Source organism: Balaenoptera acutorostrata, chromosome 7 (assembly GCF_949987535.1).
Source record: "Balaenoptera acutorostrata chromosome 7, mBalAcu1.1, whole genome shotgun sequence".
NCBI lineage: Eukaryota > Metazoa > Chordata > Mammalia > Artiodactyla > Balaenopteridae > Balaenoptera > Balaenoptera acutorostrata.
The window spans coordinates 91,962,772-93,116,204 of record NC_080070.1 but is presented as its reverse complement, the minus strand read 5'-3'; the positions used below and the strand labels follow the sequence as shown (position 1 = coordinate 93,116,204).

The 1,153,433-nt window shown below is 35.4% G+C and overlaps 3 protein-coding genes, 1 long non-coding RNA gene and 2 pseudogenes across 13 annotated transcripts; 2 read left to right on the top strand and 4 right to left on the bottom strand.

Annotated features, from left to right (window-relative positions):
• The first annotated feature begins 12,241 nt into the window (after nucleotides 1–12,241).
• On the top strand, nucleotides 12,242–14,104 carry LOC102998245 (ribosome production factor 2 homolog; annotated as a pseudogene).
• Nucleotides 14,105–306,495: 292,391 nt separating this feature from the next.
• On the bottom strand, nucleotides 306,496–389,419 carry HGF (hepatocyte growth factor). Of its 3 annotated transcripts, XM_007178948.2 has the most exons (19): nucleotides 389,349–389,419; nucleotides 388,954–389,080; nucleotides 381,048–381,213; nucleotides 368,797–368,909; nucleotides 367,176–367,290; nucleotides 361,640–361,782; nucleotides 355,523–355,643; nucleotides 354,008–354,126; nucleotides 339,555–339,729; nucleotides 335,954–336,081; nucleotides 327,101–327,203; nucleotides 323,595–323,728; nucleotides 318,430–318,468; nucleotides 317,121–317,217; nucleotides 314,511–314,585; nucleotides 313,478–313,624; nucleotides 312,877–312,983; nucleotides 312,610–312,755; nucleotides 306,496–310,188 (listed from the first exon to the last, which is right to left on the bottom strand). In XM_007178948.2, the coding sequence occupies exons 2-19, from the start codon at nucleotides 389,039–389,041 to the stop codon at nucleotides 310,012–310,014; spliced, it is 2,193 nt and encodes a 730-aa protein (XP_007179010.1). In that variant the 5' UTR covers nucleotides 389,042–389,080; nucleotides 389,349–389,419; the 3' UTR covers nucleotides 306,496–310,011. The 3 variants fall into 3 exon arrangements, with proteins under 3 accessions (XP_007179010.1, XP_007179011.1, XP_057406371.1); XM_007178949.2 differs by lacking the exon at nucleotides 389,349–389,419 and having other exon boundaries at nucleotides 361,640–361,767; nucleotides 388,954–389,233; XM_057550388.1 differs by lacking the exons at nucleotides 388,954–389,080; nucleotides 389,349–389,419 and having other exon boundaries at nucleotides 368,797–368,922; nucleotides 381,048–381,146.
• Nucleotides 389,420–494,350: 104,931 nt separating this feature from the next.
• On the bottom strand, nucleotides 494,351–501,079 carry LOC130708604 (uncharacterized). 2 transcript variants are annotated; one of them, XR_009008862.1, is made up of 5 exons: nucleotides 501,029–501,079; nucleotides 500,316–500,379; nucleotides 497,699–497,774; nucleotides 496,954–497,079; nucleotides 494,351–496,281 (listed from the first exon to the last, which is right to left on the bottom strand). It is a non-coding gene; the product is annotated as an uncharacterized LOC130708604 (long non-coding RNA). The 2 variants fall into 2 exon arrangements; XR_009008863.1 differs by having other exon boundaries at nucleotides 496,954–497,033.
• Nucleotides 501,080–535,010: 33,931 nt separating this feature from the next.
• Nucleotides 535,011–535,697, bottom strand: LOC102997316 (ribulose-phosphate 3-epimerase-like; annotated as a pseudogene).
• A 45,270-nt stretch (nucleotides 535,698–580,967) lies between these two features.
• CACNA2D1 (calcium voltage-gated channel auxiliary subunit alpha2delta 1) lies at nucleotides 580,968–1,082,489 on the bottom strand. 7 transcript variants are annotated; one of them, XM_057549676.1, is made up of 41 exons: nucleotides 1,082,290–1,082,489; nucleotides 1,081,911–1,082,060; nucleotides 994,636–994,717; nucleotides 969,030–969,146; nucleotides 807,793–807,852; nucleotides 778,362–778,403; nucleotides 762,507–762,636; nucleotides 723,352–723,483; nucleotides 703,295–703,364; nucleotides 700,685–700,735; nucleotides 698,407–698,506; nucleotides 672,434–672,592; nucleotides 667,515–667,619; nucleotides 654,626–654,704; nucleotides 653,676–653,725; nucleotides 652,431–652,520; nucleotides 648,268–648,345; nucleotides 646,274–646,348; nucleotides 645,922–645,996; nucleotides 642,636–642,692; nucleotides 639,062–639,133; nucleotides 637,400–637,471; nucleotides 634,782–634,843; nucleotides 628,375–628,451; nucleotides 627,069–627,089; nucleotides 626,330–626,390; nucleotides 618,678–618,775; nucleotides 615,732–615,819; nucleotides 614,567–614,629; nucleotides 613,775–613,878; nucleotides 612,779–612,865; nucleotides 609,860–609,927; nucleotides 609,428–609,466; nucleotides 607,583–607,654; nucleotides 606,254–606,406; nucleotides 606,115–606,167; nucleotides 604,430–604,485; nucleotides 603,895–604,024; nucleotides 601,771–601,880; nucleotides 600,555–600,637; nucleotides 580,968–585,110 (listed from the first exon to the last, which is right to left on the bottom strand). In XM_057549676.1, the coding sequence occupies exons 2-41, from the start codon at nucleotides 1,082,003–1,082,005 to the stop codon at nucleotides 584,994–584,996; spliced, it is 3,333 nt and encodes a 1,110-aa protein (XP_057405659.1). In that variant the 5' UTR covers nucleotides 1,082,006–1,082,060; nucleotides 1,082,290–1,082,489; the 3' UTR covers nucleotides 580,968–584,993. The 7 variants fall into 7 exon arrangements, with proteins under 7 accessions (XP_057405659.1, XP_007179004.2, XP_007179005.2 ...); XM_007178942.2 differs by having other exon boundaries at nucleotides 1,081,911–1,082,488; XM_007178943.2 differs by lacking the exon at nucleotides 627,069–627,089 and having other exon boundaries at nucleotides 1,081,911–1,082,488.
• LOC103019846 (cytochrome b-c1 complex subunit 10) lies at nucleotides 720,651–721,052 on the top strand. Its single transcript, XM_028165621.2, has one exon. The coding sequence runs from the start codon at nucleotides 720,698–720,700 to the stop codon at nucleotides 720,866–720,868; it is 171 nt and encodes a 56-aa protein (XP_028021422.1). The 5' UTR covers nucleotides 720,651–720,697; the 3' UTR covers nucleotides 720,869–721,052.
• Nucleotides 1,082,490–1,153,433: the final 70,944 nt, after the last annotated feature.

The window sequence follows — 1,153,433 nt, the reverse complement described above, 5'->3', positions numbered from 1 at the left end:
GTATGATTCTAAATATAGTTCTCTTGAGGAAAAAGTCAATTATAAAAATTATTTATTATGTTTACATTTATTTAAACTATTTGATTTTATATTTGTACTTAAAATAATGTTTAATAAAGATTTTGTTTTAATGCTTCTTACAAAGCCCTTTTATCTTTCCTTAAAATCCCCAAAGAATCTCATGCATTTATTCTACTTATATTTAGGAAAAAAATTAAATATAATGGTACACACTCAGAATCAATTTCTAAAAAATATAATGAATGCTGTGGTTGATGGATCATTTTGCTGGAAACAAGCAAAGAAGTTATTTTTGCCTTCAAATTGGTATTAGAATTGTTATAACTTTCATACCATTAAATCAGCTCCAATAATGCTATTCAGGATTACAATTGGAGACAGATGGTTCTGTGTCTCTGGCAATTGATCATATGATTTTGTAAACAGGTAAGATGATATGAACCTGGCAGAAATGATAGACACAACCTTTCATTAGCCTTTCAGAAACTTAGCCCCCAATCCAGTTTAGGTGGATCAAATTTAATGTGGGAAAGGACCCTTCCACCTTGCAAAAGAACACAGGCAAGAGGAAAGAGCTACTGCTAGAACAGATTTGCATGTGAGTGCTTATATGAATTGTATCTTGCCTGCTTTTTTCATGTCATGAAGTCCCTGTAAAACAGGGATATTTTTTATTTATTTATTTATTTATTTTTGGCTGTGTTGGGTCTTCCTTGCTGCATGCGGGCTTTCTCTAGTTGCAGCGAGCAGGGGCTACTCTTCATTGTGGTGCGCGGACTTATTGTGGTGGTTTCTCTTGTTGCGGAGCACGGGCTCTAGGTGCGTGGACTTCAGTAGTTGTGGCACGTGGGCTCAGTAGTTGTGGCTCCTGGGCTCTAGAGCACAGGCTCAGTCTTTGTGACCCACCGGCTTAGTTGCTCCGCAGCATGTGGGATCTTCCCAGATCAGGGATTGAACCCATGTCCCTGCATTGGCAGGAGGATTCTTAACTACTGCGCTACCAGGAAAGTCCAAAACAGGGATATTAATAGCGCCTGTTTCACAGGGTTGCTGTGAACAGTGCCTGTTTTATAGGTAAGTGCTATGTAAGTATTAATTAATGACCCTATTTCTCCATTTTTTTTCTCTGATAGTTCCTAGGAACTCCAAATTCTTCTCACTCTATTATGCTAAGCTGTTAAACTCCTCAGACTCTTACATCCAGGTTTTGTACATCTCTTAAATGCTCCTGAAATATTCTGAATATCTTCTGATATAATACTTACACTCTGATGAAATTGCCTAACTAATTACTAGACTGTAAGACCCACTAAGACATGAACTGTGACTGTCTTGCTTATAGTTGTATGTCAAGCAGCTAACACTGATCTACTACTTAGTAAATACTTAAGTACAGAAGAGAGAGAGGAAGGCAGCCCAGCAGACTACTCCAGCTATTAATTCATCTGTTAAGTGGAACTACCCAAACCCTCATTTACTTAATTCTGATCTTCTATAATCCATTTCACTATAGGTCCAAAAACCTTTAGACCCTGTCTCTTCACCCTTGGTGACAGATGTGTTTCAAAATTCAAATTCTAAAAATATTTTAGAGAGTTATATATGCTATATATTATGGAATACCCCTTTATGAGAGTGTAAGCAGAGCTATAATCAAAATATTAAAATAATGACTTATAAGAATATTTACACTAAGCTGTATAACAAGTAAAATATTGTAAATAGCCTCATATCAGTCCAAATCAGATCCACTTTCTTTTTATTGTCTTCCTTCCTTCTTCCTGTCCTTCCTTCCTTCGATCTTTTCCCTCCCTCTCTGTCTCTGTCTCTCTCCTCTCAACAAGTGAGAGTTTTCCTCAGTCTTTGCTACCAATGGCATACATTAAAAGTAGGTTTCAGAACTTTTTGGATTTGGGAATTGCAAGTAAAGGATTGTAAACTTGTCATATAAGAGTAGTTAAGAAATCACAAACTGAAAATTTCACTTGGATTGGAGGACAAATATCAGGATATAAGTTATCAGAGGAAAGTTTTGATAAAGATTAGATTTTTTAAAAGTTCTCCTTGAGTAAAAAAGCTCTTTATATGCTAATTATAAACATAGCTACTCAAGCATGTAAGCCTTATTCGCATGTGGAATGAAACACAGACTGAACACTTTGTTTAGTATAACCCAAAAAGTCAATTGTTAACTGAATAACCTCCATGCCTTCCCTGCTTGGGGATAACAATGATGTTACCTTAACAGTTATATGCAAAAGCCTCTGATTTAATAGCTTATTCCAGATCTCCTTATCTTCTCTTAGGGAGTACCTTAGCATTATTTCGTATCTTCTCTTATACCAGTCTGAATCACTACTGGAATTCCTCTCACTTTTCTTTAAGTTTTCAGCCTTATCTCCTAAATAGCCCCAATACAGCAAGCCACTCTTTCAGGGTTTCACATAAGCCAGGAGCTACTTTGTTACTCCTTACAGGACCACAGACCTGCCTTGTGACCACTGTCCCTCTACCCTCTCTCTTCATTTCTTTGTGGATATTTCACAAAAGAGTTGATTGGGCTTCTTATTCTTTAAAAGCATATTATTAACATTTTTGTTATATTATATATTTATATATATTTTCACATAAGTACCTTTACTTTCAAAGAGTGACAAGGGGTTATTCACACTGAACCTGAAAGTATTTTCTCCCCTAGATCTTGCAATGGACAGTCCATCAGACAGGATTTTTTCTTTTACCATGGAGATTTTCCAAAGGGATTTCATTATTGATCCATATCCCTTACCCCACCATGGCCCTATCTTAAATTTTGCTTTTCAGTGCCTCCTACCCCTAGATTGTAGACACACTTGTACCTGCCTGAAACCATCCATATAAATTATTGTATTTGGTTCAACTTCTCAGATATATCATAGCCCCAATTTTGATATGATAGAGACCCTCACTGTTAACACAATCATACTCAATAGAGGAAGGGAAGGGGAAGAGTGAAGAGGTGGAGAGTTTAGAATTAGTTGGAGAGTTGTTTTAATTTCATGCTTTGCTCAGGAGAGCTGGCTACAGTTCCACATAAGACAACTTGTCTCTCTTCTATCCTATGAAGAATCATTCTCTTGAAGAGTAATGGCTATTGATGGAAGTATGGTTTATCGGCGCTTTGAAAAGACTGAAAATCACTTAATCAGCTGTTGAGTGATAACTATAAACTATTTTACTTTGTCTAAAATTATGAACTCTTAGCTAGCTACTTAAATAATCCACTTTTTTTTACCAATTATATTATCTGTATTGTTCTACCAAAATATACTGAGCATTTGTAACCTTCATTTTGACATGAAGAAGCAATACTCACAGCTACAAAAAAGTATATTTTGAGAGTCTAGCTAGGGTCAAATTCTAGACATAAGTAAACTATTTGTTCTTGTGTCATAAAATATGTTTGTGATTTTGCCTATTATTAAAGGAAACATATCAAAATCACTGTTTCTTAAGCTAGTAAAACAAATGTGTGATGAAAAGTGTATTTGTTTACATTATGTTAATCCTATACTCATTAATTACTCCTGAAGTTTAATGTAGAATTTTTAAAAATTATATAACTGGTATAATTAATTGCATAGAAGTATATTTCTGTACAAAAAGCAGATAGTTATTTATATATGGCTAGTACAACATAATTCTTCAGATGAATAGGTTAATAATACCTATATTTATCTCCAGTTTACAAAGGGTATTGTATTTCAGAGATTAGTAGGATTATGGCTCTTGGGCAACACCTGCCCTTATTTACTTATAATTATTGAGTTTAAGATACTAAAACATTTGTATTTCTTAAAGACAAATATTTCATTTTAAATCTAAAGAAAAAATTATCTAGAATAATTGTGCATAATGCTTTGAGCCTCAACCAAATGACCCTTAAGAACAAATAAAACCAGATTCAGGTGTTTCTAAAATCATAGCAATACCTAAATACAAAATTTGAATTGACCTTTTCTCATACACAATGGGTATTAAGATATTTAAGATAGCAGATTAAATTCAGATTGCTTCATTTCAAGAAATCTGACTGTAAATACGTCATTTGGTGCTACACTTTTGGAAAAGCGAAGCCTGCTTTTTAAGACACAATCTAAACTTTAATGTTTTAAAAATCAAAGTGAATTTATTTGAAAGGTTAAAATTCAGAATGAGACTCAGCAAAGCAATGAGTAAAATTAACAAATAAAAAACAGTCAAGAGAACAGCTGGTACCCAATTGTATACTGAGAGAGACCCCCAGAGCTCAATAAAGAGTAACAGATAAAATCCAAGTAAATTGTTAAGATTCAGAAATTTTTAAATGCAATGACCAATCTTCTTTCATTAACATTTCCTGCTGTCATTAATGTCCAAGCTTCGCCACTGAGTACACTTTGATTCCCATATATTTTATTCCAGTTCTAGACGTTAAATAACATTATTTCTAGCCAAGGGTTTTAAGGAGTCACAAGCCCAATGGTGTGACAACATGTCAGGTTCCTCTGCTTCTCTAATAACTCAAAGCTAAGTTTGAGTACACACTTTCTCACTGTCTTTCTAGACCACACAAGACATTTTGAGACTTGCTTCAAGAAACTTGGCCTCAGTCTTAAACTTTCGATGAGTACTTCAGTTTTTACAGAATTGCAGCCCTGCTTTGTTTTCTTTAGAGATGGGAACATTGCATCTGAACCTGGTCCTTATGACTTCTGGTTACTGTTATCAGTTGCAAGGTAGAGTTGCCAGATAGCACACAGTACACCCAGTTAAATTTGGATTCGGATAAACAATGGGATTCATTTTTTTTAGTATAAGTATGTCCCAAATGTTGTTTATACTAAAAATTATTTGTTGTTTATCTGAAAGTCAAATCTAAAGGGGTATTTTTACTTGCTGAACCTACTATCGGGCCTTCCTGGCACTAACAACCAGTTTAATCCTAAGTTTATTAACAGAACTCAATCACTGGTCCAGGAGCCAGCTGATATCCTCTGAATATTGTGATCAGTGTTGTACTGTATCTCTAGAAGCTTCTCCTGGCACCTTCTCTGTTTACCTATCCTACCATAGTCCTGGCCTGACAGAACTTTATGTCAAAAGTACTTTAGATTGCTGAAGTAAATAACTGTGATGGTCCTTCCAACATGGGCAAGTGATAAAGCTCTCAAATTAATAATAAAATTGTTTGAAGAATTTATCTTAAAGATAGATTATGATCAAGGTAGGGTTATATGAGTCATTATAAGCTATTATATGGAGACATGACTTTGGTCTAATTTTGCCTCTGTGCCTTGGCCTTCCCAGCTTAAAGCTCAGGGGCAAGAGGCATTATATTACAGTTTAATAAAGTTGTATACTGTAACCAAAATAGGAATACTGCATTAATTTTTGGTTTCAGTAACTCAGAAAACATGATAAAAGTAACAGAAGTTTTAGAGAAAGGAAACCAAAACCTTACTTCCCTGTTTAGGACATCTGAGAACAGATTTAAATACATACACACAGATTTAAATACATACATACAGATTTAAATACACACACATGTGTATGTATGAAAACTAGGTCATATGTGGGAAGATAGTTATCACACATTTAATTTCAGCATATAATATCCATGCTGGCTAGTTTAAGCAGGAAGTTTATTAGAGATAATTAAATAATAAATTATAGAATCATTGGGAAGACTGAACAAGTATACTCTGTTTACCTTCCAGGAATGACTACCAAAGACACACCATTCAATTCTGCCACCAAGGTGGCCAGTGCCACTTCTACTATTAGGAAGCGACCACATACAGAATCACACCCTCACTTCCAGAATCAGGAACCTGACATAGTCAGGCATGTTCCATAATCAGTAAGCCCTAGCTGCTACTGCTGCCATTTAAATAACTACACCTCACTTATTATAAACCACACTTGTAAAATGGATGTCCCAAACCTTGCCTCTCAACACTCCCAAAACTCAAGACTGGATACTGAAACCACTGTTCATTTGCTTCAGAAAACTAAATACTTTCATCTCTGCACTTGCCCCCAGAAATAGTGGTTGCATCAAAAGGTTGGTCTCTGCTCACATCCATTTTCCAATATCATGCAAGGCCAATCTCATTGCCTGAATTTAAATCCCATTTGGAACCACAGTTCTAAAGAGGTCTGGGAAGTGCAGTCTATAGTTTTCCATCTAAATGCAAGAGGTACAAGAAGGAGAGTAGAATACTTACTGAATGCTAGTCTCCCATATCCATACAGGATGCCATAATATTCTTTTAAAAACCTGAAAACATATGTTTATATCATATCCAACAGCCACCAGACTACAAAACAATGACATTAAATAAAATAATTTTAATTAATAGTATATTTAATTTGTTAGTTGGTTGTGACAAATGATGAAAATAAATGCAGATTGGGAATCTAAAGCTTCAAGAACTGCTTAGGTGCATTCATGGTTAAGTGATAGGTTTATTACTAGAAACTGAGGATGTTTTAGGTTTCATGTTTATAATCTTTTGAGATTAATGTCCAGGACAGCATCTCTCAATTCTGGCTCCCAGTATAATCACTTAAAGAACTTTAAACAAAATGCCAGTGTCCAGACTACTTCTTTGATTTATGCAATCAGAATCTCTGGGTGCTTAAAGATTTGTGGGTGAATCTGATATGCATCCAGCTTGATCATCACTTGCTTAGCATGAATATCAGTCCTTCTGGAAACACATCTCTGTTAAAAACTTAAAGGCTGTTGAACCCATAGTCTCATCTAGAATTGTATTTATTATGATTATTAAAAATGGAGTGTATATAGAGACTTAGGTTTTATTTTTAGGTACATTATCACTAGATTATAAGTGGGAGACTATATATTTTATTATCACAAACTAGACTTGGTTTGGAATTAATTTCAGAGATGGAAATTCTTATTTTGCATGGACTAATGTATGCATTTCTTTAGACAAAATGCATTACATTTTGGGAAAAAAAACTTTCCTTAAAATAATTTCTGTGACTTAAGAAAAAGTTATCTTACATCATTAATAAAATATGATCTATAAAAACAGGCTGTGTATTTTTATTAAAGCTATATAGTCTCCCAGTTGTTTTTTGATTATTGCATATTAAATATAAATACATATTTTAGAATTAATTTTACAACACTTAAGGAAATTGTTAACATTTTATGAAAATTAAATATGAATTCTAAAATTCAACATCTAGCATGGTGTATGGCACACTATAAGCATCTAATAAATTATTTTTTTAGTAGATTCATATTGGAATTATGCAACAAGGGAAAAGAAAATCACTTCCAAGAGAGAAAAAGCACATTACTCATCTTCTTGAAATTCTCTTTACATAAACCAAAGCGTATTTCTACACAGTATTAAGCAGTTTCCTAGGGTGGAGTTGCATTCCTTGTATTTTTCTGCATTCCTTCATCATTTATCAAATCCCCCAACTTGGATTTTGTAGATATTGATCATACATTTTGCTTAATAAACCTTTCAAACTTTGAGTAAAAAAGGCAAAAAGGGAAAGATTATAAACTGTAAAATTAAGGGAATGGTACAGTGATGAAAGATAAAGGAAATATTAATTAATGGATCTTAATAATCTCTTCAATGATTTATAATTTTAAAGAAAACAATTAAAAATAATCCAAACTTTTCATGTTTTTCTTTAAGATTTAGCTTATTCTTGTTTTCAGCAATTTTTTTAATGTATTAACCTGAAATTTTTATCAGCCTAATTTAAAAAGTACTTCTACCTAGCTTCATCTAGTCAACAGGATTCCTCACTCCAAAAACAATTTTTAAACTTTAATATTCACAAGTAAGTCTATTTGAGCTTTGATGATTAATCAGTTTTTGTTGCTATGTTCTTATTCCCACTGAAAAATATTTACAATATTTAGGTATTTGGATCATTTTGATTACATTCTCCCCCCCGCCCCCGCCCCCCCCCCACCTTACACTACTCTGTGTAAGCAGAGTAGCTGACATGGACCTAAATTTCTCCAGAAGATAGTGTGGGTTGGATTGCTCAATATCCACTCAACTCCCTTCTAGCATGCCATTCTAAATATGGGCAATGTTTGAAAAACAAAAAAGTAAATTTAAGAGACTCCTTTGCAGCCACTGTTTTAAAATCTTCCAGGCAGAAACTCTAGTAGAGAATTAGGAGGAGAGAAGGAACAACTTGAGCTACAGGAGGAGCTAGGTACATTGTGTAAATACATAAGAGGAGGCATTTTGTTCTGTGGCAGCTCAAGCAGAGATTCTAGCATCTGGTTCCTGTTGTCATAGGTGCCAACTGGCATGAGACAGTGTCCATACAGTTTCCACCAGAACAGTCTTGCAGTTGAGTATTTACCTTGGCTGCCTTTGTTCTAGGCTGTGTCTAGCCACCCTCCCACCTCTAACTCCGTTAAGGATTCTATCAGCCACTCAATATGCTCTAATAATTCTCTTAAAATAGTTAGACTGGGTTTTGTTGTCTTCATCTCAAAATGCTAACCACAGAGTCCACTAAAGATGTTTGGGTAACCAGTCCTACTTAAATACTTTTGGAAATTGGGAAGATGCCTCAGCAAAAAAAGCCAGTAAGATTGCTCTGAAACATAGTCTAGAAGGAGTTGCATTGTGAGTGGAGATATCTCAACAGAAACTTCTCCCATCAACTCCAGAGTCTTACAGGATTTTCTGTCTTTGAGTGACCTCACCCACAAAAGCTTCCTTGGCTTTGTGTACAGCCTTAGCTAAATATAGGCATGTAGGTTTTTTCAGCAGTGTTTTACTTGACAACAGACAAGATTTGAAGTCACCCTCTCTCAAGTCTATTCAATCAGTGGGTGGAATCACCCACAGAATTATTCATTTATTAATTTTATTGCCAATAACAGACCAAGCTTCTGATTATAATTTGGTTTAACTCCATATGTCAGCCTAGGTGCCAAGAGAAATCCCATTGCTTTAGGATCTGGTTTCTCTAAGAAAGTGCGTTCTCATAATGATATTATTTTCTCTCTTGGCCACTGAGGCTCTTTTCTACAAAAGTTGAATCCCATATATCTTATGTTATAACCAGGATGAGATACAACATTTTTATAGAGCAAAAATTTTTAAATAGAAATAACTGTTACGTAAGTTGAAACTATGTGTTTAGCTGTTAATTGCCAATGTAGTCTAAAAAATTTGGCAAATTATTTGCATACAAGCATGATTTCCATGAATGCCCGGCAACTCTTGATGAGAGGCATGATCATACTCACTTAGCCCTATATAATCAGTGATGCTCTCTATTTCTCTCCCTAGGCTAGATTTCCACAAATAGAAACAATCCTGGTATTTAGTGGACAATTAATCTATCAGATCAACCTGATCCTATTATGGTTATGATCAGGTTATATTTGCTAATAACAGTTAATACAAAATAAGACAAGATAGTTTATCACTGTAAAATTACAGAGGGGAAGGGCTAAAACTATCCTAAAAATAATACAGTATACATCGATACGGAGTTTAAAAGATATAGAAACCAGTGGGACCCCACAATTTCCCTCTGCCAGCCTTGCCTCACCACCATCCCAGTACATATAATCTTCTCCACACCTTTAGCTAATATACATTAGTAAGGCAGTTCCCCTTTTCAAAGTTTTAGCTTTATTATTCTAGCTGTAGCAAACAAACTGAAGAGGACAGAACACTGAAATATTACATGGTGACTCTGTTGACTCCTTAGCATGTAGTATCCCAAATTTGATGTCTTATAACCCTGAAGATATATGTCTTCTAATAGTATTGGGGTTGGAAAACCACCTCTGGAATAATAAGGTTAAGTATGATCAGCACGATTGTGACATTCTGGCCCAGCTTCACTGAAGGTCTTATATGGCATAGACTCTACAACCTAAGTTAAAATTGAAAGCCATGGCTTAATGAATTTGTATCTTAATACTTAAAAGAATATGATCCACAGAGTAGTATTATCTTTACACTCACAAGGAAATCATTAAAGTTACTTTTTGATGTGAAGTTAAAAAAAATTAGGAATGTTATTATTTTGGAAGAATATACTCCGAATCTAATTACAAGACATGTTGCTAAAATCATGGCTGGGTGCCAGGTTATTTCCACATGTCATTATCTGTTCTGAAAACTGCTAGACAACAGAGTGAATCAAAAGAGGCCAGCAGATATTTTCACTTCACTTCCAAATCTTGTGAGAACACATCTAATTTTAATCTATGTCTCCAGAATCCTAACTTTAAGAGATTATAAGAGGTGAAATTTTCAGTTTGGCAGTATCTCTGGAACTGGCAGGCACTCTCAAGGAGGATAGTACTGAGATTGATCAAATTAATACACAGTTTTCACACAAGTAGTATTTAATATCTATTGACCAAGACTACCTCCTAAACTACAATCTGTATGATTAGTTATACATAATGGTCATTGTTATCATCAGTGGAGATTCAGAAGTTGGAAGCTAAACAGTTTGCATTCCAAAAGCACCCACCTAGTGCCAGGTCCACACCAAGGAACACCCAAACAATGATGATATAGCTCAGGAATTCACTACTTTTTGTAGAAGAAAAATATGGGATGTCTGAAATGTTGCATTAGAATTAAGTATACCTGTGAGACCAGGTGAATAGCAATAGTATTAAGCTAGAGGTCTGAAAATGTAATTTTCAATGTTCTAATTTAACATTTCCCTTCTTTTTATATCAATGAGTATTTTATGCAACAATGTTAGAAAAACTTAAGAGTTCATACTCTGTTGAGTCTATAATCAGAGCCTGTAATTCAAGACTCTCAAATTTAATTTATTTAACAGTTGAACAAAAGCCTCTTAGCATATGAATGTTGAAAAGTAATCAGACTTCAAACTCTTCAATATGCTTCTAAGTATTTATATTAATCAGAGAGCCTATTTATGTTTCAGAGTAAAATATATTTCAGTAGCTTACCAGAAGTAATTTACAGTGAAGTATACAGAATTCTTTCATATTCTTTAACAGGAATACACTCTCAGTATCAAGTACTTATTGGCTAGCAGCAATAAATTGGCAAGTAATAAGCAGGCCATCAACACGATTATATTTTATTGCTGTAAATTCACTCAGGGATGTTCTCACCATGAAAGAAAGAAAGAAAAAAAAAACAAAACAGTGGACTACTACAATAATCCATGAGCAACTGAATTCAAACAAGATATAGAACAAATAGAAATACTAACACTGAACCACAGTGCCCCCGGCACATAGACTGTAAATGGATTTTAACAATAAAAATCTAAAATATTCTTGATTTAAAGAAAAGAGTTACTTCAGTGATTGAAGGGATATTTCAGGGATAACTGGATAAAGGTACACCTCTCTGTTACTAGGACACTCGAATGTGTTAAGACTGGCTATTTTAAATGTGCCTATTTTGCCTGTTTGGGTATTAAGGTGAAATATCAAGGTAGTATATATAAAGGTTATCACATAAAAGTGCTAAATAAAAATAACATTCTAGTATTCTACGTCTGTCGTGCAGTGGGTCAAATAAATTCATTTTTTCTGTTAATATTTTATCATATACATACATGTTTTAAGATATTATTAAATTAGACATTAATCTGTATGTCATTAATCTGATGATATTTAATCACAAGATAAATGCTGTTCATCTCAGCATGGTTTGATAGTATTCAGATAGAAAAAAACCCCACATATTTTCATCTCTAAGACTCTTTTGAAGTAAAGTATAACATGAAACACTCAAAATGAGGAAGGCTTGACAGAAGAGATATGCTGATAAGCCAGATGACTTTGCTGAGGGGTCACAAAACTCATGGGATAGAGTAAACTCCAGTGAGTGGATTCTTCTGCAGGATACTTAAAGGAGACATAATTAGTAGTATGAAATGCCAGGATACAATTTACCAAGAACATGGCTGTGAGAAAATAGGACTTTTATAATGAGGCAGGAAGCTGCTAATAATTACTATGACTAATATGTATGCCATGAGTTATAAATATCTGCCCCTGTTGCAATTTTATCCTATAGGTGGCATCAACCTTACCAATTCATAAAGGATCCCTTTCAGCAAGAATGGAAAAAAACTTTGAGACCATATACCCTGGTCCTCAGTTGCTTCAGTTCACGTGGTGATTGTTTTAACAAATTAAATAATTGTCTTGCCCGCCTCGGTCTACGCGCTGCCGTATCTCCTGTAACCCTGCGGTACACGTGCGTGCGCCAGGTGGTCGCTGCGGTAGCATGGACGCTTTGGATCGAGTTGTAAAGCCCAAAACAAAAAGAGCCAAGAGATTCCTTGAGAAAAGAGAACCGAAACTCAGTGAAAATATTAAAAATGCTATGCTGATTAAAGGGGGCAATGCAAGTTCAACAGTGACACAAGTACTTAGAGATGTGTATGCACTGAAGAAACCATATGGAGTTCTGTATAAAAAGAAAAATATTACAAGACCATTTGAGGATCAGACATCATTGGAATTTTTTTCAAAGAAGTCAGATTGTTCTTTATTCATGTTTGGCTCCCATAATAAGAAGCGGCCAAATAATCTAGTAATAGGTCGTATGTATGACTACCATGTGCTGGATATGATTGAAAGGCCCCACAGTATCAAACGTCCGCCTGGCTGGTTTAGAGTATGTTCTGCACTTCACTGCACTGAATGGGAAGATTTACTTTCGAAGCTATAAGTTGCTGTTGAAGAAATCTGGCTGCAGAACACCTCGGATTGAATTGGAAGAGATGGGACCCTCAATGGATCTGGTTCTGAGGAGGACACACCTAGCATCAGATGACCTTTATAAGTTATCTATGAAAATGCCCAAAGCCCTCAAGCCAAAGAAGAAGAAAAATGTCTCTCATGATACTTTTGGTACAACTTATGGAAGAATTCATATGCAGAAGCAAGACCTAAGCAAACTACAAACCAGGAAAATGAAGGGGTTGAAGAAGCGACCTGCAGAAAGGAAAGCAGAAGACCAGGAGAAAAAAATCAAAGAGAATTAAAAAGGATTGATGGAATATAGCCAATAACTGCATTTTTATTGTAGTCTTTACTTAGAATTATCAGCATCAGTTATTTCAGAGTTTCTTGTAAGGTTTTATTGTATATTTTTATAACTTGATAATTTACCTAAATTATATATTATATACATTGTGAACAGTAACATACTAGTATTAGGTTGAAAGTTAGGCTCTTACTGGAGACATTACACCCTGGTATGCCGTTTTCTCTCTGTGATGTGACATTTCCCTCTGCCTACCCCCTACAAAGTCTCCTATCTCATTGGATGGGTGAGTGAGGAGGGATCTCCAGAACAATCATTGGCATTTTAGAGAATTTTGGGTTAAGCTTTAGATAAAGGGAGGAAGTTATGGAAAGTAGAAATGGTCCAAAGTAACTGTATACGTGCTCACTATGAGCTACCTGGAAAGTTGACCCCATCTCCCAGCACATACATACAACCTGACTTTTATTTTTTTACTTTCCTGTTGTTTTACCTGAAATTCTACCAGTTAGAGATTAATTTTGAGATTTTAAGCTCTGTGTCTTAAAACAGATCTCTGAGATGTCCACTACCTGATCATTGACATACTACCTTACTATTGATTATTTTAAGAGATTCTGCTACTAAATGGAGCCCTATTCCTCTTCTTTGGGAGAAAGGAAGTTTTGATAAGGGTTGAAGTGAGAAAGGAGAGATTAGATAAGTTAAGACACAGGACATTTTAGGGTATTGGGTAGCTGTAGGTAGCTAAAGGTCACATGAAGGCCCTGGGTGTTTGCATACAGAGTAGGAGTAAGCCAAAGCCAAACAACTTATTTTGAAATTTTCTTGAAGACTGGCCCTGTGCCTAGGAAAATGGGGGAAAGCTTTCTGCTTCCTACTCCTAGTACTGCAAACTTGTTTTCCCTAAATGTACAATTTAGTTTCCTTGACTGAATCCCTGGCAAAGAGGCTCCTTTATACAAGCACAAGCCAATTATGCTGTAAAAGTACAAACATACATAAACCATGATGTGTTATGTAAAGTAGAAATGCTTTTGTTTTCAATTCCATGTCAAGGAACTCCTCCATGTCTATGTGTGCATGCATTTATGTGAGTTTGCTAAAAGCTAGAACCTCAATTTTACTTTTTTTATCTTTTCCCTTCTCTTGTAAACCCATTCCTTAGCCTTCCTTCTCCCCAGCCCTTTCCTGGCTAATAGTCTCTTAAAAAGGAGGGAGCTGGTATCACTCATTTACACTTGTTACTTGATTATACATTTAACCAAAGACTACACGGTTTTAGATCGGAAGTAGGCATTTGCATTATATGTCTAAATGGGGAGAGAGGGCTAAATTAAAATGATTCATATCCTGCTATCTGCAAGTAGATGGACAATGGACAATAGTTGGGGAGAAGGGGCGTCATGAAAGGAGCATCAGAAATGATGGATGCAGGACTTCTCTGGTGGCACAATGGTTAAGAATCCACCTGCCAATGCAGGAGACAAGGGTTCGAGCCCTGGTCTGGGAAGATCCCACATGCCGCGGAGCAACTAAGCCCATGCGCCACAACTACTGAGCCTGCTCTCTAGAGCGCGTGAGCCACAAGTACTGAAGCCCATGCACCTTGAGCCTGTGCTCCGCAACAAGAGAAGCCACTGCAACGAGAAGCCCACACAGTGCAACGAAGAGTAGCCCCCACTCGCCACAGGTAGAGAAAGCCCATGCGCAGCAACAAAGATCCAATGCAGACAAAAAAAAAAAAAAGGCAATGATGGATGCACAGCCCTTACCCAATGTGTGTCCCCTGGCTGGTCCAGCTAACAATAATGAAGGCAGGCAGATTCAGGAGGCAGAGCCATGGGTCCTTTTCACCAGCCACTTACAGGAAGGACCCTGCCACACTGTATGGCTGTTAGCATAACTGATGCCATCTTGGGCCTGTTCAGTTCCTCCCGTCCTTCAGCTGACCCTACCTAGGGCTGTACTGTGTAGTAAATCTCTGTTGTCAGGGGCTTTGTAGTTAATAGATGTTGTTTAATGACCATTAGGTCCAGGTGGCCCCTGTGCTGTTAGTCTCCAAACAATAATGAAGAGCTTCGCTGACGTATTCCTGGCGCCCATGAGACTAGTTACCCGTTCATAAATCTGGACTTTGGAATTCACTTCCTGTTTCCAAGCACGTACCCCCATACCCTAGGTTAACTGTAAAATTCTCCCAGTGGCAGTTATGAATGCTTCTGGATGTCATCCGCCCTATCCCACCCTGTGAGTAAACTACCTTATAATAAGCTGATCCACTGATTACATGGAGTGGCCTGCCTCATTTTTCGGTTTCAAGATACTGTCTCAGTTTGGTGGGCATCTTTCGTTTCCTTTGTATTTTTCCTATTTTTTAAGATGCTAATACTAATACCAAGCTGTGTATGATTTCATGAAATCTGATTCCTTTTAATAACAAATGCTGCTAAAAAAAAAAAAAATTGTCTTGGATAATCTAACATCTCTTATTTACAGATCAGGGACACCTAGAAATATTATAAGACTCGCTTAAATACAGTTAGGGTTAAGTATTAAGGTTAGATACTAGTCTTTCTGCCTCCTAATTTAGAAATCTTTTCATTACACCATGCTTGAGAGCAGACCTGCAGAGCTTAGAAAACTTACATATATTAAAAAAAAAAAAAGTTTTCTGTCTACAGTCCATTTACAATATATGTTGATATACCTACCTGAAACAATTGACTATCAATTCACTAATGTAAATTCATTTGGGTTACGATGAATTTTATACCTTGCTTCTCATTTTTGTTTAGCTAACTATTGAATAGAATCAAATGAATCTTCATAAAATATGTGAAGAGTATAAATCATTATTACACAATAAAAAGCTGTAGGTTCATCATCTATTTTAAGAAAACCCTTCAAATAAAACGATTACCTGGGAATTTTTGTATTTCTGTTCTTTGGATTTTCTTTAATATTATGCTACAGAAATAAATATTACAAAATAAGATCTTATTGGTACTGCACCCTTGGGGCATAATTTAGCAATTTATTATAAATGTTCAAATTGCTTAATCTAAAATTGAAATTGTTCCAAAAGCTGGCAAAAGTATTGTTTAGAGAGGCATTTTAATATTTCTATATAACTGATTTATGAAATTAAGTTGGGTCCTAGGTGAAATGAAGGTTGGGAAGAACAGAAAAAACACAAAAACACAGATAGTGTAGTATTTCAACCACTGAGAGCAGGTAAGCCCATGAGTGAAGCCACATCATTCCCCTTGCCCTCCCCAGGAACTCACTTTCCGAGTACAACATCAGGAGAGGGTAGCCAGACAGTGCACAGTGGTCTTGCTGAGCTGGGGAGACAGATCACCGCTACTGAGCTGGCTAGAATTTGCTTGGCAAGGTAACAAAGAGAAGGGAGCTGTGCATAAATGGTGCTCCAAAATTTCACATAAAGGTCCCCTTGAGTATGTTGCTGAATAGTAGACTGTATATGTACAGGGAGAAACTTCACAGGTTTAGGCAAAGAACAACTACTAGGGAAAAATGTATCAACCCCCCCCCCAAAAACCCCACAAAAAACAGAAAACAACACTATATGGAACTGTAAGCTGAACAAACACCTGAGCTCACATAAAGCTTGGATATGTTTAATACTGAACTACCAGAGTGGAGAGACCTCACCAAAAACTCAGATCACTAAGTAGTGATTTCAGACAGTCCACGCCTAAGAGTAGGGCTAATCGTTTTTAAAGTAAAAGCTATTAAGACCCACAATACTCAAACTTAAAAACAAACATAAAAGGGTTCAAGCTGATTCACAAGTAAAGTAACTGCTTTCCAGAAAAAAACTCAGCATTCTATGAAGGAAGATAATAAAATCCAAATACGTAATGATGTAGCATACATAGCTATAACTAACCGTATATAATCAAAGTAGTAGTAGTAAAGAAGTAGTAAAATGTGACAGATAACCAGGAGGAAAATAAAAATTAATGATAATAGAACTAAAAATAACAGATATGATGGACTATCTAATGGAAAAATAGAGATTTCATAGATATAAATAAATGTTATGGGTAAATATAAATGTATAAGTATATAAGCTATTATAAATATATTCAAGAACTTGAAGCAAAGCAAGAACATAACAAGCAAACAAGTTAGGAAATATCAGGAGAGTAATGGAAACTGTATATTTACAAAAATTAAATTTCCAGAACTAAAATATATCACATCTTAATGAAGCATTCACTGTATGAGCTGAACAACAGATTAGACACTTCAATAGAAAAGATCAGTGATCTTGAAGAAAACAAATAGGAATCATATAAATTAAAGTATAGAGGAAAAACACCTGAAGAAAAAAAAAAAAAAAAAAAGAAGAGATTGGTAGGAAAACACTAAGAGAATGAGTACATGTATACTTGAAATGCCAGAAGAGATTAGGAAAGAAAAAAATTTTGGAGAACTATCAATTGAATGCTTTCTAAATATGATAAAAATATATAACCCAAAGACTAAAGAAGATCAGCAAATTAAAGGAAAAATAAACAAAAATAAAACCACAGCAATGCATATTATAATCAAATTGAGAAAGCCAAAATCCAAAGAGAAAGTAAAAATTTTAAAGCAGCTGGAGAAAAAAAAAAAAGATATATCAAAGATAAGCGTCCTCTCATTTCTCCAGAGACATAATACAAGACAGAAGAAAATGCAACCACATCATTAAAGCATTGGGAAGAAATGATATATATCTTTCAACTTATAAGATAAATAAAGAAATTTTTAGACAAATAAATATATTGTCCAAAGACCTACACTGTAAGAAATGATAAAGTTTTTGAGTGTAAAGGAAAATGATATCGGATACAAAACTCAGATCTACACAAGCAAATGAAGAGTATCAGAATAGTAAACATATGGATAAGTGTAAATACTTTATCTTTTCTCATATCTTAATTTAAAAAATTCTTGTTTTCTTATTTCTTAAATCTTTCAAATGAATTTTTTTTTTAAATTGATAATAATGTATTTTAGAGTTATATGTATAATTAAAACCTGTGACATGAAGGACAAGAATGAGAAATGGAAACAAAGTAAATAGTTAAAGATTATCCAGAGTACAGTCCAAGTTCCAAAATCAGAAAAAGTCATTAAAAGAAACCTATGAAAAACACTGTATTCCCCACTAAGACACAAAAATTCCTAAAATATTACAAAACCAATTCCAGCAATTAAAAAAAGGGTGGGGATGTGACATTACCAAATAGGGTTTATCTCAAGAATGAAAGTTTGGTTTAACATTCAAAACTTAATAAATGCAATTCAATACCTTAAAACAATAAAAGATAAATTATATGGTCATCTTAATAATTACAGATAAGGTGTTTAAAAAATTCACACCCACTCATGTTAAAAACTCCCCAAGCTGGGAATAGAAGGAAACTTTCTCAACACGATAAAGAACATCTAAAGCAAATCTACAGATAGCATCATATGTGAAAGTGAAAGACTAGTTTAAAAAAGAATTCCCCAAAAGGTTGAAACAAGAAAAATATCATACTTTTGTTCAGCAATTTACTGGAGGTTCCAGCTAGTGCAAAAATTCAAGAAATATAAGAGTACAAAATCCTAAGGAATCTGTCAAAAAACTACAACAACTAATAATTAAATTTAGAATGGTTACAGGACACAAGGTTAATATATAATATTTTATTTTTATATCCTAACAATGAACAACTGAAAAACGAATTAAAATATATATTATTTTTGATAGCAAGACCTCCATCCCCCCACCCCGGTCCGTAGAAAAATTGTCCTCCACGAAACTGCTCCCTGGTGCCAAAATGTTTGGGGACTGCTGACTTGAACACAAGCACTGTGATACCTACCTACACTGTCAATCTGATAAATGAGAAGGCTACTAAGTGACTAACAGGTAGGATAAGCTGGACAGAGGGATGATTCATTTCCCAGGCAGGACAGAGCTAGACAGCGTGGGATTTCATCACGTTCCTTAGAATCCTGCACAATTTAAAACTTATGAAGTGTTTATTTCTGGAATTTTCCATTTAGTATTTTCAAGCCACAGTTGACCATGGGTACCTGAAACTGCGAAAAGTGAAACCGTGGATAAGGGGGAGATGGCTGTACTTTCTTACTGCTGTGGTAACAAACTACTACAAACTTAGTGGCTTAAAAAATCTACCATGGACAGTCCAATATATTTCTTCAGCAAAAACAGACTGATAGTTAGTATGGTCATTGGCAGACTATCAAAGAGGTCCACACAGAGTTTTGGTTAAAAGCATCCACAACAATTCATAATTCTGAAATCTGTGCCTTATATGAAACAATTTTCTTAAAATATATGTTATTATTAGTGTATTCTCTCCCTCCGAAATGTTTTTCTGTGATGTTAGCCCCAGTGATGAATTTTACCAGGCCTTTTAATACATCACCTATACTTTATTTTCTTAAGAAATGAGCTTCATAACTTCCTAATAATAGTTTAAATGGCAAAATGTGATTTTGTATATTTTAAATTTAAAAAGTTAAAAAGCCAAAATATTTATAATAGTGATAGTCCATCTTTATGGGAACAGAATTGAGAGAATTGCATTTTAGAGGAACTAAATAGAAAGCAATTGGCACATGATTCTTTGTATTATTAATATCTTCTTTGTGAAAATCTATTAATTTGTTTTTGTATGTGAATACAGTAAAACTTGAAAAGGAATCACAGCATAGTTATGGATATATTATCTACTTTTAATTTAAAGTTAGTAAGACTTGAAAAGATATTAAGAATATTTATGGCATGTTATTACTATTAGTAATCAAATTTTTTAAAAGACATTGGACATGGTACAATATACACTAAAAACATGATAAACTAATCATTTAATGTTTTCAAAAACTCTATGTATTCAGATCATAGAATTTTCAAACTAATGAAAACAAGATTAAACAAGAAGATAATACTTTTGTATCTTGTTTGATTTGGAAAAAATAAGTTGATTTGAATGGTAAATTACCGGATTTCCATTTTTCACCTTTACTTTCACTATGGTAGTAACTTTGTCTATGACACTTAAAAGGAAGACTTTTGAGGTGGGTTATTAATTTAAACACTGAATTCTCTTTTTTGTCTCTTTCCTCTCCTCCTTTTTCTCCACTTTTTCCCCCTTTTTCTCCTTTTTCCTTCTTTCTTTTCTTCCTCATTTCTTTCCTTCCTTTCTTTCACTAATCTTTTATATATTTCTGTGTCATGTGCTTACTATGACTAAATCACTATGTTCTGACTTCAGTGTGCTCTACCTGAGAGAAAGTATGTGTAAACATAATAATCTATATCTATAACATAATTATCTGCTATAATCTGAGTGTGAACAAAGTATACTTGTGGCTATCCTAGGAAAGAGGTTGAGGGTGGTGATAGAAACTTCACAAAGAAGGAAATCCTGCTTCATATGGTTTAAAAGAAGAAATAACAATTCACTAAGCAAAGAACAAGAGGTAAATACCAGTAAATTTCTAGTAGATACCAATAAATACCACATGTGAGAAGTGCTTAGTTGCATAGGTAAGAATGAACTTTGCTAAGACAACATTTTGTAAGAGGGATTTTCACTTCCTTGTTCGTGACTCAGAGTACTAGAATAATGCATGGAAAAATATCTGGAGTAGACTTGGAGTTAATTCTTTAGCTAAGAATTTTTAAAGACCAGCAATAAAGAAAAACTAATGGAAAAACAATATCCCTAGTCTCAAGAATAAAAAATATAATTATAAGACAGTTTACTAACATAGTATACTATGTTAGTAATGTATACATATACATTCAACAACTTATAGTTGTTGTATAGTATAGAATGGTCTTCAAATTTTTTCTCTACTAGGAATAATGAAAATAGATTGCCAAGTCCAACTATAAGAATGTCCCTTTTCTCATCTTCTCATTTCTTATTCTGCATCATTTCCATGTTGCCAGTTTTTACTTTTAGCTGTATTACTCTGGTAGGGGAGTAATTAGTTTAAAAAAGGTGAAATTTGCAGAAATAGAGGTAAGTTAGAAACTCCTCTGAGTACCTGCTTGAGAATATATATGTGAGATTTCAGTGAGGCATTTTTGACACAGTATATTTAATGCTGGGGCTTTTGGATTCGGCCGATGATTGATTGAATAATGGATTGATTGATTGTTCTTTCTAGATATATATAGATATACAAACATATACATATATGGATGGCTAGATAGATAGAAAGTCTTAACTTACACTTCTCATTTCTTGTTCTATCTCATTGTTCAGGAATGGTTTTTATGACCACATCTGGCAACCCTCAAACTCACCCCCTTCATTTAATATCTATGTTTCTATATTACAATATAAGAAAACAAAACCTGTTTTTTACTACCAGATAACTTGCATGTTTTAGGTCTTAATTAAAATCACTATGAACAACTGAAACACATTTAAGTACATCTGGCTCAAACAAATGATTGAGATCATAAGATCACAGCCAAAGCCCTTTATTTCCATCTTATATTTAGGAGATTATGAAAGAACAATTATTTACATTGACAAAAAAATAAATAAACAAACCATGATTTAGTTATTCATTGATAAAAATCAAATTCTGAATTCTGACTATTGGGATACTTGAAAATTTAATGATTGGGCTCTATGAGTTTATTCTGGAAGATAAGGAAAATGTGAACCTATAAAAAAATGGACCAGCCACCTCAGAAGTTTTCAAATATGTGAGAAAAAAATCTTGGTTTAAAAGAGAATGATGGATTTTCACAGATATGGTTAGTGCTGATTTAGTTTTATACAATTTGCTTTTGCTTTAATGTGTGATTAGAGAAAGGCACCAAGGAAGGGGAGAGGGGAATAGGGAAAGCTTAGGCTTGTAGAAGAGGTAGGGTCAGGGAGATCTTTTGTACAGCCTATTTGGTGATTTTAAAACAACAACAAACCAATACCCTCATATTTTAATATCACTATGTTGACTGCTAAATGACTGCAGCAAATTAGTAGAAAAAATTGTGTTGCTTCAGATGAAGATTTAGAATCAAGGTAGTGAAAGTAAGGATAGAGAGGAACACAAAGATAGGGAGGCATTGTTCAGCTGAGAAAATAAAAGGTGATAGGTTTGATATGGAAAGTGAGGAAGGAGAAGTCTAGAAGTCCAAATAACTCTCAAGTTTCTGATTTTGGAATTAAAAGGATTGGTGCCTTTTATTTTACTGAGCATCTACTGTGTGCCAAGACTGTTCCAGATGTTGGTGATAGTGCAGTAGACAAGCCAAGTCTCTATCTTCTTAGAAATTTTTTTCTAGTGATGGAGACCAATTATAATCAAATTAGCAAAAAACTGGTTTTATAGACAAAGATAAAGTTTGACGAGACAGAAGTGAAAGAAAGGGATATAAGAAAGAGTTATTTTCAGAAGAGAAAGAAGATAGCTCACTGAAAACATGACATCTGAGCCAAGACTTGAGAGAAGTGAGGATATGAAGGAATGGTATTTCTATTACCTTTGGCCTAATTGTATTCATATCCTGGACTTTGGGACTGATTCCAATTTGCATGACAGTCTTAATGTTCCCTTTTTTCTTTTTTTTTTACAATGCAACTGGGGAGCTACTTTTCATCACTCGTTAAGCCAAGTTTTGAAAACGGTGCAGCTGGCAGGCTGTCTTATGCTTTCTGTTACAGTATTGCTGGTAACTTACTTTTCCAAACTTTGCATGCTGTTCTAGACACATTTTATCTAAATCATGATCCCCAGAGATGGGTAATCATTTTTTGTATTCCAAGAATGTTGAATCTCTAAAATAAGGAATCAGGGTATTAGTCATTTCTCATCTCTCCCAATCACCACCATACAGGTATGAGCTTAACTTAGTCTTACATTAAGACCACAAGCACACTGCTAGTTTCTTCCTCTAGAGGTTTGCTCAGATTTTCAAAAATACCTTGTCCAAGCTCTGAAATTTTCAAATGGATTTGGCTATGAATGAAGAAAAACCTTTGTTGTAGTATTTTTGTCCCTGCTCCACATTTGGTGATTTAAGGAGAATAAAGAACAATTACAGCTAAATTTAAGTTTGTGTTCATGTTGTTATTGATGGGGTTAGTAAACATGTATAGTAAACATATGTATGTATATATATACATGCATATGTATATATGCTATATTATCTATATATTTATATATATTTATAGATGGAATCAGATGGATAGATGAATTCAAATTTTTCATATTCACCAAGTAACTTTCATGAAAATTCCTTTATTTCCTGTTTGTTGAAGTTTATCAGTGAGTTACTTAAAGTGTTAGAAGTTATGCTTATTTGGATCTGAATTCCTACTAAAACTAAAGGCATAAAATTATCTAATATGACTGGCCTCTGATGGTGACAAAGCAAAATTAAAAATCATATTGATAGTACATGCATAATGTTACTTTTCTCCATTATTCTGTTATTTCTTCTGCCCCTTTCTCTTTTCTATGATCTGACACTCATCAGGTCTGAGATTAATATCAATAATACTCTCAAGACAAGTATTTAGCATATACTAGAAATATTTGCATTCCAGGGATGAAAGCCAGTTTACAAATAATTTAATTAATATGATGCACTGCTGTGCAAGGAACAAGTCTATTGCTGGGCTCTGTATAGCTCATTTATCTGTGTTTTATGAATTTTAAATAATGTTTATTTTGCTAAACAACTTTATTTCAGTTAGTGTGCAAAACAGAAGAAAAGCAAAACTTACCAAGGAGAGCTTTTAACCATTTTTTTATATTATTACACACCATGAACACCATATGTTCTACAAAGCCTAAAGTTTATACTATCTGGCCATTTACAGAAAAAGGTTTGCTGACTCCTGTCTTAAAATGATGATCATTTATAATTTCTCATGGTTTCTGTTAGTAAGGATTCAAAGCAGCCAATTCAGTGGTTTGGCCTTAGGGTTTCTCATGAGGCTTATAGTCAGATGTTGGGTGAGGATGCAGTTATCAAAAGGTTTGACTGGAGCTAGACTACATCCCCAGACAACCTCTGACCATGAGGCTAACTACCACAGTCCACCCTCTTTTCTTCAAATGTTCATGTGCCTTTCTAGAAAAAAATAGACCCACCCCCATCCAAAGGCCTCAAAGTCACCACCCTACAAATCATCAACTCAAATTCAAGGATCTTATCTTCTAAAAGAGTGACAGATGTCCCCTTGGTCCTTGGATCCATTTCCTCCCGATCTGAAAGCCTGTGAACAAAAACGGCCTAGTTATCTGGTCCCCATATACTCAACATAGAATGGTGGGACAGGCAGAGCAAAACAATAGCAGACATTCCTGATCAAAAAGAAGGCGGGAGGCATATCAGGAGTCAGTTGGTCAATAGCACTTCTGAAATCCAGCTGGCACAGTTGCTACAACCACGCAGGTCTCATTATATAGCCAACTAGGACCTGGGCAGCCAGTTCTTAGAGTAAGGGAGGGGGATACCTGTAGTCTCCAAGAGCGTCGAGTGTGCAAGCTCGTTTGAGAAATTCCAGGAAACTGAACTTCTTCAGGAGCCTGGAGGGATTTGAGGAGTCTGAGATTTTGCAAATTTGGCCAATGGAGGCTTAGAGATATTTTTTCTTGTTAGGGATAGTATGCCTTGTTGTGCTACTCAATTTGATTTAGCCTAGGAAATACAAATTCAGATGTTGCAAAAATCAGACTTTCCACTGAATAGAATGTTGCATTTTCTATCTTACGGAGAAAAAGATTAGTAGTAAATAATTGTTTGTTTTAACACCCTTCGTGTGTAGCCTAAACATTTCCAGGAGCTCTCTGACCTTCACAATCCTCTAGATTTCTCCAATATCTTTAGATTTTCTAGACTTAGGAATGATAAATTAATGGTGAACTTAACTGAATAAAGTTGAGAAAGGTTAAATTGAACAAAGGTAAGAAGACATCTAGGTCATTACTCACATTTAAAAAAAACTATTTCAGAACCATAAGAGAGAAATGAGATACCATACTTTCATAAACCACCTAGTAAACAGACCCACAAATAACCCAAAGATCTGGGTTTTTTTCAAAATGAAAATAGCTTTTTACCTTCAAGTAATGTATACTAATGTATTTTAAAATCAAAACATAAATACTAAAATGTTATTTTAAACCATTTGAAACAGTTATTTTTAAAAATAAACAATATAAAGGTATATAATATAAAAAGTGAAGCTCTTCCCTCATGCTTCCTAATGCAGAAGTAGCCACTTCTCACTCCCTTGTGTGATTCAGTGTGACTGGTTTTTGTGCCACGTAAGATCTCTTCCTTAAGTAGATGGTATTCCTAAATATATTGTTCTGCAACTTGCATTTCTCATTTTGAAAGCATCGAGATCCTATAGGTTACATGCATGCGTATACTTTTGCCCATATTCCTTAATGACTCAAATCTTTTAAAAGTTCAGTCTGCTTTATCCACACCACATCCCCCACACCAAATGATGTGAAGGGATTTTAACATTTCTCTGGTATCCTATACAGTACGGTCTAGATAATAATTATTTTAGAATTATTTTCATATTTATCCACCTTGTAACTTTATGACTTCTCATAATTTGTGGGACATATGGAAAGTACTCCATAAATATTTATTGTTTTATGCTGCATGCCATTTAAGCTGAGTTAGAGCCAATTCACTGTAAAATTTAGAGCACTGGCTTTGGTCACAAGCATCTAGGTTCAGACCCTGGTTCCGCCGTTTTCTAGCTGTATGATCTTGGGCAAGTTACTTAACTTATTATGGGTGCCACTGTGTCCTCATCCTCATAAAATGGTACCTATTCTGATTAGAACAGTTTTCCCCATCTCTATTTTGACTTGTCCCTTACTGTTTGAGAATCATCTCATCTCTTACCACTGCTGGCTGTCTCTTCTTCCCCTGGGTAACCACAGGAACACAGAACAGCCTCCCTTATTCCAGTTGTATTTGAATAGCTTACCCAACACTAAGAGTTATCCATGACAGAGCAATGGAAAAGGTTCCAGCTCCTCCCACCGCTTTCAGACTCAGATGAAGAGCTGCCTTGTGGTAGGAGCCTCATATTGAAGAGCTGGGGCTTAATACCCCATGGAGAGAAATTTGACCAGCGACAGATAAGACGCAGGAGGCATCCACAGATCAATCTCTTTCCATTACTCAGAGTTAATGTGAGAACTAGTACCTAGAAAAATGTCTGTACTTAAAAAAATTATTGCCTTATAAAAGAAGGCAAATTATATTTTTAATATAAATAAGTGGTAAACATATGGTATGGGATAGTAAATATACTTTATTTAGGTATAAGATTTCATTGGAAATCCATATATAATAATTTACAAATTATTCTTAGTCTGTTCATAAAGAGAATATATTCATATTCAATGTATTCATTTTTAGGTCCAATAATTCAACATCTTTTAATTGCTGTCATAATTGAATTCTTCCTATTTTAATGAATCTTTACTTTTATCCCTAAGTATTTTTTAATTTCCCCCCAAATTTCTATTATAATATATCAAGATGTAGACATAATACGAAAAGACCAGGATTTTACATTCCCCAATACTTACTGTTATAACCCCCAGGGAAACATCATTGTCTAGTTGAAAAAAATAACTAAACTAGAAGCCAAAATTCTGAACTCAACTCACCATCCCAGCACTCATTACCTGTTAGATGTGTGACTGCGGCCAGGAACGTTCCTCTTTGAGTCTTAGATCCATGACATGAACTATATGAGATGGCTTTAAAAAGGCCTTCCAGCCCTAACACATTATGAGGGTTTTTTTTTTTAAATGATTGCATACATACCTACACCCACACACACATTCCAACACATAGCCCAATATATTTATCTTGACCCCCACTTTAGCTCATTCAACTTGATGTTTATTCTATCACAGATTATTTTTGTTTTCACTAGGAAATTCATTTACTATTCATCAAATAAATATCAAGTAACTACAATTGTACCCTTCATTAAAAGCTGTTGAGAATACAGTGGCAAGTAGAACATGGTCCCTGCCTTCCCAGCTAGGGCTCCTTACATTGTTCCTTGGACCAGTAATCTTCAGTTTGCTTATGGCTTCGTGCTGGTAATACTCAGGTGTGTCCCTCACAGCAAATCTCTGGAACTGCTGACCTGTGAGCAACCCCTCTTCTTAGACTGGGATGCATCTAGTCTCTCCTCTTTACAGGTGCTAAAATAGAGACCTGATGTCCTTGGCTGGGATCCAGACAGTTGAGGCAGCTCAGAGAAATGTGGTTTGTAATCACTGTTGTTCCTTGCTGTCCAGAGTGTCTAACTCATCACCTCCAGGTAGTGCTTATTTTCCAAGTCTTGGTGTCTTGTTACAATATGACTGAGGTGATTTTTTAAACGTAACTCATTAAGCTTTATCATACAGCAAAAAATTTCCTTTATCCCCCAAATTATAGTTTCAGTAATCTACCTTTCAATATTCACAGGCAAAACCATTTTTCCCAAGGTGTGTCAGGGATAGACAGATGGCTGGATTCGGAGAATTTTCTCTAATTAGCACATGCTGACTCCTGACACAGTTTGTTCTTCTGACAAGTAGAGTGTGATAATTTCTATAATCAGAGATGCCCAGAGAATTGGTATCTAAATCAGACAGAAGGGCAAGAAAAAGCTTAGCACTTTAAGAAACCTGAAAATAATTCAATAGAGCTGAACATCTGGAATCAACTTGAACTGAACTTTACTATTCTAGCCTTTAAGCAAATGGCATGTAGGGCATTGTTCAGAAAATTCCTAAATGTAACTAAAATATTACTTTTTCTCATGGGAGTCATTTGGTTAAGTTTCCAATTTCAATTATTTTACAACACGGAAGCAGTGATATTCTAAGATGATAGTAATACTAATATATTATTTTACAAGTGTCAGCATATATTTATGTGTATATATGTATACAAAAGCACATTGTAGTATTTAGTGCTTTGTTGTAAACCTCTATTTCAGTGCTATCAACATACTTTGAAATTGTTGTTTACTTTTCTGTTTCCTCCGTTCCTCCATTCTAGACAAGAATATGCAGGGACTGTATTTGTTCAACATTTTATTTGGTAAAATTGTTTGACAGAAGCTACCAAAGCTAAATATACATATGCTCTGACTCAGAAATTTTATTCCCAAATATATACCCAGCAGAATTGCATACATATATGCATCAGTAGATTTGCACATGAATGTTCCCGACTAGAGAATGTTCAATAAATACTTGTTGTGTGACCTAATGAACTGATGTGTTTTATGTTTGGCAATGTACTAACAAAAATGTTAAAGTATAGAATTTGAATACTATTTCAAAATCTTATATCTCACCAAAACATTCTTGTCTGTTTCTAAAGATCATCATAGCTAAGTTTCTTTTTTCAGTACGTTTAATATAAAAAAAAAAAGATGAATTAGAAAGGTTTTTATTTAAAATGCTTAGTTTTAATCTGACAATTTTATATATGATTGATTATTTCAGAGAAGATATCCAGTCTGAATTCACTTTTCAAAACAAAAATATGGAAATTATTTGTCATTTATCCTTCACTTACTGAAAACGTGTTTGTTAGATTTTTTTTTTTTTTTTTTTTAATAAGGACTTAAAATCCTTCATGGGTTAGTTTTTTTTTTTTTTTTTTTTTTTTTTTTTTTAAAGCGCTCCTGACTTATTTATTTATTTTTTATTTTTTTGGCTGTGTTGGGTCTTCGTTTTTGTGCAAGGGCTTTCTCTAGTTGTGGCAAGTGGGGGCCATTCTTCATCGCGGTGCGCGGGCCTCTCACTGTCGCGGCCCCTCTTGTTGTGGAGCACAGGCTCCAGACGCGCAGGCTCAGTAGTTGTGGCTCACGGGCCTAGCCGCTCCGTGGCATGTGGGATTTTCCCAGACCAGGGCTCGAACCCGTGTCCCCTGCATTGGCAGGCAGATTCTCAACCACTGCGCCACCAGGGAAGCCCATGTTAGATTTTTAAAAGAAGACTAGAAAAGCACTGAATGCTTATTAAAGCATTCTTTGTGTCTTGGTTATCAATATGATATAAAACTTCTGACAACATTCAAAGAAAATAAAATGAGACCAAAAAAACCCCCAAACAAAAAACTCTTACCTTCAGTAAGAGCCAACTAATTTCTTTTTTTAAATTAATTTTTATTGGAGTATAGTTGATTTACAATGTTATGTTAGTTTCTGCTGTACAGCAACGTGAGTCAGTTATACATATACATATATCAACTCTTTTTTAGAGTCTTTCCCATGTAGGTCATTATGGAGTACTGAGTAGAGTTCCCTGTGCTATACAGTAGGTCACCATTAGTTATCTGTTTTATATGTAGTAGTGTGTATATGCCAATCCCAATCTCCCAATTTATCCCTTCCCCCGCCTCTCCCCCCTGGTAACCATAAGTTTGTTTTCTACATCTGTGACTCTATTTCTGTTTTGTAAATAAGTTCATTTGTATCATTTGTTTAGATTCCACGTATAAGCAATATCATATGATATTTGTCTTTCTTTGTGGACTTACTTCACTCAGTATGACAATCTCTAGGTTCATCCATGTCACTGCAGATAGCGTTATTTCATTCTTTTTATGGCTGAGTAATATTCCATTGTATATGTGTACCACATCTTTATCCATTCATCTGTCGATGGACATTTAGGTTGCTTCCATGTCCTGGCTATTGTAAATAGTGCTGCAGTGAAGTTTGGAGTGCATGTGTCTTTTCAAATTATGGTTTTCTCCAGAGATATGCCCAGGAGTGGGATTGCTGGATCATATGGTAGCTCTATTTTTAGTTTTTTAAGGAACCACCATACTGTTCTCCATAGTGACTGTATCAGTTTACATTCCCACCAACAGTGCAAGAGGGTTCCCTTTTCTCCACACCCTCTCCAGCATTTATTGTTTGTAGATTTTTTGATGATGGATACTCTGACTAGTGTGAGGTGATACCTCATTGTAGTTTTGATTTGCATATCTCTAATAATTAGTGATGTTGAGCATCTTTTCATGTGCTTTCTGGACATCTATATGTTTTCTTTGGAGAAATGTCTATTTAGATCTTCAGCACAATTTTTTTTTTAACATCTTTATTGGAGTATAATTGCTCCACAATGGTGTATTAGTTTCTGCTTTATAACAAAGTGAATCAGTTACACACATACACATGTTCCCATATCTCTTCCCTCTTGCGTCTCCCTCCCTCCCACCCTCCCTATCCCACCCCTCTAGGTGGTCACAAAGCATCGAGCTGATCTCCCTGTGCTAGGCGGCTGCTTCCCACTAGCTATCTATTTTATATTTGATAGTGTATATATGTCCATGCCACTCTCTCACTTTGTCACAGCTTACCCCCTTCCCCCTCCCCATATCCTCAAGTCCATTCTCTAGTAAGTCTGTGTCTTTATTCCCGTCTTGCCCCTAGGTTCTTCATGACCTTTTTTTTTTTTTTTCTTAGATTCCATATATATGTGTTAGCATACGGTATTTGTTTTTCCCTTTCTGACTTACTTCACTCTGTATGACAGACTCTAGGTCCATCCACCTCACTACAAATAACTCAATTTCGTTTCTTTTTATGGCTGAGTAATATTCCATTGTGTATATGTGCCACATCTTCTTTATCCATTCATCTGTTGATGGACACGTAGGTTGCTTCCATGTCCTGGCTATTGTAAATAGAGCTGCAATGAACATTTTGGTACATGACTCTTTTTGAGTTACGGTTTTCTCCGGGTATATGCCCAGTAGTGGGATTGCTGGGTTGTATGGTAGTTCTATTTTTAGTTTTTTAAGGAACCTCCATAATGTCCTCCATAGTGGTTCAGCACAATTTTTGATTGGGTTGTTTGGGCTTTTTTTGATATTGAGCTGCATGAGCTCTTTGTATATTTTGGAGATTAATCCTTTGTCAGTTGCTTCATTTGCAAATATTTTCTCCCATTCTGTGGGTTGTCTTTTCATGTTGCTTATGGTTTCCTTTACTGTGCAAAAGCTTTTAAGTTTAATTAGGTCCCATTTGTTTATTTTTGGTTTTGTTTTCATTAGGAGGTGGATCAAAAAGATTTTGCTGCGATTTATGTCAGAGAGTGTTCTGCCTATGTTTTCCTCTAAGAATTTTATAGTATCCAGTCTCACATTTAGGTCTTTAATCCATTTTGAGTTTATTTTTGTGTATGGTGTTAGAGAATGTTCTAACTTCATTCTTTTACATGGAGCTGTCCAGTTTTGCCAGCACCACTTATTGAAGAGACTGTCTTTTCTCCATTGTATAGTCTTGCCTCCTTTGTCATAGATTAGGTGTCCATAGGTGTGTGGGTTTATCTCTGGACTGTCTATCCTGTTCCATTAGTCTGTATGTCCATTCTTGTGCCAGTACCATACTGTTTTGATGACTGTAGCTTTGTAGTATAGTCTGAAGTCAGGGAGCCTGATTCCTCCAGCTCCATTTTTCTTTCTCAAGATTGCTTTGGTCTTTTAGGGCTTTTGTGTTTCCATACAAATTGTAAATTTTTTTTTGTTCTACTTCTGAAAAATGTTATTGGTAATTTGAAAGGGATTTCATTGAATCTGTAGATTATTTTTGGTAGTATAGTCATTTTGACAGTATTGATTCTTCCCATCCAAGATCATGGTATATCTCTCCATCTGTTTGTGTCATCTTTGATTTCTAAGAGCCAACTGATTTCTTAAAAACAAATTTCTTGATATTTCTAGTTTATTTTCCTAACTTTATTTGTATTCCTACGTGCACACCATAATAGAGTTAACCACTGAGTTTCTTGATCACATTGCATAGTGGGTTTCAAATCAATATTTTCAATGCAAGACACCTTGTGACAGCAAATACTAAGTAAAGCATTTCTCTGAGTTATGAACACCAGATCTAAACACTTTCTTTGTATAAGGATATTGTTGAGTACCATTTCTTACCCTTCCTATTTTTTCTTAGCTTTCATTTAGTATAGAATCTGGCACATAAGAAACATTTAGAAAAGTTGCTAGTTGCTATTATCATTGGTCTTGTTATTGTTGAATAAGATATTTTGTATTTATTATTTTAAATTAAACTTTTCATTGAATATAGTACACACATAAAAGTTAGCAGATCATAAGTGAAAAGTGATAAACTTTCAAAAGCAAAATAAATTAAAACCCTTGTAACTTCCATCCAAATAGAGAAATAGAACATAACGGTAGCCCAAGAATCTTAGTCATACTCCTATTTAGTAAACAACCCCACAGTTAATGATTATCCTGATTTTTAATCACTATAGACTAGATTTCTTGTTTTGAACTTGAGATAAGTGGACTTATGCAGTATACTCTCCATTGTGTCTGGTTTATAGTGTTCAACATTCTGAGATTCATTCATGTCGCCTTGTGTATCAGTGATTCATGTGTTTTAATTTCTTTATAACATTCAGACACTTCATCAAAGAAGATATATGTGTGGCAAATAAGCACATTAAAAGATGTGAAAATCCTTAGTCATTAGGCAAATGCAAGTTAAAAGCATAATAAGATACAACTACACATCTATTAGAAAGTTAAAACTATAAAGACTTACCATACCAAGTGTTGGCATAGATGGTGAAACAATTAGAATTCTCATATATTGCTGGAATTTAAAGTGGTACAAATACTTTGGAAAACATTTTGACATTTTCTTAAAAAATTAAACATTGACTTACTGTATGATTCAACCATTCAAATCTTAGAAATTTACCCAAGAACAATGAAAGCACATACCCTTAAGAAGGCATATCACAAGAGTAGTGATAGCAGATTTATTCTTGAGAGTCCCAAACTGGAAACAACTCAAATGTCCATCAACAAGTGAACAGATTTAAAAATTGTGGTATACCCCTACAATGGAATTTTGTATTCCATTCAAAATTCAAAAAGAATAAGTCTTGTTATGTAAACTAACAAAAAGAATTTCAACATAATTGTACTGAATGAAAGAAGTCAGATTAAAGAAGAGTACGTACTGTTTTATTTCATTTTTGTTATATTCTGAAAAATGCAAACTAATATATGGTGAGAGAAAATAAAGCAGTGGTTGCCTGGGAAACTGGAAGCAAGTAGTTAAAGGAGGGAGAGATTACATAAAGGCTTGAGGAAACTTGAGGGTGATAGATTTATTCAATATCTTGATGTAGTGATAGTTCTACAAATGCATATGTCAAAGCTTATCAAATGAATAGTTTGTGTGCATTTTGTTATATACTAATTATATACTTCAACAATGTTAAAATATTTGTTAAAATATTTTCCTCAATAGTTTAAAAGATAATTTGATGCTTATTAGTAATCATAATCATTGAAAGAATAAATGAACTGAAACATTCATCTCTAGTGTTCTAAAATTTTGGTTAGTTTCCAATATACTTGGAAATAAATAACATTTTATAAGCTGAGTGAGGAATCGGTATGTGTCTGAGAAGTCCAAATGATGATAAGTAAACATACATTTATCCATTTGTTCCACAGATACTTCTTTTTTATTTAATACCTGCTATGAGTTAGGAGTTCCACATGCAGAAATGAACAAGTAACTCCTCTCCTCAAGTTGAATTCTATTGAGGAACAACTAAGCCTGAATTTCTGCTCTGGTTTGTGTAAAGTTATGATGTAAATATTGTGTTACAAGTGTGCTTTTTGAGGGAGAGGTCCTGCCCAGAGGTGAGCAAACATTCAATTTCTTTAGGTAACTGAGAAGGAGAGAAATTCTTCTGGACCAAGAGAAAGTAGTGGGAGAAGTGGATTTGAGGAAGAACTCCAGTTAAAAATTATTATAGTGCTTGAAGAAGATACAGAGAGACCTTGAAGCTTATGAGATATCCAGTTTATGCTGGAAGTTGGGATCAGGAACTTTAGAATCTGTAGGTAGTAGAGAGAACCAAGTGTGTGGACAACGTGGTCTAGGAAGAGTGTGTAGAGGAAAAAAGCGAGGTAAGAAAGGTTAAGGCCAGCTCTTCATTATAGGCACAAGAAAGAGAGCAAACGAGGGCTTCCCTGGTGGCGCAGTGGTTGAGAATCGGCCTGTCAATGCAGGGGACACGGGTTCGAGCCCTGGTCTGGGAAGATCCCACATGCCACGGAGCAACTAGGCCCGTGAGCCACAACTCCTGAGCCTGCGTGTCTGGAGCCTGTGCTCCGCAACAAGAGAGGCCACGATAGTGAGAGGCCCGCGCACCGTGATGAAGAGTGGCCCCCGCTTGCCACAACTAGAGAAAGCCCTCGCACAGAAACGAAGACCCAACACAGCCATAAATAAATAAATAAATAAATAATAAATAAAAAAGAAAGAGAGCAAGCAAAGGGTCTAAGGAAGATCAGTCAAAGAAATGAGTAATCAATAGGCAGAAAGAAAATGGAGAGGAGAAATACACATCACAATAAGCACATAGTGAAATTCACTAAATCCCTACTATTTGAAGTTTGACTATGGAAAGCATATTCTAATGGTTCTGCCAAAGGGAAAATGGCATGCAAAGACCTTTTTTGTGATCAAAACTTGGGCCAATCAATATATTCCAATTTAAAAAAAAGTTTTTTCCATGGAGCCCAAAAATTAGCACTTAAAGCTAAATTGAATAGTAATGCAGTATAAAAACTTGATTTTTCTATGCATTCATCAGATTTTCTTTCTCATCATCTGACTCAAATATTAGCAACCCTTTGTTTATGAGCAAATGTCTAAAACCTGTAACATTAGAACCGTTTTCCTACTAATTTTATTTTTGTGCCTAAACATTTCCAAGTGCTAATGAGTGACTGAGGTAAATGTGACTGAAAAAGTTTCCAGGATTTTACTAGTTCCTTACCAGGTGGAAAAGCCAGCTGACACTTATAAAAGAATTAGAGGGAAATGGAAAAGTCAAATGCCAAAAAAGTTTGAGTGAATCTAAAAAGCATTTTCTAAGAAAGTTGCACAAAGGAAAGTGACAATATTAAAACAAGAGCTAATTGTTTTAGTAGTTTCAAAATCTTGAGCTTAGAAAAGGATAGAGAACTTAGACTTTAAATCAAAATAATTAAAGTTGAGGTAATTTATATCTTTATTGTTGAAGTACAGAATATTTATTATCCCCTTCCCCCCAAAAAATAACAAAGGAAACTTTGAAGTTTCAAATTCATTTATATCTTCTGAAAGGGATTTCTGAACTTCTTCTTCAAAATACTCAATATATTTTTATTTTATAAATACAGGGAAAAAATGGGAGAAAATTACAAAGTTTGTTTTTTACAGCAGAGAAAGAAGTAACTTTGGTATGTTTGCTATTGCTGAATAATATATACATTTTTTTACTACATTAATAGTTACTAGGTGATATTTATATGTTCTTGTTTACATATGCCATGACTTTCACAAGATATGTTGAATAGACTATCTAGGATAAGCATTTTAACTATATGTTTCAGAAATATTTGCTTGGTTTCAGAAAGCCAAATGTCAGGAATTCTTGCAAAAATTTGTTTAAAGAAATCATTTTGCCATTCACAAAAACAAATCAGTATTATGAAAATGAAATGTTTGACATTTTAGACTTAAAAATTTTGCTATGAAATGATATTTGGATTAGACTGGAATAAACAATTCTGTATGGCATGGATAAAACTCTCTTTGCCACAAATATGGCTTTAAAATCAAGGTTCAGTTATTAAAAAAACAATAAAAAGAGAATTTCAGGTTCTGCCAAGCAGATTTGCTGCTTAGCTTTTCCAGATCTCAGAGCCTTATAAATACCTGTCTGTGTCTCCAATTGGAAACAAGCCAGACAAGAGGTGAAATACTGTTGATGACTGTAGTTCCAATTGTTTCAGGAAGCACAAAACACTGGTCTCCTGATGAGGGAGTTTCACATTACTTGCAATAATTTGAAAACATTTGTATATGAAAATAACCATTCAAACTATTGTCCTTATGAAATCCATCTCTCTCTCTCTCATGCCTTCTGAGACTGCGAAAGATGCTATCTTTTCCATTTACCTCAGACATTTCAGTATTATGTTTGATGTTCAATGTGTGAGTCTTTGGGACTATAAATTCTATCCATCCATTCAACATCAAGGGCAGCCTCAAGTTAAAACCTGTTTTTACCTGACTTTTAATATTGTACTTTTTAATGTGAAGCCAACAAAATGAAAAGCAGCCAAAGCAGATCTATGTCTACTTCCAAGGAACAATAACACATATGTAAATATTTCAGAATGAACATTGGGAAGGCTTAGTTAATTCACTGTGATACTCACAATGTGGATTTATAGGCCTTTGGAAATGCTGCCTCTTGTAATCTTTCACTACCTTTTGAAATAAGTTCTTTCATGGCAGTTCCAATGCAGCACGAAGAAGGATGGGACATTGTTTTATAATACAATCCTGGCATCACACTTTTCAGTTTTCTTCCATGGGAAATATGGAGGGTGGTGCAAGGCAGAGAGTGAGGCATGGGGAAAGGGATAGGAGCAAGAGCTTCTCTAAAAGGAGTCATCTGTTTTCCTAGATAGTTTGAAAGGTCTCATTTTGTTGGTCTGAACAGTCAGTTATGTTTTCAGGACATTTTGGATCAGTGTGTGTTTGTATTACATGGTTTATATGTGTGTATATATATATGCATATACATGACATAGATATATGCATATATGCTATATATACTTCATAGTATATATAATGTACAAAGGAAAAGCTCTATACTACTTCTCCCAGGGGGACACATAAATGTTGAGTTTACGTTTTCTCTATTTGGTCAAGTTTAAACCTATTTTTAGCCTGTTTTATATTGTTATTCACAGTGGTCCATGCAATTACCCTCATATCTTTGTTCCTATAATGTGTATCTGTCTTTTCCATGAAGCTTACTCTGTTTCTAGCAAATACAGATATCTCTTTCACTGAACTCTGATGTCCCATGAAATCAATGCCACAATATTTGATATTAGGGTTTTTTTTTTTAATTTCTATTAGTTTTCTCTTTCTTTTCCTTGACCATAGTTCATGGGACCAATTAGAGTAATGGGGATATGTTGGGTACTTACTAAACATGTGTTTATTAACCAGTTGAAGCCTTTTAATGATAATAAAAGATGTAAGGGTTGGAAAAAAGTAACTTCATGGTTATTATTTTAGACAAAAAATACAAGCAAAGGAACACTTGCACTCTAAAGGCACAGAGTTATCACAATCTCAACCTGAAATATAAGAAACTAGAACTTTGATGTCAAAATATTAAGCATATGATGGAGCTTATATTGAGTAATAAGATTTTGGGCCTTTAAAATATACAGTATTTTATATTTTATCATATGAGAAAAATAAGATTTATTGGCCTTAGTAGAAACTGTATAACTTACTGGAAATGGAGGTATTTGCTCCTTTTGTTCAATTATTAAATTCCAATAATGTGGTTATTCATTTCTGCTCAGGATCCACTCCCTTTTCTTTCTTGTCTTTGCCCATATGTTGAACTGTTTTGTGCTTCATGCTTCCCATATCATGAGCATGTTTGGGCAACAGCTGTCTCTTACTATGATCCACTTGTTCTTACTGTGTCCAGGTTCTCTGAGTCTATGGAACATATCAGAAGTGATTGAGTCTGTGGAACATATCAGAAGTGATTTAGTCTATGAACTTAGTCATTTTAGGTTAATTGGAAAGGGCATAATAAGTCACACTTTATCCTTCCATGTTATGTCATGTTTATGTTAATTTGTTTTAGCTCTGTATCCAGTACTATTTGTGACATGGCCCATTATTAGGAAAATGAGATATCATTAATATTATACCTCATCTAATTTCTCCCTCAGTAGAAACCATGGAGGAGAGAAAAACTTAAAGTTAGGATTTCCAAAATTCCATTCACTTCGTTTAAAAATATATACAGAATTACTTTCATTTCCATGATTGTTCTGCACTCTTTTAGTATAGTCTAGATTTTTGTTCAAATTGTTCTCTCTTCCTACAATTTACTTTTCACTGCAAATATCACAGAGAGTTCAGGTCCCAGCTTAGTCAGCATTTCTTTCAGGATAATGTTCCTGTCCTTTTCCTTCCCCATTTATTATATTTTAGTTTATTTCCCTAGTATCATGAATTTCTGCTCTCATGGCCTTTTTCATATTATATTTTAAATGATTGCCCATCTTTTCCACTGGTCTCAAAGTTTAAAGTCTGGTGGGAAAGAGAGACAATATTTTTCTCCTCCATTGTGCCCAGTTTTTGGCTCGATATAGAGGATCAAAAACTATTTGTTGAATAGTGAATGTATGCAGTAATATATAAAAACTTATCAAAATGCATATTCTATACTTTGATTTCATAAATGAAGCACATATGTATAACTTAAACTATTGCTTTAATTCCAGACTTTTACCAGCAGGGCTTCATTTCAATATTTGGAATTTTATTTTATAAAAAAAACAGGAAAATATGTGTTCTTGTAAATTTATCAGTATGATACTGAATCATTTTAATGAATATTTTTGGTTTATAAAATGTAAAAATTCAATTTAATTATTAAACAAGGTATTGAAATTTAATACTTTTCATGTTCTAAAAAATAACTTTTAGAAAGGAAGAATTCATTTGGGTAAATTGTGAGAAAATATATCCCAAATAGATTTCAAAATTGTTTTTCCAAGTTTAAATTTTACATAATGCAATAAACATTTTGTTTTCAATGAATCTTCATTTGGTATAATTCAGCTTTATTGTTATATGGTAATAAATCTTATTTTCAAAAGACATGTGAGTATGCATTATTTATGTAGAAAACCTACTTTTGTGAATAATAAAATTTAGTTTTTATTAAAATATTTGGAAATAGATGATTGAAGGTCTAACACACATATTAGTTTACAAAATCCACAGAGAATTATGTTTATTTTTCCTCATATTATCACCAAATGATTAAAAATATTTTTTAGAAAAGTGGCTTTTGAAATTTTTAATAATTTAATAAGGAATTTCTTAAGATTTTAGTCTTTAAGTAATATCTAACATTTATTGCTGTATACTCCCACAAATTATTTAATCTCTATAAATTTCAGATTTTACATATTGAAAATAGAGATAATTTGTGATACCAGAATACCTCAGAGAGTTCTAAGTAATAAATAAATTATATAAATAAAGCCCTTAATGCAATGCCTGTATCATGATGTGATCAAAATATTATTATTATAAAATATTACTATAATTATTTTGATATTGAAAGTCAGTTTGCTGTCATTAAAAACAATTTAAATAGTTTTCAGAAAATATCTTGGTTTAACAATTATACTAAACATTCATCCCATTATTTTTAAATTTTAGCTAGAAACATTAATGAAGAATCACATTCAATTCATATGAGACCTACAAAAATATATAATCAAATCAGGACATGTTAATAATGATAGACTTCAGGGAACAGCATTAAGCAGTAGGTTATATTAGGCTAGTTGGCATAGTGTATGGCTTGTTCTCTAAGTGATAAAAAATTTTTCAAATTTCTTATATTTTAGCCTGAAAGGCATAATTCTAAAGCTAGCTACTTCAAATCATAAACTCCCAATTACTTATGAATATTTTCCATTATTAACCAAAATGTAAAGGACAAAATAGTGTGAATTGATTCATTGCCAAGTTATTTATGTTTTCAAGTTGCATAGCCTATTTATGATGTGTTAATAAGATAACCTTCAATGTAATGTTACTATGTAACTTAATATTTAGGAGATATTTTGTATTCTATTAGGGAGGTTTATTATCATTAGGTTAATACAAAGAAGATGAAAGTCCTACAAATTTCTTTTTTTAAATGAGGTTTGATTAGATGTATTATTTCTGATGATTAAAATAATATAAACCTTCATACAGTAGACACAAAATAAATTTTGCATTTCCCCCTGTGTTTTCTTTTGGGAGTTTAATAGTTTCAGCTCTTATGTTTAAGTCTTTAATTCATTTTAAGTTGATTTTTGTATATAGCGTTAGGAGATAATTTCCAACAAAATATTGGAAGCATTGGTTACGTCTAGGGGTTAGTATTTTGTTCTTTTAAATTTTCTTCATAATGTTCTCTATGCCTAAGATTTTCTGCATGTTTTCTGCATAAGATTTCCTACTATAATCAGAAAACTTAATAAAGGTATTGTAAAGTCAAAACAAGATATTCAGATTGCAAATATTAGTAACCTGTAATATCAGCAAGAATTTCTAAGTGTGCTGGTGTTGGTATAATCCTCTTCCATAGAAGAAACTCAAAACGCTTTTGGTTTTCTCCACTTTTTTTTTTTTTTTTTTGATAGTTGCAACACATTTAACTATTAAAGGGTACATATCCAAAATGATGTAAAATATTCCATGAAATAATTTGTAAGAAAAGGCAAAATCACTGAGATAAACAATGTGGCATTACTTAGTGAAGTATTTGTACACACTATGACCAGATTTCTTCTCTTAGTTAGATACTCTAGAGAAATGATTTAACATATATTCAGGAGACATTAAAATAATGCTAATAGCAATATTGTTCATCATTACAAATGAAAATGAAAAGAATAATAATTAATTATGTTACATTCATACAGTGGAATCAGGATCACCTCCTTGGTCAGCTCTGGGACACCACTTACCTTGTCACACGTTTATATAGAAAAGTCTTCACTTTCAAGATCATGGTTACCACATGTAATAGTTTACAAGCAAAACTGTATGCAGGTTATAATTCTTCTCATTCTTAAATTATAAGAAAGATATTCTCCATAATTTATAGTACTGAAGACTTTCATATAGTGTGTGTGTGCGCGTGCCTGCGTGCATGCATGTGCATATAAAATCTTTGTAAAGTTTTAATGGAGGAAATCCTGTCAAACAGATAGCCTTATTTCTTTCAAATATGAAAGACAGGAAGGGAACAATCAAGAATATGATAAAGTTTCCTATTATGAAAGGACATGATCATTATTTGCCTGAATATACCCTCTCAAAGACAGTTATAAAAAGTTTCAACAGTGAAAACTATTTGATTGTTTCCTTAATTATAGGTATTTATCTCATAAATTTTTTTTTAAATAAAGAATTTTACTTTTCTAATCTTAACTATGAAAATTCTACTTCCAATGACCAAAATATCCAAAAGAAAATCAAAGACCTTCAAAAAATTAAGGACAAAATAGTATTTAAAAAAATAGTTTGTCCAATATTTTAATCTGAATTAGTCATTCAAACAAGATACCATAGTGGATATATTTATATATATATTTTTAATTAAGACATTATAATCTCAGAAGTTTGAGTTTCTGGTAGAAAATATTAATGCTATTTGTTATTATATTTCCTAGCAAACAAATTTAAGTTGCTGACATTTTACAGTAACTTTTATGTTTAGACAGTTCTCTAAACATAGAATGAAAAGAGAATGCAGCTTCCAAACCAACCTTCAGGCAGATTGATAAATCCATGCTTACCAACCTCAGCTGGGTCTTTAACATGCCCAGCAATCCTATCATGCTTATATAATTAGCTCTCTTGTTCCCATTCTCCTCAACTACTATTTAAGAATTTTTCCATTCTCCTCAAGTCTAACAACCTTCCAATAATTTCATCTTTCTTAGCTATTGATATCACCTCCTCCCTTAGAGAGAAATGAGTGTTCAATGCACCACAAAATCTGAAAATCTACTGGTATCACTAGTGTTATAGTGATAACAAGGTTATAACCTGTTATAACGAGGTTTCTCCTAACAAGGGTCCCTATCTTCCTTTCTTCTCAGAAACCTCTTTCTACAAAGATGATCTTTCTCTCCTAGATCTTTACTTCTCCCTGGTACTGTCTTATTAACAGTATTTAATTCTGGGGTTTTTTTTCGTATTAAAATTTACTGAACTACTCCCCTCATCTCAGATCTTCTAGCCTACCATCCTATAAGTCCTCTCCACAGTAAGTCAGGCAAACTTCTTGACAGACAACTCTATTCATTTTCTCCATGTCCTTACCTACTTTTCATTTTTCAACCTAAGACTAACTACCTCCATGTCTACCATTCCGCTGAGAACTGTACTTGCCAAAATAACCTGTGGCTTCCTTGTACTTAAGTGCCAAGTTTCCTTTCAGTATTTACATAACCTGGCCACTCAGGAGCTTGGGGACTGATTATCCCTGCTTTTCTCTTGAATTGTTCTTTTACCCTTGCTTCTCTACCACCACAGTTCTTTGCTTTTCTTCCCAATTAGCGGGATGCTCTTTCTTAATCTCCTTTGCACACTCTGTTTCCTCTATATACTATATTTAATATTGAATTTCCTCAGTCTTCTATTTTAGGCCCTCTTCTTTCCTCACTTTAAATTTTCTCTCATACTTTAAAATGTCATTTATAGACCCAACTCTTTATATATCTCAAAATACCCTGGACAATTTCCTAAACAACCCCTTTGATCTCTAGACTAGGAATACAGATCATTTACAATACTCTTAGAAGGCAGCCTGCCTAGCACTGAACTCATCTTTCCAACCAAAATAATGTGCCTGCCAAATAAATAGAACCAACGTTTTAAGTATTTCTCCAGGTTGAATATCTTGGCATAAATCTTCTTTCTTTCATTTCCTTCACCACCAAACCAATTCAATAATTTGTTGGTTGTACAATAACAGCAACAACAACAAAAACAACAACAACAAAAGCCCTCCAAAAATCTCTCAGATTCGATCATCAATTTCTCTATATTAGTAATGCCTACCCTATTTCATGAAGCTTCTTAGTAACCTCTTTGCTTCAGTCTTTTTCGTTGCTGTTGTTTGGTGTTTAAACACTTCTAGTCTTGTTTTTCTCCAATCCATTTCCAAAAGTGCAAACAGGTTTAACTTTATGACATACAAATCTGAAGTGTATATGACCTCATGTAAAACTCTTCAAGGTTTCTCATTAGCCTAAGATGAAGAACAAAATTCGTATTAGGATTTATAAGTTAATAATTTCCTAAATCATACTGTAACTCTCTAAAGTTAGTTCTCAATTCTTCAGCCATGTTTTAATTTCTCAATTACACCAATCTCGTTTTAGTTCAGGTTATCACATGTTCCCATTAATTCCTTCTGCCTAGAATTATCTCAACCATCCCCAAGTTGCTCTTTATTTAATTAATTCCCACCTATTATTTAAGTTTTAGCTTCAAAATCATTTTCTCCAGGAAAACTACCCTAATTATCCATGCAAATTGCATTCATCAGCTTCGTGCTCTTTTTTCATACTGCAGTTGGACTTCAGAACAGTCCTCTGAACTCGTGTCATATCTTCTACTTCCTGTTTGATATGTCTACTTGGACAATGCATAGGCATCTAATAATTAACAACCCCAAACCTAAACTCTTCCCAGAACCTGCTTCTCACAGTTTCCCCCACAAAGTAATTGATAATTCTATGTGTTAAATATCTTAGGATCATTCTTGAATCCTCTTTCCCTTATACTGCGCATCTGTGGTGGTTGTGTCTTTATATTTCCAGATCTCAGCAGTGTCTCACTGCCTCCACCACTGCTCTCCTAGTCCAAGCCATTGTTGTTCTTACATAGATGATGATAGCTGCTAGACCTGTTGCCCTGCTTCTGCCCTTGCTCCTTTCAGTCTTTTTCCAACACAAGGAGAGGACATGGATAAGGTTTGAGGTTTAGAGGCAGAAACTTATAGAATTTTCTCTGTGAAGTAAGAGGAGGGGCCAAATGATTGGTTGGTATAAGATTTAAGGAAAATGGACAATAGTTGCAACAGTAATTGTAATCAATGTGTGATCAGTGTTAATGGCCAAGTTGTGAATGATATTGGGAAAATAATAATGAAAATGCTAATGCCAGGCCTCCAAGCAGGGCTAGAAGAATTATAAAAACAGGAAGAGTTATGTTTGAAATAAGGAGTTTAAGCATTAATAGGTGTCCTGCTAAAGTCAGAGAACACGCATTTAGTAATGACTGATAGAATAAGACGCGAAGTCTGAGAGGTGTATGAATTTGTCAGACGCGAAGTCTGAGAGGTGTATGATTTCACATGTGGAAAAATATCCGTTGATGCTGCCTGGCCATTAGGGAAGGCTATGAAGGGAAAATATTGATCTTTTTGGAGGCAAGCAGTATTTTAATAAATGGCCACTCAACAATATTTATTTAATCCCTACCATGCTAGGCACTGGGAAATAAATTTAAAAAAAGAAAAAAGATACGGCCTTCTCTATAAAATAATTTTGTATTTAATAAGTAATAGGGGTAAGTACACATAATAAAAATAGAATAAAACACAACCTATAAAAGAAGTAAAGAAGACATTGCTCAGGATATAACCAGTTCCGCAAAAGCTGGGAAAAGGATAGACAGTCTCAAAAACTTCTGATATAACAAGTTTTCTCAAAGCATATTAACCAATGGCAAAGAATTTTAATAGAATTAATAGGAAATTAACTTAAAATTTAAAAATTAGAGAGTATTCAGCACCTGATAAAGTTACTTAATTATAAACAATATGAGATATCTTATTTCTTTGCTATTCATAATGCAACACATAAATTCTGTGAAATAGATAGGAAGACCATATAGGTATTAGTTAAAATCCTCCTCTGAAAGCATTACTCCAAGGTATCTGGATTTTCAACTTAACAAATAGATTTTTGCATGTATATCTGAATAACTAAAATTAGCTAAACTTAATTTAAATATGAATATATTTGAAAACTAAAATCTGTCAGCATTAAGTTGTATGTTGCATGGCTGATAGTAATTTTTTTTTTTTATTTTAATTGATTTATTTTTTCCAGAAGTTTCAACAGCATGCCTAAAATTGTTTGGTAGTACTTCCTATAAGTATGTGTAGTTAGATGGGAGACTGGGTCAAATGGAAGGACCATTTATTCAAATGAGGATATATAAATATTTATAGAAACTTTGCTTTTTTATTTCAAAAATACAGACATTCAAAATACTGTAATAAAGACAGTTGCTAACAAGACGGCTCTAGTAACAACTTTTTCAAGACAAAAAAGCCTACAGTGGCAACTAGCAAAGTCTTTTTTTATTCTCTACAATGTACTCTGCCAGCTTTCTTCTGTACCAGCTGCTATACAACATTGTCAGCCACATGCTCTTAGAGTCTCAATATGTCTTTAGGCCACAGAGTAGTAGAGCTGATACAATATCTGCAAAACTTTAAATTTAGTATATCTGATTTCTTGGCCTGACAGGAAAAAAATAAACTTTAAACTCATCAGTGAAAACAAAATTACTGATCAAATTTTTTTATTTTATAATGTCTTACTGTGGTAAGACATTAAAAGGGAGGCATGAGGTGAGTCTTCTTTCATTTGTTTTGTCATGAGTTGTTACACATGTGAAATAAATGTACAATCTCCTCTCATCCGTGGTGGTGAAAAGGGCAATACAGATAGTGCTCAGATAAGTCAATTGGTTCAACATCATATAAGCTTTAAAAAACAAAACAAAGCAAAACAAAAACTGCTGTTAAGAAAAAGCAAGACTAAAGGGATTAAGCTTCAGATATATGGAATATTGCCTTTTATGAATCTAGGCCTTTTTAAAAAATACTTTTACCAGCATTTTTTTTAAAATTTATTTTATGTATTTATTTATGGCTGTGTTGGGTCTTCGTTTCTATGCGAGGGCTTTCTCTAGTTGTGGCAAGCGGGGGCCACTCTTCATCGCGGCGCGCGGGCTTCTCACTATCGCGGCCTCTCTTGTTGCTGAGCACAGGCTCCAGACGCGCAGGCTCAGTGACTGTGGCTCACGGGCCCAGCTGCTCTGTGGCATGTGGGATTTTCCCAGACCAGGGCTCGAACCCGTGTCTCCTGCATTGGCAGGCAGACTCTCATCCACTGCACCACCAGGGAAGCCCTTACCAGCATTTTTAATTCTCCATTCTGTGTTGGTCAAGCAGCTATGAGAGTATTCTGTATGATGAGATAAACTTTAAAGAGATTTAGAAAGACAAAAATGTTGAATTATATTCAAGTTAAATCTTTAAATAACTCAGTATCTAATGTTTATGTAGTTTGGTGTCAACTGAAATTTAAATGCAAAACCTAACATGGATCTCAGTGAATTTTCTTTGACATTATCAACTAGGAAACTACTCTAATGGAGAGTCCAGGTCACATTTATGGTTATTATTTTCATGTAAATAATGATAATCTTGGGCTAAAGTTTGACCCTGGGAAAAGGTATGTATACTTTTACAATGAAACCTGTCATGGAGGAGAAGGAAAGAAAGAGTAATGGCAGTGGGGCTGTTGTAAACTTCTATGCTTTTAATCTCTTTTCCTATACAAGGGAAAGAAATATTTTGTTTATGTGCCATATCAACAAGGCTCAAACCAACTGAATGAGACAACAAAGTAAACTCATTCAGATCTCATCCAGTAAAAATAAGACTGAGTACAGTATTTCGTGTTAAGTTTGGAAAATATTACCACCAAACTGGATAGGTTCCTGAAACCCCGGGCCATTTTCTCATCTGGCACTGTGCTCAGAAATCTGTTCCAAGTGTAGCACTCAATCCCACCAGCCCACCAACTTTTCAAAAACCACACTTTCTAAATGGTTCTCGTGAATGAGAGAAGAACCAGACATTATGTCAATACGTTTGCCATCAGGACAGCTTCATGTTCTTATTTGTATCTTCAACAACAATCTTCAGTGTTGTGTTAAACTTACTTCTCTCTGCCTGCATGTTCTCTCATTTGCTTTTTCTCTGCAAAATTATTTAAATATTTCATACACAGGAAGCTCAGTTCTAATCTGAATACATATTAACAATGCGTTTTTAAAAATGTGGCCAGACATTGCAATTTCGCTGACTTAGTATATATACACTTCTTTTTAAGAATCTCTTGGCTATTGCATTGGCATTTATTTATAACTATAGTGTTGCTATGTATACAACTATCCCTTTTATTTATTCTTTCAATAAAAGAGCACTTAGAATAGATTAATTGAATAAAATGTTTAAAAAAATGTCAGCACCTAAATTTTCACTAGTAGTAGGAAGTTAGTTAGCTATGGAATGGACCTTTATAGTGAAGTGTATTAACTTTGATTTACGCAATGTTTGAAATCAGAAACTTGTGAGCTGGACTGCTGAACTCCATTCTCCTTTGTTCTAAACAGTTAAACAGTCGAACATTTGGGGAAGGGATGAGAGCCAATGGTGAAAACATTTTAGAGCTGACAGTTGTGTGCCATATGCCAGGATTCTTTTACAAATGGAACAGTATTTAAATTCAAAATCGGTTTAAACACAATGTTGTTTTTTAAACATAGCCATTGAAATATTAACCTGTGAGTATTGGGGGGAAAAAGAAACTAGCAGAATATGTTTGTCTTCTGCAGAATTCAACCAAAACTACTTTTTCTACCACATTTTCTGTCTTATTGGAATATTAGCAATTAAAGACAAAATACCCAAAATCACTTAGACTCCTCCTTCTATTATACCTTACCCCAGTATCCAATAGTTCTCCATTTTATTTCTATTTCATCTCCTAACATCTCACAATGCATCCTTAGTATCAGTTTAGGGCCTCAGTGTCTCTCCTCATAAATGTTGCCTGCAGGATGCAGCAGTGCCACTGGAGTCTAATGGTTCCCCTAGAGCTGTACAGTGCACGACCTATGTGGGCATATGGGATGATCATAATTACAACAGTAATTACTGGCACCTCTACCCTATGCAACTGTCCTCTAATCCTCCATTAGAGTTTATTTATTTTTTAAGTGAAAATTGGATTCATAACCTCCCTAGTATCTATCTCTTAGTGACTTCTTATACAGGATAATTCTTGTCACCACCTATGGACTAACCAGTTTCATCCATGAATGCATTTTTTGCTGTGGTGTTACCAAACTACTTTGAGTCTTCTTAACATGTTTCTTGCCTCTATTAGGCCATGTAACTTTGTCTGAAATGCCAGTTGCACTCTTGTTCAACCAAAAAATACAATTCATTCTTCAAAACTTTACTCAGTTTCCATCCTCATTAAGGCTTTGCTTTCCTGATTCCACAATAAATATAATCAATCACTCTTTCCTCTATGCTTAGTCTGCTGCTTGAGAATACTTTCACTAATAATTCCACTACACTGCACTGAAATCTCTTAAAACTTACCAGGGAGTGAGTTTCTTGAAGGCAGGGTAAATGCATTTCATCTTTGAAACTAAAATGACTTTACCTATAGAACATACTCACCAATTTTGATAGAAACAAATCATACATATAATAAAATCTTAATATAGGAAGTTTCTTTTGAAGGAAAAGTTTCTTTGTAAAATTATACTGCTGAGCATTATGTTTCCTCATAACATCTGTTTCAAGATTAAGGAAAATTTATTTGAATGCAATGAACCTATGTTGCATATCATAAACATAAGTTCATTTATTGCTTTCTGAAATTGTTCCCCCATCTGCCTATTAAATCAGTGACATATAGATGTGTATCTGTTTTGTGAAAAGGTAAGAGATGAAGCCAACATAGTAAGTAATCTTTTTCAAAAGTTATGAAATTTGCCAAGCCAATTGATTAAGCAATTCTTAAAATTTCTAATTGTTTTCAATCTAAATTATTGTTTTAAATCTAAATTAAATGTTGATTTCATCATTGTGTTAGTTTGCTATGCTGTTGTAATAAAGTACCACAAACTGGGTGGCTTAAACAACAATTATTTATTATCTCTCAGTTCTGGAGGCTAGAAGTCCAAGATCAAAGTGTCAGCACAGTTGACTCCTTATGAGGACTATGAGAGAGAATCTGTTGCATGCCTCTCCTCTGGTTTCTGCTGGTTTGCTGGCTATCTTTGGCATTCCTTGGCTTGTAGAAGCACTACTTTTATTTCTGCCTTCATCTCCACAAGACATTCTCCCTGTGTGTGTGTGTCTCCAAATTTCCCCTTTTTATGAGGACATATTATATTGGATTAGAGCCCACCCCAATGACCTCATTTTAGCTGAATCACCTCTGTAAAAACCCTATATCCAACTAAGGCCACATTCTTAGATACTGGAGGTTAGCACTTCAACATACAAATTTTGAAGACACAGTTCAACTCATAACAGTCATCACATGGAAAAACTAGAATATGTGTGATAGAAGACTATATATCACACACACACAAAAAATTGGCTTAAGAAGGCAATTTATGAATGTCAGATAAAAGGCACAGTACCTGTTTGGCAGAGGCTAGGTGTATAAAGTACAGATGACCTAAGTTCAGCATGTCAAAATATGGTACAAAATTGCAAGTACGAATTTACTCCTGCGTGTTGTGAAAACATTAGAATTTTTTGTAAACAAATTAGGTAAGGTCTTACTGATTCAGTAATAGTTATAGCTACATATAAGTAAAACATGAGAAAAAGTAGTCTTTTCTGTCAGGACTTCCCTGGTGGCGCAGTGATTAAGAATCCACCTGTCAATGTAGGGCACACGGGTTCGAGCCCTGGTCTGGGAAGATCCCACATGCCGTGGAGCAACTAAGCCTGTGCACCACAACTGCTGAGCCTGCACTCCAAAGCCTGCAAGCCACAACTGCTGAGCCCGCGTGCCACAAATACTGGAGCCCATGTGCCTAGAGCCCATGCTCCGCTACAAGAGAAGCCACCGCAATGAGAAGCCCTCCCACCGCAATGAAGAGTAGCCCCCGCTCGCCACAACTAGAGAAAAAACCCCCGTGCAGCAATGAAGACCCAGTGCAGCCAAATAAATAAATAAATAAATATATATTTTTTTAAAAAAAGTAATGGGCAAAAGAAAATGAAAAGGATAGACAGATAAACTGACTGCCATGGTCCATATCTGTTGTTTTTAGAGTTTTCATTGTTCTCTTACATTGATTTGCATTTGATAAAAATTAAAACATATTTAACCTTTATTTTTATGCTAATCATATTTTTATTTTCTATTAAAAGGAAATTACCATTTGAAGTGTTTAAGTGAAACACTCCATAATTTTATTTTTCTGTTATCTCTATCTCCTTATCCTATATTTCACATTAAATTAATTTTCCAAAAAATAATCTACGTGGTTACATTGATAAATTGGAAATATAGAATCCTCTTCCTTGTTATCTCCAAAGAAGTACAGTACTTTCATATAATTTGACAGCCAACTCAAATTCTTTTGAAAAAAGGTGAAACATATACATTTCAATACATTCAAAACACATATCAAAAAAATAAGTTCTTGGGCTTCCCTGGTGGCGCAGTGGTTGAGAGTCTGCCTGCCGATGCAGGGGACACGGGTTCGAGCCCTGGTCTGGGAAGATCCCACATGCCGCGGAGCAGCTGGGCCCGTGAGCCACAGTTACTGAGCCTGCGCGTCTGGAGCCTGCGGTCCACAGCAAAGTGAGGCCGCGGTGGTGAGAGGCCCGCGCACCGCGATTAAGAGTGGCCCCCGCTTGCCATAACTGGAGAAAGCCCTCACGCAGAAACGAGGACACAGCGCAGCCATAAATAAATAAATTAAATAATTAAAATTTTAAAAAAAAGCTTGCCTTCAATTTAAATAAATAAACAAACAAATAAATAAATAAATAAATTCTTGTCCCTCAAAGTACATCTCTTTTGTTCTGTATTTATTTTGGTATGCTACTTGATGAAAAGAGAGCTTGAGAATTAATGCGGAAAGCCATGTATGTTATCAGCATTCATTTAATCCACCCAGTTTATTAATAAGGATTAATCAAGCAATCGTTACATGTATAACACTATGAGGCAACATGGGAAATACGAGAAGTAGAAGACATGATTCCTGACTTGAAGATCTTAGTGTACACTTGGAGAGACACAACTAATATGTTTAGAATATAAGTGAGGTAGATTCTAATCTACATCTGCAAAATGTGTTTAGTGCCAAAATAGAACAATATTAGAATGTTACATTGAAGTTAGACTCTTTTATCTTAAATTCTACATTTTTTCTAAGTTTCAAAGTATAACATAAAAAGCCAAGCCATACTAGAGACTGAGGAAAAGGAAAAAAAATCTGTAATACCCTGTTTTTATTTAATTTTTTAGATTTTATCATGGAATTTTGGCATTGTTATTTTAAAAATATCACATTAGATATTATTTATCTTGATTACTGAAGGTTTTGGCATTCTCTTAAATTTTGCACCCAACATGAGTACCTTACTACCTTCACCCTAGTCCCAGCCCTGTGTACTTATGTTAAATGCTCTTTTCCCTTGTATACCTTGCATATCATCAAGGATTTCCTACTTTTTAAAAAAAATTGCATATGTAAACATGGAGTTTGTATTTTTTAATAATGTTCCTTGCCTTTTATGAACTGCTAAACTCTACCAACCCACAGAGAAAATTAGACTTTTACTGACAAAGTGGACAGTTTAGATTAATGCTAACATCTCAGCTTTCGCTTGATTTTTGTGTTGTCTACTTATTCATGTGAAAGCCTTGAGCAAAGCAACTAAGGCATTTTAATATCTTTGTCAGGTTTTATTGTGAAATGTTTATAAAATGTGTTTTGAAAGCATGACTGGGGTATCTTGGGGGAAAAAGGTGGCTTATGAGAAGAAAGTGCATTTGCTTATTGTTACGTTTTTAGACTGTAAACCTACAACATACAGCCTTTCAATCAGGAAACTTTTTTATTTGATTCATGTATGAGAATACATGCAGTAGAAAAATATATTATTAATTTAGATTTCATATATTTTGGGTATGAGTCTGGATTGTTGACTTACCAGCATTCAGTAATATTCAGAGGAGATTTTTTGCTTTGGCTGGAAGTCATCTCGTGGGAAAAAATGCTCAAGTGATCATACACCCCTGTCTGAGAGGATATTCATCCTTACCAAATTGCTGCATGCTGTTTTCTCTCCTTGACATTCCTGCCAAAGACTGCACTGGCATTAAAAGCCAATTATTTCTCCTTCTTAGAATCCTATAAGATTTCCAGAGCCACATCACAAAGAGGCATACAAACCCCCTACCATCACTGTGCTTATGGGATTATTTCACAGTACAGATTGGACTAATATTATAGCCTGCAGGACTCCTAGCTTCTTGGCATGAGGAGAGTTTCTAGTATTTTGCAGAGCAATTAGTGCAAGTAAAAAAAAAAAAACTTTATCTCTACTCTTTAAGATCCTTTAAAAAAACTCCTCTAAGAATATTGTTGTCTTAAAAATGTTTTTTAAAATACTTGTTGCTGAAATTGTTTTTGTGGCGCTTTAAAGTGAAGTAACTGCATTGATAAAATATTTTACTGACCATTGCATGGTACAGGCTACAGTTTTGAATCATATAATCAGAACCTTATAAATGAAGAATTTCTTAGAAGTCATCCAGCTAAATGTCCTTATTTTTAGAAGAGGAAACTAAAGCATCAAAAAACTAAATGACTTATTCAGTGGCTTATATCTACTTAGTGACAGAACCTGTATTGGAACTGAGATCTTCTGTCTATAACTGCAAAGTGCAGTGATAGCATTTCCTGGAAAATTGAGTGGTAATTTCAATATAACTTCATCAATGATAAAAATGCTTAAGAAGAAGATGTCCTAGGTAACAAAGTTTCTATTTTTTCCTGACTGTAGTGTAGCCATTAAAAATAGTAGATGCTATGGTCTGAATGTTTGTGTCATCCCAAAATTCATATGCTAAACCCCAATGTGTTGGTATTTGGAGGTAGGGCCTTTGAGAGTTGATTAGGATTAGTTTAGGTCATGAGGGTAGAGCCCGCATGAAGGGATTAGTGCCCTTACAAGAAGATGAAGAGACCAGAACTTTTTCTGTCTGCCATTTTAGGATACAGGGAGAAGGTAGTTGCCTGTGAATCAGAAGGTGGGCCCTCACCAAGAACATGACCATGCTGACACCCTGATATCAGACTTCCAGGCTTCAAAACTGTGAGAAATAAATGTTTCTTATCGAAACCACTCAGTCTATCTAAACCAAGAGGAAATATTTATTGGTAAAATCACAAGGATGTGGGACCTCTTAAGCAAAGAACTTTAGCTCTACTCCACGTAGAATAAAGAGACATGAGGAGTTTCAGTCTAGAAAAGGGATATGGCTCTTTTGTTCAAGATCACACCAACTACATGGGGTGAAGATGTTTCTCCACCTCTTTCCTGCTGTCTTTACATCTCTGCTTCCTATTTCCTCTAGGTAACTCTTAACTACGCTACACACACTCATAGGCACTTACGTGTGCATTCACCCCAACCGCACATGCATACAAACACACATACACAGCCACCCACCCCTCACTTCTTCCATAAGTAATACTCTTCAGAGATAATACCATCAACATATATATTTAGAATAATATTTAGAATATTATTTATTTATTTCCATAAATAAAGGTTTATGGAAAATCCCATAAACCCAAAACAATAAATATTTCTTTCACTCTGCAAGGAAGCAGTTCTGCTAAACAAGCACCCCAATGTTTGACTGTAACCACTATTTCAGTAAGTTTTAAGTCATAGTCACTACTTAAGTATGAGATCAATCAAAAATTCACAGTTTTTTCTAAGAACGATAGATGAGAAATTGCTTTGTATTTATAAATATGAGAATAATTCTAGGGATTTTTCCAAAACAAATTGATTTCTTCCAAAGTTTAATTGCTGTATCCAAAAAATGCTAGAAATTTTTAAATTACACTTTGAAGCTTCAAAAAAGCTTCAAAAAAATTTAGATTCCAAGTTACCTGGATATGTAATATTCTTAAAGCAAGACTTGATGATTAATTGGTGTAGTGTGGTAGGGGTTAAACATTTTTGGCTTGGACAGCTAAATGAAATGTGATGCCTATAAGACAATCCAGAACTTGTTTCCATGGAATCACTGGGTATATGTGATTCTGGAACTTAGATGAAGGACATGGGCTAGAGAAAATACTATTGGATTCCTCAACATACAGATGGTAACTAAAGCCAAAGGAGTGGACAAGATAATGAGGGAAGAGTAGGCAGAGTTAGAAGAGATGGGTGCAAAGGACTATGCCCTGAACATCACAAACCTTTAAGGCACAGACGTAAAAAGAGACAAAGGGGCCAATAAATAGGATAGGATGCAGGGAATTGTGATTTCACAAGAGTGAAAAGAAAGCCCTTCACAAAAGAAAATCAGGTCAATAGTATCAACTCTTACTAAGATATCACATAAGATATGATCTAAAAATCTTCTACAGAATTGGGAGCAAGGCAATAATGTGACACTTTGTGGAGAGCAGTTTCAGTGGAGTTATGAGAGGGCAGTATAGATGGCACTGGGCTGTTGGTGAGTGAAATGTGTCCACCTTGGACAGTAAGTGTTTAGACTTTAAATAAAAGAATCCAACAGACCTGTAGCTGAAAGGGGAAGTTTCATGAGAGGGTGGTAGATCAAGATTAGGTATTTGGATTTGTTTTATGCTTCTCATCCTAACATGGAAAACGTTTGTTTCAGTTGAAATACAAATGGAAGGTAGCCCAAGGAAAGGGAGAGATTGAAAATCCCAGAAAGAAAAGAAAATCTCTTGAGTAAAGTCTCTGGGGAAAATAGAACCCAGCACCCAGGCCTTAGATAAGGTGGGAAGGCTTCTCCAGACAAAGAGAAAAGGAGAGTTACACTTGCATATCAGTTTGCAAGATTGGTTCCAAGCTGTTAAGAAGCTTCCTTTTGTTGATTTTTTAAGTCTGTAAATAAAGAGGTATGGTTATTTTCTAAGACTGAGGTGAGGGATTATTGAGATGAGAAGTTTGAGCTATATATATCTCCTCATATGTCTTTCCATCATGTAAAATTAAGTTTTTCAAAATTATCCTTTGCTTCAAATAGTCTCTCTTTTTTTTCTTTACTCTTTCTGTAATGTTCAATTCTCCAGATTTTCTAGCTTTTTTAGACTCCTTTCTCTCACTTTGAGTCTACTCCCTGTGTACTTTCAACTCATCTAGGAAGTCAGCAGTCTCACTGTTTCTTTCTTCCCAATGTCTTGCATTGCATTGTTCATTTCTCTTTAACCATATTGGTATTACATCTATAATCGATAAATTCCTGTGTCATTGTTATAGCTTTCCTGGTCTTAGCAGCTCCCCTTCTTTCCACATCATCTCGCGCATTGTTGGCAGATTACTAAACACTGCATCAACTTGTCATTCCCTTGCTAAAACTTTCACTGTTTCCCCTGTGCTGACAGGATAAAATCCAATCTTTTATCATGAAATACAAAGCTCTTTATTATGGGCCTAAACTACCTGTAACAATTTATGTTCAAGTAATGCCAACCAGATTGGCAACTTCGACAACAGCAAGAATATGTTCTTTTGATCCATATCTCATTTCAGAATTCATAACACTGCTTTTGTCATACTTTTCCTCAGTTTGGAATATGACCAGTTCTATAAAAAGCTGACCTTTCAAGTACTTTGTATTCTGAGAAATCTACCTAGACTCTCTTCCACCAATCTCCTTCCTCTAACTTAAATAACATTTATATTGAAGATGAACAGATGACCAAGAGACACATGAAAAGATGCTCAACATCGCTAATTATTAGAGAAATGTAAGTCAAAACTACAATAAGATATCACCTCACACCAATCAGAATATCCATCATCAGAAAGTCTACAAACAGTAAATGCTGAAGAGGGTGTGGAGAAAAGGGAACCCTCCTACGCTGTTGGTGGGAATGTAAATTGGTGCAGCCACTATGGAGAACAGTATGGAGGATCCTTAAGAAACTAAAAATAGAGCTACCATATGATCCAGCAATCCCACTCCTGGGCATATATTTGGAGAAAAACATGGTTTGAAAGGATACACGCACCCCAGTGTTCATAGCAGCACTGTTTACAATAGCCAAGACGTGGAAGCAACCTAAATGCCCATTGACAGATGAATGGATAAAGAAGATGTAGTACATATATACAATGGAATATTAGTCAGCCATTAAAAAGAATGAAATAATGTCATTTGCAACAACGTGGATGGACCCGGAAACGATTGTACTAAGTGGAGTAAGTCAGACAGAGAAAGACAAATATCATGTGATATCACTTATATGTGGAATCCAATAAACAATGATACAAACAAACTTACTTACAAAACAGAAATAGACTCACAGACTTAGAGAATGAATTTATGGTTACCAGCAGGGTAGAGTGAAGGGGAGGGAGAGATTGGGAGTTTGGGATTGACATCTCCACACTGCTATGTTTAAAATGGATAACCAACAAGGACCTACTCTATAGCACAGGGAACTCTGCTCAATCCTCTGTAATAACCTAAATGGGAAAATAATTTGAAAAAGAATAGATACATGTATATGTATAACTGAATCACTTTGCAGTACATATGAAACTAACACATTGTTAATCAACTCTACTCCAGTATAAAATAAAAATTTTTAAAAAGATTAAAAACATAAAAAAATTTAAAAATAAGTAACGTTTATGTTATTTACCATTGATTTGTCAAATATTCCAACTTTCCTTTTTATTATATGCACAGTGTTATATGTTAAAGTTTAAGAGCCAGGGCTCAGAAGTTAATTTCCTAAATTTAAAACTTTACTCAATTCTATTTCAAATTGGTGACTTTGGTAAATTTTTTAAACTTCTTTGTATTTCATTTTCTTCATCTGTAAAATGACTTCTTGTGAAAATCAAAGGAGAAAATTCATATAATTTTATATATTGCTTACCAAGTATCTTGAACATGATGAATGCTCAATATAGCTTAGAATTATTTATTATTGTTATCATTACCACTATTTTGTTGTTTAACTTTTCACTTTCTTCTCAAATGAAATTTGATGACTTTTTGTAGCCCTCAGAGTCAAATATAGTCCCTTGCTTAACCAAGTGTTCAGAAAATTCTCATAGCAACATCTAACATAAGTCATGATATTTCATTCATTCAGCAGTGTTTATTTAATAGTTTTTATATACAAAGTATAATGTTTAATTCAGAGAGAGCTCATGCTTTGACTATACACAAAGACACACATATATTCCCATACATACATGATGCATAGGTATAAGCACAGTATGTCTAAAAGTGAATTATGGTATCCCTTTGCCCACTAAACCTGCTTTTTCCTGATTTTGCCATCATCTCCCCAACGACTGCAAATGGGAAATAAGAATTTTAAAGATCCTTAACTTCTCTCTTTTTCATCCCCTTTCTCTGTACCGCTTCCTAACCACATGTTCATTCAAATAACCATCAAGGTCTGTCAGATTTAGCTCTGAGATATCGGGGGAATCTGATCCTCTTCTTTATTCCCATTTTTTCTCTCCTGTACACCTGGACTCTGTGATATCCTTTTACCTTCTCTTCCTGCATGTTGTAAATGCCACATACTCCATCTTTCACACCATCTCTAAATTTATTGTTTGGACTCAAAGCAGGCACTTAATACATACTTGTGGAAGGTGTTAAAGACCTGAATAAAGTTAACCTCTGATTATGTTACCTGAAATAACCTCTAGTCCATTTGGTGCCTTTGTGAAAATTAGATAAAGCTCTCCTTTCTTGAGTATAGGTAAACAAATGCAAACATACATATTTTTTAAGTAATTAAACTTAGAATTTTATTGCACAATGTAATATGCTGGTGCTGGGGAGCTTTTCAGAGCCCCTAGGTCCACGTGTGCCCAGACTTGCCCACTCACAATGCCTCTCCCCTGTGGGATCGCACATACTTTCAGCAGCAAGCACACTCCACATCCTACTCCCACCCCATGTAACATCATGTTTACAACAGGAAGAAATAAAAGTGACTTCGGGGATTTTTCAAAGCATGGTCCAGACAGGGAACAGCTGAGGTCACTTGACTGTGCCAATGAGTCTATGTGTCCATGCTTTCCTGAGTGTGTGCCTGGCCACATGTACAGCATACGGTTATATAGTGCAGGGTTCTCCCTCAGTGAGTCAGTTGTGAGGACTAGTACTATTCCTGCTTACTCTTAAGCTCTCACACAGGTAGAAAATGTTTAGGCTGTGAACATGTCTGATAAAATGACATCCATGGAGTTATGAGGCCCTTATGCAGGGCACAACCCAGACAGACACAGGAAGAGCTTTTATGTTATCCTTCCATTTCTCCCTATCCTACTTCAGGATAAAATCTAAACAATTTGTGGCATTTAAATTACTTGACGGTTTCATCCCTGCATCCACAGCCTCATCCTCTGCTCCTATACACAAAGAAAATTTGAATCCTAAAGAACTGTTTTCAGATCACCAAGAAGTGTTATAATATAGTATAGTGAGATGGTAGTATAATGATAAAATCCCCATTTCATCACATGCTAGTTGTGTGATCTTAAACATGTAACATGTTTCATCTTAGTTTAATTTCATAGAATTTCATTTTTATCTTATGTTTAAGTTTATAAGATTTCTTCTGGTTAAAATACATATTGCTTCCTTTTGCTTGTTGAAAATTCCTACATAAAATTAAAGTAGGCATTTTGATTGAACATTGATAATACAATCTGAAAAATAATAAGGAGCCATGAAACAATTTTACTTAAAATAGGGTGGTAGGTCAAAGGCATGAGGGTAATCAGAGAGGGCTTCAAGAAGGAGGTGTCACATAGGATGGGCCTGAAAGGAGGATAAACACTAAAGAGAAAGGTCACAAGAAAGGAGCTTTCTATTTAGACAAAAATATGCTGAAATACAAAATATTGGGATTTGTAAAAGGAAAGAGATAACTGCTTTTCACAGAATCATGAGATATGAGAAAAAGAGTAGAGGAAATAAAATAGAAAGATTGTTTAATCCAAAACTGTGGGTTCTAGTTTAATAAGGTTGACCTTTGTCCTATGGGTGATAAAGGGCCGTACATTTTTCTTGAGGAGAAGGTAGATATAACCAGAGTTGTACTTGAGGAAAATTGATCTGATAGTGGGAAGATGAGTAGAATTGCCCAAAAAGGGGGTATATAACTTTCTCTCTTGCTTGTGCTTGCTCTCACTCTCTCTTTTTTTTTTTTTTTTTTTTTTTTTTTTACTTTCAACATATTGCTACTCCAAAATTTCCTTCATGGGTATGCTGTTAATCAGTCAACACCACCACCTCCATCTTCTACTACATACACACACAAACACAGACCAAATTTGTTACCAATTCTTGACATTTCTTCTTACGAACAAACTGCCTCAGGTAGTACCTTGCTTATATTAAGTATGTTAGGGTTAAACACAACCACTGTGATCTGAGCCATAACCATCTTTCTCCAGGATTACTGTAGCATGCTCCTAATTGATCTCCCTGTTTCCATTACTGACCCTCCTGAGTCGGTCCCCAATGAGGGACCTTCTGCCCTGTGTCTTTCAAGACAATAGAACAAAACCCAGTTCGGTTCATAAGCAAAGGGAAGCTTTATTCTTTGATCAAAGAATGGAGAGGTGCGAACTCGTGCTCTAGAGTACATGCAGTCCAGAGAGGCTGGGGGCAGGGCTGCTTTAAAGGGATCTCATCAGCGGGGAGGGGCCGGAGTTCTCTCACGGCTGGGGCGGGCACAGCTCTGCTGTCTGTTCAGGCTCCAGATGGCAGTGCCGGGCACAGTGTCTCTGCACACGGCCTGCCGTCACCATCTTGAATTGCGTGTAGTGCGCAGCACTTCTTCACCCGGCCTGAAGAGCCGAAGTGTCGTTGGCACAGACATTTCGTACCAGGAACTCTTGTCTGAAGTGCCAGGTTCAAGGTCTCTACATGGGGCACTCTGTGAGCAAGTCAAACTAGACTAAGCACAAAGGAAAAAAGGTTAGACTTTATTACCCAGATTCTATTTTTGTTTCCCGGGAATTGTTAATGGGCTTTGCCGGTGACAAATCCCTCCTCTGCCTTTTGTCCTGCTCCTCAGTCTTGAGGGGTGCAGAGGGACACAGTTTTGTCTTCTGTAACTACTTCTTGCTGAGTGTGGACGTCATCATAACCCCAGGTAGAGGAGCAGAATTTTTTCCAGCCACCTTTAGATGTGTTTGATGGTTACCAGGCCTCAGCCCTACCTGTTTGTATCTCTGAGCGACCATCATTTGTCTAACCTTTTGGAGACAAAATGTCCAAATATTAGCAAAAATATTAGAATATTAGAATAATGGTCACATGTCAAATTTTTTCAGAAAATGAAGGTATCTAGGTTTTTTGCCTGTGCCCTGATGTTGAGGTCACTGCCATGGCCTGAATACCCCGGGTTACACTTTGGTTGTTTTTTGCATGAGAAGCTTCAAGTCAGAGAGAGGTTCACATGAGTAGTCAAGGGGGTCCATTGCCCCAGGTTGTCTCTCTGGAGGTTGGGGCTCAGGGCCCTCTTCATTCCAGTGTGAACTCCCCTGCAACTTCAGAGGAGAATCGGTGGTTAGGATCACTAAGTAGGATCTGTTCCACTTAGGAGTGAGCTGACTTTGTGGGCTGCCTGTTTTCCAGGTTTTTAGGTGCACCCCATCTCCTGGAAGGGGTGGAGGGCCAGATTGACGGGCGTGGGCAGCCCCCGGTCACCATATTCTGTGAGAACTTTCATGGTCTCTCCTACCTGGAGGGCACACTTGAGTTGTTCCATTTCAAGGGGGTTAAGGTGTCCCTTCTCTCAGACTTGGGGAATGGTTCTACTGTAACAGGAGTTTAAATGCACTTAACTTTAACTTATCCTTTGGGACTAACTGCATGCAGAGCAGGGCAATCAGAAACAACTTAATCCAGTTTTCTTGAGTTTCCTAACATAGCTTGGCTAAGGCCCGTTTCAGGTCTGATTGGATTGCTCTACTTTCCCCAATGATTGGTGTCTCCAGCCTGAATGCAAGGTCCATTTTCTGCCCAGGGCACTCGTTATCCCCTTCTTCACTTGAGAAACAAATGCTGGACCATTATCGCTTTGTAGGGATCCTTGGAGTCCAAACCTGGGGATTATTTCTTTTAGCAGTGCCTTAGCCACTTCAGCTACAGTTTCAGTTCTAGCAGGGAATGCTTCTATCCACCCAGAAAATGTGTCTACTAGCACCAAGAGATACCTGAAATTGCCCAGTACTCTTTTCATGACAGTGAAATCCATCTGCCAGTCTTTTCCAAAATATGTCCCTCTGGTCTGATAGATCTTATCTGGGGGCCTCTGGGGGCTCATGCTGGGGTTGTTCATTGTGTAGATGGGGCATGTGTCAACTATCTGATTGATTATACTTTTCATGACAGGAGTTATCATGACCTATAATTAACCAATTATATAGCACTTCCCTCCTGTAGTGAGTTCCTTGATGAGCTCCCTGATGGCTTATGCAGTTTGAGGAAAGAAATATTGCCCATGTTCATTAACTAGCCACCCATGGCCTCCTAGAACTCTATTGAAGCCCCATTTTGGGGCTTTATCTAATTCTCCCTTTGTGCAGATTGGAGAATAATTGGATGGATCTGGCCTTTGAGGTGTGAGGAGGGTTAGTTGCCAAGTTACTGGCTCTAGGGCTGCCCTTTAGCAATTGTGTCTGCCTTGTTGTTTCCCCTTGTCACCTCTGCATCTCCTTTTTGATGAGCCCTACAATGAATCACTGCCACCTTTTTTGGAAGTGGTACTGCTTCTAAGAGCTTCAATATGCTTTAAGCCATGTTTCACATGTTAATTCTCCACAGTAAGCATACCTCTTTCCTTCCAGATAAACCCATGTGCCTGTAGGATGTCATATGCATACCGGGAATCTGTGTAAGCATTTAAGATCTTCCCTGTCCCAAGCTCTAAGTCTCAGGTGATGGCTACCCACTCCACCTTTTGTGCAGAAGTCCCTGAGAATAGGGTTCTTGCTTCTATGACTTATGTCTTCTATGACTGTGTATCCCGCCAGGCTTTTTACCTCTCTCATAAAACTGCTCCCATCTGTGAACCATTCCTCTTCAGCGTTTGGGAAAGGCTCACTTCCTAGGTCAGGACATCTAAAATAGATCGTGTCTATGGTTTCTATACAATCATGCTTCAGGGCCCCTTTTTCTCTGGGTAGTAGGGTGGCAGGATTTAGTGTGTGACAGGTTTTTATGGTAGCCACTGGGTTGTCTAAAAGCATAGCCTGAACTTGAATAGACCTTCTGGGGGATAGCCATTCATTTAGAGCTTACTAAACCTGAACCTGTTGTGGAGTCCATATAGTGACTGGCTGACCAAACATTAACTTTTCATCTTCCTTTAGCAGGGTTGTTGTAGCTGCCACTGCCTATAGGCAAGGAGGCCATCCCTTAGCCCTTTGATCTAATTGTTTAGAGAAAGAAGGAACCACCGAGTAAGGGGTCCCAGTTTTTGAGCTCATAGTGCTGATTTCCTTTCTCTCATGAACGTAAAGGTCAAAGGGTTTAGCTAAATCTGGGAGGAGCAGGGCAGGGGCCTGAAGAAATTGCTTTTCTAGTGCTTGAAAGGCCCCTTTGCATTCTGAATTTCATTCAAAAGGATCATCATCCTTTCCTTTCAACTTTTTTATAGAGGCCTAGCTATTAGATCATACTTAGATATGCAGATGCGGCAAAAGCCAGTCATCCCCAGGAAACCCCTAAACTGTCTTCTAGTTTTAGGAAGGCAAGGCTGCAAGTGGCTTCTTTCCTTTCCTGGGGTAGGCTTCTCTGACTTTATGTGAGAATGAAGCCTAAACAGGTCACCCTAGCCTTTTTCTTAGACACCTTATATCCTTTATCAGCTAGGTGGTTAAGGGTGGTTACAGTATTTTACAGAGGCCTTCTTAGTAGGGCTTAGTAGGGTTATCAGAATGTTGTCTACATACTGGAGGAGGGTTAGGTCTTTAGCTAAAGTTTCTCCAAATATGGGAGGGGCGTGGAATTTTTAAACCCTTGGGACAGGACTGTCCAGCAGTATTGTTTTTGTTGCATGTTTCGGTATTCCCCACTGGATTTCTTTACAGGGAAAATGAGGTTATTATAGGCTGATTGATATGGTCTAATAAGGCCCTGGTCAGTTAGTCCTAATAGTTCTATGAATGCCTGTTCTTGGGCCTTCCCTGATACCCCCATGGTTTTTTTTTGTTTGTTTTTTTTGTTTGTTTGTTTTTTTAATTTAATTAATTTATTTATTTATGGCCGTGTCGGGTCCTCGTTTCTGTGCGAGGGCTCTCTCCAGCTGCGGCAAGTGGGGGCCACTCTTCATCACGGTGCGCGGGCCTCTCACTATCGCAGCCTCTCCCATTGTGGAGCACAGGCTCCAGACGCGCAGGCTCAGCAACTGTGGCTCACGGGCCCTGCCGTTCTGCGGCATGTGGGATCCTCCCAGACCAGGGCTCGAACTGGTGTCCCCTGCATTAGCAGGCAGACTCTCAACCACTGCGCCACCAGGGAAGCCCCACCCCCATAGTTTTACAACTCTTGTGACCAAGTTTGCCAGATCTGGTGTTCAGAACTGAGCAAGTGGCTTTGGTGTCTAACAGAGATTCAGCAGGCTTTCCCCCTATGTCCAGTGTCATCTGGGACTTCTCAAGGGTCAATTGGAGTGCCAGCTGAGGGTCAAACGGAGCTGACTAGTCCCATTGTTTTTTTGTCTGTTTGGACATCTGCCTTTGAGAGTAGTGACCAGGATCTACCATTTCCATCCCCCTTCGGGTGTGGCTAGGGCATTCTCTCTTCTAGTGTCCCTCTTGTTTACGTATGGTACACTGATTGGATCTAGTTTCCTTGGCTTGCTGTCCCTTGGTGGTGGCCGGGGGTCACTCACCACAGTCCAGAGCCTCTGTGGGTGGCCAGTCCAGATTCCCATGCTGACTGGTTGACATTGGAGGGCAATAGCCACATACCAACCTTGGGATGCTTTTGCACTCAGGCATCCCCGCTGCCTTTCCCTGAACTTGGATCAAGTGTCCTCATTCCATTTTGTCAGGCAATCCTTATTACCTGGGCCTTTTCCCAGTCTCGCCACTTGTCTTACGTGGCTGGCCACTTTGCTTTACCAAACCAAAAGTGACTATGGAGAATGCTATGTTGACCTCTGGATGTTGTTGAGGAGGGCAAAAAGCCCTGATGCAGCCACTAGTGCATTGTACAGGGGTCAAGAGGACAGCACTACTGGTGAGACAGCGGGCAAGACTGCCATGGCTCCCTCTTGTCCACAGATCCCCATGTCCCTGGGGCATCCAGTATCGCGGGAAGGCCAGCCAGAGGCAGTGAGCAGATGTGTGAGTTTCAGTCTCTGATCCCCAAGGATGCCACAGTATGATCCCTTCAAGGGGGCTCAGTTCAGGTTACTCTGGGGGCTACACTGTATGCATACCACACCTGGGTTCAAGTTGCTGGGCAGAGCTGCCAAAGCTGCCAAAGGCTGCTGCCTTTCTACCACGTCAGAGTATACTCAAAGATCAGTCATTCTCATATGAACCTCCCAAAGTCTCCGCTGTCCTCCCACTGGAGCTTGGGTGAGCACAGAGCCTAGTGGATAGGTGCAGAAGAAAAGGCCCGTCTGGGTCACCAAAATTTTGTTACCTACCCTCCTGATTTGGTCCCCAAGAGTCCTTCTGTTTGAGCCAATAGAACGAGACCGAGTTTGGTTCAGAAGCAAAAGAAAGCTTTATTCTTTGATCAAGAATGGAGAGGCACAAACTGGTACTCTAGAGTTTACACTCTCCCTGAGAGGTTGTGAGTGGGGCTGCTTTATAGGGTTCTTGTCAACAGGAAGGGGAACAGAGTTCTCACAGGTTGGTCGCAGCTGTGCTGCTCATGGTGCTCCAGGTCACAGTACCAGGTGCAGCATTTCTGCACATGGTACACTGTCGCCACCTTGAATTGAGGTGTCATGTGCACCCCTGCGCGTGGTCCATCAAGCTGAAGTGTCAGGTGCGGTTGTTTCTCAATAGGAACTCTGGTCTGCAGTGCCAGCCCGATGCAAGGCCTCTGCACTTGGGACCCTATGAGCAAGTGAAACTATACTTAGCGCAAAGGGCAAAAAAAGGTTGGACTTATTAACCCAGATTCTATTTTTATTTCCTGGGAATTGTTAGTGAGATTTGCCAGTGACATTTCAACCTTGATCGCCACAATATATTCTTAACACAACAGCCAGATCTTTTAAAATCATAAATAACATTGCTACTTTGCACAGTGCAAAGGCATCACATTTTACTCACAGTAAAATCTAGAGTTCTTACAATAGCCAACAACATCTTTTATTACCTAATCTCTCTCTCTGTCTCACACACACACACACACACACACACACACACACACCCCTTGCATCCTACTCATCTCTTCACCTCAGTGATACAGCTCTAGTCATACTAACCTTCTTGCTGTTCCTCCACAGGTCCAGGCCTTTTCCCTACTTTAAGACCTTTATGATGGCAATTCTGTCTGCCTGGAATAACTCCCACATTTCTCTACATATCTCTCTCACCTTTATAAGGCCTGCTTTGAATATCTTCTTTAAAATTTCAACCTGCCCTGACCCTGTAACTATTTATCACACTCATCTGGTTCTACATATCACCTTTCTTTTTTCTTTTTTTTTCTTTCTCTGACATTTATAAATTTATTATTTTTAATTTAATTATTTATCTCTTCCTTCTAAAATGTCAGGTCCATGAGAAGAAGAAAATTTTATTGCTGTTATCCTGTTCAATGATATATCCCAATCCCTAGAGCTTCCTAGGCATGTAATAGGTGTTAGATAAATATTTGTTGAATTAATAAATTAATTTAGTTTTACTCTGTGAAATAACTTTACAATAATATTGAAAAGACATTCATTAGAAGGCATTGGGTTCCCATAGTAGGAAATTCAACCTAAGCAGTTTGTTCAAATTAGATACTTAATTACTGGTGATGCTAACACTGAAAAGATAAATGTGCTCCAGGAAAATAAGTCCTTCCATTTGTAAAATGCCCAATCCTCTATGCCCAGTCAAAGAGAGTTGATGTTGTTAAGATACCATAAGCATTAATGGAATTAAATAATTATTAAAATGTTTATTCAATAACTTATGTGACATTCGGTCTTCTGGAATTGGGCTACAGAAAGGGAAAAAGACAAAAAGATCCCACTGACATAAAGGTTAAATCTAGGGAAAATACAAGCAAAAGACAATTAAATGAGCATGAAAATTTTAGGGAGATGTGTTGCTATTAAAACAGTAAAACAGAGTAAGATGATAGAGAGCAAATCAATGTTAATGAAGCTAATTAGTGAATGTAGTCAGGAAATGAAATTTGAGCTAAATCCTGAATGGTGAGAAGATGTCACCAGTGCAGATACCTGAGGAAAGAAAGTCACAGGAGAGAGGGACAGCAGTGCTCAAAGGTCCTGAGAGTAGCTGGCTTATTTGAAGTGCAGAGAGAATGCCTGTGGTTGAGAGTGGAGCATGGTGTAGGGCCAAGGGGTGAGCACAGCCGGGGTTCTGGAGATCACTGTAGACATCTTATTACTTTTGGGTAATCATTTTTTTGCATTTCTGAAAAAGAAAGGCTTAAAGCATTTTATTTGGACTACTATATATGTTTAATAATACACTTGGAGTCATTATGAAACAGGAATAATTAATGTTTTCTTGTTAGACTTTTATTTTTGACATGTTTTTCTTAACTTCTGAAGTTAAATAGACGCTCCACTTTATTTTTTCTTAAGCTAAATTACTTTTCTGTGGCTAAAATGTTCCCTTTATTTTATATTTTCTTCCCAAATGTAGTAAGAAAGCCAGTCCATTACTGTATATAACTATTTTTCTGAGATTTCAAAAGAAGACATTATGCTCTAATACCGTGAAGATTTATTTGTAAAACTTCTACAAGGAAAGAAGGGAAACCGCAGAAAATTTTGAAGCAGGAGATGAAAAGTAAACACAGTAGCTTGTTGAAATATGGTTAGCAAATGATGAGGTGAACTGTAGAATAAGAACTAAGAATTCTCTTCAGGCCTGGAAAGTTGTTAGAGTTAAGAACCCATGAACTGATAAGTCAGGGAGGGAATGTTTCAGTTAAAGTAAAATAAATAGATGCCAAGAGAAAAGGAAAATTGTGAATCTCTTCAATCATTGAATATCAAAAACATACAGTTCTTTTCACCTCTTATTCTTTTAAAACATTACTCAAAGTAAATGTTTTTAAACCTAACTTTAAAAATCTGCTTTAGTCCTCAATATTACTAAATTATAGAAGGTGATTACAGTATTTAAATATATATATATTTTGCCGATGGCCCTTGGTTTCCTAAAAACATTATCTTGGGTTATAAAATATGTTGTTATTTTAAAAGGTAGGAGGAATGAGACTATTTTTAAAAAATAATATGTTAGTGTCTAGCTATTTCAAACATGTAAATTAGTTACTTAAAAAATAAAGCTGACCCCAGTTAGTTTTTGTTAAGAAAAATCTATTTATGAAAGTTTTCTGATCTTATTTTCTCATTAAGAATTCTTTTAGAGCATACCTAGAAAAAATAGAATAGGCAAACTGCGTATGTCCAGACAATATATCTAGAAAACTCACAGATTTTCTAGGATATATCTGTATAAACTAGAATACAACTAGACAAAGTAGATATATCTACACAATATACCTGGACATCTTTTATATTGTTCTTTAATTGAGACAGTTTAAATACATTTATTTTCCACATTGAAAGAAATTCTTAAGATCTCAGTATCTTTTTCTCGTTTGTTCTTGAACTGCCCTGCCACTCTAAAAATATCTTTACTTATGTTTGGCTCATATGTAATGCAAATGATAAGAGTAGTTAACTTTAGCACTGTGGAACTGAGGACAAGGGACAGATGGAGGGTGGAAAGAATCTCATATTTTACCCTTTATACTTAAAGATTGATTGAATTTATTATTAACATATATTAATTTATCTTCTTAAGGATGAGTACAAATATTTCTGTTAAAACAAAACAAAACAAAAAAACAAAGAAAACAGAATCTACACACAGATGTTTATAGCAACTTTATTCATTAATTGCCAAAACTTGGAAGTAACCAACATATCCTAAAGTGGGTGAATGGATAAATAAACTGTGAATGGAATATTATTCAGTGCTAAATAAAAATGAGCTATCAAACCATGGAAAGACACGGAAGAAATTTAAATGCATATTAATAAGTGAAAGAAGCCAATCTGGAAAGGCTACATGCTGTAGGATTCCAACTATATGACATTCTGGAAAAGGCAAAACTATGGAGACAGTAAAAAGATTAGTAGTTGCCAGGTGTGGGGGTTGATAGGGGAAAGGGATGAATAGGCAGAGCACAGAGGATTTTTAGGTCAGTGAAACTATTCTGTATGATACTATAATGGTGGATACATGTTACTATACATTTGTTCAAACTCATAGAATGTTCATCATCAAAAGTTAAGGTAAGCTACGGACTTTGGGTGATTATAATGTATTCATGGAGGTTCATCAGTTGTAACAAATGTACCACTCTTGTGGGGCATACTGATAATGGGGGACTTATGCATGCATGAGGGAAAGGAGTGTATGGGAAATCGCTATATTTTTTTCTTAATTTTACTGTGAATCTAAAACAGCTCTTAAAAAATAAACAAAAATAACTTTAAAAAGAGATTTATGAGATATGAAGAACATATTTAATCTTTGCCTGAGTATAAAATAACTTTTTAAAGATGTTAATTTAAAGACTGAGAAAAGCAATCTAACTTGGGAGGGGGGTAATTATAATTTAGAGTCTCTTAGAATGACATGTACAAGGACATGCATTTTTCTCAACTACACAATGATTAAATCCCCAAAGAAAAGAAACCTCTTTACTGGGGCTAATTCTTGTTGGAATGTGTGGAAGTACATTATGAGGACTTCATGGTGATTTTGTGGCAATAATGATGGGAGAATCAAATGAAACTAAAGATTGTTCCAATAAAACAATAAGTCTAGCCTCTGTACAGAAAATAAATGTCTCTAACATCTACAACTAGAAAGCTTTTTTTTTAAACATAGAATTGGGCGCACAACCATGATTGATAAGATAAACTGTACACACAATGGTTTTTGCAAATGTGGAAAATAATTTTGTATCTCTGAAATCAGTATCTTAATTGGAATGCCTCATATATGTTTACATGTTGAATTAAAGGAGGTTCTATATTTTAAAATATTCTACGCTTATATTCTGCTATAATTCTATCCCTGAAAGACCTTATAAATGTCTTAGCAATTGAAAACTTTCTACTTTATACTAAATTTTACTTTTCTCCAGTACAGAATGAAAGACTGAAAATTATTTAAATTGTAATTAGTGTTATGTTCACACATAATATTTTACATTCTTTAAGTAAATGTGGCTTAGTACTTATGTTCCAAGCCTTGCCCTGTTCCATCCCTGCAATCATTAGCTTTACTATGTGCTGGTAACGTACCCTAATCCTATTTACTCATGCTTCACCATCCCATAAAACTCCAAAGGCAAGAGTTGTCTGAGTATGAATATTGGCCATTCCTCAGAGACCCCCCAATGTGGGATTTTCAATCCTTTCTATTTCTGCTCAGTTTCTGCTCTTTTCATCACTCTCTCTTTAGCCAGTATTAGATCTCCTCAACCTTCTCTGAATCACTGGAGGTATCCTAAGGGACTTCGCATTGATTAGAAAGCCTTAAGTCAATATGTATGCAAATGTTCAAACTCATGGTTTCTGTTTCCCTGAATGCAGGGTAGGCTTAATGTTAAAAATTTCCCCAGATAAGGGACATATTTCTTCTAAATTTGTGTGTGCCTCTTTGTGTGTGTGTTTGTGTGTATGTGTACATGGGGGCGGGGGAAGGTGTGTTAAACATTGTTCTAATGAAGAGAATAAAGGAAAAATAAAATAGTTGAATTATGTTGAAAAAGCATATTCTCTGTAAGTGCTACCTAGAACATGAACAACTAAAAATTTATAAATATTCTTTAAAGAGTAGTTTTCTTGGACCAAGTGGGGAGGGGGATAATTTACCAAGCTATTATGATGATATGAAGATATGAAAATATGGATGCATGTAAGCGTGATAGGAATAATAAGAGCATGTGGTCACTAGTTTTTAACCAATTAAAATTAACAGACAGATGTGGTTACTCACCCTGGACAGGGTCTATGTATTTTATATTTGTGAAGATTTAGTCATTCATTTAACAAAATTTGTCGAATATCCCTAGCACTGAGAATAAATAAACAAGACAGTAGTGGGCTTTATGCATAAAGAGTTTAGAGTTTAGGACTGCCATAAAGCTACTGTAGAGCTAGTTTAATAATATCATTTTGAGCAAGTAACTGCTTACATTTAGGTGATTCATTTCCACGACCCTGTGGTAACCTCTGTTCATTAGCAAAGGAACATTTCTTAGGGGAAAAAAAAAATCTTACTTTTAAAATAGGAGAAGCTGTCGTAAAATCCTGAGTGGAAGTCTTCTATCACCTTCCCTTGGGTTCACTTCCATGGTGGTACTCTGATACTGTCAAAAGGGCAGGAAACCTGACTTACTGAGCACCTTTCATAAGACACTTTCTTCAGTTATAAATGGAAAGAGGTAGAAGGAATCTGAGACACTGGCAAGTCTCTCACTCTGTGATTCGCTAATAATACGGTGGACCATTTTTATTTAAATTATATCTTATCAGATAAGTTAGGGTAGAACTTTTTTTTATTCTTTAGTGTTCCAAATTATATTAAATTTCTATTCAGGAGTTCACTCCTGAGTCACTGTCTGGTGAGTCACAGTATTTGCTCCAAATTCTTGGCTTGGTGGAGGAGATTCAAAAAATGAGCAACTTGTTGCTGATTTCCTGGAAACGTCTTTGGTTCTATTATTTCATGATTTTCTTTTCAAATTGCTAGTGAACAGAAATTTGGGACCTGTGAATGAATGGTCTCTTCATCTAGTTTTCCATTAGTCTCTCTGATTTGCATGTTCTACTTTCCACTCATAATCTTTTTCCTTAGACTGTATCTTTATAATATCAACTAAATAAGATTGGAAACAAGTAATCGAACTCAACAAGAACTCTAAATTAAATAGACAGGAGTCAACTTTCTCTTACCAATGATGTTTGCCCAACTCAAATTTGAAGCAGATAAGCAGGGTAAATGTCCAACAACTAACTTTTCAATAGTTATTTGTATTTCAGACCTTTAATCTGATCCTTTCATAAGCAGCTTTCACATTAGCATAGCTGACATTCTTATCTAAAATCCAGAAAGCCCCTGGGAGAGTGAAGGTTAAGGGAAGTAATTTTAAGGAAACCACATCTTTCTCTTGAAAGTAATCAAATCTCTAAAGGCTTTTATACAAGTAACTTAGGCAAAAGATCACCTATTTGAGGATTGTGTTTGTTTGTTTGTTTGTTTTAATCCCAAAACCCAAAGGCTAGATTAACTTCATTTGTTTATCTGTTTTTATTTACTAGTTTACCTTAGTATTCTAAGTGTCCCAAATGCCTTCAGCTTTCAAGGCTTTCTGCTTTCTGGACATACGGATGTACAGAGAAATAGAATATTAAATATATTTGCACCTAAAAGTAATCGGTTCTTGATTAGCACTTTGCAAATACGCAGCTGGCAACCTCCCCACCCCCGCCAAAAGGGAAAGATAAATGTGTAAACTGTATCGTGCTCTATATTTCAGTGTGTCTTCTAATTAGATGTAATTAGTCAAAAGGCAAAAAAAAAAAAAAAAAAAAATCAGACTTGTCTCTTAACTGAATGAATTTTTAGTACATTTATTAATGAATGCATTGAAGCAAAAGCGGATAGCTGGAACTTATTTTACAGCTTCCAGTTAGTTATATTTAAAGTGAACTTCAAAATGATAATAGAGTCATTGTTCAACACCTTACTTAGTAGATTCTTTAACTCTTTACTTTGAGTTTTTAAAAAAGGTTATAGACAATATAAGCCAAAGGAGATAGGATAAAAGAAGTTAACACCACATGTTTATGCTGAATAACATACCTGGCCCAGAGAAACAAGGAAAGATCTGTTTGAAGTCCTTTAAGCAGATCAACAGGTCCCATATTTTAGGAGGGTTATGTTTACACTTGTGGTCCTTTACCTTTCTTGAGATACAGAGCTTCCTGAGATTTACAAGGACTATTGTTTCCCCTACTTAAGAAAATAGGACATATGTATATACACATAAAATGCTGACAGACCTCATGAAACTCAGATTATCTGATTTTGAAAAAAGATGAAATCAAAATTAGATGCACATAATGCTTTCTGATGCACATGCATAGTTTCTACATCTAAAGAGGATGTGAATTCCAGTGGCTCTCTAAACCATGTTATTTTCTGAATGAGTTATTTACTGTTTTAGTATTGCTAAAGAAACTTTACATTTAAAAATAACTTTAAAGGTTATAAACTGGACTGACTCTTTTGGAAAGCAATTTGGAAGTAAAGATCACTGACTTTTTTTTTTTTTTTTTTTTAAGATCACTGACTTTTGAATGAGCAAATTTACTTCCAGAAATAATCTGAAATGCAGATTCGTGTAGTGTACAAAAATTATAACAATATTACATTATAATACAAGCTAGCATGTATTTAATACTTTCTAAAAAAAAAAAAAAAAACACCTCAGGCTTTTCTATGGGTTTTAAGTCACTTAGTCCTAACAGCAATTGCCATTAGATACTATTTATTATCCATCATTTTAAGAATGAAAAAGAAAAATACCTGAGGGTTAAAAGTATTAATAACTAACCCCACATTTCAAGTAGTAAATGGCATAGTTGAGACATGATCCAGGTCTGCCTGCACTTATGCTTTTACTAGTGCACTTTCCAGGTTATGGATTATATTAATGGAAAATCAGAGGCAGCCTAAGTGTCCAATAATAAAGGAAAGTTTAAGCACCACATAATTATAAGATGGAATATAAGAAAGACAAAAATTGAATTTAATCAAATATGGTAATGCAATGGAAATGCTTAGAAAAGGAAATTAAGTGTATGAAAGGAACATAAAAAATACTCATATTGGAAAAATATATGTGCAATATGAAAATAATTTTGTATGCCACTTAACAGAATTTGCCAAGTATTAGCAAAAATTGCTTTTGGATTTTGTCTCTTTATCATCTCTACTACATTGTTGTCTATAAAAAGCATGTATTCCTCCTACAGTAATACAAATGAACCTTTTAGCTATTTTTGTACTTGCTACTGATTTCAAAATTCATCACCTGTTACCAGGGCTGCTTAAAACTGAAAATGAGAGAATTTAGTACAATCTCTCTGATAAGAAAGCAAAACATGCCCCCTAATGGTCACCAGATTTCATAAATTCTTTGTTGCCTTTTTCCTGTGAGGGATTCTAGTTTAGTTTCACCTGCTATTTAATGGCGGTGGGAAGGAAGTGGGCATCAGAATACCAGGATGAATGTCAGTGGTGAATTAGGATTTGAGTTGTTTGGAACACTTTACCACATGCCAGGCTCTGTGCTAGATGCTGTGGATATAACAAGTTCATAGCCTAGCAGGGGGACATGAAGTAAGTTATTAATTACAATTAAATTGCTGTAGTTGATGATAATAATAGAGCTCTTAGGAAAATGAGCTAATTTTGCATAAGTCAAAGAAGGCTTAATGAGGATGAGATGAAATTATTCAAGAATTAATTGTTGGAGATAGGTTGGAATATAAACCGAGACTATGATAGTCATAATATATGGATTGACTTTGTCTTGAGTGATACCTACAATGTAACTATTAGGTTGTAGCTTAAAAAGGAACATTTAAAGGTGAAACAATCATTACCTGTATTTTCAATGCGTATCATTTAAAAAATGTACAGCATAGTACATTAACATCATAAAAGCATAACTGTTGAAATATAATTACTAACAATCTCTATTACTATATCATTATTTTTTTTTAATATTGGATAAATATAACCTATCCATTAATTTTAGAAATTCCAGAATCCAGTAATGAGTGCATAATATATTTATAAACATAGAAGTCTCAGGGAATAAGAAAAATAAGTGTGTCTACAATCCTCAATTACTTTAGGTTCAGCAATAAAAGTGAGAGAAGGAAGAGTAGTACTAGTACACTCTAGAGCTCCATCTGCTTCTTCATCTTATTATTGCATGTTGCTTTTTATAAATTCTATAAATTTAATAAGATTTCAGTCTTTGAAGGAAAACGTCAGAATCTTAGTAAACGCACCATCGTAAGTTTAATAGCATTGTAGTGTTGTGTAATTAAATGAATATTCTCAGTAACATATATAAGCTTAAATCTAGATATTTTTAAAAGAATTTTTTATCCAAAAAATTAAAAGTAAATCAAGAAAGTTGGCACTCTGTTTATCAGAGAATCCTCAAATATAAAATATATTTTAAAAGATATATCAAGATTACATATTTATTATATAAGTTTTACAGATACATGCACACTTTTCTTTCCTAAGTCATTATATATTTTGCTTGTTTTTCATTACGTTTTAAGTCATGCTTTCCAAATAAAAGAATAGCTCAAAGAAAGAGTGCAGAGGGATTCTAGTATTAAATGCTCTAAACCTTTTTAGAGAGCCAACAATAGCCTCAGAGGCAAAAATAGAAGAAAATATGCCATGAAAAAAAAGAATTGCTTAAGCAAAACATGGACAGATGTTTATACATAATATGATTTCAGCAAGAAATTCAGAACAGCTGAAGCATGGTGTTGGTGTTAGAAAGTAGGGAGAAAAAAAGTAGAAAAGAAGTGACAATGTATATCTGAAGAATCCTATGTATCTAACCAAGGAGTTAGTTCACTTTTATATGAAAAAAAGTACCATCAAAGTTTTCAAGGGGGGGAATTGATTATATGTATGTGTAGTATTATTGGGAATAGTATTTCTGGAGGCAGAAGAATTAATAGACTTTCACTCTCAGTGTGGTTGTGGGGAAAAATGAGATAATGCATCTTATATACAGTTTATTACATACATGGGAAGCATTAGGTCTTCGACGATGGCAGGTGACATGCTGTGGCTGAAGAAGCAAGTTCACTGGAGCTAAGCAGACCTGAATTTGAATCCTATGTATAACTTGGGTATGTTCCCTGACTTTTCTGAGTCTTGAGTAACTGTTTCTCCAATTTCCTCACATACCTAAACTCCCCATTGATCTTGTCCACAGAAGATTTAACTCTCCACCATCTCCTTACACCTCCTCCTCTGGTTTAGGGCTTCTAGACCTCCCTGTTGTCACCAACCCCTGTGTCAGGATGGGCTCTGCATTTCCAGTTGAAGGCTAACTCATTCCTCAGAAATGCCCTGCTATACATTCTCTCCCTTCACCTGTGCCACTCATTCCTTCTCTCTTTTGTACTCCTCTTTCTTATACTATCTCTTACATATTTTGTTTCTTACCTAAATATTTCCAAGCTTATGGCAAGGCCAGCACACCATGTTTCCAAAAATATGGATATCTGATTTTTATCATAGCTGACCCAATCATTATCTAATAAGAATTTCAACGGCCATGTAAAAATTTGAAGTATCAATATTTATTTTTCTCTTTTCCAGTGAGCCTGTTGACCTGAAAGCTGGACTCCCTGCAAACACTTTACTTTGAAAATTAACTTTTCTTATTGTACAGTTTTGATCCAGAGCTTTCCTTTAAATTCTGCGTATTGATGAGTCTTTTCCAAAGTGGTGTATAGACATGTTTAAGTCCATCCTATCTTAGTTTTTAGAAATAAATAAATAATCCAAAATCAAACCTAGAATAACTCTTATATGAACCCATTCATGCCTCAAATGCCGGTCATATATGTTTTTCTCCCATTTTGAACCCAGCTCTTTAAAGCAAGCTATCTGCTCTCAATTTTTTCACTTCTTTACTTTTTACTTACACTTCCACGTCTGCTTCTGTCATCAGACTCTACACAAACTTCTTTGGTATGTCACCAACCATTTCCTTATCCTAATCCAGTAGATGGTGTTCGGTCTTTACCACTCTGGATCTCTGCTTCTTTTGGAGTGGCTGATCCTTCACTCCTTTGAACTCTTTCGATTAGCCTTTCTCATTTCTGTTAATCAACTTACATTTCAAATCTAGATTTATATCTTGCTTCTTTACTCACTTTGCAGTTTTAGGCAAGTAAGCTATTTGATCTTTCTAAAACTCAGAGTTTTTTTTGTATGAAAAATGAAGATAATGATACCTATTTCTCATAGCTATTGAGAAAACTAAGTGGCAATGTACATGAAGTATCTAGTGGCATCTAAAAAAGACTCTTCTCATTATTTGTTTTTCTTCTGCTCACATCTGATTTAGAGAATAATTCAGTAAAGTATTCCAAACCAAATGTGAATTAGAAAAATAGACTAAGCTTAATTTGAATTTCTTACAAATTCCAACCTAGGATAAGAAATGCAACTGATTTTTTTATCTTAGAATATTTGTTTGGTTATTATTATTGCCTGAATAGCTTTGAAATGTTTTGAGAACATCTTTATTTAATCAATTATGACATTTTAAGAATTTTGGAATTGGAATAATGTACAAAAGAAACTAAATATGACTAAGATCTCAAGCATTCATTTTTCTTTTTTTTTAAATGAACTCCCTTTATTTATTTATTTATTTATTTAATTTATTTATGGCTGTGTTGGGTCTTCGTTTCTGTGCGAGGGCTTTCTCTAGTTGCGGCGAGCGGGGGCCACTCTTCATCGCGGTGCGCGGGCCTCTCACTATCGCGGCCTCTCTTGTTGCGGAGCACAAGCTCCAGACGCGTAGGCTCAGTAATTGTGGCTCACGGGCCCAGTTGCTCCGCGGCATGTGGGATCTTCCCAGACCAGGGCTCGAACCCGTGTCCCCTGCATTGGCAGGCAGAGTCTCAACCACTGCGCCACCAGGGAAGCCCAAGCATTCGTTTTTTAAGAAATGATCTTACTACATATGCTTTGTAAGAGAAATCTGCATGTTTCACTTCTATTGGACTCTTTCTGTTGGAGTCCCTTCTTTTGTCAAAATGAGGATGCCCAACTGTGTACACTAGTGAAGGTGTAAAATGTAAGCCATTTTTCATTAGCTTCATAGCTTTGAACGAACTTCCTTACATGATCTTACCTTAAACAATCTTCTGCTCTAAAACAGAAAGAAGGCTGTTAATACTGATGATATGACTTTTTAACACAGCGCAGCCACATCTGGCCATCGTATGTTCTTTCCTCTTTCTACCCTTACCTGTCGGGACCACATGCCTGTCTTGTCTCTATCTTTATATTTTTCTAGAAAAGACAATCTCTTTCTATGGCTGTAGCTGTCCTATTAGACACCTTCAATAAAACATTACATAAAGAAAAGGAAGAAAATTAAAATTTAAGTCTGATTAAAATGCTCTGGCATTTTCAAACTATCATTATATTACATTCTAATAAAATTATGCAGTAGTTTAATGAGATTGAAGGACTGTTCAACTGAACATATTATTTTGTATTGAATTAATCTCAGAAAGGGGTGTTCAACTCTGCCTTTTTCTTGCTGTCCTCTCTTTTCTGATTCTCTTCCCTCTGAATTCTAGCCACGTTGACCTTCCCGAATTCTCAACTCTGTCTCATCCCTTTAACTCAGGCAGATCACCAGGCTTTGTTTGAGTTCCCCCTCTTGGCACTGTGGACTGAAATTCCAGACAATGAACTGTGACAATCGATCGAAGAGCTGACCTTGTTTGTTTCCCTTCCCTCAGGCATCACTGTTCTGTGCTGCCTGTTGCCCAGGCAACAGTTGCATCATATATTTTGTCTCGTTCTTTTAGTCCTTTTTTTTTGAGTCAGGTGGGTAAAACCAGGCCTGGCTACTACATCTTGAACAGAAGTGAGTTGAGAATTGACATATTTTAACTATAGTAATTAGCCTAACACAACTGAGGGTTCCAAAACAGAACAAACTGTAAATATTATAAGCCCTGGTTATGTCAAAATGACATAAATAAGAAAAGAAGGAAGGGGAAATAGAAGTATTATAAGAAAGCTGTTTCCCTTATGTTTTATTGCAAGGGGTAAATACCAATTATATAATATGTCAAATAATAGAGGTTATAAAGGTAACCACCAAACAATCAACACAATTAACTAAAACGGGAAGGTACAGATGAGGGGAAAGAGAAGGGAAAGTAGAATGTATTAATTTCATCATTGCTTATAGTGGGGAGTTAATCAATAATGTATAAATAAATAGTAATTTAAGTACATTATACCTTATAGCTGTAAATATAACTACTAAAATAAATATACAAACCATTCAGTTATCAAAATATACACATAAGGATTATACAAAAAACGAGGGGGAGTAAAATGAAAGAGGATTATGTAAAATATGACCAACGCTAAATATGTTTTTACCATATCAGTCAATGTTGATTGGCTAAAATCATAAATTGAAGGAAAATATAGTCTCTCACTGAATTATAAAGTAAAAAGCTATGCAGTTGAAGGAAAGTTCAGAAAGGTCTTGGGGTAGCCATGAGCCAAGTTGCTGCTCCCTTTTCTATGAGGAATGGGTCTCTCAGGATCCCTGCTGCCTTCAGTCCTTGGCTGGGAGCACTCCTTGGGAAATGTGCCCTGGGCACACACATACTCACTCACAGATTCCAGAGTTACAGACACTGAGCCCTCGGTCAATTATGCTCCCACAGATGGAGGTCTGTGAGGCCCATTCTCGTGGGCACTATAAAGAAGCATTTTTTTAGAGATTGAAATACAAACAAAAGCAAAAACAAAATACCAAAATACTGTTCAAGATTATGCAACTGACTCAAATTAACTTCCTGAAACCATAGATCATTTCATGAGGATGTGATGGATCCTCCTCAGAAACTCAGTAGTGATTTGTAATTCCCTTGTGGCATGTTTCACACTTATTTTAATGCTTGTAATGTGTGTAAATTAATAAACTTACTTGATATTTGTCATTGGTTTATTAAATTATCACAGATAAATAGCCAAAGTAGTCAGATGTACAAAATGGCAGGCTTTGATTTTATTGGGGGGTGGGGGGAGTAAAAATTAATGATTATTCCCGCTTTTTTTGTCATATTCCTTGATCCTTCACCAATGTTACATGAAGAAAAATAGAAGTTAAACGAATTCAAAAAAAAAGAAAAGTTAAAAAAAATGGAAAAGTATTAGAAACCATTAGAAATTGAATACAACGAAAATAATGCTTGTAAAAAATTTTTAGAAAATTGTATGCATTATTGTCTTTCAAACCAGCAAAATGTACTACCACATACAATGGAACACTGAACCATTTTTTTTCCTGTAAGGGAGAGAAATGCAAATTACATTTCAAATATGTGGATAGATAAATGTTTCTGTAGCAGTATTTCTACTAAGATATTACAGAATGGGCTAGCAATACACTACAGATTCTGGGAATGAAATGCACTATGATTTTTTTTTTTTTTCTATAGCAGATACTTTAACCAAAATAAGTTTTTAAAAAAACACAGAAATTCAAAACAAAGGATAAAGTCAAATGAGACTTTTCATATATCCCAGCAACATTAGAAATTGAATTTCAACACCATCCACCTGGCTTCTAAAAAAGCTTAAGTTTAGCTCCCAAACTCTTGATTGCTTGACACAGTCTCCCATGAATGAATACTCAAGAGAGTTCTTCATGGGGCTGATAAATCATCACTGTCTTTGGAAGAAGTAAACCTCTTCTTACACATGCTCCCGGTGTGTGTAATGGCACCTCTGTCCTCACATTCAGTCTTTCATAGTGTTTGCTACCTTATCCCCCTGTGGTACTAACACTAAGAATTTCCCTATACTTGAACTCTGTAGTCATCAAATGATGCTTCAGATGACGGCAACAGTATCTAGTCTAAGAAGATCAGATCACTTGTCTCTGCTTTGAATTCAATGTAATTAACTATCCTTTTCATTTGTTTTTTTCGTCTTACTATACTGACCAATATCATCCTTAAATAATGAACCTTCACAGGCAGGTATCAAAGTACTAAACAAGTGGATATGGCTGTTCAGAAGCTTCAAGTCTTTAGCACTACCAAACTTAGAGATCCGCTGCAGGATTGCTTGCCAAGTTATGCCTTTAGTGTATTTAATACATCACTGTTGCATTGTAGCGTCCTGGATGAGCAACCTCCTGATTAATTTCTGTTTTCTCATCTTAGGGCTTAGTAGTGGGAGTTGTTTATGGTGCCACATCTGCAACTTAGATAAACCTGGTCACACCCAGACTTTGATTTTTAATTAAGCTGCTTCTCACTGTTCAGAAAGCTCTTGGGTGGGTAGAAACAATGATTTATGTACTATTTTTTAGAGATGGTTAATGATTCTCCAGAGGCTTTGTGTAAATCAGCTAGGTATACATAAATCAATAGAAAATTGGTCTTGCATTTACGTAGGTGACAGAGTAATTTGTAGATAAAATGATCTCATTTGTACCATTGTAATTATATACCACGTGCGTGCATAATTTTTTCAAAATTAAATAATCCATTTCAAAGTTTTATAAATGTTGAAACATACCTCAGAAGCATTTTTTTAAAAAGAACTTTTATTTTATATGGTTTTATATTTACAAAAAAGTTATAAAGATAGATCAGGAGTTCCAGATACACTCTACTCAATTTTCCCTGTTTTTGACATCTTATATTGTATGGTGTATTTGTCACAACTAATAAACTGACACTGATATATTATTATTAATGCAAGTCCATACTTCACTCAGATTTTCTTCGTTTCTACCTAATGTTCCCAAAGGCTAGAGTGAATTCTTCCATTCACTGATGTGGAGAGGCAACCCCTATCTCCTCTTGTATGTGATCTAGCAAAACAATATAGAATCCAGGAGGAAACGGGAAATCATGGGTTTAGTGATAATTTAGATGACAATGGTTACACAAGGAGAGGCAAATTCATAGCACAAGGGTGCCACCTGCCTGCAGCAAATAAGTTCCTGGTGGGGAGTTTTGTCTTGCTCAAGCTGAGTACCTAAAACTTGGCGGTTTTGAGTCTCCCGGCCTGACTGGCATCCCCATTTTAGGATAGTCAATATCAGACTCCATGATTAATAAAGAAAGGGCCTAGCAAGCCTTGCTAATCAAATGGAAATGGTAAAGCCAGCCTGGCCCTGGTGTCATCTTAGTTTTACAAGAAGTGGTAGCAGCTACTTTTTTAGGCCAAAGTAGTCTTGGATGACATCATATATGGCAATTAACACTGGAACTACTCAGTGATTCTGCCCGTGTGACTTAATCAGACCAATTTAATATGATCCAAGTAATGTTTAACAACAAATCCTGAACTGGAATAACTTGAGCCCCTTCAGGTAGTGTTTGTACATGGGGAATATTAGCAATGGCATGACAATTCCTTTTAGGCCCATCTATTGCCTGCTGTAATTATTAACAATAACAGTAAAGAATAATAAAGTCCTTCTGGTGAGTCTTTATTTGGTGAGACTTCCCTTATAGTATATTCTTTATCTCTTCTTCTAAGGCTTCACAGTATGAACCTTATTGTTTCTAGGTTTAACTCTTGATGTATAAACCCAAGTCTTAAGAGGTAAAATACTTTTATCTTTAAAAAAAAGTATTTAATTTAATCTTATGTTTTCAGAAATTGAATTCAAAAGTCATAGTTGAATAATTACTTCTTTGTTTTACCATGGTATTCACCCTCCTGGGAAAATTAAGTAAGCCTTTTGGGCAGTAAAGTAAATCACATTGATGGAAAACTGCAGAGTAATATGATTCATGGGGATTTTTTTAAAGGCATGGGTTTTCTCTCTTCAGGTAGTATTGTTGCTTAGGAACAGTGGCTCCAAGAGCATGTCCTGTGAAGGATATATTTGCTGTGAAAGAGATGGTTCCCTCAGAGTTTTTAATCAACCATATGTTGATAAGGGGAGAAAAGAGTAGGGAGCTGGGGGCTACAGGGACAGGATAACACTAAAAGCCTAAGTCCCCAGAATTCTTAGGATGCTGAGCTTTGAGCCAGCAGTGGAAATGTGAACTTAGTATACAATCTAAGCATAAAAAAATTAAATTCAGTACAAACAATGACTTTGAGAAAACTGGTTTACAATATGATGAAAAATAAAATTGTTTTCTTACCTCGTACCTTAAAATTAATTCCTAGATTGTTTAAAATCTAAATAAGAGAAATACACTATAACGTAAAATGAATAAAATAAAAGTGTTTCTTGAACATATCAGAAGCCACAAACCATAAAATGAAAAATTTAGTGGATTTGACTACATCAAAACAAAATTTTCTTTTAAAGATAAATTTTACAGATGTGCAAAGGACTGTGAAAAGATATATTTATATATACTTCATTGAAGAGGAAATAAAAATTACCAATAAGTATGGTCAACTTACATTCTTTAGAGATATCCAACTTCATTAGTAATAAGAGAAATAGAAGTAAAAGAATAATGAAAGATTACTTGATACCCATTTTAGAGGCAAAGAATACAATTCTGGGTAAGCCAATGTTTCTGAGGGTGTGAAATGGAGGTAGAAACTTGGAAAGCTATTCTAGAGTGTAATCTCGAACTATGAAGTGAAATTAAAGTTGTCTATATCTCAAGCTCCTTTAATATGTCTCCTGAAATATATCTCACCTAGAGACACTCTTGCACAGATGCATTAAAGGATAGGTATAAAGACATTTTTTTCAGTTCTTTATGTGGTAATTTCAAGGAATGTAGCTGTCTATCACTAAGCAAATAGGTAAATACAATTAGCGACTGCATAAGAAAGAATATTATATAGGTACAATATCAAAAGATCAGTGTGGATATATTTATACGTAAAGCAGTAGTCGTGTTTCTTAAGAGAATAATTGTGAGCTTAAAATAGCAACAGAATGAGATTCATAGCATAATTTCATTTAGGGAACTTAAAATATACATATAAAATATCATTGTGTATTTTTCAATTTAAATACCTATATTAAACACATTACTGTTGGCCACTATTACAGGAAGTTGAATGAGAGAAGGCATGGGTGATAGGGAGAAATTAAGTGATATAAAATAAGAAAAAGACCTGCTATAGACAAATGACTATAATTTTTCATGAAGCAAAGGGTGTGGTAAACTCACTTCTTCGCTCTAGCAAGACCCAAATATGGGTGGGGGTAGATGCCAATCAAAAACCTCCCCAAAACCCTAAATTTCCAAGGAGCATACTAATAGAGGCTTTCAATGTCTTAATTCAAATGATTGACTAATCTGTGGGCTTTGAATTAATAAAATAAGTTGAAGGAGGAAGTTTTTAATGTTCCCAAGCATATACCTCTCTTAAAGCTGACAAATGCAATGACCATGAAGTGGCAAGTTCTATTTACACTGAGCTCTAGGGTTTTTTGAAGATGCCTTAAAGACTAAGAAGATGAAACTTTGGTACCCTTTTTAAACAAGATAATTTCTTATATATTTGTCTTCTTAATATTTATTCTGACACAAGAACCCATCGTAAGAAAAATCATCACAGTTTTATTTCATTTAAAACAACCTTGAAACATAATTCAATATGTTCCTTCTTTGAATTATTTATAATGGTTTTGCTGTATATGAAAGCTGCCTTTATGAAACCTTCATGTTTTACTTGGTAAGGAAAATAATAGTAGATATAAGCAGTTAATTTTTGAGTGGTGCTGAAAACAGAATACAATTTAGTATCATTTATTCTTTCAAATAACCTAAATTTAAGTGAGGAAGAGTATATTCTAATGTCATAATAATAGTTTTGTTTATTTTTTCATTTCATATAAAAATATGAACCATCTAATCCAATTAGAAACACAGTTAAAATAATTAGATTCATGGGTCTTTTTTGAAATTTTTTTGTCTAGGTAAAACAGCAACTAAGCATATGAAAACATGTTCAACATCATTTGTCATTAGGGAATTGCAAATTAAAATAACAATGAGATACCGCTGCACACCTATTAGAATGGTGTGACAACCATTCTGACAACACCAAAACACTGACAACAGCAAATGCTGGCAAGGATGTGGAGCACTGGGAATTCTCTCATTCATTGCTGGTGTGAATGCAAGACAGTTCGGCGAAGTTTTACAAAACTAAGCATGTGAATGTTAGCATGTGAATCAGCAGTCACGCTCCTTGGTTTTCATCCAAAGAACCTGAAAACTTATATTCACACAAAAGCCTGCGCACAGATGTTTTCAGTAGCTTCATTCATGATTGTGAAAACTTGGAAGCAACCAATATGTCATGATTTTTAATGAAGATAAACTTTAAAAAAATAATCTTACGTTTACTGAAATCTTAGGACATTTATTTTTTAGCTATGATTTTTAAATATCCAAATCATAAAATAGGGTATTTTCTTCCATTTCTTATGTTCTACATTTTCAAATTATATTAGCTTTAATATAATACTAATTCATATCATACAAATCAAGATGTGTTTTTGTTGTTGTTGTTTTGTTATTGTTGTTGTTAACTCTTTTGCACAAGCTTGTTTGAGTTTAGGGTAAAATTCTGTTCTAGTTTTCCCAAAATGCTTTGTTCTCTGACAATGTCATTTACATCTGATTATAGTTAGCAATCATTGTTTGAATATCTGCTACTTCCAAATCACTTCTTCTGGTTGTAGTTCCATGTGACATATGCAGGGTAGGAAAAACAGCAGAATTCCAGTTCCAATTCCAATGTAAAGTGACTATCACAAAATAAGCATACCTATCTTTATCAAATAAAATGTAATTCACCATTTCTTTAGTACCAGTCTTCAGAAATGTCTGTGGAGATCTTAAAATTTATTTAGAAATAACTTTCCCTCCAGGTTTATTTTGGAGATATAACGCTGTCTTCTACCTTTATTATTTCTCTGCAGAGGTGATTTTCTTGTTATAGAGCTAGTCATTTTCTTAGGTCACCTGGTCACAAGGCAAGAACTAGAATCATCATGTTCCCTGGTATTATTAGGTCCTTGTTTCAGAGCACAGGACCAAGTTTCCTATTCTGTCACAAAATTTTCCTATGTCAAATGTGAGGCATGAAGAGTGGGGATGATCCATGCTTTAATTCAAAGGTTGATATATGTTAGACAAGACAGCTGGACAGGTTGTAAAGAAAGGCATGGCAAGAAATTCCATGGAAATTAAACTTGAAAGCTTTTAAATTTTGTATTTTTTTAAAAAAAGATCTATAAATAGTGTGGAAACTGAACTAGTCTAGATTTTTTTCTAACCTAACATTTCACAATTTATTACTGTATCACCCTAAAAGCATATTCTTATTAGTGTGTCATAAGAGGAAAAGGCTTCTGGTTTGATAATCTTGTAGTTCAATTTCTTGGGTGAAAATTCAGGCTTAAATAGATTACATATGATTTGATGACATGATAATCAACTTTCTTATAACGTTTTATCCATCAAACAATGCTTTGTAAGAGCTTTAGGGGAAAAATTCTGTTTGTTTTTCTTACAGAGTGACATATATAAAGATTCACAAAGATAAACTGAGAAGTATAGAACACTGAGAAATGGAGACTGTGTGATCAAGAATTTATAAGTGAAACTTATTTTAGTGCCACTAGATGGCATATGTTAGCTGTGAATCTCACTTGAATTGATCAAAGATTAGGAGATTCTTGTTCCCCCAGGATGTCCAATACACTTTCCCAACTGTCTTCTCTTTCATCCTTACTAATTTTGTGACGTTGTTTTAAATTAACAAACTTTTACATAATTTTTCAAAAATGCTAGAATCTGGTGCAATTATTTAATAATTAATATCACATGATTATTTCTAGATCAAGTTAAAATAAAGAGAGGTTTTATATAGATATTTTTAACATATGAATTATGTAGGGGAAAAAGGGTGTTTCCTCTTGATCCTTCCTTGGAAAAAATCCTAAAACATTTTCAATATGAAGCTTTAGACAAGTAGGCTAATTTGGATGCAGTCTTGAAAAATAAATCATAAATCTGAAACGAAGGGAAGGCTTTTCTTTTTCTTTTTTGAAATAATCATATTAAAAGATTGTCATTTGGGTAGTAATTAGCAAGAAGTCTTTCTGATGATTTTTTACTTCGAATGAAGTCATTGTCTGTATTTCGGGAATACCCATAAAAACACAAAATCCTAGAGGGGCTTTCCTTAATAATCAGTATTAACATATGCAAGCATCAATTGAGATAATTCTCACCTATCCTGAAAGGAGAAAAAAGAAGACAAAAAGAAGGAAATATTACACCCAGAGCTTGGTACTATGTTGAAGGATAGACGGGCACCGTTTGAGGCTTTCATTTGTCATCTTCAGCAACCAGAGGTCAGATAAAGTCAGGCTCACTCCCAGGGTATATATAGCAAGGTAGTGGAGCTCCAGTGAAAATTTAATTCTCAACCCATGCAGGTCTGGTCCACCAAGGTCAGGACCTTGATTGGGAAAAAAAGTAAAATTTGGACTCAAGACATCTGGGATGATACACTTGATGAACTTGAAACAAGGTCTCCTTTGAACCTCTGGGCCTATAGAAGTGGCCCGTTTCTCCCTGTCGAAGATGAGCATTCCCCATTGACTTGAAGACAAGACAACATCTTGCAATTTAACTTGCAGGTCATTTAGGATCAGTCTCCACTGCCTCACCTGGCTACCAGACCAATTATTAGGGTCAAGTCAAAATATACTCAACTGGGGAAATGCTGATTCTGCCAGGGAAGGAAAATGGCTATCTACTAGAGAAGCTGCAGAACTTAGTATCTTAGTACACACTGAATGCGATAACAAAATGCCATGTGAATTTTGAGGAGACACAAACATTCAGACTATAGCGCCTAGCTAGCATGTGCTAGCAGAAGCTGCAAGCGTGTATATGACACTAAATCCTAAGAGTGCAGAGGCTGATGGATCTAGAGCTCTAGAACATAAAATTATTAAGGGATAGTTTATTGATATGACAGTGGTGATTAATACCCCGGCAAGGACCACAGGAAACAGTGTTAACATGCTCCTGGAAGCTTAGAAAAATAAAGAGCCACACTAAGTGAAGTAAAAATTGCAGAATGTTCTTGCTTCAGGAAGGGACCAAGTGGCATTCTAGAGGAGGTGTACTGTTATTAAGGGCAGAAAATCCACCTCCCAGCTATAATCCACAGGAGACCCCATAGAGCACTGCATTTATTAAATCAATAAGGTGTCTGTTGGTGAGATGGCATCCCATTGAGAACCTCAATGGTGCCTGTTTTTTGTAGGCTGGGCTGGTAGTAGGAGTTTTTGTTACAGAATTGAGCACCTTTATTGCAATGGGGGTAGGGTAATAGTATACCAAAGTGAGAAAACCTGTGCGCTTAAGAGTCAGAAATAAGAAACATTGTAATGAGCAACATGGTCAGAGTAGCAGCTGGAAATACCTGGCCCACAGAGAGTTACAGAGATGGTTACTAGGACACGTTACTCCATGTGCAAGATAGATGGAAAGACAATTTGGGTATTTCGCAATTTGTACAACTGAAAGAATTCAAGGACCCATGATCTGGAGATTTAGGACAGCCATCTCAATAAAAAGTTATGAGTCCATGCCCAGTACTCAGAGCTGAGGTATTTTGAAGATCCAGAACCCATTAACTGAAGAAGCGGCTGCGTCCTCATGAGGAAGAAAAAAAAAACATTAATACTACAGAATGTATATGTGGCAATAATTCCCCTAGTAGCTCTTTCTCCAAAGAAAACGTAGGTCATTTTCTTCTGTACGTGATGAGTGTAAAAAGGGGAACCAGACATTTTGACAACTGCTGAATACAGAATTCAAGTTAAAATTAATTCTTAGGGTCTGAAGCATCACCATGGCCCCAGATTTAGGGCTTACAGATGCCAGGTAAAATAAAGGAAGTCCCCAGCCCAAGTTCCCCTCTCTTTTGGTCTACTCAGGTCACTCCCACTTTGTGAGCATTTCCATGGTGCCCAGATCTACTTTCACAGTGGATATATTTGGTGGCTGGGAAAACTATAACATTAGTTCCTTGACCTGCAAAGGCCAAATGTTAGTCTCTGAAACTGCCCTTTCCCTGGCAAAGATAGTAATTAAAAGACAATAGCATAATCTAGGAGAGATAGGACATGACAGGGATTAGCGCTGCCCTTAAAATATATGAAGGATGGTGGTGGTCCCCATACAAGCCCCACTTAATTCACAAGTCTTTCCTTTATAAAAATGACAGGCTTCTTGTGGATTAGAGGAAACTCTCTAACTCAGACAAGAAGTAGCCTCAGTTTTAGCTGCTGGGCTGGATCTACTTTACTAGAGCAGATCAACATAGTCTCAGTTCAATGATATAAGGACATTTATTTGGTGAATACATTATTTTTATCCATATGAGAAATGAGTTTACATTCATGGACTAGACAATAATATATATTTATTGTCTTGTTCAGGTTTAGGTTATTCTCTCACTTTCTGTCATAATATCCTCCAAAGCGTCCAAGATTGTCTGGACATAAGATCATACCATTCTCTTATATCTATGCCATCATATTAATTATACAGATGAGCAAAAAGTGGTAAGAAAGTTGGAGGCCTTGGTAAGATACATGCACATCAGAAGATGGGAAATGAATCTTACAAAGAATCAGGGGCAGGCTACCGTAGTAATTTTTTTTAGACTTCTCATGGTTTGGGGTAGCTGAGACATTCCCCTAAAGTAAAGGGAAATTGTTTCAGTTTGTACTTCCCACACCAATCTATTTACTAGGTGACAGTAAGAGCTAACAAATATGAGTGGGGCTCAGAGCAAGAAAGGGCTCTGCAGCAGGTCTTGGCTGTAGGGTCAACAGTCCTGCCTCCTGGGTTATGTGACCTAGCAGGAATCTATAATACCAAAGGAATCTGTGGTGAGAAAAGCATCATGTAGAATTTGTGGAAAACCCCAATAAAAGCATGACAATGTAAACCTATAGCATTTAATGGCAAGTCCATGCCATCTGTGGGAGAAAACCCCACACCATTCAGAAAAACTGCTCCTGGTGTGCTAGAAATAATCTCAACTATCTGGTCATGGAATACTAAGTGACCATGGGGCTACAGCTGCCCATCATGAGCTAAGTTCTATCAGACCAATCAAGTCAAAAGCTGAGTGGAACAAACAACAATTCAAGGTAAAACTTAAGAACATCTATGATCAGGCATGCACAGAGCCAGAGGGCACAAGTTAGCTGCATGATCTGGCGGCCCAGACCTCCATGTCTTTCACTACAGTTGCACTGACACTGCTCCCTCAACTTAGATCTAAAGCAGCATGGGTTGGAGGAGCAAAAAGACTGAGTTTGCTTCACTGGTGAGCTAGCTCAGTATATGGATGTAAGCAGAAAAGGGACTTCTGCTGCTGCAGTTAGTCTGAAAGCCGCAACTGTTATTTCGTAACCCCCTTCCTTACTACCTATTTTAGATTCCTTTCACTCTAGGCTGGAACCTCTGATGAGTGCTCTGTTGAAGTGTGTCACAGTTCTACTTCTTCTCTCACTGCCTTAGGTGTTGTTCCCCAAAGCACTCCTGCAGTAAACCTCCTGCAAACAAATTTCTACTTGAGAATTGTTTTTCAGGGAACCTGACCTAAGAACTCTCTGACTTAGGAAAAACCTAAGCAAGTGCAAACTTGTTCTTTTTTTCTTTTCTTTTTTTTTTCTTTCAGTGTTGCTACTCTCATAAAATAGCCCTAGTTTTATGGTAGAACTCTAAAGCTTTTGAAGCATGTTAGGATACTGGGACTAAGTAAGCACATGGGTTAGTCTCAAAACTTATCAGACAAGTTCATCATCAAAAATGTATGAAATTGCTTGCCACTTAGATATTTGATCTTGTCCTTTGAAAAAGAGAATTAAATCCACTTTCTGAGTAGTCTAATAAATAATTCAGTCTTATTTCATGATATATTCTTTAATTTATAAATTATTTCATATGAATGATTTCTATTTTTAAATGCCTTAATTTAATGTTCATTATTGAAATACAATCACAATCTGAACACAATTGGAATCCTCAGTTTATTTTTCTATTGGTGATTAGTCTATTATTATAAAGTTTTTAGCTAAAATAATCACATATCTATAGCATATAAACTTTAGAAAAATTGCAGCAGTAAATATCAGATCTATGAAAATATGACAGTTATGTTGAAAAATAGATAATGTTTTACTGTTAAAGCTGTATTTTCAGAAGACCTTTTCAGATATAGCAGGTGACATGACGATATGGTGACCTTTATGCTGGTGAAAGTCAAATGTCTTCCACTGGAATCACTTTCTTTTTTAATTGTTCAACATCTTGACTTCACCTGTCTGTTGAATAGATATTGCATTCCTGCCACTGAAAAGAAGGAAAAAATACTTTGTTAAAATATTTATAAAAACTTGAGTGACTGCTAAAAATTGGAAGTGTAAATTTGACCAATAAAAGGTAATAGACATGTAAATATTTTATAAAGCTAATATTTTGAGGATATAACTTTTGTAATTAATCATTGTTCCAGCAGCTGTGTATACTGGACATCTGGTTCACCAATAATTAACAATATCTCAAGCTCTTTATAACTTATGAATAAGGAGAAGAGGTAGGGGTTTGGATTAATATATATATTGAAAACTGCTTATCACTCCACTCGACTAATGAATTTCCCTGACTCTCTTCTAATAAACCTGACAGAGTCACTCTATATTCTTGAATGCTTAGCTTATCTTTTTGAGGAATTCTTCTCTCAACTGCCACTAACATCTGTTGACTCCGTCTCCTAAGACTCTGAAGAAATTTCTCATTGAAAGAAGTGAAACCTTTAAGATGGTGCAAACACATAGTAGGTGTACACATATGCACACCCAAACAATATTGTGAATCATCTAAAGTATTCTAATCCCCATTCACTCATTCATTGAATATCATCTTGGAGAGATTGGGACTGTAGGCTCTGGAACGGACCACTGGGATTTTAATCCTGTCTCCACCATTTACCATGTATATAACATTATACAAGTTACTTGACCTTATTCTGCCTCATTTCTTTATATGCAGAATGGGACTAGTAAATAAAGCACCTTCCTCCTAGGTTGGAAGTGAACATTAAATGAGTTTAGGAATATCCTGGTACATAAATCAGTAATCTAGAATTTTTTTCAATTGATGGTAGAAGGGAAGTTCTCTCCTCTTGTGTACGTATTGTCATATGTAGCTACTCACCTGCAAGACTTGAAAGGTTTAGCTCACATGTACCCTTAATGAAGAAATGAATTAAGCAGCAGAATGGGCAGGGAGGGAAATAAAGAAATAATGAGACTAAGATTGAGAAAGCGGTGAATTTAACATTTAATATGGGAGATGCTGTCCAAGAATTGTGGCATTCATTGAATGAACATTTTATGGGGTTGGGGTGGCTCAGTTTCTTTGTAGAATGTGCCCTGGCATTTAACATTGGGAATCACTCTTTTCCCTTTCTCTTGAAATGGTCATAAAATGATACATTTTAATAGCAAACTTGGTATACTTAATACTTAATATACTTAATACTCCTGCCTCCCTTTCACGTTCATTAATTGTTTTCCTACATAAAAGTCACAACTGTTCACAAAGACATGGAACAATGAAAGAGAGGCCATGGTGAACAAATCCAAAGATGAATGAATTGTTGTCTAACTAAAGAAAGCACTGTGTGGTGAATTGGGCCCCACTGGATGAGAGCAATCACTCTACCATACTGGCTAGGAAAAAACTATGCAGAAACTGTACTAAAACATTCACAGTACTAAACCATACACACACACACAGACACACACAGACACACACACTTACAAACATATGTGAAATAACCATTGGTCTTTAAAAAGACAGCATTATTCCAGGTCTAATTACAGTGAAGGAAAGTATCATGATGGAAACAAGAATATTGTGACAATTGTTCCAGATTACACAGGGGGATATTTGGAGAGCTCTGAAAAGGAAATCTTTGGGGGGAAAAAAGTTGTGTTGGGGTTGGATTCTATATAACAGGCACAGCTAGAAATAAAATTAATTTGAGCAATTAGTAAAGCATGTTATATTTTTGGTCAGTAAGAAAATAAAAGTCAAGTAGAATTCCTGGAAACCCCAAAAGCTATTTCATTAAGTCATGTTTCAAATATGAAGCATGCTAAAGCACGCCTTAATTACAGAAATGGATGGAAAGTAGGAAAAAGAATGATTTGACTTTGATGATAACAATGGCCTCCTTCATGTAACATAAGGTCTGTAGAGCAATGGCCTCCAAGACTGGGGACACACATGACAGGGCGGTGCACAAGACAATCCAATGACTGCAGAAAGTATATTAGGAGTTTCTTTTCTTATTTTAAAAATTATATTTTTCTATGCTTTTGTTGCACATAATAGTACAGTACTTCACACATAGACATCCATGTATAACATGTAAAAAACAAAAACATTTATTGAGGTTGTTGCTCAAAATTTATTTTCTTATAGGATTGCATAATGAAAAAGGTTTGGAGAATAATAATGTAACAAATAAAATGACACCGTTGTATATTATTTGGCTTTTCACTGAGGGTACTGATATAGTCACAATATAGCATGGCTTATAATGTATTCAGTTTTAGAATTGAGTTATTATAATCAAATTATGGTTACCACTGGAGACTGATTGGTGGAGGGGGTACCATGGGACTAGGTAGAAGACAGTTTCTTTTCATTATAAGTTCTTAGGTACTATATTAATTTTATCATGGTCATATACTACTTAGGAACTTCAAAGAAAACCGTGTTGTTTACTTTTTTTTTTTTAACATCTTTATTGGAGTATAATTGCTCCACAATGGTGTGTTAGTTTCTACTTTATAACAAAGTGAATCAGTTATACATATACATATGTTCCCATATCTCTTCCCTCTTGCATCTCACTCCCTCCCGCCCTCCCTATCCCACCCCTCTAGGTGGTCACAAAGCACAGAGCTATCACCCTGTGCTATGCGGTTGCTTCCCACTAGCTATCTATTTTACATTTGGTAGTGTATATATGTCCATGACACTCTGTCACCCTGTCACATCTCACCCCTCCCCCTCCCCATATCCTCAAGTCCATTCTCTAGTAGGTCTGTGTCTTTATTCCCGTCTTGCCACTAGGTTCTTCATGACCTTTTTTTTTTTTTTCCTTAGATTCCATATATATGTGTTAGCATATGGTATTTGTTTTTCTCTTTCTGACTTACTTCACTCTGTATGACAGACTCCAACTCCATCCACCTCACTACAAATACCTCCATTTCGTTTCTTTTTATGGCTGACTAATATTCCATTGTATATATGTGCCACATCTTCTTTATCCATTCATCCGATGATGGACACTTAGGTTGCTTCCGTGTCCTGGCTATTGTTAATAGAGCTGCAATGAACATTGTGGTACATGACTCTTTTTGAATTATGGTTTTCTCAGGGTATATGCCCAGTAGTGGGATTGCTGGGTCGTATGGTAGTTCTATTTTTAGTTTTTTAAGGAACCTCCATACTGTTCTCCATAGTGGCTGTATCAATTTACATTCCCACCAACAGTGCAAGAGGGTTCCCTTTTCTCCACACCCTCTCCAGCATTTATTGTTTCTAGATTTTTTGATGATGGACATTCTGACCGGTGTGAGATGATATCTCATTGTAGTTTTGATTTGCTACTTTCTTTTTTTTTTTTGATTTGCTACTTTCTTAAACTGAGTTTAAAGTTAGCTTTTGTGCTCTTATGGGGGCATCATGTGTTATGTTAGTTATTATATAATTAATGTGGTACATTCATCAAGAAATTAGGCAATAGTTCTGATTGGTATTTCCCAACTATTCCATTCATTACAATAATTCAAGATAATTGTTAGAAATATACATTTACAAGTCCCCTCTCCTGAAGATATTTATTTAGGTCAGTTGGAGCCCAGAATTCTACTAGTTGATAAGTATTGTAGATAATTCTTACGATTAGGAAAACTTGGAAAAATTGCTCCTGAATACACTTAATGGATTTTTAATGGAGACATGAAATTGTTATTTTGACAAATTTTCTGTGGCATACATGATGCCTATCTAGATTTGTTTGATAGCATATAAAATTTAAAATTAACATGATACTTTTAATTATGCATGTCATATTCAAAGTATGCCATGACTAATACATAAGTAGTAGATATGCTTCATTGTTTCATTTTTTGTTTTATTTATATTTTATTCCAAACTCAGCCAATGTAATACTTCTCTCCACCTACACATAAACTTTTTGATGTCTCTCTTCAAATATAGTTAGCATTCAAGGAACAAACAACTTATTCTTACTATTGATTCTCTAACTCTCATCCTTAGTATTAGATCCTGCTTCACTTCTTTTACTTTCTTTCACCTTTTAGAGTTCTGCTCACTTGTACCCTCTGATGGGGTCCACCTTCTCCAATCATAAGCCAATAATCAGCACTTGAGCAAGAAAGATATTAAGTGCCAATCCCTCTGCATAGAGCAGTGCTTCTTAATCCTGGCTGCACATTATAATCCCCTGAGGGGCATTTGGCTTTTAACACACTTCAGTCCTAGTCAAGGAGAACTTCTGTGAGTTGGACATGGACATCAGCATTTTTAAAGTAAGAATATTCTTCTTATTTACAAATGAGGAAGCTCAGGTTCAGATAGACCAAGTGGTTTCCCTAAGATTATATGGAAATTAAATGATGCTGTGACTCTAACTTACCTTTTATTCCCTAACCTATATCCTTCCTTCTGTCTTTAATACCTGAACCAAACATTATCTATTGTTTACTCCATCTGTGATTCTAGTAAAATTTTCCCTTTAACTTATCATTATAAACACACACAACACACACATATGAGATAGATAAAGATATGCACAACTCTACCCTATTCTAGAATAAAAATATTTTGTAACTATCACTTGAAGTTATTTATGTTGCTCTACTGTCCCATATCTTTCTTCACTTCTGTTAGAAAATCTCTGGAAGGAACAGTTTAAACCTGGTTATTCATTTCCATTAAGTCATTACATCATATTTACCTTCTGAAAGGTTACCAGCACTAAATTTCCTGTTTAGAAAACATGATTTGAGTGCCTAGTATTTGATTGGCACTGGAGATAAACACTGAATTAATATTTCCAGCTGTCTTCCAAGAAGTTTACAGTAAGAAAGACAGAGGGATCAGTGGTATTATATATGGTGATTGGTGTTTTAGGAGTAAATGGAGGCATGCCCATTCAAGGAAGGTTATCCAGGGAATGTGATGTCTGATTTATCTTGCTTTGCAACTAGGAGTTAGTTGTTGAAGAAGGGTGAAGGGGGTCAGAAAGGGCATAAAACAGAAAGGTAGTATAAACAGAACATGTGCAATCAAGTCCTATGCAAAAGAATAAGGGATGACAGACTTAGTGAGCTACAAGTGGCGTTCTAGTCCCAGAATTAATGGTATATATCTGGGATTGTACATATTTAGGGATAGTGAAGAACATGATTGTTTTCATTAGCTAAGAATTTGGAATTCTGGCAACATGAAATTGGCCCCAAGTCTGTGTTCCCTTATAGGTTAACCTTATAGGTTTCCTTATAGGTTAATATTGCACACCTGGCCTGGCACTTAGTACATGCTCACACAATGTTGTCCATAAACATTTTATGTCATTATATAGTAGCAATGGAGGCAGTATTTGAAGATTTGAAGGAAATGTAGGAGAGAAACAGTGAAGCCAGTTAGGAGACTACTGCCGTGGCAAGCAAAACGTGATTAATTAAAGCTATTCAGGTAGCAATGGAGATTAATGGAGGATAACAGAAGGCATTTAAATCTACTTTGTATGGGGTTTGTGAATTTTTAGAATGCAAGTTTCAAGAAAAAGTATCTCAAGAATTCATGAATCATTGTAATTGAGAAAAATTAATGAACATTTGAATAGTAGAACAATTTATTACTATAATGTACTTGGACTTTTAAGCAAAAATAAGCATTTATAATTCCCTTAATTTAAGCATAGTTTGCATAATTAAAACTTGACGGTACAATAGTTAATCACTCCATAATCCTTCTCCTCAGTATTGTGAAATCTTTTGCATGTTTTTAGAACACTTTTTAAACATAGGAACATTGATACTGTATTCTGCTTCTTACCAGGATCAATTGCACGTCCATCATAAACTATTGATGGCTGGAAGAAAATAATTCACAGTTATTATTCGGTGCTAAATTTGTATTCCTATATATAGATGTTGACATTACCAGTGACCTTATAATTCCTAATAAAATTACTACTTTGTAATTCACAAACCCACTATACTGGGGTCATTTATTCAACAAGAAAACTGACAACTGATTAAAATGATTGTCTTGTTTACTCCTGTTATTCATGTATTAAGTAAATACTTATCTGAATACTTCCTCATAGTTGCATAACAATTTGCTTGTTGATATTAAAGCTTTACTCAGGTGTATCCAAGACACTGGCCACTATTACACTGTCTCCAGGGCAGCTAGAAAGAGCCTAGCCTGTCGCCTTCTATTGACTCCTTAACATTAGACTTAGAGAAATCACAGGAGACATTGTAGGAGGTGTTTCAATTGAATGTTAGAGAACAACTCCCCTTTAGGGTGAGGGAGTGGATATTTAAAGGCAAGAAATTGTACATATCCAAACTAAATAACTCTTTTAATGGTATTATTATGAAGAATAACAGAAATGGAGTGGTTACTTAAGGGGGAAATGGGGTCAAGGGAAGCATTTTGAAAGTAGAATATTATAAGTCATGTTGGGCAATGTGAATGATCTAAGAGGAAGAGAGAGAGAGAGAGAAGGAGGGAGGGAGGGAGAGAGAGAGAGAGAATTTTATCTCATGAGAATACCAGAGCCATAGGTACTCAAAACATAACTGGAAGGGGTGGCCTTAGGAGCAGGGACACTTCTGAACTGGGAAGAAGTCAGGCCATGTAGTACTGATGCAGGCAGGTGGGTAGAGTTGGTTCTAGGAGTCTAGGAGAGTTTTTAAATCTAATTATGTCTTTTTCGTTTATGAAGTGCGATAAGATATCACAGTTCAGAGTGACAGGAGATGGAAGTATTGGAGATGTGAGAAAGCAAGAAAGCTCTGAAACTGTCATCACTGAAAGTGGTAAAGTGAATTTATTAGGGACATATAGACAGTTGTGGCTGTATTGAGCTACCATTTGAAACAATGGTCATAAATCTGAAGTGAGTCCAGAATGCATAGTTGTATTATTTTTAACATGAACATACTGCTGCTTAGGTACAGTTATAGAGCAGATAAAAATTGGATTTAATCAGGGTTGAAGTTTTTTTACCTAAGTGAGTTTGAAGGAGGCCAGCAAACATTAAATGTTTACAAATAGAGCAATAATACTGGCCAATGGATCCAAGCCAGATAAGAAGCAAAGTTACACCTGAGAATAGTAATAGATAAAGAGAAAGTAGTAGGGCCATCAGCATGAAGGCTTCTGGATAAATAGAGAAATACCTAAATATTTTGGATTAAGTTGGGTAAAGATCAGAGTGGGATATTTGTCAGCTAGATTTTCTAAAGTGTTACAGTTATTGATGATGACAAAGTCCTAAAGGTAACCATGAGAGTGGGTATCTGGAATGAGAAGGACAAAGAGTAGGGGCAGAGAAGTTAAAAGAACTGAATCAACCATGACATTGGTGGATCATTTTTGTGGAGTTTCAATATACCATGAAATATGCCAGGAAAAGTGCTGGAAATAAACCCAATAAAGTCATTGATGAATTTGAGGATAACAATAACAACAGTTAATGCCTGTTAAAATATGGTGATATATACCTCAAAGAGCAGAAATTTATGAAGGAGAAAAGAGACATACGGTGGAAAAAAAAGAAATGAGGGGGCAAGTCACTTCATCTCTGGGTTCTGAAATATTAGGGTGTGTTTGCAAAAATAACATCCACAGCAGTGTTCTTCAAGGTAAAAAAAAAAAAAAATCAGTTCATTCAAGAAGGTGAAAGGAATACCATGGTGGAAGAGACTAGCACACATATATTTTAATACAGTGTCATAAATGCTATGATGAAGTATAAGTAAGTTTCTACAGATGCGTCTTTTACTACATAGTGTGATGAAGAGGGTGGCAGTGAGGATATCTGAGTCTAGTTCCAAAGTATCAGAAAGGCAAAGAAGGGAAAGCTGGTTCAGTTGGAAAGAAAGCTTGTGAAAAGACTTGGAGTTTATAACACCATACTTAATGTCAAGACTGTGCAACCTCCACTGTTCTCCATCTATGAAATGATACCGGTATTAACCCATGTGAATCCCAGGGTTAATTCTTCTACAAAGTTTCCTCTGACTTGTCTAGCTCACAAAGACCTCACTATTCTCTGAATACCTATGAAGCTTATTGTATGCACTGTGCATTTTGGCAGGAATTAATAAACTGCCATACATTATTCCCTACAATATTTTACTTATATTTTTTCCCAGATGGAATAGGTTCTTGGTGAGTGAAGACCATGTTTTATACTTCTTTAAATTCTTCCAAGTAATCTGCAGGTGAACTCCACAGTTAAGCGTTGCATAAAGGCCTGTTGAATAAATCTCATTTATTAAACTAATTTAAGTGGAAATTGCTTTGGTATTAACGGGAAAATATCTTAATTATCCAAAGTCATTGAGCCAAATATAGTGTTACATAAAAATTAGTTCTGTAATTCGGGAAAACCTTGTTCTTTAATTTCAGTGTTTTACCTCCAATTTGGAATAAAATATATGCTAAATGAATACTGTAATGGAAGAACCACTATAAAACAGTTTGTCCTATGGTATATATTTGTTTGAATACCTGAGTGGTATAAGGTATCATTTGCCATACCTCCCCTAGATTATCTGTGTAACCTAATTTAACCTTTTGGCGGGGAAAGACATCAAAAAAGAAACAAAGAAAGGGCAATAGAAATTTGAATGCCGCCTCACCAATACACACAATCAATTTATACTTCCACAGATATATCAACCTTAGAATATTATTTTCCTTATCACTGATATTAAGAATGTCAATTACTTTAAATTGAATGTTAGCTCTTTTCTCCTTCAATTTCCATTTCCATAAATTCTTTCACTTCTCTTTATGAGTTACCATTCACTGTAATTTATTTGCAAGTACTTTTTGTTGTCTGGACGTTATGAAAAAACGAAAGGGTAACTATTGTAATACCTATGACATGGTGTTTCTCTTTGCCCTAACCTGATGATTTCCAGGCAGCAAGTTTGGCTTTGTGTTTAGTTTTGGATCATTATTCTGTAAGTTTCCATGCCTATAAAAAACATTAAAGAAATAATGGAAATATTTGTTTTTATCTTTAATACAAAAATACATATTTTAATGCTTATATGTGTAAGTGATCCATAGTTTACTTTTATAAATAAGTAGGTAATCAAACACTAAATAATGTTGTATTTAAATGACTTCAATTGACCCTTCATAGCCTCCCAGGTGTAATAAATCATAATCGTTTATGTTCTTAAGTGCAGATTAATAAAAGTTTTATTTTTAGTAATAGTTTCAGATAGCATCTCTTATTCTAGAGAGAGATAATCGATCTTGATGCTGTTCTAAGACAAAAATTTATATATTTCATCTTACATTCTTGAAAAAAGTGTATTTGTTCTTACTCCTGTGGCATTTATGCCTCCCCATCATTAAATAAACAAGTTCACTTGAAAATTGTTATAATGTTATACAATTGGCAATAGAATACCGGTAGTAGATCTTAGCGTTCATCTGTAAATCTGATTTTCCTTTCTGCTGTGTCCTCATGCTTACAACAGTATTAGGTAGTCAACAAATACCATTGAATGAATATACAGCTACTTTAAAAAATACTTGATAAAGAATGTATAGGTGAAATTAAACCTTTTTAAATGCCAATCAACAATTTATGGCCTAAACTTGAAATTTAATGGAGCATAAAGGACACAAATCTTAAAGCCTAAAATTTCTTTCTTTAAAGCATCAAGTTGGCTTTTACCTTGGTACCTGCCTGAGCTCGTTGGTAGTGAGACTTGGTTGGATCTGCTGATGTTTGTGACAGTGAGGAAAGAATCTTGAGCAGGCAGAAATACTATAGATAAAGGAACAAAAAACGAAGAGAGAAATTTTGAAAAGAAACTGAGTGCCTATTTTTTAATCAAAATTATCAGGTTATCAAAATCAATTATCTGCTTTGATATTAATCAAACAGCATTGAGCTTCTCAGTTAACACTGCACGCATGCACACACACACACACACAATGTAATCTAAACAAAATGACAGTATTTCTCTTGTATATGAAAGTGAAAATGATATACTTAAACCATTTTAATAAACTTTCCATAAGAAAATATAAGCTCCTTAGATGCTAAAGATATTTCAGATTGCTCTGCCATTTCTGCAGTGAGAAAAAAAAAAAACTATGAATATGGTAGATGGCATTGGAATACTTGGGAAGATGTTTCCATTTTAAAAAGATGCTATGTTGTAACAATGTAATTTGGTCATGCTCCTCTTGGTGGTAGCACATCTACACATCCCTTTATATGACACAGGAATTCAGATCAGAAATCTGTTATGTAGAGGGAAATAGAAGCAGAACACTTTTAAACCCACTTATTACCTTTCTTAGTTTACGGGTTTTAGCTTGAATCATTTGATTGATGGCTTAAGGAAAAGAGCATTATTTTTGGAACCAGAAGATCTTGGTTAATATGTTGTATCCAAATCTAAAACAGTGATGCTATTATATATCTCTCAGCTTTGTTGTGATTATCAGCAAGGATAACATATGTAATGCATAAAAGTAATAGGTGCTCAATATATTTTTCCCATTCTCTTCCCTCCATGACTTTCACCATGACCTCTTTAAGGCATTCTTGATAGACTTTATGAGCAATGAACAGATTCAAATAGAAGCAGTGATCCAAATCTTACTCTTTGAAGAGGCACCATGCAATAGCATAGAGACACGTCACAAAGAGAACTACTGTTAGAGTTGACATTGCAGGTATCCAGTTATCAGGGCTCCAGTAATATGAAATATTTATTGACAGAAGTAGTAATCTGAGAAATATAATAAATATTAAGTATTAATAGCAGTGTAGTACACAAAAATGAAGAACAATGTACACTGAATAGAGCATTTTGCACATTTTACTGTTTTTATATTATTAAAATATGCTGATACTTACTTGAAAAATGAAAAACACAAACACAGCAAATTGCAAGGCATAATAAACTAACACCTATTTCTACCACCAAAAAACCAAATGTCTTTCTTTAAAACACATGTCTTTGTTCATAATATTGCCACTGGCTAGAATCCTCTTTCCTGTCATGGAGAACTCCTGGTGAATCCTCCATCATTGCTTTTACAAGCCTGACTTCTGGGTAGTCATTACTCCGCCTTGTTCATTTATCTACTGTAGTATCTAGAATAATTTACTACATTTATTTCCTTTAATCATGACTCTTCTACTGGGAAGTAAATTCCTGTTACACGAGGACCATTACTTGCTATATCTATATCAATATGGATTTACAGAATTCCTGGCACAGAGAGGATATTAATGAATTTTGGCTAAATGACAGATTGAGTGAATCAGCAAGTTATTTACAGGGTAAAGTATTATGTACCTAACAACCTTAAAAAGTGGGTTGTTGCCTTTCCTTTTTCCCTATCATAAAAGCACAAAAAAGATTTTGTTCTCAGATAAATTCCCATGAAATGTTACCATTTAACAAGCTAGTAATATAAAGTTTGATATCAATTTAAATTTAATTTCCCTGACTAAGCTCATGATATTCCCAGCAGATGGCAGCATAGGATAGGATAAATTTTATGAACATAGGCATTAGGCGTGCCGTTTTGTAAGGCAACATAAGTCAGGGGGCTGATTTCACAGAAATGAAAAAGGGAGAAAACAAGGATCCATCAATAGAGATGGTAACAGAAATAGCACTACTTATATATGTCAGGGAGAGGAATCCTGTTTACTTTGTTGAATATTGGTAGTTGTTGAGATTAGGTATTATATGACTAAACATTCTGTCTTATACTACAACAATCTGGGCATGTCTGGACAAAGAAGTATCAAGAAACTACTTGGTTTTAGTAGTGTCAGTTGAAATACTGTGGCCAGTTTTCCCAATAAATAATATACTGTATTTCCAAGTGATAAACAGACCAAAAAGATAAGTTGGCTATGTCTTAATTACCTACCTCTATTTTCAGCTCATTAAGATAATATATTCCTACCAAACACATTTGGGAAGAATGCCACTAATATAAAAGAGATCTGAAGCGTAAACCTGTTAAGTTAGCTAGCTTGCTTTCTTATTCTTTCTTTCTCCATCCCTCCCACCCTCCCTTTCTCTTTCTCTCTCTCTTTCCCTTTCTTTCTTTCTTTCTTTTTCTTTCTTTCTTTCTTTCTTTCTTTCTTTCTTTCTTTCTTTCTTTCTTTCTTTTTCTTTCTTTCTTTCTTTCTTTTTCTCTCTTTCTTTCTCCCTTTCTCTCTTTCTTCCCTCCCTCCCTCCTTCCCTCCTTCCTTTCTTTCTTTCTCTCAAAAATATTTATTGAGCACTTACTATATCCCAATTAGTGTGCATCAGAATTGCCATACAAAGGAAATAGAAAACCTTAAACCTGAAAAGGGTAGGACTAGCATTTATTTAATAGCCACTCTATGCCATGATTGATGGCCTTTTAGCTATATTATTTCAGTTTCCCTTAATGCCAATCCTGAAAGAAAGGTGTTTGCTGTTTCCAATTTACAAAGGAAAATTGAGGCCCTTGAAGGTGTATGGTACCTAAAGTTCCACAGTAACTAAGTGGCAGAACTGGTGTTCTTGTCTAGATTTGTATGTCTCTAAAGATCATGTTCTTTCTAGTAGACAGTGCTACCTCCCAAGAAAATGAGAACATTGTTAGAGTTTTGAGAAAAAATTCAATTCCTGTATCATATAAAAGAAATTACAGTTTTTTTCTCCCCCAGGAAAATTCAGCAGTATAGATACAATTAAAGGTATTTGAAAATTCTTAGAGGTTAGATGAAAGAATCATCTTTACTTCTTGTACTTAGTTTGCCTGACTAACAAGGGTGTGTTTCCCAATTTCTTTATTCTGTCTTTTTTTCCCTCCCTCTCTCATGCATACACATCAAAGATGAAGCTTTTATAAAAAAATAAAGTGGCATTTAAAAAAATTTAAAGTATAAGACAAGCTGGTTTATTACTCCTTTTCAGGGATTATGTAAAAATGACAAAATCTTTTTATAGGGATTAAATATAATATTAATTGATTGTATTTATATAACATGTTTACTACAAGATCTTTCATGTCTCTTGTTTCTTTTGATCCTTGCCACATCCTTTGTACAGTACATGTAGCTATTCTAATCCCTTTAGTAATCCTTGTACACACAGTAAATATTTAAATATGTATTATGTGAAGACTTGGCTGTCTCAATTATATATTCTGTTAATTGGTGATTCAAAACAAACAAACAAACAAAACGAGTTTGGGGCTTAGAATTTGATACTGCTAGGCCTCCATAGCTTACTACATTATCACGTTCTGTTTTAATTTTTTTAAACTTTTTTGGAGTCTCCAGCACTAATAATCATGAGGACAAGAACATTCACTCCAGCTTTACTTTTGCGATAGCAACTTAACTGGTCTTGCTGTCCCTATCTTCTCCTCTTTCCCATTCTGTCCTTTATTCTACTGGTACAGTTTTAATCCTGAAACTGTTCATTTGCACTTCTTAGAAATCTAAATTGACTTTGTGTTGTCTATAAAACAAAGTCCAAAATCCATAGCATTGACTCTAGACCTGTATCAATCTACTTAACATCTACCTTTCTGAGCTTACTTCTGGCCAACCCTCCTCACATATTCTAGACATACTTGGTACTTCTCCTTTCAGGAGCAGGCTCTATACTCTCACAACCTATATTCCTCAATTTCTACCAATTCTAAATATCTTTGCTTCTCGTTCTGCCCATAACGGCCTATATAAATTTCAGATATTTCTCCTTGGAACTCTGCATATTCTCCAAGCCAGAATTTGTGGCATTGTCTGTACTACCATACATTTGTTTAGTCTTCCTTTTAAGCACTTGTCATAATGACTTGTCATTTGATTAACTGGAAATAAATCTAAATGCTTACTGTGACTTATAAGTCTTTCCATGATATGACCTCTGCCAATCTCTTCACTGCATTTCATGCTTTTCTCGAACTCATCACACTGGTCAGAAGATTGCTCAAATCTCAACCATTTCTCTGTTTTTCTGCCAGTCTTCCACTTACTAGGTCTTGGATTTTTGGGAAAGTTATTTAAACTCCAGAAATCTCAGTTTTCTCCTTTGTAATATGGACAAAAGTAGCTGAAACTTTGAATTTGATTAAATCATATAACGTTTTTTATTTAACCATGTGAAAATATTACATGTAGATAGACATACATTTCTATAAATTTATAAAAATAAATTTAATGACTAGGTAGGAAGTTTTCTTAATATATTAATGGTATTATTTTCTCAGAAGAAAAATTATTAAAATTTGATTTAATTGTGGTATCCTAAAATTTCTGGAAATAATTTTAGATCATGTCTATAGTATTGTACAAAGTATTTTCTTTTTATATTTACATTTTAAATATAGGTTGAAACTTTTTTTTATTGCTTATGGGCTTCCTTAAGCAGAAACTATGAAGATAGTCTTATAGTTGAACAGTTGAGCAGTTACTCCTCTCTGTCACAAACATGAGGAGTGAAGAAAAACATAATTAAGGATTGACAGGACACTGGACTATGTATGTCATCAGACATTTATCTCACCATTAGGTATATCACCAGTGAAAACAAAAGAATTTCCCATCTGTTATTTGGTCATGTACTAAGCTTCTTACAGCTGTGTGCAGTTAATTTGGTTTGATTCATAACCTTAATAACTTAACTTGTTATATATTACAGAAAAGACAATAACAATATTCTTCCCTGTCATGAAATCTTTCATCAGTGGGTATTAGAGTCACAGCAGATGTGCAAGGCTGTAACCTAGTAAAGTACAATTTATATATTTCTGCTGACTTTAAAATTATTTCACTTAACTCTCATCGAAGGAGAGTTTTTACAAGTTTGCCATTAAGAAATTCTGATTCAAGTTTATTAAATAGTCGCTTCTCATGTTGTGCCTCAGTACTTCAAGTCAGGGCTTCCCTGGTGGCACAGTGGTTGAGAATCTGCCTGCCAATGCAGGGGACACGGGTTTGAGCCCTGGTCTGGGAAGATCCCACATGCCGCGGAGCAACTGGGCCCGTGAGCCACAACTACTGAGCCTGAGCGTCTGGAGCCTCTGCTCCGCAACAAGAGAGGCCGCGATAGTGAGAGGCCCGCGCACCTCGATGAAGAGTGGCCCCCACTCGCCGCAACTGGAGAAAGCCCTCGCACAGAAACGAAGACCCAACACAGCCAAAAATAAAAATAATAAATAAATAATAAATTAAAAAATTAAAAAAAAATACTTCAAGTCAAATATAGACCAGAATTCAAAAGAAAATAAGTAATTTTTAGTGGCAAAACACTGATAATTTAAGGAGAAATGCTGGTTTTTTTCCCATTTACCAAAAATTTACTATAAAAATTAATAAATACTATCAAATAATTTTTTTGAAATATTAGTATTATAAAGAAAAACATGAAAATTTTTCTTTTTCCTTAGTGGGAACTGCAAATGAAAAGTACAGAGGAGGAAAACTGATTTTCCCTCTACCCTTCTAGGTTCTTAGCTGAGACACCCCTGTAATAAAAGATAGATTAACAGAAAAACAAACAGAAGTTTAATAACATGTATACCTCCTGTATACATGGGAGATACCCAGGAAAACTGAGTAACTCTCTGAAATGGCCTAAGCCACACCTTAAATACCATCTTCAGCTAAAGACAAAAGAAGATGTTGGGGGTGGGGAAGCCAGTTATGGGAAGCTCTCCAGAAAGGCACAGTAAACAAGGGTAAGGTTGTTATGCAGAGTTAGGTCCTTGCCTTCGCCATTGACAAGTTTCTAGATATTTGGTCATCCTCCTCTTCTCGGTAAAGAGAGGGAGACAAATGGAGATTTCTCTTATAGATGTGAATGTCTCTTACAAAAGCATTCTGTTCCGTTTTCAGAGCTTTCCCTGTGTCTGCTATTTCTTAAAAATAATCAGGCTAAAATAATTCTTATGCTAAAGAGGCTTATTTTGGTGTGACATATTCTAATCCCCTTCAAGAGGTTTGATAACCATATCTCCCATCACTTAGGACTAATGTTTTCAAACACCTTTTTCTGTGTTTTCAGTCAATTAATAAATATTTATAAAATAACATACAATGCTACTACTTATTAATCAATCAGTGACAATTATCAACCACTACTACTGTGTCATTATTCCTTCATACTGGAAAAAGACAAAGAACAACAAGAGAAATTTAGTTCAGGGATGGGAGACACTGGGTGATTATAAAAATACCACAATGAGCTCCACTTCCTAGACATATAAGGCAGAATGGCTGTTAAAATACAGCTCACAGCAATACCATATTTCCCTAATTTCTTCTGTAATTTTGATGTATATGAAAGGTAAAGACTAGACTCAGGTCATCAGAAAGTACCAGTGGCTTCCATGGATACTCTGACCTATTAAAAAATATAGCTATAATGCTATATTATTCTTTAAAATGAGAGGTGAGAAAATAAATGCTTTTTCATTTTTTGGTGGCTAAATTTTTGCTTATCATACATATGTATTTCCTAATCCTTCTAAAATCTTTTCCTACCCACTTTAAATTTCTTCTACCTTCCTAAATCTGCTAAGGAATAAGATGAACAGATTCAGTAGTGTACTGGTAAGCTAACTCTTATAAAGAAAATAGGAAGGAAAGAAGGGGAAGAAGGAAAGGGAGGGAGAGAGAGAGAGAAAGAGAGGAAGGAAGGAAGGAAGGAAGGAAGGAAGAAGGAAAGAAAGAAAGAAAGGAAGAAAAAAGAAAGAGGGAAAGAAAGAGAGGAAGAGAGAAACAGAAAGAGAGAAAGGAAGAAAAGATAAATCCTGGTATATAACATTTACCAATTTTTCAATGTTAATATTCCCACTATGACTGATTTCAAGCTGGCTTAAAACCAGAGTACAGAATTTCTAAATATTTAACAATAGGCTGTCATTAGCTTAAATGAGCCAGCTCCAGCACATCACTGTTTCAAATTATCTCTGAAAACAAAGTTTCAGACATATTTGCTAGTCAATTATCTTGTGAGGTATATGCTAGTTAAGGATTGGTCTTTGATCAGTCAAAATCAGCCTTGGGAAAGTAATATGCCTTTGCAGTGAGCACAACCGTGTAGAAACATGTAAGGTTATAAAGATGTAACAGCTCATCTCTAAGCATATGTCTCTAAGCAGCCATAAGATCCTTAGGTTTAATCTTTAAAATTCAGATTAAGTGAAAGAAACTGAATAATTTTAACTTTCTCACTCCATGCATCTAATGCCTTTTTTCAATTCTTCTTTGGTGGGTTAAAAATCTTTTCATTATACTGATACACATCATGAAACATGGATGGGTTACCAGCATGAATTGATTGATGGAAAGATTGGAGAAGCAAGAAGAACTACAATCCTGCAGCCTGTGGAACGAAAACCAGATTATCAGAGAGATAGACAAAATAAAAAGGCAGAGGACTATGTACCAGATAAAGGAACATGATAAAACCCCAGAAAAACAATGAAATGAAGTGAAGATAGGCAGTCCTCCAGAAAAAGAATTCAGAATAATGATAATGATGATCCAGGACCTCAGAAAAAGAATGGAGGCAAAGATCGGGAAGATGCAAGAAATGTTTAACAAAGACCTAGAAGAATTAAAGAACAAACAAACAGAGATGAATAATACAATAACTGAAATGAAAACTACTCTACAAGGAACCAATAGCAGAATAACTAAGGCAGAAGAACAGATAAGTGACCTGAAAGACAGAATGGTGGAATTCACTGCTGTGGAACAGAATAAAGTAAAAAGAATGAAAAGAAATGAAGACAGCATAAGAGACCTGTGAGACAACATTAAATGCACCAACATTCAAATTATAGGGGTCCCAGAAGGAGAAGAGAGACAGAAAGGACCCAAGAAAATATTTGAAAAGATTATAATTGAAAACTTCCCTAACATGGGAAACGAAATAGCTGCTCAAGTCCAGGAAGCACAGAGAGTCCTAGGCAGGATAAACCCAAAGAGAAACACACCGAGACAGATAGTAATCAAATTGACAAAAATTAAAGACAAAGAAAAATTATTGAAAGCAGAAAGGGAAAAACGACAAATAACATACAAGGCAACTCCCATAAGGTTAACAGCTGATTTCTGAGCAGAAACTCTACAAGCTAGAAGGGAGTGGCATGATATATTTAAAGTGATGAAAGGGAAGAACCTACAACCAAGATTAGTCTACCCGGCAAGGATCTCATTAAGATTCGACAGAGAAATCAAAAGATTTACAGGCAAGCAAAAGCTAAGAGAATTCAGCACCACCAAACCAGCTCTACAACAAATGCTAAAGAAACTTCTGTAAGCGGGAAACACAAGAGAAGAAAAAGACGTACAAAAACAAACCCAAAACAATTAAGAAAATGGTAATAGGAACATACATATCAATAATTACCTTAAATGTGAATGGATTAAATGCACCAACCAAGGACACAGGCTCCCTGAATGGATACAAAAACAAGACCCGTATATATGCTGTCTACAAGAGACCCACTTCAGACCTAGGGACACATACAGACTGAAAGTGAAAAAGATATTCCATGCAAATGGAAATCAAGAGAAAGCTGGAGTAGCAATATTCATATCAGACAAAATAGACTTTAAACTAAAGAATGTTACAAGAGACAAGGAATGACACTACGTAATGATCAAGGAATCAATCCAAGAAGAAGATATAACAATTATAAATGTATATGGACCCAATATAGGAGCACCTCAATATATAAGGAAAATGCTAACAGCTATAAAGAGGAAAATGACAGTAACACAATAATAGTGGGGGACTTTAACACATCACTTACACGAATGGACAGATAAACCAGCCAGAAAATTAATAAGGAAACACAAGCTTTAAATGACACAATAGACCAGATAGATTTAATTGATATTTATAGGACATTCCATCCGAAAACAGCAGATTACACTTTCTTCTCAAGTGCACTCGGAATATTCTCCAGGATAGATCACAGCTTGGGTCACAAATCAAGCCTCGGTACATTTAAGAAAATTGAAATCATATCAAGCATCTTTTCCGACCACAATGCTATGAGATTAGAAATCAATTACATGGGAAAAAATGTAAAAATCACAAACACATGGAGGCTAAACAATATGTTACTAAATAACCAAGAGATCACTGAAGAAATCAAAGAGGAAGTCAAAAAATACCTAGAGACAAACGACAATGAAAACACGATGATCCAAAACCTATGGGATGCAGCAAAAGCAGTTCTAAGAGGGAAGTTTATAGCTATACACGCCTAACTCAAGAAACAAGAAAAATCTCAAATAAACAATCTAACGTTACACCTAAAGGAACTAGAGAAAGAAGAACAAGCAAAACCCAAAGTTAGCAGAAGGAAAGAAATCATAAAGATCAGAGCAGAAATAAATGAAATAGAAACAAAGAAAACAATAGCAAAGATCAATAAAATTAAAAGCTGCTTCTTTGAGAAGATAAACAAAATTGATAAACCATTAGTCAGACTCATCAAGAAAAAGAGGGAGAGGACTCAAATCCATAAAATCAGAAATGAAGAAGGAGAAGTTACAACAGACACCACAGAAATACAAAGCATCCTAAGAGACTACTACAAGCAACTCTATGCCAATAGAATGGACAACCTGGAAGAAATGGACAAATTCTTAGAAAGGTATAACCTTCCAAGACTGAACCAGGAAGAAATAGAAAATATGAATAGACCAGTCACAAGTAATGAAATTGAACCTGTGCTTAAAATTCTTCCAACAAACAAATGTCCAGGACCAGATGGCTTCCCAGGTGAATTCTATCAAATATTTAGAGAAGAGCTAACACCCATCCTTCTCAGACTCTTCCAAAAAATTGCAGAGGAAGGAAGACTCCCAAACTTGTTCTATGAGGCCACCATCACTCTGATACCAAAACCAGACAAAGATACTACCAAAAAAGAAAACTACAGACCAATATCACTGATGAATATAAATGCACAAATCCTCAAAAAAATACTAGCAAACAGAATCAACAGCACATTAAAAGGATCATACACTATGATCAAGTGGGATTTATCCCAGGGATGCAAGGATTCTCCAATATATGCAAATCAATGTGATACACCATATTTACAAATTGAAAAATAAAAACCATATGATCATCTCAGTAGATGCAGGCAAAGCTTTTGACAAAATTCAACACCTATTTATGATAAAAATTCTACAGAAAGTGGACATAGAGGGAACGTACTTCAACATAATAAAGACCATATATGGCAAACTCACAGCAAACATCATTCTCAATGGTGAAAAACTGAAAGCATTTCCCCTAAGATCAGGAACAAGACAAGGATGTCCAGTCTTGCCACTATTATTCAACGTAATTTTGGAAGTCCTAGCCATGGCAAGCAGAGAGGAAAAAGAAATAAAAGGAATACAAATTGGAAAAGAAGAAGCAAAACTGTCGCTGTTTGCAGATGACATGATACTATACATGGAGAATCCTAAAGATGCCACCAGAAAACTACGAGAGCTAATCAATGAATTTGGTAAACTTGCAGGATACAAAATTAATGCACAGAAATCTCTTGCATTCCTATACACTAATGATGAAAAATCTGAAAGAGAAATTAAGGAAACACTTCCATTTACCTTTGCAACAAAAAGAATAAAATACCTAGGAATAAACCTACCTAGGGAGACAAAAGACCTGTATGCAGAAAACTATAAGACACTGATGAAAGAAATTAAAGATGATACCAACAGATGGAGAGATATACCATGTTTTTGGACTGGAAGAATCAATATTGTGAAAATGACTCTACTACCCAAAGCAATCTACAGATTCAGTGCAATCCCTATCAAATTACCAATGGCATTTTTTACAGAACTAGAACAAATCATATCAAAATTTGTATGGAGACACAAAAGACCCCGAATAGCCAAAGCAGTCTTGAGGGAAAAAAACGGAGCTGGAGGAATCAGACTACCTGACTTCAGACTGTACTACAAAGCTACAGTTATCAAGACAATATGGTACTGGCACAAAAACAGAAACATAGATCAATGGAACAAGACAGAAAGCCCAGAGATAAACCCATGTAGCTATGGTCACCTTATCTTTGATAAAGGAGGCAAGAATATACAATGGAGAAGAGACAGCCTCTTCAATAAGTGGTGCTGGGAAACTGGACAGCTACATGTAAAAGAATGAAATAGAACACTTCCTAACAACATACACAAAAATAAGCTCAAAATGGATTAGAGACCTAAATGTAAGACCAGACAGTATAAAACTCTTAGAGGAAAACATAAACAGAACACTCTATGACATCAATCACAGCAAGATCCTTTTTGACCCACCTCCTAGAGAAATGGAAATAAAAACAAAAATAAACAAATGGGACCTAATGAAACTTAAAAGCTTTTGCACAGCAAAGGAAAGCATAAACAAGATAAAAAGACAACCCTTAGAATGGGAGAAAATATTTGCAAACGAATCAATGGACAAAGGATTAAGCTCCAAAATATATAAACAGCTCATGCAGCTCAATATTAAAAAAGCAAGCAGCCCAATCAAAAAATGGGCAAAAGACCTAAATAGACATTTCTCCAAAGAAGACATACAGATGGCCAAGAGGTACATGAAAAGCTGCCCAACATCACTAATTATTGGAGAAATGCAAATGAAAACTACATTGAGGTATCACCTCACACCAGTTAGAATGGGCATCATCAGAAAATCTACAAACAACAAAGGCTGGAGATGGTGTGGAGAAAAGGGAACCTTCTTGCACTGTTGGTGGGAATGTAAATTGATACAGCCACTATGGAGAACAGTGTGGAGGTTCCTTAAAAAACTAAAAATAGAATTACCATATGACCCAGCAATCCCACTACTGGGCATATACCCAGAGAAAACCATAATTCAAAAGGACACATGCACCCCAATGTTCATTGCAGCACCATTTACAATAGTCAGGTCATGGAAGCAACCTAAATGTCCATCAACAGACGAATGGATAAAGAAGATGTGGTACATATATATAATGGAATATTATTCAGCCATAAAAAGGAATGAAATTGGGTCATTTGTAGAGATGTGGATGGACCTAGAGCCTGTCATACAGAGTCTGACATAGTAATGCCTGTATGTGGAATCTAGAAAAATGGTAGAGATGAACCAGTTTGCATGGCAGAGATAGGAATACAGATGTAGAGAATAAATGTATGGACACCAAAGGGGGACAGCGGGGGGGTGGGGGTGGTTGTGGTGGAGTTGAATTGGAAAATAAAAAACAAAAAATTTTTTAAAAAAAGACTGGATAGTTACTTATCGAGACTTCCTCCTTTCTACTCTTTTTTTTTTTTTTTTTTTTTGGGTCTACTCTTTTACCATGTACTGTTTATGTTGAAATCAGAGTTAAAAAGCACAGTTAGAAATTAGTATGATTTAAGGTTTTTACTATCTTGTGTATTTTGAAAATTGATATTAATTCCGTGCTTTTTATTATGGAGTCAATTTGCTGCATGCAGATAGTTTCAGGAATTTTGATTCATAATTCTTTGGGGATTATATTTGCAGGAAATGGTGTCTAGCCAGTTACATCATTGTCTCTTTAGCCAATCTAGACTTAAATTGGACAAGTTTAATTCATTTCATGAAGCATGACTTAGTTTCTTTCTTCTCCTCTATCTGCCCTAAGAGGGACCTCTGAACAGGCAGGTATGGGTTCAAAGACAAAGGTTAATGAAGGGACAGTTTATAGCAGTTCTGTTTATTTTACTTCGTTTAAGGTTAAGCTTTATTTATTATTAGCTTCTTTGACTTCTTTCTACATTTAAGATAAAAGGGTTTCTTCCTATTTTTCCTTCTAAGCTTCAAGGTATTATTTTACTTATTTTAATGTCTAAAAGAGTATGCCAAGTATTAACATACTTAAAGAATATCTTATGTAAAATTTTCTCTCTAGTTATTTTAGTGACTTGTGTTTTCTTTGTTTATAATAATGGAAATATATTTTACTCATGAAACTTTTTTTTTTCTTTTTTTTTTTTTTTTTACAAATTGAGAAGCAGTAATAAGCCCTTGTTTTCAGTCAGAATTTCTTAACTGGGTTCCATGGACGAGTTTTACAAGCCTCTAAAGCTGAATATAAAAGTGTATGTATGTATACATGTGTACATTGTTCTAGAGAGACCATAAGTTTCATCAGACTTGCAACAGGTCATGAGTCACCTCTCCCCCAATTAAGAACTTTCACGTACTTTTTGTATAATGTGTGGCATTGGTTCTTTTACTTACCAAGTACCATACTTGGCATCATAAAAGATGCAGAGGTCTTTATTGAATGCCTTCGCTAGATTACAGTTTGTGAGATGCCCTATATTTTTTTCAACAGCCTCGAAGAGTTGTTATTGTTGTTGTTGTTAAAAAATAGTCTGCGTTTACAGTGAATTTCATGCTGAAGATATTTCCTGCAATATTTATTGTATGGTTGAATTCATTTTTAATTACTTTGAGCTTTTTATTTTTAGACCTTAATTTTGTTATAACTCAGACACACATTGTTAGCAATTTGGCTTTAAGAATGTTCTATTTTTGTAATGAGATTTTGTTGTTTTATCTCAGAAGCAGATAAAATTCTGGCAGTATAGTCTAACTATTTAGAAATGTTTTTAAGTTTTCATATCTCATTCAACATTCTAAATTGAAAGATCTGCCTTATGATTAAAAAAAACCTACAATCTAATAATAGTGGCTAAATCCTAAGAGAAATTCGATTTCCCATGATATATTGTAACACAAAAATTTCAACTATAGTAATGGTGAATTCTATTGTTTGTGCATATTTCAGATATAGCACTTTATCTTCACACGTAGTACCACTGCCTTATTTTAGGGCTAAACTCTCTTATCTGGATGAAAGTAGGATCCTAATTGGCTTCATGGTCACTGCTTTCTCCATTCACCAATCTTACCTTTGTGTTTTCTCCAAACATATTCTAAAATCACTCACACTTATCAGACATATCGGATCCTATCACCCTTCTCTTGTAATTCCTCTTTAGATCCTCCTTGACTGGAAGATGAAGTTCATATTCCTTAGGATGGTACACATAGATCTTCACACTTTTGCCCTAATAGCCCACTGTTTTTCTGACCCTGAGTCTATATTATTTAAGCCACTTCAAGTTGGATATTCTATTATTTATATCTAGAAAGTTTTTCTCTGGTTTATTCAACTTTGTACTCCAACAACTAGCACAAGGCTTGGCCATGAAGTTGATAAATAGATATCTGGAGACATAGGTGATCTTTTCTGGGTAATTTTTTAACACACTCAAATATAAATAATAGCTAGTCAGTAATACATTAAATAAACTTTTAGAAATATTATAAGACCTATCTAAAAATATGCAGGTGTTTTTTTGTGTCTGTTTGCTCACTTTCAAGAAAATGGACGTTATAACCTGTGCGGGTATCATTCCTGCACAGTGAATGAATTGACCTATAGAATTTCTGAGGTTACTTCTGGTTTGGAAATACTTTTTTGCAAAGAGAGGCACGTATATCTCCCTGTAGACATGTGTGTATTATATAAGTACACATATAAACATAAAAGCTGATATGGCTTATGAATAATAGCAAAGACTATTTGCCACAGTCCTTGGGAGTGGATTCGTAAGTCACAAGCTGGTAATCATTTCCAGGCAGCATTAATTGGTTTGCCTCTTTTAGCAAGCCTAATATAGTTTACCAAGAGAATTATAAAGATTACAATACTACTCAACTACAAATCTAAAAAGTCACATCTTGCTGGAGAATATGTTTATTCTGTCTATTATATTTTATTATAAGCATTCTCCTTTGCTGGATTTTGCTTTATTTTTTTCTCTCAGTTTTATCGAGGTATAATTGACATACAGCACTGTATAAGGTGTATGACATAATGATTTGACTTACATACATCATGAATTAATTATCACGGTAAGTTTGGTGAATATTTATCATCTCATGTAGATACAAAATTAAAGAAATAGAAAAAATATTTTTCTTGTGACGAGAACTGAGAATTTTCTCTTAACTTTCATATATAACATACAGCAGTGTTAACTGTATTTATCATGTTGTACATTACATCCCTAGTACTTATTTTTCTTATAAATAAAAGTTTGCACCTTTTGACTACCTTCATCCAACTACCTCCCTCCCCCCACCTCTGTTAACCACAAATCTGATCTTTTTCTGAGTCTGTTTCTTTGTTTTTAAAGTATAATTGACCTATTATAACACTGTTTTAGTTCCTGGTAGACAATGTAATGATTCAATATTTCCATACCTTTCAAAATGATCACCATATTAAGTCTAGTTATGATCTGTCACCATACAAAGATATTACATAATTATTGACTATATTCCCCACACTGTACATTTCATACCTGTGACATTTATTTTGCAACTGGAAGTTTGTACCCCTTAGTCTACCTCATATATTTCTTTCCTTACCCTATCTCCCTCCCCTCTACCTATGACTTGTTTGTTCTCCATATCTATAACTCTGTTTCTGTTTTGTTTGTTCATTTGTTTTGTTTTTTAGGTTTCACATGCAAGTGAAATCATACAGTATTTGTCTTTCTCTGTCTGACATTTCACTTAGCATAATACCCTCTAGGTCCATGCATATTGTTGCAAATGGTAAGATGTCATTCTTTTTTATGGCTGAGTAATATTCCATTGTATGTATATGTCACGTCATCTTTATCCATTCATCTATTGATGGGTCACTTAGGTTGCTTTCATATCTTGGCCATTGTAAATAATGTTGCAGTGAACATAGGGGAGCATATATGTTTTCAAATTAGTGTTTTCATTTTCTTCGTATGAGTATATTTTCTTTATTAATCAAGAATTTGGATGGTAGAAATCCATGTGTTAATATGTTAGATTATTTTTTCACCATGGTACAAACTAAAATGATCTCTCTCAAAGGTGCAAGATTTAGCAGAGAAGACTGACTCAGAATAGGTAGGTGAGGTTCATGTTGAGCCAAATATGAAGAACAATACATTTTAACTGTTTCAAATGCTGATATAACACCTTAAAATTACTGATGTTATAGCTTAGTCTTAGGCAATATTTACCTGATTTATAAAATTATTTGAACATATATTTGTGGAATGTGAATGAAAGTTCTATGGTCACTTATCCTGGGGTGGGGGGAGGGGCTAAGAACTGATTTACTGAGTGACCAGGAGCATATTTGTGCTTAAAATCATAAACTATAGGGTTTGACTATAAAATACTTGATTAAAAGCTCCAAAGCAGACAGTTTTAATGAAGCTCCAAAATAAGTGAGAATATTTTATTTGTGAGGGTTATCTGTGGAAAAATTTACAGTATTAAATACTAATCACTTGACAAAGTAACATAGGCTTCTCAGATTACTTCCCTTTAAATTTTACAACTACTTTTTGTGATACCTAACGTATATACAAATGTATAAAATAGTAGTCCAATAACCCCCAGATACCTGTAACACAATCTCAATAATTATCAACTTATGCCAGTTTTGTTTCAACTTACTTACACTTAATCTTCTCCATTAAATTATTCTGAAGCAAAAATCACATAGTCAAATATCCTATCATTTCACCCATAATATGAAGTTCTTAAGTTAATGTATTCGATTCTCCAAAATTTTTTCTCATGGCTATTTTTTGTCTTATTTCAGGAATATTTCCCTACCCCCAAGATCGTCTCATATTTTTTTCTAAAATTTAGTTATTTTATTTATTTTGCCATTTAATTGGCATGCCAGTTGCCCTGTATAATTTATTGAAACTATCATCCTTTTACCACGCTCTGTATTGCCACTTTTGACATAAGTAATAGATCCATATGTTGTGGATATTAGCTGGACTCTTTATTCTGTTCTCTTGTCTATTTGTCTTTCATGCACCCATACTACACTGTTTTAATTATTGTGTTTTATATTAAGTCTTTATTTGGGGTAAAGCAAGTCCTCACACCTTGATTTTCCTTCATCAAATCTATTGGCAAGGTTGTTCCTAATACTCTCTTAGGATTCTTTATTTTTGAAGGGTTGCAGGACCTAGTGATGTTCCTTTTTCATTTGTGACATTGGTAAAATGTGCCTTAACTCTTATCTTTATCAGCTTACTCAGAGTAATATAGGTTTTATTATTATTTTCAAATAACTGACTTTGGGCCTTACTTTCATATGTTTTCTTTCCATTTCATTAATTTCAGTTTTTATCTTATTTCATTTTTTTTTAACTTTGGGTTTATTTATTTATTTATTTATTTATTTATTTATGGCTGTGTTGGGTCTTCGTTTCTGTGAGAGGGCTTTCTCTAGTTGCAGCAAGTGGGGGCCACTCTTTTCTTCATCGCGGTGCGCGGGCCTCTCACTATCCGGGCCTCTCTTGTTGGGTGGCACAGGCTCCAGACGTGCAGGCTCAGTAATTGTGGCTCACGGGCCTAGTCGCTCCACGGCATGTGGAATCTTCCCAGACCAGGGCTCGAACCTGTGTCCCCTGCATTGGCAGGCAGATTCCCAACCACTGTGCCACCAGGGAAGCCCCCTATCTTATTTCATTTTTAAAAATCTCTTTGAGTTTATTTTGCTGTTTGTTTTCTGTCTTCAGATGAAATGCAGTTTTAAATAACATGCAGGGAAAAGAAGAAGTTTTGAGGAAATAGGTAATATTTTTAAATGAATGGTGACAAAAAAGTACATATTAAATTTTGCGAGATGCAATTAAAATGGTACTTAGGGGAGAATATATAGCCTTCAATTTCATTTTAACTGCATCTCACAGTTTCATTGTTCAAAAATATCCTCTATTCCCTTAACTTCTAAAGATATAGGGAATGCTCCAGATAACTGGTTGTTTTGGTCTCTAGCATAATTATTGATATTTAAGATCACAGATAATACTCAGCATGATTTCAACCCACTGAAATCTGTTGAGGCTTGTTTTATAGCCCCTAATATGCGATCAAATTTTGTAAATCTTCATGTGTGCTGGAAAAAAAGGTATATTCATTAATCATTGAGTGTAGTGTTTACGTATTTTGTACATCAATACGGTCAAGTTTTAGTTTCAGTTATTGTATTTTTAATTTCTAGATATATTTCATATATTTTCAGATGTTCTCTGTTACTTTTATAGTATCCAGTACTCTAACCAAATTTCAAACTTGGTTTATATCTCTTGAACTTAATAGGCATAATTATTTTACAATTTATAATTCAAAATTTCTGTAGTTACTTTGTTTTTGTTTCCGCTTTTTGTGGTTTTGCTACTTCTTGGTTATGATATATTTTCTCATGTGCTTGGTTATATTTAATCACGTAGTGTTTACTGGATTGAAAAACTGCTAGAAATAATTGGAGGTCTAGGATACTATTACCTTCCCAGAGAGATAATTTTAATTTCCTTCTGCTAGGCACTTAGGAGCATTACCAGTACTACACCACTTTAATCCAATTTGGGTTATTTTTTTTGGATTAAGAATATTCAAATTGTCTTATGATGGTTTTATATAGGTAATGTAAAACTTCTTGACTGTGAAGTTAAGCAATGGGTGGAACTTTCCATAACTTTTTAACAAATGACTATTTTAATTCAAATATCTTTCATTGTGTTAGCTCAGTTATACAAAGAGCTATCTATAAAGCATCACAATGTTACTGAGGGCATGGATATCAATACCTACTTGGCTGTTTAAACTCCACTTGTTTGAAATCAAACAGCATAGTCCATACAAATCAATTCTGTCACATCATTGATTTTCTCTTTCTTTTTATATTAGCAAAGTTTATGAGGTATTGTAAGTCTATCTTTCCTGCTTGGAAAATGTTATAACTTCTGTCTTCAGTAATCATCCACATTTTTCATCTTCACATTCAAGATATGTCCTATGCTCAAATATGTTACATGTCTACCATGAGCTTCATTTTTCCCGACACTAAATCTAGCCCTCAGCTTCACTGCCTTCTCAACATTACCCAGAATATATTATATTCTTTCCAGGGTAATTTTATACCTTTTCCCTGAAAAGCTTTTCTTCTTCTGTTTACATTTTTTAAAAATCTGTTCTTAAACAACTACATTATTATTTTCCTCCTCTATTTATAGAGAATTTGCTGCCTATCTCAGCCCAAATAAATTTACCTTATTTTCAACCTCAAAGTTAAATAACAATTACACTATTGTTTGACACTGTCTAGTATTTATTTAAATTGTTCTAAGTGTATATCTTCTCTTCCAGTGAGACTGTATACTTGTAAGGAAACAAGTTTGTCAAATATTTTTTAAAACCTTATATGGTGCTATGTACATAAGAAAGCCTTCATGAATATTCAGTTAAATAGAGAAAGGTATACTATGATGAGAATCAACAGAATTACTAAGAATCCAAACTAAAAAATAGCAAAAGGGCCTAAAAAATTGTTAACATTGATATATTTACCTTGCTTCAAAATTAATGACTAACAGCTATAATAATTTCTCCTTATTTTGATGATGGAAATTCCAGTGTATTAAAGTAACTGTTTTATTGATGCCTTTCATTGGCAAAATATAAGGATAACTCCTGTGAGAGTTCCCAAATACTTCTATGTTTATGACTAATTCAGACTACCTTAGAATTATATTTCATCACTTAAGTACTTACTGTAGTAGTAGTTGTTTTTGTGGAAGAAGTTGGCTGCGTTGTGGTCCAAGGAAACACATGAATTATGACTGTTGTAGTGGCTGACAGCTGACTAGCTTTATTCCCACCTAATTCATCAGTAACTTCAGTAAGTAGCTGGAAAGTTATAGGGTCCTGAATCCCTTGAAAAACATCATACTGGAAATTCTGAGTGATGGCCAGATAAGGAGGATCAACACCTAGTCTCCAAAGTGTGAATTGATTATTTATGTTTCCTGAAAATGATGAGGTAATAAAACAGAAATAAGACTACATTACATATTATGTTATTTCTATTGTCTTGTTGAAGTTCTTATTTAAAAATATGTTCCATGATAATATGTTTTCAACAGTTATAAAATATCTCATATAGGGTATCTTTTAAAATAGCATAAAAGTGAATTATTTGAAATTATGTCTTACCTCCTACAATTGAATAGCTCAGCTGTTCCTGTGAAGAATCTTTGTCTGAACAGTTGAGCGGAATAAAAGGAATCTTAATAGTGGAATAAATCTGAGTTTCCAAATGTGGTGGATTACATACAGGAGGCTCATCATTCATATTCTATTACATAAGAATATTATCTATTTTAGATTATGTCTTAAAAATCTTGCCATATCTAATCAATTGCTTGTTGAATTTTTATTATTCATTATCTTTATCTTCACAATATTGCTCAAGTATACTTTTACAATCTATCTTAATTATTTTATATTTGAAGACAATATTTAAGTGTTTCATCATGGAAACTTTGTTGTTTGGAGTTACCTATCAATATAGTCCATGTTCTCTTTCTAATTTATGAACAAGGAATCACTTTTTAATAAATGTCTATAACCTACACAGTATTGCTAGGACAAATACTCATGACAGTCATGAGATTATTGAGTTTTACAATCATATTGAAAGCTAGCTTATCTACTCTAGTCCCTTCCCTTTACTCCAGAAGATATATGTCATTAAGTCTCCTATTGAACAATTCCTCAAAAGGGGTACTCACTATATAAAAGGAAGCATACTTCACCATTGAAAAGCTTTACTTGTTAGAAATATTCATTTTTATTGATCTCAAGGGTTTGTTTTTTTTTTTTTGTCTGCAAATTCAACCTATTATTTATAGTTTTTGTTCTGAAGAAACTCAAAATCTAGTAGAGCATGTGGCTTAAATTTCAAATATGTGGGAGATTCCAGCAATTAGATTGAAAGAGGAACTATATTATCTCTGGGAATGTTTGAATTCTAAGGTTCTTTGACTCAGTAATCTAGGATAGAAAGTATCTGATAAACTACTTGCCGTTATCACCCCCTCCTTCTTGCCGCTAACAGACATTGCCATTTTATCCAGTCTCCTGGAGAATATAAACATAGTCTCAAGAGATATTATCAAAGTAGCCCTCAATGAAGACACTACCAATTTATCAGAATAGAATGTGAAACGAAACCAATTTATGTCCTTGATTTAGGGAAATGAAGTGCCTAATTTCACTTAGGCTCTCCTTCCTTTCCTGAGTAATATTTCTTGAATATCCTTGGGCTCCTTTACTTCGAACAGTCCCTTAGAAGCCACCTGAGAGTGCAGAGCAAATCCCCTGTCTTTTTTTTTTTTTTTTTTTTTCCCTCTCCAGTGCAATGCAGTTTGGTTTGTTGGATTGCCCACTGGAGGCCATAAAGGGGTACTTGCTAATATTTAAACCCTATTTCACTAATTAAATACTGATTTCTTTACGATTAAAGCTGCTATAACCATATTTCCCTGAAAATGAATTATCCTTAGTCTCCCTCTCTCCCTCCAAATATAGTCCAAGAAAGGGAAAGATATTATCTGTTCTTTCACGATTTCTCCGTAGCTGCTTTTGTAATAATAATAACCACAACTAATATATATTGAATGCATAATACAAACTAGACTCTAATTCACCTACATTAGTATATATTCAACAACCCAGTGAAAAATGCAGTATTATTATTCTAAAACAGAAACTGAAAAGAGATAAAATACCTCAGACAGCTATAAAGTGTGTAGGTACCAGAATTCAAAAACAAGATTTTAACCTGTGTGCTATACTGTCTATTTAAGACTGCTTTCTGCTTAATCATAATCAGTTTACACTATTATGACACTAGCCTACTCTGTTATGTGTTCTTATAAAACATCTCTTCTACTATTTAAAAGATATTCGGAATGATCTTAATGCATTTAAATGGGACATTTCTTTATCTTTTAAATGATGGTTCAGTTTATATGCACTCTTAAAGCATTTCTAGTTCTAAGAAACAGTGGATTGTATGTTTTATAACTTCTTCATATATGAGCTGAAATTTTCATAAAATCCCAAATAGGTTTTCTTTGCTATTCAAATATTATTTTTAATTAGGCAAACACATTTAAACTGAAACGTTATTTATAAAACACATTTGAAATACAAATATAAGTGTCTACATATCTTTATGAAAAGAAAAATCATTGCCTAGTAGTCGACCTAACTTTTCTTTTTTTTTTTTTTTTTTTCTTATTCAGTGCCTTTTATTTATTTTTATTTTTTTTAACATCTTTATTGGAGTATAATTGCTTTACAATGGTGTGTTAGTTTCTGCTTTATAACAAAGTGAATCAGTTATACATATACATATGTTACCATATCTCTTCCCTCTTGCATCTCCCTCCCTCCCACCCTCCCTATCCCATCCCTCTAGGTGGTCACAAAGCACAGAGCTGATCTCCCTGTGCTATGTGGCTGCTTCCCACTAGCTATCTATTTAACGTTTGGTAGTGTATATATGTCCATGCCACTCTCTCACTTTGTCACAGCTTACCCTTCCCCCTCCCCATATCCTCAAGTCCATTCTCTAGTAGTTCTGTGTCTTTATTCCTGTCTTACCCCTAGGTTCTTCATGACCCTTTTTTTTTTTTTATTAGTTTATTTTTTCCATTTTTGTGGAAAGGAAAAATAATACGTATACAGATATATTTGGAAGAAATGCCTGTAAAAGACCAGATATAGAAAAGATATTGGGGGCACAAACAGAAAACACTGCAGAAATGGATAATCAATACATATAGTAAGATGTAGGTAGAAATTGTTACATCAAAATAAAATTTTTCCTTATCATTTTCTGTTTCATTGTATGTTCTTATATTCTGATTTTTCCCTGGAGTATAATAAATGATTTCAGAAAAACTGCTTTCCTTTTGGTAATAGAGATGTCATATTACTACTCAGGTACACTGAACTCCACTCAGTAGTATATTAGACTGTCTGTGTGCCTGTTATTCCAATTTCATATTATCCTTAAAATCCATACTAGGAAGATGATATTCCTTCCATGTAATGAGTGCTTACTAACCTAACTTCGGGTAAGTGAAGAGAGTCCTTCAGGGAACGATATTATCTGGACCAAGTGGTCTATGCAGCTCTTTTCCTTTTGATAGTGAGACTGCTCAGTTATTCTATAGATACTTTGATGCAAATTACAGAGATGCATACATATATATATACACACACACATATATAGCAATATATAGTGTATATATGTAGCAATATATAGCTAAACATACACACTCATGCATATCTATATCCTGTGGCTCAGATCCTATGATTGAAGAATAGCTAAGATGGTTTAACTGCTCAAAACTGGCCAAGTTCCTCACCTCTACAACTTTGTGCAATATGCTCTCTTCACAGATAATTCCTCTTAGTTTCCTATTAGACTCATTCATTCATTTACCTTTTTCTTCTGTTCTCACATTACTCATTTGTGAAAACTGTTTTATATTTGTGAAAACAGATATACTTGACTACGAATAATATTGACTTGAATATGCAGTAGCTCTTTCATAAAGATTATATAGGAAAATGTATTACTTAACTTTAAAGTGTCTTGCTCTAAAGCATAACACTTAGAACCCCCAATGGCTTTATTCTGAATGTTCTAGCATAGTACCATCACTGCAGGGATAGTGTGAAATTATGTAGAGACAACCAGAACTTAAAAAGAAAAAGCAATCTGTGGTTACGAGGACAAGATCAAATGAAAAGGGCACGAGTTAATTAAATGAGTTAAAATTATTCATTAATTTCACGGTAAAGTTTGTTACCTTTAAAAGTCAATCTATCTCATAACTTTAGTGAGAAATTAACAAACCTAAAGAGAGTAAAAGCATTATTGAGAAGGATAGAGGATAAGGACCCATAAACAGTCCTCAGATAGAAGCTGTTTAAAAGCTTTCAAAAAAATCTGTCGTTTGTGGCTTTGATTTATTGGTGGCTTCCAAGTTCATCACTTGACCTTATTTTCTAGACCTGTAATTTTCAGCAGTTTTGTTGATATCTCCATTGACGAACATGTTGGAAAGAAGAATTCTTTTTTCTCCAACATTATTATGACAAGCCTTTAAGCTAGTTCTTAACATTGAGCACAGGAGATTCTGCCAAGCTTGAATCATCAGCTCCTGTTTCTGGGGCGCTGTTTCTGTGGCCTGACGTTTAATCTGTAATGCCAGTGTTGCTTGTCAGAATAATTCTGGCCAAAGACCATTATTATCCTGACTAACTGAACCTCCAATTACTGGATAATGTAACACATTTACTGCTCTAAATGTTCTCAATTAAAATGTTAGAAATATCACTATCGGATTATGGAAATTTACTCAATACGTAGTCTACAAGAGAGAGGGAAACTAAGTTTTAGATGTTTGTACATTTCAAAAATTTAGAATTATTAAACTTCTGGAATGGTGATGGATGAACAAGAAATTCTTTTCACTAAGAAAAAAAAGGGTAAGTAATGCTTTACCTTTCTTGTCACTTGGAATACAAAAATGTAAATAATAAGGAAAGCTAACATAATTCATAACACTATTACTCATACTATAGAATTTTGTTATATAAATTTATTAACCAAATTTCAGTAACTAAAAACAAACATAGTCAATTTATCTGGGAAGTTCCTTCAAACCTGTTCCCAGTTAAAGACAAATAAATTAAGATTATCTTTAAGTAATAAGTAAAAGTCACTTTCAATTTCTCTCTTGTTAGTGAAGAAACCAAAGCTATCTATATTTCTTTATTTGTTAATTAAGAAACTATTATTGTCAATATAGAAATTATAATTCTTGATAATATTATTATTTTTATTTTACCTTCTGGAGATATAATATTCTTTTTAAGTATAGAAAATGTATCAATTGTTAAAATACAAATAAACTCATGGATCATTTGGACAGTTATGAACCCTTTTCTTAATATAAATTGAAGTTAAATAAAAAATGTCAAATAGAAACTTAAGCTAAGCAAATTTTCTAATAGTAACATGCTATGCTAACATGGGTACTATACACTGATTCTTATTATACAAAACAGAGTACTACATATAAAATAATAAAACTAATAACTCTGCAAGAGGAAATTATAATCTCCGGTATCTTTAGACAGGGCAGTCCCTCACAGAAATATTTAGAAAAGGTGTGAGGCTTTAATATCTAATTTAAAATTATAGGCAGCTATTTGCATGAATGTTCATGGGATTCATGGAGACAAATGAGGTTATATATTATATAAAGTGTTTTTAAAATCTTGCTTCTCACAGATTGACAAGATAAATAATGATAATATTCAATGGCAAAGTCCTTTTGGTAATTCCACAAATTATAATTCTACAAATATAACACATGCAAGTGTGCAACAAGTTCTTCAAGTTTTCATTTTGGTCTCTAAACATTTATACCCTCCCCGCCAAAAAAAAAAGAGTGGAATTCTGAATTTATCAAATGGGGCAAAGCTATTTGCAAGTTTTCCACTTCACAAAATGATCAATTCTAGTGATGAATCACACTGTGTTTCATGTTATCTTAATTACACTTTACATACAACCTGTCAAGAACAAATCCATCTTCAAAAGTGAAGGATAATTATACCTTATAAATATTACAAACATAATCATTCTTACATTTATGCATTACTTATTTGGGATGAATGATTCTTTAAATTTTTGGTTGACATAAACTAGTCTGTTTTCATTCTCATTAAATTATTCCTTAAACTAGTCAGCTTCTGTTATCTACAGTGATTTAATGTTTTAGTTTTAAATACAACTTTAATAATCAAATTAGTGCATGAAATAATGCCTAAACTCAAGGAGCTTGTTTCTATTTGATAAGATAAACCTGGGACACATGAAGAGAAAAACTATGCTAAACTATGTGTTATTGTTAAAGTTTAGAAGACATAGTGGTAATAGTTGGAAACACCTTATAGAAGAGGTAGGGAGACAATACAGTTCAGAAATATAAGCCACAAACTCATAGAAATATTTGTGGCTTGTTGGCATTTTGAATAATCAGGAAAGAAAGCCTCTGCAAAATTTGGATTTGATTATACATTATATTAAAATAAATGTATGTGCAGTTATTAGTTAATGCAAACCCAAATTATCTCATTGACTTTGAAAGTTAGAAGAAACTTAGAGATTATCTATGTCAGAAGTCATTAACTGGTCTACAAAGAAAAGTCTGAGCTGGACTCCTAGAATGTAGCTACTCAAATCCTTTCTAACCACTCATGTCTTCTGCCAGACTAAATTTGTACTTATAGTACAAAAGCGTTATTATTTCAAAAAATAATTCAAATTAATATGTTAAAAACCCAAAGGGATACATATATATGGCTAATAAATTCTAATTTTAAAAATACTTCCAAAACTCTAATTTTATATTTTAAAGACATGGGATAGCTGAGTAGAGGAGATGTTTCTGTGTAAAGGCAGGATAGGGATCTTCTCTTGTTTCTCAAAACAGTAAGAAGACAATGTTACACTTACTATACCTGTAGTGGGGGAAGCTATAATCTCTGGAAAAGAACATAAACCAAGATTTGGAAAGGAAGGAGACCCCAGAAGTCATCTGGGGTATAGTGGTGTGCAGTAGCTCAAACTACCTGATTCCCAAGCCCCTAAACTGGACAATAGCAGTGTGATTTTTTTGTTTAATGTACCATGCTCTCCATTAAATTAAAAATTTAAATTAACATATAATTGTTATATTGTTTGGACGTAATTATATATATAAAATCAATCATAAGATTATCAACTAAAAAATTCACATTTTTATACTTTTAAAATATAGTTCTAGTAATTGTGTGAAAACATAATAATATATGGCATTAGTGCCTAATCCCAGGAATCTAGCTATGAGATAAAATGTTTTTATATTAAACCTACAGGAAACAGTATGCTAAATTCTGAGGGACTGTTACAGACTTTCAGAAGACAGGGAGATAGTAGTTAGAAAAGAATTCTTACAGGAGGTAGGGGAGGAATATAGTTCAGAAATTTATAGTAGGCCAGGAAAAGATACAGGCATATTGTTTTATTGTGCTTCACTTTATTGCACTTCACAGATACCGTGTTTTTTACAAATTGAAGGGGTGTGGCAACCTTGCATCTAGCAAGTCTATTGGCACCATTTTTTCCAAAAACATTTGTTCACTTCTAGTCTCTGTGTCAGTGTTGGTAATTCCCACAATATGTCCAACTGTTGTATTATTATTATATTTGTTACAGAGATTTGTGATCAGTGATTTTGATGTTACTATTGCAAAAAGATTATGACTTGCTGAAAGCTCAGGGGTTGGTTAGCATTTTTTAGCAATAAAGTATTCTTTAATTAAGGATGTACATTGTTTGTTTTTAAACAGTGCTATTGCATGCTGAATAGACTACAGTATAGTGTAAATATAACTTATATGTTCACTGAGAAACTCAACAAATTCATGTGGCTCACTTTACTGCGATATTCCCTTTATTGCCATGGTCTGGAACTAAACCCACAATTTCTCCAGTGTATGCGTGTAGTTGTTTTTCTTTGTTTTTCCATTGTGAATGGTCTGATTAGTAATTCTCTCCATAATTGTAATTTGGAGATTTTATTAAAAATAAATATATATCCAATTGTTGATTAATGCAGGGTCCAAATTATAGAATTTGAATGGAAGAATTAAGTTAGAGACCATCTAGTTTAGAGTTCTTAAATCGTTTATTCTAGAATTACCTGAAAATCTTAAAAACTAAAGATACCAAGTTCCATCTTTAGAGATTCTGATTTTGTGTGTCTGTGGTGAGTTCCAAGAATCCCTATTTTGAACAAATTACTCATGAGATTGTGGTGTACACTGTGCATGAGACCACCGATTCAGTGAATTGTTAAATAAATTCTAGAAAATATGGTTGAGGATTTGATGAAAAATTCTGTCAGTAGGGTTCTAGATTCAAAACATAGTTACAGATTACTAAGATTTTTCACTTTCTCAATTAGATTTTAGGTTTAAGACTTTCTGTTTATTGTTTACGTGCACTTTGTATTTGTCTTTTGTAAAGTGACAAAATTTTCAGTATAAACTGTATTTTGTGAATGCCTTATGGCTTTATTTTTTCTAGTGCTATTATAATGGATGACACCTGTTGTATGGATGCAAGTCAAGACTGAATGTGGCACATTAAACTAAATCAAGAAGAGCTATATTAGCAGCACTATTATTAATATGAGACCTTTCATTTAGGGTAAATAAAGTTTCAGCAGACTGAATGATTTGTTGTTCCCACAACTTTATGCACTTGAATTTGGCTTCTAATTCTTAGTAAATTTAATTCAGAATAAAATATTTCTTTTATCTCCCTGGTAAAATATTTAGGTAGCTATTTAAAATAGTCATCTGGAACATGCATTGAAATATCTCTTCAAGCTGAATATCAATATTAAATGAGCTTTAAAAATCTCAAATGGAGGGACTTCCCTGGCAGTCCAGTGGTTAAGACTCCAAGCTCTCAATGCAGGGGGCATGGGTTTATCCCTGGTCTGGGAACTAAGATCCCGCATGCCACATGGCACGGCCATAAATAAATAAATAAATAAATAAATTTTATTTAAAAAATTTCTCAAATGGAAACTCAGGGGAAAAAAATGATGATCCTCATCCAGTTAAAATTAAGGACAGCTGTGGATAGCTCTTAAAATTTTTTAATCAAAATGCAAAAATTTTACCCTGAAATATTCTTCAGTGCCTTGACTGTGTACACCAATAATTCTCAGCCTGCAAGTGGTTGCAGAATCACCAGCATATATTTATTGAGTTTAAGTAAACAAAAAGTCTAGTTGAGAATTTGCTCTGTGTGGTAATCAGACCAGTTGCTCTGAAGGTCTGTGCTGCTACAAATAAATAGATACTAGGTAAAATATGATGATTAATGCATTCATGGCCTCTAAAGAATTAATATTTTATGATAAAGTGAGAGAGAGAAAGAGAAACTGGAATTCAACTTTGTAAGTAAATGCTAAATCTGACAGTGACCATTTTGGTACTGAGATCCTGAGACTCGAATTTGAAGCCAAGAGAGCTGAAACTAAGATATTTGTGTTAAGAAAAGCTGCATGAAGGAGATTATAGTAATTTTTAGTAGGTAGTGAGCCCTTTCTCAAAGCAGGAGCAAAAAGTATATTCACTTTGGAAGAAAGCATCCTCAGTTTCATTTCAGGGTTCCTTTGTGGTGAGATCATTCACATATGAGTCAAAACCAAACATCACATAGAGGAAAAAGCCCTAATGAATGAACATTTGCTGATTCAACCAATAAGAGGACATTTCCAAAGGTCACTTACTGTTGGCGGAGATCCTGATCCATTCTCAGTGCTGTTGGACTTCCCTGATATTGTCAGAGAGTCTTATTCCACCCTGGGGCAGAGTAAGCCTACCTGAGCTGCCTTCTGTTGTTAGGTTGAAGGTCAGGAAATGAGGGATCTGTGTCACCTTCTTCTGTTGGGTGGGCACTGTGTAGTTCCTAAAATCCTGGGGTTCCAAACAAGTTCATCTTCTTCTTACAACTTTTGAGAACTCTCCTTTGATTGTGCCTCATGTTATTTCCAGGGTTTATAGTTGTGCTTAGCAGGGGGGAGTAGGGAGAAAGGGGACTATACCACCTTGACTGGAAATTAACCTGCTATTTCTGAAAAAGTACCTAATAATTAGTCTATTCTTCAAAACTCCCAGGCCAGGGAGAAGTCAGGGAGAATATTATGAAAGTTAGAGTAGCTTAATTTGCAGTCAGTTCCAGGGCACTCTTTGTCCACTTAACAATCATAAATTTCCTGGACATTCACCTAACATTTGATTATTTTTTCCTCTCTCTGGAAAAAAAAAAGGTGGGAATAACAATTTTTCCTCTTTTTTGTCTTTTCTCTATAAAATCGTATTTTCTTCAGCTTTCTCAAAAAGTTTAATTTCACATTATTGCCACAGATGTTGTGCTTACCAAATTTCTATGAGACATCTTTGTTCAAAAATTGTCAGTTTACTTTTCTTTAGAACCCTGAAATGTTTGCCCAGCCCAGCGAATCTGCTTCAAATGAAATAATGGAGCTATGAATTGATATCATCATTGCCAATTCTTTCTGTCATAATGAGGCTGTAAAAAGGACCTGAATACCTCCCTATTTTGAAGTGGCCACTTTTGTTTGCAATCCCACAAATGGTAAACATTCTTGAACTGCTTGAGAATACAAATAAAAGAGAAATTTCACAGTCAGAGGGCGGAACACAGTGTGGTAATATCTGAATTTTATATAATATTATTTTGAGTTGAAAAAAAAATCTACATCTAACCATGCAGTGTTCCCTACTCCCACCATCCTATTCTTACTCCTGCTTCAAGATACCATCACCAAAGGCAATCTTCATCCTGAAATTAGTACTTGATAATATCTTGCTTTGTTTTGTTTTCATAACTTTTGAAAGTGAGCATAATGGTGTTGCAAACTTTTGGAACTTATTAACACTTAATAGCTTATTGTTTAGATACATGTATATGGCTGGGTGTTACTGTGAATCATTCATTTTTCATTGCTATGCTGTTGTTTGCCCACTGTTCTAACTTATCATCAAGATCCGGAGTATTATTTAGTGATAGTCTTGAATGTACTAATTATATTACTTTAAATGACAAGTAAAAGCAGGCCGTAGAAGAACAATGATAAGAGTTATGAACCAAGGATTACAAAAAAAAGTGTCCAAGTTTGTGTGCCTGATGTCAACTTTATAAAATAAATGAAACGGTCCTTTCAGATTTCCAGGAAAATGACAGGAACATCTTCTACTACAAATTGCCTAAAATGCTGAATTTGAGCTTACTGAATTGAATTTAGAAATAAAGGGAAGTCCATAAATGCCACTAATGGAAAGGAAACTGAAAGGCAGGGCAAATAAGGGTGCAAACTCATTTTGCCCAGACCCTGGAGGATCATCAGATTTACACAAGACATAAACAGTTAGAAGCTTGAAGTTAATTCCCTGGAATAAATAAAAACCACAACCCTGTGTTTGTTCTGGTATGGAGTTCAAATTTACCCTATTGCATACTGTGGGAAGTCTTTGATAAGATTAATATAAAACTTGATCCAGAACATGTGATATTCAGAGAGTGCAGAGCAGAATTAGAGGCAAATCTATTCTAGAGGGATAATTTTACAAGGCAGTCAGTGGACTTTTCATTTTAAAAAAATCCCTGCAAAAGACAAGTGCATGATGAAAAATAGCAAAACACAAATAGAACTAATCCTCCAGGATATGATAATTATCTGAAAGGGACCATAAAAGTATTTCTAAATTGACTGAAGTAAAATTTTAAACATTATAAACCACAAGCAAAGCATAAGGCCTTATGAAAAATATAAGATTTGATAAAATACCACTATTCTTGCATCATTTCCTGTTTCATTTGGAATTCATAGTAAAAATCATGTCAAAAATATTATTTTATATAAGGATGGAGTTTATGCTAATTATAGCTTATAATCTCACCACTGAACTCTACTCTGACTTAGTAATTATAAGCAAATAAAGTAAATAAATAAATTCCCAAATACAGAGACTATGACTTCTATTCTCCCCATGTATTGGGAGACTGCTTACAACTTAAGATAAATTTCTACCATTCTACAGCTTTCCTTGAAAGGAAACATAAACACTAACCCCAAATACCTTATAATGCAGGAAACCAATGAAAGTAATCATATCTCTCCCTCTCAAAAACTGGTTTATTTTTGCAAATAACAAGACCATGTATCAGTCTGTACCAGGTTTGCTAAGAGAAAAAGAAATGGTAACTGAATTAGTAGTCAAATATTCTCCTTTAACTCAATCATATGTATATTTTTTAATTAGGATAAGAGGGAAGACTATATCCCTTAACTGGCAGAGTGGGATTTAAAAGTCATTCCTTTATTTTGTTTTTCTTCTTAGTTTATGGGATCAATTTTCCATATGGTATTTGTAGTTCTTACAGGCAAGTTTGTATTTTGGCTTTCTCTCTTGTAAAACACATGTTCTTGAGTTCTTGGAATCTGATTGAACATCCTCTGTCTCAGAGAATGCCCGGAAGGCGATTTTTATGTTATCTCTGGGGTTTATACACACACAGCCTCCAGCCAGAGACTGGACTTTAATTACTTTAAAAACTTGGGAGAGTTTCCAGTTGTGGGTGGGCATAGACATAATTTTCCCTTTGCCTTTTTTTTTCCACACAGATTCTTTGAGCCAAAATAACAAAAAAACGTAATAGTAATGTTTCCCACTCATACTTTCATTATGCTGTTAAGATTTGCTGCATTGTAAAAAGAAAAGTAATTTGAACTAAACAACAATAGCATTGAAAATAGAATCAAACTCATATTCAGGTTCAAACAAATAACAAAAATAAACCCCCAAACCCCTCAGACTTTATTTCTGCATTTTCTTATTTCAGCCAAAGAAACAAAAGCAAACTCAGAAAGAAAAACTCTGTGTGGGTATATGTATCCAACGTTGTTGTCATCCTAATGTTCAAAATCTCATGAGAAATCTCGGTTTCCATAGTGAGTGCAATTGTATGTCTGACACACTAATAGAAGATGGTATGAATGTTGACAGACTAAATAGAAAGCAAAATGGCACTGAAGCCAACATAAGAGTATCTGCTAAATCATAATCTGGAATTTCCTTTGTTATGGTCTGGCAAATTTCCCATTATCAAACTAGAGAAAAATAGTAGAACTACTGGGGATTATCCAGTATTAACTTGTCCAAATCTTTTTTATGCCCCTTAAGCCTCCAATACTATGTCTCTCCCTTTTTAGTATATGACCCTGTCTACATTAATGAAGTAATCAGGGGCATTCAAGATTAGGCCGCTTAAGTTTTATCCTCTAAACATTCTCATGTCCTTTTTTTATTAAAGATATGCTACATATCTGTCATAATTTGCCTTTCATAAAGTACAATTTCTCAAGTAAACTTCAAAATAGCCCTAGAATTTAGATGGGAAAGAAAACATTGCTCCTGTTTGCTGAATAAGGAAACAGAGGACAGAGTAGTAAAAGACTTGGATAAGTTACCAAACAGGTCTCTAGTGATAGGTTTCTGCCTACCAGCCTACACAATCTGGAGTCACAATTTTGGGTTAAATCCTGTATCCATGGCAGGTTCCTGGGTAAGGAACCTTTCAGTTCCTTGTAAAATGGGAATAAAAACTGCCTATCTTTTAGATTTTTGTGAGAATTAAAAGATATATTACATACAAAGCATTTAGAAAAGCACCTGTATTATCCTTAACAAATGTTAACTATTATTATTTCCTGAAAATGATAATGAAATATTGAAATATTTAATATTGAATATTTCATAAATGAAATATTATTTCCTGATAATGATTTTTTAAAGATTCTTTTGCAGTACTAATACCCCTACTTGTATTCCTTTTCCCATTTCAGTCTATAAATAGCTTCCCCACTTAAGTAAGCAGTCTATCCCCTGTCTACCTTGGATCTTTTCCTTTGTGTCTACCAGCGTGGTTAGACCGCTTTCTTATACGTAAGGAAACAATCATTGTTACTCTCTCAAGTATCATCTTTTTTCTCTCTCTCCTTTAATTTTTTCAAAGAGCCACAAATCATTGAACTTTCCAGCTGGAAATGACCTTCTAGTTCATCACTCTTGTTTCACAGATTAGGCACATATAGCCCAGAGAAGCTGGCACTTTGTGCAAGGAACAAGGCACCTACCTGTAGGAGCAGACCAAAGTCTGAAGGGAACAGGTTCCCCAAAGCAAAAAGTGCTCTTTCCTGCCTCTATTTCTGCACCCCAATTTACTAATCCATTTCCTACCTTTCTGATTTTCGCCCCAGAACTCTTCTTTTTTTTTTTTTTTAATAAGTAAGTTGGGTCTTTTATTGCTGTGTGTGGGCTTTAGCTGCGGCGAGTAGATGCAACTCTTCCTTGCAGTGCATGGGCTTCTTATTGCGGTGGCTTCTCTTGTTGTGGAGCATGGGCTCTAGGCACGCAGACTTCAGTAGCACACGGGCTCAGTAGTTGTGGCTCGCCAGTTAGAGCACAGGCTCAGTAGTTGTGGCGCACGGGCTTAGTTGCTCCGCGGCATGTGGGATCTTCCTGGACCAGGGCTCGAACTGGTGTCCCATGCATTGGCAGGCAGATTTTCAACCACTGCACCACCAGGGAAGTCTCCAGAACTCTTCTTAAAATGAAGACTTTGGCTCACTCTCTTCAACATGTAAAACTTTTGATTTCCTTTTATATCTCTGCCTTCCAATACAATGAATATATTGTTTCCTATTTTGATTCTAATTTTAAAATGCATTCTTTTTTGTCTTACTATCTGAGAGAGATGCCTTACCAAATTCATTTCAACCTCATTTCTCACTAAACTTCCACCTTTGGTGACTAAATTCTCTCAGTTGGCTTCAATCATAACATCATTGCAAATCATTTTCAAAATAGCTTCATTGATTCAACCTATATTTTTTGAACCCCAATAATGAGGCAGGGCCTGTGCCACACACTGGGAATGGAATGACAAGGAAGAAGGTCTGGTCAATCTGAGGCCTCAGAGAACTTATTGGTGTCCTGCAATTTAACAACCAACTCTACTTTCCTCCCCAAACTGACAAAAACTGATTCATAGAATTTGCCAAATTCCATGGTGTGAATACTTTGAAAATACTCCCACCGTAACTGGTATTACTGCAAGACGTTACCGAAGGCAAAGTAGGGAAGAGCCACTAACAATGGGCTCTTGTGAGCAAGTATGATCTGTCTCTCTAGCATATCAGTGAGCTTATGAATGTTAAACAAAAAAACTCCAAATAAATAAATTCTTACAAACTACATAAATGCTGTGTCCAACTTTGACTTCTTTCATAAGGATTTACAAAGAGCCTAGGTTAATTTTTCCATTGTAGACCATGAATCCTCACAACAGTCATCATGTGTTTGTTTTTTTCCCCTTATTTCAGGAAAAAACCCAATAATTTTAAAAGATAAAACAATTGTTGCTACAATTATTATTTGGAAGTTAGTCACCTTTTGATCTGTGAGCACCTTTTTTGTTTTAAATTAATAAACTTTATGGTTTAGAGAAGTTTAGGTTTATGGCAAAATAGATCACAAACTACAGAGAGTTCCCATATAACCACTTTACCCGCACACGCAAAACTCCCTCACTATCGACATCGTGCATCACAGTTGTACATTTGTCACAGTCCAGGCACATATAAGGACACATCATTATCCCCTAAGTCCATAGTTTACATTCGGGTTCACTCTTAGTGCTGTACATCTTATGGGTATGGACAAAAGTATAATAAGTATTCCTCATTGTAATATCATACAGAATACTTTTCCTGCCCCCAAAATCCTCTGTACTCTGTCTATTCATCTCTCCTTCCCCCATAAACCTTAGCAACCACTGATAATTTTCCTGTATCTATAGTTTTGCCTTTTCCAGAATGTCATGTAGTTGGAATTATATGATATGTAGCCTTTTCAGATTGGTTTCTCTCACTCAGTAATATGCATTTAAGTTTTTCCCATGTCTTTTGGCTTGATCGCTCATTTCTTTTTAGAGCTGAATAATATTCCATCATTTGGATATACCACAATTTATTTATCCATTCACCTGTTGAGGCATATCTGGGTTGCTTCAGGTTTTGACAATTATGAATAAAGCTGCTATAAACATCCATTTGCAGGTTTTTGTGTGGAGATATGTTTTCAGCTCCTTTATGTAAACACCAAGGAGTATGATTGTTAAATTGTATTGTAAGAGTATGTTTAAGCTTTGTAAGAATCCACCAAACTGTGTTCCAAAGTGGTTGTACATTTTCCATTCCTACCAGCAATGAATGAGAGTTCCTATTACTCCATATGCTTGCCAGTATTTGCTGTGGTCAGAGTTTTGGATTTTGGCCATTCTAGTAGGTGTGTAGCAGTATCTCATTGTTTTAATTTGCAATCCCCTAATGACATATGATGTTGAACATGTTTTCATATGCTTACTTGCAATCTGTATATCTTCTTTGGTGAGGTGTTTGTTCCAGTCTTTGGCCCATTTTTTAATCAGGTTATTTTCTTATTGTTGAGTTTTAAGAGTTCTTTGGACATATTGATAACAGTTCTTTATCAGATATGTCTTTTGCAAAGATTCTCTCCCATTCTCTTACCTTCATCTTTTGCAGAGCAGAAATTTCTAATTTTAATTAAGTCCAGCTTATCTATATATCATGTCTCTTGTGATATATCTAAAAAGTCATTACCATACCCAAGGTCACCTAGCTTTTCTCCTTTATTATCTACTAGGAGTTTTAGAGTTTAAGGTTTTATATTTAGATCCATTTTAAGTTACTTTTCATGAAAGGTATAAGGTCTGAATCTAGATTCATTTCTTTGTGTGTAGATGTCCAGTTGCTCCAGTACCATTTGTTGAAAGACTATCTTTGCTCCATTTGTATTGCCTTCCATCCTTTATCAAAGATCAATTCATCTGTTTATGTAGGTCTATTCCTGAGCTCTCTGTTTTCTTCTGTGATCTATTTGTCTCTTCTTTCACCACTATCACCACTGTCTTGTTTACTATAACTTTATTAGAAGGCTTGAAGTCCGGTGGTGTCAGTCCTCAAACATTGTTCTTCTCCTTCAGTATTGTGTTGGCTATTCTAAGTCTTTTACCTCTGCATGTAAACTTCAGGATCACTTTGTTGATATTCATAAAATAACTTGCTGGGATTTTTATTGGGATTGCATTGAATCTATAGATAAAGTTGGGAAGAACTGACGTCTTGACAATATTGAATCTTCCAACCAAAGCATTTTGTTCGTAGGTTTTAGTGCAAATAATTTCAGCAGCAAAATTCCTAAAACTAATCTCTAATGCCATACTGAATACTGTAATAGATAAATTTTTTAAATGTATTAGCATTAAAAGTTAATGTCTAAGAGATTAGATTGTTAACTAATATCTGTATTACTTAAGCCACAATTATTGTACTTAAATTTCTTGCTTTTATTTTAATCTCAATTATCTATTATCTGTGTACATTATTTCCCAATGCATGTTCTAAGGAACATAGATATGCCATAAAAATTTGGTCTATGGAAAATGAGTTTGGGAACTACTATAAAATATTACTTCCAACCCCCTCAGAGATTCAAAATGCATATTAGCCTATTAACTACCCCAAGAATTTGTGCAAAGGATAGAAAATTTTTTGATGTTATTGATTCTATATTTTCTTATATGTACCTCGATCTATCTATCCATCTATCTATCTATTTTACATTTTGTTTAGTTCTAAATTGATCAATGTTATTGCATTCTGTCCAAATTTTCCAAATAGCCTTCACCAAAACATATGTTTATTATAGTAACTTGGTAAATGAACATTATATTACATAAGTTAGAGAGAATTTCAGTCCCTATATGGAACCATTCCATGAAAGTTGTTTAAAACTCAAGTAGTTGTAGTAATAGCAAAACAGAGATAGACACTGAAATTTACTTTGCATTTACTATGTCCCAGGTGCTCTTCTGGATATAATCATTCCCAAAACCTTTTAAGTGAGTACTATTATTAGCACATGTTCCTTGTGAAGAAAGTGAGGCCCACAGAGTCTCTTAAGGTATACAGTCTATAAAGGCAAAATGGTGATTACTACCAGGTGTATCTAATGCCATGTTCTATCTACTATTTTAAACTTCCTTTCCAAAATAGAATTGACCTAGGTGGTATATGCGATTGTTATGGATTGAGTTGTGCAGCCCCCAAAAGATAAGATCAAATCCTTTCCCCTGATATCTGTGAATCTGATGTATTTATGGAAATAGACTTTTTCAGATATAATCAAGTTAAGATGAAGTCATATTGGAATAGCGTGGGCACATAATACAGTGTGGTATCATTATAAGAAGGGGAGAAGAAACGCAGAGAAGACACACATAGTATACTAGGACGAAGGTATAGATTGTAGAAATGCACTTACAAGCTAAGAAAGGGCAAGGATTGTTAATGACAGCAGAAGCTAAGAGAAAGACATGGAACAGTTTTTCCCCTAGAGCATTCAGGAGAACATGGCTCTGGGGACACCATGATTTCAAACTGCTAGCCTCCAAACTGTGAGAGAATATACTTCTGTTGCTTTAAACCACCTAGTCTGTGGTACTTGGTTGTGGCAGTCCTAGAAAACTAATAGCAGTGAACAATTAAATTCAGTATTTAAATCTAATAGGATACACATATTGAATATTTCTTATATTTTCAGAAATGTTTACAGATTATTAGGAAATGGTTGATATAGAATATAAATCTCATCCCCAAGATTGTAATGTAATTTAAAATAATTAAAGCCATTTTCAAGTTAATGTATCTAAAATAATAATAATAATATAAAAATCCTAATGAAGGCAATAAATATACATGTTTTCATTTAAAAATGCGCCATATATGCTTACTTGTTATCAATTTTGCTAAAATTTAAATTAAATAAAAAACTGCATTTCTCATAAACAATATATTATAAGAAATAAGTCCCATTATTTATTTCTCCCCCACTTGCTCATGTAATACTTAGAGAAGAATTTTAAATTGGCAAGATGGGAAATGTCATTTTATGTTCATCTTTATGTCTTTTGTTTAAAGTAATTGTCAAATTCTCTCTCTCTCAAAAAATTGTGTTTTCCCAGATAGATATATATAAAATCTTGCATAACATTGAGTCATTACCCCTAGGACAATTGTATTCCAGTAAAAATATATAAAGGATGAGGAAAAATTAGAGACAATGTTTATCTCAAGAAGTTGATCACATAAATCACTTAATATTGGAATAAAAATACCAACATAGATAATAATTTCACAAATATTTCACCTCAATTTTTGTTATTTTCAAAGCATTTTTTTATTATTGTTGAAGCTGAAATAATTATTGCTGAAATAAATAATTATTAAATTTTATCTAGAAACTTCTGAGTTTCTTTCTATTTTATCATTCACTAACACTGGAAAAATTAGGAAACAATTAGTTAAGCATATAGTTTTACAGAAAATTAGCTGGTAAAATTTTATAATGATAATTTTTTCAAGAAAAAGTTCCTTATGTAAATGTTTATGTACTCTTATAACCTAAATAAAACCATAAGCACATGCAAGAAAGCTTGTCTTGATGTTATAAAAAGGTTGTTGGTTACTCTCAAAGTCATAGGGACATAGAGATGGAAAGAACTTTGTGAGAATTCCAACTATTTGGGAAAATCCAGCTGTCATCCAGAAAAATGCTGCACAAGGCACAATAGGCTAGACTATGTTGCAGTAACAGTTAAAACATGAAATCCGATTGACTTAACAATGAACAAGGTTAACTCTTGCCTATGTTACAATCGAACATGTTAGGTGGGTCTTCTTGGAGGCTCTTTTTCAAGCAGTGACTTCCATCTTGTAATGTTTTCATCTTAAAAGATGGCCTTTGAAAATCACCTAGCAAAGGGAAAGTGGACAACTGTGCTGGAGGTTTCACGGCCAGACTTGGGAAAGGGCTTCAGCCCACATTCTAGTTATATGGCTGTAGTCTCACTGAAAAGTAGCCAGAAAATGTAGTCTTCCTCTGTACCCAGAAAATAAAACAGGATCTGGTGAACACAAAGCAATGTGTCTGCCATTACCAACTTCAAATCTACACATTTAGGGAACCACTGATAATCACACTGCTTTTCAACTTCAATAAGGCAGGTCTCTTTTGTATAAAATGAGACAAGAAGAGATATCAGGGTTTTCTTAGGTTTTCTCCAGCCCCCAAATTCTCAAACTCAATGACAGTAAATACTAAGGCTCTCATTTTTTTTCCTATTCAGAATTCCAATTGAATTTATAGTCATATATATATTCAGTAAATAATTAAGGAAATCCTATGCTTAATGCATAGAAATAAAAGCTGCAGAAGAAAGAATTCAGAATCCAAGGACTTAACAACTTAATAGAATTAAAAATATGATCTTTATAATGTAAGCCAGAAAGATTTAATTGACTAAATATAGATATAAAAGACTTTGGAACACTGAGAAAAGAACAATTAATTTTCAATTCAGAGATCTACTAGAACTGTGTGTGTGAGATGGTTAATTTTAAGTGTCAACTTGACTAGGTCATGGGATGCCCAGATATTTGGTTAAACATTATTTCTGGGTGTGTCTGACAGCGTGTTCCTGGATGAGATTATCATTTAAATTGGGAGACTGAGTAAAGCAGATTGCCTTCCCCAATGTGGGTGGGCATCATCCAATGCATAGAGCTCCTGAGTAGAACAAAAAGGTAGAGGAAGGAGAAATTGCTGTATTTGCCTGACTGATGAGCTGGGACATTTTTCTTCTCCTTCCCTCACACTGGGACTACCATTGGTGCTCCAGGTTCTCAGACCTTCAGACTCAGACTGGAACTACACCACCAGCTTTCCTCAGTCTCCAGCTTGCAGACAACAGACCATGGGACTTGAAGCCTCCATAATCATGTGAGCCAATTCCTTATAATAAATCTCTTTATATAGGAAATGGGTGGATAGCTAGCTAGCTGGCTAGATAGGTAGACATAGAGATATATATTTCTCTGGAGAACTCTAATACAGTGCTTTTTTTCTTTTGTTTCCTTCAGCTTGCATTATTTAAAATTTTTTTCTCAAAGTGTGATCTCATCCATGTTATAAATAAAATCTGTATTAAGTTAGTTCTTTATGCTATATTTTAAAGTTCTTTAAACTATGCCATATTTAGTACATGAAAGAAATTGATTTACAGTTTCAGTTTCATAATAACATAAACAATGCAAGAAGCATTATGCTTTTTAAAAATATGCAAGCTTAGTGAATTTCATGCTGTAGCATTATTCTATAATCTGCAAAAAATAAAAACATTTGAAGTGCCTATCCATCATATTTAAATAGTTTCTGGCCTTTGTTTTAATGATTAAATGATGAAAATCCAATCTTAATCAAGTATGTAGACTCAATAGAACAACAATTTCCATCCATTTTTTCCCCCAGTTGTGGAAATGCTTCTAGTTTATTCATTTACCAAACACTCATATGGTGCTTACTATGAGCCAGTCAGTGCTTTACAGATACTCACTTTTTAAAATCTCATCTCTGCCTTCTGGGGTAGGCAATATTTATTGTCATTTTGATGAGGAAACGAGGTTTTAGTAACCTGTCCAAGAGATTCAATAACAGGCCCAAGGTCACAAACACAGCTTAAACACCATGCAACGGCATGAAAGATACTTGGCAATGCTGTCATCTCTAAATCCGTATGGATATAGTTGCTGGCTCTTGTGGTTAATAGGCATTTAGGTTAAAAAAATATATAAATCCAATATCTATTTCTTTGGCATCAAAAGCTCTCCAAGAGAAAAATAGCCATGGAGAGACAATCAACTCTTGGTAATGCCTTGTCATTTCAAATGGTTATTTCTGTGCTTTCTAACACCTTTCTGTTAGAAAGCAAAGTTAGTAAAATTTGCCTACCCAATAGGCAGTTTATTATAAAACCAGATAATTAAGTGTGGCCATTACCATGCTCTTGCATCATAGTTCCTTTATTTTATTTATTTTTTGGCTGTGCCGCATGGCTCGTGGGATCTTAATTCCCTGACCAGGGATGGAACCAGGACCCTGGCAGTGAAAGCGCCGAGTCCTAACCTCTGGACCTCCAGGGATTTCCCTCTAGTTCCTTTAGAACCGGAATGAGTTCTAAGAGTTTGGCTACTCTTACAACCATGTTCAAGGAAGAGCAAAGATTAATCTATAAATGATTGACTATTAATATTTTAGAGGTAAAGAAAATGGCTTATATGTTTACATGTTCTAGAAATGAAATAAGCATCTGGCCATGGGAGAGCCACCGTACTCTGGTTTGGAAATAAAGGGAATGTGTTTGGTAATAATTTCTTCAAAAGAATCACAAAGAAGAGACAGTGATGATTTAGAATCTATCCTCTGAGGAAATTTATCATGCTCTTTGCAGGAGACAAAACAGCCTTCAGTATTGTATGCAAATTCTTGTCAGTGAGTACATGATGGTGTAATAGACAATGTATGATCATGCTAGGAAATTGTTTTCACTACTTTTTTTATATCAGTAAAGAAATTCCTGGTTTGTTGCTCTTCAGATCCAAGCAGGAGTGTTATTTGTGAATACTGATTTACTTACCTTGAGTGTTACTGGTGCAAAAATTTTGATTCTGACTAGATAAAAGCACATTTCCTTTTAGTTATATTCCTTGTTACCGGGCAGGCTTCCTTCTATGCTCACTTTCTAATTGACATAAAGCACAGCACTAACAGCAGACTGAAGCCACTCAGGCAGGTCATATCCACCTAAAAGGACAAGTTTTTCTATCTTTTCAAAAACTTGTTTCAGATATGACGTTCTTGCTCATAAACTACCATTTGATAAGAAAACCTATTGAAACTTCTTTGGTGCATCTAGTCTCATCACCATTCTTCAGTGTTCTAATATTAGTCTACTAATATGTTTTTCTAGCTTTTTAGGTACTACATGAGGCTCCTTGTCACATAAAACTGCAACTTGGTTGGATGCTTGTAGTAACTTCTCAATCAGCACATTACTAAACGACCTCCAGCTTCTTTCTTTGTAATAAAATAGTGCCCTTCTAAACATCAGGACCACACCTAATTTTCGCTACTGTCTACTTTGTTAAAATGTTTAGAATGCCTTGGTGATTTGAGACCAGGTGCCATGTAAACATTATAGTTACTAAATTCTATTTTCATTGTATAAATGATCTATTAATAATATAGTGAAAGCAAAACAAAACAAAAAACCAATATAGTTATTTTCCACATATGTTCCTTCCAGAAAAGACATCCCCAAATATGCCAATATTACCTAGATTTGTTATGCAGATTTAGTATGAAGTAAACATTGTACAGTATGTTAATAATTAGTAGCTGACATAACAATTAGCAGCTAACTAATATAAAACAAAACCATAGCATTGTCATATCATCATCTGTACCTGAGTCAGAAATAGACTCCACAACACAAGGAAGCAAACCATTCCTGGTCCTGGAGTCACCTCACAAGGTGTACTAGCTGTACCTCTCACCCAGGCCCCAGTCGTTCCAGTTTACAGCTAGTGAACAGGGCATGAAATACTGTGCACTGGTGAAATTAGTACTCTGCATGTTGTGATCTTTTTTCTAAGAGTTTTAGATTTTAGATTCTGAGCTCGTATTCAGCCAGGTTTTAGCTCTAAGAATTCGTTGCAGTGCGGGTGGAGGTTAGGCCTCTCCTGAGAAGTTTTGATTCCATTTCTGCCAGGAACTCCTTGAAACAAAACATCCAGGACCACTTTTTTTCTAACGTTCTAGTCTTGGGTTTTTCAATATCTTGCAGTGTGTATAATTCAAACCCAATAAATTTGCTTTGAATTTCAGGAGACATGTTTTTCCCCTTAGTTCAGAGCCCAGGCCTAGATGGGCAAGCCTTCTTGTTCACTTCATGGGGCAGTATATTAAAGTGTCCTTTCATTTTTTATCATTATAAAGGCCCCATTGTTATAAGGGATTCCAATTCCCTGACTTTCTTGTCCCCAAATTTTATTTCCTGTCCAAGTAGCTATGAAAATGCAAGCCTTTTCTTTATAGAGAATAAAAGATGTTCCCAAGACAACTGGCAGCTTTGATTAGCCTCTTTAGTTTTTTGCCCCCAGAAATTTCTCTTAATTACTTTGGAGGTCAGTCTTCTACTTTAAAGACTTACTTGTTAAATTTTATCACACATTTCAAGGTGTTTTGTGCCAGGAGATTCTCTGGGGTATTCACTTTATCTTATAGGTGAAAATGGAAATAAATTGTAAATTGTGTTAATTGGAATCCTGCTGCTTTGGGAACTCCTGGACTGAGCAGCAGCGGGAAGCAGCATCAATTTGTTCTTTTATGGATTAATTTGTATTTTCTATAATTTACATTCTGAACAAATCTGTAGATCTCACAATCCTGGAAGGAACATCTTTCATGCTGGTACCTTAGTGAGCCGCATTCACCCTGTATAAGAATAACTGCTCCAGGCTGCAAGCTTTTAGAGAGCAGAGAAATTAGTTCAAATATGAGTATAGGCCCTGTCATATCATTTCACACAATACTTGCATTTTATTTAAAAAGTAAAGCTTCATATAGAAATAATATATTGGAATTTGAAGGACATGTAGAATAGTAATAGATGCAAAAGATAGTAATGGACACATTAAATTGAGAATAAAATACAGAAGCCTGGGAGCACATGTTATAGTGCGTGGACATCAGTAGATGAATAGATGCCATTAGGTAATGACTGAAGCCATTAGGTAATGACTGTAGCCAAGGGAGATTTTCTAATTTCCTTGGGAGGCATGGTGCTTAGGACTTATCTTTTTTAAACAGATTCTCCAAAGGGTGAAAATGAAATACGTTCTTCACTTCTTTTTAAAATGGTTTGAAAGTTTGGTGCCCGATTTTGTCAAAGTGAAAGCATGTCTCTTCGACTTTTGCTGCTGTGGAATATGGCATTTTCCAACAAACCAGTTTATCATCATAATGCAGTTTATTATCATAACTTAAGAGTTCTCTTAGAAACATATGACCCAAGAAGATGATTATTCCAGAAAAAAGAACTGCAGATCAACTAGTCAATTGACAATAACAAATTTGAATTTGGCAATAGCTGATAACATCTATAAAATTCATCTCACTAAAACATTTTGACATGTATTTTGAAACTAGTTTATCTTGGAGGATATAGCAGGAGATTGTATACAAGATTTTTGAGTGTTGCACTGGGAGTGTTTTTGATTGTCCTTTTGTTACTGCTTTAAAAACAAAGATAGGCTCTCTGTACTATAATTATTTCTATTGAAATTTTACAAATGACATAGATATGATAGCAAGAAGAATATTTAATGACATGGAAATATATCCATGGCATATTTTCAAATAAAAATACAGTTTAGAAAATGACATATTTGCTATGATTTGAGATAATTTTCCATAACAGGAATTGGGAATATAAATAGTCTTTGTATTGATGCTTTTGAAAAAAATACTAGAAGAGTTTCGTGATTAAAGAATTAAGGACTGGGCTTCCCTGGTGGCGCAGTGGTTGAGAATCTGCCTGCTAATGCAGGGGACACGGGTTCGAGCCCTGGTCTGGGAAGATCCCACATGCCACGGAGCAGCTGGGCCTGTGAGCCACAATTGCTGAGCCTGCGCGTCTGGAGCCTGTGCCCCGCGACGGGAGGGGCCGCGATAGAGAAAGGCCCGCGCACCGCGATGAAGAGCGGTCCCCGCACCGCGATGAAGAGTGGCCCCCGCTTGCCGCAACTGGAGAAAGCCCTCGCACGAACCGAAGACCCAACACAGCCAAAAATAAATAAATAAATAAATAAATAAATAAGAAAATCCTTTAAAAAAAAAAAAAAAAAAAAAAAAAAAAAAAGAATTAAGGACTGACTGTGCTTTTGATAACCGTGCTAGGCTGGTTAATTAACCTCTGTGAATATCAACCTCTTCACACATAAAATGTGAATTTATATGCATTGCCAAAAAACCCTTCAGAAAAATTGTGCCAGTTTAATTTAAATTCCCAGAGAAATGAGTTGTCCATTCCTTATACCATTTCCAACAGAAACTATCATCTACTTTTTCTTTTTTTTAGCTAATTTAATACACAAAAATAAATTAGGTTTTTTTTTTTTTTCATTTTCCTTCCTCTGTTTACTAGTAAGGTTGCTGATTTTTTCTCATATAAACTTGTAATTCCTATTGAGATAGTATTTTTCTTATAATGATCTTATTGACTAAAGATATTAATATTTGAAATTCTGTTATAAATGATGTGAATATATTTTTGTCAACTTTTTGTTTGCTTTATGCTATTTTTGAAATGCAGACAGTTTAAATGTCTTTGTAGCTAGATCTAGCAATCTTGTCCTATATGATGCCTCCTTGTTATGATGCTTAGTAGAAGTCCTTCTTCAAGTTCAAGATTTTATAAATATTTACTTATGTTTCTTCATATATATATTTAAAGTTTATTACTTTACATTTATTTCTTGAATCTTCCTAGTTAAAGTAGGAAACAACATTCATTTTTTGCTAAAATTGTTTATTAGTTATTCTAACAACATTCATTTAAGAATTTATCATTAACCTACTATCTTATATCTTGGATCCTAGATTTCCTAGAATGTTCCATTGATCTAGCTATTATTTCTAGGAATATCAAATATCTATTATTTACTAGGAATATATCTTTTAATATTATAGTTTATAACATCTTTATGTTTGTTGAAACAAATTATGTTTGCCTTAGTCTGCTTGGGCTGTCATAACAAAATACTATACTGGGTTGCTGGGTTGCTTATAAAGAGTAGAAATTTATTTTCTCAAAGTTCTAGAGGCTAGAAAGTCTAAGATCAAAGACAAGCAGGTTTTAGTTTCTGGTGAGAACTCTTCCTGGCTTGCAGATGGTCACCTCCTTACCATGTCCTTACATGGCAGGGGGAGAAAATCAGCTTTCTGGTATCTCTTCTAATAAGGAAACTAATCTCATCAGACCAGAGCCTCATCCTCATGACCTCATCTAATCTTATTTACCTCCAAAAGGCCTCATTTCCAAATACCGTCACACTGGGGATTAGGGTTATAACATATGAATTTTGGTAGAACACAAACGTTCAGTACATAATAATATTCATCCTTCATTTTATAAAAGATGCAAATTTTTCTTGTTTGCTTTTACAGATGAAATTTAGATTTATTCATCTAATTTTAACTTCAGTATTGTTATATTGTGTTTATTTTTTATATGAGCTTCAATCTTTCTTGGAACAAACTGTACTATAAAAAATAATTATACCGTACAGGGAATTTTGGCCTCAGTTTAGTTTTCTGAATAAAACATTTTTTATACCTTCCACCCAAAGTTTGGTTGGAAGTATCTTTAGAGGAAGGGTATTTGAATTCAGTGTCAACGTCTTAGGCAAAAGTTTACCACACCGTCTGATGGTGGGAAATGTATAGCCTTTTTCCTAGTCCCAAGAAATCAGGTATTCATTCCTAAATAAATCCTTCTAGCTCCATAAGAGAAAGAAATGTGAATGCTTTTAAAGCTGAAGAACAAAGATCTTTTGTTCTATACCTATCTGAATATAGGAGCTCACAAACAAAATGAAAATGGAAATAATCAGTTATAGAAGTGCAAATGCAAAAGACATCTACTGAAACTTATAATGTAACTTAAAGTGCACTTGTATTATTGAAAGCTTGCAGAAAGACAGCAGGGTCATTAGCTTATGACATCTCTGAGTCATGGCTGAAACCACTCAAGTCACTTCATTAAATTTTTCTCCACAAAGATTTTTGGCCTGGTTTATTGTGCTTTCCAGACATAATGATCCTATAATGGGGATTGTAACACTGAGTCATGGGCTCCACTAAGGATTTTAGCTCACCAAGAACACATATGAAAGTGTCCAGTGTGTAGGGATATGCATAGGCTCTGAACAGTGTTTGTGGTTTTAAATCATTTTATTAGAAGTCATTGCCTGCTTCATAGAGTCCGCTGCTGGAATTTTTACTGCTCTCAAGCATCAAGAAAGGGCACAAATAAATTCATAAGATAAAGAAAATTTGGCGGTATCTATAAAGGAGAATTTCTCCTTTTGTATAGTTCTGCCAATAAAAGTAGTGTACAGAATTGTATTGATGTAAGTCTTAAGCAAACCAAGTCAAATATGTTTTTGCTTTGAATATTTAAAAAGTATTTATTTATAAGTTAGAAGTTCTTGCCTCTGTGCTTCATGTTTGTGAACCTCTATGCCTGATCTCTCAGAATCTTCACTAGGGAAAATATTAAAATATTTCTTAACTGAAAACCAGAGAGGGATTAGAACAACTAGATGAGCAGAGAAGCAGTTTTTTTTTGAAGTATCAAACAGAGTGACCTCCTAAAACTCTAGAACAGATGTTTGTTTGTTTATGGAAGTATGTGTAACAACAGGATGATTCTTGCAACAACTTCTTACATACAACTTTAGGTATCAGGCGCTCTACATTGAAGTACAGATGTGTGAGACAAATTCAGAATTCATACAGATTAGTTTGTATACAATGACAATTTTCTCATCGTGTGTTACAGTTTTTGAACCCACGTGTTACTCTCTGAATTAGGTCCATGCTGAGGGGACTGAATATGTCTCCTAAGGGATAACAGTGTTACAAGCAATGATTTATTCTTACCAGAACATTGACAGTCACCTGAGTGGTACTACTTCTCTGTCTGAGGGGGTCAGGGACAGCATCATTATCCAAGTCTGTTATTCTCACAGCTATCTTGTACCGTGATTCAGATTCCTTGTCCAGTGAACCCAATAGCTTTATCATTCCTGACACAAAAATGAAAGGAGAACTCTTATCCCAGGATCACTAAATATCTTCAATTTATGCTAAATTATCAACGATATGAATGAACTAATCACTATAATAACAAATGGAAATGAACTAATACAAATCAATTTTGTTTATATGTTCATACTCCCAGCATGTAATCCATCAGCAAAATCATCGTAGACGTTAATTCACACACCATTTATATGGAAGAAATGCATGTGCATAGGCTTTCTGAAGATCTATATAGCAAAGATTAAAACTTCAGTGCTTTACCTGCAGTAACTAAGAATTTATGGATACAGCTAACAAACCAAGGTGAACATTGCATAGTTTAAGAGAAAGTTGTTTTTTAACATTTTCCAATATGCACTGTTTCTCAGTAAAATAAATTCTAAATGAGTATATATGAGCTCTTCATTTTTGTAACTAATTGATATCAGCATTTTTACAGTACATGTGTCTGGTTCAATGTAAAATTTGGGGGGTGATCCTAAATTGACTCCAACAATACTGTATTTTATATTATTAAATGGCCAGTCTCCATCTGTAAACGTACTTTTTCCAACTAGGGTATCAACTGGACTGTTTTCAAGTAAGCTGAAGGTAAATGCCAATGTAGTTCCACTTAGATTTAATTCATTTATGTGACTCACCCTTACCATGACTGTAATAGGTGCTACGGAGAAAAAAGTATATAAAAATGTAATTAAGGTGATCGTGTGTCTTCTATAATTCTCATTTTTCTCTTTACTTTTTAATTAACATCTAATATATTTATATTTTAAGTGTGTAAATTTTACAAATACATCTATATTGTTAAGTTTTGTTATTAAATTATTACCTTTTCAATTATAGAGCATTTGAAAATAAGTTTAGGATTAAAACACCCTATTAACTGATTTTGAATACTTGTCAAAACAATCATATTTTATAATGTGTTTATGCATAATGGTACTATTCTGAATTAAAAATCATAGTTTCCAAAAGCAGACATTGTTTTCTAGTTGAAATATGATTAAAATACTTCATCATGACAGTATAATAAAGAAATATGAAGGAAATGCAATTTACTATGAATGTGGACATTAGTATTTTCTCCAATGCAAAATTAATTCCCTGAGAAATTTTTTAAACAACAAATATTTCAGAAAAGTTCAACTTTGACATTGCCTTTAAATAGCTGCAACATGCTGTAATAGCATTTGGACATCATTCTCTCCAAATGTTCCAATTTTCATTTGGACTTTCTTTTTTTAAATAGCAGTACATATGCACTAAATAAGTTAAAATAAGTAATAATTTTATACTTTATTATAGCAGATCATCAGAATATTTACAAATATAATAAACTTCTAATAACTAATTTCTTAAATTACTTGTTATTTTATATAACTCAGAACATTTTAATATTTCAAATTAGTAAATTCTTACTTGAGAGTACAGGACTTCCTTCATCAGACACTCTCACAAGTAATGTATATTTGAAGTGCATACCTACAAACATAGCATTATCATAATCTAGATGTGTAGGTCCAATTTGCAGATAAAAAATATCACATTGATGGTTACTTTTAATAATTAAGCATTCACTTTATCAGTTACATGACTCTAAAGCTAAGACTTGTGAAACCTTTGGTTAAAAAAAAATAAGTGAAAATAATATCCTATAGCAACGCTATTGCTATTCAATAGGGATATATTCGGTAGGAATGTGAACAACATATGTAATTTTAAGTTTTCTAGAAGCCACGTTACCATCACATCAACAGGCTAAAAAGGAAAAACCACCTGATCAGACAAAATGCAACACCCATTCAAGATAAAAGCTCTCAGTATACCAGGATTAGAGGAGAACCTCCTCACCTTGATAAAGAATATATAAAAAGAACTACACCTAACATCATACCTAGTGGCCAGAAACTCAAAGCTTTCCCACTAAGATCAGGAACAAAGCAAGGATGTCCCGTCCCATCATTCCTTTTCGACATTGTTCTGAAAGTTCTAGTAGACGCATTTTTAAAAAGTTAGAAGAAACAGGTAAAATTATTTTTAACAAAGTATTTTATTTAATCAAATGTGTCCAAAATACTATCATTTCAACTTGTAATCAACACCAAAAAAATATTGATGGGATGTTTACATTCATTTGTTTGTGGTAATTCTCTGAAATCCGTTGCTTATTTCATTCTTGGAGCATATCTCAGTTCCGACAAGCCACATTTCAAGTGCTCAAAAGCACAAGTAGCTGATGGCTTCCATACTGGAGAGCAAAGTTTTATAATATAAAAACTATAAATTTATTGCAAAAACTAAGATAATATTACTGTATATTCTGGCACTTTGTAATTATTACCTCATATTGTAAAAGTATACTAATAGCAAAACTAGGGTTCCATGTTTGATATACATTTGTTCACACTGATTCATTTGCCATAGACTGTATTCTTCCTATTTCATAATTCTCTTCATAAATAACTGCTCTGATATATAATTAAGATTTGTAAAAAGTAGTTGTCATAAATTTATTTTCACTTTTAAAAAGTGAGTTAGGTATGAGTTAGTATTAGCAAGAATAATCTCTCAGAAGCAAGCTTTAAATCGCAAGCTTTGAAATCATGCAAAAACAGAATTTGAGATCCACTCTGTGTGTGAGAGGTCAAAGCGTCTCATGTTTTTGTTCTTTCCCTTTACTCTCCTGAGAGGGATGTGCATGGCAGGCATGATGCATTCAGGATCTTTCATGTTAAATAAAAAGGGTGATGGTAGGAGTCTCCCCTTTCTCAGCTCATGCATAATCACACAGTCCTCAGGGTGGCCATTGCTAGGGTAGGTCTGAGGCCAACCAAGAGGAGTGGAAGGAATGTGATCGTGTGCTGTGTCTTCTGTTCTTCTAAGGTTCTTTTTGTGCCTTAGCCACACTCACATTAACTATTTTCATCAACAAACAACCAGCACCTATTAGGGAGAAAAGTTATGTGTAGCAACTAGGTGATAATTTGGTGCAGAAAAGCATAGGTGAATAGCATTGTTTTCTTAGGATTCTACAATGTTCTAAGAATTATAGAAATCAAGGGCTGTAAATGAATTGTCAAATGGGAAAAAATGTTTCTGCATGAATAAACTATAATATTAGGTGGTCTCTAAACTACTTTTCAATGATAAAATTCTGTAGTCTATATTCTAAGTAGATAAAGGGAGGTGACATGAAGAACACTGATGGCACTGAACCAGATTATCAGTCAAGAAGTTAACAATCCACAGTGGTAGTGCTCCTGTTAATTTACTGTATGCTTTTTCTCATCCTAGTTGCATTAAAATAATATGGAAAAATAGAAATAAATTGAGCATTGAAAAGAAATACAACAAAAATAAGAAAATAACCAGATACACAAACATATACAAAAGATTCTATCTATGTCAGAGATGGCAGTGTAGTTCGCTGTAGAAATATCACTGCGAGTTGGTATTACAAGTGGTGAAAAAAATCAGTGGAATCCCTACTTCACTCCAAACCACAAATTAGTTCCCCTGTGTCTAGAAAACGTAAATATGAAAGACCACTTGTTAAAATATTTATGGGAAAATGAGATATTTTCCAGAATATATCATACGAATCAATAAGGAAAACAAAACAAGAATGGATAAATATATATTTTATGTGCTTCACACAAAGGAAACCCCGATATTTCATGTTTTTTTTCACACAGTTGATGAATATATGAAGAGAAGTGCAACCTCATTACTAATCAGGCAAAAGCATGTTAAACTATGTGAGTGTACCAGTTATTATGAGAAGGATATCGATCAAGAAAAATCCTTATACATTGCTGGTGAGAGTATAATGTGATGCAGCCACTTTGGAGAACAACTTGGCACCACCTTATGTAACTGACTATTTACATACACGATGGCAATGCAGTTCTGTGCTTAAGTAGATGCCCTTCCCAATGTGTTGCATGTAGGCACCATGCAAAACATACAGGAATGTTCATTACAACCTTAAGTGAAATCCAGAAGGAAATCCAAATCCCAGTGAGAGAATGGTTATAGTCACACAATGGAATGTTAAAGCATGTAATGGAACATTACAGCAACTAGGTAGGTAGGTAGATAAAAGCTAGCTAGCTAGATAGACACCATACATAGATGACTCTTAGAGACATAACATAAATGAAAAAATTAACTCACAGGAGACTGAATAGAATATGACACCACTTTTTTAAAGCTCAAGAGCTAAGCAAACCAACAATATTGTCCAGGAACATGTACATAGATGATAAAACTATAAAATCCCCCAAACAATAACAAATACAAAACCATGTTATTGGTTGCCTCTGAAGGCCAAGTAGAGGGATGAGAAAGGGTAGTAGCACAGCTGTTAGTAATGTTCTAGTTCTGAAGAGGGGTGATGGGTTCAGGGGTTCATTCTAATGCTATGTGTCATACCTTGCAGATACGTTATCTTGTAAATATCAAATATTACATCATAAAACAGTAATCAAAGATGAATTGACTAATAAAATATATTGGGGTGATTTTTCAGGTCAATACTCATTAAAGAAAAATGACCTAATCAAATATGTGATTAGCAATACTAATATAAACATTCATTTTTTATTTTATTAATAAATTAAGTATATTACATATGAAATAGTTCGGATTCATTATATAGCAATTCATTGTTCAACATTAAAATCACATAGCTACCAACAGTACCCCAGTGAATGTCACTCTTTAATGAATTAAGATAAATTTAGAGTTAATGGTATCTACTAGTCTATTAGAGCTTTATTCATTATTTTAACATAAAACTCTTGACACTTATTATAAATCCCAGTTTTGAGTGAATGCTAAGACTCTTTTTTTTCTCCCATTAGTATAATACACTGCAAATATATGGCCATCTTAGAACAAATCAATTTTATTTTTTAAAAGTTAGTATCTTAATTGCGCCCCTTTGTGAGTTTAAAATTCAGACATTGTTGGAAAGCCAAATTCGTGTTCTTTGTTCTCTTAATAAAGGTTTTACTCACTAAGCATTAAAATTATGTCAGTTTCTTTTCTTCTGCAAACTGACTTCTCTTGGCTTGGCTGCTCTAGCAAGATAAGAATGTTGCCATTTTAATAACCCTTTCTCAGCTTAATCACCTTTTGAAAAAAATCCTATTGTTCTCATCCCAATAATCTAATAATGTTTTAAAAAAGAAAAAGGAGGTATACTATATACCAGTGAGTATAACATTCAATAATTTACAGGAAAATGTCGGAAAAGCCATCATGGGTACTCTGATTCAATGATTTTGCTTCTAGGAAATTTATGTGGCAGGTTTTATGGGTTTTGTCAACATTAGAGCAGGTTCAATGCAACAATCTGTTGTTTATTCATATATTTGGTGAGCTTATTTTATTTATTATTTATTCAAGGAAATGTTATACCATGCTATGATCTTAATATTCCTAATTAAGAATATTTTTGATATTGCATTATTTTTCATCATTATCAGGTACAAATTAGTATATATAGTTTCTAAGAATCTGTTTTGACATTCTGGTCATATTAACAATAACTTCTAGTTGCAAAGAATTGTGAAAATGTGGTACTGATGTATTTGGGAGTAATTTATTACTAAATCCTATCAATGCCTTACAAACCTATTTCACAGTTTAATTTTATTCATTTATAACTCATTAATTCAGTCATTAATTAACATATATCTACAAAGTACTGAATATATGCCAGGCACTAGTTTCATAACAGATTTTTTTTCTTTCTCTGTTTATTTGGGGAGACAGAGATGTGATAAGGGCTTTTGTGGGAGAGATACAAAATGCTGTGTGAACCCAAAGAGAATCACGTGATCCAGACAAGAGGGAGAAGAAATATTAGGGATGGCTTCTTAAAAGAAATGTCTAAGCAAAGTTATGAAGGCTGTGCAAAAGTTTGTGGGTAATTGGGTAACAAAATGCCGGGGAACATTTTCTAGTGGTATGAACAGTGTGAACAGCAGGACCAAAAGACAGAGCTGACAGACAGTGCAGTGTTTTAAGGTCATGAAAGTGTTTCTGTGTACCTCTGTTATACAGTGTGAGGCAGCAAATGGTAAGGGCATTAGAGTTAGTATGAAGTGCAGCTTGGGGCTTGGGTTGGAGTCCAACTGCAAGGGCTTGTGTCAAAGCCAAGGCCAAAAAACTGCTTATTACTTATGTATGTCTTACTTATTCAGACTATGTCCGATGTCTTAGCCAATTGGTCAGATGAGCAATTGCTTATCATAATGATATCCACACATTACCCACAAATCCTGGTTGAACACAATGCCTAACCAAGCCTGTCAATTCTATTTAAAAACATGTGACTATAGCAACTTATAGACTGACTTTGGTTTCAAAAATGGTTAAAAATAAAGTTTAGATTTACTGAATTGGTAAAATATTTAAGCTATTGTATATTCCAAGATGTAGTAATAAAGTATGCATATTCTATTTTATAGAATAGTTATTTAATATACTTACTTAATGGCAATTATGGTTACTTTAACACAGTCCAAAGGAATAGCCAGTACTTTATCACAGAACCATTTGTTCTAGGAAATTTATAATCTTCTTAGTTCAGTTCCCAAGATCAAAATGGCATTCCAGCATTCATTCTAAACTAAATATTTTGTTGTCAGTTTAAGGTTCAGTTGAAAATACAGGAACAAATTCTGCCATCAGCTATTTGAACTACTGTAGTTCATTAAAGATTTTATAATAGTAAAAATAAAATGTTTTTCTAAGGTCAATCACAGGGCCACAGTCAGAGAGAATCTTTAAAATGCTTTCAGTTCATTGTTTGTGAGGGTAAAGTTTTCATTTGAAAAAGTATCCATGATCAAATGGTAAGTTATATTGTTATTGGGAACAGTTCTGTCTTTATCTGTATAAGTTAGAGAGACTAAAAGAGTTTCAACTGGGATGCTTTCAGGAAGTTCAATTCTATAATAAGAAAATTTGAGAAAAATGTGTTATAGCCTGTTAATTTAGATTTATGCAGATGATATTTAATTTAAAATATGTTTTAAAATATACTCATATTTTAAATAACTACTTCTGCCAATAATAAAATTATAATGTTGGTGAAAATTTGTGAAAGATAAGAAAACATTTGGCATTCTTGCTATAAGGCCTAGGAAAAATGAGCTGCTATTATGTTGGATTAATAAGCAGCAAATTCAGTAACACACATGCATATATTATCACTGGAAAAATGGCAGTAGTACCTCAACTTCACAATTTTTTATTTATAAATCCTAGAGCTGAAACTGATCTGAAATTACTTGCTCCATACTTTTGCCTTTAGGCACATAAGTTATCATTGTCCCCATTTTAAAAATGAGAAAACTGAGGACTAGAGAAGTTAAATGACAATTAAAAAGACACAGACTGGAGAAAAGAATAAACCTTTGACTTCTTGCCTTCTGTGCAGTGTAATTTTCTTTGTATTCTTGGTATTTAAAACTGTCTTGTTTTTAGGAGGTTCCTTAAATTATTGCATAATACTAGACTTGAACTAATGCTTTGATCTGCTGTATGCACAGCTCAAGCTGCCGTAGTCCTGTTACTGACTGTCTATTAAATTTGCTTAAAAGTTAGCAGGGACTGTTAATTTTTACCAATATTCTTATGTTGCTCTCTGTATCCCAGTTTTTGTACAACTTCTACAGTTGGCTGTGGGGCTCGGGAGGAGGGGAGGATGTGCTGGCAACTGAAATATAAGTGAAAAGGCTGTGTATCAGTCTAGGCAAGGTAATTAAATATGTGGGGTACCTTCCACATGCTCTCTCTCTCCACGTGGTTGGAAGTTAAAGGCAACAATATGACCAGGACAGAAGATCCAATAAGCCAGGACCCCTGAATCTCAGCATAGAGAGAGGAGTGCCACTCACTAGAGCCAACCAAGCTTCATTACTCTTTGCATAAGGGGCAAAGAAATGCTTATTGAGTTTAGTCATTGATTAAAAAAATTTTTGTTGGTGTTACAGCAGCTAGTGTTAAATATCCTGACCAATAAAAAGTTATATTTGTATTTTTTGTTTGTTTTAAAAGAATATTTCTAATTTCAATTACTTAAAATACATTAGGTTTGAGAAAAATAGTGGAATAAAAGGTGAGTTGTCAAATTTGTTAACAGAAAGAATGTTCTAGAAACCAAAAATTCTAATACTGTTCCGGTAAGAATCTGTAAACTACTAGCTAGAATAGGAAGTGAAAGCAAACTGGAGCAGTTGGAGTGTCTACAGAATTATTGTTTATTCTTTCCATCTCTTGGTTTTTTAGTAAAATATATTTCTGGCAAAAAGTTTACAAACTAAAAGTTGATTTTCGAAGTTCAGTAGTGCAATGGCACTATTTCCATATGTGGATTTTGGACTATGTTTTGTTCTACAAAGTTATCAAATATCTGCCAGCAATAGTATTTCTAAAATATTGTTTTAAGTGGTTTCAATACATTATTTAAGAGTGACCACTAAAGCACTTTTATAGCATTGTATAAAACATTGTTTCTACTATGTAAGTGACAATTCTGATTAAGCAGGAGCTTCTGTTGTTCATCTTGCAGGACTGTCAAAGTTCTACTCCATGTAGTTGATTTTAGTTCTATCTAGATTGTCTTGGGTTACTTGATGATATAAAGCCCACATATCTATGGTTTTCCTCAAGGGTGGATTATTGCATACACTGTTGGAATGAGATATGTAATGAGAATACCAAAAAAGAGTATGTTACCAGAATACTGCCAGACTAGGTTAAGAATTTTCTGAGCAGTCAGGTATTCTGAAGGGGAAAATGTACTAGGGATCAGGAAATCTGTGTTTCAGTGAATGAAATCTTATAGATTTGGTAGTCCTTTTATATAATGGAAATAACTTATCATGCCTTCATTTTAAAATCTCTATGTAATTAAAAAGCTGAAAGTTTGCATGTGGCTTTAGCGCCATCTTTAAATTAATGCCAATAACATTTTAAAAATGAATTATAATTTACTATCCATACATATATATAATTTTTAGTGTGATAGTTGTTTTACCTCCCTGGAAGCACGGCGCGAGACAAATGTCATCTTTTGGCGTTCTTTCTAGCTTTAATTTTTATAATTTTCTGAGACAAAATAAAGCAGGTCCAATTGTACCAGAGAAGCTGCAAATTGGTTAAAAATACAGTAAAGATGGAAGGAAGGGCTTCTTCTTCATTCCAGGAATAGTATGTTGTTTACCCGTTTATTTTTCTCTCTTTTCTCTCTATGCCAAAATCTGAAGACCAAATTTGCTATAATAACTTACATGTAAGTATCCTGAGTGCATTGAGGTGGATTGTCATTGACATCTTGTAGAATCACTGTGAGTGTTCCAGTTGTGGAATGCAGTCGTTCATTGTCATAAACGCTAAAATATAATACCCAAGAATGTGGGGTGGGTGCATCTTCATAATCCAAAGGATAGGCGATTGTGACCTCTCCTGAATCTAAAAGGCAGATAATGAAAATGTGTTCAACATTCACAAGGTGAAAACACTATAAATTAAAATAGTGATATGGAGAAAATTGTTCTGGGGATAAATTAAAGGACAAATCACAGTTGCTGACCTGATGAAGCTTATACACCACTCACCATTGAGGATCTGTGGGGAATGGTTAGTGACCTGGAAGGGAAATCCTCCTGAACTGCATAGGTCAGAAAATATTTCATAGGAGGGTCATGGTGGGTGGGGTGAGGGGTACACAGTGAAGCTTATGCTGAGTGTTGAGAAACGAGCACAAGAAATCCAGGTAAAGAAGACTGGGGTGGAGTGGAGGTTGCGAGGAGGGAGTTATGGCAAAGGGAAGCCAAAGGAGAAGAAGTAGGACGGACACTCCAGATAAATGGAATAGCACATGGAAGGGCAGAAATATGTGCAAGAACAGAGTATTTTGAGAAAAGTAAATTGTACTGCTGAGGATTGGGTGAGAGATGTTGAATTACAATAGTGATGGAAAGAAAGGATTTTAATTCACATTTAGCAGATAGAATTGGTAAACATATATTCTAGCTGATTAGGCATTTTTGTCTTAGAAGGAGCAACAGAAGTGGAGTGAAGACAGTAAGAGAAATTCTTAATATCTTTACTATAACCCATCCACTTTTCAAATTGTGTTGTTTTAAAGATATAGTTTATTGCAATTGAAAATATAACATATTTACTTTTATTATGATGGGGACATATATTTTCCTGAATAAAAAGTTTTTATTTAAAAACTCACATATATTAAATCCAAGAGAATTATACAATAAACTCTTATGTACACATCAGTAGCTTCAACAATTACAATATATGGCCAATTTTGTTTCATCTATAGCATTGCCTACTTTATCCCCTACTTGGATTATTTTGAAGAAAATCCCAAACAACATGTCATTTCATTTGTAAAAATTTTATTTATTCTTAAAGGCAAAGGACTCTTCTTTTAAAATATAACTGTGATATAATTAGCATACCTTAAAAATCACATTAATTCCTTAACATCATCATATATTCAGTAATGATAAAAATTTTTGGATTGTCTTATGAAGTTTTGTTGCTTTTCAAATCATCGTCTAAGTAAAGTCCACACTTTTTAATTGGTTGGTATGTCTCTTAACTCTCTTTAATCTATAAAATTCTCCAGGATTTAAAAAATTTGTTATATAATTTTGTGTTCTTTCCATGGTAAATTTAACAGAAACACATTATGCACATGTTTTTTCACCTCCCCCCCCCCCAATATAGTATCTCAGAGATCATTATGTAAATAATATAGAGAGGTTCCTTATTTCTTATTCTATGGACATATTATTCCATTGTCTAGGGGTATCACAGTTTATATAATCACTGCCCTATGGATATTTTCAATCTTGCTGTTAAATAATGATGCAATGACTGGTGTGTGTATACATCTTTTCATATTTTTGTCAGTGTATTTGAGGTATTTTCTAGAGGTGAGATTGCAGCATCAAAATGTAAATGCATATGCAGTTTTCCTAGATTCTACCATATTCTCTCAGTAAAGGTTGTAGTATTTTTCATCCTCACCAAGAGTTATATGAGGTCTGTTTCACGCAGCCTCACCAACAGAAGATATTTTCAAACATAAATTTTTGGTAATCCTATAGGTTACAAATAGTAATGTAGTATTATTTTAATTTTCAATTTTATTATGAATAAAATAGAGCGTATTTTCATATGCTTGAGAGTCATTTGCAACTCCTCTAAACTGTTGATTCTTGTCTTAGTCCATTTTCATATCTGATTGTTACTTTTATTCTTCTAATATGCAAATATTTTCCCAATTTCTCATTTGCATTTTTACTTTTCTTATGGTGATTTTATTTGCTTGCCATAAAAATGTGGTTGTTGTAGTTGTTGTGATGATGGTGATGATGATGATGGTGATCATATGGTGATTTATGTCACATTCATCAATTTATTCCCATGTGGTTTCTGGATTTTGAGTTACGGTTGTAAGTTTTTCCTACTCACAAGTTATAAAGAAATTCATTCATATTTTCTTCTATTATGTGTATGATTGCATTTTTGAGAAAATCTAATCAATTTGATAAAATCTGATATACAATACAAAAATGTTTTATTTTCCTCATGCTACGAGTTATTACATCATTTTAAAAAATGTCAACCTTTTCTGCACTTTTACATTTTCATGATCATTTGGGACTCTTATCAAAATTTTATATTCTGTTCCAGACATCTATCTGTATAATCACTTGTCACTATCACACTGTTTGCAATTCAGAGGCATTATAACATGTTTTAATATCTACTAGAGTAGTTTCCCCTCATTGTGCCTCTGTTCCAATCTTTTTCCCTACTATAAATGCTTTTAGTTCTTCTGGCCCAGGCGGAGTAGAGTTAGGGTAGGGAGCTGTGTGCAGCGAGAAAAACAAAAACAACAAAAATCAACAAAAATAAAAACATAATATTTTAATTAACAGTTGCTTTTTAATTAATTTATCTATATTTGCAGCTAATGTAGCCTTTATGTGTAGTACACGCTCTAAAAACATTATTTATTTTTAATTTTGTAAATAAATATGTATTTATCTCTCACCGTCATTTCTTATGCTGATAATTCTCCAGTTATTTTGGTTGTCTGGAGTTCATTCCCTAGTAAATTCCTCAGGAAGAACTCATAGGAACAATATTTCCTGATTGCTTCCATGGTCCTGAAATTTCATCTGCTTTCTTTATCTGTGAGGTCATTTTCCTTTGTATAAATTTTTAAAGTCACAATTTGTGTCCTCAGGTTTCCTAAATATGTTACTCTATTAACTGGAAATTCTTGTAAAAAAAGTCTTTTTACAATTTGATTATCACTCTCATAACTGACTTAACCTTTTTGCCTAGGGGCTCAAATATTTTTTCTTTTTTGTTAATATCTAATGGTTTACTAGAAAATGTCTCATATTCTGCCACTCCGTATTGGTATTCCAAAAACCTAGTTTGCCTTTTGTAACATGTAGCCTCAAATCATCTTTTATTTTAGAAACATTTTCTTGAGTGATAGATACTTTTCAGTATTCTGCTCTACTGCTTTTATGTGCTTCTTCAGGAATTTTTAGAATATGATTTAAAGTATTGCCTCTTTTCTGCCTATCTTCAATATCATCTTTTTTTCTTTCTTGATTTCTATTTTTTAGTCTTTATAATTATTAAATGTTTTAAATAATCATGAACATGTGGGAAAAATGTTTTTTCCTGAACCATTTGAGAATAAGTTGCTGATCTTGATGTCTCATCATCTCCATATACTTTAAGGTATATTTCCTAAGAGCATCCTCCAACATTACCACAATAAAAACAACAAAATCCAGAAGTTGACATCAATACACCTAATACTGAGACCTCCTTTCAAGTTTTACCAATTGTCTCAATATTTTTATAGCAAAAAATCCGGTTGTCATGTCCTTTTAGTCTCCATCGATCTGGAAAGTTCTTCAATCTTCTCTTAATTTTTAACACCATTTTGAAGATTAAAGGCTGGTAATTTTGGAGAATTTTCCTCAGATTGGATTTGCCTGATGTCTGCCCATGATAAGATTTGGGTTATGTAGTTTGGGATTAAATATCACAGAAGTTACAATATCTTCTTATGGCATGCTATCAGTTTGGCTCATTACTGATGATGTTCACTTTAATTACTTGACTAAGATGGTGTCTACCAGTTTTCTCCATTCCAAAGTTGCTATTTTATCCTTTGCAATTAATGAATATTTTATGGTGAGGTATTTTGAAAATATGTAAACATTCTCTTCCCCATGAAATTGTCAATTTATTTATGTATTTATATCTCTATGGACTCATGGAGTCCCATTTTTTATAATGGGTTATAATTTGCAACTATTATTTTCATTTAGGAACTATTATGTTCAAAGTGCCCTTAACTTGGCTAGAGGGAGCCAATTCAAGCTAATTTCTGTTTGTTTGTTTGTTTTTTAACATACCCTCACCATTCCTTGAGCATGTTCTTGCTTTCTGTCACAACGAGTTATTTCAAGCTCATCTTGCATTTTAACTCCTATCACTTTCAAAATGAGTCATTGCTCTAGGGAGCTCTTACAAGATAAAATGGTATATAGAAGTCAGTATCTGGGTACTAGATGTGCTCATTGCTATTGTTGTATCATCCTCCTAAATTCTTTCACTCTTTTAGTAGATGTAGCTACAGGTATGCATCTGTGTGTGTGTGTGTGTGTGTGTGTGTGTGTATGCGTACCCACATACAGTTATATCAATATCTATTTATGTAACTATACACACACACACACACACACACACACACACACACACATCTTCCTGTACCTAACCATGTAATGAAAAACATGTTTACTCTAACACTGTTAATTTTAATTTATCCTCATATTGTTCATTATAGTTTTCTCATTTTCTACTTTTGTAACTCATGTCTGACAGGAGAAACCAGCCTTCATTTATGTTTAACACAGTTATTGTATCAATCCTCCTTTATGTAATGAATCTCGTATTTCTGCTGCCACTCCCTTCTTATCACTTCTGACCTGAACATCCTTCTCGCTTTGCTTAAGTTCTGGCGTGCCACAGGTCTTCCCTTCCACAGGTCTCCTTACTCACCTCTCAGATTCTACTCCCTATGTGGGACTCTTCACTGATATGAAAGGCAGTGTGTGATTAATCCTGCTCTTTTGTGCGTGCCAAATGTACAATACTTCTTAAGAAATGGAAAAGCCTTTCTTTCTTCCCTCACCTTGCTTTATGCCTAAGTTGTTAGAGGCATGCATGAACTCCTAACTTGTAGTCATATAGAATGTACTTAGAGTTATAGGTCTCTTTTTCAAGCAGTCTGAATTCAAGTGCAGGTTATGACATGCAAATTAGCTGCATGAGCTTGAGTAAATGAAGATTTCTCTCCAGGCATCGTATGTTAGATGGGGATTAGGATAGTAAACAAAGAAGTTATTGTATATGCAAAGTGCTTATGAGAATGTATGATATAAAATAAATATTCAATTTATGTGACTAATATTATGGTTTTCATGGGAAAAGCTACTTCTCACAGAAAAATCACACAATAAAATCCCAGGGAACCATGCTGTGGGTCTGAATTGTTTGGGAGCCCCCTGGAGCATACAGATTGTGCAGACTATTTCCATACTTCTGAGAAGGAAAGAATGATCACTTTTTACCTCATATAAAATATGCTAAATATGCTGCTGAATATTTTAAATATTCTTTTATCCTTATAGAATGGTAATCAAGCTTATTTTTAACTAGTGAAAAATACATTTTATAATATACTTTATAAAATGATTAGCAACAAAAAATTATTATACCTTCATTTACTGAAAATTCTTTTTGTGTATCTATAAATTCATAATGTACCGAGTCCCCTATGTCTCTATCAGTTGCTGTCAGCTTCACTAGCTTTGTTCCAACAGCCAGATTTTCATAAATATTTATAGGTGCATCTGGTATATATCTGTGGGACAAAAGGGATTTTTCTATCACTTAGTGTAAACAAATGTCTCTTTTCATCTGTCACACAACAAATATTTTAAATTTTATATGATACATATTTTGTAAGAGTTTCAAGCCCCTGGCCTCAAAAAATCTTTTTCTTTATAAATTACTACATCTGTTAGAGAATCTTTAAGTATTATAAAGTGAAGTTAAAAGTTTTCTCCTACCTATACCCTTTCTCTAGTCCTTCTACTGAATGGTTAATTATACTTTATTCCAGATAACAAAATACTACAAACACTTTTGAAATCACTGTTTCATTTCATATTCAGGCATACCTCATTTTATTGCACTTCACTTTAATGCACTTTGCAGATATTGCATTTTTTACAAATTGAAGGTTTCTGGCAACCCTGCATTGAGCAAGTCTGCTGATGCCATTTTTCCAACAGCATTTTCTCACTTGGTGTTTCTATATCACATTTTGGTAATCCTCACAATATTTCAAAATTTTTCATTATTATTATATTTGTTATGATGATCTAGGATCAGTGAGCTTTGATATTACTACTGTAATTGTTTTGGAGCACCACAAACTATGCCAATATGAGACAATGAACTTAATGGATAAATGTTGTATGTGTTCTGACTGCTCCACCAACTGGCCATTCCTCTGTCTCTCTTCTCCTCGGCCGTCCTATTCCCTGAGACATAACAATATTGAAATCAAGCCCATTAATAACCCTACAGTGGCCTCTAAATGTGCATGTGAAAGAGATACATGTCTCTCAGTTTAAATCAAAAGCTAGAAATGATTAAGCTTGGTGAGGAAGACATGTAGAAAGCCAAGATAGGCTAAAAACTAGGCCTCTTGTGCCAAACGGTTATCCAAGTTCTGAATGCAAAGGAAAGGTTTTTGAAGGAAATTAAAAGTGCTACTCAAGTGAATCAAGAATGATAAGATAGTGAAATAGCCTTATTGCTGATATGGAGAAACTTTTAGTGGTCTGGATGGAATATCAAACCAGCCACAACATTCCTGTAAGCCAAAGCCTAATCCAGAGCAAAACCCTAATTCTCTTCAATACGAATGTATCAATGTGCATTTTCTACAATATTTTACTTATTAAGGAGTATTTACAATATATTACTTAATAGGAAAAGAGAAAGCTTTGAATTCTTATTCCATAAAAAAAAAATTGACTTCTGTGGTTTCAAACATAAAATATGATTGAGGTTGACTCACTGTGTGTAAAAAGAGCAATAGTATGGAGCTAATAGAGGTTTGCTTCTAGGTCACTTTGAATGTTTGTAAAAAAAAATTGACAATGGAAATAATAGCAAAACTCTGATATTTACCCCATTATAAAAAAAGATTCAGTGGTTAAATCTTAGCATTTAAATATTTACTCTTTGCTTACGTAAGAACAGGACTCTCATCATTAACATTCCTGCTGTTTAAAGTCATGGTGCCAATGCATGACTCCAGAGACAGGTTCTCTCTATTTCTCGCAGCAACCACTATCTGGAAATGATAAAATAAATAAGAGATGACAGAATATGTTTTTTGAGTGCTTAAAATATGCAATTTCCCTTTACAAAAATTTTTTTAAAAATAAAATTGAAAAGCACTTTAAAAATTGCAGCATAAGAATGGGATAGGTCTAATGGAATAGGTCTATTCCTAAAAAAAATCTTAAGGTCATTTGTCAAAGGAAGTCTCTTTTGTACCCTCATGTAGATTTCTGTGTTTAATGCTACCTACCAATTGTTATGGAACTTTGACAATGTTTTTAAACATTGGTATTGGTATGCTACATTTAAGGCAATAGAGTCAATTTGAATTTGTTGAAATAGCAAACTAAAAGGATAACTTAAGTTTCACTGTTTAGGAAAAAATACGTGAAGGTAAACAGCTATCTTATTTTTGGAAAATAATTGAAAAATCATGAATACTTTAGAAACATCATAAAAAGTTGTAAAATTTTCATATAAAAAGTTGATATTCCAATGTCATAATAATCAAAAATGTTGTCTAATAGAGTAATAACTAAAAGCTTGATGAAGTCAAAGAATTATTTTAATTTTTGTTTTATTAAATCTAATTATATAATTAATAAGTAGATTATGTACAAAAACAAAAAGCAAATCAAAGTGCTTTTAATTATATAATATAATATTGATACTTTATTGAGCCTACTATTTCAGAAATATTACAAATAAATGAGAAGAAACTGGAGATTACAAGGAATATTTGACAAAAATGTAGCTTGACCAAAAATATATTACCACTGAAGTAAATTATTATTCAAAAAAATGTATAAACTGCTTAAAAGACAAAGGGTGATTTAAAATGAAAAGTTTATTTTCAAATATGTCAATTTTCCTTTCTTTGACACTGGCTTAAAAAATGGGGTTCCCTACGACAGCACAGCTGTTCTGAATTAACTATTCACCCATTTGTTCATGCATCCTCAGTAGTACATCATTTAAGTACCAAACACTGATATTTAAAATAAGCAGCACACAGTTTCTGCATGTACAGAGATTACAGCAGAGCATGAAAGTATGAGGGAGGATAGTAACAGCTTTTTAGAAGAGATGACAAGCCAACAATGGCAAGGTAGCATAGTGGTGAAATACCCATACTAAAGTTAGGCTGCTTGAGGGAGGAACACTCCCAAACTCATTCTACGAGGCCACCATCACCCTGATACCAAAACCAGACAAAAAGGTCACAGAAAAAAAAAAAAAAACTACAGGCCAATATCACTGATGAACATAGATGCAAAAACCCTCAACAAAATACCAGCAAACAGAATCCAGCAGCACATTAAAAGGATCATACACCATGATCAAGTGGGGTTTATCCCAGGAAGGCAAGGACTTTTCAATATACACAAATCAATCAATGTGATAAACCATATTAACAAATTGAAGAAGAAAAACCGTATGATCATCTCAATAGATGCAGAAAAAGTTTTCGACAAAATTCAACACACATTTATGATAAAAACTCTCCAGAAAGTGGGCATAGAGGGAACTTACCTCAACATAATAAAGGCCATATATGACAAACCCACAGCAAACATCGTTCTCAGTGGTGAAAAACTGAAACCATTCCACTAAGATCAGGAACAAGACAAGGTTGCCCACTCTCACCACTATTATTCAACATAGTTTTGGAAGTTTTAGCCACAGCAATCAGAGAAGAAAAAGAAGTTAAAGGAATCCAAATCAGAAAAGAAGAAGTAAAACTATCACTGTTTGCAGATGACATGATACTATACATAGAGAATCCTAAAGATGCTACCAGAAAACTACTAGAGCTAATCAATGAACTTGGTAAAGTAGCAGAATAAAAAAATAATGCACAGAAATCTCTTGCCTTCCTATACACTAATGATGAAAAATCTGAAAGAGAAATTAAGGAAACACTTCCATTTACCATTGCAACAAAAAGAATAAAATACCTAGGAATAAACCTACCTAGGGAGACAAAAGACCTGTATGCAGAAAACTATAAGACACTGATGAAAGAAATTAAAGATGATACCAACAGATGGAGAGATATACCATGTTCTTGGATTGGAAGAATTAATATTGTGAAAATGACTCTACTACCCAAAGCAATCTACAGATTCAGTGCAATCTGTATCAGACTACCAATGCATTTTTCACAGAACTAGAACAAAAAATATCACAATTTTTATGGAAACAAAAAGACCCCAAATAGCCAAAGCAATCTTGAGAAAGAAAAACGGAGCTGGAAGAATCAGGCTCCCTGACTTCAGACTATACTACAAAGCTACAGTAATCAAGACAGCATGGTACTGGCACAAAAACAGAAATATAGATCAATGGAACAGGATAGAAAGCACAGAGATAAACCCCATGGACCTATGGTCACCTTATCTTTCATAAAGGAGGCAAAAGTATACAATGGAGAAAAGACAGCCTCTTCAATAAGTGGTGCTGGGAAAACTGGACAGCTACATGTAAAAGAATGAAATTAGAACACTTCCTAACACCATACAGAAAAATAAACTCAAAATGGATTAAAGAGCTAAATGTAAAGCCAGACACTATAAAACTCTTAGAGGAAAACATAGGCAGAACACTCTATGACATACATCACAGCAAGATCCTTTTTGACCCATCTCCTAGAGAAATGGAAATAAAAACAAAAATAAACAAATGGGACCTAATGAAACTTCAAAGCTTTTGCACAGCAAAGGAAACCATAAACAAGACGAAAAGACAACCTTTAGAATGGGAGAAAATATTTGCAAATGAAGCAACTGGCAAAGGATTAATCTCCAAAATATACAAGCAGCTTATGCAGCTCAATATCAAAAAATCAAATAACCCAATTCAAAAGTGGGCAGAACACCTAAATAGACATTTCTCCAAAGAAGATACACAGATTGCCAACAAACACATGAAAGGATGCTCAACATAACTAATCATTAGAGAAATGCAAATCAAAACCACAATGAGGTATCACCTCACACCAGTCAGAATGGCCATCATCAAAAGATCTTCAAACAATAAATGCTGGACAGGGTGTGGAGAAAAGAGGACCCTCTTGCACTCTTGATGGGAATGTAAATTGATACAGCCACTATGGAGAACAGTATGGAAGTTCCTTAAAAAACTAAAAATAGAACTACGATAGACCCAGCAATCCCACTACAGGGCATATACCCTGAGAAAAACATAATTCAAAAAGAGTCATGTACCACAATGTTCACTGCAGCTCTATTTACAGTAGCCAGGACATGGAAGCAACCTAACTGTCCATCGACAGATGAATGGATAAAGAAGATGTGGCACATATATACAATGGAATATTGCTCAGCCATAAAAAAGAAACAAAACTGAGTTATTTGCAGTGAGGTGGATGGACCTAGAGTCTGTCATACAGAGTGAAGTAAGTCAGACAAAAACAAATACCATATGCTAACACATATATATGCAATCTAAAAAAAAAAAATGGTTCTGAAGAACCTAGGGGCAGGACAGGAATAAAGATGCAGACATAGAGAATGGACTTGAGGACACTGGGAGGGGGAAGGGTAAGCTGGGACAAAGTGAGAGAGTGTCATGGACATATGTACACTACCAAATGGAAAATAGATAGCTACTGGGAAGCAGCCGCATAGCACAGGGAGATCAGCTCGGTGCTTTGTGTCCACCTAGAGATGTGGAATAGGGAGGGTGGGAGGGAGATGCAAGAGGGAAGAAATATGGAGATATATGTATATGTATAGCTGATTCAGTTTGTAATACAGCAGAAAGTAACACACCACTGTAAAGCAATTATACTCCAGTGAAGATGTTAAAAAAAATTTTTTTAAAGAATAATAAAGTTAGGCTGCTTCTGTTGGAATCATGATTCATCCATTTACCAGCTGGATGATCTTGGGTAGGCCACTTATTTATTTGGACTTAGTGTCTTCATCTATAAAATGGAGGTTAAAATGGTATCTACCTCACAGGGCTTTCATAAGGATTAAGTAAGTTATTATGTGTAAAACACCTTACTGGTGCCTAACACATACTCAACATAATGTAACTGGTTTGTTGCTTTAGGAAAAAAAGTAAATGTGTGGCTTCTTGAAACTCTGGGTAAGAGTGCCAACACAGTACTTGGCAATTCAAAAATGATTTCAAACTAATGAATCTATTGTTCCTCATTGTTTTAAGTCTTAACAAATACATGGACCCTTGAAATTAGTAGAGAGAATTCATGCTTTCATTCAAGAAATATTCTTGAGCACTGACTATACGATGCACTGTGCAGTACACCAGAGACAAGAAGTAAATTAGAAATAACCTTACCATGGAGGAAATCAATGGAGAAGATTAATATGTAAACCAAAAGAGGATGAAAGTTTATCAAATGAAGGTTTGTTTTTAGATCAGGGTGGTGGACAGAGTAAAATCATTTGCCATAATCCTTCCAGAATACCACTGCCATTAAATTATAGGAGAAAAAGAAAGAGGGAAAGAGAGAGAAACTCATAAAAGTTAGGTTGTACTACACATTTGGTCCAAGAATAGCTGGGCCATGAAATTAACATATAAACTCTCCTGAAACCAGTGATGCCCTAGGAATGCCAAGAGGTATACCCCTTTGGAGGGACAATTGCTCAACACTGTTTAAATGTGTAAACATGCAGAAGCTCTTCTAATGATGAGCTCACATGTGGGAAGAAAAAATGAGTGAACAAACCACCTTGAGCTTTAGTCAACAAAGACAAGGGAACATTTAGGATTATAATCCCCAAATTAAATTAAAATATTAGCAAATTGAATATAGTAATCTATATTGAAAACTACCTTATATGGGGTAGGTTATATGCCAGAAAGACAAAGATGTTATAATAACATAAAATGTATTAAAATAACTCATACATTTAATAAATTCACAAAAAGAAACCATATAATTTTCTAAGTAAATGGAGGAAAATATTATAAAATTCAACATCAAATATCCCTTAACAAATTAGGAATAAAAAAAAAAAAACTTTTCTGGGCTTCCCTGGTGGCGCAGTGGTTAAGAATCCACCTGCCAACATAGGGAACATGGGTTCGATCCCTGGTCCGGGAAGATCCCACATGCCGCAGAGCAGCTAAGCCCGTGTTCCACAATTACTGAGCCTCCGCTCTAGAGCCCACGTGCCACAGCTACTGAAGCCTGCACGCCTAGAGCCCGTGCTCTGCAACAAGAGAAGCCACTGCAATGAGAAGCCTGCGCACCACACCACTCACCACAACTAGAGAAAGCTCGCATGCAGCAACGAAGACCCAACACAGCCAAAAATAAAATAAATAAATTTATTAAAAAAAAACAAAACTTTTCTTACTTAAAAAAGATGTCTACCATAGCCCTATAAGAAATACCATTGTCATTTGAAACATTAAACAATAACTTTTAAAATCAGGACAAAACAAGGATGCATCCTATTACCACTTCTAGTAAACATTGTTTTGGAAGTCCTCATCAAAAAAATAAGGCATACAATGTGAATAAAAAGTTTTAAGAATTGAAGAGAAAAAAACAACTGTCACTCCTGACAGTTTTTTTAACTGTGAATGTTAACACAGTTAACATAGAAATGAAAGCTCATCTAGAAATTATTCAAATTAATATAAGGAGTTAGCAAAGTTGCTGTTTTAAATATCAAGGTATAAGAATCAAGTTTAACCTTGAACAATTAGAAGATGAATATACAGCAGCAAAAGTCAAGTTGTCTAGGAATATCATACATATAATGTGTAAAATTACAAACTTCTGTGGAGAAAAATATGAAATATATGGAAGGAATTAATGAAGTTCTGAATAAATTAATAAATCATCCTGCTTTATGGATGATAATGATGCTAATTCTCTTCAGTCTAATTTATAAATTCAGTGTAATTAAAATCAAAACGTGAATGGGGCTTCTTTCATAAAGTTAATTTTGAACATTATATGAAAGAGTAAAGAAGCAAATAGAACTGAAGCACTTTGTTTAGGAGTGAATGGAAAACAACAAAGTTGATAATATGAGAGATGATCGTACAATACCAAAGTGAAAATATTATAAACCATTAGCCAGTTGTCCTAGAGTACCAGTTGTTGCTTTTAATTTTTCCTCTAACTCTCACACAGTGAGAAAATCCTGGTCGAAATATTTGTAGCTTATAAAGGCTTGTTTTAGGTAAGGCGATGTTTTTAAAAAAACAATGTTTCCTGATAAGTCTGCTACTGGAAGCATTGAGAAATGTTTAAGGACACTGGGAAACATTTGAAATTTAAGTGGTCCCATTTCCCGGAATGACTTTGTAGGAGAAGAGATTTGTTATGTTTTCCATACCCTTATACCTCTCTGTTCTTTCCAAATATTTGCAAATCTGAAATTTGACCAGGACATTGGGGGAAAAAAAGATGTAGGCCAGATCTCTACAGTCAAGTAAAGCCAAGGATAGAGGCAACACTCCAGATAATTTGTGACTGTAATAAAGGGCAATTTTATTTAAGGACGTTGCCTCAGTTTTATGCTTTTGAATATGGAGGCAATCCCTTCTCCAACATTTTATGCTTTTGAGTATGGAGATAATCCCTTCTCTAACTTTTATATGCACTTAAAGAAGCAAACACAAAAATTGAAATAATATTTTTTAAATATTTTCTAATGGAAAGAGTAAAATGAATCAAATAAAATTCTAAATTTATTTTCTTAAAGTGAATTTTTGCTTGATCTATGTGAATATGAAAATGCAATTACATAAATTTGGTATTTTTATTTCAATTTAGGTAAGTTTTAAAAAATTATTCTTATTGAAAATATTGAAAATTATTCATATTGAAGGGTATTTAAAGGTATTTATTATTTAATGTCAAGTTTCATATTTATTCTTACCTTAGGATTTGTTTCATAATCCAAAAGAGGTCTCGTGGTTTTAGAAATCACGCCATTATGTGAATCCAAAGCAAAGTAGGCAGTGGCATTAACTGAAGAGTTTAATATTAAAAACTTTTAAGAAAGCACACAAAAAAATGGTTAATACATTATTGAAAAAGCATGGATTCTGAACTTACAGTTTTGATGCAGTTGTTTGACAAGACCTAAGTAAACCAAAATTAATTTTGTGAAGACAGTGCCCATGAAAATGAAAGCTAAACTTTCTTTTCCAGACTTCAAAAGTAATCTGAAAATTCATTTACATTTTTAGTTGTATTTTTTCCAAAGGTTTTTATATTTAAGTATTAGAGCATTTTTGGTAAATAACTATCATTGGTTTTATAATTAGTTTATTTTCTAGTGTTGCATTTACAGATTTTTCTAATATATAAAAAAGTCATTCCCTCTTGTATACTCAGGAGGCACATACAGTGAATTATTTGGAAAAAGCCATTAGATCTCATCTCGAAATTGATTTTCTGTATGGCACAATAAAATATTGCTTTAGACAAAGATATTTTTTAGGGACATCAGCATGTTCCTCTCCATTGTTATCACTGTGCTTCTAACTGGGCTCAGTTTCAAGATGAATATTAAAGATTTTTAAAGGGATTTAGTAAAGACATCATATTTTGAAAAAATTTACATCCAGTTTCTGGTCCAAAGAGAAACAATAAAACCTGGGAGACATATCCAATGCCATTTCCAAAAACGCTTCACAGCCATTTTGATGGGCATACTAACTGATTTTTATTTGTCTATGAGTGAACAACCAAAATTGGCTTATATTAGGCTAAAATCCATTAAATGTTCTTTTGGAAAAATCTCATTTTCTTTGTTTCTCCCCTTAGTATTATAGCTTTTTGTTTAAAAAAATTATCATTTTCCAAGTCTTTGTTTTGTTTTTATTTCCCAGTGACTTTTACAATATAATTCAGATATAATATTTAGTTATGAAATGTGTAATATTTAGTTATGTGTAAACACATAAAGTTGTACTCGGTATTTACATAGTCACCCCATCCTCCTCCCACATGCATGTATCCTGGCCTAAACCCACATATATATCTACACACCCTAAATGCACATAATCCCCATATCCTGACCCTGTCCTCCCACACACATTTACACACCCACATAAATGGAGCTTCTGAACCTAGTAAACAAGAAACTACACTTTTCCTGTGTCATCTTCTGTCCTCAGTCTAAAATTCACATGGGCAAAAAAATGAAATTGGGAGTACTGATGAATGCCTCACTATAATCAGGTCACCAGAAAAGTTATATACAGGCTAAATTTTCCAACAATGCCGCCCTAAGCTTTCATTTCAACCTTATTCTCCAAATGATGTTTATAAGCCAGCTATCAGGGTAAGTATGAACAAATGGAAAAAGTTTAGTTTGCTCTAAAGAGAATTAGAGCAGAATATTCCATTGCACTAATATGACTTATAATACATTCTATAATCAAAAACTCAATTTTTTCTTACGAGTACAATTAGAATATAGTTCATATGTACACCATAAAAATTCCTGAGAAAATCTCAAGTGATTATCTTGTATTTCTTCTTCTTTACTCCCTCTTAATCTGTAACTATTTTGTCATGTATTATTTATTAAATCACTATTAATTAATTATTGCTGAGACTAGAACTTATATGAAGATACAACATATCCTTTATTCAAATTATGTGTCTAATAAAGAAAATATGCCTGATCTGGGATGAATAAAAGGTAACAAACATTAAAGGATATTCTCTCAGCTGTATAAATGTCATCAGACAAATGGAAAAAAATGTAAGCTCTAGTTTTTCTAAATGCCTTTTAGAGCATTTTACAAGGTCTGTTGCTTTCACTTCTAAGTCATATAATTTTTAGTCCGTTACTATATTCAAAGGTTTAAAGTCCTTCTCTCACTTCAGTGACTACCATAAGATATAAAGACAACATTAATTCAAAGCCTGATGAAATAAATTTTTGCTCATTGAAAATTTGAGCACTTTTTAAAAAATAAAAGTTGGAAAAAATTAATAGATAATAATACAATACTTACATCAACTTCTTGTCCTGGATCTGGATCTCTTGCAAGAATCCTATATATAAAAGCAAATGCAGGAACATTTTCAGGAATAGACACTGAAACACCTATACAATTATATAAACCATGAGCAATAATTTAAATTCAAACATTCTTTCACTACTTTTTGCTTCATATTGGCTCCATAAGTTGTTATACTGTAAGAATTTCTCCCTATAGCAGTTTTCTTAATGATATTTATTTCAGAGAAATAAAGACCACAAGTAATTTTTCCCACTAACATTCATTTTAAGAAAGCCAATATAAAAATATCAGTTTCATATTTCTACATTTAAATTTTGGGTTAGTGTGTGGAATAGGATATAATTGCTCAGTGTCTGGCACAAAGTCAATGACCGTTAAGATATGCTTTCAACTTTGATTCCTTTGTTAGATAATTGAAGTCTTTTATCTCTTTTCACAATAATGTACAAAAATAGAGCAAAAGCTGTGGAGTCAGGAAGAAATGCAGTTGAATTTCTAGTCCATCAATATTCTCATCTGTACAATAGGATAAGATATATTCTCAACCTTAGAGTAGTTCTGAGGATTAAATAAAATACTATATGTAATGCATCTCACAAGTGCTCAATAAATGTTATTTACTTTCCTTTCTTCAACCACTGCTTCTTATCTTTCTTTCAGTGTTACCAATTGTGATTCTGTCTCACTTAAAAACCGAATAACACAAATGCACACACATTAAGCCATACGTATTTTCTTCACCTGTTGTACGATTCTACAAATGATACTCTTTTAAAATTATTCCTGCTTTCTGTGCACTTGAATATTGAATATCAAGTCTATAACCTAGACTAGGTAGTCCTGTAAAAGCCTCATACAGTTTGACTATTTCGAAGAATGTAATGGAACAATTGTTGTGTGAACAGGTCTTGCTTATTTTGAACCTTTGTTTCAAACTGAACATGTGTAAACAGATTGCCTAATTTAGTGGTCACTCTAGTTAATTAAGGTCATTGGATAATTTAACATAGTAAGTGAATTTAATATGTATGTATCACATCAGCCACCTGAAAGTTGTGTCAATACCCTGTCTTGAAAAACCTCACAGAGACCCACAGAGTTACCCTATTTTAGATAGAAGGCAGTATTTTCTTTTCTGCTACTTCTCTGTCACAAAGACCATAAACCCACATGATGGAAGAGAAGAGAATCTTGATCTTGATCCTGCCTAAGCAGCTTATGCTGGTTCAGCCAAGTCTGTAGTAGAAGTCAGGTCAGAATGACCTCCTTGTGGTCCACATGTATCTTTTTAAAGCTTTCTATGATTTGGGGGAGACCAAAAAAGTAAATTACAAAGAACATCAGTTCAATTGTCTCAAACTGATCCAAAAGATAAAGTTTTCATAAGCAACAGGCCTGTAAGATGATTCATTGTAAAGCCTAGTAGGAGGCTTTTCTTTCTTAAGTTTAGCATTTATGAACAAGTCCCTTTAACATAAATTCTTATTTCAGATAGATTTATCACATACTAGAATGTATGTTTTGGGTCAAAGTACAAAATCTCTTTGTGTGTATGCATGTGCACATGCATGTGTGTTTTGGAAATTTTCAGTTTCCAAAAGAGTGATATTTCTAAAAATTGGAGAAGTGATAATACTGGCTGTGTGAAATGAATAGAAAGCAACAATGGACAGGAATCCACAACAAAACAAAAAAAGCTATTTTAATAAAATTTGTGGTGTTCCATTGCCCTCAACTTTTTTATCCTCTCATTGTCTCCCAGTTAACTGGGTAGTTTCTCCTAATAGAAACAGCTAGAGAAAGAAAAGGAGTCAAAACAGAGAAGGTAGAAAGAGTAAAGAGGGTTTTACTGTGACAGATAAGTAAGCTAGTAAGGTTAGAGACAAATGGAGGAAAAGAATGGAGAGACTAACTAGCAGAACAGATATAATTGATGAGACTGAGTTGACCAAACCAAAATCAAACCAATCCTACTTGGATTTTCTGAGATACTACTATGTGCAAAGTCTCAAGTACATTTAAATGTTTAAAAGTTTTTATTTTCAGGAGGTCTTTATGAAAAACACAAACACACATAAGGGTGAAGTCAGGGAACAGTATATGAAGCTGTGATTTTTATGGCACTAATGAGAACATACTTCATTATCTTATGCATGAGGGTATGCTGATTCTAATTAATATATTATGAAAGTTTTTTAATGGGTGAAATTTTTAAAATGAAATGCAATTGACAAAATTTTAACTTATACCAAACTTTTCAGGAACATCTATTTTACTGAAGGATACCTCCATATATTACTTTAAATATCTATTCTATTGCAATTTATATAATTGAAAACCTGTTTTAAGCAAGTACTCTTTTGGAGCAAGAATATCAGATGAAATAGCTACAAACTATTAGGAGTAATGATGATGATTATTCAAGAAGTTAAAATTGTATAACTGTAGCTAGAGTTTTAATTTGAGAAACATTTTTAAAATTAACAGTAGAGAATGTTGCAAAATAAAGAATAATTTTTTGTAATTATACAAAAAATAAAGGTAACTATGGTCATATATATAAAATGGTATTTATAATTATGGGTTAATATCACATAACATGTACACAACAAAATTAGGGAAACTTTACAGTTTGTATCACCTCATGATTACTATTTTTTGAAAAGATAATTTTTAATTGCTAGGTACATTTCATCAAATGGATATACTATCTTTTAACCAATTTCCTATTATTAGGTATTTTTTTATTTCAAACATTATGTTACTATAAACTTTGCACATAAATCTTGATCATATCTCTAATAATTCTGTAAAAAAATCTCTAAGAAAGAAAAATACTGAAATGAAGACAATACTCATTTTAATACTCTTTATAAGCATTTACTAAAATAGTATTTTAGATTGTTATCCAAAATTTTGCTTTATGAAAGTGTTAATTTCTCTTTTATTGAAGTGTAGTTGATGTATAATATGTTACAGGTTTACAATAGAGTGATTCACAATTTGTGTGTGTGTGTGTGTGTATTATACTTTATAAATATATTTAAAATATTTGACCCCAGAGTAGAAATAAAATATGACTTATGAATAATAATTTATTTGTCTGGTGTCATCCTCCTGAAATTTCTGCTCCTCAAATTTCTAGAGCCAATTGTCAAACCCTAAGCACTCCCCGCTTCCCCATTCCTGATTTTTTTACAAATTTGATAAGGGTCCCAAAGTTCTTTCATTCATTAGACTTTGAAGACATTGATTATGGGGATGACCTCAGTGTTTAACACTGAGTACATTCCTGCCATTCTGGGAAGAGGATATTTCTGAAGAACAGAGGAACACTCCGAGGCTTGTCCATTAGAATGGAGAGACAGGTGACACCAACTTGCAGAAGGTGCTTTATCTTCATTTTGCAGACATACTACTTTATTCTTGTTTCCATTGTCAAAATTCAGTAGCATGTAGCTGTTCAGGATTTCAGGTGAGAAACCCAAACCTTTCCAGGTCACGCAATCTCCCAAATTTTGTCACCTTAAATCCTTGTTTACTTTTTCCCATATCAAAGCAATTAAATTATCTGAAAACTATGCCTCAGTTACATGATTTAATTTCCCCATCCTTCGAAAGCAGTTCATACAGCCATTTTGCTCTTGCAAGAGTGTCTAAATGGCTTCTCAACACTCAGTTTCTCTCCCTTTATGTGGCATCCAGACTGACTTTTTAGGTGGAACCGAAACTTATGATTTCTTTGCTTAAAACTTCTTAGTCATTTTCTATTCCTCCTGAGATAAAATTGGAACTCTCTGCCAAAGTTCTAAGACCCTTCATTATTCAGCCTCTTCCATCCCTTTCCAGCTCCCTCGCTGGTCCATGGACCAGCACCATCAGCACCATCTGGGAACTTCTAAATGCAAATGTTCAGGCCCCACACCACACCTGCTGAATCAGACCACTGTGGCTGGAACCCAGGTATCTGTATTTCAACAAGCCCACCAGGTGATTCCACTACACAATAAACTTGAGTATCCACTTGTCTAGAAGTATTGGCTTTCTTGGAGTTCTTCAAACCGACCATGTTCTTTCCAGCCTCTAGACCATTGCATTTATTTCTTTATGTCTAGAATTTTCTTCCTTTGTCCTACTCAACTTTTTACTTAAATATCAGCACTTAAAGATGCCTTCCCTGACCTCCCATCTAAATTCTCCTAATGTTCTCTCCATCAAGTTAGTCTCTGTTCCCCTTTTACTATTATTATTTTTTTTCTAGTTACTAATATCATAATGAAAGTTTATTGTATTTCTTATCATTTAAGTTCACCTTCATCATCAAAACTTTTCCTTGGGTTACGTGGGTGGATATTCTTCTGGGGAGTAGAAAGAGAGAAAGGTGCTCTCCCCCGCCAGGCACCCTCTCTCTCTTTTTTTTTTTTTTTTCACAACTCACACACACACACTGTATTTTATTTTTACAAGAGATAAATAAACTGACACCAAGCATTGTAAATGGGTGACCACAACAAAAGCAACAATGATTGCAATTACCAAACACGAAACATACTCATACTATGTCATAATATTGACATTCAGTCCAGTAATCCTCCACTGAAACAGCTCCGTTACTTTGCAGTGAAAATTGATTTGTATATTTTTTGCCTCTGAGTCCTTGTGGGATTTTTTTTTTTATTCAAACAGAAAGTCACAAAAATTATAATCATCCTCATCAGTTCACTCAGTCCCATGAAATTACTTTTTTTTCATCTTGATCTTTTGTTAGCACTTTTATGAATTCATCAGTTTTCCATTAGAGTTCTGAAAATGCTTATTCATTCAGTTCAGTAGTATAGTCAGTTACCAGAAACCTGTACTTGTTAGAGTCTTTTCCATGAATTCCTTGAAGATGAAACCCTTTTATAGGAACATTTTTGCGAAAGCATCAGAGTACACCCAGAACTGTCTGTAAATGACAAAAGACTTAAAAATAAAGATGGTTAAAGATTTGATGAAAGTTCATAATAATGCAATTGACAAGGAAATTTAGTTATTTCTGAGATATACATTTTAAAGTAATAACTAGAATTATGACTTATAACATTATACCAGAACATATAAGATTTTTAGAAATTTCATGTAATGTCAGAAACATTTATATTAATATATTTCCATACAAATAACACAAAGAAAGTTTAGTATTAGTTGTTTTTTTTTGTTTGTTTGTTTTTTTATACTTCAGGTTCTTATTAGTCATCAGTTTTATACACATCAGTGTATACATGTCAATCCCAATCACCCAATTCAGCACACCACCATCCCCACCCCACCACGGTTTTCCCCCCTTAATGTCCATACGTTTATTTTCTACATCTGTGTCTCAACTTCTGCCCTGCAAACCGGTTCATCTGTACCATTTTTCTAGGTTCCACATACATGTGTTAATATACAATATTTGTTTTTCTCTTTCTGACTTACTTCACTCTGTAGGACAGTCTCTAGATCCATCCACATCTCAACAAATGACTCAATTTCGTTCCTTTCTATGGCTGAGTGATATTCCATTGTATATATGTACCACATCTTCTTTATCCATTCGTCTGTCGATGGGCATTTAGGTTGCTTCCATGACCTGGCTATTGTAAATAGTGCTGCAATGAACATTAGGGTGCATGTGTCTTTTTGAATTATGGTTTTCTCTGGGTATATGCCCAGTAGTGGGATTGCTGGATCATATGGTAATTCTATTTTTAGTTTTTTAAGGAACCTCCATACTGTTCTCCATAGTGGCTGTATCAATTTACATTCCCACCAACAGTGCAAGAGGGTTTGTTTTCTCCACACCCTCTCCAGCATTTGTTGTTTGTAGATTTTCTGATGATGCCCATTCTAACTGGTGTGAGGTGATACCTCATTGTAGTTTTTTTTATTTTTATTTTTATTTATTTATTTATTTATTTATTTATTTATTTATTTATTTATTTTTGGCTGTGTTGGGTCTTTGTTGCTGTGCACAGGCTTTCTCTAGTTGTGGCGAGCGGGGGCCACTCTTCATCGTGGTGCGTGGGCCTCTCACTGTCGCGGGCTCTCTTGTTGTGGAGCACAAGCTCCAGACACGCAGGCTCAGTAGTTGTGGCTCATGGGCTTAGCTGCTCCGCGGCATGTGGGATCTTCCCAGACCAGGGGCCGAACCCGTGTCCCCTGCATTGGCAGGCGTATTCTTAACCACTGCGCCACCAGGGAAGCCCTCATTGTAGTTTTGATTTGAATTTCTTTAATAATTAGTGATGTTGAGCAGCTTTCATGTGCTTCTTGGCCATCTGTATGTCTTCTTTGGAGAAATGTCTATTTAGGTATTCTGCCCATTTTTGGATTGGGGTGTTTGTTTCTTTAATATTGAGCTGCATGAGCTGTTTATATATTTTGGAGATTAATCCTTTGTCCGTTGATTCGTTTGCAAATATTTTCTCCCATTCTGAGTGTTGTCTTTTTGTCTTGTTTATGGTTTCCTTTGCTGTGCAAAAGCTTTGAAGTTTCATTAGGTCCCATTTGTTTATTTTTGTTTTTACTTCCATTACTCTAGGAGTTGGATCAAAAAATATCTTGCTGTGATTTATGACAAAGAGCGTTCTTCCTATGTTTTCCTCTAAGAGTTTTATAGTGTCCAGTCTTACATTTAGATCTCGAATCCATTTTGAGTTTATTTTTGTGTATGATGTTAGGGAGTATTGTAATTTCATTCTTTTACATGTAGCTGTCCAGTTTTCCCAGCACCACTTATTGAAGAGACGGTCTTTTCTCCATTGTATGTCTTTGCCTCCTTTGTCATAGATTAGTTGACCATAGGTGCGTGGGTTTATCTCTGGGCTTTCTGTCTTGTTCCACTGATCTATGTTTCTGTTTTTGTGCCAGTACCATATTGTCTTGATAACTGTAGCTTTGTAGTACAGTCTGAAGTCAGGTAGTCTGATTCCTCCAGCTCCGTTTTTTTCCATCAAGAATGCTTTGGCTATTCGGGGTCTTTTGTGTCTCCATACAAATTTTGAGATGATTTGTTCTAGTTCTGTAAAAAATGCCATTGGTAATTTGATAGGGATTGCACTGAATCTGTAGATTGCTTTGGGTAGTATAATCATTTTCACAATATTGATTCTTCCAGTCCTAAAACATGGTATATCTCTCCATCTGTTGGTATCATCTTTAATTTCTTTCATCAGTGTCTTATAGTTTTCTGCATACAGGTCTTTTGTCTCCCTAGGTAGGTTTATTATTAGGTATTTTATTCTTTTTGTTGCAATGGTAAATGGGAGTGTTTCCTTAATTTCTCTTTCAGATTTTTCATCATTAGTGTGTAGGAATGCAAAAGATTTCTGTGCATTAATTTTGTATCCTGCAACTTTTCCAAATTCATTGATTAGCTCTAGTAGTTTTCTGGTGGCATTTTTAGGATTCTCTATGTATAGTATCATGTCATCTGCAAACAGTGACAGTTTTACTCCTTCTTTTCCAATTTGTATTCCTTTTATTTCTTTTTCTACTCTGATTGCCGTGGCTAGGACTTCCAAAACTATGTTGAATAACAGTGGTGAGAGTGGACATCCTTGTCTCGTTCCTGATCTTAGAGGAAATGCTTTCAGTTTTTCACCATTGAGAATGATGTTTGCTGTGGGTTTGTCATATATGGCCTTTATTATGTTGAGGTAAGTTCCCTCTATGCCCACTTTCTGGAGAGTTTTTATCATAAATGGGTGTTGAATTTTGTCAAAAGCTTTTTCTGCAGCTTTTGAGATGATCATATGGTTTTTATTCTTCGATTTGTTAATATGGTGTATCACATGGATTGATTTGCGTATATTGAAGAATCCTTGCATGCCTGGGATAAATCCCACTTGATCATGGTGTATGATCCTTTTAATGTGTCGTTGGATTCTGTTTGCTAGTATTTTGTTGAGGATTTTTGCATCTATATTCATCAGTGATATTGGTCTGTAATTTTCTTTTTTTGTAGTATCTTTGTCTGGTTTTGGTATCAGGGTGATGGTGGCCTCATAGACTGAGTTTGGGAGTGTTCCTTCCTCTACAATTTTTTGGAAGAGTTTGAGAAAGATGGGTGTTAGCTCTTCTCTAAATGTTTGATAGAATTCCCCTGTGAAGCCATCTGGTCCTGGACTTTTGTTTGTTGGAAGATTTTTAATCACAGTTTCAATTTCATTGCTTGTGATTGGTCTGTTCATATTTTCTGTTTCTTCCTGGTTCAGTCTCGGAAGGTTACACCTCTCTAAGAATTTGTCCATTTCTTCCAGGTTGTCCATTTTATTGGCATAGGGTTGCTTGTAGTAGTCTCTTAGGATGCTTTGTATTTCTGCGGTGTCTGTTGTAACTTCTCCTTTTTCAGTTCTAATTTTATGGATTTGAGTCCACTCCCTCTTTTTCTTGATGAGTCTGGCTAATGGTTTATCAATTTTGTTTATCTTCTCAAAGAAGCAGCTTTTAGTTTTATTGATCTTTGCTATTGTTTTCTTTGTTTCTATTTCATTTATTTCTGCTCTGATCTTTATGATTTCTTTCCTTCTGCTAACTTTGGGTTTTGTTTGTTCTTCTTTCTCTAGTTCCTTTAGGTGTAAGGTTAGATTGTTTACCTGAGATTTTTCTTGTTTCTTGTTTCTTGAGGTAGGCTTGTATAGCTATAAACTTCCCTCTTAGAACTGCTTTTGCTGCATCCCATAGGTTTTGGATCATCATGTTTTCATTGTCATTTGTCTCTAGGTATTTTTTGATTTCCTCTTTGATTTCTTCAGTGATCTCTTGGTTATTTAGTAACGTATTGTTTAGCCTCCATGTTTTTGTCTTTGTGTTTTTTATGGGTTTTTCCCTGTAATTCGTTTCTAATCTCATAGCGTTGTGCTCAGAAAAGATGCTTGATATGATTTCAATTTTCTTAAATTTACCGAGGCTTGATTTGCGACCCAAGATGTGATCTATCCTGGAGAATGTTCTGTGCTCACTTGAGAAGAAAGTGTAATCTGCTGTTTTTGGCTGGAATGTCCTATAAATATCAATTAAATCTATCTGGTCTATTTTGTCATTTAAAGCTTCTGTTTCCTTATTTATTTTCATTTTGGATGATCTGTCCATTGGTGTAAGTGAGGTGTTAAAGTCCCCCACTATTATTGTGTTACTGTCGATTTCCTCTTTTATAGCTGTTAGCAGTTGCCTTATGTATTGAGGTGCTCCTATGTTGGGTGCCTATATGTTTATAATTGTTATATGTTCTTCTTGGATTGATCCCCTGATCATTATGTAGTGTCCTTCCTTGTCTCTTGTAACATTCTTTATTTTAAAGTCTATTTTATCTGATATGAGTATTGCTACTCCAGCTTTCTTTTGATTTCCATTTGCATGGAATATCTTTTTCCACCCCCTCACTTTCAGTCTGTATGTGTCCCTAGGTCTGAAGTGGGTGTCTTGTACACAGCATATATATGGGTCTTGTTTTTGTATCCATTCAGCAAGCCTGTGTCTTTTGGTTGGAGCATTTTATACATTCACGTTTATGGTAATTATTGATATGTATGTTCCTATGACCATTTTCTTTATTGTTTTGGGTTTGTTTTTGTAGATCCTTTTCTTCTCTTGTGTTTCCCACTTAGAGAAGTTCCTTTAGCGTTTGTTGTAGAGCTGGTTTGGTGGTGCTGAATTCTCTTAGCCTTTGCTTGTCTGTAAAGCTTTTGATTTCTCCATCGAATCTGAATGAGATCCTTGCCGGGTAGAGTAATCTTGGTTGTAGATTCTTCCCTTTCATCACTTTAAGTATATCATGCCACTCCCTTCTGGGTTGTAGAGTTTCTGCTGAGAAATCAGCTGTTAACCTTATGGGAATTCCCTTGTATGTTATTTGTCGTTTTTCCCTTTCTGCTTTCAGTAATTTTTCTTTGTCTTTAATTTTTACCAATTTGATTACTATGTGTCTCGGCGTGTTTCTCCTTGGGTTTATCCTGTATGGGACTTGCTGTGTGTCCTGGACTTGGGTGGCTATTTCCTTTCCCATGTTAGGGAAGTTTTTGACTATAATCTCTTCAAATATTTTCTCTGGTCCTTTCTCTCTCTCCTCCTTCTTGGACCCCTATAATGCGAATGTTGTTGCATTTACTATTGTCCCAGAGGTCTCTTAGGCTGTCTTCATTTCTTTTCATTCTTTTTTCTTTAGTCTGTTCCACAGCAGTGAATTCCACCATTCTGTCTTCCAGGTCACCTATCTGTTCTTCTGCCTCAGTTATTCTGCTATTGATTCCTTCTAGTGTAGTTTTCATTTCAGTTATTGTATTGTTCATCTCTCTTTGTTTGTTCTTTAATTCTTCTAGGTCTTTGTTAAACATTTCTTGCATCTTCTCTATCTTTGCCTCCATTGTTTTTCCGAGGTCCTGGATCATCTTCACTATCATTATTCTGAATTCTTTTTCTGGAAGGTTGCCTATCTCCACTTCATTTAGTTGTTTTTCTGGGATTTTATCTTGCTCCTTCATCTGGTACATAGCCCTCTGTCTTTTTTTTTTTTTTTTTTTTTTTAGCCCTCTGTCTTTTCATCTTGTCTATCTTTCTGTGAATGTGGTTTTTTTCCACAGGCTGCACGATTGTAGTTCTTCTTGCTTCTGCTCTCTGCCCTCTGGTGGATGAGGCTATCTAAGAGGCTTGATGGGAGGGACTGGTGGTGGGTAGAGGTGACTGTTGCTCTGGTCGGCAGAGCTCATTAAAACTTTAATCCAATTGACTGCTGTTGGGTGGGGCTGGGTTCCCTCCCTGTTGGTTGTTTGGCCTGAGGCAACCCAACACTGGAGCCTCCCTGGGCTCTTTGGTGGGGCTAATGACAGACTCTGGGAGGACTCACGCCAAGGATTACTTCCCAGAACTTCTGCTGTCAGTGTCCTTGTCCCCACAGTGAGCCACAGCCACCCCCTGCCTCTGCAGGAGACCCTCCAACACTAGCAGGTAGGTCTGGTTCAGTCTCCCCTGGGGTCAGTGCTCCTTCCCCTGGGTCCCAATGTGCACACTACTTTGTGCGTGCCCTCCAAGAGTGGAGTCTCTGTTTCCCCCCAGTCATGCCAAAGTTCTGCAATCTATTCCCACTAGGCTTCAAAGTCTGATTCTCTAGGAATTCGTCCTCCTGTTGCCGGACCCCCAGGTTGGGAAGCCTGACGTGGGGCTCAGAACCTTCACTCCAGTGGGTGGACTTCTGTGGTATAAGTGTTCTCCAGTCTGTGAGTCACCCACCCAGCAGTTATTGGATTTGATTTTACTGTGATTGCGCCCCTCCTACCATCTCATTGTAGCTTCTCCTTTGTCTTTGGATGTGGGTATCTTTTTTAGTGAGTTCCAGTGTCTTCCTATCGATGATTGTCCAGCAGCTAGTTGTGATTCTGGTGTTCTTGCAAGAGGGAGTGAGAGCACGTCCTTCTACTCCGCCATCTTGGTTCCTCTCTGATTCACAATTTTTAAAGGTTATACTCCTTTTATAGTTATTATAAAATATTTGCTATATTCTCCATGTTGTATAATATATCCTTGTAGCTTCTTTTATACCTACTAGTTTGTGCTTCTAAATCCCTTACCCCTACATTGCCTCCCTCCCACCTTCCCTCTCCCCACTGGTAAGCACTAATTTGTTCTCTAGATCTGTGAGTCTGCTTCTTTTTTGTTATATTCACTAGTGTGTTGTATTTTTTCAGTTCCACATATAAGTGATATTATACAATATTTGTCTTTTTCTATCTGACTTATTTCACCTATCATAACTCCCTCCAAGTCCATCTATATTGCTGCAAATGGCAAAATTCCATTCTTTTTTATGGCTGAGTAGTATTCCATTGTAAGTGTTAATTTCTTTATACCTTAGCCAGCACTGACTTTTTTCCTGTTATTTTTACATCTTGGTCAACTTAGAAGATAAAAATTGTATTTTATTGCTTAGATTTTCACACATATGACAACTTGTTAAGCAACCTGTTAATTCATATGTTATGGATAAACAAAATAATTTTGTAACTATTCCTATACCCGATCTTCCACACAAAGAAATAATTATTTGAAAGTTACTTTAAATCATACCAATTCTATATTTTTTTCTTTGTAGGAGTATATATCTCACTTTATTGAGTTCTTTTACTTACTTCCCTTTTATTAAAAGTAAAAAAAAAACTTTAATTATTAAAAATTTTATTTTAAAATTTTCTTACTCTTTCATTTCATGAATGTTATCAATAAAATAGACTTGTAATTTACCTGCTCCTATTGAAAAACTCGAGTCACAGACAATAGGGTCGTCTACATCCTCCACAAAAACTGTAAACATATAGGTACTGGTATTATTCCCATTATCTATGGCCTCAATTTCCACAGAATAGGTTTTAGGATTATTTGGGTTGTCAGGATTCAAAGGCTGAAGAAGAGTGATTATGCCTGTAACTAATGAAAATAAATAAAGAAAAATTACCAAACTCAAATAATTAGGCATATACTAATTATTCATATTGATGGTAATTTAATTCATTTAATAGTATACACTTTTAGTGAATAAGGAAAGCGATGTTTAGCAGCTCTACAATCATTGAAAATATTTGTTTAAAAATGCCCACTTGCTTTATACTTGCCTTTAAAATATAATTTAATATTATAAATGGTTTCATCATATTTTCCTCCAAATCTCTAAATTGTGATTTATGGATTTACCAAGCATAGGTAGCATCTCGACTGTAAAAGTACCAGACCACAGTATTTTATTTTAATTACAACAATAGAGTTATTAGTGGTTTTGAGCCTGAAAAAACTAGCCAAACTATGTTAAAATCCTAATCATGTATTGTTTCTGCCATCCAACTTAACTAATTCTTCTTTTAAATAATTTTTATTGTAGTATAGTTGATTTACAATGTTGTATTAGTTTCAGGTGTACAGCAAAGTGAATCTGTTATACATATACATATATCCACTCTTTTTTAGATTATTTTCCCATATAGGCCATTATAGAGTATTGAGTAGTGTTCCCTGTCCTTATTAGTTATGTTTTATATATAGTAGTGTGTATATGTCAATCCCAGTCTCCCAATTTGTCCCTCCCACCCTTACCCCCTGGTAATAATAAGTTTGTTTCTACATTTGTAACTCCATTTCTGTTTTGTAGATAAGTTCATTTGTACCCTTTTTTTAGATTCCACATATAAGAGATATATTTTATAGAAAGATGAAAAATGAGCTCAAGGGTCAAACTTAAGAAAATTTGTGAAGACAGAAAATTTGTGAAGACAGAAACTGTTCATCCCTGGTGCCTCCAAGGGAGAATCTTGGTTGACTGGGAGAGTTGAAAGTTAGCAGCAGACATTTCATTTCTTACATTTGTTTTTGCTGGTCTGCTATCTCATCATTGGTGTGAAGTAGCAGCTGGCTCTGCAGCTGCTTTATCCACCTCTGGGTCCTCTTTCAGCTTCTCTGACTCCTAGAACAGGTGTGTGTGCTCAGCCTTATAATGAAAGGCCCCAGCTTCTGCAGGATACCCTCACTACCAAGGTCAGCGGCAACAAGAACGGACATGGGTTTTAGTGCATTCTCATAGAGTCCAGAGCCTGCTTGTGTGTCTGGTCTACCCTTAATCTCCCCCACTTTGTATTTGTCTTCCCTCCTGACCTCTGGGCTTGTGGACCTCAAGCTCTGGCATTAGACACAGAGACAGCAGCCTTACAGGGTCTGCTTAAGAAGCTCTCATAGTTGTGTTGCTGGTGGGTTTTTTTTTCCTCTGGTTGAATGCTGGACAGTTAAATCAAGTACTGTGACAAGCCATAGGAAAACAATATACCGGAGTAGTAATTCTGTACACATAGGTAGGAATATATCCATAATCAAGTATCCAAAATATAATTATTAAGGAAATGTTCCGATTTTCACAAATGAAGCTAAGGAGTTAGATATGACTTATCTGTCCTATAAGGACAAGGATTTCACAGAAGCATTGCACTGATTGCCTCTGAAAGCCAATAGCCAGTTATAAAAATAAGTTACTATGACAGTCGTTATTTTCACAAGAAGGTCATTTTTACAAGTAGGAAAATAGCAACTGTCAAATGCCACACATTTTTGGTGTTTCCTTCTCCATATTTAATCTAATTTTGAAAGGGTAGCTTTACTAGCCCGAAGTCTAAAGGAAATGCCGAGATTAGATAGTGAATGCTTAAATGGAGACAGCTAGAACTATGTATTTAAAACTTACAAGGGTCCAAAGCAAACTTTTCCTGCTGTGTTCTAAAGGTATAAGTGATGCCGCCATCTTCATCTCAGTCTGTTGGTTTTACTCTTGCTATAATTTCTCCAAAAGGTTTTTCTTCAGTTACATTAATAGAATTCAGAGGAAAAGGTCTAAAGAAAAAAAATATGTTGATGAAAAAATGTTGCAAATGCAGATTTGTATGCACATACCTGCTCAGTTCTGATAACTTGCAAAGAATCTTTTGGATTTGTGATAATATTACCTTCATCTTGTCAAGAATTTAAGAGTTCCCAAAGCATTCAAATGTTGAGAAAATCCATTTCTGGCACAAAGTTACGTAACTTTTTTGCATAAGCATTAATTTTTAATCATTTAGTCTCTGGCATCATGCCAGATATGAAAGATAGCATGACATCAAAGAGATGAAAACTGGAAAACAGATTGAAATAGCGCACCTCTATTATTCCAAATACCAAATGTATGGAATAGTTGGCAATTGAACATAAGGGATTAAATATATTCATTTTCATCTTGTTATCTGGTATGATGAAATGCTGTCCAAAGTCATAACTTTGGACAAGTTTGGATAAGCAAGTTATCAGGACATTTATTTTAAATTTATTGTTCATCTCTTTAAAGTATATTTCAAGTCCCTGATCAATTTCCAGAACATTTCTGAAACTTAAATTTCTTTCTTATTCAACCTTCCATTCAAGCATCAGACATTTATCAGTAACCTACAGTATGTTATTCCAGTTTATATGCCTAAGAATAAGCCGGCTTCTGTTCTTTAGATCTCACTGCTAGAGGTGAACACAGATATAAATAACTATAGTGCTGTGTGATAGAGACCATAACTTTGCTACACATTTTAAAGGGAAGGAAAGGCTAAATCTTGGTTTGGGAGAGAGGTTCAAGGAAGTTAAAGGAAAAGGGAGGTGAGTGGGTGAGGCCATTCCTCTGAGCAACCTTCTTGACCACCACAATCTAATGTGGTTTCTCCTTTACAGTGTGGTTTCTCCTTTATACCATAATATAATATAACTCACAGTATTTACATTCTGGACCACTTTGAATCATTTCCTTTTCTGTTTCATTAATTGTAATTTAACATACTATGTCCCTTAAGAAACAAAAACAATATTTTGGGGCCATACCAATATTTCAGTAATTTTGGTATTGCTTATATTATCTAGCATTGAATTCTACTAAATAAGTAAAGGCAATAAGTTTATGCTTATAGTAGGCATGCAGGTGACAAAAAATTACTTTAAGAAGTTGGCAGAACCTCTACCACAAATGTAGTAGGACAGGTAGAGTAACTATCCCCAGAAATAAGAGAAAAACTAAGCTCCATATTTGCTTCTCTTGTTCAGATAATATAAAAATGAATTTGGGGATTCAAACAATGTTACTTTCCTTAGTCATCTGTAGAGATATAACTTAGGGGTGGAAGGAAAATAATTTGAATACTACCATTTTTCTTTTTCTCTTCATCAATCTAAGTAGTATTTAATTTTTCTTAGATTGTAGTAATGTATTTGATTACTACATTTTGAAATATAGAAAAACATCTAACAGACATTCGTAATCTGAAAATGTTTTTGAATGCTACAATTATATCTCAGAGTATGGAAGTAAATTTTAAACTACATTTTAAGGTCTACTTTTCCCTTTGTTTAAAATTAATATATTTATTTAAAAGCAACACAACAACTTTACAAAACCTTTGGGGAAGAAAACAAAAAGACACACAAAAATCTTTTCACCATATCATATTACGATATTGATCACTTCTATATTTGTTTACCAATATTTTCTGACATATATTTTACTTTCTATCAGCATATGTATTACTTATGTATATAGTAATATATTTTAATATAACAATAAAATATTTTTATGTAGCTATATAATTATTATTATTATTTAGTTAGCCATTCTCTATGTTACACTTTAAAATAAATATGCTTACTCAGATTGAGGCTTCTCATCATTTATGTTTCTAATCATGATAATTAGTGTCCCTTGACAGAATAGACCTGTTGTATCTGTTGCTCTCAGTGTAAGCTGGAAAACCTGGGAAAGAGTTTTTTTTTTAAACTTTACAGTATACTATTTAGTAATACATGTGCATCTTTATAATATGTCTCCTGTTAGGTTTTTTTGTTGTTGTAGTGTTCTCCAATTAAATATAGTGTTTTATTTGTCTTCTAGGCAACTAAAAGAAGTATAAGTGCTTTCTTAGTTAACTAGATTAGTTGTACATTTCAAAATAGCTTCATGTCATTTGCCATTAAATCTCAAAGATCTGTGTAGCTTGGCTGCATGCCTAAATATAGACTAAATTGAAGAAAAAAAAATGAATGAATTACAGATTCAATTATTAACTAAAAGTACAATGCACTGAAACCATTCACAAAGCAGACTGTTTAATGCTAACCCCTGGAAACAGGACCATGAATTACTCTTTGCGATCAGAACAGGAGGTAATTTCTGAAAAGAGTTTAGAATGTCATCAGATCTCAAATATTTTCCCCATCATCCTGTCACACATCTTACCCTTTAAATATTATTTATTCAGACATATCAGTAAATGTCCTTCTGAAAAGAAAAAAAACACCCCGAGGCAGTAAGGTATCCACTAAAACGTTTTTAAGCAAACATTAAAAAAGCTCTTACGGGCTTCCCTGGTGGCGCAGTGGTTGAGAGTCTGCCTGCCAATGCAGGCGACACGGGTTCGAGCCCTGGTCTGGGAGAATCCCCTATGCCGCCTGCGCGTCTGGAGCCTGTGCTCCGCAGGAGGGGGGGCCGCGATGGTGGGAGGCCCGTGCACCGCGGTGAGGAGTGGCCCCCGCTTGCCGCAACTGGAGGAGGCCCTCGCACAGAAGCCAGGACCCTACACAGCCATAAATAAATAAAAATTAAAAAAAAAAAAAAAAAAAAAAAAGCCCTTACAGTGTACAAGAACCTGTGCTGAGTGAGGGGCTGACAATGAGCGTATTTAAATTTCTTTTATAAAATGTCATAAAACCTATAGGTTAGCTATGTAGTAGAAAGATGAAGTAAGTAGGTCTTAAAGAACTTACCAAGTTTGGTTGAATGTGTGAGTCAACCAAGGTAAGCAAGGGAAGTGAGGCAGGGAATGGGCACAAGTATGGAGCTGAACTGCTTGATACGTAGGTAGCTGATATGCACAATCTCCATTTTTCCCACCTAATTTTAATTTTAAGCTCATACTAACCTCATATTGTAGTCCTAACACTCAAATTGCTTAAAAGATATGTATCATTGGCTTCTTCCCCATTCTGTGACATTTAACATTTCCAGATTGAAATTGAAATAGAAGTCATTGGCTTTCTTCTACCCTTTATGTTCTTTTAGGCTAGAAAGTTGAGATCATCTTTAGTTATTAATACTCTTTCTCCTAAATATCTATTCAGCAGCACATTCTCTATTTTTTCTATAAATTCTTGCATTTGCTCTCTAATGACTATTTTCTCAACCACCTTATTGAAATAATACATGTGGAGAATTTCTGAAAATGGAAATGTTTTACCAATGCCAATAATAATAATAATAATAATAATAATAATAATAATTTATCCCTTTATTTCTCAAATTTCACACTCCATTTCTGTGTGCACAGGTTATCTCAATAGCCCTCTAGTTGTTTTCTTTCCAATCATTGTTCCTACTAATATGTCATTCTCTACTAAGAAAAATCTTCCCAACAATGCTTTCCTTCTTTTTTTCATGGAAATACCAGAAATTGTTCTTTTTCCCTACCTCATTAGTTTCAAATTCATCTGGAAGACTTATACCCCATCTTACCTTGGCTACCTATGTGTTTTGTCATTCTAAGTAGGGCAGGGTATAAATTGTTTCAGTACCACAACTTGACTGTTTTAAATTTCTTCCCATTTGTGATGTTCAGAAAATTTTTAAATTTAATGATTTACTGATTTAGTTTTTCCTAGTTAGAAAGCTACTTAAAGTCTTCTTTTTCTGAAACTTCTTTAGATAGATCTAAAAAGTTAAGACATGATCTCTGTGTTTTGATATCCACCAAGACTGGTTCTAGATATTTGGTTAACTGCTCTAATCCTCATTAATGAATCACAAAATATTACTCTTCCTTTAAAATAATAATCTGTTCAATATTTCAGGCAGAGTTCAGTTATGAAAGATTCTTGTCATTCTTTGTAGAATAATAAATAAATATATTAACTACATGATATCCAGCCTCAAAGTCCAAGGGATCATTGCCTCTCACACTAACAATGCCACTTACAGAATACACTCCAAAAGAATTTGCTCCTTTCTTTGGTCCAGATAACTGTGTCTCAGTGGAGTACTAGAAAAATAAAGCATACATTAATCGCACTAAAATAAATGAAAATGTATTTGGAAGATCATTCAGATACAATAATGGAGCAAATATATAGAAAGTTCTTTATTTTTACATTGATTAATTTCTCTCTTTCTTTATTATCTAAGCTTGTATTAAAACCATTGGAATATACTGATGCAGAATACAGGAAAAGTAAGAGTTGTTTAGCTTATTAACACAACCAAAAGATTTGCTATATTTTTACAGAGCTGCATAACACTATACATATTCCTTTAAGAGAATTTTTTTAAAAAATTAGATTTGATTCTGCAAATTAATACATCTCTGAAAGAATGTACAAAATAAACTCACTGTCACTGTTTGACTTTTTAGAAACAAAATAAGAATTATAATGATATAAACCAATTGCAAATATTAATACAGTTGAATGCAGTTTATAATTTATCTTACTTCTTGATTGCACTTTTTATTTATTTCCCACCATGTTTGAGAAGAGGTGAGAGTAGATAAATCATTCTCAAAAGTATCTGAAAAAAATGTAGTTTGAAATGAGGTAAAATTTGATTAAAGTTCAATTATAACTGCATATTTTTTAAATTTGATAAGGATCAAGCCTTTAGCAATGTAACTATTTCCCAAAACACTAAATTTTAAAACACACCTGCTGCACTGTTTTCCTGCAAATGACAGAACTGGTAATAACTATTTTCAGCTGGACCATAGGTTATTTTTTAATCTATTGGAAAGACATCATCTAATAGGAAAAGTCTCGTATTTCTTAACAATTTCATATAAATTGCATACTGGCTGGTCTACAACAAAGTATTTTTGAGCAGGGATTTTGAGTACCTTGACTGACAACAGCCCATATATCACTGGAGGTTAACTGGAAATCAAGGGCGAGAGGGATTAAGTGACTTCCCTAAGATTACACCGCTAGTTAGTGGTAAAGTCCTAACTTGACCCAAGTTACCTGAAGCGCCATTACTTCACCCCCATACAGTGCTCCTTACTTCATACTGTGAATTACCAAATTAGAAGTAAACTCTTTCAATACCTGTTTAAAAAGAACAGCTGCAGAGAAAGCATGCTGACTTTTGTAGTCCAATGTACTGCTAAATTCTCCATTTAGAGCTTTATGGGTTCTTTTTATTTTGCCAAATCTCTAAGAGGCTTTACAATCATGAATCAATTATGAGAAAAGCAAGTCTCTTATAGTTAGATATCTAGTAATTAGGATACTGAAACATCAAAAAATTATAATCACATTCACATGTGACATTGAAATAGCTAGACAAGTGGAACAGTTCTGAATAGAATCCAAAAGACAAAGCCCCAGTTTCAGCTCAGCGTTGATGTCTTTCTTGCAGCTGCCCACCTCCGTTAGAAGTTGTATAATTTTCTAATTTTTTTTTTTATAGCTACTTTATTTATTTATTTATTTATTTTTTTTGGCTGTGTTGGGTCTTCGGTTCGTGCGAGGGCTTTCTCTGGTTACGGCAAGTGGGGGCCACTCTTCATCGCGGTGCGGGGACCGCTCTTCATCGCGATGCGCGGGCCTTTCACTGTCGCGGCCCCTCCCGTTGCGGGGCACAGGCTCCAGACGCGCAGGCTCAGTAGTTGTGGCTCACGGGCCCAGCTGCTCCGTGGCATGTGGGATCTTCCCAGACCAGGGCTCGAACCCGTGTCCCCTGCATTAGCAGGCAGACTCTCAACCACTGCGCCACCAGGGAAGCCCTGTATAATTTTCTTATTAAGAAAATTTCTTATAAAAATGCTATTTCCAACATTAACACGAATATTGCATTAGAGTGGTTGTCAGCTTCATTATGCTTTCTTTAATTATCAAATTAAATATATTAACCACTCTTGAAAAATATCTCCAAAGCATAGCACTGTACTCAGAAAAATCTTCCCAACAGTGCTTTCCTTATTTTTCTCATGGAAATAACAGAAATTGTTCTTCTTTCCTACCGAATTAGTTTCAAATTCATCTGTAAGGCTTATGTCCCATCTTACCTTGGCTACCTATGTGTTTGCCATTCTAAGTGCATGCCAAAGTGATATATGTGTCTCACACAATGATCACCACCTACCATCAGTATATCACCATTTAAAGAGTCCTCATCTGTGGCTGTCACTCTATAAATTGACTGATATAATGGATAGTCCTCATCAATTTCTAAGGTAGCCGTGAAGTAAAAATCAACATGTATCAAAAATTAACATATATGATGCTTTCATTAGCTCTTTATGTAATAAAAACAGAACAAAACTAATTGTAGATTGGATGGTAGGGCTGGGATAATATTTTAAGATAACGATCTATTTTTGTATTTTTCTCTTTGGCTTCCTGCCATCTTTCCTGCTCCTACAGAGTGCTTTTCCTTACTTCCTAGCACTGTCTATGGCAACTATAGCCTAAACAAAAAGAGCATGACATATATGCTGACAGATTGCCCCAGGAGAAGCCAGCCAAGTAACCTCAAAATAGATTCCTGTACTCCAGTTTCTAGACCTGATGGGGCTATGCGTGGAGGAACTCTTTCTTACAGAAACACATTTGTGGACATCTGTGATTGACCTCCATCTTTCACACACCTTCTAAAATCTCCCCATAGCCTTGACCATGGGTAAAAAAACACAAACTACAACGCAACATGGATGGAGTGACCTAAGGAAAGACTCAGGTTAATTGTTTTATTTGTTCTCTGATGTTTTCTGTGCCTTGTATGTGTGTGTGTGTGTGTGTGTGTGTGTGTTTTATTACAATCCATAGGTATGAGTTTGAAATAGAGTAACACAAGCTGTGTAATCAGGCACTTTAAAATCTTCTATTTCTCACACACATACATTTATGGACCAAATTTATACATCTTAATAAATTTAAATTTTAACAGATTACCCAACAATTTAATTGATCTTTGTTTTTCTAATGTAATTACATTTAAAGTGAGTGACCAGGAAATGTCAGTGTAGGTGAAGATAGTGAGATAATAAAATAATGGTGGCTGCCTTAAAGCATATCTCCCAGTATTTTCTCCAAAAGCAATACAGAAAACAGGAAGAAATAAAATTACACAAAATCCTGCCCTCAGCAGAACTTGAAGATAGAGCATGACCAAACTTCATAATAACTTTAAGTAAATTTTTTAAAAACCAAAAAAAAACAAATGTAACAAATCCTGGCAAATAATATCTCAAGTTTTCATCCCACCATGAGGCTTCGTGTCTAGCAAAGGATGATGCGGAAAAGTTTTTGGTAAGAGTAAAAGATAAAGCAAACTACAGGCCTAAGATTGATGTAAAATTGCTGTCAGAAAGAGTAAGTACCATGCTTAGTACTGTAAGGAAATACATAAAGATAAAAAGCAAGTTCCAAATCCCCAAATTTTTTTTTCTTAAGGGCAAGTAAATTATAAAAACAAAACTGATTTTAAGATATAATAAATACTTTTAAACTGAACAATGAATGAAGTAAAATGTGTGCTAGAGATATACTGGCGTCTAAATACTTGTCTTTGACTCAAATACTGGCATCTATATACTTGTCTTTGACTCAATCCGAAAATTGAACTTAAAAGGTTTTTAAAATTCTTCAACATTTAGACAAAAGTCAGATTCTGTGATACTTCATATGTATAAACCTGAACTATTAATTGCAAAGAAAATTAATAGAGGAATCAGTGTATTTGTCCCTCAATGCTGTTAAGCAAGTCCTGTTCTATTTATTCTTCACCTTTCTACAAAAATTATTTCAAACTTTGGCTTTTTGCCCCAAACCTGTTACTCCTTCCCATCTGTCTTACTTCCCATAGAAGATCTCTCTTCTTACAACACAGAGTAAAGAGAAACCACTAGACTAGTGATAGCTCACTTTTTCTTTTAAGATCTATAGTCCCGCTTACATCTGCACTATTTTCCCTCCCTTTATAGTCAAAGGAACAAACTGCTTGTTATTAATGATAATCCATGTCCACTGGGAGGTGTTTCCCCTTCTACTTTCTCTGGAACTTAACTCTATCTCCCACTTTCAAATACTCCCTCACTACTGTCTACTTTGTATTACCATTTGAAAACTAGAGTTTTGGATATTTCTTCACCTCCCACTCAGTCTTTAGTCCACTCTACTAGAGGTTCTTCCCCCCTACAAACACTAAATTTTTTCCCAAAAAGTCATCAAAAGCCTCCATGCTGACAGACCCAATTAATACTCACTGTCCATCTTATTTGATTTCTCTTTGACGTTTACACAGTTGACGCTTGCTTTTTCTCTTGGGAGAAAAATATCATTGCAAATCAGTAGGCTCTGCTCTAAAATTTTCAGTACCTTTGGAAAAACTGCCTGGGAAACTCAAACTTGGCATGGTTCCTGAAGAGCCATTAAGTTCTCATATCAGACAAAATACTTGTTATAGCTTTTCAAATATTAACCAACAACTTCTAAATAACCTGCAGTCTCCTTTAGCTACCACCCTACTCTGTAATCCTTGAGTGCACACCTTTCACCACCTCATATCCTGGACAGAGCCAGCACTGGGAATGGGAAACAGAAAAGACTCAAGGGCCCTCAGTGTGACATAGAAGAGGGCTGAGAGCCCAGGAGAGCTTGGGAGGGATTATCTAGAGTCTTACCCATTGATCAAGAGAGAAAGGAAAAAAAAAAAAAAAACTATGAAGGGATTCAGGTTACTTATTCACATCCATAGCCAATATCATTATTGAACATGTGTATTTTTTATTAATTAATTTTTGTTGGAGTATAGTTGATTTATAATTTTGTGTTAGTTTCTGCTGTACAGCAAAGTGAATCAGTTATACATATACATATATCCACTCTTTTTTAGATTCTTTTCCCATATAGGTCATTACAGAGTATTGAGTAGAGTAGAGTGCTATACAGTAGGTTCTTATTAGTTATCTATTTTATATATAGTAGTGTGTATATGTCAATCCCAGTCTCCCAATTTATCCCTCCTCCACCCTTTCCCCCTTGGCAACCGTAAATTTGTTTTCTACATCTGTGACTCTCCGTTTTGTAAATAGGTTCATTTATACCATTTTTTTTTAATATTCCACATATAAGTGATATCATATGATTTTTGTCTTTCTCTGTCTGGCTTACTTCACTCAGTATGACAATCTCTAGGTCCCTCCATGTCACTGCAAATGGCATTATTTCATTCTTTTTTATGGCTGAGTAATATTCCATTGTATATGTGTACCAAAATTTCTTTATCCATTCCTCTGTTGATGGACACATCCTGGAGAATGTTCCATGTGCATGTGAAAAGAATGTGTATTCTGCTGCTTTTGGATAGAATGTTCTGTATGTATCTATTAAGTTTATCTTCACAAATGTGTCATTTAAGGCCAGTGTTTCCTTATTGATTTTCTGTCTGGTATATCTGTCCATTGATATAAGTGGGGTGTTAAATCAAGGGATGACAGTGTGTTTTCAAAATACTATATTTTAATTGGAATAATAAAGAAAATTTCTGTCAGGCACACAACCAAATAAACTGGGACCTTCAATTCACTACTTGTTTTTCAGAGATTAGAGCTGCTAGTCTGAAAGAAAAGTCAAAGCTTCAAGGCATTTTGAATTTGTTAAGTATGAAAATAAATTGAAAATGTAAATATAGACATCTAAATTTTTGAGATGAGCAGATTAGATTGATTAATTCCGCCTGGGCTTTGATCCCATCTCTCTTTTTCTCTTTCATGTATCTTCAATCACCAAGTTAATGAATTATTCCCACTTTTTTGTAAAATTACTCAGGTGTCTCCCTTTAAAACCAAATGCACCAGACAAAGCTTTCAATCCAAAATAGTTCTGCCACTGCCTTCTCTCCAGTTTCATATGCAGATTTCTGAAACATGGTTTTTGTTTTCATAATCTCACTCCTAATTCCGCTCTGTTCTGGTTTCCTCCCCTATAATACCAATAAAACAGTTCTCAGTAGGTTCGTTAGGTTTCATTATCCCCATATCACTAACTAAATGCAATGGACATTTTAACATCATCTTACTTGATTGTGGAATTCAAGTCTACTAACCACTAGCACTCTCTTTCAACACTCTCTCCCTTTGCCATTCAGGGTACAACTTTCTCTTTTTTCTACCACCACTTGAGCTGCTCCTTGCTGTCCTTGGCAGGCTGAGCTTCTTCCCTACATAATTAAGTGTAGGAGTTCCTCAAGGTTTGGCCCTATGCTCTCCTTTCTTCTAATTCTCTACTCTCTAGCTGAGTAATCTCATCCAAGTTCGCGTTTTCAATTACAAAACATGTATAGACCTAAGCAAGACCTATGAGCTCCACTACTTATTTAAATCTCTCCTTTGATATAACAAAAGCATATGAAGCATGAAATGTTCAAAAGTGAACTCATAATTTTTCTCTGCAAATTTGGTCTATTTCTAGATTTTCCTATCCTAACTGAGAATCTCCAAACCAGTTATGCAAATCATAAACCTCAGAGTTCTCCTCTCTTCCTTTATATTTAATTCAATACCAGATTCATTTACCATTTAAATATCTCAAGAATGTCTTTTTATTTTTATCCCCGTCACCTTCCTTGGCCAAACTCTACCATTTCTAGTCTGAAATAACTTGATAACTGGCCTTCCTCTCTCTACTCCATGGGTCTTCAAACTACTGCCCATGAGTCAAATCTGCACTGCTGCCTGTTTTTATATGGTCTTCCGATCAAAGAATGGTTTTTGCACATTTAAATGGTTTTAAAAAATCAAAAGAAAGAGTAATATTTTGTGACACATGAAATTCAAATTTCAGTGTTTATCAAGTATTAACAACACTTATACACCCACTTGTTTCTGCATCATCTATTGCTGCATTCTTGCTATGCTGGCAGATTTGATAACAGAGATAGAGACCATAAATGATGCTCTCATCACTTCACATAGTATAAATTGCAGTAATCCAGTCACAATAGCATTCCAAGCACCATGTTATTTTTTGTTACCATGCCTACGCATCATGGCCAAGTAAGAAAAGAAGAGAAATGTGAACTTTGAATGCCACACTTTTAAGGTATGATGGAGTGTGGATTCTTTTAAGGCACGACAGATGTTGCAAAGCATCATGCTTATTATACGGGAGCAGTATAGCTGATAAAGGAATATGATGTATAAAAGAAGACTAAGCACTTATCACTATATTCCGATTTGACAGGAAAACAATGGTCAGAAAAAATGGTAAATGTATAACAAAATATCCCATGATGACAGATTTTATTCACAAAAATAAATCAAAATGAAGCTGCAACCAAAATAAGATTCTGAGTGGCTCATTTGTTATCCAAGCAAGGAAAACCACTCACTGATGTTGAGTTATTTAACCCCTCCAACCACTAAAAGGAAATTTTAAAAAATTATAATGAATTTTTAGTATTATTATATTTAAAATTTTTATTTCTCAATAAAAATGTATAGAAATTTGCTTCCTCCATTGTTATATGAGTACTACATAAGTAATATTTTTGATCTTGCCTTTTGGACTTCAAAACCCAACATATTTATTCTGACCCTTCACAGCATCTGTTGACACCTCTTCTACCTTTGTCCCCTTCAAATATTTCTCTCCACTCAACCAGATGTATCTATTTAAAACACCTACTTGCTTATAATATTTCAAAGGATTCCCACTGCCCTTAGGGCAAAGATCAGCACCCTTAAAATACCTGTATTACCTTTCAGTATTCATTTTGTGTCATATTGCTTAGTGATCTCTCCATTTCAGTCACTAGATTTTCAATTCTTCATACCTTGTTCTATATTGTCTCAAGGCATTTGTACATACAATTCCTTTGACATGAAGATACTCTTCCCTCTCTTGTTTATTTACTTATATCAGAGTTTGGATCTAAAGTAAATTGTCAGTTCTTTAGAGAAAGCTTCCCGATGTCTAACTTGGTCAGCCCTTATACACAAATACACACACACTTTATTTGCTTTTGTAATATGAAAATACCCTTTGAACCTTAAGAGTTTTAAAAATAAATTATTCTTTGAGGCATTTTCACAAATAAGGGTTTAAATTTATGTATTATGTTGTCCAGGCCTTTTATTTATTTATTTTTTCTCTCCTGCCTCACTTTTCTTGTAGTAAGTCTTTTTAAGAACCTCTATTGCTGTTTTTAATGTATTTGCTTTCTAACCTCTTAATTGAGAAGTGAGAATTTCTACATGATAAACATTTTTTCCAGACCATTCCATAGAGAGGTTATATGTTTTCTTATATACATGTATATCTGCACATGTTTTTGTATATTTACATAATAAAAAAATCACTGAACATATCCGACTGGAGAAACATGCCTGGCATCTTTCATTATATATAGCTATTGAAAGTAAACCATAAGAAATGATCATACCTGTACCTGAAGAAAACTGGATCAGCAGTACAGCCCAGAGGTTCCGGAACATCAATGATATTAACGGTCAAAACATGTCTTGAGAGACCTTCAGTATCAATTATTAGTAGAAACCTTCTGGGATCAGTTTCATAATTAAAAATTTTGGTAGATATTATTACACCAGAATCTAGTTAAGAGATAATCCATAAATTATAATTACCATAAGCATATAGAAACATATCTTTTGAATTTTGAAAGATTTTAGAATTTCATATTTTAACTCTTCTATTTTATAAAGAACCTAAGTGGGAAATGATGTCATCTACCCAAAGTCACACAATTAACAAGCATGGCATGAATCTTTAATTGAAGGAAAAGAAAAAAGCAGGAGTGTAAGTGTCCCAATTTTTATTTCTTCACTACCTCACAAGGAAAAGATTTAAAACATGAAACGAAATAGCAAACACTAATAGTTGACTTATTTCCTTTTCAAAATGTTTCACAATTCAGACTTCTATTTTTATTGAACTGCATTTTGCTCTCAAACATTTTCATTGAAAATTATTCCCAAAGATTACAGGGACCATCAGTCCCGGAGATTGTATTGTGATTACAATACGTGTCTATTTTTTGTTAACAGAAAAAAAACTTTTTGGTTTGTTTATATCCAACCTCATTAGTTATTATGAGTTTACCAAAAATCATAAAATAGGTTTGGTATAATTTTGATCTGGCACCACGGTAAACTTTATCAAGAAGATGTCCTTGTTGTCAAAGAAGGCATATTGCCTCTGAAAAGGTATTTTTATATGCTACTAAGTTCAACAGCAACTAATTCCCTTCTGGGCTAGCCTAAGACCTGGCTGTAAAATGATTAGCTGTTTTAAGTGAAGACAAGAGAATAAAGTATGGATGAAGGGAAGAAAAACACAGACACTAATAAAAACAATATTTTTAAAAATTTTGTTATAGTGGGGAAGATTAGTTCCATTAAGTCTGGGCATTTTTAAGAAATTCTCATCATTTTTAACAAAGAATGTCTTTTAAAGTGAATGAAATATTGGGGATATTCTTAGAAAGCCCTGAGTCACTAAGGCTGTTGAATTAGAGGGAGAAATATTATTCTTAATTTGGTGAAAGTCACTATTATTGATAGGCAACTCTTTTTAAAAGTATGTACTAACAAATATTAGCTAATGGATTTAATATGGGCAAAAGAATCAGTCCATAACAAATTAATTTCCTTCAAGTTTTTGTATTTTTTTTTCAATTTTATGGAATAATGAGTCAAGCAAAATTAGATCATAAGAAGAAACAAGAATAACCCAATGCAGAACTTCTTTCAAATTGAAATAGAGGTTACATATCCCTTCCAAATAGGACAATAAGTCTCAAAGTGTGGTGGTGGATCAAACCTAGAGGGAATATTAATAGGTTTAACCATTGAGTGGTTGTTTATTATAATGTCTCCTAAGAAGTCTCTTACAGCCATACTAATGGAACTTAAACTTGATTGAATAATTCTGTGATTCTCTCCAATCCCCCTAGCCCAAGAAAGAGTTTTTTACCCCTTATTTTGGCATGAAGGATACAAAGGAGAAAGAGTTCCAGTATCAGTATTGACATGTCAAACAATTTGTGGTTCAATTTAATCAGTTGGATTCATCTAGAGACTGGTTGTTAGACTAGGTTTCAGAGGTTAACATGTTTTTTTATTTTGGAATAGACATGAACACACCTTTGGAATTCAGTCATATGAGTGAACCCAGGCAAAATAGCAGATGAATCATTCAGCCAACCCACAGAATTATGAGAAACAAAACTCAGTGTTTTAAGCAACTATAGTTTTGAGTGATTTATTATGCAGCACCAGAAAATTGAAATAAGAGGCATACAGGCTTAAAGAGTTGGGTGAATAATTAGAAATACAACCAAGAGTCTATTGGTGTAGGAACATTCATAGAGATAAAATCAAGAGGGAAAAAAACTGAATCAGGCATAAGCCTTGTGTCAAGAGATTCAACCAGGGAAATAAAATTGCTGAAGAGTGATGTAAAACTACATAAGAAAGGCATTTTACCAAACGTTGGGATCAGGATGGATACTGAAACTTCTTCTTGGAGGGAATTATTTCTTAACTAATGCCTGAAAGATGTGAAGGGGTTGGTCACACGAAGAGGAATAAAGAAGGAAAAAGACATGATATGTGCAAAGGCCCACAGGCAGAAGATAGTTTTGCCTTAGGAGATGTATATTTTGACTAAAATAAATAGCATGTAATGGAGGGTGGTTCCTTTTGAGTCTGGAGAAATAAACAGGAACCACATCTTAAAGAGATTTGTATGTCAGTTTAAAGAGTTTGGATTTTACTGTGAGGGAATTGGAAGCTGTCAGAGAGTTGTAAGTGGGATGCCATTGATAGATGATAAATGATAGATAGATATCAAATAATTATAGTGTTCTATTTGTACTTTAATAACATTACCAAGTCAGTGAAAGGAAAATTGTGGAAGAGTTCTGGAGACAAGAAGACAAATGAGGAGGTAAGTGCAAAAGTCTAGAGGAAAGGTAATGGGGAAGTAACCTGAGATAGCGATAATGGGAATGGGATGAATATAGCAGAGATTTAAAATCTGTAGGTTTTGGTGATTGGTCAGAGGTGGAAGTTGTGGCAAAATGAGTCAATAAGTCATGCCTATCACACAGTTTTTTGAAAGATAGATGGCAACAAATTTATCACATGTGAGGGTGTTTTTGATGTCCTGCAAAATAGTCGATGATAATTAGGGGGTTGAGGATTCTATACTGCAGTGCTTGGCTCCTTCTGCCCCCTAGGTTACTTTAACACAAAAGTTTAAGTAAAAGTAGATTTGGGGAAAAAATAACCAGTCCAGATTTGAATAACTAAATTTAATATTAATTGTGAATATTTCAATAAAGTAGATGTATTGGTCTGGTGTCTAGTCACAGTGTTTGAATTTGTGTATATATTTGGCGATCATCAGAACATGTTTTGTAATTGTAGCCAAGAGATAGATAAGATTGCTCGGGTAGAATATGAACAGTATGAAGAAAAGGAAACCTAAATAGCCCTGAAAAACACACACATGGACAGAATAAATAGAGGAAGAAGGTATGTCATAAAAAAAGAACATAGAGGAAGAGGAGGAGTTGGAGAGGCAGGACGATGACAAGGAGGATCACAGAGATGGGGAAAACCAGTAGACTATAGTGTCATAGGAATCAAAGGATGAGTGTTTAAAAAGTAGGGAATGTTACTAAATGTTCTAAATGCTAAAGGGAGATTATATGAGACGAGGGCCAAAATATGGTATTGTATTTAACAATAAATAAGATTGCTATGTATGGTGACATGTCTTGGTGTTGTGATTTGTCAGTACTTATACTGAACTTTGTTCAAGAATAAATGGAGGTGCAGGGGTGGAAAAAGTGGTGTAGAGAGTTCTTTAAAGATGTTTGGCCAGTTAGAGGAGAAGTGAGACATTATATAAAAGGTCAAAAGGAAGACAGTTAAAGGAAAGAGACATCAGTCAGGAGTGAAGTTTATTAACATAGGAAAGGCTTAAGAGACTACTGAAAACTTAATGGAAGCAGCAGAAAAGAAGAAAAAATATAAGAAAAAAGGTGTAAAAAGCATAGCAAGATGTCTGAAGAGGGTAAAAAATAGAATTCAGAATAAAGTTGAAAGGAATGGAAGTAGATGAAAGAAAGCATACATCTTCCTTTATGACAAGAGAGCAGAAAGAAGGAATAGGTTGCAAAGAACCAACTGTCTACATATAACGACAGAAGGAAATTCCCTCTTCATTGCTTATATTTTTCCTCAAATACATAAGTTGAATTCATCTGATAAGAGGAAAGATTTAGGAGATTTGAGATGATACTGGAGGAAATTTTAAATAGCCAAGTTGGCAATGAAAGAAAGATTTAACTAGAGAAATTTTGAAGGATTACCAGAAAGTATAATGAGACAAGTAAAATTTAGGGTTAATATGCCAGCTCATGTGATTTTCTCTAACAATACTCATTAGCCCAGGTGTAGCAGGAAATATCAACTATTGGATTTATCTCATGTTGAGTTTTCCTGGGTAAAAGTTATAGAAGAACAACAAGGCAAGTTATCTGAGGATATTATCACGGAGGGGTTGAAAGATGCATCATAATGCTAGATAGGGAAGTAAAGAGAAGAGGTGAATCATTGAGAGAAAAATCAACCAGTGGATGTGTAACCCTGGTGATGTTGACAAAACAGTATAGTAGTAGGGATAACTGAGTAAAAGAGGTGAAAAGAAGGTAGGAGCGAGATGTCTGAGATTAAGAGTGCAGAAGTGGAATTGTTCTAGATGCTAATGAAGTTCTGGCTGTGGCCACAGGAGTGTGTGGGTGGAAGTAAATTTTAAAGTCACAAGAATTTAGGTACCAGGATTTACACTAGATAATGTAGAGGGACTGAGCTTGTGGGGTGCTGGATGGGCCATAATGTGAATATTGAAGTAACCTAAGAGATGGTGGCAGGACTTGATATAGGGAGAAACACTGAGTGATATATTCAAGTCCCCAGGGCTTGAGGAAGAGTGATTAGTATATTTGGTAAGGAGCCAAATATCCTGAGCTCCAAATGAGCAAGGGAAGTTTCTAAAGAGAACTGGAGTAATGGTCAGGGATTGGCTTGGGGAGTGAGAAGAATGCTGACTTCCCACTTCCTGACCCAGAGATATGAGATGTGTGGGTGAATGAGTAACATCAGCTTGAGGCATGCTGTGGTTGTCCCACAGGACAGTACATTTCAGTTAAAGCAAGAGGTAGAGAAATGTCACAAAAGAAATTTTAAAAGAGATTTATTTATTTGTTTGTTTGTTTACCACATAATGGGGATTTCACAATCCATAATTGAAAGGTGTGAGAATGCAAGAAGAGTGTGAGGTTAGATTAAGGGAGAGGAAGCCTGGAGCAGTATGGAGATGAGAATAGAAAAAAGAAAAGAGGTTAAACACATATTTGCAGGAGCTTTCATCTTAGGCAATTACCAAGGATAACAGGGATATGAGAAATAGGGAATTTAAGTGGAATTTGTGCTTAACTATAGAAACCATAACCTGAGTAAAGAGCATCCTGGTAAGAAAATAAATGGACCCTATTTCAGAGGAATTCAGAAATATCATTTGCATCTGTGATTGACCCTGGTTCAGTTATGATTTTGAAAACAAAGTTTTTTTTTTTAATTTGGGTTTTAACTGAGAGACACTGCTCCACTTTTTCTTTGAACTTACTGAGGACCTACTGTGCAAGCCACCTGCTGAGGCACAGGGTGCTATGGGGAACACAGCACAGCACATATTCCCTGCCTTAAGTGAATAATTTATTAATTCTTTTTTTTCAGAAACTTTTCATTTAGCCAGAATTTTTTGAATTATTTTTCTTGAAATTAATACAAAAACATGTATTCTGGATCATCTTTCTTATTACTCAGAGAACACTTTTTTCTCTGAAAAGAATGGGGTGACTCTCATGCCAAATTAATAAACAAAAATTTTTATTTTTTCAGGAAACATTTGTGGCAACACTGGGATTGTGAGGCAGGGTAGTAATGAGAAGCTTCTCTAGAAATTAAGTGTTTATATAACTATCTGCAGAAGGTTTTAACCAAGAAATCTAATATAACACTTAGGTTTAATTACTTTTCTTTAAACTCTGAGTCTTAAAAGTAATGTCTAAAATAAATAAATAATATAAATGCTAAAATTCATTTACTTGCGTCGATGATAAAATCCTTTGTTTTACTCAGAAAGCAACAGACATCTGCTTTTCCAGCTACATCGATGTCATAAGCTCTACTCAGTTGTGTCCCAGGAAGCGTGTTTTCAGGCAAATTCACTGGGTTAATAAAGATCTGAATCTTTTGCTGCGATGTGTGAAAACACTGAAGAGAAAACAGACTTTTAACTAAAACTAAATTAAACTATTAAAACGAACAAATTTATCAATAATTATTTCATGTGTTTGCCCCTATAAATTACATTCACAAGTAAAATTGTAATTTTGAAAAAAAGTTTAAAACTAAGTCAATTTTTTTTCCTTTTAACTCACATTTCAGTATTGTTCTGTGTTGTGCTGTGCAGAACAAACTTAAAGAACAAGTTGAGATCCCAGCTTTACTACAACTTATTTCAGTCCTTTCATTAACAGCTATAATGTAGAATGGTTATTTCAGTTAAAAGCCAGTTTCATTAATTCTCTTCTTTAGCTTACTGATCATTTCCATCAAATCATTTTGCACATTTGAATAAGCTATATTTTTTCATGTAAAAGTTTGCTGTATTGTATTTTAAAATGCTAGTCGAAAAAAATCAGTGAAACATCCTTTCTGCATTAAATTATTTAATTATTTTCATTGCTTTTCATTTTATTAGAAAAAAAGAGGCTCTGTTTTTGGTTAAGTTGTGACTCATTGTAAATTGTGTTATGCTGCACCTCCAGAGCAAAAAGCAGAAATAGGCATATCCTGTAACTCACTCCCAGAGTATGTAGTGTGACTAAAAGTCCATATAAATAATATTTAAAATAGCCCAATATTAAAACAATAGCCTTAAATTAAGTATTTTATATAACATTTTGTTGTATAATAGAGTTTTTTATAAAACAAATTAATAAAAGAGGGCCCTAAAGGTAAAAAATAATACCAAAAGTAGAACCTTGTTTGAAATAATCCAACATTAAGTCCTGAGTTTTTCTTCTTTATTTAAATACACGCACAAAAGAAGAGACAGAGTGAGAATCAGAGAATAAGAAAAAATAATATTCAGTGATTTAAAAGGATCTCAGCAGGGATTCAGATTCCTTATAACACTTAACCTTAAATATCTTAAAAGCTAAGGAAACATCAAAAGTTAAACAAACCTGTGCATATTAATAAAATCTTGAAGATGTTCATATCTAGACCAGCTTCCCTAAAGCCCATAGCAATGCCTACTAATAAATGCATGGCTTTGAGTATTTATACAAATTCAGTCTTTACTGGAATTTAAGCCAACTGGTCAATAAATTGTTACTCAATGTTGAAACCAATCATTTTCTTCTGTTTAATTGAGTGATTATGCACATAGGTCATATTTCAGCTTCTGTGTCTGTTTCTTGTGTATATCTCGTGAGAAGATTATCAGCAAAGCCAGGATCATTGTGTAACATCAATTTAAATTATAAATATTTGGAGTTGAGGTGGGGTATCCTATGGAGACTTTTTGGCAAGCAATCCAGGTGATTTGCAATTTAATCCTTGTTTACCTAATAGAAAGTGCTCTATAATAGGATAAAGAGTTATTTTTAACATTACTCTGTATATATTTGTATACCCTAAGACGATTCAGTCAACATGTATTTCTGAGTGCCACCACCAATGCACTCAGTACTCACTTGATGTCTGAGGAGCTCCAGAGGTGAGCAAGAACCATTCTTAGGTTGTTTGTAACCTAGCAAAGATAATGGAGGGATAAAAATAACTACAACATAGCAGAGTGGGTGATAGGTTTCAGTAAAATAGTATCAAAGTTCAGGAGAGAGAAGAGACACTTCCAAAAAGGGGAAAAGAAAGAAAGCTTCAAGGAGGATGTGACTTCTATAAAATGAAGCTTTTAAGTACCAAAGTTTTTTGATCTTATCAGTAAAATGGTTTTAGTGGGTGTCTATCAATATATGTACATTTATATATTTATAAACTATTTATCAAATATGGCATAATATATGCTATAAAATATAAACAAAAATTAGAATAGATTTAAAAGAATGATACATGAAAAAGACTGTATCACATTGTTATGCATATTGTACTATATTTATCATAAATATTATTGAATGCAAAATGACATGAATATACTAAAATAAAATGTTTTTCTCTCTTTAAAGTATAAATAATATGGTACATAGTGCTTTCTATTATTTTATTAATACTATTTCATAATGAGATGAAGAATCTGCTAGAGATAAATCAAATAATGTTTCTTTAAAAACTTATTAATCATGCAAGAAGCATTTGACATATTAAACTCTTAATTATATTTTATATAATTAGAGATATAATTTTATATAATTTAGGTATATAATGTTGATTATATTATTTAATAATACCTATAGTGAGAGCAAATGAATATGCTTCATTATTATTGACAGTCCAATTTTTGCATTGTGTAATATAATATTTTCATAGCCAGGGTCAAAGGTCAGTTTGTATTTAACTTGGTGGTTGTTAAAGATGGAAAAGATGCCATAGATCCCTCACAAATATGTGTAGAACTAAATGGAAGAAGTACATCATTTTGTAGTTAATAAATCATCAACTCATCTTTTAGTTTTATCTGCCAGTGCTCAAAAGTATTGAATATTGACAGCCATAAAATGTTCTTAACCTTTGATGTAAATCTAATTTTATTTCAAACTAATAGGAAAGTATTGCATTTTACATTTTTAATCAGTTAGTTTAAAATCTGCTGAGTCTTTTCATGTGGAAGATTTTTAAACTGATTAGAAAATTCTATTTTCCAGTACAAGTGGGCTGACATAAGAGTTTTTGTAGGTGGCAAACGTTCAGTGATTTGAATCATAGAATGGTGGAAACATTTACAAATGCATCTCTCCATAGCATGAGTTTTTCTCCGAAAGCAGTTGCTTTCTTATTCATCATTAAATGCCACATTGATCTCTAGGGGACTGATAGAGTACTTTCTATTATTATTATCCTCCACAAAACACTTGAATATTACAGAAATGGTAAACATATTTGGAAGACTTTTCTTTTTGTAAGGAAAGTTATATAACTCATCCTTAAACTTGACAATTCTTTGAACACTGTGATATTTAATAACAAGTAAACAAGTATAGGAAGATGTGTTCTCATTATTTTCCTCACCTCTGTATAAAACATTATGATTTTTAAAGATCTGTTTCCTCACCTCAATCTCCAAAGTAGCCACTTTGATGATTACTTTTTTCCCTTTCTGTCTTAAACTTCTCCATCTCTGCTGCAATAACTTGCTATGAATAATGAAAGTGAATGTATTGATATGTCACATATGATGCTATTTCTATAAGCTAATTCTTGATTCCTTTGTTTATTTTTAATACAAAACAGCCATTTTATCAGAGATTATCATTAGGTTTCCCCCCCTTAATTTTATCTTCTTTAGAATGGTCATTTTTGTGTGTGTGTGAGAGCCCTTTTTCTTTAGTGAATTTTTCCTTTAGTGGTTCAAAAAAAGTAATTCTTCAAATTTTTTGTTACCAAAATATAATCTAATAAATACCATAAGCTAAGCATGTTTAAAGCCTGCACTTTTATCCAACTATAGTGCAACAACCTCATACTAAATGGTTAGTTCTAGCAATAGTTTATTTAAAACTTTAACATTTCTCTACATCTACCAAAAAGTTGATATCTACCAAAAAATTAATAACAAAGCAATGCATTTTGCCTTGTCTATTATTACGCATGAGCTCTTTTAGCCATATTTCTACTGTATAAATATCAATTATTACCTTAATCAAATGTAGACTTTTGACTTTTGCTATTATACATTTATTGCCAAATTGGTAAAATTTTGTCAGGCTCCAAATATACTCCTAATTTGCAACATTGCTAAAAATATCACACAATATTGACATTTTGCTAACTCTGATATCTTCAAGCCACCATGAGCTAATATCTCCAAGAAAAATATGCACTTCAGCTGAAATTCTTTATTAATAATAATACATGCAAATCCACATTGCAACAACTTTTTCTGAATAATATTGAAGGTTTTTGGCTGCCTTACTGGTAGGTCAATTTTTAGCTCCTAATACCAGCATCAAGCATGCATGTCTAATGTCATTTATTGCTCCCCCTATGTTTTTCTTCACTCTTGTTTCATTGAATTTAAATTTATTTTTTAATTAGCAAAGAGAGATTTAGTTTAAACAAGATGATATAATACATAAATTCACTTCAATCATATTTACATGATGTGCAAATGATGCAACATACCGGATGTAAGCAAATATCCCTTGTCTGTACAGTGGGATTCCTACTCTGACCTCCATGTGGCTTGTGAGTGTTTGACATGAGGACCCATAATAATGCCACTGCCTAAATGAATATTAAAACTTAGCTTCTCTTTTATATTTCAGATTTTTTAAGTATAAATAAAAATTCTAGTGTTTCCTTCCAACAGTACAGTAGATTATTTTCCACATTTCCTTGTGTGTTAGAATACACTTTAGAGAATGTTACCTTAATTTACTTCATTTATATGAAATATTTCACCATTAATATTTGCTAATTTATTCATTAATTTATGCATTCATGTAATAAAGGGAAGAAGAAAAGGGGAGAATGAGAAACTGGTGGTGAAGGCAGTATGAGCAAAATTAGGATGTTGGAAAAATATTTTTGTATAATGAAATACACAGCAGTTTCTCATTATTCACTTTTGAGTTAAGCTATGACATGACTACAGATGCATTTTAGAAAGATTCATATGAAGGGACACTAAGGGTTGACTAGCAAGGTGAGAAAGTGGAGGGTACAGTGGTAAAGAGACTTCTATAGCTTTCTATGTGAGAGGTAAGGAGTACCCAAAATAAGTTGTCAGGAATATAGAAAGATACTTATACTTTATACTTATAGAATAATCTCTGGTATGTGGAATATATATTTATATTATAAACAATCATATATGTACACACATATATGGATAGGTAATTTAAAAGTAATAAAAGGATATTTATTTGATTCACTGTAATTTAAATGAAAATCAAAATGTTTTATTTCTTTGTAATAAAAAAAACTTATGCAGATTAGTTTGAACAGTGCTTGCTTTCTTCTCATCATGTAATTTGAGATATAGAACAAGGATCATTTCTGCGCCATGGCAAATTGTCCTGTTTCTTTCTAGGCTGGATGAGCTTCCCATATTTTATCATTTGCACTTTCAACGTGGTTACATGTCTTTGAGATTTCCTTTAAAGAGAAGTTTTTGACAATGTCACTACCTCTGGGACAGCTTCATCCTTTTTATCACAACCATTTTCTTCATTTTCATTGATAAGTCACCTTCACTGTGTTCCTCTGGCTGCATATCTGGAATTTCTCAAGTGGTGGCAGCGTCAACATTCCCACAATCCTCTATTTCTTCTATTAACTCCATTTGTGTTTGATTGGAATCCTGCAAAGTTATTTGCACAATGTGGTAAATATTTCTGCCATACTGCATGCATATTATTTGCTATTCCTTCTTTCCTGATGCTCTCATGATTTTATGTGCATGCTTTATGTTATATTTCATCCAAAAATCAGCTAAGGAAATTGCGTGATCTTCAGTTTTTGTGTCAATAGCCCACCTGAAAAACAATCTAAGGTTATAGGTTTTACAAATTGAAATGATTTCTTGATCCATTGATTGGAAAAATTAAATTGTGTTTGGTGGTGAAAAGAAAATTTTCACATTTTCATTCATGACCCTAAGAGAATCAAGATGATGTGGAGCATTATCTAGATTAGAAGTGCTTTAAAATTTAAATTATTTTGCCAATAGTGTCTCTCTACCACTGAGAAAAACAAGGGTATATAGGATTCAACCAGTCACCAGTGCTAGAAAAATCCTTTGAAGCACATCATCCTTTAATGGTGGCATCAAAATCTACCAAGGATTGAGAGTTTTCTATATTGGATTAAAAATCAATTCCACACAGCCTTATTAATCATGAAATGAAATCAACAAGCTTCTATATAGCTGTGGCAGTGGAATTGAACTTGGCTTAGATGACCCAATTAAGTTCTAGGAAATGTTTGCATCTCAAGGGTGCCATGGGACTCTAGGTATGTAAGTTAGAAATGGTGGTTGGTTAGATTTCCTCACATATACTCTAGACACAGTTTCCTTTTGAGTGAGATGCTAGGAGACAATTCTCCATGGATTTCTTGCATTTCTATTGGTCTTGTGAACACAGAACCTGACCACCTTTGTTCTAGACTATCTTTAAGGATTTCTGTGTAGGGAACAGTCTTGAAAGATAGAAATAATGTATCTAGAATAAGAGATTAGTTTGTTTAGTGTCCAATATAATAAAGTCTCCCTCCAATGCAAAAATCAGGCAGACATAATAATGCTTATAAAAGATTTTAGTTCCCTAAACCCAAAGATCCTCTTTTATAACTCAACCCACTGCATATGCAGGCATCACATGGCCTCTTTGAATCACTCTTTGAAATTCAGGACTTAAGAACCAGTGTGAATGCTGACACTCTGGCTTCTGCAGTTCCCTTGAGTAATAATGTACTTTGTCTCTGACCCAAGAGACTCATATCTTCCACCATGAGCAACCATGGTTCTTATAGCAGCAACCATGAAGCTATGGGAAGCAAACCTTTCTGCTTACAAATAAAGCAAAATTTTATACCCTTCACAAGTTCTTGCCATGATAAACCTCAATATATCTTTCTAATCACTCAAACAGATCTCAAAGCATAACTAGAGCAAGTTCAAAACTGTAGAAAGAAAATACTTCCTAGGTGTGCTATGCCTTAATGGCAAACTACTAGAGATTCTTATATAGAGAGGCCAAATTTTCAGGGAAGTAGTATAGCAAAGTACTTGTAATCAAAGGTACCTGATTTCAGTAAAGTTGTTACTTCTATGGATGTTATTTAACCTTCCTACACATCATTTCCCTCATTTATAATAGGTGGAAAGTTATAGTAACTACCTCAGCTGTTATGAAGAGTATTTGAGGTAATGCATGAAAGGAACAAGCACAGTACAGGATATACGAGAAGCACTCAACAAATATTTTATATTGCTTTAGAGTTACTTACGATACCTCATTAAATAGTTCAAAATCTAGAACAGAATCTTGTGGATCCTCACATCGTACACCCCATGGGATTGTGATTTGAATATTTTTGGAAGTAATCTATCCTATTCTGACTTCTGTTCAACTCAACACTTGCAGTAAGATTCCTCTGTAATGTTATAAACCTTTCCCTAAAGAATTAAAGCATCTTTATACATGTATCTACAGGGATTTCTTATGAACAGATGGTAAATGTAGAAGGTTGCCTGGATGGTACAATTCATCCTCCAACCCACCATCAAATAGTTCTAATTTACAAACCTGATTATGTCAGTTTTCTGCTAAAACATTCTCCTTACAAAAGAGAGGCCAAACAACTTAGCATGCAGTATCTCACATTTTGCTCATTTCTCCTTTCCCCTTCTCATGTACCACACATCCAGTAAAATCAAGGCTTCTTCATAGTCTCTTTAATGCCTCCATTTTTACAGATATGATTCTGTGTCCAAAAAAGCCTCTCTCTGATTTATTCCTTGTAAAATCTTACTCATTCTTCAGGAATCAAATCAAACATCATTTCCTCAGTGAAGACATTCATGATTTCCCCAGGATGGTTAGTCACCCAGCTTACTATCATCTAAAAGAGTTCTGTACACACTCTATTACGGCACTTATAACATAGAATGTAAAGATTTGCTTACATGAGTGTTTCCTTATTGTCTAACTCATGTTTGTGTTTCTATTGCTCAGGACAATAAAAGATTTGTTATTTATCTTTTTGGTCTTTGAATGAATGAATGAATAAAAGACTCTGTGTCTACCATGATATTATGGCTTAAATTCTACTGTGAGAATTTAATTCCTTTGAATCTTAAGGATGTATATTCTTACAGAATCTTATATTAAAGTCCAAAACTGTCTGGCATGCACATCCTGCCAAACACAGTGCTGCCTCGGTCCCTTTGAAATGACCATTCTCTCTGCCTGGAACATTCTTCCCCTGGATGTTCACGTCTTGATCCGTCATCTCCTTCAAGTTTTTGCTCAATTATCACCTTCTTTTTGAAGTTGGTAAACTTCTGATTTAAATAGAAACTCTTCCTTCTTTCCCTGTCTTATTTTCATCTATAGTAATCATCCTTTAAAATACTATGCAGTTGTTTATAATATCTATTGTCACTTTCCGCTCACTGCAATGTAAACTATATGAGATCAGGGATTATTTTTTTCTTTTCTTCAAGGAGCCATCTCAATAACTGGAAGAACACTAGGCTTAAGGATTATTTGAAATAATTACTATAAGGGGCAAACTATGGACAAGAGTTTCTCATTGAGTTCTTTCTGAATTCAACATCTTATAAAACTGATTCAGAGAAAAGTTCAAGGATTTGATTTATGATATTGAAATGAACTTTAGAATGCCTCCAGTACAGATTTCATAGTTCCTCCCGGGACCTGGATAGACAGATAGATAGATAGATATAAATTTATATGCTTATATAAAGTTTTTTTCCTCTCAATGATTATGTTAGTCAACTCCTTCTAAAATATAGTTTAATGTGTGAAAAAACTATAGTTTTTTTTAAAGCATCTTTGAAAGTCAAGAACTAAAATAAACAACAGAAGGGCATGCTGAAAGCAATCAATTGATTTGTGTGTTTTGGCTAAGCAGGGAAGAACAGAGGGTAATGAGGGGAGAAAAGAAGAGGGCTGGTCTGTTTGTTACTCATCCTGTTGAGTCACTGGTTGCGTGTCTGAAAAATACAGATCTTTTGTGAGTAACTCAAGGTCTTTTGAACCAAAGGCTTAAGTAACCCTTGGAGGAAATGAGAGTTTATAATTGGTTTCTCATATATTATTTAATCTTATAACTGGAAAAATCCCATTAACACATGAATTCCCTCATATAGGATTTCAAACTAACAGATAAAGATTTTACACAGTAGTAGTATTTTTCTGGTTGATCTGTTTATTTAGTATTATACAATTTATTTCAGTAAGACTAAAAATCATTCAGGTATTTGTCTATTATTTGGTTGGTTGGTGGGTTTTTAATTACCTTCTTTTCTGAAATCTCCCCAAAAACTTCAAAGAGCCTAAATTTTTTTTAATAAATTGCTAATTTACCCCTGATAGAAAAGGTACACAGTTAAAAGGCACTCTGTATTTTTTGTTCGTTCAAATTTATTTATTTTATTTTTGGCTGCATTGGGTCTTCGTTGCTGCTCTTGGGCTTTCTCTAGTTGTGGTGAGGGGAATGCTACTCTTCCTTGCAGTGCACGGGCTTCAGTAGTTGTGTCTCGTGGGCTCAGTAATTGTGGCTCGTGGGTTCTAGAGCGCAGGCTCAGTAGCTGTGGTGCACGGGCTTAGTTCCTCCCTGGTATGTGGGATCTTCCTGGACCAGGGCTTGAACCCCTTTACCCCTTCATTGGCAGGCGATTCTTAACCACTGCAAAAGGCTCTCTGTTTTTGGCTTTGTTTTTCCTGAGTAGAATGTTTATGATGACAAATAGAGAATGAAGAGAAAAAAAATCAAGGACAAATAAATTTCTTTTTCTCTTTTGCTTCCATAAAATATTCCTTTGCAAGTTTCATTGTTTATGTAGTTTGGAGAAGTAGTCAGGCCTTGAAGTCTTAAAATTATCAACCAGTATATGGGTCATGCTTAGTCAGTCTGTCACAAAATGAAAGCTGGAAAATATTTTGCTGAGATTTAAATAGTCTTAAAGAGTCAAAGTTAATTACACTAATCCCTCTACTTCCTGAAGTTGTGATAATGAAAGAATTTATTCATACACTTAAATATATGAACTGAACATATGAAAGCAATCTAAATAGTGATGAATCTAATAGAATAACATGAGGCAATCTTTTCTGGAACTAGAGAGAACATAATATTCACTTCCAGTATTCCCTTTTGCACATAAGGGAACCAAGATCACGAATGGATATGTTGACATTTCACTCCATTCTTGGAGAACTCTATTTGTATACATGGTTTGATGGGGAAGAGAGCTGGAAGTCTGCTTACAGCTTAATAGCTCTCTTATTTATAATTTGTCCAAACCCCTCACTTTTCTTCTCTTTAAAATGAAGACAACGTTTTCCTCACAGGCTTTAAAAATTATTATTATATATATGACATATGTATGACATCTATGACATTTCTTGGCTCATAGAGGTATTCATCTCCATAACCTTTCTCTTTATCGTCCACTCATCATCCCAAATTTGTTCTCTGGAGCTAAACAAGCCTCATTGCAATTCTTATTGTTTCATGAATTTGAAAAGGAATATTGGTATTTTCCTCAATTATTCAATGGTCCTATTATCTACTTTAAACATCACTAGTCCTGTCATTGTTTTTTAGGTGATATAATCTCAAGTGTTCTCCAAAATGTAGTTATTTTTTCCAAAGGCATGTCTGTAAATTTATGAAATGCAGTGTTCTGAACTCTATCCAATACCCGCAAAGGAAGGTTGATTGGTTCCAAGGTGTATGTTATACTTACACAATAATGGTAAGAAGTGATATTTTATTCTCTACTCACTTTTGTTTGTATTCTTTTATATTTGAGAACAAAATGAGTGTTAATAATTATATCAAAGATACTTTGGTTGAAACTCTAACTGCATAGCCACAAAGCCTACAATATATTCCATAATATTTATTACATTATTTTGGGAAATGCTGAGTTCGTTTAAGTCTCCTGGGTCTTTTTCATAAAATAAGTATACTAATACCCAGGTTGTATTGATTATGGTGTCTGGCACATGGAACACACATTAATTAATAGTGATATTAGCAGGGAATTATTGTGTCATAATTTTAGTTTTTCATCAACATTATAGAGTCTTTTAATAAGCCACATGTCTTTTAGCTAATTTACCTTTTTCCTGCTTGAAAGGAACTAATCTTGAAATTATAGTTTGGAAATACTCCCTCTCTTCTTTAGCCACAAGAATTTTAAGCTGTAAAGTCTTTTCCTTGAAGTTGAGGAAGCCCATATGTCTAATGTATGGGAGATATCTTTGCTCACACTCAGTGTTTTCTGCCTTGGCCATCACACACACATTTAAATGACATGGTCACTTTTCCCCAGATAGCATTAATGTTACTTAATCCTTGTTCTTTCAGAATTAAATCTAAAATAGCAGCTCTACTAGTCAATCCCTTTACCTTCTTGAGAGAGGAAATAATCTCTAAGACAGGATAAAAATATAACAAGTGCTCATCTTTTAGTAAAATAAAATTTATATTTGCTATATGAATTATCAAATTCTCATATCACAAATAGTTCTTTTCTGTGAGTCAGTTTTGTAATCAAATAATATGCTAATGAATATAGTTGTGATAATAACGATCGATGTTCGTATTTAGCAATCTTATAAGTGCTGTATCAGGTATTATTTATTCTCACAAATCTATATTTTTTGGTTTCCACCACTCCCAATAGCATCTTCTGCTCAAGCCATATAGAACTTCTGCAGGTTTTCCCAACTGTACTCTGCTGTTTTAAACCACCTAGGCTTTCTATACTGTTTTTTCCATGCCTTTTCTCCCTGGAAAACTCCCAGTTATCATTAAATATCATCCTCAGATAGAGTTAATCACTCCTTCTATCATTAATGCACTTATAAAAAGGCATTTTAATTGCTTGTTAGTATGTCTCTAACAAGACATACTGGTTATGAGCACCTCGACGGCAGAGATAATTTATTTTCATCTTAGTATTGTGTGCATTGCACATAGTACAAAATTTGTTGAATAATGGAATACTGAATGAATGTACAAACTGAATGAGTGAATGAGTGCACCTCTAAATATGTAATGGTTATTAAATCTGGAATACAACCAACTGTGGAGAACGCAGTCTCTTTATTTCCCATCCATAAAAATAACTGAGGGTCCAAATGGACCTCATTCAGGCATTGCACATTAGAAACCCATTTTGTTTCAAAATAAAAGGGAGTAAAATGCCAGTAATTAAAAATCTGGAGATTGCACATAAAAAATCCAAATTCCTAACTTCCTTGGAAAATCATAAGATTTGGCAACACACTGTATGCATTCCTTTATGACAACTGTTGGCTCAAGTTAGATGGTAGCTGCCCCCTCTAGTCTGGCACATATAATCCCTCTCCCTATATTCTTACATACAGATTCTCTCATTCACCACTAGTGCATGAATTTGACCCAGGGATTCGGTGAGTTTTATTAGAGTTTTTAAAAACTGGGGATTGTTCTAAATTGAACACCACTGTTCTCAGTAAAAAGGGATAGACATTTTAGAGAGAGGCGAAAGAAATAAAGATGAAGCACATATAATAGATAAAACTCTCATGTGAAAGATTTCCTCCCTATACCAGGAGGAAAGAAAACTTATCACTAGAGATGGGAAGCCAAGAGAAAGCTGTACAAATAGACAATGTTAAAATTACTTTTATCTTCCCATATATTTTAGTTATTTTTCCACAATTGCTTTTCTTTTTTCCACCTAGTATATAATATATAAGCACTTGGGTCTATTGGCTTTTTGAGTATTTTCCTTTGGAAGCTTCCATATACGTGTAAAAATGTATATGCTTTTCTCCTGTTGATCTGTTTTATGTCCATTTAATTCCCAGGCCCAGGTGGAGACTCTAAGAAGGTAGAGTAAAATTTTGTCTCCCCTACATATGGGTACATCTCTAACAGCCTTTTCTTCATTTTGCAACAGAACACTGTATAAATTTGACATTGCAAAGGTCTGTACTGTCTTGTCTTTAAATGTGCAGAGTAGTTTAGATACAGCAGAATCTAGCAGATGATCCACCAGGAGATGGTGGCAGATGTAGCAATAAGTGGTACATGGTGAGTGAAAATAGTGGAACCCAGAAGCTGCTAAGCAGATAAAAGATGGTGTGGCAGTAGTGGGTATATTCATGAGTGCCTGTGACACATATTCAGAAGCACACTTGAGGGTTAATTTATAGGTAGTTGATATCCTTTGTGAAAACGAGAGACAAAGTGCAGTTATGCTTATTTTGAAATAGTTTATATGACTCTGTTCTGACACTTGCATGATATACAATGAAATATAAAATATTGTGTTTTAATATTTGAAGAACTTCCTAACTCCACTCCTGAGAGCAGCAGAGATAACTTTGCATTTACCAAAACCCATGATCTATATTTCCTGCTACACAGCTAGAGGACATTTTTGAGCCTTCCTTTCACTAGGTATGGCCAATAAGATGTGGAAAGAAGTGTAGTACACAATACCAGGCTTGGCATGTAAAAATATCCAGCATAATCCTTTAAACTCTCTCTTATGATTAGATAGGAAAAACCTTCAGTAGTCTTTGAGCCTTACGGATTGGGAGAGCCACATGACTAAAAGAACCTGGATCCCTGAAAGACAATATGGAAAGCTGCCCACCAACCAGAAACATCTGCATTAGGCTTGAGTGAAAAAGAAACTTCTACTGTGTTAAGCCATTGTTATCTGGGGGTTATCTATACTAATAAATAAACCTAGTCAACCAAATAGTCTGAAATTCTCTCTTCACATCTTTTCAGTTGATTACCTCTCTGAGTCAATGTAAAAAAGAAAAAAAACAACCCAAATTAGCTGAAACCAGAAACCACAAACAGTCTTTGTGCACAAATAAGTAGCTATTTGATCTGTTCCACAACCATCATTATTTCAGTCTTTGCATTGTCTACCTGAGAACTATCAAAAACACTGTCTGTCATATTCTCTTCCTTGTCTGGAAGAAACTAGACACGTTCAAACGTCCATGGCCATTCCAGTAGTATTGTTAAAAAAATCACTGCACACTCACAAATCTGTACTTTCCTTCCTAAAATAGGGTGTTGACCTCAAACGAAAACAGTTTTAAGCTACATCTACATGGGTGACCATGTGTGGCATAAAATAGATTTTCCAGCATGTGTTTATTTGGCAATGACTTAAAAGTACAACCAGATGTTTTTATGAAGAACAGCTCTTTTAGCCACAAATGTTTCCAATTTAAATACGTTTGTTTTGACTCTGTTTTGCTGCAGATGGAAAACATCCATTTTCTTTCTTTCTAGTGGGGATAGACAGAGAACGTTGGCAAATCTCATAGAGAATGATTACCAGCGTAGACAAAACTTCGGTGAAAGCTTTCGTTTTCCATAAGGAGAATTTTTAAAAGACAATTTTGCATTTTAAATAGGATGGCTCTTTTAAGACCATTTTCCCCCTCTAATTTGTACCATAAGTCTTAAACATCTGTATGTGTTTGATCCAAAGGGAACTACCTTACTTCTAAGTGATAAGTCAGATGGATCTATTCAGAATGACAGCATAGCTTCTGGGCGTGCCATCAGTAGCTACTGCATATAGATATTTCAGAATGTCTTATCAAAATGTGTGGTATGTAGAAACTTTTTATCAAATTTATTTGCAATTGGCAGGTTGAAAAGTAACAGGAATTTTAAATATCATATAAGAATAACAAAAGTTTTTCTTATTTTTGCAAGAACAGACTACTGTGTACGTGACAGAGTATAAAATGATCTTGGCAAGATTATAGTTTTCTGTTTTAAGAACCTCATTTTATTTTAAGTCATAAAATATAATATTTTCTTTAACCAAATTATTCTTAACATTTGCTCTTATAGTTTAACCTATGATATGTGAGGAGCTTGCTGAAAGACAAAAAAATGTTTTAAAATTGTATTCCTTGTCTTAGGTATTTAAATGAGTAAAAAAAGTCCAAAAATTGTTTTAAGTAGCAAAATTATAATTATTATCTATCCATTGAAAGAGTGCAATCTCTATCATCCAGAATATACTTCCATAGACTGAGCACTGTGATATACAAATGTTGTTTTTAAAAATAAAGCCTTTAAAAAGGAGATTAGAATACTAAAATGAATATTGACTTTTATGTTAGTCATTAGATTGATACAAAAACCATTGTTTCTTCCCCCACATCTTTCCACTTTCAAGTGTTTTCATTTAAGGTATCATTCTTTGTGGAAAGTATTCATATCTATGTTATACAGATTTTTCTTCCAGATAGCATTAATCTCTATTTGTTAGATATCTTTTGATTATTCTCTTCTGTCACTGACTCTCCAATGAAATTTCAGTTATTCAAATAAAGGTCATGTTCCTAAAAAAATACTCTTCATCCTATGTTAGTTACTTAAGTTTTTGCCACATGATCAATTGGCGTAATTGCAAGAAATTGGTCTCAAGAATGGCTACACGTTGGGGAAAATCTGGGGTTCTCCTAGAATTCAGTTAAGGAAAAGAACTCTGAGATCTTGGCCCTGTTCCAAAACCTCTCCAGTGGCCCTACCAGTTTGATATCACTGGGGAAAAAATTCATTTTTCCAGATCACAAGGCTAGGCAAGGCCCAGAGAGTGTGGAGTAGTCATAGATTGTTTAAATGACCCATTGGAATTGGCTGTTGGCTGGGAAAAGTATGAATAAAAGGCAATTTTTAGCAGCAGAGTAAAATGTATGTTCAAACATATTTTTGTGTTATCTGGAAAAGGAAAAGCAACACCTGTCCATTTATATTTTTCCTTAATAACAATATTCTGTTTTATTTGCAAATTAAGTGATAAATAGAAAATATGACCACTTTACTATTACCTCAATCTGACATAATATATATGATGGGAGTTTTAATGGGAGAATAAAAGAGAAGAATATCTCTTTGTTTCACTCAAACTAAATAGATGATTTTATACTACATTTAATTAAGACATCCTACCTCTGTATTTTTCTGGAAATTTTACTATTTTAATGTTATAAAAGCACTCTTGGTTAGGAACATTGTGTATTATTATTTCTTCTTTTTTTTTTTTTTTTAATACATTTATTTATTTATTTATTTTTGGCTGCGTTGAGTCTTTGTTGCTGCGCGCGGGCTTTCTCTAGTTGCCGTGAGCGGGAGCTACTCTTCGTTGCGGTGCGCGGGCTTCTCACTGCGGTGGCTTCTCCTGTTGTGGAGCACGGGCTCTAGGTGCACGGCCTTCAGTAGTTGTGGCTTGCGGGCTCTAGAGCGCAGGATGAGTAGTTGTGGCGCACGGGCTTAGTTGCTCCACAGCATGTGGGATCATCCCAGACCAGGGCTCGAACCCACGTCCCGTGCATTGGCAGGCAGATTCTTAACCACTGTACCACCAGGGAAGCCCTTATTCCTTCTTTTTAATCTGTTGATAACTGCTGGAATATCTATCTTGGGTTCAAGCATAGTTTGTGTTTGTTTTATGATAAGATGACTTAATACCTTTGTCTATTTTAAAATATTGTTCAGAATATTTTTTGTCTAAAATTTCATATACATTAGCATATAAATTTTTATAATATCCTTGGCTTATCTTTTTTCCAGTTTTATTGACATAACATTGTGTAAGGTATACAATGTGTTGATTTGATACACTGATATATTACAAGATGATTACCGCTATGGAGTTAGCTAAGACCTCCATCAGCTCACCTAATACTATTTCTTTCGTGTGGTGAGAAACTTAAGATTTACTGTCTTAGCAACTTTCAAGTATATAATAGAGTTTAGTTATCTATAGTCCACATGGTGTACATTAAATCTCCAGAACTTATTCATTTTATAACTGGAAGTCTGTACTCTTTGACCAACACCTCCCATTTCCCCCAACCTTCAGCCCCTGGTAACCACCATTCTACTTTCTGTTTCTACACGTTCAACTTGTACAAGTTATAAGTGAGGTCATATCTCTTCTTTCTCTGTCTGACTTATTTCATTTAGCATAATACCCTCCAGGTCCATATGTGTTGTCCCAAATTATACAATTTCCTTTTTTTTTTTTTTTGTGGCTGAATATTCCAGTATATATGTATGTATCTTCTTTATCCATTCATTCATTAATGGACACTTAGATTCTTTCCATATGTTGGCTATTGTGAATAATGTGCAATGAACATGGGAGTGCATATATCTTTTCGTGATCTTTATTTCCTTTATTTGGATATATATCCAGAAGCGGGATAGCTGAACTATATGGTAATTCTAATTTTGCTTTTTGAGAAACCTCCGTGGGGCTTTCTATAGAAGCTGCACCGATTTACATTCCCAGTAACAGTCCACAGTGTTCCCTTTTCTCCACATTCTTGCCAACACTTAGGCCTTTTCTTTTTGGTGATAGGCATTCTAATGGGTGTGAGGTGATATCTCATTGTGGTTTTAATTTGCATTTTCCTGATGATTATTGGTATTGACCATGTTTTCATCTACTTGTTAACTATTTGGTTGTCTTCTTTAGAAAAATATCTATTCAGTTCTTCTTCCCATTTTTAAATCACATTATTATTTTATTTTATTTTTTGAGATTGAGTTGTATGAATTCTTTCGATATTTTGATATAACCCCTTATCAAATACATGATTTGGAATATTTTTCTCATTCAGTAGGATGCCTTTTCATTTTATTTATTATTTCTTTTGCTGTCAGAGCTTTATAATTTGATGTAGTTCCACCTAATTGATTTTTGCTTGTTGCTTGTGCATCATATCCAAAAAATTATTGCCAAGACTAATGTTAAGAAGTTTTTCCCTGAGTCTTCTTCATGGAGTTTATGGTTTAAGTTTTTAGTTTTCAGTCTTTAATTCATTTGGAGTTAATTTTTGTGAGTAGTGTAAGATAGAGGTCTAATTTCATTGTCTTTAACGTGGTTATCCAATTTTAATTTATTGAAGAGACTGTCTTTTTACCATTGAGTATTCTTGGTTCCCTTGTCAAATATTAGTTGATCGTATATGCATGGATTTATTTCTGGGCTCTCAATTCTGTTCCACTGGTTTATGTGTCTGTTTTTAATGCCAGTATCCTGTTGTTTTGATTACTGTAACTTTGTAATATTGTTTAAAATAAGGAAGTGTGATTCCTCCAGCTTTATTCTTTTTCTCAGGATTGCTTTGGCTATTCAGAGCTTTTTGTGGCTACGACCAAATCTTAGGATTTTTTTTTTATATATTTCTGTGAAATACGCCATTAGAATTTGATAGGAATTGCATTGAACCTGTAGATGACTTTGGATAGCATGGACCTTTTAACAATATCAGTTCTTCTAATCCATGAACACAGGATATGTTACCATTTGTGTCTTCTTCAGTTTCTTTCATCAAAGTATTGTAGCTTTAGGTGTACAGATAACTCACCTACTTGGTTAAATCATCCTAAGTATTTTTTTATGCTATTGTGAATGAGATTATTTTCATTTTTTTCCAAATAGTTCATCATTAGTGTATAGAAATGCAGCTGGTTTCTGTATGTCAATTATTTATCCTGTAACTACTGAATTTATTGATTAGTTCTAACAGGTTTTTTTTTTGTGACATGTTTAGGATATTCTATATAAAAGATCAAAAGATTTTTCTAGTTCCTTTAGTTGCAAAGTTAGCTTGTTTTTTTGAGATCTTTACTTTGTATTAATGTATATATTTGTTGCTATAAACTTCTAGGGGAACTGCTTTTTCAGCATTCCACAGCTTTTGGAGTTTCCGTTTTCATTTGTTTAAAAATTTTTTAAATTTCCGTTTGAGTTCTTCTTTGACCCATTGGTTGATCAGGAGTGTGTTGTTTAATGTCTACATATTTGTGAATTTTTCAGCTTTCCTTCTGTTATTGATTTCTAGTTTCATACCACTGTGGTTGGATAAGATACTTGATATGATTTCAATCTTCTTAAATTTGCTAAGACTTGTTTTATGACTTCTCATATGATCTATCCTAGAGAATGTTCCATGTGGACTTGAGAAGAATGTGTATTCTGTTGCTGCTGGATGGACTGTTCTATTTATATCTGTTAGGTCCATTTGGTCTAAAGTATCGTTCAAGTCCAAAGTCTCTTTGTTGATTGATCATCTGTCTGGTTGATCTACCCATTGTTGAAAGTGGAGTATTGAAGTCCCCTACTATTATTGTGTTGTCAATATCTCCCTTCAGATCTGTTAGTATTTTCTCAATAAATTTAGGTGCTCTGATGTTGGGTGCATATATACTTATGATTATTATATCTTCTTGATAAATTGATCATTATATAATAACCGTTGTCTCTTGTTACTATTTTTGGTTTAGAGTCTATTTTGTCTAATGTAAGTATAGTTCCCCCTGCACTGTTTTTGTTTCCATTGCATGGAATATCTTTTTCTATTGCCTCACTTTGAGCCTATGTGTGTCTTTAGGCTGAAGTAAGTCTCCCGTAGGTAGAATATAGTTGGGTCTTTTTTTTTTTTTTATTCACCCAGGCACTCTATACCTTTGATTGGAGAATTCAATCCATTTACATTTAGAGTAATTATTTATGTTTAAAGACTTACTAATTCTATCTTATTATTTTCCGATTGTTTTATACTTTTTTCTTTCTTCCTCTCGTGTGCCTTCCTTTGTGAATTGATGGTTTTCTGTAATGATATGATTTGATTCCCTTCTCTTTATCTTTTGTGAATCTACTATAGATTTTAGTTTGGTGATTATCATGAGGCTTACAAAAAGAATTTTATAGATACAACGGTGTATTTTACATGAATAACAACTTAACTTCGGTCACACAAAAACTCTACCCCTTTACACCCATGCCCTTTTACGTTTTGATGTCACAATTTACCTCTTTTTATATTGTGTATTTATTAACAAATTATTTTAGCTATAATTATTTTAATAGTCTTGGGACTTATAAAGTTAGTCACCTGTGAATTAAATTTTTCTTAGAATGTTTGCTTTACTGTATTTCATGTGCACTTAAGAATAAATTGGGATAAATTATAGGGTTTCTGAATCTATTCATATAACTCTCACTTATTCTGAAAACTGTATTTGTGCCCTTCTAAATCAGAAATTCAAGAAGATCTAGTTGATACTTTATACTTACAAATGTAGTCAGAGTGTAGGTAAATGGTACTTTAATGATTATCTGCATTACAATAATCTCCAAAGAACACAGATGTTGAAAGTCAATCTTCCATGCTCCATGAAAATGAAAATAACTTCATTTTAGGAATTTCCAATAAGAGTAAATTCATTACATCATTTTCCTTTATACTAAATTTAGAAAGCTGTCTTGAAATATATGGTACTAAAAGACTCCAATGATGAATTTGTAAACAATAGTTTCCTTTCATAAATGACCTCATGGACCTATGGGAAACTGCTAGGTTCTACATCTGGTATATGGTGAGTAAGACTGAGCAAACAATTTAGAAGATCTTGATTCAATAAAATTGAGTAACCTTAAGGAAGTTAAAACTTCCTATAGCAACTCAATGTTAGTCCACAAATAGCATGGTCCTGTAAAGTCAAAGCACTTGTTTCTAAAATTCATTTAATAAATCTTTAACACAATACATTGAAATCTATGGAAAGTTAAAGTCCCCATTACTTTCAGCACAAAGAATTACTTAAAATTCAATGTATCAGGAGCCACGAACTAAAACATATAAAGTGGTTCCTAAAATAAATGAAGTCCAAACAAAAACTCAAAAGGATAATTGAGTAGATAAACAATAGACTCTTACTTTATGACTTATCTATACCTAAATCTGGGCAAATTAAACTTTGGACAAAATAAGGATAAATTAGTAAGACAATCAGCCATTTAGCAGTAATCTTGGCATATTCATCATATATTCTCTTGTATCCTCTACCTCTAAATGGAAACCACAGGAGCTTATATCCTTGAAATTCATATTTGGTCTAGGCTCTTTTTTGCCTTTATTTAACAATTCTCCTTTCTTATCTACCAACACTTTAGCCTCTTACCTACTTCCAGAAACAAGAATAATAACCATTTAAAAATATATTCTGAAGTTAATGTACATGACATCCTATTTTTGTTTTGTTTTTACATTGGTAAGAATTAGCCAGCCATAAACCTGTATCAACTGATAGGGAATATGATAATTACTAGAATTTTAAGGCAAATAGAGAGCTAGATGATAATATATAATTATATATTGATTTAATATGAAAATCATAAAATCTTGACATTAGGCCTGGAGGTTAATTAGAAGTTAATGCAGGTAGTATTCTCTCTATATGCAAATAATCCAGGTGACTCAGGACTCCAAGAGTGAGTTATCTAGGAAACAAAGTGCCTGATCTTTTATAACGGCCTCAAAAGTCAATAGTATTACTTCTGTCATACTCTATTGGCTAAAGCAGTCATCGCCCATTCAAGATTCAATTTCTTTATGGAAGAAATGTCAAAGAATTTGCTCTCATCTTTTAAACTTATGCCAGTATACCTCTTACCATAAATTATTTATATACCTCCCATAAGCAAATGCACTAATTTCCTTCCAAGACCTTCCAAAAATTTTATCCAATGGCCATATAAGATCAAGACCATGGTCATGAATGCCATCATTTAAATCAGATCCAAATACAGATGAAGTTCCTAAGTTGTAATTCTTTAGTTACAGTTCATCTTGATCAGCCCCTGCCTCCTATCATTACTACCACATCCAATATTCTTTGGTGAGACAGCATAGGTGTATTAGCCAGCGTTCTCCAGAGAAACAGAACCAATAGGAGATCTATGTATATCGGCTTTGTAATTGGCTCATACAGTTATGGAAGCTGAGGAGTCCCACAGTCTGCCACCTGTAAACTAGAGAACCAGAAAAGCCAGTGGTGGACAGGCATACCTCTTTTTATTGCACTCCGCTTTACTGTGCTTTGCAAGTATTACGTTTTTTATAAATTAAAGGTTGTGGCAACCCTCCATCAAGCAAGTCTATTGGCACCATTTTTCCAACAGCATTATTTTTAAATTAAGGTATATTTACGATTTTTTAGACATAATGCTCTTGCACACTTAATAGAATACAATATAGTGGAAAGTAACTTTTATATGTACTGGGAAACCAGAAAATCTGTGTGACTTGCTTTGTTGCCACATTCGCTTTATTGCAGTGGTCTGGAATCAAACCTGCAATATTTCTGAGGTATGCCTGTAATCCAGTACAAGTCTGAATGTCAGAGAATTGTGGGGCCAATAGTGGAAAGTTCTGGTCTGAGTCCAAAAGCCCAAGAACCAGGAGTATTGATGTCCAAAGGTAGGGGGAGATGGCTATCTCAGCTAAAATCCTTCCTCCATCTTTTTGTTCTATGCAGACCCTCAACAGATTAGATCATCCCCAAGGGCTTTGGTGAATGCACTTTCTTTACTCAGTCTACTAATTTGGATGCTAATGTCTTCCAGAGACATCCTCACAGACACACTCAAAAATAATGTTTTACTAGCTATGTGGGCGTCCCTAAGCTGACACATAAAATTAACCATCATAATAAAATCACCTCAACAGACATTATTTTCAAAACTAAATCTTAAAGTAGATCTTAAAGTTATCATCACAAGAAAAAAAAATGTAACTATGTGTGATGATGAATGTTAACTAGCCTTATTGTGTTGATCATTTTGTAATATATACATATCAAATCACTGTTTTACATTTGAAACTAATATAATGTTATACATAAATTATATCTCAAAAAATAGACGAAAAGAGAAGGTACACAACAGTTATTTGTCCAAAACAGTTTTATAAACCAGGCACACCCACAAGCCAATTACTTAATTAGGGCTTAGTCTTCTTTCCTGAAAATAATTCTCTGCAGCATGTGGCTCTACTTTGTTCATGTTCACATTTGAGTTTATTGCTCACAGTAGTGTAAGCATATAAAGAACACTTTTTCTTTTGTATCGTATTTATCCCCTTCAGTGCAGACTGGTATAATTCCTTTAAAAACATTACCTCTTTAATGCATAATTTGTAAATCAATTCCTTAGACAAAAGTCATCACTACAAATATCTTCCACTTAAGCCTTTCACTGCTTTAGGTTCCACAACTTTGAGACTGCTGTATGAAAAGTCCTGAAGAGTCTTAGAACTCTTACTATCTAACAGTATCTGCAAGGCCTAAGCATAAGATCCTTAGAAAGCCTTATGTCTTTCTGAAACATCTATGAGAAAGCAATTTAAATCCCTCTGAGACCTTAACAAAGAATTTTTCTCTCAAACTTTGCCTTCATTTACACCCTGAGGCCATGATTTTTTGGCAGCATTCCAGATTTGATCTTTTTCTTGAGGTCTTTCTTACTTTGAGATCCTTTTGCAGGCTAGAAAGACTGTCAAAGATAAAAATTCATTTTTCTAGACCTTCCAGTAACATTTTCCTCAGTTTCTTTCAATCTTTCATAGACAAGCTCTTCAAGGACTGGCAGGCTTTCATATATTTGGTCCCCAAACCAGAATGTCATAGATTTTTTTTATGAAACTCCCCAGATTTTTGGTTCCACTCCCAAATTATGTTCTGGTTTTCTACTTTTTAAAATAACAAGTCACCAAATCTTAATAGCAAAACACAATCATTTTATTTTGCTTATGGTATTATGGGTCAAGATTTAAAACAGAGCAGGGTGAGGATAGCTTGCCTCTGAATCACAATATTTCACATCTCAACTGGAAAGGCCAGAACAACTGGGAGTAACTCAAATGATGAGATTGGAATGATCTGGAGGCTTCTTCACTCATATGTCTGGCACCTGGGCTGAAAGGACTCAATGCATAGGCTGAGCTGAAATTATAGAACAAAACATCTACACAGCCTTCTTCATTTGGTTTGGCTTACTCATTTCATGGAATTTTTAGTGTAGTCAGACTTCTTATATGATGACATGTTTCTGAGAGTGAGTGTTCCAGCAAAAGGTGAAAACAATTTAGTCTTTTATTACCTAACTTGGAAAGTCACATAGAGTTAACTTCTGTTATATTCTTGTGGATGAAATAGTCACAAGCATAGACAGACACACAAGGAAAAGTTAGAATCCACCTCTCCATGGGGGAAATATCAAAAAATGTGGGACCATGTTCTAACACTACCATAATAATATATAAATAATAAGCAAATAATAATGACTTTCATGTTTGTGATATGGAATAAATATTTTAAAGGATCTATATATTTATTCTGTATTTATTTGCTTCATATATTTATTTTTTTAAAACTCCAATATAGATTTCTTGTATAAATATCCATTTTAAGATGGATATTTATTTAGTATATATTTGGTTTGAATGGGTTATGAAATACATTTTCTAGTACTAAATTGATCAAAATGTGAATATCTAGAGTAAAGGCAACTGAAATATAATTATATAGGTTATAAGTTGTATAGACTGGCAAATTTATCAGAAAGCAAATTAACTTAAAAATTCAAAAGACTGCAAAACATATTGCCTTTTATTTTTATTAATTTTTCTAATTAATTGAAATATATTTTCTTTCCCCACACTCTCTAACTTATTCAACCATTTCAGTTCTTTTACATTATATTGACAATTGAAAAAATCAGAAATTTAAAATATAAATTTTGGACGAAAGTACCTGAGTGTTTCGCACCTATCTTATAATTGAAATATCGTATTGAGTCATTGGAGAACTAGAATTTCAAGGCCAAATACCAAAGAATAGAAAGTAAGAATAAGTTAAGAATTTTTCCCCTCTCCTTAAGGCAAATTTTTATTCTGAAAGCTAAAAGTGAGAAGCTGAGTAGCTAAGCAGTTCTTGCAGTAGAATTAGGAACATCTAAAGAAGAGGATACTAATAAATCCAACAGGTTTTCAGATAGGACTCTTGAACTGCATCACAAGAGTCAGATTTCACAAGGACTAAAGCCCAGATTTGAACAATTTTGCTAAATAGAAGATGTCATCACAAACAGGAAACATAAAAAATGAACTCACTGCAAAATTAAAAATTGAAAAAATGAAATAACTGAATCTAAGAAATTAATAGATGAGATTATATAAAGTTGAAGAGAGACTTAGCAAACTGGAAGATAAAGTAGAAGAATATATCCATCCTACAGTTATAAACGGATTTGAGTATGGAAATTACATGCAAAAAAAAAAATATATGGAAGGGAGTTTTTTAAAAGAATAATATTATGTAATTGGTTTTACAAAGGAGGAGAAAGGATAGAATTGGGAAGAAACATCATTTGAAGAGATAAATGGCCAAGAATTTTCCAAAGAAGAGAAAAGATAACAAGCCATAGATTGAAACTGTACTACATCAACCCAAGTAAGATAAATAATAAAGAAAATCACATCTGCTTTCATTACATACAATTCATATGCATTAGCTTAAAATGAAATACATAAATTTGAGGCAATCAGAAAAAAATACATATTAGTGACAAAGAAGGAACAAAAAGTCTAATCAGTAACTTCTGAATAAGAATAATGGACACTACAGTAAAATGGAATTATTGTATTTTCAAAATACACTTCTAAACTGAAAATATATATCCATGAAGCTTCTAAAAGGAAACACAGGAGAATAACTTCATGAATTTTTATGCAGGCAATTTTTTTTTACAGGTTAAAAAAATTCAACAATGAAAAAATTTAAATGAACTTCATCAAAATTACAAATTTCTATTCATCAAAAGATACCATTAAGAAATGAATGGACAAGCTATAGGTCATTAGAAAATGTTCATTATACATACATCTTTCAAAGGACTTTTAATGATAATACATCAAAAATGCTTCTAATAGTCAGTAATAAAAAAAAAAAAAGACAAGCAACACAACTAGAAATGGATAGAAGTCTTGAACAGACGTTTGCAAAAGATTTTTGATTGGCCAAAAATTCATAATAGTATGCTAACAAAATTAGGCATCAGGTAAATGCAAATTAAAACCACAATGAGATTTCATTTAACACATTTGAAAGCCAAACAAAACAAAAACAAAACCTGGCATTACCAAATGTTGGAAGATGTAAAGCAGCTGGAGTATGCATACATTGTGTGGGAGTAAAATATGATACAACATCTTTGAAAACCTGATTTGTAGTGTCCTATAAAGTTAAACACACATTTATCAATGACCCAACAATCCTTTCCTAGGTATTTACCCAAAAAAATATGTCCACACAAAGACCTTCACAAAAATGTACATAATGGTCTTATTCATGATAGCCATAGACTGGACAGAATCCAAATGTCCATTAGCAGATAATGGATAAATTGTGATATACTCATATAGTGGAATAAGATTATATGATAAAAAGGAATAAACTACTCATATATGCAATAACATGGATGCATTTCAATAACATTACATTGAAAGAAAGAAGGCAAATGCAAAAGAATATAGTCTATATTATTCCACTTATATGAAGTCCAAGAACAGGTGAAGTTAATCTAAGGAGACAGAAATAAGAAATTTGTTGTATCCAGGGGTGGAAGTGGGAGAGTTATAAGGAGTTACTAGGAAAGGACACAAAGGAATATAAAGTTGGGTATATAATGTTATTAAAACTCAAGGAACTTAACACTGAAGATATAGACATTTTATTATGTATATATTTACCTTAATGAATAAACAAAAAAGATAATAAAGATGTTGAATAAGAAATTAATCCACCCCTCCACCTCCAACAAAATAATTCTAATTTACACACACTCACACAAAAATAAAAGTAACACTTAATAATTTGGTTTAAGACTACAGTGTCTTGATACCAAAACCAGACAAAGTAAGAAAGGCAAGTTCCAAGCCAATCTTTCTCACAAATATAGATTTTAAAATTCTAAATGAAACATTGGCAATTCAAATTCATGGTGTGTGAGTGCATGCATGTGTGCATGTATGTATGTAAAATCACAACCAAGTTGGATTTATCCTAGGAATGCAAATTTCTTTTAAAAGTTCATTAATACAATTTACTATATTACAATGATACAAAAATAAAACTGGTATTTTAGGTGCAGGAAAGGAATTTGATAATATTCGCATTCATTACATAATAATCTTTGTAAACCAGGAAAATAAAGGAACTTTCTTACAAAACTCTACAGCAAACATACATTTAATGATAAAATTAAGTTAATTAATCAAATCCTTGATAATTTATTAACAATGAAACCTTTCTCTTTGAGTTTGGGAATGAGGCAGTACTATATAATATCATTACTTCTATTTAACATTTTTCTTGAGGTTATTTCTAGCCAATGCAACACAACAAGTAAAAGAAATAATGGAAAAGAAGAAATATAATTGTCATTATTTCAGACAACATGAATTTGCATGAGATAAACAATCTATACTTAATTATTAAAATAAATAAGTAAATTTAACAAGTTCACATGATAGAAATATTAATTGTATTTCCATAAACCAGCACAATCAGAGGCTGAAAATTTTTTAAAGTCCTGTTAACTATAACGTCAAAGAACATAAGATACCTTGGAATGAATCTAACCAATGTTTTGTAAGAGTCCATAGAGAAAACAACAAATCACAGGGATATTTTAGATTCTAAACTTAATGTTGAATTGCAAAAAGCCAAAAATAAAGAAAAAAATATTGAAGGAAAAAATTGGAGGATTTAGTCTACACCATATCTAATATTATTATAAAGCCATAATAAGTAAGATTCTGTTATCTTGTTATGGTATTAGATAGCTAAGGCAACACAGTATTACATTGACTAGAACCCAGAAATAGATGCAAATAAAACAAAAGTAGACAAAAGAACAGTAGGGGAAAGGATAATCTTTTCAATAAACAACCTAAATATTTACTAATTAATAGAAAAGATTTTAAAATTATGTGTATTCACATAATGAAATATTATACATCATAGTTGTTCTCAAAGGGTGGTTGGGGAAACCCTACTCGTCCCTGAGGCCCTTGCAGGTGGTCTACAAAGGCAAAATTGTTTTCATAATAATGCTAAGATGTTATTTGCCATTTTCACTCCTGTTCTCTCACAAGCATTCAGAGTCTGATTCCACTTATATGAAGTCCCAAAACAGGTAAAATTAATATAAAGTGGCATAAATAAGATATTTGTTGTATCTAGGAGTGGAAGTGGGAGAGGTATGAGGGGCGATGGATTAGTACCGTTTCAATTCCACATTCTAACTTACCTTTAAGAAATTACCACTTGTAGAGATTTTCTGTACTGTCAAAGTTAAATATATGCACAATTACCTGAAAAAAGATATTTAAACAGCCTTTCTTTTCCAACTACATATTTGCATGAAATTACATGTCCTTCAAAATATTCAACTGAACAACATGTAGCAAAAAATGCAGAGACTGATATAAAAATCCAACTTTCTTCTATTAATACACGTATTAAAGAAATTTGAAAAATGTAAATAATGACACTTCTTACATTTTGTTAGGGAAAATATAGTTATTTTACATAAAATTCAATATTTATGTTACATTTAATGATTTTATTATTGCTATATTAAATTAATAAATATTTTATATATTTTATTTTTAACTTTAACACATTGATGGATATATATGTGTTTATTTTTTTATAATCTGCTCTGTACACTTATGATGTGTACACTTTTATGTATGTATATTGTATTTTAATAAAGATTATTAAAGTATAAAAATGTTTAATTGGCAGTGATGATTTTATGTGCTGGGGAGGATTTTCTAGGTCTTTTTCCAGTAAAATATCATCCATTTTAAAATTATATATTTTTTAATTCTTAATTACTATTCTCAGGAAATGAAGAGAATCTTTACTTTTAAGTTTAGAAACATCAACTTTATTTTCTCTTCATTACTCCTCTTTTCCATATTTAATCAGAGGTGGAGATTAAAAAAGTACTACTAAAGCTCTCATGATTTTTAGTGAGGTAATTATTTGGCTGTCCTTTAACTATTCTGTTATCTGAATTAATAAAATAAGGCAATCAAAAGGTTTTGTTTTGTTTTTTGAAATTCAGTTTCAGACTGGTTGGACAAAACTCACTCGAGGTGATTACCAGCAGTGAAGATATTATTTCAACACAAAGATTACCAAAGGAACAGAAAAATATCTTCCTTGTTTTCCAGGTCCTAGTCCAAAGATGTCAAGGAGAAGGAGCTGAGGTTTTGGAGAAAAAAGAAAGATGAAGCGTTACAGGGAATGGAGAACAAATATTTGTTATCTCCTACTATGTACAGGAACTGTTGATTTTTACATTAATGCTGTCAATAACACTGTGAAATAGGTGATATTTTTTCCTGTTGGAATTTAACATCAAAGAGGCTTTCATATAACAATCAATGATATAATCAGAGGGCAAATACAAGTCTGTCTATTGCCAAGGTTGGTGGCCTTCTAGTTAATCATAAATGCATCACAGTCACCAGAAGTGATTTAAAGATGGTAAATCTCTAATCATAGCAGAGTTGTTATTCTGTAGTCACTAGAATTACAGACTTAGAGAAGTAGAAACCAGCTTGACTCTGCTTGAAGAAAACAATATTCAATAAGTCAGCCCATTCTGGGGATCTTTGGTGTCCCTAAAATGATCCATAGACTAAAACATGTGAAAACTCGTATTCAAGAAGACATTTTCTTAGCCAAAATCCTGTCTAATTCCATATAATCACGTTTCAGCAAATTTATCCTTTGGATGAACTAATTCTCCCTGGATGTAAATGACTCTTCACTTGAATCTCCTGATTTGGACACACTTATAAAGGTCATATAACATATTTCATTTTTAATTTGTAGGAACTTCAACAGTCAGATTAAAGAACTAGAGGTAGAAAATAAAAATAAGAAAGCAAGCTTTTCTTTTTTCTTTCTTTTTTTTTCAAACTTTCAACTTTTTCTCTCAGGATCCAGTATTAACTTTCACTTAACAGCAATCTCAAAAGTATGCCTCTTAGTTCCCTAGAGAAAATGGTAAACCAGTAAAAACAGAGACAGTACAGTCATTTTTGGCATGAGAGCATAACTTATTTGAACATATCAGGAAGCGTCAATAAAATGTAGTGACACAATATACATGGAAATATGATATACTGTAGGGTTATAGATTAAAGAGTGTCTCTTCTCCTAATATACATGTCAATCTAGCAAGATGATGGTCTAGCTCTCTGGTGTCTATCAGGCCATGGGGTCATCGTGGGAAGATATAGTCCAGATTATGCAGAGATCCACAAATGGAACACTGCAAATAGATAGAGGGATTTATGTCTTTATGCATTTCAAGAGATAATGTTTCAACTGGATAATTATAGTGTTTAATTTTGTGGAATGTCACAGAGTCCAGATTTTAATAATACCTTAGTTGAAGCAGCCATTTATTAAAAATAGTTAATTCATTGATTTAGAAAAATATAAAAATGGAAATCAAAAAGAAAGAGAACACCAGATATTGTACTCCATTTCACAGAATGTCAAGTAAGAGGAGAATAACAAAGTCATCTGAGATAATATCTATGTGGTAGGTAAACCCTCAAACCAATTGATTTCTATCAAAATGATTATTAATAGTTTATATTATGTTAAATTTGCTCCCCATGTCAAATTTTTAAATGTGAAAACATTTATTAATTTTATCTTTGGAAAGTAGTATATTTAAATATATAGGTTGATAAATAATGTTTAGCAGACTCCAATTTCACTTTATTTTTAATATTACAGTATCACCACCTGTGAGACAAGTAATATACTATTATTAAAATATCCATAATAAAAGAAAGAAAAACTAATAAGTATAAAGATTATTCCATTTATCATACCATGTTTTTTAAATCTAAGCCTTAAAACACTTCAATTATGTATTTTTCCCAAGGCGATATATATAGTAGGCGATATATATAGGCGATATATAGTTCAATTCAAAATGCCCACCCCTGTTAAGGGCCCGCCACCTACCTCACTACTGAACCAAGAACTTAAGGAAAGTAAGATGAATATGAAACCATCCCTACCCAAAGGGAATTACAGTTTCCTGGGGAAATGAAGAGACAAAAATAATTTAAATCTACTATAGTAATTTAGGTGAGAAAGATGTATTTAATTAAGTCTAAAAAAAAATCAGAAAACTCCTCTCTGAGGAAGTAATACAAGAGCTGAGTCTAAATGTATTATATGTTCTAACCAAACTAGAAATGAAAGGAAGTCCCCTCCAGGGAGAGGAAACAGTATGAACAAAGGAACAGAAGTATGAAATGATATAGTACCTTCTCTCCTCTATCTCCTCCATCTGTGTGTGTGTGTGTGTGTGTGTGTGTGTGTGTGTGTGTGTTTATGTGTATAAAAAAGAGAAAATCAGTTCAAACAATGAGTGAAGTGTGAAGTTCATGACAGATGATGAGCCTTGAATAGCAGATCACGATGACCTTGTTAAGTGATGATTTTTTTAAAGGGATGATATAATCAGATTTGAGTTTTAGACTCATTGATTTGAGTGTGTTGCAAAGTTTGGGGGGGTAAAAATCCATGCATGAATCACATGGGACTCTGTTGCAGTTACTCAGGTGATAAGTAGTAAGGATCCAAGCTAAATCAATATAAATACAAATGGAACAAAAGGGGACCACTTTTTAAATCATATGTAAGTGATGAAAAGGTAGATATGGCTAGTAGGATTAAGATGTAGCCTGACTGGCTCCCCAAGTCCCTATCTTGGGTGTTATATCGATGGAGGTGTCATTAAGTAATATGGAAAATGCAGGAAGAATACTGGGACATTGACTGAGAGGAAGGAGAGAGTAGTGAATGATTATTTGAGTTTGGGTTACACATGAGACATCCAAGTGGTTATTCACTAGGTAATATATATATATATATATATTTTTTTTCCCCTAAAGGTTAGAATAGAGATCAGGTCAAGAAGCAAATATCTGGTAGAGAAAACAGCACAAGGCTGTTAGTATCTTGGGTATAAATAAGGTAGAACAAAGAAGAAAAGAACTTTTTAAAAAAGCCACTATTTAAGAAGAAGTCCTAGTAAGACCACGCCACAATGGAGAATGGGAAAACATGATTAAAAAATATATAAGACAAAATCAGTAGAAAGATTGTCAAAATGATGAATGGGAAGGATGACTGCTAGATTTTGCTCAAAAGAATTCCTCTAAAAAGGGAGAGGGGATGAGAGAAGGGAAGAGAGAGAGAGAGGGAGAGAATGAATGAACAAACAGTACTTAGAACTGACGAGTAGAGAGAAAGTTATTTAGAACAGGAGGAACTTGAACAATGGAGCTGATACAGAAGAGAGCAGATCAGCATTAGTGTGTGCTTCTTTACAAGAAAGGAAGTGGAACCAAGAGCTCAGAAGCAGGAATTGGCCTCCATGGGGAAGGCCCCTCAAGTACTGAGGATAGAGAGAAAATATTACAATAGGGTAATGTAGATAAATTGGCCTGTAGGATGGGAGTGAAATTGAGTTGCCTGTGATTGTGCATATCAGTTTCTTAAAGAAAAACAGGAGGGGAGCTTGTAGAGATTGAGGAGAATAGGTTTGAGTAGAAGGATTAAAGAAAGCAATGAAAAGTATGACAAGGAAGCTAGCAAAAAATATGAAAGGTAAAGAAACACAGAGGTCTATTATACATTGTTAGTTAGGACTTGACTGCAATGTCAAATTCAGCATATAAATTCAGCATATTCCATCTATCCAAAGGTTAACTGTATAAGACCAAAATACATCTATGAAATAGACTGTTATATAATGGTTTTAGAAAACATAAAAGGGAACCCTAAGCAATCTGGAAATCATGAGAAAATGCTTGAAGATGTAAAACAAATGGAATTGAATTACAGGAGAAATGGAAGAAAGAGTATTGCAGCTCAAAACCTAAACTAAGAGCAACAGGGCCCTTAAGAAGCTTCAAGTTGGGAGTCAATAAACTCAAAATTTTGAGTAGGCCTTAGGCTAATCATCAGAGTTTAGAAAGGGAACTTCATTCTGAAGAGCTGAATCAGATGAGCCCAGTGGGTTTTGCCCTCAGCCTGCAAACCAAGAATTTCTCTGGAAGCAAAATGAGCCATCTGCCAAGGGAGTTATACAAATATGGGGGTTGCAAAGCAACAAATCTGCAAAGTAGACCTTAAAGTAGCCCTGGAGTCTAGACTACCACACATAAGGCTGGATAAAAGCAAAGACAGACTTATCTGAGAGTGAAATACACTGAAGTCCCCATATGCCAAGTGCAGATTTCTTCCTGTTCTCTTAAGGGTGGAGACTCTGGCCTTTCTGCTCGCTGCAGACTCACACCCCGTTGAATCCTGATTGACAGTAAGTAAGGATGAGAGCCCTCAGCTGTGCTCCATTTAAAAACAAGTTCTTTGGAGAAATTTACCTAAATCAAGGTAGAAGAAAAGCACACCAGCTACTTAGATAATTAACCTAACCCTTCATTTTCAAACATGAACAAGCTACCACGGATCATCAGATAAAGAGAAGAAAAAACCTGAATGAAAGGGACCAAGGCAAAGAAATCAACCTGGAAAACAAAAATAATTCAAGGAAGAGAAAACACACTTGTTTCAAGTTTTTGATTAGTATAACCACAGACAGATAATTAAGATAACAGTTAATATTAATTGAGGGCTTACTATGTGCTGGCCACAGTGTTAAGTGATTTGTAAGTATGAATATATGTAACCCTCATAGATCATAAAGATCTAAAAATCATAGATCCAGGAACTGTTTTTATCCTTATTTTTCACAAGGTCCAACACATACATTTTAAAGTTTGGAGTTGAACACAGATTATTTGATAAATTGGGCTCTTAATATTCATGTGACATCCCTTAAACAAAAAAAGGCTACTGAAAAATAGTGCTTCAAATAAACAGAAATATTACTGGAAATTAAAAGTATGAATGAAATTAAAATAAGAAATAATAATGAATTATATAATAAAATGAATCAAGTTGTGACATACAAGATAAAATCAAGTAATCCTTGCAAACTTGAAGAGACAAAGACATGCAGTATATCTGAGAAAATTTAGAAGAAGGAAACAGAGGATAAATCAAGAAATTTCACAAGTCCAGAAACAATGTAGGGGAGGAAATATTGAAAGAAAGACACCTGAGTGAAATTGATTGAAAGGATCCACTCAGTTCTTAGTAAAATGAAGGAAAATAACCTATACTAGACAATTAGAAAAGTATCTCTCCCAACCCATACCTCTGACCCCTTACTATTATATAATTCCCCAGAATTATTTATTTTTGTGCTCCCTTCCAAATATACAGATGAAACTATCATTTTAAGTGCGAATAAACATTTTGTCAAAGATATTTAATTTAGCCATTAAAATTAATAAAAGCTAAAGTAAATTAAACATATAGGAAAAAAACAAGGAAGCACAGCAATTATTTCCTTACCCACAACTTACTCCCAAAATAACAAGTTTACTTTCAAAATCAGGGAACAACCAGTAATGAAAGAGCAGCATGAGTGACCATTTCATTATTCAATATTTTATTTGGAAAGACTAAATCTCAAAAGATAAAGATTGCATGATTCATAAGATATTCTCAATAAAAAAGCTTATTTTATACCGGAATCCTTTTGTAGATAAAAAATTGTAAATTTTCCTGTAAGTTCAAAGTGAATTTTTTGATTCAGATTGTATTTAAGTACAGTTAAGACTAAAATAATACCTGGTTTGAAAAGGATTAGATGTAGGTAGAGAAAGATAGTTTCTTCTAAAAGAAAATACGGACTTTCATCAGTTTTAAAAAGTCATAGAGATAGATCAATTTAAATATATCAGAAACACTTATTACAACAAAATTTTAGATGTGAGCAACATATAATGAGATTAGAAAAATTTAGTTTTACTGAATTATAGATTTGTTCTCCGCTTAAAATTTGAATGAAGTCAATGGATAGAAAAGAAAAAATTTCTCATCTTATAATGACCACTGCTTTTAAATAGCATTTTTAGATCTATGGTAGTTAATGAAGCTTACTTCAAGTGGTGGAATATAAAATGGGCAGTGATATTAAAATAGCACATCTTCTTAGATGTCTTTTTTGTGTGTAATGCATAGGTGGCAGCGCTACGTATTTGGCAATGCTGTGCATTTCCTGTTACATCTCATCAGGAAGCACATAATATCAGGTTGTTCCACTTTTAATGATGTTAAGATTGATCAGGGGAGTTGTGATACTATTTGAGACCCAGGTGCAAGCCATACCAATTAAATCTGAATATCCAGGGCTGAGAGTAAGGCCTCAGTAGTTTTTTTTTTTTTTTTTTAAACATCTTTATTGAAGTATAATTGCTTCACAATGGTGTGTTAGTTTCTGCTTTATAACAAAGTGAATCAGCTACACATATACACACGTTCCCATATCTCCTCCCTCCCGCATCTCCCTCCCTCCCACCCTCCCCATCCCACCCCCCCAGGCGGTCACAAAGCACCGAGCTGATCTCCTGTGCTGTGCGGCTGCTTCCCACTAGCTATCTATTTTACATTTGGTAGTGTATATATGTCCATGACACTCTGTCACCCTGTCACATCTCACCCCTCCCCCTCACCATATCCTCAAGTCCATTCTTTAGTAGGTCTCTGTCTTTATTCCCATCTTGCCACTAGGTTCTTCATGACTTTTTTTTTTTTTCTTAGATTCCATATATATGTGTTAGCATACTGTATTTGTTTTTCTCTTTCTGACTTAATTCACTCTGTATGACAGACTCTAACTCCATCCACCTCATTACAAATACCTCCATTTCATTTCTTTTTATGGCTGAGTAATATTCCATTGTATATATGTGCCACATCTTCTTTATCCATTCATCCAATGATGGACACTTAGGTTGCTTCCATGTCCTGGCTATTGTAAATAGAGCTGCAATGAACATTTTGGTACATGACTCTTTTTGAATTATGGTTTTCTCAGGGTATATGCCCAGTAGTGGGATTGCTGGGTCATATGGTAGTTCTATTTTTAGTTTTTTAAGGAACCTCCATACTGTTCTCCATAGTGGCTGTATCAATTTACATTCCCACCAACAGTGCAAGAGGGTTCCCTTTTCTCCACACCCTCTCCAGCATTTATTGTTTCTAGATTTTTTGATGATGGCCATTCTGACCGGTGTGAGGTGATACCTCATTGTAGTTTTGATTTGCATTTCTCTAATGATTAATGATGTTGAGCATTCTTTCATGTGTCTGTTGGCCATCTGTATATCTTCTTTGGAGAAATGTCTATTTAGGTCTTCTGCCCATTTTTGGATTGGGTTGTTTGTTTTTTTGTTATTGAGCTGCATGAGCTGCTTGTAAATCTTGGAGATTACTCCTTTGTCAGTTGCTTCATTTGCAAATATTTTCTCTCACTCTGAGGGTTGTCTTTTGGTCTTGTTTATGGTTTCCTTTGCTGTGCAAAAGCTTTTAAGTTTCATTAGGTCCCATTTGTTTATTTGTGTTTTTATTTCCATTTCTCTAGGAGCTGGGTCAAAAAGGATCTTGCTGTGATTTATGTCATAGAGTGTTCTGCCTATGTTTTCCTCTAAGAGTTTGATAGTGTCTGATTTTACACTTAGATCTTTAATCCATTCTGAGTTTATTTTTGTGTATGGTGTCAGGGAGTGTTCTAATTTCATACTTTTACATGTACCTGTCCAATTTTCCCCTCAGTAGTTTTTAAAATTCCCCAGGTGATGCTAATATGTGACAAACTCTGGGAACCAGTGGATTAAAGTGACGCTAACCTAATTCATCTATTTACTTAATTCCATTTTAGTGTAATGATCATTGCTTAGATCTATTATTTCATTACAGTATACTAACGATGGCTTTTAAAAATTCTATCATTATTTCTGATCTCATTAGTCTCATTAGCTGGACTTCTATAAAGAAATTTTCCTCATCAGTTATTTGATTACTGTAAAGTACAGTTTTTACAAGAAATCTGGACTAAATTTGTCATATTTACCTTGACTTATATTAGAAATAGTGTTGGCTAACTATAGCCTATGTACTGTATATGGCCCATGTCTCTTTTTGTGTGGCCCATAAGCTAAGATTGTCTTTTACATTTTTCACTGGGTATTAATAAAAATAAAGGAGAATATGCAACAGACACATTATGTAGACTTGTTGAAGAAGAAGGAGGAGGAAGAGAAGGAAGAGAAGGAGGAGAAGGAGTAGAAGGGGAAGAAGAAACGGAGACTGGATATGGACCCCATATTCTAAAATATTTATTATGTGGTCTTTTACAGGAAGTTTGCCAACCCCTGGTTTAGAATGAAGAGTTTGTGTCCTAGCAATCACCAAAGGTAAAGATAACAAATAAGGTTTTTTCTTTTTAAATATACTCATGGACTTTAAAATAACGTGTGGTTTCAATCATTGCAGTTACTATTTTCTTTGATACTATAGCTCTCCTACATGTTAAGCCAGTGGGAACACTTTCAGTGGTTCCCTAGTTTTGTTTAGTTAGTTTTGTTTGGAATTTTACTGGATTCCAGTGATACTGGATAGCTTCCTTTGTTTCTGGCACAAGATGCTCCTGGACCATCTTGTACTTTTCTTGCCCCAGACCTGTAAGCAACCATTTCTTCAAGAGTCCTGGTTCCTTTTAGTGGGACATCATACATAAAGACCCAAATCTGGGTGTTAGTGGTGCTAACTACTGCTGAATGTCATCATTTGTAGACTAGGTTGTTACTTTTCTATGCTTTTTCAATGAATGGCGCTTGAGAATAGTTATTTGTTTTAGAAATATAAAAATAAACTATTAAATCTTTCTGATATTCCAAAATCACTTATAAGACTATAGATATTTTTCATAACTCATGTGATTTTATACTATATCTCTTTTGTGCTGAAATCTTAATTTATAACATTAACATAACTTCTTGTTTCATCTCTAATATGTTTAAAAATAACAATACTATTAATGGATACAAGTTAAAATTATGTAGCCTTGTTTATGTGTATTTTTGTTTAAAGACACATTATTTAACATGTACTGTTGATTCATTAGCATTGAACTCAAAGCCAACAGAGCTATCACTTGATTTTTGAATGAAACTTGCTCTTGACTTCTGAATTACAGACACATTTTCTCTGTAAGGCACATAATAGCCTACTTGCACTTAGGAATACTAGATAGCACTATGCTTGGGGTCCATTTCAAACAGCAAATCACCACCAAAAAAAGCACAAAAATGCAGAAAACATAGCACTAAAGAGATGATGAAGAGAACACATTTTTACAGTAATAGAGCTGAAACAAGGCAGAGCATCACCTTTTTGACCTTCCCAAGGAACTTGTACATTGGGGAACTCAAATATACATGAATGACTGTGAAAGATCCGTGAGTATTGATTTTGGGGTTACAAATAAATTATAGCAAATAGATTCTCAAATATGGAATCTGTGAATATTGAAGATTAGCTGTATGTGAAAGATTCATAGGTAACATATAAACAGGGAAGAGATATGATATGGGAAGAGTGGGAAAGGGTTATATCAGGTTGACTCCAAACTTAGAAATTTTAACCTGGAAGAATTTGTGCATGAGACAAGAGCATTACAGATTTTAAGCTGAGGAGTGATAAGACTGTATTTTGGTTTTATAATGATCACTTTATTTATGTGGTGGGGGAGAAGGGTATGGTGAGAAAGAAGTTAAAGACTGATTAGAAGCTATAGTACTAATCCTGGTAAGAAATTGTAAAGCCTATCTATAGCAAGGAAGTGGCAGTGGCACAGTGTGAAAGGGCTGGACATGATGACTGATTCAGGGTGAAGGATAAATAAAAAAGGAGGATTCAAAGTTGACTTTATGGGTGATAGAGGTGCCATGTACCAAGACAAGAATTAAAGGATAAAGAGCCAGTTTCAAGAGGGAAAAATGGAGAATTAAGTTTAGTCAGTGTAGGGGAGGAAAGTCTTTCTTTACTCTCTTAGTGCTTAAGATTAAACTGACATAAGACAGATTAACAGGAGAAAACCATACAGTTTTTTTAAAATTAATTAATTTATTTTATTTTTGGCTGCCTTGGGTCTTCATTGCTGCATGTAGGCTTTCTCTAGTTGTGGCGAGTGGGGGCTGCTCTTCGTTGCGGTGTGTGGGCTTTTCATTGCAGTGGCTTCTCTTGTTGCGGAGCACAGGCTCTAGGCGTGCAGGCTTCAGTAGTTGTAGCATGCGGGCTTCAGTAGTTGTGGTTCACAGGCTCTAGAACACAGGCTCAGTAGTTGTGGCACACAGGCTTAGTCGCTCTGCGGCATGTGGGATCTTCCTGGACCAGGGCTTGAAACCATGTCCCCTGCGTTGGCAGGTGGATTCTTAACCACTGTGATACCAGGGAAGTCCCAAAACCATACAAGTTTTAATTTTTTTTTTTTTTTACATATACATGGGAACCTTCACCAGAAATACGAAGATCCAAAGAAGCAGAGTTGAATGCTTGCATGAGTTGGACAAAGAGTAGTAATTTGTGAAAACGTGGCAAAACAAAGGGACTTGGGCTGGGGTAGTTAATCAATGGAGAAGGGACTAGGAGGATAAAACTTATTTTAATAAGGTTTGTTTGTATAGATATTTCTTGGTCTTGACCTCTCATCCTTGGTGATGAAAATGTTTCTTTCCTTCTGGTATAGGGAAGACATCTTTTACCTGGGAATTTAATCTACTTGTAAGAAAAAGAAGGAAGTTCAGAGTGTCTTTCTTTTTTTTAATTTATTATTTATTTATTTATTTATTTATGGCTGTGTTGGGTCTTCGTTTCTGTGCGAGGGCTTTCTCTAGTTGCGGTAAGCAGGGGCCACTCTTCATCGCGGTGCGCGGGCCTCTCACTATCGCGGCCTCTGTTGTTGCGGAGCACAGGCTCCAGACGCACAGGCTCAGCAATTGTGGCTCACAGGCCTAGTCGCTCCGCAGCATGTCGGATCTTCCCAGGCCAGGGCTCTAACCCATGTCCCCTGCATTGGCAGGCAGACTCTCAACCACTGCACCACCAGGGAAGCCCCCAGAGTGTCTTTCTTACATCTGCTGCTTTTCAAGTACATTTAACGCAAGATAGTCAATATGCCAAATCAACATATTTTGAGGTAGTGCTTTCCAAACTCCTTCACCATGTTGAGTTTTAGTTGCCTGTAGGATATCCAAGCATAGGTTTCCAGAAAATACTTAGGCATATGAATTAGCTTTTCAATGAAATTTAAGTAATGATGATTGGGCTGAGGGCTGAATTAAAGAAAAACAGAACAAAGCAAAATCAAAATAAAGCTAAGATGTTAAGTGATATGGAAGAAACTGTGAAAGAAACAATTCTTTAAAAAGTGGCCAGTCATCTGTTGATGGACACTTAGGTTGCTTCTATGTCCTGGCTATTGTTAATAGAGCTGCAGTGAACATTGTGGTACATGACTCTTTTTGAATTATGGTTTTCTCAGGGTATATGCCCAGTAGTGGGATTGCTGGGTCGTATGGTAGTTCTATTTTTAGTTTTTTAAGGAACCTCCATACTGTTCTCCATAGTGGCTGTATCAATTTACATTCCCACCAACAGTGCAAGAGGGTTCCCTTTTCTCCACACCCTCTCCAGCATGTATTGTTTGTAGATTTTTTGATGATGGCCATTCTGACCGGTGTGAGATATCTCATTGTAGTTTTGATTTGCATTACTCTAATGATTAATGATGTTGAGCTTAACTGAGTTATTTGTAGTGAGGTGGATGGACCTAGAGTCTGTCATACAGAGTGAAGTAAGTCAGAAAGAGAAAAACAAATACCATATGCTAACACATATATATGGAATCTAAAAAAAAAAAAAAAAAAAAAAAAAATGGTCATGAAGAACCTAAGGGCAAGACGGGAATAGAGACGCAGACCTACTAGAGAATGGACTTGAGGATATGGGGAGGGGGATGGGTAAGCTGGGACAAAGTGAGAGAGTGGCATGGACATATATACACTACCAAATGTAATATAGAGCTAGTGGGAAGCAGCCGCACAGCACAGGGAAATCAGCTCGGTGCTTTGTGACCACCTAGAGGGGTAGGATGGGGAGGGTGGGAGGGAGAGAGATGCAAGAGGGAAGAGATATGGGAACGAACATATGTATATGTATAACTGATTCACTTTGTTATAAAGCAGAAACTAACACACCATTGTAAAGCAATTATACTCCAATAAAGATGTTAAAAAATAAATAAATAAATAAATAAAGCAAAAAGGAAAAAAAAAAAAAAAGTGGCCAGAATGGTAAGAAGGAAATGGAGAGTGTTTTCATGGAAGCTAAACAGGAGAGAGTTTCAACAAAGAAGAAGTAGATAATGATGTTAATTATGGCAAAGAAGTGAAACAAGTTAAACTCAGAAAGACATCCAAGAGATCTGTCAATTAGGAAGGACTTGGTGACCCTAGCAAAGAGAGTTTCACTGTAATGAAAGCCAGATTGGTTTAGATTGAGAGGGAAACAGATGGTTAAAAATTCTAGGCAGCCTATTTATGATAAAGCACAAGAATTCAGGCTTGTCAAGGTTCAAATCCCAATTCTGCCACTTGAAAACTGTGTAGATGTTGAAAACTGATTCAGAGTCTCATGCTGTTGTTTTGTCATCTGTATAATAGATTTGATAATAGTACTTAAATCATAGAGCATTATCTAAAAATAAATGAGTTAATGCACATGTGCTTAGAATACTGGCATAGAGTATGCACTTACTAAACTTATAATAAAAATGCATTCTGACCCTAAATTTTTATACTAGACACTGTTTAAAAACACTACAATCAAAAAGAGCATCTATATAACTTTAAATCTATTTATTGGGAAAAAAAAAGGAGACATATAACCTCTACAAATATCTTTAAAAATTTGAAAGTCCTTGTTTATTATTAAGCAAAAACAGACTGTAGAAAATTTAATTGCTATATACTTGAATTTCACATAACCAATGTTTATTTTTAACTTTGAAATCAGGTTCTCTTTAAAGAGTCTTTATAATATTTCTTGTACATACTTAACTTTAGCATTTATATTTAAAAATGCATTTTGTACCATACATTATAATGTTTTACATCTTAGTTTTACTTAGGCTTAAAAATGTTTTAAATTTCTGAAATAAAAAAATTAGTAAGAAGAAAAAAAATGTACCTTTATTTTATTTGATTTCCAGTTTAATCAAAATGTTATGTTTTATTTATCCTTTCACATCATGAAGTGTTGAAATTTTTTTTAATGTTGTGGTTTTCTTGGACGTTGCATTACCATGAAACTGCAATGTTTTAAGTGTGAAAGCATTAGAGTTTCAAGTTTGATTTGGCAGGAATACTTTTCTTTGGCAAACCTTCAGCTTCAAATACCTACATGCCTATTTGTGGTTTCTTATGGTTTTAGACCTCTTAGGGGAGAAAGAGATTGGCTTAATATGGTTAAAAATATCTTTGTGGGGTGCTGGCAGGTAAAAAGGGAAACAGACAAGAAAAGACTGACTACATAAAGGATTCTCAAAAGATTTTCCAAGAGGAAAAAAAAAAATTATTCTGTTAACTATGTTAAACAAAATACCCATATTAGGTACAGTTCATACTTGACAAAATTGTGCTTGATATTTATTTTAGCTAGATTTGCCTTGGTATTAATCCCAGCTATTCAGTTTTCTATTTCTGGAACTTACTGTTAAGAGTTGTCTTTACATTAAAAAATGTCGCTTCTCTCCTGATCAATTCACAGTTGTCTCACCAGATCCTCAGGCTCAATTTCCCCAAATACATAATTATCAACTCTCTCCTATCATTCCATTTCTTCCTATACAAATGGATTTTTATCATTTTGGAAGGTTCAGGATCCCTTTTATTGTTTTAGCATAATTCAACAGGAAGTTTTGGGTAGCTAATATGTGCTGTACACTATTTACATGTGCTAGTGACAGAGAAATGAGGAAAATATGTTCAAAGATCCCAGTATGAGACATTCAACTTAGAGAGCAGTCAAGTCTACAGTACTTATTTAAAATCATTATAATCAAATCTTTCTAATGAGGCACAATGAGAACAATTCATAAGAAGGCCTAACCTTGTTTCAAATCAGACAATAAAGCCAAACTCTGGAAGTGAAAGCAGAAAACAGCAGGTGTGAAGTCTTCAGGGAATAATGATCTCCAGGTATTCACAGAGCTGTAAAAAGACCAGTAAGGCTTGAGTTAAAGCTTAGTTGGTAGGCAAGGGTTTGCAATAGTATGTGAGCTGAATATGAAGATGAAGTCAGGGGTTATATCATGCAAAACTTAAAACCTGTTAAGATATTTATCACATGCTTTCTAGGTACTGTTTTAAATCTACTATTATTTAAATTCATTCAATTTTTACAATAATTCCATAGTGTAGATACATTTTATCCCCACTGTATAGTACTCAGTCACATTTTAACGATACATGCTGGTGGGGCCCAGAAAACAAGACACAAATGAGTACATTTTTGGTCCTATCCTTCCAGCTGTGATGGAGTTGCTTTCAAGAGACAAATTCTCCTGCTGAGAATAAGTATAAAAGCTATAACAAAATTTTTAAAATAGCTGTTAGGAGACATTAGAATAGTACCTAAGGCAGACAGGACTTGAGGGACTAGGTTGTTAAGACAGGAAAACACATTAAGATAAGTCCTAAATTCTTCACTGATTTTCCACCGAAGGTGTTAGCATATGTGTAACTTATGCAGACTGATCAGTAGCTTAGTGCTTTTGGAAGACAAGAGAGTAGGTAGACAAAAAATGGAGTTGAGGACTACAAATTAGTTCTACAAATTATAACTACAAGTTACAACTGAAGGGCTGAGGTCACAAAGAAAACAAAACTATAAGGAAATGAGCGTGGAATTGTGCACTGCTTTTTCTGGAGGTGTTTCCTAATCCCTCTGTTGCATATGGTAAGTGGCCAAGAAGCCAAGCCTAAAGCAGCAGAATCTAAAACGCTAAGCAAAGCTTTAGCAGTAACATAGTGCTAGAGAGACAAAAACTGGAGCTCAGGGCCTAATAAGAAGGAAGGTACCTGGAACATAACCCAGGCCTTCAGCTGAGATTTCTAAAGGGCTCACCATAAGAGGAGAGACAAACAGGATCACTCTTCACAAGTGCTGAAATATAACCCAAGTCTGCATATTAATCTGTACCTATTCTAATAAAATGCCAGACAAACTAAATATCCCCTGAAATAAGATAAACTAAGAGAATAAATAATTTTTATGTATAATAGTTATTCAAATCAGCAATTGTACATATATGAGGAGGATCAGTCAATCAAAAAACAAGAAAAAGACCTGAAAATAAGGTTATTGGATTGGTGATCCATATACTCTAATTTTTAGGCATGAATTTTAGAAAAATGGTGTTCAAGAAAACAGATTTTTCAAAAGCTAGAAATTTTCACCAGGGAACTTTAGACTATTAAAAACAATCAAGTGGAAATTCCAGAGTTGAAAAATATAACAACTTTAAATAAGAATTCAATAAATGGGGCCAAACAGACACAGCAGAAAGACAATTGATGAACTACAACATTGATCAGTTGGAATTGTTCAAACTGAAGAAAGGTGAAGAAAAAAAATTGAAAAAACAAAAGAGTTTAAGATGTATTTGGATCACAGTAAAAATTCTGACATATAGGTAACTGGGATCCTAGAAAAATAGGAAAGAAATAGAGGGACAAAGCCAGTATTTGAAAAGATACAGGCAAAAAAATATTTCAAAAGCTAAATTAGACCATCAAGCCACAGACAAAAAGCTCTACAAATATACAACAGGATAAATGCAAGAAAAACATACCTAGCCATTAAAATAAAAAAACTAAGAGAAAATTTCAAGAGTAACGATTATTTTTAGTAAGACTGACTGCTGACATTTCAGTAGAAACACTAGAAGACAAAAGAAAATTGACATTTTTAAGATGATAAAAGAATAACTGGCAACCTAGGATTTTATGTAGATTGGGTCCCACAGAATGTGAAAGAGAGCTGTGGATAGCTGGAGGCTCTTGGCACCAGCACTGAGGTTCTTCCCATGTGAAGCAAGTAGCAGCAGAAGTTGGACCTGGTAGGAAGAGGCTGCCTTAGCCCTCATAATCTGCATAGACCCTTACTCCTCCACCTACCCAAATGCACTGGCTATAGAGTTACTCTTAGCACTCCACATCCAGTAGCTTATCTCAGCTTCTTAAAGAATCAGATGGAAATTTCCATAATGCTTCTGTATGTGATATGGATATCATTAGCATGTTACTGGGAGGAAGTGTTCCAAACACAATATTTTCAATGAGACATTCTGTTTAGATATATGTCCTTAAATGCTGCAGATACTCTTGCAATCGATATGGAATGATCAGCACTAGTGAGTTGTTCTTAGTTTAGACATCAGTTAGCACTTAATAAAAAGTTCTCTTCAGAGACTGAAGCTCCATGTTTCTTAAGGAACATAACAGAGGGATAATAACACTTAGAGAATTTCAGAAACATGGTACTTTTGTGTTCCTGTGCTGTGTTACAGCCAAGCCAGTTGCCACCAGAAAGCAAGAGCTCCTTCAACACTTTCCCAGGAACCTCAAAGGAATAGAAGCTCTTACAAAGATTGGTTTCTTAGAAGCATTCAAGCAACTGAAGCTGAAGAGAATTCTTAAGGTAATGGTCAGCTTTGGACCTACAAAATGAAGCTACAGATGCCTCTATTATGAAGATGGAAATTCTGTGCCATCCACTATGGTTTGAATACAAGGCCCTACCTAAGATCTGATTTACAAAGAAAAATATACATTAAATCCATTGCTATTTCTATCAGTTACTAAAAAGAGTTTAAAGTCTTTTGTTTGCTTTCTCTAGAAACTACAGACTCAGGAACATTTTGAATGTTTGATTGCTGCTGTAATAAGTGATTTTGTATAAGATTCAGGAGAAAAGATTAGAGTGAGTTGTTTCTCTGTTCTAGTTTTGTTTTGAGGTAAGACCTGATATGTGTGAAATGCCATTTGATCAGGATTTTCCTTGGTAGAAGTCTTCAGTCTCACACACTTGTTAATAGAGTCTGTTAGAAAGAATTTAGGTCAGGAGTCAATTGTGTAACAGAGTCAGAAACCTTTACCTTCAAATCTGAGTTGGATGTTTTGTTTGTGAACACAGATTATAAAGGCTAAGCATACTTCAGAAGAAATGTGTCATACATGAAGCAAGCTGAAGTTTTCATTTGGGCCTTTTTGAGTAAGCCTCATAGTATTATGTAAAAACTAAAATTTTTTCAGAATCTTTGATCTTGTTCACAATGAAAATATGCAGTACTGTACCTAAGGAATATGACACAATGTCATGTTTTGTTGTTCATCCCTAAATATAAATTTTCTCTTTTGATTTCAGTGGAGGAATGGAATGATACTGGTTTCTTCCAAAGAGGGACTAGTAAATATTTTAGCAATAGGATTTATCTATTCTTTTCAGCACTTAAGTATTTAGGGTTACATGGAAATGTTCTAGGAAAGTATAGTGCTTTGCAAAACAGGTAGATCTACTTTAAAATAAGATACTGTAGTTTTTTTTTAATTTTTAAAATTTTTATACAGTTTTAAATGTTACTTTCCATTTACAGTTACTACAAAACATTGGCTATATTCTCCATGTTGTATAATAAATCCTTGAGCCTATCTTATACCCAATAGTTTGTACCTCCCACTCCCCCACCCCTATATTGTACCCCCCACACTGATAACCACTAGTTTGTTGTCTGTATCTGTGAGTCTGCTTCTTTTTTGTTATATTCACTCATTTGTGTGTGTGTGTTTTAGATTCCACACATAAGTGATGTCATACAGTATTTGTCCTTCCCTGTCTGAATTATTTCACTTAGCATAATGCCCTGCAAGTCCATCTATGATGCTGCAAATGGCAAAATTTTGTTCTTTTTTATGGCTGAGTGGTACTCCATTTTATATATAAACCACATCTTCTTCATCCATTTATGCATTGATGGACACTTAGGTTGCTTCCATATCTTGGTAATTATAAAAAATGCTGCTATGAACATTGGAGTGCATGTATCTTTTTGAATTAGAAGTAAATTAGAAGTAAAACTGTCACTGTTTGCAGATGACATGATTCTATACATAAAAAATCCTAAAGACACCACCAGTAAATTATTTGAGCTCATCAATGAATTTGGTAAAATTTCAGGATAAAAAATTAATATACAGAGCTCGGCTGCATTTCTATACACAAATAATAAAGTATCAGAAAGAGAAATTAAGGAAAGAATCCCATTTACCATTGCATCAAAAAGAATAAAATGCCTAGGAATAAACCTACCTAAGGAGGCAAAAGACCTATACTCCAAAAACTATAAGACACTGATGAAAGAAATTGAAGACAACACAAACAGATGGAAAGATATACCATGTTCTTGGACTAGAATAATTAATATTGTTAAAATACTACCCAAGGCAATCTACAGATTCAATGCAATCCCTATCAAAATACCACTGGCATTTTTCACTGAACTAGAACAAATAATTTTAAAATTTTTATGGAAACAGAATAGACCCCAAATAGCCAAAACAATCTTGAGAAAGAAAAACAGAGCTGGAGGAATCACTCTGCCTGACTTCAGACTATACTATAAAGCTGCTGTAATCAAAACAGCATGATACTGGCACAAAAACAGACACATAGATCAATGGAGCAGAATAGAGAGTCCAGAAATAAATTCACACACTTATGGTCAATTAATCTGTAACAAAGAGACAAGAGTATACAATTGAGAGAAGACAGTGTTTTCAATAAGTGGTGCTGGGAAAACTGGACAGCTACATGTAAAAGAATGAAATCAGAACAATCTCTAACACCATATACACAAATAAACTCAAAATGGATTAAAGACCCAAATGTAAGACTGGATATTGTAAAACTCCTAGAGGAAAACATAGGCAGAACACTCCTTGACATAAATCAAGCAGTATTTTTTGGATTCATCTCCTAAAGTAAAGGAAATAAAAGCAAAAATAAACAAATGGGACCTAATTAAACTTAGAAGCTTTTGCACAACAAAGGAAACCATCAACAAAATGAAAAGACAGGCTACTGAATGAGGGAAAATATGTGCAAATGGTGTCACTGATAAGGATTAATATCCAACATATATAAACAGCTCATACAACTCAACATCAAAAAAACAAACAATCCAATTAAAAAATAAGCAGAAGAACTGAATAGACATATTTTTTTCTAAAGAGGAAATACAGTTGGCCAATAGGCATATGAAAAGATGCTCAACATTGCTGATTATCAGGAAAATGCAAATCAAAACCACAGGGAGATATCACCTCACACCTGTCAGAATGGCTGTCATCAAAAAGAACACAAATAACAAATGTTGGTAAGGATGTGAAGAAAAGGGAAACCTTGTACACTGTTGGTGGGAATGTACATTAGGCAGCTGCTGTGGAAAACAGTATGGATTGTTCTCAAAAAACTAAAAATACAGCTATCATATGACCTAACAATTCTGTTCCTGGGTATATATCCGAAAAAAACAAAAAACACTAATTAAAGTAAGATTCTGTAACTTTAAAAAAATAACATGTAAAACTTTATTGCAGATTTTTTTTTTGTTTTAAATAGTTATCTGTCTCACACCCTGTTTTATTAAAAAAAAATTTACCCCTGTGATTAAAAAAAAAAAAAATTGAAAGCAAAATAAAGATGTTTTCAGGGGAAAAAAACCCAGACAATTTGGTTTAAGCAGATGTCTTCTAAAGGAGCTCTTCCAGCAGAGGGAAAATTACCTATAATGGAAGTATAAAAATTCACGAAGGAATAAGAAACACCAGACAGGGTAAATAAATAAGCAAATACAAATTAATGCTGATTGTATAAAACATTATTAATATGAGTCAATATATTAGAAAAAAACACAATAGACTAGAGAGAAGTAAAAGGAGATCTAACTGATCTAAGATCTCTGCATTGTCTTAGAAATGATGAAAATACTAATGTACCTCACACTGTAGAAAGTCAAGGATGTACATTGCTATACCCAAGGTAACCATAAAAAAAAACTTGAGAGAGTATCAGGATAATTAAAAGAAAATCGAAGAAAGGAAGGAGACAAAGGAGATACAGTAAAACGGTAGCTGTAAAACTAATTGCATCACAAGTAAATAGATTAAAAAGTCCTACCAAAAGCAAGATTGCCAGATTGCATTAACAAATCAACAACTGCATTCTGCTTACAAGAGATACTTGTTAAATCTAATGACAGAAACATTTTTAAAAATTTTTAAATATTTAAAAATTTGCTGTGTAAACACTACCCACAACTAATGAAATCTTGAATAGCCATACAATATCAGATAAAGATTCTGTGGCAAGAAACATTACTAGAGATGCAGTGGATATTTAACAGTGATAAAAGGGTCAATCCATTGAGAAGATATGAAATTCTAAATGTGTTTGCAGCTAATAACATAGTCACAAACTATATAAAGCAAAAATCAATGTAACTGTAGAAACAAATAGAAAACTCAAAAAGTATTATGGTAATTTTTAATAGACTTTTCAAACAACTGATACAAAATGTAGAAAAAACAAACCAGTGAAGATATAGATTTGAATAACAACATTAACAAACTAGCTTTAATTGACATGTATAGGGTACCGTGTCCAATAATTGTAGCAAAATCATTATTTTCAAGTGCAGATGGAATATTTACCAAAATGCTGAAAGGAAGTCTTAATACATTTCTAAGGATGTAAATAATATAGAGTATATTTGTAGACCAGTTGAATTAAACAAGAAAGCAATAGGAAAAAGATGATAAAAATATTACATAAATTTTTTCAAAGAATGTAAAAAAGAGGGAAAACCATTATGCTTTATGAGATGAGCATAAGCATGATATGAAAACCTGACAAGTACTTCACAAGAAAGGGGAATTATGAGTCAGTCTTTCTTATAAGCATTATCACAAAAATTCAAAACAAATATTTGCTAATTGAATCCAGATATATATAGATACATATATATATATATCCGGATATATATATATCCGGATATATATATATATGGAATTTCTGAATATTCAGAAACAAGCAATTAAAGAGTATATTTTTAATCTGAGATAAGGCATCTATATTACAAAAACCTTCTAAAAGCACACACCATGTGACCCAGTAATCCCACTCCTGGGCACATATCCAGAGAAAACCATAATTCGAAAGGATACATGCACTCTGATGCTCATTGCAGCACTATTTACAATAGCCAGGACATGGAAGCAACCTATATGTCCATTGACAGAGGAATGGCTAAAGAAGATGTGGTACATATATACAATGGACTACTACTCAGCCATAAAAAGGAACAAAATAATGCCATTTGCAGCAACATGGATGAACCTAGAGATTGTCATACAGAGTGAAGTAAGTCAGAAAGAGAAAGACAAATATCATATAATATTGATTATATGTGGAATCTAGAAAAATGTACAAATGAACTTATTTGCAAAGCAGAAATAGAGTCACAGGTGTAGAAAACAAACTTATGGTTACCAAGAGGGGAAGAGGGGATCGGATGAATTGGGAGATTGGTACTGGCATATTTACACTACTATATATAAAATAGTTAACTAATAAAAACCTACTGTATAGCACAGGGAACTCTACTCAATGCTCTGTGGTGACCTAAATGGGAAGGAAATCTGAAAACGAGTAGATACATGTATATGTATAACTGATTCACTTTGCTGTACAGCAGAAATTAACACAACATTGTAAAGCAACTATACTTCAATAAAAATTTAGAAAAAAACCCAGAAAACATACATACTTAAATTTGTTTTGAAAAACAGGCACATATATTTATGAAATATTGGAAAATATCCTTCACACCTCAAGTTTAGAAGTAAGACAAGAATACTCTTTATCATCATTCCTACTGATCATTGTTCTGAATATCTTAGCCAGTAAAAATAAGAAAGGAAAGCAAAAAACTCATTATTTATAGTCAACATGATTGTATGAATGAAAAATCTTTAAATAATGTATGGAGTGTACTATTATACTATTGTATGATTTCAATTCTATTAGAATTAGAACTATTAGAATTAATAAATTGGAAAGGTTGAAGATAAAGGTTAATATGAAAATCAAATATATTTTTAAGATGTTACATATTGAATACATATTTGTAAACAGAGCATAACCTTAAAAAGTGATACTACATAGAGCATGTCAATAGGATATTTACAATACCTCAACATTGAACACTTACAGTACTGTGGAAAATTAATTACCCAGAATGTACAGTGGTAATAGATATATGTAATAATTCCAGAATGTCCACATTTGTTTCCTGACCCATGAAATAAGGACACTTATTATAGAAAACAAAAAGTGTCACCCCCTGGCTGGAACCACTCCCACACATTCCACTTAACACTGAGTCAAAGAATAAAAACAATACCATGTGTCTGGGTTGTGCAGGCCAAGATTTTAGGCTATACCCAATTTCCATGCGTGCTATAGGGCACTGTGAGTGAAGTTCCAGTTTCATTTGTTACTGCCAGACTTGTCAGGCAATGCTAGACTAGCTGCTCCAAATTCCATTCTGCATTTTAAACTGAAAGTGCAGGAGCTAAACCCTTAGATTCATGTGACTGTCCACAGGAATTTAAGGTTCACTTTCCACCTTATGGGCTTAAGTTGGCCTTGAATTTGTTAATTACATAAATTCTGATAACATCCTTGAAATCAGAGACTTTTTAAAAAAATGTATTTTACTGAAGTATAGTTGACTTACAATGTTGTGATAATTTCTACTGCACAGCAAAGTGATTCAGTTATACATATACATGCATTCATTTTCATATTATTTTCCATTATGGTTTATCACTGGATATTGAATACAGTTCCCTGTGCTATATAGTAGGACCTTGTTGTTTTTCCATTCTATACATAATAGTTTGCATCTGCTAATCTGAAACTCCCAATCCATCTGTCCTCCACCTGCCCTCCCCCTTGGCAACCACAAGTCTATGTCTATGAGTCTGTTTCTGTTTTGTATATAAGTTCATTTGTGTCATATTTTAGATTCCACATATAAGTGATATCATATGGTATTTGTCTTTCTCTTTCTGACTTACTTCACTTAGTATGATAATCTCTAGGTCCATCCACGTTGCTGCAAATGGCATTATTTCACTCTTTTTATGGCTGAGTAGTATTCCATTGTATATATGTACCACATCTTCTTTATCCATTCATCTGTCAGTGGACATTTAGGTTGTTTCCATGTCTTAGCTATTGTAAATAGTGCTGCTATGGACATTGGTGTGCATGTATCTTTTCAAATTAGTCCTCAGGATATAAGCCCAGGAGTGGGATTGCAGGGTCATATGGTAACTCTATTTTTAGTGTTTTGGGGAACTTCCATACTGTTCTCCACAGTGGCTACACCAATTTACATTCCCACCAATGGTGTAGGAGGGTTCCCTTTTCTCCACATCCTCTCCAGCATTGGTTATTTGTAGACTTTTTAATGATGGCCATTCTGGCTGGTGAGAGACGGTACCTCATTATAGTTTTGGTTTGCATTTCTCTAATAATTAGCAAGGTTAAGCATCTTTTCATGTGCTGTTGGCCATCTGTATGTCTTCTTTGGAGAAATGTCTATTTAGGTCTTCTGCCCATTTTTTTATCGGGTTGTTTGTTTTTTTTGTTGTTGAGTTGTATGAGCTGTTTATATATTTTGGAAATTAAGCCCTTGTTGGTCACAAAATTTGCAAATATTTTCTCCCAGTCTATAGGTTGTCTTTTTGTTTTGTTTATGGTTTCCTTTGCTGTTCAAAAGCTTGTAAGTTTGATTAGGTTCTGTTTGTTTATTTTTTGCTTTTATTTCTGTTGCCCTGGGAGACTGACATATGAAAACACTGGTATGATTTATGTCAGATAATATTTTGCCTATGTTCTCTTCTAAGAGTTTTATGGTGTCATGTTTTATATTTAAGTCTTTAAGCCATTTTGAGTTTATTTTTGTGTATGGTGTGAGGGTGTGTTCTAACCTTATTGATTTACATGTGGCTGTCCAACTTTCCCAGCACCACTTCCTGAAGAGACTATCTTTTCTGCATTGTATATCCTTGCCTCCTTTATTGAAGATTAATTGATTGTAGGTGTGTGGGTTTATTTCTGGGCTCTCTATTCTGTTCCATTGATCCATATGTCTGTTTTGTGCCAATACCACACTGTTTTAATTACTGTAGCTTTGTAGTATTGTCTGAAGTCTGGGGAGGTTATGCCTCCTGCTTTGTTCTTTTTCCTCAGGATTGCTTTGGCAATACTGGGTCTTTCATGGTTCCATATAAATTTTAGGATTATTTGTTCTAGTTCTGTGAAAGTGTTATGGGTAATTTGATAGGGGTCACATTAAATCTATAGATTGCTTTGGGTAGTATGGCCATATTAACAATATTAATTCTTCCAATCCAAGAGCATGGGTTATATTTCCATTTCTTTGAATCAGAAATCAGAGACTTTTTGGTCTCAAATTCACCCAGAGAAACATTATAGTTTTCATCAATGAACAAATGAAAGGAGTATAGGTGTATATTATAAAGGGAATATACAATCTTCTTGGGTTAAAAGAGAACTGAGAGAAATTATCCAAACCCACGCATAGAAAGGTAATTAAACAGGGCTTTGATGAAACACTGTGCCTAGGAATCAGGTTTCCTCGAAGAGAAAATGTGGTGATTTGTAAAAGATGCTTAAATGAGAAAGGAACAGTTGATGAGTAAGAGAAAGAGAGAACAAGAAATAGTGAAGGAGAGAGAAGGAAGGAAGGAAAGGAGGATGGAAGGGAGGGAGAGAAAGGAAGACAAGATGATTCAACTGGAAGAAAAGAAAGATATCATTTGGGAAAAGATTGGTGTCCAACGTTTAGAGAAATAAATTGAAAAAAAAAAAATTGAATGGAAAAGTTAATGCTTTCAGATCTAATTACTCATAAAGAGATAAATAAAGGAGGAAAATGTGTCAGCTGTTACTAAATCATATTGAGTCCCAAGTGGAGCAAAGTCTGAAAGAATAGATTGGATCATTCTTCCAAAGCAAGCTAAGATCCAAAAAAGTAATTGAGAAGTGTTTCTTAAATTTCCATAGTAAGAGCAATTTGGAAGCTATCTCCTTAAAGTTTGAGACTTTTGGCCTCATGATTACAGAAAAAAATTCACTGACTTTAGAGGGGAAGACTAAGAATATTGGAATAAAATATTCGAAGCATTAGTAATTGATTTTCAAGATGATATTATAAGTGGAACTACAAATACTGCCTATGCCTAAAGGATGTGTGACATTAGGCCTCTGAGGGAAGGTCCACAAAAAGAGACACATTAAACATAGAGGAGAGAGATGGAAAGAGACAGATTGATTCCAGGCCTAGGTTATGTTTTTTTTTTTTTTTTTTTTTTTTTTTTTTTTTTGGTGATTAATGATACTTAGCGTCTCACTGCTTTCTTTTTTTTTTTTTTTTTTTTTTTTTTTTTTTTTTAATTTTATTTATTTATTTATTTATTTTTATTTTTGGCTGTGCTGGGTCTTCGGTTCGTGCGAGGGCTTTCTCTAGTTGCGGCAAGTGGGGGCCACTCTTCATCGCGGTGCGGGGACCGCTCTTCATCGCGGTGCGCGGGCCTTTCACTATTGCGGCCCCTCCCGTTGCGGGGCACAGGCTCCAGACGCGCAGGCTCAGCAGCTGTGGCTCACGGGCCCAGCTGCTCCGTGGCATGTGGGATCTTCCCAGACCAGGGCTCGAACCCGTGTCTCCTGCATTAGCAGGCAGATTCTCAACCACTGCGCCACCAGGGAAGCCCTAGGTTATGTTTTAATGGGAGAATATCTCCTGGGTGTCATTCTTTCAAATCAAGAACTTCAAGGTGAAAAGAGTTATCTGGACAGTGGGTGGTTTGGAGAGTCATTGAACTAATTTTCATTATTTACCCTATAGGAGATAACCCAAGACAACAAATAGAACATTATGAAAGTGGAAGGCAGGACAGATATTGGAGTAAGAAAGAAAAGGGGAAAGGAAATTGAAAGAAAGCATTCTGACCCAGTTTTAGTCCAAGTGCACTAAAGATGGAAAGGAAACAACTGGAACTTGTACCCACTCAGTTAAATCTTCCTAAAAAGGATAAAGAATATAAAGAAATTGAATATTAGAGGCATGATCCACTGCTGCTGGTCAAGGCCTTAAAGCTACACAAGCCTTTCAAAAGCTGAAGAAGGACAATGCCTGGCGGAGTACATGTAGTGCTCCTGGTTCTGACTTGAACTGTGGGGCCTGCATTTCAGAGGTATCAGCTGCACCTCAGTTCAGAAATCACCTAAGAACAAATAGATAACTGAAACAAATGAGGAGATGAGGGATAAACCTTTCCTAGCAGTCAGGTATCACCTGAAAGCCTGTGGAAGACAGGTCATCCCTAGAGGCCACACCCAACTCAGCATAGGAGGAACTTATCAAGTAGGAGAGTTTGAACATGCTGGACATGCATATTGAGTGTGGGCTGGCCAAAATGCCCTTCTCTGAGAGGAGAGAGAGTATGTATCAATGGCTTTTCCCCCCAACAGGAACATGCACAATGCCAAATTGGCCGCTTGAAAGGGGTCTCCTAATAAAGTCTAACATCTCAAGTTGTACACTCTGGACAACTAGCACAGAAAAACTGGCATCAGTTGAGGCAAAGACAAATTTTCTCCGTATACTCTCCTTATGTGAAACACCACTATATCTCCATTTTATATTTTGGAGTCATTCTGGAGTCCTGTATTTGCCTGAAATAATTGCTTTACTGGCTAGGGCTTGACATTTTTATTGTTGTTGTTGTTTTTTAAATTTGGTGGCTGAGGGTCCAATGCATGATCATTTTATTCATTCTACTAGTTCAGTACTTAAGTGCAAGAAGTTATTCTAGACACTGAGGATATACACTGAGGATATGGTCATGAAAACACAGAGCAAGCTCTGGAGACTACATTCTAGTGAGAAAGATGTATAGTAATCAGGCAAACATAACAATAAGTAAGATAATTTTTGATGGTTAATACATTTTAGCCTCAATTTTCTTTTTTTATGAATTAAGAAAAATGCTGCCTACTTCATGGTTATTGCTGAGATTAAATAAGATAATATGTGGAAAGCATTTAGTACAGTAAAAATTACAGCTCTACTACTACTGCTACTATAGGAGTACATGTTTAACTTTTGTTTGAATCTCTCTCTCTGTATATAGTTTTTTTTTTCCTGCCTATAAAGCAACACATGCATACTTTAACAAGATTTAAACAATATAACTGACTTCTTAAATATTACACAGTAAGAATTTCAGTTTAACTTTGAAAATCTAGGCCCTCAATATGCCCAGGGTTTGCAATACTCTATTGTCTGTTCAAAATCTTTGCCTTCATTAGTAGCTTTAAGGAATTTAAGATAAATATTTGCATAAGAAAGAGTTTTTATTGAAATGATCCCAAATCAACATATGCTTTGTCATTTGCAATATTCCCCCTAGGAAGTAGGATGAATAATAAATGGCCAGCCAGATGTAGAACTTTTTTAAGTACTTAACAAAAAGTTTATATTTGAGGCATTTAGCCGTAACCGTACTTCAGCTGTGTTTTTGTCTTGAGACACATATTTTTTCCTAACTCTATGCATGCAGAGAGCTTCAGACATCTACCATCTACTTTGACTCTTTCTCCCTTTTTCTTTTTCTTTTTTTTTTTGGCTCTAACAAAATGGGGCGGTAAGAATAGTTAAATGTGGTAAAGACAACAATTTTGCTTTTATCTGATAAGTCACGTTGTTCACAGGGAACCACCTATAGGTCAGTGGTTGATTATTTATGAATACGAAAACATTGTAAAATATTCCTAGAGCACTTTAGCCTGGTTAGAATCATATAAAATATTATAAGTTTATACACTATAAATAAGCAGATAATTTTACTGTTCACTTTTAAAAACAAATATACTGAAGGTTTTAATGTAACAGCCATTTAGTGGCACTTACTGTGTGCCAGACAATGTTTTAAGCAATTTACAGATATTAACTAATATTAATACCTGGTAAGAACTAATGAAGAAGTTTCTAATACAGCCTCTATTTTGCAGTTAAGAAAACTGGAGCAAGAGAAATAAGGTAAATTTCCCAAGGTTGCACAGCTAGTAAGTGACCAAGCCAGATTCAGCACCAGTAGCTGGGTTTCTGAATCAGGGTTCTTAACCATAGGCCTCTGCTGCCTTACTTAAAAAGCATCTAGAAAAGGTCACTTATGGGTAGTGAAAGAAAAGTCAAAGCTAGTTTTGTTTAATATTATAAATCCCTGAACTTTTCCTATCTCTTTTTAAAAATATTGTTTTTTCCAATATTAAGTAATAGTATTCTAAGATAATTCTTATATTTCTCAATAGTTATCACTTGCTCTACATAGTTACTGAACTTGGCATGATTCTGCAAAGGGGAATGGATTGTTATTTTCTAGGGAACAAAAGATATTGCCACACTAATAGAATGTTCAGATATGTTTTATCAGACTTTTTTACATTCTTGGTAAAAAGAAGGATGCGAGAGTTTTTAATATGTAACACCAAATACATAATGAATTTTGTGAGAGTTGGCAAATAATATTTTCTGAGAGAATCATATAGTGTGCAGACAACTGTAATTATAAGCTAGTTTATTTCACTAATACTATATCCAAAAGAAGATTTTATATACTTAGATATTGACCTTTCAAGTCTTTTTTTTTCTTTTTTTTAATTTGGGGCCTATACTAGTTTCCTAGCAGACTTTAGCTATGATATGTAACTATTAGCAATAGTATAATGAAACCAAATGCTTATACTATTAGACACCAGAGGGTTTTGTAGCCCTGGTCCACCCACCAATTAGTTGAAAACTCTGGAAAAGAAGAAAAGAAAAAAATGTCATAGAAAAGAAAGGGCATATTTCAGCTAATTAATAAAGGAAAAACCAAGGATTACTGAATAAATTACATTTCACACTAAATCTGGATAATTTTATCATTCTAAATAGGAATGAAATTTTTATTAGCTATTAATACCTTGAAATTTTTAGTATAGTAATATAGGTAAACCATTAATCATATGCAACTATTTTCCCACTTCGGGCTATCATGTTCTGCTGTATCATAATTACATAATGTGTGATTGGCTCTTAATCCAGGTCAACTGCTTACTAAAGCACAAAATCTCCAGACTAGACTGACGACAATAAACAGCTCTACAAAAATACTTGGAAGTTTAATCTTGAGTTTCTTTCACTTAATCTTTATCAAAGGTTCATCATTATTGAACAGTAGCTGATGAATTTGCATCCCAATCCCTTTTCTAAATCAGTCCCTGGATTAATCTAGAATCTGGATGACCAGAGAACAGTCTACCTGGATCTTATTGGGTGCATTTTCCTCTTAGAAAAGATTTCTCTGAAATGTTTTATTGGGAAGGAAAAAACTTTCCTCTACCCTTTTAGGTTCTTCTGGCTGGTCTAAGAATTAAATTGACATGAGACAGATTAACAGGAGAAAATCAAATTCAGTTTCAGATGAAAGAGAATTCCGCATACATGAGAGGTTCAGAGACAGAAAGTAAATGAGGTATATATGCCATCCTGAGCTAAGGAATGGGATAGGGACCTGGGGCTTCCAAAGACAGGAGGGTCATTCACAGAAATATAAGAAGAAGAGCAGATGTTTGGTAATTAGACGTTTGCCCTGCCATATAGATGGAACCATTTAGATAAAATTTATCTCCAGGAAAAACTCTTTGTATGGGAAAAGTCCCTTAGTCTGTTAGTCCTGAGAACAGGTCAGTTCAGTTAAATAGTTGTATCTCATTTCAGTAGGTGGTGATGCAGGTACGCTTCCAAAGCTAGGCCTATGGTGCAAGTAATCAGGTATTTAATAAGAGGTATTTCTATGAAAACAAAAGAGAAACAATGGTTAGTGATTAGAGTAGACTATAATCCCAGTTTCTGAGTTCTGAAAGTAACCAGTCAATAAGAATTCTAGATATCAGTCTCAAAGCAGCATTTGCAAATGTTTGAAGGCAAATAGAAAGGGATGTGGTGGACTTTGATTTTTGTTCTAATGTCTATCCTTCCATCTTACTAAAGGAATTCCAACACCTATCCATTACACCAGTATGAGAGCTCTCAAAAAAAATTTTTTTTTAATTTAGCCAATTCAAAGAATCCATTATGTGGCCATTGATGAGTAGGATCTATTAATCTTAATAGCAACTCAAACCAATAAGCCTTTTTATGGCTTAACCATGTAGGTAAGAGCTGTCCCATAAGAGAGTGTAAATGATTCAGCCCTCACAAGATCCAGGAAGTTCACTCTCAGAGTTAGCCTAAGAAAGTAAAGTCAGTAACTATGAGGGGGCTCTGTTTTTAAGCAGCTGTTCCAAAACACAGGGAATCACATTTTCCCCTCACTGAATAGAATAGGGCGACTCACCAACCCACAAGTCACCCATTTCTTTAGTTCCCTAAGCTTAGGTCCACAGCCTACTCAGCTGCTCACCAGGTGCATTTGTATCCTCTGGCCGGCAGAGATCAGAGAGAAAACAATGACCGTCTCTGGGAGGAATGGGATCAACAGAAAACCAGAGTATACTCATCCCAGATATTTTCTAGAGTCCCTTTTGCCCAAAGAACCAGCTCCACATATACTTTCTTTCGGTAATCTGAATTTAGAAAAGAGAGAAAGGGGGGAGAAAAAAAAGACCCTTACCACTCTCACTTCCAACGGACCCTACAGCAGGCAGAGATCTGGGAGACTGACATGGCAAGAAATCTAACCTTCTGCCTGCTGTTGTCAGATGTCCCAGAATCTCTTCATCTGCAGTAGTCTTTGGGAGAAAGCACTTTTTTCCAGCCAGTGAATGCCCTACATTGGGTACCAAAACTGTCAGGAAGGAAAAAAACTTTTCTCTACCCTTCTAGGTTCTTCTGGCTGGTCTAAGAATTAAATTGACATGAGTCAGATTAACAGGAGAGAATTAAACTTAATTTTGTACATATGGCAATCCCACACACATGAGAGGTTCAGAGACAGAAAGATAAAATGAAATATATATGCCATCCTTGTCTAAGGAATCGGATAGGAGCCCGGGGCTTCCAAGGACAAGAGGGTCATTCACAGGATGATAAGATGAGCAGATGTTTGATAATTAGATTTTTGCCCTGCCATATAGATGGGACCACTTAGATAAAATTTATTCCTGGTAATAACTCTTTTTCCGGGAAAAATCCCCCATTTAATTTCTTCTAGGTAGTTAAGGGATGGGCAGTAGTTTCTCTTGAACCTGCAGGGTCTAGATTGTCTTTAGCTCAAAATGATCCTCTTGCAAAAGCGACACATTTTGGGGAAGGCTTGTTCTGAACCCCTAGAGTTTCTTGTTCAATAGTATTTGTTTAGATTTTTAAATATTATGAAGAATGAAATTAATCACTGCAAGGATTTTGAGGACAATATTTATTACTTTAAACTATGTCTTTTTTGTTAGAACACTTAGAACAAATTCATTTCTGGTTTTGTCATTAGGAAAGCTCTGCCTCTTCTGAGTAAATTTTGTCACTGTATATGGCTACCTATATGTTCCTCTTAGATTTGTTGGTAAGGAAGCTTTAAGAACTAGTTGCCTCCATTTATCACTTATTATAATTTTGTGGCAGTTTTGTATATGTTTTAGCTGGGTCTCAGCTCTCAGCTAGTATTTCCTGGGGTACCACATGGGACTGTACTACTTGTGGCAAGTTGCGATAGACATTCTCCAGAGGGAGCCAATGTTGTGACTGGACCAACCCTTCTGATTCTTACTATGATTGCAGGATGTACCTCAGCAACAACTATCAGGGAATTTTGAAAAGCAAGTTTTATTATTCACAGGTCCTGGAGGGTACACAGGACACCTAGGTCCACTCAGCTAAGTCACAGAGAAAGGCAGAGACATAGCAACGACCTAGGGTTCTGCCTTTATTGGGGTTGAGGGTGGGGTGCCCAGGATTTTGTGAGTTCACTCTTTATCAGTGAATTTAAAACATAAGAATAGGAATTAAAGCATGGGAAGGGAAAAGAGGGATCACTCAAGGGGTCAGTTATCTAGGTCACCCAGGGCTTTCTAAAAGTAATTTTATGGGTGGGGTGGCCTGAATCTTTATTTAGTTGTATAGCTGACAATATGTTTATTTGAGATGAACGTCTTTGAAATGGATGCCTCAGCAATCAAAAGCTTAATGTCAGGCACTTACACTAAATTACACTACCCTCATCTTTACTCAGTGTTATATGGATCCGGTTCCTTCCTGTCAGACAGACCTGCAGTGTGTCTAGTTCCTATGAGGAGACTGTAGTACTTACATCCCCTGACACAGCCTTACTGCCCTGCGCTACCAGCTGAGGATGGTAGCTGCTTCCTGCTGCTGCTAATTTCTCTGTCCCCTATTTGGACTCTCCTCCAGTTTATCCCCTGTGTAAACAATTTCTTCTATTAAACTCACTTTATTAAAACATGATTAGAGCAGTTTCTGTTTACACCCTGACAGTTATCTTGCTGAATTTCATGTATTTCCATATAAGGTATCTTATCAATAAATCTTTTTGGAACAGCGGAGTCTGGATAAAGAGGGAGAAAGGGGAGAGAAAGACAGAGAGAGAGACAGAGACAAAGAGAGACAGACATAGATTCAGAAACAGAAACTGTATAAATATTCTAAGTTTGTAATGGTTGTAAACAGATTTCTAAGGTACAATTGCTTTCAAAGTTGCATTTCATTATGTAATTCATTCAGGTTTTTAAATTCATTTTTACTTTATACTCTTTATAAGATTGTCGTAAAAGGATGTTAAGGAATCTAATTTATGCAAAGAAACAATTAACTGTTTTTTACATGACTGAGAGTAGCTGCAATTTTTTAATACTTTCCATTTCTCATTTGGATTTATTTAAAGCATTCTTCAGTCTTGGCTAAAATAACACATCTTACTTACTCTTACACTTTGAGTCAACTCAAAATTAATGTGCAAAATCTGATTTTTTCAAAGAAAGACACATTTGTTTTCTTTTTAATGTCGTGAATAATAATCACTCCTAGAAATTCCTGATATTAATATATGGGGATTATAATGAAGATATTATAAATCTGTTTCACCTTAAAAAAGCAACCTAACTGCTGTCTTATTCCATATGTGCTCCAGATATTTTTCCAGAATCCATTAATGAGACCTAGTTGTATTATTATGTACCCATGATTTTAATGTGCTTCATAGGAGTTTACATTTTTTAAATTTTTCATCTTTTTAAGCATTCCTTTCTGACATGCCGTTTGTCAAGAAAAGACACGTGATGTGTGAGTCACAACTCTTCAGTAGCAGATGTATGTCCATGAGAGACTTCAAGTTTCTTTTTGATAAATATTTATGTGACTTTAACACCACAAACTAAACTCTCAACAGGCCACATTGATTTTTTTTCCTCCACAAAAATCTTTATATAATAAATACATTGACAAAGACAGCTACTCTCTATTTTGACAATTATTAATTATCAACAAAAAATCAACAATTATTACTAATTATAATTTTTAACTTTTGAGACAAAGACTCTCTTCTCTCTTAAAAGAGAAGCTAACATTTTTCATGTTGGTAATTATGATTTCCATTAATAATTATGGTATATATTACATTGCAGGATTTATTTCTTTTTTCACGGTGGGTTTGTTTTTTGTTTTTTGCCTGTTTAACTTATTCAATGCAAGCCTTTTTTTTAATTGAAGTATAGTTGATTTAAAATGTCCTGTTAGTTTCAGGTATACAGCACAGTGATTCAGTTTTATATATATGTGTATATATATATATATATTTTTTTCAGATTCTTTTCCCTTATAGGTTATTACAAAGGTTATAATAAAATACTGAGTGTAGTCCCCAGTGCTATACATTAGGTCCTTGTTGGTTGGGAGGTTAATCCCAATCTCCTAATTTATCTTTCCCCAACCCTTTCCCCTTTGGTAACCATAAGTTTGTTTTCTGTCTTTGAGTCTTTCTGTTTTGTAAATAAGTTCATTTGTATCTTTTTTTTCAGATTCCACATATAAGTGATATCAAATGATATTTGTCTTTCTCTGTCTGGCTTACTTCACTTAGTATGATAATCTCTAGGTACATCCATGTTACTGCAAATGGCAATATTTCCTTCTTTTTTAAGGCTGAGTAATATTCCAGTGTGTGTGTGTGTGTGTGTGTGTGTGTGTGTATGTGTGTATCACATCTTCTTTATCCATTCATCTGTCAGTGGACATTTAGGCTGCTTCCATGTCTTGGCTATTGTAAATAGTCCTGCTATGAACATTGGGGTGCATGTATCTTTTTTTTTTTTAATCAGTCATCAATTTTATACACATCAGTGTATACATGTCAATCCCAGTCGCCCAGTTCAGCACACCACCATCCCCACCCCACTGTGGTTTTCCCCCCTTGGTGTCCATACGTTTGTTCTCTACATCTGTGTCTCAACTTCTGCCCTGCAAACCAGTTCATCTTTACCATTTTTCTAGGTTCCACATACATGCATTAATATACGATATTTGTTTTTCTCTTTCTGACTTACTTCACTCTGTAGGACAGTCTCTAGATCCATCCATGTCTCAACAAATGACTCAATTTCATTCCTTTTTATGGCTGAGTAATATTCCATTGTATATATGTACCACAACTTCTTTATCTATTCGTCTGTCAATGGGCATTTAGGTTGCTTCCATGACCTGGCTATTGTAAATAGTGCTGCAATGAACATTATGGTGAATGTGTCTTTTTGAATTATGCTTTTCTCAGGGTATATGCCCAGTAGTGGGATTGCTGGGTCATATGGTAATTCTACTTTTAGTTTTTTAAGGAACCTCCATACTGTTCTCCATAGTGGCTGTATCAATTTACATTCCCACCAACAATGCAAGAGGGTTCCCTTTTCTCCACACCCTCTCCAGCATTTGTTGTTTGTAGATTTTCTGATGATGCCCATTCTAACTGGTGTGAGGTGATACCTTATTGTAGTTTTGATTTGCATTTCTCTAATAATTAGTGATGTTGAGCAGCTTTTCATGTGCTTCTTGGCCATCTGTATGTCTTCTTTGGAGAAATGTCTATTTAGGTCTTCTGCCCATTTTTGGATTGGGTTATTTGTTTCTTTAATATTGAGCTGCATGAGCTGTTTATATATTTTAGAGATTAATCCTTTGTCCATTGATTCGTTTGCAAATATTTTCTCCCATTCTGAGGGTTGTCTTTTCGTCTTGTTTATGGTTTCCTTTGCTGTGCAAAAGCTTTGAAGTTTCATTAGGTCCCATTTGTTTGTTTTTGTTTTTATTTCCATTACTCTAGGAGGTGGATCAAAAAAGATCTTGCTGTGATTTATGTCAAAGAGTGTTCTTCCTATGTTTTCCTCTAAGAGTTTTATAGTGTCCAGTCTTACATTTAGGTCTCGAATCCACTTTGAGTTTATTTTTGTGTATGGTGTTAGGGAGTATTCTAATTTCATTCTTTTACATGTAGCTGTCCAGTTTTCCCAGCACCACTTATTGAAGAGACTGTCTTTTCTCCATTGTATATCTTTGCCTCCTTTGTCATAGATTAGTTGACCATAGGTGCGTGGGTTTATCTCTGGGCTTTCTATCTTGTTCCATTGATCTATGTTTCTGTTTTTGTGCCAGTACCATATTGTCTTGATTACTGTAGCTTTGTAGTATAGTCTGAAGTATGCATCTTTTTGAATTATAGTTTTCTCTGGATATATCCCCAGGAGTGGGATTGCAGGGTCATATGGTAACTCTGTTTTCAGTTTTTTAAGGAACCTCCATATTGTTCTCCAGGAGGACTGTACCAATTTGCATTCCCACCAGCAGTGTAGGAGGGTTCCTTTTTTCCACATCCTCTCTAGCATTTAATATTTGTAGACTTTCTGATTATGGCCATTCTGACTGGAGTGAGGTAACACCTCATTGTAGTTTTGATTTGCATTTCTCTAATAATTAGTGATGTTGAACATCTTATTGTGGGCCTGTTGGCCATCTGTATGTCTTCTTTGGAGAAATGTCAATTTAGACCTTTTGCCCATTTTTTGATTGGGTTTTTTGGGTTTTTAAATTAATTTTTATTGGAATATAGTTGCTTTACAATGTTGTGTTAGTTTCTGCTGTACAGCAAAGTGAATCAGCTATATGTATACATATATCCCCTCTTTTTTGGATTTCCTTCCCAGTTATGTCACCACAGGGCACTGAGTAGAGTTCCCTGTGTTATACAGTGGGTTCTCATTAGTTATCTATTTTATACATAGTAGTGTATATATGTCAATCTCAATCTCCCAATTCATCCCACCCTTCCTTCCCCCCTTGGTATCCATATGTTTGTTCTCTACGTCTGTGTCTCCATTTCTGCTTTGCAAATAAGTTCATCTGTACCACTTTTTCTAGATTCCACATATAAGCGATATTATACGATATTTATTTTTCTCTTTCTGACTTACTTCTGTATGTCAATCTGTAGATGCATCCATGTCTCTGCAAATGGCATTATGTTTTCCTTTTCATGGCTGAGTAATATTCCATTGTATATATGTACCACATATTCTTTATCCATTCCTCTGTTGATGGACATTTAGGTTGCTTCCATATCCTGAATATTGTAAATAGTTCTCATAGATAACTAATGAGAACCTACTGTATAGCACAGGGAACTCTACTCAATGCTCTTTGGTGACCTAAATGAACATTGAGGTGCATGTATCTTTTTGAATCATGGTTTTCTCTGGGTATATGCCCAGGAGTAGGATTTCTGGGTCACATGGTAGCTCTATTTTTAGTTTTTTAAGTAACGTCCATACTGTTCTCCATAGTGGCTGCACCAATTTGCATTCCCACCAACAGTGTAGGGGGGTGCCCTTTCCTCCACACCCTCTCCATCATTTAATGTTTGTAGATTTTTTGATGCTGGCCATTCTGACTGGTGTGAGGTGATGCGTCATTGTAGTTTTGATTTGCATTCCTCTAATAATTAGTGATGTTGAGCATCTTTTCATTGGCCATCTCTATGTCTTCTTTGGAGAAATGTCTACTTAGGTCTTCAGCCCATTTTTGGGTTGGGTTGTTTGTTTTTTTGATATTGAGATTCATGAGCTGTTTGTATATTTTGGAGATTAATCCCTTGTCAGTTGCTTCGTTTGAAAATATTTTCTCCCATTCTGAGGGTTGTCTTTTTGTCTTTTTTATGGTTTCCTTTGCTGTGCAAAAGCTTTTAAGTTTCATTAGGACCCATGTGTTTATTTTTGTTTTTATTTTCATTACTCTAGGAGGTGAGTCACAAAAGGTCTTGCTGTGATTTATGTCAAAGAGGGTCTGCCTATGTTTTCCTCTAAAAGTATTATAGTGTCTGACCTTACATTTAGATCTTTAATGCATTTTGAGTTTATTTTTGTGTATGGTGTTAGGGAGTGTTCTAATTTTATTCTTTTACATGTAGCTGTCCAGTTTTGCCAGCACTACTTATTGAAGAGACTGTCTTTTCTCCATTGTATATCTTTGCCTCCTTTGTCATAGATTAGTTGACCATAGGTATGTGGGTTTATCTCTGGGCTTTCTATCCTGTTCCATTGATGTATAATTCTGTTTTTGTGGCAGTACCAGACTGTCCTGATTACTGTAACTTTGTAGTATCCTCTGAAGTCAGGGAGCCTGATTCCTCTGGCTCCATTTTCCTTTCTCAAGATTGCTTTGGCTTTATGGGGTCTTTTGTGTTTCCATACAAACTGTAAAAATTTTTTGTTCTAATTCTGTGAAAAATGCTATTGGTAATTTGTTAGGGATTGAACTGAATCTGTAGATTGCTTTGGGTAGTATTGTCATTTTCACAATATTGATTCTTCCAATCCAAGAACATGGTATATCTCTCCATCTGTTTGTGTTATCTTTGATTTCTTTTATCAGTATCTTATAGTTTTCTGCATACGCTTCTTTTGCCTCCTTGGGTAGGTTTATTCCTAGGTATTTTATTCTTTTTGTTGCAACGGTTAATGGGGTTGTTTCCTTAATTTGTTTTTCTGATCTTTCATTGTTAGTTTGTAGAAATACAAGCAATTCTTGTGTATTAATTTTGTATCCTGCAACTTTACCAAATTCATTGTTTAGCTCTATTAGTTTTCTTGTGGCATCTTTAGGATTTTCTATGTATAGTATCATGTCATCTGCAAACAGTGGCAGTTTTGCTTCTTCTTTTCCAATTTGGATTCCTTTTATTTCTTTTTATTGTTTAATTGTCGTGGCAAGGACTTCCAAAACTATGATGAATAAAAGTGGCAAGAGTGGACATCCTTGTCTTGTTCCTGATCTTAGAGGAAATGCTTTCAGTTTTTCACCATTTAGAATGATGTTTGCTGTGGGTTTGTAGTATATGGCCTTTTTTTGTGTTGGCATAGGTTCCCTCTATGCCCACTTTCTTGAGAGTTTTTATCATAAATGGGTGTTGAATTTTGTCAAAAGCTTTTTCTGCATCTACTGAGATGATCGTATGATTTTATTTTTCAGTTTGTTATATGGTGTATCACATTGATTGATTTGCATACCTTGAGGAATTCTTGCATCCCTGGGATAAATGCCCCTTGATCATGGTGTATGATCTTTTTAATGTTTTTTGGATTCTGTTCGCTAATATTCAATATTTTGTTGCGGATTTTTGCGTCTATGTTCATCAGTGATATTGGCCTGTAATTTTCTTTTTTTGTGATATCTTTGTCGGGTTTTGGTATCAGGGTGACTGTGGCCTCGTAGAATGAGTTGGGAGTGTTCCTCCCTCTGCAATTTTTTGGAAGAGTTTGAGAGGGATAGGTGTTAGCTCTTCTTTGAATGTTTGATAGAATTCGCCTGTGAAGCCATCTGGTACTGGGCTTTTGTTTGTTGGAAGATTTTAATCACAGTTTCAATTTCATTGCTTGTGATTCATCTGTTTGTGTTTTCTATTTCTTCCTGGTTCAGTCATAGAAGGTTGTACATTTCTAAGAATTTGTCCATTTCTTCCAGGTTGTCCAATTTATTGGCATAGAGTTGCTTTTAGTAGTCTCTTATGATCCTTTGTATTTCTGCAGTGTCAGCTGTAACTTCTTTTGCATTTCTAATTTTATTGATTTGAGTCCTGTCCCTTTCATCCTGGTGAGTCTGGCTAAAGGTTTGACAATTTTGCTTATCTTCTCAAAGAACCAGCTTTTAGTTTCATTGATCTTTGCTGTTATTTTCTTTGTCTCTCTTTCATTTTTTTCTGCTCTGATCTTTATGATTTCTTTCCTTCTACTAACTTTAGGTTCTGTTTGGTCTTCTTTCTCTAGTTGCTTTAGTTGTAAAGTTAGATTGTTTATTTGAGATTTTTCTTGTTTCTTGAGGTAGGATTGTATTGCTATAAACTTCCCTCTTAGAACTGCTTTTGCTGCATCCCATAGGTTTTGGGTCATCATGTTTTCATTGTCATTTGTTTCTAAGTATTTTTAAAATTTCCTCTTTGATATCTTCAGTGATCCATTGGTTATTTAGTAGCATATTGTTTAACCTCCATGTGTTTGTGGGTTTTTTTTACAGTTGTTGTTGTTGTTGTTGTTGTTTTTTTTGTAATTGATTTCTATTCTCATAACGTTGTGTTTGGAAAAGATGCTTGATACGATTTCAATTTTCTTAAATTTATTAAAGCTTGATTTGTGACCCAAGATGTGATCTATCTTGAATAATGTTCCATGTGCGCTTGAGAAGAAAGTGTATTCTGCTGCTTTAGGATGTAATGTCCTATAAATATTAATTAATCTATCTGGTCTAATGTGTCATTTAAGACTTGTGTTTCCTTATTAATTTTCTGTCTGGATGATCTGTTCATTGGTGTAAGTGGGGTGTTAAATTCCCCCACTATTATTCTGTTACTGTCAGTTTCCCCTTTTATGGCTGTCAGCATTTGCCTTATGTATCGAGGTGCTCCTATGTTGGGTGCATAAATATTTACAATCATTATATCTTCTTCTTGGATTGATCCCTTGATCATTATGTAGTGTCCTTCTTTGTCTCTTATAATAGTCTTTATTTTAAAGTCTATTTTGTCTGATATGAGAATTGCTACTCCAGCTTTCTTTTCCATTTGCATGGAATATCTTTTTCCATCCCCTCACTTTCAGTCTATATGTGTCCCTGGGTCTGAAGTGGGTCTCTTGTAGACAGCATATACACAGGTCTTGTTTTTGTACCCATTCAGCCAGTCTGTGTCTTTTGGTTGGAACATTTAATCCATTTACATTAAAGGTAGTTATCGATATGTATGTTCCTATTGCCATTTTCTTAGTTGTTTTGGGAGTTTTTTGTAGGTCTTTTTCTTCTCTTGTGTTTCTATTTGGGCTTTGTTTCTTTCTATATTCACAATGTATTTATTTCTCTCATCTCAGTTTACTCATGATGCGTACTCCACTCTCTTCCAATAAGATTTTGGGAAGAATAAAATTAATATACAGGAAAAAGGGAAAAACATTATAAAATTTAAAAATAAATTTAAGCCACAGATACAGGAATCATCAAGCCCTAGATTAAAAAATTACTAATATTGTGATAAATGATTATACATTTCTGAAAATCAAGGCCAGAAAAGGCAAACGGATATTGTGCCACTCACAAATTATACTAATTCACATGTAAATATACATCTTTTTCTCAGAAATCAACTGGGAATTTTACACCATGACATTTAACAATACAGTAGAAAATATCTTTAACTACTACAAAGGTGTCTTAATTAATTTTAATTATTCTAGTAATACCTGTTTTTATAAAATTTTCCAGAAGATGCAGAATCACTGTTTTAATGGTTAATACTTAAAGAATTCTTCTATGAAGTGCAGGATATTATATTAAGTCAATATAGAAGACTGAAACAGAAGGTCCAGATACTTTTATTATGTACTCTTACTTAATACTGGGATAGAACTTGGAAAATATTTTCTGATGGATATTAAAAATGTCTGCTAGGCTGTCCTCAAATGTCAGTGTCTTAAAAGAGTCTTTGGCAGGTATTGAATGGCAGTAGACATGAATGAATCCCCTGATAAGTATATTTCCTTCAAATATGTTGCTAAAGTGAAATTCAGTTGCTTTATATAGAAGAAGCAAGGGAGGGAAAGTCGTCATACTTTGAATTTTTAAGAATCGGATGTTTAATCTTAAAGACAATTCAGAATTGATGCAGGCATTATGCATCATCAGTTAGATGCAAATCTGTACTCAGAAAAGAGCTTTGGCTCTTAAGTGCTATGAGAATATGTTGGATGTATGAACTTTAAACCACAGGAGATATTACAAAGTGAAAACAAAAAATATGAAAGTGTTAGTAGCTCTGTATAACTCAGAATGTCTAAATTGTATAAGGGATAAGGCCATAATAAACCATGAAGCCAAAGGAAAGTTTTGATGCTATCATTTAAGTCTACTGGTTTAAATGTTGGAGAACACACATGGAACACAAACCATTTTCGAATAAGTGGAATTGATACTGAGATGCCTTTCCAGTCATGAATCAGTCATGAAGCCTAATCTCAACACAAACCCACTACCAAAATGCAAGAAGTGTGAGGGTGATGCTTTGGCCTTTTTGTATTTTCATAGAGGAAAGGCATTTATTGAATTCACTAGAAGATCTGGTAAGTGATTATAGATTAAATAGTAAAAATATATGAGGAAACAGCCATTTGACAATTTAAGATTGGGATTAATGTCTGGGTATAAGTGATATGGTAATGTAAACATAAAAGTAACTAGTAAATATTAAAAGAATAAATAAAAATTTGTACAGAAAAATTAGAATCAATGTTTAAAGAATCATCCTGATAAACTGTCCTCTGTTTATTAACTCTGGAGACTAGTTCAAGAGATCTCTGGGTATTATAAATAGGCAGAAGATAACAAATAGCTTGTAATGTTTCCAAGAGTAATTATGGTTTAAACACAGGCTTTACATGGTAACTGCCCCAAAGTACCTTGTTCTACAACTCTTAACTTCTAACTGGTTTGAAGGACTGAAAGAAGGTAGACCAATCCATTAGGTTGGATAAAACTCTTTCTGAAACTATATTTACTTATAACTCACTAGCAATTTTCCTCTTTGAAGATCTCTATTTTCTAATGAAGTAATTGGAATTGGTATATATTTAACACCTACTAAGAGTGTGATTATTCAAAGTATGGAAGCAGAGTGTTAAGAAAATTCAAGTCCTTTTGAAGGGAGGGGGAATGCCACAATTTAAAGAGGAAAATTACTTTAACAGCTCAGTTTTGATGACAGTAAGTCTTAAAGACTTCTCTTTAAGGAATTATTCTGGCTTTCTTTTTCCTGAATAAATGTAATTGTCTTACAGTCAGCTTTCAATTACCTCCACCCAATCTGAGTGGAACAGAAATGCCCTACCCCTTCATGGCTATCTGTTGTCACTAATAATCTGAGTTGGAAAATCATAACTATGAAATGCATGTTTGTGCCAAGAAAAAGATTTCATAATTTTAAAGTAGTAGTATTACTTGAATTCATCTATTATGTATTTCAATTCTATGAAAACTGGGACCACAACTAAAATATGATACCAGACACAAACTCTTATTCAAAGACTGTAGTTCTCCCGAAGGATAAAGATAAAGCAAATTAATCACTTTAATCTCAACATCAACTATAAGGAGATTGTTAGTAAAACAGCTGAATTTACCCAAGAAAACCCCTAAAGTAGAAGTTATTTGTTCATATGCACAGTGCAGAATCCTCACATTTCAAATTTCTAACAAAATTTAACACTAATTCTAAAGTGTACTTTAAAGTTAATTAAAGATAAAACGTCTGTCTTTAAGCCAAAGGTGAAAGAGTTAGAAAGTACTACAGTAACTTGGAAGTCAAACTTGGTGACTTCCATTCTGTGAAAGGACAGAAAAATGATTCCTTGGCACTTAGAGTCACACAAGTGTATATTATAGTTTAAGGCAATTTCGCTTAATTAACCACTTGATCTTAACGTGAGTTAGTTAAAATATAGATACATATATTTTATATTAATTTATTTATAGGTAGGAATAATTTTTGCTGAACTGTGGTAATGTTCTCTTTTGCTCTGACAAAGAAAAAGAAAAAGAAGGAAGAGAGGGAGGGAGGGTGGGAGGAAGGAAAGAAATTTGAAAGTTATGTTAATGAGCCAACTTGAAAATACACTATATTTTATTATATATCAGGCTAGTATTTGTGCAAGAGAAAACGTTGTTACCTAAATATCCCAAAGGATAAACATTAAAAAAGAAAAAAAAGAGCCAATTTGTGTGAGCAGTTCAGTCAGGGAAGTCAGAGCAGTGAGCTAATTGGAGCAAGGGAAGGTGACAGATTGGGATGGCAATTTTCAAGTTTAAAATGTATTCGTCTATCCCTCATAATGCAGAAATATTTGTTTATTTGCTGCCTTCTTCACTGTTAAGATTTATCTTTTTCTCTTCTTCCGTGAATTTCGTTTTCTTTCTGTAGTCCCTTCTGAAAGGGAACAGGAACGCTGCTCTTGAATTGCCTTCCTCCATTAAGAGCCAAAGTCTACTCTGAGAACCTTCTGGGGAACTCCCAGTTGCTGAGACATGAGTTAAAATCTAGCAAATGGATTTACTGATTGTTACAAAAATAAAATATAGATGTTTATAAGCTTAATAGCCTTACTACAACATTAACACTACTTCCTTGATCATATTAATGGCACAGACTGGACATTATTTCAATAACCACCTTCGTTCTAAAGCCAAAAGAACTTAATTTATAAAATGGCCTTTTATTTATAACAGATAAATGTGCAGTACAGTTGCATTTGCACTTGATTGAAAGCTACATTGAATTATATGCCATTCTTTGGAGAGAATTCTACTTTTAGATTTATTTTTTGGAAACAATCAAACAGCTGCTTTTAGTTTAAATAGTTTATTCTTGCTAAAAGCGATGGCAGTCCAGAAACATTTTTCTATCAAGGTTTATCTCCACTTGTTAAAGTTTAGATAAGAGACTGCCAGATTTTCTGCTTCAAAAGAGATAAGAACAACTGTAACCACAGACACTGCTCATTTATCACTAGCATGTATGGTTCTACAGAACAAAGTAAAAATGCATCTATCTCTGCTTAGAAAGAGAATACATTTGTATTAGACCAAGGAAGAAATATCAGATATTTAATTTCAAATGATAGTGACACAGTTTTGGTACAAGAGGAGAGAATAATTCATAACTAATAAAATAATGAAATTTTAAAGATAAAGTTGATAAATTAGTTTTGAACTTCACTAGATTCAGGTGTTTTTAAGGGTTTTTGGAGAAGAGTGAATGTTTAAAATTGTCGCTTATTTTTATTCTAATGATCAGGATCGAAACATAGTGGTTTGTCTATTCACGAAGATTTGCAAGTATTTTTAATGACTACATAGTATCCTTTTTCAATTCAGCCTCCAATATTTATGTGTATTTAAATAAATAAATTATTGAGGATTACTAATTATTACAAACAAAAGAATTATTAGCAATTACTGTGTAGGTAGTACAGTCTAGGCATGATGCTAACAGGGAATTAAAAGACAACAAATAAAGAATTGCAGAGGGAGAAGCTCTATAAAAAATACAAATAATCAGAATATAGTATGAGAGGGATTATGGGAGAACAATGAGTAATTAATTTATGGATAAAGCAAGATTCATGGAAAGGAGGATATTGGACCTGGGACTTGAAGAATAATCAGGATTATACCGAATAGAGAATAAGAAGGGGTAAGGCACACTATTTAAGGGGCGTAAGCAAAGGCACTGAATCATAAAATATCAGGAGTTTAGGGACAGAAATACAGTATGACTTGATCATACATTACCAGGTGCTGAAATGGTCTGGCAGGAAACACGTAGGAAATATAGATTTAATGAAGAAAATGTGATTGAAGCTCTGGCAAAATTGCATGGTACATTTTTGTCATGGCAAATAGGTCACTATGGCTAAAATATCTTTGGGTAACCAAGGAAAAAAGAAGCAGATAAAAGACTGGAGAGATATGTTTGTAGCAAATTGACAAGCACATCACATCATGTTAAGTTTGTATTTAACTTCAGGCAGTGGAGGATCACTGAATTTAAGCTGAGAAATAACGCAATGGGATGTTAATAGAGAAAACTACTAGTAATGCTGTGCAGTATAAGAATGTGAAGGAACTGAATTGCGTAAGACCAGGGTCATGTCAATTTTGCCTTCCCATCACTCTTCTTCCCTCTTTTAGTAAATGCACCTTTTCTTTTTTTCTGAATCTGGAAGGAAGGAGCATCCTACCTTACCTTGGCTGGGTTAATTATGGTATCATTTATCCATGGCTATAGCTAAAGGACCAGAGAAGAGTATGTATGCCAGCTGCCTGAAAATTACAGATTAGAGGTGAAGAGAAGAGAGAAAGAGACTAATTCCTGACAGAATTCTATCCCCATATCTGATCTCTGAGAACAGCTCCATCCCATTTCTAAATTTTGTTTATGTGAGTATAGTATATTGAGTGTGAAAATGGCACCAACTCTTCCTCTCTCTCTTTACCTGTGCCCTTTGCAATGTGAATTTTCATCTCCTTCCATCAAAAATAGCATCTATTTCCCTACACTTTAAATCTAGGATAGGCTGTGACTTGCTTTGACCAATAGAATGAGGCAGAAGTGACTGTGTTCCAGTTATGAGCCTTGGCCTCAGAAGGCCTACGTTCTCCTGAAACGCTGCCATTGCCATAAGAACAAACCCGGGGCAACCTGCTGAAGGTTGAGAAACCATATGGAAAAAAGTTGAGTCAGCCTAACCACTAGGCAGCCAACCTGCCAGTCTACCTCAGACACATAAACTAGCCCAGCCAAGGTTATTCATACCCAGTCCATGTCAACAGAATTGCTCACCCAACTCACAGACTTACAGAGCAAAATAAATTTTAGTGTTATAGTCCACCGAGGTTTTATGTTTTTTTCTGATGCAAAATTATTGTGGCAGTACATAGTTGATACAATAAGCCAACAAATTTCCCCTTTTTTGAGTAAGTTACCTGGATTTGAGGTTCTGACACAACAGGTTAAGAAGGCATTTCGATATCTAGGTGAGAGTTCAAGCCAGAAATACCGTGGAACGCACAAGTCATTAACATTAAAAACCAATCTAATGAGTAATGCACAAAACATTTATGCAATTGTATATGGTTTGGGACAAAGTGGGCATTATTATGAATGATGCTAAAATTTATATCTAGAAAAATTGGATGATTTATAATTAAAATGGAGAATAAAGAAGCAGACCAGATAAATGTGCCCTAGGAAAACAGTAAGTGTAATAAAGGTATTTTGCATCCGATGTCCTAAGGGAAGTGAGGAGAAGAGTGGAGTTAACATTTAATGTTTCAAATGTTTATGGAGTTCAGATGGAGTCTGAAATGAAGGCATTGTGTTTGATAATTAGCAACGCATGAAAGGTGGAACTTTTCGAGAGGAATTTCCGTGAAAAAAATACAGTTAAAATGTAACAAAGTACAGTCTGCGTAAATCAGTAACAGTGACTGTTATATTCTCTATATCTACAGATATATATTTTTGAAAGGTAGGAATACGTATGTATTTACTCATTAATTTATCCATTCAACATTTATTTATTGCCGGCTCTCTGCCATGTTTATTGCTAGGGGTGGAGATAGAGCCTCTGACCATAGTCTATTGGATGAGATAATTTGTGCATATACCCCTGAAAAACACTACAAATAAGACGATAGAGGAAAACATTAAATAATATAAAATGTCAGATTATCATAGAGGTAGAAATAACCAGCTCTACCTTTCATAAGGCTTCCTAAAAGATAACAAATTAATTAAGTTTTAAAGTGTGCATTTAAATTCTCCATTTGTTTTGTTTGTTCGTTTGTTTTGTTTTGAGGGATTGTTTTGTTTGTTTTTAAGCTTTTTTATTAAAGTATAATGCATACAGAAAATGCGTGTATCATAAGCATATAGCTCAATGAATTCTCACAACCTGAACTTAGTTCAAGAAACAGAACATAACCAGAACCCCAGAAGCACTCCCTGTGCTTGCTTCTAGGCCTTACCGTCCACCTCTCCTACCCCCCAGGTAAACACCACCTTGACGTCTAACAACATGGATTAGTTTTGCCTGCTTGGTATTTTATATAAATTGAGTCAAAGTTATATTTCATATTTTAGTAATATACTCTTTAGTGTCTGTCTTCTTTCATTCACATTATAAATGTGAGATTCATCCATATTGAATGTAGTTGTAGATAAATAATTCTCATTGTCATGTCATATTCCATTGTGTGAATATTCTACAATGTATTTATCCATTCGGAATAGTGCTGCTATAAATACTTTAGTACCTATCTACTGGTGAACATGTTTGTGAATTTCTGTTAGGTGTATATCTAGGAGTTGAACTGCCAGGTTATAGGGTATCAGGATGCTCAGCTTTATTTTATAAAACTAGTTTTCCAAAGTGGCCACACCAATATACACTGCCCCCAGCACAGATACAAGTTCTAGTTTCTCTATATCCTTTCCAGCACTTGATATTTACCATCTTTTTTACTGTATCCATTGTGGTGGGTATATGGTGATATCTCAGTACAGTTTTAATTTTTATTTCCTTGTCCTCCATTCCCACCATAGTGTCTTCCCAAGACAGTTGACTGATATCTGAGACCTGAGACCCAGGTACAGCCTTCATATGACTGCACCATTTTATATCCCACTAGCAATAGTAAGCAATTAGTAAATTTAAATCTTCCCACGCAAAAAAAGCCTGAAGTCGGATGGATTAATTGGTTAATTGCATTAAGCATTTACAGGAGATATAACATCAACACTCCACAAAATTTTTCAGAAAATAGAGGAAGAAGGAACACTTTTCCACTCTATGAGGCCAGTACTACCCTGATACTTAAGCCATAAAAATATACCACAAGGAAAGAAAGCTATAGACTAATATGCTTTGTAAATATAGATGTAAAAATTTTCAACAAAATATTAGCAAATAGAATCCAGCAACATATAAAAGGTTTATACATCATGACCAAATGGGGTTTATTCCAGTGATGCAAGACTACGTCAACATTCAAAAATCAGTCAATGTAATCTACCATATTAATAGACTAAAGAAGAAAAATCACATGATCTACAGATTCGGTACAACTTTATCAAATTTCCAGCAGGCTTTCTTTCCCAGAAATTGATGAACTAATCCTAAAATTTATATAGAAATAGAAAGGACCAAGAATAGCAAAAAGGAATTTGCCAAAAAGCAAAGTGGGAAAACAGTCACCTCCCAACTTCAAAATGATTATAAAACTACAGTAATCAAATTACTATAGTACTGGCGTGAAGTAAATTCTCCATTTGGATAAGCAAATAAATGACCACCCAAGCAAAACAAAACAAAGAACAACAAAAAAACCACAACAATTTGCCTGAATGCACAGTGTTGTAAAGGCATATGGGATATGATCTAGGAATTTCATCAACTTGATCTTACTGGAGCACAAATTATGCTATGGAAGTTGTAATCAGTGAGGTCAGGGACAAAAGCATGGTCCAGATGAAGATGTCGTTCATTACTAAGATTGGGATTTGTCCTATAAGGAAGCTTAGGAGTGGTTGACACTTAATTCAAAGGGCTACAGGATCAGATTTTTGTTTAGAAAGATAACTCAGGGGACAGTATGGAGATAGAAAGAAGTAAAGATGAGGCTGGGGTAAAAAGACAGTCCAAGTAACATGTTTTTCAACTATCAGTTATTCCCATAAAAGTCATCAAGATTTTTTACATATCAATGTATTACCTATATATGTCTTTACTTATTGCTTACTTTTGTATCAACTTGCTTTAAAATTCAAACCTATTCATTCAGAGAGAATACTTGTATTATCTTAAAATAAATAACTATTTTTTATTTATTCTTATATGCAATCTAAAATAATCTTCTGTACTACTAGTGGCATGTGTACAACTTAGAAAACAATACATTACCATTCATTGGTAACAAAAAGCAGAGGATAGAGTTGAGAGACAGCAAGAGAAAGATTCACCAAGGCCTCGTAACTGATTGAATGATGGTGGGAATATTAGCTAATTTTATATTAGACACTTAATATGTGCTGAACACAACTGTAAGCACTTCACTGTGAGAATACCATTATTATCTCCATTTTATGGAGGTATCCACATTTTATAGATGAAAAATCAGGCATGGAGTCTAGTAGGATACTTCTCAGATTTCTCATCCTGTTGATTTTCTCTAAAGATTCAGATGGGTAAAATAAAGAAAATATCAACATTATTGTGAATAAGCGAACATTTACTGGGCACTTGTTTATTATTATTATTAGATATTATAATCAGATTTTGATGGTGTATGTTGATATTACATCCAGACACAAAGAAATAACCATATTCCCCCCTGCTTATGAAAACTAACCACTTGTCTTCTACTACCATGTTAATTTCCCTGTAGAATTATTCTTTTTTTTTTGTCCTGTAGAATTATTCTTAAAGAATGGCAGCAAGTTAAGGATTAAAGTCCCCATTGAGACAGTAGTCTATAATGCCAAGGGAAAACTCTGGTGAACTTGAATTGAAATGTATAACTTGGGCATACAACCTTCTGCTGATCTATCTTTTTTAATCCCCCGTTCATGTGGTAAATGAATACCGGGTACCTGGTACACTGTGTCAAGTACTAGGATTATGAGATTAAACCTACACCTCTCTACCTTCCTGGAGTTTATGTTCCCTTGAGAGAAGAGAGACAATTAACAAGTAAATTACATTTTCAGTATATTGGATGATCATAACTGGCATGGGGGAATAAATAAAGCAGCGAAAAGCAATAGGGAGAGCCAGAGAGATAGGAATGAAGTTTGTAGTAAGGGTGGATGAGGAAAGGTCTCACTGAGAGCTGTGCTCTTTGACAAAGACCTGAAGAAAGTAAGTCATGATGTAACCAAAGTAAAAGTATTCTAGGCAGAGGTAGAGAGTGAGGGCTGGAAGGCTTAGCTAGGGTCTTATCCGTTCAGCCACCTACAAAGAGGAAGTGGAAGAGAAAGAACCGAACAATGGCAACCACCCTTTAAGTTATTGTTACCCCATTTGCTGGTTATTGCAGTTGATGACATCTTGTACTTGAGCTCTGATCAGAGACCAGCAACTAGCTCTTCCCTGAGGAAAAGCTAAGAATGGGTTTAACAGAGGCAAGCATGACATGAGAAAAGGGTAAATGTATTCTTCCCAATGCCAATCTCAGATTATTGATAGATGAATAGAGTGTCTTTGAATAACTTCAGTGTGTGCCAGATTGTGGTCAAAGGATTGCTTTTCCAAATTAACTTCCCTGTGTTATCATCATGTATGCATCTATTTGACTTAACTCATCGCTGAAATAAAGCCAATCCTGTGCTTAAATACAATAGCTGTTTTCTAGTATATTATGGAATAATTGAAGGTAAGAAGTTTAAACACTATAATAATGCAATTAATCACTATTTTGTTAGAGTTCTCTCACTTAAATGTAATCTTATTTTTAATAAAGTATTGACTTTCAGTTTATAAAAATCAATATACCTCATTGGAAAAGAATTTTATGATAGTATAAATATGCATTCAACCAGTAAAGTTGCTCATAAGAGGAAAACAACCTTCAAATATAGGATATTATTGAAATGAGTTTCTTATATCTGCACTGGAAAGTCCCTGTTTCTAAAATCTAAGAAGAGGGTGATTATAAATATGAATCAAAAGCCGCTGAAATGTCAGCAAAATTCAATGAAAGAGACACTAGCCTGGCTTTCCAATGTGGCTTTACCAGAACTAGAAAATTATAAATGAAGAAGGTATAGCTATCATGAAAAGGTTTGGTGCCTTTAAAAGGAGGCCAAGGGAGTCTTCCCTCAGGTGTTCTTCTTGTGGCCAGCAAAACAATACACATGTTTTGGACCTAATATCATAGTAAACTCTGGCAATATCTGTTGGCTTCTTTGAATTGTCCTATAGTGGAAAGAGATGTCTGTCCAGCATTCTGACCTTTTTCATATCAGCTCTGGAGTAGAATAAGCCACAAAAGTGATAAATTTTAGACCATGATCAGTATCATCCACAAGGTACAAAAATACACTCCCCAAAAAGATGCAGATTTACATTAAATCAATATTCTTTTTGTAGATTTAGTAATTTCTTATTCTGTTGTCAGAGTTGGTATATAACCTTAAAATAAGTATTTCATGGGATTTATTTAGCTCTCATTTCTTAAGCACTGACTATTCTAGCCAGTAGGCTAGACTGTTGGGAAGACAGAAGCCTCAAACACAAATCTTACTTTCCAAAAGTTTGTGTTTCGGTGGAAATAAAAACATAATTGTGCTATATTATGATATGTACTATGGTAAAGGCATGCAAAAATTGTTTTAGTAGCTCATAGTAGGAAGTGATTTTTTTCTCTGAAGAAGTCTAGGAAGACTTCCCAGAGGTGGTGACAATTCAGTGGTATATGAAATATGAATATATGTTCACCATTTGTAGAAGTGAAATGAGATAGCATGTGAGAAAGCATACACAAAGTTGTAAAACAATATGTCATGTTTGGTGAATGAAAATTAGTTCAGTATGATGATGGTATTGGGAAGCAGGGGACAAATGTTTGAATGGCTTTTAAACATTGTTGATAATTTAAGACTAGATCCTTTAGAGAATTTGAAGACATTGAAGGTTTTTAAGTAGGATTATTACATTTTATTTTAGAAAGATAAAATGTGGAGCAGTGTAAAACAAAATATTATTTATTACAAACACTTAAATAAGTGACATTAAATGGTTTAATGGAAAGATTAAAGGCTATGTATTTATACAGACATGTTCATATACTATCACAGCCCTTTATCACCTTTACTTTTTAACCTTTAGAGCCCGTTTTCCCTCCCTTTTGTAAAATGGTGATTATATATCAACTTGCATGATAGCTGGAAAAAATTCATACAGTATCAGGTACATGGCAGGTGTTCAGTAAATATTTTATCACCAATGGCTTTTATTCATAGGGTTGTTATGAAGATAATATATTGAAGACAATATATCTATGTATAAAACTAAAATATAGAATGATTTCAGATATAAGAGAGATAAATTATCCATAAATGTGATCATGGAAAGATGCACATGATATAGTGTTGAGCATACCAAACAAAAGTATATAGTATTATATGCATAAGATACAATTTGAAAGATATATGCCAAACTGTTAATATAATTTCTGTGATGATTGGTCACTTTCAATTTTACCTTATATTGTTATATTGTTCTGCATCTTTTGCATTTTTTATAGTTGTAAGCATGTTTTACATTTTTATTATAAATACGAAACTTGGTAATACAAACACACACAATTTATTTTACACTAAGATAAGACACAAAAGATGGCATTAAAAAACAAAACACCAATTCCTTTTACAAAGGGATCCAGCTCACAAAAATGCAAAGGGGAAGTAGTGGCTTTACCTCAATGATAAGGTTGACATTGAGAAAGTCCAGGGGAGGGTAACTGAAGAGACACACGGAGCCATGTTTCCACTCGTTTATGGTGGGTCACTGACTACCAACACTGCTGCCTTGTAAGGACCGCAGAGGCAATCTGTGTGGCTTACAATTAAGTAAGTAAAGATAAATCTCCTCCTTTATTCTACACGGAATGAGAAGCAAAAGTGGTCAGGGACTGAGGTGATAAATAGCATGAAATTAAACTTCAGCATATGGCACCTGCAGTGACACAAGAAATATCTTCAGAGACTCCAGCTAGAGTTCATAAAGTTTTCATCATTTTCAAATGATAAATTGATGGTGTAAGATTATGAAATGGATTAATATGGAGTTATAAAGAGTCTCATTATGAGTTGCACAAAAGAATGTTGGCAATGTTAAAGGGGAAATTGCTATTTTTCATGTAGATGAACACTATGATTGTCTCTTTTAAACACTTTATGAACATTTTGCATTTGTTATATTATGTTTTTCTGGTTAGAAAGCCCAAGGCTGAGAGGGAACATCTGGAAAAATACAAACTAAAATTACCTGCTAATCCAATACAGCATGTTTAATTTCTTTTCACCCTCAATTGAATCTTGTCTTTCTAAGATCAACCATAACACTCTACCTGCCAAATCCTATAGCCCCTATTTCTTCCTTTTTCAAATGTGGGTGCTTGCATACACTATAGAGTAATAAAAATTAGTACAAAGTAGCAAGAATAATTTAAAATCACTCCTTTGTTCATCATCTTATGACTATAGTTGTCACCGTTTTGGTTTCTTGCCATCCCACAGTTTTCTTTTTCACTTTTATTTTTACTGTGCTATATATATAGACTTCATAAGCACAAGCATTTTACATGTAACCTCAGCACGTGTATTTTAATAGCAGCAAAATATATCGATGAGTTTGTACTATATATTACATCATTCTAAAGCTGGCTATTTAGGGTTTTTTCAGTGTTGAAATATTATAAAATATTTAAATATGATAAATATATTTGCATGCTTTTTTTCTCTCTATATCTGTAATTGTTTCCTTAGGCTAGATGGGTTAGACTTCTCGGCCATGCTATCAAGAATCCATAATAATACTTAGAGTAAATAACTCCCTGACACCACTCACCCTGGCCCAAACCAGAGTTGCCTATGAGAGGTAGGTAAGCTCTAAGTCAACACCTCTTTATTTGGAGTATCTGCATAGCTGAAATTTAATTTTTACTTCATACATGAAACCACCATTTGTTTTCTCATTCCATAGAATCTTTTTTCTTTTTTCAGCTTTACGGAGGTATAATTGATAAAAATTGTCATAGAATCTTAATGCTTATTGTGTGCTGTTGCTGACTGACCTTTCAAGTAGGGGTCTTAGTGTATCTTTTAGTTGCAATCCTCTGACACGTAATTCTATCAGTCAAGATAGACTAGGTTATGTCATGGTAATAAACAAAATGAATATCCTAGTGGTTTTCAAAACAAAGCTTTGTTTCTTTTCACCCCACATATCCATTGCTAGTGGAAAGAGCATGGAAAGGGACATCTTCGGAGTGAGAGAGACTTGTGGTGGGGGGGGCATTGAAACTCTAGCTCCTCTTGGAAATCAAAGTTGGAAAAAGTGTTCCTATTGTGCTATACGAAGAAACCAAAACACATGAAGCCAGAAAACAAACTACTCATGATGCTCCAGTGACACTTAAGTTTTCATATGTTATTGATGGACGTTTAAATTCATCCAACCCAATGTGAAGGCAACTTGATTATATGTGTGAAGAGCTTCAAAAATATTTATCTCAATAATCCAATGATTCTTTTTCTAGAGCTTTAAATAGAAATTTTGACCTGTTTATCTGGCGGATATGTCTGTTACCGAAATAGCTGGAACTTTGGTGGGTTTTTTTGCAAAATTGAGAAAATTTATTTAAAATCGTGTGATTTAAATTCTGTTATATGCAGTATTTGAAATTTGTTTGGGTGGCGCAGAGGACCCTCAAAGTAACAGCTATTGTGGTACATTATGTTATTATTCATAAATGTTCCCTCCCACTCCCTGGGGAAGGATTACACTGTCTCTCACAGATGCAGGCTTAGCCACGTGACATGCTCTCATCAATGAACTGAACGGAGAAGTGAAATGTGTTACCTGTGGGCAGCAGCTTTAAGTCCTTTCTACAGTGATATCTGGCAGGGGTCCAGACTGAGGCTTTTCCATCAAGCTGACTAGGCAGAGCTCCCTATTATGTTTAGAATAAACCCATACTCCTAACCATGGCCTACAAAGCTATATATGATCTGGCTCCTGTCTACCTCCAAACCTCGTTTCACTACTCTCCAAACTCTCCTCCAGACACTCAGGCTTCCTTGCTGCTCTCATTCTCCAAGCATTTGACATTTCATGTCCTTTATTCTGCCTTCCCTCCCCGTGGAGCACATCTTTTTCCTCCCTATATTTTCTGTCTCTACTCAAATATGATCTTCATGAAGAGAGAGTTCTTCCCTGATTATGGATCTAATACTGCAGGCTTTTCTTCTTGTTTATCTTCCTACTCTTTTATTTCTCAGTTCTAAAACCATTGTTTTTATATTTTTAAAAATCTGTTTACTGGTTTACTACCTGGATAGTCCACTGCTGTGTTCCCAGTGCTTAGAAAAGTATCTGACACATAACATCTGTTCAATAAATATGTGCAGGTTAAATTAATTAACAAATGTAACTTAGAGCAGGACCAAGTTTCACATTCTTGAATAAATTGTTTGTTGTCTTGCTGCAAGAAATTTTCATGAATATCAACAAGCAGAAAATAAATTAACTCCTTGAAACATATACTTAAAAACCAGGAAGGCAGACCATATAAATACAGCAACAACACTACTATATCTGTCAAAATAGATGTTTTAGCTATTTCATCCTGATATTATAAAAGACTGAGAATAAAGCTCATGTCATGGTAGAGCAAGATGAAAAAATCTGTGGTAAAAAGCACAAATTGGTTGTGAACACTTAATAGCTATCAACCATGCCTACTTTCTAATGTTCCATTAACTTGCAGCTAAAATGAAGATATACAGATTATTTTAAAGATTAAATTAGAAAACTATATTCATTTCTTACTCTAGTGTCTGTCATATAGGAAGCACTCAATAAATATTAGCTGTTTTATAGTATCTTTAATAAATATGCTTTACATTTTGGGTATATAACACATCACTATTTTGAAGTAGATTGCCTAATCATAAATATTTTCCAAATCAAATGTCTATTTAATAATGAAAAAGTAGGCATTACACTAGATATACACTTTAACTTAGGATTTGGCCATTGTAGAATAAAACTTTCTTCCTCATAAGTACATAGACTCCATATGTACATAGACTCCTGACACAGAGTGTCAGGCCATTGTAGAATAAAACTTTCTTCCTCATAAGTACATAGACTCCTGACACAGAGTGTCAGGCTTTGGTGATTTTTTTAATCTACTACATGTTTTATCACAAGAATATAAATATGTTTGATTTAAATTGCAACAGTTGCTAGAACATGCATAAAAAATATTACTCCACTTTCTCTCCTGCATAAAATCCATAATTAGCATAAATATCCAACATACAATCGAATCACATGAGTGTCGCCTGAAGTACTCATGACAAGATGTTAAGTACAGCTTTGTCTTTCTAATTTAAACAAGATATTGTTTATCAGGCATAGAGGGAACATACCTCAACATAATAAAGGTCATATATGATAAACCCACAACTAACATCATATTCAATGGCGAAAAGCTGAAAGCATTTCCTCTAATATTAGGAACAAGATAAGGATGCCCACTCTCACCACTTTCATTCAACATAGTTTTGGGGGTGCTAGAGACAGCAATCAGAGAAGAAAAATAACTAAAAGGAATCCAAATTGGAAAGGAAGAAGTAAAACTGTCACTGTTTGCAGATGACATGATACTACACACAGAAAATCCTAAAGTCACCACCAGAAAACTACTACAGCTCATCAAAGAGTTTGATAATGTTGAAGGATACAAAATTAATATACAGAAATCTGTTGCATTTCAATATACTGGCAACGAAGTATCAGAAAGAGAAATTAAGGAAAGCTTCCCATTTACTATCACATCAAAGAGAATAAACTACGTAGGAATAAACCTACCTAAGGAGGCAAAAGACCTGTACTTTGAAAACTATAAGATGCTGAGGAAAGAAATTGAAGACAGCACAAACAGATAGAAAGGTATAATGTGTTCATGGATTGGAAGATCAATATTGTTAAAATGACCATACTACCCAAGACAATCTGCAGTTCAATGCAACCCCTATCAAAATACCAGTGACTGTACACTGACTGTACAATACATTTTTCCCCAGAACGTACACATAATAAGAAGTAAACTGTATTAAAAAGTGAAATTTCAAGAGTACGATCAGATGAAAACAGTAAAAAAATGAATATAAAAGGAGAATATGGGAGGCTATGAATTTTCTTTAGCATATATTCCCATTCTCAGTCTGAATAACATGGAATACTTATTTGAACTGCTTACGAATACCTGATTGTCCCTTTCAGAGCCTGATCCTGTCATTTAAAGAAAATGCTATTATTAGTGATTTAGATAATTATGTCAATATTCCTCTAAGTGTTAGAATAATACTAATTTGTTATCTTTCCACCCTCCCCCTCTAAGCCCTACTACACAAGGAAAAGAGAGCTATATGTTAAGCATTCTCCTCAAAAAATTTAAATCTTTTCTTTAAAAAAGTAAATCCTCCCTATCACAGAGTTTGCTAGCATTCCCCAAATCCATTCTCCATTTCTCCCTTAGTAATAGCGTCTGTGATATTCAGCTTGGCACATGGAGTCTGAGATACCACATTGTCCTAGTCACAGTTTCAGCTCAGGTTTGGCCATGTGACTACGTTATGGCCAGGGGACTCCTGGGAAGTGCTCTTAAATGCAGGGTGCCTTTCCATCCTTCCTTTCTCTTTTCTGCTGTCTGGAACACAGACTTGATGATAGAAATTCGAGCAGCTATTTTGGACCTGAAACAGAGCTGAGTACCGAGAATAATGCAGCAATAAAATAGAATCCCTAATGATTTCCTTAATTTACCATGCCAACACTGGACTCCTACCTCCAGATTGCTTTTATATGAAACAGAAATAAACTTATTATTTTGGATTTTTGTCAGTTGTAGCCAAACCTAATTTTAACTGAAAAACCCACACCCATGGGGTTTTCTTTTGTATTAATAAACAAAAATATTACTATCAGAATACTTGCAAACTATAACAACAAAAAACAACAGAAGTACAAGAGTATAGACAGTTAATTACTTAACTGGAGAATTAGGGTGATCCAAACTACTACTAATTAACTAAAAATCTAAAATTAAAATAAAACAAACCCAAGGTCATAATTATTTTAGAAAGCATTTATGTGTACAGTTTTCTAAATTCCATTTCATGGAAGGGAAAGCAAAAATATCAGAATCTATGGTTCATTGATAAACACCTGTTCCCCCTGCAGTTGTGAGCATATTAGGTGACATGATGTGGAAACAGAAGCTCCAAGGAAGAGGGATCAACTGTGAGAATAATGTCACAGGAGTTTTACATGTGACTGTTGTTCAAGCTCCAAGGGGCTAGGCCCAGCTAACAACTACAGAAATGAGATTCTGTTGCTTCAGGGAAAGTAGGTTCTTTAAGGATATCCATCTGAAAACAGATGGAACTGATCTAGAGCAGTGTTTTGCTCCCAGACAACAGGGCTGGCAGAAACTGAACAAGAAAGTTGGACCCAGCCAGTCAGCTGGTTGGGATAAAGGACAAGAGGAGGCTACACCTAGGGTCAACCTCAAAACTTAAGAAGTTAGCAAACCACAGAGATGGTAGGCAGAACTGTTTCAAGAAGACAGACCATGACAAAGTTATTGAGTAAAGAAACAAAGGAACAAATAAAAACAAAGAAACAAACAGTAAAACAAAACGAATCACTTCTTTAAAGCAGCTCCCATGATATCTGTTTGCCTGAAGCAGAGTTAACTAGGAGGGAAGAGGTATGGAGTGAGCTCTGAGGTCACTCAGGAGCTTGGGGTCTGCATCCTGGCAGATGGAGAGTCATATGTATGTTCTGCCTTTGTCATATGTGCCTTTTAAATGGATCACTCTATCAGTATGGAAGAGGATGGCTTAAGGAAGAACCAATTTGGATTTAGCCTTTTAGGATACTGAGGCAGTGGAGGGAAATAATGAGGGCTTCAACCAGGGAAGAAGATGTAAAAAGGAAGAGGAATGATCCTTTTCAAGGCATAATTAGGTGTTAAAATCAGCACACCTGGAGATCTGAGCAGTGGGGAAGGGGGAGAAGAATGGTATGAACCAGGGCTCTCACTATAAGAAGCCAGGGCTCTAGTTTGGTGGGTTTGCAGATGGTACTGCCACAACTGGAATAGAAAATAGAAGATATTGGAGGAAAATCAGGTTTAGGGGGAAAGAACCTGTTCTAGGTTTGGAAGATATTGTTTGAAGTACCTATTGGACATCCAGGTGGAAAGAGGCACAGGAGTTTTGTCTTTCTGAGTAAACCTCAAGAGAGCATTTTGGACTCTCGATACACTAAACTCAATGTAATGGCCAGTTACCCAGGTTTGGCTGGGGCCTGTGACAATGGCAAAATGATAAGACTACCCTTTTTTGGTCATAGCTATGGCAAGGGTCAGAGCAACGATACAGTGTGAGAGAACAACAGCTATATGCAGTCTATAATGCATTACAACAGGCCTATGTGAGTCATCGAGCAATGCAAAAACCCACTATTCAGGGTCTAGAAGAGCGGTGCACGACATACAGGGCCCCCATCGACATTGATAGTGACCAAGGAACCCACTTTACCCACCACAAATTTCAGGAATGGGCCTCTAAAAATGACATATGCTGGCATTTCCACCTGCCCTACAACCCCACTGCTGCTGGGCTAATTGAAAGGATGAAAGGACTACTTAAACAACAATTGAGACAGGAAATCTATAACCGAACATTCCAAGAGCAATCATCCCAGGGCCTACGCCACGTTAACCCAGAGACAACTAGTCAACACCATCCGAGTTCAACTGTTGACCACCAAAGGACCACTGCCAATTATAGGTCAGGACAATAACTCGCTTTTGCCCTACCACAGAATCTTCCCCCCGAGGAACATATTATAAAATGGCCCCGAGACTGGCAGTATTCGACATCAGCTGGGGGGACTGAGTGTGGACAGGTGGTGTGGTACTGCAGGCCAGGACGAAGACCACAGACCACTATGGATACTGAAATGATTTGAGATGGAAACACCTGCCAAGACAGTGTGTCTCAGAAACATAAAAAGAAACCTGATGACCAAGGAGCCTTCATAGCAGCTTTGAATGAAGACCTTCAGCCCTCTTTCACATAACAGAGAAACAAAATTTATAAGTCATTTTATCGATAGTTTCTTTTATTTGCAGGAAAAAAAATGTAATGCTATGCATTACAGTGCATAGCACTGTAAGAAAAATCCAAAAAAAATTCAGTTGACTAAAATGTGTGCCACATTATTGTGAGGTTAATAAAAACAACATTTTTCAGTTTGTCGTTACTATTACCAAAAAAACTCCACAAAACTCAGGCTTATCCAACTGGACATCATTGACCATATGCTGAAGTGATAAAACTTGAAATGATCCAGAGGCCACATTTGCCAACCCTACCTCTTCCCCCAACAGGACTATTACATGAAGCAGAGACTGTACGTTTCTGAGACAGGATCACTACACTAAAGTAGGCCTTTGTTATGTTTTTAGATGTGAATGTCCTGAGAATGCTCATGAGGTACATAGAGGCAGAGTTTGAAAATTCAAACTGATGAATTAAGGTAGCTGAGGAATATATAAATCATGTGTATAATATTGGGAATTATAAGTACTATTTTAATAAGCCTTTAATCCCGATGTATAACTTTGTATTTGGGAAGTTTAGAGCTAGAGTTTCAAACTCATCTCCTTAACAGGTTGCACAACCACAGAACAGCCCTGACCCTAGAGGAGGAATTGAAAGCAATTCTAATCTGCAAATAAAGCCAATCTTTTAAAAACTGCTTTAAAAAGTAAAATCTCTGGGTGAGGAACTCTTATCAATTTCTGAATTGGTTAGCCCAGTAGGTTTATTTCCCCAGGGGTTGGAAAGGACAGTCCTGTGCACATCATTTCATTTTATGCTACTGCTTGTTAGCATGTGTTTTTGCTTCTTCTGCATTTCAGTTCCATTTTTGCCAAAAAAATAATCCCCCAGCTTGTCCTTAGAAGGCTTCTTCCCAGTCAGAGATGGGATCAGATCACAAACTGAGCTAGGGAAGGAAGCCAGATGACATCCACCTTGGCTTACTCCTTGTGGTGGAGTTTTCTAGATGTCTACCTGGGATGGCCTTCTCTGCCAGGAATTAGGCCAGATCCCTTTAGTCTGTAAAGTAAATTGGATGTCACTTTTACTTGGGCAGTATTTTAAGTTTTTGTTAACCTTTCTTTTAAAATTCTTTTTAAGTACTGTAGTTCTTTTGAGGTTTTGACTAAATTTCAGTATTATGTATTTTATGATCTCAGTTCAAAATACGTAAATAATAAAACCAAGGTTTTGAATTTTAAAAAGGAGTAGATTTTGTTTCCGGGATAGGCTCTGCCTCTAGATGTATGACCCTAGATAAGTCATTACACTTTTCTCTTTTTTTCTCTCTGTAAATTGACAGCCTTTGCAGCTATCAAAGTCTATGGTTTCATGGAGTATAATGCAAAAAATAAATATTAAATCAAGTTTTTCCCAGGACTGCAGTGGCCCTTTGTAAAAGGTTATAATTTCCTTTGAAGGTTTTTCCCTCTTTCATATAACACCCTGTGGTATCTGCAATAAAGGACAAGCACCATTACTACTTTTCTCTGTTTCAAAATAAATTCTGAGTTCTTTTTCCCCATTGGGGCCCCTTTGAATTCTTACCACTACATGTTTCTCTATGGTTCCTACTATTTGTATCTCACAAGGCTGTTGTACTTTTTTTGTCAATAGCTATATCCACCTCCCCCATCAAAGATAAAGAAACCTCCCCTGCTGAACTAGCTCCTTACCCCACTGACCTTCAACTCCGTCATAATTAGCATTACAAGCAGCTCATATTTTAGCCATTCATATTTGAAGGTGAGGAAGCCATGCTCCTTTAGCTGATGCCTCACAGAGCTTTGGGCAAGGCCTGCTTGAAAAGCAATTTGACCCCTGAATAGCTTTTTGCTCATATAGTTCCCAGATGATGGCAACGTTTCCTTGTTTAAATAAGAGTTTCCCCCTTTGCCGTCCTTTGCTGGAAAATAATTAAATTAAATACACATTAGACAGGCTAGAGTGAAAGAGTCAAGCAGAATTAATATTGAAAATCTGCCCGTAAGTATGTTCTTATTACAAGTTACTTGAACACTTCCTTTTCTCCAAAATGAATATAGAACCTGCCTATATAACTTCGTAATGATGATTAAATGAGATAAAAGAGAGTCTGGCAAATAGAAAGCACAGAATAAACATTATCTATTTTTATTAGATCATTTTCAAATATAATTAAACACTTATCATGATAAAACATTTATCAGTATTGCACTAGCAAAAGAAACCTTTATAATTTCATCTCTAAAAATTGTTAGTGTTCTCTCCCTTTGAGAACTTACATTATTTCCTGGATAATAAATGCGTAAACCTCTCTGAGTCTACCAAAAGTGTCATAAGATTCTTGGGAATGTAAGGAAAAGGGGGCAGAATTTAAAAGATTAGGAACCTGGAAAACTGAATAAAAAGGGGAAAGATGAAAGAAAAGGAACTGTAAACTTAGTTAAATAATTAGTAATGCAATGATGGAAATGTTCATAAAATAGAAAAAGCTAATATTCAAATTGGCAGGATTTAAGGCTACAACAGTATAGAAAGATTGAGGGAAGATGAGCAAAAAGCTCAGTGAAATCTTACCATATGCTCCAGAAGTTATTCACACTTCTCAGTTAACACTTTCAGGTTCTTGTTTTATGCTTATCTCCCAGACGTGCCTGTATTTAGAATCAAGGTAGAGGCCAAGTTTTATTTATTCACTATTGTATTCCCAGCACCTAGCCCTATCGTAGTAGGTGATCAATAAATATGTGCTGACATGAAACAAGTGTATGACAGAGGCCAGTAGAAACTACCTCCCCGACACTACAACTGAAGCAATTTGGAGATGTTATTATTTTAATAGCAAACAAAATTTAGAAATTATAAAGAGATTGTATTTTGGAACTGAATGAAAAATAAAATATCCTGCAAGCAGATAATTACTGATACATTGACTTAAAAAATATTTGTCATGTAGTACTTAGCTGGTACTGAAGATAAACATGTGAAGAATTTAAATCTAGCCCATGTTCTCATGGAGCTTACAATCTAGTAGGAGAAACTATGCAAATAACAATTTAATTAACTGAGATAAGTGTTCTGAAATAGAAGTGCATCATACTTTAAGATGTGTAACTGGGTCAGGAGTTGGGGGGGTGGATAATTTGTGACATTTAAGCTGAAGGATGAAGTTGGCATTAGTCAGGCAAAAACTGGTGGGTGGGGGGTAATTCCAGGCAGAAAGAATAGCAGATGCATAGACTTTGAGGAAGTAAAGAGTTTAGCCTACTCCCGTAATGGAAAGAGTCTGATATAGCTGAAATACAGTGGACAAAAGGAAAAGAGGTAATGGATGAGTTAAACAGTCAAGGACAGTTCATATAGACATTCGTAGGCAATAGTAAAAAGTGTCTTTCTGGACTGTAGTTTGTGCAAACCAGATTGATGTGCCTTTTATTGAAAAGAAGATTGAGGGGAAAAGAGGGAGTAGTGTTTAGTTTTGGATCCATTCAGTTCAGATGGTGAGAGCACATCCAAGTAGTGATGTCAAGGGGACAGTTGAACTTTTGCCTTTGTGCCTCCATTTGATACCTCAGTTCTTTCCTGTTGGGCAGTCTTGCTGAAGTTCCAGCCAAGTTCACTTGTATGTTATGGCAGAGGAGAAGATGCTAAAGCCCTTGAAGGTGAGAAGGAGGTTGTAATATTTTACAGAGCAACATTAATATATTGAGAATTTTGTTTTTCCCTGTTGGGTCACAGGTAATATACAATTGAGGGAGGCAGCAAGTAAAAAAGGAATAGAGGACATGAGAGAATAAAAATGGGACATTGACTGTGAATGTAGACAATCTATACTCATACTCTGTGTTTGTTAAGTTTAGGATGACTCATTATATTTAGTCTTTACAAGTGGATTTAGGAAATACAAATGATTGTGACTAAGAAGGAAAGAGAATAATAAAGGATAATGCTTTAGATGAAAAACAAATACCGTATGCTAACACATATATGGAATCTGAAAAAAAAAAAAAAAAAGGTTCTGAAGAACCTAGGGGCAGGACAGGAATAAAGACGCAGACATAGAGAATGGACTTGAGGACACGGGGAGAGGGAAGGGTAAGCTGGGACAAAGTGAGAGAGTGGCATGGACATATATACACTACCAAATGTAAAACAGATAGCTAGTGGGAAACTGCCACAGAACACAGGGAGATCAGCTCAGTGCTTTGTGTCCCCCTAGAGGGGTGGGATAGGGAGGGTGGGAGGGCGACGCAAGAAGGAGGGGATATGGGGATATATGTATATGTATAGCTGACTCACTTTGTGATACAGCAGAAGGTAACACGCCATTGTAAAGCAATTATACTCCACTAAAGATGTTAAATAAAAAAAAAAGCATCCCAGCATCTCTAAAACTCATTCAAGCCCCAAACACTTTGTTCTCAGCACAGCTTTTAGTGTCCTGCAGAATGGTGGTCCATGACAGACCAGTTTGGGTAAAACTTACCTAAGTCAATGATGAAATATTCCCTATTTTAAGAAATGTCCATAGTTAAGAGGTTCTCAGTTTTCTTATTCATTTTTGTATTCTATAGTCTTCAGAACTAGGGAGTTCTACCTGATACCTAAACTGTCTGACAGAAATATCAATCTTATTTTTCCCAAATTCTTACTTTCTTAATCAGAAAAATCTAAGCATTTATTTCCTCTCAGAATGACTCTGAACAGCCAAAGAAAGATGTTAAATCATATGTGCACCTTCTCTTCTCTACTTTAAAGAGACCTAATTAACTTTTATCATTCCATGGTGTCAAATTTCCACTTATTAAATATTTTCTTATTATTCTTTTATAGAAAATAAAGTTTTAGGGTATAGTCTTATATTCCATACTGTCATTGCATTTAGATTTTAGCCACGTAAAAAATAAGATATCTGAAAAGTAGACAATATCTTGTAAAGTGCTAAAAATATATGGAAAAGAAACACGAAAATCCTTATCTGCCTTTTCTCCATTTCATTTTATTGTAACATATTACCTGAGTAGATTTCTCTCAATTAAGAAAACTCATCAAATGAAAATCCTTTGCTAATTAAGTAACAAAATTGTGAAACTTCTCAATGCACAGCAGATGTCATATTTGCACATAAGTATTGAGTGGACTATTGTTGACTCAGAATTTTTTTGCAGTAATTGACATAATCCTTTTCCCCTAAAAGTTATGACATCGAGGCTTCATAAAAGAAAATCAGACGGTAAAATATTCACCAACATAATCAACATTATATTAGGTTGTATGAAGTAAATACCTGTATCCATTGGCGAACTAAAATCTAGTTTTCCATTTTTATTTTAATAACTACATTTACAAATATAAATGTAAAAACTCTTAAAGTTAATAATTCCTCTCTTTTCCAGCTGTATGTTCTAGTGTGTGAAATACAATAAACTATTTTTAAATAGTCCCACTTACTAATTCAAATCTAAATAATGCAGTTAAATATAAAACCCCAATTACTTAACCTTCAGCGAGAGTTGCACAATTTTTACAAACACTACAAAATCTCTGGATAATACTGATAAGCCCTCAAAAAGAGGATGGATTATAGAATATCAATAATTATAAAATATATATTGGGTATTACATGTAAGCACTGTGCAAAATAACAAATATACAAATATTAATAACAAGATAGTGCTGATACCTAAGTGTCCATCGACAGATGAATGGATAAAGAAGATGTGGCACATATATACAATGGAATATTACTCAGCCATAAAAAGAAATGAAATTGAGTTATTTGTAGTGAGGTGGATGGACCTAGAGTCTGTCAGAGTGAAGTAAGTCAGAAAGAGAAAAACAAATACTGTATGCTAACGCATATATATGGAATCTAAAAAAAAAAAAAAAGAGGTTCTGAAGAACCTAGGGGCAGAACAGGAATAAAGACGCAGACGTAGAGAATGGACTTGAGGACTCAGTGAGAGGGAAGGGTAAGCTGGGACGAAGAGAGTGGCATGGACTTATATATACTACCAAATGTAAAATAGATTGCTAGTGGGAAGCAGCCACACAGCACAGGGAGATCAGCTCGGTGCTTTGTGACCACCTAGAGGGGTGGGATAGGGAGGGTGGGAGGGAGACGCAAGAGAGAGGAGATATGGGGATATATGTATATGTATAGCTGATTCACTTTGTTATAAAGCAGAAAGTAACACACCATTGCAAAGAAATTATACTCCAATATAGATGTTTAAAAAAAAAAAAAAAAAGACATTGCTGATGTCTCCAAGGAGCTTAAAGTGAGTGGAGGTAGACTGAACATTAAAAACAAAGCAGAATACGTCAGCTGACTTTATGCAGAAATTTTGCAAGCCAGAAGAGAGTGATAAAATATATTTAAAATGATGAAAGGAAAAACCTAAAACCAAGAATACTCTACCTGCAAAGCTATCATTCAGATTTGTAGGAAAAATAAAGAGGATTACAGACAATAAAATGCTAAAAGAATTCAGCAGCACTGACTTTACCACAACGTTAAAGGAATTTCCCTAAGGGAAAAAGAAAAGACCAACACTAGAAAGATGAAAATAATGAATATTGTTTAGCATCCACAAAAACATGTGGACACTATACAATATGCTACTACATAACCAATGGATCACTAAAGAAATCAAAGAAGAAATTTTAAAATACCTGGAGAAAATGAAAACAAAAATACAACAATCCAAAACCTGTGAGACACAGCAAAAGCAACTCTAAGGGGGAAGTTTATAGTGATACAAGCCTACCTCAGAAAACAAGAAAAATCTCAAATAAGCAACCTAACCTTACACCTAAAGCAACTAGAAAAAGAACAAACAAAACCCAAAGTTAGTCGAAGGAAAGAAATACTGAAGATTAGAGCAGAAATAAATGAAATAGAGACTTTAAAAACAATAGAAAAGATCAATGAAGCTAAGAGCTGGTTCTTTGAAAAGTTAAATAAAACTGATAAACCTTTAGCCACATTCATCAAGAAAAACAGAAAGAGGACACAAAACAATAAAATCAGAAATGAAAAAAGAAAAGTTACAATCAACATCACAGAAATACAAAAGATCATAAGAGATTACTCTAAACAATTATATGCCAATAAAATGGACAACCTCGAAAAGATGGATAAATTCCTAGAAACAGACAATCTCCTAAAAGTGAATCAGAAGAAATAGAAAATATGAACAGACCAATGACCAGTAATGACTTTGAATCAGTAATAAAAAACAAATCCCCAACAAAAAAAAGTCCAGGACCAGATGGCTTCACAGGTGAAGTCTACCAAACAGTTAAACAATTAATACTTATCCTCCTTAAACTATTTCCAAAAATTGAAGAGGAAGGAACACTTCTGAAATCATTCTATGACCAGCACCACTCTGATACCAAAACCAAAGACACCATGAAGAAAAAAAAAAATACAGGCCAATATCACTGATCAACATAGATGCAAAAATCCTCAACAAAATATTAGCAAATTGAATTCAAAATTATATTAAAAGGATTATATACCATGATCAAGTGAGATTTATCACAGAGATAGAAGGATGGTTCAATATCCACAAATTGGTCAATGTGACATACCATATTAACAAACTAAAGAATAAAAATCGTATGATCATCTCAATAGATGAAGAAAAAGCTTTGCCAAAATTCAACATTTATTTATGATAAAAACTCTTAACGAAATGGGTAGAGGGAAATACCTCAACATGATAAAGGCCATGTATGACTAACCTACAGCCAACATCACACTCAATGGTGAAAAGCTGAAAACATTTTTTCTAAGATTAGGAACAAAACAAGGGTGCCCACTCCTGCCACTTTTATTCAACATAGTATTGGAAGTCCTAGCCACAGCAATCAGAGAAGAAAAGAAGTAAAAGGAAACCAAACTGGACAGAAATAAGTAAAACTGTTGCTATTTGCCAATGACATGATACTAGATATCGAAAACCCTTAGACACCAGTATAAAGCTGTCTGAACTAATAAATGAATTCAGTACAGTTGCAGGATATAAAATTAACAAATAATTCTAAAATTGTGTGGAAATACAAAAGACCCCAAATAGCCAAAACAATCTTCAGAAAGTAAAACAAAGCTGGAGGTACAGTCCTGCATGATTTCAAACTATACTACAAAGTAATGGTGATCAAAAGAGTATGGTACTGGCACAAAAAAAGACACATAGACCAATGGTTTGGAACAGAGACCCCAGAAATGAACCCACGCTTATATGGACAATTAATCAATGACAAAGGAGGCAAGAACAGCCCCTTCAATAAATGGTGTTGGCTAAACTGGACAGCTATATGCCAAAGAATCAAACTGGACTACTTTCTCACATCATGTACAAAAATAAACTGAAAATGGATTAAATACTTAAACATAAGGCCTGAAACCATAAAACTTCTAGAAGAAAACATAGGCAGTGTGTCTTTCACATGGATCTTAGCAATATTTTTTGATATGTCCTCAAGGGAAACAGAAGCAAAAATAAACAAACGGTACTCCATCAAACTAAAAGGCTTTGGCACAGTGAAGTAAACTATCAACAAAATGAAAAGGCCAACTGAATAGGAGAAAATATTTGGAAATGATATATCTGATAAGGGGTTAAAATCCAAACTATATAAAGAACTCATTCAACTCAACATCAGAAAAACAAACAACCTGATTAAAAAATGGCAGAGGACCTGAATAGACATTTTCCCAAAGAAGACGTCCAACAGGCACATGAAAAGATGCTCAATATCACTAATCATCAGGAAAATGCAAATCAAAACTACACTGAGATATCACCTCGCACCTGTCAAAATGTCCGTTTTCAAAATGATTATATATAACAAGACTTGCCAAGAATGTGAAAAAAAGGGAACACCCATGCACCATTGGTAGGAATGTAAGTTTTTACAGCCATCATGGAAAACAGTGTGGAGGTTCCTCAAAATATTAAAAACAGAATTAACATATGATCCAGCAATTCCACTCCTGGGTATATATCCAAATAAAATGAAAACATTAATTCAAGAAAAATATGCACCCCTTTGTTCATTGTAGCATTATTCACAATAGACAAGGTATGGAAGCCACCTAAGTGCCCATGGATAGATGAATGGATAAAGAAGAAATCGTAAATATATACCATGGAATATCACTCAGCTGTAAAAAAAGGAATGAAATCTTGCCTTTTGCAACAACATGGATAGACCCTGAGGGTATTGTGCTAAGTGAAATAAGTCAGATAGAGGAAGACAAATGCTGTATGATTTCACTTACATGTTGCCTCTAAAAAAAAGATAAATGAATAATCATAGTAAAACAGAAAGTCATAAATACAGAGAAAAAATTAATGTTGTTGCTGGGTTGGGGGGGTGGGTAAGGGAGCATGGGGGAAATAGCACAGTATATGTTTAGGATAGAATGGAGTTTTAGAAAAGAGTGTAAAAAAATCAAAATTTAGAAAAATCGAACAGGATATACATTTGAAATATCCTTACTGACACCGAAAAAGATTGAGTACATATATTCTGCTTGGACCATTATCATCAAGAAGATTAAGTATTTTATAATGGGCTCTAGGATTAGATACATTAATCATCACTTGAGATAAGTATCTATGCCAGAAAAATTAGTAGAGCAACCTTTTGGAGGGAGAGGCAGTATAGTATAACTTGAAATAGGCAATGGTGTTACAGAACTCTTTTTGTTTAGATCAGTTTATAATTAGTTCTTCCAATTTTGCTTCCAATTTGAATGAAATGAGTGAATTTGATTCATATTTATTCTGAATTTAATGCATATTTTGAAGATATATTCCAAATTGATTAATTGAATTATAATTCCCTTTGTAATATATAGTGATATGGTAAAGAAATTCAGATGATCATTCATGACAACACTATATATATATATATTTATATATAAGCAAATTATATCATAGTACCACTCTAGCAAATATGAAGAATGAATAATTATATTTTGCAGTGGGAGAAATTGAAGTGCATAGAGATTAATAGTTTACTGAAGACCACTGATATTACCATAGATACAAGTTGGAATAGAATAATATTTTTTTGTCTTAGTTCTACAGACAGGTTACATGGCATTTCTTGCAACAAAGTATATGTAATTTCTGTCAATGAGATCATTGTTGTTGTTTTCTGCATTAGGCCCTAGAGCAGATTCAAATATATCCATGTATATAACTAAAATAAGAAAAAGAGAGCATTTTGATAAAATATTTTATTATTATTAATAATAATATAATCATGGTTATAAAAATAACAACTTTATTAACTACAGAAAATGTATATACACGTCATAACCACAGTGTTCCCCTTTTGGGTAAGCATCCAGCTATACCACTCAATAGGCAGATTATCTATTTCCTATTTACACACAAGACAAACAGTCATAACATCCACAGTATTCCATTTTCAGTTTCCTAAAGACAGAAACTTTCTGTGCAAATGGAAATGAACCTACTTAAAATTACACTGTCAAGATTTTCAGGGTCCAGAGAATTTTAACATTTTTTTTTTGTATTAGTAAATTCTTAGCTGAAAATTCAGTTGAATATTGAAAGATAAATTCTTATTGGATTTTATAGTGAAAAGTAATTTATTCACATAAAGACTATATCTCATTTAAAATAACTTTATTTCTCAAATGAGTTTGTCTATAAATATGGGATATAATTGATTGAAAGTAGTTCTTTTTTGGACCAAGTCAATTTAAAAGTTTTTTAGTATGAGAGTTTACTAAAATTCTTTACCTCATGATCCCTATATTGAAAAACCATTATTTCATTTTAAAAAATGTTTACAAACGGCAAGAAAATTCCTGACAGCAATTTCTTATTTCTTGACAGTGTTTTTTCCAAGAGAATGTTGTGGCTATAACATTCACTTTGTACAGTACCATTGGTACCAACAAGAAATATTCACAGGAATAAGTGAAATACAATTTTGCTATCACATGTCATTATTGTTATTTTTCTTGCCTTCCAGTGTCTCACATTTCCCATAGTTTGAAACACTTAGATAGCAAGCAAGAGCCTGTTAATACTAGAGATTGACTCAATATAAACCATTGTACTGAGGACCTGCCCACAGCAGATAGGTAAAAGTCATTACACATTTTACAATAAAATTAAAGAAGTATACAAAAGGATTATCATCCCTTCTGCACGGCAGAGGCATTATGACAAATATTTTAATTTTACATTACTATTCCTGGTAGACATAAGAAAATGTCCACAATTATAACAGCATATAACCATTATTCAAACAGCCAAAATAAAAATAACGTTGAAAACTTCTCATTTGAAAGATCTTTTTTCCGTGACTCGAAATGGATTTTTAGATAAATTGGATTTTTAAAATTTTTTTTGTAGTTTATTAAGAAAAGAATGCCCAGGAAATAGTATCTTTCACCAGAGAAAAATGACATGATTATTCCCTGTTGTACCACCTAAAATAACATGGGTCTTGTTCATCTTGCTTTTATTATCAATTCCATCAATCTCCTCCTATTAAAAGGAAACTCTCAAAGAAAGAACTGCATTTTACACATGTCTGATGGTTTGTTGGTGGTCTTGTTTTTACCCTTTAATAAAATGGAAAACACTGAGTTCAAAATGTCTATAAAGTTAGCTTCATTTTGTATCTAGGCCATCCCTATCTCTCTGTGGAAATTTAGAGGAAAAGACATAAAAGAAATATTTTAAAATGTGAGTATTTAAAAGACTTACAATTCAGTAAATGTTTTACAAATATCATTAATATGTGACAATAAAATTTTGCCATTTAGCAAGAAGAAACTGAAAAATACTTTAATATTTAGACAATATGCCTTTGAAATTTCTGTATATTGATTATAATGGTATATTACACAAGGGAGAGAGAAATACAATCAGATAAGCCGGTATGGACTAGCAACTTGTTGGATCTCTCTTTGCTTTCACTGTTTCTTGATACCAGCACAGATCTTATTACAGAAAATAAATAAATAAAATGGCATAATTTGGAAAAACATTTCTGGATTTGCTGCCCTATACTCTGTGGACTAAGCTCTTGAGTAAAGTGAAAACCGTTTTACTCAAGATGGAACATTATCTTATGGAGCTTTTAGAGCATCATTTGAATCCCTGGCCTTGATTGAGACCATCCAAAAGAAACAAATTAGAGAAATGGAAATACTAGATTCAAAATATTCAAATAATTATTTTTAGAGAACTTTTATACAGGAATATTTTGTGAAAATTCAGAACCTCTCCTATTGCTCTTCGTTATTTCATTTCTTGGCAAATACATGATCTTTAGCTAATCATGACTAATACAACAATAAGTATGATTTGGTTGTTATCATACAGAATACAAAATCTGAATATTTCCCATGCAATAGGAAAGATCTATGTAAAATAAAGATAAAATTAAGATTTTTTGATAAAATATCTCATTCAGCAGATTTAACTGTACTTTAAAAAATAACTGAATACAGAGTTTAGACAAGCTAGTTCCTTTCCTTTCCTTTTACATTTTTTTCCTTTACTTGACTAAAGTTTTATTAGGCTAAAAGACTTCCAGGTAGAGAAAAGTATTTTGACTTCTTTCTTCAATATATATTTTAATGCATAATTTGATAAAAAGCTATTTACAAATTTTGGAGACATGGAAATTTTCCTCTTAAATATTGTTTTTAATTTAAAGAAGGTGAGATAGAAGCCAATCACAGCAGCAAGTCTTAGAGTTAACATATTTAAATACATTTTAAAGACCAAAACCCTTTTAAACTTCAATTAGTCATCTCAGAATTTTTTAAATACTTTAGGAAAAAAGATCTAAAAACATCTTGCATAAATAATTGTCCCTAAATTTGAAGGAAAGAAATAATACTAATACACATATTAGCCTCTTCTCTTTAAGAATTAGAAACTACGTAAAATAACTTGGATGATAAATATATGTAAGAACCTATGTTAGGTGTTATTTAATTTCGTAGGTCATGACCACACCTCACATGCCAACCAGTAGAGGTCATCTGCAGATTATGGATGGAGGATGATCTAGTCACTTCTATCTTGCACCTTTCCTTAATATTTCTACTGGTCTTTAGAAATTTTTACATTTTTCTTAAGGAAAAACTATAAGTACACAATTTCAGAACATTTAGGGGTTATATTAGATACACTACAATTTGAACTGTAGTGCATGCACATGTGTACCCAGGCATTTGTGTATAGGTATATGCTTTTGTAAAGAGTATATGTACCAGTATTACAGGATACATGGTGAGGAGAAATGAATGAAATATAATGTATGGCATATTAAAGGTAATATAATTTAATATAGAGTTACAATTTAAGGACACAAGATATAAATTGTTTTTGTGAGGTTGAAATAATGTTTAACTTATGGCTTATTTATTATTGAGAAACTAACCTTGGAAAGCAGCCGAGAGAGATTAGTTGATCTTTTCCATTATATCTTTAGCATCCAGCAATTATACCTTTGCATTTTTTAATCCATTCAAGTATCTTCAGGAGATATGTTACTACACTTGCATGTACCTTAATTCACTTCAACATTTACAAAATAACACTGACAAACAAAACAACAGAAAACACCCATAAATATTAGTGAGTATCTTAACAAACATGACACTCAAGTAGTTGTCTTGGGATTTTTTAAGTTACATTTTAATTCCATGTTCTCTGAAATCTTCATGTAAAGGAGAGTTGTATTATTGGAAGCTTCAGACACAGTTACATCAGCTACGACTGTGGTACCTTATACGTTAATATAATTTTGTGTATCCATTTTGCATAATATGCCACTCGGACAAAAATACCAGGACGATTTGGAATGGCACATCCACGACCAGGAACGATGACACCAAGAACCATTCTCATTTTATGTTGTTCACAAACCAGTGGGCCACCATAATCTCCCTAGGAAGAAGACATGCAACAATAACAACAACAAAGTATTATTTTAGAAATAAAAATTGACAATTCATGAACATTTCCTGTATCGATTTATATCTCAAATATACATATGTGCAAAAAAAGAGAATGACTTCAATTGAAATATGAAGACATAAAATTGATGTACTAGACCACGGTTGTCTTTCTGTTGGACTGAGATAAGTACAAAAGTTCAAAGTGTTCTATCATGTGTAGTTATCGTTTAAGTATGACTTGTCTTTTCTAAAATAGTCACTCATGTTTTAAAGTGGTTTTTGCCTTTGTTGAATGCAGACTAATTGACACATGACCATTGATAGCTCTTTAAGAAGATAGATTTCATATTTATTTTGACTTTCTTCTGATGTTCAAAGTATGTTCAATATAGAAAATTTGGAAAATGTAGAAAAATACACGTATCCAAAAACTCACCTGTAATCATACAGTTTTAATGATTAACCCACATTAAGTTTTCTCTTATTTCTAATTTTTTTCCTTTCCCTCAATCCTGCCCCCAGAATGATTTTAACAGTTAAATAAAAACTTGTAGGTGGTAAAATAATTCTGTTTACTATGTGGAAATTGCTTTTCCAGGCAGAAAGAAGGAATGTTTCTCCACTTAGTGTTAGTAGTGAATATAGTTATACTTATATTTTTTTCCCCTTTGTGGAAGGTAGTCTGTGATATCATGGCATTTCTTGTATGGTAATCCTGTTGTATCATCATATATAGATAGGTGATAGATAGATGAAAGATGAATAGATTGATAAAGTGATTCGTGTGTATATTTTTATATACATATGTTTATACACATTGTTATATATGATCATTAAAAAATGCTGCATCACTTTTTTGTGCCATGTAGCCTTCCTAGGATTGCAGTGACTAATTTTTGGCATCTTTGTATTTAGAAGAGTGCTTCCGACTATCGTAATTTTCCCCCAGTAGTGATGTGATGAGATAAAACTAAACTACTGCAAAATTTAGTTCTGTAATACAGGTGGAAAGAAGAGAGCTATTAACATTCTACGACAGAGAAAATCAAGGTGGGGGTGAAATAGAAGATAAAACACTAAGGAAAATAGTTTATTCAAAGAGACTTCATATAAACTCTGCCACGGGTGTTAATCTGGTTTGTAAATTAATGCACCAGTGATTACTGATATGAACTCTTCAGATCAATTCATTTTGAGAATTGATTTTGAGGGACTTTCACTAAATGTGATGCTATTGCTATTATACAAATGTTTAGGAGATTTCATTTTTAGGTGTCTAGATTTCCCTGGTTTGGTGATTATAATACCCTGTTTCAAATATCAGTGATGTAAAAAAAAAAATTCTGGAGGATGAGTGCATTTTTGAGAAGTGGCTGAATCAATTTGATTGACTGTAAATATAGATAAAAATAACAAATATGTGATAAATTTTTCAGTGCTAAAGTTAGGAATCTAAGAATGTATAGATGACAAACCAGATTACAGGCTATTCCTGAAGAGCAGATGTCAAAGTAGTAATGGCAGTAGGGCTGGGATAAGTGCAAGCTTTGTAAATATCTCAAAGATCTGGTCTAGCTCAAAACTTTGTGTTTACAGAACTCAGTAATAAGTAAACAAATAGATAGATATATTTATAGATAAATAAATAATTCTTTCTCCTAGTAGATTTTCATTTGTGATGAAAATCTTAGTGATACTGATTTACTGGAAAAAACACCAAATTTGAAAGTGGTTATAAACACATAATCAGTTTTTAATTGTATTATTTTAATGCAATTTTTAAAATTCATTAACTTAAACACATCAAAAATAACAGTTTAACAGCTTGTCTATGTGAAATAGGGATAGGAACACTGCCAAGTGGAAAGAACAGTTGCTTAACAAATGAAAATGTCCAAGCTCTTAAAATCATAAACTTTGACCTTTTGGTTTTTTAAATAGAATTTGTTTAAACACACACACTCACATACACACACACACACTGGCTTAACCAAAAACATATTTAAAAGTTTAAAAGCAGGCATGTCTCTCTTACTAAAATTAATAGAGTTAAGTTAGAATTTGGGAAGATCAGATACATTTAGAAAAACATTAGAAAAATGCAAGCTATTGTATCAAACTGCATATTGGATACTTATAATTTGAACAGCTTTCTCTTAGAGTTTTGGCTGTATTATTTTCTTGTTTTTTGAGAGACAAATGTCATCTTCGTTTGCTGCTAATGAAACATGGATTGCTTCACTATTTAGCTAAAAAAATGTACAAGGATAATAAGGGTTATCTTTTTCAATTCCTCTCTCTTAGAACAGGTTGGTGTACAATGATTCTCATTTGAGAAAAATAGAAAATACAAACACAAGAAACTATGCTATCTATCACATACTCCTTATGTAAAAATCTCCGTTTTTACCTCGCATGGTCCTGATACAATATTTTCAGCCCCAGCACATATTTCAGACTCATTCAGAGTCACCTTCCCTTGATGATATTGGCTGCATTTCTCATTCCCCATAATATAGAGATGTGCTACTCGTAATAGACCGTCCGAGTTGATCACTAGAATGGCGCAAAATATGTACAGTTAATGAGCACAGGGTAAGGTAAGAAAAATAAACAAATATAAAATATTTTTACAAAATACATATGATATTGCCTTATCTTTCTAAAAATAGCTTACATCCAGTGTAGCCCCAGCCATAAACACTGCAAGTGGTTTTTTCAGGAATTGTGCACCCATAATTAGGTAAATCAATTGTACTAACAAAATCATCCAGAACAGCAGGCCTGAAAAGAGAAAATATAATGGTAAGTAACCTTGATTGGATTCAACACAAAATTAACATACTAAAATGTAGTGTGAATGCTTAATATGATTCATTTAGAGAGAATAAACAATTTTGCTTCGGAGTAGGTAGTAGAGAAATGAATATTTACTTACAAATATTTAAGAATAAATGGTTACTGCTATTTTTTTAATCATTATTTTACCTGTTAAAGTTATCATATAATTGCTCACTAACCTTTGGTTTTAGAGCAGGCTGATCATACTGTTGGTCCAATTTCATTTATTCACTTTTGAAAAATTTGAAAATGCCCCTCTCTCTGCCTCTGTACACACACACACACACACACGCACACACACACACACACACACACCATGTGACATATGCTTTTATAATACATCTACATGAGAGAGAAAGAATAAGAACATAGTTGAAGAAAAAGCTTCAACAATTCCATTCTATGTTAAAAATATGAAACTATCTAAAGGAACTCACCTAGCAAGCTTCAGTAATACCAGATCTGATCCTTCCGGCCCATATACCAGTTGGGTAACATTTAGAACCTGTTTGCGTTTCTCATCTCCTCTTCCATGGACATCATGAATTCCAAGCCAAGCTTCATAATCTTTCAAGTCTTTGTTTCTAAGTAAAAAATTAACATATAAAATATAACTTTAAAATATGTAATATTAATCACATATATTGTTATATTAGCTTATAAGGGCAGATAAATAACCTAAATTTAAACTTTAAAATATAATAAAGAGCAACACATTTGTTACGGGAGATTCTGAATACTACAAGAACATATAAGCAGGAAGAACCTTTAAATTGCTGAAATTCTAAATGGCTTTTTTTTTTTCGAAAACTTGCTTATTCTTGCTAGAGAATAGGTCATTTATGAGACATTTTCAGGTAAAGCACATTACATGAGTTATAATTTATTGCAAATTTTCCTTTTTATCTCAAATGTGTGTGTTTGGTTTGTTAATAGGGATTGAATATATATATATATTTTTTTTACAGGGATTGAATATTTATACTAACAAAATCAATGTGACCTTAATGGGAATCAAGGAGTAAGCTTACAAATGCTACCTCCTTATCTTTTCCTTAGGCTAATTTCCACTGAAAATTATTCTCAGTATTATTCTGAGGCTGGTTCTACATAAGAAAGAAGTGAGGATTGAGAGAAGTTTGTTGATAATTCAGAAAAAGAATATCTAGAAATATACAGTGCAAGAAGGAGGTTGGGGTAAAAATTATTAACATAATTCTAGCAAAATTTTTCCTCAAATGAGAGTAGTGCCAATCGTGGAAAGAGGTGAACAGAAGTAGTACCCATAAGTAAGTATCAATTAAGTCAAGGTAAATTTTATAAGCTAAATCTAAAAAAAGAAATTAATTTGTTCACCCTATGCTGGTGAATCTCTGTTAAATGAATACACATTCTAAGCCTAAAAGCTAAGTGGAAGCCATACATATTTTTAAATGCTCAAAACAAATATTGGTTTCAGAAATACTTTACCGAGAAGGGAAACACTGTCTTGCAGTAAGAATCCAACTTTCCTTTATCAATGATCCTCCACAGATATGTTTATTTCTAAGAGAAAGAGAAAAGAGAAACAAGTAACGTCTGTGCAGAAAGGGTGCCTGCCAATTAATGCAAAACCTATGGCTCCATTTGTTAAACACATTGAGAGAAAAATGTAGACATTAACCCAACTAGAATAAAACGAGTAATCCTTTTATCAGAAGGATGATATTTGATGATTATAGCATTAGAACTTTTTTTCATAATGTGATTACAATTTTATGAAAGCAACTTTATTTTTATATGAGGAACGCTGTCACTACACACGAAGATCCATTCCCAACACATATGTTCACGTGTGTGTGTGTGTCTATCCTTGTGAGAGAAAGTATGTGCTACAAATATAGGATAATTAGACCTATTTTAAATTCAGTGTTTGATTATGAAAACTGCAAATTTGAGTTTTTATTTAAAATCTGAAAACCATCTGGTGGTAACCATATATAATATTTATGCGCTATTCCCTTCTTTCGTTACCATTATGTAGTTCTGATATATTAACTTAGAGTATAACTGAGTTTGAGTAATTTGTTTGTTCAGCTTAAGACCAACAATATAACATTTATTTATAAAATCAAAACAATTTTGCAAGACAGATCTAGGAAATTATAAAATATTTGTAGAGAATAATAAATACTAGAATATTTACTTGATGTATCCAAAATCTGTAAATCCATTATTTTTTGGCAGACACATGGAAAAAAGTACAACTATTCACAATTTACATTTCCAAAGCGTACAGATGTTCAGTGCTTCAGAGGGTAATAGAATAAGATTCCCAGACTAAGACCACAGTTATTTATGGCCTGTACCACACAGGAGGTTAAGAATATATATCGAGTTTGAATCTCTATTCCTCTCTGTGAGTTTTGGAAGAATAGCTAAACAGCTGTTGTTACTAAGAACTTGGATTTAAAAGGAAAAGTACTTTTTAAAAAAAAGTTTATACTACTATGATCTGATGAAAAACAGTTTCACCTGCTTCTCCAAGGATGGAGACTTCCAAAGGAAGTCTCCTTTGAATAAGAATAAATTGAAAAGTATTTGCCTTTTTTTTTCCTCGAGTAATGAGATTTGCAAAGATCCTCTAATTAGTTCAAAGATGTAGATTCTTGGAACATTTTCTATAATAAAGAAAATAAAACACACCCCCCCCCAAGTTTTACAGCCTTCATTAAGTCTTCATATTGCACAATCAGCTTTAATATTCTGGTGAGTTTCATAAATCTATTTCGGTACTACACACCCAGGACAGCTACCCTACAATTATCAACATAAATATTTATAAAAATTGATGAGTTACTCCTTGAAAGAAAGATACACTAAAAGAGAACTTTAGGCCATCTTCTACCTGGTATCTAAAGTCATATATATATATCAAAGGATATAAACTTCATGCTTGTTAAGAATTGACTTAATTTAAAAAAACTTCAGTTTCAAGTTGTGTCTATTCTAATTTAATGCCACTGTGATTTGGTTATGGTTAAAAAAAATGGATTTTCTTCCTCTATTCTAGGAGGCTAGAGGTAAAGGAACAGGGAGGGTTTCCAAAAAGAGGAGATATTCCAGTTGGTATTTAAAGAATGAAAGGTTTTCCAGGCATAAAATACAGAGGAAGAAAGGTACAACATAACACTGGGAACCACAGCACAAAGGCTCGGAGAGAGAAACATGGGGTGTCTTGAAAACAAGGGAGAATGTGGCTAGAATTCAGGTGCACTTTGGCGTATGTTGCATGATGAGGTTCCAATACAGATAGATATAGACAAAGATATTTTAACATTCTGATTACCATACAGTATAATATGTGTAGTATATAGAAAGTTGTATGATCAGGTTTTAAGCTAACTCCTGTTTTCAATATTTAATTCTTACAACATAATTACTAATCTTAATTTTGTATAATAGTATATTTTGAAAAATTTTACATTTAACATGGCATTGATTCTTACAACACCGAGAAATAGACATGTCAAGAATTTTTTTATCCACACTGAATATTATAATTTCAAGACTGTTCAACTCTCAGTATAATTTGTTAATCTTTTCCTTAATGATGAAATGTTCTAGAATTTTAAATTATTGCTATTTTTCATTAGAATGACAATTAAAAAGTCAGAAATTAAAAACAAATATAAAATTTTTGATATGATTGTACATAGACAAGTTAAAAAATAATCTCATAATATACTAGATTGGGAAATTAATAATATAAGTATTATAACTATGCGGTGATATCAAGGTATAGGTAGGTGCTCTGTGTAGTTGTCTTTTGCTTTACGAGAACTGAAGTGCCACAGCAGGGACAATGCAAACACACATGGGACCTTTGTAAGCATTTAAAATGGCACCGTCTCTGGAGGCACAAATTGCAAAATCCATGGCTTTTGGCAAGCAGAATGTGATTAGTCCCCTCTTGTGCCCCCCCTCATACAGGTGCCTTGTGGAGTGCACAACCTGCACGACTACACATGGCCATACTGCTGAGAATATAACTTTTGCAAATAATCCAGATATGTATGATTTGTGTCTATTAATAATTACCTGTATTTCAAACTAACCATCCATCCTACATTTGTTCGTGTTGGAATTCCATTTACAACTCGCAATTGTTTTGTTTTGGCGCAAGATATTACCGGATCTAAAAAGAGGACCAAACATAACATTTTGATAACACATTTTGAAATAATCCATGCCTCTCAGCTTTCTTTAGTGCAACGGTAACTACACAGATGTAACTACTGTAATTGTGTCAGAAGAACATTTTGGACAAAAGAAGGTAAATAGCATAACTACAGTGCCAAGTCAGGCCCAAAATGTTTGCTATCCTCATCTAAGTAGATGGGTAACACAGAAAAACTAATCAACTCAAGGTCAACAGCATTACCATGATAGTGACAGTGGCTTTGCTCACTATGTACAAGTTCTTCAGGTCTAACATTAACTGTATTTCCCTTAACAACCTCAACATAAAATGGAACAATGTTATTTACAGTGCTTATTTCTAAATGTCAACGAAAAGCAATAGCCTAAGTGAAAATAAAAAAACTATATTTGGTTTATTACTCCTGAATTTGTATAGTAAGAATGTAGAACCATTTTGCAACATGTTACCAAAGTTATATTAATTGAAATTTTATCCAAATGACATAATTATGTCTAAATCATTATATCCAAATGATATAATTCAGAATTCTTTGAAGTAAACTTTTTCCTGACCCTCCTCTGTGTTCCTTGCCTTATCCTTTCCACTCTTGTCCATGGTCTAAAATAGATTTCCATTTGCTCTTCAGCCTGGGACACAGCAGGTGGTCTCTTAAAACATTTGAGTAACTTCCTTCAGCCCAAGAAATGTGTGAAAATCAGATACAAGCAGCTCCCAACAGATTTTCTTAAGCTGAGGATTAACTGAACCTCTCAGATTGTGTCATCTTTTGCCTCCTAGAGCATGCAAAGAGCTTTAAAGATAGAGCAGGATAAAGACACTGCATAACTTTCCAACCTTCGGGTTTCATTCTTTCTGACTGTAGCATCCTGATTTAATTTAAAGGATGGTGAAAGTCCAATGGATACCTTCTGCCCCCAATTAGGTAAAAGCAATATACATGCTTTTTTCAAAGTTAAATATAACATATTTTGTGACAGAGCATTGAATTTTGATATTCACTATGCAGTTGCCTTTGTAACACCTTTACACATGCACACAGAAAAAAAATGTTCAAATAAAATAAAATAGATTATTTTATTTTTATGATGGAACTTTAAATAATGATGTTATTTTTCTATGAAGAAAATAATGACATCATTTCTGATGCATAGAGACTCAGATATATTATTTTGAAAGATTACTTACGGTCTAAATTGACTATTGTAGGTGTGGTATCACCTTCACCTGTAAAAACAAATATATATGTATATACATAATTTTTACATACGTATTTCTGTTATATAGAACCAGAATTGTGTATTGAAATCCAAACATCCATGAATGGATAATTTACTACAATTCTTTACATTTTATTCAAAAATAAAATGCAATAATACTCTTTTGAGTAATTATGTATCGCTTTTAGACAAAGTTGAAAGCATGCACTTACTGGTAGTGGGTCATGTGAGGAAAGCCCTGTTTTATGACTGTGAAGGTTATCAGGTATGTGGTTTGATGGATGTTGGCAGTTTGAATTACACTGCTAGCAACAAGGAGCTGCCTCATTCTCCCAAGATGCCAAACATCGTACACAATGAACATTCCACCGAACAGCACTAATGCTTATTATTGTTTACTTGGGCCATTCATTTAGATAAACTATGTAGCTTTACTGTAATTTGACCCATTTATATTTTTTCTGAAAATTACTTTTCTTTTATATGGTTAAGGATAATTAAAACTTCCTATGTTTCAGAAAACTTTTTTAAGAATTCGAGAAGATAGAAATCAAGGTCACTCATGGAAAAAGAGGGATAGCCAAATATAATTATGTTTTGTTAGCATATTTCAAAGACTGGTTTTTCTAGGTAGTAAGGGGAAAAGTATTAAAAAAAAGAATACCAGAAACTGCAAATAAATTATAACTAAAACTTCATACTTACTTCTTTTTTACAACCTCCCTACTGAGTGGGGTTTAACTGCTGCCAAGAGAAAGGCTTGGAGGATGCTAGGATTTGAAAATACTTAAGTAGTAATGAATGAGGTACAAGACATTTCCTGGAATTTAGTGTGTGACTGTCCAGAATTGATGACATAGAGTTTAGTCAGGCATTGTTTAGACCCAGCTGGTTGTTAGTCTCTGGAAGTGCCCTGAGCTCAAATAAACTGGCAACAAAACAAAAATGGCATATGGATTCCTTTGTAATAGATGCAAATTTGATTTTTATTTATGGGAAATCTTGAGAAAAATTAATACATGCTAAAGCATTTTTATTTATGTCCATTTTCCAGATCTAGATATTTTAAGTGAATAAGTATAAAGGTGAACATACAAATTTCATCATTTCCCTTTCCCTTTAGTTTATCCTTGGGGATGGTTTTGTCTTAGAGTCAGCTGAGGTCATTGTTTTAGTTTACAGTACAAATTAGGATGGAGGCCGACTGTGGTCATTAAAACAACAAGGATATTGCGTTTTCCACTCAAGTTAATTACATAAAAATTCTAAAATAAAAAACTAGATATTTATTCTTTGTATCGTTTGTGGTGAGAAAGACTACACTATTCATTGTATTCTTAATTGCATATAAAGTTTCCTATTTCTAGGCATCAAGTTAATACATCAACAAAGTATTTCGTTCATTATTGTACCTTACTAAAATATTTAAATTTTTAAAAATGTGTAGATCTTATCATTTAGGGGCTTTAATAATTAAGAGTATATATATAGATTTTCCTCTAAGCCAATATTCTCACAATTTAGAACAAGCTGCATTACCACTTAAAATCAGATTTCTAGAGACTCTGGGTTGCTGGTTAGATTATGAATTTTTTGAAAGCATTCTAGTTTCTTCTGCTTTCTAGGCCTTTTCCATTTTACCTTAAAATACTATTTTCACTTCTCCTCTTTTACTTTTCCCTTACGTCTCCACCATAGTACTCAAATCTGAACAACTATATATGATACAAATCTTACTTTATATTGATTCACCTTAAACTTGAAGAAGGAAAACATGTCAATGATAAAAGTTTTTCCTATGGAAGTGTAGGGGTGTGTGTGAGTGTGTGTGTGTGTGTGTGTGTTTATATGGCCTCAGAACCAAACATGTGCTCTTACTGAAAACATAAAGAAAACTTGCTTTTAATAGATCCTTAAAGTTTCAACTCAAGTTCAAAACTTTATGAACAGCACATCTTTTTCCACGCTGACATTTGTATTCCCAATCTTATTATATATTTTAATATTAATATGTATGTATTTAAATGACTTTATTTGAGATTATGTATGTAAAATGTCTCCTCTGTACACTGAAAATGATTTGAGTGTAGGAAACATTGTTTATATTTTCTATACTTAGAATGATATATAGGGTTTTGCACACAATAGCAGCACGATTTAAAATTATTAACAAATGAATAAATAAATACAAACTGAGGTGGACATAATTTACCCAAGGCATTTAAAGTGATAGAACTAAAATCCTTCCCAGGAAATCAGAGTTGAAACTCTAAACCACTATGCTCTCTTAATACTTAAGAATTTTCTAAGATATACTGTGTATATGCATATAGACAAATATAGACATTTCTACAGTTTTATTTTTGCATCTTGAGAACCTTAAAAATATATGTTAAATATTATTTTGTAAGCATTTTTTAAAAAGGAATACAAACCTTTACAGGTTTTGTAATACAAATGTGCAGTGTGAAAATGATATATAGTCTCTGAAGTTAAATAAATAAGAACTCAAATCTTCTAAAGATAAATTTTATTAGCCTTTCACCAGCAAGAAAAATGTAAATAAATCCTGGCTATAAATATTAGTTAGAAAAATGACAGTGTAAAAATATTTGTTGAAATTAATTAATGTTCAGAATACACTGAAATAAATGAGTTATCTGCAATTGCATTTAATCAAATACTAGCAACACCCTGAAGTCTTTCAATAGCACATTACTAACTTTTAGTTTAAAAATGTTAGTTGAAAATATGCTTTAAAAACTTTAAAGTTATTAGAGTCTTGTCTCAAATTTATAAACCAAATCACAGTTCTCTATGGGAACATTTTACTCTTAACTATATCTACATACTAAAATTAGGCTACTGTGATTTTTAGAAATCTGGAATTCTATAGGGAAAGCAATAGAACTTGTTTTAGAAGCCAGATCATTGACTTCTTTCCTTCTTCCTAGGTCATTGAAGAGTCTATTAGCCTCCATTATTCTTTTTTTTTTTTTTTAATTTATTTATTTATTTATTTTTGGCTGTGTTGGGTCCTCGTTTCTGTGCGGTTGCGGCGAGCGGGGGCCACTCTTCATCGAGGTGTGCGGGCCTCTCACTATCGCGGCCTCTCTTGTTGCGGAGCACAGGCTCCAGACCCGCAGGCTCAGTAGTTGTGGCTCACGGGCCCAGTTGCTCCGCGGCATGTGGGATCTTCCCAGACCAGGGCTCGAACCCGTGTCCCCTGCATTGGCAGGCGGATTCTCAACCACTGCACCACCAAGGAAGCCCAGTCTCCATTATTCTTAATCGTAGAAACTTCACAAAGAGGTACCATGAAATAAAACTAATATTTAGAAAAAATAACCCTTTCACCATTAAAAAAAATTTTTTGTGCACCAGAGAGGTTGGAAAGGTTGGTCTGTTTGCTTGTTTATTTTAATGTTAAAACCAGAAAGACATCTTCTATAAAAGGACATTTTCAGGACCTATGCAAACCCTAATCTGGGATAAGTTAGGAACATTAGGAGAACACTAATTAATTTGAAAGGCTATGATTAAAGCTGATGAAATGATATATAACAATATGAAATACTATTTCTTTGTGAACATATATTTACTATTATAGAAAATTTCTTTATTAAAAATAGATTGGGAAGTTCCAAGTTTTAACTATAGATATAATTGATTAACATCATATTTTAAAAGTTTGCTTTTATGCTAAAAGTTCATGAAACGTGACTAGTGTTACAATTTATGGTGAGAAATTATCTCTTTAATTTGATGTATATTATGGAAAATATAGACTTGTGTTTGTGTTTTATGTTTTAAAGCAAACATCATTTCTTCAATCTAATCTCTTTTAAAGTGAGTATTTTTGCTGCTATTTTCAAGGCACTTGCTACTGCCTTGTCTCACATGAAAAATATTCTTAAAACAGGACTCTTACTGAACATATAAAACTATGTCTTTTTTAAACAAGAAGGCAGTTTAACATAGTGTTTAAAGATGTTTGCTATAAACAGAGCTGTGAGACATGTACTACAGTAAAATGGTCTCTTGCTACTAATAGAGCTTTATAAGTCTTTTTCACTCAATCAATAATATATTGAGGATATATTTTCATCTCAATATACATTAGTCTCCATTAGCAGTTCTCAGTGGAGGTGATGCTATTGACATCTAGTGGGTAGAGGCCAGGGACACTACCAAACATCTTATAATGCATGGGACAGCCTCCCATAACAAAGAATTATCCAGCACAAAATGTCAGTCGTGCAGAGGCTGAAAATCCTGATACCTTTCCGCAAACTGACTTCAATACAGGCTTCCCAGTACACAGAGCAGCACAGTATTGAGAGAGTCTGATTACCCAGGTTCTCACTAATATTAGGCATTAGCAATCATTTTCTTATTTGCCAACCTGATAGGTGGAAATGATTTCTTATGCTTTTATCTTTTCATTATAATTATTTTCTTACTATTGTTTTAATATCTTTTCATTTGTTTATTAAGTTTATTCTTGAAGATTCATCTTCAATTTTCTCGAATCATCTCATCTTTTTCTTATTGCTATATAGACGCTCTCTTACATGAAGTGTACCAGACATATACATTTTATGTATATCTTTTACTTTATGTGCTAATACTTTTTAAACAAAATCATCTTGGGCTCAGAGAAGTAGATGGAATGTTTTAGGCTTCTTAGTCTTGGCCTAAACAGCTGAGAAGAAAATGGAAGCACAACTACCTCTGATCTGTTTATGGGTCTGTTAGTGGGCTGGGGACTTTGCTAAGAGCTCTGCTACTTTCAGAGGCTGAACAGTTAGTATTTATTGGTGGTGGTGGTGGGGGTGGGGGGTGGAGAGGTCTTTCTAGCCCAGTCAGAACAATGGCCATGTATTACTTCTGAATTCCAAATAGGAATCTTCTGAGGGAGGAAAATCTCTTTTAAAAGGTCAGCAGATTGTCCCCTTGTCTAGAGGAGAGACGAAGTTGTGTGTATGTGTGTTGCTGTCTGGAATGCATCCTTATTTTGGGATCAACTCTAGCCCTCCTATATTATTTCCACCTCTGGTTAAGGTATCATTTTAGAGGGCATGCAGTATATTTAAAATGGTTCACCTGAAAAAGATCACAAAATGTACTTACAACGAGAAATAGGGCAGTAATCCCAAGGAATGAGAGGGTTCCCCGTGTAACACCAGGGACCATGGGCATCATCATCAGGATTCCGGCAGTAATTCTTATTCAGCTTACTAGCATCTGGTTCCCAGAAGATATGCCTGCATAAACAACAAACTCTGAACATCACAAAATGCACATCTTGTCCAAGAGAAACAAAATGTCACGAAGCTATAATCCTAGTGCATAATTTTCATTACAGATACAATGAAATTCACAAGCTACCTGCTGTGAATTTTGGGGTTTTTTTTTTTTTTTGAGACTTATTTTGTTGTTGTTCTTGCAGTTTGGAAGGATGTTCTTTAACTCAGGAATAAGGCTGAATAATCAGCATAGATAAAGTGATAAAAGATTTTATGACTTTGCTTCTATTGAATAACTATACTGGCAAGGTAACAATACCCCTGTGCCAAAAAAGGAGCAGATGACAAAGATCTAAGTTAGAAAATGCATAGAAAATGCAAGCTATTGCAAAAGTATTTTTTTCATGTTTCAGAAACATGTAAAGAAGCATCACTAGCAACATTACTATGACAATGTACTGGAAGATACACTGAAAACAATAATAATGTGCTAATAAAATTATTAAATTCTAAACTTTCACTGGTCATATAGTTACAAAATGTGATTTTTTGACAGATAATTGAGTAACACTTCAGCCTTTCTCATTTTACATCTTAACTAAATTTATTACAAAAGTAAAGCAAAAATACTGTATGTTATTTTATAAGACCATGCCCACTCATATAACATCAATATTTACATTTACCTCAGTAACATTAATGAAGTCAAATTCCACATGGCCATCCTGACCACGTCATGAAAACTATACATCCTAACTTAATTTGTTTTGGATTACTAATTACTACCATGCTTGAACATAATTAATATGTGATTTTTAAAAATTGGGAAGAGCTTCAACATAGAAACTTGGACTATCTTACTAAACTTGGATTTACTTTTTGGACCAATACAACAGTAAAGACATACAATACTTACTATGTGACAGGTTCTATTACAGATGACTTACATATATGCCCTTAGACCAACCTGATGAGACAGGCTTGAAGATTATGCAATTTTGTATTTGACGAAATTGAAATCCACAGAGGACAATTAATCTTTCTAGGATCACATGGTTTTTAAGCTTTAGAACATGTGTTTGAACACACGGCTCTTTCCAGAGTCAGTGTTCAAAACCACCACACAGTATTACCTCTTTACTCGTCATAGTTTGTTCTTAAACCAAAATGGTACCATGCAACTTAATCATTCATCAATATCCTACAAGTTGTTTCCAAATGACTCTTAACTATTTCCAAAGGCAAACCTAAACTCAATGAATTGAGTTATAACCATTGCATCCCTGAATAAATATGCAACGTGTTTCCAGTGGTATGCTGGTAAATGTTTAACAACTAGCACTCTGAAGTGTGTATGGGGGGAGGGGGTCTTTATTTGTTGTCCTTGCATATTTCTGTAGTGTAACTGTAACTACTTCCACCATAAAACTGTCAAGCTTCTAATATGGAATCACTGAAGGCAGAGTTGGTTACAATTGTCTTTCACAAGTCCGTGAAGAGCTAGATCCACCCCACCATATTTCTAAAAATGCTTTTAAAAATATCAGTGTTGAAATCAGCATTAATTTTAATCATGCCAATTCTTGCTTAAAATTCTTGAATGAATTCCTTTAATGCTTAGGATAAAACTCAAATTTCTTAACACAGCTTACAGGGTCCTGTATGGTTTTGCCACTGGAGAATTTCTTCTCTGTGGACATTAACCAAATTATACTGTTTCAACCTCATTAAAGTTATTTCTGATTTTTATACACCTCCATTTTGGGGCTTTTGGACAAGTTATTTCTTCTGCCTGATGTACTTTTCCTCCTACACTTACTTTCACCAACTCCTACTTATTACGTATGTCCCAACTAACATCCCTTCCTGTAGGAAAACTTCCTGACCATTTAAGTGTGGGTGTCACTGGTTTGCAGTCCCATAACATAAGATATGCTTTTTTCGTGGATTTTCTAATATGGCATTGGCATTTGCTGTTTTCTGCCATTCCATACTAGAGTGAGATCCATGATGGCAGAATTCTGCTTAACTTTGAAGTCCTAGAGCTACAGTGTCCAGTACAGTAGCTACTAGCCAGAGTAACTGCAGAAAAGCTAGTATGTGGCTCATCCAAATTGAAAGGTGCTATAATTATAAATATACAACAAATTTTGTAGGTTTAATATAAAAATGTAAAATAGCTCATTAATAATTTTTATGTTGAATACATATTGAAATGAAAAGCTTTAGAAATATTGGATTAATAAAAACATTATTTTAAAAATTTGCCTGTTTAGTTTTACTTCTGTAAGTATGGTTACTGGAAAACTTAAAAAGTACAAGTGCGATTACATATGTCAATTGCATATTTATGTTAGAGAACACTGCTTTAGAACTATCACTATTTGTTTGTGAAGTAAATTAGTCGAAAAATATCATCCACTAGTGAGTAAATTTTGAAAGACAATAAGAACTTTAAAGCTAAAGTGGAACCAGGAGCAAAATGACTCAACTTCTCTGGATCCTTAAATTCTTATTCACACATACAGAAATATCTTCCATATAGGATTATGATGGTCAAATGAGATAACAACTCACAGAAAGCAACCATGTTGTAGATACTTTATTAAATGACACTACCATTTTTCTTTTAATCCTGCTGTATATATTCCAGGATATTTAATACAAATCTGTCTATGTTGCAACTATGTCTCATACGTCTTTTGTAATTTCAAACACACTAGCACTACTGCTGGGGTCAAGTGGAAGATAACTGCTTTTGTTGTGAATATGTCCAATGTCAAAATCTCTAATTCTCTGAAATATATAGATTTTTTTCAATTACATATCCATTGCTTTAATTATAGAAAAAGCGTGTGTATCAGAATAAAGCTATACAAGGAAACATGTCTCAATAAGTTTTTAGTAGTTAAGTGGAATTTTAAGGTGTGTATATACATGAAGATGGTCACTTATCAATTTTATAAACTAATATTAATAATTAAATAATTATGAGAATATAATCCTATAATTACTATTTGAAACACTAGATTTGACATTTCATTATGCAATGTCTTATCCAGTTGTATAATTGTTTTCTCCGTATGACCATATCATGCTTAAAGGTGGAGCCCAAATGTATGTCCACTTTTTGTTAATGTTCCCGAGGCACCTGTTACAGAGCAGAACACATAGTAAATGCTCAATAAATATGTACTGGTTTGAATTGTTTATTTAAGTTTGCCACATAGAGAGAAAATGTTAACCTGAGTTGCACAGAATGATCAACCTAATGTGTTTATTAGCTTACTATAATATATAAATGAATAGAAAGAAATACCAATGTACCTCAATACACCTATCTGCTGTTATCACTACATACTATATATTGAAAGAAAGAAATTTACATACCGATGTAAATCTTCCATGTTCTTGTCCCACATCGAACATGTTAGTCCAGATCGTGTTTTGGATAAATTGCCCATATAATTTTTGCCATTCCCACGATAACAATCTGAACATAAAATATATGGAAAGAAGACTAATGAATACTAGGGAGTATAGGACAAAGACTTTTTTTACAAGCATATGAATTCATGAAAATCAACATAAAAATTAAAACAAAGTACTGAAATCTGTACAAAGCAGACACTTAACTATCTCTCATAAAATATCTTTATTTTTAGTCAAATTTCTTCTTCATTAAAATGAAAGTTTATGTATCAAATTACAAATTCAAAAAATATCAAAGAAAAAATTAAATGAGTGGCTCTTAGGGACACCAAAGAAATGAGAATTTTGTGAGTGACATATATATTTTCCAATATTTTATACTGAAAAATTTTACTCCACAGGAAGATCACAAGAATGATATAATGAGCACTCGTATACCAGTCACATTTGTTGTGTTTTGATTTTTGTCTTTCGTGAGATTGACATTCTGAGTCATCCAAGCCAGCTGTTTCACAAATGCTCTTTAATTTCATTTTGCCTGATTATTTTCTCATGGATGAAATCAAGTTAAATGCAGAAATATTGCCTAGGTGATATTTTGTCCTTTTTTCAGGATTATTTCATGTGACACATGATGTCAGTTTGTTAGATTATTGCTGATGAGTTTGATAACTTGGTTAAGTGGTATAAAGGAAAAACTTCTCTTCATATATAAGAAAAACAAACAAAAATATTTTGAGGCCTTTGAGGCTGACTACATCCTATTCCCAAACAAATTTTCACAAAATGGCTTAGGCATACTTTGATTAATTTTGCATGAATCAGTTATTAATCTGCTGGTTTTAAAATAATTTTTTTATTTCCTACTTTTCTTTCTCTCTTGTTATTCTTCTGTAAATGAAAGTTTTTCCTTCTCCTCTACTCCTTCCATTTAAGTATTACTACTAGTAGTAGTAGTAGTAGTAGTGGTAGTAGTAGTCTACTAGTAGAAGTAGTCATGTAAATATGGACTCATGGATTCTCTTTTACTCAGCATGATATATTATCTATTCCTGTTGTTCATTTTGATGCTCAAATTGTTCCATCTTTAGCCAATGGAAGCCATGTTAAAATGGCTCCTGTGTTTTTTATCATTTCCCATGTGGTTTTATTTTTCACTTTTTTTCAACTGAGCAGTTTGCGTTCTATTAAACATTTATAGAAGTGTCCGTATTTGTAATTTTAAAAAATAATAAAAAGAAGTTAAGTTCTTTCAAATATCTAAGTTGCAGTTCTACATTTGAAAAGAAGCACTATTCCATATTTTGAAATAATCCTGCATATTTTAATAGTAACTATTTAACAATTCTGATTTTTATATGAATAAAAACTGTAGTTTTAACTATAAAATATTATCTACAAACATACATTAACATTAAAATTATTCTCTGGTTTAAAGTTGGTAAGCCATAGTATATTATCATTGGTTTTAAATATGCTATGTGATTAGAATAAATAATAGGTACAAATTCTAATAAAATTTTTAAATGAATAATAATTTGTCCAGGAGTTAATTTAGTAAAAAAGAAATATAATAATATATTCAATAGCATGTTTTGATATCCATAAATTTGAACTTAGATATAAAAACTCAAATAGGATAGGATTTGATACAGATAATATAGCAGTCATTACCATATACAATAAAATTGTTTTCAGAAAGCATAAATTTGTAAAATCCAATTCTTGTACATAGGCAGAATATATCAGTTAAAATATTTTCCTCTGACAGTGCTATTTTTTTCTACATTAGGAAAGGTTAAACCTTTGGCTGTAAGGTAGTAAATTCTTCAGATTATTTCTTACTGAAGAAAGCAATTGTGCAATGCGGTATATTGGTACTGCTCTTTGATACATTTTTGATTTTACACCTGTGTTTTCTGTATTAGAGAAAGAGATCCTCCTTACCACTACCACCGTTTTATTTGAATATGAGCTAGGTTTTTTTTTCTTTGTAAACTTTTTATTTCAGAATAGTTTTTATTTTTTATTTTTTATTTTTTTTTAAAGGGAACTTTATTTTTATTTATTTATTTATTTATTTTTGGCTGCGTTGGGTCTTCGTTGCTGTCCACGGGCTTCTCATTGCAGTGCCTTCTCTTGTTGCGGAGCATGGGCTCTAGGTGCCCAGGCTTCAGTTGTTCTGGCACAAGGGCTCAGTAGTTGTGGCTCGTGGGCTCTAGAGCGCAGGCTCAGTAGTTGTGGTGCAGGGGCTTAGTTGCTCTGCGGCATGTGGGATCTTCCCGGACCAGGGCTCAAACCTGTGTCCCCTGCATTGGCAGACAGATTCTTAACCACTGCGCCACCAGGGAAGCCCAGAATAGTTTTTAATTTACAGAAAAGTTGTAAGCTGGTACAGAAAATTCTAATATACCACATAGTTTCCCTTACTTTTACTATCTTATATTAGTATGATAGATTTCTCACAACTATTTACCATACTGATGCATTATTACTAACTGAAAACTATATTTTGTTTAAATTCTTAGTTTTTACCTAGTGTACATTTTTGTGTCCTAGGATCCCACGTGATACCACATTACATTTAACTGTCGTGATATTTAAGGCTCTTCTAGATGTAACAGTTTTCTCAGACTTTCTTTTTTGATGATCCTGACAGTTTTAAGGAGAACTAGTATTTTGTAAAATGTCCATAAGTTGGGTTTGTCTGATGTTTTCCTCATGATTAGATCTGGGTTATGGGTTTTTGAGAGGAAGACATAAATTTTGAGCACTTATTAACTTGCTGGCATAAGATATTCCAGCTTCACTTTATGTTTTTTCTTGCCCCAGGCCCGGAATCTTCCATTTCACCAAGGAGCCATTGTTTATGTTAGTGATGAAAGGTAAGGAGAAGACGTGGGTGCCATGTGTGCTCATTGCTATTTGGTACCATTGTTTCTAGTCCCTTTCATTTGATAGAGCTGGGAAGTGTGTGCGTGTGTGCGTGTGTGTGTGTGTGTGTGTGTGTGTGTGTGTTCATGAGTAACTGATCCCTCTAACTCCAATCTAGCACCAGAGTTGTTCCTTGTCTCCTCTTCATTTGTGTATTTCTTCTCCCATAGTGAGAACCATGATTCTAGGTAACATCAGTGTCTTTGCTCATTTTCTGAATTCTCTAATGCACACAAAATAATGTTAAAGCTGCTACATCCTAATACAGCAAAATTACACTTTTAAGTTCAAAAGGTATTTAAAGTTATCTAACTTTAAATGTATTCCAGTGAGGATATATACAGTCAGAAAATTGTGTTTAAAAATTATTTGGAATTTTTTTCCAAATTCTGAAGTAATGGTATCTATTTGATATACAGATAGGCACATTTCTGTGTTTTTTTCCATCTTTCTTGAGATTACTTTTTGAACATTTAAAACATTATTAAACATTAATATTGGTTGATAGTCAAAACTATGTGAAAGTGTGTATTCAGAGTGTTCTCATTTTCCCTCTTGCTTCTTTGTCATATTTCTACCCACTACTACCCACCATTACAAGTAACCAATTTCATTAGTTTCTTGTTTATGGTTCTTGTGTTTCTTTTTTTTTTTTTTTTTTTTTACTTTTTTGGCAAAGATGTATATACACACACACATATATACATATGTAATATAAATATATAACTATACGTATATATAGTCTATATATGTATTATTATATCCCATTCTTTATTACTAGTAGTAAATCCCTTTATTTATTACTAATAGAATACCAAATATATATTTTAGTGCCTTGCTTTTTTTAAAATTAATAATATACCTGAAAATCACATCATATTAGTTCATGAAAAGTTTTATCATTCTTTCTGCAAATTTGCAGTATTCCATTGTGTGACTTCGCCAGAGTAGATTTGGGTTGTTTTGCTAGTACAGAAAACGCTGCAATAAAAAACTCGTGCATATGTTTTTGCATATTATTGGAGCTGTATATTCAGATAGTGCATTATTGGTCCAAAAGGTGAATGCATATGTAATTTAATTATTGTAATATTCTGTTCGATAAGGATTTTATCATTTTGCACTCCCAAGAGCAAAGCATGAGAGTTCATTTCCCCATACAGCTTTGCCAAAAGATAGCGTTGTCAAGCTTTTGAATTTTTGTGAATTTATATGTGAGAAATAAAAGTCTCATATTATGAAAAATCTCAATACCTATATTTTAGTTTTTTTCTTGTTACATGTGAATTTAAGCATAATTTTCATGTATTTAAGGGAATTTTTATATTTTTCTCTAAAGAAATCTTTCTGTTCATGTATTTTGTCCATTATTTAATTTTTTGGTCCTATACTTTTCACTTTCACAGTTTTTATATATTAAAAATATTTATCTTCATCTGTGATATACATTTTAAGACTTATTTCCAAATTTGTCTTTTGAATTTAAATATGATGGGTTTGTTTATGTTTTTTGCCATGGCAAGTTTTTGATGTAGCTTATTATTTTTTTCTTTTATTGCCTTTAGATTTTTAGTGTTAATTAAAAGCATATCGCCACATCTAAGTTATAAAGGCATTTTTCCAAGTTTACTTCTAGTATATAAATGGTATCCCTTTTTACACTACATCTCTTATCCATTTGGAGTTTATTTTCGGGTATGGTGCAAGGCATGGATTTAATTTTATTATTTTTCCAAACGGTACTTTATTGATCCATTATTATATTTTAAAAGTTTATTTTTACCCAGTGACATATAGTGCCACACTTTAAATATAATCTCAGTAAGGAGTCTATTTTGGATTCTGTGTTCTGTCAATTTATTCATGTGCTAGAACTACATTCTTTTAATTATAAACTCTTTAAAAAATATTTTAACATCTGATAGGGTTATTTACCTCTTCTTTTTCAAGGTTTTTTTAGTATAGTTACATGTTTATTCTCCTAGGAAAAATTTAGAATGAATTTGTTTGATATCAGAAAATATCACATTAAATTTACAAATTAGCTTAGGTGGAATTGATGCATTTATGATGTTGAGTTCTCATATCAAGAACAAGGGATGTTTTTCTACATGTTAAAGTACAATTTGGGGCTTTCAGTAGTAATTTAAAATTTAATTACATAGATTTGCACAACTTTCCTAAGTTTATTCCTAAGTTTTCCTCAGTTTTGTTTCCTATTATAGATGTAGTTTTCTCTTTAATTAGATTTTCAAAACCATATATGAATGCTATTAATATTTGTTTATTAATTGTGTATCCTGCTACCTTAGTGATTTTTTTATTTGAATTCAGATTTCCAAGTATATTACTATTATATCATTTTCACAAAGATCTTTTGCCTTTTTACCCAATCAATAAATATGCCTTCTTATCTAATTGTATAAAATAATATGACAATGCAATGTTACAGAGAAATATAATGTTAACTTATATTTACAATATTAAATAGTAAAGGAGATGCTAGACATTCTTGTTTTCTTTTTGACCTTAGTAAGAATACCTCTTATGTTTTCCCATCAAGTAAGTGGTGGTTTTATGACTGAGATTACATCTACATCTATATATCTATAGTATATATATATATATATATATATATATATATATATATATATATATATATATATGAGTGGATATATGGGTATGTGTGTAAGTATGTATGTATTCCACAAATTCTTGAGTACTTTTATGAAGAATGCATGAATTTTGTCACAGTAATTTCAAAGTCTGTTAAGATTTGTTATATGGTTGTTTTTCTTACATCTAAGATGAATTATATTAATGGGTTTCTAAAACTGAACCATTTTTGTTCTCAGACTAAACTCCACTCAATCATTATGTATTATTTACTTAATTTCTTTATTGAACTGTTCACTCAAATTTCATTTAAGATTTTTACATTAATATTTACAAATGAGATAAGTCTATAGTTTTCTTCTGTGATACCTTTATCATGTTTAGGTTTCAATATTATAATTCCATCATAAAAATAATTTGGAAATTTTACTGCATTGGTTAAGCTACAGGGCAATTTACATAGCATTGAGATCACCTGGTCTATGAATTCATCTAGGCATGATGTGTTTGTGGTGGAATACTTTATTAGTAAATTTCCATGTTTCTTCTATAGGAATGAGTCTAAGTTTTCTTTCTCTGTCACAGTCAATTCAAATAACTTGAATTTTCCTAGTATATTACCCATTTTACTTTCATTTTCAGTTTTTACATGAAGTTGTATAAAATAATCTCATGTTTTCCTGTTTCACTGGTTATTTCTGCCTTCATAATTATTATTTTATATATTTTTCCTCTCTTGAGTCAGTTATCTGGTGGTTGTCTATTTTGTTAATTTTTTCAAAGAATCATCATTTGGCTTTATTCATTAGTTCTACTGTTTTCTTTTCTTTACCTTATTAATGTCTGCTTTTATCTTAGTTGTTTTCTTTCATGTGTTGCTTTTGGTTTACTTTTTCCTCCACCTCTTTGAGTGGGAAATTTCATTCCCCTGTCTTCATTATGTGTATTATTGATATAAATATTTAAAGCTGCAAATTGTGTTTTGTTTCCTGCCTTAAATGTACCTTATATAGTATAATACTCTGTGTTTTATCATCATTTTTAAAGAAATTCTGCAATTTCATTTTTCTTTCTTTTAACAGAGTTATTTAATATCCAACTGGAAGAGCTTTTATATATATGCTAAATCAGATGTTGCAAGATTTGAGCAAAAGTTTTTAACTCATCAACCTATATGTGGAATTTATATTTCCTGCTATATAGAGAAGGATAAGAGCAACATCCTTTTGTGTGTGTGTGTGTGTGTGTGTGTGTGGTGTTTGTGTGTGTGTGCCTGCATGTGTACATATCAAATATGTAACAATCCATACTACTAGCTTGGCAGTATTATACAATGACATAACTCTCTTAAAATTTCACAGCTGTATGTTGAATTGGCTAACAGTGTCTCTTAAGTAGGACTTATTCATTTTCAAATTGCCCCACAGAGCCTAGCACATTGTTGCATATATCAGGTATAATATATTGTTAAAGAAAAGGAATATAATATATTGTTAAAAAAAGGAATATAATATATTGTTAAAGTGTTATTGAAAAGGAAAAAGCATTGAGTAATGGAAAGGTCATTTTAAGGAGAATTTGAGTGACTCACAGTTGTGCTAATTTGAGAGTTCAGGCAAGTTATTTAAATTCCATAAAGCTAATTTCTTCATCTATTAGTATGCAGCTCTATTATATAAACAACAACATCAGCTTAACTTTCAAAACCCACAATCCTCATATTCTGTTACCTGATCTTTGATAAGTGATATATATGTACATAAAAGCATCTTAATACACATCAGAAGCTTATAAAACAATTGTTCTCACTTGCCTCTATTACTCAGAATTTATCAGTAATTGTTTAAATGACTAAGGCAGGGCCAAAGAAGATCCAGCTGGTACCAAACCTCCCTTAATCATTGGTTTCAACTTTATTTCCAACTGACCTTTAAAGTCTGCCCAAGAAGAGTGAAATTGATTGAAAAGGGACTCATCTCTTCTTCCCTCTACAACTGTTTTCAGAGTTGTTCACAAAAAATGGCACTGAGGAAAGTCAGGGGATGGAAGAAGTATGTACAGGGCAATAAATCCATGAAATAGAGTTTTAAATTTGGCTTGGACTTTTTAGAATGATTTAGGACTGACCATGGCCATGACCATCATAATTAAATTGATGTGAAAGAATGTGATTATTTAAAAATCATAACTCCTAATTCATTATATACCAATAAACGCCCAGAGCCCATTATTATTAATTTTTGACAAATGATTTTTTAAACCTATTTCAATGTGACTTTTCTCAACCACTGCTCCCTGAAACAATTATTTTCAATGGTGTCTATGTTTCCAAGCACAATTGTGATTTATCCCAAATCCCACTGTTACGTATCATCTCTACTGCTAACACCCCAGTACATATCACTCTCGTCTCTGGCCTAAATTACTGAAGCAATCATTCAGTTGATTCCCCTGTTTTGGCCCTTTGTCAGGAGTTCTGGCTATTTTTCATAATGCGGCCAGAGTCATCCAGTTAAAATTTAAGTCAGACAGATCATTTAGCTCCCGTCTCAGAATCCTACAACAGAGCCTCTCCTCTTTCAGAATGGAAGTGTAAATCCTTCCAGTTTCTACTAGGCCTATGGAATTTTAGCCCAGTTGCTCTCTCACCTCATCTCCTGCTACCCTCTACCTTGCTCATTCTGTACCAGCCACAATGATGCGCGTTTCTTTCTCTTAACTTTCCAAGCACTCTCCCAACTCATGCCATTTTCATTTGCAGTTTCCTCTACCTAGAATGCTCTTTACAAGTATGTGCACGTGGCACATGCTGCTCCCTGACTTATTTCAGGTCCTCCTTAATGTTACCTTAATATGTAAGATCTTCTCAGACCATTAAAGTATAAAATAGCAACACCCTCCTCCCTCTAACTCTGGGACATTTATCTCTCTAGCACTTACACAAACTTACTTACTATCTCCACCTACATTTTAATTTCGCTTTTTTTTGTTTGCTGGATGTTAGTTCAATGGGGTCAGAGAATTTTGTTTTGTTTTAGTGGTATATCCACAGTGCGTAAAACTGTCCCTGGCACTAGTATACATTCAAATAAATAAAGGGATATTGAACAACTTAATATATAAAAGAAATCCAACTTCAGGCTTGGTGATTTTGTTTGCTAACAGTGCAACAAGAAATAAGTCTTCTGCTGTAATGTGTACTCCATTTAGGCATTTCCACTGAATTTAATCATGCCCACACTGCAAAATGTCAGCTATTACCTTGTCCACTTGACACATCACATTTTGGAATTTGGGAGCAGTAGCCAACTCGGATGTTTGGATCAGTGGTAAAACACCACGGTGACTCAGCCCCATCTGGATTTCGGCAATAATTTTCTCTTAGGTCCCTATTGAGAATAAACATGTTAATGTAAATTGCCAGGGTTTCTTACATTGGTGAAGTCAGTGTTATTACATTTCTAGAATCCTAGAATGTATGCATTCTATAAATAGAGCCCTACGTTTTAGATTTAGGATAGTTATAACAGTTTAGAATTCAGTATACACAACTGACACTGCCCACATTACTGAAATAAATGCTGTCAGATGTCAGAATTCTTCTTCTTCCACAGACCTGGAGTTTCACACAAACACTACTGCTTCGTGAAAGAGAAATAGTACCACTTCATTCTTCTCACTCATTTTCAAGACGTGGACTCTCAACTGTTACAATTTTTAAAAACTGGTCTGTTATTACTTTTTCATGGACTGTCTATAATGTAGAAACACATTCTCTTTACAGAAGAAAGGCTATTATAATTAATAGTCTTTAATTTCTCTTGTTTAAAAATGAAGTTCCACCTATTCAAACATTTGCCACAAAACACGATAGATATTTCTTCTTTAAATTCTGTATTTCTTTGATTTATTTAATTCACTACATAGATTTCTTTTAATTCCAATGTAGTTCTTTCTTGATTTAGAGATTACAACATGCAATTTTATATTTCTGTAAAATTAAATCCTAATTACAATATAGATAACCTAACTATAGAAAAAGTTGTCAATGTAATACATGTACTTCCTTTATTTTACCAATGATATAGTTAGACATTTAGAGTGCACAATAAGGAAAAAGTCTAAACTAATATTATCTGTATGTAAAAGGATTTTACCTTAATGCAAGGTTCATGTTAAATAAAATGTGGAATTTATGATTTGCTCTCCTGATAATGCTCTCTAATTTGAAGAAAGCATGTACTTTCTTTTCGTAAATCCCTGCTAATAATTTAACAAAATTAATATTCAGTCTATTGGAAGGTACATTATTTATTTCACTTAGGCCCAATTAAAAATACTACACTTTTATTACTATCCAAATTGACCATTAGAAACTGAAAAGTTTTTAAAGAAGAAGCTTGAGTTTGGTTATAAAATCAACAGGTAGTAGTTTATCTAGCCAAAATAGGTCCTGACACAACTGTTATTTAAGGTTGTAAGAACAGTGAATGCCAATAGCTAAGGCCATTCTTATTTATAACCTATATTCAAGCCTTTACCCTTCTTATAAAATTATTAACTGGAAAGATGAAGAAAATCTTTTCTTTCTTCTAACCAATTTATACTCATGTTTAAAAAAACTGTCAGTACAAAATACGTGCATTGAATTTTACATAAAGTATACACAAATTTGCAATTTTAGATGAATAATTGCTTAGTTAAATTATTTTGAGTTATTAATTTAAGGCAAGATAATTAAACAGAGATCTGAGGCTATCAAAAATCTTAGTTTAGGCCCTCTATAATCTATATCTAGAAGCACCTCATTAATCTAGATTAAGCAAGAATGAGAGTCAAGGTTTGCTCAAATATTTTTTCTAAGTTCTTTCCCTTCGCTTGAAGAAAGAAGTGTTTAAAATTATTAAAGCGAATTAATGATTATATGATTCATGTACATTCACCACAGGCAGTATTGTTCAGTTATAGTGTTTTTGTTTTGTTTTGTTTTGATTGGAGTAAAATTGCTTTACAATGTTGTGTTAGTTTCTGCTGTATAATAAAGTGAATCAGCTATATGTATACCTATATCCCTCCCCCTTGGACCTCCCTCCCTCCCTTCCCCCCCCCCCCACCATCTAGTTCATCACAGAGCACCGAGCTGAGCTCCCTGTGCTGTACAGCAGATTCCCACTAGCTATCTATTTTACACATGGTAGTGTATTTATGTCAAACCTAATCTCCCAATTTGTCCCACCCTCCCCTTCCCACCCCGTGTCCACATGTCCATTCTCTACCTCTACGTCTCTATTCCTGCCCTAAAAATAGTGTTTTAAAGATCGTCATTTGTAAGGAGTCCCAGTTTTGGGGCAAATTGTGTTTAGTACAACCAGAGATACCCGACCAGTATTCCATTCTCTGCTAGCCCACAAACAGTAAATGCATTAATACTCTGAGTAAAATGTTGAGTCAGATTTTATCAGTTTTATAATACAGCTCACTTTTTGTTTTTTTGACATTTATGTTTGGTTACCTTGACCGAATAACCAATTAAGAAAGAATGGCTTAAATTCCAATAACATGTAACAGCTAAACTTTTGATCATTTTTAATTGTGAAATGTGTGGATTCAATTTCTATAATTATTATCTTTTTTCTTACAGATGAGGTTCATTTGGGTATTTACACATATACAATCTCTAACTTGAGTATTACCAGTCATTAGAAGTTGACAAAAAGTGTGCATGGCGCTGACACTGTCTCCTTTGTCTCCCTTAACTATTCATTTCTCATTTTCTTTGCTCTCTCTAGTTTTATGTTTATTTCTGAGGTATGAAACACATGGGTCAAAAATAGAGAGTGAATTGCTGTGAAGAAAATGAAGGAAATAAACCCCAGAGTGGCAATTATAAATTTGTTACTATAAAATAATTTAAAAAACATAACAGATGAATATTTACTATCTAAGCAAAGAACTCTGAATTGGCTTTAAAGATCTAAAAATAAAATAAAAAAACATAGACTATATCCCCTCTCCAGTGGATGGGCCAACTAATGTTCATAGTTCTCCATCTTGAAATGTTAAGCCCTCTTATGAAAAGCCAGTTACATAAAGGCAATATGTGTTATTTATAGGTGCTATTTCAGCAAAGCCACTATGAATGACACATGTGTTATAAATTTTAAAAGCAATCATTTTATGTTCCTAATAACAAGGTGGGCAATTTAAAAACACATGGCATTGTGGCTGTCTGTCTAACAAAAGTTAAGTGGTGAAGAAAAGCAGCCATGGAGAAGAACATAACAACTATGTAATTGATATTCAAGGGCAGTTTCTTCGGCTTGGTTCATCTAAACAGCTGTTTTATTTCCCCACTTTTTAAAGAAAATTTAGAAACAACAAAAATCACTCATTCAAAATTTTAAAAATAATTTTTTTCAAGGCTGAAAACTCATCAGTTTACCATGTTGATTGAAATCAAGGTGTGCCTTGTAATCTCCCCTGAAGTTAATAAGAAAATTTAAGAAGGCACTAGTTTGAAACTTGCCTGGTTATCATTACCACTAATTGGTTTATTAAATAGACCTGCAAGAGCAAAGCTGTGATCAGAAACCTAGGGATGTGTTTCCCAAAGCATGGATGGTACATCAACCATCTGATTCAGAATCACCAAGAGTGCTTGTTAAAATGTATTATTTGAAGTCCAAATTTCAGACCTGAGCAATCAAAGTCTCTGGGTGGATGTATCTGCCTTTTCATTGCTGAATTTTCCCTAGGCACACTAAAGTTTAAGGATCACTAACACAGAAATTAGTAAAAAGCAACCACTCTGCCTCATTTTCCCCAGGGCCTACTGAAATTTATATTTCTCTAATTTACTCACTTGCACTTGAAATTTTCAGGAGTTATGTCATGCTGGTGAGGATACTGGGAATCCCAACGCTGACAGGGAATTCCATTCCAAATGGTATTGATGATGCCCCGGTAACCTTCTCCTTGACCTTGAATGCATTCAGTTGTTTCCATAGGGACATCCGTGTCATTCATAGTACTGTGAGCTATTGGTAAAAAGAAATATAAATTTAAATAAAATATTTCAATCTGTCATCCAGCTCTTAGAGTTTACTTGCATTTTATTAGCAGGGTTTTCTGTCACATAATTTTTATAATAATTGAATGGAATAAAAAATTCAATTTATCATTACTACTGTCTCACTCAAATGAAAGGAGGAATTAACATGGTGGACTCAACCATGGAATTTCTCTGCTTATAAAAAGAACATTCTAGCTTGACTTTATCTAGACCTGTTTTAAAAAGCATCATTTAATAATATTTAAATTTCCTGGATCTATCTACTCATTAGGAACAATAGGTATAATATCTCTCTATTTATTAATGTTTAAGTATTGCATATATGTTTTTTAAAAATCACTTTTCTTACTTTTGAAATTGGAAAACATCTACGAATAATATAGTGACCAAGTAGGGAAATTTTAGCACTGTGCTGTAAGTTTGGCCATTAAAAAAAGTAATAAAAAGAAAATTAATGCTAGTCTAGAGAACAGAGTTATTTTTTAAATATCAGTTTGTCACTATTACTATCTCCATTCTAATTCTTTTCATTCAAACACTAAATTAGTTTATTCTTGAAAAATTCTTTAAAGGCATTTTACTTCCATATGTCACTATAATTTATACATGCCAAATATACAGTATTTCTGAAATGACTATACAATTACTCCTAAAATTAGTTTATTTAAATAGTTACAAAGTTGGTAATGGTATTAACCATGGTTTTCCTCTAAAATAATAAATATATTCTAAGCTGATATGTTACATTTTTCTTCTTAATCAACTTGTTGGCTTTTAAGAAATATTACTTGCTTCTAGGCAGATTTATTTGTTGCCTTTTTCCTAGTCCAATTGCAGTGCTTTACCATACTTCATGAAGATCCTGAAAATCTCAGTAAGAAAATTTTAAAGTACAAAATTAAATTTACCACAACTTGAACTCCGTCTTTTGCCTTAAGGTTTACTCACTTGCATAAAATATAACTCAAAACATTCTGGAGCAACTAAAATTCATATACCTTCTCAAAACATTCATGAAAATGTTTGTTTCCATGTAAACTTCCCAGTTACCTTTATAACCTAAATGGTTATTCAAGGTGCCTCTGCATAAAACTCAAGTTGACACCCTCTAGGATAGTTTAAGAAGTGAATAAATGTCTTTGATTCATCCATTCTGGAATTCATCATTTCTCCAAAGGAGAGGTTAGAATTAGACATGCCTTCAGAGGCTAGGGATGTCTATAATAGTGTTCCATATTTAATGGTGTAAATTCTTTTAAAGTGGCTCTTTAACTTTATTTTAAATTTCTTTCTTTCTTACAAATAATTACTACCTTATGTGGCTGAATGCTTTATTTCATTGAGTTCCATGCAAACTAAGTAGAGCCTAAGTTTGGAGTTATTCTATGAAGTTTTGTGGGAAAAAAAAAGGAGGATTAATTAATGACCATCCCAATCACTAGAATGTTTTATATACAGATTTCCAAAAATTGCCCTTTTAATAACTCTTCTTTTTAAAAAAAATCTCTTCTTCAGCTCATCTTAAAATGTGTTTTTATTTCTTATGTATCTACTTTAGGGAATAGAAATGCAGCTCAGAAATATCCTAAATTGAAAGGAAATTCAAATGGACATGAGAAAATGTCCAGAGATTGACCTATAGAATGGTCATTGAGAGTTGATGGCTTAGAGAATTTATATGTATTGATATTTGTAATATATATTGATTTAGGAAGAACAAAAATTTTGGACTGAGAGAAATGACTTGTATAGAAGAAGTTGGTGCTGTTTAACCAAGTTCATTACGATTTTAATATTACCTGAAGTTCCTTGATGAAATAGAAAATAAGATGGATTTCATAGGTTCTGAGGGTTAGAACTATATTTCATTAAAACAAATGCTACTAAGCTATTTTTCTGATGATTTGAGTTGATTGTTACATGATTTGAGGAAACTGAGTACGTGTGGGAAGTCTTTAAAGGGTGACAACTCTAAAACAGGTAAAAGGTCAAGCTTGTACTGACATATATCATTCTAATTATAAAACTATGATGTGAAAGAAGACAAAACGAATGTCCCCAGGAATCTATCAATTCATTAGCTTAACATTTTACGAAGAAAAGTTTTGATTCCCCCACTTCTTGGGTACAAGCTCCTGGGCAGCAAACTTGTGACCTCAGTTAGGACTCAGAATACTGACAATGGGAGGAAGGTCAGAGTTAGGGCAGCCAGAGCAAAAGCACTTCCACTAATCTCACAGATTTCATTGCCTGACTTGGGTACTACAGCTCTCTTACTTTCTTAGTTATTTGTGTGTGTTTTGTTTTATTTGTGTATTACTGATCCATTCTTCTCAGTATTATTTTGGCACTGTGAACTTGTAACCAAAGGATCCAGTCTTGATGAGTCAACCAGGGCCACGTTTGGCTAGATATGGGCCTATCACGTCTCACTAAGTACCTAGTTCAAGGCTAAGCCCATCAGAGATTAACACACTGAGCTCCTTGGACTCTAGTATGATTTTCTAGACATCAACCTAAACAATGAAAAAAGAGGAATGATAAAATTTAAAAGCTAGTAGAAGATAAAAATTTTTCTAACTTGAGGGTAAAGTTTTCAAATTTTAGGATTCCCTGTGAAAAGAAATATCTATATTACAAAAACCCTAGGTCAGAGAAAAGAGTACCTATATAAGAATACTGAGGAAAATATTTCACTGCTGATTGATACATTAAAATTTCAGTGTCAAGTTCAGAGACCTGAATTGTTGTACTAGCTTTGCACCTCAACTGCAGAGGTTCCCAGCAAGATTTAATTAAAGAATCTTTCACTTTAAAAGTAGCTATCATAAAATCCTCATTTGAACAATTATGTCTAAACTTTCATTATTATATTTTAAAACTTACGATATAAACTTATTTTAAGGGGGTCACTAAATATTCACTAAAAGACAATGTAAGTTAAAATGGTTAGATTAAAAACCAAAATTTTGGATTTGGATTAAATAATTTGGATTATTTAACAGATTCTAATTTGGAGGTGGAAACTAGAACCTTTTGAAATTACAAAAATTACAGAATACAAAGAATTACTGCACATTAATAAAATACAATATTGTACAGAATAAATACAAATTTTCATTAGGCCTTGCTATAAACTGAATGTTTGTGTCTTCCTCAAATTCATATGTTGAAATCCTAATCCCTATGTTATGGTATTAGGAGTTGGACCCTTTGGTAAATGTTTAGGTTGTAAGGGCAAAGCCTTCATAAATGGGATTAGTACCCTTATAAAAGAGACCCTGCAGAGCTCCCTTGCTCCTTCTACCATATGAGGACACAGGGCAAAGTGTGAACCATCTGTGAACCAGGAATCAGGCTCTCTCCAGATACCAAACCTGCTGTCACCTTGATCTTGGACTTCCCAGCCTCCAGATCTATGTGAAATACATTTCTGTTGTTTAGAATCCACCCTGTCTATGGTATTCTGTTATAGCAGCCTGAGATGACTAAGTCAGGCCCTATCAAGATGTAAAGAATCTAAATAATATTATTATTTTTGTCTCATTTTAATAAGCATCTGTAACTTTGAAATATATAACTGAAACAACTTGACAATTTTACTTATTGTTGTGTTTTAATTCAGCGGAAATATTTATTTTGATTTTAACTACAAACTAGCAGTATTCACATAGTATTTTTTCTTTATTTAAAAAGTACCCTCTGAAGTTAGTGCATCTGTATTTATCCCATTTCACATTCAGCTGGTAAAAGTAACCCCATAAACAAAAGCTACATAATTCTGGTGGTAATGTATAGAATAAATAATATAGGCAAAAAAAGATATATTAGTACAACAAGGTAACTACACAGTTTTCATCAATTAGTAAGAGTTATTTTGCGACTTCATGCAGCTGTTTAATAAATATTATCTGATGGGGACCATGATGAATGATTTGTCCATAGACCATTTAACTGTGATGTAAATGTCTGATCTTTGTTGCCTGCATGAATACTTATGATTCGAACAAAAGGAATTATTCCTGAACCACAATAAAATAGACTCCTTCAGCTGTCCCACTATATAAACATCAAAATTTGGTGCAAAAACAAAACAAATGTTTCATGCCAATTGATTGGGAAAGGGCTATTAAATGTTGGGAAAGCTATTCCTTTGGACTTAATACTTAAACATGAGACCTGAATAAGGGAAGGCTCTGAAGAGTCTCCAGTGGCCTAGTGAAGAGTTAAAGAAACACAGAAACATCCCCAATATCAGCTGAACATTATCAAGTTTAGCCAAAGCAACATGTTTTTAAAATACTGCATCCCCACATCCACAAATGTTTTTGCAAGTATGTCTACCAAGCTCACACTGAAAATACCAGGAACTCTTCTGAGAGTTCCTCACAAATAAAACATTTTGCCAGGGGTGTCAGTGGTGGTCACCCTTTGGAAGCAGATGCAAAGATGTTTATATGATCCTCAGTGGCCTATGAGTGAAGGAATGTTTTTCTTTCATGACTGACACAAAGTTTTCTATTTGGAAATGCTTTAAGGAAAACAACATTTGCTATTGACATTTTCCACTGTCCTGTTTGTTAGAACATGATCAAATATAATGGTTGCCTCTTGGAACATTAATTTCACTTTGCTGGTGTGGACCTGCTATGATCTGATTGCTCTACTATTTGGTAGAGAACTTTAAGGTTTGAATAGATTTGTTGAGAGAATGAACATTAAGTGTTATGTAATTGTTGGGAAAACCCTCTCGCCCCCCAACAGAAAGAGATCAACACAACAAGACAACATATAATAAATTGAACCTTTTTCTCTGTGAAAGACTAGCCAAATCCTCGCGGAGAGGCCACAAGGCCCTGACAGAGGTCCGTGAATGGCAACTGGAGAATGTGAGTGCAAATGTATATTACAGAAAACCACAGCTAGGGATCCATAAGCTTTACATGGACAATAAGTAAATCCTTATGTTTACTGTCCCCTTAACCCTCCAAAACACCTGGATTTCTTAGTGGTGACAAGCTATTGCTATTCTTTTGCCTGTAGTTAAGAACAAGTTGCTTCTTAGGCCATTGGACAAATACCTGATTATTCTTGGAATAATTCAACACAACCCACTTCTTATTCCCAGCTACTGAAGAGCAATTGAAATATAGGATTTACTTTATGATGGTCCCTGGATATTTAGAACAGTGTGTAAAGCTACTCTCCCGTCAACAGACTTGTGCTCTTTGGGCCGCAAAGGGCAGGATCAGGCTCAATGTAAATTTAAAGAGCTTCTTGTTTTAAAATTGACGTGGGAAAATAGTATAAAGACCTCCAAAGCACAAACCTCAAATTGCTTGCACGTTTTCTTTCCATGTGGACCTGGGATTCCTGTCTGAAACTTTTCTCTGGACTTTATCCAAGACTTTTCTGGTATAAAATACTCAAAAGACAAGACTTTCATGAAAGGTCTTCAATCCTATACTCTTACTCCTTAGAAGATGACTTGGAAAAGACCTCCAATACAAGATCTTTCCCTTGAGAAAGGATATTGATAGCACTGTTTTTTCCTGACACAGAATACAAGAGGATTATATTTCTATGAATCTCTGTTCTGGCCTTGGATGAATTAATAAAATTTAGAGAAATAATCAGCTTTCTTTAAGAAAGAAAATAATTTGCTAAAATTATTTCCCCAACACACAAAGACACTGAAGTTTAAAAGGTTACATATTCCTTTAAAATGATGCCAGCATACATTAGTTACTAGGAGGAAGGATTCTTTTTATGTAGTACCAATGGCAACATATCTTCTTAAGCTACCGTAACAAAATAAGACTGGGTGACTTAAACAACAGTAATATATTTTCTCATAATTCTGGCAGCTGTAAAGTCCAAGATTAAGGTGGCAGCCAATGGTTCCTCGTGAGAGTTCTCTTCCTGGCTTGTAGATGTAGGTATAGACATACCTTTTTGCTATGTCCTCATATGGTAGGGAGAGAGAGAGATCACTCTCATCCTCTACTTATAAGACCACAAATCCCATTGGATTAGGATCCCACCATTATACTTCATTATCCTTTATTATCTCCTAAAAGCCCTATCTCCAAATGCATTCAGGGCTTAGAATTTAACATATGAATTGTGGGTGGTGGGGAGCACAATTCAGTCCACAATGATAATTTTGATAGAAATCTTAACTATCAAAGATCTGCCTCGGCCACACTTCTGCAGTGGAGAGTTGTTCAACAGGTAATAAAGTTTCAGTTATGCAAGATGAATACGTTTTAGAGATCTACTATGTATAGTAGATCTACTATACTATGCTGTACATAGTACCTATAGTTAGCAATACTGTGTTGTATACTAAACAGTTGTTAAGAGAGTTGTATTCTTACCACACACACACAAAGGCAAGAGGGTGCAGGAGGAAACATTTGCAGGTGATGAATATGGTTATTATCTTTGATTGTGGAGATGGGTTCATGGGTGTATGCATATGTTCAAACCTATCAAACTGTGTACATTAAATATGTGATGTTTTAAAATATCAATTATACCTCAGTAAAGCTCTTAAAAATATAAAATGGCTGTGGACACATATCTAGAAGTTTAAAAAATAAAAAGGAAAAGAAAGAGGAAGTGAAAAATAAGGTAAAATATGACAAGATTTGTTTATTTTGTTGAAGGAAAAGCCATCAAGACCTCAAGCAACGAAGGAACAAAACTAGCTCATGGAAGCATGAAAACTGACAATGAGTTGAGGTGATGGGAAGAAGGTATGAAACAAATCTTCCTGGTTGGCAATGTTTGGGAAAAGCCAAGTTTTCATATGAAAATCAAGAAGCATAGAAGAAATTCCAGGAGACACTAAAAGAAAATGAAAACTACCACTGAGCAGGAAGGTAACCCTCGTTCATTCAACAAAGGCTTGTTGAACTCCTGTCACGTGCAAGGCAATGTGGTAACTCTGTGGAATACAAAAACGACCTGGTCCTTACCCTGTTGGAACTTACAAATTTTGATAGAGACAGCTATTAACCAAATAACTTCAAAAATAAATGTAAAAACCAAATTCTGAGAAGTACATGGAAGGAGAGATTTATGTTGCTATAAATATACAATAAGGAATTTGACCCAGTCAGGGAAGTCAAATGAAGAAATTATAACTGACTTGAAATTTGAACAATGGGTAGCTGTCAACTAGGTGAGGAAGGAAGAGAAAATTTTTCAGGGGAGAGGAGATGGCAGGGGTGAAGGAACTATAATGAGAATATGGAAAATATGAGGTATAGGGAGAAAACTATTCTGGCTGGAACAGAGAGCATGGAGAGAAATGTATATGAGGCTAAAGATAGGGGTGGAGGAGTAAAGGATGGTTTTGTTTTGTCTGTGTCCTAAGATCAAAGGAAATGATTGAAGAGTTTTAAACTGTTGTGTATGTGTGTGGTATGCTAGGCATAGGGAATGATATATTCAGATTTTTTTAAAATGTCATCCTGTTTGCAGTGTGGAGAAGGGATTGGAGGGGAAAGCTGGTGAACGTGGATATAGCTCCACTCAGAAGGCCACCCAAATATTCAAGATGAAAAATAATGCCGTCTTGGATAAAGGAGACAGTGATGAAGTGAAATGGAAATTTGATAGATACATAGAAAATAAAATTGACAGGACTTAATGATGGATCAAATGTGAGGAGTGAAGGAAAGAGCATGTTTAGGATTATTCTAGGCTTTTGGATTTTAAACTGTGTAAATGGTGGTACCAATCATGCAAAAGAGAGCTTAAAAAAAGCAGATTAGACCATCCTATAGGATAAATGAAGAAAATCAGAGAAAAAGATAATACATGATAAAAGTCTCCAACCAGGCAAGTCGCTGGTGGTAACAGGTGGGGAACAATTGGAACAGCCAACAGGTGTATCCTAGTAGGTGTATTTTAATGGGACATCAGCCTTACACGTATGACATGTAGCAAGAAAGTTGTTCTCAGAGGGATACCTGGAGTTCCAGAGATCTTTTCAGGGATCTAGGAGGTCAAAACTGTTTTCATAACAATGCTAAGATGTCACTTGTCCTTTTTACAGTGGAATTTCCAGTTGCACTTGATGTATGATATCCCAAAAGACTGAATGCAGAAGCAAATATGAGACACTCAGCTATCGTCTTCTAATTAAGGTAACATTAAAGAAATTTACAAAGAATCTAAAACAATGTCATTGTCCTTCCTATTTTTCTTTTAAAATGTTATATTTATTAACATCCAATGAGCTTATTATTTTTAATGAATTAAATGTTTTTTAATTTATGTTTTAATTTCCAATACAGTAGATATTGATTCATGTAACCCACGCGGACAATTTGGGGTTCTCAATAATGTGTAAAGATACCTTCAGTCCAACTGATTTAAATACTCAGTGGGATAGCTAAGGGACATCAACCACAAGATAAGGGGCATTAACCACAAGTTAGCTTTTCAGTTGCCAAAGAGCTACTAAAGTTCACTTCAGAAAAGCACAACAAATATTATTTCTCTCTGAAAAGCAGTGAACTAATGTATAGAACAAACTCTTATTCAGGATACAAAGTTATTATTATAGGGGAAAACCATAAAAAAATCAGTACTTCATTTAAGCACTGCATGGGACTTCCCATCTTGCTATATGTTTGCAGTGTCTTAAAATTTCATATTCTTGGAAGTCTGTTAAAAGTTACACAGCCAGAATATGTGTGGGCTGCTGCCATTTAGGTAGATGTCACCTTCTGAAGAACATGGTGTGAAGGAGGACTAAGAAGGCCTGTCCCAGAATACCCTGCTACACATTTGTCAGGTGATGAGCAATGTTCATCCTTCACTTTCGGTGTTACACTAATTGTAAGACTGAAAGTTGGAAGCAAAGTGACACTACAATAAATTTGTAGTTCATTCAGCTTTTTAACAAATAAAAGGAATTGAGAGCAGTATTCAACACCCTGGATCTGGTGTAAATAGCCCAGTGTCAAGGCAATGTCAGCTTTTACTTTACTAGTTCATGCTAAAATTCTGAAATGTTAATTTTATCACAGATCTTGGTCTGTTTTGTTCACTTCTGGGAAAGTTCCCAACAACTAGGAAAGCATGTGACGTATAAGAGCTACTCAACAAATATTTATTTAATGAATTCTATAGAAAAGGGGCAAAAACTCCTCTTTATGCTCTCTCTATGCTTCCTGGGATTGCTACTATGTCCAAGGTTTCTTCTATCACTATTCACTTATGACTCTGCATGACCTTCAGGGAAGACTGAACTTAGATGTACTTTGAGCACAGATATGAAGCACCTGCATCTCAATATAAGCAGAACCAAACTTATTATCTTTCTCCTCAAATTTATACCTCGTTAAATATGTATCATCTACCCAATAACTTAGGAAGAATATTAGACTTTACCTTTTCCCTATCTCATTTCCCACATTATCCAATTCATCATTATATATGGGACGTTCTAACTCTTTAATATTGCTCATATCCTCCTTCACATTGTTATTGGCACTGCTTACTGCCTTAGTTCCCATTCTCTTTATTTCTTACTTGCCTGTTAAAATCAACTCTTATCAGATGCACCTGCCTCCTTGCTCAGCCCTCTCCATGCTAATTACCCCAGAATACATAGTAATTCTTCTGGATCAGTAGTCTTCAAATGTTGTTGGTTTTTTAAATTTGTTTTTGTTTTTGCTCCTGTTACTAAAATAATTTTGAAAAAAATTTATATTCCCTCTCTTGATTTTAAGTTGACATTTACATTTTTTATGCTAAGTTTAAATAGCTGCAAAAGATGTGATTTCTAGCATGTTTTAACTATCGATAGTTTTAAATTGAAAATTTTTATATCACTCTTCTATAATGGATTTAATGGACTCTAAATACCACAGTGATTTGATACCTATACCTTTTTCTGGATAAGATGTACATTATCAAGTTCTTTTTCTCCTTGAATCATTTTTCCATTCCACTTTACCCACAGAATGTTATTTTAGTGTAATGTATTTTATTTTATGTTGGAGAGTCTTTTATTCCTCACCTGTCATACTTTCCTGAAAGACTTTTATATACTTAATTTTTTTAAAATTTCTTGTGACCACAAAATTTTAAGAGATAAATGCACACTATACTAAACACACGCACAGCCACACACACACAAATACACATATATATGTACACATGTTATGGATAGAGTTATACAATTATTAGCAGAACATAAATGATAAACAACAATAATATATAGTATTTTCAAAGGTCTCTTTGTTTAGTGTCCCCAGGGTTTTTACACCCCAGGACAGTGCACCACATTAATATTCAGGAAGGATTAGCAGTTTGCCTTTTTTCAATAAAGTAGCAAAGGGCAGTTGTCAATGGGCAGGGAGGAAGTTGAACTTGACTGACTCCTTGGGAACACATGCATCTCAAGCAGAAGACTTTGGGAAAGAATTCATATAGAAAACTAGGAGCTGGAATTTGAGCCCTTTAACCTATCCATGCCCATAAACCCCTAGGACAGTCTTTGTGTTCCCCTGGGTTTCATAGACACCGATTTGGAAGCTACTGTTCTAGATGACAAATCAGATAAGACCACTCTCCCTGCTTAATTTTTCAGTGTTTCTCATGGCAACTGGATGGGCTACTCTTGGATCCTACTTCATCTGCCTCACATCAATCTTATTTTTCTTATCTTCTTCCATTTCTCTGTCTTTACCCCATCCCAACCCATATCAACCTAATTACCATGTCTTGAATATTGCCATGCTGCTTTACCCATCATGTCTTTGCACACCTTTCTCACTGGCCTACCTAATCACAGTCATTTTGTAAAATTGAAATGAGGATTATTGACAGTAGATGGAAAGCACCTTTCTGTAGATGTTAAATAAATGGTAGCAATTATAACCTTCTCATACAGTTATTATATAATAAAAAAAGAGTTTTAAAATTCCCCTTCAACTTTAGAGAAGACAAGTGACACAATCATAAACTCTATTCTTTTCTTCAACCATATTGAAAACTCAGAATTAATTCAAGCAATTGGGACTGAGAGAAAACCAGAAAGCTCACCGAGGAATCAAATGATACAAATAAAAAGTGACAATCAATATTCTGTTACAACTAGTGCAGGTAAATATGTGTGTGGTATACAGAATTCTAATACACCCCTAAGATTCCTATCCACTGATGTACACTCTGTAACCCCCTCGCCTTGAGTGCGGGTAGAACTTGTGAATATAATGGGAGAGCCACTCCTGTAATTAGCTTATGTTGTACAACAAAAGTGAAGAGATTTTGTAGATGTAGTTAAAGTTCCCAGTCAGTTGACTTGAAATTAATCAAAGGAAGACTTCCTTAGGTGGGCCTGACCTAATCAGGTGAGCTCTTTAAAAGCAGGTGCAGAGCCTTCTGCATCGAACCACAGTGTGGAGGCAAAAACTGACCAGTTATTTTTCAATCATTTTCCCAAATAAAGATATACTATTTTCCCAGGAAAACAAAACACTGTTATTTTTACCTTTCACAACTCTGTGTTAAGGGGAAAGAAATTATATGGAAGTTCTAAAGGATATGATTTCTGAATAAGTCCTTTTGACATTCATCCCCAGTGCAGAATCTTGGGTAAAGTTGGCTTATAAAATTTTAATACCTTTGAAAAAAATTCTTAATAAATAAATGGAAGAGGGTGCAGAGGTCAGAGGTTGAAAGTAACAGAAAGCTATCCTGTTGGCCTTGAAGAAGTAAACTGCCATATTGTGGAGAGGGTCATGTGGTAGGAAACATCAGGCAGTCTCCAGGAGTTGAGGATCTCAGCACTACAACCACAAGAAACTGAATTGGAATATTGGAATGGGACACCAAGTCTTAGATGAGACAATAGGTCTGGTGGGCACCAGGACTGTGGCCTTGTAAGATCCTAAGCAGAGGACACATCTGACTCATGCCTTGACTCCTGACCCACAGAAACCATGAGATAAGAAATATGTGTTATTTTAAGCTACCAAGTTTTTGAAAATTTGTTATGCAGCAATAGAAAATTAATACACAATTGAAACCATCACCAAATTCCTTCGTTTTGCATTGTAGCCTTTACTATATGTATAAGCCAAAATATCTGGAAGACATTCTCTCTTATGCTTTCCAAAATTCCTGAATGTCACTTTATTTCATTAATTTTAATAAAAATATAGCCTCTATATATAAGTTTACAAACTAAAATCTGTCCTGTAATAAAATATTTTAAAAATATTCCCAAAGCTGAAAATATTTTCATCTTAACTACAATTGACCCTTTAACAGCATGGGTTTGAACTGCATGGGTTCACTTATACACTGGTTTTTTTCTAGAGTAAATGCTATAGTACTACATGATCCCAAGGTTGGTTGAACTCACGGATACAGAGGAACCCAGGAGGGTCAGCACCCCCTAATCATCATGTTGTATATACTATATACTGTATATAGGTTGTATATATTAATACTATATAGGTTGTATATACTATATAGGTTGTATATACTATATACTGTATATAGGTTTGGGTCACAAATTCTACCACCATTTTCTTAGAATTAGCATCCTATAAACATCACCCTCTGTTTAAAAAAGCCATCAGAATTGTTGCACGTTAGTTGTATAAATAGCTAACTGTGGACAGAAAAGAAAAAGAAATTTATCTAATAGTTAGAAGTATCATATTCATTCTATTTTTTTCCTCTCCCAATGTCTTTTAAAAATAGCCAGTCTTATGCATGCCAGTTGAAAGGTGAATGTGCCAGTAAATATGCATGTGAGTGTGTGTGTGTGTCTGTTTATACTGGTCTTATTCCAGAGACGAATTATGAGTGCCTAAAACACACACAAAAAGAAAAATGGAAGGGAAACTATTGGTTTATTGTACCTAGCTGGTCTAGAATTACGGACAGATTAACAAGATTTTAAAACTCATTGAGCTGAACTAACCAATCTATACAGAGAAACACTGTCACAAGAGTCATCCCTTATTTTAAGGACCAAACAGATGGTTCAATTTCCTTGGAACACTGTGTTCACATTGAGAGCCTTCCAGATTCTGCAGTTATTTCACATATGCCAGACACATCTCCTTTCTGTGGGTTTTATTTGAGTCGTCCAAAACATTTCCTTTTATTAGCAGGTCTAAGTGGAGAGATATTTACCTTGGCAGTATCATAGTGTAGATAATACTGAATAAGTCTATTCAAAGAAATAGCCTCATCATGCCAATCTAGGGAAATATGCAAATCCCTCTCCATAGCCTCATAATTGTATATTTATCATTCTGGGTGCTGGTACCTGATTGTATGTCTTTACATTTTTCTCTCTAGACATACATATCTTTATATTAGCCAGCCAATTTTTAACATGATTCCACCTTACTAAATTTATGCAATTCTGATTTGAAAGCATTTTAGGATCCAGTTGAAAAAATAAGACTGTACACATAAAAATAAAAGCATGTTTACACCTAATTATTATCCAGGATTATTTCAGAGAAGAATAAAAATGTGTGAGTTAACTGTGGAGGAGAGGACCAAGTGTACAGATTCAAAGGGATATCACAAAGCAAGTAAGAAAAGAAGCTTTTATCATAAACTCAGGAAAGTTGGGTAAAGGCCAGTATATAGAAGGATAGTAGGACTGCTAAAAAACAGGTTGAAAGAGAATGCAGGCTGTGTATAAGGAGGCCAGAGAGGTGAGGATCAGCTACTAGAGATTAAAGATGTCTGTGAGAATCTTCTGTTAGACTTAGTTTTCTACATTGCAGCCTCTGTCATTCACCAGAAGATGTGCATAGTCAGTTGACAGCTCATGTTATGTCTGGGAGGATAGGTAGGGAAAGGATACAGGATTGGAAGGTAAGAATCTGAGGTCCTAGCTCTTATGGCCCTAATGACATTATGATACTGCACATAATTCCTGATCTTTTTCCTCCCTCTGTAGATTTTTTTCCCTTTTTCTTGGTAACATGAGAATGTTTAGGTCTTTGCCATAAGTATAAATGTTTTGTGTGTACGTGTGCACTTGTGTGTGTATCTCTTTCAAAATAATGGCTCTCTGAAATGCAAAAGATTGGGTAGGATTATGTAACACATTCTAAAAATGTTAAAACCTATACACGTTAAAGTATCAAGTAAAATAGTTGTTAACCTGTCTCACTAATAATCGCCTGCTTAGATCCAGTCTGTGAGAGGAAAAGGAAGCAATAAATTTGACCCTAACTTACCGCACATTTTAATTGCACAGTACTCCCAGGGGGTGTCAGGGTCAAGAGTATAGCACCATGGCCTCGGCTTGCCATCAGGATTGCGGCAATAATTATCATCAAAGCCCTTGTCAGGATATCTGCAAACCACACCAAGAAAAGTGTCATGTAAATCTGCCTGGAACACCACCCAGCTCTCAGCTCACAAAATAACTTTTGACTTAGCTCGGATACTGTTAGCTGAGGAAAGAAGAGATTTTCTATGTTTTGCCTTACAAGGACTGCTAATCATTGACTGCTGAATCTATTACTGTGCATATTCTACTAAGGCTAGAGTACCATCCCCTTTGCTAATAAGTTAGGTCCACTTGGTACCGGTCCACTGGTTGAGGTCCCAAACTGAATCCCCTTCTCACAAAGCCCAATTAAGGACAGATTACATAAACATGACCTCGTGTAGAATGCTCATTAAGAAAACAGGTCCTCTTCTAGGGCAGACTTAAAGTTCAAACTGAAAGTTAGGTTTCAATAGCTATGTTACTAATGATAGCTCAGTTTTAGAGCTAGAGTCTTTCTAGGTCATGCCCTCACCTCCAGCAGAGCTAGAGACAGACTCCATCACACCACTTTCTCTATACCCACCTCCCTTTAAATGAACAGGGTCCTGAATTGGCGAGTTGTTTTTAATTGCTACCATATTCCTTGTGCTCTCACTTAAAAGACAAGAGATGCACTTAAAAACAAAGCAGTTTTAATTTCATCTAGAAGAGCAAGACAAAAAGAGAAAGAAGAAAGAAAAAACACCTTTCAGCAATTTCAGAAGAAAGGTGGGGATAGACCTTCTTCTGTAGTTATTTGTATTTTTATTCTTTATAATAAAAAGAAGGAAAAATTTTTTTCAACTAAAATGTTTCCTGTGAAATGAATGGGCCAAAATACACATAATTTTTAAACCATTTAGACTCAAAACCTACTCCTGAGGAGAAAAGTAGACTTGGTTGCCTGACTTTTCCAGATGGGCAACTTCAAAATCCACCACAAGAAAGCAGCCAAAGAATTGTTTGCTCCGCCTTTCATTCCCTCTCTATGGGCATGAGCTGCGTCATGGTGTCACACGTTGACCCCACTTTACCTAAGTCACGGAAGGTGTGGCACTAGGAGGAGATTCACATTCACTTTTATTTAACAATAATGCCGCCCTCCCCAGCTTGGGCCTGTCCAAGTGGTTATTATTGAATGAGCTTTTCTCTTTTTGCTGCTGTGGAAGGGAAAGAGGAAGCTTCTATTAGTGTTTTCCTTCTCCAGCCACTGATGTTCCTGTGTTCCAGGACCATCCTGATTTCAGGGACTCTTAACCTAATCAGCCAAGACCAGTTGGAGGTGAAGCCAGCACTCTCATATACCTCATCATAAATCCCTGTGCCCCAAGACTATCAGGAAAACATTATATCAAGAGAATTTCCATGGTAATTTGCCATGGGGCAAATAACAGTTTGTAAATAGAATCATTGGACACATGATTTGGTGGTATTTTACCTTTCTGGCAAGAATTTATGCCGATGTGGAGTCTGATGATCCCAGCGCTGACAAATCTTGCCTGATTCTGTGTGATCCATGGGGCCTCGATAACTTTCCCCATTGCAGGTCATGCATTCAACTAATAAAATTAAAGCATGGCATGTTAATTGCTTCTGACAGCAAAATCAAGAACACCACTGTTCCATTTAAAGAACAGTAAATCACCTGTTTAGCAAGGATATTTTTAGAAAAACTTACATACCCTTTTAACTTTAAATTAGGGCTTAATGTCCATTAATAGTGGCATAATATACTCCCTACTGAACTTTTCATACAGTTTAAATGGGATTTTTGTAGTTAGTGTCATACAGATTTACCATAGGGCCAAGATACTGCCTTTCTAATTTTTTAATAACTGTCCAAAAGGTACCTAGAAACTGAAAATCGTTGGGGATTTTCCCTTTGTTGTTCTAAAATGCCAGGGGTCTCAATATCTATACTGTCAAACACGACAGTGCTCTTCTCTCAACCTACCCTGCAACACATACACAGAAAATACACAATTTAAAATGAGTACACATCATACTTCTACAGTTAATGCCAAGATCAGGACCAGATAGATCTGAGAGACCAGCTTCAAATAGTAATCTGGTACTATTTAAAGAATGTGAATATTTTACATGACGAAATCACGGTTCCTTTCTATCAGTGAGTATCCACATCGAATAACCGAGCAGACTTACATACTTATCTAGTTTAGCATAGAACATGACCTGCTATTGAACTTCTTGTACTCGCTGTTTTTAAAATGTATAAGCTGATCTAATTATGCTGGATATTGCTGATGACTCTGTGAAGTTAATTAATAGTTCTCTTCTGGCTGGCCTCTTATACCACACTGAAAACTCTGAATCACATCAACTAGCTGAAAATAAGGCTTCTCAAGTGGACAGGTTGATTTGTGGCACGGCAGGCATCCTGTGGAATAAATCATTGCTTGGCTTTCCTACAAATCCGGCAAACTTCCCCAAACACATCATTTGTATCTTGTGATTACTGATCGTCTAACATTAGCTGAAGTGGGAAAAGATATCAGTGTTTAGTTTTATCCACCGGGATCTAGCCTAATGAGTATTTGTAGAAATTCGGGATATATTATTAGAATCGTCACTTTTGAACCTTTGATTTTTATAATCTAATAGGACGTTAATAACTAAATCCCTAAAACATGAAACCATTTGGCCTGATCCATCTGCTTCTTTTCGTGTAGGTTGATCTATGAACTAAGACAAGGGACCAATTCAGCTTCCTCTCATTTGATACTGAGATCCCCCAGACAACAGTCAGTAAGCTCCTGAAGTATAAATGAGAGGGATCCAAGAGCATACCGATAAAGGTGCTCTGGTTGGCCAAGGTCAATTCCACATCGGTTATGTAGTATCACATTTCAGCTTTCCATCTGAATGGGGTTACAAACTTAGTTCCCATTTTAAAAAGAATGCAAGGTTTGATATGTTCACAGAAAATGAGGCAACATTGATCATTGTTGTTTGCTCCTTTGTATTGAATGAAAGAGTAGAATAGAATCCTATGATCACAAATAAGGGGATAAAATATCCACATGTACAATTTCTAATCTTGTATAGTACTCAGGAATCAGAATATACCTATTTTGTCTCAATCAGAAAATGCAGTTTATAAGAGTATATCCTTTTCTAATTAGAGTGAATAAAATTATTGTCTGGGAAACTGTGTTGGGGCATTATTAAAAAACACCTCTCCTGAAACTTTAGAATTTTTAATTTTCTTAAGGAAACATAGCTACACAAATGAAACAGGTGATTCTATAAGATGACTGCTTTCCAGCATGAGCGGTAGATCAGTGCTTCGCCAAACTTTAATGTGCATAAAAGTTACTTTGAGATCTTGTTAAATAAAGGGCAAGTTCTGATTCAGTGAATGAGGACTGAGGCATTAATAACAAGTTCCCAGAGGACGATGATGCTGCTGGTCCTTGGACCTCACATGGAGTATCAAGTTTGTAGATAATTTATTCAATTCTGAAAGTTCTTAGTGTTTGGCTTTTAGGAGAGAATGGATTTTACTTAGACCTTGAAGGATGGATAAGATGTGGATAAACTATAAAGGGGCAAAATAACATAAATGGTACAGAAACATGAATTAGTATGCTATGTTTATAGTAAAGTGAAGAGAGAGTTATGAATGCAGGTGCAGACCTAATGAGATTGAAAAATAATAAAAGTTAACACGAAGAATGTTAGATTTTGGAAGGCAATGAAAATTGCTGTTGGGGTGGGAATTAAGTGAATCCTGTGATAGGACTGAGATGCTAAGTATATTATAGTTACATATTCTTTGATTATTCAGTATTTTTAACATATAAGAAATCATTTGAGCCTTGCAGTGAGGAAAACAAGGCTCACAAAAGTTTTAAGGGACTTACCTAAAACAGAAAATGCCAGATCTGTGCCTGGAACACAGGTCCTCTGACCCACAGTCCAGCGCTCTTTCCATTCTCCCTAATTGCCTCTTTGTCCTACATATTTTAACTTGTTTCCTACACATTCTTACTGGTCATACTTTAAAATAGGTTGAAAGCAAAACTTTTAGAAAGTCAGTCTCCCTGCCTTTTCTCAGTATTGTCCTCATTACCCTCTTAGCTCCTGTTTACAGCAGTAAGTTGCCTGCCTGTTGGATTCTCACCTATTGGGGGCTAGGAGAATCGAGACTGGCCATCTTATCCAAGGATGAAAATTTGTGGTTTCTCCATTGCATCCAACCATCAGGTTAGTCATAAAAATTACTTCAAGAAAGGCAAATTTTGAACTCATATTTACTTCTCAAACTTCAAGAATTCTAAGACTCTTCTAAGTTTTCCCAGCTCAAAGTCAAGCCATATAGGTGGAAACCAAGTCCACCTACCTACCAAGGACTCAGGTGAAAGCATTATCTATATAAGAGTGCAAGAGGGTGAGGATTGCACCTCCTGCTGTATTTCCTTTTGACTCTCTCTATTGTTGCCAATGTATTATTTAACCGTTCCAGCAAGTTCTTCCCTTAAAAAAAAACAAACAAAAGCAAAATACTGTCCCAGTTCACAAAAGCTCAAACTAAATAAATGTTTATATTCATAAGTAAATGAATACCTTTTTCTAATTATAGTTCTGCCCTAATTGATAATAGAAAACTACAAAAACTACACCTGAATTGTAATATAACTAGGATTAATTTAACACCTTTCTCATATACTAACTAAACTCAAAAATTACTGTGTTCCATTTTTATCAATCATAAAACCACAAGTGATCTGAGTTTACAGACTAAAACAACTATTTTGAAAATATCTCTCAGACAAATCCACGCTAATGATTACTTCAGCAAAACTGAATGTTTAAAATATGGTCTCACAAATCCACATTTATAAATAATAGTTTTATTTAAATCTTTGTTTTTAAAACTCTTTTGCCACACAGAGTATGGAATTACACATTTAAAGTTATGGCAGTATTATTTGGTATTTTAAGTGTAAGGTATTTAAAAATAATGATTATGGCTTAATAAAATGCATTTACTTGAATATTTATCATTTAAAAAATCTGTTTCAATGACTAGTGATTGCTTTATTTTAAATCCCAAGCAAATGTTAAAGCAAGAAGTCAAATTTTATATACCTCCGTTTTCCATAATCTTTGAATTAAACATTAATGGTAATATTTTCTTTACATAATTATGTAAGGTTCTAAATGTGATAAACGAATATTCATTTTGGAATGCTTAATATATTTCAAAGGTTTAAATTAAAAGAAAATAATTTTAATCTTTAAATACCAGATATATTTTTATGAACCAAAATTGCAGACAAATTTCAGGTGATTATTTAGCAAATATTTTAATATAGTTAGAAAAATTTCAAAAAATATGTACTGTTCTACTTGTCCTTTTCCAAAGAACAGTCCAAAGTTGACCACATACATTTCTTATTTAATGTTAAAATATACAAAATGATGTGATCATTAATATTTCATCCATAATAATATAACCTTTGGAACTTGACATTTACAATATCCATAGATTAAAATGTCTCACCCATCATACTATTTAAACATTGTGGATTTTGAGGCTTTTTCCTCATATATGTATTTTAATAGAAATTTACATCATATCTACATTATTTTGTATATTTTGTATTACCCATTTTATAAATAGCTATTTTTCTCCATTAATGTATTGACAATGCTTCTTCTTATTTTAGATACCCTTCATTAAAATCCTGCTAAAACACTGTTTATGTTAGCATAAATTTAAATATCACAGCTCAATTCACCGTCCCTGAAATATGTTTAGCCTACAGGACAGGTGTTGGTTTACTTCTCTCACAGGAGGGTTATTCTACTCTTTCAGACTTCTAGTTGTTTCCAGAGAAAGCATATCTGCAACCTTTAATGCCACCGTGACCAATAGCATCATGTGCCACTCATACTAATGATCAATGCCCTTTTCTAAGGGAGGTGCAATGACCTCAAATCATTAAAAAATATTAGGGACGTATACTCTAATGAGATAAGGAATACCAGAAATTTTTCCAAGCATTTATTTTTTATCACATTTATTCTACATTGCCTGTCATTTTAGATATATGCCAATATAGTTTGATGAAGGTTCTTCTTTTAAACCAGGGGTTGAAAAATCACATTCCCACAGACTAGGCAGGCAAGATAAATGCTAAACTGTTTAAAGTTTGACCAATTTACCTTCCCTTGAAAACACTGTCCCAGGTCAAACAAAACCAATAAAGAAAACTCCTTGCCAATAACTTTCAACCTCAGAAAACTGTGATAGCAGAGAGTTCCCTAAAAGTAGGGTTTTCTTCCATGTGTAAATTTAAGACAAATATTACAGACTTATTCATACAAAACAGACATTCATAACGTTATCACAGATCAGTTTATTATTTTTAAAAGAAAAGAAAAACAAGAAGTTATAGTGAACAGAATATGATATGGAATGGAAAGTAAGAATTTACAAACAGATGGAACTGGCTCTAGCACATGAATTCAAGAATTTTAAATTAACTAACAACAGAAAACAAATTCACCTTCTCTGTGACAATTAGCTAACAATGGCCTTTTTATGTGATAAATATCAACCTAATACTTAATAAATATTATGGAAGAAATAGTTCAAAAAATATTTGGTTAATAACAAACAGGTAAAATATCTCACTATAAAAATTGGACAGCATTCCAGCCGTAATCCCCACCCCAAGTACTTCAAAATGCTACTAAATTTTTATCAGAATTCAATCCATGTTTCATTTTGATTTTTAGTATTTTAGTTTCTGACAGAACTAAAAAGCCAGCTATTCAGTAGCCAGATAACCAAGAAAAATGAAGCCACATACAATGCTGACATGGTTACTCTTCCTTCTTGCGGGTCATTCAGTTTCCACTGTAAAAGTAAGGGCAGTGCCCTTTCGTGCTGTGAGAGGAGGTGAAGACACAGACATGGGTTTAGAGTGCCTGCCTTCCAGACAGCCTGTGATCTACTGTTTTGATCTCTTCAGATACCATTCTGAATGGTATTCAGTTCCAGACTATGTATCAAATTTGGTTCACCAAAACACACACAGGGCACTCGAACTTTCAGTGACCCCCTTCCTTATTCTCTTCTGGGTCCGTATACCCTTGCCACACCACTTCAAAATAGCTTTGACAGAACTTCTGCAAAAGCGGGTTCTGGATGAGTAGAATTAGCGTTACTCATAAAGGGCTAAGTGTCATTCTGCTCCTTTCAGGTGAAGTATGGGAGCAGATTTTGAGCTATTATGAGCTCAAAACAGCAGATGAGGAAGCCCAAACTTTTACTCTCCCCGAAGAGATGCCTCAGGCTCTTTTGAAATTCAAACTGATAACTCGCTCCATTATTTTGCATTAATCTGATGATAATCAGTTTTTAAAACATCCTATAAAAATGCTCGAATTATGATCTATAGTTGCAATTGAATGAACATCATATTCATTGTGATTTGATTCAATTCTGTTAACCTTTAATGTGAGTTGCAGTTTTACACAAAGGGAGAGCAGAGTGCCCCACATGGCATTCAGGTTCATTTACCTTCTGAACACTGAGGAATGTCACAGACTTCGTAGCGTACCTCTGGATTGCTTGTGAAACACCAAGGTCCCCCTTCTTCCCCTCGAGGATTTCGACAGTAGTTTTCCTGTAGGTCTTTACCCCGATAGCTCGAAGGCAAAAAGCTAGTTTTAAAATGATAATCATTACAGTATAAGAGCATGCAACTTTTGGGGGGGGGCTATTAATTTTACTAACTAGTGGGTATGTTTTCCCAAAAGTGGAGAAATCCTTTATTCTATCTCAGACCTCCATAGATATTAACCTGAATTCTGTCATTTCCATCTATTCTTAAGATACTTAAATTTTATAGACGTTTACCTAACTGAATTCTCGTATTCAGCAGCCTTGAGAATGATTCACCTCTGGATTCACTAAGAGTCAATCATTCTAGAGCCTAATTGACATTGTTTGAACCACAATTTCAAAGTTCCACTCAAAGGCAGCAAATGATTGAGGAAAGCCACTTAGGAGAGAACTGCAGAAATACTGCACTAGACCTGGAAATCTCACCATTACGCTGCTTATCTGAGATAATTATTTGTTTATTGCTTTTCTTATGAATGATAGCCCCCTTTTTTTCTGCACAATTGAGAAATAGAGTGATAAAGTAACAGGAACAAAGGTTCTAGAAACAAATTGAACCTGGACTCAAATTTCAGCTCTGTCTTACTAACTGGAGACCCCAGCGGGCAATTTTAGCCTCTTTCAGCCTACTAGCTTACCTATACACTGAGTATAACCATAACTTATAACATCTTACACCTATGTGGTTGTTTTGAGAAGTTCAAAGAGATGAGAGAGTAATTGACACTTAATAAACTCCATCTGTTACTAAGCACACTCCACTTAGTAGTCTTTAGACTGTCATAGTAAAGAACAGAAATGCTTATTCTCTTTAAAAATGTTTAAAGTTTTCACTGTGACTGGGGCTTGGTGCTTTCAGGTTTAATTCATAATAGTTGGCCATTGAGTGCAGACTGCAATATATTACCTTCATTTAAAATGTGTAATGCCCTGGTTATAATTTTGTTACCAGCACACAGTACTTCAACATAAGAGCAGAAGAGTTCAAAGCCCTTTTTATTCTTTTGTACTGCTTGTGACCTTGGCCTCAATGATGCTGCAAGTGTCTGCTAGATTGCACACAAAAAAAGCATAAGTAAACAATATATATCTGTAGGTAACATTAGTGAGCACTTTTTTTTGAAAATCTGGTTACATTTTCAATATTCAGTTCAATTTTTGCTATGAAGCTTAATTTCTACTTTTACTGACCTCTGAGATCAAAATGGTACTTAAATTACAGTGAAGTCCAAAGATTTTAGTCTCTCAGCAAATACCATTCAAATATGTTTCCTACCCATTGAAACCTCTAGTTAAGAAATAATCATTTTTGTTATGCTGTGGCATAAAATAAATATGGACATGCCTTGGGTACCAAGGAACATTTTGCAATGAAATTATTTAATTTGGACAGGAAACACACCAGAGTTAAGTGCTCAGAAAATGTAAATTATTGGTCAAAAATAAAGAGTCCAAGAGACTTACTACTAACCAAACATTTTCAAGATATCTATTATTATAAACATTATGAAATGCCAAAATGTCTTTACATAAAGAGTTTATATCCCTACTTCACTGGCATTTTAAATATTGGGGAACAAAAATTAGACACTAGGTCTTATGACTGACAAAAATTATAATATAATGAAAACTTATCATGACTTTACAGTTCCTAACAGTAATTTTCAAAGGAAAAATAAGTCATCTTTTGTCTTAGTTTTAGCCCCATTATTCCAGAATAATTTAATATAATCTTTGTGCCATTGTGTGAAAATTATTTCCTTTCATTTTGCCAGTTCTCCAATTTTTCACAGTAAATTTATAATGAAATACTCATTTTTCTGATAGAATCAAAACTGACTTTTACTTTATATTTTTTCATAAAGTACTGCATTAATCAGATTTACCTAAGAAAATCCCCCTATAACTCTATTTTCTGAAAAAGCTTGATATAGTATAGTACTGAGAATAAGTTATTGTTAATCACAAAAATCTACATTGTTGCCCCACATGTATCACTCGACTAGTATATGACACTAGCCCTTAGATAATTTACTTACTCTTTGGGTTTTCAACTTCACTTACGAGATGAATGGAATGAATTAGATTATTATAAGCTCCTTCATTTTATATCATTTTATGTATTAAGTTTAAAAAACTAAATAATGATTTAACACATGTTAAATGCACACATATAAAATATCTACAGTTTTAGAGATTTTGTTCCACACACACACACACACACACATACATATACACACATATACCTTTCCAGTGGATTTGTAAAGCAGAGAAGAAGTAATGAATGGGACTTCCCTGGTGGCTCCGTGGTTAAGGATCCGCCTGCCAATGCAGGGTACATGGGTTCGAGCCCCAGTCCGGGAAGATCCCCACATGCTGCGGAGCAGCTAAACCCGGGCACCACAACTACTGAGCCTGCGCTCTAGAGCCCGTGAGCCACAACTACTGAGCCCGCACACCTAGAGCCCGTGCTCCGCAACAAGAGAAGCCACTACAAAGCCCGTGCACCGCAATGAAGAGTAGCCCCCGGGCGTCACAACTAGTGAAAACCCACACACAGCAACAAAGACCCAACACAGCCAAAAATTAATTAATTAATTAATTAATTAAAAAAAAAAAGTAGTGAATAAGTCAACAGTTTAGTAGGAAAAATGCAAGTAGGAAGGGAAAGAGATAAAGTAGAAATCAAAACTAGCTATGGTTAAAAGATGAATAAAGTTTTCCCACTGGAGTTAATAAAAATGAAAAATGAAGAGAAAAATGTGTGCTGCTTTCCACAATTCTATATCAATGCATATCACATGCCTCTTTAGGACATGCAGGGTAAAGAGCAGAATGGGTCATCTCTTCTCTTCAGTCTTTGGTGTATATGACTTTCTACCCCGATTAACTGGTTTTCTTTTGTGTTCTGAAGTTTTCCGTCTGCTTTTCTTTAGTATCCCATACTTGACCAAGCGATGAAGCCTAGCCCTGCTCTTCGCACTCTATGTGTTCATTCAACACACGTTTATGAGAACCTATTGCACACACACCCTGTAATAAACTGTAATAAACTTTTACTCACATATATACTATTTTTGGTTCTCTGTCCTTGTGAGCAAGGCTCTATTTTTAGAGAGATAAGTGAAGGAATATTTAAAATTGAGTTACATCCAAATATATTTTGAAACATAAATTAGATCTTCTGGGTGCTGGTCACCTTTTCTTTTCTTTTAATATGAACTGTGTTCATAGGAAACTTGATCCACTCCATCATCTGCTTCTTTAATGAATGCTGGGTGGCCAGTGAAGGATATAGATGTAGATATCAGGTCACCTGATTTTCTAGTTAAGCTTCTATACTAATTTCATCATCTATCATCATCTTCCCATTAAGCCACTTGTAAAATATTTCAATTTAGGGAGTTGACAATAAATCACTCCTCTAGACAGACATATATAGATATATATTTCTCTTTCAATTTTCCATAGAGTTAATCTTTAGTTAACACTTAGAAGTGTTAACCTAGCATGTAGATATTCCAATAAGCTGCTAATTGATGAAAATGTGTTGCTCCCATTGAATAAAATTTTAAAAAAATGATTAATGTACAAGGTCCTCTCAGCCCTAAAGCTTTATATCACAAGGAAATGTTTGTTGGTAAAATAGCTGATTGGACTGGGAAGCCAGTTCCCAGGGAGATCTATTTCACATGTACTCCTGTAGCAGAGAATCACAATCATAGAGAATTTGGGTTGAAATAAGACCTCTACTGGGTCATCCAGTGTACTCTCCTCAACTAGGGTAGGATTGATTTCAAACGCCATTCCTTTGTTCATGAAAAACTTAGATCCATCTATTTAAGCAAAATGTTTTCCACACTATGCAGGGAGTGACACCATGCAAATCCTTATGAGAGGACAAAACCAATTACATTGTTTGTTTTGTAATGTAAAGATAAAACTATGTTTTGGAGGTATTCATGTAATTCATAAGTAATGAATTTGGAAAAATTAGTTGTTTTCTGTTATTGAAACACTGTAAAGCTGATCTGCTTGGACACTTACTAGCTGTTGTTAAAAAGGCCAAAATCACAGGTTTGATCCCAGTGTAGAGCAACCAACTCTTTTTCTTTTTACGTGGGCCAATGAACTCGGTTTCTGTTTACTGAAGTAAAATCATCTTGCGTAGTTTTGCCCCCCACCAAATGAATGAAATGGAATAAAAAGTGGATTCATCAAGGCAAGTTACTACCTCTATTGCAAAAACAGGTCACAGCACGTATCCTACTGATTTGCTGGGTGTTTAAGACCCTGGGGTTGTTGAAATACAGCATACAGAGTGACACTGGCTGGCCTCAGATTCTGGCCATACCACTTGCTAGTTGTGCATGATCTTGAAAAGTTACTAAGGATCTTTGCTCTTCAGTTTCACCATATAAAAAATAGAACTAATAAAATCACCTACTTTGTGGTTCTTGAGAGGATTAAATGAGATAAACCAGGTATACTGCTCAACAAGGTACTTGGCACATGGTAAACTAAATCTTCCAATGCATCTAATAACCAGGGAGAGCTGTTTTAAACTACTTTAGTTCCTGTTAAAATTCTTTGTGAAATAAGTCTTGAAAAACTCTGGCTATATATGGCTCTCTAGTGAGTAGATATCTATGTTTCTCCTCCATGATGATTAAAATTCTCAGACTAATGAGCCTATGGATATTATGTTTACTCATCTTTAAATAGCATTCATCTGTTATAATGAACACAATTCTTCTCTTCACTATAGACATTTAATTTCCAAGGAATAAAGTTTTCTCTAGTCATTAGGCACTAGGTGAAATGGGAAAGTTGGTCAATCTGAGGCATGAATTTTTAGCAGAGGTTCTCAATTTTGACTGTGCTTTAGAATCACCTGGGGAACTTTTAAAAAAAATACTGGGTGCCAAGTGATTCTGATTTAATTGGTCTGTGTTGACGCCCAGGTGGTAGGATTTGTTAAGGGCTTGTAGCAGGTGATTTTAATGTGCAGTCAAGTTTGAGAACCACCATGGTTAAAGAACATTTGGCCCCTGGGTAAGATCAGAATCTGCTCCATCTCCAACTTATCACAGGCAACCTCTCCACTCCAGCTGCAGAGTGCTGTGCCTTTTCGCAGGCAAAGAGAGGGAAAAAATTTTTTTTAATTACTTTTTTATTATTTCTTCCCAAACACCAAGATCTATAAATTGAGGTTTCAAGGTGAAAAAATGTTAAGCTACATCTTAATAATAATTTTTTATTCTTTGGCTAAATATCAGTTACAAATTCAGATAAGCTGTGGCCTAATACACTTCTGCAAAGTTGGCTAAATTATTATAGAAGTGTAGGATTATTCTGAAGCACTAACCTGGGATTGGTAACACACCTATAAAAGAGAGGCTCTATCCTCTTTTCTTCATGCTATTCTTACCTGTGTTCGTGTGGTATCATGGAATTCCAGGGCTGGCATTTGATGCCACTTTTAGTGATAGATACCGTTCCCTTATAGCTACCTCCTTTACCGATGATGCAGTTTCTAATGTAGTCTATCAGAAGAAAGCAGAGAAAAATGTTATAACTATGTGTAACATATATGCTGTGTATATTAAAAATAAAAATGATAAAATTCCATTCAAATCTTTAAGTAATGCTTATAAACCATCACAAATCATATTGAAATTTCTTGCCTAAAAATTCTACTAATATTTTCAAAATAATACATTTCAGAGTAATCCAAAACAAACAAAAAACACCATTGAGAAGTTTTAATTTTGTGAGTATATACCTGGATAACTGTAGAGAGTAGTCTACCTACTTAACGTAGATTATTCTTTATGCTCAACTGGACAGGCAAACTTTATTTAGCATAATGATTTGCTCAAATTCACAGACCATTTTAAGAACATATTAAAAACAAAAATTTGTAAATCTATATTGAATTCAAAAAGTTACTTTAAGATAATGGAAATAACTGATTTGTCTTTATATCAGTAAAATTGTGTGGGTTTTTGTGTATGTGTGTGTATGTGATAATTACATTATACTGATTGTTATTTTCCATATTTTTGCTAACAGATCAGCTGCTAAATTATAGGACAATCAAACTGAAACAAGCTGTATAGTTCTATCCAATAATAGTATATACAGTTGTTAGCAACCTAGAAGATTAAAGATGGTTTTATACTAGATTATGAATTATGTTTAGGATTTACAGAATTATTGGGGTATATAGAGATCATCTTATTTTCTAACATGAATTAATTTTAATTTCATTTAAACATTTTCCCTATTAACAAAGAAATGTCTGTGTATATTACTAAATACCTAAGTTTAATAAAAAACACAGTATGATTTAAGAAAACATTAAAATTGAAATAAATAGTATTATCATAAACATAATCCATGATTATTATTTTGTGTAATGAGAGATTTATTCTGTAAAATACACATTTAGTAAACATTCTTCAATTATTTTATTATTATAAATCCACTTTTGAACAAAATAAATGCCTTGTGAATATAATATCAAACTACCAAAGTAGGCAAATTAACTAATAATATGGTCTCAATTCTTTCAAAGATTTTTTAAAAGTATGTAACTAGGAATAGATCCAACTAATTTTTCAAAACCTCCACGTTTTGTTGTTATCAGAAATCATCACTATAACTTAGATTAATTATCCTAAGTTATGAAAATTTATAATACTATAGTTAAGCTCAAAATTTGCTGTTATATAAAATGTCTTAAACTAATAACTTAAGGTGGCACTTTCTAAAATGACTGTGGAGAATATCAGTTCCAGGAGATGTTATTAGAAATAAACAAAGAGGGGAGGGATAATCTAACTATGGAAAATTTGGGAAAAGGTCTCTTTAAAGTACCATACTGAAAATAGTCAAGGCAGTAGTGTCATCTGTCTTAATAGATGAATTGACTGCATAATAGATCCATGATATAATGGAAAAATCAGTTAGAAAGAGCACTGTGGCAGGCAATTACATATATTTTATACTTTGTTTCATTACGAAATATTTAGGGAGAAGCCAGTTACCTTTGTTTTCATAGAGGTCAAATTCATGGCCAAACTCTTTTTTCACTCCACTTGACATGCTATTGAAAGGGAACCAGAGGCATCGCTTTCTTGCTTTGTCAAAAACAAAGGCCCTGAAAAAAATATCTGAATGAAAAGAAGGAATACTACTATTTATACAGTTTTTAAAGAATAGGCACCTGGTTTAAACAAGGAAGGCAATATAAAAACAGACGCATTATTACATATACAGAAACATGAGGGATATTTGAACCTACCATTTTGATAGCCAAATAAGACAGAACAAAATTAAATTTTTATAGGTGTAGATTTAAATATCAGATAGAATAAAATTTGAAATGTTCTCATGTTATTCTAAATGACACATAGAAGAATGAGGGCTTCAACAAGCAAAATCAATATATAGCACAACTACTTGGAATATTTCTGAAGACTTTATTTTTTTTTGTAAGTACACAGCAAGTTGGAAGATATTTTTGCAGTTATATACAAATTATTATATTTGAAATATCATGATTAACTTCTAAAGATTGTAATTGTATAAAGCACATTCTAAAGTGACATGTCCTAAAATGTGTTAGACAAATCACCACCCCAGGAGATTCTCCAGAAAAGAAGGATCTAAAATCAAATGTTTGGGAAATTTTGCATATAATATCCCTTCTTGGTGAGTTATAAAGCATTTAAGCTTATTAAAGGCGATGAAAATCCTGCTCTTAGGTAACTTTACATAAGTCAATGTTTCCTAAATGGATTTGCTTGCATAAGCATTTTTAGTTTAAATAAAAAACTATTTACAATAGCCAGGACATGGAAGCAACCTAAATGTCCATCGACAGATGAATGGATAAAGAAGATGTGGCACATATATACAATGGAATATTACTCAGCCATCAAAAGAAATGAAATGGAGGTATTTGTAATGAGGTGGATGGAGTTAGAGTCTGTCATACAGAGTGAAGTAAGTCAGAAAGAGAAAAACAAATACAGTATGCTAACACATATATACGGAATCTAAGGGGAAAAAAAAAAAAGGCCATGAAGAACCTAGTGGCAAGACGGGAATAAAGACACAGACCTACTAGAGAATGGACTTGAGGATATGGGGAGGGGGTGGGGTGAGATGTGACAGGGTAAGAGAGTGTCATGGACATATATACACTACCAAATGTAAAATAGATAACTAGTGGGAAGCAGCCGCATAGCACAGGGAGATCAGCTCGGTGCTTTGTGACCACCTAGAGGGGTGGGATGGGGAGGGTGGGAGGGAGGGAGATGCTAGAGGGAAGAGAAATGGGAACATATTGTATATGTATAACTGATTCACTTTGTTATAAAGCAGAAGCTAACACACTATTGTAAGGCAATTATACTTCAATAAAGATGTTAAAAAAAAAACTACTAATATCAGAGAGAATATGCTTTTGATATACCATCTTGACAAAAATTGCTGAAATGTGTTAACTCCTAAAATTATCATTCCTATAGCTAAGTATTATATTGGTATTTTCTTGCTCACTAAAAAAAGTATTTCTAAAGCAAAATGATAAATACAAAAATCTCTTAACTGAGAATAGTAAAGTACTTAAAATTTTCAACACATTAAGGGTTACCATTTCTTAAAATACAGAAAATAAAGTTCGAATTCTGAACTATTTTCTTTCGATTAAGAAATAGTATTAAAACTCCTTCTTAACCATGTTCATGCTAATTATAATGTCACCATGTATAAGCATCTAATTAAGAAAAACACATAGATTTTCTAAGAATAAAGATTTTTTGCTTCCAGATTTTATTTATATATATATATATATATATATATATATATATATATATATATATATATATATACATATTATATTTTAACATCTTTATCGGAGTATAATTGCTTTACAATGGTGTGTTAGTTTCTGCTATATAACAAAGTGAATCAGCTATATGTACACATATATCCCCATATCCCCTCCCTCTTGTGACTCCCTCCCATCCTCCCTATCCCACCCTGCCAGGTGGTCACAAAGCATCGAGCTGATCTCCCTGTGCTATGCGGCTGCTTCCCACTAGCTATCTATTTGACATTTGGTAGTGTGTATATGTGCATGCCACTCTCTCACTTCGTCCCAGCTTACCCGTCTCCCGTGTCCTCAAGTCCATTCTCTATGTCTGCGCCTTTATTCCTGTCCTACCTCTAGGTCCTTCATAAATTTTTTTTTTTAAGATTCCATATATATGTGTTAGCATACAGTATCTGTTTTTCTCTTTCTGACTTACTTCACTGTGTATGATAGACCCTAAGTACATCCACCTCACTACAAATAACTCAATTTCGTTTCTTTTTATGGCTGAGTAATATTCCATTGTATATATGTGCCACATCTTCTTTATCCATTCATCTGTTGATGGACACTTAGGTTGCTTCCATGTCCTGGCTATTGTAAATAGAGCTGCAATGAACATTGTGGAACATGACTCTTTTTGAATTATGGTTTTCTCAGGGTATATGCCCAGTAGCGGGAACGCTGGGTCGTATGGTAGTTCTATTTTTAGTTTCTTAAGGAACCTCCATACTGTTCTCCATAGTGGCTGTATCAGTTTACATTACCACCGACAGTGCAAGAAGTTTCCCTTTTCCCCACACCCTCTCCAGCATGTATTGTTTGTAGACTTTTTGATGATGGCCATTCTGACTGGTGTGAGGTGATACTTCATTGTAGTTTTGATTTGCATTTCTCTAATGATTAGTGATGTTGAGCATCCTCTCATGTGTTTGTTGGCAATCTGTATATCTTCTTTGGAGAAATGTCTATTTAGGTCTTCTGCCCATTTTTGGATTGGGTTGTTTGTCTTTTTGATATTGAGCTGCATGAGCTGCTTGTAAATTTTGGAGATCAATCCTTTATCAGTTGCTTCATTTGCAAATACTTTCTCCCATTCTGAGGGTTGTCTTTTTGTCTTGTTTATGGTTTCCTTTGCTGTGCAAAAGCTTTTAAGTTTCATTAGGTCTGATTTGTTTATTTTTGTTCTTATTTCCCTTTCTCTAGGAGGTGGGTCAAAAAGGATCTTGCTGTGATTTATGTCATAGAGTGTTCTGCCTATGTTTTCCTCTAAGCGTTTTATAGTGTTTAGCCTTACATTTAGGTCTTTAATCCATTTTGAGTTTATTTTTGTATATGGTGTTAGGGAGTATTCTAATTTCATTCTTTTACATATAGCTGTCCAGTTTTCCCAGCACCACTTATTGAAGAGGCTGTCTTTTCTCCACTGTATATTCTTGCCTTCTTTATCAAAGATTAGGTGACCATATGTGCATGGGTTTATCTCAGGCTTTCTATCCTGTTCCATTGATCCATATTTCTGTTATTCTGCCAGTACCATACTGTCTTGATTACTGGAACTTTGTAGTATAGTCTGAAGTCCAGGAGCCTTATTCTTCCAGCTCCGTTTTTCTTTCACAAGATTGCTTTGGCTATTCAGCATCTTTTGTGTTTCCATACAAATTGTGAATTTTTTTGTTCTAGTTCTATGAAAAATGCCATTGGTAGTTTGATAAGGATTGCACTGAATCTGTAGATTGCTTTGGGTAGTATAGTCATTTTCACAATGTTGATTCTTCCAATCCAAGAACATGGTATATCTCTCTATCTGTTTGTATCATCTTTAATTTCTTTCATCAGTGTCTTATAGTTTTCTGCATACAAGTCTTTTGTCACCGTAGGTAGGTTTATTCCTAGGTATTTTCTTCTTTTTGTTGCAATGGTAAGTGGGAGTGTTTCCTTAATTTCTCTTTCAGATTTTTCATCATTAGTTTAAAGGAATGCAAGAGATTTCTGCGCATTAATTTTGTGTCCTGCTACTTAACCAAATTCATTGATTAGCTCTAGTAGTTTTCTGGTAGCATCTTTAGGATTCTCTATGTATAGTATCATATCATCTGCAAACAGGGACAGATTTACTTCTTCTTTTCTGATTTGGATTCCTTTTATTTCCTTTTCTTCTCTGATTTCTGTTGCTAAAACTTCCAAAACTATGCTGAATAAGAGTGGAGAGATTGGGCAACCTTGTCTTTTTCCTGATCTTAGTGGAAATTGTTTCAGGTTTTCACCATTGAGAACAATGTTGGCTGTGGGTTTGTCATATATGGCCTTTATTATGTTGAGCTAAGTTCCCTCTATGCCTACTTTCTGGAGGGTTTTTATCATAAATGGGTGTTGAATTTTGTCGAAAGCTTTTTCTGCATCTATTGAGATGATCATATGGTTTTTCTCCTTCAATTTGTTAATATGGTTTATCACATTGGTTGATATGTGTATATTGAAGACTCCTTGCATTCCTGGGATAAACCCCATTTGATCATGGTGTAGGATACTTTTATTGTGCTGTTGGATTCTGTTTGCTATTTTGTTGAGGATTTTTGCATCTATGTTCATCAGTGATATTGGCCTGTAGTTTTCTTTTTTTGTGACATCTTTGTCTGGTTTTGATATCAGAGTGATGGTGGCCTCATAGAATGAGTTTGGGAGTGTTCTTCTGTCTGCTATATTTTGGAAGAGTTTGAGAAGGATAGGTGTTAGTTCTTCTCTAAATGTTTGATAGATTTCACTTGTGAAGCCATCTGGTCCTGGGCTATTGTTTGCTGGAAGATTTTTAATCACAGTTTCAATTTCAGTGCTTGTGACTGGTCTGTTTATATTTTCTATTTCTTCCTGGTTCAGTCTTGGAGCGTTGTGATTTTCTAAGAATTTTTCCATTTATTCCAGGTTGTCCATTGTATTGGCATACAGTTGCTTGTAGTAATCCCTCATGATCCTTGTATTTCTGCAGTGTCAGTTGTTACTTCTCCTTTTTCATTTCTAATTCTGTTGGTTTGAGTCATTTCCCTTTTCTTCTTGATGAGTCTGGCTAATGGTTTCTCAATCTTGTTTATCTTCTCAGAGAACCATCTTTTAGTTTTACTGATCTTTGCAATCGTTTCCTTCATTTATTTTTCATTTATTTCTGATGTGATCTTTATGATTTCTTTTCTTCTGCTAACTTTGGGGTTTTTTTTGTTCTTCTTTCTCTAATTGCTTTAGGTGTAAGGGCAGGTTATTTATTTGAGATTTTTCTTGTTCCTTGAGGTAGGATTGTATTGCTATAAACTTCCCTCTTAGAACTGCTTTTGCTTCATCCCATAGGTTTTGCGTCCTCTTGTTTTCATTGTGATTTGTTTCTAGGTGTTTTTTGATTTCCTCTTTGATTTCTTCAGTGATCTCTTGGTTATTTAGTAGTGTATGGTTTAGCCTACATGTGATTGTATTTTTTAGAGTTTTTTTCCTGTAATTGATATCTAGTCTCATAGCGGTATGGTCAGAAAACATACTGGATACAATTTCAATCTTCTTAAATTTACCAATGCTTGATTTCTGATCCGAGATGTGATCTCTCCTGGAGAATGTTCCATGAGCACTTGAGAAGAAAGTGTATTCTGTTGTTTTTGGATGGAATGTCCTATAAATATAAATTAAGTTCATCATGTTTAATGTGACATTTAAAGCTTGTGTTTTCTTATTTATTTTCATTATGGATGATCTGTCCATTGGTGAAAGTGGGGTGTTAAAGTCCCCTACTATGATAGTGTTACTGTCGATTTCCCCTTTTATGGCTGTTAGCATTTGCCTTATGTATTGACATGCTCCTATGTTGGGTGCATAAATGTTTACAATTGTTATATCTTCCTCTTGGAGTGATCCCTTGATCATCATGTAGTGTCCTTCTTTGTCTCTTGTAATAGTCTTTTATTTTAAAGTCTGTTTTGTCTGATATGAGAATTGCTACTCCAGCTTTCTTTTGATTTCCATTTGCATCTTTTTCCATCCCCTCACTTTCAGTCTGTATGTGTCCCTAGGTCTGAAGTGGGTCTCTTGTAGACAGCATATATACGGGTCTTGTTTTTGTATCCATTTGGCCAATCTGTCTTTTGGTTGGAGCATTTAATCCATTTATATTTAAGGTAATTATTGATATGTATGTTCCTATTACAATTTTCTTCATTGTTTTGGGTTTGTTATTGTAGGTCTTCTCCTTCTCTTGTGCTTCCTGCCTAGAGAAGTTACTTTAGCATGTGTTGTAAAGCTAGTTTGGTGGTGCTGAATTCTCTTAGCTTTTGCTTGTCTGTAAAGGTTTTAATTTCTCCATCATATATGAATGAGATCCTTGCTGGGTAGAGTAATCTTGGTTGTAGGTTTTTCCCTTTCATCACTTTAAATATGTCCTGCCACTCCCTTCTTGCTTGAAGAGTTTCTGCTGAAAGATCAGCTGTTAACCTTATGGGGATGCCCTTGTATGTATTTGTTGCTTTTCCCTTGCTGCTTTTAATATTTTTTCTTTGTATTTAATTTTTGATAGTTTGATTAATATGTGTCTTGGCATGTTTCTCCTTGGGTTTATCCTGTATGGGACTCTCTGCCTTTCCTGGACTTGATTGACTATTTCCTTTCCCATATTAGGGAAGTTTTCAACTATAATCTCTTTAAATATTTTCTCAGACCCTTTCTTTTTTCTCTTCTTTTTCTGGGACCCCTATAATTCGAATGTTGGTGTATTTAATGTTGTCCCAGAGGTCTCTGAGACTGTCCTCAATTCTTTTCATTCTTCTCTCTTTATTCTGCTCTGTGGTAGTTATTTCCACTATTTCATCTTTCAGGTCACTTATCTGTTCTGCCTCAGTTATTCTGCTGTTGATTCCTTCTAGAGAATTTTTAATTTCATTTATTGTGCTGTTCATCATTGTTTGTTTACTCTTTAGTTCTTCTAGGTCCTTGTTAAATGTTTTTTGTATCTTCTAAATTCTATTTCCAAGATTTTCGATCATCTTTACTATCATTACTCTGAATTCTTTTTCAGGTAGACTGCCTATTTCCTCTTCATTTGTTTGGTCTGGTGGGTTTTTACCTTGCTCCTTCATCTGCTGTGTTTTTCTCTGTCTTCTCATTTTGCTTAACTTACTGTGTTTGGGGTTTCCTTTTCACAGGCTTCAGTTTCGTAGTTCCCATTGTTTTTGGTATCTGCCCCCAGTGGGTAAGTTTGGTTCAGTGGGTTGTGTAGGCTTACTGGTGGACGGGACTGGTGCCTGTGTTCTGATGGATGAGGCTGGATCTTGTCTTTCTGGTGGGCAGGACCACGTCCGGTGGTGTGTTTTGGGGTGTTTTTGAATTTATTATGATTTTAGGCAGTCTCTCTGATAATGGTTGTGGTGGTGTTCCTGTCTTGCTAGTTGTTTGGCATGGGGTGTCCAGCACTGTAGCTTGCTGGTCGTTGAGTGGAGCTGGATCTTAACATTGAGACAGAGATGTCTGGGAGAGCTCTCACCGAATGATATTACGAGTAGCCGGGAGGTCTCTGATGGACCAATATCCTGAACTTGGCTCTCCCACCTCAAAGGCTCAGCCCTGACACCCGGCTGGAGCACCAAGACCCTGTCAGCCACATGGCTCAGAAGAAAAGGGAGGAAAAAAAAAGAAGAAAGAAAGAAAAAAATAAATAAAATAAATAAAGTTATTAAAATAAAAAATTAAAAATATTATTAAAATTAAAAAGTAATTAAAAAAAAAAAGAGAGCAACCAAACCAATAAATGAATCCACCAGTGATAACAAGCACTAAAAACTCTACTAAAACAAATGGACAGACAGAACCTTAGGACAAATGGTAAAAGCAAACCTATACAGACAAAATCACACAAAGAAGCATACACATACACACTCACAAAAAGAGAAAAAGGAAAAAAAAATATATATATATATATATAAAGGAAGAGAGCAAACAAATCAATAAAAAAATCTACCAATGATAATAAACTCTAAATACTAAGCTAAGATAAACATAAAACTAGAAACAAATTAGATGCAGAAAGCAAACCCCAAGTCTACAGTTGCTCCCAAAGTTCACCGCCTCAGTTTTGGGGTGATTCATTGTCTTTTCAGGTATTCCACAGATGCAGGGTACATCAGGTTGATTGTGGAGATTTAATCCTCTGCTCCTGAGGCTGCACAGAGAAATTTCCCTTTCTCTTCTTTGTTCGCACAGCTCCTGGGGTTCAGCTTTGGATTTGGCCCTGCCGCTGCATGGAGGACGCCCTCTGGCGTCTGTTCTTCACCCAGAGAGGAAGGGGTTAAGGGAGCAGCTGATTAGGGGCTTCTGGCTCACCCAGGCTAGGGGGAGGGAGGGGTATGGAATTAGGGGCAAGTCTGTGGTGGCAGAGGCCAGTGTGAAGTTGCAACAGCCTGAAGCGCACCATGTGTTCTCCCAGGGGGAGTTGTCCCTGGATCACAGGACCCTGGCAGTGGCGGGCTGCACAGGTTCCCAGGAGGGGAGGTGTGACTAGTGACCTGTGCTTGCACACAGGCTTCTTGGTGGCTGCAGCAGCAGCCTTAGCATTTCATGCCCATCTCTGGTGTCCACGCTGATAGCCACGGCTCGCGCCCATCTCTGGAGCTCATTTAGGCGGTGCTCTGAATCCCCTCTCCTCATGCACCCTGAAACAATGGTCTCTTGCCTCTTAGGCAGGTCCAGACCTTTCCCTGGACTCCCTCCCGGCTAGCTGTGGCACACTAGCCCCCTTCAGACTGTGTTCTTGCAGCCAACCCCAGTCCTCTCCCTGTGATCTGACCTCCGAAGCCCGAGCCTCAGCTCCCAGCCCCCACCCATCCTGGCGGGTTAACAGACAAGCCTCTTGGGCTGGTGAGTGCTGGTTGGCTCTGATCCTCTGCACGGGAATCTCTCTTCTTTGCCCTCTGCACCCCTGTTGCTGCGCTCTCCTCCGTGGCTCCGAAACTTCCCCCCCACCCCCCATCTCCGCCAGTGGAGGGGCTTCCTAATGTGTGGCAACTTTTCCTACTTCACAGCTCCCTCCCCGAGGTGCAGGTCCTGTCCCTATTCTTTTGTCTCTGGTTTTCCTTTTTTCTTTTGCCCTACCCAGGTACGTGGGGAGTTTCCTGCCTTTTGGGAAGTCTGAGGTCTTCTGCCAGCATTCAGTAAGTGTTCTGTAGGAGTTGTTCCACATGTAGATGTATTTTTGATGTATTTTTGGGGAGGAAGGTGATCTCCACGTCTTACTCCTCCGCCATCTTGAAGGTCCTCCTCCAGATCATATATTTTTGAAAGCACATAATTTTCTTATAATTTTATGTAGTTCAAATTAGTCATTTATTTCTTAACATTGTAACAACTTTTAAGTAATTTTAAATAAGGGGAAATAACTTTTATAAAACAAATATTAAAAAGATGTTATAAAATTAAAATATTTTAACTATTTTATATTTTTACATAGTGCATTTTATTCTATATCTAAATAACTTCAAAAATTATATGTATAAACTTTGTGCTTTGATTTACATGTAGACATTTTGAAATGTCCACCTACAAGAACATTTTACAGCTGAAATAGTATTAAAGAACAAACATAAAAGTCTGTTTTTGCAACTGTGGCAGAATAACTTGATAAGAGAAAAACTGGCTAATAATATATTTGAATTTTGATCTAGTAGATAGTAAAATTATACAATACATGTAAAATTTCCTATTTCCCTATTGTAGGGTGTTGGGGGGAGAGAGTTAAATAACCTTGAAAGCACGGTAATTAGATAAAGAATACATATGAAGATAACAACTAAACGAACACCTAAAAAGAAATTTTAAAATTACAGACTCAAATACCTGCCACTTAACATTAAAATAAAAGTGTACCACACATATATAAACTACTACTTTTTTTTCAGTAATATGGCTTTGACATGAGATTGCCTTGCAAGTGACTCATGAGCCCCATCAGGAACATGTGAGATTTGCTTCTGTGAATACAAAGGTGATTCCATCTGGAAAGTGGGTGACAGGGTTTCCAGTTTGCTGATTTCATTCACCCTTTTCTCTCATTCCATTACAATTCCATATACTCTCAGAAAACTGTATTTGCTTGTATCATTTTACACCTCCATATGGACTGGATCCAAGCTGACAAATTCCACGAGTTGCATATCTTCTTTTAAGTTTGACTTTAGGAGTCTTTCTCTTGGCCTTATTTTAACTATCATCTTCCTTTCAATAATTTATTTTGTTGAGTTGTTTATGGCAGAAGGGCAATTCCAGTACCAGTTACTCAGTCATGGTTAGAAATTTTCATCTCTTGAGTCAGTTCATGTGCAGTAATTTTTTGAAACGCTTAGAATCAGGCATTCTGGTCATCTTTCTCATCCAGCAAAACACAACTGCAGTCCCTATAAAGTCAATATTGTTGATACCTTCTCAAGAGGAAAGAAAAGTTGAGACCTCTACCTCATGCCCACTGAATCACAGATGCTTTCACACAGCATTGTTGGTATTTTCCAAACATCTTAGTGTGTTTGCCATTGTTTTTCAATGATTCTAGTTCATGTAACAAGTCCTCAAAAAGATCTTTAATTCATTAAGAACCTACTTTCAGAGTATCACAAGTATGTCCATTCGATTCTGAATAAGGAATGTATTTAGTGATTCCAAATAAGTATGTATATATATTTAGGATACACAAGTGTGAAGGATGACACCATTTCTGAGCAGAGAACTTTAGCTGTACATTGGTATCACTACATGTGGTTTTCTGCACAGGTTGCCATAAATTTGGAGACTAAATATAACTCAACCAGAATATGGTTGAAAAGCGTGAAACCTCATATACATGGGATATGTAAAGTTTTATTAATCTGGTCACATGTGTTCTCCAATGCAGCAAAATCATTTTAGTTTCTCCTAAGTAAAACAAAGGGAAAGCTGTTTTGTTTTGTTTTTTTTTCTAGGCATAAGGCTGACTAATGTGAAAATCGAGGCTTAGCAATACTTTCCTTACTTGTGGATCCAGGAGAGTGTATTTTCAGATTCAAAGTTAAAAATCAACAATGAGATGTGGTTCTCCCATTCCCTTTGCCCTGCCCTTCTAACCCTGAAAGGGGAAAATACAATAAATCCAACCTCCTCAATTGCCAGAAGAACATCTCCATAAATCTACACAGCTGAGATGTTGATTGAGAGTAGTTTTCTCTAATTTATTTTTTTAAATCTCAAGGCTTTTCTAGGAAAGTCAGGGAAAGAAGGAATTATCATAGGAATTACTTGCAAAGTTAATTCCCCACTCCCAGTGCCAGGAAATATCTCCCCGAAAGTGGCAGTTTGGCTGTAAAAATACTTCCAGAGGAGATCTAAATGAATAGAAAAGAGATAGTCTCTCCTCCTGCTAAATCTATTGAAGACCTCCTCTAACCATGTCCTTTCTCCTCAGGCCCATAACACTTACTTCTCTGAGAAAGGCAAGACGAATTTAGGACCTCTTGCCATGACATTACTAAAATCTGTGTTCACATTATGTGTTAACTACCCAAATGTAATAGAGTAGCATTCAAAAGTGACAGGATGCCATGTGCACTCCTGTTAAAGTGGGATGAAATAGGGAATAAAAAGGTGGAAAGTAAGTGTGGGGAGGGAATATTTATGAAGAACTAGGAAATGCATTTTCTTCTGGCAATTTGGAAAACTATTCAGATGAAATTGTCACCTTCATGGCCCCAAACTCCAAGTTTTATCCTCTGGCATACTGGCAAAGTTGTAAGGAATTTTTCCCTGGGAGGTCACAGAGAAACTTTCAAAAGATAAGAAAACTCTCCATTTGAGTTCCCTCCTGCCTCTTTGAATTGCCCCATCACTTTTCACCTAAAACTTCATCATCACTACCCGCTAACTTCTTTTAAACAGCCTCTGCTGCTGACACCAATCCCTCTAGTTTTTTTAATCTAATTATCTCAATGTTTTTTATTTACATCCCTAAAGACAATGATACAAGTTGCAGTAAGTTTTGGTTGTTGGGCAACTTCTAGTCTGAAAATTCCTCCACTCCTCTTGTAAGGAAAAAAAAAAAAAAGTTTACTCTGAATAGAATATTGTAAAATATTAGAGAGATAAAAAGTTAATCTAATTGAATTTTAGTTCCTAAAGTTCAATTGTTCATAAGATGAGAAAATATAAATTCCATAACTAAAGCCCCTGTGGATTCTAAAAGATCTCAGTTTGTGTGTTCTCCCTTACTCATACTTCCATCAAATGAGAGCTAAGTCTTCTGTTGCAATGAGTTAAAACTAAAATCAAGCTTACAATTTTAAGAGTACATTGCATTGAATACAAAAAAGATGATGATAATGAGTCCATGACATATTTGGAAAATTATTCTAAGAACGAAATGAAGCAACTTACTTGCAAGTGAATGGAAGTCCTTTATTCCTAATACATCTATTGGCACATTGGTCTGCAGTGTTCATTTTTTTTGTTTTTATCTTCAGTAATGGGTCTTCTTTAATTAGAGTAGTCTTTGCTGACTTTTTGAATTCATGAAGTGTGTTTCTTCTTTTCTTCTGTCCTTCTATTAATAATAATAATTTTTTAAAAACATACGGGAAAAGCTTTTAAGGCTCATATAGAAAAAAATAATCCCTAAGAATCATCTACGAGGTAATGATTTTATCTGACAACATACCAGACCTCCAGGGGTTGGGGGGTGGAGTGATGTGGGTAATGATACTCTCAGATACTTAAGAGCAAGAGAGGAATAGTTAATCAGTGAAGAAAAAATAGCTTCACATACAGAGTCATTCATCTACATTCTTTCAAATGAAGGATGCTTTTAAAAATTAGGACAGAGTTCACTCTTAAGAAATAAATAACATGGTATTCTCCAAACAGTATGAAAGGAAGTGCCAGGACATATCATATCATGCTCTATAATTAAATCTGTCATTTCCTTCTACAATTGGTCCTTATGTAAGTTATAGTACTAATTAGATAAGCCACTTCAATGACAGGTGAGAAACTTCTCACTAAAAATGGTGCACTGGGTAAATTCTTCTGACTTGGTCTTTAAAGTATTTCATAATATTCATATTTTAGCCCTTTCATTTCCTACATAAGTGTTTTCTGTGCTTTTGGGCACTATTTCTCAGTATCACTGAAGTGTTTGTTTTGAAATCAAGCCAAATGTTGTAAATCAAATGTATGTAAAACTTCATCCTTTAATGTAGCAATATCATTTTTCTTCATCAACGTATTCTACCAGCCCCTAGATAGCATGAAGCCTCCTATTAAAAAGCTGAAGAGCAAAGCTAAAACATGCCAAGAGACTTAATCTTATGGATAACTTTAGAATATGAAGAACTTGCTTCTTCATTCTTAATTTGCCCAGAGTTACCTGGTTTCTAATGATAATCACCTCTTCACAATGAGGATCAAATTGTCTAAGAGATTGCAGCTGTTGTAGAACAAGGATGGACATAATGGTGCCCCTCCCCTGCCTGTCAAGTTATTTGAATACCCTTATAACAAAGGCAGTAATAATACGTACATTTTTAAGATACGGAAACCAAGACACACGGGAAAATTGACGACTTAGAAGATCTGATTGAAAATCCAGCTGCCTGGCTTCAGAGCCCCCACTCTTAAACACGTATGATGCCATCTCTCTCTAAGACTTGCTAAGAAAGCATGTGGAAATAACGGCTTGTAAACAGTTTCTGAAGATTTGGTTAAAGCTATCGGTAGAGAAGTAACTTGGATGGCAGAACAGGAAATCATTTCTTGGCTTTAAACGTGGTGAAATGTGCCAAGAAAAGAGGGTGAAAATTTTTCTGCAGAAAATTTGGAAATATGGCTTAACAGAGTGAGGTACCAAGAATGGCATCATACTCTTAAGTCTGCCAGCAACCACTGGCTCCAGTTGTTTTATTAAACATGCAGATGCTACCCATTAATATCTATCCTAACCTGGAGTCCACAGTAAATAAGAGAAAACATGAATTCCTCTAAATTTCTGGTTCTCTATAAAACTCCAGAACACAATCCCCAAAAAACTGGTACTAATTTCTGTAATTGCTTTCATTTTCTTTTCTTTTCTTTTCTTCAACGTTTCTTTGCCCTATAAGATGGAATGGCTATGGTAGAACAGATATAATTTAAAAGACATTTTAACATAGAAATTCAGTCAACCAAATAATCCATCAACATGTTATTTATTGAGTGTGGACCAAATGCCTTGCATAACGTTGGCAGACTGATGATAATTCTGGCATTCTTATTGACTTGCCAAGTGACTTTGTTTAATTACCTTAAATGCTAATATCCCATTACTCAATTTACAAAATGAAAGTTATATTATATTTGAACTAAAAGGAGCTATTTAAACTATAATCATTTGGAAATCAATTTGGGTTAAAAATGTTATGAATATGCAAAGTTTTAGTTTTGTTTTTGAAATTTCATCCTTTAATTTCTGGCATAAGAGAAGAAACCGTTATTCTCCCAAGCAAATAAGTGGTATTATTCTTTTCAAATTTTGGTTTCTGCCACAGGACCATGTTAATGGGAGATAAGTTTCTCCACTAAGAGTTTCTGCTTCTTTTGACATTAGTGCACAATTTCTTAGGTGCTGTGAAATGTTTCACAGCATAAAAATCATCTGAATTCCTGTATAAATTGGAATGCTTCTCAGAAACAAATAGTGCTTAATGGACGCAGAAAATCTATTCAAAAAACTATCTGCCAAAGTGGAAAAATTGTGGTATATATATATATATTATATATATATATATATATATATATATATGTATGTATATATATATACATATATATATACACATATATATATAAAATAAATTCAATTAACTAAAAGTATAGAATTAAAATTGGCCTAATGTATTATGTATTTATTACCTATGTTTAAGTGTGAGAGAAGAACATAAAACTAAATTTTAAAAGTCTAAGACAAACATTGAGTTCAGACCTGTATTTTACTAATTACCAAATAAAATAGAATACCTGGTCAATGCTCTGGTTTCTTTTCTCAGAACCATACAACATGAAGGAAGGCACTGAGGATGACTAGAGAAAAGTGGTTTCTGTGGGATCGTTGATTATATTTAATTCTGCAGATCCTCAGCTGTCCTATTGAAATGTGTTAATGCCTGGCTGTACCTCATAAAAATAGTCTACTCTTGCTTGCTGATAAACTTTCGATCACTACCTTTCATCTAAAGATCAAAAAGTATCCTGAAAAGCAAATAAATCTATGATTTCCCTTTACTAGATAATAAATAGGAGAGAAAAGCTTGTCTGGGGCTACAAAGCTAATCAGGGGCAATCAGAACCAGATACTAAGATTCCCTTCTCACTCTTTATTTCTCATGACTTAGAAGCTTTCCCTTATAATTCAGTCATATCTACTAAGTCAGTAACTAATTATTCAAAAATGCGAAGTTCAAGCTAGTTGTACGTCATGTAATCCACACATCAATAAAATTAATTCCTTCTTCAATAAAAGAAAAATTCAAAACAGAAGTCATTCAAAAACAGCATCTGAAAATAAAATTCCTTTGCTGAAAATACTTTTAACTTTCTCTTCCATATGTATTAACAACTGATGCTTGTTTTAACAACAGTTAAAAGACAAGCTTAATTTGGGAAGAAACTCAAAAATATCTTTGGATCATATTTTTCCCTACTATTTTTTGTGCATGACTGCTAGTTGACGTTTATAAACAAAACATTGAAATGAAATCAAAGGGTAAGAGATCACTGCAACTTTGTCATGCTTTCTTATATTTTAAATTGCAACTCCTTTTCCCTCTTCCCTCAGTTTGGGAAAACATTCTGTAGCTATATTTCCTGAAGAAACCAAAGTCCCTATTTTAAAACTGAAATCATTAGGCTCTTAGTGAAAAGCTACAAACAGAAAGTAGGGTCAAATGTATCAAGGTGCTTGAAGAAAGACACATTTCTCCCTCTGGTCCCTGGGCCTCACACTCTTTTCTCTCAGTACCTCATATATTTTCTTCTCTGTATGGACTAACCATTGACTTCAAAGAAAAATCATGCAAAGGAAAGGATTTGCAGGGTGTGGAAAGAAGCAGGAATCTGGCTCCACATATTCTGAGAAATCTACCCACATGATTAGTGATTAACAGCTTGAAGTGGCAAGATGTTAAGATGAAAGTACACAAATAATTAATGGAAGGGAATGGTGGTGACGGGAGATTTACTTCCCAAAGGCAAAAATCATAAATACAAGTCCAAATCTTCATTTCTATTATCTAGGACTTGGGTTTCACAAGTGGACAATTTTCATCCCTTCTTTAGAGAAGGGAACAATATCATAAATAAAGATGTCAAGAAGGGATCAAGTCAGATTTAAATCAAATGTTGGTATTTGAGAAGCAGCATAAGTATCTCTTCCAAAAAGATTTACAAATGAACTGATGTTCAGTGTGAGAATAGGGACCTCCCTAGATATTTCCCTCCTACTTCCATGCCACTTCTTCATTCATCCTCCTCCTGGTCTCTTCCTTCACTGTCTGTTTCTGCCTGCAGCTCTCCTCCACACACCAACTAAAACAACACTAAACAACACTAAACAGCACACCAACTACAACACACTTCAGTCAGGTATCTTGTCAACTCAAAAACTTCCAGCTGTGACCCATAATGTTTAAAATAGTGTAATTTAGCATGATATTCAAGCATACATGTTAGTCTATCTTACTTTTCCAAACCCAGGCCATACTCCTTCTCCTCAGGTACTCAGTACACCAGCCCTACATGATTGCCTGTCCTTATACTCTCTCACTTCAGTACCTTCAGCCACTTTGTGTTCCCCTGACTTAAGTACTGACCATACTACTACCTGTATTTTCACACTCAACTTGAGTATTGCATACTCCCTAAACCTGGTTTGACCCTCTAAGCTAGAAATGAACTCTCAACCATAACATAATAATACTTCTAACACAGAATTGTTCCTATATTACTTAGCAAAATGGATTTTTTAAAGCGAGTTTCAGTTGATTTCACTGCTGCTGTATTCAATATAAATAAAAGGGAAAATGCACATTGCATATTTCATTCACATAGATTTGGGTAGGAATCTCAGCTCTATCCATTATGTAAGATAATAAGAAAAAGATAATTAAGTTCTTTAACTTCAGTTTCCTCATGTAAGATGAGTCAATTCAATAATGCCAATCTTATTAGAATTAACTAAGTTTTGTTTTAGAACTTGGTCCATAACAGTCGCTCAACAAATGTGGCTTTCATCATCAAAAAATCTACAAACAATAAATGCTGGAGAGGGTGTGGTGAAAAGGGAACCCTCTTGCACTGTTGGTGGGAATGTAAATTGATGCAGCTACTATGGAGAACAGTATGGAGGTTCCTCAAAAAACTAAAAATAGAGCTATCATATGACCCAGCAATCTCACTACTGGGCATATACCCTGAGAAAACCATAATTCAAAAAGAGTCATGTACCACAATGTTCATTGCAGCACTATTTACCATAGCCAGGACATGGAAGCAACCTAAGTGTCCATTGACAGATGAATGGATAAAGAAGACGTGGCACATATATACAATGGAATATTACTCCGCCATAAAAAGAAATGAAATTGAGTTATTTGTAGTGAGGTAGATGGACCTAGAGTCTGCCGGACAGAGTGAAGTAAGTCAGAAAGAGAAAAACAAATACCGTATGCTAACACATATATATGGAATCTAAAAAAAAACAATGGTCCTGAAGAACCTAGGGGCAGGACAGGAATAAAGACGCAGACGTAGAGAATGGACTTGAGGACACGGGAAGGGGGAAGGGTAAGCTGGGATAAAGTGAGAGAGTGGCATGGACATATATACACTACCAAATATAAAATAGGTAGCTAGTGGGAAGCAGCCGCATAGCACAGGGAGATCAGCTCGGTGCTTTGTGACCACCTAGAAGGGTGGGATAGGGAGGGTGGGAGGGAGACGCAAGAGGGAGGCGATATGGAGATATATGTATATGTATAGCTGATTCACTTTGTTATAAAGCAGAAACTAACACACCATTGTAAAGCAATTATATGCCAATAAAATGTTTAAAAAAAATGAAGGTATTGGGGTGGAGAGTCAGTAAAAAAAACAAAACAAAACAAAAAAAACAAATGTAGGTTTCTTTCTCACTTGTTCATCTGTACATCTCCCACAGGCTCCTTGATAGTAGGTGCTCATTTAATGTTGTGTTGTTGTTGTTAGAGGGGATTGGATATTTGTATCCAGTGTAGGTGGGAGTAGATAGAGGATAATCCTATGTAAACCAATTCCTATAAAGATGGCTTGGGTCTATTATATTGAACATTTCTTTAAGTTTTCTGAAACTTTTCTAAAAGTATCTCTATAATATATTCTGCTCATAACTGGTTGTCACCTCATTATAGTATCCACTTCTTTTTAAATATTGTCTTATTTCACAATAGGTAAAACAGCAGACTCATAAGCTAAATCAAAAAGTATAACCGAAGCAAGTAACAACAAAATTCTAAATGTTCAATGTTAGATGATATAAAAAAGAACAGATTTTCTTTATATGTTCTAAGAGGGCTATCCATGTTTTCCACTTTGAAGAATGTTATTTTTTTAAAAACTATCAAAATAAAGTTGCCACCCAGACAAAGGCAGACCCTCTTTTGTTAACAATTTTAGCATTATCCACTTTAGGAATTATTCTATTACTTGTAATTCCCAACTGGCCTCTCCTTGCCTGCAGCATACTCTTGGGCTGCATTCCCCCTATCCTCAGGAAACGCAGTCATTTCAACACTAGCCAAAATGAAATATAATTACAAATGTAAATCTCCTGCCAAAACTTCGCAATGCATGCCAAAAACAAATAGACATTGTCTATGGTTGATCTACTGTTTGGGTTTTCCACACTGTGTTCCCCATGCATAAGCACAGATGATTCCAGGTAACCATATTCTACTTCAGCCCATCAATAGTTTGATCTTTGAAAATGAAAGTCCTCAAAATATTAGCTGTCATTTCAATTTATAGTCAAAATCCCGCAAACCAGCAATGTCATATAAGAATCAATTTTAACATGACCCATCTCAAAGGTGATAACCTGCTAGATTGAACTTTTTTTTTTCACCTCTTCAGAAATCTAACATAAATGTTCTTGAACTGACACTTCCCACACAGTGTTGTTTTCCAAAAGGGACACATCACAAAATTGAAGAAAGCCAGGTGGGACTGATTTTTCTCGTCATTTTGCAAATTCTTGGTGCTTTCAACCTTTGTATTACATTGGAAACTAGATTGGAGGTCTGATAAATGTCATATTTAACTTATCTCAAAAGATATAACTGAGATATATCTCAGTTCTCTGTCTTATATTATTAAAAAAAACTATGTCTACTGTCTGGGCATTTATTCCATTCTTTTATTCCCCTGTGCCCACCTCTGATGCTCACTACCTTCTCCCGTTGGCATCCCAGCCACGACAATAATACAACCAAATACAGATGTTTCCTCTTGCCCTGATAACAACAGAAAACTTCCCAAAGCAGCAAATGAAACCTCTAAACTTCCAGGCAATATGAACTCCCAAGCAACTCCTTCCCAACCTGTAAATTCTGGGGAGAAAATGGGAGACTGAAAGGAGCAGTTCTACAGCTATAATCAGAGTCACACAATTTTTGCCTCCTTGGCCCTGCAGTTTCAAAAGGGCAGGCATCCATACCCAGAAAGAATGAGACCTTAGGAGAGAGGCTTTCTCTTTCATTTTTATAACATGCATATACTCAGAGTTTAATCTGCCTTCTCCAAATGAAAACCTGTATTAAGTCATAATTTGGCCCTGAATGTTGACTGAGTGATGTGGGGTAGTGGATTGTCATGGAAAATTGTCCTCTGGAAAAAAAAAAAAAAAACATGTCCCTGCTGTACTGACCATCACTTTCTCCCCTCCCTTCAGCTTTAAATTTATCCAAACCAGCAAAGTTCAGCCAATGTTAGCATCTCGTTCCCATCCCACCATCCCTGACTATCAGGCTAAGTGAGAGGGGGCTGGATCAATGGGGAGGGGGATGGAAACAACAGAGGGGATGCTAAGTATCTTTTTAAATGCTTTTCAAACAGAAAGAGAATGTCAAAAGAAAGCTAAATGAGAGATTTTAAAAACCCATACCACATACAGAGTTAAGGAAGGATGCTGGGCACAGGGTAAAGAGAGAGCGTTAGGAAAAGGAAATGTTAGCAAGAGAGAGTTAAAGAATAATAATAATAAGGAAGACAAGAGAAAACTAACCTGCATAGGGGATGGCAGTGGGAAGCAGGAGGAGGTGGAGGAGGACGTGCTGCAGCAGTACGGCTGGCAGAAGTTTGGTCACCCACATGGTGCTGCTGGAGGTGCTGGCGGATCCCACTGGCGATGCCTGGGTGAAAGAATCCTGTTCCGACTCAGTGCCTAGAAGAGCCCGGCGGCTCTGAGCTGCTTTTTATTGCGATGAGCTAAGTTTGTTGTGTGATTAACTGGAAAGATCTAGGTCTGAACTCCCTCTTACGGTAAGAAACTGTTTAACAACAGCCCTTTACTCTCTTCCACCCCCCTCCTTTCCTCACCACCCCCCACCCCCCAGCAGCACCAAACAGATCCCAGCTCCCCACGACCCCACCCCCACTCTGCTGAGGAAAGAAACTTACAAAGAGAAGGTCACCTGGCCTGAGGCCAGCTTCAATTTGGAAGTTGGAGCTCCAGCTCCCAGTGGCTCCTATCCGAGCAGGGAAGGGAGGAGCAAGGCTCAGCCCAATAGCTAAATCAAGGCACAGGCAGAGGACCAATTCGCTCAATTTAAGCAGGAAAATACACGTGTTTACATCTCTATTTGGGAAAAGAGGAAGGGGAAGCAGCATAAGAAGAAAGCACAGCACTGCCTTTCTGTCAAATGTGCGTCAGCTGCTAATCTGTCTAGTTCCACTACTAGAGCAATCCAGGGATTCCAAACACGGACACAGGCTCCCCAGGTGGTCAGAGCCCGGGAAGGAGGGGGTAGGCAGGCCGGCAGGCAGAGCGCAGACAGGTCCAGGCCAGGTAGCGAGAGGTCCGGTGAGAAAAGTGTATGTTATTGTGGGGTAAAAATAAGTAAACAAGCAAAACAAAAGCACCCACGGTGTCAGGCAGGAAAATTGCCCCTGCCCAATGGGCTCAAAGCAGGTAGGTTTTTTCAGAAGCTGAGCTAAGCTACCCCAGTCACCACAAAGGTACCAAAAGCACATAGAAGAAATTTGTCTGGTTTGGGGTCTGTGATAAAATCTGGTCATGTACTCTTCGTAAAATGTCTAAGACATTGGGATTACCCACTGCCTCTCCCTGACAGATAAATGTGGCACGGATTACATGTCCTTGTGCATACACACACACACACACACTCTCACTCACACATGTGGGTAACTTCTAAGACTAACTTTCACTGGAAATCTCTCAAGGGGGTTGAATTCATAAATAATTCATACCCCTCTCTTCTCTAGCTCCATCCCACCTGCATGCGCTCAGCAGCCTCCGAAAATCTAAGTGGAGAGAAGGCGAGCTTGCATCGGGGTGGCGGCGGAGATAAGGGACAGACACTTGTTATCTAGAGATTTGTCTTTGCACCTTGAGGTGATGCTTTGATTACTTTAGGTAAGAGCTTGCTTGATTTTTAATGGATTTGGGGGTATAGTTGCCCCTGTGTATCTCTGAAATGGGTACAAGTAGGAACAGTGTCTCTGTCCACAGAAGAAAAGAAAGTGGGCATAATGTGGAATGTCTCTGGAGCAGTGTGCAGCTGTACAGAGATGGTAGTGGGCAAAATTAAAACCATCCACAGAACAGCCTTCCCTGCACAGTTCTCATTCCTCATCCTCCAGTTCGGTCCACCCCCACCTCCAGAAAGAACCTAAGGTTGGGGGAGAGCTAGAGAAGCTAGTGATTAAGAACTAGTTTTGAGGAATCCACTTCATCTTACCTTTTCCTATTGTTAATGCTTCTCTTTGATCATTTTCTCCTTATAGAAACAAAACCAAGCAAACTTAAAAATCATTTGTCAGCCTATTTTACTTTCCTTTTCGCTTTCTATTACAATTCTCAATTTCAGTATATTGCATGACCATGATTCTGAATTGCCCCATGGTATCTCCTGTGCTTTACTAGGGATTCAGACGCCTTTTAAAGAAGCTAGATTTTTTCTGTAAGTAAATTCTTATAGGTAAAGAATGAAGACCAGTCTTTCTATTTGTTTTCTCTTTCTCAGAGAAAACAGAATCAGGGCCATAAGCATAATTGCAATTATCATTATAGCTTGGGGCAAAATCTATCCTGGATAAGAGATTCAGGGCACTGAAAAGAAATTGAATAAACTTATTTAACAGGTCACACATGTTCACAATTTTTTATTGGCACATTAAATATAATAAATGCTTAACCTTATTTAGAGTTATTTATTTATATTTCTATTTTGACAGGTTATTGGGTTTATCTATATTGAAATGACAGCTAATATGCATTGAGTTTTTAGTGTATGCTAAGCATTGTACCAAGTACTCTTAAAAAGATTCTTATTTAATCCTTACAATAAACCTACATTAAAAAGAATTATTATAATCCCCATTTTATAGTTGAGGAAACTTAAGTAAATTATTTTTATTCTTAAATAACTTGTTCAAGATCCCAAAGGAATAAAGATTCAGGTGGGAGAGTTGAACATTGTTGGTCACAACCCATAGGATGGGGTTAACTTCTGTAAACCTCATAAGAAGAACCACATGTCTTTTGTACAAGATTATAATCACTAAAGTTAGCCTAAGACCAAACATAGGAGATGCTTAATAATAATTTACAAAACAAACCAAAACATAAACAATTTAAAATTTCCCAAAACTATGATAAAATACACAAATAAAATAATAAATCGTGCTGTTATTTTACTTTGTCTTGATAATACATTCTCTTTTTCTTTCTAAATTATAATAATGATGTTTTCCCCATGCTCTGCTCTTAACCTTTATACTCCTTAGGTGTTAAACTGTGTAAATCCCCAAAACTGTTTCTGAAAATTCTTTGATGAAACAGAAAATATAAGGAGAATACTTTAAATGCTACAATTTGTGTAATTACTTAAATACAGGATGGACACTCATTGCCCGTATAATGTCATTTTAAATCTTTCATAAGTTTAAGGTCTCTAGTATTCCATGTAAACTGGATTGATTGAATGGAAAAATGTACGCCCCTGGAGTTTTTTTAAAGCCTGCACTTGGTTCCCCCCCAAAAAGAAAAAAAAAGGTCCTTGTCGTCAAAAACCTCCTGTTTCTCAAGCACCAGTGATGTTTGCATCTATTTACATCAGAGTGAAACTGATAGGACTTTGTGCTCTGCAGACCACTAATGAGTTCTGCACTCTTGGACTAGTCATTTCATTTATTAAGTTATTGGCACATACGTGGTACCATTCTGTTTGCTACTACTACTCCTGTAGACTCAGTTTAGTCGTACGCCTGGTTTCAAATCCCAGTTACTAATTGAGAAAGTTAATTAATCTCCCTAAAACTCAGTTTCCCTACCACTAAAGTGGGACACTGTGTACCAGGTATTGATACTTGGCTCAACAACATTTCAAATGTGTTATCTCACTTACCCACCCACCCCTGAACAGAAGCTATATAAGTATAAGAGGTAAGTATTATTATTGTCTCTGATTTACAGATTAAAAAAAACTGAGATTTATAGATGATAAGGAACTCGCTTTAGGTTAAACTGCCAATAGCATGCGATTCTAAGCCACAGCTATCCAGGTATCAAGTCACTGCTATCAAATACTATGCCACACTGACAGATCCAGATTGAAAGATTTCCAACCTTCTTCCTAGCTTTCAAATTTCATTATTCTTCTTATATGAATTCTTTAGTGGTCACTATACTTTTATGCAATTCTTGCCTTCAACATAAGAAAAACAGTACCTGTGTCATCTTTGAGATGGCTTATCTTTCCCATGCAACCATATCTTCTCATTCTTTCCCTACTTATTTGTTCCACCCTCTAAATGGTAATTTTTCATCTGTAGGCCTCACCACTAAACAATCGTGTTGATTACCTTTAATGTAGGAAATATTGCAAAATTCATTATGATTTGTACTGATTTCCTTTAGATAATACAGCTCATTTCAGAGCATGTATATAAAGTGTTGGTCGACACATTCATTAATTTGCCTTGACTTATATCCAAGGTGCTACCATCTGAATGTTTGTGTCCTACCCAAAATTCAAATATTGAAATCTTAACCCTCAAAGATGATAGTACTAGGAGGTAGAGTCTTTGGGAGGTGCTTTGGGAAAGGGATTAGTGCCTTTATAAAAGAGACTCCAGAGAGATTCCTTGCCTCTTCCACCATGTGAGGACACAGCAAGAAGGCACCATCTATGAACCAGAAAGTAGGCCTTCACTAGACACCAAATCTGCTGGTGCCCTGATCTTGAAATTCCAGCCTCCAGAACTGTGGGAAATAAATTTCTGCTCTTTATCACCCACCCACTCTGTGGTATTTTGTTGTAGCTGCTCAAAAAGACTAAGACACAGGTACCTTTAACAGTAGCTCCTAGTGAAGGAGTATCTGTTCTAGGGATAGAAAATGGTTATTGGGTAATTGCTTTTCAGAAAACAAAATTTAAAAGTGTCTAATGTCTAACACTGAGTACTAGTTCAACTAAAACTTTGGATCAGATAGAAAACATTTATAAATAAGTGAAGCAGAATCAGAAAACAATATGATAAAAGTAGGCATGATGGCATGCTTATTTGAAAATTTCTTCAAGACAGGGTACAATGGCCACGTAAAAACCTCACCCTGTGCTGTCAGCATGTTAACCACAAGCCATATGTGCCTATGTAAAAACTTAAGTAAAATTAAAACTAAACTTTCAAAGTTGTACTATCAATGTTTCAAATACTTAACCGTCAAATGTATGTCGCTTCCGTCATGAACAATGCAGATATGGAATATTTCCATCATTGCAGATAGTTCTATTAGATAATGTTTATCTAGTCTAAGATGTCATTTAAATGTCATTTTAATGTGATTGTAGGCTCAAGCAGAGGGGTCGAGCAAAACAATGACTGTTAAAGATGAAAGAAAAAGAATACTAAAAATTAATCTGTACGTTGGTGACATTTACTTTGAAATCCCCCAACTTTCTTTCTATTAGTATTTTACATAGTTTGAACAAGTATAACAGGACTCCAAATTACTTTGTCTTTTGAACAGAAGACAGACAGGTCATTGTTTGGAGGATATGTCAGGCACACAGGACAGACACAAGCACAGAAAAATTTGTCATGAGAAAAAGTTTTTAAAATAGGTATTTTTAACAAAACACCTGTCTACTAAGGAATGTGATACAACCCATACATTCAAGTATAGGGTCTCTGGGAATGTGGCAGGTCTTTGTCTATTACATTTTTTTTAAAAAATGACCTAATTGAAAACCCTTGGCAGGACTCTGGGATGCATTATAGATGTAACATAAGGTTTTTAAAGTTAATTCAACATTGATTTACCACTAAAAAGATTAATGTTTACTCAATCAAATCATAGGCTCAACCCTTAGCCCTGACTTTTGCCACGCTCCCAGGAAATCTGCTGCAGAATCTGTGGTAAGACCACAAGGCAACATCCAGGAAAGTGACAGTAAGATCATCAAAAGGTAGGAATGGTCAAGTGTGTAAAAAAGCAGGGTTATTTTTTCTGTAGAAATGTATCATACGTACTTAAGCAGAAGTCTTCATTTTTCTTCATGCAGTTCATTAATGTCTATAAAGCAATAGCACGGTATGTTAGAAAAAATTCTTCTAAAACCAAAAGGACAGTCATGATTAGAGCTGTTCCTTGCCTTTGGGGAGTAAAGAGAAGATAGGCGTTGAGAACACCAGGAAATCTGAGCTAAAACTAAACTCTATGATGCTGCATTTTCAGTTTTCTTTTTTGAGCCGTGAGGGGCCATTCTTTGAATCCAGGGGGCCTAGTTAACGAACACTCATCACCTTGCGTTTAGAGGCCAGCTTTTATGTATTTCCAAGTGTTGGCTGCTTTGTTAAATCTGGAGTGCCCCCAAACTTATAAAGCCTAAGCATTCCACACCTGGTACGTTGGACACTGGCATATTAGTAAAATGTATGAATTTAGGGAATCGTGTCTTTTTTCTGAGTTTAGAATCCAACAGTGATAAAATCATTAGTGTAAGAAAACAAGTATTCACAATAAGGAATTTTTCAAAGCAACTGTTTGATCCATTTATTTTTTACATCTAAAAAGCCACACAATAAAATTGAGGTTTCCTTTTTATTATATGTACATGTTACATGTTTATTGTGGTCTTGGGGATAGCTGAGGGCAACTCCGTTTACCAGATGGTACTCAATACCAGGAATTATATTTCAAACTTGAGAGAAAAAGGCTTCACCTGGTTGAGTACTGTTTTCACATGAATGTGGACATGTGTGTGCTGGGGGGTGCGGGGGGGAAGTGTTTTTTCCTTATAATATTCTATACTGTACATAGCTCATCTGGTCTATTGGCCCTACTTATGAGTTACTTAAAGAGCTATTTAACTAATGCTATGATAGCATGGTCCCATATAACATAATAACCTTGGTAATTTTTTTAAATGACTAAATTTCTATCTAGTTTGTTTGTAAGGCAATGGGGTTTAGGTTGTTAAGCAAGCTTACCCTTAAATTCCTGATCTATGAGCCTGGGACTCCTTACTCTAAATGGTAGGGTCCTTGGCTGACTTCTTACCCCTTTCAAGTTTGGGAGTATTTGTACTCACTGGACCCCTGGAGACTTTATAGAGCCAAGTCCATCAGAAACATCACTTTTTACTGGCAATGCAACGTTGAATATGAGGAGGCAAATTCATGGTTCCTGAAACTTTTTTTTTTTAATTGCTAAATTTGTATGCTTTTTCAATTCACAATATTAGGAGAAAATAACAAAATTATCTAAAATGCCAGCCTTAAAGGACAGATGCAGTATGTTGCTGGATGCTTTAATCTAATCCTGAATGAAGGGAGAAAAATAAATAACTCTAGAATGAACTGAATGTTCTCACCCTGAAACTCTAAAACAGAATTCCACCTCATTTATTGAATAGGTGATGACATTTAGCAGGACACCCACAATGGAGAACACTCGATTATAGCTATCTTAAACTTTTATTTTTTATTTTTATGAATAAGAGAGGTTATAACCTCCTTTTAAAAGTAAATCAAATAATTTCTTTAGCTATTCTATCCAACCCCAAAACAATATATTTATCGTAACATTTCTTGTGTTTAAAGGTATACTAATATTTTTTCCAGGTTTTAGGTTTTGTTTTGTTTTGTTTTCCCTGACTTTTTTGCTCAGAAACAACTTCCTAACTCTCCAAAGTGCTATTTCATGTTATGTTATTCATCATCTGACAAGTTAATTAATTATCAGGAAAAAAAGTGTCTTGCTTAATTTTTAATTCAGGATTTCTATACAATATATAACCTTAAGGCCCTACAATTTAACATTCCTTATTATGGATTTATTTAATTCTTTCTTAATGTATGCAAAGAGTGCAAAGTCAAGAGTAGCTAGTTCAAGTCCTAATTATTTCACTTACTGAGCAAACCTGGAAAAATTAATTCAATCTACTCATTGGCAAAATGATTATAATTAGGGTTGTAATAATTTTTTTAAGTGAAAGCAAGTTTATTCAGGGAGATACACACTGCATAGATAGTGGGTGGGCCATCTCAGAAGGCAAGAGTCCCCAGAATATGGGGTGGTTAGTTTTTACAGGCTGGGTAATTTCATAGGCTAATGAGAGGGAGGATTATTCCAACCGTTTTGGGGAAGGGGAGGAGATTTCCTGGAATTGGGTCATTGCTCAGTTTTATAAGACCCTGAGGTGCTTCATAGGCCTTTAACCCATCTTCCTCTCCACCTCCTTTCTTTTTTTTTGTTTTTAATTTTTTAAATATTTATTTATTTATTTAGGCTGCGCCAGGTCTCACTTGCAGCATGTGGGATCTTTAGTTGTGGCATGTGTGTGGGATCTAGTTCCCCGACCAGGGATGGAACCCAGGCCCTCTGCATTGGCAGCACAGAGTCTTACCCACTGGACCACCAGGGAAGTCCCCTCAATTTTTGGCCTTTTATGGTCGGCCTCAGAACTGTCCTGGTGCCTGTTGGTGTGTCATTTAGCATGCTAATATACTACAATGCGCATATAATGATGCTCAAGGTCTACTGGAAGTCAAATCTTCTGCCATCTTGGGCCTAGTTTGTTCTAACCAGTTTTTGTCTTATCCTCAATGGCTAATAGTTGTGCCCTGCCCCCTTCCCTCCTGTCTCATTCCCCACTCAGAGATTTTACTTCCATAATCTTATGGGAAGCAGAGGGGCAATGGTCCGTCTTCTGTAGCTGTTTCAGGGCTGAGTAGAAACATCGACTCTGCCTGTCAGAGGGTAAAAATCTCTTGATGCCTGATCTGGGGGTCCAGGGAGAGGACAGCTTCTTGTAACAATTATTTATAATTATATTTATTTTATAATTATTAATTATAGTAATTGTTGCTGAATTGGTTGACTGGCCCCCACGCCGGGGCCCTAGCCCCAGCCTAGACCTCCTTGTCTCAGCCAGGGAGGTTCTTTTTCCAATTGGATTTGCACAGCCAATAATGAAACTGATGCTGAGACTAAAACAGCACAAGCTTTATTCGATGGCCAAAGAATTGAAAAGCAAGAGCTTAGTCTGCAAATCAACTTCTCAACCCAATTTGTGCAGAGACACCAAATTTATAAGAGGGTTGAGGTAAAGGGGGGGGGGGGGAGGAAAAATTGGAAGGAATAGTCATGACTTATCACATGGGTGTGGTTTGGACCCGGAACTGCTGCAACCCTCCTTTTCAGTCCTTGCTTGGGCTTTTCTGGTTGTTGTCATAACAATTGTCAACTGTCATGGCACTGGTGGACGTGTCATTTAGCATGCTAATGTGTTACAATGAGTGTATGAGGCTCAAGGACTACTGGAAATCATGTCTTCCACCATCTTGGGCCTAGTTGGTTCTAATCAGTTCTTGTTGTTTTCTCTTTGCAGCTTCCTCTTGAAATTTAGGTAAGAGTAATTGGTTTCCATGCAAGCGAGAGGCAGGGGTATGATGCTGGGGCAATAGCCTTGGGAACATAGTGATTAGCAAATAGTCATACAAAGCACATGGGAAATATTTAGGAATGCAATACAATTTTAATTATTATTGTCCTTTTAGATGCTCTTGTCATTTAATATCTCAAACAGAAAATACCTAAATTAAAATTCAGAGTGAAGACATGTTCTTGGCATGATGACGTTAGGAAAACCCCTAGTATTTAACAGTTATTTAATCCGAAGTGTCTGTTAATATTTTGTGATAAATTTTAAGTGGCATTAAATATGAATTTAAGTTTTCCATATGTATCCATGTATTAACTAATCTAGGGAAGTAGAAGGAGCCACAGAATTCCATATTATAAAGTAATGCTAGTGAAAATTAAATATAAGTAAAATAATTTGATAATTTAAAATGTAAAAAGTTTTGGGCATGCTCAACTTTGCATAGGCATCTTGCTTGGATAAATGTCATTAAAATAAATTCCTTGAAGTTACTTAAAGGAAATAGGGCATCAAGAAACTAACAGTATTTGTGTTCTGTTCCATTAAATCAGTAAAAAAGGTATTAAATGCCAGCATGCTTTATCCAAAAGATTCTTATCAACTCCATTTCTCAATGCTAAAATGTTCACTGCTTTTTTCCTATTTCCAAGTAACTCAAGCTACCCACTCATTTTACATTCAAGTCTACAGAGGAAATGGTTGAATAGATATTGTCCACCTTGCCAGTTAGAGCCTACAGCAATGTCTGGAATATCTTAGTGACTACCAAAAACTATTTAGATTCTGAATAAGCTTTATGAATTTTCACCTAACATATCCAAAATTTTTGATGTTTGTCTTCAAACAGCATGACAAAATAGTAGTAAATTCACCATTTAATTTTATGCACACAGGCTTACAGATACACACATGAGTGCATAAATAAAATCTATTGGTCAAAGCTACCATAAACTCCTCTAAGGAAAGCCAGTTTACCATTTAGTAGACCGCTAGATTTTTAAGTGACCCAAAGTCTGCTCTTTACAAAAAAGAAATTTAAACTGAAAGCAAAGTTCTACTTCTGTAGAACACTCAAATATCCCCTATTCTCTGACCTACATCTTTAGACATTGATTTAAGACAAAACCCAAGATCTATGTCCGTTGATGCTCTATTGAGATTGATTTCAGCTCTAATAAGTACTATCTTAATAGTACATGATTTGTAATAGCAGAACTTAGGAACTATTTACATGCATCAACATTAGATTTATTTTTGATAATTTAACAACATCCAATGACATATCTATAAGCATGTACTTATAATAAATTCTAAATAGATATCTTTGAATCTTTTGACTTGAAATCTTTTCCTTCAAACGACTATATATTTCTGTAGTCATAGCCAGGTCTTGTAAATTTATGTACAAGTGATGTCTGTTTCCAAAACCCAAAACACACTTTCCTTGTATCTTTAATATATTGCTTTATAAATCTTTCCATTCATTGATTCAAAACATTTATGGAGCACTCTGCTAGGTGCTAAAGATGCCACAGTGATTATACGTGTTGTGGTAGGCAGAAGAATTGCTCCCAAAGATGTCTGTGTCCTAATCCCTCAACCCAATGAATATACATAGCAAAAGAAACTTTGCATATGTGATTAAGGTTAAGGATCTTTTGATGGGAGATTATGTTTGGTTATCAAAGTGGGTGCTATCTCATCACAAATGTCCTTTAAATCAGAAAAACTTTCCCAGCTATTTCAGAGAGAGAACCATGATGACTGATGAAGAGTCAGAGAAGTGCAAATTGCTGACTTTGAAGATGAAGGAAAGGGGACACAAGCTAAGGAATTGGGGTAGCCTCTTGAAGCTGAAAAAGGCAAGGAAACAGATTCTCCCCTAGAACCCCCAGAAAGAACACCGCCCTGTTGTTATCTTGATTTTATCCTAGCGAAACCCATGTCAGACTTCCGACTTACACTAACTGAGGTAATTAATTTTATTGTTTAGACCACCAGGTTTGTAGTAATTGGTTACAACAACAATAAAAACTAATATATATGTGTATGTCTAACCTCCCTGAGTAGTTTGTAAACTCTTTAAAGGTGGGAGTTAAGCCTTACATTTCCTTGTATCTTTCCAAATTAGCTTTGGAAAGGTAATTTGGAAAGATGCTTTCACTTCATATGTATTTTCACTTAGTAAATATTCAAGAAGTCTTAATTGAATGATATAATATAGAAGTTAAAAAAAAAAACAACAAACATCTGTACTAACCAGTCTGTGATGGCAATCTTAACCTCATAGTGGTTTCTGCCTTGCCCTGTGCAATAATGCACTAACTGCTCTCAGAGAGACATTTTGCAATGTGCTCTCTATTCAAGTAATCAGGAGAAAGCACAAAAAATCACACTTGACAGTGCAGGAAGATTAGCAAACAATACTGCTGTTTTGAAAGACAGAGATCTGTATGTTTGAAAGGGGAAGTTGCAAAACTATCTTTTCCTTTATCTATTCAGATTCCTAAGGAAGGAGGATTTTACAACTAGTATTATCCTTGTTGGAGACTCTTTTATATGTCTGGCACTCCTCCAGTCCAAGTTTATCTGATACCCTAAAACTTCCCAGAGCCTCCTCTGGGATGTAAATCCAAAGTTCTTGTGCAAAAGTAACTGAAAAATTGATGTAGCAGTGCAAAGAAAAAGCCAAATAATTTATTAAAAAAGAGCAGAAAAATAGTTATAGGAATTACACAAAGTCTGTCAAACACAGTTGGATTTTGCTAAAAAGCCTGGCCACATACTCTAGGATCTATGGGTGTAAAGTGGGTAATTGAAAGTATTTTTATCCCCTCCAACCCATTTACTGTTTCTTGGATGACTGTTGTATTTACACATCTTATTACAAACATAAAATCATATGTTAAAACCTACTCCAATTCTTGCACCTGCTGGGAAGTAACATTAATAATCTTTGACTGCCCAATGTACTAATAGATATGAGACCATACAAAGGAAAGGAGACATGATCCCCATCCAAAGGATGAATTATCTTCTACCAATGAGCCTAACAATGATAACCTGAGAGAGCCACTAGAGATATATTACATTATTTCATGTATTTTTACATTTCATTTTGTGTTTCCATTCTTTGTATTACATTTCCTGTGATTTTTAAACTGTTGAGTAAGCAAATAGAGCTGGGTTTATTCTCTTCCTTTCTTCCTCACTTATCATAGTTTTTGGTCATGATGATGGCTAGTCAGTACTATCCATCCATTTCCAGTTTCTGCAGCCTTAATATTTTCACTGTATTTTCTAATTTAAAAGTAACTAGACATGCCATTTTCATTAATTTAAGAAATGTGCATGGGAAATCACCAGGTTATCTCTCTTATTGATTTTGCTGTAAGTAAGTTAAATGCATTAACTCCAGATCATAAATAATAATAAACATTTATGGGAGCACTATTCAAAACACAGCTGATTCACTTTGTTGTACAGCAGAAACTAACACAACATTGTAAAGCAATTATACTCAAATAAAAATGTGAAAAAAATGATATGAGAAAAAATAATTTAAAAAATCATCACAACAGGGGCTTCCCTGGTGGCGCAGTGGTTAAGGATCTGCCTGCCAATCCAGGGGACACGGGTTCGAGCCCTGGTCTGGGACGATCCCACATGCCACGGAGCAACTAAGCTGGGGTGCCACAACTACTGAGCCTGCGCTCTAGAGCCTGCAAGCCACAACTACTGAAGCCCGCGTACTTAGAGCCCGTGCTCCGCAACAAGAGAAGCCACCGCAATGAGAAGCCTGCGCACTGCAATGAAGAGTAGCCCCCGCTCGCCAAACCTAGAGAAAGCCTGCCTGCAGCAACGAAGACCCAAGGCAGCCAAAGTAAATTAATTAATTTTTTTAAAAAAAGTATGAGGCACAGAGTTATGTGAAATAGTATGTTTGAAAAATATAGAAGATATTTTTTTAAAAAAATCACAACAGACATCTGGATAGGTACTATTATTATCTCCACTTTACAGATGAGGGTCTGAGTTTTACTACGTACAACTAGTATATGGCAAATATAGGATTGGTACCTAAGCATTCTGCTTCTGAAGCCTACATTACTAGCCTCTCTCAAAACAAAACAAAACAAAACAAAAAGAGTAATATACTGCACGGTAGTCTAAGGACAAAGGATAAAGGGTTTCCTCTAATTTGAACTTGAATTAAATGTGGAAAATGGGGAGAAACCTGTCCATTAATATAACTGATTTCTCCATCTGGTAGGTGGCAGTGGGATTAGTCACTTCTCTTAATCATTACTCAGGACTGCCCCATTCCTGTGTACGTCTATATAACTTTCCATTTTTTCTGAACCCTATTAGTGGTTACAGGTTTCTTCGATATTGAAATAAAATATAGATTCCAAAATCCCAGTTACCCATTGTTGCAAACGACACCTAGTAGTCATTCATCCCCTCTTACTTCTTCAAAGACAAGAAATCCACCATCATTTTAGGTAGCTCTTTCTGTTGTTGAGCATTTGTACCATTAGATAATTCTCTTTCACCTTGATCTGAAGTCTACCATTTATAACTTTCACGTATTTGGTCCTGATTCTGCCTCCCGGAGCCAAAAAAATAAAACTACTCCCATTCAAACACATAAAGATGTGTACTGCTTCTTTAAGCAGTGCACCTTATTCCAATCCTTTCAAACACTCACTTCAGCTTTTTCTTAAGTTCAACTGCCCTCTTAAATCACCAAGTCCAGAGGAGAAGGTAACACCATAAACATGAACCAATCCACACAGAGTGAAACTCAGATTAACTCTATTCATGAATTAAAAACTAAAGAGATGTCAATTGGATTCAATTCTTATAATGTAGGCTCTGCCATCTATTGACAAACTATTATGTGCCCAGAACTGGGAAAGAATTTTGTATAACACCATACCATTTAACCCTGCTAACAACCCCAGGAGATAGATACTGTGGGGATCAAAGCATACCAATTCTATCCAGATGCAAATTTTCCTTCTCCACATTTTGCTCACTGTGGTCTCTCAGTGCCCACTCAGTATCACTTCTCCAAGCAGCCTTGTGAATATTCACATACTTCATGGATATTTAGGAACAATAAAATATAAAATGTGCATAAATATATTTTATAGGAGTATTAAAACGACGTAGTAAAACTATTCCCACATAATAAATCCTCATAAATGCAGTAATTTTAAACGGTTATTTTCCCATGTAATCCATTCTCTAACTCATGCTTATAAGGTTATATCAGCTCGTATATTTACATATGATTTATGTAATATTTATAGATAAATATTTGGTGTTAGAATTTCTATCTTTTTTTCAAAATTGAAATCCACCATAATTAGGAAAAGTGCATATCATTAAGTAAATGCTGTTTGGAACACAAAAATTAAAACAACTATGCAAAAAGTATTCATAAATCACAAAGAAAAGCCTTTGAAATATTCACCCACATTTAAAACTAAAGATCCTGTTTTTTAACTGGAATAAAATTTAATTATGATACCATTAGGATCAGGAATAACTGTCCAATAATGTGTTTTAAATTAACAAAATGACACCTTACACTCTTTCACATCTACTCCAGGAACCCCTGATCTTCATAGTTCACAAAAATATAAACAGACTTGTCAGACCTCACTAAATTTATTAAGGTTTGGCAAAATGCCTGTGGGAGAAAAAATCATATTTCAGAATAAAGTTTAAAATGAGTAAGAAAAATAACCTCTTGAAAGTCAAGCAGCAGAGCAAAGCAGGTTGCAGCTAACTGGTGAAATAATGAGTTCCTTTAGTATTTATCTATCATATGCTTACCATTCTTTTTTTTTTTTTTTTTTTTTTGAAACAAAGTTCTAAAGCAGATTTACTGCAACCTGAGTTCTGTTTATTCTGGCAGATGTAATCAAATTCTTACTGAAGTAAACCTGTGTTATGAAAATGAGGAAGAAAGATGAAGGTAAACATCTTAACTAGATGATTCTGTCACATACACTGCTTCTTAAAATTTGTTTTCACCTAAAACTTGAATCTATATAGAACTTGGTGAATCACTCCTGTATTACTGGACTTTAGGCATGGAACATTAGACTGCAGCTGTTTCAAAATAAACAATAAAACAATGGATAAGAAGTCTTTCATAACATTTATAGAAGTAAAATGCATTTAAATCACCATTCTTTATTAATAAATTAAGAAAATATTAATGAAAAATGAATGCACATGTATAAATATTTACTCAAAATGTGTGCAGAGAAATTACTGTGTTGCTTTTATTTACCAAGATTTTGATAACTATTCATTAAAGATTTCTGGAAGTATAATATTTTAAAAAGATAAGTCCATTTTAAAATTTAATGACTCAATATATTTAAGAATGAAAAATAATTGTTTTCAATAGAATAAAAATTACCCAAGGCCTTACTAATGTGGTACATTAATTGTGTTCATGATTAACCTAATTTTCTGCTACTATGGTTTAAAATGTGCATAGGATCTACTCATGTAAAGAGAGGATATGAATTTTCTAGATGGATCTATAATTTAAAGTGATTGTTGTTAATGACAGAAAGGAAAATGACTTCTGAAAGAAACAGAATTGTTTTGTAAGTTCTTTATTTTAATTCTTGAAATAAAAACAGAGAAGTCAGTTTTTTACCTCCCATTGAATATATCATAACAACAAAGACATTCAAGATAAAATAGTCAAAACTCAAACAAATTTGGAGACTAAACTAACTATAAAGTACACAGTTACCCCACGAGTTACAAATTGAGTATAACTTTCACTAAAATAAAATTTTAGTGGTAGTAATTAAAATGTAATTTTAATTTTCTGCCAAGAGAAATATTGTTTTCATTCTTGCTAATCTTTTCCAGCTATTGAACTACCACTAATGTTACACTTATCTCCACATAGAGCCACTGATTTCAGAGGAAAATGATAATATGTAACAGGCCAAATAATGTGTTCTGATGTAGAGAAGGATAATTCCACTTAACTGTTCAGATGTAGCATAGATTATTATATTTTTTCTATTGTTATTATATATTTATTATACTATGTAAATATGATCCAAAAAGCACATGCAAATTTGTATTTCACACATTACCATTGAAACATTTCAGGAATGTTAGGGGCCAAAAGCAAAATTACTATAAATTTTTAATGTATTACTTATTTTTGAATAAGAAAGACTAAAGATAGAGTTAATAACTTAGCACCTAACTAGGCCGTACATATTTTTGTTATCTCTGAAATTAATCAGTGAATACAATTTGATTTTTTATCCTGTATCACAAATGTTCACCACAATGCAATTTTCTCACTTGGTTTTTATATTATTCTATCATACTATGTGCTTTTCTTTTTCTTTTTCATTGCATCAGTTTTGTCCCACACACCATGTCTTTGGCTGCTCCCCAGAGTTTAGTCTTTCATTTTGTTCTTATACCTAAATAACTTCTCACAGAAAACTGCTTTATAGTCATGCCTTAACTCCTTAATGCCAAGTAATAAGCTTCACTAATTTATGAATCCTCAGTATTTAACTCAGAGACGCACATACATTTTGGTTTAATTATTCACATTTATTCCTTCTTTCTTTCACTTATTTTTTCTATAAAAATTTATTGAGTGCCTTTCTTGCAATAATAGTTCTAGGCTCTGAAGATACACTGGTAAACAAGATAAGCAAAGGCCCCTGGTCACCTGGAGATTATATTTTAGTGGGAAAAGACAGCATACAAGTAAATAAATAATGATTAAGGTTATTTCAGAAATAATAAGTGCTAGGAGAACATAAAAACACGGTGATGGGTAGGTAGGAATGGAAAATTTAGATTGGACCAAGGAAGGCTAAGTGGGAGAGCTAACAAGAGAGTTAAGACCAGAATATCAAAAGGAAATAGCAGGTATAATTTCAAAGCTGTATTTCTAGAATAAGCCTGTCACATGACCTACCCTCTCAATTATCTTTAGTTACCTTCTGGTCATTTCAATAAAATATTTGCATATCAACTCAGAGTCAGTTTAACAAATCACCATATTAACTTCCTCTTTAAACTTGCTAATAACCCTTTTACCTTTAAAATGTTTTTGGTGACGTTACCATTTTTCATATCAGGTTCAGAATCTTGAATTAGCTGACACCCACATCCCTTCTTTTCAGGAAGCATCAGCCAATATTCTTTTGCCATGCTCTCCTATCTCTCCTCTTACTTCCCTGGAAATGTCAGCCTAGACTAGTTCCATGCCTTCCTTAAAACAATTTTTCATCTGTAAAACAGAAGTAATGATTGTATACACTTCTAGAGGAAATAACAAGGGTTTTGGAAAGAGGTAAACAAATTTAAAATGTAGCTCACCACTTATTAGCTATGGCCTCAGAAATGCGACAACTTGTTTTTTATCTTCTTTTTTTTTGTCTTTTTTTGTGACAACTTATTTTACTTCTTAAAAATTTTTTATTGAAATATAGTTTTTTTAAATAAATTTATTTATTTATTTATGGCTGAGTTGGGTCTTCGTTGCTGTGTGCAGGCTTTCTCTAATTGCGGTGAGCGGGGGCTACTCTTCGTTTTGGTGCGCGGGCTTCTCATTGCGGTGGCTTCTCTTGTTGCGAAGTATGGGCTCTAGGTGCGTGGGCTTCAGTAGTTGTGGCTCAGGGACTCTAGAGCGCAGGCTCAGTAGTTGTGGCACACGGGCTTAGTTGCTCTGGGGCATGTGGGATCTTCCTGGACCAGGGTTCGAACCTGTGTCCCCTGCATTGGCAGGCGGATTCTTAACCACTGTGCCACCAGGGAAGCCCCTATTGAAGTATAGTTGATTTACAATGTTATGTTAGTTTCTGGTGTACAGCAAAGTGATTGAGATATATATAGAATATACATATATTCTTTTTCATATTCTTTTCCATTATGGTTTATCATAAGATATTGAATATAGTTCCCTGTGCTATACAGTAGGACCTTGCTGTTTAACCATTCTATATATAATAGTTTGCATCTGCTAATCCCAAACTCCCAATCCATCCGTCTCCCTCCCCCCATCCCCCTTGTCAACTACAAGTCTGTTTTCCTTTTTTTTTTTTTTTTTTTTAATTGGGGTACAGTTGATTTACAATGTTGTGTTAGTTTCAGGTATACAGAAAAGTGAATCTGTTATACATATACATATATCCACTCTTTTTTAGATTCTTTTCACATATAGGCTATTACAGAGTACTGAGGAGATTTCCTTGTGCTATACAGTAGGTCCTTATTAGTTATCTCTTATATATATAGTAGTGTGTATGTGTCAATCACAATCTTTCAATTTATTCCCCACCATGTAACCATAAGTTTATTTTCTACATCTGTAACTCTATTTCTGTTTTGTAGATAAGTTCATTTGTAGCCTTTTTTAAAGTTCCACATATAAGCAATATCATATTTGTCTTTTTCCATCTGACTTACTTCACTTGGTAGGACAGTCTCTAGGTTCACCCATGTTGCTGCAAATGGCATTATTTCATCCTTTTTTATGGCTGAGTAATAGTCCATTGTATGTATGTACCACATCTTCTTTATCCATTCCTCTGTTGATGGACATTTAGGTTGCTTCCATGTCCTGGCTATTGTAAATAGTGCGGCAATGAACATTGGAGTGCATGTATTTTTTCTAATTATGGTTTTCTCTGAATATATGTCCAGGAGTGGGATTGCTGGGTCATATGGTAGCTCTATTTTTAATAGATTTTTTAAGGATCCTCCATACTGTTCTCCATAGTGGTAGTACCAATTTACATTCCCACCAACAGTGTAGGAGGGTTCCCTTTTCTCCACACCCTCTCTATGTGACAACTTATTTTAATCTCAGTGTCCTTATCTTATAAAAAGAGAATTCATAAAATAGAAATGGTGTACTTGCTTCACAAGAGTTTTATAAAGAATAAGGGGAAGATATTACACCAAAAATCCTGGCAAACAGTTAATGAGTGTTAAGCAAACTTCCTTGTCCTTTTGATTGTGGAACTGAAGGAATTAATATAGAAACTACTTTCCTGATGATGTAAAATATTTTGTCAGGTTTTTTCGTTTTGTTTTGTTTTGTTTTGCTCTTATCTTCCCAATGTCACCATCTGATTCAAATCCTCATCTCTTCTTACTGGAATTTTTCTCTAATTTTTAGCTGTTAAGTGAAAAATTCAGAATCCTTCTGCCTTTAGCTCTCTTACATCAAGCAAATGGAAATTGGGACACTGGAGCATACAGCCTGGAGATTTTGACTGGAATTGGTTACAGGAGACAGAAACTGTCATTGAGAAGAGTTGTGGCAGTTCAAGTATCATTTGATTTTACTCCACCAGAAATAGTCCCTTGGGAATGAAGGCCTAAGCCCAGTGCAAGTTAGAAGGAGGATTCCAATCTCCATTAGGAGAAACTTCTCCATTTAACTGTGATCTCCTGAAGGTCAAAGCCAGATCTCATTCACCTCAGTATCACCAGTGCCTAGCATAGTTCCTAGAACATGGTAGGTGCTTAATAAATGTATTTATTTTCAAGTGATGCTGATATAGTCTTGAGTAAGTTTTCAAATAAGAGGAGGATGTATTACTGAATCTGAAACTTCATCATACTTCCCATGATTGAGTTTCTAAGGGTGCAGAGGTTCACATGGGGAAGTCTGTGACCCCTGGCACCGTGTGGTTTGAGTGACTGGTTATTCTGAAAGGACTGCAGTTACTGAGCCAATTGGGAAGGGAGTCCTCGCCTAGTCCTGTAAACCCCACACCACCCCCTGTGATCAGGAGCCTGGCAGCTTCCTCTGCAGATTTTGCCAGCAGAGTGACTATAATATCATGGAGCAGGTCATAGCCCTCAAAGATCAAGAGAGAATCTCTTTTTGAAGCTATCATTCCTTGCACTGGGAGGTCAGCAAAGAGGGTCTTTTGCTCTGGTCGCTTTATTTGTTTTTGGTTTTGTTTTGTTTTGTTTTTGCTTTTTTTAAAAAAACCAAATTCAAGGCCAGAGAAGTGTATTGCCCATAAAGTTACCCCAGAACTTCATGCCAGAGGAATTTCTGACAAAATGAATGGTTTCAAATGCAACAGCTTGCTACCAAGTTCCCAGGTTGTGATCTCCCTGGAATCTGCAGTTTCAGATTAACCCTCAGCTAAAAGCCCCTCATTCTGATGCCTCTGCCATCCCAATAGTCTGCTCCAATCCTAGGGACCCTCCAGGCTGGGTAAGCTAATTTGGACAACTAGATGTGTGATCATACTGAAAAGCCATCTTGTTGTATTCCTTCCAAATATACTTTTTAAAGAATGTAAGGAAAAAGTAGCAAAGCCTCTTTAAATACCCAAATTCAAAAAACAGCAGAAGGAACACAAGAAGTTTTACTGAGTAACTGAAGTGATTACATGCAAAGCACTTTCCCATAATCAAGGAGTTTCAAAGGAGGGTAGAGGTGATTGACAGTGTTGGCCACCCTTGAAACTACATCCTGATTGTAGGAAATAATTACAAGCAGGGAGAAAGAGACCCAGTACTCTACATTTCTTTATTTTCAGATCTAATCTGGCAGAAGAGAGACAATTGTGGAAAATAAACTTTCCAAAGTTTAAGATCTTGTTCTTGGGGAACAAGAAAGTAGGAGTCCCTGATATATCAATGACAGATTTCCTTTTCCTTTTTTCTTTTTTAATTCATTTACTGAACACCTACTATGCTCCAGATTGTAAGAAAGATTAAAGGATATCATGTCATGAAACCCATTCATGTGAACTGTAAACCTAAAAAAAGACATAAGCTGTCATTGTGGATATTAACTTTTCAGGAAAAGTGATTAGGGCAAAGAAACAAGCCATGAGGCTGGATTAAGCTTGCTGTGTGTCTGCCAGAATGTACATCTGTATCCCCATATGTGCAGATAGATGCAGAGCAATTTCAGTTGAAGCAGGCATGGTGTCACTTGACTCCAAGAATTTTAGAGTTCAGGAGAGCACTTGGAAGCCACTGGGCTTGAGGAGTGTTCATGCATCTTTGTCTGCCGTTGGTGCTTTGGCCTTTCAGAAGGAGCCAGGCTGTCTTCTTGATGTCTTTGAAATGCTTCCTCCTTTTTACCCTCTAACTTGTTTTTACACTCCAATGCTCCTACCTTCAATTCTTGATTTTTTCTTTTCTTCTTCTTTATTTTTTTCTAAAAAAGCAAAAACCTGACCATCTTCCCTGACGATTCCCAGATTCACATTTATCTTTTGATTTCCCTCGGTTGTCTGTGGTAACTACTAAAAGTACAGTATTTAATTGCATACATTTTTATTACTTACTCAATGTATGAGTTTCTCATAAGTCCCAAGAAGCTCATGAGATAATTATCTACATCTTTTAAAAAACTTATCATGAGTTCCCAGTCTTTGGAGTCAGCTTGAGAAGACTAGAATCCTGGCTCTACCACTTTTTGCCATGGCCTATAAGTAAGCTACTTACCGTCCCTATGCTTCATTTTCTTCATCTATAAAATGGTGATAATACTAGCGTTTACTTTTTATGGCTGTTTTAAGTGTTAAATAAAATAATAAATGTACAGTGTTTAGCACAGTGCCTGGCATGTATTACATACTCAATACATTTCAGCTATTATTGTTATTGTCAGTACTATAATTATTTTCTCAGGGAAATCATACTAAATGAAACTCTGTTGAATAAAAATTAGAATAGGTCTATGTTCCACATTCTTTCCCAAAGAGAAAAATGGAAACTTTTCAGAATGTCACCCATTCACAAGAATGCATTGCCACAGCCAAATGGGAAGGAACTAGAAAATCCTGAATGGAACTGGCTAAGCAGAAAGTATATTAGACTAAACAACGAGCCTGGTGGTGTAGGGGAATAAGGCATTAATAAAAAGAGCATTGGCTTTGAAAACCCTGGTAACCCATGGTCAAGTTGGATGAGCAGAAAGTGATGCAGCCCAGCTGCCTTCCTCACCACGGCTTTGTCCATGTTGCAAGCATTTTCTTTTGATAGATATAATATCAACAGTATTTAATCCTGCCTCTAAGTATTCCATTCCATTTTATGATTAATCATTCTCTAAGGTCCTTAGTGGATTTTGTAAATTAATTATAGTTGGCAGAATTTAATTGGTCTAGAAACAAATGTGGAACTTGGATGTTTTTAGAGACACAGATAACCAACTACTCTTGGTGTAGGAGCTGGTCCACCAGTTCTATTTAATCTTGTACATTTTTCTAATTTGGTTGACATTCTCTCAGCAATCTTGTTAAGTAAATATCTTGGCTATTGGCCCAACACCATCTTATGTGTAAAAAGAAGCTACTTTATAAATAACTGAAATTTTAACTATTTCATCCCATATGTGACATACAAGATAAAAGCAAAATACTAAACCCCCTTTTTAAGAATATAAACTGTATAAATTGCATAATCCACTAAATACATTTGTGATCACAAAAGTAAGTAAATTTCCCCAGGCTCAATATATCATGGACATTATTGGGGGCAGAATAGAGGAGAGAATATTTTTAATTATTATTTTTAATAATTTCAGTTATTCTCCCTATTTTTAGAAGCCGAAGAATCATAGGACAGAATTCAGCCACTCATTTAACATATATTTGTTGAATTCTCTCTATGGCCCTAACAGTTATAATCCTCTGGTATGCAAAAAATTATTTATGTTTTATTATATGTATCTATATAGTAGATGTATGCATATATGATCTATAGGATATGATATTTATATATAATAAATGTATATGATATATAATAAATATATATATAAATATACATATCAGCCAGCAACTACAGAGATCTTTTTATGTGCTGGAAATTGCTCAAAGCACTTTACCTATTTAATATTTCCAACAACTGATGAAATATGTATTATCTCCCATTTTGTAGATGAGTAAACTGAGACAGAGATGTTAAACAAATGTCCTATACTCATACAGCTATTAGTGGTTATAAATCTAGGTCATCTCTATCCACAGAAGATGGATGAATACAAGAATATTAACCATGAACAGAACTTTTAACCAGGAAAAGAAGAATAGAATACTGCATTTGTTTTTGCAAAGTTCTTAGCTGTTGATGGCAACAATTTCCTTTCTTCTGAATTTGAACAATAGGAGTTAATGTTCAAGAGAAACATTTTAATCATTACTGATAAAGCTGATTTCTCTCCAGTCCCTAAATCATTCTTGTGTTGGTAGTACAGTAGAGAGAGGTCTTGATCATAACACTTGGCATTTATATGTAGTTTATTAAAGATTATTTAATGGTTGTAACATTCCAAAAAAGAAACTTTTGAAAAAGATTCTTCAGCTCCAGTTTGAAATTTTACTTGCCTTTTTTTTTTTTTAATTACACCAAATTACTTCCCAAGCAGCAAGGCAAATGTTATTTTGCCCATTTAAAAGATCAGAAAACTGTAGTATAAAGAGGTCAAGGAACTAACCACTTCCCACTACATTGGACTGAGATGAGTCTAAAGGCCAGATCTCTTCATTCCTACTCCAACTTTCCAGCCACTTCGTGCTTCCTTCCCACATCAAAGAGTGCCTAATATTCTAAAAGCAAAGTATAATTAACCACTGGGTTTAGATAGTGGTGGATGATGTTGTCCTCCCACCCAGCGTGTGCCCTTCCCATACACCCATCCACCGTGTGATTTCACTTTCAAAATCCAGCACCTGTGCCTCTTCCTCTGAGGGTGACTGCAAGGGCTTAGGAATTTTATCTCTAAATGGTGAGCAATCCTGAGGGTTCCCAAGCTCCCTTTTGCCTGGGGCAGTAACCCTGAGGCACATCCTAAACTTCTGAGTCCCTCTACAGCATCAGGCTGAAGCTACACTCTGGAGGATTTTGCCTGAGATGCTTCTTGGTTTGGCTTATTTCCCTACCTTGTCCTGCTTCTCCTCTCCTTTCCCACTTTATCTGAGGTTCTTCCTTAATAAATCACTCATACCTGTATCCTTGTCTCAGAGTTTGCCTCTCTGGAACTTAATCTAAGACAGATGGTATTTGTTTATTAATACTAATAATATTATTGTCCTCATAATAATTAACTTTTTGCTTTCTGTACAGTCCCACGACTACAATACTATTACATCACATCTCTACCTCTTCCTGAGATCTAGATTTGAGTTGCTAACTACTGAGCACCATCTATGTGGATATTTTGAAAGTCCTAAAGTCCAAAAGTGACTGTATCTTCTCCATACACCCTCACTGCCTTTCCTCCTTATCTCTGTTAGTGGGAATTTCTTAAGGAAGAAACAGCAGTCATTTTAACTTTTTCTTCTTTTTTTACCTTTTTATATTAAATCTGTCCCCAATATCTACCTGTTCATGCATTTCTTTTCAAATAACCTCTATTACTCTTCTTTACTACTTAGTTTACATTCTCATCACTTCTTTCTTGTACTACTCTAGTAATGTTCTACATTTGTCCATTGTCTCCATTATCTATCCTCAAATTTATTCTACACCAGAATGATCTCAAAATATGATCATGTTATTTCTTTGCCTGAGGAACTGATGTGAATGTTGATATTTTAGTTTTAGCAGGTAAAACTTGGTTTGGTTCAGACCCCAAGTTCTGATCAGCCTTCAGTGAGTAAGCCTTCAATGTCAGTTTCTTTTTTTCAAAGACTTTACCAGTGATATTTGTATCAACTGCATGTGTGTATCACCAGTGGCCAGTCTGCAATCTTGGTGGTGGTCTGTCTCTTAATTCAGTTCTCAAAGTCTAGTCGGCTGTTAGATCCACATGTACACAGCTTGGTGGTGAACCCAATCCAGTTCTAATCAAAATCTCCAGTTTCATCTCATGGCAAATTCCTCCACTCAAGGAAATGCTCATCAGAACTACTGGGAAACTATAAATGTCCCATGCACTTAACTCAGAAGTGTCCATGGAGTGTCCCCTCTACCTAGAACACACTTTTCCCAGTTTATGTACCTCCTGGCTCTTTCTTCATCATTCTATCTTATAATCCAACACCTTCACTGAATTATCTTCTCTGTCTTCACCAGACAAAAGTAGTTCCTCCCTCCTCATTTGTACAATGAACTGGTTACAATATTTGTCATGTGGCTGTCTCTCTCACTTTAGGCTCTTAGCTCCTTGAGGGCAAGGACTTTATTAATGTCATGTATTTTCAGTTTGAGGCACATACTAGAGGAACAAAACATGAATGTTGAAAAAACAAATGCTAAATATTTTGTGACTAAAGAAGAATATATTTTTTAAAATTTTCAACTAATTCTGAGGTGTAGATTGATAGAACTGCTAGGTTACTTTCTTGAATTCAGAAGTTTGTTCAACCCCCATCCCAATTCCAGGAAGCCCATTAACCAATGTCCCTAGTACGAATGGTTCATCCACAGTCTGCTTGGACACAATATTTTGGGTTTCATTTCCTTGTTTGCAAATGGGGATAATTATATCTATCTCACATATAATATGTAAAACAAACAAACAACAACAACAAAACTCAAGGCATTAATCAGCTTTTACAAATTCAGATGTTACTGTTGGCACTAAGAGTAACAACAAGAGACGCAATGACCAAGGACTTCCCTGGTGGCGCAGTGGTTAAGTATCCGCCTGCCAATGCAGGGGACACAGGTTTGATCCCTGGTCCGGAAAGATCCCACATGCTGCGGAGCAACAAAGCCCATGCGCCACAACTACTGAGCCTGCGCTCTAGACCCCAAGAGCCAAAACTACTGAAGCCCGCGCGCCTAGAGCCTGTGCTCTGCAACAGGAGAAGCCACCGCAATGAGAAGCCCGCACACTGCAACGAAGAGTAGCCCCCGCTCACCGCAACTAGAGAAAAGCCTGCACACAGCAGTGAAGACCCAACGCAGCCATAAATTAATTAATTAATTAATTAAATTTAAAAAATAAAAAAGGAAGAAGAAGCAATGACCATTGAGGGGCTTCCCTGGTGGTGCAGTGGTTGAGAATCTGCCTGCTAATGCAGGGGACACGGGTTTGAGCCCTGTTCTGGGAAGATCCCACATGCTGCGGACCCGTGCGCCACAACTATTGAGCCTGCGCGTCTGGAGCCTGCGCTTCGCAACAGGAGAGGCCGCGATAATGAGAGGCCCGTGCACCGTGATGAAGCGTGGCCCCCACTTGCCACAACTAGAGAAAGCCCTCGCACAGAAACAAAGACCCAACACAGCCAAAAACAAAATAAATAAATAAAAATAAATTAAAAACCAGTTGGTTAAAAAAAAAAAAAGAAGCAATGACCATTGAGAGAGTGCCCATTGGAAAGCCATTCCCAGGAGGAAAGATTTGTCAATTATCTTTGAACAAACCCATTCTTTTCTGGGAAAGCTTTAAGTCCACATTTCAGTACACAGTGCTGATCCACTTAAAATGCTACTGGAGATGCCATATGGTACTCTTTCAAAGGACAAAAAGGAATACTTACACCTCCAGAATCTTTAGGGGCTAATAATTACATCAGATTGATCATTCAAGAGATTCCTTTAGGTGACCAACAGGGTTACTATAGATTTGGCTGGTTCTAGATTTATTGTAAATAATTCTAGATTAAATACCTCATCTTCTAAAATAATATCTTTTCATTAAGAAACAGGTTAAACATTATAGATTATGTGTTCTGAAATGTCTAAGAGAATATCATTAGCTTCTAAATATTCTTTGGCTTCATATAATTCTTTGATCCCATATAAGATAGAGATAGATATACAAATTGTTCTATAAATATTGATTGCAAGTATATATATGCTTTACTAAATCAAAATGCATGAGAACATGTAAAATTTCTAGATTTAAATGCCAACATATTTAGTCACACCTGTAAGATTCTTTCTATAACCCCTACTTCTGATTTAAAAGATCTTTAAAATATACATATTGACAAATACATAGATACTTTAATAAAATTCCCTGATTGATCTTGATCTCTCTAAATAATACCTTAAGGAATTGTGTTTCTTTGTTACATAAAATGCAAATATTTTCAGGTGAACTGTATATGCACATTGCTCAGTGAAGTTCATGAGATGGTATAAATGATACGAACTTTTATTTAAATTACTCCTGATGTAAATGTAGATGTAGGGTAGAAAATAGTCAAGGCTCAATAGGAAATATGCTTACCTTAAAACATAGTGTGTATATTTCTCTATGTTTGGGAAAAGTAAGTGGTAGTGATTTTCTTCATTGTGTTATAACCCTATGTTGAAAATGTTACTAACAGACTATAACTAATTAGATAGTGGCTAAAAAGAATATTTGTATAGAATGTTAAATCCATTTAACCAGTGCTGGTTAGAAAATCTCCACCACCAGGACCAAAACATGAAATCAAAATGTAAATAAAGATCAAAGGCTTTGCACAGCTGGCAACGGTGGCCACTCAGTTCACACCAGGCTTCATTGAGCAGTTAACAAAGTCATGTTTAATAGCTATGCTGAGTGTCAGTGTCACCCTGAAAGCAGTGTATGGCTGGAGATCAAGGAAGGAAAATGGAGATGGGGTTATAAGAGAAGCTGAAAATATCGGGAAAATTCCCAGGAAAGCCTTGCCCTGCAGAGAAGAAAAATGATTTGGGCTTTAACACTTATTTCACCTTTAATAAGCAGCTTCATTTTGTAGACTTTTGTTTGAAACAGTTTCTTGAATTAGTAAACATTTTGATTTTCAAACAAAACCACATGACACTGGCAAGTAACCTTAAGATTTGACACACTGTACATCATCAATTCCTCTCTTTAAATCAGGCATGCAAATTCCAAGCCACTTGCTAGGGATCAGTAGTGAATTCTGTCTTGCTTATATGAGGTTGCTTTATGCACAGAGTCTTCATTCATGGAATCATTTCAAAGAACATGGTGACGAATATGAATTGAATTCTTCTGGAATGAGATTATTACACAGAGCAACAATGGGTGGATCCCACTGTTTGAGAAATAGACCATTCCCCCGACCGCCACCCGCTTTTGTTTATAATGCCCTTTAAAGTCTGTCTATAATACATCTGGTGTTTGTTCTCCTAGACTGAAAATAACTAGTAGACCACCAGTAATTTAAATTGTACCCTGTTCCAAGGATATTTGACATGTGGTCCCTTTGGAAGAACTAATGCAAAAAACTGGCTCTAACCCTGGAAATAAGGTTACCATAGACTCACAGAAGGTTGCAATTAACTAATATCAAGAAGGTTAACCTGCAAATTTCTCTCTCAAATACATACTAATCTCATTTGTAGACCATTTTATGCAGTTACAGAGAATGAAATAATAAGGGTTATAATGTTTAATTTTAAATTTGATTTCTTTTCTCTGAAAAGAAAAATAAGAAGGAAATGTCACATTAAGTTAATAGTTGACAGTCTACCAAAGAACACACACACAGTGAATTTATTCAATGCCTAAAATTTATAGATAGCTCTGAGAGAGAGAGATTTCTTCTGAAGACCATGACATCTGTTTTATTTGTGTTTAAACACGTTTAAAGGAAATAAATAAAACTTTATAAAGTCTCTCTCATCATTCTCCATCATTGTGATTTTCTACTGAGGTGGGGAGAAAGAATAGACTCATTAGAATATTGGAGCGTAAAGAGTTAGAAATTATGTAATTTAACCACTGCACTTCAGGGATTAGGAAACTAAAGCCCAGATCACTGAAGTGACTTGCTGCAGTGTGCACAGACAGTTACTTGCGAACACAAGCTAGAGATCTGTTTTCTTGATTCAAAGTCCAGAACACTTTTTTACAGTTCCATAGTGTCTCTCATAAAATATTCTGCATGTATCTCTGTAACTGACAAAATGTGGGCATACTTAACTAGAGGTTTAAATGGAAGCATATAAAACTAGGTGACAAATTTAAATAAATTCCTGTATAAAAAGTTTCCATTTTAAAGATTTTTTTTTAATAAAGTGGGTCAAGAGCATGAATTTTCTAATAAAAGGGAATAAATTATTTGATGCTTTTTAAATAAAAGAATCTGATCATGAAACATTTAAGACTTACCTGTAGTTTAAAGAATTATTTTAGTTTCATGCTGACTAATTGGAACAAAGTCCATAAGCTGAAATAGGGAGGAACATATTACTATGTTTCCTGTGAATTATGATGCTATCCATCCACACATAATAAGATCAGTAGAAATCCCTGTGTTATTTTCTTTTTTACTTCTGTTGCTTAAGAAAGCATGTTACAGAACCACACACCAAGCTAAAAAAAGCAAAATAAAATAAAAATTGAAATGGACACAGGATATTAATTTATATGACAAAATAGATTTGTCTATAAAACTATAGAAATTATTATATAGTCATCCTGAGAATAAGTAAGTTATTGATTATTTTAGTCATTTACATTTTCCCTGTAGCCCTGCAGCACCCTCTTCCCAGTGACCACCCTCTCATGCCCTCCAGCTCTCTTTTTCCTTGGCTGGTTTATCTATGGCAAAGTGGATCATTCATTTATTTCATCCATGTGAATATTAAATACTGAAACATAAGTCATAACACCATTAAATCCTAAAACTTTAAATACCATTGCACTAACATCGTTCTTGTTTTTTATAATATATTCAAAATATACAAAATTGAACAACAGAATTGACACTAAAAATGTCAACAATTTGGCTGAAGTGCAGATCTTCAACATGGGGAAGGAAATGAGCATTTGAAAGACTTGAAACAATGTCACTGATAATAAGGTTAGTAATACAAATAAACTCGGCAATACCTACAGTTGATATTTTTACAGAGTGAAATAAAAAGGAAAAATAAACTTTACTTTACAAAGTAAAAATGTTAGAAAATGTTACCTTCTGATCATGAAATTGTGACACACTCTTGACAAATTTTACTCCTGGAGATTTGATCTTGAAAAGTATCAGAAAGTCAGGAAAGATATCAAATATGAATAAAAACAATATTCAGCAACTCCTCTAAGTATGATCAAATTAATTTCCAGAATAGGTCTAGGCTACTTTTATTTTTGGTACAAAGTCACCATTAAGAGAATATATCAAATTTTATCTTGAGTTTCCTTTCAAAGACTGGAAAGAAAGTCTTGCAGAAGGTGAAGTGATAAAGTAGCTATGAAACTGTGGAGATTATTGGTGTGACTCGCTTCAGTTTCCTGAACCACACTTTTCTCATCTGAAAAATATGGATACTAATAAATGTCTTGCAGAGTTGTGTTGAGTTTCACAAATAACACATGTAAAATGCCTGGTGCAGAAGAGGAGTTTAATAAATGATAGCCAGTGTTACTGATGTGATTGGAGGACATAGGTTCAGCAAAGCATGGGAGAAACTTCAGACAGAGGAAAGGAATAGAAAACGCCAGTTTTGCTAGGCTTGGCTCTATTAAACATCATCTTGGCAAGAGCAAATAATTTGTACAATGCAGCATTTTTTTATGCAGGTGCAAATGCATGATTTATGCACTTATAAGTAAATCTGGCTTTACACATGGTTGACTGTGTAAAATGGGGGTTTTTTTCCAGGGGATTTGTGATCATGGTATTCGTGCATAGAAAAAAGTGGAATTACTGAGAACCCATAACAATAGGAATTACGGAAATGATGACTTTTCTTTCAGGAAAAGATTGAAATACTAGAAAATAATTCTTTTAAATGCCATTATACCCAAGCCCGTGGTCATGGTTTACTTTATAGAAAATAATACCGAAAAGAAGTTCAAAATTAAATCATAGGCAGTGTGCTGTCCATAAAGATCTATATGGAGGGGATCATTAAGCAAGAGATAAAATTTCAGTTATTCATTTGCTATCTGTGGGACCATAGTTAAAACACTGGGCACATTGTTTTATTAACAATAATCTAGGTCAGTGTGTCACTGGCTTTTTATAATTTTATTCTATTTATTTAAAAAATCTTTTGATTAGTCATGAAATCCTTACTTCAAAAGATAGCTTACTCATATGCCTCCTATTTAAGACAGATAAAAACTCCATCTTCTCTGACTGAAGCAGAGGTGGTACCCTGGCATTCTTCCAGAGTGGCCTACATACCCTCGTCCCAACCATCTTACCATCTTAGTGCAACATGCGCAGTTTGAAACAATCTTTTCAGGAGTCTTTTGACAGTTAAAAAAAAAATGTTTGGTCCAATGGTTCATTAAGAACAATGACTACACTTTCCTTAAGAATATATCTCCCTTTTTGATTATTCAAAGAAAAAGAATTATCTCTTCCATTTATTTATAAAAATATTTGACATGAGTCATCCACAGTTCTTCTGAAAAGACATATGGTATGAAATAAATAACAGTGGGTTTTGAGCAACAAAATCTGGTTTGGTTCTGCTTGCCTCCATTATCAACCTGGGTGACCTTGGCCAAATCTAACTTCTCTGAGCCTCCATGTTCTGAAATACCTAATGCATGTGATGATCTCTACTTATCTCAAAGGATTGTTTTGAGCTTCCAATAAGATAAATATATAAAAGTGCTTGTAATATTTATAACATTCGCATTCTGTACTATGACACTAATTTCCACAGATTCAGGTTATGAGTTTTTGTTCAATATTCAAATTGATTGCTGATTTATTTCTCAGTTTAACTCTTTGAAAACAACTGCTTTTCTCACAAAAATGCAAATTTGTAGAGTCATCATGTAAATAATACAGAATTTTACATTTGCAATAATAAATACATATTTATAGTTCAATTACTAATAGAATTCAACATATGAAACACCCAAGAATCTTTTACTCCAAAGGAAGTAAATATTCAGATATGAAAAATAAATCTGAATGGCATGGTCTATTTCTTTTACTGGCATTGATAAGGCAATTAGAGTTCATGGGAACCCAATTACAGGCTGAAGGAAAACTTTGGTGCAGCTTTAAATGTATTTAAACTTCCTGAGTTATTTCTTGTTTTCTACTTGTTTTTTTCTTTATTTTGTCTTATTCTTGGTTTGTGGAAATGATTATCATTTCAAGTCTCTCTGAGGGTAACCCATAAAGATTTATTCAAGTTTGCTCTGTGTTCTAAACAGGGAAGGGCTGCTTCATGGGTGTGCAATCGTGCAGTCTCACAGGGCCCTCTGCTTAGAAGGTCTCTCTTGGCTTCATGCTCTGCTGTAGCCATCTTGGAATATTTAATAATTTTTGAACAAGGGACCCAACTGTTTTTCACTGGGCGCCACAAATTATAGGGCTGCCCCAGGTCCTAAGTCTGCTCTTTCTTCTTCTCTTTCTTCTTCTCATTGTTCGCCTCATTCTGCTTCTTTTCTACAACTCTTTAGTCATCTTTGGTGGCCTATGCATTTTTTAAGGTGAGGTGATTAAAAATGCTCTTGGGATTTCTGTGTATACAGACAGGGCTTTGCCTTAAAGTGCTCAGACAAGGAGCCTTCCCCTTCCTGCAGGGACTTAAAGCTTGTTCTTGGGACATTCAGTTTCTTCACGGAACAAATTTCTAATTAAATGTAATATTGATACAATCACCTTTCACATTAGGGTCACTCCAAGGTACAAATGAAAACAGACCCCTCTTTATCCTCGCCACATGTAGCAGAATACATCTATATAAATTACTTTCCTAGAAAAATCCACCTTCTGTGATGATCTTCTCATAATCTTATCATCAAACATCTAACAAATGACTCATTTCAAGAGTTAAGCCATAGAAAATGATAAGGTTGATTTAATGGAAGAAATGCTGTTTAAGTAGCTAAAGGAGCCTCTTTATAAGAAAGTTGGTTTAAGTATAGAAGATACTGAGGGAACTTCACGGTAAGATTCTTCAATGTTTACTGTGGACATGAGAAAATGTTAAACCCTGTGTGTCCCATACACACATATGTGGTGCCTCATTCTGCATATTTTTAATTATAGAAAGAGCTGGTGCATTGAGGAGGGTTAGAAATGTTCAGAAAAGCCTGGGAATGCTGAGAAAAATTAGTAAACTCAAGTTTCATTTTAACCTGCCTTATTCTCACCCATTTCATATTCAAAGTGTTGCTAATTTGAAAATTTGAAAAATACCCCAAAAGTGCAATTTTCTAGTAGTCAATAATATTTCTCAGAATATACTCAAAATTATAGAAATTCACTGTAACATGTCAATCTATGTGATAGAAACACAATTTAAATTTGTAGCAAAATAATATATAACTTTTATTAATTATATCATATATAACATAGTATATATGTATAATCTATATTATAGCATATTATATCATGTATAATATATATGGACATCATTGCACATAAAAGTCATATTTCCTGGTTTAACCTCTCAGTACACATTTCCATAAGTTGATTCTCACATGAAAGAATACTAAATTAAAATGAGAGGTCTCACCATAAAACTATTGTCACTTGAATGACTTTATTGTGCAATGAACCCCCCCCCCCAAATCATTTATAGACTTGTGGGAAGTACATATGTCTGTATGGGTGTGTATATATATATATATATATACATATATAAACATGTATATACATATATATATATATATATATATATATATATTTTTTTTTTTTTTTTTTTTTTTTTTTTTTTTTCCTAAAAGAAGGAGACGGAGTAGATTCAGAGTTATAAAATTCTCCCATGGATCTTAACATCGACAAAGTTAAAAAAAAACACTCCTTTTTTTTGAAACTAAGACTACAGAGCAGTGACAGAAGTTGGGATATAGTAGAAGATAATATTTCTTAAATTTCTTACCTTGCCACTCAAATAATTTTTTTTTTTTTAAATTTTATTTATTTATTTATTTATTTATTTATTTATTTATTTTTGGCTGTGCTGGGTCTTCGGTTCGTGCGAAGGCTTTCTCTAGTTGCGGCAAGTGGGGGCCACTCTTCATCGCGGTGCGGGGACCGCTCTTCATCGCGGTGCGCGGGCCTTTCACTATCGCGGCCCCTCCCGTTGCGGGGCACAGGCTCCAGACGCGCAGGCTCAGCAGCTGTGGCTCACGGGCCCAGCTGCTCCGTGGCATGTGGGATCTTCCCAGACCAGGGCTCGAACCCGTGTCTCCTGCATTAGCAGGCAGATTCTCAACCACTGCGCCACCAGGGAAGCCCGCCACTCAAATAATTTGATTATCATTTTCTTGGAGAAAAATATGAGACATATAAGATTTGGTGACATAAAATTTCAGTTAATAGCTTTCTCTATTATTTGGCTCTAATTCTGGGAGAGAAATATCCCACAGCCATCAAGGAGTCTGCCTGTTTTTTGTGAACAGGGGTGTTTTAAAAAATGACACCTCACACTATTTTCATGTAGGGAATGGGACTGGCAGAGGATATGGGCATCAGTGACAAGGAACTTTTCCTTTGAAATTGGGGAATATCTGAATTTTTATAAAATTATTGGCATTATTCCTTACTGTTTTTGTTTTTTTTAAATATACAAGTAGAAAAAAAAATTAAAATACCTTGTCTAGAATAGAAAGATACATTTTCAGAGAAAGCAATTTTAAATTCTGTACCATTAGAAAAAAAAAACTTCTTATTTTTTCTAAAATAGTATTGACCTTCATCTACGGCCTCATTTATTTAGCCTTATTTTTGGTATGAACTGATACTAGAGGGTTTTTTTAAATAATATATTTGACATACTTTTTTCTGAGTATATTTGATTATACACTCAGTGCTTTCAAGGAGCTCTGATTTTGCATTTATTTTTGTCAGAAAAAGCTGTATGAAAGCAGTTTCTGCATCTATTTTAAAACAGCTATTGAAGGTGTCCATAGGGATTAAGAACATGAGTCCAGAGGTCGGGTTTGAATCCTAGAACCATCCCTGATCATCTGAGTGTCTTTGGCAACTTATTTATTAAAATTACAGTTATAAATTAGTACCCCATCTTCATAGGGAGGTTGTGAGGATGAACTAATGTAAAGTACTTCAAACAGTGCCTGGCAGATAACAGACACTCACTAAGTGTCGGGTGAGGTACTTGTTGGTTGCTGTTCTTGCCTCTGCCACCCTTACTGGCCAGTGATCCTTTTGAATTGATTGCCCAGCAATCCATTTCCCCTTTTTTAAGATAACACTGATCTCCTGTTGAGGAATTGCCACTCCCCTGCTTTGTGTAGCTTGGGGGGATTGTAAATTCAGAGCCTCCTTTACCACTAGGGAAGCCAGTGAGGTCGCTGGAGCCTCCTTACATCAGATCCTTCCTCACCCTGCTCCATACAGCAGTTGTATGGGCTTGTGTGTCACCCAAGGTGGTGGTCAGCCAACTACCCCCTCACGGGACTTGATCCCGAGCACCTTACCGATACAAAGCCATTTTTTAAAATATCTGATATACCTTTTGCTTTTCTAGGTGTGGCTCTTTATCTCTGCCTCCCTGAGGGTGATAGGTTTACTCCCTCCCCCTTCTCTTTCCTCCTGCCCTCTGGCCTGAGGGTAAGGGTGAGGAGGAGCGAAGACTAAGATTCCCATTTAAAGTGTTTCATTTTCTCCTGAAAACTTCTGTCTCTGGGTGTAATGATCTGTAGTCTTATCAGATTATTAAATTTCACTCTCAATTTCAGCTCAGTATTCCCTCTCCCCTCAGAATAATTTGCTTAACCATATTTATCTTGACCTGAAAAGGGCTACTAGCTGATGGCACAGTGGGAAGGGGTGGAGGTTGATAACGGTGGCAAGAAAAGGAAAGCAGTTCCAGATCTCAAGTGACTTCCACAAGTAAATACTTGTTATAGAAGCAAGGGCAATGGAAAAATTGGACTAATTCATTAGCGTGATAGTGCCTGGGAGAAACTGTCAAATTCTTTCTACTATTGAGACGCGAGTCACCTTCTTATGGTACTAGACACAGGGACAGCAAGAAAGTGGGACTTACTGAAATGCTATTGCCTGGGAGAGGCTGTCAGATTGTTCCAGCTGTTGAGACTCTTAAAAAGCTTGCTTCCTCTTGGGTCCAAGCTTGGGATTTCAACCATCCCTTTGATTCTGGGAGCTCCCTCATATCTTTTCAGTGAGTTTCCTCAAGTTACTCAGAGGTGGTTTCTGCTGTTTGAAACTGAAGACTAAGTGAATCAAAGCTCTACAGTGTCACTTATGAGATAAAATCCTGAAAATTAGTGCTAGGGGAAAATTTGTTTTCCTGGCATTCTATTATGCTTCCCATGAGATAATTTATTCTATTCCTCTTTTTGCTTAGTCGCTAGAAAATTTAGGGCCAGAAATAGTTCGTGACTACAGTAGCTATCTTTAAGCTAGGATTTGGGGGAAAAATAATAATGCCTTTTTTTTCCTATTAGTACTTCTTTACCTTATTTTTGAAGTTTTTCACCTTATTTTATTTTTTAACAAAGATTTGCCTTGTATTCCAGGTTGCTCCCTTTATGCTTAAATGGATTAATAAATAAAAAACAGAACTTAAAAAAATAAATCAAATCAAAAATAGAGATGGTATATTTTTATTTCATGCTATCAAACCATTGCCCCGTTTTCATCTACTCTGCTGCTCTCCTATACATAGCCCCAAAGAATCAACTGTGAAGACATAAACTTTTATTCAATGTAACAAATTAGTCTTTATGTTTACTTTATCAGATTTCTTTTAAACCTGATATTTGCATATACGTATAGGTATGGAACTTTAGTGTCAGTAAGCCAGATTATCATGAAAATTTGCAAGATTCGTTTTTCCTCCGATATTTAATGTCATCGGACCCTTTTCTTTATATTTAAACTCTTCAGTGACACTCACTAATGATTAATGACCCACTGGCTCGTGCTGCCTTATAACATGAAAGTCACCGAAATACCTTTTCCCCAGAGAGCAATTATTCTATGGAACAATATCCCCTACCTGGTGCATTGAAGTCCCAAAGGCTGGCTGTTAAACTTGCAGTTGTAATTTGTGAAAAAGTCCAGAAAGCCAAGTTTTGAACGGCTGGGGATTTTATGCACAGTTGTTTCATTTTACTAGAGCAACTTGTTTCTTTTCTGCCTTTTCTTGCAAAGATTTTGAATAAGTGGCAAGAATGGCAAAGACTTGATTTAGAGGTTTTTCTATTTAAGTCCAAGGATAGCTACCTGGGAGCTATGTATCTTCTAGTTTTTTGGTTTGTGACACTATACTGCTGACATGAAAAAATGCAGAAATTCAGCCCATGTGTACGTGTTCAGATGCTCATCCATTCTGATATCTCAATAGAGTAAGACAATTAGAAAGAGGATGCAGCTCAGACATCAGAGTTACATTTTGAAATAGTGAAGAATGTCAATATGTAATTCTGCATGTAAATCTCTGGTCCATGAAGTAGAGGATGCGTCTTATTCCGATACTTCCCTTGTCACCAGAATATTCAGAATATTTGGCTCAGGATAAGTATATAAATAAAGCCAAAATTATTAGACTTGTAAAATCTAAAGAAGTGACTAACCTCCTTGAGATATTTGATACTGATGGATACCTTGCCCGCTTTTCCTATCTGCTTATAAAAAATAATAATGCATGTTTAGTGAATTAGTCAATTAGCAAAATATTACTTTTATGTGACTTCAACTGTTTTGGTGCTATGAAAAGTGCAATTAATATTAGTTCTACACAATAAGTATTTATATTCTCTTTGGTAAAATAAATACACCATATCCGTTAGAGCACAGTGAAGGACCAGAGCACATGATACTGATGAGAATCATGTGAATTCAGAAAATGGAGACATCATTACAAACTTCCTTAATCATAGAAGATGGAGGACAATGGTTTTGAGGTGGGCCTCCAAGTGTGGTTACAGTTTGAATAAAAGAAGAGAGGTAAGAAGGAAGGAAGAGAAAATTATTCAAGACAAAGTTTTGAAGCAGAAATAAGGATACTTTGTGTAGGAGGATGGAGGGAAAATGGCTTCCCTTGAGCTGAGAGTAAAGGTTAAGACTGTCCTAGAAAATTGACTTAGATTAGAAAGACTCAAAATCCCAGAAGAAGTGTTTGGACTAGCTAGTGGCTGTGAATATTGACGGGCCACTGATCTGAGGCCAGGGTGGCAGATGATGGAGTATAGGCAAGGGATTCATCCTGAAGCCTCTTTCGGTAATTCAAGCCTGAGGTGATGAAAGCCCTGAGCAGTGAGGTAGCTGTGGGAATCCAGCAGGGGAGGCAAAGATGAAGGGATGATAACTCTTGGGGACAGATGGTAATTAGATGATGAAGGAGCAGGATGAATAAAAGATGACTCCAAAATTTCTAGTCTCATTCAGATGACTAGAAGAATAATAGTATCTGTGAGAGATATGATGCAGTTAGGACTTGATAAATTAATTGTAGTGGCAGACAGTTCAGTGGTAATGCCCTGCAAGTAGTTGGAAACGTGACTCAGGAGAACTGCTGAAAGATCGGATATATATCTCCTGAGATATAAATGTTTATATATTTCTTGAGATATAAGTGTTTCTATGACACTATGACACTTGGATGCATGCCATAGAAATTAGTAAACAGGAAACTGGGAAACCTAAACTAATTTCAATTTTGATATAAGTAAAAACAAATTGCCATATTAAGAAATCTCATTTATTCAAACTTAATATCTATTCACCCTGGATAAGTGCCTCAGCCACTTTGCACATCATTCTCCTTCTCTGTAAGCTGCGGATAATAACCTTGGCCTTTCCCAGCTCAAAAGAAAGTATCCAAATTTTTATCCTAATTATGCTCTATATTTATTTTTAAAAATCCCCGGTTAGTCAATTAGCCAATAGGTAAAAATCTTTTTCTTTTTTTTTTTTTTGTATTTGTATTTTGTTCTTATCTCTTAGTGATATAAAGATACATACATAAGATATAAACTATATACGGCAGTTTCTGACTACTCTGCACGTCTGTGCTGGTTACTTCCTGATAGCTACCTCAACTAGCCAGCTAAGGGGCTTACACTCTGGGTTATTGTAAAGTATACCACTTCCCTTACCCAACTGATGGGGAACATGATCCAGCTGCTGTCTAACAAGTCCACTGCAACCCCCCACAGTTGCCTAACACCGTTTGCTTCTGCTTCTCCCATTGTAGAGGCCCATGGGGAGCAGTGGGTCATGGCTACCCTGACAGCTGAGTGAGGAGAGGAGAGGTCTGAACAGAGTGCCCTGTGCCCCAGACGCCATCAGGGTGTTAGCAACCAGAGCATTCCACAGTTCTCCTGCTGCAACAGAGAGGAAGTAGAAAGGAAAGAGGAGAAGGAAGAAGCAAAGAGTAAAGTTGAGAAGGAGAATAAATCGCGCGAAAAGGAGAAAACAAAGTTAAGTCCTTTTCAATCATCAGCGAGTGTTCTAGAGCCCCTCTTTATCACGTTAACACTTCACTGCTATTTCTCAGCCTCTAACCCCTGATACTTGAATTCTTCTGTGTCTCCTCTACCCACTACCTGGAGTCCTTGCTTTCCAGAATCTTTAGGTCCAGAGTATTGAAAACAGTGCCGCTAGTCTAGAGTTGTGGTGAGTCTTGTTTATCATCATCTATCAACACCTAGCAGGACATAAAAGGGATGGAACGGTAAGAAATGAGAGAGTTTTCTGCCTTTGCAGTGTTGTGCCATCACAATAGTGATCTTGTTGACCTCAAAATTCACTATTATAAAAAGAAATTGATGTCACTGAAAAGGTAAAGATTTTATTGTCCTTTTCCTCTCCTTGCACTATACATAATACATTTTCAAAGATTTCTTAGCATTTACGCCTTGAGAATTCTAATTTCCATTGTTCTGTTCATAATGTGTTTATCATATTTTTTAATCTCTAAGTGAGATCCAGTCATTGGTATTTTCTGATTTCTTGATTTCTTGAATGAAATATTTTAGAACTTCCCTACAATTTCGTATGAAAGAAAGCACTGAACAAAATTAAAAAAAAAAAAATTCTTATCCCAACTTTGCCTCAGGAGCCTTGGGCACGTCACATTGATTTCAGTCTTTTTAAGTGTATGTCATCACTGAAATTCAGTTCCCTCAGTGTAAACTTGAGATGATAATATTTATCTCACTGGGGTCTTGTGACCTTTACATTAGGTAATGTAATTAGAGCATTTGGTAAATATTAGTATTTGGTGATAGCTTTAAGTACTATCTTTTAATTGTCTTTAATGAGAATCACAAATGTTTTGCAATATGGGATGACGTCAGTAATAGTTTGCATAATGAAATTAAGAAACCAACTCATATTGTGAATTAAACATTTTTGAATTCAGAAACTATTGATTTTATAAAGATTTAAACATCTTTTTCAAATAGAGAAAAAGGTTGCATTTTAAGGCAAAGGAAAGTTGGATAAAAATAATGTTAACAGATGTCTAGAACTTCAAACAAGTAGATAGACACCCCTACCCCTGTGTTCTTGGAAGATAAGGCAGTCCTGATCCACTGACAGTTTGCCACTGGCAGAATTTTCCTTTCCCAGTTACCATCTGCTCTGTATTTAAGTAGCATTTTAGTCCCATCATCAAGGCAGTGTCAGGAAAACAGGTATGTAGAGAATCATCCAGGTGCCTACTTTCACAGGTAAAACAGAAAACAAGCATTGAAGATGGTCTTAATCTATTGCAAATAAACTTGTAAATATATTTTTAATTTAGCTTTAGTTTTTATTGATTATTAGAATCATGAAGATTAAAATAGAAATTTTAAATTTTTAATTATAACAAAAATAATCCAATAGTTTTAAGGATTTACAACTTGCATATTATAAACACATCTCTTTTCTTTCACTATATATTAATGCATTTAGGCACTAAGTTCATTTTATGCATAGCGAAATTATAAAATCCATTTGTATTCAACTAAAATTTAAGTAAATATTTTAATAATGGGGCAATATAATATATGTATATTTTCCATTTTAAGAAATTTTCCTCAGTTTTGCTAAACCTCTGAACTTCCTACAGGCATTTCCATATTTAATCAGTGAAATGTACAATTGTATGTTTACTCATCTGAAAATTAGTGATATTTTTCTCTATTCATTCACATTCTGAGGGAAACAATCATGGTTCGTGTTGTGATTCCTATCATAAAGATACTGTACAAATCGTTCACAAACATTCTGCTATATTCTCTGGCACCAGCAGCCTTCACTGGAAAAGGTTAAGTTCCCTCTATTCCAGAGTTTGGCACATAGAATTCTTTTTATAAAATATTTTTTAATTTCAGAGGCTTGGTCTTTACCACATTTAGAGATAACATCAAAAGTATCTAAACACTGGAGTAAGGCTGAGTTAGTCAAAAATCAGCTTGGCTTCCAGGGCAAGTCATTTCATTTCCTTTTGCCTTTTCTGTGAAATAGGGGCTAATCAGGCCTTTCTTTCTAGGCTCTTAGGAGCAATCAATGAAGCAACCCACTGAAGGCAACGCAAGACCTAGCAAAACTGTTAAGCACCCCCATCATGCTTGGCACTGGCCTGGGAGCAGGAGGTTAAGGGCATGACCGTGTGTACATGCAGCACACACACACACACACACAGACACACACACACACACGCCCCACTCTTTCCTTCTTAGGGCTGAAAGATGCAATGGCACTGTTCTGAAAAGCCTCTATTTATTGTCTTCTAATGAAACCACAGTTTTTAAATACAAGCTGGGTGTGTACTCACACAAAATGCAATACAGTTAAGTTCATACTCTCTTTGGACCTCGGGTGTGTTTCTCTGCCAGTCACAACTTTAACTGCAGACGCTCAAGAGAGTGCGGCAGGGACAAGGTTTACTCTCTACCCTGGACTGCACAGCTGCAAAGGGGCATCCTCTCAGCCTATCAGCTGGTTTATAACAATCTCCACTCGGGGCTCACTTAGAAGAGTGCAGATCCAAGGGAAAGTCATTCTGTTTGGGACACTTCCGAAAGCATTAAACTGAACGTTAGAGAAAGTTTTAAAGGGAAAAGAAATCTTAGAAGCACAGCTTGAATGCATCTTTGCTATGCTGCTTTGGGATTATTGGCAGCCTGCCGGGAAACACCTTACATGCTCATAAGAGAGGCCTTCTTAGACTTTTTAAAAATAGTTTCATCTATAACTGGAATAAGACAATACGGGACTGACACTTTGATCCCTTCAGAGATAAGCACCGAGTGGGGGAAGCTGAGCTTAGTATGTGGTCACACCAGAAATACCAAAGTTAATTTAGGGAACTTAGTGAGAGTTTATGACAAAAATATATTTCTAGTGGTATAATCTTTACATTTTGGTACTTTCTGGCATTGGTTTTGCCATGCTGAAAAGAGTCTGGTTTTAACGAAACACCAGAGCAATGGTCCTTTACAGATGAAAAGAGAAGCAAGTGATACTGTCTTCAGAAGAAACCTTAGTCTCTCAGGGATTCAGAAATGAAGATTACAAGACTTGCTTACAGTGGTCAGTGCAAGGCTCTGAACTTACCCCACCAATCTATATGGTCATGTGGTCCACCAGAGCCTGGCGCTGACAACACAGGGATTGCTTGCTGAGGCAGCAAGATTATTTTTAAGTATTATTTAATGGTCTTGAGTCCGTTGTTGAAAAAAAAGCAAGCAAATGAGAGAAAATTCCTCTTTTCTTTCCTAAGTAAGGCAATACATATGTGGAGGCTCTGACCAGATCACCAAGACCTGATGCAGCACAGCTAAGCCTCTGGAATAAAGTTCCACTTCTCAGCTGACTGCTCTGGTGCCACACAAAGGCTACTTTAGGGAGAAAGAGAAGGCAGCAAATTCTGTAATATCCATCCAAGAGTCTTAATTTCTGAAAGTCCTGTACAATACTTGGTGAAGAAAATCAGTCACTGAATGAATAGGTCAGCCCAGTAGTCCCTACTATTCAGTGACCCCTAACAACACTAACTGAAAGCACAACGTGTACGTAAGCACAGGACATACGGAGTCACTATGGCCAGCACTGTGGGTCTTTGAGAAGAAGGCCGCTAGGGTGAGACTGGACTCTGCCACCTATGTGACTTTCTAAGAGGCTCACAATTGGACAGCTCCCTAAGGGAGTTATCTGATCTTCATAACTGAGAAGTGTAGAAAGTTTATTTAGTCATCACACCAGAAGTGGTGTAAAGCAAATGTATTAATCTGGTTCACAGTAAACTCTGGATAAGCCAGAATGACAATTATCTATTTACAGCAAGAATACAGTTATATTGGAAATTGAAAACCTTGCCCATGTGACCATTTTCTGTATTTGGGAGACTGGCATGGGGATCCAAACCAAAACTTGAAGATATAAGCACAATATCAGAACAGAGAGAATTACATAGGCAGCATATCTTGGTCATAAGCTCAGAAGCTTGCTAAAAATATAGATTATCTAGCCATACTCTGGAGATTATGAGTGAGGCATGGGAATTGTACTTTAAAAGCAACTCAGACAATTCTTTGGCACCAATGTGCATGTTGAGTGATGTAGAGATCATCCAGTATGCACTGGAATCCGTCTAGGACAATCAAATGAGTTGACCTCCACATCAAACATATAACAGCCTCCTGGCTAAACAGTTCATGCCCTTATCTCCTGTCTCTTGGATGTAGGTAAATGAGCGCTGCCCGTGTGAAGTTCCTTCTCAAAATGCCTATGGCTGAATAACTGCTTTTTTAACCAACACCTTCTTTGTTTAAATACATTGCTATGGTCATTTGATTTTGTTATCAACTGGGATCTATTCTGCTTCCCCAAAGGCAGATTTCTCAGATAATAGTTATATTAATGGAACACTGATTTATTATTTACAAGATCTAATGCAAAGTAGTTTATAAACATTTTCTCATTTAATTTTCACAACTGCCTTGATAACTTACTCCTATTTTAGAGATAAAGAAAATTAATTTCAGCAAATTTAAGTTATTTACCCAAAGTAAAACTAGTAAAAAAATATGGTGAAGCTGGAAATCAAATATATTTTGGGTTAACTTAAATTCCAATGCCGTAACCACTAGGCATATTGCCTTGTGCATTGGTTTTTATAGTTCAACTCACAAAGGATATTGTTAATTCCAAGCACTTGTTGTCCTGTTTTCTTTCTCTTCATGTATTACCTCTCATAGACTTGATACCTGATTGTCTAACAATGTATTTATCTGGTCCAGACAAAGGATTCTGGAATTTTATGTATTTATTTATTTTGTCCATTTCTTCATTCTATTCATAGGCTCAATGAGAAAATATTTGTTTTATCAACAAGTGCACATTAATTTTAATAGAATATTGGAAAATGTCTACTATCAGGGGAAAACTTTTAAATGATTGGTTTTAGAATGGAGATTAAATAATACATGATAATTTTTGTTAGGAGAATATATACACATATGATGGAATAGGAAATGGCTAAAAAATATTGAAGAAAATATGTTCTTAATTCACCATAGGGTTCTTTAAAAGCATATAAATTTCTTAATTTTGAAATTCTGGAGGTCAGGATACCTCCCTCCTCATTTTTGTTCCTTCCCTTCTTCACCCACGGTAGTAAGATAAGATTAGGGCAGGGGATATCTTTGGTAAAAGAGACGGACAACACCAGCCCAGGCAAAGTTTATTTGGCTTTTGTGATGCTTCAACGGGAGATATATGAAATATTTAAAATCTCTTCTAGCAATGAAAAGTAAGTCACTCCTACATCGCTTCAGGGAGCATAACCTAGAGTCTCCATTATTGGAAGGACATTTCTCCTAAGTCATGAGCTAGGGGACTTGACAGAGAATTGCAAAATGTTGAGAAAATAGTGAGGAGAAGAGAGAAGACAGTAGGAGACTATGGTCACAAGATTTCAGAACATTGGAAAAATCCTAATTGGGCTAAAAATTAACTCAATAGGGAAAGGAAATAGATGTTTGGCACCATTGGACAGCCTCTAGACTTCAGTAGCATTCTGTGTCATCTAAAATGACTGTTCTCTTTCAAGGAGAGGACTATACCTAAATGTCCTGCTGGATGATGAAGATACAATGAAGAAATTAGCTTATTCACATTTTCTTCTAACAATTTGTCCAGCAATTAATGTCCCTAAACCTCAAATTCTGCCAAGTCCTCACCTTTACTTTTGCAAAAAGCATCAATGTAATTGGCAAATGTTCATTCATCTCCTGCCTAATTTCACACTTGATTCTTCTTCCCAATTTGATTTGAAAATTGTTCAACTTTTATTCACTCAACAAACTTTTATTGAATAACTACTATCATCTAGACACAGTTACATAGTGATCAATCTGCCTGTGGATTAAAGCTTTACCAGTTTTTGTATTTTTTTTTAGTTCATAACAAATAAGTTCCCAGGCTGTTTAATATTTCTATACTTTCACTCAGGGTCTCTCTTCTTGCTGTCATGTCTTACTACATTGGTACAAAAATTAAACATCTTCTTTATATTTTAAAATTCAGGCCAACGTTTACCTAATCTCTTAAGCCTTCCTTGACCCTTCCCATCCCTCTAGAATACTGGACACCAATTCCTTTGTGCTCTGATTAAGCCCTTCTCTATTTCTATAATACCTAGGTTATATATCTTTAAAATATTCATAACAGACATCATATTTTATCTTCCTAGTTATTTTTTGGAAAATTATTTCTCTTCATTTTGGTCCCTATGGTTCGGGCTGAACTGACTCCACCTTCCTGCTCATAGGATAGATACACAAGCTAATCATAATACAAAATGCCTCTGGCCACAATGAATAACTGAGGAAGAACAAATGACCCAAGTGGTAAAAGCCAGATTCCACTTTAAAATTGACATTGACACTTGAAAAGAAAGGGTCTCTTTTCTGAGATTGAAGTTGCTAAGCGTCATGTAAATTTGCAGGTCATATTTGCCCCCATTTATTGGAAGCACGCCTGAGAGTGAAGTTATCAAAAAGTAAAGAACAATCAAGAAGTCAAGAGGAAGAGAATGAACAGTAAAATATTATCTTAGTGCCAGGATTTAGTGCTGAAGCCATTTGTACCCCTTGGATATTCCAGCTGTTCTTGCTAATGGACATTACTCTCAGCTAGTTTGGGTGGAGTTTTCATCATTTGCAACCAGAAGAGTCTGCATTATTATATCATGTCTGTGTCTGTCACTACAACTGCAATATAGAAGTTGCCTGTTCTATTCTATGACAGGACTTGGAACAAAGTGAATACTCTTGTTTACTGATTAAAGAAGAAATGAATGGATGAATGGAAATAAATAAATACATGAAGTATAGCCTACAAATATGAGAAAAATATATATATATTTCTTGCTGTAGACCCAGGACATCAACAATTTGGTGCCCTTCTCCCAAGTAAAAAAAAAGAATTTCCCAAGTAAAAATTAATTATTTTCAAACTATTGTACTGCATGGTGCTGGGTCATAGTGGTTTGTGATTCCGAAAAATATCCTTAAGGTGGCTTACTCAGGTTGGATGGATTTAGTAAATATCTCAGGATAATTAAGCCCTTTATTTACTTCTTAACACCAAATGATATCCTCCAGGTCCTAAAGTTATTTTAAATGGCACATGAGATAGTGTCTCTGTCAGTTCCCTTCGGATTGAATTTCATGGTTTAATCAGACTCACCATTAACAATCTTCCCCTGGACAGGAACAGAGCTAATATAGTGTGATGAGAGAGTGTTGGCCAGTGGCTCAACTAGCTCTGCAAGTCTGCACATGTGGATTCTATTTTCAAACCTATGATTGATTTACTTTCTGACCATGGCAAACCACTCCATTCTCCCATATGATGCTTATCAACAAATGGTGTCTGCTCAACTCATTTATTGAGAAAATATAACCCCATTTTAAAAATTGGAAATTATTTCCCATGAACAATTTTTGGTTTTTTACCACACTGCTTTTCTGCATGTGTGATTTACTACCTGATCAAAATAAAGTTACTTTGGGACAGGGATTTAACATTTTAGAAATTCATTATTTTCTCTTTATAAAGATACTGACCTCTTTAGATAATTTGATATTTCTCTTATCTCAATTCATATGTCATTTATAATCTCTACTGTAAAAAATCCATTTTGAGGATGCATTGGTTTTAAATGTTCTCCAGTTGGTTCCCTACAGATTGTAAACTACTTAGACAGGGAGGAAAAGGGATTGAACAAATATTTGATTTGACTTACTGACTTTTGAACTTGATGCAATAATCATCAGTTTCACATATTCATATGCAGTGATGTGTGTGTGTGTGTGTATGTGCGTGTATAATCTCCAAATGCAAACCACTAGAAGGAAGGAGTACTCACTTGGGATTCATTTTTCTTTTCTTGTTATACAAATTTGAGCTGGTTTGTGATGGGAAGAAATGGCATGGGCTGTGAGAAATAATTACAGCTCCTAAACTACTGCTGTACCTTAAAGTCAAGACTTAGGACAGATGACTTTAACGGATATTTTAGGAGTGATTTTGTGTTGGACAACAGGAGAAATTATATAACACACTGTCATATATAAATTTTCTTTAAATTTTAAAAAATCTGTTTGTATATGTATTTATGGTCAGAGTTATGCTGATGTACTTGTCTCCATGTTATGGAACACACTAAATAAGATCAGCATTGTCTGTCCATCAAGGATGGAAAACGAAAAGTTACCTGGGAAATTAAGACTGACACCAGAAAGAGTATTAACTTCCATGGCGATTTGTTTCCATGGTTAATGGTTTGTTCAGTGTATTTCTCTTTTCTAGGAACACTTCGGTGTTGTTATTTTTGGTCTTTTGTTTTTTTAGTTATTTATGTACTTTGGTTTTTATTGTAGAAAATCTTCCATTTCTTCTAAGTTTCTGCATTTATTCACATGTACTTTTGCAAAATAGGGCACTAAAAGTTATTTACCTCTGTGTCTGTGCCTTTCGGGTTTTTTTATGATTGTGTAGCTAAGTTTTTTTATTTCATTTCTTTGTTCAAAATTATTTTATCTAAAATATTTTGTTCTTTATTTTTATTTTTTTCTATTCATCAATTTATTACTGCTTTTAACTGTATTTGTATCCTTCATTATTCTTCCCTTAGGTCTATTTTGTGCTCTATCTCTATCTTGTTCTATTAAATGCTTAATTTAATCTTTTACATTATTATATATCAAATTAAGTAGCATTAATGTCTAAGCCTCTAAATTTTTCATCTCAGCCTAAATTTAGCTCTATCTTATATATTTTGTGCATGTGGAGGTTTCATTTTGGATATTTTCTACCTACTCTGAATATTAAATATATTTACAAACATTCATGTATTCCCATACGTATTTTGGAATGTGTTGTCCAAAATATACTATTTTTTGGAAATGCTATAAAATAACTTGAGAAGTTTTACCCTAATGCCATGATATTTATTCACACATATATTTGGATCAACCTCATTAATAACTATATACATTTATAACTTTTTGTTTGTCTACCTGATTTTGGGGGGAATGTAAGATTTCTTGACTTACTCTCTTATTCCTATTGTTTCTATAGATTTATTTTTGAAAATCTGCCATTCTTGTTTAATATATAGTTGACCCTTGAACAATGTGGGGGTTAGGAGCACTGACCCTCTGCACAGAAAATCTGTGCATAACTTAGTAGGCCCTCTGTGTCCACGGTCCCTTATCTGAGGATTCAAACAACTGCAGATCACATAGTACTATAGTGTTTACTACTGAAAAAAAATCTGTGAAAAAGTGGATCTGTGCAGTTGAAATCTGTGTTGTCAAGGGTCAACTGTATTTGACTATTTACTATTTACTGCATAATGAGTCATTCTCTAGTTCAGGAACATTAGGAATGTCTCCTAGAAGTTTAGTGTTAATTCTGTACCCAGTCTAAACCACCTTTTCTCTAACTACTTTTCTGTGTCTTTTTTATGTCATTATTTTAGTTTTTATATATGCATATTTATTCTTTCCTAATAGTCACTTATCTATTCATTCTGTAAAGATATGGTTTTGATTCTCAATTTGTTTCCTGGTTCCACCGTCTCTAATTTATGTCACTCTGTTGTTTCATTATCTCATCCTTGATTTATTTTTTGTTTCATTGATTTCATCTTTCTTAGTATTTCATCTGAATTTGAAAGTATTTTTTAAGAAAATCTTTTTCAATATTTGTGTAAATTCCATAAGAAGTGTTTTTAAGCCTGCAGTGCATTTTATGTTCTTAAAATTGTGGTGGCATATTTTTCCACAGTAGTCTGAGGTTTTCTTTCCATCTTTCTCGTATTTAATGTGGGTAGTTATATCTGAATATTTTTCCCCAGATATAGTTTATATGAATTCCCTGTGATTCTTTTACTCACTTATCTGAGTTCTTTTGGTGTTCACCCCAGACTATCATGAAGTCTGAGGGCTGATTATTGTTGGTTTGTGTTCTGTCTGTATTTTTGTGCACTTATTTTAGATAGGAGGCATGGATTCGTCAGTAGAGTCTGTGTATTGACGTGACTAGTGGATTTGGTCTCTGATCTTTTTTTACTAAACGTTTTATACCACCTAGTTGCAGTCTCTCCTAACCCAATAGGAGATACAGTCGAATTTGATATCGAAGTCAAATTGTAAAGGCTTCATCTCTCAAGGACTCAATCAGAGGGGTTGAGCTCTGCATTTTTGCCAACATTTCCCCAGCAGCTCTCCACCTCCTGTCTTAGCCAGAGGAGAGAAAACTAGACGAAGTTTGTAGAGCTCAAATAGAGCTTCCTGGGAGGCCCTTGCCTTGGGCACTTACACAACCTCAGAGATCCTTGTGGAACTCACTTTCTCTTTTGTGTTTCTGTCTGGACAATTCCATCTTTATTGTTGTTGCCTCCCTGCCCTTCTACCTGCAAGAAGACAAACTCATTCATCTTCAGTGAATAATTCTTATGATGATGATGACATTTGCCTTTTCTTCCCTTTAGCTATATCTGTCTGCAGATAAAATTAATTATTCTAGAAATGAGGTTTGCTGATTATTTAACCTGAAGTAATCCATTTTCCACAGCTCAATCAAAATTCTGAGAGGTAGGTAAAACTTCTGAAACAAATGTTCTTCACATTTACAATGATCGATCTACCAGAATACTCATTTTCTTCTGAAAATATTCATTTTACTTTTCTTAGTTCCATAATGATGATGAGACATGCAAGTCATAAAAAATTTTATTTTTTTTTAATTTTAAAATTTCTATAGGCTATGATTTCTACAGGGCTAAAGGAAATGCTCTTTCTTTAGCTTTGCCACACTAATTTGTCCGGGTCAAGCCAAAATATCATTTTAGTTCATGTGGTATTTAATTGTGAACAGCAATGGCTGGAGGATTTTAAGGGTCACTAGGTCCAGATGTTTGGTCATTAGTCACCACCATATAACCCACCTTCAATATAATAAATATGGATAAAATAAGGAAACACTTCACCCGTCAACAAGATTAGTGTTCAAGACTAATAGGAGCCTGATTTCTGCTTTTTAACTTTGTTAACATTTAACCCTTTGAGGGCAGAGGATTTCACTTGAAGTAAATCTCTCCTTACACACTCTGCTCTTATTTACTGAAGTTTATATACCTTCATTAATGGCATGTCTATTCACCAAAAAAGTGCAGGCATGCTTTTAAGTATTTTAATACTTAACATCACACTTCATATCTTTTTCTTAACAACATGTTGGAATGTTTAAAAAGGTGGTTTTGTTGGACAGTCACGTAATTGTCTGATAAAGGACCTATGTCTGTGGCTATGAAGCAGCCTATTTAAAAGAATTTATTGGACATATTGGGCTGATCTGGACTCCCCCAAACAATAGAGATTCTTTCAAAACCTCTTTGTATGTTTACTTTCCTTTTTTTTTTTTTTTTTTGTATTTGTATAGAATGAAAAGCAAATATACTAAAATCTTTTTATCTCTAATGTAGTATTTCTCACCTGCAGCAATGGAAATAAAAACGTGCAACAACAGCAAAGGAAACCATAAACAAGACCAAAAGACAACCCTCAGAATGGGAGAAAATATTTGCAAATGAAGCAACTGACAAAGGATTAATCGCCAAGATTTACAAGCAGCTCATGCAGCTCAATAACAAAAAAACGAACAACCCAATCCAAAAATGGGCAGAAGATCTAAATAGACATTTCTCCAAAGAAGATATACAGATGGCCTACAGACACATGAAAGAATGCTCAACATCATTAATCATTAGAGAAATGCAAATCAAAACTACAATGAGATATCATCTCACACCGGTCAGAATGGCCATCATCAAAAAATCTAGAAACAATAAATGCTGGAGAGGGTGTGGAGGAAAGGGAACACTCTTGCACTGTTGGTGGGAATGTAAATTGATACAGCCACTATGGAGAACAGTATGGAGGTTCCTTAAAAAACTACAAATAGAACTACCATACGACCCAGCAATCCCACTACTGGGCATATACCCTGAGAAAACCATAGGTCAAAAAGAGTCATGTACCAAAATGTTCATTGCAGCTCTATTTACAATAGCCAGGACATGGAAGCAACCTAAATGTCCATTGACAGATGAATGGATAAAGAAGATGTGGCACATATATACAATGGAATATTACTCAGCCATAAAAAGAAATGAAATGGAGGTATTTGTAATGAGGTGGATGGAGTTAGAGTCTGTCATACAGAGTGAAGTCAGAAAGAGAAAAACAAATACAGTATGCTAACACATATATATGGAATCTAAGGGAAAAAAAAAAAAAAGGCCATGAAGAACCTAGTGGCAAGACGGGAATAAAGACACAGACCTACTAGAGAATGGACTTGAGGATATGGGGAGGGGGTGGGGTGAGATGTGACAGGGTAAGAGAGTGTCATGGACATATATACACTACCAAATGTAAAATAGATAGCTAGTGGGAAGCAGCCGCATAGCACAGGGAGATCAGCTCGGTGCTTTGTGACCACCTAGAGGGGTGGGATGGGGAGGGTGGGAGGGAGGGAGATGCAAGAGGGAAGAGAAATGGGAACATATTGTATATGTATAACAGATTCACTTTGTTATAAAGCAGATGCTAACACACTATTGTAAGGCAATTATACTTCAATAAAGATGTTTGAAAAAAAAAAAAAAAAACGTGCAACAATATGGTGCAGGCCTTGGAATCTAGCTGCACTGGAAGCCATTTCTGTAGGTTCCCCTGAAGAAAATTGAGAATAATAATACTAACCAGGTAGAGTTGTTGTTTGGATTTAATTTTACGTAAGTAGGCCTTCAATTAATGTTAATTCTGTTTTCCTTATTTGCATAGACATAGTACAATATTCTGACACATGTGTTTGCAAATCAAATATCTACTTGAAAAAGTGGATGAGAAGATTGACTACAAGGTACAAAGTATGCAGTTTGGATACTTTCACTGATATTTTGCTGGTATTTTGGCATTATGTAATGCTTATAATGTCTATTATTTTACATCTACCCCTTTCATGAAAATTCTTATGTTATATTATCAGATTAGGTATCTCCTTGATTCCATATTGGGGGAACTTTTTCTTCCTGTCAAAGCAGTCCTCATTCTTTACTATTAATAAGTTGCTTAAATTCTAGCTTTATGTTAAAAAAAAATCTTTATTAAAAAAAGAAAACAAAGAAAAATATATATCTCTGGCTAGTTGATTCAGTTTATTAGGGTGTATTTTTAATAAAGACAAGATGGCAACTCTGACCCCCCTTGAGTACAGATTATTTTTGCCCCATTTCATTGCTCCAGAACCTTACGGCTGGCCCTGTTAAATCATAGCTTGCCTCCTCCAGGACTTTGAGTCCCTCCTTGACCTGTCACAGGAGCCAGGTGGCAATGATCCAGGTAAAAAGAATTGTTCAACTGAAGGAAAACAGTGGGGAAAAAATGGATCACCCAGTCTAACCAAGAAGTGGGAGTCCATTGATTAAATCTCAAAACAGCCTCAGAAATTCTTCCTTTTTTTATGAATTGTATGGTTTTCTTGTTTCCTGCTCTCCCTACTCCTGCTTCCTCTTCTCTTTCTCTTTCTATAATTTATTAATTCCTCTATTCCAAACATTAAAAAGATTAATCTCACTCCACATGGTCTATTCTCATATTCCATTTTTATGAAAATAAAACACAAGCAATTTATTTCCATGCCAATTTTATGATCATAAAAAGCCAACTTTTTATAACCATCTATATAATAACTAGCTGAATTATTCATTTTCTATTGAAATATTTCATGTTTTTGAAAACTCAATCAGCTTTTGGTTTTATTTAAATACTGAATTAAATATCAACTGTTTACTTACCCATAACCTTTATTTTTCAAGACCACTTCTCAATCAAAATATATTAAATGGCGACATTTAGTATGTATGTGTAGCACATACATGAATAAGTATATATTGTTCACACCAATATATACATATATGCACCTAAATATGCAAATTAATATCCATTTGTATTCATTTGGTCCTGTAAATCTAGAAATAAGCTTTCCAATGCTTATTTGCCTTATTTTTATTTCAATCTATCCCTATTGAATCTGGGAACATTGTCACAATTTATGTCATACACTGCTATAAAGCTCTGCAGAAAATATCCAATTTCTTTTTCAAATGTCGACCAAACACTTTATAGATCTTTTTTCTCCATCCCCTTCTTTACCCCTTTTACTTAAATTAGCAGAGCTGTCTAAAAAGTCAGATTTAAAGGCTTCAAACGTTTTCTTGGTCTTAGAACAGATGCCTCAGGAGACTTTCCACCAGGAAAGTACATTGGATTAGCGCAGCCTGTTTTCCTACTACATTCTTTAAACATAACAGACAGCCCCAAAATAAGGAGGACAATTTACTTGTTAGGACGTGTATGGAATTTAAAGAGAGGGCATATTTTCACCATACCAGTGTGACGGAGACCAGAATAGGTTGTTTAGGAAAAAATTTCATACCATTTCAATGAACAATAGGAGGTCAAATAAAATACTTAAACGTGGCAGGTTTCTATCAATGAAATGGATACTTGCAAAATGAGAAGAAAGGTTTGATGGTGAAGAAAATTAGTGTATCAGCTTAGTAGAGCTATCACTCCAGGCATAATTCTGTGCTAAGGATACTTGACATATAATAGCATTACTGAGTGCACACACTATGGTCTGGTTTTATTGGAACACACACATCGATAGAAGCCATGTTTATTGATTAGACAGAAATGAGACATTATGAGATCTGAGACAGAATCTGCTACCCCTCAAGAAAAAAATGGGTTTAGCAAAGAATGCAGCACCTGCGACTTTTTACCAAGGGAGATTTTTCTTTTTTTTCTTTTAACTCTGAACTGAGAAAGTAGACTTTGGATAATACCTCAGAATTAGAAAACACAACTCCAAGATGAAAGGGAAAGGTATGTCACAAATTATAGAGAGATGACTCATGAAAAATGAATAGGAAATATAAGCAAAACATAAATAATTCTGTTGCACTCTTCCAGTTATGTGAGGGGGGAAATGTGTCTGAGTATAAACTTGTGTTTTGGGCTGCAATGCTCTTCCTTTTTGGCCAAGGAATTTTCCGTCGTGAAATAGTAGCTTTTGTATACTGGATTCTAGCTTCTGACTTACTTTATGCAGGCACTGGTTATGCTAATAGTGTTATTCAAATAATGAGACATGTTTCTACACAGTGAAGACCAAGAATCCCCACACAAACAACCTGTACATACATTTTCACTTTTTTACTTTAATAACAAAATACACATTTTAATACATGTGAGGCAAAAATACATCTAATTATGACTTGTTAGCATATCTAAATTTTATTTTTTACAAAGCTATGCCAAATAGAAGAATTTTATTTAAAGCAACAAAACGCTAGACTTTCAACAACAAAATAACTATAAGTATGGTAAAGGTAAAAAGAAAAAAAGTCATAAAATAAAGAAGAGACAAAATACTTGTTGAGTATTTAATATGGGCCAGTTGACTTCTGATTTCTGATCCAACATGTAAAGAGCTTGCAAGTCATCACTCCCATCCAGATATGAGAAATCCTGAACAAGTTGCAAATCAACAAATCTTCTTAGATACAGCAGAGAAGTGAGGTCTCAGCTCTAACTGCCATCCTGAAAACTGGAAAGACAGACAGGCAGGTACAGAGGATCACTGCTTACCTGAAGCAGAAGCACAGGAGCAGAACCCTGCAGTGGATCTAGTATCAATAGGAAGACTTTAAGCTATGACTGATGAATTGCTGGAGGCACAGTGAGAGTTAAAAACTCAGAGGTGGCCCATTCTTGTTTGGGGAGGGGACCACTTTCATGATTCTTACTTCCAGTTGCCCTATCAGATTCTGTGAAGATTTGAGAAAATTACCTCATGTTTCCAGCAGAGGGAGGGAAAAAGTAATCTTTTTGATATATTTTCAGATCTCTCTGTTCCTGGCCCCAGGGAAACTATTTACCAAAGTCTAACTGATTGGGGTTTTACCAGAGGCTATCCAACCTGGAGAAGGGAAATACCCAACTCAAGCCTCCTCTAGCCTTTGACACCGGGGAAGGGAAATACCCAACTCAGATTCACTAAAATAAATGAGACCTAATCATGGTACTAGAGATCACTTTCCCTCTCCCACACCTTACCACCATATCAATAGAGTTCCAGTATAATAGCAAGAATACAGCTAAAAGAAGTTCAAACCTCAGACCCTATTAAGAGGTCTCTAGGAAAACCCAAAATCACAGGAGAGGCAAAAACATGGACAGTAAATGAAATGTTAGCCTCTGAAACTATAGCTACAGCAAACATACACACAGCCTAAGCCCTGGACAGAGAGATATAAAACCTCACACTGAAAGTCTATCTACCTCATTCCTTTTACCCGATAGTCATGTCTGGCTTTCAACAAGAAAATCACAAGGCATGGCAAAGACAAAAAATATACTCTGAGAGGTAAAGTAAGTGTCAGAACCAAAGCCAGATATAATGGAGATTTTGAAATTATCACACTGGAAATTTTAAATAACTATGGTTAATATGCTAAGGGCTCTACTGGAAAAAGTGAACAACATACAGGACCAGATAGGTACTGTAAGCCAAGAGATAAAAATTCTAAGAAAGAATCAAAAGGAAATAGTAGTAATTGCAAGACTGTAAGAGAAATTAAGAATGCCTTTGCTGGGCTGGGCATCAGTAGACTGTACACAGCTGTGGAAAGAATCAGTGAGCTTGAAGATATGTCAACAGAAACCTCCAAAACTGACACACAAAGAAAAAAAAGATGGAACAGACTATCCAATAACTGATGGATGATTATAAAAGGTGTAATATATGTATAATGGGAATACCAAAAGAAGAAAAAAGAGACAAAAAGTAGAAGAAATTTTTGAAAAAATATAGTGGCCGAGAATTTTCCAAAATTAGTGACAGATACCAAATCACAGATACAGGAAGCTCAAAAAACACCAAGCAGGATAAATACCAAAAAATTCTATACCTAAGCTCATATATTCAAACTTTAAAAAATCAAAGACAAAGATTAAATCTTGAAAGAAGTCAGAGGAAAAAAAAAAAAACAACTACATTACCTACAGAGAAACAGCGATAAAAATTACATTGGACTTCTCTTCAGAAACCATAGAAACTATGCAAGCAAGAAGAGAATGGAGTGGAATATTTAAAGTGTTAAGAGGAAGACAAACAAACAAACAAAAAAACCACCGACCTAAACTTCTGTATCCAACAAAATTATCCTTCAAAGAAAAGGAGAGTACGTTGATGATTATGATGTGTCAATGTAGGCTCACCAGTTGTTAACAAGTGTCCCACTCTGGTGAGAGATACTGATAATGGGGGAGGCTATGCATGTGTGGGGACAGGGGGTATTTGGGAAATCTCTGTATCTTCATCTCAATTTTGCTCTGAACCTAAAACTGCTAAAAAATAAAGTCTTGTCTTTGAAAAAATTGCATTTTTAGGTTAAAAAGAAAAAGAGTGAAGCAGGAATACTTTCTCAAACAAAAATTCAGAGAGTTTTCTGCCAGTAGATTTGCCTTGCAAGAAATATTAAAAGAAGTTCTTCAAAGAGAAGGCAAATTATACAGGTCAAAAACTCAGATCTACATGAAGAAAGGAAGACTATGAGAGAAGGAGTAAGTGAAGGTAAAATATCTTATTTTTCTATTCCTAATTGATCTAATAGATAACAATTTGTTCAAAATAATAACAACAATGTATTTGGTGATTATAGCTTGTGGCTAAGTGAAATGAATGATAGCCGTGGCTTAAGGGAAGAGAGGGAGGAAATGGGAATACTCTGTTATAGGTACTTGCATTGCCCATTAAGCAATATAGCATTTGAATGTGAATTGGGATTATTTGTAAATATGTATTACAAACTCTAGGGCAAATATGGGTCAGTCATTTTACATGGTTTAGCTCCATAATTCCTTCAACCCTGTAGTAAATACTTATATTCTATTATAGATGTGAAAACTAAACATAGTTTACAAAAACAAACTAAATATTTTGTAAATGAGAAAACTAAAGCTCATAGAAATTAGATAAATCACATAAGGAGGACTCATGATTTTAACGCATTTCCGTCAGGCTTCAAATACTGTAATTTCCACCACAGGTCCAAATGAGATCCTTCTCATTTGTGAGCAATGTTTAAAAGATCAAGGAGCAAACTCATAACTAAATGATCAAAGCAAAGCAAAAAAAAAAAAAAAAAAAAAAATTAGGTAATATTTTTATTAAAAAGTGATATCAATATAAGAAATATGTTTGGAAGTAGCAAATCTGTTTGCCACATCTACATTAAATAAAAGGTAATGATGGAGAATACATATCCAAAAAAGTTCAATTCCTCACATTCCTGGGACAGTACTGTTGTCAATCAACTTAAAGGTATATATATTGTCAAAGGATGGAAAACTGATGTCCTCCAGTGTCCTAGAGAGGCATCCAAATCTTACCTCCCAACCCAGTTCAAAGTTTCATTCATTCCTTCAATAAATATTTATCCACCTAGTACAGCATGCCCTGAAGGAGAAGATGCTCTGATATTTCTGTGCCAGAACAGCTCTAATACAATTATATTGTACTAAAAGCTGCTTCATTAGTCCTAATCCTGCTTTTCAAATAAAAACCAGTACATTTTCCACATGGTAGTCTTGGACATATTTGAAGTATGTCTCATGACTTGTCTGGGCTAAACATTCCTATGCTTGTCCTTTGTGGGGGAAAAGTCATGACTTGCATTTTTCTAGCTGCTACCCTGAGGAATAGTTCCAGATTAGGGGCCCATGTTTGCAGAATATTTTTCTTGACCCATACATAGTTGAAAAAAATCAATTGCCAAGATTAAAAATCAGAAGATATCACATAATAATAAATATATCTCACATTTTGGTAAATACTTCAAGGTCCCAAGATCAAAGGCCCCTGGAGTAGCAGCCCCTTAACCATGTCATGCACTACCCAGTTCACCACACTCTTCACCTGTTCTTATTGCCTGAGGGAGGCCAAGTGGCAGTTGCCATTTAACATCTTGCTCTTTCTTTCTCTTTCTCCCACCCCACCCCCTTTCCTCCCTCCTTCTTCCCTCCTTTTTTCCCTTCGTTCCTACCTTCCTTTCTTCCTTCTTTCCTTCTTTCAGTTCTGGGTCAACTTCATTTCTTTACATTACATGCCTGGTATCTTAAGCAATTAAATTTGCTCCTAAACCAGACATCACTATCCCTCATAAAACTTTATGTCCAGAATTAAGCACAATACAGCACTTTTTAGACCACTTTCTTTGATCATGATGCTATACTCTTACATGAAATAACAACTGCATTATATTCCTAAGTATCCAAAATATTCAATTCACAGTCAAGTAAAATTCTCCAGGCTGAAGCAGCCCTTTCTACAAAGCTGGAATTCCTTGAAAACCACCTGCAGACTCAGCGCTTCCTTACATCCTAGAGGAATACTTGGAGCTCTAGCTAACTGTGAGAATAAACATAAGTCACCCCCGAAACGACACATAGCTATGTTCTAATAACTCAGCTTTTACCTTATTCTCACTTGAATCTTTATTCTGATAACTGAATCACTGCTTATTTACCTGTGCAGAAGCTCATGCTTGGAACCTTGCCATTCCAGAGCATGTGCCTGGTCCCTAAACCCTAGCACAGTAACTGATGCTGTTATTGACTTTAGATGAATGGTACGTCGCTTGTATCTCAAAATGAATCTGGCTGTTGTATGTCTCTGTTATCCCAGCATCCTCATTTGTAATTGTTCCTGTTCTACCTGTTGCATTGATTTGCCCCCTTCTGCATAGGCTCTGGATCCCTCAGTGTCAACCCTATGAGCAGGCAAGCCCAGATCCAGGTGCCACTCCTAGTGATCTACATGATCTGCTAAGTAAATCATACCAACTTTTATCTTCTTAAATGTAAATAGTAGATAACTGAGTCTTTGTAGTGTAACAGTTTGAATTTTTTAGTCTTAATTAATAACAATATTTACCAGCAGTATAATTAATGATGTAAGTACGTGACTACTTTTAAATTAGCATAGAGTTACAGTCCCAAAATATTCACAAAGGACCTTTACAGTGTCCATGTTTTCCAATTGCTCTTTCCTTTTGGTTACCATCAACCTCCATGTTGCTTGTTTTAGCAATAAGCTACAAGTTAGAGTTTACTTTTTGAACCTTGATGTAGAACTTTATAGATGTCCCTACTACATTTACCTAGTTAGCTATAGCCTTTCATTTCACTTTTAAAGACCTTTTCAACCTTAAGTTATACAATATATTACATATGCATTCTAGTTTTAAAGATTCTGAAAAAAATGATAATTATCCCCTTATTATCTGCAAAGTAACTAAAGCAAATTTTGAACAGGCCAAGTATGGAGACTTGCAGCTCTTTTCTATAGACAATTCTCTGAGTTAATATATTTCTTGATTTACTGTGCCATTAGGCCTTGAGTTTTAGCCTTTTCCTTTCTTCTTACTGTAACATTGATGTTTTTAGTAGTTGGAAAACATTCGGTAAATAAATATGGATTCTGGCATTTAAAATTCATAGTTAAAATTTCTTCTTCACCAGTAAAATACAAACAGTCCAGGTAGAAGTGGTAGGTATCTGGTATAAGTGATATAAGTAAATATTTGAGCGTAGAATCCATAGAACTTGGGCTAATTCAAAGTGAGGTTACAAAAAAGAAAGGCAGAATCTAGTCTGACTTCTAAGTCTGTGATGTGTGTGATGTGTGATGGAGTGTATGGAGTACCACAGCCAACAGAGGATGGGCCTTAGGAAGAGGTAAGGCAATAAACTATATTGTAGATGTGTGGTGTGTCAGGGTCCTGTGGGATATCCAGGCATGGATACATAAAACACAGATAGATATATTAATCTGAAACTATAGAAGTCTATAGAGGAGAAAAAGATCTGGAATTCATTAGCAAAACAGGTACGGTGTGAAGCCATAGGAAATGATGAACTTGCTCAAGAAAAACATGCAGATGAGAAAGAGGAGCATGCAGAAGAAAGAACTTTGAGGGATGTAACAGGACTTGGTTAAATTGTGACATTAACTACCCCACTGGAAAAATAATATTTTAAAAAATTGGATAGACTGCCAAAAACTCCATACCACTGCACATAAGGCACCAAGGTCAAATGGTTTCATAGGGAAGTTTCACAAACATTAAACTTTTCCAAAGCATACACCAGTGGATTTCAACCGGGGAGGATTTTTTTGTTTGCCAGGGGACATTCATCAATGTCTGGAGATATTTTTGTCCCAACTGGGAAAGGTGGTGGTGGTGATGGGGAGGGTGCTCTATTGGCCTCCAGTAGGAATAGGCCAGAGTGCTGCTGAACACCCTACAATACACGGGGCAGCCCCCGCAGCAAAGAATTACTGGCCCAAGATGTCAAGAGTGCCAAAGTTGAGAAATTCTAGCACAGAAGAAGAACTTGTAAAATGCAAAAAGCTTATTCTTGGTTTCTATTTGAAGGCAAATGAAATTCCGAAACTAAAGACTATCAAAGGTGGCTGGGATAAAATTATGAATAAAGCTTACTTACAGTTGTTGATGCAGTTATATCAATAAAATATGAGCAAGTCCAAAGTTCTTATTAAAATAATACACATGACAGAGAAGGCTTTACTTCAAGAGTGCATGGATGATTCAACAAAAGCAAATCTGACAGTATTTAATATCAAAAATAATGGAGAAAAACTGCATTTCAACGTATCCCAAACTGTATTCAAAAAATTCAGTATCCAACCCTAATTAAAATTTATAATCCTAGCCTAGTGAATGAAAGAACCTTTCTAACACAGTAAAAAGCATATATTAAAATTTTAAAACTCTTATTCAATAGTGAACTACTGGAGATATTTCCATCAGAAGTAGGAAAAAGAAGTGTGACATTCATCACTGTGTTGGGTAATACTCTGTATTATAATAAGACAAGAAAAGGTCTAATAATATAAATTTTAGAACGAAAGAGACAAAATAATCATTATCTATATATATTTTGAATGCTTAGAGAATTCAAGAAAAAAGATGGAAAATATTCAAATTAATGAAAGAATACAGAATTAAAGCAAAATTTAAAAATTAATTTAATTCTAGAAATAATCAACTAATTGAGTTAAAATTGTTATTCTATTCACTTTAATAATAATGATAATAAGCTTAAAATAGAGCCTATCTTTTGTTTTTGGCTACCCACCGTCTCTTCCTCCTTTTCTGTATAGCAACCTCCCTTCTATGGTGGGGAATTGGAGTTGTCCGTTACAAGCTGCTACCTTGATCCCCAGAGCTACTCTGGCCATCTTTTTCTGAACCCATTATTTTTCTTTGTTTGTAGAGATACCCTCTAAAGGTTCAATTGATTTGAAATTGTTTGTTAAGAGTAGTTTTATTGCTTTCACACAAAGAACTAAAAAACTGATATACAGAGGACAAAAAGAAAGTAAAGTTCAATCACAAAAGCAAAAGAACACATGAGCAATTAGATGTATGTTGCTCCTGAGTGGAGAGACTCAATCAGTAAAGATGTAAGTTTTCTCCCAAATTAATGATTATAATTCTCTGCAATCACAATTCCACTGTAAGGGTGTGACTCAACTAATTAATACTACATTTTATTTGAAAAACAAATGCAAGAAAATAGGACAACTTTACAAGTATCATGCAGTGGATCTTCCCATCAGATAATAAAAACAGAACAAATAAGCCCTGTTTATTGTAGGAAGGAACAAGAATAAACACATAGATGAACAAACATAAAAGAAATTCAGGCAATAACTTCACAAGTAATAAAATTCTAATTGAAAACTAGTAAAAAATTATTCAAACAAGTTATACCCTCTCCCCCTATATTACACACACATTCACACATGCTCCAGTTTGATTAAAAGTTTAGATTTAAAGTATCGAACCATAAAAATTTAAGAGAATATTTTCATCACCTTGGTGCAGGGAGGGTCTAAATTTAGAAAAAAGAAACCTTGACCAAACATCGTAAAGGAAAAAACGGGTATATCTGTTTACATATAATATAAAAATAAAAGTCGCTACACAACAAAAGTCACCATAAACGAAGTCTGAAAATTCATTTGACAAGTGAAAACATACTTTACCTCATTAGTAATCTAAGAACTGCAATTTTAAACAGCCAGTCAAATTGAGAATGATTGAAAGACCTATTGGGAAGGAGGCTCCAAACACTGTGGACGGAGATCAGTACATTTCTGACAGGCTGTTTGGTAGAAGGACTTTACATTCTAAGTGCACAACAATTTCGACTCAGCAAATTTACTTCTAGGAATTGATTAAATGGGAATAATTTGACAAGTACAAAAAGCAGATATATGTTTGGTTCTTTGAACATAATAATACTAATTTGGAAACAGCCTGAATGACCATCAGTGGTGGATTATTCATGAAAAAAGTACAGCACAACCGTGCAGGAAAATATTTACTATACAGTCATTAAATATTCTGAATTATGACTAGAGGTAATAAACAGACGTCCACAACACATGAAGTAAAATAAAGCAGGTTGCTATTCACTTTGTCTCTATGCTATGGAGTATAATCCCCAATTACTAAGACAAAGTCTTGAAGAATATACATCAAATAATTAGAATGATTACTGGGGGGTAAAAAATGTTAAATCTTAGGTTTTTACTTCATATATTTTCTTACTGCTTGAATTTTTCACACGCATCAAATATTATTTTTGTAATTGCAACACATTAATGTCAGTTCACTTTCGAAAGAAAAGTTGGATCAGAAAAAAAATCATACATTTGGACCCAATAATCTCACTTACTATAGTTAATCCAAAGAAAAATAATTCAAAATAAGAAAAATCTACAGAAATATTTTATTGGATCATAATTTATAATTGTAACATATTAAAACCAGCATATGTGTCCAACAATAAGAGAATATGTTATCTGATGTAAAATTGTACAGCCATTAAAATGCAATTACGAAGTTTTGTAGGAACTTGATACAACATATTTGACAAAAATAACAAGTGAGAAAGCAGGATATAAATTGTATGTATTTAATAAATATCCAAGTGTGTGCAATGGATGACAGAGTTTAATGGGCATTAAGTTAGATAGGATTCTTGTTAGTCTGTATATATGTTTAAATTTTAAACTCTTAGTAATATTATTTAATTTTATTCCATGAAAATACTTTTAAAAATGAGGCATCCTTCGTTTCTTTCCATTAAGTCTCCTTGGCTGTTCAGTGAACTCCTGGGAGGCAATCAATTCATTTTACCATTGACTCTTCACTGTGATTTCACATTACTTATCACAGTTTGTGATCATTTGTTTATTTGTATATTAACTGATTTTCAGTCCTTTCAAACTTAATCATCCATTCATAAGTTCTATTTTTTCCCCCATTTTACTCACTAAATTCTAAGGAACATGAGGGCAACCACCACACCTGTTTACTTATACTCTTTTCTAGTAAAGTTATTGTAATAGTTCCACATTTACATCGTTTAATACTGTTTAATAAACTGTTTAATACCGTTTAAGAAACGGTATTAATCTGTCAGAAAATAAAAACTGCCCAGATAGGAGAAATATATTTATAAAAAAAATAAAGGGGGAGAGGACAACACACAACACTTATACAGTCCTTTATTAGGTTCTAGGAACTGTTATAAGCACTTTACAAACATCAACCCCTTCAATCCTCCTAATGAGCTGTGAAGTAAGTACTACTGATAAACTATTTTACAGATGAAAAAAGCTGAATTATAAGAAGTTAAGGACTAGATGAACCCTGGTATGAACCCAGGCAGTCTGGACATTCTGGCTCCCGAGTCTGCCACTCTTTACCACTGGTGTTATCTAACATGGCTCTTTCGTACTGTTATTAAACAAGTACATCAATTAATATTATGTGATATACACATAGAATAACTAATTTAAAGAAAATTGTTGAAGATATGCATACATAGTGCACATAGTATTGAAATATTAGGAGGTTTTTTCTGAAGATTTTATGTACTTACAGGAGTTGGTCATAGGGAACCCACTAAAATCTATCTAAACTTTATTTTTGGTCTAATTAATAAAAAGATCTCTCTGAAAAACTATCAGATAACATTCCTTTTCTCTAATTCCAAAGTGTCATTTAAAATTAAGAAATGAAATTGCATATATTTAACTTACACAGAATCTAGATTACTTGGAAAGTTCATCTGTCCTCACTGGTTTTTTGAGATAGACCGAGTAAGTAAGACTAGCAATTATAAAATATGGTTCATCAAATTTTCTCTGAATCATCTTAATGGATTGCTGGCAATGGAATAGGAATTTCCATTATATAGAAAGGAGCGGTCACTAATTCTACTTAAAGCCAATGGCCTGAAAGATTTTGGCCCAAAAATGTTGTAAACTCATTTGCAATGCAGCACTAAAAGTATTTGCAGGGAGACAAAATGATTATTTTTAGCAGGTAGGGTCTTCCACATGTTAAAAATGTGTTCTTCACTGGTACTTCCTAAGCTCTTGGTAAACTGTGAATTTTACAGATTAGCCTTTTACCTACTATCAGTGCAGTACAAAGTCAGGCTATTTAAACTGTAAAAGTGACTAAATTGTACACCTTAGAGAGAATGCTTTACAAACGTAATCATAAATTCATAGTTCCTTTTTTTTTCCTATTTCAAAATGGGCTGTTGATGGCTATAGCTAGGATGGTCCTATCTCGTCTGATGTTATTTTATTGTTTTGGTACATTTGACAGTAAGGAATGTAATTATCTTTTCTACAGACTTAGCAATGGTACTATGAGACATTAGCAATCAACAAAAGCAAAATACTTAAAAATTTCACACCTCTTTTAGGTCAAGCAGAAGGACAATAATGCTCTACTGTTTTGTGATGTATGACAATGTTTGTTTTTTCTTATTTTGAAGTGTCCCATGTCTTTATAGAGAGTGGATCGTACTCTTCAAACTGTGAGTGTAAAACAAGATAATATAAGTAAAAGCACTATGGAAAGTGTAAACTAGGCAAGGTATTCTTCATCATTCTTATGTCTTAATTCTTATGTCTTTTTTATTATATTATCTCCCTCTCACTATGCTTCAGCCTAAATATCAAGCTGCCCTCCCTTCATTCCACATAAAGTAGATTCCCCACTAGTCATTAATCAATGAAGCCATTCTGTGGGGTATGGCCAGGAAATTTACCTCATCTTCCAAATTTTAAATTTGCTGTGTTTAAACAATGGGAAGAGATGAGTTGTCAACTCACCACATTGTCATTTTAAAAATCCAACATTTCTAGTCAAACATTTGTGATTTTGATACCTCCTTTTTGGTCTTTAGATTCCTATCTCCACCTCCCTCAAATAGGTCCTAGTTAGGTTCACAGTAGGAAACACCAGCTGAAATAAAACACGTGAACTTTGGAATCAGACAGAATTGGGTCCCCATTCTTAATTTGGTATTTTGTGTTTGTGGGTTTACCATTGAACTGCGTAATCTCACCATTGAACTACATAATCTTTCTCAACATCAGCGTTCATAGCTGTCAAGCGAGCACAGTAATAAAACCTCTTAAGTTGTTATAAAGCTTAATATCCAACCACTACATTTAGTAAACTCTCTATGTGTGATATTTAGTGCATTTTCTTCTTTCTATAACAATTAAGGTCAACTCTTCTTTGGAGAGCTATTTTTTTAAAGTCCTAAATAATCTTCTGTAATGTTGCCTATGTAATAGGAGCTATAAACTCTTTGCCTCTCTGTCTTAACAGGAATGACCAAATTATATGTAAACAAATGTTCTAAAAAGTTCAAAATGATATGGTATTTGTTTGAGAATTAGATGTATCTTACAGACTAATTTGCGTTCTTGATGTTTAGTTTCCTCTTTCATTCTGCTCACAACCCAGATGATAACTGAAAAGAGATATAAGAAATGTTTACAGTTTAGTTTATCCTCTCGTGTTCTTCATTAACTTACTGTGGGTGTTGTTCTTTTAAAAGGCCAAGGTTCATGGTTCTGTTTTTTAATTGCAATTCACTCTTTCCCACTTCTTCCAGGAGCTTCAGCTTTATCATTGCTGTGAGATTTACAGTGCTTCCTTCCATCGTCATCTTGCTAATAGGCAGTGGTTGAACTCCCCAGAGCCTAAAGTAGGAAATATGAGCAGTATGTAATTGCTATGGCTGGAATCGCATTCCACTTCAGAAGCTTCTTAACAGCTTTCTCAGATGTGTGACTATCCATTAGTGACCCAAGGGGATTACTCCCTGGCACCAAGTTTACCTTTATGAGGGGCCTGCATGATGAGCCCTTCCCTCCCATAAGCAAAAGGTGAGGAGAGGCAGGGGGCTCAGAGGTTGGTGAATTCAAAAGGAAAATATGCGGGAAAAGAGAGTGCTTTTAAAAGAAAGGAATCCAAAAGGGAAACTATAAAATTTGGCCTTGGGGGTATGTAAGTTTAGTATTTACACTGAGTAAATAGCTAACATATTTATCAAAACATCCAAGGGCAGTAAGGCTAAGTAACATGACTTGATCTTCCTGTGTCTGTTTATGTGGATGGTAACTGAGAGTAAGCAACACTGAACTTTCACTTCCTGTTCACTGGATCTAGGACAGACAACACTGGGACGATGACTCAGTTGCTCCAGCAGCAACTGCCCTTTGAGGAGAAAGCTTCCTGATTTCACCATGTCTCTGTTTAAATATTTCTACCCTTCCTGCCCACCCCCAACAGCCCTTCAGCTTCTCTTTTTGCAACATCTCTAACCACTGTCCCCTACATGTTATAGCAATCACAAAGACTCCTTTTCACAGTTTTTAGATCAAAGCAGAAATATTTTTGCATGGATGTGCTTATTTTACAGAAGAGGTTCACGGGTTTTCTTGCATAAACAATGTCTGCATTATCACATATGCACAATCAGTGTGAAAGGCTACTACATATTCAAGTACTATGTACAGTGAGAAGATAAACAAAGAAAATTCTAAGGTTAAATTTATGGTTTAAACCCATGATATGAGCAAAGTGAGGAAAGAGTTCATTCAAAAATATCAGAATCTGGAAAGTGTCTAGCCACACTGTATAGCCTTTCACAACTCCTAGTAGAAACCTTTGCTTCTAGTAATAAATACACTATTTAATGTTAGTGCAACAAATAGAGGATTTAATAACATACAGTTTAAAATTATAAGTTTTGAAGGCTTATATGAATAAATTAATGAATATAAGGATAATTTAATTAGAATTAGAAATTTCCTAGGCCAAAAATAATGGCTTATATGGTTCATGAACAGATGGGTATTCAGATTTCATCCATTAGAGTGGGTTTCACAACCCTGGCTATACGTTAGAATCACCTAGGGAGCTTTTAGAAAAGGCTGCCTGAGCCCCACCTCCAGAAATGCTGTTTTAATTGGTCTGTGGTAGGCCTAGGCATGGGTATTTATTGAAAGCTCCCCAGGTGATTCTAATATGCAGCCAGGGTTAAGAATCACTACATTACAGTCTCATAGGTAGGCTTTTAGAATTCCTTGCAGATTATAGGAATGAACATCTCTCACTGATCTATTAGGTAGAGGGAACTGTGAAAGAGAGAAAGAGGAAAAGATGTGGAGAAGGAGAAAGAGAGGGAGAAGAAAAGGAAAGAGAAAAAGAAAGAAAGAAAGAAAGAAAGAAAGAAAGAAAGAAAGAAAGAAAGAAAGAAAGAAAGAAAGAAAAGAAAAGAAAGAAAGAAAAAGAAAGAGAAGGAAGGAAGGAAGGGAAAGAAAGAAAGAAAGAAAGAAAGAAAAAAGAAAGAGAAAGAAAAAGAAAGGAAGCAAAAGAAAGGGAGAGAGAAGGAAGGAAAAGAGAAAAGTAAATAAGTGAGTTCTGGCTGTTCCACATTAATATTGAGTTCTTACTGGATAGCTGTTAAATATTGACACCTATAGTAGTGACTATAAACACACTATGGTGAAGCTTATAGTCTATTGAGAGGAAACAGACATTAATCAAATAAAACAGAAATGCCTATGAAATTATAAATGACAGAAGCGTTGAAACCAAACGTACACAGTGCTATAGGAAAAAGGTTCTTCTGTACTGTTTGGGAGGCAGGGGTTTCCCAATGACGTAATTTTGAACTGAGATCGGAATTACAAGAAAAGATGAAGGAGTGAAGTGATAAAAGACAGAGGGAACTGCATGTGCAAAGGCCGTGAGCCTCCAGGGACTGTATATTGAAAGGAAAACAGTAAGATTCCCATATAGAGATCAATAAAGAGTTTTTTCATAAGCGATACAAATTTAGGAGTCATTTCCAAAGTGAGTTAATGAATACTATTGGATGAAATTTCCTTTGGAGAAAGTATAAAGAGAAGTTTGAAGAGAAGAGAGCCTAGGGCCTGATCTTTAAGAACATTCTCTTCAGAAGAAAACCAAGAAAATGTGGTCTACATTTATTTCAAATTTTCTTTCTTTTATTTTCCTGCATCTATGCATCATGATATAGAAGTTTCCATGAAGTTCGAATCAATTTAAATGAAATATGGTCATTAATGTCTTTGCTCCCAACCGACTTCTCTAAGTCCTAGATTCATAATATTTTTTATAATATAGACTTTTTTTGAAAAACATCTTTATTAGAGTATAAGTGCTTTACAATGGTGTGTCAGTTTCTGCTTTATAACAAAGTGAATCAGTTATACATATACATATATCCCCATATCTCTTCCCTCTTGCATCTCCCTCCCTCCCACCCTCCCTATCCCACCCCTCTAGGTGGTCACAAAGCACTGAGCTGATCTCTCTGTGCTATGCGGCTGCTTCCCACTAGCTATCTATTTTACATTTGGTAGTGTATATATGTCCATGCCACTCTCTCACTTTGTCCCAGCTTACCCTTCCCCCTCCCTGTATCCTCAAGTCCATTCTCTAGTAGGTCTGCATCTTTATTCCTGTCTTGCCCTAGATAGACTGAGAAAGAGCAATCTGATGCTCAGAGAAAAACAGATGATTCAAAAGAGAGTGAGAAGTTTCAAAATTATTAGAGCATCCAAAATCTTATGGAAATTAATATAGATCTAATCAATGGTGTGCTGGTAACTATTTCACAATTGGTTCTTCAAAATTGAAAAAAGAAGCTGATTTGGAACAATTGTCCATTTTCATAGTGTAAGTACTCCCACTCTGGCTGATTTCCAGCTTCAAGGACGTCACTGAACCCAGCATTTAGAAGAGATTCACAAAATTGATCCTTGCAAGCCAGTTCAAGCCAGCTCAAGATGAAAACATGAATCTCAAGAGACTACCCCAATTCCATAATCTCATAGTTCTAGCATATGGAACATCTGAAAGAGAGCTCAGAACATCTCACAAGTCTAGTGGTTTTTCTACTCACCATGCTAATAATAGTGATATAGACTAGTAGTTCTCCAAATATGATCCCAGAGCCAGCAACCTAAGTAGTATCTGTGAAATTCTTAGAAATGCAAACTCACAGGCCTCTTCCCAGACCTACTGAACCAGAAAATCTAGGACACAGCAATGGGAGTTGTAATAAGCCCTCCAGGTGACTCTGATGCATCTTAAATTTTGAGAACCCCAGATCTAGACAATAATAATCCCTTGATTTTTAGGTAAGAGATGCTTTCCAGAGAATTATTATCCTCTCATCCATGTTTCCTATAGCCCTAATTCTAATAACAATGTAAAACTGCTCTTTAGGAAGATCAATCTGGAAGCTTTGTTAGATTCAACAAAGAGAAATTGATAATTTAGAAAGAAGTTAAGGTCTTGATTTATTGTGCTGATTGTGAATGGAGAAAGGAACAGTCCCAAGGTAGAATCGGTAGCAACAACATCTTTTTGGAAGTGAAGGCTAACATACAGAGAAATTTAAATTGCCTTCAAGGTTTTCAGCTTGGTTAGCTGGAGGAACAAGAGTTTCACACAGAAATGAATAAAAAAAAAATCCTATCTGCAAACCTATCCTGGTTTCTCCCCAGTTTGTCTCTATGGTCTTTCTTCTTTTTAACACACTCAGAACTTTATAAATATATCTCCTATAACACATAGTCTCCTGAATAGTATTATATTTTCAATCTCTGCACTGGAGGATGCAGAGCTGTATTCACCCTTACATCCATTGCAAAGCTTGGCAGAATGTCTTCCACATAGTAGATTATCCTAATAACTGAAATAAGGAATCCAGATGTAGGAATCATTTTACAAAGGTGATTAATTTCATCAATATTTATATACTTTGACGTCTAAGGACAATGGGAAGCATGAGGTGAAAATATAAGGAACAGTTGGAGTCAAATTTCCAGGAGTGCTCACAACCACATGTAAACCTTCAAACAAGGTTCAGTCACAGTTTAGTTCAAGCCTATACATTTTTAAGTGAGTTTCCTTTGCTGCAGCCAGCACTCATTTTGTGTATGCCAAGTCCCTGATTTTAGCGTTTTCCCTGATTTTATAGTTCCTATAGTTTTGGGGTCCTAAAACTGTTAAGCCTTTCATTTTACATTAATGTAGAAGTCAATATCAATTATGGAACCTATTTTTAAATTGAAAATGTAGAATTACATGTCAAAACATATTTTAAATATTAATTCTCTAATACTCTTGCTGTCTGAAATATTTTAGCTAGATGGAAAAAACATTTATCTTTACACTTATACACCAAGGCACGCATAAACTATCTTACAGAAAATAAAACAGAAGCTTCTAGTAAATTCATTATTAAGAATATAGAATATTATTATAGAATATAGAATAGGCAGTTCTGAGTTATGAGCAAAACCCAAGTATGTTTACTATCAACTGGAAAGGAAAAAGGAAAGAAAAGAAAGAAAAATTTATTTGTAGGCTATAAGAAAAAAAAGTATGTTTTTGTACATATTCAAATACATGTGGAATTTTAGAAAAAAGTGTTGTATATATTTGGGTGTAATTCGACTCATATTCTTATACTCTGAAATAAACTAAATTTTATGGATCTAGGTAAGAAAGAGTATAGGTAGTGGAACAAGATGCCAGGAATTGAACCTGTTCTGCCACTGTGACCTGGAGAAATTCATTTCATGTAGGTTTCAATCTGAAAAAAATGAGATAATAATAATACCTACTACAAAGTGTTGTTCAGAAGACTGAATTCTGTTTCAAATAGAGAAGTTAGCATAGCACCTGAATCAATAGCAGCCCAAGCATCTAAAACCTAGATAAGAATATTCTGTGGGGTAAGAATTTAATTATTTGAAAGTTTAATCACATGAAGGAATTATTATTCACTTTTAGTTGTCATAATCATATTGTGGTTATGTTTTTGTTTAAAGAGTATTTGTCTTTTAGAGATTTATTGATGTATGTATAGATGAAATAATGTCTCAGATTTGCATGAAAATAATCTGGAGGGAAGCAGTAGATAAAACAATTAGACATATTGTTGAAATTAGAATATATATACATGGGTTTCATTTTACTATTCCATTCACTTTTGCATGAATTTGAAAAAATCCATAATAAAAAGTAGCTAATAAGATTAACTGCTTGAACTACACTCTCTTGTGCTTTAATTCTTGTTGCTGCTAGTCTCTGGAAAGCTTGACTGTCAAGTAGGAAGCTGCCTTGCCTGTATGCCCATGGCGTCAGTGACTGCCAAAATATACAGTTCACTGAAAGAGGAGGAAAATGCTTGCTTCTGGAACTCTTTCCTAATAGCAAATAGGTTCATTCCTCCTCCCTGCCCATACATACAAATAAAGGAGACTTTTATGCAAATAGAGTATGTTATATATTAATGAGGTAATTTTTCAGTAAATATGAGTAAGAACAATACTTTTTTTGTGGCTCAAAAGCCTAGTATCCTAGTGGATTTAGAAAACTCTGTATAGTTGGATGAGGCATATCTATATATGATAAGACAGCAAGGAATAAGGCAATTTCAATATAAAGATATATCAGAGTAATGAAACTATGCTAAGTATTGGCCATATGACAAATTTTCCATGACTATAAAAATGTGACTACTTTTCCAAACTTTTGCAAATTCACCCTTATGGAAAACCTTTCCAAGTAACAAGATATGCTCTATGAGAATTAAAGGGAAAATGCATGGTTAACCTTGAACTTCATTTAACCCAACCAAATCCCACATAATTGATGGAAGGCAGTTTTCAAATCATCTCAAAATAAATAAATTTATCTCAAGATAAAAAAAAAAAAAACATGTATTTTTTCCACTTAAATCTAATTTTGGCAATCTTCCTTATTGGTTAGGTTTTCATTATAACTATCAGAATAAGATTGTTCTTAATCTTAGTAAATTTTTCATGTAATTCATTGTTAGGTCATTGTGGTGAAGGTGAATGTTTGACTCCCAATGAATTTTTATGATAAGGAGGTATTGTACTTCAAAGTCACTTCTTAAAGTGACTTTGGTAATTGATATGTTTTAATTAGACCTACTCTTACAAACATCCAAAAGGAGCCTAAATTTTTTGGTTTCATCCTTTCCAAATATATGACTTTCTGACAACCATGTACTGGTAATTAAATATAGATCTGGTGTAAACATGAGAAGCCATAAATCATAGTATCTTTTCAAAACTAGCTTAGTTCATGCAGGCATTTCAGAAAACCTGGAGCACCTTAAGCTTGCTCAAAGCTCAAAACAAAGTAAAGAAAGCCCCCTGTATTGCATTTGAGTTTTATTGTTATTGTGGTTGTTGTTTAGTGATTAAGACAAGCAATGGTGACAAACTTCTAATTCATGAAAACTGGGGAAAAAAAATCTCTGTTTAACCTCAGAAGAACTTGTTCTGACTTATCATCTAATCCTGATAATCAGACTATTGAAAAGGAGTCACCTTCTGTAAAAAAGGAAAAGGTTAAACTGGACAATGTTATTTTTATAAGTAATATTACAGAGCATGCTCTTTCAGCTGAATTTATTGATACGCATGGACAGAATTCATGGCATTTTTCTACTTAAATGATTATTTGCATACGGTTTGATTTATATGCAAAGAATACATTTAGAAACCGCATGGGTTATCACTTTTTTTAACCTTACATTCTTAGTTTAAGGCAAAGATAAAATATGTCCAGATTAAGTCTCCAGAAGATGCTTCGAGTTTTACAATTTGGGATACATTTGCTTTTTTTGGGAAACGTACAAAAGTCCCTCCTTAGCTCACATGGAATTATTATAGAATGTTACTCACCACTGGTGATAACCCTTGACTTGTGTTGTGCTGTCAAGTGGTAGGATGAAAAAACAAGCAGCCTTAGATTGTGATACAATCGCATACTCTTTTCAGCTGGATTTAGACAGTATTAGTGTTAAGTTACATTGCATTCATCATGATGACATGAATACGATGATGTGATATAGGAACAGACACCTGACCCAAACTCCTGAACTCAGAGTCATTCTCCTTCGCGTGGGTGCGTCTCGATCTGTACTCTGAATAACAGAACAGCCCTTCAGTTTGTCTGACCTGCTAATCAAACCTCAGCATACTATAAATCCATCAGTGTCTCCAAGGACACTCCAGACTTTTTGTATTTTATATTTTGGATTGTATTTTATTTTGTATTTCATTTAAGTTGCATTTTTTTTTCATTTTTTTTCTTTGTGCACAAATCTCCTGATATCAATTGCTCTTTGGAGTAGCCCCTGAAATTAAAGTATGCTCTTATAATAGAAGGAGGACTTGGCCAAAAAAAAATGTATCCTGTGTTTGTCATATGCATATTTTAAAGGATATGGAAAGGGAGAGGGTATGTAATGCAATAAAAAAGACACAAGAATTGACATAACATTTAGGTCCATGTGAGTCTTGAAGAAAATATGTTATCACTGATGTGAGATAAAATGTTATTACTCTTTGTTTTTTCTCTTATAATAGGTGAAGTATGTTTTCTAAATTTTATGCAGCTCTCAATACAGGAAGAAAATATGCAATATATTCTTCATGTTTTAAAACTCAGATTTAGGAATAGTATTTTAAGGAAATTATGCAAAGAAATTGAACAGAAGTACCATAAGGACTGTGTAAGCCTATGATTACTAGAGTACACAAGCAGACAGAAGTTTTAAGGTGTATGTTTAGTTAACCAGCTGTCATCACTATAGCCCAAAGGATTATTGCACAGTTTTGCAAAACAATTAGCGTATTTAGTTTTGGCTGCTAAAGCAGTGTGACAGAGGAATATATTTAACAGACATTAACAACATGAGGCTACTAATGGTATGATTACTGATTAGAGGTTGGTTTTTTGTTTTTTACATTTTAACCCTATAATTCTTTCTCACTCTCCCTCCAAGGTATGAATAATTTTTCAGTTTTGATATCTAGTGTGGGTGATAAAGGCAATAGGTATATCAAACAGTTTTTTTCATAAACTCTGGAATACTTTTCCTATCTACAACATGGATATTTGGTAAGCCCTTTCCTCAGAGGATATGTTTTTTAGTCTAACCCTGGTGGAGAATGACTCTCTAGAATGATGAATTTCTTATTAGGGGTCAAAAGATCATGAATGAAATTGGAAATGAATCAAATTTAAAATAAAGCAGGGAACCACTTTCTTGCTTTAAACACTTAAAATTGTTTTGGGGGAAATTTCCATTTGTTACTTAGGTATTTTAACAACAAAGTGGTATAAGGAGTCATGTAATTCTAAAGAAAATATATTATTATCATTTCTATGTTGTGAATTGTAGATTACAATTACAGTGGGTTGCATGGTGGCAGTCAAAAGGTATGTCTGTATCCTAATCCCAGAACCAGAGAGTATGATCTTATTTGAAATAAAAAGTCTTTGCAGATTCTACTAAATTACGGATCTCAAAATGAGATGATCATGCATTATCAGGATGAGTCCTAAATCCAGTGACAAGTGTTCTTAGAAGAGACACACAGAGGAAAGACATATGGGGAGAAGTAGAAAAGTCAAGTGCAGCCAGAGTCAGAAATTGGAGCTCTGCAGCCACAAACCCAGGAATGCCAACAACATTCAGAAGCTGGAAGAGGCATGGAAGGATTGTCTCCTAGAGCCTTTGGAGGGAGCTTGGTTCTGCTGACACCTTAATTTCAGACTTCTGGCCTCCAAAACTGTGAGAATATAAATTCTGTTGTTATAAACCACCCGCTTTATGGTAATTTATTTTGGCAGCCCTAGGAAACTAATATGGTATCCGAGAGTATAAATTAAAGAAAACACAGCCTTCAGTTTTAATTACAGACCATTAAATAGGCACAGGCACCACCAAATGCAGAGAGCCAGGCACCTAGTATGTGCTCAATAAATATGTATGCTAAATGGCATCTCTCTTTTCTTTTAATACCACAATTCATGTAATGTAAAAAATGTAAAAGACAAAAAGTAAAGCAAAGATTTCATATGGGTTTTTTAAATTTAATTATATGTGATAGGGAAGCAAATTTTCAGTGTTTCTAATGTTAGTGTGGAATCAACAGGAATCAAAAAACCTGAATGAGAACCTCACTCCTGTCCTTTGTGAAAATACATCGTGCAATATGTGTTTCTTCTGAAGGGAAAGTTTCACTTGAAAATATTGGTAATTTACTATAAGTTGCTTCTGCCACAAAACCGTGAATGAAACAGCACAAGAGGTTTAAACTGTTTCCATGTAATATGAGATACATACAAGATAAACAGGTATTAAATATTTCATATATGTTATGAAGCACAGTAAAAGAGCAACCATGAACCCCCTTCCCCCCTTCACTTAAGAATTAGAACATTAGGAATAAGATACTTTTTACCTTTGTGCTTCTTCCTTGGTTTCATGACCCTTCCTCTTCCACCCACCCCACCTGTTTTAGCTATTTTTTGCTGCAGAAAACAATTAACCAACTTAATGTCTTAAAACAACACCTATGTATTATCTCAGAATTTGAGTTCTCTGCCTCATGAAAAGATTTAAGACACATGGAGCTCTGCTTATTAAGCATGGCATCATATGAATAAAAAGCTGCTGTCTCCCTATACAATTAGACCCAAGATGCTAGTTCTTAAGTCTGTTTCTCAAGGTTTCTGGCCCAGCATACCCATTGTATGCTGAACCAATCGAGAAATAGATACAAGATCAGATGGAACTCCAAATTTTCTCTTTACTTCCAGTAGAGCTAGATTAGAAAATGAAATTCAATTACCAGAACAAACTCAGACGTCATACTATTCCTTGTGCAACTGAATTACCACCCAGCCAGAAGGAGCAAATGATAAACAGCAGTTTACAACATAAGTTTACCAGGGAGAATAGAAAGCATTATGAAAGCACACACCCCGTGAAAGACAATTTATTGATTCACACAGGAGCATAGTCTTTCAGCTTACTATCTTTCCTAAACAATGGGCAGCTTCTTGCAAGTCCCTGGCTCCTTCCCACTGCCCATCCACACACTGGTGTCTGCACCAGCTGTTGCCCCATCTCAGCCTTCCCCTCCTCCAAACAAGTTTACTGTACTGTCACCATCCTCCAGCACCTCATTCACCCAACAGGTCCTGTCCCTCAGCAGATCACAGGAAACTTCAGCTAGAACATTTAGACTCTGAGTATGGTTGGAAACTGAAAGCCATGTTGAGATGTGGGGAAAATATAATGGCCACAAATGAAGAAGCACTTCCAAGAGTCCTAGTAAAGGGGGAAGAAGATATTGAAATATTCATTAATTTGACATATTCCTTAATATTTGATTGCTTTTATTCCTTGACAGATTATCAGTACTTTGTTCAAATAGTCATTGTAGCAATTATAATGTATTATATATATATATATGTTTACATATCTATTACTCTGATTAGACTATGCATATCTCAAAATAAGACTTCATTCTTACTCTTGTTTCTGTCTACAGTACTCAGTGCTATTGCTGTCTCTATAGGTACTCAAAGTTTGAGAAATGAAGATGTATTATCAGATACGAAACTTTATAAGTGAACTCGAGAGAAGAAGAAAATCTTAGCCAGAATGATTAAGAAAAGATGATGCCAGTTTTGTTGGAACTTTGTATCAAACCAGTTTGGAGGACTGACCTAGAGAACCTCTTTGATCAAGGAAGATGACCAGGAGACCCAATTATGTGATCCAAAGGGATATGATCAACATAGGTTTGATTTTGACTGGCTTTTATATTGAAGGTTCCCTGATTTGGTGGAGGCAAAACCAGCAGCTAAAAATCATCAGGGAATCATATTACATTGGGTAGGGGGCAATGTTATTGATCAGGATATCAGTTCATTTTAAAATAGTATCCCAATCAGCAAATGAAAGCACAAAGAGAGTATAGGATTCATCCCTATGAGACAAGAACTTAGTCTGATTTTCAATGAAGGTGTGAGCTCTGAGTAAGCTTTCAATCTAACAAGGAAATTGCAGTGCTAATGAGGAATTGGAATAAGCTTAGTTGGAGGGAATGACTAAGAGGATAAGAGAAAACTCTGGCCTAGTAGGTTTTCTAGTATCCAGAGTTCAGTCACAGAAACTTCTGTATATGAAAGTTTCAATATTAAGTAATAGTAAGCATTTTATAAAGCTAGCCTTGGCCAGGAGGCTTTGCTTTCAGGTTAAAAGCAGGTGTATATAAATTTGAAAGATACTTTAAAAGATGAGAGCTGAATACAACACTAAAAGCTTTAGAAGAGGAAACAACGTCAATAACTTGCAGCAATGTAACATTTAGCTCCCTTAAGAAATGGCTATATAGAATTACGCTAGTTGTCCATTGTTTTATAAACCTATTGTTATATTACTGAATATAACAGAATTATGAGAATTATGTTTTTTCCACCACCTTAGTTTTCCTTTCAACAAGGCAGGATCCAAAATGAGATATATTTGGTGGTGGTTTATTTCTGAACATATACCATTTGTGAACTCAATTTCTTGCATTCCTCTCAGTGCACGGATTTAAGGAACTTTACTATATTTGACTATCCCTATCTAAGGGAAACTGTGAACGTAATGACATAGACGTTTTATTAACAACTCCTGGGGATCTTCCTCACTTCACCTAGTGGGACACAGCCTGGTTACTCATATCTACTTATCTTCCTAGGAATCCAGGAAGAAGACATTTCCAGGATCCCTTCAAATTAAGCTTGGACCATGTGACTGACTTCTCGTGCTTCGGATGTGGCCTCTTTTTGGCCTGTGTGTTCATTCTCACTCTGGTCTATTTCAGTAGGGATCTTGGAGGTCATATGATCAAGACAGCAGGGTCACAAGGTGAAAGAGCCTGGGCCCCTGAGTTACCACTTGCTCAACCTATTATCTTTTTTATTATATGAGCAAGAAATAAACCCTTATCATGTTAAGCCATTGAATTTGGGTGGTTATATGTTACAAACACATGCATTAGTTTACTTGACTAATACTTCTAGCCTGAGTTAAACATCTTCCATTTCACTATAGTAACACCATATTTACATGTCTCATAACTTTTGCCTCAATAACTTTACTCTCTCCCTCTCTTTCTCTCTCTCTCTCTCTCTTTGTTGCTTGAGATATAAACACTAGCCAAACTAGCTAAAAGCATTAACAAGTAGTAACTATTAGGTGTTTTTTTTTTTATCATAGCTGAACTATAAAGAAAAGGAAACTTGAAGCTTCCAGAAGGAAATTTGAAGCTTCATTTCATTCCAGTAATGAAGAGACAATGTAAAGACAAATGGAAAATTCACTAGTTCAGGCTTCAAGAGGAGAAATTAGGCCCCAATACAGAATCTGCATCTAGAGAACTGTAGTTTTAATAACCAACAACAAGAGAAGACATGGTATTGAATCTGAATTTAGTGTAGAGTTGGAAATAAGACTTCTAAATACAGGTGGGACTCTCAACATTTGTCCACTCAAGACAAACAAAGAAGAGGGTCTAAAAATATAGTTCTCCTTGTCCCAGTGTAACAACAGGGAAATTTTGCCTTCATCAGGACTTTGGTGTTGAAAAACAGTCTCTCATAAGAAGTAAAAATTCCAAGCTTTACACAGCTCTGTGCATATGACCCCCTTTAGTGGAGGGTTGGTGTTGTGAAGGGGGAATCTCAGAAATAAAAATTAGAAAGCCACAGTTAGAAAATGTCTGCCATAAGGAAGAACCAGTAAATAAGGGGTCTGTCAAAATAGCTTGTTAAACCCTCAGACCAATCTGCCAAAGCAGACATGCCAGACAACAGTTACTCTGCCACAAGCATAAGAAAAAAGGCTTCTCCTCACTAGTATTGAGAGACATACATCTTTAAAAGCCTATATAATTATAGACTTTTTTTTAGGATATTGTACTAGTTTCCTAAGGCTGCTGTAACAAATTGCCACAAACTGGCTAGCTTAAAACAACAGAAATGGGCTTCCCTGGTGGCTCACTGGTTAAGAATCTGCCTGCCAATGCAGGAGACACGGGTTTGAGCCCTGGTCTGGGAAGATCCCACATGCCGTGGAGCAACTAAGCCCGTGAGCCACAACTACTGAGCCTGCGCGTCTAGAGCCTGTGCTCCGCAACAAGAGAGGCCGCGACAGTGAAAGGCCTGCGCACTGCGATGAAGAGTGGTCCCCACTTGCCGCAACTAGAGAAAGTCTGCGCACAGAAACAAAGACCCAACACAGCCAAAAATAGAAATAAATAAATTTATTAAAAACAAAACAAAACAAATTTATTCTCTCACAGTTCTGGAGGCTTAGGTTAGAAGTCCAAAATCAAGTTGTTGGCAGGGCCATGCTCCCTTGAATGACTGTAGGGGAAAATCCATTCTTGCTTCTTTTAGTTTCTGGTGGCTCATAGCAATCCCTAGCCTTCCTTCATTTGTGGCAGCATAACTCCAATTTCTGCCTCTGTCTTCAGAGGGCCTTACTCCCTGTCTCCTCTGTATCTCTGTATATCTCCAAAGCTCCCTCTCCTTATTAAGACACCAGTCATTGGATTTAGGGCCCCCCTTAATGCAGTATGAGCTCATCTTAAATTGATTATACCTGCAAAGCCTTACTTCCAAATAAGGTCATATTCACAGGTACCCGAGATTAAAGCTTCGACATGTCTTTTTGGGAGACACAATTCAACCCATGACAGGTATATAAATGCTTGTGGTGATTCAAAGGAACAGACATTCTCATAATGTGCTGTCAAAGATTTGGCAACTTTTCTGGAGGAAATTTAACAATAAATATTGAGACGTGAAATGTTCATATTCTTTGGCACAATGATTTCACTTTGAGAAATGTATTCTCTAGAAATAGTTGGAAATATGTAAAAACTTAAGTACAAAGCTATAAAAGCTTCATTTATAATAAAAAAGTTTTAAATACATATTATTTACATAGTAATAAGGACTTTAAATTATATATTAAGTAATTTTTAATATTTAGTAAAATACTAATGAAATAATTTAAAGTAAAAAAGAAAATTTTGTACCACCGTTTTTTGAGGTATTCATTTGTCAAAAGATATTCTTCTAGGTGCCATAGTTTTTTATTTTCCTTTTTATATATTTATATTTTTTTTTCAAATTTTCTCTAATGGTCATACACATATGTTACTTTTATAAATCAGGAAAAAAAATAGGACAATGTTATCTAAAAACCCACGTATTCTGTGGTCATTCCAGCTGTAGTGACCTCTCAGTCTCCAGTTATAATAGATTGTATCTGTTCATCCGCTTTTTTGTCTTTTGTTTTCCTGAATTGTAATCATGTCTTTCCTCAAGCTCTTTCGATCAACGTTGTTATTGTTTTTCATATCCTACTGAAATAATAATGTACTGTGTGTGATCACAGACCTGCTGAGGTAAATAGAAAATGATTTTGAAAAACAGCTACTTAAAAAAATAAGAATACTACAAAAATCTCTCAGCCACACATTTAGCAAGTTATACAACACTCTGAAAACATGCTGAGAAGTTATGCTATTTCACAGATGTGGCAGAGAACCATCAATAAAAGAGACCCATAAAAAGAAAAGGATCAAGGAAAATCATAATAATCCACAAATTAGAAACTGAAGAATTGAGTGGCTAGGATACACCTGGAATGTTCAGATTATTTCAATATAACAGAGGATTTCCAAGCTTGTGTGTTATCCTTGTTTCAATAAAAGGTATATCCTACCAAGCAGACTCTAGAATTAATTAATTAATTAACTAATACTTTAATGCCCAACGTGTGTCGAGCTCTACGGAGACCTAATCAGTCCGTCCACTCTATTGGTCTGCGATGTAGGAATTGAAATCTCATCAGGAACAACAGCCTGACATTTAGAACACTGTGGGAAAAATGTTAGGTTAACTTTGAAAATAAGTTATCAGAATATTAAAATAACACAAAGTGATAAATTGAAAAAGAGAAGTTAGACCTGAGAGCATAAATTTTAAACTGAAAATTGAGGTCAAGAAGGGCCCAAGAAAAACTCAGGAGGTGGGGAAAGCTTGAAGGGAAGAATAAGCTATGGCCCAACAATATCTCTGTTGTAAATATGTGGCTTGATGGCCTCCAAGGAGATGAGATTTTGTTGTGGATGAACTTGACATATTAGCAATAGTGGATTACTGAAACGTCTTGGATTCCATTTGACTTTCAGTCTTCCTATAAAATCCTAATGGATGACAAAAGTTCTCATATGTGTATATGTAATATTTTAGTGAACTGAAGTTGTATGTGGATGTTGCAGAGACATGTGATTGCACTGAGGTGCCACTACTTCTTAATCTGTTACGCACTTATTCTAACATTACATTTTTATAACCACAAGCAATTATCAATAAGAAAATTATTTAAAACAACATCATGCTATTTTCCTTATATCAGATTGTAGAACTTTAACAAAAATGACTGTGCTGAATGTTGGCCAGTATATGGAGAAATATGCATTCTCATGTGCTGTTGTAAGGTATGTAAGTTGATATCCAATTTCTGGAGGGAAACTGCTATCTCTGTTGACCAGACCCACCTTGATTAAGGAATTTTGCTTCTGGGAATTCACCCCAAGGTAATATAAGGATATCATATAGGAATATATGAATAAATATGTTCATTCATATTTTAAAAATTTCTAAATAAGGAAAGAAGCCCAATATCAAAAATAAGTGCTTATTACATGTAAAAAATTATATAAAATAATAATAATTTAAAATGAAATATCTATAAGTAGAACTCTTTATAGGAATTAATAGAAAAATTATGTAGATACCAATTTATTGATATGGGAAAGTATCTCTGCTACATTATTTACCAAAGTGAAATTAAAAACTAGATTTTAATTGGTAAAGATTATCAAGAATTTGCATGGTATGGCCTTTTTCTTTAACATCTTTATTGGAGTATAATTGCTTTATACTGTTGTGTTAGTTTCTGCTGTATAACAAAGTGAATCAGCTATACGTATACATATATCCCCATATCACCTCCCTCTTGCATCTCCCTCCCACCCTCCCTAACCCACCCCTCTAGGTGGTCACAAAGCACCAAGCTGATCTCCCTGTGCTATGCGGCTGCTTCCCACTAGCTATCTATTTTACATTTGGTAGTGTATATATATATGTCAGTGTCACTCTCTCACTTTTTCCCAGCTTACCCATCCCCCTCCCTGTATCTTCAAGTCCATTCTCTACATCTGCATCTTTATTCCTGTCCTACCCCTAGGTTCTTCAGAACCTTTTTTTTTTTTTCCTTAGATTCCATATATATATATGTGTTACCATACGGTATTTGTTTTTCTCTTTCTGACTTCACTGTGTATGACAGACTCTAGATCCATCCACCTCACTACAAATAACTTAGTTTCGTTTCTTTTTATGGCTGAGTAATACTCCATTGTATATATGTGCCACATCTTCTTTATCCTTTCATCTGTCGATGGACACTTAGGTTGCTTCCATGTTCTGGCTATTGTAAATAGTGCTGCAATGAACACTGTGGTACATGACTCTTTTTGAATTATGGTTTTCATTAGGGTATATGACCAGTAGTGAGAGTGCTAGGTCATACAATAGTTCTATTTTTAGTTTTTTTAGGAACCTCCATACTATTCTCCATAATGGCTGTATCAATTTACATTCCCACCAACAGTGCAAGAGGGTTCCCTTTTCTCCACACCCTCTCCAGAATTTATTGTTTGTAGATTTTTTGATGATGGCCATTGTGACCAGTGTGAGGTGATACCTCATGTAGTTTTGATTTGCATTTCTCTAATGATTAGTGATGTTGAGCATCCTTTCATGTGTTTCTTGGCAATCTGTATATCTTCTTTGGAGAAATGTCTATTTAGGTCTTCTGCCCATTTTTGGATTGGGTTGTTTGTTTTTTTGATATTGAGCTGCATGAGCTGCTTGTATATTGTGGAGATTAATCCTTTGTCAGTTGCTTCACTTGCAAATATTTTCTCCCATTCTGAGGGTTATCTTTTCGTCTTGTTTATGGTTTCCTTTGGTATGCAAAAGCTTTTAAGTTTCATTAGGTCCCATTTGCTTATTTTTGTTTTTATTTCCATTTCTCTAGGAGGGGGGTCAAAAAGGATCTTGTTCTGGTATATGTCATAGAGTGTTCTGCCTCTGTTTTCCTCTAAGAGTTTTATAGTATCTGTCCTTACATTTAGGTCTTTAATCCATTTTGAATTTATTTTTGTGTATGGTGTTACGGAGTGTTCTAATTTCATTCTTTTACATGTAGCTGTCTGGTTTTCCCAGCACCACTTATTGAAGAGGCTGTCTTTTCTCCATTGTATATTCTTGCCTCCTTTATCAAAGATAAGGTGGCCATATGTGCGTGGGTTTATCTCTGGGCTTTCTATGCTGTTCCATTGATCTATATTTCTGTTTTTGTGCCAGTTCCATACTGTCTTGATTACTGTAGCTTTGTAGTATAGTCTGAAGTCATGGAGCGTGATTCCTCCAGCTCCGTTTTTCTTTCTCAAGATTGCTTTGGCTATTTGGGGTCGTTTGTGTTTCCATACAAATTGTGAAATTTTTTGTTCTAGTTCTGTGAAAAATGCCATTGGTAGTTTGATAGAGATTGCATTGAATCTGTAGATTGCTTTGGGTAGTAGAGTCATTTTCACAATGTTGATTCTTCCCATCCAAGAACATGGTATATCTCTCCATCTGTTTGTATCATCTTTAATTTCTTTCATCAGTGTCTTATAGTATTCTGCATACAGGTCTTTTGTCTCCTTACATAGGTTTATTCCCACATATTTTATTCATTCTTTTTGCTGCAATAGTAAATGCGAGTGTTTCCTTAATTTCTCTTTCAGACTGTTCATCATTAGTGTATAGGAACGCAAGAGATTTCTGTGCATTAATTTTGTATCCTGTTACTTTACCAAATTCATTGATTAGCTCTAGTAGTTTTTGGGTAGCATCTTTAGGATTCTCTATGTATAGTATCATGTCATCTGCAAACAGTGACAGCTTTACTTCTTCTTTTCTGATTTGGATTCCTTTTATTTCTTTTTCTTCTCTGATTGCTGTGGCTAAAACTTCCAAAACTATGTTGATTAATAATGGTGAGAGTGGACAACCTAGTCTTGTTCCTGATCTTAGTGGAAATGGTTTCAGTTTTTCACAACTGAGAATGATGTTGGCTGTGGGTTTGTCATATATGGCCTTTATTATGTTGAGGTAAGTTCCCTCTATGCCTACTTTCTGGAGAGTTTTTATCATAAATCGGTGTTGAATTTTGTCAAAAGTTTTTTCTGCATCTATTGAGATTATCACATGGTATTTATCCTTCAGTTTTTGAATATGGTGTATCACACTGATTGATTTGCGTATATTGAAGAATCATTGCATTCCCGGGATAAACCCCACTTGATCATGGGATATGATCCTTCTAATGTGCTGCTGGATTCTGTTTGCTAGCATTTTGTTGAGGATTTTTGCATCTATGTTCATCAGTGATATTGGCCTGTAGTTTTCTTTTTTTGTGACATCTTTGTCTGGTTTTGGTATCAGGGTGATGGTGGCCTCATAGAATGAGTTTGGGAGTGCTCCTCCCTCTGCTATATTTTGGAAGCGTTTGAGAAGGATAGATGTTAACTCTTCTCTAAATGGTGGATAGAATTCGCCTGTGAAGCCATCTGGTCCTGGGCTGTTGTTTGTTGGAAGATTTGTAATCGCAGTCTCAATTTCAGTGCTTGTGATTGGTCTGTTTATATTTTCTGTTTCTTCCTGGTTCAGTCTTGGAAGGTTGTGCTTTTCTAAGAATTTTTCCATTTCTTCCAGGTTGTCCATTGTATTGGCATATAGTTGCTTGTAGTAGTCCCTCTTGATCCTTTGTATTTCTGCAGCGTCAGTTGATCCTTCTCCTTTTTTATTTCAAATTCTGTTTATTTGAGTCTTCTCCCTTTTTTTCTTGATGAGTCTGGCTAATGGTTTATCAATTTGTTTATCTTCTCAAAGAACCACCTTTTAGTTTTATTGATCTTTGTTATCATTTCCTTCATTTCTTATTCATTTATTTCTGATTTGATGTTTATGATTCCTTTCCTTCTGCTAACTTTGGAGTATTTTTGTTCTTCTTTCTCTAATTGCTTTAGGTGTAAGGTTAGGCTGTTTATTTGAGATTTTTCTTGTTTCTTGAGGTAAGATTGTATTGCTATAGACTTCCCTCTTAGAACTGCTTTGGCTGCATCCCATAGGTTTTGGGCCATCGAGTTTTTATTGTCATTTGTTTCCAGGCATATTTTGATTTCCTCAGTGATCTCTTGGTTATTTAGTAGTGTATTGCTTAGCCTCCATGTGTTTGTATATTTTACAGTTTTTTTCCTGTAATTGATATCTAGTCTCATAGCATTGTGGTTGGAAAAGATTCTTGATATGATTTCAATTTTCTTAACTTTACCAAGGCTTGATTTGTGACCCAAGATATGAGCTATCTTGGAGAATGTTCCATGAGCACTTGAGAAGAAAGTGTATTCTGTTGTTTTTGGATGGAATGTCCTATAGATATCAATTAAGTCCATCTTGTTTAATGTGTCATTTAAAGCTTGTGCTTCCTTATTTATTTTCAATTTGGATGATCTGTCCATTGGTGAAAGTGGGGTGTTAAAGTCCCCTACTATGATTGTGTTACTGTTGATTTCCCCTTTTATGGCTGTCAGCATTTGCCTTATGTATCGAGGTGCTCCTATGTTGGGTGCATAAATATTTACAATTGTTATATCTTCTTCTTGGATTGATCCCTTGATCATTATGTAGTGTCCTTCTTTGTCTCTTATAATAGTCTTTATTTTAAAGTCTATTTTGTCTGATATGAGAATTGCTATTCCAGCTTTCTTTTGATTTCCATTTGCATGGAATATCTTTTTCCGTCCCCTCACTTTCAGTCTGTATGTGTCCCTAGGTCTGAAGTGGGTCTCGTGTAGACAGCATATATACGGGTCTTGTTTTTGTATCCATTCAGCCAGTCTATGTCTTTTGGTTGGAGCATTTAATCCACTTACATTTAAGGTAATTATCAATATGTATGTTCCTATTACCATTTTCTTAATTTTTTGGGGTTTGTTATTGTAGGTCTTTTCCTTGTCTTGTGTTTCCTGCCTAGAGAAGTTCCTTTAGCATTTGTTGTAAAGCTGGTTTGGTGGTGCTGAATTCTCTTAGCTTTTGCTTGTCTGTAAAGATTTTAATTTCTCTGTCAATTCTTAATGAGACCTTGCTGGGTAGAGTAATCTTGGTTGTAAATTTTTCCCTTTCATCACTTTAAATATGTCCTGCCACTCTCTTCTGGCTTGCAGAGTTTCTGCCAAAAGATCAGCTGTTAACTTTATGGGGATTCCCTTAAATATTATTTGTTGCTTTTCCCTTGCTGCTTTCAATATTTTTTTCTTTGTATTTAATTGTCAATAGTTTGATTAATATGTATCTTGGTGTTTTGCTCCTTGAATTTGTCCTGTATAAGACTCTCTGCTCTTCCTGGACTTCATTGACTATTTCCTTTCCCATATTAGGGAAGTTTTCAACTATAATCTCTTCAAATATTTTCTCAGACCCTTTCTTTTTCTCTTCTTTTTCTGGGACCCCTATAATTCGAATGTTGGTGTGTTTAATGTTGCCCCAGAGGTCTCTGAGACTGTCCTCAATTCTTTTTTTTTTTTTTCCCCTACCAGAACATTACATAAGTTTATCTCAGATGTAACATCAATGTTAAAATCAACAAGTTTAAATCTTAACTGTACCAAGTAAACTCAGCTATTTAAGTATTTTAAAGTTATTCTCTCCAAAAAACTGAGGGAGCTTTTCTTTTCCACCCCATATGTCATGGTTTCCCAAGAGTTGTATTTTTGGAGGACTTTCAATTTATGAGTAAACTGCTTTGGGGATATTTCAGAACTTATTTCCCCAAATGAAAACTAATCTGGACACATTATATATTGCATAGATTTCTGTGTCCTCAATTCTTTTCATTCTTTTTTCTTTATTCTGCTCTGTGGTAGTTATTTCCACTATTTTATCTTCTAGGTCACTTATCCGTTCTTCTGCCTCAGTTATTCTGCAATTGATTCCTTCTAGAGAATTTTTAATTTCATTTATTGTGTTGTTTATCATTGTTTGATTGCTCTTTAGTTCTTCTAGGTCTTGTTAAACATTTCTTGTATTTTCTCCATTCTATTTCCAAGCTTTTGGATCATCTTTACTGTCATTACTCTGAATTCTTTTTCAGGTAGACTGCCTATTTCCTCTTCATTTGTTTGGTCTGGTGGGTTTTTACCTTGCTCCTTCATCTGCTGCATATTTCTCTGTCTTCTCATTTTGCTTAACTTACTGTGTTTGGGGTCTCCTTTTTACAGGCTGCAGGTTCATACTTCCTGTTGTTTTTGGTGTCTGCCCCTAGCTGGTAAGTTTGGGTCACTGAGTTGTGTAGGCTTCCTGGTGGAGGGGACTGGTGCCTGTGTTCTGGTGGATGAAGCTGGATCTTGTCTTTGTGGTGGGCAGGACCATGTCTGGTGTTGTGTTTTGGGGTGTCTGTGAACTTCTTATGATTTTAGGCAGCCTCTCTGCTAATGGGTGGGGTTTTGTTCCTGTCTTGCTAGTTGTTTGGCATGGGGTGTCCAGCACTGGAGCTTGCTGGCCGTTGAGTGGAGCTGGGTCTTAGCATTGAGACAGAGATCTCTGGGAGAGCTCTCCCCAGTTGATATTATGTAGGGCCGGGAGGTTTCTGCTGGTCCAGTGTCCTGAGCTCGGCTCTCCCACCTCAGAAGCTCAGCCTGACACCCGGCCGGAGAACCAAGACCCTGTCAGCTCAGAAGAAAAGGGAGGAAAAAAAGAAAGAAAAAAATAATAAAATAAAATAAAGTTATTAAATGAAAAATTTTTTTAAATATTATTAAAATAAAAAAATTTTTAAAGTAATTTAAAAAAAAAGAACAATCAAACCAAAAAGCAAATCCACCAATGCTAACAAGCGCTAAAAACTAAGTTAAGATAAACACATAAATCAGAAACTAGTCAGTTGCATACAGCAAACGCCAAGTCTACAGTTGCTCCCAAAGTCCACTGCCTCAATTTTGGGATGATTCGTTGTCTATTCAGGTATTCCACAGATGCAGGGTACATCAAGTTGATTGTGGAGATTTAATCTGCTGCTCCTGAGACTGCTGGGAGAGATTTCCCTTTCTCTTCTTTGTTCTCACAGCTCCTGGGGTTCAGCTTTGGGTTTGGCCCCACCTCTGCATGTAGGTTTCCCTCTGGCATCTGTTCTTCACCCAGACAGGAGGGGGTTAAAGGAGCGGCTAATTAAGGGGCTGTGGCTCACTCAGGCCGTGGGGAGGGAGGGGTACGGAATGCAGGGTAAGCCTGTGGCGGCAGAGGCCAGCGTGACGTTGCAGCAGCCTGAAGCGCGCCGTGCGTTCTCCCAGGGGGAGTTGTCCCTGGATCATGGGACCCTGGCAGTGGCGGGCTGCACAGGCTCCTGGGAGGGGCGGTGTGGATAGTGACCTGTGCTCACACACAGGCTTCTTGGTGGCGGCAGCAGTAGCCTTAGCGTTTGATGCCCGTCTCTGGTATCTGTGCTGATAGCTGCAGCTCGTGCCGGTCTCTGGAGCTCATTTAGGCGGTGTTCTGAATCCCCTCTCCTCACGCACCCCAAAACAATGGTCTCTTGCTTCTTAGGCAGGTCCAGACCTTTTCCCGGACTCCCTCCCGGCTAGCTGTGGTGCACTAGCCCCTTCAGGCTGTGTTCATGCTACCAACCCCAGTCCTCTCCCTGCAATCCGACCGAAGCCCGAGCCTCAGCTCCCAGCCCCGCCCGCCCCGGCGGGTGAGCAGACAAGCCTCTCAGGCTGGTGAGTGCTGGTCGGCGCCGAGCCTCTGTGCGGGAATCTCTCTGCTCTGCCCTCCGCACTCCTGTGGCTGCGCTCTCCTCCGTGGCTCCGAAGCTTCCCCCCTCTGTCACCCGCAGTCTCTGCCCGTGAAGGGGCTCCTAGTGCGTGGAAACCTTTCCTCCTTCACAGCTCCCTCCCACTGGTGCAGGTGCCGGCCCTATTCTTTTGTCTCTGTTATTTCTTTTTTCTTTTGCCCTACCCAGGTATGTGAGGAGTTTCTTGCCTTTTGGGAGGTCTGAGGTCTTCTGCCAGCGTTCAGTAGGTGTTCTGTAGGAGTTGTTCCACATGTATTTCTGATGTATTTGTGGGGAGGAAGGTGATCTCCACGTCCTACTCCTCCGCCATCCTCCTATGGCCCTTTTTTATGTAGAGTGTGTGACACAATACACACCAACAAGTTGTGTAAACAATCAAATGTAAGGGTATTTTTTGCTTTTTGCTTCCTTACTGTGTCTAAGACTACACAATAGCCATGGGATGATGGATAATAGCAAAATAAAAGGGGGAAGCAGTATGTTCAATTCTTTGCCATCTGACCTGCTAATTTAGGTTGTCCTGTATGGTCATAAGCTTTTTAAAAATCTTAAAGCACTAGCCTTTTAATAAGTCTTAAAACATCAGAGTCCAAAAAATGGACATATAATTGTTGTAAATTGTTTTAATATATTGTGAGAACATTTTTCATCTAATATTAGGTTGTAAAGTGGTCATTGTAATTACAGCAGAGTATATGTGCAGGGTCTTCCTTTAGCCCTTGGACAATTTTTGAGTGCTTAAACTTGAACAATTGAGGTTGTGCCTGAAATAGAGTTTCATTCAACAAATATTTATGGAATGCCTGTTATGTACCAAGCACTACTCTAGGCACTGGGAATAGAGCAAAACAGGGAAATTCCTACTTCATGAAGTTCTCATTCTAATAGAAGAGACAGATAATAAGCAAAACAAGTAAGTAAACTATATACTTTATTAAAGATGATATGTGCTATGGAGAAAAATTAAGCAGGGAAGCCTACAGAGGCAATACCAGGGGAGGGAGTGTTGCAGATTTTAATACGGAGGTCAGAGGCCAGAGAAGGGTGTTAGTTATATCCCATTTTTCTTACTCAGATCTATTCTTCACACTTCACAGTACTTTCCTGTACTGTGCCCCAGGAAAATGATCTCTATGACTGCATCATCCGGGCTCTCTTGTCCTCTGGATTCTAGTTGAATTTGGGCAAAGGAGGTTACCAGTCAGAGAGTAAATTCTCATTTGAAGTGAGAGAAGTCTGATTATTTATTTCTCCCAACTACCCACTGTGGGACATGCCTTTGGTGCACTAGCCTAGCCACGGATACTGTTAGGAAACTTGTATACTATGGAAACAGCTCTCAAGTTTCTCTTAATTTCCTACCTTTGTCTGTCAATCCTAAGTGTTTTAAGGGTTTCTCATCAATGAATCTTTCTGGGTGCCATGCCATCCCCTATTGCTTCTCTTTACTCTGTTTACACCTACTTAAATTGTTCCTCCACTGAACTGTTGAAATACTGTTTTGAGTGTACTGTTTCCTGCCTGGCCAATTTCTGATACTTTAATTTTTAGCAAAATTTCAGCACCCCAAAATAGACCTTCTACATTCGATTTAGAACTATTGCTCATGTATTTGAAAGAACGCAAACTAAGAAACCCTTTGCTGGAGTAAAATGGGACACAATTTGTGGCTTGCATTGGTATTAGGATTACTCAAATTATCACTGGTGGTGGCATGGGATGGAAAGCTGGTGGAGGATAAGGCATTTGCAAACCTTGCAGTAGCGAAGCCTTTAGTCACTATGGTGATGATGATGATGATTATAAAAACTGTGGGATGAGCTAGTCGTTTCTCAATAACTTAAAAGCATGAAAAAGAGAGATACACTGAAAGCCCTGAATTCAGAACTCAAATCATGGGTGGAAAATCAATTGACTTTCAGGAAATATAAAAGAATTATCTTATTTAGTCACAGGAAAGACATGGCTAAGGATTCAGCCCAAGGCCCGATTGCTAGCATTATAAAATTTCAATTCCAATTAAATATGCAACACTTTCAGTCTCTTCTCCTGAGAGAAAGATATAGGCTTAGTAGGAATAGTCCCTGAGATGTGGTATAGAGACATTTGGGCAGCTGCAGACAAGATAGAAAGCCTTGAACGTTCCAATTTTTCTCAACATTCCCTGGAAGAGAAAACTCATTCTTCCTCCACTCTATTCCCTGAGAAACAAGCTTCCCCTTCTATAAAAACCTTTCAATAACTTTACTAATTACAAACAGTTACAGATTCTCTTTGTTGTCACTCACACCAGTTCCCCTCATTTCCAGGCCCATGGAAAGGAGATTTATATCTCAGCATAGGCAAGATATAAAAGTGAAAAATCTCCAAGGATGAGGCAGCTCAAACAAAGGATCTTACCTAGTTGCATAGTCAAGAGTTTAGGCAACATAAGTGGGAATTATTTACAAGAGTAGGAGAAAAAACAGGATAAAATATAAGATTGATTTTAGCTGAACTTAGGGAAGCTGGGATGAATTTAGCATGTTAGCTCAAGCACTTGGGAGCAGAGTTCACAGTGGCTTGGTTCATGAACCAAGTGAAAACTGAACTCTGGTGAAATACTATCAATGAGGTTGAAATGACAATACTTTCTGGCCGGCCAAAGGAAGGTGTGTGAAGGCCTGAGGAATGTCAGAGTGGATCCACTTGTGCAAATTGCTCAGCCCCATCCTATCTTCCCAGAAAGGCCAGAAGATATGCTCTTTTCCAAAGCTTTAGTGAAAGCTCTGGGATGATGATCTTCTATAGATAATGATGGGAGACGATAGATTGGAACTGAGATCTTTGAGTTTAATTTTAATAAGAAACTCCTGGTCAAACGTGCCAGAAGCAGGCCTAAACCATTAAAGACAACTCACCGTAAGTATTCGAAAAAGGCCGCTGCAATGTGGCCACAAGTTATATCATGAATCTTTCTCTCAGTCTTCTCCAAATGGAGGGAGAAGGTGGTAGAACTCTATACCAGAGATGAAAATACACAGACTTTTCAGAAGGCTATTAGACCTACCCAGAGGCTCTTCACTGAGGCTAATCCCTAGAAATCCAAAATGCCACTGATATCCACAGTTTAGAGTGGAGGTTAATCGAAGTACAGTGATAGAAGGAGTCTTGGTCTGAATCTGTCTCACAGTGAGACCAGTGAGCTATCCTGTGGTTATTTACCCAGTCCAAGCACGCTCAGTAAGAATGTATATACTGCTTAGCAACTGGCCAAACTGCCCACATTAATTACCTGACCATGGAGTAAGTGTTATTATGATAGAAAAATTCTAGTGGAAACCTCTATAAATGTTGCTCTCCACCCAAAATAGTACATTCAAGGCAACATTGCATCTATAGGAGAATTACAGAGATTAACACTATCATTAAGGTCTTGAAAAATGCAGGGTTTGTAATTCCTCTCACAACCCTGTTTAACTTGTCTCTTTAGCCATTGGGAAACCAAATGTGTCTTGAATAATGACTGGATTTTCTTAAGGATGATAATCCCAGCTGCTCTTTTTGATATGATCGTGGCAAATCAGTTCTTGATACCTGATATACAGCCATTGGTAAGACATGACTTTCTTTTCAATTCCCATCAACAAAGAGAAGTAGAAGCAGTTGACCTGCACCTGGAAAGGTGGAAGAGTTTTGTTTGCTGGATGTGACATACAGAATGAGCAAGCACATTAGATACACTGTAATAGTCTGGTATGATGTCCCTGTAATGGATCAGCAAGATGATTGTGGTTCCTCTGGACTATAATACAACAGAGAGAAGAGATGACATAGACCTGAGGTATGGCAGTGAGCACAGATGGCTGATTTTTTCAGGTGCAAGCCCATTACTTCTACTTATCTTTGTTGATGGGAATTGACCTTTAAAATGTCAGTTTGGTGGCATGTAAAACATTATGTCTGTACCGCTATTATTTTTTTTTAAAGTGGATTCTGGGAGTGGGGAAGGGATGAACACCTGTGATTATTTGCCATTTTACCCACGAGATCTATTCTCTGACTTTCTTTACCCCCACTCTGTGCTCTCAGAGGCTTTCCTCTACAGTGTATATATCCCAGAGTTCCTCACTCTTTGGCCTTTATTCAAACACAGCAAATGTAAGGTCCCACCAGTTAATCATAGGATGAAAAGAGAGAGAAGGGGGCTTCCCTGGTGGCGCAGTGGTTGAGAATCTGCCTGCTAATGCAGGGGACACGGGTTCGAGCCCTGGTCTGGGAAGATCCCACATGCCACAGAGCGGCTGGGCCCGTAAGCCACAATTACTGAGCCTGCGTGTCTGGAGCCTGTGCTCCGCAACAAGAGAGGCCGCGATAGTGAGAGGCCCGCGCACCGTGATGAAGAGTGGCCCCCGCTTGCCACAACTAGAGAAAGCCCTAGCACAGAAACGAAGACCCAACATAGCAATCAATCAATCAATCAATTAATCAATAAAAAAAAATAAATAAATCTTTAAAAAATAAAAAATAAAAAATAAAAAAAAAAAAAGAGAGGGAAGGATCAGGGTATTTATTCCCTTGATGAAGTACAGTTTGTTAGCACCCTTGTTCCACTATTTACAGCTACAAACTTCTGTCAGGTAACTTTCCTCAATATTACAGCTCTTTCTACTTTCAGGTAAGAGTTTCTCTCCCTGGTGCTTTCACGCTAGGGATGGTAATGGCTTCCAGCTGTTGCTAATTTTTGGAAGCTTCACCATCCTTTTGTAGTTTCCATGAGACTTCACAGGCTTTGCAAATAATCCCTAATGATCTCTTGAAATTGAGGCACCAACTCATTTCTGCCAGGACGCCGGCCGACATGGAAGGTCTGACAGAGCTGTGAGAAGGTAAGGTTTACAAAAATATTTCAAGAGGCAGCAAGCGATATGAATATGTTGGGAAAGAGTGCTCTGTACTGAGGTAAGAGAAACACCAAGGCCTTGAGGCAAGAGTGTGACCATCTTCCTTGCTTGAGAAGTAGCAAAGAGGCAAATTTTGCTAAAGTGGAATATGCAAGGGGAAGAGCTGTAGGAAATGAAGTGGAAAAGAGAACAGGTTGGTTGAACTTAAAGTTTGTTGTAGGGACTTTGGGTTTTACTCTGTAAAATGGGACGCTATTGGAGGTTCAAATGCAAAAGATAAATTATTTAACAGGATCACTCTGCTGTGCTGTGAACAGACTGTAGGGGCAAGTGTGGTAGAGATAGTTGCAATAGTCATGAAGTAATTTAGGCTAGAGATGATGGCGGCTTGGATCAAAGTGATAGCTGTGGAGGTAATGAGAGGTAGTCAAAGTCTCAATATATTTTGAAAGTAAAACCAGCATTATCTACTTATGGATTGGATAAAGAATGTGGAGAAATAAGAGAGTCAGGAGTGTCTACAGCTGTTTTGTCTGACCAATGGGAAGATCAGACTCACCATGAATTGAGATGATCTTTGAATTGTTTCAAAGGAAAACAGAATACTCATTTTTATAATCAATTCACGCATTAATCCTTCTGAAGAAACTCAGTATTTTGTCTATCTGCTTTATCCTACAAGATATAAAAATATGTTACATATTGTTTTTCTTATTGAATGACAGATTCTTTAAATTCTATAGTGCTTAACAATTTGCAAAAGTTTCACACAAATGATTTCATATAACCCCATAATAACCCTTTTCTTCCCTTACCCCTCTATTGCCCCTCCCCCACTTCCCTCTCTCCACTGGTAACCACTAGTTTGTTTTCTATATCTGTGAGTCTATTTCTTTTTTGTTTTATTCACTAGTTTGTTGCATTTTTTATTTTTCACATATAATTGATATCATATACTATTTGTCTTTCTCTGTCTAACTTATTTCACTTAGCATAATGCCCTCCAGGTCCATCCATATTGCTGCAAATAGCAAAATTTCATTTTTTTTTTAATGGCTGTGTAGCATTTCGTTGTGTGTGTGTATCACATATTCTTTATTCATTCATATGTTGATGGGCATTTAGGTTGCTTCCATGTCTTGGCTATTGTAAATAATGCTGCTATGAACATTCGGGTGCATGTATCTTTTCAAATTAGTGGGTTTTGTTTTTTTGGATATATTACATATTGTTTTATTGTAACATTGTTGTGTGATGATTCTCTAAATAGCAAACCAGTTGAAATTTTCACAACTTAATTTATTCATTTTAAAAGTACACAGGGTTTTCATGCTTTATTTTTATAACACAGTGTAATAGGCTGTATAAACCAAAAAGAATTGTTTGATAATGGCTACTCACTTAATAATCATTCATCTTTTTTCACTTGTAGTATTTAAAAAATGATAGAACTGTTTCCTGGGAATGGCTAGGACTTTGAAGATCATAAAACCTACTGTCAGGGTGCTTTATGGTTTTTTTAATTCAAGAAAAAATAGTGCATGTGGTTAGGTCACTGACGTCAAAGCGATGATGTGTCTCACAAGAACAGATGTAGGGGGTTTTTTTAATTTCATAAATTAAACACATTGTTTTCTTAGATGTGTTTCAGTTTACAGTAATTAGAATCTGATGTTTATTTAAAAGAATCTGGAATTATTGCTGTAACTGGTCCTACAGTTTGCATAAGATAAAAATGAACAATATCAATGAATTGTTAAGATATTCTGGGCTCTATATTTTCTTTAAAAAGTTTATTGAAACTTACAAAGAGAAGTTTATTAAATTTTTATGCGGAGATAATTTAAGTAAGTTAAACACCATTAAACAAATACTCATTATCCAAACATGGGTTTATCAAGGAAAAGTCATGAAGTAAGAGAATGTTGCCTTTGATTCCTTTCAGTGCAACATTTGATGGATCTATTTTCCTCGGGATATTATTTCTTTAGAGAACTATTTAATGATAGGCAACTGAAAAACTAAATTTTCTTACTCTTTCAAATTTCAAATGTAAGCCTGACAAGGGCAAAGGACAGAAAAAAAAAGTCATATCTGAATGTCTGAAATAACAATAATAAGAGTGAAAATCACCATTCCAATGTTTACAACAGTGTAGTATTTTATTAGGCCTTTAGAATTTCAATCCTTTAATAATTGAAATTATATTAATTCATGTAATTCTTATCATGACCCCATGGGGGCCAATCTAACTAATTTGTACGTATGGTACACCATGACTTAGATTATGAAAATTCATCTATTTAAAAAAATCAGTCTTTAATACTATACGTTCATATCTCTCTAGATATAAAGTCAATAGGCCAGTTTTGAATAGGTCCGCTAAACAATGCTAACTCACATAAGAACTGAATATCTAGTGGTAATTTCTTGTTGCTCATTAATCAATACCTATTTAAGAATAACCTGCTAAATCTACCCAATTTGCAGTCACCAATACCCCTTATCTAGATAATAGTATCTGCACATGTACTTTCATGAATGATAATATAATGAAACATACAATGAGGCCTTACTAACCCAGAAAAATATACAAGGCAGATGTAAAAGTATAAACAATTTAAATTACCATTTCAGTGTAATTGTGTTAATCCCAATAAGCATATAAAAGCTACATTAATGGGTTCTTTCATTAGGTTTATTATTAAAGTATATACCTATAACAGTTTTTTGCATGTAAGTAGCACTTCTTTTTAAAATTTCTCTGCCCCATTTTGTTGGCATGATTAATTTGCATTGAGAAATATTTTTTAAAACCTATCAAAAGTCAATTTAACTCTGGCTCCTGATGAAATTTTCAGAGTCTAAATTGGTAGAAACTAAATTAATGCCAGAAACTGAGTGTTGTCCTCAGTTCCTCTTGACTCTACCCCTAACCATTCAGTTCCATTCAATAATGGCTTTTAAATATCTCTTCAGTGTATATATTACTACTGAGCCTATATCTAACCTTTACGTGGGCTCTTTACGCCCAATCTTGAATTGCTCTGAGTGATTCTCAATACTGCAGTGACAAAGATAGCAAAAATGTCTCTGAAATACGAATATGATCCATGTATTTGTTTAAAGCCCCTCAGGGCTTTCCATTGTTGCAAAGATGATATCCAAAATCATTAGTAAGACTACAAGGTACTTTTCTTTAAAATAAAAGCATTTATTCAATAATTATAAAATAAGTGTAAAAAATGATGAGCCACACTACAGTTCATCCAAAATGCTTCTTTATAAATTAAATAATGCTACCTGTTTGTTTAATGAATACAATATAACTTTAAGCCTTCACTTGTGTTAACTTCAGCTGTGAATCTGTTCTTGGAAAGTTCATATGATTTTGGATGTCATTGATTTGCCCCATGATTTCTCTTATGTGTTCACCCTCCTCCTCCAGGATGGACTGAACATACTTCACTGGTAGGCACGGAGAGTGATGGTGGATTTTTGAGGACTCAGTATCTTTTTCGTCTTACTCTGTTCAGTCATTTTTCATAGTAGCCTGCCTGATGGCATTGCCCAAATGTTGAACAGGTATCAGTAATTCTTTCTTCATGTCTCTCTCACTGACCTATGCTTGTCTTTGCTCCTTATCTTCCCCAACCTCCCTAACTCTACCTCTAGACTCCAAATCCCAATGAGCAAACACACAAACCAAAACGTCTCTGCCCTTTGTCTCAGCCATGCTGACTTCCTTTCCTGAATTTAAGACACTCCCCCTACAACTTTGCCTCCAGTCTTTGTACATGTTTTTCTCTCCACCAATTTTTAACTTAAAAGTTATCTTTCAATAAGCCTTGTTAGACCCTCCCACCTTTTTAAGGCCTGGTTTAGGGGGTGCTTCTTTCATACCATAGCGTCCCAATCTATTAATCATTTTGTTTATTTGTCAGTCTTCCCTATCTAACTGGAAGTTGCTTAAGTGTGTTCTGTACTTTTATTCCCAATGCTTAGTGGTTCCCCCAACTAAGTCATAGAATTAGTTTGATGCAATGAAGTTTAAATTTCTTACAGAGAATTTATTTTATTTGAAGTCACCAAATAAAAGTTGCTAGCAAAATAGAGGCTAGGCAAAAATTAATATATTAATAATTACAATTGTTTGAGTCCCTCCACTTCACTCTGCAGACCCGCTTTCGTAACAAAATAGTCTCAACACAATAGATAGCTAACAGTCATAGAGATGACTTAAAACAAAAATCAGATTGTTTTACTTCCTACATAGTCTATAAAGCCTTACATGATCCAACCCCATCTCCTACCACTCTCAGGCCTCCTCAGTCCTCAATAGATATCTTGCAGTTTTCTGAGCACTGGATCCTTTCCTTAGGGTCCTTATACATGTAATCTCTCTGCCCTGAGTTACTTGCATGTCTCCCTCCCTCATTTAGGTCTTGCTCAAACAGCACTCAAAGAGAACTAGCTGACCTGGGCACCACGCCTAAGATATCAGCTCCTTGTACGCCATTACTCTCTTGCTTTATTCTAGTATCTGTACTTTCTTAATAACTCTTTTCAATATCTGATACTGATTTGCATATTTCTGTATTTATTGACTCCTCTAATTATAATATAAGCTCAAGGATAACAAGGATTTGTCTTATAAACAGCTCTATTTCTAGCACCTGGATCAGGGCCTCACACTTAGTATATGTTCAGTGAGTGTTTCTGGAAGGAAGGATAGATTAAAGATTTTAAACTGTTAATTTTCAAAAAAAAAAAGTTTATTCAGTGCTTTAAACCAGTTGAGGAGCTGACTTGTCATACACTCAATAAACTGGGCATGCAGTCATCTGCCTTTTAATTAATCTTAACAAACAACAGGTTGATTAAATGGTGGATTTGATGATTATGTAGAAATAATCTCGTCAGAATTACATTTTAATATATTGTGACTGCAGAGAACACATACATCATGTTGTAGCATTACAGTAATAATTGCAGATAACAGACACAGGATTTTTTTTTTTTTTTTTATTGATTGATTTATGGCTGTGTTCGGTCTTCGTTTCTGTGCGAGGGCTTTCTCCAGTTGCGGCAAGCGGGGGCCTCTCTTCATCGCGGTGCGCGGGCCTCTCACTATCGCGGCCTCTCTTGTTGCGGAGCACAGGCTCCAGACGCGCAGGCTCAGTAATTGTGACTCACGGGCCCAGTTGCTCCGCGGCATGTGGGATCTTCCCAGACCAGGGCTCGAACCCGTGTCCCCTGCATTGGCAGGCAGATTCTCAACCACTGCGCCATCAGGGAAGCCCTGAAAGAATTTTTTTTCAACAGCAGAGATAGTCCCCTTTTCCTAGCTTCAGAGGTGAGAGTGTTTGAGGACAGAGATGCAGATGGCTGTTTCCACCCCCATCTCGTGGAGAAGTCCATCTATGGTTAAGATAATGAAGATGACTCACGGGAAGAAATAGAAACCAGGGATAGACAAAATCTTACAGGCATTTGTTGCCTGGTTTGAACTGGTCTGACTTTGGAGCTGTCTAGTCTGAGGTTTGGTGGTTTAGTTTTTCTTTCAGTTCTCTGTGCTACCACAATATATGTCCAATACGTTACTTATTATTGATTAAGTTGTTACAAATTGATTTCTGTCTTTTGTGACTAAGAGTTCTGACCAACATCATTATTCGTAACAGAAGACTTATTTTTTGAAAATTCGTTTGTTTGAACCCTTTGAAATTTTATGATGCTGTTAAAGAAAATGGAGATAAATTAGTACTTGGAATTTGCCTCAGTGCATTATATGAACAAATTTAAAAATAGCATATATCACAAGATACCATTTGGGCTGGGGGCTGAGAGTATTGGGGGGGGGAGGGGAACTTTATAATTACATATTGGATTTTTTGTTCATTTACAATAAATATTCATTATGCTTATACTTTTTAATACAATAAGAAATGCAGAATTATTTAAAAAGTAAAAAATAAAAGCAAGAAGAAGCTGTATACCAATTTAAGGTAATTCAGCCTAGACTGAGAATACTATGGCTGTGTCTATACTACTAAGCCATGTTATGTATATTTTTTTAGGCTAAATTTTTGTCTTTAAACTGGGAGTATAATGGCAACCTGATTTTGACAATTTTTTGATTGCTACAAGCCACCAGCCATGATAAGGCAACTCCATAGACATAAATCATGTTTCTAAGATCATGTCACAAATTTTATTCAAGTTGTTTGATGTATTACTATACTGTAAGCATTTAACAAAAGATATATAGCCAAAAGAGAAAAATCTTTCTATAAATAGTTGAGAGAGGAAACACAGAACTAGGGTTACACATAGATTATTTTCTGTGGAGACAAATTTTGGACCAATATTCTTTAACTGTATTATTATAGGCAAAGAGTGAGGCTTTTAGCCCTGTGGCTCACGTGCTCTGTGGTTTCAGAACAACTGACACAGGTACAAGAATTCCTCGGCACTCTGGGTCTAGAGTCTCACAGAAATATGATGTGACTTTCCAGCTGTTGCAATGCATTAACTTCACATAGAAAATACATGATACTTCTCCTCACATCAAGCACTGATGTCACATGTGTGTTACTTAAACTAAGTTCTGATTCAACACTGCCAGGATCCTTTTCATCAAGTAAAGATAATGTATCATAGTGGAAAAGAGCAGGACTCTTGAGTCGTTCAAATCTGGGTTTGAAATCCTGATTCTATTACTTATAAGCCTTTGGATTTAGGCACATTACTTAATTTTTTTAGCATGTTTTCCTAATATGAGAAATAGGTTGCTAATGTCGAACATAGAGTTTTTGTTAATTTTAATTGTGAAAGGTTTGACACATAGCAGTACCTCAGTTACTTATAGGCATTGTTACCATTACTCTATTCAACATCCAGCTCAGTCACACCAAAAAAACATTGTTGAATAAAAGGCTCATAATGAGTAGAGACAGAATTGAGGCAAAGTCTCTTGTAATATTTTTCTATGAGCAATTAATTTAACCTTCAACAAATAGAATTACTATTATTATTATTGTTGTTATTTTAAGAATACAGTTTGCTCAGACTATTAACATGTCCTGTGTCAGTTCTAGTAGCAATATGACAGATTCATTATGACTATAATAAAAATCAGCATAAATCCTAAGCTCTCAGAGATGATGTCTATGGTGAAATTATCTGGAACTGCACACACAAAAATATTCATCCTTTCTGGAATTGATCTAAAATGAACTGACCAAATTTTGTCTTTGAGATTTTATTGAAATTTTATTCCAATGCATAATTTCCCCTACAGCTATAGTTAACCACTGAGAATTTACAGGGTTTAAGTATTTTGAGAATATAGCTTTTAAGAAAAAGGTGACTTGAAAACAGCAAGACAACAAAAGAAATTGTTTTTTGGAGAATCGGGAAATTGTAACCCAGGTCTCTCTTGTGTGTTTGCTACAATGTCATCCTAATTACATGGGTTATATGATTTTTCAACAACTTCTGCATTTGCACCGACAACAAAGCCACCAAGTATGATTTCCTTAAAGGTCCAGATAAGGCTGCAGTGTCAGTTTTCTGAGTGACGGTTGATACTAGATGACAGAACAGATAACAGGCCAATAATGGGAAAATAAAAAGTGGCGAAGAGTGGTTCTGTGCCTCCATGGGATCAGGACCAACTTCTGATTAGTTCAGTTGTATCAACTTCTGATCCTTTAAATTCAAATATTTCAGTAAATGTCCTCTATTTTTTATGTCGTAATAAGAAAATTAATGGCGAGCCACAAACCATCCTGGGAGAGCTTTTGATTCGTAAGTTTTACATAGCATTCAGTTCAACAACTATTTATTTACAAACTTCAACAAATATTCGTTCATTCTGCACTAGGCCTCTGCATCCCTGAACAGGTCTTCCAGAAATGAACTTGCCCTTCTGCTTCCTCTAATAAACTGAGAGAACTATTTCCACAAGAGTTTTCTGGATAATGGATATCAGCAAAAATATACATAGAGTATTCAGAATCCCAGTATTTTCTGGCTATGATACATTAGTATCTTACCTAAAAAGCATATTTTAAAAATGAATCGTACCATGTGATAACTTAGGAAAATACAAGGTTAATAGTCTCATCTTCTATAAAAATAATAACAACAGCAGCAAAATCTAGGCTTGTTCAGGATTTAGGTATAAATTATGAAAACAAGCTAGAAGGAAATAGAATTAAAGCAAATCTGCATTCTAGCAGTTGACCACACAAAAACTGAATGTATCAAAAGCCTTAGAAAGGATCATCATTTAGTACCCTGCAATTCTGCTTCAAGGAATTTATTCTAAGTGAGTTATCAACGATAAGTGTATATAAAATTTTATATAGAGATGTTTTTATTTTTAGCTAATATAAATCTGTTTGCAATAACAAAACCTAGAACTCTAGGTCTAATAATAGAATGGCTAAATTTCATTTGTTATAGACAAAAAGTGGATAATTCATTTTCAAAGAACTTTTAGGAGATGAGATAATGCTAATGGTATAATGTTAAGTGAAAATTTGACACACTGTGCAGTCCATTGATGAGAAGCAACAAAAGAAAAAAAATATTAATAATTACTTGAGAGTGGTGGACTTAGGATTATTGTTCTCTTCCCTTTTTATATTTTTAATTTTTAAGTCATATAGTAATTTCAGATTTAAATAAAAATAACCATCATAAAACTGAATAATATAAACATATGCCATATATAATATGGGAATATGACTGTATGTCTAGCTTCCTTCCATGTATAGGAGGGAGATGCTCTACATTTCTGTCTTTTTCGTCCAGTTCACATTAGTGTTTTAAATCTAATCCATCCAAAAAGAGTTTATTCATAGTAAAACAAATCCAAACAAAAACAACTAAGATAACTTCCTATAAGTGCCCATTAAATGAATAATGAGATTAATGAGGTTTGCACATGACAGCTTTCACTGAGGAAACTGTAACATACAGCACATATTTTTCTTTCAATTCTCATATATGATTATTTTCTGAAAATAAAGAGTTTGACAATGGTAGTGTTTAAGGGATAGTTTTTGAATATTAAAAAAAGAAGAAGAACCTTAGGCAGGACAATATTCCCTTTAATGGAAATAACACAGGATTTTGCATGCTGGCTTCCTCATAAACATCCACTTGCCTTCCTGGGTAAAATAATGTTTGGTCCTCCAGTTTGAAGCAAGCTATCTTGTTGACAATACAAAACTATGGGACTATAGTATAAAATCTAAATCTTTTCTAAATTTTTATTTTATATTGGAATATAGTTGATTTACAATGTTGTGTTAGTTTCAGGTGTACAACAAAGTGATTCAGTTATACATATACATGTAATCTATTCTTTTAAAAATTCTTTTCCCACTTAGGTTATTACAGAATATTTAGCAGAGTTCCCTATGCTATACAATAGGTCCTTGTTGGTTATCTATTTAAAATATAGTAGTGTATATATGTCAATCCCAAACTCCCAGTTGATCCCTCCCCCCACCCTTTCCCCTTTGGTAACCGTAAGTTGGTTTTCTAATTCTGTGAGTCTGTTTCTGTTTTTTAGATAAGTTCATTTGTATCATTTTTTTTTTTTTAGATTCTGCATATAAGCAATATCATAGTCTTTCTCTGTCTGACTGACTTAGTATGATAAGTAAGGTAACATAAGATAGGTCCATACATGCTGCTGCAAATGGCGTAATTTCATTCTTTTTAATGGTTGAGTTATATTCCCTTGTGTATATGTACCACATCTTCTTTATCCATTCCTCTGTCAATGGACATTTAGGTTGCTTCCATGTTTTGGCTATTGTAACCACTGCTGCAATGAACATTGTGTTGCATGTATAATTTCGAAGTATGGTTTTCTCCAGATATTGGCCCAGGAGTGGGATTGCTGGATCATATGGTAGCTCTAATTGTTAGTTTTTTAAGGAACCTTCATCCTGTTCTCCATAGTGGCTGTACCAATTTACATTCCCACCAACAGTGTACGAGGGTTTCCTTTTAACCACATCCTCTCCAGCATTTATTGTTTGTAGACATTTTGATGATGGCCATTCTGACCAGTGTGAGGTGACATCTCATTGTTAGTTTGATTTGCATTTCTCTAATAATTAGCAATGTTGAGCATCTTTTCATATGATTTTGGAACATCTGTATGTCTTCTTTGGAGAAATGTGTATTTAGGTCTTCTGCCTATATTTTGATTGGGTTGGGGTTTTTTTGATATTGGTATGTTTTGGAGATTAATCCCTTATCATTGGCATCATTTGAAAATATTTTCTCCCATTTTGTGGGCTGTCTTTTCATTTTGTAAACCCATGCACCTATGGTCAATTAATCTATGACAAAGGAGGCAAGACTCTACAATGAAGAAAAACTGTCTCTTCAATAAGTGGTGCTAGGAAAACTGGACAGCTACATATATAGGAATGAAATTAGAACATTCTTTAACACCATACACAAAAATAAACTCAAAATGGATTAAAGAACTAAATGTAAGACCTGATTCTATAAAACTCTTAGAGGAAAACATAGGAAGAACACTCTTTGACATAAATTGAAGCAGTATCTTTTTCTATCAGTCTCCTAGAGTAATGGAAGTAAAAACAAACAAATGGGACCTAATTAAACTCAAAAGCGTTTGCACAGTAAAATTTAAGTCTTTTCTGTTTAAAATATCTTCCCTTATTCTGAGAGTCTATTCTGTCCAGTTGTTTACACACTAACCAGATCTTCATTCACCATATAATGACCGATTTATATTTATTCATTTATAAACACATTGTACTGATAGCATATTTAAAACTTATTTATTTTTTTAATTGAGGTAAACTTAGTATATGACATTATGTAAGTTTCCGGTGCTGACATTATGATTCGACATCTGTGTTCATTACAAAGTGATCATCACCAAAAGTCTACTTACCATGCATCACCATACACTCAACCCCCCTAAATCATTTTTAAAGGGAACTTCAAGACTAGTGCCATCTTTTGATAGTTTAATATATGCCATAATATATGATACAACATAAGTGATAGATATTATAGAAGTTTTACCAGTTAATGGCCTACATTAAAAATAAGACAATAGGGTATTACCAGGTGTGTGTGTGTGTGTGTTTCCTACTCTCATAATAAACATGAGTTTCTGCCATTAGTATCTAATTTCCTTTAATCTGCTATGAGGTAATAAAGACAATAACACCTATTAATGTAGCTTTTATTATGAAAATAAGTAGTGGATTATTTGGGGGGGACTGCAATAATATAGAAAAGGGGGAAAATACGAATTGGGGATGGGGAAAAAAAATGAAAGGTAGAAATGAGTCATCCATCAAGAGACTATTAAGATAATATGACTGGCTTTCAGAAATTCAAACATAGCGTAGTAGAAAAAAGAGCGCAGGCTTGATTCCAGTTCATACTCTATCCCTTCCTAACAGTTTGGATGTGGGAAAAATAATAGCTACCCTTCAGTGAGGAGTTACCCTCGCAGGTGCCATAAATTTATTTTTCCTAATCATCACAAATAGTTGAAAGAAATTATCAGTGCCTGGCATAGAGTAGGCACTTAATAAATATTTAAAACTAATAATAATAAATACTTATGTAGGTTAGAATAGAAAGTCTCATGTGACACAAAAATATCACTTTCACCTGCCAAGTCAAACATGAACGAATGTGTTTTATACAAGTGTGTTTAAAATAGTCAGTAACATTTTAAATGTTCTCTTTCGCTCTAAAAATTGTCTTGTCTTTCTTGTGGAATTTTTTGGACTTGAGCAGTTCTAGTAACATTATTATGGCCTGTCTGCATTTCACTTTCTCCCCAGGTTAAGAGGATATGATTACACCTCTCTCTCAACCATAGATTTCCTTTGCACTTGGTCATTTTATAAATTCTTCATCTTCACAACTCTCACAACAACTACTTTTTACAATCTAGTTCTTATACCACAGCTTAGAAACAGGAAAACAGGATCAAGTATAAGCTGACCACTGAAACAATTTTCATTATTAAAAACCCAACATTTATTGGAAATTATCTGTGTTACCAAAGATAGCCACAAAGATGATACTCATACTAGCCACAGCATGTTGAAAGACTTTTCTTTAGTGTTGCACATTTTCTCATATGCATGGTTCACAGAAGCAGATAAGTCCATATTTTATCTATAAACCTATAGGTAAGATATGTACTTTCAAATTTTATCTATAGCTTTGAAGGGAGAGAAGTTTCTATTTTGATGCCGCCATTTTGTTTCACATTATCAAAACTGTTGACAGGACAGCTCCCACTGTCACGCTTGTTATCCTGGTCCTGGCTTACCTACAGTCTTCCAACTTTTCTCACTCAGTGACGCCAATTTGCTGTTCTTATGGAAGTGTTGTTTTTCCAGCACAAAATACAGCCACCCTCTGATAGGCTTGATATGGCCATTATTTCTCCAACCTGCTCTTGACGGAAGCTCCACAGAGATGGCTTTTATATGGCTCTTCAGATTTCTTATAAGCAGTATTTACATTCATATATAGTGATATTCCTCCTGTTTTCCTTCCATGTGACTTTTGCTCAGTGCTCTTCATTTTCTTGGTATATTTGGTCATACCAAATTGTTCACAGCTTCCCTCAAGTGTCTTTTTCACTATCATAGTCATGGGCTACCAAATCCAGCCTGGAGAAGAGGTCAGCCAATATGAAACAAAGGATCATTGATTCTGAAACGTAAATCTAGGACTGTAGAGAAAGCTCTGGTTATATCAATAAATCTCTTCCCAATAAATAATTTATTCCTACTTGATTGATGAGGAAATTGATGTGCAGAAATGTTAAGAAATGAGTCTACACTTACTCGAAAAGCAGAAGCAGCACCATGACCCATTGCCTGACCTTAACTGATTTTAAAGGCTCTGCTGTTGGTAATCAGCAACTACCATCATCAACCACATGACATTCTTGCTTTCTTATACCTGATCCTGAGTCTGGGGCAGATGCTAATGGATCACAGCACCTTTTCCAGCTGAATCTGAACTTAACCTCTTAATCTTTCCCAAAAGAACTTTGCACACAGGCACTAGCAGTTGGCTTTAGTTAGCACTCAAACACAAAGCTATTTTCTGTCACAAAGTTAGAATACATTTAGGGCTTTGTTTACTTATCTGCAGAATGCGAACTTTGGACTAGAAAATCTCTGAAGGTTTTGCCACACTGAAATTTACATGAAGATCACCAATCTATATATTCCCAGAAAATACATAACTTAGGAATTCCTGGGTATTTTCCATTGAAAATATATTTGAAATTCAGTATGTTTACAGTAGAAAAGTAGTGTTACCCATGAACTTACATTCATTTTGCAACCTTCAAATATTTTTCCTCAGGGTGGAAATTTCTCATGCTTGATCACAGCTCAAAGATAATTTAGTCCTGGGAAATACACACACCATATCTTTATTCATCTAGAAGTCCTAGCCTGTATGTGAAGAAAAAGAAAAAAAAAAAAAAATGAAGAGCCCCACACAGTTGAAATATTCCATGTGTCTGGTCTTTACTGAGGCATATTCTCCTGAGAATAACCATTTGAAATATGTTTTACAAATTGAAATTTTAATGGACTATATGTAGTATGAGGTCAGGAGAAATTCTTTGGTTATTTCTTTGAAGTTTAATGTTTTAAAAATAATGCCAATACAGATTTAGGAATCTTTCAAAATTACATAACTGTGGTTTAGTCTTGCTTTTTAACCTAGAGGTATAATCTTTTTTTCCCTCTTGAAAGACACCAGCAAAGCACTGCCGTGAGAAATCTCTCCCTTTCCCACCCCCTTGCCTTTTGGCCAGAATTATGCTCACATCTGTCCAGAGTGGAGGAAGTCCCAGCCACCACATGCCAGTCTTTGTGCTTTCAGCCTGCAGCCCAGGAAATTACTACCTGTGTGGGCAGATCCTCAGTGCTTAAATGTGAGGTCCCACTAAACTGAGGACTCAGCAAGAATAAAGAGGGGGGAGCAGAGGATGGGCGCAAGGTAGAGGGGGGAGAGAGAGAGAAGAGGAAAGAAGGAAATCTCTTCCTCTTCCACCGAAATACTCACCATCATTTAGGGTTTCATAGCCAGAGTTACACACAGAGTAGAGAGCCAGAAATATATGTTCCCTTATAAGTGGAAACTAAACAAAACACATAGAACACCCTTAATGACATTTAAGCATATTTTTATAATAATAAAAATAACAATACATTCACCAAGTGAAAACTCTGTGCCAGTGTTTACTCATTTACTCATCACCTCAACTCTGTTTACTACAGATTATTATCTCTGTTTTATAGATGAAGAAATTGAGGCACAGAGAAGCTGAATAAATTGTCCAGAGGTCCGGGACTGAAGTAGTGGTGCTGGGATTTGACTCATGAGTCTCCAACTCCCACAAACTAGAACACTGAGCTGTGCTGTCCCATCACTAGATTTATGCATAAGACCTATGCATCTTTCTTAGAGCCTTCATAGCACCCCAGATAATACAGTGTTGTAATTACTTTTTTAGTTCTTAATAAGAAGAGAATATGGGCGGGGGGGGGGGGGGAATCTCCTTTGGGGGACCATCATTTCCACACAGTCTTCAACCCGTAGCAAATGCTATTTTAGAAATTCCCTATGTCATTTGCTCCTCTGTGACACCCCAAGACTACCCCCTCTATAACCCAATGGGGTGCCACAAAACTCAGTCAGCCTCTTTCATTCTGTCACTCTTTTACACACCTAATCAGATGATTTACTATAGTATGTGGCAGGGCAGTGATACAGAATCTGGAAATTCTCTTCCTTAAGGGCCCTGCAATGCCCAGCATCCCATAGTGTATTGATGGCTGTGTTCCATGGGAATGAGAGCTACAGATATACAGATAACACTTAATTACTGCATGTCATTGTTAGTGTTATGCCTAGAAAACATCCCTTCCAATTTAGTGTTCTGTTAGACATAACAAAATTCTTTGAGGAATGTAAAAGCAATATTGTGTGGTAATCCAAGTTGGCATTAATATATTTAATATATGCTCAACTTAAAGAGGCAGGATGTATAAATAAGATGTTTTCTCATTTTGCATATGCAGCACTTAATGTTTTAACTCTAGTTTAAATATCTGAACAGTCAACAATAAACAATAGCCTCAGGTGTCTAAAAGAGTGAATTTGTCTATCTCAATCATCTTTGAGTTTCTCCTCCTCCCTTCCCTACACTGGAAGTGTTCAAGCAGAGGATGGTGGCCTATCTTCCAAGGCAAGAGTAGAGAGAATACTTATATTAACAGAGTTTGAGTGAGATAGTTCAAGAGCCCATCCTGTTATTATCATTTATGATTCTGGGATATTGTACTGTATTGCTATATTAGGAATAAAGAAAAGCATATAAATCTTAATTATGAGTTCCAAATTATTTAGAATATAATTTAAACCTAAACCAATTTCTATATGAGTGGTGATAAATTGAATTACGTTTAAAAAAAATATTCTGGCTAGATTCCCTGCAGCTAATCTATATGGTTATGCCATGTGGTTGGGAACAGGAAACACCTGTCTCTCTGCTTGCTAGCACTCACTTAACATGATCCCTGGCAAAACAGTTTTTTAAGCCCCAGTCCAATTCACCAGAGGTCATTTCAATATGGACTATTTCAACTTGTATTACAAACCATCAGTGTTAACAATTTTCAAGCACTTTCTGGATATGAATCATTATATAGTCACTAGAGGTTTTTAAACTATTGTCCTGAGGTCCTCTGAAAGAGATCATTTGCAAATTTCAAATTCATTGGGATTTCAATACATAAAATACCTTATTTTTACATTTTTATTGTCATAGAGAGACTATATCTCACCTTGCAAAATGAAATGTGTATTTCTAGTTCTCTGTTTTTAAGAAGCATAATAAATAAAATCTATTGTAAGAGTTTCAAATGTCAGTGCAATATATTTGCGTTAGGGCATTTAGTTTCTGTTTTACTTTTTACAGTGCTTGAGAACAGAATCCTCATATTTAATATCCCACTCAAGTTCTGGCTTTGAATTTTGCAATGCAAAGTTTGACAGTTACCACCAATACAGATGCTTCAGATATGCTAACAATTTCAGCTCTGGGAATGAATATCTAGACTTTTTTTTTTTTTAAACATTTCCATGGTTTCATAATTGGCAGTCTGCCTAGGTTGACCAAGAAAACAATGAGTTTGGGCAATTGCTTTACCATTCCCTCTGGCTGTGAGTATACTCATTTCCAAAAGAAGGGGATTAGAATAAATAGACTAGACTTGTTTTTTCTCCATCTTGGAAGGGTTAAGAGGCAAATACTGACTGACAGATAGTAAATTGCAGAATATATGTTATAAAAAACGATCCACAATTATTGTGCTATTTAGTCAATCATCCCGTGGAACTATTGGTTGCTTAGCAGAGCTGTTTTCCCTGATGTAACTGCTCTCTTCTCCTGTGCACCCGACAAAACTATCTGATAACCCAAGTAAATACTATGTAGGTCTGGCTCTGAGTTATTATGACACTATGTTCCTTACCCCTTAAATTATAAACTGCCCTATATCATGTTTTACAACCTGTTTGGTTAAAAAGTCAGTATGACAAACAGCAACATAACAGCATGCGTCTTCAGTGAAAACAAAAATAAATTTTACACATAGATTAAAATTTGGCAGCCTACCTGTGAATGGTTTATGGTCCATCAACTTGCCTTTGTATACAGGTGAAGCACTAACTGATTAAACCTGGATCAAGTAGTCAGGCAATAAGGCAAAAACCAAGACCAATGGTTGATGAGGTAGGTTGAATTAGAAAAGGTGGCAGATTGCCACCACTTTGTAAAACCACCTAGCCCCATGCCATCCCCACCCTCCAGAACCTAGAGAATTTTTTGAGCAGTCAACTGTTCCAATAATGAGGTTAGTCATGGAAAGAGGGGAGTTGGAGTGTACCAGCCACAATGTGTCAAAAACAGTTGCCAGTCATGAGTTCTCTGGGCAAAAGTCATGCCTATACATGTAGAAATAGGCAGCCATATGTCAACTTTTTTTCAGGAATCTGTCTCTCTCAATGGAGATGTCTCTCCAGACCCAGGGAATTCTCCGCCAGCTCTAAATTTATTGCATAGTTTTAAGAAATATATTACACTTTGGGAGTCATATCATTACCAAGGGAACTGTAATTCTGACCAAAGATAGCTCAGGAGAACAAGAGCAAGGCTTTTTCCTTATGTCAAATATTTACCAATTCCTACATGGAAATATCTCAAGATTGAAACAAATTTTTAAACTACCCCATGCTTTATTATTCCAATCTAGAAATAAAAAAGGAAGCTGTAGGACAATAATATAATCCCTTATTGTATAAAAATCAAAATAGAGGCCAAGGACCTACCTTTTCCTCCAAGCCAATGACCCACACAGATCTTAGCAAAACTCATAAAAGTCCATTTCCTGAAATACTCACTTAAGCTGTAAATGAAGTTTCCTTGTCAGGATGACACAGCACATTGTAGCCAATCAGCAATGGCCTAAGTAAACTGCTTGTCCAAACCAATGAGAATTAAGCTCTATGAACTCCCTCTTTTATGCTCCATAAGCCTTACTGTAACCCTGAAACAAACTTCTTACCACTTTTGGTTTTGAAGCCTCCTTGTTCAAGAACAATTTGTTTCTCACCCAGTAAAATATCCGTATCAAGTAAAACCCTGAATTTTCTTTTGACACCATTTACACATAAAAATCTTAATTTGAGGAAAAGAAGGGGGAAAAGTGAGAAAGAGCGAGGAAGGCAACACATTTTATAGGACAATTTGGATGAGATAAAAATAAAATTTTGACTCTGATTTGTCTCCAGTCAGCCTGAACAACTTGAGCCATCTTCCTGAGCAGAGATTTAGTGAGATTCTCCTGCTGTTTAACATTCTCCAACCACAGGATAATTATGAAGACACAGAAATAGTTAGCTTATAACTGTTATCACTCCCCAAAGATTTTGGGAAGGTATTTTTTAGGAACATAGTGGTCCTAAGTAAAAAAAATTTCAAAAGAAGATTTGATGACAAAGGTTCAACTAAAATTTCACTCCCCTACCACCCGAATCCTAAACTCTTCTCTCGGCTTCTACCACCTCTCACTCTGAGTTCACCGAAAATGGAAGCTCCTGTGAGTAAATCTCCATGTTGATTTTTAGTTGACTAAATGAATGTTCCTAAGTTTTAGAAATCAATTTAAAATAATCTGATTTCTCTTGTGAGAAAAAATAAAGCAGAACATTTTCTCAGTGGTGATTTCTTCTCTAAGCAAGTGTGGCAAGTTAAAATCCTTGTTATATGTTATTGAAACAACTGGGGGAAATGTTTCATGTTGTAATTTGAAATCCAGAACAAAGTCTACCATGGCAGGAGGTTTGGGGGCCTTTGTTTAAAACAGTGGAATATTTTAATCTATTTCTTGTGACCTTTAGTAAGTTCTTAAGAAAGGAAGAGACATCAAAGAGGCATAAAGGAAATTTTGTTTTTTAAAAAAAATCCTTCTCATGGACAAGTTTGTAAAATGACTGACTCCAAAAAGAGTCCTACAGAACTCTAACAGGTTAATTTTCTGCCACATGCTTAAGTTCACATGGGCAAAGGCACAAAATTGAAGATAAAATTGGGTTGTGATGGGTAGAAATGGGAAACCTTTAGACACCTCTGTATTAACACTGCTGTGTACTGTTTGCCCAGAATAGTAACATTTTCACCTCCCTTCCCTGCAACATAAAATGGGATTTCATGAATGCATCATGGAGCAGTGGGCATATTAGATCTGTCTCACATTTGTGTAGGGGAGGTAAAAGCTGAGACTGTAGCTTTAGTTTGGGAGCAAGGTATTTTTTCAGAGAAGTTACCACTAATGCTTGCTAAATAACTGAGTGTGAGTATTGCCAGAAAACATCAAGACTGGTAAACATAGGTACATGATTCCTTATAGAATATCCTAGAAGCAGTAAGACTCAGAATCCGTGGTTCTTTTAATTTTCTATCTATTCTATAATCTATCCCAATATACATCCCAGAAAAACGGGATGGTGCTTTTTTCCCCCATTAAATTACTTGAGGTCAGTTTCTTTTCCCATTAAGGACTTTTACTTCTCACAAAATTCAAAGGAAATTCCATTTTCTGAACTGATATACATCAGAGTTCACTTAACACAGCTTTTTTGGTGGATATTTTTGCCTTGGTCTTATAGGCAATATTATGGTCTCTCCTGAAATATTTAGTCTATTTATATAAGTTGCTACCCTAGAGGAGGAGATGGGAGATCAACAGCCTGTGAACTTTCCAATGCTGGAACTATTTCTGCAGAACGAAGTCAAGAGTCTATATATCAGCTTCACTAACAGCAAGAATCTAAAGACACCTGGGAACCCTGCACCCTTCTTTTGAAGATAATAACTTCTGCTCAGACAACCTTAGAATTGAAATGTGGATTTCTTATTCATTTCTTGCCTGACAAAGACAACATCAATAAGGTATACCTTGCCAAAGATTATGTCAGCGTTGAAGATGAAAGAAAAGATTTGACATGATTTCAAAGAAATGTCAGAGAATTCTGGGTTTCCTTAACATAAGCTACCCTTACCTGGAGAAGTGGCTATGAGAATTCACTCTGTTTCTGTTCGCTAACACATACTTTTATGAGTATGGATTTTCTGCAGCCTGCTGTTAAATAGAAAATGGTCAAAATTAATTGCTTGTCAACAATAGCATATGCATTACCATGTGAAAGACCACTCACCAATTCAAATTATTATTCATACCCACAACATCAGTCCTCATACTGAAAGTTACTTGGAGCAGAATTAAACTGATTTGCACAAGTTGAACTTAGTTCCATTTTTAGAGGAAATGGTCATAGGATTTGTAGCAAAATTAGTAATGAAAGACACAATTTTTGAAACATAATTTAAAAAATTATTTTTTCTTATTAGTCATCCATTTTATACACATCAGTGTATACATGTCAATCCCAATCTCCCAATTCATCCCACCACCACCACCCCCCCCCCACTGCTTTCCCCCCTTGGTGTCCATATGTTTTTCCTCTACTTCTGTGTCTCAATTTCTGCTCTGCAAACCAGTTCATCTGTACCATTTTCTAGGTTCCACATATATGCGTTAATATACGATATTTATTTTTCTCTTTCTGACTTACTTCACTCTGTATGACAGTCTCTAGATCTATCCACGTCTCTACACATGACCCAATTTCATTCCTGTTTTAGGGCTGAGTAATAGTCCATTGTATATATGTACCACAACTTCTTTATCCATTTGTCGATCAGCATTTAGGTTGCTTCCATGACCTGGCTATTGTAAATAGTGCTGCAATGAACATTGGGGTGCATGTGTCTTTTTGAATTATGGTTTTCTCTGGGTATATGCCCAGTAGTGGGATTGCAGGGTCATATGGTGATTCTATTTTTAGTTTTTTAAGGAACCTCCATACTGTTCTCCGTAGAGAGAATGTATCAATTTACATTCCCACCAACAGTGCAAGAGGGTTCCCTTTTCTCCACACCCTCTCCAGCATTTGTTGTTTGTAGATTTTCTGATGATGCCCATTCTAACTGGTGTGAGGTGATACCTCATTGTAGTTTTGACTTGCATTTCTCTATTAATCAGTGATTTTGAGCAGCTTTTCATGTGCTTCTTGGCCATCTGTATGTCTTCTTTGGAGAAATGTCTATTTAGGTCATCTGCCCAATTTTGGATTGGGTTGTTTGTTTCTTTAATATTGAGCTGCATGAGCTGTTTATATATTTTGGAGGTTAGTCCTTTGTCGGATGATTCATTTGCAAATATTTTCTCCCATTCTGAGGATTGTCTTTTCGTCTTGTTTATGCTTTCCTTTGCTGTGCAAAAGCTTTTAAGTTTCATTAGGTCCCGTTTGTTTATATTTCCCTTTCTCTAAGCAGTGGGTCAAAAAGGATATTGCTGTGATTATGTCAAAGAGTGTTCTTCCTATGTTTCCTCTAAGAGTTTTATAGTGTCCAGTCTTACATTTAGGTCTCAAATCCATTTAGAGTTTATTATTGTGTATGGTGTTAGGGAGTGTTCTAATTTCACTCTTTTACATGTAGCTGTCCAGTTTTCCCAGCACCAATTATTGAAGAGACTTCCTTTTCTCCATTGTATATCCTTGCATCCTTTTTCATAGATTAGTTGACCATAGGTGCGTGGGTTTATCTCTGGGCTTTCTATCCTGTTCCATTGATCTATATTTCTGTTTTTGTGCCAGTACCATATTATCTTGATTACTGTAGCTTTGTGGTATAGTCTGAAGTCAGGAAGTCTGATTCCTCCAACTCCTTTTTTTCCCCTCAAGACTTCTTTACCTCTTCGGGGTCTTTCGTGTCTCCATACAAATTTTAAGATTTTTTGTTCTAGTTCTGTAAAAAATGCCACTGGTAATTTGATAGGGATTGCATTGAATCTGTAGATTGCTTTGGGTAGTATAGTCATTTTCACAATATTGATTCTTCCAATCCAAGAACATGGTATATCTCTCCATCTGTTGGTATCATCTTTAATTTCTTTCATCAGTGTCTTATAGTTTTCTGCATGCAGGTCTTTTGTCTCCCTAGGTAGGTTTATTCCTAGGTATTTTATTCTTTTTGTTGCAGTGGTAAATGGGAGTGTTTCCTTAATTTCTCTTTCAGATTGTTCATCATTAGTTTATAGGAATGCAAGAGATTTCTGTGCATTAATTTTGTATCCTGCAACTTTACCAAATTTATTGATTAGCTCTAGTAGTTTTCTGGTGGCGTCTTTAGGATTCTCTATGTATAGTATCATGTCATCTGCAAACAGTGACAGTTTTACTTCTTCTTTTCCAATTTGTATTCCTTTTATTTCTTTTTCTTCTCTGATTGCCATGGCTAGGACTTCCAAAACTATGTTGAATAATAGTGGTGACAGTGGACATCCTTGTCTTGTTCCTGATCTTAGAGGAAATGCTTTCAGTTTTTCACCATTGAGAATGATGTTTGCTGTGGGTGTGTTGTATATGGCCTTTATTATGTTGAAGTAGGTTCCCTCTATGCCCGCTTTCTGGAGAGTTTTTATCATAAATGGGTGTTGAATTCTGTCAAAAGCTTTTTCTGTGTTTATTGCGATGATCATATGGTTTTTATTCTTCAGTTTGTTAATATGGTGTATCACATGGATTGATTTGTGTATACTGAAGAATCCTTGCATCTCTGAGATAAATCCCACTTAATCATGGTGTATGATCCTTTTAATGTGTTGTTGGATTCTGTTTGCTAGTATTTTGTTGAGGATTTTTGCATCTATATTCATCAGTGATATTGGTCTGTAATTTTCTTTTTTTGTAGTATCTTTGTCTGGTTTTGGTATCAGGGTGATGGTGGCCTCATAGAACGAGTTTGGGAGTGTTCCTTCCTCTGCAATTTTTTGGAAGAGTCTGAGAAGGGTGGGTGTTAGCTCTTCTCTAAATGTTTGATAGAATTCACCTGTGAAGCCATCTGGTCTTTTGATTGTTGGAAGATTTTTAAGCACAGTTTCAATTTTATTACTTGTGATTTGTCTGTTCATATTTTCTGTTTCTTCCTGGTTCAGTCTTGGAAGGTTATACCTTTCTAAGAATTTGTCCATTTCTTCCAGGTTGTCCATTTTATTGGCATAGAGTTGCTTGTAGTAGTCTCTTAGGATGCTTTGTATTTCTGCGGTGTCTGTTGTAACTTCTTCATTTTCATTTCTAATTTTGCTGATTTGAATCCTCTCCCTCTTTTTCTTGATGAGTCTGGCTAATGGTTTATCAATTTTGTTTATCTTCTCAAAGAACCAGCTTTTAGTTTTATTGATCTTTGCTATTGCTTTCTTTGTTTCTGTTTCATTTATTTCTGCTCTGATCTTTATGATTTCTTTCCTTCTGCTAACTTTGGGTTTTGTTTGTTCTTCTTTCTCTAGTTCCTTTAGGTGTAACATTAGATTGTTTACCTGAGATTTTTCTTGTTTCTTGAGGTAGGCTTGTATAGCTATAAACTTCCCTCTTAGAACTGCTTTTGCTGCATCCCATAGGTTTTGGATCGTCGTGTTTTCATTGTCATTTGTCTCTAGGTATTTTTTGATTTCCTCTTTGATTTCTTCAGTGATCTCTTGGTTATTTAGTAACGTATTCTTTAGCCTCCATGTGTTGGTGTTTTTTACGTTTTTTTCCCAATATTTGATTTCTAATCTCATAGTATTGTGGTCAGAAAAGATGCTTGATATGATTCCAATTTTCTTAATTTTACTGAGGCTTGATTTGTGACCCAAATCTATCCTGGAGAATGTTCCGTGTGCACTTGAGAAGAAAGTGTAATCTGCTGTTTTTAGATGGAATGTTCTATAAATATCAATTAATTCTATCTGGTCTATTAGTTCATTTAAAGTTTCTGTTTCCTTATTTATTTTCATTTTGGATGATCTGTTCATTGGTGTAAGTGAGGTGTTAAAGTCTCCCACTATTATTGTTCTACTGTTGATTTCCTCTTTTATACCTGTTAACAGTTACCTTATGTACTGAGGTGCTCCTATGTTGGGTGCATATATATTTATAATTGTCATATCTTCTTCTTGGATTGATCCCTTGATCATTACATAATGTCTTTCCTTGTCTCTTGTAACATTCTTTATTTTAACGTCTATTTTGTCTGATATGAGAATTGCTACTCCAGCTTTCTTTTGATTTCCATTTGCAAGGAATATCTTTTTCCATCCCCTCACTTTCAGTCTGTATGTGTCCCTAGGTCTGAAGTGGGTCTCTTGTAGACAGCATATATATGGATATTGTTTTGGTATCCATTCAGCGAACCTGTGTCTTTTGGTTGGAGCATTTAATCCATTCACGTTTAAGGTAATTATCGATATGTATGTTCCTATGACCATTTTCTTAATTGTTTTGGGTTTGTTTTTGTAGATCCTTTTCTTCTCTTGTGTTTCCCACTTATAGAAGTTCCTTTAGCATTTGTTGTTGAGCTGGTTTGGTGGTGCTGAATTCTCTTAGCCTTTGCTTGTCTGTAAAGCTTTTGATTTCTCCATCAAATGTGAATGAGATCCTTGCCGAGTAGAGTAATCTTGGTTGTAGGTTCTTCCCTTTCATCACTTTAAGTATATCATGCCACTCCCTTCTTGCTTGTAGAGTTTCTGCTGAGAAATCAGCTGTTAACCTTATGGGAGTTCCCTTGTATGTTATTTGTCGTTTTTCCCTTGCTGCTTTCAATACATTGTCTTTAATTTTTGCCCATTTGATTACTATGTGTCTCAGTGTGTTTCTCCTTGGGTTTATCTTGTATGGGACTCTCTGTGCTTCCTGGACTTGGGTGTCTATTTCCTTTCCCATGTTAGGGAAGTTTTCGACTATAATCTCTTCAAATATTTTCTCTGGTTCTTTCTCTCTCTCTTCTCCTTCTGGGAGCCCTATAGTGCGAATGATGGTGCATTTAATGTTGTCCCAGATGTCTCTTAGGCTGTCTTCATTTCTTTTCATTCTTTTTTCTTTATTCAGTTCCACTGCAGTGAATTCCACCATTCTGTCTTCCAGGTCACTTATCCGTTCTTCTGCCTCAGTTATTCTGCTCTTGATTCCTTCTAGTGTAGTTTTCATTTCAGTTATTGTATTGTTCATCTCTGTTTGTTCTTTAATTCTTCTAGGTCTTTGTTAAACATTTCTTGCATATTCTCAATCTTTGCCTCCCTTCTTTTTCCGAGGTCCTGGATCATCTTCACTATCATTATTGAGTTCTTTTTCTGGAAGATTGCCTATCTCCATTTCATTTAGTTGTTTTTTTGAGGTTTTATCTTGTTCTTTCATCTGGTACATAGCCCTCTGCCTTTTCATCTTGTCTATCTTTCTGTGAATGTGGTTTTTGTTCCACAGGCTGCAGGATTGTCGTTCTTCTTGCTTCTGCTGTCTGCCCTCTGGTGCATGAGGCTGTCTGAGAGGCTTGTGGAACTTTCCTGATGGGAGAGACTGGTAGTGGGTAGAGCTGGCTGTTGCTCTGGTGGACAGAGCTCTGTAAAACTTTAATCCACTTGTCCGCTGATGGGTGGGTCTGGGTTCCCTCCCTGTTGGTTGTTTGGCCTGAGGTGACCCAACACTGGAGCCTACTCAGGCTATTTGTTGGGGCTAATGGCAGACTCTGGGAGGTCTCATGCCAAGGAGTACTTCCCAGAACTTCTGCTGCCAGTGTGTTTGTCCCTTGGTGAGCCACAGCTGCCCCCTGCCTCTGCAAGAGACCCTCCAACACTAGCAGGTAGGTCTGGTTCAGTCTCCTATGGGGTCACTGCTCCTTCCCCTAGGTCCCAATGCGCACACTACTTTGTGTGTGCCCTCCAAGAGTGGAGTCTCTGTTTCCCCCAGTCCTGCAGAAGTCCTGCAATTAAATCCCACTAGCCTTCATAGTCTGATTGTTTAGGAATTCCTCTTCCCATTGCCAAACCCCCAGGTTGGGAAGCCTGACGTGGGGCTCAGAACCTTCACTCCAGTAGGTGGACTTCTGTGGTATAAGTGTTCTCCAGTTTGTGAGTCACCCACCCAGCAGTTATGGGATTTGATTTTATTGTGATAGCGCCCCTCCTACCATCTCATTGCGGCTTCTCCTTTGTCTTTGCATGTGGAATATCTTTTTTGGTGAGTTCCAGTGTCTTCCTGTCTATGATTGTTCAGCAGTTAGTTGTGATTCTGGTGTTCTCGAAAGATGGGGTGAGAGCATGTCCTTCTACTCCACCATCTTCAATGAATCCTCGAAACATAATTTTTTGAATTTTAATTGTGAAAAGGAAATTAATTTCTAATGCAATGCAATGAATTTTAAGTAAACTTTTGACTACAAGTGTTGATACATATTGGAGTAAGTGGGGGAGGAAGAGTTTTATACATTTCTTCAGTCTTAAAAAGGTACTTGGCTCTAAAAGATTGAGTCACTTTTATATGGTTTACTTCCTTTGTTGTTATATTTTTAAATAATTGGCAGTCTATATATTCTACCTGCATGTATTTTAAATTTTCTGTTTAGTTTTTTTGTTGAGCAATGACAAGTCTTTAGACTTCCATATTATGTAGAAGAAAGAGTTTAGCATTATTTTATAAAAACTTAAGATTGGAGCCCAATAGATTTCTCCTCTATTGAATGTATTTTTCACTTTCAGATCCTGTTTATTAAGAACTATATTTTTTAATAGCCATATGAACTTTGAAGGTGTAATTTTGTAGTTAGCCCCCCACTTTGCCATCATATTTACTAAAATTATTCAGAACACTATGTGTTTAAGTGCTTCAGTATCTTACTGCTAGTTCTTTTTATTTTCCTGTTTTTAAATATTTATTTTTATATATTGAGAATGTGTATTAAATATGTTTGAGCCATTTTCATATCTGAGAGAAACTTACTATATTTTCAAACATAAAAAAATTCCAACTGCAGATGAAATTCTTATTTTATAACATTTCACTTTAAAACTAGTGATTATATGATTTCATGTTCTAGATCATCACCATTATTTCCGGTCTGATTTTTTTCAGTGTTAAACAATTTTCACCCTCCTCTAAAATTTACATTGTAGAACAGTATCAAAAACTTTTTATTATATTGCTTTAGTTTAAAATGTATTTGCTAAGTTTTCACTAATTTTTCATGACATAAGGAAAGCCCGTTAGTTTTCTGCATAGCTGGATATCTTTTTTTTTTAAGTCTGGAGTTTTATTATGTGTTTGGTTAATGCATTCTTTATGTCATATGTATTATTTTGATACTTTGTCAAAAGTTTTCACACATTGATTCCTTTTGTCTCTGTTCTCAATGTGTATATTTTATTTTTATAACCTACTTGTCCATTTACACTTCATTATAACACTACACTGAAATAATTTCTTAGATTCGGTCTCCACTTAATTGATTTCTATGCTGTCTATTCTATTTACTGCCTAAAATATAAAATTTTGCTCTGCTACCAATATTTTAGTTTTGTTAAAATTATTTTTTGAATCTCACCAATGAATAAGAAAAGTTTTACATATCCCTTTACAATATGAATACCTTTTATTACCCTGCATTGCTTTACTGCACTGGCTAGAAACTGCAACACAATGTTGAGTTAAAGTGCTGAGAGGGGACATCCTTGTGTTGTTACTTATCTTAGAGGAAAAGTACTTAGAATTTCACTGATAATGTATGATATTTGTTTTAGGTTTTTCAGAGATGCCTCTTATTATATTGTGCAAATTTCCTTCTATTGCTAGTTTTCTGAGCATTGCTCTGTGTGTGTGTGTGTGTGTGTGTGTGTGTGTGTGTGTGTGTATCACATTTTCTTTATCTGTGATGGACACTTGGCTTGTTTCCATGTCTTGGCTATTGTAAATAATGCTGCAGTGAACATGCAGGTGCAATTATCTTTTTGAGAGAGTGATTTTCAGTTCTTCAGATAAATACTCAGAAGTGGAATTGATGAATAATATGATAGTTTTTTTAATTTTTTGAGGATCCTCCAGACTGTTTTCCACAGTCACTATACTAATTTACATTCCCACCAACAGTGTACAAGAGTTCCCTTTTCTCCACATTCTCAACAACAGTTGATATTTCTTCTCTTTTTGATAATCGCAGTTCAAACAGGTATGAGGTGATATCTCATTGTGGTTTTGCTTTGTGTTTCCCTGATGAGTAGTGACCTTGAGCACCTTTCATTTACCGGTTAGCCATTTGGGTGTCTTCTCTGGAAAAATGTCTCTTCAGTTCCTCTGCCCATTTTTTATTCAGATTGTTTGTGTTTTTGCTATAAAATTGTATGAGTTCTTTATATAATTTGGATATTAACCCTTTATCTGTTGTATGATTTGAAAATATTTTCTCACATTCCATAGAATAACTTCATTTTGATAATGGTTTCTTTTGCTGCTCAAGCTTTTTAGTTTGATGTAGTCCCAGTTGTTAGTTTTTGCCAGCTGGCTTTGCTTTTGGTGTCAAATCCAAAAAATCAATGCCTAGACCAATGTCAAGGAGATTACCTCCTATGTTTTCATCTAGGAGTTTTATGGTTTCAGGTCTTACATTCAAGTTTTTAATCTGTTTTGGGTTGATTTTTGTGTATGGTGTAATATAATCGTCCAGTTTCATTCTTTTTCATATGGCTGTCCATTTTTTCCAACACCATTTACTGAAGAGACTGTCCTTTCCCCATTGTATTGTCTTGCCTCCTTTCTTATAAATTAACTGACCATACATGTCTGGGTTTATTTCTGTGTTCTCTATTCTGTTCCATTGATCTGTGTGTCTGTTTTTATGCCAATACTATACTGTTTTGATTGCTATAGCTTTATAATATAGTTTGAAATCAGGAAGTGTGGTGCATCTAGTTTTATTCTTCCTTCTCAAGATTGCTTTGGCTATTCTAGTCTCTTGTGTTTCAAAACAAATTATAGGATTTTATTTCTATTTCTGTGAAAAATGCTATTGGAATTTTGTTAGGGATTACATTGAATCTTTAGATTGCTTTGGATAGTATGAACATTTTAATATTAATTCTTCCAATCTATGACCATTGATTATCATTATTGTGTCTTTGATTTCTTTCATTAGTTACTCATACTTTTCAGTCTACAAGTTTGTTACCTCCTTGGTTACATTGATCCCTAAGTTTTTTTATTCTTTTTTTAAAAAATTTATTTTATTGAAGTATAGTTGATTTACAGTGTGTCAACCTCTACAGCAAAGTGATTCAGTAATACATATATATACATTCTTTTTCATATTCTTTTCCATTATAATTTATCACAGGATACTGAATATAGTTCCCTGTGCTATACAGTAAGACCTTGTTGTTTACCCAAGTCTATATATAATAGTTTGCATCTGCTAATCCTAAACTCCCAATCCATCCGTCCCTCACCTTCTTTCCCCCTTGGCAACCACAAGTCTGTTCTCTATGTCTCTGAGTCTGTTTCTGTCTCATAGATAAGTTCATTTGTGGCATATTTTAGATTCCACATATAAGTGGTATCATATGGTATTTGCCTTTCTCTTTATTACTTACTTTACTTAGTATGATCATCTCTAAGTCCATTCATGTTGCTGCAAATGGCATTATTTCATTCTTCTTTATAGCTGAGTAATAGTCCATTGTATATTTGTACCACATCTTCTTTATCCATTCATCTGTTGATGAACATTTAGGTTGTTTCCATGTCTTGGCTATTGTAAACAGTGCTGCAATGAACATTGGGGTGCATGTATCTTTTTGAATTAGAGTTTTCTCCAGATATATGCCCAGAAGTAGGAGTGTAGGATCATACAGCAACTCTATTTTTAGTTTTTTGAGGAACCTCCATACTGTTCTGCATAGTGACTGTACCAATTTACATCTCCACCAACAGTGTAGGAGGGTTCCCTTTTCTCCATACCCTTTCCAGCATTTGTTATTTGTAGACTTTTTAATAACAGCCATTCTGATCTGTGTGAGGTGGTACCTCATTGTAGTTTTGATTTGCCTTTCTCTAATAACTAGCAGTGTTGAGCATCTTTTCATGTGCCTGTTGGCCATCTGTATGTCTTCTTTGGAGAAATGTCTTCTGCCCCTTTTTCAATTGGGTTGTTTGGGTTTTTTTGTTACTGAACTGTAGGAGCTGTTTGTGTATTTTGGAAATTAAGTCTTTGTCAGTCGTGTCATTTACAAATAGTTTCTCCCAGTTCATAGGTTGGCTTTTCATTTTGTTTATGGTTTCCTTTGCTGTACAAAAGTTTGTAAGTTTGATTAGGTCCCATTTGTTTATTTTTGCTTTTATTTCTATTGCCTTGGGAGACTGACCTAAGAAAATATTGGTATGATTTATGTCAGATAATGTTTTGCCTATATTCTCTTCAAAGAGTTCTGTGGTGTCATGTTTTTTGTTTTTGTTTTTGTTTTTTTTTATAAATTTATTTATTTATGGCTGTGTTGGGTCTTTGTTTCTGTGCGAGGGCTTTCTCTAGTTTTGGCAAGCGGGGGCCACTCTTCATCGCTGTGCGTGGGCCTCTCACTGTCACGGCCTCTCTTGTTGCGGAGCACAGGCTCCAGACACGCAGGCTCAGTAGTGGCTCACGGGCCCAGTTGCTCCGCGGCATGTGGGATCTTTCAGACCAGGGCTCGAACCCGTGTCCCCTGCATTGGCAGGTGGATTCTCAACCACTGCACCACCAGGGAAGCCCAAGTGTCATGTCTTATATTTAAGTCTTTAAGCCATTTTGAGTTTATTTTTGTGTATGGCGTGAGGGTGTCATTTATTTACATGTAGCTGTCCAAGTTTCCCAGTACCGCTTATTGAAGAGACTGTCTTTTCTCCATTGTATATTCTTGACACCTTTGTCAAAGATTAATTGACCATAGGTGTGTGGGTTTATTTCTGGGCTCTCTATTCTGTTCCATTAATCCATATGTCTAATTTTGTTCCAATATCACACTGTTCAATTACTGTAGCTTTGTAGTGTCATCTGAAGTCTGGGAAGGTTTTGCCCCCTGCTTGGTTATTTTTTTCCCAGTTTTGCTTTGGCAATGCTAGGTCTTCTATGGTTCCATATAAATTTTAGGATTATTTGTTCTAGTTCTGTGAAAAATGTTATCAGTAATTTGATAGGGATCACATTAAATCTGTAGATTGCTTTGGGTAGTATGGCCATTTGAATAATATTAATTCTTCCAATCTAAGAGCATGGGATATTTTCCATTTCTTTGAATCATTTTCAATTTCCTTTATTAATGTTTTATAATTCACAGCATAAAAGTCTTTCACCTCCTTGGTCAGGTTTATTCCTAAGTATTTTTTAATGTGATTTTAAAAGAGATTTTTTTAAGTATTCCCTTTCTGATATTTCATTGTTAGTGTAAAGAAATGCACCCTATTTCTGTATGTTAATCTTGTATCCTGCTACCTTGCTGAATTCGTTTATCATTTCTAGTAGTTTTTGTGTGGAGTCTTCAGGGTTTTCTATATATGACAGTGTCATGTCATCTGCATATAATGACCATTTTACCTCTTGCCTTGCAATTTGGATACGTTTTATTTTTTTCCTTATCTGATTGCTGTGTCTAGGACTTGCAATACCATGTTGAAGAGAAGTGGTGAGAGTGGGCATCCTTGTCTTCTTCCAGATTTTAGCGGGAAGGCTTTCAGCTTTTCACCATTGAGTATTAGATTGGTTGTTGGTTTGTCATAAATAGTTTTTATTACTTTGAGGTATGTTCCCTCTATATCCACTTTCATAAGGGTTTTTGTCATGAATGGATGTTGAATTTTATCAAATGCTTTTTCTTCATCTCTTGAAATGATCATGTGGTTTTTGTCCTTTCTTTTGTTGATGTTGTGTATCACATTGACTGATTTGCCTATGTTGAACCACCCTTGTGACCCTGGGATGAATACAACTTGGTCGTGGTGTATGACCTTTTTTTATGTGTTGTCAGATTCTGTTTGCTACTATTTTGTTGAAGAAATTTGCATCTATATTCATAAAAGATATTGATCTATAATTTTCTTTTTTCGTAATGTCTTTGTCTGGTTTTGGTATCAGGGTGATGTTAGCTTCATAGAATGTCTTTGGGAGTGATTTTTTCTCTTCAGTCCTTTGGAAGAGTTTGAGAAGGATCAGTACAATTTCTTCTTTGTATGTTTTTTAGAATTCACCTGTGAAGCCATCTGGTCCTGGACTTTTGTTTTTTGGGAGTTTTTTAAAATTACAGATTCTGTTTCACTTCTAGTGATCAGTCTGTTCAAATTACCTATTTCTTCTTGAATCAGTTTTGGTGGGCAGTATGTTTCTAGAAATTTGTCCATTTCTTCTAGGTTGTCAAATTTGTTGGCATATAATTGTTCAAAGTACTCTCTCATGGTTTTTTGTATTTCTGCAGTATTGGTTATTATTTCTCCTTTTCATTTCTTATTTTGTTTATTTGGGTCCTCTCTCTTTTCTTCTTGGTGAGCCTGGCCAGAGGTTTGTCAATTTTGTTTACCCTTTCAAAGAACCAGATCTTGATTTTAATGATTTTTTCCATTGTTTTTTGAATGTCTACTTATTTCCTCTCTGCTTTTTATTATTTCCTTTCTTCTGCTGACCTTAGGTTTTGTTTGTTCTTCTTTTTCTGATTCTTTTAGTTTGTAGCTTAGATTGTTTATTTGAGATTTTTCTTGTTTTCTGAGGAAGGCCTGTATCACTATGAACTTCACGCTTATGACTGCTTTTGCTGTATCCCATAGATTTTGTATGGTTGTGTTTTTCTTCTTTTTGTTATAATTATAAATGGGATTATTTTCTTAATTTCTCTAATAGTTCATTATTAGTGTATAAAAATGCAACTGATTTTTGTGTATTCATTTTGTATCTCCTGCAACTTTACTGAATTTATTAGTTCTAACAGTTTTTTGGTAGAGTCCTCAGGGTTTTCAATATGTAATGTCATGTCATCTGCAAAAAGTGACAGTTTTACTTCTTCTATTATCATTTGAAAGTATTTTATTTCTTTTTCTTGCCTAATTGCTCTGGCTAGGAATTGCAGCGCTATCTTCAATAAAAGTGGCAAGAGTGGGGATACGTGTCTTGTTCCTGATCTTAGAGGAAAAGCTTTCAATTTTTCACCAATGAATATGATGTTATCTACAGGCTTGTCGTATATGCTCTCTATTATGTTGAGGTATGTTCCCTGTATACTCATTTTATTATGAGTTTTTTAAATCATAAATGGATGCTGAATTTAGTCAAATGGTTTGTCTGCATATATTGAGATGATTATATTATTTTTAGGCTTCAAATCGTTAATCTTGTATATCATGTCAATTGATTGTGGAAAATAAACCATACTTGCATTCCTGGAATATATTCCTCTTAATCATGGTATATGATCCTTTTAAAGTATTATTAAATTTGGTTTACTAATATTTTTTGAGGATATTTACATCTATGATTATTGAGGATATTGGCCTGTAATTTGATGTTTTTAGATTTAATTTTTATTTTATATTAGAGTATAGTTGATTTACAATGTTGTGTTAGTTTCAGGTGTACAGCAAAGTGATTGTTATACATATGCATATATCTATTCTTTTTCAGATTCTTTTCTCATACAAGTTATTACAGAATATTGAGTAGAGTTCCCTGTGCTATACAGTAGGTCTTTATTGATTATCTATTTTGTATATAGTAATGTGTATAAATTAATCCTAAACTCCTAATTTATCCCTCCCCCCACATTTCCCCTTTGGTAACCATAAGTTTGTTTTCAATGTTTGTGAGTCTGTTTCTGTTTTGTAAATAAGTTCAATTGTATCATTTTTTTAGATTCAACATATAAGTGATATCGTATGATATTTGTATTTCTCTCTCTGACTTACTTCACTTAGTATGATAATCTGTAGGTCCATCCATGTTGTTGCAAAAGGCATTATTTCATTCTTCTTTATAGCTGAATAATAGTCATTGTGTGTGTGTGTGTGTGTGTATATATATGTATATATATATGTATGTATATGTATGTGTGTGTATATATATATATATATATATATATATATATATATATATATATCTCACAACTTCTTTCTCCATTCCTCTGTCGATAGACATATAGGTCACTTCCAGGTCTTGGCTATTGTAAATAGTGCTGCAATGAATATTGGGGTACATGTATCATTTCAAATCATGGTTTTCACTGGATATATACCCAGGAGAGTGATGGCTGGATCATATGATAGTTCTATTTTTAGTTTTTTAACGAACCTTCATCCTGTTCTGCATAGTGGCTGTACCAATTTACATTCCCACCAACAGTGCAAGAGGGTTCGTTTTTCTCCACACCCTCTCCAGCATTTATTGTTTGTAGACTTTTTGATGATGGCCATTCTGACCAGTGTTCAGTGATACCTCATTGTAGTTTTGATTTGCATTTCTCTAATAATTAGCGATGTTGAGCATCTTTTCATGCACCTCTTGGCCATCTGTATGTCTTCTTTGGAGAAGTGTCTATTTAAATCTTCCACCCATTTTTTATTTTTTGTTTTTTTGTTTTTTTGTTACAGAGCTGCATGAGCTGTTTGTAAATTTTGGAGACTAATCCCTTGTTGGTTGCATCATTTGCAAATATTTTCTCCCATTCTGTGGATTGTCTTTTTGTTTTGTTTATGGTTTCCTTTACTGTGCAAAAGCTTTTAAGTTTAATTAGGTCCCATTTGTTTACTTTTGTTTTTATTTTCATTACTCTAGGAGGTGTATTCAAAAAGATCTTGCTGTGACTTATGTCAAAGAGTTTAATTAGGTCCCATTTGTTTACTTTTGTTTTTATTTTCATTACTCTAGGAGGCGTATTCAAAAAGATCTTGCTGCGACTTATGTCAAAGAGTTTAATTAGGTCCCATTTGTTTATTATTGTTTTTATTTTCATTACTCTAGGAGGTATATTCAAAAAGATCTTGCTGCAACTTATGTCAAAGAGTTTAACTAGGTTCCATTTGTTTATTTTTGTTTTTCTTTTCATTACTCTAGGAGGTGTATTCAAAAAGATCTTGCTGTGACTTATGTCAAAGAGTGTTCTACCTATGTTTTCCTCTAAGAGTTTTATAGTGTCCCATCTTACATTTAGGTCTTTAATCCATTTTGAGTTTATTTTTGTGTATGGTGTTAGGTAGTGTTTTAATTTCATTCTTTTACATGTAACTGTCCAGTTTTCACAGCAGCACTTATTGAAGAGGCTGTCTTTCCTCCATTGTATATTCTTGCCTCCTTTGTCATAGATTAGGTGACCATAGGTGCACAGGTTTATCTCTGCACTTTCTATCCTGTTCCATTGATCTATATTTCTGTTTTTGTGCCAGTAACATATTATGTTGATTACTGTAGCTTTGTAGTACAGTCTGAATCAGGAGAGTCTGATTCCTCTAGCTCCGTTTCTCTTTTTCAAGATTGCTTTTGCTGTTCAGGGTCTTTTGTGTTTCCATACACATTGTAAAAATTTTGTTCTAATTCTGTGAAAAATGCTATTGGTAATTTAATAGGGATTGCATTGAATCTGTAGATTGCTTTGGGCTGTATATTCATTTTGACAATATTCATTCTTCCAATCCAAGAACATGGTATATCTCTCCATCTGTTTGTGTCATCTCTGATTTCTTTCATCAGTATCTTCTTGTTTTCTGAGTACAGGTCTTTTGCTTCCTTATGTTGGTTTATTCCTAGGTATTTTATTCCTTTGATGCAATGGTAAATGGGATTGTTTTCTTAATTTCTCTTTCTGATCTTTCATTGTTAATGTATAGGAATGCAAGAGATTTCTGTGTATTAATTTTGTATCCTGAAACTTTACCAAATTAATTGATGAGCTCTAGTAGTTTTCTGGTGGCATCTTTAGGATTCTCTATGTATAGTGTCATGTCATTTGCAAAGAGTGACACTTTTACTTCTTCTTTTCCAATTTGTATTCCTTTTATTTCCTTTTCTTCTCTGATTGCCATGTCTAGGACTTACAAAACTATGTTGAATGAAAGTGGCAAGAGTGAACATCTTTGTCTTCTTCCTGATCTTAGAGGAAATGCTTTCAGTTTTTCACCATTGAGAATGATTTTTGCTGTGGGTTTGTCATACATGGCCTTTATTATGTTGAAGTATGTTCCCTCTATGCCCACTTTCTGGGAAGTTTTTATCATAAATGGGTGTTGAATTTTGTTGAAAGCTCTTTCTGCATCCACTGAGATGATCATATAGTTTTTATTCTTCAGTTTGTAAATATGGTGTATCACATTGATTTATGTATGTTGAAGAATCCTTGGATCCCTAGTATAAATCCCACTTGATCATGGTGTGTGATCCTTTTAATGTGTTGATGGATTTGGTTTGCTAGTATTTTGTTGAGGATTTTTGTGTCTATGTTCATCAGTGATATTGGTCTGTAATTTTGTTTTTTTGTGTGATATCTTTGTCTGATTTTGGTATCAGGGTGATGGTGGCCTTATAGAATCGGCTTGGGAGTGTTCCTTCCTCTGCAATTTTTTGGAATAGTTTGAGAAGGATGGGTGTTAATTCTTTTCTAAATATTCGATAGAATTTGCCTGTGAAACCATCTGATCCTGTATTTTTGTATGCTGGAAGTGTTTTAATCAGAGTTTCAATTTCATTACTTGTGATTGCTCTGTTTGTATTTTCTATTTCTTCCTGATTCAGTCTTGGAAGGTTGTACCTTTCTAAGAATTTGCCTGCTTCTTCTGGGTTGTCCATTGTATTGGCATATTGTTGTTTGTAGTAGTCTCATAATCCTTTGTAGTTCTGTGGTGTCAGTTGTAAATTCTCCTTTTTCGTTTCTAATTTTATGGATTTGCGTCCTCTCCCTTTTTTTCTTGATGAGTCTGGCTAAAGGTTTATCAATTTTGCTTATCTTCTCAAAGAACCAGCTTTTAGTTTCATTGATCTTTGTTATTATTTTCTTCATCTCCATTTCATTTATTTCTGCTCTGATCTTTATAATTTCATTCCTTCTACTAACTTTAGGTTTTGTTTGTTCTTCTTTCTCTAGTTGCTTTATGTGTAAGGTTAGGTTGTTTATTTGAGGTTTTTCTTGTTTCCTGAGTTAAGATTGTATTGCTATAAACTTCCCTCTTAGAACTGCTTTTGCTGTGTCCCATAGGTTTTGGATTATTGTGTTTTCGTTTTTATTTGTCTCTAGATATTATTTTATTTCCTCTTTGATTTCTTCAGTGATCTATTGGTTGTTTAGTAACACATTGTTTAGCCTCTATGTATTTTTGTTTTTTACCTTTATTTTTTCCTGTAATTGATTTCTAATCTCATAGTGTTGTGGTTGAAAAAGATGCTTGATATTATTCCAGTTTTCTTAAATTTACCAAGGCTTGATCTGTGACCCAGGATGTGATCTTTCCTGGAGAGTGTTCTATGTGCACTTGAGAAGAAAGTGCATTTTGTTGCTTTTGGATGGGTTGTCCTGTAGATATCGATTAAGTCTATCTGGTCTATTGTGTCACTTAAAGCTTGTGTTTCTGTCTGGATGATCTGTCCATTGGTGTAAGTTGGGTGTTATAGTTCCCCACTATTATTGTGTTACTCTCAATTTCCCCTTTTATGGCTATAGCATTTGTCTTATATATTGAGGTGCTCTTATGTTGGGTGTGTGTATATTTACAATTGTTATATATTCTTCTTGGATTGATCTCTTGATCATTATGTAATGTCCTTCTGTCTCTTGTAACAGTCATTATTTTAAAGTCTATTTTGTCTGATATGAGTATTGCTACTCCAGCTTTCTTTTGATTTCCATTTGCATGGAATATCTTTTTCCATTCCTTCACTTTCAGTCTATATGTGTCTCTAGGTCTGAAGTGGATCTCTTGTAGACAGCATTTATACAGGTCTTGTTTCTGTATCCCTTCAGCCAATCTTTGTCTTTTGGTTGGAGCATTTAATCCATTTACCTTTAAGGTAATTATCTATATGTATATTCCTATTGGCATTTTCGTAATTGCTTTGGGTTTGTTTTTGTAGGTCTTTTTTGTTCCGTTCCTCTTTTGTTCTCTTCTCTTGTGGTTTGATGACCATCTTTAGTGTTGTGTTTGGGTTGCTTTTACTTGTGTGTGTGTGTATCTATTGTAGTTTTGGGGTTTGCTGTTCCCATGAGGTTTTGATGTAGTAGTCTATATATGTACAAGGTTGTTTTACATTGCTGGTTTCTTTCCCACCTAGAGAAGTTTCTTTAGCGTTTGTTGTAAAGCTGGTTGGTGGTGCTGAATTCTCTTAGCTTTTGCTTTCTGTAAGGCTTTTGATTTCTCCCTCGAGTCTGAACAAGAGCCTTGCTGGGTAGAGTATTCTTGGTTGTAGGTTTTTCCCTTTCATCAGTTTAAATATGTCCTGCCACACCCTTCTGGCTTGCAGAGTTTCTGATGAAAAATCAGCTGATAACCTTATGTGGATTCCCTTTATGTTATCTGTTGCTTTTCCCTGGTTGCTTTTAATATTTTTTCTTTGTCTATATTTTTTGCCAGTTTGATTAATATGTGTCTCAGTGTGTTGCTCCTTGGGTTTATCCTATATGGGATCCCTGTGCTTCCTTGACTTTAGTGAGTCTTTCCTTTTCCATGTTAGGGAAGTTTTTGGCTATTATCTCTTCAAATATTTTCTCAGGACCTTTCTCTCTCTTCTCCTTCTGGGACCCCCATAATGTGAATATTGGTGCATTTAATGTTGTCCCAGAGGTCTCTTAGGCTGTCCACATTTCTTTTCATTCCTTTTTCTACATTCTGTTCCACAACAGTGATTTCAACCACTGTCTTCCAACTCACTTATCTGTTTTTCAGCCTCATTTATTCTGCTGTTGATTCCTTCTATTGTATTTTTCATTTCAGTTATTGTATTGTTCATCTGTTCTTTAAAACTTGTAGCTCTTTATTAAACATTTCTTGTATCCTCTTGGTCTGTGCCTCCATTCTTTTCCTGAGATATTGTATCCTCTTTACTATCATTACTCTGAATTCTTTTTCAGGTAACATGCCTATCTCCACTTCACTTAGTTGTTCTTCTGTGTTTTTATCTTGGTCCTTCATCTGGAACATATTTCTCTGCCATCTCATTTTGTTTAAATTTCTGTGTTTGTGGTCTGCGTTTCTCAGGCTGCAGGATTGTATTTCTTGGTTCTGGTGTCTGCCCCTGGTGAGTGAAGTTGGTCCAGGGGCTTGTGCAGGCTTCCTGGTGGGACAGACTTATGTCTTCCCACGGGTGCATAGAGCTGGATTTTGTCCCTCTGGTGGGTAGGGCCATGTCAAAGAGTGTGCTTATAGGCGGCTGTGGGATCAGCTTGACTTTAGGCAGCCTGTCTGCTGATGGGTGGGTCTGTATCCCACCCTGTTGGTTCCTTGATCTGAGGCATCTGAACACTGGAGCCTGGAGGCTGTTGGGTGGGGCTAGGTCTTGGTGCCAAAATCATGACCTCTGGGAGAGCTCACGCCAATGAGTATTTCCTGGAGCATCTGCTACCAGTGTCGTTGTCCCCACAGTGAGCCACAGCTGACCCCCGCCTCCCCAGGATACACTCCAAGGCCTGCAGTCATGTCCAGCCCAGGCTTTTGTGGAGTCAGTGCTTTGCCCTGGGTCCCATTGCATGTGAAACCTCGTGTGTGGCCTTAATGAGTGGAGTCTCTTCCCCCAGTCCTGTGGAGCTCCTGCACTCAAGCCCCACTGGCCTTCAAAGCCAAATGCTCTGGGGTCTCCTCCTCCTGATACCAGACCTCCAGACTGGGGATCCTGACATGAGGCTTAGAACCCTCACTCCTGTGGGGAACCTCTGGGATAAAATTATTTTCAAGTTTGTGGGTCACCCACCCAGTGGGTATGGGGTTTGATTATATCGTGAAAGTGCCCCTCCTACCATCTCGTTGTGGCTTCTTCTTTGTTTTGGGGTGTAGAATATTTTTTTGGTAGATTCGAGTCTTTTTTGTCAATGGTCATTCAACAGTTAGTCGTGATTTTGTTGTTTTTGTGAGAGAAGATTATCTCATGTCCTTCTACTCTGTAATTTTGTTTCCAGGCTGGCTTGTAATTTTCTTTTTTGTAGTGTCCATGTCTGGTTTTGGTATCAAGGCAATGCTGTCCTTGTAAAGTAGTGTTTGGAAGTGTTCCCTAGTCCTCTCTTTTTTGGAAGAGTTTGAGAACGATTGGTATTAATTCTTCTATAAATGTTTAGTAGAATTCACCAGTGAATACATGTGGTCCTGGACTTTTGTTTGTTTGGATTTCTTTGATTACTGATTCAGTGTCTTTACTATTAATCGGTTTGTCCAAATTTTCTGTTTCTTCATTATTCAGTCTTGGTAGGTTGTATATTTCTAGGAATTTATTCATTTCTTCTAGGTTGTTCAATGTGTTGTATAATTTTTCATAGTAGTCTCTTAAGATTACTTATAATCATGTATCAGTTGTAACATATTGTCTTCCATTTCTGCTTTTGAGTCCTCTCTCTTTTCTTCATGAGTTTCCCTAAAGTTTTGTCCATTTTCTTTTTAATCTTAAAAAAAAAACAGCTCTTAGTTTTGTTGATTTTTTTAATTATCTTTTTAGTCTCTATTTCAATTATTTCTGCTCTGATCTTTGTTTCCTTTCTTCTACCAATTTTGAGCTTAGTATTTTCTTTCACTAGTCCTGAAGACATAAAGTTAGTTGTTTAAGATCTTTCTTGTTTCTTAATGTAGACAATTATTGCTATGAACTTCCCTCTTAAAAATACTTTTGCTGCATCCCATAAATTTTGGTATGTTGTGTTTCCATTTTCATTTGTCCCAAGATAGTTTTTTTAATTCTCTTTTGATATCTTCTTTGAGCCATTTGTTGTCCAGGTGAATGTTGTTTAATCTCCACATATTTGTGAATTTTCCAGTTTTCTATGTGTAATTGATTTCCAGTTTCATACAATTTTGGTTGGAGAAGATGCTTGGTATGATTACAATCTTTTTAAATGTATTATTTATTTCATGTGCACTTGAGAAGAATGTGTATTCTGCTGCTTTTGGATAGAATGCTCTGTAGGCATTTATTAAGTCCATGTGGTCTAACATGTCATTTAACTCCAGTGTTTCCATATTGATTTTCTGTTTGGATGATCTATCCCTTGATGAATGTGGAGTATTAAAGTCCCACACTATGTTGTATTGCTGTCTACTTTTCACTTTACGTCTGCTGATATTTGCTTCATATATTCAGATGCTCATATGTTGGGTGTATAAATATTTACAAATGTTAAATCCTTTATTGGATTAATCCCTTTATCATTATATTTATTTCTGTCTTTTATCATAGTCTTTGTATTAAAATCTTTTATCTGATGTAAGAATAGCTACCCCAATGTTTTTGTTTTTTATTTTCTTGAAATGTCATTTTCCATCCCTTCACTTTTGTTCTTGTGTGTTTTTAAAGCTGAAGTAAGTCTCTTACAGGCAGCATATTGTTGGGTCTTTATCCATTCAGCCACTGTATGTCTTTTGATTGAAGAATTTAGTCCATTTACTTTTAAAGTAATTATTGATAGGTGTGGACTTATGGTTATTTTGTTAATTTTTAATGGCTTTTTGTAATTCCTTTGTTCTTCTATTGCTCTCTTCCTTTGTGATTTGATGTGCTTCTATAGTGGTATGTTAGATTCCATTCTCTTTATCTTTTATAGGTTTTTGCTTTGTGGTTACCATGAGACTTACATAAAACATCTTAAACTCATTCTAAAGCTCTACAGTTTTACTCTAACTGCCATGTTTTATGTTTATGATGCCACAATTTACATTGTTGTATCTTATGTATCCAATAACAAATTACTGTAGTTAGTTTTTGACTGCTTTTGTCCTTTAACCTTCATACTAGATTTCTAAGGATAACCCACCACCACTTCCTTATATTACATTATATTTACATTACATTTCCCAGTGAGAATTACACATTCATATGTTTTTCTGTTACTAGTTAGCACCCTATTGTTTCATCTTTTAAAAAGTCTCTGTAACATTTCTTGTAAGGTTTAGCTAGTCATGCTGAACTCCTTCTGCTTTTGCTTGTCTGGGAAACTTTATTTCTTCTTCAGTTCTGAAGGACAAATTTATCAGGTAGAGTATTCTTGGGTAGCAGTTTTTTTGTTTTTTGTTTTTCTTTCAGCACTTTGAATGAATCTTACTACTCCCTTCTGTGTTGCAATGTTTCTGCTGAAAAATCTGCTGACTGTCTTAGGGGGTTTCATTGTATATAACAAATTGTTTTTCTCTTGCTGGTTTTAAGATTCTCTCTTTGTCTTTATCTTTTGACAATGTAACTGTAATGTGTCTTGGAGTGGGTCTCTTTAGATTCCTCCTGTTTGGAACTTTCTCAGCTTTCTGGATCTAGATATCTGTTTCCTTCCCCAGTTAGAGAAGTTTTCAGCCACTATTTCCTCAAATAAACTCTGCTGCTTTCCATCTCTTTTCTCCTTCTGGGGCCCCTATAATGTGAATATTGGTCTGTTTTATATTGTCTCATAAGTCCCTTAAACTATCTTTATTCTTTTTCATTCCTTTCCTCTGCTCTGATTGGAAGAATCCTACTTGCCTTCATCACGTTTGTTGATCATTTCTTCTGCTTCAGCTAGTTTGCAATTGAACCCATCTTGAATTTTTCAGTGCAGTTAATGTAGTCTTCAACTCTGTGATTTCTGTTTGGTACTTTCTTATATTTTCTTTCTCTTTGTTGAAATTCTCACTTCATTCATGTATTGTTCTCCTGACCTGAGGAGGCATCTCTGGCCATTATATTGAGCTCTTTATCAGTGAATTTCTCTTCTCTATTTTATTAAGGTATTTTCCAGGGGTTTTATCTTGTTTTTTCATTTGGAACATATTCCTCTGTTTTTTCATTTTCTTGACTCTATCTTGGGTTTTTGTGCATTTATAAAACAGCCACCACTCCCAGTTATGAAAGAGCAGTCTTGTTTGGGGTGATGAACCTTACTGTTCAATCCTGAACTAGCTCTTAGTTGCTTCTCAAACTTTGTGATTGTCCAAGCAGCCACCTTTATTCTTAGTGGTGCCCTGTAGGTGAGAGGATCTTAGTCAGCACCTAGACGCAGGTTGATTGGAACCTGGACACTTGGCAGAAGATTTAAAGTATACAAATATGCTTCTTTCAGAGGAAGTCTGGGAGATGGGCATTTCTGTCTGCTCCTTTTTGCACTGAGACCTGGGGGGAATAGCCAATAAAAAACTGTTTATTTTTTTGCTACCACCCCAATGAATTTGTGAGCACAAGACCCACTGGTCACCAGAGCCAGGCTATCAAAGGTTGTATCTTCTAAGTGACAGCCATGGTAGCTGGGGTGCCAAACATTTGAAGAAATTCCTTTCATGAAGACACTCATCTCCTGGGTCGAGGTAGAGGGAGAGTATAAAAATGGTATCTACTGGCCTCACCAGTCTCTGGAGAGGACTGCAGTCAGACCCTGTATGTGTGTTAAATTAGAAACCTGACCTTCAGGCTGCTGTTTTTAGGATCTTCAAATAGACAGAAAGACAGGACATTTCTGTCTATTGCCTCTACACTGTGCCCTGGTGAGTCCCCATGAGCCTGTTAGGAACTGTTTCTTAGTTCTCTACATTCTTGTGAGTCTCATGGATGCAAGCCCTGTTGGCTTTCTGAGCTACATGGTTTGGGAACCTGTCTCTGGGTAAGAGTCTTAAAAGGTGGGGCACCACATATGAGTCCAAACCCTTCATTCCTCAGTGAGAATCTGGGAGTTGTTAGTTCCCTCCTAATTGTGTGTCACTGTGCCTGGGGTGGGGTTTATGGCGAGAATGGATCTCAGCCTGTTCTATACATTTCAATGTGGGTTTTTTCTCATTCACCCATTGTGTAGCAGTTGTTAAGCTAGTTTCTAGATCTCTTTCAGAGGGAATTTTTGTGTATGTAGTTGTATATTTGGTGTGTCTGTGGGAGGAGGTCAGTTCAGGAGCCTCATATGTCATACTCTTGAACCAGAACTCCCCTTTGTGCTTTTAAAAATTATGTAGTATTTGCTATTGAGTTGAATGAATTTCTTGTGTATTTTTATATTAATTCATTTTTAGATATATAGTTTGCAAATATTTTTACCCATTCTGCAGGTTGTCTTTTTGCTGATAGTTTCAGCTTTTTAGATGGATATAATACCATTTGTCTATTTTGGTTTTGTTGTCTGTACTTTTGGTGTCATATCTATGAAATAATTGCCTAGACCAACGTCAAGCAGGTTTTTCTCTAGGTTTTATCTATATTTTTATGGTTTTGGTCTTATATTTAAGTCTTTAATCCATTTTGAGTTTATTTTTGTATATGGTGTGAGATAAGACTCCAATATCATACTTCTGTGTGTGGATATCTGATTTTCCCAAAACAATTTATTGAAGAGAGTATCCCTTCCCCATTCTCTGTTCTTGGTACCCTATTCATAGATCTGTTGACCATAGATGTGTGGATTTATGTCTGAACTCTCTATTCCTTTCCACTGGTCTGTATGGTTTTCTACAAGACCATGCTGTTTTGACAGCTGTAGCTTTGTAAATATATTTTGAAATCAGGAAGCGTGATACCTCCAGCTTTGTTCTTCTTTGACAAGATTGCTTTGACTACTTGAAATCTTTCATTATTCTATATGAATTTTAGGTTTTTTTCTATTTCTGTAAAAAAATGTAACTGGGATTTTGATAGTAGATCACTTTGGGTGGTATAACCATTTTAACAATATTGATTGTTCCAGTCCATGAACATGAGGTGTTTTTCCATTTATTTGTGTTTTCTTTAATTTCCTCATCAGTGTTTTATAATTTTAAGTGTGCAAGTCTTTCACTTTTTTAATTTTGTTTTTTCTTAAGTATTTTATTCTTTTTTGTTACAACTGTGAATGGGATTGTTTACTTAATTTCCTTATAGGATGGTTGGTTGTTTGTGTATATAAACATGATTGATTTGTGTATTCTGATTTTGTATCCTGCAACTTTAGTGAATTTATTAGTTCTAACCTACTTTTTATTGTTGTTGAGTGTTTTCTATGTATATGGTCATGTCACCTGCAAGCAGAAATAATTTTGTTTTCCTTTCTGATTGGGATGTCTTTTATTTCTTATCTAATTACACCGGATAGGATTTCCAGTACTTTATTGAATATCAGTGGCAAGAATGTCTATCCTTGCCTTGTACCAGATCTTAGAAAGGAAGATTTCCATTCCCCTCTCCCCACATTGAGTCTAATATTAGCTAGGGCTTTTCACTATGGCCTTTATTATGTTGAAGTAAGGTCATTTTCTTGCTATTTTGTTGAGAGTTTTTATCAAGAATGGATGATAAACTTTGTCAAATGATTTTTCTGCATCTATACAGAATATCAGGTGTTTTTATTTATTTTATTTTGTTATTTATTATGTTGTATCACATTAACTGCTTTTCATATGTTGAACCATCCCCACATCAGTGGGATAAATCCCACTTGATCATGGTGTATAATCCTTTTAATGTGCTGTTGAATTTGGTTTGTTAGCATTTTATTAAGGATGTTTGCATCTATGTTCATCACGGATATTTGCATATAGTTTTCCTATAGTGTCTACTTGGTTTTGTTATCAGGGTGATGACACTGTCCTCATAAAATAAGTTTGGAAATGTTTCCTCTTCTTTTATTTTTTTTTTAAGTTCAAGAAGTATTGGTATTAATTCTTCTTTGAATGTTTGGTAGAATTTACACATGAAGCCATCAGATCCTGTGCTTGAGTCTGGGAGATTTTTGATTACTTATTTAATTTCCTTTTTTTTTTTTTTCTGGTCTCCTCAGGCTTTATATTTCTTCTTGATTCAATTTTTGTAGGTTGTATGCTTCTAGGAATTTATTCATTTATTCTAGGTTATCCAAAATTAGTTGGTATATAATTGTCCATAACAGTTTATGTATTTTTTTATTTTTATGGAATCCATTGTAATGTCTCTTCTTTCATTTCTGATTTTATTTATTGAGTCTTCTCTACTTCTTCTTACTTAATATAGCTAAGAGGCTGTCAACTTATATTTTAAAAAACCAAGCTAATTTTATTGATTTTTCTCCTTGTATTGTTATTATTCTTCATCTGATTTGTTTCTGCTGAGATCCTTATTATTTTCTTCCTTCTGCTAAGTTTGGACTTAGTTTGTCCTTCTTATTCTAGTTTTTTGAGGTATAAGATTCAATTGCTTATTAGAGATTTTTTTTAATCAATATAGGCATGTATCACTATAAATTTTCCTCTTATTTTTGCTTTTGCTTTATCCCATAGGTTTTAGGATGTTTTTATTTTTATTTTATGTTTTTATTTTTGTTTGTCTTGAGATATTTTTTTATTTCCGTTTTATTTCCTCTTAAACTAATGGCTGTTCAAGTATATGTTGTTTAGTTTCCTTGTGTCTATGAATTTTCTGGTTTTTTGCTGTTGTTGATTTCTGGGTTTATTCTATTTTGGTTGAAGAAGATACTTAAAATTATTTTGATTTTCTTAAATTTCTTAAGACTTGTGTTGTGACCTAACCAGTGATCTCTCCTGGTGAATATTTGATATGCATTTGAGAAAATTGTGAACACTCTCTTTGTTAGGTGAAAAATTCTATTAGATCAGTTACATCAGTTAGATTTTTTTGGTCTATAGTGTTGTTCAATCAGTCGTTTTTTAATTTATCTTTTTGTCAGGATGTTCTATCAATTATTGTTAGTACAGTATTGAAGTCCCCTACTATTGTAGTGCTGTCAATTTATGCCTTCAGATCTGTCAGTAGTTGCTGTATATATATATATGTGCTCTGATGTTGGTTGCATGTATATTTATAATTGCTATATCTTCTTCCTGTTGAATTGACCCTATAATTAGCATTATATAATGACCTTCTTTGTAACTAGAAACAGTTTTAGATTTAAAGTCTACTTTGTCTAAGTATAGCCACTTCTGCTTTTGGGGGGTTACCATTTGCATGAAATATCTTTTTCCATCTCTTTACCTTCAGCCTGTGTGTGTGTGTCTTTAATTCTAAAGTGAGTCTCTCGTAGACAGCATATCGCCGGATTTTTTTTTTTTTTCTTTTAATCCATTGAGCCACTGTATGTCAGTTAATTGGCGACTTTAATCCATTTACATTTAAGGTAACTATTGATAAATGAGGAGTCAGTAGTACCATTTTGTTCATTGTTTTCTGTTTGTCTTGGTGTTGTTTTGTCCCACTCATTCTCTGTTGCTCTCTTCCTTTGTTATTTGATGAATTTTTGGTAATAATTTGCTTTGTGTTTTTTCTTTATTTTTTTGTGTATCTTTTATGTTTTCTCTTTATGGTTGGCTTGAGGCCTAAATAAACAATCTTGTAGTTATAACCTATTTTAAGTTGATAACTACTTAATTTCAATCACATTCACTTTACTCAACCCCATTTACACTTCATGTTCTTGCAGTCAGTTTGCTTCTTTTCATGTTGTGTGTCTATTAACAAATTTTTACTTATTAACTTTTATATTAGGGCTATATTAGTATTAAAATACTTTACAGTATTTTCATTTATATATGTCTATACATTTACCTATATGTATGAGATTTATGCTCTCATATGTTTTCACATTATTGCTTAATACTTTTTCATTGCAATTTGAAGAACGCCCTGAAGAATTTCTTTCAAGTCAGGTCTAGTGGTGACGAATTTCCTCAGTTTTTGTTTGTCTGGGAAAGACTTTTTCTCTTTCATTTTTAGAGGATCATTTTGCTGTGTATAGTGTTCTTGGCTGGCAGGGTTTCTTTTCTTTCAGTACTTTGAACATAACAACCCACCCTTTTCTGGTTTGTAAGGTTTCTACTGAGAAATTTGCGTATAGTCTTGTGGAGTTCCCTTATAAATAATGAGTTGTTTTTCTCTGGATGCTTTAAAAATTCTCTTTTTGTCCTTGACTTTGACAATTTGATTATAATGTGTCTTGGTCTAGACTTATTTGGGTTGTTCTTATTTGAGAACCTTTATGCTTCATGAGTCTGAATGTCCATTTCCCTCTCAGGATAGGGAATTTTTTAGGCAATATTTATTTAAATAAGCTTTCTGTCCTTTTCTCTCTCTTTATTCTCCTTCTGGGACTCTGATAATGTACATAACAATGCAGTTGTTGTTGGTATTCTATAAATTCTGTAGATTTCTTCACTCTTTTTCATTCCTTTTTTCTTTTTTGAAACTTTTTTTTTTTTTTTTGCCTTGAGGAGTATCTTTCTTTTTTTTAACATCTTTTTTTTTTAAACATCTTTATTGGAGTATAATTGCTTTACAATGGTGTGTAAGTTTCTGCTGTATAACAAAGTGAATCAGCTATACATATACATATATCCCCATATCTCCTCCCTCTTGCATCTCCCTCCCACCCTCCCTCTCCCACCCTCCCTCTGCCACCCCTCTAGGTGGTCACAAAGCACTGAGCTGATCTCCCTGTGCTATGCTGCTGCTTCCACTAGCTATCTATTTTACAATTGGTAGTATATATAAGTCCATGCTTCTCTCTCACTTCGTCCCAGCTTACCCTTGCCCCTCCCCATGTCCTCAAGTCCATTCTCTACGTCTGCATCTTTATTCCTATCCTGCCCCTAGGTTCTTCAGAACCATTTTATTTATTTATTTAGATTCCATATATATGTGTTAGCATATGGTATTTATTTTTCTCTTTCTGACTTACTTCACTCTGTATGACAGTCTCTAGGTCCATCCACCTCACTACAAATAACTCAATTTCATTTCTTTTTATGGCTGAGTAATAGTCCATTGTATATATGTGTCACATCTTTATCCATTCATCTGTTGATGGACACTTAGGTTGCTTCCATGTCCTGGCTATTATAAATAGAGCTGCAATGAACATTGTGGTACATGACTCTTTTTGAATTATGGTTTTCTCAGGGTATATGCCCAGTGGTGGGATCACTGGGTCATATGGTAGTTCTATTTTTAGGTTTTTAAGGAACCTCCGTACTGTTCTCCATAGTGGCTGTATCAATTTACATTCCCACCAACAGTGCAAGAAGATTCCCTTTTCTCCACACCCTCCCCAGCATTTACTGTTTGTAGATTTTTTGATGATGGCCATTCTGACCAGTGTGAGGTGATACCTCATTGTAGTTTTGATTTGCATTTCTCTAATGATTAGTGATGTTGAGCATCCTTTCATGTGTTTGTTGGCAATCTGTAGATCTTCTTTGGAGAAATGTCTATGTAGGTCTTCTGCCCATTTTTGGATTGAATTGTTTGTTTTTTTGATATTGAGCTGCATGAGCTGCTTGTAAATTTTGGAGATTAATCCTTTGTCAGTTGCTTCACTTGCAAATATTTTCTCCCATTCTGAGGGTTGTCTTTTCGTCTTGTTTATGGTTTCCTTTGCTGTGCAAAAGCTTTTACGTTTCATTAGGTCCTATTTGTTTATTTTTGTTTTTACTTCCATTTCTGTAGGAGGTGGGCCAAAAAGGATCTTGCTGTGATTTATGTCATAGAGTGTTCTGCCTATGTAAAATAATGTAATTAGAACACTCTCTAACACCATACACAAAAATAAACTCAAAATGGATGAAAGACCTAAGTGCAAGGCCAGACGCTATAAAACTCTTAGAGGAAAACATCAGCAGAACACTCCATGTCATTTCTTTTTTCTTTTTTTTTTCTCTGACTGGATAATTTCAAGTGACCTGTCTTTCAGTTTATATATCCTTTCTCCCATGGAGAGCAGTAACACCAAGAGGATTCCTCTTGGCACCTAGCTGTGCCAGACTGGAGAATGGGGTGATGCAAGCAAAATGCTTCCTATGTTTTCTGTGAAGGCATCCTCAGTGTCTGTGCTCCAAGTGTTTCTGCAACTCCTTTACTATACTTCAGAGGTCTCCCAGAGCTCTTTTCATTGCTGTGTAGATGTTATTTATTATGTTTGTTGCTGTTGTTGTTTTGGAGGGGAAGCACTGGGATCTCATAGTCTGCTATCTTGCTTACTTCACCTATTAGCCTTTCCTTCTTTATCATCTCTGCTTTCCCTCTCTGACATTGAGAAACCTGGCTCCCACAATCCACCATTCATTATATTTGTTTATTTATAAGTTCCTTTTTGTCTTTAGACCAATAGTTCCAGTCAAACATCATTTTCCAAGATTAGTTAAGGCAGTTTCTCCCTCACTTCCCCTTCAGTGTGGTTATCATCTCACATGTTGGTAATAGAGTTACCTTTATTTGTTACAGTCAGCATTCCATCGTGGCATCCCCCAGCATCCTGGATGATGGTCCTTTTTCTAATATTATAGACTTATATATCTATAGTTCCCTTGTGTGTCCTCTCTGTAGTTAACCTCCCACCCCTCTTGAACAACAACTAGCAACTACTGATCTGTTTTCCATCTTGATTGTGTTGCTTTTTCCAGAAGGCCATATAAATGGAGTCATTTAATAGGTAGCCTTTTCTGACTGGCTTTTTCCACTTAGCAAAATGCATTTAAGATTTATTCATGTAGCATGAAACTATAGCTCATTTCTTTTTATTTCTGAATAGTATAACATTATTTATTTCTCCATTCCCCTTTTGGGGAACAACTTGGTTGCTTCTAGTTTTAGTTATATGAAGAAAACAGCTATAAAAGTGTTTTATGCGTGAACATAAGTTTTCAGATAACCTGGGTGAATACCTAGAAGTGAAATTTCTGGATTCTATGGTAAATCTATATTTAACTTTATAAAAAACTGCCAAAATGTCTTCCAAAGTGCCTGAACAATTTTGAACTCCCTAAACAATAAATGTTCCACATTCTTGCCCACATTTGGTACTGTCATCTGGGGGGGGGTTTAGTTACTTAATAGGTGTGTAGTGACATCTCATTGTTTTAATTTGCATTTCTCTAATTATAAAGGATATTGACCATCACTTGATGTATTTATTTTTTTAATCTGTTTATCTTTGGTGAAGTTCTGTTAAGATCTTTTAACCATATTTTATTGGGTTGTTTTCTTATGGTTGAATTTTGAGAGTTTTCAATATGTTCTCCTTGAAGCCATTTATCAGAGATGTGATTTTCAAATACTTTCTCACAGTCTGTGGTTTGTCTTTTCTTTCTCTTAACAGTGTCTTTTGCAGAGAAATTTCTAACATTTTGGTAATGTCCAATTTATTGATAGTTTCTTTCATGGGTTTTGCTGTTGGTGCCATCTCTAAAAAATTGAAGACGAATTTTACAGTTTAATGTCTTACATTCTGACCTATGATCACATTTTTGTATAAGGTGTGATTTGTGTGCTGGGGCTTATTTTTATTACTTTTTTATTTTTTATTTTTGCATATCAATGTCCAGTTTTTCCAACTTCACTTGTTGAAGAGACTGTCCTTTATTAAGTTACCATTGAGCCTTTGTCAAAAGCTGTTGGTTATATTCGTGTGGATCTATCCCTTTTTATTTGATTTCCTCATCTATGTGTCTGTCCTTTTTCCAGTACTACACTTTGTTTTTCATAGTAGCTAATATGCCTTCCTTAGGCATTAAGACACATTTCTGTTCATAATCTTAATACAGCAATATTTTTATTCCTTATAAAAATCGTCTCCCAGTAAAAATGGTATTTTACCACACTGATCTTTAAATTCCATCCTAAAAATGTAGTTATACACGCAAATTTCTAACCTCTTGGAACATCCGGCATAATGGATTTAGTTACTGGAATAAATAATTGCTCAGAAAAGTAACACTGCCTCAATTGTGGTATGATTTGGTAGTCAATATTCTTGTTTTCCAGTATAAAGGAGATCTCATAAGCAGAAACACTGGACTCCTTGTGGTTTCATCGATCTAGAGAACGTTCCTGAGCAGCTTCTGAGCAAACCTTTCTTAACAGGTTGATCACAGATCTGGGATCTTCACTCCTCAAAATGGCACTGCCAGACACAACCATGTTAGCTCCTGCCTCTGCACATTTATGGATGGTGTCAGGATCTACTCCACCATCAATCTCTATGTCCAAAGATGAGAACTGGGTCCTCAACCAGTGAACTTTTGGCATCATATCTTCCATGTATTTCTGCCCTCCAAACCCAGGTTCCACTGCCATAACCAAGGCCATATCTATCTGATTAGCCCATGGTGCCACATATTCAACTGCAGTCCCTCGTTTGATAGCAAAGCAAACCTTCATTCCATTCTCCCAAATGTCTTTGATCAAAGCCCCTGGGTTCTCGGTAGCCTCAAGATGAAAGGTAGGTTGATTGGCTCCTGCTACAGCCATTGGATTTACCCACTCTTCTGGCCCAGACACCATCATATACGTGTCAAAGAAAGAGTCCTGGCCTAGCTGCTTTCAGAGGCTTTCTACCACAGGGTGAGCAAAGGTGATGTTGGGAACAAAATGCCCGTCCATTACATCCAGGTGCAGATAATTGGCCCAAGAGTCCAGCATCTGGAGGCCCTCGGCCCCTAAACTGGCCAGGTCTCTGTTGAGGATGGATGGGCCAATCTTGTAGCCAGAAGCCATGGTGCTAGTTCTCTAGAGATACACTGTCTTGATTATTGAAACAACAGAGTAAATCTTGAAATTGGAATATGTGAGTTCTTCAACTTTGTTCTTCCTTTACAGATTGTTTTGCTAATCTAGTTCCTTTGATTTGAATGTAAATTTTAGAATCAGTTAGTCATTATCTAATAAATTCTTAATGGATTCTTGATTGAGATTGTATTAAATCTATTGATCCACTTGGAAAGAATTAACATTTTAAAAATATTGAGGTTTCCAATCCATGGATATGACATCTCTCTCAACTTATTTAGATTTCTTTGATTTCTCTCATTGGCGATTTATAGTTTTCCACATACATAACCTGAATGAATTTGTTAGATTTGTAACTTCATTTAGGCTGTTATTTTACATGGTATATTTTTTTAACCTTCATTTTAGGCTATTATTTTACATGGTATTTTTTTTTTTACCTTCAATTCCAATTATTAATTCCCAGTATATCAGAATACAATTGATTTTTGTAAATTGACCTTGTACCTACAAATTTGCTTAAACTCATTTAATATTTCTGGAAAAAAATTTTATAGATTCATTGGGATTTGTTGCATAGGAAATCATGTCATCTGAATAAAGACAGTTTTATTTCTTTCCAGTTTGATTGCTTTTATTTATCTTTCTTGCTGTATTGCACTAGTTAGGACTTTCAGTGTGATATTGAAGAGGAGTGGTGAGAGGGGACATTCGTGCCTTGTTCAAGATATTAGAGGGAAATCATTCAGTTTCTCAACTTTAGCTATAATATCAGCTAAGGACTTTTTATAGATACTCTGCATTAGGTTAAACATTTTACCTTCTATGACAGTTCGCTAAAAGTTTTCATCATGAATGGATCTTGCATTTTGTCAAATGCTTTTTTTACATCTACTGATATGGTTTCTCTTCTTTAGCCTCTTAATATGATCAGATTCATTGATTGTTTTCCAATATTGAAACAGCCTTGCATTCTGTGGATAAATTTCACTTGGTCATGATGTGTTGTCTTTTTTATACATTCCTGGATTAGATTTGCTAATACTTTGTTAGGGATTTTCTGTCCATATTCATGAGAGATTGATCTGTACTTATAATGTCTTTGTCTGGTTTTGATAATATGCTGAAGTCATAATAACATTGGAAGATTGTTTCCACTGATTCCATTTTTGGGAAATGATTTTGTAGTTCTACCAGTACATATATTATGTAGTTCCATCATTATAAATAACTGACATTATTTCTTTTTAAATGTTTGGTAGATTCACTTTTGAAATCATTTGGACCTTCAGTGAGTTAAAACCTATCATTGTATTTTATTTATTTTATTGAGGTATAGTTGGTTTACAATATTAGTTTCAGGTGTAAAACATAGTGATTCATGTTTTTTTATAGATTATACTCCATTTAAATTTATTTAAAATATTGGCTATATTTCCTGTGCTGTACAATGTTTGTAGCTTATTATTTTATACATATTAATTTCTACCTCTTAATCCTCTACCCTATTTTGCCCTCTCCTCATTCCCACTCTCCACTTGTAACCACTAGTTTGTTCTCTATATCTGTAAGTCTGTTTCTGTTTTCTTATATTCATTCATTTTTTTAGGTTCCATATAGAAGTGATCATATAAACCATTTTCTTTCACCCTGATTTATTTCATTAAACATATACCCTCCAGGTCCACCATTTTAATTGCAAATGGCAAAATTTGTTCTTTTTTATGGCTGAGTAATATTCCATTATATATATATACCACATCTTCTTTATCCATCCCTCTATTGATGGGCACTTGGGCTGCTTCCATATCTTGGCTATTGTAAATAATACTGCTATGAACGTTATTGAGGTACAGGTATCTCTTCAAATTAGTGTTTTCATTTTCTTCAGATATATACCCAGGAGTGGAATTGTTGGATCAAATGATATTTCTATTTTTAGGTTTTTTTTGGAGGAAACGCCACACTGATTTCCACAGTGGCTGCACTAATTTACATTCCCAGAAACAGCGTACAAGGGTACTGTTTTTTCGACATTCTTACCAACATTTGTTTTTTGTGGTCTTTTTGATAATATCCATTCTGACAGGTGTGAAGTGACATCTCATTGGGGTTTTGGTTTGTATTTCTCTGATCATTAGTTATGTTGAGCATCTTGTACACCTGTTGTCCATCTGTATGACTTCTTTGGGAAAATGTCTGTTCAGATTTTCTGCACATTTTCCGACTATTTTTTGTGTGTGTGTGTGGTTTTTTTTTGTTTTTTGTTTTTCTTGATAGTGGGTTTTATGAGGTGTTGATATATTTCGATATTAACCCCTTAGTGGTCATACCATTTGCAAATATTTTCTCCCATTAAGTAGGGTGTCTTTTCATTTTGTCAGTGGCTTCATTTGCTGTGCAAAATCTTTTAAGGTTAATTAGGTTCTATTTGTTTATTTTTGCTTTTGTTTCTTTTGCCTTAGGAGACATATCCAAAAAAATATTGTGAGGATTTATGTCAGAGAGTGTTCTGCCTATGTTTTCTTCTAGGAGTTTTATGGTTTCTGGTCTCACATTTAGCTCTTTAACCAAGTTTGATTTTTTTTTTTTTTATATAGTGTTAGAAATTTTTCTAATTTCATTCTTTTACCTGTAGCTGTCCAGTTTTCCCAGCACCACTTTTGAAGAAACGGTCCTTTCCTCATTGTATATTCGTGCCTCCTTTTTTGTTAGACTAATTGAGCATAGGTGCATGGGTTTATTCTTTTTTGTTGTTGTTATTCCATTTATTTTTTTAAATTTTTTGTTTTATGTTGGAATATACTTGATTTACAATGTTGTGTTGGTTTCAGGTGTACAGCAAAGTGATGCAGTTATACATATATCTATTTTTTTCCAAACTCTTTTCCCAGTTAGGTTATTATAGAATATTGAGTAGAGTTCCCTGTGCTATACAGGAGATCCTTTTTGGTTATCTGTTTTAATTACAGTAGTGTGTATATGCCAATTCCATTTGTATCATTTTTTAAAAATTCTGCATATAAGCGATATTTGTCTTTCTCTGTCTGACTTACTTCACTTAGTATAATAATCTCCACGTCCATCCACATTGCTGCAAATGACATTACTTCATTCTTTTTAATGGCTGAGTAATATTGCATTGTATATATGTACCACATCTTCTTTATCCATCCCTCTGTCGATGGACATTTAGGTTGCTTCCATGCCTTGGCTATTGTAAACTGCACTGCAGTGAACACTAGGGTACATGTATCCTTTGGAACCATGGTTTTCTCTGGGTATATGCCCAGGAGTGGGATTGCTGGATCATATGATAGCTCTATTTTTAGTTTTTTAGGGAACCTCCATACTGTTCTCCATAATGGCTATACCAATTCACATTCCCACCAACAATCCCTTTTATCAACACCCTCTCCAGCATTTATTGTTTGTAGACTTTTTGATGATGGCCATTCTGACTTGTGTGAGGTGATATCTCATTGTACTCTTTTGGTTGTTTGTTTTGTTTAGCAAGGAAACGCATCTTTTTTTTTTTCATTGAAGTATAGTTGATTTACAATATTGCATTAGTTTCAGATGTACAGCAAAGTGATTCAGTTATATATATATTTTTTCAGATTATTTTCCATTATAGGTTATTACAAAATGTTGAATATATTTCCCTGTGCTATCTAGTAAATCCTTGTTGTTTATCTATTTATGTGTAGTAGATTGTATCTATGAATCTCATACTCCTAATTTCTCCCTCCCCTCCTCCCTTTTCCCTTTGGTAACCATAAGTTTGTTTTCTATGTCTGTAAGTCTGTTTCTGTTTTGTATATAGACTTATTTGTATTATTTTTTAGATTCCACGTATAAGTGATATCATATGGTATTTGTCTTTCTCTGTCTGACTTCACTTAGTATGATATTCTCTAGATCCTAGAGCAATGGAAGTAAAAATAAAAATAAACAAATGGGACTTAATTAAACTCATTGTACTTTTGTTTACCATTTGTCTAATAATTAGTGATGTTGAGCATCTTTTCATGTGCCTCTTGGCTATATGTATGTCTTCTTTGGAGAAATATCTATTTAGGTCTTCTGCCCATTTTTTAATTGAGTTGCTTGATTTCTTTGATATTGAGTCACGTGGGCTGTTTGTAAATTTTGGACACTAATCCCTTGTTGGTCGCCTGATTTACAAATATTTTCTCCCATTCTGTGGGTTGTCTTTTTGTTTTGTCTATGGTTTTCTTTGCTGTGCAAAACCTTTTGAGTTTAATTAGGTCCCATTTGTTTATTTTTGTTTTTATTTACATTAGGAGGTGGGTCAAAAAAGATCTTGCTGTGATTTATGTCAAAGAGTGTTCTGCCTATGTTTTCCTCTAAGAATTTCCTAGTGTCTGGTCTTACATTTAGGTCTTGAATCCATTTTGAGTTTATTTTTGTGTATGGTGTTAGGGAGTGTTCTAATTTCATTCTTTTACATGTAGCTATCCAGTTTTCCCAACACCACTTATTGAAGAGACTGTCTTTTCTCCATTGTATAGTCTTGCCTCCTTTGTCATAGATCAATTGACCATAGGTGTGTGGGTTTATTTCTGGGTTTCTGTCCTGTTCCATTGATCTATATTTCTGGTTTTGTGCCAGTACCATACTGTTTTGATTACTGTAGCTTTGTAGTACAGTCTGAAATCTGGGAGCCTGATTCCTCCAGCTCTGTTTTTCTTTCTCAATATTGCTTTGACTATCCGGGGTCTTTTGTGTCTCCATGCAAATTGTAAAATTGTTTGTTCTGGCTCTATGAAAAATGCCATTGGTAATTTGATAAGGATTGCATTGAATCTGTAGATTGCCTTGGGTAGTATATTTATTTTGACAATATTCATTCTTCTAGTCCAGGAACATGGTATATCTTTCCATCTGTTTGTGTCATCTTTGAAAACTGTAAGACATTGATGAAAGAAATCAGAGTACAGGTCTTTTACCTCCTTAGGTAGCTTTATCCCTAGGTATTTTATTCTTTTTGATGTGAAGGTAAATCGGATTGTTTCTTTAACTTCTCTTTCTAATCTTTCATTGTTAGTGTGTAGAAATGCAACAGATTTCTATGTATTAATTTTGTATCCTGCAACTTTACCAAATTCATTCATGAGCCCTAGTTGTTTTCTGGTAGCATCTTTAGGATTTTCTATGTATAGTATCATGTCTTCTGTAAACAGTTACTGTTTTACTTCTTCGTTTCCAATTTGGATTCCTTTTATTTCTTTTTCTTCTCTGATTGCCTTGGCTAGGACTTCCAAAACTACGTTGAAAAAGAGTGGCAAGAGTGGATATCCTTGTCTTGTTACTGATCTCAGAGGAAATGCTTTCAGCTTCTCACAATTGAGTAAGATGATAGCTGTAGGTTTGTCATACATGGCCTTTATTATGTTGAGGTAGGTTCCCTCTATGCCCACTTTCTGGAGAGTTTTTATCATAAATTGGTGTTGAATTTTGTTGAAAGCTTTTTCTGCATTTATTGAGTTGATCATATGATTTTTATTCTTCAATTTGTTGATATGGTGTATCACACTGGTTGATTTGCAGTTATTGAAAAATCCTTGCATCCCTGGGATAAATCCAACTTGATCATGGTGTACAATCCTTTTAATGTATGGTTGGATCCATTTTGCAAATCATATTAATATGATTTTTGCATATTAATATTGTATCCTGACACTTTGCCACATTTATTGTGGAACTCTAGTAGTTTTGGGGAAGTGTCCCAAGGATTTTCTACATATAATATTATGTCATTTGCAAAAAGTAACAGTTTTACTTCTTCCTTTCCAACTTGTATTTCTTTTATTTCTTTTTCTTGTATGATTGCTGTGGCTAGGATTTCCAATAGCACCTTTAATAAAAGTGGTGATGGTGGCCAACCTTATCATGTTCCTGATTGTAAAGGAAATGCTTTCAGCTTTTCTCTGTTGTGTATGATGTTAGCTATGGGCTTATCACATATGGCCTTTATTATGTTCAGTGATTTTCCATCTATACCCACTTTCTGGGGAGTTTTTATCTAAAATGGATGTTGAATTTTATCAAAAGATTTTTCTGCGTCCGTTGAGATGATCATAAAATTTTTATTTTTCAACATGTTAATGCGGTGTATCACATTGACTTGTGAATATTGAACAATCCTTGCATCCCTGGAGTAAATCCCACTTGATCATGGTGTATGAGCCTTTTAATGTATTGCTGGATTTGCTTTTCCAATATTTTGTTGAGGATTTTTGCATCTATGTTCTTTAGTGATATTAGTCTGGAATTTTCATCTTTTGTGATTTCTTTATCTGGTTTTGGTATCAGGGTGATAATGGCCTCAGAGAGTGAATTCAGAAGCATTCCATCCTCTGTAATTTTTTGGAATAGTTTGAGAAGGATATGTGTTAACTCTTCTCTAAATGTTTGGTAGAATTCACCTGTGAAGAATCTGGTTCTGGACATTTGTTTTTGGGAGTTTTTAAAAATTATTATTACTGATTCAATTTCATTACTGGTAATTGGTTTGTTCTAGAAAATAGAAGAAATTTTCTATTTGTTCCTGCTTTAGTTTTGGGAGAGTGTATGTTTCTAGGAATTTGTCCATTTCTTCTAAATTGTCCACTTTATTGGCATATAGTTGCTCATATTAGCCTCTTATGATCCTTTGTATTTCTGTGGCATCAGTTGTTAATTCTCCTTTTTCATTGCTGATTTCTTGGATTTGGGTCCTCTTTTATTTTTCTTGATGAGTCTGGCTAAACGTTTATCAATTTTGTTTATCTTTTCAAAGATCCACCTCTTACTTTCATTGATCTTTCTTTTATTTTTTTTAGTACCTATTTCATTTACTTCTGCTCTGCTCTTTATGATTTCTTTCCTTCTACTAACTTTCAATTTCATTCGTTCTTCTTTTTACAGTTCCTTTAGGTGTCAGTTTAAGTTGTTTGTTTGAAATTTTTCTTGTTTCCTGATTGAGCTTGTATTGGTATAAACTTCCCTCTTAGAACTGCTTTTGCTGCATCCCATAGATTTTTGATCTTTGTGGTTTTGTTTTCATTTTTCTTTAGATATTATTTTATTTCTTCTTTGATTTGTTCATTGATTCATTGGTTGTTTAGTATCATATCGTTTAGCCAGTCATGTTTGTGTTTTTTGCAGTTTTTTTCTTGTAGTTGATTTCTAGTCCCATAGTGTTGTGGATGCAAAAGATGCTTTATATGATTTCAGGTTTCTTAAACTTACTGAGATTTGTTCTGTGGCTTGCCACTGCAAGCTGTGAGACTGCAGTGGTCCTGGGATTGGTGTCCGCCTGCTGGTGTGTGTTACCCGGGCTCAGGTGTCCTGGAGCTGGTACCTGCCCACCAGGAAGTGAGGATGGTCCCAGGGCTAGTGCTGGCCCTCTGATTTGGAACAGGGTCCTGGGCCTTCTGTGGGACAGACCTGTGTCTTTTTGTGGCTGAGGCAGGGCAGCCTGCCTGCTGGTGGGTATAGCTGTGTCCCTGCACAGCTAGTTGCTTGGCCTGAGGCTTCTCAATACTGATGCCAACAGGCTTGTTCATGGGACTGGTTCCTGGTGCTAATAAGCTAGGATTCCTAATGACGCTTGATAGCACCAGTGTCCACATGGTAGAATAAGCTTCCAAAAATGACTCCTTCCAGTGTCTGTGTCATAGTGTGAGCTCCAGTTGCCTCTTGCCTCTCCAGTATACCCTCCAAAATCAGCAGGTGGGTCTGACCTAGGCTTCTTTCAATTGATTGCTTCTGCCCTGGGACCTGGAGCATGTGAGATTTTGTGTGTGCACTTTAGGAATGGAGTCTCTATTTCCCACAGCATTCTGGGCCTTCCAAAAGTAAGCCCTGCTGGCCTTCAAAGCCAAACATTCTGGGGGTTCCTCTTTCTGATGCAGGACCCCTGGGCTGGGGACCCCAACATGGGTCTCAGACCCATTGCTCTTTGAGGAGAACCTCTGCAGTTGTAATTATTCTCTCATTTGTGGGTTGCCCACCCAGGTGATAAGGATCTTGACTATACTGTGACTCGGCCACTCCTTATCTCATTGTGGTATATATGTGTGTGTGTGTGTGTGTGTGTGTGTGTGTGTGTATACATACACACACACACACACACACATATATATGTAGAAGATATTTTCTGCTAGATTCCAGTCTTTCTTATCAATATGTGCTCTGTAAGTATTTGTAATTTTGGTGTGCCCATGAGAGGAGGTGAGCTCACGGTCTTCCTACTCCACCATCTTGGCCAAGCTCTCAAAACCTATAACCTAAACTACAATTTAATTTTTTCAATAGGTTTTAACTACAATTTAATTTCTTTAACAGACATAGGACTATTTGGTTTATCTATTTCTTTGGTGAGTTTTGGTAGTTTGTGTCTTTCAAGAAATTTCTCCATTTCATCTAAGTTACTGAATTTATGGGCATAGGTGTTTTTTGGGGGGAGGGGAGGCATAGCATTTTTTATTATCCTTTTAATCAGTAGTTTTTTCTCCATTTGATTCGTGATATTGGTTAGTTTTGTCTCCTCACTTTTCTTCCTGGTTAGCTGAGGTAGAATGTGGGCTTCACCTAATAAAAGAATGTGATTTATAAGAGATACAAAATTTTAATTTATATTTTTCTCTAAGAGAGCAGGAAGATAATTAAAGAAAGATGTAGGCCAAAATAATATAGTTAAGAAGGAAGAGCTAATTGATATACATCAAACTCTGTACTCTAAAAATGAAGAAATTATCTTCTTTTCCAGGGTTAATGGAATAGTCACAAAAATTGACCATATATTATTTCACAAAGAAAATATTCTAAAAGTACAAACCAGTAGTACTACTATATACAACATCCTCTGGTTACACTGCACAAAAATTTAACCTTAATTAATGACATTTACCATAAACAACGATGGTAGTAAACCTTAGTAATTCTAGTCTTATTGGATAGTAAGCACTTTATAGAAAAAACTGGGTAAATCAACTATACTTCAAGAAAAGAAAAGAAAAATCTAGAATTTTCTGCCTTGCAAAAGAAGGCAAAATGAGACTAAATCAAGCTAACAAAGATATGTAGCTCCCCTTTGGACAATCACTAACTCAATCAAAATGATCCTGGTGTGTGGAACTAACCATGTGAAAATTGCTATGTGCTAGTAGTGAATAACATAGTTCAGTATTTTAATTTATACTTATACTTTTTTTAATTTAAATAAGAAGTTATTTACGCAGCATCCTTGGTTTGTGTCTTGAATATATAATACCTCCTTTAAACTTTTTATAGAATTTTCTATCAACATATTCTGTACACATATTTCTGAGAATGCTTCTGGTGTGTTATATAATTTTTATGAGGCTCTAAGTTCATCCTGGAAACACTGGAAGAAGTAATTATACATTTTATATTCCACATCTTATCTTAAAATGTTTCTATGTTCTTATTAATGTTATAATGGAAACATTTGCAATTATACAATTATTATTACCTTTTTAATGACTTATAGGGAGTGGAGATCCATGTACTAATTTGAGGTCAAACTATTCTTCTAAGGTGTAATACATGCATTTAATCCTGTACATTGGAAAATGTGAACTTTTAAATACTATACAATTCTTCTGTAATAACACCTGCAATCAAAAAGCCATTTCCCACACATTAAGACTTTGAGTTGCATGGCATATGCTACTGAAGGAAAAGTAAATCTCTCTAGCTTGCCAGAATTTTATGTCTGAACAGAGTTGATGATGATACGTTAATTTCCTGTTTGATACACTTCTAATTAATTTCCATTCTAATCAAATACTTTTTTTATTGGGTTAGTGGATTATTTTGAAAAGTTACAAAGAGTATCAATAGTAGGTCTGTAGTTCTACTAAGAAAATCTGAAGCAGGGTGATTGAATAATGTGCGGTTACAACAAATAATTCAGACACTTATTGTTGTTAATATGAGACTATGGAGATTGGATAAAAAGGTTTTCTTTTGCAAAATTTAAAAAATAAAGGATTTATGTCAATTTCATACTACAAATTAATGATGACAATTGCCTCATTTAATTTTCCTCAGACTTCTTTGGAGGCTATTTTAATCCTACAGATTTTTTTCAATTCAAATGCAAATATGTGGAGAGGGTCAAAACGCCTATTTGTTTCAAGAAACGAAACTTGAACCCAGCCTTCCCCTATATCTTTCTACAATTATTCTCTGCAAAACACATTGACTCACTAGCAACATAATATGCTTTTAATGCTGTTATCTCAATTCCTGCTTAATTCATCAAGGGTGGTTTCTGTCCTTAACACCTCATTGCAATCACAGTCATTAAGGTCAGTGGTTTGCTGTCTTTTACCTACTCTCTTTAATCTCATCAACACCATTAACCTAATAGGTTACTGTTTTACTCCCCCCCTTCTTCCCTCTTCCTTTCCCTCCTTCTCTTCCTCCTTCCTTTCCTTCTCCTCCTCCTTTTCATTGCATGAGATTCCCTCCTTTTCTTATACATTCCTGATGCTGGGCATGAAATAAATCTGCAGTGAAAAAGTTAAAAGTAATAATTATTCCATCTTCAAGTAAACTCTGTATACACTGTGGCAAAAATATTCTGGAGGTGTAAAAAATAAAACAAACTTTTCAGATGACCTGAATGCTATTTGTATAATTCAGTTGAAACAATATGCCTTTTCTAAATTATGTCATAAAATGAACCTCAGTGATAGATTAACCATATTGCTCAAAGGGTGTCAAATGAATGACTTCTTCTGAAACAAAAATGAATGCATACAATACAGGTTCTTTGTTAATATAAACATTTTAAAGGTCATTTTTCAAACTGTTTCAGTGACCTAGAGCCAAATTCTATGCTTCAGGTGAACAAAAATCTATCTTTTCTAAATGAACAGTAAGGATTGGCAGTTTACTTGGAGGAAAGAAATGTTTAATATATTTTCTCTGCTATGACTATCAATAATGATAAACTATAAGATATAAAAGAACCTCTTTGTGAAGAATAAGCTTTGCTTCACCCCTGTGTTAAGATAAATGCAGTTTGTACTCACAGAAAAACAAAACTTGAAACTAAAATGTAGTACCATGTCACATCAGTCTTAAAAAGCTTACTTATGTCTCAACCATAAGGGTGAACATCAGAAAAAAATAATGTCAACTAGATATATGTTTTTAGCAAAAGGAAAAAAACGTGTTTTTATTTTCTGGCTTAAAATATTGCTGTTCTAAATGTTTTTCCCCAAAGCTCATGAATATACCATACATCTAAAGTAATACAGTGAATTATGAAACTGTAAACTAGTCAGTGTTTGAATAAATTAATAATGAATCTGAAAGTATGGAATAAATCCACAAAGCATGTAACACACAATTAACTCTTCACAGGCTAATAATTTTTAAAACTCTGAAATCAGATTATTTTCCAATAAAACATGTCATAATAATTTATTTTATAATTGTGATAAGGACATTAAGATCCAATTAAATAGTGATGTCATGAAGGTTTATTGAATCAGTATGTAAAGGCAAGGGGCAGTGATCATATCTTTATTACAGCAAATATAAGAATGCTTAGTAGTTTCAGTTGCAGTTAAATAGAATGGATTCAAACAGTATTGTTTGTCTTGAAATCTATAGGAAGGAATTGTATTATTTGAAAACCTGATGGATGGAAGAAATGAGGCCAAGGTATGGGTAAGCTTTGGGAGGTAGAAGGAAGGCCTCAGAAGAGACACAAAAGTGGAAAGTGTGGGTGAGATCAGAAGAAGAGTACAAGTGTTATGTTGTTTCCTGAGAAAATGCAATGTTGTATCTGATTTAGTAAGGGGACTGAAGCTGATGAACTACATAAATGCCCTCTATATCAAATTAATCTTGAAAGCCTGGTTTTCATATGTGGATTTCTAAGAAAAAAGTGGAGAAGTAAAGAACCCAACTACATAGCCCAGACTCTGTGATCCATCTGTGATTGATTTTCTACTAGTCAATACCTTCATCCAGAAAATAATTCCTGCCTGGACAAAAATCCCATGTTTTTTCATAGTCTTTCCTTTTCCTTGATGTCTTTTCTAGACAACCAAAATATGATTGTTAAAGTCATTTTCATTTTTTGCCTTATGAAAATTTAATATTATGGGTATGCTTTACCTTATAACCTTTAAAATTAATGTGTTTAATTTAAAAATAAATTCCTACTACATTTCTTTTGTTAATTTAAAAAATTGATTTAGTGATAACTGATGTTTTTATTACAGATTATCTCATCATGCTCAAAACATACTTTTCCATTTATTCATTTATTTTAAGTTCCTTAGTAGTATTTATTTATTTATTTTGAATGTTGGACCATAGTTTATTCCTGCAAGTCACATTGAAAAGAAAAAACAGCTAATATGGAGGTGGTAGGTGTAGTAGCATTTATTTTTAAATGTATTTTTCCACATTTCCTGTTAACCTTTTCCCCTAGATATTTAATCTTTTTATTCCTATCTTCTAATGTATTCTGTGTTTATAGGAAGACTCCTAGTATTGTATATTAATTTTGTACCTGCCACTTTACTATATAACTTAGTGTTTGTGATATTCTCTAGAGTTTAACTAGTGCCATTTCATCAACATATAATGATAATTTTACCTTCTCCTTTCCAATTTTTTAGCTCATTTACTTTTTTCTTTCTCATTGCACTATTTATATAGTATCATTCAAAATGACTGACTTGAGCTAAAATGTCATAATTTTGTTAGGTCATTTTGCAAGTTTTTGTGAAAGAGGTACGTTTTAGAATGTTTTGAAATACTGATGAACAGAGTAAATGAAAATGTAGCTATGAGAGTGATGCCTTGTGAGAAGCTTCTGAAGTGGAACAGATGACTGATGTGGACACTGAGTACTGCAGAAAATGATCTGTCAACCTCATTTTGCTGATGAAGTAATCAAAGCAGAAGTAACATCTGCCTTTCACTTTTTCTCTCTGTTTACCTAGCATCATTTGGTTTGCTGTCTTTCTCCTAACCAGTTTCTAATACTGATAAGGGTTCTTAATCTACTCTGGCCATCACCTCCCACTACTCTCTGGTTTTCCTTTAGTGCTAAGGGCTAAGTGTGGTCATTTCCTCATATGTGCCACCAGTTAGATGTGGGGTCTACCGTCCACTTGCTTCCACTGGTCACTCATGTTAATCCTGGAGCTATAGCTCTCCCCACCCTTTGTGCCGTATTCCTATTACTAAAGCTTGGCTTCCCTGAGGGACTGAGCCCCAGTCCAGTGTCTTGTGACCTGCCACTTCAAGGGCAAAACTTTAAAATGACCATGTAACCCACTAGTTCCCAACCTTGACAACACATTAAAATTATCTGGGGCACATAAAAAATTTATACTTGTCTGTGTTTCACCCTCAGATATCTGGGTTTTGACACTAAATATCTGATGTCATTAATATGAGATGGGGCTCTACAACTGTGTAGTAGTTTGAGAACCACTGATCTTATTTGACTATAAAATACCATCTGCCCCTCTTCTCTGTCTTTCTAGATGACATTCTACCAGTACATGGATACCTGTAGGGGACTATGGCCTTAGATTAGCCTGGGTTTACCGGTTTTCTTTGACCACTGTTCTCTGTATTATCTCCCTGGTAGATGCTCTTTTGTCACTCTAGCTCACCTGTCAGCCTATTCAAATCTGTTAAACTGCTGCCTCTCTCTTTATGTAACCTAGGCTGTAGAGAGCAAGCATAATTTACACTTTAGTTGCTCACATGGGTATTTAGCAGTAAAGCCAGGGCCAGCAGGTGTACTGACTTCTAGACATCTGTTCTTTGCATTATGCCTGAATGCCTTTAATTTAGTTCATTATTTACTTTGCTATGTTCTAGATTCTCCCTTTTCTTCCCGCATTTGGGCCTAGTACACTCAATAAATATAGATTAGTGATTATTTATTTTTTTTACACATTTTCTCCCTTTGTACACATATCTCATTTTAGACAATGCTGAAAAGATCATGATTCATTATTCCACATAGAAACTAACAGCTGGAGTCAATTAAAGTGAGTCTAACTCATATACCACATGGTACAGAAACTGGATGAAGTTTTTATTGAAGCTAGATATTGGTAATGCAATATGTAATGTATATAGACTCTTTATCACATTTCATTCCACATGTCCTTGAACTTAGGTGCTATAAAAAGGCATGATCAGTTGATGAGAAATTATGATGTCTTAATTTTTTTTTAAAGACATAACTGTTTTTCATCTAGGTCCCCACAACTATACTTTATAACAAATTAAAATACAAATTATTTTTCACTCTAATACTGAAAGAATCTTGAAATAAAACAGCAAAAATGTGACTTAAAGTATTGGTTACTGGTGTTTCTTACAAGAAGTCATAACGTTCTTATCTTTTTTCTCTTTAAATTTTTTTTGTCATTGATGTTGGTATTTAAAACCACAGCTAAAGATCATATTTCTGTAAATTAAGCTATCATACTAGACATACACATCACATTATATAGTTTAATCTTTGGAGCACTAAAAACTTAAAGAGGTATCATGTATTTGTCCTACAAGAAATAATAGCAAATGTTGTGTTTTTCAAAGTTATATATCAAATACAGGTGGACCAAAATGAAAAAAAATCATAAAATATTAAACTATTTGTGTTTTAACCATAGGAAACCACACCCAAATGGCATTATACATGAATCCCAGAGACATTTATAAACTTTAAAGATCAAAACAGAGCCTTAGATCACATTCTCTAAGTATCACATCACATTAAGGACTGAAGTCTTATTTTCATCCATTCATTGATTGTGACAGTTGCCTAAACAGCGAAGAGTAAAACTGTACCCACCACATATAGATTGAGCAATGGGATAGAGATCTTAGGGAAAGGCTGAGTTTTGAATAAAAGTTTCTTCTCAACAGAAATGCCTACAGTGTAAGTTAGTCTAATTTCATGCTATGATTTATTTTTATAAATAAAGCTCATTCTTTTTCTCCCATGGATTCCAGTAACTGTGTGATACTGTAATTTCTTTCATCTCTAAATCTAGTTAACATCTTCACACCAGTCACGTGATTTATTTACACATCCTTTAGTATGTGCCCTGGATGCAAAAGCGTAGTTGCAACTTAGTGTAAAAGTTAGCTACAATTTAGATATTCGTGGCTGTCATCAACATGAAGAAGATTGGGAAATTTCTGAGTGTGATGCAAAATGTGATTGGCATTATGAACCAGCATGCCTGCTGAGGGTTCACAGTGGAATGGGGCAAAGGGACCCTGTAGCTGAGGCTATAGAAAGATAGTCCAAGCTGTATTGGGAGATAGCTGAGTTAAGAGCATTAGTCTTTGCAACAAAGACTAAGATGGAACCCAGATTGACAGGAGGAGAATCAAAAAGATTCACTCCAGAAAAAATAGTTTACATTCCCTATGAAAGCAGAGACGTAAATTATTCCATCTGGGAACAAATTATTGCAATGGAGACAGTGGCCAGCATCCTAGGCCGGACATGGGAGGCTATCAAGGACAGACATCAGTACTTGGAGCAGACATAACACTCCTAGGTACCTCCCGTTCCCACTCATTCCTTCTATCAACAGGAGAAGCAAGATAAGAAAAGAGTCCCAAGAGCCCAAGCTTTAAAACCCTAAGTATCTGAGTTACCTTGAATTGGCCAGTTAATAACTTCTACTACCAAACACTATTTGGGATTCATGAGCTAAAAACAATTTTTAGTTAGGAAGAAATATGGACACTATAAATGGACGCTGTAATTGTGTTCATTTCATAACTGCAACCATTTAAAACATATTATAAACTCTGAGTGCATTGCCCTACTCTCTTCTCACATTCAGGGTTGCTCTTTGATAAGTCTGAAAATTATTATAGTCAACACGTTAACAGCTTATTAGGTCTAGGTACTGTGGTAAGCACTTCAAGGTCTTAACAAGATAGAAACTATTATTATCTCCATTTTATAGTTGAAATAACTGAAGCACAAGTTAAATAAATTGCCCGAGTCACATGGTTAATAAACTGCAGCTCCTGAATCTAGACCTCATGTGTTTAGATACTACATCACACAGATTCTCATGACAGGCACTTTCTCACTGCTCTTTGAGTGGCTTTTAAAAAAAGTCTTTAGAAGCTTTTAATATCTTCTCCTTTCTTTATTTTTCTGAAGTTTAATAAATATATGTCTAAGTGTGAGCCTTTTAAAATTTAAAGAGATGGGCATTTGATGAACTCTTTCTAAAAATTCTGTCTCATGTCAAATCTGTTTTTCTCTTCTCCATCTTTTCTCTTTATTTTGTGTGAACCTGCAAAAACTGGAATGATAAGGGCTAAAAATGTCCACAATAAAAGGCTTGTAGGGACTTCCCTGGTGGCACAGTGGTTAAGAATCTGCCTGCCAATGCAGGGGACACGGGTTCAAGCCCTGGTCCGGGAAGATCCCACATGCCGCAGAGCAACTAAGCCTGTGAGCCACAACTACTGAGCCTGCGCTCTAGAGTTCGCGAGCCACAACTACTGAGCCCACGTGCCACAACTACTGAAGCCCACACGCCTAGAGCCCATGGTCCACAACAAGAGAAGCCATCACAGTGAGAAGCCCGCACACCACAACGAACAGTAGCCCCGCTTGCCGCAACTAGAGAAAGCCTGTGCGCAGCAACGAAGACCCAAGGCAGCCAAAAATATAAATAAATAAATAAATGTATTAAAATAAATTAATAATTTTATTAATAATAAAATTATTAATAAATGAATAAATTTATTAATAAATAAATTTTCATTTTAAAAAAGGCTTGTATTTCCCACTCCCCTCCCCCCTAACTTCTGGATAAGACAATAGGCAAAATAAGAATAGATTGGATTTTGCTAAGAAAAAACCAACCAAAAAACTTAGTGACTTTAACAACAGTAGAGACCGGCATCTTTGTTCTACATCTCTTCAGTCTGGGTGTAGGCTGATAAAGCAGCCAGCATCTTGATGTTGCTGCCCTGTGATTGACGGAAACAGAATTCTGCAAGGGTACCAGTTAAATGATCTTGCCCCCAAATGGACACATAGCACCTTCTCTGATAGTTCATTGATCATAACTAGTCACATGGTCCTGTACAACCAACAATGAATTTGCTTGGTAATGAATATGTATTGCTTGTAATTTGTGTGTTCAAGATTAGAGAAAGGGGAATGGGTGTCTAAGGGCAGTTACTCTATAGGGACATTTTCACTGAACTTCAGCCCTAATTTTCATTTCTGTGCTTTAGCCTACTCCTCACTCTGAGAGGAGAGCTTCTGAGAGTTTCACTGTGAGAACTTGCTCCTTCCTTCTTCCTTCTAGCCTATTCTCGGTTGCAGCTTCTCTCCCTCTTCAATGAAAGTGTTGGTCTTTCTCATTGGTCAGTGTTGCTCACGCCCCAACTCCTGTTCTCCTTGGGGTTATACTTTTTCTTTTTTATAATTTAGTTTTTATTTTATATTAGAGTATAGTTGATTTACAATGTTGTTTGTTTCAGGTTTACAGCAAAGTGATTCAGTTATACATATACATATATCCATTCTTTTGCAGATTCTTTCCACATATAGGTTATTACAGAATATTTTTTAAACTTTTTATTTTATATTGGAGTATAGTTGATTAACAATGTGTTAGTTTCAGGTGTATAGCAAAGTGATTCAGTTATACATGTGTGTATTTCTCAAGTTCTTTTCCCATTTAGGTTGTTACATAATATTGAGCAGAGTTCCCTGTGATATGCAGTAGGTCCTTGTTGGTTATCCATTTTAAATATAGCAGTGTGTATGCGTCAATCCCAAACTCCCTAACTAACCCTCCCCCCCACCACTCCCCCCTGGTAACCATAAGTTCATTCCCTAAGTCTGTGAGTCTGTTTCTATTTTGTAAATAAGTTCATTTGTATCGTTGTTTTTAGATTCTGCATGTAAGTGATAATCATACGATATTTGTCTTTCTCTGTCTGACTTACTTCACTCAGTATGACAATCTCTAGGTCCATCCATGTTGCCACAAATGGCATTATTCCATTCGATTTAATGGCTGAGTAATATTCCATAGTATATATGTACCACATCTTCTTTATCCATTCATCTGTCAATGGACATTTAGGTGGCTTCCATGTCTTGGCTATTGTAAACAGTGCTACAATGAACATTGGGGTGCATGTATCCTTTTGGACCACGATTTTCCTCCAGATAAATGCTCAGGAGTGGGATTACAGGATCATATGGTAGCTCTATTTTTAGTTTTTTAAGGAACCTCCATACTGTTCTCCACAGTGGGAGTACCAATTTACATTCCCACTAATAGTGTGAGAGGGTTCCCTTCTCTCCACACCCTCTCCAGCATTTATTGTAGATTTTTTGATGATAGCAATTCTGACTGGTGTGAGGTGATATCTTAGTTTTCATTTGCATTTCTCTAATAATTAGTGATGTTGAACACCTTTTCATGTGCCTTTTGGCCATCTGTATGGCTTCTTTGGAGAAATGTCTATTTAGGTCTTCTGCCCAGTATTTGATTGAGTTCTTTGTTTTTATGATATTAAGCCGCATGAGCTATTTGTGAATTTTGGAGACTAATCCCTTGTTGGTGGCATCATTTGTAAACATTTTCTCCCATTCTGTGGATTGTCTTTTTGTTTTGTCTCTGGTTTCCTTTGCTGTGCAAAAGCTTTTGAGTTTACTTAGGTCCCATTTGTCTATTTTTGTTTTTATTTCCATTATTCTGGGAGGCAGCTCGTAAAAGATATTGCTGCAATTTATGTCAGAGAGTGTTCTGCCTGTGTTTTCCTCTAAGAGTTGTATAGTGTCTGGACTCACATTTAGGTCTTGAATCCATTTTGAGTTTATTTTTGTGTATGGTGTTACAGTATGTTCTAATTACATTTTTTTTTTACATGTAGCTGTCTGGTTTTCCCAGCACCACTTGCTGAAGAGACTGTCTTTCCTCCATTATATATTCTTGCCTCCTTTGTCATAGATTAATTGACTGTAGGTGTGTGGATTTATTTCTGGGCTGTGTATGCTATCTATATTTCTATTTTCGTGCCAGTACCATATTGTTTTGGTGACTATAGTTTTGTAGTATAGTCTGAAGTGAGGGAGCCTTATTCCTCCAGCTCCATTTTTTCTTTCTCAAGATTGCTTTGGCTATTCAGGGTCCTTTGTGCTCCATACAAATTTTAAGATTTTTTTGTTCTAGTTCTGTGAAAAATGCCAGTGATAATTTGATAGGGATTGCATTGAATCTGTAGATTGCTTTGGGTAGCATAATCATTTTGGCAATATTGATTCTTCCAAACCAAGAATATGGTATATGTTTCCATCAGTTTGTGTTGTCTTAGGATATAACATTCATATATAACATAGAAGCATGTTAGTTATTTTTGTCATGTTGTCCTTTACATCCCTAGGACTTATGTATCTTATAACTGGAAGTTTGTACATTTTGACTACCTCATCCAATTCCCACCCAACCCCCATTTTTGGTAATCACAAATCTGATTTCTCTTTCTATGAGATTGTTTATTCATTTATTTTTGGAGTTTAGTTGACCTACAACACTGTGTTAGTTCCTGATACAGAAAATAGTGACTTCATATTTTTGTACATTTCAAAAAAGATCATCACAATCTAGTTATATGTCACCATGCAAAAATCTTTTAGAGTCATTGATTATATTTCCATCACTGTACATTTCATACCTGTAACTCATTTATTTTGCAACTGGAAGTTTGTACCTCATAATCTTTTTACTTATTTCTTTCCTCCCAGCACAACCCTCTCTGCTGGCAACCAGCTGTTTGTTCTCTATACCTATGACTGTTCTCTTTTATTTTTACTCATTTGTTTTGTTTATTTAGATTCCACATATAAGTGAAATCGTGCACTATTTGTCTTTTTTTGTCTGATTTATTTCACTTAGCATAATACCCTTTAGATCCATCCATGTTGTCTTGAATGGCAAGATTTCATTCTCTTTCATGACTAAGTAATATTCCATTGTACTTATAAACCACATGTTCTTTATTCATTCTTTTATTGATGGACACGTAGGTTGCTTCCACATCTTCATGATTGTAAATAATACTGCAATAAACATAAGGGTGCATATATCTTTTCTACTTAGTGTTTTGGTTTTCTTATGATATATAGCCAGGAGTGGAATTGCTGAGTTATATGGTAGTTCCCTTTTTAATTGTTTGAGGAACCTCCGTACTATTTTCCATATTGGCTGCACCAATTTACATACCCTTAAACATTCCAGCACAAAGGTTCCCTTTCCCCATATCCTTGCCAACATTTTTTATTTGTTGTCTTTTTGATAATAGTTATTCTGACAGGTGTGAGGTGATATCTCATTGTGGTTTTGATTTGCATTTCCCTGAAGATTAGTGATTTTGAAAATCTTTTCATTTGCATGATGCCCATGTGTATGTCTTTGTAGGAAAATGTATATTCAATTCCTCTACCCATTTTTTAATTGGGTTGTTTTTAATCACTGATGTGGAGTTTAATGAATTCTTTGTGTGTTTTGGATATTAACCCCTTATTAGTCACATCATTTACAAATATCTTCTCCCATTCAGTAACTGGTCCTTTTGTTTTGTTGATAGTTTACTTCCCTGTGCAAAAGCATTATAGTTTGATGTAATCCTATTTATTTTTTCTTCTGTTTCACCTGTGCAAGGAGACATACCTAAAAAATATTGTGAAGACCAATGTCAAAAAGTCTATTACCAGTTTTCTTCTAGAAGTTTTATGGCTTCATTTTGAATTTATTTTTATGCATGGTGTGATAGATAAGTCCAGTTTGACTCTTTTTTTTTTTTTTTTTTTTTTATAAATATGACAACATTCCACCCAAAGCACTGGAATTCTATTTTTTTTTTTAAATTAATTTATTTATTTTTGGCTGTGTTGGGTCTTCGTTTCTGTGCGAGGGCTTTCTCTAGTTGTGGCAAGTGGGGGCCACTCTTCATCGCGCTGCGCAGGCCTCTCACCATCGCGGCCTCTCCCGCTGCGGAGCACAGGCTCCAGACGCGCAGGCTCAGCAACTGTGGCTCACGGGCCCAGTCGCTCCGCGGCACGTGGGATCTTCCCAGGCCAGGGCCCGAACCTGCGTCTCCTGCATTAGCAGGCAGGTTCTCAACCACTGCGCCACCAGGGAAGCCCCAGTTTGACTCTTTTGCATGTAGCTGTCCAGTTTTCCTACTGCCATTTGTTGAAGACTGTCTTTTCCCCATTGTATATTCCTGCCTTCTTTGTCATAGATTAATTTTCCTTATAAGTGTGGGTCCATTTCTGGGATCTCTATTTTGTTCCACTAATTTATGTGTCTGTTTTTTGTGCCAGTACTGTTTTGATTACTGTAGCATTGTAGTATAGTTAGAAATCAGGGAGTTTGCTACCTCCAGCTTTGTTTTTCCTTCTCAAGATTGTTTTGGCTATTCAGGGTCTTTTGTGTTTCCATACAAATTTTGGAATTATTTGTTGTAGCTCTGTGAAAAATGTCATTGGTATTTTGATAGGAAGTGCATTGTATTTATAGATTGCCTTGGGTAGTATGGTCATTTTTATAATATTCTTCCACTCCATGAACACCGTATATTTTTGTATGTGTCATATGCAATTTCTTTCATTCGTGTCTTAGAGCTTTTGGAGTACAAGTGTTTTACCTCCTTAGTTATATATATTCATAGGCATTTTGTTCCTTTTGATGTGATGGTAGATGGGATTATTTTCTTAATTTTTCTTCCTTTTTATTTATTTTTAATTTACAATCCACATTTTACCATAATGTGTTAGAAATCAGTTCTGGCTGTATATGTCATTCACTAAACTTGAGAATTTTATTTGTTTCATATATAGGACATCATTTACAATAGTAATTTAATATAAAAATCACAAAAATGCTAATGTGATGACTATAAATTAGGACAGAATAACGTTTAGTCTAATTAGAGTACATACATTTTAGAATTTCAATCAAGGTCAGATCTGTTAGGTAGGAAGCAATTTTTTTCATGATCCTTTTAATTATAATTTTGAATCTATTTACCTAAACAGCACTACTGTGGAAGTACTCTTTAAACATTTGATAAAGGTAACAAAATGACTGAAATATATTTTAAATTACTACAAATTTGCACATTCTAGCTTTCAGTTTTCCACATCCTCTTTTAATGTTTGTATTTACATGTATGAATTTTACATCCTAGCAATGATAAGGTATAATTGGCAAATTTTTTTTAATTTAATTTTTATTTTATATTAGAGTGTAGTTCATTTACAATGTGGTATTATTTTTAGCTGTACAGCTAAGTGATTCACATATATCCATTCTTTATCAGATTCTTTTCCTGTATAGGTTACTACAGAATATTTAGTAGAATTCCCTGTGCGATACAGTAGATCCTTGTTGATAATCTATTTCATATATAGTAGTGTGTATATGTTAATCCCAAACTCTTAATTTATCCTCCCCCCACCCACCCCAGTGCTTCCCCTTTGGTAACCATAAGATTGTTTTCAAAGTCTGTGGGTCTGTTGCTGTTTTGTAAATAAGTTCATTTGTATCTTTTTTTTTTTAAGATTCCACATGTAAGTCATATTATATGATATTTGTCTTTCTCTGTCTGACTGACTTCACTTAGTATGATAATCTTTAGGTCCATCCATGTAGCTGTAAATGGCATTATTTCATTCTTTTTTATGGCTGAGTAATATTCCACTGTATGTATGTACCACATCTTCTTTATCCATTCCTTCTTTATCTATTCCTCTGTTAGTGGACATTTAGGTTGCTTCCAGATCTTGGATATTGTCAATAGTGATGCAATGAAAGTTGTGGTGCATGTATCTTTTCAGATTATGGTTTTCTACAGCTATATGCCCAGGAGTGGGATTGCTGGATCATATGGTCGTTCTACTTTTAGTTTTTTAAAGAACCTCTATCCTGTTCTCCATGTGGCTCTACAAATTCACATTCCCACCAACAGTGTATAAGGGTTCCCTTTTCTCCACACCCTCTCCAGCATCTATTGTTTAGACTTTTTGACGAGAGCCATTCTGACTAGCATGAGGTGATATCTCATTGTAGTTTTGATTTGCATTTCTCTAATAAGTAGTGATGTCAAGCATCTGTTCATGTGCCTCTTGGCCTTCTGTCTGTCTCTCATTACTTTTTGATTGGCTTTTTAAAAACTGTCTTTAGATGATTTTAATATCTTCTCCTTCCTTTATTTTTTTGAAGTTTAATGAAAATATGTGTAAGTGCGAGCCTTTTAAAATTTAAAGTGAGGGACATTTGACGAACTCATTCATTCTAAAAATTGTATCTCAAAACAAATCTGTTTTTCTCCTCTCCATCCTTTCCCTTTATTTTGTGTGCACCTCCAAATACTAGAATGTTAAGGGCTAAATTCTGGGGTACAAATGTCCACACTAAAAGGCTTGGATTTCCCATTCCCCTTCCTCCAATTTTTGGAAAAGACCATAGAGAAAGTAAGAATAGATTATATTTTGCTAAGATAACAAGTAAGCCAAAAAACTTAGTGACTTTAACAACAGTAGAGACAGGATCTTTTTTTCACATTTCTTTACCCTGGGTGTAGGCTGATAAAGCAGACAACATCTCAATGTTGCTGGCCTGTGATTGATGGAAAGATAGCTCTGGAAGGGTAATAATGAAATGGTCCTGTCCCCAAAATGACACAAATCACTTCTGATTGTTCATTTGTCATAAATAGTCACATTGTCCTGTACGACCAAAAAAGAATTTGCTTGGGAACAAATATGGTTTGCTTGGTTTATTTTATTTTATTTTTTTTTGGTAAATATTTATTTATTTATTTACTTATTTATTTGGCTGCACCAGGTCTTAGTTGTGGCATGCAGGATCTTCATTGCCATGTGCAGGATCTTTTAGTTGCGGCATGTGGGATCTCTAGTTGCAGCATGCAGGATCTAGTTCTGTGACCAGGACTCGAACCCAGGCCCCCTGCATTGGGAGCATGGAGTCTTAGCCACTGGACCACCAGGGAAGTCCCAGTTTGCTTGTGATTTGGGTGTTCAAGATTAGACAAAGGTGCATTCACGTCTAAGGACAGTTATTCCATAGTGACACTTTCACTGAACTTCAGCCCTATTTTTCATTTCTGTGCTTTAGCCTACCTCCTCACTCTGACATAAGAGCTTCTGAGAGTTTCTCTGTGAGAACTTGCTCCTTCCTTCTTCCTTCTAGCCTATTCTCGGTTGCAGCTTCCCTCCCTCTTCAACAAAAGTGTTGATTTTTCTCATTGGTCAGTGATGCTCATGCCCCAACTCCTGTTCTCCTCAGAGTTATACTGTTTTCTTCTTTGTAATTCATTCCACCTATTCCAGAGGAATCTCACAGAGAAGGGGGGCAAACTATACGTATCATCTGACATCTCAATCTGAAGTCAGAACACTTTTTTCCACTTGTTCAGCCTCATGTTTTATTCATTCATTGAGACGCACGTAAATATATGAGGAAAAATGCATTGACTGCTTTGAGATCACATCTTTTTACAAATCAAAATTACACTATAGATCTGTTCTTCCTAGATTTATGGGACAAATATTAGACTTTTAATCTTCTATGTCACAGTGGGATTACAAAGGTAATTGGCCCTTGGTTTGAAAAACTCAGGCTTTACCAGTGAGGGAAGATACATAAACACAGATATACAGCATTTTTGGTTTTTTGTTTTTTTAATTACAAAACAACTACAGAATTACAGAAAAGGAATAAATTATTTTTACCTATCAAATGCAAGAATGTCTGCATAGGAGAAGTAATATTTGAAATGAACATTCCTCCTCTTCTTTACCCACCCCCTCCTTTACTTCTCTTTACATATTCTAGTTTTTTTTGCTCTGCCATAAGTTCATTTCAGCTAAGTATGGGACGTGTTCGATTCCTTCACAGGAATTTGAGAAAATACCTACTCAATATTTAGGGTTTATTTCATATGTTATCTAAGACCTCAGACATTGTTTTGTTATCAAACTTACCTAAAAAGCAAGAGATTATTTGGGCATAGTCATTCAAATAAACATGTTTCTTAAAAACATCTGTTATATCCTTTAAAAATCTACATTTATAAGAAACTTAAATAAATAAGATTGGCACAAATAAAGTTTGGATTCAAAAGATTTATTAGACTAAATACATGATTATTGCCAACATTTCTTTTTATTTCCCTGGCCTTCCATGTCTAAACTGATGACTTCAAGTGGTATTTATAGATTGAACCCAATCTGTCTTTTTCCCTACGAATTCTCCTGCTGAGATGTGGACTTATATCCTACAGCTACTCTATACCATGTTATCCCATGGGTACATGAAACCAAACCTTGCCAAACGAACTCATTCTTTCTCTTCCAATCTAGTCCCTCTCCTGAATTCTTTTACTTAGTGAATGGTTCCATCTTGTATCTGGAATCAAGGTTCAGTGTAGTTCCATTTGTTTCCATTAGGGTTCTTTTGCTTCAAGAAACAACAGCAGACTAAAATCTGAAGAATTCATTATCCTATCTACTTGGTTATTGTTTAATTGCTGCCTTTTTACCCCACTGGTGAGAGAGGAATTCCCCAGCCTAGAGTTATAGGGATGTCTGTACACAACATAAGTCTCTGGGCAGATGACACTGACAGTAGTTGATTAGTCACATGTACCCACAGCCTGGGGTAGGATGACACAGTACACACTAAAAGTACACGTGGGGTTTGTAGTTGAGAACAGAGTGAACAACCAGGTATGGCGGGAAGCTTTGGAGTATCAAGATAGTAAAATGCCCTCTGGGTTCAATGGGAAAATACGATTGGCTTCCTTGAATAATTATATGTGCTTATGGTGAACTGAAACTTGTTACAATGGTATAAACAGAAACTGTCCCTGGTATATTTGATAGACATCTTATCCACAGGAGTAGAGAGGGGAGGAGAACTTGTCATTGAGCCATCCCAGTTTCAGATGTCAAGCTGGCCCTTAATATTCAGACTTACTTTTAGTTAGACCTTACACAACAATTAAGAGTTGTTTTCTTTCTTTTCTTCCAGTTTTATTGAGATATAATTGACATAGAGCACTGTATGAGTTTAAGATGTACAGCTTAATGATCTGACTTACATCATGAAGTGATGATCACTGTAAGTTTAGTGAACACCCATCATCTCATAGAGATAGAAAATTAAAGTGAAAAAAAATTTGTTTTGTCTGATGAGAACTTAGGATTTACTCTCTTAATAACATACATATATAACATAGAGCACTGTTATTTTTATCATGTTGTACATTACACCTCTAGTTTAATATTGTCCCAGAGGTCTCTGACACTGTCCTCATTTGTTTTTTCATTCTTTCCCTTATTCTGTTCGACAGCAGTAATTTCCACCACTCTGTGTTCCTGCTTATTTATTCTTTCCTCTGCCTCAGTTATTCTGCTATTGATTCCTTCTAGTGTATTTTTCATTTCAGTTATTGTATTGTTCATCTCTGTTTGTTCTTTAAATCGTCCAGCTCCTGTTTAAACATTTCTTGTATTTTCTCAATCTGTGCCTCTCTTCTTTTTCGGAGATCATTACTCTGAATTGTTTTTCAGGTAGATTGCCTATCTCCTCCTCATTTAGTTGTTCTTGCAGGTTTTTATCTTTTTCCTTCGTTTGCAACATAGTTCTCTGTTGTCTCATTCTGTCTAAATTTCTGTGTTTGTGGTCTCCTTTCCACATCCTGCAGGATCATAGTTCCTCTTGCTTCTTGTGTCTGCCTCCTGGTGGGTGAGATTGGTCCATGGGTTTGTACAGGCTTCCTGGTGGGTGGAGCTGGGTCTTTTTCCTCTGATGGGCAGGGCCACGTCAAGTGTTCTGTTTTGAGGTAGCTGTGATCTCACTATGACTTTAGGTAGCCTGTCTGCTGTTGGGTGGGGCTGTGTTCCTGTCTTGCTGGTTGTTTCGCCTGGGGCATTCCAGCTCTGAAGCCTATAGGCTGTTGGGTGTGGCTGGATCTTGGTGCCGAAATAAGGACCTCCGGGAAAGCTCACGCCATTCAATATTCCCTGGGTCTTCTGCTACCAGTGTCCTGCACAGTGAGCCATAGTCGATCTTGGCCTCTCAGGAGACCCTCTAAGACCCCTATGTAGGTGCAGCCCAGGTTCCTATGGCGGTACTTCTTTGTGCTGGGTCCCAGTGCATGTGAGACCTTGTGCATGCCCTCCAAGAGTGGAGTCTCTGTTTCCCCCAGCCCTGTGGAGCTTCTGCACTCAAGCCCTGCTGGCCTTCAAGGCTAAATGCTGTGGCAGTCCTTCCACCCAATGTCAGACCCTCAGACTGTCTTGGAGGACTATTTTATGTGGCAATGTCCCTATGTCACCTGAGTGGGTTTAATATTTTTTGATGTGTGTTGTCTTTAGTATAGATGTCTGCCACCTCTTTCCTCAGTGTATGCTGGCTGTTACCCCTTTATAGGCAGTGTGACTGATGTTGTGGTGACAAGAGCCTGCACTGGATATTGAGTAGGGCCTCCCCTTTGCTCTGTGGTTGTCACTGCCCTGTCAGAGGTGGGGTCTGCTTCCTAGTTGTTGGGGTAGATTCCCCCACATCTGTTTCTTAGCTGTTTTTGGTCAGCAGTGTGAGGTACGTGGGATTGGAGCACTCCCACTGGGAGGGAAGCCACTACGAATTCCTCCTGTGGAGCTGTTCACTTGTGAGTGTGCTCTGTGGTGACACCTTTCACCTGTTGTGGGAGCTCTCAGATTACACTGTTGTTGGCACTGTTCTCAGCCCCATCTTAACTGTGGGTATGTCGGCAATTGGACCTGGTGTCTCTCAGACATTTTCGCCAGGCCACCAGTGTAGATCCACTGAAGTCAAGTCCTAGGATTGCAGTAATCATGGATATGGACCTGCTTTGGGTGCTATGGGGGCAGCTCTGACTCTAGCCTGGCCCAACCCCCATGTGTACGTGCCCACAAAGTCTACAGCTGCTACAACTAGGCCTGTCTTGTCTATGGAGACAGGCACTTGCTGTGTGTTCAGATGTTCTGTATGTGCTGAGTTTACAAGTCCGGTCGCGGGGGTGCAGTTTGCGTAGCTGTGAAGAGAGATTTCAGCTTTTCTTCTTTACTTGCACAGCCCCTGGGACTCAGCTGTGATTTCAGCCACACCTCTGCATGTGGGCCACCCACAGGGGACTGCTCCCCAGGCTGCCCTGGAGCACATGATTCTGCCCAGGCAAAGAGGTGGCACAGAGGCAGTGCAGCGGCCAGGGTCGTGGGAGCCCTGGTGGTGACGGGTGTGTGGGGGAGCCAGCAGCCATGGGCATAACAGAGCTGGCCTCAGCGGTGACAAGGCACACAGGGAGCCAAGGGTCACAAGCGCAAGAGAGCTGGCCCCAGTAGGGGCCTTTCCTAGCGCCAACCACCCGAGCGAGAGAACAGGTCCCACCAGGGGCCTTCCTAACAACCGACCACCCGTCCAAGAGAGCCAGCCCCAGTGGGGGCCCTTCCTAGCGCAAGGCCATGGGCATGAGAGACCCAGCCCCAGTGGCAACGAGACATGTTGGGGAGCTGGCAGCCGTGGGCTTGACCAAGCCAGCCCTGGAGAGGGCCGTTCCTAGTGCCCGGCTGCCCGTGTGAGAGCTGGCCCTGGTGGGGGCCCTTTCTAGTGCTTGGGAGGCAGGGCCTGGCACATGGGTAGGGAGGCTGCAATGGCGGCTCCGCCCATTGTGTGTCCCTTAATGACGGTGCTTTACTTCTGTGGCAACCTGGATTTCCTTCACAAGCATTCCTGGTTGTGGACTTCCTCACTCTTGTCCTCTCAGGCTCTCTCCTTGCAGCCAACAGCAGTCCTCTTCTCAGGTTTGCTCTCCAACCCCACGTTCCAGCACACAGCCCATGTGCACACTGGGGACACACGACTCAGGCTGAGGCGTGCAGGGCTGTGGCACGGGCCATCTGTGTAGGTCTCACTCTGTCCTGCCTGTCACAGAAAGGTTGCTGCACTCTCTTCTGATAGCCCCCGAGCTCCCCTTCTGTCCCAACTGATCTCTCCACCGGTGAGGGGGTTTCCCTGGATGCGGGAACCTCTCCTCACCTTCAGCATCCCACCCAGGGGTGTTGTTACCGCCCCCTTCCTCTCCTCTTCATTTTCCCTTCTTCTTTCTTCCATCCTACCCAGTTTCATGGGGATCTTTCTTGTCCTTTTAAGTGTCCGAGGTCCTCTGCTAGTGTTCAGCCAGTGCTCTGTGAGAATTGTTCTATTTGTAGAAGCATTTTTGATGTATTTGTGGGGAGAGATGAACTCCATGTCCTCCTACTTCTCTGCCATCTTGACCTCCCCACTCATCTGTTTTATTTAGATTCTACATATAACTGAAATCATGCATTATTTGCCTTACTTTGATTTATTTCACTTAGCATAATACCCTTAAGATCCATCCATGTTGTCATGAATGGCAGGATTTCATTCTTATTCATGGCTAAGTAATATTCCATTGTACATATAAACCACATCTTCTTTACCCATTCATTTATTGATGGGCACTTAGGTTGCTTCCATATCTTGGCAATTGTAAATAATACTGCAATGAACATAGGGGTGCATATTTCATTTCTAATAGGGGTTTTGGGTTTTTTCTGATGTATACCAAGGAATGGAATTGCTGAGTTATATGGTAGTTACCTTTCAATTGTTTGAGGAAACTCCTACTATTTTCCATATTGGCTGCACCAATTTACATACACTCCAGTCCTCCAGCACGAAGGTTCACATTCTCCATATCCTTACCAATGCTTGTTATTTGTTGTCTTTTTGATAATAGATGTTCTGACAGGTGTGAGGTGATACCTCATTGTGGTTTTGATTTGCATTTCCCTGATGGTCAGTGATGTTGAAAATATATATTTTCATTTACCTGTTGACCATGTGTATGTCTTTGTAGGAAAAATGTCTATTCAGATCCTCTGCCACTTTTTAATTGGGCTGTTTGTTCTGTTGACGTTGAGTTGTATGAGTTCTTTGTATATTTTGGATATTACCCCTCATAAGTCACATCATTTACAAATTTCTTCTCTCATTCAAGTAGTTGGTTCTTTCGGTCGTTGATAGTTTACTTCCCTGTGCAAAAGCTTTTCATTTGATGGAATCCTATTTGTTTGTTTTTGCTTTTGTTTCACCTGTGTGAGGAGACATATTAATAAATACTGTAAAGACCAGTGTGAAAAAGCATATTGCCAGTTTTCTTCTAGAAGTTTAATGGCTTCATTTTGAATTTATTTTAGTTCATGGTGTGATAGAGCAGTCCAGTTTGACTCTTTTGTATGTAGCTGTCCAGTTTTCCCAGTGCCATTTGTTGAAGAGTCTATCTTTTCCCAATGTATATATTGCCTTCTTTGCCATAGATTAATTTTCCATATAAGTGTGAGTTCATTCTGGGATGTCTATTTTGTTCCACTAATTTACATGTCTGTTTTTTGTGCCAGTACTGTTTGGATTACTGTAGCTTTGTAGTATATTTTGAAATCAGGGAGTGTGCTATCTCCAGTTCTGTTTTTCTTTCTCAAGATTGTTTTGGCTATTCGGGGTCTTTTGTGTTTCCATACAAATTTTGGAATTATTTGTCTTAGCTCTGTGAAAAATGCCATTTGTATTGATACTTTGATAGGAGTTGCATTGATTCTGCAGATTGCCTTGGGTAGTACGGTCATTTTAAGAATATTCTTCCAATCCATAAACACAGTATATTTTTCCATGTTTGTGTCATATGAAATTTCTTTCATTTGCATCTTAGAATTTTTGGAGTACAAGTCTTTTACCTCTTTATTTAGATTTATTCCTAGGTATTTTGTTCTTTTTGATGTAATGATAGATGGACTTGTTTTCTTAATTTTTCTTTCCTTTTATTTATTTTTAATTTACAATCCACATTTTGCTGTAATGTGTTAGAAATCAGTTCTGGCTGTATGTGTCATTCACTAAACTTCAGAATTTTATTTGTTTCATATATGGGACATAATTTACAATAGTAATTTAATATGTAAATCAAAAAATGCTAATTTGGGGACTATAAATTAGGATAAAATAACGTTTGTTCAGATTAGAGCACATACATGTTAGAATTTCAGTCAAGATCAGATCTATTGAGTGGGGAATCATTGTTCTCCATGACCCTTTTAATTATAGTTTTGAATCCATTACAGAAACAGTACCACTGTGGAAGTACTTGTTAAATATTTGATAAAGGTAACAAAATGACTGAAATATATTTTTAATTACTACAAGTTTGTACATTCTAGCTTTCACTTTTCCACATTCTTTTTTAATCTTTGCATTTACATGTATGAATTTTACCTCATAGTAATTATAGGGTATAATTTGCAGCCTTTTTATAAATTTAATTTTTATTTCATATTAGACTATAGTTGATTTACAATGTGGTATTAGTTACTAGTTTCAGGTATACAGCTAAGTGATTCCATTTTATATATATAAAATGGAAAAGAATATATATATATATATATACTTTTTCAGATTCTTCTCCCATATAGGTTGCTACACAATACTGAGTAGAGTTCCGTGTGGTATACAGTCGGTCCTTGTTGATTATTTATTTCATATATACTGATGTGTATATGTGAATTCATATATACTGGTGTATATGTGAATCCCAAACTCATGATTTATCCCTCCCCACCATGTTTCCCCTTTGGTAACAATAAGATTGTTTTCGAAGACTGTGAGTCTGTTTTTGTTTTGAAAATAAGTTCATTTGTATCATTTTTTTTTTTTTTTTAGATTTCACCTGTTAGTGAAATCCTATACTTGTCTTTCTCTGTATGACTTATTTAGTGTGATAATCTCTAAGGCCGTCCTTGTTGCTACAAATGGCATTATTCCATTTTTTTATGACTGTATAGTAATCTATTATATATATGTACCACATCTTCTTTTTCCATTCCTCTGTTGATGGATATTTAGGTTGCTTCCAGGCCTTGGCTATTGTCAGAGGTGTTGCATTGACCATTGGGGTGCATGTATCTTTTTGAGTTATGGTTTTCTCTGGATATATGCCCAGGAGTGCAATTGCTGGATGATATGGTAGTTCTACTTTTAGTTTTTTAAGGAACCTCCATTCTGTTCTCCATAGTGGCTGTACCAATTTATATTCCCACCAACAGTGTAGGAGGGTTCCCTTTTCTTTAAATCCTCTCCAGCATTTACTGTTTGTACTTTTTGATGGTAGCCATTATGACTGGTGTGAGTTGATATCTCATGATTTTGATTTGCATTCTCTAATAATTAGCCATGTTAAACATCTTTTCATGTGCTTCTTGGCCATCTAGCTGTCTCTCATTGATTTTGAGGGGCTTTTTAAGAAAATGTCTTTCAAAGCTTTTAATATATTCTTTATTTTTCTGAAGTTTAATGAAAATATGTATGTGTGAGACTTAAAATGTGAAGCAATGGGCAGTTGATGAACTCATTCATTCTAAAAATTGTATCTCATGGCAAATCTGTTTTTGTCCTTTCTTTTATTTGTGTAAACCTCCAAATACTGGAATGATAAGGGCTAAATGCTGGGGTACCAATGTCCACCCTAAAATCCTTGGATTGCCCCTCCCCACTCCCCCAATTTTTGGAATGGACAATAGGCAAACTAAGAATAGATTAGATTTTGCTAAGATAAAAAACAAACCAACCAAAAAACTTAGTGACTTTAACAACAGTAGAGATCAGGATCTTTGTTCCACATCTCTTCACTCTGGGTGTAGGCTGATAAAGCAGCCAACATCTCAATGTTGCTGGCCTGTGATTGGTGGAATGAGAGCTGTGGCACACTGGTGGGTGGATTTGAGTTCTGGGGTAATGGCTGCTAAGCTGGCGTTCCCAGATCTTGTGTCAGCCTGCTGGTGGGTGGGGTTCCTTCCTGACATGGCTACTGTGGGTTTTGGGGTATCTCAAGGCTAATGCTGACCCATTAGTGAGTGAGGCTGGATCCTGGGGTGGCAGTCTTGTGGTCCCAAGATGTCCCAGAGCTGGTGTTGGCTTGCTAGTAGGCAGGGCCAAGACAAGGTGAACTCGAGGCTCATGCAGGCCTGCTGGTTGGTTGGCTGGGTCCTGACAAGCTAGGCTGTGGGACTGCAGTGATCCTGCAGCTTGTGTCTGCCTGTAGATGGGTGTGGTCAGGGCCCAAGGGATCATGGGAGCCAGGTGGAGCCAGGTCCTATGATCTCGGGAAGAAGGGGCCTAGGGGTCCTGGAGCTGGTGTTTTCCTGCTGGTGAGTGGGCCCAAGTCCCAAGGAGGATGGCTGAGGGGTCCTGAGGTGTCTCAGAGCTAATGATGGCCTGCTGATGGGTGGGGCCAGGGCCCAGGAGGTCCCCGGGCTGGTGCCAGCTTGCTAGTGGGTGGTCTCGGTTTTGCCATGGCAGGCTGTGAGGCTGCAGTGGTCCCGGGGCTTGTATCCTCACATTGTTGGGTGAGTCTGGGGCCCAGGTTGTCCTGGGGCTGATGCCTGCGCTCTGGTGTGTGATGTTGGTGGTAGGGTTAGCAGTGGCACTCTGATGAGCAGAACCAGGTCCCAGGGTTTCTGGCTGCAGGACCCTGGTGGTCCTGGGGCTGGTGTTGACCCGCTGGTGGGTGGGGCTAGGGCCCCACAGGGTCCTGGGTCTGGTGCCTGCTTACTGGTGGGTGGGCCCCTGGCCCAGGAACTCCTGAATCCGGTGCCTGCCCACTGGTAGGCAGAGCCAGGTCCTGGGGTCTCTGGCTGCAGGCCCTGGGGGTGGTCCCTGAGCTAGTCCTGAAGCACTGGTATGTGGGACCATGGCCTGGGTCCTCTGATGGGCAAGACCATGTCCTGGGGCAGCTATGGGCTCAGGGGGTCTGAAGGAAAACTGCCTGCTGGTGGGTGAGGCTGTGTCCCCACACTTTTAAGCTAGAGGGAGGATTCCAAAATGGTGCTTACTAGCACCAGTGTCCTCAAGGTAGAATAAGCTCCCAAATATGGCTGATGCCAGTGTCTCTGTCCCCAGAGTGAGCTTCAGTTGCCTCCTGCCTCTAGTAGGCTCCGTAATATCAGCAGGTGTGTGTGACCCAGGCTAGGTAGCTTGACGTGGGTCTCAGAACTGTTGCTCCTTGGGGAGCCCTCTTTTAACTTTTCGTTATCCTCCTATTTGTGGGTCGCCCACCCTGAGGGTAGGGGTCTTGACTATACTGGGTGTCCGTCATTTCTTATCAGCCTTGTTGTGGTTCCTTCTTTATATCTTTAATTGTAGATAATCTTTTCGATTAGAGTCCAGGTTTTCTCATCAACAGTTGCTCAATAAATAGTTGTAAGTTTGGTGTGCCCATGTGAACAGGGGAGCTCAGGGTCTTCCTACTCTGTCATCATGGCCACCTCCCACCTACTCTCTTCTTAAATACCCAAGAAGCACACTTTTTTTTAATACACCACATTTTCATAGACTGTAACAGAGATATGTTCCAAATATTATTGCAGTCTGTGGAAGGAGGTATAATCACACCAGAGAAGGCTCCAGAGAGATGGCAGCATTTGAACTGGGTTTTCAAGTGGAAGTGGAAGTTATAGGGGAAGTTAGAAGTTGTGAGAATCGTGTGTTCAGGCACTGAAATGTGTTGTATTTGGATAACTGTAGGTAGTTTGGTAAGACCTGAGGTAAAAATTGCATTTTTTGGTGTTGGGATGGGAATGGGAGGGACTATTAAGTTAGATTTAGGTAGAGGTCAACTCCTAATTGATGTCATATGTCTTCCAAAGGATTTGTATTTTATTTAATAGGAAGTGAGGAGTCATGGAATGTTTTTAAACCAGAAAATGATGTGGTTAGGGATAAATTTTAGAAAAATAAAATAGCATGCAGGATGAATTGAAGTGGAAGGAAACTCAAAGTAGGGAATCCAGTTGGGAACCATTTAAATAGTCTGGGGGAGTTGAAATTCTGAAGCAAGAAAGTAGCACTGGACATGAGAAGTGGGGAATTAAAAGGTATTTAAGAGCTAAGTAGGCTTGTCAGAACTTGGTAACTTAATGGCACAAAAGACTCTAGTTTTGGTGGCTAGGCCTCTCTAACTAGGTCTTTTTTTTTTTTTTCCACACACACACACTGTATTTTATTTTTACAAGAGATAAATAAACTGACACCAAGCATTGTAAATGGATGACCACAACAAAAGCAACAATGATTGCAATTACCAAACACAAAACACACTCATACTATGTCATAATATTGACATTCAGCCCAGTAATCCTCCACTGTAACAGCTCCTTTACTTTGCAGTGAAAATTGATTTGTATATTCTTTGCCTCTGAGTCCTTGTGGGATTTTTTTTTTTTTAAATTCAAACAGAAAGTCACAAAAAGTATAATCATCCTCATCAGTTCACTCAGTCCCATGTAATTAATTTTTTTTTCATCTTGATCTTTTGTTAGCACTTTTATGAGTTCATCAGTTTTTCATTGGAGTTCTGAAAATGCTTATTCATTCAGTCCAGCTGTACAGTCAGTTACCAGAAACCTGTACTTGACATGCAGAATCAAAAAGGAGAAGAATATATTGAAATATAGATAATTATAATTTTCTTGGCATGTGTTTAAGACATCTAGGAATGGGTATCAAATGGCACTTGGAAATTTGGACCTCACAGAATATAAAAAAGCATGAAAATTTTTTTTTTTTTTTTACTCTTCTCACTAATTTTTTTTATTTTGGAAAATAGTTATTTTTAATAAAAATATAATTATTTTAATTTTTTTTTGTTTTGTTTTACCAGCTTTTTAAAAAACATCTTTATTGGAGTATAATTGCTTTACAATGTTGTGTTAGTTTCTGCTGTATAACAAAGTGAATCAGCTATATGTATACATATATACCCATATCTCCTCCCTCTTGCATATCCTTCCCAACCTACCTATCGTACCCCTCTAGGTGGTCACAAAGCACTGAGCTGATCTCCCTGTGCTATGTGGCTGCTTCCCACTAGCTATCTATTTTACATTTGGTAGTGTATATATGTCCATGAAAAGGCATGAATTTAATAAAATCAGAGAAGTAAATAATTTAGAGTGAGATAAGTAGAGAAGTAAGGATGAAATTCTACAAACATATTTATGAGTTAGGTGAGTTGGGAAATCTTGAGAAGGAGTAGAAAGAGAGAAAGAGAGTGAGCAGGAAATCAGTGGAGCATTGAAACCCAGAGAAATCTTGAGTTTTAAGGAGACAGAATATGACAGGTAGAACACATTGAGATTGGAATGTCATCAAAAGCAGTTTTTGGAGGGAGGTGGAGATGAAATTTCAAGAGATTAGAAGTAATAGTAGGAAAGCACGTGGTAATTGAGCACAGAAAAATTTCAAGAAGGTTTGCAATAAAAAGAGCAGAGAAAATGGATAAGGGGCTATATTTTAGTTCAGGGAAATTTAAGTATAGGCCCGTCAGTGAGAATGAGTTCCTTCTTGCACAGCCGAAGCTGTTATCTGAAGTCAAAGGTTCTCCTCAGGGCTAACATCACCATCTGCTACACTGTTATGTCTATATTTACTGTGCTCCAGGTGTCTAATTGTTTTTTTTTAATTGAAATGTATTTGACATATAATATTGTATAAATTTAAGGTGCAAGACATGTTAATTTGATACATTTATATATTGCAATATGACTGCCATTGTAGTGATAATTATAATTTCTATCCTGTTACATAATTATCCTTTCTTTTTAGTTGTTGCAATAATTCTAGTCTCTCAGCAAGTTTGATGGTAATAATACAATATTGTTGCCTGTAATCACTATTCTGTACATTAGATTGCTACGACTTATTTACCACTTGTTGCAAGTTTGTACCCTTAAAAAACATCTGTTCTATCTCCCCATCCCTATCCCATGGTAACCATCATTTTACTCTTTTTAGGAGTTTGGCTTTTTAGATTCCACATGAAAGTGATATCATGGAGTACTTGTCTTCCTCTGCCTGACTTATCTCACTTAGCGTAATGTGTTCAGTGTTCATCCAGGTTGTCAAAAATGGCAGGATGTCCTTCTTTCTCATGGCTGAATAATATTCTGTAATTATTAATAATAATAATTTACATATGTATGTATATACATTGTAATTTTTTAAAGGTAACAAACTTGTATACTGAGGTAGATACTTTTTTTTTTATGTGACTCCATTTGGAAATAGGGTCTTTTTTCAAAAAAATTTATTTAATTTATTTATTTTTGGCTGCGTTGGGTCTTCGATGCTGTGCGCAGGCCCTCTCCAGTTGCCGGGAGCGGGGGCTACTCTTCGTTTCCATGCATGGACCCCTCATTGCGGTGGCTCCTCCTCTTGCAGAGCACGGGCTCTAGGCTCACAGGCTTCAGTAGTTGTGGCACATGGGCTCAGTAGTTGTGGCTTGCGGGCTCTAGAGCGCAGGTTCAGTAGTAGTGGTGCACGTGCCTAGTTGCTCCATGGCATGTGGGATACTTCCGGACCAGGGTTCGAACCTGTGTCCCCTGCATTGGCAGGTGGATTGTTAACAACTGTGCCACCAGGGAAGCATATGTGTGTATGTATATATATAAATATACCCCACTTCTTGTTTATTCATTCACCCACTGGTGAGCACTTAGGTTGTTTCCATATCCTGGCTATTATGAATAATGCTACAATAAACATGAGAGTGCATATATCACTTCAATATCCTGTTTTCATATCCTTTGAGTATATATCTAGAAGTAGAATTGCTAGATCATATGGTAGATCTACTTTTAATATTTTGAGGAACCTCCATATTGTTTCTATAGTGGTTGCACTGTTTATATTCCCACCAGTAGTACAAAAGTGTTCCCTTTTCTCTACATCCTTGCCAACACTTGTTATTTCCTGCTTATTGATAATAGCCATTCTATCAGGTGTGAGGTGATATTTAATTGTGATTTTGATGTGCATTTTCATGATAATTTGTAATGTTGAGCATCTTTTCATGTACCTGTTGGCCATTTGTATATCTTCTTTGGAAAAATGTCTTAGCTCCTCTGCCCATTTTAAAATCAGATTGTTTGGGGGTTTTTTGTTTTTATTTGTTGGTTTTTTGTTTTTGTTTTTGTTTTGCTGTTCTTTTGTATGAGTTCTTTATATATTTTGGATATTAACCTCTTATATACGATTTGCAAAATGTTTCTCCCATTCAGTAGGTTGTCTTTTCATTTTGTTGTTTCTTTTGCTGTGTGGAAGCATTATAGTTTTATGTGGTCCCATTTGTTGAGTTTTGCTTTGGTTGTTTGTGCTTTTGGTATCATATCCAAAAATTCTTTGCCAAGACCAATGTAGAGGAGCTTCTTCCATACATTTTCTTCAAGGATATTTATGGTGTCAGGTCATATGTTTAAGTATTTGATCCACTTCAAATTTTTTGTGAGTAGTGAAAGATAGGGGTCCAATTTCATTGTTCTGCATCTGTTTATGCAGTTTGCCCAACATCATTTGTGAAGAGACTTTTCTTTACTCACTGGGGGTTCTTGTCTCCTTTGTTGAATATTTAGTTGACCATATAAGTAGGGTTTTTAATTCTGGACTTTGTATTCTGTTCTGTTGGTTATTGTGTCTATTTTTAATGCCAGTACCATACTGTTTTTATTACTGTAGCTTTACAGTATAGTCTGAAACCAGGAAGTGTGACACTTCTGGCTTTGTTCTTTTTCCCCACAGTTGTACTGGATATTCAGAGTCTTTTGTAATTCCATACAAATTTTAGAATTGGTTTTTCTATTTCTGTGAAGAATGCTATTGGTATTTTGATGGGAATTGCATTGAATCAATAGAAGACTTTGGGTAGTATAGATATTTTAATGTATTAATTCTTCCTATCCATGAAGAAGGGGTGTCATTCCATTTGTTTGTGTTTTTTTTTTATTTCTTTCAGTAAAGTCTCATCATTTTGATTGTTCATATCTTTCACTTCCTTGATTAATAGATGCTATTTCATTGTTTTTTTGATGCTATTGTGAATGGGCTAGTTAGTCTTTATTCCTTTTTCTTATGTTTCATCTTTAATGGATAGAAATGCAACTGATTTTTGTATGTTGATTTTATATCCTGCAAGTTTACTGGAATCATTGATTAGTTCCAACAGTTTTTTGGTGGAGTCTTTTTTTTTTTTTTTTTTGGAGTATAGTTGCTTTACAATGTTGTGTTAGTTTCTGTTGTACAGCAAAGTGAATCAGCCACACGTATACATAGATCCACTCTTCCTTGGATTTCCTTCCCATTTAGGTCAGCACAGAGTATTGAGTAGAGAGAGTTCCCTGTGCTATAAAGTCTGTTCTCATTAGTTATCTCTTTTATACATAGTAGTGTATATATGTCAGTCCCAATCTCCCAATCCATCCCACTCGTCCTCCCCCCATGGTATCCATATATTTGTTCTCTACATCTGTCTCTATTTCTGCTTTGCAAATAAGTTCATCTATACCATTTTTGTGATTTTCTATGTACTAAATCATATCATCTGAAAATAGTAACAGTTTTACTTCTTCCTTTTCAATTTGGATCCCTTTTATTTCTTTGTCTAGCCTAATTGCTCTAGCTAGGACTTTCAACACTATGTTGAATAGGAGTGTGAGAGTGGGCATCTTTGTCTTGTTCCTGATCTTAGAGAAAAATCTTTCACATTTTCTCCCTTAAGTATAATGTTAGCTGTGGGTTTGTCACATATGGCCTTTAGTATGTTGAGGTATGTGTTCCTTCTACAACCAATATGTCAAGTGTTTGTACCATTAAAGGGTGTTGTATTTCTGTCAAATGACTTTTTTCTACAACTATTGGGATGATAATGCGATTTTTAAATTTCATTCTATTAATGTGATATATTATATTAATTGATTAACGTATATTGAAGTATCCTTGTATCCCAGAGAAAATCCCTCTTGGTCATGGCATATAATCTTTTAATGTGTTCTTAAATTTGGTTTGCTAATATTTTGTTGGAATTTTTGCATGTATAGTCATCTGGGATATTGGTCTAATTGTTTTTGATATTTGGATGAAGACACCCAGGACAGTTTGGCTCTTCCACCTCCCTTCTTCCCAGCCCTGTCGCTAAACCCAGTTCAGTTTCCTCCTGGCCCTGTTCTCCAGCTTACCATCAGTTTCTTATTACCAAGATCTTTTATTACAATGTGACTTTTTACAGTTAGTAATAATGTTTATTTACGTGAATTTTTGGATGAATTTTCTCCCCATGTTCTTCTACAGTTTTGCTGCTTGTATTTCTCATCATTATATCCATAGAGTCCCACAGTGTAAAAACTTTGAAGTTCTGGCAATATTCCTCACACATTAGAAATCCTCTTGATGCCAAGTTTCTCTAGGCACTCTTGAAATCATCAGCATCAGAGTGATTGAACTTCCGAGATAAGAAGCAGAGGCTGAACAACTCTTAGATTGTGACTATTATCATTTTTATATCCAAATATTTGTGGAGTCAATAGTATAAATAAGACTGACAAGGAACAGAAAGTTAGAGATGTTACATAACGTGCCCCAGTTGGGGAGCTGTGATGTGGACCCAGGTGGTCTGACTGCAGAGCTTGGCATCTCTATTATGTACTCAATGGTCTTACCTCAGTCAGATATTTGAGGTTCTATGGATTAGATGGACAGGGAAGTCTGAAATCAATCTGAACACTAATCTTTTTAGTGGGTTTTTAAAAGTTTTGGTTAGCCTTTTATTTTATTAAGGAAAACATTACTTAATTAAATACAATATCTATAGAAACCAGATTGTCAAGTAATATTATTTCCTAATGTTATTCTGACTTGCCATATCATTTGCCATAAGAATGAACCTATTGACAAAGTTCTCTGATAGTATTTATAGAAATCTGTGGTTCAACCCTATGAGACATTTGATATCATCAATATGACTAATAGGAATAGAATTCCCTGTAGTAGAAATTGTCCTAATAGTGGTTGTGATTACCAACCACAGTCAATGAAAACTTTATTGGTTATCAGCTGTGTACAGCTATAGAATCTGGATTTGAAGAGAAAGTAAAACATTAAAAAGTATAGCCTTCAGAAAAATTGCAGTTGAGTTGGAATCATAGCGTGTGTTACAAAAAACATGTTGAAAAAAGGGGTTAATTAAAAAAAAATTGAACCAGTAACATGCATCTAAATTGGGTTTTGAGAAGTCTAATTCAGAAATAACCTATCCCAGAACTGTCACACCTGTCATCTAAGATGCCCCCAGGTAGTGTAATGCTTGCTGTATGCTAGAAACAGTTGAGATTCTGAATTAGAGTGGGTCCTGAGTGTCAGTATTTTAAACAAAACAAAACTAATGAAACCTCCAATAAGGGTTTCTAAATGAGTCAGTGTTGAGAATCATTATTCTGGAGTATATATTCCAGAGCATGAGAGAGCATATCATCTTTGTATCCTCAGCACCTTACAAAAATCTCATTCACAATATTTCTGAAGAGTAAGCCTCATGTTCTCCTCCAGACTTGTCCCGCCAATCCCTGCTTCTAGTACCCTCTATTGTTGCCTAACTTGGGGGACTGCATCCCTCTGCAAAATATTAAACTTCAAAAACCTGCGAGTAATTGTAAATTTTGTCCTTTCTTTTTTAGTACACAAGTAAATCATGATGTTCTCTCCTTTTTCCCTTCTAAATATTTCTAAAATCAGTCCACTCTTCTTTATCTAGCTTCCTATGCCAGTCAACAAAAAGTTCTCACCTTGACAATAGCCTCTTAATTGGTCTTCTTCCCTGTAGGTGTTCTACCAATAACCCACATTTCATCCAGGGTGTTTTTCCTGAAATGCGAATCTGATCAAACTGTTCTCTGCTTAAAAATCTTCAGCAGCTTCCAGTTGCCTAAACACCCCGTGTCATCTAGAGAGGACTCCAGGCTCTGGAGCTTTTTCTCTTCAGCCTCATCTTCCACTTCATCTCTACCTACTTATCACCCACCCCTCAAGCCATACTGAACTCATATTCAGCTCCCTCGTTTCTTGCATGCACCTCTCAGCTTTCACACACTCTCCTCTATTTGAAACAGTACTGCTACCCCTTTCCCTCAACTCAAAATCATGGCAGCCTTCTCTGGCCACTCAGTCTAAGTTACCCTACTGTAAGCTCCCACGGTACCATTGCTTTCTTATATCATAGCACTTACTTCATACTGTTGTAAATTCTTGTTAAATTTTCAATATTCCTAGCCAGTAGTTCCATCAAGGAAGGAATTGCTTTTTATCTTGTATAAGGCTCTACTTCTAACACTTTACTTGAATAAAGAATTAGTAAATATCTTAAATGACAAATGACGCAGATAATTAGGATCTTAAAAGCTCTAGGCCAAAATGAGGATTATGATGACTGGGAAGATGATTGTGATAGTAATTCATAATACTAATGGAGAGCATTGTTGAGAACTTACACAGTACTGGGCCCTATACATTAATTATATCACTGAGTCAGCATTACAACCCTACTGTGCAGTTACTATTACTCTTTTATGGATGAGGAAACGGAAGCTTGGAAACATTATGTAATTTGCACAGGGTTACAAAGCTAGTAAGTGGTAAAGTCAGAATCCAAATCTAAACAGCAGATTGCAGTTACTACTTGGCTACACTGCCTTCATGATAAGGACTAGGTCAGTAGCTACCAGATGTAGGAATTTTACAGCTTAGTATAATTTTGAAATTAAAAAAGGAGGGATTAGAGTGCATATATGACATGTAACCTAAGTTGATTAACAATTTTGCTATTTATAATAGTTATCATCAACTATCCCATAATTTCACAAAAGATAGATCATTGTTTCTTAAACAATTCTAAACAAGAAAAGAAACTACCTGGAAAAGAGCAGTCCTTCTCAATATAGGAAATTGCCAATGTTACTCCAATCTTGGTACGTTATGCATTGTCCTTATATCAATGAAAATGTTACAAGTAACCTTTAAAGATATGTTAGGGTCCTGAGATACTCAAGAACTATTATTATTATGATAAAGCATTTTGAAAAAATAAATCCATGCACCTAAGAAACTCAAAATTTGAAAAAAATTTCATGAGTATGCATTTTGATAAATATATTTTAATGTACTAATAATTACACTGTATAGTCAGATGGCTGAGTCCAGATTTAAACTTTAAGACATTTGTGGCAGAAATAGAAAAATTGCCTAATTTATCATTACAATAAATGTGTTGAAGAAGTGTTAGGTTAAATCTAGCACAATTGACCCTGGTATATGCTGATTTTTAAAAATTTCATTATAATAGATATGAACGTGTAACATGATTACTAATTATGGCAAATTATATTGGCTTTCCAATTCTGCAATAATGTTAAGTTTCTTTCTTAAATACATTTATTTAAAAAAAATAGAGTCCATTTAAATAAAAATTCTATTAAGCAGCATTGTCAATTATATACCAATTTATAGAAAATTGTGTTGGTGCTTTGTGAATAATAACCCCACTTACAGATATAATGAATTTGAGAATCAAGAAGTGCCCAAGACCTTAAACTTATTAGAACTTCATACCAGTCACTAAAAATTTTCAGTGGTCACCCAAAACTAAAGGTCAGAGATAATATGCCTTTCAGATCTAACATTCTAAGGCCTAGTTGAGTATACTGCAAAGAGAAGAGACTGTCAATATGCATCTGTGAATGTTCAAAAAAAATTTAAATTCTAGGTTTATTACTTTAGGAAGTAATGGGGCGAATGTGCTGCACTGGATGTTTGATTTTCCTGTCTGTTTTAAGTAGAGGTGTTCTGAATGTGTTTGCAGGCAGAGGGAAGAAAGCCTGTACAAAGGGGAGACTGAAAATGCTTGAGAAAGGAGAATTGATGAGGCAAGGTCCCAAGGGAAGAGGTGGGGATGGGATCAAGATGATTGATAGAGGAAATGAGGGTAGCTGGGGAGTAAGAGGATTGATTGAGGAGATAAATTGGTACAGAATGAAGCCAGATGTTCAAAAAGCAAATGTTATCCACCTCACCCTTTTAAGTAGGGTTTTCCTGTTAAAATGCCTTGATCAGAGACTAAGGGTCAGATTTTCCAGTAATCACCATCATTGGTACCCACACACTACATTCCTCCCCTGTGTAAGTATTTTCGCTCTCTTATAGGAGTCCCCAGAATGAGAAGTAGGCTTACATTATATTAGATTCCACATAACATCAGGCTCATTACTTATTAGGTGAGCATAGCGGGGCAGGTGGTAAACTGGTCTAAAGGTAAAAGGCATATAGCAGTTTAAAAAAACAAAAACAAAAACAAAACTCTTTATACTATACTTCACTGCCCTAGCTTCTGTTTGCTATAAACTAGCTAGGAGAGATATTTAAGTGTTAGTCAGATGTATAAAATATATGCACGTTTCAGACATTCTAACTTGTTTCTTTCAAACTATTTTCCCAAGGTCTTTAAAGAAACATGGAAACATTATTTTTGCCTAGAAAAAAGTTTTTTCTTACATAAGTCAAAAGTCTGTTTTAAAAAGTTTCTAAACGCCTTGATGGCAAAAGCACATGTGAGAAGTGTCAGAGTCTCAAGGAGTTGCAATTTCATTTGTTTGTGAGTTGAGGTTTGTAGTAAAGGCAACTTTCATAATCCCAAATTTTACTTCCACAATCTAGAATTCTCTGCACTGGAAAGCCTGCTTTCTTAAACTGTATGTATGACAGAGACCTCTGTTTCTTTCAATTGGATTTTAAATAATTAAATAATCAAAACTGGTGACTTTATGACATAAGTCAGACAAAGAAAGACAAATACTGGATGATCTCACTTTTATGTGGACTGTAAAAAAGCCAAACTCGTAGAAACAGTAGAATGGTGGTTACCAGATGCTGGGGGTTGGGAGACTGGGGAGATGTTGCTTAAGGGTAAAAAGTTGCAACTAGTAGGTAAATAGGTTCTGGAGACCCAAAGCACAACATAGTGATTATAGTCAGCAATACTGTATTATAAACTTCAAAGCTGCTAAGAGACAAGATCTTAATTGCTTTCCCTGCACACACACAAAAAATGAGAATTATGTGATTTAATAGAGGGGTTAGCTAGTGCTATGGTGATAATCATATTGCAGTACAAATGTATTAAATCAACACATTGCACACCTTAAAAAAAACAAACAAAAAAAACTGGTGACTTTAAATGATAAACTTTTATTCTGAATATACTGTTTTTGCACAGGATTTAACACAACATTTTCTGGGATTATAAATATTTTTATAACAGTAATATACAAATTTTTACAAAACGTTTTTATCAGGCTAATTTCCACAAAAGTGTCAAGAGAACATAATAAAGGGGAGAAAAGATCTTTTGTTCACAAAGCCACTTGGCCTTTTGCATGATGCACACTGAGCACTTCAATAAAAGTATCCCTAATAGTATGATCCAACAACATACAGCACAACAAAAAAGACAGCTTTGTCAGGTCACACTGTAAACTCAATTGGCATCTATTCAAGACAGTATCCCATTAGTCTCAGTGGAATTGCTTTGAGTTAACCTTGTGAACTAGAAATAAAGTAGATGAAACTTGGTAAGTGTTGTCTAAGACTTTGAAATTCTGGAATTTTTTCAAGAAATCAAGAAACTTCACACTTTTGCTTTACTGATTTGCTCTTTACAGAAATGTACATGGAATAATAGCAATGTTAACATGCTGCTATTGTGAAAGCAACACACATTCCAGATAATTGTAAAATATTTGAAACTGTGGTCATTCCATGCTACGCTTAAAAAAAAAGTCACAACATCCATTTTGTTACACTAGGTCAGACTCTGTACCTCTAGACACTTTAATGTCAACTAACATGATTAATGGAATAGTTCAGTTCAGAGTTTTAAATTAAGACATAGAATTTAAGCTTTGGTGGAGAGAAAGATTTAAATGAGATGTAAAGTACAAGAGAGCATCAAATAAGCAAGTAACACTTGGGTTGCAAAGGTCACTTAAAAGGGATACTGCCTATTTGAACCCCGTAAGGCCAGTTTTAACGTTAATAAAAGGAATATTATAGGAAAACTTACAAATGGCAGCAACACTGTCTTGTTTTTCCAAGTTAAGCAATAACGCCTCAAGCATTAGAAACATGAAAAAAGATCATACTAAAATCTTATAGGCCCAGGACCTAAAAGTCTCTTCGGTCAAACTTGCTAACTATGTCATGTTAAAAACCTGTTACAAATATGGACCACGATTGGTGTTTGGCAGTAATGCTGGTTGTTCAAATAAAGAAATATAAACAAACCATTAATGCAAAGTTCATTCCTGTTATTCAACAGCAATGCAAGACTTTTGATTCTGTTAGTGACAAACTACATTAAGCTGCATGAGCATAGCAAAAATTAAGTAAGCAAAAGGGGTTTAAAAGCCTTTTTCTTGATCTCTTGTACTGTTTAGTCTTTGAAAATCAGTATTTATAACAGGCTGAAATTTAAGTTCTTGTCAACAATTAGAACTCACAGAAAAATCCTAAATTAAAGATAACGATCGGATGGGACAAGTGTTACTGTCTTTCAAAAAATTATGCCAAATGCATGAAGACTAGTATTAGGCATGAGAACAAGGTTCTAACCCAATTTATTAACGTGTGTGTAGTTAATGTTCAGAGAGCAAGTTCTTGCCCAACTGATTAACGTATGTGTGGTTGTTATAATATATGTTTATTTTATAACAGAAAACAAAGGATCACGGCACGACTCGTGCATGTGAATACATTTTGATGGCAAGTGAAATCAAATAGGACCCTGCCAAGAGATGCCAAGTTTAACTGTGATGAACACAACAGTGTAGTTGATGAAAACATTATTTCAGTGACATTAGCCATGAAAATATACTTAATAGATTTTAAAGATAATTTTAAGGTAGTTTGTTGTATGCTGGAAGCAATTCAGTTGTTTAAATGTGCGTCGTTTATATACACAAACTAACATAACTGTATATTTCGATATCCCCTTCCCAACACTTTCATGATTTAAAACAGTCTAGCAAAAGTTAACAATAAGTGTTAAATATTTAATTAACAAACAACATGATTTAAACATATTGTTTCTAGAGTGAGAAGTTCCATAATTTTTTAAATCACTTTGGTGTTTTCTAAAATGTCAATACCAGTTACAAATGAGACTACAAAATCACAACAATGCATTCGAAATGGTAACTGATGTCAACTCTTAGAACAATAGTTGGCAAAGTGATTCCGTTTTCCCCTCCCCCCATTTTTAAATAAAAAAATATTTTAAATAAGGAAATGTACACAAATGGTACCTAGGGTATATTGGTGGTGGAGGAAATTACAAATGTATGCAAAGCTAAAAACAAAACAAATAGACCTTTTAAACTATGTTAAAGAATTGGTTATATCTTTGATATATGAAGCATATTAAAGCATGCTGGATAATGTTAATAAGATTTTTACTTAAAAATGGTATATAAGAAAATTTCCAGCATAGACACACACCAATATTTGGCATGTTTGAAAAAAGAACAAATGCATTTTCCCATTAAAAATATCTGCATACTTCCAGCCTTCAGCAGAATTATTCCCTATAATTAGAGTTACACGTTCATTGTTTTTACCCTTTCTTTAAGTACTGTTTACCCCTGAAAATAATCTTTGAAAGCATAAATAAATTCTGCTACCATATTACTCTATAATGAAATATCTGATTTACTACACTAACCATTTTCACTAATGAGGCTGTATAAAAACAATTTTGATTATTCACAATCAAGTATTAGTGTGCATACATATAGATTCAAGGTTTCCTATTTGTTCAGATTATTGTAAAACCCTCAGCAAACTGCATGGAAATTTTGGTCAAGTGATCATACCATTTAAAACAGAGGGAACAAAAGCAGCCGCAGCAGCAAATTTGGGATTGTACGTGCTGCTATTCCAGCGAACAAAGAGGAAACCTAGGATGAATCTTGATTGAGAACATATATGTACTCTTCAAAAAATAAATGTGTCAAATCTGATTTATGTACTTAAAATATCTGTACATAGGTTTTCAGGCAAAAGCACGAATCTGTATAAAATCCATTAATTCCCATTTCACCATTTACCTAATCCAATCATTCAGCACTTACATTGCACAGTATATTCAGAGTAGTTTAACGACATTTTAAAAGATGACTTAAGTGCATTACATTGCAAGGTTCAGATTCTTACAGAACAATAATGTCACTCAGTTAACTTTTCAATGGACTATACTCTACAGTAAGAGAAAAACAAACCGAAAGTTAAAATAGCAGCAGCAGCATGCAAAATACCCTTGGTAACCAAAGTTCATTTATCACAAGAAAAAACATTTCCCCTCCCCCCAACAAGCTTTTCTTAGAGCATTTGGAAATATCTGGCTAGCACTACAGAACTTTACTGTGAACAAAAAGAACATTACATCAAAGCGTTTATTAAGGGCTCACATTTATGAGGAAATATGTCGCATATTAATTCTACCCTCAAGCACCTTTAATTTCTTAGTTATTATTTTCAAACAACCAATTCATTACCCCACCAAAACTTGGTCATCATTTGTGTTATATTTCTGGCAGAGAAGCCATTCTTCATAAGGCATTTTATTCATGGCGATTTTTTTCGTAGAAAATAAGCCATAATTTCTATTTTGACAGATTACACCAATGTTAATTATCTCTCTCCCTCTCTCTCTCTATGTATACGTTCAATAATAATTACTCAAAGCAGGAAATAATTTGGAACAGAAGAATAAGTGAAGGAAAAAATAACTCTTTCTTTTCCCCTAGAGATTTTCTTGGTAAAAGGACAAGGATTGCAGCAAGTCAAAATTCCAGGTCAAAATCAAGATAATTTGTATGACTCATAAACAACTGTGTGGGGAGCCCTTTTACATGTAATCACCAACAATGCAACAACAAATTCTCAAATTTTCCAATAGAGAGCATGTATAGAATTTTGCTTTGATGTTATATATAGATGATGCAGCGTTCACACTTAAGGATCTGACACCCTGACATGCAGCCAGTGGGTGCCTTAAGAGTCTGTGTCTTACAGTGATGCCATGGGATGGGCCGAGCTAGTGGTCTGCTGATTCCACAGTTGACCCTCTTTTAATGCAATGGAAGGCTCATGTTTTGGCAGGGTCTGGAGTTTAATATGCAGATTTGGTTTTAGAAGGTCATAACTGGTAGTGTCTGCTGCCAGATAAAAGCCAAAGTAGTACACACTGGATTCCGATGATGGACCACAGGGAGGGACTTAACCCAGAAACACCCCCGCAGTCGGTATAATCCTCCTGTTGGAAAGAAAAGGAAAACAGAAAACTCCTGAAAAATATTTAGTAAGACATCTCCCAGAGCACTCCGTGTTTAGTCCACTTCTGAACCCACCTTATAAAGCTGCTTTAATTTGAATCCAGATAAATTACACTGTCCTAGATTGTATTGTTCAACAATTTTAGATAAAGCCATTTTCCAAGTACTGTTTGAAGAATGCTTTACATTTTTAGTTGTAGATTCTGATGATTATGAAAGGAAATACTTTAATAAATGCTGTTTTGAGTGATATTCCAATTTCTAAATTGAAAAATCTTACTTTCACAGTATTAAATATCCTTCTATATTTATAAGTACAAGATATAAAAATAAAATTTCATAGTCTATCTTATAATTCCCAAGAATTATGATATTAGCAATTATGCTCAATAAGGCAAAGTTTGAGATTGGTAAAATAAATAAATTTGAGAAATGAACTTTTATTTTCCCTATCCCTTATATCCAATTTCAAACGTGAACATATCATGCTGCACATGTAGCATCTGGACCTTCATCAAGAATTAAAATGAAGAATAATGTAGTTGAACCCTAAATGAAAGGACACTCTGAAAACCTATATCCAAAATAAAGAGCTAAGCTAGCAAGAGAGGTTTATCCTGTTTAGAGAACCATGAAATAGAAGCTACATATTTGCTCATTTGGATCCCCCCCTGTCTAGTGGCAGATCATTAGATTCCTTGCTAACACAAAATTATTCTTTACCTTTTATTCCTAGGTTCTGTATTCTGTAACATTTTCTGCATCCTTTGATTCCTTTAAATATACTGAATTTCATTTAAAAAACTTCCTATCTTAAGAGGTACAAACTATTAGGTATAAAATAAGCTAAAAGGATATATTGTACAACACGGTATATAGCAATATTTTATAACTATAAATGGAATAAAACCTTTAAAAACTGTGAATCACTATTTTACACCTGTAACTTAAATAATATTATAGGTCAACTATACTTCAATTAAAAAAAAAAACAAACAAGAAAACCCTCCTTCTCTCTAATTATTTTCCTAAATATCTTTCAAGAATTCACTAATCCAAGGTTCATCTTCCAATAATCAAAATAATAGGTTATGTAAGAAAATAAATAAATTTTCTAGTCTGAATAATTTTACAAAGACTCTGAGCTCCCAGAGACTAAAACATTGGCTCTTTTTGCTCATTAGGGTTTAATACAGTGCCTGCCACCAAGTAAATAACATTTCCTTCTTGAATTGTATTCTAAGGCAGCAGAAGTCTGTTCAAGAGAATTCTGAGGAAAAAAATCTATTAAGGAAAATTTTATTTTTCAAATCCCAGAAGTGGGATTGCTGGATCATATAGTAATTCTATTTTTAATTTTTTGAGGAACCTCAATATTGTTTTCCACAGTGGCTGCACCAATTTACACTCCCACCAACTAAGTGTAAGGATTCCCTTTTATCCACATCCTTGCCAGCATTTGTTATTTCTTGTCTTTGTGATAGTAGTCATTCTAACTGGTGTGAGGCGATAACTCATTGTGGTTTTGACTTATATTTCTCTGATGTGTACTGATGTTGAGTATTTTTTCACATACCTGTTGGCCATCTGTATATCTTCTTTGTAAAAATGCCTATTGAGATCCTTTATTTTAAAATCAGATTGTTTATTTTTTTGATCTCGAGTTATATGAGTTCTTCATATATTTTGGATACTGGCCCCTTATCACATACATGATTTGCAAACATTCCCTCCCATTCTATGGGCTGCCTTTTAATTCTGTTGGTTTCCTTTGCTGTGCAGAAGCTTTTAAGTTTGATGTAGTCCCACTTTTTCATTTTTGTTTTTGTTGCCTTTGCTTTCTTATGGTGACATGTCCAAAAAGTCATTACCAACACCAATGCCAAGCAGCTTACTTCCTATGTTTTCTTGTAGGAGTTTTACGGTTTCAGGTCTTCAAGTCATTAATCCATTTTGAGTTGATGTTTGTGTATGGTGTAAGATAGTGGTCCAGTTTCATTCTTCTGCATATGGCTGTTCAGTTTTCCTAGCACTCTTTATTGAAGAGACTATCTTTTCCCCAATGTATATTCTTGGCTCCTTTATCATAAATTAATTGACCATATACGCGTGGGTTATTTCTGGGTTCTCTATTCTGTTCCATTGGTCTGTGTCTTTCTTTATGCCAGTGCCATACTGTTTTGATTACTGTAGTTGTTTAATCTAGTTTCAAATCAGGATGTATCACGCATCCGACTTTGTTTTTCCTTCTCAAGATTGCGTTGGATATTTGGGTCTTTTGTAGTTTCATATATGTATTTTAGGATTGTTCTAATTCTGTGAAAAATGCCATTGAAATTTTGCTGGGGATTGCATGGAATCTGTAGATTATTTTGGGTAATACGGACATTTTAACAATTGTTCTAGTCTATGAGCCCTGAATATTCTTCCATTTATTTGTGTTATCTTCAGTTTCTTTCATTAATGTCTTACAGTTTTCAGTGTATAGGTCTTTCACCTTCTTGGTTACCTTTATTCTTAGGTATTTTATTCATTTTGATGCAAATACAAGTGGAATTATTTACTTTCTTAATTTCTCTTTCCGATAGTTCATTATTATGGTAAAGAAATGCAAATGATCTTTGTATATTAATTTTGTATCTTGTAATTTCACTGAATTTGTTTATTAACTCTGTTAATAAAATGTTAGTTTCTTGGTGGAGTCTTTAGGACTTTCTATATATAATATCATGTAATCTGCAAATAAAGACAGTTTTAATTCTTACTTTTCAACATGGATGGCTTTTATTTCTTTTTCTTGCCTATTTGCTCTGCCTAGGACTTTCAGCACTATGTTGAATAAAAGTGGTGAGAGTGGGCATCCATATCTTGTTCCTGATCTTAGAAGAAAGAGCTTTCAGCTTTCACCACTGAGTATGTTAGCTGTGGTCTTGTCATATATGGCCTTTATTATGTTGATGTACATTCCCTTTATATCCACTTTGTTGAGAGTTTTTACCATAGATGTTGAATTTTGTTAAATGCTTTTTCTGCATCTATTAAGATGATCATATGATTTTTAGCCTTCATTTTGCTAATGTATGTATCACATCAATTGATTTGTGGATTTTGAACAATCCTTGCATTCCTGGAATAAATCTCACTTGATCATGGTGTATGACCCTTTTAATGTGTTGTTGAATTAACCTTGATAATATATTGTTGAGGAATTTTTCGTCTATTTTCATCAAGGATATTGGCCTAAAATTTTCTTGTAGTGTCCTTGTCTGGTTTTGGTATCATGGTAATAAGGCTGGCATTGTAAAAGTGAATCAGGAAGTGTTCATTCCTCTTTAATTTTTTGGAAGAGTTTGGCAGGACAGGTATTAATTGTTATTTGAATGTTCGGTAGAATTCACCAGTGAGGCCATCTGGTCATGGACTTTGTTTCTTGGGAGGTTTTTGATAACTTATGCAATCTTCTTACTAGTAATTGGTCTGTTCAGATTTTCTATTTCTATTTTTTTCATGATTCAGTCTTGATAGGTTGTATGTTTCTAGGAATTTACCCATTTCTAGGTTGTCAAATTTTTTGGCAATTTTTACATTGTCTTGCTATTTCTCCCTTTAAGTCTGTTAATATTTACTTTATATATTTAGGTGCTCCTATGTTCGGTGCATATTTACAAATGTTTATATCCTCTTGTTGGATTGACCACTTTATCATTATGTAATGACCTTGATTGTCTCATTACAGTTTTTAAGTCTATTTTGTCTATGTATACCCACCCCAGCTTTCTTTTGGTTTCCATTTGCATGGAATATCTTTTGCCATTTCAGTCTGTGTATGTCCTTAAAGTTGAAATGTGACTCTAATACACAGCACAAAAGCATCTCCTGTTTTTTTTTTAATAGATTCTGCTACTCTATGTCATTTGATTGGAGAATTTAGTCCATTTAACATTTAAAGTAACTGTTGATAGATGGTAATTATTATTATTACTACAATTTTGTTAAATTGTTTTTGAGCTATTTTGAAATTCCTTTGTTCTTTTTCTCTTATTGCTCTCTTCATTTGTGAGTTGATCATTTTCTATGGTGGTATGCTTAGATTCTGTTCTCTTTATCTTTTGTGTATCTACCATAGGTTTTTGCTTTGTGGTTATTATAACAACTGTTATAAATATAACATATTTTATGTAAGCCTCATAATATTTAGTGTTATAAATAAGTTGATAAGCCTCATAATAAGTTTATAACAACTTAAATTCAAATGCATTCTAAAACCCTACATTTTACTTCCTCCTCCATGTTTCATGTTTTTGATTTCACAATTTACATATTTTTAGTCTGTGTATCCATTACTTATTGTATGATAGTTATTTTTACTCTATTTGTCTTTTAACATTCATACTAGATATATAAGTGGTTAACCCACTATCATTACAATATTAGATTATTCTGAATTTAACTATATATTGGTCTTTACCAATGAGATTTATACTTTCATATGTTTTCCTGTTACTAATTAGTGCTGTTTTGTTTCAGCTTAAAGGAACACCTTTAACATTTCTTGTAAGGCCAGTCTAGTGGTGATGAACTCCTTTAGCTTTTGCTTGTCTACAACTCTTCATTTCGCCTTCAAAGTGGAAGGACAGTTTTGCTAGGTAGAGTATTTTTGGTTGGCAGGTTTTTTTCTTTCAGTATGTTGAATATATCATGCCACTCCCTGCAGGCCTGCATACTCTGGTGGAAAGATCCTGGTAGCCTTAGAGGTTTCCTTGTATGTAACAAGTTGTTTTCCTTGCTGCTTTTAAGATTCTCTCCTTGTCATTTACTTTTTAAAAAAATTTTAGTATTTTATATTATAGTTGATATACAATGTTGTGTTAATTTCAGGTGTACAGCAATGTGATTGTTACACATAGACATATATCTACACTTTTTTCAGATTCTTTTCTTATATAGGTTATTACGGAGTGTTGAGTGGAGTTCCCTGTGCTTTACAGTAGGTCCTTTTTGATTATCTATTTTACATATAGATCAGTGTGTATGTGTTGATCCCAACCTCCTAATTTATACCTCCCCCAACGTTTCCCCTTTGGTGACCATAAGTTTGTTTTTGAAGTCTGTGAGTCTGTTTCTGTTTTGTAAATAAGTTCATTTGTACCATTTTTTTAAATTCCACATATAAGTGATATCATATGATATTTGTCATTGTCTGACTTACTTCATTTAGTATGATAATCTCTAGGTCCATCCATGTTGCTGCACATGGCATTATTTGGTTCTTTTTTATGGCCGAGTAATATTCCATTGTATATATGTGCCACATCTTCTGTACCCATTCCTCTGTTGATGGACATTTAGGTTGCTTCCATATCCTGGCTATTGTAAATAATGTTGCTATGAGCATTGGGGTGCATGTATATTTTCAAAGTATGGTTTTCTCCAGGTATATGCCCCGGAGTGGGATTGCTGGATCATATGGTAGCTCTATTTTTAGTTTTTTAAGGAACATCCAGACTGTTCTCCATAAAGGTTGTACCAATTTACATTCCCAATAACAGTGTAGGAGGGTTCCCTTTTCTCTGCACCCTCTCCAGCATTTATTGTTTGTAGACTTTTTGATGATAGCCGTTCTGACTGGTGTGAGGTGATACCTCATTGTAGTTTTTTTTTTTTTTCTTTTTTTTTTTTTTTGAGCTCATTGTAGTTTTGATTTGCATTTCTCTAATAATCAGTGATGTTAAGCATCTTTTCATGTGCTTTTTGGCCATTTGTATGTCTTATTTATTTTTAATTAATTTTTATTGGAGTATAGTTGATTTACAATGTTGTTAGTTTCTGCTGTACAGCACAGTGAATCAGTTATACATATACATATATCCACTCTTTTGTAGATTCTATTCCCATATAAGTCATTAGAGTATTGAGTAGAGTTCCCTGTGCTATACAGTAGGTTCTTGTTAGTAATCTCCAAATTTATCCCTCCTGGCCCCCCCATACCCCATGGTAACCTTATGTTTGTTTTCTATATCTGTGACTCTATTTCTGTTTTGTAAATAGGTTCATTTGTACCATTTTTTTTAGATTCCACATATCATTTGTATGTCTTCTTTGGAGAAATGTCTGTTTAGATGTTCTGCCCATTTTTTGATTGGGTTGTTTGTTTTTTTGATATCGAGGTGCATGAGCTGTTTGCCTCTTTTGGAGATTAATCCCTTGTCTGTCACTTTGTTTGCAAATATGTTCTCCCATTGTGTGGGTTGTCTTTTTTCGTTTTGTTTATGGTTTATTTTGCTGTGCAAAAACTTTGGAGTTTAATTAGGTCCCATTTGTTTGTTTTTATTTTCATTACTCTAGGAGGTGGATCCAAAATATCTTGCTGTGATTTATGTCAAAAAGTGTCCTGCCCCTGTTTCCTCTAAGAGGTTTATAGTATCCGGCCTTACATTTAGGTCTTTAATCCATTTTGAGTTTATTTTTGTGTATGGTGTTAGAGAATGTTCTACTTTCATTCTTTTACATGTAGCTGTCTAGTGTTCCCAGCACCACTTATTCAAGAGACTGTCTTTTCTCCATTGTATATTCTTGCCTCCTTTGTCATAGATTTATTTTTGATAATTTAATTAAAATGTGTCTTTGTATGGGGCTCTTTTACTTTAATTGAAATATATTTGAAATATAACATTGTGCAAATTTAAGGTGTACCTGTTAATTTGATAATTTATGTATTGTAATATGATTGCCATTAAAGTGATAATTAGCACCTCTATCACATTACATAGTTGTCCTTTAGTAGTTGGAATAATTCATTTTTAGTCTCTTAGCTTATTTGATGAATATAATAGTTTTCTATATTCACTGTACTGTGCATTAGCTCTCTAGGGCTTACTTACTACTTGTTGTGAGACTGTACCCTTGAACAACATCTGTCTTATCCTCTAACCCCCATTCCATGGTAACCACCATTTATTCTCTGTTTTTATGAGTTTGGCTTTTTAGATTCCACATACAGTACTTGTCTTTCTCACTTAGCATAATGTGCCCAAGGTCCATCCATGTTGTTGCAAATGGCAGGCTGTCTTCCTTTCTCATGGCTGAAAAATATTACACTGTGTGTGTAAGTATAAATCCCACTTCTTGTTTTATTCATTGGTTGATGGCCATCTAGGTTGTCTCCATATCTTGGCTGCTGTGAATAACACTGCAGTGAATGTGGGAGTACAGATATCTCTTCAAAATCCTGTTTTCATTTCCTTTGCACATATACACAGAAGTAGAATTGATGGATCTTGTGGTAGATTAATTTTTAATTATTTGAGAAACCTCCATATTGGTTGCAGTAATTTACATTCCCACCAACAGTGTATAAAGGTTCCCTTTTATTCACATCTCCCCAGCACCTGTTGTCTCTTGTCTTCTTGATGACATCCATTCTAACAGGTGTGAGGTGATAGCTCACTGTAGTTTTGATTTATGTTTCCCTGATGATTAGTGATATTGAGAATCTTTTCATGTGCCTCTTGGCCATTTGGATGTCTTCTTTGGAAAAATGTCTAGTTTTCTGCCCTTTTTTTAGTTGGATTATTTGTTTTTTTTTCTTTTTGTCTTTGAGTTTTATGAGTTTTTAAATATATTTTGGATATTAACCTCTTATATGATACATGGTTTGCAAAATTTTTCTTGCATTCTGTAGGATGCATTTTCATTTGGTTAACTGTTTCTTTTGCTGTGCACAAGTGTTCAAGTTTGATGTAGTCCCATTTGCTGATTTTTGGTTTTATTGTTTGTGCTTTTGGTGTTATATCCAAAAATCATTGTCAGTACCACTGTTGAGGAGCTTCCTCTCTATGTTTCTACTAAGTTTTATAGTTATCAGGTCTTGTGTTAAATCTGTGATACATTTTGAGTTAATTTTTTGTGAGTGGTAAGATAGGGGTCCAATTTCATTGTTCTGCATGTGTTTATCCAATTTCCCCATTACCATTTGTCGAAGAGACTATCATTTCCCCATTGGGTATTCTTGGCTCCACTATCAAATATTAGTTGACTGTGTATGCAGGGGTTTAATTCTGGGCTCTCTTGTGTTCTGTTAGTCTGTGTCTATTATGCCAGTATCCTACCCTATTTTAAAAATTACTGTAGCTTTGTAGTATAGTCTGAAAACAGGATGTATGATACCTCTGGCTTTGTTCTTTTTCCTGAGAAATGCTTTGACTAGTTTTTGCAGACTTTGTCACTTCATATAAATTTTAGGATTTTTTTTTTCTATCTCTGTGAAGAATGCCATTGGTTTTTTGATGGGGATTGTGTTGAATCTAAGGTGACTTTGAGTAGTACAGGCATTTTAACAGTCAGTTCTTATGACCTATCAGCATGGATGTCTTTCCATTTGTTTGTGTCAACTTCAATTTCTTTTAGGAAAGTCACGTAGTTTTGATTGTACAGAACTTTCACTTCCTTGGTTAAAGTAATTTCTGGGTATTTCATTGTTTTTGATGTTATTGTGAGTGTGATAGTTTTATTTTTCAGACATTTCATCCTAGTGTATAGAAATGCAACTGATTTTTGTATGTTGATTTTATATCCTGAAATTTAGTCAAATTGTTGATTAGTGCCAACAGTTTTTTACTGGAGTTTTTTATATACAGAATCATATCATGTGCAAATAATGACAGTTTTACTTCTTCCCTCACTATGAGTTTGGAGGTATTGCCTCTTCCTCACTTGGTTTGCATGTATTTGGATAACTCTTATTTGTAACTCTCTGGGCTTCCTGGATTTGGGCATCTGTTTCTTTTCCCAGGTTAGGAAAGTTTTCACTCATTATTTCTTCAAAAAGTTTTCTGACCTTGTCTGCTTTTCTTCTTCTGGGACACTATAATGTGAATTTCAGTCTGCTTGATGTTGTCTCATAAGTCCCTTTAGCTATCTTCACTCTTTTTTTATTTCTTTTTTCTTTTTGCTCCTTGATGGGATGAATCACTGCCCTGTTTGTGAGTTTACTGATACTTTCTTCCACTTCAGCCGGTCTGCTATTTGAACTCCTCACTATTGAGTTTTTCAATATAGTTACTGTATTGTATTCTTTGGCTCTGTGCCTTCTGTTTGGTACTTTCTTGTGTTTTCTTTGTTGAAATTCTCAGTTCACGCATTCTTGTCCTGACATGGTGACCATCTTTATGACTAAATTTTGAACTCTTTCTCATGTCAGTCACTCTTCTCTGTTTTATTAAGGCCTGTTTGTGGAGTTTTATCTTTTTCTTTTAAAACATATTTTTCTGTGTCTTCATTGTCCTTGACTCTCTGTGTTGGTTTTTGTGCATTAGATAAAAGAACCACCTCTCCTGGTCTTGAATTGGCTTTTTCTTCTTGGCTCCCCATAGTTGAGGATGTGCTAACATCTGTCAGTGTCCCAGTGGGGAAGACCTCAGTCAGCATCAGGTACAGGCTGACTGGAGGCTGGATTCTCAGGCAGCAGCTCTCAAAGCATACAAAAAGACCTCTTTCAGGGAAAGACTGAGAGACGGGCATTTCTCTCCACTCCCTCTGTCCTGAATTCTGAGGGGATAGCCAGTTGGGAACTATTTGTTTGCTATGGTCCAGGATCCTTTGGTGCTTGTGAATGCCAGTCCTGCTGGTTACCAGAGCCGAGTGATAAAGGGGTGTGGCCTTTGGGCAGCCACCTCAAAGGCCAGGATGCCAGGTGGGTTTACAAGCCTCTTTTAGGAAGGCACCACTGACCTGGAGTGGGACAGAGGGTCAGTAGGCATAGCCTACCCCTTCCCCTGTCTCCAGGGAGTCTTGCAGTAAGCCCCCAAAGCTGAGCTAAATTAGAAGCCTTACTTACAGGCAATAACTTTTAAAGTATGCAAATAACCTGTCAGGAAATGATTGGGAGAAGTGCATTTCTCTCAGCTCCTGTTTCTCTGAGCTTTGGAAGGATAGCCATGGTGAGTCCTTGCAAATCTGTTAAGAATTGTTTCTTTGTTGGCTATAGTCCTGTGGGTCTCATGGACACAAGCGCCATTAGGCGTTCAGAGCTAGGAGTTTTGGGGGCCCACCCCTCCGTGAGAGTCCTAGGGTGACAGATGTTCAATCTAAACCCTTCACTGCTCAGGGAGAAGCTGGGTGTTGTGAGTTTCCTTCTAATTTTATGTTGCTGTGCTGAGTGTGGGGTTTATGGAGATAGAGTCCCTCAGCCTTTCCTACCCATTTGGATGTATATTACGTTTGCCCAGTGCATAGGGGTTGCTCATCTACTTTCTAGATGTCTTTCAGAGGGAATTGCTCTGTTTATAGGTGTAGATTTGGTAGGTCTGTGGGCTCGGGTGAGTTTTAGGCATTCTATGTTGCCATCTTGGACCAGAACCTCAATAACTCACACTTTTATATCTTCAGCCCTGAAAGCTCTGCTGACCTCCACATTCATTGATCACTATCACCTCTCCTTCTGATCCTCAGAAAGATCTCAAACTTGTCCCCAGATATTATTTTTCTGAATGACACTTCTAGGAGTAATGGATCAGGTCAAAGACAAGTCATCTGTGATTCCTCCTTTTTTTCCCCAAATCTAATCTATCAGCTTGTCCACTTAACTCTAGCTTCAAAATATAGCTCCAAACTTACTACTTAAAATTGCATGTCCAAATTACCATTACTTCTTGTCTACACTCCTGCAAAAGCTGTCTCACTTGTCTCTCTGCTTCTACTCTTGCCCTTTAACAACTTTTTCTCCAAAAAGCAGTCTTCTTAAAACCGTAAATCAAATCCTTTCATGCCCTTCTTGAAATTTCTCAGAACAAAATCCAAATTTCTTATGAAGGCCTACAAAGCCTTAGGTGGCCTGCAGCCTGGCTGCCTCTCCATCTTCATGCTATATATTCCCCCCCCCTCCCCTCACCACTCACACGGCACCAATAACACTAACCTTCTCTGCAACAGGTCAAGGTACTACTATCTCAGGACCTTTGCACTTCCCCTTCTCTTTGTTCAAATACCTTTCCATTTAGGTAGGTTAACCAGGTTAAAAAACAGGGTGCTGAGTTACATATGAACTTGAGATAAAAAGTTGTATCTTAGTATAAATGCATCTTAAATATCTCATGCATAGAAGAATGGCCTGATACATAGTAGGTGTACGGTAAGTACTTGATAAATGCATAGTGTGTACTCAAATAAAGCACTGCATATATTGATTGGTTAGAAACACTGTAAACGTAAAATACTAACTTAAAGGCTTAATTGTCATTTCACCAGGAGAGCTCCCCAGTTCTAGTTAAGTAAAGTATTAATTTGATGGAATGGAAAATTAGCACACATACAAGACCCATTGATGTATTAACGTAAAATACATCCTTATGTTCTAGAAATGTTATGGAAAGAAAAATATTCTCTCTGGCTCTGCTTCCATTGTTTTTATATTTCTAGTGTTTTTTTTTTGGGGGGGGGGGGCGGTTCATTTCCTCTGTGTGATGATGAGATATGTCTGTTTCAGTCTGGGAGGTGGTAGTTCAGATAACTTATTTGGAGTCCCTGAAGTCTGCACGTAGATTCACACTGAAAAATCTGTCCCTTCAGTTTCCTGATCATGTTTTCTCATGTGTTTTGCATGGGCAACCACATCTACCAAGACTTGTAATTATTATATGAAAGTAAATTATGAGATACATTCTAAAAACATTCTAAATCACAAATGCATAGATGTGGGAGAAACCTCAGCATTTTTTCTATCTTAAAGAAAGAGACCAAAATCCCACTAACAAACACCATGACCAGAAAAATCACTCTGATTTTTAAAGAAAGATTATTGTAGTAGATAATAATAATAGATTGGTAGCTGGTTTCAGCTTAAAATAGTAAAGGGATACAGTGCCAACATTATATACATATGTTTTAAAATGAGTAATTTAAAAATTTAATTTTAAAATTAAATAATTTTAAATGAGTAATTTTAAAATATGAGTAATTTTATTTGATTTCCTTCTAGGGATCTCTTTCAAAATACTCTTAGTAAAGATATCAACTAAGAATCCCTCATTCTTTTTTTCTTTCCCATTACTACTTAAAAGAAAAAGATGTCTAAACCATAGTTATATTCATGATTTCGCCCCAAAGCTTACTTTTTAAAACCAGGTATACTAGTGAGTAAAATCCTCTTCATTTTTCTCTTAGACAAGTATTACTAAACCCTTACTCTCCCTTTCTTTCCCCAACCAGAACCTGGGGTGACTAATTGCAAACAGTAAGAGTTCAAATCACTGGTAAAAACATCCACCAAAGGATAGCTAACTTTTGAATTTCGATAGGTCTATACTTACGTTACCCACAGCAGCTTCAAAGAAAATGCATATTTAAAATTATTTAGGCAGGTAGATACTACACGTAACTCTTTTAATCAGAATAAGATCCCTAACAAATAGTTTCCTACAGAGAACCTTAACACACTTACCACATTAATTCATGAGGTGGGTTTAATGTATGTATGTGTATACATACCTATACACACATTTATTCTGCATATTCATTTTTCATGTACCCAGTAACGTGCATTTATCAATTATGGTTGCATAAGATAATGAACTTCCTCAATAGTACATGTTATTGGCTTGCTTTACTTTCTTCTTTGACAAACTTTAGCTTTATTTTTCTTTACCACTTAAATCTTCAAAACCATTATTTTATTATCCCAGAACAAATTTAGTTTTTTCGGACACTCCCTCTGCTTCTCCACTTTCCCCTCCTCTGATGGGCTCACTGCATTTATAGTAATGGCCACATCTCCATCTAGTGGTTTCCTAACCAATGAATACCTGGACAGCAATGAAGAAAGAATACAACAAAAAGTGGTCTAGTTACAACAATCATGATTCCAGACCATCAAAAAAGAAACTGCAAAACTGTAAATGGAGCCCTGAATGTAAACTCAGGCCCTAAAATATCTATTCAGTTGTACTGAGTATGTAATTCAGAAATTTATCAAAGAGTAACAAATAATGATAATCTTGGCCTAGATAATGTAAGTTATACTAAAGCACTTCACTAAGAATATCAATATCTAAAAAATCTAAAAACGCTGTTTAAACCATATCTGTTTGTTTAGAAAGGAAAAGAAAAATTACATAATGAGCTTTGAAGGTACTGAATAATGCTTAATAAAATTGAAACAGATCATTAATTTTATGTTAGCATCTTCTGAAACAAAATTGATGACCAACTCTAATAATTGTCCTTAGGGTATTTCTCTTAAGTAAAAAGTAAGACAGCGTGAAGCATATATAATTTTTTTTTCTCCACACTGACTTAATCTTTATATAAAACCTTATGAGAAATTACTGATTTTTAAATAAATATAGGAAACTGATATGCTCTCTTCAGGATTAGAAACTTCTGTAACATTTGAAAGCTGCTATTCTCAAAACAACATTCCTACTGGCATTTTAATAACCTGGTTTCAGGACATTTATTATAGTGGATTTAGGGATATGGGTTACTTTTTAAAATTTCAAGCCAAACGCAAAAACAAAGAAAAATTAGAGAAAGTGACTGACCATCCACCCCACATGAAAACTTGCAGTAAAATGAAGATAGATAGGAGCTGACATCAGGGTACAGGCACGACTCGTGGTGCACATAAGTTGATCCTATTAATAACGGGCAAAGTAGCAAGTACAGGAAAAGGAAGGAAAACACAGAAGACATACAAGATGAGCTTTCATGCAATTTGCTGGCAGTTTATGTGAGCCTCGATCCAGAGCAGATTCGCAGTGACCATTGCAAATAAGCATTACCAAAATATTCCACTGCCAAAAAAACACAAGACATTATTAGCACATTAAGCTACTGAGCAAAAGTTGTACTTTCACACACAATCCACTGTATAATTTATAGGAACTTGAGTATTGGAAATTTTTGTCTTTGTAAAATCTTCATTATGCTTTGATCAAAGAGATAGTTACCTATGGTGAAAATATTGGGGGTAATGGTTTTTATATAATCTTTCAAGTGCATCTGAATAAATTTAATCTCAGTCTTTGGTGACAAATAATTGATGAGGGAAGTTTCCCTAATGTTTGATACTACCCTTGGGCCCACAAACAACACTCTTTGGGGAATGATTTGACGTGGCCAAGGCTCCTGAAAGTATATAGTAGACAGAACAACAGAAGTCCTCATATCTGGATTTCATTTAAGGCTCACTGAAAATGAAAAAAAAACAAGTAGCTGCAACTTTGATTCACTTTTCCCCTCAGAGAGGAATGATCAATAATAGTCCTTACAGAGATAACTGGGATTTATTGGCTAAAACATTTTGCTTTTTTAGCCTTATTCCCCATCACTGATTTTATTTCTTCTTTGCTCCACTTTATATTATCTACTTGCATATTATGCATCTATGGAAATGCCTTATTCTTTTTTGGAACAAATGTGGCTATGTGTATTTGAGTAAATAAGTACATACTAGGTAAATCTGTTCTAAATAAACAACCACCTCTAGAAATGCACATTAATCAGTAAATGATCTGACATGTTTTTAGAATAAACAGTTCCCAAGATGATAACGCTTTATGTTTGCAAGCCACTTTATGCAAAGACACATGACAGATTGGAGAACTGAGAAATATTATTTTTAAAATTTTAGTTTTTTATAAGTGGTGAGAAATTTTTACACGGGCTTTATGCTTGAGAATAAAGCTTCTTAAAAGTTAAAATAATTTGAAAAGCATAAAGCTGCTTCTATACACAGTAAGTCCAAATAGTGTTTATGAGAGGAAGACAGCTGACCTATAGGAAAAGTAGTAGTCATCTTAAATAACTAACATACATTAAATATGCTTTGTAAAATTATACCAACTTACTTAACCCTGTGTTATTGACCTGGCCTAGTTTCAAACAATATAAAAAGTAATACAATTAAGAGAAATAATACAAACCTAATAGGTGGCAGAATTAGAAACCATGTAAAGTACAATTACAAAATAAGGGGACGATAGTGATTTAATAGGTTTTTAAATACACTGAATGAAGAATAAACACAAAAAATGTTATAATAAAAATAACTGTTATATCTTCAGGATTGGAATATAAATGAAGGTGGGCAACTCATATACCATTAGTAACGGTTACTGTCAGTTACTGGTCATTAGAAAGTTTTAAAATCATCAGATTTGTGATCTTGGATTATTAGTAAATTGGTCGGCATTGTGTTTGAAAGTACAATTTCTGTGGAAAGGACAGAAGAGGCAACTGTTAAGCTTATGCTAACCACGAAAAATACTGAAATAAAAAATATATATACCAGCAAGTATGTCATGTTAATGAGAAACACTATGGTTATGGTTAAGACATTACACTGGAGTTAAAACTACAATTTGTCTCCTTAAATTATTGTGACCATTGAGTTATATATTTTAATATAGCAAATGTTTGGTCTTACTTACCAAGGCATTGTTATCAAAGCAGACATCAGGTCCTTTTCGGTATCTGGGTTGCTTCACCATATCACAAGGATCTGGACCATCAGCTAAAGAAACTTGTTAAGGAATATGAAGTTACTTTTTTTTTTTTTTACACAATTAAAAAAATACAATGCAACACACTTATTTCTCAGAGCAAGCCAGAGAAACCAATGCCATTATTCTGGTCCCACACAACCAGTTCAAGTACCATGGGATTTAAAGTACTGAACTGCCACAAATTTTCTCCTGTCAGTCTAGGGCCTGTGTGAAGAGATCAACGCTTTACACAGCATGGTCGCTGGCACAGAGGAAGTACTCAGTAAATATTTGTACAATACAAGTGGATGAAATGTGCAAATGACGTAGCATATAAGACAGGGTCATAAACGTAAGACCATAAGGGAGGGCCTGGGTGCCTCCTATTTAGCAAGACAGAAATAGAAACTAATTCCTAGTACTAAACATCAGTTCCAAACATAGGTGAGTACTATTTTTTTTTTCCCAGAAACAGCAAAAACTAGAGGCAGTCTACCGAACCTCTGCCTGCAGTGCTTCAATAGTCATTTCACTGTCATTTAGCATATTTACTACCTGAAGTCTTTTTAGCATTACTGCCATGGCAGTTCTAGCATACAACAGGATTTACCTTCTTTTTTTAAGGCTGAATAATATTCCATTGTAGGTACAGACCACATTCAACTCCATTTTTGATGACTGGCTGTTGACAGCTTTCAAGCCACAACACTCCCTTTTCCCTTCTGCCCCACACCTGGGCGAGCTGACAGGGAAGACTGAGTGTCCCCTCCTTTGGCGCTGCCTGGAAGTTCGGGCCAACAAGCCCCAGGCAGCACTGGCTTTTAAAGCCCAGCACGGTCCCCAACCACCATAAAACCCCGAGCCAGGTACTTCTCCCCGCTCTCTAGCCATTTTCAGGGCTACTTGGGAACCTGCACTGCTCTCTCCACCAAGACTCACTGTGCCAGTATGAAGCCTTTCACGTCCTCTTGGTGCATGTGTGGCATCATCAGTCTTGACATCCAAATGAAATTTTGTGTGGAGGGTCCATTCTGCCTCTGTGAGGTGATCTCAGCGCTCTCTGGTATTTTTCTCTTTCTGGGCACGAACAACGTGACGAGGTTAAAAATGCACAGCTTTAAGACGGTTTTCCATTCCAAACCTCTCCAATGTCAAAGGATACAAGTCTGCTCTGCTTGTATGAGCAATCGCGTGTCACAGGGACAAGTCCCTTTGCTCTCAACCATTATGAATATTAAGTTGGTGTTCATAAGTTTTTCTACGTGGAAGATTCTGTAAAATAAATATTTTTAAAGATCAGAAAAAAAATTATCTGAGAAAAGAATAGATTTCAAAGATTTTTACATATTAAAATGAAAGAAAACAGGACCTTTTGAAACAAAGCGTCACCTACACGAACAGTAACATTGAATGATTTTAGAAGAGAAAGATTACCATGTTTCATTAACGTGGACATGCTATGTCTCTAATGAATACTAAAAAAATTCCAACAGATGTTTTAAGTGTGACCTTTGTTTCTTAAGTGATAGTCCTCAATGCAAAATAAACACCATCTAGTTGTTTCATTTTACATATTTAGGGAATTGTGGTATCTATCACTGAAAATGTGCCCAAGTTGCCTTATTTTACAGTAAAGGAAAGTAGGAGCACAAAAATGGCTCAGCATTTGCCCAAGTCATGGCAGACTGAAGTCTGGATCAGTGCCGTTCAACAAACTTTCTGTGAAGATAGAAACGTCTTCCGCTTTAACCAGCATGGTAAACAATTGCCACATGAGGCTATTGAGCACCTGAAATGGTGACTAGCGTGACTGAGGCACAAAATTGTAATATTAATTAACTGCAATTGATGATTGAAATTGCCACCTGGGGCTGGTCACTACTGAATTGGGACAACACAGGTGTAGACAGAATTATGGGCTTTGAATTCCATGCAGTGTTTTTTTCCACATCTTAAGCTGCTTCTACCTTCCACAATAAAAAAGTAGATCTGTCATTAAAGAGTAATTTATTTTTCAAAGAAAGAATGGGATTTTTTTTTTTTAACCTATTGAAGTTGGGACACAGCATAAAGCAAATCAAATGTAAGCATGATTTAACTTAATATCTTCTTATATTGATCTTTACAGTTTAACTTAGTCATTTTTTAGAGTATATACTGCTATTACTGAACATCAATCAATCAATGAAAGCCCAAAGACTCTAAACTCTTTCTGATGTACCCATTAAACATGCCACAGTTCTGTTTCCTGAAGGTGATGTCCTGATATGCTAATCTCGAAACAAGACGGTCTGCTTTTTTCTGAGTACATGCCTTACTCCGCCCCTTTCCTCTTCCTCCTCCTAGGATATACAGGTTTAATAAAGTAAGTCATAAAATCATACTGACCATGTCTATTAAAAATTTGTGCTACTTTCAGTTAACCTCTTCCTGAAAATATATATATTTTTAACTGTTATAAACTTCTTTTCCAAATCGCCTAGCAACTAACTATTCCAGCCCTGTCACCTGCTCAGATTACCTCACCTGCTCATCTTTCCTCTTCTCTCTGTTAACATGTCTTCTAGAATAAGCTGTCCTCAGCTATGGAAAACAAAGTGTCCCAACTCTGTGCCTTTCTTCTCTGTTCTCAGGGATCCTGTGACATGGATTATCCCTTTCCTTTCAAAACTTCAAATATCTCCCACCTTGCCTTTCTCTCTCTCATTACAACAAAATTAAATCTCTCCATCTCTTCCAAAATTTTTTCAAGATGTTTTATGGGCGGTGATGACTAACATTAACCTTGATTTTAGGAAATGATATGTTCTCCTAGTTCTTTCAGTTTCAACTCAAAGATACATTCAATTCTAAGTTTAAGTGAAGACTACAAGTAAAACTTACTAGCCAAGAATATTTTTGTTAACCTGTTTAGTAAATATAATTAATTCTAATCTTATCAGAGAATATAATCTCTGAAACTATCTCTACATTAGAAAAATTTTAATATGGATTCTTCTAGACAAAATATAATACAATCAAATTCCTCTATGTTCTGCCTAAAAGTGGATATAATTTTTTTGATCACGTAATTTATTACAGTTGAAGGGATTACAATTTATCAGAGTTAGAATTAATTTTAAAAACCTTCAGAGAAACTGAAGAGCTCTGATATTTTCAACTTAAAGCAGTTATTCAGATCTCTCACACTCAAAAGACAATCTCTGTTATTTTCTGTGACGATTATAAAAGTGAATACAATTTCTTAGTCAAACAGGACTAGTCCAGAAATGAAGAAACAAATTACCTGGAACAGTTTCCACAGTCTAATACACCGCTGAATGATTTACTATCGTTATCGAAGAAATACTGGGTTTGTTCGGTAATGCAGCTCTGCTTTGACAGAGAGGCTGTGAAGTCGTCATCTTCCATCTCAACTGTGGGGAAAATAAAGACCATCACCATGAGGGGATACTTCAGTCCGTCTCTCAGAGTCTTCATTTCTCACAGAGCAAAACAAATGTATGAGGGCAGGCACCTCAGCTGGCTTGTTTACTCCGTGTGGCGTAGTGGCAGCCCTTAAAGATGCCCAATAACTATCAATAGAATAAATGAATTTGAATACATTTGAGTTTGAATACAGCTGCAAAACAGAGGCCAATATGACCTAGGAATGTTTCTAAGGCACTAGGAAAGTTCTGACAAAAAGATTTCAACCTACAAAAGTGTCAAATGGACGATCTCTCTCTCTCTCACACACACACGCACTTTCTGAGTTTTGAACTCGGAGCATCCAAAAAGAAAATGTTAATTATTATGACAGTATCTGAGCATTTACATACCTGCCTCAAGAAGTCGTGGAAAGGTCAAACTCAAGAGAAACTGCTGTAGAATAGACCTGAATTTTAAATATGAAAAAGTATTGATATTTTCCTTCATAAATTAACAAAGACCAGAGTATTTTTGCATGTACACAAACACGTTTCTTTTTCATCTTTTTGGAAAAAGTTGAGAATTTGCTAATAGAAAGTTGAGGAACATAAGTATTTTTTAAATTATGCAAGACATTGTCAATTCCCTTCTGTAAAAGAAGTCATGAAGTCAGATGTGTTCAGGACCCAGTGAGGGACACATACGTGTGAAGACACCTAATACAAAATCAGAGCGAGGAGAAGTGATAACTCTAAGAGGGAGAATGTCATTATTCTGGTGCGCAGTTTTCACACTCAAGATTTTCTCCTTATTTTAGTTATTAAAGCTCTGTGGTAGGAAAAAAAATCCCCAAAACAAAAATGACTTTGTACCATGGGTTTACGAACTATTTACTTTACACTATAGAATGTATTTGTAAATACATAATGTGGCATTCATGAAATACAATACACATATTATATATAGGGCATATGGCATGTTTCAGTTTTACAATAAATGACAATTGAGCCAAATATTAGTAAAAACTCATCTGGAACTGAGTTTAGTTAAAACAAAAGTTGGGTGGCGGGGAGGTTGAGGAGGGGGAAGGCTCTGGCCAGAAAATAGCATAAAGACAATCAAGTATTTCAGGATGACTATGAGCTTCAGAAAACCTATGTAAATTCATATACAAATGTCATTGTCAGAACAGAAAGCACCCTTTTTCACAATTTTTTTTAGAAAAAATTGGATTTTTAATCTAACATGTTTGCTATTTTAATAAAATGGCATAATCATTTAATTTTCACTGGGAAAGCCTCAACATCAAGTGAACGTTATAGATTAATCTACATGGAATAAAACTTAGACAATACAGTAGGGTAATGATACAAAAGAGAGAGAGAGGGAGGGAGGAAGGGAGAGAATGGACCCAGACACAACAGGAGGATTAGTTACTTGACTGATCAGACCCAAACAATGACAAATTTGATCTTCCAGACTTTCCACAGTGCCTCAATAAGCAGTTTAAATGTCTGCTTTTCATAGGTGGCAGGATATAGGTATGAGGGGAAGGAGGGAGGAAGGGTAGAACCAGTGAAAAGAAAGAATTAGATCCATTTCAGGAACATGATGCTTCTAAAATGATGCCAGCCTTTGTAAGAAAAGTGAAGAGGTAGAAAGATAAGTCATCATGTCATGAATTTGATGGCTGAAGACATTTAACTTGGATAATGAAGACATTTAACTTGGATAATGAAGGCAATAAATAGTAACTTTTTATAGATCAGTATGCCTAACATGTAAGGATTGAGTATAATATAAACAAAAAATACAAAGGAAAAGAGTTTCAACAGATCCATGGATAAAAGAAGCCCCTGACAAGGCCGAAGTGTGCATGAGCATAATACTGTTTTCATATAAAAAGCTGAATAACTGTAACGGTTTTACAGTGATCATTAAGAAAAAATACTTATGAATATTACCAATATGTGCTGTAGGAAATGAAAAAACTAGTTCCCATAATAATTATCTACATATCCATCTTTCCATCACATTCTTTACTATTTCACAACACTTTCCTCTCATTACCAATAAAACTACAATTTTGACTTACCAGGCAGCAGCAGTGGCCCACCAGCCAATGTGTAATATGTCTGCTATTGATGGCTGTAAGGTAGAATAAAAAAGTATTACATTAATCTACACTGAATGTCCCTCTGAGAGAGTGGAAGGGTGACTTGCACATTACTGACCACGGACGCTGAGCGATGCCCTGCTCCTTGTTTCGGTGCAGCTCCAGGCTCACACACGGACTGATAATCATAAGATTTATTATAAGCATAAACTGATATATTAACCAGGTGTCTCATCAAGCTTGGATCAATCTCTCCAAAAAATCTTCCAATCTGGTACAGAAAAAAATAAGAAAGTTTCAAATGTAAGCCAAATATTACCACCTGAACCAGTACAAACAAAAGAAATGATACAAAGAAACAGAACTAAAACTATTGAGGAGCTTGAAAACAAAAGCAAAAGTAATAAACCAGTATATGACACTCTGAAAGAACTCCAGTGAGAGAGATTAGGTATTCTCATTTCTGAATGGCTCCCCGTGCTACTTGGAAGGAACGGACAGTTTACTAAGCCTTAAGTCACAATCCAATAAGAGAAATGGTGAAACTAGAAAAAGAAACTTGTAGGGATTGTGCTGAACTGGGGTGAGTCCCATCTATAGGGAAAACCTCTAGCTCACCAATTCCAACCCATAAATATTGTCATTTAGGAAAACTGTCCAGTATTGAGAGATCTTTTTTGTTTGTTTTTTAAAGAAAAGCCAGATATACAGATTCAGGAATGAAATTAGTTTGCAATTAATTCTACTTTGTTTAAAATCCTGTGTAAAGCAAAGAGCCTAACTTGCCAATTTTCAAATTTCAGGTTAGAATTTTCATCTGTTTCAAACCAGCTATGTGTTAGGACTGACATTATCAACTGATTAATATGTGAACATTTTCTAAATTTCTGAGAGGTCAAAAATAAAAAGTTCATATCATGTTAAAATCCTTAGCTCTGGGCTTCCCTGGTAGCGCAGTGGTTGAGAATCTGCCTGCCAATGCAGGGGACATGGGTTCGAGCCCTGGTCTGGGAAGATCCCACATGCCGCGGAGCAACTAGGCCCGTGAGCCACAACTACTGAGCCTGCGCGTCTGGAGCCTGTGCTCTGCAACAAGAGAGGCCACGATAGTGAGAGGCCCCCGCACCACAATGGAGAGTGGCCCCCGCTTGCCACAACTAGAGAAAGCCCTCGCACAGAAACGAAGACCCAGCACAGCCAAAAATAATTAAATTAATTAATTAATTAAAAAAAAATCCTTAGCTCTATGTTTTAATGGTAACTGTACCAGAAAGTAAACTCAACTAACAAATATAAGGAAAACTAGTTTTAGGATGCATTTCTTAATAGTTTATATTACATTAAGCACTTCAATTATCAATTTTTATAGTGGTGTGAAGGAGTTTTGTAATGTTGATCAGGGAAACACACTTTGGAAACCCTACTCCTTGCCACTTTAGGTACATACCTGGTTAGTGTAATCATCATGATTTGCCATCAAAAGAAACCCACCGTCATCTAGAATCACACAATCCATTACCTAGCAAAACAAAAATAACAGTTAATACACTTTTTTAGGAAGGTTAGGTTACATAATCATTACTCCATTATATAGATGATTTTAACAATAAAAATAGGAGAAAAACTTAGATAACTGTATCTTCTCTTGAACATATATGCTCAGGAGATTCTGATGAAATAAATTAAGGGCATGCATATAGATTGCTATCAAACCATGAGGGCTTGAAATTCCACCACGATCCATCCAGTTAAAATTGTCAACTCAGGGATTTCCCTGGTGGTGCAGTGGTTAAGAATCACCCGCCATTGCAGGGGAAAATGGGTTTGAGCCCTGGTCCGGGAAGATCCCACATGCTGCGGAGCAACTAAGCCAGTGCACCACAACTACTGAGCCCACACGCCACAACTACTGAAGCCCATGCACCTAGAGCCCGTGCTCCGCAACAAGAGAAGCCACTGCACCACAATAAAGAGTCGCCCCCACTTGCTGCAACTAAAGAAAGCCCACACGCAACAACGAAGACCCAACACAGACCAAAAAAAAAAAAAAAAAGTCAACTCAGTCTGAATGAAAACATAAGAACAAATCAGAAATAATCTTTTTGTCACCCCACTGTCATCTAAATGAACCAGGAAATTGGATAAACCAAAACATTTAATAATGTATAATTATTATTTTAAACACATACTTAAGATTTTGACAAGAAAGACATTAAGAAAAATCCATTTGGGGCACTATTCATCACAGACTTAAAAATAAAAAGCAGCAGCATGAGGTTATTTATAACTATTTTATATTAAAAATATTTGATTGGATAATTTGAGATGTAAAAGCAGGAAGCAAGACAAAAAAAATGCCTCTGACAGAGGAAAAATAACCATATATCCTAAAGTATTCCCATCCAGTTTAAATTATGTTTAAATGCATGAATCAATTTAATTTTATTGTATAAAATCACAATTAAAAACATTGTTTTCAGATTTGGGGACGTAATGCATTCTATTTTTCTAATATGGAAGGAGCTTGCTAAAACCTTTGCTCTAAAAACAGCTAATACATAGTCTATGTAAAATGGATGTTACAAAAATAATTAAAATTACTGGCTTATGATTTCACAAGACTAGGAGTGATAAAACGATATGAAACCCCTGCTTCCTTTGGAAATATATAGACATACATAAGAGGACTGAAAGAAAATAGTGGAATTCATCATTCTTATTCATTATATGAATAATTTATCTAGTATCATTCTTACAGCATCTTCAGCTTGGAACAAAGCAACTTGACATTTGCTTTTTCAATTTCTCAAACAGAAATGGAAGTAATAGAAGACAATGTAAAATCCAATCCCGGCAAGTGAAACTATGTAATACCAAGGTTTAGTTAAAAAAACTTTCTCACCACTATAAACACAGTGTGAAAAATTCACATAAAGTGCAAAAGATGAGGGAAGATTGCACTGATAATCAATAAATATGCTTCAGTTAGAAACTCTGGTCAGAAACAAATTTGTATTTATATGTACAAAAGAATCTAACAATTGAGACTGAAGTGAATACAGTCTATATTGATATGGCTTTTTAATGAATATTTTAAAATGCTTCTAATGTTTAAGGTTAGGAATTAAAAGCATATAATTCAAATTCTTATCTATGAATTAGTTCACCATTCCATACAATATTTTTTTAGCATTTGACTAAACCTTCCCGCAACTTTCTTTATCATTAGAGTCTTAGAAAGAGTAACACAAAAAATTGTACTTAAAAATTCCATTTTAAAGAGTTTTCTTACATCACTGTTTCTTTTACAGTCACAAACTGGACCAGCACACTGAAAGACAGAAATACAGTTATCACCTCATATTATCTTTCTAACTGGATTTTAATTATATCATTTTAATTATTACCATATTGGAATTAGAAATTTTATAATAATTTAGTTAGTATAAAAGATTAAATGACAGTCTAGTCGATAGCTTTATCTTTACAAATTAGAAAATATCAGCCAAAGATATTTAAACTAGCATTTTAAATTATAATATTGAAATATTTTTCTTTTATTATTTATTAGTTGACTAAACAAAAAAATCTTTGAAAAAATGGGAATTCATAATTCTGCTTCAATGTAGTAGCAACGAAAATTTATTTTGTCTCTATATAAGACTTTATTTGCTTTCTAAGGTCAGTAAATGTAGCATAAGAATGTTTTAAAAAGTTATCTTACCGGATCCCTGATTGATGTTTTGGTGAAATTCTCTATCCAGGAATTTACATCAATTTTAATTCCAACAACTGAAACAATCATGTAAAGAAAAATTGACACATACATTTAAAAAATGTAGCTATAATTCTCATTTATCTTTCCTCTCACATTTAAAAATTCCTGAGCAGGCAAATGTAAGTTTCTTAAGATTAAAAAAAAATAAAAGTTTAATTGCAGATATACATTGAAAAGCTGATTCAAATTCATTTAAAAGGTGGCAAATTTAATTAGCTACAATATAATTTCTGGGGTATGATAATTTAAATAATTTATATTCAATTTAATGCTATTTTATAATGTTTATTACAGACATATATTTCTTGGGGTTTTCATTAAGAAGTAATGTTAATAGCTCTTAAACTGTTATATAAACTTCATTTATACACACATTTATTTACTATAACCTGGTCAATTAACTAATAAAGGAGGCTTAAAAAAATGAGTGTCAGGAATGGCTTTATAAATATGAGGTCATTCAAGTGGTGGGTTTTAAGAGGCTTCCCTAACCTGACCAGTGCATGCAGTAGGTGCTTAAGAAATGTTTGCTGAGAATATACAATGGAGAAAAGACAGCCTCTTCAATAAGTGGTGCTGGGAAAACTGGACAGCTACATGTAAAAGAATGAAATTAGAACACTCCCTAGAACCATACACAAAAATAAGCTCACAATGGATTAAAGAGCTAAATGTAACGCCAGGCACTATAAAACTCTTAGAGGAAAACATAGGCAGAACACTCCATGACATAAATCACAGCAAGATCCTTTTTGACCCACCTCTTAGAGAAAGGGAAATAAAAACAAAAATAAACAAATGGGACGTAATGAAACTTAAAAGCTTTTGCACAGCAAAGGAAAACATAAACAAGATGAAAACACAACCCTCAGAATGGGAGAAAATATTTGCAAACGAGGCAACTGACAAAGGATTAATCTCCAAAATATACAAGCAGCTCATGCAGCTCAATATCAAAAAAACAAACAACCCAATCCAAAAATGGGCAGAAGACCTAATGAGACATTTCTCCAAAGAAGATATACAGATTGCCAACAAACACATGAAAAAATGCTCAACTTCACTAATCATTAGAGAAATGCAAATCAAAACTACAATGAGGTATCACCTCACACTGGTCAGAATGGCCATCATCAAAAAATCTACAAACAAGAAATGCTGGAGGGGGTGTGGAGAAAAGGGAACACTCTTGCACTGTTGGTGGGAATGTAAATTGATACAGCCACTATGGAGAACAGTATGGAGGTTCCTTAAAACCTAAAAATAGAACTACCATATGACCCAGCAATCCCACTACTGGGCATATACCCTGAGAAAACCATAATTCAAAAAGAGTCATGTACCACAATGTTCACTGCAGCTCTATTTACAATAGCCAGGACATGGAAGCAACCTAAGTGTCCATGGACAGATGAATGGATGAAGAAGATGTGGCACATATATACAATGGAATATTACTCAGCCATAAAGAGAAATGAAATGGAGGTATTTGTAATGAGGTGGATGGAGTTAGAGTCTGTCATACAGAGTGAAGTAAGTCAGAAAGAGAAAAACAAATACCATATGCTAACACATATATATGGAATCTAAAAAAAAAAAAAAAAGGTTCTGAAGAACCTAGGGGCAGGACAGGAATAAAGATGCAGATGTAGAGATTAGACTTGAGGACATGGGGAGGGGGAAGGGTAAGCTGGGATGAAGTGAGACAGTGGCATGGACATATATACACTACCAAATGTAAAATAGATAGCTAGTGGGAAGCTGCCGCATAGCACAGGGAAATCAGCTTGGTGCTGTGTGACCACCTGGAGGGGTGGGAAAAGGAGGGTGGGAGGGAGATGCAAAAGGGAGGAGATATGGGGTTATATGTATATGTATAGCTGATTCACGTTGTTATACAGCAGAAACTAACACACCATTGTAAAGCAATTATACTCCAATAAAGATGTTAAAAAAAATAAAAATAAATTTAAAAAAAAGAAAGAAATGCTTGCTGAAGTGTGGATAAATGAGCGGATGAGTAGGTAGGTGAGTGGGTAGGTGGCACGTGAATGAGTGATTGAGAGAATAAGATTGAATGAGTAAATGAGCAATTGAGAGAATGGAGGAAGGAGTGAATGAGTTGCTGCGTGAATGTATGCAGTTCAACTGCTGGGGGGTGAAATTGCCCTCAAGAGCAGAAAGGAGTTTATCTACCTTCTCAATCTGGCCTAGTTTTTCTAAAATTCAAACAATACTGAATTATACATTTTTTTTTTTTAGCTTTTACTGCATCTGTTCATTACAGCCCACTTCTAATTCCCACTGATGCTCAGTTTTATGAACTTTTTCATTTGCTTGATTTCTTTTACCAAAAGACTCATTATTCTATGTTTTACTGTAAGGTTTTTTTTTTTTTTTAATAGATCCCTACCTAATTCTTTTTAACAGATACATAGTATAGATATGCCACAATTTATCTTTTTCCCCAATGATGGAAACTTAACTTTTCATGTTTAAATTATTACAAATATTCACATCCTTGCCCATATCTACTTTTGTATATTTGAAACGCTTTATAGGATAGACTTCTGAGTTGAATTGCTGGATCAATCCAGCATTTAGAATTTTGATATACAACACGAAACTGACTCCCTAAATTTATGTCAAGAGTGTATAAACATACACACTTCTTTGAAAACTCAACTCTTATTTTATCCCCAATCTCATAGGTAACTAATTGTGTTTCATTTTATTTTTCAAATTTGACTTTATATTGGTTGAAGCTTTCTGATAGCCTTCCTGATAAGCACTGCCAGTTGATAATATAAACAGTAGGTCATATTTAATTTTGGTTGTGTGTATGTGTACAATATATGTGCTTACCTGCAGGTTTAAGAAGTTTTCCTTGGATGTATATTTCTACAGCTTTGCTTACCATAATGCCTGATTCATAAGCACCAGGTCCGCTTTCTAAAAAAAAAAAAAAAAAAAAAAGGGAAAAATAGACCTATCTAGATAAATCAAATAATATTAAATTTATTTTAATAGGTACAGGTGGATACTGTTTTACTTAAATGTTCTAGCATAAAAATGTTATCAAGAAGTGGTCTCCTCTTCCCTTTTCTTCCTTTTTATAGCAGGTTAATTAGAGTGTCCAGGAATTGGTTTGCATTAATTGACTTTGGAATGAGAATTACTCAGCTTGGCTGTATCACTCTCACAATAAAGGATGCACACCAAATCCCTGCTTTATGACACTTAGTACAATATTGGGGAGGCTGCTGAAGTAAAGCAGAAAGATTGATCTTAGATTCACAAAACTGCTGTAAAACTGTAAAAGATACATATTCCTGGAAAAAACTGAAATTCTCTGAACTTCAGTTTCCCCATTTGTGAAAATGGTGATGGTAAAACCAACCCCCAGAAAGGCTGAAGGATTAAATTAGAAAGTTTTAGGGAAAGAACCCAATAAAGTATTTTAAAATATAGGCTATTATTAATTTTTATAAATGTTATGCAACTAATACTGATTAAAGAGCAAACTGATTAATTACATTTTTAAAATTCATTAAACATTCTTAAATATATTTGCAGTTTGTGAAACGAGGGATGATCTATATGTGTTTCAATGTATTATGCGTGGCTGTAGATATGCTGTCTTTACATTACTGGGTGGCTGATTTCTTGTAGATGCATTTTATTTCCTCAACTAAATGGATGCTCTGTCCTTCCAATGTCGTGTATATGGTATATGCTTAATGATCACTATTCTGAGCAAATAACATAAAATATATTGTTTGTGTGGGGGGAAGCAGGTAGTAGCAATAATTTATTTTAAAAAAAGGAATTGAGATGGCTGAATTCTAAAGCAATACTTACTGTTAAAGTATGGAGCAGTGAAAACATAGTTATCGTTATCGAGACTTCTTTTATAAAAGCTGTCCTCATATGTTTCTGGGTTTTCTTGCCAATTTTCTCCAGCCCTAAGGAGGAAATGGGTCATCATTTTTATTCTTTAATCTACTCGATAACTTACATTTCCCTTTGTGGACACCACTGAACTTTACAGATATGTCTGTATCTCAGGTACGTCTAAGGAAGTTAGTGGTAATTGATGGTGTAAATGACATTCACTACTAAGCAACAGATCTGCTTAGAATTAAACTAAGGAGCAGAAAAAGCTGACGTCTAGTTTTACTCTGCCATTTACTAGACAGGTAATTATAGACAAGTCAGTTAATAAGTCAATTAATATTAATAAGCCTATACAGCCCACTTTATGGACTCTTCTGAAGATAAACACAGATAAAATCCATAGAACGGTGAAAACAACGAAGTGCTATGCCAATATTGCCAGTTGACATATTCGTAATAACCATTATGTTCATTTAACCAGGTTAGCTTATGTCTATGAAGAGAGAAATCTCTTCGATAACCTCTTCAATGTTGTAATATATATGACAAGCAAAAACATCATTGAAGAATCATATAATAATAGCATTTTTGAAAGAAATGGAGTATTTTAATAATTAAGTACTTTAGGTAAATTCCAATTTAACTACGAATAATGATCAGTTTCTCTGAAGAATGGCTTCCTTATACAGTAAGGTACAGATCCTTGGAGAAGTCCTTTGTAACCCAGTAATTTTTACAGATGCTATTTGAACTTACTCTTTGGGATAAACTCTGGTAATCCCACCATCAGTCACAACAAACCGTGCTTTCACTCCCTTGCTGGAACAGAAGACAAAAGAAGGACATTTTCATTCAACTTATTCTTTGTAAGGTATTAGTTTAGGTGTTGGTGGTACAAAGTGAAACAGAATGAGTTCCTGAGATAAAGGAAGCCAAAGTAAATGTATCAATAGATGTAAACCATGTTTTAATAAAACATAGTTTTTAGATATTTCTTAAAATATCTAAGAAATAGTTAAAGGCAGGATGCTTAAGGAAGACATTTCATAAGAAATAATGAGATAGCTGCATCCTGAAGATGGAATGGGAGTTAACACAGATGACAGGAAGACATCACATGTAAAGAAAAGAGTACATGTAAGGGAAAGCTAGTGAAGAGTGGTAGTATTTGGTGTAATAAAAGCATAAGGCATGAGGTGAGAAACAACAGGAGGTAAAGTTGCAAGTATAAGCTTCTGAAGCATGGTCAGCTCATGAGTGATCGTGAAATCCACGCTGGAGAGGCTGCTTCACCTTCACCCTGAAGTTATTAGGGCTCCGTTTTAAAAGTGAGACTCTGGAAAGTATGAGTTACATGGAGAACAGCCTGGGGCCCGTGGGCAGAGGAATTGGAAGCCCTAAAGGCAGAGACATCAGCTGCTGTGATTTCTTAGAAATGGAAAACAATCAGAACCCTGAGTATGAAGAAGAGAGGAAAACATTTTTAGAAACAATATTTAGCACTTGCTGGTTGATTGGAAATGGGGCGGAGAAGAGACTGGAAAGGAGAACCATCGTGAGATTTCTCCATGTCTTGACTGGCTGTAGGGCAGGGCTATTAGAAAGCTAACTGAACATTCACTAGAAGCCCTAGTTTACCACCAACACTGAGACACATGCAAGCACACCTATTTAATTTGGTTATTCACACTGTAGTGTATACATGTGTAAAGCTGAGTAATGGTAGATGTTAGTCCTGACACACAACCACAACTGAAAATTCAAGTTGTCAACAACTGCAAAATGGTTTTCTTGAGAAACGGTTATTAAAGATAAATAATAAACTTTAAATTTATGAGACCTATTTTCCAAAAATTTCCCCAAGAGAAGCTAAACCGAAATACAGAATATATATCTTTTATTAATAAGAACAAACACTTACATGTTTTTCTGCTTACTCCAGTAATTTTGGACAAGTTCATTTGTAAAGCCTGCATCCAGCAAGACTCTATTAATCAAGTCCGTATTGCCTAACACGGAAGAAGGAGAGCCTCAATTACACCCACATAGTTTAATTAGGATAGTAATGAAACAAACATTTTCTATTTCCAGATGCAATTTAGAGTGGATAATATTTCTATGAATTTAAAAATGTAACCTTATTAATTTTCTACATTTTTTATATTGTTCCTCTTCCATTTTTCAGGATATGGACAAAATTAGAAGTGGAAAAACCAATTCTAAATGAGGCAAATTATTTTGTAAATGCTATCAAAAGGATAAGGATTCCAAAGTATCATAATTTCACAGACAATTTTATGCCTAAATATAAAACTATATAATACATATAGGGTTTTCTTTGTTTGTTTTTTTGTTTTCTGTTTTGGGGCCAAGGAACAGAATAACTTATCACAGACCAGCACTGCTCCAAGACCGGCTTTTGGAATCTGTTGGTACTGATGAAAGAGCACAGGCTTCAGGCTGTCACTTCTGGAGTAACTGAAGAGAGTATTAGCCCAGGTTTGAAGGTAATGGAGGGAAAAGATGACGAGGACCAAGGGTCAATGAATACACTCTCTTAAACAAAAAATGTTGCCTTCTTCCTTTTCTCTTGGCTCCTCTGCTCTAAGCCCATAAAGCTCTGAAATAACCTACACGTACCGACTGAAACTTCACACTTCTGATTTCATTTTATTCAGATACGGAATATATGGTCTTAATTAATATTGTATTACCCCAAGAGTTGGGGGTGGCATAGGCTAGAAAACATTTTAGTTCCTTTTAATTATTTTACCTCAATGTATCTTTCACTCAAGATTAAAGGATCAATTTAATCCATATTTTAGACTTCATTCTAGGAACTTTTATTACACTATTTTAGAAACAATCACTATAAAAAATAATCCCTTTGGAAAGTGAGTGATATATTTTAATTCTTAAATCCTTTTAATTCTTAAATCCTTTTAGGTAAAACGAAAGAGACCATTATTTTAATCTGTAATATAAATCAATGTTACAAGTAATTTCATAGTTTGATTCATATTTTCATTATGCTCTAAGCCTAAAATCAATCTTGAAATCTGTCTCCTGCAGCTGGTTACATGCAATAAATAGATTATTAGTATTAAGCTTTACCGTTTTATACATATACACTTTTCATTTTTACTTTAATTCAAAAATAAAGAAGAATATGAAGAAGACAACCACCCTACAGCATTCACATTTAGGTAGGTTAATAAATTAACTTAAACAATAGGTGAGAATTGTAATTTTACTGATGGATTAAGTACTTTTATAAAGCAAAGTTAAACTTGACTGTACCTCTTTTAAAAAAAACCATTTAGGTCAGTTACATTTCAGTCACTGAATCTACTTTTAGAGTTGGTTTTACAGAATATTGATAACATGAGGTAAAGTATGATTGAGAAAACTCTATAACACTGTCAGAGGAAAATAGAGATTATTTCATAGCTATTAACTCTTTTATAATAAAACATCTAGTAAGTTCTCAATTTTTTATATAATCATCTCAAACATTTCCCATAGAATTATAGGGGAGGCAGAAAAAAGTTAACTGAAATGAAGGAAGAGACTAAAGAACATAAATAACACTATGGATATTAGCGCTATTTTACTAAAAGTATTTTGTTTAAACATTTATACTTCTCTGAGACGAGACATCCAATTAAAGGAGTATTCAATAATCTTGTTATTTCAGTTCTCTTTTGGAAATAAATAATAACACTGTAAAGGTTCTGCGCAGAATGAGCTCACACTGAGCAGAAAGTTTTGAAATCACGCGTGTTCAGGCATGATCACTGCAGACTTCACCCACCCGTGACAGGTTTCCAGAGAGGCTCTTTCAAGCAACTGGCTAACTCGTCTTAGAGGTGCTCAGTAGTTATTTCTTAAGAGATAAATATAAGCTTGAGAGACAGCTTTAAGAAGGGATTTTCTTTTTTTATAACTGAGGAAATGCTTTATTTAACCCTTCCTGATAGCAGGAGAAATAACTTTTAAGAAGAAAAGAAAAAGAGAGAAGAAGGACGAGGGAGAGGAGAAGGGAGAAGATGGAAGAAGGAGAAAGAGAACAAACAAGTCATTTATGTGTACTTTTATCTTCAAGTTATATTTACTAAGGTAATTTTGGCCAGGCAGTTAGTTTTTCTCTCTTATTTCCTAAGTATACTGCCTTTTCTCCTGATAGTACTTTTTAATACATAGGGTAATTTTAGGAAGAAAAAACAGTTAAGATTTTTAAATGTTTTAAGAGCCCAGAATCCATAGATCTCTATGAGGTTTCAGAGTATAAATGATGCAAATTTCTCTGAAAGACAAATAAAATTGTTAAAAACTAACTACTAAAATGTATCCATTCTAACTTGATTTACTTCATAAAATGGGAAATTATCGATGCATATTTTTTAAGATTAAAGTTAACTGTGATCAAGATAAAACCCCATTGTTATGTCTCTATTTGTTGTTTTTATGCTATCCATGTTAAAACTCATTATATAAATTGGAGGATATAAATAACTTGATTAAAATGTGTTTTCCTCTGCATAGAGGAAAGAACAATGCAATAAAGAATCTTCAAAAGATCATTCCAAATTAAATTTCCCAAATTTGAGAGGGACAAGGTAAGCATATACTATTTACATCTAACCATTTGCAAGTATTGAATACCTGGCTTTGAACACTGGATTTTACTTAATAACAGAATGAAATTTCTGTAATATATAAAAAAAATAAGGGTCAAATTGTTACCATTAAAACTTCAAAAAGTAAATAAACAAACCAGCATACCAACAAACTAAACTGAATCACGATTTGACTACTTTGGATATAACCACAGTGAAGCAATTATTGCAAATTAATGCATACTTACATGATGGGTGGTTCGGAGTTTTTCTATCGATAAGCTCATTAAAATTTAAAAGAAATTCGGTGTTATTATCTGATATTTTAAGATCATTGCAGTAATCTCTGAAAAAAATATTTTAGGATATTAGGCGTTAAAATCACAACTTTACAAAAATGTACACAGTAAGCACAGGTAGTGAAAACACTTAATTTTTAAACTTTTTACTAGCTGCGTGACTTTGCAAGCTGTTGAATTCTGGTTATCTCCATTTCCTCATCCCTATAATGGAATAACACTTTAACATCAAGTGGTCAGGATTATATATTATATATTAATATACATTAACCATTTGAACTCTGGAGAGAAGGTGCCCAATAAGTGTTGGCTTCTGTTACTCCTACTGTACTATTGTCATTTTATGCTGTAGGTTAGCAATTTACATATAGAAATTAAGACTGAGAAATTTAAAGATATCTACTTATCAAATATCTACAATAAACCCATTATGTTAACTTTTTTTGAGAAATTACTATTTTAAAAAAATCGAGTAAAATAAAGTGGCATTGATTTAGCTATTTGCACATATCTGTAATTACTGACTTAAGAGAAGGCAATAATGTCTCTGCATTCAGCTGACTGCAAGATTGTTTTGGCACATGAAAAAAGTAAGTGCTCACGCAGATCATCAGTTGGAAAGGAGAATTATTTTAATAATCTTTTCAGATAATTGTGGGTGTTCTTTTTTCTTGAGTAACACACTAAAACTTGATTATTTGCAATTTCTTGATTCGTAATTTGTGATATGGAATCTGAAACAATACCAATGAACATTTTGTACTCTGTTATATTAAAATTCAATGCACCATCTTACATTTTGAATGAATCTTTTACCCATCATGATTTTTATCACATCATAAATTGGTTATTTGGAAGATATGAATAATGCAGATGTTCCAAACGGTAACATATTTTATTATACAATAATGAAAATTCACATTCATTAATAACATCACTGATCTCACCAGATAAGTCTGTAACTATTGGGAAGCTGTCATGCTTACAGTAATGAATATGTAACTTTCCTAAAATTCTAATTTTTGTTTGAAGTTCAGGTTTTGTCATTGGGAACAAATACTTTCCGTTGTTTTCTTCAAAGTAAAAGGCTCACTTAATTGATTTTTGAGAAAATGTCTGCCAAATACCCAAGTCTGAATAACCACAGTTTCTCTGTCATTCATTCTTTCTAGTAAAGCGATATCTCATGGAAAAAAAGCAAGAAGCTCCTATTTTAGCTCTCAATTCACACAATTTTTGGAGATAGGCAAGTTACTCTGGTATGCAGTAAAACTTCCTTTTTTTTTTTTTTTTTACACAGAGTATTAAAAGACATATACTCATGGGTAAACCTCAATAAAATTAATAATTCTTACTGCTTTAATCAAGGATATTTTAAAGTGACACTGGCTTTTTCCCCAATGGGGGTGCCTGGCAATGAAGATTACAGTGGCTACCAGTAGTCTTTAGTACCATTGTCTTGATTCCTGATAAGGTATCAGCTCACCATTGCTTTTGTACTGTCACTGCAAATGTCAGTATGATGAAAAACACAAATGCCATTTAACATTGTTAGGAAAATAGCTTTGTCCTTGCAGATTCTCTGAAAGAGACTTTGGAACCCACAGGGTTCTATACTTTGAGAACTGCTGTCCTAAGTGTTTTGGAAATTAAGAATAAATGTAAGGCAACATAAATATTATAAGAAGATTGCAATTATAATAACTAGGTTAATACAACTAACAGACTGGATAATCAAATATTCAAGACAAAAATGCAATCAAAAAGTAAATATTTTCAGATGCAAGGCCATTATCTAAATACAAAGCCGCAGAGAGGAATAGAATGTCAGAACTTCCAAAACAAGACTTCTCGGTTCATGGAAAATTTTTGTTTAGAGACAAGGTTTAAAAAGTTTTCATAATACCCATTAAATTATTGACAGAGCTAAAGCTGCCTTCTTCCCACAATGCTATGCTTTTTTGGAAACAACACTAGCCTGGAAGTCAAAAGGCCAATACACTGAACTAGGATCGCACAGAATTAGAAGCTGATGGGAAGGTTTTAAAAGGATTAAATAGAATGTTTTAGAAGGACTAAATGAAATAATTATTAATAAAATCATTAATAAAACATGGAATTTAAAAATTCCATGTTATCTAGAAGGCATTTCTAAAATTATCTTTTAATCATTTAATCCTAAAAATAACTTTATCAGAAGGTAATTTAATATTTCAATAGTGAGGAAACTGAGATTCAAAGATGTAAAAAGATTTACCCAAAGGCACCTAACTAGCAAATGGTCAAGCCCTGAGGGGAAGCCAAGTCTTCAGATCCCTAATTAGTGTTTTAACATAACCTACACTGTGCTTTGAACTTTCACTCTGTGAGCTTTTATAGTCACAAAGCTTCAGGCCAAAAGCAGCTTTGACCTCTACCAATAGAAGGCTGTCAGTGTTGTGAGCAGTTAGTTTAGACAATGTCATCATGTTTTGTTTTGTTTTTGTTTTGATCCTTGCTGGCTCGGTTGTGCCCAACTTTGAAGGAGTCTAAAGATATTATTGACCTTTTGATGTATCATAATGGCAAAAGCAGTGAAAGTGCTGAAACTACCGTTAAGGAGAGTTGTTGAATTAGGATGTGAGCAGAAATGAAGGAATTTAAACAACTGCGACGTAAGAAAACACAACGCAGAATGTTGTGTCAGGGTAATGAGTTCTCCTGTAATAAGAATGAGCCGGGACAACAGAAAGTTACCCACCAGGCAGACCAGGGTGCCTGTGCACTAGGTAGTAAGTGGCAAGAGCCTGACTGAAATATTTGGGATGCGAATGTACGTCTAGACAGACAGAATCAACATCGGTTGCCTGTTAGCCTAATGATTGTTCAGCATAGGCCTGGGAGCTTGACAACTGGAGATAATCAGCATTTCTTAAGATCTCTCCCAAAGGAACCACCCCAGCAAAGTGCATGACAGGCAATAACTGTGGTTAGCACAACTGCTGAGTTCCCTCAGGACGTGTGGGATAGACTTTGCTGATAAACTTTCTATGAGGCACTGTTTTTCTAAAAGAGATCAATTTTACACATATTGAGCATTACTTTTCCGAGGAATTTTTTTTTCCCCCCCTAAAAAAGATTAAAGTAGCAAGGTGGAGAAACCTCTGGATGGCTTTAAAGGAACAAATTCAATTTCGATTTGCTGAAAATACCTTCAGGGCCTCAAAGCTATATAATCTTTTTTGGTCACTTTGTGTTTCTGACCAAAATGGGATTTGTAACTTAAATGGCTGTAAACTAAAAGATGTTTGGTATTAGAAATTTGGCAAATTATTTATTTCTAGAATACTGAAAGTCAGTTTGTTCTCATTCTATTCCACGAACTTACATAGGTCATACATCTCAAATTAGCATTGAATTACTGGTGATCACATACTTTTCTTTTTTATTCTAACTTGTCTTTGAAGTGCTTTCTCATTTCTGATTATCCAAGAAAGATAGAAAAATTAATCCATGTTGTAGACTTTCATCCCTATGACTGTAATTCTCTTAAAGATAGGAATAATGCTCCACACATTTGTATTCTCCATGCTTTCCTTTCCAGTGGTTTTCAAAATTTAAGGAAATTGCAAAACCCGAGTACTAATTAGGATCAAAGAGTTTAATTATTCAAGAATTAACAAAAATGGTTCTACCTTTAAAATTCATGAGCTTTCTTCAAATTATTTTAAAATAACTGCTTTTTAACATCCTTTATTATTATTATTATTATTATTATTATTAGCCACACCACATGCCTTGCAGGATCTTAGTTCCCCAACCAGGGATTGAACCCGGGCCCATGGTAGTGTGCCAAGTCCTAACCACTGGACCACCAGGAAATTCCCATAACATCCTTTATTAAATAATTATCCCTCCTCCTCTGACCTCTTACTATAACCATCAATAATAATAACTAATATTTATTTAGAGCTCATGTCATATCAAGAGCTATGCTAAATATTCTGCATGCAATATTATTTCACTTAAAGCTTATAAAAACTGTACGAGGTAGGTATTATTGTTAGCACCATTTTGCAAGTAAAGTAACTAAGATGCAGAGAATCTGAGTAACACAGCTATGACCATGAAAATCTGGCAAACAGATCCTGAAAGTCTTTCTCTAGAGTTTGCTTCACTGTTTCCCATTAATAACAGTGACAAAAACATATGCCGGCTGTTCTATACTACATAAATGTCTCCCTTTTCTCACCAATTTTTTCTTTATCCCAATTTTCTATCAGTTTACTTTCCACAAATCTTTGAACACACATCCAATGCTCACGTTTCCAGGAAACGTTCCCTACAAAAATATTTTACTCAGCTGTACTGGACATTCTTTTGAGATTCCCTAACTAAGTATTTGCATATTCAGTGTAGATATTTATACCTTAGAGTAGCAAGGAAACGGATTCAAATCCTGTATTATTTAACATCTCTAAAACTGTTTCCGAATCTGTGAAATAGGATAATATATAACACTAATTTATTACAGAGCTCTTTTGAGGGGTAAATATAATCAAATCATACATGTAAATCATACATGTAAAAGGCTTAACACATGTTAACTGGGGTGAACACTCATTGTTTCTCCCACAAGCTACAACATTTCTTCCCTTCTCTGCTATTTGCTCCTTTCCCGAACACACAGGTGAATTCCAGTCTTCCAGCCAGTCATATTGATATTGAACGTGACAGGCCACAGAAACGATCCATATGCTAACGCTTGCTGAACTATAACAAAACCCATTGTCTGTGAAATGGGAATTGAGATTGAGAGATATATTTATCTTCTCTGGGAATTCCTGGACGTGTACCATGCTCGGAGGGAGGGTCTCATCAACACAGGGCACCCAGTATCTCAACCTCTTCTCACCCCTGTGCTATATTAATATTCTGCTTCCCAGCTAAAACTAGTTTTAGCAGTGGCCCAAAGTTACTTGTATCAAAAAATTGCTAGTAAGATTGCAGGTATTATAATTAATAATATGATTTTTAAAATACTTTTCATACATTTATAGATTCTCCAGTCGTCAACTATTTATGAGGCCCCCACTGTGTGCCAGTCAGTGGATTTGATATTGAGTATTGAATGGTAAGTCAAATAGATGCCATCATGTCTCTCTGTTGGGGAAAATAAAATGAAATGTGGCCAGTACTCTGGTACGGGAAATACAGGATTCTATGAAGCAGTCAGCAAGGATGTCTAACCCAGTGATGATGGGAAAGAAATTCCCAGATCAAGGAGCTTTGAAGTTGGAGTTTGGAAAGGACTGGAGGTGTGTATGTTCAATCCAAAATAGAAAAGAAAATTAGTGGATGAAAAGCAGTAAGGAGGAGAAAACAATGCATTTTAGGAAATAAGAAAAGTTCAGTGTGGCTAGACTTTAAAGCAGAGGTTGGCAGACTGTTTCTTAAAGGGCAAGAGGGTAAATGATTCAGGCTCTATGGGCTAAAAGGTCTAGGCCACAACCCCTCGGCTCTGCTTTTGTAGTGAAAGCAGCCACAGGCAATACATCAACAAATGCCTGTGGCTGAGTTCTAATAAAACTTTACGTATAAAGTTTTATACGTAAAACTGCAGGCTGTAGTTTGTCGGCCCCTGATTTAGAGTTTAGGGGACCACACGGGTAAACTGGGACCTAGTGACAGAACATGTGAAAGCTATCCTATACAGTATCGATTATCATGAGGATAATACTAAGCCACTGGTTAGTATTTAACAGATGAGAAACGTAATGTTATTGAAAGTTTAGAAACTCCCTCTGCTTACAGAAAGGAGACAGAAATTGGAAGTAAGGGAGAAATGCTGCAGGCAGGGAGATCAATTAGGAGGCAGCCTTAGTAGTTTAAGTGAGGAAGGCACTAGCCTGAACTAGAACAAAGGCAGCAGACTTTGACAGACATACTTGATACTCATAAGATAAACTCTATGTGGCAAGACTTGTTGATCGACCAGAAGTTACATATAAAGGAAAGGGAGCAAAGACATCTGTCAGGTTTCAAGACTGGGTATTTGGGGAGGACAGTATTTTTGTCACTGAGGCAACACAGAAAGAAGAGTTTTCCAAAGAGGACAAATGTTCAGGAGACCATGAATCTGAAGCACCTTGAAGACAGATTCCTATTAGGCTCCATAAACATGAAGTCTCATATTAAAATATGTAGGGTAGGCATAAAGTCTGGAAATAGATAGATTGTTTGATCTTATATTATAATGTAAGGTCAATAAACCACATAGTATGTCTAGTTTGTTTCTAGATGTTATCAACATCCTGCAGATTTGGGAGCCATCACCCCGAACTGTAGACACGGAATAGTGGGCGTCTGTGGTATGTCTGTAGACTCAAAATAGGAAGATAAGAGAGCCCAGGCCAGCAGCTTCATATGAGTGATGTGCACAAGAAGGGAAGCTCATGAAAGAGACTGAATATGCAGCCAGGGAGGGAGGAAGAAAACCAGAGAAGCATGTCATTAAGCAAGAGGAGGCAGAACGTCAAAGGGTGGGATCAGCGGTGTCCAAGACTGAAGGCAATTCAAGCAGGAAAACTGCTAGAGGGCAGAGTCACTCACAAAGCCAGAAATATGCTTTGTTAACAGAGACTTCTCAAAAAGTTATATATATTCCTTGCTTTCAATAAGAACCAAAAATTCAGATAGTCTTATGCAGAAATAAAAAGAAAGAATAACTGAGACCAATTTTTAGGAGCCTTCTTAGAGCAATTTCTTTAAGAAGGAAAAATTGTGAGAATTGGATACTACAAGCTTCTGAATCTATTTTATTCAGTAGCCTAGGGTAATAGGAATTCTGTTGATTTGTATTATTACATGTGTCTGATGGAGAGTGGGAGTCAAAAACTAAGGAAAGAAATAGAAATAAAGAATAATCTTAGATTCTTGAATGGAGTTTCAAATAATTATAAGAAAATAGAGGTAGAGATGAAGATGTATATTAGAGCTAGGGAAGGGGGATTATAAGCGAGAGAAGTAAAATTGGTTAGGAGGAAAAAGAATGCTAATCTTAAAAATTATGTGAGAAAATCTCACTATATAAAAATATATCTTCCCAAAAACTTGTGTTAAAAAAATCAATGATGTTAAGTCATTCTATGAGGCATACACATTCTTGTGTATATATATACATATATGTATATATCTGTACATATCTATGCATATCTATCTCAGTGTGTGTGTGTGTGTGTGTGTGTGTGTGTGTGTGTGTGTAGAGAGAGAGAGAGAAAGTGAGTGAGAGTTTGTATGTGTATACATAGTCAAAAATGCAAATTCACAACTCTTCGTTTTTGTTGGATACACTGTTGGTTCCAACAAAAACAAAACCTCCATCTGTCCTATTCAACGCTGTATCCCCAAGTCAGCATATTCTTTAGCACACAGCAGCTGCTAAGTACCTGAATGAGTAAATGAATGAAAGAACAGCATTCTCTTTCAGTTTTAAAGTTATTGTTTCCTTTGGTTCCATAATTTGGCATGGCATAATCCAGAGCAGTCTTGACCCCAGCTCAGACCTGTTCTTGAAGGCCTACATATCCACAATGACCTATAAAAAAGAAAACAAAACCTACCTTGGTGCTATGAATGTATAGCCAGATTCTTCAAAATTATCCGGCTTCAGTGTTTCTGAATCTGCAAAGATAATGTTATAGGGTTAGACAAACAATGCGGAATATGCACCCTGAGATTTGATGTCAATAGGAAGGCATTCGAAAAATAACCTTACACGGAAAAATAAAAGTAGACTATTTCCATCCTAAACTGAAACACATGAATGAATATAAAGATCCCCAATACTTTACAGTAATAAAATCAATTTTAATTTCATAACATGGATTACAACAGTTATATCAAAGACAATGTTAGGTCTATAATTTTCCCATTTACTAACTAACCCTACTATAACTAAGATATCCTTTAAAAAGTGACTTTTGTCAATGTTACACCAGAGGTATTTATTTAAAATGCCAAATATTATACCAATATTATGATAAAGAAAATGCTTTTAATAAACCCATTAATGTCTTTAGTGAATTAATAGCATTCTTCATATTAGTATGAATTAGTAAGTGGAAGGATAAAAACACACAAGTATTTAAGTTTAAGGAAAAAACCAGAAAGTGAAATAGGTTACATATATAAACACAAGCATATTCTTTCCCCCTTTTTTGCCGCTAAGGTCTGAGTGATCATGGAGGAAAATCTAGCAAATGAGAAGCACAGAGGATAGTATCCAATAGGAATGGAAATATCAGTGGAAATGTCAAGTGTACTAAACAAAAAGAAATTGAGCAACAAGAAAATACTTGCCCTTCATTCTGCCCTTTTTTGCTGTGAAAATCCATCAGAAAGAGAAAGCAGGGAAACAAAAAAAAAAAGAGGGTAAAAGCAAAGGGGGGTCACAAACAATATTTTATTCAATGACTTTCTTGAATAAAAATATTGTGCATAGATCAAAGGTTTATTTATGTACAGCTGTAGTCTGGAAGAAAAGACACATATTTTTGAAGACTGGAAAATATGTCCTGTCAATTACTACTAGAGCACCCTCTCTGTACTGTGGTTATTTCAAGGGTCTGTTTTGCAAAGTGGCTAACGCAAGTGCAATACCAATGATGCTAGCCTATAAACAGAAGCATTTACCCATCATCAAAGACCCACTAGGCACCCCCTCATTTATCAAGTGAAGAACTAGCTCATGCAAAGTTGGTGGTTGTTAAAAGACCATCATATCTATCTATCAAGTGAAAGCGGAAATATAAAGGTCTAAATTACCACAATGCACAATGAGAACCAGGACTGCGGAGAGCAAAAAAGAACTGACAGAGAAAGGAAAGAAACTGTAGTTCATGTACAATCAGAGGTAAAAGGTATATTCATATATATATGCATATATATATTTTACTTTATCGTAACAGACAAAATTTAGGCGGTTAGGAATAATTGAGTGATATGCAAAGGATATGATGGTCATTTTACTTTACTAAAGCTAGTCACCCAAAACAAAATAAAGATTAATAATGACTTGAAATATGCACTAGTGTTAATAATTACTCCACATTCCAAATGACGCTTAAAAAAAAAAACCAAACTGATCCATTTGAGTTACTGAAGACATTAATTTGGATAATTAGAAGAAAGTTAATTGCCAAACCAAAGCCAAAGACCAGTGCAATTTAATTTATTCCAACAAAGTCGACGATGTCGAGCATAATATCATTCTTGCCAAATGCAAAAAAAAAAGAAAAGAAAAACTTTACTACTACCAGCAGAGTGCCGTGAGTAGAGACTCTGTGAAACATTTTGTGCCAGCTAGCAGACCCTTAAAACAATAGCAACAGAGGACACAGCACTGCAATGATTCTATGAGCACAAAGCAAGGCAGGGGAGGGTGGCAGGGACTGCCAGTGAGACTGGAGTACCTGCTCATATTCTATCCATGTAGAATACTTCTTGTTCCTTGCATGTTTGGAATGGGTTAGAATCATTGCTGTTGATTTGGTAATAACACCCACTAAAATGTATAAGCCTTGGGTATTCCAAAGTCTAGACGTATTTAAACCTCTGGTACTAGGAGATAACAAACAGACCCTGAAGTCACTTTCACAGTACTTACATCTGGCCTGAGTTATTGTCTCTTCTATTTTGGCTTTTATATAGTAAAAACTGTAGGTTGGTAATACCAAGGCCAAACTGCAATAGAAACAAGAGAAGCATAAACACAAACAAACAAACAAAAATGAAACATAACTTAAAAAAAAAAGACACATCAAGTTCATGGAAAATCCAAAGATCTTCCTCATGGGAAGGAAAAGACATATTACTTTGACAGGAAAATGCTTTCAGCAAATAGGGTACTTAATTTGGTCTTGCCATCCAGTTCTCTAAATTGTAGAGAATCAGAAGAGACACATGGAAAATAAGCTACAAAATGCGCCCATAAATCAGCTGAAGAAGAAATGTCATGGATACTGTATTTCCAGAAAACTATATTAAAATACTTTGTGGACAAAAATAGAAGAATACTAGGGCTACGTTTAAGCAAAGTAATTATATCATGCCAATTGGCTATCTCCTCCCTAATGAATTATACATAATGCTACAGTGCTTGCTAGCAAATGTACACTACTAAAAATTACAAATGAAAGAAGTATTATTATCATTACTAATTACACAATGCATAAAATCATCTGAAATAGGCTGTTTTGAGGGGTTAAATACCTAATATTGTACAACTCTTTTCTAGGCAATTTCCCCCATGTCTTTTGGAAGGGAAATTCAGATTCCTTTATAGCACTTGCTCATCCAATTGGTTCTTACCCAACAGTGTAACTGTATTTATTTCAAGTTAATTAACTGTGGATATCCCATATCATTTGGTAGATTGCTGTTAGGTACAATAGGAAAAACATCTTGACTTTAATAGTTTACAAGAGCCATGGGCTACTCTAGTCCCATGGTACATGTACACACTGGAGGAAAGCTCCAGTGCAACTCTTAAGCCAAATTCTGAACATTTTAGACGCAAGGACTGTCAAACAAGCCTATCATCCAACCCTGTCTTAATATGAGTGTACAAACTAAAAAGCTGACAGGCAGGTAACCGCACTCATTTTGAAGCTGACAATTAATAAAACACACAAAATGTTGGAATTGTTAAAAGATATCAGAATATTATGCACTTTCCCGTAACAATGGCATGTGTGTAATTCTTCTACTCTCACAATGGCTGATACACATGTGCAGAACATAACTAATTATTCCATATCCATACTTACAGTTGCAAATGGCCTCTGCTATCCTTTGAATACAGAAGGAAACTAACAAACTAATGCCAAAAATGAGGTTATCTCTTAAGATTCCCAATGCAACTATTATTAAAAAATGACGCTTGATTAATGTGACCAATTGAGTTATTCAGCATTCATGTTTACAATTTAACCCCAAATTTAGCAATGAACAGAAAAATGTGTGCATTTCTAGGCTTCTGAGTATTTCTAGGCATTTGCAGAAGATCTTCTTTTAAATCACTCAAGCCTCATGTTTCCCAGGCTTTGGGGATGGATGTCCAAAGTGTAATGCTGTTATACATTTTTTTATGAGCAATATAGAACAGGACAAAATATAAAATTCCAGGTTTTTCTTCTTAAGAATATATGCTAAAAATTCACTCTATGAAGAGGAAAAATGCAAGGGCTTATTTGCTACAATTTAATTATGCAGTCAAGATAGCAAAATAAGTGGATGCTTGTTACCTCCAATTCCCAAATCTTTCTCCATCATTAAGTAATTCATATACTTTCCTTATGGGAAAAGGTCAGAGAAATAAAATGTTATGTAGATTTAATGAAAATCTCCACATTCATTTTAAAGGTAACTTCCTTTAAAGGGAGGCAGAGATTAAAATTAAAATAAGCAGTGCAATTAGTCTGAAAGCAAGATGACCTTTCATGATTCACTTGCCATTTATAAAATGTAGAGCAGAATTAGTGAGCATTTGAAGATTGTCTCCCACAAACGCCTCTCAAGGGAAATTAGGACTTTTTATTGCCCTATCAGCATTTATTGCTAAGAGAAACTTCAAATTAAGACCGATAACATTACATCACGTGGCTGCTACAGTGTCACACTGTAAGCTTGGGTTACATCTCATGTACCATAAAAAATAGTGTGGAAACCCATGAGGAACACAATAGATGTTTTAAAACTGACATATCGAATATACATTTTATTGGCCTGCAAGTCTCAGGTTGCTATTAATAGCTATGCTTTATTTTATAGAAAAATATGGTTACACATAATTTAATGATTTTTTTTCTTCAGGCAACAGTTATTTCTTCAACCTATAGCAGATAAGATCTTCAGCCAACATTCTGAGTCGAGGATGCTGCCATATGCAGTTTGCTGTCTCTCTCCTTATAAAACCAACAAATCAAGTCTGCTTTATTTTCTCCCAGGGATAAAAGTCTAATAAAGCCAGTGGCCACCAGATGGATGGTACAGCCCATGCAATATTTTTGTGACTCCCATAAACATGGTTAACTTAGTTAAATGGAATATAACACACTTTTCAACTCATTTATATCACCATAAAAATCAAACTCTTCATTAAAAAAAGAGAACATTCTGTTAAAATAACTACTATATTTCAAAATATGTTATATCAAGGCTTAAGGAGACAGAAATCACTAAGTGAAATTTGATACCTAATTCATTAAATAAAAACACTGCCATTTTTCTTCTTCAATTTAGATGTAATATGTTGTTCTAGCTTGTTATTTGTGGATTTATTTGTACGCAGATTCAGGGCAGTACTTACAATGGAAATAGATTTAATCTGGCTCTAAGCTGTAGATCTGTGAAGAGAATGTGCGAAGAAAACATGCAAAGGTGGTGAAGTTATGGCTTGTTCAGAGAACAGTGGTTTGTATGGGTAGTGCAGTGCAGTGGGGGAAATGATAGGGCAGACAGGTTAGGCTAGAAATGTGTGATGTGAATTTCAGACTTGGAATCCAAACTTGGATAAAAATGGGAAGACTAAAGTTTTGTGAACAAGGAGAGATGTACTCAGAACTGGAGAAAAGAACATTAATCTGGCCACCTGTGTTACAACTTGGTGTGTGAGGGAAAGGGGATGAATGCAGTAGACATTTGTGAGACTATTAAAAACATATTTAAGAAAGGTATAGTAAGAATTTAAGATTCCCCCAGAGTATCATTATGACTGCAGTAGGACCAACCATCAGACTGACTCACTATCAGGGTCAAAAAGAAATGGTTTTTCTAACTTAGAATTTGTTTGTCTAAGAAACAAAGGCAGAGAGCACTTTCCCACATGTGCATCCAACATTTCTTTTTATCATGAAATCATCGCTAACGAGACAGGGCTCCCAGATTTCCTGTTGGCCGTCACACCTTTTGACAAGTTTATCCAAAAAAATGAAAGGTGGCAATAACCATGGAAACGGAAAGAAAAATAATTACTGATGTATGTACATAAAGATTGTATATGCGTAAAGAGATGCCTAATAGAAATGAGAGAGCGAAATCAAGAGACACAAGTAAAATAAACATTCATTCTGGTGTTATTCAGTAGGTTCAAAATTATGTCAAAAACTGAAAAACTGGAGAAAGACTGGCAGGTAGTGTCTCATGACATTGGTAACCGTGTGCCCCTCTTCTAGACCTAGTCTGCATGCCATCGTAGCAACCCACTACAGCTCTAGGGGAATCCCCAGCGCTCTAGGCTCCCCTGAAAAGTTATGTGTATGTTCTGGGGCAGAGGGGGCAGGAGTGTTGTTTTGTTTTATTAGGAAAAGAACAGTTGAGTCCACCACAGCCTATTAAGTAGGCTACATATTAACTGTATATTAATATGTAGTTAAAGAGGCCCTCATATTTGAGTATTGCCATGGAAGTTTGGAAACTATTATTTGGATTTGACAGAATGAGACAGATTGAAAATCTAAATATTTAACTGTGTAAATATTTACAGAATGTCTACTGTGTGCCACTGACTTATGAGCTGAGGATTCAAAAATAAATGAAGCAGGCAACAATCTTAGAATCTCAGAGTCTAACAGTCTTAGAACGTTGCCCTCTTAGAACTTAATAGTGAAGGAAGACAAACAATAAACAGTAGAAATAAATTTCTTTATATATGCTTCATATATATGTGTGTGTATGTGCATATACACATACATAATATCAAATGATAATGAGGCACTTTACACTTTAGGTAGGATTACTGGGGAAGGCCTTCTTGAGGTGACAAAAAAGTAAGTGAAGGTGTGAAGATGGAGTAAGCATGTGAATACCTGGGGAAAATTCATCCTAGGCAGAAATAACTTCAGGTGCAAAGGTCCTGAGGCAGAATGGTCCCAGGTTTATGAGGACCAAGGAGGATACTGTAGCTCTAAGATGAAGGTGGTTCAGTGGAGAATCTGAGAAGGTAACTTCAGAGAACTGATGGTAAATGAGGTCAGATGCTGTAAGTCCTCTAATGGTCATGACACACTTTGAATTTTATAGAGATTAAGATAGCAAATTATTGGAGAATTTTGAGTAGAGAAATGAAACAATATAACTCAAGTATTAATAATATCACTCTTGTTATTGTGTTGTGAATAGAAATAGAGATAGGAGATGGAGATATAGATGCAAGTCGTTATGTGGTAGAAGGTCTCTTCTGATTGCTTCCTATTTCACTGAGAAAAACAGAAGTAAAGACATCACCTGAGAGAAAAATGGATGGGAAAGAGATGGGTTTGAGCAGTGAAGAGAGGCTATCAAAAGTCATCTAGAAGCATCCTAAATTTACTGGACTATTGAGACCAGCAGGCACTACTGAAGTACACTTAAGGTTAAAGGTCCTGAATTTTAGATGTCATCAGTCAAGGAATATTTTATTTCTCCCATTTGTAGCTGTGTGGGTGCAGTGTGGTGTTGGTAATAATTTAATTTAACCAGGATTGGGATTGGTCAAACTACTATTTGCCAAACCTGAGTATGATGCCGGGAGTTGATGGTTTGTGTAAGAGAGTGAACGTAGTAAGACCCAAGGAATTTATGCTCAATAAAGAGGGGTACAAGGACATGAGGACGGCAAGGACAGTGAAAAGGTCTAAGGGGTTGATGGATTTCAGGTCTCAACTGAGTCAAAGGATTGTTGCAGCTGGACTATTAGAAGGAGGGGTTGGAAAGCTAAAATGTATTACTCTGAGAGTTGGATAAAAACAATCTCAAATTAAGTTTATGAAGGACTTGCAGTCTTAATGTTAGAGTTGTAAAACATGACCTTGGAGTAGGTAGCTAAGATAGGGGAATGACAAGATCATCAGAGGGGAGGAGATTTAAAAAAAAAAAAAAAAAGAGAGTTCAGGCACCAGAAAAATCATCTATGTCACTGGTATTTAAAGTGTGTCAAGGGACCTGGCCCACTTGCAAACTATCTATTACCAGCTCATGATTAATTAAGCATAGAAATTGAGAGTAAGCATTTAGAAATTTTTATAGCAATTTGACACACGAATTTCATGTCTATGAAATGTAATAAACATTTTTTTTCCACTTGAGTTTTCATCTCTTTTAAAGTTCATTTTAGTAAACAATTTTCATTTTATTTTATAGAAGCGTGGGTATGTCTCAAATGCTTTGAGAAACACTGATCCATGTGAATGGAGGAGAGGGTGGCAACCACGCAGAAACTGATATCTCACAGGAACGAGAGGGAGATGACTGTTCAAAGGGAGGAATGGTCCCTGGTGTGGTCTGGTGACATGAGATCCAAAGATGGGAGGTGTGAGGGAGGAGGAAGAGAGAATGAGTAACAAGAAGGACATTTTCATATCAGCCTCAGTAGTATGAGGCTGTAGGAAGCAGGACCACAGGGAAAGTAGTGACCTTAGAGTTAGAGCAAACAAAACAAAAAATGCTCAGCAAATGCTGAAGAATGGAGAATTTCCAAGAAATTTTAGGGTATTAGTCTGTCCAATTTTCCAAGGTCCAGTCAATTGAAGGGATCAGGATATTACAGAATTTCTACTCATGGGATTAAATTATATCAATTGAGCGTTTTATATCAGATTATACTATGATGTAATAAGTTTCGTTTTTAAGTTAATTTGCAACCTAAATGTAAGTAATGTAAACTAAATGACAGTTTAAATGAGGAGGTCAGTGGAGATGATGACCACAAAGTAAGTAATAAATGTCAACATTTATTATTACTAACATAAATATATAAAACACCAAATATATGTATATCATGCAAGTTTTCATTTCTAAATTTTATATTTCTAGCTTTTTCCCATCTTTCTCATTTTGAAAATCAGAATGTATAACTTTAATGCATTTTAATGTTGGAAAGGATAACATTTCTATTTTAATTATATTGAAAATAGCTTATGAGTATGTAAAGACAACATTCATCCACTGGAAAAATGGCTACTTAAAAATAGGTGAAAGGCACTGAACTGAATATTCTTTTATACAGCACACATATAAATAAATAAGGTTAATTACCTGTAATCTGTGCCATTGACAGGGGTCCATGTATACGTCCTATTTCCTTTGTCTATATATCTCTAAAAAAAAAAGAGTTGGACATGGTTACCATCACTTTTTATTTGAAGTGAATTTATATGAAGAGCAGAATGCTAGGCTCTATTTATAAATTCAGTCATCATTCAATACCCTTCTTCACAAATATCTGATCTATTCTATTCTACAATTATTTATTCTGTTATGGGGGGGGTGTGTGTAAAGCAACATTTCAGGAAAAAAAATACCCACATAATAAATTTTAAGGACGTTTAAGTGCAAAATCTTAGTAATTTATGCCAAATTATTAACCTCAAAACTTTAAAAACATTTCCTGAAAAATAAATTTTAATAATGAAACAGGACTGAAATATTAGATAATGCTCAGATATTTCCATAGTAGGGGATGTTGAAGAGAAATTGATAATATCAGGAAATGAATGCAGTGTGTCTAGACCCAAATGTATGATTAGCACATTACTGTTCTTATTAAGCCATTATTATAGTATTTATCTATTATAAGAGACTAATTACTTAGTATCATTGAAGGTTAGAAAGACAACTATATCCACCAGGCAAAGGAAGTAAGAGCTAAATAACTTCATGGATATTGAATCTTTCTTACGGAGCTACTGAACAGTAGTAAAGAAATGATCATTACTTCTTCCATTAGGTATGGTGATGACACATATGTATCTTTTAATATTTTTAGTTATCACCAGCTTCATCATTCTCATCAGAACAATAATATTCACTGAATATTACTTGGTATTAGGCAATATCTAGGCATTTTACAGTCATTGTATCATTTAATCAACTCCCTGGAGTAAATGAAATACTATTCTTTTCCACAATTTACTGATGAAGAGATGAGGACTTTAGTTGGCAGGATGGAGATTGTACGATGTCAAGTTCATTTTATAACAACTACACAGTGTTGCTTCTATACATCAAATATCCCCATGGCTTTACTGAGGTGTGTGGAGGATGGTGGGGAGGGAGGGCAGGAAGTGCTCAGGAAATTTTTGGACTCCTAAAATTCATAAAAGAATTAAAAGAACTAATGTTTACATATTTATTAATACTCATAAAAAAGCATGGCAAACTAGTATTGTTCAGCAAGTTATAAAAAACAGAATATCAAAAACTGTGTTGGATTAGAGAAATAAACATACAGAACACTACTTTCTTCAATATAATTAATAGGAAAAGTCTATGGGTGGATATGGGTCAAAAAGAAGAATTTACAGTAAATTGAAGGAGAGAAATATCAAAGTGACTGAATAAACACAAAATTGGTTTGTAAGTGGGAAAAAGAGCGTGCAGGTCCCAGAGTTCTTGTTGGCAGAACAAGATGGAGAAGCTGGCAGAACTGCTGAACGCTTTACACCTTTCCTCTGAAAAGTGAGGTGGTAAACAGCATGGCTAAAGTCTAAGTAAACAGAGTTGACGTGTCAACAAAGACGGAAACTGGTGTATACCCCGCCTTGGGTTCTGGTAATAGGGACTCCTGATGATATTAAAATGAGAAAAGGCACGTGTTAATGAAGTACTGTATTTAGATCCTAGCTCCATCTTAGGGAAAGCTCTGCTGAGAAATTCAGGTGAAATGTTACACTTAAAACGGATGGGATTGTGAGGAAACGGACATAAATTATACATAAAAGCTTAAATTAAGTTTCCAGGCTCAAAAGCTTGGGAGTTCTATACATTTTTCCAATCCTCAAACATACGAATGTGTATTTATTCCACATGTGACTGATAATGAATAGACACACTTCTCATATACACGGAGTTTTTCCACGTCAATATAAAACAATACAAGTGTTACCTAGCTGTACCAGTGATTTTATGGCAGTAGCTGTGTTATCTCTTGATTTAATTTCAGGTTTAAATTCAGGGCAATAGTGCATAAATAGTAAAAGAAGATAAATGAAGCCAGAAACAAGTAAAAAAACAAAAAATTAATATATGGAACTCAACAGTTAGAACATCTGCATGCACAACCCATACAAAACATACAGCTATTAAATACTAACTTCAAATTTGTATGACTGAAATGGCCTAAAAGAACATGGCAAACATCATATTGTGTATTCTATTTCTTATACTGGTAAAAAAAAAAAAAAATGGAGACATAAATATAATTTTCGCTAACCAACAAGGACCTACTGTATAGCACAGGGAATTATATTCAATATTATGTAATAACCTATAGGGGAAAAGAATCTGAAAAAGAATATATATATATATGTGTGTATATATATGTATGTATAACTGAATCGCTGTGCTGTATACCTTAAACTTACATGATATTGTAAATCAACTATACATCAATTAAAAAAATTAAAAAAATATAATTTTCAGGAACATATTGTAAATGATAGAAGAATACATCAAGAAATCTAAAGCAACATTTTATAAAAATTTCAGAGTTAAAAATCTTATTAAAAATATCCCTCCAGCAAAGAGTGCTTTAAACAATTTTTGTTTTCTAGAAACATCCCTTTTTATGAATAAATATTGCTTTACCACTAATATCAATGATCATTATTAATATATACATTTTTATTTAAGAATAAACCTGACTTAATTCTTACCTCATCTTGAGATTTAACCAGGGTTCTGAATGTTTTTTCTCCGCTTTCTCCATCTATCATTTTATTTCGAATCTAAGGGAAATTGAAACAATCACTTTATAGCAGATACTAAGTTGACCTACTGAAGTGTGGAAATATTCTTTTAAAAGTTACCACATCGTTATTTTACATCATCTTAAAATGATAAAAACATTCTTAATGAAATATTTTCAACCAGTCATTAATTTTTGAAATGTAATTAATAAAAGTGCTCAATTACTTTATGGGATTGATGGAGGGGAAATTGAGACTTGAGAGGTTAAATATTATTACAGTTACTCAGTGGTATGAGAGTCCAGAAACCAAGGTCTTCACCATTACATGATCCTACTTTATCCTGTCAAAATACTTTACAACAAATATTCATTATTTACCTAAAACATCCCAGCACTATGCCTCAGTCTAAGGTAACGATGATAAATAGATTCTCTTGTTCTACACTGAGGGAGTAAGGTTGTAAAATGTGTACAGCAAGTACAAGTTAAAACACACTGTGACAAACTGTAAAAGAAATACGGTGGCCTTTGAATAGATAAGAGAAGGAGTTAATTCATCTGAAAGAATCTTAAAAGTCTCTGCTCTGGAGTGCAAGAGCCAGGTTCAAATCCTGGTTCTGCTACTTAACTAGCTGAGTAACTGGAGATAAGCTATTTAACGTCCTGCACCTCAAACAGATCATCAGTACAACAGATATAATAATAATAACAAAAACAATGTATCTATTCAAAGGCTCTTGAGAATCCATGACTGACACATATCATGTACTCAATAAATGTTATTTTTTTTATTTTTTATTTTTTTAAAGATTTATTTTTTTATTGATTAATTGATTGATTGCTATGTTGGGTCTTCTTTTCTGTGCTAGGGCTTTCTCTAGTTGTGGCAAGCGGGGGCCACTCTTCATCACGGTGCGCGGGCCTCCCACTGTCACGGCCTCTCCCGTTGCGGAGCACAGGCTCCAGACGCGCAGGCTCAGTGATTGTGGCTCACGGGCCCAGCCGCTCCGCGGCATGTGGGATCTTCCCAGACCAGGGCTCGAACCCGTGTCCCCTGCATTAGCAGGCAGATTCTCAACCACTGCGCCACCAGGGAAGCCCAATAAATGTTATTATTAATGATTATCCCTATTATTATGGAAGGCCCTCTCGGAGGAAGTGGCATGCAAGTTTGGTTTTGAAATAAAATAGAAAATTTCTGAGTATAGAGTACTAAGACAAACATGGCAGCTTCTTTCCTCATGTTGCTTATTGGGTGGTTGGATGATTAAATTCCCTGCAACTTTTCTTTCATCTCTATGGCAACGTCCCCCTCTCTATGTTTTTTATTGAAATTTACAAGTTACATTTGTATTGAGATACTGAAAATAACTCTACCTGTGGAAGGAGAAAGAAAAAAACTAAGGTCACACCCAATGTAAAATATTTATTCCTTTTCATAGGATCTTTCGGATGAGAGAGCCCAGGATCTAGAAATTTTTTAAGATAAAAAACATTCATCTTTGTGTGTATAGTACCAAAGACAGAACCAACACAATGAAGCTGTTCAACAGATCCCTGTAGACTGGAAGAATACCAGCATCTGACCTGAGGGTGTTTGTTGTTCAAGCTGACTGATTGCACTCACCTCCACTTTAATATCATTCTCTAATTCTGCATCAAGGAAATCCAAAGTTACTGGCTCCTGAGATTTGGGGTTCTACACAAAAAATAGTAATTAAGCATATATGACATTGTAAGATGACGCTGTATATAGAATAACTCAATAGATATTTAAATATGAAATTAATTCCATAAAATTTACTTACCTAAGGTATCTTAAACAGTTGACAAAATAATTACATAAAGGTATATTCTTTCATATATATTTTAAAATAATAATAATAAGTAGGCTAGGGATTTGAGCTTTAAGTACAGCAGACAAATTTTAATTAATCACCAACGGAAGAGTTTTGAGTCCTGTGTTAGATAGGACATTTATAATCACAAATCCTGTGGCAATATGACTTTTGAAGATCCACTTACAGCTTTTTATCTTTAATTGGGATGTGAAAGGAGCAAAATGCAGCCATGTGGATAACATATTTGGCAATAAAACAAAGGCAATGTGTAAGTAATATACATTATTTGTATTCCATAAAAAATAAAATTATATGAGGGAAAATGTTTTAAAAATGTTTGCATTTGCTAAGCAAAACAAACTCTTCTAAATTTATTTTCCCTTCTTCAAATGCATAAAGAAAAGATGCAAGTTTGCTTCATGTATTTGAAACTCAGAAATTTTACAATATATTTTAATAAGTCAAATTAAGTCAATTTTGTAAGATAAAATTTATGGTAAATTCATAAGGATTTTAATAAAGATTAGCTATTGTGATTGAAGTCTAACTTGAATAATAACCCCTAGGTTCACTAAATACTGTTTTCCTGCTCTACACGTCCTACTGTTGCTTCTTGCAGGTGTGTAATAAGAAATCAAGTTAACTATGGAACAGGCAGATTATTTACATAAACATATCAAATGAAACTGTTAACCTGGTAAATTCACCTCACATGACATTTAAAAAATTTCTCAATCATAAAATGAGGATATCAAAATATTTGATAAACAAAAATATACTATTCTCTTATAACACTTACTAAGTAATGTAACATACCATAGTAGAATTTCAAAGTTCACTAGAACATAAAATCATAATAGGTGTCTATCATTTTACAACTGTAAAAATTTAGAAACTGGATTTTTAATATTTACTAAAATAAATACCATCAATATATGATAACTAATTAGATAGAAGTAATAAATAAATAGAAATTATGCTGTATTAGTGCAAGGTCACTGGAATTTTAAAAATTTCAGGCTCACACGTTCTTCCAAAATACGTTCAGATCATCATTATTTTAAACACTGTTTTAGTAGGGCTGACTATCCAAGACAATGCCAATAATTAAAAATGTATTAAAATTAAACATATTTATTTCAAATGCTGAATGACACAGTATAAGAAGCAAATACTCTTTGGAAAAGTAATATTTTATAAGAAGAAAATAAAAATCAGCATTGTAAATAATTCTAGTCCTCTGTTTAAAAAACAAAACTGAGAAAGTTTCTATCCAAAGGATACTCTAAAGCTGACACATTATTCTGAATTGCTTATTTAAAGTCTCATGAAATAAATTATCTTTACACAAACACCCTCACATCAGTGTTAAAATTTTAACTCACCACAAAACAAAGTCAAAATAAAATGATAAAATATAAACATAAATAAGAATATTATCTTACATGCAATGGATAATGCATAGCATGACCAGACCCAAACAGCATGCATGGAGGAGGCATTATCAGGAAGAATTGGCAATATGAAGATCACGTCCCAATCCAACATACAAAGACACAGACAGGAAAAGGAAATCATAAAAGAAAAATGTCAATGCATAACTTGTACTTTTTAAATGGCAATCTGGCTGACCATTTTTTAAAAGACTCATTACAGGTACAGTGATTGAAAAATTCAAAAGCAACTCTTCTCATCAGAAAGCACCAAGACAGGCTTGAGAACTGGAATCCAGTCCCTGCACTCCCAGTACTTTTGTTTGACGTTTTAAATATCTAACAATTCTCATTTGTAAAATTTGAATATCAACTGATATAAAGGCCATACCATTTGTGGAACTAAAACAAAAGGCACAAGACAATGTTGTTAAATTTTAAATTGAAATAATTAGTGGTTGGTATTATTAAAAATACTACATAGCTCAAAAAATATTTTCCAAGTTCAGACGTCTTGTGTGGTTGCTAGTTTGCCATTTGGAGTTTCCTTGGAAGGAAAACAAAAATAAAACAAACCATTTTTCAGGTTGTTTATTTTTAAATTATATCACAGTATTTACATGCAATATTTGAAAGTATGGCAAAACTAAAAATTCACTAAAATGTACATGACTGCAATGAGTATAATCCAAGGTAATCCACAAAAAGAAACATGCAAGAGGAGTAACATAAAACAATTTAATAAATCAAGAAAAGACATAAACATAATTTTAACCTTTACAGGAATCACAAAAGAAATGGAGACTGATGCAACAACACGAAATTCAGATTGTCATGGAATTCTAGAGCTAGAAGGAAACTGAAGATTCTATTTATCCATTGGCTCTGTACTTTAGAATTACTTGGGAATCTTTAAAACTATTTCACAAGCCCGGCTCCCATCCCTGGTCAAATTAAATCAGAATTTTCAGGAGATGGAGCTGGGGATCAATATATGTATTCAATTTCCTAGGAATATACTGTGTAGGATAGGAAACAATTATTAGTTTAATCTTCCTGCTTTTCAGATGAAGAAACTGAAGTACTATGGGGTTTAGTGAACTACTCAAGGATATAGTGTTGTCTATAAGTAGAACAAACTGGAACTCAGTTCTACTAATTCATAGCTTAATGATCTCTTAATATCACAGTACCTCTCCATTATAATGTCACCAACTTTTTAAAAGAAATGATAAGCTTACATAGAAAACCTTAAGTCATATTGAACTTTCTCTGAAATTTTGAAATGCTCTTGCTAAATTCTACTAAACTATAGGAAGTATCCTTTTATGCTGATTATTTTTAGTGCACTTATAGAAATAAGCATACATAGAATAATGTTTAAATATGTTGCCATCAGAGAAAAGATTTTGCAGTAAGTTTGCCAGATAATATTTAGTTGCAATTTTGGACATTTTAGGTGAAGGGAACTTCCTCTAACTGCTAATCTGAAAATACATTTAGAAATCCAAAGAAATTTTGGGTTAAATTGTGTGGTTTATAGGAATTATGTAATAGAATTGTATTTTTATTTCCACTGAGAAGTTAATTTTACAAGCAAATTGTTAGGATTACATGGATTTGACACTAACTTCACAATATTTAATAACAAATTTATTTTTTAGAAGCCATTTAATTGCGATTACTCTGATTATCATTATTACTACATCATTTGCTAGCAATCTTTAGTCAGCAAATGCATACCCTCTGCCATTATTAATAACATTTTTGCTCTGGTTTATTGAGAAATGATGCTCATCTCCATCTCATGCTCTGGAAGCTTGCTGTCAGGAAAGGCAGCATTAATCATATGCTTTTAGGAAGAGAAGCTTAATTGCAACTCTGATTTAGCAAATTTGAAGGCACTGCTAACTTCATTCACAGTTACCTGAACATTGGGTCTCCTTTTTCTTAAATTAATTGTTGGTATACCTACACCAATAGGCTGAAGCAACAGAAAGATGGTAATTCATCATACTACATATCAACATGGGTAAGCATTCTATCCTATCATCAATTTTGGTCAGTTATTTCCTCGATCAGAAACAGGTATCATCAAGTTCATGATGAGTCAATAAATGAAATGAAAGTTCAAAAATATTTTTAGTGAATAAAATATGTAATGCTAGTAAAAATACTCAAACTTTTTTTTTAGCAAAATGACTAATGTTTTCCTTTTATTCCTAGGGGGAAAAAAAGTGAGAATGTAGGAAATCAGAAAGATGGTTTGTCTCAGACAACTTCTTTGCTGATTTAATTTTATTTTTGGCCGTGCCAAAATAAAGCTTGCGGGATTTTAGTTCCCCGACCAGGGATCGAACCCAGTCCCACCGCAGTGAAAGCGGCGAGTTCTAACCACTGGACTGTCGGAGAATTCCCTATGGTGATTTAAAAAAAGGAAAAAAACAGGAATTCTTTAGAATGTATATGATTCAAATGTGTTAAAATATAAATACGATAGGATATTAAAAAGTCAGTCTTAAACGCTTAAAATTTGTGCCTTTGTTAGTGACATCAAATGTTACATCTACGGAACAAATGGAGAATTCAGTCATAACACTGTAGGTTTATTTTAAATATGGACTTCTAAAATGTAAATTATGCACAATTTCCTATACAATAAATATTTCTTTAGACTGATAAAAATGAGGTATCAATAAGTATACCTAATCTGGTTATTTCATTGAAACACAACGGAGGAACTCTCAAATGCATTTTGGAATAAAGGAGGATACATAATTTAGCATTTGTCAAAATGTGGTCATGGTGGATACTTCGAAAAGTCTCTCTGAGAAGATAAGTAATGATTCCTTAGAAAATTAGATATGCAAAAGATTCATAGCTACTTTATTTTCTGATATTCTTGCCTTTAGGACACTTGTTCTGCCTTCTATAAACTTCAAAATTGTACTGAAACAATGTGAATTAAGATTACAGTTTCAAGAAGAAAACAAAAGGCATTCAGCAAAGGATACCTGCGTAAGATTAGACTTTGATCTTGTTAAATAATAATGGGTACTATGGAATGTAGCATTATTTTCCTTTATTTCTACTGGTGAATTTTGGATGAAAAAATTAAGATTAATTTTGTTAGTATATTACTCTAACCATATTGGTCCTCTGTATTTGTCAATTTCTAAAACAACTATCTTATACTATATCATCCTTTATCAGGTTCTTGTATCTCTCTGTATAGCAAGTACTGTCACCCACAAAAAGAAATTATAATATTTAACCTGTTAATGATGAGAATTGATAAGCATATTTAATTCACAAGCATGAATTTCAGAAAAAAATAATACATTGACTGTTCAAACATTTTATTTTTAATGGTTTTTCTAAAACAATATTTTTTCTAAAAGTTTTTTCTGTTGCACACTTGCTTATAATAATCTCCTATATTAAAAATATGAAAAGCTAACATAATCCTGAAGAAAAATCACCTGGACTTTAATAAGAATTTCTAAAGAATTTCTATTTTCTTTGTAACTTTACGAATTTTAGTAAATTGATTATTCCAAATATGAGTCAAATATATGTTAACAGCATTCAAATAGTAATAAAATACTTTTTACATAAATACTGATTATTAGTACAAGAATGTAGAAAAGGGGAAAACCCTTTTCAAATAATTACCTCTAAATGACGGTTTTATATATATACATCATACGTGATTATTCTAATTATTCTTTTTTATTATTTTGTCTATGACATATTTTAGTTCTTTCTGGGGAAGGAGTTAAGACTTACAATCATAAAATGTCCAACTATGTAGAAGTTGGGATCCTTCACACTCTTCAGCACATTACATTATTACTGCATTTAAATCACTTTACTTAAGGGAATATAATTTAAAATACACTGGATATACAAACATAATACAAAATAATACTGTAAATGTTAAAAACTCTTAAAAAGACTTAAAAATTTTCAATTATGGAAAAATCATAGAATGATTAGCCAATCATAAACAACTCTGAGAGGAACTTAACATGACATGTTTTCAAAGAGCTGTGATAGACTAATAATAATGTGAAAATATGCTTATACCACATTTACAATAAAATAACAACTTTAAAAATAATGCAGGGTGATCAGCAGCTACATATGATTAGCAAATATTTAGATCATGATGGATTTTATATGGAAATAAGTTCCAAAGTGAGAAATAAAATACAGACATTAATTATAACCATTCAATATGTTTTTACATTCAATATTAATGGTTCTTAATTATTATTTTTTTGAACAGTTTTTAATGACCCAACTGTGTGTGTGTGTGTGTGTGTGTGTGTATGCACATACATACTTGTATGTGTCCTAAAACATCACTAACATTAAATCTCCATGCCTGGGGAGAAGGAAATAATATGCATAAGTCTGTATATATTTCCATCCAGCATGGTTTAAAGTATCCTTAATATTATCTTTAAAGTTAAACAATAACTTGAAGATGCTTATAAATTAAAAATACATAAGGTTTTGCCAATTTACTTCTGGATAAATAAAGTTTTTTACCTGTGAAGCATTAATGAAAAGTGAAATGAGTTGGATTAGACATTTAGGAAAGTATTTTATATCCTGGGAAAATAGGCATAAAGATTAGGATAAAATGGTTCATGTATGGAATTTTATCACTTCCATATAACTCCCTGATTAATAAACCCTTCCCACTTCTGAAGCCCATCCCATTTGAGTTTTTCTTTTTGAATTTCATACACATCTTTATAAGCCTGGCAGATGGAAAGGAGAGATAATTACCAGAAAAAAAAGGGCAATGCAAATGGCCTACGAATAGAGGAACATGAATAATGCTCTCAAGTTCACACCTATCCAGGCCATCTCCTTCACCACCTTACAGCCTAATCAAAATACCAAGTGGGATGTGTGAAGCTCAGGCCCAGGAGGTGATAATGGCTGCCTTTGAGATAGGAATATTGGTTAGCTGGATAGTGGATAGAAACATTTCAGAACTAAACAGGTAAGAGAAAACGAAAACCGTTTTCACACCTTCATATATTATAAACTGTGGTCTTGTCATCTATTAACGTTACAGGTATAATGTTCCTTTATACTTAGTGCTGTATAGTGAATTTAAAAATGACGAACCTTTTAAGAACATTAATCATTAATTTTACAGAACACTAATCATTGTAAATAAATTATATACATACCTTTGGCTGAAGATTTGGATGTAATAAAACATAACCATTAGGATCAATTGCAAAATAATAGCCATTGGGGCACAGCTGAAAAATAATAAGAAACAATCTTAAAGATTCCTGAGTCGCAATCAGAAATCCACATTCTTTAAAAAAAAAACCTCTTAAATACATATTTTAAAGCATAAAGAAAGATAACGTGATATCTTTACACTCTTTTAAGAATCCTTTTAAATATTTAATTCCTTTGCTAAGATAACGGCACAAAATTTTTGAGAGTTCCTTTTAAGTGCTTTAAAAACAAGCTAAATTAGTACAGAGTTTTAAAACAGAAAAGTTACCAAAAGAGTAAATTGCATCTTACTGTAAAACGTGGTGTCAGTCTTTTAATATCTTCCAAAGACACATCAACTCCCATCACACCAAGAATCAGCTGGTTCTATAATAAGATAGCAAAAGGCAGTGTATTTTCTACAGAAAATTTACGTATTTCTACACAATTATTATATATGTTCATCCTTCTGCTTGACAATGGTTGTATTCCATACTAGCTTAAACATACATATATGTAAGGGTGAGGCACTTTTGGTATCAACTTGCAATGATTCTCAGCTTTTATTATATTCCCACAACTGTATCATTATTATTTAGCTTAAAAATTGAAATCTTGATGATTAAAGCTAAAGTACAAAAGATATATGAAATTTTAAATTTGATACTTCTTGTACTAATACTTATTTTAATTGTTGTACAGTCAGCAGCTGTAGGGGTGTGTGTGTGTGTGTGTGTGTGTGTGTGTGTGTGTGTGAGTGTAAACTAACTTTTTGGTATGCTATGATTAAGAAATCACAAAAATGTCCAGTTTAAAGTTAATTAGGCAATATGGAATGAGAAAACCATGGATTTTTGCTGCTGATAATACCTGTGTATACGTGAAAAGTACAATATGTGACCTTATTTGTAATAAAATAGCAGAAATTCTTCCAACACTATTTCTGGTTGCTGCTAACTTCTAAATACCAAACAATGGGCATCACAGTTTTAGTTGCAAATCAGAAAGGCCATGTGGTAAACTGTTATCATAATCTTCTATGGGACATAGGATGTGAATGGCATTAAAATTTAGAATCAGGAATTTTCGTCTTAAATGTAATTATATAAATTATAAAATAAATCAAAATGTTACAAAGAAAATCATAATCCAGTTAATAGTTATCACAAGAACATTTTAAATTTTGTGTAGGTGCACATAGAACGAGAAAGTCATGTCAACAACTGTGCTCTTTTCCCATGAACCAACCCTAGTCTGAGCAAATACCCCAAATTTAAGCATTCCCTTAGATAATCTACATGAGTTAAGAGAATTACTCCTTCCTGAGTTATGATGACTAGAACCAGCAGATAGTTAAGAATGGTAATGGGCCCCCAAAGAGGAATAACCAGTGTTTTCTATGGCTACATTATTAAAATAAGGAGTTCCACTGACGTTTATAATAAGTGAACAAGCAACACTTTAGTGCAACCGACTTCATTATATTATAAACTGGAAATAAATTTCCCTCAAATCAGGAATGTCAACCAAACTATAAAATGAGTATTTAGCATTAAAAAATCTTAACTTCTCCCACATTCTTAAATTCCTTCTTATGTAAGCTAAGAAACAGAAATGTAAACCTACTTTTCAATCAAAAGTATTTTTAAAAAATGAAACAATTTAACAAGTACAAGAGACATGTTTTTCAAAACTTGTAGAACTTCAAGTTGGTAGCATTATATTACACTGACAATATTACCAGCATTATAGAAATCAACATTTTTAATGAAACTCATTAAGTATTTTTCCTGAATCTTAAAAAAAGAGAAAAAAATAATGAGAACTATTCATTTAAATCAGATCCTTAAGTTACACGACAATTAAAAAAAACTATCCTTTGAATGTAAGTTGGAGGAGGAGTGATTCTAAAAAGGTACCTATACACCTGATACAAACATCACCATGGTTTTTTTCTTTGGATTTTTCTTTCTGAACTCCAAGGATATCTTAGATGCATTTAAAAATGTGCACACAATAGTACTACCCATTTATCATGTAATTACTCCTGGAGTTCTGAACTTGTGTTCTCATCAAGTCATAGTTAAATAGAGTTAAGCTGAATCTTGGCTCTGGGGAACTGAGAACTTGACCTGCATTTCCTTTTTCCCAGGTGGTTATCACATAGGCAGCTGCTGCCTTTTACTTCCCGCCTCACAAGACAGTTACATTGTATGTATTTCCTTATAGAAATATCTTATCCACACTGAGCTTCAACGTCATAGCTTATCATTTATTATTATTAATTTTATCAATTAACTTTTAACCTTTAAGTTTGTCTTATTTTCATTTTGGCCGGTTATGTTGAAGACCGGAAGAGTTCCAGTAATGACAAGTCCCAGTTCCTTAAAATAGATTCAGAGAGAAAAGTCAAATTAAAATTACAATTTAAACTTTATCATTCTGCATTAGTTTTTGATATCAGACAGTGCATTTTAGTTACTTTATAAACAGCCACAAAAAATTAGTAATTGATTTTGAAAGCTTACTTTTTAAAAAGGCAATGAAATGTCTTAGAAATAAGCAGGATCTAGTAGGCAGTTCTTTAAGCACTCAACATCTAAAATAACACTCTTAAGAGAGCATTGCAAATAACTATAAAAATCAAATTACACTAAACATTTCAGTAATCCTGCCCCTCCACTCTTTTTTTCATAGTGAGTGATAGTTCTCCTAATACCAGGGACCACCATGAGCAGAGTGATATTAAAATATTGTTTCAAATGATTTACTTAACCTTCCTTTCTTTTTGCTTCATTCTTAACTTTTTTCATGCCCTAAGCCAAAGACTTCATGCTAAACCACAAATGTGTAGCAGAATAACATTATAAACAGAAAAAAAACATGCTACTGATACTGCATCTCTGGGATATTCTAGGTAAGTATACTATGATGTTCAAAAGAAGCAATATTGCTTCTAAGTACTCTCCAAAATAAATAGTGATTTTTGACAAAGTGAAATGATGCAGACAAGACAACTGCAAGCATCAAATATGTAAGTCCAGTCATGAAGCCTTTTAGTATAATAAAAATAATCACATACTGTTACTCAGCATGTAGATAGTTTCCTATGTTACATGAATCCACAGAGATTAGTTGGAATAAACTAATTTTCAGGTCAGAGGTTGCTTTTTTATGACTGTCATCTGCAACAATTATATTTCTTTTAACACTATTTCATGTCAAAACTACATTTTCAACAAAATTACTCTTTAAAATAATTTAAAAATTATTGTTGAAAATTTTGAATTTGCTGAGAAAATATTAGTAATCTTTTTGTGAATAGTGACCCCAAATCCAAATCTCATGACTCCTGTTCTAATTCTAGAAACAGCACGGTCTTATAAAGAAAATGGCTTAGGCTATGGTTTATTATTAATTATACATGTGGGAAGCTCAAAAACAATGGGAACTGAATTAGTGCGGATGGACAATCATAGGCTTTCAGCAGAACAAGATATCAAATTGTTTGGAACCAAGAAAATTAAAATTAAGGAAATGACTACACGTAGTTGGCTGTATGATATACATGTTGGCTTTCTACCTAATCCTAAGGAAGAACATGTGACCATGAAAAATCCTTAATTGAATATGCAAATTAATATTTGCAATGAAAACTTTCCACCTCAAAGAAAGGCAGATTACAGATAATTTAGAAACCTAGTATCCAAGACACCAAAATCCACGGATGTTCAAGTCCCTTATATAAAATGGGTAGTATTTGCATATAACCCATGCACAACTTCCCATAGACTTCAAATTATCTCTAGATAACTTATAATACCTAATACAATGTAAATAGTTGTAAATACAATGTAAATGTTATATAAACAGTTGCCAGTGCCTGGCAAATTCAAGTTTTGCTTTTAAGAACTTTCTGAAATTCTTTTTTCCTGAATGTTTTCAATCTGCAGTTGGTTGTGCCTACAGACGTGGAACACACGGATATGGACGACCGACCGTACATGTATACGCACAGTTTTAAAAATGGTAGCACGGTATAAGATAAGGTATATATGGGTGCTCTTTTTTGTTGCATAACTTTTACATTTACGCAGAATACCATAATTTGCTTCTCAATATGGTAATATGTGCCCCCCAAATGAGATACTAGTCTTCTAACATATTAGACAAAATTATGGATGAACTTATTTGTGCCTGACTTCCATTTTCTCCCTCCTTCATTAAGCAGACCAAAAAAATTGTACTCTATTCCAAGGCACTGTGCAAGTCTCTAAAAAAGAGAAATAAGATTTCTGCCTCCTGGAATTTATTTGATGTTTAGTTTCTAGGGTGCAACTCTTTTCATCTCTCTAACATAAAGAGCCTCACTTTGTCTCCCAAATAAAATGAACCCTCCACAATTTTGTCCCAGTCTTGCTTCTGTTCTCATCTCCCATTATCTCCACAAGTGACTGAGGTATCATTCTTTCAATATACCTGGCACTTCTCCAATTTTCATACTGCACCTCCCTTCTCTGATTTCACTACTCATCACCAAGTTTAGAAACCTTACCTAGACTCATATATTTAGCTAACACGACACCATCTTTTTAACCTCACTCTACTCTATCCCCAAATATATGGCCTTCTTTCTTCTGATTTCCAGAGCTCTCTTCGTTTTTCCCATTATATTCATTACATTTTGTCTTGGATTATTTTTACCTTTTTCTTGTTAAAATAACTGTTAATTTGACCGGCATATATTTTGAATCTGCTATGTGCAGAGATTATAAACAAATACTTAGAAATGAAAGATGGGTCACTTTTTATTCTGAAGTCAGTAAAAAGAATGTTCTGTATATCCACTGACTAGACAATTCATTTGCTTCATTTGTTTCCTTTTTTTTTTCCCACATTTAGTTTCAGCTGGTAGAACAGCATATTTAGAACCCAAATCTCTTCCTAAAGTCATTTGTGCTATCAGTAAGAACCTCACCAACAAGGCAGACATGCTGGTTAATGAACTTCTGGTCATAGGAAATACAACAGGGCATAGTTATTGACTCCTCCTATCATACTTTGTCCTGTGATGGATTTGGATACGTGAAACATTTTGACCATAGATTTAGTTGACCATGTGACCTTAAATAAATATGTGATGTCAAGAAGGAACACTGGACAGTAATTTTAGCGAGGGCTTGAGGTAAGCAAGCTTCACTTTATCTTTCTCAGCACGCAAGGCTGCTGCTAATAGTGCCTATTTTTCTTCTAACTTCCTGTGTATGTTTATTTTACAAGAACCAAATGATAAGTAATTCTAAATGGATTGCATTCTGCCCTTTGGGTTCATCATTGCATTCAGAAAAGTAGTATCAGCATATAATTGAACTCCAAGTAGGAAAAGGGGTTATTGAATTAGCATTTACTTTTCAGGGCTTAATATTTTAAGTCTCTCCAATATATTACATTAGTAAAATTGTTAATAAAGTCTTCTCTAATTAAGTTAAGCGTATGAGTAAATCTTAAATATGATAATTACTATTGATAACTTTCATACCAGGAAAGTAAAAATTACATTAAAACATGATTTCCCAACTTCGGCCCTATTGATATTTTGAGCTGGATAATTCTTTGTTGTGTGTGTGTATGTGTGTGTGTTGGCGGTGTGTGTGACTGTTTTGTGCATTGTGTGGGATGTCTAACAGCATCCCTGGCATCTATTCATTGGATGCCAGTAGCAACCCCTCCCTATTCAGTCATGACAATCAATAGTACCTATGGATATTTCCAAATGACCTGAGGGGCAAAATTACCACCAGTTGAGAGCCAATGCTTTGAAATTTGATGGCGTACCTGTACTAAAATTTCTATTGTGTAGTGGACAGATTAACATGTTTTTATTTGTCATTTCACACCAGATTTGATCACTTCAATGGCTATTTCCATAAATATTTGGGGTTGAATCTAAAGCAAGAAATTATATATGAAGAGGTGGTTAGGTTTGTGATTGTTCCAGGATAGGGTAAGATACTTTCTATTTAACTGCATGTACTTCTGAGTTTTGTTGAGTCTGGTTTGAGATATGGAGGATATACATGCTTCTGCTAGCTGAAGTCTATTTTAAAAATACCTTCTTCACAATTCCTGTTCAAAATCTGCAGTAATAGGTACTAATTCATGTGACTTTAGTATTTTTTTTACATAAAAATTCAAAAAGTTATCAAAATGGTCTTAAATTCAAGATTACAGGTTTGAAATTCTACATCCTCAATGGCAACTGAAAAATAACACTTCACATCTGTGGTTCTCCACTACACATAAGTCTACATTTTTATGTAAATTATCTAAATTCTAGCAAAGAAGGTTGTGATAGAAGGAATTTTGAAAGGGTTTCATGAACAGGAAAAGAGAAATGGAAGCTAGAAAGAAATAGAAGTCAGCCGTGTGCTTTTGTTATGACAGTCTTTGGTTGAACAGCCTAGCTTACCAGTGCATCCAGGTATACATTTGTCCACTGGACTTGCTTAGCTTTGTCTCCTGCTAAAACCATTGGTCTTCCCAGAACATCCAAATATTCCTATATATACATATACATAAAAAGGAGTTACGTGGTTGAAAACTAGGAATGCAGTGCTAAAAAAAAAAAAAAAAAAAAAACTCCACAGAGAAAAAATTATCTAGAGTTAAAAATGAAGATGGAATCAAAATTATTAAGAAAGTTAAGCATATAATCATTCAATTCCTACTTTGGGTACTCCATAAATGGTATGTCTGCATACTTAGAATCAATAATATTTGACTTATATTATTTATACAATGTATCTACCCCAGTTTTTTTTCTAGTAACAAAATATTCTCTTTCTGAGGTTCAGCCAACAATAAGTGAAGTAGGTTCCTTGTGAATTGTTTTATGTTAATCTAAACTATTTAAGGCTCTGTGATTTACTGGATGGAACTACACAAATTTGAAATAATAAAGCAGCCACGTACTTGTTTTCATATCACAGATTGTTTGGCTGAAATTCAAAACTACATTTAAACATATCAAAAAATACATGAACTACTGTGCCAAATCTAGACATCAGGCTTAAATACAGCTGCTGTTTCATTTCAAAATTCAATGTATTCAGTATTCATTTCCACAAATGCCACGTTATCTGTGCTAAATTTTGACTTAGTTTATTTTGTAGACCCTCAGTTATGTTTAGAATTAATGAGTTTAAGTAGCAATTTAGGAATATTTAAAAATAATATACATTTAAATTAACTTAATTGCTTCAATCTCCCTGGTTATTTAACAAGCATGTTTTCAACTGAATGGTTGCAGAAAAATCATCTCCTTGTTGTAAGTTGTAATAATTATTGTTTAATTTTCTGTTGTACCTACAACTTGGAGAAACTCATTTAAATAATTTGCAATAGAACCAAGTTGAAATTATATGATGAGACTGTTAGTAAACTGATTTTATTTACTTTCTATTATGTTTTTAACATCTGAGAAGAAAAAAATACTCATATATTTTTGCCTGAGTTTTGGATGTTTAAAAACACTTGGAACCTTAATGAAATGAAAACCAATACATTACCATGATACTCATCATTTTATTACAAATGGAATAGTATGAATCATTTATTCATTTTCACCCATTTTATCCATATTGAGCATATTTAAAGCAGCGAAGAAATACCCTAGTTTGAAAAAATACTTTAAACAAGTTTTAAAAAACCATACCTGAGTATTGATTCTTATTGCTCCAATGGAAGGAATTTCATAATAATAACCTGAAATATATATATATATATACAGATTTATACATATAAACATTATGATAAAATAAAGGACCACAAAATTATTTCATGGCTTTGTAGGAGACACTGAGCACTTCTAATTGAGCAAACACTAAAATATCAACATCACTGATAAATCTGGAAAATGTTTGATGAATGTATTCTCATAGCAAATACACAGGCTTTATGAGAAATAACACTACATTTCTTAGACTGTATAAAACAAATGTTATTTTTCTACAAAGCAGTAGGGAACCTGGTATCATTAAAATTTTTTTTCATTGAAGAAATTATTAAAAATACACAGTGATGGGTATCTAACAATTATATTCATATAAAATACCTGCCTAAAAATAGCTTTCAGAATAAATCTACGTTCTTTTTATTGCCATGTGGCATTTTTCAAATAACATGGTTTTTTTGTCTGAGTATAAAAGTAATATAGGTTCACTGCACAAAGTCTGAATTACCTAGGAATGTATAAGAAGACATTTAAAGAAACAATAATTTAACCACTCAGAGAAAAAAATGTGCATATTGTGTCACACTTCCTGATATCTAAGTTTTACATAATTCAGATATTGTTTCATTCTTAATTCTTCATGTCAAGTTATATTTGATAAGCATCATTAGTATCATGTAATAAAATATACTCCTTTATAAATGTACAATATGATCAGATGTCTGCATTTTAATGTAATGCAACACTAATATCAAAGTTTCTTATGTGTATGTTTTTTTAATAGAAAACATCTTCAGCATCTTATTCTTGCCTTGATTCCTATAAAAAATTAGCTATAACTTTAGAGTATTTTAAATGATAATATGTAGAACTAACAACTACCAAATTCTTCTTCGTATAATAAAATGTGGTCAAGTAAACAGACTTGTTACCTTTATTTTCACAGGCCATCCACTGAATAGGTCCTCTGTCATAATTATGTTGACCAACTGAAAATGTGAATACACGTACCTGGTGAATTGAAAAATGGGTATCTGTTAGGCTGCATAAAATTTAATTGAAAGGCAAAACAAAATAACTAAAATAAAAAACATGTAAAAGCATGGTTTTCAGTTAATTAATGTGACAAGAAGAATTGAGGCCACTAAATCACTCAAGAAGGCACCAGAGAGAAACCACATAATCTACTGTAAAAATAGACTTCAGTTACTGAATTTAAGTTAGTACTTGGGTGCCCTGCACCATATGTCAATCCTGTGGCAGGATCATGACTAAAGTTTCATTAGTAGAAATGGCATCTTTCAGGTTCAACCCAACTTCACCTGTCTCACTTGGTTAAGACATATTATTCACATATTTAGTCACTGCAAAGAAAAAAAAAAAGTCCTATTTCATAGGTATGAGATTATAAAAATGTATATAGAAAGATGGTCATTATACTTTTAGTTGCTTAGGGCATTATACTTAATGATGGTTTCACTACTTTCACATCATAGAAATATTTAGGATGTACATGTATGATTATGATGTTAGTCATATTACTTACTTTCTATAAAAGATGACTGGCATATATGATAAATATTTTAAGCTCCTAGCATTTTTAAAAAGAATCAAAATATTGACTATTTCTAATATATAATATGCAAATGTTTAAAAATTTAATTGAGATAGTGTTTAATTATAGTAATTTATATATTCATTGGAAGCCACTGAATTTAAATAGTATAAAAGCATAGAAGATAAATTCAATGATGTCAATAAGTATTTAATAAAATGGCTATTTGACTTATATCGATTTTTACCAATTTAGTAATCTAAGTAAACAGGTATTGTAAGTTCATCATTTTAGCTTTTTCTAAAGATAAACATGCAGAAAATCACTTTTCCATGAATTTATGGTCTGGTTTGAACTATGTTAAGAGCGTTTCCCTAATTCATGTCGATTGTTTGAATTGACATTTTCTAACCGTTTCATCTGTTTCATCTTTTGCACAACTGCAGAGCACAAACCTCGAAAGAGATTTCACATCTGTTCTCTGTTCTTTTGCTGGTCTTGACTGCACCGAGATCACATCATGACAATCCTTGCCCTAAAATGTACATCAGGGATGTTGTTTCACTTGTAAAGTTTTATGTGAGCCACCCTTAGGTCGTCCGGGTTTGCCTCGGCTAGTTATGTAGGAAGCCATACGTCAGAGTTTTAATCACCTCAAATTGTAAGGACAAATGACTGGTTCTAGTTTAACAGAAGTTGGTGACACCCACCTCTCTCTCTCTCAATCCCTCAAAATGCAAAATGCAGCCTCATTTCCTTAAAATCTTCAATTGGGTCATTTTGGGGGCTATGTATTTCAGTGTAGCGTCACTACTTACATCGTAAAACTTGCTCCTAAATGGAAATATTTTTATAAACAGGTTGGCAACCCTACTAACAGTTCAATTTAACTGCCATACCTTAAAAAACTGTCACGCGAATTCAGGGCAGGGAAACAATCAAGATGCTCCAGAAAGCACTTGGGGATGGCTTTCATAATTAACATTTGAAAGCATGTCTCACACTTTTAAAGCACTGCTTTATCTGGTCGCTCCTCTTACCACGACAGCGTTCCAGTAAAATGTTTTCCATAGAATACTTTTCAGTACAAAGAAATAAATAATAAGACTAAATGAATTATTATATCTACATCCCTAGAAATCAAACATTTCTAATAACAAAGAGGCTACACTTAGACACACACTATGTGATTATTTTGACTGATGTTATTCATTAAATAGTCCAAATAAACACAACTCAGCCAAAAAACATACTAGTAAAACACAACCACCAACAACAAAACTTGTTGTTTTATTCGTTTTGCTACAAAAGTTTTGCCTGACCCCCATCGTTGGCCTCCATGGAGACCTCAGAGGTTGTTCAAATTAAGGAATTCCGCATCAGAGCTGGGTGTCGAAGTGTACATTGTCATAATTAATTATAATTTAATAAAATTTTACTGCACACTAGGCTTTTTTTTTCTCTCTCTTTATTCATTTATCACATAGGTCCTTCCCTGGCTATTTGAATATAGGCTGCATTAACTGACTGAATCATTCCCATATTACAAATATATAATTTTTACCGCTTTCTCAGTTGTGCCACAATGAAGAGTTGTGGCACATGGATGTTCAGCTGCGGCACGCATGCGGGATCTAGTTCCCCGACCAGGGATCGGGAACACGGGCCCCCTGCATTGACAGCATTGAGTCTTACCCACTGGACCACCTGGGAAGTCCCTAGACATTTTTTTTTCTTTTTTTTAAAAAAGATTGATTGATTGATTGATTGTTTGATTGATTGATTGCTATGTTGGGTCTTCGTTTCTGTGCGAGGGCTTTCTCCAGTTGTGGCGAGCGGGGGCCACTCTTCATCGCGGTGCGCGGGCTTCTCACTATCGTGGCCTCTCTTGTTGCGGAGCACAGGCTCCAGACGCGCAGGCTCAGTAATTGTGGCTCACGGGCCCACCTGCTCCGCGGCATGTGGGATCTTCCCAGACCAGGGGTCGAACCCGTGTCCCCTGAATTGGCAGGCAGATTCTCAACCACTGCGCCACCAGGGAAGCCCCCTAGACACTTTTGAAGACATTATTTTTCTGAAATTTTCCTACCAATGGTTACTAAAATCTTAAAATTTACAAATTCAACCTTTCTATAGTTTCAGCAACTGCCTTACCATTACAATATTTACAAACTTTTTCTAATATATCTAAAATGTTTATTTTTCTCTTGGGGGATATACACATACACACAAAACATATGCATGTAAAAATTTAATGATTTTATAGATTATCTTAGAATTTTCTAAAATGATTTTATAAATATATATTTTGTTGAGAAAATTTTAATATAAACCACTCACACTTTTTAATTCTTTATATGACAGTGAAAAAATCAACATAAACATTACTTCAATCCCAGGTGCTGTACCCATGCTGAATTTGGCTTTGCTTTACACATTTTAGCTAATTATGTAATAAGGACTTTAACTTCATTGATTTCATAAGGAGGTGTGATATTCAACATTTCATAGTGCATGTACACAATGAATTGGTGAAATTTGATTATTTTTGTATCCTAACTTTCCACTTGGAGTTTTAGATAGTTTCATTCCTCCTATTCCACACTATATTACTGCCACCCCGTGGAAGAGTTAATGAACTAACTAAAATTCCAGATGCCAAATCCACAGAGATGATTGCTATCCCCTCATTCTTCTGGTGTTTTTCACCTCTTTAAGTGTACCATTCTTCCTTAGCTATAATTCTGGGGAAAGGAAAAAATAAAGTGATTCCTTGAAATAGGCACGATTTAGAAATTAAGGTATATTACATTCTCAAAGATGTGTAATTTTAGAGTTCTTTTCTTATTAGTGTATTTACATGATCTTACATAAAAACAAATAAAATGACATATAAAATAACTTGAAACACAATGTGCAGTCATACAAGCGAAATATTTCATCTGAAGTCTCCATTAAGCAAATTATTACTTTAAATCAGGCCTCCATTAAAGCAAAGTTAACTTTACATTGATAATTACAACATGAGATCCATGTAACAAATACATACTGGAGACTTCTGTTCTAAGTGAAATGTTCCTAGAAAATTTGCTAAATGATCCTGAACTGGTTGATTTTAGGCCATGTTTCAGAATGTTCAGCTCTGTGAGGGTTATATATGAAACATACACAGTTATAGATGGCTTTGAAAAATATTCTTCATAATGCTGGAGTCTAGGTCTCTAACAGAAATAATGTGCGAAGGTAGTATTGAATAAACGCTGGCTAGGGTTAAAACAGTTCCAAGATTGCACTACTGTATCTTTTATAGTGCCTTATACAGAAATAGAAATAAGTATTAAATGAAAAAAAATTGAATAGCTAAATGAGTGGTCTTAACGTTTTCCCAGAGGGACATAAGACAAACTTTGATATCATCTGACATATAAATCAGTTCATTATTATAATAGAGTAGAGCCAAACCGGACTGATAGACATCTTGCATTTTATAATCTGGGTTGTTTCATATACTTATATCATGGTAAATTCATAATCTTTTTTTTTTATGTTACGCTGACTTGCTCAATGGAGATGAGCAAACTTTTTCAGGCAAATTAAAGTATGTATAGTACACTTAAACCATTTATGTACTGTATTATTCCTAGAGAATGAAAATAACTCATAATTATTGACTCGTGCTTAGTTATATAAGAGTATTCATAAAATAAATTGTAATTTGAGAGCGTATTTAATAAAATTAAACTTAAAACAATTAAAAATTAGTCTCTATTATTAGTTGCAAATTTATATAATTCGGCCTTCAGTTGGTTCAAAAATCATTTTTTCTCTGAACAGAACATTATAATTCCAAGATGTAAATTTGACATGTCAAGCCTGACCTTCTTGATCAGAGAAAACTTTTAATTAACAGCAAATTGGGTTATTGATTGGTTTCTTACAATACACCACTGATTTATCCTTCAGTTCTAGACTTCCGCTACTCTGGTTTTTATTTTGTCTTGTTTGTTGAAGACTAAAATACTTGTCTTCAATTAAGATTTTTCCAAAACCACAGGGTCAACCTATTTTTAAAAGCCATAGGAATTTCTTGTTTCCCAGCAGAACCCAGTTACTGGAAACTGTCACCTCAACAATTATCAGTTACCCAGAGTTCAAGTTTAATTTACAATAGGCAAATCTCCAAGGAATAATGGAAATGAGACTATGAAGAAAGAAAGCCAATAAAACTAAAATAAAAACTTCAGCTATCGACTCATGTTAGAAAAATAATGTCAGAAATGGGTTTTATTAATTTACTGTGCGTACTAAAATTTTTGGCATGAAGCCTATAAAAATACTAGATTGGACTGAATATTTTAGGAGAAAATTCTACAGTGGTTTCCATAATTCACAAGTGTATCAGAATCCAGAGCATTTAAAATAGCCTACATCTCTAGTTTTATAGCATTATGAAATAAATAAGTGTCCAAATGCATCTTTCACACTTAATTTATTTTATAAAGCCCAGCGATCTGAAAGGTTCTTACAAGCCTGCAAAGATCTGATGGCTTAGTTTAATCCATCTTAGCCTCTTAAGGCTGTGAGAAATATGTCCCTTAGCAGTAAAGCCTTGCTATCTGACCAGAAGGAAAGATCCTGGGTGGGCAAATGATGATTGGCATGGCCACAAGGCTGCCCTGGAGAGAGAGACACACAACCAGACGGCGTATTCCACATGAGGTTATGAAATTTGGACTGTAGATCATTTAAATGACTGACTTTGCCACTTTAGTAGCTGTTTAACTTTCAACAAGTTCCTTAACGTCTCAAATTTTGGTTTTATTTCCAAAAGGGGGATGATGTTGACGGTAATAAACATCTTTTGTCATATGGTTATTACAATTGTGAATGAAGTAATACATGAAAATCTTTTGTATTATATGGAAAATAATAAGAACAATAAATATTATCTATGGTAATAAAGATGACCATGATGATGATGGTGACTACAATTGTCTCCTACAGTCAAGCTATCAGAATTCAATGAGGTAACATTTTCCATTAGTGGGATACTAGCCTTTCGTGCCTTAAAAAGAATTTAAATTAACTTGAAGTAACACCTTCCCAAAGGAACAAACTTGGCTTGCTTTATTACATTTTAGCAATAAACTCCAAAGAAAAGGAGCCAATATTGTCTAAATGCCATTGTGTCCATATAAGATATATCTGCATGGAATTGCCCAGGGTCTGACGAAGGCAAGAATTTCATAAGTGACCTTTGAATTAGTCTGAGTAAATCACACAAAGCAACTTTAAAAAAGGAAAACAAAATGCAGTAGGTTTTGCCTACATGATCTTAAAGCACCAAGCAGATATTTCTCTCACATCTCTTGCATGTGCGTACGTAACATAGACACACGCCTCAGGATTATGTCGGTGTTTAAAATTTTTAACAATTATAATGAATCACCCTTGCATTATCAGATTATAAGGAAGTAATTTTGGGTTTCCCTTCCCTCTGCATACATTTATAGTACTTGACACAGGAGGAATAAGCTATGGACGCATTTCATTTCCAAGCAGTTATAGCTCTGCAAAGACTATTGTCAGCAGAGGCCAGGAAATAAGCAATATACTGATTCATTTCAGGTGTTCTTCTTGGGTAATGCTAAATACTTCACTGACACTAATTATGAGAATACTCATGAAAAACTACGTGTTGGATGGGTGAGGGTGAATGGAGAGGTTCCATCAATACAGTAGTTTTTTTATATAAACTTAAGCCCTCCCTACTTACTTATAAGATGACATATCCAAGAGTGGAACATAAATTTTACTCTACATTCCACTTATAAGGAAAAAATTGTTTTAAATTATTTGCTTTTAAAAGAGCAAAGCTATTGAGTTTTTTAACATTTACGAATGTTTTATAGTTTACCTTCGAGCTTACTTATTGCATATTTATATTTACTTATGCTGGGCATCCTCAGGAAATATACTTAGCAACTGCTGTGCGTCAAGCCCTTGCTAGCCTCTAAGGAGTCAATGGTAGGTTTACAAACTAACACAACCCCTAGTTCATGGAGCTTTTAATAGAGGAGAGTTCAAGATAACAGACGAATAAGTACATAATTAAAATAATAAAAAATGTAATCTGGGAGAAAGAAAACAAAGAGGAAAGATGGTGCTGAAATAGAGAATGAAAAAGAAGGTGTGTGGGGAAAGGAGACCACACTAGAAAGACCGAGCAGGGAAGACCTCTGCGCAGAGATACACGGCAAGCAGAGTTCTCAATCTGAGAAGGCAGCCACAGAAAAAGCAGAACAGAGTGCCTCTCCTGGTAGAATGATTTCACACAAACAAAAGGCAATCCCAATTTTAGGTGGCACAATTCTACCTAGAAATTATTTCGAGTGCATTTTTTGCACTCTATGGCTTAAGTCTTGCAATATATTTTGTGCTTAATGTAATACTTATCCTCATTTTTCATTGGATTTGTTTTAGCTACTAAATTAAGGACTCTGTAAAATGTATGGAAGTAATATTACTCAGACCTGAAGAGAAAGTACCTGATAATATTTTCCTTAGTTTAGGCAATGAATTATCAACAGTAATTGTATTCTAAGAAAGCAAATGTAAATAAATCTGTCAGAGAGAAGGACACATACACACATGCACACGCACACACACACATGCATTTTAAATTGATCATCTCTCTATTCGGCCAGTGTTACTTGTAATTATTGTTTTCAGCTATACCATAAGTCCAGCATACATAATATATTTGGTTTTTAGAACACAGGTACAGTTCCTAATCTAAAGCTGAAAAATCTTTTGGAAACTGTTGAAAGTGCCAAAATACATGAAATGAAACTTTTTAGAAGCAGTGTATTTGTTAAACAGTATTAAATATTCTACAAGTCTGAATGCCCTTCATCATCACATGTTTGAACATTCCTTCCAAAGGCTTCATTCTTTCCCGATGGAGAAGCCAGGCAGAGACAATTGAGAAGGCAATGAATTATTTGCCATGAATTATTTTCCCTACCATCTGTTGAAAAAGTAATTGACAGTTTTCACTCTTATTGTATAAAACACATAGGCAGATTCAGCCATTTGGGATTTGATTTAGATTTTTGTAGCCTATAAATTATTTCTCTCTATTTTGGATCTGACAAAAAAATAGAAAAGACTGCCAATCATTTTTTAAAGAATTAAAAAAAATAATGCATCTATTGTCAGGCAATTATAACTTAAGCTATGCATTCTTTATTTTAAAAATTATTCCACATCTATCATATGCTTTTTTCCCATTTGTTCTTCTCTTTCGATTTACTAGTTATTTTGAAATTTTCATTTTATAGATTTTGAATACCTTTTTATTTTTGATTAATTCTGAGAATTAACCTAAGAGTCTGAGAACTATTTTCTAGCTGGCTAGACAATCTTAGGTGTGTACTGCTAACCAAAATCCCTTTGCTATTATACAGAAAATCAAATATCTTTAATTTTCCTAGGTCTGGGAATTATCTTTCAACTCTGTGTCTGGTTTTACTTTCCTTTATTCATTTGTTTGCACTCCACGATAAGAGTTCATTTTGGTTTTGGCACCATTTTTAAGGAAGTCTCATACACATGGGTGAGCCCTAAGGAATGGCATAGTTGCAGGTAAAGATTAGAAAGTGAATGCATTTTAATGTGGAACAGCTGTGTGAGGAGATTACCATGGACTCAGTTTTAAACTGTACCTATCTATAATCAGGTAGATTAATTCCCAAGAGTAATACATTTCAAAAGAACCCAAACATTTTGTTCTAATTCTTAAACCTTTTGGCCTCATTAAATTGTGCTGTATATCTGCAGCCTCATTCATCAGCTCTCTGGATGTACCTCATCGCACCTACCTGGGTTGCTCTGAATGATTTCTAATGTCATGTGGATGAAAAATGACTTTAAATGAATCATTCAGCAGCCACATTAATGTCAAGCAAGAGGCTTGGGGAGAAAGTAGGATTCAAAGAGTAGTTTCCAGATTTTTTTTCTTTAAAAGCTCTCCAAACTTTGGGACTTTGTAATTTTGATATTTTTAAGTTACAAGTGAACTTCTATCTTGAAGAGCATGCTTTAAAATAAAGTTATGATCGAATATAGAATTTTTAAAAGTATTGAAAGTTTTTATTTTACTAACTCTATCAAATTCAGTTTTATACATCAGCCATTTGAAAGATAATGTGTCTAGTGAAGTTCTGAGTTGATAAACTTATTATGTAATATATGAATTTTGCAGGTAAAGAATTGGTCTGTCATACCCATACCCATCCTTAGATGACAAAGATAGACAATGATCTTCCATATCAGTGTCTGTGGCAGCAAATCTCTCAGACTGGGTGGATGAATGGAAGGTATAGAGAAGTCTGAATAAGGCGGGAAAGTTAGAAAGGGTTTGACAATTCACCCAAAACCCTCTGAAGCCATGTTTGAAGATGGTGGAAAAAACCTCTCTTATACATATACACATTGTTTTTAGTAGGTACATTTACACACTATTTGCACACATACACCCTTGGCATAAACAATTAACTATGTAAATGTTGTCTTGACAAAGTACAAATACACTCAAAAATATAAGTGAATTAAAAGTGGTTGTCTGCCATCATCTATTTTCACTGTTAGTGGACACAGAACATACAAATACCAAGAGACAAATTTTGTGTTTAATGTGATTTTCCCACATTAGGAAATTCGAAAAGCCATTGAACTTGAAATAAAGTGCATATGAAATGTGGTACAACAATGTTTCCAGAAATATAATTCCTACTTGTCCAATTCAGATATCTGTGCTCTGTATCTCTCTCAATCCCACCTCTTTCAAGGGTCTCCATCAACTATCCTTTCTCTGTTTTGTAACTATAAGCTTTCTTGTCTGGGTATCCCTTTACTAACCTTAACATATAATAATGACTTGACTCTTCCATCTTTAAAAAAACAAAATGTATGCATGCACATATGTGTGTGTGCACAGCTTCACCCAGAACTGACTGTCTTATTTTTTTCCTAGTATTTCTTAGCAAATTTGCGAATATTTTAGAAAAATTAGTTTATGTTCAGATTTCTACTTCCTCATGCCTTAAGCACTTCTCAACTACCTGTCGGAATGTACTCATTGAACTTTACATAAGAGAGCTAAGCCAAAGTTACACACATGGTCCCTTGTTCCTGGAGATACGATGGACAGAGGAATGTCCATTTAAAACAGATATAAATATGTGTGCATATATCTGTGTATGTAAGTATGTACACATGTATGAGTGTGTATCACAGAACTTTGCTACACCACTGAAATTAGACTCACATAAAAAATGTAGTATCTAATTCCAAGGACATCTTAACTTTTCTTAGCTAATCATACATTTATTTTAAAATCACAGAAACTAAGCACTGACTACTTAATTTTCAAAGTTGCTTTGGAATTCACAAAAATTATATGTCCTTAGGAGAAGTGTGTGTCCTTAAAGCACAGCAACATTCACAGGCAAACAGCATGACTGTTGAGTAAGATTAGATTCATCAGTTTTACAAAAATGAATTCAATATGAATAATTTCTTATGTGGTTTAGCATGTTGCAAAATGCCTTTGTTTAAAACGTGGAGTTCCTATAAAAGGTGAAGGGGATGAGAAGCAGTGTTTCAAGATAATAATATTTACATTGGACATTTTTAGGATATATACATAGAAAAATGATTTTCAACTAGTTAATTCTTCATATATTCAATCAACTGAACAATTTGTGAAAACGGGGTAGAATACAATTGTCTTCCTTATGGCATAAAACCTCTTATATTTTAAAAAAAGGAAAAAAATAAACTTATGATATGCCTCCAAGACATATTATTGTGTTAATTCTATATACAAACAGAGTTCGGGGAGAGAAAGAAAAAAAGTTTAGATGAAAATTTCTTCTCTTTTTATACATTTAAATTCTTTTATTTAAACCTGTTAAAGTTTTTTTCTACTCTTTGAAATCAGAATATATCTTAGGTACAAATTATGATATAGATTGTAACATTCATTGCCATATTTGTTTAAGAAACTTCCTTTTTGAAGAAAAATATCCAGAGGTGAATGATATTCCTGCTGGTTGGTTCAGATGATATCAAAATTAAAGAAAAGATTTATCTAAACTTATATTCATTAAAAAATGAAAAGTAGTGGGGCTTGCACTTATATACCTCTATCACAAAATAATAAAATATACTTGAAATTATGACTATAAGACGCTAAGAAGTCTCTTCCAAATTATCAGTGTATGATTAATTAGTAGGATATTGAGATAAATGTATTATATTAATAGAGTTCAATTTGGGCTAAATTTATTTTATTACATTTGAGTTCTTCAAAACATGGTAATGTTACATTATTGAGAATATTTAAATAAGCAAAATAGTCCTTACTCCAGGTTATGTTTTACAATTATGAATTTGTTCTATAACAGAAATCATGCTTCCAACTTTTGTTAGACATACTCAAGTTACTTATTGCCACGTATTGAGAACTATCTCTGAATCTGTGCTCTCTGCAGGATGCTGAGAGTTCAAAGTTAAACAATACAAAGGCCCAGTCTTGTAGGACCTTGTCATCTAGAGAGGGAACAGAGAAGAGATTTTGTGGGTAGAATACAGTGTGAGGGACGCATAGGGCTGAATACACTGTGCTATATGGGATCAGAGCACGAGCCTGAAGTGGGAGGAAAGTGTCAGGAACATCCTTCAGGGGGTGATGATTGCCCAGGATTCTGAACAATGAGTAGCAGTTACTAAATAAAGTAAGTAATGCACACTACATCTTAGGTTAATACATCTGTATCTTCCCATTACTTTTCATTCTACTGATGTTTTTGAAACAAATATTCACAAAATCAAGTTACCATTTGAAAATATTCAGTCTATTAACAGTTCAGTCCATTTATCAACTTTTTCAAAAGGAATGGCTCTTCTGTATAATCAAAGTCACCAGGTGTTTTAAAAATAACAACCTTTGCATTAAACTTATGTCATATGACATTATACTTTAATAGCATATGCAATATCAAAGAGTTGAGTATTAAAAAATTTTGTGAATAATTTGAAGTTATATGTATTGGGTTGGGCAAAAAGGTCGCTTGGTTAACGGATATGTTGTTCAATAAAGTTCCTAGTGAAAATGAAAAACGTGTCTTTTATTTTTACTTAAAACTGAACGAACTTTTTGGCCAGCCCAATATGTCTATGTTTTCAACTCGAATCATTTTTTTTTTTCCACACACACACACTGTATTTTATTTTTACAAGAGATAGACTGACACCAAGCATTGTACATGGATGACCACAACAAAAGCAACAATGATTGCAATTACCAAACATGAAACACACTTATACTATGTCATAACATTGACATTCAGTCCAGTAATCCTCCACTGTAACAGCTCCTTTATCGAATCATTTTTAAAGTACCTAAGGGTGTTTCAGAGTGTCCCAGATTTTTCCATTAATACTCTACCCTATTATTCACAATATTTTGCCTGCCAAAATATATAACTTACGTATATTTACCTAAATGTATTAATATACATTTTTTTCTCTTTTTAATTCCTCAGACGCATATAAAACAATTCATTAGAGTTAATGACGAGTCACACCTCTCAAAATGGTAAAAATTTCAATTAAAAGCAAAGTAAATTGGCATTTTACCCTTAAGAGTCCCTTTGTGAAACATACAATTTCTGTTGAAATTTTGGAAACACAAGATATAGGTTATAATTTTTCATTACTTATTTATGGACCCTTAGCATTTTAAGAAACCAAGTTGAGAATCATTGATCTTTTATAAAATATGGAGAGTCAGTCAGAAAATTGAAATAAGCTGATAGTAGCAGTGCCAGAAAAAATAGTTACATTTGATATTTTCCACACTATCAGTAGGTTCAGCCACGTGGGTGAACTTTCAAAACAGGTCTTTCTACAATACTTTCCTCTGCAGGAGAACAAACAAAGAAACAAATATATTCCTATATAGGCTTCTATAAGTTCAAATTATTTTATTAATGAATTAGTCATAACGTACTTACGAATCTCACAGAAGATATCTAACATTTAGTTCAGTAATTAGCTTATAAACCATCTGTATGACTTTATAATCAGCACACTAATGTTTTAACCAAAAATGTCTTCCCTCACCACCCCCACCACTCTCTCTTTAAAAACCACCTAAATTACTATTAAATTTAAAACATTGGAAAAATTACACTCACTTTTTTGTCTTTGTTGTATTTGGTAAATATCTCCTGAGCTCTCTCTTCTCCTCCATCCGTGAACAACATGATAATCTTATTGCAGTTGGCTCTAGACACATTATACTGTTAAAAAAAATGTATATCATTCATAATAAAAGGTAGGGAGTATAAAAGCAATATGGAAAGAGCATGCACAGGTTGCAAGTAATGACTGAAGTATCTGCTCAATAAGTCAATTCTAAGAACCAGTTCCTGGATCAAGCCAGGCCTACGCATCCCTACACAGGGGCTCTGCCTCATTCCCAACACCCACGGGTCTCCCTTCCTTCAGGCTTCTGATCAAATGTCACCTTACCAGTGAGGACTTTCCTGACAACTTTCCCCTCCCAGGCTGTATTTTTCTCTATAGCATTTCACATTTGTTTACATGTAGTATATATTTTATTTGTCTTTTTATTATTGGCTTCTCCCAATAGAATGTTAAATGCCAAAAGGGCATAAACTTGTGTCGTTTTTGTTCAGTGTTGTTTCCTTGCCTAGATGAATGCCTAGCACATAATAACCTCTCAGTGGTTAATTAATAAATGGGTTTTAAATTAATTAATGGCCATGATGTCAATTTTATACCCCCTATAATTTACACCAGAAACAAAGAAATAATATTAATAAAATGTGCATAACTTTTCACATATATTTTCAATCTATTCACAAACATTTGTTCCTCTCTTCCCTCCTTCATCTTACTTTATTCACTTTACATTTCTGAAATTGCAGTGTTGATCCCTAATGCCCAGTGCTCTTTCATATCTTTGTAAATGTCGACACCTACTTCCAGAATATTCTCCCATCTGCTCGCAAGCAGCCACACATATTCTAATCCTGAAAGACTCAATTCCAGTGGTAAATCCTTTCTTACACTTTCTTTAAGGTCCCCAAAGAGGTGGATTTAGGTAAACAATGGATTAGCATCAAAGGGCCATGAAAATGCACAATTAATTTAGAAAGCTGTATTTCTTTGAGGTCTGAAATTATCATCTCAGCTTTCTACTGTTGTGAAATGCGTTTGTGAAAGTGTTGAGAACAAAAGATTCACACTAATTTATGAATGCTCAGCTTCTTCGAAAATGTCAACCCTCTAGTTCAGCAATATTCAAAGGAGATACAATGTGAGCCTAATTTGTAATTTTAAACCTCTAATGGCCACATTAAAGAAAGTAAAAAGAAATATCTGAAATTCTAATAACATATTTAACTCAGTCGTTCAAAAATGTTATCAATTCAACATCAAATCAATATAAAAGTTATTGAGATAATATACTTTTTTTCTTTCATAGTAAGTACTAAAATTTCAGTGTGTACTTGTAACACATCTCAGTTCAGACCAGGCACATTTCAAGTGCACAACACCCACTTGTGATCATGGTTATCACACTGGACAACACAGTCTTGGTCTTTAAGTGACTAATACATTTTTTAAAAAATCACTAATTCTCCCATAGTATTTAAGCTTATTGAAGGTCCCTATTCCTATCTGTCAAAAAAGGTAAATCCCATTTCCTGTGGAAAAGTTAATGAAGACAACATTTTGCTTTACTGATGAAAAGATCCTGTTTCATATATTCTTACCCCGTTGACTAGGCCATTAGACCATGGGGAGTTAAGGCTTTTACCCGAGCATTGTGAAAACTCAAGTATTAACTAATACAATTTATCACATTCAAGCACCATTCTTATTTTTGAAGATAATTATCTGAAAATATGACCATACAAAAATTTACATATTTTATCATCAAAATAATTTTGTGAAAGATGTTGAAGTCCCTTAAACTAAAATTAGTTTCTCTGATGACCTGTGTTTTCTATTTGCGTATGTAAAATGGGCAAAATAATATTTACCTAAAGGACTGTCTCAGAAAAGTGATAAAGTTTTTAGAACAGAACTTGGTTTCATTTTTTGAAGTAGTGGAGGTATTATTATTATTATTATCACTAAATACAAGTATCAAAGTTACTTTTAGCACATTGAGTCTTGCTGATCTTTCGTAAGACACCCACAAAAAAGAGGAACGCAGAAATGTTGTGTTTTCAACATCATTCTTCCTCAGGACTTGTGGGAAAGCAGAGTCTATCTCAGCAATTTTTCATTGGGTTTGCAGCTATCTAAAGAATCACACAGTCACAACAAATATACGTAACTGGCTTGGAAGGAACTAAGCAAAGGAAAGAAATTGATTATGTCAATAAAAATACAACAGCTAGAGCTGGTAATCTACTTTAATATGGTATTTCATGACACACTGTTGTATCTCTGTGTAGCACAGCATCTATCATATGCACTCAATAAAATTATTTTGGAAAAATGCATCTCAATATATTTGTCAGTATTTTATGAAATGCTAACTGAAGACTAATTCAAATCTTAATGTCTAATTCTATTTGACATTTGGTTCAGTGATCTTAAGGGTAAACCTGGCCGGGACAAACAAAAGAGAAGGAATGGCATTGCATGATGAGAAAAAGACTAGAAGTGTCTGAAAGAGGTAACGGAACATGCTTCAGCTGAATAAGGCAAGCCATGGCATTTGGGAAAATTATTTTAAAATGAAGAATTGCAATATCTAAGGGACATGTGGAAAGCAAAATACATGAGGTTTACTATTGAGGACATATTAAAAATCATTTATAACTTTGGTAAAGGCAGTGGGAGAGGCCAACAGGAGTTAGATCATATTTTATCAGCAACTAATAATGAACGTGGGAGGTAACGTGGCCCCTCTACATGACTGCCTCTGAAATAGTACATTAGGCTTGAGACTCCTCCTCATCATTTCACAATGGAAACCTGAATAGGAGGGAATGAGTGAGGCCAGTTAACAACTCTAAGAGGAATAATTAAAATGCCAAGATCTAGAAAACTTGATTATTGACTCAAGAGAAAAAAGTTAATATAATAACCTTTCACATTCCTTTACTACAGAAAGAATATATCCCACTCGATCAATTATGCTTGAATTTCAAAGTTTTGAGTTTTTATTTTTTTATTAATAAACATACATTATTTAATAATCATATGCATTTTACCAAAGTTCATTTCCCCTGAAAACTGTAGTGTGGAACTTCTTTGCTTTTCTAACTCCTTACTTGCTTATCTAATGGTATCCAAAAAAAATATCACTACCTCAAACTCCAAATAACTGAAAATTCTACTCTCACATTCCCTCTTTGTAGACTCCTGTGCCACCATCCACCTAGTTTTCCAGTTCAGAGAACTTGGAATCACCCCCTCCCCCTCCCAGAAACCCCTCCTACCCACCCAATCAGGTCACTCGCCTTAACATCTCTGCACGTCTAGTCCAACACCAGGATTTCTACAATAGCTTCTTAACGTAGAACACTCGTCAGACCATGTCATTCTCCTACCACAAACTTTTCATTTGCTCCTACACACTTCATTTAAAGGCAGCTCATGGTCTTTCCTTTTCCATCACCTCTCCCCTACTGCTTATGGCCCAGCCATACCAATCCACCTGCAATTCTTTCAATGTGCATGACACCCCATGCTTCTGTGCCTTTGTTGATGCTGTTCGTTTTGTCTCCCTCACCACCTACCTAGATTCAACTCATTCTTCAAAATCCTGTTTTCAAGGAAGTGCAACAATTTTCTGACCTCCTTTGGGTAAGTTGAACCCCCTTCCCCAAGCTGCTCCGAGCAAACACACCGTGAATACCCTGTAACATTACTAACACGTTATATGAGAAATGATGATTTAGCATGTTATGCTCGACCTTCTGGAGAGCAAATGGTTTTGTTTATGTCTGGAATTTCAGCAATAGCACTGTGACAGGATAAATTGTGAGGCACTCAATAAATATTGGCTGAATGAACAAATCAACGAGTCATCACCCAATCAGAGATCTTGAAAACTGTTTAGAAGATTTACTTTGGGAACAATGAAATCAAGTTTGCAGAAAAGACCAAATATAAGGGCTTATTTAGTGACTCAGCAAATATGATAGGAATTATGTGCTGATTCTGTCCCAGCCACATGCTAGTTATTAATTAATTATAACACCAACTCAACAGCCTACAGTCTCATGTGTTTTTCTATGTGGTTTGCTATGTCCACAGAGTCTGTGGACATTCTTTACACAACCCCAGTTAGGAAACCAAGGCAGAGAGATGTTAGGTCCATACTCTGAACCACTGCAATAATATTGCTTCAGAAGAGATACAAACCTGAATGATAGCTCCTGCTTTCAAATAGTTCAAATGAAACAGACAACACGGCCATTTGAAAATACTAGTCCGCAGTGTGAGATTCATGTTATAATACTGTTATGATATGGGACAGGGAGTAGGTGTGCCAGAGTCTAAAAGCCTAACTATAGACATCGATGATTCATTCAAGGGAATTTTCTTTTTGGAAGGAATTTCTGCTCTTCCTGTCTACCTTGATGTTAACCATTGGACCTTTCTGTATATTTAGGAACAACCTGAAGACTCAAACTAGATGTTTAAAACTGAAATATTTCCAGAAACCATTTGATGATTGAGAGCACAAGTTTCCAAATAAATACAGTACTAACTGAGATAAGACAAAAGAGATGATATTCTAAATGTGCCAACTAAGTTTCCAGTGCTTCTTCAAAATTAAATAATTACCTTACAAATGTATTTTTTAAACATAGTTTGAAGAAAGAGGGTAGAAGAAAATATCTAAAAGAAAAAGAAAATCTACATTTTGTATACCTTATGAATTTTGGATTTAAAAATTAAAAAAGTTCAAACATTTCTACTGCCTAGACACATCTGCTTTCTAAATGAATGAAAAACAGAACTGTTATCTAACCCTACAGAGCTGTAACTACCAGGATACTGAAATTCAGATCCTACAATTCAATAATAAAAGACAAAAGGGGGTAGTATTAATACTTACATTAAGCAGCTGTTCAAAAGCAAAACTAAAGCCCTTCTTATAATCTGTGATTCCTTTCGCTGTGATATTATTCACTGCATCTTTCAGCACTTTCTTATTTCTTACATTTGCTTGGACGAGGTGCTGAAAACAGCTTACATCCTGGGCATTGCTGTTAAACTGCAAAAGATAAAAAGGTAAATGTATAAACCAACATTAAAATCAATCATGTAATTTTTACTGAATTTGTGTTATACTTCTCAATCCTTCTGCATTGCTTTCTCTTTCAAAAAGAAAAGTGAGTAGGTTGGTAACAGAAGTGCACTAAAGATCAAACAGTAATTTTCATCCACGCCCCAACCCCTACTGTATTAGCCTGTCGCTTATTGACACTTTCCTGAACTTAGCTTGGTTTCCCTGATTATAAATTTTGGATTTGAGTTATGTGAGGTCCCTCCCAGCTCTCAAATTTTATGAGCATTTAGATTCCGAAAAAAAAAAAAAACCCACAAAACTCTCAACAAACAATGAAATATATTCAGAATGCAGAAATGATATGATGATGCCTGCACAGAATACAGGGAGAAACTGAGCATTTTACTTGCCTCGCATGAGGAAACACTAAATGGAAAAGTGGTACACAAAATGACAGGAACAGACGTTTAGTAAATTTGAAATTTGATGGTCGTCTTTCCATGGGGGTTAAAACAGGAAAGTAATCTGAAAGACTCAAGAACAACGAGTGGTCTTTCAGAACTATCACTCTAGAGGTTATATAGGGAATGCAGTGGGATCACAGAGGCAAGAGAAAGGACAAGCAGGTCATGGCAGAGTTACTGCTGTGAGTGACAAGGGCCTGAACAACAAAGAGTCTGTAGGAGGAGGAAACAAACTCCAATAATATCTGCCCCAAATTGAAAATTTAAGAATGATCACCAAAGTAATTTCAGCAACCGTATAAAAAGTATTCACACAGTTCACTGGATATTTCCAAAAAGATAAGAATGGGACTCCAGCGAGAAGATCAGGGCGCTAAAATGAATGGGATCGTCCTATCATTTATTAACTCTGCTATGTGTACAAGCCCCTTAGGCTCCTGGGGCCTAGACTGTCACATCTGCAAAATGAGAATGATAATAAAAACATACTTGCTAAGAGGAAAGGGGCTGGCCAGATCAAATGTTGAAGACATTCTCAGATCAAAAGCACATAACGATTTTAATAGGTGGATCACAAGCCAAAATATATTTTTACATAAGTGATTATCTATTCTTGTAAATATAATGCATCATTCTTTTTTCTCTGAAGATCCCTGAAGCCTAGTGAAAAGGTACACTGTACAATTCATCAATCCATTAAGCAAATATTCATTGGCAGCCTGTTATATGTCCAGAGTTGTGGAAGGTGAGAGCTCTGTGCCTTCAGACATGAGGGAACTTATGCACACACACATATATATGTATGTAAGCCCTTACACGTGTTTACTTTGTGCTGCATTGACTATTTGCTCTACAAATATTAATCATTTCCTCTTTGAAAATGCGCTGCAAGTAAGTAGTATTATTATCCATGAGAAACCTTAAGCATAGTTAAATGACTTGTCCATAGTCACGTAACAAATAAGTAATAGAGAGTCAGGATTCAGACTAGCACTGTAGCAAGAGTCTGGGATTTTAACTACTCCCGCAGTGCCTCTCAACATAGTACAATAAATCATGATGAGTTATGTAAAGCAATATAATCCTCATTTCTAAGAGATAATATCTGGAGAATGGGTTCTGATTCGGACTGTAAGAAGTTGGGGGGAAAATTCCCTAAGAAATGGCATTTCCTGTGATTCCACAGAAATGTTTCCTTGAAGACTATGGAGGAAGAACATTCCAGGCAGATAGAACAACACGTAAAAAGGCCCTGATGTGACAAAAAGAAAAGAAGCCTCTTAGGGAAACAAAGATGGAGAGTTTAGCTCAGTTTCATATGAGGACTAATGACATAATGACATAATGAAATAAGCTCAGGGACAGAGGCAGGGTCTAATGGAAATGCTAAACAATTAGGCATGTGTTCTCTGTCAAACGGCCAGTCACGAAAGGTTTTAAGCCAAATGCAAAATAATTTAATCTAGAACTTTAACAGCTCGCTTAGGAATTGGATGTAAGGTGAGCAAAATTCAAAGGATGGAAAATAATTAGGAGGCTATTGCGGTAACCCAGCTGAACAGACAAAGTGGCTTTGTTATTCATGGAGATGGTCCGAAAAGAGGGGTTCAAAACCTATTTTGGAGAAAGAATCACTAGCCTGTGATGGTGCACTGGGTCTGCGTTGAGTAAGAAGAGAATTCTGACATGGGCATCTGCGTGGCCCGAGGAGGGACGGGTTCAGGGACACTTGAGGATTAGGGGAGAGAAGCACACAGTTCAAGTGCGGGTGAGATTTCAGTATGTGAGATACGCAAATGAAGATGTCAAGAAATCATAACGTTGAAAGCAAGAGGCTCAGAAGAAGTCTTGATTAAATATAAAAAACACGGGAAGCTTCAGCAGAGAAATCTGGTTTAAAACCATGCGAATAAAAGTGAAGCAGAGGAGGGGTCCCTGAGAAAACTGAGCAGGAGTAAGATCCCCTGGAGGCAGGAAGGAAGTCAGGAGACTGGACTGTCTCAGATGATGAGAGGAAAACAGTCTCAAGAGGAACACTGCAGGGCAGAGACAGGAAAGATGAGGACTTAAAAGCACCCACCGCGCTCATCCGCGTTACACAGGCAGCGTCTGGAGGTCGGGGGGCAGGGGGGGGGGGGCGGGTGGAACCCGATGGAGCGCGCTGAACAATGGGAGGGATTAGCCCGTGCAGAGGCAAGTCTTCGGAGCACCTCGGCTGGGAGGCAGAGAATGAACAGAGTGGTCCCTGAAGGGGTGGACTGGGGTCGAGGAGAGGCTTCTTTAAAGTGAAGGGTCACTAGAGCAAGAGAGGATTTATCTTGAAGAGAGAAGGAAGAAAACGGTGCAGGCAACAGAACAGAGGTGAAAAACGAAGCTCTTGTGAAGATGGGGAAGGATGGGATACAGAGGCTCCCAGAAGAACAAGCCTGTAAGAAACCATGTATCCACTTCATTGTTCTGGGAAAGAAGAGCGAGGGCTGAGTCCCGCCGCTGGGTGTACAGAGATTTGGTGTGGGGAAATGATATTATTGCCTGTGGCTTTTGTCTCCAGTGGACCATGAAGCAAGGTCATCAGGATAAAGTAAAACAGGAGGTGGAAGGTTTGGAGAGAGTATAGATAAAACAGGAAGCAAAATGTCTTGCAAAGATACATTTTGAGTTCTTTCTCACTTTTACTTTGAACACTACTTTTGGGTAAGTCATATATATGAGAACAAAGCTCCAATATACTTGTTTTCAATAAAGTCAAACATTGAAAAGTCAGCATCTCCAGATCCGAATCCCACTGCCTTTTCCCCCCCATTATTTGATAATCTGATACAATCTTAAGCTACACATCCTGTTTTGAAAGCAAAAGAATGTGAGAATTCCCGTGTTAGAAAGTAAAAAAATAAAGTAAAAGTAAAAAATAGATTTCCAATACATTAACGGTAAAACATCCGACCTTAAAGAATCATTAGAAATGATTACAGGAAATGTTATTATGTGATTTAATTAAATCATGAAACTTGATAAAATTACAAGTTATGCAGAAAATGAACACTGAATCATGTATTGCCCGGAGTCTTTCGGTTGGCCTTAACCTGCTTTTAACACAGAAGAGTGAAGCATCTCATTAAGTCACTTTAACACAAACTGATTAAATGTAAATTCAATTCATTAAATACAAATTCAATTCATTAAATACAAATTCAGCCGTGTATAACAGAAATACTACAATTATACTCATAACAAAACTCATAAATAATGCAGAGAAAGGAATAACTCACAAAGTATAAGTCCCTATGGCAAATCTTATTCTCTAAGAAAGGAATGAGAAATGTGAAAAGTTCTGACTTAGGTAAGTATATATTTCACAGACATCTTAGACTCACTTGCTTTTAGAATAGGAAAAAAAAAAAAAAGAACAGATTTACTTTCACGAACTGAAATTACAGTCTTTGGTGACATGTGTCCAGACTGTAATTTATAAACCACATATTTAATACATTAACTACCACTTAGGGCAAAACTCTAATAATATAGCATTATAAAGCTTTGAAATACTACATGGTGACTGAAAATAGATTTAAGGAGTCCTGCTTTTGTAATCTCTTAAGAAAATACTTCTTTTAAATATGTATACTTAGCTAATCTTACAGAGCCCCAAATCCAAACTAACGTCACACTCATTCCTTTCCCAATCCCAGAAAATTCAACCAAGTAGGTCCCTTATCAGAAATGCTGAGAAAAATCTCTGCTAGAACGCTGAGACAGGAAGGTGTGTGGGTTAACGTGAGCATCTGGGGTAGCAATGAGGAGGGATTTCTATCTCTGCCCCAGCATTTGAACATTCTTTTGTTTTCCTCTTCCACATACCCTGCTCCTTCCGCCTACAACACTTGTTGTCCCACTTACCTCAACATTCTTTCCTTATAAAAGGCTTTCATGATCTTCCCTGACTAGGTCAAATCACCCCATTAAAAGTTTCATAGGCCTAGATATATCTTTTTTATGGACTACATCACAGTCATAATTCTATATTTCTTTGTATGATATCTTTATAGACTCTTTGACTGGATTAAAAGCCATGGCCAAAAAAGAAAATAGCCATCCCACCACTGTACTTGACATATTAATAGGTATCCATATGATTGGTGTACAATAAACATAAAAAATAAATATTTACTGAATGAATGTATGGAGTTTAAGAAAATTAGAAGACAGTGCACAAATACTGATCAATAATTTAGCTAAAGGCTTCTAAGTATAGAACCTGTATTTTAGTTCTGCAATATCTTGTTAAATTTGTACATTTAAAAATATAAATACTCTGTCCAAAAAGACACTATTAAAATATCCAAATGAAGATGTATGCAGAACACCTAGCATGGAGCCCGGCACATAGTAAATGTTAAATCAACTGCAACTCTATTGTTTTAAAAATTATTTTAGTAAGAACATTAGTATACTTCATAAGAAATAAGAATAGATTCCTAGATTCATGAGAAAGATTCATATAAACAATATCAGCTTTAGTGACCCTTAAATAAAGTTCACTACTGGGATGGTACAAGTGGCCCTCAAACATTAATTTAGTTCTTGAAACAGTCTCTGGGAATAACCATGAACAGTAAATTTCAATGCGTCCAATGAACCTTCCTATTAAATATCACAATCAAGTACACATATCAAATTAAAAGATAATTTAAGACCCAAGCAAATTGTTAATTTCTCAAATGAAATAACTTAAACTCTTGGTTTTGTAAAGGCAAGGTCTATTTTTTGTTCTGATGTCCTGTGCCGAATAAGAAATCATCCACAAAATATTTCTGAGAGAGGAGGCTCTGCTGCTCATTGGATTAACCTGGGATACAAACGATGAAATGCTGACATTGCCTTGATATACACAAGTCAAAGAGGCATCAAGTTCCTGAAAAGCAACCTTGTCTAGAAATGGCACCTATAATACACCTTCATGGAGTAGCAAGGCTCCCACTGAAGAGGTTGGTGGGCTCAAGTAGTTTTCCCCTAGACTGTTGAAGAATTAAAGGCAAAATAAATCCAAAGGTGATATTCTTCCACTTGGAACTGCAGAGAAAAAGTGGCCCATTTAATCTTTGTCTGACCACTCAGTATGTCCTTAATTTCCACCCCCTCACCTCATCCATGTATTTCAAACTCTATTTTTTTTTTTGCCATGAAAAAGAAATACAGTGTAAAATTATGGGCTCACGCTGTGTAGATGATCAGCAAAAACAACTCAAATTCAGACTGGCCTGCTTTGGAACATGCGTATTTTTTTAAATTATAAAATATAAGTAAACTACTTTACATAATTAACTACTGTAAGTAATTTATATAACAAATTTATATTATATAAAGTAATTTAAATGGATTATCTAAGTTAAATAAACTGCAAACAATTTTGCATATCAGGCAGTAGTTACAAATTGTGGTATCAGAAGCGATCTACATTTTGGACACCAGATGGCAATGAAGGAAAAAAAAAGGAAAGTGAACAGAGGCTGTGATCTTCAAAATCTTGGTTGCTTTATTCCTACTAAAATACTTGTTATTTATTTTGATTTTCCCATTTTTCATAGGAAACTAGGAAATATTATAAAGAAACAAAATGGTTATTCTAAAATCCAGAGAAAATAGCTTATAGCATTTACCCGCATGCATATGTACATATTCCTAGTTAAGAATGACTTTAAGGTTTTTATCTATTGCCAAATTACTTTCCAGATATATTGAGCCAATTTAAATATGTGGGAGAGTCTCACTTCACTCTCAGACACACAACATTTTTATTTGCTAAACTGTAATTTAAAATAATATTTCAATATTCAATAATTACTTGAATTCCTCAGTGGTTAATGAAGTGAAAGTTTTTCTCACATATTGATTATCATATAAACCTGTGAATTGTAAGTCGTATTTTTTCCAGTTTGTTGCTTACCTTCTAATTTTAACTTTTGATCCTGTTCTTTATGATTTCTTAAAATATTTTCATGCTTAGAAAACCATCCATTATTCAGGTAAATAAACATCTACAGTTTCTACTAATATTTGATGGTTTTGTTTGCTTGTTTTACATTTTGGTGTTTAGTCATGGTGGAAATTATTTTCCCCAATAGCATGAGGGGACAATTAGATTAAGCAATTTTTTTTCAAATAGCCAATTTTCCCTTTTATTGAATAATTATTGGCTCCTGATCCACTGTGTATAATAAATTAAGATTATGGATATATTTCCTTTACTATTTGGATACATATTCCTTTACTGTTCCCATTATTTCACCAGCTTCTTACTTTTTAATATTAATAATAAAAATATTAGCTAACATGTACTGAAAATCACAGCTATGCCAATCTAAGAACATCACATGTATTAATTCACTTAACCTTGACCAAGCTTAAAGTCTTAGCTGTAATATGGTTTCCAATATACAGTTGAGGAAATGAGGCTTAGCGTGTCAAGGAAAGTGCTCTGAGTCACTCAACAACCAAGGTCAGGACTCTACTTCAAACCCAAACCCCTGAGACTCTTCTCCATGGTGTCTAATCACTTTTAATTTATGCCAGAAGAATAAGCTGCCATACTCTGTCACGCTACTTTTTCCACCACTATTTTCCTATTGAACTTCAGAACTGTCTTTTGTCAAATTAAAACCACATTTACCAATAATTTTGGGACAAACTGGTATCTTCACATGAGTCAGCTTTTCATTCCAGGAAGAATTATTCATCAATTCCACATTTATTACTGTTCCTCCATTTCAACTCTTATACATACATCTCTTTTCTCTTTCTTTCTTATTTATTTGTTTGTTTGTTTGTTTGGTTGGTTGGTTGGTTGGTTGCACCGGGTCTTAGTTGCAGCACACATGTGGACTCTAGTTCCCTGGCCAGGGATCGAACCCAGGCCCCCTGCATTGGGAGCATGGAGTCTTACCCACTGTGCCACCAGGGAAGTCCCTCTTTTCTCTTTCTTAAACTTCAAGTCCTAATGAGATCAATCAAGATGGCAGAGTAAGAGGATGTGAAGCTTACCTCCCCCCACAAACACATCAAAAATACATCGACATGTAGAACAATTCTCACTGAAAAGTAACTGGAAACTGTCATCAGGACTACTGTACAACCAAGGCTGTCAGAAAGATACATATGTAATTGGGTAGGAAGGGAAGAAAAGTGATTGGGTCAGGACCTGTGCCCCTGGGAGGGGACTCAAAGGAAAAGGGAGATTCCACAGACGGAGACCCTCCCTGGGGAGTGGGCGGTGTGAGCCACAGATGGCGTAGCCCAGTACCGGTGTCCTGCCCGGGGGATGAGACCCTTTGGCTGGTGGGAGGACCTCTGCAATGACCAGGAGGGCTGGGGGAAGCCTGGACGTCACTTGTGAGGGGTGCATGCATGTGCTGGCTTGCTCCCAAATCAGGGTGAAGAGAAGACTACTCTAGCGGCTGCTGGTGGCCCATGACCAGCTTGCTGCCCGGCTCAGCCCGAGCTGAGAGAACGCCCTGGCCCCGCTCATTCCATGTCACAGTGCGGCACTGGTTCTGGGGTGGCCACAACTGGGAAGAAGATTCAACACAGGGACACAGAGGTGACGTGATCCCAGGGCGGAGCCTGGGTGGACTGACAGTGGCCATTGTTGGCATTTACTCAAGCAGCGCCTCAGAAGAAGCCCAGATTTCTGATGGCAGCTGCTCCATCACAGCTCAGGCCCCAGTATATGCTGGGAGTCCATACGGGCCCTGCCTGTCCTGTGGTGTGGCTCTACCACAGAGTGGGGGCAGCAGAGTCTTAGGGCTGTGGTCAGCTGTGAGGGACAAAAGGCACTGGCACCCAAGGCTGTGTCTGAGCAGAGCAAGGGAAACAACTGCGGGCACCTGAAGGGGCAGCTCATCTGAGACAGCTCAGACTCCTTCTGTGGACAACATGAGCCAAGAGCTCACATGGGCCCCCCTGGCTTCAGCACTCCCCCCACTCTGGGGCAAGGATCCCATTTTTGGGGAGAGAGGAAAAGACAAACTTAAAGAGAACAGGACCAACTCAGGCCTGACCATCAAGGCTTTTGCTCCACCAACTCGGGATCAGACCCCACCCACAACAGGGCAGTGATGGCCACTGAGCAGAGGGGAAGTCTTGCCTCACACCCAGCTTCAGCTTTAGCCCCTCTGTGTGCAGTCCCACCCCCTACCAGGGTGACAGATGCCAGCACATCCTGAAGAAAGATGTTACTTGCATCCACGTCAAATCCAGCTCTTCCACCAAAGGCACTGGGCACATGCAGTCTGTACAGGGACACTCTCACATAAGCACACACATTTAAAACTGCAATAGGTAACTGCTTCACCTAAATTCATAGAGGCAGAGAAATTTAAGCAAAATTAAAAGGCAGAGGAACTGCTCTCAATTAGAAGAGCAAAAGAAAATCCCTGAATAAAAGAGCTAATGAAACAGGAATAATATACCAGATAAAGAATTCAAAGCATTGGTAATAAAAATGTTAACTGAATTAGGGGAAAGCATAGACGAACACAGTGAAAACTTTAACAGAGAACTAGAAAATACTACAAAGACCCAATCAAAAATAAAGAATTCAGTAACTGGAGAAAACAAACAAAAAAACCCCAACACACTATAAGGAATGAGTAGCAGACCAAGTGATACAGAAGAATGCATAAGTGATCTGGAAGACAGAATAATGGAAATCACCCAAACAGAACAGCAAAAAGAAAAACAAATTTAAAAACATGAAAACATTTTAAGAGATCGCTGGAACAACAAGTATACCAACATTCGCATTATAGGGGTCCCAGAAGGAGAAGAGAGAGAAAAGGGTATTTAAAATGTATTTGAGGAAACTACAGCTGACAACTACCCAAACCTGAAGAAAGAAATAGATATCCAGAAGCACAGAGAGTCCCAAACAAAATGAACCCAAACAGACCCACACCAAGACACATCATAATAAAAATGGCAAAAGTTAAAGTGAGAATTCTAAAGGCAATGAGAGAAAAACAAAGAGTCATACAAGGGAATCCACATAAGGCTATCACCCGATTTCTCTGCAGAAACTCTGCAGGTCGAAAGAGAGTGCCATGATATATTCAAAGTCCTTAAAGGGAAAAACGTGCAACCTAGGATACTTTACACAACAAGATTATAATTTAGAATAGAAGAAGAAATAAAGAACTTCGCAGACAAGCAAAAACTAAAAGAGTCCATCAATACTAAACATACCCTAAAAGAAATGTTACAAGGTCTTCTCTAAGTGAAAAAGAAGTAAGAATCTATATGAAAGGGGAAATCCCACTATGAAATGCAAATATATTGCACATATTGAGGATCAACCACTTAAATACGCCAGTATGAAGATTCAAAGACAAAACATTGTAAAAGAACCATAACTACAGTAAACAAGGGATAAACATGAAGATGCAAAATATGACATCAAAAACACAGTATGTGGGCGAGGGGAGTAAAATGCAGATCTTCTAGAACGTGTTTGAACTTAAATGACTATCAATTTAAAACAACTAGATACAGTTATAGGTCAACATGTATGAACCCCATAATAACCATAAATCAAAAACCAACAATAGACGTAGAAAAAAAAAAAAAAAGAAACACAAGCATACTACTAAAGAAAATCATCAAACCACAAGGGAAGAAGCAAAAAGAAAAAGAAATGAACAGAGTAGAACTATAAAAAAATACCAGACAACAAGTAATAAAACAGCAATAAGGGCTTCCCTGGTGGTGCAGTGGTTGAGAATCTGCCTGCCAATGCAGGGGACACGGGTTCAAGCCCTGGTCTGGGAAGATCCCACATGCCGCGGAGCAACTAGGCCCGTGAGCCACAATTACTGAGCCTGCACGTCTGGAGCCTGTGCTCCGCAACAAGAGAGGCCGCGATAGTGAGAGGCCCCTGCACCGCGATGAAGAGTGGCCCCCACTTGCCGCAACTAGAGAAAGCCCTCGCACAGAAACGAAGACCCAACACAGCCATAAATAAATAAATAAATAAATAAATAAAATTTAAAAAAAAAAACAGCAATAAGTACATACCTACCAATAATTAAATGTACATTTAATCCAACAATGCATAAAAAAGATCATACACCATGATCAAGCTGGATTTATTCCATGGTACAAGGATGGGTCAACATATGGAAATCAATCAATTTGATAGACTACATTAAGAAAAGGAAAGACAAAAACCACATGATCATCTCAGTAGATGCAGAAAAAGCAGTTGACAAAATTCATCATCCATTCATGATATAAACTCTCATCAAAGTGGGTATAGAGGGAAAATATCTCAACATAATAAAGGCCATTTATGACAAGTTCACAGTCAGTATAATATTCAATGGTGGGAAGGTAAATTTGTGTAGCCACTATGGAAAACAGTATGGAGGTTCCTAAAACACTAAAAATAGAACTACTATATGATTCAGTAATTCCACTCCTGGGAATATATCCAGAAAAAAAAAAAAACACTAATTCTAACTGATACATGCACCTCAATGTTCATCGTAGCACTGTTTATCATAGCCAAGAGACAGAAGCAACCCAAGTGTCAATAAACAGACAAATATATAAAGAAGATGTGGTATATATTTACAATGGAATATTACTCAGCCATAAAACAATGAAAATATGCCATTTGCAGCAACATGGATGAACCTAGAGAATATTATGCATAGTGATGTAAGTCAGAGAAAGACATATACCATATGATATCACTTATGTGTGGAATCTAAGAAAGAAAACAAATGAATGTAAAGAGTAAAACAGAAATAGACTCACAGATATAGAAAACAAACTGGTGGTTACCAGTAGGAAGAGGGAAGGAGAAGGGACAAGATAGGGGTATGGGATTAAGAGGTACATACTACTGTGTATAAAATAGATAAGCAAGAGGGATATATTGTACAGCACAGGGAATTATAGCCATTATCTTGTAATAACTTCTAATGGAGTATAATCTGTAAAAATACTGAATCACTATGCTGTATACCCAAAACTGGTAAAATATTTTAAATCAAAGATACTTCAATAAAAATAAATAAATAAAATAAAATAAAATGCAGGTCCTAAATATATTAGTAAAAGTACTGCTAGGTAATTCATGGCTTTTGCTAATATTGTGAATGTGATTTTAATTTCTATTATTAATCCTTGTTCAGTGAAAACCAGACATGTGGTCACCCTCCCATGGTTAGAGGTGCCACAAGTATCTTTGCTAATAGCACTCTGGGACTTGATCACTCCTGTCCTCAAATTGATGTTGCTGTCCCCTAACATTGGCTGCTGGCTTACAGTTTCCTTGGCCTAGAGAAAAACATTTTTAATAAAGAATTGACCATTTTTTAATTCAGTTTAGGAAAACCAGGTCTAGTCCAGGCCCTGCCTGTAATAAGCACCCACAGCCATGGCTGATACAATTATCTCCTCTGAGCTTCAGGGTTTTCTTTCTGAAATAAAAGCCTTTGCTAGATCACTTGGAAAGCCCCTCGAATTCTAAAATCATATTTATATATGATAATTTTAACTATGATGGAAAAATTACATAAATGCATAGGAATAATAAATTCTGTATATACCAAAAGAAAATGGCATCAATAAAAAGTGAAAATATTGAGAACATTATTAAGACAAAATTTATGTTTGCCTCTAATTATAAATCATGGCCCATCAAAACTTCTGATAAATGTTGTCATTTTTAAACAAATATTCCCATTAACTTGAATCATGACATGCCCAAAATTCAGTCTGTTGACTTTTGTCAAAAACTTGAAAGAATTTCTGAGTAAGTCCCAAGTATCTTTTTTAATATATTCTATTTACATCTTGGTACAGAAAACTTTTAAACCTCTCTAAATATAGGCATTTATAAGAATTTCAAGCAATTGAGAGTATGCTACTCTTTTGCTTCAGAATTAATTTGTATTTAGCTTCCTTGCTCATAACAACTTGATATTTATATTTTCTCAACCATCTTTTAATCAACCAGTGTGGAATTCTGATTCCAGAGCACTCATCCAACTAGAAATATGGGCAGCTTTCTCTCCATCATTCTCGAGATATAATAATTGTATCAGTATTATTCCTAATATAAGTATTTTTCTCATAGCCCTGTGGAAATTTGCGTGCCAGCTCCCAAAGATGAAGCTTTACTGAAATGACCAAATGATCACATACTCTATGATCACTTCCTCTTCACCCACACTGTGATGCAGAGCTGACCAATATGTTTAATATTTTCATGGAACATGAAGCTGAGTACTTGGAACATCTTCCCTAATTGAAAAAAGAACATTTGTGATGATGGCTGGCTTTGCCTAAAGAATACAATGAGCAAGATACACACACCTAATGTGTTTGCAGAGTAGAGATACTGTCATACTGACAATATGAGTGAGAATGCCTCTGGTCACTTAAAACACAAAGGTATTTTATCACTGACTGAAATTTGTTATAAAATGACATCTATACAGCACTCTCCCCGCCGCCCCAGCAAACTTTACTGTTGTCTTATTTTAAGAAATGGCCACGGCCAACCCATCCTTCAGCAATCACCACCCTAATCAGTCAATGGTCAGCATCAAGGCAAGATCCTCCATCAGCAAAAAGATTAAGACTCAGTGAAGGGGGCTTCCCTGGTGGCGCAGTGGTTGAGAATCCGCCTGCCAATGCAAGTGACCAGGGTTCGAGCCCTGGTCCGGGAAGATCCCACATGCCGCAGAGCAACTAGGCCCGTGAGCCACAACTACTGAGCCTGGGCTCAAGAGCCCTCAAGCCACAACTACTGAGCCCATGTGCCACAACTACTGAGCCCATGTGCTGCAACTACTGAAGCTCACGCACCTAGAGCCCGTGCTGCACAAGAGAAGCCACTGCAATGAGAAGCCTGCGCACCGCAACGAAGAGTAGCCCCTGCTCTCCACCACTAGAGAAAGCCTGCGCGCAGCAACGAAGAGCCAACCCAGCCAAAAATAAATAAAATAAATACATTTATTAAAAAAAAGACTCAGTGAAGGCCCAGATGATGATTAGCATTTTTAGCAATAAAGCATTTTTTAATTAAGGTATGTACATCATTTTTTAAAGACAATGCTATGGCACTCTTAATAGACCACAATTTAGTGTAAACATAACTTTTATATGCACTGGGAAACTAAAAAGTTCGTGAAACTTGCTTTATTGTGGTGTCTGGAACTGAACCGGTAATATCTCTGAGGTATCCCTGAACTTTGAAAAATTTTACCTGTTAGGTGCAGTTATTCATATGTGTTTACTGGACGTGAAGTCTTTTCAGAGTCCTTCTAGACCCAGCAAATAAATCAATAACTTTTGTACCTTTAAAAACTATAGTTCAATTCAAAATGAAAGTATTCCCTCTGCCTCACCTTAAGAATTACTTTGCTATTTCAAAAACTGCAAATACAACTAATTTCTAATTATGAAAAACTATCTTTAGTGCATCATGTAATTAATGGAAAAATATTTATCATACTTGTCAACACCTTCCTATAAACTTTCCTTATACTTGCAAAGCAATTAAGTTATCCTCTGGCAATCTCTCTTTTTAAAAATTAAATAACCTTGGGGCTTCCCTGGTGGCGCAGTGGTTGAGAATCTGCCTGCCAATGCAGGGAACACGGGTTCGAGCCCTGGTCTGGGAAGATCCCACATGCCGCGGAGCAACTAGGCCCGTGAGCCACAATTACTGAGCCTGCGCATCTGGAGCCTGTGCTCCTCAACAAGAGAGGCCGCGATAGTGAGAGGTCCGCGCACCGCGATGAAGAGTGGCCCCCATTTGCAACAACTAGAGAAAGCCCTCGCACAGAAACGAAGACCCAACATAGCCATAAATAAATAAATAATTAAATAATTAAAAACAAATTAAATAACCTTGATTACTTGCCCTGCAAGTAATATAATTACTAAATTTGTCCATTATTTCAGACTCTTTTCTTCACAGTCTGTTATTTTTTATGTCTTTTAAATGAAGATAATTCTAAGAAGCACCGATGTTTTTTGCCTTAACAGTACTTTTTAAAAAATTGAAATATAGCTGATTTACAATATTGTGTTAACTTCAAGTGTACAATATAGTGATTTAGTTTTTTTTTTTCCTTAAAGAAAACAAGTATATAAGAGAGAGAAAACTCTGGTTCTCTTAATGAACTTAATTCGACTCCTTCTTTCTGCTCTTTTTTAATACCTCCCTACAAAAAGCAAATGGCTGCAAAATAAAATATTCATAAACGTCCATAGAACTAGCAATTCTATTAATTAAAAGGTCTTAAAATCTAAGTCAATGATATGCATGATTAGTTATAACAAGCCCCAGACAGATGCCTGCTGGACTTTGCTAAAAGTACCTCCCTAAGGTACCCTGATTTCCTCATTGCTTAATAATCACCTGGGAGACTTGCTAAATGCAGATTCTGGCTCTTCAGGTCTGGGGTAGAGCTTGAGATTCTGCATTTCTAACCAGCTGCCAGGCGCTGCTCAGGCTGCTTGGCCACAGACCTCACTTTAAGAAGGAAGGGCATAAACTACAATATTCTTGTTTGTTGACATAAATGAGATATGAATCAACATAAAGTTTTCCTGAAATCTAGATGGGTGACTATTTGATAAGACATGAAATGAAATTACTCTCCTAGAATTCATATGTCACAAGACTGTACTGGTGTGCCAAATGTCTTTTACTTTACTTGAATTCTGGCAAAAGGGCCTGTTTTGCAAGGGTGGAGAAATCACTTTTAAATTTAAATTGTGCCACAACTTACAAATGTGCTCATTATCATATGCAGAGTAGGAAAGTTCCTAAGCTAAGAAAACCATGCCTTTGTCTAGGAACACATTAGGGATATTTTAGAAAGAAAACTGAAATTTAAAGCACATAGGAAAAAGAACAATCCAAATCATGTCTTTCTTGCATATACAGTGCAATTCGATATTTAAACAAAGCCCCACTCTGACATTAGTAGGTGTTAAACTGTCAAGCCAAGAACTGAGATTTTATCCTTCTTGCAAGCTAATGAGTAATCCATCTACAGCTTCATAGACACTGGCAGAAAAATACAAGCCCTTTGGGTCAGAGAGAAAAGGCCGCTTACTACTCATAGCAATACCAAGAGCAGTACCAAGAGCCAGACTGCTACCTTTGCTCACACTCACAACTCAATTCCCACAGGAGGATGGGAAGAGGGCCGGGGGTCACCTGCATAGGCAGTAGGTGTGTTTCAGGCAAGGAATCCCAAGATGAGGAAGGCCTTGATCTCATATAGGGGCAGCTGGCCCATCCTCCTCTCCAGATAGACAATATCTTAATTACTCTGCGTTGTAAATCTCTTCTGGGGAAGGAGACATCTCTATCTTTACTTATCCTGGAATGTACATAAATCTGAGCAAACTGACTGTTAATGCTCAGACTTGGAAGAAATGTGACACATTCACGAAGAACTGTCTCCTAACAGTTGGTAGAAAAGTGTTGGAAGATGACAACAACAACAACAATAATAATAATAACCAGAAAGATGATTACAATAAATAAGCACTTTTCATGTGTTATTCCAGTTAGTGCTCAATAACTTAAAGGCAAGTTAAATATGGTTCTGCCTATTTCAAAGAGGAGAAAACAGATCTGTAAGCCTTAAGTAACTTGTATAAGCTCACATAACTAGTAGTTTTGAGGCAGGAGGCAGATGGGCACCCCCCCCATGGCCAGCAATTGGAGATTCATTCCCTGTAGACTGACACTCCAAGACGAGAATAGCAGGACAACTGAGAGAGAAGGCTGGGTGCTGCCCAAATAGAAGATAACAGACCATGTATTTCCATTCTCGAAGTCAAGGAGACTCTCCCAACTAGAAAACTTCTTGGAGGTCAAAAAGGGAGGGGCGCCACCCCATAGTAAGTGATGTCAACCACCGTAGGCCTCTTCACTAGAATCCATCTTGGCTCAGAGATGCACAGGCACACGTGGCAGGATCCTGAGATGCACCAAGTACGGACTCAGAACTAGGCAAATCAAATGATTGGCCAAAGGAAACCTGGAAGAAATGCCCCAAAGAGTGATTCAAACTACCGCAAGGGCGCAACTCTCTCTCTGAGTCCGCCCATGTGTCTAACCACATGTACTGTACTCCTTTCCCTCCTAATAAACACTTCACTTGTTTCACTACTTTCCATCTTTGTGGGAATTCGTTTCTGCAAAGCCGAAGGGGCAGGGTCTTGTCACTGGCCACTGGTCTAGCGGCTAGGATTCCGTGCTCTCACTGCTGCGACCCGACCTCAATCTCTGCCTGGGAGCTGAAACCCTGCTTCAAGGCGCTGCAGGCCAAGGCCACCTGAGATCAGTTTCAACGGTTGTGCATTACTCCTATGCAATTCTATGAGTACATCTAAGAGGCAGGATTGTGAGGAGAGTGGGAAGTAGGGCACTTAACTAGAACTTAGCCTGACTAATGTCACCAGATCCTTTCATCATTATTATCCCTTCCAGCCTCCTATGTGGCTATGGGTCTTCACTCCTCATTTTGCACTGGCATTTAGAGATTGTCACCTCTAGAACTGTTGTTTAGTGACTACAGTTGGGGCAAGGGGTAGAGTTGATTTTTTTTTAAAAGTTATCTCCTACAACTAATAGCAAAGATATTATAAGGAGTATTTTGATTATTTCTTTCTGATGAATAATCAAAGATAGCATTTTAAAATGACCACAAGTTAGGAAAGCTTCCCGCAAGAAAACTGACTCAAAGATCATTAACCAAATCCTAACATTTGCATCTAATTCTTAAATAAAAATATGTGATTTTATTGAAACACAAGACCATCTTCTTCAGTTGTTAACTTTTCATATATTGTCCATAATCAGTATACATTTTCCTTTCATCCTCCACTGGCTTGCAGTATTTTACTCCTAATACGTCAAACTTCCTCACTTTCATAAACAAATTCCACTCTTTGTGTCAACATTTGAAATTTTGCCTGCAAATCAGAACATGCTGTGACTGAATTGCTGCTCTTATCATCTACCACTTACTTCTATCAAAGTATATAACTGGATTAGTGGGAAAACAGTTACATTATGCCTGCCTTTAAGCTTTGCCTAACAGCAGGCTTCCTGTCTGCAACAAAGAACAGCCCTGGAGATTACAGAAACACTAGGAAATGATCAACATTTGTTCTGACAATTTTATGTGTGACTGAAGCATAAAAATTACCGTTCTCAAAAAAATAAAGAAACTTAGATACATAAGCCTAAAAGTGAGAAGCTGCTTGATTTTTCTGTCTGATGGTTCTAGGCAACATTGGGAAAGCGTTCATACAGACTGCATCATAACTCTGGATGACAGACATGATCTTAGGTTATGAGGATGAAGAGAAATGCATGAGGGCTTTGTGGGAAGATTACTGTCAGAGTTAATTATAGAATCACTACCAGGTTTCCTCAGTGCCTTATTATTATGCCTCCCTGAAGTTACAAAAGCTAAAAGTTATATTGCTTCTTTCCTAGGCTTTCAAGCAGTTTCAGAGAGAAAAATATACAAGCACATCTGCGTGCATACATGCAAATATAGCCCAAGAGATTACAACTATTTTAGAAGGTTTTTTTTTCCACAGAATCTCTACATCATTAAGTTATTACATTTCGATTTAATGAGAAAGGCCTATCTTTTAAAGACAAAAATATGATTTTCTTTCACCAAAATGTTACATAAGAATTAATTCTTTTAAGTTTTTTAAAATTAATTTTTATTGGAGTATAGCTGTTTTACAATGTTGTGTTAGTTTTAATTCTCTTTAAATGTATCACTTTCAGGTATTTTTTTTTTCACCCAACTAATAAAAATGAAGAATTTCTTTTAAATTATGAAGTTGATGTGGTTGACATTAAATATTATATAAATGTAAATAACAATCTATGTAGTTTGATAGAAGCAAAAGGACACATGATAAAGGAAGTAAATAAATTTATAAAAAGAAGACACATTACTTAAGCAAAAATGTATAATCCAGATATAATGTTTAAGTGTTTATTTGCAAATATAAGAATAATCCAATTCATATATGCTTTTTCAAGCCAAAATATGGCAGATTTCTTAAAACAAGTCCTCCACTGAAACATAAATAACCTTCTTCTTCAAAAATTAATAATAAGTTTAGATTTAAAAGAAGCATTTCTCCTTGCTATTATAACCTAATCATATTTTATCTTAGAATTTCTAAGAATTCTAATAGCTTGGAATTTTATTTAAATATATCAGATTATGCACTAAAATTAGTAAACTTACTTTATATTTTCCTTCAGGATCCAACCACATAACTTTGTGGCTAAATCTAGACTAATAAATGAAAACAGCTGTGCTCCAATCCTGGCTTCTCACTTAGAAAAGTTACTACACTTTATGTTTCTTTATCTATAAAATTTAGGTCAGTAATATTATCTCCCTCACAAGGTTGTTGTGAAGAATAAATGAGTTACTCTGAAAAACACATGGAACAGTTCCTGCCTCGTGAGCAGTGTTAAAAAAATTAACTCTAATAATTCACTATAATGTGATTAAATTGAAGATTAATACACAAATTAGATAAATAATGAACACATACCTACTTTAGATCTTGTTCGTATTGATTTTCTGAAGGGTAAATCTATGTCTGGAATAATATGATCAGCTAACATCATTTAGTGACTTTTCAACCATGAAAATGTACTAATGTTTTTTCTCAAATAACAGAATTAAACAAAAATATATAGTCAATAAAAAAATCAGAGTATAGTTGACAAAAATATCTCCTTATGGTAAATAAGGACCATAAACCACAAAGTAAATTAATGAACCTCAACTAAATAAGCCAATATACTAGGAACTGAGACCAGTAAAACATTTCTCTGGGAGTAGAGTGGGATATCACTATGACTTCATCATAGTGTATGATGAAGCATCTTCTGCAATATTCACCTTATAATTTGCATCTTTTAATATCACTCTTCTCCCCTATTTTTGAATACATAACTGAGATATTTTCATAATTTTTAACTCAACACATTGAGATACATTACTTCCATATCAAATGCATTCCCAGTTCTTTCTACAAGCAACATATTCACTTTGCCTATATGTTTTCAGTTCACATATTCAAGTTAACATCAAGTGAGGATGCCCCAGCAAGGATTTACAAAGGGCTGTCAATGCATCAATAAAGTTTATATTAACCTGATTCACAGAGATCACAAGGAAAGACCTTGCAATTTTGTTTCTTGAGAAGTTAGTTAACAATTTTCTTTAAAGAAGTACACATTTAACAACCATAATATTTTTAGGAGAAGCAAAGGTCCTTAAAACTTGTCAGGCATTAAGAATCTCAAAGGCGAACAAACGTATGGACACCAAGGGGGGAAAACCACGGTGGGGTGGGGATGGTGGTGTGCTGAATTGGGTGATTGGGATTGACATGTATACACTGATGTGTATAAAACTGATGACTAATAAGAACCTGCAGTATAAAACAAACAAACAAACAAACAATAAAAAACAACTAATACTAAACTTTCTTTGGGTTATTTGTATGGAAATATGTTAATATAAATGTTTCAGATACTACATGAAATTTCTAAAAATCTTATATGTTCTGGTATAATATTATAAGTCATAATTCTAGTATTACTTTAAAATGTGTATCTCAGAAATAACTAAATTTCCTTGTCAATTGCATTATTATGAACTTTCATCAAATCTTTAACCGTGGTCATTTTTAAGCCTTTTGTCATTTACAGACAGTTCTGTGTATACTCTGATGCTTTTGCAAAAATGTTCCTATAAAAGGGTTTCATCTTCAAGGAGTTCATGGAAAAGACTCTGACAAGTACAGGTTTCTGGTAACTGACTATACTACTGAACTGAATGAATAAGCATTTTCAGAACTCTAATGGAAAACTGATGAATTCATAAAAGTGCTAACAAAAGATCAAGATAAAAAAAATATTAATTACATGGGACTGAGTGAACTGATGAGGATGATTATAATTTTTGTGACTTTCTGTTTGAATTAAAAAAAAAAAACCCCACAAGGACTCAGAGGCAAAAAATATACAAATCAATTTTCACTGCACAGTAAAGGACCTGTTACAGTGGAGGATTACTGGACTGAATGTCAGTATTATGACATAGTATGAGTGTGTTTCGTGTTTGTTAATTGCAATCATTGTTGCTTTTGTTGTGGTCATCCATTTACAATGCTTGGTGTCAGTTTATTTATCTCTTGTAAAAATAAAATATAGTGTGTGTGTGTGTGTGTGTGAAAAAAAAAAAAAAGAATCTCAAAGGCAATCCCATCTAAGTTTTTTATTTTAATTAGGAAAGAATCATTGATTGCTACCTAAATGTTGAAAGCATAAAATTCATTCAAAGCCGTTTCTACTGTTTAGTCAGAAAGTCTTTTGAAGCATATTTTTCAATAGCACTGTTCAGTTTCTAACTGAGGCAGAAGCTACTGGTGCCCCATCCATATTTCCTCACATATCAGCCCAAATTTAACTGTCCGAGATTTCTGCGAGCCTTTTGCTTGTGCACATGGTGGCCTGGGAACACTGGGGAATTAACGTCCCTTGGGAGCAGTCATTAACTTCAAATACTCCAGCACACTGTCCCCTTGGAAAGAATAATTTTAATTCATGCAATCTACCTTGGTACACAGAATTGCCCAGAGGATTAAGCTCTACTCACTCACAGTGGTAACTTGTTTGATAACCCACTGTTTATCAGTTCTCTTCTTTTTTTGGCTTTACTTCTCACATTTCTCTCAATCTTTCTTAGAATTACTTTCCAAATAAGCCATTTGTACTTGCATCCTTATCTCATGAACTATTTCAGAGGAAAGAGCTGATAGTAGCAGAGGTCTTAGGAAACAGATCGTCAGGATGGGATTCCAGAATTAAATCATTCACCAGCCATGTGGCAATAAAGATTCCTCTGGTAATTGGCTATATATCAGTGGTAACTGGAGTAAAGAAAACCCCTCAGAGGCCACAGCATCATAACTGCTAAGATTTTTACCTGTAGTGACTGGAACACAATACAGAAAAAAGGGGGGGAGCACCTAGCATTTGAGAAATATGGTGACAACAGTAATTATAGGGGCTTGGAGTTGGTTGGTTGTTAAATTCAGTGAAAAAAGTGACAACCTCAGATCAGCCAACTACCAACTAAGGGCAAAGTGTGGAAGCCAGAAGATATACAGGAGCCAATATAGAGATTCTAATTTTTTGATGTGAGAAGGACAACGTGTGCTAGAAACAGACACAGAATTTGCTTTTGAAAGTCACATAACTATAAAGGAGGCCGCATCCACAGCCATGGCAGGTTTCTATGCAAAAGTCAGGGCACTGATAGGCAAAGAATGGGATCTTAAGAGTAGAATGGGGACATGGGTAGATGCTATTGAGAACAATGAACTTCCAGGTTCCCCTATACCCTCTGGGTACGCAGAAGTAATCTCTTCCTCTTGGAAGGTAGTAGCTTCTCCCGTTCCTAGAGACCATAAAAGATGATGCTCTCCCTTAAGATCTGATCTCACCTCCCCTCATGGCTCAAGGCAACAAATAGACCAGGTCTCAACATGGCCTACCTGGAAAAATAGTCTCTGTTCCAGGAAAACAGAAAAAGAGAATATTCAACAAAAGAGATGCAAGATCTGTCTAATATGAACAGCAGATACTGGGAGAACATGCCAGCGGATGGATGTTGATGGATCTTGAGGCAAAAAACACCTGGTCATCAACTTGGTGTGAGGGAGCAAGTAGCCTGAGATAAGACAACACCACTCCTGCATAGGGGCAAATGGCTTAGTTAGCTGGCCAATGCCCTTGAAGAAGCAAGAATGGAAGACCTTCCCCAGACAAAGAGTTCTGGAGAGGAAGCGAGAGGATGGACCTATGGGAGTAGGCATGAAATGTGCAGATCTCTGTCTCACATCAATCACCACTAGAGAACATTCACACAGAGGAGGTACTGAACAACTGAGTGGAGAGGAGGATTTGTCCATTGTATGCAGCAACTGCCCATAAATGCAGCAGCCAGGTAGCAGAGAAAGAGGGGATATATGTGGGCCTAAAAACGTGGGCTCTTTCTCACCAAGTGGGGTATAGCTATCACCATTATTGAATGGCTAACCCATTGGAAACTGTCCAATGCTGAGTCTTTAATACAGTATCACTCTTCAAAAAGACATTCAACAACTTGATTTCAAACAGATTGTATTCGATTTTATCCCTCTGGAATGGGGTGGCGTCAATTTTGCTTTTCTTACTATTGATACATGTTTCAGTTAAGAGTTCCCCTTTCCTGTTTGCAATGCCTCATGCAGTATCATTAATCCTCCGGATTCACGTACTGTGTGATTTATCATCATGGGATACCATCATGGAATCCTACATAATATCTCCTCAAATCAAGCAATCTATTTTATGGTGAAGGAGGTCCAACAACAAACAAATGACCACAGGACCCACTGGGTCTACCATATACTGCATCACTTAGAAACAGCCAGCCTGAAAAAACACTGGGATAGTCTCTTAAGTGTGCAACTAAAGCTCCAGCTTGCAGATGACAGTCTTTGAGTAGGAATGTTGTCCTTCAAGATGCAGTATGTTCTTTGAATCATGGTGCTAAGTCCACTGATATGCTGGCATCAGACTGTATCCACTCATAAAAAACAATGTTACATTTTCAGGAATTTGTAAATGATAAAGGGATCAATCCAACAAGAGAATATAATAATTGCAAATATCTATGCATGCAATATAAAGCACCTAAACACATAAAGCAAATATTAACAGATATAAAAGGAGACACTGACAGTAGTACAATAATAGTAGGGGACTTTAATGCCCCACTTTTATTAATGGATAGATCATCCAGACAGAAAATCAATAAGGAAACACTGGCTTTAAATGACATGTTAGATGCCATCTTTAAGGATCATGAACTGGATACAGTGGACATACTGGACAGGTTTCTAACTACCATCACCTGCAACTTTTTGTTACATTTCTCTCTCTTATGGTCAGAGTCTATTCTGCCCACACATATGGAAGGCTGGTACTTAAAACCGCAGCTCACTTGGCCTTGAGGCAGAATAACTTTGAAGTTCATATTCTATACAGCTTCTAGGATGCCTCAATAGGATTAAATCCCTTTAAATTAAATTAAGTTCTTTTAATTGGCATTCTTCCTTCCTTCCCTTGCCTAATTTCCTTTAATTGGTTGTGTTTCCTGGGATACTGTCCCCAAAAAACCATTTACACTTGAATCCATGAGTAAGAATCAGGAGGAAGCCAGATTAAGACATTAACCATATTTAATGTCTGCTGGTTTTATCTAAATTTCATTAGATATGCCAAATCTGTACTGAATTTAATGCTTTTACAACTTTCTCTTTTGCTTTGCCAAAGATAATATTTTGTTAGCAACCTTTCCAATGCCTTTGTAATAAACAACATTTTTATGTACAAATTAAACTAAATGGTTATCTTTTCTGATCATTTTATTTGAGAGACCAAGCATTACATTTTACTTGTTCTCATTTTGTTGAGTAAGTCGTGAGCTAACACACAGGGTCAGATTACAAAATCAGACTGACATGAATCAGAGCTGTTAAGCAGTATCAAATTTTACTAATAATATCAAGGATGCAGACAAGCTAAAGGACTGCTAAACGTTCAGATAAAGCATAGAAAGATCTGGGTATGGAGGGAAGTTCCCCAGATGTTATGAGCTGAACTGTGTCCCCCTCAAATTCCTATGTTGAAGTCCCAACCCCTGGTACCTCCAAATGTAACAGTAATCATAGATAAGTTCTTGAAAGAGGTGATTAAGTTAAAAATGAGGCCATTAGGGTGAGGGTATAATCCACTATGACTTGTGTCCTTATAAGAAGAGGAAGAGACCCTAGTCTGCACAGAGGGATGACCATATGAAGTGGTAGCAAGAGGGCAGCCATCTGCAAGCCAAGGAAAGAGGCCTCAGGAGAAACCGACCCTGCCGGCACCTTGATCTTGGACTTCCAGCCTCCAGAACTGTGAGAGAAAAAATTCTGTAGTTTAGGCTACCCAGTCTGTGTTATTCTGTTACAGCAGCCTCAGAAAACGAATAGACCAGGTCCTTCATTACCGTATTGGAGACACTCTGGGCCCAGATGAAAGAGGTCTCAAAAAGAGCTTTGCAGGGTTCCTTGCATAGTGGGAGTATTTAAACTATGAAATATCTCCAGTTTATTACCCAGAGGGTTATATTACCTACTAGATAGTTTTAAAGGAATCTTGCTTCACTGATCTTGGGTTCTATTTATGACAGTTACCCTTAGCTAGGGATATCCTGCTAAAAGCATTTTTGGAGTAATTCCTCTTCCTCTTAGTAAATATGATTTATCTAGTTACTTGAGGCTCTGGTTGACAAGAGACTATATTCATTTCCTCTGCCTACTTTTTTCCAGGGGGTACCCTTCCAGTGAAGGGAGTAAATTGACTGTAGGCCAGCTACTTTAACTTCCTCCCATGTGGTTTTAGAGGTAGATCCATTCTCCTATGTTCAATACAAAATGACCTCACCACAAATACTTCTTCCCTCACGTGCATCTCTATGAGTATAACCACTTCAAGTGTGAAATTATATCAAGCAGTACACGGCCATGAAATTTTCTGCCAAAATTCTATGAATTAAAGTGAGATACAGTAACATTCATTTTGTCCTTTTTTATTTGCTTCAGAGTTCAATGCTCTCTAGCTATGAGGAGGAAGGTCTAAAACGGTTCCTGGAAACAAGAATTTTAAGAAAGCACATTCAAATTATCTATTGGTTCTCATGTTAATAAAAAAAAAAAACCTTTAAAAACATAATACATTATGGATATGTGTCCAGTATGAAAAAGGAGCATTACAATGAACAGAAAATTGCCATACAATTACACTGCCGAGTCACTATTTATTGGGAGTTACAATGATATCAATGAGTACGGGGGTTCACGTCAACTGTTTAAGTACCTCTGAGTCAAAGAGAATATATATAATGTTTTTCCTTCATGTTCATTGCTTCAATCACACCATTCATGGGTAAATCCTCAAACATTCAGAAAGGATCTTGGTGTGGAAGTATGGGAGAATGAGTCACAAGAGAGGACAGCTCAGTAAGACAGTCTTGTAATAGGACCAGAAATATCTCAGTCTATCTATGACAAAACACTATAAAGTATTTAAAACCAGAGGGAGGTAAAAATTGTAGATTTTACTCAGCAAAAATGCAGTCATCATATACTTACTGAAGCTACGTTCACAAAATCATCATCTGAGAGGGTTTCCAACATTTCAGAGACAGATGTTCGGATGAGCTTAAGTGTCAATCCACTAACACTCCCACTCCTATAAAAAAATGAGTCCACACATGTTAATGACCATGTAGTTAATTAACATCATACACCCTAAGGAAACACAACTTATGCACTGACTCTAGATAATAATATTCAAATAATTTTGTCTTCAAAAAACCAGTAGTAGAAAAAGTCCTATTTTTGATAGCAAGTAGAAATAAATTACAAAAAATCTTGTCTTTCTTTCCTGCAAGCATCAGAATGTATATTTTTCTAACTACAATGATGAAAATTACATGTCAAGTGACAGTTTTAAGAAATTGTGGATACTCATGGCATATTCACTTATTCAGGAAATATACACTGAATACCAGCTCTGTTAGCCAAGTTAGTAGTGATGGTTACAGAGGTTAATAGATACAGTCATTGCCCTAGGGAGCTCATTGTTTGACTTGATTAAACCAATAATTATGAAGCAGCATAATAATTTGATAATAGATTTGTAAACAAAATGCTTTGTTTTATAGCCTAAAGTAGATATTCTCTGGGGTTTAGTCTTCATTTTTCTTGTCTCTACATATTTTATGATCCTGAATGACCTCATCTATTTGCAGGGCTCATCTCTAGGCAATTAACTTCCACTTTTATGTCTCTAGCTCCCAACTTTTTCCCAGTTTTACTTTTCTAGCTGTTTTCAGATGTTCTCGTCTATGCCACTTTGCTTCTGTCATCCTTCCACCTGAAATTCCACTCTTTCCTCTCCCTTCCCATGCCTGCCTTGTTAAATCTTAGCTATAAGGATTCAATTCCAATTTTATCTCCTTAATGAAGTCTTTCCTGACACTTTAAAATGAAATGTGCTCTCTCACCTATGTATGTCTTCAGTGCTCTGTCATAATTTATATCTCTCACTTCCTACAATTGTTTTAATTTACTAATGTGAATATGGTTTAATTTCACTAATACATTTGAATCATCTTTGAGATCAGGGACCATGTCTTAATCATCTTTGTATCATCACATTGTATACAGGATAGCCTCAACACATTTCTGTTGAAATAATTTTTTAAAATGGCATTACAACTTCATCTACATTTTTATCCCACTTGGTATCCGACATGGGTTCCAAAGATTTTAATAAAAGAAATTATTTCAGGAAATTAGCATATATCCAATAGGATTATAACATATTGCATTACCATTCAGATTTATACTTCAGAAGAATATAAGGATTAGCATATGTACAAACTCTATAATAACTTAATTAAAACAAGATGAAGTTTAAATGCATTGTAACAAATGAAATGAGATTTAATTATTTGTTACATTTGTCAAATTCATTTATCTTCTCTTTCTCAGGCAAGGTTATAAGATTTTAAACTTGTTCAATTCACATTAAAATGGAGAAATTTTCAAACGCCGACACTATCCTGTGAAATGAATTTAGTTGCCTATAAGACATTGGATTCTGTTTCTTCCAGTGGCAAAGAACAGATGAGGGTATACTTTTATTCCCTCAGGGAAAATAATATAAGCATTTTATACCTCACGTTTTTAGTTCCTTGCTATTGCTCTTAAAAACTAAATCTCCAAAGCAGGATATATTCTTCGCTATGTTCTACAGTTTCATCATCTGTCTTATTGGAAGATTACATACACGCGTGCGTGCGCACACACACACACCCTAACTTGAAGCAATGTGACAAAAAAATAAAATGACCAATATAAAAACTCATGAAATTCTTTCTTGTATTTCAGCATTGCCCTTGAGAAAGGCCTAGTATTGACATTTAATATATGTAATATTTATCTATTGATATTTTGTGGCCAATCCCTAAAAGATATTTGAATCATTAATAACTAAGTGCCAACTAATTGTTCTACTTTTTTTGGAAGCAGAAACAGCTTAGATTTAGCAACCATGTACTTTAATATTGTTTAAAATATAAAGCAAAAAACTGGAAGCAAATCAATAATTTTTCAAAAAGTTCAGACTTTAGAATCAAGCCATAATTTTCAATTTTGACATAGATTCCTCTCATTTTCAATAAGAGAATTTTTGTTTGTTTTGTTACTGCCTTAATTTGATTTCTTTGTCTGGTTATAAAAGCCAACATAATTATTCCTTGTCTTTTTTTCAACTTATTTCTAGTCCCAACCTACTACTGTTATCTAAAACTCCTCCCTATATTCTCAGTATATGAAAATTATGTAATATTTAACTACTCACACATCAACCAGAATAAGCATGTCTTTAGGAGATGCGGCTCCTTGGATGTACCTGTAACAAATATCATACGAATAATTTTTTCTCTTGTAAAATATCAAGCATTGATATTTGTTGAACTGCTATTTACTAATCTCTGAGATATGTTCCAAGCAAGGCCCTACTTCCATTCTATCTAGGCAGACGATGCTCTTTTATTCACAATTCTGTAACATCAACTTTAGAAAATCTACATTTAACATAATAGAAATGTCAGAGGCATAATACATAAGGTATGTTTTACAGATATTTATAACAAAGGAATAAGAGATGTGCTTTAATACTAGGAGCAAAAGAAATTAACTTCTGGAAGAACATTTCCCTAAAAAAAAAAAAATGTTATCCTAAATTCCATTTTGCTGACCACAGGTTGTAAAACTCACTCTAAAGAATAATAATAGGGCTTCCCTGGTGGCAAAGTGGTTAAGAATCCACCTGCCAATGCAGGGGACACGGGTTCGAGCCCTAGTCCGGGAAGATCCCACATGCCGCGGAGCAACTAAGCCTGTGCACCACAACTATTGAGCCTGCGCTCTAGAGCCCGCGAGCCACAACTGCTGAGCCCACTTGCCACAACTACTGAAGCCCTCATGCCTAGAGCCCGTGCTCTGCAACAAGAGAAGCCACCACAATGAGAGGCCCATGCACCGCAACAAAGAGTAGCCCCCGCTCACCACAACTAGACAAAGCCCGTGAGCAGCAACGAAGACCCAACGCAGCCAAAAATAAATAAATAAATAAATACATAAAGAAGAAGAATAATAAAAACAAATAATAAGATTGTATCATGTATTTAAACACACACAAAAACCCCCCGCAAAAATAGATTCGTGGTCTAATCTGACAAAGGGACAATAAAGACTGACAAAGGGACAATAAAGTAATTAAAAACAATATATAATGTTACTTCCAAGAGTTTCAAGTAGTGGTTCTCAGACTTTATAGTATCTTAAAAATCACCTGGAGAGCCAGTTCAAAATGCTGATTCCCACACTCAACCCCAGCCCTACAGATTCAGAATCTCTGCACGTGAAGAGACTCAAGGAGAATAGTTCAGCCACTGTAGAGATAAACTTAACTACAGGTGAATGATCCTGAAAACTCATGTTGCCTGGCCACAGGCTGATGGGAAGTGGGGACCTGCCTTCCCCAACAAGAAGAGCTGCATCTGAACTCAGTGTTCTACTTATTGTCCAAGACTCTAAATCTAACTTCTCAGAAGCCTGCCAGGAATCTTGCCAATAAGTTTTCAGGCAACATTCAGCACAATTAGTAACTATTCAGGACTATATGTTCATGAACAGAGTTTACAGCTTGCACTCAAGTTTGTTTTTCTATTAGAAGGTAAAATGGCAGGGTTGCTGGGATATTCCAGTGGAAGGCAAATCTAGTTCATGTCTAGCATCTTGACAAATGGTCCTGACATGCCTCTCCATGAGGAAGATGGAGTACAGGATATCATCTGTCTCTTCTAGTTGGGACCTAGTTTCTAAGTTTCCGCCAAAACAACTGGTTCCTGAACCCAAATCATGTGATGTCATAGGCTTTGCCTCCACTGAACAACCCACGGCTCCAAAGCCACTAACTTAGAGAAATATTATCAAGAATAATATGTGGATTAATAATACCTGGTACTATTATACATGGTTGGTGATTATGTAAATTGCTACTGGGACATTTAATAGGGCATTTTAAAAGCCTTAAATACGTTTCTTTGAATCAACTATTATGTGTCTTAGAATTTGTCTGAACCCTAGCAAAAAGTCAGAAATAACCTAAATGTCCAATAATAGGGGATTTTTAAAATAAGCTACCATCTGGTCATTCTTTTAAAATGATGTTACTGTGTCTCTTATGAAAAGGTATTGATATGAAAGAGTAGGTTACAAAGCACTATATTGTATAACATGTGAACTCATTAAAAAATATAGGGCCACACATTTAAATATATTAAAACAATGAATTAAAATGCATGAGTTTAATAATTGTTTCCCAGTGACTGCGATTATGATGTATTTGGTATTTTTTGATTCATATGTTAGGAAAATGAGTTTATTTAGTAGTAAGGAACAAATAAATTTTTTTTTTGGAAAAATGAAACGTCAGCTATATGACTATAACTAGGGGCAGCTCTTACCTTGGGGCTAGTTCTCATTAGTTCACCACCAGAGGCAAACTACATTCTACTCTATCTAGATGTTGATTATTAGAGCCCTACTCCAAGCAAACTGGGAGACTTTCAATAGAAATCCCCACCAGCTAAATTAGATTTAGAAATGACATTGACTATAAAACTTAAAGTAGTCCATTTGAAATGCATTTGATGAATCATTTCAACAACTTCATTATCACTGCCCATTGAACTCATCATCTTCATTTAGCTTTAACTGTTTTAAAGTATAAATGTATAAAAAATTCAAATGTATAAAAGGGAAAAAAAGAGGTTTTTAAATAATCAGATAATATTCATCCTAATAATGGAAAGAGTCCCTCCAACTTTTTAACAAAAAAAAGAAAGAAAAGAAACCTTATTTTGTCTTTTTCATCTTTTCATGGCTACCCCAAAATTCTTACCATGGTCTCCTGCGTACATCATAAAGATCAATCTTGTTTGGAGTTCTACTGTTATCAACCCATGGAGAAGCTTAAAAAAAGAGAGAGACAGAGAGAAAGTGAGTGAGAGACAGCAAGAGAGTGAGAGAGAGAGAGAGAATTTAAATTTCAAATAGAGAATTAAAATCAAACTATTGGGTTGGCCAAAAAGTGCCTTCGGTTTTTAAGTAAAAATAAAAGACACATTTTTCATTTTCACCAAGAACTTTGTTGAAAAACGTATTCACCGTTTTGTTTTACTACTTTCTGCCATTTTTCAGGCAACTTCATAATTTCATTTTCCCAAAATTTTTTATCTTTTTGAGCAAAGAACTGTTCCAGGTGCCTTTTACAGTCTTCCAGGGAATCGAAGTCTTTTCCATTAAGAGAATTTTGTAAAGACTGAAATAAATGGAAATCCGAAGGTATGATGTCTGGTGAATACGGCGGATGAATCAGAACTTCCCAGCCAAGCTGTAACAGTTTTTGCCTGGTTATGAGAGAAACATGTGGTCTTGCATTATCCTGATGGAAGATTATGTGTTTTCTGTTGACTAATTCTGGACGCTTTTAGTCGAGTGCTGCTTTCAGTTGGTCTAATTGGGAGTGGTACTTGTTGGAATTAATCGTTTGGTTTTCTGGAAGGAGCTCATAATAGAGGACTCCTTTCCAGTCCTACCATATACACATCACCTTCTTTGGAAGAAGACTGGCCTTCGGTGTGGTTGGTGGTGGTTTATTTCACTTGTCCCAGGATCTCTTCCATTCCACATTATTGTACAGTATCCACTTTTCATTGCCCGTCACAATTTGTTTTCATTACGTTTAAGTAGAGAATCGCATGCGGAAGTACGGTCAAGAAGGTTTCTTTGCTTAACTTATGTGGAACCCAGACATCAAAGCGATGAACATAACCAAGCTGGTGCAAATGATTTTCAATGCTTGAGTTGGATATTTTGAGTATGTCGGCTATCTCCCACGTGGTATAATGTTGATTGTTCTCAATGTCTCGATTTTATCGCTATCAACAACTGGTCTACCCGACCTTGGAGCATCGTCCAGCAAGAAATCTCCAGCACGAAACTTCACAAACCACTTTTGACACGTTCGATCAGTCACAGCACCTTCTCCATACACTGCACAATTGTTTTTGCATTTCTGTTGCGTTTTTACCTTTCTTGAAATAATGAAGCATAATATGCCGAAAATGTTGCTTTTTTTCCTTCCATCTTCAGTATTAAAATGGCTACACAAAACTTCACCAATTTTGATAAGTCTTTTTTAAATGCACGCTGATATGACAGCTGTCATATACTGTCTAACAAAATTGTTTCGAATGAAGTTAAAGACAACTAAGTGCTACTAGAGTCATCTTACAGAAAAAAACTGAACAGACCTTTTAGCTGACCCAATATTAGATTTTATCTAGGAAAGTAATACTTTTAAAAGTCACAAAGCACCAAGGACACATTCCACTTATCCACAGTAATGTTAAAATGGGAGATACCATTTTTATGCCCTTAACCTTTTTCTTTTTTAAAATTTAAAACAACACAGCAATACAAAAGAAAGTTGTATAAGTCAATTTCTTTTTCATATTATTTCAGAAATAACTTGTTCACAATTGGGATTTTCTGGTGCCAATGAATATGTTTTACCAGGTGTCCAGAAGTTATACATTTTCTTTCTTCTCTACTAACAGAAAAATTTACCTTAAAAGAAAATTTATTTGCCACTAATGAAAACTGCACTTACAATTATTTGATCCTTATATTTTCATTCAATGCTATACTATCTTGGTCTATAAAAAGACTGTTTTTCTTGGATTGTTATCACATAATAGCATAATTTTTTAACCTTATTATCCCCATATTTGATAATGGCCAGTCCGTTTGAAATTATCATTTAAAAGTTAAATTAGGGCTTCCCTGGTGGCGCAGTGGTTGAGAATCTGCCTGCCAATGCAGGGGACATGGGTTCGTGCCCTGGTCTGGGAAGATCCCACATGCTGCGGAGCAACTGGGCCCATGAGCCACAATTACTGAGCCTGCGCGTCTGGAGCCTGTGCTCTGCCACAGGAGGGGCCGAGATAGTGAGAGGCCCGCGCACCGCGATGAAGAGTGGCCCCCACTTGCTGCAACTAGAGAAAGCCCTCGCACAGAAACGAAGACCCAATACAGCCATAAATAAAAATAATAAATAAATAAATATTAAAAAAAAAAAGTTAAATTATAATTAACATAACTGCACAAAAACTTTTCCTGATATTTATTTGAATGATCTGAAGTAATTCAAGTATAGATTCAAGAACCTTCTGTTAGGGGACTTCCCTGGTGGCACAGTGGTTAAGAATCCGCTTTCCAATGCAGGGGATGCGGGTTCGATCCCTGGTCAGGGAACTAGATCCCACATGCATGCCCCAACTAAGAGTTCACATGCCACAACTAAGGAGCCCAATAGCCGCAACTAAGGAGCACATGTGCCACAACTAAAATAGCCGGTGAGCTGCAACTAAGGAGCCCACGAGCCACAAATAAGGAGCCTGCTTGCCGGAATTAAGACCTGGCACAACCAAAATAAATTTAAAAGTAATAATAATAATAATAAACTTAGAAACAAAAGAATCTTCTGTTAGTTTCAGAGCCTTTATCATTTTGCAGTAAACAGAAAAATAGTACATCTAACTATTGCTTTTTAAATGCAATTAATTTACACTATTCTAATTAAATCTATACTTAAATTAAAATACTTTACAAAGCTTTACACACACACACACACACACACACGCACCCCTTAGACTCGATGGAGAACAATAAATGCTGATGAATTGGATGATAATTTTTTGCTGAAGTCCTCCTCTCCTTGAACACATTTAAACATATGACTCTTGGGAAAATCCCTGATAATAATTCATATGACTTATGCCCTTCAATCTATTTTGCCCTTTTATTTATTGAGAAATGATGAAAATTACATAGAACTTTTCTGAGAATCATGTTTATTAGCCAACTAAGATAATTTGGCCATTTAGGATATGTCAAAAACATATACTACTGAGCCTCTCCTTGACTGAATTTTCTTTCTTATTAATGGCTATATTATAAAATGATTTATTCATTTTAAATGACTAATCACATTTATAAGAAACAGTTAAGTTTAAATATAGCACTCCCCCAACAACCATTTACTAATACAGTCAATGCAACTGAAATGGTAAATTTACTTTAATTCTTTCCATTTGCATTTGCAGAAACTTAGAGCCAGTGAGATAAAATGACTTTTTTTTTTTTTTTTTTTGTGGTAGCACTAGAATTAAGCAACAAGCATGCAGGCAGACATGTCAGTTCACTTTCAACTATTATCTAACTCCTCAAGATAGGGTCTTTGTAATAAATACATATTTAAATAACTTTTATTCTTCTTTTAGTACAATGTTATGCTGGTTGTACATTTATTGCCTCAGCTCCGAATTCACCCATTTATCTTGTTCTATGAAAATATCTCTGGGTCCTTCAAATATTTTTCTTTTACCCACAAGCACAATCTTAAGCTTTGTCCGCAGATGAAGAAAGAAAGATGTTGAATGAGAAAGTGGTTTTTGCTTCCTGGTCTGGTTTGTTTGCTCAAAGGCTCTGGCAGCAAATGTAGCTTTCCTGGTGTTTGGCTCCTGCAGTGCTTGAGTATTCTCCAGAGCTTGTGGGTAGCTTCTCCAGACCAAGGCTTCTGGAGAGCTCTCTGGTTCTCCAGCAGTATCCCCGGGTATTTTTGTAGTGGAGAGCCTCTGATGAGACACCTGGAACCTTTTAGAGGGTGAACTTCCAGCAAGTCCTACCAGTGTGACACTGTAGTACCTTCTCTGCCATTTGGTGGATCACGACCATGTCCTCTGTAAAAAGATCTGCATCTCAATCCAGGGGCACTGGGGGACCGAAGTCTCTTCCTTGGGCTATTTCTGCCCTATGGGTGGTAGTTATTATATTATATTAAATTATATAATATTTCACCTGGTAGTCCAATATTAGAGTTCTCTATACTTCTAGCCAATCCCTCCTTAATCCCTGCTATAGTTAATAATTCTTTATTAAAAAATTAACTTTTAGGACTTCCCTGGTGGCGTAGTGGTTAAGAATCCGCCTGCCAAGCAGGGGACACGGGTTCGATCCCTGGTCCGGTAAGATTCCACATGCCATGGAGCAACTAAGCCCGTGAGCCACAACTACTGAGCCCGCGAGCCATGACTAGTGAAGCCTGCACGCCTAGAGCCTGTGCTCTGCAACAAGAGAAGCCACCTCAGTGAGAAGCCTGTGCACCACAACGAAGAGTAGCCCCCGCTCGACGCAACTAGAGAAAGCCCACACACAGAAACGAAGACCCAACACAGCCAAAAATAAATAATTTAATTTAAAAAAATAAAATAAAATTATCCTTAAAAAAAAATTAACTTTTCCTGTTCAAGACATTGTGTTATCTCTCTCCTGACTGGACTCAGACTTACATAAATATTTTGATGAGTTGAGAAGTGAGATTAATTACCACCGCCAATATAATAGTGGCCATCATGAGTTGAAAGTGGTCAAAAAACTGGAATTTGAAAGTCACACTTAAATTAGATTTCTGAATTCTTTGCAGAGCACATTCACCTAGGATCTGTTTTCAGTATAACTGCTAATTGAAATGAACTGTGATATATATTACTATGTTCTATAAAATTTATTTCTTTAAAGACAGAAAAAAGGGCTATAGTTTACAGTAGGAGCCAGACCATTACATTTTAACATGTTTTATAATCTTAGATGGTTTCTATTTAAAAATATTAATAATGTTCCCTTAGAAGTCTGCTGAGACATTTACTATTAGGAAATATCCCTCGGTTACATTAAATTATTTATATTATTTTAAAATTAAATAATGTAGTTTCTTCTGTGATATTACTAATTAGTTTGTTGTAAAATCCCACTGTGGTACTTACATGGTATATTATATATATAGGCTCAGAAATATGAAAGGTCAAATAGTAAAAACAGATAATAACCATACACTGCAATTCCCTGAAATAATCAGTTTCATAATGAGGTACAATAAAGGCTCCATGAATGGAAATCAGAGCTTCTACAGTCCCTGCAAAAAGTGAAATGTCACTCATTTTAGATGTCCCTTTTGCTTTCCAATAAGATTTTGGAATGACAGGAGAAAGGAGTGGAAATGACAGCCTACAATGTGGGCATCTCATTTCTGAATGCCATCATTAATGGTGATAATGATCATTTATGCTTTTTTTCCTGACAAAAAATGAACTGTGGGTGTATCTGACTAAATCTATCTGATGACATTTCTACTTCACTTGACATTTAGGGTGTGCTATGTCAGTATCAAACCACTGAGTTAAAAAAGGTGTTTACCTGTACGTTAACTTAGGATACTGAAATATTCTTGAGAAAGTATGCAGATTGTAGAGGCATTTTCTAGTTAATACGGTCTAAAAATAATAGAGTATCAATTTTTTTTATTTCTGCTAGGAGACAATAAAGTACAAAATGATGAATTGAGGGCTGATTCTCTTGGTAGAAACACCATTTCAAATGACATCTAATTGCATTTCCAATTAACTTAAAATGCATTTTCTAATTCTAAAAGACTTCACGTTTTTAGTCTCATGGAAAGACAAAAAAAGTAAATTTCACATACTCAAAAATGCCTATAAAAACCAACCCTGTTTCTATTGCCTGGATCTAATTTATGTTATGAGAATCCTTTTTTTTAGGCTTGTCTCAATCATCTCCTATGCAGTATTAGTCATGGTTCTGCATTGCTAGCCAAGATAATGAATTTGGACTGTTCTTTTAAGGAAAAATTAATTCAATAAATGTGTACTGCACAGCTCACAAAATTTCCTGGAATCTGAGTGTTGCTGCACAACTACTACCATCTCAGTATGGATTCTACACAGTCCCTAATTTATTTGCATCATGGCTCCCCCATCAAGGGTCAGGTACATAACAAAGTTAGGGTTATGTACACATACCAAGGTGCCAGTGCCTCTTGGAAAGCAAATAGCTGTCCTCTTCAGATTTTGAGGCAGCAGGTAGGCTCTGCTCCCCAATAAAGCTTTTAACCTGGGAAATACCCTAAACATAGAGAATTCTGTATTAGCTATGGTAACACAAAGTGACTTGAGCAATCTCAAATCTTCTGTTTCCGCACAGTAAAGCTTATTTCTTTCTCATAGAGCAGATTAAGTTAGATATTACTAGTCACAAGGCATAGATTCTGCTCCAAACAGGTATTCAGAGACCTGTAGCTGGTGCAGCTTTTGCATTCTTCAATGCTTGGTTTCCAAGGTCACCTAGGGCAGTGACATGCAGCTGCCAGAGGGAGGAAGTTCCAAGGAGAAGGAACAACCAAGTCCTAACAATCTCAGATTTGAAGTGACACATATTTTACTTTCACTCATATTCTACTGGTAAGAACTAGTCACATGGTCCTACATAGATGCAAGAGTGGTCCTGGCTAGGCAGTCATGCCCAAAAGCAAAACATCAGGCTGGAACGGGAGGACAGAACTTTTGTAGAGAGCCAGGAGCCTCTGCCACAGGTACAGATAGGCAATTTAAAAATGAGTAATGTCCACTACTATGATAACATCAAATGTTCTATTCTTAGCAATGTTGTCAAGTAAGCCACCTTTAAGATGAGAGAGATGAGAAAGGGCTAAATACAGAACCCAGTAAATGTATACGACGTTGCGCTTAAGAATGACTTCTAGACTAAATCTTAGGGCTGGGGTTGCTTGCACAAGAAACTCACTAGAAGAACAAAATTGGAAGCCAACCAAGTGTTGTGACTGATATTTGTGTTACCAAAGAAGGCAAAAACTGAGTCTGCAGAAATCGTGCAACTGCTGTGAACCCTAAAGCAGTTTTTGAGCTCTAAACCTGCACCAGAAACAGCAAGGTATGAAAGCTGTTTAACCCCAAGCACGCCCCTTCACATGTGCTTGAAAGGGTCACAGGCAAGAGTTGCAACCACAGAATACTACCGGGAGCAGTCAGATGGGCTAACCAAGAAACTTTATGCAGGAGTAGGAGGTCTTTATATTTCCTTGCCTGGAAGATTATGATACATACCATGGACCAGTGATTGCTCTGTTTTTCCCACTCACTTTTTCCATATGGAAGTTTTTATTGTCATCCAGAAGACAGCACCATTGCCTATTAGATATCTGGTCAGTGATGGGAATAGGGCAAAGAAAGTAACGGGTATTCTGCTGTGTTGCTAAGTAGCCAAATTAGGAAAAGTCATATCCACATGATGGAGAGAATTGCATGTGACCCGGAGATCCTGAATTTTGAGCTGGAAGTACCAACTTGTTGGGACTTTGGATCATCTCCTGTGGAAAGGAAATGAATATGTTCTATGTATGGGAAACTGTGCACAGATACTTACACTCCCAGAGGAACAGACTGTGACAGGGTTTCGAAATACACTTTTGTTTTTCCTTCTGGCAAAAGTAACCCTAAAGTTTTAGTTGGTTGCACACAAGAAACTGTACTTCGCAGTCTCTTTGGCCAAGGTGGGGTCATGTGATAAAAGTTTAGTCAATAGCATGTGAGCAGAAGTGATACAGGTACAATTTGGGGGTCAGGCTGCTTGCCTTCCAGTTTCTTCCCCTTTACTTTTGGCCTCAACTGTGGACGTAGTCGTGTTGATCCAGTTTTGATCCTACAGATGAGGGCAACAGCCTAAGGAATGGCAGATAGATGGAACCCTCAGTCTCTGGAAACCTCATGGACCAGACTTACCCCAACCAACTGATTTACCTACTAAGTAGGAGTTCTACCTGAGAGAAATATTTATAGTCTCTGTTATGCTAGCCATTGTGTATGGAACTGAATTAATAGCCTGATACAGGTCAGAACTTTTCCCAGTGACACAGACCCGAGTCAAGTTTTAAAGCTCGGAGAAAGTGCAAGAGGCAAAAGCTTCATGGAATGTTTGAAATCTATTTCACTATTTTTTTCTTATATTGTCTTCTTAGGAGAGTATTATTTTGGCCCTAGGAAACTGCTTATTGCTATATAATATTTGTATTGCTAGAATCTAGGCAGTTGTGATGTCTGTCTTATCTTTCATGGATCAATGATGAATTTCAGGGTAGACATGTGTTTCTGAACAGTAACTGGTCCCCAAACAATAACCATTCCCAGATCAAGTTTTCAAATCCTGAACGACTGAAACTTTACAGCGTAGAACCACCAATGGGATCCACAGGCTGAAGGCAGTCATTCCAGCTGGGTAAATGCTAATAAGAAGAGCCTATTCCCTTGTCTCTTCAAAATTTTCTTCTCTGACTGGAAACAACCTAGCGTAGCACTTAAGAGATAAGTTTTAGAGCTAGTCTACGTAGATTTTCATTGGATAAATTACTTAACCTTTTCCAGTAAAACGGGGGTAATAGTTTCCACCTCCAAGGGTTATAGCTAAGATTCAATTATTTATACAAGTAAACATTTAGAACTAGCGTTGGCACAATAATAAGCACTCTATATGTGGATATTTGAAAACAGCATCATTGAGTCACTGGAACTACTTATCATAGGTTGTAGATTTTTTAAAATAATAGATTACTATAAAATGTGCTTAGATTTTAACTACGTATAAATGTATAGTCTTATGACTAGGGCTTGGAACATCATACCATTTTCCCATCCTACCCCCTCCCCATGATGCAGGCTGGTGTCACACAGTCAATAAACTTCCTGGGAATCTAAAAACTGACTTCATGAGGTTACCCCAGAAACCCCTGGAGAATACTGGCAGAAGGAAGAGGGCAGGATGGGAAAGGTGTATAGGCAGGGACACAGATAATGGTAAGTCTATGTTTCCTATCTGCATTTTTCCCTTTGTTTCATTTTATTTAGAAACTGATTCTCTGAAGTTCTACTGTGATACTTGTTTTCAGCTCTGATATAATCCTGACTTGTTTATCTATCTTAATTTAGCAAATCCCTATTCTTCACTACATGCAAGGCTCTGCCTTAGGTGCTATGGGGCATGCACACGGACACATTAGATATAGATATAGATACAGATATAGATATAGATATAGATTTATATACCTCTTTACCTGCAGTTACTTATATTGCCAAGCTTTTTAAAAAAGAGCGTATGAAAATAAATTCTGAAGGAAGAAAAAATTTCATAGCTGTTGTAATCTAGATAAAAACCAAGTTCTCTGAGAGAACAAAATAAAGAAAGATTGCTTTTAGGAAAACCTTCACATGTCTGTATTCTATTTTGAATGATGGATAAGATGCATATGACCAGAAATGGGGGTCTGGGATCAAAGCATATACAGATAGGAAAAAAGGGGGGGGCAGGTTGTAGAAAATAAAATAAGAGTTTAAAAGGGGGAAAAAGGCAATTTGGGGTACATGGTAAAGGTTTAACTGTACAGTAAGAGACAAAACTCGAAATGTAGGCTGGGTTAGAGTTTTTGGATGGTCTGAAGGCCACAGCAAGTGAGCCAAATGTCATTAAGTGAACAGTTCCAGACTGTTTAATTTTACTGGAGAAGTGATAATCTAAGTTAACTCCAGATAACTTTTTAATAAATTTATTAGATGTCTCTTTGCATCGTGTGTTAATGTCTTTATATTTTTTCTGTCTCATCTACCTGTGAGCTCCTCCAGAGCAAAATTCTCTCCTACTGGTATTTGAATCCTTAGGATATCTCAATTTCTTCAGAAACAGCAGTTTTGCTTGTTCTTATCAGTTTTCCTCCTTCCAACTCACACTTGACTATATTGACATAATCAAATTCTTTTTAGATTTTAATACTGTTTCTGAGCAATGAGACTTGAGGTTCAATGATAGTGTTGTATTGGATTGAGAGTGTCTTTGGTATCTCCACTGTAATATGTCCAGAACACTTCTCTAATTTATAGAAAAATAAGCATTGGAAACTCACATACAGATACACAGTATTAAAGCCAAGGATAAATCATCATAGTTTTAAAAATTATAGCACTTATTACCAAGTGATTTGCTGGTAATTCTGTAGATGTCAGATAGACCAGGTAAAACATTTCCATTTAACGGGATATTTGTTTGTCAACAGAAGTAACAGATAACAAGGTCAAGTTGTGTGGTTGAGTGAAATATTCCATAAAGTAAATGGTACACAAAGACTTAATCATTTAGATGGTCCATATGTAGTTATCAGCTGTGGCTCAAAAATAAACTTGAACACAGCAAGTTCTATGAAGTAAAAGATGAGGAGGATTTACTGGAAAGTAATTGCAGATGTGTGCTACATAGAGAAAAATGTGAACTCCAACAGAGAAAAAGCTTTCTGTTTTTGCAAGCAAATAAATCCAGTTAGGTGATGATAATGACATATTTATAAAAACAAACAATGATTCTACAGGAACAAATTTCCCATTTTTATGTCAGTAAATCTTATTAGATAATGGGGTAAGGATATATTTCTTAGAAATTTTATATTTGGTATATCTGAGAGAAGTACTTAAAAAATCTGAATTTTTGACAAAAATGTTTTTACTTTTTCTTAATAAAATATATTGAACATAAAATGAATTATACATCAAAGATGGTTCTATGCAACTAAAAATGGACAGCATAAGGTATACAAATTTAGCAATATATCAAAGAAAAAGGAACAGAATGAGAGAGATATTTTAGAAGTTACAAAGACCTGAAGCTTTTTAACTAAACTTATTCACATATTTTATATACAGTGTATCCCCCATCAAATTAAGAGCACCTTCCATTTTCATATTAGCATCCTACTTCACTGCTCTCACCTGTGAAATCATTTCATCAGTTTAAGTGTGACTGGATCCATAGTTGATTGCAAAGTTAGCAACTCTGCAACCCTCACATGCGAAAAAGAAGACGGACTCAGGTAAGAGATGAGGTTATGTAAAAGGAAACAAAAATAAGGCTACAGAAATACCTCTGTAAATCAGGATCATGTGAGAATTTCAAAATAATATATTATTTTGTATATATATATATAAGATGTGTCCCTCAGACAACACAACTGATTGATGGTATATAGAAAAGCAAATCATGTAATTCAGAATATAAGCCTTGTGCTTGGGTGTAAATAGAATTATTGTGCACTCTCCTGTCAATACATCAAATTTTACTATTCTAAGTCAAACTCATCCTTTTAGTCCCAAAATAAAAATATTTCTGATATTTTATTTCAGTAAGCATTCTCATATCCAAATTAAAAATTAGTCATCTTAACTTATATCCTATGTCTGTCACTAAATTCATGTATTCATTTTTATGTTTTTCTCATTTTATCTTTTTTTATTGAGCTATAATTCAGATATAACATTGTGGAAGTTTAAGGTGTACAATGTGTTGATTTGATACACTTTTATGAGGGCTAAGTCAGACAGAAAGACAAATACTGTATGACATCACTTATTGGTAGAATCTAAAAAAGCCAAAACTCACAGAAAGAGTAGAATGGTGGTTACTGGAGGCTGGGAGAAATGGGGAGATGTCGTTGGTCAGAGGGTACAAGCTTCCAGTTAGAACACGAATAAGTTCCAGGGACCTAACGTACAGCATCATATATAGTTAATAGTGACTATTGCTAATAATACTGTATTATATACTTGAAAGTTGCCAAGAGAGTAGATCTTAATGTTCTTACCACAAAAAAGAGATGGCAATTATCTCTGGTAATTAGCAGAGGTGTGAGATAACGCAATGCTGGTAATCATTTTGCAATATATAAGTGTATCAATTAGTTTATTTTTTTGGTAAGGTTTCTAATACCCTCATTTTCATAGCCAAAGATTCTTCTTTTCTAATTCCTATTTTCCCCTTGTTCAGATATTTAAAATTCCACATCTGACCACTATAATAGCATATCTTCTGGTCAAGGTTTCCTAAGTATTTCTCCTTCCAATCAGAATAAACACTGCTTTAACCCCAGTATTCCACTGCCCTCCCAAACATGGTATTTTCCTACACATTAAATCCCAGACAAATCAGTCTGACATTCAAGGCCACATAATCTGTCACTACTAAACCCTTTTTTTTTTTTTCCTGCCTGCACCATGCGGCTTGCGTGATCTTAGTTCCCCCACCTGGGGTTGAACCCATGCCCTCAGCAGTGAAAGCATGGAGTCCTAACTACTGGACCGCCAGGGAATTCCTACTATGAAACCTTTTGATTTGAAATCACTCTTTTTCTGTTAGAAACTATTAGATTAGCTGGGCTCACTAACCTCCAATAGCGCTTGTTCATGTCCCTGTTTTTTACTTTATGCCTTTCTTCCCTCTAAAGAGGTTTTTGCCTTTTCTACTTCATTGATTTGATTTTCAGTCCATAGTTTGTAAACATGTCCCATGACTCTGGTCTATAATTACCCTGACTTTTTCAAAACTGTAGCAAATCTATTGCTACAGTCTGTCTAATTTATTTGACACTTAATCATTTAATGATTTGTATTGTAATTTAAATTTCAAGATGTATAAATTCTGACTCCCTAATTTGATTAAATTTTTCCGCAGAGCAGAAACAACTTGTTATTTTAAAACACAGATTTGCACAGAGGAACCATGACAGAGATTTTTTGTCCCCCAATATCTCTTCTCCCCTTCCTCCTTGGTATAGCTTGTGCTTTTTAGCTGTGTACATGGCGCCTTGAAGCTAACTGTGACCATGAGACCACTAAACTCTGGCCAGTGTCACGTGAAAGGCTTTGTATGACTTCCAGAAAGTGCCTTAAAAAGGGAGGGAATACCACTCTTAGTCCCTTAAGAAAAAACACAAGCAACAGTGGTGGACACTGCAGCAGACAATTTACTCAGAGGATGACAGAGAAATGATAGGAGTTGTCAACCCCTTATATGTGAAGCTTCCTTATCAGTCCTGGTCTCTGTAACTGATATTCTTTGACTTGAGTAAGAAACAAACCTCCATAGTGTTGAAATCACCATTGTTTTGGATTTTCTTTAACTGGTAGCTAATATTAGTCCTAACTGATACACTGGACTTTAATCATTATTAGCATAAAAAAAAAATAAAGTAATCATTTCAACATAAAGGGTATTTATACAGCAATCAACAAGTGTAATTAAACATATTTATAGTTCAACTTTGTATCCATTCACAAATATCAAAGTAAAAAAAAAAAAAACAGGTATTTTTTAAGATAATTGATCAATGAAAGCAGTTCTTTTATAAATGCCCCAAAATGGTGAACATCCACTGTTATCTTGTTTTCTTCAAATCAACCAGAAATCTATTAAATGCTCCCTTTTTTAAATAACCAAAAAAGGATTCTTTGGACTACTTTGTCATCTGCTATTTGCTGTTTAAAACATTTTTAAAGTATTTTCAAAAAGAGTTAAGCAGCTCAAGAACAACTGGGTATCCGCATGGCAAAAATATGTCCTTCTATATACTTTGCACACAGGTCCTTTTGCATTTTCTTCTAGCAAAATCCTAGCAGATGTAAGAACAAGGAAGTGTCTCCCTAAGGAATATTTAAAACTAATTGAGCATATACTAGGTTCCTGTACTGTAAACCCATGTTTTTGAAATGAACAAATGAAGGAGGATGAAGAAAGAACAAATGATTAATAAGATATTTTAAAAATATAATATAAAATTTAGGAAATTTTTAGTTTTTTTCTTTCTTTTTTTTTAAGTGCAACTAATTATCTAAAAAGAGTAAGCTGCCTACATTGGCATTTTGACAAGCCACTAAGTCCTGATTACAATCCCAATTACTACAGTAATTGGTATAATTTCAAGAGACACTAATAGATGAAATGCGTAGTTTGTATGTACTGTTTTTATGATGCATAAAAATTCACAAAGTTGATAGCTCTTGAAAGCAGTTTTAATAGCATTAAGGTTAATTTATATAAATCAATTAAGGGCTTCTAAAGGAAAGCACTCATAAATTAAACTGATTGTCTAGTCAGCACATAGTCAATGAAGATGTCACCAGACATGGGTTCCAGCTTTAACTCTGCCATGAAACAAGCTGTATAACTAAGGCAAGCCCGTCTAGTTATCCTACAGAACAAAGACTGTGAACTTAGCAAATGCTAAAGGTCTAAATGCATAAGTAAATAAAGATAGTGTCTGCCCTGGAAATCACATTCTTCAATCATCCCAAATTACTGTTGAAGAAATAGGTTCAGAGATAGAACATGACTTAGCGAAAGTACACACCTATGCTGATGGCAGTTTTAATACAAATCAAGAACTTCACTTCCCTCAGTACAATGTTCCTTCTATTATCACACAGCCAGCCTACCTACCTTCTAATTTGGAGAGGAGAAAGAGGAAGATGGGAGAGGTGGAGGAGAAGGAAAAGAAGAAGGAGAAAGAGGGGAAAAAAGACAAAAGACATACAAGTCATTTTTATAGCTTATTTCCATACATATCAACCAAATTAGAAAACAGACAATTTATTGATATTCAGTCTAAGGACAGATGTTAGAGTACAAATTCCCACTAATTACCAAACTGCTATTCAGAATCACTCTGCAGAGGTGCCTTTATATTATGTCAGCTCTGGAGCCCTCCTTATATGGAAGCAGTAGTTGTCTCCATGCAGTTTAAACAACCTAATAAATGGAAATCATGAGGGTGGCTAGCCATCACTGACTTTCTCCTACACATTTTAGCAAATAAGAAACATATTTAATTCCTTTTTCCTCTTAACAATTCTACAATTTAACCATTTTATCCTCCTTGTTTCACAGCTCAAGTCTATGACTGTTTTCCAAAGCTTACCACCACTTCAACTGATGGCAGCGGGATTTATACCCAGGCTATTGGGTGTATACCTGCTTAACCCACTCACATCACGCAGCCCTGTTCTAAGTAGCACCTTACCACTGACCAAGACTATTTTTTTAGACTCTATTGTGAGTCACAGAATTCTAATTTCTACAAAACACTTTATTCACAATAATGTGGCAACATTTTTTAAAGGTAGTTTACAGAATTAAAAAAAAGACAATTACAAAATTCTACATTTGTATTGGGTTGGCCAAAAAGTTTGCTCGGGTTTTTCCGTAAGATGATATGGAAAAACCTGAATGAACTTTTTGGCCAACCCGACATTAATATATGAAATAGATTGTCTGATCCTCACAATTCTGTGAGGTAGTGGGGAAGTTGATTTCTCATATTTTCTCATAAACTCAGAGCCTGAGAGATAAAGTTAACCAATTTAGGAAAAAGAAATACAGGACACCCAGTTAAATTTGAATTTTGATTAAAAAACCCCACATTTTAGTGTAAATATTTCCCAAGTACTGCATACTTAACACTAAAAAATCCTTCTCTATCTGAAACTGAATTTTAATTGGGCATCTGTTATTTTACCTAGCCACCCTACAGAGAAGTGACTTAACTAAGGTCATCATCTAAAACCTACATCTTCCGTCCAACTCCACTGTGTAGAGTTACTGCTAGGTATTATTGCTTAGTCATCTGTCTAGAACTCCTTCCACATTTCTATTTCAGCTCCCTTGTCAATTGATTGCGACCTCAATTATGTTTTTTAATTTCTCACATGAAGAGAAATCTGGATTTAGGCAAAATTATTCTAGTTGATACTCACTCTTGTAAAAATGCCTACTGTTTTGCATTTTCCGAAGTACTTTTCCTTGTATTATCTCATTGATCACAACAGACTCACCCAGTTCCTCACAACTAGTAGGGAGCTTCTAGCCTGAGGCCCAAATCTTGTTAAATGAAAATCCAATTAAGTAACATTTATTCTACTTCCACTCACAATTAAGATAATTAACAATATTTAAAGGCTATTTTGATATTTGCTTTAACAGACAGTAACCAGGGATGAACTGTTCTACGTTAATTTGGCTGTAATCAAAATGGTGAGGCTAAAATCAGAGAGGAAAGTGTGGCTTACTGAGAAATTTTTTAAAAATCACTTCCCTGTAAAAAGTCTTTAAACCTGAAAGAAGTGTGAAATGTGTTGAAAACACGTCTTAGCATAAAAAAGAAATATAGTGGTCCACTTTTAATTATAATATTGTCTTAGTGTCTTTGCTAAAGAGATTTGGTTCTATTACAGCATTATTACCATAAAGAGCAACTCATTCAGCTTTAAAAAAGAGGAAATCCTGCCACATGTGACAACATGAATGAGCCTGGAGGATATTACGCTAAATAAAATAAGCAGACACAGAAGGACAAGTACTACATGAGATCACTTATATGAGGAATCTAAAAGAGTCAAACTTACAGAAGCAGAGTAGAATGGTGGTTGCCAGGGGCCGGAGAAAGTGGGAAATGGGGAGGTATCGGTCAAAGGGTACAAAGCTTCAGTTATAAAAAATGAAAAAGCCCTAGAGATCTTCTGTATAGCATAGAGCCTGTAAGTAACAATACTGTATTGTGCACTTAAAATTTTGCTAAAAGCGTATGTTGGGCTGCAACCCGCAGGCCTGCAAGCCCTGTACTCTCCCAGCTCAAGAAGAAAGAGCCTAGAGTCAGTGACAGAGACGTCAATGGTTTAATGGATGGGGGAGCTTATGGGTCTGAAGCAAGGTCCTGGAGTGACACCCCATCGTGTACAGCTGCTGGCGGGCAGAACATGGCAGCAGGCTTTGATAGGGGTGGAGGTGGGGAGGGGGGGAAGGGAGGAGGGGAGGTTACCAGTTACAAGGAGAATTGACATTGATGTCTAGTTGGCTCATGGGTTGCCAGGGAAACCAGCAGAGAAGCATGGCCCTCACTGCCCCTTTCGTAATCTATCAGGTGGCGATGTTCTGATCTAAAGCTTAGAATAATCATAAGTTGGGGCTGGTGGCAAGTAAGTAGGCATTTACTGATTAGGCTCTGTTATTAAGAGGGAAGGTCAGTCAGGTGAGTAGGGTGTAGGTGAAGCAGGGACTAGTTGAGCAGGGGATGGACAGAGAGCGAGAGAACAGCCATCCTGGCTGCCCATCTCCCTGCACAGGGTAGGTCTTATGTTCAGTGTTCTCATCACAAAACATACAATAATAAATAAGAGGGTGGGAGGAAACTTTTACAGATGGAAGATAGGCTTTATGGCATTGATTGTGGTGGTGGTATCACCAATGTATACTTATCTCTAAACTCATCAAGTTGTATACATTAACTATGTACAGCTTTTTGTATGTCAAAAAAATAATTTAAAAATAAAATAAAGAGAGCAACTCAGCAACAGACTGACTAAAACTGAAACTTCACTGACTGTGTTCCATAGAAGTCAAGAGAGCCATTACAGGGGCTCAGAGCTCATTTGGTGAGTCAGATTGTCTGTCAAACACTTGCTGAAAAACAAGACATTACAGGGTCACCCTGAGCTGGGACGGCGCCGCTATGTTGGAAAGGTTCCTGGGCCCGCGCTACCGCCAGCTGGCCAGAAACTGGTTACCCACAGTGGGCATGTGGGGCACCGTGGGAGCCGTGGGGCTGGTGTGGGCCACTGACTGGCGGCTGATTATGGACTGGGTGCCCTACATCAACGGCAAGTTCAAGAAGGACGATTAATTAAACCCATCCCCCTCGGACCCCTCCGGTGTCTGGTGGTGCTGCCCCCTTCCATCTGCATCTGGAACGGCCCAGGCTCTTGGGATTGACCTCGAGGAAATACACGGCGCGAGTTAGGTTTCCTACGTTGGTGGAAATAGCTTTGGTGTGTGAACACACACGGCATTAAACGTCACTCTGAAAAAAAAAAACAAAAAAAACAAAAAAAAAAACAAGACATTACAGAAGAGCCCAGGGTTGCTTCCACAGCTAATGTCCTGGGGGGACCACATGGATTCAGCTAAATTAAACCTTTAAAGATCTTTCCCAAGGTGAAAGTGGACAAAGGTCAACATATTAGGAAATATATGATTAGGGTTTAAAAAAAATTAAAGCCATAATCCCTCAATTAGCATTTAAAAGAAAAAACATAAAAGATGATTTATTGGTATGTTTAAAAATTGACTGCTATTTGTAAAAAGAGCCATCTTTGAAAAGTGCGCAAAATATGATCTTTCCTTCTGCCTCTTGACCCCAATGTTCTCTCTCCCCTTTCTTATACAATCTTCCCTCCCACACCCATTCCTATTTCTCTCTCTTAATCCTTATGTGTCTTTCTTTTATTCATGGCATCATCAATTTCCCTCTAGTACTGGGCTCTTGGTTTCTCCTCATTATCCTAATTTTCTCTTACTTATTTTTTCTCCTTCCTTCAACTGCATATATATGGAATTTTGTATTGAGGAAATATATTTTAAAAGACTTAAAAGCCACATAATGCAATAAGTTATTGATAAATATAAATAATTATATTCGTGTATTATTGTTATCACTTGTGTATTTATTTTTTTTAATTGTACTTATAAATGTCTTATAAGACCTGCTATAGGGACTTCCCTGGTGGTGCAGTGGTTAAGAATCTGCCTGCCAATGCAGGGAACACAGATTCGAGCCTTGGTCGGGGAAGATCCCACATGCCGCGGAGCAACTAAGCCCGTGCACCACAAATACTGAGCCTGTGCTCTAGAGCCCGCAAGCCACAGCTACTGAGCCCGTGTGCTGCAACAACTGAAGCCCAAGTGCCTAGAGCCCGTGCTCTGCAACAAGAGAAGCCACTGCAATGAGAAGCCCACTCACCGCAACTAGAGAAAGCCCACGCACAGCAACAAAGACCCAACACAGCCAAAAATAAAAATAAATTAATTAAAATAATAAAATAAAATAAAATTTAAAAAGACCTGCTATAACTTTAAAGTTTATTATATTAGGTTTACTATGCACATGAGTAATAATGCTTTTTTTCTTTATATTACATACGAAAAATTTCAAACTCCTGCTATATGGTATTTAACATATTAATAACATAAGAGTATTTTAGAAGTGTTGTATTGTACTGAACAATATTTCTGTAAGTAGAAAATTCCACTATTATAACAACAGCAGATATTAACATTAATATTTTGCTAACTCATGATTTTTTTCAACATTGAAATACAGAGTAGGCCTTTTGTATCCCATTGGATTTCTGCAAAAAAATAACTGTCAATGATCTTACCATCTGGCACTTGTTGCAAGAAGTTATATATCTTTACCTAATTTGAGTGCTATTTACTCTGATAATGCCCATATACTTTTATTCACTGCTATTGCCATACAAAGATAGATATTATCTAATTTCTATTTCACCCCCTTTTCACTGTTGTGATCTTTTATTGTTAATAACCCTATTTTTTAAATGTTTAGAAAACACAAGTCTAAAAAAAAAAATTCTCATATATATTGTAGCTGTTTAAAGCCAAATTACCTAGCATGTATCCCATAACTCAGGTCACACTTTGAGAAAGTAAATGCATTTGTGCTTGTCAGCTTGTTCTGAAAGGTGGAGAAGTTAAAAATACCAACAGACATTTCACTTAAAGTGTTTTCAATAGGTTCTTGGGATCTACTACTGATTAATCTTTCATTTTCATTATAAACTTACTTCTTATCCTTTTTTTATAAGAATAAAGGACATTACAAAAGGGTTTATTCATGTTAATTTGTAAAATATATTCATCTCATTTTAACAAATCCACATTCACTGATTAAAGAAAAGCATCAGTACCTTTCACATAAAAGCAAAGACTTGAAATCTGGAAAGAAATATTTTAATTAGTTTCTAAAAATTCTATTCAGTTCTCTAATGTGACTCATGGTCCAGGCTATGCAGTTGGACCCTTAGAACTGTTTTAGGATTCATGATAACCTCCTGTTCCCGGTCCATAGATACCTGCCCACGGTCTCACTGCAGCCCACGGGATTCCATGGGCCAGCTGCTTCTCAGGTGTTTTGGTTTAAAATAATTTTGGTAGATACAGAGCCAAGGAAGGAGGAATACTCTTTCCTTTTAAAAGTAGTGTGATAACCATCTTTTACCAAGTAAGAGAAAGTAACAGAGTGTTCAAGAAGAACGAAGTCTGGTACTTACAGTTTTATTTGGTACCTCCTGATCACTAAGCACTTACCCGGATAATATCGTGCCAGGCCTGTGGCACTGCCAAACACCTGCCACAGCAATGAAGGATCTTCCTCCCGATTTTTCTTGAAAACTTCATCTAAGGCACTCGTCCAGTTGAGTTCATTTAACACAATTGTTGCTACCCAAAAAAAAATAAGAAAAATCAATTAATTCAAATTTGGAATTAATAACTGAACCTGTCTTCACTTTACTTGCAAAATACTGTTATACATTTTCATTGCTTTACCTACAAAAGCGCTCTAATCCGGTGGTAATCAAAAGTTTAGACATGGAACCATTTCTTCAAACACATGTTTATATGATGGTGGCCCTATCGACATTTTAGGGCTGGGTGATTTTTTGTAGCGGGAGCTGTTCTGTGCTTTGTAGATGTTTAGAAGCATCTCTGGCCTCTACCCGCTAGAGGCCAGTAACATCCCCCCCCCCCAACCCCGGTGTGACGAGCAAAACTGTCTCTAGACGTCGTCACATAACCCCTGGGGGGCCAAATTACTTTCTGCTGAGAACAACGGTGATGCATAAAACAGGCAGTATCAGAACTCTGCTGCTGGGAGTATCCCTTGCACTGAGGCAGTTCTGAAGGTGCTTACAAGGCACCTCACGACACCTCATGACACAGTGTGACCACGACCGCCCGCAGTATTTTTTTTTGGGGGGGGTGGGGGAGAAGGAAGGATTTATTACTTGCAGCAAGTAAGGAGAACACCAGGGATTTTCCCCAAAGCACTGTCTCCCCAAAGAGCAAAACTGGGGAAGTTTTAAGCTAAGGGTACATGCATATTCACGAAGGGGCTTCGGTGGTATATGCATATTCATGAAGGGGTTTGAGCAGAGGAGAATTCAGAATAGCTCAATATTGATGATTCTCTGTGATACACTAACATAGTTTGGTCTGTTACCTGAATTAAAAAAAAAAAAAACAAAACCCAAAACAAATAGATGTTTGTTACTGAGCATACTTTATTAACTGTGCTTATGTAACAACCAAAAATGCGTACATGTTGATAAAGAAAAACTCATTCAGAGGCTTGACGATATCAGTGTTAGAAGTAAGAGGTGGCTGATACCTTATCACTACCTTTATGAACAATAATTTTCTTTTTTCTGGTTAGTTCAACTAATAACTAGAGCATGGTGATAATAAGGGACAGGTCATTGATTTTGATACCTACTTACAGCGACTGACTGATCTGGGATAGGTATCACAAACATATGCCAGTCATTATAATGAAAGAGAAACAATGATAATGTGGGATATAACATGGGCTAAAATAATATATAATTTATAATTATGGGTCTCCATGATCACAGCATCCTATGTCTAACATATGAAAATTCTAATTGGCTTAGGATATTATTTTCCCTTTATGCAAAAAAGATGGCATAAGATAATCTCATCTTTTTTGGAGGGGTCTTTATATGTAAAATATGCACCATGCCCACAAGCAGATTAGCAGATTGGGACACTCTGCATTAGAGAATCTATGACCAAGCCTAAATAGCGGACGTGAGCTTGGGATAAGGACTGGAGATACTGCTTAACTCTTTCCATTCTTTTCTGTGACCACAGCAAGTAAAAGAAACAAATGTGATCATGGTTAGATCACACACAAGATCTTTTAAAGGGAAAAGGAAAAAAGACCTTCTATCAAGAAAGAGCCACAGAATATGTATTTATATTTTAAAGTTTACCATTTACCAAAAAATGAAAAGCAAGTATACTGTGAAATTGTTCTGGGACCAAAATCTTCACGCATTTCTCATTACTGAAAACTAAAGAGATTTCCATCTTTATGGATGTGATTACCTTCAAAAAGATCAGTTGTGTGTGTGAATATTCATGAGCTGGGTCAGATCCATAGTGCATCTGAGATACTAGTGAATTCATATTCAAAAGCATGATCCAATGAACACTGAGTGGCCAGTTATGTGAAAATTTATATTCACATAGATAACCTGAACTGATACTCACTATTCATGAATATTTATGGTACTATACAAAGCATCACAGAAAAAGAGGGACATCCTACCTTTTTTTAAACATTCATGAATTTTAGAGTAATATTCTACTCAGCAAAATAATCATGTTTATTTATGTTCCAGATAGTTAGAATAGATTGGGGATTAATGAAGTCTATCTCTTCAATTTCCTTGGCTCTTTAATTCACATTAAGCAACAACTGATATCTAATTATGTTTAATAAAGTTTTATTTGTTTACAGGGCTGCTAATTTTTTTCTCATTTTATTTGATAACAATTACTAAGTATTAGGCTCTGATACAGTGATTGTGAATTGTACTTTTATGTACTCAGGGGAAAAAGTCAAGCTCTGGAATGTTCTTACCATCATGGTGATACATTTTAAAATTGTAGTTTATATATTTGAAAATTCTTTTTCAGATAAGACATTGCAAAACGTTTTTCTCAAAATTTGTTCATATGCAAATGAGCAAGGTGCATAAATATTTTCAGAATAGACACTTGAATGATTTACTCAGAATGAAAGAAATGGTATTGTATATATATCATATGAGCAAGGTTTATAAACTTGATGACAGTGTGAAGCAAGGAGTGAGGGTACAGATACTTCCGTTTGTTACTGTGTATTTATAGAGACTCTTGAGTGCAATCATTATTCTAATAGCCACAATTTTTATTGGAATGTCCAGAGCAAGAAATCAAAATTCAAAGGATCTGCCACACGAGTACCAAATTAGTGCCACCTCTTTAGAGGAGAGTTTGGCTGTAGTTGTCTATCAAAATGCACCGTCTTTAATCCAACAATTCTACTTCAAGGGATTTATACTATGTATAAAAACATGGTAAAACACCAAAACTAGAAGGTAAAATAAATTGCTGCAGAAGGAAATTCTTTTTCTTAAATTATATTGAAAGCAGCTAAAAATGTAAAAGAAAACATGTAAAACATCAAAGCAAATAAACAAGTATGAATACCATTTTAGATCGTTCTTGGTGATTTGGCTATACTTTTTGGATCCACATTATGAACTACATTTGACTAATAAACATATATTACTTAGGTATCCTATAATAAGCAGATTTTTATCTTCTTAACCTTCGAAAAATTAAATACCTAATCCAGGATTACTAAGGTGCCCAACATTTCCCCATTTGTACTTCATTAGCATAACTCAGGAAAAACAATAATGAAATAACTGGGTCATTTGCAGATGGTGGCATAATAAAACTAATGCAGAATACTGCCCATGCGAAAACTTTTAAAATGCAATTATTTTTCTGTAAGGCACAGTCTTTATATAAATGTCTAGAGCAAGAAATAAAAATTCGAAGGATTTTATTTAATTGCAGAAACACTGGTATAAACTAGTAGCCGAATAATATTTCTTAAAATAATTCCAGAATAAGTGATATTTTTAAAAGGACTTGAAATAGTTCCTGGCCACAAATAAAACTTTACCTTTTATTTGGACAGATATACTCAAGAATATGGGTAATAGTTCTGACTGGTTTTCCATAAATCGTTAGGCAGTATTTAAAATTATATTGTATTTAATTTTCTCAATTATATACTGGATATGTATTGCATTATTTAATATACTGTATACTATACTCACCCATGTCCTCCTTCTCTACCTCCTAAAATAGTAATGTTTTACATTCACACATTCAAACTTCTAATGTCTTGCTTGAATGGAGTACATGAGGGTACACAGAAATTCATGAGTGGCTTCTACTTTTTTCACTGTGTAAGACAAACTGGTCAATCGTGATCTAGCCTTGAACCTACTGCCAATTACTAATGAACTTGGCTAAGTGTCTTATGGCTTCTTTTAGAGTAAAATTAGTCCTCATCTTCTGTCAACTTTTAAGAAATGAAGATTTTTATCTTTGCCAATTAGAGTTTGTGAAAATAAGTCTTTCATAGATATCCAAGGCTAAGCTTATTAAAAGCAGTGACTGCTGGGAAAGCAAACCTTGACTTTGGGGCCTCTATTCTGAATGGTATAACAGCATTTCACTGATAATTGATTCAGAACACCAAGCATACATCTCTATTCTTCTACTTAGTTTTCAGAAACAGGGCCTTGATGTTCAGCAATTCTCTCTTTTGGAGGATTCTTTTGTTCAATCTGGCTTCTCAAGGGAAGAAAGAAAAATCTAATTTGTAACAGCACAAAAGAAGCACCTTACATTTGCTGCTAATTCTTCTAAAATATGTGACATATCTGTATCTCATTTATGACATGAATACAGAATTGCTGACAAGTTCGGAATCCAATTTTCTCCTGTAAATTTCAGCCATGAAGTGTTGCACTATTGCTCCCTTTTAAGTTTGAGTACATTTTGTTGACTTATTCAGGGTTCTGGGCCTCACCATGCATTGAAGGCACTATATACCTATTTGAAAAACCTTAAGGTTATTTATAACGTCAGCTACAGCTTTGAAATGAAGTGGAAATATGCTACAAAAAAGAAGAGAAACATATTTTTTATGATTTACTTAAACTATAAAATAACTCTGACAAGTCTGCATCAAAAATACATTTTACACAACATAAAGTAGCTTTGACAGGTCTTTGATAAGCTCTGTAAATCTTAAAGCTATGTAAAGGGACTGGATACTAACAATTATTTTTAATAGTAAATATGAAACAATTAAATAATTAAAACAAGAGAATTGTCCAAAATGTTTACTCTGCTATTTCCATTTAATAATACCATTCTATTATCATAGCCTTTCATTAAGATAAAACTAGCTAAACTATTGCCACTGATAACAAATAAAGTCAGGAATTTTTTAAGAACTTACTGTGTGCCAGCAGGTGCGTTAACCATTTTCTATGCATTATCTCATTTAACTAAATATGACACTTTGAGTGAGATACTCATATTATCTTTTTTTAGATGACAAAAACAAAACTTATTTTTAGATGATAAAAATAAAAGGGCATGTAATTTGTCAAGAATCATACAGTGAGAGCTGTAGAGAGAGCACCCAAATAAGTCAGATTCCAAGATTCTTACTGTTTATGAACTATTTATTATTTCTAAGCTTTCATTATATGTGTAACTCTGATGAAGAATTTTAAATCTGAAAAAAGTAAAAATCACCTATGCCTTTGTAACACAGTGTTTCTCAACTCAGAGAGATATTCCTTCCCAGGGGACATTCAGCAACGTCTAGAGACATTTTTGAATATCAAGACTGGTGGGAGCCCACTGGCATCTGGCAGGCAGAGGCCGGAGATGCTCTAAATATCCTACAATGAACAGAACAATCGCCACAACAAAGAATCACCCAGTTCCAAATGCCAATAGTGCCCAGGTTTAGAAACTTTGCTCAAGTACAGCTACAAACACAAGACAATTAATCTGCTTTGTAAAAAGCAATATTCCCAACGAATACTGTCAACAAAAAGCCACAACAAAACTTCTTCAAACCGAAAGTTGATACATTTAAAAAATATTATTGTTTCATATTAAATTATGTCAATATTTCAGGCTACATTCTGACACCCTTTGGGTGGAGTAAATTTTCATTTTAGTCCCAGAAATTCTAACATGTACTTCTCATACCTGAGCAAGTAAGTAAGGATTTCAAAGCTACTTTTTTAGTGCCATTAAATGTCATCCCTCCCCACCTCCTGCTTTAGGACATTCATAGAATATTAGAGTTTTGCTTTTTTTTTTTTTTAAATGATTCAACACTATGCCATTCTAAACTAAATTTTATCTTTATAGCAAATGTTCATTTTATCCCATAGTATATAAGGTAATCATTAAAGGAGTTGCATTTAGCTGGTGAGCTGAGCCAGATGTCACTAACTTTATTCATCAACCTTAATCTTGAAAAAGAAAAATGTTAATAAGAAGAAACCCACTGATCCAATTAAGCGCACAGACAAAAAGAAGCCACTTTAAGGACTAGACAGTGTGCATAAATATTAAAATGAACGAATCTTTTCAGTGGATTTGGCTAAAGGAATCTCATCTAATCCAAGTATAAATGAAAGATTAATAAAGTACAGGGAGATGGGAAGACCGAATCTAATCTCTCTGATCATGACTTTGGCACCAGCATCCACCTCCCACTGAGGACGGGAGAACAGAAGGCTCCGGGGCACATGTGAGCCCTGATGAGGAGATAAGCCTTATTCCTACCGTTAATTCGGTACAAATATTAAAAGGCCATTGTCCTTGTCAATTCTCTAAGGCCCGTATTACTGAGATATCTGGTCTCACTCCCTATGTCTTTAGTTTCCCAGCACATAAAAGGAGCTCAGGAGAAACCACTTTATTATTACAGAAAATAAGAATAATGCAAGGGGAATAGAAGACACTAGGACCCAATGTCATATTTATTAATTGAAGGATTTTTAATGTCACTTTCAATAAAATGACAATTACTAGTAAGATTTTTCTTGAAGGGGTGTAAGGTTTATGCATAAGAAATGTCATAAGAATAGGAGGCACAATAAAAAGTGTATCTTTCAAGTATTTTAAGTTTTTCTCTTCTTAGTATTATCAAAACCAGAAAAACAAGTAAATGATTAGTAACTTTGATGGCCAAGAGTCTCTCTCACTGGCACAACCTGCTACTTAAAACTAATCATTTAATGTTGTACTTCTGTTGTCCTTTCGTCTAAAAAAAATAAACATAAACACGCTAAGGATGTTAGATAGGGTTAGCATGAATGTCAAATAAGCTTATGAATAAAAGGACATCAGTGAGCGTGATGTTATTATAGTCCTTTCCTTAGCTGGATTACAAAATTGTAAGATGCACATTTCTTTTAGATGCCTTACATAGAAAAACAGTTTCTTTTTACATCTTGGCATATTATTTTGTCAGTTATTTTTTTTACTTGAACAATAACACATTTCTTTTATATACAGCAACTAGAGTATAACACTGTATAATTTGTAAATATAAGGCTGAACTTTACAGTAATTACCTGAGGAAGACAATACAATTTTTTCCACTGATACTACTTCACAATGTCATTTTCATCATAAGTGTGACTATTTGTAATTAAAATTGTTAAAAGAAAAATACTTAAACATCTATTTCTATATATCAGAGCAATACTTCAGTAAACACAGAGCCTACTAAATTCTGAACAAATGAAAAATAGCCAAAAATGCTCTAAACATTTTTTAAATTTAAACTTTAAAAAGGGAAATAAAATACATGAGTTTAAAAAAGAAATCAGGGCTTCCCAGGTGGCGCAGTGGTTAAGAATCCACCTGCCAATGCAGGGGACACGGGTTCGAGCCCTGGTCTGGGAAGATCCCACATGCCGCGGAACAACTGGGCCCGTGAGCCACAGTTACTGAGCCTGCGCGTCTGGAGCCTGTGCTCCGCAACAAGAGAGGCCGCGATAGTGAGGCCCGCGCACCGCGATGAAGAGTGGCCCCCGCTTGCCACAACTAGAGAAAGCCCTCGCACAGAAACGAAGACCCAACACAGCCAAAAATAAATAAATAAATAAAATATGGTATAAAGTTTAAAGTAAAATAAAGTACATCTACAACAGTATTATTATAAAAAAAATCAGAAACTATGAGAACATAGAAATGAAGTTGGAAGCCATATAAGAATAAATATGCAATTAAGTCCAAATATAAAGGACTCCAAAATGAGGTTTGTTTGCTTTTTAAAATGCCTAATTATCATGCTGGTGATTCTTTTTCCTTTAAATAATTGGCATTTAAGAATTCAGTATATGCATATATGTAGTATAAGCAAAGACTATTCTTACTTACTGCCCTCCCACTGAAAGGCCGCGTGTCTTTGTGCCAGAAGTATCCATCTGACCTTGGGAAAGCATTTTATTTTCTCTAAACCTCAATTTTCCTCACCTGCACAATGGGGATAATAATAGTGTCTGCCTCACAGATCTGTGCTGAGGATTACAGGTACTTAGAACATCTTTTGCCACTTAGTGACTGCATAATAATTGCTACCTGCCCTTATCATTATCATTATTTTCTTATTTACCTCTTAGTACTCAGCATTTAGAATATTTTTTTTAAAACATCTTAATGGAGCCGTTCTGATTGCGCTGCTAAAATGCTAGGATGGGTGATGTAAATCTAGCAGCCTCTCTTTCCTCAAGGAACCTTTGCTCTTACCTCGGTCCTAAGTTAATGTCCAACAACACTACTTAATTTTCTTATTATATATCGCATGAAGAAAATAGCATGTTAACCTTTCCAAACCATTTACTGATACACTGTTTCAAGAGAAGGCAAAAATGAAAAAACAAATTTCTCTAATGATAGCATTTAATGTACTGTATAATTTCAGTAGAGATAATTTTTACTATGGAATATTCTCAGCACTCCTGAAATCAAACCACGCTGGTGACTGTGGCCCTGAATAGAGCATAGACACACTAAAATTCTGGGAGAAGATATTAAATTATATGACCTAATATACATACCAGACACAACACATGCACATGCACGCACACACACAGAATGGTGCACACACAGTTCTGTTAAAGCGGAGAGGAAACTCTGGCCGAGAATTACAGACCAAATTAGATATGGGAAATCTCTTGCCTTTGCTCTGAGACTGCCTAACTGCATAGGGAATTTAGTGTCTACATACAAATCTGGACTGCTGAATTCATAAAGAAGGATCAAAAAGTATTGGAGCTGACTAATGAGATACGGCTGCAGGATAACAAGGCTCCTGGGGGCAAGGGTGATACGGTCAGTGAGGCATACACTGCTTAGTACTTAAGGGTTTGTGTCAACTAGTTTTAGAACAAAGAGTTGCCTGGTGATTTTAAGATGGAAAGATCAGATGCACTGAAACACAGTACATAGCAGATAGCTATAATCAAGAAGAACAATCGCTTGGTTTAAACACCATGCACTGCTTCAGAGTGAAACTAAACACAAAATAAATCTAAGAAATTGAACTACAGGTTGTTACTTACAGAGTCATGTTCCATAAAGGTATGGATGAAATCTAACACCATATCTAAGACAACATGAGGTTAGTATCCTTACATCTCTACTTGCACATGAATAAAGAATTGTCATATGCATATAAGCATACATGCATGCAGAGCACTCATAACTTATTATTTTTACAGAGAGACATCTACATATAAAAAGAAAAAACAAATACATCAACTATTTCAGTTTTCAGGATGCTTACAACATAGTGAGCATGATTTGTTCAGGTTTTAATGTATTTATTACAGTTACTGACGTGTTAAATTTGTATTTAACAGTCCTAGCTACTGCCCAGTTCAACAAATACCTTAATAAAGAAATAATTCTTTTTCTATTCTAATAAATCATGTATTTTTAATTTTCATTCATAGCTTAATATCCCATAAAAGTTTAAACGTATCACTCAAATTGTTTGAAGAAGCTCAAGTTATTGACATAGCTTTAAAATATTATAAAGGATTCAATACCTGGTCAAAACAAATACTCTGCATACAAGCTTTTAAAAATGGCTTAAAGGCTTTTGATCTGATGAAATATCATAAGAGATGGTAAGTGACCAGGTCACGTTGGTTCTACCTCTGTGTCTATCTTCTCTCACTCCAAGGCCAAACTCAATTAGGTCTGTCACAACAACCTTTAAATAGTCTCCCTCCCTCCAGTTTCAGCTCACTTTCAGCCATTCTTCCCACTACTGCCACAGAATTCTACTTGGCAAATGCCCTCCCTAATGAAAAGTCTTCAGTTAGTCTCCATAAAAGTTGGTCTTTTATGATTGCTTCTACCCCATCTTCCAACCTCCTCTCCCACTGCTCTCCTTATCAACAGAATGGCTGTAGGATCTAGTGTGATATTTCAAGGATAGAATCTCACACAGTTTTCCTGCCACACCAAAATATCCAAACAGAAACATACGGCACAAAAGGAATACTGTGACATTAAAAGTGGTTTGGGTCTCTTTACTGTAATAGATGGAATTTTAGAGAGGGGAAGGTCTATTTCCAGCACTGTATTCAATCATTCAAAGCACATTAATAACCCTTGACTAGGCTCTTGGAGTTAAACTCATATAAACTGTGATAAAAAAAATTGTGATCATTCTTCTCAACTTGCTCTAAATCTAATGGAGAAAGAGAGATAAATCAAAGCATCTTACATCCAATTTTGCTTTTGTATCATAGACCCTATTAACAACATCACTGCCTATCAGAAGCTAAGTAAATGTTCTGAGGGTCAGGGGAAGGAGTGGTGGTCAAAAAAGACTTCCTGGAGGAGGTGGTACAGACGGTTTTAAAGAAGAGTGGAGAAGTGGTAGGAGAGCTGGATGACTAATTCAGTGAATGCCCTGTGCAGAACACAGAGGCAAAAAAAAAAAAAAAAAAGGCACAAGGCATTTCAGGAGCTCGATGTTCTTCAAAATGGTTGAATGAAAGAGGAATATGGAATAAAGCAGCCAAGGTAAGATTAGAGACACACTGTTGTGATGATCCAGCAGTACTAAAAACAAAATAATTTTATTCTGAGAATTACAGAAAGCCATATAAGCTAAAACATGAAATAATCATATTTGCTCTTGAGGCTTCACTCAGAAGCCAGGATGGAAAAATATTGAAAGTAGATTGGAAACAAGCCAGATGTGAATGGGGAAGACAAGATAGAAAACTAGTGCGGTCAGGCTGGCGAGGAATGACAATGGTCTGAACTAAAAAAGCAGTGCTGGACGTGGGGAGTGGAAGGAGATTAAAAAGATGTTGGGGAGAAATAATCTACAGACCATAGTGACAGATGGTGGGAAGGGGAAAAGAGGAGCCCTGGTTTTCTGGCTTGGGCCTGGATGATACTATTAACAAAGATATGAACATTGGAGGAGGGACATATTTGAAGATATCAGTGTCATAATGAGTGGTGTCTGTGCCATTTAATCCATTGAAAAGGGTTATCCAAAAGGTAATTAGAGAAATGAATCTGCAGCTTAGCCATGAATCCATATGGACGAATCGGATGTGGAAGTCATTGTTTCAGTGACAGTCGAAACTGTTTGAAGGATGTTCACGGTATTGACATCAATAAGCTCCACAGATCCTTAAGTACTGAAGCAGCTTTACTTCTCTGAGAAACACTGCCAAAAGGAAATAATGTGGACCTAACTCTCACAAACAAGAACACCTTTTCCCATGGGAAGTAATCAGCATAGCATGCTTTAATACGCACCTACTGTTTTCATTTAACAAAAACAGCAAAATGTGCCTTTCGAATAAAATTTTCACAACTGCATTAAAATAAATGCACTGAATACAAATTCAATTTCTCTACGCCTGACTCACAGTCCATCAAGAAGAGATAATATGAAAAGATACTGGAACCAATAAAAACCCATTATCTTCTAATGCATTGTTTTGAATTTTGCCTTTTTAAAAGAGTTACTGACTTAAATCAAGTACCCAGGGATACAATGCCTGAAACTCTTGCATGTAGAGCACTTTAACTAATGCTTGCTGTGTACTTGGAGAATAAGCAATTTCCCTTCTGCTCGGTTAGAATGATGAGGTAATCTATTGTGCCTTTACACTTACACAGAGCCCCACAAGACTGAAGCTCGACGATTACATGGTCTTATAAGACCATAAAGTTGCACCACAGGAGTCGTATATGTATTAAAAAGACACTTCAAATTGCCGAGCATGCACTTCTTTCCATCATTGTGTGGCTCTCTTCTGCAATTCACTTGCACCTTTGACTTTCGGAAATGATTTAAACCTGCATCAGTAGCTCTAAAAGCACGAATGCCAACCACCCTCATTCATCAGAAGTACAAGAGTGACAAGATTTAATTACTTAGAAACATCTAGATATTTATTCCTAAAAACGAAACTTCAATTGGCCTTTCAACAAAATTTAATATCAGAAGGTAACATAAAGACTTTAAGTCTTCTATTTCATAAAACATCAATGTTAAGAGGTAATAAACTCAATTTAATTTTAAACACATAGTTACCATTCTCTAATATAAACATGGATGGTTTATTGAAATGAATTTTACCATTCTTTGCAATATGTGTTTTCTTTGACATTAATCTTTTTCACGATTTTGAAACAAGCCTTTACTTTCTTGTCACTTTGTGTTCCGCATCAAACGCATAGAAGCCAGAATCTTTTACATTTGTGTTTCTCTGGCCTCCCAAATAAATTTGAAGTAAAGCCTTTTCTTTTTTTTTCTTAGTGAAATTCTTTTATATTTATTCTACTAAAGTATCAATCTCCCCATTTCTTGCCCTTTCATCTCCTATTCCTAAATGTGACATCTGCAACATTTTTGTTTAAAACCAAAGGCCTGTGCATTTTATTGTTTAACTATTTTTGTACTTTTTTTTTTTCCATTTTTAAAATTGCCTACCCTTAAACAAGGTAGCAATACCTTCTTAGACAAGAATGTAGGGATGTGTGTGTATGTGTGTGTGTGAATCACTATGGGCACCAGATCATATTATTCAATTCTCTATTTAAAATGATACATGTTATGGGGATATATGTACATGTATAGCTGACTCACTTTGTTATAAAGCAGAAACTAACACACCATTGTAAAGCAATTATACTCCAATAAAGATGTTTTTTTAAAAAAATGATACATGCTTATGCTACATTTAACCAATAACATCCAATTAATTCTTTTAAAAGCATTTAGTTATAATAGCTCTTCTAGACACTGCAAAAACTTCACATAACTATTTTTTAGTGAGGACAAATAACTTTTTATGTTTTTGGAAAGTGCAAATATAATGAGATTAAGACTGAATTTTATGTTTCTTTGTAATATTCTGAGATTTCCCCTAGGTGCACATTTATTCCCTTGCTTCCAAAGGTATGCCTAGTGATCTTTTCCACTATTGGAACCTATCTTACTAATCATTTCCTAGAAAGTTTTCTTTTTAAAAAACCATTTAAAAAATCTCATCTTCTTGTCTAGAATTTAGCATCTTTTATTAAAGTTAATAAATCTTTCATGGGTATTATCAGTTTTTTGGAGCATAAAGACGTGTTCATTAAAATGAAAACTTCTCTGAAACCCATGAACATTGTTTATGCCCATTTCTAAACAACTCTCTTTTTTCCCTTAGGTCAGAATAAGTTGAAATTTATGCTATCAACATCAAAATATAGACTATGGAAGCATATTTTTATCTGAAATTTGATTCAATGAACAGCTTACTGGAAAGAGTTCTATATTTGATTGATAGACATATATGAAATGTATGTATTTGTACATTTATGCAAAGTAAAATGGGGATTAAGTGGGGATTTGAAATGGTATTCTAAATATTTGAATTTTCAGAATACTTCACACAAAGCTGTTTTTTTTCAAATTACTGTTTTTATTTTGGATCAAGACTCATGTCCTTAACCTTTTTACACTTTTTCTCGCAAATGCTTTATTGTCATTTTCTAAGAAGAGCTCATAATTTTAATTTTTGAAATGTAGACAACTTGTAATTATGATTTTTGATGTGTATAAATCATAGTCAAGACCATGGATTTGTGGATAAGTTTTTGAAGTAAAACAGAATTAAACTATTTGGCACTATTTTACACTGAAATGTAGACCTCACTATTTATACCAAACACACAAATGTAGATGCAGACACAATAAATGTGTAAATGTGATATTCCTTAATAGACTCCTAACACAGGGGATTCTTAAGTATATAACATTACATAAATAGATTAAAGTTGTAGTAACTATATGCTAACATAACTTTTGAAAATCAAAAAGGAGAAAACAACTATGCACATGGTAACCACCATGTTACCAAAAGAATTTGAAGTTGGAAATTAAGAATGTCTTGGTCAGAACAGAATTCTTAACTTTCACTGTTAAGATCTCCCATGCCCTTACTACTAGAGAAGGTCTGAACTAAGTATGGCCAAAATCTAAGGGAGGCAGATCAGATGATGGGCCACACACAACTTCTAAATTATTTACCCAGAAATTCAACAAACGAGCACCAGTAAAATGCCAAATGAGAGACTGAACTCCTAAGACAAATGAAAATCTAAAAGTTCCAAAATAAAACTTCTAAATAAGGTACCTTATTGTTAAATTGAAAATCAGCAAGGTGTATAATATTCCTATTTGTCTGCAAGCCTGTAGTTTTTTCAATTTTCATAAGAATTTTATGCTTCATTATAAGAATTAATGGAAAATATTTAAATTAAGGTGAGTATAGCCATGCCATAATTATAGTAATGGTATTATAATATACGGTCCCCTGTAATGTAAAAATGTTATATTTTATTGACCATATACAGTATATACATTATACTATACATATACAGTATATACATTATACTATATATACTTCATAGCTTACTAACCCAGGTTAAATTCAAATCTCCTCATTTGAGTATGTACTCTAGCCTAGTCAATTTTATTTTCTCATAAATTATAAGCAGTACAGTTGTATCAGTGGGAGGGTAGTTAACATTAAATATTGTGGATAATGGTTTACTTTTGAGTTTTATAAAACAAACTGGAGACAATATCATTTCAACATGTAAGATTTATGAATTTTTATAATACTTTGCTGACTTGGAAATGAGCAAAAATGTAGATTTTAAAGTGTCAGAGTCTAAAATCAATCTAACATCCAACCTCCTAGGAGAGTAAGCAGTGAGTTTTTGTTTTCCCTAAGCTGTCATATTTTTAAAATCTGGATTAGAGAGAAAGAGAAAAAGAATGAAAGATTGAGAATAAGCGAATGGAAGTGACATTTATTTTGTAGCTCTAGATAAATCTGTTTGATAAAGGCTTTATGACTTGGCAAATATTAAGTCTTTACTTTCATTTTGGAGACAAAACTTTTAGATTGAAATTTTCAGTTTTAAATATTTTGGGAAAAAATCCTGAGAAACAGAGAAAGCCATATTAGTCATTTTATAAATAGAACGATGATGTAAAGATAAGTAGATGAATAGCGGTATTTTAAGAATAGTTAGGTAGAACTATTAGAATATTATTTGTTCTGTGAGTAAGGGTGTGTGTGTATGTATATGCATATTATATATATGCACATGCATATGATTTCAGTGGGTTAAACATCAAAGTAGTTTGTTTGCCTGTATCTTTTTCTCACTCATCCTACAAACCCATAGCTTATCAATGATGGAATCCAAGTGTAGAAGAGGGGGTAGTGTCTGTAGTATGTGCTCATTCAATCCAGGGATGTAGACTGATGGAGGTTCCTTCTATGTGGTTCTGCCCATCTGATCTTAGGGCAGGAAGAGAGTACCAGAGAGTCTAATTCTGGCAATTTTAAATCCACCAGCTTGAAAGTCACAAATATCACTTCCACCATAACCCATTGGATAGCACTAGCCATGTCACCCTACCCTGTTGCAGGTGGGAAAAGATGTGTAATTCTCCTACGTGTCTAAAAGAGAGATTCAGATACAGTTGAGCAAGGCAGTCTGTACTAATCCTTGTCATATAGCACACCACACTGAGAAAGGTGTATTGGTAGAATGATAGTTTTTAATTTCATTAAAAAAGAAAAACATTAAACTAGACAGTAATGGCTTCTCTTTTAATAATAATTTGTGTAGAAGAATACAAGAGGAACAACCTAATAAAAGACAGACAATCGGAATGCTTTGGAATGATCTGTAGAACAAGGTTCCATGGAGAAGACTGTTCTAAATGGAGCAGAAGGCTGGTTTTGATCAAGAGCAGAGAAAAGGTTGGCCACATATTGAAATTCTTGAAAGGTAGAAAGAATATTATGATTATGCTACTACGTGACATAGAGCCCTAATAACTAGTCTTTGTACCTAATTCTTAATGTTTACTATATATAATTTTTACTATATATAGTCTGCTACAATACTATAATACACTAAAATACAAGAGTTCCAATTACTCAACAGCCTTGTCTTTATTTTTATATTCTGATTTTCTTATATTTGCTGTATAAATTAATGTTAGTTACACAATTAGATCGTCATAATTTAGGCCTTTGTATACATATTTTCAGACTTTTTTAGAATACATAAAAATAGAGGTCACGTCTAACCTCAGCCCATCCTTTTTGAGAGAGATAGGAACAATATACTTAATGCCCTATGAGTAAAACATACTTAATCCCAGATATGTATAGTAAATTCTACTCATTCATAAGAATTGGCTTTATGGTAGCAAAAGAATGTTTTGTTTTTATTATTTACGTGTAGTAAACTTAACTGAACTTGAAAGATTGAAACCTTATGAACTCTAAAATATATTAATTTATTACACAAAAGGAGACTGTAAATTAGTAACTTAATTATCTTTAAAGTAAATATGCTTTCATATTCAAATTTTCAGATTCACAATCTATTCACTAAAATATTAAAATGTATCTCAAAACTAGCAACAAAAAATCATGTTCCCAAGCTACTTACTATGATACCATAATGACCCTGACCAAAGAACTATGAAAAGAAACTAATCAATATCAAATATTTCTAACTTACTTAATTTGGATTAAAATAAATTTAATTCTATAATTCATTAATATTTATTAAAACATTCATTTTTCTTAACTCGATGAATGAAAAGAAGATGTATATATGTATGCAATTCCATATTAAGAACTTCAGTAGATGACAATATTGTCATTAGACTTAGAGAAAAATAATTTATACAAAAATAATACATTTTCTTAGGAAAATAAAACCTGCTGATATACAAAATAGATTTTAGTTTAACATTAATCTAGGAGTAGTCTAATTATTTTATATGTTTTTAAAATTTTCATAATAGTCCTTTGAGGCAAGTATGATATGTATTAGTCTTACAAATGGCAACTTTGTCATATTTTGCTAAAGGTCTGTTTATCTAAATATTCGCTGACAGGGCTTCCCTGGTGGCGCAGTGGTTAAGAATCCGCCTGCCAGTGCAGGGAACAGAGGTTCGAGCCCTGATCTGGGAAGATCTCACATGCCGCAGAGTGACTAAGCCCATGCATCACAACTACTGAGCCTGCGCTCTAGAGACCGCGAGCCACAACTACTGAGCCCGTGCACCACAACTACTGAAGCCCGTGCGCCTAGAGCCCGTGCTCTGTAACAACAGAAGCAACAGCAATGAGAAGCCTGAGTACTGCAACGAAGAGTAGCCCCCGCTCGCCACAACTAGAGAAAGCCCGCGTGCAGCAAGGAAGACCCAACTCCGCCAAAAATATTAAAAAAAAAAAAAAATTCACTGACATATCACCAACTTTCCTTTTATAATTTTAAATTTTAATTCTTCTCTCTTAATTTTTTATTTTTGGTACCATTCTCAAAGGCTATCCAATGTACTCCATATACTGTATAACTTCTTCCTTGATTTTTTCTACTTTGGAAAGTCTTTCAATAATGTACAAAAACAACCCACGGGATCCTTTTGAAAATAAGAAATATTAGACAATAAATTGAATAAATCTGGACACCTATGAGAAGATTTTAACAACAGGACTTGGGTTAAAAAAACAAAATGTGATGGAAGTGAAATACAAATAAACAAATACAATCACTGACTTTACTGAAACCAAAATAAATAAAAAGCATTCTGCATCAAAATGATTATACATGTAACACTTGTATGATCTTTTAAATTATAGACGGTTACCATTCAATTACACCAATTACGCTTGTGGGAGGCTCCTTTCCCTCAAACATTTTTAGAAATCCTTATCTTGAATTATATTTTAAATTGATGACAAATATTTTGGCCCTTTCATGAGTTATTTTATTTTTCAAAAGCTGTAACTCCTTTAGAATTAAGTGTGATGAAAAAGTCTAGCAGTTTTATTATTTATTTGTTCTATTTAAAAATATGGTAATTATTTAATTTTTTTCCTAAAACTGGAACATTGGTATTGAAGGTAATAGGAGTTGGAATTGGTAATAGGAAGGTAATAGGAGTTGGTAATAGGAATACAAAAAGGAGTTGTAATGTCAAAATACCAAAAATAACTAAAATGTATATGCAAAATTTTTGAATAAAACTTGTTCACATTTAGAAGAAAAAGAAAAAACATTTTTATATTAAAAAGACATTTTTAAAAAAATCTGAGACTATAGAAACTTCAAATAATAACTGACAAATAAAATATAGGGGATAATTGATTTTTTTCCATTAATTCTACTAGAAAAGGGAAAACGTCAGGTATATTTATTGAAAAATGATTGAAACCAGTTTTTCTTGTTATTTATTTGTGGGTTTTTTTCCCCCCCCCCAGCTTTAGGGTAGAGCTGATAACTGAAGAGGATCAAGGAATTAAATTATTCTGGAATGAGGATGTTTTTCTATGGGTCAAAGAAGCCCTGTGATTTACTAAAGATGAAGATTAAATAGAGAAGCCATTTTCAGTATGAAAGAGACCATCCCCATACAATCATTTCTTTCAAAAATAAAGTCTTCCACTACTTGTGTAATTCTCCTGGGGACTTAAGCTCTGTACGTAATAATTATTGTTGATGTATTTTTTATATGATGGGTAGTGACTACCAAGAAAGTACAAGAACAACAACTGGTCTTCACAGACCTTCAAGGATAGTAATGGGCCATTTCCTCAGTCATGCTCCAGTCTGGATGAATGTAAGGTAATAAAGGGCCCCACGTTCACGGGCGCCTCTCATGAACTTCCTCATAGCTTCCAGTTGCTATCATTTGCAAGACACAAGTAAAAACAAAACGATTTTTATGTAACACTGAAACAATTAGCAAGGCCTGCAGTATTTTTTAAGTATCATGTATTATTCATTAGGTTAAAATTGTATATGACTTGATTTGCTCTAATGACAAAAATATTGACTAAATTCCATCTCAATACAAGCATAACTCATAGCCCCATACTTTAAAAGTCCGATCTTTGTATCTGAGACAAAATAGTTTTGAAATCTCTAGCCCATTTAAAATCGTTCTCTTTTAATAACTGGATTTTAGAAATATCTTTTAAATGCCTCTTTATCTCTAGGGAGAAATCTGAGTAAGATCTTATCCATGAAGCAAAATGCCAGATGATTAAAAAATTCTCATCTCAAATTCCAGACCTCTATTTTCTCTCCAATTGTCAATCCCTTTTTAATTTTCTGCAAACAGTACTGTCGGTCTGTTTTGGAAGCTATTCTAATTTAATATTTCATTATCTCTCTTCTTCAGCCTTTGAATGGCCTGTCACTTGTTATAGCCATCATAAAAAGCTAGCCAAGTACACTTCTGATCTCCAGCTATCAATTTATAGAGGCATTGAACTGTGCACACATTCTTTTTGATGTCTTCCATGTTCCCTTTTTAATTTCTTTTTAAAAACAAAGAAATGATGAATTTTTATTTGTATTCCCCTTCTAAACAATTTTTTTAAAGTATAGCAATAACTGGACCTTTAACAAATCCCTGAATATTCTTGTTCGGTAACAGACTTAAAAAATTGACAGAATATTTTTTCACAACTGCTAATAAAATATGAAAAATGAATAGAAATTAAAGAAGTTTAATAAACATGTTATACAATATCTGAGGGCCCCCTTCCTTAGAAAGAACACTGAGAAATATATTTCATCTCTGAGAAGTTACGGAAAGATGCGTGATTTTCCTTAGTGAGTTATATATACACTAGACAGAGGGCTGGGACCTAGGTGACCTACATATGGGCATTAATCTTAGATAAGAAACACCGATGCAATATCAAGAGTAACCGTATATGTTGACAGAGATTCTTAAAAAACTTTTCTAAGTCCTCTGGACTCACCGAATATTCTTCATGAGGCTCCTAAGAACAAAAGACTTTCCAGTGGCTCTTTCTTATATATTTGGCCAAATACGCAACAATATGGGATAAACTTTGCAATGAAATATAGTACAAGACATACGATAAAACATTAAGAATGATGCAACATTTTTTTTTTTTAAATTTATTTATTTATTTATTTATTTTTGGCTGTGTTGGGTCTTCGGTTCGTGCGAGGGCTTTCTCCAGTTGCGGCAAGCGGGGGCCACTCTTCATCGCGGTGCGGGGACCGCTCTTCATCGCGGTGCGCGGGCCTTTCTCTATCGCGGCCCCTCCCGTCGCGGGGCACAGGCTCCAGACGCGCAGGCTCAGCAATTGTGGCTCACGGGCCCAGCTGCTCCGTGGCATGTGGGATCTTCCCAGACCAGGGCTCGAACCCGTGTCCCCTGCATTAGCAGGCAGATTCTCAACCACTGCGCCACCAGGGAAGCCCCATGATGCAACATTTTATGCCCAAATTTTGGCCGATTTGGTAGCATCTGCTAAGGCTGGCACGCAGCATGAAGGATGCACTATTTTCCTATAGTACCTTAGGTAGTTCTGAGGAGACAAATCCAAAATGTCACCCAAGGCCATGGAAACAAGTAGCAGAAAGTCTTCACATAGTATAGAGGTGTGTGTCTGCTGGGTCAAAGGAACTACAGAAGAGGACAGCCCAGTAAGAACTTTCTAAATAAAATCTCTCCCCAAGAGAAAAAGTTAGTTTAAATTATTTACAAGATAATTACATCTACCTAGCCCTGCCAAAGTCACCCAGCCAGATACCAACCATTCTCTGCCCTCCCTTGCCCTTAGCACTTCTAACTGGTGGGGGCAAAATACACACAGCTAGGAAGTACCCCATCCCTTTTGCCTCTTTTCCACCGTAGGCCTCCATTAGCCCTAATCTAGGGTGCAGGGGGGTGGGGGGACAGGGGTTAACACTAACTCAAATTTCGAATTGAGACTTTTTTTTATAGACTGTTTTTATGTCTAAAAGGGACCAAGGCCATTTTATTATTTGTCACCAAGAAAGTCATCTTTATCCAGTCATTCACTGAAAAATTTTGAGTCTAACAAAATAAAGTTAGATCTTTACAACAAACTGCATGTCACACTTGGACAAGGTGATTCACAGAGACAACAAAATGAGTTGTAAATTTTATCAAAAGTATTGTGCCCACTTGTCAATAATATAAAAACTTCTGGATAAAGTTATTATGTGAATTAAATGAAATACATGTTTGTAGTATGTTAATGTTACATAGAGAAATATGAACAATTATCAGTAAAACAACTTAAATTTTATTTATTCCTAGCATAATTTCTCTGAGCTTTTAAAGATTAATGTATCTATGAATCTCCAAAAACAGAGCTATAAAATACATTTCCCAAGTTTATTTGGCCAGCAAACCATTACCCCACTTAAGAATCCTGACATAATTTTATTGCCTATACCAGAATTGAGAAAACATGGCATGTTCGAATGAACAGTTGTCAATAACATGGTAGTTGATACAGAAGACAGATACAACCACCATGATAGATGTCTATATACAAGAGCTGAGTCGATCTTGCAGTAGAAGTGATCTCAAGAGCTAATTTACAACTTTATTTTCAATGAGATCTAGGGGTTTTTATAATCTTAAATATAACTGTGGTCTAAGATATCTCTCAAATTTCAAATAAGGGACTGGGATGCTTCACAGATTCAACCACGGAAGAGTATTCTAAAGTATAATCACTTTGTAACGTACACAGGACAATGTTATCTGCACAGACTAGTAACAAAAAACTTGTCAGTGTGACTCTGGCACCATCTAGGACACAGGACACCATGATCAAATGACTGGACAATCAGTCAGGTTGTTACAATATTCTTCTGTCCTCTCTTAAAAAATAACAAACAAAACTATGCTTCAGTAACTATAAATTTCAGGCTCTACATCTGCAGAGCCTATGCACCCACGAATTTAGGGAACTATAACTTAGGGAATGCTCCAAGAAAACAATCAATCTAATTATTATTGCTATATATGCCTAAAATTGCAAATTAAATGTCTCTCCAATTCAAGTCTATTTATCTATTGAGTTGGTGAGCATTAACTGATTTCCACAGCACAACCACTGTGAAGGGAAGTACAGAAATTAAGATTCTAAATTAAAATGCAAAAAAGGGTCTTGCAAATTCAAATTTAAGCAGCCAGATATTTCTAAACCATACATTTCAGTATAAAGCATGAAATATCCAACTTAACTTTTTCATAGCTCATTTTATATTTATTCTTTTAAACCTGAGTTTAAGCCTATAGCAAGTTTTCTCTGGAAACAAATTTGTGTCTTAGCCAGCTCAGGTTGCCATAACAAAAATACTACAGACTAGGTATTTTCTCATAGTTCTAGAGGCCGAGAAGTCCAAGATCAAGGTGAACAACAATTTGGTTCCTGGTGAGAGCACTCTTTCCAGTTTGCAAACAGCTGCCTTCCTGCTGTCTCCTCATATGGCCTTTCCTCTGTGTGTATGTGTACCTCTTCTTATAAAACCACCAATCCTACCAGATCAGGGCCCCATCCTAATGACCTCATTTAACCTTAATTGCCTCCTAAAGGCCCTATCCAAATATAATCAAGTCACACTGAGGGTTAAGGCTCCAACATGAGAATCCAGGTGGGACACAATTCAGTCCATAGCAATTTACAAAACCCATAAAACTGTTACTACTAATTGGTCTGTTATTCTATCATTCTGAATGAATTAAAGGACTAGTACCTGTAAGATCAGAAGAATACCGTATCTTCGGCATTTGGGTTTACTTGTGGTCAACATTTTCCTATCAGAAAATAAATACTGTATTGTGATCTATGACATGAATGTATTAGAGAAACACCATCAGACAAGAGCAACGAAAGGAGATACAAACTTTCCCTCAGAAGTGGAACTGCTTCTCTTTGTCTCATACTTATTAAACATAATCAAATTACCCTATCCTAAAAATTTATAATTTGTATGTCAGGACTGTCCTCGATGTCTTTTCATGATGTTTGTACTATTTCATTGCTCTGCTCCTAATGAGGAGTGATGCTAATTAGTTAAGCTAATCCTTTAAACACACACACACACACACACACACACACACACACAAAGGATGAGCATTTTGTTACAGAATTCATTGTATTTCTTAAAAGTGTCCCTTTTTTTTAGCACTCATCAGATTTCTGGTTCCATGATTTAGAATCAAGGCTTTATCATTTAAATAGCATCTTAAAAGAAGAAAGAAAAGCTACTTTGTTAATATCATAACCATGATAACATTTTAAAGTCATTCACTTTTTAGTCATTAAACACACAACTCTATAGTTGCATCATCCAGAATTGCAAAAACTTTTTTGGGTAGATTATCTGGTTAAAAAAAATTAACACAAAACTTCAGAATGCACTAATGCTAAAAACATTTTATATTGCTGTATCTTAAGCCAAATTCATATTTGTAATAAATAACAGCAAAGACAACAACTATTCTGAAAAAAATAACAAGTTAGAAGTAGTGGGATTTCTCAGCATCCTTAATCATCAGAGCAGTTTTTATTGTTGGTAGCAGTATTTCGATAAGATTTTAATTAAAAAAATGAGTGTAAATTTTTTTTCTATTTCTTTAATACTAAATCTATATTAGATGATGGATGTTCACTAAATCTATTGTGGCAATCATTTCATGGTGTATGTAAAAGTCAAATTATTATATTGTACACCTTAAAATTATACAGTGCTGTATGTCAATTATATCTCAATAAAACTGGAAAAAAATAGGTGAATGCTTAATTTGCATCAATTGATATAGAATATAAAAGCATTATTAGACATCTAAACTACTCAATTATTAAGTCAGTTATTTTGTTATCAGGCATTATTCTTTCATTGATGCTTCACTTGGCAAATGTTTTCTTTTTAATTTTTCAACATTATTTGTAAAGTGAAATTGGCCTATGGTTTTCTTTTTTTTCCCTCTTTTGTGTTATATCTTTCTTATAAAAGAAGTAATATGAGTTAATTAACTTTTCATATTTTTATGTGTTCTTGTAAAATTTTTAAAACTTGAAAGCATTTATTTGAAAATTTTATAGAAATGACTCAGCATGAGGTACTTTCTTTGGCCAGAAATATAAATATGTTTCCAATTTATTCTATGATTACTGACCTAACATTGAGTTGATTTGATTATTTATATTTTATAATAAACCATCCACTCTTCTTACACATTATAACCTTTATTGTAAAATTGTACAAAATGCCCTTTTATGATTTTAATTTCTATTTTATCTGGAGTTATACTTCTTACTTTTAATATTTTTCTCTCATTTTCAACAGCCATGACAATTTTTTTAAAGCTTGTGATTTTATTGCTAAAGTATAGTTTAACACATTTGCTATTTTGAAATTTTAAATTTGCATATTTATCAAAGTTCAATTAAACATGCTCATTAAATTCAGGCTATTGAGGTAAACGTGAAAACTCTACAATATACGTTGTGAAAGATCTGGCATGCGGGAAAATCAGGGTAATTTCTAAAGGAGTTTGCTATCATCCCTCAGACAAACTGCTGCTACTTTTCATAGTGCCCTACTATTTTATTTCACACAGCATAGGAACCCAGTGCAGAAAAAAGAAACGTATGATATTAAAGCTGCAAAAATAAATTAGCAGTAAACTATTCCAACATATTATCAATAATCTACACAATCAATAAAACATTATAATATTGGGGCTGACAAAGGTGGAGTTAGAAAGGCACTAATTCATTGAAGGTATGATCTAAATTGGTACTAACCTACGAGATCAAGGAAACTTATCAATAGCTTTGACCTCTTAATACCAGTTTTTGTATTTTATCTTAAGGTGATAATGAGAAATGCAGAGATTTATTTATTCACCATGACAAAATGGTAACAATCTAAATGTAAATTAGTTTGGAACATATAATATTAAAATATTATTCTCCAAAAGTGTTATTAAATATATGATAAAGCTTCCTGGTAAGTTAAAAGCTCAGGTATAAACTTTGTAGTGTTTCAGTATTTGTATATTTGTTTAGTTTGCTATATACTTGCTATTAATATATTGAATGAACATACACACAGGTATAGTATCAAGATTTTTTTCCTTCACACTAGTCTGTATTTCATAAAATCATCATGTGTTTCCTTTATAGTGAGAAAAAAGCATTTTAATGTTGCATTTATGTCAAAAGCAGTTTTAAAAATTGCAAGATGTTCAGCAGGAAAACATGCTATTTCAACCAAGATTCTGGTAAGTGGAACAACCCAATTAATATTTTTACTTCAAAGAAATAGAGCATGGCATTAACTCAAGATTATTTGTTTTATATAAAAAACAACAGCTAAAACACTACAATGTACATACTGAGATGTAAATACCACACCAGAAGTCTATCACAGGAAATATGCCAGGCACACCCAAAAAAGGAGCTCAACAATTTGCACCAATGTGTAAGGATTTATGTAAACAGGAAAAATGAAGAAATTTCTCTGCATATTTTCCCTCTGTTTTCCTCTAGGTTTACTACCCCCTGTTCCTTGTATCACTGAATGATCGGAAGGAAACTAACTTGCATGAAATTCCTTTAACTTGAAAAGAAAATTTAAAAGTTGTAGAGAAAGACACAGAGACCCTTTTGATATTCTACTGAACTGTAGTTTGAATTGATTCACTACTTTTTAAGGATCTCAGTAATTTTATCTTAGGTCATTAGCTGTCAATTAAAAGTGCTTTTATAAAGTTTGAGGATTAAATTTTATGTCACGGTACTTTCAGATAATTAAGTTAACTGAACAGAATGTCTTCATCATATAAAATTAAAGGAAGAATCTAGACCTCAAAAATATACACATTTTAATAGGAATACTTCCCTGGGCTACAACCTTGATCCAAGGCCCCATCATCCCTCCTCCGTGTTCTTGCCTTTTTTTGTCTGTTCTCAACAAAGTATCCAGTATCCACTTCTTAATGAAAGTAAGGCAGATTATGTAATTCTCCTTCAAAAAAACAAAGTCCCCTTCCATCTCTGTTATGGACTTAATGTTTGAGTTTTCACAAAATTCATATTTTGAACCCCTAACCCCCAATGTGATGGTATTAGGAAATGGGGACTTTGGAAGGTAATTAGGCACAGATGAGGTCATGAGGGTAGCACCTCAGTAGTGGAATTAGTGTCCTGCCTTCATAATCAGATTGCTATCCATATAAAAAGAGGGAAAAATATCAGATTTCACTCTCTCTGCATGTGTACAAAGAAGAGGTCATGTGAGTACATAGCAAGATGGCAGCCATCTGCAAAACCGGAAGCGAGACCTCACCAGGAGTCAAATCTTCCCAACACCTTAATCTTGGACTTCCCAGGGTCCAGACTGTAAAATTAAATATCTGTTGTTTAAGCCACCCTGTCTATGGTATTTTGTTACAGCAGCCCAAATTGACTTAGACAATCTCAAAGTAAAAATCAACTGTAATTATCCACAAGGCTGTACAAAAGGAGGCCTCTGCTGCTGCCCTCAGCTGCTCCCTCAGCTCTGCCCACATGGCCTTCCTGCTCTTTATGCACCCACTATGCTCCGAGCTCAGGATCTTGGTACTTTCGGTTACCTCTGCCTGCAACCTTCTTACTCAATGATTTCATGACTCTCATGCTCACCAACTATAGACTTTTGCCACAATGCTGTCTTATCCACAAAGCCTTCCTTATGCACATATTTTGAATATCAACTCCCCAACTCCTAACCCAGGAGCTACCTACAACCCTTCTCTATTTTATTTTTACCTCAAACATTTATTATGCTACAATATATCCCATTATTTTAATTGTTTATTTGTTTATGTTATGCCCTATTTCCATCAGAATGTAAGCTCCATGAGTACAGGGGTTTTTATCTATTTGTTCAGTGCTATATTCCCATTATAAACTGTTCTTTAAAACAGTAAATGTAAACTATTAGCACTCTCTAATTCAATAGCGGCCATGTCTTGGAATAGATTAATTGCTTATGAAGGATTATCACATAATCAATCAGCAAAGGCCAAGCAGCTTTTTCCTCTATAATTTCTATACTAACATCATTTGAGGTACAGTAGCTATATTTTCTATAATAAAACAAACGAACATTGAGAGAGGAAAGATAGGGGTAGGGGATTAAGGGATACAAACCACTATTTATAAAATAAATAAGCTACAAGGATATATTATACAGCACAGGGAACATAGGCAATATTTTATAATAACTATAAATGGAGTATAACCTTTAAAAATTGTGAATCACTATACTGTACACTATACTGTATATAATATTGTATATTAGCTATACCTCAATTTAAAAAAATGATAAATTACAATACAGTATTATAGACAATTCAATTTATAAAAAGCAAGTATTTTTGTTAAGGCACATGAGACCTCCAAGGATATTAATACAACTCCTGAAAATTTTCCTGTCTTCTTTCAGCAAAATCAATGTACCTTTGTGATAGAAGTATATTCATTTTTAATTTCTAAAATAGAAATTATAAATTGCCTTGCTTACATTACAAGGTTAAGTGTAAGGCCAAAAGTATCTAGTACCTGAAAGTTATGCAAGTTGGGGTTCCTTATTATTTTCTCTTAGCATATTCTCTTATAACTATAATAATTCTACAAATAAATATCAACATAAACTTCTAATGACAAATGACAAAAAAATTCTATGAAGACATTCCCTATACTAGAATCTAAAGTGCTTAACAAATTAATAAAGTTCTGTGATTAAAACAAATTGTCAGAATATTCAGCCATTTTTACTGAGTTCATTGCTCGTTTTTTTATACTCTTTAAACAGATAAATTAGATCTGAAAATTAAGTGTGGTTTGGGTGCTCTCTGAAATAAAAGTACCAACCAGTGAAATCCTCAAAAGTAGAAACTTTCAGATAGGATTTTAATTAAATATACTACTTGAAAACTTTAAATACATCATGGAGCAAAAATAATCACATTTGAATTCAAGAGACTTTTGAAAGTAATCACCTTTGTAAAATTAGAACACAAGGTATCTATGAGAATGCAGAGACACAAACTGAGTAAAAGAAGAGGCTGTTTCCTTCAGTTGCGCCTTCAATGAGAGTATGCTTTCCCATTTATTAAATTCAGAAACCTAGAACGATCCTGGATATCTGATATGTTCTGATGAGCTGCATGAAAAATGCTGGTAATTATTAACTGTTCAAGATCTTGTTGACATTTCTGATTTTACTCCTGTGTCATTTACCCACACAGCCCAAAACACTGGATATGAATTTTAAAGTGGCACAGGCCAGGTAAGGTCAGAGGCTTACTGATGAGATCTCAGCAAGGAAGGAGAAGCGAATATTAACATAAATGGGACTAAATAAATAATCCAAAGACAGAGCTTCTTTTCCTTTGTTTTTTTAAATTATGCCATATACCAAAGTGTCTTACAACTTCTGAAAACATCTATTTCAATATTTTATCTTATTGATTTTCAAAGTAATCAAAGTAATACTTTTTATTCTCTGAGATTATTAAAATCATCCTTTGTAAATATTCACAGTTTATTCTAAATTAGAAAGAAAAACATTTACACCAAGTCAAGACTCTTCTGTAGGATACAGAAAAAAAGATGTGTATACTATGTGACACCAATCTGAAAAAAACATGCTCAGATTTACTTTATGTGTCATATTTTATGTCTGTTCCAGCATAAAATAGATGAAGACTTTCATGAACGTGATTTCAATGAGAAAAAAAAAAAAAAAGAGCAAGAGAAATAAGAAACTGAAGATTCTCATACAAAGTAAGTATCTTATACTAACTCCTGTGGACATTCCTGGCTCCCAAGCAATATACCTGAGTCAAAATTAACTCAAAAGTAAAATATCAGAAATTTTATCTGAGGAGGAGCTTCAAGATGGTGGAAGAGTAAGACATGCAGATCACCTTTCTCCTCACAAATACATCAAAAATACATCTACATGTGGAACTGCTCCTACAGAACACCCACTGAACGCTGGCAGAAGACCTCAGACCTCCCAAAAGGCAAGAAACTCCCCACGTACCTGGGTAGGGCAAAAGAAAAAAGAAATAACAGAGACAAAAGAATAGGGACGGGACCTGCACCAGTGGGAGGGAGGTGTGAAGGAGGAAAGGTTTCCACACAATAGGAACCCCTTCGCGGGCAGAGACTGCGGGTGGCAGAGGGGGGAAGCTTCGGAGCCATGGAGGAGAGCGCAGCCACAGGGGTGCGGAGGGCAAAGCGGAGAGATTCCCGCACAGAGGCTCGGCGCCGAGCAGCATTCACCAGCCCGAGAGGCTTGTCTGCTCCCCCGCCGGGGCGGGCAGGGGCTGGGAGCTGAGGCTCGGGCTTCGGTCGGATCGCAGGGAGAGGACTGGGGTTGGCGGCGTGAACACAGCCTGAAGGGGTTAGCGCCCCACAGCTGGCTGGGAGGGAAGACCGGGAAAAAGTCTGCAGCTGCCGAAGAGGCAAGAGACTTTTTCTCGCCTCTTTGTTTCCTGGTGCATGAGGAGAGGAGATTAACAGCGCTGCTTAAAGGAGCTCCAGAGACAGCGCGAGTCGCGACTATCAGCGCGGACCCCAGAGACGGGCATGCGATGCTAAGGCTGCTGCTGCCGCCACCAAGAAGCCTGTGTGCGAGCACAGGTCACTCTCCACACCGCCCCTCCCGGGAGCCTGTGCAGCCTGCCACTGCCAGGCTCCCGTGATCCAGGGACAACTTCCCTGGGGGAAACGCATGGCACGCCTCAGGCTGTTGCAACGTCACGCCGGCCTCTGCCGCCGCAGGCTTGCCCTGCACCCGTACCCCTCCCTCCCCATGGCCTGAGTGAGCCAGAGCCCCCGAAGCAGCTGCTCCTTTACCCCCGTCCTGTCTGAGCGAAGAACAGATGCCCTCAGGCAACCTACACACAGAGGCGGGTCCAAATCCAAAGCTGAACCCAGGGAGCTGTGCGAACAAAGAATAGAAAGGGAAATCTCTCCCAGCAGCCTCAGGAGCAGAGGATTAAATCTCCACAATCAACTTGATGTACCCTGCATCTGTGGAATACCTGAATAAACAATGACTCATCCCAAAGTGAGGAGATGGACTTTGGGAGCAATGAAATATATATTTTTTTCCCTTTTTCTCTTTTTGTGAGTGTGTATTTGTATGCTTCTGTGTGTGATTTTGTCTGTATAGCTTTGCTTTTACCATTTGTCCTAGGGTTCTGTCTGTCCTTTTTTTTCTGTTGTTGTTGTTTTTTTTTAGTATAGTGTTTAGCACTTGCTATCACTGGTGGATTTGTTTTTTGGTTTGGTTGCTCTCTTCTTTCTTTTTTTTTTAAATTACTTTTTAAAAAAAATTTAATAATTATTTTTTATTTTAATAACTATTTTATTTTCTTCTTTCTTTTTTTTCTCCCTTTTATTCTCAGCCATGTGGATGACAGGCTCTTGGTGCTCCAGCCAGGCATAAGGGCTGTGCCTCTGAGGTGGGAGAGCCAAGTTCAGGACACTGGTCCACAAGAGACCTCCCAGCTCCACGTAATATCAAACGGTGAAAGTCCCCCAGAGATCTCCAACTAAACGCCAAGACCCAGCTCCACTCAACGGCCAGCAAGCTACAGTGCTGGACACCCTATGCTAAACAACTAGCAAGACAGGAACACAAACCCATCCATTAGCAGAGAGGCTGCCTAAAATCATAATAAGGCCACAGATGCCCCAAAACACACCACCAGACGTGGACCTGCCCACCAGAAAGATAAGATCCAGCCTCATCCACCAGAACACAGGCACTAGTCCCCTCCACCAGGAAGCCTACACAACCCCCTGAACCAACCTTAGCCACTGGGGACAGACACCAAAAACAACGGGAACTATGCACCTGCAGCCTGCGAAAAGGAGACCCCAAACACAGTAAGTTAAGCAAAATGAGAAGACAGAGAAACAAACAGCAGATGAAGGAGCAAGGCAAAACCCCACCAGACCTAACAAATGAAGAAGAAATAGGCAGTCTACTTGAAAAAGAATTCAGAATAATGATAGTAAAGATGATCCAAAATCTTGGAAATAGAATGGGGAAAATACAAGAAACGTTTAACAAGGACCTAGAAGAACTAAAGAGCGAACAGTGATGAACAACACAATAAATGAAATTAAAAATTCCCTAGAAAGGATCAATAGCAGAATAACTAAGGCAAAAGAAGGGATAAGTGACCTGGAAGATAAAATAGTGGAAATAACAATTGCAGAGCAGAATGAAGAAAAAAGAATGAAAAGAATTGAGGACAGTCTCAGAGACCTCAGGGACAACATTAAACGCATCAACATTCGAATTATAGGGGTCCCAGAAGAAGAAGAGAAAAAGAAAGGAACTGAGAAAATATTTCAAGAGATTACAGTTGAAAACTTCCTTAATATGGGAAAGGAAATAGTTAATCAAGTCCAGGAAACACAGAGAGTCCCATACAGGATAAATACAAGGAGAAACACACCAAGATACATATTAATCAAACTATCACAAATTAAATACAAAGAAAAAATATTAAAAGCAGCAAGGGAAAAAAAACAAATAACACACAAGGGAATCCCCATAAGGTTAACAGCTGATCTTTCAGCAGAAACTCTGCAACCCAGAAGGGAGTGGCAAGACATATTTAAAGTGATGAAGGAGAAAAACCTACAACCAAGATTACTCTACCCAGCAAGGATCACATTCAGATTTGACGGAAAAATGAAAATCTTTACAGAGAAGCAAAAGCTAAGAGAATTCAGTACCACCAAACCAGCTTTACAACAAATGCTAAAGGAACTTCTCTAGGCAAGAAACACAAGAGAAGGAAAACACCTACAATAACAAACCCAAAACAATTAAGAAAATGGTAATAGGAACATACATATCGATAATTACCTTAAATGTAAATGGATTAAATGCTCCAACCAAAAGACACAGACTGGCTGAATCGATACAAAAACAAGACCCATATATATGCTGTCTACAAGAGACCCACTTCAGACCTAGGGACACATACAGACTGAAAGTGAGGGGATGGAAAAAGATATTCCATGCAAAGGGAAATCAAAAGAAAGCTGGAGTAGCAATTTTCATATCAGACAAAACAGACTTTAAAACGAAGACTATTACAAGAGACAAAGTAGGACACTATATAATGATCAAGGGATCAATCCAAGAAGAAGATATAACAATGGTAAATATTTATGCACCCAACATAGGAGCACCTCAATACACAAGGCAAATACTAACAGCCATAATAGGGGAAATCGACAGTAACACAATCATAGTAGGGGACTTTAACACCCCACTTTCACCAATGGACAGATCATCCAAAATGAAAATAAATAAGGAAATACAAGCTTTAAATGACACATTAAACTAGATGGACTTAATTGATATTTATAGGACATTCCATCCAAAAACAACAGAATACACATTCTTCTCAAGTGCTCATGGAACATTCTACAGGATAGATCATATCTTGGGGCACAAATCAAGCCTTGGTAAATTTAAGAAAATTGAAATCATATCAAGTATCTTTTCTGACCACAACACTATGAGACTAGATATCAATTACAGGAAAAGATCTGTAAAAAATACAACCACATGGAGGCTAAACAATACACTACTTAATAACCAAAAGATCACTGAAGAAATCAAAGAGGAAATCAAAAAATACCTAGAAACAAATGACAATGAAAACACAACAACCCAAAACCTATGGGATGCAGCAAAAGCAGTTCTAAGAGAGAAGTTTATAGCAATACAATCTTACCTCAAGAAACAAGAAACATCTCAAATAAACAACCTAACCTTACACTTAAAGCAATTAGAGAAAGAAGAACAAAAAAAACCCAGTTAGCAGAAGGAAAGAAATCATAAAGATCAGATCAGAAATAAATGAAAAAGAAATGAAGAAAACGATAGCAAAGATGAATAAAACTAAAGGCTGGTTCCTTGAGAAGATAAACAAAATTGATAAACCATTAGCCAGAATCATCAAGAAAAAAAGGGAGAAGATTCAAATCAATAGAATTAGAAATGAAAAAGGAGAAGTAACAACTGACACTGCAGAAATACAAAGGATCATGACAGATTACTACAAGCAACTATATGCCAATAAAATGGACAACCTGGAAGAAATGGACAAATTCTTAGAAATGCACAACCTGCCGAGACTGAACCAGGAAGAAATAGAAAATATGAACAGACCAATCACAAGTAATGAAATTGAAACTGTGATCAAAAATCTTCCAACAAACAAAAGCCCAGGACCAGATGGCTTCACAGGCGAATTCTATCAAATATTTAGAGAAGAGCTAAGACCTATCCTTCTCAAACTCTTCCAAAATATAGCAGAGGAAGGAACACTCCCTATCTCATTCTACGAGGCCACCATCACCCTGATACCAAAACCAGACAAAGATGTCATAAAGAAAGAAAACTACAGGCCAATATCACTGATGAACATAGATGCAAAAATCCTTAACAAAATACTAGCAAACAGAATCCAACAGCACATTAAAAGGATCATACACCATGATCAAGTGGGGTTTATCCCAGGAATGCAAGGATTCTTAAATGTATGCAAATCAATCAATGTGATACACCATATTAACAAACTGCAGGAGAAAAACCATATGATCATCTCAATAGATGCAGGGAAAGCTTTTGACAAAATTCAACACCCATTTATGATAAAAAACCCTCCAGAAAGTAGGCATAGAGGGAACTTTTCTCAACATAATAAAGGCCATATATGACAAACCCACAGCCAACATCGTCCTCAATGGTGAAAAACTGAAACCATTTCCACTAAGATCAGGAACAAGACAAGGTTGCCCACTCTCACCACTATTATTCAACATAGTTTTGGAAGTTTTAGCCACAGCAATCAGAGAACAAAAAGAAATAAAAGGAATCCAAATTGGAAAAGAAGAAGTAAAGCTGTCACTGTTTGCAGATGACATGATACTATACATAGAGACTCCTAAAGATGCTACCAGAAAACTACTAAAGCTAATCAATGAATTTGGTAAAGTAGCAGGATACAAAATTAATGCACAGAAATCTCTTGCATTCCTATACAGTAATGAAAAATCAGAAAGTGAAAGTAAGAAAACACTCCCATTTACCACTGCAACAAAAAGAATAAAATATCTAGGAATAAACCTACCTAGGGAGACAAAAGACCTGTATGCAGAAAATTATAAGACACTGATGAAAGAAATTAAAGGTGATACAAATAGATGGAGAGATATACCATGTTCTTTGATTGGAAGAATCAACATTGTGAAAATGACTATACTACCTAAAGCAATCTACAGATTCAATGCAATCCCTATCAAACTACCACTGGCAATTTTCACAGAACTAGAATAAAAAATTTCACAATTTGTATGGAAACACAAAAGACCCCGAATAGCCAAAGCAATCTTGAGAAAGAAATGGAGCTGGAGGAATCAGGTTCCCTGACTTCAGACTACACTACAAAGCTACAGTAATCAAGACAGTATGGTACTGGCACAAAAACAGAAATATAGATCAATGGAACAGGATAGAAAGCCCAGAGATAAACACACGCACAGATGATCACCTTATCTTTGATAAAGGAGGCAGGAATATACAGTGGAGAAAAGACAGCCTCTTCAATACGTGGTTCTGGGAAAACTGGACAGCTAAATGTAAAAGAATGAAATTAGAACACTCCCTAACACCATACATAAAAATAAACTCAAAATGGATTAAAGACCTAAATGTAAGGCCAGACACTATCAAACTCTTAGAGGAAAACATAGGCAGAACACTCTATGACATAAATCACAGCAAGATCCTTTTTGACCCAGCTCCTAGAGAAATGGCAATAAAAACAAAAATAAACAAATGAGACTTAATGAAACTTAAAAGCTTCTGCACAGCAAAGGAAACCATAAACAAGATGAAAAGACAACCCTCAGAATGGGAGAAAATATTTGCAAATGAAGCAACTGACAAAGGATTAATCTCCAAATTTACAAGCAGCTCATGCAGCTCAATAACAAAAAAACAAACAACCCAATCCAAAAATGGGCAGAAGACCTAAATAGACATTTCTCCAAAGAAGATATACAGATTGCCAACAAACACATGAAAGAATGCTCAACATCATTAATCATTAGAGAAATGCAAATCAAAACTACAATGAGATATCATCTCACACCGGTCAGAATGGCCATCATCAAAAAATCTACAAACAATAAATGCTGGAGAGGGTGTGGAGAAAAGGGAACACTCTTGCACTGTTGGTGGGAATGTAAATTGATACAGCCACTATGGAGAACACTATGGAGGTTCCTTAAAAAACTAAAAATAGAACTACTATATGACTCAGCAATCCCACTACTGGGCACATACCCTGAGAAAACCATAATTCAAAAAGAGTCATGTACCACAATGTTCATTGCAGCTCTATTTACAATAGCCAGGACATGGAAGCAACCTAAGTGTCCATGAACAGATGAATGGATAAAGAAGATGTGGCCCATATATACAATGGAATATTACTCAGCCATAAAAAGAAATGAAGTGGAGGTATTTGTAATGAGGTGGATGGAGTTAGAGTCTGTCATACAGAGTGAAGGAAGTCAGAAAGAGAAAAACAAATACCGTATGCTAACACATATATATGGAATCTTAAAAAAAAAAAAATGGTCATGAAGAACCTAGGGGCAAGACGGGAATAAAGACACAGACCTACTAGAGAATGGACTTGAGGATATGGGGAGGGGGAGGGGTGAGATGTGACAGGGTGAGAGAGTGTCATGGACATATATACACTACCAAACCTAAAATAGATAGCTAGTGGGAAGCAGCCGCATAGCACAGGGAGATCAGCTCGGTGCTTTGTGACCACCTAGAGGGGTGGGAGGGAGGGAGATGCAAGAGAGAAGAGATACGGGGACGTATGTATATGTATAACTGATTCACTTTGTTATAAAGCAGAAACTAACACACCATTGTAAAGCAATTATACTCCAATAGAGATGTTTAAAAAAAAAAAAGAAATTTTATCTATTGTAGTACTTAAAAGTATAAAGGTTACCATTAGAATTTATATGAAATTTGACCCCATTTCTTACCAATGATGTGGCCTTTCATTAAAGACTCAGCTTCAATTTCTCTTTCTTCAAAATTATTGAGCAAAGTTAGAGTAAATAAATGAGATATTATAATTTACTAGACTGGTGAATTAGGTTCTAAATATTTTAGGTTCTAATTATCTAGGGAAAAAATGCATTTTTCATTGATTTCTTAAACATCAGCCCATTGAAAAATTAAGCAAAGTTAGTTTGTTTTGATATTCCTGGGTAACCTACTCCTGAAGAGATACCTTCCTCCTCTCTACTTTCAGCTTTTTAATAGTTCAACAACGACAAGAACAAAAAGTCTCTACTATAAGTGAAGTGGGTGGGGGAAGGAGGAAGCAAGTTGAAAAGCAATACGAAAAATCCCATTTGGGTTATTTCACTAGTTAGTGTTCACATTTAAATATACATTTTATAGGACTGTGCCCCAAACTGTTAGTCATGATTAGCTTCAGTAGGTGTTACAGTTGGATACTTTCATCTTCTATCTTAAATACGCATGCACTATTAAAATTTCTGCTACTGTGGTACACGGCTTTTAGAAAGAGAAAGAAATCTGTTTTTAAGTGTGTGAGGTTGTTGGGGCCCAGGGCAACCGACTGCAAAATGCACCTCAATGGCATATTGATTATTTTGAATAAAGTTATGTGAGAAACAACCAATGGAAAATAAATGATTAAAAAAAAAAAAAACAAACTCTGATGCCCCTTTTTCTCCCTAAAAGTGGGAAATAAATCTCCCATGTGAAGGTACCCTCCCTATACCAGGAGGATAGAAGCATCCCTATCACCAAAGTTAGGGAATTCAAGGCTAAGCAAGCTGTATGGACAAAGTTTGCTACTTCATTAGTCTGCTACCCCAAACACAAGCCCCCTTGTTTTGTTACATATCTTCAAATAGTTGTTTCTTTGTCTAAACATGATATATAATTGGCCTGCTCTGGACACTTCGGGGAGGGGTCCCATTTTTATGACTTACATGCATACAAATTAATTTTTTTAATTAATTTTTTCATCTGTCTTGTGTCAATTATTAGACCAGCCAAAAGAACTCAAGAAGAGCTGGGGCAGGGGCGGGAATTCCCCCTCCCTGGACAAAGTTATGATATCCTTCCTTGGGAATTTAATGGAAAGTTTGAGGATTTCTGGATAATCACTATTGGCAACAAAACAGAAACACAATCATGAATGCTTGCTAACAAATTAAAAACACTCAAGTTGGCCTCAAGTTTGTTCAACATAGTACTACAGATCAGATAACAGTGCCATGATAGCCAGAGTACTGACATACAAATGTTTTGACTCAAAACTTCTATATCCAGCCAGTTTGTTCTTCTAAAGTGAATTCAAAAGAAAGATATAATTGTAGAGTAATAAGATTATCATCCTGTAGACATACCCGACAACAACAGGTGATAACAATTTCAAAAGGAAATAAAATGGATGAAATAGTTTTTAAAAAAATGAGAAACACAACCATACAGCTCAGTATTATCTGATTAATTGTTGTTATAATAGTTGCAAAATTTAATTGCAAACATCAAAAATAATTCTTGAAAAAAAAATGCAATAGACAAAGTAAAAAATAAAAAGAACAAAACTGAACCTACATCCCAGTAATTCCTAAAAGGACTTGGAATTAATAGGGTGAGTTGTAAAAAAGTCAGATTACGTTTAATTTCATGTAACATCAGAAACTACTTACATACACCATTGTTTCTATTATAGAGAAAAATCGTATGTTTAATATCTTTAAAGACTTGATACGATAAAAACAACATGTACTTTTAAAAATATTAAAAAGGTGAAACAAAAAGAATGAATAAAATAATTTGACAGAAGATGACATTTATATTACGGAAAGAATGAGACATGCACTTAAAGATGCCCTTTTAAACAACAATCTCAGAATGAATCCAAAAAATTAAGGCTAATTTTTTATATTAGTCCTTGTATTTAATCCTTTTTGTGTAAATAAACTTTAATTGTAATTAATAATAACAGCAAACATTTACATAATGCTTACTATGAGCCTGGCACTCTTATGCAAACTCAAATATACTAACTTACTTTACCCTCAAATGAACTTTTCGGTTAGTAATCTTATCCCCATTTTACAGGTGAGCAAAATGCTAGCCCATAAAGTTAATAAATTTGCCAAAGGAAATACTACTAAAATTTAAATTTGAAATTTAATTTAACCCAGGTTGTTTGCATCCAGAATCCAGGCAGTTCTGGATACACTCTGGATACCCAATACACTTTACAGCCTTTTTAATTAAGGGAACTATTAGAAATATACTTTTTTAAATTCTCAAGTGGTTCTTTCTCCTTACCATTTACTTATGTGAAAGGCAGGGTACAAGGGGGAAAAGTGGGAACGAGTTAGAAAATGGATAACATCTAAGAGCTGTGAATGGGCAAAGACCCTGCCTTCTGGGTCACAGCTGGTCCTCATAGATGATTAGGCTGCACTTAGAAGAATTCCTACTTAGAATTGTCAGGCTCTGCCCTCATTAGTATATAGGGTGTCTCTAAGAAATACCACTGGCACAAGCTTCCTCCCCTGTATCCTAAATAACTTATTCCCCTGCCTTCCTCACAGTGAAGCCTTCTCAATCAAGTCTTCCAGTTGATGTTTTTCTATTTCTTTAGGTCTATCATTTATTCCTTTACCCAACACTTTTTATCTTGAGTCCACAATATACTAAGACAGAGGTATCTTTTTCTTATATCCTAGAGTAAGGCAGAGATACACAGAGAGAGACAAAGAGAGACAGTAAAACACAGTAAGATGTGATAAGAACTAGAGAGTCTACAATGTACATCTTGCTTCCGTTACCAGTTTGTGGGTCTGTACTAATGCTACATAGTTTTGATTTTTTTAAAAAATACATCTATTACTTTTTAAGTTATTGATATCAATTGGAAAGGCAGAATTATTTGTTAAACAACAGAGTAGAAGGACACCTCCATGGATACAGGCTCTCCTGCAAATATTCACGGAGTGAGAGCCTATGAACAATATATTGCTCATGAAAATCAAGTTTCTTTTTTTGCATAAATCACAGTTTACCACAGACTCTTAAATGACATGTGAACGAAACACTATCACATTTGCTCCTTTTTTTTTTTTTCAAATATTAGCTATTTAAGATAGATGAGAACATGGTATTCCAAGAGTTGTTCACATTCTTTTACTTACAGCCCTCATAGATGTCAGTGGGAATATGGACTGCTGCATGCTGATAGGATATTTGTCGCCCAAAATTAGCATCATCGATAAAAACAGGTTTTATCCTCTGGCTGCCTGGCTCACTATCGTTCTTTTCTGGCTATAAAGAAAAAATAGACAATAAACAGAATATTACAACTTATGCTAACACAGATATTGTCACATTCACTTCTTCATTTGCCAAATGCATAGTCTTTAAAAAACAGATCTACAAGAATATTTTAAAATATAGTCCCATGATGACATCAGACACACAAATTTCCATTCAGGTATTAGCTTTCACATTATAACCTAACTTCTCTCTTAATTTCCTCAACGTTACAGTCACTCGGGATCATCCTGAGAGGACCAGAGCTTTCCCACATCCAGTACTTATTAGAATGTACATTTAAAGAATAGCCTAAGTACCTTTAAATACAACCAAATGAAAAGTTTCCCCTTGAAATAAATTTCACTACTTATGTTACCAAATTTCTATAATTCTTAGTTTGATAACCAAAGGTACACATGACCTTTGTGTAAAAATAATAATAATAATAGCAATGAAGGGTTATTTTACGTCATATTCCCTTGATTTCTGCATGTTTTCCAGGTGTATCAATTTTTGTTTTAAAAAAGTAAGTACAAATACTAGGAAAGAAGAGGGATCTATTGTAACTCTAAGTACAATCGAATCCTAACTTCAACCAATTTCTCTCCCAAGGTAGGAGAAAAGATCCAATCAATAACAATTCAAGAAAATCCCACAAGAGTTTCAGGTTGAAGATTAATTTTCTACCTATTTGAACTATGTTTTTGATACTGAATTACCCTGGCAAGGTAATCCAGTTTCTCGTCTGGCAAGAAACTAAGAATCTCACTCTTTTATCCAAAATGCATCTCTCTAACAATTGTTTTTGGCTAATTATGTTAAACTTTTTATCCAGTTCAAATGTTAACTCTTTCCTAACTAAACATTTTTTTATTAAATTCAGGCCTGTATTATCAACTCCATTTTAGGGACTAATGTATTCCATATTCCCAAGGTAATTTCCTCAAAACAAAACTGAAAAAAGAATCACAACATTTGACTATTTTCGCAGCACACTGCAGTAATGCAACTGATAAGCAAGAGAAAAGACTTAAATGGACACTCAGAAAATTTCATAAGAAGGCTGGTAGAATGTGGCAACACAAAGTCTACAAAGAAGTGATAGTGTCCAACTTTCTAGATGGCTCTGATAATTTCTATAACCAGATAACCCATCAGTATCCCAAGATATATTAACACACACACACACACACACACACACACACACGTGTGTGTGTGTTTCCCTAAGGAAGTTGCAACACTGGAAAGATTATTTAGACACAAATATTAGCAAAAGGGCTTTTTTTTTTTTTTAAATCAATGACTTCTAAAGCTGCAAGTCCAACTCATTATGTAATGAAATCAATTTAATAGGTCATGACCAAACTATTTTTCAAATGAAACAATGTTGAAAGAAAATATGAAAATACTCTCTATAATAAGGGGAAGGACTATAATTGGAAACTGTGGTTTAGGTATTCTGTTTTGGGGTTTTTTATGTTTTATTATACTTTGTTGAAAAGGAAAAACTGCACATTTTTAGAATGTTTTTATGAGTCAATTTAATGTGCTGAAAATAAAAATTAAAAAAAAAATAGTTGAAGACAGATCACTGTTTTCTATCCATGTGAAAGCCACAAAGATATAATTGCTCCCCCATTAACTAAATATACAAAATAATGAAACAGTAGTGTTGAAAGTCTAAAATTTGGCAAAATACCTACACGCAGGAATCACTAATTCATACTCCTTTCTAAAACAGAGGTTAGGTGTGTACAGCATGAAGGATAAGAAAAGAAAGGAGAAAGATGATAAGAAAGAGAGACATCATAGCACCAAAGAACACGTAACCTAACACATCTACCAGCATTCCAACTGCTAATAAAGGAAAGAATAAAAATAATAAGATTTGGGATAACTGGGGTTTGGTCTTGGATTCAACCGTGAATTTTAACATATTTTAAAATTCATCCTCTGTTCTATGGCTCTCTGTTCCTGCGCACAACTGACTTGAATAAGAGAAGGGATCATTAAAACAAACTACTTTCATTAATAACAAGAATGTAAAGAGGGTCTCACCTAATAAATGATGTCATTTTTCTTCCCGACTGCAAACATCCTGAATTAGTGAAAAGCCTCAATATTTATTTTAAAGCAGAGGTTTCTCAAAGTGTGGTCCTTGAAAAAGCAGTATCAGCAACCACTGAAACTTTTTAGAGTGCAGGCGCTCAGGCCCCACCCCAGACCTAGTCAATCAGAAACGTCAGGGGAGGGATCCAGCAAGCAGTAGTTCAACAAACCCTCCAGGTGATTGTGATACACACTAAAGCTGCAAGTCCACTGCTTTAAAATATCAATAGTTTAAACTGGACACACATTTTTGTTTAGAACTACTCATGAAAAAGTTAGAATTGATTAATAATAAGCATATTAATGGATGTCTGAATTTTTTCTACCCTCCATAGGGTAGAAACACCGTTTTATTATTACTGAATAATAGATGTGTGCACATGGTAATATGGCCAGTAATATCTGTCAAAGGATATTTCAAAAGACAGTAGTTTCTCAAGATACTCTGAGGGTTAACTTCAACCTGAAATAAGTTGGGGAAATATTCTTCTACTCTTCTGTTAAGAGAATAACAAAGCACATTGGCACACCAAAAGCTCTGAAATAAGCGTCACTAAAGAAAACCATGTTTATTTAACCCAGTGTTCTCAAGCTTATGTGACCCTGGAATTTTTTTTTTTTTCTCCCATACAAAACCTATTGCAAAGAACATACTTACAAAAAACTGTGGAAAGGCATAGTGGAAAGTAAAGACATCAGGAGATTTGGTTCTACTCAGTCGTATTAATAACACCTCAGACTAGGGCCAGTCACTGTTCCTTGGGCTTCAGCTTTCTGACTTATAAATAACGCTGGGCTGCAGGTGTGGTCCTTATTCCCTGGGGCATATCAGAATCACCTGGGGAGCCCTCCCCCGCATCAATAAAGCAGTGAATCACAACGGGGAGGATATCTTTGGAAAGAATCTCTCAGCTGGCTCTAATATCCTCTCCTACTTAAACTAAGAAGACTCAAACTAAAGAATCTATAATGTTATTTTCAGTTATGAAAAAATTATAGTCCTATTTCTATAATTTTAGAAAATATTACATTAGTTTTTGTAAGCATATCTTTTCCAGAAATCCTATTTATATCTGTCTCTAGCAAAATTTAGATATAGGAAAAGTAGAAAGATTGGATGATAGATAAGAGACAGATAGTGAACTATATGCATGAATTAGGGTTAGGAATATGTGGATAAGTGCAAATATTTCATTCATTCACTCACTCAAGAAATAATTTATTGGTAGAGTGGAGGATTTAATGATAACACTTATAGAAATGTCATTTAATATCTAAATCTTGAAGCAAATGTGCAACAATAGTAAAATAGTCACAGTAAGTATGACAAATACAATTTTATATTATTAAGGAATATAAAAGAGTAATTACATTGGGAATGTACATATATGCTGTATTTGTTTTAAAATGGTTTTAAGCTTAAATGTAGATGTTAAGCACAAAGAAAGAAGAGAATATCAGCCTATATTTTTAGAGGAAAGAGAGGTAAAGAGAAATGTAGGGATGAGTAGGTAGCAAACACTATTAGCACTATCACTGGTTTTTATAGTTTTAATGGTATTCATCTTTGTGCTTTCTTGTTGTTTCCAATGTAATACAATAAACATGTATTATATTTGCAATTAAAAATATTAATTTTTGTTTTAAGTCCTTTCTAGAGTGCTATTAAGCACTATACGATTATCTTATTAAGGTGAAAGTTGCTTCTATTTCCTCTGAACCCTCTCACACTTAAAAATTATGTTTTAAATGTATTTTAATAGAGATTCTTTCACTTTTCAATTGCCATAGAGGGAATTCCCAGGCGGTCCAGTGGTTAGGACTCAGTGCTTCCACTACTGGGGCCCGGTTCAATCCCTGGTCAGGGAAATAAGATCCTGCAAGCTGTATGGTGCAGCCAATAAATAAATAAATAAATAGCCATATAAAGGGCTTTTAGGAATAATTTAAAATAATGTACTTCTCAACTTGTATAATCATGTATCAAGTCTAGTTTTAATGTGCAGCTGCTTAATATATTAAGAAAAAATAATATGGCTGTTGCCCATGGTCCCCACCCCCTTTATTATACTCTCCATAAACTGAAGTCATTTCACGAAAAGATTAAAATTTCTAAATGCAACTCATTTCCTTAAACTTGTGAAATTATTGTTCCTGATATCATCATAATCCATCTTTACTTTTCTTGATATATTATGGCATTATATAGTATAATTAACATAGAGCAAATACTAGACACAAAGGAACTGACTGAGAAAAGGAATGTGGAGAAAAGCTACTTAACACATATTGTTTAGTGTGTTAGTTAAAAATTTCAAATTAATTGTCCCCCTGAAATTAAGATTTCCTTGTTTGCCAGACCACATACAAGAAAAATTAAGTCAGCATGTCTCTTGCCAATTGTTTTCCCCAAAACATCTCTTCTGAATTCTCCCAACTACCCTATATAAATGTGTACAGAGACACTGAGGAGGTAAATTCCAAAATGTATTCAAATGTATCTGGTAAAACACATAAGTGAAACATAAGAAGCATGTTCCTCTGACTATTCATCTCAACATAATTTCAGTTATTAAATAATAGATTAGATCACTGAGAGACGGAGGTACCAGCTAATGCTGGATGGGTCATTCGATTTTGCAAGCAGTACCTATTCGCAAATTTCATTTGGGAAGTCACAAATGATAAGTCTATGACAGACACAAAAGACTTTTGCATATTTAATATATTTATCTCAAATGAAGCACTCTTAGAATTGATGTTTATAATAAAACATTTGTTTTTAATATTTTTTATCTTTTTCATGCTAAAACTATTTCTACCAACAGTAAAATGTTCAGAAATTAAAAGTTTATATATTTCACTTAAATTACAATAAAAATTAGCTTAATTACTGTGCACAATTCAGACTGAACATGCTCACTGAGAAACTTTGTTCACAATCACATTATGGTTAGGTTTACCTCCCCCTGCTAATTTTTGTGTGTCTCACAAAACTGTGAGAAGATTAGTTGATACCAAATAAGAGCTGAGACCCTCTACAGAGGCATCACAACTGGTATTTCTATCCCACTAGTGAAGGGGTTAAATGAACGTGTTCTTGTGTAATGAACCAAATTCTTCAATAACCAGAGACTACAGACTTGTATACAATTCTCCACAGTGTATATGAGTATATTTTAAAACTTCCACCTCCAAATACATCCTTTTCTTTTTTACAACTATTTCACAGATATTGTTTACAAGAGGGCCTTACAACTTTCACAACGTACACATTACTGATTCTTGAAATTTTTAGTCTCAATTGTATTCCCAATATCAAATAAAATTCTGGATACACAATATGCTTTTAGGCATGATATTATCATCCAATGTAAATAACTATCATGGATGTATTATATTTACAATAGACTTTCATACAGCCAGCAAGGCGGAAAAGGCTGCTATACTGACATGTTGGTATCTACTCTATGGATTAAAAAATAAGGTCGCTTCCGTAGCCACTAAGTTCATCACTGGAATGTAAGCTGGTTACCAGTTCTGACCCACACATAGGAAAGCCTCCTTTTTAGTAAATCACATGCATCAATTAGAAGTGGAGATTCATCAAAGCAGCTGCGGCTGTCCATGCCCAATTAATGAATAATAAATAGAGAAAAAGGTGCTGAGCCTTCAGACAATTATAGTTGTTCTGGCCAGGGTGTGAGGCCAGGCTGAATAGTAAATAATGAATCCAGTTACAGTGGCAAGAAGAGCACTGTTGAGTCTCCTGAGTAAATTGGTTTGAGCTGCTATTTTTCTCCTTGAGAATGCTGTGACTCAGAGGCATACTGATTGGATGAATAGAACTGAAACGGAAATATGAGTTGGATGACACTGAATACATGACACTAAGGGCTTGAATATAATATCTGTCCATTTGCTTTACCGAATCATAACAATAAGAAAATAAAAATTTAAAGTTATAATTTAATGAATAGACATATTGTCCTTTGGAAAAACATACGAGTTCAGCTAATCATAATACATTTGATGAGGAAATAAGAGATATTTTTTTATGAATTGAGACGATTTCTCCAGTTCTTCAAGTAGTTAAAATGTTTTAGCTGCTTAGATTTACCCTATGGAAAAACTATAGCATTAATTCCTCAGAGGCAATTTACTCAATATATTAAGAATGTTTTACAGTGAACATGAAAAATAAACATAATATTAGTGGTCAGAAGAAACTTGAAGAAATAATTCTATTCCTTAAAATTAGATCTACTGTTAAGTCTCTGCATATTCTTCTACTATTAATTATGATATATAAAACAGAAGGAAGAAAGTCTGAAATAAGCAGACTTTGGAGGTAGGGGGAACAGTAAGCAACTAAAACTGTGCAATACACAGAGAAAGATAGCAAGTTAAAAAATACATAGAGGATATAAAAAGCAAAAGAATATACATTTTCTAATATGATGAAGTGAATCAAAGACAGCTATGAATTTGAAACACATAAAACAACTAAATTAAGTCAAAAAGGAATACTGATCACTGCAAGAACTTGTTCATTAAATTTTAAAAGCAAAAAGAGGCATTCCTTAAATAAAATGTATTGAGGTTGCTGAGAAGGATTACAATAACATTTTAATAAGTTGGAATACAGAATCTGAGGACATCCTCAAAATAAAACTGATGAATTTTCAGTTTGCATAATGGATGAATGCGTGTGAATCACCTGTCCCAGGATCTAGCCCTCAATGAGCATGAGAGCCATCACAACATCACAGTACAGGTAAGTGTGATGACAAGGACTGAGGGCTGGTTTAAACTCTACGAGTAGTATGAAAATTTCAAATTATCAGCATTAGAAAGGGATGTAATACTCTGAACATATATATACATATCTATTTTATACATAAATATGTAACCTAAATTTTGGAGAGTGGCTGATAGGGTATTTTCTCTACTAAGGGACTGTGAAATGGTGTCTTGCCTATGAATAGCACTATGTGATTTCAGATAGTCTGAAAGTTCAATATAGCACCCGCCCCCCACCCCCGCCGGAAACCATATAGTGCTATATATTATATTAGGAAAGGAAAACATTTCAATGGGGCCAATCTACTTCTTAAAAAATTAAAAGCAAATTTTTATATTATGAAGATTATGACAGATAAATATACTTTAAAAAATATTGTCAGGACAAAACAGGTTAAACAAAAAACCTTTGTAAGGTAGAAAGATCAATTATTTTCCCTTGATATCTGAGGCAAAGACTGACTAACACCTTACAACTAATATACAGTAAAAAAAAGCCTGGACTCCAGTATCCAAACCCCTTGACCCTGAGAATTTACATTTTAATTTAGGGCAATGCATTCAAAGCACAGAGCTATAGATATCAAACAGACAATTTGTAGGTGAACATGGGTTAGAACATTAGTTGGGCTTTTCCCCTCAATTTCACGAGTTGAATTATTTCGATTACTTCCCTCAAGTGACAGTCAAGGCCATCTTTTTGAGAAGAACTTAAATAAAAATGAACACACCATGCGTCAGTGGTCTCCAAAGGAATTCACTGGAAGGGTGGAAGAAAACATTAGAACTTACAGTTATACCCATTTCTAGCAAATGAAATAAGAAAAAAATTAAAGTTTACTAATATTTACCAAAAAGAGTGACATTAGCATTCCCCCTCTCCTGGCCTTACTGTGTGTGAGTTGGTCTCAAGTCATCTCATCCTCCAGGTACCACAAGGAGAAAGTGGAAACCCCACATACTGATAATGAGCCGCCTTCTCCCTTACACGGTCCCTTTCAATGTACTATTCTTCACTTTATATGTAAATTTACTTATTATCTTCTTGGGTTTAACCTACTCCATACGTGCTACCAGCTTTAAAAGATTTCTGAAATTAACAATGATTGAAGTTGAAATTCTAGTAATGGAAGTTGCACTGAACAAGAAGAGAATGACAGAGATGATGCTTCTATTCCCAGCACTAGCTCTTCTTCAATCTCATTACCAGACAGAAAAGTGATTCAATTAGTTCAACCAGCAAGTTGATCAAAAAAGTTAATATTATCAAGAAGACTATCATAGGGCTTCCCTGGTGGCGCAGTGGTTGAGAATCTGCCTGCTAATGCAGGGGACATGGGTTCGACCCCTGGTCTGGGAAGATCCCACATGCCGCGGAGCAACTAGGCCCGTGAGCCACAACTACTGAGCCTGCGCATCTAGAGCCTGTGCTCCGCAACAAGAGAGGCCGCGATAGTGAGAGGCCCGCACACCGCGATGAAGAGTGGCCCCCACTTGCCGCAACTAGAGAAAGCCCTCGCACAGAAACGAAGACCCAGCACAGCCAAAAAATAAATATCAAAATAAATAAATAAATAAGATTACTATTAAAAAAAAAAGAAGACTATCATAAATATGGATTTAGATTTACTATATCGGTAACACTGTCCTGTATTCATATGGACTGTTGAGATATTTCCTATGGTATTATGAAGTCATCATAATTAAAGGCATTTATAATAACTAAGCATCTAGAAAAAAACTACACTTTTTTCTGGTGATTTTTAATGTCAAATGCCCCTTAAACCAATACTTCATAAAATTTCACTTATCTTAAAAATTTAGAAGTCTCTTGGGAGGTTTCTCGGCATATTAGTTCAGTAGTATATAGAGAGAATTTATAAGTAAATATTGTTATATTGAGAGGTGCATTTTTTTAACTGACATGCATGTGCAAGCAAAAAAAAGGTTGAAGATACCATTCAAAACAATCCAGTCCCCATATCTCTGTTTACCCAATGCTGTACATAGGGTGAGTTTATAATGCCCACATAATGCCACCGAACTTTCCAAACAGTGAATATTCAGTGAGTTCTAAATAAATACACCATACACTAGCCTCTGGAAAGGAAGAACTGGATGTGGAATCTAAAAGAGAATTATGCATGCCACCACCCCAAAGCAGCTGAGGACCAACGTTTTAACTATCCTTGCAAAAGCAGCACATGCCCAAGCGCACAAAGCATTACAAAAATATCAAAACAGACTCAAAATTTTGGGAAGAAGGCCCAAAAAACATACGGCGCTATTCCTAGAAGAAATGGAATCTAATCTTATCTTCCTTTTTATTAGTTTTAACAGTTTTTTCCCCCCAGTGAATCCTAATATGGCTATATTTCACCCAAGGGTGCATGCATTAATTTTAAGGTATCCATGGTAAATATCACTAGGAATGATGGATCAGCTCAGTGAAGATGTATGATTTAAAGTCTAACAATCTTTTTAATCACAGAGATTTTATTTTACCTACTGCAAGTCACTGTCAACTAACAACTGTCAATGATGAAGCTGGTTGGATAAGTACAAGCCACATACATCAAAATTAAATACGGACAGAATGATGGATAGGTATAATAAATGAAAATTTTAAACCAAAACCATCTTCAAAACTTTTAATCTTAAGCCTTGATCTACAACAGTTCCATCACATGGCCTTCTCCTGTCCCCCATGGGGCCCACGGAATAGGCAGTGTAGCACAGCACAGGGACACACAGCTCCTGCTGTGGATCACACGGACTGCCCTGCATGCAGTTCCCTGCACTACCAAATACCACATGTGTGACAGCGGACAAGTCACTTAAGCTCACTAAATTTTACTTGTCTTTTCTGGATATCATTAAAATAATAGTATTGCCACAAAGGATGAGTGTGAACTTTAAACGATAACATTACCTGCAAAGCATGTACTTTCTAGTATAGAATAAGTACACATATGTTAATTACTATTATAATCCAATCCAAACATACAGCAGTGAAAATATTTAAACCACTTATTTTAGATGCACACACACAAAAAGGTAACTCTGATTGTACCATTTACTACACAGAAGCAAATAATATTCTATCTCTATGCCATCTCCTATTTGAGGATTCAACAACGGTCATTAGCAGAGCCTGAAATAAAGGCTGTATACTATTAGACAGTTTTTTTAAAAAGCTGCAAAAGAAACCTAGACTTTCTTTCTTTAATAATTAGAACAGAGTCGTTGCTGTCTGATACATATCCCTATTGGTTCATTCTAGAAGCAGACTGATTTATTTCTATAAAATCAAATCAAATCATGAATGATTAGGCTTTCAAGAAGACATTTAGATAGGACATTATGTTGGAATTAATTTTAATGTAGACAAGACTGGTAAGAAAATAAATAGCAACATAAATATGCAAGGGAATTCAGCAGACTAGCCAAATGTCCCAGACAGGTCAAATTTTAAACATGATCAATATAATAAAACGTAGCAAATAAATCAACTCAAGTTGTTGACATGGGAATTCTGGGCTGAATTTATTTCATTTGGATTTCAGTCTGAAACATAGGTCTTGGAATTAGGTTAATAAGAGTTTGTAATGATCTGCTTTCTCTTTGCTTGCTTTGGGAATTAAGAAAATAGTGCTGCTTGCTGGCACAACTGAAATCTTCTGGGGAATCTGCTTCACTACATCTTTAGGGAAGTTAAGGATTTATTGGGACAGATGTCTCTAAAAACCTAAACAAGAACCTAAATAAATTTCAAAACTAAAGAGAACCTGAATGTGGAATTTCATAACTAATTGTTGCATTATTAGCTTTTTTTTCCATTTTATTTTGACATTTAATTATCTTTTCAAAACCGGATATATAAAACGTACAATGATTTCAAGACAAATTTTTGCATTGAGGTCACATTTATTTCTAAACGTTTTCTGAAGATTCTGTTCTGATTTTTATTTTGTTACACATTTTCTTAAGTTTTTCACACAAATGTAAGTATATTCATAACAATAAAATGAAAGAGTTCAAACTAGTACCCTTCAATTATCGTTAACACATCCGCACATATAAACGTGCTCCATTTGGAACTAAAATCACTTCAAATCAATATTAAATGTATTGTAGTAATATTAATAATTATTATTTTAAAAATTATACTCACTAACATTTCTGGATTGCCTACTGTAAGACAGGGAATGTTCTAAATGCTTTATATGTGTTAACTAATTTAATTTTCACAGTAACAGTATGAGGTAGGTATCACATTACCTTTATTTTTCAGACCAAGAGTGAAGCTCAGAGACGTTAGGTGACTCTGCCGATATCACAAAGCTGGAAAATGGCAGAGCTGGGCCTCAGATGCAGGCGGTGGGACTCCAGAGTATAATGTCTTAATCATCAAGCTCTGCTCCTCCCTCCGTATAACAATGTACACAGCACTTATACATGTATGTCTTGTTATTAATTAGGGATAAAAGTTTCCTATGGAATTATTTAGGAGTGAAATGTCACATCTCTAATTTATCTTAAAATATTTAGCAAACAATACATACAGCAACTACGGAGACTCAGTTTACTGTTCTCTCTTCTTTATATTTAAAATATTTTTCCTTATGATAAAAAGTTAAAAACTAATCTTACATTAAAACATTGTACCCACGTTAATGCTGTGGTCTCTCTGGAAATGAAATTCAACAACTTACTTAGTCTAATTACATGTAGAATTAGACAAAACTTTAGTTTGATGGACTAATAAAATAAGCTTGATTTCATGCTTCACAGAGATTCATAAAAACTTAGATTATCAGATCTCTCCAGACTTGGAACCCAAAATCCTGATTCTTATATTGCTTGTAGTAATGGCAAACAAATATTCTAACTCTGCTACTTATTCCCACCTTGAATCAGTTTTAGACACAGGGGAAAGCACATTGTCTGCCTGACTTTACTTAGTTCTCATGACTGAACCAGGGGCTAATGAGAGGAAGGGACAGATGAGAGAAGAAGAAGAAGGAACAAGGTCCACTCCACTCCCACCTTCTGCAGCCTGCCCCGCTGTATGAACAAGAGGAAACGAATGTCTATATTAAAAAATTAATTCAAATACAGTCCACAGTCAAAGCCAGTCTTGCCATTCCTCTCTTAATATTGTTTCCACTCAACCTTGAAACGAAACAAACAAACACTTTCGTTTCCACCATATTTGCAAAGGGTTTCCTGTTTACTTTGCAAATACGGCACTACTTTAAAAAGCAAACGATCTTCACAAATGCTATGTAACAATAGGGGGGCTGAAACACACAAACACCTACCCAATTTAACAAGCATTATCTCAGCAATTACTCTAAATCATTAAACAGAGAAAATGAGTAAGACCCTTACCTCAAGACACTAAAATTTTAATAGAGAAGATTATCCCTGTATAAAAATACCATAGTATAAGATATTACATACACCATTGAAACCAGAAACGTGTAACAAGTTATTTTGAGCACCCAGAGGAAAGAAATACCATTTTCTACTTAGGAAAAGCAAGGCAGGCTTCAAGAGGAGGTAGTATTTGAATTAGTTTTTAAAGAGTACTTAGCATCTGATTGGAAAAATTGTAGTATATCAAAATCAGGTAATTAGAGGAGAGACTATGTTAACATTAACTAGCACAGGGTCAGGAATGATTGTCTTAAATTTCCAGCATGGCTATGTACCTTATACCTTCCATGAGAATTGTGGCTCACCAAATAATTTAGCCAAGTTATACGTGCATTTTTCAATTCCAAAGCAAAAATTTGTGTAAATGACTAGAGTCATAATTTTTAAATCATATTACGCAATCCTAAGGGACATTGACTTTACCCCTTATTTCAGTCACTGCTTTAGCTAAATCTGGCTGTCACTAGGTATTTATTTTTATACCCAGAAGGGGAATATAAACAGCATCGATCTAGAGCAGCACAGATATTATAAAATGCCCCTGAGGGACCGTCTGGTATCAAAGTCCTTGAAAGGATTACAACCTGACAGCTCCCCACAAACTAGCTAATTCAGACGTAGCTCTTAGAAAGTTACACTCCAAAGAGATAGCTGTTGAGCTTCATTGAGAGGTAACTGATGAGATTAAAAAGCACTTTAAATGCTTGTTTTACCTTTAAGTGAGGCCATGTATCATCATTATAATGAACAAAATCAATAGATTACACTTGACTATGTCATTCTTTATATGCAAATCTTAACTTGGTGATGGACCAGCATATTTAACATGGGAGAATAATAGGAACCAGGAGATTCTAAATTTAATCCTGAATCCAACATAAACTAAAGTTATGGACTTTTCGTATGATTTACTTCTATTATGAAAGCTACTTTTTTTCTTCATTTCCATCTACTCATATCCTACACACCTTACCCCTGCCCTCACCTTCCTTAAATGTTGGTGTGATGAAGATCCTACCCTATACTATCTTTTTTTTTTTTTTTTAATTTATTTTTGGCTGCGTTGGGTCTTTGTTGCTGCATGCAGGCTTTCTCTAGTTGCGGCGAGCAGGGGCTACTCTTCGTTGCAGTGAGCAAGCTTCTCATTGAGGTGGCTTCTCTCGTTGTGGAGCACGGGCTCTAGGCGCGTGGGCTTCAGTAGTTGTGGCACATGGGCTCAGTAGTTGTGGCTCACGGACTCTAGAGCGCAGGCTCAGTAGTCGTGGCGCACGGGCTTAGTTGCTCCGCGGCATGTGGGATCTTCCCAGACCAGGGATCGAACCCGTGTCCCCTGCATTGGCAGGCAGATTCTCAACCACTGCGCCACCAGGGAAGCCCTGCCCTATACTATCTTAAGGCATTTTTATTTTATTTTCTTTATGTGTGTAGATGTGTGATGTAGGCAGAGAGTAAGACAACAAGGAGCAGTGGAATTGTAGCAAGCTGGAGAATGCATCACATCCAAAGGCAATCAAACTCACTTTGTTTCTGTGTCAGCACACCAAAATACATCTGTAGTTAAATCTGGCCTTCCTATTTCTATAGCTTCACACTTGCTGGGAAGATTTCAGCCACTTGTTTTCAAAGTCCACTCATAGGCTAAATATAGAACTACTCTAGAAAATAGAAAATTTATTTATATCTCAGATATTTACATCCCCATTCAAACATATGAGGATAAATTTATTAATTGATAATATCGTTTCAATATTTAGTATTCCAATTAGTTCCTGTGTTCATTAGATATTAGATATTAATGTATGAGATTATAAACTCACATTATATAATCTCCGTGCACCAATTTTTCATAATGAATATGGCTTTGTGGAATTTGAGCAATAAAAATATACAACTAAATTGGAATATAGAAAAGTACAACAAAGAACAGTGAAGGTAAGCCAATTCAAATCAAAACAAGATGGCATTATGATTATACAAATATTTGATAAATAAAACATCAAGCACTACATGTATAAAGTTGGAGTATAGCAACCAATTAAATCTGATTACATACAGCAAAACTTTTGGTAAGGATGAATAAATCTCATCATCCATGTAAGTCCAACTTCATCTGATAAGCAACAATCTTCAAAAAAAGCTACAACCACTAAAAATCCTAAGGTGAATATCAAAGTTCAACATTTACTTACATTTCTTAACTTTCATTCTAAGATAGTGAATATTTCCATTGCAGAAAACAATTTGATTGTAATGATCAAAACACATGCTTTAAGAAGGACTAAATAATACTCAACACAGCACATAATTTTATAATCATTTTCCTGTAAAAGAGAATTTTTTCCTCAGTTCCAAGTTGAAGAATTTGACTATACTTAATTGATAGAAGTCACTCGGATGAGCAGGTAGAGTCTGGGCATTAACTTTAACTATGCCAAGAAGAGCAAAATTAAGTGCACAAACTGCTAATTAATTCCCAACTAGTATTCTCCCTATTCTCTCTTCAGTAATGGAGCCCTATATTTTATTTGGGTACATGCTTATCCAAGGGGAAAGAAAATTATGCTCCGTATCTTCTTGCATCTAGGCAAGACTAGTCACTAAGCTGTGGACAACGGGTGCAGATAGAAATGCTGTGTGCAATTTCCAGAACATGCCCTTAAAGGCAAAGGGTGTGTCCTTCAGTGCCATCTGCCTCCTTCCTGATGTATAGAATGCAAAAATCATTGTGGATATTGGAGCATCCATTTTGGACCACAATATGGAAAAGCTACACTGAGGAGAGCAAAAAACATGAAAGTAGGACTGTAGGGCCTGGACGATGGAGAGTTGTTATATTAGGCCTTGTACACAGAATGTGACATGAGAGAAGAATAATCTTTTGTCTTGTCTTAGCACTTTTACTTTAAGACTCTCTGTAATAGCCAAACCAATATACTAATCATAAAACATGATTCATTTTTATTCACTATCTAAGGGTTTACAAGAGCAATAGTATTAACATATCTAAAGGACTGTGGACTTCCCCAATAAAGAGTTTTAGTGAAGTATAAAATGTATTATCTTACATTTCTTTATAAATTCTCAAAAATTTTATGTGAAATAGTCCAACTCCAGCAAACTTGACAAAGTTAGCAGGATTTCAAGAATATGCAGAACTAAAATGAAATTTATGGATCACCAAGTCAACTGTAGCATGTCTTAGATGAGAGAAAAACAGTTTGAATTTAAATATGTTTTAATGCCCTTAGGCAACTACAATTTTAAGGCTGGACTGGTGCATGAATCCAACTAAACCTGCTAGGTCAGCTTGTTTGTAAAGCCAATCACCCTAGTATACCTAAGTTTACCCTGGAATTTAATGTAAAACTTTTAATACTCACATCGAGATCATCCTTTGCATTGTAGTAGACAACTTCATTGCTCTATAAAAAAAGAAAAAAAAAAAAGAATGCTTTAGTGATTTGATTAAAAACATAATAATATACTGGATCAAACACTGAATACATTTTATTCATATTTTAAATAATAAACCTCTCCTAGTATTCCTTTTACAATATATTCCACAAAGATCGAAAAGATTAGCCGATATTTTCTAAGAACATATTCAAACACTATAGCAGTGATATTAGAAAAGCACATCTTGCACTGCGGGAAAACTTCTCAGTATAGGTCTGAGAACAATTTGTGAAGAAAAAAATTTTTAAATTCCTAATGCAAATAAGATATATATATATATATATATACACACACACACACCTAAATAATGAAATGATAAGTAGGATAATTCAAGAAAAGTGAATACTGTAAGTGGCTGCTTAAGAGTTTGCTGAAACCATGACTTTTAAAATATATGTATCGAATGTTGAAATTATTCCTGAAGAAAGGTATATCTGCACTATACTGGCAGGAATTCCTTCAGGAGATTCAAATAAGGGATTAAGAGTATCTGTGAATTTAGATAGCAAAGAATATCAGATAATCCAACGTACTAATGGTCTCATATTCTACCAAAGTATCGAGTGAGTGTTGGCTTTTCAAGAATGAAAGTGTGTGGACATTTCTGCTTAGCCATCAATGTCGCTGAATATGCCATAAATATAAAGTATGGACATAAATTGTGTTACAGAGGAAAAAATGGATAAAACAGTTATCAATGACTTTTAAATTCCTATTCTGTCTACAAGGCTAGTTCTATGCAATATAAAAATAATCTGCATATACTGATATCTTTTTTCTTTCTTCTCCTCCTGAACTGTTTGAAGATATGTACTACCCATCTTCTGTACATCTTTAGTAGTAACTTGAGTACCATGTAAAAGTGTATTTTTCTGTGTCTCTTAAACATTTACAGACATGGACAATATAAAATTTTGTTAAAAGAAAACACAATTCACAAAAATGTTTAAAAATCGCTTGGGAAAAATAGACTAAATTAGTGCTTCTCAAAGTATGTTCCAAAGAAAATCACTAGTTCTTGAAGATATAATAGATCTTATATAGGTAAAAGTATTCTGTGGTCATGATTTTAGAATAAACAATAAAGTTAAAATTGTGTCTTTTCAGCAGGAATTCATACAGCCTCATTGTATGAATGCACATTATAAATCTCCAAGAGGAAAAGAGATCTTGTTTTGTTTCCAAATTTTTGCCACAGATTCTGCCCCCATTTTTTGATTTGAGAAACATACCATGATAATGAAAATCTATAAAATACAGGTATCTCTGAAGACCAAATAACCAAACCAAAAACTACATAGATAAATATAAGAACATATGATTTGTAATACTGAATGAAATCCATGAGTTTCAATTTATTTCATTTAGAATCATTAAAACTTTTAAAATTACCATTTAATTGTTTTTTTAAAAAGAACTAAGTAGGTAGAGAATTTTCACATACATAAAAGTTCTACTTCCTGGAACATAGTTTTGTAACAAAGTTAAAATACAGTGTCAGAACTCATCACATCCATGAAGCAAGAGACTCTTCTGAATTCCCCTGAGATCCAAATCCAATTACCAGTTTATTGATCCCTCATGGAACCCTGTAATTTATACTCAGGAGACAATTTTCAATTTAGAATGTGGATTCCATCGAAAGTTAAAACACCGAATAAGTTTACTTCATTTTAGATATTATGTCTGCCAACTGATTGCTTATATTTACAGAACTGAAACGTGTGGAAAACAAGGTGAAACTGCATTAAATTTCAAGCGGTTCAGCAGCATCATTTTCAACATTCATTCAATACCTATTTGTATATATTTCTGTGCCAAAAAAGACACAAAATAAGTTAAACACATCTGCCTCAATTTTTAGGTAAAATAACATGTTCAGATGACTATATAAAACAATTTATTTGTCTAGGATTACAATTGGCCCATGGTGCCAGAGCTAATGGACTAAACTAATTAGTCAAATTTTCTTCTTATGTGTGACACATGGTCACGTTTACAAAGAGAATTTACTTATTAAACCTAAGATGAAGAGTATCACATACAGTGTCAGAACAGGGTAAAGTATGATAAATGCTAGTTTTCACTCAAACTATTTTGACTCTACTAAGATAAACTGTGATTGAAGTTAAAATAAAAATTAAAATGGAGAAAACCTAAGTTTATTTGAGAATTTCCAAATGTTTTTTTTTCTTTGTTACTGTATTATATTTTACATAAAGCCCCACTACTTGCCTCTTCTTTTAGAAGGTCTACAGTGCTTCTAAAACTGTCATTGAAAATGTGTATTGCTAAGTTTATTTAACTTTTATGCATTTGCACAAAATTTTCTGGACTTTGGAAGACGTATAATTCCAAAACCTGGCTTTTTAAAGCAAACTGGAAACAAAATACATTAGTCATAAAATAATACTGCAGGCCAAACATTGGCACTCCTTGTGACTAGGTATTTTATATTTCTACTTTGAAGAAGCTCTTTGCTTATACAACATCCATTTCTTACATGGTCAAAATATAAATGCAAAGGAAAACAAAAGTGTGTCTTTTTTATAGAAAAACAACATACCTAGGAAGCACTTAATCAAACGTGTGCTTAGACAGGTGGTCATGTTTCAATAAGAGAACACAGGCCTTAGCGGAATGTGCAACTGATTACATCCACTGTCTTAAAACAAAATTTCTTCCCTCCAATAAATGACATTGCTTTTGACTCAGAAGCTTTTTTTTAACCTCATTTTTTATAAATACACTTTCCTTTCTCAATCCTCAGACTGTGCACTGATAGCATGCACATTTCATTATTTCTTACTCTATCTAGCAGAAAGGCTCAATTGATCAATTTTCGTAAAGCTAAATCTCTATAGGGCATCAGGATTTGGGGAAACTGTAATTCTGCATTTAACCTGTCAACCTAGTCCACCTACATGGCAGCATGACGCTAAAATAAATGGCAAACATTCATAGGCCCTTTAATTTGTATAATTATATAAAAACATTTTTTGTCTCAGTTCGTCATAATTTCTTGTGGAAAATTGCAGTGATTGGCTTTATTGTGGCTTTTGTTTATATAGTTTCAGAATTATTTGGTTCAGAAATAATTTTGAAAGTAGGCTTGAGAAAAATGATGATTTGGTGGTCATAATTCTCTTTCCTATCACATTCATTTAGAGCCATTTCTTCTGCTTTATGGAAATACATATTAGCTCTATTATAAAATAAATACATATATATATATTCAGATGTGTGCAGCTACATTAAACTATATCAGTCTGAAATCAAATCATGTAAATCACTGAATCACCAAAATATATCCAGAAACAATCTTAAGAGAATTGGGTTAAAGGACGGTTCTCAGGAATGAAAGACAATTCACACCGAATCAGCCCAACTTCTATGTCCTGATGTTTTTACAGGGATGACTTTTGGCTAAAATTAACTCTGTGTTAAAAGAAAATTAGGAGAGGATATTGTAGAAAAACAGTTAAATGATCTGAGTGGGGGAAGTTAGAGGAGAGGAAGAAGAGTATCAGCTGAATTCCTTCTCCCTTTATCCTGCCCCTGCCCCCATCTCACCTAGACTTTGTACAGGGAGGTGCTGGGGGTCTCACGACCAACAGAGGGCTCCACACCCATTTCATTCAACAGTACTCTGGCGCCCTCACTCTGTGCTAAGTGTTGGAGAAATGGAGATGAAGACTATGGACACACTGACCTAAGAGGCAAGTTCTTGCCCTCCTGATTCACACATGACAAGATGAGCAGGCAACTGGGCCAGTTGCCCCAAATCTGCTGTAACTGAAGAAGATCTCTTACTATCCTTGGATGGTAGGACCACATAAGTCAAAACCTTCCCAGGTTTCAAAAGAGGCAAGAGTTAAGAATTTCAGATATTTGAGACATTCTTCCTCTATTGATCAATTCAAGGATGTGTGTTTGAAAATGTGTGTGTGTGTGTTTCTTTCTGAATCATTTACCTACCCTATCACTCAAAATTCCCTCAGTCCCTTTTCCAGAAAGTACATAGCTATATCCTTATCATTTAAGACTTTAAAACTATAGCATATAAACTAATTATCGCAGGCACAGATCGGAATTGAGTAATCTTCTTTCCCTACTATCCTTCTAGGTAAACATTTTCATGCAAATTATTAAATAACATGATCTTAGAAGGTATTTTACCTCCAAACACAGAGGTTTTCAGTGGATTTCAGTGCATTATGTGCAGTATGATAGGCTAAAGCTAGCAACAACCTCAAACGAGATTCATAGATTAGTCAAACCTTTAGAGAGCAAATTTTCATAATTTAGGCACCACTAGATGACAAGAACAAATTGTTTCATTTCTGATTTTTAACCAAGTAGTTTAGTTATTTATTATCTCCTTGAAACAAATTTACCCAAATGGTTCGTGCTAATACAATGCTACTGTTTACTGAAATTTAAAACATCCCCTAGCAAGTTGAGAGATGAATGACTTTAGTTTCCCAGTGTCTACTGGGAGTCAAAAATTAAATCTGGACAAAATAGACCATTCCATCTTAAAAATGTATATTGTGAGTGACAGTCCCTTGCATGCCACTTTCCTGTAAAACGTGGCCTCTGATGAATAGTTTATGTTAAAAATCTGAAGCATAAGCACAAAGCTTCAACCTGGGAGTAAGATGTTACCAAGGATAAGATTTAAATAATGGAACTGAAAATTAGGATTTTATAGGTAACATCTGAAATATATGACACATTCAAAACTCAAATAGACATTAACTTCCTGTCCAATTTACTAATTCTCTTTTCTTTGTTATGCACTTGACTCTGTATATGATCCACAGTGTGACAAATTTTGGGCAACTCTATTGCCTGTTAAATCACCTTAAAAAAAAAAAAACTCATTCTTACTGTCTTTTTATCCTTCTTTAGTTCCAAATATGCTGTCAATAGGATGAACATTAAGGATACTTTTTGTTATAAATGAGTTGTGTTAATGATTCCGGCCAACCAAGATCCACACTTTTTAGCTCAAATCATTTAAAATTCAAATTTTTTGATTATTATATCTGTGTAACAATTTGTCCTGGTAACCAGACACAGCACCACTATTGACTGTGCCCAAGTCAACCGTGCTACATGACATGGGTTAACCAGCAGTACTGATTATAGCACTGTGTGAATAAAACAACTTAGCAAGGTGTTGGGGGAGGGGGTGTGTGTATACATCCATGTGTGTGTCAGAGAGGGGGTGTGAATGTAAGTGAACTTTCCAAAGATAGCTAAAAGTAGCTGAAGCAGTAAAGACAGTGGTTCTTGAAAAAAGATATTTTTTATGCCATTCTATCTGTTTGGGGTTTGGAATGCATGAAATATTGCTTATGAAGACAAAAAGGGAAAATAAATATGGGCACAGGTCCATCTAGAGATCAATGTTACCGGATTACTGGACTGAAGGCATGTGATAAACCTACATGCATTCATATTATGTGACAAGAGATAATAAAGAAGATAATTGACATAAAGTGTTGAGCACAGGGCCTGTTATTTTATATACTGAAAAAGAAAAATCAGAAATATCCATAGAATTTATCTATTAGCTTTAACTGGTACTTACATAGGAATTAAAGTAAAATGCTTACAATTTTATTTTCTTAGGTCAGTTACTATGCTTAGTCTATTTAATCATTTAAAGTCCTTTCTTCAAAGATTCCATACAGCACAGTGGAGAAGAAATGGTATTATAGCTGCTATTGCTATTTTTATTCTGATAAATTAAATGAGGTAATTTATAAGAAAGTCTAGTAAAATGGTAATTAAGTGTTGGTTCTATATGCAACCTGTCCATTAAATATGTTGCTATGCTCCAAACTCCTCTGTGATTCTAAGCACACTCTTTCCAACCCCACATCTCCTTTAAACATCCATCCTCATCCACTCCTGCCTAGAAAAACTCCAACTTTGTATTAAACCCAAAATTTGTTTGTCCATCCTAACACCCAAACTGTGGAATCTTGCTGGAGAAAATTACACATGCAGCCCTCACATAGAGTAAGTCAGTGGTTCTCTGTTTTAAAAACTGTAGTAAACTTTGTTTCGTAATTTTTTTTTAAATTCAGAAACCCTCCTATCTTTGGGAAACTGTTTCTTCCAATCACATGATTCTGATGGCTGGCAAATCAAACCACCTTATTTCTCTGACCACAGAAATTAACAGGCGCCTAAATCCATCCAAAAATAGCATCTCACCTCCCTATTCCTTTTTCAGCAAAATATCATTTTCCAGGAGTGGTTATGGTTGCAAACGCTGTACTGCTTAAAACCTGAATCTTGTGTCAGAGGCTACCTCTATCTGTTGGCTTCTTAAAGACAGAACCAATAATTTTTTTTTCTTAAGCTTCTTAGAAGGTGCTAACTCCTACAACTGATAGTACTAATGCAAATATCACACTACCTACAATGTGTTTTTCCATTCTAATTTCCTGTTACTAACAGTCAATAGTATTTGCTTGAACTTTAATTTCTGTTGGTGGCATTATTAGACTATAACTCTTCTAGAACGAACTCCCCTCCTGCATCCTGAAAGATCCCATTCCTTCATCCCTTGTCTTTCCTGTGTGTCCATCTTCTCTTTAATCACATTCAGTGGTTTGCAAAGAAGAAGATTTGCAGGATAAAAATCCAGATGTGCTGTGGCATCTTTGTCTAAAATTTAAAATTCTAGTAGAAGATTAAAACAAAAAATCAAAGAAGTCAAGAGATGAAAATTTTCTTAGCTCATATATAAAGAGAAACCATTAATATTTTTCTAACACTTCTCTAATGAACTAAAGGTCAAAAATCTCTTAGTGTCAAGTTAATATTTTGTGAGTAGTAAATCAGCAAGTTAATTACCATTTAAAAAAATAATTTCTATCAATCTCTTTACTTCAACTCACTAGCCTTTAGAAATTAGTTGCACAATACAGCATGGAATGACTACATAAATTTTGATTATATGCTTGAGTATCACAGTTTCTATCAAAGAAGATGAAAGTACAATGCTATTGCTAAGAGGTTGCTCAATGATCAATGATTATAATGAAAAAATACAAATAATCTATTCCTTCTCTGAACTCTCAGTGTTCATTCAGAAGAATAAATATATATTGAGCTTTGTATAAATGCCAAGCTCTGTGCTAGAAACCTAAATACATGTGCTTTTTTGAGAACCCGACTGTTAAAATTAAATCAGTGAGTAAGATATTATCAATCTCAATTTTGTATATTCGAAAGCTAAGACTAACAGTAGTCAATCCGAGACTAACAGAGGTCTTCTTATCCCTAATTGAGTACATACTCCTCCCATATCCTGCTGCTATGAATGCGGAATGATCTGCTTCTTAGAGACAGTGAGTTCCTTATATACTCAATGTCTACCTAATAACAAAGAGAACAGCTAATAATCTTTGAGGCACATTCAGTCGTCTTAGCTGTTCTTTTAACTTTGCCTTACCATTTGTTTTAAAATGTGAGTTGAATTTAATACTAATTTCTTTAGCTTACTGGAAGAAAAAACTAGAAACTAATTTTGGCCTTCCTTTAAAAAAGCTTGCTTCTGTTACTTTAAGCAAACACCATCTTACATGTATTTATCAGTTAATTGCCAGTATATATTTGCAATATAGTTGTTGTTCTTTTTTTTTAAGTTGCCATTATGGTGCTCGTAAATTGAAGTACTACTTAATACCTGGCCCACCACATTAACCAATCAACAAGCAAGGCCCTCTAAGAGCCACCAAAGCAAGAGAGAATGAATTCAGGTGTCTTACTATGTTTAATGACCTAATTACAAACATGCTCACGTACTCAAGCCCCAAGCTATACTTATTATGAGGCTCATGACATAACTGGGACTATCATCCTAGATGAAAAAAACACATAATATTCACCAAATTCATTTCTTCCACATAAAATGTTCATTACTTCTACATAAAATAAGAATTTTTTTTAAAAAAGGAGAGAAAAATTGTTTTAAGTAGAGACACATTCTATTAATGTGTATATTCGATGCTATTGTCTGAACTGTATGAACTACCACTGAATGGACAGATAAATGGATAAATGACCATCATGAGCTTATAAGGAACTATTTTAGAAATTCTGGAGTAAAAATAACAACAAAACACACACACATATACATGCAGGCACACACACACACACACACACACACACAATGCATCAGAGTAGAGAAAAAGTATATAGCCTTTAAAAAGTTTCAAATAAGTGAAAACCTAGACCACGTTCACTCTTATAAGAAACCAAGGAGGAAGTCCAAGTGGCCTGTGATCTCAGAGTTCCGTGTTCTTGAACTTCAGAGGAGATCAGTTCCTATTAAACATTAAGAGCTATAGCAATTCATTTCTTCATCTGATAAACTTTAATAAGAATCTGCCTGTAAGCCTTTTTAGTGTTCCAGAGGATATCGATAAATATATTAAACTATAGGATAAAAGCCAAAGTAGAATATAAGAAGATAAATATGTTATTTTCATCCACCAAATCTCCCAGGAAACTCAGTCCAGGAATGAACAAACATATCTCTAATGCTGAGGACCTTGCTTTAATCTCCTTTATCTGTGTTTCTAATGAAGCTTGGGGTATAATCAACTAAAACATTAAAATTTAATCCACCAAAATATTCCATTTTCTATGCTTCTTCCTATTGATTTAGACAACTCACAGATTTTCTTGACTCATGATCAAAGTTAACAGCACTTGATCATAACAATATATGATGTCCTAGTAATAGAGTTGCATTAATTTTTCCAAAGGTAATATTAGCACTCCCTTTCCAAATTAATCATTATCAACTTCAGAATATTATCATGCTAAAGCAAAATATACAGACTTACACTATGGCCATTGAATTTCTGAATATAAAATAATTTGTCTAAAATCAGACCTTCAAAGAACAGTAAATTGGTAATCACTACATCAATTTAATTCATCTTTCACTGGATTTGAGGGGCTATATAGGTAGGATGGGAAAAAAGGAGGAGAAGAAGAGATATTTGTCATGTGTCCATTATGGGAAAGGCATTCACATATATCATTTAAACCTTACAAAATTCCTTGGATATACAATAGCTGTGATCTTCTTGAAAATAATAAATTGGTAAAAATGTAATTAACCTTGTATCCCAGTATCATATTTCTTGTTGGATTTCCCACCCCTCTTTCCCCTCCATCCCAACTCCTCACTATTTTCAGACAGTGAAAATTTTGGCTAATACAAACACATCATTGTATGGCCTGGATATTGTATTAGGATTAAGTCTCTATGAAGCAATATTCTTAAAAGCCAGGTGGCTTGTTAAAGTAGAAAGGAGATTTACAAACTTCAAAAATGGATAACTTTATATAGAAAGATGAAACTAGGAAGTCTAAACACTGAAAAATGCTAAAGGGGAGATCTAAGAGTGAAATGAAATGTATATGACCTGCCTCCCCTTACAGGTAGAAAACACAGTGGGAAAGGGAAGATGTGTTTGGGAGAAATTCTAAGCAGACCAGAACATGCCGTCCTTCCTAACTGGGACTCTGGAATAAATTCTTTCCATACCTAAATTACATCCAGGAAGCTTTCCTTGTTGTGGAAAACTTCCCCAGCTTTCCCACTTCAAGTCAAAATTAGATATCCCTGTTAATGCTTTTCACAGCACCTTCCGATATTTCTCTCCTCTATAAATCAGGGAGAAAAACAGTAGCTACCTTACTGGTTTGTTGCATGGAATTAAGGAGTGAAAGTTTGATCCAAAGATCAGCTACAACCCCTTCTGCAGTCCTTACACTTACCACACTATATTCTGTCCACATGTCTGAGCCCTATGAGGGGACAGACAGTTCCCCTCATCTTTGTGCTCAACGTGTGGCTACAGGCCCATCACAGTTAGGTGCCAGGGACTATTGGACAAGCCTGCCCTCCTCTGCTTAATGATCTTTATTCTCCACAGACGAGGTCTTTATGGACAGGTTTCTGGCACTGCCTCAGGTTTGGTTCTCCAGAAGCAGACACTAAGACTAAGTTTTATTGGGGAGCTGATCCCAGCAAATACCACTAGCAAAGTGGAGAAGTGAGACATGGAGTTGAAGAAATTCCAAACAAGGTGTACTAAAAAGCAGATGGGCAACCAAGTTCCTCCAAGAACTGCTGGGAGGCTTTACAACATGGCTCAACATTGTTATATCCAAAGAGTGAGAAGATTGGTAGTTTTCACCCACACCCGTCATCACTGGTTGGAAGTGTTTTGCAAATTCCTGTCACCACAGAAAGCCCTCAAGCAAATATCTGCAGATGCTTAGAGTAGGAAGCTATACAACTGTGTGTGTGCGCTGAGTAGTAGTGGGCAGGGAACCAACATCTACCAGAGTCACATAGTAAGTGTTTTAGAAATGTGGCTAAATGTGAGTGTTTTACCGAGCATGTGGCTAAATCAACAAATGATATTAAGCACTGACTAGTTGGCAGTGTGACTTCCTGAGGCTTCGGTTCTTCATCTGTAAAATGCTGAGTCATTTGACAACTGTGGTCTCTAGAATTCTTCCATCTATATATTTTGATGTTTCCACTAAGTAACTGTTTTTCTTTAGGTCACATAAGACCTAGGAGCTGTGTGCTCATCTATTTTTCTCAGTGAATCTTCGATAGATTTGCTTCTCTTCTCATGTGAACATCCAACAGAACTCAGAGAGACATCTTTCAACTCTGAAAAACAAAGGCAAAGCTGCTTCTCCCCACTGCCCACCCCGCCCCGCCATTGGAAATGTCTCTGACATATTTCTGTAGAAATGTGCAAAAGAGGAATTGCAACATCATTATTTTTCTTTATGTCTTGAAATGTCAACTCAAAGTATATTCATTCATCTCTGAAAAATAGTAACTGTGTTTCTGAGGACGGATGTGTTGAGAAAGAAGCATCCTCAAACTAGCTTAAATCAACCCCTTCCCTCCTACCACACAAAGTCTGGCAATCTCTCCATTATGGCAGAAATGAACTGCTCCAGATCAACCGCTGCTACCTTTCATTAATATAATGGAATGCCATTCATTTGCATTTAACTGGAGTAGAAATGAAAGTGTTTTTTCTAGGGGACAGATTACAGTTTAAATAATTTGAACTACCTTTGTGTGAAAATAATTTTGCTCACAGCACAAAGAAAGAAAGGTTACTGCAGAAGAAATAAATGGAATAATTTCTGACATTTTAGAAGCACTCCATTCCATCTGAATAATATATAATTGCTTTGGAAAGAAACAAAAAAATTCCTAGTAGCCTATATTTCATTAGCCTAGTTTCAGTAATTGTATTTAATTCAGTCATATTTCAAAGAGCTTTTTAAATTCAAACTGTTCACTGATTCAGATATAACTTGTCTCTAATTAAAACATGCATAAATGTTAAAGTGTTAATTTATGAAAGCCACAATCCAAAAGATTCTCAAGTAATCCAAAAGACTCTCAACATAGTCCTAGTTAAGTTGTATACTGCATTTCATCTGTTGTCCAAAATTTTTAAAAGGAGGGACAGGGAAAGGGAATTCTGTTGGTCATGCTCCATTCCTCACACATACTTTCAGAATTCTATTCCTTGGTCCAATTCTTACCCTGTGGCAGCAAACAAATAAATTAACATGGCCCAAGTTGTTTTGTCTTCTCATTTTCAGCTAGGCAAAGAACTCCAACTTCAAAGGGTTGCAATGATAATTTAATGCTATGATTTATCTGAAAGAATGTTGAAATTTTAAGGATGTATATAGATAATATATAAATAATATATAATATTACTTTCTAGTATTCAAATTATTCTAAGACTATTTTATACAACTATAATCAAGGCCATTACTTAAGTACCCAAAGTATATCTGTTTCAGTGATGTAATTATATAAGTAGAATAGTATAAGAGAAGGTTGAAATAGCAAATAAAAATTTCCTAAAAATAAAAAAAGGCATTCATCTTGGTCAAGTGTAAATAATAAAATTTAGATAGTTTTTAAACAAAAAACAGAGGAAAAAGATAGATTGACCAGCTAAAGGACTTGGCTAAATGAAGTTACTTCAATCATAAGATGCTGGTGTCACTTCAATGGAGAGCAGAAATCCTGCAGAAAAGCCAAGCCAATTATAGAGTTGTCTACATTTTAAACTATGCTTCCAGATGTGTTACTGAACAAAGGAACACATCGGCATACTCAACTTTTGATCAGAATGACTTCTCTCCCAGTACATAAGAAACTCAGTATGAAAAATATTTTACATTTAAAGAATAAAGACATTTCAAAGTCACTATCCAGGTGAGAAGTAGGAATGGAATACATTAGCAGCCAATTAACCTTTACAGACACAATTTCCTCCCTAAAAAATTAGAAGGCTGTGTTTTTTCCTCCCATCTGTTGTATATTTTGGCCACTTTCATGGATTATTTGTTTGGTAAAAATAGCAGCTCTAGAAACACGGAAGAGGAACAAGTAAACTGAAAGCAGATCAAGTGAAATTATCCTCTATATTTTACATTTTAAAGGTAAATTTGTCAACCTATATATCAACAGAGTGCAAGATAGACCTAAAAATGACTGATCAAGCTGATAAATATTAATATAATGTCCTTTCCATTCACCATCAAATAAATGATACAAAAGTTACAGTTATATGATTGGACTAGTATTGATTAGAAATTGCTCGGAGATTGTGTAAAAAAAGAAATAATAAACATAGGAAGTTGAGGAAAGGTTGAGCTAAGAATTTTCATTTAAGAACTTGATGTTAGTCTTTAAAATATAGTGTTCCAGACAAAAGAGATCAATTAAATTTGAATTTCTGATGATGGATTTTTTTTAGTAAAACAATGTACCAAACTTACACAAAAGAGATATATATTTTGTTTATCTGAAATTCAAATGTAACTGGCATGCTGTCTTTTATGTGCTAAATCTGGCAACCCTAATTTGTAAGATACTATAACATCATTTAAGTATATTTTATATTATTACCAACAATTTAAGAAGTAAATGTTGTTGCAGGAATTTTTTTGGAGGGGAGAAGGATGCTGTATCATTGAACATTAGCTTTGAAATGAAATTTGGAACGATGATCTCAAAGGAGTGACATCAAAATTACAAACTGCTGGGGCTTCCCTGGTGGCGCAGTGGTTGAGAATCTGCCTGCCAATGCAAGGGACACGGGTTCGAGCCCTGGTCTGGGAAGATCCCACATGCCGCGGAGCAACTGGGCCCGTGAGCCACAACTACTGAGCCTGCGCATCTGGAGCCTGTGCTCTGCAACAAGAGAGGCCGCGATAGTGAGAGGCCCGCGCACCGCGATGAAGAGTGGCCCCCGCTTGCCGCAACTAGAGAAAGCCCTCGCGCAGCAACGAAGACCCAACACAGCCAAAAATTAAAAAATATAAATAAATAAATTAAATTTAAAAAAAAAAAAAAAAAAAAAATTACAAACTGCTCCAGACTTTAGAAAACTTAACTACCCAGGAAGGCCAAGGAATGTTTGTTTTGCAAAGTGGAATAAATCCTTAATCAAATGCATTGTATGCTTAAATGATATTCTCAAGTTTACATATATATTTATCTGGCATTGTTCATTTAATTCTCATTTTGAAATACATTAAGGCATCATCAAAAGAACTGCATTCGTAACAGCAGTAGTATGTTAATTTTTGATGGTTAGAGAAAGATGTCTGTCATATCTACAATCCCACAGATCACCTAAATTGATATCCATGACCTGACCAGCCAGGTATTTACACACATTCAAACTATAGTTTATTTGACCTTCTAAACTCCCACACTAGGTCAAATGGTACAACTTTCCCAGACCGAGGACATTCCTGTTATCAAAAGTACACAAAAGGCTGACACCTTGTTAGAACCTGTAAACTAAGTGTTTTAAGTAACACCTAAGCAATGCTCATCCTGTTGCCATTGGTCATTTTGTTGAGATCATTAGGAAGCTAGCTAGTCTATGAAAAGGACTCAGGACCATCTGCCATAAAAATTCTGGACACAATTTCTAAACTAAAGGCAAACCAGTCATGTATAAAAAAACAAAGTAAGTTGGAAAGAACTAAGTAATAAATTACACATAATTAATAAAATAAATATAAATCTATTTTTAAGATTTTATTTCCTATAATTTAGGCATTGAAGATAAACTCCAATTTCTGTAAGGATAAGACAACTGCTCAATAACACAACTGAACGTTGCTCATTTTACCATTTTTCCTCACTCTTCATTTAAATGACTCGAACATATAGCAGTTTCTAAAAATGACAGATTGGACTTCCCTGGTGACGCAGTGGTTAAGAATCCACCTGCCAATGCAGGGAACATGGGTTTGATCCCTGGTCCGGGAAGATTCCAGATGCCGCGGAACAACTAAGCCCGTGTGCCACAACTACTGAGGCTGCGCTCCAGAGCCCGTGAGCCACAGCTACTGAGCCCGAGTATTGCAACTACTGAAGCCTACGCGCCTAGAACCCGTGCTCCACAACAAGAGAAGCCACTGCAATGAGAAGCCCGCGCACTGCAACAAAGAGTAGCCCCCGCTCCCTGCAACTAGAGAAAGCCCGTGCACAGCAACCAAGACCCAATGCAGCCAAAAATTTCTAAAAATTAAACATAAATAAAAATTAAAAAAATAAAAATGACAGATTGTGTAAAAGAGTATAATAGACCATGGGTCTCTACCTGTATAACATAAACTTATTTGTGGCAAAACATCACTTTCACAAATTCCAGTGCCTTAAAACTTTTAACCACAGCTTTCATCTATGTTTGTATGACCACTTACAGATTTTTAATTAACCAGCCATTGATTTATAACTGGATTTTGTGTAGGGATACCAAGAAAGTTGTATCTGAAATGTTCCGATGGAGATTTTTCTGAATTCCTCTCTCCATCCACCAACCCCCATTAAGCATCATTGTTCTAAGACATATAATTCCATTCTTAGAGCAAATTACAAAACACCTATTCAACAGGCCAGTTAAAATAAATATTTCAACAATAATAATTTTTAAAAACTTAGAAGGAGAAAAAGGATAACCGTTATAGAACCCCATAATCCTGTAATTAAGCATGAAATTTAGCCATGAATTTCTTGACAGACTGGGAGAAAGAAAGTCGCATCATTCTCCTTGTCTGATGAAAAGGATAAATGAAATTTTGCCCTGAGTCATAAGGTTCTTCCTGTCACCAAAGCCTGATGAACACTGAAAAATATAGTGGGCAGAGGTCTTCAAAGGTGTTTTCTGAGCAAACACAGAAAGATTCTTCAAATAGTCACTCTGTCTCCCTCTCTCTGTTTCCATAACCTTCATACATAGTATTATATATTTGTATATACAGACAATAGACAATGATCTAATATCATTCTTTCAAGATTTTTTTTTGTACATTTGCCAGCACAAAACTTTAAGTGAAATATTTTCTTAAGAAATGTGTGAGTTTTATACGTGTACAGAGGAGAACAGAGAACCTAAGATTATTAGCACTGATTTCTCATCCCAGTAGAGGAAAGAACGATACAACACATAAAGCACATATGCGTGCTCACCTAATATTGAAAAGACTTGTACTGAATTTAAGGATGTATAAAACATGATTCAACAAATAAATGCCAGCTAATCTTCATAGAGCTATCTTTTGTAAAACAGGATATAAACAATAATAACGATAATAATGTTACGTCCATTTACTAACAATCTAGTATGGAAACCTATACTATCTCATGAAATGTTCATATCCAATATTAAAGATATGTAGGGCTTCTCTGGTGGCGCAGTGGTTAAGAATCCGCCTGCCAATGCAGGGGACACAGGTTGGAGCCCTGGTCCGGGAAGATCCCACATGCGGCGGAGCAAGTAGGCCCATGAGCCACAACTACTGAGCCTGAGCTCTAGAGCCCATGAGCCACAACTACTGAGCCCACGCGCTACAACTACTGAAGCCCACGCACCTAGAGCCCATGCTCCGCAACAAGCCCACGCACCGCAACGAAGAGTACCGCCGCTCACCGCAACTAGAGAAAGCCTGTGCACAGCAACGAAGACCCAATGCAGCCAAAATTAAATAAATAAAATAAATAAATTTATTTAAAACAAGATATGTATATCATTATAATTTACAGATGAGGAAATGGAGGTTCAGGAAGGTAAGCCAATTTCTCAGTTACTTAGTGAGTAGCAAAATAGAATTGGAATCAATGTAACACCAAAGCTTCCCTATTTTCCTCTAGAGCAAATGAATGTCATTTTTTCATTTACTAATTTCACACTAGTATACTATATATTTTAAAATTGTGGATGTTTAATAAATATAATAATAAACCAAACAAGCATCTTTAGTTTGGGAATACCAAATCCTAATCTCTCAGTTTCTGAATAAAAACGTTCCTTCCTGGTGAGCTTCTGAAATGGTATTTTTTTTTGCCATTAGCAAAAGGAAATTATCTCAACAAAGCTGGAATTTTCTCTAAATTGGTCTCTGTGCTTCTCCAAATCTCCCTCACTGATTATTGTCAGCAAGCCCAAGTATAATGCAGATGACATAAAGAGGAAAATGATAATCAAACTGGGAAAGGGTAGAGAAAATAAGGTTTCACCAGCATGAAAACAGGGTGTAACAAATTACTGTCTTCATTACTGTATATTTCACTAGAGGGCAGCCTAAACAGACAGCTAAAAGTTAAGGAGAAACACAAATACAGAAGCAAAATATTATATTTGGATAGAAATATATTCAGCATGGTATATCTGTTTATACACTGTCAGTATTCATGTATTAGTAATACTTTATTTACTCCCTCATCTAATTCTTAGGACATTTCAATTTACTTTAAAAAAAAAAAAAGCAGGTTTAGAAACAAATGAATTTTATATCATTAAAGACTTGGTGCTAATATGTAAGATTTAAAATATTAAATCATACCAAGATGTCATTACAAAATACCTACTGGCAAGATTATAAAAAATAATTTTACACAAGACATATGGGCACACTATGAAGTCAACTGCCCACACTGTTGCTTTAATTCAATAAACCGTGCTTTTAAATTTAGTGACAATCAACGCCAGTAATGCCTATTTAATTACCTGTTCTGCTGCCCTTTTGGTTTTACTTTTGGTTTCAGGTATCCCAGCAGGAAACCGTTTGTAACCAAACTGCCTGGTACAAATAAAGCTGCAGGGAAGCTTGAGAGCAGCTAAACTCCTGCCATATATCAGTTTTCAACGAGGGAGAAGCCCAGAAATCAATCCGCAAGCTACTTAGACATCAGTTCTCCCAATTTTTCTGGGTAATCAACTTGCACTCTATCATCCCAAATAATATATTGCTACCCTACATTTTCTTAATAAAAAAAATATATATCTATTTACATTCACTGTACCTCTTAAAAAGCATAATTAAGAACTATGATTTTTAGTATAATAGTAAATAAATCCATCTTTCTCCCAAAAAACGAGATTCATGTATACAATCTCAAGTAACATATAATAACCAAGCTATTCATCACTACTAATCACAATTTTTTTTTCTTTCTTCTTTTGTAGTGGGATGGAGAGGGGAATTGAAATGGAAAGCTAATTAAATTTCACTTTTTCATGAAAATATGCTTGAACTTTTTCTCTGTAAACATAATGTGAAAGTTCCTTAAATTTTATAGTTTCTGTGTTACCAAATTGACTAGCACTAACATGATTCAATATAGTTTCTCTCAAACCACACAATAGATGTTTATACCCTTTGAAGTCAAAGTATTTGATGAATTTAATTTGCTCAACAGTAACCTTGAATTTTACATGTCCTGAAGAACTTGAAAGCTGTTGAAAGATATGACTCCTTGGCACTCAAGCAGAGCTGTGAATTATAGTACAATTGCCCATCTTCATTCTAAATTCACAAAGCTTTCAACATGGCCAAGCGGTGCTTTTGTAGAGAGACCTTGGCTTTTCTTGTCATTGCTGTATTTTTCTGTGAGTCACATGACATGACTCAAGACAATTCATAATCATCAGTGAAATACCCTTGACATTTGAGAGTACTGAGAAAGGAAACAACAGCAAGTAAGCCATACAAAGCTTCCAGTGCCAGAGAATCCAATGTTCTAAAGTTCCACAACTCTTGGTGCTTATTCTGTGTTCATTCAGATGAGAAAATAGGGTTTGATGAAAATGGCGTACGATGTGAATACTCATTTATGGATTAAAATTATTCATGTTTTCCCCCATTTCCCCTTGCCACCACAAACTGTTAACTAATTATGAATCAGAATTTAGAACTAAAAGTCTGTAAGATAGAAGAAACCTGAGATTAAAATCTAGGTTATCAAATGAATAACTTTATGAACCAGAATTTCAGAGAAAACTCTAAAAACTAGAGACTTCTGGGAAGCCTTAAGATTAACATCTATGATATTAAAATAACAGAAACATTGATATTCTCTGACAGGTAGTTTCATTTCCCTTCTAGTCAAAGAAACAGGCTTAAGTCAGCCTGAGTACATGATTTGGTTATTTTCACTCAGCACAAAGATGATGAAAAAAGAATTTAGCAACCATGAAACATATATTTTAGATTGATTACAACTTAAATTCTGTGATCTCTCCTGAGTTTAATGAATGCTCTTTATTCCACAATCAAAAACCCTCAGAACAAAGAAACATGAAAAATAGTTAAGATTTTGAAATAAAAGGGTAGAAATGTAAAATTTATTAGATTTTACAGAGTGTAAGCTGTAAGATAATGGGATTCCAACATTCATACATTTTGAGAGCTTAAAATAGCTGTGCTGAAAAAAAATGTATATTTTGCTCAAAGCAAGAATATAATGTATCAAAATGAATATTTTGATTCTGTACTGCCCTCCTTATTTAACATTTCATAGCGGGTTTTTTTTTTTTATCTTTACAAACATGTTTCAAAAGAGAAACAACACATTTGCAAGAATAACTGATCTCGATGAAACATACTGATTATGTGTATGTGAAAGGTGTCTGATGATGGCAGGATGTTGTTCACCTGAAACCAAGCAGGAAGAATATAAGCCAAGTTTTTAAAGAAAACTAAATTTGATTGCTAAGATAATTTCAGTTATCTGAAATGCTTGAATCTACTTGTCAAAGACCTGTGTGAAGGCGTCCATGCATAATTTTCATTAAGTATCAAAATAACTCTGTGCTATTAGTACCAATATTATCCCCTCTTTATTGTTGAAGAAACTGTGGCTTAGACCTTATATAGCTAAAAATCACACAATAGGAAACAACCAAACCAAACTCTTTCTGGCACCTTGGTCGGCAATTCTATTTATTAGAGTATGCCACTTCTAAACATCACGGCTTTTGACTTGCTTCATGGCTCAAAAAATAATTTTAGACTGAATACTAGACAACAAAATATCCTAATGGAGTCAGAAGCACATTATAAGCTGAGAATCAATAATTCTCATGAGCAAATGGTAACTAGCGTTTCTATTTAGAGTATTTTCTGCTTTACCTTCACACTGGTTTACACTGTATTTTCTTTTCTTCATCATATTTTGTAATAATTTGTTTAAAAGTGGCATTTATAATATCCAGCTGGTATCAAGTGGATAATTACATATATATTTTTTCAGGAACACTTACATTGGGCATCCCCTATTTTGGCTTTGAAAATGCAATTAATACTACTATTACCTGCAGTTTTCTATTTTTTTACTAAATAAATTCTAGCTGAAAAACATAAAAGAAAATAAATCCCAGTAAGAAAGAGAAATGGCAATCATCATCTTGCTTCAAGAAAAGCCATGACTTAATTGTTTTTACCATAAGTCTTACAGACTTCTTGAATGTTAAAAACTGACTGGAAATGTGCAAAGGAAAGAGCATATTTTGGAATACAGCTGAGACTATTCACCTCAGTGGAACAGTCTTACTAGTGGAAGCCCTAAAGTATCTTTAAGTTATCTTTAACTTTCCTTCATCATCTTCCATCAAATCATTACTCTACTCAAAAAGATTCAGGAACCTGTGCCTAGCCATTTTTGGAAAAGGGAAGGAAGAAAGGAAAACTAATTTAATATACGAAATCCTAAAATAAAAGAAAGAATTAAGATCCACGGTTCTTCAGAGTCCCAGAGAAACTGTAGACCTAGTCTTTAAAATAGGAGGTGGAGGGAGATAGCCAGGGGGAAAAATGAAAGAAAATAAAAGATAAAGGAGTTCAAAAGATTAATTATAAACCAATATAAGTTGGCAAAGAAGCTGCCAGAACATAGAGAAAACTGGGAGATACAAAAAAGATTATTTAGCGAAGAAAACCACAAGAAAACAACAAAAGCATGGATGCAGGTGAAAAGACCGTCATTCCAGACAGGCTTCAGAAAATCATGCCGAATGAAATGTAACTGAATAAAGATGTATTTTTTAAAAACTGTAATAGAGAAGATACCAGTTATGGAAAACAGAAAAGGAGGCCCAACTTACACTAAGTAATATTCTTGAAAAAGAGATCATGAAAAAACTTTATGCAGAAATATTCAAAACTATGCTGAAAGTAAACATCTACATCTCTGAAATGAAATTACAACTTTAGTAAGAAGACATCAAACAATCAACAATCAGATGCATCATTCCTAGCTCAACTTCAAGAACAAAGAACATATCATTAGAGAATCAGTGAAAAAAATCAAGTCAATTCATGATGGAAACCAGGGGCTAAAACTGGAACAGCTTTAGAGTTCTTGACAGCCACTAAAAATGACAGAAGACTGTGAAGCAATGCCCCAAAATTTTGAGTGAGAAAAATGCCTACTTAGCCAAGGTTTTCTTCAAGTCCAAAATGAAATACTCAGATATTCTCTAACACATAAGAACTCAGGAATTAAAGCATCTCACGGCTCTTCTTGATCAAAATACTTCACAACAAAATCCACTCAATCAAATTATGAATTTAAAGAGAAAACAAAAACAAAAAAATAACGTGAGTAATGGAGGATCTAGAACCGGGATTAACACTGTGGAAACTACGGTTACACAACATAAGACAAATCTTAATGTAAAAGTAATAATTTAATAAGATTTGGGGATGTATGAAGAAAGTGAGAGAACACAGAAACATGTTAATTTATTCAAAATAGAACACACTCTCTGATTATAAGTTTGTACATTCTGTTATATGACTGTATCTATGAATTTTGTGTGTATATCATGAAAAAAATACATGGAAAAAAGGTATAAACAGATAAATTGAACATCATGAGACTCACTAAATATAAACAAGGAATAAATGTAGTTGTGGAGATTAGGGGAGATTTTAATTTTTCTTTTGTAGTTATCGATATCATTTTAATTTTTAATTAATGATATTAAAATATTTTTACAAAAACAATTAAGGTATTATAATTTTAGAAGAAAAGTGATTAAGCCTGTTTATTGTTGTTATTGCTATTTTGGTATTAACTAAACCGAACTAGATTTTTTTGAGACTCTGGCTGCTTAATATAATTTTCTTTTCTACATCAAATCTATTTACACTCAATCCCTTTCTTTCCCAAGCTTTAGAACTGCATTTAGACTCATCACTTTTATTTTCATAATTAATAAGCCCTCCAGTTAGTGTTGGTCAAGGTTTCTTCAGTTTTAACACCCATGAGAGAGAGATCATATTCCACTCAGTCACACTGGCTCACTACAGAAGGATTCTCAGTGTCTTGACTTCACCCCCATAGGACATCACTGAGAACCTTGAGGGGAGAATGTAATAGAGAACTTTGAAAAACACGATTCTAGGTGATTCTTATAAGATCCCCAGGAGAACTGTCCACACGGTGGTGAAACATTATAACAAAGTGAAGCAGTTTTTGCAATGTGGTAATTTTATAATTTTTGGAATCTAATAATTTAGTTAACGTATAATATATGCCATGGCACACAATGCTACAATTCCACGATAGCTGATTTTCTACAACATTCAGCAATTACAAGCTCTCTTGATTACCTTTTCTCTCAGACCATAATATGCCTTCTAACAAAGCAGAAGCAGGCACTTTGAAATTGCTATGTTACAACCGAATTCATACAAAACCTCACATTTTATATCACTAATTTTGACTAAAAGTAAAGTTTTGCTCTTTTTTAAATCTAGTTGTTACTTGTCCTGCCTGGATTTTATTGTTGCTGCTACATAGACATATTTTTCATGGGCGGTTTGAGAAAAGCAGCACATTACTTTCTAAATTCAGGTATGTGTTACTTAAACTACTCGGTTTTGATATTTGCCTGACTTACTGGCTTAAAATTCTTACGACTCGTCCATCTTATTTGGTCTCCAAAAGGTTTGTGTCAGAAGGATATACAAAGCTACGTTTCCCACTACCTTATAAAATTGTGTATTAATTTTTTTAAAAGTCTCATCATTCTCTTCTCTCAAACTGACAGTCGAAAATCTTATTTAACTATTATGTATGTGTTGGACCACTACAATTCTGTAAAACAAATTTGTGAATTCCCTAGGACAGTAGAGTGGACTCTGTGATTCATAATTTGGTCATTTTTTCAAGATTATTCTGCCTGTGGAATGTCAGTGGTTTGGACAAAGACGGTGGTTATGAAGATGAAGAGAAATGAATGGTTGCATGATATATATGGAGTTGGAACTGACAGAATTTACACGTGGATTATATGAGGCGTTATGGCAGAGGGAGAAATTAAGGATTACGCCTTAATTTTGGCTAGATGAACCGGGAGGTGATCTCATTTGTGATGGGGAAATTAACAGATCATCAGGATACTGGGGGAGGGAGGAATGGAAACACTAGCTCATCTGGCCATGTTAGCACCATGCAGGTGAGACAGCTAAATGGAAACAGCAAGAGGTCCGTTACATAAATGAGCCTAGAGCTCAGAAAAGAGATTTGGGTGGAATTCTATTTAATTTCAAAGCAATGGATGAGGTGTCCTGGGAGAAAGCATGGGCATTAAAGACAAGAGGGCTAAGACTGTACCCTAAATTTAGGTAATATTAGAGCTACAGTACAGAAAGAAGTACTAAAAAGGAGATTGAGAAGGACTAAATGGTGAGAAAATAGGAAAATGGGGTTTCCTGAAAACTAACAGAAGAAACTTGTGTTTGAAGAAAGGGGAAATAGGAAGTGGTACAATAAAAAGATAGGAAAAGACCAAGTACAAAGATAAACAAAAAATGTCCATACGATTTGATGATCTGGAGGTAAATGCAACTACTAAGAACAATTTCACCACGGATAAATATTTTGCTTCTTCTTTTATTCAACATAAGAAACAAAAGAGAGGGGTTATCATCCAGGATAATTAATAATTTAAAGCCCACAGTTACCATTTTCTGCTCTGCTATCTTATAATGCTCTTACCATGGGCATTTATATGTATGCGTAAGCAAAAAGAATATGGTACCATGAATTTGCCTGGCTCTTTTCTACTAAATTGGTTTCCCACAATTTGAGGGTAAATCAGTTTTGCATTGTGGCTCCTTTTCATCTATCTTGATGATGAGAAACTGACAAAACTCTTAAAAAAAAGTAGTAGTAAAAAATTGATTGTTTCTCTACATAAGAACTGTTGCAAAATATGTAAGCTCTTGATTCCAAAAGGACAATTCAACCAAATGTAGAAACTAAGAAAGACTAAATCCAGCTAGAGATTAAAATCATTTTGATAATCTATTAAGTTCATTCATTCATTAAGACAATGCCACTCCCCCTTACTTTTTTTTTTTTTAATTTTAAGAGTTTATTTGAGCAAAAACCAATTTGAATCAGGCAGCATCCAATCTATCAGATAGAAAGGAGCTCTGAGGAACTGTACAAAATGCAAGACTTTTACAGCAGAAGAGAGTGGGAAAAAGGAAATTGTACTACAAGGCACAAAAGGCAGGTTGGTTATTGCAAGGTCACTGTCCTTTAGAGGATGGCAGGGGTCTATCAGGCAGATTCCTAACTAGGGCTCATCAGGTAATTCCCGACCAATTGGTTTAAGATTCCATTTCTAGGAGAGTTGAAACTGTAAGTTAAGTCTTGGTTTGGTGATGTGGGGCTTAGCATATGTGACTCCATTTGGGGCTGATTGTCTTTTTTTTTTCTTAGCAATAGTTTTGCCTTTTCCAGACTGTCACATTGTTAGAATCATATAGTATGTAGTCTTTTCAGATTGGTTTCTTTAATTTAGTCATATGCATTTTAGGTTCCTCCACGTGTTTTCATGGCTTGATAGATCATTTCTTTTGAGTGCCGAATAATATTCCATTGTCTATATGTACCCCCCCACTTTTTATTCCTAAAAAGCCAGCACTTTCGTATCCTAAACCTGCACAATTATAATTTAGCATAGTGTTTCTCTTTATACATTGTAACCAAAATAAATACAGTATGATTTCATAGTTTCCATATTCACAATTGTTTGTGCTGCAATCAATAGAGGTGATGTTATTTCGTGAAATGATTAGGATAGATGAAATAATAAAATATAGAATGCCAGTACCTATTAATTTAACTCATATAAACACAAAATTCTACATAGTACAACTTTTAAAGCAACATTTCAAAATATGATTTGAGTAAGGTAATTTTTAAAAAAATATATATATAATTAAAACTCAATTAGGAGAACTAAATTAGCCTGATTAACACTCAATAACATTCAACTTCACTAGAAAAATTCCCACCATCTAATTTAGTTTCTCTATGAAGCTGGAGCTAAAAAAGGCTCCCTAAATGTTTTATTTACTGCCCAATTTCTATACTGTCTGTACTCAGCATTCACAATAACAAGCTGATGCTAATAAGCCATACATAAAGATCCTACTTATTAAAATACAAATTAGGCACCCCTTATGTTTATACATGTGTACGTACAATTAATATCGCGGGCTTAGTTGGAAACAAAATTGCTTTAGTTAACCAACCATTGCAATGCAATCAAAAGAGATTTCAAAAGCAACTGGAAAAGATCTGTTCAGTAGAAATAATAGCAATTATTTTATGCAGAACAATTAATTTTCCAAGCTCCTTTTGCCTTCTCCCACCTGCCCTTAATAAAATAATTTGTCCATCATAAGTGACATGAGAGGTGCCCTTTAATGCCAGTAAGTTGCATGCAGACCTGAAAGGCAGCTGGTAGACACAGCTTATTTACAAATATTGGTTTGAACTTGTAAATGCATGACTGCATAAATCTTAATCCATTTAGAGTGTATGCCCTTTGTTCCCTCAATTGTACATCCAATTGGGAATTGAGTGGAGCTGAGAGAGAGTGTGAATTACAGGAGCCCTTTCTTGTTGCCAGCATTTTAGTGCTTTGCCTTTTGTTCTTGTTGTTCTTGAGATTTCTCTACAGAACAGAGTACAGAATGTTAATCAACATTTTGCCTAAGTAATGTTAATGAAACTTCCCTACTTATACTAGAGGGAAGAATCGGCATATTATATTTCATTTTGAAATGTTAATGTACCTTTTAGGAAATTATTTCTGCCTTCTAAATCATCTTAGTGTTAAATTATTAAAGGGTGGCATTAAAGAAGTATTGCACTGATGCATACAGTTAAATGCCTTAAAAGATAAAAGGCTTATAAAGTTTAAAAGAAGGACCTTTTGGAGTATGGCAGCATTTAACTTCAAATTAAACATTTTTAAATGTTTGGTTAAGATATTGACAGAATTTCTGATTGTTTTGTATGTAATCACAAAATAAAGAGACATTTAATGTTGATGATTTCTAATTTCCAACCATGCATGAATTTGATTTTTATTATGGTCTTGAAGGATGTGTTTAAACCTTATTGTATGTATATGAATTGAAGCATCATCTAGTTTATCAGAAAAGAAAAAAAGGAAAAAGGGAGAAAGGGTCTCTTATGTTTGCCCTATTTACTTATTTGAATTTGAAGGCAATCTTCATTCAGGTTCTATTCTTCAAATATAAAATCACTACTATCTCAACTGTCTATCACCTATGGTCCTTCAAAGGGAAGTGCTATTGTAAAGACTTTAGGGAAAATATCAATTGTCAACATGCAAGCTGTGACAGATATGTGTCCTGTGAACATCATTTATAGTCCATCAAGAAGGGTACTGGGGAAATGAGTTGACAGGGCTCTGAAGTTCTCTAATTTGTTTTCCCTTTAACAGTCTCTTCTAATGTCAATCAGTACATTCACAAGTCCTAAATAAATTGTGAGGTGATCTAAGGGGAAACTTAGAACAGAATTTGTTCAAGAATTCTCCCACACGGTGACGACTATTTGCTAAGAACTCCTAACATTTACTGGGTAAACAATTTATTTTCTATTTAACCATAGAAGATCTAGTAATGGCATCTGTGTCATTGTGGAACTTATTTGTCCTCTTGCATGACTTTTCCTAGCAGTACTTCTGTTTGGATATAGGCACTGAGAGAACAGATAAAAGGAGTTACATTTCAAGGTAAATTTTTACACATTTTGACATCCGACAAATGTGAATACTGTGTAAAATTGTTGGTGTGTCACAATTTAATTAGCTTCTTTTTTTCTTTCTTAGCCTTACAATTGATGATGGTTTGGATTCAGTAAAATAGAGTAATGGCTACCACACACTGAGAGTTGCTGTGTCATCTACAGTGGTCACCCATTACTTTTGTAAGGAAAAATAAATCACTGCCAAAATGTTAACTTAGTGTTAATGAGCCAATATATCTGGAAAAGGAAATTTTATATACTACATTCCTATTTGTAAAGTTACTTTTAACACATCATTTCTCCCTAGAAAGCTGGAAAAGACACACAACCAATAAATGACTGCATGAAATATTACCAAATTCCTTTAATGCAAGAAAAGCTTTTTGAAACAGCAATAGAATCTATATACTATGCAATCTGATTTGATGAACTTAATGATTTTTTGGATTCTCAGAAGTACTCAGGATTTAAACTAAAACAGCGCCAATTTATATACCAAGACTAGGCAGAATACAATGTCTAACTTCACAAATATTATGCCTTTACACTGCTTTTACTATGCCACCTCTAAGATGGGGAAGAGAAGTAAATGTCACTAGTTATTAGTTCATCGAATGGATATTTATTGGGATAAATTACTTTGGCTGTTTTTGGTCTATTCAAGACACACAAAAAAATGCAGGTTTACTTTCCTTACATCTAACAGCAACAAACTGCACTGTAAAATCTTCACTGGATGAGCTTAAAATCTGTCCTCTATACTCAGAAAGGTTGTGTTTTTAACTTAATCACTGATTTTTTCTTTATATATTATGGATGAAAAATTGATCTTTCTTAATGTACCTATAACAAACAATTGTGGATTAAGCCGGTACCTACATGATACCAACAAATCAAGCAATATGATCAATTCAAGTGAAAGAATCAAACTGACAGTCAAATAGAGTCTCAACTGAGTAGACTAAGAGTTTGCTTAAGAAATATAAATTTGTGGAAAAGATAGTAAAAATAAATAATATCAGAATCATCAAGCATGAAATACTATTTAACTGTTATCCTACATTATTAGTGAATGAAGTATCATTTTCTATATTTTCCTTTGATAGACAATAAAATCACATAAACACAAAGGAAAAGTGCCAACTCCTAAACCTCAGTTTAGTGTTCTATTGAACCACAACTTTCTTAACCTTCAAATCTGAGATTGCTGTCTTGCAAAACATTCAAAGACAATTGAACAGTATTATCAAGCTGTCACTCATACTCTAATCGTATTTTAAATGGGGAGAGGGGGGTTGACATCCCCCAAATGAGTTGTCTGGAATTTTTCTTTGATCAGAAACTAAAGAACTGTTGGTGGGAATGTAAATTGATACAGCCACTATGGAGAACAGTATGGAGGTTCCTCAAAAATCTAAAAATAGAACTACCATACGACCCAGCAATCCCACTACTGGGCATATACCCTGAGAAAACCATAATTCAAAAAGAATCATGTACCACAATGTTCATTGCAGCTCTATTTACAATAGGCAGGACACGGAAGCAACCTAAGTGTCCATCATCAGATGAATGGATAAAGAAGATGTGGCACATATATACAACGGAATACTACTCAGCCATAAAAAGAAACGAAATTGAGTTATTTGTATTGAGGTGGATGGACCTAGAGACTGTCATACAGAGTGAAGTAAGTCAGAAAGAGAAAAACAAATATTGTATGCTGACATATACATATATATATATATATATATATATATATATATATATATATATATGGAATCTAAAAAAAGAATGGTTCCGAAGAACCTAGGGACAGGATAGGAAGAAAGACGCAGACATAGAGAATGGACTTGAGGACACAGGGAGGGGGAAGGGTAAGCTGGGACGAAGGGAGAGAGTGGCACTGAGATATATACACTACCAAATGTAAAATAGATAGCTAGTGGGAAGCAGCTGCATAGCACAGGGAGATCAGCTCGGTGCTTTGTGACCAACTAGAGGGATGGGATAGGGAGGGTGGGAGGGAGACACAAGAGGGAGGGGATATGGGGATATATGCATACATACAGCTGATTCACTTTGTTATACAGAGAAACACAACATTGTAAAGCAATTATACTCCAATAAAGATGTTTAAAAAAAAGAAAAGAAACTAAAGAGATTTTCACTATAAGTGAAACAATTCAAATATGTAACAGAAGTATTTTAACTCTTAAGGTCAGCCTTCTTCATTGTGTACCATGGATGTAAGAAGATATAACAGATAGCTAGAGACGAGATGGAGGGAGGGAGGAAGGAAGGAAAGAAGGAAGGAAGGAGGGAAGAAACTCATCACAGAAGAATTTCTGCGATTTGTATAATTAGCCCAGTGACTCTTGGAGCACAAAAGCAGTTTATCAAAAACGTATGTGCAGAAGTTAATATCAGCTGACGTTTCTAAAAAGCAGGCCAGAGCAGACGAAGGATAACTTCTAACTAATGTGGAGCAAATTAAATTTTAAGAGGCTTTAATGCATCTGTTCTAACTTTAATTGCATTGCCCACCGTCAAAGTGACTACAATATGCACGTCACTTCTTAAAAAATGTCACTTGTTTTTCAACTAGTATATTCATAATACCTACAAAAATTATTCAAATACTATAATTTAATGTTATTTTTCTGTTATTAATTTTATAAATACCTTTGAGTATGAGAATATTTCAAGGTATTTTTTTTTAAGCAACAAAGTATAGCTAGCTATTTTTGGTCCCATAATACCTTAAGAGTCCATCACTAAAAAAAATATTTTAAATGCAATCACAATTATCCAAACACAAAACATCAATGTACTTATTAAATCAAGTGGTTAAAAAGGGTCCTTACTGCAAAATCCTCCCTCCACTGGTGGGCTGCTTGAACTTTCTCTGCTTCCAAAGCCAGGCGCTGGAAAGAAAACAAGAAATCTTAGAATTCAAATGACCACATGAATACATAATTGTTATATAGTGCTTGGGTTTTCAAATCAATTATTAAGACACACAAAAAAGAAGAGATTCCTTATTCATGATTCATAAATTCTAAATCATTTAATACTTTAATTTACTAAAGTTGATACATGTATTCACTCTTCAGTAATATAAATAGCACAGTATTCTTGAATACCGTTAAGTTTACTACCTCTGCCATCATTGGCAGTAGTGTCCACTTCGAGTGCTTTCTATCAATGACTAACATTTCATTTGTTTTATTTAAAAAAAGCTTTGATCACTATATTAATCTTAGTGGAATCTTGCTTTTCATAAATACCTTTATAGCATATATTTCTATATAAGTGGAAAGGAAGTAACAATGAGAAATCAATAAGTATGTGCTAAGTGCTGTATAGGCACCTTCTTAATAGCATTTTTAGTTTTTTACCAAAAGCCACAAAAATGTAATAATTTTCTCCTTGCTAAAGTACATTCTTAAGAGTTTATTCAAATACCCATGAGTAACAAACAATCATAATCCGTACATCTGAAAAGGCTTTATTTCCCCTTCACTCTTATATGCCAAAGTCGTTAGAGAATTCTAGCCTGACCTATTTTCCTTTAGCACTTTTAAAATGTTATTCCGTTAGGTTCAGCTGGAGATGAAATGCCTATTGTCAGCCTGCTAATGACTTTTTGTGAATAAATTCTTTTTTTTTCCCCTTGTCTAATAGTTTTTAGAGTTTTCTCTTTGTATTTTCCAGTGTTATTATCATGTTCTCCGTGTGCTAAACTTTCACAAGACACAGTGACATTTAGTGATTAAGAACAGATTTGAAACCTGACTGCCTGGGTTTAAATACCAACCCTGCTGCATACTAGCTGTGCAAACTTGGGAAAAGTTAAGTCTCTCCTCCCCTTTTCTAATAGGAATAATGTCAAAATCTGCCTCATGGATTGTTGAAAGGATTAAATGAGATACTATATATAAAGTGCTTAGAACAGTGCCTGGCAGACAGTAAGCAAATATATATGTCAGCTATGTAACTATGAAGGACAATTATGATTCCATTTGTACATTGTGTCCCTTTGAGTACTGAGTTCACCTGTAGCCTGCCCCCCACACAGCTAGGCAAAATGGGCCAAGTATATCAGTAAATATAATAAATGTATTAAACTCATTTATTAGGAGATAGAAATGATCAGGTTAGGTTTTAGAAAAGTATAATCTCATAGTGGTTTGTTGATTCACGTTTTTGATCTTTCACTATGAACTATACGTCAGTGTGTGCTCTTGATGTGGAAGTCTAGCCCACACTGGGGAATGGAAACATCCCTTTCAACTAGTTTTATATTAGTGTATTGGCTTTTATTACCTCTTATTTAATATTATAATCATTTTTCTAAACTCTTATATAGGTATTACCAATGACTACAAAATACTGCATAGTGGGAAATCTCAAGTTAAAAATCCCTAAACTGAATTAATTTAAAGGAAAAATTCTCCAGTGTGCTTAAATGACAATGGTTTCAGTTTATCAACTACTAGGCAGCAAGGGAACATAAAAGAAGCTAGTAAATGTAAGATACTGTACCAGGGAGAGTAACCCAGAAAAGGTTCTCTATCCCTACAAGGTCAAAAACCTAAACAGAGAAAAACCAAGGGAAAAATGTATACATCTCAGTAATATTTATCACAATATTTTTGGAAACTCAAATTCTGTGTGAAAATGTTGCAAGAAAGTGAATAAAATGGCAAAACAAATGGAAATGGAAGCCATTTCTTTATAGGAAAACTTTAGTAGGGAAGATAGAAAAAGAAAAGACAGAATGAGAAAATAAACACAAAGGCATATTCTTGACAAAATTCAGAATATGTCTTCCCTCATTTTTAACAGGCCACATAAGAACAACTAAATTATTCATATGTATGGGGCCAATAATAAAATTAAGCATTTTGTGAATTTAAACAAAATACTGGGTAAAATATAAATAAATTAAATAATTTTTTAGATTAAGAAATATTAGAACTCTAAAATGTCTTGAAGAGGGATATTAACATGTTTTCCTCACGAGACACACAGAAGGAGGCTGCCACCCCAACAAACAAAACACATTGGGGGACTTTCACCCACAAGGCCATACGTGGTTTGCAAGACACCAGCTCTAACTCAACCAGGCTGTGCTCTACTCTGGAGAGCAGGAGAAGGTATAACTTAATGATCTGACTCAGAATCACATGGCTTATAATATGAACTTAATCCATGTTTAATAAGCCATAGTGACAGTAATCATCACAGTTAATTATTTCTAGGAAAAAAAAAGTTAAAGAGGGATGAACAATGGTCACAAACTATCAGACAATTCTCCTAGGGGGAGGAGAGTCCAAATCATCTTTATTTCTAATATATATATATATATAAAAACACTAATTTTATCAAGTAAATGATATTTATTGCAAGATTTTGAGATAGTTTCAGAAACCTAAAGACCTGTAGTTATGTATAAGAAAAAAAAAAAGTGTATTTTAAAAGGTTAGCTTAGAGTTGGAAAGTTGCTAAATTTTATATCCCCAGCTTGGAAATCTAGGGATACATAATCATGAAAATGCACTACTATTATCTTCTTTTTTCATGAAGAAATTAATTTTTTTTTTTTTTAACCTAGCAGATTTCACGACAAAGCAAACTACAGAACTTTAGAGACTTAGCCTACCTTGGGGAGTGATACAAATAGTTGCTGATGGTGCTTTTTCTTGTGGCAAAAGACCAGCTAGTCATGACTCATAGAAAACTGACATGTCTTCTGGACACTGCAAGTCCCTAATTAACTTCTATTCTAGTCAAGTGACATTTTATTTTTAAAGCCAATGACCTACCATTAAATGCCACAGGCAAATTGTGTTAAGACTGATAAAATTCCTACCTAATAAAATGTGAATATTTGCTCAGTAGGACATTCCTGTTTCCATAGTTAGATATATATATATATATATATATATATATATATATATATATATATATATATATATATATAGACCCATAGCAATAACCTACTTCAGAAAAAGAAAATGTATCTTTTCTCATTTAATTCATAGTACAGTTTAATATAGTATCAAACATTAAAACCAGATGGAGAACCAGATTGAAACAAAAAACCCAGCTCAGCGTAAATACCTACAAGAGAAAATTGAAAATTCTGCTCATATTAAGGTAAGTGAGAAAGTTTCATTAAACGGCTTTATTATAAATGAAACAGCACATGTATACATGAAAATCCTTTGGGTATGGAATGATAAGTATATATACAATGTCATAAAGGTAATAATAATAGGTACATCCCTACCTACCTACTGGTTTGAGCATTTAAAATAAAAAACCATTTTAAAGACTATTTTAAGGACTCACAAGTTTAACAAAATGGACTTGAACATAAGCCTTCCGACTCCAAAACTTATTCTTATTCCACAAGACCGATCTTTAGTTCCCACTAAACCCATTAAAGTGTTAACATCACTTGGCATTCATAGAATACATGAAGACATAGTAGTATCAAAATAAAAAACACTGGTAGAAAACTATTTCAGATTAATGGAAAATTTCCCAGTAATTTTTAGAATTTGCTAAAGGCAAATTCTAAAAACAGCACAGCATGTCGTATGTCAATTTGGAAACTATCTTTACATAAGTCTTGCCCTCAGATCCTGAGAGAATGCTGCTAATCAGAGAAAAAGCTCTTGATATACAGTGATCTGCAAGGAAAAAAGAAAAAGAAAAAAGAAAGAAATAGATAATGGGAGAGGTTTTATCAGATCAGAGAAAGATCAGCTCCCTTGAAGGCCTATTCATTCTCAACCTTCACCTTTTTGTCATATCTTTATCTCTTCCACTAGCATTGCATCTGGCAAGTGATAAGAAAGTTTAATAAAAGCAGTATAACAGTACAGTATAAAAAGAAATAATTCTATCATTCTCCTTAACAATACTTAAATGTATTTTTTTCTTGGAAATAAGTATTTTCCAAACCTGTAAATAATTTGCTTCCTAGACTGTATGTTTATTGCAGATGAAAGATAAAGTTCTCTGAAACATTTAATTACAAAGAATTTTCTTTTGATAGTTTTGAAAGTAAACCTTCAGGGATCATATGACAGTTCCGTTAGACTCCAACAATGTTGGTACTTATATTAATAATATCAAGAATTGAAATATCATTCAAAGAAACATCTCTAATTCAAAATGATTTCTTTGGCTAGTGTATGTCAAGATTTTTCGTTCTAATAAGCAGGTAATAGTTATCCACAACAGACTTACCAGTAAAATATGTGCGTGTTATATGATTAATGTTCCAATAGTTAACACCCAATAAGGATGAACAAATTATTGTATTATGCCTCTGTTGACAAGTTTTCCCTATCCTCATCAAATGTTCTTAACATATCAAAAGAATCAGGATAATCATTTGAATGGTCTAACAATATCTATTGAAAATAGCAAACTTACGTGAAAGAACAGACTTCTATGTTCTGAAGAAAAGTCTACAGGTGCCATCAATAACTTTGGAGCTATAGTTAAAATAAGTACGCGCTTTTGAATCAGACAGATCTGGTTTACAATTTTGGTGCTGCTATTCACTAACTATAGGATTTAGGCAATGGACTTAACATTTTTCAGCATTTAACAATAATATCTACTTGATATATTTTCTATTGGTATGCTCAATACCTAGCATATTATAAACTCAAAGTTTTACTTCCATTTGAATCTTACAAACACAACTACCTAGAACAGAATATGTTAGAACTGTAATCACTGATGACCACTTCAATATGTACATAAGTGAGTTAAATGAATGAAAACATCTTAATGGTCCCTAAATTTTCACTGTATTTTGCTCTGCAAGAAAGCTCTTATCTATGGAACTATAGGGTGAGCCAAAAGCAAATGCAGTTTAGGGAATATAGCCGTTTAATACAGTAGTCAATAAAATGAGTTCTTCAGTTTATTTCATTTTATTTTTACTACAGATAAGATGAGAAAGGAGAGCAGATCATTATGTTCTGCTTTCTCACCTTATTTCCTGAAATATTTAAAAAAAAAGATTGAGGTTTGACATTTCTTTTGCATAAGGTGATAGAAAGCTTGAAGACCTCAATAGAAAAGATAACATAACTCCATGAATATTTACTATAATGTTCCATCTAAAAGGTAAAAATACTCTTTTCTTTCTAATAACTTCCACCAAATAATGGGAAACAATGCAAAATGTTCACTTAAATTCACATAAAACAACGTATAAACAATGTTTCTTTAAATTCATATAAATATATATACCCAGCAGAATTCTACCAAAGCCTTCTAACAACTTGTTATATCCTAGTGAACAGGGAGTTTAGTATGCAAATCTTCACGTGTAGAGAAATTGCTTTATACTTTTTAAAAAATCACACCTGCTATACTTACGTATTGTTTAAAATGTTTTTATAAAGGAACATTATTGGTACTTTGAAAAAAGATCTATTGGCTAAAGAAGCCAGGCTGGAAACTGGGATTTGAGGAAAGTTATAAAAATTGAATAGGCTAACTAGGATGGGTTTTACCTTTGGCATGTTTTGACACTTGATGACTGTGATCGCTAGGTAAATATACATCCTGACTGGGAGGATGAGAAGTACAGTGTGCATTTGCTCTTACTCAACAGACATTTACTTAGCACTTGCTACATAGAAGTGTTCAGGAGAAACTACAGGACTCAGTTCCTGCTTCTAAAGGGAACTGCCGCACATTCATATACCGTATATCATATCCTATATAACATACACTCGCACACACACTTAACAGCGTAGGATCAGTGTTTGACAGAAGCTTTCTTAATGGTTACAATATACATTTGTTAGTTTTAGTTTAGTTACAGTGGAATCAGTGACATGGTGAATAAATTTTTTAAAATATTGCTTTTATCAAGAATGCAATGTCTCAAAAATAAAGAACAGGAAGGATTCTAAAAATAATGAGTACTGCTAGCCAATGACAAGTTTTAGCCTTGGTTCTTTTTATTTGTTTGGTTTGGGGGGAGATTAAAAGCACTGAAAAGTATAGAAACAAACAATCTGGAAATCATCACCCAGAATTCATTTTTATCTTTAATTAAAATTTGCTTTATAACTTTTAATGTGAAAAATAAAATGTTACAAATAACCTTGAAGTTCACCTTATTCATCCCTTGACCGATTTCCCTACCCACAGCAATCACTATAAATGTATTTGTCTGTATCCTCTGGCATTGTGTGGCATGCATTTTTAAAAATTATGTGAACGTTATCTGATATTGATATTGTTGATTCTTCTTTCTAATAGGCTGCATGCAGGTTGAATACCGAAGAGAAACTCCACCAGCTTCATGGGGGGAATGATTTGTCTAAGGTGAAACCTATCACCCTTGCAAGTGATGGTTTAGATTGGACAAGAGATTTGGTTAATGTCAATGAGTTTCGAGAAATGGTTTGCTGGTGGTTTTGGAAAGTAAAGATAATGCATGGAGGAGGGAAGAACCCTCAGGGAAACAAAGCTGGAACCATCTCTAAGCCCCCTTTTCAGCACCAAAATCCTATGCATTTATTGCATCCTTATCGTCAGAACACAGAACAGGCCTTATTTGTAAACATAGTCCTACCTATTCCATCTCTCCATCAAGAGACCATCATTCTGTTCTCATAGGCGCTACTCATGCAGTTTGAAAGATGCTAAATCAACACTTAAGCAAGGCAACTTATCCAAAGATATGACAATCCCCTTTCAATATGGTTCTATGGCTTAGCAAGCCCACTCTTACACAGATGACTAAATTCTGTTTTTACGTTTTACTTATGCTTGTCTAAAGCATACTTTTGCAGACTTTCTGCTTTTAATGACATGAAACATGAGCACATAATTATAATCATTATCTTTCTTTTTTTTCACATCATTTTCCTTTTTTTAGCAGGGTAGTCCCAAATTGATTCCAAGACACACAAGAAAATGTGTTTTTTAAAAAATAAAATCCAATTTTAATTTAGAAAAATATATTCCAATGACTTGAGGAATTCTACCAAACCCAGTAAAATAACTTAGCATCAGTTTATCTACTTGAGTTTATGGAGGGGTTAATAAAAAGGAGTTTGCCTTTTTGAGCATTGCTTCTCAAGTGAAACAGAAAAGACTACATAACGTACAACTTTTAATACATATTTTGATTAAAATTATTTGTAGACTGACCAAGTAGAAATAAAGTATGTAATCTTGCTATTTATGTCTACTCAAATATTTTAACACTTCTGTACATACTGGAACCGTGACATAAGTAGAGGATTATCAGGATTAATAGCGAAACATCAATTTTTGACTATATTAAGCAAATCATATACAAATCTTATACTCTACTCATAAGGTACAATGTAAGGTTACAGATTATTTCTTTTAGATTACCTATCATTTTCCTACAATTGATTTCATTCCAGGTTATATGAAATAAAAATTTTATAATATGAATACTATTTTTCTTTCTAGTGTAAGATTTAAGGGCATATAATATATGCAAAACATATAAATAAAAGTTGCTGAGATCAAGCCAGTCATCATTTATTCTCCTATTTGTGGCCCAGTGAAAATTAAATCTTTTGGAACATGGCTTCTGGATCTTGTTGTACAGATTCCAGCCTGGATCTGCCATATTCAGGAAATGCTTTTGAAATTAACCACAAAGCTTCAAGTCTAATATTCAGAGATATAATTAGCTCCAAATAAATTGGCAGACTCTTGGAATACATAAGCCAGGTAAAGGAGATGTCATCTGGTAAGAACAGCAAAACTCTATCAGTAGTGAAAGTAAATTAATACACAACTCGCAATTATCACTACCTTTTTCTTGGCTCTACAGCACCAACACTAAAATAAAAGACTGTTGAACTGAATATAACTTCTATATCAGCTCTACACTTTGACACATGAGAAGAATCACCAGATAAGCCTGTTCAAATCACCTGGACCACATACAAACCCACTCAACCCCACAACCATCCAAAGATTCTGATTCTATACTTGGTATCATTCCCAGAAATCTACATGCTTAATATAATACACCTTTTCCATGGACTAAACTTTGAAAACACTCCTCTAGAGGGTAACATTTTTAGCAATATTAGACATATGGATTTAATTACTCTGAAAAACACCGTTCAAAATAGAAGCACAATTTGATAGACGGAAACAAAAATAACCCCCTAGTGCCCTATCCTTACACTATCCTGACTCCCATCACGTAATTTATCTCTATCCATCTTTTTCTGTTTTTTTCTCTCCCTTCCTGCTCCCTCATTCCCTATTCCCTCTCCTCTCTCTCTCACCCACTTTCAATAAACTACTAAATGCGGGTTCATTAGGCACAGGACACAGTTCTTTCATGTCTATACACATCCAGTATTTCACACAATGTGTGGCAGAGAGCTGACGTTCAATTGCTGTGTGTAGAAATGTATAAGTAATCATTTCCAAACACTGTCAAGGTTTTATCTCAGTTGTATCAAGATTTATAACTAGGTTCACTTACATTATCACCATTCATTATCGTGATACTTTGAGAGGCCACAAAACTTGTTCCCACATGACAAGCGTATTCCTGAATCAATACATCACTACCTAATTCTTAAAAATTGCTGGATTAATTCATCACCACCTGATCCTTAAAATTTAGTAGAATTTGGCTGTGAATGTGATAGGGACCCAGACTAATCCACGTAATTCCACTCTGGGATTCTAGAACTAATCTATCGATATAATCAGTTGCCTTATTCTTTAAATGTCGAACACCAATGCAGGTTCAGAAATCCAAGAAACCACATCCACAATGGCCACCCGGGTCCATTTTGGCTGCCTGAACCATAGTTCCTCCATTCTGATTCTTAAATGATTTTAATTATGTCATCACTCTTCCCTCTGAATTAATCCTACAACCAATCACCGTTTGGGAGACAATTCTCCACGCGTCTCTCATGTTTCTGCACCGCATGTGAACAGAGGCAGGGACAGCCTCTGCTCTGGATTATTTTCTCAAGAATGTTTGTGTAGCAAACAGCCTTGGAAGACAGAGAGTGTCTCCCTGCAAGGCAGAGGACAGATTTATTTGTTCCTCAGGAAAATAAAAATAATCCTGTGGGGTAAAATTTAGGCAGGCTTGCTGTTAGGTGCCCTTTAAAAGAGTGGGGTTTCCCAAGTTCAGGGTTCAGGGTCCCTCAGCTGTGACACCAGCTCATGGCACAGGCACTGTCCACCTGGGCTACTCAGTATGGCCCCCTAGACTTGATGGTCAGGAGTTACCCATGGGAACACAAAGCCCATGCTGCCTCCTGTGTGGGGAGATAGAAATCCACTGTGTCCAACTCAGGGAGGCTCCTGAACCAGTGAAATGCTGGTTGGCTAGCTTGTTAGCTTGCACGAAGGGTAGAATCTCAGATCCTTCCCACTACTTGATATACCATATCTGGTTGAGCCTGCTTCCATAAAAATGTTCACTGGTCCATCTCCATATCTTCAAACTTCCACCATCAAATAACGGATGTGATCTTTATTTTGTCTCCAGTTCTTTCCTGAGCGTGCATTTTACACCCTCTTCTCAAAGTGTGTCTAGACCGGCAGGGGCAGCACCACCTGGGAAAAGGTTAGCCTCCCATATTCTTAGATCCCATCCCAGACCTACTAAATAGAAGCTCTGGGGGTGGGTCCTATCAAACTATGTTTTAACAAGACCTTCCTGTGATTCTAATATGAACTAAAGTTTGAGAAGCACTGCTCTAAAATAAAAATGCATAGCACTGTTCAAGCAGAACAATGCTATTACCTTAACAGCAAGCTCTTGAAGCTGTAGGAAATAAAACGAGAACAAACTATTTGTTCTAAAGCCCTCTTTTTGAAAAAACAAACCTTGTAAATCAGACATACTGGAGATGATTCAGAAGTCTAAATATTCCCTTGTATATATGTGCCACATCTTCTTTATGCACAATATATCTGTATCTTTAGCCACGGTCTAAAATTACATTCTCTTACAATTTTTTTCTTTGAAATATATTATTGAAACACACTGCCTTAATCTGCCTTAATTTATGGTCTTTACGGTTCTCTCCTTCCTTCCTCCCCTTCTTCCTTCCCTTCTTTCTTGTATACAGGATACTAAGTGGGTTAAACTTGCTTAGTTCTTATGAGCCCACTACTCACAATTTGCAGGCACTTTTATAGGCCTCAGCCTTCATTTTGGTTTTCGTATGTTGGTTGGCAAATACAGCATAAAGCACAAAAGTTTATGCAAGTTAGAAAGGGAGAAATTGCTTTACTTATAAGATATAAGTGATCAAATTTTGTAGGAAGCAGGTAATATAAAAAAAACTGGTGAAGTATGCAACCACTTTTAAAAAGAAGGAAAGACCATTTTTCACTGTCAGATGCTTTGCATGAGGCTCTGCCTTCCTGTAAATCTAGGAATGCATCAAAGTTCTCATGAGTTTTACTAGTCTATGAAAAGAGTAAAAATACTATTTAATTGAACATGATGCAAATTGACATAAGTAATAAAAAAGATGTAGTATAATAGATGAGAAGTACCTTTGAAATTATTGTTTTGCTACTTTATCTCTAATCTTTTGTTTTTAAGAAAAAACAGAAGGTGAGTCCAAAAGGTTCAACTCTCTTAAAAGACCATAACTAGACACAGGAATAGAAAAAAATGCATCTGGTCACAGAACGTATATTTGTAATTTATCTTTAGTTTCATATATGCATACCTATGATTTTACATATGTAGTAATAAACTGAGAACAAGTGAAAAAAAAAAAGATTATCAAGAAGGGCAGATTAAAAAAATCTACCAGGGCTTCCCTGGTGGTGCAGAGGTTGAGAATCTGCCTGCCAATGCAGGGGACACGGGTTCGAGCCCTGGTCTGGGAAGATCCCACATGCCGTGGAGCGACTAGGCCCGTGAGCCACAACTACTGAGCCTGCGCGTCTGGAGCCTGTGCTGCGCAGCAAGAGAGGCCGCGATAGTGAGAGGCCCGCGCACCGTGATGAAGAGTGGCCCCCACTTGCCGCAACTAGAGAAAGCCCTCGCACAGAAACGAAGACCCAACACAGCCATAAATCAATCAATAAATAAATAAAAATTAAAAAAAAATCTACCAAATTTATTTTGATATCCTAAAGTGAAAACTAACTTAAAAGGTTTATCCTGTCAGTAAAGGATCATTTTTTAATATATAACTTATCCTTCAGCACATAGTAATCACTAAAGTGTTTATCACCATATTTCCCTTGTCATAATTTAAGAGTTTTAAAACAGCCTGAATTATTAACCCTCCAAATCAACTCACAGACAGACAGACATCCATTACCTTCCACTGCCCTGAATACTCTTTGAGCAGGTAATTTAAGAGGGTAGTTACAACACATAAATTTAAAGTACTAGTAAATGCATTAACTTCCTAGTATTACATAGTAACTAAAGTTATTACATAAAGTATTCAGCTATTCTGAACTTAATTTTGAAGTTAGCTCTTATTTTTAGTTAAAATTTTGTGCAGGGCTTGTTCAACAATTCTGGAAACCATAAAAGATGTACTGACTTTGAAAATAGGGGAGAATTTATTTAATTTCTCTACGCTTCCGTTTCTTCATCTGTAAAACAGAGATAATAATACCTTTTCACAGAATTGTTTAGGGATTAAATGAGATTTTTGCTAAATAAACACAGCAGTGACATGTTCGTCAACATTAGCTTTTAGGAATTAAGAAGGGGAAAAAGGAGTTCTTTCACTTTATTGAAGGTATAATCAAACAGCTATCAATATATGTCACTATGGTCTAAGTAAATGGCAGTGTGTCCAAGGTCCTGTCAGATTACAGCTGCTTGAGCCACCCTCCATCTTTTTAATTTTACAATAACCATTTTGCATCTCCAGCTCCCCTCCAACCACCCTCCCTTTGATTCTTACTCTATCAAAGGAGATTTGTTTCCTTTACCTCAGGCTACCCTCTGACTGCCTGTAAACTATTTATCATTCCTGCCATGTTATCTTCATTTCTTTTTAGTTTTAAATAATTTACCTTTGAGTTTCATTAACTCTTCACAGGCTGCCAATGTGGTGAGTGGGTTGTTGGCTCAGAAAAAAAAAAAAAAAATCTAATCTTACACGGTAGGCAAATTTTCTATTTTGCTAATGTTGCTATGGAAATACTCCTTTTATTTTCTGTTTTTGCTAATACATTGGGGGTGAATGTATCACATTCTGTGGTAGATAAAAGTGGGTACTGTGTGCTCCTCCCCCACTTGTATAATTTCTCCTCCAAGGATTTGGAAAATCACTATGATGTGTAAATCAGTCAAATTGGCAAAATATGCAATTTACTAGGTTTATTCAAATATCAGAAACATCATCCACTACTAGTCTGCAGAAAACATGCCATTCCTGTTCCTCCCTTTGACAGAGAAGGTGGTTCTTATTTTTTTATTCATTTTCTTTATTTTATCTTCTACTTTTTGGCTGTGCCACACAGCTTGTGGGATCTCAGTTCCCCGATCAGGGATTGGACCCAGGCCACGACAGTGAAAGCACTGATATTCAGTATTGTTTGGTTTTTACTTTTAACTTGAGTAATATTATTATTTCTCCTTACCCTCAAGTAAGTTTTAACAATCTGAGTAAAAAACTTCCAGTAAATGATAATATCAAATGTCTCTTAATAGTGCTCACACTATTATCCTATAACTTTCTGCTCATATTTCTTAGATATAAACTTCTAAGAAGTGATAAAATTTTAAACCCTTGGCTCTCAGGTGGAAAGTTCAAGAAGCCTTTTTTTTTTCCTTTTTAAGAAGATTAAAACTGTATATTCATTATACAAGGCACATGATGTTATTAAGAATAACGATGGTTAAAATGTGTGCAGCTCTTCACAATTTATGGGATTTCTTTTACAGATGGCACCTCAGTTGACCATCATAATGAGACAAAAAATAAGAAGGGCTGACATCATTTTGGTATTTATTCTTTGCCAAGCACCTTATAGGAATTATGCCATCTGTCTTTCTTACAAACTTAGTAGATACATCTTTTATAGAGGAGTAGACACACTTCGGAGAGCCAGTAATGTAGGGTAACTTAAACAGCTCTGAGGTCTGTTTGCTCATCTACACATGGAATTAATGATAGTATCTACTATGCTTGTAGGATGGGATAATTCCTATAAAGTGCTTAGCAAAGAGACAATGGTGGAGGAGCTGGAGTTTGAATAAGGCTACCTACTCCAGAGCCCTGCCCCTAGCCTACCTTTTAAAAGAAGTTATACAACTTGCCCTCAATATCACATAAGTAGAAGACAAACTATGAACAAGAAGTAATTCTCATTCCATATTCAGCAGAGAGGAGCTCAGGTATGTATGTAGCAAACAACCAATGAAGCGCTTTAAAAAAGTCGCCCTCAGCATTTGATGTCTTGCTCATTTTCTAATTAGCAGAATTCTTTCACATCTGATTATTTTTTTGTCCCCACCCCACTGCACTCCACTGCTTTGCCATAGCATTTCTAGGCTAACACAATAGGTGAAATGAGACAAAGTTGCATCTAAAGTTGCAGTAATCTAAAAATTAGATAAGCGTTATCCACCCTGATAACTCAAAAGTGGCAATGTTACTATCAATAAGAATGAATATCAAGAATGGAAGAAATGATCAGTTCAAAACAAACAAACAAAAAATGCACTGTGGAGGTAAGTTTCGCTCCTCAAAAACTCCACTAACTCAGTCCTTCAAGAGAGATCTATGATACCTAATGATTAAAAAGGCAAGTGAAGGGGAAGAATGGTGCCTAGTTTGGACACACAGACTGTATCTACTCTGTCCAAGTTTGAAACAGCAGATGAAATGTTCCTGCAGAGATTTATTTACCCAAGGTATCTAGGAGCTTTCAATATACCTCTAGCTGTCCTTATCCCAGTCCCCAAGGACTCGTGAAAAAAATGCTAAAAATTATTTTACCAAAATCTCTGTAAGGGATTAATGGCCCAAAGTGCAACTTTGATGTGTGTTACAGAGCGAAGTGAAGTGAAGGGTGCAGGGTGTTACTGTCATTCGTGTTACTGTGGTGTGACCAACCCAGCAGGCTCCAAAATGCCTCAGCCTGACAGAGATGGAGGGTTATTGCCATATGCAGAGACAGTCTCAAAGAAATATGTTTGGGCAACTATGCTTTTAAAAGCTTATCACACTCCTTTTTTATCTCCAAGTTGAGTAACATGTTGGGGAACATGTTAAAGCAAAGGGAATAGAATGGAAGACTCCTTGAAAAGTGATCTAATAGCGATCATAATAGCTAACGAGTATATATCCATATATGATAATATGATGCATCCAAGAAAGATGCATGATGGATTTAGACACAGATCTGAATTCTAACTGTGGCTCCCCCTCTTATTATGTATAATCTTTAAACCCCAGTTTCTTCTCGTATAAAAAGAAGATGATGATCTCAAATATCCTCACAAGTTTATGGTGAAAATTTAATGTCACAATAGACATAAACCATCTAAGACTTAATCATATCTCTAAAGTTGTCTTTTCCTTCCATAACCCTTGATCCACTTTTAAGGTCACAAATGATAATAAATGATTTTATAAAATCCATGAATCTATACTTCACACATACCTAGTTTAAATAAATATCAGTAATATAAAATCTGGCATAGTGAAAAAATGATTTGGTGAATACTGAAAAATATGAGCCTATTTTCAACTGAATGCACATGAAATCTATGTTTCTACTTTCAATCAATCTCACAGGTTGAAGGTAAGTACCATAATAATCCATAAAGCGAGTACATTCTGAAAGGATTAGTCATCCGAAAGTAAAAACTGTATAGAAAATTATTAAATTGGAATCCTTTCAAGTATCATAGAATCTTGAAATGATCTAGCCTACAGAATATTAACAATGGAAATAAGGACAATGTACAATAGTATTTATTAAGCCAGCAATATCTGTAGATGAGAATCACTTCAATTACAACATCAGAAAAGGTCAAAAGATCATCTACACATAAATAGGTAAAGATAACAAGAAAAAAAGATAGCAATAGTCAAGATTTCTGAGGAAATTGCTAATAGCCATCAACAAACTAAAAATGATTTAATTAATCAAATCAATCAATGTGTATTTGTAATCACCTCCTTTCTATCTGAAGAACTTGATTTTAGGAGCTACGTAGAATGCTGTGATAAGCTGAGAGCTAAACTTCATGCTCAGATCATAGCACATTGTAATCTACCTAGGGAAAAGATCACAAAGAGAAAGAAACATAAAATAGACCAAAAGTATACTAAGAAAATATTAGTTTTGATTAGATGGATTTGTGAAAAAGGTAGGAAGCAGAACAAGAATTTAGCAGACAGGGAGAAAATGATATCTGATGGGTAAGACAGTGAAAAACAAAACAATACAGTGGTCATATTTAAGGAATAGTTTACTTGTTTGGTTTGTTGTATGTCAAATAAAGTAATGTAGCATGAATTTGTCTAAGAAAATAAGGTAATATGTTGTTGAAAAGCATCACTGTAGGAAATTGGTACGATGTCTACCTTCTAAATAACCAGTAAAGAAAATCAGGTTTTTAAGAATCCACTAACTTCAACACTACGAAAGGAGTATTTGGGCTGCAGTGTTCTGGTCTTATTTAATGCATAAGAAGAGTATTAATGGGATTATTTAATGGGTAAGCAGAGTAATACAGACTGGTGACTGGGAATCCAGAAAGATGTAGCAGGCTGCATGTGTCCCTAAATTTTTCCCTGCTTGGCCAATAGTGCTCTAAAGTTTCTCCATCCAAGATTTACTCATTTGGCCTAAACCTGTATTACTTATTCCAAAAGTGCTCCTAAACTGAAATATCCATAGGAATAGTCATCATGAGTTTTCTTAGCATGGAATTACTGAGACTTCATTTATTATATTGTTTTTAGAGATGGGAGACAAACAGGATACCAGAAAATGTGAAATTTCACAAGGATTTACAAGCAAAGATGAATAAAAGCATTACTTTAGACTAACAGGTACCACCTGATTATGGCATGTCCGGGGAAAGGTTCAGAGCAGTAGATCCTGGAGAGAAATGAAAGAGCAGAGAAGAACTTGATTTTGACAAAATGGGATACAGGAGGGACAAGAACACACACAGGAAAGCTTTCATTCACAGAGTTGTTATTGAGTGAGTTGCTGGAAATACATAGATGAGGAAAGAGTCATAGCTGCATTAGGGCTACTCAAAGGGATAGATGTGATTTTGCTTTAGAAAGAATTTAAATTATTTTTTTAATAATGAATGAATTAAAAGTTTACAGTAAATAAATGGAATGATGGGAGCCACAAACTTTATTTCAGATACATTTTAAAGATAAGCAATTTGAAATGAGTTTATTGTTTGAAATTATTAGCTAAACCTACCTCGCCTTGAAACAAATTCCCTGTTATAGAATTTGTAATCAAACAGTGGAGTGTCCAATTATGGGAAACTGCCATTTTTGGACTCCTGACTGAATGATTTTTAAGTCATAGAAGCAAAATTTTATAACTAAAAGTAACAATCCTAGAAGCAAAAATAATATTGCTATTCACATCCACAGAAAGAATTATCTCCACAGTAAGACTGTATTGCTCTTGTTCTATGCATGGAGAATTCAGTTTATCAATTAGTTTTTCTTTATCCTGAATGTAAGCCAATGTTTAATCGCTTCATATCCATAACTGTATTAACTTTGAATAAATTGTTTTAAATAAAAAAACATGTTCTATGACACAAAGGAGATTAATTACTAAAAGACAAGAGCAATCCTTTGCTATCAATCAAACAGGCAGAAAAGCATGGCCACCTAGTGAGGGTTCAGCTTCATTAACTTTCCTCAAATCTCATTTGTAATATAAAAGACCACCATATATTCAATTCCCAGAAAGATAAATTTAATCAACCCAATAGTGTGTGGATTTGTTTATACCACCGTTACTCATTATCTAGCCGCAATCTCATGCTCTCTTCAAATTGTAATATTCTTATTAAATATTCTCTGCTAGTACTTTGGACTGTTTTCAACTGAATAAAGGATTCCTCCAATATCCTTAAACGCATCACCGTGTCCTCTTGGCATTATAATAAAAAATCAAGTCATAAAATCTTATGTTGTGAGTCCCTCCCATCAAGAAACTTCCAAAAGCCTCTTAGATAGCCTCCTCCACCAGAGGGCAGACAGCAGAAGCAAGAAGAATTACAATCCTGCAGCCTGTGGAACAAAAACCACATTCACAAAAAGATAGACAAGATGAAAAGGCAGAGGGCTTTGTACCAGATAAAGGAACAAGATAAAATCCCAGAAAAACAACTAAATGAAACGGAGATAGGCAATCTTCCAGAAAGAGAATTCAGAATAATGATAGTGAAGATGATCCAGGACCTCGGAAAAAGAATGGAAGCAAAGATCAAGAAGATGCAAGAAATGTTTAACAAAGATCTAGAAGAATTAAAGAACAAACAAACAGAGATGAACAGTACAATAAATGAAATGAAAAATGGACTAGAAGGAATCAATAGCAGAATAACTGTGGCAGAAGAACGGATAAGTGACCTGGAAGACAGAAAGGTGGAATTCACTGCTGCGGAACAGAATAAACAAAAAAGAATGAAAAGAAATGAACACAGCCTAAGAGACCTCTGGGACAACATTAAACGCAACAACATTTGGATTATAGGGGTCCCAGAAGGAGAAGAGAGAGAGAAAGGACCAGAGAAAATATTTGAAGAGTTTAGAGTTGAAAACTTCCCTAACATGGGAAAGGAAATAGCCACCCAAGTCCAGGAAGTGCAGAGAGTCCCATACAGGATAAACCCAAGGAGAAACATGCCGAGACACACAGTAATCAAATTGGCAAAAATTAAAGACAAAGAAAAATTATTGAAAGCAGCAAGAGAAAAACAACAAATGAAATACAAGGGAACTCCCATAAGGTTAACAGCTTATTTATCACCAGAAACTCTACAAGCCAGAAGGGAGTGGCATGATATACTTAAAGTGATGAAAGGGAAGAACCTACAACCAAGATTACTCTACCCAGCAAGGATCTCATTAGATTCGATGGAGAAATCAAAAGCTTTACACACAAGCAAAAGCTAAGAGAATTCAGCACCACCAAACCAGCTCTACAACAAATGCTAAAGGAACTTCTTTAAGTGGGAAACACAAGAGAAGAAAAGGACCTACAAAAACAAACCCATAACAATTAAGAAAATGGTCATAGGAACATACATATCAATAATTACCTTAAACGTGAACGGATTAAATGCTCCAACCCAAAGACACAGGCTTGCTGAATGGATACAAAAACAACACCCATATATATACTGTCTACAAGAGACTCACTTCAGACCTAGGGACACATACAGACTGAAAGTGAGGGGATGAAAAAAGATATTCCATGCAAATGGAAATCAAAAGAAAGCTGGAGTAGCAGTACTCATGTCAGATAAAATAGACTTTACAATAAAGACTGTTACAAGAGACAAGCAAGGACACTACATAATGATCAAGGGATCAATCCAAAAAGAAGATATAGCAATTATAAATATATATGCACCCAACATAGGAGCACCTCAATACATAAGGCAACTGCTAAAGAGCTCTAAAAGAGGAAATCAACAGTAACACAATAATAGTGGGGGACTTTAACACTTCACTTACACCAATGGACAGATCATCCAAACAGAAAATTAATAAGGAAACAGAAGCTTTAAATGCCACAATAGACCAGATAGATTTAATTGATATTTATAGAATATTCCATCCAAAAACAGCAGATTATACTTTCTTCTCAAGTGCGCACAGAACATGCTCCAGATATGATGGATCATATCGTGGGTCACAAATCAAGCCTCAGTAAATTTAAGAAAATTGAAATCATATCAAGCATCTTTTCTGACCACAACGCTATGAGATTAGAAATCAATTACGGGGGAAAAAAACGTAAAAAACACAAACACACGGCGGCTAAACAATATGTTACTAAATAACCAAGAGATCACTGAAGAAATCAAAGAGGAAATCAAAAAATACCTAGAGACAAATGAAAATGAAAACACGATGATCCAAAACCTATGGGATGCAGCAAAAGCAGTTCTAAGAGGGAAGTTTATAGCTATACAAGCCTACCTCAAGAAACAAGAAAAATCTCAAATAAACAATCTAACCTTACACCTAAAGGAACTAGAGAAAGAAGAACAAACAAAACCCAAAGTTAGCAGAAGGAAAGAAATCATCAAGATCAGAGCAGAAATAAATGAAATAGAAACAAAGAAAACAATAGCAAAGATCAATAAAACTAAAAGCTGGTTCTTTGAGAAGATAAACAAAATTGATAAACCATTAGCCAGACTCATCAAGAAAAAGAGGGAGAGGACTCAAATCAATAAAATTAGAAATGAAAAGGAGAAGTTACAACTGATACCACAGAAATACAAAGCATCTTAAGGGACTACTACAAGCAACTCTATGCCAATAAAATGGACAACCTGGAAGAAATGGACAAATTCTTAGAAAGGTATAACCTTCCAAGACTGAACCAGGAAGAAAGAGAAAATATGAACAGACCAATCACAAGGAATGAAATTGAAACTGTGATTTAAAATCTTTCAACAAACAAAAGTCCAGGACCAGATGGCTTCATAGGTGAATTCTATCAAACATTTAGAGAAGAGCTAACACCCATCCTTCTCAAACTCTTCCAAAAAAGTGCAGAGGAAGGAACACTCCCAAACTCATTTTGTGAGGCCACCATCACCCTGATACCAATACCAGACAAAGATACTACAAAAAAGAAAATTACAGACCAATATCACTGATGAATATAGATGCAAAAATCCTCAACAAAATACTAGCAAACAGAATCCAACAACACATTAAAAGGATCATACACCATGATCAAGTGGGATTTATCCCAGGGATGCAAGGATTCTTCAATATATGCAAATCAATCAGTGTGATACACCGTATTAACAAACTGAAGAATAATAACCATATGATCATCTCATTAGATGCAGAAAAAGCTTTTGACAAAATTCAACACCCATTCATGATAAAAACTCTCCAGAAAGTGGGCATAGAGGGAACCTACCTCAACATAATAAAGGCCATATATGACAAACCCACAGCAAACATCATTCTCAATGGTGAAAAACTGAAAGCATTTCCTCTAAGATCAGGAACAAGACAAGGATGTCCACTCTCACCACTATTATTCAACATAGTTTTGGAAGTCCTAGCCACGGCAATCAGAGAAGAAAAAGAAATAAAAGGAATACAAATTGGAAAAGAAGAAGTAAAACTGTCACTGTTTGCAGATGACATGATACTATACATACAGAATCCTAAAGATGCCACCAGAAAACTACTAGAGCTAATCAATGAATTTGGTAGAGTTGCAGGATACAAAATTAATGTACAGAAATCTCTTGCATTTCTATACACTAATGATGAACAATCTGAAAGAGAAATTAAGGAAACACTCCCATTTACCACTGCACCAAAAAGAATAAAATACCTAGGAATAAACCTACCTAGAGAGACAAAAGACCTGCATGCAGAAAACTATAAGACACTGATAAAAGAAATTAAAGATGATACCAACAGATGGAGAGATATACCATGGTCTTGGATTAGAAGAATCAATATTGTGAAAATGACTATACTACGCAAAGCAATCTACAGATTCAATGCAATCCTTATCAAATTACCAATGGCATTTTTTACAGAACTAGAACAAAAAATCTTTAAATTTGTATGGAGACACAAAAGTCCCCAAATAGCCAAAGCAGTCTTGAGGGAAAAAGCGGAGCTAGAGGAATCAGACTCCCTGACTTCAGACTATACTACAAAGCTACAGTAATCAAGACAATATGTTACTGGCACAAAAACAGATATATAGATCAATGGAACAGGATAGAAAGCCCAGAGATAAACCCATGCACCTATGGTCAACTCATCTATGACAAAGGAGGCAAGGATATGCCACAGAGAAAAGACAGTCTCTCCAATAAGTGGTGCTGGGAAAACTGGACAGCTACATGTAAAAGAATGAAATTAGAACACTCCCTAACACCATACACAAAAATAAACTCAAAATGGATTAGAGACCTAAATGTAAGACCAGAAACTATAAATCTCTCAGAGGAAAACATAGGAAGAACACTCTTTGACATAAATCACAGCAAGATCTTTTTTGATCCATCTCCTAGAGTAATGGAAATAAAAACAAAAATAAACAAATGGGACCTAATGAAACTTAAAAGCTTTTGCACAGCAAAGGAAACCATAAACAAGACAAAAAGACAACCCTCACAATGGGAGAATATATTTGCAAACGAATCAACAGACAAAGGATTAATCTCCAAAATATATAAACAGCTCATGCAGCTCAATAACAAAAAAACAAACAACCCAATCCAAAAATGGGCAGAAGACCTAAATAGACATTTCTCCAAAGAAGACATACAGATGGCCAAGAGGCACATGAAAAGCTGCTCAACATCACTAATTGTTAGAGAAATGTAAATCAAAACTACAATGAGGTATCACCTCACACCGGTTAGAATGGGCAACATCAGAAAATCTACAAACAACAAATGCTGGAGAGGGTGTGGAGAAAAGGGAACCCTCTTGCACTGTTGGTGGGAATGTAAATTGATACAGCCACTATGGAGAAGAGTATGGAGGTTCCTTACAAAACTAAAAATAGAATTACCATATGATCCAGCAATCCCACTACTCGGCATATACCCAGAGAAAACCATAATTCAAAAAGACGCATGCACCCCAATGTTCATTGCAGCACTATTTACAATAGCTAGGTCATGGAAGCAACCTAAATGCCCATCGACAGACAAATGAATAAAGAAATCGTGGTACACATATACAATGGAATATTACTCAGCCATAAAAAGGAACGAAACTGGGTCATTTGTAGAGACGTGGATGGATCTAGAGACTGTCATACAGAGTGAAGTAAGTCAGAAAGAGTAAAACAAATTTCGTATGTTAACGCATATATGTGGAACCTGGAAAATGGTACAGATGAACCGGTTTGCAGAGCAGAAATTGAGACACATAAGCAGAGAAAAAACATATGGACACCTAGGGGGGAAAGTGGCGGGGGGGGGGGGGGTGGTTGTGTGATGAATTGGGAGATTGGGATTGACATGTATACACTAATATGTATAAAATGGATGACTAATAAGAACCCTCTGTATAAAAAAAAGATTAAATTAAATTAAAAGAAAAAAAACTCTTATGCTGTGAAAGATTGGAAGGGATCTCAGAGGCCATTGGGTCCATGCCTCTCACAGAGGGATGACAAAAGAGATGAAATAAAGACCTGTCAGTTTGGGCATTGAACAAGGCAACCCAAAAGTATTTTTGTTAGAAAGAAAGGTGTGCTATTGAATGATACCACAAAATTACAAAATCTGATCCATTGTATTTACAGGTAAACAATTCACATTTAATAAGAATACTGCTAATGAGGGCAATAATAAACAATATGCTCCTAAAGAAGATGAAGGTTTTATGTACAACTTGAATAAATCTATTATCTATAAAGATTTGCTTTTCTTTCTTCATCCTGATCTCCATACGATCCCGTTCGTAAACAATTACTAAGGATTTGTAAAGAGAAATCTAAGAGGCAAGGGGTCAAAAAGTTATTAAATTAATTTGCCTTTATTATTACTAGAAAATATGTACTTACACATTTACTGATTGTATATTGCATACTTTTTAAGATATATTTTTGCACCTATTCGATGTAAGGATTCTAGCAAGTGTATTTATTTAAATATCTTTATAATTTATTTCCAGTCTGGGGAATAATTTTTCAAAAGCTATTAGTTTAAAGGACTTTTGCGATATTACCTTACTAATAAAAGCTTTGAGAGCTTCCCAAAGCAATCTGATTTTATTGAGCTGCTTTTCAGCAAAAAGGTGTTTAATTAGGTTGTCTCACACTTCTCTAAATCTGAAAACCTAATCACCACCTTCAAACTCAAAGTACGCATACAAGTTGCTTTGAATATTATCCTGTACAAAACTCTTGGTTTTTCCCTCCACTCATTTCCACCTTCTATCCAGGAAAACTTTGGTTTTTAAAGTATTCTGTATTTTTTAAAATCAAAGAAAATTAAAAAAAAAAAATCAAAGCATGAATAAACCCAACTAATTTCTTTCTTCTCTTGTTAAGAGAGCATCCATGTGTGGGTGTGTGTGTTTGTGTGTGCCTGTGTAATAATCTTCAAGAATAAATTGGCATTTGAGAGCAGCTAATCAAAAGACAGGAACAAAGAAAAGTAAAGAAAATGAAAAAGCTGAATCATAGTGTTAATGGATATATTTCAAAGGAACAGGCTGCAATAAGCAGGCTTGGTCAGATACAATTTTCTCTCAATTAAGACTCACAATCATCTCAGAAACCCAAAGAAAAATTATCACTACTTACTGAAAGTTTAAGCCCCACACCCCTCCAAAAAAATCTCACCACATACTACAGGGAACTTCTTAAAGTCATATTTTCAGAAATACATGCAGGTAAAAAAGTGTTTGATTCTTCTCTACCCGAGAGCTCCACTTTGCTCTGTGAGATATATATACATGAGCACCAAGATACAGTTCTTGCACTCAAGATTTTTACAGTTTAATGCAGAGAAACAGAAAAGGAAAAAAAAAAAATTAAATAGGATGACTAATGGAGTATCCTAAAGTCACTTAATAAAATACGGAATTCCAAAGAAGAAATAAGGGGAACATAACATTTAATCACTTAGTGCTAAGGGCCAAGCATGGTGCTAGGTGACTGCAGAATAACCCTATCAAAAGGTATTATCATCACTGTATTCATAGTGTAGAAACAGGCCCAAGGTCACCTAGCTAATTAAAACAGGAAATGTATATTATATTGTTTGATAGCAAATGAAATAAATCTCTAAATTTGGAGAAAAAATTTAAAAATGAAGGTCCAGGTGGTGTGTGCCTCACAGAAAAGGGAGACTGACAAAGAGTTGATCTCAATTTCTGAATCAAAATGGAATATGGGGACTGCATAGGGAAGAAGCAGAGTAAGGGTAGCTGGCACCCCGGAAAATTATTCCTAGAAACAATGAATTTTTCCTAAGGACACTAAGTCCTACGAAATAGAAGTGCATTTTGTTCTGCTGTGCATCTAACTGGGTTTACATACACAAGTTTGGGAATCAAGCTAAGAAAAGCAGAATTACTCTGCACAAGGTAAAATGAAATTACAATTCTGAGGCAATTCTGGAGGGTATGAGGAAGGGAAGAAAAGAAGACACTTCAAGGTCGTACATATACGTAGAACAGATAGAATGAGAGACCAGGGACAATTTCTCATTTTTGGATAGTCAAAAACATTTTTAATAATTGGGAAGCTTCATTTTCAATTTAGCCTGACTTTTGTCACAGAGTTAATCCCCTATTCTAACTTTCCCCTGAAATCTGCAGTATGACCCCCACGATCACTTTGGGAAACTGAAGAAATGTATTTAGCTTCTTTTGGGCCAATTAGGCTACAACTGTGGAAACAGAAGTTCAACACAAAAAGGACACAGTTATTTTTAAAGGTATAAAATTTTGAGGAAGGACTTTTTGAGGGAAACATTAACCGTTCAGTTTGGGATTTTGAGGTGTATGTGGAATCTGGAAATCTGAGTAGAGATTTCAATGTTTTGGGATGGGGAACAAGAGCTTAAAAATGCAGAAGTATTGACGATCAAGTCATCTTCTCGTATGTGAAAATTTTAAATATGATCACAGAGGAGAACATAAAGAGAATGGCAAAGAGAATCAAGGATCAATCGTTGAGAAATATGTATTTGTTAGGTAGAAGGATCAACAGAACCAGGAAAGAAAACAGAATATAAGCATCAGGGATGCTTCAGAGAGGATTCCAAAACGTATAGGTCACAAGCTGAAAGAATGGTGGTGTAAATATTAAATCAACTCCTTTTGGCGGAGGCCAACTGCCTGGTAGATTTCCCTATTTCTTTTATTCACTACTCTCCACTGTCTCTGTATTTTCTACATAGACTTTCAGATGCTAATAACATAAGCGGCCATTGCTTTTTTTTTTTTTTTTTACTGCAACATCTAAATTAAATACTGCACCCACCCCATACATTCTGTCTCTATACTTTGAGATTAGCTCCAGAAAGTCTTATTCTTTTGTACAATGGCATCTAAAATCCTGACCTACGTAAAAAATATTAGTGGATTAATGATATTTTTGTCATAACTTCCTTGATACAAAAAAAGTTATCAAGATCAGCTTTGAATCATTAGTTAAACTGGAACTAGATTCCCTCTGTTCTAGTTCCTAATATCCTTTGTCTGATGTTTTTTCTACCAAACTGTATTGGTGAGTGATATGCTGATCTCAGGGGTGCACACAGATTTATCCTGAAGCCTTAGAGTTACATTTGGATAGAGAACTGCATTTAACCTGGGCTCTAACCCCTCACAATCCAAAATATTAAACAAGGCCAAACAGGTGAGAGAAATGTTTGAATACTGTTAATGGTAGACACAGCTGGAAATTTTTCTGAAGTAACTTCAAACAATACACATTTACACATTATCTACTTTTTTTTGAGGACTAATGGCCATATGACAATAGAAAATTAATCTCTTCTACCATGTGTGTCCAAAATAGACCCGGGCAAACTGACAAATATCTGGGATATTTTAGCAGTCTTTGGAATTAACAACAATTGCTTTCATTACAGTTTGCCAAGTTTTTTGAGATGTGTGGGTTTGTAGTGGTATTTTTAAGTCTTTTAAAGATTTAGCATGGACAAAATGAAAAGTCTGATTTCCATAGCACATTAAAACAATGAATCTACGCAAAACATGTATTACACCTGAGCATATCATAATATATGGAAATGCATACTACATTGAAATGAGTATTAAAAAGTTAATGCACTGAATTTCCTAGCGTTTTCTAAATCATTTTGGCAATGTTTTGGAAACCTTGTGGAATGCTTGAAGGTTTATCTTCTCCTCAACTCCACCTAAAATTCAACATCTGAACGGTACATTTTTTTTTTTTAAAGATTTTTTTCGATGTGGACAATTTTTAAAGTCTTTATTGAATTTGTTACAATACTGCTTCTGTTTTATGTTTTGGTATTTTGGCCACAAGGCATGTGGGATCTTAGCTCCCTGACCAGGGATCGAACCCTCACTCCCTGCATTGGAAGGCAACATCTTAACCAGTGGACCGCCAGGGAAGTCCCTGAACAGTACATATTATTAAAAACAAATGTATTTAACATGCTAGCTAGTCATGATACTTGGTATGTTTAACTTTATCTTTGCTTAGCTGCTTTATAACCTGAAAATTCATTTGGTGTTCCTAAATGAAATCCAAGAACATATATATTTATAAATGCTTTTAAAATATTCCTTTTATTTGTTATATATGTTTTATCATCTTTATTTTATAATTTGTTTTTAAAAAGAGACACGTCTGCTTTCAGAATGGACTCTTACTTTAATAATTTTGACATCAAAATGGTAAGACTACATTGTTGTTCTGGTAGCAAATCCCCCTAAATAAGAGATGTTGTGTTGAGTTAAATTTCTAAAACTAACCAACCTTATTAGAGCAGGATTTAAAGCAGCTGCTGAAAGCCCTATGCATCTCCTTACAAGTTAGGACCAGTCACTGGCAGAGTCTACAGTGTTCTCCCATGAGCTGCTCAGAGGACCTGGGCACTGGTTACCATAACCAACCTCCAGCTGGGGCAGCCTCCCTGAAGCGCTCTGGGAGTCATGTCAGGGCACAGGGGCTCCTGTCATTGCCTCAACTGTGTCCTTCAAGATGACAAGCTCAATTATGCTTTGTGCCAAGATAACAAATAACAAGTAAATAAATTTTCTCAAGTTCACCTAGGGTTAGGAAAATATGTCTCTACTTCCTAGGCCGGAACAGCTAAAAAATGAACACTTTCTTTCCATAATGATGTGCATGCATGGGTGTGTATGCACATGGAAATACCATGCAAGGGTTGAGGTGTTTATGTGGTGGATCTCACACCCATTTCTCCTTAAATTTTTTTTTGTTTGTTTTAATGAATTGTAGCTAGTAAGGTAAAGCCTAACCACAAACATTAGAAATCTTAATGAGAAGAGAGGGCAAACAAAACTACATAGTATTTTTATTTAATATATATTATGGTACATTTTAATAAAAAATTAATTCTGAAAACACGTTCAGATCAGATTTTGAGAAAGGGCATAATGTTTGGCAAAGGTCATATCAAGGTGAAGAAAGAGAGTAAAGAAAATAATACTATCTGTAAGAAAGGACTGAAAAACCTATAATGAAAAAGAACTCTCAAGTGTATTCTATAATGAGATAAGAGATTGTGAAAGTGCTTGGTAGATGGAGGGTGAGTAGTATTGTATTTTTACATCTGCTCAGCACACGGAGAAAGTGAGAGAGAGAATGAGGGTGAGGGCAGGGAAAGCACGCATAAAGTGCTTCCAAGTAGTCACATGAAGGGAACATTTTGAATTTTACTCTCTTATCTTTTACAGAAAATGTTTTTTTTCCTGCAATTTTTAAATGTTTCAGTTAGCGAGCTATACTCAAAGTACTTCTTTGGATTTACATCATATCTCAATTCAAAAATGCCATTAACAATTAATTTTCATTTACCAAAAAAAAAAAAAAAAAGACATTGCAATTGGTGTCAGGGATGCAGATATAAAAGAGAGTCCTTGCATTAAAGAATTACATAGCCTCACAAAGGAGACTGACAAAACCACCATTATCCAGGTTGATGAGTGATTGGATGGAAGCGAGTGGGATGCCATAAAAAACATAAAAGGGAACATGTAATGTAAAATGGGGTGTGGTGTGACATCAGGGGAAGCTCCATTGAGAAGGTGATTCCTGGACTGTGTCTTAAGATCAAATAGGAATTAATCAAGTAAGGAAGATGAGGAAAGGTGCTCAAAGTGTTTTGATAAGGCATAGAGTTTGGGATTGAAGGATTGGTGGTAAAAGATGAGGCTACGTAAATAGGCAACAAATATTAAAGATTTTGCCTTTAATCTGCTATCAGAACTGGATTTTTTTAAGGTCTGTAAGACACTAAGTGCAAGAAACTCCCTTTCTTCCTTGCAATGTCAATTCTCCTTTCCCTAACCCAGGATGTTACCTCCTCCTGATTCTATAATTTCAGATCTTAAAAAAAAAAAAAAAAAAAAAAGCTGGCCTAAATGAAATCTCTATCAAATTGAACATTGTCCTCTCTTGTCCTGATTCAGGCTGGGAAATCTACAGAATAACTTGCAATATTTACATACCAGGCTCTGAGACTACCCTCCCACCCTTGCTGCAACCCTTAAGAGTTGGCTCAGGGGAGGAAGGAGAAATGATGGCAGAGAGTGTCCCCCTTGGCTGCAGAGAGTTATAATTTGCTGTGGGTGGGTTTGAAGGAATTCCAGTGTTAAATCTGTTTCCTAGGAAACCTTAACCATTCTACAGAAATTCTCTCACTGGAGATACCTCAATGTAATCACCTAGAAATGGTGATTCCTTCCCCAACTAGACTGTAAGCCTCTCCATGCATTGTAGATTCTGATAATCCAAGCCAGGCTCTTTTGGTTGGGGACAACTTGACTCCCACCAGGTATACTCTTCACTTTTTATTACCTAGCCCCAAGGTAGGAGATTAGCTAAAGCTAGAACTAGATTTTGGAACCACTGTTTTCAAGTCCTACATACATGGTCTAATAACTCTCTTTAGAATAGAGATATTTGGCACTCATAATCCTTACTTAGCTTTGGGGCCTAGCCAAAATTTCCAGACAAGAAGAGTCTCATGTTAACAACCAGCTTAATATGCTATGAGGTTCAGAATTTATTCATAAAGACAATGCCACTAAAGAATCTATGGTGGATGCTTGGAAAGATAGACAGGAGAGACATACCGGAGGCAGGAATTTCTGGTGGATACTTACTGTACTAACATAATAGGAAGAAAATGATGGGATCCCAGATTAAACCAGGGGCATGAGGAAGGGTGAAGTGGAGAAGATTCTACAAATAATAAGGAGGTAGAAATGAGAGGACTGGAGTCTACAGGGCCTAGAGATACTGTTGCCATTAGGCTTTTTGGTTTTGTTTTTTATGGTTCATTAGTTGGTCGGTTTGTAAATTTGTTTGCTTTAAAGAAAGAACAGGAGAAAACAGGAATAGTTGACGGAGGGGAGTAAAGTCCTTTAAGAGGAGGGAAAGAGATCCAATAACAAGAGAAGATTGTTAGACTTAAGCAAAGTAGAGTCCAATTTCCCTGAGTCAGAAATAAAGGAAATGGATGAAGACGGCTACAGATGAGAAGAGGTGGGCAAAGAAATTGAGGAAATTCCCACCTGACATCCTCTATTTCATCTCTGAGTGAACAGAGGTCAGGTGCTTGAAAATGAAGGTGGGTATGGTAGAGTGGAAGGAAAGGAGTACAAGTTTGAAATAATACTTTTTTTTTTTTTTTGGTGAACTGAGTGAGGGCATTATCTAAGGATAAATAAATAGATTGTATAATCCTCAATAATTTTTTTAAGGAAAGATACCCTTGTTTTAATAAATTGAAAAAACTCAGAACAACACAAAAACAGTCAATGAAAAATTGTGGCTAATTAAGCATTTAACTATCACATAAATGACTTCATTATAACACAAAAAAGGAAACAGATTACTTCATTAGAGATAAAAAATTATATGGAGATAAATCTTTATTAAATATTATTTAATTTAAAAGACTGTTATTGTGGCAGGATACAATAATTAGGAAGGTTCAAAGAGAAAATCTAAAATTTAAGGGTAATTTATGAGGTGAATAGAAATAGGATATTTTTCATTTCACCCTATCCATGGTTCTCTGAATAATATATCTGATCTTTTAGGTGCTTCAAAATACATTGTGAAAATAAACTGAGTTTTATAATTCAAGAACATTAGAAAAATTGAGAAGCATGTACGTGTTACAACTTTGTGAAGCATAAATCACAATATAAATGTAAGGCATTCTACTGCAAAGATGAGAACTGACAGGCATATAATTTCTAATATATGAGGCAGGAAAATGAACTACAAATAGTCCTTTTATTGTGTGATGAAAGGTACTTTTAATGCACTGTGACATGTTGCAAGCAGTTGAGAAACCTAAAGGCTTTGTTAAACCAAACCTGGTCATTCTTCAGAAAATCTGTTGCTATCTAGATGTACCACACACATGACACAAACAAGTTAGAAACCATTTTTCAGAAGAATTAAAACTTTCAACTGCAATTACTTTTAACACATTATGCGTGAAAATAAGATTTCCAAGAAGATTAAGCTACATCTTTCATCCTTCTGATATCTCTTTAACAATCATGTATCTGATCTGCTGCCCTGTGATTCCAAGTTAGCTTGTTACCCTAATGTCAGTGATATCAATTAAAAATTTTAATATATATATTATATATTAATACACATTACATACACAATATACATATTAAAGGGAAAGGATACACAGCACTTTTTTTCTGCATTGAAAAAACTTTTATTAAATATCAGGGTCTATACTGAATGCCGGGTATGGAGAGAGGAATCCCATTTTCTGTCCTCAATGAGCTCACTGTCCTCTGGGCACCCCATTCATTTCTATACCCCTAGTACAAAACAGCAACACAACAATAAAGGGATAACATCTGCTGAAAACTCAGCACTGCGCTAATAAGCACTTTCTAGTCATAATCTCATAGGATCAGCGCAGCCACGCTACCAGTAGATACCATTAAGGCCCCCATATTACAAATGAGGAAACCAAGGCACAGAGAGGTTAGTTACCTAGTGAAATAATAGGATGGGAGGGGTATGTCAGTGAGTGGGGTGCAAGAATTGTATAGCCAATCCTGGCTCAGCCACAAACATTCTTTGTGAACCTAGGCAAGTCCTTCCCCCTCTCCGGGCCTCAGCATTCCCACCTGCAAAACAGGTAGATGGAGCTCTGTGAGCTACAAGGAGATAAGATGCTGGTTCCCAAATGTTGCTGCATGTTAGAAATACTGAGGAGCTTCCATATATCTTGACACCACTGCTGGACCCAGACCAGTTAAAACAGAACGTCTGGAGATGGGAGCCAGACATCCGGGTTTATGCAGAACTTTTAATGGGCCTGGGTTACTTCCTAGTTTGGTATGAGAACGGGAAAACAAGCTGGTCCCTTCTGTTTATGTTCACATCAATCAAAGAGATATATTTGAAACTGAACATTTTTTAAAAGTGCATACCCTTGCTCTCTGGATTGCCACCAAGGAAAGAAAATGGACTATGGAGAAGAAACCTAATAAAACCCCAATCCTCTACTCCTTTAAAATAATGCTACTCTAGAGAAAGTTGGAGTTTTTACCTTTTGTTTAAAACTGAGTCACAATTTTTGTAGGTTCAAATTACCTGTAGGTATAAATACCAACCTATTATGAAAATTTGGTTTTGTGAGGAGTTTCACTTATATGCCCCAAATTGGGGTTATGATCACTTCTCATTTCTTCACATTTACAAGGAGGGGTTGGATTTCCCTTGCCTCTGCCTTAATAGAAGAGTCAATATGCAGACATCCTCCCTCCCGGACATTCATGATTTTAGTCTATAGTTTGATAGTCACAGCCATTGTGTCCCATGATATCAACTTGTTTAAAGAGTGAGGTATTATTTACATATGTTTTATAATTTTCACTGATTTATTCTGCTTTCACTGGCCTATATTTACTTATTAATTATTTACATGGATGGGTCAATTACATAAATATTGATTATCATATGTGTGTTTTGTCTGTGGGTATAGCCTTAATATACAGTATGTTCCAACAACCCAGAGCAAGAGCAGGAAACAGACATATTCTAGAAAAATTTATGAAAACAAGATGACCTGTTAGGTTATATTATGATAACTAATGTTAACTTTAAAGTAAATTTGTTTTATCATGAAAGAGTATGAGTCTGCGGGCTCTGGAACATGTAAAAATGCTTGAAAATAATTCACCCTAAAAGCTTTTATTCAGTAATGAATTATGCTGACTTTGTGAGAGAAGGCTTTGTATGAGATACCTTCATATACAAGGGCAAAAGTTCTAATTGCTTCTGAACACTTTATTTTTAACCCTATTTACCTTACGAGAGAGAACTTAGAACCGATGGACACTTTTTTCAGCCAAGAAAAACCTTAATTCTGAGTTTTCCTCTTTGCTAGTTTCTTATAAAATTTCACATAGTATTCCTATCTTATGATTCATCAATTCCACTCCTATTATATGACTCTCCCCAACACACACGCAAAATAAAAACATATAAACACATATTTATAAAAAGACTTACAGAAAAAGTTTCACAGCAGCTTTACTCATAATAGCAAGAAAAAATCAGAAAAAACATGACTGTAAATCAACAGAAGAAAAGATAAACAAATAGAGGTATATTCATAAGACATTACTACTACACAAATCAACCCATAAATGACTCTATAAAATATTATGCTCTGTGAAAGAAGACAGATACAAAAAGAATGCAAACTGCATGATTTCATTTTATGAAACACAAAAATGAGCAAAATTACTGCAAGACATAAATCAGAATGGTGTTTGCCTGGGGTTGGGGCAAACTACAAGTACAATTATTCTTAAATAGGGAAAAATATCTAAAACATATATGTGTGTATGCATACATATACATAGATATTATAAAGACAATGCAGCAAACCAGCATACAGAAATTATTAATGCCTATTTAACTTTCTTTCCTTACAGACCCAAATAGAAGGTATATTATATATTACTTAGCAAAAAGAAAGATGTAAATATTTATCCATCTACCACATATATAAATATAAAATATTCATATAAATATTTACAAAATATGCATGCATCATAATATTAATGAGGATATACCTTTGGGTATTAAAATATTTAGATCTTTTTATTTTTTTCCTGAAATCTTCCATACTGTCTTATTTTCCTTTTTAATAGTAAGCATATATTTTTATAAAAAAGAATATTTCTATCTTGAAAAAGAATAAACGTAACAGTTGAGGTTAGCTTTATTTCTACGTCCTTCCTGACGAATAAAGAACATGACGCATACATTATTTGTATGGTTTTGAATCTGTACCATGGCACTCTGTATAACTTTTAAAATTTTGCTCTTAATATATTTCTTCATAAATTTTTTTACTCCTTTACCTTGATCCTTCAATATCTTATTTTTTCTGTCATAAAATGTTGGCTGTCTGTGAACATACCTTAATTACAGGCTATTCCATACTTTTGAATATAATTCATCCTGAAAAAGAGTATGAACACTGAAAATGCAAATGAACATTGTAGGAGGAATGACGTGTAAAACCATCATGTGATTCAGGACTGTGAAGATGTTGGCTTATCTATCTGAAGCCAATTACACAAGAAGAAATACAATAAGATGTAGCTTTTGAAATCAGAAAACCTGCTACTGAACAACAGTAGCGCCTGTGCGTGCACTCATGCACGTAAGCTCTGCATAACAGAGATGTACACTTTGCAAAGGGTTCTTAATAAAACAGTGTAAAAAGAATCACAGAGTGTATACATTTATTAATTATTCAATTATCTCTAACACTCGGTGGCCCCATTCACATCCAGTGTCCCTTGTTCATTCACTCAGCAAATACATGTGAGGGACCATTAGACACCAGGCATTGAGAGAGATGTGTGTGACCCAGTAGTAACATTAACTGGGCTTTCCTCCCCTGCTTAAGAGTAATCAACCATGGAAACCTGTGTGCTGAGAACCACAGAGGAGAAGGTGAGGGTGTTAGAAAAGGCTAAATGATCTGAAGAAAGAGAAGCGTCCATTACTGACACTGAAACCTCAGAGAGAATTTCAGTCAACATGTTTTGTATGTTTTCTGCATTTTGTGTCTCATAGTTCTAATCACATTTGTTTTAAACACTAGAGAATGTGTATTACTCACAAAAATACTTCAAACACTACATTATGGATCTGAATAATCTGACCAGTATCATAGACTCATAGAATTTACTTAGCAAATACTACCAGATTCTCAAACGTGACATCAATTGATTGGACAGTGTTGATGCCAGCCCACTTCTCTTTCCACGGAACTTTCCGTTGCCAGGAACACCCATCCCCTAGCTGCAGTAAGCTGTAGCTTCGAACAGTTTATAGCTGCCCCTTCTCTGGAGAACTACCCTCAAGTGCCCACATTCTCCCAAGATGTTTTGCTCCCCTTCCCTGCCCCCTTGCCTCCTTCATGCAACCTTCAACCAACGACTGTTTCACATGGGAAGACAAAAAGCCAACGCCATCCCTGATGTGAGACCAGTTTTGTGGTGTGGTTCATGCTAAAGTGTTCCTCATGGGATCCGGCTTAAAGTGAGTCTTTGAGCTGAAAGCATGTCTTGCCCATCCCAGTATTACCTGAAAGCATCTGCTGAACAAACAAGAATTCCCATCTCAAACTCTACTTTTAGGAGGCCTGAGACCTAAGACAATTTTACATATATATAAAATTATTAAACTATATTTATGCTTATTTGCAATGAGGATATATATCAATAAGTACGTGTAATGAATGCTTATTTACAAAGCCTGGTGGAACTGTTAGCTCATCAAGACTGCTTCTATTAGACTCACAGACATAGAAAACAAACTTATGGTTACCAAAGGGGATACGGGGGATGGGGGAGAGATAAATTAGGAGTTTGGGATTAACATATACACATACACACTACTATATATAAAATGAGTAAACAACAAGGACCTACTTCATAGCACAGGGAACTATACTCATTATCTTCTAATAACCTATAATGGAAAAGAATCTGAACCACTTTGCTGTACGCTGGAAACTAACACAACACTGTAAATTAATTACACTTCAATTAAAAAAAAAAAAAAGACTGCTCTACTAGAGTGGAGAAGAATACCTATTAAATTTTTACTTCCAGCTAAGTATTGTTCCCAACTAAGTGATCTCTCTTTCCCTGTATGTGGGAATACTATTGCAATGAAAATCTTAAAAATTTATGTTAACAAGCAGCCACCAACAGTTTATCAAAACGAACTTATACAAACTAACAAATTTATTCCACAGTACTCAGTTTTCTAACCTCTTGGTATTGCACACTGTATATTTTTTTCACTCATATGTTATTCAGTTTAATACACTGACCTCTGCTATTTTAAGTCCCCCCAAAAGTAATTTATCCTTAAGGCCGCTCACTATAATACCCCTGAGTGAAATTCTGATACTAATTTCTGGGCAAGTTGTTCTCTATATACAATTGCAATAATAACTAGGATAGCATGGTTATGTCTTTCCACTGTTGGAAGAGGACAGAAATGAAATAAGGGAATAAAGTCATATCTATATATGTATGTATATATATATACCTTTTAAGAAATGCCAACAAATTTTTAGGTCAGAAATGATTAAAATCCAAATATTCTATGTTACTAGAAGAATATAGATAGTCCCAATTATTTTTATATTATAGGTCATTTCAAATAACAGATTTCCCTACAAAAAGATTTTTAAAATCAGATCTATACAAATATAAATTCAACTCATATAATGTGTAATTGCTGATGCTTTGAAGTGTTAAAAAACTTAACCACAAAAACCACAGAGCTATGGTGCACCGTGACACAGTCCCCATAAAAAAGACGAAATCAAGCTCAACTGATTCACTCCAGTAATTTCAATCTTATTGTACATGTCTTTTCTACTCTTTTTCATTTTGATATACAACTTTAAACATTCTTTACTTAAAAAATCAGCTAATTGAAAGTAAGAAAAATATAAGCACCAAGAATGTGCTTCAGAATGGAAGTTTCCCATTAATATCTAAAGAAAATTTTGTTTCTGAGGTATATTGGACTTCTATTAATCATGACCTTAATATATGTATTTAATGAAATATGACATGAATGTGAATTTTATGGGTTCTTTTTAACTTTATTAACTAAATCCTAATCTGTTATTTGTGAAAGCATAATTACAAACTCAATGTGAGTCACTTAACTCCACATAAGCCATACATCTTGTTATTTATAGGTAGATGAATGTATTACATATATACTTTTTTTATTCAAAAACTATGCTATTATATACTAAAACTGTCAAAATTTTACCAATTTTCTTATTCCCTTTGATGAATGAGGAAGGTAGAGGAGGTAAGGCTACAATGACCATGAAATTAAACATTTATTTTACTTAATTGTGTTAACTCTTAACAAGTAACAACCCTGTATATTTTATTTCCTAATTTATCAAATGGTAACAATACGACCACTATTAACATTCCATAAACCAAATTAGATATTTAGGAAATAAAATAATTAGCACCCTTCAAATCAATGTTAAATATATGCAAAAGAGGTGCAAATTTAATTGCAAAAAGAACAGTTTCTGCTGTTTCTTCAGGCAAAGCCTGAGGCTTATTACCTTTCCCCTCAGTTTCAGAATACCAGGAGCTAACCAGATCATTTGGTAAAACAGTTTAACAGGATACCAAATTTAAAGGAGGGTAAAAATTATTGTTCCAATAACGATATTTCTAACTTGGAAGAATAATAAATGGAGTATGTTAAAATATATAGAAAGATATAGATATGTTTTTATGTGTATGTGTGATAGCTGAAGGCCAAAAAAGGAATGAGGAATTATAATTGTTCATTTGTTATTTTACTAGTTCTATTTATAATATTCTTTAGAGAGTAATGTTTTATTAACCATACAATCTTAGACTTATTTATAAAACAAATGAAAACAGAAATAAATGTACTGAGTGGAATTTAAACATACATATAGAATCACGAGAACCACTTTCCTAGTATGCCTCGCGACTGTGAACGTTTCTCAACAGTGGCATCACAGGATTTTTAGGGAGAAAAAGTGCTGGTTGTGTGGAATTATCCTTGGCCCCATCCACTACATGCCAGCAGCTGTTACATTATGACAACCCAAACACGCTCACACAAAAACTCTCTTGGTGGGAAAGGGGAGAGAGACGGTGATAGGAGGGTTATTATATCAGCCCCTGGTTGAAAACATGATTGAAGGGCTCAGAATGGAGCAGACAGAATTCAGCAAACCTGATCCTAGTAGGTCTGTGATCTTAGGCAAATTTCCGCTCTCTCTGTGCCTCAGTTTATTCTTCTGTGATGTGGTTTCAACAAGAGCTGCCCTCAAGCCTCACAGAAATCACTGCATGAACCAAAGGAGACACTGACGATGAAAAAGCTCTGCATAATGTCAGTGCCACCCAAAATTAAAACATTTGGTTTCATTTACCAATTATCCTATGACATACTTTTCGTGGTTAATTAATAAAGATTTGAAGGGAAAAAAAAAGCATGTATTACTGGTATTACTGTCTAATTTGAACAGAAGTGCACTAATTTGAAGGCTCTGATTTTTTCAGTTATCCAAGCCAGAAGCAATTCTACACCTGACCTTGTGTTACAGCATTAATGAGGCCCCAGTCACCTGCTGGTAGCTCTGTTAGCAAAGGAAAAGCAGCTGGTACTTAGTAGGAATTTAATAACCTCTTCGGGGTTTGTTCTGGAAAATCCAGGTTTTTGTTCTTTTTTTTAACTAACAACAATATGCTCATTTTAACTTACTTCTATGGATTTAGTAAATTACAGACTTTTTCAGTCCATGTTTTTTCCCCCAATGTTTTTACAAATGTATACCAAAAAAACCAAATGTATACCAAAAAACCAAATGTATATCAAAACCACTTTGGTATACAAATGTATACCAAAAAAAAAACACACACACGCACACACACAAAACCCTCTCTTTTCTTCATTATTGAAGAAAATTCTTGGCCTCATAAGAAGATTATAAAGCTGTCTAAATTTTAATGGCAAATAGCAACATGTCACATTCTAACTTGCTGTGAACTTGTGCCATGTACCTTAAGGGCGAGAAAAGGTGGCTGTCACTTTATAGTAAGAATGGTACTTCTGCAATAGAGTGACAAAATTCACAGTCTCAGTGTGATAATGCAAGAATTACTAAACAATGACTCATTTTCAGATTTGTTCCCTAAAATTGCCTCTTATTTTTAAACGTTCAATAAATAAAATGTATTATATGTATGTATATAATATACATGAAGCCCAGTACTTAGATTCTATTCTATGACATAAGTTCATTCCATAGCATTACTGACTCGATAGCCTCAATAATTTATCATAAAGCAATAGAATTTACGATTTACATTAAAAATATTACAGGCTAATTGTCCAATCTACCAAACATTTCTTTCTTGCTATTTCTGTATCATATGGGATATATGCAAATAGCTCAGATGCAAACATAAAATTGTAATCAGATGAACACAACCACAGGTAACTACTCATTTGTTTTTTAGGAAGAAACACTTTTTTTGGAGAAAATTTAATCACTTAAAATGAGTGACCTATTCTTATCATTCAGATTCTGAATCTATTAGTAATATAACTCCTCTCAAATTGGTTTCCTCAAGTTATTTTTTTAAAGCTATTGGTTTCAAAAATGATTTTGAAATCATTTTCAATCAGTTAATCAGAATTTTTACCACTAATTATCATCTAAATTTATCACCTTATATTTATCCAAGAGAAGCCCAATTTATAAGTAAAACTGATTTCCAGTGATTGCTTTATAAAGTAATTGTCCATTTTTTTATCATTTAAGAGACTGCACATTCAGACACACACAGGCACGCGCGCGTGCACACACACACACACACAGCTTTAAAGAAAATCCTGCAGAACACATTTCAAACAAATATATCTGGGGAAAATTAAACTGGGAAATAGAGACCATTCATGGATTCTGAGTACACTAGCATATACTCCCTGACGCTACTCTTCATTTGTGAAAGCTGTCATAAATCTAAGTCCACTGATCCACTTGCATTTGGCAGAGGGTTGGTAGATTATTTATCGAAGGGATTTCTGCCAGGCTGGGATTAAGATATCCTAAAAATTCCCAAGTGGGCAATTCATCACTACACAATTTAGAGAGCCACAATAGACCCTGGTAGCAAAGTGGGAAGTGAGTGATAGGTGAACCAAAACCCCCAGCTTGATCTAAAGAAAGCAGACAACATATACCAATGGTGTCAATCAAACTGCCTCTGAGCAGCCTCATGAATATGAAATAGGGAACAAACAGACTGGTTTTTCTTTTCTTGTTCCCAACAGTTAAAAGAAGATTTTCCAACGATAATGAGCTCATTTCTGTATATACGCCAGGAAAGTTCTATCTCTAATTCTTTCTTATAGTCAAAGAAACAAAACAGGCATTATTTCTGAAATAATGGTTGTTGTGAAATGGTCTACTGTTGCCAAATTGCTCCCTACATAGCCAGTGCCACATTTTTGCACAGTGTGAACCAAATAAATCTTGCCTCTTTGTTTCTAAAAATTAACAATTTAAGTTATATTTTTGGTACCTTCAGACCAACATTTACAACACAGTCTAAAAACATCCTCAATGTAAGTGCGAGTCTTAAATCATCATGTTAATCTTGAACTTAAAAAAAATAAAAAATGACCTGCCAGCTATAAAGCAAACAGCCTTACGTACCAGAATTCTTTGAAATCAGTAGTCATTAAGTTAGTCAAAATTTCTCAACTTAAACATGAAATCAATTTTTTCACAGATGCTAATGTAAATAAAATGATGATCACCAAGAACCATGCCTATTGAATGGCAAGAACTATACAAGTTTCGGTGTATAAATGCATTGAGGAGGTAATTAATAATGGGTTCATTGTTTTATTAAGATAAGTTCGTAACAGATCTCTTTAAGATTATGCTGAATTCGCAATACATTTGAAGTTGTAATTCTAATTTAAGTATTTCGCATCTATTTATTACCTTAGAGAGATACATTTTTGCCCATTTTAACTAACATCTATAAAATCTGGATTGGTTTTACAATGAATGATGACTCACAGTTTGTAGATGTTTTTTAAATGCAGTACTATCCTGTGTCCTACAATGGGTGGCACCCTAGATTTAAAGAATATTTTTGAAGTTAATATTTCTCTGACATTACTCCGATCATCAACCATGTTAACTGACTCTAACATCCACTGTCGTACTGACAGCTTAGTTCCTTGTATTATGTCTTTGCCTGTACGTTTTGTCTTCTCGATGGGACTGTGAGATTCTTAGAGCAGAGACTATTCTATAACAGTGTGAGGCACATACAATTGCCCTACACATAATTATTAACTTGAAAACCAAATAATTAGTTAACATTCAACGTGGAAACTTCTTTTGCCTTTCTGTCCTAACTTGCCTGAAATTTCTCAGTCCTGGACCAGCACAATCTCCTTCTTTTCTGCATCTACACCACTTTACAAATTGGTATGTGTTATGGTACACGTTCACGTTCCTCCAAAATTCATGTTGAAATCCTAACCTCCGATGTAAGGTACTGGAGTTGGAGTCTTTGGGAGGTAATTAGGTCATGAGGGTGGAGCCCTCATGAGTGGCATTATTGCTCTTATAAAAGGGACCACTACAGAGCGCGTACTGTCTCTCTCTCTCTCATTTTCTGCTATGTGAGGAAAAAAGAAGTCGGCCCTTGGCAACCCAGAAGAGAGATCTCACCAGAACCTTAACAGGCTGGTACCCTGATCTCACACTTCCAGCCTCCAGAACCATGAAAAATAAATTTCTATTGTTTCTAAGCCACCCAGTCTATGGTATTTTGTTATAGTTGCCAAAACCAAAGACACATAATCATAGTCAACCAAACTCGCATTAATGTTTACCTTTTAACCAATTAATATTTGCTACAACTCTCTCCTCCTCCTTCCACCTCAGAGGAAAATATTCCTTAATTCTGAAGACTAATCTCTCCTCACCTGTGCTCAGCAGCCTCTCTTTGATTGTTTTCTCTGTCTACCTATCTATAGGCCTTATAGGCCTTTTCTCCTGAGCATATGAATATCCTCAAGGCTTCCCTAACTAAAACAAAATTCTGCGTGTTTTCCCAGCTGATTATGGGAGTACCAACGGCTATAGCACAGCCCTGTGAGAGTTAAATTAGCTAATGTTTGTCACATGCTAAGCACTGAATAAATGGACGTTATCACTGTTAGGTCCTAGTAAAGTTAATAGGATAATGTGAGGCACTTGGTCAAACAATGCATAACTATTCTTTCACAGAATTATAATTAAAGAAATGAAATACAGTCAAAGTAAAGACAATGCTCCACGAAGATTTCCTCTTCTACATAAATACAGAGTTACATTACCACAATATTGGATAAGCAAAGCATAAATATCAGGGTATGATGGAGTTCACTTTCTAAATTACATGTCTCTTGCGAGCAATTCTTTCCGAACACTGGAAGGAAAACTGACACATTGATATCTTTTTATATGTTGCCTGGTATGTTTATGAAAATGTTCTCTAAATTATGATGTATGTGTCAGCTAGTTTTACCATGATTATTCTTACTATCTATTTAAAAATCTGATCATAAATTTTCATTATTCTTTGGTATGCAGAAAATAATTTCAGCACTATGAACTTAATTTTCCTTGTGGCTCTTTGAGCTATGTTTTATATGACTTCACAGTATTTTTTGTGATAAATTAGTGTTGAACTAGCAACCATCTGATGTGTTATACAAGCCAATGAATTTCTTATCCTCAAAGAGTTCAGTGAGCCTCTCTGTGACATAGTCAGTGGTGTGGAGGCAAACGATACACAGTCAGTCAAATGAAAGGTATGATGAAACTTCATGAGTGTTGAGGGTGTGTTTGGATATGAGGAAAAACACTCCTAAAATCCAGGCCCCTAAGAGCAAACACGTGCAACAGCAACAGTCTCAGACTCAAGAAGAGACAGTATTTTACATTAATGGAAAGTAGTGATTGATTGATGATTTTCAAAGAAGTTGAGTGATTACCACTTGTATAAATATTTAAGTACAGATTGGGGAAAAGGTGATATTTGGTGGGATTGGGAAGTTTTGTTGGTTAAAAGAATATTAGGTTAAGACAGTGACTGTTGTTGTCTAAACTTTAGATATTTACCAATTTACTTCTAAGAGATAAATTGCAATCCCCTTTTAGAGAGATGTGTAGAGCAATTCAGGAGACCCTTTTGGCTGGCTTCCTACATGTACCCAAATTAGCACACCGTTAAAGTATGAATGAAACCCCCTAATGTGGTCCCAGTCAGATCCTTGTTATGGGGACATTTTAGCTGAACTTTTATCTTTGACAAAACTGAACATCAACACAACTAACCTTCCTTGAAATTCCTATAAAAATTAATTGCAATCCTAGTCAATTTCTCTTCAGTCTTCTGAATAAAAGGAACAACTAGAAAGAACTGAAAGTGAGAAGAATAATTCTGTGAACCTCTGTCATTATGCAAAGCCGATCAATTTGATCAGTTGGGATGGCTAGAGATCATTCTTCCACCTCAAAACAGTCATTTGAGCAACTTCAAGAATCTGGTTTTTCTCTAGTATTAGGTTTATTTTGATAAGGCTTTCCTAAGTAAATCTCCTTATGTACTGTTCATTTTATCTGTGTGTGGATTGCCTAGGAAGACTGACTGACCTCAGAAGGTTAAAGATACACTGGCAGAAGTCACCAGCGAAGGAATAAGTAGCTCTGGAAAAAGAGTAGTAACAATGAATTTCCAAGTCCCCTGAACTGTCTCTAAGATGGGACTTTTCTTGTGTTGGGGTGGAAGTTGAGAATGTCTCTCTCAGGCCTGGGAATTATAGCAACAATATTTTTTAACCTTGACCTGTAACTTTAGCAGTAAGGGGTCGTATGAGCTGGGAACTGGATTGAGAGTTTAGATTATTGGATGGCTCTGTGCAAAGGTTATTGGAAATAGGGCTGAATCTGTGGGTAAAGGGAGACAACTGGTCTCTGTGGTTTGGAACATAGATTCCTACAGAACTGTAACTGACAGTTCAACACAAGTAACTGGAGATTCAAAACATTCATTCCCTCTGAGCTAGTAACTTCTCTCTCTTCCTAGGAAAACTTTCATTTTGGGAGGGGGAAAAGTCTAATGAACAAAGATGTTCAACACAACTACCTCACCATTCTCCTATTACGTCCTTTATTCCAATTAAGATTAAAACATGAAAACTGTGGAATAATACTGAAGTGCTCAATACATATTTGCTTAATGAATGGAGTCAATACTTAGGCATTAGAATTAGTAGAACAGTAATAGTATGTACAATGGAAAGCATTTACTGAGATTTTCTATGTGCCAGGCACTGTGCTAACAGGTTTAAAAGGATTATCTCAAATGATGGAATCTCCTCGGGAGTTCTATCAGAAACCATTTTTATAAAACATTTTCATGTGTGTACATGTTTTTGTTTTCTATATGCACAGCATCTCTTCTTTAACAATAGCACCTCAATTTTTGTATGAAGTTACTTTTCCCCCTGTCTCAATCCATTTGCTTTGAGGTGGAGGATTTAGCTAATAAGGCATATAACCAAGCCGAATCAACGCTCTCTCACACTAACCAGAGTTATGGGTTCACAAACTGACAGGTTTCTAAGAAGGGTTCTCATATCTAGCAAATAAAAATATAGGATACCCAGTTCCATTTGAATTTCGGATATACAAAGAAATGGTTTCTTAGTGTAAGTACATTCCATGCAATGTTTAGACCACAACCTTAAAAAATGAGTCACTGTTTATTTGAAATTCAAATACATTTGAATTGTATCTGGAAATCCTACAAGGAGAGATGGTAGGAGTCAGTCCAGGACTTATACTGAACCACTGGACAAGAAGTACTTCATATTTTTCCTGCAATAGCTAAATTTGTAGAACATAAGCCTACCATTGGCTGGTTGCCATCTTTGGTTCAACACGGAGAACGTCGGCCTAGGGATGAAACCGTCACAGAGTAGCGTAGAGCCAAGCTTCTGATGACATCACTTGAGCCCCTGGATCCAATACGGCCTCTGCAACTTGTCTCAGTGGGTACAATTCGAAGTTATTATGCCAATACAGTTTTTTCACTGAAACATGAATTTGGTTTATATCCCATGGCAATGAAATATTCTGACCTAATATGTCATTATCATACCCATAAATGAAGAAACAGATATTTAAGATCTCAGAGCAAGTATGTGGTATATTTTGGATTTAAAACAAAGTCTGGGTATAATATTCTAGTTCTTAAACAATATTCTAAACTGTCTTTCTAAAAAATAAATATATAACATGATAAACTGTAAAGAGTTCTTTTAAAAAAAATATTTACACACACACACACTCAAAGAGAGCCACTCTCTTGAGGAGGCCAGTCCTTTCAGGCTGGCAGGTTGAAGGATCCATCCCTGGGTATATGCATATGGCTCATATAACTTGGGGCAAATTTATACCTCCTAACTATACTAACGAAACTCAGCTCTCCCTCCTACTCTGGTTGTACTTCCATAACATTCTACTCTCTCCCACTGCAAACCACCTAGTAGATTTATAAGCCAAGGTCACTAAAAAACAAAATCTAAAACAAAACCTGTTTATAATTAAACTTATAAAAGAATACACATCTAAAATACAAATTTGATCATGGCAGTCCCCTACGTACCGGCAAAGTATACTTTCCCTTTGTTGACATGCAAAAATTGTCATTATCTGTCCGTTGTCAACTTTCATGTCCCAGTCTTTTAACATTCTGTACTTGTACCTGCTGACCTGTCATGATAAACTTCTGGGAGTTCTGTATCCCACCCACGCTTCTTGTTTAACCTCCAAACAGCTCATGTTGTTCTGTGTACCTGGAATGCACTGCTATAATTAGTTGAAAAGTAACTGAATATGGCTCCGCTGAGAAAGCCTTTCTTGATCTGTTACCACCCCTCACTGGTGAGATAATGCTCTTCTACTTATGACAGAATTCCGTGGGCAGGATGCCTCTTTTGTGCTATATTGTAACCTCTGGTTAACCAGTCATTCAATGTAGGTCTCCTCCGAGGAGGGGGCACAACTTGTGTGCTTTCCTCTGGCTGACAACCATCAACCAGCAAAGCTCTCAGTAGCTGAGAAAATAAGGATCTCAGTCCTCGGGGGCGGGGGGTGGGGAGGTGGGATTCTAAGTGGGGCAACACAGCACACAGTGCCCAACCTAGAAGTTAGGGGAGTTTGGAACGAGATTATATTATCAGAGAGAAAACAAAACAGTCTATAATTTACAATAACGAGCATAGTTGACACAGTCCATTTGAAATGAAAAACAGTATAAATGACTGTAGCAAAGCTTTTGTATATATAGTAGCTTCTGTTTATAAGTATCAAGAAAATCAATTAACTCTTTACTGTTCTAATAATACCCTGCTACCCTAAAAAGCATTTATAAATTTCCAAAGGGTTTAACTGTTAAGTAACTTAAAAATAATAGAATATATCATTCCAGCTTTATCAATAGTCTCTTTCTTTCAGGAAACATCAGAAAGAAATATCCCTGAAGTCAACATTCCAAAGAACAATTAATTTAAAAGAAGCTTTTATAGAAAGCAGTTAGCCATATAGTAGAACCATAGTAGCAAGTAAGAGATCTTACAATTTTGCTCCAAATACATGCAGAATCTGAGCCTCAACACTTCTATTTCACATTCCATAAAAAGAAATACTAGTTTCTCAGAATGACTTACAAATAAATGACATTATATAATACATAATATAAAGTCTAATGTAATTCATGTATGATCTCTTTTACAACTATTTTTAAAATTTCTCCTGTTAAACCTTTTCATTTATTTAGTATGTTCTGATATACTTGGCATTTAAAATAATTTTAGCTGATTAATACTCCTTTAAAATCCAATACCTTGGTCTTTTAATTATATTTCTTCTTCACCATGAGTTCTTCTTTAATACCAAAATCTCTTTGACAGTAATCATTTTCTTAAATCACTAAAATTCATTACTTGTTTCACCTAAAAATACTGTTTTTCTGATTAGTCCTACTAATATCTTTGCATCTTTTTCTTATAATCAGATTTACTCTGATAGGTCATGAAAAATTCTGGGCAAAATAAACACTTCCTATAACCCAATTTAATCAGACATAATAAAACATATATACAATAAATCTCGATTGTGCCTTTGATTAAAATTAACGAGTCAAAAACCATTTTACCTCAAATTGAGTTTTTTTTCCAGCTTAATACATTACTTTTTCACTTTATCACAGATTCCCTGGCCATACTATCTAATTATAAAACTATGCCTCTTCATTCTCTAGTATGTGCTGTCCTCAACATTAAGAGGTATTACAATGTGGCCTTCAGGTAAGTAGACCTCTTTATCCTATAGAGTTATGTAGCCTCAAATACACTTAATCACACCACATATAGACACTTGAAAATAGGCAAAAACATTTTTTAAAGCATCTCAAATGAATGCTGTGGGTGAAGTAACTTTTCACAAACAATAGTTCAGTCTAGGACCAACCTGTTCCCAAACTGGGAATAATTCATTAGAAAGGTCATAAGGAAACCAGAAGTGAAGGCCCACCAGAACAGAGATCAGCAAACTATTTTCTGGTCTTGAACACAGGCCCATCCTTGCAAAGCACTGCTGTACTGAGTTTGTTCTAGAATATTTTTAAAGTAAGGGGTAGCTTCTCTTTCTTCCTTTCATTCTCCTGACATTCATACCACTTTTTGTTTCTAAATACTCCTTATATTGTTTCAATTTCTCACCACACAAAGCAAAATATGAAGGAGTTTATCAAAATCAATTTGGTTTGCTATATATTCATGAGATATTTCACTGTAAATATTCTGAACTTTCCTTTTCCAAAAATTAAACTACTGATATATTCTTACTTTTATTCTGGAACTTAAAGCATCATCATAATAAGACAGTTTACTCCCAAGAATGGTTTTATTTTATCAAGTATTTCTGTTACCCAAAGACCAGATTTCTAGGAAAATCAAGTAACTAGAGCACAAAGAATCCAAAAGGAAAGTACAAAAGGAAACGATGCTCCAAATATCAAAGAAACCACCATAAATAAACAACTGAAAAACTAGTAAATATATCTGATGAACAACCAAAAAATTAGCTATAAATTTAAAACTTCTTGATCTTCAAATTGGCTATAAACCTAAATAATATCATTAAAAATCTGATGGCTGAAATACTTGAAAAAGACATATAAAAACAGGAAAGACAGAAGGAAGGGAGGGAGGGAAGAAAAAGAAATCCAAGGAATACACTTTTTTTCTAAAAAGATGAGGTTGAAGGCATTTAAAATTACATTATATGATATCCTTTTTATGCCAAACCAGTGGAGAATTAACTTTTAGTCACCTACTTTAAAAGTGCTATTTTCTTTCTCTGCATAATGTCTTTGACCACCGCCATTAAGGACAGAAGCTCAGTCTTTTATTCCTATCACCTGTCATTTCTAGCTGGTGAGTGATTTCTGTGAGTTAATTTGCTCCTCTCAAACCTTTTTTTCTGAACTCTTTAAACAATATACTTTGAATTAATTGCAAGTCACACACACAAGGTGACAGTATCCTGAAGCTATAAGATCTAAACGAGGAAGCTAATCAGAACTATAAATCAAGATTTGTACTTCATGTTACACTGATGTCTGTTACATCCTGTTTTTTTGGGTTTTGTTTTAATATCAGGAAAAAAAAAATATGACTTTGACATAAAGAAATTTCAGAGCCAGGTTCAAATAAATTATGTACATTTCCAAAGTCAACTAAAAATTTTTAAAAATTAAAGAGACAGGAAATTTCATTTCAGGTATAGATAGAATTGCAATAGTTTTACGGCAGCTGTCATATTATTGCCACAAGCAAGATCTACTGTCAGTCATGGTGAAGTTTCACACACACACAAAATAATATTTTTATCACGGAAACAACCATATGTCCATCTCATTAATTTCAAGTTAAAGAAAAGGAAAAATAAATTTAAGGTTATTAAAATGCAGAATAGTTTCAGGGGCAAAAATATCCCTAATCTTTCATTTTGAAATATTTTCCAGTTCTTTCTTCATCATTCTTGACATCATCATCATCATCAACATCAATGGAGATAACACACATTAAGATTTTCTTTTTAATGTGGGAGATATTATGCTACAGCTTCACCAACACTATCATTTAATTCTCAGATAAACCCTTACACATAGGTACTATTTTTATTCCCACTTAAGAGATAAGAAAACTGATGCTTAAGGAGGCTCACTGACTTTCTGAAGTTCAGACAACTAGTAAATACTGATCCTAAAATAGAGAAACTTTTCCTCTAGACCTAGAATTATTAAGCCGGCAATATGCTGCTTCTCCAGGAAACAGCAAAGTTATCTGCAAGTCTTTATTCCAAATTGTTTTCTACTTGATAATATTTCCAATGACACCCTACTATAAAATAAGAGTGTAGGTTTTTTCTGCATCATAAATTCATAGATTTTTTCTTAGTTACGAATTTATTAATCACCAGGAAAGAAGAACAGACCAGAGAAGAGTGGTCCAATTTCTGATATTGATGCAGTTTCATTTTCTCTATAGCAGCTGAGAAATAGACACAACACATGTCTGCCTTTTGCTAGAATGTGATACATTTTTCTCAAGAAATCTCAAGCAGTCCAAGTGGTTTATGTTATGACTTGAGCCAATTAAAATTTTGAACAGTTAGATATTTTGGATTGCTTTTTTTTTTTTTTAACATCTTAAAATTATCAGAATAAAGAAACTAGCCTATAATTGTGAGAAAGGAGCCAGGGTAGCCACATTTTGCCTAAATGGTCTTAATGGGATTCTCCACTTCAGGACTGCTTCAGTTCCCTTCTGTGATGTTAAAATTAATTGTAAATTGAAAATATTTATCAAAAAGATGTTTTTAAAATTTATTCACTTGTAAAATGACAATGGTATGGCCTAAGGAACTTACAACTGTGTGAATTATTTATCTAATAAATATTTATCTAATAAATACAAAGTGTTTGGGGATAACAGAGTCTTATGAGAGAGAGACCTATACAGCCTACGATCACATGGATAAAATAGTATAGGTGAAACATTTGTGATTTAGTAAGAATTTGAAAGTTATATTATTGACAGTCATAATACTGCATACTTCATAAAAATTACTTTATATAGCTTTTTTTAAAACTTGGAAAATGACATAATTGATTTTACATATAATTACTTTTTTTCAATTTCTGTGTCACTTAAGTAAAGGCATCATGATTCTTTCCACTGCTACAATTTTATGTTTCCAATAGTAACAGAAAGTCATAAGGTTTGAGCTATTCACTATTTTTGCTGTTTATATGTGACATTAACTGTATAACAATTAAAAGACTACTTATCTGATGTATTTATTTTTAAACAAAGAATTATAGCCAAAAGTCTAGGTGACCTTATATTTTAATATATTAGGAATATCTTCAAAGGACAGTCATTTTTTTTGAATAAAAAAAAAATCTATTTTCATAGTTCCCCCACTGTAAATTTTTATAAACAAGAAAACTGTTAGAAAAGGTCACAAAGTAACTTTAAATCTAGTCATGCTTAAATAAAAAGTACAAACTTGACCTTAAAATTCCAGCTACATTTTAGTTACAAAAATACCTGAGCAACGTTCTCATCTATGTCTTATAATTAATTTTATCTTATTCTGATGAAAACATTGAAATATCAATATAAAAGGTACCTACAAAGAGTAGAATATCCATAGAAAATATTTTAGACATAGTAAAAAAGTCTACAATGTCACCAATGGATTTTCATAGGTAGAATCTTTATGAAATGATGACAATTTCCCCTTTTAATGATATAAAGATTACTGTAGATTTGTTCATTGGTTTGTTCTTTAAAAATAGTAAGCATGGCTTCTGAGAATGGTAGAAGTCACAGCCATTAATAAAAAGCTCATATAAGCGTCTCATTTTGGGTTGCTATAACAAATTACTGTGCACTGGGCAGCTTAAACAACACACTACTGAGTCTGGAAAGCTGGAAGTCACAATCAGTATTCAGTCTCATGATGTGTTTATATTCTTAAAATTATTGAGGACTCCAAAAAGGTTTTGTGTGGGGCGGTTATATCTATTAGCATTTACTGTATTAGCAACTAAACTGAGAATCTTTAAATTATTATCTATTGATTCTTTTTGTAAAAATAATAACCCTCCCCTTACATGATTAAATGACATATTTTAATGAAAAATAATTTTTTTTAAAACAATGAGAAGGGTGGCAAAGATACGTAGTGTGAAACAAAGGAATATTTTAGTGTCCTTTATAGAGAACTGTGGATAAACTTTTGTGATACTACATCACAACTCAACAAGTAGACATTTCTTTAAGTTTCTTAAAGGTTTGTGCAGTATAAAATCAGAAACCCTATCCATGAACATTTCCTTCTGTGTTACATTAAAACTTAATTATTGGTATGTCTTGCACGTGAAGTATATTTTTTACCCATGCATAATTTGTAACTTGCAGACCCTCTCAAAGGGTTCTGGACATTCCCAGATGAGCCTAGACCACACCTTGAGAACCAATGATTTCGAGTGTTTTAATATAGATAACTTCTAAAATACTTTTGCATTATACACATACCAAATAACTATTACACTTCGGGTTTGCACATTACATGTAAGACTCACTCATAACACTTTTTCTACAACAGATTCTTGAAATTCCTATCAGAGCTATAACATGGCCTTAGATTTCCAACTAATTGTGAAATCAGCTCACTGTGAGAAGAATATTAGAGTACTTACAAATGCTGATAGCACATCAAAATGGCTCCCAGACAAGTTATAGGATATTTTCTATAATGGTGCTTTTAAAGTAAATACCATGATTTTGATACAAAGAAAAACTCTTGCACTCTAAAAAGCTGAGCAGTTTTGGGTAATGAAAGGCCTGCCAGCTATAATAAAAATAAAAATAAGAGTTTCCCTTTAGGGACTTCCCTGGTGGTGCAGTGGTTAAGAATCCGCCTGCCAATGCAGGGCACACAGGGTGGATCCCTGGTCCGGGAAGGTCCCACATGCCGTGGAGCAACTAAGCCCATGCGCCACAAGTACTGAGCCTGCGCTCTAGAGCCCACGAGCCACAATTACCAGGCCTGCGTGCCACAACTACTGAAGCCCGTGTGCCCTAGAGCCTGAGTACCACAACTACTGAGCCCACATGCCGCAACTACTGAAGCCCGCACGCTCTAGCACCCGCGTGCTGCAACTACTGAAGCCTGCACACCTAGAGCCCTTGCTCCGCAACGAGAAGCCACTGCAATGAGAAGCCCGCGCACCACAACAAAGAGTAGCCCCCGTTCACCGCAACGAGAAAGCCCACGTGCAGCCACGAAGACCCAACGCAGCCAAATATAAAAAAGAAAAATTTTTAAATAAGTTTCCTTTTAATCCGTCTATAATACCAAAGGTTTTTACCAGTATTTGAGGAATGCCAGCCCCTCCTCAAAATCAGAACCCATTTCTTTAGGTGCTAGTAGAATATCATTATAATATGAGCAAAATTAATAAAGGAAGATAGAAAAAATAGTTTTGGTCCCAGCATGGAAAGAAGCAGCCCAAAGATTCAGTTCAAGTTGGAAACAACAACTTCTAAGAGTCATTACCAGAAGCTTATCTTTCATGGTCAGTTGAGATCTGGGTGGCCAGAGAAAGCTATTCTAGACCACAGATATGCTACATATATACTGTAACTGCAGTCATAGGTACCTGTGGCTACAGTTATATGGTTTTCTATACTGAAGAATGAAGATTTTTATTCCATGAATCAAGTGAACTTTTCCATTGTGTCCAATGGTAACAGAAGAGACGATCTATCACAAACACTGTCTCCCCTCTGAAGACTTCCCTGCCATCCTCAAGACACACATCTACTTACTGCTTTCTACTTTCTACCAGAACACTTTATCTTTTCCTTTAATATAAGCTATTATCATTTATTATACAGCTAAGCTTTTGAGGGCAGATATCATGTTTTACTCATTTTTTTTAATCCCAAGTTTCTAATATAGTACCTGCCACAGACTGGGCACTAAACAATTGCAATGATTATTTACTGAATACATAAATATCCCATTAAAAGTTAAACGTTTTTTCAGGATTTTTGATTGTTCCTAGTGTTCATTTTTGTATTCTGCTTCTAGTGTTTTATCCTAAAATGCTAAATTGCCGTTCAGCTTGTTCCAAAAATAAGTTTTTTACTTTTAATGCACTAGATTTCTAAACATTAAAAACTCCAAAACCTGAAGCTATACAACTTCTTCCATTTTCTTCAATCTGCCAACCTTACAACCTTTTCCTACAAGGTATCCACTAGGGTTGAAACTATTCATAGTCTATGTGAAAAGTCAACTAAACAGTATATGTGAAAAGAAAAGTTTAGTTAGCTGGGCAACGTGATCGATGTGCAGTACTTGTCATTTTTCTTTTCTCCTTTACATCTGGATGTAGAAATAAGGAAACACGACAAGCATCATGCTATACTTGCACTTCAGTTGTATGACCTTGTGGGCAAATCATACCTCTGAACAGTACTGAGATTTTCCTTTTAGGGCTGTTGTGTGGATTAGACAATATATATAGAAAGCATCTCGTGCATGGTAGGTATTTAACATATGATTATCAGGTCTTTTTTTTTTTTAAACCTTAACCACTACGAGGCTGGTCCCAAATACCATAATTTCTGCCTTAAACCACTGCAATTGCTCCTAAATGATCTTCCTGATTCCATGCAGATCCCCCATTGTCCACACATAGCTGCAGTGATCCTTCTTACAATATAAATCAGATATGTCACTCTCTTGCTCAAAATCATCCAGTGGCTTCCCTTTCTTCTGCCTGTTATGGAAGGTCTGACGTGACACTCCCTCTGCTCCCACCATCACCATCCACCTCATCTCCCGTGGTGACATTCCTACCACTACCTCGCTGGCCTCCTTCATGGTTCCTTGAACAGGCCAGGCACACTCTGGCCTTGGAGCCTTACTGCATCTAAAGATCCACTGCCTGGAATGCTCTTCCCTTCACTTCCCTTACTTTACTTCAATGGTCTACTCGAATATTCCGTATCATCAACCCACCCTAGCAACCTCCCTCAGCCCCACTCCTGTCACTCTGTTTCATCCACTGCTATTTGCCTAGGATCTAGAGCAGTGCCTGCTACGTGGGGGCCACTCAAACATACGTGCTGAATGAATAAATAATTATTGATAATAATTTTTTAAAATCCTAGGTACATGCAGATTTATAAAATTATGGAGAAACATTTTTCATGACCTTAAATTTAAAACTAAGAACAGCTAGTATTCATTGAAAGCTTATTTACTATACATTGGGCATTAACTAATTCAGTCCTCACACAAAACTGATACTGTGGGGATAAACATTGTCCCTGTTTGACAGATAAAAAAAACTGAGGTTCAGCAAGTTATATAACTAGCCCAAGGTCACGCAGTGAATGACAGCATCTGGTTTTTAACTCAGATATTCCCGTTTCAGAGTCTATCTGAATCAACACACTAATTTCCAAGAAGAACTTCACAACAGAAATATTCTGGGGTCCTCACAACATTCATTTCCTTGTAGGGTTCATAAAATCATTTTGATCTACTGTTAACTACGTGTCAAATGATTTGTTACGATTCAAGGAGCATTTTTTCCTGTCATGTTGGGAAGGACAGGAAGTAAGACAGGACCTACTTCTCAGTCAGCCCACAGCTGATAGTTCATAGAGGTCTGAGGAGATGTAGCTCCCTGTCTCAACAGGAACTGCGTGAACTGCTCCTGTTCATCAATCATGTAGTGGCTGTTTACTCGTCCCCAGGCCACACTTCTCTCCACATGGCATCTGGATCTTCTCCTCAGCAAAGCTAAAATGTGCAATGACAGATGAAATTTCTGCTCCCATTTGGATGTAAAATTCAAAACTAAGTTGGAATGTCTCACTGCTGGAAAACAAACTTAGATCACTAATGAGACACAAAATTCATGCTTGGTAAGACTGTCCAATGTAAAAAATACATTCACTAGTTGATATTCATGACAAGAAGTTAGTATGTAGAATTATACAAAAATTGTTCTCTCTTAACTTTTTCTGTTTTCGCATTTATACATTAAATTTTGTCTGTGACCTTGTTGCTTTGCTGAGAAAAGTGGCCAAATGTGGAAAATAAATTGACAGAAATAATGCAAGGAGCAGTAAGAATTATGATCAGAAGTAGTTATGCAATGAAAAACACATTCTACAGGCTCTGCTGATTATAGAATTAAATCACTATGGATACAGCTAGGAAATAAGGGAAGAAATTGCTAATATAAGAATTAAGAACTAGGCTTTTTTTTTTTCCCCCTAAAAAAGGTAGCTGAGTGGCTTATCTACTCTGTACTTCAACAAACTCACTGGAAAATTAATTAAATCGCTTAGATTTTCCTCCCAGCTCAAAGTTCACTGAAGAATGGTGCTGACTTTGAGATTCATGAACCGCTTACCAGAATTAGATTCATCAATCTCTAGAAACTGTCCACAAAATTTTGTGTAGGCACTTATATAACAATTTTTCTGGGAAAAGTTCCATATCTTACACCAATTTTCCATGACCTGACAGAGTTTAAGAAAAAAGCCTACTCACTATGATCATGAAAAAAGAGGTGCTACTTGATATTTGTATATTTTATATGTGCACACACACATACATATACAAATACACGGAAAAGAAGTATTATAAGACATGCAACCAAGCTTTTCCTTTGGGAATACAACCTACCTACATAAAGGAATGTCGACCCATCTTCTACCAGAGGACAGTTTTTAAACTGCTGGTTTATTAATGTGTTGAGTAGACAGAGGTACTCCTTCTGATTCTTATTTTCTTTCAACATAAGGATATTTCTAAAATGGCTAGCAATGACCCATTTAATCGAGCACCCATGCATATTTATCATGGCTCTCCATGCAAACGTAGACTTGGAGTAGGACTAAGGTCTGTTTAGAAACTAAATGCGATAAAGATAATAGCTTATTCATCATTCAAAGTAAAACCAATTCCCAAATGTAAAGTACACGTTAGAAAACCCAACATTATTCTACTTTAATGTTGTTTTAATACCAAATATAAAATTATATTTTAAAAATTGTGTCCTAGGTAGTTGTTTAGTTGGCTTACTAGGTAGTCAGTCCTTCTTAGACATCTTTTGCAAAACACACGGGAATAACAGTTCATTTATGGTCCATTTATGACTTTCTTACACTAAAGACTCATTGATTCTCACTGATTGAAGAAGTACGAATAACTCAAAATACTGTCACCAACATGACCACAGCCACCTCCGCTGCTCTACAGACACCATTTATTGGGGCTGATTCACACTCTGCTGGGCATTTCATACATATTTTCTCATTTGTCCTCACAAGAGATCGAAAGGAAAGAGATTGAAGTGCATTTTAGATGAGGTAAGGGATTATTACCTAGACCTCCTTTCTGGGACTAAGGCTTTTCCTATTACCCATTCTTTTTGGAGAAATGGAAGAAGTGATTTAACTTCTCAGACAGGTGTGCAGGCTCTGAGACATTTTGTCATTCTGCTAGCATATCAGCTCTTCAGAGTGATCGATTAAAAAGCAATTGAGCTACAGGACCAGTGGAGCAGGCTTCCTGAGTACAGACGAGGAAGGGGCCCATTCAATCATCCATCATATTAGAAATCAGAACAGATCCAGAGACAAAAAAGCAATTAATATCTTAAAGGAAGAAGAAATATGGGATTCAGAGGCTTAATCCAATAATATTAGACCTAGAAAGTCTCTTAGCCGGCTGTTATTTTGCACCTCTCAATCAACCCTCAAATTGTATGTTTTTATCTACTTTATTATGTACTGGATATTTTCAACAGTCCTTCTAAATGAAGAATCAGTTGAACCAGGCAGAGTGCTCAGTTTAACTTGTAATATAAAAACTGTCTTATGAGGTCCTCCCCTTGCATTATATAAAATACATAAAAGATTACAATTCTTATTTGCACAAGGACAGTGAACAAATTTACACTACCTTGTTATTTTTTGCTCTCGGAATTTCATGTTAATAATTTAAAATACCTTTTTAAAAAACCTTGGCTATAGGTTAATAAAATTGAAAGATGTTGCTATAGAGGTAAATACAGTCTCTAGGATATAAAGAGTTGAAAAAATAATAAAACATTATCCATTCCCCCACTTTGTGAGAGCAAAGTTATTTATTCTAAATAAGCTCAGGACCTTCAGCCTGAAAAGCTGGGAGAAGTTAAAAATTAGTCAGCCAAAACTACTATCATGGTCTTAAATGTCTCACAGAGAACAGGAAAAGGGCTTTAAAAGCCGAGATACACAAGTGCAACTGATCTTCCGAAAGGAAAAGAAAATAAATTGTATAAATGACAAAGTTGAGTGTTTGGTATTGATTCTGGGAAAGGCTCTAGGATAGGTTTTGAGGCCTGAGAAGACAGAATAGCGTCAAGTATCCGATTGATGATTGGTTTAACAAGCTATTAAGATCTCTTCTAAACCAGAAATTATAGGCCTATCAATCATAGTGACTGGTTTGTGTTCTCTGGATAAACGTGTTCCTAGAATGAAGAAGAAAATTTATTAGATTAACATAGCTTAATAAAAACGTCACATGATAGCAGTATAGCCTAGTGGTTAAGAGGGATTCCTCTAGATTTGATTAGACCTGTTTCTGTTCCTATTCCTGCTTCATAATCCTTTATCTAAAAATTTGAGGCCAGAGTTTGGAATTTACTCCTTTTTTAAACTTTAGAAGGGAACTTTATGGATGAGTATATACAGATGAATATTCTGTATATTATATTAATATTCCCAGAACCCAGTATTAAACACAGTGAAATGTCTGAATATTCATACTGTGTCGGAAAATATTTAAGTCAGATTTTAAAGGCCATATTTAATTTAAGTCAGATTTTGTCTCTGTAAATAAGGACTCATGTACCTATAGTTGTGTGACTTTAGATAAATTATTTAATTGCTATAGGCAAGTTATTTAATTACTATGAACTTTAGATTCCTCATCTTTAAAAAGCAGATAACAACAACTACCTCAAAGGACACTGGTGATAATTTAATTAAAGAGTGTAGGTAAAACACTGGATAGAATATCGGGAATCAGCATGCCATCAAACTTTTTATTTGTTATTATTATTATCATTATTATTGTATTGTTATTAATTTTACAACCTTTGCTCTAAACCAGTGGATCTCAATACTAGCCACACACTAAAAACACAAGGGGATCTTAAAAAAAAAAAAAAAAAAAGCAATGCCTGGGTCCCACACCCTGTCAATTGCACTGGCATCTCTATCTTTGCTGGTAGGACCAGGACCATGGCAGTTCTAAAAGCTCCCCAGGTGATTCTAATGTTCAGACAGATTGAAAACCACTACTCCAAATATATGGTCACAGAGAATCCTGGCTGCTGCTGCTGTTTTGTTTTGTTTTTTTTTTGCAGCATTTAATGGCTATTTCTAAACAAACTCATCAAAAAAGGGAATGTCCAATTGTTGAATAAGATATGCCTACCGCTTTACATACGTAAACGATCTTTCCATTATAAATCTCTTAGATTAGTTCAGTGTGTATGGACTTAGTAGGTACTTTCTCACAGTCTAATCACTTTGAGGAAAACTGATAAATTTCAGGTCTAGCCCCCCAAATACAAGAGACCAAGCCTCAGATCCAAAGTGCACCAAATGTGAGGCTCTGGCAGAACACATCACTTTCCTTGTACCCTAATGATTCACCTTCCACATGACTCCTTCTAGGATGAGGCTGAATATTCAAACAGACCCCTCGGACCATATGTGACAACAGAACTCTGACCCACAACTTCTGAAGCAACCAACTTGGGAAACCACACCACAACTCTGCAGCAACTTGCCCAGTACTATCAGAACTTGGTTAAAGACCACCAGCCTCTCTATATTCTTGCCCTGGCTTCCAACCGGATCAAACAGAGAAAGCCATCTATGCTCCCCAAACCAATCACATAAGATGCCCCACTTCTCACCAGCCCACCTCAGCTTCCTCTGCCAACATCCTCCAATCACAGCATACCGGAAGCTTTCCTTTTCTTTTTTTTTTTTTACCGTAATGCTGTCCCACTCCCCTCCTTACCCCTGAGTCTCCGCCAAATGCAAGTGACAGTGGCTGCTATAGAAAGCTCTGAATAGACAGCCTCTGTCTTTTCTAATAGGTGAGGTCTTCATTTACTTCCGGAGTTCAGTGGATGAGGGGCATGAATGTTTGGAGCACAGCTCCATTTCCTGTTACATTTTCCCATATATTCACTTACTTTAACTGTTAATTTTGAAACTTTGGGTGGAAGTATAACATATACGCAGAAAAGGTCATATCTCATAAGTATAAAACTCAGTGAATTTTCAAAAACTAAACACATCTGTGTAATTAGCACCCAGGTGAAAAAACTCCATGTAACGAGCAGCTCCCAAATACCCTCTCTGTGCTCCCTTCCAGGCACTTGTCTCCCCCAAAAGGGTGACCTCAATGCTAACTGCTAATCCCACAGTGTAGTTTGGCCTCTTTTATATTTTATTGATACGGAATCAGAGAGTAGTATCCACCTGTGGTGTCTAGCTTCCTTCACTCAATGCTATGTTACAGTTTTGTCCTTACGGTTGCCTGTTTTCACTACCATGTGATAGTCCCGTGTGATAAATGTACCACAATTTATGCTTCCATTTTACTATTGATGGACATTTGGGTTGCTTCTAGTTTGGTGCTATTAAAAATAGTGATTCTCACTATTTACAGTAGCCAAGACATGGAAATAACCTAAATGTCCCCCAACAGATGAATAGATAAAGAAGATGTGGTGCATATATACAATGGAATACTACTCAGCCATTAAAAAGAATGAAATAACGCCATTTGCAGCAACATGGATGGACCTAGAGATTATCATACTAAGTGAAGTAAGTCAGAAAGAGAAAGACAAATACCATATGATATCACTTATAGGTGGAATCTAAAATAGGACACAAATGAACCTACTACAAAAGAAAAACAGATTCACAGATACAGAGAACAGACTTGTGGTTACCAAAGGGGAGAGGAGTGGGGAAGGGAAGGATTGGGAGTTTGGGATTAGCAAATACAAACTATTATACATAGGACGGATAAACAACAAGGTCCTACTGTAGAGCACAGGGAATTCAATATCCTGTGATAAACCATAATGGAAAAGAATATGAATAAGAATATATATATAACTGAGTCAGTTTGCTAGACAGCAGAAATTAAACACAACATTTGAAATCAACTATACTTCAATAAAATTTATAAAAAATAGTGCTGCTATGAACATTCTAGTGCATGTCTTTTGGCAGCTTAGACATTTCTACTAGGAATGTATCTAAGAGTGGAACTGCAGGATCATAGTGTATACATATGTTTCACTTTGACAGATACAAAAATTTGTCTTTAAAAAAGAAATCATAGAAACCATGTACTGGCTCTCAATTAAAAGTAAAGGAAGAAATTTAGTGTCCAAATAGGTACAGCCCCAATCTTGCATTCTCTATCGTGCTAATGTTACTTGAAAAGATTGCTTTCAACTTTTCTTACGAAAAAGAAAAGGAAAGAAGGAAGGAAGGAAGGAAGGAAGGAAGGAAAGGAAGGAAAGGAAGGAAGGAAGGAAGGAAGGAAGAAAGAGACATTATGCCAGTTTCACTTCTAGAAATATACAGACTAGCTTTTGTGAAATGTAATTTACATCTACTGGAAATATATATATCCGAGAATACCAGTATATTAAAAAGCTTCCTTGGCTTTCTTTCTATGTAGTATAAAAAGAGAAGATGCTATTTGCATTTTGGGGAGGCTTAAAATTAAGGACAAACTTTTCCCTTATATAAGCTACTTGAGGTAGGGACCAGGTCAAATTCATCTTTATATTCCTACATCTGTACCTCCCGTACAAAGACGGCTCTGGCTAAATGCTTGTGGAATAAATGAATCCTCAAAAAGCCACATCAGCAAATGTTCCCCTTGAAATGTTCTTTTAATGAGGTGGTAGGGCACTTGATAAAATTAATTAAATCTGCCTCCGCAGCCCACCTTTTGTTGTTTGTGCTTCAGGCCCTAGAGCACAGTGCCGAGACCCTGCAGACAGGTCATGCCCCTCTGTGGGAGGCTGGAAAGGACTTGAACCAAAAGAGGAAAAAAAGTAAATGTTTACATTTTACCCACTCTGCTTACACAGACTGCTCACCTATGCATTCGTGTAAGAACCCTCCAACCCTAAGCCTGGATGGAGACAGATTCCACTCAGTGTCAATGTAGCTAGAACTGGGCACAAGACGGGGAAATCAGAAATGCAGGTAAGCCACCAAACCTAGAAGGTTCGATTCATATTTGTTGCCACATTAACTGTGCTTATTAAATAACTGACATTTACCTTTTACATTTTCTAAGAGATGGTTAGGTCAAATTTCAGTGATATGTTTTGGGGAGAACCAAACAGACAGAACCCTGTAGCAAAGCACCTCAATTTTGTAAAACTGTAATATAATGTCACCAAAAAAAAAAAAAAAAAAAAAAAAAAATCACACTGTAAGGTAAACAGGTATCAGTATGCCAGGGAAAATGTCATTGGTCTAATGAAAAAGAAACTGCTCTGAAGTTTCTTATGTACTCTTGCCCTCCACCTCACCCTGTCCAAGTGGAAAGAACAAAAATAACAACATTAGGGCTTCCCTGGTGGCGCAGTGGTTGAGAGTCTGCCTGCTAATGCAGGGGACACGGGTTCGAGCCCTGGTCTGGGAGGATCCCACGTGCCGCGGAGCAACTAGTCCCGTGAGCCACAATTACTGAGCCTGCGCGTCCGGAGCCTGTGCTCCACAACAAGAGAGGCCGCGATAGTGAAGAGGCCCGCGCACCGCGATGAAGAGTGGCCCCCGCTTGCCGCAACTAGAGGAAGCCCTCGCACAGAAACGAAGACCCAACACAGCCAAAAATAAATATAAAAATAAATAAATAAATAAAATATTTTAAAAGCCAGCTCCTTTATACTTTAAAAAATAATAATAATAATAATAACAACATTAAAGGAACATTATCCCCCCAAACTCCACCACTTTAATTCAACACATGTTTGCATTTTTTCCTAATTCTTGTAGTCTTTGTTCAATTGTACAATAATAAATAATGGTATTCTAATAAATAATGGTAATCATGGTATGTATACACTTTCAAAATTTTACTTGACCCCATGACACACTGTCTATATTGAAACAAATGCTTCATAATATTTGTTTTTAAATTATAAAATACTCTACCCACTGGATAAATTAAAATTCTAAATATTCTATTATTATGTATAGACAATTGTTTACTATTCTATGTTTGTGGCTTTGTAGCCTTTTTCCTACTTTATATATTATTTTCTGAGGATATACACCCAGCAACGGGAGTATGAGGCCAAAGAGAATGCATGCACTTATTGTTTCCAAAATAATTTTGCCAGTATTACAAATTTAAATAGTCACGATATTAAAATTTAAAACTAACTAGCACCTCAAATTAGAATACCATCCTCATTTGGCCCATAATCACATCACATTGATAAGTGTCATCTATAACAAAGATTTTTCATCTGGCTAATGCTTTCATAAAATGCTGCATATTTCAAAGTAATAAATGTTCCCTTCTTCGTGTTGCCAGCAAGTCAGAAAACCCATCCATTTCCAACTGTAGACTGAGGTAAGATCTCCATGGGAGAAAAAGAATATACAGACTTTTATTGAAAACACATCATGCACCAAACCTTATGCTATAGACTTTCTCATGTGTTATCTAAGACTGCAAAGTCTATAGTAATTGCTCTCATTTTCACAAAATTCAGGGTAAAGTACAGCCCATGTTGTTTCTACTATAACATCAGAAATATATAAGAAAAAACAAACTAATAAACTAACATAGATGCTTCAGGATTGCTTTCAAGCAGAAGTGTTGAAACATTTAAAACTGGGTAGATAATTTCTTACAACCTGGAAACAATTAATTGGTCATTTAGAAGACAACTTTTTCTTTCCTGACTTTGAGCTAATTATAGAAAAGAAACACTTCATAAAATTTATTTTAGATGAAAGAATTAATTCTAAAGCATCTTAGAACATTGCTATAATTTTCTTCAGGTGTTCACAATTTTTTTTTCCCTTTTTAAGTTAGTTTATTGTTGAAAACTAGTATCCATACAGAAAAGTGTATAAAGCATAATGATTTCAACATGGAGGAAGTACTCGTATGATGCATTCACATCAAAACAGAATTACCAGCATCTAAGAAATCTCCCTCGTGCTCTAACTTCTAAAACCAGAGATTACTTTTACCTTCACACATACTTTTTAATCTAGCAAAGCTCTGATAAATTCTTTGTGACCTTTACTGAAGTACTCATTTAATTTCTGCTAGCTCTTCCATTTTCTCACTGAAGATGGAAGTTTATCCCATGAGATCAAGTAAAGCAGACCTGATGAAAACAGTAATATCAAATTGGCACGCATCAGGACAGCCTTTGAACGTCTGTCACTGGCACATACTATACATTGCAGGTTCTATTTTTCCTTTCCACTCTTACAACCACATCAAAACCAAAAAGATTATGTTTCACTAAAACAACTCACAGATAGTAGTAATATTTGCATAACATGATTTATTCCTGCTTAGTTCACTACCATCTGTTTTCATATTTTAAGTAGAAAGATTTATATATAAAACAAGCTTACATAACTTTTCACATTCTATTTTAGAGAGCAATTGGCCCAAATCTAGATTATTTTTTCTATGTATATATAGTCATTTCCAAAAGGTAAGACACAAACTCTCCAGGTCAATATTTTTTTCAGTATAAATAATTTAAAGTCTTACTACACTGCGAAAAGAAAAATTGCTTGTTCCATTTATAATAAATTATTAATTGAATATGCATTAAGATATATAATGCATATATTAAGATGATATATTAAGATATATGATGGATATATTTAGATATATGATGAATATATTAAGATGTGTCCTGATATCAACCTCTTGAACCCTTATGCAAAACATAAAACTGCAGAAAGAGAAAAACAAATACAGTATGCTAACACATATATATGGAATCTAAGGGAAATAAAAGGTCATGAAGAACCTAGTGGCAAGATGGGAATAAAGACACAGACCTACTAGAGAATGGGCTTGAGGATATGGGGAGGGGGTGGGGTGAGATGTGACAGGGTAAGAGAGTGTCAGGGACATATATACACTACCAAATGTAAAATAGATAGCTAGTGGGAAGCAGCCGCATAGCACAGGGAGATCAGCTCGGTGCTTTGTGACCACCTAGAGGGGTGGGATAGGGAAGGTGGGAGGGAGGGAGACGCAAGAGGGAAGAGATATGGGAACATATGTATATGTATAACTGATTCACTTTGTTATAAAGCAGAAGCTAACACACCATTGTAAAGCAATTATACTCCAATAAGGATGTTAAAAAAAAAAACACATAAAACTGAACATAGGAGAAAAAACTTCAAAAATGTACTTTCCTTAATGTTTATTTTCTCTGAAATGGTTCAAGATGCTTCTCCTAATCAAAACTAAGTAGGATTATATGAGAAACTAGATAATTATTTTAATTAAAATGTTAAGATTTAATTACCAAAAGCATATACATATGCTGTTTCACATCCTACTCTCTTACTAGGTTTTAACTGTTAAATAATATATAGTTAACAGATTCATCATCATACGAGACATACTTTTTTAAACTACCTTATTAATACATCTGAACTAAAATATCACAGAAGGTGGGGTAAGGAATATAATTATTCAGATATTTTATTCACATAAGCATGAACATTTATCTCTTTATGTAAAAAATTAGGTATTTGGCCACATGTTAATTAAATATATGTTCAGTGAACTTATGTCTTTATTATCCATCAAACTATTTTATGAGTTTTGAAGCTATAGTTTTTGAATTTTCAAGAATAATTTTTTTAGAAAAAAATAGTTATTCTTCAATCTTGAGAATTTTACATTATTTCACCACAAGGGGGCCATAATTATCTTCTTTGAATTTTTTAGACAACCCAGTTAGCAGGGAAAACTGAAAATGGAGTCAATCAATAAATAAAAATTAAGTAGTTAACATAAGGAAACGTTTACTAACGTAAAAGTCTGATTTTTGAAAGTAAAAATGAATATGAATTACCTTGGTTTGTCCTATACATGCTATACGTTTGAAGAGAGAAACTTTTTCCTACTTTTCTCTCCAAAACAGGCATATCCTTGTGTCTCTGGGCTCATAACAGACTTTTACACAGAATCAGTGTTAAATATGATGGCTTATGAGAATTACTAATAAAGCTGTTACTATTCAAGTGCTGCAACATATCACATGACAAATATTAACCTCTCTCCAATGTCTAACCCAGTGACCAGAGGTGAAACGAGAATGAGTAAAATTACCAAACCATGTTCACCAGGCTAAACAATCAAACTAAAAGTGAAAGTAACGTTTAACAACAGTACGCTTTAATTATGTTCCTCTTCCTTTTAATAACAATTACTTACAAAACAGGTGGACTGGTAAGCTATATAAAGCAACTAAACATTTTGCTCAAATATTCTCTGTGGTGTAATCAGCAAAAATCAACTCCTCTCTGCAGATAAAAATGTTATAATGCTTGTCTCCTGAAAGAAACAGTCCAACCAGTGCTAATGGAAAGTGGAACTAAACCAGTTATCCTTCAATGCTTTAGTTGATGCCTGAGGACATGTTATCCAGCACACCCACCAAAGGCAAAGGCACTTTCATTTGAGAGGAGGGCAAGCTTCCTTCAGAGCACCGGGCAGCATTATGAATTCACTATATCCAATGATCCTTTTCATTGCCATTAACTCATTCCATTCTCACACATCACTTTAAATTCTGTTAAACCAGAGAAATGAAGTGATGGTGATGATGGTGTTGATGATGATGATGATGTTGATGCCAAAGATTAATCATAAGAGTACTGATAAAAGATCTACTGATGACTCTTCTACTTTTATCATTTATATTCATTCTCATGATTTCATCATGTCTGGATTTTCCATATTTTTTCCTAGATTTTGCCTAAGATGCCAAGGAACACTACCTAATTACCCTGATGGCTGGACTTTTAGCATTGGAGCTATGGGGTCATGACAAGCCAATGGGCCACAGTTAAGGAGACAAGGATGACCTGGATGTTTCCTAAAATGCCACTGTACATGAGACATGATGTCTCTGTACTAAAGAGCTGATATTTCCATAACTCATTTCCCTCATCTCTCTAATTGAGATATACTCACCACCTGCCCTACTGATGACTGACCATGTGCTAGGAATTGTATAAGAACTTTCCACGAATGAACCCTCCTAACCCTCCCAATAACCTATGTGAAAGGCCAACAAGGGAACAGAAATGAGCAGGTCAACAACATTTGACAACATTCTCAGTTGTGTAGCACCATCCTAACAAAAAGACACCTGTTTCTTAAGGAAAATCAAGATTTGAAAAGAAAAATGCAGCACAGGGAGAAAAGGCCTCTCTAGAAACTCCGATGTTACTAGGTAAATCGCAAACATGGAAAGTGAAAACCAACTTCCTGGCAAGAATGTTATTTCTAAGCAAATTTTCAGGGGCTTTGGATCCATTCCGAAGCACAGACTCATTCCTCTCAAATGGAAAATAGAGACAAGTGTCATTCCAAGAGCCAACCTGCATTAACAACAGTGCAGATCAATAGTGTACTTGGCATCTGTATGCCAAACTGGTAGGTGCTCCAGGCATGCATAACTGATGTACAGTCTTACTTGTTTTTCAAAAGACCTTCAACAAGTTGCACTTGACATTCACAAAAGAGCACATTCTCTGTGATAATGCTATTTCTCTCTTTAGTTTTAAATTAAATGTGACATTCATAATTTAATCTCTACACTAACCAATTGTATATCAGAAAAATTGACTCTGAGTAAGCCATTTTCTTCATTGATTTAAGTTAGAAAAAGGAATTCAAATAAAGCTATTAGAAGCCTTTGTCTCTTTCTATTTAGTAGTGTTTCTTACATTGGGCTTTTTCTAAAAGTATCCAACTTGACGATATAACAAAAATAGAAGAAGAACGTTACTATTCTTAAGTTCTATTTGACTCATATGTTCTTAACAATATTTCCTCACTTATGGCAGAATTCCATGCCATAAAACTAATTTACCATCTACTGCAGGTGATTTTTGTTCTAAATTCTAAAATTTTTTATTGAAGAGGGAAATAAAATAATGACCTTGTGAAAGGAAATCTGTTTCCTCAGCAATGGTGGAATCTACTTACATTTCTAACTGGGTATTTTAATACAATTATAAATAAAAATGTTCTTTATTTTAATGGGTCCACCTAAATCATATACTAGCACCCGTAAAAATAAAAATTATCACACTAATTCTATAACACTGTGCTTATTATGAACATATTTTAAAGTGTCTTTTTCTAATAGCTGAGTACTATTATCCAACATTTTTACAAATTATGTAAAAACTTAGAACCAGAGTGTTCTAAATCCTAAAAACAAGATTTTCAAGTATCTTCCTACTAATAAAACTCAAAATATTGATACTAATAATAATTCCTCCCCTTTGTATTTTTTTAAAATGTGGGGTAACGTCAGGAACTAAACAGAAAATCTAATAACTAGAACTTCTAAAGCTAGCTCAGTGAGTAAATACTCAATGCAAGATATCAGAGTTATATGTGTTATTGGCAAAACATCATACATATACACACAAACATATACTTCTGTCTTGTTTTTTAGATTTTTTTTTCTATCTTCTGCTATTTTTTTCTACTAGGACTATCAGGTATGAATAGGTTGTGTTAAACCCTACTCATTTAAGTACTTTTAATTTTACAACCAAATAGTGAACAATTATTAACCTCACTTTAACATTCTGATCTCCTAATGGAATTACTTTCCGTAGCCAAAGTAAATGGTCCAATTGGTGGCTTACTTAGAAACTGGAGATGTCAATTTAAAAAATAAGGAAACATGCTTAGAATGATGTAAGCATTACACATTATTACTTTTACTCACAGGTATTTATTGTTATACAGTAATATTTTTTCACACACTATCTTCTACATAATCTGACTTCATCCTCTCAACCATCCTACATTTTAAAGTAGGTACTATCTTCTTTTGTGGATAAGGAAATTGAAATCTCACAACAAATTCATACTGGAGACAAGAGGATTCAGTGTTGTCCGTCTTCAAGTCCAGCATTCAACCACCATCTAATATGTGTTTTACAGAACCTATATTTTCTTTTTTTAATTAATTTATTTAATTTTGGCTGCTTTGGTTCTTCGTTGCTGTGCACAGGCTTTCTCTCGTTGTGGTGAGCGGGGGCTACTCTTCGTTGCGGTGCGCAGGCTTCTCATTGCGGTGGCTTCTCTTGTTGCAGAGCACGGGCTCTAGGCACACGGGCTTCAGTAGTTGTGGCTCGCGGGCTCTAGAGAGCAAGCTCAGTAGTTGTGGTGCACAGGCTTAGTTGCTCCGCGGCATGTAGGATCTTCCCAGACCAGGGATTGAACTCTTGTCCCCTGCATTGGCAGGTGGACTCTTTCTTTTTCTTTTAATTTTTTTTTTTTTTTTTAGCAGTTTGGTTGTTTTTTTTTTTTAATTTTATTTATTTTATTTTTGGCTGTGTTGGGTCTTTGTTTCTGTGTGAGGGCTTTCTCTAGTTGCGGCAAGCGGGGGCCACTCTTCATCGCGGTGCGCGGGCCTTTCACTATCGCGGCCTCTCTCTTTGCAGAGCACAGGCTCTAGACGCGCAGGCTCAATAGTTGTGGCTCACAGGCCCCAGGCGCAGGCTCAGTAATTGTGACACACGGGCCCAGTTGCTCTGTGGCATATGGGATCCTCCCAGACCAGGGCTCAAACCCGTGTCCCCTGCACTGGCAGGCAGATTCTCAACCACTGCGCCACCAAGGAAGCCCTTTTTTTTTTTTTTAATTTACTTTATTTTATTTTTGGCTGCATTGGGTCTTCATTGCTCCACGCGGGCTTTCTCTAGTTGCGGCAAGCTGAGGCTACTCTTCGTTGCAGTGTGAGGGCTTCTCGTTGCGGTGGCTTCTCTTGTTGCGGAGCATGCACTCTAGGTGTGTGAGCTTCAGTAGTTGCAGCACGCAGGCTCAGTAGTTGTGGTGCATGGGCTTAGTTGCTCCGCAGTATGTGGGATCTTCCCGGACCAGGGCTCGAACCCGTATCCCCTGCATTGGCAGGCAGATTCTTAACCACTGCGCCATCAGGGAAATCCCAGAACCTACATTTTCTTGTGTTCCTCACTGCCAAGTAGACTTATGCTAACCTTTTGAATAAGTTCTTATTTTGACACCACAATTCACTTAAATCCAATCTAAAAGGAGAGCAGAAAAATTACATCACACCAGTAGTCATTCCCACACGTATGCTGAAGTTATTAATCAGCCACATCAGCAATGGTTGGAAGCAGATCATGTCTTTTTTTTCTTCCAGTTTTACTGAGATATAATTGACATACAGCGATGTGTAAGTTTAAAAGGTACAACATGACTTGACTTAAATACATCGTGAAATGATTACCACACTAAGTTTAGTGACCATCCATCATTTCATACAGATATGAAATTAAAGAAATAGAAAAGGTACATTTTCCCTGTGATGAGAGCCCTTAGGATTTACTCTTTAACAGCAGTGTTAATTATATTTATCATGTTGTACATTATATCCCTAGTACTTATTTACCTTATAACTGGGAGTGTTCACCTTTTGCCAGCCTCCGTCCAATTCCCTCTCCTTCCTCCACCTGCCTCTGGTAACCACAAATCTGATCCCTTTTTCTATGAGTTTGTTTGTTTGTTTTGAAGTACAACTGACCTACAACACTATGTTAGTTCTTGTTATGCAACATAGTAATTTGATATTTCTGTACATTTCAAAATGATTGCCACAGTAAGTCTAGTTATGATATATCATCATACAAAGATATTACATAGTTATTGACTATATTCCCCACACTGTACATATCATAGCCATGACTCATTTATTTTGCAACTGGAAGTCTGTACCTCTTAATCTCCCTTACCTAGTTATTTCCTCCCCTCCACCTCCTCCCCTCTAGCAACTACCTGTTTGTTCTTTGTATCTATTACTCTGTTTCTATTGTTTGATCATTTGTTTTGTTTTTTAGATTCCACATATAAATGAAATTATACAGTATTTCACTTATAAGTCTGACTTATTTCACTTAGCATAATGCCCTCTAGGTTCATTTATGCTGTTGCAAATGGCAAGGTTTTATTCTTTTGTTATGGCTGAGAAATATTCCATTGCATATATATACCAAACCTTCTTTTTCCATTTGTCTATTGATGGGCACTTAGGTTGCTTCCATATCTTGGCTATTGTGAATAATGCTGAAATGAACATAGGGGTGCATATATCTTTTCTAATTTGCGTTTTTGTTTTCATCAAATAAATACCCAGGAGCAGAATTACTGAATCATATGGTAGTTCTGTTTTTAACTTTTTGAGGAATCTTCATACCGTTTCCCACAGTGGCTGCACCAATTTACCTTCCCACCAACAGTGCATGAGGTTTCCTTTTCTCCACATCCTCGCCAACACTTGTTATTTCTTGTCTTTTTAATAATAGACATTCTGACAGGTGTGAGGTGGTATCTCACTGTGGTTTTAATTTTCATTTCCCTGATGATTAGTGATGTTGAGTAAGCAGATCAGGTCCTGACAGAAACCTGCAAAGACCAAGGTCACTGGACTTGAAAATACCCAAGTATCCTAAGGCTTCAAAACTAACATGGGCTACAGGCCAGCACCGAGCTAAAACCATCAGGAGTTTATGAACATATAACTAGAGGCCAGGTGTGAACACATCAGTGCTGACTCTAAGGGTGATATCCAAAATCTGTGCAAACTTTTCTTACTATCAAAGTATAGTGGAGTCTGTCCCATAACAGAGCTCTTAGAATTTGTGGATTAGGAAAATAAATAATGGCAAAACCTGCTAGAAAATCAGTAATTCCACTGAAATGATTTCCTTTATTATTTATCGTTATTTATCTATGGTGAACATGAGGTACCTCTGAGGGTCCAAAGTTCACAGGCACATGACACTTTCATACATATTTCACTTTTTCTATAGCGTGTCTTTTATAAACTGCTGGTCTCTAGGAATATGATGTATAATTTTTAGACATCCATTAGGTATAAACCAATGAAACTCTCTATTAAGCTTAATTTAATTGAAAAAATATGTGGAAGGCAAATTGAGGAAAGGTCTTCAATAAGTCCAACACAGCTAAAGATCATCTCTAACAACCTCAGGGAGGGGGACCATGAATCATTTTTACACTTGTCTGCCAGAAAATGCCTATGGGAAGGCCCATGTCACAGCCTCTTTACAGTCTCAGATCCCAACACAGAGCCCAGAAAATTATAGGTACTTGAGTTCAGTTGATCAAATAAACTGCCAACTTTCAACACAGAGCCAGCGGCCACGGGTCCTTGACAGTGAAATTTCTTGTTAATGAGAAGTCTTGTGGCCTCCCGCCTTAACCCTTTCTAGGAGGACTCCTGCACTCCTGGAGTAAGTATTTTTAAAAACTAACGTGATCCACTTAAAGTCCCTGTATAGCCCCATGTCATTTTCAAGAAAAATTCCAAATTCTTTAATATGACATTCTGTATGGCTACCAAAAGGAAGAAGACAAATTAAGTCCTCTCTACTGTGGAGTTTCTCTAGTCCCATCAAATTACTGTTTTGTCATTATTGGCAAGCATGTTTTTCATTCAGCATTGCCCAAGTCAGGCAGGAGCCGTCCCTTTGCTACTCCTAGCCCTGCACAGGTAAACAGCCCTTCCTCTGTGCTTCCCAGAGCCATGAATGTAACTCTAACAGCCATGGTCAAGACAAACCATATGCTTACACCTCCATTTGCCAGAAGAGTCTCTGAGTTCCTTAAGAGGCACAACCTAGACTTAGACATGTTTGTACCTTCACTGCTATTGCTGTGCCTGCCACACGACACACACTCATTAAATGTTTGCTGAACAGAAAACTGTCATTGCTTAATACCACACATGTAGTTGACTCTGATGGATCTGTCTTTGCGGATAGACTAGATGTTGCTTGAGAACAAACATGGCAACTGAATTTATTCATCTTATTATTCTCAAAACTCATTACAATATCTGACACAAAATACATGTGGAACAACCCTTTGTTGAATGAAAAAAAAAAATTACTGAGTAGACGAATGGTGTATTAGGATAAGGACATTTTGAGGTAAGTAAAATACTACTAAGTAATATAGTCTTAGGAGGCCCCTTATAATATGTTAGGAGCCAATACATTAAACCGATAAAAAGGGAATAGCAACCCGACAGAAGCTCTAGCAACCTATGCTTATTTTTACAACAGTATTTTAGTTAAATCCATCTCTTTTCTCCCTTTTCTCTAATTTCTTTAAAAGCAACAGAATATTAATTTAGAAATACTATTGTGTCAGGAAAATAAAAGACATTAAAGAGACTGCTGCTAGTAGAGAGCTAGATCTTATTCCCTCTAAATACCAATAACTTAGCCAAATGAAGCTATATATGTGGGCCAAATGTGATAAATTTAGAGTATGCTGTAAAAAAAACATCAGGCCTATATAAAGGCACCATAAGGGAACTAAAATTTTAGCTCCACTCAGTCATGATTCAATGGACTAATCATTTTTAAATATTCGGTAAGCGCCACCCCTTCCACAAAACAAAACAAACAGAAAAAAACCCACTGCTATAGGGATACTTCCCTTGTTTCCTCCAAGTTTCTCATTAGTAATTATAGCAGTAGCAGCTGAAAATAATTGTGTTATCTGATAGATTTCTTCTAGCAAATTAATTTTTCTCTTTAAGGCACATTTATGTAGCTACAAAGCCTTTCACTAAACAAAAAAGACAATAATTAATTTCCCAATATCCATTATAAAGATATCAAAACCTATATTGTTTTTTTTTAACATCTTTATTGGAGTATAATTGCTTTACAATGGTGTGTTAGTTTCTGCTGTATAACAAAGTGAATCAGCTATACATATACATATATCCCCATATCCCCTCCCTCTTGCGTCTCCCTCCCACCCTCCCTATCCCACCCCTCTAGGTGGTCACAAAGCACTGAGCTGATCTCCCTGTGCTATGTGGCTGCTTCCCACTAGCTATCTATCTTACATTTTAAACCTATATTGTTAAAGCCAGTGCCAGACTTTTTCTATAGGCTAGAAGTAAGTCTAAATTATTTGCCTCTTTTTAAAATTATGTTAGAAGCCAACTGCATTTTCCTGTCTAGTAAATGACTTTGTCGAAGGCAAGGAAGGCCTACTGTAAGTATTTAGCCTATCCACAAGGTCGACTTGAACTTGTCTATGTGCTTATGATATGTAAACTTGTGTGTGTGCGCGTGCGCGCACACACACACACACACAAAACCACCACCACCACGACGACCACCACCACCACCACCACCACCATCACCACCACCACGGAACAGTTTTCAATTTCATTACATATTTGCAAATCTCAGTCACAATGCTCAAGCTCTTTCCACAGTCTGTAGTAAAAAGGTAAACACACTAAGTGTAAAGAAGTAACAACTGAGGTAGATGTTGCTTGTTTAGCTAAGAATTGGCCTATTAAAAATGAAGATAGGACTGAGCGATAAACACAAACTACAATATCAGACTCTCTGTGACGCGTATGGATGAGGAAAAGGATCCTCATCTTTGGAGTCATACAGATTCAGGTTTAAATCCCATCCCTGGCACTCACCCACCAGTTGTATCACTCAGACAAATTAATTAATGTCGATGAGCCTGTTTCCTCCTCTATAAAACTATAATAACATCACTGACATCATAAGTTACTGTGGTTATTAAATTAAATGGAATCTCTAAAACAGCAGGTTCTCAATATATGTTATATTTCTTCACCTTCTCCATCTCCTAATTTACTATAAAATTCAAGAGAATTCAAATTTCACTCCTGAGCTAATAATCCTATTTTACATTTTGGATCTAAATCTATAACTGAGTTTAGAAAAATATTAGCCTTTTATGAGAACACGAAACATAAAATGGGCTTTAAAATCTCAAAGTTGAGCGGCAAGTCTAACTGTACTACTGACCTGGCAGTGTCAATGCGTCAAAGAATTCTTACAAACCATGTATCTTTCATTTCCTATTGCTTTATATGTTAATTAATTCATCAATTAATGTAATAATTTGTTCTATAAATACATAAAGTACTCTTCCTTAAATTTTACCTAAAAGGCACCTTTAAAGTGTCGTTATAGAATTATTTAAAGATTAGAGCTGAACTAAGAGTATGCAAACCTAAGGATCTAAAGCACTCCTTAAAACATCTTTAATTTGGTTGCAAGCTCTCAGTATTCCAATTCTACCAGTTGTATAGCAGGACTGATGTAACTCGAATGTAAACTGAAAATAATTTTTCAGATTTTCTCAGTAGTTATTAACCCAATTATGAATCAGACACCTCGATAAGCTTTATTAATGGTTTAGATTAATAGATGTTTACTTATTAAAGATAAAACTATGTTTCTGTAGCTCAACATTTAACCTAAATACTTTTTTTCTATATTTTGCTCTCAACACTATGAAGTAGCTTCAGAGAGAATCATGCTAATCTAGACTATATTTTGCGTTAATTCAGGGATATCTGGAGTTCCAGGGAATTGCTGGAACCTACTTAAGGTCAGACAGCTGAAGACAAGCCAATACCCTACAATGCAATTTCAACCATCCGGGAATACTCACTTCATCTCTGTGGGATCAATTTGGAGATTCATGACAAAAGGGGTCCCAAGAGGTCTACTTACACCGTCACCATGTCACCTTTCAGATGTTAATCTCCTAATCATTCTGGAATGTTTGGGGGTGGGGAGGGGGGAAATGTGCGTGCGTGTGTGTGTGTGTGTGTGTGTGTGTGTGTGTGTGTATGAATGGAAGGAGAGGTGGGAGAAGACTAGGTCAGAAGGGATAATGCTGGGCCCAGGCACACATATGTGGAAATAATTTCAATGTTTAGTGCTAATACGGTTATATCAACAGTATGAACTTATATACAGTGGCAAGCTTCCAGAGGGAAAGAAATAAAATAAATAAATATAGCGTCAAGCTAATAGCAGAAATATATGTTACTATCTTTAATTCCTCTAGGAGTAAAATTGCCTCACTATTCATAGTATTGGCCTACTGAAAACCTTAGTACAGGAAAAAATATAATGTCCTGGGCTGTAAGAGCAGAATTACGAAGGTACCTCCTCAAATGCATTTAATCATTCACATGTAAGTTTTGAAAATCATTTTCCAAAACTCTTCTTCAACTACTTCACCTTCATAAAGAAGATAAAATCTATCATCAAAAGTTTGCTATGAGGCCTTGAATAAGAAAAAAAAAAAAAGGTGATAATGTCTCTTATAATGCATGAGCTAGGGATTAATTATGGATTAATTAACATTATGTGAATCTAAATATCCTTGAAGTAACGGTAAATGAATTTTATTGCCAAGAATAAGAAATAATATCAGAGAGTAGCATGCAATACACTAGACTAAAATAATGAGTGATACCAAATGTTTTACTCAATTATCTAACCTACCTGAGACATTATTATCTTTAAACACAGCTAACAGCAGACATAGCTACCAGAAGCAATTCTCATGATGTGAGAATAAACATGTTATTTGTATCATATTCAAATTCACTACAAATATTTCACTTTTCTGTTAGACAAAGAATTTTATTTTTGGATTTTAACTAACTTATACTCATTCCTCCTAGTAAGAAATTTTTAGGTTGCATCTTTTTAAATAAAGTCCACTTTTTCACGCTCATACGCTAACTGGCATTATGTTTTTTATATTAGTAATCACTGAAAGAACATGGCTCTGCCAAATGCAAAAGATCTTATTCAGCAAATCAAATAACAAGGAAGAGATTTTCATTATATAAACTATAAAATTTTCCTTCGCCAAATGAACTCACTGCATTGTTTTTTGTTTTTTGTTTTTTTGCTTCATTTGTTTGCTTTGTATTATACACATCCACACATTCCAAATCAATTTTTTGAGTCAGGCTCATACTGAATTTATTGAAGAAAAAAAGTATTTTGCAAAAGCAGGGAAAATGTATTTTGCTCACGTTTTATTAAAACTAAGAGTGTGCCTTAAAATCATATTTAGTGTCACAGGAAATAGTTCATCATACCATGAAAGTCAATCTTCTTTTAAAATCACAAATCAAATGTTCAAGAAAATCTTTCAAGCACTGAAAAGTTGTATATTTAACTCTGGATAGTTAGGATACCAAAACATTTTGTTATATGTTAAATAGATATTTGTGCTCCCAATATCTATTTAAGTTCTGTAGCAAGACATTTTAAACTGTTCTGCTCTGATCTTTTGCTTTATAATGAAAGCAAACCTTTAAATATGGTATACAGAACTAAACTATTTACCTTTTTTATTTCAAGTCTTCCCCATCTTTCACCTCCCCCCACCAGAACACCTTCCACAAGCGCCATTAAAGGACAAGTTTTATGTATAAAACATTTTTCCAAAGAGAAGAATCCTGGCTGATTTTCGTTATAGATCATTTAAAACTTCAATTCTACAGTGGATTCCATGCCTTGCAAGCAATTTTTAAAGATAGCTTGACATATAATTGGTTCATCTTTTTCTGAAATAGGGAAACAAAATTCCCAATTAGAACAGATAAGATATCCGAATATTTACTTGTTATTGTCAGTTATTATTATCAAAGTATTATTAAAATAGGCAACTGCTACTGAGTAGGGGTTACCTGCCAAGCAATATGGCATATTACATACATTATCTCTTCCAATCCCCACAACAAACCCAGGAGCAAGGTGTCGTGATCCCCCTTCGGAGGTGAGAAGGCTGAGGTAGCAAGAGGCCATGTCTCTAACCCACTCTCACCCTATACACTGCATGGGTGCAGCCAGAAGGAAACCCACATAGCAGGACTCTAGATCCCCACACCGTAATCTTTATGCTATACAGCCTCCAATAGTGAAATCACAGAATTATTTACATTTTCACTCTAGCTTTTGAGTTTTTAAAAGTATGATTCGAGGTTCTTGTATTTAAATGTCAAAATTCCCATTTTCAAAGGTGACCAGAAACCTCATACTGTCTTCATAAAGGGAATAAAGACAAAAGACTTTTAAGAATTTTCTGGGCTGATCTCACCGTTCTTTCAACAGACTAATTTAGAGGTATAAAGCCTTTCATATTTCACCTTGATTTGTATCTTTAAATGAGAGGGAAAAGAGATTTCATTCATTAATTAATGTGCACATTAATGAGATAATTTGTGTGTTTTATAATTTTTTCAAAGGCATTGAGCTCCTCAAGGGAGAACATTTCATAGAAACAAAGTGCACTCTTGTTAATAAAATTGCCATTTTTATCTCAATGGATAAATACTTATGTGTATTCATTTATTAGGATTTTAATCAGCTCTAAGTTCAAATCCTTCATGACACTAAGGGATGAGGTATCCAAAGCTGCATACAAATCCTTTTATTTATCAAAGAGGTTTCTATAATCCCATAAGACAAAAGGAAGAAAGTGAGCTTGAGGAAGAAAGCAATCTAAAATAACTATTAATCATAATTGCATTTAAAAATGGCCTTTACATTTTCTTAGGTGCAAATTGGATGTTTAGGTTTACTTTTATAAAGTTTTCTACACTAGACCACCAGCCCTAACCTATGTTACACTGAATCAAGTAATAACTACTAAGAGATGAGCTTAAAGCCCGTGTGGAAATAACACAACATGGCCAAATGCCTGCACATCAGTTGAAATAAAAAGAAAGTGAAATTAAACAAGAAAAAAAAGAAAGAAAACACAGAATGATTACAATTAGAGGAAATTAACAGCCAGAAAACAAGGTCACACAAAGGAAAATTATTCTCAATAGGAAGAAAGTTCTTCATTACTTAAGAATTCTTGATGCAGCATCCTCTTTCAAATTTTCTCTATGGATAGTATACTTAATTTTGTTTTTAAGCATCACCACATCTTTTATTGTATTTGATCTTGACAAGTTTATTGTAAGCAGCTTTCCTATGTTTCCCTGTGTCATAAATGAGTAACTTACTTTTATAAAATCTCACATGGGCAAATGGATGGCAGAAGCACGACTGGTAATTAGTCACCTTATTAATTTAATGTTTTTGTAGCACACTTAGTTTAAAAATGTGTTTGTGTGTGTGTTAAAACTGAGGTTTGATTATTGTCATTATGTACCTATTCCTTTATGTAAGATTTTCAGTGGGTCTTTCTCTTCAAAGCTTAGGAATGGATCTGCAAAATTTGATAGACAATCTGGGGGCAAAATTAGGCAGCTAAATTTACATGCCAGAGAAACGCAAAGGGCAATCAGAAACAAATAAATAAAGGTAATGAAAATGCAATGCTAGACATTAGAAAATATTAATGTACACACACAATTTGTACGTGGGTATGGATAACATGTATTTCTTAAATTAAATGACTTGCTAAGCCACAGGAGGCAAAGCAGTATTCCAAAAGTAGCTTAAAAGTTGTCAAGGGTAGGACTGCCTAGGTCACAAATACAGACCATGAATGTTCTACAAATTTCATCTTCAGTAAGGTACATATATTGACAGCTTGATAAAGTATACCCTAGAGGTCTTTTTTAAATAGTAGCTAAAAGCTGAAGACACTAAGGCCTTTCAAAAATCAAAATCTTTTCCTAACATTCCTAACTTTCCAACTTTCACACATACAAACACAATTACTAGTATTATTTTAAATGTATAATTTTAACTATATTCCACTACTACAGACAATGGCGATGTGCTTTCCATCAGCATCATATGAATTATACATGAGAAAAAAAATCTTTGATCATTACTGTCTCTCATACTTCGGAAAAGTGTAATAAAATTGAAAATGTAGCAATGGCTCAGGAGGGCTGATTTTCCAACAAAGCTTAAAGCATCCTCCAGCATGTCCACTTAAACCCAGGGAGCAGCACTGATACCAACAAGAACTATAATATGTCACCTGGGCAGCAAGTCCATGGCCAACCTTAGGCCGGCCATGGAACATTAATGTTTCACAGTATCAACGATAACTGTCTCACTCCAATCACCTTCATCACAGGTGAGACACAATTCTCCAAATCCTCTTGAGCTTACAGCCTGCTCAGCTCTGCACTGATGCAAAATTTGTTTTTGTCTTGAATAAACCCCTGGATAATTATCCATTCATGCAAAAGTCTCCACGACACAACTGAACTCTTCGTTTTGGTATTTCCCAAGATGGAAGAAAACTCTACTAATAGAATAACTAAACACTATATACAGTAAGATTGGTGAGGATATTGGTTTTATAAATAAAATGGAACACCAAATTTTGCAAGAAAGCCAAGCATTCTTAAACATTCAGTAATTCAAAATGTTGCAACTTCTTTGTCCAGCTACACACACACACACACACACTCGGGGTTTAGACAACCCTTTAGTTAGTCTTGTAAAGTTCACTTTAAATAAAATGCTGTCAAGTCTTCATTTTCAAGGAGGAGAAACTGACAACATTACAGAGTAAAACACATGTTGGTGGTTAGTTATAAAAGCCCTGATACTTCACTTTCTTGCATAGCATAAGCTATAGGTTTATATTTACACATCCCTTCTATGATAGTTTACAGTTTATAAGCATGTTACTTACTACTATATATGTGTTCTATAAATATGCGTGTTTATAAATTTGTGGCCCCAGCTCATTAAAGGTCAGGTGTTATCTGGTTTGTGTGCACTGGATCCTCTGCATTCAGGGTAAACTTACTTCAGGCTATCACAGGAGTCACATCCCTTCAAAGCCCTAAGCCTCTGCATCCAAGAACCCTGATCAATCATTACGTTTTTCAAAAACAACAAAAAATACTTATTTTATAAGTGCTTCATGCTCATTGTAGAAAAAAAACTAGAAAATACTGATAAGCAAAAAAAGCAAACACTCCACAGCCCACTCAGTTAATATCGTAAAGTATATCTGACACCTATATATACATTCATATTTTATGCATATGTAGATATTAATATACACATTTATTTTATAAATATTTTATCACATTAAAAATATACTTGTGTAACCTGTTCTTGCTCACATGATAGTAGAATATGAATATATTTTCAGGTCAATAAACAAATATCTGGTACTATAAACACGTATCATTTTTAATTTAGCAATCTACTATTATTTGATAACAAAGCATGCAAGAAACATTACAGAACCTTCTCAGCATTGCAAGAGAAGCATTTTATTTTAAAAACTACTTTGTTAGTATTGTTGAGACAAAGTCTCTGCTTTAAGCCCTGTCTGATCTGGGGGGGTGTGTGGGTGTGTGTGTGTGTGTGTGTGTGTGTGTGTGTGTGTGTGTGTGTGTGTGTGTGTGTGTGTGTGTGTGTGTGTGTTAGCAGGATGTGGAGAATGCTGGTGGGGGGAGGAGTGCTGAGAGAAGGGACTTTATTCTTTGATCAGCTGACAAAATGATTGAGATATCTGTGCAAGCTCCTCCAATCACCAGTTGTTTTGTAACAGTGTTTTAAACATATTTTGGGGAATATTCAGACAGTTTTAATCTTTATGAAAAGGGCAAACCATCTTTGCCTGGTGATACAGACCCACAACAGTGCTGGGGCAGAGGGAGGTGGGATTCTGGGGCCCTTTTGGCTTAATTCTGTCAGTTCTATTCATCAATATACTCTACACTCCCACCCCCTCCCCACTGCCACCCGACAAATACACACACGCACACAGACACGTTCCCGCCGAGAGCACACGAGGCACAGAAGACTCCCACTCCTAGGGTCTTGTTCCTGACCCCTTGGACCGTTGCTTATCGACCAAAGCAACCCGCTTTGAAAAGAAGGGAAGCTGGACAGAACATGAGTATAAGTTTTAGGACTGTTATCCCTATTAGTTGCTTTCTCCTCTTTTATGTCTCTTGGGAACTTTAAAATAAGAATCTGGCATGAAGAAATAACATTTCAGAAACTGATATGGAATTAAATCATACCAATCCTTTTCAAGCCAATTCAAATGCATAATTCAAAGCGAAAGGGCCAAACTCTTCTCACAGGGCCATTTAGCTCTGCCCTAAAACACATCCAATCATGTATTGCTGGACTTGCTGGTGCTTTGTCATGGAAACAAAGGCTTTGCTTGATTTGATGGTACCATGTTGACAAAACCTTTTTTTTTTTTTTTAATATTAACTATAAGGAGATAGCCCCCATGACCATTTTCATCTAGTCTGTAAGATTTCCTTAGGATAAATTAAGTTTTAGCATTATAAATTCATTATTCAGTAATCCTGAAATTTGGAGAGAGAAATATTCTACAAATAACAATCTAAACTCTATGAAATAGAGAGAGAGGGGAGAGAGAGAGAGAGAGAAGCCCTAAGCTCTTCAAACATAGACTTCAATATCTGATAAGAAGAATCCCAGCTATTCTTGTTTCAGAGAAATGAAACTAGGAAGTAAAACACAAATGTGTGAAAAGGCCCATGTATAAGGAACAGGCAATCCACACCTTATACTGCAACCAAGTTAACAACTTTAACACACTGAGCAGGCCAAACAAAGGATATTTGGAGATATTCGCAGGCCTGTTTTAGATTCCAAGCTGCCACAGGTCATGACTATGTGTATTAATAATAACAATAACCATAATAAAATGGCAATGATAAAGTACTTCATGCATAAAGTTAACAATGCTCACTCAGCAGTCAGGCATTTACTTTGACTGTTTTTGCCAAAATTGTTGGCAGATTTCCATGGACTATACATGCCTCCACGAGCGTTCTCTTATGTCCCTCCTTTTAAAAGGCATAATTGGGGACAGGGCAATTCTGGTGAGTTGATAAGAGAAGGAAGCTCTCTCGCCCACAAGGAACGAAACCCAGGTGTGACCCTATTTGAGTTGTGCTGTTTATTTTCCCAAGCACTTTGCTCTCACAATCATTTAAAACAGGATTTTGATAATTATGAAAATGTAAAAGATAAAATTAGAATCCATGTTTTCTTATTCACAGGCTAATACTTCAAATAACCAAGTGATTTGTTTTCCAAGATTTGAAAGTGAAAGTTCACGCTGTGAACCCAAGTTAGTAATATCTTTTTTGCACCTGATGTCGTTTGAAAGATATTTTTAACAGTTTCATATAGAGGGCAGAATATTATCAGAATGCAGCTACATCTCAATTATAAAAAAACAGCATTGATATAGCCTATCAAAACTCTGCTATAGTACTATCAGGATGAAGGGACAGTTCTTGGGACACAGTAATGAAAAAAAATATCAATCCTAAAGATGCTCTAGTAAGAAAGAGGCCAAATTCTCCACTTAAAATTCAACTTAGAGTCTTTCCACTTTCCAAGGTGTCCTAGGAAAACAGAGGAGGAATACCATAATCAGTAGACGCAACAGGGGTAATTAAAAGATACTAAGAAATACTTCAAAGAGACAGTGGTCTTAGTCCATTCTGGCTGCTGTAAGAAAAATACCATCAACTGGGTGGCTTACAAACAACAAACCTTTATTTATCACACTTCTGGAAGACGAGAAGTCTAAGATCATGGCTCCTGGCAGATTTGGTGTCTGGTGAGGGCCCTCAAGGGTCGTCTGTTCATTGTAACTTCACATGGCAGGAGGGGCAGGAGAGCTCTCTTGAGCCTCTTTTATGAGGGCACTAATCCCATCCATGAGGGTTCCACCTCATAGGGAGGTTCACCTCCCCATTCTCCCCACCTATACCATCACATTAGGCATTAGGTTTCAACATATGAAACTGGGGGGCACACAAGCATTCAGACCATAGCAGACAGTTTCCCTAGAGTTGAGTCCTAAAGGATAAATGGTAGTCGGGCATTGAAGAAGCATGATTATACGAAGGATTTTAGGTAAAGGGACTTAAAGGAAAAAAAGAATTTCATAGAATTAAGATTATGGGACAATCTGGAAATTCTTCACAGGATCATGTGGCTGGGTTAAAGAGCACAGCAGGGAAGAGCCTGGAGATGAGGCTGAAAAAGGTGTGAAACAACCAGATCATGAAAGACTAATTTTGCCACATTAAAAAAGACACAACCTTGTCTCTGACCTCCTCCCTGTGTTGGTGTTATCTTCAGCACATCATCTTCAGCTATGCCAACCTCATGGTTGCAAAATGGCTGGGAATTGCTGAAATCATCCTTATTTTTATCCAGTGGAAGAACATGGGTCATATTCTCAAAACTATCGAACAATATTCCTAATCCTAACTATTAGAACACTCTATAATCAAGGACAGATCTTGTGCTTATTGGCACAGGCAGATTTTATCTCCATTCCTGAACTGAGATGGTTAACACCAATCAAAATCCACTCCTAAGTGATGGGTTCTGGGCCTGGAATCAGTCCTACCTAAACCTTATGACTGATACCATAGGAGAACTTTGAGAAGGGAGAAAATAGGAAATGAATTGTGAGTAGACAACTAGCAAAACCGTCTCTATACCTCCCCTGCAATTCCTCTGCATTTTAAAGAAGCTTGATATAATTATCAGGGAAAAAAAAATCAAAACCACAATGAGTTATCACCTCACACCTGTCAGAATGGCTATCACCAAAAAGAACACAAATAACAAATGTTGGCAAGGTTGTGGAGAAAAGGGAACTCTTATACACTGTTGGTGGGAATATAAATTGGTGCAGTCACTGTAGAAAACAGTATGGAGGTTTCTAAAAAAACTAAAAATATAACTACCATATGACCTAGCAGTTCCTCCTGGGTATATATTTGAAAAAAACAAAAACATTAATTCAAAAGATATATGAACCCCAATGTTCATAGCAGCATTATTTAGAATTGTCAAGATATGGAAGCAACCTAAGTGTCTGTCAACAGATGAATGGATAAAGAAGATGGATACTATGTGAATAGTATTTCACATAATGAAATACTATTCAGTCATAAAAAAGAACCAAATTTTGCCATTTGCAGCAACATGGATGGACTTGGAAGCATTATGCTAAGTGAAATAAGTCAGAGAGAGAAAGACAAATACTGTATGACATCACTTATATGTGGAATCTAAAAAATACAACAAACTAGTGAATATAACAAAAAAGAAGCAACCTCACAGATACAGAGAACAAACTAGTGGTTACCAGTGGGGATGGGGGAGGGGCACCAGAGGGGTGGGAGGCACAAACTACTAGGTGTACTGTACAACATGGGGAATGTAGCCAATATTTTGTAATAACTGTCAATGGAAAGTAATCTTTAAAAACTGTACAAACTTTTTAAAAATTATTAATAAAGAAGCTTGATAATATTATGTAGAGGACAGAGTTGGCCCTATATAAATGAGTTTTACAATAGGAAAGTGTTTTGTTTCTTAAACACCATATAAATAAGAACTTATCATTTCCTAATGATGTGTACTGAAGATTATTCTCCTTTTTACTTCATCACATAACTTAGGATATACAAGGCAATTCTTAGGGACCCACAGTTAGTGGCAGCACTTATCTTCCCTCTGAGGGTGATCACTATTACAGAAGGAGTCTAAGCTTCAATTGTTCTTGATTAAGCAACTAATTTATGTGTAACAGATCTCAAATTTTAATGAATATCAATTTCTTACCACTTTAATTTAATGTATATTTAGACTTCTGCTTTCAGTATGCAGCATTCTTCTAAGAAATTAAATATTGGCTCTTTTGTGTGTTCTTTTCTTCTTAAAAAAGATTTATGGTTTACTAGTAATTTCAAATACCTGCCATTTGAAATTTTGTTTTCCATCACTATCAGTTTTCCCAAAGGCTATCAGCAATCAAAAATCACTTAAACATTTTACCACAAGAACACCTCAGGACTTGATTTGTATAATTTTTAGTAATCTTTTTCCAGATATTTTCAAATGTTTTCAGTTTTACATATTTATCTATGTATTTAAATAAATGAAGCCAGGAACAATAAGTCATAAGAAAAATAACAAGTCAGTCTATCTCTATCTGAATTCAAAACTCTTCATTAAAGCAGATGTAATAAAGAATGTTGATCTCTAATACTCCCCTGCATTGCCCATCTCTCAATGCCAAGATGTAACAAGAAGTTACTAAACAGTACTAAAATACCACTTGCCTCTGCCACCTGAATAATTTCTTTATTTTTAAAGGGCTCATGTAATGGTCAGTATACTAGCACCAAAAACAGGCCGCTATTGTGATATTGGAAAACAAAGAGATTTTAAATCTTGCGCTAAGAACAATACTTTTGGGGTACTGGAAACTGTCCATATCTTGATAGGAGTCAGGGTTACATTGCAGTAAGCATCAGTCAAAACTCATAGAGTTTCACATAAGACTTGAGCATTTCACTGTATATAAACTGTACCTCAAATTAAATATATAAATACACACATATATGAAATAATCCCCCAAAGTACAATATATTATCATTGTGATGTTGCAATTGGATCCTTATAAAGCAATCACTCACTCCATTAGTTACCCCCATGAAGATGTATGGGTGTGAAAGGACTGAGCTCTAATGTACTTTTCCATTTCCTTTCGGGTATGTAAGTGATTTAATGCAGCTATGCTCCTTGTTCTTTTTATTTTCAGAAACATATATTAAAAATATTTTTCCAGACTTTTGTATGTCATACGTTAGATTGATTATAATAACTCCCGGGAATTCCCTGGTGGTCCAGCGGTTAGGACTCGGTGCTTTCACTGCCAGGGGCAGGGGTTCGATCCCTGGTCGGGGAACTAAGATCTTGCAGGCCGTGCAGCACGGCCAAAAAAATAAAATAATTCCCCAGATAATTCGGAAATGTCAAGTAGTCCATGAGTGGTCAGCTTGGAGGGAACAGGAGGTGGGATGAAAACCTGGATCTGCCTGATGCCAATGCCTAGTTTCCTAAGGACCTTTAACATTTTTTGTCAGTGTTTTGTCAACATTTTTTATCAGTTGTAGAAATACAAAGGATGTGAGTGATAAAGTCTAGCAAATCATTACTTTATTTCTATGATTCATTTACTTTTCATTACCTGAAGTTATGTCCTTTAAAATATAAGTGCATCAAAATGTTTATCTGTTATCTACTAGAGTTCACTTGTTAGACTTTACAATAATGACTATTTTCTAAATATGTTCTACCCTATTCTTATTTGTACTCTAAAATGAAGATGTGAGTAAGCTTTGGGATAGGCAAAATAGACTGTATACTATAATTTTGATAAACTTCCCCCCTTTGCAATAATAATAATAGTTAACATTTGTTCGAGCATTGATGATACGCCAAGCATTTTGCTAATTGCTTTCTGTAGTCCTTGCAACTATACTCCGAGCTAGTTATTTCTGTAGCATTCATTTTCCAATCAGGAAAGTTAAGCACAGAGAGTTTAAGTAAGTTGCTTGTTAGTAATAGCTGGTAAGTAGTAGAGCCAGGATTTGAAAACTGGCAGGGCTGCCTGGCCTTATCACAGCTACCTTAGCCCTGTCTTAATTAAACATGCCTTTGCTCACTCATTAAATGTACATTTACTGAATGTCCTCTGTACTCATCAATGGAGATACAGAGTTCCTGGGCTCAAGGAGTTACAAAATAGCAAGCATCAGAGCACTACAAAATGTCACTGCAGTGTGTTAAGAGGTAAGTTGTTTAAGAAAAAGAAAAAACACTCAACCAAGAGACAAACTACAGAAAGTAGAGAGAATGAGTTGCGGGACATATCAGGGAGACTATAATCTAGAAAGGTTTTGTGAAGAAACTCACATTTAAGGATGAGAAGTTCACCTGCTGAATAAAATGAAGGGTGTTCAAAGGTCAGGACACAGCGTGCCAGCATCCAGGGAAACAAAGTGTGAGCGGCTCTAGAGAAGGGAGAGAGGAACGGCTGGGGAAGCAGGGGCTGTGCTGGAACACAGGCTCAGTCTGAATTTGAAAATAATGTGAATTACATCCTGAACGGGATGAGAAATGAGTATGGGATTTGGGGTAGGGAAATAAAATTTTTGAATCTGAAAAAAGATGACTGGCAGTAGTGTGAAAAATGAACTGAATCAAAGGGCAGTGGGGATCTAAAGCAAGAGGACAGTTAGAGACACAGGTCAGAAATGATAAAGGCATGAACTGAGGTAGGGAAGATCATCAGGGCAAGACTTCTTAAACGTGCTTGAAAAGGGGGATCCGCAAAGAGAGAAAGGAACTTTGTAAATACGGTACTGTATCTTTCACGTATAATGTCCAAGAATATTAGACAAGGACGTAATGACAAAAATTATTGGCTCTGGAAGATGATTTCACTTTATAAGAAAATCTGAAAGATATCGATCACAAAATGAAGACAACCAAAAAACACCTGGTAAGACATACAATATTGGCATACAAAAGAAATGTGCAATAATGCTGTTAATGATATTTCATATTAAATCCTTTTCTGGTATTTTTCATTTAATAAATTCCATGGTCCCACATAATGTATTTTTATCATATGATTTTTATACTAGAAATAAAATATACTTACTGTTTATTCTCCAGGCACTTGCAAGGTTTTAGAGCAGATTCCCTGAAGCTATTGAACCTTGAATTTAGTATGTTCCCATATGGCTAAGAAACATGAGGTCAAAATATTTTTTTAAGTGGCAGGATTTCTGCAAAGGAACGCTCCTCTTCCCTGACAATTCAATTTGATGAGTAGCTTCACCCTTCCCCTGATCTGTGCTTGGGGAGTGTTTCTATTCTGACTTAAAAATAAAATGACATCAAAAATTGATGCCACCAACAGATTATTCATCTAATCTTTATTTTAATTTACCAATAAGAAAATTCAAATTATATTTTTGCTTTGCTACATACTAAATGGGGGCTATAAAAAAGTGAATTATATACCACTAAGGATTTAAAAAGATCACATCCTCCTTCCTCTCACCTTTTTCCAACTCTAGAATTTAATTTGTTTAGTTCTTATTCTGTCCTTCCAAAAATGAATATAAAACACACAAACAAAACAAATTAGCATTCAGCATAAATCCCTTGGATATCCTGTGTTTTCCTGAAATATGCTTAATAGGAGGAAAAGTGTAGTACAATTTGAAGGTAATTGTAAGAAAAAGGAGCCATAAATGGTTGCTTGTTTTCATATATATATATATATATTTTTTTTTTTTAAACTGGATCACTTTTCATTTGTTCTCCTATGACTCTTGTTTATAATTCTTTGTGTTGTTAATTTTTCATTTGTTCTCCTATGACTCTTGTCTATAATTCTTTGTGTGCCTTTTTGGTAGAGACTCCTAGTGGTGGAAGGAAGGATGTGTTTAAGAACTAGCTACAAAGCAGCATTTATGTCTCTTTAGGTTGCGTGGCCTCTCTTTGCGCAAATAAGCATATCACTCTCTGAGTTAGCATTGTAAGGTCAGTCCTACATTTTGAAACAATAATGATCAGAAGCATGACATTTTATGAGGAATTGTTGATATAATGTTATGCTTATCATTCATTTCGTTGCTAGCATATACAGGAAGAGTCTACAGGCTCAGGCTGTGAGAAAAACTGACTTCAAAAGACCTCATAGGATAAGGTTCATAACCTTGTTTAAATTTACCACATTCCAGAGTCAGGCTTTCAGCTTTAGAGATTTAGAATCCTGTTTTCATCAGTGCCCTTGAAGTAGATCCATCTCTCAGGTGGAGATGTACAACTTATCTATTTATTGCATTTAGAAAAAATCCAAACTCACTGATCTACAAGGTTGTATTTAGGCTTATCTATCCCTACCTCTATTAGTCTTCTTTATATACTAAAACTCTAGTCTGCTCAGAACATTTGGTTTTCTCTGCTCGGAAAACTGTTCTCTTACTTGCTAAATAAGTGCTCTGAGCCTTTAGTTCCTTTCAAAAGTCACCTACAGACTCCACCCCCCAAACTACTTCTTTCCTCTCCCCCTAGTTATTCTGTATTATAACATCATGTTAGTTTCCTTTACTGTATTTTTCTCAGTATGAATGTATCTTATCTATCTCACCAGTCCAGAATATAAGGTTTCAGAGAATAAGCAACTTACCTGTTTATTCACTGATTTATCCTGATTACAAAATACAGCTGACCCCATTAGCAGACTCCTGATAAACATTTCATGAAGGAAAGAATTAACTTGGTTCATAAGACTGTGGTATAATACAAAATTGTCAATTACTTATAAGAAATATCATTTTCTGGATTACTATAGTTGACATAACCTATACATTAATCTCCCTGCAGGCAAAACTTCTTGAAAAGCCAAATGATAAATAGCTTTTGATCATGTGATAAGAATAAGAGGCCTTAGATGAATAAAATTGTTAATGGGAATGATTAGAATAGATTGATGCATCTAGGGATAATCTCACCAATGGTACCTAAATGTCAATGACCAATGGCTAAATGTCTCCCTCTAGAGGTAATATTTGGTCACTGAAAAGATTTTCTCTATGATCTTCCTTCTTTCTTTACTTGAACTACTACTGACCAACTAACTGCCTAATTTATTTAGTAAGTTAGTTAACTAACTAACTAAGTACTCTCATTTTTTAAATAAGTGAATACATTCAGTCAAGTTATGAAAGCATTCTGGATTCTGGATTCCTAAGACTCATGCTTCAGCCCTCCAATGAGTATATGTGTCTGTGTATAGCAATTAAAATTTGACTATTGAATTCTGATCTTCTTTCTAAGTTGTGGGATGCCTCAACTCTAGCTTCCAAGTACTGACGAGAATATATAAAAGTATAAATTTATTCTTATCTTCTATAATTCACTGTGTGTATTTTCTAATATATTTTGCTAAAAATTACATTAAGTTTAGCCATAGAGTAACTGATTTCATAGAGCATGTAATCATTGTATGCATTTATAGAAACAGGAAAATATAGACATATATTAATATTTTATACATCAAAAAGAGAATAAAGATTAGTGGTACAGAATTATGAGAACTGCTTTTAAAGTACATTTGAATCTTTCAATATGAGTTTATTGTCCTATTTAGAAAACCTTAATTAGTTAGAACCTAGGATGAAGACCCTTAATCAAGCCATCCTTTAAAAGATACTATGATATGGACTTACATATAGTACCAAATGTAAAACAGATAGCTAGTGGGAAGCAGCCACATAGTACGGAGAGATTAGCTCAGTGCTTTGTGACCACCTAGAGGGGTGGGATAGGGAGGGTGGGAGGGAGACGCAAGAGGGAGGAGATATGGGGATATATGTATATGTATAGCTGATTCACTTTGTTAGAAAGCAGAAACTAACACACCAATGTAAAGCAATTTTACTCCAATAAAGAAGTTAAAAAATAAAAACTAAAAAAAAAGATACTATGATAATATTATTGTGACAAAAGAAAAGCACAAAGAACTGAAATAATCTGAATCTCTAAGTCACTTAAAATTTGAAGCAAAAAAATTTAATTAAGACATATTTCATAAAAGAATATCTGACTTACTTAGTACATGCTCTGATTACACTACCATCATTGGAAATAATACACATATCACAAGTTTCAAAAATTTAAAAACCTTACCCACAATAAGTGCTGAGAATTCATTAGGGATGATATCAACAATGAAGGTGGTAGCAACAAATCTAACTTTGGAAGTACTTTGTTAGTATTTCCCAATACTAACCAGATTATAGTATACTGTCTTTGTTATTTGTATTTGTGTTAAGTTTTAATACTTTTCGTTACAAAGAAAAATAAAACTTCAGTGAGTTTCAGTCAAAAAAATAGTTCATCTTCCCTCCTTTTATGACACTCAGTATGGTATCTTACATATGACATTTTAGTTGAGCGAATCAGCTCTCATTGGCTCTGCTCCTCGAAGGGACTGGCACAGAATAGGAGACAGGATTCTGGCCCCAAGCCCACAGCAGTCTATATTTTACCACCAGCCATATATATTACCCCTAGCTTGACACTGAAAACACACACTCAGTGCCAGTCATCTATATTCAGGGAAAAGGCATATGCATCTCGGGATAATTTCCATTTACAAATGGCAATGCAATCCACTGAATTAAATCGCATTCCCTGTTTTGATTCAAAGCCAATGTAGTGATGCCTAAAATCTAAATACAGGCACTGAACTGCAACAATGAGATCACAATAAAGAAATGAAGGAAGGAATTAATGAGAATAAAAATTCTACACTCCAGGACTATGTAAACCCTAAAACAGATAGAATGGAATAACATAAATATGTCCTTCCTCCTTTTATGTGTTATAAGATCCTCTCCTTTATGAAATTCAGTTGGTGAGATATGGTAATTGTTAGTAATCTAGACTAATTCTTACATTTAAAAGAATATACTGGTCTGTGAAATATAAAAATCTGGAAAGCTCTGGTAAAATGTGGCTATAAAGTAAAGGAGAGAAGAAACATTTTAACTAAAGAGAACACAGAGTTTAAGAATATTTGTTTTGTTTGTAGATTTATCTTATAAAGATGGGAGAGATTAGAGTATGCATAAATTTACAAGCTTTGAGCCAGGAGCTAGCAAAATGGAAGAGATTGAAAATAAAATAGGAACACTGATTGTTGGTGGAGGGAGACCCCCATGTTGGGAGAGATGGGGGCAAATATTTTTAAAAACAGGCCATGCCATTAGCTTCTAGCATAGGAAAGGACATGTTTCTGGGACTGGATGGAAAGAGGTACGAGTGGAGATAAAGTTTGAAGATATTAGAGCTGAAAGAAGGAAGCCTGCCCACCACTCTCACAACTAAAGCAAATCAAATGTTCTCCATTCTAAAGAGTATATACTCACAATGACTTTTTCCCCCTCTCCATATCCTTCAGAGATTACAGTCCTGCAGTCAGATTCACTTAGTTCTCCACTTCTCCACAGGGAGAAGAAGGAAAAATAATGCCTTTGTGAGTTTCATCCAAGGAAATAGTTCCCTGGTCAATCTGAAAGCATGTAAGATTGTCCAGTACAATGGGCAACAAAGGCTGTCAAAGGACAAAAATTCCTTAAGGAATTTCTCCTCTTGAGCATTCCTGGCAGGCACACGATTTGAGCCCTCCAGCTTTATGCAACTTTACTGAGTCAGCAGGGTTTATAGAACTAAGGTTCCCAATTCATAACCACTACTGCTCTGACAAACAATGAATTTCTAGTTTAAAACCTGGAGTATCACTCGAAACAATTTCAGATGACAAGATAACATATAACACCAAGGAAGCTCCCTTGAAGGTATTTAAATATTAATCACACCCCTATCTTCCAAACACGGTGTTCTCTTTTCGCTCAACATCGAATCATTCATCTGAACTAACAGGAACACACAAGCCAATACTTTTGAAAGTGTGTTTCCTGCTTATAATAATTACTTAAGTAAATAAAATCCTATATCTTATCCCTGAATAAACACTGGGTAGATAGGCAGATGACGATGTAGATCTACATATAGACCAGCCAGATATAGAAGGATAGAAGGATGGATGGATGGATAGATAGATGCGCACATACACATGCTTGGAGTATTATAGGCTCTCTGGGGATGGTGGCATCTTCTATCCAAGAAAGGACCATTATGTCTGGCCTCAACCCAAGCAATTTGGGTGGTGATAAGGTTAAAATACAAAATGCAGTTTTAAAATTTTATTTTAAATTATAGATATCTCAGTATCCTTTTATATGCACGTATACAACATTCATGTCACATTTGTTGTTTGGATTATATGTAAGTAATCTAAAGCTTTAATGTGAACCTCTTTGTAATATTTCTGTGATACACATTTGAGTTATTTATGCCATGAGCCTAAATTTGAATGTGAATTATTCAGTCACTGAGCTTAACTGAAGGCCTCTTCTGCTACTTACTACCATAGTCTCCCAATCTTGTGAGGCGGGTATCAATGTCCCTCCATTATAAACGAAAACAAGCAGGGACTGAAATGGCAGAACACTCCACAAATTTTGAGATTCCAAGGATCCTCTGGATATATTCACATTTTGATTGTGAAACGTCTAATGAATATCATTTGAATAAATATTCAGAGATTTTTAGGAACTTTTTACAACATAAGAAAGAAAACTCATCCTTTCCCATAAAGGTCTACTGGAAGATAACATAGATGTTAGCAGAACATCTCTGAGAACCATTCAGCTGATAACTTTAGTTCCAAGGGAGAATAACTTCTAGAGGCGTGTTGTTTGGTTTGATTGGTCGTTAAGGGTTAAAAGATAATGAGAACTCTTTGATTAAGTACTTATTAAGTACATACTAATTTCAGTCCTAAATGCTAAAGGGGTTATAAAGTAAGTAGAAAGCCATAAGCATAACTATCCAGGAACACTGATAACGGAAGGCTAAAGAACTGAAAAATTAGGCTTGCCGTGGGTCACATGCTCATGCAGGTGGGAAGTGAGGACCAGGGCTCTTCACGAGGCCCTTTCTCTCCATATACTGTGGTGGTTAAGAGCCTAGACTCTGAAGCCCTATTGCTTGGTTTGACTACTAACTCAACCACTTATTAGCTTTGTGACCTTGAGCTACTTTCTTAATCTCTCTCTACTTTGTTTTTTGGTCCATAAAAATATATATATAGAGATACAGACATATACACATATGTAATATTCAAAAATTTTCACAATGATATATTACACACATACATATGATATCATTTGAATATATATGAAACACTGGACTACACAAACGTAAATCGATTTCCTAAATGTAGGAATTTACCCATGTCTTATATATCCAAGGGTTTAATGAGTCTAAGAGGAAGGATACGTCCAAAGTTTACTGGATCATGGCCCTCTTTTTATAGACTGTCTCTCTGAACCTGGGTGCTATGGAACACATTTTGGCAAACCCTGCACTGCATGATTACCTTTCCTCTCCTTAGCAGCAGGTATGGCTCTAAAATTTTCATTATGTGTAGACGTCTCAGACTACTCTTTTCCTTTTTTCTCACATGACCGAGTGTGACTGAGGCCAACGGAAAGTGTATCCCTTTGCATTGGTATTTCCATTCTAATAAGCCTTCCTTAGGCTGATGAAGTCTCCTTTCAAGTCTCCTTACGAATCAATGAGGGGATGAGAATTGGTGAAAGGAACGTTGTCTTCTAAGCACTCCTGATATCACATCATAAAGGTAGTCACTCCATCTACATGTAAGGATGGTATTCTACTTAATCATTTCTAACCAAATATAAGCGATCTTATCATGGAGAATATAAGCACTTTTATAAGGAGAAGACATTAGAAATAGATACAACATTTTCATTGTAAGTGAAAAAAATGAGGTAAATGATTTTTTGGTGTTGGTGAAGCCCGGTATCTCACTGGTACTTTTCTTTCAATGACCTTGGCATTAAAAGTGTTAAAGTAGATTAAACCTGCTTTGTTAATGACTTATTTGGAGGTAATGTCAATTTCAAATGCTAGTGAGGAAGCTGACCAACCTGCCCTTTCTTCTGAAAATGACAATGTATGTGATGTTTCCGTGCTGACAAATAACAAAGAGCAGTAAGTTTTTCATTATTATTATTGTTGTTATGCTATTGCTATTATTATTTTATCATGTAATCCACTGACCTACAAGAAAAAATCTGCTGAAGGCGATTCAAAATCTCACATAAAAGAGAGAACACAAGAAGAGGGAGAGATGTGTTACTCTTTTACATATATACATCAACATGCTGGGGAAAGCATCATGCTTTGGTCATTTGGCTCCAGACAAATAGGGAGAACTTCAGCCTAAACTTAAATGATTAAACCTGGATGGTGTTATTTTTAAAACACTGATACCAACTCAAAAACAGACATACAAACAAACAAAAAAACACTTAGTCTGGTATTTTTCCTTAAAAAAAAAAAATCAGAAGATTGACCCTATCCACAGAATTAACTCTGCAATTAGAAATGAGTATGACATAAAAAATATTAGATAAAAGTGATTATTTCAATAGAGCATTAATACATGCTGCTTAGAGATGTCTTAAAAGAGATATTAAAAATGAAAATAAACATGAGTATATTTAATATTTTTCAGTTTTAGTGCTATTAAAACTATTATCAATCATTGCGGGCCATTTCTCATGAAGAGGAAGAAAAAAACCAGGGAAGCAAAGGTATGTTTGATTTTCCTCTAAATGGTATGAATAAATCTACATGGGTATGGTAAACATAAAAGAGAGGCTTGCTTCAATCTCTGTGCAAAATGAAACATATCACAATACGCTGTTTTTCCCCCAAGACCAGGATAAAGCTATAAAGAAACACATCATATGGGAATTTTTTTCTCTCTGTTAATTTGGAGAATATTCTAGTTTAACATTATTATGTAGGCTCTCACTGTTTTGAAAAATTGCATTAGGCCCATAAACTCATTCTAATTGGCAGATTTTTAAAAAATGATGTTTATGTTTACAGATCCTAATGCTTTTGAGGAAACAGACACCCATTTCCATTTCTTTGCTTCTCAACATGTCGTGCTGGTGACAGATGTTTCTGAACTGTTTCAATGTCCCTGTCCAAATATAAAATGCACACTTAATGATACCCATGTGTGTGTATTTATAGTTCCAGTCATATCTTTATATATTTACAAAAAATTGTTCCCCTTGGTAATTATATTTCTATTCAATATTAATGAACAGTTGGCCAAGAAACATCTTGTATGTATATATGTACACACAAAAATGTTTTTGCACATTATAATGATTATAGATACACACTTAGGTTTGCTTCAGTGTAAACGGCCACAATCTTTTATTTTTATTTTTTTCTTTTAAAAGCTTCAACTTCATATGCTTATTTTCAAGGCATGCAGTATCATTTACTGTGAGAGAGCAAAAGAAATGCAGCTTAGTGTCAGCTCTGCTGTCTTTGACTAATCTGCAAGCCACCCACTTTAATGGCTCTTCATAAATAATTGAAATTTTAATTATGCTGCCAGCCTCTGACCTGAAAAGAAATGAAGAAAGAAAAGGAAAAGAATGGACAAGGGAAAGCATATCAGTTGAATCAAATTTTGCCTCCAGTAAATGACTTGATATCTCAAAGCTCAATTTTCTTACTCAAGATGCACCTGCTTCCTCATATAAGATTTTGAAATTAAAATTAGAGTCATCCAAGATACACCAATGATGATAGAGCCACTCACTCTAAAAAGAGGCATTCTTGCGCTTACTTTAAAGACCTTTCTCTCTATGTATCTATCACATGTGTGTATATACACACACACACACACACACACACACACACACACACACACACACATATATATACTTAGAGATCAAAATATATACCTATATTACAGCAGCCTCTCCCAATTAGGTATCTCCTCCATTTCCAATTTCAGTCTCTCTCTTCTCTCCTGAAAATCCAGTGGGGTTCATCCTATTGCCAGGCATGTCCCTATCGCTGCAGTGACACATCTGATCTCTGTTATATTTTAAAAGGGACACATAAGTCTTCTTCCAAACCCAGGTCTTATAAGTTATTGTTGGAGGGATCGCTGCCAAATTAATGGCTGGCTGAATAGACTTAGGAAGATCTAACTGCATCTGTCGCCTGGAAAGCTGGCCAAGGTAGATCTGACAGGCGATACATGGCTCAATGATCTCCTCCCACCTAAAAACATCTTTTAATTGCATCAGGTCTCGCAATACACAGTTGAGCATCTGCTCATTAGACGCAAAGTGCTATTTCTCAAATTGAAATGCTAAATTTCACTGTACAATTTTTTTCTAAATATTGCCTTACACTTTTCCTAAAACGAGGCAAACCGAGCCATATTTAATCTAAGATCTCTGGGGCCAAACCTAACCCATTATTAATGATTTATTTTTTCATTTTTTGATGTCTGTACAGTTTTTGTCCCTTTATTTAACAGTGAACACATTTGGATTTCATTCAAGAAAATCCCCAAGTCTCATTTGCAACAGGTCCTTTTGGCTTATTTTGGCGATGCAGAGATATACATCCAGAAATTTATTTAATCTGCTCTGGGTTCTTTTTCTTCTCTGAATATCTGCCTTTTACTGCAAGCCCTAATGAAAGATTTGGAAAAATCTATTGGGCTCTATGTAAGACTATAATGTAGCTGTCTCAAGGATAAATTTACCTTAAAACTGTATCTTATTCTTCAACAACCTGCCATTATTTGCAGTCCATTTTCCATTTTCTTATAAACCTCTGATTTTTCAATCATTCTCCTCTTTATTTTCCTTCTCCCTTATCCAGGATTTGATTCTGAGAAGTGAGAGGCAATACAGAATCTTATAACTGTATTTTTGGTTAGCTATTTTTAATGGTTCTAGTTCTGTCTATATGATGATAAAACAGTTAGATGAAAATATATTCTACCTCATTAAATCATCTATTTGATCTACACGGTAGCATATTTATTTGTGTGTGTGCATCTAATGCACTGTTTTTTATAAAATTATACAGACACAGTCTTATAAGAGCCATTCAATTACATCGAAAAAAGCCACAAAAGCATTTCTATTCAATAAACCAATTTGGAAAATGAAAGAGAAATTGCCTGGCCTTTAGATAATAATGAGGTACGTCTCCTTTGCCTATGTGAAATCCAGGTTTTGATTTAAGATTTATAAGTGCTACTAGTTATCAGCGGACACACTCCTCCATAGGTTACTGCTGTTAAAACACATTTGTGCTTCCACTGATTCAAAAAGTATAGCTTCTCCAAATACTCTTAAGTTGGTTTAGAAGACCATATTGTGAGAATGGTTCTGAGTTTACTCTCATTTCCATGTAAAATAAATCATAACAGCCGTAGAAATCAACTCATAAGTAGTATCTTACGAAACCCTAAATACACCAGGTCAGGGCTTGAAAGCTTTCCATCACTGTCTACTAGCAGAAAAGGTCTTTGACTAATTATTAACAAAAATGTGTTCAACCTTTTTCCTTGCCCAGATAAACTGTAAGAAGAACTAAATTATACTAAAGAAGACTGAATCCAGGAAATATTTGATTTGTTCTATATCTACATTTCAAACACAGGACAAACTACTTCTTAAATACATTTTCATCTATCAAATTCATCAGCTACAAGCTTCCAACAAGTGTATACAGAATCTAGCTCCCTTAAAATTAACAAATTAAAGGCTTCCCTGGTGGCGCAGTGGTTAAGAATCAGCCTGCCAATGCAGGGGACACAGGTTCAAGCCCTGGTCCAGGAAGATCCCACATGCCGCAGAGCAACTGGGCCCATGCGCCACAACTACTGAGCCTGCTCTCTAGAGCCCGCGAGCCACAACTACTGAGCCCACATGCCACAACTACTGAAGCCCATGCACCCTAGAGCCCATGCTCCGCAACAAGAGAAGCCACCGCAATGAGAAGCCTGTGCACCACAACGAAGAGTAGACCCTGCTCACCACAACTAGAGAAAGCCTGCATGCAGCAACGAAGACCCAACGCAGCCAAAAATAAATAAAATTAATTTTTTAAATAATTAACAAATTAATTTAGATTCAAATAGATTTGAGGCAAATATCAAAACCCAAAAGATCCCTTATTAAAAGATAATATTTATTTTTCAGTGAAAAATATATTTGGGGAAAAAGGATATACCAATGTTTTGATTTGCATTTCTCTTGGAAGAGAATAAGCACTTTCATGTTATTGGTGTGTGTGTGTGTGTGTGTGTGTGTGTGTGTAATGACTTTTCTTATACATTGCTTGTTTTTCTTTGGATTATTAATTTTTTGTTTATTGATGTGTAGAAAGTCTGACTTTTTGATATAGATACTCATGATACAGTCTGTAAGCATCACATTTATGGCCCAGCACCAACTGATATTATATGCAAATCAAGAAAACAGCTCAGAATAATTTGTTTGCTAACAATTCATCATAAGACATTCAATTACAGCACCTAAACATATAATATGGTATTACTGTAATACTATTGGCACTTGTCTGTTTCTCCCACTAGCCCATAAGTTCCTTGACTACAGGTACTAAATAGTGTCCTTGATATAGCCATCAGCTCACACTTTTCCTCATATACAACAGCAACACATGATTTTCCTACTGAATTGAAGAAACTAAAGCTTTTAAAGCCAACCTCTTTAAACCTATAGACTTGGGCTTCCCTGGTGGTGCAGTGGTTGAGAATCTGCCTGCCAATGCAGGGGACACGGGTTCGAGCCCTGCTCTGGGAAGATCCCACATGCTGCGGAGCAACTAGGCCTGTGAGCCACAACTACTGAGCCTGTGCCTCTGGAGCCTGTGCTCCGCAACAAGAGAGGCCGCGATAGTGAGAGCCCCGCGCACCGCAATGAAGAGTGGCCCCCGCTTTCCACAACTAGAGAAAACCCTCGCACAGAAACGAAGACCCAACACAGCCATAAATAAATAAATTTTAAAAAAAAACAATAAACCTATAGACTCTACAAGCTATGTATTTGGAAAACAAAAATCAATAAATTAATAAGTAAAAGTTATTTTACTACTTTTGGTGAATTAAGTCATTTAAATATTTTATATAGGTAGAGGGAAAATCTATTTTTGGTGTAAAGTTCTGTTTTTAATGTTCTTTTTTCAATTTTAGTAAAATATAAACAGAGTATGGCAAGACTGAAATTGATCAAAAGAAATACAGTACTATAATTGCACCAAAGTTAAAATTTGTCTTTTAAAAAATAAATTCCATACTAGATGGCTAAAATTTAATGCTTCAGATATTATCTCTATGAGTACTCAATAAGTACTTTAACTGAACGTTTGTACTTTAACTAAAAAAAAATTCATAAAATATCACAGCAATAAAATTAACTTCTAATGGTTCTTTCACAAAAATGGATGAAACAGCCAATGGACCTAATATTGAGAGAACCCGAGGCATACTGTGGGGGGTTTATTTAATCACAACAATGTATGGGCATCACCCAATCATTTACTCTCCCTCCAGTCACACACGGTCCACTATGACTTCTCTCCCCCCTCCACCCTATTTTTCAAACAAAACTAGAAATACCCAAAAAGAAGAGTTACTTGCTAGAATCATGTGGACCACGTTTGGACAAAAAGTTGAGAAACCAGTTTGGTCACATGGAGCAAGGTGTCTTGCATAGTGATTAAAAGGATGAAAAGCTAAGATGAGCTTTAGAGAAAATGGGAATGGAAAGAGGACTGGAGAGACCCCTGAGACAAAAAATAAGAGGATAAAATTAAGGAGAGTGAACAGAACACTATGACAAGAAACCTTTCCAAGATAGTAGATCAGAAGAGTTGGCTAAATAGCTTAATACAGGAAAAAGACAAGAAGAGGGTGTCAGGAAGCTTCAATCCAGAGTTCCCGATCTGTAAGAGAAGGCAAAGAGAAGAAATTGAAAAGACGGTGGTTCCCCGGGCCAGAATCAGAGCACAAGATGAAATGGCAAGGAAAAATGCCAGGAAGTGTAAGCAGTCTGTGACAGAAAGTGGACGCCCCTCTTGCACACTTGCTTAGTGGCAAAGGCCAGCGTCCACCTGATTATCAGAAACCTAAATATCTTTTCTCTGAAAGGTCATGTTCAGTGACTCAGCATGACTTAACATATTCTCCTCTTTTATGTCCCACCTCTCCTCCATTTGCAAGAGAACTGTTTCCTTCCAAGCTGCCTTCACTTTCCAGGATTTCTGCAGCAGCCTTCTCACTGGTCTTCCGAAATCTGATTTTGAAATCCTCCTAAAGCCGTCAATGTGAATTTACAATGATACCAATTCTTATTCTCCTTCTTTAGTATCTTTAATATCTAAAACAACAGCAAGCGTGGCTTTAAGCCTGTAATTCTCACAACACTGCAAAATGGACACAATTTTCTCCATTTTAGAGGCAAGTCCAGATGTGTCCACTCTCAAGTGTGGAGGCTTCCCAGGGCACAGGCCATATGAGCCCCTTTATTATCTGGCCTCTACTTACTTCTCTCGTCTCACATCTCACCATTTCCTTAATGCACCATAACCTCATTGTGCACCTTCTGAAAGTCTCTTAGGTTTTCTCTTCACCTCAGGAGTTTGAGAAATGTTCTACCTGCTTCTATGGTATTTGTACATCGATTAAAATTGTTGGTCTAGGGGCTTCCCTGGTGGCGCAGTGGTTGAGAATCTGCCTGCTAATGCAGGGGACACGGGTTCAAGCCCTAGTCTGGGAAGATCCCACATGCCGCGGAGCGACTAGGCCCGTGAGCCACAACTACTGAGCCTGCGCGTCTGGAGCCTGTGCTCCGCAACAAGAGAGGCCGCAATAGTGAGAGGCCCCCGCACCACGATGAAGAGTGGCCCCCGCTTGCCACAACTAGAGAAAGCCCTCGCACAGAAACGAAGACCCAACACAGCCAAAAATAAATAAATAAACAAATGTGGGGTTTAAAAAAAAAAAATTGTTGGTCTAATGGATAAACGAGGTTCTACTGCATAGAGTAGGGTACTATATTCAGTAATCTATGATAAACCATAATGGAAAAGAATATAAAAAAGGATATGTATATAACTGAATCACTTCACTGTACAACAGAAATTAACACAACACTGTAAATCAACTATACTTCAATAAAAAAAAAATTTTTTTTGTCTATTTGACACTCTTCCACCACTGGACTATAAATTCTTTAAGGCAAAGACATCACCTCTCAACTGTATATCCTTAGTACCCAGCTCAATGTCTAGAACATAAGAGTTACTTAAGTAAAAAGTTTCTGAGCAAATGACTGAGATAACAGATACCAGGAAGAAAGTGGCAGGAAAGAATTAACCTCTTCATTTATACTCTCCCCTCTACCCAACTCACAGTATTAAACTGGGACTACTAAGACATCAACAATAGACGACAGACTCTATTGCCTTATGTTGTCATCAAGTTCTACACTGTTGTTCTGCCTCTCTGGTTTCCATATCTTGAATTAAAGATCCATCACTTGGCTTCAGCTAATTAAGTTCTTAAGCTGTTCTCTCTTCAGCTGTTTCTAACTTTCCCCATTACTTTTTACTTTTTTAGACTTTATTTACATATCTTTATGCTCATTTGAGTCAAGAGCTATCCTCCCCTGCCCACATGCCTGAGGTAACCTCCATTCTGACTTCTGTTTTCACAGATTAGTTTTGCCTGTTCTTGAACTTCACTTATATTGAATCATAGTATGTAGTCTTTTCTGTCTGGCTTCTTGGGCTCTTAACTGTACCTATGAGATCTGCAACTGCTGTTGTGTGTAGCAGTCCTTTATTCTTTTTATTGCTGTGCAACATTCCAACGTATGAATTTACTAAAGATTATCCAATATTTTGTTGGACATTTGATTTGTTTTCAGGTAAGAGCTATTGTGAATAATTCTACATGACTTTTGGAAGACATATGTACTCATTTCTCTTGGGTGTGTTCTAAGAATCGGTGGGTCACAGGGTTAGATACTGCCATAGAGTCTTCCACTGAAATTGCTATAAAAATGGGCATCCCCACATTCAATGAATTTACATTCCAGTTGTTCCACATACTAGCCAACAATTGGAACTGTGAGTCGTTTAAAAATTTTGGCCATTCTGGTTTAAAAATCTGAAAACACAGACTTTCTTAATATCTCCATTACTCAACTCCTTCTAACTACTCCTTTGGGTCTCACTCACTGTTTAACTTATTTCATTATGGCCTCTGCCTAATTACTCTAATATACACGATTTGAAGCTCAACATAATTTTTTTCATAATCACCTTTCTTGAACCGTATTCCTTAACTACAAATTCCTCCCCTTGCTACACTGAATGACATGTTAATTTCATAATTCCTATGAGACTCTGGTTCTATTCCCCACTTCCACCCTATAAATATCGTGTTTTAACCACTGATTCAACCCTCTGCTCTTGCTTTTTCATGTCAACTGTCACCTAAATGAAACTACACATCCACTACCATCCTTTCTCTCAGAAGTGTCAATCCTCTAACTTCACTGGCTGTTAACCAGCTACAGCAAGAAAGTTAACCATCACGTTAAATTCATCATGTAGAAAAGTAAAGTCACTGCTTTCTCTAGAACCTAGCTTCCCATCTAGAGTTTCCTTTTACTACTCAAAATACCATTATTCACCCAGTCATTCAGTCTCAAAATCTTGAGTCATTTATTTTTACTCTTTTCTTCCCTATATGCAGTAAAAGAATGAATGATCTTGATTCTTTCTCAAATTTTATTCCCATTCTTTTTCCCATAAAATATACTTATTCCATTAAAATGGAAATTTTAATTATAATTTTATGTATCTTCTACCATCCATAAATTAACCCATTCCAATTGGCCAAATTTCACACATACTTGCTGCTGTTCAATTTGCTGATTTTGGTCCCTCAGACTATCACCACTATCCCACCACTAACAAAGCAATAACTAACTAATATCACAACTACTCTGTGGATAAAGTTCATTTATTATCCCTACTTGGAAGCTGAGAGAAACTGAGCTTTAGAATGACAGCTATTAATTAGAGCCAAGGAAATAAAAAGGCTTCAAGTGTAAGGCAAATGGCTAGAGCCAGGAAAGCAGTTCACTACAGTGTAAAACTCTAATAATCATTTTCTTCTTTCCTGAATCTATCTTAACCTACTTGAAATAAACAGTTTTATAATCCTAGACAGTAGATGATGGACTAACAATCCAAACACTACATACACACAAGAATTATAAATTTACAGAAGTCAAAACTCATTTAAGCAGAAATCCAAAATGATTAATCTATGAAGCAAAATGTATGAGAGTATTTTTCCCTCAGTACAATCTGTAAAAGACAGGTACTCTATACAATATGAATATAACCTAACTTGTAGAATTCCAAATTTTTAAAAAGAACAATTTTGAGAGTACAGGAACTGGAATATATGATAAACATGTAAAATAGCCCTTACTGAGTAACATCTGTACTATAGACAAGGAGGTGGTGTCATTAGTTGTCCAATAGTAACAATAATTGTAGCAACACAGTCAATGCCTTATCAATATGCCAGTGAGAAAACGGTAAAACCTAGTGAGTGGCTTTAAAATATGTCTACAAATTCTTTGATATTCCCTTCTTCAAGTGGTGAGGCCTGACTCAGTGACTACATCTAATAAATAGCATAAAGTAGAAATGACAGGGTGTAACTTAAGAGACTAGGTCATAAAAAGGTACTGTGAATTCCTCCTCAAGCCCTCTTGGATTATTTGCTGTGGAGGAAGTTACCTACCATTGTCAAGCAGTATGGAGAGAAGCCTATACAGTAAGGAACTGAGATCTCCTGCTGAGAGCCATGTGAGCAAGACATCTTGAAAGCAGATCTTCTAGTGCCAGTCAAGGCTGCAGATGACAGTAACCACACCAGAGACGCTGAGAATTACCCAGATAAGCCACCCCTGTGTTCCTGACCCATGGAAACTAGGAGACAGCAAACGTTTGTTGTTTTAAGCCACTATAGTTTTGGGTATTCATTACACAGCAATGGATAACTAACACAACTATATAATAAACAAACTTGACTTCATGTCCTAAATAAAACCACAAAAGAAATAGGTAAAGTGAGATACCATTTTTTATCTATCAACTTACATATTTAAGAAATGATACTATCCAGTGTTCCAGAGAAAGTAAATATGAAGATGCTGTCACATACTGCTTACAGTTTCAGATGGAGAATTTGGCAAGCTCTATCCATATTTAAAAAATATATATAACGTATCTTTTGATATGGTTCCACCTTAGAAATTTATGCTAAGTAAATAAGAATTTTGTACATATATTTTTATATAAAAATGTTCATGGGATTGATATATGTGGTGCTAAAAAAATGGGGGTTCTACTAAATTAGCCACAGATATTAGTATATCCTTATGATGTTGCTATTAAAATATATTTTTTAAATTTTATATATTATTTACTGTTTTATAAATAATTGTATATTTTACATATTATGTAACATAGCCTTATTTTTATTATTACATCTGATGACAGAGACAAACATTCTCAATACATTAAGTGCAAATAACTGATTTTAAACATGTAAAGAGTATAATTCCAATTTAATAAAAAGTTGCACGTGTGTGCATGCTTGTTTGCACATGTGTTTGTCCCTGTACGCATGTGCCTGTGGGTATATAAGGATAAAAAGAGGAACAGAAATAAAAGTACCACAATGTTAATAATACCTATTCCTGAGTATAGAATTAAAAGGATATTTTATTTTCCTCTTCTACTTATCAGTATCTTAATACTAAGAAAGTAATTCTTCTAGTGAAGAAAATAATAACAGTCAGTGTCATACACTGTGAATGCTCTTCTAGAAACCATATGTCATCTGACCCCTGACTGCCCCTCTGGACTCTTCTTAGACACTCTCATACTTGTTCATTAAGTTCCAGTCATCCTGGCCCTTCTGACCCTGGGACCACACAAAGCTCCGTGGGCCACAGGGTCTTTGCACTAACCACTCCCTGCCCTCTTCCTGGAACGGCGCCTTCACACCTGCACATGGCTGCTTCCTCCATTGCATTTTCCTCTCACGTCAGCTCAGAGGACCTTTACTGAACATCACATTCAAAGCAGCCTGCCCAGGCAACAAATTAAGAATTGTGTCCCTCTGGTTACCAATCTTCAGAGTACTTCATACTACACAAATATCTCTTTTTTATTTTCTTGTTTGTTGATAGTATATCTCCTTTAATTTATAAATATAAAATTACAGCAGGAAACTTGTCCATCTTGATAACTGCTATACCCCTTATCCCTAGAAAAATGCCTACTCAATAGCAGCAATTCAAGCAATGTTTTCTGAATGAATGAGGGCTAGAATGAGGGCCTTGGCTTATAGGTACTGCACTCTCTAATTTTTCCTTCTTCGTTTCTACTGTTTCCTCATTCACTGAAGTCTGTCACTTGGTTATCCTTACTAAAGCACAACAAAGGGTCAAGCAAAGTGGAGACCACCAGACCTATATAATCAACAATGTGTGGGCACTCCTCTGAATGCAATACACTCCCACACTCAAAGAGTACTAGAATACAGCCTCTATGAGGGAGGCCAGCGGTTTTTGTTTGTTGTTTCTAGCCCCTAAATCAATGCCTGATATAAATTAGGCACTCAATGAATAAATAAAAATTGTTGAATACACGTATTTACGAATGATTGAATGAGGAATCGCCAATATATTTTGTTCCCTGTATCCATAAAATAACATTAACATAAGGGAATGGAAAAAACAAGCCAAATGTAATTCTATACAGGGACACACACGCTGTGACCTCAAGTGTGTAGCAATAAAAGTATGTATACTGAATGAAAATCACTTGCTCGTGAACCAATCTCACACACAAGCATTAAGTTTGAAATGAAATATATACACATCTGCACAGTGCAAGCTTCTTCCATCAAGCAGCCAGCTCTCTGGTGCTGCCAATTAAGTCACAGTGCAAATTTATTACTTCAATTAAACAACAAAATTTACTCAGGACCTACAGCAAGATCCTTGGCTCTGTCATGTAGTTCCCTGAAAAGACCTGGAAACAATACCACATTTGAACTGTTTTCCCAAGCAATCAAAATTTCAATAGTATCCCTTCTTCCCCCCATATTAAATTCCAGTCCATCTCAGAGCACATACCCAGCAGTGTGTGCTCATTATTTAACACTTTCTTTTTAACTTCCCTGATCTTCTTGAATAGAGAGCACAGCCATCCCCCCAAGGTGAAGGCAGCACCCCCCATCAGGTTGCTCTCTGATTCTATCAGTCCCCAAAGCAGCTCTATCATCATCTCTGGAAGGGGTCTTTCTGCAGAGAGCCCATAGTTTCTGTACGCTTTTCATACACTCTCCAGCGTGACAAACATCATCTAGCTGGCTTTACACTGTCATTTCCATTGAAAGCCTGTAATTACTTTCCACAAGCCACACTTCATCCTGCCAGGCTGATTAAAGGCAATATACACTGGAAGTCAAAGAGCAACAGTGCTCAGGTGATGTATCTTGTGAGTATATATCTTGTAAGTAACAGTGCACTGGCATGCACACAGTAAACACTAAATAATTGTTTGAGGACATATTATTTTTGCCCTTTGACACAGTATAATTACTGATTTTCTGCTGAAACGCAACAGATTTTTAAAGAGCAAATTGAGCAGACCATAACGGGCTTTTGAACTGTCACTTATTAAATATATCCCACCATAAAGGATATGCTCTTCTAGGGTCTCCACTCACATTATCTCATTTACATCTATACCAATTAAGTAATTGTTTAACTGTTCTCATTTCCTGACAGGCAAACCAATCAAACAAGCAGTTTTACTTTATCATGTTCTTGAAAGGAGTTGAGTCTATTTTACCCTGGCTGATTAGAGTAATCAGGGAAACGTGAAATGTCAAATTATTTCTACAGAGGTGTGTTTAGAGGTACTTAACTGCATGGCTAAACTTTATAGACATCTGTCTGAGTTTTTACCTATCTGTCTTTGAGTCTCTATGTTTAGAAAATTTCTAAAGATATAAATTATGCTGGGAGGCAGTGCCCATATCAAGTACAGAAATCAAAAGCTTGTTTCACCTGTTTTTTTGCCGCTGAGACTTGGCCAACCACTTTGATTCCACCAATCAGACGGAACTGCCCTGAACTTTGAATGAAAAGCTAGTGACCCAGAGAAGCGGGGACAGTGACAGACCCATCCCAGCTGTAGCAGCAACATCCAGTTTTAGTGGCAGCAACAACAGCTCCCGTTGACCAGTGCTGATGGCAGCAGCATAAGCCAGGATGATGCCCATGTTTAGGGGTGGTGACAAATGTGTCCTCCTGAGCTGGCTCTGTCTGCAATTTTCTTCTGTGAATTACCCGATATACTCCTTCAATAAATATGTCTGCTGTTTAAGTCAGCTTGTCATTCTCTGTTATTTGAAACTTTGAACTACCACTAGGACAACTTTCGAGTAATGGACAGTTGGATAGGTTATACATTGACACTTTTTTTTTTTTTTTTAATCAACTCATGTTGACCATTTAGAGCTGGTTCAAAGTGCTACTACCTAAGAGTATGGCTTTATTGGACAGCATTTTCACATTTATCTGTATAGCACTGTCAGTAGGATCCTGTAGTTGAACTTTTAATTGCATTTTGCCTCTTTTTATTTTATAAAATGATTGCAGGCTGGAAAAGCAAAATAGCTTATATTGGAGACAGAAGCATTAATATGATTACTTAAGAGTCAGGACAATGATAGAAATTTGACGTAACAAAACTGACCAATCCCTAACCTCAACTGGAGATATATGCATACATGGAATTGTTAGTGTGTGTATATAAACATGCATATACATGTATGCATATACATTCAAAATCTTCAGAATATATCATTGAAGCTTATATCATAAAAAAAAGCATAACAGAAATTTCTATTAATTTTTAGCTCTTTGATACCAGGGCTTTTCTCTCCTTCAATATGTATGCTAACTTTCATACATACAACTTTTAGTAATGTATCACGTGTAAAAATAGATTACCGTCAACCTCCTATTATGTTAATACAATTTATACCACAGATGGAAGGCAATTTATTAATTTTTTTGAAACATCACTGATAGACTTAATATATTGATATCAATGAACAAAATTTACATCTTCCTGACATAAATTCCCATCCTTGGATGAAACCAAGTAAGTTCCAAAAATGGAACTTTAGTAAAATTTATCATAAAATTCATGAATCCTCTTCTCTCATTTCTTTGAAGTAAATAATGTAACAATTCAAATAAACATTAACTAGAAACTGTAAGATTGTAATTTAATCCCCACGTTTAAAGTTTTCTTAGTTTCATTTGAATAGGCATCCAAAATTTAAATTAACAGTGTAGGGAATACAGGGCAAAAGACTTGAAAGGCAAGCATATGTAAGACACTCCTGCGTAAGTGTCAACAGAACACAACTTAGTAATTTTCAAAGGTTTCTGGAAATCTAGGCAAAAACCACCTGACTTCCTTTTCAGCTCTTGACACACTTTAAGCCTCCGACCTACCCTTAGCCACCAGTTGCAGCATTTCTATTTAGAGAAGCTCTGAAGAAAGATCAGTTCCAAAGATTTCCTCCCTTTTCACAAAAACTTCATTGTATCTTGTGGGCCAATTACATTATCTTGGTATTTGAAGGGAAAAAAAAATAGAATCTTGTTATTAAGCTAATTTCCTTATGACAGATAGATTTACCTGTTCCAGGGAGTATCTGTAATAAAAGAAGCAATAAACTGAATTGAGTATGTTCTGGAAAAATACATGAGTACAGGGCCCCTTCTGCTCCTCTTTTCTATTCCAGGCTGCAATCTGCCCATTTCCAGCAGTAACAGAGACTGACAGTGAATAGCCATTTTGAAAAGTGGCCAAAACACAACCTATATATTTTGTAGATTAACAGTTCATATACAGCAGGAGTCCCCAGCCCCCCGGGCCACAGACCGGTAGCAGTCCGTGGCCTGTTAGGAACCGGGCTGCACAGCAGAAGGTGAGCAGCAGGCTAGCGAGCGAAGCTTCACCTGCATTTACAGCCGCTCCCCATTGCTCATGTTACTGCCTGAGCTCCGCCTCTTGTCAGATCAGTGGCAGCATTAGATTCTCATAGGAGCGTGGACCCTACTGTGAACTGCACATGGGAGGGATCTAGGTTGCGCGCTCCTTATGAGAATCTAATGCCTGATGATCTGAGGTGCAGCTGAGGTGGCGATGCTAGCGCTGGGGAGCGGCTGCAAATACAGATTATCATAGGCGGAGAGGTTTGACTGCACAGAGACCATAATAAATCAATTGCTTGCAGACTCATATCAAAACTCTATCAGTGAGTGGCAAGTGACAATTAAGCTGCATCTTACGGAGTAGACTGGACATAAGCAACACACTTCAGGTGTCACTGTCTCCCATCCCTCCCAGACGGGACCATCTAGTTGCAGGAAAACAAGCTCAGGACTCCCACTGATTCTGCATTATGGTGAGTTGTAAAATTATCTCATTATATATTACAATGTAATAATAATAGAAATAAAGTGCACAGTAAATGTAATGCACTTGAATCATCCCAAAACGATCCCTACCCAACCCCACCCCCACTGGTTCATGGAAAAATTGTCTTCCACAAAACTGGTCCCTGGTGCCAAAGAGGTTGCGGACCACTGATATACAGGACCTGATTATCAACCAAAGAGTCATTTATTTCTAAGAAACCAAAATACCTGGCCAATAATGTTCACTCTAAGATGTTTCCTCAGAAACTACACAGAGATAAAGACCTCTTCTCCAAGTTTATTTTTATCTGAATGTAGATAAATGTGCATGAGGTCGAACCTCTAAACAAATTGCTTAAACAATACCCAAACTCCTCTTCTCAGAGTTGCTATCATCTTAGGCTGCAGGGTTTCCATAACCTACTGTTGTTCCTTTAATAGCTGCCTTTTAAAAACTGATCTGGGGCTTCCCTGGTGGTGCAGTGGTTGAGAATCTGCCGCTAATTCAGGGGACACGGGTTCGAGCCCTGGTCTGGGAAGATCCCACATGCCGCGGAGCAACTGGGCCCGTGAGCCACAACTAATGAGCCTGCGCGTCTGGAGCCTGTGCTCCGCGACAAGGGAGGCCGCGATAGTGAGAGGCCCGCACACCGCGATGAAGATGGCCCCCACTTGCCGCAACTAGAGAAAGCCCTCGCACGGAAACGAACACCCAACACAGCCATAAATAAATAAATAAATAAATAAAATTAAAAAAAAAAAAAAAAAAACTTATCTGTTGTTAGGACCTGGAAAAAATTAGTTTTCCCTGAACAAGTAATTATTATATAAAATGCTTATTATCTGTACCTTGAACCTTTGTATTCATTAATAAAAGAAAACAAAAACTAAAATGTTATTAGGTTGTATCTTATGACAGGAATAAATTTGGTCCAGATAATTTTCATGGGATCCAATCTCTGTTCACAGCTTCAATAATCAAAAGTAAACTGTACTGGATATCTGTAAAAACACAAAAATCTTGTAAGAGCCACACCTTTTTTCATATCTGTACTTTTAAGCAATATGAAAAAAGTCACAGTGATTAAAAAAGTAAAACAGCTGGCATCCACTTATTAAAATGAAAGTAAATCCTTGAATTAGAAAAAGGCAGGAATTAAAGATATATTGATTTTAAAATATAAATAATGTAATTTATCTTAAATCACAAGTGAAATAAATGCTACCTGTAATGGTATTTTTGACTGTTAGGTTTTGGCTAGTTTCTATTTTAAGGCATTATTCAATATTCAATATGTAAAATATGGATTGGGAGTTCAGGGTTAATAGATGCAAACTATTATATATAGAATGGATAAACAACAAGGTCCTTATGTATAGCACAGAGAACTACATTCAGTATCCTGTAAGAAACTATAATGGAAAAGAATATTTAAAAAAAAAAGTGTATATATATATATATATATATACACACATACACACACACACACACACACATATATATATGTATGTATAACTGAATCACTTTTCTATACAGCAGAGATTAACACAACATTGTAAATCAACTGTACATCAATAAAAAATTAAAAATAAAAAATAAAGAATAAAGAACATGTAAAAATTGTGTTTGTGTGTATGTGCATACACTTGCACACATGTGCACACCTTCATATATATGGGAAAGAAACATTCGAGTGACAAAAGTACTGAGAAACATAATTTTCAGAATCCCAGAGACAAAAGATTCCAGAGAAATAAAACTCAAAGCTCATGTAATCAACAAGGGAATTCTGTGATATTTTTTGCTCATGTTAACATCTTCCCAGATCAACTTTGATCTGTACCATCTTAATATATCCCAAAGAGTGCACAGGCCTGCCATCCTACTCTCAAGGTCTGTAGTTTTCTCGCAAAAGCTTAGAGGACTAGACTAGCTCTGAAAGAAGCTAATGATCTTCATCATTAACCAAAATTCAGACAGTGCTTTTTTTCCCCACTTTTTAATTCGGAAACCAATCTAGGATCAGAGGATTTTAGAATTTTAGAGCTAGAAGGAGACTTTTATGTAATCTCACCATACCTTTTTTACATAAAAATAACTTATTTGAATCAGGTCAAACCACAAGTAAATGGAAGAGCTAAGACAAGAATTTAGGCTTCTGATTTGGAATCTAGTTCAGGGCTAATTCCAAGACAACAAGTATATCAACCCAAAAAAGTGGGTTTCTTTCATCTGCAAATAACTGGAAACCCAATTCAAATTGGCCTCATCAGTAAGGGATTTATTGGATTGTGGCACAGAGAAGTCCAGATGTAAGGGGGGACTCAATGTTCATCAAGGATTCAAGTGTCTTATCATCCAAACGCTCCACATGTGTTCTTAGGAGAGCCAGCTTCCAGATCTGTGGGAAGAAGAGAGGTTTCTCTTCCTCACACAACTACTGAAGAAGGGATTTGAGCTTTGCACTGATGAGATCATCCCTAAACCAATCATTCTAAACAGTGGAGGGCCATGTGTTAATTAAGGGAGTCCTGGGTTGTTATGAGAACCAGTCACTGTTTCAAGAGACACAGTGCCATGTGAGCAACTGGACAGTGTCATCCAAACCAAATGGATGTTACATCAAGGAGAGGGGTGGACTGTTTGTTAAAGAAATAGTCTCAATGTCTACTACACAAGACAACTGGGAACTTAACTTCTCACATCAACAGTTACTACTCATTGTTATACCTTAGACACTGAACATTCTCAATTATGTTGAGTTGTTTTACATAGATTACTAAGTAACATTATCCCCCAAAGCTTTCCACCCTTTAAAATATGTACTGTATATAAAATTCAAAGAGTTGTGCTTGCCTTTCATTTTATTTACACAAATACTGCTACACAGACAGGAGGGATAATTAAAAGACTAAGAATACAGTGGGTATTTTATAAAGAGATATGCTATTTTTATATAGATTTATATCAATATGACTAAAAATATCAAATGCACATATATATCATTGTGAAATTTAACTGAATGGCTAAAATAATTTATAAATTCAAAATGCTTATTTAAAACTCCTTAATTCCGTTTAAAAATGGCATTTCCCCCATGAATGTAAAGTTACACCTCTTGAAGTAACTTAATGGAGATTTTCTTTTTATGATAGCAGTCTCTAATATCTTTCATAATATTGTAAATATCAAGAAAACCAGGCAAGTAAACTCCAAATACCAAAGCTACATCTAATCTGTTGTCGCAATTATGTTTACATCCACTGGGTGACCTGGGGAAGTTGGAAAACATCTAAACCAAAAAAGAACAGCAGGCTCCCACAAGTTCCGGATAGCAGATCTCTCTAGAGTTGAAATCGATGCATCCTGACCCAAGGGTAACCCCTATGAAATGGGTAAGTATCTAGGGGTTGAGAGGTTAGTGGGACTTATGAGGAAAACTCTTAGCAGAAGCCAGGCATGTCTGATTCTCTCAGTAGAATTAATTAGCCCAAGTGATTACCCCATTCTCTTACATTTTTTTTTTAAATTTTATTTATTTATTTATGGCTGTGTTGGGTCTTCGTTTCTGTGCATGGGCTTTCTCCAGTTGCGGCAAGTGGGGGCCATTCTTCATCGCGGTGCACGGGCCTCTCACCATCGCGGCCTCTCTTGCTGCGGAGCACAGGCTCCAGACGCGCAGGCTCAGCAACCGTGGCTCACAGGCCTAGTCGCTCCACAGCATGTGGGATCTTCCCAGACCAGGGCTCAAACCCGTATCCCCTGCATTGGTAGGCAGACTCCCAACCACTGCGCCACCAGGGAAGCCCTCTCTTACATTTATAACTAATTCCCATACTGCCAATAAAAATTTTTTAATTCATTATTTCATTTCATTAAATGCAATATAAGTAAAATTGTAAAATGGGAGAAGTCACAGAGGGTTATCTATAAGGATATTCAAATCAATAAAATGGATTCCAAAGTGAGAACACATCTCTTAGGTTATTTCTGATTTTTTTTTTTCCTTTAGTTCAAATCTATTACGTGTGTGTATGGCGGGCAGGGGGAAGGGGGGAGCAACTCAAGTACAACATGCACCCTCCTGCCATACATTATAAATTTAAAACTTGCAATTGAATCAATAAGAATCAAACTGAGTAAAATTGTCAATGCTATAACAATAGTGACTGTACTTTCAGAATTTTGTCGAGTGTCTGTAATTTTTATAGCTAACCTTAATTTAAGCAACTGAATCAAAAGATAGATTTTTGTCTCCCACACTTCTTACAAAGCACTGAAGAAAACTTGCTCCTACAATTGTGTTTTAGACCATATTAGACCTTCCCTGAAGAGTACACCAATCTACCTGCTGCCATAAAAAAAACTGAAGTTAAAACAATTTCACAGCAGAAAATAAATGAAGAGTCTATCAGTCTTTTCCAGCCTGTACTCCAGAATTCAACCTAACCTTCCTCAAGCTATTTAATGTTTTATGATATGTTTTCAAAGCTACCTGTCCCAAAGGTTCCTTCTAACAGTAGCAGAACACTCAGTGTTTACTATATACAAGGTGAGGGCAAGGTAAATAAAAACGTTAGGAATGATCCAGCAACTAAAGAGCTTAGGATTTTGTAAAAGTTTAAAATTTATAAAGGGAGAATAGATATTTATTCAAGCACTATAATACACAATAAAATGACTGAGATTCTGGTAGACTTGCTAAGAAGCAATTGGATCTGGGGATTAAGAAATTAAGAAAGAGTTTCAGGAGAACATTATCTGTGAACACGGGAAGCAAGACTATAGAAATTAGGAATTTAAATGGTATGTTTTTGAGGAAATAATATGATGAAAAATTTCTAATAAAACTACATTAACGACCAGAGCCTCCCATCAAGCCTCTTAGATAGCCTCAACCACCAGAGGGCAGACAGCAGAAGCAAGAAAAACTACAATCCTGCAGCCTGTGCACCAAAAACCACAGTTACAGAAAGATAGAGAAGATGAAAAGGCAGAGGGCTATGTACCAGATGAAGGAACAAGAAAAAATCCCAGAAAAACAACTAAATGAAGTGGAGATAGGCAACCTTCCAGAAAAAGAATTCAGAATAATGATAGTGAAGATGATCCAGGACCTCGGAATAAGAATGGAGGCAAAGATTGAGAAGATGCAAGAAATGATTAACAAAGACCTAGAAGAATTAAAGAACAAACAAACAGAGATGACCAATAAAATAACTGAAATGAAAACTACACTAGAAGGAATCAATAGCAGAATAACTGAGGCAGAAGAACGGATAAGTGACCTGGAAGACAGAATGGTGGAATTCACTGCTGCGGAACAGAATAAAGAAAAAAGAATGAAAAGAAATGAAGACAGCCTAAGAGACCTCTGGGACAACATTAAACACAACAACATTTGCATTATAGGGGTCCCAGAAGGAGAAGACAGAGAGAAAGGACCAAAGAAAATATTTGAGGAGATTATAGTCGAAAACTTCCCTAACATGGGAAAGGAAATAGCCACCCAAGTCCAGGAAGCGCAGAGAGTCCCATACAGAATAAACCCAAGGAGAAACACGCCAAGACACATAGTAATCAAAACGGCAAAAATTAAAGACAAAGAAAAATTATTGAAAGCAGCAAGGGAAAAACGACAAATAACATACAAGGGAACTCCCATAACGTTAACAGCTGATTTTTCAGCAGAAACTCTGCAAGCCAGAAGGGAGTGGCATGATATACTTAAAGTGATGAAAGGGAAGAACCTACAACCAAGATTACTCTACCCGGCAAGGATCTCATTTAGATTTGATGGAGAAATCAAAAGCTTTACAGACAAGCAAAAGCTAAGAGAATTCAGCACCACCAAACCAGCTCTACAACAAATGCTAAAGGAACTTCTCTAAGTGGGAAACACAAGAGAAGAAAAGGACCTACAAAAACAAACCCAAAACAATTAAGAAAATGGTCATAGGAACATACATATCGATAATTACCTTAAACATGAATGGATTAAATGCCCCAACCAAAAGACATAGACTGGCTGAATGGATACAAAAACAAGACCCATATATATGCTGTCTACAAGAGACCCACTTTAGACCTAGGGACACATACAGACTGAAAGTGAGGGGATGGAAAAAGATATTCCATGCAAATGGAAATCCAAAGAAAGCTGGAGTAGCTATACTCATATCAGATAAAATAGACTTTAAAATAAAGAATGTTACAAGAGACAAGGAAGGACACTACATAATGATCCAGGGATCAATCCAAGAAGAAGATATAACAATTATAAATATATATGCACCCAACATAGGAGCACCTCAATACATAAGGCAACTGCTAACAGCTATAAAAGAGGAAATCGACAGTAACACAATAATAGTGGGGGACTTTAACACCTCACTTACACCAATGGACAGATCATCCAAAATGAAAATAAATAAGGAAACAGAAGCTTTAAATGACACAATAGACCAGATAGATTTAATTGATATTTATAGAATATTCCATCCAAAAACAGCAGATTATACTTTCTTCTCAAGTGCGCACAGAACATGCTCCAGATATGATGGATCATATCGTGGGTCACAAATCAAGCCTCAGTAAATTTAAGAAAATTGAAATCATATCAAGCATCTTTTCTGACCACAACGCTATGAGATTAGAAATCAATTACAGGGAAAAAAAACGTAAAAAAGACAAACACATGGAGGCTAAACAATACGTTACTAAATAACCAAGAGATCACTGAAGAAATCAAAGAGGAAATTAAAAAAATACCTAGAGACAAATGACAATGAAAACACGACGACCCAAAACCTATGGGATGCAGCAAAAGCAGTTCTAAGAGGGAAGTTTATAGCTATACAAGCCTACCTCAAGAAACAAGAAAAATCTCAAGTAAACAATCTAACCTTACACCTAAAGAAACTTGAGGAAGAAGAACAAAAAAAACCCAAAGTTAGCAGAAGGAAAGAAATCATAAAGATCAGAGCAGATATAAATGAAATAGAAACAAAGAAAACAATAGCAAAGATCAATAAAACTAAAAGTTGGTTCTTTGAGAAGATAAACAAAATTGATAAGCCATTAGCCAGACTCATCAAGAAAAAGAGGGAGAGGACTCAAATCAATAAAATCAGAAATGAAAAAGGAGAAGTTACCACAGACACCACAGAAATACAAAGCATCCTAACAGACTACTACAAGCAACTTTATGCCAATAAAATGGACAACCTGGAAGAAATGGACAAATTCTTAGAAAGGTATAACCTTCCAAGACTGAACCAGGAAGAAACAGAAAATATGAACAGACCAATCACAAGTAATGAAATTGAAACTGTGATTAAAAATCTTCCAACAAACAAAAGTCCAGGACCAGATGGCTTCACAGGTGAATTCTATCAAACATTTGGAGAAGAGCTAACACCTATCCTTCTCAAACTCTTCCAAAAAATTGCAGAGGAAGGAACACTCCCAAACTCATTCTATGAGGCCACCATCACCCTGATACCAAAACCAGACAAAGACACTACAAAAAAGAAAATTACAGACCAATATCACTGATGAATATAGATGCCAAAATCCTCAACAAAATACTAGCAAACAGAATCCAACAACACATTAAAAGGATCATACACCACGATCAAGTGGGATTTATCCCAGGGATGCAAGGATTCTTCAATATACGCAAATCAATCAATGTGATACACTATATTAACAAATTGAAGAATAAAAACCATATGATCATCTCAATAGATGCAGAAAAAAAAGAATATACAAATCAATTTTCACTGCAAAGTAAAGGAGCTGTTACAGTGGAGGATTACTGGACTGAATGTCAATATTAGGACATAGTATGAGTGTGTTTCATGTTTGGTAATTGCAATCATTGTTGCTTTTGTTGTGGTCATCCATGTACAATGCTTGGTGTCAGTCTATTTATCTCTTGTAAAAATAAAATACAGTGTGTGTGTGTGGAAAAAAAAAAACTACATTAACAATCGCAACGAAGAATATCCATTTTTAAATAAAATAAGGCTATACCTGGACTTTCAGATACTAAACTGCACAATAAAGAAAAAAGTAACATTAATGTATGTTACTAGTACAATAACATACGCACAGATTAATGGAATAGAACTGAAAGCCCAGACACAGAGGTGTCATTTCAAATTAGCAGGTTTAAGATAAATTCTTTAATAAATGGACATGATCTTGGAATCATTAGTTAATTATTTTAAAAGGAAAAGAAAAGGTAAGGTGCCCACTTCACTGCATGTGCCATAACCATTCATATGGATTAAGAGGTTAAACAGGAGGTGAAAAAAGTGTTATAAAAACAATAAAAGAGTAAATTAATTAAAAGAAAAAAAAAGTAGTTCAAGTTAGAGAAGTTCTTTCTAAGCAAAACAGTGAAGACAGAAACTATAAAAAAAAAAAAGACAAAGCAAGCTGGAATAAATGTGAGCATCGTGACTCTCCAAGCAGGGGGCCCATTCAGGCTAAGGCAGGCACTGTATCCTCTGTGCTTACCAAAACCGACACTTAGCTATCGAATTTTAAAGAAGTGATAACGGGTGAAGTCATAATATATAAAAGTTCATACACATCAGTAACAAAAAAATAAACCCATGAAATAAAATTTTGCAAAAGATCTAAATAGGAAATTTACTGAAAAAATGAAAAGCAAGTAACAATAAAAATACAAATCCATAAAATTATTCAACCATATGGTGACCAAAAAAATGCATGGTAGGATGTCTTTTTTTTAATCGAAAATCAGAAAAAACATTTTAAAGGAATATATGTATACTATGAGTTAAGGTTTGGGAAGGTAAGAACTTGGTAGTGAATATAAGCAAGTGTGTTGGAGGCCAGTTTAGCAATGCACACCACAGCCTTGGAAGAGTAACTTCATTTACAGAATGTTCTAGAAGAATTTACAACATTTAAAATAATTTAGAAGAATGCTAAACTTTCACAATATAACTATTATAACCTTAAGGAAACATATAAAGCTTTACCTTCAAGCATATTTACTGGTGTTCTTATTGAAATAAATTATGAAAAGAAGGTCAAGATGTAATAAATAAATCATATGACATCAATGTATTATAGTGATCTTAAATATTCCAGAAAAATATTAAATTCTTACAATATAACTACAGTTGACCCTTGAACAACATGAGTTTGAACTGTGTGTCTCCACATATACACAGATCAGATTTTTTTCAATAAACACCACAGTACTGCACGATCGTGGCTGGTTGATTCCACAGATGTGGAACGGGGATACGGAGGACCAACTATGGGACATGAGCATGCTCAGATTTTGGTATCTGTGGCAGGTCCTAGAACTGATCCCCTGCAGATACCGAGGTATGATTGCAGAAGTGCAAGAAGCAAACTGCAAAATAGTATATATGGTATGACACAAAATTCAAGCCCATATATGTATGTAATCTCTCCCTTTCCTGCTCCTCTCTTCTCCTCTTCTCTCTCTCTCTCTCTCTCTCTCATTCCTTCCCTACTCCCCCACACCTCATACCTACCTATAGCTCTGACTCATCTTCATCTCCATCTCTCTTACCCTTTAACTCTCCCACATGTACATTCTCTCTCTCTTCCCCCTCTTCCAGCAATATGCATAACTAGAAGAAATATACCAAAACATTAACAGCAGCTATCTTTAGGTGGAGAGATTAGAGGTTATATTTTTTTCTTTATACTGGAATTTTCCCCATTGTTTACAGGAAAAAACAAAAATAAAGATTCTTTTTTAAAGTGAGTTAAGTAAAGATGATGATACCTGGAAGTTAAAGAAAAGAGAAAAGTGAGCCAGTAGTTTGCATGACTCAAGAGTTGAAGCGAAGTGCCTATATTTGAGCACATTAGAAAATTATAGGAAGGAGTTAATGCAAGAGGAAGAAGAGACACATGTACGAAAGTCTGCAGGAAGGGCCAGATTACTGAAGATTATTTCACAAATGTAAAACACTAAACGTATGCAAAGGGCTATTATTACTAAAGTTACCAATGGTCTAGTAGCCTGGGCCAGCTCTAAGCACCCAGAGACTATAAGATCTCTATTCCTCTATTACAGAAAAGACCCAAGGTATTTATCTAAAGTAAACACTTGGGCAGACTCTAAATAAACCTAAATTTATAAAATAAAACCAAAGTTTTCCTGCTCGTATGTTATACCGGGAGTTGCACCAGGAAAAAGGACAAGACTGATGCCCATGACGGCAATGAGTCTGAGGTGGAGCTGTGGTTTCATCATTGCTACATATTTGAACAGAAATGTTTTAGAGGCTTAGCTGATCCATAAAAAGCCACTGGAGTTTGTCCAGCTATTTGCTATTTTCTCTCATATTATGCGGGTTAATATACATCTAAGTTGTTTGGACTGTCTCTGTAACATCCTTTGACCCAGAACGGTCCAGCCCTTTCATTCAGTTGACTCTGGGAAGCTGCACGGATCAGCCTGTTATATAAATGAGCCCAAGATGACCCCTGTCTATTGGCCCCTAGGTTGTTTATATCTTCTCAGCAGACTGAGTTCTGTGAGCGCAAAAGCTCACTAGCACCAAACTCAAAATTTACACAACCAATTGTTTTAAAAATAACCCAAACAGACATTGAGCCGTTCAGCACCTTCCTCCTTTGCATACCCGCTCAAACTCCTACCCCACATCTGCTAGCAACAAATAAACCCTGGGCCATAAAGAGCCTAAGACACCAACACGGCTGCCATTCAGAGCTCTCTGACCCAGAGACTCCCTGCGGTACTGCCAAGAGACACCACCTAGACATGCAAGCCCTTCTCTGATGCCCCTCACCTCCAGGAGCTCCCTTGCTCCCACCCCTTCTGGAGGGTGGCCTCTGTCCCATAAGCTTTTGGACCGTCACGTGCTATGAGGGACTTCCCCTCTCATGCAACCCTGGCCAAGTGCCACCCAGTAAAACTTGCTGTATGTTACTGCCTACCATGGTCATGTCTTTTCCCTTGATCACGTCCCAAATCCTTCAAAACCCCTACGCAGCCCAGCCCTGGATAGTCTTGCAGTCCTAGCCAGGGCACCGCTTACAGATTGCAAAGTGTCACAGTATGTAGTAACTACTCTTGAAATAGTTATTTCCTTATTTACTTTTAACATATAAAGGACTTTGAATATTTGTTAACTCTTCAGTTCTTTAAAGAGCCAGATAACTGTTATAAGAAATCTCAGCTCCAGGTAGGGGGTGACAGGAAGGTCTCAGAGGCAGGCCTGTACACATATTATGACAGCTTTCGCTTGGAGTTCATTTAAGTATAATATTTTGTTAAAATGGAACCCTTTCAAAGAGAGTAAAATTGAGTGCTATGTATAAATACGCTGGATGACAGACAGAATCAGGACTTCCCCAGGCAACCTGGACCACAAGGGTATCCTCATTATTTCGGCAATAACATACTGATGAATTTGGGACTGGAGCCCACAAGACCCTCTATGGAGAATATGGGTCATGAAGAATCTCTCCCACTTCGTCATGCATTGAGTTAAATAGGTTAAATAAACACAGTTGATAAAATACAGCTAGGAGCAGGTATTTGAATGAATAATTAGTTCTATTACTTGTAGAGCAAAGATGAAAAAGCCACAGAGTCCACTAAATTACTCCTTAGAAGATGAGAGCAGTTTCAAAGGTAATCCAGTAGCAGCATTTGTCGTTCTCCTTTTGTCTTGTCTTTTCATCCCTCTTTCTTCTCTGCTCCCCACGCCCCTTGTATCACACCATCGCTTCCTACTTTTTCTCCTGTTTTTCCTTCTCTCCTATGTCTACCATTTTTGTGTCTGTCATTAGTGTCCCATGGATAGTACTTGCATGCTGTAGGCCTAGTCATCCAGACAGGAACAGAAAGGTCTCTGGGGGAAATGTATCCTGACGACTGAGAAACACCACTTTGTGGTGCAGGTTGAATGGCCTCTCCCAGAAGTCTCTACTCTTCCTACCTCATCTTTGCTCCCGTCTCTCTTTCCTGACTCTGCCACTCCCCACACTCCTTATCTTCTTCTCACACTTGGATTTATAACCACTCACAGGAAATTCTGATCAAGTATTTACTTACACACACACACACACACACACACACACACACAGTCCATTCAAAAGAAAAAAAAAAAAACCTCACTGAAATGGACACACATTCAACCTAATTTAATAATTTTTAAAAAAGATATGCAAGTATCCTATAGCTTTTTGTAGTCTAAGATAACAAAATACAGTGTTACAGAAACATACCAAATTGATTTTCTCCAAGTCTTAAATTTTCCAGTTTTGCTCTTTTCCCTAAGTTTCCCTACTTTTATATTCTGACAACTGACTCTGATTATTGATGTTAGCACAGCCTGGTCAGAGGATGGCAGATAAGATCATGTCTCAGTACCTCATTTGGCCTTAAAAAGCTTTAGTTTGTTCTGATAAGAAAGGGAGAAGGAAGCAAAAAGAAAAATGTTTTACTAAAAAAAATTTTCCCAATAGGTTTTTAACTTCCTTAGCCAAGTTACTTTGTCTTGCCGCCTACTTACATGTGTGTTTTTCCATTTATAAAGATAAAATGGACTCCATGGGCTGCTGGGAACATACTTGACTTGTCTAGAGGCATCAAAAGCACAGCAGGTCCAGGGCACGGAAAAGGCAGGCAGGCGCTCTCTGTCTCCCGCACCATTTAACAAGCACATACGGATTAAAAGAGTAATTTCCTCTTGTTTTACTCATCGGCTGGTCTAATTTACAGTTCATTTACAATTTATTATCACTGTCCTTTGAACATTCTTTTTTAATAACATATATCTTCAACCCAGGGCAGTGACAATTAGCACCAATGTAATTTCTTTTCTTTTTTATTTTGGATTTCCAGAAAGTAGCTTCAAGACCAATTGTCTGGTTACTAACATACAAATCAATTAACACATGGGAAGCCTAGTCAGGACTTTTTACTTCTCTTTTTGCACACAGACGAGAGGGTCTCTCGTTTATTTCTAAAAACGAATTTCTTACTAATTTAAATTATATTTAGGCAGGCAAGTTAGGCTGTAAGGTCAGGGGCCCCAAGAATGGATGCTATATCTGGTTGGAATGTTCTGCAGAAATAACCATATTGAATTCTATTACATCACTTCCCAATCACATTCCATTGCACAGTTGTGTTTGTTTTCAGTTTTCTTTCTCATACACATCTGTCCTATATGCTTCACTGTACTGTCTTTTCAGAGAAAAAAAAATTGCAGCTGAGAAAGAAAATGAATATCAAATTCAGAACTCCCAGGAGTACTGACCCAAATTCTCAAATGATAGCATTAAAATGCACTTTCTACTGTCAGATCTGGGATATCATAATATGATTCCATAATGATTCAAATGTCATGTATTTTGGCAAGCTATCTTTGACAAGCCTCTTAAAAATGATGCAGACAATTAAAATAATGAGAAAACAAACTATAAACTATCTAATGACATTACTATAAAGGGATAAAGCTCTGAGAGACACAAGGACTAAGAATAGAACTTGTTTATATTCTTCCTTTTACCCCGGTTACAGACTTTCACACTGTGATGCTTTTCTCAGCTTTTCTCAGCTCGTATGTGCAGCAGAGCCCTGGATGCTAGATGCTTGCTAATGGTATCTTTCTGCTGTATGAATTGTTATGAATGCTTGAGGTACAATCTTCCCAAGTATTTTATATATAGGTCGCTAAGTGCCACAGAGTAAACCTTCCTGAAGTTGTCTTCTGGACATCCATTCCAGTATTAGAATTTGTTTTTGTTATTCAATATTTCTTTTAAAAAATGTTGTTTTTTCCTGGCTCCCTTTGGTCCCATTCCTGTCCTCCAAAAGTTATTCTATGAATTATTTTAAGGAAATTGAGGGGAGGGAGGATTGCTTTGGGGGTTAAGATAGAAGAAGTAGCACTCATATCAAAAGCTTGGCCTCTCTATGTAATAAATACACACACACACACACACACACACACACGCACACACACACACACACACCTGAATGCTTAGCTTCTTTACTGAGCCACTGAATTGATATACTTTGTTGAGTAGTCTAGGCAGATTAAAAATTATTCCTACTTAAATATTTGTATCTCACAAATACACACATCTCTTCCAGACACCAGTTTAATATTCCATATCTATAAGGAATCTGATACTAATTGAGCAGGCTTTTTCTGGTATTAATTTTAATTATTTAGAGCAGCATGAAGCTCTTCGTAATTTCCCACCTGACAACTGGGACCCAAAACAGCTGCCTATGGTTTTATGCTCCTATGAACACACTGGCTATCAGAGAGGCAATAAGCTCAGGCATGCGTTCTCTGTGTGTTCCGCTGAGATTATGAAAATGAACCCTTTTGGAGGAATTCAGCGGGATCTGCAACTGAGAACAATATCCATGCCACTGTGCAAATACGATGACAGTCAGAGATCTCAAAGGAGCTGCCGGAAGAGAGGCTCCCTGCTGACATGAACACAGCCCATGGTTAAATAATAAATCACAGCCATGTAGCCAGCATGCAACAGCCACTACCATCAGAAGGGCACCATGACCACATAGTGCAAATATTTAGTTCCACGCGGTTGTATATCTTGATGGGATCCAACTGAAGTAGTTATCTATTTGTTCTTTCTAAAGGAAAAGAGGAATGCTATTTGTTTATAATAATGTGAGAGCTGAAATGATACTATTTAAATTTATCCAATGCAAAAAGTACAATGAAACCTAGTTATATATCCCCACATTTAAATATACCCCTTAGCATGACTGTAAGAATCAAATGCTCTACATGTAAATAATTTAACACAAACATCTTTTGACTCCTCACATTTTTCTACTCCTTCTGCAAAAGAACAAAAGGTTTCCTGTATGAACACACAGGATTATATTTGCTCTCGGATATGCCGATTCAGGATACAACGAACCAGATGAATTATTCATTTTGAAGTTTGCAATTGTCTGTGGATGGAAGTGGGCAGAGGCCCAGAATAAAAACGTAGGTAAAAATGAGAATAGAAATGGACCCAGAGAAAAGGGGCACACCATTCTCAAGAATGTAACCAACTACATAATTAACTTTGAATTATGATAATTGAAAGGGCTTCGATTAAAAAATTAAATATTATTCTCAGTGAGTAAAGACACAAGAGGGGAAAAGAACCACCATTTAACCTACCATAGCTGAAATACACTTCAATGATCCGGTATCTCTCTTAGCAAATACTTAGCCAACTATTGGCTCTGATACCCCACCCAGCCATTTCTGTGAAAATGCTAATATTCACTGCCTTTCTACCAATGTGGTTTAAAAGGCAGCGGACTATCTATCTAATCTTTATAACCCTAGTAGCTAGTAGAGTGTCTGGCATGTATCAACGATCAGTAAATATTGCTGAGTGAATAGCCTTATCACTGGCACCAGGAACAGTGATGTAATATGCCTACCCAAAGATAATTATTTTCTACTGAAAATGTTTTGCCTCATCTACCCCTTAACTCTTTTTTGTTTACTGAAAGAACTTGCATCACTGTCCTGACTTCTGAAATTTAACCTGTAAGCACTGTAGAACAAACTGAAGCAGAAAGGGACTAGGCAGGTAGACTATCATTCCAGAAGTTGTTGCTATATTCCAGGTGAGAAGTAGTAAACTTCTGTAAAAGGAAGAGGCCAGCATAACACAAAAAGAATCAAAAGGATGTCTCAAACATTTGCATGCTGAGGCATAGAAGAAGGAGTGACAAATTGTTGCTATTTCAATCTTATTAAATGCAAAAATACAGATTTCAAGAAGAAAACAGATATATCATTCAGCGGTATTATGGTGGTTAAAACTAGGCACAAATGTAGCAAAGATTCAAGAGTTCAAGCTAAATTTGGGGGGGCGATATATAAATATACTGCATTTGTATTGCTTCTATAAAATTATTTCCAATTAGAAGCTGCATACAATATTTTATTGTTAATTAAATTTTATTTTCCCCAAATAATACAGATGCTTCGTTTAAAAGTCAATCAGTATTATGTCTTAAAGGGAAAGAGAAAGATTTTTTTAAAATCCTGCTACACCCTTCCCCACTCCCAGTTGATTCCCTGAGCCAAGGATTTTCAATCATATTATCTTCCTTTTGTTATATACCTCCATTTTAAAATATGACATGCTACTATCCATAAAATTCCTCCTATGAAAAGTAATGTCATAAGTGAATTATGTCTCTTCCCTTTCCCCGCCATAAACACACACACATTTTTTCCCTCCCTCAATTTTACCAGTATAGGTAGTCAGATTTAAGTAATTCACTTCTCAGTGTTGATATAATTATGATAATGTAAATATTACTCATAGCTAAGCCATGTAGTGTACTGGGATAACATTTCCTTTCTTTTACAACCTTTTGCTTTCCCTGGAGTTATATATTGCCAGGCTATCTAAAGGAAAACTCAGTCCTTCTAATAGGGTTAACACACTGAGCAATCTAACTGCTCATGTTTTCTGTGGAGACCTCACTCTGGACCCCTCCATCACCCGGACATGTTTGGACTGATTAACTCCTGACCTGCCACTCTGCTGACATGCAGGTAATTACCTTCCCTTTTCCATTTTCAATACCCTGTTTTTTTAAAAAATCCATGCATTCCTCCTGTTACTTGCTTCCTGATTATGTTAGAGTATTTCCGTGAGTAACTTCCTGAGAAAGAGTGCATGGGAGAATAATATTTTAAGAATTTACTGGGCTTCCCTGGTGGCGCAGTGGTTGAGAATCTGCCTGCCAATGCAGGGGACATGGGTTCGAGCCCTGGTCTGGGAAGATCCCACGTGCCGCGGAGCAACTAGGCCCGTGAGCCACAATTACTGAGCCTGCGCGTCTGGAGCCTGTGCTCCGCAACAAGAGAGGCCGCGATACTGAGAGGCCCGCGCACCGCGATGAAGAGTAGCCCCCACTTGCCGCAACTAGAGAGAAAGCCCTCGCACAGAAACGAAGACCCAACACAGCCATAAATTTAAAAAAAATAAATAAATAAAAAGAATTTACTTACCCTATCTCACACTTGATTGATGGCTTGACTGGATATATAGTCTTGTTTAGAAATTATCATCCCTCAGAATTTTGAAAGCATTGCCCACTGTCTTCAGCTTTCAGTGTTGTTCTGCAAAAGTCTATTGCCTTTTGACTATTATGCCAATGTAGTATCACTTATTTTTCTCTCTGGGCCTGTAATATCATCTCTAACGCTCTTAAACCTCTTGCCAATGTCTTTTCTTTCTTATACTTCATACTTAGTGATTCCCATCAATCTAGGTTTCAAGGAATTATACATATGTACACATAATTGAAATATATAAATAATTATATGAATATATGAATATGCATTCATGATGTATATAAAAATATATAAGAAAAATCATACAGATATACACACATTTACATATTATTTCTTCCTATTCATTTTCTTTTCTCTCTTTTTTGAACTCTTATTTTACTTGGGATCCCCTAGACTAATTTTCTAAGACTTTGTCTCTTATTTCTTTGTCTTTTTTTCTAGGAAAATGTCATCAACTTTACTTTCCTTACCTTCTACGTAACGTTTTTTGTTTCTGTGATAAATTTTTAAATGCTCTCTGAACATAGCACTGTGGTCTTAATTCAGAAATGAAAGATCTCTTATCTAAGGATATTTATTATCATTTTTTGAAGTCTTCTTCTGTTTCCTGCACTGTCTCTGTTGCCTCTGCTTTGCTTTTGTCTTTTCCTCCTTTTTCTCCTGTTTGTCATTTTGACGATCTCATTATGTTCAAGCCTTGCTCAAATATACGTACTCTGTCTACCTATAGAAGAGAAAAGCTTTGAAAAGCATATTGAAAGTTCTCTGTGCTTGGACAATCTTGCTGATACATGGGCTTTACTACAGGGTGATCACTTAGTGACTTGGCCACTTTGTTGGTGAATCCCAAAATATCAGACTTCATAGATCTCCTGTCCTGGGCCAATATCTCCAGAAATTAAGTCCCAAACTTCTCTCTAATTTTGGGATTCAAGAGGGAAGGAAATCAGGAATCTCATAGCTCAAAGTACAGACTTCATTTAACTCTGAAAAGAGTTTCCTCTTTCAAACTAGAATGATGACACTTCTCTTATCTCCTGGTATCTCTGAGTGCAGAGCTTCTAGGGTACAACCCAAGGTTGAGTTCAAGGAGAAAGGGATTTGGGAATTGAACTTCTTTTAAACATTCAGCCAATTGTATTGTTCTGTCTTCAGCCCTATCTTGTATCCAACCTTTCAAAGTCACCTTGTGGCTACAATTTCTGGTCTCTGCCAGAGTTCTGAGATACAAATGGGATTTGTTTTTTTCCCTCAAAGTAGTACATATATCTTATATATCACCCCAATACACACACTTATCTTTTTGTTCTTTCTGCCTCTCTACGTCAATGATCAGTCTTCCAGCCCTAAACTTTTTCCCTTTGTTTTTTTTTTTAACATCTTTATTGGAGTATAATTGCTTTACAATGGTGTGTTAGTTTCTGCTGTATAACAAAGTGAATCATCTATACATATACATATATCCCTATATCTCCTCCCTCTTGCATCTCCCTCCCTACCTACCTATCCCACCCCTCTAGGTGGTAACAAAGCACCGAGCTGATCCCCCTGTGCTAGGCGGCTGCTTCCCACTAGCTATCTATTTTACAACTGGTAGTGTAGATATATCCATGCCACTCTCTCACTTTGTCTCAGCTTACCCTTCCCCCTCCCTGTGTCCTCAAGTCCATTCTCTACATCTGCATATTTATTCTTGTCCTGCCCCTAGGTTCTTTAGAACCTTTTTTTTTTTTTTTTAGATTCCATATATATGTGTTAGCATAAGGTATTTGTTTTTCTCTTTCTGACTGCTTCAGTCTGTATGATAGACTCTAGGTCCATCCACCTCACTACGAATAACTCAATTCCGTTTTCTTTTTATGGCTGAGTAATATTCCATTGTATATATGTGCCACATATTCTTTATCCATTCATCTGTCAAGGGACACTTAGGTTGCTTCCATGTCCTGGCTACTGTAAACAGAGCTGCAATGAACATTGTGGTACGTGACTCTTTTTGAATTACGGTTTTCTCAGGGTATATGCCCAGTACTGGGACTGCTGGGTCGTATGGTAGTTCTACTTTTAGTTTTTTGAGGAACCTCCATACTGTTCTCCATAGTGGCTGTAACAATTTACATTCCCACCAACAGTGCAAGAGTGTTCCCTTTTCTCCTCACCCTCTCCAGCATGTATTGTTTGTAGATTTTTTGAAGATGGCCATTCTGACCAATATGAGGTGATACCTCATTGTACTTTCGATTTGCATTTCTCTAATGATTAGTGACACTGAGCATCCTTTCATGTGTTTGTTGGCAATCTGTGTATCTTCTTTGGAGAAATGTCTATTTAGGTCTTCTGCCCATTTTTGGATTGGGTTATTTCTTTTTTTGATATGGAGCTGCATGAGATACTTGTAAATTTTGGAGATTAATCCTTTGTCAGTTGCTTCATTTGCAAATATTTTCTCCCATACTGAGGGTTGTCTTTTCGTCTTGTTTATGTTTTCCTTTGCTGTGCGAAAGCTCTTAAGTTTCAACAGGTCCCATTTGTTTGTTTCTATTTCCATTTCTCTAGGAGGTGGGTCAAAAAGGATCTTGCTTTGATTTATGTCATACAGTGTTCTGCCTGTGTTTTCCTCAAAGAGTTTTGCAGTGTCTGGCCTTACACTTAGATCTTTAATCCATTTTGAGGTTATTTTTGTGTATGGTGTTAGGGAGTGTTCTAATTTCATTCTTTTACATGTAGCTGACCAGTTTTCCCAGCACCACTTATTGAAGAGGCTGTGTTTTCTCCATTGTATATTCTTGCCTCCTTTATCAAAAATAAGGTGACCGTATGTGCGTGGGTTGACCTCTGGGCTTTCTATTCTGTTCCATTGATCTATATTACTGTTTTAGTGCCAGTACCATACTGTCTTTTTTTTTTTTTAACATCTTTATTGGAGTATAATTGCTTTACAATGGTGTGTTAGTTTCTGCTGTATAACAAAGTGAATCAGCTATACATATACATATATCCCCATATCCCCTCCCTCTTGCGTCTCCCTCCCACCCTCCCTATCCCACCCCTCTAGGTGGTCACAAAGCACCGAGCTGATCTTCCTGTGCTATGCGGCTGCTTCCCATTAGCTATCTATTTTACATTTTGTAGTGTATATATGTCCATGCCACTCTCTCATTTTGTCACAGCTTACCCTTCCCCCTCCCCATATCCTCAAGTCCATTCTCCAGTAAGTCTGTGTCTTTATTCTCGTCTTGCCCCTAGGTTCATCATGACCTTTTCTTTTTTTTTCTTCTTAGATTCCATATATATGTGTTAGCATACGGTATTTGTTTTTCTCTGACTTACTTCACTCTGTATGACAGACTCTAGGTCCATCCACCTCACTACAAATAACTCAATTTCCTTTCTTTTTATGGCTGAGTAATATTCCATTGTATATATGTGCCACATCTTCTTTATCCATTCATCTGTTGATGGACACTTAGGTTGCTTCCATGTCCTGGCTATTGTAAATAGAGCTGCAATGAACATTTTGGTACATGACTCTTTTTGAATTATGCTTTTCTCAGGGTATATGCCCAGTAGTGGGATTGCTGGGTCATACGGTGGTTCTATTTTTAGCTTTTTGAGGAACCTCCATACTGTTCTCCATAGTGGCTGTATCAATTTACATTCCCACCAACAGTGCAAGAGTGTTCCCTTTTCTCCACACCCTCTCCAGCATTTATTGTTTCTAGATTTTTTGATGATGGCCATTCTGAACGGTGTGAGATGATATCTCATTGTAGTCTTGATTTGCATTTCTCTAATGATTAATGATGTTGAGCATTCTTTCATGTGTCTGTTGGCAATCTGTATATCTTCTTTGGAGAAATGTCTATTTAGGTCTTCTGCTCATTTTTGGATTGGGTTGTTTGTTTTTTTGTTATTGAGCTGCATGAGCTGCTTGTAAATTTTGGAGATTAATCCTTTGTCAGTTGCTTCATTTGCAAATATTTTCTCCCATTCTGAGGGTTGTCTTTTCATCTTGTTTATGGTTTTCTTTGCTGTGCAAAAGCTTTTAAGTTTCATTAGGTCCCATTTGTTTATTTTTGTTTTTATTTCCATTTCTCTAGGAGGTGGGTCAAAAAGGATCTTGCTGTGATTTATGTCATAGAGTGTTCTGCCTATGTTTTCCTCTAAGAGTTTGATAGTGTCTGGCCTTACATTTAGGTCTTTAATCCATTTTGAGTTTATTTTTGTGCATGGTGTTAGGGAGTGTTCTAATTTCATACTTTTTTTTTTTTTTTTTTTTTAAGGATTTTTCTTATTTATTTATTTATTTATTTATTTTTGGCTGTGTTGGGTCTTCGGTTCGTGCGAGGGCTTTCTCCAGTTGCGGCAAGCGGGGGCCACTCTTCATCGCGGTGCGGGGACCGCTCTTCATCGCGGTGCGCGGGCCTTTCTCTATCGCGGCCCCTCCCGTCGCGGGGCACAGGCTCCAGACGCGCAGGCTCAGCAATTGTGGCTCACGGGCCCAGCTGCTCCGTGGCATGTGGGATCTTCCCAGACCAGGGCTCGAACCCGTGTCCCCTGCATTAGCAGGCAGATTCTCAACCACTGCGCCACCAGGGAAGCCCCTAATTTCATACTTTTACATGTACCTGTCCAGTTTTCCCAGCACCACTTATTGAAGAGGCTGTCTTTTCTCCCCTGTATATGCTTGCCTCCTTTATCAAAGAAAAGGTGACCATATATGCGTGGGTTTATCTCTGAGCTTTCTATCCTGTTCCATTGATCTATATTTCTGTTTTTGTGCCAGTACCATACTGTCTTGGTTACAGTAGCTTTGTAGTATAGTCTGAAGTCAGGGAGCCTGATTCCTCCAGCTCCATTTTTCGTTCTCAAGATTGCTTTGGCTATTCGGGGTCTTTTGTGTTTCCATACAAATTGTGAAATTTTTTGTTCTAGTTCTGTGAAAAATGCCAGTGGTAGTTTGATAGGGATCACTGAATCTGTAGATTGCTTTGGGTAGTACAGTCATTTTCAGAATGTTGATTCTTCCAATCCAAGAACATGGTATATCTCTCCATCTGTTTGTATCAGCTTTCATTTCTTTCATCAGTGTCTTATAGTTTTATGCATACAGGTCTTTTCTCTCCTTAGGTAGGTTTATCCCTAGGTATTTTATTCTTTTTCTTGCAATGGTAAATGGGAGAGTTTCCATAATTTCTCTTTCAGATTTTTCATCATTAGTGTATAGGAACGCAAGAGATTCCTGTGCATTAACTTTGTATGCTGCTAATCTACCAAATTCATTGATTAGCTTTAGTAGTTTTCTGGTAGCATCTTTAGGATTCTCTATGTATAGTATCATGTCATCTGCAAACAGTGACAACATTACTTCTTCTTTTCCGATTTGGATTCCTTTTATTTCTTTTTCTTCTCTGATTACTGTGGCTAAAACTTGCAAAACTATGTTGAATAATAGTGATGACAGTGGACAACCTTGTCTTGTTCCTGATCTCAGAGGAAATTTTTTCAGTTTTTCACCAGGGAGAACAGTTGGTTGTGGGTTTGTCATATATGGCCTTTATTAGGTTGAGGTAAGTTTCCTCTATGTCTACATTCTAGAGGGTTTTTTATCATAAATGGGCATTGCATTTTGTTGAAAGCTTTTTCTGCATCTATTGAGATGATCATATGGTTTTTCTCCTTCAATTTGTTAATATGGTGTATCACATTGATTGATTTGCATATATTGAAGAATCCTTGCATTCCTGGGATAAAATCTACTTGATCATGGTGTATGATCCTTTTAATGTGCTGTTGGATTCTGTTTGCTAGTATTTTGTTGAGGATTTTTGCATCTATGTTCATCAGTGATATTGTAGTTTTCTTTGTTTGTGACATCTTTGCCTGGTTTTGGTATCAGGGTGATGGTGGCCCTGTAGATTGAGTTTGAGAATGTTCCTCCCTCTGCTATATTTTGGAAGAGTTTGAGAAGGATAGTTGTTAGCTCTTCTCTAAATGTTTGGTAGAATTCGCCTGTGAAGCTGTCTGGTCCTGGGCTTTTGTTTGTTGGAAGATTTTTAATCACAGTCTCAATTTCACTGCTTGTGATTGGTCTGTTTATATTTTCTATTTCTTCCTGGTTCAGTCTCGGAAGGTTGTGTTTTTCTAAGAATGTGTCCATTTCTTCCAGCTTGTCCATTTTATTGGCATATAGTTGCTTGTAGTAATCTCCCATGATCCTTTGTATTTCTGCAGTGTCAGTTGTTACTTCTTTTTTATTTCTAATTCTATTGATTTGAGTCTTCTCCCTTTTTTTCTTGGTGAGTCTGGCTAATGGTTTATCAATTTTGTTTATCTTCTCAAAGAACCAGTTTTTAGTTTTATTGATCTTTGGTATTTTTTCTTTCATTTCTTTTTCATTTATTTCTGATCTGAGCTTTATGATTTCGTTCCTTCTGCTAACTTTGGGGGTTTTTCTGTTCTTCTTTCTCTAATTGCTTTAGGTGTAAGGTTAGGTTGTTTATTTGAGATGTTTCTTGTTTCTTGAGGTAGAAATGTATTGCTATAAAGTTCCCTCTTAGAACTGCTTTTGCTGCATCCTATAGGTTTTGGTTTGTCATGTTTTTATTGTCATTTGTTTCTAGGTATTTTTTGATTTCCTCTTTGATTTCTTCAGTGATCTCTTGGTTATTTAGTAGTGTATTGTTTAGCCTCCATGTGCTTGTATTTTTTACAGATTTTTCCCTGTAATTGATATCTAGTGTCATAGCGTTGTGGTCAGAAAAGATACTTGATACGATTTCAATTTTCTTAAATTTACCAAGGCTTGATTTGTAACCCAAGATATGATCTATCCTGAAGAACGTTCCATGAGCACTTGAGAAGAAAGTGTATTCTGTTGTTTTTGGATGGAATGTCCTATAAATATCAATTAAGTCCATCTTGTCTAATGTATCATTTAAAGCTTGTGTTTCCTTATTTATTTTCATTTTGGATGCTCTGTGCACTGGTGAACGTGGGGTGTTAAAGTCCCCTACTATGATTATGTTACTGTCGATTTCCCCTTTTATGGCGGTTAGCATTTGCCTTATGTTTTGAGGCAGCACTAAACTTTTGTTAGCATCCCTTATCTGACATTATCTTCTCTTCTATAATATTTTTCCTCATGGATTTAAGCCTTTTATTCCTTAATTTTATTTTAATGGAATTTTGGGAGGAAGTAGAGCTAAACATGCTTGTTTAAACCACCATGATTAATCATAACTCACTTTTAAATTATTTTGTTTAACAGTAACATAAGCTGGGGCAGCTATATTTTGATATGGTTAAATATGCTAGTAAATTTTCTTCTTACTATTAGAAAGTATTTAAAACTGATAATAAAGTAACTTTGTGTTTATTACACAAAATTCAAAGGTTTTTTTTTGTTTGATATGAAGGTCAGTTTTACACAGAAGCATGATATTAAAAAAATGTTTTAACTTGATATCAGTTCCCTTTATCACAGGTCTTTTCCTCTTGAATTTAGGAATTCAGAGTTATTCACACTTAAAATTTCTACCTGGTGGCATGACTCATCACTTATATTTACTGTAACTGAATATTCTCTGGCAACAAAAATATGATTTTTTGTACTTTGAGATAAGCTGTTTTATTCTTAGGAAATATGTCTAAAAATGAAAAGATTGATCAAATGTTAATAGTAAGTTGTATCATTAATATTATGATATAATACTATCTCTTAATATTAAAAACCTATTTCAAAGGTCATGGAATCCATAATGCATAAAATAATTAAAGAGAAATCCCTTGTAACGAAATAGATGGTTACCCAGGTTTAGAGCATTTGTATCCCTGAATCCCAACCATGTACAACAAAATTCAAACAGTCTAAAAAGCACCAATACTATCTTTCTGAAGTTTCATAAGGGGATTACACTAATAAGTTTAAGAGCTGATTTAATTTATATTTTTCTACCTACATTTTATATTGTTACAATAGTTTTTGTTTTTATAAGCTTATATATTCACTTTATAAAAAATCTAAATATTAAAAAAAGAACAAAGAATAAGTTAACTAGTCTAAAACATATCAACTGAAGATAACAAGTATAAAGAGACCTACAGTTATCGAGATTTTTACACGGTAAATTAAACAGGAAACAGATGAAAGACTTGCCATCTAATTATTATTAGCTGCGTAAAATCTTTCAGGAAAGGAAATGAAATATGAGATATCAGTTTGAGGGGAAGAAAGCAGGTATTTCTAATAATCCATTTTGCCTATTCCCTCAAATATCCTATAAAGGGAAAAAAATCTCTCAAACGTGTAAGTTAATGTAAAATATTTCTTGTTATAGTAAAATAACAAATAACAGAGCAGAAAAGATTTATTCAACTCAATCTGAGTAACAAGAGCACCTGGGCCACTTCCTTCAAAGCATGTCCAGAAAAAAAACCAATTCTCTCTCAAGTGCATGCTGACTCAGACATTGTACTTGGAGGGACAGTTTCAAAATTTAGTAGGACAGATGGTTCAGTGATTTACGTACGCACATAAACGAGTCACTATTGCTATAACACAGGACAACTCTGTGACAGCATAAAGGACTAAAGGGTAGGGGAAAAAATGTGAGGATACTAAGTTTAACATGTATTAAACTTAGATATTGAATAGGAAAAGCTGTTTCCATAAGTGACCCATTTAAAATGGGTTAACATCTCAGAGCATTTGTGACTTCTGAAGCAGTCTGCTCAATGTTTTAAGTTCAAGTACTGCAGCCTTAAGAGCCATAGCTGTTATAGTTGAAGCTTTGAGCTACCACAATAAATTAGCAAAAGACACATAATTAGAAACCTTCTTGGAGCATGAGGGAAGATTTTGATGCATTTAGAGAAATTTAGACCTAATTTAGACCTAAGAGACCTAATTGAACATTTAACTTTTCAAGTACGTACTGATTTACAAGGTAGCTACAGCATTCCCTGACCCCATCCCACCCCCAGCAAGGTAGAGTTAATCATTCTTTCCTATGTATTACCACTGTACCATGTATGTTCTTTATGGTTTTACTTCTAAAATATCCTAATTAATTGTATATGAATATGAAGTCTTACATAGCCAACATCTATATTCCTGGATAATAATAATATATTCAGTAAATAAGATTCTGACACCAGATGTTAAAAGGATTTGTGCATGTAATTGGAGACTGACTATATATCTGCAAAGATTCTTTTATATTTCAGCGTCTAGGATATTGTTTCTTCACTTAAAAAAAAAATCACATTAAATGCATTACCCCATTCAATAGTATAGAACAATCTTGGGACTTCCCTGGTGGCACAGTGGTTAAGAATCCGCCTGCCAATGCAGGGGACACAGGTTCAATCCCTGGTCCGGGAAGATCCCACATGCCTCAGAGCAACTAAGCCCGTGCACCACAACTACTGAGCCTGCGCTCTAGAGCCCATGAGCAACCACTACTGAGCCCGCAAGCCACAACTACTGAAGCCCGCGCACTCTAGGGCCCACGTGCCTCAACTACTGAGCCCGCATGCTGCAACTACTGAAGCCCACGCGCCTAGAGCCCGTGCTCTGCAACAAGAGAAGCCACCACAATGAGAAGCTTGCGCACCACAATGAACAGTAGCCCCCACTCGCCACAACTAGAGAAAGCCCACCTGCAGCGACAAAGACCCAATGCAGCCAAAAGTAAATAAATAAATAAAAATAGAAAAAAAAATTAAAATAAGCAGCATAAGAACAATCTTGATAATAGATATGTGACATAAATGTATCCTGACAGCCAATATTCAAAAAAAGACACCTTTTTTGGAGAGGGAAAGGTTGAAAGACAATCTACCACTGGTTTTCCAAATGTAACTGTATCTAATTAGAAGTGTATTTCTTCTCATCTTATTATAAAAGCAGTAACAGAACGAATGTACAGAATTTGGTAGACTAGCAAACCTCAAGCAAAGTCAACTATCATTTTCAAAGGACATTAAAATGAAAAGAAGTTTCATTATGATTACAGAATAAGCAGCATCCTTGTTAAAAATAATAACAGATTTCTAGGAGGTAGGGGCTACATTTATTTCTGAGATTACCTTCAACCTTTTAATCTAGCTGTGGTCTTCACCAATATCTGTGTCTTGTGGCACTGTTCAGCTCATTCTATATAACACAAATTCTCAGGAATGTGTTATATTTAAGGTGCTGGAGGCCAGTAATAAAGAATTTTACTATATAACAGAAGGACTAATAAGCAATCTTAAAAATAATTATGTATTCATTCACCTTCATAAACAACCTTATTACCAAATGAGACCCAACCATAATTTTCACAATTACTCTTGTAGTATGAACATCTGAGAAGCAGACTTTATTGCCAAGGGGTAGTTTTAATTAAAATCAAATAGGGTACAATTGAAGTTTTAACAATAAAAAGAAGACTTTCCTCATTAAATACATTAAAGAAAAATTATCATAAAATGCATGACTAATTAGAAAATGTTATTCCAAGTATTCAATTCAATACAAAGAAATGTGTGCAGTTATTGCAGGACCATAAATATCAATTAGAATTACTAAATAATATTTACTGTGAATTTTTAAATTTTTAAAGTACTCTAGTACTGAGTAATGGCTGTAAAGATCTGTATCATATAAATATTTTCCATAAACAGGGAATCCAAGAGAAATGTAGACATTCCCATAGACTACTCACCTTTTTATTTCTGAATTTACTAATAAATAATATTAGAGAAAAGGACTATAATTGTAATTGCCACTAAAAGACACATTATATTAGAGTCACATTATGAAGTCTTCTGAGATTCCATTATTTTCCTTTCTCATCTGCTTATATATTTTAGGAGTTGTCATAATCCAGGTTTTCCATTCTTTTCTATAATACTATTGACATCTGAATGACAGTATCTTCTATCTTTATCTAAAACTGGAGAGTAGAACTCATGAATTAGTTTTCTTTCTTCATTTTAAACTTCATATTTATAGCTCAATCACACTATGGAATTTATTTAAACTGAAGGGTCCCACAAATTTCTTTCACAGTTATGCACGTTAAAGTAGGCACAGATAAATTAATAAGTAGAAATGATGGTAAATGCTCAATTATATTTTTCTGACCTGGTGAACGGGAAAAAAAAAATTCTCTACTTGTCATATAGACATATTGCTAACATTAAAGAGATGTTACACATAAAATGAAACTTGATCTTACACCAAACTATTCTCGGTAGTTTTGTTTGTTTGTTTGTTTTTGCTGTTTTTAGGGGAAAGGTTAAAGTAGAAACTTTTATTTTTTCATTACTGGTCTTTTTTGTTTTTTGTTTTTTGTTTTTTTTTTTCCAATCATCGTGTTCTCAGAAACAAGAGCAAAGATCATTTAATGTAAAAAGTGAGAATATGCTTGTTTAACATCAAAGTCTCCTCAGTATTATTTCATTCAAACTTTCAGTTTTATTATTATTTAAGTAGCAATCAAATAAACATGATTCAAAATCATTTCTACATTTCTAAAAGATTAGGAGTATAGCAAACCAGAAAGTATTAGACAGATCATTAAGGAAACAAAACTATATTTTAATCATTAAGGAACTTATTCAGAAAATATTGACTGAACATTCACCATACATCTGGTACTACTAGAAGCATTGCAGATACAAAGATGAATAAAAACTGAAATGGACCCTAATGGACATTACTGCTTAGAGAGACAATTAAAAAAACAAACAAACAAAAACTTAAATAATTACCAATTTGGATCACTGCTCTGAAGGTAATATAGGAGTCTCTAATTCAGAATAACAACTGTGGGTGGGCTGTCTGATTTAAACAATACAGTCAAGCATGGCTATTCTGGCAACTGACCTTCACAATGAGATCTAAGGAATGAACATAACGCACTGAGCTGAGGAAGGAAACAGAATACAGAAATACACGTAGGTGGGAATAAAGATAAAGACCCATGAACTGAAGCAGTGTGAGAGGTCAAGAGGAATGAAGGAGGTCAGAGAGGAAGAAACTAACCAGATGTATAAGGGCTCATAGGCCTTGATAGGAATACAGATTTTATTCTAAATGAATAATATTTTGTAATATTTTATATGCAAGTGGATGGGCATTTGAAAGCTCTTGTATGATTTAACATACAGATCATGTTGTCCTCATTAAACAAAACTGAAAACACTGAGTCATTCATAAAATTAGAGTTTCATACAGAATATGTATAAAAAGCCCCAGTGTTTTGCTGTATTTTGCTATCTTAAGTATGCAGGAAATACCACTTTTTAGCAGTAATTATTTCTATCTCCTTAAGTATGAATACTATCAACCATATTTTTCAACTGAGGGCCATTATTAAGTAAAAGTCAACCAAAAGAAGGCTTCTTAAATTAGAATATTAGCATACTGAGATTACAGCACTCAGAACACTGATAATTTACATCTAATCCATGTATCTGTCTTCTTAATGGAATAAAAACAAAATATAAAATTAACTAAAATATTATAAATATTATAGTATAAGTATGTATAATATAGTTCCTAAAATTAAAATATTTTATTCCCATAATCTCATTCTTCAAAAGAGAGTCTAAATAATTCACTATAGTGAATTGGCAACATCCAAATATAAATTTTATAAAAGAAAAATGAGTTGATAAATAACATCCAAATTTAATCACCACAATTTAATTTATGTAATACAATTTCATTATAATTGCATCAAAGTTGCAATGGTAGGAAGGTGAATGGCTAAAGGAAGTTTTGTTAACCTAATAGACTGACCTTCTGTGATTATGTGGCAGAAACTTTCAGAGCTCAACTTAAGGAAATGTAATAAAAAGCCCTGAAATGTGTAAGGCCTCAGCTCTATGATATCTAGTTCTTACAATTTACTTAAGGGAATAATTCAGAATTTGGGAAATGTCTACCTACAAGGACATGCATGCCAACATTATTTATGTATAGACAAAATATAAGTCAAACCTAATTGTCCACCAAAGGGGGATTGTTAAGTAAATGGCATTATGTTCAAGATAGTTTAGACAGTGATAAAAGCCATGTTACAAAGACATAGTCAATAATAAGAGAAAATGTAGGAGGTGTGATACATTAGGGAAAAGATCCAATATAACTTTTAACAAATCCGTTGTTATCAGTTTCAAATGATCCTGACTCTGCCACTAATTAATCTTGTGATTTTGGAAAATATATTTATCTGAGTTTCAGATAACTCCTCTCTAAAATGATAATTGTGAAGATTAACTGAGATAATGTATTTGAAATATTTTGTGAGAGGCTGGTGCATGCATGTAAAAGCATACAAAATATGTCAGCATCATTTTTTAAGTAAATATTTTTAAAGTACATATTTGTATTTTACTTTCTACTTTTAAAGTAAATATGTGTATAGAAATAATCAAAAAATATACACCAAAAATGTAAATCATGGTTGTATCTGGATAATAGGATTTAATATATTTCTCATTCCCATATTTCTTATGTCGAACATGTATATTTTGTGACAAAAAATGTTACTTTAATAAGTACCAAATAAAAAATAAAACTATATTACATATTATGTCAATGATTTCTACCAATAGTTTAAATGTATTTTTAAGGCAAAACAGTAAACATTCTTTTTGACTATTTTTATTTATATCCAATGCTGCTTTGAAAAAACACATGCTTTCTAAAAGAATGCGATGAATAAATAATGCTTAAGTCATTACATTTTCGATCTTAATAATGTTTGGTTTCTTTTATATCTGAATCCCTAAGGATCAAAGGATGCCAAGGCAGACAGGTAAATACTTTGGTTTACTTGATTTTTTTTTTTTTCTATTTGTTATAGTTTCCATCTTAGCTTAGCTAGAAATTGAAGAAAAAAAGTTATATTTGTATTCATTAATTTTTTACAGATACTAAAGGAACTGTACTTGTGTTCAAAACGCTAAAAGCATTTGTTCTTCCAGTCAGCTATATGTGCTGGTAATTAAAGAATGTGAGAAAGTCAAAGAATATTGTTTTTGTCCAATTCTTCCAAACAACAGGATAATGAGACTTCTGGCAAAAACTGTATTCTAAGTTATTCCTATATTCAGCATACCAAATAAATGTAGTGAATATCAACAATAGGTAGGAAGAATTACATGAAAATGTAACATTGGCAGTCTTAAAGCTCTTGAGAGAAATATGTTGCTTGAACCTTTGCATGCCACCTTTTCCTTTAAAAAATATTAAAACTTTAGTTAATTTACATGGTTCATATTTGGTTAAGCAATAAATATTGACCTATTTTAATTAGTGAGTTCAAACAGCAGGCATTCTTTCCCAATTCAAAAAATGTCCAATCACCCTAGCAGCAGTAATAATAACATTTTATATGACACAGAAATGCATGAGATAACCTTATCTATCATTATACCCGTGATAATGTGATGATTCAAAGCAAGTGTGACTAATGTTAACAATGGCTTCAGCACCCTCTGTTTCACCATTCCACTTCATATTCCACTGTGGAAAGAAAGGACAAATAGCTTTGTTTCTCCTGCTCTAGATTTTTAAGCACGCTACCTTCTTATATAATATAGTCAGTGCTGGATAATCAATGAGAAAGGAAACAGAGCTAAAGGAAGTCCACAAACTAATATGAATAAAAAATTTTATCTTCCCACAGGAAATTTTGTCACAGATATTGGAAGTAACAGAAACTGTCAGATTTGGATTTTCCCCATATTTACCTAAACGTAACTTTAAAAGCAATGCTTTCTTACTGTTAATGACATGGTAAGAGTCTTGTGTAATTTACAACTAGATAACATATCCTAAAACATATATTTCTAATTGAAAAGCAAGACAGATTTATGGTTGGCTTACAAGAATCCAAATGTTTACTTTCTGAACATTTTTCACATGATTGGAATAAGACTAATAAACGTGTACCATTTTGCCATTTAATGAATAGAATTTCACTTGGTGGGGGAGATTCTGATAGCATAATGACCTGAATATAGCTACCTTTTCCTCTGCTGCCATCTCCTTGCTTCTCCTGAATCAATCAATCAAGCCATTTGCCTCTGCTGAGTCAATCACCTACTAGAACCTCTGGGCAACCCATCTATTAAGATCTGCATTTAAAGTGCTAGGGCTGCCATAACAAAGTACCACAGACTGGGTGGCTTAAAAAACAGAGATTTATTTGCTCACAATTCTGGATGCTAGAAGTTCATGTTGTCAGAAGGGCTGGTTTCTTCTGAGGCCTTTCTCCTTGGCTTGTAGATGGCCATCTTTTCCCTGTGTCTTCACATGGTCTTCCCTCTGTACTTGTCTATGTCCTAACCTCTTCTTATAAAGACACCAGTCACATTAGATAAGGGCCCACCCTAATGACCTCATTTTAACGTAATTACCTTTTTAAAGAACCTATCTCCAAGTATAGTCACATTCTGAGGAAGAGGGCTGGGTTAGGTCTCCAACATATGAATTTGGAGGGGGTGGGGCGTGAGGGGAGACAGAATTCAGCCCATAGCAAGATCCAAGAGGAAAAAATTTTCCAGGTCTTCCTTCCCCAATGGGACAAAACATTTACTGGAATTTGTATGGAAACCCAGTATGAGAACTCAAAGGTGGAAAATCCAGGAAGAGTTAGCATCTAGTATCTATGGTACCCAACCCCAACCCCAAGGTGAAGGCAGTTCCCTGTAAGGCTCTTTGACCTCAAAAAAAGTCAAGACGGATGATTTCAGCAACCTGTTCTCTGTGTGCGCTGGGAAAGTGGGAAAGGGCTAATGATGGGGCACTTTGGGGAAATAGGGGTGAATACGATATGACTGGGGTTTTTTTTACTGATCTAGCAACTTTTCTGTATGTTTGAAATTATTTTAAAATTATTTTTTTAATTAAACCAATCTAAACAAAATTCCAGAAGGAACTAAGTAAGTAGGATGAGTTTCCCTTGCTCTAGAGGCTCAGAATGTGCAGGGAGACCCTAGGTCAGAGGACTGGCAGAAAGCTCTGTTACAACATGGACCCAAAGAATCCTTTGCCTTTCAACCCTTGTGGGATTCCTGCATTAGGTGTATTTCAATAACCAGACTATAGCCCCATGATAGACAGAAAAATTTTAAGTCCAGAGAAAAGACCAAGGAGAATGATCAGAAGATCCTCTTTTTAAACAGAACATATAAAGGAAACAGGTAAACTCATGAACAACAACAACAAAAAAAGAAATGAATCCAGGGGAAAAATAAAATAAAATCATGAGTTTCTATGAACAAAAACTTAAGGAGATGAATTAAAGGAGAGGGTTTTCATTGTGGATATCTGAATTATCAGCCTGAAAGTTCAAATATGTATTTTACTTGACAAATAATAATACTGCTTATGTTTTAAAATCCAGTTTATAAGTTTTAAAGAGAATCATTAAGAATTACTAAAGGAAGTAGATAATGAATAGGGTGTTTTTTATTATTTTATATAGTAACAACTTCATTTAACCATTTAAAATAACTACTTTAGGGCTTCCCTGGTGGCGCAGTGGTTGAGAATCTGCCTGCCAATGCAGGGGACACGGGTTCGAGCCCTGGTCTGGGAAGATCCCACATGCCGCGGAGCAACTGGGCCCGTGAGCCACAATTACTGAGCCTGCGCGTCTGGAGCCTGTGCTCTGCAACAAGAGAGGCCACGATAGTGAGAGGCCCGCGCACCGCGATGAAGAGTGGCCCCCGCTTGCCACAGCTGGAGAAAGCCATGGCACAGAAACGAAGACCCAACACATCCATAAATAAAATAAATAAATAAATAAATAAATAAAAAACCTTTAAAAAAAAAAATCAGTGCTTCTTGCAAGGTTTCTCTAAAAGAGTAGCCTGAAGCCCCCAGTGTAAGTCCAAATCTTTAAAAAATAAATAAATAAATAACTACTTTAAGCATATTTAACACACTGTTCTCATCATTGATAGGGCAAAACTGTCCTTCAGGTATACATATGCAACGGAATATTACTCAGCCATTAAAAAGAATGAAATAACGCCATTTGCAGCAACATGGATGGACCTAGAGATTATCATACTTGGTGAAGTAAGTCAGAAAGAGAAAGACAAATACCATATGATATCACTTATAGGTGGAATCTAAAATAGGACACAAATGAACCTACTACAAAACAAAAACAGATTCACAGATACAGAGAACAGACTTGTGGTTATCAAGGGGGAGGGGAGTGGGGAAGGGAAGGATTGGGAGTTTGGGATTGGCAAATACAAACTATTATACATAGGATGGATGAACAATGAGGTCCTACTGTAGAGCACAGGGAACTATATTCAATATCCTGTGATAAACCATAATGGAAAAGAATATGAAAAAGAATACATATATATTTAAGTCACTTTGCTGTAGCAGAAATTAACACAACATTGTATATCAACTATACTTCACTAAAATTTTTTTTAAAAAACTCTCCTTCAACCTGTGTCTCTCAGTGAGTACTGTTTTTTGTATTTGGGTATATATTCTTGATAACTCGATTATTTCCTTTCACTTCTAATTGCCTTTATAAACATTAATCTTTCTTCTCTAATTAAAACTGAAAAATAATACTATCAAAACTCCTCAGCCTTGCTGGTTCTAACTCCAATTCTTTTTTTTCCCCACTCCCAACTTCTCATAAAGAGAAAAGAGCCAGTTCCTTACAAGAAAACATGCCCATAAGTTATGCTGGATAACTTACTGAGAACCTCTTTGATAATGAGAACTAAATATAATGGAATGATTTCCTATGACCAGAAAAGAAAACTAAAGCAACTGAGTCAGGATCTAACACACAAAATCAAAATATCTAATTCAGCAATACTTGAACAGGTAATACCACAAAGGGAATCAGAAGAGGATATACTAATGTCATCAAGGGCACATTAGGCGGACCCTGGTCTTTCATTGGTAAATGTCAGCTGAATATTATCCAATTTTTAAACATTAGCTGTACCATACATACGATTCATATGATTGGCGTTTATATAAGCTCCCAAGAGCCTTTTGGAGCGCACACTTTCTTAAAATGCATACATTATTTTCCTTTGTAAACACTGTCACTAAATGGAGAGGTGGGAAATTACTATTGCCACACGAACACAACACAAATGTATTCTGCCAGCCCGACTACTTACGTGGCTATAAAACACTGGCAGATCGCAGGGCTAATTCCTCCCGTGTGTGTGCGGCTGAGAGGAAAAGTATGGCCTGCCTTGACAGAAACTGCCTTTATGTCTTTAAACTGTCCTCCTTCCAGTATTTATTCAGTGTGCCTTCCACGCAGCTGAGAAATGCTGTTTCAAATCAGCGAGCACCTCTGAATCCCTTCAGGGAGAGCAGCTGAGGACCTTCGAGGTGACTCACACGTGGTGACTTTTCTCAAGACGGGCATTAGGTGCCACTTGCTGCTTCTCAACGTGCTGATTTAGCTTCCAACAGCAATGGGGCAATTGGTGTGAAATGTGAGCTAAGGACCAGACACTACCATTTAGTGAAGGGAAATTTGATCACGGAATGGCAGCAACAGTAAGCAACCCTGATTCTCCTGGCCAGATGACTGGCAGACATTTGGCATCACTGAAATTAAAGAAAGAGCTACCCTCCTCCAAATTCCCAAAAGATAACATCACTTTCAAATTATAAAGCTCCAGTAAACAATTATGTGGGGGGAAAGGAATGACGGTGAATACACTGAGTACCTATAAATTTGAGGAAGAATGAAAAGTCTAGGAGTTTACATAGGTTCTTTGTATTTTGCTACATGAACTCAGCTGGCCTCCATGTTTTACCTTCCCTATTCCCATGATGCCCCTCTCCATTCTCTAATGGAGTAAGTGTTTTTGTCCTTTAACTATATACCATACCCTGCATTTCTTGCAACATGAGAAAGACAGACTGCCACATGCAGCACCTCATTTGGATGTGTCTGGAGTCCTGGAGTCCCCGTTCTCCTACAAATAACCCTTGAGAGCACATTTGGAGGTTCTAGCAGGAGAGTGCAGCTACTCTTGAAACCTTGACCAAAGAAAGGTCCGCCTCTTTCAGGGAAAGTCATCCTCTTCTACCCAGTGCACAGCTTCAGGGGTGACACACTTGGAGCCATGAGGGAGATGGGGACACCACCCAGCCCACGAGATCAGCGGAACCAACCCTGGTGATCACTGGGGTGACAGCTGTCCACAGCCAGATGGACCTCACATCCAGTTTCTCACTATTTGTAATTGAAAGTTGGTTAATTTAAGAATACCTTAGGTTCAGAAATGCAAATAATCTACTTAGCTCAGCATCTTTGCCTTTAACCTATGTTTAGGAGCTAGTAAAATTTACTCCTTGAAATACCAAGTGAGGAGCACAGCATCAAAGAAAAGTTGTTGATTTCATCGGTTACAATAAGACAGTGAATATCTACGTGGTATTTAAGCTCAAGTTTAGAAATAAGAACCTTTCTAATTAATTTTGATCTTTAGGCTACGACTGTACATGTTGTACTATCTAGACCAGAGTTTCCCTAAAACGCTCCCAAGCTGCATTCACTTATTGGTGTAAAAGCCCCAGCACAGTGTGTGGCTTGTAGATACTCTAAAATTGTTGGTTTTCAGATATAATCCTAAGTAATTACACTGAGCTTAATAACACTTTTGGATCTTATGATCTCTGTCTTCATCAGCAGACAACCACACATTGTTATGTAAATACTTAAGGCCTGAAGAATAACAGTAAGTCTAGAGAATAGAAAGGCTAGATCCTCTCTCCTTTGTTCCCTCCATTCCGCCCTTCTTCCCTTTCAGTCCTTCTTTCCTTTTAAAAACACTGTAATTAAAATTAAAATAAGCTATCATTACCACTTCTTTTGTACAGCACATCTTATATAAAATAAAACACAATAACATATAACACTATTTTGGAGACAAAAATATCAACCTAGAACTACATGACCTTGGATAATACACTTAAAACTTTCTAATTCTATACTTCCCCACCTTATCACATTATATGATAATAACAAGAAGATATGGGTCAAAGGAGGAGGAAGAGGAGGAAAAGTGGAAGAGAAAGAGCAGGAGGAGTAAGTGAAGAGAAAGAGGGAAGTTATTAAATGGAATAATACATGTAAAATACTCAGCGGAGCGCCGGACACATAATAAGTGCAGAAACACTATTATAAAACTTGGCAATGAAATGCATTTGGGTTCAAATCCTTGGGGAAAATATCTCTACAAAAGAGTAATAATAATATATCAGTGGAAGTATGTTGTGAGAATTAAATAAATAAATGCAAATAAAGTCCTTAGCACAGTGCCTAGTATATCGTAAGCACTTAGTAAATTGTTCCTACTATTATCCTTCTACATTAAGGTGGCACATAATGCTATTTTCAAAAGCAATTTAACATTTAAACCAGAGATGTCATCACTCTCTACTGAGAAAACGTGAGAACCAATTTCATTTCAAAAGATATAATTAGTAAGTCAAAATATACTTATTAATAAAGGCAGCATAAATTATACACTTGATTAATCTATTTTGATCTCTCAAGTTTAAAAAATGCCTATTTAAGAGGGGAGAGTTGATGTATACGAAGTTATTTAATGAAAATGAACATTTCTGCAAGAGAAAAACTCATTACTGTGAACTAACTGCAAGCAAAAATGACTACTGAACAGCCACATTTTAAAGAAATATCCCAAGCACATAAATATCATACTGGATGATTTATTTCATTATCTTCCTTTTTAAGAGGTCATATTATGTTGTCATGCTGGGGAAAAATATGGCACAGTCAGCGATATATAGGGCAATAAATTCTCCGTAAACCCTCTTGGAGAAAATGAGTCATTATTATTTACTATTGGACTTTTAAGTCGGCCGACCTAGAATTCCTCATAAAAGACAGTGTAAATAATCAGAGGTGATTGGTTTCTCAGGCAACAATAGACCAACATTTCTAGGAGTAGCTGTAATTGAGAACTAATGAGTCCTGGGACTAAATGAATAAATTAACCAGAGACAGTCTCTTGGAACTAATGCCTTGGCTGTCAAGACGTAACTTGGTTTTTGCTCTTAACTGGGCTTTGACGGTGTCAGTTGCCGTAGAATACAAGGTCTGTGGGCAGCAGGATCACGCATCCACAGTGTAGCATGTTGGCATGCCACCTGTGGCTGAGATAATGTATGCAAGATAGAGCATGTGAGCTGGTATGTGTAATCAGCAACTGCAACTCCTAGGCTGCATTTTTTTTAAATGAATCTAGAAGACAGATGTTTGCCCCAGCCAGCCTGTTAATTCTGAACTGATTATGTTGCCAACAGCAAAGGCACTAATCTGTAGAGAACAGTATGAGTTTTTGACATTATTATAATAATTAAAAATATATCTATCATTTAAAATTAAACGGCATGGTTCTGTCCTGCGGACCCATATTTAACTTACTATACTGGGCCAAATGCAACCTGGTCACTCCTACTTAAGTCTATCAGAAGCCCTGCTATTTAAAAACAAACACAGAAAAAGGTGAGAAGAAATTAGTAGAAAGATTAAAGATTTCTATTTCCTTAAAAGAAAAATATAAATAATGCCCCATATGCCTTTAAACCATTCCATTTTACATGACTTCATTCTAATAAATAATCAAAAGTTTTCCCATAAATAAAAGTGTGCTATAGGGCTTCCCTGGTGGCGTAGTGGTTGAGAATCTGCCTGCCAATGCAGGGGACACGGGTTCGAGCCCCGGTCTGGGAAGATCCCACATGCCGTGGAGCAACTAGGCCCGTGAGCCACAACTACTGAGCCTGCACGTCTGGAGCCTGTGCTCCGTAACAAGAGAGGCCGCGATAGTGAGAGGCCCGCGCACCGCGATGAAGAGTGGCCCCCGCTTGCCGCAACTAGAGAAAGCCCTCGCACAGAAACGAAGACCCAACACAGCCAAAAATAAATAAATTAATTTTTTTTAAAAAGCCATTTCCTTAAAAAAAAAAAAAAAAGTGTGCTCTACATAATATTAATATTGTCTGTATTAAAAAATATAGAAATAAACTAAATGTCTGTCAATAGGAGACTGGTTAAATAAACAATATATTCATATATACAAAGCCATTAGAAAGAATTATATATTCATATCCAGTGACATAAAAATCTCCTTGAAATATTGATAAGTAACACACACACACACACACACACACACACACACACACACACATGAGTCCTAAAGGGTAGTCACCACACTATAAAAGGTAGTTTTTTTCTGGATGGTGAACTTTTAGGGAATTTTTTGTTTTCATTTTATAATACATTTTATATTGTTTAAATTATTTACAACAAGGATATATTTGTGTATCTAGCAACATAAGTATAAAATATATCAGAATCATCTAACATACAACCCACAGAGAATAAAGCAGTTCTCACTGTAGTTGGATCACATGCCAATAAAAATGGCTGACTTGCAGTTATACTGTGCTTTATCAGAGCACTCCTTTATAAAAGTACCACCTTTGATTCCAGCCTCTATGCTTTAAGAAAAGTTGAAGAATAAATATTTGATAATTCCCAGAATACAGAACTGAAAATGGAATAGAAAATATTTCTATGTAGGAAAGTTAAAGAAATTAGTGTTCATTAGGTTATGCAGCTACAGCATACTGTCAAAAAGCATAGGCTTTAGAAGAGTCAGGGATACCTGGGTTGAAAATCTCTTCTACCTGATACTCTGAGATGGCTCAACCTTATTGGGTAACACCTCTGATTTTTAGACACAACCTACAACACACCTACCTCATAAAACTGTCCTGAAGATTAAAGGTGAGAATGTGTGTAAAGCATTTAACACAATGTCTGGCAATAATGATTACTTAGCAACTGAGAATCATCATTATGTATCTGCCAAGAACACTCAGCTATGATGAGTTGATGATGGCTCCTACCACCCCCAACTTCACCCCCTCCAAAACACACAGACGCAATGAGATATTCTTGTAAGGATAACGCCAATCAAATTTCAAAATATAAAGGGAAAGGAAAATAAAATAAGTTTCACTAGACAAGGACATGGATGTTAGAAATAATTTCTTGAATACTAAGCTAAGCAACAATAATGGGGTATCACAATTGTGCAAGCTTCATCACCAAAATATTTGAGAAAAGAACAGCTAACTCCTTAACCTGGGTGGTTTAGACATTCACCTGCCTGAGAAAAGAGGTTCAGAAATATGAATTCCCAAATTCCTTCAAGATTCATGATTCTATGATGCTTTAATTAAATTATCAGGGCATTCCATCATTCTCCTGGTAAACTGTGTCAGGGGATTTTAAGCAAAGCACAGAGAGCTCATCTTTGCAAATGTAGTTCTTGATTTTATAAGGTCTAAAAAAAAATTTTTTTTTTAAATTATGGAGAACAGATTCAAAAGAACTCCTGTATATACCAAAAACAAAAACAAAAACAAAAGCTGGATGGCACTGGGTATCTCACAAAGGACTTCTGCCTGCATGTTCTCCATTAAAGTTAGGAAATGAATTCAGAGGAAGGTTGAGAGTTTACGGATTTCTGAGGACAATAAGGGGTTAGTAAGGAAAGGGGAAAACTAAACATCCAAAGGTTAAAAGAAATAAAGTTAATAACATTTAAGAATCAGACCACCATTTGAAGTTGAACTCTCTAAATAGCTAAAACAGTGTTTACCTTTATCAAACACTACTTGATCAGACTGTCTCCAAATATACGGCATGTTATGAAGGGTTTATCTAAAGACTCCATTATGTGAATCAAAGATGGTGGCCTTGGGGGCTTCCCTGGTGGCGCAGTGGTTGAGAATCTGCCTGCTAATGCAGGGGACACGGGTTCGAGCCCTGGCCTGGGAAGATCCCACATGCCGCAGAGCGGCTGGGCCCGTGAGCCACAACTGCTGAGCCTGCACGTCTGGAGCCTGTGCTCCGCAACGAGAGAGGCCCGCGCATCGCGATGAAGAGTGGCCCCCGCTTGCCACAACTGGAGAAAGCCCTCGCACAGAAACGAAGACCCAACACAGCCAAAATCAATCAATCAATCAATCAATCAAACATACGCATCTGATTCAAGATCCTCATTAAAAAAAAAAAAAAAAAATGGTCCACATCAAAAAAAAAATCTTTAAAAAAAAAAAAAAAAAAAAAAAGATGGTGGCCTTGGATTAACACTGTTTCTCTATATTTATTTTTATGTAAACATCATTCACTACACATTCAGATCAGAGCATGTCTATTGCTCTGCTGGGTCAAGTCTGCAATTTTATAAAACAGAAGTGAAATGAAATATGAACTTTTTTTTTTTGCCTCATTTTGGGATTAACAGTCATCACAGGTTTTGTAGATTCCCAAGTCACCAGGTAAAGTTCAATGACTATCACTGTAGAAACAGCACTGTACACGTGGTTAAGAATCCCAAGTCCAATTCCAGTTCTGCCACTCATCACCTGGGTGTGGCAGCTGGCCAGCTTCATGGGTGTGGGGCTCCTTCAGTCAGATAGGACCCTTCACCCAGAAGGACCTTTCACCCAGAAGGACGTCACAACTGGTCTAAAGCTCTGCTGCTGCCATCTTGAAATTCTTAATAACTTTTTATGAAGTGCCCCACATTTTCATTTGGCACAAGGCACCACAGACTATGTAGTCATTACTGCCTATGTGAGCTTTGCAATTCACTTCATCTAACTCTCATTCTCTTCCATGTGATCAACAACCCAACACTCCCATTCCCGCAATTTTTGCAAATGTTGTGCTATCAGAGCATACATTGTCTTTGTCAAATTGTCAACACAGTAATGCTGTTGTGGATACTTTCAATATTACTTCCTGATCCTAAAGAATTAAGCCAACTCAAGTCTATGAGAATCTGATTTCCAAAAGAGATTTCTTTTAGTAGAGACTATCAATGTTGCCCAGAACCTTTCCCCGTCTCAACACCTTCCATTAGAACACGAGGTGCACATTACCATTAATTGTATTCTCTGTCTTCAAGGTATATTTGGCAGCTACCTTTTTTTCAAAAGTGACTTTGTTCAGTCATTTAGTGCAAACACTACTTCATGGAATGGGGGAGAGAGAAAGTACTGTGTAGCACAGAGGGATTTACAACAGGAGATGTTGTTTAAAAACACTTCACGGCTAACCTTTAAATAACATATTAATCAGAACAGAATGTTACAAAACTTAAAGTGCTGACTGTGGTAGCGAGAAGCAGCATTGCTACAGGTATATGGATCTGTTTCCTTCTTAGGGTAATTTAAGAGGTCCTAAACACAGCACTTAGTGTTTCTCCATCCCTTCTGTTTGGCCCCAAATTTTATAATTACTTTAGATTTAAAACCCATAAAGATGCTACTGAAGTGTGTAACTTGCGAGAGGAAATGTGCTGGTGCATCTGGAGATTTCCATTTAACACATTAGCAAATGGTATCAAAAAATATAGGCATCTCGAATTTAAACCTGTCATCAACTTCAGAAAAATCATATGTTCTGAGTGAAAACTATGATATCATTTATTATGGTATTTATTTTGTTAAATGGAAAAAATACATCATGTTTGTATCCATCCACACCCCCACATACATATATGGGTTTGAATTCTTTACTATGGAAATTCCTTGAGCTTTCACTTTTTCATGTGTAAAATGAGGACACTTATACCTACTCTGCAGAATAAACATTGTGTTAGAAATATATGTGTTAGAAAGAACCTAGCAAACTGCTTGGACATTCAGTAAATGCTAACTATTCCTTTGTTCCTTACTATTAACACTCCAAAGACTTTCACTCTTCTCCATCTAAATAACCCACTCATTCATTCATACCTCAACCTTGTTATCACCCAGAACTCTTGATTTAATTTCTATCATTTAACATAATTTCTTGCTTCTCCATTGTTCCGTAGAAATGTATACTTTATACACATAAAAATGTTTGCTCCTGAACTCGTAATTCCTGACCGTTATCAGATGCTACTTATCATGGTTCATGATTTCAAATATTTCAACCACTGTTGACTAATTCTTAAGTATCCCTGATGTTTATAAAATTTACTCTGATAAGTATTAATCCAAGATGGATTCAACAGTCCTTTCATTTTACTACTGTTCACACCATGCCAGGCCTTGTTAGAAAAAGCTGATTTGATTATGCATGCAATCATTATATTGAAGGAATGGGACTCTATATAAAAAGCCAAAGAGGGACTTCCCTAATGGTCCTGTGGTTAAGACTTCGCCTTCCAATGCAGGGGGTGTCGGTTCAATCCCTGGTGGGGGAGCTAAGATCCCACACACCTCATGGCCAAAAAACCGAAACATTAAACAGACGCAATATTGTAACAAATTCAATGAAGACTTTAAAAATGGTCCACATCAAAAAAAGTCTTTAAAAAAAAAAAAAACAAAGTAAGCAACATTTTCCTTTCCTCCGCTTCTTCAAAATGAATTTTCTCTAGACTTTCTTCCCTAAAACTCCCATTAAATCTTGAAAAGATCTTGACACAGACACCGGCTGGCTGGATCCACATTTTAATTAAGAGTACCACAATTCAGTACAGAGAGGCGATGCCCCAGCTACAAACTCCATCTCTTATCCCCCCTTGCAGCCAAGGGTTACCCAGTGAGATGAACACAGAAGTACCAGAATGAGATTTCTGGGAATCTCCTGAGCTACCTACAGCCAGGTTTCTTGTTTTCAGAGAAAATGAACCTGCAATCTGTTTTAATCACTCTTTACTTGGCTGGTATTAATCATATTTGAACACAACTTCAAGCCTACAGGTCCCATAACTTTTCCATTCACCTTTGTATATACAATTTTTATACCTAAAAACAGTCTCAGTTAATCAAATATTGAATTTCTTCAACCTGGATAAGTTTATATCCTCAGAGAGATTTTGGGCTAATGATACACACACACCCCCCCACACACACACACAATTTTCAGATAGCTTGTTCAACCTCACTTTTAGAACAGGAGGGTATTTTATATCTTCTGTTTTTTCTCAATGTTAAGAAGGCTCTTGATTTATTTATCAGTCATTTCACTTATCCAAAGTAGACTCTTTTCACTTTTTCTTTGCTCTCCAAATCACTCCCATGGCCCCTTCACTCTTTGAATAAATATCAACTTGTACTTTACCAAGAGAAAAGTGGTCATCTAGTGCAACTCTCAAATTTTCTCTATCTGCAAACTCAATTGTCTCTATTCATATTTAATATCCCTTTTGTCTCAAGTGAAAGATACCACCATCTTTTCAAAGATAAACTGCATGACTCTGATCTTCTCTGTGTCTGTTTTTTTGAGAATCAACCTTCAACATTCAGATTTTTCTTATTTTCAAATTTCACAGATTCCTTCCCTTCTGTCTGTAAGCATACTTATATGTCCTTCATTCTTAAAAATAAACAAAAAAGAAAAAAATAAGTCTTTAGTAGTATTCCGTACTTCTCTTTCACTGTCGTACCAAACTTCATAAAAATGCAGACACATTTCTTGCCAGTTTCTCATTTCCTAATCACTCTTTAACACTGTAGTCTTTACTCAATCCAACACAGATTCTTCTGAATCTGTTCTCACAAAAGTAAACCAATGGCTACTAATACACAAATACAAGACAGTTTTAATTCTTTGAGTCTCTGAAGAATTTCACATTTTTTTCCTGGATCACTTCATCACTTCTTTGGACCTAAGTTTCAGATTTCTAGAGGTGAAGGCCAGGACTCTACATTTTTAGCAAATTCTATAGGCACTTTTGACACACAGAAAAGATACAGAACTACTGGAAATAAGGGCTGAAGTAACACGAGAAAACAATTGGATTAAACAATAATCTAGTTTTAGGAAAACAAACCCTACTTTAATAGTTATTTAAAAACATTTGTCATCTTCTCCTTTTCATTAACTAATCCTAAACTAAATATCAAGGTTGAATTAAGAGATGGAGTATATTACAATATTTAAAGCTTCATAATAGATGGGAGCAGTTTTAGTTAAAGTTACCAGGACAACCAGAGGGAGACAGGATATACCATAATTGAAAAAGTGTCACTAGAAAAAGCTGTTTATGATAACCTTGATCCTGTTTCCTTTGAGCAAAATGTCTAGAGACCTCCATGTACTCAGCAGGTCCCCTTGGCTGGGCTGGCTGGTGAATAATGAGACCACTGGTTTCATTCACCTCCATCGTTCTGGAGGCACCACTGGAGGCTGCATTGTTTTATTGAAAAGCTTTCTCCTATAAACTGTTCATTAACTCCTGCAGATTTTTCAGCCTAGTTCAGGCTACAATAAATGTTAATAACAATGTTAAATAATTTTTTCTTCTTTGCTTCCAAACATTGATTTGAGATCACTTAAAAATAATTCAACAATATTAGCAGGATAATCATCATACTGAGACAGTTTCTAACACACAGAAAAAGCAAGTGTCGGAAAAATAGTCATTTACAGATCTAGCTTTGAAATAAAGGGCTGAAATTACCAGTGTGGGCTTAGAGGGAAAAAAAGAAAATAGATTTGGAAACAGAAGTCCTAAAATTGAATTCCACCACTACCTCAGGTTATCTATACAGTCTTCAGCAAGAACCTTGGTCCCCTCTGAATTTTCCTAAGTTACAAAACAAGAGTAAATACATTTTTTTAATGTGCCTAGGTCATAGATTTCTGGAAGAGCCTAATGTATATGAATCATCAGAATCATAACGTTTTTGTACAGTCACAAAAACAAAACAAAGCCAAATAAACAACTATTTGAGTGCAAAGTCTGTTTTGCTAGCAAAGGGATGGTTTTAGTGCAAAAGCAAGTGATTTTTTTTTTTTAATCAATTTCTCTTTCAGCTCTTCCTAAGGCTGGTTTGATGGAGCAGATCAAAGACCATGGCACAAAATGAATGTGAATAAAAAGTCAAAATAAATGCTGAAATTGAAAAAGAAAATATTGGTCAAAGTAGTTTAAACATATAACTAACACAAGGTAAGCATAAAGCAATGAAATAAGTGGTATTTTAGTTTTTAATCAACAGGCTATAAAAGACAGAATTAAAATTTTAACATCCAAATACATAAAAACTGTGTACATGCATGCACAAAAAAATTATTGCAGATACTGGAGTAATCATTCTACTAAAAAAAAAAATCTCTAGTTCATCTTCTTTTTAAAAAAGCTGAATTATTAAACAAACTGTTACGTAATTTATTTAGTACATATGTAAGAAAAAACAGTTCTACTTACTTCTCTTTCATAGATTTTACATCTATAATATATTTTCAAAGGTATCTTAGGTTGAGAACCTTGATGCTAAAGAACAGTAACAGTTTTAAGTCTTCACATTCAAATAAAAATGACATTTTTTTCAGTACCGTATATTTTATTTCATTGAATCATTTTTTGAAAGTGCTTCATTGATATAGGATTCACTAACAAATTCATACCCTTCCAGAATATTCTATCAACTGCCACATCCAATTCTTAATCATTCTGAATGAACAGTAGTTTACAGCATACTACTTAGCCTTTGTTTCTTCCTAGTTATGATTATACACTTCTTTAGACTGAAGGATATATTTGTGTAATAGGTAAGAATGAGAACTTAAAGTTGGACACACCTGAATTTGAATCCTCTTACATTCTTACTACTCAAAATATAGTCTTTGTACCAGGACCATCACCTGGGAGCTTATTAGAAATGCAGTATCTCTGACCAGATCTACTGAATAGAAATCTGCATTTTAACAAGAGCCTGGGGTGAACCAAATGCACATTAAAGTTTGAGAAACACTGGTCTACATTGCTTGTTAAATACATTTCCTTGGGCAATTTAAAGGAATCCTCAAAGACCCAGCTTCCTCATTGAAAAATGAGACTAATAATGGTGTCTAGAGCACAGCATTATTGTGAGAAATAATCAGATAATGCTACTTGGTAAACACTCAGTAAGATCTAACTGGCATTAAATTTTATCATCTACCTCAAATTTGTATATTCAAGATATTTTCCAATATATTTATTTATGTAATTACACTGCTACCCCACCCAGATAAATTAAAGCTCCTTTAATCCAGAAGTCTGTCTGAGTATAAGCCTCCAACAAAATAGAAGTAAATTAATAATGCCATCTTGCATTCATTTACAATACAATGCAGCACCTGTTTTTCAATTAGACTCAAAATATTTCTCTTCCAAATAATGTATTTTATTTTCATAGAATCAAAAAAGTTAAATAAAGAATCTAGTTTGAAAACAAACATGAATCCTTCTCCCTCACATAAAATCTAACTAATTCTAAATTTAATTAGTCATTGTGTTTTCTGTGTTCTGTCACCACGTGCTTAAGATAGTCACTGATCGCACAGGACTCAAATAATGCACCAGGTGTCTAGACCTTCAATTCCAAATGATAAAAAAGAAAGTCTCATTAGGCTCCCATTTTAATCCAATTAAGGCAAGATACATCCTACTTCATTCCATGACCTTTTTCAAAGGACTGTGATGTCCAGATTACCTGCTTCCTACATCTGGAGAAAAAAATGTAAGCTGACAAAAATCAATATAAATGGAATCATTTTCAGTTGTCATTAGTGAATATTAATCACTTAAGTAGAAAGTACCTAATTTCTATTAGATACACTTTTAATGAAAACATATTTACAACAATAAATGATGCTTTAAAAGGGTATTCACATATCCATAATTGAAGATAATAATGTTTTGAATCTTCCAGTCATGAAAGTTTACCTTACCATCTATACATTTCTTAAAAATTGTTTCATAGAAGACCTTAATAGACTTTTCTCCAAAGAAGACATACAGATGGCCAGCAGGCACATGAAAAAATGCTCAGCATTACTAATTATTAGAGAAATGCAAATCAAAACTACAATGAGGTACCATCTCACACCAATCAAAATGGCCACCATTAAAAAGTCTGCAAATAACAAATGCTGGAGAGGGTGTGGAGAAAAGGGAACCCTCCTACACTGTTGGTGGGAGTGTAAGTTGGTGTAGCCACTATGGAAAACAGTATGGAGTTTCCTCAGAAAACTCAAAACAGAGTTATCATATGATCCAGCAATCCCACTCCTGGGCATATACCCAGACAAAACTATAATTCAAAAAGATACAGGCACCCCTATGTTCATAGCAGCACTACTCACAATAGCCAAGACATGAAAACAACCTAAAAGTCCACTGACAGATGAAGAAGATGTGGTACACGTATACAATGGAATACTACTCAGCCATAAAAAGGAACAAAATAATGCCATATGCAGCAACAAAGATGCAACTAAAGGTTATCATACTAAGTGAAGTAAAGTCAGAAAGAGAAAGACAAATACCATATGATATCACTTACATGTGGAATCTAAAATATGGCATAAATGAACCTATCTACAAAACAGAAACAGACTCACAGACATAGACAACAGACCTGTGGTTGCCAAGGGGCAGGAGGGAAGGGAGAGGGATAGACTGGGAGTTTGGAGTTAGTAGAGGCAAACTATTACATTTAGAATGGATAAACAACAAGGTCCTACTGTAGAGCACAGAGAACTATACCCAGTCTGCTGGGATAAACCATAATGGAAAAGAATACTCAAAAAAGGGTATATATGTGTATAAGTGAACCACTTTGCTGTACAGCAGAAATTACCACAACACTGTAAATCAACTATACGTCAATTAAAAAGAAATTAAGTGTTTCAACTTCTGGCAATATGGCATACCAAATATTCCAAAGGCCCCTCCTATTTCAGTAAGATCCTGGATATTTTAAGAAACATAAAAATGTATAAGGGCCAAAAAAAAAACAAGGACAATTTCTGAGTGCCAAGATATATATATAATACATTAAGCTAAAAATCTGAGCTGTAAGTGACAAGTAAACAGGGAATTCAGAGTTATCCTGGAACAAACACCTGTAACAGTGCTGAGATCTGTAGAATAAGAGGAGCTAAACTTCAGCTCCAGCATCACCTCTAACAAAAGATGCATAAGAACTTTATGAAGAAATTTTTAAACTTTATTAAATGGCATTAAAGTAGCTAAGTGGAAAGAATATCATGTTTATCAATAGAAAGACAAAATATCATAATGATATCAATTCTTCCAAATTTGGTCTGAGTCAACACAATACCATTCAAAATCCCAGTAAAGAATTTTTTGCGTAATAGCATGCTGAATCTAAAATTTAGATACAGTATGAAGGTTCAAGAATACTCAAGATCCTTTTGAAGAGGAACATGGTGAGAAGGTGTGTCTACCAGCTTGATAAATGGGCTTCACCGGGGGAAGGTAAACTATTTAATAAATGGCCCCAGGAAAACTGATTAGAAAAAAAATTAATTTGTATTGCAACTTAAAACTATATACTAAGGCTTCCCTGGTGGCTCAGTGGTTAAGAATCTGCCTGCCAATGCAGGGGACATGGGTTCGAGGCCTGGTCCGGGAAGATCCCACATGCCCTGGAGCAACTAAACCCATGCACCACAACTACTGAGCCTGTGCTCTAGAACCTGTGAGCCACAACTACTGAGCCCGAGTGCCACAACTACTGAAGCCCGCTCACCCTAGAGCCCATGTTCTGCAATAAGAGAAGCCACCGCAATGAGAAGCCCACGCACCACAACGAAGAGTAGCCCCCGCTTGCCATAACTAGAGAAAGCCGCACATAGCAACGAAGAACCAAAGCAGACAAAAATAAATAAATAAATTTATAAAATTATTTTAAAAAACTGTGTACTAATATTAGCTGCAGGTGGATTAAATAAATCTGAAAGAAATGGAACCTTTTAGAATACTTAAAAAATATTTATAACCTCAGGGTAGGGAAGGCTTTCTTAAACAAAACACACCCCAAAATACTAATAATTTTTTTAAAGTTGACTTTGCATCAAATTGAGAACTTACTTTATCAAAATATACCATAAAGACAATGAAAAGACAAGTCACAAACTGGAAAAAGATATTTGCATCACATGTAACTTAAATAAATTACCATCAAGAATAGATAAGTTACAGGGTTTCCCTGGTGGCGCAGTGGTTGAGAGTCTGCCTGCCAATGCAGGGGACACGGGTTCGAGCCCTGGTCTCGGAGGATCCCACATGCTGCGGAGCAACTGGGCTCGTGAGCCACAACTGCTGAGCCTGCGCGACTGGAGCCTGTGCTCCGCAACAAGAGAGGCCACGACAGTGAGAGGCCCGTGCACTGCGATGAAGAGTGGCCCCCACTCGCCACAACTGGAGAAAGCCCTCACACAGAAACGAAGACCCAACACAGCCAAAAATAAATAAATAAATAAATTTATTAAAAAAAAAAAAAGAATAGATAAGTTACAATTCAATTTAAACAATTAAAATGTGCAAAAGGTATGAAGAGATATGTCACTGATGAGGAAACAGGAATGGTCAGTGAATATAAAACAAGATGTCCACCTCACTAGTAATAAGCAGAGGTACCATTTGGTACCCATTTGGTTACCTATAATTAAGAAGTCTGATATTGCCACTTATCGGCCAGAATATGGACCAATGCGGACTCAAATACTGCTAGTGGAGGTCTAAATTGATACAACTATTTGGGAAAATCATTGTCATACTTGTATAAAGGTGATTTTGTGAATACCCTACAGTCAGGTAATTCTACTGTCGTGTACTGACCCTACAGATATTCTTGCACATGTGTACCAGGAGACTTGTTCCAAGAAAATGAAGCCATCCTGTTCATGGTAGCACCTATGTGGAAACAATCCAAATAATAATTTACCAGCAGGGAATAAATGAATAAATGAAGATATATCCTCAGAAAGTAGTATTTTACCGTGAATAAAAATGAATTAAAGCTAAGCACAAACATCTAGATAAATCATGCAAACATAATGTTGACAGACGAATGCAAGTGGCTGATGACTACATACAGCATAATGTGATTTTAATAAAGCTGATAAACAAGCACGCTAACACATGTTTAGCAAAACATTTATGTGAGGTACAGCTACTTTTAGAGAGCAAAGAAATGAGTAATGAAATGTCTAGCATATTGGCTACCTCTGGCAGGGAGGCAGGGTGATGAGATAGGAAAGTACTACAAAGGCAGCTTTAAGGACACTGGCAATATTCACGGGTTTTCCACTGTATGATCGATTTAAACATGATTATTATGCATCATAACATATATGTATAAAAAGATGTATGTACCAATTAAATTACGATTTCTCTGTATTTAAATCACCTAATAGAAAAATATAAACTAATAATTAGATATAAGCTAACTCATTATTTGGTGCTCACAGTGAAATCATGATCTCATCTTTTATGAACATTATCATTGAACACAGTTTCTCAGGGAAAGAAAGCATACTAAAGAAAACCTCCAAATAAAACATGAAAGATAAATAATAAATGAGTAATGGAAAATAATAAAATGAGCAGATACAATTTAAACTCACCACCAGGGCTTTGGATCTGTTGCTCAGAAGTTTCTCAATATCCCTGGCTGCAATTTCCACCAGCTGGCGTGCATTATTTGGTTCCACAGTATACAAATCTTGGTATTTCTCATAAATCTGTATGAAGGGAAAATAAAATTAATAAGAACAATAATTGCTTATTTGGCTCCTAAATGCTCATTAGAATGTATTTAAAACCATAAACAACTGATTTGAAGGGCAACCCCTTTCCTTTCTTCATCTTGATCTTTTCTGAGTTTAGGTGTGTCTGAAATATATATATATATAAATATCAATTTGCTGTAAGACCACAAGCTCACCAAAATAGTGTGTCATGTTAACAGGTTGTAAAACGTCTTGTACCACAGTGGTTTGTGTATGCAATTTTGTGACCTGAAGTTGTACCCCCAACCTCAAAACCTGGTATTAACTGCCTTCAGCATTTTAAAGAAAGAGGGAGGCCCTTCTAGAAAACAGAAGGAGGATTTAAGCAAAAGAGGTCGAACCTGGAGGATGTGTGCAGTGAACAAAGGTCGGGGGAAGGGGAATGCGATACTGTGACGAGGGAGACTTGCACTTTTTCCCTCGCTGCAATCACTGAGGCTAAACACTATGCTGCTAAAGCTTTATGACCAGAAAGAGAGACACGGAGAATGAAACCCCTCCCCTGCTCAGGTTCATCCTGGTGACACAGGGAGCTTCATTTCACAGAGAAGAGGAAGGTCACTGAGCTCTACATTAAAGTTTGGTTAAAGCTGTAACAGTATAAACATTTTTATTATGAAACTGAATTTTTTTGTTTAACTCACCAAATAAAACTATACTGAAAGTAAGCTAGACAGCAATAGGAAAACAACTACGTTTCTGGCTCACGTCAGTGTTTATGGAAGGAATTCCCCAGAGTGGCAATAAGATGCACCTGGTTTACCGAGCTGGTACTCTCCTGGCAATCGAGGAAGAATTAAAGAAAGGAGGGGGAAAAAAACACGAAAAACACTGACTGTGTTTGTGACTGGAGGGCTGAGCTGAGAAGGAAATCCCTTATGCATCCAACAGATGGGTTGCACATGCATGACTAAACCATCTTTGAAAGCCAGGGACTGGCAGGTTTCTACCATCTTATGAGAAGTGAAACCAGGCACAAGCAGGAACCAGTTCAACCCTGCTTTTTACTGGCATAACGCCAGCATTCTGTGTTACTACCAACAGGTTCTACAGCCTGTTCCCAGCTGAGCATGGATGCTGCTGGTGAACACTGGTTTCAAAAGGACACAAATACATATGCTAATATTTTTTTTAAGTATTTTGGTTTTACATGAAGTTGTACATTTTTATTTAAGTGATTAAAAACATACCAATATTTTAATTAATAAATTAAAAACAATTAACTATAATTAAATTAATAAACTAATCAATAGTTTTTTAAGATTTCAATCAAACTCTTACTGCTAAAATTATCCTTTTCAAACCGTTAGGCTTTTCTCACACTTGTTTGAATTTTGACCTTGTAGGTTTTCATTCCAACTATTCAAGGCACAGTAACTTAGTCATATAAAATTCCCATATTTAGTTTCATTCAGGATTCCTGCATATTACTGGATTGCTTCTGCTTTCTTCTACTGATGAGTAGATTATTGAGTCCTGTTTTTAAAGACCCAGGTTATCCATGAAGAACTCCCTCCAACCCAAGGCTGCCTCTTTCATTTCAGCCTAAAATGCCAAACAGGAACATGTACTCCTGAATAGATTAATTGATTTTGGAGTACAAACAGATAAACCTCAACATCACTTTAACTGATCCAGGATATTTAGTTCTTTGCAGCAAAACGGATATAGCTAATTGGTGTGAAAGGCAGTTGTGCTTTGTACCATTAATATCTTGTCCATTTCTGTCTGAAGTCTAACCTCCTTCCTGTGGTATAGGAACTCGAATAGAATTGAGAGTTGGTAAAGATTAGTTCAGGACGCACAATCTCTACTTCGCATTATATACTACAGTTAATGGCATTTATTAGTCATTATCTATGTATGCCAGACACATTACAGGTGCTATAAAGAATGAATGAATTATAAATCAGAAGAAACAATTTTACTTCAAGTATATGTATATTTTCTCAAATAGATATAGAATATTCTCACAAGTTCTGTTTATACTGTAATTTTTAAATGCGTCGAAAATAAAAAAATAAGGTCTAGGTTGCATATAAACTATAATAAATAAAGGAAAGGAAGCTTAAGTCTAGATCCCCAATGTAAATATCCTACTGTACACTTTTTTATGTATAAAACCACATTTGAAATGTTTTCTTTGTAATAAAAATGAATCAGAATCATATAACTGCCCCTACCAAAAGAACTGGACCTTGCTTCTGGTTTCAAAGAATGCAATGTTCTTTTTTGTTGCATGAGATACTGTGAAGGCTCTCCAAAAGTCTCCTGGTGTATGTTGAGTAAACAATTTTCAGAGTAGAACGTTTCACATGGATGTTTAAGATGATATATTTCCATAATTTACAGATATTTATAATTCTTTCCACCACTAAAATAAACCACATTTCTACAATATTTAGCATGTTAACATATGAATATTTTAAACAGAGTCTAAAGTATCTTTTCTTTTCCTCTTCCTAGCTTTTTTTTCCTTTTGAAAAAATTAATTATCTGCTTTACCATTTTACCCAATGTTTTTCCTGCAGGAAAAACAGCATGGCGGCAATAATATGAGTTTCTGGCACCAGATAGAGCTCAATTCAAATCACATGTCAACTCCTCACACACTATGTGACATTGGCTTCCATTTCTTCTACTAGAAAGAACGCAGCACATAAAGAGAATTCAAGACAGGATCTTTTTCCTCCTGACTGATATATTAATATGCTTTAATTTTTTGTATAGTTCAAATCTTCTCACTGCCACCCTTGACACTAGTTTTGACAAAAAGAATACCTGTTGTTTGTACATTCTTTCTTTCCTACAATCTTAATTAACTGGCTTTAATATTATTTCACTACTAAATTCACAGGCCAAGTTTTGCTGTGATGAAAACAGAGACTATGGTTTCCCTACCCTTTTCACTGGAAACTTCTAAGTATCTTTGCTCTAAATAAGTCCATGGTTTTTCAGAATAATACATTTAAAAATTACTTCATACGTAATATCTAAAAAGTGACATCACTCATTGATATAATCCCTTAGTAAACATACCTAAAGAAATGTTTCAGAAGTCATAATACGTAGTATTACACCATGGAATTATGCCATGAAATAATACCAATACCCCAGAGGTGTTTACTAAAAGCTAGATAGGCTTCCAAGTTTTGGATGACCTAGACAATTATATTAGCAATCACATTCAGGCAGCTACTTTGAGGTGTTTCACATACATCATTTACTCACTTTAAGAAATCTAAAAAATACCTTTAATTAACCAATTGTATTAGTGAGAACAGTAGGTTTCAGGCTTTGGAATATCAGAGTGGAGGGAGTTTAAATCCCATTTCACATCATTCAGGAGCAAACCACTGCCTAGAGCAGCAGGAGACATGATAATGTGTCACGTTTAGGTAAAGGGAGTCTGCAGTGCCACTGTAGGCCCAGGGCCTTCCTTGGCTTCAGCAGGATGTAGAGAAATAGGAAAGCCCCTTAGGATGAACAAGAAAGGTAGCTGAGAATTAAGGATCAATATGTCTGCTAGGAGAGCGTCTCGGTGCGGGTTCAGGGGGATCCTAATGCAGAGACAGAGATGGACAGTGGGAAGCAGAGGTCCAGCTGAAGGACGATGGTGACATCATCCAGAGCTGAGGCACCCTGCACAGGCTGGAGAGACTGGCCAAGTTCTTAGCAGCAATTACATTAATAACCATATCAAGAGAACAGAAGGGAGCAAATACACCAGATATCTTGCCACATAAGTTTCCCCTTGCACCCAGATGCCCAGGAGAAAAGTTAAGAAAATCAGAGAATATTGAAAGAGAGTTGGAACTTAGAATTTATTGAATACATAATTGACCACAAGAGGCTGTTTTAAACTGAAAGAGACTAACCTTGAAATGCTGAGACCAATTTTTTTCCCCTCCTGGGAGAGAGAATAGCAGCCCATGGTAAGTTAAGTTCCCTAAAGAGAAACAAAGTCAAATTTCTGCATATTAAATTTTAAATATGAAAATTTTGACAGCCCCTTCCCTCAGTGCTTTCACATTTACTTCCCTCCAATGGAACTTGTCCTGGACAAGCCATCAAGACCTCTGCCATCTTTCTGAAGGAAGTTTCTCCTTGGACAGTCCCTGATGAAACAGGAGTTTCCTTACAAATGGGTAGCAATATTCTAATGTAAGACCTTGCCCTTGGCCCCTACCTAATTGCATCAGGGCATATCAGACCTTGAAGCAGCTAATTTCTGAATTAATGGCCTGTGAGGAGTCAGGTACAAAGGATCCATATAAGCAAGGATAATATATTGAACCAATCAGATTCTCTCACCACAGGATGACAGTTGGATGGATCGAGGGCAGAAGCAGCATCAAAAGTGAAAAGATGGGGGCTTCCCTGGTGGCGCAGTGGCTGAGAATCTGCCTGCCAATGCAGGGGACACCAGTTCGAGCCCTGGTCTGGGAAGATCCCACGTGCCGCGGAGCAACTAAGCCCGTGAGCCACAACTACTGAGCCTGCGCATCTGGAGCCTGTGCTCCGCAACAAGAGAGGCCGCGATAGTGAGAGGCCCGCGCACCGCGATGAAGAGTGGCCCCCGCTTGTCCACAACTAGAGAAAGCCCTCGCACAGAAACGAAGACCCAATACAGCCATAAATAAATTAATTAATTAATTTTTTTAAAAAAAGTGAAAAGAGGAAAGGAGGACAACAGTCTTCAGATACTATTGAGTGACATAAGTGATGGCTGTGGTAGGTAGAATAATGACCTTCCAAAGATACTCACATCCTAATCTCTAGAACCTGTGACTATGTTGTTACATGGCAAAGGGGAATTAAGTTTGCAGAAGAAGTTTTGCTAATCAGCTGCACTTAAAGAGATTATCCTGTATTGTCCTGGTGAGTACAATGTAATCACAAAGGTCCTGAAAATGGAAGAGGAAAATGTAACCATGCAAGAGAAAACCAGAGATGGCAGCGTGAGAAGAAATCAGCCCGTGTTGCTGGCTTTCAAGAGGGAGGAAAGGGGCCATGAGCCAAGGAAAGGACTTCTGATCTATAGCATTGTAACATAATAAATCTGTGTTATGCCAATAAATATATAGGAATTTGTCACACTAACAAGAGAAAACTAACACAGTGAGTTAGCTGTGAAGAGCCCCCAGCTGAGAGGCAAACAATACTTAGCTTTCGGGGCTGCCTTGGCTCTGGACCTTCCCTTCCACTGCCCAAACTATCTTCTAAATGCCTTGAATTCTTGTTGAAACCCAGGCTCTTCCTGAGTTCCCTTAAATGTACTACCTTTATTTTTCTTTTATGGGTAGTTCTATGATACACTCCCCAAGTGATTCACTCTGCCAAAAACTAAAAATGCTAAGAAGCATTTTTGTAAGTTGTGATTAACATTATTTATTAATTACTACTTTGCATGTCCATTTCATTAGTTGCCAGATTCATTTCACTGAAATGAAAAATGAGCTCTAGCGTGAGAAATGTACAACTTCCGTTAGACTTTATGATATAATGAAATTATCTCATGACTCCCATTATAACCCTCATAACTGTGTAGGATTCTGAAAAGAAATTTTAGACAGAAGAGCTAAAAATATAAAGAATAGATGACACACTGTACAAAAATATATATGAATTGGGTGAATAAATATGATTCCACCTCATAATAATGAAAGATGGGATTAAGAGAAAATGTTACAATATAACCCTCATCATCATTCTAACTTCACTATCTTTATTGGCTAAATTCATGTAACTTCAATACTAATGCAGGCAGGAAAAGAGATTCACTGTCCCCTCAACTGCTTTAGATATTCACAAAATCAGTTTTAGTTGAACTTTGCAATGTGGGATGGTTTGGCTTTTTTTTTTTTTTTCTTTATTAAGTGTTCCATGGGCTTTTGAAATACATGTTCCCTAGCAACTTAGAATGTCTTGTTTCTAAAAGACGCATTAACACAAAAGTATGATATAATTTTCTTTCTTGGTCACTTTCAAGGATGAAAGTTCCCTTAAGAAATTTTGCGATTCAAAAGTAAAATCTTGGGCTTCCCTGGTGGCGGAGTGGTTGGGAATCCGCCTGCCAATGCAGGGGACGCGTGTTCGAGCCCCGGTCCGGGAGGATCCCACATGCCGCAGAGCAACTGAGCCCGTGCGCCACGGCTGCTGAGCCTGCGAGCCACAGCTACTGAAGCCGGCGTGCCACAAACGCTGAAGCCCATGCGTCTGGAGCCTGTGCTTCGCAGCGGGAGAGGCCACCACAGGGAGAGGCCTGTGCAGTGCAACGGGGATTAGCCCCCGCTCGCCGCAATTAGAGAGGGCCCGCGTGCAGCAAAGAAGACCCAACACAGCCAAAATTAAAATAAATAAATTTATTTTAAAAAATAAATAAAGTCTTTCTTTTAATTTATCATAAATCTCATCATCTAAGCTGGCCAACACAGAGAGATGTTGAGATATGGGAAGAGCCCTTTATCTAAGGTAAAGAGTAGCTAGTGACACTAAATCTGAATTGATGCTGGAATATATTTTACCAAAAACAAAGAAAAAAAAACAACACCTACCTTCCTCCTTTGAAAATCAGCTGAATTTTAAAAAGTGAACTTTGCCATAAAAAATATGCAGTATTTCCTAGTTAACCCCTAAGCTCTTCAAACTCTCTCCTCCTCCCCTTTGATTAAAAAAGTGAATAACGCAATCTCTTAAACAAAAGTCAAGCTTTTAAAATGCATTAGTTCTATTATACTGTCACTTACATCAGCTAACACAGTTGGGTAAAAAAGGAACGCCAACACCAACTGCTGAAATATATTAATCCAATACAGTTTGCGTAAATTTATGAAGATATAAGCACTCATCTCATAAGATGAAAGGCATTATATTAACATCATTAAAAGAATCAGATCTGATAGTCTACAACTTCATTTTAGGTAAATTACAGCCCCCCCCCCTTTTTTTTATCTTTCCCCAATAACCCAGTTTTTTGTTTATTTTTTTTTAATTGGGGTATACTTGCTTTACAATGTTGTGTTAGTTTCTGCTGTACAGTGAAGTGAATCAGCTATACGTACACATATATCCCCTCCCTCTTGGACCTCCCTACCCCACCATACTACCTTTGAAATTTTTATAGCTTCAAATTTCTATTTTGCTACCTTTAAGCATATGCAAACATCATCTAACATATAAGTATCATGTTTATTATATATTTCCTACTTCTCTTAACCACAATGTTAGTGTCAAGAGGACAGAGACTTTTGCCCATTTTGTTCACTGGTACAGTCCAGCACATAGTATAGTGCCTGGCATGCAGTGAGCACTCAGTAAATATTGATGGCATGACTGACTGAATGGACAGTGACACTGGTACTATGTCAGGCTTTTCTAGGAATGTGAATGCTTACTATAACGAGGGCTTCCTTGCATTTTAAAAACAATATCTACTCTGAACCAAAAATAAACGACGCTATGTAAGGACCTATGCAGTTACATAATGAAATATAAACACAACACCTAAATGATAATTAGATTCTAATAATAAATACACAAAATAAGGAAATGATCAATATGAGGAAGAGTATTAGAGGTATAGAAAATTGTGTTGTCAGAATTCAGAGGAAATTAAATCACATGGGTTATGATAGTCAAAAACATGGTAAAAGATGGTATTACAGCCACGCTTCAGATGACATGTGCATTAATAAGGAGAGAAAGAAATCTGAATGTGTGTGATACAAGGAATTATTGGACAATATTGAAAAACAAATTGAGATACTATTATGAAGAGCTATAAAATTCAAGGTATTGGTTTGTATTTTACTATGGAGTCAACGCCAAGCTGTTTTAGACTGACTCCTAGCTCAGAACTTCCAGTGCCTATTACAGCAATTAGTACATAGGAAGAATTCAAACTATAACATAGGCTTGTTTACTACAAACATCATCCGAATATATATATACACACAGACACACACACACACACATACATACACACGTAATTATATACATATAATAATATGCACATACGCATATACAATATGTCTTGTTCTCAGATTTACAGTGCATGCTTTTCCTGTGATAACTACATTAAACAGGCATTCTAACATCAAACACAAGAGTTTGATAATACGTTCCTTACTCCTTCTATTCATTCTATTGATATGATATAGCTTCTTAGCTGGGACAGCATCATGTTTCAAATGGGACATTATCTTGAGGAAGATTATTTAGGAAGAATTAAGTCAGAATTGACGACCCTTCCACAGCATATACTGCTACTTGCCCTAGTTCCTAGTAACAAGAATTTGATGGTGACACTTTTGAGCAACATACTAAAAATGTAAGAAGGAACAGAACAAGTGACAACCATAAACATGCCTGTTCACTTTCTCCATACTACACATAGGAACAGGTGATTATTTTTAACCAAAAATACAAGTGAAATACTAGGGGTCATTGCTGGAATAGGGAAAATAACTCTAACAAAGACTAAGGTGAGCATGAAAAAGATTCACATCAAGAATTCTTCAGTTTTTAGGTTGGAGACATCTCACACATATGGTAAGTTTTAAGTTTCTCTTAGAATACTTAGAATTAAAACAACAAAAATATTAAGAATATTAAGATATGTATAAAAGCTACCTACTTGGCTTTTTGTCTTTAATTCCAGAAGTAACTTATTAAACTATCTTGTTTCCCTTTAAATATCTGGAGCTGTATATGAATTGTTTATGTATTTTGACCAGAAAATGCATATGCAATTAAAAGTAAAAGAGATCATACTAGATTTTATTAAAATTAAATTAAAAAATAATTAACCATAGGCTGAGTGAGTGGCTTGTTTAATGTCCCTAACCCCAAACGACCTAAACTCATTTCACTGCCAACAAAAGAATTTTAAAAAGCAGCAGTTCAATTTGCCCTTAACCATCACACCTTATTAACAAATGGCTTTTCTAAAGTAAAATTGCTAGGTATCAACGCTGAGATGCAATTTTTTACAACTTTGTATTCATTTAAAGAATTTCAGACATTTATTCTTACCTCAAATTCTTCAGTTTTTCTAGAGCTGTTTTGCAACCTCAGCACTATGGACATTTTCACCAGATAATTCTTTGTTGTGGGGTGACGCCCTGTGCACTATGGGATGTTTAGCAGCATCCTCAGCCTCTACACACTAGATGCCAGGAGCACTCACCCCCTCTCCCTCCAGCTGTGATAATCACAGATGTTCCCAAGTACTGACAAATGTCTCCTGGGGGACAAAACTGTCCTCAGCTGAGAACCACTGCTCTCGATATAAAGACATTAATGAAGTCTTCAGGAAAAAAAAGCAGCAGCTCTATGTTGCATATTGAGAGTGCACAGTAGCAAATAATGAATGGTCTTTTATGCCATTCATCTTCATTCTAGAGAAGAAGCCAACACTTGGCTACATCACTTATGAGTTTTTAGCTTCCCTTTCCTCTGTGCAGCTCACAGGCAAGAAGAGAGCATAGCCACTACCCATCGCTCTCTCTGTAATTAGTATTACCAAACCATCTGATTTCTATTTGGGGAAATAATAACTAATAATTTATCCTTCAAGTGCGAGCATAACTTAAAGTGTTAATTATTGACTGCTAATGGAACAGATTTGTAAGATAAAAAAATTTTTAATAGTCTCTCACCATTCATGTTTGTGAAACAATAGTACTTCACTTAAAAATCTGTTAATAAAATACTGAAAGTCATCCTAAGATTAGAAATCGCCTTAGAGTTTATTCTGTACCTTTGAAAATGAATGTAATTAACCACTGTCTTAAAAAAATAGCTTCTTCTTTAAAATCTCCAGTAGGTGGGTAAAGGGGGTCCACAGTTTCTACCGACAGTACATTCTGTAGTCAAGTAGATTTCCCTCTACTAAGAAAAAAAAAAGTGTTTTTCCCCTCAAAATAATAACAATCTCAGGTTGCTGACATAACTGTGGTAACTGATTTAGTTACAACATATCATCATTGAGGGAATAAGGCAACTCTAAATAAAACCAGAAAATATGAAATAAAAATAAATAGCTTTATTTGAAAAGTAATTATATTACCTTTATAAAATAGTTATATTACTTTTATAAAGTAATATTACTTTTACAAAAGTAATATAAATATAAAGCTACATTTTTTAAAGTAATAAGCATTTAACTTCTTCATAGCATCTATTATTGCTCTCACATTTCTTGTTACACTCCCTTTTACCCCTGTTACATTTCTATAAGGAAGGGAGAGTGTTACCATTTACCTCAGTTGACAAGCAGGTAAAGAGAAATCTAATATCATCCAGCTACTTAACAGAGTAGAAAAGAAGATTCCCCAACCCTGTTGCTGCCTCTGCATCTTGCTGATTCCCTAATCACAATCCCCAATGATTAATTATATTCTGTTTTACAGTATCTTTTTTTGTAAACAGATTAATAGATTAAACTCTCTACCACCTAGAAAATGAATATTCTATTTACATAAAGATGGCATGACCACAATGTCAAAGTCAAAGCATCAGTCTGTTAATCCCATGAGTTACTAATGAAAAGAAATTCTTCACTTAAAACAGAAACCATTAATTATGTTATAGAAACCATTAATTATGTAAATACTAACTTAATTAAGAGCTCTGAATGCTCAATATTTAGACACATTTCATATTTACATCTTTGAGAGCATATTAAAATATGAAGGTACTGATTTCAACATAACTTTAACTTATGAAATCATAATAGTGAATCAAAAGCCAGGAAATTCTATGATAATACCTTTGAAGAATGATTCTACTTCAAAAATAAACTTCCAGGAAAAATTAATCGATAAATTTCTTAAATATTTTTACACATTCTAGACTAACATGTTAGAAATGCAAACAGAATTTACTTTTAAGATGAAAGTCTTGGGAGGAAGAACCAAGATGGTGGAGTAGAAGGACATGCTCTCACTCCCTCTTGCGAGAACACCAGAATCACAACTAACTGCTGAACAATCATCGACAGGAAGACACTGGAACTCATGAAAAAAGATAGCCCACATCCAAAGACAAAGGAGAAGCCACAATGAGACGGCAGGAGGGGTGCAATCACAGTAAAATCAATTCCCATAACTGCTGGGTGGGTGACTCACAGACTGGAGAACACTTATACCACAGAAGTCCACCCACTGGAGTGAAGGTTCTGAGCCCCATGTCAGGCTTCCCAACCTGGGGGTCCAGCAACGGGAGGAGGAATTCCTAGAGAAACAGACTTTGAATTTGAAGCCTAGTAGGAAATGACTGCAGGACTTCGACAGGACTGGGAGAAACAGAGACCCCACTCTTGGAGGGCACACATAAACTAGTGTGTGCATTGGGACCCAGGGGAAGGACCAGTGACCCCAGGGGAGACTGAACCAGACCTACCTGGTAGTGTTGGAGGGTCTCCTGCAGAGGTGGGGGGTGGCTGTGGCTCACCGTGGGGACAATGACGCTGACAGCAGAAGTTCGAGGACGTACTCCTTAACATGAGCCCTCCCAGAGTCTGGCATTAGCCCCACCAAAGAGCCCAGTTAGGCCCCAGGGTTGGGTTCCCTCAGGCCAAACAACCAACAGGGAGGGAACATAGCCACACCCATCAGCAGTCAAGGGGACTAAAGTTTTACTGAGGTCTGCCCACCGGAGCAACAGTCAGCTCTACCCACTACCAGTCCCTCCCATCAGGAAACTTACACAAGCCTCTTAGATAGCCTCATCCACCAGAGGGCAGACAGCAGAAGCAAGAAGAATTACAATCCTGCAGCCTGTGGAACAAAAACCACATTCACAGAAAGATAGACAAGATGAAAAGGCAGAGGGCTATGTACCAGATGAAGGGACAAGATAAAACCCCAGAAAAACAACTAAATGAAGTGGAGATAGGCAACCTTCCAGAAAAAGAATCCAGAATAATGATAGTGAAGATGATCCAGGACCTTGGAAAAAGAATGGAGGCAAAGATCAAGAAGATGTAAGAAATATTTAACAAAGACCTAGAAGAATTAAAGAACAAACAAACAGAGATGAACAATATAATAACTGAAATGAAAAATACACTAGAAGGAATCAATAGCAGAATAACTGAGGCAGAAGAACGGATAAGTGACCTGAAAGACAGAATGGTGGAATTCACAGCTGCGGAACAGAATAAAGAAAAAAGAATGAAAAGAAATGAAGACAGGCTAAGAGACATCAGGGACAACATTAAAAACAACAACATTCGCATTATAGGGGTCCCAGAAGGAGAAGGGAGAGAGAAAGGACGAGAGAAAATATTTGAAGAGATTATAGTTGAAAACTTCCCTAACATGGGAAAGGAAATAGCCACCCAAGTCCAGGAAGCACAGCGAGTCCCATACAGGATAAACCCCAGGAGAAACATGCCAAGACACACAGTAATCAAATTGGCAAAAATGAAAGACAAAGAAAAATTATTGAAAGCAGTAAGGGAAAAATGACAAATAATATACAAGGAACTCCCATAGGGTTAACAGCTTATTTCTCAGCAGAAACTGTACAAACCAGAAGGGAGTGGCATGATATACTTAACGTGATGAAAGGGAAGAACCTACAACCAAGATTACTCTACCCAACAAGGATCTCATTCAGATTCGATGGAGAATTAAAAGCTTTACACACAAGGAAAAGCTAAGAGAATTCAGAACCACCAAACCAGCTCTAAAACAAATGCTAAAGGAACTCCTCTAAGAGGGAAACACAAGAGAAGAAAAGGACCTACAAAAACAAACCCATAACAATTAAGAAAATGGTCATAGGAATATACATATCGATAATTACCTTAAACGTGAATGGATTAAATGCTCCAACCCAAAGACACAGGCTTGCTGAATGGATACAAAAACAAGACCCATATATATGCCATCTACAAGAGACCCACTTCAGACCTAGGGACACATACAGACTGAAAGTGAGGGGATGGAAAAAGATATTACATGCAAATGGAAATCCAAAGAAAGCTGGAGTAGCAATACTCATATCAGATAAAATAGACTTTAAAATAAAGAATCTTACAAGAGACAACGAAGGACACTACATAATGATCAAGGGATCAATCCAAGAAGAAGATATAACAATTATAAATATATATGCACCCAACATAGGAGCACCTCGATACATAAGGCTAACATCTATACATAACTGCTAACATCTCTAAAAGAGGAAATCAACAGTAACACAATAATAGTGGGGGACTTTAACACCTCACTAGCACCAACGGACAGTTCATCCAAAATGAAAATAAATAAAGAAACATAAGCTTTAAATGACACAATAGACCAGATAAGATTTAATTGATATTTATAGGACATTCCATCCAAAAACAGCAGATTACACTTTCTTCTAGAGTGCGCACGGAACATTCTCCAGGATAGATCACATCTTCGGTCACAAATCAAGCCTCAGTAAATTTAAGAAAATTGAAATCATATCAAGCATCTTTTCTGACCACAACGCTATGAGATTAGAAATCAATTACAGGGAAAAAAACGGAAAAAACACAAACACATGGAGACTAAACAATACGTTACTAAATAATCAAGAGATCACTGAAGAAATCAAAGAGGAAATCAAAAAATACCTAAAGACAAATGACAATGAAAACACGATGATCCAAAACCTATGGGATGCAGCAAAAGTAGTTCTAAGAGGGAAGTTTACAGCTATACAAGCCTACCTCAAGAAACAAGAAAAATCTCAAATAAACAATCTAAACTTACACCTGAAGTAACTAGAGAAAGAAGAACAAACAAAACCCAAAGTTAGCAGAAGGAAAGAAATCATAAAGATCAGAGCAGAAATAAATGAAATAGAAACAAAGAAAACAATAGCAAAGATCAATAAAACTAAAAGCTGGTTCTTTCAGAAGATAAACAAAATTGATAAACCATTAGCCAGACTCATCAAGAAAACGAGGGAGAGGACTCAAATCCATAAAATTAGAAATGAAAAAGGAGAAGTTACCACAGACACCACAGAAATACAAAGCATCCTAACAGACTACTACAAGCAACTCTATGCCAATAAAATGGACAACCTGGAAGAAATGGACAAATTCTTAGAAAGGTATAACCTTCCAAGACTGAACCAGGAAGAAATAGAAAATATGAACAGAACAATCACAAGTAATGAAATTGAAACTGTGAATTAAAATCTTCCAACAGGGGCTTCCCTGGTGGCGCAGTGGTTGAGAATCTGCCTGCCAATGCAGGGGACACGGGTTCGAGCCCTGGTCTGGGAAGATCCCACATGCCGTGGAGCAACTGGGCCCATGAGCCACAACTACTGAGCCTGAGCGTCTGGAGCCTGTGCTCCACAACAAGAGAGGCTGCAATAGTGAGAGGCCCGTGCACCACGATGAAGAGTGGCCCCCGCTCGCCGCAACTGGAGAAAGCCCTCAAACAGAAACGAAGACCCAACACAGCCAAAAATAAAAATAATAAATAAATAATAAATAAAAATTTTTTTTAAAAACTAAAACTAAAAATAAATCTTCCAACAAACAGAAGTCCAGGACCAGATGGCTTCACAGGTGAATTCTATCAAACATTTAGAGAAGATCTAACACCCATTCTTCTCAAACTCTTCCAAAACATTGCAGAGGAAGGAACACTCCCAAACTCATTCTATGAGGCCACCATCACCCTGATACCAAAACCAGACAAAGATACTACAAAAAAAGAAAATTACAGACCAATATCACTGATGAATATAGATGCCAAAATCCTCAACAAAATACTAGCAAACAGAATCCAACAACACATTAAAAGGATCATACACCATGATCAAGTGGGATTTATCCCAGGGATGCAAGGATTCTTCACTATACGCAAATCAATCAATGTGATACACCATATTAACAAATTGAAGAATAAAAACCATACGATCATCTCAATAGATGCAGAAAAAGCTTTTGACAAAATTCAACACCCATTTATGATAAAAACTCTCCAGAAAGTGGGCATAGAGGGAACCTACCCCAACATAATAAAGGCAATATACAACAAACCCACAGCAAACATCATTCTCAATGGTGAAAAACTGAAAGCATTTCCTCTAAGATCAGGAACGAGACAAGGATGTCCACTCTCACCACTATTATTCAACATAGTTTTGGAAGTCCTAGCCATGGCAATCAGAGAAGAAAAGGAAATAAAAGGAATACAAATTGGAAAAGAAGAAGTAAAACTGTCACTGTCTGCAGATGACATGATACTATACATAGAGAATCCTAAAAATGCCACCAGAAAACTACGAGAGCTAATCAATGAATCTGGTAAAGCTGCAGGATACAAAATTAATGCACAGAAATCTCTTGCATTCCTATACACTAATGATGAACAATCTGAAAGAGAAATTAAGGAAACACTCCCATTTACCATTGCAACAAAAAGAATAAAATACCTAGGAATAAACCTACCTAAGGAGACAAAAGACCTGTATGCAGAAAACTATAAGACACTGATGAAAGAAATTAAAGATGATACCAACAGATGGAAAGATATACCATGTTCTTGGATTGGAAGAATCAATATTGTGAAAATGACTATACTACCCAAAGCAATCTACAGATTCAATGCAATCCCTATCAAATTACCAATGGCATTTTTTACAGAACTAGAACAAATCATCTTAAAATTTGTATGGAGACACAAAACACCCCGAATAGCCAAAGCAGTCTTGAGGGAAAAAAATGGAGCTGGAGGAATCAGACTCCCTGACTTCAGACTATACTACAAAGCTACACTAATCAAGACAATATGGTACTGGCACAAAAACAGAAACATAGATCAATGGAACAAGATAGAAAGCCCAGAGATAAACCCACGCACCTATGGTCAACTAATCTATGACAAAGGAGGTAAAGATATACAATGGAGAAAAGACAGTCTCTTCAATAAGTGGTTCTGGGAAAACTGGACAGCTACATGTAAAAGAATGAAATTAGATCACTCCCTAACACCATACACAAAAATAAACTCAAAATGGATTCGAGACCTAAATGTAAGACTGGACACTATAAAACTCTTAGAGGAAAACATAGGCAGAACACTCTTTGACATAAATCACAGCAAGATCTTTTTTGATCCACCTCCTAGAGTAATGGAAATAAAAACAAAAATAAACAAATGGGACCTAATGAAACTTCAAAGCTTTTGCACAGCAAAGGAAACCATAAACAAGACAAAAAGACAACCCTCAGAATGGGAGAAAATATTTGCAAACGAATCAATGGACAAAGGATTAATCTCCAAAATATATAAACAGCTCATGCAGCTCAATATTAAAGAAACAAACAACCCAATCCAAAATGGGCAGAGGACCTAAATAGACATTTCTCCAAAGAAGACATATAGATGGCTAAGAAGCACATGAAAAGCTGCTCAACATCACTAATTATTAGAGAAATATAAACCAAAACTACAATGAGGTATCACCTCACACCAGTTAGAATGGGCATCACCAGAAAATCTACAAACAACAAATGCTGGAGAGGGTGTGGAGAAAAGGGAACCCTCTTGCACTGTTGGTGGGAATGTAAATTGATACAGCCACTATGGAGAACAGTATGGAGGTCCCTTACAAAACTAAAAATAGAATTACCATATCATCCAGCAATCCCACTACTGGGCATATACTCAGAGAAAACCATAATTCAAAAAGACACATGCACCCCAATGTTCATTCCAGCACTATTTACAATAGCCAGGTCATGGAAGCAACCTAAATGCCCATCAACAGACGAATGGATAAAGAAGATGTGGTACATATATACAGTGGAATATTACTCAGCCATAAAAAGGAACGAAATTGGGTCATTTGTTGAGACGTGGATGGATCTAGAGACTGTCATACAGAGTGAAGTAAGTGAGAAGAGAAAAACAAATATCATATATTAACGCATATATGTGGAACCTAGAAAAATCGTACAGATGAACCGGTTTGCAGGGCAGAAGTTGAGACACAGATGTAGAGAACAAACGTATGGACACCAAGGGGGAAAAGCCGCGGGGGGGTGGGGATGGTGGTGTGATGAATTGGGCCATTGGGATTGACATGTATACACTGACGTGTATAAAATTGATGACTAATAAGAACCTGCTGTATAAAAAAATAAATAAAATAAAATTCAGAAATTAAAAAAAACAACTAAAAAAAAAAAGATGAAAGTCTTATAATAACAAGGTGACAAGCATCATTTCAACTCTCTTAGATAACAAGAGGGATACAATAGTCTCTGTTAACAAAAAGTTTGTATTTCCCTAACATCCTTCATTATAAGAAGACACAACACATTAAAACTGAAATAGAAGGGGAAATATGGAGCAATGTCAAATAATGTGGGTGAGATTTCAAAATGCATATATTGTTAACACTGGAAGAACAGCCACTGTACCTTACAGGGACATAAGAGGAGTCTGGGAGACTTACAAAACATCAAACAAAGCTGTAAGAAAGACCTGACATTATACACTGGGGGGAAAGGCACAGGAAAGAAAATGTAGCCTGTAATTTGTGTGATGTCAAAAGGGTGCAAATGTCTCTACATTCAGCCATGGGAAGCAGAATATACAGAGCAAGTTAGGCCTTTCCTGTCCTTGGGCCTCAGGGCTAGGACGAGGTTGAGGCAAGTGAGGCAGAGAGAGCACAGAATTTTAGGAGCCCCTAACTCACTCTAAGGATCGTGCAAGTTTATGACCCTCAGAACAAGTGCGCCTCCTTAAAGTTTTCACCTTCAGTGCATCATGTGCCTCACCTCAGCCCAGGTTCTGCTAGTTCCCTGTCCCCACCTGTTCCCTGCCAGGAATAAGAGACCTATTTGGAATGAGGAGAAACTCTACCTCTTCCCAAAATATGGTCTTCACATCTGCTTCCTAATACCAAATATGTTCTGCTCCAGGGCTCAAAGAGTTACCAAAGACTTAAATAACCAAGTGGATATGATAACTATCAATCCCTTCCTTTTGTAATAAAAAGGAGTCTACAAGAAGGTCTCGGATTCCTAAAGGGAAAGGCGGGAGTGTGAATAAAATAGCACACAAAGGAGACAACTAACCTCCGGGATGACTGTAATTTGCTTCCACCGTTGTGGTTTGCTTTCCCCAGGGCAGAGGCAATCAAGTGCAGCAACTGAGGATTTCTGACATATTTGCAAAGTTCCATTTCCTTTTAATATAACTTTTTGCAGATTCAGCAAGGCGTTTTATAGAAAAAATAAAGAACAGTTTCTATTCATCAATTTATTTTTAGAAACCTTTTGCATAAAGCAAATTCTTATTGTTATAGAAACCATTGATTTAGAATGCCTGGTCATTTAGACACTGGTTGAAATTTTGGTATAACTTTATCATGAAATAATTTATTAATGTATTAAATGAAAAAATGGTTGCTAGTGAATGTTTTATGAACTTAACCTTGTTTCCAAAATATTAAGACCACTTTAATTTCTAAAATGTCATCTATTTATTAACATATGATTATCATCCTCTCCACTTGCCAGCACAACAGCTAAAAAAGTTTGTGTTTGTGTGTGTGTGTGTTTAAAAGTAATAAAATGCCCTCACTTTACTGAAAGAAATTGGAGAAGACATAAACAAATGGAAAGACATCCTGTGTTCATGGAACGGGAGAATTAATATTGTTAAAATGGCCATACTGGGCTTCCCTGGTGGCGCAGTGGTTGGAAGTCTGCCTGCCAATGCAGGGGACACGGGTTCGAGCCCTGGTCTGGGAGGATCCCACATGCCGCGGAGCGGCTGGGCCCGTGAGCCACAACTACTGAGCGTGCGCATCTGGAGCTTGTGCTACGCAACGGGAGAGGCCGCGACGGTGAGAGGCCCGCGCACCGCGATGAAGAGTGGCCCCCGCTCGCCGCAGCTGGAGAAAGCCCTCGCACAGAGACGAAGACCCAACACAGCCAAAAATAAATAAATAAATTTAAAATGGCCATACTAACCAAAGCCATCTTTAGATTCAACACAATTGCCATCAAAATACCAAATGCATTCTTTACAGAAGTAGAAGAAATAATCCTAAAATTTGTTTGGAACCACAAGAGACCCCAAATAGCCAAACCAATCCTGAGAACAAAGAACAAAACTGGAAGTATTACACTTGCTGCTTTCAAACTATACTACAAAGCCATGGTAATGAAAAACAGTACAGTACTGGCACAAAAATAAACACATAGACAACTGTAACAGAATAGAGAGCCCAGAATTAAATCCCAGTACATACGATCAACTACTATTCAACAAGAGAGCCAAGAACACCCAAGGGGGAAAGGTTAGTCTCTTCAATGAATGATGCTGGGTAAACTGGAAAAACACATGCAGGACAGTGAAACTGGACCTCTATCTCACACCATTCACAAAAATTAACTCGAAATGGAACAAAGACTTAAATTAAGACCTGACACCATAAAAATCCTAGAAAACATAGGCAAGAGGCTCACTGATATTGGTCTTGGCAATGATTCTTTGGGCACAATCCCAACAGCACAAACAACAAAAGCAAAAATCATCAAATGGGACTACATCAAATTCAAAAGCTTCTGCACAGCAAAAAAAAAAAAAAAAAAAAAACCAATTAAAATGAAAAGGTAGCCTACAGAAGGGAGAAAAATTGGCAAACTAAATATCAGAAAGGGGTTAGTTTTTAAATATATTTTGCATATTAACACAACTTAATAACAACAATAACAAAAATAATCCAATGGAAGAAAAGGGCAGAAGAAATAGAAATTTTTTCCAAAGAGGTCATCAAAATGAGCAACAGGCACATGATAAGATGCTCAACCTTATTAATCATCAGGGAAATGCAAATAAAAATCACAAAAAGCTATCACCTCACACCTGTTAGAATGGCTATCATCAAGTAGACAAGAGACAACAAGTGCTGGCACGTACTGGTGAAAAAGTAATCCTTACACACTATTGGTGGGAAGTAAATTAGTCCAAAAACAATGGAAAACAATATGGAAGTTCCTCAAAAAATTAAAAATAGACCTACCATATGAACCAGCAATTCTGCTTCTGGGGATATACCCAAAGGAAAGAAAATAGGAGTTTGATGAGACATATGTACCTTCATGTTTATTTGCAGCACTATTCACAATAGCCAAGAAATGAAAACAACCCAAACGCCCATCAATGGATGAATGAATAAAAAGATGTAGTATATATACAATAAAATATTATTCAACCATTAGAAAGAAGAATATTCTGCCATTTTCAGCAACATGGATGGACCTTCTGCACGTTACGTTAAGTGAGATAAGCCAGACAAAGAAAGAAAAGTACTGTACGATATCACTTATGTGTGGAATCTAAAAAAATCAAACGTGTAAAAAAAAAAAAAAAAAAAAAACCACAGTAAAGCAGAGGTTACCAGGGGAGAGGGGGCAGTGGGATAAAATTAATAGCATTTAAGAGTACAAACTTGTAACAAATACTAAAATAGTGATACGGATTTAATGTATGGTTTACTGAACACAGACGATAATATTGTACTATAAGTATGTAATGTGATAAATATCATTACAATGGCCACCATATTAAAAAATATAAATGTATCAAAGTAACATGACGTGCAACTTAAATTTACATGATGTCAAATTTATTCAATAAAAAGTAAACAAAAGTAATACAATGTCTCCAAAAAATTATATAATTCAAATTATTTAAAAAATACATATATGTTTCCTAATCTGCATTGCATTTTGCATTGCATTTTGTATTAACGTGTCTTTAATACATTTTTAGACATAGCTCTTCAAAAAGTAGTACCTATCAGTGGAAGACTAGTTATCCTCCACTCTTTGTTCTGTCCTCTTTCACTGTGAGAGAGTAAGTGTATCATTACCCAGCTAAAGACTCCATTTCTCTGACTCCTTTCCAGTTAAGATGTGGCCATGAGAATGAGTTCTGACCACTAGAATGGGCGCAAGATGTCTTACCCTTACAGGGACTGTGTACCTGCTCTTCTAGTCTCTCTCCCTTTGCACGATGGCTGGGAAATAAGGGCAACTGAAAGATCACCTTGGACCCAGGAAGGAAGCCATATGCTGAGGATGGCAGAGCCACTCTGCTGACCCTAGACTGCTCACCTCTAGATTGTCATATGAGAGAAAAATACATGGTTATCTTACCTCTTTGTTACATTGGTTCCGCCTGTACCTCCAACTAATATAATACTATACGCTCAATTAATATAACAAATGAATGACATTTCTTGAGTTCTGATTACAGGTCAATAAATATTTTACATGGATTATGTCAACTATGTCAGCAACACCCTGAGGTTAATAAATAAACATCTTGGCTAGACCACAAAGCTATCAACTGTAAGAACTACAGGTATAATAGTCTTTAAGATTTTTTAAAAGGATATGCTATAACATTCTATAAAAAATAATAAGTATATTTTCTTCAGTTAGAAGACCATGAAAACAAAATCAGGAAAAATTTCCTCTACAATTCGTAGCAATTCTTTCAACAGATATACACACAAAACCATTTCTGTGCACATGAACAATAATGGAAGTTTTTAAATTCTGCATGCAAATTTACATCTTAGAATTTCCTTCTACATTTTTCTTTTTTAAAGAAACTCAAATGGAAATGTTCATGAGTAGATATTTGGTGGCAGACCTTTCACTTCTTCTTTATATCTTTTATAAAAAGAGCAGTAGCATAACCAGATATATTAACCTTGTACCTAACTGAAGATCTGCTCACCTTCTCAAAATACAAGTGGTAACATAAAAAGGTAAAATATTAACATATATTCTAAAGCATAACAAGACTCTTTTCATTGTTGGAGTTATATCCCATTTAGTAGTTGTATACCCTAGAACAAAAATTTAACCTTGCAAATAATTTCTTCCTGCATATTAAAGATGATGATATTCCCTTCACAAGGTTGTCCTGAGGATTAATAAGATAATGGATGCAAAGGGCTTAGGACAGTGCTTGAATACTTGAACTAATTTAGAAAAAAAAAAAAAAAAGTAGTCCTCAGTTGTATTTAAAAGGTTCTAATATATTAAGTACTATACTAAGAAAAAGTACAATGCATTATCTCTTTCTCCTAATTTTATTTTTTCTTTCAATTTTTTTTGATAAATTTATTTATTTGTTTGTTTGTTTATTTATTTTTGGCCTCCTTGGGTCTTCGTTGCTGCACGCAGCCTTTCTTTAGTTGGGGTGAGTGAGGGCTACTCTTTGTTGTGGTGCACAGGTTTCTCATTGCAGTGGCTTCTCTTGTTGCAGAGCACGGGCTCTAGGCGTGGGCTTCAGTAGTTGTGGCACGCGGACTCAGTAGTTGTGGCTCGTGGGCTAGAGCTCAGGTTCAGTAGTTGTGGTGCACGGGTTTAGCTGCCCTGCAGCATGTGGGATCTTCCTGGACCAGGGCTCGAACCTGTGTCCCCTGCATTGGCAGGCAGATTCTTAACCACTGTGCCACCAGGGAAGCCCCTCTTTCCTCAATTATTCAATCTACTTTGTGGATGATCATACACAACTGAAGGACATGTGTATTCTTCCAATACTTGATTAGAAATGGAAAAATCCAATAAAAGATATCTTAAAACTTGAATGCATCAGGGCTAATAGTACTACATAAGCCTATTCATTCTTGATCTTTAACAGAAGTTAGTCAGGTACCTGGGCAAAATCTCTAATTTTTAAAGTTAAAGTACTGCTTTTATTCAATACTATATATCAGACTTCCCTGGGCTAATATTTTATGATGCCCAAAGTAATTTTCATAAAATTGCAAAGATGTCCTATTTTAGCTATGTTCCCTCATTGCAGCTGAGCCTGCAGGTAAAAAGCAAGATGTGCCCTGTGATGCCAGTAGAAACTACATTCAATAATTTGGGAATCATCATTTTTTAAATATTGAATTTCAACCCAAAACCTGCTAAATTCCTCTATTTATTGAACTTTTGATCCTCACCATGCATCTAACACCCCTAGTCTCAACACGAAGTTCACTCTCAACTCTGGCGTCCTTCAGCTAGTCTGCGCTTTAAGTTCCTGTGGCCAAAAAGAAATGCACCTCTGGGACTTCCCTGGTGGCACAGTGGTTAAGAATCCTCCTGCCAATGCAGGGCACACGGGCTCGATTCCTGCTCCAGGAAGATCCCACATGCCGTGGAGCAACTAAGCCCGTGCACTACAACTACTGAGCCCGTGCTCCGCAACTAGTGGACCCACATGTTGCAACTACTGAAACCCGTGTGCTCTATGGCCCGCGTGCTGCAACTACTGAGCCCGCGTGCTGCAACTACTGAAGCCCGCGCGCCTAGAGCCCATGCTCTGCAACAAGAGAAGCCACCGCAATGAGAAGCCCATGCACCGCAACGAAGAGTAGCCCCCGCTCACCACAACAAGAGAAAGCCTGCACAGCAATGAAGACCCAATGCAGCCAAAAAAATTTTTTTTAATTAAAAAAAAAGAAATGCACCTCTTTTGCCCCCATCGTGGACCACCTTCTCTCTGGGCAAAAAGAAAGAGGCATATGGACACATTTATCTATCTTCTTGTCCCCTAATACTTAAATTCTTCTTCCAACAGTAAATTCCTCTTTCCCTCCCTTGTTACATACATATAATTCTTTTATTTGTATTTTTTCTATCACTGTAATGAGGTACAATGCCTCATAAAAGCAGCATTGTGGGGATTTTCTTCCATCCTGTCCATTCTATTTTGTTATCCTAATTTAGACAAGGCCATTTACTCATTCATCAATATTTACACTCTTCTTAGTCATCTACAACTCATAAAGCATAATGGACATCAGGTGAGACTTTTTTTTTTCTTAACGATTCATTGAAAAAAGCAGATTTGGCAAGAGAGGGTTCACGTGTTAACACCAAAAGTAAAAAAAGAGGTCAGCCAAGAAAGTGGTTTTTGAGGCTGATAAAACACTGAGGAGTAAAGAAGAGCTCCCAAAACCAGTTTATTTTTAATTTCAATCTGTCAATAAAAAGAGTTACATAACTTTTAACCAGAATCTGTCAATTCTCTTTTCTTTTTTTCTCATTCCACAAATGCCATCACTTTCATAGAGGCTTACTTATTACCCCACACACTTTCATATTCTAATTTATTTTCCCACAATGAATCATTGCAGATCCCAAACATCAGCTAACAGTAGCCTTCAGGCATCTTTGCACCTTCAAAAATGGAGATTTTGATTACTAGCATGTCAGTTCTCTGAGGAGAGGAACTGTGTCTCTGTCAACCCCTGGTAGCCTGCACAGTGCCTGGGACATGTTGTGTGCTCAATAACTGTTCATTAGAATTAATTCGATCATTGTTATTCACAAAGAACACTTTTCACTTCAAAATATATTCCTTATTTCATCTCATAAATACTGAAATTTACTCAACATATACTCTGTTTGAAACCTACAACTGTGTTATGAAGAGATTCTGGAATAATATTTTGAAGCATATGCTTAGTAAGGTTTCTTTATGAATTCCTATTAATACATAGAGTAACCATTCATTCTAGTTTCTCCCAGAGAGGAATATTCACATATAAATATTCATATAATAAATATTCACAGATCATACATGAAACCACTTTTATACCATTTCACCTCATTGATCCACCACATTTTTGGAAAACAAAACACCTCACTGCAGCACTAAGAACACAAGATGAAGGTACTTTCAAATTGTTAGATTACTTACATTGAAATGAAACCAGTGAGACTCTAAAGAAATAATGTTTAAAATTTAATAAATCTTACGGAAGCTATACATGTACATGCTCTTACCCAAGGAAAATGATCTATTTAAGATGCTACACAAATATTTACATGTTGCTATTATTATCAAAAATCATTTTAGAGTGACATTCATAGTCATTTCATAAATCATAAGAAAAACAATCTTTTATAGTGTCTCCTTTCCTTGCACAAAAGTCTGTACGACCCATCTCAGTGATTCACTCTAGCCTCTAGGCATGGCTATAAACATTGTAAACCACTTTTGAAAATAAAATCTACCCTCAAAGAATGAAGATATGTTCCCATTGAGGATATTCAAAAGAATCCCTCACAGGGCTTAAAGTCACCACTATACAAAAGATCCTAATATCCTCTGAAGACTGGAGGAAACAGGACACCCCAATTTGAATTTCAGGGATGACTATACATCATATGAACTCATGTAAGGGAAGGCTGTATATAAACTGTAAAGTGTGGTGAGAACACCTCATTAATTATTAGGGATGGCAATAACTAGCAGCACCAAAAGTCCCTCTCAGAACTTCACTATCAGATTCACATGAAAAACTGTCCTATTTATAATACAGAAAGACAGTTTCTTAGAGGAAAGAACTGCATGCAAATTAAAGAAATGATTAGTAAGTTTGGGGAGACTTTACTCACATCAACAAGCTGGTTGACTCCACTTGCAGTTTTTGCCAGGGTGACAAGGTCTTCCTGCATCTTATCCACCCATGACTTGATGCTGCAGAAATCAGAGAAGAGAATATTCTATCTGATCTCTCACAAAGTAAGGCCACAGACTGACATTCTATATGCACAGATTATCCGCAGATAATTCATTAAATTACCTTTAAGTCTTTCTCCTCCTTCCTAGCTCCTACTATACCTACCCACCCCCCCCAGCCCACTTTTAAGTGACAAAACCAATGAACCTTTAGGGGTCAACCTCTTAGGATGCTAAAATATCCCCAACTCAAAAAGAGAAAAATGACAAATGAGGGTAAACGTTTGCTTAATTTTTATGAAAATGCCATTAAAAACAAGTTACTGAATGGAATATTCTAAACTAAACTTTATCCTTTAGGTTACAAGCCTTCGTAATATAATACTAAGGGTGTGTTAAATGTAGAATATTTGAAAAATGCCAGAAAATGACAAATATTTTTAAATTTCTTATAATTCCAATACCCAAGGATAATCACTTAACATTTTGATGTATTCCCTTCAAGTCTTTTAAAATTCTTTCACAAGGTCAAGCACATATTATGTAAAATTCACATATCTTTTTTTCCATCAGTCACATGATAAATACCCTTCCATGTCATTACAGATATTTTATAAACACTGTACTTTAATGGCCACTTAATATTCCCTTATCTCTAAATCCCATAATATACTTGACCATCCTCCTTTTTTAAAAGATAACTAGAATGTCATCAGCTTTAATTGCTAAAAAATTCACTGCAACAAATATCTCAGTACACATTAAGCTTACAAGTATTTCATTTCCTTAGCTAGACTCTTAGATTTGGAATTACTGGATCAAGGCTTAAGTTTTAAAGAAATGGTTTTGAGCATTAAAATTATGATTGAAGGTTCCAGTTCAAATCCTTTTCATGTACAGGTGAGCCTTGAACAATGTGGGGGGTTAGGAGTGCAAAGCCCCAGGCAGCTGAAAATCCGCAAATAACTTTACAGTCAGCCCTCCGCATCCGCAGTTTGGCATCCACAGATGAAACCAATGATGGATCATGTAGTACTGCACATTAACTGAAAACCAATCTACTATAAATAGACTCACGAAGTTTAAACCCATGTTGTTCGAGAGACAATTGTATATATTTTAACGTAATGGAGATCTTAAAATACAAGCTATGGATGTCAGAACATTTTAGAAAATTCTAAACTGACGGTCTATCTTATTTTTCCTGTCATTAGAGATTACCAAATACCACACAATTTTCCCCATTCTAATAAGTTAAATTTAATTTGCAATCCCTTCATATACTTCATTTATTCATCCTCATGTTGCAAAAAGACCTAAAGTGTGTGCCCTTTCCTGTCCAAGCAAATATAAGAAAACACTAATAAGAACGATAGGAAATGATTTATATTGGAATTTGAACTTCTCTCTACATATATATGGTATGTGTATCTATCATTGCTTATTTATTCTATTGCTTGGATTTTATAAATACTAAATGTTTTCCCTTTTTTTTTTTTGATTGACAGTGTGATTTATTCAGTTTCAGTATACTGCAGTAGCATACAAATAATTTATACATTTAAAAGGTAACTCTTAGATATGTTCATTTGACAGTGAACATAAACTCTCAAATGAACATATCTACAATACAGAAACAGACTCAAAGGCATAGAGAACAGACTTGTGGCTGCCAAGGGGGAGGGGAGGTGGGGGGGGAGAGAAGGATTGGAAGTTTGGGATTAGCAGATGCAAGCTATTATACTATACAGGACGGATAAACAACGAGGTCCTACTGTATAGCACAGGGAACTATATTCAATGTCCTGTGATAAACCATGATGGAAAAGAATATGAAAAAGGATATATATATGTATAACTGAGTCACCTCACTGTACAGCAGAAATTAACACAACATTGTAAATCAACTATACTTCAATAAAATTTTTTTTTAAAAAAGGTAACTCTTCTGTCATAAGAGAGCAAGCTGTAATTCAAGGACTGAAGCCGGTTTCCCCACCGCAGCGCGGGCGCTGTCCAGTCAGCATTCACACTGAACTGAGCCCCCTCTCTCCCGTCTGTCAGTCTTTTCAATGCAATGACAACAGGGCATGGTTTAAAAAATGTCAAGGAGCAGAAATCATATCTGCTGATCCCACCAGGAACCTCTAAAGGCACAGGTTCTTTAAAGCACGTTAGAGAATGAACCCGTCAGTGGGTGGACTCTGTGGAAGAACAACAACCCTGGTCCCTTCCCCCCTGTTCTCCAGAAGTGTGTTAGTGGCTCTCAAACGTTTCAGAAAAATTTACTGTGAGGAAAATCACAGCTTTCATGATTAGTATTTAAAAGGCACTTATGCACATTTTCCCTTAGGAAATTGACTGAGCGATGAAGAGTAACACTGAACCATTCTCATCCTCAATGACCAACATTCTGGATCTAAAATGGTAGGCGGCTGCATCACCTCTCTCAAGAGAGCCAGTTCTCATTATTCCGAGGCCTGGCCATGTTCACTGGTTTCACCGCACTGGTTTCTACCTCTCCAAGAATGGGGAAGAAAAGTGCTGTTTTGAAAATGAACTTTATATTTCATAAGTGCTTTGATCATGAGGATTTAACCACATTTGTCTTCTCCTTAGACAAAAATTTCAATACTAATACAAGGTCATCAACCTTTTTTCTGATAAATTTAAATGTAACAGTATTAAAAATTAAATGTGGAAAAAGTATAACATGGGGAAGGGATTTAAGTGAGGTACATACAGGAGACCATATAAAAGAGTAATGAGCTAAAAATCTAAAGAGGAAGAAGGAAAACTGAAAATCAGTCATGAAAAAGGATGAAATGCCTTAGAAGAAAACACAGAGGGGCTTGACTTACATGTGAAACAAACTAGTTGGTAAATGAAATAGATAAAAGCAAGGGGTACTTTCACACAAATGAAAATAAGGAAGAATATTTATTGAATCATGCTGTATGAATATGATTTTCAAAATGATTATCAAGAAACAAAAAATAAATAAACGGGAAAAGGGTGCAAAGTTAAGAGAAATTTCTAGAACCATTAAAATAAATGATGCACACCACATTATTCTAATATACTTTGTGCTACTTTTAGGCTGGTATATATATTTGAAAAATATTACGAATACTAAGTAATATTCGTATTACTCTATTAGGTAAGTATAATTGTGATCCATTTTTACATTAAGAACAAAAAAATTACAGTAGGGGATGGGTAGGAGAAAAAAACATGGACATCATTTTCTAATTCAGATGAGACCCTTTCATTTCTCCAAGCGATCACTGAACAAAACCCAGAGAAAATGAATCATCTCTTCTCAAATATAATTGCCAACATTGACAAATAGTAAGAAGTGTTATACATGTTTTTGGCTGGAAAACTGAGAAACAAAGACTATATATGTACAAAAATAAACTTAACTCCTGAATTCTGATTCATGCTAAACCGATCCAAAACGTGCTTTCTAACTTGACACCTGAGTGTACTGTCGCTGCCAGTGTTCACTGGTGTGAACCTGTTTTGGCTGAAAAGCAATTTAGGGCCCGACCAGTCTTCTCTGCCCCACTGACAAGCTGTTAAGAACACAGTATAGGAACAAAGATTATTTTTTATAGACATGAGGTATTACCTGGTTTTCCTAAAATACATAAGCACTCTGCCTTTCATACCTGGAAGTAGAAGATTATAATGGCTAGAAAATAAGCGAAGATCTCATTGATCATCAAAGTGAAAAATAACATAGGGGAAAATATTCACATGGACAAATTCTCCATCAGTCTTTCTCTTTCTAGGTAAATTGTCAACCACATACGCATAATCACTAAGCACTATTTTATTAAATGTCTCCAGAAGGCACTATAATATTTTGGAGAAAGCTACAGAGGATATAGTCTTTTCAGATAATAAGAAATGAACATAGCACTCCATGAGGAAGAATTTGCTGTTTCTTCTTTGTCAGCCCATTCAACAAGAACTAGTATCTGCTGGAGAAGATACTAAAAGCTGGCAGGGCAGAAATGAAAGATATATGCTTTACAGTCTGGTTAGGTTTAAAACTGGGTCTGACAGGAAAGAGGCAGAAGAGAACAAGAACAAGGTAGTGTAGGGGAGGAAAAAGTACCTTTTCTTCTACCTTTCTGAATTCTTGACTGAGAACCTGTAACAAAAGACAGACTAATAAGTGAAATGCATACAAATTGATTTAAGTTTTACATGACACGGGAGGCTTCATAAGGAAATGAAGACCTGCCTCCCCCCCAAAAAATGGTTAAACCTGAGTGTGTTTATGCTAGGTTTGATGAAGAATAGAAAGATATGATGGGACAAAGAATATGAGCTAAGTACAGTAAACTGGGGGAAACTTAACAGAGACCATTCATTCACATTTCTCTTTCTGCCCCATGTCTTCAGAGGTAAGGATGCTCCTTTCTCCCAGGTATAGGGGAGCAATGCTCACATGAGGGGAAGGTCACAAAGTCCTTCCTGCAGATGCCACTTCCCCAACGCCTTCAGCTTAAAATATTCAATAGGCTATGTAACCATATTTAGCCCATCCTGAATCCCATCAGTAGGACATGCTTCAGGAATCAGAAGAGTCACTTAAAGTTTATGAGATAGTTGTGTGGGGAGGTGGATAGAGGAGGCTTTCGACTAGTAGCTACTTAAAGTGAGATTTGAAGGACAAGTGGAATTTAAGAAAATCGAGAAGGGAAGGAAGTAACAACGAAGGCAGGGGGAATTTAAAACGTGGCATAGCAACCACAAGTAGTCTGTATGGCCGGAGTCCAAGGTTGTTCATCAAATGTATGGAATGGGGGCAGGAATGGTCAGGAAGAAATTCTGGCAAATAGTTGGCCAGACCCAGGGTCTTAAATAACATTCTGAAGCATTTAGATTGTATCCTCAAAATAATGGAGAGAGAATGGAAAATGTGAAGTTAGCGAGTAACAAGATTAAGGGTATATGAACATGCTAAAATAATTTCTCTGATAGCCAAGTGGATGGGGGCTTAGAGGGAGAACAAAAAGTGAGGAGGGAGGGGCTAGATAAGATGGAGGAAATGAGGAGGGTTCAAGCCAGCTCAGTAGTAGCGAGAGTAGAGAGGGAAACAAAAGGGAGACCAAGTAGAAGAAACCAGCTCAACAAAACTCTGAAGGATGGATGACAGGATTTCATGTACTACTAGATTTAAATAGTGAATGGGAGAAAGGATTTGCAGGTGACTCACGGAGTTCCTCAGTTAGACAATGATAGGACATTTTGTTATAGAAAGTATAAGAGGAAGAACGATTTAGAGGGGTAAATCGAAAACAAAATGAGTTCGTTTTTATTGGTTCAGGTAGAGATGTTTTTGAGAGATTCACGTATAGAAACCCAGTAGGCAATTGAATATACATAGATTTGAAGCTCTCAGAAGTTTCCATAGCATTTAAAGATCAGGTAGTTACAAAGGACAAAGGTAAATCAGTGTATGACTCCCAAAGGAGAGTTTATAGAGGGAGAAAGAAAATACACAGTAGCTAGAACTCTGGAAAATAACACTGAAAAAAGAGACAGGAATCTGAGTAGTGGCAAGAAAGAAGGGAATCCAAGAACAATGGTATCACAAAAGCCAGGGAAGGGAAGAATATCGAGATAGAGTCATCAAACAAGGTGAGAGAAATTTATCTCTCTTATATGTGAGGACAGTGAGAGAAGTGTGGAACCTAGGAAAAAATGGAGAACAAGGAGTTAGTGCTCCTTTTTGTTTTTTAATCAGAGAGACATAGGCATGGTTCTATGCAAAAGGAGAAAGGCACGGAGAGGAGACATCACAGAGAAATCTCAGGAGAGAACATGTAACTTACTGACAGGGCAAGGACCTTCAAAAGACTCTAGATTCACTCAGCTTTTTCTTGCTCACCCCCTATATTCCAAACATGATCTGGTGAAGGATGAGTGAAGAAATAAGCAGAACACAGGAGAACCCTAATCCATGGCTGGAAGGTAGGTTACTTCTTCCATGGAGATTGAAGGGGAAACGTAAAAGGTTTTAAGTAAATGAAAATAGCTACAACAACTCGATCAAAAACTGGAGACAGTTCTACTTATTGGTCTCTATTTTTTTTTTCTTTTTTGTAATAAAGTAGACAGGATCATCGGTTCAGAGACAGGCAGGAGGTATTAAGGTAGGGTAGTTGAAAAGAAAAGTTGGAGGTTTCAAAAGGACAATGACTGGAGAGTATTTAAGGAAAAGCCCTATACTGGGGGTCACCAGTTTTCATCAGTACTAATCAGCATGACTGTGTGAATTTCTCCACCGGCACTAGGCTAAAGAGGGTGAGATGGGAGAAAAAAGGCATTCAGATGAATATGGGGCAGATACCAGCAGGTGGGAAAGATGGACAAGGAAAAGTGAACTGAAGGGCCTGAAAACTTTAAGATCTCTACTAATTCTAAATAACAAAGACTACCAAAATTATTCATTAAAATGTTACAGTATTATATTTATACACAACACTTATTTTCTAAACATTTTTCTTATGGAACCAAAAATGCTATTACAATATTTCTAGGAAAATGTGAAAATACTATATTGCCAAATTTCAAATTTCTCATCATTTTGGGGGTTTGTAGCCTAATAATCTCATAAAAGAATATGCTGGAAGACTAAATGAAGAAAGTGGCCTGAACACATATCCCACATTTAAATCACTTGAATCAAAATATAATTTCTAAAAGAAAAAATTCTAAAAATCACCGAAATAAAATGGATTGCTGGGCTTCCCTGGTGGCGCAGTGGTTGAGAGTCTGCCTGCCAATGTAGGGGATACGGGTTCGAGCCCTGGTCTAGGAAGATCCCACATGCCGCAGAGCGGCTAGGCCCGTGACCCACAACGACTGAGCCTGCGCGTCTGGAGCCTGTGCTCCGCAACAAGAGAGGCCGCAACAGTGAGAGGCCCGCGCACCGCGATGAAGAGTGGCCCCCGCTCGCCGCAACTAGAGAAAGCCCTCACGCAGAAACGAAGACCCAACACAGGCAATAAATAAATTAATTAATTAATTAATTTAAAAAAAAATTGAAAAAAAAATAAAAAAAAGTAAAAAAAATAATAAAATGGATTGCTCTCAGAAAGTTTACAGTTTGTTTGAAAATCTTTCTCTTGGAAATAAATATATATTACAATATCTGAGCAGCTCAAAAAAAGTTGAATCAATGTATATCGGGTTATATCGATACAACAGAACTGGACTAATAGGTATACTGTTTCCATGAGAATATGCTCTGGATTTTCCAACTTGTGATGTCAGGAACATACTTACTCTGCTTGTTAGAAATGTAACATCTTGGCTTCATGTGTCAAGTGGTAACAGAGGATTACCAGGTTAGGACTTGATCATGATATAGTCAGGAGAGTGAGAATGCATGGTATTTGTAGAGAAGAACGATGAGAAGCTCCAGAGACTGGGTATGCAGTCAACGCATGCAACAAAGCTACTTCCTATCTCTCTGCTCTCTCCCGTCTCCCAATTTTCCACTGCCTTTTTAAACCCTGTGTTTCTCTAAGTTCCTACAACCCCAAAAACGTCAAAATCTCATGACTGCAATTGCCACCTTTACATACATAATTCCTACATTTGAGCTCCATTTCTGCCTTAACGACAGTTTGCTAGATCACTCCCTTTTGATTTTCCAGCATTCTTTTTCAAAATATCTATAAAACTAAACTTAAAATCTTCCCTGCCCATAGCACTAACCCTCTGTGTTCCTTCTTCTCGTTGGAAAACCATCTCCTCAGTCATCCAGGTCCATACCATCAATTTCTTCATCATATCCCTCCTTCAATCCTTTGTAAAATAATAGTATCTCAGTGTTTTTCCCAATACGTACCTGAGAGCTGAATGCACTGAGACCTTATTTTATGCCAAACTTCTTGCCAAAGGTATTTAACGTTCACTCTCTCATTTAGTCATCAGAAAAACTAGTGCTCACTTTTCATAGATGAGAAAACTTCAAGTTGAGAGAAGTTTAACAGCCCAGCCTTGTAGCTTCCGATTTTCTAAGCCATTTTACTTCCACCAACCTCACACATTTCCATGTGTGTCGACTGTCCTTTTCCACATTCTGCTTTGGCTCTACAACCTCTCCCTGAAATTAATCCTCCACCTCCATTGTGAATAAATTTCCCAACTACTCTAATGTCACCTTCACAAGGTCCCAAACTAAAAATGTCCTCTTCTATCCACTAAATTCCAAAGCACTTTAATTGTGCTTTGTGTTTTTCTGTAGACTTTCATGATTAGATGGATATACTTTTATTCTCATTCATCACCGAATCCTCAACATTACAGTATTATAGTGCCTTGCATATAGTAGGCATACAGATATTTATTGAATAAACAGAAAAATGTATTGAAATAAAATGTAATTGCAGTATTGTTTTTTTAAAACACCCAATTATCTTTACTTAATGCATGCAGAGTAAATAATTTATTTACTAAATTTCCTCTTCCCTCCAAAATCCACATCAGAAAAAAATGAACTGCTGGACCCATGCATCTATAAATAGCACCCACTTTTCAGCAAGTAGAAGAATTTTTAAATGCGACTGAATACTTTAAAGAAATATTTTTTAATCTGTATAACGCATACCTTATAATTCTAAATCTTTCAAGTGGACATTGAATTTCATAGGAAAAGAATGAAGTCTTGTAATCCTTCTCCACCTCTACAATAACTCATTACAGAGTCAAATAGCAGTATATGTTCCCAACTGTTTGATGATGTCTGCCGGCTCAGTGTACTTTGGAGAATTCTATATGAGATCTCTAAAAATTGAGGCAAATATTTTATTGAGTAGTTGAGATAATCTTTTATATCCTCTACTTCACTTTATTGTACAGAAATAGCCCAAATTCTAAAGGCAAATAATATAAAATATTCAAGTTTTCACTAAATTTGAAAGAAGAATACTCGCCATGCAATTAATACTGTTCCTTTTGAGGTTAGATTTGCCTGTAAGATGGCTTTCAAAAGAGTATTGCATAGTTCAGGAAACTATTTAAAAAAGAAGAAGAAGAAGAAAGAAAGAGAGATGGTAATCCATTTCACTTTGCATGCATTTGAGGAACATCAAATTGAGAACAGCACAAATTACACCCTGTTTCATCTATTGTAAAGTGCAGCAGTTGAGTACAAAGTGTCAAGTCTGCATAGTTATCTATTTAATTGTTTTAAATGCTACAGAGAGAATTTGCCTTTTTACTGGTTGGAATAACGGAGCCAAAGTGATAGCTAAGAAATATTACAATGGGTCCTACAAAGACTGACTGTCCTTCCTTCCTATATCTCACGTAGTAAGTCCTCTGTCAGAAAAGAATGTGTGTGAACTTCCTGCTATTAGTAAGAAGAGAGTATTAAAACAGACATCTTCCTTCCACATCCATCTTGAATTATCCCACTAGCAATTATCATAGAGACTAGAGCAAAAAAGGAATATAGTAGTGTGTATATGTCAATGCCAATCTCCCTATTTATCCATTCCACTCCCCCTTTCCCCCTTGGTAACCATAAGTTTGTTTTCTACATAAGAACCTACTGTATAGCACAGGGAACTCTACTCAATACTCTGTAATGACCTATATGGGGAAAATAATCTAAAAAAGAGTGGCTATACGTATATGTATAACTGATTCACTTTGCTGTACAGCAGAAAATAACATAACATTGTAAATCATCTATACTCCAATAAAAATTAATTTTAAAAAATTATTTTTAAATAATAGGAGAGACACAGAAAAGAAATGGGAATGGAAAAGAGCTGGTACAGTATGGGAATGAGAGGAGGAGGAGAGGGAGAGTGAGAAGCCTGGACCCTTTGGGGCCCTTGTCCTAAAGCAATTCTCTGCCTATGTCACTATTTTTAAGAAATAATTTTATTTTTAACCCAAGGAAATCAGAGACATATTTCTGCCCCGTAGACCTGGGATAAAATAAAAATATCACAAGATCTAACACTGGCCATTTCAATTGTGTTGATATATAAATAGCTTATTAATAAATTTGAAGTAATAAGACCATGTATTTCAAAACTGTTCCACTTGCTATAAATATCCCACCAATGCCAAACTGCTCCTTTTTTTGTTATATAATAAACCACCCACAGTGTTCTTATAGTTGGGTAAAAAATAACATAAGTAAGCCAAAGATTTAGATAACCTAGACACACTATTTTGCTAAATATGCATTTCTTATAACATGGGTAACTATATCATGAAAAATACTGTGTGTGTGTGTGTGTGTGTGTGTGTGTGTGTGTGTGTGAAAGGAACACTTGGTATCTACAATAAATCTAAAACTGCTTGTGAGATGGCTGTCATGCCAGTAATGTTAGTTCCTGAAATTATTCTCGATTTAAACCATTTTCAATAACACTGCTGCTCTGTTTTTAGAAAGCTGTTTAGACTTGTGAAATGCTTTAGTATTCCATTTGTGTCTAGAGTCAATCCTGAAAGAAATGCAGAAAGGGATGTGATCATGCTAATCAGGGTGGAAAGGTAAAGTACTCGAGAGAAGAAGAAAAAAGGTTTTATCACTAAAAATCGGATTCTTACGCTGTTCGTGTTCCTCTGCCTTCATTTTCTGTTTGCTTTCCACTGCTGCGTGTGTGTGTGTGTGTGTGTGTGTGTGTGTGTGTGTGTGTGTGTGTGTTAATCTGCTTTACAAATATACATAGTCATAATTCTCAAAGACCAAAGATTCTTCATGAGATCTACCTTTCCCACCATCTCGGATTGATTTTTGTTTTATCCCAGCATTTTCGTTGTTTCTTTATTTAGTTAATATTTTTTGTCTCAGCTGCAGCAATTTGCTGCCAGCTTCCAAGACAACAAATGAGCAATACACTTTAGGGTTGATGTTAATGTAGTTCCCTGGATTAGCTAGAGGGGGGAGGGTTCTCATACAAGGGATCTGCTCCCTGGAGGCCTGGAGAGCTTTCTTTTTTATGTCCACATCACCTTTAGTTACAACCTGCAGCATTGTCCCTCCAGCCTGGTGCCAAGGGAGGTGGCCCAAATGGCCACACAATCTGCTGCTGGTGTTTCTATGAACCAAATGGGTTGAATTTCTAATTGCACATTACAAAACTTCCATTCATTTTCTTGAGGATCTTCTCTTTCATTGTTTACCTTATTTTTTATCAGCCATTGCAGATAGTTCACAAAATGTATTTTTGTCTAATTCAAGCATGTACATATTACTTAATGTCATGATCAAATTTTCCTCATTTCCTTTCTTCTCTGAATTATTAATTGTATCCATAATATTTCCAATACTGCAAAATCCTCAAATGTTTATTATGTTTGGATTCTGACTTAAATGCCCCATCTACTTCCCTACATAGATCGGTATCTGCAGTCAGGCCAGTTTAAGTGTTTCACAAACATGTCAGTTTTTTCATGTTATTTAATCATGTTTTCCACTAGCCTGAAATGACCTCTCTTAAGTCTCTTCAGGGCTTGAAAATCATTTTTCAAGTCTGTACTTCAGTTCCTTCTTCTGGGCAAGTCCTCAAGTGTTCAGAAATTTTTTTTCTAAGTTCCTAAAATAGATATAGCCTGTCCTACAAAACATCACACACGTTGATATACTGTCTTACGTTAGTATTATTTTTTCCCAACAATATTTGCTTTCCTTGAGTGGATGGGCCACAGCTTCCAGTTCTGTATTCTGAGAATATCTAGCACATTTCTGGACATATATTAGATGCTCAATAGACAAGAGACAGCATCTATCTCACATCTATGTGCCAACAGCTGTTCTAAACATGTTATGTGAAAAAACTCTAATTCTCACAAAAATTCTATGAGGCAGATACTATTATGAATCTCACTTTACAGACTGAGGAAACTGAGGCACAGAGAGGTTAAATTACTTGCCGAAGGTCACAGAATTAGTAAGTGGCAGAGCTGAGCATCTGCCCTTAGAAGTCAATAGAGTCTACCATCTTAATAAATGCTAATTGATATGATCTGAAACATGGCTTGCTCTCATCATTAAACCACCAGATAACCCCCAACTCTCCTCTCATCCTAACTTACAAATGTCTTGTGTTTTCTATTTTATACACTTTCATAGGCCTGGGTTCTAAGTCGTTTCATTGACGTAAATAGAGAAAATGACAATTACCGAAGTCTTATTTTTACACAGCAAGAGGAAAGTTATAGTTAGAAAATAAGGATTTACATACTGCAACTGAGAAAACCCAGGTATTTTCTTCCTTAAAAGAAATATGCACATGATTATTTAATGCTACAATTTTTCCTCAAATTAAGTTTTCATCCAGATTATCAAATAAACAAGCACTAGCTGCTGTATTTACAAAACCATGAATTTGCTGCTTTCATTAACATAACATCATGGCATCCTCAGCATCAGGTACGCAGCCATTGACTCTCATATTATATACAACACGGCACAGAGATTTGACACAGAGTAGCAGGTCAGATGTAGAGTCAGCCCGGATGTGTTTTTAAATATAAAATATTCTAGAAGCAACATTTAATCCTTCAACTATGAATGGAAAATATGACTCTTTCGGTTGGCCTTGTGTTCATAACGCGGGCTCAAATACACAAACAAATGCAAGAATATAAAAGTCTGGGCCCAGACCGACTTGTATGGTGCTCCTTTTAAAGATAGCTCATAGTATAGTTTGTCTGATAGCTATTCCAGGACAGAGTTTATTTATCGATCAAAAAGCCGTCCATGCAAATGAGTTAACTCGCAAATTAGAAAAACAGTAACTCTCTCTGAAGACCATCAGAAAGGAACATCTTAAAAGTAGCCATTCCTTAACGTTTTTATTCCTTTTAGTATTAAGCACAGGATTCTAGAAAAATAGGAAAGGTCTTTCCAAATATAAAATGCATTACAATTTCATTGCTTTCGAGCTTTTTGTGCGCACAGACACGTGGTATTCTTTGACGCTCTGCCTGAGCGGCATGTTCACCGCCCTTGTGCTCTCCTCCAATGGTCTGAGCGCACTAAGTGTTCCAAGCAGAGGATTGCTTCTTGGATAGGAATTAGAGCCAGCTCCCCTTCCTGATCTGCTCAACAGAAACACAAAGCTGAACTACTGTTTTTAATCAAACAGCTTTTTCTCCATTAACGTAGTGAAATTAACAATAACTGTGTTTTAAAATGAGTTTATGCTTACCAAATGGTGAAAATATTACAACTTTTAGCACTATCAAATAACTCCTTGCAAAGACTGTCAGCCATTGGTGAGAAGTTTATATAAATGTCGAAGTACTACAGGAAAAGAAATCATTTTCAATTTCTTGGTCACAATTTCAAACATTTTTTATTTGAATTAGTTTTCCAAATGATGTCTTACTTGCTAATGTTTAAATAACAACATTATAAAATCATGACCTTTGATGCATTATATGTGGAAAAATAGACCGAAATCTAGGCAATTAAACAGAAAAAATATCAAGGAGAAAAAGTTTGCACTTTAGCTAAATCCAATTGAAGCTTCTATGTCATGCATTTAGTAAATTTAAAAAACACTGTAGGGAGTTCCCTGGTGGCCTAGTGCTTAGGATTCAGCGCTGTCACTGCCGTGGCCCAGGTTCGATCCCTGGTCAGGGAACTGAGATCCCGCCCAGCTGCGCGGCTCAGCCAAAAAAAAAAAAAAAATTTAAATAAAAAAACACTGTAAAGCATGATTCATGTATGTATAGTAACTTAGAAGTCCATTTTAAATACAAACTAAAAACATTCTTCTTCTAGTTAAAATAAATCTTTAATATCAGATAATTCACAATTCATAACAAAAAATTAAAAATCAAAAAATTAAAAATCAAAAGTCTTAGGTATATTTTCCTTTATCATGAAACAAATGACAAGATGATTACTGGAATTTAAACTATTTCTATAAATATGAAATAAACATTTTAAAATATAATGGTCGATCTCTTCATAGAAAGACTCATTTGTGCTGATATTTGTTATCTTCCACATTTGAAATAATTCTTCTGCAGTCAGAAGGAAAGGCCTAGAAACTGATCTCATTCAGTCATTTTAGAAACAGGTATGAAGCATTACACAAGCCCCGATGAAAAGAAGACAGGACTTCGGCTCGAGGGGCCAAATGTAAGATGGCATGCCCACAGAACTCATCGTCTTTATGGAACAAGAAGGAATCACAAAGCAGCCAGCAACATGAATTAAACATCAACATTCCGAATGAACTGTTGCAGGCTTCTAATTTTTTTTTCATTAATAGTCATTCGGTCACCGTTCCTCATGTTCCATTTAGAGCACACCCCAATGTGGATTTCAACAAGCAGTTTTAAAACGGACCACCCCGTTTAGTAATGTGAAAATCTAAAGATTTCTGAAGCCAGATCTGTGAATCATATGTGACTCAGCAGCCTCCCACAGGCCTGACATCCTGTATATTTTCCCTCAAAATGTTCCTTCTGTAAAAGAGAGGCTGAATGGACTCCCTTATGGCTACTCAGAAAATACAAAGGAATTTGAGGACAGGCACTCCATTACAATTCACTCTACCAGTTCTAGGTCACTGTAGTATAGGAAAAGAAAAAAAAAAAAAAAAAAAGCCCATTGCCACATCTCTTGCTATCTGGAGAACTGTCTTTTCAACTATGCATGGTGTATTGCCTCCAAGTTCCACATCATGCTCTCATATCTCTTGACCACAGCAGGGAAAAAGTAGCTTCACAGGCATTTACATCACCTTTGAACATCCTGTAAATGAATCTTTAACTGAAGTTATTTATCCAATTAATGCAGGTAATAAACATTATTTTAGTCCTAGAAACTGCAGAAGAACAATATACCTCAGGCTTGCAGTCCACCTTCCTACTTAATGGAAGCTATCCATATACGTTACCCATAAAAAATTATCATGCTAATTCTCCGAATACTTCCTGGGGTAGCTGTTCATTATCTTACTAACAATCTCTTTGTATGGAGGCAAAACTGTTAGAAAGTTCTTCTGGTGCAAAAGAACTTGTGGTATATTTATCTTATAAATTATTAGGCAACTATCTAAAATAAGATCTACCTTTTATAACATTTCTATATTGCTTTTTAATGATCATTATCACTTTGGAATTTACAAGTAAAATTATAAAACTTTCAGAAAAAAATCAGAAGTGTCTTCAGACATCCAATTCCTAATGCCTAGCAGAAAACAATGGATGCAGCTGACTTAGTTGTGGCCATCTGACTGCCCTATTTTTGTCTGTGCTTACACTAAGATTTAAACAAAATGAAAAGGGTGAATAAAAATATATGCATGTAAAGGGCAAAGTGAGAATTTATGTCTTCTCCCTGCTATTTAAAAAAAAAAAAAAAAAGAGGTACAATCAGCAACTAAAGGCAAAACAGGTGATAATGATTAATAACTATCCCATGTAAGTTTAGTATTTTTTCTGGCCAAATGGTTAAGTTCTAGAACCTGGGTTTGGGGTTTAGGAGCGGACTGGGTCTGGTTTCAGCCAGGTTCTTTGGACTATGGATATAAAGACGCTCCAACAGCAAGTGTCCAAAAGGAAAGTTGGAACCAAGAACCAAAGAAGTTGCCCACAGAAATAACAGTTCAAAGAGGCTAGACAAGAAGAGTAGAGAGCTCTAGGAAGAGAAGAGCAACTAGAGACAAGGATACAGCAAAAGCCAAAAACAGCACATAATTTTGGATCAAAGGAGTAGCCCAATAATTTCAAAACGTGGTTAAGGACCTATCTATAGAATTCCTGTGTTCTTGTCTACCTGTGGATACAAAGGGAGCTGCTAAAAGCCCCAACTAGGCCATGAGAGAGACGACCATGAAGGTTTGTTTAAAGAACTCTACTCTGTATATAATTTTTTACTCTGAGATCACAAAGTGCATCATGCAAAATGCCACTACAATGGGAAGTTAATTTGGTTTTCCTATTTCTTTTATACAACTAAAGTTTAAGAAGTAAATATACTTATCTTTATATTAATGCCAGGGCACAAATTAGAACCTTATTCTTGACTCTCTCAATCAGATTCTTCCTGCTGGATTTTTCAGAAAGGCCATGGAAATATCTTTGGATAAATTCAAGAACAGTGTATATATTTTCCATCTAAAGCAAACACCTCTGTCAGGACTATGGTAAAGGTGTTCTCTTTTCCAGCCAAGCTGGTCTTGTTCTCTATGTTCACTCTTCTGATTTGACAGAAGGGTAAGTTTACGGGACGAATGGGCAGGCAACAGAATTAATGGAAGAGACTCCATTATGCCCATCACAATATCTCTCCTCTTCATCAGAAAAAATCCAGAGGAGTGCACAGAGCCAGGAAGCCCAGGGGAAATAACATGTTCCTGATTAACCAACTCTCCCTGAATTTATAACACAGCTGCCTGGTAGTATATAAGATTAAATGAAGAAAAATGGAGCAGAAGGAATTGAAAGAGATTCAAAGGACCCAAAGGAAAAGAACTCAAGAGAAGGAATGAGGAAGAGGGACACATGGAAGTTGGGAGGAGTAAGGAGGAGAGTATAGAAAAAGAAAGGAGACTAAAAATAAATGCATATTTCTAAAAAATAATGTGGAGTTTCTCCTAAAAAGATGAAAATTTACTTTTGCACATCTGAAAATTTTTGACTCATTACCAAAAACTTTAAACAATGCACTATTTACTATTGTTCAAATAATCATTGAAACTTTTAAGATATACAATTAACAGTCCTATAAACTAAAATGATATAGCCTTTAATCCAGTTATAATGGAACATATGATTGCTTTGCTCTATTTCACATGGAATTGTGAAACCAAATCTCTTTTAACACTATGTTTATTTGTATGAATTTTTTTGTTTATATTCAATTTATTGTTAGGAAAAATAATGTTCATTTATCTTTACAGTTCAAGTACACATCTTTTCAGTGTGGACAATGGATTTGAATAACACTGATTTTTACTGTGTAGATCAATGACACATCAATAAATGAATGGTGATTTGTTTACAGCAGTGATTAGGTTGGCTCCCTGCAGAGAAATGTAGCTCATATTTGTGCATCTCCACATTTTACCTACACTTATATTTGAACATTTCCATGAAACACAACTTTATTGCACGAAATACTGAAGTGCCGTAGCATCTGCTACTTCTATACCTTAGGCCGCCATCTTTCACATCCTCTTCAGGAGTTCTAAGTGGCTAATAAGGAAAGGTTTAAAGAAGGGCTGAAGTGATATTTTTTGAGTTGTATGACCATACATGTTATTTTCTACTGAACACAGTGGGTGATGCAAGATTTGGGTAGTCAAGCTACTATGGGAAGGTGGTCTTGGTTGTGCTCTATAACCCTGGCTGGGGGTTTTGCTCCCTAACATTTCAGCTAATGAATTGGAGAATCTTTAGTACTTGGACCCTCAAAAGGGAAAATGAACCCAAATGGCAAATAACTCCTGAGCCAACCCTTCTCCTAGACCACTCATTGCTACAGCAGAGATGTTAGAGATGTAGATCTTGAACTTGCCACTCTAGAATTTGACACCGTCACTGAATAGCATGTACTTGCCTACTCTTTCTTCTGCCTACCATATTTCCCTTCCATGTCTTCTCATTCCTTTAAACCCCAGGGCAAACATCAACACCTCACAGACACATTCCTGCCCACACTAGCTAATTCCATCTCTTTGTCCTGCTTCCTGTCCTTCACATCAGGCCCTTATTGTTTTTTCAGGACACTCACAACTTTGCAATTATGATATTCGTATATTTACTTGTTTTCAGTCTCTTTCCTCTAGTAAAATGTAAACAACACAAGAGAAGGTCTTTCTCATCTGAAATCAAAAGCACTTAGCTTTGTACTGGGATAAAATAGTTGCCCAAGAAAGCATTAATAAAATATTAAATTAAAAAATGAACAACTCTTTGGGGGAAAGCAAGGAGAATGGTCAAAATGGGATATCCACATTTATGCACAAGGCATGGTAAAAAAGGCTCAACTGGGAAAGCATGGTCTTAAATCCAATAACTTCTCTTTTTTTCTTAATTAATGGAATGGAGAATAGGTAAACATAATCTGGGCTGACACAGAGACCATAAACTTTCTATTAAAGTCATGTGGGGAAAAATTTACATTTCAAATGTCTGAATTTTCATACAAAATGTCCACAAAATTATGTCAGGTCATTTTGGAATGAGAAAAATAAAGGGAACATTGTTTCCCTAGAGTAAAAATTAGACAATCCAACAGAGATGAAACCACTGCATCAGCAATGGCAATGCAATCAGAGCTAACAATTTTGGGGCCCTGTCCACCTCCATCAGCTTTGATCCAGCACTTCACGCCACTGCCAATTTGCCCAGCTACATAGACTTCAACTGCTTTGATGATGGGAAGGTTCCTCATCATCTACAGAAACTTCAACCCAAGGGATTATTAAAGATCTTTCCCTATGAAGTTGAAGTACTGGCATACTAGGGTAAATGTTTAGATTCTTCAGAGAAAAGCAGCTACACAAACTGTGTAGAAATACACTGAAGTTACTATTTAACATTGTCTGGCTTTGCTAATGACTAAAATTACTTTTAAAAGCTTATTAAGTTCTATGAAGTGGGAAAGTAATGACACCATAGCTGATATCTCATTCACAGCCAAAAGCAGAATCTGAAATTAAAGTGGAAACAGAATATCTCTATTTCTGCATTTTTAGACTTTAAACAAATCAACATATCATTTTATTTTCTTTTAAACTGTTAGAGACTATTAATTCCAAGTAATGTGTTATTTTACATATTTTACAAATTCTTTAATCCAGCCTCATTTCGCTAGGTAGCTGCTTAAGGATTGGCATTCTATTATTGAACAATAACAACAACAACAAATTAAAGCCCTATGAATTTGTTACTCAGAATAACAAGAACCTATCATTTCACTCCCTGTTCAGAAGTTTCCAAGTACATCCCAGTAAGTTACATTTTAATGTTTTATGAGAAGCTTCCATAAACTGGCACCTCCTATATTTCCAATCCTATCTTCTAACAATATTTTCTCTTCTTTTGCTGCACGTAACAATGATCCTTATACCATTCTCACTCCAGAATAACATGAGTTCATCTTAACATCATTTTGTATATAAATTCAGAAATCTGAAATAATTTCAGTGTGGCATGTTACTGACAACATCACGTACTCTTCTTTATCCTGATGTACAAACTCTTCACATTCTACTTTCTCTGCTGGAAACATCTATTCTTTGAAATCCTTCTCCTAGAAAATTTCCAATCATCCTTTAAAGACCAAATGCAAATACTTATTTCTCAGCAAATCTCTCCGGATATCATTCAATTTACTTACAATATCACAATGGTATTGAATTTCACAGTAATTATTTGTTTGTCAAGCTCACTCTTATCTTCATGGCAACAATCAAAATGACTATAGTAGGAATTTAACACATCGTAGGAACTCATTAAATGTTTAGTGAATTAATGTTGATTCTATTACATGAGTAATTCTTTGCCCTCCCTTCCTCCTTTCCATTCTCACTGTCACTGCTTTTAGGGACTTTTCCCTCTAGTGTATGGACTGTTGCAGTAGCCCACTAACTGGTCAATCTGACTCTAACTTCCTCTGCATCCAGTACTTGTAACTCTAAGTTATGACATTGGAATAACTGTGCCCTTTACACAGAGCCCCACTAAAAAATCACTTGTTCTAGAGAAGATTAAAAAATAACGTTCATTATAATGAAATTCTATGAGATGCTTAATGTGCAATTTCATTACAAGAGTACAGGCCTAGAATGTTATACAACTGTTTGTCATTTTCATGCTTTTATTAAAATCCCCCTCAGTATTTTTTCTATGTCTAAGAAACATTCTATTATTAGAAAAAGAAAATGAAATTAACTGATCTTCAGTTTTATATGCTGAACAAATTAGTAAGAAGCTTAAAAACTGTAGCTATTTAATTTATATATTATCATTATACATATTTTTGCATCAATATAATACAAAAAGTATGCTCAGTTACAGCATTAACTTACGTATAACATCTATTCTAATATTGTCAAAAATATAGCAAATAAATATTAACACAAAAGTAAACTATAAAGATTAAGATATTATGTAATCTCATTATAGCATTTCCAAACTTACTGGGTAATTTTCCTCGGTAATTTTAGCACAGTCATTCCTCAAAAAATTTGTCCAGTTCTCTGGAAATTAGTGTGAGATTCCTCACTGCATTTAAGATATGCATGAATTAGTTCTCTAAGCAATAACTTACAGAATCGATACAAAGAAAACAGAAATAAATTCAGTAAGGTAAAATTTCATTCTGCATAAAACTATGGCAATATATAATGGAAAGTAGATTTTTATTTTCTAATCTTACCTAAAACATAAAAGAAAATAATCTTATCCAAATTTAGAATGTAGTTTACAAAGAAGAATCCTGAGCACTATTTACAAAACATTAAATATTGATAAAATTTGTGAAAGGGAGGACTTGCAAAGAACCTACAACAATGGATGATTAAATATTATCCACTGGGTCTAGAATCTAGAGATGGCTTACAGTTTCCTTTACATATTCTTATATTTTACTATCTTAAGGTATAGTTAGAAATAAAGGATTACTAATATGAACAAGAACAATATTAAACAGAGAACTGAAGAGACTTGAAAATTGCCAGATTGTTACTAGACTGCCTTAATCCACATAACTCTTTTTCTTTTGGCAAGAGGCTTCTAACTGAAGTTACTACAATCAACAACGCTTTATTCATTTTTTGAATATCATATTAACATCCTTCTCCTTTGTTATGGAAAACCACAAAAAACACTGCAAATGCTGATAGACTAGGTGATTAAACAAGATCAGTCTTCTACTCAAACAAGCCTCAACTATTCATTTTTAAGAACTTGATTTTCTGTGCTATCAATTCCCCCTTTTTAATTGTTACAGGATCTCATACATAATACATACTTTTATTAGAACACATCATATTGCCTTGTGACACAGCGTGAGTTGTCAGTAAAGAGTAATAATCTTTGACCTCAACTGACCCACTGACATCAATAAAAAATGAAAATTACACCTACAAGCTGGCTAAAAAGGCTTCCATACTGTGGCACTCATAACTCCCCAATAATGTAGTTAGCTCCTTAGTCACTCTCCATTCTACTACAAATCTTTTCCCATTCTGTTTTCAAGAGTTATATTTATAAATACTCGCTGTTATTCACTGAATAAGCCTACACGTTAGTCTATCTATATTCTAGAAACAGGTTCAGTGTGATCATATCATTTAAAAAAAATATGCAATTGGTCTTTCATTTGCTTATATCTAAATACACCTAGATAAAAAGCAAGTTTTACTTTTAAACAATATAGCCTCAATTTTATTTGGAACAATATTTTCTAAAGAAAACCCTCCCAGAGAAAAGAAAGCTATTTAACCAAAAAATGTATTACCGATGAGAGGCTCTCCTTCTGTTGCCAGCTAAAGGTTGACAAGGGTCACTCCACAAGAAACTGGACATGAGTGACATTCAAGGCAAACCAGTTCCAATACATACAGCTCACTTCCTAGGGAATATTACACTTCTCCAAGACAGTATAAATGTTTTAAGGTCAGAAGAACACAATGCCTGTCAAAGTGTCCTGTGTACGTTAAAAAGACAAGTAATTTAGGAAGCGTTTCTGACATTTAAAAGGGAATAATGCTTTCACATTCTCCCTCTCTTCCAACTTGACACCTAATTAAGCATCAATACAAAACAATGTAATTGAACAGATGTACTAGTCATTAACAGGAATTACCCATTCTCCTATCAAATCAGAATGTACAGAGAGGGCTCTATTTGCAATAGGTTGACTTAATTGCTTGAGAATTCCCCGGAGAAATAAACAAATGGATCAAGACATCTCACATGTATACACACACACACACACACACACACACACACACAGAGACAACCCACAAACACAGACACCCCTTCTAAGCTTTGATCCATGCTTTAGTCATTGTTACATCCATCTCTGCAAATGAGAATTTATGGTGGCTGCAGTCAGTACTAGAAGATCAAATAAATAGATGGAAAAATAAATGAAAGGTAACAGAATTCAGATTCAGCAACACCTTACTACAAATTTCTTACACAGCAATGCTTTTCATAAGATAGTTGTTTAAAAAAATTAGTAAAAAACAGAGCACAATAAACAAAACATCCAAAAAAGCAAAAACAAAACAAATCACAAAACACATACACACAGAATACAGAAGAATTTAATCTTCTGGCAATTTACTGTGAAACATTTGTTTCATCACAAGGACCTGATACACAATTACTACAGTTGCAGGGTTTGTTGATTAGATCAGCCCACAGACATCCTCAGGGGGAGCTCAGAAGTCCTGAAATATGCCAAGCAATTCTCACATCATTATGCAAGGCAGAGAATCCAGAAAGTTAACACAATTATATTTTCCTGCCCTTTTGATTAACAGCCGTCTCAGAGATGTATTGTATATAGTATCTGCTGACCAAGGTAGCTCACTTTACCCCTACCAAAACCTCTCAACCAAAAGCATTTAAAAAGGAGAAAATAAGGCATTTCCATAACGGGTTAAAGATGTAGCTGGATTTTAGAATTTAGAAAACAGATTCCAGTTTTCTTATACTCAAGAAGCTAAGGGCATTAAATTCACGGAATATAACAGATTTATTCCCATGAGTATCACACTGGATCTGAATTTCTGGGGATAACTCAAATGAAAGATTGGGGTCAGAAATATAGAAAATAAAAACGAGGAGCAGAAAAGATGTAGAAACACAACTTTCAAACTGAATGCTCCTAGCACACATACACACACACACACACACACACACACACATTCAGAACAGTTAGGTTTGCCACTATTCTATCTGCCCTACCCCATCACCCATAAAGGGGTCTGTAGAATACAAAAAAGTGTCGTCTAGTAGCCCATCACCCTAAGTCATATTTCAAGCCACCAGAGAATATAAAGGGCTTATTTCAAAGACTGCTTGCATTTCAGATTCTAGAGATGACATTGTCAGGGTTGTTCCTAGGCATTTTCAGTGACGGAGAGATTCCCTGGCCACATCATAAAATCTCTCCTATTGGAGCTGTAAGTGCCCAATTAAATTCCCAGGAGTGTGGAGGTGTGGGCTCTGCTCAAGCCTCTTCCCCTACAGATCATTCCCAATTGCCCCAGCTCCATGGTGCCTCCCTCCAATCTTCCCGAAGCCCGTATTATCTACACCACTTCCTTACTCGTTCACTTATCAGTTACTGCTTTCAACACTTCTTACAATTTTGTATTTGTTATTTTTTATTATAGAGTTAACAAGCTGTCTGTGTGTACTTTCTCCTCCACAAAGATGCAGATTTTTGTGGGCAGGTAACATGCATGTGTGTATGTGGCACGGTGCTTAGTAAATATACTCAATGCCCCCCAGATATGACTGATTTCATTGTAGACTGTCTTAATTGCCTACAGCCCACACAGCATGTCTGCAAAGTCTTGGATGAAAATCAGTTACGGGTGATTGCCTCGGGCTCTCTCGGCTCCAGGAGCAAGCTTAATCACTGAAAACACACCAGCTGCCCCTCAGTGGAACAAGGCCACGTGTCACCGCATTTCTGCGTCAACTAGAGCTGGGGGTACAGAAAACAGGTGTCACAAAGGAGATCTGCAGGGCACTGGGCACCCTACCCTCTTATGAAATATAGGAAATCTGTGTTTCTTTTCTCAAAACAAAAAAAAACCTATGACTGGTTTTGTCCAATTCACCAGCTTGGGAAGTTGGTAAGAAATGTAGTTGGATCCCCAAAACTACCAAATTTAGTTTTGAATTCTTTAAAATATATTTTTAAATGACTAGGAGCTTTTAATGGATATTTTTCCATCTTGCTGTATGTCTAGAACAGCTCAGTAAATACCTGTCATCACACACCAGAAATGAAACAAGCTTTAATGCACGTAGCACCACTCTTACAGTTTGCCCTATTGTTATTATAAACATAAAACAGCTGGGAATGTGGCAATGCCAGCAAAGCACTCAGGATTTCTAGTAGATGTTGTCCTTGCTTGACTTCCTTATTACAAGGCTAATGTTCTCTTCAAAGAGAAAGAACTAAGAGGTAAAATATAATCTTTGACTATGGACCGTATATTCTTGTCACAGTAAACAATAGATATTCTAAAACAGCAGGTATCTTAATTCAGTAGTGTTAGCAATGGTTAAACTCTTCTCACCTGAAATGAACAATTTCACACCTCTTTTCCAAATATATCCTCTGTATCTAATTTAGAAGAATTCATGTGGGTTAGACTCTTAAATCTATATATTCACGGAATTTCCATATAGTATCTAGCCTGATTAAATTTTTCCTTGTGACTAGCCTTCTCAGACACTGATAAGTAAAATATTTGGCTTTCCAACAGCACTGAGCTCACTGTTGATGAAAGAAAGCTGTATTGAGCAATGTCAGGCTTATACGTTTAAGAAAATCTCAGGCAATGAAGGAAAACAGAAACAAAACCAACACAACTTAGAGGAAAATGCTGAACAATGAAATGGGGTGTTATTAATTCTCTGCCACTTAAAGATTGTTTTCCACCCTTTGGCATGCTGAGATAATTATATACACATGACACAGTATTATATGCGCTGCTTGCCTACTTAAAAACTGTTCTCCAAAGCAAGTATTATCGATTGAAGCTTCTTGTGCATCATGTTTAAGTCACACAAAAAATTGCCTAATTCTCACTGGAGCTAATCCATTACTCAAATTTTGTCAAGGAAAGTCTACATTATTGTGCAAAACTGCCAGGCTCCTTTCCTAATAAAAATTGATTCTTTTTTATTGGGGTCATATAGTCAGCTTTAAAATTCTAACATCTGTTCTTTTGCCAAAATCTAACATTCCAGTTATTGATTAAAGCTTCAGAGTTGCTTTGGAAGGTATTAGATTCTCTTTTCCATTTAGATCAGGATTGTTATACTAGATCAATGCCCTTGTGGCCATCTGTCAGATTCAGCTCTTCACGTTGGCTTGTCTTGGCCCATATTTTATCTACAGAGTTAGTATAACTAAGATGGTTCTTAGGAAGTTCGGGGAAATTGTCAAGAATGTAGGCAGAAAAATCCAACAGAAGGAATATTTTTGCTTTCTCTCCATTGCTTGAAACATTTGTCTCCATCTTCCTAGGTGGGATCTCACCATCTCAGCTTGCCCTATCCAAAAGAAGGATTTCATAATCGTATTGCTTCACATTTGAAATACTGATTATCCAGTGAACACTAACGATCAGGGATTACTAGGGCTTAAAGGGCAAGGATTCTTTAAGAGAAAAGATCTCTCTCTGTTGCACCTTTTGGTCTTTGCCACATGATTATCTGACCTCAGACTATATCATTCGTGTTCTCATTCTCTTCCTGGTCCTAAGAATTTGGATGGAAAAGAAAGCACAAGTCCCCTTTGTGGACCTAGCTTTCTCTTTCTGTCTTGCTTTAGCTCTCACTGTTTCCACAAGCACTCAAGCATCCTGGGCTCGAATTTTAGATTCACAAGAGATTATTTACAGCTAAGCCATTAGCTCCAAACACAGGATGAGGCTATCAATCACTTGGTGAGCACCTACGATAGTACTTTTTTCCCAGAATTATGTGCTTGTATAAACAATTTATCTGAAAACTCCAAAAAAGGAGAGCAGTGTTTGGCAGGAATTCATGCATTTCTAGACCCTTCTTTGTATTGTTATACCATCGAGTAAGACCAAAACACTTTCTTCTAACCCCCAAGATGATAAAATCCAAACTCCACTTGGTGGGAAACAGGATTGACCTTCCTACCCTCTACTGTTAAATACGGCAACTGTAACTCCTAAGAGGTCATGTCAATCTGGATCTATGTAAGATTAAAGAAAACCATTAAGACATGTGGTTGACATTCAAAAAAGAAAACAAAACCCCTAATGTTATCTAACTCAGACCCTCTTCCAAACATATGTAATCTGAATATGTTAAACTTCGACTTTATCTTCTTATTTGGGAGTTCAATGTTCACAAGAGCTGAGATTTGATTCTCTGTCGTGTGCAGCCTGTGAGGTCCTAGGCAGGACACACAGTCTTCTTGAATGTTTATTTTCTCACCTGTAAGATAGAGCTATTTACCAGTACCTTTCTCTTAGGGATGTTGTGAGGATTAAATAGAATGACAGATTAAAAGGGTTTAAGAATATTTCATATACAAGTGCTCAATAAATAGCAATTATTATAATTATATTAAACATTATGATTTATGACAAGCTCAGCTTCTTGAGAGTTTGTTTTAAACTCTGTAACTGATAAAAGGAACTTCTTTAAGTTGAACCATTCTCTGCCTCCCTATGATTTTCACTCACTAGCCTAAATTTCTGATGCTTTCCTTACATGTCTACTTCTGTCATGAACTCTCTGGGCTTGCTAAAAAAAATACCAAATTATTAATTGGTGTTCTTCCTAGAATATGATTCCTTGCTACTTTAGCATCCTAGTCTCTTTGAAAATAATCTAATTTGTCAATAAACTTATTAAATAAAATTTTGATTCTGAGACCTGAAGCCAACATTCAAGTTGTCATCTGACCAGGGTACAGTTCTGCATCTCAGTAGGAATGGTACGTTTTGCTTATAGTCAACTGCCTACTGCCGCTGCTGCTGGTGTGTGTGTGTGTGTGTGTGTGTGTGTGTGTGTGTGTGGTGTGTGTGTGTGTGTGTGGTGTGTGTGTGTGTGTGTGTGTGTGTGTGTGGTGTGTGTGTGTGTTAAACTCAGGAGCTGTACCCAAGCCAGTTCTTCTCCACTCCGTACTATAGATTGTAAACCTAAACTAAGAATTTGTATTTTCCTTGTGAAACTGTATTTTTTAAAATGGGAGTGAGGGAAGAGACTGGGAAAGTGGAACTATTTTTTAGTGACCTGTACCAGTTACTTTTTATTCAGAGTTTCTCAAATCTGTTTCTCCAACTACTTGCATTATAATAAATTAGATGCTTTTAAAAATTACACATTTGTTGCATATATACAATGGAATATTACTCAGCCATAAAAAAATTAAATAATACCATTTGCAACAACATGGATAGACCTGGAGATGATCATACTAAGTGAAGTAAGTCAGACAGAGAAAGACAAATGCCATATGGGAAGGTGGGGGAGGGATAGTTAGGGAGTTTGGGATTGACATGTACACGCTGCTATATTTAAAATAGATAATCAACAAGGACATACTGTACAGCACAGCAAACTCTGCTCAGTACTCTGTATTAACCTAAATGAGAAAAGAATTTGAAACAGAATAGATACATGTATATGTATAACTTAATCACTTTGCTGTACACCTGAAACTAACACAACATTGTTAATCAACTACACTCCAATATAAAATAAAAAAATTTTTTTTAAATTACACATTTGATGGTCCAGCCCCATGTCTGCTGAATAATGAATTTCAGAGCGTGGGTCAAAAGAATCCATGGAAACATAACTCATAAACCATTTTTTCTCGTAAAGTTATTAAATATTTACTTCTCCCTAGAAAAACACTTCAAAGATAACCTTGATAAATAATAGAAGCACATAACATTTTTTACCATTTAAAGTTAGCAAAGCACTTTAACAAACATACTCTTTCATATTTACCTTTATAACAATTGTATGAACTGATTTTACAAAAATAATCATGATTATGTAATTTATTTACATTTATCTGAATTTCTCTGAAAATTGTATTTAGGAAAATGTGTGTGTATGTGTGTGTTAAGTATCTGTACTGCCCTCAGACATGTTAAAATATTATTGACTACTCAGAAAATGGCCAAAAATTTCAGACCTAATATCTCCACTGAATCACTCATTACCTCTTTAAAAATATAAAAGTAATACATGGTATGGAAAGTTATAAAGTGAAAAGTAAACATTTCTTCTCATTCCATACCCAGTTTTATTCCATGGAAGTACAATTATATTTTTCAGTTTCTCTTTATATTCCTTGTTTTGGCCATGTTCAGAACTTGAAATAATCTGTTTTCACCTCCATTTCTTGATTCTTCAGCTGTAAGGAGTCCTACTCACTCCTTCTATGAAATATATGGAACTTAACTCACATGTATGACTTCCTCTCTTCCCCCATATATCCATCTGTCTTTTTCTCTCCCTTCTTCCAACTTTTGCTACTTATAATTTTACTTTTAACTTTTCCATTATTTTCATTTTAACACATAATACCTTAATTGGTATTTTCTTATTGGTATTGGAGGGATGGAATGGGATTTGGGGATTAGCAGATGCATAGATAGATAGATAGACAGATAGATATGGATAAACAACAAGGTCCTATTGTACAGCCCAGGGGACTATATTCAATATCCTGTGATAAACCATAATAGAAAAGAATATGAAAAAGAATGTATATTTATGTACAACTGAGTCACTTTGCTGTACAGCAGAAATTAACATAACATTGTAAATCAACTATACCTCAATAAAATAAATTCTTTTAAAAATAGAATCTATTGGACTATCCATAGGCTTTAGGCAATATTACTTACTCCCTAAGTATGAAAAGTGAAAAAATTAGTACCTTGCCATATCCCTCCACCGCCTCCCCCCACTCAAAACCCAGATTCCCTCCACTATAGCATTACTTTTAAATTGTCAGCATTTATTACATTTACATTCTGTTCTCTAACTATAATTGTCTCCCATTACATTACCCAAGAAGCAGAAAGTTTCTATTTGTCATTAAAGCATGGTTCATCTCAAATCTCAAATTTTCTCACCTCTAGAGAAGGTGATAAAATTTAAATAGAAAAAATAGTTTTATGACTGATTAGAAAGGTATAAGTCACCCCATACCCCGGAGATGCTCTCACCTTCTGAGAGGGACCACATTCTGCCTCTGGAATGTGTGTTTCTCTAAATAAACTCACTTTCACTTAAAAAAAAAAAAAAAGAAAAGAAAAGAAAAGAAAGGTATAAGTCAAATAAGTCTACAACAACTCCAGCTTGTGCTTTCAGATAATTCATAATATCAACTTTGTGTCAACACTTTCTATGTAACAGAGCTCATACATAGAGAAAAATACCCCATGGTTATTGGTTGTTTCAAGAATAAGTTTGGAGAATTGACCATTCAATTTTTCATGTGTTGGGGCGATACAGAACTATTATATAAAGAAAAGCCCACTCTAACTGTAGACAGTCTCTTAGAACACATTTTCAAAAAAATGACTGGCAGGTGGGAGGGAAGGGTATCCATTTAATAAACATTTTGATACGGTAAATTCAATTTTCACAATACTTCATGATCTACCAACCACTCTTTAACTATTAATGTACATAAATATATTCTTAATAAACAACAAAAACTATCTAGACTCCAGGGTCCTGTGGAATATATTGAGGATATATTCTCAATTTATTTGTGATTGCCTTTACCATTAGCCCGATGAAAAGACATAATATTTATGGACAACAATTTAAAAGACATTACTCTGGAGTCTAGATTTTATTTGTGAATCAAAGCTATGTTCTTGGGCCACATTATCTTAAAACCCTGTAAAATTACTTTTACTAAGTTTGGCATTGCAATTATACCCTCAGCTGTAACGGAACACAGTTTATAAAATCCAGTATTTCAGTTATTAATCCTTCAGCATCTCATGCATTGGAAATTCATGGGAAGACTTTCTTTCAGACCAATAAAATACTTGAGTTCCCCTACAAAACCAATACACTATATCCATATATAAATTATTAAATAGATTTATTTCCCTTCTTGCTTTGGCCTCTAGGAAATTCAGGAGAGAAACTTGCTGGTCAATTTTTAAAAACTATATAATATCCTGTGGTTTACATATTTGCATTCAAACTATCCTAGTCTCAAATTCATATTCAGCCTTTTCCTGTCTTTAACTTTGTATTATTTTCATATTCTACCATATTTTTTATATTCTTATATTTGTATCTGTAAACACAAAAATGTTAATAGACACAGTTCTTTCCTAATGGACTTATTTTGCCCATATCACATAAGAGACTATTAAAAAAAACCATACACTGGGGAGAGACATCAACTGACTTGAAGAATGCATCCTTAATAAAGATATTTTGAACCCCAAAGTAACAGCAATGAAGTTTGAATTGAAGCTGGGTTGTAGAAGTACAGAGTTCTAGTGAGAAGGAAGACATACATGATGAATAATCTCATATAGGAATTCATTTAAATTTAAGGAAATTTTCTAATTTTCAGATGGTCAGAGTTTTGTCTTTCACCTCTCAAATGCACTGGAATTATAGTGAAAGGAAAACAGGAGCAACTAGTCCTTACCGGCCTTCTCCTCCTGGAGCCCTCCTCTGTCAAGTGGGTGATTTAGAACCTAAAGTGTTCTTTTGTTTTCTTTGTCTGAAGTTGTTCCCAGATTAGTTTGAGACTTGCTTGCACGTGTTTCCCAGCAGTGATCCTGGGCTGTCCTGTTCACTTCTGACCTGCACCTGCTCTTTTCAAGTTTGCACCAAGAGTGCCTGAGGCCTAAACAGAGGCATGCTGGCCCATTCACTGAGACTATTCAGAGAACTGTTAGGGGAGGGGCAGTGGGCGGGATGGTGGCCCTCCAGAGAAGAAAGGAAAGTGACCCCTTAAATCAGAAAATGACCTTCTATTTGTCATTGGTTGTCTAAGTAATGTAAGGGGACCACCTCCTCTATAATACGCTTTGTTATACCATAAATGTTACATGGCCTAAAATGGGGCTTCTGAAAAGATTAGATGAATTATTGGTTTTTAAGACTAATCAAGTGACATGTTTAGATACACAGAAAGAGTATAAAATCTATCACATGACTGGTATTCATAAATATTTACTATGTTTGTTCTAAAAACAAAAGGGTAAGTATATGTGAGACATTTCTTCATGAAAACATATAATGGTAACAAGGGATTTGCAGATGACTTAGGTCTCTCTACCTAAGGTTTGGGATTTGATCATTTAACTGCTTCCATCAATGTGATACTGTGATTTCTTCTAAATCATCAGTTGCAGAGTCATAGAAGAAAGACTCACACTGATATTTTCTCTAGTAACCTAAAAGTCAGTAGAGGTTGTAAAATGAACCACTAGGGATATTTACACCTTTGTCATTTAGAATACAGTCTTGATCAGAAAACAGATAATAATTCATATTGGGTATTTTTCTCCACTAGACGAGTTTACAGAATTTGTGCTTCAGCTTCTTTTATTGAGTTTTTGGGCACTGATCTATTCCAAAAGAGAAGAATTGGACCTGAGGCTGAACTATTCCATCCCAAGGAGGCTTGTAGGCAAGACAGCCAGCTGTACCATTGCCACTCTGAACTAAAAACTACTTGCCATTCAATTATTCATATTCAGCCCTTGTTTGGAAGAGAAAGCACTAAGGAGAAATAGAGCAGCAAATATGTAGACTGAGAAGGAAGGAAAAGGATTTTTAATAGTTATGAGGGAAAGGAGCATCACAGAAGAAAGATGGTATTTGAAACAAGGAATATGGAGAATGTCCTCAGCAATTCTAATAAAAACAGCATCCTTGGTCTTCACACATGCAAATTAAATTGGTAGGAAATATGTATGAAATGTTCAAAGAAATGCTGAATGAGCCGAGGCTTTCCGAATAGGAACAAACACAGTATTTACACTGCTTTCTGTTTTTCACCTGAACTCTACTCTCCCTGCATGCATCATTTTTACATATTTGAAAAGCCAAATTATTTATTTAAAACTAAACAAGCCAAAAGCAGCTTCTGGAAAAATTTGCAAGTCTATATGAAGGGAATATCCACCATGCATAGCCAAGTAAGTGCTGAAAATATGACATGGTAAAATACACAGAAAAACTATCTCCTTTTCAGTTAGAGTATACACTTAAATCTCTCATTTCTCAAGTTTCATTTGACAAAAACCCTAGAGAATTAAAGCAGCAACTGAAGAAAATCCAGGGTTGTTGTTGTTTTCAATTTCAGTGGTATGGACTAAATGGTGTGCCCACCAAAATCAATATGTTGAAGCCCTAATCCTTAATGTGACTGACTGTATCTGGAGATGCGACCTTTGGGAAATAATTAATGTTAGATGAGGTCATGGGGGTAGGGCGTTTATATGGGATTAGAGGCTTTACAAGAAGAGGAAGAGAGAGATGCTCCCTCTTTGCCATGTGAGGACACAGCAAAAAAGGTGGCAGTATGCAAACCGGGAAGAGGGGTCTCACCAAGAACCAAATCTGCCAACACCTCGATCTTGAACTTCTCAGCCTCTAGAACTGTGAGAAAAAAATGTCTATCGTTTAAGTCATCCAGTCTATGGGATTTTGTTATAGAATCCCAAGCAGACTAATATAATTAGTTGTAAAATATTTTGAAAAAAGAAAAAAATAGATCACTGTCAAATGAGAAAACAGAAAAAATGAAATAAAAAACACGTTTGCCCTAGAAAAAATTCTATTTTATGACATGAAATAAATACTGCATTAAAATGCTCAAGATAAAAGAAACATAAAGTTATTTGTTTGCCTGGTATATAAATGACAAAAATACCTGGCTTGTTGAGGAAGAGATGTTTTTCATATAATTTGAAATCAGCAGAAGTTAGGGCAGAAATCAACAGAAAGTATATTTCACTGCTGAAAATAGCAAAGATGGAGTTGTTTTTAACTGAATGTTGATGCAAGACACAAGGGGAAACGGGGTATGATGTAAGAATCAATTAATGCATGTAGATGGACCACAAATCACATTAATGTATTGAAATGCTCTTGCGCCCTTATCCCCTACTGAAACACTGGGCCTTGCAAATCCTTCTTTTCTGTCTGTATTAATAGCTTCCTCCTCCTTGTTTCAACATCTCCTATAAAACTTCACTATTTCACCAGACAGTGAAACTAAGAATTGTCCGCCTGCCCTCCGGATCACAAGCTCCCTAAGGAGCAGGATCACATTTTGCTCAGCTTGTGCTGTGCTGTGCTTCCCTTTCCACCCCTGCTACTGTTGCCCAAAGAGCTAGAGAGTGAGTCTTCACTCCCACTGCTGCAAGAAAGAAGATGCTTCAGAATGTCAAACTGGAATGGACCATAACTTAACATGGAAGGAATTTATTAAATCTTTAGAGAAAGGTAGACAAAGATACCACAAAAAAAGAAAATTACAGGCCAGTATCACTGATGAACGTAGATGCAAAAATCCTCAACAAAATACTAGAAAACTGAATCCAACAATACATCAAAAGGATCATACACCATGATCAAGTGGGATTTATCCCAGGGATGAAAAGATTTTTCAATATCCTCAAAGTCATCAGTGTGATACACCACATCAACAAATTGAAGAGTAAAAACCATATGATCATCTCGATAGATGCAGAAAAAGCTTTTCAGATAAAATTCAACACCCATTTATGATCAAAAAAACTCTCCAGAAAGTGGGCACAGAGGTAACATACCTCAACATAATAAAGGCCATGTATGATAAACCCACAGATAATATCATACTCAACGGTGAAAAGTTGAAAGCATTTCCTCTAAGATCAGGAATAATACAAGGATGTCCACTCTCACCACTTTTATTCAACATAGCCTGGAAATCCTAGCCACGACAATCAGAGAAATCTCTAGAGAAAGGGACTTTTCTATACATATTTCTTCTGCCCCTCACACCTCCATCCTTCACCCAAAGTGCCTACATATGTCTCCCACTGATGTTCATGGTGAGTAAATGAGCAAGAAACCCTGGTGGTGAAATAGCTCTATTTAAAATTTCTGTCTGGGACATGTATGGGCTTTACCAACTGAGCTGGGAACCTACTGTTTTTGTAATAAAATATATTGTTCATTTTCCAAAGAATGTACTTAAAAATACACTTCTGGAACACTACAGCAAGATACCACCTACACTGGATATACTTTCTGACATCTCATTTAAGTTTGTTTTTTATTATATAACATTAACTATATCCTGGCATTAATATTTAGGTTTAGAGTTGTCAACACATTTAGAAATAACTGACATAGGATTTTTTTCAGGTAATTTCAAAATATTTTTGGTTCATGGAATGAATATGCATTCTTGGAATCTTCTGCAAAGTCCCCTAGAGACTACCCGCTACCATTAAGTAAGCAGCAGATTCTGCTTGCTTAAATGGCAATAACCACTGCAATAAGCACATTCGGCAAGGGGGGAAAAAACTGCTATAGTATTGAATACCCCTCTGTTTTAATCAACCAGATTCCCAAGTCTTATTTTGTGCTTTATTCTCCTGTGGCAACTTTTATATCAAATCCAACCGTACATCATTAGAAAGTGAAAAATAATAAGACAGTATGTTAGAGATACATTTGCACATGAGATTGCGGGAAGAAATTAGCTCTTGTTTCAAACAACATCTTTTTTAATAGGGTCTTTTTTAAATTAATTTATTTAATTTATTTACTTGTGGCTGCGTTGGGTCTTCGTCGCTGCATGCGGGCTTTCTCTAGTTACAGTGAGTGGGGGCTACTCTTCGTTGCGGTGCGCGGGCTTCCGATTGGGTGGCTTCTCTTGTTGCGGAGCACGGGCTCTAGGCGCGTGCGCTTCAGTAGTTGTGGCTCTCGGGCTCTAGAGAGCAGGCTCAGTAGTCGTGGCGCACGGGCTTAGTTGCTCCACGGCATGTGGGATGTTCCCAGACCAGGGCTCGAACCCGTGTCCCCTGCACTGGCAGGCGGATTCTTAACCACTAGGCACCAGGGAAACCCCAAACTACATTTTAACATAATAATCATAACCTTCTAAAGCCAAGGGAGCGTCCATTAAGAACCAGCACTTAGCAGAAACACACATGCAGGTATGAAGAATGAAATAAAATACACTCCCATACCTATTCAGAGACTTTATATGCAAAAGTAACAAATCCATTGTTGTTTCACTGTAAAAAAATATACTATAAAAATTTGGCTTTTAACAATGAAATTAAAATTATTATAAGGCAATTAGATTAGCACCCTCTACACACACACACACTCTTAATGTATGTAGTATAAGGTAGTGGCAATTTAAATAATTATTTATCATGTGGTTAAAGAACAGTGTGGCAGTTTAATTAATTACCGCACTTGAGATATTTCTTTGAAAAAAATGTATCATTTACAATGGCCATATGTCCTTTATAAATCATTAAATGCCCTTACTATGATGGCTAGTAAAGGAATCCACAGTTTGCCCTTCCTCAGGCTCTTTTTTTTTTTTTTTTAATAAACAACCATAAGAAATAATATTAGCAAAGAGAAACATGTGTGAAATAACTCTTGGAAATAAGTGAAGCATTCTTATCCTTCAAAATTTAAAGCATTCATTGCTCCAATCCCTTCCCACCTTAAAGGGCATTTTCTTGAATATTATTCTCTATGTGAAACTGAAGATCAGTGCTGGATCAAGGAAGATCAGACCTGAGTCAAAAATACACATTTTTGGCAATATTGTTAGCTTGTTTTGCACTGCCAAATTTAATAATGTTTATTCACATTCATAAATGTTTTCTCATGCTTGTAAGTGCCAAGGATGGCAAATTTTATTTACAAAGTTATAATGTATTGATATGATGATCCAACAATGAAAATTACCATGAAAATGTCAGTTTTCACATTGTAAATGATCCTTAATTCTCTGAGGTACTCAGATGATCAAGAGGAAAAACTTTAATCAAAACCTGACTTTCCTACAGTATTTCAGACATTTTCCATTGCAAAATACCTGAGAACACAGTATGAATAGTTTATTTTCTGAGCTAGATGCAAATAAGAAGTAGCAAAGGAAATTAAAATATATTAGAATAGCATAAAGTGTTCAGGTTCACAGTGAAGGTTCCTCAGTTCAAATTCAAATCAGAGCTAATCTCTCCATCTCTAGATCTGACTTTCCATTGGCAGGGCTGTCTTCTTTTTATAGGAAAACAGAGAATTACTGACGTTCTACTTATAAATTCACTTTCAGTCTTGGCAATCAGAGAGGTGGGTCATGGTTTGATTTTGTATTGGCTTACTTTACTAGTGGCTAAGTGGAGGTGTGACTAGCTAACAACCGATCAGAAAATAAATTCCAGATGTTCTAACCACCTACAGTACTCTGTTCTGAGAGCAAAATTCACAAAACTATGAAAATGAATTCAGGTGGGTTGTTTATCTTGCAGAACATTTCCCATTTCACGTATGATCCGCGAGGTCAGAGGGTCTCTGCCCTGAGCAGCTCTAGGCTACGCGAGGAAATAAGCAGCAGGATACAGTCAAACAATATTCAGGGGCATCAAAGTTCACCAAACCTGAGGCTCACTTGCTTCTCTCAAGTGGCATTTTCTTCACAGGAAAAAAAAAAAGCGCAAAAGACATGCTTGAAATTAGTGTGAGGTCCTGTATAATGTTCACCTTTAGCAGACAAGGTGAGACCATATGAATTTACTTCAAAGGTAGGATATTCAGGAACCCACCTCAATATTTAATACTCTATAAACTTTTGTTTTCTAGAAAAAAAAGAAAAGAAACTGTGCAATTGACAAAAATTTAAGATAAATCAGACAACAAGGATAGGAGATTCTTTTAAATCCCTAGACTATGTTCTTTTACAGAAAGTTATCATTTTGGCTGTCATTTCTACCCCAAACATTTTAACGCACACTAGAGGTTAATAAGGTTTGAATGCTCACATTGGTGGTATTTCACAAACAACTGAATTCCAAATTTCATTTATATATTACATATGCTCTGATTTTTTTAAAGATTTCCTGGGTTCTTTGCTTCATCTCCATTCTTAAATACACATTCTATTAATAAAGCCACATGTAGGTGCACAATAGTATAGAGGTGTTACCGCTACTATGATGATCTTAGTCTCCCTGCCCCAGCAGCCTTCTAATAATGAAGCTGGCCCACTTAGCTAATACCTGAATTTGATGCCTCATTCTTACTTAATGTGTGACCATAGAAACTGTCAGCCTGGGACCTCCTTGGTGGCACAGTGGTTAAGAATCCGCCTGCCAATGTAGGGGACACGGGTTCGAGCCCGGGTCCAGGAAGATCCCACATGCCGCAGAGCAACTAAGCCCGTGCGCCACAACTACTGAGCCCTCGTGCCACAACTACTGAAGCCTGCGCACCTAGAGCCCATGCTCCTCAACAAGAGGTCACCGCAATAAGAAGCCCGCGCACCGCGACGAAGAATAGCCCCCGCTCGCCGCACCTAGAGAAAGCCCGCACACAGCAACGAAGACCCAACGCAGCCAAGACATAAAAAAATTTTTTTTTTAATTTCTAAATGAAACTGTCAGCCTCAGTTTCCTCATCTTTAAAATGCAGGTAACAATACCTAATTTACTGGGTTGTTGGGAGAATTATATTAACTAGCATATGTAGAAATAAGTAAGCAGATAAGTTAAATATATCTCACATGCTATTTTGTGTTAAGTTTAAAAATATGTACATGCAACAGGGGAGAAGACAATTAGAGATGTCAGGACTTTCCCTGGGATCTTCAGGGGTTAATATATAATTAGCAAAATGAGGATGAAATAGCATTCCAGAATGAGCAAATGTTTACAGAAAGGGCAATGAGGGTGTGGCTCATCTGAATGACAATCAGTAGAACACTTTAATTTACTCAGAGTCAGTAATATTATCGGAAGAAAGAAGACTGGAGAGAGCAATTCCTCTCTTTGGGTCTTCACCTGCCTCTAACAGAAAGCGGGGTCACTAACCCTTATCTCTGTGCTAACCTTCCTATTTTTTTGGAGTAAAAGAAAAGCCTGCTGGGAAAACTGAGTATTCTCCCCGGTCTCAGGTAAATGTGCAAACCTGGAGGTGAAATAGAGTTGAAGCTTGATAGACTCTTTAGGAATTCCTGAAAGCAGGTCTTAAGGACCACATCATCAACAAGAAATAGCCAATTAACAATGAAATAACAGAAGAGATGCAAAACACCAATTCTAGAAAAGGGATTTATAAACTGTGAATGTGTACAGTTCCAGAGAACTGAGGAAGCCTGGTCCCCATCTTTTTTCCCTTGAGGTGTTTACAATCGGTCATGGGTAAAGCACCTACCACACACATTGGTACATAATACATACAAAACTATTTCTCTAATGTAAAAAATGTTACTGAAGGGATTAACAGAGTTCTAAAAGTGAAATCAATCTTTTAATGTTTATCATAGAAATTATTTTGAAAGTAGTATATTTTTTTCATTTTTAAACAGCTTCATTGAGATTGACATACCATACGATTTCCCACTTAAAATGTAAAGTTTAATGTTTTTTTAGCCAAGTCATAGGATTGTGCAACCATTACTACTATGTAATTTTAGAACATTTTTGTACCCCATGAAAGAACCCATGCACCCATCAGTAGTCAATTCCCATTTCTTCCACCTGTGCCCCGACTAAGCCCTGAACAGTTGCTAATCTACTGGGTTGGCCATAAAGTTCGTTCCGCAAGCTGGTATAGAAAAAACCCGAACGAACTTTTTGGCCAGCCTAGTGCCTTCTGTCTCTATTAACTTGCCTATTCAGATAACTTTATACAGGTGGAATCATACGATACATAGTCTTTTGTGTCTAGCTCCTTTCACTTAACATAATGTTTACAAGGTTCATCCTCTCTCTCATTTTGCATTTTTAAACATTTTTCATAAACCTAAAGGTAGGATTTTACATTCATCCTCATTTAATTTCATCTTTTTAGCTATGGCTAATGTTTCTACCTGTCAAAAATAATTTTAACTTTCAACATTTCCTTCAAATAGTTATTCTTTTACTAATGACCTGTCCTGCGGCAGCATGGTCACTGGTGGGGAGAAAAAAAAGGGACAGTAATTACCACTTATAGAGCACTTACTTCAGGCTAACTCGGGATTAATTTATGTATAAGTATCACTATTTATACAATAATACTATAAGGTAAAATATCTCCATCTTATAAATAAACAAACTAATGCTTAAACCAGGTAGGTAACTTGTCTATGTTCACACAGCCAGGAATTTGCAGGACTGGGGTTCAAATCCAGATCTTTCTGGGTCTGAAGCCCATACTTTAAGCTAGTAGACTCCATGATCTCCCATGACATTCCTTAGTTCCCAATAATAATATCCAGGAGCATTACTATGTACCATTCCCTATACATATATTACTTTGTGTTAGTATATGGAAAACACAATAAAGTAGATATTGTGATCTTCAATGTAGAGTAAAAGAACCTTAAGTTCATAAGGGTTAGGTAATCTGTCCAAGCTTACCAACTAGTGTACGACAGAGCTGGTGTTTACTTCCAAGTATACCTAGAAAAGAAGTGTTCTTTTTCATGATGTAGTAACTCCATTTACTAAGGGTGTTTTCATCTAAGGTCGATGCTATCCTGATAGTCACCTTTTTTTTCCCATGAAGAAACACAAAAGAACCTTTGGATTCTTTCTTCCTTCCCAGGTACATAGTGTAGAAAAGCAGAGGGGGAAAAAAGCCAAAAACTCTGCCAAAAAGCTGTACTTCCAAGCAAGACAACTGGCCCATTAACAAATGCCTCCATCAATATCTTACCATCTGCTGTTTGCACTGTACTTGTCAATATTGAGCATCACTCACAGTTCATACGACCATACAAAATCTCAGAAAGCACAGAGTACCAAGGTGAAAAAAAAGCTAATTCAAGGATGATTTTAGAATCTGACAACACATTCACCACACAAGTATATAATTAGATGAAAACAAGTTATGTCCTCTGCATGCTTTATGTGTCCGGGAAAAATTCCTCATAATTTCTAGCAGTAGATTGAACAGGACTGGTAAATTATACAGAGTAATCTCCACTTCTCCTGCTGACTCACCTGACATTTTGCCCCCTCATCTAACGCTGAAGCCTCAGATTATCCAAAGTAATCTGCTTAAATTCAAAGTACAGTGAAATTTAATTATCCATGTCATAAAGGGGTACTAATATTATGGCAGACTATGGTAGACTACAGCACAAAAATATATTTGGCCTTTAAATACCTTAAATATTTTCACACAATATATTTTTTCCTTAAGTTTTGTTTTGTTCCCTTGCACAGATTCAAACCAAATGGAAGGCAGGAATTGTTTGCACAGGTAAAGTTGGTGGTCCCATATGGTGGGATTTAAGTGGAGCTGGAAAGATTAACGTCCTTCCCATCTGTAATTAGTCATTTCTCATTTTATTTAAACTTTTCTCCCTTCCCTGAAATGTTCTTTTATGTTAAAATACCCCTGTGAGGGTTGACATATTAAAGCACTATCAGCTGAGAATGAATGAATTTATTATGATTGAGAAAACAGATAAAACAATATATATGAACACTAAGTACCTAAGAGAAAAAAGAAGAAAATCCCTGGGTTCTGTTCCATGTCAATGCAAAAATCCTAATTATAAATGTTTCCCCCTAGATTTAAAGGTTCAAGTGCCTCTGTAAGTCATTAGGAAACAGCAAAGATAAGAAATAAATTTATTATCGTTCACTTTGAAACATAATGTTCCCTTTTTCCAGGTAATATTCTAGAAGTGATATCAATTTGATTGTAGTATCAACAATTTCCATGAATTTTGTAAATATGAAGTTACAAGTAAACAGTCTTCCAGCTCAATGCTGAAAGATTCAAATATAATAAAATGACAGACTACAAAAAAAAGAAGGAGGGCTTCCCTGGTGGTGCAGTGGTTAAGAATCCACCTGCCAATGCAGGGGACACGGGTTCGAGCCCTGGTCCAGGAAGATCCCACATGCCACGGATCAACTAAGCCCGTGCACCACAACTACTGAGCCTGCGCTCTAGGGCCCGCAAGCCACAACTACTGAGCCTGTGTGTCACAACTACTGAAGCCCGCGAGCCTACAGCCTGTGCTCCACAACAAGAGAAGCCACCTCAATGAGAAGCCCGCGCACCACAACGAAGAGTAGCCCCCGCTCACCGCAACCAGAGAAAAGCCCGCACGCAGCAAGGAAGACCGAACGCAGCCAAAAATAAAAAATACTTTATAAAAAAAAAAAAAAGAAGGGGGCTTCCCTGGTGGCGCAGTGGTTGAGAATCTGCCTGCTAATGCAGGGGACACGGGTTCGAGCCCTGGTCTGGGAAGATCCCACATGCCGCGGAGCAGCTGGGCCCGTGAGCCACAACTACTGAGCCTGCGCGTCTGGAGCCTGTGCCCCGCAACGGGAGGGGCCGCGATAGTGAAAGGCCAGCGCACCGCGATGAAGAGCAGTCCCCGCACCGCGATGAAGAGTGGCCCCCACTTGCCGCAACTAGAGAAAGCCCTCGCACGAACCGAAGACCCAACACAGCCAAAAATAAATAAATAAATAAATAAAAGTAGCTATAAAATTAAAAAAAAAAAAAAAGAAGGAAAAGAGCAATAACCTTGAATTACCTTGAAACGGCAACTGCGTGTAAAATTTTTACCTATACACGGACATATATTATTTTCATGCTAATTCTTACACAAAGAACAACGCTACGTATATTCTTGAATGTAAAGAATGTATAATCCATGCTGAAGGCTACACAGATGTGGTCCAGTTATGCAATGGCTCAAATAATAGTACTGTATCTATGTGAACAAAAATGCAGACAAATAAAAAGAGAAGCTAATAAGATATACATTTAAATTAGAAATGGAATTAAAAATAAAATTTAATCATTTATTTTATTTCAATGTAATAAGCAAACAAAAAAGATGTACTTTCTGTCCATTCTTAAATTATTTTAACATAATAAAAACAAAAACTTGAAAAAAACTTTCCAACACATAAAATCCATTTATAAGAATATCTGCTAGTAGCTAATCTCTCTTGGGCATAGCTACCAAATGCTGCATTGTATTTATACTAAAGCTTTCACTTGCATCTGATGTTAAGAAGACTAAGAAAAATAACTGTAAAGAAATATTGATTCTTGATATTCTAAAATGTAAAATTATCAAATAAATATAAAATAGACGTGTGACTTTTTGATATAGGTACATATATAATTTACATACACTATCTGATTTATAGATGGCTACCTTACACACCACTAATGCAATACCAATGAGAAAATGGCAGAAACGACAGTTTATTGAGATAAGCATTGAAAAGAAACAGAAACTTAGAGTGAGAAGTAGTGAAAAAAAAATTTGCTAAACGTCAAGGGTAAAATATCAACATTTACTCAGCCTTTGGTATGTGGCAAGTATACAATGCAAGGAACAGCAATAAAAGAGACACTTCCTACTCTCAGATAATAGAGAAAAAAATTAAATAAATTAAAATTAATTAATTATACTAAGTACATCAATAAAGGCAAGCACAAGTGCAACATGACCCAGAGGAGGGTGTGATTAACTCTGCGGTGAAATGGAAGTTGAGAGGAATCAAAGCGGGCTGTAGAGAACACATTTCTGGATACATCTACCTGAATTTAAGTCAGAATTTAGTGATTTTATCATTAATACCTTCACTCCTCTTTATAAATCTTAAATAGCTTACAAGAAAAAAGACAGACGGAAGGAAGGAAGGAAGGAGGGGAAGGGAGGATGAAGAAAATTAGAAGGAAGGAAGACAGGAAGGATGAGAAGAAAGGAAGGAAAAAATAAAACTAAATTTTCCATACTGAAATCTATCATGATAGATAAGAGAAAGCATTAGTGTCAAGTTATCAATAATTAATATCACTTGCCAGCTAGTTTGCCTCACAGACCCTTTCTGAGAGCAGTGTATCCTGTATAGAGAACAAAGAATAAGAGACCGCACCCAAAAAAGCAACATGCATAAGGTATATGTCGGGGAGTTTTTAGGGGCTTCTTTGGTTTTGTTTGTTGGCTATTTGGTTTGTTTTGTGTTTGTCTTCCTAGAATCCTTTCTATTTAACAAAAAAGATTTCTCAAAAAATGACAAACATTTCAGGCTACTATTAACATTTAGTATATTACAAAATCCCTAAACCCTTATAATACTGTACTAGGCCTGTGACTTTCCAAATTAGTTCTACATTTGGAAGAGAAAAATTACACACTAGTCATTACATTTAACTACCTAGAGCTATTGCATATGAAAGCATAACTAGAAAGAGAAGTGATAGGGAAGAGAAAAACTGAGCCACGACACCAATGGCTTAAGTTACAAGCCTCAAATACACAATAAACCCAACCATCAGAAGTAAAAGAATCAAAGGCTGACTATCTGTGAAAGGGAGAAGGAGAACAGGAGAAGAAGCCAAAAGATTCAAGGCCACTTCAGATCTTTATTCATCAGGACTTCCGTAAAGCCATTGTGCTCCTCTCTCTGTGTTTGACTAAAACGAAACAAACTACCAGATACTAACATACTTTACCAGAATGGAGAGCCCTTCTCCAAAACACCAGCTCTCTTACTTGGAACAGTCCACAGTTCCTTGTCTTTTAAACCTCTTCACCCTCAGCCACAATATGAGACACTAATAATGATAATGATGCTAATAAATGATAGCAGCAAGAGGAGATGGCCTCTCCTATTGCCAAAAATTACGGTAAATGGGCTACTTTCAAATCAACCTATGGGTAGATAATATAATCAGCCCTTTGCAGATGTATTTAAAAAATACTTATTGAATGTCTATTACATGTAGACATTTGAAATACAATATTGAACAAAAAAGACAAAAATACACAACTCCTATGGACTGCACAATCTGGCTAAGTAAACTGAGCTACAGAGAACTTAAGAGATAATTTGTCGGGCACTGAACACTGGGTAAGTGACAAGTGCAATGTCAAGCAATTTGATTCCAGGACCCATTCCCTCATACCATGTGCTTTGCTGCTATGGATGTAAGAGCATGCTTGCCAGGGCTCAGGCATGGCATTCTACGTTTCAGATTTTAGATTTTTCCACTAAATATTATATTAGTAGTAATTCAATGTAATACAGTTATATTTTAAAAAAAGAAAACCTCTAAGCACAAAACTCAAAATATGCAAAGTAAAAATGCTGATTCTAAAAGTGTTTGAGGAACTAAGCTGAATATTATAATGTTCGTTGATAGAAACAGTTGATTACAATTAATAGTTTATTTGAGTCCAATTAATAGCCTAAAGGAAGTTAGAATAGCGTGCATGTCTATCTGTACTTACAATAAAACACTTCACATTTTGGTCAATGTTTAGTAGTAAGTACATATTTTCTCATCCTAAAGAAATATTCTGTAACAGAAAGAACACTGTAATTAGAGCCAAGCAGATGACTAACTACTCTGAGTCTCCACTCATGTATGTAAAAAATAAAATGGGCATAAGACACATTCCTGACATTTGTTTGATAGGCTTAAGTGAGATAAATGTAAAAATGCTATGCAACCTAAAGAATGCACTGTTCTTTACCATTCTCTCTTCACAAAATTACAGAATTATTTGGACTTTCTATTATATTTTATATACTAGATAAATATCTAGTATATTTTATATAGTATTTTATACTATACTTTGGTAACTATTAGTTAAATTCTGCCTATGTACAATTCAAAATAAATGTACCCTTCCCTTAACTCTTTAACCCAAACTCAAGTTTTACTAACCATTGTTTCTGAGTTGATACTACCTCTGAACTGCCATATTGGTCCTTTACTCTCCAAGTTTCTTCTTTCCTGCTTTCAAGTTTTGTGTAATTTTTAAGCAATGCAGAGTTCTAGGTATAACTGGGTAAGTCCCATAATCTAGGTCTTTAAACATGGAGATGAATATTTGGATAATCTCAAGTCAGCTAACATTTCTCTAATATTAGCCTTTCTCATGTTTGATTCACCACTTAGTGGCTATACAACATATTTCTGCCCTGGGGATTCCTTGTACTTGCTACTTCTTTACTTCCGAATAACTATTCCTCAGTTTAGAATATTGCCCTTCATTTCTGTTCACTATGTACAACCTTTCTATGTAAAACTCACTATTATTCTGAAATTGGTTTTCCTGGCAGCAATCCTACTTTCTGTATCCAAATAATGAAGGAAATAGATGTACGCTGAAACCAAGATCTAAACCACTACTCAGTTTAACAGCTCAATATCAAAACAACAAAAAACCCAATCAAAAAATGGGCAGAAGATCTAAGCAGACATTTCTCCAATGACATACAGATGGCCAACAGGCACATGAAAAAATGCTCAACATGACTAATTATTAGAGAAATACAAATCAAAACTACATTGAGGTATCACCTCACTCCAGTCAGAATGGCCATCATCAAAAAGCCTACAAATAATAAATGACGGAAAGGGTGTGGAGAAAAGGGAAACCTGTTGGTGGGAATGTAAATTGGTGCAGCCACTATGGAAAATACTATGGAGGTTCCTTAAAAAACTAAAAATAGAGTTACCGTATGATCGTGCAATCCCACTCCTGGACATATATCCAGAGAAAACCGTAATTTGAAAAGATACATGCACCCCAATGTTCACGGCAGCACTATTTACAATAGCCAAGACATGGAAGCAACCTAAATGTCCATCGACAGAGGAGCGGATAAAAAAGATGTGGTATATATTTATAATGGAATATTACTCAGCCATAAAAAAGAACGAAATAATGCCATTTGCAGCAACATGGATGGACCTAGAGATTATCATGCTAAGTGAAGTAAGCCAGGCAGAGAAAGACAAATATCGTATGATATCACTTTATGTGGGATCTAAAAAATGATACAAATGAACTTATTTTCAAAACAGAAATAGGCCCACAGACACAGAAAACAAACTTATGGTTACCAAAGGGGAAAGGCAGGGGGAAGGGATAAAATAGGAGTTTGGGATTAACATATACACACTACTATATAGAAAGTAGATAACTCACAAGGACCTACTGTATAGCACAGGGAATGGTACTCAATATTTCTTCCTTTTCTGAATATATTTATAGGCTTTATATATTTGTGTTTATGATGATATTTTTAGATTGTGATTATTCTTAATAACAATATTCATTTTGCCTAGAATTGAGCATTTGAAAATGTAGACATCTATGCTGATGGAGCCCACAAACTAGTGGAGAAACACAAAGGCAAAGCAGTGATAACAATAGTACCATAGATGAGTAGAGAGGTTAAATAACTTACCAAAGTAACACAGTAGTGGGTCAAGATGCATAGCACTTACTAGATAAGACTTTAAACTGGGTCTTGAAAGATGAAATGTTTCTCAATAGGTGATAAAAGTGAAAAAGAGCAAGCCAGTGGTGGGAATAAAATGACTAACAGCCAATAGTCATGACTATGTGAACAGGCTAGTTAGAGGCACGAGCGGGACAGGATTGGACAGGTGGAGAGAGTGGCCAAGGACAAAGCCTCATAAAGAGGCTGCTTCTGACTGCTTTTTTACCTAAATATCTAAGGGTGAAGTCATTCCTTGAACATTACATCTATAGGAAACTCAGGGTAAACCACAACTATCAACGTACAAGAAAGGACTCCGCAGCCTTACAGCTCCAGTCCTAATAAATAGTTAGGACAGAGAGACTTACAGAGGGTGAGGAAGAAAGAACACTGGGCTGAGAGAGAAGGATCATGACCCCTTCATGATTTTTATCGCAGAGAATCAGCTTATTTACCACTCCTATCGTTTAACTGTCTTTGCCCCAGTACAAACATTATTCCATTTACAGAAGCTTATTTTAAAAATATAGTTTTCAAGTCAGAGTTTGTGTGCATGTTTTAATTCTTTATTATGAATTATGTGTTGAACCATTTATTATTACATAAATATATGCATGTGTACCTATGCGTGTGTATGTATCTCTTCACACTACTATACACAGAGACGCAATATGCTAATAGACACAATGAATAAAATAAGTAACATTTTAGAATTGCTCTACTCTTTTCTGAGTGAGGTTTCACTAGAAAATCACTGTAGTTTCCCTCTTTCCTTCTTTCCTCCTATCCTCCCTTCCTTCCATCTGTCTTTTTTTCTTTTCTTCCTTCTTTTGTTCATCCTTTTGTTCTTTCATTCTTTCTTTGAATTATAAGCTGGGAGATATTTTGATATTGGAACAGAGAGCCTTCTACAATTAAGTCACCAATTCAAATCTAAACAGCACAGTCAGTCACCAAAATCTTGCTGGACTGTTATTACTGTGAAATGGAGTAAAGTTTTCAGTCACATAAAAGTCACAATCAACATGAAAAGGCACTCTTGCTTCTACTCAATTCTATTTGTCTCTGCTGTGATTTAACAAAGCTTTGTGTTTTAAATAGCTATGTAGGAATTGAACTGTTCTCACAAGATAGTAAAAGAATTTAGAAAAAAATACTGTTAACGACAAAATAACTTTAGGTTTACATTTCCCTTTTATAAACTGATTGGTGAAACTTTTATATTACAGTTTTAATTCACTATCTATTTGTAAATGGGTGAAAACTAAGAAGCTGCATCTCCCATCTCATCTTTTCTTTCCATTTTATACCCACCATCTCAAAAAGACAAAAAAGCCCAAAATGAGGCACTTGAGAGTTATCATTACAATTCATACCCACAGTCTCTAATATTAAATGTACCTAAACCATCACAGAGACCCTTCTACACTTAAGTCACCAACCCACATTCTTCCAATTTTCCAGGTTTATAGCATCACTCATTCATTTATTCAGCCAACTTTTTTTGATACCTACGATATGCCAGCTAATGTGTTAGGCATTAGAAATAAAAGATAAATAAACCATTCATTCATTCATTCATTCAATATGTTGACCACAAAATCCAGAAGAGAAATATTTTCTTCCCTACTTACTGAAAAATAGCCTTAGACATCATTCTAACCAACTTGGGTGTCATTCCCACCACCGTCATGAGGGATGGGATTGCACTGACTAGCATGGAATCAGGGCTCACCTAAGCTATGTGGAGGCCACACAGTGGGGGAAAACTGGAATGAATGCAGGGGAAGCAATCCCAGTGTCCTGCTCAATTGCTTTCGAAAACTGACAGTGGTTATTATTATTCCATTTCCCTGAAGGAAATTATTTTTTAAAAACCATATCAAAGAAAAAAATATTTATCTGTGATTTATGGACTTTTTAAGACTGATTAAGCTTCCAACATCACCTAAATCCAACCACACTCCCTTGCCAGATGTAGTGACAATGGAAATATTCAAGCTCTATAAGAAAATATGTTAATACTGTAAATACGGAATAGTTTTTGTAGCTGTGAAGGGATAAAATCTAGTGCAGTAAACTGAGAATTCACTTCCTTCCCCCTTTCTCTGCCTCCACCCCCAATACTTAACACTGAGTCAGTAGTCAAAGGAGGACACCAAAGTACACAGATGCAAGAGTCAAATTCTTGGATGAGAGTTCTAAATAGGTTCTTGAATCCCTGGCCAATAGAGAGACATGGAAGTGGCTGACAGAGGCCAGTGACCTGAAGGAACCTCAGGGCTGCAGTGAGGAGCACAGAGAGCGACATGTGCAGGAACATGCGTATCTAAGGATCTGCAGTAGGGACAAAGGCCAAAACAGACTCGCTTCATTTCAAAGGGTGCTAGAAGAAATCTTCCTTTCCAAAGCCTAGAAACGACTTAGGCCTGCCTCAGATCTTAAAGTGCCACCCCTAGTTCAAATGGGTTAGTGAACAATCCTCAAATTGATGGAAGTTAGTTGTAAGTAACCAGCTTAAGTTCTCTACTATCATTCTTAAGGCTCAAATTTAAAATAAAGTTCAATTATAGGTGAATAAATTTCATTATATTTCCTGCATGCTTGCTTTTGTATGCATCACAGAACATTCGCTTAAAGCCAAACTTTAATTCTACAGTTGGCACCACGAGATAACTTTTAAAACTAACTCATGGGCTTCCCTGGTGGCGCAGTGGTTGAGAATCTGCCTGCCAATGCAGGGGACACGGGTTCGAGCCCCGGTCTGGGAAGATCCCACATGCCGCGGAGCAACTAAGCCCGTGAGCCACAACTACTGAGCCTGCGCGTCTGGAGCCTGTGCTCCACAACAAGAGAGGCCGCGACAGTGAGAGGCCCGCGCACCGCGATGAAGAGTGGGCCCCGCTTGCCGAAACTAGAGAAAGCCCTCGCACAGAAATGAAAACCCAACACAGCCAAAAATAAAATTAATTAATTAATTAATTAAATTTAATTTAATTTTAAAAAACTAACTCGTTATTTCTCACCCTCAGTCAGTACTACTAATTTTACACTCGGAAAAGAAACCCATGAATCTATCTGCCCTATGTATCATGTAGCTTCTCTCTCTGGTGTCAACAGAAAAGATATTTGCTAGACCAGTGAAGTCCAGAGAGAACAGTGATTTGCCAGATATCATCCATCGCAGCACTGAGAATTTAGGGTTAGGTTTCAGCATTTGTTGCTGTCACTCAAATACTAAATCTATATTTACATGGGGCAGTAAGTGGAGATTTAAATAGAAGAATCCAAAGCATCCAAGATACTTTCCTGTCCTGACTTAGCTGCTTTTGAGAATTACTCTCATGGAGCTAGAGTTTTTCAGAACTAGTTAAATAAAACCCTATTGGTGTTATAATAAATAATAAATTGAGGTAAAAGGAGAGGGTTGGCAAAAAACATTGATTTTAATCTTTACCACCTTTCTAATTATCTGACTAGTCATTTCATGTCACTGTTCATGAGGATTCTGAACATAAAATATGATCAGTGTTGAAATACAAGTGCTCTCGATTTACAAGTGCAGATGTATGTCTAATAAAGATAAAAGTAACATGAAAATAATACACCATTAATACACATTACTTTTAAATGTATTAAAATTTAAATATGAAATTGTATATTAAAATTTAGCAGAATGGTCTAAAAAAGACATAGAATTAAGGTTTAAAATCAATATATAAATTGAGGTGTACAGATAAGTTAAACTTATGTGAAGAGAATCATATTTCTAAAATTGGGGAAATTATTTACAACTAAAGAAAATACAACATCCCTGGCCCCAAAAAAAAAAAAAAAAAAACCCAAAACAAAAACCAAAACCTGGATAGAACTATAGGAGCCAGTCAGTAGGAAAATAAAGGATAAAGAAGTCTAGGAATTCACACTACGGTTCAGTGTCCAGTAGCAATGTTGTCTGTGGAATTCATAAGGGGATTCCAAAGAACATGGCTCAGCATGTATTATACAGTGCAAATTATCAAGTCTGTACAATGGGAACCATTTCTCAAGTGTGGGGATTAGAATCTGAATGGTGTTTGGTGGAAGACATTCCCCAATCTACCATCAAAGAGCGTAATATCCTCAACTCTTCCCACCTGTGGGTTATAGTTTGGATTCCCGTGCTATACGTAAAAGGAAAAGAATGTTGATAATGAGGGAGGCTGTGCACATGTGGGGTCAGGAGGGACATGGGAAAATTCTGTATTACCTTTCTCTCAACTTTTCTGTGAACATAAAACTGTTCTAAAAAATAAAGTCTTTTAAAAAAAATTCTAATTTTGGAGAAAACCTGGCTGAGAAATCATACCTTTGGTGTTTATCACACTGCTTTTTTTCTGTAAATCCTTACCTATTTTAATCTTGGAAGCTTTTTTTTTTTTTTTAAATCTCATTACTTTAGTTTCTTTCTTTGTTCAATTTTATTTTATTTATTTTTTTATACAGCAGGCTCTTATTGGTTATCTATTTTATACATATTACTGTATAAGTGTCCATCTCAATCTCCCAATTTATCCCACCACCCCCACCCCTGCGCTCCCCCCCTTGGTGTCCAAAAGTTTGTTCTCTCCATCTGTGTCTCTATTTCTGGCATGCAAACCAGTTCATTTGTACCATTTTTCTAGATTCCATATTGTATGGATTCCATCCATGTATCCATACAATATGGAATTCCATATTGTATGGATTCCATCCATACAATCCATACAATACGGATTCCATCCATATTGTATGGAGATTGTATGGATTCCACATATTGTGGAATTCCACAATATGTGGAATCCATACAATCTCCATACAATATTCTACATTCTTTTTCTGGATTCCACATATTGTATATGTGTTAATATATCATATTTGTTTTTCGTTTTCTGTCTTAGTTCACTCTGTATGACAGTCTCTAGATCCACCCACATCTCTACAAATGACCCAATTTCATTCCTTTTTATGGCTGAGTAATATTCCATTGTATATACATACCACAACTTCTTCATCCATTCATCGGTCGATGGGCATTTAGGTTGCTTCCATGACCCGGCTACTGTAAACAGTGCTGCAATGAACATTCGGGTGCATGTGTCTTTTTGAATTATGGTCTTCTCTGGGTATATGCCCAGTAGTGGGATTGCTGGGTCATATGCTAATTCTATTTTTAGTTTTTGAAGGAACCTCCATACTGTTCTCCATAGTGGCTGTATCAATTTACATTGCCACCAACAGTGCAAGAGGGTTCCTTTTTTTCTCCACACCCTCTCCAGCATTTGCTGTTTGTAGATTTTGTGATGATGCCCATTCTAACCAGAGTGAGGTAATACCTCATGGTGGGTTTGATTTGCATTTCTCTAATAATTAGTGATGCTGAGCAGCTTTTCATGTGCTTCTTGGCCATCTGTATGACTTCTTTGGAGAAATCTCTACTTAGGTCTTCTGCCCATTTTTGGATTAGGTTTTTTGGTTTTTATAACATTGAGCTGTATGAGCTATTTATATATTAGGAGATTAATCCTTTGTCTGTTAATTCATTTGCAAATATTTTCTCCCATTCTGCGGGTTGTCTTTTCGTCTTGTTTATAGTTTCCTTTACTGTGCAAAAGCTTTTAAGTTTCAATAGGTCCCATTTGTTTATTTTTGTTTTCATTTCCATTACTCTGGGAGGTGGATCAAAAAGATCTTGCTGTGATTTATGTCAGAGTGTTCTTCCTATGTTTTCCTCTACGAGTATTATAGTGTCCAGTCTTACATTTAGGTCTTTAATCCATTTTGAGATTATTTTTGTGTATGGTGTTAGGGAGGGTTCTAATTTCATTCTTTTACAGGTAGCTGTCCATTTCTCCCAGCGCCACTTATTGAAGAGACTGTCTTTTCTCCATTGTATATCCTTGCCTCATTTGTCATACATTAGTTGACCATAGGTGCGTGGGTTTATCTCTGGGCTTTCCATCCTGTTCCACTGATCTATATTTCTGTTTTTGTTCCAGTACCATATTGTCTTGATTACTGTACCTTTGTAGTAGAGTCTGAAGTCAGTGAATCTGATTCCTCCAGCTCCATTTTTTGCCCTCAAGATTGCTTTGGCTATTCATGGTCTTTTGTGTCTCCATACAAACAGTGAAATTTTTTGTTCTAGTTCTGTAAGAAATGCCATTGTTAATTTGATAGGGACAGCACTGAATCTGTAGATTGCTTTGGGTAGTATACTCAGTTTCACAATGTTGATTCTTCCAATCCAAGAACATGGTATATCTCTCCATCTGTTTGTGTCATCTTTGATTTCTTTCATCAGTGTCCTATACTTTTCTGAGTACAGGTTTTACCCCTTAGGTAGCTTTATTCCTAGCTATTTTATTCTTTGTGTTGCAATGGTGAATGGGATTGTTTTCTTAATTTCTCTTTCTGATCTTTTGTTGTTAGTGTATAGGAATGCAAGAGATTTCTGTGCATTAATTTTGTATCCTGCAACTTTACCAAATTCATTGATTAGCTCTACTAGTTTTCTGGTGGCATCTTTAGGATTCTCTGTGTAGAGTATCATGTCATGCACAAAGAGTGACAGTTTTAATTCTTCTTTTCCAATTTGTATCCCTTTCATTTCTTTTTCTTCTCTGATTGCCGTGGCTAGGACTTCCAAAACTATCTTGAATAACAGTGGTGAGAGTGGATATCCTTGTCTTGTTTCTGATCTTAGGGGAAATGCTTTCAGTTTTTCACCATCGAGAATGATGTCTGCTGTGGGTTTGTCGTACATGGCCTTTATTATGGTGAGGTAGGTTCCCTCTATGCCCACTTTCTGGAGAGTTTTTACCATGAATGTGTGTTGAATTTTGTCAAAAGCTTTTTCTGCATCTAATGAGATGATCATATGGTTATTATTCTTCAATTTGTTAATACAGTGTATCACACTGATAGATTTGCATATATTGAAGAATCCTTGCATCCCTGGGATAAATCCACTTGATCATGGTGTATGATCCTTTTAATATGTTCTTGAATTCTGTTTGCTCGTATTTTGTTGAGGATCTTTGCATCTATATGCATCAGTGATATTGGTCTATAATTTTCTTTTTCTGTAGTATCTTTGTCAGATTTTGGTATCGGGGTGGTGGTGGCCTCATAGAATGAGTTTGGGAGTGTTCCTTCCCCTACAATTTTTTTGGAAGAGTTTGAGAAGGATGGGTATTAGCTTTTCTCTAAATGTTTGACAGAATTCACCTGTGAAGCCATCTGGTCCTGGACTTTTGTTTGTTGGAAGATTTTTATCACAGTTTCAATTTCATTACTTGTGATTGGTCTGTTCATATTTTCTATTTCTTCCTGGTTCAGTCTTGGAAGGTTATACCTTTCTAAGAATTTGTCCATTTCTTCCAGGTTGTCCATTTTATTGGCATAGAGTTGCTTGTAGTAGTCTGTTAGGATGCTTTGTATTTCTGCAGTGTCTGTTGTAACTTCCCCTTTTTCACATCTAATTTTATTAATTTGAGTCCTCTCTCTCTTTTTCTTGATGAGTCTGGCTAAAGGTTTATCAATTTTGTTTATCTTCTCAAAGAACCAGCTTTTAGTTTTACTGATCTTTGCTATTGTTTTCTGTTTCTATTTCATTTATTTCTGCTCTGATCTTTATGATTTCTTTCCTTCTACTAACTTTGGGTTTTGTTTGTTTTTCTTTCTCTAGTTCCTTTAGGTGTAATGTTAGATTGTTTATCTGACATTTTTCTTGAGGTCGGCTTGTATAGCTATGAACTTCCCTCTTAGAACTGCTTTTGCTGCATCCCACAGGTTATGGATCGTTGTGTTTTCATTGTCATTTGTCTCTAGGTATTTTTTGATTTCCTCTTTGATTTCATCAGTGATCTCTTGGTTATTTACTAACGTATTGTTTAGCCTCCATGTGTTTGTGTTTTTTATGTTTTTTCCCCTGTAATTTATATCTAATTTCATAGTGTTGCGGTCAGAAAAGATGCTTGATATTTCAATTTTCTTAAATTTACCGAGGCTTGATTTGTGACCCAAGATGTGATCTATCCTGGAGAATGTTCCATGTGCACTTGAGAAGAAAGTGTAATCTGCTGTTTTTGGATGGAATGTCCTATAAATATCAATTAAATCTATCTGGTTTATTGTGTCATTTAAAGTTTCTGTTCCTTATTTATTTTCTGTCTGGATGATCTGTCCATTGGTGTAAATGAGGTGTTAAATTCCGCCACTAATATTGCATTACTGCCGATTTCCTCTTTTATAGCTGTTAGCATTTCCCTTACATATTGAGGTGCTCCTATGTTGGGTGCATATATGTTTGTAATTGTTTTATATTCTTCTTGGATTGATCCCTTGATCGTTACGTAGTGTCCTTCCATGTCTCTTGTAACATTCTTTAAAGTCTATTTTATCTGATATGAGTATTGCTACTCCAGCTTTCTTTGGATTTCCATTTGCATGGAATATCTTTTTCCACCCCCTCACTTTCAGTCTGTATGTGTCCCTAGGTCTGAAATGGGTCTCTTTTAGACAGCATATATATGGGCCTTGTCTGTAAAGCTTTTGATTTCTCCATCGAATCTAAATGAGATCCTTGCCGGGTAGAGTAATCTTGGTTGTAGGTTCTTCCCTTTCATCACTTTAAGTACATCATGCCTCTCCCTTCTGGCTTGTAGAGTTTCTGCTGAGAAATCAGCTGTTAACCTTATGGGAGTTCCCTTGTATGTTATTTGTCGTTTTTCCCTTGCTGCTTTCAATAATTTTTCTTTGTCTTTAATTTTTGCCAATTTGATTACTATGTGTCTCGGCGTATTTCTCCTTGGGTTTATCCCGCCTGGGACTCTCTGTGCTTCCTGGACTTGGGTGGCTATTTCCTTTCCCATGTTAGGGAAGTATTCAACTATAATCTCTTCAAATATTTTCTCAAGTCCTTTCTCTCTCTCTTCTCCTCCTGCGACCCCTATAATGAGAATGTTGGTGCATTTAATGTTGTCCCAGAGGTCTCTCAGGGTGTCTTCATTTCTTTTCATTCTTTATTCTTTATTCTGTTCCGCAGCAGTGAATTACACCATTCTGTCTTCCAGGTCACTTATCCGTTCTTCTGCCGCAGTTATTCTGCTACTGATTCCTTCTAGTGTAGTTTTCATTTCAGTTATTGTATTGTTCATCTCTGTTTGTTTGTTCTTTAATTCTTCTAGGTCTTTGTTAAACATTTCTTGCATCTTCTCGATCTTTGCCTCCATTCTTTTTCCGAGGTCCTGGATCATCTTCACTTTCATTATTCTGAATTCTTTTTCTGGAAGGTTGCCTATCTCCACTTCATTTAGTTGTTTTTCTGGGGTTTTCTCTTTTTCCTTCATCTGGTACATAGCCCTCTGCCTTTTCATTTTGTCTATGTTTCTGTGAATGTGGTTTTTGACCCATAGGCTATGGGATTGTAGTTCCTCTTGCTTCTGCTTTCTGCCCTCTGGTGGATGAGGCTATCTAAGAGGCTTGTGCAAGCTTCCTGATGGGAGGGACTGGTGGTGGGTAGAGCTGGGTGTTCCTCTGGTGGGCAGAGCTCAGTAAAACTTTAATTCGATTGTCTGCTGATGGGTGGGGCTGGGTTCCCTCCCTGTTGTGTGGCCTGAGGCAACCCAGAACTGGAGCCTACCCAGCTCTTTGGTGAGGCTAATGGTGGACTCTGGGAGAGCTCATGCCAAGGAGTACTTCCCAGAACTTCTGCTCCTTCCCTCTGGATCCTGATGCCCACACTACTTTGTGTGTGCCCTCCAAGAGTGGAGTCTCTGTTTCCCCCAGTCCTGTCGAAGTCCTGCAATCAAATCCCATTAGGCTTCAAAGTCTGATTCTGTAGGAATTCCTCCTCCCGTTGCCAGACCCCTAGGTTTGGAAGTCTGACATGGCGCTCAGAACCTTCACTCCAGTGGGTGGGCTTCTGTGGTATAAGTGTTCTCCAGTGTGTGAGTCACCCACCCAGCGGTTATGGGATTTGATTTTATTGTGATTGTGCCCCTCCTACCATCTCTTTGCGGCTTCTCCTTTGTCTTTGGATGTGGGGTATCTTTTTTGGCGAGTTCCAGTGTCTTTTTTTTTTTTTTTTTTTTTACTTTTGGCTGTGTTGGGTCTTTGTTTCTGTGTGAGGGCTTTCTCCAGTTGTGACAAGCGGGGGCCACTCCTCATCGCGGTGCGCGGGCCTCTCACTGTCGCGGCCTCTCCCGTTGCGGAGCACAGGCTCCAGACGCGCAGGCTCAGTAGTTGTGGCTCATGGGCCTAGCTGCTGCGCGGCATGTGGGATCTTCCCGGCCCGGGGCATGAACCCGTGTCCTCTGCATTGGCAGGCGGATTCCTAACCCCTGCGCCACCAGGGAAGCCCCCAGTGTCTTTCTATTGATGATTGTTCAGCAGTTAGTTGTGATTCCGGTGCTCTCGCAAGAGGGAGTGTGCACACGTCCTGCTACTCTGCCATCTTGAACCAATCTCTGTCTCACTACTTTGTTATTTTTAGACTTTCCACTTTCTTCTCAACCTTACCAGCTAATCAGTTTTAAATTTTTTTCAGTAATTATAATAAATTAACAGTTATGTTTAAGCAATTTCACATCTTTGCTGAGTGAATAGATGGGAAATTTTAAAATGTTACCCAGACCAATACTTCTGATTCTGTCCTTACTATTCCTACTTTTCTCATATTTATCATGTAACTAAATTCTGCCCACTCTTCCTTTATATTATTTCTTCTTTCCATCCTTCCATTTTTTTGACCCCTTGAGTTGAAACCACCTGGACCACTACAAAAGCCTTGGTGATCCCTGTATTGCCTTCTTCCCCTGGAACCCATCATTGTTGCAACTGGGCACACAAAAACACCAATATGGACTCAATTATCCAATAGGCTGGTTCAACAATAAGATACGTAAAGGGCAGATGCTGTGTCTTATTTCTCTTTATCCTCAAGTTGTGTAGCACAGTGTATTACACAAAGAGAGTTCTAGATTAAAAGCACTCATTAATGCAACTCCACTCCCAGGGACTAAATACTGTGCAGAACACAATATGTATTCAATAAATAGTTTTTCAATGAATAAGCATTTTTACTGAACTAATATAACCTACATATCTTTGCCAGATTAGCCTTCTAAACTACGTAAAATATATTCCCACTTCAAAAATCTTCAATGGCTGCCCACTTCCATCAGGCTGAAATACATTCAAGGCATTCCACCATCCAGCCTCTCCCTTGTACCTTCCTTTTGTCTCTTCTCATTATTCCTTTATAGAAGGCAACATGGCAGAGTTGAAAGGCCACTGCTTTTGATATCAGAATAGCTACTGAATTTGTATGAATCTTGACTTGATGACTTACTAATGTATGATATTACAAGCTCTTTGAACCTCAAATTTTACTAAATAAAAGTAATTAATACCTGGCAGAAGTTGTAAACATAATAATCAAAATGCAGACAGGGCACACAGAGGAAAAACTGTATGAACTCTGCTCCCATTACAATAACAGTCCTTTTTCAATCAGACTGTATACTCTTAACCTTAGTTTAGTATGTTCCTCGTGCTAATCTGAAACAGGGAAATTCAACCTACTGTACTTGCACCTAAATCCCGTTCATTCTGTAAGGCCAGCTCAAAAGCTACTCTGTCTTAGATAAACATCATATTCAAGTACCAAGCAGGTGTAAACACAAGGGGTAATCAGCTAAGTAAGCATGGTCCCAACATAATGTTATTCAATGAGAAGAAATTATCTACAGAGGAAGATCAGATAGGTCTAAATTAGTGATCTGAAGGCACCAACAAATGTTCACTATCAGTTTCTAACTGAGGCTTTAAAAGAAAATCTGTGATGGGGAGGATTGCAAACCAACAACTTGGTAAACTTTACAAGTGTCATACTTTCTATGAACTCTCCATGACCACATGAGCTCAGAGTTGTTACTCTTTCTGCATTCACTATAGCACTATTGTACATTGCTGTGAGGCACACATAGCTTTGGAATGTTAATTACTTCCTAAGTTATATCTATTAGTTCCCCAGATCCCAAATTCCCTCAGAACAAACAAAATGCCAGATCCTTTAGTCTTTCTATCAGTGTCTTCTACATAGTAGGTATTCAACAAATATCTGAAATGACTATCATGTGTAGATTATCAAGCAATGAAAGACTTGGGTTTTTTTTTTTTTAATTAATGCTAGTGCATTTTAAAATGTTATTTCCTACAAATCATGCAAGCCAAATATAACTGGTTGTATATAATTCTGAAAGCACCTTACACAGGTCTCCAGTTTTTAAAATACGTTATTTCTTCTAATAGTTCTTAATACAGGACACTGACATACAAAGTGAAGTATGGTACCCAAAATGATGTAGATATTGGCAAAAGCAGAACTAATTGCTGTTGCATTCTCTAGGTCAGTGGTTCTCAACACTGGCTACACAATAAAATCATCTGGAGAGATTTTTTTTTTTTTTTTTTAGATACCAATGCCAAGCCAATTACTATCGTCTCTAGGGTAGGACGTGATTCAAATATGCATCTGTGCTTAAAACCACTGTATCTCTCTTAATTCCAATGAACAACATGAATTGCTGACAGTTCCTGAGAAAGTCATTGTCCAAGATCTCTTCTGCCCACTATTGCTTCCTGGGCTTTAAATATTTAAGTATTTGAAACAGATATTCTTTATTAAGTATTGTTCTACCACTCCTGCACCACTATCTACCCAACACCCTTTCATTCTGATTACCTCAGCCTTAAGAAAAAAGTAATGCATGTTAACAGTCAGAAAAATTACCTCTCTTATGAGCTCAGTGGGTGAAGAAGCAAGCTACATCAGGGTGGCTGATGACAGGTGACTGGCTGCGACACTGAGGAAGTCCCTCACACCTGTCAAGGGAAGCAAACACTGCAAGAGAGAGGGCGAGTCGGACGGAGCAGGCGCATAAGAGCAAACAGTGCTCCAACTGCTGTTGGCAGAGCTCTAAAAATAAAACTACAAAAGCACTGGGAAGGCAGAATGAATTCTTAACACTTGCTCTCTTCTATTTTAGTCCGTTACGAAGCAGGTGACTTCGGTACCAAGCGAGTCTTTTAACTTTCTATATCCCTCACTTTCAGAAATGATCCTCAGTTATGTTGTCATGCCTGAATTCATTCCAACTGTTTCAAGTTCATAATCATAAAGAGAATCTTTTTTAATCTTTCGAGACTGTTCTCTCTTAGGATTACACTCTAAAATAAGCTTCTTTGATATTCATTTGCCTATTTTACTTTGAAGATTTCTTTCACATGTATTATTCTGAGGAAAAAATGTTTATCCATTAATATTTTATGTATTCTTTTTGGGACTCATGTTTAAGAAGCAAGAGTTAAAAGAGTCATTAACATATCCAGAGAAATAGCAGTTTAAATGTCCTCCATTAAAAAAATCACTGGTCTAGAGAAAGGAAAACCATAGACTTTCTAATAACATATTCAGTGACCCAAATAAGGTCATCCTTATTTTAAATGCTATTTTAAATGCTTGGTCTAGGGCAGTTCTATATGAGAAGGTAACACAATGTTGAGGTTGAGAGCAAGTTTGGAATCAGATCAGAGTTGCATCCCCTGTCCCACTGTTACTACCTATGTGTTCTGGAACAGGTTATTCACCTGCTCAAAACCTCAGCTTCTTCTTCACTTATAAAAGAGGAAAATAATGTCTATCCCTGTTTTATAGGGTTGAGGTCAGAATTAAATAAGACAATGTAAGTAGAACACTAGCTTACTGCCTGGCCCCTAGCACTCAATAAATACTACCAATGATGGTTACTGCTAACAACAAATTATTATTCCAAGAGCAGCTGATGATCCAACCATCAAGAAGCAATGTTATTTAAAATGTTGTTGATATTTTTAAATAGGCAAATACTATCAATATTTATATCTAAGAATCCAAAATCTCAAAGCCTTTTTTCTAGACAGGCTTGCCTCTTCCCATTTTCCTGGCACATACAGCATAATATAATAGGGGTAGAAAATACCTTGGGGAATTATTTTTCCTGAGTAGTAAACTTTGCTGAAGGAAATTCTGCATTTTGGTACATTCTCACAACAGGCATGTACTACAGATGTCTACATTTGAAGAAAAGTTGAAATTATTTCATAGAAATTGAGAGTGCCTCAAGATGCTCAACTCCTAACCTCAAGCCCAAACTAAAACTACACACACACACACACACACACACACACAATTATCTATATTTGCAGATCCCAGAAAAATCCTGATGCATGGTTAATCATTATCACTTTACCTAAATCTCAAACAATGTCACTGAGTTGCCACCCACCGAGGTGTCACTGAACCCATGAGAAGTCATTTTAAAAAGTAAACTTTGATCAAAAGTCTGGCCTCATCTCACAGGCATCACCCCTGGACTCTTGATCAGTCTTCCCAGAGACTGTTCACAGCTTCAATTACACATTTGTATTTGTGTTTGAAGCTATCTGTGCCCTGTTTAAACCATTTCCACTGGTCTGGTTCTCAAAAAAGATAGAAACCAGTTGTTAATCTGGTGAGTACTCATTTTATTTTTGAAATATATACTAAGTTCCTTCTTACCTTACTCTTTAGACCAGAAATCATCGATTCTTGCTATAAATGAAGAAAATTATGCAGAAACCTATGTTAAAAAGAATACTTGAAATTTAGAAGGTCCATTTAGAGTAAACATTATATACCTCCCTTGAGATTAAGAAAACATTATGTTAAACTCAGAATTAATTTAAATATCCCCCAAGTTGTTTCAGATATAAAATGATGAGGAAAAAAGCTCTAAATTGCTTATGAACTAGTGAAATAAGTATTAACAGTTTGATGAAAGTAAGGTATTTAGCTTGCTAAACTATTTTAACTATAATCATTGTATCTATTTGAACTAGTTCGCATATCTATTTGCATTTGTTATACAAACTAAACAGATTTATAGACTACATTAGTATTTCTTGGATAACTTCTCTGAGCAGTTCTTAACTGGATATTTCTCAATCACTTTTTTTTTTCTTTTTGACTGAGGAACCACTTTTATGTCTGTTCAAAAGGAACATTGTATTGACTTATTAATTTTCCCTTTATAATATCTAACATTTGCCCAAAGAAAAATGGGTCATCAGCAAGTTTATTTCTATTTGTGCCCTGATTTCTCAGCCAAAGAAGCGATGTGTCTGCATTTTCAGACCTGGGCTGAGACTGTTTCTTCAGAAGTCTTCCCATCTCTGCCTGGCTACACGTGTCTTACCCTTATGACCAACAACTCCCTGAGGACAATGGCTAACAATGGGTTTGGCTCTACAGCCCCACTGTTCCTTAGAAAAATAAATGGAGTTTATTCTACTGGATGCATATGGAAAAGTTGAGTTTTTTTTTAATTCTTCATTACAATCAAAACACTTGTTAACCCAAAATAACCTAGAAAAAGTAAAATTAAAATAAAGCTTTAAAATAGTAGATGTTAATGTTTAGTAAGTATTAAATAATGTCATAACTATCTTATGAATTATCTAAGGTATGAACTTGTTCAATGCCTTTGTCTCTTCAAGGACTAACATACTGCCTAGCTCATGATTGACAATGCTTAATTATTTTATTAATCTAATTAGTACATATATTATATATACAAATATATATACATATATGCCTATATTATATAGATGCATATACATATGAGATACATGATGAGCATGTGCATCTATAGAAACAATGTATATTTACAGATACATATAAACTGAATATTTTACTAATGAGGATATATTATCATGGATAACATTTATAACTTAATCTATATGCCAGAATTTTAACCAATGAAATACCAGAATAATAAACCAAGATATAACTGTAACACAGTCATAATTTTAAAATTATAGCATACAAATGCTGGTGTCTAAACAACATGGTGTCTATACTGCATTTCAAACATAAGATGGGCGCAGAAAAAGCAAGGTTCTGAAACGGAGCCCCACCACCAACCTTAATGGTGCGTTTAATGTTATACAAATCCACCACACTGGCTTAAATGAGGGAAATGAATAGTCTAAGATCACATGTCAATATTGTGCTCTAGGGCTTCCCTGGTGGCGCAGTGGTTAAGAATCCCCCTGCCAATGCAGGGGACACAGGTTTGAGCCCTGGTCCGGGAAGATCCCACATGCCACGGAGCAGCTAAGCCCGTGCGCCACAACTACTGAGCCTGCGCTCTAGAGACCACGAGCCACAACTATTGAGCCCAAGTGCCACAACTATGGAAGCCTGCATGTCTAGAGCCCGTGCTCCACAACAAGAGAAGCCACTGGAATGAGAAGCCCACGCACTGCAATGAAGTCCCAACACAGCCAAAATAAATAAATTTAAAAAAGAAAAAATTGTGCTCTAGAGTTTGTTCAAACTATTCCATAATACTGCCACATTTGAATGTCATGATAACACAATGAACTCAGTAAGATAGAGCATTTGAATGCATTTTACTGATGAGGAAACAGAAACTGAGGTATAAAGCACTGTACCCATGGGCCCACAGCTAGCACGAAAACCAAAGTCACAACTGACACCTACACACATATTATACAGCTGGTTATTGGAAGCATCAAACAAGCCAGGAAAAATTACTAGTGGAAAGAACTACTAAACATAACTCCAACAATGAAATACTGAGTATTAATTTGTGGGAAGCAAGAGTAGCAATGAGTGTTAGAAGCACATATCAAGCATCTATCCAGGGAGGCCAGGGTGCAAATAACATCAAGTCCTGAAAGAGGATACACACAGTACTGATTCAGCGTACGAGGGATTTTGATCCATTCTAGGGAGGTGCATGTGTCCAGAATGTTTATTGTAAAAATGTTTTTTTCAAGAAGGTGAACATAGTACCAGCACTGATAGCTCACAGTGAGCATGACCTCTGATTCTATGAGACTGTATACCCTGGGAGCGTAGACCTCTGTGAAACTGTGTGTTTAACGTTCTGGCTCTAGCCATCCATTTATGTTTATAATCACATCATCAACATTCTACAAATGTACACAGTAACAAATTCATACTTTTCTAACTTAAAATGTCCCAAAGTAGAAGGTACTATTATTACATTATCTTATTTTATAAGAAGAAATAAAAGCTTTCCAATTTGGCCTCTTTTTTTTTTTTTTTTTTTTTTTTTTTTAATTAAACTAATCTTTAAAAGCCTCAAGGTCCTCTTTATTTCTTGGGAAGTCTGCCTGGCAAGAATCATCCTATTCATCCATCACATATTTTTCCAAACCTGGAGCAGGCCAACTGGTGCTGTGCCAGAGAGCAGTACAGGACAGAATAATATCAGATAAAAGTCTCTCTTTGTAAGAGAAATGCCCTCAACGTGAAGACCAGGAGGTGCGTCAAACTCCCTACAATTTTTGCCTCTAGGACCTCAAAGATAAGCTACGTTGCATAAATCTTGATTCTAGTCAGGTAGGTTATGCACGAGTCTTATCCACTGCACAGGCTGTGTAGGAATATGCAACAGCAGTCTTTGAATATTTTTCTTTAGCTTAAATGTACTGCACCTTATCTTTGGAAAAATCAGCTTCATTAGTTCAATCTAAATTTTTTACAAGAGAAAAAAATATCCAGAAGACAAGCAAGATAGCAGGGTCAGTGTGTGTGCAGGGTTAGTACGTGAAAAAGACCATTGGGAATATAAATATATGAAGTATTCATAGCTAAATGTTCTAAAGGAATTATTTTTAATGATGTCTCATTTAAAATGCAACCACATTAATAATTATGGTATCTTATGACAATCTGACCCACCAGGTCTTAAATGACTGAATGTGATGCCCTGACCATCCCAGCAGAGCAGCTCAGACATGGGGTCCATTCTAGCGTGCAGGGGCTGCCCTAACAAAGCCCACAAACTGGGTGGCACAGAACAGAAATATATCGTCTCACAGTTCTGAGGGCTCAAAGTCCTAGATCAAGGTGTCAGCAGAGTCATGCTTCCTCTGGAGGCACTAGGGAAGATCTGCCCTATGCCTCTCTCCTAGTTTCTGATAGGTCCTTGGCTTGCGGAAGCATAACTCCAATTGTCACATAGTGCTGTCCCTGTGTGTGTGTGTGTGTGTGTGTGTGTGGCCCAAATTTTCCCTATCTATATGGATATTTGTCATATTGGATTACGGCCCACCCTACTCCACTATGACCTAATTCAAATTAATTACATCTGCAAAGACCCCATTTTCAAATAAGGTCACATTCTGAGGCAAGGGTGGTTAGAATTTCAACATACGAATTTTGGGAGAACACAAGTCAACCTAAAATAGTGTCCTATGCTGGGACTCAAAAGCAGTCTCACAAGTAGTGCATAAATTAGGATTGTTCTTCATATTAATAGTTTGCATAACTTGGTAATTCCCAACTGTTTAAAAAGTCTAAACTAATACTGTGTAATATATAATAAATACTCCATTTCTTAATGCATTTAAAGGAAAGAGCATATCCAGGATATGAAGAAGATAGAACAAGTATGTCTCAATCACTGCGTTTTTTTAGAGTTAAGATATCCACAATCCAGACATATGTATACAAGTGTATAAATACTCAAATATTTCCACTATATGTTACATGTACACATGAATAATATATCATCTAAATTTCATAACAGTGACACCATAAACTGGAATACACGGTACGGCATACTGGTGATATACCCTGAGCTCAGGGTGATCATATAATTTGGTGTCTGAACCTGGACATTTGTGAGAGTGAAGGGGCATTATTAACAACTATGCTGGGTAACAGGCAGAAACCAAAAGCATCCTGGTCAAACCCAACACAAGGATAAGCAAAAGAGCTGGGCTGAAATAAAATGCTGAAAGGCATAGGATACCTTTTCCCCTATTTGTGTGTAGTTGAGAAAGGGAAAGGCAGTGATTATTCTGCTCAGGTATGAATACCTAAAAGAAGGGAGAAAGTATGTGGAAATGCACTAGATTTTGTATAGTGTGAGAGTGTAACATATTTATGTGTTGTTAATAAAATGATATGCATGAGAAAAGTATGAAAGTGGACAATATAAAAAGGAGATACTAATCGCACAAAAGGGGATCTTTCTAGCCTCCCCTAAATTGATCAGAGTAGAATGGATCTGAAGTACTTCAAGAGCCCCATTTAAGCCCAATCAACTAAAGAGGTCAACTATTCATATTATTATTATTTTTTTAACAGACAGAAGAAAAAGAAGCAGAGAAATTACTTTTGACTGAACAACAGAAAAACAGAGTATCTTGGACCAGAGATTCTGGGTTTCCATTTTCCCTCGAGTAATAGCATTCCCTTGTAACCAGTGTAGACAGTGATCCCTGGGATAACTGTTTCTATACTACACCACTTTGTGTTGCCATTCTTGTAAGTGCACTGTCCTAAAAGAGAACAAACAGCATGTAGCTGTTCTCCATTTACAGAAAAACTAGATGAGCAGAAACACGTGGTATTCTTTTTCATACTCATCTAGACATTTTTGGTGTGTGATCAGTTCACAACAGCCCTATAAAATTTCAAAGCTCCATATAAGACAGAGCACTATATAATACACCTACAAACAAAGCTCAGTAGTACGGTGACTTTGTCGCAATAGTGCTGGTATTGTTTTGGGGTCGCTGTTAATTGTTCTCTCCTGAAAAAAATGGAGCACTTTCAACCAAGAAAAATCTTCATTAGTTTACTATGCAGCTTTCCCAGGTGAAACAAATACCCCTATCAAGAGTGTGTGTCCTTGTTAATTAGTTTGCCCACAGGCCACCCTGGCAGCTATCCAGCATTTCTGGTATCTACAAAGCATTTTATCCAGCCTGCACAAGGACAGGAGAGATTGTCTCATTTCCGCTCCAGACCCAGCAGGAAAGAGCAGACACCAGTATGCTTCTGTTAAAGACATGTTTCACTACAAAATTTTCCTTCAGGAAATTCAGAGATCTCCAGGAACAGGAGAATTTTACCCCTGCACATTTGACTGAATTTTAAATAACTACACTTCCTGCTTCACCAAGCACTAAATTTAACAGCTTAATTCAGAAAATATTTTGAACTAGCTAACTTACCCTTTTTAATAGCACACTTATTATCAGGGATTAATGAATAAAACTCACTGATGCGACAAAACGTTAGCAAAATGCAAACACCACGTAAGCATTGTGGGAGACAACCGGAAATACACATCACTGGCAAAAGGAACACATATCAGGGGCCAATTTATTGTGCTGATTCCATTTAGGTCAGTGGTTCTCAACCGGGAGTGACTTTGTACCCCAGCAGACATCTAACAGTGTCTGGAGATATTTTTTATCATCATGACTTGGGGAGGAGTTGCTACTGGCCTCTAACAGGGTAAAGACCAAACTGCAGGACAGACCCCCATCACAAAGAAATGTCTGGTCCAAAATGCCAGTAGTGACAGCTTGAGAAACCCAGCCTTACATTGTGTGGGTAAATTAGTGGGTTTTTTTTAATAAATTCCATGTGGTAATATTATCTTTCCTAGGTGCATTTTAATAGACTTTAATAGTTATTTTCAGTGAAGTTTCTCTGATTTGATTTTTCTAATTTGTCAAAATTATAATTCTGAATTGTTCCCAAATACTATAAAATTATTATGAAATGCTAAAAAATACTATAAAATTAAAATTAAGCAGCCTAGCCTTTATCATGCTGTGTGTGAATTTAGGAGAAACCAAGATTGGTAAGAAATATAAATGAATTAAAACTGAACTGCATGTAATATTAATTGAGGATTCCAAAAACCTCTTAATTTCCAGTTTTCACCCCATAACCAACTCGTGATTTTGTTTTCTTTATAAAACACTGCTTTTAACCCACCACATCATGAAGGCCAGAAACAGAACCACGCTCACTGAAAGATAAAAGCATGAGAAACGGTTTCAGAAATGTACCTAAATGAATATAAAGAGGAAATCTAGTGCTCTCTCTTAGAAAATGCCAGAATATCTTCTGTCTGATATACTTTACGGAATAAATGCTTTAAGTGTTTTGAGGTTCTTGTTTCCATATTTTAAACAACAACAATTTTGCAGAGTACTTGCCTTTGATAAATTTGTATTATGTTTTATGTGGAGCAGATTTTCAACCTTCAATTCAGAATGACATAAAACAGAAAAATCAGAACAGGAAAAAAAAAAATCCCACATCAGGCCACACTTTAACATTGGTTGTATCACTTAGTTCTTGAAGTATATAACTCAATTATCCTTTATACTTCTTCAAGTGCATGTCCTTCAAAACATCTTTGTCTTTTTTATCCAACCATCTTCCCCTCTTAATCTACCACACTGGTGACCCACTATCCATAATTTTATAAAATAGCACTCTTGCTTTATTATTATAAAATACCACATATATCCAGAGTAGTTCTATACTGGCTAAGTCCTGCTTCTTATCACCACTTTATTATGTGCCACTGATAACTATCTTCAATGATGACTTCAGAATAGTATCAGGAGTTCTAAGGGGTAGTATCTGAAGTTAGATAGAAAACCCCAAGAAATCATGCTTTCACAACTTTTTCCAGGACTCTATGGCAAGACACTGGTGAGCACACTTTCAGTAGAAGAAAGCCCAAATGTTCTTCTTCTGACACAGTGTTTGGCAGCTGCAATCACAAAGTCTAAACAGAACTACAGAAAAATCCTCTCGAAAACTATGGTTTGCATTTATATGGTCTACATATTCAGAATTTATCACTGCTAATAAACTCTCTTTAAAATGACATCTCTAGGAAGATTCTGTTTATCCAATGGTTTGGGAAATAAGAGGTCCTTTGAATTTTTTTTTAAGTGGGGAGGGGTCTCAAATCATGGATGGAGCCTAAGACCCATGAAGAGCTTGTGTATACCTGTTCCATCAGCAAAGGAGTAAATACAGTGGTGGAGGGATAGGGAAAGAGAGGGAGATGCACACAAAGCCACATTTCACCACAGTTGGTGACTGCCTCTAATGCCACTAAATATGATGCCATGTCAATTCTAGGATGCTCACCTGGAGATAGGGCTGGCTCAGATTTAATCAGATCATGTATGCATAGGTGTGCCTTAATTCTCACTCTAATTAAAAACTGGGGATGCTCAGGGAAGAGGAAGAACCATGCAGAGACTTGCATTTCCGGACCACCTAAGGTCAATAGAATAACCTCACAGATTAAAAAAAAAAAAAAAAAATTCCACGAAGCAGCAAGGTTTTGGTTGCCTTTTTCATATAGTCTTTGTTTTTTCTCTCTGAGATCTTTTTTGTTTGTTTGTTTTGTTTTGTTTTTAATAAATTTATTTATTTATTTATTTATTTTTGGCTGTGTTGGGTTTCTGTGCGAGGGCTTTCTCTAGTTGCGGCGAGCGGGGGCCACTCTTCATCGCGGTGCGCGGGCCTCTCACTGTCGCGGCCTCTCTTGTTGCGGAGCACAGGCTCCAGACGCACAGGCTCAGTAGTTGTGGCTCACGGGCCCAGTTGCTCTGCGGCATGTGGGATCTTCCCAGACCAGGGCTCGAACCCGTGTCCCCTGCACTGGCAGGCAGATTCTCAACCACTGCGCCACCAGGGAAGCCCTGAGATCTTTTTTTTTAAATTAACTTTTATTGGAGTATAGTTGCTTTACAATGCTGTGTTAGTTTCTGCTGTACAGCAAAGTGAATCAGTTATACGTATACATATATCCACTCCTTTTTAGATTTCCTTCCCATTTAGGTCACCACAGAGCACTGAGTAGGGTTCCCTGTGCTCAATAGTAGGCTCTCATTAGTTATCTATTTTACTTCATACAGTCTTTAACCTTATCTTCCCTTCCTGTTTTTCCTTGTAGCTCTAAGAAACAGGCGTAACTAACCCCTAACCAAAGCTGTTCACAAAAAAGATAATACTTTATTTTCAGATGTGACATATGTAAGACAATGACATCTGGTTCTAAATTCTCACCCTATTTTTGGCCAAATTGCAAATATATTAAATTACATTAAAATATTCATGTATGAGGGTCATCTTGCCAAGATATTTTAAATGATATGCACATAAAATGTAATAATATTTTATTGCAATAATTAACTATAATGGGTACCAAGGTGTTGGATAATTTCCACTGGTGAGATTTCAGCTGATTTCTTAGAATCATGGCCTTTGTAATGTGCTAAATTGAACATTGTCTTTCTTAAAGAAATCTTTCTTCAAACGACATAGAAACAGCTATAATTTTTACTATGTACAATCCATGAAGTCAGAAGAAAATTTGTCAACAAGGTATTTTTTTGTGAGCTTATCCTGAAAGTCACTTAAAAGGGATAGCTGTTCTGGGAAGTTTAGCAAGAGTGTGTCTAGCACTGTTAAGATTGGTATTGTTCTTGACCTGACATACTATTAGCTGGAAGATGCAGCATCTTTATAAAAAGATCTAATTTAATTTGGTTTGTTTTAAGTGACCCGCTAAAGAACAGAGTTAGAACCCTTCAAGAGATTCTTAAAACATAGAATTCTGATTTTTTAGGAAACTAGTTTATCTCAACAGTCTGGGAAATCTCTATAAAAATCCATGAGACAATCGTTCAGGAATAAGTGTATATAGACAGATATTACTCAGAAGCACTGCATGGAAAAAGCATAAAATAAAGAGCAGATAATCCTGTTGTACCAGTCTATTGATATAATTTAATATGCCTCAGTTTTGTTAGGTAAAATGCTACATGTAATTTAAGAACATCTTTGGCAACAGACGGTCAGAAAAATCTCTCATCAAACCAATAGAAAATAAAAATATTCTTCGTCCAAAAAAGTCAAGTTTTTTTTAATATATTTCGACTTCAAAGTGCACAGATGCTGAAGGAGAAAGTGGACTCTACAAAATGAAAAAGTTCTGCAATTCACACTACTTACTACGTGAACATTTGAACCGAAGATAAATGGCACATTCCATTCTTTGAAAAAATCTTTTAATTGCCTTTTGCAAGAATCGTTACGTTTGACTCTGGATGTGTTTCAATACAGTGAGAAAGTTTATACTTTTATACTTTGGCAGACACTCTGAGATCTGAGATATAGGTGGAGATTTATACAAAGCCTCAGCCTCATAGACCAAGTACACCTTATACAGATAATTTTTTAAAAAACAAAGTGGGGGCGAAAAATGAAAACAAAAACCTCAACCTGCCCCAGGAATGTTTTATGATGTTTTCATCTTGATTCTGGGACATAAAATCTTTGTGGAGTAAAAATTTTGTATCCATCTGTTTCTTGAATACATCCAAGTAATCCCATAATCCATCAAAAGGGAATAATAGCTACCTTCACATGAGTCCTGATTTATTGAACTGGTCCTAAAAAGGGTATGCAGCCCTTAACTTTATTACAGTACCAAAATATTTGCTTTGCTGACAGCAAATGCTTGGACCCATTGCAAATAGTAAATGTTCTAAAGAGAATACATTAAAAGTCAAATAAATTTGCTTGTAAAGAACATAAAATTCCAGTAAGGAACTACAGCATTTAACAATCTGAAATTGGCAGCTCCTTTCAAGCCAAATTATTATGATTACTTTGATGAAAAAGGTCATAGCTATCTAATAGCCAAAATAAAAGGTAAGCATTAAAGTGGAACACATCATTTTAAAAAATCATTTAATGTGAAAATCTTCAATTTTAGGTTTTTTTACATGCCACTTTAAACTGAAAACAGTCATTTAGTTACCTTAAACAGCCAAATCAATTAAACTAGAGATACTCAGATTATGCTCTGCAAATCTAGCTCAAGGAAAGCACAGAAATAGAGGGTGTTTAGACACATTAAAACAGTTTGAAGAAGTAATGTTATGACTACTGAATCTAATTATTTAAAAACAAAGGTTCATATCTTTTTAAATTTCATTTTTCTACTAACTGACTTTCATTGTAGTATTCTACAAAAATATACATTTGCAATGAATATGAAATTTACAAAAAATAAACTCTGTTCCTTTAGGACAGTTAGTGTGAAAAGCACTGAATTAGATAGACAATTACTCTGGCCAGAATCCCCTGGTGTTAGCAAATTAATTAGTGCTAGAGGTATAACAAGATAAATCCTGAACAAATCAGACAATCAGCTGTACTTCCAAAATGAAAAGACTAGGTATGCATAGTGCAGAGCAAGGGAGCATCTGTATGCAAGAAAAGAGGGGCCTTTTTTTAGGTAAACTTACTGAGTACCCAGTACTTAGGTATTGTGAAGAAGCATCTTTCAAAGCATCTGCTTTGAAAAGCAGAAGTCATATCATAACTATTCACCAAAATCCAGTCAGTGAAGAGGAGAAATCACATATGGATGTTTTCAGTTACATATGAACATTCCTGCATTAATACTTTATAACTGAGGCATTAGCTAGAGAACATGACCAGTCCATAAAGATACATATAAGCAAAAATAGATGCTGGTTAGGATTTTACAGAATCACTAGTTTATACAGGCAGGGAAATGCACACAATTTAAGGAGAGACCCAAGATTTCACGAAGTATATACCTTAATTTAGAGTTAACTTAATCCTTTACATTTCAAAAGAGCTATCTTACAATTTTTCTACATATTTATTAACAATAATTGTGTAAACTGGCTTAAACCATACTACAGAGAATTCTTTTCTTTGTAGAGGGGGGAACGTTCAGCTAACTAATTATGACAACACTAGTAATAAGTAGTTAATGAACTTTTGGGACTGACTTTCCTGACTCCTGACAGGCTGGATCAGCACCCATGTGGCAAACCACAGTTTGCCTGCGGCAAAAAGGGTGAGTCATCTGACTGCTTCCAAGGATCTCCAAAGTTTGTGAACATCTAAAGTCAAAAGGAGTGAGTATTCCCATTTTCTAGTTTTTGGTGTCTTTATGATGGGTGTCTAATAATAAAACCCAAGGGAGGAAGAATTCTAAGATGGCGCCCATGCATCATCTACTCTACTGGAGTGGGGGTGGGACCTGGGGTCAGGAAGAGTTGTCACTCCCATGACTGTTATGTTATACGACTAAGGTGAAGGGATTCTGTAGATGTAAGTAAGATCCCAAATCACTTGATTCTGAGTTAAAAGAAAGATTATCACAGATGGTCTAACTTAACTAATTGAAGGTCCTTAAAAGAGGGACTGGGCCCCCCTTCTGAAAAGAGAGATCTTCCTGCTGGCCTTGAAAGAGTAAACTGCCATGTTGTGAGAAGACCTTTGAGAGGGCCATGTGGGAAGGAAGTGAGCGGCCTTTAGGAGCCGAGAATAAACAGGAAAGGAAGGGGAGGTAGTCCTACAACCACAAATAAGTGTCCACAATCACCAAAGCTTGAAAGAGGAGCAGAAAAGTAGCCCTGGAAAGGAACACAGGCCAGTCAACACCTCACTGCAACCTTATGAGACTTTGAGGAAAGGAACCTGCGAAGCCCTGGCTGGACTCGTCACCGTGGAAACTGTGAGAAAAGAAATGTCCATTGTTTGAAACAATTGAGTTTGTGGCAATACATTACACAGTGTAGAAAACACCAAACTAAAATAAATAAGTGAGTCTAGATTACTGAATTCATTTTCTCTCTCAGTCTTCATATAAGATGCATTTATGAAGATTCTGTCTGATTTGTTTCATTCACTGTACTTTAAACCAGTGGTCACGGTCAGTCTTCAATCTCTTTCGTTTAGTCTGATTCACATCGTTTTTGCATAAATCTTAAGGATTTAGCTGTTTCTCTAACTTCTCTCATTTAGGAATTTCCTTACTAGGAGGAAAGCTAATTAACTGGGCAGAAGGAAAGGTCATACTTAGTGTGATTCTGCACACACACCTCTTCCAAACTTTAAGACGCATAATGAGCCCTAATATTAATTCTCCTTGAAAAAGTATTTTAAACGGTACAATATAATTGATTTATACTCTTCTAAAAACACTTCATAATATTCATTTATTCCTTGGGTAAGATAGGATTGTGTGTTTTTTGCTCATCTTAAAAGAAAAAGAAAGCACCATTCTATGTTACACAAGTATCACTATTATTGCCGATATTTTAAAGTTACCATTTGCAGACAGTTTGCAACAAGTACTAGAAATATACTGTCAAATGAGAACATCTAGGGCCTATTTCACAGAATCAAGATCTCACATGACAATAGGCCACTAACATTATTTCTCTGCACACAAGAATGCAAGGTCAATGACTTCCTTATATATTTCTTAACGGGCCCTTCAAACAGACAAAGAAAGGAGTCTGGTACCATACCATGCTTGAGTACAACTGGGGAGAGCACAGAGTATTAAAAAGGGAGGAAAACATCAAACTTCAGCACTTTGGCTTTCAGAAAGATTGTGAGAGAGAAAACTAAAATGTGAGGGCTGGGGGTGGGACCTTTTCAGTGGCATCCTCAAAGGCAGTGGAGTACTCGGGTACCAAGAAACATCTCCTTTATGCTCAACAGACACGTGACAACTAAGACCTAGTTGTTAGGAAACGGTTGGGCAGTGAGCAATTATAGAAGGTGCTAAAGCCAGGAATTGTTCCTCACAAGATGTTACCTAGGTAGGTCCCACACCTAGTTAGTGGTGGAGGCAAACCGGAACTCAAGTCACCTGACTCCACCAAATTCTCCTGCTTCTAATCAAATTATATTTATCCAGTACTTTCTATGTGCCGTGCTTCGTATGAATTAACATTCTTAATTCTCACAACAACCTGATGAAGTTTTAGCAATGAAAGAATTAACTTGTTCAAGTTACCCAGCTAACAAATGATAGAACTGAGCTTGGAACCCACATTATTAACCAACCAGGCAAATTCCAAGAGGGAATTAAGCCCTAATGTTCAAAACCATCCATTATTAAGTTCTCCTCTATGCCTCTAGAATGGCACTAGCCATGAACCGTTTTTCAGAGAACTGAAAAAATCGTAACTCAAACCATTATCTGTGTTCTGTGGTTCAGATGACGAAACTTGGAAAGGCTGCAACCACACCATAAATGGTCACTTTTTAGAATTTAGAAGTACTCGATAGTCACCTACAGGAACGCAGCTTCACTGACACTCAGCATGGAACCAACATCTAATATTCATACATTACGTGCGTGTGTATATGTGTATATATATATACACACACATATATTTAGTTATAGTTATACAGTTATATATATATATATAAATAATGTGTTTGCTTGTAATTAAGGTGGGGGTACAGAAACATAAAAATGAAATTGAAAAACAGATACTGAGCAGCCTATTGAACTCAGGTTTTAGATCCCTGTGTCTATTATAAAAGCAGACTCTCAGGGGCAAATCTACTTCACTTATGGAAAACAACAGAAGGGGTAGGACCAAATCCAAAGCTTGCAACCCTCAAACTGCCCCTCTGTCACGGTCATTTACACCCAGGGACTCAGCTGGCGTTTAGACACCACACAGACAGGTTGTGTCACCTCTGATAATTTAAGGAGATGAATGACCTCATCTAATTATCAGGCATGGTTTGCACTGTGATGAGTTGCCATTCCCCTATGTTTATTTATCACCATCGGGTATTAATATAAATTTTAAACAATTACTCACCAGCCGACCTTAACACCATGTATCAAACCCCCTGGGAACTGAGCTACACATGCACAATACAATTTCACCTCATGAAAATTAATTCGATTTTCTACATTTATATCGACAGGAAAAATCAGGTGTTTTGAGAGACAACCAAGCATTCTACATGTTTAATTTAGAGCAATCTGCACACACCCCATTGTGCCCATCCTCCTGAGGCTTCACATGGCCCATTTGTTTGTCTCTCCTAACATTTTCACAGATGCAAATTTAAGTCAATTCTAATGTAATGTTATGGCAAAGAAGAGTTGGTATTTTTAAAGTGACAGACGTCATAAGAATTTTACATTCCTTTCCGTGGCAAATGTCAAAATGACTGCCATAAAAAGGCAGGTTCCTGGCACTTGAAAACTTGCTGCTTCAATGGTTACCATCAAGTTGTACTCATTAGTCATTGGTATTAATGTAAAGTTTCATCTAAAACATCTCTTCCCTCCACGAATCAATTAAAAATGTGCAGCAGAAATTTCATTTAACTGTTTTATTTCTACCAATAAGAGAACAGTGTTTGTGAAAGGCTAAACTCCATTTATATTATAAAGTGAAGGAGTGGGGTTCAGTGAGTGTAACTAATCATCAAGTGGATGAGTCAAACGAAAATTGGCCTTTTTCAGTATGCTCTTGGCAGATTTTTTTTCTGACTTCTGTGTTCATTACTAAAAATGCAACTGGTCTCAATTTTACTATTCTGTGCTCGCTCAATTTGCAGGGTTGTCTGAAATCATTTCTATAAACATCATGGATAGATTGCTTTATTCACTTGCAAATGTTCTGTCTTGAAGCTGAAAACTTCCATCTTTGACAATGAGAGGTTATCAGTGGCAAAGTTGTGACTTTTAAAAATAGACTCAATCTCCTGTGGCACAGATCTCATACAACAGGGGCTGGCTGAAATGTCAAGACGAAGCACATCAAATCCTTTGTGGTCCTGTTTTCTTCGTGGTCCCTTTTAAGATACAGGTTGTGTCCTGAACCTAGAGACAGAACACTTCACTCACTCTAGTCCACTGCATCTCTTTTCATTTCCTCTTTATGATTAAAGGCTACACAACTTTTTAAGAAGAAACATTTTTAAGGCCTGCTAAGCATCCCTTTTCCCATTCATTTCAGGTTTTTCTGAATGAAAACAACAGACCAAATGATATGTTAGCACAATAATCTAGCTCACTAACCCTTAGTCATCAATTCATGATCCCTTGAAGGCAGAGAAATCTCACGTGGTACAAATAATAAAGCCTGGCCATTAAACAGTCCTTCAAGATTCCCCATGCATCCTCTCACTTGATCCCCATGATATAATACTGTGATTCAGGATTAGGTTAATATTACCCTTGTTCTGCAGATGGAGAAGTTGGACTTAGTGTTAATTCTGCTCTACTGTACACTGACTCCTTTACCCTCTTGGCCTCATTGCTAGAATATGCAGCCAGCCACAACTGGAACAGGTAAGATAATGGGTGCAAAGAAATCCAGGCTCCTGCCATGTAAGGGCAGCAAAGTACAGCAGCTAAGTGTAGGACTCTAGAATCAACCTGCTTGGGGTCAAATTTTTTTCCTAAAAAAACTCAGAAAAGTCCTTCATACTCAAAACTTAACCTTCCTCATCTATAAATCAGGGATAATACTTATCTTAAGGGACTGACTTAAAGGTTGGATGGATTAAAAAAACATGCAGAGTATTAATTCACAGTGCCTCACATTCAGGAGCTCAAATATGTTAGAAAGCAATATAACAATCATTGAAAGATAGCTGTAATTATTAGTGTCCAGACTTTCTGTGGGTAGAGACATCAAAATTAGCTCAAGCAAACTGTGAATAACTATGGAAGAGAAAAAAGAGCAGTCACAAAATGGAAATAAATATCCGCCCTAACTCTCCTCATCTCTTGTTACAGACCACAAGGGTGGTTTTTCCACACTGCACTGGGACCAATGAGATCAAGACTGATTCTTAGATCCACGGCATTTGCAATCCTAACCGTTCATTCAGTCATCTTGGAAACTCAGGGAACTGCTGTGATGGCAGCTGCCAGTGATTTTCAGACCTTCAGGAGACCTGAGATGCCTCTGTAAGGGTTGACCAGGGACATGCTTTGCAGGAATATTTGTCAGTGGTTTGTTGTCTTATTAAATTCATTATATTGTTTGGGTTTTTTTTTACAAGGATCTGTTTCAATTCAATTTCTGCCCTCTGCTAAAGAACGGACATGGGGTTTGGGCAGGTGGGGGTGGGGGAGAAGCACGGACAAAGTAGGGCCATAAGCCACCCCTATCTGCCAAAAACTTAATAAGTGAATAAGGCTAAATTGCCAAAATCAAGAACTATTTGTTCTTTTTTTGTTTTCTTTTGCTTGATATTCCTGTAACATCTATCATAAGCACATACACTTATTAAATCTAATGACATTTTGCAAAACTCCATGGGTCTTCAAGATGACAATGTCTATTTTAAAAAAAGAAAGAAAAGAGAAATAAAGACAAAAGAGAACCAAACGTTGCTGTGTCCAAAGGAAATATAGTGATGTACTAGAGCCTTGTTACTTACTACCAAATAAAGAAAAATCTTGGTCTGTACATCTCAAAATGTGAACGTTACTAATGTGCATTTATTACATTTCTGAATCATGTCATTCCTTCTTGAGCATGGAATATATAATTTGGAACATTCCTCCAAAAACATCTCCAGTAAATTAAAAGTGTATCTATCCTATATTCCAACCATCTGCTTTAATTCTCAAGGCTGTTTCATATTTCAAAAGTTACTTTGTAAGACCGTGTTTTTCGTCTTGATCCCTTCTTCAGCTGCCTCGGTCAGAACGTTCACCCATCAATCGTGGCCTCTCTCATCCCTTTCATCTCTCTGCCATTTGGTCTTCTCTCTCTGATATGCTCAAATCTCCCCTCTGGTAACACTTATTTAGTTGCCTCTACAACCTCCCCCGCCCCCCAGGAACCTTTTTCTAAGAATTGCTTCTTCCTCTATCCATGGTACTAGCAACTGGCCTGTTGCAGTGCAATACCTCTTAATGAGATTGGACCAGGGTATGAGAAGTGACCCAAGCTTAGGCAACCAAAATCCTTTTTCCAAATCCCATCTCCTGGTCTCAAATGAATGAGCTACAGATGGTCATCTGGTCCATATTCAGATTACCAACATATCTTTCTTTAGCAGGCTATGTTTTGGACTAGGATTCTAGTCTCAAACTGTTTGAAAGCTTCAATAGGGAAAATGTAAACCTTCACAGGCGTTCAACAACATGAGCGTCAGGAAGCAGATAAAGTCAATTTGCAAGGACAGAGAAGAATAAGGAGTCAAACAAAGAAAACCAGAGGCTAGAGCAAGAGACGATCCTAATAAAAGCTCCACCCCTTTCTGCAGGTGTTGGTACATCCTTCACCTTAACTCCCATGACTGATCATCCAGCTCCAACTACCACTGAAAAATATTTCCCTTTTTGGTTCAAGATAGTCCTATGGTTTTCTACTATCTGAGATCCCAAATGGCCTATTAAAACTCCTATTCTCTAAGCAAAACAAAAGAACGCCAAATCCCTTACACTATCTGCCTCTGAACTTGCCACGCTCTCCCTTTCCTCACATTGTCAAGTTCCTTTAAAGAACAATCTGCACTTGCTGCCTTCATATTCTCACCTGCTACCAACTCTTCAAGGCAAGGAAACCATGCTTGCATCCAAAACATTCTACTGAAACTGCTGTCACATCAGCAACGACCTGGTGATTTCCTTAAAGGGCTCATCTTATCCGACCTCTCTGCAATATGAAGGATCAAGACTCTTCTTTTGAAACTCACAGTGCCTATCATAATAGATACTAAATAGATATTTGCTAAATGAATGAATGGACCCATTTTCTGGCTTCAAAGTTACTCAATTCGCCTCCAAATCTGCTTCAGATATGTATTTCCAATGGCCTAATAGTCATCTATAGAGACACCACAAACTCAAAATGTCCAACAGTGAGCATGTTACTTTCACCCCACCACCAACTTGCTATTCCTCCTCTGTGTCTAGTCTAGGAAGTTCAGTATAACATGATCTACCTGTTAAAGAGCCTGGAGCCATCTCCAACACTTCTCTCTTCCTGATTCCCCCAATCCCATAACCAATAGCACCTGAATATTTACCTCTACAATATGTTTCATCCCTGCTTTGCCTTCCCATTGCCACTATTCTCTTTAGACCTTGGGCATCTCTCACTCTGGGATGCTGCAAGAGTCTACTAACTGCTCCCATTGTCCCTGCTTAGAATATTGTCTCTTTAATCCATTTTCTACATACTATGATTCAAAACCTATTAATTTCATTTTTAATTAAATAAAAGTCTTAGGATGAGAGCCAAATTTGAGTACCCAGAGCTGGGCTACCACAAATGTCCATGTGTTGTGAACAATGCCCGACTCCCCTTTGGGTCAGGTAGGAAGAGAGCTCTGATGCAAAAATTGTATAACCTAGACTCAGACTCACGGTTCAGTCCCACCAACATCTCTTCCCACCCAGGAGTTCTATGCCTGACATGAAACAGCCCAGGCGTATTTCTTCACCACGTTATGTGCTTTTCCTCCATCATGCATTGCCAGATTCCACTGCTTCACAATCAGCCTGGAGTTGGGAATGTCTTCCTTGGGGACTCTCTTCCTCAATGTGGATTCTCAGCATGTAGTTCAGTGCACTACATAATTTGCTCTGAATAATAATAATTGCATTAATCATTGAATTAAATTACATTTGATGCTAAAAATCTTTGAAACAGGAGACATTAAAAGAGACAGCATAAATCAAAACTATTTTTAAAAAGAGGTACTATGTACTTAGAGGTCTAAATAGTCTTCAGTGTACTACCTAGAAGCCTAGAACCTGCAAGCTATTTCATTTCTTATAATCTAAGGGATGGAATTTACTAATGGAATTTCTTTCTTGATTATTAGCATTTAAGGTTTTAATAAAGTGTTATACTAATATTTCTTATCCAATGAACCATTTTCCCAGAGTTATATAAAAAATAAGAATGCTTAATTGCTTCTATTTTTTGAGCTCTAGACAATTTTACTGTCTTTGGTTTCTAAGGTGAATTTCCATATATGAATATTTAGGTCTCTAAAAACAATTATGTGCAGTAAACAGCATTTCCAGGATAACCGAGCTCACATGGAAAATGGGAAAAAAGAAGAAAATAAAATAAAGCAAAACAAAACAAAATAAAATAAAATAACTAACTGCCAACCTTTAGCATCTTTAATGTAACTTTGCACCTCGCAAATCTGAGGGCTCCTTTGCTCCACTGACACACGCATCATTCCTCACAGCATCTCCACCATAACGCCTCTTTTTTTTTTTTTTAATAAATTTATTTATTTATTTGTTTATTTTTGCCTACGTTGGGTCTTTGTTGCGGTGTGCAGGCTTGTCATTGCGGTGTCTTCTCTTGTTGGAGAGCTCAGGATCTAGGTGCGTGGGCTTCAGTAGTTGTGGCATGTGGGCTCTAGAGCGCGGGCTCAGTAGATGTGGCGCATGGGCTTAGCTGCTCCGCGACATGTGGGATCTTCCCGGACCAGGGCTCGAACCCGTGTCCCCTGCACTGCCAGGTGGATTCTTAACCACTGCGCCACCAGGGAAGTCCCACCGCCACAACACCTCTTGATTATTTTTTTAAAACAGATTTTCCCAGTGTGCATAAGCTCATTTATTTTACTGAGCCATTCCTCCTCTGACCCTCAAAATGAAACATCATTAATGTCTAACCATCCCTTTATATAGCCTGACAGAGGACAATCTCAACAGCTCACTTCACTCTTTCCCCAATTATCCCCACAGTATGTGGGCAAATGTCAAAGGAACAACAGTCTAGGCCGTTTGACAATTTTGGTGAAAGTGTTGATAACGTATTACAGATTTATCTATGCATCAAAATCCCTCAACAATTTCCCTATAGAGAGAAAAATCTAGTAGTAAGAGGTCCCCGAAACAGTGAGTGAAGATTCAAGTGCAAAGGACCCAAAATTGAGGTCTGGCACAGGTAACCTGATGGAAAACAAACCAAAACTTTTTCTCCATTTGACGTGATGTTATGTACAAATAATAATAAACTATGACGAATAGTAATTGTGTGTGTGTGTGTGTGTGTGTGTGTGTGTGTGTGTGTGTGTGTAAGAAAGAGAAAGAGAAGAATTAGTAATTAATTATTTGAATGAAAGAATTCAGGAATTATTTTTCAAAATTTGCCAGGAGACTACTGTAATAAATTTTTAATTACTCAAGGAAAAGAACTTCAGATAAACAGTAGGATTATCCCCAAATCTGAATCATTTTAAATGGGCAACACCATTATTTCATCATTTCTAGTTTAAGTTGTTCTTCCATTTATGATATAGAATTTAAAATGTATCCGAATTTTTTTAATCCAGCATAAGCATATGGTTAAAAAAAAAAAAAAAAAAAACCAGCAGAAGCAAATGTTAAAATAACATTTAGCCAGAAATATCCCACATTCATATTCAAAGAGAACTTTAAATATTGCTTCATATGTAACAGCCTGATTCTGTATTATTGAAATTAACTATAAAAGTGTGCCAGTTTGTTGAGGCCACAATGTCAATCTTTTCCTTGTTTATAATCTTGTTAGAATCTATATAAATGGTAAATTTTAAAGGAGCAATGGAATTGAATTACCACAAATTAGATAAAGCCTATAAGAAAGAAAAACCTAAAAGTTTAGGTTTTACAAACAAAATTTTAAAACCTGTGCACGTTTATCCTTGAATCCTAAAACATGGTGCGTCAAATGTTTAATTCTTAAAAATTTCAAAGTATCCCATATCTAAATAGCAGAAATAAAATTGCTTAGTATGCAAGGACCTTTTAATAAGAGCCCAACACTTCAAGTGCAATAGTCCCTTCCTCATATTTGTTTTGCTTAACAGACTGCAAGCCTATCTTTAGAACCACGTTTCTGTTGTTACTCATCAATTATGTTAATAACTTGTCCAACAGGACCTGAACATTTTCAATAGTTCATCTGATTCTCTTGAAAAAAATTATTCTTAAATGCTGGTGTTATAAAAATATTCTGAATGAGATTTACTCCCCATAAACAGTTGTGGATTGGCAGAGAGCTTTCAGCATGCATCTTTGTTAATAACCTTACCTTACTCAGGTTCTTCTACCCTAGCAAAACACCTGAAGAAGTTTAAAAATAAATACGTGTGTGTACACTTATATATATAGAAAGATATAGATAGACACATAAAATATTATCTATTAAATAGAGTACTACAGTAAGTTAAATTAGACAAATTATATAATGATGCAATGTTAACATATTCTGGACCCTCAAGGAAAAGGTGGTAAGTACTATATTTTCACAAAGTACTATCACTTTCATCTCAATTAACACTGAAGTCAATCACTTTTTTTCCTTAAACTCTGTAAACAATATGACACAATAATTTCCAGGTTTTGTGCATACAGAAGAAAACACGAACCATGTGTAAGCTACGTGGTTGACTATCTCGGTGCAGTTCCAAGTTTATTGGAAAGCAACCATATGAAAGCTTAGGGAACAGTTGTGGTACTATGCATAAATAGTCCAGGAAAAGAAAGACTGGCTCACACAGTGTGACACAGCGCCTGATACATACCATATGCCTTAGGTAAGTGTGTAATAGATGTAATACAACAGAGGTCACTCCCCATGGTAAGCAGCTTACATACTTTTTGAAATACTGGGATAGACATCTCTTTTATTACAAATGATGGAAGGCTGTCACTTTAATAACAATAAAATGTTACTCTTCAGAAATACTGAAACAAATTCTGATTTTTTTTTTCCAAACTTCCATCTAAGTATGCTCATAACAGAGTTGATTATGTCCACACATGGAAGACACTGAAAGAAATCAACAAACTGGACAATATGCCTAAAATATTTCACTTTAACCATTTAAATCCCCACTTTTTAGGTTATAAGTAGTTTGACGACACATATTAGGTACAAGATGTGAATTCAGAAGAACAGATTATTTTCTTGAATATTTGCATCTGTATTGAAAAATAAAAAGAACAGAAATTTCTGTGCATGTGTTGAATATAGAAATACTCCAGAGAACACATTAATTTAAATAATACAGTTTGTTATGGGCACGGTTTTTGGTATTATTTTTTAAATTCCTAAATGCATTGTCATTTCTTATGACTATATACTTCTAAATGTAAACAGTAAATTTGAATACATAATTTCCACGTGTTATTTATGTTTCTGCAAAACGTCACCGTGTGTAAGCCCTAGAAGGAAGAGCATTTTATGATGTTATTTTTATCAATGTTGGAGAAGTATTGGAAAGGCATCTACAAAGCAAGGTCTCTATGAAGAAACAGAGTGGTAAAGTTTTTACCTATTTTCAAAATGAAAAACTTGCGATAGAATCTGATTTTATATGTATTTATTAAAATTAAATTGGTGAAAGCCATAGGAAAATAAAAAAGGCACATTTTATTTCCTTTTATAGACCATAATAAGCTTAGATTCTTGTACCTTCCCAAAAATGTTTTTTTAGACTATATCCATTTCAGTCTGCCTAATGCTCATGCAAAATGCCTATCCAAACAGCTACCCATATAACCATGTATAAACATTACTAAATTTAATATCATGTTATTACTTGTCTAGAAAAATATATCTACTGTTGCATATTTTAAATGTATACCTGTGGAATAATAAATGTTGTCATGTAGTTAAGCTGATGAAAACTAATCAAAGATCTAAGAAAAGGATTTATTAATGTTCACTGTTTTTAGGTTTTATTTCACATATAATACTGTATCTCATAATTTATCATAAGGCACATTTCCTTCTCTATGTTGTATGTGAATAGAAATTGCTAAGCCCAAATGAGAATAATTATGTCACTTCTAACAAATGAAAAAGATATCCATTCCAAAGTTATGACATAGAGAATTTATTTTCTGTAGACTTTATATGTAAATTTGTCTAATAATAGAAAAATATTTATATCCTAAGCAGTCAAACTCCAAAGTACTATTCTTTTATGAGATTTATGCTTATTTCCTGTAGATACCAGTAATTCTTACTAATATATTTATCCTATTATATAGTTTAAATATATTAAAATTCCCATATACCAAAGGGCTCCCAGCCAATTATTCTGGACTGATTGGCATTTTGATATGACTGAGATAAAAGTTTAACATGAATAGTAGTTATAACTATGTGCTTTTTTTAAAAAACTGGATTTGTAAATAGATTCTAAAATTAGGAGTGACAGATTTAAATTAACATTACAATACTGGCTACCATACTTATTATCCTGAGTTTTAAAATAGAAGTGTTTTCACATATGTGCCAAGAAATTATTTCTAAAGCAAGGGAGAATTCCCTTTAGAAAACGACATTTTAAACTATCAATATAACATGTGCATACTATAACATGAAAATGATGTACTTTCCACTCATATACAAACCAATATGCACTAGGTGTCTGCTACCAGATGGCATACTTATGTTTCACACCTTATTGAAACAATCATTGCCAAAAGAAAAACCTAACCTAGCAAAAGAATTGTATCAAAATTCCTTCCTTTGGAAAAAAAACCCCAGTTTTTTTAATGTTACCTCTTAGAACAGTTTAACTACTATTTTAATTCAGAATATGCTACATGAGAATGTATGTTAAACCAGAGAAAATTAAAGAAAATATTTAGAAAGGTAATTATGTTTTATTATAATAATGCTTAAGCCCTTAATATTATTGTAAACATACTAAAAAAACAAAAACAAAAACCTTTGTATTACTAATTCTAATTCAGGTCCCACTCCCATGAGTGCATAATAAATTTTATACTGTGTTGGTGGCATATTCTTCCTCTTCTGATGATAAAAACTTCTTACATTACTTTTCCTGGGAAAAATAAAATGATCAAAAAACCAAAAGAATTTACTAATGATTTCCAGAGAAATGTATATATAGAAGCACAATAATTTGCTTTTAGTGACACTATAATCTTTGTACTGAGTTTTTAATGAACTTGGAATTTTTCCCAAAGATTTGAGATTTATCCTGATAAATTCTCTGTATCAACTCTTTTCTTGCAAGAAAAGTAAACAGCACCACATCTTAATAAAATTAATGCTGTATTTTTTTTTAATTTCATAAAGTTTACTCAGAAATACAACATGAAGTATAAATGCCAACTCTCATTTCTCCTTTCCTCAGAAGGTTACCAACTTTTCAAAAAAATGAAGATGCAGAAGCCTTACAAAAACATTGCCAATATTTCCTAAAAGAGACTGACTTAGCTCTACAAAATCTTTTATTAAGCTCTTTTTTACAAAATAATTAGTGTGTCATATTATTTGAAAATATCTTAAATTTTCATTGTTAAAAAATAAATTTCAAAGCCTTTCAAAGAAAAGAAACTGTGGCTTCCTAAGTCCTATTTTTGCCCACTATTTATTTTCTTTCTTGTCTTTAGTGAATTTCTGACCATGAAAATTGAGCTATTTTAATGTTAGGAAAACATTTATTACAGATGTCCTTCTTACAACAAGGATTCTTTTATTAATATTTTAGCATGGTCTGTTCAGGAATAAAAGGTTGTATTTTGTAGTATCTTAAAAAATCATAGTTTTTCCTAATGGTGTGATGAAGCATTCCGTCCAAATGAGAGAAATATTGATAAATTGTCAGTTAAAAATAACACTTTAAAAATGTGTAAACTGAACACATTGACTGCTTTAAAGCACCACTTCTTTGACACAAAATGCAAGCGACTCGCTTGAGTTCTAGCTTTACAGGCCAAGCTACAAAGAGACTAAAGAAACAAATATATAGAAGTGTAATTTCTTAATAAGAGTGAATAATTTTGAAGCATCTTCAGTGTAATTCTTACTCTTTTCATGTTTCAAAATATCCGCTTGGAACATCCTGCCAATTACAGGAAGATCTACAGATGGCATTTACCCTTGTGCTTCATAACAAAAAGGATCTGCAATCATTTTTATGGAAGATTATCTAAAAAGGTACATGACTGTAAATCAATGACAAAAATATTAGACACACCCCTTCGCCGGGTTAGAATGTGCATCCTTCGGATTCTTGCACTGACACCTAATGTAATAAATACTTTAAGCTGAACCTTAAATAATAGCTGCAGGATTTCAACTGGTAAAGATTCACGGTTAGTATCCACCACAAACTCCGGTATTCAGCACTCAGCCAACAAAGGACAGCAAATAATTCCCAATAGCAAAAATACCGGGAAGGCTACCTTGGGCTTTGTTTTTGTTATGTAAAATTCATTAAAGTGACTCATCCACTTACGATTGCCTACTCTTAGAAGCTTTAAAGTAGCTTCAAGAACCAAAAAAAAAAAAAATGCTTTCCCAGACCTGATAGGCTATTCCGCGCATTTAAAAATATGTGTATATTTTTATGTGCCACTGACTTTGTCTTTTTTCCAGCCTAAAAGAGAATTATTATTTTTCATTCCCTTCCTGCCCTGTGACTATACAGCTACCTTCAAACACTCTATTTCCAGAACAGCAGCGAGGTTTTTTTAAGCTATTTTAGAAATGGTAAAAATAAGAGAAAATTGCAGGAGACTCTGGAAACAGTCCCTCCCCCAAAGAATAGGTTCTATCCATTCTAAGAACAGGAACCGCGTGTCCGTCGGCACTTAAATGTTTCAAATAGAGGGTGAGGGAGGTTGGGTGGCACGGTCCCGGTACCTGCGAGTCCCTGGGGGAACAGCACCTCTACCGCGTGAAGCGAGCACTCCTGTCATCAGGAAGGCTGTCGAGCGCGCCCAGTAATTTGGGCTTCAAACGAGTTTGTATACCACAGCAATTAGCATCCCAGAGGCCAAGTGCGGGGAAAGTGCGGGAAAAGTCCACGCTACCCTGGCCAGCCTGCAATTACGTATGTGCAAAATACCCAACCCAAACACAACTTTTTATAGGACTGGGTTTGATGAGAGCGGGTATCTGGCTGGAAACTTTTCCCACAGTACAGCTAAACTCTTTTAAGTCCAAGGAATCCTTTTAGAGATGGGCTGAGGCGCCGCGAGTCGTCGGCGGACGTTTCCCAGGACAGCCCGGCCCCGCCGAGGCTCCCGAGACGCGGGTTCCGTGCGCATTCCGGCGGCGAGCAGCGCGCACCTCCCGCTCGGCCTCTCCAGATCCAAGTCGGGCTCACTCCCCACCCCCACGGGCAGAGAAGCCCCTCAACTCGGGAATGGAGCCCGCGCCGGGCTTCCGCGGCACCCCTCGGCCCGCACTCCCCGCCCTGCCCGGTCACTTACGTGACGGCCGAAGGGAACGGCTCCTCAGACGAGGGGCTGATCAGCAAAGATTGGAAAAGTGTCAGAGTCAAGGCCAGCAGGCAGCCAGCAGCCATCTTCGCGATCGAAGATCAATCTCGCCTCCCTTCCCAGCCTGGGGAAGGACCGGTGCTGGAAACCGCGGGAGGAGGAGAAGGAGCACGGTCAGCCCAGACCGCGGACGTCTGAGGGCTGGCGCGCCCAGGGCCGGGGCCGGGACGCGGGCTCGCGCCGGGGGCTGCAGGGGCGAAGCCCGGCGCGGGGGGAAGGGGCGGCGGCGGGCGGACCCACTAGCGCGCTTCGGCTGCTCGGCGCCGCGGCTGTCTCGCCGCCGCCATCAAGGGCGACTTTGGAAACAGACCTGGGCAAGCCCGCCTGCGCTCGCGCTCTCGCTCCCTCTCGGTTTCCTCCTTGATTTATTCCCGCGATTGCCGTGGAGAAGGCGGGGGCGGAGGCGGGGGCGGAGAAGGGGTGACGGCACTGGGGAGGGGTGGGGTGGCTGCAGGAATGGGGGAATGGCAGACGGAGAGACTTGTGGCAGAGAGAGAGAGAGAGAGAGAAAGGCTCCGTCTGGCTTCTCCGGGCAAGTCGGAGGGAGGCGGCTGGGGGTGGGCAGGGGGAGGGCTGGGCGTCAGAGCAGTCGGGCGGAGACGGGCCGGAGCAGCCCTCCATACAAGGGAGAAAGGAACTCCCAAAGTCGGCGCCGGCTTGCCCCAGCCGCCCGGCGCGCAGAGGGGGAGCGGAGCCGGCCCCGCGGGGCTCCCCGGGGACCGCCAGCCGCCCGCCGGGTATCCACAGGCTGCAGAGGCTCCGGCCGAGCACTTGGCTCGTGGCTTTGGGGGTTATTTTTACCCAGGCAGGCAGCGTTCCCCCGGCCCTTCTCCCAGACGCAGAATCCACCGCCTGCCTAGGAACCATGGAGAAGTGATTTGACAACAAATGTAGGAGGGGTTTGTATTTGCATTTTAAAGCACCACTTTTGACTCCCTACCAGGTGGCACTGTTTATTTGCCCTGGAGTGCCAACGGCTAGAGCCTCCGGCGTGGCTGAGTGCCAGTTGTGACGGCGGCCCCACGCCCAGGTACCGCTCACCTGGCAAGACAGAGCCTCGGGATCCGGGCTGAGGACAGTCAGAGAAGGACCTGATGCTGTAAAATCCTCCTAGTCCTGCCGTGTGGTAGGACAGGGGTGATGGGACCAATTCTACACCCAGGGAGCATAGTGCCGTGACAAAGGCTTTGTAGCTACCGCCAAAGAGTCTCGAATGCCCTGGTCTGGCCAGTGGGCTGCCCTGCCTTGACAACGTTGCTATAGGACGAGTTCACTTTGTCCCGGTGAGGGCATGAAAAGGGTAAGCAGCAGGAACAGGTGGCAATTTGCAAAATGCCCCTGAAATATGGAGGAGGAATTAAGAGAGGGAGAGAGAGCTAGAGAGTAGCAGTCTGCGGACCAGTTTCACCTCCATCCGCAGGAGAAGCAGTGGCAGGCGTGCCCGGGCCTTCTCGTAGGAAAAAACAGAAGGGTCCTGGGTTAGGCCTCTTCTCCCGACCACACAGGCCTCCTTCAGGAAGGCGCTGATGTACTGGGTGGAAAGGTTTCCTTGAACATCTTAAATTCTTAAGCCCCTTGTAGTAGTATATTAGAGCACTTTTGACACCATTCCTGATGATAAAAAAAAAAAGACCATCTTGCATATGCGTAAAAGGTGTCATTATGGGGAGGCCGTCAGATTTTTAATTAGCCTTTCTTTAGTTTCAGGAGAGCTTATGAAAACAGAAGGACACTTATTAATTCGTAATTGATTTTCCATCTCTCTAAAGGCAACCTCCCCAAACAGGGAAGACTGATAATACTAACTAGCAACGTTTTAAAAGGTGATGCGATTTTATGATGCTTGACCCAGTGATGTTTCCTTCCCCCTTACCTCTCTTCTTTGTGTGTGTGTGCCTTATTTGTTTTCTTTAAATTCTCTACATCTCTATCTTGCTCTCTGTTTCTTTCTTCTTACTCTGAGTGGCCTCACAAAAGGCACCCCACCGTGACTCGAGTTAGTTTGTTTTATGCTAAGCAGATAGAGTGTGGCAGCAGGAGCTAGCATATGAGAGATGAAGTGGGATGGAATGAGATTGAGAACTCCAGCTCAGATGGATATTTTAAATAACTGAAGGTAGCTTTCCACTCCAAAATTAGAGAACTAAATAGTCAAGTCCAGCTTTTTTTTTTTTTTTTTAATGATTCAAAAGCAGATTTTCTTCCCCAGCCTGGGGATTAAGAATGGCAGAATTAGATGCCCATTACTATCTACATGATATGTTGGTATAATAATAGCCACACTGCAGAAAAATATTATATTCTGTCAATTATTTCAATAATGACTTCAGACTTCCTACTAAGGTACACCATTTCCAATTTTATATGTTTAAGAGAAAGAGCTTAAGGAATAAGAGAATGTAATAAAGTTCTAGAGAAGGTAAGACAGGCTTCATTATTAACTTTGTTGGCCTTTGAGCCAAATCGCAATTTCTTTCGATCACTCTGATGAAGCACTGTGTTCTCTAATATCTGAAGCTGTTGAAGAAAGATATTGCTTCTACAGTTCTTTCTGAAAGGGTTGGTTGTCAACTATAAGCCTAAATCATTGCTTAATGCTCTGTTTTGAAGTTTTCCTTTAATTGGTTTTTATCCACCTAAAGCTTTTTAATGAGGATATTCAAAATGTGGCTTTGTTTCTTGTGTATGAAAGGTAAACCAAGACCATTTTCACAACATAGCATTATGTGTCTATTGGATTAACCATAGCCTTCCATAATGAACTGTTTCTGTTCAGTTCTGTTATTTTGGAAAATTCCATGAAAATCAGATCCTATCCCATTAATTTTAATAAAATTTTATTAAGTCACCAAAATTTGCCATTCAAGATAAAATGTTGGGGCTTCCCTGGTGGCGCAGCGGTTGAGACTCTGCCTGCCAATGCAGGGGACACGGGTTCGAGCCCTGGTCTGGGAAGATCCCACATGCCACGGAGCAACTGGGCCCGTGAGCCACAATTACTGAGCCTGCGCGTCTGGAGCCTGTGCTCCACAACAGGAGAGGCTGCGATAGTGAGAGGCCCACGCACCGCGATGAAGAGAGGCCCCCGCTTGCCGCAACTAGAGAAAGCCCTCACACAGAAACGAAGACCCAACACAGCAAAAATAAATAAATAAATAAAAATTAAGAAGTGTTGTAAGAAAGGTTTAAAAAAAAAAAAAGATAAAATGTTTATAAATCATAAAGATTGATGACAAAGCTGGAATTATGGGCTGTGAGCAAGAAGTGAAAAATCAGTATCTACTATTCATTTAAGAGGAAATATTCTGATAAAGTAAAGATTAGCTAAGAGATACAGATGTTTGTATTTAATCATTTCTTTAATAAAGTTTAAAGATCTCATGCAGAGCACTGACTTTTACTTATGACAGATTTATGATCTGTAACTTTTGTCTATCAATTGCTATTATATGTAAATATTTAATTTGTTCATATACATTTCATTTTTATTAATTAAAAATGAACTAAGAACAATATGAACATAATAGCCACAAAATGTTCCCTATTACTCCCTTTTTGTTTTAGGTTATACTATGCATATTGGTAGCATAAAATTCTATTGATATTTCTGTTGTATTTTTCTGTAAGTATGTATGTATGTATAAGCACGATTTTTATTATTTATTTTTCAGTACATCAAATTAATTTCTTCAATATTTCGGATTAAAGAATAGGACAAAGAAACTCTAAAAATGGCCTCTCTTTCTTTTTCCTTTTTTTTTTTTTTCCTCTCATGTACAAACACAGACACAGACACAGACACTAGAATGGAAAATAATTCTCCTTGGCTAGAAAAGTTTTAAAGGAAATGATGAATTTTCTAGCTTTTTGGCATATCTTAAGAAAACTAAGGGAAAAACTGTGACAACAGACCTTATTTTTTTATATGCAAATAGAGTAAATGACCTGTCTCTGAGATAAATGTATACTGAAGCGCCACAATCAGAAATACTTGTGATTTGAGGCCCTATCATGCTTCTGCACGCACACAGATGTGTGCCGAAGAAGGCCAAAGTTAAAGACAAATGGACAGAAAGCTTCAGTTATCTGTGTCCTTGGGGAATATTTTCAGGACATGGGAATACGAAAGAAAGCAACTCAGAAGCTTCAATTCCCAGGAGAATTGTTAAGAAAGTGTGTAGTGGTTTTTAAGTCAGCATTCACATTCAGTACTTTTATACTAAATCAGCACGTTGAGGCCATGATAGAAAGCAACACAGAAAAGACACTATCTTAGTTAACAAATATGGTCAAATATTTCCTAAAAACAAGACAAATATTTAGAAGACATTTTTTCTTGGCCTGAATAATACAGCTATTGACAGATACCGCCTTAAGCTTTTGAGGAAAGAAATGCCTTTTCTAAATGGACACAAAGTAACACGAAAAAGTATTTATTGGAAGTTTATCATTTGCCCTTCAGAGTCTCGTATTGGCAAACTTATGCTAACTTAAGTATGTAGAGAAATTAGCTCTTATATTTAAAATACCATATCTGCAACAAGCAATAGCTTTCATGCTATTCTATTTTTCAATCTCTGTTAATCATAGAACGTTTCATTCATTTTTCTTTTATTTTTGCTCTTCCTCTCCTCCCTCAGCCATTAAACCCAAGCATATCTCAGAAAAAATCAGCACCTACGGTATGACTTTCCATTAAAAACAAACAAACAAAAAAACTCTATTAGAGGGGCTTCCCAGGTGGTGCAGTGGTTGAGAGTCTGCCTGCTGATGCAGGGGACACGGGTTCGAGCCCTGGCCTGGGAAGATCCCACATGCCACAGAGCGGCTGGGCCCGTGAGCCACAACTGCTGAGCCTGCGCGTCTGGAGCCTGTGCTCCGCAACGAGAGAGGCCGCGACGGTGAGAGGCCCGCGCATCGCGATGAAGAGTGGCCCCCACTTGCCACAACTGGAGAAAGCCCTCGCACAGAAACGAAGACCCAACACAGCCAAAATCAATCAATCAATCAATCAATCAATCAAACGTACGCATCTGATTCAAGATCCTCATTAAAAAAAAAAAAAAAAAAAAAAAAAACTCTATTAGACTCTGAAATCTAGATTTCATAGTAAGATCCTTCTCCATAAATAGATGTGGAGTTTTGTTGTTGCTGTTTGAATTGTAAGTTAGAGCACAAAGTATATGGAATTCATTTCCTTAGGCCTACACTGACACAAGGAAGTAGAGAATTCAGTTATTTATCTAAGTATTCACTAGCAACAAAAATGCAATGGGAAGTAGTTAATAAGAGATAGATAGCAACATTTGAAATAACAAAAACTAATAACTGTTGGCACTCTTTTCAGTTGTTTTTTTTTTTGTTTTTTTTTTGTTTTTTAATTTCATGGCTGCAGATATCCATGAGAGAGAAAGGAAAAGATCATTTTTTGATACGAGTCTCCTGAGACTAGGTTCTTAATATGCTTTACACACAATAAAACACCATTATAACCTAGCATATTTCTACAAGCATTTGGGTATGTTAGGAATCAAATTCACCTTCAGTACAGATACATATAATTAATTAATTAGATGAGTGTCCACTGAAGCACCACAAAAGGGTGTTCCTAGGAATTTCTCCTTCTGCAGTAATGAGCACGGGAGAGAAAATAAAAGAGCAGTCATTTGATTTTGGAGCCACGTATTTTAGACTTAGGTGATTAAAATGCCTACTGTTATTACAAAGAAGACATGACGATCTGGTCAGTAAACTTAGAGTTAAAATCCCATATTCCACTAACAGATGACAATGATACAATCTCTTTTTTACTCATCTATCACAAATGGGAGATAAAAACTTCTAATTTTTGTATCTGGAAACACTGGAAAATCAATAGAGCAAACATTTTTATATAATAACAGTATTTTCTTCAAGATATATAAGGTGGTGGGATATAATTTCTAAGGGTTCCTGATAATTTGGGGAAGAAATACTGTAATGCCTAATTGGCTGAAGGATATTGTCATATGCTATCAAATGTTCTATTGTTTTTTTCATAATTGAATCAGTAATATTTCAACATTTTATACCTTTAAAACTAAGAACAGAGATTTGAACAATACTAAAGATAGCTTGCATTGTATACAATTTCAACTTACATAAATTGATTTTTCTCTTTCTTATTCAAATTCCTTAAATTTTACTATAAGGTAACTTGTTCTTTACGAATATGATGCTCTCAATGTCCAAGCTACCTAGAAGAAAAGAATTGATTTCATAAATTTGCCAACCTGGGTGATGATAGTCCAAAGTAAAATGGTGAACTGAATCCTGAGTTTCAAGCTGAGCCTATTTATTACCTGGATGTTACTGCCAGTCTTTCTGTTACACAGAGATCAATCTGTCTTTCGCCAAGATGTCATTCATTTTGTGGATAGAATTTATACTTGTCAGCATACTTGCAGATTAATTTTCCTAAGTTTAAACCAAATGCATAACTTTAAAACATCAAATGAATTCAAAATAAAGATCTTTGTCTTTATTATATTCTAGTAACATTTCATAATCTAGCTGCCATTGATAATGATATAATTTATTTAATTACATCACTCAAGTGGTTAGTAGTCATTATTTGTAATAAGAAGAAGCATGTTTTTTGTTGGGAGGACTGTGTATATTCACTCATCTCTGTCTCTTTCTCTGTTAGTACCTGAAAATTCTTTATATTCAAGACCTGATGTTTCTCAAAAGATTATGAGAGTACTTTCGGATTTCCTATATATTGGACAGACTATACATTTCCTTTAAACTTTTTTTTTTTCCTCAAAATGTGTAACACTTTTCCCTTTCAACAACAACAAAATACTTATCAAAGATGAACTGTCATCATAAACTTAGTTACAACTCGGTGACAAAACTTCAATTCAAGTCTTAACAAATGTCCATGATTCATCAGTGTTCAGGAACAGAGCCCAGTTCTGCTGTTCTTTCCTCTTTTCTTCCCCAAGTCAACCAACCAGCCCCACTCCACCCCTTCTCCACCCCTTCTTTTTATCTTTTTCTTCCCTCACACACAATAGTTGACTGTCTTTAAAACAATACCACAAGAGGGACTCTTTTTTTTTTCTTTCTTTAAAGTAATAAGGAGAAAAGGAAGTGAAAAAATCAGGGAATGCAAAGAGAAATTATCCATAAAAAAGAAAATGGAAACATGAAGGAAGAACAATGCGAAGCAAAGAATGAGTTTGTTCCTGTAACACAGATGAACACAATACAAATGAGAAAGAGGTAGAACAGAGACAGCCAGAAACATGAAGGCCAAAAGTGGGAATGAAACTAGTAGCATATGTGAGGCAAAAGAGTAGGGCAAATCACTGATTTCCATATTTAATCACCTAAAATTTTATTGCTAAACAAATATGATAATCTTCAATACCTCCCTATTTACAGAAAACACGAATAATTTTTCAAGATTCTTTCTCTAGCCAGGTTATGTGATGCTAATGTTTAACCACTTTTTTAAATAAAAAATGTAAATGATATTAAAGCATTATACAAGGTACAACTACTGTATATGTTTACAAATTCTCTATGCATTTGATAGGGACAGAAAATATCATCACTTGACATGTAGGAGTTTTATACGAACTCTAGTAAAAAAAAATAATCCATTTCATATGAAACATTGATTTGTATGTAACAAATACTTTTATACTAAATCACTTGGGAACGTTAATGAGCCTACATTCTTTCCATATTCAACCTCCAGAACCACTTCTTTCTCCCAATACCCTTTTTTTTCCCCCCCCAGAAAAATTCATGAACAATAAGAATGTGTAAATGAGATTAGGAGGAAAGTCAACAGTGACTTAACTGCTTCAATGACTTTGTTCTCACCTGAAAAACTGTTCACATTTAGATAATATTCAGGAAGCCTAAGTGTCGAATGTCCGAGGTTTCATCCCAGGTCTTACATTAATTTGTTCTTAATCAGTGAGAAAACTTGAACTCATCAATCTCTATGACCTCCATCAAATACTCAAATTCTTGACCCCAGATGTTTGGCTGACTCTTAAAATCATTAGAAACTCCTACGTAACTACACAAAAGTATGATCACATGCAGTGGTGTACTAGAAATGGCACAGACGTATCTAACTACAAAACCAAATATCAGTGGTTTAGCAGTTCAGAGATGTAGGCCAAATAACTTTGCTTTTCTGAGCCTCGCTTTTCAATTTTTAAGTATTGGAATAATCCTGTGAGGATTAAAGGATACAGCAAAGTCAGGGATGCTACAGGACAACAGGTAAAACACTTAGCCATGCAAGGTGGAAAATCTTCTCCATCGCTATGGACTTAAGAGTTGAAAAAAAATCTAGTTATAACAAGTCATTTTAAAGAAAACTAAACAATTACATGTAAGAACAATTGACTGGCAGGTAGTATACACTTAATGACTTGTGTGGTACACACATGTTCTAAGGCAGTACCGTTATTTTTCTCATTCTGCAATTTGTATGTGTGCATGCCTTAAAATGTACATAATAGAGTGGTATACTAATGATCAATAAAGGTAGAGACTATTGATTTAGAAAAAAAACATGTAATAAAGGAAAAATTGTCTCAATAAATAAACCATTTTCAAGGCTCAATTTAGGTAGGCAAATTTGACTGGGAAAAAAATAGATGCTGGAAATATATGATAAGGGTTTTTTTTCCCCAATTTGTTATCTTTAACAGCTTTATTGATATATAATTCATAAATCATACAATTCACCCATTTAAAGGGTATGTTCCAATGCCTTTTAGTATTATAGAAAGATTTTCACTACCGTTTCTATTTAAAAAAATCAATCATTACATATTGAAACTAGGAGAGTACTTGATGAGACCTGCAAGTATTAGCTATGCAGATGTAACAAATATTAATTCAACTTAACATTAATGTTAAACAAATTTTAATGACCCTGATACTTAAATTATACAAATTACTGATGACTAGGGTATTTCCAAATATAAAACCTTAGCCTATATTCTCCACATAATCCACCTCAAGCAACTAATCACTATAAATTTTTATATTTAAACTTATATGAAAAAAATAATCATTTGGAGCTCACTCTGACAGATTCATATAAAAACATATAAAAATTATAATTCAGATTGGCATATGCACCTACTTCTTCATTTGTATCATTTAAGTGTATGCTCTGGAGTTTATTTTGTGTTGCCATCTTTACAATGAGAATAGTATTTATGATTCTGAAGGATATGAGGCTAAAAATGGCATTTGCATTCATGAGATGCATCAACTCTGCTTCAACATTTAAACACTGGCTAGAGCTATTTATTGCTTCATGTACTGTTCTTCCATATACAGCAATGTCTTAGTAGGACACCTTCATAGTTCTGATTTTTGAGCCTTTCAATGGAGATGAGAAAGACAAACATTTTATAGAGATGAAATATTCTCACCTTGATCAAGTATATAAGAAGCTTTAAAAACTGAATATGAAAGTACTAGAAAAATTAGATCAATAAAATCCATAACTAAATGCATTTTATTTTGATAACCTCTATTAGATCCTCAAATGTAGCATATGTGGAGTATTTGTCATTTTATTTCTCAGTGAAATATTAAGACAACAAACTGAATTGAGCACATTGTCTTAGAAGTGTTTTTAAAAACTTAAGTAAAAATATTTTCTGAACACCATAATAGTAATAGTAATCCAAAAATACAGTCAATCCCCAAATTGTAAACATATGTTCCAAACAATTGTTTTTATATCAGCCTGTGTTTATAAGGCTGCATTTTCTCATAGAGAGAACATGTAGATTTTAGCTGGCAACCTGAGCATGCATTCAGGTTTCTACTTAGCTTCAAATGCTGTGTATAGAATTACCATTTCTAGTCATAAAGTCTAACAGACTTCAAATAACATTTAAATTAATAACCTTGGAAGTACCAATTGATGAATGTGGGTTTATGGTCATCACTTAATCTCATTAATAGCATTAAGAGTAATTTATTATATTCCATTAAGAAAAAAAGACACATCTTCCCTTTCACACATGTTGCATATATGCAGGAGTACATAATAGAACTGTAAAAACTCACCAAATTGTTTGATGCAAACTAGAAATTTAGCTGTGTCTTTATTAATTTGTTCACATATTTATTCTTTCAGCCAGTAATCTATTCATTTGTCATTAGAACTTGCTAAGAGCTAACTATTCTGAAAGGAATCATGATAAATCATGTATTTATTATATATAAATCATAAATTTATATATGTTTCTACTCACCACCCAGAAGTTGGGTGAAATGTGTGTTTGTATGTTATATGTAAATGTTTAGATGAGACACCCACTTATTTTCTAGTCTTAGGATGCATGATATCCTTTGTTACTAAAAAAAAAGTTTCAGAACTTGAAATTTATATCCAGAATACCAGGTCAAACACCATTGTAAATTACACCACAGGTGGGAATGTAAATAAGGCAGCTGCTTTGGAAAAGGTTAAGCAGAGTTACCATATGACCCAGCAATTCCACTCCCAGGTATTTACCCAACAGAGATGAAAACTTAGGTCTACACAAAAACATGTACATGAAATGTTCATAGCAGCAATATTTATAATAGCCAAAAAGCAGAAACAAGCCAAATGTCTATCAACTAATAGATAAATAAAATATGGTATATCCATTCAATGAAATATTATTTGGCAATAAAAATTACTGAAGTACTGATCATACTAAACATGGATGAACCTTGGAAATATGTTAACTGAAAGAAGCCAGTCACAAAAGACTACATATTATGTAATTCTATGTATATGACATGTCCAAAATAGGCAAATCCATAGGGACAGAAAGTACATTAGTGTTTCTTAAGACTATGGTGGGCTGTTGGGGGAAATGGGGAGTGACTGCTAATTGGCATCAGGTTTCTTTTTGGGGTGAGGAAATGTTCTAAGATTGATTTTGGTGATGATGGTTGCCGACTTGGTAAATACATTAAAAACCATTGAATCGTATATTTTACATGGGTGAATGGCATATCAACTTTACCTCGATTATAGTTCAGATATATACCATAGATATATATGGTACAATTTACTATGTTGCAGATTTTGTAGACAATACTGCCTTTAGTCAAGTATCTGGGCTATGGAAGGCACTCTCCAACTATATCATGAAAGAAACAAGACAGAAGGTAACCAAGCCAAAAGCATTACTTGCAAGAAAAATTAAGCAAAATTTGGTATTCTGTCTGTTTAAAGTAAATCCAGCATAGCTGAAATTTGTTTTAATTATCCTCCTAAGAGCCAAGATCAATTCCTGGGAGGGGTGAATTTGTAGAGATGAGGATTTATCCCTCCTAAGCAGTTTCAAAGGACATATTCAGCACCAGGAAACTGAGATAGAGGCTGGACTGAGGTGCTGAGGGTAGAAAATCCTAATGACAGGAGAAAGCTATAGCTGTAACTCTGAAGCTACCTTACCATTCATACATATCAGTGGTTCTCAAATTTGACCAGGCAACATAAACACCTGGAAGACCTGTTAAAACACAGATTACTGGTCCCAAGCCCTGAATTTCTGATACCATAGGCCTGGATGGGGCCTGAGAATCTGCATGTCTAAAAAATTCACAAGTGATATTGATCCTGCTGGTCAGGGGAATTCTGCTGCTTATTCATAAATTAAATGTTTGTAAGTGGGAGATGATGTGAGGTGAGCTAGGGAAAAGTAGAGGAAATGACACACTAAATACAAATTTTGTAAGTCACTAAACTAACTTACAGCAAAGCTGCCAGCACTGGTGGATTATCTTGGTACCGGGTGAGAGGGGTGATTCAGTGAGTGAGCTTTACTGTCAGGTGATACCCTTAATACCAATTCCTGAATTAAATTGCTTGTCAGATCTCCTGCCACCTTTCATGTTTCAAATTCACTGATATCAGCATGCCCCTAAAATAGTTCTAGCAACATGTGAGGCCAAGTTGGAAGTCCACTCTTCATTATGAGAGCTTGAATGTATAAAAGACCACATTCTTCCTGAAACATGTACCTCTCAAGGCCATATCCCTCTCCTACTTAGCTGCAAACTCCACTATCAGATTTATTACATTAGGTTAGTTAAGAAATACATTCAAATGCATGAGCCATTAGGGTGGAAGCACCTGTCCCACTGAACCATAAATATAAATATCCATTTGTCATTATCAACAATTAGTTTATCAGATGAACTAGCTATCACCTTGAAAGGAAATTTCCAGGCTCTATTAGAAGTTACTTTGGTTTTGGTCATTCCAAGTATTTCACTCTGAAATAAAATGATTAAGATATTTTACTTAATTTACCATGAAAATAAATTAGCAAGAACCATAATGTACAAGAAAGCATTATTAACGAAGAGTACTTTAAACATAGTCTTAGCTGTTTCTCAAATCTACTTTGTGTGACATTGAAGGACAATTTCATTCACTTTCACTCTTTTTAATAAGACTTAGAGCCTCATATAGGTCACAGAATCCTTTCAGAGAACAAAAGCAAAAAATAAACAAAACTCCTTATTGGATAGGAACTGGCCTTAAGTGCCTTGGGCAGAAAAGTAATCTGGATGCTCCAAAGAAAATAGGGTTATGAAAACAAAAATAATTCAGTAGAGAAAGTACAGAAATGTAAAATGTAATCCAGTCTTACTTTTTCTTCAGTTCCCCAGGTTTACCAAAGAAATGTGTATCATCTGGAGATAGATGCTTGCTATATGTATTTTGTCAGTATGAATAAACAGATAGGCACACTAGTATAGAGACTGACACTGGTAAATACATAGATTGGGTTACCGTAAGATTTGGAAGTTTAATTTAGAATTCTGTGAGCACAGCGACTTTTGACAACCATTTGCAAAGCCAAAAAATACATATGTAATATTTTAATTGATAAGAAATACTGCACTGTAATTGTAACTATTTGATAATTCACATAAATTACATTTAGTGTATGTTATGGGTTTAAAGCATAAGTGACATCATTAAATACCTTGATACCATAAAAAAAAATTAAATTCCTGAAATGTTAGGGCTACTTTAGCAATAATATATAAAACTAAATAGGTTTGGGCTTCCCTGGTGGTGCAGTGGTTAAGAATCCGCCTGCCAATGCAGGGGACATGGGTTTGAGCCCCGGTCCGGGAAGATCCCACGAGCCGCGGAGCAACTAGGCCCGTGCGCCACAACTACTGAGCCTGCGCTCTAGAGCCCGTGAGCCACGACTACTGAGCCCACGTGCCACAACTACTGAAGCCCGCGCGCCTGTGCTCCACAGCAAGAGAAGCCACCGCAATGAGAAGCCTGCGCACTGCAACGAAGAGTAGCCCCACTCGCGGCAGCTAGAGAGAGCCTGCGTGCAGCAACAAAGACCCAAAACAGCCAAAAATAAATAAATTAATTAAAAATAAATAAATAAAATCTTGGGTTTAAAAAAATACTAAATAGGTTAATTATTATTACGATATACTCAACATTTCCAAGTGTTATCACCTATAAAATTTGGTTCTATTTATACTTCTTTTATATAAAATAATAATACTGCTGTTAATAGTCATATGTATATACATATGTTTCTCTTTAATACAAAAGTTTTTCTAACCTTGGAGGTGATGGGACAAGATTATATTTACACATACCTTAAAATAACCAAGACCCTTAAAAATAAAAATTGAGCATCATGCTAGATTATACCAATGTGTTTTATCTTATTCTTACTTTTAAAGGAATATTCAACAGAAGAGGCATTTTTGTACCTAAAGAATTATAAATTTAACACTGATTAAAGTAGTCGCAGAACTAACTACACAATCATGCTGCGGTTTTCATAAATTTTGGTGTTTCAATGGTGGAAAAATGAACCAACTCTAAAGTTAATTTTTTGTCTTATAAGATTAAGCTGTTTTTGTTTGCTTTATTTTTACTAGTTATATTGGTAGTTTCGATATTAGGTTAACATTGATTTATGTGAGAAATAAAACTTTACATTTAAGAACTTAACATAGAAGGTTTTTTGTTTTTGTTTTTGCTCATTTAGTAATCCAATGCAGGCTCGCTTGTCACCAGGCAGGTTGCTCCTAGTGGTAATTAAAGGAAACAGGTTCTTTTCTTCTCATAGCTCCTCTGCTTCCTAGGGCCCTGGAGTCCTTTGCATCCAAACAAAAGAAGAAAGGGAGACGGGGCAAGGAATCTCCACTTCTTAATAGCTTCTTCTCTCATTCTCTTGTGGTAACTAGTGAAATGGTCCTGCCTGGATGCAACCGGAGGTTGACAGACGAGGTCTCTGTGGGAGCAGTAACTTCCCATAAATACTATGGAAGCTGGAGCACAAATTTTGGTGAACTGTTAGCTGTCTCTGCCACAGGCTATCCTGCCATTGGCAGGAGAGCCAATGTCAGAACAATGCTGAGTGAGAAAGATTTGACCATCTATTGCTGGCTTTTAAAATGGAAGAAGAACATGTGCTAAGGAATGTAATGGTCTCTAAATGCTGGAAAAGGCAAAAAGCAGATTGTCTCCTAGAAGAAGTAGTGCAGGCCTGCCAACATTTTGATTTTAGTTAGTCCAGTGAGACTCATTTTGGATTTCTGGCCTCCAGAACTGTAAGATGATAAATTTGTGTTGTTTTAAGCCACTATATTTGTGGTAATTTATAATAGCAGCAATAGATATTTGATCACAATTCCTGTTATTATAAATTAGGGGGGAACAGAGGCTTTAGAAAAAAAAAATTTTTTTTAGGCCAGGTTCATGTTTTGTTTTGTTTTGTTCTTAACAATAAAATTATCTAAAAATATAGAGGCTTCTGATCTAATTCCATCAGTACCAAGTTACAATTACCATACTCAAAAGTTCTTTCTTAGACATCACACTCATCAGCTTTAGTTCTTTTCTTTTCCTCCTTCCCTCTATCTATCTCTATATTTCTCACTCTCTCCCCTTAATATCAGTTGCATTAGGACGATGTGAGATTATAAACTTCTTTGGATTGCAATACTCTTAATCTTTGCCATAGGGCTGAACTTTTCATTCTGTTCTTTCATGAGCCCTTCTTGTAAAATTCCTTTAAGTCACACAAGAAACATCCATTATCTTCATTATGGGTTTTTTTTTTTTCTATGTCTTTTTTAGAAAGAACTATAGGTCTGGTAGTTATGTAATTTCCTTACTAAGTTCTGCTGGTGACACTGATGAAATCTGCATAACATGGGTCTCTTTTCCTAGCCTGTTAGATCAGTTTCTTTGCTGACCACCTCCTGACCATTGAACCAATGCTGCATATTTTAGGTTTTTGTTCTGGTATCACCCCAGTTCAAGGAATCAATCACTGCATTCGTTTGAGAATGTTAACTGTTTTACCAATAACCCCATATGTTTCAGTGGCCCACCAAAATGGGCATTTTTTTCCTCATTCTGTTAACAGCACAACATGGGGATTCACCTAGATGTTATCAGGTTGCACCCCAAACCTCCCTGAAACTCACAGTCATCTGCAGGAGATAGAGAAGAGAAGGCAGGCTTTCTTTTTAAAACATTTGATATAAGAATAACTCACAGAATTTCTGCTCACATTTCAATGGAAAGAACTAATTACATGGTCCTGTCTAGGTGCAAAGACACTGGGAATATATAGTCTTTTTTTGTAGCATGGGCTCTCCATAGTCAGTTTTATACTATGCAAGGAGGGCTACACATTTTGTTAGACAGTGAGCTGTTTTTGCTACTAATGCATATTCATCATACTCGAAACAGAGTATTTTTAAATTTTTCTTATATATAAAGGTTTTGCTAACTAGGACGATGTCCCTAGCCAGGATGGAAAACCACTGCTTTAGAGGTATTATGCTACATCCTGGGAGGAGGAGTAGCAAGCATGAAAATGTTGAGTCTTTGGAGAATGAATACTTGAATAGGTACTGAGATAAAGGTCAGGAAAACACAAGGACTGTAATAGGCTCTGGGGGAAAAAACCCATTAAAAAAAAAAAAAGAAGAAGAAGAAGTACAATGATCCCTGTCCTTTTGGACCTTACAATTTTGTCAAGGAAAAGCATTAAATAAATCATACATATAATTACAAAAGCTGAGAAGTGCTATAGATGAAAAGTCTAAAGTACCATAAGAGAGTTCAAGAGTAAGACTTAATACCAGTTGATGAATTAGTAAGTCGTTTCTCAGAGAAAGAAAGATAGAAGAGGAATGATGGTTAGGAAGGTAAAGAGTAGGGTTGAGCCGCCGCAGGGAGAGGAAAACTGTGTGAAGACATGGAGGCATGTTTCCATTCTGATAGAATGAGGTAGCTGGTAGAAAACCAAAGTCTCTTTCAAGAACAACTAGAAAAGTCACATAAAACATTTAGAAAGCACCAAAGATCTTCAAAATCAACCATGGTAAAGAGGCCAGAAGTCTGGAGAAGTGGGAACTGTGAAGAGGGAAGCTAATATTCCTCAGCAAATGCCTGAGAATATGGGCTTTTCTTGGGCAGAAGATCACTCACTGCTGGAGGACAGGGAAATGATGAGCGATCTCAGCAGTCTTGTAAGGCTGAAAGAAAAAAAAAAAAAAAAGCTCTGCAGGGCCAAGATCCAAGTTCCTGATGAGAAGAGAGGTTTGGAGAATTATGTCTCACGCATGGCCAGTTTAACTAGCTAAGAAGAAATCTTCTGAAAAGCATAAGAGTTTTCAATAGTTTCATTGTGCCTAGGGGACAAGAATTAGAGTTCTAGACTTGCAGGAAAAGAGCTCATTCATTTTAAAGCCCTACAGGAGTATGCCCTAGGAGCAGGAGAAATGCAGAAGCAGACAAAATATCATCAAAATCTCAACCCAGATGTTGGTGATTCTATTAAGGAGATCAGTCTGTATATTTTCTTAGAAGAAGAAAGGAGAGGATAACATAATTTGGAATCTCTATTTTTTTAAAATGCCTAATGTTAGTCAGACATTCTAGAGATGCTAAAAGATCAAACCACGTGATTAAACATTTAGAAAACTTAAGAAAATAGAAATAGATTTACAGTGATCTAAATAGTGGAGAAAGCAGACAAGGACATTCAAATAATTATGATTAATGTATTCAAGAAAAGAGAGAAAAACATGCAGAAATAAATAAAATTCTGAAAATTTCTGCCAGAAAATCAAAAACTAAAAAAAAAAAAAAAGAATCAAATGGAAATTTTAGAACTGAAAAATAGCTGCATTTAACAGCATATTGGACATGCAAAAGACAAAACTAGGGGACTGGAATACAGACTTATGGAAACTATCCAGATAAAAAAGAAAAAAAGGAAAAGAAAAGTATGTACAGACCTGCAAGACAGAGTGAAAAGGGCCTAACATACATGTAATTGGAGTCTCACAAGGAAAGGAGAGAGAATGGAGCAGAAGCAGAGAGAATGGTTGAGAATTTTTAAAACTGAGGAAAGATATCCGCTCAGAGATTCTGGAAGCACTGTGAAACTCAATCAGTATACATAAAAAGGAAATCACATTTAGGCACATAACAAACTGCTGAAAATCAAAAACAATGAGAAATTTCTGAAAGCAGTTTAATGAAACAGAGGCAGGAAGAGTTTGCCACATTCGAGGAAAAAAATTTAAAAGTCAAACTTGAACTTCAGTTAAAAAAAATAAATAAATAAAGGAGGAGTGATTCAATAGGAGGCTGCAAAAGGAAGAAACAGGTAAAGTTATAGAGAATCTTGAAGGATTTTAGATTTTATCTTAGGGTAAGAAAAAGTCATTGAAGTCATTGAAGGACTGAATTTGGGAACTGCATGATCAAATATGCACCATTAAAAGTTTACCTTTGCAGTTTTGAAGAGAATGGATTGGGCAGGAAGCAGAAATAGTGGAGATCAGGAATCTGGTTACAAGAATTAGGAGCAAAAAATATTAAAGATGGAGGCCCATTTGGAATGACCAGGCACAAGTTCAGAGAACAGCTACCAGCAAGGTCTCCATGTGGTGAGTGAGATCTTGTAAAGACGCCTCTAACCAGTGCTTGTTGGGATCCCGTCAAGACCGAAATTACTGGACAGGGTCCAATGATCAGTGATCAAGTCTGTGGGGAATTAAAGGCTGCCAAGGTGAGGATCTAGCAATGTGATACTGCTCATAGATCCTGAAAAGATACTTTGTCCATCATTTTGTTTTTATCTGTATAATTTTAAAGATGTTGAGGCTACATACGGTCACAATGCAGATAAAACATCTAATTGGATTAATGGAAGTTAAGGAAAATAACAAGTGTTATGCACTTATTCGTGTCAGACACTGTGTTATATGTTTTATATATATATATATCATCTCACTGAATTTTCACAACCACCATGTGAAGGAGGTCTTATATCCCTTATACAGGTGAGAAAATTGAAGCTAAATTTAAATGATTTGTTGAGGGAAACAGGGATTATCAAACTTGTTTAGGAAGGCACACTGCCAAATAGCAGCATTGGAAATAAACAGAGGTCATGGACTTTAAAGCCTGTGTGGTATTTTTACTCTATCTTGCTCTTTAGATCTTCACAACCTTGTTCAGTTTTCAGGAATGACTGAAGTGAAGGCAGAATTTAGGTTCTACAGAAAGTTAGGCTGGTAAAGGTATCATCATTGCTGCCTCAGGTTGTAGGACCACAAGGTAGGGTAATAAAGAGAAGGTGACTCAGTTTCAATGATTATTATGATCGTTTTTTGCCCAACTTGGTGAGTCACATATAATTTTGTTTTATGATGATGTCTGCTAACAAGAATGGTAAAATATTAATAAGCATACATAATTCCGCAGAACAAGGTCATCACAATGATAGAAGAAACAAAACAAGAGACAATTACAACATTTTAGAAACAATATATAGAATCTAATCATTTTTCTTTGTTTCTAACAGTTTGTGATTGTTTCTGTGTATAAGCCTCTAAACGTGGCACCACCCTTAGTCAGTTTTCAGTTAAGACTGAGCTGTAATTATGGGAAATAGTATTATCCAATTCTAATCTTTAATGAAAGATTATGTGACACATCAAAAATCCTACACATCGCATAAGACATTGTTTGGGAAGAGGGACTTGAAATAGAGAGAGATTCAGTGATGCGTAAGAATGCCTTTAATCAACGTGACCTAATACCTTTGCTACAGATTCCAAACTCAGTATCTCAACAAAGATGACTAGTCTTGAGAAGAGTCAGGAAACTGTTGAATTTCTTAAAAGGTGAACGTAGAGGCTTGGACAGACTTTTACTCTTATAGCCCCTGACACAGTCTGCCTAATTTCCATGAGACCAAATGAAATCCCCATAAATGACCTAGTTATAGTCTAGGCCAGACTGAGGGAGGTTCATGGAAGCTTTGCCAGATTGGCTAAGAAAAATCAATCACTCATCTGGGGACCATGATTCTAGGAGACTTTATGGTGTTAAGAAATGTATAACTGTGTATATGGTGGACGGATGTTAACTAGACTTGTGATGATCATTGAATCGTTATGTTGTATACCTGAAACTGATATGTTAAATGTCAATTATATCTCAATTAAAATAACAAAAAGAAGGAACGAACCCATCTGGAATGAGATTAATATCCCCATTCTGCCACTTACCAGTGTGAAACCTTTTCAAGTTTACTGAGATTTTATTTGCTTAGTTTACTAATGTGAAAAATAGAAATAGTAGTAGGACCTATATCCCATGGAGTTATTGAAGTGGTTAAATGAGTTAATGTATATAAACTGAGAACACTGTCTGGAAAATACTCCATAGACATTAGATACTATATCCTCATCATCATCATTTTAATGTTATTGTTAATATGTCACATGACCAGCATTTCTCTGTTCTTTCCAACTTTCCCTTTGGGATTTCTATTTTCTCAGACTGCTTAACTATTTTACTCCTCTTTCTTAGTCATTATTTTCCATCTTTATTTTTCCATGTTTTTTCCTTCCTCTTTCCCTCATTCCCTTTCTTCCTCACTTCCTTCCTTTCCTTTATAACTCCATGTTTTAAATTATTTTAAATTTAATATTTGACATGCACAAAATAATAAAATATTTATTACAGATTGTAAACTGAAATGAATAATCATAAACTGAACACTTCCATACCTACCACTCAGGTTAGGAAATAGAGCATTACCAGGACACCTTGAAAGCCCCTGCTTGCCTCGCCCTGGTTCCATCAACCCTTCTCATTTACCATGAATTCAGTAATATCGAACTTTTTCTTTGCCATAACTTTATCTCTAAGTATTTTTTTGTTTATTTTTTATTTTTTTTAATTTGGCCGCACCGTGGCTTGTGGGATCTTAGTTCCCCAACCAGGGATCAAACCCAGGCCTCGGTAGTGAAAGCACCTAGACCTATCCAGTGGACCACCAGGGAATTCCTAATCTCTAAGTATTTTTATCTCCTATGTCTGTATTTCCAATCAATCAGTGTTCTGTTTTATGGTACACGTTTTAAAATTTTATATAAATGGAATTTTACTGTATATACTCTTCCATATCTTATTTCCCTGCTTAATCTCATGACTCCAAGGTAGATTCATGCTGAGTTTAGCTAAAGACCATTCATTGTTGTTGTTGGTTAACATTCCATTGTATAAATTTACCACAATTCTCTGAACCATTTTATTGCTGATAGATCCTTACGTAGTAGTTCCTAATTCTTTATTCTCACCAACAGTGTTTCTGTGAACATTTTTGCACCTGTTTCTTGGCTCACACATTTGAGAATTTCTTTAGCATACAATCCTAAGAATGAATTGTTGAGTAGTTGGGCATGCACAATTTTACTAGATAATGCCAAATTATTTTTCACAATAGCTATCATGCTTCACATCCCAACTAACAATGTATAAGAATATGGGCTATTCCAGAGCCTCACTTACACTTGATAGTATTTTTTTTTTCCTGCTACAGCAAGAACTGAAAATGAAATTTACCTGGAATTCAGAGCCTAAGAATCTACAGTATTTTGCTAGGCCTAAAGACATGTATTGTTTTATCATAGTTAGCAGTTTCATCTTTGAAACTTCTAATATTTTTACAACTTTGGTAGATGAGAATATTGGAAATAATAATTTGTAAAAATTTAAATTTTTCAGTAACACAATTGGTACTCCTGTGATCAAGCACATAAAAGAAAAAAAAAAAGGATGTAACACAGCGGGTTATATGGTTAGACAGCGGGAAACATAACATTGCTATATGAGGATGTTGTCAAGCTGAAGGGCATTCTCTATAGAAAGGTTAGGGATCAAGGATACAGAGATGAAATTCCTCTGCCATGATTTTTTGGAAATAGTATTGAGTCATGCCAGCTAAGCTTGGTGTGAAGGCCGACTTGTCTCAAACCATTTGCATTCTATGGCTCTTTTAAGTCCAATGACAATGGCTAAAAAATCAGATGAAATAATTTGCACTTTCTATTGAAACTGTCTGCATATGTTTCCAGTAATTAATGCTTAAAAAAATCTATTTCTCTATATTTAATATTCTTTATAATAGAAATTACTGTGGTGTCCAATGTTAGAGAAGTATAAAGTTTGGTCTCATTAGCAAAAAAAAAAAATATATATATATATATATGTATATGCTTGGGGGTGGGGTTGGGCGAAGACTGCTTGGGAAGCAAGAGTCTTACAAAAATTATCAGGCCCACAAAAATTCCATTTGGGCTGCCAAATTTGCATTAGTCCCACCCACAGTTTGAAATGTCACCCCGCCCTCTCTTTGCCATCTGCACCACCACCTACTGATTCCTATGTCTCTAGTCTTAGAGAACAGAAGCATCTGCCTATGACAGGCACATTCAGAATTGCCCCCCAAACACAGATTCAAATGAAAAATTTAAAAAGTGTATTAAAGAAAAGTCAGGATGTATATTTCTTTTAAAGTCAGAACTTTACCATCATAAGGCTTTCAAGCTGGTTTCTTTTTCCCTGATTCCTTCCATTTCATAAGCATACAAAAAAAGAGAGTGTTACCATGATGGATCTAAAATCACTTTGCTGGATTAGTAACATAAAACCTGTGCAAATTTCTTTACTTGTTGGTCATTAAATAATGCAGGTATTTTCCACTGATAACTTGCCATTTATTAATTGATTCCTTCAATACATAGTTTGGGCTATATGATATGTAGAAGATCAATAAAATGTTTTCTCTGCTCCTGAAGACCGTGATCTACGCTAGTGAGATCTAATAGAGATATAATGTGTGGCAAATATGAACATTGTAAATTTTCTAGTAGCCAGGTTAAAGGGATTAAAACAAAAAAGTGAAATTAATTCGAATAATATACTTTATCTCAATATATTTGAGATGTTACAATTTCAACATGTAATCAAAATAAAAAAATTTATTGTGATACTTTGTATTCTCTTTCTGGTGCTATTTTCAAAATGCAGTGCATATTTTACATTTGCAGCATAATTCAGCTTGGACTACCCACATTTCAAGTGTTCATTAGTCACATGTGGTTAGTGGCTACTGAACTGGCCAGTATAGTTAGCAGACAGATGCTATTCATTCATTATTCCAGGGTGAGGAAAATAGCAAATAAATAAATACAGTGCAATCAAGGTGTGATGCAAATGACGAGGGGTATTTACAAAGAAACCAGTTAATCTTAAGAGACTGGGAAGGTTTTCTAAAAAAATTTTAAGCCAAGGACTGGTTGATGAACAGGAGTTTTACCAGCAAAACAGAGAAGCATTGGGGGGGTGCGGGTGGGGGGAGAGAGAGAGAGATCTCCAGACCAAGAGAATAACATGTGACACACTGAGGCTCTGAAATAAGTCCAGTAAAGAGAAGGACATGCACTAGATATGGCAATTGATTATGTATAGTGGATGAATGTTCAAGATGCAATGTAGAATGGAGCGATTCTGGGGTTAGGAATGAGGGCAAAATTTTAGCCAGAACTTGAAGAATGTGTTGTTGTTTTAAAAATGGATGAGGATTAGGAAGGAGAGGTGGTTTCCCAGGCAGAGTATAAACATTAAAGCTGTAAAAACAGCATGGCAACATGGGAAATTTGAGGTAGTTCCTTCAGGCTGATAACTAGGGTGTTGTTGGAAATGGCAGGAAATGAATCAAAAGAGCAACACCAGCGCCAGATCACAAAGGGCTCTGTTTGCCAGGATCAGTGTGAATTTAGTGCCATAGATGAGCTGCTGTCGAAGAGCAAGCCAAGGTCATGATCAGGTTGACACAGTAGAGCCATCCTTCTGCATTGTACAGGTCCTATCAGAGGGCAGGAAGACTGCAGGGAAATGTCATTTAAGAGGCCCACGATCTCTCAGAACTGCCTTATTTCTGTTATCTGAAGAATTTTTTATGTAGTAGTATTAGAATTCTTATTTGACTGTTGTCTGGTCATTTAGGCATGTGGATAATCATGAAATTGAAGACTTCTGATTGTTTCCACGTGTTAGTCAGGTTGGGCTGCCATAACAAAATACCATAGATTGGGTGGCTTCAACAACAGAAATTTACTTTCTCACAGTTCTGGAGGCTGGAAGTCCAAGATCAGGGTGCCAGCAGGGTTGGGTTCTGGTAAAAACTCTCCTCCTGGCTTGCAGATGGCTATCTTCTTGCTATGACCTCACGTGGAGGGGAGAGAGATCTGGTGTCTCTTCCTCTTCATATCAGGATACAAGTCCTACTGGATTAGGGCTCTACCCTTATGAGCTCATTTGACCTTACTCACTTCCTCAAAGACTCTATCTCCAATACAGTCACATGGGGAGTTAAGGCTTCAACAGATGAATTTTGGGAATACACAATTCAGTCTATAGCATAGCCTGAGCAGACCAAAACACTTAGCCTTGATCTTTAGGTACAGACCACCTTGGGTCCTAGGTATCACCCTGTTTTCTGGCAGGGGTAACAGGAAAAGTCCAAAATCTGAGCATGTCAGCCTCAAACGAGTCTCAAATGTCTATTATTTTCCTGAATAAACCTATGAAGTAGATTATTACATTTTCTTATATACCAATTAATCATATTTTAGGTACCAGAGTCTTGCAAAACAAAGAAAATTCTTGCTTCTTGATCCCTATATTGTTGCCTTGCAACCTGGTACTTTACGACTTTAGCCTTTGCCACTTTGCCTTTTCTCATCTCGCAATTCCAATGAAAACCATTCTTTTGATAATAGAATCCAGTATCCTAGAAGCTGGACACACATGGTACCTTCTAAGCATGTTTGCAATTCATTGCTTGGATCTAATTGGTTTTCAGGTTATGACGGGGTCTTTTTTTTAATGTTTATTTATTTATTTACTTAGTTGCACCGGGTCTTAGTTGCAGCAGGCGGGCTCCTTAGTTGCAGCTCCAGGGCTCCTCAGTTGCGGCTCACCAGCTCCTTAGTTGTGGCATGCAAATTCTTAGTTGCAGCACGCAGGTGGGCTCTAGTTCCCTGACCAGGGATCGAACCCGGCCCCCTGCACTGGGAGTGTGCAGTCTTATCCATTGCACCACCAAGGAAGTCCCTCTGACTGGGTATTGATAAACCATATGCATTCTTCAAGGTCTATCTTATATGCCACCTACTAAATAAAGAATTTTCTCATTTCATTCACTGGAAATGACTTCTCTTTCATTTGAGCTCTATATGATTTATTGGTATATTTTAAATAATAAGCTTTCATCTTCTAAGTTTTGTCTTATATTTTTTGTAACAGGATTGCAGCTTGCATTTGACACACTACAGTCTCGTTGACAGTGAAAAGAATTGTAAAGAAAAAGTTTTGGCATTAGGATAGTAAAGGTATATGTTTGCCCCCCTTTGATAGTGGTAATAAAGGAGTTTGCTGACAAAGGGACACTTGATCAAATACCTGAATGAAGTGAAGGAGCAACCTATGGGACCACTGAAGGACAAAGGGGTCCAAGGAGTGGGTCCTTAGACCCTAATGCAGGTGCTCCTTGCCTCGGCAAAGGAATAATAATGAGGCCAGTGAGCCTGTAGCAGAGTGAGCAGTAGTTGGTGAGTGCATCAGAAAGGTACCTAAGGACGAGATGAAGAGGAGCCTCCTAGACCACAGTGAGAGATACGGATATTTTTGTGAGTATACTGTGAAACCATTGCAGGGCTTAAGCACAGAGAGACATAATATGACTTATCTTAAAAATATCATATTGACAGGTGTGTGTGTGCAGAATAGATTTAGAGTGGACAAAACTAGTATCAGGGAAACCAGTTAAGAGATTATCAGGCAAAAGATGATAGTGGCTTAGATTCAAGTGGTGGTAGAGGAGATGGGTGGAAAGCAACCAGATATTGAGTGTACTTTGAATTTACAGATGGTCAAACCTGCTGATGGATTTGAAATTAAGTATTAGTTTAAGAGTGGAGTCAAGACTGATGTTGGAGATTTTCAGCTGAACAAGTGGGTAAGGTGAACATTTATGGAGAGAGAAAAGGCAGGAGGAGGAATAGGCCTGGGGTAAGGAATGTGATTTCCATTTTAGGTATGCCAGTTTTGAGGGGGCATGTTAGTTTTAAGACTTCAATTTGTCATGCAAGTGGAAATGTTGAGTAGGCCATCGGGTATGTTTGTTAGAGCTCAAAAGTGAGGTTTGGATGGTAGATAGACATTTGTGAGGTTTGGCCTACACATAGACACTTGTGGCAAAGAGGTAGCATATACTCAGATTTATACACTGTCCTGGGGAACCTTACTGGCTTCCGCTGTGGGATGGTTGGTCTCACCATGTTTCTAGTGAGATGGGCTCTGACCCTTTGTTGCACCCTATTGACACTCTCTAAGGCTCTTCATTCCAGGCATTTGTACTTCCTTTGCAGAAAACCTCTAAGGCTTTACCTTTTACACCAACCTTCCCATTCCCCCAGGGCACCTCCATCTAGACACCTCCTTCCTTCCTTGGGATGGATCACAAAGACGAATTCTCCAACAATGTTGAAGCCTCTTCCATGATCTGCCCAGGAAAATGAGGTACTAACTCCAAATATTTTTAGTTTCCTCTGATACTTGTCTTGATATTTCTACAGTGTTTTTCAAACTCACACAATGTCATGGAGAAAGGGAAAATATTTTTCCTTTTTCTCTCCTGTAATTTCTCCTTGCTCACAACTTTAGAAACCTCTTTAAAACATTTTCTTCCACAGGTGGCAAGACTCACTTACTTGATGTTTCTCTCTCACAAGAGATCTAATACTCCAACTCAGAGGGCTGAAATCTTAGTATGCTAACGGACATCTAAAGAATTTAGAAAATCCTTTTCTTTATCAAAATCACCTGGAGTTTAGACAGTTGTCTTGCAAGACACACACACACCCCCAAAACTACTTTTGTTCTTAAAAATTGAACAGTTACTTCTTTCTCTTTCTTTAACAGCCCCAATTCTTCCCCTCCCACCACCAACACCCACCCCTCCACACACACATACACAAAGATAGCTGATTGGGAGACGATTACATAGCACAGAAAGATGAGAGAAAAGCACCTTAAGATATTTTAAAGGATTATTACATCTACCACATGGGTGAGTATATATGAAAAATTTTAAATTCCTTTTAATATATTATAAGCCTCATTGGACACTGATTTTGTTTCCCTTTTTTCCTTTAATTTAAAAACATTTACTGAGTACCTATTGTGGTCCAAGCACTACCCTGGGTGCTATATAAATAGGGATGAATGAGATAAAAGAGGTCCCTAGCCTCACGGAGAAAAGTGTTAGGAAGAAAAACATAGGACAATGGGATAACTAATATAGCACTCAGGATGCTTCCTGTTTCAAGTTACTGGAAAAAAAAATATTTTTTGTCAGTAAGGACATTTATTACCTCACATGATATGAAGTCAAGGGCTAGAAAAGTTCCAGGACAATTAATTCAAGAGCTCAGTTACCTCATCAGTTATAGAAATCTTTCTTCTTTGCCATTTTCAGCATGTTGGCCCGTCATTTTTGCCTAGATATCTCAGGGTTCCAAAAGAGCTGAGAGAGTCTCAGATGTCAGATATCCTGGGGTAGTAAAGGGGGCATTCTTTTTAAGAGATACAGTTTTCTAGAAGTGTAATGCCTTGTCCCCACCCAGAGCTTCCTGTGAATTGTTTGATAGGCTTATGCCTAAACTGATTGGCAATAGTTTGAGATAGTCCTGATGGCCTTACATTAACTGAGCCATGCCTTGGGGCTGGGAAGAGTCCAGTCTCCCTTGAAGACTCTGTTCTTCTAGTGGATGTGAAGATTCTGTTACCAAAGAAAAATAACTGTATAATAAGCAAATAAGAGTGTCTGCTACAGTGAAAGGCTGGTTTGGAAGGAGTGAGAGCTCCAAGAAATCTCTCTGAGATAAAATTGAACTAAGATGTGACCGATGAGAAAGACACAGCCACATAGAAATCTGGGGGAATAGTACTGCAGGCAAAGTGAAGAGCAAGAGAAATGGACCCAAGATGGGGAAAAGTTTGATGTGCTTGAGGAACATACGAAAGACAGTATGACGGTCAGAGAATATCAGGGAGAGTGCATGAGAAGAGGACCAAGAAATAAGCACTAACTAAAGCTCCAATATCTTGTAGGCCACTGGAAGGAGTTGGTTTTATTTCTACTGGTAACTGGGAGTCACTGTAAGATTTTTAAGCCTGGGAAAATTTTAAGCCATTTTAAAATGGTCAATCTGGTTGCTGTATAGGGACGAACTACACTGAGCCAAGAGTAAAAGCATTTAAGAAGCTAAGGTAGTAGAACAAGCAAGAAATGATAATAGCTAGGATGACAGTAGTGTGTTAAAGATGGTGAGCAGGAGTCAGATGCCAAGTGTATGTTGGGATGACGCTGACGTGACCTACTAAGGGATCATCTGTCAAGGATATGGAAAAGAGAGAAACCGAACATAACTTCTGAGTTTGACGCTTGAGCAAATGAGTTGATATTTGTGGGGATTTCTTGAGGAGAAACTGATCTTGTTGACCTGGGGATAATCAAAAGTTCTTTTTTGGGCATTTTGAGTTTGACATGCCAATTACACCCTAGTAGAAATATGAATAGAGAGTTGAAAATGTGAGCCTAGAGATCTGGACAGGGTTCTCAGATGTGGATTTTAATTTGGGGGACTGGGTAAGATCACCTAGAAAAAAGTTAGATGGAGAAGAGTGCTAACAACTATATCCAAAGTCATGTAAATGAAAAATATTGCCTGCTATATCAGTAAACAAAGGATGTTGCAGCCACCGAGCCATCACATTACAGCTGCCCTGATGGTGAGCCCTGAGGGAACTCAGGATGAGAAAACACTGAATATTGGCCCTAGATAACTGAGGTGCATATCAAAGGAATGATTTCAGTCAGCCCAGACTCTTGTATCTTCCCATACACAGAAGAGCGCTAAATTCCTTAACTTGAGATATCTGGGTTTCTTTAATTAACGGTAATCTTTTGATGTTCCAGCTACCTTGCCTTTTTTGCAAAAGCTCCTATATATCCTGGTTCCCCGACCTTGACTCTTTGGAGCAGTCCCTCAGAGTGATCTGAGAGTCCTGTCTCCCGGGCTTGAGGTCCTCAGAATGTCTGCCGAATAAAACATAACTCTCAACTTTTAGGTTGTGCATTTTTTTTTCAGTCGACAGGCATACTAAAATGTAGAGTTTTATCAGATGAGTAAAGTTAAGCAAAGTAACCCAAAGAGGAGCTACCAATAAAGTGAGAGGAAAATCAAGATATTGTGGCATCTTGGAAATCATAGAAGGAAGTGCTTCAGGGTTGAGAGGTAATCAACTTTGTCAGTGCTGCAGAGTGGTGGAGTGAGAGAAGGACTTTGGATTGACCAATGGCTTCTGCAAAATGGGGGTTTTTGATGACTGTGATAATGGCCTTTAACACAGTCAGCTCTATTTAAAGAGTTGTTGAGTTAAAATGATATTTCTGGTCTGGTTTGCCTTATTCACTCTCTCCCTATTGTCCCAAACTCCAATTGTGATTGACATCTGAAATGTAAACAGTTTTAATGTAACACAATACATATTTTTACTGTATGTGGCCTTAATGATTAGCCACTCTTATACAGCTTGATTTAACATATTGCTGGTAGTAATTCTCCATAGATCTCTTGGATTTCTGTACACCCTGCTAGCAGTAGAACCGACAGCCTTTTTTCTGGACTGTCTTCCCAAGGATGTTTGTACATATAGGGAATAATCTTTGAAATTGAAGATAGTGTCTCCCTCTGGAGCAAAAAGCTGGTTTGCTTACTGTTGTGTGTAAATGTGTCTCCTACTGGGGCAAAGGTCAGTCAGACTTAATGTCCATTTTAAAGGACTTGTTCCCTAAGCTCAGGACTCCTCTCCAATAATGTAACCCACTGTGTGTATGGGTAACATTTGTCCCTCTTCAAATCTCCCTGTAGGAAGTGGGGCACAGACATAAATGCTGATACTCTAATATCGACTCATACCACAAGGAATAAAGTCCTCTATCTTTGACTCAGAAGTCTCATGTCTTTTGTCAGCAACCATGAAACTGTGGCAGGCCAACTTGTTAGCTTGCAAGTATGATAAAATTTCCAACCTACTTGACACATATTATGTACCTCAGTGATCTAAGCTGAAGATAATGAAAACAATGATTTCTTTCTAGCTTTTAATATTTAACCCCCAATAATTCTCCCATTACATAAAGTTTTTGCTCTATGAAAACGTATAGAAACTGTGCACTTTCAAGCCTTAAGTAAATGATTTTGACGGCTATTTCCCCTAGAAAAAGAGATGTTAATTGCAAACATTTGGTAAAATGAGGTATCTTGAACAGACATAGGGGGTATATTATAAGAGGATTTCTAAATCTCTCCACAGATTCTACCAACACTTGAAGTTTATATTCTACTTTTTTCTTGAACTAGAAGTGAAATTTTGATGTTTTGAAATTGACACATTTGTTTCTGTGAAGAAAAAAATACTGCCATTCTGTTGTAACAAATATTGCTTCAATAATATATGATGATTTATTTTATCCATTCTCACATACTCAGAATAATACATTACAGAGTTAGAAGAACCTCAGAGAACATAATTTCTAACTCCTACTTTTGCATATGAAGAAACAGAAACTCAGACATGCTAAGGAACTTGCTTTTGTTCGTTATAATACAGGAATGAATTCAGACTTCTGATTGTTAGGTAATTTCCCCTTCCACAGTGCTTTATACACTTGTTCCCTCTGTTCTCTCTTCCCTGTTAATCCCTTAGTGCCAAGAAGGAGGGATGTTTTGAAAAACAATGTATTTTGAAGAGGGAAATAACACAGAAGAGAGGTAAAAGGAAAGGGTAAAGTTTACAGCTGAGGCTCCCAAGTCTCCTATGGTCTGCTATTGCCAGCAAATTCTACTTAAAAAACAACCCATCCAATCTGGAATTTCATAATTCTGCTTACTTTCAAAAACAAAAGTCCTATTGGCTAGGAATTCAGAGAAATTATGAGCAAATCATCAACACAGAAGGGATGTTGGGCATGTTACCAGCATTGCAACATCCATTTATTCCTTTAATTAGTTCCCTGGACTGGTCAGTTGAGAGAATAAAGCAAATACGTGATTATTTGGGATAAAAATTTAGGTGCTTGACACACACACAAAAATTTTCCTTAACAACATGTTTTTAGGCATACATAGACATAGAATAAGAATCCTTTTGCAACTAGAAACACCACAAGACTTAACAACCTAAATCAATTTAGATTGGGACTAATTTGTCTATATTTTTTGTGGAGAAGATACAAATTTAAAATTTGTATTTTTCTCTTAAGTGCAATAACAATATTTTATTTCATGTTCCAAAGTTGATTATAATTCCTCTTTTGAATCCACCAAGAAGCTTCCGTATATCATTTTTTCCTTTTATGTGTAATCTTGTTTACGACTCTGTGGAGCAACTTGACTTTAAGAATGATTGATTTCTATCTCTAACCAACCTTGAGAATTTTATTTTAAATCAACTCCAATGAGCTTCTAATTTTACTCTTACCTCAGAGCTGTAAAGCTACCCTGTCTAATCAGCAACAGAAATAATATTATCTAGTAAGTTCTTGATATCTGGCTGGTAACTAGGAAGTTTATCCACTGCCAGCTAAACAGTGAGAACTATTTTTACAGACATCAGTCATTTCTATGTTTAAATGAGAAGCAACAGTGTGGAGAGTCAGAGCACAGCTGTTAACAGCTGTTATGACAGAGACAGTTTTTCCTTAAATTAGCAGTAGCATTAGATCCTATTGTTAGTTAAGACCACTTCTTGTGTTTCCTAGGTTCATAAGACTTTTAAACGTACTTGAATTTGTATAGTTAGGAAACCATGAGTGAACAAAGATTTCCTTATCTAAACCAACATATACTTAAACTCGTTGTGATTTGTTCAATCAGCTGAACTTCTAAAAAAATATATGCAGAATAAACTCTCACGTTGCACCTAACAGAGATAGAGTTAGATATAACATGCTTATTCCTTAACTTGCCAGTAGATGCCACTTATTATTTAATAAGTGAGATCCAGTTTCACAGCACAGCTAAACTTAGATGAGGTTTCATTATTCATGGAGAGACAAACCAAAATGGATTTCTCATGAAGTGTTAGCCAGTTAAAGTGAGTCTCTGTAACATAATCATACATTATCCTCACATCTCAAAAGCTGTGACAAAATGCACAGTGTCCTGTCTTGTGGTCATTTTATACTTAATTCAAAGGCTTGCTTATTCTCTCTTTTAAAGTTTCCTGCTTTCTTCATTGTAGTTTGGTGCCTCACTCCAAGATAATCTTGCCAGTCTGTCATTTCTTCATTACCAAACGTAAGTGAAAATACCTTAATATTGTTTTTCTGCCTTTCTCTAGGGAAATCTTGACCCAGTACTTCTGTTTTTATACTCACTCCCTTCTTAGCTGCTGTGATTCACTCATGTTGGTTTTATGCCATTATACTACCAATAAACAAAATCATCCACAGCATTACCACTAAGTGATTGCATGTGTGTGTATTCATATTTTAATCTTTTTTGATATTGTGAGCCATTGTTATATTGAAATCAATATGGATTAATCTCTATTATATTGTTAAATTATGGTTAGCCAAATGTCTAAAATATTGATAAATGGATAAATATATAGCACTTAATCAAAACATTGTTACTCACAGAAATATATATATATGTGCTTTTTCAAAATTAAATGATCAAAGGAATTCACTAAAATGGGGATTAGGAAGTTATCTTAGCAAACCTATTTACAATTTAGTAGGATCTTATTATCAATAAATCATTTAACTGCTCTAGACAATTTGTTTTTAAACTGAGCCTAAATTATTTGCAATAAACTAGAATACAGGCAGTTCAAAGTTACTGATTTTATTTAAACTTACCTACCAACATTAATTTATTTTCAAGTTTGAAGCAAATTATTAAAAGTTAAACTGTCATTGCAAAACATGCAAGCGTTCTATATCTGTTACCTACCCTTTTATAACTGGCTTTTTTCTTCTCAACTGTTACCTAATAGTCTGTCCTAAACACTGCTGTAAAACTAATTTTCTTAAATTACAGGTATTGTATCATTATTCTGTTGGAAAACATTGAGTACAATTTTTTCTTAGATGGAGGACAAATGACTTAGACATTCAGAACCCTCCATAATCTAAACCTAACCTTTTTTTGGTTTTGTTTTGGCTGCCTTGGGTCTTCATTGCTGCGCACGGGCTTTCTCTAGTTGCGGCAACTGGGGGCTACTCTTCGTTGTGGTGCACGGGCTTATCGCGGTGGCTTCTCTTGTTGCGGGGCACAGGCTCTAGGCGCGCGGGCTTCAGTAATTGTGGCTCACAGGCTCTGGAGTGCAGGCTCAGTAGCTGTGGCGCACGGGCTTAGTTGCTCTGCGGCATGTGGGATCTTCCTGGACCAGGGATCGACCCCGTGTCCCCTGCATTGGCAGGCGGCTTCTTAACCACTGTGCCACCAAGGAAGTCCCCAACCTTTTTCAAAACTTATTCCCTTCTACGCTCTTTCATGGATTGTAATAGCTTGCAGAACTAAACCATAAACTATTTATTTAGGTGGGTTTCTTTTTTTTCTGGTCAAAAATAAATTGAAGCATTTTAATTAGAATTTACCTTATTTAAATAGTAACTTTTAAGTTCTTTGGTTATGCTATGCACTTATTATAAGCTGTAACATGCTTCTTTTTCATCTTTTGATACATATTTTTTGATCACTGACTTTGAGGTAACACTACCCAAAGCAATGATAATGAACACACCATTGCATTTTTTCCAGTTTGCAACAATGTCATCTAATACACAGTCTTGTTTTATTTTTGGAAAACTGTGATGGGACTACCACAGTTGGAATTATCTTCAGTTTTCTTGTCAAGAAACTGAAGCTCAAAAAGTTGTCATTTGCTTGGTATCACTTAAGCAGCAGAGTCAGAAACAGAATCTATATCTTTGATACTTAATCCAATGTTTGTTTTTTTCACACTAAGAAACTGCATCAGTATCATGTTATCATATGAACCCTTTTTACCATCATCAACATTACTATTACATAAAAGAAGACAGGCAAATAATATTATTAAGTAATACTTATATAATTAAATATCTACTACTATAGCTTTAACAGAATAGCAAGAGCACATGTGAAAAGAGATTAAAAATAAATCAGTCTGTTCTTTTGACACCTGGAGCAATATTATGTACACTATTTAGACGTGGCGTGAAATTGAAAATCTATATGGTTTGATAATTCAGAAAACAGGATTTTTAGATATGTCATATCATTGGGAAATTTTAAGATCATATGAATTTAAGACATAGAAAGGAATAATAAATAACCAAAAATGGGAATAAACTTCAAGACTGTATGGTAAGGGATGAGAACTTGATAACTTTTAACAATATGTTGTTTCCACGTAGCAGAACTTAATTGCTTCTAAGTAGCTGAAGCCAAAAATCTATCAATGTATAAGCTGCTAAACTTCCTGGGTTGAAATCTTGACCTTACCGCATACTGTTGTGAGATTTTGAGCAAGTTACTAAACCTCTCTGTTTCTTAGTTTCTTTGTCTATAGAACCAGGACAATGATAGTACCTACCTCATAGGTTTGTTTTGAGGATTTGATGACTTAATTCATGTTACATGCTCAAGGGAGTTTCTGGCACACTTAACGAGGTTGTTACAGACTCTGAACAGTGCCTGGTTCAGTAATGCCAACCATCAACACTGTCATCAGGTTCATCATCAAAAACAGTAATAAGAAGTCTATGAAATTAATACTTGTAAAATTTGAAAAGGAACCATATACCCAGAAGATTACACATTTTCCAACAGCGGTTTCAGGTTAAAAATAAAAGAACTAAATGATATCTAGCTGCAAAGGCTTAATCAAGTCGATTTAAATACATCTAATTTAAGGGTAAAATGGAGACACTCTGAAGAAGCTTGTGAGCCTTTTTGATACTTAAAAAGTAAATTTAGGATTTATCATGAATTCTAACCAATCTAAACATTTTTCGTAAGTGTATTGCCAGATTTCTCTTCTTCCACTGAGTGTGTGGTTATCCTTGAATAACAGGCTTCATACATTTAAAGTAATTATTGGTTTATCTTATTAAATTGAGTCTATTGGATTTATCTAAGTAATAAATAATCATAAAAACTGAAAATAGCTTTTGGTTTGTTTTCAAATAAATCCCTTTAAAAATAAGGCGCAAAATGTTTGTCACAATAAAAACAAAGGAGAGCTATTTGTCTAGTCAAGTGGCTCAAATCATCTGTATTTATAAATTATCTCAAAGCGTAAGCTGGCTATTTTCCTATAATAAAATTCTATGAAGGTAAATAATACTTTAAAATGTAATAAATGGTCATATATTGATTAAATAAAGTGTTGTTTTGCAGAAATGTTTTCACATGGAATTGTGGCTGTGTTTTTTATTTCACCCTCTAGTGGCCTGATTCTAAAACTGCATTATCCCTTTTGATCAATTCATAGTAGTCTCTACTCTCTTTGGTTAACCATTGTTTTATAGTTCAGTGTTAAATGATTTAATCACATCTCTAAATTCATGCATAACAGTTTTTTAGTCTATACTAAAATACTACTCTTATAGCCATAGAAAGAAAATGGATTTATTTTATTGTTTTAATGATGTTTATAGACTAAGGACTCAAGTCTTCAGTTGTGCCATCTACTCACGCTTTTCTAATTAAATATTTTGTTGAGTATGTCATACCTCCAAAACATGCTCTAAAGATCCTCATGAGGGAAAAAGTAATTGACATTCTTCCGAATGTTCCTCATCTTTATTTTTATTTATTTTTTAAATAAATTTATTTTAGTTATTTTTAAAATTTTTGGCTGCGTTGGGTCTTCGTTGCTGCACGCAGGCTTTCTCTAGTTGCAGTGAGCAGGGGCTACTCTTCGTTGCAGTGCGTGGGCTTCTCATTGCAGTGGCTTCTCTTGTTGCGGAGCACGGGCTCTAAGAGTGCGGGCTTCAGTAGTTGCGGCGTGCGGGCTTCAGTAGTTGTGGCACAAGGGCTCGGTAGTTGTGGCTCACGGGCTTAGTTGCTCCGCGGCATGTGGGATCTTCCCGGACCAGGGATTGAACCCGTGTTCCCTGCATTGGCAGGCGATTCTTAACCACTGCACTACCAGGGAAGCCCCCCGAATGTCCCTCATCTTTAAATCAATTTTAAAATCATAATAAGGTGGCAAAAGATCATTAACTTGACAAAGGAGGGATCAATGCACACCTTTTACTAATCTAATTTGGAAGTTTGAAATATATTTCAGTTTCTACATAATGGCTAACAGATGAAAAACTATGCTATTTTGGTTTCTGTCTTTAAGTTTAACCACTTATGTTGATATGATACTATGTTTTTTTTGTTTTGTTTTGACCAAAATGTGAAGTAAGCAAATGTGAAATAGTCTTATTAGAATTACATGGATTCCCTCAATGATGTTGACTATATGTAAAAAATGATTTTTTGTAAACAACCATGCAAGAAACTTTTCATTAAGACCTATTAAGGAGAAAATCACAGTCCGTGAGTGACTTTTAAATTTTGTACATAGCACTCTTTTTTTTCTCCCAATAATTTTATGGGAGGATTCAGAATTCAAGCATTTTATTATTTGATAGCAGCACTGATAACATTCTCAGGTCACATTATATTCTTCATGTTTTTAATTATTCCAATAACACTAAAGTTTGCCCTACCTTTAATTATTACATAATAAGGAATAGGTTTGAATTTTTATGATTTTTCTCATCATTTGTTTGCTGTTCTGACTGAAAGAAAATTATATATTGCCTACAAAATTTATGGTTACCACACTGATGATAATACTTGGTAATTACATATATATTTTTTGAAGCAAATTTAATCATACAGAAGACTGTGCATTATTTCCTCTTTGCTTATGTGCTCTTGGCACAGAATCAAGATATGACCAAGAGAAAAATAAGCAGTTTTGGAAATTAGCTGGAGTTTAATTTGGATGAACATCTAATAAGAGTCAAAACAGATAAGACCTTTGGCTTCAGGTACCTTCTATTCTTCTAAGAAGGTATAAAATAATAATATAAATAAATAAATGATTACACATTCTGCAATGAAGTAAAATTAAGGATATAATGAAGATCAGAAGTATGTGATTTAGATTTGGGCAGGTAGGTAAGACTTTGCTGAGGAAATAATATTTAAACTGAAACCTGAAAGATAAGTAAGAATCAGCCAGAAGAAAAGTGAGGAACAAGTTTTCCAGGCAGAAGAACTGTATGCTTAAAAGCCCTAAGGTAGGGAACCCTCCTACACTGTTGGTGGAAATATAAGTTGGTAAAACTACTATGGAAAACAGTATGGAGGTTCCTCAGAAAACTAAAAATAGAATTACCATATGATCCTGCAATCCAGGTCCTGGGCATATATCCAGACAAACTATAATTCAAAAAGAAACATGCACCCATATGTTCATAGCAGCATTATTCACAATAGCCAAGGCATGGAAACAACCTAAATGTCCATTGACAGATGAATGGATAAGGAAGACACGGTACGTATATACAATGGAATATGACTCAGCCATAAAAAAGAACAAGATAATGCCATTTGCAGCAACATGGATGCACCTAGACATCATACTAAGTGAAGTAAGTCAGAAAGAGAAAGACAAACACCATATGATATAACTTATATGTGTAATCTAAAATATGACACAATTGAACCTGTCTACGAAACAGAAACAGACTCACTGACATAGAGAACAGACTTGTGGTTGGCAAGGAGGAGGGGGTTGGGGGAGGGATGGAGTGGGAATTTGGGGTTAGCACATGTAAGCTTTTATATATGGAATGGATAACAACAAGGTCCTACTGTACAGCACAGAGAACTATATTCAGTATCCTATGATAAACCATAATGGGAAAGAATATTAAAAAAAGAATGTATGTATATATATAACTGAATCACTTTGCTGTACAGCAGAAATTAACACAACATTATAAATCAACTACAGTTCATTAAAAAAAAAAAATCTTCCCTAAGTTAAAAAAAAAAAAAGCTCTAAAGTGGAAAATAGCTAAAAAGTGAACTACCAAGTTACATTTATGTTTACACTACAAAACTGTACTTATATTCTCTTCATTTTCTCTTTGGTATTTTTTTGGTATATGGACATTCCTACATTATCACATAATTTATTCACAATATCTGTGTTGTGTATCTCAGTAGGTGAAAATTATGATCAGTATTTATCTATGTATATGTACATATACATGTATGTATGTGTGTGTGTATATAGATAGATATATACATATAGTAGGCATGGCTTACGTTACTATTAAAAGGATTTTTTCAAATTTTCTATTCCTTAAAAAAAACAAAGATCGCTACTGGCCTGTTTGGAACACAACATCTTCAAAAGAATCTGAGCGGTAGGCTACTTCATACAGGTGACATTTTTTGGAGAGCATTAACCGGACTTTTTGTCTTTGTTGCTGGTTTTGTTTGTTGTTCCTCTATTACTTCCGCTACAGTAACAACCTCAGCAATAATTTTTTAAACCATAAGACTTGACTATAAGGTCAGATAAATTCCCAAGATAGCAAACCACCATCCCGGCATCTTAGGGGTGGCATACTCAAAATTTCATAGAAAGAGATGATTGTTCAATGATGAGCCCATTCCTTCTTACTTCTTAAAACAAAGGAGCCAGAATGCAAACCAGAGCTTATTATCTGAAGTTTTTTACACAAGATACACTAAAAGTAAGAGCAAGACCTATGTCTTGGTTTTGTTTTACATCTGTGGTTACAGCTTAATTTTGCGTGATGCCCGCACTTCGACTCCCAAAAGTGTCCCAGGTTAAGATCATGAATTATAGTTAGTTTACCTATAAGACATTAATGGGTCCAAAGTGTAACCCATCAACAATAGCATGTCACACTGAAACCCCCTAACTATTTTGAGAAGTTGCCTGCTACCAGTCAGTATTATGAGTTGCAAGCCATAGAAACTCTGTGGGAAAACTGAAGCAAACAATGAATTTCTTGGAAGCATATAAAGAGAAAACTGAAGAGCCAGTGTCCCAGTGCCCAGGAAGTAGAACAGCTCCTGGAGGCTAGGTCACAGAAACTAACGAACAGTTTTGTTAGGGTGCTGCTACAAACTGGGATATTTTGCCTCGGAGTTTCAGATTTGGTGGCATTCTGCCAAGGTTTCAGTGCCAAGGACACAGGGAATCTGATTCATATGGGTCGTGTGTCCCTCTCAAGGTTAGGGAAGGTCAGGGCATTTTCACCGGCAAATCTTCCACAACAGAGAAAGCAGAACTTTCAGTGAAGTTTTGATTTCTCTATTGTAGAAGCGAAGTCAAAGGAAAGGGTGCTGGGCAGGAAAACCACAAAAGCCCACCACGTACTGTTGGATAGCACTGAGGAATCATCTCAGGGGATATTTCAACAGTGAGAAATCCTCTTTCAGAGACCTGAATTCGTTCTTAAGATTAATAAAGATATTCATAGCATTGTTTCAGCCAAATGTTTAAAATTTTTACATCAGTTTCCTTTTGCAAAATCTCCTCTCAGGTCAAAGAAAAGAGGCATGGAATGAACAACTGCTGTTTTCAGCTAAACAAGTTCATCACTTTTTAACTGATCCAGATCTTAAGCTTATGTTTTGATTTATGGATGTAGTGACTCAGGATCCAGATGAAAGTATTAGTACAGTGTTTGAGATCCATACTTCTCAATCTGGCATTTAATATCCTCCACAAACAAACCCAATCTTACTTTTACTGCTCTCTCACATATATTCAAATATCCTGGGAAATATATCAACTTGCCAATTCTAAACACACAGAGCATTTGCTTGATCCTTTGCCTCTGTCGAAACCACTCTTCTCCTTATCATATTCAGCTGTGACATATCCTTATATGTAAACGTATACTTACTGTGAACAACTTTATCTTGCTGTCTTAGGTCAGAGATATTTATCTTATGCCCTAACTGCCTGGTAATTGCACTATCTTGTATAAATTATATTTCATGTGAACATACCTTATACTTTCCACAGTATCATAAATTTCTTTAAGGCAGAAATTATTTCTCATATATATATATTTTTATCCACAGCAGTGGGCCTTGACACTCTTTGATTAAATACTAGTCTAGGTTTCAAGTAGCAATAATCAATGTCTACAGATAAAGCTAAATAATTGCTTTGCTCCCTGCTATTTAAATACACATGTTCAAAATAAATTTCCTACCAACTTTAATAAGTTTATTTGAGACAGTCTCCATGCCATTTAAATAACACTGGGATCTAAGCCAGTTAGGCCAATTAGCTCATATCTGCTTACAGATTCAGAGTGAGTACAAACCACCTGCATGAGTCTAGTTGATGTAATTCAATATCCTTCTATGACCTAAAAACAGTGATGATAATTTAAAAAATGACTAGCCCTGTGAATCCAGGCATTTGAATCATTCAGTTAATTTCACTGTTTGTATTAAACATAATGCAAAAGAACACATTCCTTTAGTTCCTTTATATTAGATGAGCTCCGTATACTGCTGCTAAATTTCCAACAATATAGAGTTGCTGACAAATCATCAAACTTTTGGATGGTTTTATATAGATCTTTGAAAGCTTGGAAAAAATCCAAAAGCAACATACAATTCTCTTCTTAAAAACATCTATTACTGCTCAAGATTTATTCATGTAACTATAGTCATGGTATCTTTGTGTTCTAGAATTTTTTTGCTAAAATATAATACTATATTTGACAAAGACTCCTTTCTGCCACCTAAAATGGAGTTGTCTGGTGCCCGAAAAACTATTCTACTTTACATACACACACACAGCTCAAAGATTTAATTAAGTTGGCTTTAAAAATTATATATAGGTCACAACTTTTTCCTCTGCTCTGAATTGGTGATTCTAAACTTTTACAGTAGTAACTTTAAAATGACATTGAAAATCTATAATTTTTTTTATCACCAATTCTTAGTGTTGGTTTATACAATGCTATTCCCATGCCTTCAAGAATTTTTCAGTTAAAGTTTTGAAGCCTAAATGAAGTCTAAGTTTCTGTCTAAATTAAGATCTACAGATCCTTTGAAGCTGTATGCACTTATTTGAACATCCCATCTAGCCTGTCACTTCATATAAGTCTTTGTGATTTGACATATACACATGAAACTGTTTAAAGCTGTGGCACTGTCAGGTCAGGAGTGTCCCCAATTCTCTAAATGTAAGCGACAATGTAGTTATTGGCAAGTATAGTATTCGTTTAATCTTCTATCAAAGCAAACACATGCTTTAAAAGTCCAAGGTACCATAATGTGCAGAAATGAGGCCAGGATCACACTGTAACTATCCCAGTATTTACTAAGTGCAAATATTGATGTACCATGTTGTGGAAAATTCCTCTAGCCACAAAAGTATTGTAAGCTCTATGTTTATTTTATTTTCATGACCAACAACTTGTCAAATACAATGTCTTACTTCTAAGGGAAAAAGTATCATAGTATCAGAAATAAATATGACTCTCCAAACATGAGAGCTTCTTACTAACCCACCCAAAGGGTGCCCAAGTGACATTTACTCTCTTCTCATAAAATCTCTCTGCACACATCTCTATATTTGAGCACTGGTGTCCAGTTTTGTTTATTGGGGTTTCATTATAGGCACAATTGATTGAATCACTGGGCACATGATTGAACTGATTCTCCAGAGCCTTCTCTTCCCTAGGGGTCAGGCTGATGGTATATGGCTCAAAGCCTCAATCCTCCAATCACATGGTTGGTCTCTCTGGCCTGAATTATCACCATGCTGAGTCATCTTGCCAGCTTGCAATACACTGGAGCTTACTACAAGTCACTTGGTTAGCTTAAATTATCAGGGCCCAACATGAAAACAAAGGCATTCCTATCACTCAGGAAATTCCAAGGACTGAGAGGCTACCTCCCAGAAACCAGAGACCAAGGCTAGCCAAAATTTTATTATACACCAACCGCCCCCCAAGCCCAAATTACCATTATCTCTTGCCTGGACTATTGCAATGGCTCCCAAAATGGTATTCCTCTTATTCTTCTACTTTCTTTCAGCCCATTCTCCCCACATCAGCTAAAGTATTCCTTCAAAGTCAATGGCTGCTTAGTTCCCCAAAGTCTCCAATGGCTGCTTAGTTTACTCACTGTACAAGCTAAGGTTTTACATGGTAAATGAGGTCCTACATGACCTGGTCCATGGCCACGTATCTGAACTCATCTTCTATCAGTCTCCACCTCCTTCACTCTTTATAGCCATGACAGTTTCCTAGCTACTCCTCAAATTTTCAATACAGTCTTAGAAAAAAGTTTTGCACTTATTCCCGTGGATTTTTTCCTTATTTCACCTTCACCTATGTCTCACTTGTGGTGCAGTTGCACTCATCTGCATATTGCTCAGAAAAACTCCCCTGGGTAATGCAGAGTCTAAATACTACAGTGCTTCCACTGAGATTAAAAAGTATAAGCAATTCAATAAGTTTAAAATTTTAGATTCAACATGTTTTAATAAATGGGCTTATAAAAATTTGGGCTTTCCAACTGAGACATCTATTATTTTCTTTAATTGACAATACTGAATGTGCCACATTAACAAAAATTAATCTAAAAATACTTTGCACCAATACATGAATATTTAAATGGCTAAGGACTCCTTCATTAATTAAAATAGTGAATTATTGAGGATAATTAGCAATTCATCTTTGAGATAAAAATATACCACTCTTCCTCATTCCAACTTCTATGTTGGATTAACACACCAGTGTCACGAGAAGGTAAAGTGAAACATTTAAAGCAGGCGTTGGCATACTTTTCTCTAAAGGTACACATAGTAAATATTTTCAGTGTTGTGCACCATAATGTTTCTGTCACAACTATTCAACTCTGCCACTGTACTGCAAAGGTAGCCACATACAACATGTTAATAAATCAGTGTGACTATGATCCAATACGACTTTGCTTACCAAAGCAGGCAGTGGGTGAGATGTGGTCTATGAGTCATAGAAGAAATAAAAAGGGATATTATGGTAACTACCTATTTGTGTCAAGCAGAATTTTCTCATTATAAGGCTAAAAAAACTACCAAAATAAATCAGATGCTGAAGGTCATCTGAGACTTCCATCAAATAGTCTCACTGTCCTCACTGATAAAATTATAATAAATAAAAGTTATAAATTTAGATATATAAAATAAATTTATTTTTGGATTTCCACTTCCCGGAAGGTGGAGTAGATTTTTTTTTTTTCACATACCTCCCACTAATTACAACTAAAAACCTTGGACATTATATATAAAACACAAATAACAGTACTTAAAGGTGAAGAGAAGAGGCAGACCAGCTAGAGATCTTGGGACCAGAAAAAAAGCGTGATATTAAAGCATGGATTTAAAAAAAAAAAAAAAAAAAGTATGGATTTTCTTTCAGCCTCATATATCCCCAGACTGTGTGCTGGAAAAGTGGCAACCTGGAAATACAAATAGGGACAGACAAAAATAACTCCAACAAAAGCCTGTTCTCTCCAGCCCCAAGACCAGGAAATGAGCAGTTTAGCCAGAGAGAAACATTTTAAACAATAAATAACTGCTCTACTCCAGCCAAACATCAGAGAAAAAAAACTAGGGCTCCAACTGTGCCCCCCACATCAGCCAAGGTTGAGGAAATGTTGTAACAGTGTTCCACAACCACCTTCCCAGGTGGTGCAAGAGAAGGCCAAGTTGAAAACTTAAGACTTTCATCCCCATTGAGCAGTCAAGAGAGCCCTCTTCCCACAGTAGCCAAGGAGCCCATGTGGGGAGCACAGTCTTCTGCTACCACCTGCAGTGACTGGGTATCCCTCCCCGTCCCCACCAAGGTGAGGGCAGATGAGGATGAGTGAAGAATCAGGAGTTTCCCCAAAACCCAGTGATAATGAGATCACTCCTTCTGCCCCGATGTCACTGGAGGCCAGAACTCCTATCCCTACTCGGTAGAAAGGAAGCACTCCTAACTCTCTCAGGCAGGGTGGCATCAGCAGAGACCTAGAGGGGAACTGGAATTCCACCCCTCTCCAGCAGAAAAAGACCCTCCCCAGTCTCACTGGAGGCTGAGTAGGAAACTGGACGTCTACCCCTACTTGGCAGTTACAGACTGGCGAGAGAAAGCCAATTGAAAGAGGTCTGTATGAAATCCAGAGTCTCATCAGCTTAACACCACATATGTCCAGGTTTTAAATTTTTAAAAATCACATATCATACTGAGAAATAGGAAAATCACAATTTGAATTTTAAAAGACAATAAACACAAACACTGAGATGACATGTTAGAAATATCTGACAGAGATTTTAAAGCAGAAATTTTGAAAATGCTTTAACAAGCATTATAAACATGCTGGAAATAAAAGAAAAAAATAGAAAGTTTCTGAAAACAAAGTCTCAGCAAAGAAATAGAAGAAAAAATAATTTTAGAACTAAAGTATGCAATAACTGCCATAAAAAAACCCTCAGTGGTTAGGTTCAACAGCAGAATAGAGAGGACTGAGGAAAGAATCAGTGAATTGTAAGACAGAACGACCTATATTACCCTTTGGAACGACAGAGAGAAAATAGGTGGGGGGGTAGGGGTGGAACGTCAACATAACCTCAGGGACTTGTGGGACAATAACAAAAGATCTAACATTTCTATCATTCCAAGAGTCCTGGAAGGAAAGCAGAGAGAGGGCAGGACTGAAAAAGTACTAAGACGTTATGACTGAAAAGTAGTATCTAGAATAATAAGGAACTCTCAAAACTCAATAGTGGCAAACTAAATAACAATTAGAAAATGAACAGAAGACATGAGAGCTAAATTAAGGTAAATCTCAGTTTAATATCCCAATCCAGCTGGACGTTCGAGTGACCGTAAAACAAAAAGAGGAACTGCTTCATTCATTTTGGGTAACTTGGAGTTTTTTAAGCTCATAGAAACTGTACTCACTCAAATGGATCTCTGTAGAGCAACTAGTAAGGGAGAGTGGGCAGGACTTAAAGGGCTCTCCTTCTGCATGTCAATTACCTTTGTTAATAACACCTTTAAAGGGGGTGCTTTCCCCTGGGCACTGTTTCCTTTCAGAGGATCATAGTTATTGAATATAAAAGGCTGATGACAATAGCAAAAAGAACAATGGTTCCTAGCATCACATTTTGCTGTGACTTAGTGGGAAAAAATTACTAAGAAATACTTATTTTATACGCGAATATCCAAGACTACATGACACAATTCTGGTTTTATATCATCCATCTATCATATCAGTGTGAATGCACGGCATTGCTAGAGACTACGTGGCTGGGCAATCCTTACGGGGAGCAGCTATTTGTCATATATTATTTAACACTGATTTCTTTTGTTAAGTTCAGTCATGTATTTATTTCTACTGACAGCTCAGTGTATAGCAGCCTTGATAAAAGTCTGTGGGAGATAAGTATTTGAATTTCACAAATATGTTCACAAACATATCAAGCTAAATAATTCCAAAAGGATTCCCTGACAATATTCTTAAAGTTATCACATATGATTATTTAGAATTATTTTAGATAATTTAGAATTATTTAAACCAAGATTTAGTTAATAAATATGCAGATAGTTTTTCCTTATTTATAATAAATGGTCTAAGTTAGAAATATCTATCATAAATATGACCAAAGTGTACGGTTTTTAAAGACAATTACTGTCTCTTATGCATCTATAGATTCCCCTCTGGGCTACTGAGAGTACTCTCCACCTACTTGATACTCAATATATTTGTCAAATGAATGCATGTGTGTGAATAATATTCATTTTCCTTGAAATATTTATCCTAGGTTTAGTTACCATTTTTAAGGACTGTATTCTGCAAATTTGCCATTGGAATTAAAATTAACTCACTCGTTGCTATGTTTTGAGCTTTGATATTAAAAAAAAAAAAAATGAGGAAGAAAAAAGCAGTCCTAGGCAGCTTAAAACTGGTCTGACATTGACAGCTAGGACTTAGTATTGTCAGAAACTGGCCTGACGCTCACGGTTAGACCATGCTATCCTGTTGAATATTAAACATTCTTATAGAACATCAACATCAGACAAGATCACTTTGAGACAAAACAAGGGCACTTGGTGATTTTATTTAAACATACCAAACAAGATCACTGTGTCGCCTACAAACTACTACACACCTCCCTTTCCCAAGAAATATGAGTGACTTTTTTTAACCAGTTACTGTTTTATCTTTATTCTAGCTGGCTCTCTCTATAGATATTTATTGAGATATCTCATTTTAAAATTGTCCCCACTTTTCTTTTCTTTTCTTTTTCTTTTTTCTTTTTGGCTGCTCCACACAGCCTATGGGATCTTAGTTCCTGACCAGGGATCAAACTGAACCCTCGAAAGTGAAAGCACAGAGTCCTAACCGCTGGACCGCCAGGGAATTCCCCCCACTTTCCTTTTTCTAAAATCACTTCTAAATTACTTCCTGGATTGTCAGGGGAATGAAGGTGTTCAACAGAACCTCTCTTTTATCTTTTGAAAAATTTTAAGCCTACTGAAGGTTTGAAAGAACAGAACAAAAATAACCATAAACCCTCCATCTAGATTCAACTGTTGTTAACATTTTGCTGTTTGGTTATCTGTGTGTGTTTGTGGTTGTGTGTATGTATGTGTATATATAATATGTATTTTATACATATATATAATATTTAAGCTGCAGATTTATTCCTAGTTAACTATGCTTCCTAAGAATAAAAATAATTTCCTAAATAACCACAATACCATTGAGTTAGGCAGAATAATGTTCCCCTCCCACCCCATCTCCCCCAAATTCCACTCTCAGAACCTATGAATAGTTAACTTACAGGGCAAAAGGGACTTTGCGGATGTGATTAAATTAAGGACCTTGAGATGGGGAAGTTATTCTGGATAATCTGAGTGGGCCCAGTCTAATTACATGGATCCTTGAAAGTAGAAAACCTTTTCCTGTTGTGGTCTGAGGCAGGTGTGACTATGAAAGAATGGTTAGAGTGATGCAACATTGCTAACTTACAAGATGGAAGAAGACAGCCCCCTAGCCAATGAATGTTGGTGGCCTCTAAAATCTCAGAGCCTCCAGAAAGGAACGCAGCTCTGTCAATACTTTGATTTTAGCTCAGTTAGACCAATGCGGGACTTCTAACCAACAAATCCTTAAGATAATAAATACTTGTTGTTTTTAACCAAGTTTTGGGCAAATTGGTACAGTAGCAATAAAAAAAAACACAACTGGGCTTCCTTGGTGGTGCAGTGGTTGAGAATCTGCCTGCCAATGCAGGGGACACAGGTTCGAGCCCTGGACTGGGAAGATCCCACATGCCGCGGAGCAACTAGGCCCGTGAGCCACAATTACTGAGCCTGCGCGTCTGGAGCCTGTGCTCCGCAACAAGAGAGGCCGCGACAGTGAGAGGCCCGCGCATCGCGATGAAGAGTGCCCCCCGCTTGCCGCAACTAGAGAAAGCCCTCGCGCAGAAACGAAGACCCAACGCAGCCAAAAATAAATAAATAAATAAATAAAATTAAAAAAAAAAAAAAAACACAACCATTTTCATCTGTAAGAAAATTAACAATAATTCCATATAATCAATATACAGTTCACATGAAAAAATTCTCTAATTGTCTCCAAAATGTCTCTCAGAGCTTTCTTTTTTTCTTTCAGATCCAGGATTCAATGAAAGTTTACATCTTGCAATATTGTTTTGTCCCTCTGGTCTCTGTTAATCTAGAACAAGAGCCTTGCCTTTGTTTCTTGTAACACGAACTATTTTACTGAAGATTCCAGGTCAGTTGTCGGGTAGAATGTCCCTCATTCTGGATTTGTCTGGGTGCTTTTCACATGATTAGATTCAAGTTAGATAATTTTTGGCAAGGATTCTTCTTAGGCAATGACGTGTACTTTTTAATTAAAAAAAAATTTTTTTTTAATTTTGCCCGTGCCGCACGGCATGTGGGATCTGTTTCACGACCAGGGATTGAACCCATGGCCCCTGCAGTGGAAGCATGGAGTCTTAGCCACTGGACAGCCAGGGAAGTCCCACTGATGTGTACTTTTTATTGCTTCAAGTCCTACAGGGATTAATTCATTTAATCCTCATAACTGCCCCATGAGATAAAGACCACTATTACCCCTATTTTAAAGAAAAGGAAACTGAAGCACAGTTTATTAGTAAAGGCAACTTCTCAAGGCCACAGAGAATTAACAGAAGTCTTAGGATTCAAACCCAGGCTTTCTGAATATAGAGCTCATATTTTTAACCATCACTCTCCTACAACCCATATACTCTAAGATAGCTGGGGTGATACAACAGTTCCTCCAGAAGATGGAAAAGGCAAGGAAACGGTCTCCCAAGAGCCTGTAGAAAGAAATACAGCCCTGTCCACACCGTGGGCTTTAGCCAGTGATAGCCACTAGACTTCTAAACTACAGAACTGTAGATAATAAATTTGTGTGTGTGTGTGTGTGTGTTTTAAAATTTATTTATTTTATTTATTTATTTTTGGCTGTGTTGGGTCTTCGTTGCTGTGCGTGGGCTTTCTCTAGTTGCGGTGAGCGGGTGCTGCTCTTCGTTGCGGTGCGCGGGATTCTTATTGCGGTGGCTTCTCTTGTTGCAGAGCATGGGCTCTAGGTGCACAGGCTCAGTAGTTGTGGCACACGGGCTTAGTTGCTTCGCGGCACGTGGGATCTTCCTGGACCAGGGCTCGAACCCGTGTCCCCTGACTTGGCAGGTGGTTTCTTAACCACTGTGCCAGCAGGGAAGCCCTGTGTTGTTTTTAAGGCAGGAAATTTGTGGCAATTTTTTAGAGCAGTAATAAAAACTCACACAGAGATTAAGTGAGATGATGTGTGGAAGGCACTGATCACAGTGCTTATCTGAAGCGCAGACCTATTTCCTAATTATTAGATATTATTATTGCTTTTATTATTTATCATTAATGATGTCATTCTGAATGTCTGAGAAAGCTTCAAAGAGCAGTTGTAGCCTGAATTGGTCTTGAAATATTGATAAGCTGTAAACAAAAGGAAATGATACGTAGAAGGAAAAATGTTGGCAAAAGTATGACAATGGAATAACACAAGGTTTACTAAGTGCTAGGTTTTGGAGGCCCTTCAATAACAAACTTCATCCTGTTAGAAACTTTCACATTTGTTGGTATGTTGGGAAGTTTGTTTTTAAGAGTTTAATCTGTTACGTAATTAATTGACAGCAGAGGAAGTTCAAGAAAAGGAGACTGACTCTAGTATTGAGATAGGAGCATGAACCAAGGGAGCAAGTGGCAGGAGAAAGACTGGGATGGAGAGTATGAGCTCCCTGAGGGCTGGCACTGTGTCTTACTTTCCTGTGCACATCTAAGAGAGGGTATAACCATATCGATCACTGAATATGTACTAGTTTAACAAGGAAAAAAAACATTTAGAAAAAAGGCTCACTAAAACATGACATGTCTCCAACTTAACTGTAAATCCTCCAAGTTCTGGTTTAACATCTAACATCTTTCTTTTATTCTCAGGGTCGAGGTAGGTGTTTCCACCAAAGCTCAAAAAAGATCTATTTTTGAAGAGGTGATAACCAAATCCTTAAGTGTGGGTTAACAAAACCTTAGGATATAGTCTGTATGTTGAAAAGCTGTGAATTGATCCAGTGATTTCTATGGCTGCCCAGAATCTAAATCTTGACCTTCTCACTTCTTGACTAGTGTCTTTATGCTGTACTACAGTTGTCTGATTAGAGATATTAAGCAACTAATAATTATTAATACTTCTTTTTTTACCAGAAAATGTATCTACTTCCAACCTTATTGTGATTATTAATTAGCAAATGTTTCTTATAATGCAAATATTAGAAGGCAGATACTGAAGAAGTGAAAGTACTTAAAATAATTAAAAAAATTAAGATACTATTTCTGTATTAGCAAGGATTCATATGCTTTTATTTGTTCCTAACAAAAGAATCATGATCTCTTCCCACCCATTAAATCATTTGATTGCATACTCGGTCTTTGAAGAGTTTCCAAATGTCATGCAGCTTTAATATGATATTTGTTTGCATGCATGTGCGTATTTTGGGAAAGGTGTGTTTGCTAATAAATTTAAGACAGCATGGCTGCATTTTACATGGCACATAACCTCAGGACTGTGAAATATTGTCATGGTTACCTGCAAAGCAGCAGGATGTATGTGGGTGAAAGACAAGGTTCAAACAGTGTAAGAATAGGCTCTTTAACAGAAACCAAAGATTATGGCCAAAGAGAGGAAGGTGGAGAAAGGTAGAAGGAAGTGTGACAGACCAGTATTCAGCTGACTTCAAATAAGGTATTGGCTAAATCATTCTTTTCTCTAGTCATGATCTAATAATTATTCATTTCAAATGGCTGTATCTCAGAAATCGCTTTCTTTAGGGAAGTGGCCATGCACACACACAAACACACACACTCAAACACACAGTTAAAGTAGGTGAGAGTGAAAATATAAGCTTTTAAAGTTACAGAATTTTTTTAAGAAAATGATGACTGTTTTTATTAGGGCAAGACATGGTCCTCTTACTTCAGGCATTTTAAAATTATTGAAACAGTAATCCAGTTTACAGACAATACATTCACACCTAGAATATTTAGCGATTTTTGTGTTTAAAGCACTTTGCAACGATAATTTGTTGTTTCTGAATCTTCTCCTGAAAAATAAAATTTCTTTCAATACAGTTGACCCTTGAACAACACAGGGGTTAATATGCCTATAATTTATAGTTGATCCCCGTATCCACAGTTCCTCTGCATCCATGGATTCAAACAATATTGGATGGTGTGGTACTGTAGTATTTACTATTGAAATATATCCACGTATAAATGGACCCTAGCAATTCAAACCCGCATTGTTCAAGGGTCAACTTGTAGTTATTAAAAGTCTTAGTTATTTGATTAGATTCCTCAAAAATCTAGTCTGACCTGTAATTTGTAACAATTTACTTGGTTCATTTTTTTTCTTACTTTTCAGCAGCTTGGTCAAAGTACAATATTCTCTTATTACGTTTACAGTCCTCTATGAATTTAGAGAAAAGAGAAAATGATTAGAAAGAACTAGTTTTTTTTTTTTTTTTAATCTAGATAACTCAATAATAAATTCAACAAATATCTACCTAGCCCTTAGCAAGTACCAATTTAAGTACTGGAACAACACAACTAATAAAATATGATCTCTGACATCGGGAATCTCAAGACTGAGAAAAATGCCACATGCAGAAAAAAGACAGGCAGATAAATATAATGAGGCCCATGCTAGGTTGAGGAACAAAGGGATTTGGGACTAAAGTAAAAAGAGCAATTAAAAAGAGACTAAGTTTGTCAACAAGGAGTATTCAACACAAAACTAGGACACAAGCTTTTTTATTATTCCTGTAATGAATGTGAGAATTGATATTTAAAATTTTCTAAATATCCTACTTTAGTAATAACAGAAAACTAGAAACATTCCGTCACCCAAAGAAAGCAACAAATCGTTTATGAAAGATGGAGATTCCTTTAATCCTGCGGTTCTACTTTAACTTGCCTAGTTCTGCAAATAATCTTAATTTATATAATTTTTATAATTGGAAATTATTTTGTTTCTCTTCCCATAGGCTTACAATTGCTTTTAAAATATACATAATACAAACATAGGTTAAATCACTCAAAACAATGAAAACAAGTTTGCTGAAAAAAGCACAACTTATGACATAGGATCAGATTTATGAAGCTGTTATTTCCATGAAGTTTACTTAACTTCTTTTTTCTAATAAATATTTTAGTACCATCATCTCTGCAGTTTAAATTGATGCTAAAGATGTATAAGAATAAAACTGGTAAGAAAGGAGCCATGGTTTTCCTATTCCCATAAGAAAAACCTCAAGCTGAAAGCACAGGTTTTTTCCGAGACCCAGTTAAAACACAGCCAATTATGTTCTGTGATGCATTCATGCCTCCTTCCAATTCTTCTCTATGCCCATCAAGTAAAACTTTCCACTTGTGTGTGTTGGAATTTACTAACGTGGATTCCATACATTGCTTTACCAATCAACAGCACTTTAGCTCCGAGGGGGAAATGAGAACTAATATGTGTTTCACTAGCTTTTCAAATAATATCACATTTATGACATGTTAAAAAGCAGGCACTAACTCAGATTAAGTGAGGGGCCTCAAAGCAAGAACCAATGAAAGGAAACAGTCTCAAATGATGGTACAATTTTGTTCTTAAAAAAAAAAAAAATTACAACTGTCTTTCTCTGTCCATCTCCCTAGAACTAAAAAAATAAATCCTTTAAGAATACGAATCTAAAATCTCATTTGCAGCCTACTTACCCAAAGTCTGTAACACTGTTGTGAGCATGCTGTAAACAAAAGCAAATCTATCACTGCACATGAGATGCTCTCTGGTTTTCATAATTGGAAAGATTCAGAGAGCAATATAAACATTTGCAAAGGAGAGAATCTCTTCTTATGAGCTGCTGGTGTGGCTTCTCTTTAAAGTGAATTGAGCTGTCATTCTTTTTTTCTATAAATAAAATTTTACTGTTTTAATGCCAGCTGGTTTCCCCCCTCAGAATATAATTTATAATGGAAAAAGGATTCTTTTCTTGAAGAATGAGACTTTTTTTCTTGTTTAATAACACTAAGTCTTCTAATCTTGCTTTGTCTTTCCAGAATATACAGTCAGAAAGCATTCTATGATAACCAGAAGAATATTTTTAAATTAATTAATAAATATTTTACAGAGCACTTAGAATTATAATTTAGAGATGAAAGAAATTTAGAAATCTCTCTATCTAGCTGCTCAATTTTACAAGTATTGAGTCTGAGGTCCACAGAAGTTCACTGGCCAAGATCTCCTGTGAGGGTCAGAAATGACACTAGGACTGAGATCTTCTGCTGAACTTTTATTTATTATTAGAGGGGGGGAAAACTCTTGAATAAAATATTTCGTTACATTTTTAAAAAGCAGCAACAATATCTAAATGATTCTGGGTCAACAGGGTAGACTGAAAACTTACACTTATCTCCCCTCTCTCCCCAAATCACATTTCATTGGTAACAGAATTTCTAAAACTGTATTCTACTACATGAAAGTAGAGCAGACAAAAGGTTTAATCAAATATCTAGAAGACAGTAAGTGGACTGAAGCATGCCAACAGACAGAGCAGGCAGTGGAAATCCATTGTACAGTTCTGACAGAGGAAGTGAAGAGGAGGCAGTCCAGATTTGAACATGGAAATGTCATGAATTACTGAGCACTAGGCACTTGACACCCCCTTCCCAAACTTCTGCGTGGAGAACAGCCTGCTGCTAGCAAGTATGCAATAAAACCTCCAACAGAGTATAGTGCTCTAAATAACTTAACAGAATTCTACTGAGAAGTAAAAGAGCAAGTATGTTTATTGGCATCCCGCACAAATCTCTTCTAATCCTGGAATTTAAGGCACACATAGCATAAAAGCCAGGTCCCTGACTCTACTCTTAAAAGAATCAGTCAGGGGCTTCCCTGGTGGCGCAGTGGTTGAGAGTCTGCCTGCTAATGCAGGGGACACGGGTTCAAGCCCTGGTCTGGGAAGATCCCACATGCCACGGAGCAACTGGGCCCGTGAGCCACAACTACTGAGCCTGCGCGTCTGGAGCCTGTGCCCCGCAACGGGAGGGGCCGCGATGGTGAAAGGCCCGCGCACCGCGATGAAGAGTGGCCCCCGCTTGCCGCAACTGGAGAAAGCCCTCGCACGAACCGAAGACCCAACACAGCCAAAAATAAATAAATAAATAAATAAATAAAGTAGCTATAAAAAAAAAATTAAAAAAAAAAAAAATCAGTCAACATAGTCTATGCATATATAAAATGTGCCCCTTCCTCTTTCCTATTAATTATGAATTAATAACCAAGATTTTAGTCATATTATCATTATGAACTGATAATCAGGTATTTGAAAGTAAAAGACCAAAATAAAAAGTAAAGACTACAATAAAGGAAACTAAGTTAATTTCCACAACTTAAGAGAACAATAAAAAATTGTTTGCTGTCCTTAAAGACATTCACTAAAATATTGCATCCATGAAAAATAATCATATGTTGTGTGAAAGCAACAACTGAAAAATAGAAAAACTACTGGAAATAAAATGTACAACTGATGAACATAAATCCCGTATTAAATTTGGAAAACAAAGTAAATAAAATCTCCCTGAATGTAGATCAAAAGAATGTAGAGTAAAAAAATTATAAAAGAAAAATCTAAGATATAAATGATTAAATGTCCCAACGTCTGACTAAATGTAGTTCAGATTGAGTCTAAATTAGAGAAGACAGACGTGGTGGGAATAGAGGAAATTATGAAAGAAAAAACATACACCAGGGACAAATGTTCAGATCGAATATTCCCATGGAGGGCTGATGCAGATGAATCAAAAAAGATCTAAGAATAATGAAAAGATATTAGAGGTGTGTGTGTGTGTGTGTGTGTGTGTGTGTGTGTGTGTGTGAAGGAGAGAGAGCAAGAATGAGAGAGATCAATTTGAGGATATACTTTGGCAAAATAATGGTTTCACGAAGAATGTTAAGAAACTGGTTCTAGAAAAGTGTTACTAGAAATAAAGGCAAGTCCTAAGGTGACAGCCATACAGCATGCCTAGAGAGTGTAAAAACTTAATAAACAGAAACCTTAACTAAATAGAGTAGGGAGACCAGAAGTGCGAGCTCTCACACCTGGCTACAATAGCAGAGCCCAGTAGGAAGAAGAAAGACTCCTTTCCTGGCAACAACTCAGCCAATGAAAAGCCCTGGACTCTTTGTTTATGGACAGCCCTCCCAACTTCCTTTCCCCCTCTATAAAAGAGTTCTCCATTTTTTCTGGGGACTTGCACGTGATTCACCACGTTTGCACACCACAAATTACAATTCTCTGCTAAACCCATTTTGCTGGAGAAATAATTGGCAGCCTACTTGTTTTAGGTCAACAAGAGCAATCTGTCCAAATTGGAACAGAAGGAAGGAAGGCTCTTGGAGGATATTTCCAGGAAAAAAAAGAAAATTGAAAACAAAGACAACGTGACTACAAATTTAAAATAAATTGAGGATATGAAAAGGCAATGGCAGGGACTTCCCTCGTGGTGCAGTGGTTAAGAATCCTCCTGCCAATGCATGGGACACGGGTTGGAGCCTTTGTTCGGGAAGATCCCACATGCCACAGAGCAACTAAGCCCATGTGCCACAACTACTGAGCCTGTGCTCTACAGCCTGCGGGCCACAACTACTGAGCCCGTGTGCCACAACTACTGAAGCCTGCGTTCTTAGAGCCCATGCTCCACAACAAGAGAAGCCACTGCAATGAGAAGCCCATGCACCGCAACAAAGAGTAGTTCCCACTCACTGCAACTAGAGAAAGCCCGCGCTCAGCAACAAAGACCCAACCAACACAGCCAAAAATAAATAAATAAATAAATTTATATATTAAAAAAAAGAGGGCAATGGCAATATTCCACGTGAGAAATAAGCATGGTAGTAGAGGAAATGAGAAAATATTATATTTTGGCTATATTTTAAAGGTAGAGTTGATAGGATTTGGTGGAAGACACGTGTTCTATGTGAAAGAAAGAACAGGTCAAGTGTAAGTCCAAAAATCCTTTACTTTAAGAGCCTGAGGGAATAAAAGTGGCCCTTTGAAACTTAACAGTCAACTAAATCTGTACAAAAATGTGTGGTCTAAATATGTGGACATAAATGCAACTTAGAGCCAAAAATCTGTGACTTCAAGAAGAATAAAATGAGGGAATAAATGGAGTGATTGAGATTAAAGATACTAGGGATTAAGTGAGATAAGCAAATGCTTCTTCCTTTTCCTCCCCCAATAAGTCAGAAGCTCCAAGAAAAAAGAAACTAACAACAAAACAGTATACTATATTCATGACCCAAACATAAAACTAACCAAAATGTGGCATTAGTTTGAATAATTCATTCATTTATCCATTCCTTAACAATGAGTTATTAATATGTATCAGGCACTGTTAGATACCTGGAAGAAACAACAGTAAACAAAACAGATATGTCTCTTCTAAGCTTTTATTAAATGGAGGAGGTAGACAATAAACTAATAAAACACAGATAATATGTTAGTTAAAGGTCCCTTGCAGAAATCTAATGCATGATTGGAACACAGAGAGCGATAAAGAATATAATTTTTAAAATGATGGTCAAGAAAGGATTCCTTGAGGACGTAACATTTAAGCAGAAACATGAGTTAAGTAGGGAGACAGTAGCCTAGATCTGTAGGGAAAAAGTCGTTTCAGAAAGTGCAAAGGTCCTGATGCAGGACCATGTCTTAATATGAAGGCAACAAAGATGGTTGGAAGCTAGCGAATGAGAGGAAGTGTGAAAAGACAAAAGACTGGAGGAAAAACTATTTTCTTCTAAATTAGATGAGAAGTTCATGGAGAGTTCCAGACAGGGGAGTGCTATGACCTCATGTACGTTTAAAAACATTAGTCCGGTTGTGATGGGGAGAAGATTATGAGATGGTGGCAAGAGCAGATGCAGGAGACAAATTAGGAAGTGATGGCAGTAATCCAGATGAGAGATGGGGATGGTAGTGGAGGTGCTGAAAAGAGATTAGACTGGGGTTATATTTTGAAGGTAGAGCTGATAATATTTACTTGAAGATTGGATGTGCAATGTGATAGGAAGAGCAGGGTCAAGTATAGCTCCAAAAATTTCACTTTAACCATTTAGTAAATGGTGCTGGCATTTATTGAGATGAGGAAGAATAGGGTAGGTCTTGCAATTGCACACCCTTGTTGTCAACATCATTTGCTCTGCTACTGATTTCCAGAGTACACTTGGAAAAGCATAAAAATGATTTTGACTCATAAGTCTAAGCTGTATACATCTTGTTCCTCATGATCATGCATATAGAAGGTTAGTCCTGCTGCTTCATTGTTGAGGGGAGAAATGGAAATAAGCATACTTGGGGAAAGAAACCCCTATTACTATTTCAAAATATGATCATACAACCTGTATGTATAAATATAGGTATATGTGTATAAATGTAGATCTTACATACACATTCTTGTTAAAGTATCTATGAAGCACTTATAAAAATTGACTATAAAATTGTATCATAGTTTGAAATCTCCAGAAGCAGAACATGAGACAGAAATTTGGATGCCTGTGATTTATCGAGGCGAGGCAGAGCTTTTCAAGGAGGAAAAACCCCTATACTCAACGCTTCTAACTAATATTGGACAGAAAGTTCCTCAAGGCAGACAGAGGACCAAGCTCTGCCTCGGTTGCCCCTCCCTGCCCTGCACCCTGGTAACCCTCTCCAGGCAGTAAACTGAGGCTATTGTAGAGCTCACCTTGTTTGTTTTCCTTGTTTTCCCTGTTGCCAATCCTCCATGGCATTTCTACATGTTTTGTGACAGTTTTTGTCCTGGACTGTCTTTTCAAGGATGTTTGTATAACATCAGGAGATAGTTTTCCCTCTGGGGCAGAGGCGAGAGATCTGACCAAGATAATAAATACAATGTCTTCCTCTAGGGCATGGGTTGGCCAGGCTTGCTAGCTCAAGGTACTTTTCCTGTAATGCACCCCCAGTGGGTATACAGGTAACACTTGTGGGAATTGAACTTTGGAAAATCAGCTCTAAGTTGTTACCATTGCTGCAAGAATCAAACTGTCCAGATCCATTTTTGGCTCACTGTCTTCCTTTCTGTGGCAAATCAACCTAGCAGCTACCACCATGCCACTGCTTAGGAACTGCTTGACTATGTGACATCTCCTCTCTCAGGTGTCACCTTCCTGTACTGTCTGATGTCAAAAGTCTGAAAATTATTGTTTAATATATTTTGCACTGATTTTCAATTCTTTCAGGTGTGAGAGTAAATCCAGTTCCTGTTACTTCACAGTAGTCAGAATCAGAAGTTCCCTATGATGATTTTTTTTTTTAATTATTTTCCCTTTTTATTTATTTAATTTATTTATTTATTTATTTATTTATTTTTGGCTGTGTTGGGTCTTCGGTTCGTGCGAGGGCTTTCTCCGGTTACGGCAAGCGGGGGCCACTCCTCATCGCGGTGCGGGGACCGCTCTTCATCGCGGTGCGCGGGCCTTCCACTATCGCGGCCCCTCCCGCCGCGGGGCACAGGCTCCAGACGCGCAGGCTCAGCAGTTGTGGCTCACGGGCCCAGCCGCTCCGCGGCATGTGGGATCTTCCCAGACCAGGGCTCGAACCCGTGTCCCCTGCATTAGCAGGCAGACTCTCAACCACTGCGCCACCAGGGAAGCCCCCCTATGATGATTTTTTCAAACAAAAACTAATAATAATAAAAAGAGATACTTGGCAAATATATTCAAGATAAGTCAGAAAAAACACAAATTCACAAAATTAGAAATGAGAAAGCTTTGTAACATGTTCAAAGAACACTAAGTATTATAGGAGAATAAAAGAAGATTAAGTATTATAGGATAATACTTATGGCAGATACCATTTCTTGGCTGACCTAAGATATATTCTCAAACTTTTGCTCTTAGACCCTAGGGCAGTCCCTGTGACAATAAGTGGTAAGTGGAAGTTTGCTTGGCTAGGGCTCCCAGGGAAAATTTTTTCTGGCAAAACTGATGGTCCCATCCATTGTTTTTTCTCTTCTCTCATTTTCCTGCCTGGTAAGTGGATAATTCCTGTACCATGAGAATAAACCATGCTTGACAAAGATGGAAAAGCAGAAAAATAGAAAGAATCCAGATCCTTGATGACATTCTTTAGCAACTGCATCATTACTGCACCCCTCACTTCAAGATTTTTATTTATCTATTTGTATATTTTAGAAAAACAAATCTTTAAGCTAGTGGTATTTAGATTTTCTGTTATTTGCAGCCAAGTGCATTCCTTGTAATAACTATAAAGTATCTGATATGTTGCCATTTTTGCAAGCTCACAAGTTATGCTAACACAGTTTCATAGAAGCTGGCAGGAGACACAAGACACCTGAGTTAGACACAAAGGATAGTTGATTACTCACAGCAACATCAGAAGCTAGAGTATCATCATTTTCTTATGTTTATTTCCCAAGCTGCAACTCCCACAAGTGTTAGGATAACAGTCTCACCATACAGGGGGTTGTGTTACAAGAGAGAAAACCTCAATCTTCTATAATAGGCTGCAAGCAAACCTGCTCAACTTTTGCCCAGAGACATCTTTATTATACTGGGCAGCAAAAAAAAAAAAAAAAAAAAAAAAAAAAAATCTGTCCTCTGCTCTAAAATGATCTCTATCTTCCAAAGCTGTTTGCTAAAATCTCACAACACATGTAGAAACATTGTGAAGAATTGGCAGTTAATGCCTCTTCTCACAAGATGTGCACAACCATGAGATCAACAGAGAATTATTTTTCAAAATTTGTAACTGGTGTGATTTAGAATTTTGTCCTCTTTATTCAGTGCCTTGAAATGTTTGAAATGGCTAAATCTATCTGAAAAAAATATATACATTTAAATAAGTTCAAACCTGAAATTATTGGAAAAAAAGACTAACAGAGGAAATTGAAAACAGTTATTGAAAAATTATCCACCCTTTTCTTTTTCTTTCTTTTCCACTCCCTTCCCTTCCCTGCCCAGATAACTGGATCCCAAGTCTATTAGATGTGGCGGGGAAAAGTAGGTGTCTATAGTGTACTGGGAGGGGAATGAGCCTGAAGTGGGGTATCAACCCAAGCAGTTGTAGGCGTCACTCACTGTGGGAAGTCAGAACCCAAGCATGGGGAGAAGGATAATACTTCATGGGACTGTGGCCTGAAGTGTCAGATCTTGAGCAAAATAAGGACAGCAACTGCATAGGAGGGTGGCCTAATAGAAAGTACGGTGTCACAACCCAAGTGAGGTGTGGAGGACAATGACACACTGGGCTCCAACAGGTGGTGCTGGCATTCACTCTGGGGAAATGGGGAGGCCACTGTGAAGAGTTAGATCAAAAAAGGAAGAGGGACGCTTCTGTGTGAAAGAGGGGTGATAGGGAAATTTTGAGACAGGTCATAAACAGGGGGTTCGTCAAATAAGTAAATATGTCAAGCAGTGTGAGAGCTGGATTCCTCAAACTCGTAGAAGGGACTTAGGGGTATGGACAGGGAGAAAACAAAAATGAAGCTTGTGGTGTTGAATTGAAACTGCACGTGTTAGTGTGAACTAAGAGTTTCCAATATAGAGATATAGACAGATAAAGCAATAAATACAGAGCACATTGTGTGTGTGTATGTATGCATGCATCTATACACACATACATGCATATACTCCCTAGCTCTGTTCTCTATCTGGAATCAGTGACATTTCAATAACATAAGCAAACCTAGAGCTCAGACACTGGCTTCCCAAAACCATCTCCACTAAAAGTAACCAGGTCTCTTGGAAGAAATGGTAATATCATGCCTGGAGCAAGGAAATTACATGATGAATCTGGAATATCTTATGCCAGAGACTGGGCATTGCTCAAAGAATAACGGGGACATGTGAAGAGGACACAAGAGCTGGCTTGAAATGGCTCCCAGTCATCTCATCAGAAAGAACACGAACAACCCAATAGTGCTAGTAATGGATTATAACCCATAGAATAAAATGAGAAACAATGAATCCATATTAAAAAAAAATCAATTTAATAAATACATAGAAAACATATTTACATAGCCTTAAATTACCTCCACACAAAATACCTACTAATTTCAAAAAGAGAAGAGTAACCTGACGGTGGACAAACCCGATAGATATCAGCTTATCAAGGGGTCAAAGTGAACCACCAACAGTGATGGGAATAATTGAAATCATGTGTCACCTGAAAGGATGCAAAGAGGATGCAGCCACTTCTGTCACAGTCCTGCCAAAGATCCATGCATGAATTCAATCATGAGGAACCACCAGACAAATCCGGATTGGGAGGCATTCCACAAAATAACTGCAAACTATAGCAATGCCAAGGTCACCAAAGTCAAGTAAAGATTGAGTAATTCTTCCAGACTGAAGAAAACTAAAGAGAGATGAAAGCTAAGTGCAGCCAGTAGTTATAAACTGAATCATTTTGCAAGAAAGACATTTTTGAAACAAGTAGTGAAACTTGAATGGTATCTGAGAATTAGATGGAAAAATGTATCAGTGTTAATTTGTATAGGGGGAAGTCTTTATTTATGGGAATTACACAATATGGTATCTGACGGTGATATGATATCAGTCTGGCAAACTAAACCATTCATTAAAAAAATCTTACTCTTCTAGTCAGAGAGAGAAAGATAAATATCTTATGATATCACTTATACGTGGAATTTAAAATATGATACAATGCACTTATTTATGAAACAGACTCACAGACATAGAAAACAAATTTGTGGTTACTAAAGGAGTGGGGGGGGGGGATAAATTAGGAGTTTGGGATTAACAGATACACACTACTATATAAAAAATAAATAACAAGGACCTATTATATAGCACAGGGAACTATATTCAATATTCTGTAATAACCTGTAATGGAAAGGAATCTGAAAAAGAATATATATATAAAAAACTGAATCACTTTGTTGTACACCAGAAACTAACACAACATTGTAAATCAACTATACTTAACAGAAAAATCTACTCTTCTGTAAATTTTGTGATTATCTCACAACAAAGATATTAAAAACAGAAAAAATACATCGACTCAAAAAAATTCTTAAAATGATTCTGAAACCACGGAGTTTGATTCCAAAATTTCAAAATATATTATTTCATTATTTCGTATTTTATTGGAATATATAATATAACCTTCACACTATTAACTGGTGCAGAATCTAGGAAAAGAGGAAGAACAGTTCAATTTGGTTTATGAAGTTAACAGCATTCTGACACTCAAATGCCAAAATATAGTATATATGACTAGACAGCAATCTCTACGTAATACAAAATCCTAAGTAAAATATCACCATTCCAAATTCCAGACTAAATCATGAGCAATTAGGGTCAAGACTAGGAATAGAAGCTCTCTATAATATGTAATAATGAAAAATATAGGCACTGAGGTAAAATAATGTGGCCTGAATCCTTGGGCTGCCGCTTACTACCTGGGTGAACTTGGATAGGTTCCCAAACCTCTTTAAGCCTCAGTTTCTTCCTTAATAACCTAGTTCATACTGTGGTGGGAAATAGTTGAAATATGCATATATATATATATTATATAATATATATATATACACACTAGCTAATTATTATTAAAAGTAGAAGATACATCAGTAACTACCTAATCAGAAAAAATTAAGGGACTTCCTTGGTGGTCCAGTGGTAAAGAATCTGCCTTACAATGCAGGGGATGCGGGTTTGATCCCTGGTCAGGTAACTAAGATCCCACATGCCGCGGAGCACCTAAGCCTGTGTGTCACAACTACTGAGCTCACGTGCCTCATCTAGAGAGCCCACATGCCACAGCTACGGAGCCCACACGCCCTGGAGCCTGTGCACCACCACTAGAGAAGAGAAAAACCCTCACGCTACAACTAGAGAGAAGCCCACGCACCACAAGGAAAAGCCTGTGTGCCACAACAAAAGATCCCGCATGCCTCAACAAAGATCCCGTGTGCCGCAAGTAAGACCCGACGCAGCCATAAATAAATAATAAATAAATCTTTAAAAAAAAAAAAAAAGAAAAAATTAAGAGTAGCTTCCTTTGCTTCTAAGAAAACATTTAATAAAGTATAATACCTAATATAACTACTCCAGGACAGAATACACACACACACAGACACCCCTCTAGCAATAAAATTTTTCTTTAATAAAATAAAGAATATCAATCTATATTAGCCACCTATTGCTACATAGAAAATTACCTCAAAATTTAGCAGCTTAAGACAACAATAAACTTTTATATATCTCTCAATTTCTGTGGATCCAGAATTCAGAAGAGACAGGAATGGGCAGTTCTGCCTCAGAGTCTCTTATGATATGGTAGTCAAGATATTGGTTGAGGTTGTAGTCATCTGAAAGCTTAAGTGGGGTTCAAATTTCTGTCTCCCTTGTTGCCAAAACGTCATAGCTAGCCAGATGAGACTAGCTGCTGGAGAAAGCCATAGTTTTGTCTATGTGAGCCTCTCTTTAGGGCTGTTTGAGAGACCTCATGACATAGTACCTGGCTCTCTTTTGAGTGAGCAATCCAAGAGAGCAAAGCTAAAGCTACAATGTCTTTTATTAACTAGCCTTAGATGTCATTCCATCATGTTCACAGTATTCACATAGAACAGACCATTCATGGTGGGAAAGGATTACACAAGGATATGAACACCAAGAATGAAGGACTGGAAGCCATCTTGGAGGCTGGCTATCACACTATCTGAAACCAATAATCAATACCTCATCTATGATGAAACCTAGAGTGGACCACTTTTGGTTGACTAAACGGTCCTCCCATGAACTTCCTTTTTCAGTGACATCCATGATCCACAAATGAAATGGTGCACCAGATACCTCCTGCTTACCAGCAATGACTCAAGGCCATGACCACATTTATTTGGTCACATGACTCAGACTAGGCCAGGCAGTATCTGCTTCCTGTAAATTTGCCTTGGCACAAGAAGTTCCCAATGTAAACCTGGCTATCTTCTTGAAAAGAGGTATTCTAAACTCAGATATAGTAGCCAGCAGTCATTTTGCAGCATAACAGAAAAATGAAGCTCTGTACAAAGAGAAACCGATGAGAACTGGAGAGAGAATACATCCTGTGGTGGTTATTGATTGGTTGCCCATGGAAAATCTATTTTCTCTTTTTAAATTATCAGCACATCTACGTCTCCTGTAGGTGGTATGAGAGATGCTTCTATCACTCCTGTCTTGTGGAGTAAACCACAAAACCAAGGCAGGACTGATCATCGCATTCCATCTTCTAGACATGACGATGGCCTGGAACCTTGTGAGCATAGTGAGCATTTGGTCTTAAGGAATCTCAGATATTTAAAGACACTTGCTCTTTCCTGAAGGAATGAGAAGGCAGGTAGCCTTGGGATGCATTGGCTGCCATATTGGAATCAGGCTCAGGATCAAGCTGGCACTGAGAAAGGCAGAGGGAAGAGGCAGGAAAAAACTTGACCCTTGTTAATATATTTGAAAAATTATGGTCAGCTTTATATGAAGCCTCACCTACCTCTAGACTTCTCAGTTATATAAGCTAATAAAGTATATTTTATTTTTTGAATGCTAGATACATCTTTATTTTGCAATTATCAGAATGTAAGAACACTTTTTTTTTTCCTCAAAGATTTGCTGGGAGGCAACAATGATAATTCCCAGATCTCTGGAAGTAGCCTAATGTGAGAGTATTTTTAAATCTGGCAGTATTTTCACATTTCTTTTATTTACAGAGCTTCTTTCTCTCTAATAGTTTAGCAGAGAAGTTAGGCCTCTAATTATGCAGGCTTCACTCACAATGGGGATCATCAACCTAACAAAAAATTTAGTTCTTTCTTCTGGCTTTCATAATACAATTTGAATTTGTGTCCATGTTGCACATAATATGGTTTTTCGGTATTCTATGTGCTTTTATTCTCCTCAAACTTTTAATTAAAAAAATTTTCACGTCCTCAGAAATGTCAAAAGGATATTACAGAGAACATCCCTAAATACTTTACCTAGATGATTGATCAGTTGTCACTATTTTGCCACGTTTTCTCTCTTTCTCTTCTCCCCTTGTGTATGTTTGTGTATGTATGTATGTGTGTGTGTGCGTGTGTGTGTGTACAGATACACGTATATCCATAGGCACACACAGATTTTATTTTGGTTATCAAATGCTGGGATTGTACACCCCAAAACTTAGAGCTTAAAACACAGCTGACTATTACCTTTCATGGTTCTGTGGGTTGACTGGGCTCAGCTGGGTGATTTTTGTTTGGGGTCTTTCATGAGGCTGACGTCAGTTGACAGTTTCAGTTAACTGAACCCTCAAGATGATCCATTCACATGTCTACCATGCATTGACTAAAGCAGTCTCCTGTATTAACTATATTTTCTTTTTCTCTGTGTTCTTTTCCCTCCTACAGTATTGTTAATTTATCAAGAAAAAGTGTTCCTTAGCCCAGATACTCACAGTTCATAGTTTCAAGGTTCAGGAACACAGGTCAGTGACAAACTTCCATGGAACGCAACCCAAAGAAATTCTTTACATTCAGAATCACTTTGTACTCTGAAAGATACCTGCCTTCCTCATCTCCTCAAAATCTTTATGGAATCATAATTTCTGTAGAAATCTACATATGCCTTCTTTCTTGGTTCAGCCACAGCAAATTTATAGAAAGCTGCAACCCCCAGGGTTACAACGAATGCTCCAACAATATGGTGGCCAGAAGGCCACGCATCTGAGGTTTCATCAAAGAATTGGAAGCCGTGGTAGTTACTCTCCTCAACAACAACGTCCTTCCAGACTGATGGAAAAATAGACCATTTTCTGTATTCTTGATATGCTGGCCTCTGAGGCCTTGTTGCCTAGAGAGAGACTGCCACTCCCAGCGCTGGCTATTTCTCAGAGATAGCGAATGACGTGCAAGGGAGCATGCCCTTTGTATGCAACTAACCAATCAAAAGCCCATATTCTTTACTACCTCCTCTACCTGGCTCTTACACTTTAGGGGGCAGTCTTCCCTCTGGTCTAGTTATCCCAGCACCAGGTACCAGACCAGTAAAGACAGCCCCTACATCCCAGAGCCTGCTGAAATTATTCACACTAGCTAGTCCTAAAACTTCTTACTTTGTTGGCCTTGCCTTTCCTATGGAGATCAAGATAAAGATTCCTACTCCATACTTTCCCCACTCCTTCTGCCTCCTGACCCACCCTAGTGGATCCCTGCAGGGCCCTATGTCGTACTATGTGTCCTTTCCTCTTGACAATTGTGAGCAACAAACAATCCTTTCAAAAGTAGTTGTCTCTTCAACTCTTGGTCTCACCATAGCTGAAAATTAACCAAACCTACATTTAAAAACATCTCTTAGGTTTCCCATAGCATGGTGAGTGTCCAGAGGATGTAAACTCCACTAGTCTCTTAATGCTTGGGCCCAGAAACTGGCACTGTACCACTCCTGCCATATTCTATTGGCCAGAGCAGTGACAGAGTCTGCCTACACTCAAGGAGAGGGTAACTGAACCTGACCCCTTACTGGAATGAACATCAAAGAGTTGTGGCCATCATTAGTCTGCCATAGTCCATCTTATGTCTACAAATTATTTACATCTCTTTCATATGTAAAATGTACTTAGCACCTTCACCATCCCAAGAACGCAAAATGTACCAACAATTACAGCATTAGCCTAGGATCCTGTCATCTAATTCAGCTCCAGGTGCAGGTGAAGCTACATGGATGATATTTATTGAGCATGATTGCTTTCAATATGAAGACCTATAAACTAAAGAGAGAATTTACCCGCTGTCCACAGACCCAACCTAAAATGGTGAAGCTGAGATACAATAATCACAATTGACATTCCCACTGAAAGGGAAGGGAGAGTGGGAAACAGGGTCATAGTAGTTACTCATCCACAGCAATCCTGAAAGCCAGCTGAGCACCTGTCTCAACTGATTACGATCTAGTCCTATTCCCTGGGAATGATTCTATGAAACCCCTGCATCCATCATCTAGACTCCTGGTTCTACTGGCTGAGTCATCTTGCCATTTTGATAAGAAATAGCCTGTACTTGCAACTGAATAGATTTCAGGGTTTTCTACTTGCCTTTGGAAGGTTCAGCAACCAAAGGCCTCTTTTCACTTCGTGCTGTCTTTGTCTCATACTTTCCTATGAATCATAATGGGATTCACTCTATTATCTAAAAGTCACACCCACAGATCTCTTCAGGAAAGCCTCTCTCTATTTCATACCCAAAGTGAAGCTTCCGTGGGACAGTGCCTTTAAGGTTCCCGGAAGTCTACTGTTTAATTGAGAAAGACTGCAAGGAAACTTTTTCAGAACTTTAGAAAGTTTTTTGCTTAACTGAAAGTTAATTAGCTCTTTCTGTCTTACAGAAACAGAAGGTCCTCCAGGGGTACCCTGGATTGATCTTTGCCCTGAAGTCATGTCTTATGTTGTGAATTTTTTCTGGGAAAGCCTGGGGATATGAAACAGCTTTATTTTTAAATCCAGGAAGTCCTAGCTCCTTTATATTATTTTATAAATCCCCCAAAACCAAACAGACTCTTTGTTAGTTCATCTCTTTCTTCTTTTATTTTACCATAGAGAGTATATTAGTTTCCTTGAACTGCATAACGAATTGCCACCAACCGGGTGGCTTAAAATAACAGGAATTTATTCTTTCACAGTTCTGGAGGCTACGAGTACAAAATCAAGTGTTGGTAGGGGGCCATGCTCACTCAGAAGATTCTAGAGGAGAGCCTGTTCCATTCTTTTCTCTTTGCCACTGGTGTTGCCAGCAATCCATGGTGTTCCTTAGCCTATAAACACATCACTCCAATATTTGCCTCTATTTTAACATGGGATTTTACCTGTGTGTCCATGTGTTTATGTCTCTTCTCTTCTTATAAGGATACCAGTCACATTGGACTAGGGCCCACCCTAATAACCTCACTTAACTTGATTACATTTGCAAATGTCTTACTTCCAGATAAGGTCAAATTCACTAACTTGGGGTTAGTACTTTAAATATCTTTTGGGGGTGGGATGCTCTTCAACCAATAGCAGGCAGCTAGAAACAGCCAGTTGCCACTTTCTCAATTCCTCCTGGAAACCTTCGCAGCCAGATTGACAAACTCAATTAGGTACACTTTCTATTTTTTTTTTTTTTTAATTGCAGGTGCCAGTATTACCAAACTTTCCTTTACTCTACAACAAGGACTCCTTTCTTTCCATCTCACACTAATATTTTCAAACCCTTACTAACAGTCTCTTCTAGGCTCTTCCAACTTGGACCACTCATTCCCAAAGTCAATGCCACATGTTTAGTGCTTTTTGATACAGCAGTCAGTCCCTTTCTCTCTCCCCTCCCCCATACACTCACAGGTGCGCATGCACACATGCACACACACATTTATACAGTAAGACTGATTTTCAGACATCATGGCACTACACATCATCTCTCAGTACTTTGACAAATGTCTCCTAAGAATTGGGCTGTTCTCTCTTATTACCACAATACAATTATTTAATTCAAGAAATTTAACTTTGATACAATCTGTTTACTTAATATATGCTTTTGTAAACTAAAATTATGAAGGAAAGAAGAGTATCTTATATCAGTATGCAAATGAGAGCAGTTCTATCTAGCAAGGCTCTGAATGAACTGATTTGGCTTCTGGGGCTTTATAATTCTTCTAACTCTAAGTGTCTAAGTGATTACCTATTGTTGATTATATCACTTCATTAAAAATGCTAAATAAAATGCCATTTATTAACTTCAGTTTTTAAATATTCATTCGGCATGTCAAAACTCCAATTTTCCATGTAATAACTTTGAAATGAGACTATTAATCTATATGCTGGTTAAGTCACTGCAGATTTCTCCTGTAAGGAGATTAGCAAAGATTATATCTAGTTTTGTTTGTTTCACATTATTTTCTTGCAATGAGTGGATGATGAAAAAACTAATTTATATATGCACATTCAATTTAAGAAACATGACATATAGCATTTTATAAACATTTTACCACATAATTTTAAAAATTTAGTTGTATCCCATATCAAGAAAACCTTCTCAAAGAAAACTAAGTGTGTCCAGATGACGAAGGTACCACAAGGGTTAATATTTATCCTTTATTTCTTCATAATTTCATTGAATCCACATAAAGGAAACAGTCAATATATTAATGAAAGTCACTGTAAAATTGAAAGACTCAAATAACACTAATATTTTTATAAAAACTTTAAATCATAAAGAGCCATGATAAAGCACTACCTTTTTGATGCAGATAAAGTATTTTTTAATTCATTTTTTCCTTAAAATGACTTTTTTTATCAAGTCACAATGGAGCAAGCATTACAGGTAGAAACAAATAAATATATATATTCCTACATTAATTTGGCCCAAAATTTTGGGAGCATTTCGGGCACACTGAATTCATTAGTAACACGCTTCCACACAGCAAAATCATTTTAGGTTATAGTTTCAAAGCTTACTTTCTTTCAAGTCTAGGGCCTGAGGTTTTATATTAATTTTCAGAATGGACAAAAGCAAATCGGGGGGAATATACGACACATAGAAAGCAGAGAATTAACATGGAATTTGCAATATCCATATAGAAGGGTATCGCTGCACGATATCTAATCATTAGTCTACTCTGTCTTAAACGAAGCAGGAATAATACTGAAGGTTATTAATCATTCAATTTTCACAGCAGTGCACCAGCATGAATTTATTTAGCACAGCCACTTACACTGTTTTGACACATTAGAAAAAAAAGTGTTTTGTCTAATTGGCCTTCAAACTCCCACTTTCACCAGGATGTTGTGTTAATCTATTATTATTTCACATGATATGTGCTACGTGGCACAGAGAGAACACAGCCTGGTTTCAGATATGCTAACGAAGTTCCATTGTGTCATTTGTGTATTCCCTTTAATCACTCTCCTCTCCTTCTACAGAGATTTTAAAAGGATACATCTTCAAAGAAGGTGAAGAAAGACACTGCATCTACAGTAGCATTTCCTACAGAAAGCCACTTGGAACCTCACTGTCTGAACAGCTGATACAGTTTTGAAGGCTAATGAGAGGCACAAGCGCCCGGTGGCATGAGTGTCACAAATACTTTTCTTTCTTCATTTGCTTGATTATCTGCAAGTAAGTAGCCTTATGAGAGTCTATGACTGAGAATTGTTCACTACCCAGATTCTCTCAAAAGTCAAGTAAAGTGATTTCACAGGAAAATAATCTAAGAAACATGGTACTCATTCCCTTTATGACCACATCACAACCTTCATTAATATATAAACAGACGCTTTTATCGAGACTCTTTAGAAGAAAGATCCCACTGAAAAGCACTTTCTGGGTTTCCAGGACTATTTCATATTTCTCTTTTCTTTTCAAATGTCTTCCTCACTGCTTCCTTAATCTTACTATCTCACCTTAGACTTGTGAAATAAGAAGCAGTCACTGAGGAACTCTGAATTCCTCCCACAAGTAAGAACCTACCTACGTCTGTACACAGTCACACTATCTTCTCTGTTGCTGTGGATGAAGGCTCCCTCCCTTTATCAAAGATGAACTTTTAACTTCTCTGCTTGAACTCTGGATGCCATCATCTCTCACCTCAGCAACTTCATGCCCATTACTATTCTCCTTCTTATATAATTGGTTTCTTCCTATCTACTGGATATTTCTACCAGCAGGCAAACATGCTTGAGTACCACTTAAAATAAATAATCCCCTTTGTTCCACATCCTTTCCAGCTACCTCACAGTTTCTCTCTTCACAACAAAACATCTTGAAAGAGATGCCCAGGATTTCTGTCTCCACATTATTTATCAACATTTATTACTGGCATTTTTGCCCTTCTTGCTTCTTCTATTTCTGCTTTTTTTTTTTTTGCTGACAAATTTCAAAACAAATCTCAGACATAATATCTTTTTGCTCATACTTTCCCATACCTCTGAGATAAAGTCATTTCTAAATAAATACACTATTAATACTACACCTAACAAAATAATAGTAATCCTAAATGATCTAGTACCCCATTAATGCTCAATTTTTCCTAGTTGTATTAAAAACAGTGTTCCTTTACCCTTTAAAACTGCTGTTTTTTGTTGAAGCAATTGTATCACATATACCATGGACCTTGGCTAATTACATTTTCTTGATATCACTAAACATATCCTTGTATCCCTCATAGTTCCTGTGAGATGACAGAGATTTAATTAGATTAAGGTTTGATTTTTGTTGTTGTCGTTTAAGTGTTAATATTGGCTGTGCTGGTAACACTGCCCAACTCAAAAAATAAAGTCAGTTTTTTTCCCCAGTTCTCCACTTCTATAAAATTTAGTTTTTGAGCTTTTAATGGTGCCACTTCCCCCATCTCCTGCATCATGTTCAACAGGTATCTTCTCTGCTATTTCAGACTGAAAGCTGTTAGAAGGAAAAGCCCTCAACCGTCTGCCAGTGGATTAGTACACGTGCCCATATAAACACTTGGGCATTTGTTTCTGTTAAAGTTGGAAGTGATGTCATTTTTCCTACCTGAGAGTCTTCTGCCCCTTCTCAGGGAAATTGCTACATTGACCTCTCTCTTCTAGTTCAACTTCTTTTTTTCAGCTTTTATTCCATTAGCATTTAAAAATGCTCCCATTTAAAAAATAATGAAAGAACTCTCTTTTAGTCCCCTAACCCTCTCTGGCTATCTTTTTCATCCTGATTCATAATAAAACACTTTGAAGGAGTTTTCTACACTCATAATGAATTCTTTCTTATCTCCCACCCACTTCTCAACCCATTGCAATCTGGTTTTTTCCCATCAACAATTCCATTGAAATTGCAGTTGCCAAGGAAATCCACAATTTCCACATCACTAAATCAGATGACCATTTCTTAGTTCTTATGTTGATTTAGTGTCTAGAAATATTTGGCTGTCTTGATTACTTTTTTTTTTTTAAGTTGAATTTTTTTAAAAATTCATTTTATTTATTTTACTTTTGGCTGCATTGGGTCTTTGTTGCTGTGCGCAGGCTTTCTCTAGTTGGGCAAGCGGGGCCTACTCTTCGTTGTGGTGCATGGGCTCACTGTGGTGGCTTCTCTTGTTGCAGAGCACGGGCTCTAGGCGTGTGGGCTTCAGTAGTTGTGGCTTGCGGGCTCTAGAGCGCAGGCTCAGTAGTTGTGGTGCACGGCCTTAGTTGCGCAGCATGAGGGATCTTCCCAGACT

Bases quoted from the DNA above. Each gene is read 5' to 3' on its own strand.
- HGF (XM_007178948.2), bottom strand. From the start codon at position 389,041: ATGTGGGTGACCAAACTTCTGCCAGCCGTACTGCTGCAGCACGTCCTC. The intron at 381,214-388,953 runs GTTAGTTTTCTC...TATTATTAATAG, and splicing joins CACTGCCATCCCCTATGCAG to AAGGACAGAAGAAAAGAAGA. The intron at 323,729-327,100 runs GTATGTAAATTT...TTGTTTATGCAG, and splicing joins AACATGGAAGATTTACATCG to GCATATCTTCTGGGAACCAG.
- LOC103019846 (XM_028165621.2), top strand. From the start codon at position 720,698: ATGTTGGAAAGGTTCCTGGGCCCGCGCTACCGCCAGCTGGCCAGAAAC.
- CACNA2D1 (XM_057549676.1), bottom strand. From the start codon at position 1,082,005: ATGGCTGCTGGCTGCCTGCTGGCCTTGACTCTGACACTTTTCCAATCT. The intron at 994,718-1,081,910 runs GTAAGTGACCGG...TGATTTCTGCAG, and splicing joins CCGTTCCCTTCGGCCGTCAC to CATCAAGTCATGGGTGGATA. The intron at 642,693-645,921 runs GTATGTATATAA...CTGTTGCTTCAG, and splicing joins ATCCAAATCTTCAGCCAAAG to CCTATTGGTGTAGGTATACC.